Here is a 1,027,513-nt window from a genome sequence, read left to right as displayed (position 1 = left end):
TCACGACGGTAAATGAAAACGGCTGAAGGGGCGGTTTGTTGCCACAAGGTGGACATTCCTTTTGACTTGATTACTGATATGAGCCTTCCCATCACCGTGACTACAGGGAGACACTGCAGTGGCTTATCTACGGTGCACCTAAAGGACAAAACAGCAGGCAATCTTTGTCGTATCATGATTATCGGTTAACACTGACCACCCTAACATTTACTTCACCAAATCCATGATGTGTCTTTCAGATGTTTGCCGTGCCTGTCCACTTTATTTATAAAAACCCGCTTGACTTCCTAATTTCATATTTGCTAACTTAACCAGAAGAAAAAAAGGCCTCTTGATTCAAACATTTGAAAGTGTATTGGCTGTTAGCTAAAATACTGTGTTTGACACGATGGAGGCGAGTTATGTTAGCGTCGGCAGCGTCAGCTTCTATCTCTAATGAAGAGGACAAATCCAAAGACCCCTAAAGTCTCCCATGGGACCTCGTCCTCGAAGATTATATTTACTGCATAGTCAAGGTGACCAACGGAGGGAAAATGCTTATCTGTGGTGCTTTCGGAAAATAGAGTGTAATACACAGACTCATGCCTAAATTAAGGAATTACTTCACCAGTTATTCAGAATAAATTGTACGCAGTGGTGGTATGCACATCATCACATTTAGTCAGCACTGTCCTCTGGGAAGAGATTACCGCAGAGTCTGGGAGAAAATCAAGGGTCACAGCTGCCCCACCGAATGGATTTTCCAGGTTATTATCTGTGTTTACATTCATTCTTGTGCAGCTTCAAGGTCTTAAATCCAGTAACAGACACAGAATGTGTGTGTTGAGAGAGAGAGAGAGAGAGAGAGAGAGAGAGAGAGAGAGAGAGAGAGAGAGAGAGAGAGAGAGAGAGAGAGAGAGAGAGAGAGAGAGAGAGAGAGAGAGAGAGAGAGAGAGAGAGAGAGAGAGAGAGAGAGAGAGAGAGAGAGAGAGAGAGAGAGAGAGAGAGAGAGAGAGAGAGAGAGAGAGAGAGAGAGAGAGAGAGAGAGAGTCAGTTAATGTCTTTGATGTCACATATGATGATCTTGTTATGCATATTGCCTCCTGTTACAAACACAGCGAGGACTATTCATCTGGATGTCTGCAATGAATACATAAGAAGAAAAAAGATTAAGGAGAAATTGAATAAACAAGGAAGGAGGTGTGAAAGTAAGAGATTTAGGAAGGGGATAAATTCAGGAGGAATAAGCCATACTCTTTCTTGTAAAATTGAAAGCTGTGAAATGGACCAGAATTTAACACTGAATTGATTTCTATTTCTCCGGCAGATGGTCCCGGTTAAGCACACTGAAATAGCACAGGGATCAATCGGCAGAGGTAGACTTTTATTTTTACCATCACCTTTTTTTTTTTTTTTTTTTAAATGTGTAAAGATTGTGAATGAAGGCAGGATGTTGCCGATCACCAAGTAGAGCTGGAGCAGCTAAACGGTCCTGCACATGCTGTGCCTTGTATCATAATTCTGACAGTTTTCTAAATTAGTCTTTTACATTTTCTGAGTGCTCAGAAGGGGAACTTCCCAAACCTTTTCAAACCACTTTTTCATCTTAATGTGAAACGGAACAGTTACACTGCTGTTTGGAACACTCTGGAAAGATTTCATCAGAGTTACAAACTTGAAAAGTATCTTTAAAAAGTCTACACTCGTCACCATTGTTTCGTCTGTACCCGAGCACCGTCGCTCCCCCCCCCCACCTCCGCTGGTCTGTGTTCACATTAGTTGCATCACTCCATCCTTGAGTACGCTAAACTAGCACATGTTCACATTCAGGTCCATTCATACGCCAGCAGGTGGCAGTATGCACATCGGTTGGTTTGCAAATCCCCCAAAAAGCAGAAAGAAGAAGATAGCACGGTAACCACTCGCTGGACAGTGGAGGTTTTAGTGAATCCTGAGAGCTGAGCGTGAATCCACCCTGATAGATGTGGGGGCAGAGCCAATGCAGCGGGCTACACACGCCGTGTTAGATTGTAAAAAGGCCGTCTTGGAAAGTCAACTCACACTTAACAACCAAATCACTTCCAACACATAAGCAAGAGAATCTGAATTAGGATAATTAAAGGTATACTTCACCCATTTGCATGAAGCTTTGTATCATTAGAAACATGGTACTAGAGAAGAAACTAAGGTACTAAGAAAACTTTCAAGCAAAGAAAATGAGGGTTGGATTCACGACCATTCAACACTACTACCATGTTTCTAATGATACACAGCTTCATGCAAATGGGTGAAGTATCCCTTGAAAATGATATGGTCCTATCAAATAGCAATTCTTAAAGAAATCACACATTCCTGAAAGAACATGGATTAGGAAAATCATTGTAATGTTAGCGAGGTCAGCATCATTTAATTTGGAACAACGAGTATCAGTACAATATTGTGTCTGGTATTTCTGTGAGATGTTGTTGGGGGAATAATTGCTTTATTGATCACCTGCAGACAACCACACTACATTTGTTTAGTTGACTTGAGCTGAATGCTGGAGCTGCTAGCACTGCTAGCATAAGCACCATTCAGTAAACCATATTATTTGTCTGTCAGCACACCATTTTATGTGAATTTCTAGTTTTCTTACGTTTAGATTTGTCATTTTGTCACAATTTTAATTTAAGTGACAACGGAAAGCGTCTGCTAAGAAACATCTCTTGTATACATCTAAATGGTTTAGGCTCACTGCTTCAATTCTCTCCCAGCTGCCAAGTTCCAGTGATAATCGGAGGTGCAGAACAGGTGAGAGAGATGTTCTGTTGCTCATAAATGTTGCAGGGAGGGGCCTTCCAAGGACACAGAAGCTGTCCCCGGGGATTGCTCCTGCTTCCCTGCAGGTACAACATTGAAACTGGAAATGTAAAGGTGACAGCTTGATGAGTTCCTTTTCCTATTCGGTCGTTTTCGGTCGAGGCTAATCCAAGCTGTACTTTACAAACTGTGTGACATGCACAGGTAGAGAAACTTTTCCCTCTCACTCCAGAGACAATATAATCTGTTCCTGTTAATTTTTTCTCTCATGGTATATCAACAAGTTTTCACCCAGAGGCATCAGCACAGATGTTTCCTCACCTAGGTGTTCTGCACACTTCAAACAAAACAACCGTTTTTTCCAAGCGCAAGCTGTATGTTTTGCTAACACGTGCTATTAAACATATGGCACATCAGCATCCCAGCAGCTCCTGCGTGACTCTGCAGGCTCTCCTGCTGCATGCTTCACTTTAAATCACCCAGCAGTCCGCACTCCCTGTTCCCGTTTTATATCTGCCTCCAAACTTTTTCGGTTGTGACAAATTGATCGGGTTGCGGCGAAAGGCTTTCACAAAGCTATAAGTTACGAGGGGCGAAAGTCTTAAAACAATAGAACATTAGCATACCTCCCACCCCATCCATCAGCAGGCAGTGCCAGCCTTTGGCAGCCATTCATCACATCCGTGCCACGAAGCACGCAGGCTTCAGGCCCCCGCTGTACTCCTTATAAAGAGATGTATGAATACCGCCAACATGAACACAGCGGACTAAAATAAAAACTAATATAGCCCGATTCAACTGTGACCATGAAGATGAATGTGTTAAAACCCCCCCTCCAAAAAAAAAGGTGACAACATGACTGATAGTTTTAATACAAACTATGAAGAAGCAATCTGTGTCGAGTGTAGCTTGATGTGTGTGTGTGTTTTCATGAACTGTGGTGACAATATGAGGTTCTGTAAAGCCAGTGGAAGCAGCGCCGTGTCTGCCCCGGGGTGTAAAGTCTTAGGAGGCTCCTTCATGCTGCTTTAATGCACACAGTTTGCTGCAATCCTTATTAACTTCCTCACACAGCTGCGTGTTTTGTGTCAGGGCTCGGTTCAGTTTGGGGCTAAGAGCCAGTATCTGCAAGCACTCCTTTCCATTAAGCTAGCTCTTGGGAAAGACTAAAAATTAACCTTAATGGACACTTTTCTGTCTGAATGCTAACTAGGGGCTCTTTACTAAGTACAGCTGTGTCTCCGACTGAGTGTTTGGCTGTTCTTATTTATTTATTTAAGCATGGAGGAGTTCATTTGTGAGTCACCGAGCTGACAGACAGCCTCTACAAGCATAGCGGCTCCGCTGAGGCTGATCGTTCACAATCCGGCTCTCCTCGCCATCCCTCTTTCCTGCTGAGCGGCTCTCTATAAATGCCAATTAGCTAAAATTTAAACCCAATTAGAGCTGCTTTTGTGCTCAGTAAATCTGATTATTAAAAGCCATGTACATCTTCAGTAAAATCAGCTCCCGACGTTGTACAACACACACACTCCCATGCCAAACCCATCAGTCGGCTATCAAAGCCAGTGACTGTTTCCCTCCCCTCGGTCCCCTCGCCCTCTAATCTGACTCTAATGACATTTGTATTCGGCAGCAAACAGTGCAGTGCCACGCTTTTTCAAGACTCCCCCACCCTCCACACACACACACACACACACACCGTAGACATTTATGACTCCTGGGTGTAATATTTCCTTCATTTGCATAATGATGTCCTCTGTTTATTATACACCTGTGCATCCATCTCACTAAGGCCCATTGAACAAGCAGAGGATTTGTACAAAATTAGAATGCAAATGGAATGTAATTCTGTTGCACTACCATTGATGGGCCAATAAACTACACGCCCCCCCACCCCCTTTCCTCAGCATCCAGAAGCAATATACAGTGCAGTCACACACCCACGCAACACTTTAAACAACAAAGATGTCATCAATCAACTTCTGGAGCAAAGTTTTCAACAGAAGCAGACGCTGTAAACAAAAAAAAAAAAAAAAAATGTAATCAGCGGTTAAACTGTTTTTTGACATTGATCTGACACAGTCTTTTTGTGTGATAACTAACCACAGTAACATCTCTCTTATACGAGTTGTAAAATGAACTTTTTGATATCTGGCTCATTATTTCACTTAGTGTTAGAGGTTGATTTTTGCTTAGTTTTAATACAAGCTAAAACACTGCATGATGATTGCATTGAATAACAGTGATTGCAATGATTTGCTCTGTGATCATACTGGCTGGTTTCTCGCTATAACCTTAAAGGTCACATATTCTCCTCATTTTCATCCAGTTCAAATAAGTGTCAGAGCTCCCCAAAACAAGTGTGTGAGCTTTCTTGTTCTAAATCAACTCTGATCCTGTTTCTATCATGTCTATAAATCCCTCGATTTCAATCCTTCCCAGAACAGGCTGTTTCTTTGTCTGTACCTTTAAATGTAAATGAGCTGTGTCTGACCACACCCCTTTCCCTGGGGGAGGGGTTACTGCCCTTTGTGATGTCACCAAGGGAAGATCTCAAAACGGCCTGTTTGAGCCAGATTTACTGAAAAGTGGAGCAAGCTAAAGATGGAAAGGATTGATTTATTTTTTTTTAACATGGGGGTTTGTAGACAGACTAGGGACACATATTAGTGTGGTGTGTGGGAACAAAAAGCTCATTTTACTTCATCCCTCCCTCCTTATGTCTCCAGAATAATCATCAAATGAGTGAATTGCATCCCTCAGAAGAGCACACATTCATCTGTTTCTGCTGAGTCTCAGTTTGTAACTGTACATACTGTAAACGTTACACAGAGGCTTCACTCTGGCTCACTTCAGAGGTTAACTGTCTGGACTTAAAGGATCCCATTTAAAACGTTGGTTTTGTTTGTCGCGTTCTTCGTAAAGTTGCTTCTGTAGGGCAGCTTTGAAGTGACCTCAGTTGAGACTGACTCACTTCATAGTTGAATCAGGGGACGAATTTATCATGTGAATGAATGAATAATAATGAAGTGTTAAATCTTTCCCAGAGCCTCAGACCATGCAAGGACATTTTTGAAGTGGAAAGATCATAATCTGTGCCCTAATTTTTTCCAACAGCAACTGCTTAATGTAATAATTAAGATGCACACTTGAAATGTACTTCATGCATGGCGCAACGGCTTTGATAATGCTTCATCGAATGCCACTGCAAAATAAGGGCACGTTTGAATTGGCCTATACAAAGAAAATGGCATTCCCCTCATGAAATATTTATGCTGCTGTTCTATCTTTGTCCCTTTAGCTGGGTTTGAATATCAACTTTTTTGGCACCCAGGCCATGATAATACGCACCACAGGGCCCTCTCTCTCCTCCTACGGCATTGAAATTAGATTACTGGCAAGATAAATTCAACTCAGGCCCGTAACAAAATCTTGTGTGACAAACGCTGACTCAGGTGGCCACCAGCAAATCAAGACTGAAATCAGTATTGCAGTTCAAGCCTCCCTTTTCATTTGCTATTCCCCATTGTGTCAGCGTACTTTCAAACCGCCTTCTATTGGGGGATGAAAACGCATCATTGTGATTGGATTGAGATGCAGTGGTCATTGTGCATTCTTCTTTTCTGAAAGTTTTCTCACAATGCCAACTTCTGCCGTCTCACACTGAGGAACAGCTCAGGGGAAAGCATTTGATGGTTAGAATATATTCAACATACTGTACCTGGAAAATATCCCCAATGCAATGGTTCATGATTAAAATTTAAAGTGTCCCCTCAGGAATTCCATTTTACAGAATAATCAACACACAGAGAGCTTGTGAGCCCTCAGCAGGAATATTTCACTGCTTTTTGTAAAAGGCATCAACTGAGAATGTAATCTAAGGATTCGCAGCCTGTGGATGGGCTGCCATTTCAAGCAGAAAGGATCTATTTCGAATATGTGTGACGTGGTGTGAAATGTTTTTGAAGCTGCAGAGAAATGTGTATGAGGCTCAGTAGGCAAATTAAGAAGGATTGACAGTGCAGACAGAGTGGGTTAAAGTATCTGAAAGTCGTTTGTCTCTCGACTTTTTGAGTAGTGTTTTTGGAGGCTCATCTGACAACTTTGACAGTCATGGTTGACTGTCGTTACGTTGCTAAATGCTTTCTATGCTGTGCTCATGGTGGATTAAAGATGCTTCTATAACATCAAATGATAGTCTAGACCTACTCTTTTTATAAAGTGTCTCAGGGTTGCATTGTTTATGAATTGGTGCTATAAAAATAATACTAAAACTTGATTGATAAAAACATAATCATTTTTGTGTATTTCGTAAAAACGAAGAAGAAAATCTGAAAACGATGATGACCAATATCTTTCTTCAACCTGTAGAGATAAATATAGAAATACATATTTATTGTACATCTAATAGTTATCCAACACTTGTTGTCTCTGTTCTGTTGCTGTAATGTGCTTTCAATATACCTTGTTTGACACCTACCCTGCGGCAGCCAGTTCAGCCATTAAAATAAATAAATAAAAAAAAATAACGACATATAAAATGTCTGTATGTACTGTGTGTTGATCATCCTCTTGTTTGCTTCTGTAGATGATATACAGAGAGAATTCCCAATTTCAGGTCAATTTATATAATCAGCTAAAAATCCCCAAAGGAGCTTTAGCTTTAGAAAGAAAAGAAATACAAACAACAGCACTGAAATCTTTTTCATGGCATAGAGTCTGAGATACATCATTGGTTGAATCTGACGACCCTTTTCTCATGTCTCTCTAACAACAAAAAAACCCCTCATTGTTCTTTATTTTCAGTGTCTGAAGTGCAACTCACAATGAATACTTGGCTCTCAAACCATAAACCTGTTTTAACAGTGTGCTATTGATAGCATTGTGTGACACAGACCCTGTGACAGGGGTGTGAAAGCAATAATTAATCAATTAACTTTAGTGAAACCATCTTGCCTCCTCCTGATAAACCACTTTTCTTTTGTCATATTCATGCATCAGTGTTATTTTCCTTGTGTTTCAGCGCCAGCTAATAAGTCCTCACAGGAGCTTTAAATGTCAAGTCAAGTTGTTGCTATGAGGTCAATGTAACGACACATTATGACCTAAAAATTAAGCAAAATAACTACACTGCTTAAGAGAAAAAAGAACTGACAACAAACATAAAACAAAAAAACGCAAAGAAACTACAAATGGATGCAATCCACACAAAAAAACTACAACAAAAAGACTCACCATTATAACAAGTAGAGCAAAAAAAACCAACTGAATAATAAATGACGAAGGGTTGGGGGCCTTTTACTTAATGCCTGAGGTCCCATTTCGCACATCTGGCCATGGTCATGTCTTTACTGTAATGTAGGAACAATGCACTTTAATATCTGGACCCTAGTCTGCCAAGAGTTGGGTATACAGTGTAAAAAGAATTATATAACATCCAGTAAACTATCACAAGCCAAACTTCAAATAGCCTACAGTTTTACCTCCTTAGACGTTAGAAGAATAAAGTATCTGAAGAGTTCATTAAAATGCTAACACCTCCTCCTGCATACTTCCACAACTCCTTCACAACACAGAGGGTCACAAACACAACACAAGAGGTCATGTTAATGGATGAGATTCAAAGGTTTTAATATTGAGAAGTTGCTGTATTTCAGAAGTTCATTATGTGGTTACACAAATAAATGTCTGCATGGGCTGAGGATTGAGTGTTTTATTAACAGTGTGCTTTAATTAAATAAAATAGCCTTATGTAATCCTGCGGTCTTCCTTTTGGTGCTCCTCTCTCGCTTGAAGTCATGACAAATAAAAAAAGCACAAGAGGGAACATGCATTTAAATGGTGAGGCGTTCCTTTTGCTTGCTGCAGGGGGCAGTAGTGGGACATGGATGCACAGCTGAGCCCTATTATAAATCTTCAACACGGTCCAACTGCAGCAGAGTCAAAGCTTTCTCGTCAAGAAGGCAAGATTAGATCCAGTCATTCAATCATAACACATTAATATCCACCGCAGACTAGTTAGTTTGCTGCATGCACTCGCTTGTACATGTTACAGCCATATGAAACCATTACTGTCATTACCTCTGCATGACAGAGACACATTAAGTGTTAGCCCCAGACATCTATAAGAAGATTTTAATGTGTGATTGAAAGATTTATCCTTTCATAGGATTGTAAAACTGCAGGGAGATGACGGTGTGACGAGTGTTATGACTATGATTAAGGATGCTGTAGATGATTTTCCAGACTTGGGATCATTTGTCTTGAATTAAATTACACTCAGAAGATGTGTCATTGAGCGGCGGGTCCCACTAGAGACCTCTCAGGGACTGAAAGAACCACTGATTTGGTGATTAAATGATGGATTGCAAAGCACCATGGGAGCTGGGATTTGGAAAAAAAAGTGCTTTCATAGGGTGCTATAAAGAAAACATCAGCAAGGATTGAGGAAACAGACTCAATAAAAATCACTGTGGGGAGAGCTGGGTATTTGCCAATATTATCACATCTTGACTTAACAAACAGCTAATAAATAAATAGGAGTGAAGGTGGGTTCACAGAAGCATAGATGCTTTGATAAGGACTGTATAGAAATAATGGACATAACCACTGTGACGTCAGCATTTGACGTCTGTATCCATATTGACAGTATGTCTTGGTAGGATTGTTTGTCTTTAAAGTGTACACTGTTACAGTGTTGTCTAATTCATTAAATGGAGCCAAGCTTTATGAAAACTGTTATTTTTCCGGGCTTTTCTGCCTTTTATACGAAAACTGTTTAAAAAAAAGATTTGGACCTTTTACAATTGAGACCATGTTTTTTATCAACAACATCTTTGCTGACATAATCAGAAGTAGGGTAATTTTTCTCACTGGTTTCTCCTGAATTTAAGTGCAGTCTCCCCCTACTGGCCCCCTACTGGCCACTAAAAGTAACACACATAACACATTCCCATTGCATCTCATTAAAAACCTCCACGTCTACATACTGTAGCAGTAAACTCTGCAGTGTGTGTGTGTGTGTGTGTGTGTGTGTGTGTGTGTGTGTGTGTGTGTGTGTGTGTGTGTGTGTGTGTGTGTGTGTGTGTGTGTGTGTGTGTGTGTGTGTGTGTGTGTGTGTGTGTGTGTGTGTGTATGTGTGTGTGTGTGTGTTTGTGTGTGTGTGGGGTGGGGGGTTATATATATCGGCAGGAAAGACGTGGCGGATCGTATTCGAGGTAGGAAACAAATGACTGATGGGGTCACACAGGTTGGCAAACACATTGTCTTCGTCCTCTGAACTGAGAAAGCTACGCTGGCAGGAAAAATCCATTCTTCCACGGACAAGTATCCACTGGTGGCTGTACGCAACGGGTTGAAAATATATCACACAAACTGTGTCGGCTTGTAGCCAAGAACGCATCTTCTCTCCCGGTCCGTAGCCTTTTGTTTCAACAAACCATCGGCTCGTTCAGAAATGAATCATCCACAGGCTCGGCTCGCTGAGCTTGTTAGAGGATCCCTGCAACTTTTGTGACCGATCAAACGCCATCTGAACCCTCGCAGTCCCTCTGCTGTCTTTGTGCCTTTGTCTTTCTCCACGGCTGCTGCTGCTTTCTTTTTTTGATGATCTCTGACTCTCTTTTTTTTTTTTTGTCACCCTTGCTTCCTGATGGTTATCCCTTTGATCTGTGTGGCTCCTTTTCTGGTATGGGGTGTAAATAAAAGAAAGTTAGAGCACACAACAAATGCTGTGTGTGTGTGTGTGTGTGTGTGTGTGTTGAGCTGTGATTCTATTTTTGGTTTTTGTGAGTACACCTTTGCACCGAGCTGTACAGCAGTGGAGCGCTGCCTCCGCAAGCTAGTCAACACCGCCCACTGAGGTGTAACATGAGAGCTTCGGGGAGCTCATCCTATCAGTCATCTTGCCACCGCAGCCCCTGCCATCCCATCATGACACTCTCTGCTCGGCTCCATGCTCGGCTCCCCCATCAATGCAGAGCTGCCCATGTAGAAAAGTCTACTGATAGAGGGGGACTTGCAGGGTGACTCCTGATTTATTACCCCATCCTGTAAGAGCTGAGCGACCTGCTGTCAGAAATCCCTCACAAATACACGCTCCGTGTCTCCCGTGCTCCCATTCCATCTCATCTCTCCCCTTATATTTGATCACATCTTCAGCTTTGTCTTTTAATCCTCCCATTCTGCCTCTCCTCTCCGTGTCCCTTTTTTTTTTTTTTTTTCTTCTCATTCCACCACACGATCCTCTCTTTCTGCCGCCTGATTAGAGAATCTGATCCCACCATCCTACACAATGATACTCTTAAGCACACGTCTCGTCTCCTCAGAAATGAGAGCACGCACGCTCTGCACAACCCGGCTCTGACAGCGCTGTCTGCAGGATGAGTGCATGCACGCCGGAATAACTCGCTCTTAGCCTTGTAATTATGCAATGGGCAGTCATAATTTACTGTTTGAGAGAAGTGGGGGGCGGGGGGGTCACTGAGCTGGGTGCTTTTACTCTGCCCTGAGATGAATGTACTACACTGCACTGTGTGCACAGACAAAATGTTGGATTCCTCCTCCTGTACTTTTCACCTCCTTCACTGCGTGTGCTTCAGACAGCACACCAGGCAGCATACAGATTGTAAGAACAAGGTTGACTTTATGTCAGCCTCTGCAGCCCCGCTGTGTAGAATACAAAGTGTGTTTCACTACAGCGGCCCCTTGTGGTAGACACTTCGCTGCTATGTTGCTTTTGGGGGTCATGAAAGGCTGAGGAACCCATAGGACCTGTTATGTAAATTTGTTGGCCATTTTATGTAACGATACTAAAAATGGAGTGTTTAGGTCTCTGAAGAATCTCGTTCACTGAATATTTGAACAAATCGATGACTTGTTGTGCAGCCTGCGGTGTTAAAGCCCTTACATGAGACTTTGTGTGAGAAAACAAGCTCCGCCCACAGAGAGTCGACAGATGTCCGCGTTACTCCTTCCACTTTATTTTTTTGGAGCCGCCAACGTGACCTCCTGCCCTCCAAAAGAAAGGCACGCATTATTAATCGGAGCACGAGTGTTCATCATGCGCTTCACCGTCCTCGGGGGCGTCTCTGCTCTGTTCCTGTTCTCCCAACGAGGGGCGGGGCTTATCTGTTTTCAGTGTTGTGCCTGGATTCATTAAATAAGCTTGTTAATGGAATGGGCTCACATTTTTGTCGAACAGGAAACACAAGGTGTTAACCTGCAGCTCATCATTAACGTTGAAGTTACAGGAATACGATGTTGCCAAAGGCTGACGTGCAGCATCATCTCATCTGACGCGGCGTGCACCAGTGGTGAGCCTGTGTGTGTTTTAACGCTTTTATTCTGAAATGTTGTCCAAAACAGTAAGTAAGTCGATGGAGTCATTTGCAAAGCTTGTTAGCTCTCTAGCTCTTTCAACACAGGTGTGTGTATCTGGGAAAGTGTTTCCTGTCACCAGTAGGGGGCGTTTATCTTTCAGGTTCTTGTTAGAGAGTTTCAATAAATTTTTACTGCTGCTGCAGTGACTCTTAAGGGCAGATATGTACGAAAGGCAGTTAAAAATCGGTTCAAGGGGGCGCTGGTGACGCAGTGCGCGTGTCCCCACTTATCGAGGCCATCGTCCTCAGGCGGGCGACCCGGGTTCGCGTCCGGCCTGTAGCTCTTTTCCCACGTGTCTTTCCCCACTCTCCCTCCCTGGTTTCTGACCCTATCCACTTTCCTCCTCTATAATAAAAAAATAAAAAATTGATTCAGAAGTGCAAATTGGTTCAAATCGTAGTCGCATCGTGAAGTGTCAGCAGCTGTAGAGCAGAGGCGGTTGGTTGTAATAAGCAGGGCGTCGTCATGGCAGTGGAAGCCTTTTGGCTTCCCAAGACGGAAAATGAAAGAGAAAAAGCTGTGTGCTAATATTACAAGAAGACTTGACAAACGGCACAACCAGCATGATGAAGCGTTATCGACAGCACATTGAGAAGCTGCAATCACCTCCAGATTCTCTTCAAATAAATCTTGAGAGAATGGTATTGTGAGTTGAGTGAATCGTCACATTACTCCATAAGAGCATTTTGAAAAGGAAAAGACGACGATAGGAAGCAGTGCAAGACGTCGTGCGGTGTACAACTTGCAGATCATAGAAATGCTGGTTCAGTGTTTAACCACATTAACAACATGGGCTTAGAGGTCAAGGAGAAACCAGCAGAGACCTACAACCGGCAGTCTTCTTGCACATTATTTGCTAGCACAAGTCAGCGTTATGATAAATGAGCGATAAAGATTGCACTGCGTCCTGTTTATAAAGGTGATTTATCAGAGAACACCTACATCTGTGAGGGCAAGGACAACATGCTGTATTCAAACATGCATCCTCAGAGTTGTTGGATCGCATCAGAAGCTGCACAGTGTCAGAATGCAGCGTCTTACTGAACGCTCGTCTGCTTCCATCTTATAATAAATGTGCACTGTCACCTACTGAGAAAAACTAGAATAAATCCCGTGTGACGCGTGAAACATTTTGATTTGAATAGGTTAGTTTTTGTGAGAATCTGATCATTAAATCAACACTGTTCTCTGACGACACAGAATAAAAAAAGCTGTCAAATATCCCGAGGTGAGTGACTGCTCGTTGTCATCTCAAGGACACAGAGGAAATGATTGATCTCCAGAATCACACGTCATACACACTTGTTATCAAGCACTCAGCTGCATACAGGGATCATGTACAGGCAGTTCGATTAACATTTTGATGAAATACTGAAATCAAAGATTGTAAAGGACATTCACTGTGAGAAGGAAGGGGTGGGTGTGGGGGGGTAAATGTGCTCTTTAATTTAAGGCGCCGATGGCAAAATAAATTTGGCGGCGTCCATCCTCAGGAGAGAAGAATCAACATCAACAATGCTCTTTACAGTTCATGTCCAAATTGTTCTTTGCACTATACTTTTTATTGATTTGTTCTTCTTATAGATACTTTTATTTCACATTTAAAGGGAAAAAAATGAATCGCGACTGTACCTTGCCGGGTCTTTGCGAGGACCACGCAGAGTCGGTGACTCTCATGAGGTCCCCCATGGGGACGTAGTCGATGGGGTAGTCAGGGCTGGCGGACTTGTAACGCCCCTACGTGTCACTTGTGGTAACAAGTTACAACCACCAGGAGGAGCAGCGATTTATGGAAGCTGAAAAGAACAGCAGAAAACTGCTGCGCTTCATACCGTACGCAATAATCCACTGTTTCAACATCCTCCTGAAAGTAACACTACACTACATGCACATTTCTATTTTTGCGATCTGCTTGCCATCTATTTGAACTTGGAGTTTTTAATCATAGATCTTTTTTCTTTTTTTTATCATCATCGCTCAAACGCTTCAACCCAGCGCTCCTCCATGAGCTGTCTGTTTTCTGCCTGGACAGTAAAGAACGTACATTGGTTTTATATCTGTTCTTGATCTGAGGTCAATTCAAAAATAATTTTATTTCCAACTGTTCAACTAGAGTCCCGAGGCAGCCCTGCAAAAAGCCTGCTTTAAATGTACCCGATACTGAAGTGCATTTAGTTTTAGGCTCGTTATAGGTTAATCATTGTCTGTGCACCCAAAAGACCATCCTCATGATCCAAAACGTAAATTAAAGCTTGTCTTTGGTTCCATGCCTCATATTCAAATTTCTCTCAAAGTGGATTTTTAAAAAAATTGTTAGCACTATATATAATATAGTGTGTGTGTGTGTGTGTCTTTGTGGGGGTTGGAGGGTGGGAGGGTTTTCTTTGGAGAGGCCAAAGAGGAGTAGAAGAGGCCACAGGGGCAACAAAGATCAGAACCACAAAGCTCTGTGGTTGGACCAGCAGAAAAACGATTACATCGATGGACTTGGAATGGTTCGGTCAGGCCAGAGTTTTATGAATGTTTAATTTCTCTTCAGTGGTTCACCTTTCTTTTTATTGTGGCTCTTGAGTGTTTCACCTCTTAGCCCCCCTCTCTGCTTACTTTGCTTGTCGCTGTCTGTCTTCTTCAGGTCGCCCCGGAGTGGTCCTCTCAACTGGCATGTGAGCTTTTGTAAAGTGGGCCGCCTTAGTCTTCAAACAAATGGCTGAACTTTTGAATACAACCACGTGGAAATGATCAGGCTGTTTCATAAATGGAGCAGTAAGTCAGTGGGGGAATCAAGTAGCAGGCTAGAAGGGTCTGGTTGGACATTTCAATATCACTATTCTATCATATACACACATTTATAATAAGAACATTTTTGAGTGTTTGCTATTCCAAATCTAAAGAGGTCACACAACTGGACGAGAGTATCCCAACAATATCATTTAATCAATCAATCAATCAAACTTTATATGTATAGCACTTTTCATACAAAGTCTTTACATCATAATAAATCAAACAACAAACATACAGCTCTCTCCCCCACCCCACAATTGAAAAAACTAAGATAAAATAAGTAGATTAAAGCAGGTACAGACGGACCGAGGAAACGCTATCATTATTTTTGTCAAAGAGGAAACACTGGAGGTTAAAAATGTAATAAAAGTAATTGAGATAAAATGAGATTTAGTTCCAATCTAGACTCAAAAGGTAGGTTTTGAATTTGCTTTTAAAACTGTCATCATCGTGTCCTGCCCTCAGGTCTCCACGTAAACTGTTCCACAGACGGGGACCGTTACAGTAAAAAGATCCCTCACTGTAGGTTTTAGTTTGGACATGTGGAACAACTTAAAAGACCACTTCCAGAAGACCTGGGAGCTCTCGTAGGCTCATAAGTTAAAAGTAAATGGGATAGGTAAGTGAGAGCAAGACCATTAAGAGCTTTAAAAAAACAAAATAATCTCAAAAATCAATTCTAAAACACACGGATACATGCAGAGACTTTAAAACCGGTGTAATGTGTGATCTCTTTTTGGGCTTCTGCAGCAATCTTGCAGCTAAATTTCGCAATAGCTGTGACTGAGAAATCCTCCTTTTCAGAAGACCAGAGTGAAGCGCATTGCAGTAATCAATTCTGCAGGTGATAAAAGCGTGAATAAGAGTCTCTGCCTTGGCTTGGAAGAGAAACTGTCGGACTCTGGCGATGTTCTTTCAATGATAAACTTTTTTCTAACCTCACTGACATGTGGCTGGAAGCTGAAGTCTGTGTCAAATACACCACCTAAATGTTTGCTCACAGGGTCATTCCGTTTCTCTCTCTGGCCCCCGCACCAATAACTTAAACCTGAGTCTTGTCCTGGTTGAGCTGTAAATATAGGTGCAATGCAGTTTCCAATTCAAGTCAGAGTATTTACACCTCCTTGACATCACTCTTCATTTAAAGCCCCGTTTCCACTGAGCGGTTCGTCTCGGTTTGTCTCGGTACGGCGCACATTTTGCAGTGTTTCCATACACTAATCCTGGGAAAGATTCCCAAATAACCAATCCGTACCGTCCCACTTTTTTGGGACCCTTCCGTTGGAGTGCCAAAAATATCGAGCCGACTCGAAAGGTGGAGCTAAACACTGCAGTCTGCTGATTGGTCGAAAGAATCGTCACTTCACGCAGCCTTCTCTGAAACAAAGCTTGATTGAGTTCTTGTAATAAAGAGTCACATGCCAGTGACAGAGGATGTCTTCCATTGTCGGTTGGTCGTGTTTTTCTACTTTCTTGAATTTATTAGTTAGCGGTTAGCTGTTAGCAGTTAGCTGCTATTATGTGATGCTATTAGGTAGCGGCTATTGGCATCCGGCTTACACGCCGCCTACCAAATAGGGCACTGGTGGCTGTGGAACCACGAACGGGATCAGGCTAAATCGAACCAAACTGTACTGATCCGAGCCGCTCGGTGGAAACGGGGCTTAAATGTCCCAGAGGTGTAAGAGGGGGACCAAATGATTCCCTCCTCTGTACCGCCATCAGAGCTGGTGATGAAGGGGGGGAGACGGGATCGGCAGGTTTTTCCACAAAAAATATAACACTGAGGCAATCTGTGTGCAGACTTCACGAGGAAGTGTTTCCTTGTAAACCCCATATTAAAGCACAAGTTTACAATGTGGACTGTAACATTTTCAACCAGTTTAAGTACCGTTCTCCTAAATTTCTTCTCGTTCATGTACGGCTTTCTTCACCGCACATTTACGTCTTTCTTCTTTAACAATTTTAGTCTCATAAATTTAATATTTTAATCTTGAAATCGTAGATTTTTTTTCCCCCTTAATGTGGCCTTAATGCTCCTTAGACGTAGACCATTTGGCCATCAGCTGGCGCTTGTGGAAAGCGGTGACAACAAGAAGACCCTCAAGTCGTAGTTTTCCATTAGGAGATTAGGATGAAAGTAATAAATGTGCGATCACACAGAAACTGTGGTGTTTTTTTTCATAATGTTCCCTTTAAGTCCCTTATCTGCCAAACATTTTTGTTTTGTTCAGTAAAGCCGGCGTGTTCAAGTGGTCCGTTATGTATTCCCCTGAACCCGACTTGCTTTCACACATTATCATCAACAGAGCCGTGAAAACATTCAAAAACAAATTCTGCCTTTGAAGAGCAGTTTTTCAGTTTATGTAACCTACTTTATGAATAAAAGCCGAATTTTATTTATTTATTTTTCCGTCAGATCCAGGAGCAGCAGCAGCAGCCACCTGTGCTGCTGATCAGGCAGTGCTAATATGTAGCAGACAGCGACCAGCGGGCCGAGAGGAGAGGATTAACTTCACTTTGGAAAGGAGGAGGAAGCGTCATTTTAGGATTTGCAGAGGGATATCTATATTTCCTCTGCTAAGCTCTCGCTGAAGTGTCAAAGAGAGAGTATTCCTCATATTTTGGATGACTTTGTGCCGTGTCCAGGACATAACGGAGCACATTCCCTCCCGTCAAGAACTGTGGAGGTCAAAGAGAAATCAGTCATTCAGCCCACACAGCGTCCAAGGACAGATCTGCTGTTTTGACTCCTCTGCTCCTCTCCCCGCAGCTCTCATTCAGCGGCTCAGTAGCAATCGATCACGTATGGATTGACAGCGTTTGAGTGACACCCCAAAATTAATTGATGTTTTCTTCCGGGGGGGTTTGGGCTCATCTTTGGGTTTCAGCGTGGACATGAGGTGCTAAAACAAACCATTGAGTGCAATGAGGCAACGTTTATGACTTTTCCTCGACGGTTTTTCTGCGGCCATAAAGCGCTGCTTCCAAATTGAAAAGCAGAAAACGATGCTGTTAAGACGGCAGCGCTCTGCGCGCCCCGTTCTCAATCAACAATTGCTTAATGTTTCCTTGGAGGCGAGATATTTGAGACTTCACAGAAAGGCCGACTCGTGGTGTGCAACTTAAGAGTGTCAGCATTTCGATTGATGCTTTACTAAAGCTAATGAGGGCTTGTGTGTTTGCTGTGTGCGAGGGCCTGAGGGAGGGAGAATTAATACAGTAACAGCCATGGAACAAAACCTATAAACCTCTGTCACAGATAGTCACTCCCCTTGCCAGAAAACCATTTACCGCCGGGCTCCACAGATCATTTGCTGGCTCCTCTCTGCAGGCAAACATGCACGTATGAAATGGGTCTAATTACAGTCATCAGCATCATCATTTGTCCTTCATTAGCAGGGTGCTAAAGCCTCACATAGCCTGTCACATACGTCTTTGATAGAAGCTATTTTTCCCGGCCCGCTGCACTCCATCACGTCTGCTGCCTGCTGCTTGTTGGAGGCCACAGTGAGCTAATCAGAGAGCAAATGCCAACTGACCAGGAAACGACGCACGAACAATAGATGCCATTCATCTGCTGGGAGTCTACTCAGCTGGAGTGACCTTCATCCCTTGTTCAGGTTTGAGTGTCACGGCTAGCACAGAGTCAGATCCAGAGGTAGAAAAAGTAGACCCATTATTTTGAAAAAAGAAAAAAAAAACAGAATGATGGAAAATGTGTCTCAAAAAAGGTTGTGCCGTTAAAGGTGCACTTTGGAGATCTGGAAGTGAAAGTTGGAGAAGTGAAGCAATTTATTGCTATATTTTTCTAAACTGAAAACACAAACTTTATTATGACGAAAAAGATGCGGTGTGGATGAAGTGATGTGTCTTATGTATTTTCTGCTTCTGTCCTGTTCATGTGTCGATATGGATTTGGGGTCCGGAAGAGAAAAAAAGTCAGATTCCAACTTATCCACAGATGTCTTTCTTGGACTTGTCTTTATAGATATGGATATAGTAAATACAAATTGCCACCTGTTGATTCTTATAACTAAAATGCCACAGCAGATGTCACCTTGGAGGACAATCTGTCAGTTAAATACAGTTAGGGAGAATCTGTGATTTGTTATTTTCCACCTGGGCTCAGCTCTGTTCATGCCTGCAGGCTGCAGGTCACTGTTAGATTGCATTGCAGAGCTGCAGCTATTCCGCCTGCTGCTCGTCGCTATGCAGGAGGTCAGGGTGTACGTGGCGGCTTTCGGCGCACTCAGATGAGCTTGTAATCAGTCTCAGCTGTCCTGGAGTCCTCTCCGTGTTTTGAGTACCCTTCGCCGCTTTTCTCATCACCTCATCAAGAGTGTCAACGGTGCATTCTGCCCATTCTCCTCATTTCTTTCATGAAGCCATTCACAGAGGTGTTCAGGTGTCAGAGCAAATACGCTCCTCCAGTGCAAAGTTTGGACTCAATTCCTGAGTGTCTCTGGGAGGTCACGCCATTGACAATCACCAGTTTGCCAGCGAACCAGACGGCCTCTCACCTCTAAATGACCTGTATGTTCCTTCTCTTGGCTCTAATGGTGTGTATGGAGCTTGTGTTTAAGTCGTAGATCAACAGATTAATACTGAAGGAAACAGCTTTTCCCCACAGCGTGGACATGCTCCACAGGGGGACTTTGCCTGATCCTTGTCTGTATCATTGCCAGCTAATGAAGCCCCCTCAGAGTCAATGGAGCTTTGTGACTGTCACACCTCTCCCCTGTGCAACACACGATGTTCTCCAGCCGTCGCGTCGCCATATGTTAAAGCAAAATGAAGGAGACACTCTGCTGAGTTTGGCATGATTCGCACCCCGGGGAAGGGTAGGCGGTGGAGATGGCATCCTGTTGTCACCAGCATATGGCTGCTTGGGCTTTGTCTGAAGGCTTCCATTGTTGAGGAGTTTCACTGTAACGCATCACACTCCAAAACGACGTAGCATCAGCTTGTAGCAGCAGCAGCTTCTTTCGAAAACTGATTAAAAAGACCTAATGATCCTTTCCAGCGTAATCCCTTTATCTCCACTGTGCTTGAAGTTCGTCTCATATGATCGCTGTGGAGCTGTGTGTGGTTGAAGACTTCAAACAGACACTATGAATCAAAGGATTAGTAAATAAGTACTGCCAGATAACTGGCCAGTTTGTGTGATGCAGAAATAGGACATTGTAAGCTGTGATACAGTCGAAGTGCAGAAGCTTGTTTCAGCTAAGAACCCCTCTGCTTTCCTTTTCAACTACAAAAACTGTTAGCGTGCTAGTGTTATGTCCCTCATAAATGGGGATGGCATATACCCAGAGATGAAGTGTGATGTCACTCCTCATGCAAATCTAAACAACAAAAAATATGTAGGACTAAAGAGAGAAGAAAGCAGACAGCTTATTTCCTTTAAGCTGTTATTCACAGGATTTACCTGAAACATAAATCTCACCTTTATCTTCACATGTATTGGTTATTAACCTTGAATAGTTTCAACCATCGACCGACTCTTATGTCATTTATTTCACTGATAGAAGTGATCTGTAAATGTTCAGCCAAAGCACATCGACAAAGACTTTCTCTTTACTCTTTCTTGGATTTATGTTGAACTAACTCAAACTGTTGTAGCACTCTCTTTACAATCTCTATTTGTCAGCAATGTATAACTATTGACTGCACTGTCTATGAATATGGACAATTCTTCTATCTTCTTTAAAAGTGAAGCCAAAATGGCCCAGCAGCATTCTCCTGTGTTGAAAAATGAGGCCAATGCAGAAGTGTAATAACCTGCAGTTCTTCAAGTGTCCACTTGAGGCTGCAAAAGCCCTGGAAGTCACATTTCAAACATACCACTTTCATAGCAGAAATAAACATGTCACACAATGAATTTTGTCTGAGTAGCTTAATTCTCCAAACATGTATGATGTGTAAATCTGATCTTATAACTCATCTCTTTTAAATTGTTGAGAGACGTAAGTTATTAATAATTAGGGGCGGGGTTTGATCTGACTGACAGGTGGACTTGTTGTAGCTGTTGGTCAGGAGACTTAAAGGCCCACCTCAGCTGTTGCTAGATTGACCAACAGTTGAGACAGCATTTCCAATATGGCGACCGCCATCAATGGGCTTTAAAAGTCTGCTGTTAGCAACAGTTGACATCACTGTCCATCTTTATACACAGACTATGGGAGAATGGATTAAATGAGCGATGTAGCCAAAAGGCCTAAATGTTCAGTCAAAAACATGGTGGAGCTATAGGAGTAACACAACTTTGCAGACCACTGACAAACTATATATTTGAAGATTTCATTTTTTATATTCGGTTGTCAAATGATTCAATATAATTTAAGACCTTAAATTCAGCTTTTTTTTTTTTTTTTTACGACGTAACAGACTTTAAGGATGTTATCTTTTAACTTGTCGCACCAACACTAGCCTCTCTTTTGTATTCCTGGGAGTGTCCCATTTCTGCAGAGAGGAGCTCTGCTGGGGAATGCAATCCTGGACCGCCACTCCTATTAATCACTTCCTCCCAAGGAAGAGGGTTCATTAGGAAACGTTTCTCTTAATGGAGACTGGATTGGCCTGCAGTTTAAGTGGCGCAGAGTCAGGGCAGAGGAGCTAAATCCCTCTGCGTCGTGTCAGGCTTGAACAGGGTTGGCGGGGGCTGCTCTCTTGGGTCCTGCTCAATGACGTTATATATAGACGCAGGGACCACTCGCATCAATAAGCCCGGAGGTGGTCAACCCTGAAAAAAGCTCTCCTTCTCTCCAGGTAAAGACAGAGAGGTCCCTGCTGTGCGCCGCTGAGCCGAGAGGATTAGATCACTTACAGGAATGAAAATATTCAACACAAGAAATATGACAAATTAATCTCATCGGGTAATGCCGGTGTCTCGATGACAAATGTCGACAGAATACCAGAGTGGGGCGAGTAATTATACCCAAATGAACTTGTCAGAGCTTGTAGGAGACTATCACTCGAGTTAGCATCAGATTTACAGCACTCGTCTGGGCTAAGATGACGGCTCCCAGGCCCGGAGACAAACGAGTTCCTCGAGTGCCTGCACGCTGACAAAATGATAATATTTTGCCTCTGCTGTAGCGTATGTCTCTGTTGTGTCGCGTGGTCCTGACACCACTTTAACTTACACGCAGGGATTTTTTTCTTTTCTGTGGAGGTGAAACACAAACATTCTGCTGCTTAACGATGATGGAAAGTTAAGCCAAGCGCAGCGACGACTTTGATCTATTTCAATTCAAAGCGAGCGGAGGTAATCACGGCGGCTTAAGTTCCAGCTCGGACTGCTTTCCTTCACAGCTGCTGTATAATCCCTGTACACATTCTCCGCAGGGGGTCACAGTTCAAATGCGTGAAGTAACATTGGGCCCTCATCAACATTTAGGAGACAAGATAAGAGGTGTGGATTTGAGGCTGTGCAGGGATGTCGACGCAGGATCGCCTTGAAAACTTGACTCAACTTCTGCTACAAAGTTTTTCAATGTCATGAAACAGAAAATACATGCACATTTTTGCACTCACATCCATCACCTCGTTGAACTCTGGTGACATCTTTTTTTTTTTTTTGGATGCAAGGCTTTCACGGTGGAGGAAACAGTGGGTCCATTTAGCTTCTGGTGCACAATCAAGTATCTGCCTGATGACGCCGTGATGCCTGCCAGTCGTTGATGCTGTACCATCGCTGCAAACCCCAACACAGTTCTGCCAGTCCAGGCCGTTCTCAGTGAACTAGTCATCCATGCAGCAGAAACATTCCTGAGCCGTGGTTCGTGTTGCTAGCTCTCCACAAAACAGTACGTCTTCATGCAAACTCCTCTCCCAGCCATAGCAAAACAAAATCCAGCAGCCAAACCAAAATTGGCTACTTTTTATTATGTCTGCGCTACGGTGACTCACAGTGTCGTTTGACAGTGGGATGGTCCGGCAGCTTCTTAGCAGCAGCCTCTCTGAGCATCTCAATTCCTCCGCTATGGTGACCGCGTTCTTACTCTGTGCCACATGTCTGGCTATGAGGTAACTGGCCTTTAAAGCACATTTAGAATTGCTTGTCAGTGATACGACAGGCCTTTTCTGCATCTGTCGCCCATTTTGTTTTGTCTTTAAAAATTCCACTGGCTCTCCCACGAGCGTTGGATGTTTGGTTTCAAGATGCTGCTTTATTTTGAAGGCTTCAGTGCTGCGTTTGATAGCATAAGGCCACACTCAGCACACTGGGCTCTCGAAATTGCTTTATTACATCTGTTTACAAATCCGTACTTAATGAAATCCGGATTGTACCTGCGCAAAATGTTTGCCTTTTTTGGGGGTTTGGCACATTCATCTTCATTTTTTTCTTTAAAAAAACTTCTCCATCACTTCCTCTCAGAGACTTTCACTACAGGCTAATGGCTCCGCTCACTGAGTGTCTTCTACCGCTTATTGGAGCTTGTTATTCAACTGACTGTCGCATTACCGCCACCAGTGGTGGGACACGGTACTGTAACTAAGCATCTGATGGATAACATTAATATCTCTGGTCAATTGATAACCTATACGGTCCTGTTGCCCCCGCGGCCCACAGGTGCAAAACAGAAAGTACCGCGGCCCAATTGTGAAGAATCACTGTTTTAAAAAACACCTTTCTAACCCAGGGCAAATATTACGGTTTTCTCCAGCAACTGATTTTTCAGTTGTTATTTTTTATTTATTTATTTTTTCAAAAGCAAATTTAAATTCAGAAAATAGAAAAGTCTAAAGTGAGAAAACTCACGAGTTCATAGTGTCTAAATGACATCACTATCCCGCTCATCCATCCATTGGATAAACTACCTGCAGTCACTGAGCTGTGAGAAGCACCGTCAGCACTTTCCTCCCTCTGTGTGTTTTCGTGCCGTTTACCTCCCGATGTGCGATTAGACTGGATGTGCAAAAGCTTGTTCATCTCGAATCAATACGAGCAAATATTAATGATGTTTTCCTCAAAGGTGTTAACCACAGAGTTCAGGAGCCTGAGACAGAACAAACAGCAAAAATCTGAGTGAGGCTGCACAGCACATGAAAGCCTCTTCCTCTGCACCTCTCAAACGCTGAAGGCGGCCTTTCTGTGTGTCCTCTACTTTGTCCATAACCTCATCAGGCTGAATAATTGTTGCAGAGTGAGAGGAAGATTACCTGGAGGTGAAAAATGTCCTTTCTCTTCCTGTGCTCTCCTTTCAGTCCTTCAGCTCAAAACATTGTTTCCATGTCCTTTTCCAACTAATGAGACAAGACTGAGACAAACTTTCTTGTCGGAGGTCATTATCACAAGCAGAAAAATAACTTAAATTACTGCAGAAAGAAATCGATTGACTCGACCTGGCTTATTGTACTTTGTACTTACATTTTTTCTCTTAATTTTAATCATTTTTTTCTTAAAAAGAATGCAAAGAGCAGGAATGTGGTCACATGCCAAACACAGTTCTTGCCCACCTCTGCAAGAAGGTTTTACTGTTTACTGTTTACTGTTCACTGTTTTAAGAATACTGTTGAGTATTTGTTAAGCAATAATATATGCTGAATTGAATCATACAATGACCTTACTTTATCAAACATTAAAGAAACGGTTTCTCTTTCTCAATGCAGCAGACAGTAAGTCCTTCGTTTGAATTCTGTAATGGTCTGTATTTGTTTTTGAGGGTATGCAGTTGGTCCAGATAAAATGGATTCAACCCAACCTGAAAAGATTTAAACTTTTTTCTAATAAGCTCCATGAGCAGAAACGTGGTCAATGTACGATCAATATTGAAGATGCATTTTTAAAAAATGAAAAAAGGCGGTTAGAGCTGGAAAGGTTTCATGACTGATGCAGAGCTGGCTAAACACTGAAGCTTCTTTTTCCGCACTATGACTATCAACTCTAAAGAGCTCTCTCCAATGTTTTGAATTTGGACTGCACTATCCAATTTAAACTAGGTTAACTAATTAAGTATTAGTTAAGTACTAATTAATGCGTTTTTTATTATTTATTTAAATAAAAATTTGTTGCTCACTGACTTTTATTTTAAAAATTCCATTATGAGCGAGCCTCGTATGTTGCTTTCTGCCGACTGCATGACCGCTGCGTAGCTTACAGGAAAGAGGAAAGTCGGAAAAGAATTGACGGATAATCAGGCATGGAGAGGAGTACAGAACTTTTACATGGCCATTTTCATTTTAAAGTTCTTCCAGACAAAGCCAAAGTTATTTGTAAGCACTGCCAAGTTGAAGTACTACCTAAATGCAATACACTGATGACAGCAAATCATTCAACGAAACAAACAGTGGAGCAAGGCTTCGGCAGACTACGTTTAGATGTAGCGTGTGGGAGAAATATAGATGAACAAAAACAAGAGAAGCTAATAAATGCTATGGGGAAGTGGATAGCTACAGCCTGCAGGCTGATTAATGTTGTGGAAGACGTCGGTCTGCGAGATTCCCTCAAGATGCATCATCACAAGAACAATACATGTTATATGAAAAGTAGAGGACTGCAAAAGAGACAGCTTTACATCGTGCACCCTCTGTTACTCTCACTGCGGCCCATTGGAAATTACTGGGTAACCATAATTACGTCGGAGTTACAATGCATTTTATTGATGAACAGTGGGAGCTGCACTCACATGCTAACAGTAATGAAAACAGAGGAGACATTTTGCTGAAACATGCTCTTACAATTGGGCGCACACAGAAGCTTTTGTATTTATTTTGCTTTAATTACATTGGTTAAGTTGAGAAGTACATTTACAATAAAAATGTGCTATACACTACTTTTAAAGTTATTATAGGATTTTGCATATAACAAAGCTAATAATCGTGATTAATCACAGGAACTCATGCGATTAACGCGATTAAAACTTTCAATTGTTGCCCAGCCCTTATTTAAATGTTTGGTGTCAAAGTTACATTCATATTTTCAGAGACTTATATTATAGAGATAATACTGCTTTGAACAGATTCATCCATACAGGGACATAGACTGAAGAATCTGTACGCTCTGGGACCCCTGAAAGTGATATCAGACAGACTTTTATTGTTAATTATGGAAAATGTTTGAGTCAAATGACAGCAAAGTGGCGGCGTGACGTGCCTTAGGTTTCCATGATTGTCTTAACACGTGCCGCAATGTCACTTTTACATATGTGCACATTGCAATTGCATAAATGACATATTTTGAGGCACCAATGGATGAGTGGTTGGTTTGTGCTCAACTTGTACACAGGCTCGGGTCCACAAAGCAGACAGCCTGTGTTCAAATCCAACCTGTGGCTCCTTGTGCGCCGGGTTTCATTCCACTCTCTCCCTGACTTCCGGCTCTATGAAGTTGTACACAAACAATGTGATTTGCTGGTGGTAAAGTTCGGGAGTGAAAAGGTTGTAAATATAGCGTACAATCACATCGTCATTGACCATTGGGAGTTTTTCCTTGCTGGAACTCTGACTGGTTTCTCAATAAAGAGGACGTGCTGATCTGAATCTCCTGTGACTATGCAATTACTATTGACACGGACCTCACACATCCCCTTTTAAAAACAAACCATCTCTTTCAAGAGTCTCTTACTGTGACCAAACTGAGCCATTCTTTCATCCCATTTATTAGACGACATGTTGTGATGAGGTTGGACTAAAGAATCGATAACAAAAAACGATCTTCATCTCTTATTTTACTTATCTATAGTTTGTCTCCAGTTTTTTTCCCTTCGTCTCCTTCAATTGAAAACTTTATTCGCTGCTGGCAACACAGACACACGTGCAGCCCTTCCCTCAGATAAACACACTACCTCAACATAACACTGAGTTAGCTGATGTCGGCACGCTTGTAAGTAGTAATTCTGCTGGGGGGGGTTTGATAAACTAGTTTTGGTTATAAATTATGAAAGTGAAAAAGTCATATACGGAATTATTTTAAATTTCAAGCAAACGCTGAAGGAAAAGCAACGGATTTTGACAGCTCTATATGCAAGCATTGCTTCAAAGTGGTGGCTAAAAAGTCCAGTAGCACATTTAAAGTTGGCAAAGCATCTGAAAGGCTGATGCCTGGTCTCTATGGTGAATTTAGAGAGGTCAATAAAGCTCCCGTTTCAGCAATACATAAATATTATGCAGTTATTATGATCGTTAAACCAGCCGGCGGCGCACGTTAACGTTAGCCGGTTAACTAGCCGATAACCACGTTAGCCGTCTCGTATTAAGCTAGCAGCTATGGCTAATAATTAAATGACCCATGTTAATGTGGGAGCAAATTTTAACAGTCCTGCCCCTCTGTAACATAAACACACTATGTTTAATTAAAGGACAATACAATAATTTTTCCCTGAAAGTATTATTTCCCAGAATTAAGCTGAGAGAAGTCGACCAGCAGCTAATTGTTTACACATGCTGCTAAATGTAGTTATGCTTTCTCATAAAAGTGTAATAGTCTTTGTTGTTAAATGTTGAGCTCCAGAATACTTTATTTAAACATTGTATACTGTTTATAGTTTGTATTCTCAACTTTATTAAAGGAAATTATGCTTCTACATTTTGTCTCTTTTCCCCCCGGTATCGAAAATGAGGTTTTTTCTGAGTATCGTGACAACCCTAACTTGGACGGGTGTCTACGCTTTTACAGTAATGTGGCAGGAATGGCTATGAAGCAGTTACTACTCGCCCTTTTAAATTGAGCAGAGATTTGTTTTTAAGCATGCCAAGACTTGCTGTAATGGATTTTTAATATACATTTATGTAGGTATGTTTGCTGCTGTGTTGCCTGTGTTTGTTTATATGCACAGACAATAAAGGCAGAACAACAATCTTCCTGACACCAGCGGGGAGGTTTACCTTATCTGTGACAACCTGCCCCTTTACCACATGCAGCTGCAGCCCAGCACTTGTTGTCATGGAAACCCTTAACATGTTTGCGGTTGCCCTTGATGCTTCTTGCCTCAGCCCACGGCGAAGCAGAAAAAAGTTGGAAATCAATAGGAGCAGCATGAAGCCGTGAAGCTGCAGTGCGCTGGGTGGCCGTGGTTGACATTCCCCTGCAGTATCCACGCGGCTGTTTGAAAATGCATAGAATAATGGGAATTAAGGGCATGCCAATCTGTGCGGCTTAGCAGAGTGCCTAAAAGAGAGAAAAGTGACACGTTGGCAATTTTTTTTTTTTTAAAGCAGCTCTCTTCAGTAAATCAGCCCGGGGACAAACTTTGATGCGACTTTACTCCTGGATAACCTGCAGGCCAATTTGGATTGCGCTCTAAAGGACGATAGCGCGGCTCGTTGTTTCGTCTGCACTAACACCTTTAAAGAGCTTCTCTAATGCATCCATCTCTCTCTACCCTTGACATTACAGGGCTCCCCATCTCTTCACACAGCACCTGATTGAATCCCAATGTGATGGAGTTAGCTAAAGCCCAGACTTTGTATCCTGCCTGCCGACTCTTGATTGGATCTCCGGAGGCTCTGGCTGTTTCTCATCCCGAGTGCTCAATCACCATCCTCTGATTGGTGATCTTAACCCCCCCTGACCTCTTGGAGATGGACTGTACCAATGCAGAGTGTCGGCGGCCCCTCACACTGCCCTATCTTCTTTTCTTTGTTGTGTGAAAAAAAAAAAAAAAAACCCTCCCACAAGGAAAAGTTAGAAGGAGCTGCAGAGAAGAATTTAAAGAGCGCTGCCTGGAGCTCTCAGGTGGCATTGTGAGCCGTGTTTGTTCCATTCACAAACACCCACTTTCTCTGACGACAGCTCGCTGGGGTAGGGCACCGGTGGAGGCATTTTGATCGTCTGCCAGTGGATTGTTGATGCTCGAGGAGCTTTGTGAAAATGCATCAATACGAGTAAGGATATGAAAGGTGGTCCTGCAGCTCTTCTGCCGTCAGAAGTAACACAAACAAAAGACTCAGAGGAGTGTCCTCTTAAAGAAAAAAATAATAATAATCAATCAAACCCAATTAAGAAGCTCACAAAAACAAGACGGGGAATATGAATAAGAATGTAATTTCTCCTACTAATGAACAAAGCTGGAGCACAAAAGACAAAAAAAAATAAAAAAAATAAAAACTATTTATACAGTATATATATATATATATACATATATATATATACAGTATATATATATATATATATATATATATATATATATATATATATATACAGTATATATATATATAGTTTTTATTTTTTTTAAATAAAAACTATATATACAGTATGTATATATATATATATATATATATATATATATATATACAGTATATATATATATATACGATATATATATATACAGTATATATATATATATATATAGTTTTTATTTTTTTATTTTGTCTTTTCAGATTTTTGCGCTCCAGCTTTGTGTGTGTGTGTGTTTTTTTTTACATGAGTCAGAGAAGCGGCTGAAAATGCCGACCTAATGTGTGGTTTTCACAGAGGAGGAGAGACATAAACTCAGAGGTCTGCAGAGGGGTAAACAGCTTGTGAAGTGAGGAAGAGCTGGTGTGATGCTGGAGATGAAAACAGCCTTCAGGTGCTGTTTGACCAGCTGCGGAAGCACGCTGTGTTCAGAGAGGCTGCCGTGTTTACTTCTTCGTGGGAGTGTTTGAGCCTTCGCCTCCACTGTAGCCTTGTTCAAGAAGAGGTCTGCTCAGGTGAACGTTCGGTGCTAAGGACACAAGCACGCACACCTCATCACTTAATAAGTGAGTGAAAATGAAAATGTTAACATCACTGAACATCACAGCATATTATTAACCCGGTTTCTTCATGGTTGAAGTGTTTTGGTGAGAAATAGAGGACTGTTTTAAATCAAGGCTGATCAAGAACACTGCTGATTTATATGTATATCATTTTTGTGATAAGAACGCAAACATTTCTCTCTGAATGCAACCGACAGTGGAAAAAATTGATGGAGATTGAAGAGTCTGTGTGTATGTTTGAGACCAGTAATGTCTGAGAAATCCTAAAACAGTTTGATTTCCAGAAACACAAGGTGTGTGTGTGTGTGTGTGTGTGTGTGTGTGTGTGTGTGTGTGTGTGTGTGTGTGTGTGTGTGTGTGTGTGTGTGTGTGTGCGCACAGTCTGCAGTGCACTGTCGGGCTGAAGGATTTAGAGAAAAACATGAAAGGAAAAGCCCGACTGGAATCCAAAATATCAAACATCTTAGATATTTAAGATTGGAGATTGGGCAGACGCCGACTCGATCGGGAGCCATCAAATAATTGTATTGACACAACACACCAATCGTTGGAGGAGGGATTAATGCAGACCTAAAATCTGACCTGTTTACAACATGATGAATGTAATAAAAATCAATGTGTTGTTATCTTCTTCGCATTGAAATGAACACGATCTGGCAGGCTAAGTGGGCCTTCTATACCTCCATGAGACAGGACCATACAGTCAGAAATGAACGAAAGGCGGGACAGGAACAACAGGTTGGATTCAAACCAATGGTGTCTGCTTGGAGGACTCTGTACGTGGGGCATGCACACAAACCACTAGGCTTCTTCTAATGTTGCTCTTAGATGTTTTAGATGTTTTAAAACGGTTTTGTTATTTTAAACTCTGGAGAGATTCACAAATGTAAAGTGCTTTACAAATAAAATGTATTATTATTGTACTACCACGACCCCAGGATTGTTGGGATTTTTCAACACAGTCATCTTGTTTGTGACATGTTTCCATCATGCTTTAAGAATTTAAAGACACCTTAAAGAAGGCGTTCATTGCTTGAACAGCTCTTGTTTATGTTTCTCACTTTTATGAAATACATTTCTACAGACATGGCACAACGACACAGGCTGTCATGAAATGCAGTCGAAGGTGGAACTCTTGTTTGTCAGTATCTGTAACAGGATAAGTGAAACTCCCAAAGCCAAGTTCTACATTTTTCCTCCGTGTTATTTTCCCAGTTATTGGAAAGCAGAGCGGTGTGGAAGTGAAACAAAGTGGTTATGGAAGGAGGGAGCGGTTCACCATGCAGAAAAATCTCCAGCTGGAATCACACGCGGACTGTTGCTTTTATGTGATACGCCATGCGCCATAAACTTTTTGCAATAAGGAAACGCTTCTCCAATGCCGAACACAAAATGCAGAAAAAGAACAACTAGGGTTTGTTTTTTTAAACCTCCGTTTGGTGTAATACGATTAGAGTGATGGCTCCATCTCTGTACATGTACAGGCACAGCTAAAATAATCACAGACAACATGTTGTTGTTTTCCACAGCAGATTCATAAAAAACAATTTGACAGCATCTCAGATCTCACCTTTAAGTACACCCAACCCACAGAGACGCCACAGCACACAAATTGACTGTAACTGGCTTTCAGACAACAGAAGCACATTAAATCAATTGTCACAGCAGCTGCTGTTTTGCTAGCAGTAAATCAGCTTTCCATTAAAAAAAAAGAGAAAAAAAAGGCCTTCCTCCTCCTACTCTTCTTCCTGACTTTCTCCAGTCACAAACATCAGGGCGTCTGACATGACGGAGGTGGAGCGACGACAAGGCTAAATAAAAATAAAGCTCATCGTTTTGCACTGCTAGCAAAGCGTGACAAATGCTGCGAGAGGACTCACAGGTGAATGTAAGGATAACGACGTATCCACGACAGTTGACACGAAGAAACAAAGACAAGAAAATGTTTTTTTTTGCCAGGCTTCACCTGTACAGCGGTGGATGAAGAACAGAGCAACACTCCTTCATTTTGCCACATCAGAGATAGATTAATTTTTTTAATATATGTTGGGGTCCAGCCAGAATGACAAAGCTCAGGCTGTGTCGTTTGGAGCACTACAACAAAAGACTCTTTATCCCAGCATGCCTTGCAGGTACTCCCAGAATGCTTTGCCACACCTAACACATAGGTGTGAACTCTGGGAGGTATAAAGCCGGCCATGCCTCATTGTTCTGTCTCTTTCAAACGTCGTCTGGCGATGTCCGAGGATACCCCCACCTGCTTCCTGTTTCAACACGCTTCTCTTTGTTTAAAAGTTTTGGCGCGCAGCTAATCCAAGGCCTTGAAGCACACCGACGTCCTAATTTCCGAGCCTAGATCATCCACTTGAACGCATCTCAAAGAAGAGTATTTTGTTCCTCCCGTATTAAAACGGTAGAGAGAGAGACTGTAAGGATTACGTCTCGTTCCGTCCTTTAAAGAAAGGACATCCACGGAGATCACCTCGCTCGACGGAGGACACTACGGCCCTGCTCACCCTCTGGGACGCGCCGCCATCACCAAACAACTGCAGGAAGATCGTTCCAGGACCCCCTTTGCTCCTTTCATCAACCGTGGACAAAACGGTTACAAGTGAGGCTTAGCTAGGTCTGGGCAGTTAGATATAGAGAGTGTGTTTAATAACTGAGTTATTATAGTGAAACGGTGATAATATTTGCTTGGTGTTTGACCACTGTGTCTTAGATTTTACCAGAGTAAAATCTCTTTTGTTCTCTTTGTTTGACCACTGTGTCTTAGATTTTACCAGAGTAAAATCTCTTTTGTTCTCCTTATTTGTGCCGCTGTGTCCCGTGTGTTTATCTGTGAACTCTCGCGTCATAACCGGGTAATAGACTCACTATCAGAAAGACTAGTGTGAACGCCGTCTGATACAAATCCGGCCACTGGTTTCTGTTAGTGAAGTAAACTATGCTCTGAGTTGTGGTGAGCTCCAGTCCGAGATTGAGCTTTCGAGGTGCGTTGTTTTCTCTCGTTCTCTCGGTAAACGCACACACATAGAGATCTGTGGCTTTCCAGACGCTGCTGAAACGTAGATCACGTTCTGTGTCCGCCATCACGTGACCACGCGTGATCACCGCCATTTTGATCTGTCCCTGTCTGTCTCTGTCTGTCTGTCCCCCTCTCCCTCTCTCTCTCTCTCTCACACACACACACACACACACACACACATGTGCCACGCTTGTTTGTTTTGTTTGTTAATTGTAGTTTGGTTTATAATGGTTGTTTGTTTGATTGAGTTTCATTGATTAACTTGATGTTGCTTTGTTAAATAAATTCTATTATATTTTAAAAAGTCGTTGTTTGTGATCACTGTGAATTTGCTTTGTGACTTAGGCTGGGTGAAAGGGCTTTGTGTTCGGATTTCACACCTTCAATTAAATGCAGATTATTAATTATTAATGATATTGGTATTTAATTAAATAATTTGAGACTGATATTGGTAATATTTTGGTTGTTCCCTGTTTACAGGGTGGTGCCCCGAGGTTTATTAAACGCAGTTTAATAACAATTATTGATTTAGATTCATAATTAAATAAACTTAATTATTAATTTATTTTCACAATCAAATTTTACGTCATAAAACCCAACATAACCGTTGGTCAGATATTCGCTCCTGAAAATCCCCAACATATATATATATATATATAGTTGCCTCAAAGAGCCATAAACACAGATCAAAGCTGGACATACGAAAGTTCAGCTCGGCTCTGATCTGAAGCACGAAACAAGCCCACAGCCGTCACTGAAACGATTGCAGGTTTGGAAGTTTAAATCAAGCTTCGTCCATGTTAGTCTGTGGTTTCCTCCAAATAAGAAAAACAAAAAACTTTCACCTCACATTTATCTCATCCAGGAAAGCACCCACCGGACGGTTACAGAAGAGCTCCACTGAGATAGGACGCTAGTTAAACACTTTCTGCTTGTTTGCATAATAAGGCATAACGATATTGGGGCATCAGTACATCAGTGTGGATGATCTCATTACAGTTACAGATTTTGCACAGTACTGTTTAGGTCCCACCACGGAAATAAAGAAAGTTTATGATGACTTCATTTGCAGCTCAGTGTATAGGGACTCGGGTTGGAAACCGGAGGGTTACCGGACCATCGAAGTCAGTCTGGGAGCTGGACAGATGCCAAGTCACTTTCATAGTACTGTTGAGGTAGTACTTGAGAAGTGTAGCTTTGATGGAAACCAGGCTCGCCTGTTGGTTTGAAACCACTAATCTATCTGACCAGACCTGACTGTGTGATGATTCAGAGCAAACCACATGACGTCAGTGGCTCCTTTTAATCCTCTTGTCACTGGAAGGAGGAACTGAACAAGTCACCTCTGCTCAAGAGGCCCTTTCATCAAACTTCAGAATGAGGAGAGGAGGTGGATGAAGCCTGCAATTACGGACATTAATTGCTGAGTCATTGTAGCTGCAGATACATTATGATGATAGGCTTTCATAATGAAAGTATAAGTCTTATTTATTGCAATTTCTTTAAAATGATTTTTCTTCCTGAAGGATCTAATAACCTCACATGAAGGTTTGATTATACTTTGGCAGTTATCTCATCCTAAAATGCATCCACGTGAGAGAAGGTGTCAGACGTGTCAGACAGAGACGTAAGGCCAGCCACGCCTCGGCGGAGCACTTTGCTTGTCTGCAGGCGCCGTGGATCACTTGAACGTGAGTTTCAAGGCGAACCTGTCCACGCAGATGATTAAATACAATTGCCTTTGCTTCCTTGAGTATGTGTAGCTTAACACACCACCAGGCAATGAGGGCTGGCAGTATGAAGGATGGTCATTAGGCTCACTATCGAAGCTGCAAATGCCTCATTCCAGGAAGGGAGCCGTATGGTTAGCAACCCTAATGAGCGTTCAGGAGGAGGAATTCATATATTTGCTCTTGGTGTGATTAAATCCCGGTTCTAACGTAGCATCACATAGAGTGGTTGTTTACCTAACAATACATTATCCCTGTACGTACAATCAATCGATGCAATACACTCTATGTTTGTTAGTTTGGAAATGCAAAAAACACTTTTTGAACCTCAAGGACTTGGTGTTCTAACCGGCGAGCAGGCGGAGGGATTAAACATGAATGTGCTTTGCATTTTGCATTCAGGTGTTTTTTTACTCTTATGCCTGCTGTTTTTTTTATTTTATTTTTTTATCCTTTTTGAAACAATAAATGGATGTTGGAAAGGCAATAAAGCTGCATATTTGTTTCTTCTTTCTGGCAGCATCCCGTACAGTGAATCTGACAGATGTGAGAGACGGGAGAATAACTGGCAGCTGGCTGTAAAGATCTAAGCCGCTTTCCCTCCTCGTGATTTTAGCAGGATGTTCGATTGTTCTCTCAACAAATTCAGCGCCATTTGTTGTCACTCATCAAACCAATTACTGAAGAGTGAGTGTACGCGGAACACAGCTGAGAAAGTGTATGCAGTGATGCCGTTTGGTTCATTTACTGTTTATTCTTATTTAGTCTGCTGTGGACTTAAACCCCACTTCCATTTGTACTTTTTCCTTTGTTATACGATTCTATATGCAATATTTCATCATGCAAAGATTTGCATTATACCATATTTAATGAAAGGTTGCATAGTTATGTTTTTAATTATTAAACTGTCTCACCTCTGTGGACATCAACTTCTAAACAGTTTGCAGCTCCACTCTGCCTTCTCATGATACAGTCCCGATCAAAATCTTAAGACCAGTTACAAAATTGCAAGAATTTGCATTTTGAATCTGTACTTCTAAAGATCCAACAGTGCAAAATGCAAATTCTTGCAATTTTGTAACTGGTCTTAAGATTTTGATCAGGACTGTATATCCACACGCACAAACTCAAACAAACGTGTTTTTAACTTTACCCTGATTTTTGTCTTTTGTTTGTGAGTGTGTGAATGCAGTAAGAAATGTTCAGGAAAATTCATCCCAAAATGAGCCTGCGGGGGACCTTGTGTGAAGACTGTTAAATATCACTGGGTTTGTGTGAGCGACCGATGGAACCCAATGAAGCAGCATCCCAACTCTTCTCTTCTTTCTCCAATCACACTCAGCATTGATCTCGAAAGCAAAAACTGTGCTCAGCGTTGGACACTTTCGCTACGTCCACCATTTCCGTGTCATCCTTTTTATGTAGTGTCCTAAGACCTCCCTTCCCGTCCAACGGGGAAAGTGTCCAGCTCTGAGGTGCATGTGTGAACAAGCAAGTCGAGAAGATTTAAGGAGCAGCCCGAAAGAAAAGAAATTAAGAAAAAGACACCAACCACGTCTAAATCTTCCTTTAACAATGTTGTGGTCACTCAGAATGATGTTCATAACTGTGTTGATATTTAAGAAACAGTTATACTACCAGGGTCAGTATGAGATTACAGAAACAGAACTCCAGTCTGGCCGTGCTGCGACAGGTGTGAATAATGTTTACATTCCCAGCAGGAGAAAAACAACCCTCAACCACTTGCAAATCATCACAAACTCCTCTGAGTTTCACTGGAGACGTTTTCCTGGCAGCTGATGTTTGAAAGTGCCGCAGTCGGGGAGGGGAGGTAAAAAAAAAAAAAAAAAAAAGTCAAGCATCGATTTGTGGAGTTTATGTTCTCATAAGAGATGAAACTTTTGAGGTTGGACTCTCATGCTTTTGTGCAGGGAACAGCATTTATAAAAGTCTGTCTGCGGACTTGTTGAGTTTGTTTTGACTTTATGAAGAGCAGCGACTCTGTCCTTCCTGTCAGAGGGCCAAGAAGACGGAAGAAAGCGTCTGTGGGGTTTTAATACTTGAGAAATCCTGACGCCAACTTGGTTGCTAAATATCTTCGCGGCTCAGAACAAATATTTTGTACTTGCAGTATGGTCCTGCTGTCAGTGTGTGCCTCCATGCATGTTTGTGCATGTGTTAATTTGGATTTGAGCGCTTAATTGGATTTATGATGCACCGCTGAGCGAAACGGCGCCATCTCAACGGCTGACGTCTACGTCAGCGCTGGGTTTGGACCCGGTTTCCTCTCACAGCCCATCTGCACCTCTCATCCTCTCCAAAAGCCATTATAATCCCACCAATCCCACAGCCTCTCACCATGACTGCCTCCTTTCTGGCAGCCCTGCCCTCCACATTAGGATTTGGAACTGGGCTGGAGGCTCCTTTTCTCCCCATTACCATTTCTGAGAAAGCCGATTCTCTGCTGTCAGCGTGCCGTCTCCTCGTCTCTGTCTGTAAATGCATTAGATGCTCGGTTGCTGGGGCACAGAGAGCCGGCTTCGGGGAGGTGGGTGGTAATTCAGTCACAGGCCGTACTGGAAGAGGATGTTTTTATTGGCCCTTGGGGGCCTCTCTTAGTTTTTGTCCTCACTCGTGAGCTGTTACAGGAAAAAAAAAAAAAAACATCCAAAGTGAAGGAAAATGACGGATGGCTTTCTGTTATATGTGATCCCACAGGCTTGGGAGAAATTTTAACTCAAGTGGTAGACGTAGAAAAGAAGGGGTCCATTTTGGGACACCTTATTCCTGAGAGGTGGGGCAACAGATTAAACTTGTTCCATGTGTATAACCAGACATTGTGCTGTAAAGCAGCGTACTGGTTTCCCATTCTTCGTGGAAAAAAAATCAAAACTTTGATCCACAATATTTAATACATGACTTTGCATGTGATCCACAGTCTGCTGTGTCTCGCTCATAGATCTGTCTATATGCTGTAAATAATGGATGGAGCTACAGCCACAGATTCCTGTGAACAGCGCTGTTTGTGCACGGTTTTCTATGTTGGAGTACAGCCTTTCCAAAGGGCTGGAGGATCTGGCCTACAATGAGCCCAGGATGTGAAGGCTGGTCTGAGGTCAGTACATAAAAGCTGCACTCTACTCCAGCTTTCAGCCAATCTATTGGTTCCCATTCACAGCACTTTATCATAGATTATACAAGGTCTGTAATAGCACCTGCAGTTTCAAGCTGACTCCAAGTTTAGTTTGAATAGTTGTCTAGTTCTGAATGTTGTGGTTGAGGTCAGGGTTTAAGGGTAAGAGCAATGTTTGTCTATTCCGATCTTATCCAAAATCTCATGTTGATATTTTTTCTAAACCTGACAATAGTTGTGTTGACCGGCATCAATGAATCAACGGTCCTCTTTGGAAGACCCTCAGCACCCTTTGCCTGCAGAGTTTAGACTCCTGCCCACAGGGAGGAGGTTCACTAATGTAAGAAGACACCTGAGGTACCAGATGTTCTTTATCTCACTCACATTCATCATGATCATATCCATGGTTATGTATTATAATTATGTCTTTGTGCTCTTATTGGGATGTGCATTTTCTGTCTGGACCTCTGTTGGAATCCAAATTGCCCCTCAGGGAGAACAAAGATGTTAGGCCAGCATGCACGCGTTATCCATGTGAAAACCAAAAATGTGCCAAAGTCACCAAAGAAATATCCAAACTGAGAATGACTAGTACATAACACAACTTAAAATTCTGGCTCCAGCGAAAGAGAACGATAAAGTGCCCCCCTCCAAATGCTGATAATGGTTACTGGAATTGATAAGAAAAATGTGATGAATGCTGGTTAGCACGCCCACTGTAAATGTTTGCCTAGGGCCATAACAGTCCAACATGGCCGTCTGCATCAGCGGGGTTATTGTCTTTTGTTGTACTGTACCGTATTAGTAGACATTAGAAGCCATGTGCAGAATGAGAGATATGTGGACCTCTGATATGTGCTAGACAGTGTGCAGCTAGACTTATAAACAGCTATAAATATGAATTTATTATTATCATTTGTTAGAGTGACGCTCGTCTCTTAGCAACTGTCTTCTCTGTCACAAGCCCTCTGTCAGCCCAGCACAAACAGACTGATTCAAGTCATGATCCCTGGGCTGAATCACAGAGATCTTCCGAAGTGTGAAAACAACTACACAATTAGTGATTAGCGTTGCAATTACATATTTCTTTGGGGAAAGTTTGAATGGAGTGGTCTTGTTCTTTCTGGGCGTCTGTTCAAGACTTTCCATGTCAAAGTAGAAAGTCCCTGGTGGAAGGTGGGTGATAATTCAGGAGTGTGTCCCAGACACAAATAATCATTCCCAACAAAAGTAAATAGAAGCACGTTTTTGATTTAAATCCAGTCGTTGGGCTTTCACACTTGTAGAAAACTCCTAAAAAAGTCCTGATATTTGCCGGAAGAGTTGTACTGTAGTACATGCCTGAACAGAAACCATCAAATGTTTCACTTGGACTTCACCCAAAGTTTCTCCTGCTAGACCCCTTGTATTTTCTCCGCAGACCGAGTGAGCTGATGTGAATGCCCGACTACTGGTGGCAGTAGGGCCAGATCACCTTTTTTATTTGTATTTCTGTCAAATAAGCGAAACATTTCCATCAGCAATAAATCAAGAATAAATTACTGAATGGATACGCATGAGTTTAAAATGTAAAAAAAAAAAAAAAAAATGAGCCACAGGATTATGAAACACAGCCACTAACAGCAGGAGAACACAGCAGCAAAATACTGACAACAAAGACTGAAAATTTGTGTGATAAAATATGCAAATGATGCAATCTGTGCACTAAACAAATAAAAGACAAATTGCCAGATATTGAGATCTAAAGCACACTCTGTTAGTTTTTAACTGGAAGAAATAAGCAGCCTGTTCCACACTTTGTTTGGACTTTCATGGTCCTGACATATCAGACTAATTACAGAACGAATATGGGAAACACTTTGCTTGATGAATGATCTCTCGCTCTGTGTGTGAAAGAGGAATAGTGTTCCAGTTATGTGCTCATTACCACCAAGGCTGGGGATTCACATTAAACCCACTGCTTACTAAACATTATATAGTCCTAATCCGCTGCAGGAACAGTCGGTACAAACACAAGCTGCACTGAAATGGCCTCGCAACATATACACGATTTCAGTGAAATATCTGAAGGAAACGTGTGTTAAGTGTTGGACCTTTAACATCAGGGATCTGTAAACATTCCCAGCTAATCCTTATGATTCTTTTTAAAAAAAAAACAAATTTTTAACCAGAATAAAGTTATGACACAACATTACACATAGTTAGCAACATGTAACTCTGACACCAAGTGTTTTGAATTGGTACTGCAGTCCAAATTCAAAACATCTGTCCCCATCCTTCCTTGAGTCAATGTGCACACACGTTGCCATGACGCGGGTAAGGAAGCTTCAGTGTTTAGCCAGCTCTACGTCAGTTGGGAAACCTATCTGCGTTCTAACTTCTCCCGTTTTGCAAAAGCAATGAAGAAGGCCTACTGTTTAATAGTCTGGCATCAGAGTGCAGACCATGAAGCTAGACCATATAAAGACAAATGTTTTTCAACTACACAACATACCTTATTTTAAGAAACAAGAAAGTCTGGTTTAATTTTACAATGTTATACAAATTCTTAAAAGGTCCACTATACCATCAGAAATTCACTTTGTTTTAGATTTACTTTAGATGGTCCTCCACCTGCAGTGGGCTACACTGATCAGCTGTTTGGGTCTGGGGATTTCAAAAGAGACAACAAATACGACCAAACTAAAAAATAAGCAATTTGACATTGAGTTTGATTTGCATATCTAGGCAGTGACTCAACAGGTTGAAAAGAAAAATTGGGGAAACTTGTGAAACTAGAGGACAGGAGAGATCCAAAGTTACCTGGTGGTGCAGTTACGTAAACTGTGATCCCGGAGAGCTATGGCAGGGACTTAGTAACACCAGTACTTTAGGACCTTTCTGAATCAGAGGATGTGGTCTTTATTGCAGCAGCTGTGAATAAATGAACCCGTCTGCATTGCTGACATATGGCTATTATACTTATACTATTGACAAGAATACTACTTCAAAAAATTCCCATGTGCTGATGACCTAGCAGCAAGGTTGCAGCCTGTGTACGGAGGCATTAGTCGTCCAGGCCGGTGGCCCAGGATAAACGTCATTCCCCATCTTCTCTCCCAGTTTCCTTCTCTGTCAACTCATAGACCAAAATAAAAAATATAAACCTCTGCTTTCAAGTAGGACCTGCCAAATGTGAAACGTTTATTTTCTGTGTTCTGGTATTATCCAATAATGTGTGTTTGGAATGTTTCTTTAATTAAAACAAATACTATTGATTAATAATTACACTGAAAATATATATTTATATAAAAAAAAAACTTTGGTGTGAAATCTTTGAAACCGACCATAATCAAATGCTGATTGTATCCCTGAGTGGTTAATTGTGCCTTTAAATGGAAGGCTTAACTAATTACCAAATACACTATAATCAGTGGACAGTGGATTGTTTCATCGCTGAATTAAATCATTGTTTTTCAAAGTTGTAGACCTGACTGACTAACCTTCTTAAACAGCTTCCAATGTTTCCTTTAGCAGGATTTTAGAACGTGTTTCTCTTATTGATTTTCTGCCTGCACATGAAGTTAATGACGTTGAAATGGCTTTTCGTGTCTATTTTCTTACTTCTAAAAGTTCTTACAAGAAATTTGGAAATGTCATGTTTTGAGTGTTTCCATAACGACAGGAATCCTGATCTTTGTGGCAGTGAAGAGGTCCTATGAAGTAACTTACCTGTTCATATTTTTAGGACTATGACATTTCCTGAATCTTTCCTGAACTTGAACAATTCTTATTGTGAGGCAAACACACCCACTGACCTGATACAGTATGGGTCAACTTTAAAGTAAACTTTTTAGGAACTCTGTCAGGCAAAAAAAAAGTGATCTTGATTAGATTAATAAACATGAATAGATTCACTCTGCGGGTTTCTTTGCGGTTTCATTTATACTTCAAAGGTATCACCGTTCATTGCAGTTCAATAATGCACTATTTGTAAAATGTTTATATTTGTTGGCACTTTGCCTTTGCCGTTGAACAGCACCTCAGGCAAAATTAATTTATTACACTCTCCCACTCCCACTTCTCTCATTTATTTTTCCAATCTGAGATGCTCATAATGAAGTCATATCAGTCACTCAAATGTGTCAGCTCTGTATACACCCCTCAGGCACCAAATCCAACATTCTTCATAGTAATTTCAGTTGGTTTATCAGGCAGGAAAAGGAAAAGATTACGATCAGAAATAGAATTTATGAATATCACAGTGATAGTTTTTTCTTCAGCCTTGAGTTGCCCTTTCAAAGAAAGATATTTGTTCCCAGCTCCTGTTGTAATCTCAGTGACCCACGCAGCACCCGCCTTCACGTGTCCCTCTGCGCTGCAGCATCACGCAGGAACAAAGGAATAAAATGAAGAGAACAGACATACTCACCAGTTAATATCTAAAGGGCCTCTCACAGTTTCCCCCCTCTCATGTAATTACTGCAGAGCCTGCAATATCGTCTACCTGCAGTGTTAGTTGTCCTCTCCAGCTATTTCCTGTCTATTTCAAAATACATTAAGAATGGGACCCTGCATAAAACATGAGGAATACATTATCAGAAGGAGTTAAAAAAAGATAACTGTAAGTTATTTTCCTAAAAATCAGCCCTGCATAATATGAAAGCAAAAATCCAGTGTGCGATTGTTGGCATTGTTCATTAATGCAATATCAATATGTGATGGGATATAAAGAAACAAAAAAGAAAAGGAGATATTGGATTTTATTTGATCTTTTTATCTGCTGTTCTTCAAGCTTCACACCATACATTTGTCTGCAACATGTACCTCCTGAATCTCCCAACATGAATCTTAAAAGGATTTTCTCCTCATAACTAAACTAGCACCAATTAATGAAAGAGTAGCTGATTAGTGAAGTGGGCAAACAGTTAGCGATACAGTTAGCGATAGCCAAAACAATGCCACAGTTAAAAAGGTGAATTCCAGAAGAAATACAGCTACAGAAACTGTCTAAATAAAAAAAGAGAAACATGCGGAAAAGGAAACGTGCTGCGAAAAGTCCAAACAACTAAAATGAACCATACAAGTGAGCAACGCACAATGTTCTGAAAATACACCTCTAAAATAACCCATCCTAGATCTACACCCTGCGGTGGCGCTCTGTCCTGAGGTGTGGCTTTGAGTCTGCTGCTGGAGGAGCTGCTCAGAGCTCCCACACTGGCATGCAGGGGGTGAGAGAGGTTAACCATGATGCTCCACTCTCCCACCTCTTCCACAGAGTCCAGAAGACGGTCCAAGACAGAAGTGACCCCCCTGCTCAGATTGGTTCGTCTCTTCCTGTCTCTCTCTCTGCGCTCCCTCTTGCCCAGCAGACTGCTGCATGGAGCAATCTGAATCTACGAGAGAGAGTGGGGAATGACGTGCGAGAAAGAAGCCACAGGTCGGTTTCGAAGCTGATCCGCCTGCATAGAAGGCTTAAGCCCCTGTACAAGGGGCCCACAGCATACATTTTAAAGTCACCATATTAAGCAATTTGCATTCAAGGCATTCAGCATGTGGGTTCTGTGTAAAGAATAAATAATATTTTGTTCACATTCAGTGTCCTGTTTCCATTTGTTCCATTTCAAGTACCTTTCAGCCTCTCCAGCTCAAGCACTGGCAAGTTGATGTCACAGCTTGACTGCACATCTCTGTGAAACCTTGGAACTCTTATGAGCTGTTATTTACTGTTTTTATCAGTTCAGTCACATAAGCTTGGCACAATGCCTGAGAAGCAGCATTTCATTTTGAGTTGCATCCTCAAAATCATAAAACCCCTCTCCATGTTTACGCTGTTTGGTCAGGAAAAGAATCTTGGAAAAAAAAAAAAAAAAAAACTATGAGCATTTCTTTTCGTCAATTTGAACATACTCTACAAAGTAAACTTGTTTATCACGAGCCAATCTCCTGGCCGGTGGGCTGAATTTTGCCTGTTGTGAGATATTATTTTCTTAATATCTGTTGAAGCTGTTTCTCTGAGCACTCCAGAATGAATTAAAAGAAAACAACCTCAGACTAAGTCAGACAATGAAAAAGGAGGGAGACTGAGAGCTTAAAGACGAGCTTGTGACTTCTTCCTCAATAGTGTTGTCGTACTCGAAGTAGGTCTTCGTCTGAAGACCGGTCTCAGGACCACTCTTTAAAGATCCCAGTCTTGAATCCAAAGCATTTCTCTTCACTCTTGTCTCTGTCTCCTACTGGGCGGACTCCAGATTTTAAATCAAGACTCCAAAGACCACAGCTGACAGGCTATTGTTCCACATCTTTACTGTAAATAGAAGGAAATGTCTCTTTCTAAAAGAACAAATAACCTGAATTAATTCATTATGAGATTTTTATCACACAGTTTCATCAACAACCTTCCCGGTGCTACAGTCTAAGTGAGTGACACACCTGCTAAACACAAAGTGATTGATTCTTTTATTGATTGATTTATGGTCCTGGCCTCAGTCTTGATCCCTCAATGGTCTTGCCTCAGTGTCGGAGCACTCTGGCCTCAGGTACTGTATGTCTCGATTTCGGTCTGTGTGGTCTTGACTTCAACACTAGACCTTAAAGGTTCAATTTGCAACTGTCCGAGTAGATGTCTCGTAGATGTTGCACTTCAGCTCCAGTCTCTTCGACCCCTTCTGTCCCTCAGTGTCCTCCCCTCCTCCACCCCGTCCTCCTTTCATTGGGACTGATCTTTAATCAGATATTATTTCTTTGAAGCGTCCTCCTTTAGTTGTACTCTTGCGATGACACCCCGCCATGATGCCTCTATATACGCAGCATACCTGAGTGGGCGGGAAGTCTTTCTTCACCAATATGGTGGTCGAGCTAACGATTGGAAACACAAACATAAAGGCACATGAATGAGACATGTTTGAGCCTCTGAGTGAAACATAAAGAAGCTGAAGGAAGCGCTGCTCTGTCAGTGTGAACACAGAGCTAAGAACAACAGACCAAGAGGGAGTCTGACTTCACTCATTTTTAGAAAGTCACACTTAGCGATATAGTTGTGTAGAATAATGTGATATCTGCTCTATTAATGTGTGTATGTATTATTCATTAAAGTTTGATGATGTACCATTTTTATAGACACACTGTTGCAGGCAATGCACATTCTGTAGTCGCTCTGAACACAAAACTACACAGATAATGAGCAGGCTTGATGTAATTGAAGTTTTCTGGAGATCATGACGTGAAAGAATAATTCAGCTTCCAGAAAATGAGCACCCAATCTTAATACTTCATCTCAAGGTTAAGGTTTTCATTTTGTCCCTCACTCATTCAGTTACAGCTGATGGGACGAGCTTGTCAAAGGACTGATGGGAACGGATGAATGAATTACATTTCCGAGCTCGAGTGTTCTCCTTTTACTCACCTGCATGAAGCCACAGCTCCGTCCCATTCACAGAGACTACTTGTCTCTTCTCGTGTCTGTGATAATGATCCAGCTTTTTTTTTTTTTTTTTCACAAGCCCAGCTATAAAAGACAAAGTATCCACTGAGCTCAAGTCCAAGATAACTGAGCATGCATTAGAAGAAAAGTTTCGAGGTGAGCAATCAGGTCAAGAGAAGAGGGGTCCTGAGGAGGAAGACTTCAATGCAAAGGTTTGGGAAAGACAGAAAACTAAGCCCCAGACAGAGTCTACAATCCATCCATCTGTTCAAAGGATGTGAATGTTTTGGCATACTTCTTCTACATGAGGTTTTCATTCAAGCTGCTGTTTTTTTAAATTTTTATTATTATTATTATTCGCAGCAGCAGAGTCCAGCTGACATGTTGTGAAGGGCCCTCATATCTCTACTGTCGCCTAGATTGTCTTCGCAGCGGAGCAGTGTTCCAGAAACTGTAGCTTCTTCATTTGTTTTCTTTGATCTTGTTCATCCATAAGAAGAGGAGGAGATACACATGTCTCCGTGGCCCAGCAGTGAGGAGTTGCCACGCAGTGTCACAAGTGGCAGGAACAAACGAAAATCAAAAAGCAGCTTGTTGCCTGAGGGAGAAAATGAGAATCAAGAATGTGTGGCATGATGTTTTAAAGCTGGGAGTGAAATACAAAATGTCCTAAGAGATGAGCAATGAGCTCTTCAGTTCACCTTTTTCTAAAGCTTAGCGTTGATTCAAACAAATAATGAAGACTTATGACAGCGAATATTGTCCGCAACTCTTTCTGCTTCAAGGTCCAGAAAGGGAGAAGTAAACATGGTGATAATAAACATAAAAGGCTTTGCACTGAAGGTTGATCCATTGCACACACAGAGAGTGTGGGTAAAGCAGCCTTAAGCCTCTTGGAAATCAGCTACAACAAGCCCACCAAATAAACGGTATGGACAAAGGAAAACCTTTCCTCAAGTGAAGCATATGGAAAGCCGATTGAACGTGTATTAGATATCTTTGAGTTTCCCGTACTAGTCAGGTCTTTGACTGCACTAGTTTACTAGTAGAAAGCTGAAACAACATGGATATATATATATAATTAACTTTCAAATTTGACATTGGGAACATGATGGCAAGCCATTTCTATGAACAAATCCAACAGACACAAAGCAACAAAAGCATTCATTTGAGTTATTATTCTGACTGCAGGGAGCGGTGCAGTTCTCAATCTATTTAGCTCTGTTTTGATCTCTATTAACTCGTGAGCAGCAACATTCGCCAATTTCTTTGCCAGCTGGTTGCCTAATTGCTTAAGCAACTGTTTATCTGAATGCCTCCCGTTGGTGTTGGTTAACAAGTGTAGTGATAGTTTTCATTGAAAACAGCTTTAACTGCTTCAAAGAAACTAATTAACTAAACATCGCTTTAAGAGGTAGAGACATGAAATGTGTCTGCACAACAATACAGAGTCACAGAGCACCTTCTCTCTGCACTGCTCAGAGTGGTATGGTCTACTTTGATCTCAGCGGCCTTTTGCTGTATACAGAGAAACTGTCTTGATAGCAAAAAAGGAAACAACACACTTGGCTGTAATGCAATGCTGGTTCCCAATCCATGGCCTTCTGACTACCGTTTAGCTTTTATTAATCTCTCATAACAACTTGTCAACATAATGATAGCAAACAGTTATGAGACGTGGGTTCAAAAGAACTCTGTTTGCTCTTTTAAGGTTGACGTTTTGGTTAAACAATTACCAACCACCTGCTACAGCCATCTCTATCATCATCAGGCAGTCACTGATGGTTTCCAAAACTGGTTGAGACTCAACGAAAATAGCGGAGTAATTAAACTAGGCAATGTGCTTAAAGAAAGATGATGTGTCTGAAACCACATAGCCTACTAATATCATGCCTTTTGTATACTCCAGCTGTATATACACACACATTATACGCAACATGCTAATAGTCTTCCTCACCGTGTCACATGACTTCATCAGTCACATTTTCTCCTCAGAGCTGCATCGAAGAAATTAGCAACAGACTAGCACAAGTGTTGGGCTGTATATAGCATTTAACAATGCCCATGTCTATGTTTGCATAAAACATATTACTACTGTTGTGGAATTTTTCCCATTACCAAAGAGTGAAAATAAAGAGTGAGAAGATCTATTCAGAAAAGAACCCCAAGATCGATCTGGTCTCAATGAACATTAATTCGAAGGCAAGATAAGTGTTCGAAGACCCCTCTCTCACACGGTGAGGAGAGAAAGAGGCCCTGAGAAAAGGCAAACATGAAAACTTATACATTTCCATCACACTACACAGAGCACTTCCCCATCACGCCACATAGAGCCACTGCCCACCTGGCAGGGCACCATCTATCCCCTAGTGTGAGAAAAGAGACTACATGACTATCTACCATCTCCCAAGGCTGAGAAGGAGATGGAGTCCAGTGAGATGAGGTGACTCTTCCCACATCTACAGAGTGTGAGAAACAGAATAAAGGGAATGAAATGATGGGAAACAAAACACCCAATATGCTGTGCATGTAGTATTCTAAGACATTTCAGATACATTTTATATGACAGATTCTATGAGACCTTCGTAGTACAAATGGAGTAAAATTTTCCATAACACTACACAGTGACTTATACTGGTACGCCACTTGTTAGCTGGCTAGGGAGGTCGACCATGGTCTGAATGAGGCGGTTGATTATGACTAGTGAGCTTCCCTACCTGAAGAATTATAGCAAATCAAGTGAACTTCCATTCATTTCAGACATACAATCAGATTGTCTGTGATGAATTCCTAAAGTACTAGTTACTCAATTTGAAGTCACACTCGTACTGAATTTAAAAAAAAGGGGGATTTAAGACACAGCCATTGAAAAGCACAGTCGAGCCAAAGGGCTCTACATCTCTTGCTGAACTTGAATACCGAGCAAGATTTTCAAGCGCTTCCATAGTTGCATGCATCAAAGGTGTCCATACAAAAAATGACAAAAAAAAATCCACTTTCTCTTGCTCTCCAGACACAGCTTCAGCTTTCAAATAAAGTCAGAAAGAGTTTCACCGCAGTCACTGATGCTGGTAGCATTTTTTTTAAGTCAGCTAGAAAATGCATCCATATCTAGTTTCCCTCAAAAGACCAATGGTGTAATATGTGTGCCTTTTTAAAGTTTGAATTGATGTCTACAGGTCAAACAACCTGATCTCAGAGTGTCTGCTCCTTTATATCCCACTGACTGCTTTTCACTTCTCCAGTAGACCTTTTCAATTTCCCAAAAGTAGTAAATGTAAAGGACACTATGTCAAGTCTTTCCTCTAATGTCTCATAACGATGCACTACTTTACTTTTTCATTACCGACATCACTGCTTCAGCATTTACATATCAGACTGTCACTTTTTTTAGGCTTTTTAACATGTGCTCTTGGTATAACACTCAGCTCTCACTTCTCAGAGAACATGCTTTTCTCCTCGTCCCCCTGCCGCTGTCCAGACCTTTTTCAATCCACTCCTCAAACTTCGTCCTGTTACGTTTCCACTCCTTTTTGTGCACATGTTCGGACAGTCCATGACATAAACTGCCATCCAACACCTATGAGTGGGTCGTAAGAGTGGGCTTCATAACGCCTATATGGAAACCAATCAGTGACGTCACTGAGTAAGGTACAAATACACCCCACGTCAACTCATTCTGTGGGACACACATGGGAGATTGCAACTCCCTTTTTTATCTCTGAAATGTTGTTTTTGGCCTGTACAAAGTATTGTAGTAAACTGATGTTCTGGAGATAGGTGTGGACAATTTACTGCATCAGAATTAATCAATCTAGTTTCTGAAGAAACTTGTTTGGATGAGAAGCTTCTGACAAACATGATCCAGAAAGCCAGTCTTCCATTCAGTGGAACGTCTCCAGGCTGTAAATTCCATTACTGACATTTTCTCTACGGTATCTTTAAAAGTAAGCTTCTTGTTCTTTCTCTGCAGCATGCTAGTTTGCCTTTTATTGGTTATTGTATTAAATCATGTGTTTTATTGCTTTCCCCTCTAAGTGTTCTGACACTAAAACCATGAAAGAGCTTACTGCAAGGGTTTCCTTACAAGCAAGTGTTCTTAGAAAATCTGACATCGTGCTTTAGTCATAATTCTGACTTCCTTCATGTACATATAAAAAAGACTTATCTTCTAATAACCAGCAGTGTGGCACTTCTGATTTCTTGAGTTGTTGCAAACTAAGAGAAACCCCTTCTCAGGGCGCAGGATATGCTAAGACCTCCTTTAAACTAACAAGTAAAGCATCTTCAGTGTATCAATAGTTGTGAGAATGACCTTCAGAGATACACAAATCACATTAGAACTTCAAAGGCTTGATCAAGCTGCATGAATCATGCATGAGTCCTCGCAATGCTACGTAAACGATGGCAGCAGTTGTGCAGCCGTCGTCTGAGAGTGCCACACTGAAATCCAGTCGTGCTCTAAAATACATATGCATAACACTCCAGTAAAATGTGCTAATGGATGCAAACTGCCTGCAGCCTTTCTGCTGGAGTCATAAAGCTTTAGGCATTACAGCCTAAAGGATCTCATCCAAGGTGAGGTCTAAGTCTTGCCGGTGTCAGTGCCCCCTGCATCGAACACCTCCAGCTCTACAAATATCGACTGGAGTACGCAGGGACAGTTCGTCTAATTAAATAGAAGTCAGGAAAGTTTGCCAGCCTTAGTAGATTTGGTGCATTTATGTTTTGAGGAGTGAAGCAGCTTCAGGCAAACAGGCTAATTTGATTGCCCTTAAGTCTTTGTATTGATTGTTAAATAGATATGAAATAAATGTATTTGAAGCGCCAGTCGTGCCTGTAATGGCAAAATACATGTTTGTGTTTTTCTGCCTCCAGTATATTAAGAAAGCACTTTTTCCTGACACTGTCCTTTCTGCTGCAGTGAGATGATTTGTTTGTATTCATTGGTCTTGTACAACATTAATCAGCAGAGGATACAAGGCTGGAGCAAAGCTGCTTTCTCTGTTGATTCAGAAAGCATGTTCACCTTTAAACTCAATTACCTTATCAAAATGCTTTTTGAGGTTCACCCAAGCCGAGGCATCCGTCAGTAACAAACATGGTAAATTGTAATTGCATGATGAAGCAGAGCAAGGTTACAGGGTAGTTAATTTTCTTTGGGAAAACAAACTTAAAACAAAGATGGATAGAGAGTGACTCAGTGGGAAATGTTCTGCATGCTGAAAGGAGCCATTTGTAAAGTGAAGACCAGTAACTATAATCTCAAACCATATTTATAATTTCAGATTTTAATCATGTCATTAAATATCAGCTTTAAAATGTGAATTTACAGATGATTAGCGTTCAGAAGCAGTGCAAACAATAAGAAAAATGCAATTGCTTTTCAATATTTGTGTTCTGTTTGAACTTTTCGATAAAGCTTCAGTGAAACATGAAAAAGCCATGCTCCCAAACTTGCATCAAGACTTCTTCATAGGTCCAACTTTGTTTCTTGTCGTATGATTTGCTGTGCTGTTTTTGTCTTGTTTTGTAAGGACAATGGTTGTGTTCAGACAGTGGAAATCTCATGAATCTAATCATTGGTGTCACCATTCATTTTACTATTACATTCACAAGTAGTAAGTAACAGTGCTTTTTGTTTTGTGCTTTTTTTTTTTTTTTGGAGGGGGGGGGCTATGGGCCGAAGTGCATTTAAATATGAGAGAAAATGCTTACTGGACAAAAGGAATGAACATGAGCAACCCGGTCTCGTCAATCTGTGTACAGATAACAAAACATTGAAATGTCATGTTATGTTATTTGTATGCAAACGTATGTGAGACTGGCTTCAACATGAGAGTGCATATAGCTTAGGGAGTACTTACAATAGACCCAGTGATGTGCTTCAAAATGGAAATACTCAAACTAGTCAAACAAACGCGACTTACAACCATGCTTTGGAACAGCACAGATTGCCCAGTGTGCATGCACCCTCAGGCTGCTTTGCACATACAATGCAGCTTGTGCAAATTGACGGATTACTATCACAGCGAAGTGTGACTGACGCCTTTAAAGTCATGGACAGACTGTTGGGCAAAGCCTGTTAAACACCTGCGAAAAGAAGTCATGAAGCAGTAGAATGGAAACTGTTTTATGTTAAAGACGTAACAAAAGTGAGCTCTTTTTGGTCTATATTCCAACCACAATCTGCCCACAACACTTTCACCATTTGTGGAACTTACCAGAAAAGCTCAACCAATGCTGATGTCAATCCAGCTGCTACTCCTGGACGAAGAGAAATGAGGACAGCTCTGAGGCCATAATGTGGAAGATGAACTCTTCTCCTCTGCTAATTTTCTTCACCCAAGACCCTAAGATTGTAAACCTATTATATAAGACCGTCTCCCCAACACAAACAATGTATGCCTACACTGCAAATAGTTTATGATTAAAATTAGAAGAATATAGTCAAATAAATGTCTCAATATAAAAAATTAACCAAAGATGAAACATTAGATGCTGTTCAAGCATGACAAGTAGACACAGCTTTATGAATGCACCTGAAGAAATACTGGAGGACTGATCGTATTCTTGTGCATCAAGCAGCTCAACCATCATTGTCCAATTGCAGATTTTTCTCTGACATCTTATTCCAGTACTGTAGAGTCGTCAGAATTCACTTTCTTGAACTTGTTGCCTCAAAACCACTCGGTGCCCCCAGCACTGGTGTAGAGTCTGCGAGAGAGTGTTCGGCTCAGTCCAACATTGAAACAGACTGACTGCAGAGAGAGAGAGCAGACAGGCTTGTTTTTATGAGAAATAATCTGTCATTGCTACTTAAGTGAATATTCTGAGCAACAGCAGGCCACCCACTCTCTCTTACTGATTTGATCACTCATCATCTGTCGTGTTATTTTTATACTAGAACGCAAATTCAGTTCTCACAGAACATTTAGTTCTAAACACCATTTGACTTTTTGTCTCTACTTTTGGTAGTGATGATGTTGAACTGTTTAGTTGGCAAGTCATGCACATCCTTTGTCAATACTTGATGGTACAACATGGGCTGGGTGAACTCACTGACATGAGTTTCCTGCTGGTAGTAACACTTACTGAGGATCAAATAAACCTCGTTTTGGACTTTTATTTCTTGCTTTGGTGTCAACTAGTTGATATTGTTTCATATGGAGAAAAAGGTTTGTGGTGATGCCCCTTTTAGCTGGCACATGTCTTCTGCACAGTTTTACAGAGCAGGCTGCTGTTTTTTTGTTGGACTTTCAATATCTCCTAAAGTTGAGTGGCCTTTCTCGTCGTCTTGTCAACAAAGTTTTCTCCATGCTATGAGCTGGTAAGCTCTATGTTTTTTTCGGTGTCACTGTCGCTTGTCTTTCCATTACAGTCCAAACATCTGCAAGCCTGCCAACCCATATCCCTACAACATGAATGGCTGTTCAATGTCGGGTGGCAACTCGTGTTTAAGGCTTAATATATTAAGCCTTAAACTAATTCATTAATTCATTTACAACATCTTCTCTCTGCTGCGCTGAACCAGTGTAATTACAATGGACAAAAGGCAGCTAACTAGCATGTGATGCTAACCTAAAGCCTACATAACAGCCTTAATCCCTAAACATCTCACTAGCGATGACATTTCACATGGTATTTTCTGTGACTTCAAAATAAATGTTCACTTCCTGTCAAATCATTTGCATTTTTTACACATATTACTGTGAAACATTTAAATAGTGTTTTCTTCATTTCATTAAGAGCTTAATGAACAAAGTGAAACATGGAACAAAGTAATTTGTTACTTTTCAAAGAATGTTTCACAACAGTGACTGTGTGCCGAGTTTTTGTCTTTTAAAACATCTTTTGAAGGTTTTCCTGTGTGGGGTGGTTATTACTTGCTGGCTCATTTAATATTGCTTAGAAACTTGTTCCTGTTAAAAGTCTTTGTTCGAAAAGTATACTGAGCTTCTTGGAGCTTTTCCCATCCCGTCCTTGCTCACAGAATGATAACATTTCCAAGACTTTTTGTTCGCCCAGCTGCGACTGCTCCAAGCATGACGCAGGATTCAGTTTTCACACATGCATTTTTTTCTCTTCCCTGTGGCTATGAATAAAACAGAGAGCACCTGTCAGCCACCAGATGTTGAAGCTGACGGCTTAAGGCAAAGACGGGAGATTCTGTTGAGCAAGAGTAATAAAAAAACAGTGGGAGTAAGCCGAAACAAAAATTAATACCAATTAGCTGTTTGTGGTTCAGTGAACTCTGATCATTAATCAGAAGGAGGCTGTGTTTGTGTTCATAAATAACAATGTCAGGGTGATAAGACTGCCCCAAAGCTTCTAATGAAGATGCTAACGAGCACAGCACCTTCCCTACATACACATGACTTACTGATATCTATACAGTTTGTTTTGTGTTTTTCAAAGTATTGGAAGTATAAAATGAAAGTATTTCATTTTGGCAGATTTATGTGCAGGGAGAGCAGAAGGTCAACTTTGAAATTGCATGAAGGTGAAAAGGTCTGGCTCATTAGCTACAGATCTAAAACATTGAAGGATTATGAAGACTAATAAATAATGTTTTACAAGGACATTCTGTTTTTTGGAGGGGTGGGGGTGGGGAATTCAATCACCAGCTAAAGCTGCTTTAGTTGAAGATTTTTTCCTCTTGATTTTGAAAAAAATTCGACGTAGTCTTGGTCAGGTCTTTATTCCTAGACATATTTCCGTCCACATGAATAGGTATACCTTTCACCATTAATAACAGATTAGCTCGCTAACAAGGCTAGCATTCACATCAGTTGATAACTTAGAGTTAGCTTAACCCTTGGTCCTCTCCAGCTTCACCCTCTTGTCCATTCACCTTTGTTCAAAAAAATTAAATAAATACATTGACAGTTAAAATGACCAAACTCAGGGGAACAAAAAATTAGTGCACAACCGTGGACTCAAAAATTCTGCTTTCCGGCTGCGCATGTTACAACTAAAGACTATCCCAGCATTAATCTGGTTGGTGATCCACACTTTTGAAGGTCAGAAAACTCTGTCTCTATGGTTATGCATACTCTGTAGGTTCATTCTGGTTCGGTCGTGTTATCCTCTCAGTAGTTTTGATGTGCTGATGAGCTTTGACTAAACAGTGCATATTTTCTCTTCTGTGTCGTGTTCCTGCGCGTACAGCATTTCAAATGCTGTTTCATATTTCTCATGGCTCACAGCATGTGGTGAATATCAAGGCTATGTCAACACTGTGCTGTAACGTGTCACACTTTGGGTTCAGCAAGAAAGATGGTGTCTCTATTTAGCCGTTGTTAGCTAGCCATTGAAGTAAATTTGAATGGACAGCTTTGTGTTCCTCACTGTTGAGATTATTTATTGCACATTTGTAGTTTGCATTTAAGAGTAACATATTCTCACACCGCTATGAAAGTTGGGAGGAAAGAGTGGGGGTCGAGGTCAGATTTGAACCCACAGCTGCTGCAACAAAGACTATCCTTTGTACATGGAGCACAGGACTTAACCCCTGGACCATCCAGCTCCCCATTTCTCCAGATGGTCATAGTGACTCTGTGCTAGAACCCCAACTTCACTTCAACAACTTCCTATCAAAGCTGAGAAATCTGTGTTACTTGACATTAAATTAGGGCCATCTGAGCCAGTCATCGGGTTAGGATGATAATACTTTCTGTGTATCCATGCATGAAATGGCCTATCCATCCGTGCACTACTGATTTACACCTGACAGAGACACTGTGTACCTAGACAAGTGTGTAGTGTCTGTGCATGATAATGTTGTCACGGACAGGATCCATGCTTGAGTCACTTGTGGTATTTAGTGCTAATAATATGAGAGGAGGAGAGGTTTCAAGATCTGCAGGATGTGGTGACTCAACACCTGGAAGAAAAGCTGCTTCGAAACCAATTAATACTCAATTACAGAACTTAAACAGAAGCAAACTTTAGTCTGACAGGTTTTTTTTTCAGACAAATGTAACACAAAGGTAATAAACAGAGAAGTAAATATACGTGTATATAAATATACTTCTTCTTACTATACTGTATGTATATATGTATGTGTATATATATATATATATATATATATATATATGTGTGTGTGTGTATGTGTGTATGTATATATATATATGTTCTCTTAACACCCATGCTTTAAGATTTTGTGTTTTTTGTGTCACATCATCAAGAGTGCTGCAAATGTACAAAATGTACGGCTTGTTCTTTTTAAACAAGAATCTTTGAATCACCTGTTACTGTAATGGATCCACATCTTTTTGTTCCCCTTCCTCCTGCCCTTAAGAAACACAGGTGTCTCCTTTATTATGTTGCTGCTAAAACATGAGTGAAACGGCAAGATGAGAAGTGTGGGGAGATTACTGACAGAAACTCAGAGCATAGCTAATGGGCCATTAAGCAGAAAGGGCTGCTTTTTGATGTGACTGAAAATGTAAAGGGAGAAACATACAAGAACAGCTTGCATCAGTGCACACTCTGCAGGTCTAAGATCTTATCTGCACCGGTGTTGTTTTTGATGTGCTGATAAGCTTCGACCAAGCCGTGTGCATTTTTGCTTCTGGAGTTCTGTTGGTGCACAGGCAGCATTTAAAACCCTGTTTCATATCACACATCACTCACAGCATGTGGTAATTATCACAGCTCTGTTAACACTCGACTCCAGCACGTGTCACACAGGCTGAAAGCTGCCTCGTATCCACATGTAGCATTTAGCAGCTCGGGGATACAGGAGCAATGCTACTACAGATGGTAATGTGTGTTTAAAACTGTAAAACTGGATGATGAGGCTAATGACAGTTTAATGCTTTCTATTAGTGGGATCATTTTGTGTCACTGATGGTGCCATCTATTCTCACTGATCCTCCTTCAAGTGAGTGATCTCCACTCTCTTTTGTGGTCTTCTGAGGCGTCTTTGCCCAACAACCGAAAAAAAAAATAATAATAACGCTTTCTGATAAACTACAGAAACGTTTGATGAATAATGACATTCATCATCTACCTTTCTTTTTCAACACGCTATCAAAGGCTTAGTTCTCAAATCTACGGGCTTTATTGAAATGGAAAATTGTCAATTACATTTTGATCAGAGAATGATTTCGGTAAGCTCTGAAGATTCTTGGTAAGAATGTGAGTTGACAATCATGCCGTGCATTTTAATCGCATGATGTGACAGAGTTTGAATGGCGTTTCTCTCTCATGCATGCACCCGTCTCCATGGACACAGTAGATGAGCTTTGATGTTGTCAAAGGTGTCGGACCTTCTACTGAAGATGAAACAATGAGTCTAATCTCCAATTGGGTCGTTTATTTTGTAGTTCTAATTCCGGTCAAACAGGAAATAAACAGGAAACTTCACCGCGAGTGCTTTAAAAGGGCTGGTGATGTTCGTATCCCGCGACCATCGTCCCAGGATAGTGCTCTCGCTGGTACGTTCTTCTCTGCTCTTTTTGTTGATACCATGAACGTGAGGTACAACACGTAGCACTGATGAAGCCTGGTTCACACTGCATGAGTGGGGGTTTTTTTAAACCTTGAATTCGGGCAGCGTTGCACGCTTCAGGAGAATCCTAACAGATACTCTTCTCCATAACCTCAGATATAAACAACACATACTACAGGAGTTCCTTAAGATTATCATGCACAACGGAGGAATGCACTACCAGAGTGACCTCGCGTAAACAATGGAGCCGGCGGTTGACTGTGCGATTGTAATGCTTCACTGTTCTACCTCGTCTCTGTCTGATTGTAGATGCACACATCTGCCAGACCCCTTCATAACAAAGGCCTTATTGTCAAGATCTTAAATTCTACAGTATATATCAAAATGTATGTTTGAAATCAATTAAGGCGTCCCTGACGATCGCCGAGCAGAGGGAGGACATGGTTTGATCTTTGTACCACTCACGCTACAAGATAATCTGAGCAGATAATCGGTTCTGAGCAGCCTTGAGTCGGGAGCGACCCTGCGATTGTCAGGAAGGACGAATCAGACTTCAAATCGGCCCAATTATCCTTTAGTGAGAGCCAGACTTTAGTCCACCACTTACTGTATGCATCATTCTTTTTATGTCATGTACTGCCTTCCTTAATGTATGTTAAAGGAGATATATTATTCTCACATTCACCATTAGTTTAGTCATTCTGGTGCACCTAATGAGTGGCGTTGTGAGATGTGTGGCTTACAGAAAGAACTCCCATGATTCCCCGCCAGCCTCAACGTGATCTTTTCATATTGTAGTATTGATTGAGAGCCCCCTGGTGTCAAATTAAAATATTGTATATTGTTAAGTACAGCTCACAGGTTTCACTGTTGAGGTTTCTGCGAAGTGGCGGAGCGTAGGTGCACAAAGATCGTTTTGATGAAGACAGGATTATACTTCCACTTACTCATATCATTGAGCTTTTAGCTTTTCTAGGCGCTGTGAAGAAAATTGTCAGGGACTGATAATTGAGATAGAGACTGGAACATTTTAAATGTGAAACCCGTATTTCTCAGACATTCTCAGTGATTAGGAGTCTCAACGTGGCATGCTTTGTACTCAAGTTTTAAACGCACACAAAAAAGTTTTTAAATTGCAGTGAACCCCAGATGCTGGTGGGGCAGTGTATAAAAGTACAATAAAGAAAAGAATGTGATGGTGTATAATGGATGACTGAGTTAAACATGTTCAGAGTGACTCAAGCTGGCAGAGAGAGCCCTACATCTCTCACTGCTGGTGTTACTCAGGAGCCAAATGTCTTCACACTCACGGTACCTGTTCGCTGTCTGGTGGTCTGTTACTGCAGCACATCTTCAACTTCAACTTCATTTGTCCCCAAAGGCCAATTACTTTTGGAGTAAGTCATTAAAAGGACAGAGAAAGAAACCAGATAAAGTACATGAGGTTCCATTACACGAAAAAAAAAAAAAAAAAAAACGTACACAAAAGTGATGTCACTCAATCATCACAAATTGTGATGTTTCTGAGTGGGAAGCTTGTGTGTTTCTCCAAACTAACGACACAGGTGAGGACACTTACTTAAAAATAATTCAGTGCTAAAAATTCAACTTCAAAATCCGATAGCACAGATTTCCTTCCATACTCGTGCATCCTCCCAAGTCTCCAGCTCCCCCCTTCTACTTTCCTCTTTCTCTTTTCTCCTCCCACAACAGTGACACAAACTAATGATTCTCTGTCTTCTGATTATCTCTCTCTTTCTCCGAGTGTGGATTCAATAGAAGGGAAAGCTTCGAACATTATAGCACCATCGCTCTCGACTTCCTCTGAAACGGTTTGGGGTGAGTGAATGTGTGGTTGAAGCGGAGTTACATTATCGTGACATGTTTGGTTGCGGTGAGTGTTTTTCTACTATAGTTGTCTACTACACAGAGAGAGAAAAGCTTCCAGACAGTGATAATTATTGATAGACTAAAGGCTGTAGAGGGTGACGCGTCAGTTGCTCAATGCATATTACTGAGGGGTCACTCACTTATTGCTTCATTCAAGCAGCTAATGTTACAATCTGCTGGAGGTGTCTCTTCATGAGACGAACCAAACCGCTCGGTGGAAACGGGGCTGAGGTGTCTGTTCTGCCATCTGAGTCTGATGGCAAAATGTGCAAGAAAGCCACCCAAGTCCTGAGGGCTTGGGTGACCACAGTTTACTTACATTCAAAGCTACAGACACAGAAACAGACTGTTCTGATGGCTTCTTTAGAGCCAACCAGATGTTGCATCATTTGAACCACAGGATTTAGTTTATGAAGGACAAGAGGTTAGCCAAACACTTGATTATTAAATCTTTACAGACTCTGAAGACTAAATCACATTTATTTTTAATGGGTGGGTAATGTGAAAATTCTACCTCCTACAGATTGTATAGATATAAAAAGAACTACAAGAGACCAAAATGCTGTAAACTTGCTTAAATCTGCTGTAAAAGTGAATGTTTTAATATGGGCCTGAGAGACGATTGACTCACTTTTGTGGCCTCTTGAAGAGCTGCAGAATTGTGTATTTTACTTTATTTAGCTTTTGTGTTTGCTGCTTGAATGAAACTAAAAAAAACATTTTCAGACTGTTTAAATTGAGTCTTCTCTCCAAGCATCACCCAAACGCAAAGGTTGACACAAGTTAGAAAGTCAAAACTCGTCCTTCAGGAAAACAGCAAGAAGTTCTAACCCTATCACTGTTATACCCTTATTCATATCCTAATCATTTAAATGGGACCCCTAACTTGGACTCAGTTTTGCCCTGATGCACTGTGTTCATCACAAACTTGCAATTTTCACTTTAATTTAAAACAACACTCCTTTCTTTGTCAGAAATCTTGCATGCAGAAATTTTGATAGACATAAAAAGACGTAAAATGATGGCTGCAGCTAAATCTTCGATTTCAAGTTTTTTCATCCGTCCCATTGATTGAGTTTGTTCTACCTCCCTCTGTTTTGATTAAAGCTGCAGTTTTTAAAAAATTTTTTTTAGGAAAGACAATATATTGGCTAAAGAACAATCAGCTAAACAAGGATATGTAATGAATTACCTTCTCTTCTTCACTGTCTTGCAGTTGTTACCAGTAGTGCTGTGCATCATGATCTTGTGCCGGCTAAATCAGAAGGATAACACCCTACGGTGGTCTACAGTCCGGAGGCAAAGACAGGAAGTTGCATCACTCTCACAGATGGTGCAGACAACCCCTGAGTTCTTTTGTGGCTGCTCTTCAACTTTTATATTCTGCATGAAAATAACAAAATTGTAACAATGGACTTTAGACAGCTATGCAGCACTAAGATACATGAATACATCTCAGAAGTTTAGTGTAAAAACAGAGCTAAATAATGAGAACAAAATAATCCTCTCCATCTTTTACAGACTCCACTTTTTAGAAAATGTATTTTGTTTGGACATTTTACCTTTGTGACATCACAAAGGGCAGTAACCCCTCCCACAGGTGATACTTTTTATCTGCCTTTTGAGTTTGCGATCTTAATTTTAACAATAGTACTTGGACCACCCAGGGGTGGCTTTGTCTCAGCAGGCAGAGTCAGGTGTCTCTTGCTGCTTCATCGATGGCATATGAATGTGTCTGAATGGGATTAGTAATTTCTGATGGTTGCTTTACATAGCTACTTCAGCCGTCAGTTTGTGAATAGGTGTGAATGGGTAGGTGTGACCTGCAGTGTCAAAGCGTGACGTGTTTGGGGTACCTCTCTAAGACTAATGAAACTGGTTAAAAAGGAGTATAATATTTAACTTTACGTAAAGTACAAGTACCATTATACTTGAGGATGTCCATTTGATCCTAATCTTTATTTTTACTCCACTACACTTCAAGGGGACATTTTTAAAACCTATATCCCCCATTTAATAATAAGACAAATCCTTTAATTGATTAAGAAATCCTTAGTATTTCCTGACGTCAAAGGAACAAGGTTCCCATACTTTCTTCCGGCTATTTACAAAATATAATATATATACCTACATTCCCATGAATAAAATATTAACAGTTTGACAGATATCACACCAACAACTTTGCAAACACATTTAAAAATGTTTTAGGGGTGGCGCCGATAGCGCAGCGGCAGCGCGCGCGCACCATGTTGCGAGGCTTTGCTCCTCGCGCGGGCAGCCCGGGTTCGCGTCCGGCCTGTGGCCACCTTCCCGCATGTCTCTCCCCACTCTCTCCCTGTTTCCGACTCTATCTGTCCTATCAATAAAGGCAAAAAGGCCAAAAATAAACCTTTAAAAAAAAAAAAATGTTTTAGGCACTAATGGATAAAGTTTACAGGTAGACACTGGATCTGTTGTTTCAGACAAAATTCATTAAAAGAGTACTGCGGGCAGCTCATGCAGGAAGTCATGTGAGAAGTGATGTCGCATGAAGGCATCTCCGGAGAGAGTTGCATCTATATAGGGGACTTATTCTCTTTAAAGAGCTTCTCAAACCTTTCTGCAGCTGGCTTGTCGACATATCCCATTAAAATTTAAAACCACATTTTGGAAGCATGAACTGAGGATTTACTGCATTTGCAACCAAACAGAGTTGTCTCTCCTCCCATTGGACATCATTTAACACAATTTACTTATTAACTGTGCTTCAAAACAAAATACAACAGAAGTATTCATGTTCAAATGTGCTTAACAAGGCTTCAAGACATTCTGGAGTCCCAATGAGAGCCATGGCTCACTCCTCTGTCTGACCTGATTATGTATCCAAGAACATACATCACTCAATTACAATATATATATATATATATATATATATATATATATATATATATATATATATGTCTGTGTGTGTGTGTGTGTGTGTGTGTGTGTGTGTGTGTGTGTGTGTGTGTGTGTGTGTGTGTGTGTGTGTGTGTGTGTGTGTGTGTGTGTAAGTGTGTAAAATAGGTTGGTCCACTTACATATTTTTAATTGCCATGTCATTTCAAACATGATTAAAAATGTGATTCATTGCGATAATCATTTGTCAAGCCTAACCTAAAGATAGAGTATTGAACAACAGCACAAGCAGATGTCATTACAGTTCATCACTGACACTTACTCAATCCTGAAAAAAAAGGGACTTATGCAAGGCGAGGCCGATATTTTGGGTTGAAAGAAGCAAAGCAGCGCATCTCAGAGAAAAAAGGGAGAGATGATGGATTGAACATGAGAAGATAATGAGGAATGAAATACTGCTCAACAAAATGTCATCTCTCACACAGTGGTCTAGAGAGCATTGCTGCCATTTCACCAAGATTGTTACTGTAGATGAATTTCACCTACAAAGACATCAATTCCTCGGTTGCAGCATTTCCTGGATTTCGCAGCGATAGAGGCAGGCTTTGAAAAGCTAGCTTTGAAAGCGGACAGAGTGTCAGCCCCAATGACGCTTCTTTGGCATCGAGATGAAGGATGAATAGGCAGGGAGTGCACATATATCTGTAGATCAAGGGTGCTTGCTATGAGCATTTCTTATTAGTGCAGCAATTCGGATCTCAAAGGCAGAAATGCCACTGTGGCTTTTCAGTCTTGCATCACAGAAGCCTGTGGAAAAACTGATCAACCTAAACACACTGATAAATTGCTTTGGCTAAGGTGTTTTGAACTGGGAAAGGTTATCTCTGACTCTGTTTAACCAGGATACAGCAGCTGTATTTTGCCGCAGGATGAAATGTTTGAGCTATTAAAGAGCGGGATTGTTCAGCAGGGATGTTATGATCTAAATTGCTGTTTTCCTTGTGCTTTCAAAGGCCAGTGAATGTTTGAGATTGGATAGAAGGCCAACAGGATGTCAATTAAGGTGGTAAAAGGAGTTATGCGCGCTGGATTCTTGTGTGACTTTGAAAATCCGACAAAACTTTGTTCAAACAAGGGAGAGCCAGTGAGAGCCCGAGGAAAGCACACAAGACCACCAAGCTGAGATGTTCCATTTTAGGGGTTCAAAGCGAGGTCAGATAACAGAGGGTCGTCCTCCTGTAGTGGAAAAGAAAAAGAGATTACTAGCAAAAAAATTACAGGCTGACTGCTGAATGAAACATGGGCCTCCTCAAACAGAGTGTGGAAATGGAAGAACGCCTCCTGAGCACCAACATGGCACGTCCTTGTGAAATCGTTAATGGGCTTTTTTTCTTCAAACACCATGACCCCTTCCATTAACTGAAGATGTGAGTTTCCCAAAGCAGTACACATGTAATCTTTGAGAATATGAAAAGTGAAGCAGGAGTCAGGTCACAGCTCAGCAATTTGCAATTATTTTAGCACTACTTTAAACCTCAGCAAAACGTTATGCAGGGCACTTTAAAGACACTCTTGACTTGTAAAACCAAACATAAGCACCCATTTAGTGAAGTCATTTAAGGTTTAGTGGAATGAAATATTATGAGATAGGAAGGGCTGCATAAGAAGCTAAAATGCTATTAGGGCTATTGTTAATTATAGCGCAGTAAGGAAAGAGCGAACAAATCAAAAAGGGTTGAAAACTCTGAGGTCAGCTTGGATTTTAAAGATGCTAGTGCATCCTCAATTTCAAAATCTTCCTCTGCATCGAGCAATATTTGTTGCATCTCATTTCATATCCTAAGGGTTTAAAAGCATGCTGCCCTTAAGTGAAACTATACTAACTTTACTTCAGAGTAATGTTTAAAAAATCAAGAGGAACCTGTGGATTTATCAGCTAGTCATGACAACCTTTAACTTGTTGTCTGCACTCATTGTGGATGATTCCAGGGTGTTGTTTACTTAGGCCTTTCCTTTAAGAAAGACGGCCTTGTTGATATGCATCCGATGCAATCTGGTCGGTTTTGTAATGTAAAGTTGTTCATTTCTGTGTGCAGGTCACAGAAAAGAACAAGGTTGTTCATTGCCTGTTGCTGCCGCATGCTGAGTGTCTCTGTGACAGTCTGAGCAGAAAGTGTCCATCTACACTCACGTTAAAGTAAAGTGGTTGTGTAAAAAGGTCTCTATGTTGTATACACTGTGAACGAAGCAGCTTAATTTGCAGCATTACCACATAGTCTGACATCCATTCCTCACTGCTTTGCTAGTGAGTTAGCTCCTATAAGTCAGGCTAACGACAGCCTAAAGGAGCTAGCAATCTATTCTTTTGGAGGATAGAAACTGGATTCTATAGCTTTCTACTTTATCGGTGACAAACTTTAACTAAAAGAGGTGGATTAGGAATAGTAAAACTATAAAAAAAAACTTGGTGAACTCAATGAGCGCCATATAGATAGCATTTAATTGTTCAATGCAAGGAAGTTACTGAAATGATCCACTCCTCCACCAGCTAGCAGGCTTAATCAAGTAATATCTGCTTGTCATCATTACTGACATGGTACATTAACAACATTTATTGAATTCTATTGTATTTTATCCCTTTATTTAATAGTGTAAACTTACTCATAGCTGTTTTTTTTTTGTTTTTTTTTTGCTGTTGATGCTGTTCATATTCCATGTTTTCCAGTTTGTTGTTGGTGGGTTTTTTTTTTGCTACTGTAGTGTCTCCTTATCTCTAACAAAAAAGAAAGGAAATATATGCCTAAAGACTGAATGTAAATATGATTTTGCCAATGCAAGTTGGTGACAAATGTGGTAAATGCAGTTGTTAATTAATTAAGCTAACTAACACAGCACTTCATCACAAATATGGATATCGATCACATTATCCGGCTGTTGTTGTAACTAGAGATGGACTGATTCGTTAATGTAACATATGTATTGGCTAATACCAGTCTGTTGACAAACAGCTGCCTATTGGCAAGTGATGCAGCATGAACCGATGACAGTAGCCAAATCCAATGTTTTTACTGTTTGTTGTGTCATATTTATTTAACGACAATTTAACTACTAGACCTAGGGGTTTTTTTATCAGGCAGGAGCAGTCACCCGTTGGTCTTAAATCAAAACAAGCATTGTGACAAAAAAACATTGCTAAAGGCATTGTCAATATTTGGGATTTTAAGCATTGGAATCGGCCATGATGTTTTATAATGGGTGCATCTCTAGTTATAATTAATGTTTAAAATCTAATCTGATTAAGTTCCCTTCATGAGTAGCTGTGTCACTTTGTAATCCAACGATATACTGTATGCTGCTCTTACTTATAGTAGGCTGCAGCATTGATTTGCCTCTATAATAATGGCAGCTATGAGAACACACAAATTAGTATGTAAAAAAGGTAGGACAGGGCTAAACTTTAGATGGCCAGACAAACCTCCAAATTAGCCAAACTTACATGAAAGACAAATCAAAGGCAAACAGTAATTTCTCTATACCCAAACTGCCTGTTGTAAACATTCATCAGTGGGATGATAGAAAGCTCTGATGTGATGTTAAGGAGTAATTTTAATTATCTTCCATTAATGCAGCCTAATTAATCAGGGGTACCACAGTGACTGAAATGGTAAATTAGCTAGCGTGGTAAATTGCTGAGTGCATCTTTCAACCCCACAGTACAGGGGCGGAATATAGATGGGTGGTTAACGGGTAAAAATTATAATAATAAAAGATTCATTAAAACATTTTTACAAGTTATTATCATCCCATACTACTCGCTATTGAAAGAGCAATAGTCAGCTACAGGGCCCATTCACTGCAGGGGAAGTACATTTAAGAGAGGAATTCAGTTGTTAGATAATAATAAGTTTCTATTAACAACAAAGGGATTTTGTAGAGTTGAAGACATGGATGTATAAGAGAAATGACTGATGGATGAGGGTATGGGAGGTGAATGATTTGATGTCTTTTGTATGAATGGGTGCGAGAATGTAATGCAGGGGTGCAGGGGAAAGACATTCTTTACACTTATCTTAGGATTTATTTATTTTTATTAATAATTTGTTTGTATTTATATTATATATGTATTTATATATTAATATGTTTCCCTCTTAATTAATTTAGTTTTGCAACAAAGAACCTTAATCTGTTTAAAGCTCAGTGGAGTTCACAGACCACGGCAGGCTCATGTTAAAGTTGAAGTTAGCTGCAGACACCACGGTGAGAGTGAAGGGAAAACAGTCAAACCTGTCATAGAATTTCTGTAATTACTACATTAATGTTAATTCACTGTTGCTGATGTCAGTCAGACCTGATACAGTTCAGCTTTGTCTAGAGACCAAGGACAGCTTGGAGAGAGTCAACAGAATTCTTTCTGTCTTTCTGTCTGATATCTGCAAGGATGTTCGGGAGAACTTGTTGTTCACTCCAAGATCATAGACGTCACAGATTAGTCGAGGTGGGTCAATGTGGCGTGACCCCGATAATGATAATGTCTTTTGAATATATGCAGAGCCTTTGGAAGAGTCTGGCAGTTGTGTCTGAGCATGACACTGAACTGCAAATGTGATGTTGAATCATGTCTCCTGCAGTATTTATCTGATTTATAAACTCTCATCACCGAGAGCCATCTAAGGAGTCTGAGGAGTCTTATTGTGTGGAGTCAAGTCTTGATCATTTCCTTGAAAGAACCAACTGTTAGACTGGATCACGTGTCTTCCCGACACAGATACAGATTACGGATCAAGTCTTTGCTGATGCACTAAATATAAGGTAGACGTGGTGGCTGGCGCTCCAGTGTGTGTGTGTGTGTGTGTGTGTGTGTGTGTGTGTGTGTGTGTGTGTGTGTGTGTGTGTGCAGCAATGCATGTTGGTGTGTATCAGCTGACCCCGCGATGCTCACAGTCAGAGAGAGGGCAAAGGAAAAGTATCTGGCGCTCTGTGGCGTATAGCCCTCTGAAATTGACTCGCCAACTTGCAGTCACTCGCTCTCTCTTGCAATTTTGTGAATAAATGAGAAATTATATGAAAATAGGTAGAAAAAATACTATGGTGGCCAACCCAGGTATCATCTCGGTGTGGGAAACACTGCTCCTGTGTGCAGCACTGTTACCACATCAGCCAGATCTTCAGTCATGGAAGCTACAAAGCTACAAAATATTTTAACATTTGTCAGCAGGTTTAATTGGATATATTTTAAACCACTTCTGTATTTTAGTTTGATTTTGTTATTGAAAAAAACGGGACGAAAAGGTAGTTCATTGGTTTGGTAGCAACAGTATGTAAGAATTAATTTTCGTCGAAGATTTTGGTCGTTAACTACACACGGTTTATCGACGTAGTCAGCTCTGCAACTGTTTTGTGAAGCATTCGTGGGTAAAAGCCTGTCCTGTTTTTACTCAGTCTCTCAGCTGGTTTGCAAACTCTCACTAAATGCAAGAGAACCACAGCCTCCTCCAGCTGAAAGCTGGTGACTGGGGCACTCTGTGGAAACAGCACTGATGCTATTCTACCTGTTAAAAGTTATTGTACCCTTACGTCGACTTTGAAGCTTGAAAACCGTCATATTTTTTGCAATAATTATTGGCCAATTTGGTCGTCACCCCAAAACAAATCTGTTGTCTGCGCTCACATTGGATGTTTCCATGGTGCTGTTTGCTGAGGCCTTCCCTTTAAGAAAGAAGGCCTTGTTAACAATAATTGCATCTGATGTAATCTGATAGGTTATAAAAAGATGTACTTTTCTGTGTGTGGGTCACAGCAAAGTACAAGGTGCCTGAAAAAATGACATGCTTTTAGTTAGACTGCAGTAAGTTCTCATAAAACTCGCTGCTTTATGTTGTGTTCACTGTCAATGAATTAACTTGCTTGCAAATTTACAACTCATAAATCTTTCAAACTTGCAGAAAACATTCATCAGTGAAAATTTCCAGGAGTGGCTGTATGTGTGAACACGAACAGACATATTTTTGTCTCGGACTTCAACCGGAGTTTCTCCTGCCAGATCCTGAGTTTTTTTTTCTTCTTCAGCAAGTCTGAGTGATTGATGTGAGAATGCTGCAGATTATTCTCCAGAGAATTCAGTCCGAGCCAATAATGGTCAATGCTGGCTGTCCAGACATATTTAGTATCCACTACTAATACCACTACTGTGAGCAAAATATAGATTAAACCCAAGACTACTTTTTTAAACTCACAACTAGTTATGAGATACTGTATAGGAACTCAAGAGCAAAGAAATGATTCTGGATCTTTACAGGGATGATGTGGCAGGTTGTGTCAGTGACACTTCATTTGCAAAAACATGTAATCTCAAAAAATCTTTTACCCATTGGCTGGATCCACCTTTTCATATGAACACTCCCTAGACATCTTCATATAAAGGAAGCACTGATCAAATCCACTCTTCAATCAAACACATGATGCAAATGATCAGGCGAGCAGTTCATTATTTTTAATCCTTCATCTTATTTTGGGGGAAATCGTGTTTGCTGAACAATGAAAAACTTATTAGCAGCCCAGACAAAAGACTTTGTGATTGACAGGATTATATTTAAACAAAGCCAGTGGTTAATCACTTTTCTCTGCATGAGGGCACACAGCCGAGTATTTGTTCTTTATCACTGATTAAACAGAATTACATTCCTTGACACACTGTAAAAGCCTGAGCGTGGTTCAGACCTCACAACAAACTAAGGCAGAACATTTTCAAGGAAATGAGGTTCACAGAGGTAACAGACAACAACATGCTGAGAGTCATTCAGACATGGTTATGAGGCGCTGTCAGGACCCAGTGTGTAGTGGCTCTAAAACTGCACATGACCACTAAAAACCTTGGGGTTTTTTATTGTCAATTTTGCAGTAATCGACTACAACCTCTGCCACTGCTGGTGAATTACCTTCCTTTATTACCACTTCAGTTTTATCTGCAATGTCACTGATGACTTTTTATTCAACATGTTATTCAACATCATCAATTATTTCTTGTTGGACATTTAAACTCTTAGTTTCAGTATACTCCTCTTCAGATGCATCACAACTAAAGTGAACCACTGCTAAGTGTAACATATGCAGCTATAGAGCTCTGTTAGCATTGTGGCTAGTGGTGTTAGCTGACTGCGAGGAAGCTCTGTTGACCCTGCAGTTGAAAATCTCAAGGAAATCTCAAGCCCAAGGAAACAACATGTGGCTGCAGGAGCTAAGGATAAAAACCTCGACCTCCGGGTTAAGAGAGGACTGATGACCAACTGAGCCATAGCTGCCAACAACTCAGGTTAGTGAATGTGTGCAGAATAACTTAATATGCTTGCAAGCATGGTATATTGCACATGCGGCTAATGACATAAATTTAGCACCCTCTATGTTTTATATATATATATATATATATATATATATATATATATATATATACAATTGCCAGTATTGGAAAACATGACCAATTTGAAGTTTCTCAACTTAAGTTTTCATGATCTCATTATGCATGAATACTGCCAACCAACGCTTGGTATTGAGGTGTATAGATAACCTGCCAGTCTGCAACTGCAAGCACTTGTAAATATTAAGAACAGTTATAAATATTTTAGTCTGTTGACAGCAGTTAGAGCAGGCCAGGAATAAGAGCAGCTCCAAAAACATATAACTACAGAGGAAATTTAGAAGGGTATAACTCAGGTTGGAATCTTCAGAAATGGAAACATTTTTAGTGCTTCCTTTCTGTTTTCCTTTCTGATTGCCACACAGGAAGCTGAATTTGTACAAGAAATAGTGATGGATAAGGTATGACAGGGAGGTGAGTGATAGCACTCCTTCAGAGACGTGGCACCCGAATCAAGCAACCCTTTCGAATGACAAGCAGTGATAGAATACCTCAGATCAAAATGGTTGATATTCAGTGCCATGCTCGGAGCCAAAACACATTAATCAGACTCACTGATATTGTCACCTATTCATCCTGGATGAACCTAAGATGAGTCATTTCCCACAAAGCCACACAGTTATGCTTTCAATTAGAGAGTCCAAAGGAACATGTGGGGTAGGAAGTGCTTAACTCCAGAGGATGTGCTCTACAGTCACAGAACATCATCACTCTGTGAGAATTGATTTCTCTGTTGTTTTTAGTGGCCACCGACGTGCTTTTCTCTTTTCTGTGGTATGATCAACAGGAAGGTTGCCTCCAATTCTTTTTTCTCTACTGTGCGCCCCAAGGATTCATGACACACTCAATAATGCTTTCCATATGTAAATATTCAGCGCCATCACGCGCTGCTTAGAGAATGTTCTCTACACCGACTTCTCTCCCTGTTTTAACCTGAATGAACTCTCCCCCATCCATTCTCTGTATATTGAACTGTAGGTGCTAAAGGTCAGGAAGCTTCCAAATGAACAGAAGAATGTGCGACTTTTAATTCAGTAGATGTCGCCCTAGAGCACAAGCATTTAAACCAAAACAAACTGCTGTTTGGCAACACCTCCGCTATTTTGAAGCCTCCGCTCTCCTCCAGTGACGCACCTCCAATGGCCCCTCCTCTCCTGAGAACACATATATTATGCCCTTTTTGGGTTTTATATTTATGTGTTGCTAATTGCCTTCTTCTCCGACATGTCCCGCCCCTTTTTCCATGACCGTGATCGAATTTTTTTTTATACATGAAATCCAAATAAGCAGTGAATAGGCAATGTTATTCTTCTTTAGTCTTGACTTCAACAGCTTTATACGCAAGGCCGTCCCGTCTATATAATGTGATGTAAACACAGCTCCAACAACAGCACAGCTGGCTAATCATCTGTGAAGCATAACCGCGCCGCTTACAGACCGCTGTGTGGATTATGTGGGGATTAGGGGTGAGCCTCCACACATGCAGATCACCTATTGTGATGACAAAACAAAGAGGAAAACATTGCAAAGTGTGAGTTGTGTTATGAGCTACATTAGGAAAGGTAATAATGATGGCTTGACTCAATGAAAACACACAAAATCCTACTGAATGATGCGGCAGGATAAGAGAGGAGAAAGAGAGGACAGATGGAGGTGTGTTTGTAGATTAGACAAGGTAAGGAAAGGAAACAAAGCCGATTCAAGTCGTTTGCAGTTTGTGTCTAAGAAAACAAGAATAATGGTTGAGGGTTCAATCAATTTATTAAGCGTTTACTGTCCATGCATGTGACAAGACAATTAAAAAAGGACTTGATAGTTATGCCGCTGAATCAGATCATTTTTATTCCTTCACATTGCTTGAGGAGCCTTTCACAGGACACTGCCATATCTCTAGACCGAGACCTGGGGACTGTTCACTCTGGTCTGAAAGAGACAAACACATGCAGCAGCACATGCACTGCCAATTCATGAGCAGCAGGGATCAAAGAGATTAGCAGTATTCATCACCTGTGTGTTCGTGGAGTGCACTTCACAGTTCACGCCTTCCACCTCTAAAGTCACATTTTCTTCCTGTGATGATTGATGCACTACATGATCAGAGCTGATAGGAAGTCTTTTTGGATCTGTACAGGTATCACACTCTAAGACCTAAAGCTGAAGAACAGTACACTTACCAAGCTGGATTTAATATTTTAAAAGTTGAACCCTTCCCCTAATGGTTAATAAGTCTTTGCCCTAGACGACCTCTTTCACGATTGTTTACAGACTAAATAAGAGGCATTTCAAGCTCATGGTCACATTTGATCATGTCTTTCTTGCAAATCACATTCTGGATTACGTTACACTATATTGTTTATCATTCTTACAAGTGCATAAATGAAATAACGTCATACTAAAATATATATCGGCTATTAAAGGACTACTTGTGTCATGAGACGTCTTCAGAAACTGCATGGCTGGAATAAAATCTGTAAAAACTCTCAGTGCGCCCCCCTCTTACCAGCCGTCATCGCCATTATTTTATGAATAAGGTGAAACTTTAATTTGACTTTAATTTACATATTCAATTTTAAAAGGAAAATTGTGACACTGATTGAAAGTCACACTCAGTATAAGTCAGACACACTTCTGGTTACAGATACAAATCATTGTTTGGCTGAACTGATAATGACGTTTCTTCACAACCCTACTTCCTTGAATCTCCGCTTGAGGTTGACTTTACCCAATGTCCCAACTTTGGAAGAATGTCGCTGAACATAGCTTAATATTTTTGACAACTTTTTCACACCCGAGTGGTAGCATTCCCTGCCTCCTGTACACAGACCCCAATCACTGATGGAATTTAAATTGAAAAGGAGATATTTAAAAGGAGATATCCAAACTGTGGCACCAAGACTTGAGCACACTTTAAATCTAAAGTTGTCATTTTGCAGCGAGGCCTCACTGTGAGTGAAATCCAATTGAGTATTGTGAAGAAATGCTCATATTAATAAGAGTATGCTTTCCTGCATCTGTTCAAAGAAACACGAGATGATCCGGCCAGGCAAATAAATTCCATTTAATTACAAATGATCATGTGCTTAAAGAGTCATTCCAGTCTTCTGTTTGGGGTTTGTGAGTTGCACATTATGCATTTTTGTTTAAAAGGCGCTTCAGGCAGAGCACTTATATCAGCTTTTTTTTTACATTTCCTTTCATTTGGTTATGTTCCCCAAAGCTCAAACACACGACTCTCATAATGTGTAACAGGAGCCGTGACTTCTGGTTGATCAGCACAAATGGCAAAAAGCTGGAGCCTTCAAAGCGGCAATTCAGCGCTGAGGTACACAGCTAACGATAAGGTATGACTTCCAATAAGAGCGCAGCATATGAGAAGTAGAGCGGCTAATGGGCTGAAACAAAAGCAGCGCAGTCACTTTAGATGCAAACAGAAGGAAAACAGAGGGAGAGAGAACAATTAATGAGGACTCCAAACAGTCTGATGAGACACAACTCTTGGCATAACAGCGTCAATGAACACTATCATTCCCCACAATTTGCCACAACATTAGTGCCATTACTTCAGCATAGTGGTGATGGCATTGATAATTAGATTGTTTAGATGTATTAAAGTGGTGTCCAGAGGGTACATTTCTGTATGCAGAGGGGATTTTTATAGGTGGAGTGGAGGAGATGACAGCTCTGGCTGTTTCATCGCTCTCTAAACTTCATCGCAGAGGGAGCTGTGATGTCGTGTTTTAAAAGTGCCAGTGTCAATCGACTCGCCTGACGGTGAGCCAGAGTGGCCTCAAACGACGACAGTGTGAGGATCTAAATTATTAACTGCAGAAATCAATAACCCTAAGAAAGAGAATCAATGGTAAAGTGATTAAATCTGACTTAGTCAAGAAATCAATTGAGACAGGATTTCACTAAAGCTTCCCTGAAGTGTAATGACATTAAAAGAAGATTATAAAAGTACATATTGTAATACATATAGTGAGTCCTATTTTAGGCAAGCCTCCCCCTCTGTAGTCTTAGGATTTTTGATATTTGTTATTCTGCTGCGGCTCAGTTGGTAGAGTCGGTCGTCTGTAAACCTGGAAGGTTAGGGGTGCGATCCTCAACTCCTGCAGCCGCGTGTCCGATGTGCCCTCGGGCAAGACACTTAACCCAGAATGAATTAATTGTCCACCCCATGCATGCATGAGCCCACACTCAATGCATGAGCTAAAATCTGCTTCTGGATCAATGGCGCTGTTGCATGTAAGTGAGGGAGCACAGTGGGGAGGGGGTGAGGGAATACAGAGAACGGAGAGGATGCTACTTTCAAAATCATGCTAGTTTTCGAAAATTACAGACCCTGCCTGTAACTCATATACAGTATTACCTACATTGCATATTCATGTTCATAATGGCCGTTATCTAAAACGCTTCCTTCCTTGCTTTCTTGAATGTTTTGAGATAATTCTTTAGTCTTACGGTATCTTCACAGTATTTACTTTTTCTATCATTTAGCTGACACTGTGAGCCGTCATCTTTATGTGCATTGAAAGGTTTACCGATGTACAAAACAAAACAATATATTTTATTTTTCTGCAGCTCTGTTTTAATGTTCTGCATGATCACCTCGGTCCCAGCAGTCTTTGCTGACATGTTTAGCCAATAAGCATCTGTTTCCCCCTGCTGAGAGCGTAAAGACTTAGAGGAAGTTTGGTGGAATGGATTAACTGAGAGGCAAATGGGGCTGTGATGGGATGAGATGAGGCAAGAGCAGGCACTGAGGAGGCACACCGTGGAAAGAGAAGCTCCTCTGGGACCGTCTGTGCATTAGTGCGTCCTGTAGTGGTAAATGTGTCTGCGCAGGTAGATAGCTCTGAAAGTGCAGCTCAGTGTTTTGTCGCCTCAAGATGGAGAAGTCTTGTCTTTGTTCTGGATCACTTGTTAAGCCCTCGACATATGCATTACCCCAGGGACGCGGACACGCCAGACAGTGAGTCACATATAAATAAAGCATGATGAATGCAAATAGGGACCAGTCCCTGGTGGTTAGAACAGGTGAGATGAGAGATTAAAGGAGCTTTGAGTATCATGTTTGAAGCTAAGTTCTCTAGTTTAAGCATCTAAGAGAGACAGCGTCATGGGATGTGACACGTACAGTGAGCGTCTGGTTAGCAGTGTGATGCTTCACAGGTTCTGTAGTAAGGGGGATCATTTTAATAGTTCAGAACAAAAGAACGGCTAAACTCAGCAAGGAATCTTCGTGGGCCATACTTATTCAGAATGCATCCTTTGTGCCCCGCTATACACTGCACAGCGATCAATGCACCATGACGATGAACTTCAAAATCAGTTGTGTGCCCCCCCCCCACCACCACCCCCATGAACATGACAAGGTTAAAGTTTAAAGTTAAAGTAGAGATTTTTTAAGTTTTTTTCATTTAAGCTTTATTTAACCAGGAAAAAAATAAGGAAACTAATTTTCAAGAGTGACCTGGACAAAACAAGCAGAAACAAAAGTAACAGAGTTTCAGACAGACAACAAGCAGCCGACAACAAACCAAAAATGACTTCGGCAATTAAAAGACACGGATAACAAATCTGAACAACAAATGTTTTTCAGGGTCATCCACAAACTCCTTCAAGTCATTTAACTTCTTCTTAAAAGCATCCAATGATAAAAGTTTGTTAAGTTTCAATTCATCTTGTATTGTGTTCCAAGGAAAGAAAGCCGCAAATTTAAACACCTTTTTTCCTAGCGCCGTTCTGACTTTTGGGACAGATGATATGTAGAGGTCCTGGGATCAAAAGTTCCTGTATTCTTCTGACTGATGAGGGTCAGAAGGTATGAAGGAAGCAGACCTAAAAAGATTCTTGAAGATAAGAATACGCAACTGTTTATGTCTGCATAGGGTCGATGAAGTCCATTCAACACGGTCATACAACAAACAGTGATGAGTAAGAGATTTAAAGTTAGTGATGAACCTCAGCGCTCCATAATACAGTGTTCAGAGCATGAAAGCTTTGTGAGGAGGCGTGCATGTATAAAACATCACCATAATCCAGCACGGACATAAAAGTTGCAGCAACCATCCTCTTCTTAGCCTCAAATGATAGGCACGATTTGATTCAACAAAATTGCATCATAAAATGTTATAAATTTTACTTGCCAAAAAACTCTCATCATTTCTATCGACACGATTACAGCCAAAGAGAGAGTAAGAGAAACAACTTGTTGATAAGTTTTCAGTCATTTCTGTGGGATCTGATATGAGTTTCATCATTTCAATTTTCTCTGAAACTTTTAAGTCTTTTCCATTCATCAAAGGACACCACTAGTATGTATGTCGCAATCAAATACTACATTCACGATCCAATTCAAATGAACTACTGCCGAAAGCGAAGACAGTGTCAGAAAAAGTGGTTCACAATGCTCCATCAGCACAACGATGCAGACTGCAGTCTGTGTTTTCTTTAGATGTTTGAGGCTACAGGGGCTGTTTGTATACTGTGCACACATATGCAGACTAACTCAATCTAAAATCTTTAAGGGTAGAGTAAGAGAAAGCGAGATGCAAGAAAGAGTGGGAAAAGGCAAGTTAATGCTAATGAATGCAATTTTAGGGAATTTATTTAAAACCTCAGGCCTAGCTGTACAATATCATGAAGAGTAAATTAAAGACGTCTTTACTGTAGAAAGAAACATGTTGATTTGATTAAATTAAAGGTTGGAAATTATATTTAAAAAAAAACAACAACAACAGGTTTGAACCCCAGGGTTTGTGCCTTAAAAATCTGCAACAAACTTGCTTTTGATTTCACTCAAAATACAAACAAATCTATGGAAATAAGACCAAAGCAGGGACATCGGTGGCCTTGTGGTTAGTGTGCTGTGTACACCATGTACAGAGACTGCACTCCTCCAAGTGGGTGGCCGTGGTCCAGATCTGACCTGAGGCTCCTTTCCAGCATCTACCAACTTTTTCTCTCCCTGATTTCTAACTCTATGCACTGTGCCACCTCTGAATGAAGGCATGAGAAAATAAACATTTAAAAAAAATGATTGCAGTGCCTGTACACCTATATTTAGATGTTAACACAGTATCTATCAGTTTTGATTGCCTCAACTGCATTGCAGTGTCGAGGCATTCAATCAACATCTGAGTGGGTAAATGTTTCCTCCCATGATAGGTAGCTCATGGGTTTTTGATCTTACTGTCAATACTGATATATGAGGTGGTCAACTTTAACAGTAGTGTGCACTTACGCCTTTTTTGCACTGGAAGCTCAAAACGGTTTGAGAGCGCTTACTTAACAGAGCTACCTGTTGCTAAATGTCAAATTCCACTGCCGTGTGTATGGTGAATGTTTGGTCTGTTTCAAATAGCTCTGCATGTTGCATGTCAGCTTCAATTTAAGGAAATATCACCAAGAAAAATATGGACAAGAAATCCTGTTCTTGCATCATCAGCAGCTCAAGGCCTGGAAATTGTAGTCAGATGAGTTCTTCGTCCACCAGTGTTGCAGTTGTCAAAGATGCTATCAGATGTCTCGGCCTTTATGTGTTTGATGGTCAGTCAGGGAGAGCTGATATTGACCAGTCGAGGTTGACAGTGTTTCAAAAACGGGACTATTTTCAAACGAGAGCTCCGAGAGCGCAACGTCAAAAAACAGCTGATGCCGAGGGCAAAGACGCTGAACTGCATTTGTTTTGCACTGCCAGAGCGGTCCCATATATTGACTTTTCAATCAAACAGTAAACCCATTGTGAACATTTGATCTACATTATGGTTCAGCCACCAATGTTCATTTACTGCTGTGTTTTTCATCTACATCCATCAAACATCTTTGCATGCCCATCTTTGATAAGAGAAAGTGTCCTTTTAATATTCTCGGCCCTTCTTTTGGACGTACCTTTTGAATGTTAATGTTGACTCGAAGTGCGTTATGAGTAATTTGTATTTTATCTGCATTCAAATTATGCTATTTATACAGAGTCTCAGAGCAAACAAGTACCACTAGGCTGATTTGTGTTTTGATGCATCAAGGCCTGCGAAACACTCCAAGAGCCAACAATAAAGCATTAAAGAAATTCTCCAGGGGAATTGAGGCTTCAATGGAAAGGATATGTTAACAGCGTTTGCCTGAAATGGTTATTGATTTTAGGCTCATGTGAAACAAGTACAGACTCTTTCAATAATTTCGATGCACAACCCTGAGATTTAATCTGGTCAACAGGCAAAACAATCGATGCATTTTCATCTCCATTTGCTCATGGTTGTGTAACGTCTGCGCCCATTTCCAGCTCTCCTCATCCCGTCTGAATCCATATCTTCGCAAGATTTTCTCTGCTTTCACCAGTATGATGGCTTTCATTACTTTTTCTACTGAGCTGTCATTTGATTATTGCTGCTGTGTCCCTCTCTGTGAGTATTGTATCGTATCCTTGGGAGGACGGATGTCTCTGTTGGGTAGACAGATTGAAAGTGTTGCTGGGGTTAGGGTATAAGTATCATTATATTATACTATTATCAAGTACAAAGCTTTGGGGGGGCGGTCCTTTGCTGTTTTAGGCCCTAAACTGTGGAACGCTCTCCCAGCTGATACCCAATCCGCCACCGAACTCACAACTTTTAGGTCAGCGTTAAAAACCCATTTATTCAGGCTCGCATTTCAAACTTAGCCACTAATTGGACTGTTGCACTTTTATTTTTATTTTTTACTGTCGTGTTTTAATTATGTTTTAGTTGTATTGCTTTGTTCTTGTTTTTACCCTGGAAAGCACCTTGTGCACCATTTGGTACTGGAAGGTGCTATACAAATAAAATTTGATTGATTGATTGATTGATTGATTATGAAAATGATAACCATATTAAAGCTTGAAGGCAGTTCATGTCAGTCGTCCAATGACAAAACAAATAAAGTTGCCTCAGAGTAAAGGAAATGCTAGCACTGTTAGTTGGTGCTAATATTTTAACTAAGGGCGCACTCACACTAGGTGGTTTGTACTGTACCGAAGCACGCTTCACCCCTAAAGTCCAGCTGGTTTTACTAGTGTGAGTGCTCTGATCTGTGCTTAAGCATCATACACTTCCTTCACCCTGGCAAGCACGAGCTCTCAGGTACACAACGTTGACATCCTTCATAATGGAGAAATCCCAGAGTGTTCTGGTTGTACAGCATCTGACTGAAATGACTCAAAATAGGCCACAAAGTCAGTGAAGAAGCTGTCATGTTTCAGTGCTGTTCTCTGATGTGCAGACTCGGACTCAACCGCAGGTTCCATTTATTTATTTATTTTTGCCTGTCTTGTAAACCAAGCACGCCTCATGATCATGTAAAGCCATGACTGTGTTGTGCACAAGCAGAAACCTCTAGTCAGGGAAGCCAATGCGGATGTGCAAAATCCTGCATTTGGTTGATACACACTCTGGAGCCCCGTTCCATAACAGATGTGAGATGTCACTCAGGCTTTGTCCATTGGAATTGGGAGGAGGGACTAGAAAGGCTGAAGGACAGTACGGGACAACTTTGCATAGTCTGAATGCACCCTTATTTACATGGGAACGGTTTCATAAGGGGACAGCTTGTATTTAAGATAATAGATGGGGTCCTCGCTTTGATCTAAGCCTTGTTCAGATCTATAATCCTTCAAAATGTGAACATTTCCAGTGCACATATCTAACATAATTAAACAACCACAGGGCTCATTTGAGAAATGTAGTCATCTGGGAAATAGAATCTAAAGGATTTAGAGTAAAACATTTTGACAAAGTTTTTTTGTTGCCTCATTTTTCAAGACTTGTCGAGTTTATGAAGATTATAACCAAAAGTTTTGACAGCAATTTGGAAGCTTATTCACAATGATAAAACAGAGCTATTTAAATGACAGATCTGTCATATCATGTCCCATCAATTCAGAGCATCAAATTATAGAATAAATGTAGACTTCTGTCAAATCATATTTATTTAAAAAATACAAGATATGCTCAGTGTCTTCTCCTCCAGTTCGAAGTCTTTGTACTATATCTGGTATGTGTCCTCTGATTACAGCATGATGTTCATCATCATCATGAGTACACAGTTCCTGAATTAACTATGCTATCTGACGTAGCTGTTTGGTTTTTGTATCTGTTTTGTTTTGTTTTGTACCCACGACTGACTCGAGTCATTTGATTAAATCAGCCTGTTTAGGTTTTAATTTAAGCAGCACTAAATCCACTTTGGGACTACTTCAGTGTTTCTGACTTCCCATCCAGTGCACAAATGTTTGAAGATTTCCACTTGGGCATTCTCTCAACATCTCTTATTGATCCAGCATATAACATTTCTATGTGAGTGCACAAAGCCCTGCAGTGTCATGCGCATGTATAGGCATAAATGGTTCATGTTTTTAGTCTAATAAAGCCCGCTGCTCCACTAAACGAGAGGTGGGCAGAGTAAAAAGCTTATATTGGCAATAAGGTTATTGCAGAAAACATGAAAATGATTTATGCATGATGTTTAGACAGATTAAAGCGTGTATTTGAATTATGTTAAATGTATGCTATGTTAAATGATACATTTGTGAAGTTAATGAATTATGCAGACAAATGGTTTATGAGAGAATGTTTTACATAACATACAGAGAGGTTGAAATAGATGAATGTAAAGCCCAAACAACATTTTAAAATAAAGCTAAAGATATCTGAGATCCAAAATGTACAATATGCAGAATTTTTTTTCCCATGATTCTCTGGAGGCATGTGAAAGGCTATTTCAAAGATCTTAAAAGTATTTATGCAAGATACAAAAAGTTTTGTCTTTAACTTTAAAAATGTTGTTTAAATGCACACTATGGAAATTCCACCTCTAGGGTGCTCTTAAAACAGAAACCAAATATAGCTGATGGAGAATCATGGGAGTGATAAATGAAAGATATTCAGTAATGAATTAAAGATATTTACTCTGTCTCATCATACTGGAACCTGCTCTGGTAATGTGAAGTCATTTATCACTGCACCCAAGTTCACTTCATCGGTCTATATACTTGTCATTATCATTACATTCAATAGTTTCAGCTGCTAACTTGCCTACACTCCTGCAATTTAATATAGACATCACTGAAGTTTAGTTTTAGCTGATAACTGGTCTGTTCGCACTTGTCTATTCTCACGATTGTCACTATTGCACTTTAATAGATGTGTCACTGAGTCTTGCTCTCGATATCAATTCTGCTCACTTACAACTGTCATCACTTTTATTTGCACATGTTCATCTACTCCAGCAAAATATGCTTACATTCATTTTTGACTAGTTAGAATGCTTAAGTTAAATCCTGGTGTATATATTATTCTTATTCTTAGCTTTTATATTTTGTACATATTAAGTGCTTTTCAACTTTGTATGCCATGTTATATTGTTGTGTCCCAGCTTAGGATCAATAAAGTACATCTATCTATATTTGAGATGTTTAATATATAAAAAGGTAATAACATCTGCTTTCATAACCATGTTTACAGATGAAGACAAATATATGGGATCTGAAAGGAAACATTTACTAAGCTGTGCTAAACTAATGATGTTATGTTCTTTCAGGGGAGGTGCAAAACTGTCTCCAAGTTTAACAAAACAACTTAACCATTATTTTCCAGCAAACTATGCGACTCTGTCATTTTCCTGTCAGCAGTACAGTTCAAGTTTTGCCCCACACAGGATGTGAATCACCTTTACAGATTGTGGCAGTTGGATAAACATGGCAAATACAGGCCTATAGTGGGTTCTTTTAGGGGAGTAAGCAAGAAAAATGTAGGGCAGCCTGAAAGGTCAATGATGGGCAGCTACTCAAAGAAAAATTGGGGCCAAATCTGTGGCACCAATGAATCCAGTGAGGCAGTCAATGTGCTGCCCGCGATGGGCAAGAGCAGACCTGTTAGCTGGACCTCTGTCACCTTATGTATTGACTCTCTGTCAGTGTTTTAACTCAATATCCATAAAGGTGATAATACACTTGTCTGCAGGATGGTTACTATGGTTACAGAGGGTTTTTTTTTTTACTGCAGACATGTCTCCCTGAAGTGTTGTTCCTGCCTGCCATCACGAGAACCAAACCATAATGTGTGTCAAAGATGGGACATTTGAGATGAACGGACAGCAGTTCAGTCACTGACTAGCACAGAGGGAACAGCCTCCTGATAGATGTTGGCATGTAGCCTCAGCTCCATCTCTGATAAAACCCAGCTTGCTCCCTGACTGTGGGACACAAAGGAAAGAGATGCAGGGTCTCCAAATTGCCTCAGCTAACCTTGGTAATCTCCAGCCAGCCAGGGCCCCGACATTTACGGGCTGATAAATGACTTCCATCAAGTACAAGGGGCCCGGCTCCCTGCACTCACTACTTGGCCACTTGTCAATTATGATTATTAATCTGTAGTGACCTCCCTATACCACCACGACCCCACCTGCCACTAGCCCCCACCTGCTCCTCTTTCTCCCTGGACTTGATCAGGCCTGCTTGTCAGTCGCTAAATTGAATTACCTCAGAATAACTGATGGCGTGTCCTGATCCATCGCTCTGGTAGGAGCAAGCAGACTTCTAATCCCCCCTGCTGTTGGCTCCGCTGAAAACAGGGGGGATATTTAAATCGATGAGGGCTCATATTGGTTCTGACAGGCTTGGCTTTTGTTTAGGTGGGGCAAGATGACAACTCCTTATCGACTGCAGGGTGCTCTGAGATGCATTGAATACTATTTCTATTCAGGCACCATTAGCTTCCTCCCTGCTGGAAAGCCATTTCTCTGCGGAGACGACAGAAAACCAAGAAACTTTTTTCAGACTTTGTATCCCAGATGCTAATTATCGAGGGTCAGCACACTAATACATGTCTCCTGCACTGTTCAGCGCCTGTCTCCCTCCAGACACATGTATAATGAAGACATCGCTGTTACCTAGAGCATGAAGCACATTTCTTTGCTCAGTTCAGCCTCTCAGTTTTCAATCTACCACCCCTATCCGCCTCCCGAACGTGTCCTCTCTTAGATGTACATTTTGTAACTCTGTCACTCTGCTTGTTCTTCTTCAAACGTCTGCCTTCTCCCAGGAGCTCTCTGTCCCGGCATTCCTGTCCCCAGCTGCCTCATTAATGAACTGTAAATACGTCTTGCTATGCAGCAAAATTGATTGACTGGCAAAGAAACAGCACTGGGAGGCTTTAGAGGAAACGAGGATAAAAAGATGTACGTGCTGGAACAAGTTTTTTCGTGCTGAATTCATTTACCCCCTTGCCTAATTACGAAATGTCTTCTTCGTGCAGATATTGGGAGACATGAAAATCAAACACAATTGTCCTCGATGTCAAAAAAATACACAGTATATATAGTATCCTGTGTGAGCGTGTTCATCTGGTATTAGCTTTCCTCTGTCGCCATGTCCCTGCACACTCGGACTGCAAATCCAATTAATCGAACAAAAACCAGACTGCGTATCTCTGACAGGGTGTCGTATTTTCAATGGACCGGCAGTCTGTGGCGTGATGTCTCCACAGCTAAGTCGAGGCCAGCCAAGTCACTGTCAGGGTTCTAAAAGAAAGACATATTTAAAGCTCCTAACACTGTTGAACATAAAAGGAAGCTTGTAGTGGATCACCCTCAGGCGAAATAATCTCAGCCTCGCTCTTAAACGTGACAATTCTACTATTAATGGTTGGGTAGCGTAACTAATCCCACAGAAAATTCCTCAAATGTATATTAATCTTGTTGGTTGGTATGTGGGAGATGTCTTCATGTAGTTAAATAAAACCTTACCATGTCATACGGAGAACACTCTTGGCGATGACTCTAGCAGGAAGTGATGATACTAGTTAATAAGGAAACCACAGTGATCCACTGCTCTAAAATGAGCCTCTCACCTGTTAATACTCATACTGTAGCTACACAAATAAGCTTGTTCTCCACTTGCATCTCAGCAACTGACTCATATTTTAGGATGAGTTCAATCAATCCATTAATTATCGCAATGGCAGCAGGTGAAGTAAGTGAACCCAGACTGCCCTCTTCCTATCATCATTTTCCAGCTCCTCTAGGGGATTCTAAGACTCTGGGTCTACACTGGGGACTTCTCCCAGTTGGGCCTGACGGGAAAACTTCTTAAGGGAGGCGTCAAGTGGGCATTTTAATCAGATGCCTGAACCACCTTACTGGCTCCTTTTGATGCGAAGGAGCAGCGGCTCTACTCCAAACTCCCCCTTCAAATGTCTAAGCTGAGCCCAGCAAGCGTTTGGAGGAAACTCCTTTCTTGACTTTTTTGGTCACTACTCATAGTTCATGACTATAGGTGAGGGTTGGAATGAAATCAATGGTAAATTCAGAGCTTTGCCTTCAGCCTCAGCTCCCTCTTCACCTCAACTATTCGATACCACGCCCTCATTAATGCCGATGCTGAAGCCATGTGTCAATCTCACGGTCCATTCGACCTTCTGTTGTGATCAAGACCCTAAGATACTTAGACTCCTTCACTTGGGGCCAACCGGAGGTAGCAATCCCCTGTTTTCCTCACACATATGGCCTTGGATTTGGAGGTGCTGAGATTGTGTTTGGGTGACTGAAATGAGATCTGTCGGGAAAAAGAACAATGAAGCACAACATATAAACATGAACAATAACCAGTGCATATAGCTTTGTTTTTTTTTACCTGTGAGAGGCCTTAAATGTTAGTTTGCCATTTGGTGGACACTGTACATGTCTGAATACTTCTGACAATTCAAGGCATTTCTGGCAAGCATTCACAACAGCGTATACATGTCCTATTCACAAACTATGAATAGAAGAGAGAAGGATACAAGATGGGGAAATCCAGGGAATGGTTGGCAGAGGCAAACAACGATTATGAAGAGACTTGCATAGAAGCTTTTGTTAATCCTTAGGAATCCAAGTGGAGTACCACATGAAAATCTAAGAAGCAAAGAGGTTTGTGGTGCAAAAAGCATATTTATTTTTCAGTTGGGGTTTTTGAAAGCGTTACCTTTGTGCAACAAAAAAAATGTTTATGTGACTCCTACATGCTGAACTACAGTTTTTCTTCCACTCTCGTAGTCAAACATAAAAATCATTGCTGTGAAGTATTTCAGGTTGATAAAGTGCCATTCCTGTTTGAAGGAGACGTAGCTCTTAGCTGGTCCATTAACTGCACATTTGTAGAGTATCACTTTTCAGCTCAATTGTTATGATAGATTAATGCCACAGAAACCACCACTTATTGGCAAATTGTGATGAAAACCTGTGCAGAAAATGACCATTATGGCTTTGTTTGAAAGGTTCTTCACACAGATGTTTTTAGTGTTAAACAATCTGGAGTTATGTTGCCTAACTCAGTGTGAGATTGACCTGAATGAGCTGAAACATGTTAACTTTATTGGGCATCTAATGGACTTGGACAAAAGATGGATACAGTGGGTCTAGTTTGCATTAAGGGTCATTTTAATCACTTCTTGCTTGGCCATTATACCATTGTTTAATGATGCTGTGCCATTTTTTCTGCAGTAAAATTAAACAGCATTTTTAAGCTTTCAGTCTTTTGTCCTTGCTGCTGCACTTTCTATTTCACGGCATGTACTCACATCTAGCTGCTGTAGCATTTCATCTCTGTGCAAATGTTCACAGCTTCATTGAAATACAATACTCTCTATTTGCAGTCAGTTTTTACAGAGAATGTGAAGAGTACGGAGCGTAATAAGTGAAACAGAATACTGAGGTTTTAGGCTCAAACAAATTTTACAGGACAGCTAAGGTTCTTTCCACAGAGACTTCCACAGTTTAACAATAACGTGATTTGTTTCAGGCTTTGTTAGAGTGTACAAAAGCCTGAAACTGACAGAAGTGCCTGCTGTAGTTCCTTACAGCGCAGAACTGGAATGTAAAGTGTAAAAAAATGACAGAGAGGCGGAGAAGATGTGTGTGAATCTGTAATACAGTACGAGCTGTGACGGAGGACTGTAGGGAGATAGCGAGTTGAAAAAAGAAGGCTTTAGTGCCTCACTAACAAATTGTCACCACAGCGTCAAACAGCATGTTGGGGAAAGGCAGTGAAGAAGAAGAGACAGTTTGATTCTTGTACTTGTACTGGTATCAGAAAGAGCACATATGAGGCTACGTGAGCTTAATACGAAACAAAATGCTGAACATTATTTTATTCTGTTTCTCAGTTTTTCTTTTTTTATAGACCTTGAACATATTCGTGAAGTATAACCTGGAAGCGTAACAAACAGCAAATGTGCATTTCGATGCTGTAATTTTCACTTTTAAAGACAGTTTTACATATTTAAAGGAGCAATATGTAACTCTGACACCTCGTGTCCAAAATGGTTACTGCAGTCCATCTTCAAAACTGTGGAGACCACTGTCTTCCTCGTACAGGATGGCCGTGTTGGTGAGCCTAAAAAGGTTCTACAAGAAAGCCAAAGCCACCCAAGTTTTTTTCAGAGGGGCGTGGCCAGACACAGCTCTCTTTCATTTAAAGCTACAGAAACAGAAACGGCCCATTCTGGACAGGGTTAAAATAGAGGCGTTTATATGAACAAATACAGGATCGGAGTGGACTTTGAGCAAATCTCTTCATGTTTGGGGAAGCTTTGAAACTTATTTAAACTTGTTGAAAAGGAGGATTATATCTAACCTTTAAAAGTAGAGACATTTGTGAAGGACCTAAGGTCAGCAGGTAGTTTGTTCCAGAGAGACGGACTAACTAAAGACTACGAGCTTATTCTGGGTACATCTGAATTTTGAACAAGTTGGAGTCTTCCTATAGATTATTTGGATAATCCTGTATATAAAACTTAACACACTTAAAATGCATGTACTCATTTCTCACACCACTCTAGTGTGTTCATGCTGTGCATGTTCTAACAAAGAATGAACCGATGCCTCTGCTTTTCTTCACATGATTATTTTTGCATCTCGATCGCAATCGATGGCGGTTATATTCAAACATTCTTGTGGCTCCCTCAGAACTCTCCAGAGACAGATAAATGCCTGAGCGCATCAATAAACTTTGGTTTCGACTGCGCTGCGACTCTTATTTACATCGACATTTATTGATCTCCAAGCAGAAGTGATGTAGATGCAAAATTTCAGTTTCACACAGGTTAATTTTAGTGGCAGACCTTCTTTTATGCTTTTCACCCACAGTCTAATTTCTATACAAAGTCAAATAAATAATATTCAGCTTGTGACGTAGCACAGCAGTTGGATACATACAGAAAATGTCCTTTATATGTATGAAGTCCATTGGACTGAATTCAGGAGGATTCGGGTCTGTTTGCTTTCCCAGTGCACTTTGTCAACTGCACCAAAGCCTGTCAGAAGTTGTGTATCATCACCGTCCACCAAAGGGGTTTAGCTCCAATAAGTCATTGCTATCTGACCTAATGTGACCAGATAGTAAACAACATGACAGTGGGGGAACAGCATCCCGGAGCATGGCGCAGTTTGGAAATATTTTCATTTATAAAATGAACACAATTAATAAGTCTGCTGTGTAAAGACATTTTACCGTTTTGTTGTTTTTTTTAAGAGTTCAGTATCATCCTTGGTACAAAACTCCCAAACACATTCCAGAAACTTTAATTTGACCCAGGCAGTATTTCCCCCCCCCCCCCGAGTTTTCCCATTTATTTTTGCAAGCCTATTGATAAAATGTACGCATGTAGTCCTGTTGAGCTGACAAGTGAACACAGCAGGAAATAATCCCTCATATTAAACTGTGAGTGAACGGGCGGTGAGAAGATGTTACGTCACGCTTCCTGTGAGCAGCCGGTTGATTGTTTTGCAAAAAGTGGAGCTGTTTGTTCTCAACCTCTTCTTTGTTGAACCTGTGAATATGGTCAAGAAGCTTTTATCAGATGCTGTTACTTTGTCCAAATCCTCCTTCTTATGTCATGTCCTTCATCTGGAAGGAAGCAGGGGGACATTGTGTTAGTGCATGTCTGTGGTATTTGTCTGAACGCTTGACTGTGAACTTTATCTTTATTAATATCCCACATTTTTCATACTAGTGAAGAACACTGTCTGCCTTTTAGTGTGTACTTAAATTTGTGCTTTTTGGGTCAATCTGTCTCACATCTGATTAAAGTGCAGAAAGAAAAATCAATCCTTGATAGTCTGGAAGCTGCACTGCAGCAGGTAACAACACAAGTCACTGTTAGAATGTAGACAGCTCCAAAATTTCAGACTGCCACTTTAACACAGTTCCACAAAACGACAGCCTAAACGACTTTTAATGACGAAGACTTTTAGTGGCAAAGAGCCTGCCTCGGCACACAGAGGAGGAAATAAGGCATTGATTGAAAGCTGGAAATGACGCACTGTATTTATTGAGGTAATGGATAGAAAGCATGGCTGAGCGATGTGTTTGGTGGAGTTACTCTCGCTGTAATGAGGAGAATATTATCCAGAGTGAATTTATGGATGAAGGCCTCACAAGTGAAAGCTCTGAGATGATGTCATGACTTAAGGGTTGTTCAGTGCATTCAGGTCACCATTAAAATTAGAGTGAAGTCACCTCGCCCTCCAGGATTATTTTATGCCTTAGCTTTTGCAAAAGCTGATGGAAAAGAGAGTATATATAATATAATGGAATATAAGTCTTTGGTGGTAAAATCATTGGTTCTTTGACAAATTATGAAGCAGAAGTTCAAAACCAGTCAAACTAGTTCTAACAGTGCAATGCTAAAACCAAGCACGAGTAGAAAAACTCTTCAAATTCTACCTCAGAAACATTCTGTTTGCTACCGTTACTGGGAGATAAATAGAAGTGATGAAGATTGATGTTCTTCTAATCACAATAATGAATAATGATGGAAGAACAGCCTGTCAGTGGTGGTCTTGACCCTTTTCATTTAAAATCCGAACTTTGTCCAGCCCGAGACAGAGACCAGACCCAGTAAAAATGTTACCTTCCAAACATGTTCTCATGTCCAGTCTTGATTGTGAATACTTCAGCATTAGGATAAAAATAATATGTTTTTCTATTTCTATCTACAGATGAAACAAAGAGCTAAGAAAAATATCGGCCCGTATATCGGATTTTATTCTCCCTAATATGGGTATCAGCCCCAAAAATCAGATGTAACAGAAACCACTGTATTTAATTAAACAAAAAAGGCAAATAAAATTGTACTTTTCAGTTTTTAGAAAATGGGCTACAAAAAGTTCATAATAACCACAAGATGTGAAATATTAAGTAGGCTGTATAAGATAATTCACTTTGATGGTTTTTTGGTTTGGTGTTTTTTTAACACCAGAGTTCAGAGTTCATCTCTGGGTTTAAGATTGTACAAAATTGTTTAAGGCAAATTATTGCAGTGCTAATTTCTTAAATGTTCTGAGTCCCTTTTCAATTTCTCGTATTACATCATCATTAAATAACAGCAAATCATCTCCACAAACATGAAACAAGAATGTATAAAAGCAAAGTTCACCTCCTTCACACACACACACACACACACACACACACACACACACACACACACAATAAAGATAACTAAAACTAAAACTCCACATTTGTCCTTTAACAGATCGTTAGTTTTCGTGAACGGTCGGAAACGCATGTCGCTTTAAAAGTTGCGGGCGCAATGAATTGTGGGGCGGCACTTTGTTATCTCTGTTCGTAAAGGATGGTGTTCCTAAAGGAGGTTATAAAGGAAGCATTGAGCCACCTGTCCTTAACTTTTACAGAATTCGATCTGCTCTTATCATGGCCGCCACTTAACTGCTTCTGGGGTTAAGGAAAAAAGGCTTGTGAAAGTGGATAGGAGGGACAATCTGAACGCACCCAGAGACTGAACAGACACAGCGGTAATCAGACACAGGTGTAATGAGACAGGTGAGGACAATGAGTGATCAGACAGAAGAGGCAGGTTTTAACACAAGAAACACTGAAGATAGCTACAAAGTCAATCATGAAACACTGACGACACACAGAACTCAAGAGACACAGAGACACAAGGAAGAAATGACACAACAAACCAGGAAACACCAAAGACTAAACAAGCAACACGAGGAAACATTGATTTAAAGAAACAAGCAACACCAGGGAAGACCCACATCCAGAAAGACAACTAAGCAACACAAGGAGAGAATGAGGAAATTAAAACAAGGAAATCTGAAGACTGAGAATAAACCTGAAACTTGTGACAATATCAGTCAGAAGAAGATTTACTTTATTGATCAGTGAAGGGAAGTTAGGTTTTTACACATTGTGAACACACACACAGGCTGATATTTACAATACACAGGCTGTAGTTTAAAGTAGAGCTGCAGCAATCGAATATTTTAGTAATCGAGTATTCTATCGAATGTCCCGATCGATTAATCGAGTAATCGAATAAATCATACTTTTGCTTCATTAAGGTTTAACTCGTCCCTACAAACCTGCTTCTTTGCAGCTACCATGGCAACGCCTGCTTGTTACAACCATAGTTGCCACCTCTGCTCTACAGCTAATGACACTCACCATATTACTGACAGGGTCCCAAATAAACTTTTTGATTCACTGGTCAAGGCGGCAGGTTTATTAAAAATACAGGCCAAACATGTTTTAATGGCTGAAATAGCAAATAGTGTTTTGTGTAGCCTACACATCTGTTACAGTATTTAATTGAGAAAGCATTATGTTCTGTTGAATCAATCACAGAATCAATCATTGTCAGATCAGGAGATTGAGAAACTTTAAATATATATTTGCTAAATTATTATTCCACACAACAAGTTCTGTCTTGATTTAGCTTTGACGACATTAGAGATTTAAAATAATCAGCCTGTATATTATTTTAAGTGTGCGTATCTCTGTCTGCTCCTGCTGCGCGTGCATTCAGCGCGCTCACAGACTACAGAGACCATAGACATACAGTATGTCTATGACAGAGACTGTGAGAGGACGTTGCTATCGTTATGTTAGCTGCAAACACGGAGAGAGTGAACGGAGAAAAGCCGACAGTTTGACCGGATCACGTGTTCCCGACTGGGTCGTCTGGATCACGGATCAACTGTGTGCTGACTAAAAGTTAAAAGGGGCACGCCGCGCTCGTGTGTGTGTGTGTGTGTGTGCATGTTAGCGCTGAAGTGTCTGTGTGTAAGAGTCAATAGTGCAGCAGAGAGAAGAGCAGGTAGCTGCAGCTACATTAAACGTGTTTTATACTCATACCAAAGTTTTGATGACGCAAAAAAACCCCAAAAAAACTGAACGAGGCAGCGAAAATTCCTCGATGAATTTTTGTAATCTAATTATTCGAGTAATCGTTTCAGCTCTAGTGTAAAGGACAAACAGCGAACTCACTTTGTATCATCCTTTAGACCTCCAATATAAATGACCTGTAAGCTGTATGGGATAAAAACAGATGTGATTCTGGACTTCCAGATCATTTCCTGAGCCTGGCATTTAAACTGTCTCAACATTTCCAGTCCCCTCTGTGCCCCCCGGTGATACCTCCCTGTGTCTCATATCTGTTTTCATTGCAGAACTCCCACGGACTGGATGTCTGCCTGAACTCAAAGGGCAATTATACCATGTCGTGCATATTCTCTTGAACTTCTTCCGGTCACTTCGCTTGAAATCATCAAAGCACCTGGCAAGAAAGAGATTTCATCAGCTCCCAGCGCCCTCGCTTCATTAAATCGGAAATGGAGTACAAGAGTTTTCTCATTCAGATTACATCAAAATAATGAGTTCTTTAAATTGCCTATCACAAACTTCAACTATCTGGATTTATTTGTACAGCAGCAGTTCAATCTAGTTCAAACAAACTGAAAGACCCATTAATTTCTGCTGTCTCGGATCTTAATATACAAAGGCACTGAGGTCTACCCTGCTGTGTGCTCCTGTGAGCAACTATATGCAAGAGACAGATACAAGAGTTGAAGTGACTGTTGGAAATAATATGTCCCTTATTATATACCAACAATATGACACTCTCCTGGAATACTGTATATTCTCATGATTTATAACCTTCAATTTGAAAGGACAGAACCGATCTGCATGAAATGATGTGATTTTTTTTTGTTTTGAAAGACTTTATTAATCCCTGTGGAACATACTGGTTTACACTCTGTTATTTCTTTCACACACACGCCTGAATCACACACATGCGCAGACAGGACCTGTGGACATGCATTAATGGAGAGATGTCAGAGTGGGGTTTCTCACAGGGAGCGCACAAAGGCAGTTGGGGGTTCGTTACCTTGCTCAAGGGCTCGACAGTGCTCCATTCAAACAGAACGCATAGGAGTAGTCTGATTTCTTTTTTTTTTTACTTTAACCCCTCTCTCTCAAATTATAGCCTTGCCAACACATGGGAAAGAGAGACAGCCCTGCCTAGTCAGGGTCGCTGAGCCTTGAGGTATGATGATGGAGTGTCAGGGCAGGAGTACAACTGAAGAGAACCAAGACTTTAGAAACTGGGAAAAACGAGGTTTGACCTAACGAGATGATAACAACCAAATCATCTTTTAGATCAATGTCATTACCTAATCTTGATGGCAGAACATCTTCTTTTCAGATGTTCATCAGCAATTGTCTGACAGACACTTTGTGGTAGGGAAGCGCTGGAGAAGAGGTCGAAGGTGGAGCTGAAGGATGAAGGAGTTGTGTCTAAAAATAATATTTTGGTCTGATCAACATAAGTTGGAGGGTATATCTTCAATACACATTTTCCAAATAATCATACCTTGGCAATCAGTATCTAGATCAGGGTCTCCAACAAGGGCTAGCAAGCTACCGGTAGCTTGCAGGCCCTCAATAAGTAGCTCACCAAGCAAATCGAAAATGTAAAAAAAAGAAAATAATAATAATCTACCCAATGAATAAACGAAACCTCACTCATAGCAAACTGTATCTATACGACAACTCAAGATCTATCTAACCAGATTGCAATGCTCTGGTTGACAGCATGCAGTGTCAGAAATGTCATTAAAGGTAAGCATAGAATAATATTAATATACACTGCAAAAACAAAATCAAAATAAGGGGAGTAGATGTAGCTTGCGACTTGTTTTATTTTTTGAAAGTAGCTCTCATCCTAAAAAAAGGTTGGAGACCCCTGATCGAGATGATGATCTCGATGGTGCACTTTTGGCAGCATACACCGTCTTCAGTCTGTGTTGACAAGTTTTCATTTTTCTTCATTCTTCCTTACATGACTAAGAATTCTTGATTTGAATGGCACACTCTGATTGACCCTTCAGGACATTACAATTGGTGTTACTTTGTAGTCGTGGCTGTCTTCTCGGCCCCATTATTTTTGCTTTAAACAAAATGTTCTCCCATACTTCGTTCAGATCACAAGTCCACCAGGACTTAACTGTGTTTCTTTTCAGTTAATTTACTCTCCACCCTCACGTGCCTTTCAGGGCCTGTACCCTCCATCATGTCTCACGCTGGGGATTGGATGTTTACAGTGAAGTTTTGGTGCTCAACCTTCTTTTTGGTTTCATCACACCATAGACCCAATTTTCAACTGACTTCAGTCATGCGCATGCTTTCTGGTACACTAGCCAGGTTGGGTTTTTTAATTGTGCCTTTCTTCCTTCTTCTTCTCTTTGCACTTTGTTTGGGAGCTTCAAATGATAAATCAACCAACTAACGTTCTTCTTTCTTGAGCTTTTGTTAAAGTCGTTTTTAGACTTGCTGCGTTTTTGTCTTTAGTTTTGATCCACACATTATTTTAACAATAAATCTGTGGGGGGCATTCATTGAAATTTGCCTTTATCTGTCAAAATGAGAAGCAACACCGGGCTACTAAAAGGTTGTGGGCCTTTAAGGGCCTGAAGACTTATGGTGTACTAAAATAATCAACACAGGGTCATATATTTTAATAAATTATATGTGGGCTGGATTGGCTTTGCAATGACCACAACATGTTATTTTTATGGTCATTTATGAAAAACATTCAATTCTTGACTAGGGCTTGTTGCTAACCTTGAATACTTGAGATTTGACTTGGACTTGCAGGAAGTGGAAGTGACTCAAACATTCTTTGAATGTCTTCTGGGTATCCCAAAAGAAAATTTACATGAACACTAGCGTTCAATGTCAGCAGTCACATCTGTCTAAGTGTGCGAGTTATCTCTGTCAGCAAGGTTAAAGGGACCATTTAGAAACACTATCACAGATGTAATCTCATCTTAAATGAATCCGCCCTATCCTGAGCATGTAATGTGTTCTGATGCCTCTGAGAAGAGAGAGCAAAGAACTAATTGAAAATTATAGGAGAGAAGTTAAAGGCAGGATTACATGATTACAGGATTACACATTAATTAAAGTTGAATGTTATGCTTGGATCACATTTCTGTTTTCTCTTTTCGTACATTTCATTCCAGCTCGTTTACTGAACTCTCCGGGGATCAGCATGAAATGATTAACATCTGTAAGCTTCAAATAAACACAAGCAGAGAAAATGATTCCTTTAGACACGGCAAGTGACTGTAAATGATCTTGAAACAAGTTGTCACGTATCAACAATGGACATCGTGGGACGGCTGTGACTCAGTTGGTAGAGTTAGTCATCTCTCAACCAAAGGTTGGGGGTTCGTTGCCCAGCTCCTTGTCCTTGGACATGTGTATCGATGGGATTAGTTAATACAAGAGGTGGGTGGAAATTGATTCATGTAAAAACAGAGGTTGAGATCTTTTAAATACATTCAGAACTTCTTCTTTTTTTGGGGGGGGGGGGGCTCAGTCACCCCCAGCTAAGTGCTAAAGCTAACTCAGTTAAAGATGCCAAATAGAGCACCAAAAAATTCTGCCAGTCTCATAGATGACTGGAGTAAATCCTGAAGGACAGACAGCATAAACTAATTAAATAATGGACTTTGAATCATGAATCCAAAATCATTTTCTGAATTGAATTGTGACCCCAAGAATTGAAATCGAATCAATCATGAGACACCCAGAGAATCCCAGCCCGAGTTAATACTGATGGCCACATTACATAGAAACCTCTGCCAATGGGTCGGTTTGACCTGCAGTGCTTTGAGTAGTCAGATGACTAGAAACGAGCTGTACGAGCTGAAATACATTTAACATTTATCATGTACTCTATGAGGACAGACAATCTGAAACCATTCTTTTTTTTTTATTATTTTAAACTGAGACAAATTCTTGTAACAAACAGTTCATGATTTCATTCTAGACTGAGTTAGTCCAGCCTCCTCTGTCCTTAAACAAACTCAGACACATCCTGATGTGCTTTGGTATTCCAATCACTACTTCTGATTGACAACTGGCAAAAAGTGTGAAGAGTGGGGTAGACCTTGCAACATTAACACCAGTGCAAAAAAGTCAACAAATCCACTCCTGAGGTGTTGTCTATGAGTTCTTATCTCAGGTTTTCCCAACCTATAGCCTCAGAGTTTAGCTAATCTTTGTGGGATCAATAACATTTCCCTCCTGGCTCTTTCCCCTTCACAAGAGAAGGTAAAGTAGAGCTCTCTCTCCGTGAAGGGAAATCATTGACTTCTGTTCACTCCCAAGTCTGTTCCTGCAGCCAGGAGCCTGCAACAGTTGGTGATATTAAAAAAGTTATTTTCTTTAAAAAGACTAACTTCTTTTATCTTGGTAAGAAATGATAGTTTTTCTCTATCAATTCATCTATTTTTTGTGTAGCTCCAATTCATAACTATTCTTGTTTACAAAAAGAGCAGATGCAGACCCTTCTCTTGAAGATATTATTTACAAAGACCCAACATTAATCCACCATGGGCACATTACTTAGCCATGTTTAGCAAGGTCATTGATAAGGAAAAGCTAAACAGAGCTAGACTCATGTCAAACAGCCATCTACTAAACTGAGTTAGCCTTGGAAAATGGGACAGAGGGAGATAGAGACAAACAGAGCAACAACAACAATGAATATAATTGATTTTAGCTACAATTCCAGCAATAATGGCAAAGACTGATCAGTCTGATAAGTAAGGTACTGTAAGTAGAAATGTTCATTGCAGCTTGTAAGCACAACATTCAAACTGGATCCCTCCTCCTGGGCTCATCAATACCAAAAGTGCACATTCAATGCTGGACATAATGTGTATGTTTTCTGCTTGTACCTCCATCGCAAGCTTCCGCACACAAACACTAGCTTACCTCGGGTGTTTGGCACGTTTCTCTCCAGAAAGCAGGCCAACTCCGAGTCCGCAGGTAAAAGTCTACCAAAGGTTCACCCTTATTTTTGAATGAGCTTTATCTGCTTGGCCTTTCGCCTGACTCACCGTGAGCACATTTTCTCTTTTTTGCCGCTACATCCATCATCCATGTCATATTCGCTGGTTTGTATCCACTCCAAAACTCACTTGTGTCCTGTCATTGGCTGGAGGAAACACATCAGCTCCCTGCCAAGAAACATCCTGAGTCAAAGTGTCTCTGAATTATGTCAAAAATCAGTGAGAAGTGTGAGTCCATCCAGCTGTACGGTTGTCTGAGCCGTGTTCACATGGACGGGAGTTCCTTACGTATAAGGCTCTTTTAGTCAATGACTAGAGAAAAGAAGAGTAACATGTTCACTACTTATTTGGATATCACACAGATCTTTAAATCACGGTCAGTCCGTGTCAATGTATGAGCAATGTGAAGCCATGAGTTAACCAAGTCTGCTAACATTTGCCTGCTAACACAACAATGTAGACGACAGGCGATTGCAGCTCAAGCGAAGGACAATTTTGTTCATTGCTTGTGCGTATTTAATTATGGTGCATTTTAATTTATATTTCATTTGTGCAATGGCAAGTGGGTTGGAGGTGTGTCGCTGGAGGAGAGTGCAGGCATTGTGAAACAGTTTGTTTTGGTTTCATGCTGGTGCTCAAAGGTGCCCTCTATTGGATCAAAAAGTCACAGATTCTTCCTGTAAAGGTACATCCCCTGCAAATAGGCCAAAAAAGAAGTTTTTTAAATGGCATACTTCCTGTTATGTGTCAATAAGGCTTGTTATGGTAAAATTTAGATTGGATCAAAGTCAGTTTCATTTAGAACATGTATATTTATTCATCAGGCAACACAAAGAATAAGAAAAGTTTCTTTGAAAAACAGTATCACTAAAAATGGACTCAGACAAATTATCTAGGACATTTTTATTTTACCTTTCTTCTCTCTTTTGCCAGGAGACTACAGCTTCTTCTTTTTTTCCCCTAAACTCATTTAAAGCACATTTTTCTCAAGGGCTGTTCTTTCATACACAACTGTGCTTGTTTCTCTTTTCTCTCCTTTGGTTAGTTTTACTCCCCTGCTAAAGCGTACAACGACACAAACACAAAAAAAGATAAAGAAAACTATTCTGCTAAACTGCTTTTCATTTGAATAATGTCAGCCTACCTGCATAATTACCCACATCACAGGCTGAGGATAATTATTTTGCAAATATGGTTCAAAACAAACATTTCTCTTGCATCTTTTCCTCTTTTGAATTTCACGGCAAATTTGCAAATCTCATTTGGGGGAACTCAACGATCGGAGCACAGCCAGAATTATGCCGCTTTGTGACATACACAGATGTACACTGATTCTTCTCAGGCCATGCGGCTGTTATCAGACTTCCCTCACAAAGAGTACACATTAAAGTGTGGATATATGCATGGCATTCACCTGCTGGTTGAAGGATTCATAAATGTCACACCTAATTGGATCTGAAGTGGTGATGAGTCGTGAACAGTACACACGGGTATGAGCACACATACAGTGCATCTCCACAAAATGTATTTTCATACAGATACATATTTTTTATAGAAATCTAAGCGATCATGACCTCATCTCCTGGAGGCACCTTGCTCTTTTTTTTTTTGTAACTGTCATGAGATTGACAGTTCCTGCTTTAATGCTCACCTGTATTTTGATTTAAGCCTCCAGGAATTGTGGCTTCAGTTAAAGCAACATTTTGTGGAAATTAGTTAAGTTGCATTCTGAGTGCAACTGCAGTGTCGTTAAACAGAGTTGTCATACCAACCACCTTAGAGGCAACGTGCATTTGTTAACAAAGCAGAGGAATGGTTTTGTTAGAAAAGAAAGACCCACGTCAACCTCAACCTATCCTATCCTACCCTTCTTTCTGCATCTTGTCCCATCTCCTCCATCCCATTTCAAGCCCAGCACAGTTTAGCAGATGGCTGTTCCGTCATGAGCCCGGGTCTGCTGAAGATTTCTGCCTGTTAAAAGGAAGTTTTTTCTTGCCACGCTATGACGGATTAAGCTGGGCTCTTGTAATATAGCCATAAGTAAGGTCCTTTACCTGCTTTTTGTAAACAGAACAATGAGCATGGTCTTGTTACCTGCTGTTAACAGACAAACAGTAAGGTCCTTTACCTGCTTTTTGTAAAGTGTCTCGAGATAACACCTGTTATCAATTGACGCTAAACAAATATTGATTGAATGATTGGTCAACTGACAATAATATTACTGGATTATGAGCAAATTTGACTCTGCAAGTGTCTACAGCTAGATCTAGATGGATTAATTTATTAGTTGCGAGTTTGAGTGATAATGACTTTCTGTAAAGTTGCTAAACACGGGACAACGATGACACTGAAAACAAAGAAGCCTCACATAACACTACAATCTGTTAAAGCATGAAGTCTGTCTGTCGGGATGTACACTTAGCTTCTTGTGCACTCTTTCTTTCTCTTCTTAGCTTCATTTATTCTTCCATCCTTATAATATACCATCCTAGTCCACACAGACGGCCCTTAATTATGAAAATGTTTGTCTTAATGAGTCAAAACTAAAAGAAAAACCTGTACAGTAACCAAATAATTAAATTCCCATTGTACCATGCTCTAAATATCTATTCCTGCTGTGAAGAAGAGCATTTTATCATGGGATGGAATGGGAATTTTGGGCTTTTGGAGCTAACGTCAAGTGGTCACACATGGACTGCAGTTCTTTTGCACTTCTGCATTGGCTTCATTTTTCACCACTGGAGATTTTCCCTTTGGGTTTGAAATGCCTTTAAAAAAAACATTAGAAGCTGCATTGGATTGAAGGGCTGCCGCCTCTCTCCGAGATGGTACTGACTCAGGGCTATCATAATGAGTTGGCTTGATTTGCCTCATTGCACGTCTGACGTGGGCAGTTCAGTTTGTCAGTTCAAGGGTGAGAATAAACAAATGCTGGGTGCTGCTACAAGCTTGTTGTGTTTGCTTTAGGCACAGCTGCCTTAGCCATCTGTCAAGGTGAGGAAATCTTTTACCTTGATCATTTCATTTTGGAAAAACATGAAAATCAGTCACAGCTGCTTGAGGATGTTCATCAATAAGGGACGTTGTCAGGAGGAGAGTGACAAAGACTTGTTTTTGTACCTCTTCATTTCCTGTGGGGAAGTCTTCCTTTGAAATAACCCCAAATATTAAACAAAAAATCTATAAAAACAATCTTTTTATTTTGAAATCTCTTGTTTTCCAAATGTCTTGTTCAGTTAAAATAAATGTTTATCGAATCCCTGATGTCAAGTAACCTTACATTTCAAATTTCAAATGTTCCCAGTCCCTGCATGAACACCAGCTTTTCTCTAAATAACTAGCAGTGCGGACCTAGCCCACTAACAGTATTTCAATCAGGAGAGACTTAATTAAGAATGAACAATTATTTATTAACAATAAAATGTACAACAATTGTAGAATGAAATGTGCAAAGTCTTTTGGGGGCTAGACTCCATCATGAGGACTTCATGAGCTCTGAGGGGTAATGAGGCCGACGCAGGATAGGATGCCCCCCTATGGAGTCTAGACACTGGTGGTGGTGAAGAGGATGGAGGCTGAGAAGAGGAGTGAGTTTCAGCCTGGGCCTGGACTCTGCTGGGCTGGATGGAGGTGACTGGGGTGGAGGGGGGTTGCATGCCTGAAGCAACAGAATGACTGTGGAAGAGAGAGAGTTTTTAAACTGTTGACAGCAAGCCATTGATTGGTAGAGAATGTTCGTGGCAGAGTCTGGTTGGTTAATTCCGGGATGATACACGCCCATGATCAGCTGCTCGCCAGAGAGAGAGATGCAGGTAGTAGTAGGGGGTGTGGTTTAAGAATGAATGAAGAAGTGAATGAATGAAAGAACAACACCAGTCTTCCTGTCTGAACTTACGCTGAGCTCCATATTTACTTGACTCATTTTGAAGTCTTCTCATAACAGTTTTTTGTGCCCTCTACTTGTCCCTTAGCAGTTGCACACGCTTATTTGCACAAACATGCACACACACACACACACACACACACACACACACACCTACACACACACACAACCATTCCCAGACAATTCAGCAACAGACGATTTACGTCACCATGAAGAAAAACCTCATGAAAGGATCATCCGAACCAGCCCCGGATCAGCAGCACATTCATCCACGCTGATTTTACAGCCTGCCTCAAAGCACTTCAGCTTTGTTCAATTAAATGCTCAAACATCTAAAATCAGTTCAATGGGCAGCTTACACAGTGGATTGATTACAATGAAAGAAATAGCCATGAAGAAAAGGACGGACATTCAGGAGTACGTCTTCTTTCACAACTCACTGTACCGGCTTTACAGAGCCCAGAGAGACGCTCGCCAACCATCCGTATAAATATTACATTCACTGACAGTTGCTATGAGTTGCCCCAAAGCATTGCACCAGTTGCACCATCGTTAGTTAAATCACTGGTTTAATGCTTTCTTTAGGGGAACACGTTCTTTTTTTTACAAAACATCTGAGCTGTAGATATACAACATTTCAGAATCTACGTTGTTGTAAGCAACAGTTTCCATTCACTGTGCTTTTTTCTTCAACTGTAAGCCTCAACCACCTCCAGAGACAGTGGGAGTACCTGCGGTTGTGAAACCTTATTTTGAAACATTTCCAGATCCCCTGCTCTTGATATGATGCAAATAAAGACTGTCAACACTATGGCTCCCAAAGACAAACTATTTGCTATGAGTATTGAATAACTGATAATGATAAATAACACCTGAAGCAGTTTTTTTTTTTTTGCATAGCACCTGATAAAGACCAGCGAAACACTGTGTTCTTTAACGCTTGAAGGAAATAAATAAGTCTGTCTCTGGGAGTCATAGCATTGCAAATCTTTATTTGCATCATAATAGTGATCATTTTATGACTCAGCACCTAAATAAATGTGACTTTTAGTCAAGCCCTGCTCTAGACCAGGCAGTAGTACCTCGGAGATATCACTTAAGCATGTATTGACTTTGAGAGGAGACTCTTTGCAGCAGTTTTGACCTTGATGAGTTAAACTGGTGGCATTCTCTTTTAATCAGGCGCATCGTTGTCATTAGTTGCAGCCTTATACTCTGTGACTGGCTGTTGGCCAGCAGTTTTCGAGTGATGTGTGTTTCCTTCATCCTTCCTTCGACATCAACCTTTAAACCGGTGAGGCATCACTCCTGATGCTGCAAAATTCACTTACATGGAAATTGCTAAATCGCCTGCTGAAATAACACCTCCATATTGGGTTGTTAGGTATATTAAATGCTTCCCTCCTGCAAAGCGTTTCCTCTCGTATCAGTGAGGTGACACCAGCTGAGGGAAGGTGACTTGAGGATTGGCACTTTGTCCGCCAAACAGTTTTTGTTAGTAGAGTTGATCTTCATACTGTTAAGTGTTGCTGTGGATTTTTGACCTCACCAAGCAGTATTTAAAATATACATATTTATGTTTACAGTTTTATACTTGCAACATGAGGGCTAACAGTTTGTGTCCTCAAAAGTCAATTTTAATTAAAAATTTTACATGTAGAAAAATGATTTGATGAAGCCAAAACCTCTCAAAATACAATACTCTATAGTCCAAACCAAAGACTGTAAATATGAATTGGATGAAGCCCGAGTGACGTCATCCATCTGGTCCTGCAGGGCGTTCCGGAGGTTTGTCGGCAGCAGCGGCCATGTTGGAAACCCTGTCTCAGCCTAACTTTCAGTCAACCTAACGACAGGCTGAGAGCTGGAGCTGAGGCGGATTTTAAGCCTCTTGACAAAGTGTTATATAGCGCCCAGCTGTAAATATCTAAATTTATGCCGTAGAAACAGCTTTTCGCCTGTTGTGTGCATGTGACTTCCGGTGTTCTTGGAGCAAGCTTCAAACAAACACTCGACAAACATGGTGCAGGATTTTGCACTTCTGCATTGGATTCATTCTCCAAGGCCGGAGGTTGCTGCTTGGTCTAAAGCAACAAAAACCTGTCACATGAGAATCTTGTACTGTGTGTTATAATAAATACGAAGGATTTACAGCAAAACTGACAATAACTTATAGTTTTATCTCCTCATATCTTTTTCCGTGTTGCCTCATCACTTTAAATTTCCATCAGTGCATTCATTGTCATTTACACACTTTGATCACCATCAGGTGTATAAATCTCATTGTCAGCTGGTGTCGGGTTTGCTCGTCTTAGAGGGCTTCAATTTCGCTCCCACACGAGATTGTTATTAAAGAGAGTGGATTTCTCGGTATTGCAATCATAAAAAGCCAAGACCTATTAAGATAAGAAGCAGATGAAAGATAATATGAAACATAAATGATCCCCGTCGGGAAATTAGGTCAGATACCAGAACGCATTAAGTGGTGATAAAGGACTTAATGCATGAAATATGGGGAAAGCAGCATAAAAAAATGTGGGTAAAAATGGCTGTCCTATACCTGCACCTAAAAATGTCCCTAACAAAACAAGTGGTTTGAGAATGTGAACTATAAATTCAGCAATAATATGGCAAAAATGTTGATGTACCATCTATTAAGTAGCTGATTTAGCATGACGTGGCAGGGTTTTTCTGTTTGATCAGAGTATCTTTATGTACATCCCAGTCTTTGATGTGGGTTTAAGCTTCCTTTTATGACATGAGGGTAACTTATTTTGAGAATTGAGCAGGTTTAGCTTCTATGAATCTCCACCCAAATTCAAATTTATATTATTTTCTTCAAGACGAACTAGAGAGGGGAGCCAGTTTAGTCCATAAGCAGGCATCCGTTTGAGGCTACAGTCTTTAACACACCAGCTCAGAGGCTCCCACCCTTGGATGCAATTACTACCCCACTTTCTCTTCCCCACATCTCCTGCTTGGCTTCAGATGGGCCATCAATAAAGGCAAAAGGCTCCACCTATTCCAGTATTTTATAGCCTGAACCCTTCTTTTAAACTAATTTTGGGGTCTTTATTCGAGATGTGCGTGTTAAGATTAATTTACAGTTCCACATCATCTCCCTCATTTGTCAGTTTAATAAAAATGAATAGTTTAAAATATAAGACCCCTGTTGTATTCTAATGTTGTGCCCAAACTGCAATGCTACCGTCCACCACTAGCCCAGTCTGTAGCCGTAGACTGGCTGTAGCGCTGGAAAATGAGCCTGCTCTCCTGAATACCAGGATCTAAACCAGCACAAAACAGACCTGGCAGTATAATGAGCTAGAAAAAGGGGTTACAAGTGCTTTTATAGCTTAGACTGGCATATTGACCAAATCAGTGCATAACTACATTTAGCACAATTATGTGGATATTGATGTGCAAGGAGGACCAAAGGCTGGCAGCACTGCTAACGTTAGCCACACTGCTCTGATTGGTTAGTATCTTAAGGGGCAGGGATAAGATAAGTGTAATACCTATCAAGTACCCTTGTTGGTAATGTATTCATCGCAGGGCATGAATAGCTACAAATCAAACATTGTCTTTCAGGTGTATAGTCAGTCACGTTCTCTTACTTGTGCCTCAGTTGTATTTCCTTTATTGTGAAAGTGTAGTTTTATTACACAAAACGACAAGTTTTACTGTTTTCAAAATGTATTTTTCTGGATTGAAAATTATGTTATGAATATCCAGAATCATTTTTTTTAACTTGGTTATCTAAAATGAAAATTATGGCCCATAACAACTGGATTGTAGATATCTCAAATGGTTTTTCCTGTGAAGAATTCTATTACAGACATCCAGAACATTCATTAAGAAGATAGTCAGAGTCGTTGTGGAGAACTGAAATGTTCAATTTGTTGAGGAAGAATTTAATTAAAGATATCTGGGATATACTGTGTGTATGCAGTATATATATCCAGTCCAGCGTTGGTTGAAATGCCTCTACTAATAAGTGTAAAGGGTTTGGGCTGAATTTAAATACTCAATAATATCTTTTCTCCTAACGGCCCATGCTTTTTCTGCTAAAGCCTAAACTAATGCTAACGCATAAGCCCAAACAGTTTTGACCTTCATCTAGTCATTAAAGATTGACTCTTAGTGGACAGGAGTCTAACACTGCTTTTAATGTCCTGTGATACAAGAAGGGGTGCCTTCGATTATTTAAGTTAATCGCAGTCAGTGCATAAAAAAACTTACTGTAGAATGACTGAGGGTATCGACTAAGACACTGAAAAGCAGAAGGAAAAACGGGAATCATGGCCGGGATTGTGTTGCCCTAATGTTTGGAAAAGCAAAAAAAAAAACCATTGCAAAAGTTCCCTCTGAGAAGGCCATGTGGTAGATGAAACATGATGAATAGTGCCCTCTTAGTGATAGTCTCACTGGCCTCCTCACCTGTATATCAATTCCTTATGAATGGTTAAATAGTGATGTGTTTGTTATGTATCTTATTAAAGAGGTGTAATAGTTGAAATCATAATAAGAACATTTTTAACTACGTATTTTACTATTTACATATGACCACTTTTTGTGAGCTGGTGCTGATGAGAAGTTTCCATTTGTATTATTTTGGCCCCCGACCCTCAAATATCCTAAATCCGCCAGTGCATAGGTCCTTCAATGCCGAAAGAAGTTCCCAAAAAGGGTGAGCTGTGGCAACCTTGTTCCCTGGCTCATGACAGGATCCTGATTAAAGACCTGCCAATATCAGGGGCTTACAGCAACCCAATGCAGCCCAGGGGCTTCTGACTGGGGCTAACATGAAGTCCAGGTCAGGCCCAGTGTGCCCAAACAAACCTAGTTACGGCTTACACACATTTATTGGTCAGAGCTGGCACATTCACTGCTCTAGTGTCAGGATGCCTTCAAGTGCTCTAACAACTCAAACCACCTGTCTGACATGACACCCTAAGGTTATTTTTCCCATACAACCGAAACATCAGGAATTTGCACTTTGCTAAGCAATGGCATAAAGATCCTTCTGGAGCTAAAGCCTGACACATTTTGTTGACTAATAACAGACTAATGGGAAGTAGAGCCTTTAGTTATCAGGCACCGCTCCTTTGGAATCCTTTGGAGTCTACCAGTCGGGGTCCGGGAGGCAGGCACACGAGATACTTTTAAGAATAGACTTCAAACTTTTCTTTTTGATAAATCTTATAGTTAGGGCTGGTTTAGGTATAGACCAGCTCATAGTTATGCTGCTATAGGCCTCGCCTACCGGGGGAACTGGCACCAGGATCTCTTATCTCTCTCTCTCCCAGCTTTCATATCTTATTACTGCTTGTCACTGTCTTTATATTCAGGTTACTAACCTCTCCTTTTTCTCTGAGGTTCCTTGGGACTGTTGATGAGGATGGCCTGCCCAAACAACCCCCTCCAACCTATCCTATCCTACCCTTCCTTCTGCATCTTGTCCCATCTCCCCCATCCCATTTCAAGCTCAGCACAGTTTAGCAGATGGCTGTTCTATCATGAGCCCGGGTCTGCTGAAGATTTCTGCCTGTTAAAGGGAAGTTTTTTCTTCTATGACGGATTAAGCTGGGCTCTTGTAATATAGCCATAAGTAAGGTCCTTTACCTGCTTTTTGTAAAGTGTCTCGAGATAACATCTGTTATGAATTGATGCTATACAAATAAAGATTGATTGATTGATTGATTGATTGACCAATGATGATTCACAATGCATACTTGTTTTTCTTTTTACCAAAGAAATATTTTAGAAAGTAATTCTCAGGATGATTTTTAAAAAAGTATTCTTTGTACGGTTTGTTTAGCAGTGTGCTCTCCAACAACTCTACAGTTTAAAACCCCCTCAGCACTGTCTGCAGTGCATGTCACAGAATGTCACAGCTAATAGCTAACCTCCAATCCCCACACACTCTGTGCGCGCCACGCTCCGTCCGTTGCCACGGCTTTGCTCCATCGGATGGCGCACGCCCTGCCCTGCTGGATCTTTCCGGAACATGAGTGCATCGGAGCGAAGCCATGAAAAGTTGTGCACACATCACAGGAGAACTACAAGATCACCCGGGAATAAGGAGGAAAACGTGCAAACAACATGTTACTTTGTCTTTCTTAGGATGACTTGTTGTTTGTTCGGTGTCTGTTTTACAGTGTACTTCGGAAATAGATTTGCAGCGTATTTGAAACGGAGCAGAGCCTAATGGTACTGGTAGCACGCTCTGGAGGTACTTAGCGCTTGTTGTGGAAACAATCATTCCCCGATGGACAAGGAAGGCAGTGCCTTTTATCTCTTTGCTGCATTGTTTTGAATGTGTATCTAATATTAATCAACCAATACCCAACCAAACCTTTCCTGACTGTCAAACTTTGAATGATTGAGAATCTTGGTAAATGTAAAAATAGACCAATGTTTTGACAGCATACTTTCAGTCCACTTACTGTATATCTATGCTGCTACAGCCACATTAATAATTAGCTTGATGACATCACATTGTATAATTAATCAATCTTCTTCCTGATGGTCTTGCCTGCTTTTACTAAAGAGGTATCCGGACTCATTTCAGCCTCTTTCATGACCAGCAACAAGTTCCCCCTAACATTCTGTCTTTATGGGAGACATAAAAATTATGTAGAATTAAAAAGGCACTCTGCTGACTAATTTATGGTATATAAGAGGAAATTGCTGTTCTTTCATGACCTGCTGTGGCAGAGCTTGGACATCTCCTTGGCAACGATTTTCAAAAACACAACATGAAAGAAAGTGGCAACAGCCTCTCATCCTTGTTTGTTCTCTGCAAGGTTACTCTACTCATTCATGGTGATCAGAGGCCACTTTGTGTTGATCGTGTCGCTCACAACATGGAAATCAGAAGAGAGCGACTCAAACTTCACACTAAGACTGGAGTTATGAATTGAGGGCACCCTCGGATACTCACTGTTCCCCTCCGTCTCCTTGGTCGGTCTTGCTGGTAATTTAGTCAGGAAATTGTTTTGTGTTTGTTTATGAACCATGCGGTCCCAGGTGAGATGAATCCAAAAGGAGACACAACACAAAAGAAGGTCGTACGCCTTCGGTGATGACTGTCGTGACAGTGTTGCAGTTTTTGAGTATTTCTGCCTCTCTCCATTTCCACTTCAGAAAACTCAGACGAGGAATACTAATCAGTCTGTATCACAGCACAGGAGGAGTGACCTGCTGAGGATAACACTGAAATTACTCTTCACCTTTCGAGAACATTCAGTGCTCAAGGTCTCCCACACAATTCTGGCCTCTTGATAATAGAGAATATAATCCTACATCCGCTCACAGATTTTGAGAGAGGCTTATTTTCCAGTAATTGGGAAATGAAAAGGTGATCACAGCACTCAATCTTCCCGGGGGATTTCCTCCTTCTCTTCAAGTCTGTCAGTTATATACTGATTCATCAGGTTGACCTTTTGGTGTTCAGGCCTGAGTAGTTATTAGGAGATTCATCCCTGACCCTCACATCTGTTACATCCATCACGTAAATGCCTTTCTTTTTTACAAGCTCTGGAAGATTGAAACAATTTGCAATTCAATTTTGCGTGGTTCTAAATCATATCAGATTTATGATGAAGGCAGTGCGAGGGATCTTTTTTGTTTTGTAATTATACGGTTGAATCTCAAAGTTTGGACAGAACATTGGGAAGGCTTTCCCCATTTACTATATGTACTGTTAAGATATGGTATGTGAACGCTTGGTTGACTATACAGTTAAACATCACCACCCTCACAAGTGAGCACCAGAATCCCTCGGTTGATTAAATTATTGTAATCTTGTCCCACAATACCAGTAAAAAAAAAATCTCAAACTACAATACTGCCATCTGCCACTAGCTGGAGCTGCAGCCACAGTCTGGCTGTGGCTTACAATAATGGGCATGTTCACTCGGCTCTACTACCAAGATGTAGACAAGCAAGATGAACAGATAGCGTCACAAAGGAGCAGAGCGGCGTGGCAGTGTTTTAACCAAGAATTTGGTGATAACATTGTCGTAAGACTACATCAGGTTAAACTGTGATCAGTTGAATAACTGGCTGTTTAGTCTTAATTTAAATATCAATTTCACTAAGTAAAACATTAGTTAGCTATGAATGTCACAAACTAGGACAAAGCACTAATGTTGTATTTATGCTATAAATACTACTTTTCCACTGGACCATGCCCCCTCAGTCAGATTAAGTGTCAAAACATTCAAAGACATGTTTGCCTTAAGTCTGGAAAACGATGAAAAATGGGAGTGAAGCATCAGGAGACTCATTTTGCTTTAGGTCTTTACCATTTATATTCCTCCATGGTTTATTTTGTAAAGGCCTTTGAGTGCAAACGGTGTAGTTAGCTAGCAATATAAACACCATATGTGTTTGTTTCAGTTTTTCTTTATATTTGTTTTCAATTTAGTTTGATGTCTGGACTTTAAAAAAAATATAAAACATCACTGATGAAATACTTACACTTGGGCCACGCGTCCACAAAACAGCAAACTTAATACTGAAGAAGCAGGCTTTCAAACTGATGCAGAAGAAAAAAATATGGATCATTTTGCATTTTAGCCAATTTTTTCCAACATGCTGCTGATTCAATTATGCTACAATTCAGCTGTTCCACCACAGCACTGCGAAACCTCTGAAAGCTTCTGTCAGATAAGTTCTGTCTTTGTTTTCTGTGTTTGCTGGTCATGGCAACAGCTCCATCAGTGCGCATGGTACACCCACACTCTGAGGCCACTCTATTCCAATTCTCCGTACATATCACAGAATATGTACGGAAAGAAATTCAACAGGTATTTTCACCCAGTGCCTACCTTTGAGTGCTTTTCTAATCAGTCTTTCTGCCACATAGTTTTTCTCATTCACAAAGTAAAGTGTATCGCAAAGGATTGGATGGGGGGAAAAATTGCTGCTTTCGCTTTCATACATGCAAAACAAATCTTCTCAACAGAGGCTGAGATTACTGGAGGAGCCCTGAATCCCTCTATTCATACAGAACGTCCAATTAAAGGAAATGGAAAAATATGCAGAAGAACAATTTTTGAACAACAATTCCAAATTAGCTTTAGAGCCACAACTGATAAAAGAGATTATTGGGGACGACACTGATAATAGTAAGGAAAAAAAAAAAGTGATATTTCTTCCAATATCTTTCTTAAATCTTTGTTCGATAGATAGATTAGATAGATAGATAGATAGATAGATAGATAGATAGATAGATAGATAGATAGATAGATAGATAGATAGATAGATAGATAGATAGATAGATAGATAGATAGATAGATAGATAGATAGATAGATAGATAGACAACACAGTTTTGTGTGGACACGGTTGAACTGAAAGTCTTGCCTCTGTCTGGTTTGCAGTTTTATAAAAAAAAGAAAACTACTGGCAGATGTGAACCAATGAGAGGTGTGGTAAACTTGAGCGAATTAACGGGGGATTTAAAAGAACTGTGACACACTTTCTGAATTTATCATGTTTTTAACCATAAATCTATTCTGCTCCACAGAACACAGTTCAACTCTCCCAGTCAGTTAGCAAGACAGAAAGGTTATTAATATTTGATACATTTGTCTGTGAGGAATCAAATGACGACTGGATGACTGCACACAACACAACATCTATTCCAGCTCATCCATCTAATTGTCTGCCGGTTGTTTAATTACTTTTTTTCCCCACATTTATACTCAGTAAATAAAACATATTTGATAGCACAATGAGAAGCAGTCGAGAACGGATCATAAATTCACTACAAAAGATAGTATGTATAGCCGAGGAATGCACATCATGTTCCTCAACTTTCAGCGATTCAATTCAAGTACGAGCCTTAAAAAATAACTTTCTTCAGCGAACTCAGACCATGAAACTATGTGTATTAAACACACACAATACTGATTTTGATCCCTTTAGGATCTGAGCTTTGACATCTGCCAGTAGTTTTTTTTTTTTTTTTTTTAAAGCTGCAAACCAGACAGAGGCAAGACTTTCAGTTCAACCGTGTCCGCACTTCACATTTGCACTGTGTTGTGTTTTGTGCAGCTCTACTTTTTCACCCTCCTTCCCTGAGGTCACATTTAGAGACATGTTCTGAGCACAACAGTCTTGTCCTGATTAATTGACTAGAAACAAATCAATATCTGCAGGGATATTATCTATCTATCTATCTATCTATCTATCTATCTATCTATCTATCTATCTATCTATCTATCTATCTATCTATCTATCTATCTATCTATCTATCTATCTATCTATCTATCTATCTATCTATCTATCTATCTCTCTCTCTCTCTCTCTCTCTCTCTCTCTCTCTCTCTCTCTCTCTCTCTCTCTCTCTCTCTCTCTCTATATATATATATATATATATATATATATATATATATATATATATATATATATATATAAAGAGACATGTCAGAATCTGTCTGAAATTCTGCGACCTTCAAATCACCGGATAACTCATACCATGTGACAGGAATCAATTTATAGAGATGAGAGTGGAGGAGGAGGGGGCTTTGAGCCTCAAAGGAAAAAAGGAAAATGTTTGAAATCATTATCTGGGAGCTGTGCTTGTCCCAATCTGCCATTTCAATCTTTGAGAAATTGATTGCCTTTCAGAGAAATAACTAAAAAACTCTCTTTTACTAATTTAACTTCACAACTTGGTATTGTCTACCTCATTATGACTCGTCTTTACTCAGAATGACTGACAGTCTTCTATTAAAGGCACTGAAAAACTTCAGTGTCAGCGAGAGACATCACACTTCAATCGGTGCAGTTCCCCGACAGACATTACAGCAAATTTCTCTCTCAGGCCTTTACATAAGGTGTCAATAATATACAGATTTAAAAAGTCAGCAATTATACCAATGGGCAGGAGTAAATCCCTTGCTGGCCCGCCAGACTTGTCCATGTGTGGGAAACAATGTGATGTGATTTATGATGCCTGTAAGAGCCACAACTTTAAAAAAATAAATAAATAAATAAAAAAAATCCGTTATGTGAAGAACTTTATTAGTTTATTTTCAGTAGGAGACCTTAAAATGAATCATTTATAATATTTCCCATTCATGAATGTGATCACCTTGCAGAATGGAGGCTGAAAATAACAGACGTGTTTAATGGCCACATCTAATGGAGGATATTCTGATGCTGTCAGAGAACCTCATAGATGCAATGCAATCAGGTAAATTGCATTTTTACATTTTCCTTCACTTCACTGGGAAGTCCGATGGGGACGTGGGGAGGAAGAATCAATATGCTAACAGATGATTCGGGCATCCTGCGTCCATGTTACATTTTATGGCCAGCTGTGGGAGTGAAAATTATTCTTGGGCAACTGAGTGTATCTGCAGCTTTATTAATATGGTGAAAGGCAGCAAGCTTCATTATATGAATGCAAAGCAAGGCAGAGTATCATGAGAGGTCATTGACCGGGGGCCAAATGTATGAAAGATGCAATAATGTAAAGTAAGAATATTAATTTCAACAGGTTTTCAGTCCCTGAGTGGTCCAAAGTGGCATTGCAGATCAGACACAGTGTGTGCTGCGTGCCGCTGTCAAGCCCATTCATTATCTATGATCTGCTGCTCTGCATAAGAACATATCTGTGTTTTCCTGACTATTGTGTCGGTTACCTAGCAATGGGCACCATGGCTTGTTGGTCGTGTTTGCTGCACTTCTGTGCTACTCCGTGGGGGCGCAGCACACTGTGACGTCCTAACTTTGGGCTATTATCATCAAGGTAAATTAGCCACATAACAAAAGCAGGTCAGCTTTCTAAAAGAAGTCAAATGTGATTATTTGTTACAAAGGGGAAATCAAAGTCAGGTCTTCTGTCCGTTTGACCCATTTAACTCCCCTGAACTTTTTCCCAATGGGAGTTTGATTGTAATTGCACCATGTCAACTCACTTTAACCCCAAATGCAAAAAAAAAAAGGCCAGAAATGATCTGATCTTGCTTAGTTTTATATTTTGTTCATTCCTGTTTTAGTTTGTTTGTTTGTGTTGCCTTAATCTCTGTGTAAATCTCTGGTAAACGTTTATGGTCTGTTTTATCTTGTCATTTATATCACTGTTTCTTTTTCTTGTGTGTAACTTGCCCGTGTTTAGTCTATCATTTGTTCATCCTGTTTTATCTAATTATTTCCTTTCCTCGTGTTTTCCTGTGATCTGTGTAAATTGTTACTGTTACATTCTTGTGTTCTCTGTGTCGCTTTCATGTTTCCTGATTTATTTTGTAGTTCTTGCCCCCATTGTTTCTTGTCTTGATGCACCTCCTCTCTTTGTCTGCTTTCCCTTCATTTCGATCGCCCTGATTGTCCTCACCTGTGTCGTTAGTCTCACCTGTGTCTGATTACCCCAGTGTCTGTTTAGTGTCTGTGCGCCGTCCCTTTTGTTGTCACTTCCACACACAGTCACACATATACAGCATCTACACTGTGTCTCTATTTGTTTTATTTTTTTCCATCTTGCCTTCCTGTGTGGATTCCTCTGTTGTCACTGTGTTTTATTTTGCTGGACGTTTATTGGACTTCAGAGTTGGACAAAGCAAGCTTTTGTTTTTGCCTTTTCAAAACATGACAACTAAAGGAACATTTCTCTTTGATAAACTGATGAATGTGATGGCTTGTTTGGTTGTTTCATAAGGTGAATGACATTTTAGATCAATCAATCAATCATTATTTGTATAGAGACAATTCATAACGAGTGTTATTTTGAGATGCTTTACAAAAGAGCATGATGTGATAATATTCCTTACATTCATGTTGTCCACACTTCCTGCAGCTGGCTTGGAGGACAGAGCAGGCCGTGCATGAATGAGGAAGGCGTTGGGTGTGAGTACAACACAATGGTAGTAGCTGGGCCTCATACGGTGGTTTATGTTTATTGCTTCGGACATTTTCATTTGTAACAAATTGTGCTTTTAGGCTCTTATTCATGTAGGTTCCTACTTTTTTGTACTGATTCTGTTTTTTTCACATGACATTGATTATGTTTAAGTTTGGTACTAACATTTTTTTATAGACATCAGCTTGTGTCAATGTGGGTTTTTTTTGGTGAGTAGGGCTACATCAAAAGACTAAATTCACTTTATAAAGTGCACTTACACAATTAACCACTCAGTTTGCTGACATAATTAATCTGTTTTCCAAAACAAGGCTGTGTTCAAAATGTAATCCTCACCTTTTTAACGAAATATACTGAAGTCTTTTTTATCCATTTGGCTTTCACCGAACTTAACCTTCACCAGCATAATGACCTGTAGAAGAAAGAAATGCTGAAGCACTAATTTAGTAAAGTAAATAACTAGTCTAAGTGCAGGAACTTAAGTGCTTATGTGGATTCCCGCGCTTCCATAGCAGCAGGAAAAAAGGTTAACTCAATCACAACAAGCATTATAAGGTTACCAAACTTTGGGATTTATTTCCTGATATTTTACTAGTTCAATAAAATGTCAGATAAACTCAAACATGTTTATTAAAATAGTAACAGCTAGCTCGACCTTGACAACATTAAATATAATAATTAATGAGACAAACTGCTGAACCCTTTCAGTTCATCTTTAGCTAATTAACCCTCTTTCAATCATATCTTTGTTATGAAGCATTTCTTTTATTGATTATTTTTAATTTCTCTTAAATGAGACAGTGTTTTGCACAACTCTACATGGGCCTTATATTATGATAAATGGCTTTGGCTCAGTTGGTTGAGTTGGTCCCTCCTCAACCGGAGGGTTCGATCCCCTGCAGCCACATGTCTGGTGTGGCCTGGGGAAAGACGCTGAAGCCAGAGTTGCTCCCACTGCTTCGGCAGTGGGCGTGTGAATGTGTGTGAATGGGATTGGTTATTCAGATGACCACTTAGAAGAAAAGCAGCCTCTACCGTCAGTGTGTGACCTTTTGCTGTCGAAGCGCTACAAGCTCAAGTCCATTTCCTGTAATATCATCAATGTTCAAAATGACAAAACGCTATCAGCTGAATTTCTTACCTGGTTTCAAACTCTTTTAACAGTGATTGTATTTCTATTAGAAGATTTATTTGTATTATTATTGGAAGATTAAGAAGGACTTTAAATAATACCTTAACTTTAAATCCCTGTAATATACTTTTTTTCTTTTCCTCCACCGCCGTTAAAACAAGATAATTGGAAAGATAATTGGATGGAATATTCTGTTTCTGTGATGTGATAAAGGCAGCAGGACGTCCACAGCTAAAACTTCTTCCAGTAAAACCTGCTGATGTGAAGCCACCTACATGACAGACTGACAGGTTAATCGACTGAAGATCCAAAAAGGATGTCAATCAATCTATCAACCAATCAAAACGCTGGCTCTTTGTGCTCGTGACTGTCTGACAAGTGCTTTGAATATGTTAAGTGATAATGACAATAGTCTCTTGTGAAACTAACAATGACGTGGTTGTTGTCTTTTTTGGTGCTGGACAGAATGCATTATAGTCGAGTGTTGTCTCATCCAATCGTACAACAAAGAAAGCTGTGATCTGTGTCGCCTGGGAATATAAGGAGCTGAATCATGTTACGACCAGCTGCAATGACCCTCTCCTTCCCCACTCCCAATGAAGAGCCACAATCATACACTTCCAAGTCCAACGTCAGACATTTTTTCAACACTAAACGTAAAATTATTACAACTTGATGGAGAGAATTGGCTGAAACAATCCGCTAAAAACATCTTGATCAAAATCCAAAACTATCTTACATCAAAAAAAAAAAAAAAACTCCCTAAAATAACAACAGGAGAAAATGATTCATCATAAGAAAAGGCTACTCTCCCCTACAATCTCAAGACAACCAGTGTTTTTCAAAATTACATATAATGATGAAGCTGAATCTATCAACAGACTGGATCATATTAACACAGCATATCACGGCCGTGGTTCTGATCTAACAGACAACACTGAGACTCTGTGCAGGCTGAAAGATAGACAATTTAATGATCAGTGTGCAGCCATTATATACAGTTCAACAGGTGTCATAAATTTCTTCCCACTTTGGATACTTCTATACCTGGTCTAGAGAATCACATCACCTTTACTCTTTCAATGTCAAACCTCTATTTGAAGAACAATCCCTCATTCTACTGTCAGCTGAGGCCACACATTATGCTTTTGGAATACTTCATATGACATGCTTCTCTTCAAATATGTTCATAGCTTCTCAGAATAGATCGTAGTCTGCTAACAGCAAAGTCACCTCTACAAAGTGTAACCAAACTGAACGTATTCACAGAAATTCGTACTATCAATAAACAAACCAGACAATGACCCAATCTTGATATCCAACCTCACACACACACTAGCTTTAATGTACGTTCCAGATGACTGTGATGTCTTAGGGCTGTCCCACCAAGTGTGTGTGGGATCTCTCGCTGGTTTTTTAAACCCTTCTTGTTCCCTGACCAGAAGTGGACATATCTACAGACTTAGTGTGAGGGATATTACACATAGTTCATAAGTTCAAAAGTCCATAGCTTTGTGGCCCTGAAACATGGGATTCCCAGGGGAATCCTGCAAGAATGGAAAAGGAAAACAAATGCCATAAAACTAAAACAAAAGGAAGAGACTTTTATCAAGCAGAAACCCAACTCTTACAGTCCAAAAAATGTAAAATGTTTAAACAATACAAATATTTCAGAACTCTAATTCAACATTAGTCCCATCATGATAGATAGATAGATAGATAGATAGATAGATAGATAGATAGATAGATAGATAGAGCATGCCATTTCAGTGCCATGGCTGTGACAAATTCATTATATAAACACAACATTTTTAATGCCACTTGACAGCGTGTTGTAATGATTACTGAGAAGTTCTTTTAAACCATTTCAAGCACTTGCAGTCCGTGCACTGACTCTCTGTCGAGGTGACGTAACTCCTTCAGGGCCCATGGCTGCGGGGTTTAGGGAGGAAATCCAGATTCAGCCAATTTCTCTCGCTAAAAGTCTTTCTTTGGAGGTGAGGGAGAAGGTGGGCAGTATTTGAGTTTCCTCAGCTCCCTTTAAAACTGGCGCCTACAGCATTCCTCCAGTAATGCACAGGCACGCAGAACCAACATTCGTCCAATGAGTGGTTAACGCACACTAACAGCCTTTACTCAATCATGGAGCGGGTACCTGCTTTAAATCACAAAGACAGACAGACGCACAAAAGAAAGAACAGAACCCCACAAAGGCAGATCTGCTTATAACAAACACACTATATTATACAAATGAATCGCAGTCATAACACACAACCTAAATGCGTGCAGAGCTCAGAAGGACGAAGGACTTAGCCTTTCACATTAAAACTCCAAAGTCAAGGAGCGGTTGGCTTGTGTGAACTTGTTCTTATATAAGGATATCTTCTCTTTCCTTTCTTTTTTCACAAGAGCAGATGGCTTCCTTCTGTAATTGATTGTGAGAAGCGGTTTGTCTCTTCCGTGGCTCACTCTGTGACTCATCAGCCACATTTTTACCCCGCCTGAATAGGACTAAAGAAAGTCAATTTATTTTCCCAAGATTGCTATTTCTCTTGTTTATCGTATGAAAATGAGTTTGTATCCAGATGAAAAGGAATCACATTCTAATTTGTTTGGAGCTTGCTTGGATGTGATAATGAGATTCTGTTGTACACCAGCAATTTTAATATATCTCTTTTGACAATGATGGAAAAGGCCAGTACAATAATAACAGCCCCTGTATGTCATTGCATCAGACAGAGTACCAGATGTCTGTGTTTCTACTGGAATAATCCGAGCCCTGCTTTGATACTTAAATTATGCATAAGGTGATGGATAATTTTGTTGTTCTCTTATCTTATTTGCACACAGACACCAAGAAGTCAATGTAAAACTGGAACTTATGTCACAGCCGAACACTTTAACAAGCTTTTTTTTAAATATTTAGTTTGTTTTTGATTGGAAGACATATATTTCAATGCAGATGGGGCAATAACGGCGAGCAGAATACTAAACAATAAATGAAACTGTATATTAAGCTAAGGGTAAAATGGGAATAGGATTGCAAAATGTACATGTAATATACATGGCTTTGAAAACTGGAAGACAACATACACAGCTCAGTTGTAAATAACATAAAGACCACTGACGGCTGAAGTGAATATCTTTCACTCTCTCTTTACATCGGGACCTTTAAAGGGAAGGGATATGTTACACAGCAAGTGAACTTTTGGTCCTCAAAGTTGTCGTGTTGGAAGCAGGACAAAGGAAAGAGTAAGGATGTGAGCCACTTCGACAAGGGCCAAACTGTGCTGGTATAGCTCAAGGCTGCCAGGTGGTGCAGTGGTTGGTTGTCTCACAGAGAGGAGGTTCCTGCTTTGATTTGCTGTCGAACAGGACAGTTTGCATGTTCTTCCCGTGCATGTGTGGGTTCCCTCCAGGTACTCCGGCTTCCTCCCACAGTCCAAAGACACACTTGTTAGGTTAATTGGTGCCTCTAAATTACCCATAGGTGTAAATGTGAGTGGCTGGTTGTCTGTTTCCTATTTGTGAGCCCTGTGATTTAGAGACAACAGGGTGTCTGCCACCGCTCGCTCGCTCACAGCTAAGATTGGCTCCAGCTAAAATAGCTTCTTTGGTTCTTAACTTTTTTTTAAATCTTATTGTGCTTGTGTCTATTTAACACAGAGACAGGACAGCGGATGGAGTCAGACATCAGAGAGAGAGAGTGGAATGATACAGCATGTGGAAAAAGAGCCACGGGTCGGATTTGAACCAGGGTCACCCACTTCTAATGATTTCAGCCTCTACACCCACTCTACCCATGCTACTGGAGCCCCTGTGTCTTTTACGGTAAGAAAACACCCTTAATAACTTATTGGCTGCCATAGAGTAACAAAAGCATTCAGTGTTATCAAATTCACAACCTTTCTCACATACCGTGTAATACCTACACCTTTCCGACCATTTTCTTTTTATTTAGTATTATTTGTGTATGTTTTATGCTTTGCGGTCATGTACCAAAATAAATATTTACTGCTTCATCGCACCAATTGGAAATGTTAGCTAAGTGCTTTATAGCGAGTGTTGTCTGTTTTCAGGAGATGATGGGATTTGAAACAGGTTGTTTGGCCACAGGTCCCTTCAAATTTTCAATGTGCACATATTCCTATCTGTTGCAGTTCCATCAGAAACAGGCCAGTTAAAGAGATGTATAGGAATCCCTTTGGTTGTACAATTTTAGGAAAGATAATACTTTCAATGCCACTGTGTTATAGGAGCTTTTCAGCTCACTGTCCTCAGCATGGCTGTGGTGAATCGCCATGGTAACGTTTCCATTAGAGATGACTCTGAATCAAAATAGTGCAGTAGAAACACTTCTCATATCTGAATCACTCAGGGTTTACCTCCAACCCTGACAATTCATTTTCTAGTTCTGAGAAATCCAACACAAAAACACAATTTTTTACTTGGACAAGTCAGAAGAAAAATGACTTTCTTCAAGGCCTGTTTCCCTTCTTACTGCAGGTGCCAAAGCGATTGTTCCACCAACTTCTTAGACCTTTGAAAGTTGTGTTAGTCGTGGTGGACAAACATTGGAAACCATGAAAAAAGTTAGAAGTGTTTCTTTGTTTAAAAAACTGCTGTACTTTTAATTAGTATATTACCGCATTGTCAAGAGCATAGTATACAACTTCTTAAAATAGCTTGACAATAGCAACAAACTCTAAAATGCAATTATAGTGGAAGCCTAAGTGGAGGGAAGCCTAAGGGATCGTTATCATGATTTAGTTCTGTCAGTGGTGGGAAGAGGAGGAGGACGGAAACAGAGAGCAGTCCACAGGAGCAGAGGTTGCAGAGCAATGCATGAAAGCTACGTGTGGTTAATTGGAGTGAACCATGTGTCTTACTTCTGGAAACTTGGATTTACATTTTACAGATTCAGGAACATAAAGAACAAACAGGACAAACAACAAGACTTATTTATTTAATGTCACAAAAAGTGCATTAAATCAGGCGCCTGCCTCCGAGGAGCCTCTGCAGCACCCTGCAGTAACAGATGGCTGTCGTCCCTCAGGCTTCATCCATTAATATTTGCAGTCTCAGGTTATTCCTCACTTAATCTCTCCCTGGTTTCTGACTCTGTTCACTTTCCTATCTCTACAATAAAACTAAAATTTGCTTGAAGATCAAAAAAATATAAATTACAATCTCATACTAACAATGTTACCTCTCTTACATATAAACACACTTACAGAAATGTCCCTCCCTTTTTTTTTTATAGTGAAGCAGAAATGTTTCTTTTTACTTTTTTTACTTTTCCATCAAGGGCTCGGCTGAAAGGGATATTCATTGGTATCTTTTTTAACACAAAGCTCCTACAGGAGTCTTACCCTCATACCTTACTCAAGTCTGTAACTATTTAACATTGGTGTACTGTTTATAAATTGTATAGTATATTACTATACTACTGACTTATCTGAACTGTTATATCGTAAGGATTTTTCTGGCTTTGATAACTGTTATTTGACGTAATGTAAGTACTCGCATTCACGGGTTAAGTACATTTTATCAATCAAGTTCTATTGTACCTTTTAAACTCAGTAATAGTTCCTTTTCAAACACATAGTTCAACCTCGTTGCATGGAGTCATTGCACTTCTTCACACTACTGTGTGTGTTCAGTGACGGGACCATCACTGTTATGTTTCAGGTTAGCAGATGGCCGAACAAGTCAACTCCTTTTCCTACATGTCATCACAGCTTCTGCATTGTTGCACTGACCTCAAAGCGACTGAGCAGACGAACAGCCCAGATAATAATGTTGTTCCATCTCTTGGAGTTTTCAAGGTGCTACGGCGAAGCTCCCTCTCCGATACCGCTTTTAAAAATGTAGTCATTAGGAGTCACAGTCTGTCAAGGTTAGAGACACATGAAAGAGCTCTGAGAACCCAGTGTGGAGGGGGTTTGTCTGCGGGGTCGAGCCGCACTGTTCCCCTGCTTTATTCAATCCTCCAGGAAAGCTGACGAGGTTAAGGAAGACTAAACGAAATATAAAGGGCTTTTATTCTTCGAAGATAATTACCTTTTTAAGGTGAAGTTAAACTCACTGATCTAACCCTTTTTTTCTTCATCGTCTCTTTCTGTCAAAGTAAAGGTGAAGCAGGAGCAGCTTCTGCTGTGTTTCTTGTGAGTTTTCAAACCTGGGAATATTTACTGTATTTCTGATGAAATAGGGAGGAATGCTGACATGATATGGTTTAAAAAAAGAACGTTTGTTCCTATCACATCTTTAACGAAGGACAAATATGAGAAGAACAGAAAGACAACTCTCCAGTTATTTCTTGTACATGTGAGTTCTCTGTACTTTGCTGCACACACCAAAGAGCTTTATCAATGATTAAAATATTTGACCAAGAAAAAGGTCGTCCATACACTGTGCTGTGTGTGTGTGTGTGTGTGTGTGTGTGTGTGTTGGGGGTCTGTTTTGCAAAAGAAAAACAACATGACCAGACTAATTTCTGATATTTCTTCATATACTATTCGGATTTTAATTCATCAATAAGAAAAATAAAGCCTCCTCAAACCTGCGTCACCTTAAATTTGTCATTTTGGGAGGTATTACTATGTTAGTAGCAACTAGGGGTGGTATGACAGTCGTGATAATATCGACAAGTTGCTGATGATGTTATCACTGAAACTTTGCAACAAACAAAAATATAATTTATCTACGTGTCTGTGTACTGCTAGACAGCCAGCGAACCAAAAAGAAAAACTCCAGACACAAGGCTTGCTTTTCTTGCTTCGGTGAAGCTTTCTTGTAATCATATGAATATGCATATGTGTGTGAATGTGTGATGAAAAGACGAAAATTTCCCAAGGCTCAAGCGTTTAGAACGACACGGCGTGTTAATGTGACCTTTTACAGGCTATTTCTGCCATGTGCGGCTAACTTGCTTCTACCGAGCCAAAACAGTCAAAGATTGTCTATACGCGAAAAGAGTACTCACTCTGCAGCAACCAAAACCGATCCTTACTGGAGAAGATGTATCACTCTGATACTTTTTCCTTTTTTCAACCATATGTTTTTAACACTTTTTAACATAGATTTTTAACTAACTTAAACCTTATGAAATTATAGATGTCTTTAACCTAAAGACGTGACAGGAGGTATTACTATGTTAGTAGCAACTAGGGGTGGTATGACAGTCGTGATAATATCGACAAGTTGCTGATGATGTTATCAGTGAAACTTTGCAACAAACAAAAATATAATTGATCATTTTTCAAAGGTCCATTTTTGGTCTTTTTGTTCCTTATGCTGTGAAGTAGCCAGAGGTCGGATTCAAACCTAAGCTGCTCACTGAGACGGGGACTACAGCCTCTGTTCATGTGCACTAACCACTAGGCTACTGGCGCCCCCGATTTGATAAACTGATTGCATCTACAGCTAAAAACAGGAAGTTAACACATACAGAAACAGCAGGATGCAACATCTGCAATAAAACGTGCAACAATTAAACTGGTGCTACAAAAAAAGAAACACTCGTGGGGAAGAAAAATACTTTTTTAGAATTGCTCAGTCAGAGTCTTGTATTTTTATCGTGTCTAAGGAAACATCAGACATGTGGATACAGGAAAGGAGATCGAACCCCTGAACTCCTGCATGAGAAACGACCAACCACAGTGGATATGTAGAATAATGCAGACTAATAAATGCATTGCTTTTTTTTTTTAGACACAAATCCTCTAAATAATCATGCAAAATCAACACCTGCACCTTCATATAAAGTGCTAAACAGTTCAGATTTGTCACTCAGCCAAGTTTTTAAATAGGCTCTCTAGCTCCAGTATCTATAATTACAAATACTTTGAAAGCTCCTGCAGGTGACAGATTGCTCCTCTGTGAGTTTATGACATCAATCAATTAGAGTAATAGCTTCAGCTTTGACCAAATATCGGCAGATAAGATATGCCAACTTGTTTGAGGACATCCAATAACTTTGGGAATAATAAGCGTTTGATTTCAAAGTCGCTCCATGTGGTTAATTTAGTTGAACAAGAATGTTCTAACGCCGAAGGTAGATTAAAGCGGGCACAGCTGCAGCTTTGACCCCGAGAATTTATTTCCATATTCATAACCTTAGAAAAGAAAATATTCTTTAGAAGAAACAAGGTGGAACGGGAGAAAATCAGACATAAGGGCAAAGTAAAAATATGCAAGTAAGAATGTTCAAAGATATGCCCCCCCCCAACTCTCTCCTCCATGCCACTACTTCTTCATTTTTATCTTATCAAAGGATGTACAATTACTAATTGATTTTTTTTTTTCGTGACAGTATACAGCACAATATGGAGTCCTAGCAGCCAATCACTTTGAGTTATTAATACCTTTGGGTCGATTCAGGGTTATTCACAGAGACTTGCATGCAGAGAGCAGAGTGTGTTGTGATTCTGTGCTGAGTGATAGTTAAACACTCCAGCTGTGGTAATTTCAACATTGGGCAACATTTTACAGGGGCCCCCCTCCAATCAGCATTATGTTGTGAGTAATGACACACCAACACAAATATTGTGAAATCACACGTTTGTTTAATTTTTTTAAAGTTCATATTAGTATAATTTCAATGGTTTTCTTTTGGACTAAACCCGCAGTGAATCCACTACTCATCAACGCTCAATTGGTTAAATGAATGTGGCAAACATTAAAAGGTAAACACTATCATGTAATGTTAGCAGAGGTTACCATTCATTATTCCTTAAGGATAGACTTGCAGCATTCAGTCATTTACCATTGTATTAAATCATCCATATCTGTCCCAAAATCATGTGTTATTGTGTGAGTCCTGTCAGATGGAGCCTCTTCAGGGAGGTGTCCCACTGTCACTGGAAACTTGCTAACAGCTAGTGCTGTGGTCTAAAGTTGGTCAGTTCAATGCCCCCCGCCCACTAGCTTTGTATTTTTTAAATCTAACATTATAAAATGATATGTGTTCATGCTTTTCTTTTTGCAACAGCTGTAGCCATGGACATGTTTTGACCACCAAAGGTTGGTACTTTGTAAAGTGCTTTTAATGGCTGGTTTGTGTCGTTTGGCTTTTTTCTTGGTAATAGATTATAAAGAGAAGGATGGATGTGGCTATTCTTGCCCCGAGAGTAAAGCTTGATGGCCGAGTAATTGTTGTCATTAGAGAAAGTCAAGACATTAGCCTGTGGTAGTAAAACACAACAGAGAATCAGGGAGGAAGTTCTTTCATTCTCTCTTGTTTAAAACCCTACTACACAGAAACTCATCGAGTGCTAGATGAAACTTCTTTGAGCGTAGGAGTGGGTTGTGAATGTCTGTATGATGGTATAAGAGACAGTGATAGTTCAATCTTAGCTACTGTACAAGTAAACAAAACAAAGAAGTAAACATTGTGATATTGCTGGTAGACATACGTAAAAACATGTAGCGTTTGCCCCTGGTTTACCAGATAAAGTTTGATTTAATCTGGAGGAAGCGAATTGTTCTGCTAGCTGTTAATGCTAAACTAGTGAACCGTGCAGCTTTAATCATAAAGACTGTGTAAAAAGATGTCACTCATAAGTTGGCGAAAAGCTGTCTCAACTCATCTTTTGGTCATTTCTAACGATCACAACGAACACAAAACAATCGTTTTTGGTCTCAATGTTGTTGGAGCTTATATTCAACTGTTTATGAAACTATTGTTTTAGTTCCTGAATGAATACAAGCATGCCTTACTGGACCTTCAGAGGGCTGCATACTAAGCAACAACATGAGAGACATGTCAGTAATCAAAGTCCTCACCCTCTGCGGTCTTTAAAAAACATGTTTCCGTTGTTGCCTTGTCTTAATAACATCGCTCTGTCACACAGGCTCGTGTACAGATGGGGCTTTCTAACCATTAGATCTGTTTCTTGGATTGGCTCTCGGATCTTTATTACCTGCTGCATCTCTAAAACAAACATGAAGCGTGACATTTGTTTTTCAGCTGTGAGAAAAAGGAAAGCTGAATAATGTGAAGCAGCTTTCAACCATTTCTCTTGTAAAAACCCAGACTAGTTTCCTCACTAGTTTTGCAAACACTGTCTTTGTATACTTGACAAAAAAAAAGCCAGCAATAAGGTAAGAAATGACTCCTGGGACATGCTAAGCTGCAGTGTTGGTATGAAGCCGATCTTTAATGTCATTTCTCATAAAGGGAAAGATGAGAAAAGAAACCCCGCTGACATCTAACCTTTTCCAGATAATTGAATCTATTTTCCCGTTTGTTCTTCTTTGCATAACAAGCTGATGCTGCCTACACGTTTTATTATAAATAAAACCACAGCATACCTTTAAATTAACAATTGATTTTGAAACAATACACACTTAATATTTTGTGGGTAAGGTATGATGTGGCATTCATATTTGAAATGAACTCATCGCTAGAAATATGATGTGATCAAAAGCAGCAGTGGCTCTCCATTTGATAGCACACAGGTCATCTCAGTGTTGCGATCCTCTTCGGACTCACCTGATGTAATGGCCAGAGCACAGAGGTAGAATACATAATTTAAGAAAAAGTCAGCAGCAGGAAACCTTGCGTCAAGCACAGGGAGAGACCCGACGCTGGCTACACACGAGACGATTTTTAAATCTCAGACATAATGACAGGTTCAACCGGTTTTCATCATTACAATCCTGCAAATGCACACACTAAAAGATTCAGTCAGAATGCAAGTCCACACTCCCTCATGATGTCTGTAGAAACAAGCAACCTTTCCACAGGCACGAGATCTAACTCAAATTTGCTTTTATCAAACATGACGTCAGAAGAAAAACAAATATGGATATGTGGTGTGGTATTTCCTGCATAAGATATTAGAGATGTTGTTGCCAGAATTCCACAAGATTCTCTCCTTTTTCAATATTGCTATTCGCTTAAGGCTGGTTCACAAAGCAGGATAATTACGTCGATTTTGGCCCCGATTCTCCCCTTCCGATAATCTTAAGGACGCCCCAATCATCATAAAATAATCTTATTAGATCATCCTGCCGTGTGTGGTGTGTTAAGACTGCTCTCGTCCGATCTCAAATCGGGAATATTCAACATGTTGGATTGTTTTGGCCCATTCATTGTGTGTGGTGTCCCCCAAGACGGGAAAACTAGCACGAGCCTGTTGACTGTGACGCGTAGCCAATCAGAAAGCGAGGTGATGGAGTGGTGAGGAAACAGCAGGAGCACGCAGGGAATCCAAAAATCCAAAAGTTTGACCTCGAGAGGTTTTGCAAGATTTCCCCTCTGATCGGGGGGATGCTCGCGAGTGTGTGGTGTGTTGTTGTTGCCGTGGCAGCACATGACACACTGTACGACCAAAACTGTGAAACCTCTGATTATGTATCGCCATGTGTTTGGTTTCTCAGGTTTGGGAAACGAGCCGACAATTTTAAAGTCCTGCTGTGTGAACCAGACATTAGGACACGGTTGTGTTTATGTCTGCTGCCATTATAACGAGCTATGTACAGTCGAGTTGGTCACGATTCCCGGTTTGCTACTCTTATTGGCTTTTATAGGTATTCTATTGGAGGCCATCCAATTTAAGATGGCTGGAAAATGACAGGGAAAGTGAGATATACTATAGGTAAAAATACAAGACAATGTTTCTTTTGGAAGTAAAAAAAAAAACATTCCACATTCTCTGGAAACAGTTGATATCTTACCTACAGAAGCATGTGCCATCGTTACACTTTTAGTTAGCTCGTGGAAAGTCTATCTTGGATGGTTATGACATTATGGCGGTTAATAAAACCTACATTGGGGGATTTTGACTTATTGTCTAATCCACATCAAGCATTTCACAGAGCACTGCAATAGAATAAATTTACTGACATTATCATAATCTTCAGACCTTTAGTGGTTCTCAACTGGGGGTCGGGACCCAAAACTGGGTAGCAGATTTTTCTTTCTTTTTTTTTTATTTTTTTTTTACAATTTTTAATTCATTCAGTGTCTTTGTTCTTTAATGCTTTGTTCGGTCTAAGGTCCAAACTACATGATTTTATTTTATTTTTTTTAAATCTGATTGATTGAGACAGTGGGTTTGATTTTAAATAGGGAGTGGTTGAGAACCTCTGATTTATAGACACATCCTTCCTTTCTTTCATTCTTCTCTACTTGTCATTCTGTTCCTCTACATTCAATATGTCACAAAGTCTATAACGATTTTTTCTACAATCACTGTATAAAACTCTTTGCAAGTAAAGATTTACTTTGATGTTTTTTTTTGCAAATGGTTATAAATGGCAGTCATGCTGTTGATAAAAGCTGCACAGTGGCAGCTTCTATATTGTAATGGCAAACACAGCTTCAGAACAAGAACAGAACAAAGGGGTATAAATGTAGTTCCGGCTGCAATTATGTGTAGAAAGTCTCCCTCATCCTCGTGTTGAGTATTTTTTGTGATCCATGAAATGCAGCCATAGAATTCGGCCCTCCTGTGTGTGCTCTATGGTAACACCGGTCTGCCCTCGCTGATTAGAGCTCTTCAGATGCCAGAGAAGCTGATTTTGTGCTGGAGGTGGCTCTACTGCACATCTACGTCCTGCCAGGGCAAATGAACAGATGTAAGGACCTCTAAAATATTGCCTTATTACTCACATTGTGTCGACCTCTGGAAGCAACAAAAAAGAGGAACAAATGCACATAATTGTCAGAGTGTTGCAAAGTAGTCTGGATGTCAGATCAGTTCAGGTAAGAAAAATTAGCTCTGATTTTCATTTCTCATTCATTCATGATTCATACTTTGTTATCAGTTCCAAGTATGATGTCATGCTCATCAGCAAGCTTGAATTTCAAAGAATCAGTTTCATATGACTAAAGTTATGAAAGAGCTGAAATAAAATGCTGATATCCAGTAAAGGACGGTGCACTTTTCTCCATGGATGGCAACAACAAAATCCAAAATATGTATTTTGCATATAATCCTTTATATTACTCTTCAACACGGGTAACAAAGTGCTTCACAACCAACATTAAAAGCAACCAGGCAAGAAAAGAAGACCAATAAAACAGAGCATTATCTAATAAAAATGAAATCATGGGGTAAAAGCTTTTTTTGCAAACCAATGTCTTTAGTCGAGAAATAAAACAGGTCTGATCTCCTGTGAGAGGCTGTTCCAGAATCTGGGGCCCCCTTTAGTTTTCAGCCTGGACCTTTTAACAGCCAGCAGACTCACAGAGGATCTCAGACCGTGTCCTAACAGCATAAGTGCATCTACGTAATGGAAATTGCCATAAAACTTACAGAATTGGCTTCACAATGGTGGTCATTTTCGTTTGAGAAATAAATGGTTTCTTAAGTCAATAGAGGCTGATTGAGTTCTCAGCATCTCTACAGTCGGTTGTGTCGCTGGCCTTCTTGGGCGTGTGTCTTGATACCTGTCACCACTGATTTAGGTAGCCTGCCGCGAAGCCGCTTTTTGCACGGCCTATTTTAAAAAAACACGGCCTTGAAATTTTTGCACGGCTTGACCTAGGCCGTGCAAAAATCTACATTTAATAGACGTGCTTACTACACGGGTTTCTGTACGGTGCCACCCGTGCCCTATTTGGTAGGCGGAATGTCAGGATAACGATAGCCGCTATGTAAATAGCGTCAGATGGTAGCAGCTAACCGCTAACAGCTATCCGCTAACTAATAAATCCAACAAAAGAGAAAAACGCTACATAAACAAAACCAACGCTGGAAACATCCAGCAGTTCATCCACTTTGTCATTGGCATGTGACTGTTTATTACAAGAACTCAATCCAGCTTTGTTTCAGAGAAGGCTGTGTGCGGCGAGGAGAAATACACACGTAAACAATCAGCTGTGTGTTACAGTCAATGGTTTAAACACGGCAGAGTTTTGTTTACCAACGTAACACAGGAAGTGACGACTCTTTCAACCAATCAACGGACTGCAGGGTTTAGCTCCAGATGATTGACTTATCAAGGTCTAGGGATCTATTATTACTGGATGACACATGTAATATTATGAATTTATGTGTTTGTCGTTTGTTTTTTAAAGAAAGTGCAGATAGAAGCAGTGGGCCAACAAAGGGCTTAGACAACATGAACCAAGTGAGTGACAGTCAAATGGCAAAGGGGTGTGTCAGGGTAGAGGCTGTACAGTAAATCAACATTATGAAGCTTGGGAAAACTAAAATGTGAAAACTAAAACGTGTAACAATGCATCTTATTGAACAGAATGCACCATTTAGAGACTTATTCAGTTTTCTTCAAAACTAGTGTGTTAGGGAGCACATAACCGCCGTGCCGCCGTTAGTGACACTGAAAAAAATTTGCACCCCCTGTATTTTTTTTTGCACCCCCTGTTTTCCCATTTCTGCCTAAATCACTGCCTGTCACTCATTTACACTCTAGAAGTGAATAAACGAGGATGCTGAAGTGCAAGAGCTGTAAGAGGTAACCCCATTTCGAGAGATTGTTTTCTATCGTGTTAGTTTGGTTACTTCTCTTGGTCCCTCGCAAAATTGAGAAGAATCTGTTTTAAGTTATGTGAAGAATCATTTTCTAATCTTCACTGTTTCACAAAGGGTCCAACCAGCCAAGTCTGATGGGATCTTTTTCTTTTATTTAGTTTTTAGTTGTTTTTTTTTTACAAACACTTGGTGCAGATAGGTTTGTGGTTTATTTTCATTCAGTTACATGTGCAGGATTGTTGACACTCACCTAATACATCCCCTATTTTTCTTCCAAGCCCGCTCTATGTAATGTTTCTGAAATTAGAGCACTATCTTCAAAATGCAAATAATGCGCTTAGTGCATAAAAAAGTGGGAGGAATGCTTTCCAACCATGACAGGATTAAGTGCAGCAGATCTAAGTACAGGAAAGAGTTTCATTTGAATAAAACAGTGGGAAGTATAGAAACTCCTTCCCCAACCAGCTGGGATAAAGTGTTTGATGAATATGTATATCATGAATACAGGATCCAGAGGTGTCATGGGATGGTTGCCACTGAGATTAGTTAAGAGGGAGAAAAAAACAGCAACAACAAAATTATTATTTTCACAGACAATTTTTTCATGTAGGCTGTCTTTATTTTAAACACGGTTTAAAGGTTTACCTTTAAGGTTTACCTTTACTCTTTGGTCTTACATGATCCTATAAATTGGTTAAAAGGAAAAACATAATCAGTCATTATGTGTCATTTATCCATCATCAAAGATGTTATGCTGATATATATATATATATATAACCTGTAATCTGGTGTTCTGCAGATATTTCTTCCATAGTTTCTTTTGTGAAACAAGAGGAGAGAGAAAGGGCACGCCTGCTTTTGCAACAGTCATTTCAGATACTACAGCGTCAGTTCAAGCTCAATTATTGTGCCAGAGTTCACATCAGCTGATCTCATGCAAGTCTTATCAGCTGATAACCATCGGATCATTGATGCTTGCTCTGAGGGGGGTTTACAGAGGAAGCAAATAAAAGTGTTACTGCAACATGAAAGTTCCACATTTTTAAGATGTTAAGAACAGTGATCTAGTTCAACTGATTTCTCTAAGTATACCTCAAGTCCTGCAGTAATTTCAGTGGGCTTGTTTGGTGCTACAGATCTTCTCAGTTCTGAAGTGCAGCCGTGAGACTGTCACTTTCAATGTCCAGCTTTGATCTGCCTGTAGTGCAGATTGAAGCAATGGCAGGAGAATCTCTCTCGCAGATAGTGTGAGGCAAAGGAAGGGAGTGTGGCTCTCTCCATTACCAATCGTTGAACAAGTGAAGTCGAGGGCGAGATATATAGGGGCCCCACTTTGGGAATCATTGCAGTAATCCATGTCTGTGGGCCGTTTTTTGTACTCTAGGGCCTGTGTGTGTGTGTGTGTGTGTGTGTGTGTGTGTGTGTGTGTGTGTGTGTGTGTGTGTGTGTGTGTGTGAGGCTTGTCTAAAAAATGTTGAGAGGAAAGTAGTAGTAGTAGTCTGGATTAATAAAGTGTATACAATCCAAAAGAATATTCTTTTGATTAGAGGTGGAGCCGGACCATATGGAGGGTTACACCTTAATTTACTTTAAAAGAGTGACTTATGAAAATGTTATTTAAACACTGTCAACACTGCATGTTATGCCAAGCTCTTATATGTTATTTTTGCTCTAAAGTAGAGGACATATGGCTCATTTGGGATTGAATTGCTTTCTGAGACAACCTTTAGTGGACATTACAGGAACTGTAGGGTTTTTCTTTTTACTTTTGGCACCACTACCATTTGCATTGGTCAGTACCATCTTGTCCCTCTTTAGTAATTGCATGCCATGCAAGTGAAATCTAAACATCATAACTTGAGTTGTCAGAAAATTTACTCTTGCTGGCCTCCTAAAGTGAAATAACAACCTACCCATTCCCTCCAGGCTGAGGTGTTAATGCCTCTTCCAGCCTGAAAGCACATCTTCAGCCTCCAACCTGTAATGAGATTCATTATCTCAAAGATGTGTAATTACTGTGAAAGGTGATGAGATATCGTGGTATAGATATTGGGAGCATTACAAGACTAATATTGATACTGAAACCACCCTATCAGGACTCAAGTCTTAATAGCAGCTGCAGACTGGGAGGCAGCACTGATTAAACTCCAGTGTCTCTGCTTCAATCTGAGACAGAACTGATGAGTCCCATCTGACCTCGCTCCTCCAGACAACGACACAGCCAGCACACGAATGCTCTTGAACTGAGCGTCCCTTCTTTGAAGAATCTGAATCATTTACTGTTTTCCTCCGTCGTGACAGCTCTGTAATGTCTGTGTTAATACCATCTCTGTTTCTCAAAGAGGCTTATCTTCTTTAAAATGGTCCAGAGCACAGATGACTCATGGTTCCTGTTCCTCATTGTTGTTTTTAGAAGCGTTCTTCCCTGATGCATTTACTGCCTGGGATGTCTGACAGACTGCTGTTTTATGACTGAGTGCTGCTGTCTGAGGTAATTTACACAGAACCTGAAGTATTCTCTATGGGCAGCTCCTGCAGTTAAGTGCTCTATAAAGCAGAGCTTATCTTTCTATGTAACCTATAAACTTTACAATATAAGTGAACAATTAAAAAAGTACAGGGACAGGGTTTTAGTGGAACTGATGCACAGAAAATAACATCAGGTTGTGGGTTTATACTAAAACTTTATAATGATTACACACATATAAGGGCATGTGTCCTTCAACAGCTTTTTCTTATAGTCTATACTCTTCTTATAGTCTACAATCTTTATCTATGAGCATTTATTACCTCTGCTTAAATTTGCTCATTAATATTTGCTTTCATTTTAGGAAATTTCCCTGAGAAAAAGTAACACAAATATATCCACATATATATTTTGTTGATGGTTTATTTTGGGGCTTTTTATGCCTTTATTGTAAAGATATGGCAGTGGATACAGAGGGAAATCGGGAAAAGAGAGAGAGTGGGTAGTGACATGCAGGACAGGAGCCACAAATTGTATTAGAACCCGGGACACCCGCTTGGAGGACTCTGCCTCTGTACATGGCGCACGGGCACTTGCTGCAAGGTTGCTGGTGCCCCCTGATTAACTGTCAGAATAAGGCCATCATGTGGAATTTGGAAATGGGACAATGTGTCACTATGCCGTGTAATATAAGCAATCACAAGAGCACAAGTGTTGAAGTAGGGAGGGACAATAGGAACAATTACAAATAACACGACTTAAAGTTGACTTGTTATGCTGATCCCCATTTTTTAACCCAGATAGTGTGATTATGTTTGATGCCAAAACAAATGCGTGGGCAAAGCTTCAGATCATGAGTTTATAGTATATAGACATAATACATCTGCAGAAGGCACTTAGTGGCTTGTCTTGTTAATTATGAATATTACTGCTCTCTTCTTCCAGCATTAATAAGCAGCCCTCCCCTGGCAGCCCTGCAGCGTTCTGCTTTCTGGAAGACTTCCAGAAGACTGCAGAGGGCACTAAACGCTTTGACTTGCTTATCACATATTATTTTCCCAACATTGAAAATGTCAAATTACCAATCTTAAGTGAAGACTTCCAGCCTCTACACGCTCAGCATTACAGAGCAGCCATTCCCTGGCAGCCCTGCAGCGTTCTGCCTTCTGGAAGACTTCCAGAGTTGGCCAATCAGAAGAAAGTGGGCATGTGGGGAGGGGGGCCTTAAAGAGACAGGAGCTGAAATGAACTGTTTCACAGAGAGACTACAATTAGGGTTATTACAGACACCAGCATAAGTTAAATAAGGAGTTTTCTGAGTAGCAAATCAGGGAAGGCTACTTTATAGGTTTCACAGACTGACAACATGAAAGGTGAAATTGTGTATGATACATGATCTTAAAGATTTTGGAGGAGATTTTGTGGTGACCATCAACACAAGAAAGTTTCAAAATGTTTTTGTACCCTTGTTCTTACTCGACAGTGTGTGTCATTCACATAATTGAGCCCTTTATAGTGGCCAATCATTCCCTGGGGAACATACTGAGAGGATAAGAACTACTAATGGATTGCTTGTGTTTCATCTCATCAGAACACTTTGTCACAAAGAGAGCAAGAATATTTCCATCATCCATTTTGACATCTAATTATTATTGCATTGAACTAAAGGCCAAAATAAAGGTCAAGATTTGTTGCCAACACACCAAGGCTGCTGATTACAAAGAGCTTATCAAGAAAAACAATATACATCATCTGTGATGACACAAACATTATAATACATACTGATATACCATCCATTTTCAAAGTCATTGTGTAACCTTTTTTATTCGACCCTTGGACACTTGCTGCTAGAATCCCAGCCATGCAATGAATGGCAAATCACATGGATGAATGCATCTCAGCCTGCTAATATAATGACAAACTGATTCATTAAAATCTCTGTGCTTAAACTAAATCCCAACATCAACCATCATAACAGGGAGAAAGCAGCAAAAAGTCATATTTCGGCAGGACTTAGGCTAATTGGAAGAGATGGATGCAAGCAGGGCTTAGAGGAGCCACATCCGAAGGCATATAAGTAAATACAAAGACAAAATGATTCCCATGACTGCACTAAGTCCTTCTCTTTAATACGTATTGCCTGGGCCTTATTTATTACCACCAGTGTGTTTCTCGCGCCACACTTATCTGTTTTGTTTATTTTCATGCTCGTCTAACTTTGTTGCAAAATCAGCTTATAACATCCCTTCAGATCAGTATACAACTTTTTCCTTCATCTCTTTCTCTGCGCTGCCTGTCGGAATTAGTCTCATTTACCAATATCTCATCTGGTGATCCTCTGGATTAAACGAAACATGGCTGCAGGGATGGTTATTTATTTGTATTCATCTGGCACGGCGCAGAGAATAAAGTTAGGCACAAACAAGTATGCCTTTGCTTTGCATTTTTAGGATTCTTCAAATGAAATCAGTGAGCTTTTTAAAAGTCCTTTGTATCCTGCTTTAGGCACAGCAGTCAATACCCGCTGCTTTCCATCTAATGGTCCGCCTCTTAGGGAAATAAAAAGCTGCAAGCTGAGGCCTTATTCTTTCTTTGCTGTTTTTGTTACCATCAATTTGGCTTTATTGATATCCCTACATGGCCGCTGATTTATCCATGCTGAAGAGTCTTAAAAGAAAGCACAAATATATTAAACATACTTCAATATAAATCAAAAGTAACTGAACTCCCGGGCCCCTGCACCATCTTTGTTACTATGGTATGAAAAGATGGGATGCACGTCTCTTGGAAAGCATCTCAAGAATTTGCAGGAATAAGTTCACAGCAATGAGAAGTTTGATAAAACAAGACCCTGTATATAGTATAATTTTAAATCTGAAGGACTTTGCCAAATACGTCTCTGAGTAATTTAGCTAGACGTTTCTTTCAGGGGTGGCCCAACTTGGGCACTGACTTATGAAGGGTTGGCTTGAAGTATGTTCACACCCACACTCTTGTGAATAGATTTTAGAGTATCAGAAAATACAGCCAATTGGGCGGTATTACTTGAGTCCATCATCTTGACACTTAAATTAAAAATTGCACCTTTTCCTGCTCCAGCTGCCTGGCTTCATTTGTAGACAGCACAACGACTCTCTGTGCCACTGTGTTAGCATCAAGTTGTACATCAATAACAGTGCATATCATTTTTAATTTTTATTTCCTCAACGTTCACCTTGCGGCAAAACATATGCTTATGAATGGCTTCTTGTTCTTTGTTTGGGTGAATGATGCCTCTGTTGCCACGTTTAAGTATTTGAGTGTGGCGTTTTGTGACACATCTTTTACCTCTGGCACCAACCCTAAGTCATTAAACCTTATCCTAGCATCTGCTTTAAGGACTCAGGACTCAATTTAGAGTTCCAAAAAAAGGAAACATGTCATGTTGAAATAATAAAAAAAAAACCTCCAAGCAGCTTGAAATGCAGCACAAAAAGTTTAACAAAAAGTCCCAACTTTAAAAAGGCATACAGCCAATCATAGCTCATAGATTTTTGGGGTTGGCCAAAAATGTGGCCAATCAGGTTTCCAGAGAGGCCTTGGTAAAATTCTGCCCCTGGCACCAATTGGTTTTACGGATATGCCACAAATTGTGACTCTCAGAAGGTGTTTATGTATTGTGTTTAATTTTGGAGGATGTGGGATTTGTTTTTCTCTGAGCGAACTTAAGTCTATAAAAAATGTAAACCACAACGCCACTCTATTCTATATAAAACACTTATCTTTCAGTAAGTATTTGCATAGCTGCATATGGATAATAATTGTGAAGAAAGTATATTATGGCTGTGCTGATAGCACTCTAGTTTGCACATCACTATTCAAGCCTCTCCCCAAGGTCCTATTCACAAAGGATGACGTGATAACTTCAACATAAACATGCCCAGAGTTTTCCTGCTCAGTGCAGCTTGAGGTCAGCTAGGGATTTGACGATTTGCATACAGAACTCTCGTTTTGCTCTTCTGATGTGCCAACGCCTATAGCAACATCTGCTCCAAACCTGAGATGTTATCCAGCATAACGCTGCACAGAGCCGGCGCAATCGCATGAAATCTCAGTTTAAAAGTGCACCTGTGGTGCCTCCATGTTGTGTCTTTGAAAGTCACGGGCTCCGCAGAAGCTGCTGTGTTTGGCAGAGTCATCATCAGCAGTGTCACACTGAGGAAGATTTAAATGCTTTTTCCTCCACCTTATTTGCCTCTATGAAGGTTTATTCTCTGATGGGCCCACTGCCCAATAGAAATGTAGTTTTGCTTAACATGTAAATGATGTAATCTGAATTTAAATGTAGTCTCCATTTGTTTGACCATGTATCTACTTTATCCCTCCTGCTTTGTGATCTGTTTGATCTAACTGAGGGTGATCTAGTAGGAATAAAGGTTTGTACCTTATTCACCTCGTTGCTTTACTTAATGAACAGTTCTGAACAGGTACAGTTCTGTGTTTTCAGTCTTAACTCTCTGGCTTAACAGTCGGCTTTTTGAGAGAGCAGCAGAATTTGTCACTGTAGAGAAGTGAAAACAACAAAACTGTGATAAGATCAGTTTCACTAAATGATGCAGTCTGACTGATTCGTCTTTTTATTTTCGGTGCCTGTGATAACATGAAGCAATCGTGAACTTCAAAGTCAGACTGTAATGAAGCCTGGACGACAGGCAGTGTCAAAGAGGAGGACGCCAACGTGGAATGCTAAACATTCAAGTCACTTTTAGCTAACGGCTCAAAACAGATCGAATGATTTCAGTCGACTGCAATCCAAAAGGCCATTCACATCGCCTCGCGTTTTATCAGCATCTGGAGCACCTGAGATTCATCTGCTTGTAAACTGTCCCAGATAGCAAGTAAAACTTTGCATTTAAAGGAGGCAGATTGCTTTTTACATAAAGATTTCACATTGCATTCAGAGGGCTGAGGTTGGAGATGAATGTGAGAAAACGTAACAAGATGCTGTTTACAGACGTTCTCATGCAGAATACAGATGAAAGAGCTGCAGAGCCTTTAGAGTTCACAAAAGTTGAGTCTAAACACCTTTATCAGAAAAACAACATTCTCAACCCACCCACAAGGTTGTTCTTTTCACCGATCAGTGAAGAAACTGACACATAGAACACAATTCTGACGTTTCGTTACTGACTTAAGATGAAAGAAATTCAAGTCTGTTTAAATTAAAAAAGGAAAATGTATTTTATGTTCTGTTATGCTCTTATAACTATTAAAGGGTTCAAAAGATTAGACATTCAATTGAGTAATTACTGGTTTGTGTCAATTTGAAGCATAAATAAAAGCTGATATTAGCACCGCCCCCCTCCCCACCCCCCCAAAAAACAAACGAAAAAACAGCTTGCATCCATCTCTTTCAATTTGTTTACATTTATTGCAGCAGAACTGGGGGTAGTTTTGATTCAGTGGTAGAGTTTCTTATTTCTAGAAGGTCAGGGGTTCAATCCCCAGCTCCTGCAGACACATGTCCAATGTGTCCTTTGGAAAGACAGTTAACCCCAAGTTGCTTCTGCTGCTTCATCGGTGGCAGGTTAATGTATACAAATGTATAGCTTATACAAATAGTCACTTTACATTGCATCCTCCGCCATCAGTGTGTGAATGTGGAGGTGTGATTTGCGGGGTATAAGCGCTTTAAGAAGTCAGAATTAACATGTTTTGTGTTAGGCGTTTCATCTCCGACATCATCAGTCTTTGCAGTTTTATCTTACATCTCAGTTACATTTAAGGGAGTGATGGAAAGGTGTCTTAAAGCCCCCCAGACAGAGAACACAGGTGTATGCTGGGGTCATAGTGGGATTGAGCTAGAGTGCAGTGCTAGCACCAAGAGAACAGAGGGAGAGGATGGAAATCTTGCAGCTGCAATTGACCGCCAATTGGAAGAAGGTGTTGTCAGACGATTGTGGATAATGACGCATGTCAAGTGTGAAATCAGTGCAGCTCAAGTTAAGTGCCTGAACAAGCTTGCAGGTGTTGCCTCCAGCCGTATGGATAATGGATGAATGTAACACTGTTTTTACTACCTTCCTTTACATGAGTTGTTGTATAAATATAAGTTTTAAAAATATATATATAATAATAAAGTTGTCACTGAGGAAACATCAAACTATTAGCTTTCTTTTCCCAAATTCAGACGTTTAACATATGTGAGTGGTAGAGCTCCAACTCCAAATACCTTCTTGAAATATAACTTCTGATGAATCCATCCATCCATCTTCTTCCACTTATCAGAGGTTGGGTCGCGGTGGCAGCAAGTGCAGTAAGTCGACCGCCAGCGTTCCTATGCCAGATGGTGTATATAATCCATCCGACTCTGGGTCCACCCCGGGGTCTCCTCCCAGTTGGCCCAAAAAAAAAAAATCAATTTTCTGTCAGTTTTTGTTTCAATTTCCTCACCACACATTAAAAGGCTCACATATGCTTGGTCCCGAACAACGCATGCGTTAACAACCTGCTTCATTGTGAACGGAAATGTTAGCGTTAGCAATGTACAATGCGTGTTACTGGAGATTTTTTCAACATTGTTGTAGCGGCTCTCTGTTTTACAGTGTATAGATACACCTTATACTGTATTCTATATCTTTGAGGATGTCAATATGTAATCCGGACTCTCTAAAAACAACAGTTACTTACATCTTCAGGCCGTTGTTCCTGCTCCAGGGTAAAACATAATTACATTTAGGCATTTAGGCTTTTTTCAGTTCCTTTTCTCTGATAGTTTTTGTTTCTCATTAATGACCCTTTAACATGGACATCTTAACTACAGTATACAATCTGAATTATTAAAGGATTTGGTTACTGTTTATCATCAATATCACAAAGAGCACGAGAGTCATCACCATCTCTTTTGACATTTAATTACCGTTTCATAGAATTGACAGATCACAATAAAGGTCAAGATCTGTTCAACACTCACCAAAGCTGCTAATTACAAAGAGCTTATTGACAACAGCAAATGTATATAATGTGAGACACACAAACTATCTACTATACAACGTTGCCAGTTTTCTTGTGACAGAGATTATTTTCACCTGCAGCCAGATGCAGAAAACACATTTTTCTCTCATAGTCTTTTCTTTGTGATTTTGCATGACAGATTGCACCGTATAAATATGATCATGTTGAGCATTAAATTGGCAAAATAAACACTTTAAAGTTTATTACTTTAGTCTTTGTCTTCACCACGAGATTAAAAGCACAGAAGACCACAAAAACATTTTTTTAACTATTTTTTATGCATTTTTTCCCACATTTTAAAATTTCTATTCAATTTAATTTTTGCATCGTGTGATTGTTCTTCTGCTACCCTGATATGCTCCTCTCACACTGTAAATCTATCTTTTTTGTTCGATGAATAAAGGATTATTTTATCTTAAATAGTGAATTCAAATTCTGAGTACAGAGTCTGAACTAGACTCTTGCTCTTTCTCAAACCCTAACAACAAAGCTTGGTGCTGACACCTCACTCAATTTCAAATGATGGGTTTTTTGAAACAATGTCCTTTTCATCTCTACAACAGTCACCAACAACGTTAATGGGCCTTTTGATTTATCTCAACAACTTTTTATGTGCAAGACTTTTTCAGTACCCTTGTAATGAAAAAATAAATGGCACATCCTGCATGGTTGAACATGCCTACCAATGTCGAAACTCCAACGAGAGGCTGCTGGATCATCTTTTAGAAAAGTATTTGTCCAGCTGACATATTGAATTCTGGGAATGAAGCAGTATTGATGTCAGTCCCTCGCTCCTCCGTGGGCATCCAAGCGACCATCGATGAGATTGATTCACATGGAAGGACACTCAGAGCAGGAAATTACAGGGTCAAATGATTCAAGGGCGTTATGCTGATGTTCCTTTTTTTCTCAGTTTGGATCACCATCCATAAATTGACCAATTTGAGTTTTTCGTTGTCGCTTCAGGTGCTATATTAACTATAAATGAGGTCACAAGGTGAAAGCTATTGGAGGAGGTGTCTGGAGTATATACTGTATAATACAGCTGCCTCATCAGCTGAAATACCAAAGAGAGGAAGAATTAAGAGATCTTCACTCAATGAAACGGAAAATTTGCCATTGATATGAACATTTAGTTTTGTGAAAGAAAAACAAAAAAGACAGTGTCAGTGGTGATTGTTTAGATTACTCAGTCAGACTTTTAATATTTAACAACAAAGACAGAGATAGGAAATAGACAACGTCCTCTAGCTAGGAAATGTGGCTCTTTTTATACATGTGCAAAAATTAACATTTTGTAACAGTTGTTATATAATATTACTATGTTCAACAACATTAGCAGCTGGTGCATTGTTTGCATGGGGGGGATACAGTCCCTCGGTACAGATGGATCAGAATGTACAGTATATCCCTTTAACCGGCTCAAAGAATTAGCATTGTGATGATCTTAATTCAGGAACCATTTTTTTTACTCAATATAATCAACAAACATTCTTATTTACTGGTACTTATAGACATATGCTTCCTCTGTAGACAATCTTTAAAAAACCTGCTGACTCATGCTGTGCTGGTCTGCTGCCCTGATAAATCTTTTAAAATCAATGCTCGGATGTAATGACACTTTATCTCTGTGTCTCAGTTCATGGGACGTATCCCTCTGCTGCCTGCTTTTGGGTGGTGGTGTGTTTTCAAGAGCCCATTTTCTCAAGTAAAGGCCCTGACACACCAAGCAGACGGCAAAGAACTAGTGACGATGAAGGCCATCTGTGGTATCGTCACACAACGCCTTTTGTCTTAGCCAACAAGTTCCACTAGAACACACTGCAAAGACCGATGTCGACGGCCAATCACCACGTACATTCTGCACATGCGAGAGGCAATAACTCGACATGCCAGCAGGCGGCGGTATCGTCTGTAATCGTCATTCCAAAAACGTGTGAATTTTCTCACCCTGTCACTAACCACTCGTATTAACGCACTTCTAATTGAGAATAATTTCTGATAAAAAGCTGAAAATGGCCTCTGGTCTTTTTAGAGGAACGTTTATTTTTCTTCTCATGCACTGGCTCTCCCTCTCACCAGCCGTGCCGATGACGATTCAACATGTGGGGGAAAAAAGGCCACCTGGGGCCAACGGGTAGCGACAGAAGTGAACACACAGCAAAACGGCCGATGGTCTCCTTGGTGTGTAAGGCCTTAAAGACCTCATCTGCAGTCAAGCCAGTCTAGGCCTCTTCCGATCACTAACTCATTGTCAGATTGATCTTTGTGACTCATGCAAGGCTCTGTCGCTAACCCTGACTTCCTCTAACCTGCCAGAAATGTCATATTCCTGGAAATCCCCTCAGTCTTCTGCTGTTTACCTAGGTTCTATCCTGTGGATTTCTGGGACTCTGAAACTCTCAGTACATCACCACACTTGTCACTGTAGTGTGTGTGTGTGTGTGTGTGTTCTGTGGACATCTTCCTGCTTGCCCCATGAACCTATCTTCCTCCAGCCCAGTCGAGTCACTCTAACAAACTGAATAGTGTTATCACATTCTGCTCAAACTTTGGTAAAGATCATATCAAACAATTCCTTTTTCTATACTGTTTGCTGTACTTGAGACTGTACCTTACCTCATCAATAGGGGGTGTTTTCTTATAGTATTACTATTTTGCCACAAAGTATTAATTGACTTTTTAATGATTCATAGTTGTGCATAAGGAACTTTACTTTTAGAAATGAATGTAGAAGGGCTGCAGGACTTCCTAAAGCATACAGTGTAAATGTTGTTTGTTTCTCCACTCTGGCTTTGTCCCCATTTTGTATATTGTATATTACTGTATATTATTACTTCCCCACACTCATAAAAATGAAATGAAAAAAAAAAAAAACAGGAAACACAGCTGCCTCTCTCTTAACTCTATTTCAGTGACATTTGTATGTATAATGCCAGCTGCAGACGGTAGCTATCATTTCCCACATTTCAAGTTGAGGTTACGGTAAATAGTTGAAGTGTCTCAGTGCTTAACGTGAAAAAAAGCCCTGCCAAAGAGTAACTATATTTGCTGTTTTTTTTTTCTTCTATATTGTGGCCGGGGGTTCTCTGTGGACAGTCGAACCAGCAGCTGAGCCTCTCAGATAAGCTCCCAGCCAGAGAGGAAGAGAGGGAACAAAAAAAAGACGAGTGAAATAAAGAGCAGGCCAGCAGCTCTGTGTGATTGAGAAGGGCTCCATTTCAGAGTAAAAAGCAGACGGAAGAGGAGGGAGGTCGCAGTCAACAGAACAGGGATGGGAGAGTGCTGGTGGGGGCGCAGGGATAAAAAGCACAACATAGTATTAGGATACGGCCTATGGGAGCTTTTTTAGAGGGGAGGAATGGGAGAAAGTTGCAGGAGCATGTCGGTGACTGCATCCTTCAATGCCGCACTGCAGGGAAGGCAAGTTTGTTTGGTTCCGCACAAATGGTGGGGACAGCAAGTACTGAATGCTGAGATGCACTCTCTGTGCTGCTCTGTCTGTTTGCCTCAGCCCCGCTCCCCCTCTCTGACTGCTGATGTGTTGAGAGACTATCATTTAAAAGATCCCATTTCTTGTTGGGGGCATTAAAGTGAATCATTATAAGCTTCCCAAATGTCCTTTCAAAGACTACAGGGATAAATATACGTGTGTGTGCGTGTTTATGCACTTCAGTCCAGAATGCTTTCAGCTTTAAATGTGCTGCAATATTACAATGAACATGACAGAACAAGTGTACTACTAATGTGGAAGTTTGTTGTGTTTTTATTCTTTGTAGTATTACTGGAACAAAAACCTCTATGGTGTCCTTTCACTTTAACTCTTTGGTCAAACCATTTCAACAATAGCCAGACATTCAGAATGTTCGGACACAAGCTGCAATCTCAGATCTGTATATTAATAATCTTTGACTCGAAGGGCGATGGCAGATTCTTTTGAGCTTTCTGTAGCTAGCTGATAACTGGATATTGATGCTTGGTGCAGTAAAGGAGAAGTATGATTGGTGGTTGTCTGTGAGTGACTGATAAAATGTATTGTAAGTGTGTCCCGAGCAGAGGTAAGATGCATAGCCAGTCTGGTCAGAAGACTAGAAAAGCGCTATTCAAGTTCAAGTCTGTTTACATTTACCATGGATGGTTGGATCCAATGCCAAGGCCAAGACTTTGTCTTTTGTCTGGTGGTCATTACATTCTCAAAGGTAGGGTAGGTAAATTTCTCCAGATACACTTTTTAGGTGTTTGGTTGAAATTGTCTTATCTCTAGATTCTGACAGTAATGAGTCACTCATGTGCTTTGAAAAAGACAAAAACACAAAAAAAACCCCCCAAAAAACATAATCTGTATCAGTTATAAACACGTAAAAACTTCTACCAATGTCGGCACTTGACTACCTTTTATAAACCAATCAAGCCTCTCTACCCCCATGCATGTGTGAGCCAACACCCAAAGTATGAGATGAAATCCGCTTCTGGACCAACGATGCTAGTGCATGTAGGTGAGGGTGGCTTTTGAGGGAGCTCAGAGGGGAGAGGGTGACTGAATTATTGTGTTGTTTTTATTTTTCTGTAAGGTGACTTTTAGTGTCATGAAAAGCGCCCTTAAATAAAAAGTATTATCATTATTATTATTGATAAAAATATTCCATCCATCCATCCATTTTCTGCCGCTTATCCGGGGCCGGGTCGCGGGGGCAGCAGTCTAAGCAGTAAGTAACGGCTCTACTCCGAGCTCCTCCCTGGTGACCGAGCTCCTCTCCCTATCTCTAAGGGTGCGCCCAACCACCCTACGGAGGAAGCCCATTTCGGCCGCTTGTATCCGAGATCTCGTTCTTTCGGTCATGACCAAAAGCTCATGACCATAGGTGAGGGTAGGAACGAAGATCGACCGGTAAATCGAGAGCTTCGCCTTTCGGCTTAGCTCCTTCTTCACCACGACGGACCGATACAGCGACCGCATGACTGCAGACGCCGCACCGATCCGTCTGTCGATCTCACGCTCCATCTTCCCCCCACTCGTGAACAAGACCCCGAGATACTTAGACTCCTCCACCTGGGGCAAGGACTCCCGAGTTTTTGCCTCCACGACCGCCCGGGCTGCGAGTCCTATGCGCTAGCAACGCCCGATAGGACTCCTTCTTCAGCTTGACGGCCTCCCTTACTTCCGGTGTCCACCACCAGGTTCGGGGATTGCCGCCACGACAGGCACCAGAGACCCTGCGACCACAGCTCTGAGCAGCTGCTTTGACAATGGAGGTGGAGAACATGGTCCACTCGGACTCAATGTCCCCAGCCTCCCCCGGGATCTGTGAAAAGCTCGTCCGGAGGTGGGAGTTGAAGACCTCGCTAACAGAGGGTTCAGCCAGGCATTCCCAGCAGACCCTCACTACACGTTTGGGCCTGCCGAGTCTGACCGGCTTCCTCCCCTGCCAGCGCATCCAACTCACCACCAGGTGGTGATCAGTTGACAGCTCAGCCCCTCTCTTCACCCGAGTGTCGGATGACAGCCGAAGGTCAGATGACACGACCACAAAGTCTATCATCGACCTCCGGCCTAGGGAGTCCTGGTGCCACGTGCACTTATGGACATCCCTGTGCACGAACATGGTGTTTGTTATGGACAAACTGTGACTAGCACAGAAGTCCAATAACAGAACACCACTCTGGTTGATAAAACTATTATTATTATTATTACGGAGAGGACGTTTCTTTCAAAGTCATGCTGGTTTTCAAAAATTACCTACCCTGCCTTTAATGACTATAGATGTAAGAATGGAGTAGATGTTAAGAGGCCACATGTCAGACTGTCATTCTCATCTACACTGATAGCCAAAGCGTTCTGGGGTTGACGTTTGGTTCTGTCAATAAACAATATCTAATTTAGGACAAAATGTTTCTATAAAAGTGCTAATAATTCAAAGAAGAAAAAAATGCCTTGCCAGTGCAGTAAGCACATTTTTTTTTACTTTTGTTGTTAAAGCACACGTGTTTCTGATAGAAGGTGAGAGAACCTGAGGTGAGGGTGAGGTGTAGTGTACTTAAAACAAGCATGTTTCTCTCAAAAGCAGTTGCAGCTTTTCAGCATCTAAACATTTAAAGCTCAAGTGAGTTGTTTTATAGCAGGTGCCGAAACAATCTGAGCATGAATACTGATGCTTCTAGGCATGGCAAAGCCTCAGGGATTATGTTGGGTGCCCCATGTACAGAGGTATAGTCTTCGTCACTGCGACTGTGGACTCGAGTCGACCTTTGTTTGCAAAACATTTAAAAAGATTTCCAGTTGTTAAACTCAGGACTCCGCATGAAAAAAAAAAAAAAACTTTCAGTCTATAACTGTTTGTCACGTGAAGGGTCTTTCACATTTTTAAACGTCTGTTAAGATTTAAAAATCTTTTTAGAGTGTTCCAGACACTACACACAGGACAAGATAAGTAAAGAGATAGAAGTACCACCAGCTTTAAATGTGCACACTCTAACCAAATGAGTTTCCCTGCTGTGGATTTATAGTTTTCTAAACTTATCTAATCTAAATCTTGACTTAGCCAAAATAAGAAGCAAAACATGGCAATCCTTTCGGACTTAGTTTTTTTTTTTTTTTTTTTACAAGCAAGCAACAAGCATCAACTTCATGTGTTTAAAAAGAAAGTCGATGTTGAAGTACACAATCACACAGTTCGTCGAGTGTCCACTTGAGGTTGGCTGCAGAAACACCAGTTAGTCACATACACACACATTCAGTGTACAAGGGTGAAAAAGTAATCTGTTTACAAGTCATGAAGGATAAGACTAATTCACAATAAGGCACGTAGCACACCTGATTGATGGAGGGGCGAGGTGTAACGGTTAGAGGCTTAAAACCAGCCTCAACTCCAGCTGACAGCGAGCCATTACGCTTCACCTAAAGTTAGATTGAGACAATATTTCTAGCATGGAAACTGCTATCGACAGGACTTCAAAGCCCCCTGTAAAAACATATGGGCGATGCACACTGAGGCTTCGTTAATACTAATATTTACATTCTATGATAAGGAACCATGAGAAAGATAAAGCAAGTGCATGATCATGTTTTGATAACCTGATTTGAACCGATTTCTCAAAATATTCTTTTTCCGCCTCTGACAAAGTTTTCATGAGCTGTGCTCTTCTTTTTCAGCTCACCTCAGCTTTCAGAGAATTGAATAAAGGCCCTGCCTCTTTGCTCATGCACTCTTTGAACTTGAGGAACTAAATGATGAAGAAGAAGTGCACTGTAATATTTGAATAAAACACATCTGTTCGAGCTCTCGACTCCATAGCTCTATATTCATATCATTTGTATTTAAAACAGAACACTGCACCCACTACACTAACCCTACCCATGAATTATTCTTTAAATCAACATTAGCATTAATCAGAGCTGTCTACCATTTTTAAATAACTGGAGTCATTTAAAATCCATTCATCATGCTTTGTCACAAAGTTCATCGACACAGTCATCATTAGAGGGACAGAGCTGATCACTGTCACTACACTGGTCTTATGAGACAACATACCTTCTCATTAACCTCGAGTTCCGTCCTCTTTGTTGCAGATCAATACTTTATTTCTCTTAAAAGACGGAATAATGTGCTAAAAGCAGAAGCATTGAAAAGAAAAAAAGTACTCAGTCACAGTCTGCCTGCAGGTGTGTCAACTGATTTACAATGGAAACCTTTGGTGCTTCATCACAGAATCCGAGGAAAACCAATAAGGGACCAAAATGTGGAGAGTTTACAGGGACAAGCCCTGTATAAATTTTATAGAACGACGACTGCGTATAAATGAACAGATGGGAGCTAATGCATGCTGGGATGTGTGCTTAGCTGAGGCAAATGAGGGACGCAGAGGGTGCTTATTCTGCTTTCAAAGAGAGAAAGTGCTTCTGCTTTTTTTCACTTATTTCTTGGCTTTGATGGGGGAAGTTTGGGAATTGTTGGTGCACAGAAGGATTATGAATGTGCTGCAAAGCAAACACTTTTTCTCATGACTTACTGTGTTGATTTGAATGTAAATTAGGAGCCTGACGTGAATCCCGAAACACACTGTCACCTGTGATATAAGCTTTGTAGCGCTCGTTCAGCCGACCTCTGTCCCCAAAGTGTTCCTTAAATGAAATATTCAACGAGAACAAAAGCGAAACAAATGGTGCGTCACCTCAAGCCTTCAGATCCAAATGTAACAATAACAGCCTTTTAAGCCACTGTTGCTGTTTTGTCTGCAGGAAAGAAAAAAAAAAACTGGCACAAGCATGAACCTGTTTGTCTTCAATTAAAAATCAGTTATCTATTTGTCACTTGTTAAAACTGCCAAACTAAAAACAACAAGATACTGTCAGCAATGGAAAGAGTGTCTAATATTATGTGCACAGGGAAACAAAGGGCAAAACAAATGTTATCTCCAAATGAGAATTAGTTTTGCATCTAACAAAAAAAAGTAATCATCAACTGTTGGTTGCAGATAAATATAGTCATGGATTCGTTCACAGCCAAGGCAAATTTGCAGCCTTGTTTCACACAAACAATAGCAACTTTAATTATCTGTTATCAGCCGTTAATTGCACCAAGAAGTTGTGTTGGTGCCACTCTGCAGACTTGAGATATTACAGTGCCAGGGAAAATTAGACTCTTTTGCAAAAGCAAGCCAGGAAATGTTGACGTTTGCAGCCATACAGGAAGTAATAAACTGATAAATCTTATCAAAAGATGTGAAATTATGAGCTGAAAACACAATTCATTCAGTAAAAACAAATGTGACTTTGAATTCTTGTTAAAGGGATATTAGAGATGTGTTGTTTTTTTTTTGAAGATTCATTAAATGTGATGCCACTTTTACTTTAATAAAGAACAACTCAGCAGCTCGACCTCAAAATTATGCGACAAATATAGAAAAGTATTTGCTGAATTTACTGGATTTTAGAAATTTATTTTCCCTTTTTCCATTCCAAATACCAAAACTGAACTTGTGCATGAACTGATACTTGGTAAATACCAGTCTCCTTGGGGTGCTGGATAGCCTAGTGCAGGGGTGCTCACACTTTTTCGACATGGGAGCTACTTGACCAAGTCAAAATGATCTACCTAAAATAAACATGCAAAACATATATTTATGTAGAATTTAGCTCTGTACCTGTATATTAAGTGTTTGGTATAGGTTATGGTGAGAGAGAGAGAGAGAGAGAGAGAGAGAGAGAGAGAGAGAATTTCTCTGGCCCTTGTATGTTACTGGGTCCTAGTCTTCATGTCTCTCTCCTGTCTCATCCTCTGTTGAATTTTTAAAATCAAAAGTCCAATTATACTACTGAGTCATGATTACTGATTAATTTAACTGTAATGCCATGTTTAGTCACATTATTACTTATCCATCCAAATAATATTATTGATGGATAATTCATACTGTGACTGAACATGTCCTTGAAATATTCTGATTCATTGCATGTCCTTTCGTTTTCCAGCCTAGGCTACATTTACATCTCTATTTTTTTTCTGTTTCATCTGTAGGCTCCTTCACTATGTTTCTCATTCTCTTAGCTTATTACAGTTCTCACCTTTCCTCCTCTTTGCCTGATGATCCTCTGCCTTTCTTGCTGCAACAAATGATAACTTGATTGATGCAGCCTTTTAACACTACGTTACATATTTTAATATTCATTCAGCAAATACAGTCACATCGCGACCGTCTTTACTTTCGATTTTAATGAAACGAAACTGAAGGGCAAAATACGGAGCGCTGAGCCGGGTTTTTTTTTCATAGTTAGGACGGACAATAGGCTGACGTCTACTTTATAATGCTTTGCGATCTACCCACACTGCCTTCGCGATCGACTGGTAGATCGCGATCGCGAAGCAACCCTGGCCGAGTGGTTATTTGGTGGTGACTGTACATGGCGACTCCATGCACAGAGGCTGTAGTCCTCATTGCAGCAGCGCCCCGTTTACACCAAGCAGTGCTGTTTTTTTCAGTACAGTTTGGTGCGGTAAACCCTGATCTTGGTTGTGTTTCCACAGCCAATGGTACCCTTACTTGACAAGTGGAGTTTAATATGGAGATATCTGTGTCAGGTATGTAATAGTGTGACATCATAGCAGCCCAACACAATGTAGCCAGCTATTAATTCAAGTAAACAAGGACCTCTTTAGGGGCTGTATCGGTACCCTTGGTAATAGAAGTGTACCGAACTGAACTAGACCGCTTCATGGAAACAAGGCTAGGATCAAATTGGACCTATGCCCTTTGCTGCATGATTGTTTTTATTATTAAAATATCAGATCAAATTGGAAACCATTCATTGACCTGGCGACGTTGGGCACTGATCTTCAATTTAGTGAAGATCAGTGTGAGGCATGCTTGACCTTATTTGTGTTTTTATTTTCTAGAGATTGTGTATGTGCGGTCGTCATACGAGAGGACGAGAGTGGGGGGAGGGGGTTTGAAGTTTGATTTATTCTGATGTTTGCACTAATCTACTTTTGTACATGTATGTGCTCAGGGAGGGGGGTGTTGTCAGATCAATATTCATCGTTGTGCTGCTGTGTGTTTGCTTTGATCACTTCCTCAGTGAGTATAGATATTTGAAGTTACATTAAAATTGTTTTTCTCTCTTAGCAGTATTTCTGAATATTCTCAGTGACACCGTCACTTTAACAGAAGAATGATGAATATTTATAAAGGTCATATATCTGCACTGCGGTCGAAGAGCGTGTAACTATGAAAATACAGATATGTCGTCTTCATGCAGACACTGTTCAACAAAAAAAGGAATGTATATTAAGAGTGCTCTTGATACTAAGGTCATTTACACAAGAATGTCAAGCAAATCACTGAGCATAACAGGAACTTGATTCAGCCTAATGCAGAGAATCCTCCTGGCTGCTTCACCTCCTGCAACTCACCAACTGTGGCACTGAATCTGCGTTGAGGCAGCTATCATCCTTCATGAAACCTACATTCACTCTTTGAAGAGTTATTTAAAGCAGGTTAACCACGCTAGAAGCTGCATCCAATTTAATTAACAGTCGGGAGTATAAAAAGTCCAAAGATCATTTACGAGAGCTATTAGGTTTGCTGCCTTAAAATGAAGTTCAAATTCTGACCCATGGAGCCTGAGGGAGGGGCAGATTCAATCTCACGCTTAATCCCAGCGCGTCAATTAGGGAGGGGGGGCATCCATCATAGGCGGGCTGCTCGGGCTGCAGCTACAGAACTGCCAAGTGTTAATGAACCCCTGCAATTATAAACAGCAAGACGGGTACCGTAAGTCTACAGAAGGAGGTCTAAACAGGCTATGAGGCTATGGAGGTTATAACCAAACAAACCTCATGAAGAATGTGCAATGTATAAATGAAAGGTGACAGTGTTAAAAAGTTAACCTGGAGGCCTAACTTGTTAATGCTGATTCACTTCTTTGACTTTCTCATTTCTTTCCCTTTCTCGAGTGCTGTTCACCGTAGTGATTCTTGAAATACATTAGATGATGTTAACAAGCTGAAATGCAGACTCACAGCAGATTAAGAGAGACTGAGCAGCAGGCATCCATTTAGCAATCAGAATTGTTATGCCAATGGCATTTTTCCTTTTGTGTTGACCAGAACACAGATGCAATATACCCGTTTAAGTCTTTTAATTAAAGTTGTGGATAATTTTGAGTTAAAGTATTGCAGGTACTCAGGTTAGAGAAGGGCTGAATAATAATCCAGAGCTGGCAGGTTGATGATAGATGATTCTGAGCAGAAATAAAAAAAACGGATTAAATGACTAAACACAAGAAAATAATCATCTTTGTTTGAAGCAATTCAAGCAGGCCTTGAGTTGAACCTAAAAGTTCCTTCAATGAATGGCTGAAGAACTGGGGTATATATGCACTACTGGCTGATGACCTGATGAGAGACAGGTGAGCTGGCTGAAACAATGAGGAGGAAGAAGGGGCGAGGAGAACAGCACTAGCTTCTCTCTTGAGAAGTTGTGTTGCAACATTTGGAATAAATACTGCAACGTGTAAACGTATAGTGACCTTTGATTGCCTCGATGATGTTTCATAATGCTGGGAATGTGGATGTGTGTTGTTGTTGTTGGGGATTTTCAGGAGCGAATACCTGACCAATGGTTATGTTGGGTTTTATGACGTAAAATTTTGATTGTCGAAATAAATTAATAATTAGGTTTACTTAATTATTAATCTAACTCAATAATTGTTATCAAACTGTGTTTAATAAACCTCGGGGCACCACCCTGTAAACAGGGAACAATCAAAATATTACCAATATCAGTCTCAAATTATTTAATTAAATACTAATATCATTAATAATTAATAATCTGTATTTAATTGAAGGTGTGAAATCCGAACACAAAGCCCTTTCACCCAGCCTAAGTCACAAAGCAAATTCACAGTGATCACAAACAACGACTTTTTAAAATATAATAGAATTTATTTAACAAAGCAACATCAAGTAAATCAATGAAACCCAATCAAACAAATAACCATCATAAGCCAAACTACAAGTAAAAGATATCAAACCAGCATAGTGTGTATGTGTGTGTGTGTGTATGTGCGTGTGTGTATGTGTATGTGTGTGTAGATGTGTGTGTATGTGTGTGTGTGCGTATGTGTGTGTGTGTGTGTGTGTGTGTGTGTGAGAGAGAGAGAGAGTGGGGCGAGGTCAAGATGGCCGCGTGGCCACGTGTATTCACGTAATGGCGGCTATGTTACCTAGCGGAATCTAGCTAACTCTATCTCTTAGCTAAACAAAATGGGGTGGGTGCGTGAATGTATAAGGGCGTGTACGTGCGTGAGTGTGTGTGCGGGAGTTAGAGAAAATGGGGCAAGATGGCGGTGTAGTCACGTGCTGTCACGTAATGGCGGCGACTAAGCCCAGATTTCCTAAACTCCTATGGTCTCTAATAGATCTCGCTAACGCTAACCCTATCCCTACCTTCTTGATATGTGTGTGTGTGCGTGTATGAACAGGCACCTATTCGTGTGTAGGTGGACGGGTGTGAGTGTGTTAGTCGAGAAAAGAAAGAGAAGATAAAGAAAAACAGCGTGTCCCAGGAGTCGGGATCACACTCTGAATCTCACGTACAACTCGAGTTCTAACTCCACTATCAGAGTCCAATGGCCGAATTTCCGTCAGACAGCGTTACATTGGTCACCCTGATCGTGAAGCTATTAGTCGGTTGTAACGCTACCGTCCACAAATAAAACACACAATGGGGCACGGCGGCCCAAAATAAGGGAATTAATTACGAGTTTAAACCCTGGACACGGTGGTCCGGGACAAGTAAACACAGGTTTCCCTATAACCTCTGGACGCCACGGCCCATGAACAAAACAAATACACCACAATTTAAACAATAACTCAGTTATTACACACTCTCTAAGTTAACTGCCCAGACCTATATCTAAGCCTCACTTGAAACCGTTCGTCCCCGGTTGATGAGATGAAACAAGTCCGTAGATGGAGCGATCTTCACCCGTCTCCAGGCAGCCCAATGGTGGGGTAAAAAGAAAAAAAAAAGAAATGGCGGTGAGTCCTAGAGGGTAAACGAAGCCGAGGTCTCCTCCGTCGAGCAAGGTGATCTCCGTGAATATCCTGTCTTTGCAGGATTGACAAACCGTAATCTTTACGATTACCAAATACCGTTTTAATCCGGCAGTAGAAAAAACGCTCTGCGTGGAGAGGCGTTCAAGCACTTGATCAGAGCTCGGAATTCTGAGCGTCGGTCTTCTACCAGGCCTAGGGGTTCCCTGCGCGCCAAAACTTTCAAACAAAGAGGAGCGTGTTGCTTAAAAGGGATGTCGGGATATCTTCGGACGTCTTTGGGAGGACGTATGAGAGAGAAAGAGAGACTGGTTGTTCTGGGATTTTGTAGCTTGGGCTGTGTAGGGGAGGGGTGCACCTTCAGCCCCCTCCAATGAGAGGGGAGGGTTTCGGGTCCCCCCTTTCTTTCACATATAGGTGTGAACTCCTGCAAAGGCCTCTAGGACCTTGAGTCTTCTAAAAGGCCCTTTGTTCTGTCTGAGGGTACTCTACTCAGGCTTTGCAGAGGGGAACAGGCCCAAGTCCTTTGTTTGCCTGTGTTCAACTTGGGAGGCCCCAACATTGTCATTTCTGCTTCAGATTGAATGATCCTACATTTTTCAGACTACTTGGACTTAGTGCAGTGGCCATGAAAGCAATCATTCAAAATAGATTTTGTTCATCTGTCATGTTCATGTTTTATCTCTCTGTGAGCTTGATCTGAGTTACAGGTAGTGCGCGGCTTTATGAGTGGGTATGGAAAAAGCTCACAAGGGCATTTAAAGACATTCTAATGAAAGGTTTATTGAATGTTTATTTTAATGGTGAACCTTTATCTACAATTACATGCAATTTCCATAGACAGTCTTGTACAAAACTTGGGTGGTTTTGATGTTGCCAGAAAAATCTCACCTTTTCTTTGAGTTTCATCCATCCATCCATTTTCTGCCACTTATCCGGAACCAGGTTGCGGTGGGAGCAGTCTGAGCCTGACCAGACTTCCCTCGCCCCAGACACTTCCTCCAGCTCTTCCAGTGGGACCCCAAGGCGTTCCCAGGCTAGCCAAGAGAAATAGTCTCTCCAGCGCGCCCTGGGTCTACCCCCAACAGATGCCCGAGCCACCTCAGCTGACTCCTCTCGATGTGAAGGAGTAGCGGCACTACTCCGAGCTCCTCCCTGGTGGCCGAGCTCCTCGCCCTATCTCTAAGGGTGCGCCTGGCTACCCTTCAGCCCATTTCAGCCGCTTGTATCCTGGATTTCGTTCTTTCGGTCATGGCCCAAAGCTCATGACCATAGGTGAGGGTAGGAACGAAGATCGACCAGTAAATCGAGAGCCTCACGTTTCGGCTTAGCTCCTTCTTCACCACAATGGACTGATACAGCGACCGCATCACTGTGGACGCTGCACCGATCCATCTGTCGACCTCACACTCCATCCTCCCCACTTGTGAACAAGACCCCAAGATACTTAAAATCCTCCACCTGGGGCATGGACTCCCCACCGACCAAGAGAGGGCAAGCCACCTTTCCCCAGTCAAGAACCATGGCCTCAGATTTAGAGGTGCTTATCCTCATCCCAGCTGCCTTACAGCAAACCGACCCTTGCGAGCTGGAGGTCCAGGTTTGATGGAGCCAACAAGCCCACATCATCCACAAAAAGCAGAGATGAGATCCTGTGGTCCCCGAACTGGACACCCTCCAACCCCTGCCTGCACCTGGCTGAATTCTGTCCATAAAAGTTATGAACACAACCTGTGTCAAAGGGCAGCCTAACACGCACTGCGAACAGGTCTGACTTACTGCCAGCAATGCGAACCAGGCTCCTGCTCTGGTCATACAGGGTCCGGACCGCCCTTAGCAAAGGGCCCCGGAACTCATACTCTCAGACCACCCCCTACAGGATGCCAAGGGGGACACGGTGAAACACTTTCTCCAGATCCACAAAGCTGTGGACTAATTGGGCAAACTCCAATGAACCCTGGAGCACCCCCTGGAGAGTGTGGAGCTAGTCCAGTGGTCTGTGGCCGGTACGAAAACTGCATGGTTCCTCTTGGATCCAAGGTTCGACAGCTGAATCCTCCTCTCAGCATCCTGGGATAGACTTTCCCAAGGAGTTTAAGGAGTGTGATTCCCTGATAGTTGGATCTGTGAGAAGCTCTCCCGGAGGTGGGAGTTAAAGACCTCACTAACAGATGGTTCTGCCAGACGTTCCCAGCAGACCCTCACAACACGTTTGGGCCTGCTGAGTCTGACCGGCTTCCTCCCCTGCCAGCGCATCCAACTCACCACCAGGTGGTGATCAGTTGACATCTCAGCCCCTCTCTTCACCCGAGTGTCCGAGACACACGACCAGAGGTCAGATGACACAACCTATCGACCTCACGCCTAGGGTGTCCTGGTGCCATGTGCACATCCCTGTGCTAGAACATGGTGTTCGTTATGGACAAACTGTGACTGGCACAGAAGTCCAATAACAGAATACCACTCTGGTTCAGATCGGGGAGGCCATTCATCCCAATCACCCCCCTCCAAGTCTCCCAATCACGCCCCTCCAAGTCTCCGACTTGCTCATGTGAGCAACGACAGCTTCCTCTGTGGGTGGTGGGTCCACAGGAGGAGGACGGACCCGCGTTGCCCACGGGCAAAAGGCCCGGCCACCAGGCGCTCTCCTGCAGGCTCCAACACCAGGAATGGCTCCATGGTGGGGCCCCGTCTGCGCAACGTCTCGGTGATGTCTCAGCCCTTGCTGTAGTGTCGTTCATAAGGGTTTTTGAACTGCTTTGAGTCTGACCCTTCATCGAGGACTTGTTTGCCTTTGGTGACCCTACTGGGAGCATAATGCCCCTGACAACATAACTCCTAGGATCATCCGGTTACTCAAACTCTCTCACCACGATAAGGTAGCATCAAGTTTGTATTTATATATTGCAACAAAAACTGTCTCAGATGGAAAGCATCTCTGTCAAGGGATTGAAAAAGCCGTCTGTAAACACTGTCCACCTCCTCCCTGTCTACTCAGCTGCAATCCAGGACACCTTCAATAAAGTTAATAAACAGTAATTGTTTATTGTCATCCTGTTTACCCAGCCAGCACATCAGGCGAGCTGTAAGAGCTGCTCTGAATGTAAATATGCTTCACAGTTCAGTAGAGCAAGGGCTCATTTACTTGAAGTTTCCAGAAAGTTTGTGGATCTATTGAGCAATGACACTCTCTCATGTGCCATTATTACACAGTTGCAACCAGGGCTACCATTAAAGAGGTAACTGCACTGTCCTATATGACCATCAACATCATGCAGTTTTACAGTAAATATACCAGAGAGGTTTAATTAGCTGAATAACAGTTTGTTCATACAGCTCTGCTACAGTCTTTTGTGTGACATCAGAGACTACATCATTGACTTTAACTCTTCTGTTAAGGGTAGGAAAAAAGTTTGGTGAAATCCAGTGGGATTTGCTTAGAGTTATAAAGAAACATAAAGAACAAAATAAATAGCAAATGTTAGTGTTTATCATCTTACATTAAAGTCTGCAAAGGTACACAATGCAGTCTAATTGGAGAGAGTAGGACTGTGCATAATAATCCCAAGGCTTTCTTTGTTTCTTGATTGCTAACTGCTTACACATGTCTCGTCCTCAAGCCTCACTGACATGTTTTTAAAGGCATAATGAGGCATTCTTGTTATAATAAGACATATTTCTTTATGTAATTATGTTGTGTAAAAACCACAAAAGATGAAGTAGAAACAGAGGCATGTGTAACTCTGCTAATATTAAGCCGATTTGGAAAAAAAAACAACAACAAAAAAAACAGTTGACAGGCTAGTTTTGCATCGCCATTTCATTAGCCTCACTAATCAGATGCCACGTCACCATGGCAATACATTTTCAAAAATGGGTGTTTTATACTACTTTATCGTCATATCCTTAAGTTAATTCAAGCTGGAGAAAATTTATCAGTTACAAAAACGACAATGTTGAGGTATTTCGTTATCTGCTGCCATGTTCAAACGCAATGTTGTTGCCCTCCACTGGCCATGATAAAGACTCCTGGATAAAGCATTTTAAATTGATTGTGAAATCAATTAATGAAGTCTAATTCTAAGTCCTCATTGTTTCTTAAACAGTCCATGGCTAAGAGTTGAACCATGGCTGGCTTTTCAGTCAACACAGCTCTGCTACTTCGAGTGTAATGTCAAATGGAAAAGGTAAACCTGAAAAACAAAATTAGGCAGAAAACCTTTTCAGATCTTAGAACGGATGGCAATGAGGAAAATAATGCAACAGCTCTTTAGCACAGCTGATGGACAGCTAAAGCATGCTAAAGGCTTGGCCTTCACAAAAAAAGAAACAAACGGAAACATTGTGCTAAAGTCATTATATATGTATACTAATAATTTAATGAACATTCTCTGCAGGTTGATGCAGTTTTTTTTTTTCATACAGTCCTACGTGAGATCAATATGGCCTCAGTAAATATCCCTGATTTCTTTCTGGAGTGTTTATCTGAAAATACACAGTATACTGACTCTTTCTTCTATGAATTCAACAGCAGCATGAACACAAATTCAGCACATGAGGCCATTATATTCACAAACAACACAGAGCTACATTTTCACAATGATCCTGGGACATGATTACATGGGAAATATATTCTCTTATTAAGTTTGCTTATAAGAATTACCTTAACATAATCTACATGCAGCTGCTCCTCTCCTTCGATGTTTCCTTGTGAACTTACAACTTGATTCTTAATCAAGTGTGGCCACTTTTTCCAGGCCATGTAGCTGAGTAGGACTTTTAAACAGTTGATGAATCTATCTACTGTAGTTTCTCTAAAATAAAAGCATAAAAAGCCAAAAGAACTGAAATATACTTTTCTAAAAAGAGAAGAATACTGAAGAATAACATACATATTTTGTACCTAAACTTAAACAACCACACAGTTTTATGTAGATTTTATGTAATGATTGGAGGGAAAATAGACCATGGAGTACCTTGAGAGAGAGGCTAGATAGTCAAAAATCTTGTGTTTGTATTGCATACTAATATAGGTAAAAATAACATCTTATAACCCTAACCTTAAAACCCAAACTGATACCTTAAGGAATAAAAAACAGCCATCTTGGCTAACTCCCTAAAAACTAACCAGTAAAAAAGCACTGTACAAGTTCAAATCCACTTACCATTGACTATCTACACAGAAAAACGCTAATATTGTTTACAAAGATATGATACTAACGTTGAATATCAAAAGGACTGAATTCTTTATTTTAAGCTTTGCTATTTTGACAGTTAAAACAAAAGGCAATACATTCCCATTTAATGCAATCTTAATTAGAAAAAAAGCGTAATAAAAGTGGGTACTTTCGCCATGGATGACAGTGTAGATTTCTTTGTATGATGAGCATAAGGCAATGCCTCAAATGCACAAAATGAAGCAATGCTTTCTGGCTGTCTCCCATTGAGGCGTGCATAATGTTGAAGTTCCATCAAAGGAGGATTTTCTCTTTATAGATTGTTTCATACTGTTAATTATCAGGGGAGGCTTAGAGGCAAAAAACTATTCAGTTTTTTCACACAGTAATGATAATACGGTTCCATTGAAGACGTAGTTTATGACTTTTTTCTTTTTCCAAAAATGATCCTGTAGCTCCTCCTTAAAGTCACTCTTTAGCTTCCTGGACAAATCGAACTCCAGACTGAGGACAACACACCAACAATATCGCCTTGCAAAAGGATTTTTTGATTCTTGTAACAAACAGTGATATTACGTGACAGGCAAACATTTCAGGTGAAATGTACAGGTACGTTGTTGAAGTATAAAGAAGCCCTGACATGGTAATTCAGAACTTGACACAAAGCAAACAAGTCTTGAACCACTCTGTTACTGGGTAATCATTTGCATAGCTTTTCATTTTAATATGTCTTAAATTGTAGGCTTCAGATATATCATGCATCGTATGAGTTAATTAATTTAATTTACACTTTATTAATCCCACGAGGGGAAATTCAGTTTTTTACACTCTGTCTAACACACACATAGGCCGAGATACACACTCATGCACAAACAGGGTTCTAGTGACATGCATTAATGGAGAGGTCTCAGAGTGAGGGGGCTGCCCACAGCGAGCGCTTTTTTGGGGTTCGGTGCCTTGCTCAGGGGCACCTCGGCAGTGCTCAGGAAATGGACTGGCACCTCTCCAGTTACCAGACCAGTTTCCGGACTTGGTCCGTGCCGGGACTTGAACCGGCGACCCTCCGGTTCCCAACCCAAGTCCCTACAGACTAGGGACTTGGGCTATATTTATTATATATAGCTATATTTTTTAGAAATATAAAAAAAAAACTGAACATATTGTACAGTAGAGAGGCATATTGTGTTCCTGTTTCAATAAAAGTAATGTTCTGTTTTTTTGACTGGCTTAGCTCCCTGTCGGCTGTCAAAGTTGTTTCACTTGCAGGCTTTGCCAGTGTTGACGAGAGGGAGGTCGATACTGTTGGCGTGCGACACATGTCCGAGGGTGTCGGGCAAGAAAAGAAAGAAGACTAATAATGGAAGACATTAGAATGCCGCTCAACATCAAACCCACACCCTTGGCTTAATTTAAAGATCCTTTGAAGCCCCCTGTGGAGAAGGGGCTTTCTCACCTTGTTGCAGATCTTGTCCTGAACACTTAAATGTATAAATCCGTCTGACTCTTGTCTTTGGAAAAGGTAAACGAAGGCTGTTTATGCAGCACCCTGCTAATCGTCTCATCTGACACCTACCCTGTGGCAACGGCAACAGCAACAGACAATGACAAAGAATTACTAATTACTATAGAAACAGTCAATGTTGTCTCTGATGTTCTTCTTTGGTTTTGAAGCTCATGAAGAGGCTTTCAAATGAATTTAAGTCTGTTTCACAACCAGTTGAACATTTCTCACAGTAGCTTTATGTATTTTCTTAGTGTTAAAGTGTACAGTATTAGGGTTAAAGTATACATTTTTATAGCTGTGCACTTAGTTTGCTTATGTGGCAAAACTATCACTACCACTGGTGTCAGATTAAAGGAACCCGTGCACCATTTTACACATGAATTCAGCACAAATCAAATAACAGAAGTACATCCTCTGTAAATATCTCTCTGAGTCATGACTGTCTACAATGAGAGAGAAGTGTGAGTTCCCCCCAGCTGCATGAGCAGTGTTTTCTTCATGTTTAAATGGACAGGATGGTCTTGATTCTGAAGCTGTTTCAGTCAAGAACTAGAAAAAAGAAGAGCAACACAGCCTACTCAGTGCTTATTTGGATGTCTCACAAGTGTCTTCTGCTCATGGCCATTCTGTGTCAATTTATGAGCCATATGAAGCTATGAGTTAACCAAGGTGTGTTGACATTAGCTGGCTAACACAACGACGGAGGACACAGGCAATCGTGACTCCACATTCTTTCTTTAATGTTGCACCAGAAAAAATATTTTGACACTGACATTTTCATATGCCGCTACAAATGTTGGGGCCCTTAAAAATGATTTTCGGGTATTTAATAATCCAAACTGTACATTTACATACTCTCATATGAGGCTAATGCATGAGTCAGACCAACAAAAGGCTTTTGTAACAGACACAGGGGTTCGAGTCTTCATTGAAATAAACAACTGCAACAAATTCCTCATTTTAATTTATTATATGTTAACCTCAACGTGAGAAAGGATTATTGGCAAATTTTAAAATCTACTGTAACGTGACCTTGCATGAACTTCACATGCCAAAATAATGTAAGAGAGGCACCTAGATAGTTGTATTTGAAAGGGCTGGATGTGATACTATGTCTCTATGCTGGCCTTACACCTAACCACTTTTTTCACACAGTTTCCAAGTCACAGACACATTTCCAAGTTGGACTGGAATCAGTGATCCAGTGATGTCGGCTTGTAAGGTGGTCATAAAACTCAGTCCGAGCTGTTTAAAGGCTTGTTTTGGCGTTACGATACAATCAAACATAATAATATCAAAGGTCTAATCTTGTTTATACAAACTGTGTTGTTTGATGACCATTGTCAACAAAGTTTTCCTAGCACAAAACAGGAAGCTGCAGTCTGATAAAGGTAGGGAGAAGGTGGAGAAATTGCAGTTTTCCTGGACTGTGGTAAAGGAGGAGAACCTGGGCGAGTTGTGGAAAAATGCAAGTATACCTCTATAATTCCCCTTTATACCAGCCTTGGGTGAGAAAGAAAAAATCGTGGATAGAAATTGCTGTGGCCCCCTTGAAATTAGCTTGCTAGCAAGGTATAGTAAAATAATCTCCCTTTTTAGCTTTTCCACTTTATTATGCAGAGGAGGAAATCAAATCACAATCAAAGAGGCTTCTTTCTTGCTCTCTTCACAACTCGGCCAGTTCGCTTTGCTGCTTAAAAGTAGTTGTAAATTTGCACCAGGTGGATAATGGAAAATATTCTCAAGAGGAACCTAGTGGGAGTTTTGCAGATGGTAAACCCGTCTTTGCAGAATCCTATCTGTCACTTAAATCTCTGTGAGTTGCTGACAAATCGTCTTCAGATGTGTGAGGGTGAAAGACAGTAGTCATTCAAAGGCTTTTTAGGCTTTTAGTGCATGGAAGGCATTTGCCATTTTTACTGCTCAGGTAACTGTCAGGTCACAGTTTCTGTCTTACCTAAGAGTAAACAGGCGGCTCTCCCTCTGCACCCACAGCTAAGGGTGAAGACTTCCTGGTGGCATTTCAATGAATGGTATCTGTGTTTTCTTAAGTGGTTAGATGCTTATATGTTTCCTTGACAAGCTCAAACTTTATGTATCACCATAGTTACTTATAGTCACTCAGAATATTTCATTAAACATGTTACATACTTGTGACATCCTTTCTGGTCACGGACATTGAATTAGTTTGAACTTGATTTTATTGCCATTTTTTCAGTCATTATTTTTCGTTTCTTGCACCAACATGGTGTGACTGTAAACCAAATGATGCCAGAGCATCTCTGGAATACAGTTAATTAGTATTTGTTTACTGCACCATCACCCTGGGAGATCATCAATGCCTGTGCATGAAGGATTTATTGATGCCACCCACGCTGCACACAAACTGCCCTAAGTCAGAGCATCACATTCAGTCCAGAACTGCTTTTTAATCGTATCTGCAAGGCATATCACAGAAAATGATGGCTGCTTGCAAGCAATCAGTGCCACTTAATTTGTTAGCCCAGTGGACAAGATTATTTTGTGCATTGTTCACGTGTGCCGCTGTAATGGCTTTTTCCAACATTTCCACAAACCACGGATGGATTAGAAAAACATGCACCAGATAAATGAGTAAAAAAGTTGTCGACTAACAGTGTGAAGAAAATGAGATTTTAAATTGCCTGCATGCGAGCACTATATATATTCATGTGGGACAAATGCTCCAAGTACCGCTAAGTGATTTAAAGTTGATTGGAACTGTCCCTGTTGTGATGAATGATGCTGGTAATGAATTGATCTCCGTCCTGGGATCAAACTGCATGAAACACTGGTTGCAGGCAAACGTTGTGCATATACTGTAATCCCACCTGACTGTGCATCTATCTGATGAATTGTAAAGTGATGCGCTCCCCTCAGAAAGGTTGTCCCATCAATCATAACTAGGTCATGTATACAAGGTGAAGAGTGGGCCTCTGGGAATTTGGCTTTGGTCCATTTTACTTTGGTAGATTTGCTCCAAAAACAGACAGACAGAACCCACAAGTAGAGTGAAACAATTGATTCATATAAATAATAGTTGAATATGTAAGTCAGTATACAAGTATAGTGATAGAGCAATTTCACACCTACTGTATAGTTTTAGTGAACTATCCATTTTATGACAACCTATGATAAAAAAAATACTCTTTGATAAAGTACCAAGGCCTGCTCCAGGATAGTGATATAATTAAACGTCTCTTTAATAACCACATTTTCAAGATTTCTAATTATACTTATAAAGACTGGAACAGAAGCAAACACACAACTGTTGTACACAGATGTATAAAGCACAGACACTTTCTCTCTTTGTATCGCCTTAGCCCCTCTTGCTCTCTTTTTTTTGTATAAGGTATTCATTGAGTTATACCAGTGTTTTGGTGTTCAATTGTTAACTTTATCTTTGTCTCATTTTTTATTATGGCATTAGAATTTTTTTTCTTTGAATATTTCTGAATAATCCCATATGGGATGAACCATTTAAGGCCCAGACAGGAAAACAAAAGATTCATTCATTTAGTTTCTTTGCTCCAGTCTGAATCATGGACCAATTTCTTACTATTTCTTATTTCTTTGTTTTATAATTACCTCAGGTTTTTCTGTGTTCCTCAGTCCAACTTTGGTATAATAGTGGTCGAAGCCTAAGTGACGTCTCCCATCTGTTACTGCTGGGGGGATTTGGATACCCACCAATGGTGGTCGCCATGCTAGACCACCATTGGTAGGGAACATCAGGATTTTGCACTTCTGCATTGCTGTATTTTTAACACCTGAGGTTGCCGCTTGGCGTTCACATAGGAACAAAAACAAGTGGACCAAAACGTGAAGTCTGATTAAAATGCTGTGTAATTGGGCAGAATGTATTGCAGTAAAGATTGCAGAGGCAAAAAAGACTATGTGACTCCTGCCAGGATGTGGCTGCTCCGAAGACACTTTTCAATTTCTAAATGGATTGAAAACTAGACAGACAGATGTTTGCTCTGATCATTGTTTTTTATATTGTTTGCATTTAGCCCACATGATACAGTTTGAAATATTGCAATGAATAATATGTTCATAGAATGGAGTCACTGTAGGTGCTTATCAAGACAGACCAGGAGAAGACAAGATAATTCTACTGATCCCATGACCTTTTCAACTACAGAAAGAACTATCTTAGATATGAGCTTATTCTCACATGTTCAGTAATGATGAATAGAGAAGGCCCCTAATGTAGCTTGTTTAATCCAAAGAGGCACAATGCTGATGCTTTCTGTGACTTTATTACGAATGAGACGAGGCACTGATGTAATTTGGGAATACTGAGCACCCTCCCAGACACCGTCAGTCACTGCAGGTGCAACATGGACTGCCTTCACCTCACAGCCTGAGCTAATAACTCTGTTTGTTTGTGATGTACCCACTGACCCTACTCTCCCGACCTCTCAAATCACAGAAATTGAAAATGTGCCAGGAGCCACTTTTTGAAGGACTCGCCACATGGGAATAACTGGAAGGTCACACAAGTCGAGTTTTCTACAGAAAAATGGAAGTTCTGAGTTCTTTCAGCCACGATAAGTGTTGAGATTGTTGCTCGATGACCAAAGTTTGTCACATTAGGATGACCCCGTGTTTCCGCAGTGACCCATTCCCATGTGGTCAGATGTGATCAGCTGTCAGCAAGCTTCATAGTTGACATGTCCCCTTTCATCCATTATTAATAATGCATGTTTAGAGGTCTCAAACTGTACCTTAAAAGTGAGGATTTGACAATCTCACAGAGATTCTATCCTTGGAACTAGGAACTAGTTTCATTTTATTAATTTATTAAAGTATTCTCACTTTTTTTCATAAAAATTAGCAAATTTATTTTACATAAAGTGGAGATATTTATTTGGAGTGTTACAAACAAAATAAAAAATACCATAGGTTTTGAACATTCAGAATTGTTATTATGGTTTCATGACTGAAAGAACCCTTAAAACTGTTTAATTCCCTCCAAAATGAAAGCACCTATAATCAAATATTCTATCGTAGGACGTTGACAATTTCTTTGTTTGACTTCTAAGAATCAGAACACATTATTTAAAGACATGCACATGATGTGTGATGTGATAATTAGAACTTGGTTAAGTACTTTTCAGCCTCGTGTGGAAAAAAAAAAGCACTTTCATCTTTTCATCCCCATTTCTGTGAAATGTTTTGCCAAACAGCATGGAGCAGATGGTGCAGATGCTAAAATGCTAATCACCAGAGATTGTTTTTGTATTGCATCATTAAATATGATCAAAGTTTACATTGTATTGTGCATACATGAAATGCAATATACTAAAAATGCAACAAAAGCAATTAGTATCACTCTGCAGTTTAATGTAGTTCGAGCACATTGTGTAGAAATGGAGACTTTTTACACTGTGGTGCCATCACTAATCATTTTAAACACCTGACCGAGGGCTTTAAAGTTTTTGTTGTACTAACGTATAGTACATCGTGTTGCCTTTAGTAAATAAAACTTCATACAAATGGTAATACTCAAACTCACTTAACATCTTATTCAGAGATTTCAGACCAAGTTGTCAGTGTTAATGTGTTAAATGTGATGCAACCAAGGTCCAAAATCAATGCATTTGCTTTTTAATTGATTGTCTGCTTGTTGTCCCTTTAGGCTCACCTTAGCAAAGTCACTGTACTGACAGCAGTGTCTATCTGTATGATAAGTGAACACCTCTGCACCTTTCAACAGCTGATTTCTCTGCAGCAACAACACAGAGAGCTCAGATGACAATTCAATAGCAAAACTGACCTTGTCAAACGTTTTCACTTTTTAACCGTCCTCTGTAGCTGTTTTTGTTTTCTTTTTCATTCTGGAACAAATAGGGTTTGTTTTTTTTCCGTAGAAAAGTTAACGTTGTATCCTTCGATCTATCAAAAGTTCCTTTTTTTCTTTTGAAACACGGATCAGGAAATTGAGTACCCTCAGTTTTAAACTGTGCTCAAATAGAAAATGAAAGCTAAATTAAAAAAATGTTTGAAATGTAAATTTATTCCAACATGATTTTTTTTTTTTTTTTTAAACGCAAAACTGTTAAATTTCAACTATCAGTCATTTAACAGCCCAAATGTTAGGTCTATGAATATCTATTGCTTAAAAACTTGATGTCCATTAACAGTAAGCCTTTCTGAAATTGGTTCTATTTATAAAGCAATTGTATTTTAGCCATCAGAATTCTTAACAAGGATTCAGTGTAATAAAGAAGTTTGCAGAAGTTCTGCACTGAATTGCCCCAGACTCTATTGTTGAAAAAAAATGTTCACAGCACTGTTACTGTTCAAACAGACAATTCCCACCAAAGAACAAAAAACTTAGAGTTTAACCCAACAGAGTTTGACAAGAGTTGGGAGTTACTCTGGCCGGTTCAGCGAAGCCTTTTGTTTAGGGCAGCTTTAATCACAGAGCTCAGGCTCCTCCTTTATGCTGTAAATATCATTTTGAGTTGACTTTTTAAGTTACACCCATACTTATACATTAATGGAGCAACAAATCACTGATCTTTAACTCACTCTTTCATAAATTCGACTAAGAAATGAGATCTGGTATCTTCCCCTTTAAGATCCAAACTTCAAGAGGATGATGATGAATACTAACGGAGTTCATCCGTCTTTTCATTTCTCACATCATGACTGAATGCATGCTCAGAAACATTTTCCTCTGCTCCCCTCCGCTTCCTTCTCATTACCTGGTTTAATGCAAGTCACACAGGGTAAACCTCTGCACCCTGCAAATGCTTATTTGAATGCAAAGCAGAATGCTGAAAATGTTCTCCATCACTTAGTGCCTGAAATAATTACCCCATGCCACATCCCTTTTCTTCTGTGAATGATTCCATCGTTTTGAGTTTTTCCTTTTTATTCACATGCTCACTTAAAAAGGCAATGATGCACTCATTCCACGGACACAAAGAAGCATGCCGCTTTCCAATCTGCACTTAAAATTGTGTATTTTTTCTGTCCTCAAACTGGCACTTAAGCCAGACTTTTTTGACACTTTTCCTTTGCACATCACTTGATCGCTCAGGAACTTCCATCAACTTTTAATTAAAGAGACGAGGGAAACTATGATGTATATTTTAGACCTAATTAGCACACAGGCTCAGGGGAGTGAAGTGATTAGATGAGTAAAGACTCCCCAAGGATACTGCAGACGAGCTAACATACAAATGCAACACACACACAGACACACACAGGCATTCAAACACACACACACACACACAGACACACACAGAGACACACACACACACACACACACTCTGACAGTGTTTTTCTTCTCAGCCTAGAAGCACTTAAAATGATATTTCACTTTGCTCTTACGTTTTCATTGTCCATGTACACTGCTATCTTTATACTTATCATTCGCCATTTCAGGCTTTTCTTCCAACTTTGATATATCAATAACTGAAGTAAGGCACAATAATCTTTTGGAGATAAAAAAATATATATATAGAGAACACACAAACACAGTACTGACAATAACAGTCACATCACAAAGCTGTTGGGCCATGTCACAGTGGTTGCTTTTAGAGCTGCTATCAATGTAACGACACACAGCTACACAGTGAATGTAAGAGCAAGAGAAAGAGGCTAAATGGACAGAAAAGGTCTCCGTTATCCAAACTAAAAGGCAGAGGAGGATTTCTGCTGCTCTCACAAGGCAGGATGGTCCACATGAGCAGCCTCTTTTTCCAGACAAAACATCTGTTTGTTGCAGATGTCCTGCTATGACAGGCCTTGGCCTGATTAAATGATAGAAAAGAAACCAGGTGAGAGACAATGTTTGCTACCAGCGTTCTGTAGTTTAGTCTCAAACTGATCGTTGCTTTGATTGGACAGGACAGCTGAAGAGAGATTTGGACTGTAGGGAAGAGAAGGGGGTGTTTAGCAGTTTTAAAACAATGTTTGCTGTTATATCTGTAGGCTGATTTTAAAGTATCTGGCTAATACTGTAGTGTATTTTACATGTGACACAATGTTATATGAACAGTTATGTGACTTGTAAGTGTGCTGCTAAAATGTGAACTTATGTTAAAGCAATTAGTGGTCTCAAGAAGAGTTTGGTTTAACACCAAAGAGAATGAAGTGGTTTATCAGGGGTTGTTTCCTTAAGACTGAGTAGGATAACATTTGGGTCTAAACAGGAGTAAACAGGTGTTGATCCCGAGGAAGAGATAATAAAAGTCAACCCTGCATGGAATTGTAAATCTTAAGGCCATAAGTTCAGAGTAAGTTTAAGGAGGGTAACAGTTGTTGTCCTCAGTCCAAATAAGGACATGGATGGTTTTCTGTTTTCTTTGACCAATGCTGTATAAATACTAGTGTCTTTCTTTGTTCGAGAGGGTTCACATTTGGCTGGTGACTCTCCCAGGTACCATGGCTAACCTGGACTGATGCTGTTTCTTGTCTTTGTAAATAAATGTCTTACATTACAAGCAAGTCAGTGTCAGCGGATATTTCTTCATCATCGACACATCATCGTCAAAGGAGGAGGACTTGAGAAACTACAATACTTAATACATTTAAGTGTTCTTGTTGTTGTATAGACTCAGGAGAAGATGCCTTTTTATTGGCCTGTACAAATAAAAGCTGCAAACAGTTTGACTGTAAAGTGCCTGCACAGGAACTTTCAGCGATGCAAAAAACAGCTGCATAGAAAATATGTTTGCATAATTTGCTTTGTCCTGCGAGGTGCATGCAATTATCTACGCATCTGTGTTTCTCATAATAGCACAGGATTCATAAACTAAAGCCACTGCAACAAAGACTATAGGCTCTGCACATGGGCTGTGTGACATGACCATTAGGCACACATCAGGCAGCCTGGAGTAAATGTGGTTCATTACTTCTGCATATTGACAATAACCTGCTGACAGTGTTTCATTGAACATTTTACTCTTGAATTTAAAATGAGTTACTGTAAAACTGTAAAAACAACAACTGCACTGACAGGACTACTATATGTACTGAAGTACACATTATCCAAATAATTACCCCATTCACATTTCTTTTCCAAATGAACAGCAGGTTCTTGCACACCTTTTATTTTCAGTGTTTTGTCATCTCATTGTGCATGTGTGATTTAGAGTAGAGAGGATTTTAAGAAATGTTATGCAATCTAATTTAGAAATCTTTTTGGAGTAACTCTTGCAGTCAAACCCCGGCCTCAAAAGACGCACTGACACTCGGCAGTCCATGCCATGCCTAAACACACTTCACCCCTAAAGTCCAGCTCGTTTGACTAGTGTGTGTGACACAACGGTGGGTGTATGGAGGCACACGCAGACTCCGAGGGAAGTTTCCAAGAATCAGTCCTTCTTTTACAAACAGGTTCGGTACACGGGTGATCAATCGGCACACAAATCCAGAGGAGCAGGCAAAAATCATCAACCAGGACAGGCAGGGTTCGTAACAAGATCAAGAAGGTAAATAACTGAAACACGACGAACTGGCAACATGAGGGAGGAAACGTGAGGCTTATAAAGGGCAAACGATCAGGCACCACAAGACACAGGTGTGGGTAATCAGGGGTAACGTGCCACATGTGCAGGTAATTAGGGGCGGGGCCTGACACACAGGGTAAACACAAGAAGAGGATCTGAATCACAGAGAGACAAGGGTAAGTAAAATAATAATTAACAAAGTAAATATGACTGAGGAAACACAAAACATAACTTACCCAGGCTGATTCCTGTCAGTGTGTGCTCAAGCTCGTCTTGCCTTGTAAACTAAGCATGCTTCATATTTGCATGTGCATGTGTTTTATTAGGACATTAGCTTGAAGAGGTAACTGTGCTCAGGGTTCATCCTGGAGCAGTGTGAGTGCAGGCCAGCGGGGGAGGGGGAGGCAATCGTGCTGAAGCAGATACAGAACACCTTCACCTGTGGTGTGAGTGCCACCAAAGACACTTGATAAACAATATTGGCATGAAGACTGGCATGCCTAATTTTTAAAGATACTCATTATTACTGAGATAGCGTCTATGACTTGAAGTATGAAAAACAGAACCTTTTCTTCTTATATAAGCAGAAACTGAAAACAGTTAAACGGCACTTCACTAAATCATCTAACTGGCCTTGTTACAGCCAATTTAAGCCTTTATAGTTTGTTTTGATATTAAGAGAGATGTGGAGTGTTTGTTTGGTGAGTTATGTTGATTGTTTATTGAGTTTATGTTATTATTATTACTGTGTATTTATGACAGTTATGGGGCTATTTATGTTTTATTTTACGTGCTATGATGACGTGGAGTATGACGTAAACAGAGCGGCATACACCGACGTGCCTTTTTTGGTTTGGGGGAAGGCCAATGTGAAGTGGTGTATGGTCGCCACATAGTTTTTTTGACCACATGGTTTGAACCTTTTTTTTTGTACCATTTATCAACTTTTTTGTTCGGATAAAATACAAGGATTATTATAAAACCACTTTCTGCAGCTTTCTTTCAATAAAACTCAGCAACGGATTTAAAAGGACACAAAACTGTGGTGCGTCAAATTCCTTCCATTCTCCCATTGTGCTGGGCCTCCGAAGAACAAATGGTCGTGACAGGCCTTGACGTTCCTTTGTCTGTTTCGAGTGTTTTCTCAGATTTCTCTATAATGATGATACTTTTAGGATGCACAAAGCAGCTTGTAAAACTGAGAGTCAACAGGCAACTTACACTTTTCTAAATATGACATAACATGATACTTGATTGTAGCACAAACAGTGAAGAATGAATACATTTTATTTGACGTTCACTTATTTTTGCACCCTTAATGTTTGGACACCTTAATGCCTTTAATGCCTATAATCTGCGTTTCATTTTCAACCTTAATGTCTGCATTGACTGCAGTTTAATGTCAGTCTTCATACCTTTTGCACTACTCCCTCCTCAAACTCTATCTATCTATCTATCTATCTATCTATCTATCTATCTATCTATCTATCTATCTATCTATCTATCTATCTATCTATCTATCTATCTATCTTAGCACATTGTCAACCTGTGTGTTTAAAGGAGCTGTAAACATATAGTTATTATTTTTTGTGTGGAAGTTGAGCTGTATTTCAGCCCACGTTGATAGCCGTGCAGTGTACAGGTGACTACGTCGGTCACCATCATCATCACCGATTTTTCACCTGACGTTAGCTTTCAAATAATATTCCTCTATCTATTTCACTCTGAATACGCATAAGTTTGGCATTGGCAATAAATTAGAAACTGTTGACAATAAAAGTCAAATGGTTTTATTCACCCCTCCTCCCCTCCTGCTGCTCCTCCTCCTGTAACTATTGAGTTGATTAAATTGTGTTTCTTTTTTAATTTGACCAGAAATGAAGTTCTGAGTTAAAGTCTTTGTTAGTCAAGACTTCCGATTGAGTCTTTCAATTGCTCAATGACATTTTATGTAATTGAAATAAATTAGGTCTACATGACTGGCACTTTGCTATAGAAGCAGGTTTACTGTCTTTTTTCTTTCAGTAGGAAACTGTCCTTGACAGCAATCAAGACTGAGAAAAGAAAGCTGTAAAAAAAGAACAGACACAACAAGGTCAAGGCTCGTATCTGTGCATCCCTGAAAAGAGAGAGAAGTGGTAACCTGATGGGACTGTTGGTCTAAAGGAACACCCGTGAGAACAGGAAGAGGGGCCCAGGACGAGGGGCCCAGTTTGAGTGTTGTGCTGCAACGAGTACTGACTCCATCTTTAAAGTTAAACCTAACTGTGATTTTTCTGCAGGTAAATTATTCAATCAAGCCCTCATGCTTTTGACCTGAAGATGCAGCAGCTGGGTTGACTTAAAGCACCATGTTGGGTTGACTTGTGTTTATCTCCGGCTGAAGACTTTGGGTGTCACTTTAGATGCTGTGTGCAAATTACATTCTTCAAATTGCAAATTGCTCAGTGTTGTGTTTAAGTCTGACTTAAACTCTTCAACTCCTCCGGACCTGCTGCTGGCTTCATCAGTACAAATGCCACTAAGCTTCTGTTTGTTATTCTGGATCAAGTTCTTTGAGTTGCCAAAAGTCAGAGTGTTTGTGAGTAGGAACAGATGAAACATTTAAAGATGAATACACTTTTTTCATGCTTTATTATTTTATTAAATTCAGGTTTGACCTGGAACATCAACAAACAAGCGAAACAAGCGACAGAAACCCTGCGCTACCTGAGAGCACTTCGTAAATGCTTTTACATGGATGTCTAAAAGCCATCTTCACCTTCTTCGCACACAAAATAAAAAGAAAGAAATGAAGTGAATGGCAGTGACAAATTATAAGTCCAATCAATATAAAAAAAACAAACACAGATTGTCTCCACATTTCTCCTCCAAAGAATGGTTAGATTTTGTGAACGGTCGGACGCTCGAGTCCCCCACAATCAAGGAATTGTGGGGCGGCATGATCTCATCTCCTTAAGTAAAGGATGGTCCAGTGTTTCCTATGCTAAAGGAGGTTATAAATGAAGCATTGACGCTCTTCTTTCCTTAGCTTTTAGAGAATTTGAGCTTCTCATCATGGCCATCACTTAAACGCTTCTGGGTCATTTCAGTCACTTAGGAACCTTTCTAATCAAAAAAGACAGTTCAAATGCACCTTTAGCCTAGCTTAAGATGATAAAATAAGAACCTGCTCAGGATGACATCGAGGTCACAGAAATGAAAAGGGATGGAAATCTCTTCTCGAGGTTGCAAAGAAAAGCTTGTGAACATCATGGTTTTTGTTTGTGTAAATGACAAAATTCATTTAAAAGAAATCTTTTTTTTCATTCAAATTTTCATAGCATTAGCAGAATCAAAGCAGTCAAGTGCTGCTCTCTGAGGTTCTCTAAAGCTGATGTGACATTGCACGGTAAACATTTACACAGGATAAATGGGAAGAATAAGCAATACAAGGATCCTTTTTCCCCCTGCAGTGTATAGCAGCACACAGCCTTCCTGTTTGGCATTGAACAAATGTTTGCATATTTGCGTGGCTTTAGGACAAATACGAACATACTGGCACAGCCACCTCTCGCTACATGACTGGAGAAGGGCCCATGCAAATGAATGCTATCAGAGACAAAGTGTGATAAATGTGCTGTCAATAGAGATAGTGCAGTGCCACATCACGCTCCCCATCACAGAGCCAAAGGAAATCTCAGAGGCTCTCACAGGCTGCACCACACGTCGTGTAAAGAGAACATGAAACGCTGCGGCTCTGCAATAAACTGTAACGTTTCGACGTTTTTTTGCCAGTTGACTGTATTTTTATCGATGTCTTAAAGATTTGACTTTCTGTTTGAAGACCTACTTTTTGAAATGATCATGAACTTCTTAAATATACCGGCTTTGCTCTGAAAGTGCTTTTCTCAAGAATCCAGCACAAAGGCTGAGGCAGACTCCTAAATTATCAGTAAAATAGTCAGTCATCTTTTTCTGAATGGGCTTTGATGGCTCACAATAACATACCTACAGCTCAAGTGCTGCAATGTGCTTATAATTTTCCTTCTGAATCAATCCCATTTAGGCCGGCATAATGTCTCGTTTTTCTGCCACAGTCTGTGGAGGGCTGAGAGGAATGAGAAGGCTGGACACAGTGCCGTCTGGAGTTATGGTTGATCCTTTTATGCCCTGTTTCAGCAGCCTCATCACGCCAGCTATAGAATTTGTCAAATGGTCCGTACCTGCCGAGCAATTCAGTGTGCAGCTCCCTGATGCCGGCAGCTTTCACTTCCCAGTTATGATTACTATTCCTGACCAGCTGATTGTCTACATTCTCAGGGTTGGCAGAACAATAAGGATCTACTGGTGCGAAAAAAAAAAAAAAAAGATTTACCTAGTTATAAGGCTGTATTAGACTATTTTTGGTGATTTAAAGGTCATAAACACAACAACATGCAAGCCCCAAGATAAACAGAACACGCATCACAATAACACATTAACAGCTCTTTTGAAGGTGTGAGTTGTATTAGTCTTACTTAGACATTTGGGTGTAGATGGGTAAGTGCAGTGTTTGGGAAGTAAGGCTGGGAGTCTTTAGGTTTCTCATGGTTTGATTCCATTTCGATTCGTAGGGGCCCCGATGCAATTCAGAATCTTTTCTCAATTCAAAACCCTTCTGTATTCATGGATCCATGGATTCTTTGTCTATTTTTGAATTAATGGATCTACTCCAGTCATCTGTGAGACTTGTTGAATTTCTTGCTGCTCCATTTGGCATTCCACTGAGTTCAGCGTTAGCACTTAGCAGGGAGCGACTGATTTGCCTGAAACTATTTTTTGGGGGAAATTATGACTCCGTTTAAAATCTCAGAAGATTAGAATCGTGATTTTTACATTAATCACTTTTAACTAAATTCCCTGAGTACTTTTTTTACTCAGGGAATTTACTTACACTTTAAAATGTATCTGTTTCCAATGTATTTAATCTCATGTATATTTATGATATTTAGTATGTTTCACTTCAAATGCTTTTTATGTTTTTTAAATAAAAAAAAAAAAAAAGAAAATAGGTGGCAGGATATTTTTGTCTTGGATGTGTTATGAACTGTTTCCAAAATCCATAAGGAAAACAAGTCAGTCCTGAATCATTGTGAAGGGACAGTTTAGACATAGATCCCAGCCTGAACAAAATATAGAATTTCAAAAGTAGTTTCCAAGAAATGACAGCACTTTAGAGGGTGGATACAACAACAGTAAGCGGTTGAAATGGAGACAAATTGGCCAATTTTTTCGACCTAAAGCAACTGTGTTGGTATCGCAGGCAGGCATACGGCATTTTACTTTAAAATATCACTGAAACCATTGACCTAGGTTTTCTCATGTTTTTCTCTCTCTTGCAACAGAGACATTTATGTCCCACAGCAGCTAGTGGAAACAGAGAGCTTTTAACTAAAGTACCCAGGAATGAGATGGCAAAAGGACAACAGGTAAAACTGTTAAGGTTGGTGGTTCTGGCTCTCTGTCGACCCATCTCTGCAGACAGCGTTAAAATAAACAACGTTTTAAGCTTCACTTTCTAAAGCATATTCGAAATGAAAATACAGACTTACTAGGACTGTGTCATTCAGAAAGTATTCAGACCTGTTCCCTTTGTTCACAATTTATTTTGCTTCAATATTTGCTGCGAATAGTAATTTTTTTTAAATGTCTCATATATTCCATAAAGAAAGAATGAAAACAAAGATTATGGTTTTATTTTAAATTAACTAAAAGGGGAAATACAACATCAATTTTGTGAGAGAAATTTGCAATGAATTGTTGTTGTCACTTGTTTTCAGTTCAACAATATGGGAATCAAAGTTGGATCAAATTTCAAGCATATCAGATCTACACATTGTACTTTGAGGAGATGAAGCATGAGGTAACATTGTTTCGGCTTTTTGTAGTCTGCTGTTATTCTAATGTTATAATATATAATTCTAGTATAGGTGACGGTCTTTCGATGTGTTATTCATCACAGAACTATTGTATCGTGATCGCATGAGGGCCCTGCATGATGACGTATAGAGTATAGTGTTGTATTGTTTCATATCTTATCATGTTCTGTCATGTCAGTGGGATGGAAGTAGCTCAGTGGGATCTGGAGGGTCGCCGGTTCAAGTCCCGATGCAGACCAAAAGAAGTTGGTCTGATAGCTGGAGAGGTGCCAGTGGCGGTGCCTCCAGTTAACGCAATCGGACATCTCTCCATTAATGCATGTCCACAGATCCTGCTTGTGCATGTGTGTGTGTGAGAAGCATGTCTCTACAGAAACGGAGTGCAAACCACAATTTCCTCCTCGGGGATAAATAAAGCATATAGACTAAAAAAAGATGGCGTAATTAAACAACGTGGTGTATTGTGTCATACTGTATCATATTGTATATCTAATCCTAAGGACTGTATCTCCCCTAGTAAGAGTCAAAGCTTGTGTGCTTTTTCAAAATTGCTTAAAGCAGCTTTAAGGTGACATTCGTGTTAATCCTTCGAGGTTTTAAAGTCCATTTCAGCACGAAAGCCACTGCCAGGGAAAGCAGAACACCATTTATGATGGTCTGACACATTGAATTATTTCCCCATCACTTCTTTTATAACTTCTCATTCACACTGTAGCCACTGAACATTGTGTGGAGCCCTAATTCTTCCAGTCAGCAGGGGAAATCGGCCATGCAGGGCACTCGTGGCACTTCTTGACTCGTAAAGGGAATTATATGTAAATCACTTGACATATTACCTGTCTCACCTTCACAAAGCGGAGCATGCTTGTCCAATCCAAATGCAGGGGGTGAAAGATTTGTAACAGCAGAGCGGAGCGTGTGCAGCTGTGTTTCGGAGTGAAATACTTATTTGAGTGAACAGCACAGGGTCGGTGACATGAAGGCAGGGGGGTGATCTTGGTATGGTAATCTTTCCCCTGCCAACCAAGCGATGTAAGTCATTACTTGAGATTGTTGAGAGCATCCTGTAGAGAAAAGAAAATGCTGGCTAATGATCCAAAGAGGTGGAGGATAACGGTTATGATGGGCATAAAGGACGTGACCATGACTTGAAAACCCTCAATAAAGATGTTCCCTATTGTTCTACAACAAGTGGCTTTTCTTAGGATTACTATCCATTAGTGTGCTGTCCCTTTTGTCTAATGTGCCATCATCAAGTATTAAACTGGAGCATTTTCTCCAGCTCTATTAGAATAGGTCACTGCTGCTAAATGATTCTCTCTGTTTGACGCCTTCCCTCTTTCTAGCGTACTTCTTTTTCAATCACCTCAGCAGAACTCTTGTCCTTTCAAAGATTCTCACTTTCAGCTGTTGCCTCCTGCTGCGACTTGTCAGACTGGTGGCTTGTCCCTTGTGTCACAGTGTCTGAGGCCAATTGTCACACATCAGAGAGCTTAGCGCTTTATTTTAAGCAGCTCCTCACATCACCTCGCTAATCAAAGCCAAGTCTGTGTCCATCCTCTGTATTCATGGATCACAAGACACAAGGAGCAGCTGATGAGGAAGTGTGAAGAGTTTCACACACGTGAAAAAAGAAGCTGAGACTCTGGAAAGCAGCGTGTCTGGGAAGCAGAACTCTTTTATAAAGTCCAAATGGCACACAATAAATTTACAGGCAGTTAGAAAATTCAAACCAAACTAGGGTTCTGCACATGCTCAATAGGTTGACTCGTGAGTCCAACAGCACGTTGTCTTCTTCCTTAAGACATCACGACTGCGTCGCCCAATTCACCGCCCAGTGCCCTGCCACCCCTTCGGACTGTGTCGTCCCACAACCAACAACTTTCTCATCCTGTACGGCCTGCTCTGAACTCCACCAATGATGTGTGGACAACAGGAATGCAAGAAATACAAAGGACAAATCATTCCTGCATATTATCCCATATGCTTTTTGTAAAGTGTCTCGAGATAACACGTGAATTGGCGCTATACAAATAATGATTGATTGATGGCAGAGAGTAGAACATGTACGAAATGTACAGAGCTGTGAAGCTGTCCATTATTTAACTGTTAGACCAGACAACCACAGCCTACAACCTGTTTGCTGCTTGCTGCATTGTTAGCGAGGTCAACTGGAACAAGGTCCAATTGTGACTGTAGCTGAAACAGTATATTTCCACCAACAAGTGGAGTCTGACATCTGTCAAAAAAATTGATTATCTGTAACTCTTCACATAGACAGAAAAACATAAATGTTTTGTTTTCTGTTGATTTTCAGTCATGAATTGATAAACAAACTTGTGGAGAAAAAACAGGAGAAGCAACACTAAACTAGTACCACAGTTATTTACATGTCATCAGATTTTTTTCAATATGTTCAAATGAATGTTTTATCTGTAACTCAACCCAGAGACAGCAATTTATTAAGCCCCCTTCTTCTGCCTGGATTAACACAACATTACAATGAATGTTAGCTGCAGGGTTAGCCACCCAAAAGACACATTCTGCAGCACACTGGCTCCATGAACAGTCCTCATAAGTAGACACAGTGGTATCCAGCACCAGGAGGGGAATACACTTGCTTCAAAAGCTGCCTTGAATAACTCAACACCTGCCTCAAGCATCAGAGCATCCAGCCAACATTATCAGTGACAGCAGCAGTGTCACGTGTGTGTTTGAAGGCACTTTGCCTGCAGCAGGCTCAGTTTACTTTCCCCTCTCATGAAGGGCGGTACTTGTAATATGATGTCACAGTCCCCTTCCTGACGAGCAGTCATGGCAGGTGACATCATGACTCTTAAATTAAAAAAAATAGAAGCAGTGGGACACTTGATATGTGAGGGATGTGATGATTGCACATGCACACATTTAAATGGCAAATCATATAAGACACATCGTGAAGGCAATACACACAAATGTCCCTTACATATATTGTGTAATACAGTTGTTGCATTTTTTTTTTTTTTGGGCTCCGTAAATGCCAAAAGGATTTCCGACACTCTTTCTTTCCAAAATGTCAGTGGAGGTAATTTTCAGCCACAGTTTTCTTGTCATCTTATCATTAACTTATCATCTCCACCCTTGGAGCAACACATAAGCCTGAGCTCACGGCTTTTGCAAATGAGCCACCTAAAGTGTTTCCTTCTTGTTGCACTCCTGCTCTTTAGGCTCCAGCTTGTCTAAAACCTGTTGGATCTAGAAATGTCTGAATGTGAACATGTTGCATTTTGCTGGATGGAGGTGCAGGCATCACTTCAGTCCATCCAAAAATTACTACTGCTGATAAATCACAGGCTTAATTAATTGTTATATTTGATATACAGTATATTTTATGTTTCACAAAGAGCTACTGTCATTCAGATGCTTCAGTTCTGATCCAAAGCCACCAGGTACTGAACAGAGTTAGTTAGTTATGGGAACTTTTTAATGCATTTTCTATCTATGAAGCAGAAGTGTGAGGTGCGGAACACCAAACACACACACGCACACATGCGCACGCACGCATACACATGCACATGCACATGCACACGCACACGCACACAATTAAATCCTGTTTAATTGGTATGCAAAGTGTTGCTAACATTAGCAGTTCTTCTGCTAATGTTCCTCCAACATCCTCTGGTCTTTTAACTGGTTTATTCCCACATGCCTTTGTTAAATGTGGTTATGCATAACTCCAGTAGAGGGCTTGTATACCACTTCCCACTAACACATCCTACATACAACTTTAGATCCCCTTTTTTAACTAATACTCCCAAAAGCTGACAGACACCAGCATGACACCCCCAGCTCGTGGTAGGTTGGCTGCGTTACAGTTTAGACATTTGACCAGCATCGAGGCCCTAAATTAATAAATATATGAGTAACTACTTTAACAATTACATCTAGTGCCAACTAGAGAGGTGATCAGGGGCGATTCTAAAATCTTAGCCAAAAAAATATTTTAGGCCCCTCCTACCAGCGTTCATGTGATATCTGCTAGTTTATTTTTTCTCTCCTATACACACTTAACTCTTTAACATTTTTATTTGTTGACTTTCATCGACAAACTTTGGTTTCTAAAGTTAAAATGTATGCAAAGCTTAGCAAGAAAACAAAAGTTAGTGCTGTCAGAAAGGGCCCCCTAAGGTAGGTTTCCTACTGTCGTTGCAAAATCTGCACATTTTGGGTCCAGGTGTCTGGGGCCCCAAGCAGTTGCCTGTCTTGCTGTTGACAAGCAGCGCCTCTGGAGGTGATGACGTTAACGTTAGTCATTTAATCACCTGTCAATCATGACGGCTTCATGCCGGATAATGCGTCAAAATAAATACGGAGCAGTTAAAAAACAGTGTGCAGCGTGTGCTAATGATGAACAGAACTCATCAGACCTATTTAGTTTTTTGTACCAGGCTGTAAACATGTTAATGTATGCTGTAAAAACAAAGATCAAAACCATGCTCTGATTCATTTGGCTTCAACCTACGGCTAAATATTATCAGAAGTATGTCCCCCAGTGTTCACATTCTTCTTTTATCTGCTTTGAAAAGTCATGTTTTTTTGGGGGTTTTTCTGGATGTTTATGAAAATGTTGCTTATGGTTCTCTGTCATCTTGTTCGTATACTCTGACATACGTACAATGGCTTTGAGGCATTTTTAGGCTATCGCACAGAAGTAATGTGGAGGCACCTTCCAGCAAGACACAGTCTTTGCAGAGGGATGAATAGTTTTCCCTTCCAGTAATTGCGCTTTTTCTCTACTCATAACAAGCACAGAAAAGCGTTTGAACTTTCAGCTCATGCTGTTGTTTGTTGCGCTTGTACTGTTGTCATGTATCAGTTGAAGATTAAAAAAAGAAAGTGAGATTTGTACTCTAAATGAAATCATTTCTATGCAATGTACTCGACTCTTCCTGGTTCTCCTGTCCATCATTTTTTATTGCAGCACTAGACAGAATGTGTGTAGACTAACACACACTGAGGGAAAAGCACCACATGCGTAGTCGGAATACGCTGTCATAGTTAGTCTCATTCTGTTCAATGCAACATTATCAAATGCATTCACATTGAGCCTACAGGTTGCAAAGAGTGCTGATGGAAGCACATGAAATACATGTTGATAGGCCCCAGGGAGTGTTTTTTTTAACTCGTCAGAACAACACAAGGCACCCTCAGCAGAATGAAACGATAAGGGACAGATGAGTGGGTGGGAGCTGGGGGTGGCATTAAGTGATTCACCATGGCCTAATTCACTCCTTGGTCACTCTCAGTCCTAATGTTTCAGAGCAATTTTACACCCTGCCTTGATATGCTGGCAGAGGGCCTCGGCTTCACTCTCATGAGATTCAGAGGCAGCACTGGCTCTCAGAGCAGCCCGGTGTCTCCGCACAGCTGCAGCGCTGTCACTGCAGGCTCACGCAAACATGAGTCCGGCAGAATCAGTACAACAGATGAGTCTGAAATCGTGCCTCGAGGCGAGCTTTCATGTACTAACTCAGGCCCCGGTCTTGCCAGATGACTAGCGGCTGCTCCTACTGCGAGTCGGAGCTTTGATAAAGTGATGCAGAGGAGAGGAAAGTCTGCTGATATGACTTCCACAATCTGATAAATATTAAAGGTAAGGGTTCAGTTCAGTTCACAGCCCAGCGGGGATATGTGGTTAAACAGTCTGTTTGTTTGAGCTGGATGTCTGCTGGCTGATTGCACCTGGGAAGACAAGAAAAATACTTCAATAGTAAGCTTCTCAATTCTGGCAATGTCACTAAACAGGAAGTAATGTTTCATGAGTAAGCTACAGCATAGACACTTCACTTAAGATTAAGATTTGCTTTATTGATCCCCGCAAGGGTAAATTCTGTTTTTACACTGATAATCATGCAACACACACATAGGCTGAAATATACCCATGCACAAACAGGATCCTATGAACATGCACGAATGGAGAGATGCCAGAGTGAGGGAGCTGCCCCCAGCAGGCGCTCCAGAGCTGTCGAGGGGATTTGGTGCCTTGCTCAAGGGCACCCCGGCAGTGCTCAGGAAGTGGTCTGGCCGCTCTCAAGCTACTAGACAAATTTCCAGATTTGTTCCACACTGGGACTTAAGCTACTAGCGCCTTCCTTCTCATTTTAGTTACAATTTCAAGACAAACATTAAAAAAGAAATTAAAAATTTCCCTTTTTTTCTTACTGTGGAGAATCCTGCTAAAGTTAAGACAGCTCAAGAATAAATACTCAGAGAAAAACATGCTCAATTATCTACAGTTCTTGATGAGCAGTTTAAAGATAACAATGAAATATGTAGATAGGCCTGCCCACTGAAAGGCCAGTTATCACTATCTAAGTGCTACTTGCCTTTTGATCCTGCCTCAGATCAGCATTTGGAGCTGACTGAAATCAAAGCTCATCCACAAGTTCTTGTCGGGGTCAAAACAGTCTTCAGTCTTTTCTGGTGTCATGACTGTTGGCATGGCGATACACAGTCAGACATAACTGGCCTCACATTTAGCTGGGAAAAGATTTTGATAAAGGCAACGATTAATAGAATGTGAATTTCTATTGTGATAATTCATGGTGAGTCCTTTTGTTTAAAAGTGGTTGTCATTGCTCCAGCTCGACCTTGGTCTATAAAATGATTTTTATATTGTATCAGAGAGTAGTATCTTTTAACTTTTCACCGTTGAACACTGCTTTCCCTGTTTTGGTTGCTATAGAAACATACATCTCATTTATATCCTCCATACTTCTCAATTTATCAGTCTGTATGATATGAACTCTGCTTTTTTCCCACTCTACAATAACACATCTTATCACAATGAGACGAGCCACTGGTGGATCAGAGGAAAAAACCACTCACTTAACTCCTCCATCATTTCACTGTGACCAAATTGCCAAGCGTTGTTTGACAGAATGAGGCTGAAGAGTTGCCTATAGCACCATTGAGAGAGTCAAAAGGCAGTGTAGCAAAAGGAGAGGGAGAGATTTTCATTTTGACAGTCACTGAAGCCCGCGCTTCTGTTCTCCTTCACTTCTTTTCTTTGTCTGCCTCAAACGGCACATTAAAAAGAGGTCGGCTCGCTGGTTGAGAAGATCACAGGAAACGAGGACTTGTTCAATATCCCCAATTAGGGTTAAAAAAAGAAAAGCTAGTTAGCCGAGAGAGCTGCTGCTCTGCATGGACCCTTGGCTTTACAATCCACAAGAGTTATCCAGCTCTGTTTTGTGTGTGCAGGGCCAAAAGTCCAATGGAAACCAGTGGAAAGTATCAAAGCTTAGCAAGGAAATGAGGCCCCTCAGGGTAAATGGGTTCTGCAGAGAGAGTGAAGATGAAAATCGTTCCTTGCATCCTGGGAGATCACTTTGTAATTGGATGGAAGGGAGAAGGCCAATAAAACGTAGCTGCTAATGCAGCAAAGAGGCAATAAATTTCAGATTTATATCAAAAACCAATTTATATTTAGCCAGGGACACATTTCAAGCAAATTGTAAATGCAATATTTCTTGTGTCTTCATTAAAAAAACTGGAGTGAAATCTGTTTAAATGACTCCCCAAAACTCAATATTTTTCGAGCAGGCAACTCGCAGCCTGTTGCAACGGCTCAGTGGCACTCGGTTCTTTAAATGTAACTTTTAAATACTGTCACACTTAGAACAGAGGTGGGAAACAGGTCGAGCAAGATATATCGATACATTTTCAAATGAGATATATATGTAGTTTTGAATTGTTTCTTTCATAGAGCCGCCGGTTTGCGCCAGACCTCCTCGCACTGTCCGTCTCTCTTCACCTAACTCTCTCCCTTTCTTTTTGAGCAAAACTTCAAAAACTCATCAAATCTCTGTAACTAAATTCACAGCTGTATGTATCTTGTTATGCATGTAAGGAAAACTTCTTTTAATTCCTATATGGGTAATTAAACTTCATTGCCATGAAAGTGTAAACATGTACCAAGCATACAATAACAAACAATACAATAATAATGTTATTAATCATCTTTTACGGTTCGGGTTAGAGTCAATGTCATCAAATGTCCTTAAATTGCACAGGTACAGACACAGAACACACAGGAATGTATTTCCTGCAGCTCTTCATTCCTGCAAACACTTTTTTTTAATGTAGGTACATGCACTTATAATATGCATGAAGAAATAAGTAGCTTCCTAACATAGTTCTACAGCAAGATGTTAAGGAAATCGAAGATCCATTGGCACATTTCCTGGAAGCTATTTTCATTTTTTCACCGAACTGTCAAGCTGTTCATGAGCACGTCGCCATGCTACTACACACATTAGCCCCTGTAGCTCCAGGCTGCACTGTGTTACATGAGCATACAACCACCACCTGTTCCCACGTGAAAATTCAAACAGGAAAACCCTTTTTTTTTAAATGTCATGATGCAGACCAACACACAAGGTGTTTACTTTGTGTTGGCTTTGATTTTTGATAATATGCAAATTTGCAAAACCAATGAAAGTAATCATTTACATACTTCTGTTTCAAGCAGGGGTTTAGATGATGTTGGTTGTGAAGGTTGTGACGACTGGATGTTAACATTTGCAACAGTATTTATGCAGAGAGGCTATGAAAACAGCTACTGATATAAATGTACTATCTATGTATTATAAATCGTTAGAGAATGAGATCATTAAAGGTTCTACCACAGCACATTGCTGCACAACATTTTGAAGTTGCTAAAACTTTGCTAATTGTTGTAAATGGCTGTCCAAATATTTATTTTTAACTAAAGAGCAGCAAAAACTGCCATCTTATCAGCCCCAGCTGTAATGTTTGAGAGATAATCAGGTACAGGTGACTAGACACACATGAAAACAGGATGGAGCATCAGTGAGGACACAGTAGCCCTATTAAGTCTGCCAGTTGGAGGTGCAATACTTGCGCTCCTTTGACGTCCTGCATTAAGGGGGGAGCCAGCAGGATCAGGGAGCGATTCATCAATGGAGCCTGAATTTGATTTGGTTCATATTTCTTCAACGTATATTTAACTCACTAAGGCCTTTTCTGTGTTTTTTTAAAGTCTGATGGTTCTTCTTGAATTGCAGTCTTGCGTTGAAACGCCGCCATTGTGCCTCTTCAAACTGCATTCCTGAGTGGACAGGCCGTCTCTCTCCCCCATGTGGAGGCACGGCTAACAGTTGGAGAGGGAGGGGTTCAAGGGAATGAAACATGTTGGAGCCTCTGAGCGAAACATTAACAAGCTGAATGAATCAGTACTAACACAGAACTCAGCATAACAAACGGCAACCATAGTGTGAGTGCATTTTAATTTTTAAAAAAGTCACTAATCAATGATCTCTTTCATATCTGCTTTATTCACATGTAAAATGGGGCATATTGTACTTTAAAGGAGCAATATATAACTGATACCTAGCTTTTCAAATTCTGTAGTCCAAATTCTCAAACATTATAGAGAGCTGTCTCCCTCCTCCTTGTCCTCCTAGCAGTCAATGTGCACACAGGTTACCATGTCACAGACAATGAAGCTTCAGTGTTTAGCCAGCTCTGCATCAATCTTGAGACCTTTCTGCGTTCTAACCTCTCTCTATTTTTCAAAAGCATCTCCAATATTCATCCTAGTTTAATCACAATTTTACTCGTGGAGCTTATTATGAAGATGCAGAAGCTTTTAAGGTTGGTAGAAAAAAAAAAGGAGCGTGGTCAAAGACAGCTCATTTGCATTTAAAGCTACAGACACAGAAACAGCCTGTTCTGAGCAGAGCTGAAATAGAGGGGTTCATAGGCATGATCAAACACAGGATCAGAGTGGACTTTTGACAAGAAACTTTACGGAGATGTTTTGTGGAGCTCTGAGACTTATTTGAACTTGCTGAATAGGAGGACAATATGTGACCTTTATAGTGAGGCTTATGCATTTGTTTTATAGTTGTAATTAATATAGTTTAAGTTTTGCAAACTGCTTTGTTTCACACAGTCTACTCTTTTTTGAATAAAATAAAATGCAGATTTCATTTTATTAAATAATGCTTTTCCCTGTCAGATAATGTTGACATTGGATGAATTCATATACAATATTATTAAAAATACATGATACCATCTCAAACTAAGACCCCAAACAGAAGAAAGGATGTTGATTGTTTGTTCGAGAATGCCTGATCAGATCCAGGAAAGGCTTAGTGTTAAACAAGAATAATCGCTGCTGTTTAAAGAGCTGGAGAAAATAGCACAGTGTTACATTTTGTCCCTCTGTTTAACTTGGCTTTATTGCTCCATTGTGTGACTAAACCTCAGATCTTTGCCTTCAGCTCCGGGCCCTTTAGGAAGACTACAGCCGAAACAGAAACTAATTGCTGCTGCTGAGAGCCAGTCTTCAGTGTATGACTCATTAAGTTTAGTTTTAATGAACGAGTGTAGTGATTAGGAGTGCAGGACAAAGACCCCGATGCCCCGGTACATTAGTGTACTTTAATGTGTGATAAGCTGGGTCTTGGAGAGTCGTGGGGATCCGATAAGAGCTCACAGATGCCAAGCGTTTATTTTTGGAGGATCAGTATTAAATATTTCAAGGTGATGAGAATGGAACTTTTACTTCAGGCTATGATACCGGCATCCTAGCCCAGGCAACAAACTCCAAAGCCCTTTTCACTTCAAATGCGTCAACAGCTGAGGGTAACCAAATAATGATGCAGTTTATGAAGGATTTATAGCAAACACCAGTGGAGAAACTTCAGAGCGAGGTAAAAAGATACTGGAGCGGTATTCATCAACCAATATGCAGCAGCTATCTTTTTTCATGCTGTGCTGGTTTATGTCCCGGAGCTGTATACTTGCTGTGCTCTGCTATCATTAGAGTGACAGACATGCATGGTTTCACTCAGTTCTCTGGTGCACATCCACATTTTACTCACTGGTTGCAGCAGAGTGATTGCTGAGACACAGCAATGCAGGGTTTTGATCCCAATAAGAAAAGCAAACTTTGCTGGAAATTAGACTGAAATAAACGTGTTAAAATTGATTTCCCTCCTGAATCAATATTACTGAATGCCGTGTTAACCGTAAGGATCTTTTAAAAGATACAGCAACAATGATCTCCCCAGAGCTCTGTCAGTGCATCCTGGAGGCACTTTCATTAACAGTTACTTACCCAAACATCAGCCTGGCAAATTAAAGCACTCAGACATGCAATGCTGGAGAAGATTGCAGGAAACACCAGCTATACTAGATCGCTGATGGCATCCCAGGATCAGCTAGAGTTCAGTGTTTTAAGGTGAGGATTCACAATTTCCCTGCAGAGAAACCCTCCTAATCTCCATCTATCTCCTCATCTCGCTGTCCTTTTGAGCTTTTTCTCCTCAGAGAGGAGCAATACTGCACATCAGGCAGCACTGGTTCTGGTTGCACAGCACCATTAAAACAATGTATGCAGCTTCAAAATGTGAGTGTGCCATTGGTAATCAAGATACAACAACAATACTGGACTGTTAGAAAGAAAAAGAAAAAACATTCACCATCCCTGGAGGCCAGCACTCATAACCAATGACATTCCACCAACACTACTTTTAGTTAAATGGTGAGTTTGAATGACTCAAACATCAGAATGAAAAAGGAGCAGCAGTTGACAAACAACACACATCGTCTTCAGGGATAATTACTCTTTTTGTCAATCAGGTCTGGTGGCTTAGAAGCAATCAAACAGGACAGTTGGACCTCATGATGATGAATTGGATCTTTAATTGGAAGCACCGCCAGCTGTTATCCTGTAATAAATGGACTTCAGCGTATATAGTGCATTTCCAGTCTTCTGACTACTCAAAGCATTTTTACACCATAGAGAGACGACTGATGACCAGCCGTCCAGACTCTGTGCTGATGCTTAATTTTATTTTCTGTTCTTGAGCTGCGTGCTATGCACGTACATTTGAAGCCGTGTGATTGTTGTTGTAACTGGTAATGATAACAGTCAAAGGGCTGACAGGTGCATGTTTACCATGGAGGCCACAGTTTTCTATTATACTGGCACAGAGTATGCTAATGTTAGCACCGCTAGCATTTGTGGTATGACAGAAGGCAGCAGCTTGCTTATCCACAATGAAGTCCAGGATCAGTCTAAGCTCACAGATATCCCTCCTTCAGTGACTGTTATTCAAGCCCAGGAAGACTCTTGATATGTTTCCCACACAGCAGCAAACATCCACAGCATGTTACCTCAGCTTCTCCAGGTGACTCTGGGTTTTATTAAGGTTGAGCTAAAGAAGGCCATCTGACTGTCAGATGTCTCATTTCTCTGGAAAAGCTTCCATAGCATATATGCCTTGCTCACAATAGTTACCTGGGGAATGTTTTAAGGGCAATCGTCTGACTACTTGTGGCTAATCCAAATTCACAGTAATGTCCCATTTTCTCTCTCTCTCTCTCTCTCTCTCTCTCTCTTTCGCTCTCTCAGTTATTATGATTGTCTATGTGTGTGTGGGATCCTAGAACTGTCTGCACTCTGTTGCATGTCAGTGTCTTGTCTTGCTCCCTCTGTTGATGTTTTGTTGTTTTTGTTGTAGTGGTTCGTTTGTGTTTTTGTTTGCATCTCTATCATGTTTACGCACTATAGTGTAGTAAGTGTAGAAGTAGGCATTGTAATGTTTTTCTTTCCAGGTTTAAATGAATAAAATGTAACCCTTAAACACATGTTTGGTTCAATAATGATCCATTCTGTAATGTGTTCAGACTTTTGAAAGAACAATCAGAGTCTGTCGTTTGCAGAAAGAAGCTCTTTCTAACAAGCATACTTACCCTAAAGGATCGTGTTGCAGCCATTACGGCCTAAACTAAGAAGTCATTCCAAAACTCTAAAGTCTTTTAGAGTGTGTTAATATGGCCAAGTAATAGTAACCCTGCAGTGAAAGGTTTTGGATGACTGGGTGATCAGTTTCAAAACAAAAGTAATTTTCTGAATTTGACAAAAAGTGCAGGGACCTCCATGGCAAGTGAGGAAACTCTGCCCTGATGAAGACCATGATGAACGGAACGGGGGGGGGGAAAAGTCAACGTAAAACTCATAAGTGGAGCTGAAATGAAGTTTTTTGTTTAAAAAAAAAAAAAACCCAAAAAAACCTGAACGTTCAGTCAGAAAATTGCAATAGCTTGAAATATTTATTTTAGCAGCAAATAGTAATTTTGGTGTTGGGACTCCGACCTCCTCGCTCTGATCACATTGTTTTACATGCAGACATTTGAGCAATGATGACATAATGTTGTTAACCTCCAACAGGTTGGGGCTACAGCTAGATTCTGAGGTGGTTCGGGCGTTGACATTATAAGGGTCTGTCTCCATCGATTTTTTGCGAGGTGATCAAAACCTCAATTTCAAAGCACACTGGTGATCGGTGTTGTTATAGGTTACAAAAGTTGACTCTACACTTTGTCCTCCATCAGCATTGACCATTAGGTCTGTTTTAAATTGCTCAGTTTTGTTCATATTTGTTTAAATTAGTCATGAACACATTGCTTATTAGCATGCTCATAATAATAATAACTCATTTGCTCTGAAGAAATTACAAAGAAAATCTGTCACCTTTAGCAGTTGTTAGCAGTTTAAAAACTTCGACCAATGTCTGCCATGAGGTACCAATCTGATGAACCAATCACACTTCTCTTTCTCGCTGCTCGATCTCTAATCCGCGCGTGCACGAGCCCACACTCAAAGCACGTCAACGTTGGCCGCTGTCAGTAGTAAAAATAGTCGCATTTTATTAACATGTTTTATGATCAAGTTAAGTGTTTACTTACCGCTGAATGAGACAAAAGTTTCTACACAATGCAAGCGATGAGCTGAGGTCTGTATGTAAGTTCGGGGCGTGGCTTTTGGGGATGCACTGAAGGGAGTACAAGGAGCACTGAGGAATTGTTACTTTCAAAATGATGCTAGTTTATGAAAATGATTAGCCATGCCTGTAAGTACTTATTCATACCTCACTCTACATGACTATAGTCTATAGCTAATCAGACATTAATTTAGAGTTTGGCCTCAATAACCTCCTCATGCTTATTGTAAGTTAGGAAGTTGTGTGAATTATGATCTCAATGTGTTTTGCTTAGTTTGGCCCTTTTTAGAAAGAAGTAGCTAAAAGAAGGGGGGTGTGGCCTTATTTTATGCTTTTCAAGCCAATTATTTGTCAAAAAATCCAATGAGAGCAAGCGACCAGGAAGCATCACCAACCGGATTTTGCGTACTTTAATTGCTCACAAACATATCAGAGAACATGAACTCACTTCTCAGACTGGATTTCCCCTATTTTCTTTTCTTGTTCTTTATTCTTCACTGCAAAACAGAAGTCGTGCCTGAATAGACAGCTGAGGACATTGATTGTCCTCCATGTTTGTTTTTACTTTGAAGTCACGTTTGATGTTGTTGTTTCATGTCTGAGGAATCACCACAGTGCAATCATCACTTCAGGAGTGTGATCTCGCGGTCCAGCCAAACACTGAAGTGTGTGCTTTAGGAGGATTATAAAGTTAAAAAATTGGTTCAAACAGATCTTACTTCTGTGGTCTCTCATAATTTTGGAAATATTTTGAAATTGTCTGTTGTGTAACCAGCCTTAAATACAGCGCCAAAGTGGGAGGATTTATTTGTTTGGTTATTGTGGAAAAATGTCAAGTGAGACAGTGTAGCTCATGTTGCCTTCCTGAGCTAGCTCACAGGCATAGCTCAATTTTTATTGGTGTTAAAATGAAATCTTTCACGGCAGGAAAAAGTGGAACATATTAAATGAATCATGAATGTTATCGTTGGGCCAAAAGGCCGTCATGAGCTCTAGCTTTGGTTTGCTTTCCCCCGCTCTGAGTCATGCTGGCTTGTACAACCTGTAGGCAAACACGTCATGCGTCTTTCTTTGATGCGTCAACTACTTTATACAATCCACCAATGATAACAATAATCTTATGAAACAGGTTACCTGCGTCTGTCCCTTCTGGTACAAACAGGTGCAGTGTGTCAGATACTTCTGGAAGGAAACATTGATCCTCTACAGAAGAGCTTTTGTTTTCCTTCCCTCCTTTTATCTTCATGCTAACCCAAGTCCACAGTTTCAAAGTGAGGCCTACAGCAGCGAGGAGGCCCATGCTTTCATACAGCTGGCCATAAAAGTAAAAGAAACCCTTGATCATACCTTGGTGTGGTCACAGAGCCCCGCTGTTATCCACTGCTGCTCCCTCAGGTCCATCCACGCTGCAGTTTCTTTGACATTGTGCTCAACAACACACGCGCACACACACACTCTCTCACACACACACACACACACACACACACACACACACACACACACACACACACACACACACACACACAAGCCCTTCATTTAGATGATAATAAAAACTCTTCTTAATGGTTGTTATTCCTGGTATCTTAATCTGAATGGAAACATCTGTCCCGGGGGTTAACTACTTTAAAAAGAGCGATTCACGTCTTTGCTTGGTGATTGGCTATTGATTTTCCATCTGTGTAGTAAATTGGTGTGCAGCTTTTGCCCCTCAGAGACTGAGGAAAGAACTATGGTCCTGTGCCATTTCATTTCTTGGGCCATTAGCAGTGAGGGATTTATCAACTGTTGTTCATGGACTGTGTGTCATAGTCCAACATGACACTGCTTCATTGTTTGAAGTCCATAGAACAGCTCCAGTTCAATGATCAATTCAGAGCCGTAATGGTATGTCATGCGTTACCAGTGGAGGAATTGAGTGCAACCACTCGCAGGACGGAGAGCGATAAGGTAGCCCATGAATAGCCCGCTATCACGTCAGCCATATGTCTGTGGGCTAAATGCTTTGAAGCATGCTCTTTGAGATCATGCCCCTCACCATGTTGTTGGTTTAAAGCCAAAAGTGGCTGAGTGTTTTTGTGTGTGTGTGTGTGTGTGGATTAAATGATGTTCCTGCAGATCACAGTTCAACAACTCCAGAACGGGACGCGTGATATCTGCCACAGCTGCCTGACGACACATTACACCTCTGCAGAGAGTCAACAGATCCCCAAAGACAGAGAAGGGCCAGAGTCCATCGGCACAAACAGAACTGATTATTAAAAAGAAAAATACCAATCTAATTTGCTGTTCTCTTTGACTAGTCTTACCGTAAATAAACTGGAAACTGATTTGCTAATATGCAAGCCACTAAAAGCTCCAAAAATAAACACAAAGATGCACACTGGAGCTGATCGCTTCCTATTTAGTTAACGCTTGTGTTTCCACAGTACGCACTGCGGTCCATCTCAGGAGCTGCTTGCACCGCCATTCTGTTCTTCTCTGCTTGATATATGTGCCTAGTCTATTTTTGACGGAGCCCGCTGCCTGCCCACATCAAGCTGAACAGAGAAGATGCATCAGGAAATTAATTCAGGCAAGGAAACACACAGAGCATCCAGTCATATCCGATGTACATAATATGCAGACCCCCAATCATATAGCCCATCAATGTATCAACATTATGTCACAAGAGGCACCAAAGTACAACAAGTCAACTTCAGAAAGACAAAGTAAACGTTTTCTACCGTGAGATCTAGTTCTCCTGTGATCTTGTGCACCAGTGAGTTCAGCTGCTAATGGCTGTGCTCACTATCTTCTGAACGGTACCAGTGGAGTAGAATGCATACAGAGCAAAACCACTGCGCACAGACCCTGTGGAACCAGCCAGTAATTATTGTTTGGCCAGCCTCGAAAAATGAGTTATGAGTTTCACCGTATAGACAAAAAGCTTTCCCCACTAAATGGGCCAAGCAAGGACGACCAGAGACAGAGCAACACTCATGGGTAACGGCTGCACATATGTGCATGAAGTGTTGGGCCTTCGCTGTTTTAACCCCTGATTGCATGCCAACAATAGTAATATCATTGTAACACTTTCACTTTATTTACGGATAATTCATTTTGAAGTCATACAAATTCAGAATAGTTTTTTTTTTCTGATCACTGTAAAGTTTGCATTGGACATCTCTTTCAAAAACTGCGGTGCAGTTATCACCAACTCTCAGCAGACGTTTTTTTTTTTTCTTTTCTCTCTCTCGCTGCATGTGGCAATAAGCGCCAACAGTGTTACTGTGAGACCAATAAGCATAGAAAGGGGACAACTTTTGCCCCAAATGATGTTCATACATGCACACAGCACAGGTGCACAGAGACAGTTGTTTGCTCCGCAGCACAGTTCAGGGTGTGTTTAACCCTTTGCATGTGTTTTTTGGATTAGATTAGATTTGAATCTCCTGCTTTTCTTCTATCAGCCTAACTCAAAGGATATACAATGAAATGCAATACACAAAAACATCTAAAGATATGCAATTTATAATGACATAAGCAACATGTACATACACAAGGACACTGCTGCTGATGTACTCTTTACTTTGCTGTTCAGCAGTCCTAAACATACTAAGCAGGGTAAGACTGCGGTCCAGTATTTTTAATGAATAGTAATGTGGTTTTGGTATTCACTGTGTGCAGACGAGCTGGGTGCTCTGCAGACTCTCTCTCCTTCCATTTTGAATGACAGAGAGAAATCAAAAGAGCTCCGGAGAGGCTCAGAGGCCTTTCATCTGCCACCAAGCAGAAGTAGGTAAAAGAACAGGACCCAGAGTTAGAGAGAACTGAGCGACTGCCTCTTCTGTAGATCATCTCTTTTTGCTCTGCGTGGCAGCCAGAAATCCGCTCTGACTGAGGACTTTGTTTTCTGGCTGTGGCTGCCCGCTCCTCTGTCACACAGACACTGTCTCCAGAGGGGGAAAATCTATCTAATTTAGATGTATATTTCATATATGACTCTGAGCCATGTATATTACATATTTCATACTTTCAGGGAGAGCCAAAAGAATATTTCTACTACTCACGCTTGACACATTCTTTCTTTTTTTCACTCACTGTGGCTAGAGGTTTTCCAAAGTTATACAACTCAGCATTTTTACTGGCCATAATGTTGTGACTTTATTTTTTTTTACCAACGAGTAAATGAGTTGTCATCATTTCCAAGACTCGAGATTTCTATTTTGTCATTCACCTCTATACCAGACAGGTACACGGTACCGATACCTCAAAACAAAATGAAAAATATATGTTTGTACTGTACGATATTCTCAAGAAAGTTTTCGAGACAGCCAAGGGATGAGGAGAGTAACATTGCAGTGGAGAGAAAGCAGAGCACCGACCTGCAGAGACAGGAGAGAGAGAGAGAGAGAGAGAGAGAGAGAGAGAGAGAGAGAGACACATACAGCACATATACACACACACACACATACATATCACAATATATGATATTTGTCACACAGATTAATTAAGTTTAATTATAGAAATGATAGAAACTTGAACACCACCACCCCCACGACAGATACCACGCTAAGCTATGCTAATAGCTACAATTTAAATTGCTGTTTTAACCCAGCTTTGTTTTCTTGAGCATTGAGCAAACATCGAAACATGGAATCGCTTTGTGTGGCGCCGAGGAATTTTGGGAGAGCCTGAGTGCAGGCCATGGTTTACTAAAGGAGATATCATGAACATGTCAGAAAGGATTAGCTTTGTTGAGAAATTCAATAAACTGCTATATACATTTTACATTTTTTTTTAATTTTTAATTTTTAATAACTATTTTTTTAATTCCAGCTATCATTACTTTAAAGGTAGTCTAAACCATGACCACCAAACCAAAAAAGTCTCTCTTTCTATGGTTTTAACGAGAGGGAAATGTGTCTACATTAATTCTTGTGCGGGACCTTTGCTGCCCTTCTCTGTCTGCTTCAATCTAACAACCCATAAAGTACAAATACTGAACTAAAGAAAAGACATTTCATTTTCAAATAATCTGAAAGGAACTGGGGGTCAGATCTTTCAGCCTGAGAGCTTTGACAGCTGTAGATTTATCAAAAGTGAGGGGAGTGGAGGGGTCAGGGTGCAAAGCATTACTCATATTGGTCAGCTCATTGCAGGTTAGGTCACCCCAGTCGCCATCGGCCTCCCTCTGAGCTTATTGTCACACACTGAGGTGGAAGATGGAGATGCAGGCCTTGTGAACCAGAAGCCACCGGGATACAGCGGGGTCATTATTAACTCGCCCCTGGCCATCCCACCGCTTCTTCCTTCCCATCTCAATAGATTTTGTCGTGGGCGGGAGAAAGGTCTCATCAGTTTTTTTCTTGTTCCCTGTTTTCAGCACTGCCACGGGCTACGACTGATGTGCGTCCTCCTTCCCAAACGACAGATTTGCCATTAAGTGCCTGCTTTTATGGACGTTCTATCATCAGAGTCTGACATAATCAATGACGATTGCCGTACTGGACGAGACATTCCCTTTAAAATGCCAGCTTTCATCGTCGGCAGCACGACCAGCCTGAAATAGGTTTTTGCAGACCTTGTGCCACATTATTCGATTTGAACGTGTAAAGAGATGAGAGAAGCTTCTGGTCAACATACACATTAAGAGCAATCTAATTTAATGCAATGTAAAGTCATGTCGGAGATAAGATGAATCCACACAGAGATAAAGTGAGTCTAAATTGAATCTGCCATCAGTCGGGGGAGACACACAGACGCGTCCTCATTCAGCAGCAGGCTGCACTCCACCTCCCAGAGTGAATTTGTTTCAAATGAAAAGGATGTTAATAGATTTAGATGGCTACCTTCTGCATGGCTGGAGACCGCAAGGGAGAGTCTGGTGATTGAAACAGTATTCGGATGCCAATCAATCAATCAATCAATCAATTAATCATTATTTGTGTAGTGCCAATTCATAACAAATCTTATCTTTACAAAAAGCAGCTAAAATACCTGACTCGTTGTGCTACATAGGAAATATAGGAGAGATGAGATAAGATGCGGGAAGGATTTCTCCTTTAGTCCTTGCGGTCCTTTTGCCCACACTTCCTCGCCGCTGAGGTGGAGGTTGGAGAAGGCCGTGCGTGGATGAGGACGGCGGTGGTTGTGGCTCTACCTTGTAACGCAATTTCAAATTGATACAAATCTTCTCTGTCTTGTAAGACTTATGCAGATATAAATAAAGCTGAGTTGAGTTGAGTTATGCAGACCACTAGCAAATGACTGGATATATTTATATTAAATTTTGTGGGTCACTTGACACTCATGTTGGCCAAATAAATGTTCAAAAACTGTAAAAGTGTATTTTCATAATATGTCCCCTTTAACAGAGGGCATTGTCTACATTTGGAATCTCCAAACAGATGTGAGCGGCTAGTAAAGATGTTGTCTGGGAAAGTCAGAAACAGTGTAAATATAGCAAGGGGGAAAAAAATTGCAAAATGATTTGGCACGTAAAACAGTTCCACACTACACTAAAATAACGTTAAAACGTCTCTGCTCTGTCACAGCAGTTGGAGCTGATAGGTTTTTGCTTTATTCAATGTGGAGGCTTCCACTTGCTCCTTCGGGGAACAAAACGCCTCCTTTAATTGTGCCTATGTCTCCTCCTAACTGCAATAACTGCAGTCTGTTGTGAGTAACACTGGGCTCCTGGATTAGCGCGTTCCTTTCCTTAGACACTGTCACAATCGCTGCAGTTTTTACCTGGCTTGTTAAATTGCATTGCTTGTACTAACGTAACGCCCCATATTGCATATTCATTAAGGCAAACGTACTAAATGGACAATATGTGTTGTTTTGCTCATATTAAAGACGCCATCCTTACTGCACGCTGTTAGTAGATCAGATAGCACATTTTTTGCTGGTGGTATCAAGATTGCACACTTTTTAAGACGATTTACGTTTAGTAAATCAGGCACTTACAACATTGAGAATGGTCTATTTTAAAATGTTTTTTTACGCTACAAAGCTAGAAATACAAACTGCACCCCTGTTTGTTCAGAACATCCCTACTTTTAATATGCGAACTGCATCCTGCAACTGTGACCTTCATTTTAAGGACTTGCACAGCCAAAGTGCCAATCAAATGCAGGACACTTAAGGCAGGCATTACACGACATGAAAAACCCAGACAAATTTTGAAACATGATTTACAGCCATCTTATATTATTTTATACATCCTGTACCTCCAAGTCTGAAAGTATTTAAAGTAAAGTAATCTGCGCCTGTTAGCGGAGAACAAGCTCTTAAAAAGATGTAATTTAATTTGGCAAATTTGCCTGCAGGAAATAAAATATGTTGCAACTGCCTGCTGACTCTATAAACCAAAGCAAATTAATTTGAAGTTGAAGTTTAAAGCAATTTCCATTTTCTTTTTTAATTCTATTTTTCATTCAGACACATTGTCAAAATATCTTTGGAAATACCACACGCTCACACATCCCATTAGCTGCACACCATGACCACCACAAACAAGCTGCTGAGTGATTACACAGCTTTAAACGCTGTCGACTTACATGGCAGATGAAACAAGGAAACCACTCCTCCTGCAGAGCTTCTTGGCCTTGAACTGAAGACAAACTGGTAGCCAGCTTCTTCAGAGTTGTTGTGGAATGCACCCTGCATGGTGTTGTTTATTATTGGCTCAAAGTGTGCTAAAACAGCTCAGCCTGCCTGCTCTTTAATGTGGATATTAATAACTTATGGGTTGAACTATCAAAAGGCATACACAAGTCTGCTGTGATTGCTTTGTGGGAGGGTGTGACAATGAGAAATGAAACAAAAGAGCAAATAATAAAGAATTTATGCTGGGAGATGTAGCGAGAGCGGCGACTGCAGGTAGTATGGGCCTGGAAACCTGCCACCACTCTTATTAGCACCTTTAACCGCTAATTAGATAATCTGCACGGTTGTGCTGTTTGCCTGGAATGAATATAATTTCCGTGTGTGCAGAAAATGTCCAGTGATTAATGAAATCGTCAAGATCAGCGTCCCCAGATACCCACAAGCCAGTGTTCTGTTTTTTATTGCATTCACTCATCCAGATATTCTCCGTTCCAGCGCTTGAATGCAGCCTTTCAGTGTGAAACAATGGCTGCTACAGTAACCGCAGACACGGCTGCCGTGACAATGAGGCTCAATGGAGAACTCTTAAGCGTTAAGATGAGCCTTCAGAATGAAAGAGGAAGCGGCGGCAGCAGACCTGTGCTTCTTTTCTAGCAACATGTGAAGAAAAAAAAAAATCACATTTCCAGGATTGCGTAATCTGACATAAACAGCTTTGAAGACAGCTTTGTCCCGCTCTTTTTGTGCGCTGCACACAAAAGCAATTGTGCTTTTTTTTCATCCAACGTGCATTATGGTGCTTTTCATCATCTTTTAAATGCAGTAAAAGGAGATCTGTGGCCTTCCAAGTACAACGTGAGAATGTAATTGAACCTTGGAAACAAGGTTGACAGCCAAACAATATGCTCCAGTGTGACCTTTGAGCTTGTGTTGGAATATTTCTGGAGTTTGTGTGTCCTGTGCACATGTCAGGGAACTATCAATCATCCATTTCCTGTTTTTCATTTTAAAAAAGTGCACAGGCTGGGTGGCGCCGATAGCGCAGCGGCAGCGCGCGCACCATGTTGCGAGGCTTTGCTCCTCGCGCGGGCGGCCCGGGTTCGCGTCCGGCCTGTGGCCACTTTCCCGCATGTCTCTCCCCACTCTCTCCCTGTTTCCGACTCTATCCACTGTCCTATCAATAAAGGCAAAAAGGCCAAAAATAAACCTTTAAAAAAAAAAAAAAAAAAGTGCACAGGCTGCAAAAATAGTGGTGTATTGATAACAAAATGAGCGCATAGTGTTAAAAAGGGTCAAATATTGGGGTCAAATATTGAATCCCCAGAGTTTGTCACCCACTCATAAAACACAGTAAGCAGATGCGACGTGGTTTATAAAGCACCACGTGCAGATTAAGAGCTTCCGCCCCGCGATCAATGGATCATCAAGACCCTCCAATTATAGAGGAGGCTCCGTCCTGAAGGCTCTGTTTGGTGCTAATGATAGAAGAAGTCAATTAAAGTTGCTAATTAAATGATAAGCATAAATTAAAACGCAGGTCAAGCAATTGAACTGTTGAGTTTTTAAGCAGCAATATCTCTGAATGTGCTGAGGGGGGCATCAACAAGTCTTTTGGTGCAAACTCAGACGTGTTTCAGAAGCAACTGGAGCCGTGCACACAGGAACAGGGTGAGAACTTTGAAATAGTTAAAGTCAAAGTTTGAAAACAGATAAATTTGTTATTTATTTTAGTGCAAAAATAAATACTGCTTTTTGTCCAAATGAGAAGTTTGTATTTGTTACCTTTGCTGGTGCTCTTTTTCATCAGCGGCGTATGAATGTGTGTGAATGGGGTAACTTACTTATAATGGTCACTTCACACAGCAGCCTCTGCCATCAGTGTGTGAATAATGAAGGTGTGACCTGTGGTGTAGAAGACAAGGAAAGTGCTCTACAAGCTGAAGTCCATTTACCATTTGATGTCTCTGTTGGAGGAGGGGTTTTTTTCCCCTCTATGGTAGAGTCATTTTGTCTCTCCGTTGAGACAACTGTCTCTATGGCAGCTCTGTCCTTTTGGCATTTCTGTGTTGTTTGTGGGTGTTTTAAGATTCCTGTCATGTCTTCTTGTGTTTGTTTTGCGTCGGTTGGTTTATTTTCTGTCTGTTGCTTTTATTGTCTGCGGTAAAGCACTACACAAATAAAGTACAGGCCCTCTGCCACTAGTGTGTGAATGTGTAGGTGTGACCTACAGTGTAAAAGCTCTTTGAGCAGTCAGAAGACTAGAAAAGCAACGAAGCTCAAGTCTATTTTGCCTTTACCATGAAACGGACATGAAGACTATCAGATTCTGTAAACATAAAAAAAAAGACACTGCAGAGGTCGGTTGTTAGGCAACAACATATTTTATTTCTTTTCCTGTTTTATACACTGTTTAGAAAATAAAACACATTGAATAAATACAAATTTAGAAAGCAACAGATTTTCGCCGTATTCTCACAGCAACACATGGTTATTCTTACAGATCTCTCAGGACTAGCGGAGGGAGTCGCGTCACAGAATCCACCCTAAAGCAGACTTGGGCCACACACTGCGATGAAACACTTACGACTGGGCATGCAGATGCTGAAGTGGTCCCCATTTACAGACACAGAGAGAATGGATTGGCACATTGATAAGACGTAGAGAACATCTAGAAACAACCGGGGAGGGGGGGAAGAGGAAGAAAAGAAAACATCTACTGTATATACATGTAAAATAAATAAAGAGAAATTAGGTCCAAGACAAGTTTACTGTACAGATATGTCCATCGGATGTGACCGACGTCTTTCCTTCACCCTCAGTATACCTTCATCATCAGCCTCAGCCATGATTCTATAGAGTTCAATATAGTACAGTACAACATGGGATGTTCACCAACAGCAGATTGCACCATTTACAGTGTTACAAACAAACAAATATCAGCCAGCGGTCATAATCAACTGCTATTCCTTTTTCAGTGTTTGTTCATAATAAGGCAGGACACAGCTGAACTCTTGAGTCCTGTCATTCAGGTGTACAACAGGAAGTCCGGCTGCTTTGACAGTGGCTTAGATAGAAAATTAACTCTAGCATTCCTGTTTGGTGTCCTCTGGTTCGGTGGTGTAAAGTGGCACAAAGGAATACAGGTTGGATCAGAGTGCCAAGGAAAAGCAAAATGAAAGAAAGAAGAAGAAGAAGGTTTCAGTAATATGTTACAAGTTGTCCAGCAGGCTTTGTCGGTCAATCTTTATGACAGACAGCGTTTCATCCAGGCATGGCGAAGAACACAACCAGAGCTGTTTACATTGGACTTAGGAGGCAGGAGTAGTGATCCAGGATGCAGAATCCAGGATCCAGACCTTATCCTTTCAGAGGGGCGAGCATGGAGGGTTTGGTGCTATCTGACCTCCAAGCAGTCCAGGTATTCCTGGGCCAGGTCGTAGCAGAACCGGTACTGCTCCTGAAAGGAGAATAAAAAGGTTTTAGATGTCAACAGCAAATCGTTTTTTTTTTTTATTATCTACAAGTCCTTCGATCTTCCTTCGTTCAAATATGAAGAGCATTCATGAAGAAAAAAAATGTTCTTTCTTTGTTATTAATCTACTTCTTCTTCCACCAGACGTTATGCAGGTTATTATAGTTGAATTATATTTTAAGTTTCTAAAGAAAGAGCCATTAAGCTCTTTGTGGACCCTTTATAATTGTGCCATTGAGCATTTTAAGTAAGTCAGAGACAAAACATGATAGCCAAGTCTTTTGATAAAAATAGAGACAAAAAACGTACAAAACTTCAATTTACGATTTGTTGTTTATACACTTCTGGTGCCCTTACATACGTCACATTCTCCACAAAAAGTATGCTTAGACAAACAAAAGCCTAAGTTGCAGTAGGTCCAATATGAAATCTGACTCTTCATCAACACATTTCTTGTGTTGACGGGAACCGAGATTGATTGATCCTGCTAAGACAGAGTTCAACATCTCAGAGTTAAAGCCTTTCAATACCACAAAGGATGGACTTTCACAGCAAAGTGTGAAAGATTGATGGAATACCATGAGAGAAGATATTGAATGAATTGTTGAAGGATTCAGTAGAATATATTTATATTTATTTTTCAGTTCTTCCCAGCTTATAAACAATATATTTTTTAGCTGTATTGCCAATTGAAATAGCATAACTTGACCTTCGGTATGTAAGAGGGATAAGGTCAGCTTCCATGCACCGCCTTGGGCATCTGTGAGTGATACGATCGACTATTTAGAGAAAGAAGGATGAGATATTTTGGAAAAAAAACCAAACATCCTATGCATATACTGTATAGGACAAAATCAGCAAAGAGATGAGACTTTCCACAGGGGGAACCAACATCGCAAACAAAAATCCTCACATGAGCTATAAAGGTCACATATTATGCAAAATGCAATTATTGCATTTCTCGAACACTAATATGTGTCTCCAGTCTTTCTGCAAACCCTCCTATTATATGGCCATACTCTCCGTCTTTTGCCTGCTCCACTTTTTGAAAATCTTTGCTCAAATAGGCCCTTTCAAAATTCCCCCTTCATTATATCACGAAGGGCAGTAACCTGTCCCCCAGGTGGGTGACACTCCCACATTGAAAGCAAGCCAGAGTTAGATCCCCTTCCAGAGAGGGGGCGTGGTCGAAAACAGCTCATTTACATTTAAAGCTACAGACACAGAAACAGCCTGTTTTGTGTAGGGCTGAAATAGTGGGGTTTATAGACATGATAGGTAAAGGATCAGAGTGGATTTAGAACAACAAAGAGACTCTTTTGAACTGGTTTTAAAGAAGGAAAATAAGTGACATTTAATGAAACAGAGTGGGCAAGTAGGTTTTATTATAACCAAAAAGAAGGCCACTGAATCTGACCAAGAATTACAACAGTCTGTTGTTTCTTAAACGTGTGGAACTAGAATTATTTATTTTCCAGAGCCTTATCATACAGATTAAACATAAAAACACAACTTTAAAGATAAAGTTGACAACTAGAGGAACAACAGGAGTGTACTTAGAAACAGAATCAGGCTAGCTGTTCCTGTCTTCATGCTAGGCAAAGCTAAGCTAACCCTTTTCCTGATGTATCTTCAAGGGACTCCCTGATAACAAGAGAATATTTAATCATAGCTTCAACTCTGCTTTATAATTAACAAGAATGTAAAAGAGCAGTATCAATGAATTGATCTCCTTGTGTTTGTCAGAAATATGCCTATACGTGTATTTGCAAAGATGTCAAAGTAATCCGCTGCAGATTTGCATGTTAAGTAGGAGGTTTAGTGCCACAGACAGGGTAGGGGAGTTGCAGAGTGTTTGAAGAGAATGCATGTCGGTTGAGGTGTATTCATGGGGTTTGTTTATTGTAGCAAAAACATGGAATGTCTCCAGCCTTATCCTTTAAACCTTTAATGTACTTGGGTTGTTTGCCATGCATCTGCAATGCACAAGATGAAAACATATTGAATGTGCCTTTGAAACACTGTTTATGCTTGTCCTTAGAAATCAATGTCAGTCTGCCAAGATACAGCCATGCCTATGATCAATATGAGCCCCAAAAACAAAGGTCATAGACCCTTTATTTCAGCTCTACATAAAGAGGGCTGTTAGGATTCATTTGGTGTATGGTGATGCCTAATCTGCTTACTCAAAAGCATTCATGTCTTGAGGTTACTGTGGGTGGAGACATTGGTAACACTGTTGCCTCTAGAGCTTAATTTTCTCTGTGACTGCAGAATGTCAGATTCACATTTTAAAAAAAACAACAACCTTAAATTGAATCTAAAAAAACCAGACGTGTTAATCAAAAGTGATATTTTCAATAAGCAGTTACATAAAAAATTAAGCAAACAACAGCAAACTCACCATGAAGCTTAATATGTCACTACTCTGTGTCAAGACGGAGGTTATCTTACAGCCATGTTAGCTGTAGCTAGCAAACAATGCATACACTGACCATGTTTTCTTTATATGACCTTGTGGCACAGTTCAGATTTTGACCCATCCGTACCATTACACTCGACTTCTGTTATGCTTTACTTCATTATTCCTTCATATAATGTTGTATGTGTTGAATACTCTAATATGTGGTTGTTTGTTTTGGCAGCTGTCACACTCAGTGTGGTAGCTTCAGTAATTATACTGTTTCATGACAGTCAAAGAGCAATGGGCCTTATTAAGAGCTGTCTGTCTGATGTTTGTACACCAGCAATGTGTAATTTCAAACATGTTCTAGTTTAAAGGAAGTGTTTTTAATTGTGTCAAAATGACTAAAATACATCAAGCATAGACTTCAGGTATATGTTAGTCTTACATCTGGCCCTAAGTATGTGCACAGTCTTTGCGAAAACATAGCCTACTGTGTGTTGGCATGTTTCATCGTTTTAAAAGGAGAATAACTATGAGGATTGTAATGTAAAACGGTAATCACATCACACGGAAAATCACAGCTTATTAAATACACAGAAGTAATTTCATTTTAGCGTAGCTTTACATTTGACAGTTGGGCAGCAGAGACGTGACAGTGTTAGCTTGGGCGTCAGGATGTGATCAGGTTAACTCATCTCAAATCACCGCCACCATCACCCACATGAACATGACCTCAAGCCATTTTAAACTTGTAGCTTTTTTTTTTTTTTTTTTTTTTTAGAGATTCCTGTGTGGTAAACATGTTTGTCAGTTGCGAGTATTTTGGGGACTTTTGTGACAAAGTATGAAGTATGATACTGCCCATTTTTTGAGTGTTTGATCTTCTCCAGCATTTCTAAATGCTGTGTTTAGATCTCTATGTGTCTTTTGAGATCTTTATTTTCCACTGAACTGGAACTGAAAATTTTAAGAATTGCCTCTTCAGCTTTCGATTTTTTTGGTGTGTGTGCACTCAACTGGGAAGCTGATGTTTATTTGTTTATTAATTTGATGATTCAAAGCTGATGTCATAATTGGTTGCAGGCTTTTAACAACTTCCTATCAAAGATGTCCCGCCCTTCTTGACTAACTAATAATGTTCAGTAAGACAATGCGCAAGAGTTTACCTTTTAAGTTACACTTGCACCTGTATCAGTGCATTACAAGCTATGGAAATATTTTGAGGGTTACCATTAGCTGTCAGGATTGCCAAAACAGAAAGAGTCAGAGAGCTGCACAGAAACTAAATGGTGTGGACTTTAAAGAATGCAATGGAAATCAGACCTCCCAAAACATACTGCGTCTTATTTACAGGTGAATGTGATATTCTGGGTTTTACGGTGTATACAAGTAGAATATTTCATGTCATTGTCTTCTTTGAGTGAAGTTTTTCATGTTGACTTTCCTATCTTGGGGTGGCTGTGACTCATTTGGTAGAGTCATCATCTCTCAACCAAAAGGGTTCGATCCTCAGCTCCTATAGCAACATGTCCGATGTGTCCTTGGGCAAAACACTTAACTCCCAAATTGCTCCCCCTGCTGCATCAGGGCAGTATGAATGTGTATGAATGAGATTAGTTACTTCTGATGGTCCGTTTAGATAGCAACCTCTGCCATCAGTGTGTGGATGGGGCTTCGAGTAGTTAGAAGACTAGAAAATCACTATATAAGCTCAAGTCCATTTATCTGAGGCAGCAGACATATATATATATATATACACTACTCTGTATACACTTCTCCATGCTCACCATTGTCTCCACCATGTTGGGCTTGGAGTTCCGCAGTGTTTTGGCAGCAAAGAAAACGTCCGCTACACTGTGGTGCCGAATCATTTCCAGGATCATGGTGCAGGCGCAGAAAGTTCCGCTTCGACCGCCACCGTTCCTACTCCAGGAAAGACACGCAGACACAAACGCACACACACACACACACACACCGACACCGACACACACACACACACACACACACACACACACACACACACACACACACACACACACACATAAACACAAGGAAAAGAAGAATTGAGACATGAGTGACCTAATAAAGATGTGGTAGAGCGGCTCAGACAGCCTCTCTGAGGGGGGAGCTTTAGAATGAAATGTCACAGTATGACTGAGCACAGATCAAGCATGCTGTCAGAAAAAGGCCAACTGGCAGACTTTCAAGATGAATATCAGAGCAAAGTTCTCATTAAAATACAGGAGCGGGGATTTAATCAGATATGAGATGACTAACACATATTCTGACCTCCACAGATCTAAAGGGATAATGCTAATGCAGCTAATGTACTCACTCACTAAATGGGAAGTGAAGTTACTCTCTGTAACTCAGATTTAATGGTTTTAATCATTTTAAATTAAACCAGCTCTTTTTTCTTTTTTTTTATCAAGGCATGTTTAAGTAGACATAGTAAAGGGAACATTATCATTCTGCATGGCCTTGTATAAGAACACATTTATCTTGAGGTCCAAATATTCACAGAGAATCTGAAAGCTGTTTCATTTCCTTTTTTATGCAGTGGAAAATAAAATTCATGAGCAGATGTTCAATTTAGTACTAGATTTGAAAGTCTGATAAAAAAATTTTTGGAATCCATATGCAGCGACTGTAGCTTAAAATCGAATAATTGTGCTAATCTGTACAAAAAGCTTTTAGACTGCTGAACAGGCTGTGGAGGCTGTAATGTATTCCTTCTGGTCATAGTGTGTTAACTTGAGTATGACAACAAAGGATCCGTACAGAGCAAGCTTTCTGTTTCAATGTGCAACATTGACATCGTCGTTGAACGTACTCTATTCCTCAGGTCTGTTCCACCCCTTTGTCTTTACTACGGTCAACACTGAGGGGGTGTTTATAGTGGGTGTGAGGATGGAGTAGCAGAGAGAATCACTCCCATGATTCACCTCCGGACTCGAGGTCATCTTTTGTTTTGATTAAGAGCCCCCTGCTGTCCGAATTTACATACTGTTCAAGATTCAAGATTCAAGATTTGTCACGTGCTCATACAGATGTGGAGTGAAATGTAAGGACTTTTCCGCAGGCCGTGCAAAAACAATAATAACAATAAACACACAGTTTCACAATAATAGAATAGAATATACCGTAAATTCCGTACTATTGAGCGCACCTGGATATAAGTAATAAGTAAATAAATGTATTTGTACATATATAAGCCGCACTTGATTATAAGCCGCAGGTGTCCACGCTATAACAAGAGCTATTTACACAGACGTAGGCTACCGGTAACATCCGCAAATACTGTAGCGTCCGTTAAAGGACGACGAGAGCGTTCAAATAATAACTTTTAATAACCCGATCACTGTCGGCCGTGACCACGCCGTTTACAGCAGAGAGCAACACATAACTTGCCGTAACAATCCAACTCTCTCCCCTCCAGCGTTCTCTCATACAGCCACTCAACACGTTCTCGCTGGTGCATTCACTGACTCTCCACATAATCGGAATTATGAACACATTATCAACTACTGACTTTACAACATGAACCGTTACAATACGAAGCCTAGCCGACGGTGTCTGTAACACGGCTGATGAAAAAGATGACCGTAATATATTTCACAAGAAAAAGTCCATCCATTCACTGCCTCAGAATGACTTCATTACTCACTTCCTCAGTCTCTGTTGTCGCTGTCAGTGTCATCTTAACGTGCAGCAGCTCTGTTAGCTTCTTTGATAGCCAGGTCGATCGCCTTTAACTTGAAAGCTACATCATATGTATTTCTCCGTGTGTTTTCCATGATGAGGGTGCGTGCATGAAGCGCAAAATGACTGATATTAAGATCCGACGTGACGAAGTCAAATGTTTTTGCGGCAGAAGCTCATTGTCCCCCATAAAAAATCCATGCATTAGCCGCACCGGAGTAGAAGCCGCAGTGCTCGAAGTGTGAGAAAAAAGTAGCGGCTTATAGTCCGGAATTTACGGTAACTAAAAAATAATGAAGTGTTACAAAAATATGTGTTCAAGTGAGATGTGTTTGTTTGTATTTAAAACATAAAAGCCTTTGAATTGCTCTCTTTAAAGTCACCACGCTTCATTGAAAAAAACTCTTTTAACTGTTAGATTCCCCTGCTCAACATTGAACTAATTGAGCGGAACATGGGGGCTGCTTTACTGCTGCCTCAATCATAATGTTTTTATGCTTTCTAAGTTGACTTTGGAGTTGTGGATCGTTATTATGGATCGAACGGAAAAAAAAATGTGTTCAAGAAAAAATAACACCACAAAATGAAACACCTGTCCGGGTTATAAAAGACCCTCGACTCCCATGTTCTGCATCGTAAAAGGACTGTGTTCTTGCTGCTTTAAAAAGAGCAACAACTTAAAATAAAAGGTCTCCTCGGTAGAGACAAAGTCTGAGTCTGTCAAAACAAACACCATTAGGGGACGTTTGTAAATCTAACTGTTTTACTGCAGCTGTCAAAAGCATTATGCATCTTTTATACCTATATTTCACTAAGTATCCATCATCTGTGAATGTGTGGCCCAAGCTATCACCCTGTCAGTCTAAAACAGAAGTAGCAGATAAAAACAAACGTTTGTATGGATAAAGTTGTTTGCAGGTACACTCACAGGCAGTGGACAATGGTGCGTCCCTCTCCACACTCCCTCTGCCAGTTATGAACCTGAGCCAGGAGGCTGATGAAGGCTTTCTTGGAGTCGGGCACGTCGCGGTACGGAGACCAACGCAGGAATTGGAAGTGACGCACCACCAGCTGGCCTTCCTGCAACTAAAAGAGAGCAAGAGTATTGGAAAGTGGAGAGAAAGTTAGTAAAGGTTTTATGTTTTTTTCCAATAGAAGCCATCCTACAGTTATGTCTTAGGCTCATGTGTTCTGCTCCACACATATTCAGATGTCGATCAGGTTATCAGCCAGAGGGGAATCTGTCAACACTTCGAACCTGCTTAAGTTCAATCTTGGTTCTCCCGTTCTTTACTTGTGTGTGGCTATAAAAGTTGCAGTGAGTAGAAATGTACTGTAACTCACAGTCAAGTTACATAATACTGGGGATGATCTTATTATTGACCAACATGCACCACAGTTGAAAGTATCGAGCAGCAACAGCTGGAGCAGAAAGGCTGTAAATCCCTCAAAGTTTGCTGTACATAAAGTCCAAGTGAATAAAAAGACCAGCGGCTGTGTTGTCTTAGTCATGACGTATACATGAGTTTTAAAACACCAGCTGGGGATTAACCCATATTCATGCTCTAAATGTTGTGGAAAACTTACGTCACAAATCAAACAATCTTGATTCTTTACTAGATCTACTCCAAGCTGGTGTTTGGATTTTTCCCCCCCCCAGACAAACTGACACTTCCTGTGTTAAGTGTTGATAGATGTTGGGAGATGAAACCTTGAAGATACTGTAACTGGTGGGATTTCTTTTTAAAATCCCAGCTATGTTAATGTGCAGATATTCACAGAAAATAAAGAAGTCTTCATTCAGGAGACACTTCAGTGAGGCGACACCTGCGAGCCAGTTCACACAGACTTTACACTGACAGGCGTCCTTCTCACCATCTCCAATCAGTCTCTCCCTCTGTTCTGTCAATACCTTGTCATCTCGCACCAGTGCTGCACTTAAATCCGCCTCTGAAGCATCCACCCACAGGCTCCGACTGGGCTTAACTTATTTTGTCATCACTCCTCAAATCAAAGAGTGACGAGGTCGGAGCTTAGAGGGCAAACTCAAACTATGTTGAGCTGCTGCAACAACTATTTCAAACATGCAAACATGAGTTGTCTGAACTATGTGTGAGAGCATGCATGTGTGTAAATGGTTATCCTTGTGATGGTTTATTCTTAGTTTAATGCTTAAACAATGCTGAAGGGAAAGCTTTTTTTTTTTTTGTGAGACTGGTGTTAAAGTCTAACTGGACATCAACCCTCAAAGTCGCGTATTATACCCTGACACGAAGCCTTTCTCAACCAAACTTCAACTGTTTGCTACTTCAACCGTGTATTTGGATTAGTTAAGGTGCAAACACTGCTTGGGGTAATTTAGGAAAATAATCCCAGTTTCGGTCAATATGTCTTCAACCGTGACTTTAGGTTTCACGAATTTAGATTGACTTTCCAAGCCAATTAAAGCACACCAGAGCAAGACCAGGAAGTGCTCTACTAGGATACATACAAAGATAGTAATGTCTACTTTCGTACAAGTTGCAAACCCATCCCTCGCCCTACTATTGGTCAGAGAATTCAAAGGGTATTTTTGTCAAGTCATAAGTTTGGTTAAAGGCTTAAAGTACCCAGGTAAAAAGTGTTGTTGTTTGGTTACAAAAACTCAAGGCACTTCCTACATCTACTGGAGAAATGAGTACCTTCTTAGGACAGAGGCTAGCAGTGTCTTGATCTGTGGAGTCTGTCTCCTCGGTGTCCTGCAGAGAGGCCGTGTGGGAACAGTTTTTGATTTGGTGTTGAGATGTTTAAGGGGCTGGGTGGGAGTGGGAGGTTGATGGAGGCACTGACAGGGAAGGTTTAGATTAAAGGGTGGCCCAGGGGTCAAAAGTTTTTTTTTGAGGCATTTGGACAGAGACAGATCCTAGCTGGGACTAGCTGCTGGAATAACCTACAGGAGACTTCTGAGGATCTAAAGGAGCTACTTAAGGTCACAGTGTGGGAGCTAGAAGAGGTGGTACGGTGTAGAGTGGGAGCTGGAGCTACTCTATGATGCTCAACCATTAATGTAACCACAGAAAAACAACACATTCAATAACAAAAGAACGGCAAAATAAAATATTGGATATGGTTCACAACAAGAATTTCAGTAAGTTTGTCGCATCGTTACATAAAGTGTCTGACAGGATGAAACAGGTCTACAGACTTTATGTGGCTATTAATAATATCATGTCGCTAGGAAAGAAAGAAGGTTAATAATGCTGTATATCATTCTCACTGCTGGCACCCATAGGTCACTGTTCAGAATCCTTTTATTAGTGCCGGGCTTCATTAACCCTCTTTAAAAAAAATGAGCCAGTAAATGCCTCCGACAGCAACACAGTGCTGGACCAGTTCTCTGCGGAGGGACGACTTGAGCCAACGTTTTTGTCCATATCCAACATTACAGCAAAAACATGTCGACAGATAAGAAAACTTAACATCTAATTAAAGAGCAATGGAGCCATTTACTCTGTCAAACTGACACGTCAAGGCAGCGTGGATTGATTCAGAGAGCACACTTCGATCTTAATGTTTGTTTCTATTTGAAGGAAGTCATTAAAGGCATTGAAGTCCTTCCATGAGATAAAGTCATGGAAACTTGTCACGGAGACTTTAGCCAAGCATTGCTGAGCTAGTTAGTAACTCTGTGTGTTCACAAATGAAACACATCCCTTTTTGTTTGCAGTAGCTCAGTGGTTAGGGACTTGTGTTTGGAACCAGACCAACTCACAAAGTCAGTCTAGCAGCTGCAGAGGTGCCAGTTCACTTCCTGAGCACTGCCGAGTTGCCCTTGAACCCCCAACTTCTCGGTGACTCAACTCGGTGTTCAACTGAGTGCACCTTAGGCATTGTTGAGCCAGCTTACTCCAAGACAGTCTGGGTATACTGAACTTCGTGGGGTAGCCTTTAGATATGTTAAAATATCCCTCATTTGGTTTCTCCACCATCTTTTTTGAACAGAATCCTGATATCTGTTCATGGTGGTCTGTGTCCACTTACCCGGGTGATGTTCTGAACCCCAAAGAGACGGATGATAACATCATCATCGGACGTCCTGGATAAGAGCTCGACCGTCATCGGCCCAAACTGCTGCAACCCGGGTTCAGGCCAATACTGCAGACAAGGCTGAGAAATGGAAGGGGGAGGGGGGTGGGGGGGTTGAGAAAGAGAATAAAATAGAATGTAAAGAGCAATAAGGGAGAAGGGAAAGGGAATGATGAGACAACAGATGAGAGGAAGAGAGGGAGAGAAAAAGAAAGGATCGAGATGAAGAGGAGACGTGAGAGGAAAAGAGAGGTTAACAGGTCATTAGCCCACGCTTGCTTGCGGCAGGACAAATCATTATGTCAGCAGTCAGTGATGTTGAAGCCCGGTAACAAGACACCTGAGTATTGACAGCAGAGACAATTAGCCTAAATGACAATGATTATCTACAAATAGCAACCGTAAATTAAATGAGAGAGGAAAAAAAAAAAAAAAACGCTCGTTCCCCAGAACAATCCTTCACATGAGCAGCGGTCACCTAGCATGAATTATGCATGAGCGGAAATCATTACCATTAGCACATTATAAATTAATGGAGTAGGAGACCTTGGCTATGCCTGGGAGAGATAAACAGGAAGTTAGCCAAGAGGTTGGTGCACGCAAAAAGCCAAGGTCTCCCATCACCGCGACTTGAGAAACACGTCCCTCTGGCCAACAGGATGGGGGGGGGACGGGGACGCGGCGATGACATGCTGACGTGTGCTGCGGTCACTTTAGGGTTGAGGGGACCCCTGGAGTAGGAAGTGATAATGGCATTCCACATTGACAGAAGGGTATTAACAGGTCACATTGGAAAAGGAGGGGAGATAAATATTTATACGTTGAGACAAGAGACAGGCAGCTCCGACTCAGGAGGGCAAACTGAGAGTGTCTGCTAATCCAGTGGCAAGCCACAGACAAGAAAGGAGAAGAAGAAGAAGGAGAAGGAGAGAGTGACAGAGGGGGAAGGACAGGTTGCAGCTGACAGGCACGCCTGGAAATGTTGAGCGGGGGAATCTAACATGACACGTGACAGAGTGGCGATAGGGAGACGTCAGGACAAACCCACGCATGAGCAAACACGGGGGAAACGATAAGAACGTGTTAACCACTGTATGCAAACGACATGGACGGTTCGATGCAGGATGGAAGCTCTGCGGTTAGAGGCCAGACGTGATGATCCATCCTTACTGTACTGTGCGTCACATTCACCTTTAATCTGAAGGTCCGGGGCCGAGTGACTGACATGCTGTCACTGCTGACAGGCGTTGGTATTTATGGATCAACAACACACGTCGAAGCAGGATATGTTTTTTGATTTAAATTCATGTGTCAAAGTGCTGAGATGAACCCTTTCAAAAGTGTCTCTTTGAGATTCTTGATGCTGCTCAAGCTGTTTTTATATATTTGAGATTTATTTGGGAGACAGGACATAGAGTGGATAGAGTTGGAAATCAAAGAGAGAGAAAGTGGGGAATGACTTGTGGGAAAAGAGCTGGACTTGAGGTTGGACTTGAACCTGGGCCGCCCGCTTCAAGGACTCTGTACATGAAGCACACAAACTAACCACTTGGCCACCTCATTGCTGTTTTCAGATTCCTGCTGTGGTCTCTAATTAAACAAACACTCAAGTCAAAGCGTTACGAACAAAACTGTAGGTCACGCAATTTGTTTGATTGATTAAAATCCAATATGTTGACGTTCAATCATTTGTGGGGCCGGAGACTTTACTTTCATGATGAAACATTCAGGACGGTTTGGATAAAAACATTTTGACTAATAATTCTTGTTTTTGTATTTATTTTCATTTGATGTATTCAATATTAATTATGTTTTTTTTTTTGTTTTTTTTTGGTTATGCAGATTTTAGGGCCAGGAAAACACTTCACAGAGATTACATCTCAAGGAGAAAAAAATCAGCGTAGACGCTTTGGGGACTTATTTCTAACAAGAGTTAGAAGAATTTATTATCATTAAATCCTCAAAATTGAAACGTTTATAGTTATTCTTTTACTTTTTTTTAAAACTACATGTTGCATGTAGGGTACACCACATGTGGGAACAGCACTGATTAACACTACAAAGAACTAGAAAAGGCCAAACCATCTCAGCCAACACTTTTTTCACAACCCTTGACTTTGAGTAACAGAATTCAAGTGTAATGAGCTCTGCGTCTTGTTGGGGTTGGGATTCACATGTAATTTTCCTTTCACACAGAAAGGAAAAGAGCTCCTCATCTTTGAGAATATTTACACTTTTTTATTTTTTTATTTCTCAGGTTGGAGGACTTCTTCTTTTAAGCACATTCTGCTGGTTAAGTAGGCAGCATTTAGGAAGGAGCCCGCCTGCATGTTCTTCTACATTGTTGCTTACTTTGTTATTTATCTCCTTTGACTCAGGTCTGAAACTTCCACTGGTAGGGAAACTGTCGAAAATTGGATCGGACACTCCACATTCCTCGTATGTCTTTCAGGTAGAAAGTGATTTGAAATGCTTCAAAAAGCTACTTGTGTCAGAAAGTGAACCTCGGTGAAAATCTGGTGCAAAACTCTATCACAAGAACATTTAAACACGAGGGCTGATTTTGAAGGCCAAACAAATGTGAATATTTAGAGGAATATTGAAATGAATTAGTTTGAATATATGTGATACCTGTCAAGCTTTGGAGAGTTAAAGGGATACTTCACCCATTTGCATGAAGCTTTGTATCAATAGAAACATGGTAGCAGTGTTGAATGGTCGTGAATCCAGAACTCATTTTGCCCTGAGACGAGAAAAATATGTTTTTCTTTGCCTGGAAGTTTTCTTCATGTGATGCAATATGACACTTTTTGCAGATGAATTTTCAGCATACTAGATTTTGTGCTCAAAAGTCAACGTGTCCTTATGAATTAATTTCTCAAGAACTTGTGTCCAGATGTATTGTGTTCTCCCCAGCTGCTTGATGGGGACTATTGAGCATTATGACGACATGCTAGTGAGGCTAGCTAGGCTTAGCTCGCTGTCAAGAGTTCTCTGATAGATGCTTGCTGAAGTCAGATTTTACACAAAGTTCAATGCAATAAAAATGTGTCTAAGGAATACCGTAAACTACAATATGATGCCTTTTAAAATAATACTTTTTCAAGGTCAATTCACGAGAGAACCAAACAGCCTTAAAGTGATATATCTCGTCATGGAAGTTGGTTCAAACATGTTTAACAGAGGACGCTGGCGGTGCTGTCCTATCTCCAAACAAAGTTTAACAGAATATCACGACTCAAAGACAATCTCGACATTTACAGTTATTGCTGAACAGATTCACACAAATATCTGGCTCCACTTACAAACTGGACTTTTGCTCAAATGAAAAATGTGTCTGAATTTGCATCTATTTGTCCTGACCTTGAATGCAACTGCACTGCAGAAATAAGCAATTCTGCTTTCGAATGAATGTAAGAAACACTTCATGATCAGAACTCAGCGGTGATGCAGTGATTTGTATATCACATGAGGCAGGCAGATAATTATAAAGTTTGAGCTCAACATGATAAGATGAAAATAAAATGCCTTCTACTGCCAGCACATGATGTGTAGACAGTTTAATCTTGCTGCTTTAAAAGCCCCCGCCTCCTCTTACCCAGGCAGAGTTGGACTGGTTCAGCTGGTTGAGCATCACCACAGAGGTGCAGCCGTAGTCGTACACCAGTCTCCAGAAGTCGGTGGTGGTTCCCGGCAGCGGGTGCGGCGTTACCACGAAGGCGGCGGGCCGCAGGAAGCTGTCAGCCAGCGCTGCGTTGATGTAATTGCTGCTTTCTCCCTCAGTGGTGACAAGGAAGGCCAGGGAGCGGTCTGGCGGCAAGACGTCCATGCTGCGATTCTTCTCCCGGTTTCTGGGCATCAGGGAAATGCTGCACTCCTCCACATCCAGGTGAGGAGTCACTGAGTTCAGAGTCTAAGGGAGGAGGAGTGAGAAGGGGATGCAGGGAAGATAATAACGAGGGTTGGCACAAGTGTCTTCTCATTTTAGATGATGCGATAATGGGAAAAGTCTAAAGATTAAAATCAGCGGTGATGGACGCAGAGTAACAGAAATTTGGATCAAAGATAGATGGACGGATACTTTAAAAAAATATTCTCCGCTCAAACAGTGTCTGTGTCAATACTTGACAAGCATAACTATCTCTGGAAAACTTTAAAAACACATTAATTATCAGTCAAAACCCCCTTAAGGCTTATTGGATAAAAAACACATTCAGCTCAGTCTCATACATTATGAATACGAATATTACAGAGCAACGGAAACTGAAATGAACTGATTTTCTAACTGACGTGTTGAATGACTTCCTATTGGTTAGGACCAAATGAGGAGTCCATTATAGCTCGTGACCCTGCAGATTGTGTGTCGGTAACAAGGTGCAGTTATGAGAGTCTGTCCTGTGAGACGTCTCATATGAACAGCGCTCAGAGGGTCCTGTCGCTGTGCTGCTTTGGATAACAAAATGATATTCTTGCTGAAGGTCATCCAATAAATAACTTGATAATGCTGGCTTTAAATGCACAGGGCCGAACCATTATGAACAGATAAAAAACATGTTCTTAACGCCATATCAAGAACATGTGTATATGCAATCTATAGCTTTTCTGTTGAGCTCAAAAGCTTTCTATGTTATATTATTGTATATATTACACATATTATATTAATGCTCACCACTCTCATTATAACTAAGTATTCATTTCTTTCAGCCAGGGAGGTTTACTGATACGTATACATGGGGTCACTGACACTGCAGTACATCCATGTTTTTTTTTTTATGTATGGCTATTTTTTTGCACTGTAAAAAAGAAGCTTAGCATGGTCATGTGGCTAACCTGCTTTTTTGTTATTTACATATGTTACTTACAAATCTGTAGAAGGCTCTTTTGTCTGTTAGGATTAATGTTTGCTTGTGGTGGAGGAACATAATAACCATTTGAGCTACCAGGTTGTCCTTTCCTTCCGGCTTTTAACCACAAGGTGGGGACCAAAACTGGGCTTAAACTTAAGCGGTCCTGCTAAAAAGCTATCAAGCATGAAGAAGGACACGCTTCCCAGATATCCGCAGATATTCACAGCACATCAGATAACTTGCTAGTCTGCTGTGATATGTGTTTGTTGTGCCTTTTGTTTTCTTTCCCATTTCACAAGCTGGGGTACAAACACAGCCCAAGGACAGCTCAGGAAGCATGAAGAGAAATGCAATAACAAAACAAAGAGATTACAATCCCACACTTTAAAAGTATGTCCTGTGTGTTACCTGGAACTCCTCTCTGAGCTGTGAAGTGTTGCTCTGAGAGTCAACCTTCAGCATCTCCTTATAGGTGAGAGCAAACTCGTTGACCGGGATGGCCGTCTCTCCACACAGACAGGCCTCCAGGATGGCGTCGTGGATGAACACATACTGCTCCTAAAAGAGCGACGCAGGGACAAACATTCACAAATGAACAAAGTCGGACAAAAACACTCACCGCATTCGTGGAACTCCAAACTATTAATTGCCCACTTGTGAGGAACAATGCAGGATTTAATTACTGCTGCTGAAAGTTTGACTATTAGCAAAAAAAAATATCTGTCAAACGATTCTCATTTTGTTGCCTTGCCCACTCTAAGTCATTGTTTTCAAGCAGAAAATTGTTTATAAATGGGCCAAAAGTAGAGAAATCTCACAGCAGAGGAGCAGAACGCTGCCCACACACAGTACTTGAAAAGACGTCATGAGCTGTGCAATTAACAACCACACGAGCCGATTTGTTTTGACATCCAACCAAACAAAAGATCAAAGAGACAAGAGTACATTCAACATGACTGACATTTCACTGTCCTTCTTCCAGCCTGTTTAACATATTTAATGTGACCTGTAATTGCATCAATATGAATTCAGCTGGCAGAGCATTTCAGCTCAATGGAAAGGTGGAAAGACGAAATTATGAGGGAATAAAAACTGTTGTTTTGTTTTTTTCTATACAAACCATTCCGCCCCTGAAATAAAACTCTTTCTGTTTTCTTTAGTTAAAAACTGGAAGTTCATACCCATAGCAAACTGACAACAAACTCATGCTGTCAATGTAAAAATGACAGCAACTTTACTAGTTTAGTAAGTTATTGAAAAAGTCCCAGAGCTACCCAAAACATGTCTGTGAATTTCCTTGTTCTATCTGATCATGCCTATTGTTAGTACGAATTTCCATGAATTTGTTCAGTTTGGTGACTCTGTGAATATAACATTTAAATCTGTGTACCATCTAAGAGTAATGTTAATCATATATGGGTAAAATATCTCACAGAAGCAGAGTTAGGTTATATTGCGATGTAGCAAAGATTTTGTTCCTTGGCTGTTGTCAGACCTCGGCCGAAGCAAACCGTTAAGATAACCCACAGCCATCCACTGTTTCCCCATTTCCTCTGTGAATTTATGCTTTAAAAACAGCCTCAAACACCTCAATTTCAGCCCTGCTCAGAACAGGCTGTTTCTGTGTCCGTAGCTTTAAATGTTAATGAGCTGTGTTTGACCACGCCCCCCTCTGAGACGAGATGTGGCTCTGGCTTTCTTGCACCATACAGAGTTGTTTACAGTGAGAAGGCGGACTCTTTGGCTGAACAAAAGCCTCGCTGTGGGAGGATCACCCACCTGGGGGAGGGGCTACTGCCCTTTGTGATGTCACATTTGGCAAGAGATGGAGAGGATAGACATGACATTGTCATAATTGGGGTGTTTGTCGTGAGACTAGGGACACGTATGAGTATTACAAAAACATGGTAAAGACTTGACTTTTAAATCAATTACTGGATTACAATCCTACAACTGAAAGAATCCTACCAGGGCTCAGCATAACACCTGGCCTGCTGGTCTGAGCCCACAAGTCAAAGGAACAGTAGCATGGAGTCTGTTATCTTCCAGGCAGGTGGCCTGGGTTCAAGTCCGACCTGTGGCACCTTTTTACCGCATGTCATTCCCCGTTCTATCTCTCGCCCTTATTTCCAACTCTGTGCACTGTGCTATCTCTTCAATAAAGGCACAGAACAGATTTCCTGTGATACTGGTGTTTTGTCTATGAGATCTTGTTAATCTGTAAAGAAGGGCAAGACCAAACCGAGCTTTTAAGACAAATACATGGAATTCTGTTAAATGTGCAAATAACAAGACTTACAGCTTTCCTGATTTTGTGTTTTCAGCTTGTTATGCTGCTGCAGTACTTTAGCTGAAAATATGTACGTCCTCACCTTCTTATTTCGAATTCAGAGTTTAATCGTTATGAAGTGTATTTACGCTGTAATCTTCCAAGTCTGAGAAATGTACCAGAACATTTCCTCCTCCACCGGCATTCATGTAAAAATGTTGTTTCAGAGGCTTTTCCAGCCTGAAAAATAAACTAAATGCTGTAAATGAAAGACTACAAGCTGAGGAAATAAAACGTGTGAGCTTGTGGTGAACAGTGTCAGCCTCTCTGACCACAGGGCCGCCCTCCCACTTACTTCAGTCTGGATCATGTTGATTCGTCGGGAGCAGAGGGTCTTGACACAGTTGTAGATGTCCACCACTCCTTCACACTCAGCCATATCCAGCATGACATCCAGCACAATGTAGCAGCCGGTCCTGCCTGCCCCCATGCTGTTACAGAGGAGAGAGGAGAAGGATCGACATGCCTGAATACAACAGTGAAATGAGAACGTCTCAGCGGGGGGGCTCAAAAGTCTAGAATAATGAGACGCTTTGTTCTGGAAAGAAAGGAAAGACATACAGTGACCATTATGCTCTGGTATCAAAGAAAAATCGAAATTGGAGGTTTGAAATCTATTCAGTGAGTGCTGAGACTTTTAAAAATGCTCTATGGAGTGCCCTATGGCTTCCATGTGTGGGTCTAACACAGCGTTAACATCTCGAGTGGGTGTTTGTGAAGGCATCAGCACACTCTAGGAACACTTTGGTTACTTGCAAACCCATGTTTAAGTGCCTGTACTGGGATCTTTTATGCCTCAAGAAACACATTTGTCTTCATACTGATGCCGCTCTTATTTTCTCCAAAATCGAATAAAAACATCTCGCCGCCGTGCATCAATACTGTTGAAGCAGCCCATCGTTTCTGATAAGATGCAGAGGGATCAGTGCTTCATCAGAATTAGAAGCAGCAATGAGCTGTGGCACAGAGGCAGATGGGCTTTCAAATTAAACTACAGGATCATCGAAGTAACACAGTTATTAATGTACACCTTCATTGCTCCTGTGATATTTACCAATGTTCATATTTCTCTTGACTGCTCAGCTTATACTGCGACATGTTTAACACACACACACACACTATATATATACACACACACACACACTATATATACACACACACACACACACACACACACACACACACACACACACACACACACACACACACACACACACACACACACACACACACACACACACACACACACACACACACACACACACACACACACACAGTATATATGTAGGGTTGGCTTGGTGGCTCATTGTACAATCAGGTAATGAAATGTAGAGCATGGAAGACAAACAATGAGATCTTTTCTTAAGATCTAACTTTGTGAGTTTAATAGACTTGATGCCTTTGTTAAGAAAATTAGCAGTTTTTATTTATTTATTTTTTAATTACAGAAACCATGTGAAAGTAACGACACAAACGTGTCTGATCGTCTCTGACTCTATTTGGAGTTATGTGTGTGTGTGTGTGTGTGTGTGTGTGTGTGTGTGTGTGTGTTACTGTGTGAATGCAGCGCCTTTAATTCTGAGTTCACAATCGTCTTCGAGCACATCATACCACAAACAAACCAACCACGACAACTGTTGACAAATACCTCCCGTATCTCGGAGGAAGAATGACAGTTTTTGTCGATGGAGTCTGGTAGCTTAAAGAGAGATATTTAACGAACGTTTCAGGAGAAAAGAAGCATCTTACAGTCTGACATATTTGTCATTAAGAGCCCAAATATGTAAAAATAGGACGCTGGTTGATGAGAAAAAACCTGCCAACCAATGAGCCAAAGCCTCTTGTTGTCTGGGTGTAATTCCAACATTCAACAAGCATACTATAAATCCTGAAATAATGACCGGGGCCTTTATTTACTAAACTACTAAACAGGAAGAAGCCGATCTTTATATGAACAAAGGGAAGCTGATATATCTAATCCTCCATGTATGATAAGTCGAATTGATCATTTTTGGTACATAGTGAATGTTTTTGAACAAATAAATACACTCTGCCTTTCAAAGGGATTCTAAATGTACTGTAACTGCTCCCGTCTGATGTTTGAAATAACTCCATGTAACGATCACGAGTGAGGCATACTGCTATTGACTGCATGTGGGGAAAAGAAACACGTGAGAGTCCGTCCACTCTGATCCTCTTCGCCTCTTCTTTTCTCATTTTCGAGCACACCAACTCTAATTTTCCCTGACTCGCTCCCTTCGTTTCTTCGTGTTTCCTGTCTCCTATGGGTGCTTCTGTTCACTTTCAGTGACTGGTCTGAGTGAAGCATTTGATTGGCTGAATCGCACTTGTGATGATTACAGTACTCAAGTAAAGGCAAGAAAAGCAGCACCTTTTAAAATATACTCCAGTTAAAATGGGAAATGTCAGTGAATCAGCATGATAACAAGTCAACCCAGCTTGTAAAACTTTATCAATACAGGCTGCCACCCTGGACATTATAAGTCCAAATTGACTCCCAGTTACTATTTTGAGTAATTTTGGTAAGCTGTTTTTACACATGCACTTCTATTAAAAAAAACTAAAAAAAACAAAAACATCCAGCCCCTGAAATGAGTTTCTTAATCTAACATGTTTCTGGCAGCATGAGGTGTTCTTCATCGGAGGAAGAGATCTCACGAGGAAAGATGTGTTCCAAAAAAAGATGATGCAGAAATGTGAGCTGACCGATGAGGCCACAGAATCCAACAACTAAAATGACAGTGGTTTCCTGTGTATCGATGCTTTGTGTAATTTGACATATCCACAGAATTGATGAACGAGCATACTGGCGAGCATTAAAACAGTGTAAAGATTTTTTCCACTAAGATCACACCTATCCTGTGATTTAAATGTTAACCTCCCCACACACTCGTTGTCCTGCTGCGTTCACACATCGACGAGTCCCGTACGAAAGGGCTGAACGGAAAAGGTCCAGATAAAGTCAGGAAAAAATATTTCAGGCATTTGCGTTCCCTCACGTAGCTCGGCTAAGAAACTTTTCAGTAGTTCTACGCGTGATTAAAAACAGCTAAACAAAGAATAATGCCCTTCACTAAAAAGGCACACAGCTTCCTTGATTGTGCATTTTCGTGCTGCCTACATCTCTGTGAAATAATTATTTTTTGGGTGTGACTGTCACTTTTGTGCTTTCCTCCTACACATGCACAGCACCAAGATGCTGAAAGTTATTTTAGTAAGATTAAAAAAAAAAAAAGCACAGAGTCGAGAAGGAATAAATATGGCACAGTGTTGAACATAAAAGAAAAAAACATATTTGAGACGAGACATATCAAAGCCTTACAGCAGATATTTGTTGAAGGTCATTGTCAGGATGGAAGGTGAATCGTTACCTGCAGTGGACCACCACAGGCCCGGCGTCAGGAGGTGTCGAGGCCTTGACCCGGCGCAGGAAAGCCAGCAGGCCGGTAGCGTGGTACGGCACGCCGTGCTCAGGCCATGAGGTGAAGTGAAACTGGCACACCTCATGTTTGGCAGGGTAACCTCTCTGAAAGAAAGACGTTGAATAAAATGCTATTGTTAGTTAGCATACCAAACAGACAGACGCAGAAATGTATTGTTAGATAGCACAGAAAGCGTTGAGGTAAAAATAATGCCAGGTTATGACTCACCCTCTCCATGGCGAAGGTGCGGACGGTGTACTCTGCCAGCGTTTCTGTCTTCAGTAGTGTTATCTTAATGTCACCGTAGAGCTCAGTGTCATCAGGCCAATACTTACAACACTTCATCTGGACGAAACACAAACATCTTCAGTTTAAAAAGGTTCACACACACACACGGCAACAAACCTTCACAGCACCAGGAACCAAAATGTATACCAACAGACGTATTTCATGGGTCTAATCCTGCTGTGGCCTTTGCTAAATGTTTGGACTTTGCTACAGTTATTCCAATCTAAGTCACCATCATATCTCAGACATAAATATGTTGTCGCCAGGGTGAGATAAGACACACTTTTTATTGATGATTTCTGGAGGCATTTCTGACTTTGTAAATTGAACTTAGTGTCAGAGGTTTTATTTTCCTCTCTCTCTACACAAACCTTAAAGATTGAAGTCAGTGACTTGTCTTTTTTTAAAATTGATTCAGTGCTTTTTAGAGGCGTTATCTCCGACTACAGGCTGCATTTTGTTTTCAAAGTCTCTACACTTCTTCAGCTACAAAGCCTGAACAAGATAATTGTACAGTACATACAGGTATGCCGCTGAGGATGGGGACTGAATCTGCACTGCTTTATGATGGGTGAGATGTCAAAACAATCCTTTGTTCCTACATGGCTTTTTTTTTAACAACCCTGTGTGTTTTTTATGCTACTTTTCTGCACTTTTATATTGTTCTGAATTTCTGATTTGCTTTTCCTTTAGAAACCCGACTGACACAAAATTCGCTGGAATACCATATCTTTACATTTTTTGTTTCATTAAGGCTACACTAAATTCACACAATTGTCTCTGACGTTACATTTGGTTGGGGTTATGACATTGTTATTTGATGGATTATGTTTAAAGGTAAAATAACACATAAAGGTCACATCAAGAACACCTTACCATGTTTTTCTAGCACTAATGTGTCCCTTGTCTCTCAAACCCCCCAGTTATGATACAAGTCCATCCTCTCCATCTTTAGCCTGCTCCACTTTTCAGAAAATGTGTGCTCAAACAGGGTGTTTAAAGATTTTCCCGTCATGACATCACAAAGGGCAGTAGCCCCTCCCCTTACACAGCGAGCTGTTTGTTCTCCCCTCTGATTCTGCCTTCTCACCATAAACAATAGGACACAGAGTGAGAGAGCCTGAGCCCTTCCAGAGAGGGGCGTGGTCAGAGACAGCTCATTTGCATTTAAAGCTACAGACACAGAAACAACCTGTTCTGAGCATGGTGAAATAGAGCGGGTTATAGGCATGATAGACACAGGATCAGAATGGATTCAGACAAAGACATGTCACACACGTGTTTTAGGGATTTAAACTGGCTAATAGGGAGGATAATACGTGACCTTTAACTACTGTGTCAGGTTGCAAACACTATTCCAAGGGGAATCTGGGAAATGGTTACAATTTCACAGCTTTCCAGCAGGACATCGAGCTATATATCAGTTTAAAATAACACTCTTAATAACCCTTAAAGACTACATTAGCGCTCAACCATCAAGCCATCATTATTGTTTGGTCCATTGCAAGAGTGTTTGAAAAGAATGTAGACCTGATTAATGCCTATCTTATGGTATCCTAATTAGCTAGAAATATATGGAGCACTAAATTCAAACTGAAGGACTCATGAATATACTGAGAATTCATATCTGAATGACTTGTCAAAAAAATGTTTAATGTGCACAAACCTTTATCCTTCTTTATCATTGCTAATGAAGGTTCACACATGCATATGTATATTAAGGTATTGGTGCTTTGCATAAAACACACATTTGCATGTTGTGACATTTACAGTATATGAAAAACAAGCCACAGAGACTGCTGCCATGGCATGATGTATAAATGCAGGAAATCCTCTCTAGCCCGTCAGATGTCTTCCTACTTTAATATTTTCTTAAAGAGGGTTTATTCAGACAGCTCACCCTTATTGCAGCACCAGAACATCGTTTGTTTTCGGGCTCTGACCTCATCATTCTTCACAGTTTTATTTTACTTGTCGAAATTTGAGGAGTGGTGGGGTGATATCTTAAGCTATTTTAGTCGGAGCCTACAGTTGGATGCAAGAGCCCCATACTGGTGTAGGTCAGAGCTGGCAATGAAAGAGCAAAGGGAGGGAGAGGCCGGAAATTGTGCAGCTTAAATAGACCGCCATTTGAAAGGCAATGTTGTCAGGTGATTGCGGATAATGACGAATGTTGAGTGCGAAAACAATGCAACTCGAGTTTCCTGCTTGAACGAGCTCATTCAAATCTTTCTGTCTGCATGTATTCTGAAAGAAGCTGACCTGGTTCCACAGGAAACGTTTCAGATGGATGTTAATTTAGCTTTTGTCTAACTGTAAGTTGTTTACCTTGAGCTGTGGCTAGCAGAAATCTCTGGATTTATCTGAGTCCCTCCCTCTTTAATATGTGCTAACTTGAACACAGCAGTACATCATTATGCTCTATCAGTGATCACAATTCCCAACCTGGTTGTGACATCAAAAGGAAATTGTAAACATATCAATAACATACATGGATAAAGAAGAAACACGTATAAGCTATACAGTATATATGTTGCCAGATATGTTACAGGCTCTCCTGTTCTGTACAGATTCAGGAACATTCAAGAGAACAGAGGACATGATGTTCCTCCATAGGCCTTCATAAACATCAAAGCTTTGACCTTGGAAAACAGGCACCAAAGAAAAGGTGATCACTCATGATCAGACAGCAGCCATGTCCTCCCACAGCACAGAGCTCAGCAGCCCTTCTGATCTACACTGAATGATAAAGGGAGCTCTGGGAACAAAAAAATACATTCCTTCCATTCATCACTGTAGCTGGCTCGAGAGGTCACAGGACAAAGAGAAGGGAAACCTACCCTGCCCACTTCGACCAGCTTGGTGATCATGACAATGCTGAAGCAGTTCTCCTGCCAAACCATCCGCCAGAAGTCGTAGATCATCTCCTGCTTTGGGCCTGCGGAGGAGGAGAGGTATAGGTGGCAGAGTGGGCGGAGGGGGGGGGGGAAGGAGAGGAGGATAAGGAGGGCGGAGAGATGAGCCATAAGTCAGAGAAAATAGCAGCAATAACCATCAATGTAGAGGTGCTGTGTAATCCATGCCGGGGAATAGAGTAACAATGTGTCATTCATGAACTATTGCCCGCTCTGTGTTCGCCCAATACTACAGAGAAATGTCATTTCAATACACCCACAAATCCTCCGCTATTGTGCAAACAAGCGCCTGCGTTGCCTTACTCAGGCAGCAGTGGCTGACACAAATCACAGCCCACCGGCGAAGCTGACACTTTCATTGATTTCATTACACCTTGGCGTTGATAATATCACAGGGGTCCTCCTTCATAGCGACTCCTCTGCCTAACACACTCCTCCCCTTTAGTGAGCAACACGTCTGTTCTTCTCCGCCCACCCTGTTAGTTAAAGAAGAATGTTAGCTCCTAACCGGTACATGTACGACATGACTTTTGTATTTGCTTAGTGTGGGATTTGAATTTATCTGTCAAAAAAATACAGAGAATAAAACTTTATAAAGTTATAAACAAGAGAAAAAATAAAGGCATTTCGGAATCTTATCCGAGGCAAACCTGAAAGACTTTGATGATCGCCAGTGGTCGTTACAGTTGCTTTTACACACAACATAGCAGAAGAAATATGTTAATAGAAATAGGAATAAAAGAAGGAATGCAGACGAGTTCCAGTTAGGAAAAGATATCTGAACAGGTACAAATTTTCATTTGTCCCATTATCTGTTACTCTGTTGAACTCAGGCCGTAAGTAGAGGTTTCTGTAAAGCAATGCCATGTATGTTTGTATGTATGTAGGTATGCACTTTATTGCACTGTCAGCACTTGACTGCTATGCACTGTCTTACTCTATTTTTCTATTCTGTTGTGTTATGTGTTATGCAGCAGCCTGTACGTCCAAGGCAAATTTCCTTCGAGACTAAATAAAGTAATCTTGAATCTTAAGAGATACAGAACTACAAGAGAGATTGTTAAAGAACTACAGCTATGGACCAAGGTCATGTTATTTATGACAAAACAATATGACACCATGCCATAGGACACTCTTCTATTGTGTTTTGTAATCTGAGATTGGAGGTCCATTCTAACCATCTGAGAAGGAATATGTAAAGATTAATGATAATGAATATGTGAGACTTATTAGGCTTCATTATGACCTTTGAACTCTCAGGACTAAGTGGCTCAGTGGCTCTCTGATTGGCTGAGGCATACAAGGAAATGTTTTCCTGCCGCCACCATCCGAGTGACGAGTGACGAAGGTCGGTTAACGTCATGTGATCAAATAAATACGCAGCGTAAAGTGAGACAGTGTGCGGGAGGAATCAGGAACGCGCACTAACTTTACCCGTGAAAGTCTATGCTCTATAAATCTGGCACTAAACTGCATGTGTTAGCAATGCTTGCTCAAAAGACAGTGCCAACCTGTTTAAAAAAAATGGTCGAGCCATTATTTATTTTGGGGCTTTTGTGCCTTTATGAGACAGTGGATAGAGATGGAAATAAGGGAGAGCAAGAGAGAGAGAGAGAGAGAGTGGGGATTGACATGGAAAGGAGCAACAGGTTAGATTCAGTTTGGACCACTGCTGCTCTCTATTTATTTTCCACGTTGGAGCTTTGAGTTAAAATTACGACTGAAGATCTCTAGTTTCAGTAGCTTTGCAATTCTATGGATCAAATTGAAATATAAGCGAGAAGTGTCCAAGTGTCAGAAACTGTTGGCAGCCTTAATTGAAATGACTAGTCCTGGTTTGATGGAGTTAGAGGGAGCGTGTTGATGTCAACATTATGGGGAGATGTTTCAGAATCCGACAGATCAAGGAATCTCAAACCCTGAATGAAGCCTAAAAAAAACAACACGCAAGCCTGCAGAGGTCTTTGTCTCCACAGATAAACAAACACAATGACACCTTCAGCTGCCTGTTTTCACACCTACTGTTTTCTTAACAAGAGAAATCAAAAAGCTACGTGTTTGACTACAACCCCCCCGGGGCAAACATGCAAAGACCTCTGTTGACTGTGAAACACAAACGGTAGCAGGAGGAGGAGCAGTAACAACATTACTGGCCATGTGCAGAGACTAACACATGCATCCCTTTCCGAACATCTATACTGCTCTTTACCACAGTGGACACAGGGGGGTCAGCTGGTGGTTAGTGTTTTGATTTACACATGTAGGCGGCTTCCTTCACGTCTTTGTTCCTTTCACTTAATAATTCACCGCTCTCTCGGCTGTTTGCAATTACTGCTCTCGTTTCTAAGTATATTTGTGATATATGAGATGTTAATTTTTCAGCAGAGGCGGCGGGAGAAACCCACAAAATGCATCGCCAGAGGGACAGTGCAGTCAGTTGAGACAGATGATGTGTGATCCCTGTGCCTGGGTGAATCTGTATGCAAAGCACAACATGCTGCCGCTTTGGACTCGCTCTTTCAGAGTGCATTTGACATTTCTCCTCCTCGTCCGCCGCCCCTTCTCGCCCGCCTCCACCCTCCCTCATCTCTGGACATAATAGAGAGTTAGCCCAGAGCACCTGCTGCCTGCCGCACATTCACAGCTGCCGTAAGACTCGTCTGATGTACAACAAATCAACTTCTGCCTGCAGAGCACCCAGGGTTCGGCAGCAATACTCAGAGCATGTTGCTCCGTGCATGCAGAGCGTGAGAGATAGTTACGTTTTTATGATGCAGTTTAAGTACTGCTCTCCACCCGTGTGAAAGAGTGGAAGGAGCGAGTTGCAACTACTTTGGTTAAAACAACACGCTGTGCATTGGTTACTGCATCAATTTCAAAATAAGATCCTTGTAGATGTACTTTCAGCTAAATGTATGCACTTTAGTCCAACAAACTTCCTCATGCAAAAGCAGCCACACAGCATTCTAAATATGTTACAAATTAATTTTCAATGTTCATTTCATGTTTACTGAGGATGCGCGATGTGGGTTAACCCAATTAATGAAGGACTTCAATGCCGATCAAACGTTACAGCTAAATTGTAACACAGCCGCCTGCCACTAGCCAGGGTGGTAGCTCTGGTTCATGGCTTTTGCCATAATGTTCAAAAACACTATTACTGGTTTAAGTGGAATGTCACCCCTCGACCAGAGTAGTGAGTAACCAGCACAGGCATAAGAAGGCAAACCTTCGAGGACTTCCAAAAACTGCCACATTAGACAAACCAATCTGACATTGATTACTGTCTGACGCTGTAATCCCATATTTGACATTGTTGAGTAAAAAGTGCCCAATTTGGACAGTTTATTTATTTGTATTTTTTTACTTTAGACCAGGATCTTCTAGGATCCGAATGAATCTAGTGATAAAACCCTTCAAGAATTGAAAGTATTATGGAAATGTAGCCATTGTGGCTTCAAATATCCGTCAGCTTGTTTTCTCACGTGATCTTAATTCACTTGATTTAATGTCATACAAATGTTCTAGCTTCCACGTGTGCGCCCCGCTGAAAACGAATCCCCCACTGATGCTGAGAAATGATTAACATTTTTGACATTTCTCAGTACACCACTAGGTTACTCACGCAGACTGTCACACTTGAAAAAGCAGAAGATAATACTGAAGAATGCGAGAAGTTATTCTGTCATGTTTGGTTATGTATATATTCTGTTTTGAAAGGCATGAAATCTTAAACCTTAAATGCAAATATCTTCTTGTATTCTTCTTGTTAATATCTTAAGCATGGGAAGCCCTTAATTTGATCAAATTGCTGTGTTTCTGTTCCCGTTTAATCACAACCAGCTGGTTTCTGTTTTATGAATCACAGGAACCTTTAATATTCTGACAAATCTTTAAGTCAGTCAATTTAGTTGACTGTGAGTTAAATTTCACACACAGTCCCGCTGGAATTGAACATATTGGCACCCTTCCGTCTCTTCCTGAACCGACGCATGCAGAAAGTCTTTGTGTGCAAAATGGGGAAGAGAGAGAGAGAGAGATTTTCAGAGGTTACTTTTGCGAAGCGGTAGAACTGAGACCAAAGAGAAGGAAGGGAAGAAATCAGAGGGGGATTACGATGTGAAAAAAAAAAAAAAAAAACATATTCAGTGAATAAATAGGATCAGAGCTGGAGAGAATAAAGAGAATGTCTTGCAGTTTTTCTCTCGGTCTCTTCAGTCTCTTCTCTCTCCTCTTTTTTTTTTCTGTCTCTCTCACTCTCCCTCTAAGTGTGTGTGTGTCTTGTGTGTGTGTGTGTGTGTGTGTGTGTGTGTGCGCCCCGCTCGGGGAATGCAGCCTATATAGTGTATCAAACCGACATCACAGAGATGCTGCACCACACATGCAGATGGCGGGGAGGAGAGACACAAACGCGGAGCTTCACAAAGAGCGACAGTAAGTAGTGTAAGAGTGCCGATTGACTGGCAGATACAGTCGATTGTTATGAGAGTGTTGAGAGTGTTTCTCAGGCACGCAGGAAAGTAAAGCTTTACGATCAAGCCTCCAGATGTGAGCGCGAGGCAACGCAGACTCTTTGTTGTTGACACATTAATAATTCAGGAAAGTCATTTTCATATTGTCAGCTGGGTCGCTGAGTAAAGAAATCACAAACAAACAAACAAACAAACAAACACAAATATTAGCAGTCAAACACTGCTGCTGGGCATTTTTACACTCACCTTGAGTGGCGATGAAGTGATTTGATCGCTGGTAACCCTGTGTGGCAAAGACAGAGGGGAGGAGAAAGAAGAGAGATGGAAAAAGTTAATAATTACACGAGCCCGTGATGAAGTGAGACTCAGGGACCTCTAACTCTCGTTTCACCCCTCCCATCCTTTCTCTTTCTCCATTTTCAGCCTCAAGTCATCTCTTATTCATCTCAGAGCCGGGTTTGATGTCAGCGCTCTGCTAAGTTTCAGCTCTCGCATTTGACTAAAGATTTTTCTGTGGTTGCAAAGAACTAATCAGCACCGCGCTATAGGCTGATAAGACGCTAATGAAAAAAAAAAATCATTAGCATATTTGACCATCCAAAGTCTTTGCACTGTTTAGGCGCTGCGTTCGGGCTGAGGATGGCACAAGAATGATAATGCGGAGAGAAATGGCATTAATTCAACATTTTCTCTGTCTGTCTCTGAGCCAGGTCGCTACATGCAGAGGGAGGGGAGGTGCATTTCAAAGGTGGACCCTGCGTGTGGTACTTTGCATGCAGCCAAGGCTGCTGATCAAAGGGAGATTGACAAGTGAGGGATCTCCAGCTCGGGGAGTAATTCTACCTGAGTGACACTGACTGATCTGGCTGTCTCCGTCCTGCCCGGTCTGGCATCAGTGCAGTTATGATACAGTGTGCACAGTCAGGTGGGCTATTAGCACAGTGCTGGCCCTGCACCATGCTAACAGTGTGCGCTGAATGCAAAGCAGCAAAGCATGATGGATACAGAGAATACAGAGTAAATGCTGCCTCCCATCACTCATAGGTAAAGTGATTCGACTGCTGGATATGGTAAACATTTGTACACATACTGTACACACACCAATCTCTCTGTACCACACACACACACACGCACACACACACACACACACACACACTGATGTACATGTATGCACAGTTCAGCCAGGCAGGCACACAAATTACATTGCATAACTGTCATGCCACAGAGGGGAGTTGGGATGGATGGCTATCGCTATGAAAAGTGCAGCGACCCTCATTCCCATGAGCCTCCGTTGCTGAGTTTTCCAGGGACGGCCAGTTTCTCGTCTGTCACCTTGGCAACTGCATTTTACGACAGAAGGCAAGCAGCAAAACATGAAGCAATGAGAATTCACGATGTGTTGGAGAGGAAAAACAAAACATGCAGAGTCGCTTTCGAGGCGTGGAAAGCCTATCCATTCTATCAAAGAGAGGGAAAAAAACTACTTTCAATTTGTTTCGCTTTGACAAATTTCTTCTCACTCTAACTAAAATCTGTGACAAAAACCTGTTTGTGACCTTGGTGTATGCAAGTAAATGAAATCAGTGCTCAAATGTCGTGTGCATCACAGAATCACTTGTAGTTATCCTGATGAATCTTTTAACATTATTAAAGTCATCCTCCCTGAGAGACATGGAGATTACCAAAGAGATTTCTGACACGATCTCCCTGCTAATGAATAATACCCGGGTTTTTTACAATACCTGCCGTTTAATGAGACCAACTGTGAAATTGAGATATTTAAATGGCTCACGCTTGCATTTGAAAGTCAATGGCAATAAAAGGGGAAATCAAAGAATAGAAAAACTTCTGAGTGTTCGTTAAAAGAAAGTGTTTAAAACACTTGAAAAGAACTGATAGTTGATGTTTTTCCCCCCCTGAGTTACCCAATCATCTAATCGTTGCTTAAACAAACGTTTCCTTGTTGCTGGAATTTGCTCTGAAGTGAATTGTGTAGGTGGACCAGTTGCTCAACCTCACAAGCAAACCCTGCCCCAAAATGCTTTCATCCACTTGATAACTTTGATGAAGCCTTTTGTTTTTCTAAATCAAGTGCTCTACTTTAGATGTTCACACATAATGAAGATTTAGTGTCGCCAACTATTTTCTCTTTGACAGTGATCGATGGCCAAATAGCTTCCTTTTCCTCAAAAATCTCAGACTTTTCCTTTAACAGAAGGTAGACAGCTGAAGCTGTGTGAAAATGCCATATTGCACCATCTCATTTTACAAGGCCCTGTTGGGTTGCGGTTTAAACTCCACTACTCCAGCAATTTGTTGGACAGAAAACATGGGGGAAACAAGCTCTGGTAACGATATGGCTAGCTAGTTGGCAGACTTGAAGTGAACACTTTTTTGACAGGCTGGTTGGAAACACTACTGTATGGCACTATATACTGTACTTGCAAACTGCTACAACATTCTCTCAACATTTAAACTCTCCAAAAGGCTTACTGGGAGTCGGGCTGTAACCAATCTGTCTGACTGTCTAGCTAGCTTGTTACTGGTTTGCTAGTCAGTGTCATATCCTCTCATTGACTGGATATCAGTCCCTTAACTTGCAGTTACAGGTTGATATGGACAAGTCAATGAGTTTGGGTGGGTCACTATATGGGTTTTTTATTTCCCTTTATGAGATGGCTGATGACATTTGAAATGAGAAAAAGTGTGCTATCAGGTCCTTTAGTTCCTGCACTTGAATGCACCATGGGGTTTTATCCGTTTTCCCCAGTTCACTCTTATGAAATATGTTCCAAAATTCTTGCTCTGTCATGGTGTCATTAAACTCTGCCTTTCAACTGACTTTCTTCATCTGACCCAGTCTACTGTCCTCTGTGGCATACTATTAGCTCTTTTATGGGACAGTCTGATGTTAAGCAAGAACTCCAGGCGAGCATCTGGCTATGGATGAAAGAGGATAGAGAGACTGCTGCACTAAGTTTGGAGAAAAAAAAATCAACTCAGGGGAAAAGTGATGGCTAAAGGCAGACACGCTCAGCAGCTCAAAGCCAAAAGAGGGAAGGAAGATCAGCTGCTGGTGGGAAGCCATGGAGGGCTGGCAGGGACAGCGAGAAGGGGTAGCATGAAATAGAAGAAACGATGGAAAGAGAAGAGAAGCAAGGTACTTACTTCCCTGTTTATCCGAATCTAAGAGATGCCAAAAGGTTGAAAACGGGAGGACGGAAAACAGAGAAAGAGAAAAAAGGAAAGTAGGGAGGGAAACAAGAGCTAGTTATTGTGATTAAAGAGCAGGAAGAAAATGGGTAATGAAATGGTTAGAGAGCAGCTTGCATTGGGCACCTGTGGAGAGAATAATGTTCAAAAGCCTTTAATTCCCATGTTTCCATGCAAATGACGAAATGTATTAAATTGCAATCAGCAACGTGGAACTCAGACCTTGGAGCATGTCCATTGTTAGATATTCAGATTAAGCAGATAAAGCAGTCTGATGATCAGACAGGTTGTAAACAAGCAGTTTCTCCATGTAGCTAAAGTACCTTTATTTGGAGACAAAACTAAAAGTGAGCCGAACCAAAATATTGTCAATCAATCTTTATTTGTACAGCACCAATTCAGTGTGCAAGTGCTAACTCAAGATACGTTACAAAAAACAGGTAAAAGACCTTACTTATTGCTATAATCTTATGCTATATTGCCTGTAATCCCCTCATGTACAACACATTGTATGCGCACAAGGTCAAAGCTGCAGGAAGTAGGTGTTTAAAGTCATATTTCCTTCAGACTGACAGTTTTGGTGAGTTTTCTGCGATCGAAGAAATCAGCTTGGATAACCTTCAAGTTGACAGATTGTCTGGCTGCTTGTGATTTTACAACATGTCTTGAGATCAACACGTCCTTATTAATAGCTGTTTTGTCCTTCTGTTTAATATACACTATGACCCAAGTTATCAACTCCTTTATGAAGGTCCCGAATGATGGCAGGTTATATTCCTCAAACCGACCACTTTCTCCGTCAAGAAGCACGTAGCATGTAGTTTAGTGTGGATGCCAACTGTGGTCTGTGTTTTTACAAGTGCACTAGTTAATTATGTTGACCAAAAAACGATTCATGTTTTTTTCAATAGGAGATAACACTGGCAAAGTTTCCTACAAAACATAAAAGATCGATTGATGTCACACTGGAGTCAGACCTCAGCCTCCAATAAATCCTGTTTGTTGGAGCCATTCAACCTCACTGACCACCATCCCAAACAGAAATGTTTTTATTCATACTACACATTCTGAATCATACATTTTCTTATATCTACATTTGTACATCTAAAAGAGGTCCCCATAATATCTAACACCTAAATATGGAATTGAAATGAGCTGTTTAACAAGCTTACATTAAGTAAACTTGGTGAGCTCAAATGAAATATTACCTACAGAAAAAAAAGTGTTGGACGTTGTGTGAAGTAAGCTGTATGAAACAGCAGAAACAGAAATTCTTCTTCATTGATACTTCGGGTTGACATGGCAAACTGGTTATCCTGCCTTTTGATCAATCACAGACGGATACAGATGAAAGAGAATTTGTAATCCATTCAGAGAAATTAAGCTCCTCAATCTGCCGTGGAATCCATTACTTCCCGTGCTCATTCTCACGTCATCTTATTCCAAACAAATTACTGATGCTTGCAACATAAATGTGACAGAAATACTTTCTTGAGCACCTGAGCAAGAAAAGACCACCTGACAGTGGATGGTAAAACACAGCAGAGCATGAATGTTTAAAGACTTGTGTGTGGAGTGAGTCACTTCTTGTTTTTAAATCTGTCAACGACAGACTGCATTAAAAGTGACAACTAAAGATTTGGTGATTAAAGATGCCATGCCTTGCTAGCCAAGAAAAAAACATGTGAAACTGCGAACAAGAAACAGAGCAGAGGACGGTGAAACCTTTCAGTTTAACCTTTTAAAAAAAACAACAAAACCTTCCATTTCTCCAAACGCTGGTGTCTTCCATGAATCATTTGGAATCATTTCGCTGCTCTGTTTTGAGCCAGGGGTCTTGGCATGACATGCAGGCAGTGCTGGAGATGGCATAGTTAATGACATAAAGGTCCTCAAAGCGTTGTTACTAATGGAGCCCTCATGGAGCACTAAAGGGGGATAAAGTGGCCCTGCTGAGGCCAGTATGCTTTGACGCTCTGCTTTTAACAAGCACCACCCACATACGCTGAGTCAGCCCTTTGCTACTGATCTTCTCTCCACTTTACATTCCCTTTTGTTCAGCAAACAACAGAACAAACAAAAGATGTGGTTAAGTATTCAGGGAACATACAGATTTGCGTCACACCTCGCAGTGAGCGCTTCAGTAAGTAGATCCAAAAATGGGAGTAAAAACTGCCGAGAGCACGAAGTGATCCTTCCATCATGAGTGAGCAGCAGAGCCCAGAGCCCTGGTCTGTACTGAATGAAAACGTGAAACTGTTGGTTTATCTGATGCAATGCTGCAGAGATTGGATCTGGCAGGAGTGGATACTGCTGCAGGGACTGGAGAGACTCCCTGCCACACTCACTCGAGCAGAACTGTAGGTGAGATCAAAATATGTGAAGGTAGATGAAAGGATCAGCTGTGTTTTATTGGGTCCAATTGTGGTGCAATGTCGCCTCACCAAAGCATTTTGGCGAGGTCATGTGGCCCAGTGCTCTCAGCTTATGGGCTCTTGGAGGATTCTTTGGGTTTACCGGGATAATATCTCACCGTAAAGCCCTGCATGTAATAGCACATGTGGATAAAATGCTATGTTGTGGGTGTGATTTCTAAATGGGAGATCCGTCTCTGTATCAGAGAGCTCGACATGACCTCAGGCGGTATGCGGAGCCGATCAAGCGGGTTAACTTTGACAATAAAAGACGCGTGGTACAAGCTGTTGAGGAGGAGCGGTGGGATCAGCAAAGACAGAGATGAAGGAGTGGGAGGAGACAGAGGAGGGACAACAGGAGTGAAGGTGACTTACGTCTATGTAGTTGGCATTGACATAATCAGAGCTGGGGTCAGCGAGCAGAGAGTGAAGCTTGACTCGATGGCGATCATCTGAAATGAATAAAGAAGCATTTAAGGTTACAAAAACAGGAAGAGCCCTTTTTAAAGTAGTGGAGGCAGAACTTGGATTGTAATACACATTTCCCTATTGGACTTCTCATTGTTTTGAACTATGTCATAATGTATTGTAACATGTCATGTCGCTTTATGTTGTATTGTAACGTATCACATGCAGGTACTTTCCCCATTAGATTGGGTGGGTGGGGTCTCAGCTACAGTAGGACACAAAAAAAAATCTGCTGTTTGGGGTCATTCATGCAGCTCAGTATTCAGGAGTGTTTAGTGTTTATTTAAACACAGAGTATCAGTCAATTTATTTGCTTTCATTCACATTAAAGAAGCTCTCAGGTGGTCTAATTGAATGTAAGTGGGAGTGTGCAGACAAAGCGAGGACTATGATACAGACCTAAAGATATATATACACACACACACACACACACACACACACACACACACACACACACACACACACACACACACACACACACACACACACACACACACACACACACACACACACACACACACACACACACACACACACACACACACACACACACACACACACACACACGTGTATATCAGGTCTGTTCTAGTGGAGCATAACATTAGGTTTCCTTTACCATGAGGAAAACAACACTAAACTTTTATCTTGTCTAAAACTGATCTTTTCCAAATCGTTGTTTTATCCTGGTGGGGAAACACTTAATACATTCAGCCATCATGACATTAACAATGCACAATCAGGGACAAAGTTAGGAAAGTCAGTCCCCAAACTTCCTTGGACTTGATGGATCATAACAGCTCTGCGCTCAATCAGCGCTGCGGCGCAGTTCGCCGCCACTCTGGTCAATCATTGTGATTCCGGGTGTATATGCGCCACACACACACACTCTGCGTGAACTCTGAAGGCCTGTTTTCACAAATCATCACTGACATATTAAAGTTAAAGCCACAGTCAAAAAATCTATTTCAACTGATTAAACTCACATTAGAACAAGAGGCGTTCTCTTTACAGAGTCAACAACCACTCGGCTGGGAATAAAGATAATTATTGGGTGGCTTCTGCAGAGGGGAATTAATGTTGTTGTATGGTAATTAACTTCACAGTTTAGGACCTTAAGGAGTTCAGTTTCCTGCACTGTAAAAGTAAAAAAAAACAACAACCTTCTGGCACAGAGCCAAGTAAAAGCAGCATCAGTGTTTGTTTCATGTAACCATGAAGTACTCACGGTTAAGCAAGCTGTCGTGCCTTCCTTTGGTCTTGTCCTTCTTTTTGGTGACGTCCCAGCCATCAAAGAAACTCTGCAAAACAAAAAGAAGAAGAAAGACGATATGAAAAAAAAGGCAGGGGTGTGTGTGTGTCTTTGATACATCATAAAACTCACACAAAACCAACTCGGAAAATGCAAGTGTTACCCTGAGGTTGTCTGAGCAACTTTACTATTACAGCATGTTGCCAAGTCATCAGCAGACATCTGCCACAGCATAGCAGGGGAGAGACTGAGGCTGAGCGATGACAGACGACACTAAGAGAGGGCTGTGGCCTTGAGAAGGAGGAGGCCGTCCACTGCAGTCATTCTCATTCTTGTCACAGTCGGAGTCCCCGCTGATTGAAGGAGCCGATGCTCTATAATGCCTCAGTGTTAAACTGCTAAATTTGTGACAGCTGTTTATGACAGCCGTCTTGTAAATCTGCCGCTGAAGCACGATGAGTCATTGAATATAAATCAATACTATAAGTAACGAGAGAGCAGCAGGAGAAAATAAACAAATATGAGTCTGGATGGGAGCGGCTCAAGTCCTGTCATATTTGGATGAATGATAAGTCCTAGTCTGATCTCCTTGCTGTGACAGTGAGCACATTCAGACTCTCAAACTGACACACGCTGTCTCTCATCTGCAGCCAACCAATCCCCCGCGGACGAGCAAATTAGGACCACCTGAGGCCCAGCTGAGCCACACAAAGCAAGCTGATCAGGGGATTACATCTGCTCCTGGATCCTGCACAGGTAATGCTACACCTAATCCAGTTTGAAAAAACAAAAAAAAATAATCTGCCTCGGTGGAGTCCCAGCACCAGAGTTATTAGAGCTTTAACGACTTTTATTTCAACTTCATAGAACTTCACATGAGTTATTTCTTGTCCATTACTCCCATGCTAAAAAAGAGCATACAAGAGAATTACTTCTTCTATTGCTGGACTTTAGTAAGATCGTATATTTCCGATACTTTTTAACCCATGTTTCAAAATGGAATTTCCTCTGTTTCAATGACTGATAGAATCGAAAGTACTTAAGCTTTATCTGAAAGAAATATTGCCCGATTAAAATGCCAATCTAAAAAAGGGCATATGTTGCACTTTTGTGTTGGCAATGTTTCTGTTCAGAAAGTTGCCGACATATTTTTGCTTTTCATACAGCTTGCAGGAGAACGTCTGTAATTTATAAACATTGTTGTGCCTAGGACTTCCATTTTTCTTCTATTGCATTACTTAAAAAAAAAATTCTGGTATTGTGACAACCCTAGACCTCAGTGCAACATATGTTGGGGTCTAAATAGATCATACTGAACATTTTGAAAATGCTTCAGTAGATTTTCTTCAGCTTGTAGCAGAAAGACGGACAGCAACACTGTGACGTTATCCTAAAGGGCAAGTACGTCTGATTTAAGTACATCCACCAAAAGGTTTTGTTTTTATCACGTACTGAAAGCGTCCCCCCAGAGAAAGACTCTTTCGTTAGAGGGTAAGAGCAAGATGTTTTTTTTTACAGGACACACCACTACATCACTCTTTTCAGACACCCTGCACTCCAGTCACCAGAGAAGTCCGTTTTACTCACTAGAACATGAACTTAGTGTCACAAACCAGATCATCCGTTTCATCCAGATCCTTTGTGAGGGATTTGATCAGATTTGGTTACTCGCCAAACAACCCCATAACAGCCATCCAATTACTGCCCCATTGTTCATTTTAAAGAAGTGCTTGCACCAACCAGTCCCACTTATAGTCACAACCTGAGAGTAAACAGAGAAATCGTGTGCATGAAATACCCAGAACACTTTCAAATGAGAAAATGGTGTGTTACATGTCTGAGCCAAGTACTTATAGTAAGAAGCTTACAGATGAAATGGTTTTTAAGGTCTTTCAAGTGTTAAATAGACATATGATGGAACAAGTGGCAATTTGCTGCTGTTTGGGTTTTTTTTACTTACTGTAAGTGTTAATGTATGACACTGAGGGAGCTCTACAGTTCTTTGTGACAATAAAGTCTCTACATTTATTTACTGGTTCTTGTTCCAGATGTGAGTCAGCATCACAGTAGTTTTCGACCAAGCAGTGTGTTTCAGTTGATTTTGGTTTGATAACCTTTCATTTATGTTTCCACCAGGAAAAGTTGGAAATGGTACCAAAATACAGGATCGGTACCATCCAACCCTGAAGGGTGCCTTGTTTACTGTGTCCCTGTTCTTCTTAAACGTTTAGCTTAATGTTGGGCTGCTGCATAGCGGACGCGGCTATCTTCATCTGGCTTACACTATGCTTACCAAATAATGGTACGGTTGGCTGTGCAAAGCGAGCAGAGTTCATGCTTGGTGGAATTGGGGATATACAGTTGCATACCCACATTGTGGACATGGCTCTTCCCCCCCCCCCCCCCCCCCCCCCCCCAATGCCTTGCAACATATCTGATCAATGGCAGCAGCACGACCCTGTGGGAAATAAGTGTTATGAAGTCTGACAGCGGTGAGCACGTAGATCCCCTTCATCTTGTTTATTTCTCCAGGCGATGGGGAGCCAGACTGAGGAGTGAAAAAGCGACCCACATATTGATTTTGGAAGGGGGGGAATTTGTTGGCCCTTCAGGGATCTTAATGAATCAGGGGAGGAAAAAAAAAAAGAGTGCATCTGGCTTACTGCAGGTGGACGTGTGGAAAAAAGAAAGACTTATCACTACTTTGTTGATGTGGAGGACTAACTTCAGCAATCATAATGAGTCCACCGGGGATCAGGAAGTTCAGTTTGTCCTGCTCTATCTCTGCTATGCAGATTAGGAAAAACGTTGTTTTACTGCTTGCTCATGCATATGAAAAGACTCCACTGAAGCTTTTAAAGAGTAGACGGTCGTTTGCAGTAACACATAGGTAACCTAAAAGACTGTCAGGATGAAATTACAGTTTCTTTCTCAGCCAGAGTTTCAAGTTTGGTCAGACTGTTTTTTAAAGAACATTTCAGATAAAACCCCACAGGTTTAAACCAAGCCGCAGTCCGGATGTTCTTGAGAAGTCTTTCTCACTTATGTTAACATTATGGTATCATGTGGGCACCAAAACATTCTTTGAACATTATCTTAAACAAGATCTTTCGTCTCTGAACATCTTCTGCTCAACTCATGGGAAGCAACGTGCCGCTATGACCCCCGCCCTCCTGCTCTCAGCCATTCCCTCAGAAGTGAGAACCTGGCTGCAGAAGATTTGCTGCCAATTAATCCGCTAGAGCATGACGCGACCAAAGATGTTGTTGATTTACAAGGTTGTGCTGGAGGAAGCTGGATATTCACCCCAAAGGCATCTGAGATGTGCAGCTGGGTGAAATGTTTGGAAAAAGTCTTTCAATAAATTGAAATTGCATTTTCACCTTAGGCACCTGGAACTTTTAGTCTCAGGTTTGATTTTTCCAGGATCAATTGATTCATTGTATTTTATTTACGTGCCAAGCACACAAAGTGCCCAACCCTCATTGAGTTTGTAAAATTCAGTCGCAGTGTTTCAACGATTCATCATTACATCATTATGCTCCATCTCCCAGCAGGCTTTGCAGGTCAAGTCTGCTACGAAAAGGGTTCCTTTTCTTTCTTTCTTTTTTTTCAAGATATTTTTTGGGTCTTTTGGCCTTTATTAAAATAGGACTGAGAAACAGAGAGGGGAGGGGGGGGGGGGGGGGATGGGGGATGACATGCAGCTCACTCACGGTTGCTTCGATGAGGAGTATTACCTCTTGTCTTCTCAAGCGCAACTCAAGTTTTAATACTCATCTAACCAGAACAAATCAATATTAAAGGAAGACATTTTTTCTAAACAGACAGATTGGACAGCAGAAGAGAAAGTGAATCAATGAACTCGCACAACACACAATCCCAGTTTTCCTCTGGAGTGGCAGGAAACCTGCAGCTCTTTAAAGCTAAAGCTAATGTTCCAGAATCTAAAAAGTTCCTTTTGCCTGGAGTGCTTTGTGGTTCTCTTGCCGTCTTAAGACCAGCAAAGATACAGTATTGTTGTTAGCATGTCAACCCCTCGCCCTGAAAATACTGACTGCAGTCTCGTATGTGTATGTCTCTTTTACACATAGCTTGATATTTAAGATGAAGTATAAAGCCACACATAAACACGACTGGGACTGTTTTCCAATTATCTGTTGATTTTCTTTGTGAGCAAATAGGCTCGACCAGACGTGCACCTCATCGTTGGTCCATTTGTCGTACGCTTTAAATTCAAGTCCATTGGTGTCCAAACACAATACATAAAAACCAACAATCTGGTTTACAGGAATCGATTTTAACATTGTGTGTTAAACTTCATGTACCATGTGGGTTGATAAAATAAGATAAGAGAAGATGTACTTTATTGTCCCCAAAGGGACATCTGTCTTGGACTCTGTCTAGCATCATAAATAGAGAGAAAAAAAAGAGTGTCCCAGGGGCTCGATTCAGACCCTGGTCTCTGTGGAGATCTGCTCAGAAGGCGTCTAGTCTATGGGGAACGTTTCTGAAGAGGGGACACAGCTTTTTAGGATCTGTAATCAAATAGTTCCAAAAGAAATATGTTTGAGCCGGGTCCGAAGCTTCCTTACAGATTCCAGGATTTAAGACTGTACAACTACAAAGCTGCACTGATTCATGCAAGCACATGTAATTGTTGCAATATAGAAATATTTGTCTGCAATTTAATTTGACAGGAGAAAGCACACTACAATATAAATTAGAAAGTACTGCATAAAATATTATTCTACATTTGTTCAATTTGGTAATTAAAAAATATACAGGTACTGCAATTTCATTTTAGTTTACTCGTAACGTCTGCATGCAGAGATGACGTAGTTAGCGAGGGTCGTGGTCCTGCGATGAATGCTCATGCAAAGCTAATGTTCCAGAATCTAAAAGGTTCCTTTCGCCTGGAGTGCTTTGTGGTTCTCTTGCCGTCTTAAGACCAGCAAAGATACAGTAAGGCCGTTTTTGTTGTGAAGACCCGATGCGTCTGGATAAAGATAATCTTAAAAAAAGAATACAGCACCGGGAAGAAAAAAGTTGCCAAACGAAAGACAGAGTCCTGGTCTTTTCATGGGCGCAACATAATCAAGCTAGCTAGCAAGCTATCTGATCATTCATTACAATGGAGAATCAACACTGTGGCTCGGGTTAAGACTGAGAAATTCAAACCTTCTCATCGTCTTGTCTTACTTACTGCGTAACACCCAACTGAATGCAGTTTTCATCTCCAAACTTCTCAAATTCATTTAAAGGTCAACACACGATGAGTTGTAGAACCAGCAGAGAAAAGTTGTTTTGTTGTTTGGGGTGGACAGTCTCTTCTTTTACTTTTCTATTGTAGCAGCCCACACTTCCTTCAACATAAGCTGTATGTGAACTGACACATACAGTACAGAACAACCCGAAGGGCTGTGTGCAGCCCACTCAACACTCAACCTTCTCTCTGCTCAGCTTGCACGTTTAAACTTCCTTGTTTTAACAAGCCATTCCAAAAGTGTTTAAACCTACCAAAAAACAACATGTTATTAACACTTTCATCAATTCTCACTGAAATGATTCTTCTACCCTTGGTGTGAGGATGTCTTGGATGGAAACCATCTTCCAGCGCTCTGTGAAGACTGTTGAAAACCAGTCGCTCAGTTCCACCGTATTCAGCATGTGAAACGTAAGCTCACTAACACCTGGCTCGCTAAAGTGGTATGAGCACAATATGACTCCAGATGTTGCTGATAGAATCACAAAAGACGGTACAAAAGACCGAATTTCATGATGCTGATTTGTGAAAACTCAAAGTTGATGCCTTTAAGGTTGTTCTCTCGGCCAGCGGTTCCTAAAGTGGGGGTCTCGATGCCTTTGGAAAACAAATACAGATTTAAAAGACTTAAAATTGTATATTTGACCCATTGTTGTGAATTGTCCTTAAGTGAGATTTGTGCTGAAATGAAAGTGAAAAAAGTGAGTGTAACATTAAGAAATGCATTCTGAAATCATGTCATGACTTTAAGGCTGCTCTTTTCTTTAGTGTTATTTTTAATGTTAGTGTTTGGATAGGAATATTAGAGCGTGCTGCTGTGCACTGCGATAATGCTTTTACCACTTCCAGGAACAGAGGGGGTCCTGAGTCTCTCGTATGGTTATAACGGGGGTCGTGGGGTGAAAAGTTAGAGAAGTCTGCTCTACACTAAACAACCAAACAACTCCTAGGATGTCCATTTTACAAATGGAGTCTGGTGTTTCTGATGCAACATCAGGGTCTCTAAATTAAAATCAAATTCTGAGGCTTTGCCCCGCCCATCCTGAAATCAAATCCATATCCTTATAAATGAACGCTGCATGAAAGATGGAAGCATTTTTTCTTTTTTAACCAAACCTTGAGAGGCTTGCCAAAGACCAAAAGTACATCTTATTACAACCAGAGGTTATCTTCTCCCGTCTTACCTCATACTCTTGCTTGAAGCCGTAGCCCTCGGCCGTCTTCATCTGATTGATGTGCTGCAGAAGATCGGCCACTCTCACGGCCGGGTGGAGCTGACCCGTGTGATAAGGCGAGCTCTTCCTCCGACAGTGACGGTGCGGCGAGCCTCCAAGTAAGCTGCTGGACTCGTTCACGGAGCTGCGCTGCTCATCTGGGAACAGGAACAAAAAAACTAGTCAAGGCCTCCACCTGACAACATGCACCTCACAATGTAAACCATTGTTTATTCATTTTTTATGAATGTAAACCTCGGCTGAATAAAATCTAGAGGGCAGCTCAAGGAAATATCAGCGTTTCTGCCGGGATGTGACGGCTGACGGGCACTGCAGAATACTCAAATAGACAGGAGACTTGCAGGAGAGCGCCTCGTGGCACGGCAGAACAGATTGAACACATGCTCGCAAGAAAACATGGCTGAAGGTCAGGAAGGAGGGAGCCTCCTCTCAATGGACACTCTCTCAAGAGTGTCCATGTGTTCCTCCTCGCTGTCTTACTTCGAGCGTTGCAGCCGTGGGCATCCATGAAGGAGTGCGCCATCCTCTCGTCCTGCTGGAGAGTGCTCTGCTCTGTCATGCTGCAGTCCAAGGAGCTCAGCTTCCGACTCTTCTCCTGCCTGTAGGACATAGCCGCCTTGTTTATGGCCACCTTCTTCCTACTGTAGAGATGCAGAGAGAGGCGGGAGGATAGGAAGAGAGAGAGAGAGAGAGAGAGGTGGGGAAAGGGAGCGATAATAGAGGACAGGGTAGAATAAGAGAAAAACAGGCAAAGAGATAAGGAAGCAAGGAGGGCTGGTGAGGAGATGAGAAATTGGACTGAAGGGGAAATATAGGTGCTACAAGATTGAAACTGGACAAGGGGGAGAGTGTGATTTGGTGATAGCAAAGAGAGTGCGAGGGATGTGTCGGGCTGGTGGCGGAGGTGAAAGGAGAAGGACAAAGAGGGCGAAGGAAAAAGGGGGGCGTGTACTGTAGGATGCAGCGGCGAAAGCAATGCTGATGTCCACTCTAAAATCCTGGGACTACGAACTAGAGCAAGCAAGGGGAGAGATGGCGTCAGCGTTTGGGGGGGGGGGCGAAAGATGGAGAAAGAGTAACTTACGGGTAGTAAGGGTAAGAATAGAAGTCCCTTCTGATTAGCATGAAGGAGGAGGAAAGGAGAGAGACAGAGAGTGAGGAGAAAAAAAAGAAGAGGTGACTATGGTTCATCAGAAAGATAAATGAAGATGCTCAGTGTATGGGAATGTTCTGGCAAGCAATCATGAAGCAGGACCGAAGCTTAAAGAATGACCAGGGCTGGGCGCCATATGAAACCAGATTACATTATGTTGCTGTATTTATGGTGTTTCACTTCTATTCACAGCTTTAGCTCCCAGTAAAGCATCCCAGAAGGCCCGTAACATCAAATCTAAGAACTTGTAATGAGATAGCCTCTTGTTTTTTTTGTCTCCCCTGTTTTTGTACGTAAAGCTGTGCTGTACCTACACTCCTCTATGTGCACTGATTGTTTCAATTTTGCCTTTCAGGTTTGACATTTCATCTCTCCCTGACCACATTTACATTAAAGTTCTTCCTTTTCAAGCAGAGTGAGTATATCCGAGCACGGCTGCTCCGTTGCCCCCCCTGTGGCTGTCTGTGGCTTCTTTTGTGTCTCTGAGATTGGACCGCTGAATCTTATCAGTCACCGCCTCCTTCCAGACATCCCGTTCATTCTCCGTCGATTCTCTGAGAGAACATTCCTCGAGTGGAGGAGTCCTCCCCCCACCCCCCACCCCAAAAAAAAAAAAAAAAAAAGCAAAAACAACCTTCCTAACCAATTACTTGCCCATCCACTGGCACCTCGCAGCTGCTTGCCTCATGTAATTGAGTGGGCAATGGAATAACATGCCCCTTGATGAAATATTTCACACCCAGACGAGTGTTCCACCGTTCGCCCGGCGAGCGATGGAAGAATACACTGCAGGTGCGGTGGACGACAGAGGTAATTTGCAGGTGGAAAGCAGCCAGCGATTTCCAGTGCGAGAAGGCTGCATTTGAATGTGCTCAGCCAACACGCAGACCTTGAAATTAAAAGATGAGATGAAACACAAAAGCTGTGCTGCAGCAGTGTGGAGGGGGGGTGGAGGGTGTGTGTGTGTGTGAGGGGAGGGTGGGGGGGGGGGAGTTTAGGATTAATGTGCTACTATTCCACTAACTCTGGTAGTAATTCACTTGTGTTGCCAAAAGCTTTCCTCAACAGACCCTGGCTGCCAAGTGGGAGAGAGATAAATGTACTCTATTGAATGGGCTACACAGGAACAATACGACTGGAAACGTTTGAGTCGGAAAAAGGTCTCATCTCACATCAACAGGCCAGCAGACACAAAAAAAAAACTAAACAAACAAAAAAAAAAAAGTCACAGCCACTCACCCCTTCTTGACGATGATGACGATGGCCCCAAGCAGCAGGATGAGGACCACCAGACCGCCCGCGCAGGCCCCCAGGATCAGACCCATGTCCTCGGCATGCTGGGACACCTCCAGGGCTCGCTTGGAGTCCTTGCAGGCAGCTGCACGAGAGAAAGACAGAGAGGTGAAGTGAAGACATCCACAGTCTGTGGGTTTCACCTCGAAAAGCCTGACAAGAAAATGCAGCATGTCTGATTATGTCAATAATTCATTACCGCATTCATTCTCGCTTAATTAGCACAAACACAACTATCGCCAAGAAGATTGGCAGCCTCCGCAGAGTCCTGATTTGAGTCTGCTTGTTGGTAAACGCCGCTGGATTTACTCAACTGATTTATGACACAAAACAAGACTATTCTGCTCGTCTTTTACTGCAGACAGAGCTCACACTGTGAGATCTTCAGAATGAGAGAAGAGACATGACGAGGTATGCACATTGGTTTGGTTTAATTTGACTCAGATTTTGAATTTATGTTGCCTTTATGGAGTTTCAAAAACTGCACTGAATAAAGACTTTTAAAGGCATCACTGATATCTTTCTGATAACTGCTCTGTTTTACCTTGACTCGTTTCAACTAATCCTTTTATCTGGTCTGCTGAAACTTTCTTTGATATCCAGACATACCTGTTTACAGCTGCCTTTATCTTTAATCTTTCACTCTGCACTTTGAATTCATTTTATGTTTTTCCTTAAATAAATTGTATTTGAATTATGTTTTCCTTGTACATGATTGAAGCTTTAATGTTTCTCTTCTTTCCTCTGCCATGATGCTGTTGATGTCTTGTGTTCAGCACTTTGAATTGCCTTGTTGTTGAAATGTGCTGTATGAATAAATTCTCATTGAATGCCAGTCCAATCAGGACTGACGGCTAACGAGCTCCTTGGTGTGTCGACACAAGCGAGCGTCAACGACCAAACCAGCCTGACTGGATTGTTCTGATTGGCCACGAGCCAAGCAGCGCGACGCAGCATTTTGACTCGCTGTTCTCATTCAACAGAGCTTGTTAGCTTGTTAGCATTAATAGAATCCTGTCCGTAAATGAAATACTGTGCTTTGACTTGATTCAACAACAACAGAAAAAAAAAAAAAATTCCGGCTCGTCAGGAGATGTTTATTGACAAGTCTCTCGATTTAAATTTGAGTCAATGGATCTTAAATACAAAGCACCACTCTTCAGGTTGTCCACATTCTACATGTCTACATTTACCGGAGGCAGTGTGGACAGTCTGCGTGTGCGATGCGACGTCTAATGCTCATATGCTGTTCGGACACGCTTTAAAACTCTCATATTGTTCTGCCTGATGACAATTATGAATTTGATTGCTGGTCTAATTTAATCCTGGCTTGGTTTTTGTCGTGTGCTGACAGAGGTGTGACGTCCGCTGACTGATTCAAGCTAAACTGGAGGGATGCTCCAGGTCATCACAGATTGAAGTGCAGCTTTTCACAGAGTAGATTTCACCACTAAATTGCAGAATAATACGAGTGTAAAACTATGCAAAAGCCGTGCTGAAACGAATGCTGGAAGCCTCGACGGAATAAAGGCGTGAACACTATTTCAGTGCACTGAGATCAACAATACGAGTGTGTGCAAAGGGAAGCTAAACATGTTTGGCTTTTAGCAAGAGACAACACTCTGGTTATCTTTCTGAACTGATGGCTGCTCTCATTCAGGCAGCCTTTTCCCCCCTCCTACCCATTTGTCACAGTCTCAGTGCGCTTCTGTCTGCATTTCCATCTTTGCTAGCCAAGAGCATGAAATCTCCCTCTCTGTGAATCATCTCGCTCCCCTGTAGTGTTCTATCCAAAGGTGAAAATTTGCTATCAAGGATGAATAGATTGAAGGAGTATTTTTGCACCGGTGGCAGCGTGCTTCATTTTCGTTAACATTCTGTCCCATTGATGAGAAAAACAAACAGCGAGATTAAAAGAACTCAAAGACATGGACACGTCCAGTTTGGCAGCACGTGGATGACACGTGTGTGTGTGTGTGTGTGTGTGTGTGTGTGTGTGTGTGTTATCAAAGCAGCCCTGCTTAAAAAGGCGGAGTTATTACTTGGTGACTGAAAAAAGACAATGAAGAAGAAAAAAAAGGCTCCACCGCGAGGCAGAAGAAGTTTGGCTTGATAAGCGGTGGATTGGTGGTGAGTATGTCTGCTGGCAGACATTACAGTCTGACAGATTTACCATAATCATAGAAATCACGCTGGGTGACTCATTGGGCTCTGAGGCCCGATTTAGGAACTGGCTATCACTGTCAGTTTCATCTCACCAAATAATGTAGCAGTGGTCATGCAGGGGAGTCCACAGGGGTGCATGTGTCGCCCTAATTTGTCGCTTCCTTCTGTTGGTCTGGAATTTATCAGGCACAAAGCAAATATATTCACAGCGCTTCCTAATTAAGGCTTGAAAGAACTTTTGGCATGTTTTCAATTAGCATCAACGCTACGAGAGCCCCCAGAACTTTTTGGACTTTTGAACAATGAAAATGAGAATCTTTTGGAGCAGAAAAATACAAACATATAGAGAAACAAATATACATGTATTTGTTTCACCTTTATTTGTCTCTTGTGAGCGTTGAGTATGTTCAATGAGTAACATCAGCACTATGGATGGGTCTGTATTTTTGCACCTTGAGCGCGAGTCGTCGTGTGCTACGTGAGCATACACAAAGAGACATCAAGTTGATCAGACTGTCTTCAAATCTGTACAGTCACTCTCCCCCGATGCCTACACGCTCGACTTAGTGTTGAAGTCAAGACCACCGAGACGAAGACATACTCGAGACTCGAGTGCATCCGAGGCCGAGACAAGACCAAGACATTTAGGGATCAAGGCCGAGACAAGGCCGAGACCACAGCAGGGCGAGGCAGAGACAAGACCAAGATATCACATGAAATCATATCGTGTGTCTAATCACAGTAATAACAAGGAAAACTGGTATTTACTGGTCTTGAGTCAAAACCTGAAGTCAGTCCAGGCTGAGACCTGAGACGAGACCGAGTAAAAACACTTTCGATTCCGATACGAGACCTTTAAAAATTGATCTCGAGACAGGCCTCGGACTGACTGACTTCATGGTGGCTGAGTATGAGCAGGTAAATCATATTCAACAGGAAGGTTTGAACTTGCCTTGGACAGAACTTTGGGCTCTGTTTGGTGCAGGATGAAAGTTGCCTCGTTGCTGTTCTCGTGATGATACAGCCCCAATATATGACTTCTAAGATGAATATCCTTCGTCGGAGACCTTACGGCCTGAAACAGAGCAATCTTGGGGCCGTGGTTTTTCAGATCCGGGCTTGAGCATCGATTATGGACGTATCCTCTCACTGTAGCGATCAAGACTACAACGCCACTTAAACACTGCTTTCTTTTCAGTGAGACTGTCCACAGTGATTTATCGTCAGTACGTAGTGTTTAAAGTAGATTTTCACTGATCTGCAGATCACAAATGTTCTGACCTGTGAGGGGTCACACATCAGCTGTGATCAGCAGCGTCATTAGGACTTTGTGTGCACTCAATCAGCAGGACAAAGAAACACTCTTTGGATCAGACGAGAGTGAAAACCTTAAAGACGGCTTGGCACAACGGCTTCACTTCCATTTTTTGGCAGACAATAAAAAAAGTCATCCATTGATCATTTCTGGAGCTCTCATTCTGAAGGACTCGTCACATTCAACAAACTGCGGTGTCTACTTGAGTCTCTCCTTGTTTAGAATTTTTTTTTTTTTTTTAAACATACTCGACAGTCCCAAACGCTCAGAGGAACTTGATTCAAATGAGGGTCTTGGCCTCGCTACAGTAAGAATAAATAAACCATTTCAATATCTATGGTTAAAAAAAATAAATAAAAAAAATCCTCTTTATTCAGCTGTCAGACATTTTAAGCAGCATTTTCAAAATGCTTGAAAAAGCTTTCTGTGAATTTGATGCTCTCCTGCCAGCCGAGCTGTCGCGGATAAATAAAACAACTCCTGTTTGCAGAATCTTTCAGTTCGATTTGATGTGTAATGTACATGTTGTCAGTGTTTGACTGTGTCAGCTAACGTAGGGACACAAAAACAAAGAAAAGGGGCCCGGATGTCACGGAAAGAAAAACACACTCGCCCACCTCTGTGCTGGCTTCACAACTGGCAGCATCTGTGAGTGGGAGGCCAGTGAGAGCGAATGAGAAGCAGCCAGCAGGACTGGACCTGTGTGCCCCCCCCCCCCCCATCCGAGGTTACTGAAGTCGCATCAACATGTCTTCAGGGCCTGCCTGCCTGCCACAGATGTATATATGCACAGCTACAGTAGAAATGTCCCCTATAAATATCCCTGCAACCGAGCTCTTCCACTCGCCAGCAGACAATAGCAAGGCACGAGTCTTTGATGTCATCACACTTCAGATAAGAAAGAGTTCAGGGAGAGGAATCCAATTTAACTGCCACCTTTCTCAAGAGCACTACAAACTCCAGACATAATTCAGCAGGGAGGAAGGAGGGGAATAACTCCATTTCACCCCGTCTCTCTCTCTCTCTCTCTCTCTCTCTCTATTGTTTGAACTGAGAGGCTTCTATCAGTGTCTGTCTCTCAAGCAAACACTCCTGGTCTCTTCCTCTCTCAGGGAGCAGAAGGGGGAAAAAAAAAAGGATACGATGCTGCAGTCTGGATTTCAAAGCCATCAGAGCCCAGGAGGGGTTTGCCAAAATGTCAGTGTCAGTGATTCAGGAGGAATAGAGTGAGAAGACGGATGCATGTTTGCTTTCACCTCTCCTCCGGTGTGTCTCTGTTGAAGGGAGATTGGCACAGGGGGCTTCCTTTTCGCGGTGCCCAAAACAACACTAAGTCCATGTCAAATCCCATAAGCGGCGAACCTGATCCAGGATAACTGTGGAAGTCTCTGACATTCACCGCGCACCGGATCACTCAGATCCCACAGTGGTTTTTGATTACCGACAGAATCACAAATTCACTTATTCCACGTTATGTCGGCCAGCCGAAAAGATAACTGGCGGTGTATGTCTCACCCCAGCACGGCCGCTTCTGTGGAACAGTTTCAGGTTTTCTTTGACCTGCTTCTTATTTCTACAGCCTCATTACTATAGATAATGGTTACGTTTAATTCAGCAGCTTAATTGCAGAGACAGGGGGATACAACAGTGTGAGACAGACTTTCACAAAGGAGTCCAACACGAGAGGTGACAGCTGTTTAACAATTCCCCGATCTCAAACCGTTTTCTCTGCTGGTTTTGGTAAAACTATTATCATCAACATTCTCATCCAATCACACGCACCACAATGACACCATGATAGGACACATATAAAAGAGCAACAGGGTAAAGATGTTCATTGAAAAGTGCTAGTTCACCTTCAGATAGAAATAAGTGTTTGAAACAGTCAAAACTGAACATGTTAACTATAGACGGCTAAACCCAAAGCATCTGTGGGTATTTAATGTCAAGCTAGTTTGTTGAATGTGGCTAACGTAAGCAGTGCTAGCCCCGTCAGCCTTCAGTCTTCCCTCCAGGTTAGGTTCATCTGTATTCTACCTATACCTAGATATAGCATGCTACATGCTACAAAAACTCTTTTTGTTTTTTACTTTGACATCATCTCACCGGCTCATAGTCCTGAATATTTACAAGCCAGGAGAACCTCGGCATTGTGGCATTAAAAGCTCCAACTACTCATGAAGTAACCAATCAAACAAACTGCTAATAAAGAGTAAACAATGCCGTCCAACACGGTCTACCCCAGAATGTGCCGACATTATTAACTGAGAGGAAATCAAAAGTACTAATTAACTAAAGAACACAACGGATGGAAAGTGAAATCCATAATACTATCAGTTTGACTGAAGCCCTCCTTTTTTCACTTCTGGGCATTTCCACCAGCTTAACAAAACTCGGGGCTATTTTCAATCTGCATTTCTTTCATGTGGTTTTTAAAGAGTCGACCGTGAAGGTTCTGACGGCTTCAAGAGATTTAAGTAGTTTAAAACTACAGCTGGAATGACGTAATCATGACTCATGCGCTGCCTCTACGGCTTTGGACTCACAGGAAATGTGTTACGTTTAAGTGTTAACTAAACACAACCATGGTGCATCTTTCTTTTTTAAAAAACCTTTTCTGTGTTAAACAATGTTTAAGAGTTGACTTTGTTCTTTTTTAGCTTGAAACAATTGTGTGAATTTGCAAACTGCAACCTGAAGAATCAGGTTTAAAGTTTGCTCTTTATGTTTTTCTTTCACAGGTATCCGATATCAGTGTCTCCTTAAAGTTCATATTGGTTTTTATTCATCGCTCTGATTGTCATCTATATTCAACAATGAACTTTGTGCCTATTTTCTTTTTTTATAATTCTTTATTTAGGATCATTGCATTTCCAACGCATTGTCATTGCAGGTTACATTCTTTCACAGTCTGATCCATTATTCTTTTTCTTTTTTTTTTTGTACATATTGCTTAGTGCCTATTTTCAATGATATTTTAAGGAGCCACTTACTGTAAGAAAAAAAAAAGTTACTTACTGTAGGAAAAAAAAAAAAGTTGATGACTCATTGTGCACTCAGAGTTCTTTTTTGGGTCCAATTGAACACTCTCTTTGTGTTTTTATGTCCCTTGCCCATGACACACAGGAAACATTAGTGTTTGACTTAACATTTGATTGTCCCCACGTAGCATTATTGGCAGCTGTAGACTCCAAGCACTCAGAGTCCCTCCCTAGCTGTTTGTTTTTGTAAATACAAATCAAGCAGCCTTTGCACGGGAACTTGAAAAAGAAGCACCATCATGTTGTTTTGTGCCGTAAGAAACATTTAAATCAGTTCAGTATTCAAAGAGAGAAGGAACAAAGAGAGAACAGAGAAGAGTTAGTGATGGACACATTCAGCGTGTCATTTGTCCCTCCAGGAAGTTCCCATTTCATAACTGTATCATAAAACAAAGAGTGCGACCTTCTCCTTCAGTGACGTGTCGTGAGTTAACGTTTGTTATGAAATGGTGCTGCCTTTCCTTGCAGCTCTGTCCAATCAACTTCACTTCAACCAATCACACTTTTCTGAATGTTTTACAGGAAAGACGGCGTGAACAGTGGTTTTCGTTCTGCGTGTATATAATGATATGAAGCACGAGTAAAAGTCCTCACTTGACAGTTTTTTCTAGGCATTGTTGTTTACGCTTAAAGGTTTCATAACTTGAGTTACTGTAGGAGTGTTTGACATATTTTGTTTTGCAAATCTGTCAGTACTCATAGTCCCCTTTCGTTAATGAACAGGTGGAGTTAAATCAATCTGACATGATTTGAATAAAGTTTGGATTTATACTTGATGAGGTGTGTGGGGTTAAGAGAAGTTCACTTCAGTTGTATGAATTTGAAGTAAATTTTTTCATTTTAAATGAAATGAAAACGTGTTCATATGATTTATTTAGGTTTTATTATTTTGTTTGTTGTGTCTCTGAGATTTATCAATTGTCTTTTTCTTATTTTGGGGCATGTTCTGCTTTTATCGTAGATATCGGACAGTGGGTAGAATTGGAAACGAGCATCTGCAACTATTTTTTGCAACACCACTTGCTCCTGTGAAGTCACTGAAATCAACATCTTGTTTGCTTTTAATTTCCTAAAGTCACACATTTTAAGTCTTAACAATTAAAACAACACGTCTGCTACATCCTGGAGCGACTGTAATGAGTCGATGACTTGGAATAGAAAAGTAAAGCAAGTGTTACCTTTGCGAGCGATCCGAATGCAGTTAATTCTGGTCTCCTGTGGATAAAAAAAAAAAAAAAAAGAGGCTGAGTTAATTCAATTGGCTTGGTCCCATTGAAGAAATAAAGATTAGCAGGAACAAAAAAAAGAACGAGCACAGTGTAAGTTAATTATGAGTCAAAAACGCGGCCATGAGTGTCAAAGTCACCCAGACCTTTGCTATGTGGAGGAAATAATTGAAATTTCAAAGTGGATGACATCTCCATGTGATATGAGAGACCTCTACCACCCTTCACCATGTGAGGTCCGTCAACCCCGGTCCTCTGATTGGCTCCATCTACCCCCCATAACCAGTCACCTCTATTACAACAAGAGAGGGGCATGTTCCCAAATTAAGATTTAAGGAAGTTAAATCAGCCTTTACGGGCAATTATGTTAATCTGTGCTTTGAGATTGGAGTCAGAAACCTTTCACCTAAAACGCTTGCCAAATTACCTTTTTTTAATTGGAAATGTGTTTCAAGTGGAGCTCCGTCTCCGCTCATGTTGAACAGTGACAGAGCGGCCATATTTACTCCCACTCAGAGGTTATTAAAGCAGCGTCAGGTTGTATGTCATGTGTCACCCTGTCCTCTGTCGAGGTGGGCTCTTTAGCCTTTTGCAACAGAAACCACCAAAAGGTTGTCAAAGTGGCAACTTAATGCAACGGAGCCTCCAAACTTGTTAAGAAGAGCGATATCCAGCATGCTGTAAAACAGCAAGGAGGATTTCATTTCACTGTTGGGTCTGCTTAAATGATCCAAACTCTTTCTGCAGAATCCATGGAGGCTTAGCTTTCAAAATATAGTAAATAGAGGTCTAAGCATAAAAAAGACTCATTGCATGTCATGCCTTCTTCACAGCTGCCAGATTCCACTGACAAAAAATTGTCTTTATTTTAATTTAACTTTGCAGGAAACGGGAACTGTTGGTGCGTCGATGCTTCAATCGTTTCGTTTCATTGGTATAATTGTTCGTTGCCTAAAATTGCAACGAATCCAGACTCGCAAAACACGTTCACACAGTAAAACAAACAAACTGAATTATCCAGGCCTCATGGATCATCAACTCTGCTGTTCCACGAGTTAGTATTTCTGTCTTTATCAATAAAGTTTGTTAGCGGAGAAGAAAGCAATTAAAAGGCAATTCTGCGGTTTAAAAAGAGTGTCTCACTCCTGCAGATAATGAGCCGTCTTTACAAGGGATTCTTGTATGATGCTGTCAGACAGCTTGATAACGATGTGAGACTGTCAGTGGGCAAAAACAAGTCCTTTGAGAGAAGGTTAAATGTTTAAGGACATTTGCCCTGAAAGATTGTATTGCAGCCATTACAGCTGCGTCACATCTGGAGGTCGAAGGAGTAGCAAGGACAGCTGCTATAAAAGAGCTGGCAGAGCTACAGTAAGCCCTCCCTGTCGGTGAGGAAATTCTCCTTAAATATTAAAACTGGTTGTTCTTCATTTTGATGGAACGAGAGGAAACCAAAAACTGATTATCACGAGAAAAAATTCTCTTCCATCATATCTGAGAGCGACAGGTGTCTGGACAAACCTCTCTGGATATGTTGATCATTTGGGCTGAATTCATTCTTGCTTTATACCAATGTGACCACTGTAGTGTTACAGACTGCAGAGGTGCTTTGTCACTTCAGAAAGGACATAAAGTACTAAACTTTTTTTTTTTTTATATGTTGTTTTTTGGGCCTTAAGCCTTTATTGGATAGACCAGCTGAAGAAAGGCAGGACATGTTGGGAGGAAAGAGTAGGGAGATGACATCAGCAGCAAAAAGCCAAGGTCGGATTCAAACCCAAAGCCGCCGCAACATGGACTCTGTACATGGCGACACAAGTGCGAAGCTATCGGCCCTCCAAATACATCATTTCCACAGTAAAAATTGCAACCATGGCTCAGTGGGGAGGAGTCTGTGGCTCAGTGGTAGAGTTGGTTGTTAACCGAAAGGTCCGAGGTTCGATGCCCAGCTCATGCAACTATGTCTGATGTCTCCTTTGGCAAGACACTAAATCCCAAGATGCTCCTGCTGCTACGTCTGTGAACATGGATTAGTTCCCTCTGATGGTCACTTTAAATCAGCCTCTGCCATCAGTGTGTGAATGTGCAGGTGTAAAAACACTTAGTCAGAAGAGTTCAGGAGAGCGCTTCACAAGCCCAAGTTCATTGACTCTTTATTCTTTGAGTCTGTTAATGGCAATAATATGTTCAAATCAAGCTAACAAACTGAGATAAACATCCCGGTCCATCTGTGATAAATGTCACTCTTGCAGGAGAATGAAGGCCAGCTGCGGCTCGACGTTAGCATTCCAGAGAAATGTTGTTGGCACGTTTTTGTTATTTTTTTTAGTCATTCACATCCTTCAATGAGTTTTGTTTAAATAGTTCCGTGTCAGTAAATACGAGTCCTGTCGTTTCCTCTGCTAAAAAAAGAGAAAAGGTCAGATATGAGATCCAACTACAGATTTATTAGCTTAGCTTATATTTGGATATTTTGCCAATCTTCAGTGGCATCAAAAACAAATCTGAACTCAACTTTTACTCAACACACAAACAAGGACATCCAGTAAGTGGAAACTGAGATGAGTAACAGGTAATCCTGGTTGATAATCCTGGTTGATGAGTAACAGGTAATCCTGGTCTGTTGTGTGCTGATGAACACAACAGAAGGCTCCAAATGAAATACTTTCATTTCTAGTGTAATAGATAGCAGTAATCTAGATATTGAGTTGTACAGATATGACACTCAGAAAAGTGTGTGTGTGTGTGTGTGTGTGTGTCTGATTCATGCATGTGTGTCAAGTGACATTGGCAGCAGCAATCATGCGTCTTTCAAGCGTCACTGAAGACATATCTGCCAAAATAATTAGTGTTTCAATTCAATGGCAGCTCACGGTCCACAGTAAGCCTCCTACGTCTAATTTATTTTGGGTTATTGTCGAAATAATTTTCCTTTCCTTTTCTCCCTGAGCAGAACATCTCTCCGGAAAAACAAAACAAAACAAGAAGAAACAGCTACAGTAAGGAAAGGAAATGAAAAAATTGAAGAAAAACAGCCAAGAATCATTTGAATCTTTGTGTTGCTGCGTCGGCTAATTCCTCTGAGATATTGTTCTGTGAGTCATCGTCATTTTATCTTGACACACTTCACAGATGATGTGTAAAAGACAAGCACAGCTGGCTGCTAACACCTTTTAAAGATATGAGACACGGAAGAGACTGGCCGAAGAGACGGACGTAGAGGACATTTTTAAACCCTCATTTTGATGCCGTGAGTTTGCAGTTTTGCTCTCCCCATCTTCCTGTGTTAGAAGTGACTGTACTCAGGAGACTGTGTGTTTAAGCACTCTTGTGTGTACAGTGTATCCTGATTGACAGGTGGCTGTGCAAGCCTGTTGTTGTCATATTGTCGGCCCCTTTTCAACCACAGGAACTTTCCGCCGTAACGAGGGACCTTTGAAGGGACTATGTGCACTCTGACAGCAGGAAGCAGGGACTACATTTAGCTCTGGGGTAAAAGATCTACCCCCCCCCCCCCAAAAAAATGATCCTGCTAGAAGGGTAGTACCCTGAAAAGGTTTTTCTTAATCCCATCTATGTATGTATATGTATATGTATATGTATATGTATATGTATATGCATATATATATTTATATATATAAATGATGTATTGATAAAGACCTATCCCACATTGGCCTCACTTTTGAAACCAGAGGCTACATCCCCTTTGTGTTTGACACTGAGATACAGTGTGTCTGCTTCGACACGCTCCACAGGCCGACTGTGATCTTCATCTGCCAGCAGCCAGAGGAGTCTGGCTGCATCCCGAGTGGAGTCTGACGCTGATATCTGCAGCCAGGCAGGCATCACACATGAGCACCATATGGACCCCTAATGATTTAAACAGCATTTACTCCCACTGCTTCTTTGGACACTGCTCACACTGATACTCAATATTCATGCTTCAGTCACTTCTTACAAAGGCTCCAAAAGTTCCCTTTTGCTCTGAACACGAGAGGCAGAGTTTGATTTTCCCTCACAGAAAAAAAAGGAGATTCTCAAGTTTTTAAAGTGCTTCAACATGAGGGAATCTGAGTAAACATTGTATCCTGTTTGTAATTATCTTCAGCATCTTATCTGCTCAGAATCATGTTGTCAGTTTGCCTGAGAGATGTTTGAGAGGGATTTTCATTTAAATACAATGCGACATTACTTGTTTTTCGATTCAGCAGAGGGAAACAATCGAACCAAAAGCCACCCTAAAAATGCATTACACACATCCAGCCATTGGAAACAAACAAAGCCTTGTTTATGCAGAGATCTGCGTCCTCTCTCCTGCTGCACACTGCCTCCTGCCTTTCCGACTTGCTTGACACAAATCGAAATTGACTGTCAAGGTTGCTAAAACATTAAAGTAGCGTGCCTGAGCAGCAGGAACAAAAGCCCTGTCAGGCATCTCCACACGTCTTACCCCTCGGAAGTTGCTGGTGGCCTGGAAGTAGATGAGGTAGTTCTTCGTCGGGTCTAAAGGGCTGTTCCAGTAACCGTTGTAGGTGTGGTTGTCGCCCACGGTGAAGGGCGTGGCCTCGGGAAGACTGCTCGGAGTCAGCTCGGCCGTGAAGTAATGCGGGCTGCCTTTAGCCTGCGCCTCGTTGTGGGAGTTTGGCGTTGGGAAACAGTCGACGGAGCCGAGCTCTCTCCTCCTCACCTGACGCGTCCCATCCTCTTCAACCACCACCACCTGATAGGCGCTGTGGGAGGACAGAGTGGAGCTTCAGACTTTGAGACAGTTGAAGCAAAGCACATTTTTCTTCCTATATTTATTCCACATCGTAGTGTTTGAGAACATGATTTTTTTTTTTTTTTAACCACATTCAGTTTCATAAAGCTTCCCGCTGAATCCCTGATCTCCCACTCAAACACTCGCTGCCTTTTCTCAAACTGCATTTGCACTCCTAAATTGTTGCTTTCTTTTCACTGCTGCCTGAACCCACAAAATGTCTGCTCTCAGATTCATGCTCCCATCTTGAATCCCCTCAGCCAATAGAACACAAGGTATTGAGTTGGCCGGTGTTATAATCCCAGCTGGGATGTGGGCATGTTTGCTTTATGTTACAGCGTTTCTATAATGCATGGCTACTCTTTGAAGACATCTACTTCCCTTCTTTTCCTTTCATTTTGGTATAAAAAGCCTGCATGTGTACTTCAGATAGTAGGCGTACTATGACACACTCATCTATACTGGAACTACCTGCATGGGATAGTAGGTGTACTATACACACTCTAAAAGAAATCATGTAACATTATCCTGAAGACTCAGCAGGAGTTGAGCAGTCTGGAGACTTTGAACAGAACTGTCATTATACAGTCAGAAATAAACACCACTGTTTGTCTGGTGAAACAATCCCAAAGCAAATACAAATATTACTCCAATGGGGCGCAGATGACCTAGTGGTTAGGTTCTGCCCCATGTAGGAAGGTTATAGTCCTCTAAGCGGCTCCTTTCCCACATTTCCCAAATTCTCTACTCTAACCACAGTCCTTTCAAGTCAAGACAAAAAAAAACCCCCAAAACAAAACAAGGAAACATGTACGTGTCATTGCCGTGTTCACAATGATGTCGTTAAAACAGAACCTGATAGTGCAAGAACTGGTCAGACAACTGTTCTAAACAGTTTAGTCAAGAGTGGACTTTGCACAGGATGGCAGGTCTGTCAGCTCAGATTAATAACAGAGAGCCAGTGAGCCAGTGTGTTTGTGTGGGGAACCTCTCCAACAAACACTGAGTTTTTGTTGAGTCTTTCAAATGAGTTTTGGCTTACCGGGATGTTTGTTTACAGCCCGTCTGATCGTCTGAATGTTCAGGGTTTTTTTTTTTTTTTTTTGCCTCATCACTTCCTTTTCGTGTAGTGTCACTACGTTTAAAGATTTCAGCCATTCTTGGTGGATACAAAAATCGGATATGGAAGATATAAGATATGCAAGATATAAGATATGTAACTCTGATCCAAGATACAAACCTGGAAAGAGCTTTCAGAGTGCCATGCGTTCATAAGATAAGATATCTTTATTGTGCTTTATCTTAACAGTACAAGTACAACGATATACTGTTAGAGTAATCGTGTAGCTGCCAAATCAAAAAAATATAAATATGAAAAAATGCTATAACAAATTTACAAATGAGAATATGAATGTGGATAAATAATGCAGTATAAATACAGAGTACGCTGTTTAATATACAATAAAGTTGGAAAACTTTGCAGCTGTAGCGTCTGTGTTTGCGAGAGAAACAGCCACATTCTCCACATACTGTATACACAAAAACACAGACCGCTGTTTTCTGTTGAAGCCGCAGTATATTCTAAAACTATAGGTCTCATGCCCTCTTCTAAATGTGATGGTTCTTGTGGACTGGAGTGCTTCACTTTTTTTAAACCTGCTCGCGTTTCTTTCATTTGGACCCAGGAAAAAAAAAAAAAACAGCTGAGCTCTCGAGTACAGCTAATCCTAGCAAATAACAAATAAACAAAAAAAAACAGGTTTTGAGGTAGTTTAGTATTCTGGTATCCTGACACATGTGAATACACATTTGAATCATGGAGTGTAAATATTAACGGACAAAGCCTGCGTGACGTCAGCCATCTGTTAGAGCAGGAGGCTCCGGGTGAATCAGCAGCAGCAGACGCCATGTTGGAAATGCTCTCTCAACCTAACTTTCAGTCGACCTAACGACAGGCTGGAGCTGAGGCGGGGTTTAAGTCTCATGACAAACTGTTACATCACGGCCACCTGTCAATCAAGTCAGCTACAAGGCCTAACTATGGATAACACGTATCACTATACAATTAAAACAGCTGTTTCAAAGAAAAATAAATCCCGCCCTTCTATGTGTGCCAATGATGATGAGAACCAATCAGTTTAGTTTTTCTGGACCAGGCTGTAAACATACTTGCTCTTAGACACTCGACAAACTGCAGCATTTAGCTATGCTTCGTTTGTCAAGGCCCGAGGTTGATGCTTGATTTCTAAAGCTTTCATTTGTATTGCTGTGGTCATTTCAACTCTCTGTTCTTTTTACTACTACACCTCCAAGCTCAAAGCTATCTGTTCACTCCAATATTTCACTGTTTTTCTGTCTTGCAATAGAAATGTCAATATCTCTCCAGAGCCATCAATATTTATGAGACAGGGAGTTAGTTTAGTGTGTCTTTGACGAAGCCTGGCTTCACATCCTCTCACACACCGCACAATATATCATTCTGTTGGCCTTGTTATGCTGGAAGCCAAAAAAATATTCTACCAAGAGCTATCGGAGTTTCTTTTTCAGTTTCTCTCTGTGCCTGGAGCTTCCATTTTTCTCAACCTTGCTTTCTGACTGAAATTGTGTGTGTGTGTCGCTCGTTACAGTGGCACAGCTGTCAACCAGGCAGCGTATGATTGGTTGATGTGTGCATTCCCAAACTCTCTGACACAGTGAGTCAGGTAGCAGGATTTTTTTTTTTTAGTGATTTTAGCAGAAAGCAGCTCATCATTTGTTGGATTTAGTGCTGTGACCTGGCCGTGGCTACTTTTGGAAAATAGAGAGGTGGTAATTAAGAAGAAACTTTTCAAATCCTTGTCATACATTGTACTTAAAATGGTACCTTCTGTGCTACAAGCCTGAAGAACTCTGCTGTCTGGATGGCGCTTTTTGACGGCTGCTATAAATATCATAGCTGAATGAATGCTGGCGTAGGAGTGAGCAGTGTATTAGTTGTACCTGACAGGAGCTCCTCTTGCCAGCGCAGGGCGCAGCAGCACAGTGATGGTGCTCTCCGACTCGCTCAGTGGAGACGGGATGTCTTCATAGTCAAACACCGGGGCTGAGGAGAGGTGGGGGAAAAAAAACAAAAAAACACAATAAGACAGTCAGAAATGATTCAAAGCAGAACGACTTTGTCGGGTAAAGACAAATGTTTTGTTAAGATAATAGAGTTTCAAAAGATGCTGCTGCACTTCTGCTGATGTATTTCACTAATTTTTCTCACATACAAAGATAGAGCGTGCTCTCTTTATTCATTATCCGCACTCGTCCCCTGTGTACTGCAGTGTGTGGAGGCCTCCCACACACTGCCACTGACTGATGATGACTAGAAACAGCAGCCAACTACAGAGAAAACAAGAGGCCCTTATAATATAATTAGGGCAGATCTCAGAGCAGCACAACCCCAGCAAAGCTCTGGGGACAATGAGGTTGAGTGTTCCCATCTCTGTTTACTACTGGGAGTGAATTAACTGGAGTATGTAGTGAAGCAAATGGCCGCTCTGGTACAACAGATAAGCGGAGACAAAAAAAAAAAAGGCTCCAGAGTAGAAGTGGAAACGCTGCTGCTTCCAAGGCCAGGCTTAAATGCTGGTTGTTAAAAATCTGCTTGTGTAACCTGCCATCCAAGAGAGAAAAAAACACAGACGCTAACACTTGCACGCAACAGCTGAGGTTTCATCGTACAAAAAGGTTTCGAGGACTGTGCATGCTCGGTGATTTAATCCAGCATGAATTATGAATAGATGAATAGTGCAACATTACACTTTCATGCTCGCTACAAGAACTGGAGGCGACGGAGCCGACGTCCCGCTGAGCTTCTCTGACAGTGCAGCCAGGCGAGAGCGTGTGATGCTGCAGGTTGTACATCTGACAACTGAGAGAGTCCAACCTCTGGTAAACCAGACAGAACAGGTGGAGATCATAAAGAGGGAGCTGCAATACGTTCAGGCTGCACTGGATAGAGAACAGTTTCAGTCTATTAGGTTTAGGCTGTTTGATAGAAAGATTCAGGGAATGGTTTCCAAACTTTTTTACCATCTTTCTTTTTTTTTTTCCAGACAGATGTCTGGATGAAGTAGCAAGAGAATTAAGCTGACGTACATTTTGCAGCACCGTGGCTCAAAGGCTCGAAGGCCCTGCACATTTTTTTGAGTGGAATTGCTTGAATCAATACTTTTGCAAGTGTTTTTTTTTATTTTATTTTTTTTAATGGGTGCGTTGGAATGGACCAAACCTGGATAATCCTGCTACCGCTCTAAACTATGTGTGTAGCAGCAGCTCAACTTGACAAATATGCTGACTTTATGCATCCAAGAGGATGGTCATGATTTTAAACTCTGAAATAAAAGTAGGAATATTAAAACTAGGGGTGGGACTTTATCGCCTTAATTACGATTAATTAATTACAAGAAAATAACACGTTAAATTTTTTAACGCATTTAATCACAGTTCGCCTCATTAACAGCGTGGAACTGTTTGTCATTGCTATGTGCTAGCTTATCACTAGCTTTGCGCTAGCTTCCCCACAAGTACAAGAAAAACAAGAAGCGTTTGCAGCCTAAACTCGACCAAGACCAAAGTTAGTAATTCAACGTCTGATAAACTTGAGCCTCACCCTCAGAAAAAAGGGAAAAAAATAGAAAAAATCATGTTGCTCCACCTTTTCTCTGTCCCTGATTTCTGACTCTGTCCTCTCTCATCAATAAAGGCCCAAAAAGCGCCAAAATAAATCTAAAAAAAAAAAAAAAAAACTTAGAGCATTACAGAAAATGGATCTCAAACATCAAACATCACCACTGATCAAGTCCAACCAAGCTCCATCTTTTACGGTCATATGCTTTTGATATGTAAAGCCCATGACAGCACGTGCAGCAGGGCGTGATGCTTAAATCCAACAAAAAATTGTGGATGGTTTTCATCCTCACATGTAACAAAACTTGGTCATAAAAAGGCTAAATGTTCTCCAATGTGACATAACATAATAACATTCTGTATCAGTTCAAACCCGTGGGTTCATGATGGGAGTGTTGGTCTAGTCCCATTCAAACACAGAGAGAAGATGTGACACTACATTGTGTTCATTCCTGCTGTGAGCAGGCAGAGCTCTATCAGCCTGCAGCCTGCTTCTGCAGGGTGAAGCTGTTTGTTTGTTTGTTTGTTTGTTTGTTGGGGGTTTTTTTGGACTACAGCTGCATTAGAGGTTGGATCTGTTACTACAGACATGGCTTCAAGAGCTCTCCTGTGACTACTTTCCACGGTTACACAGGAATTTGCTTGTGCAATCCTCCGAGCAGATGTAACAGATGTGTCAGGACTACAGCTACGATGTGAAGCTCAGCTCACTCCACACAAACACATCCCCTGACTGTAGTTATTGTCACACACAGGTCATTAGGAATGTAAATGTCATGGCCAAAATCAGATAACTCAAAGCTCAGTTCTGGTTTTATGGTGATGGGGGTAGAATGGGAGGAGTGACACAGCAGTAGGGAAGAGAGAATGAATTCTGGGGATCCATTGAAGGCGGATGAAAGATATGCTTGTATTGAGCAATCAAACATGTTTGATATTTATAATTTCACATCTGGGAGACTTCGACACTAACACAGAACACTTAAATAATCCCAGTGACACCACACGTTCTTGAGCAGTGGTGTCCAAACTTTTTTTCTCGCAGGCCAAATTTCTCGCGTTAGAATCGCACGCAGGCTATAGATTTTTTTTTGTTGTTGTTGTTTTTTAATATTTAAAATAATATTGTAAGGAAATGTTTGTATTTTGACCTCCTCAAAATTAACATAAATACACAATAGCTAATTACAGTGAGAAACTATTGTGTTCTTTTTTATTTTAAATAGTAATGTTAGAATCAAAAGGCTCGCAAAAGAAACCCTTTTAATAAAAGGAAATTAAATACTTTGATTTTTTTGTTCTTTGTGTGTTTTTTATTTGTTCTCCGAATCAAGCCTGTAACGTACAAAAAATGTGGAAAACAGTCAAAGCTGTTTGTGCTGAACATGTTCTATTTTAGGAATGTTTTTCAGGCCTCGCAAACATGAAAAAGAAAAACAACAACATATCATCTAAATGAGGCCTCGGTTCAAAATCTTCTGATTCTTCGATTGAAATCGGGGGTCGCAAACAATCAACTCAAGGGCCGCAAATGGCACCTGGGCCACACTTTGGACATCCCTGCACTTGAGGATTCTTCAAAAAAACATCTGCCGGCTTTAACTTCTGAGACACAGAATAAAAAAAAAAATAAAAAAAAATACAAGGCAACAGGATGTTTTTAACATATTTGTTTTAGGCTATGAACAACATGAGGGATCAGAAAAGCTGCCACACTTAAGGCAACACGTTTTCAATGAGACACCTTCCTATCAGTTGTATGAAACTGAATGTCCTGGAACAGGGAGGAGGTGTGATTTGATGACGTGTTAGGGCAGCTTACCTTTCCTAATCCTGCATGAGTTTCTTTAAATGAAAAAGAACTCATCCACCCATTCAGTCCCAGGATTTTCCTTATGGGAAAACATCACAATAGCATGTTATGTTTCATCTAAGAAGGGGAAATTATCAAGCAGCTCGCAGCTATCCTTTTTGGAGATGAGTGTTTTTCAGATTTTCCCGACAGACACATTTTCCAAAAACAATCATCTCCGGATCTATACCTGCATCCTTTTTTCCCCCCGCCTCTGATTTCTCTACTGCTGCGTCGTCTTGATGCTCGATGGTAAACACAGGCTGTGTTTGCGGCGAGGTTGGCTGAACAAAGCTGTTTACGCTCAAAGCATTCAAAGTGAACATGCGAGGCTCACTATAATTCAGGTCTGCTGATATTTCATCAAAGAAGGCGCCGCTTTTCTAAAAGCTGTTAGGCTGAGACGACATGAGGATGATTTATATAATTTGAAAGGAGGTATAATTTAATCAAGCAATCTTCAAAAGAAGGAAATTACCAGTCATCTCTCAGGTATCTTTCTTATCCTCTGTCTTTTTTGTCTCTTGTAAGGACAAATCATGTTTTCTCTACATGAGGTCAGAATGACTCAGTTCCACATGACTTAAATGCATCAGCGTCATCAGTGCACAGTTTTATTATTAAATATTATTATTCTAAAGTTTGAGCTTACTCTTGTCATCACACACGTTACCTAGGGACATTTTTGGTACTTTGGGATGTTTAAAAACCAGGATGGATATCACCTAACCCTCACAGAGTGTCCTAACAGCCCGCACGCCAACGAGCGTTCCAGTTTCCTGAGTTTCCCAGCACACAACACACCTTTTGAGTTTTTTCCCGCCCTTGCCTTTATTGGACAGCACAGCCTGAAGAGAGACGGGAAAAGCCGGGATGCGAGAACGTGGGAGGACGTGCAGCAAAAGGGCTGTGACCGGTTTCGAACGCACGGCCGCAGCCATAACTACCACAGCCTCCGCGCATGGGGTGCATGACAAAAACCACCAGACCATCCTGCTCCCCAACACACCGTGTGTTACCCTGAAGCCCGACATCCCATTATTCCTGTCGCTCTCCCACATGGACAGGAATTTAGGAAGGATGAGGCTCTACCAGGCACTGGCAGTGTTGAACATAAAACCCCTCAGTTCTTCCTCATCCTCTCTTCAAACAGAAAGAGATTTGAGTTGTAACTTACATCTACATTGAAACTGCAACACTAAAGTGTTAGTAGAAGTGTGTAAACGCAGACCTAAGTTAAATTAAATGAAGTCATTTGCAAATATGGTATTGTACCAATTCTCCTCTTTGCATTGCCTTTACATCGTATCACTCCACATGTAGAAATGATGTTTTTAGTTTTAGGTCAAACTGATTAAAAAAAAGATGGACACACATGCACACAAAGAAACAAAACTTCAACTGAACCACTGAAGGTAAAACAGCCAGCAGGAGGCCTCACCAGAGATGTTGGTGGTGATCTCAGTGAGCGCCGTCTGGCCGAAGCCCTTAGCAGTCCTGGCCCGCACTGACACCAGGTAGGTGGTTCCAGGGTGCAGGCCAGAGAACATGTGGTAGGTCTCGTTCCTCAGTTTGGACACTGTGCGGCGAGGACCTGGAACGTTAATGCCGGGGTCTGACGACTCAATGCTCTGGTAACTGATCTGGAAACAGAGAAAAGGTGCCAATCTTTAAAAAAATGTGCTCATATTGGTAAAACGTGCTGATGAAGCAGGTATAATGTTTCCCAGGATCAATGACTGAAGTTGTTTACATGGAAAATCTGAAATGAACTTTGAGTGTAATTTGTCAGAAAGCAAAGTAAGGGAGAGTTTCCTTCAAAATGACATGTTACCTTTGTGTGACACTTTCCTTTCTTTTAACAAATATGCTCACATGGCCTTATCATGTCAACATGCAGTGCAGTCATTTTTTTAACTTTAAATCCTTGAGAAGTATCACAAATATTTGTGTACGCTACAGGACTTTGTTTGATTATTTTCTATCATAAATGTGTCTTTGTTTGGTGGCCCAAAATCTTCGTCGTTCTCATGTCTGTGTTTTCACAGGTTGGGCAAAACACTTCTGGTCTGTAAGGAAAGTCAGAAACCAAAGAAATCTTGGAGTGTGTGCGCCATATTTGTCGTCTGTCTAGCTCATATTGGTACGATGGAAATTGACAAGCACATAACATGTGAACATAAGACAAGGTCTACTTTGGTTTACAATCTTCAAGACTAGATTTTAGTGATAAATGATGATGATAAAAGAAACATGAAGGTAGTTTGGAAGTCCCTGAGTAAAAGAGTGAAAATATATTTGTGGCAACATGTGAACTTATTACTGAATCAAGGTTTTACAATTCATCCTGAAGGGAAAATGACACTTCTGTGCCACATTTCAAGTGAATAAATTAAAAGGATACAACCATTGGTTGAATTTCATGTCTGACTTCATGTACTTGACCAATTGTATTGTTGATGACAGTGAACTGAGCTACACTAACATCCCCGTAGCTCCACTCTCAAGAAAATGAACTGTGTCCTCCATTAAGAGCAGCAGAGTTCAGTCAAAGTGAGATTAGAGGCTTCAACCTTGGCCTGTGTTCAAAGGAGGCCTTTTTATTATTCCCCATGTAATACCATTCTTAAGTCAGCGCTGTATGAGCCTGTAGGCTGTCTGTAATGTGCTTTACAAAACCTATAGCTCATTTTTCACACCACCTGGAAGATTGAATTTAGATGGCATTTTATTTAAAGGCTCCCTCATGAGAAACGCCTCTCAATTAATCTTGAGAGTGCTGCAAAACGATGTCAACTCTGTGCGCAGATCTAATAAATCTTACGCTGTGGTTAGCCACTGATAATCACACTCAGGTAGTTTCTGTGTCACATCCTCGTCCTGAAGCTCTGTTGGCCTTTGTTAACACAGATTCCTGTGTTAGGAACACAGTAAAGACTCAAGAAGACATGAACGATTACAGTGCATGACAATCAGAGACCAGCACACTGTTGTCTTTTTGCTGCAACTCCACAAAAACTTGAATTTGAAGGGCCTGTGTCCACTATGGCTGCTCTGTTTGTGCTGGCACCGACCATTTTCAACACTAAATCGCTGCAGTTCAGCGTGTTGTCTGAGCAACAAAAAGCACCATCAATGGACCAAGGCTCTTAAAGGACCAATTTGCCACTCGGACACCAAGTGTTTAAAATGGATACTGCAGTCTAAGCCAAATCTTTGGCCCCCTCCTCCCTCGAGTCGATGTGCACGCAGGTCACCATGTCGCTGTGTGTTTAACTGGCTCTGCATCGCTCTTGTACTTCACTGACTTTCCAACCAGGGAGGGATTCTCAGTGGGAAGACACCAAACAAAAACCTTGTCCGTTTGGTTTCTGTCAGACATATGTCAGACAATTCAAGTACTATGAATATTTCAGAGGTAAAAATACACTTTTGTCTTGGCAACAGCTGAGATATTACTTACTTTTCACCAATCTCAAAAACGTGTGCTGACAAACTAAAAAGTTTGTCAAAGTTGATTTGGGGCTAATGAGTGTCTTACCTCATGTTGATGTTTTGTTAACATCAACACTGATAGTAGTTTTTCTTTTTTCTTTTGCAGTGTTGCACATGCAGAGCTGAAATAATTTAGAGGTGAGAGGCAAGGCCAGCTCATCTGTATGCTTTGCGGGGTTACAGCTCAATTCAAAGCTCTTCCTGGTTCCTCACTTTCCTGAGCTTCTGCTGCTCGTAAAAGGAATGTAGTGTGTCTTCCCCATCAGGCGGCCATGTGTTCAGCTATTGTGAGTCTTCACATACACTTGCAGAGAGATAAAAAAATCCAGACTGAGGTCTGCGGGTTGATTTAAGGCCATCAATAATTAATTAGAAACATTTAAATGTGCCCCCTGTGGAGGCATCTCTTAGGCAAATAAGTAATTAGAGCGGTTGTCCCCCATGTAATTACAGCCTGAAGTCTGGGCCTCAGCTTCATTACCATATGAACATGTACAGTAAAATTCCATGAACTGTGGAGAGTAGGTCCTCCTTCCTCTAGTGGCTAAGATTCATGTGTGCAACCAGCGTTTGGGCGAGAAACAGAAAAACAATCCAGGGGGAAATCATAGATGGGGAGTCTTTAAAGTGAGCAGGGGAGACTCTGCTTTCATTTAAGTCATTACTCTGAAGGAGAGAGAATAAAATGGATATCGGCGAGGGGAAAATAACCTTCCACACCTGCAGAGGATTAGTGTGTGATGTGAAAGTCACCGTATCTTCATGGACTTATCTGTTGCATGACGAACAAGGGGTCTTACCTCGTACTGCGTGATGAGACCGTTGGGCTCCACAGGCTCCTCCCACTTAAGGAAGATCATGTCATCGAGTGGGGTGAAGGTCAGGGACTCTGGAGCGATGCCGCCAGGAACTGCAGCAGGAGAGAAAAACAACCTTCTCTGAAACAAAAACCTGCGTTTGGGTCTCAAGTTAATGGACTCTTGGGCAGACACATCAGCGGGGTAAAAACACCTTTGACAGAGCGAAAACGGCACAAGGCCAAGGAGGGAAGGAGGAGGACCACAAAAAAAGTGGGATCACTGAAGAGATAGAGTCGGGGGTTGGGGGGACTGGCTTGTTCCCAGCACTCAGGATGAATTGAGATTCTGGCTTCTACTGTCTGATAACAGAGCACCGTGTCTTCGAGGATGACAGCAGATTTTTCTTCTTTAGCGCCTTACTGACAGAAAACAGCAGAGCAATCCAACCTGTGAACTGCTTAAGTGTTTCTCTGCAAATTTTGGCTTATTGAGATGCATTTCCTTAAAGGACTTTGCCTTTTTTGGCAACTGTTTAAGAAGCACTGAGAATAAATAATCATTCCCTGTAGGACTGCACAATTAAATTGCAATTCCAGTGTTACTGTGATAAGAGCATTAGCAAAGAAACTTACTGCATGTAAGGGTGTTCCTGAATACTAGTTTCCTACTCCATTAAACTGGTACCCACTAGTCTAAAGGGAAAGAAAACAGTCTAAATTAAGCACAGACGTTAATCTGGTTTATTTAATGTGGCTAACTTTAGCAGTGCTAGCAGTGCTAGCCTTTAGCTCTCCCTGCAGGTTAACGTCCACATGCCTGTGCTAAATGTGAGTTCTCACGGTCGATATGCTAGTTTAACCTGAAACAGTTTACAGACTTTCTATCTTAATTTAGCTCCTTCGAGATGCTATCCGTTGACTGTGTTTGTTTACATCCAGGTAATAGATCAGGCTCATTAACTGAAGCGAGAGACCCATGGCATTGTGATTAATGGTATGTTTCTTACTGTTCTTTCAACTTTTTGCATCTGGATAAAAATTGGCTCATGATACTTATCAAAAACAAAAATAATGTGTCTTGTGCTTTAGCATTGTTGCTCCTATCCTTCAAAAAAGAACTGCCTGATACTTTCTATTCTTTTAACGGTAATTGGGAAACTTCTGAGGGGAAGCCGAGGGGGCGAAGCATAGAAGAAAATCCTGCTGTACCCATCAATCCAGACAGCCAAATCTGTTTCGTCCAAGCAGCTGAGACACAAACCGTGTGAGCACAGCGCTACACCCAGGTTTGATTGTTGAGCCCAACAGGAAGCAGGCGAGAGGAGCTGTCACCAGCTGTGGCTCAATTACCGTAGTTGTGAGGGTGATGGGGGCTCTTCTTGTGACATAAGTATTGAGGACTGTCAGACTGACAGGCTGCCATTCAGCAGCTCAAAAGGAACACTTTCTATCAGCACTGACATTCAAATATCCAGAAGAGCAGGAAAAAAAATCCAATCATGGCAGGTTCTTTTACTGACACGTTTTGAAATTGCCTCTTTTAAAAACTGTGGTGCATTCTGCATGTTACTCCACTTATGCAATTATCTCCTGCATACAAGCCAGCAATGTTTAGGTGAAAATAATTGGGAGTGCTGTATGTTTTATCATAGCTCATTTTCAGCTTTCTATTTTCAAGTATTTCTGTAGAATTGAATGTAAAATAAGGGTGAGATACTAAAACATAGAGCAATTACATAATTCATGGCAACTTTATATCACGGCTGTCTCTCTCTCCTAATCTCTCCACAATATCCCAAAATGGAGTTCAATTACATAGAAAAATGTTGCATATTCCATTTAACAGTAAGTGTTATTCTATGTATTTGCATTAGAAAATGCCTGATCAGCTGATGTACACAGGAAAATATTCGTACAAAGATCAGCAAAATCATTTCAACGTTTTGCTTCCTGCCTTGGCCACAGCTGATTAGTGTTTCACTGGTCGCCATTATTAAAAAGCCTCATCTTCCATTTAGTTATGCTGATCCAGCTTTTGTGAGTCAATATTTGTGTTTTTTTTCTTTTTTTTTGCTGCAACTACATGAGCAAAGATGTGGATTTTGGTAAGCAGTGCACAATAATTATCTGAGCATGAAGAAGCATGCACAGAAAATTAAAAAGTCTAGGATTGCTGAGGCAGGAGCTGATAGACTGTGACGATAAGTAGCTCTGTGAACACAAAAGAAGACATCACTGTTTCTCTAATAAAGCTGCAGTTTTGCAGGGTTCATTCATAACATGCGGTTGTTGCATTTTTCATTGGAAAAGTCTTTTTTCCTTGTTTTGTTACTGTGCATTTTCCAACCCTCTTACCTGCCTGTCCGATTGTATCCCTGTGTTTAAAACTGCACACTTTTTCTTTTGATGGAGACCATGAAAGCTGAAGCTGCGACGTTCTTATTTTGAATAGAGTTATCATACAAAGAAACCTACTTTTCATTACATCATTCCTTTGACCCTCAGGCTCATACATCTACAGCAGTCGATAATGCAACCTCTGAATATTGTTGAACTAATGGTTGCCTAGGAGATACATGCTGCTCTTTTGATAGAGAATAGTCAAAACAGCATGCTGGCTAAAATACTGCAGAATGCAGCCAGATGTTTTAGGACTGCCTGGTATTTGTGGAATATTTTTACATCCCTTGTTAATAAATCCATAGCTTTGTTTCCTGTTCTGTAAAATAAGAAAGTGAATCTGGAAATCTTTGAGGTTAAAGGTGTATAATGTAGAATTTTATTTTTATTTTTATTTTACTTTATTGATTTTGGTAAATTACCAAAATCAATTAAAAATGAACTAATTTCTTTTTCCTGGTTACTTACAATACCTCTCATACCTATTACAGTTATCAAAGCGAGAAATCCTTTATTGTATAGTTGTAAAAGCCTTTGTTTGTCGTTGCCATGGAAACACCAGATATTTTGTCAAAGACAGCTACATAAGGAAGCAGGAACTGCTACTGAAAGCTGCCATACTGTTGCTATACTGTATGTGCTGCTGTGATAAAAACTTCATGAAAATGATACTCGGGTACATTAGCTGGTTGCTCAGCTCGGTTTCACCTGTTCATCTTGACTGCAATCAACTCTACTCCACAGTTCGTTTCAATCAAGGTTGGGGGGATGGAGTAGCAAAGAAAATCAGTCCCATGATTCCCCGCCAGCCTTGATGTCATGTTTTGTTATTGTTGTGATTGAGGGCCCCCCGGTGGCAGAATTTAAAAACTGTGCATTTATGTAACAAAATGAACTTTTTAGCTGCACTTGCACAGAAGAAATCAGCCAATGACCTAACACCACCATACGAAAGGAATCAGCTCAAAGCTTATAATGATTTGCTGTTAAATTACACAGCAGGAAACGTCTTATGTAGTTAATGTTGTGTTAGCTATAAAGGTCCTGCTATAATTAGCTAATGATATGTAATAGGTTTTTAAACGATGTTTTGTTGCTTTGAAGTATGGCCTTTAGATTCTTTGAGCTGTCTTTGCAGTGCATGATCATTAAGAAGCAGTAGCTGTCAGATTTACATCTGTATAACTTACTGTACAACCTAAATTTCAGCATTGTATAAGCATTTGAGTTTTCACCCTGACAGTAAAGTCTGAGAAGAAAATAGCAGCTCTTGAAAAACATTGTGAGGTAAATTTTTTTGTTTTTTTGTTTTTCTGTTCCCTGGTTTCTCAAGCTGTGACTCTGTTGACCAGTTAAGACGAACTCGGCCACTCACTGTCTTCCTCTGTCTGGAAGGTGACCTCTCTGCTCTCCTTCTTGCCCTCAGGATTGGCCAATGCCAGCCGGACGTGGACCGAGCGGAAGGGTGGGAGGTCTCTCAGGGTGAAGTGAGACGTGTTCCGTTCCACAGACAGGCACTCTCTGACGGTGGCATTGTTCCCGCCGCTGCCCCCTGTTGGCATGGAGTAGCGGTAGCACAGAGACAAGGTGTAGGTGTGACAGCGGGTGAGGTTGTAGCCCAGAGGCTCCCACTGAAGGACCAGCTGCCGTGGCTGGATCTCTGTAGCTGTCAAACCCCGCAAGGCACGCATAGGCTCTGTGAAAAAACAGAAAGAAGAGATCACATTATAAAGTGGAAGTGCACAAGTTATACGTTCCTGCAAAGGAAATAAAAAGTGCAAAAATAATCTGAAACTGTGAGAGATATTGCTTTTTATTCTAAATGGAAAAGCCAGAGCTTCATTAGACGAATTAAGACTGCAAAGAATCACAGATGTTCAAAAAGGACACCAGTGTCAATATTGGAACTGATCCACATTAAAACTCATTCAAACTAATTTGTAATTTTCTATATTTTCGACATCGTACTGCAAGCAATATCCCAGTAAAGCGTTGTCACAATTTATTTTAAAAAGCCAGACTTGTAGCCAAATCACACAGTATCTTGTGTTGTGATATGAGATCAATTAAAAATGACAAAACATTATCTTTTCATCAAAACTGCAAGATCAGAACTGGGTAAAATATGCTTTGGCTTTGTTAGGAAGTTGAGTTTCGACCCTTCAGCAAGATGTCCGACGTGTCCTTGAGCAAGACACTTCACCCCAAATTGCTCCTGTTGCTTTATTAGTGTATATGTGTATATGTACATGAATGGGGTGAGTTACTTCTGATGGTCACTTTACACAGCAGCCTCTACCATCAGTGTGTGGATGTGAAGGTGTGACCTGCAGTGTAAAAGTGCTTTGAGTCGTCAGAAGAATAAAAAAGAGCTGTACAAGCCCAAGCCCATTTAACATTACATAACACGCTAGTGGACAAGTATTTTGTCACACGCCATCAATCATTATAAATGTGACAGGAGTTAACAAGGAGGCTAGGTTTCTGTTTTGTAATTACTATCAGAGTTGGGTTTGCAATTAGCATTTATCTCCAGTAATTAGCCATCTTATTAAACCAGGAGGCTACATCAATTTCTTGTTTCCAGCCTAAAGTTCACTGATACAAGAAATGAAACTATATTTTTTCTCAGGGTTTCTCATTTTGATGTTAAATAGCAGAATGAGTACAATGAGTTTATCAAGGGATAATTTAAGGGTAGAACCTCCTCTTTGACCTGTTGAGGTGGTTCTGACTCTTCACTCTGATGCTTCTTGAATGCTCCCTTCTTGAGAGGTTTTATCATCTTTTAGAGTGAACCCAAGGATAGACCCAAGGCATTGCTTGAGGGACTACATATCCCATTAAGTCCATTGAATCCCCCATAACAATGTGACTGGGTAGACAGATGTCGGGCTACTTTTATGCCACTGGATGTTGATGCAAAAATACAAAATTGAAAGCTACATGGCAAGAAAACCCTTTCTGGTTTATATGGATTAGGCGATGTTCTCCACTGAGTTTGGGGATTTTTGCTGGGAAGACAAGTGTATTTTTCACCCAACAATCCTTCCCAGTATGGCATAAAAGAGAAATTCTGAAAGGGGGAAAGGAGCAACAGTTGCAGCTGATTTTACAAGCTTACACTGGGGTTACAGAAAGGTGAATCAATAAAAGCATGAAAACATAAAACTGCCTAAAGGAATAGCAAACAACACAACCTTCAACATTTCTCATCTCTCCTAACACGAGAGAGGTTCAATCACAGGTTTGTGCACAGCCTAGGCAGAGAATACATCGTAAATGGCAAAAGCCTAATTAGTGCTGTCATGTGTGAAAGCCCGGATTGCAGATCTGCCTGTCCCTGTCATGCCGAATGTCCAGTTTGAGGTGCACTGGGAGTTATTTCAGTCCTGCAGCATGGCCAGGATCTTCAAGTGTATTGCTAAGACACTAGATAAACCGAGACAGCAAAGCCTTCAGCAAGGTATGGACCAGCAGTGAAGAGCTGAAGAATTCTGGAGGGCTGGACTGAGGAGGTGATAGCTCCAGCTGTCTGCTGCTTCACCAAACATAGATCAGACATTGTTGCGTAAAATAACGCAGCAATGTCAGTCAGGAGACATCAGTTCTGAGGGGACAGAAGCCAGACCATGAGAGAAATGTCCTTGCTGATTTGAAAAACATTTGTTCTTCACCAAAAGGGTGAAACATGATTCATGTCCTCGTAGCCAATACAGTCTGAAACCTTCCATCACCATCGTATCAGTCAATCAGCAGCAATCCCCACTGTAATGGTTAAGCCACTTGGGGTACCGGCCAATAATTCAGGGCTTCTACCAATAGCCTGGAGATGTCTAAATAACGTGTGGCGAAGATCTTGAAGATGTTATACTCTTCTGTTGTCCAAGTCCCACTGTCAACTTCAGATTCAAGAACGGCGTTGGCGAAGAAAAAAACATCAGCACTCATTTAGTCGTCAAGACATACAAGAAGATGTTAGCTGATGGGTTCTTGGATGGTTTCCCTGCCAATCTCTTTAACCTCCTTTGCTTTTCAGATGGCGACTGTTTGACTGAATTCCATCAAAGTCAGGTCAACATCTACTTTAACTGAAAAGCAAAACACTTCAGACTCCTGTGTCTCTTTTTCTTATGGATGCTTAATTCAGAGATATGTCTTTACAGATATTACAGAAGTTGCAGTGACATCTGCATCCCGCCACAGGAAACAGGCTCGAGAGAAACTTTCTTGATGACACTTTCCCCCCACAAAAAAAAACATCAGCTCAGGAAAGCAGTCTGAACCGGTTTAAACCTGGTCTGCCACCAGCGGCCCGGTGGCTGAAATTTCTGCTCAGACACCATTACTCATCATTACAGCAGCACCACAGCAGGCTCCGTCCTGTCCTTTCCACCCGCCAGTCCTCCACCAGTTCTGCCTGAAACTGACATTCAGCTTGATTAGCCTAATCAGAGGGATTAGCCAGAGGCAGAGGGAGTGAAGACGGGATAGGGAAGCCGCACAACAGATGAGCACACAAAAAAAAGATGAATGAGGGAGAAGCCCCTTTGGGTTTGCACATTTCATCTCATCCTCCTCATCTTTAACAGCTGCCTCAGTGAGCTGCCACTGAGGCCGGTCCCCCCCTGCCAGGAGCTATGCTGGAATTATGATTGACTACCAGCGCACACCCCGATACTTACCAATGAAGCCACATGGGCTTTTGACTCGTGACATGCATACAGTGAATGAGTCTCTGCAGCTATCAATTTTTGAAACGTAACCTCTTATAATTCAATTATCTTGACACGCTCTGGCATTATAGGAGTTAAAACAGACAACTCAAAGCTCCTCCTTTATGGGTGTGTGGGATGCTGATGTTGGTGGTATGCATATGATGTCCTTTTATTCATCTATACAGTCTGCGTCCTATAGACCAGTTTCACCAGTATGCCAGCTTAAAAATGCTTAGACCATTTGTTTAACAGTTCCATATCTATATAAAGCCAAGTCACAGACAAGCATTGCTACGACCATAACGGCAGCTGCCACTGTTACACATTGAAACACTCCAGTTCTTTATGCATTGCAAGTGGCCACATCGCTGCACAAAGCATGCTGGGATAGATAACGACGCGGAGCAGGCTGTCGGAGCGACAGTTTTTCTCCCTCATTAGGTTATAATCATTTATTCAACAAAAACAGTAATATACTGTTCAGTAAGTAAACCTTGTGAAGTGCCGGCTTTATTGAAAACATTTAAACGGGCACATTTGGTGGAGTCGGTCGTCTCTCAACAGGAAGGTCGGGAGTTCGATCACCACCTGCAGCCACATGTCTGATGCGTCCTTGTGCAAGATATTTAACCCCAAGTTGCTCCCGCTGCATCTTCAGCGACGTATGGATGTGTATGAATGGGATTAGTTGCTTCTGATGGTCACTTTACACAGCAGCCTCTGTGGCATCACTGTGTGAATGTGGAGGTGTGACCTGCAGTATGAAAGTGCTTTAATGAATCAGTAGAATAGAAAGCACTATACAAGCTCCAGACCATTCATCTTTGCCACATTACAGAACAGGAAGTCGTAGAAATGGCTGCACAAAAACTGCACATTGTGGATGAAATTAGAACATATCAAGCAGGAAGACAAGATAAACCTTTTATTCCTCTTAGCCCAATAACAGACCATGTCTGATATGACAGTGCCACTTATATTTCAAATACTGTAACAGTATATTGAACTATGTGTCTAATGTTATTCAGACGTTTTTATTCCCTGATTCATTTCTGTACACCTACATTCACGCCCATGTCCCTTTTTTCGTAGCCATCCCAAAAAGTGTAAAAAAAAAGCAAATGGGCACATCATTCATTGCCTCTGTGTGACTGGCCACCCTCAACGATGGCCCTCATGGGACTGCAATCCTGCGCACCAGTAAGTATGAAATGTCACACTCCACAACTGTCCAAAAAGGGGAGTCAGTATGCTGAAAGAAATGGCTCTCTGTGACACATTAGGAAGACAAATTCATCCAGAATTTTGTGTCACAGGGCCTCTTGCTGTCTGCTGCCCACCCCCGGGGGGATAAAACTTCACATGTGAGCTATGGGATTTGACAGGAGGTGGGCGAGTGGGAGACACTGACGAGAGTGGATCAAAGAGTGTGGCAGGTGACAGGGGTGTCATGCTGTCTACTTGACAGAATGGCGGGGCGCCGTTTTCAACTGGATGAACAGCACAGTGGCTAAAACACGGATGAGTGCTAGTGAGAGGACCGCGTCATCTGCCAGCATGAACCTCAACAAGCTCTTCAATGAAACTTTGTCACAGCTGAATTCTGACCGATTATCCTCTCAAGTGTGTTTTGAGTGTCAGTTATGAATCTTTAATCAAGCACACAGACACATGAGCATTTGAGTCCTTTTCCCCCCCCCCAGGGTTTGATTCTTCACTTTTTAATTTTTAAAATGCCAACCAACTCTGTAGAAAGCTCATCTGTCTTCCTTTTTCCAACACCTAAAGAATCCTTAGGTGGAGAAATCCATCGAAGGATTAACAATGTCACTTTGGCACCTGATCTGGCGTTTAAGAACCCTCCTTCCTAGAGTCATTTCTTTGCAGGTCATGATTTCTCAGACACTGTATCTTCAGTGTTTAGCCTGCTCGACATCGATCTGCGTTCAAATCCCCATCCATATATTTAAAGCATCTCCAATACGTATTTTATTCTTGTGGGGCTTATTAGAAACATGCACTTCATGTTTCGTTACACTTCATCGTAACTGGTCTTCCTTTTTTTCACAGAACCCCACACAAACAGATTTCTTATAAAATATGACTTTAAACAAAGCAGAAGTCGATTCCTTTAAATGCATATTTTTAACAGAGGACAAATGGAAGGCATCACACAACTTCCTGGCTGTGTAGAAAACAAACACTCCATTTGTTCTCAGGAGCTGCAGGCGAACTACAAGATATTCAGTAAAGCATCAAAGGAGCTTGATCTAAACTTAAAACTCAGGTAAATCTCACAACATCAGGGCAGGAAAAAAAAAGATTGTTCTCTTTTTGTGAACTCTAGGAATCAGCGGGTGGTCGACTGTTTCTTATTTCTGTGCAGATAATTTCAGTCGTCAGTTTACATCATGCCGTAGCAACTTCAGAAAAGTCACATGCCCAATGAATCCTTCTATCCCGAACCATTCAAACATTCTTTGGACCTTCATCATGTGTTGCATTTTTATACGGTTATTCCATTAAACAAGTCTGAATAGTCAATATAGATTTATATTGTTGCTCAATCTGATGTCATCACTTTAGACTAACTTCCAATGATTCACAAACCGAACACCTTTTTTTAGATTGATTAAGAAAGGATTACAAAAAAACAACAACATTCTCCTGTGGCAAGTTTGTATGCACCCCTTCTGCTTTTCTCACTCTCCTTTATTGACATTCTTTGTCATTATCATTCTGTATTCGCAAGGAAGGTTATGAGTCAGAAGTGCAATTAATTTCGTGTGAATGGTACTTTGCAAGCCAGACGAAAATCGGATAATAAAAAAGTAATCCAATTTGAAATGTTTGAGGCTTTTCCAACACACATGCTCCATTTATCTTTTTTATACAGCTGCACCTGCACAGTAGCTTAATGCTAATATTAGCACGCTAATATGCCAATGCTGAGCTAATGTGTTCACCATGCTTACCATCTGTGTGTAGGGTTTAAGCCCTGTTACAACTCCTGATTAGCATAAAACAAGAAGTGTAGCTAAGGCTGATGGGATTGACATTTGTTTTGCAGGATTTAACACACCTATTGGGCAATCAATCCAGTTGTTAGTAAGATATTTCCAATTTCAAAAACACAAGCTAACTTGATGGCTGTAGAAAAGTAATGCAAGTGGCTCATCCTCTGGAGACAATGAAGGTGAGGAAGAATTCTGCTCCATGCTTCCAGCTAATGTATGCAAGATAAAGTCATGTTTAAAATATCTGCCAACTGTTGGCACAGGATTTATTTACTTTTTTCCGAGTGATGCAAATGCTGCAGTGGAATCAGTGAGTGGTGTTGGATCCTCACAGTCTTCATGGGTTGTGCACATTTTTACAAGCTTATGTTATCTGTTATCAGCTGCTTTGTCCACTGTAACCATGTATGGAACGAAAACAAACAAGAAGTAGACAACAGAGCTGAATTTGAGTTATATGTGAATGATACATTTGTACAGAGTCACACTGTAAGCCTTTGTGTTGATTGGGTTCAGAGGGTTAAGCCATTTCTTTCCCACTTCTTAAACCTGAGGATTCACTTCCTTCCTTTCATTGATTTAATTCATTCTTAAATCAAAAATCTTTAGGAAGTGGACAGTTGGTGCAATATAATAAACGTTAAAATGTTCCCATGGAAGTTGCAATAAGCATTTTTAACAACAACAGTTAATAGGTTTTTAGCTAAAATCTTTTTATGACTTGTTGCATTCAGGATCATTACTGTTTAGGCTTTAAATGTTATGTATCACACTGAGCAGGATTTGGTGCTGTATGACTCACCTGCACACTTTGTCCTGCTGATCAAAGGAGGTCCGGGTGCTCCTGTTCCTCCCTCCCCAGGCCGTGTGAGCAGGACACTGATGCGGTACTCTGTGTCTGGCTCCAGATGCCAAACCTTATAAGTGAGCGAGCCCACACCGTGCGTCTCTGTCCACATGGACTGACTGGCCCGGTATTGGATCTCCCGCCTGATGACGGGTCCGTCCCCGACGATGGAGTTCGTGTTGAGCTGGATGATCAGATAGGTGGGGCCTGCCCGCAGGAGCTGAGGGGGAGCGATTGGTGTAGGGGGCACTGCAACAAAGAATCACATCATCACACTGCCTGAGGAAAGTCCCATTAGAAATCAAGGCTTTGGTATTCTTTGATAAAAAATAAATAAATACATTAAAAAAAAAACAAGAACAAAAAAGAGAGATTTCAGATTTGTCCTTGTAAAAACATTGAAGAACAACGGTTAATTCAAGCATGAAAGAGTCAAAGCATTTGAGCAAAGTAGAGGTCAAACATGTGCCATTGCCTTTCTCTTTTTTGTTCTCAGTTTGAAAAACATTTATTTTTGATCCCCTGGAGCATTGAATCACAAAAAAAATGTTGTCATTGCATTATGACATTAAGAGAGAGACAGAGATAGAGAGAAACAGAGAGAGTACAGAGAGAGAAACAAAGGGAGAGAGAGAGAGAGAGAGAGAGAGAGAGAGAGAGAGCGATTCAGGGAGACTCCTGAAAGCATTAAATACTTAATTTCCACTCTAATGATGCTGAGTAAGAGCTTATTTGCATGAATAATTGTATAACTAATTATGTCCTCTCTGCAAAGAAAAAAACGTCCTGATGGATGATATAACCCTCATCAACTTGGTAAACATCACAATGAATTCACTGCATGATATTGTGTGTTATTAAATTGTGTGTGTGTGTGTGTGTGTGTGTGTGTGTGTGTGTGTGTGTGTGTGTGTGTGTGTGCGTGTGTGTGCATGTATCTGTGTGTGTGCATGCATGTGTGTGTGCATGAATGTGTGTGTGTGTGTGTGTGTGTGTGTGTGGGGGCAGAGGGGGCTGAAGACAGCACAGCGATTACACCTGCAGGAGCATTTTATAACGTACAGTGATTTACTCAAATATGAAACAACATCATAAACATTGTGACAGCTTGTTGGTTTATTCAAATGAGGACTGTGTAAAAATGTTCCTTTATTTGTTATGTTTGACTTGTTTTTGACACTGACAAGCTGTGATTTATATTCTTATTAATATGTATTGTACAAAGGTAAACCTTCTATTTTGAGGTGAGGTCTTTTACAATCTCATATCATCCATCACTGTCACGATAGATGATATATGCCTCAGAGACGGGCCTTCATTTCTCTGTAATTCTGGTGAAGCCAGCGGTTAGCATTAATTGACTTCAAGGCAAGACTTCATTTTCGTTCAGAGTTGACATTTGCAACGTATACCGCCATCATTTCTTGGTCCATAACATCCTCCAGGAGTAGCGCCTGTCGATCTGTTGCGTTGGAGAATTTAAGTTACACACCAGCTGCTTCACGCTGGCTCACTTCAGCGGTATGAGCCCAAAAGGAAACTCATTGTCTTCTGATTGACTTGAATCGAAAGGGGTTAGAATTTCTGAAACAACAACATCATGATGCAGATTTAAAATAAAGTAAAAAGTCAACTCAAGTTGGCCCTTAAGAGGAAAAGAAAACATCTTTGTTTCTTTAACGGAGGCTGGCTCGATCACGTCAGATGTGTTTCAGGTAGTTGGGAAATCCAAACGCTGATTGGCATCAAGCAGATTTGATCCATAAACATCTAGAAAGGATTGTCAGCTGCACTTTAATTAAGAAATCTATTTTTGGAGATTTGAAGGTCGATGAGTATGAACTAACTGGAGCTAGTGCGTCATAGGCCCGCAGAATCTTCTGCCTTGTTTTTACCGTCCACAGAGACCGTTTCTCCTGCTGACACGCTGTTGGTCATTACAACTCTGACTAAGAATGTGCAGAAAACTTCACACGCTGACAAACCAGACCCCAGTGTGCAGATTGTATATTTTAAGTTAAAATCTGTAAATAAAGATTAAACACCCTATAAATCACTCTCCCTTATAAACCACCAGACTCCACTCACTGGAACAGTTATCTGACCTTACAGAACACGAGAATAGCTGGTCTTTCACCTCTCTGATTGGTCCATTTGTTTGTGTCATTGAGTGACTTTAATAAAGGACGATGTATTTCATTTCTGTAACACACAATAGTGAAACCAACGGCGAGCAGTAAAGTGTTGTTTCACAATTCTGTTGGAGTTTCGCTGATTGAGATTCAAACCAGGGCAACCTGCGTAGTGACTGTTAAATGGTAGAATGAAATATCATTTTCCTTGCAGACACATGTTGTTTGATTTGTTCAATCTTGCTTACCTCTCACAATGAGTTCTCCAAAGTTGGAGACGGTGGCTCCCCTGGGGGACAGAGTAACACAGCGGTAGAGGTCCTGCTCTCCACGCTGCGCCTCCACCTGGAAAGTGGCCATCAGCCGTTTGTGGCTCAACCGAGACAGCAGGGGAGTGTCAAGCAGCATGCCGTTTCTCCGCTGACAGTCAGATAAAGAGCACAGGGAGAGAGAAATGAGTCATAAGCACGGCAACCCAAGCACACATGTTTACCTGAAGTCTATTCAAGTGATTAAAAACTGCCGTCAGGCTGAGAAGCAGACAGGAAGACAAAGGAGGGCTGGAATTAGCTTCATGGGATGGCAAGATAATAAATATGTGATAAATGTCACCGCTAACAATAGTGTTTTTGCTGGTGAGGGTGGTGACAAAGGCCTCCCAGGCTGCTGTTTGCAGCATGGATGCTCGAGCTGACATCTCCTCATCTCTGGCCATGCTAATGTGTGAGCGCTCCAGGCACACGGGCAATTGGCTCAAGCAGTGAAACAGGAAATCAGAGACCGACACTTGCAACAAGCTGCTCCAGGTGCGAGTCACAATATATGCAGCTCTCGCACAGAGTGAGCATATTATTATGTAAACTGTCCCCTGCTCGGGCTTTTTACACGTAAGTGGGTTTGACAGCTGCATGTTTGAATTGGTTTAGGAGGAGAGGGCTGTGAGAAAACATGAGATTAGATGTACAGTGGCTGGGTACAACTGCCTCAAGCTACAGATGTTTAATCATTTTAACTTTCGCTTTGGTTTCCGACATAATCTGTTTCCTCATAAGAGCTCCAAGGGCTTCGTAAATGTGTTTGCTACTTGTAATGTTTACAACACTAGTTTTGAAGTAACTCTTCAGAATAAAACATGGAGGCCTGGCAGAGTTCATGTGTTATCGGGATGCGATTGGATTTTGGAAATTAACTTCCTGATATGTTCAAATGACACTCTATTTGGTCCTTCTGGTGCACCGTAGTTAAACCAACACAGTGTTGTTGTGCAGTACAGTACTGCACTTTTGAACAGCTTATTTCAATTATCTGCCAGGCAGCTTATTTGACAAGCCGAAAGCAATAAGCATAATTTTTTGTCACACAGAAATAATATATCGCCAAAGTGAGTTTAAGCCACCGCCTATGGGCTTCAGGCATTCAGGTGCAGCCAATCTGACTGATGTCGGAAGGGCAAGCCCATCAACAAAGCCAACAGAGCTCAACTTTGGATTGTGCGAAATTCCGCAGACCTGTGGTCAAACTAAGTGGAAGAAGTTAACGGCGCTCACACACAGCATATATGTATGTGTATATATATATATATATATATATATATATATATATATATATATATATATATATACATATATATACACATACATGTGCACTCCTGCTGTTTTCTTTGTGTGATAAAAAAAAAAGTAAACTGTATTTCACAGAATGAGCACTCTGATGCTGTCTCCTGCTTTACGATTGGCCCCACTCCTCATCCCCACTGCTGGCCTGTACTTGCACCGCTCCAGGACTAACTGGGCCTGAGCACAGTCACCTCTTAAACATAAGGGTTGTAATTCAACACATGCATGGCTTTACATAATTACAGTAAGAAGTGTGCTTAAGCTCACAAGACTGACACAAAAATATTGTGATGAAGCTTCTCTTTCTATCCTGATTCTAAAAAAGTTTATGGTTTGACAGTAGTATTACATATATATACATATATTCAGTCATCACAATACTATCTCACATAAAAGGAAGAAATCTAGTTGCTCATATTGCCTCCATCCTTGTCTGACAAGCTTTGCAACCTTCATTAAGAGTTGGAAATGAAACTGAATTAGGTCTGTTAACGATGTAAACAGCATGTGAGAAAAGCCCATCTGCACTTTGGACCAGAGGACAGCAGAGGAAATGTGATGCTAATTGATGAAGAAACATTATGCTAACAATTTGTTTAGACTACCTAAATAGAAGAAAGAGTGGAGAAGAGCAGCTCCGGAGCGGTCCGGAGAGGACATCCGCAGCACCAGAGAAATCAAACAGGGAGCCGCAATTAACAGAGTCGGTGTTGATGATCAAACGAGCCCTGAACAACAAATGGAGGAACAGAAGGCACTAATGGTTTGTGATATATCTCTATTTTACGCTCTTACCAGTTTTCTTGGCTTAATGAGAAGAGCAGGGAGGAGTCGGAGCTGAGTGTTGACTTAGGCAGGGAAGTGCACGGCAGCGTACTGTCAAATGACAAAGCACGAGCCTCGTATTGTTTGTGTGCCCCTTTTGGATGTGTGTGTAAGTGTGTGCAGCTCCGTCAACAAAGCCACAAACTCTGACACTGATAAAAATGGCTCTTTCACATGCCAATGATCTTCAAAGGCTTCAGCTCCGAGATGAGAGAGAGGGGAGTGTGAAATAAAAATCGGGGAGGAAACACATGGGATGGATCACCAAGTATAGTGAGATCTCATTTGCAAAGCGCCTTCTCCCTGCCGCCGTCATTTCAAAAGCGCTTAGATGTGCAGGCATCAAGGCCAGAGGAAGAGTGGAGGCATTCAGAGATGGATGGGTTTTTTTTGAAGACTAATATTAGCTCATATGCAAACTAAGAAACTATTTTCAGATGTTGGATGACAGAAATTACTTGAGGCGCTTTAGCTAACTAAATGCCATAACAATCAAACAAGCCGAGGCACACACTTCATAAGGTTCCTGGAGCCTCAAATGACTCATTTCCCTGTAACAACAAAACCACTGGAGCAAACACTCAGCATCACACACCTACTGCATTACTTATCAAATAACAAAGAAATGACTGATTTTACACCCACTGTTACAATAATTGTTCCTTGTGGCTTTAAAGTCTACTATACAGTTTATGAGCAGGTGAGTAGGTGACTCCACAGGTGATTAAGTGTTGTACTTTTTAAATGTTGTACATGAGAAGTGGATGTAGAGCCCAAGAAAAATACGGCCAACATGTTTCTAAAATGTTTCCCTTTGAATGGCCAGCAGGGGGCGTCTCCACTAGCTAAGGGGAAAGCCTGATTGTCTTTGAGAAAATCACCATGTAATATTGGCCCAATATATTATTTCAATTCCATATTTTTTTGCTTGTTTAAGGTTTTCACCAATACAGCATGATTTCCATAAAGTACATGATGGTTCTATTCAGGGTATATTAGTTCAACATGTTCAACATTCAGTGGAAAAAGGGAAATGGACTCGAGCTTATAAAGGACAGATTTTCTAATCTTCGGACTACTCAAAGTGTGTTCACACTGCAGGTCACGCACACACACACTTACACACTGATGGCAGAGGCTGCTGTGTAATCCCATTCATATGCATACATACTCTACCGACGGAGCAGCGGGAGCACCTTGGTTTTGCCTAAGGAGAAATCGGACATGTGGCCGCAGGAGCTGGGGATCGAATCCCCGTCGATTGAGGGATGATGACTCGAAGCCACAGCTGCCCTATTAACCGTTATACTCTCAGCAGGGACGTGAACATGTACAGGTATAAAAATGCTGACGTCAAGGTCACATTTCTTTGACTGTTCCTTCAAAGAGACAGCTCCTTAGGAATCACCCAACAGACGCTTTTAAGTCACTCAGATCTTTTTCTCTTTCCTGTTCTTAGCTGGAGGAGATGTTTGTGAGTGTACCTCATTTGTGAGTGTTGGAATTGAATCTGAGCATCACAGCAGCTTAAGTAAGTAAGCACTTTGATCAGGTCCAGGTTAGAGATGGGGCCGACCCGATATAATATCAGTATCCTGTCTGATATTGAAATAATTTATGTATCGGATATCGGATCGACGGCGGCGATCAAAAAAGAGCTTTAAACATTCTCAGCTGGCACAGTCTCGCTCTGAAGACGTCCAGACTGAACTGAAGGAACGGCCCACATTTTGTCATCACGACGTTCAGATAAGATGGCGCAACTCCGTCGGTATGATCAAAAGTAAAAGTCTTACGATAAAGTTTCAAACATTTAATTTGAAAGACCTGACAGCTGGTGCTTCTTCCTGTTTGTTTGAGAAGGCATCACAATGCAATGCCGGGGTCACTCCAGTTATGTGCCTCAAACATTATACCAACAACAATAACACTGTTAGTTATGATAAAAAAAAAATCAGAATCAGTGTTGTTATACTGAATCTAAATGGAACTGAATAAACATCAGTGCAGCTTTAGTGCAGGTGCCCTTATAGGGAATAGATGTAGCCATTACAGCCTGTTTCACAACTTCTGCTTCAGCCGGATTCAGACATAGACTGAAAGGATTCTGTAACCTGCAGCCACAATAAGATGTTTTATTGGAGAAAGGCCGGCAGTGGTCGATAATGCTTAACATGTAACTGTCTTTGTCTCAATCCTTTGTGTTTCTTCTTCTTCGACCTTCACTGCTTACTCTCCGGGAGCTGTGTTGGTTTGAGTGTTTTTAGCAAAGATGATAAAAAAAAAACACAAAAAAAAACACAACAACAACTTCTCACCTCCAGGAGGAAGGGCTCAGACTCCGAAACTTTGCCTGTGGCGACACACTGGAACGAAGCATTCTGCCCGGCGTTCACCTCCACGTCACCCAGCCGAGAGAAATGAGGCACCTTGTCTGTGAAAAGGAGGAAGCACAAGACACACAGATACACAAACAAACACACACAGTGAGGAAAGTGGCACATCTGGAGCCGAGCATCACTGTCCAAACATATTAAGCACACAGTCGGGAACTGTGATTTATTCAGAGCTTCGAAGAAAACACATTCAGGTCACGCAACATGAATACATACACATGGAACGGTCATGTATAATGAACATATAACACGCAATATATGCATTAAATAAGTCATTTAAGATTGCATGGTCTTTCTTTATCCATTTTTAAATATCAAACAGGGCTGGTTTTGTGCAGAAGTTTCCACACGTGTGTCAGGAAAACGCTTCTCACAGGCCTCCATAACTTATCAGAAGTGACATCCACTCATTCTCTATTCAGTGCAGCAGACACACAGCTGCCTGCAGTGTAAGACAGACTTTTATAGGCCATAAGGCACTCTTCCAGTATTTATCAAAAACATTCTGGATTTATATTTTCAATTTCTTTTGAACCTTTATCAAGAGAATCCCTACTCCCAGCACGTTTCATTCATACTAATGCATTTCATAGAATATGAAACAGCTAAGGCTAAGATGCCATATTGGGTTAGTTTAGCAGATGAATCCTCTGAAGACTGCTGGATGTGTGCTTCGATGAATGCTTGCATACAGGGAATGTAGGTAGATATTGAAAAACAACACGCATTTACAAGAGAATATTCTCTCTCTGCAGGAACTTGTCACGAGTTATGTAGCCCTTGAAATCACTTTCTGAAGGTCTCCGGACTCGAAAGAATTTTGACTCGGTCTTAGACTAGATGGACTCAGACAGGATTTTATATGAAGACAAGTCAAGACCATCCCGGGCAGGCTGTTTTTCTACATCATTACTGGGATTAGACGGTAAACTGCCCTTTATAAAAGAAGACAACTTCAATTCATTCATAGTTTGAATTACACGCCGTGCTAACATACAGAACATACAGATGAGCAAGTTGAGAACAAAACATGAATATATAGAAGTTCTCGGTTTAATAATACACCACAGCACAGTGATCATGTTTTCTATTGACAAAAAGAACAAAGAACGAGCACGTCTCATACATGGGGAACAAACTCTGAGTCACGTTGTGTTGACGTACTACTCGTTATAATGCCAAGATTTGAGAAGAAATCCATTAAAGAAATGCTTTTAGCAGAGAACGGTTATTTCTTAAACAATGCCAATCTCATTTTTGAACAGCCACATTTAGTCCAGAGAACAATGGTCTATTCTTCTATGTAAATACCAAGATGTCCTCATTTTTACCACAACACCACTTTAGTGCTGACTCTCAGACCTTATTCCTCTACACTGGGAACATATTTTTCTTTTGAATCTTTCTTAAACTCGCTTGTTTTCCTCTGGTTTGCTCTAGTTTGATGCTATCTGCTGCATCTTTGGCAGACCATCTTTTACTTGTTTTAAACTAAAATCTTTCCAAGCAAAAATTCTTGTGCTGTTATTAAGTTTTACTCCCTCCCCATTTCTTAGCCTTTATCTCCTTGATTTTCGAGCTGATTTTGTTTGGAGTGAACCAACACACCTCACACAGTTAAGTGCCGTCACTCTCTCCCAATATACACAAACAACATTACATTTGTTTGCTTTAATGTGAAGCACCATATGGCAACCCATCCAGTCATAAAACAACAAATTGCCACCACCTCATATTGTGCACCGTTCTTTTAGGTAATTCATTTAAGGAATCCTGTGGAGTTCTCTTGTAAACAATGACATTTAAATTTAAATTATTTTCTTTTTTTTGCACAGTGAAATGCTTTGTTTTTCACCCTAAAGTCAAACAAGAAGGTTAAAGCAATTTTCTTCCGAGCTGTGTTTTTCACTTCCTTCTTCTTCTTCTAAAAAATATGAAAAAAAAGTTGGACCCACTTGTCACGACGGTTGCATCTTTTAAAAGATGGAAGAAAATACTTTATTTGTCCCTGGAGGGAAAATTCAATTTTACACTCTGATTTTTAACCACGCTACACACAAACAGGCTGAAATAAACACACATGCACAAACAGGATCTAATGGACATGCAGTAATGGAGAGGTGTCGGAGTGATGGTGCTGCCCCATAAGTGGGCACTCCTGAGAATCTTGGGTGGTTAGGTGCCTTGCTCAAGGGCACATTGGCATTGCTCCGGGAACCAGGGCCCAGGACTGGAACCAGCAACCCTCCAGTTCCCAACCCAAGTCCCTACAGACTGAGCAGCAGCCCCATTAATAATCTTGACAGTAGTGGAGCTGACCTTTTTTCCCCCTTTTTTTAGTCATTGATTAAATAGATATTCTGAGTCATGTACTAATCACAACCATATATTAAGTTTATAGTGTTTAATAGGTACACCTTTGTCTCGCTATTCTTTTCAGTTTCATTGATGATGTAAAGTTCACACTACCTGCTTCTTTTTTTGATGGATCAAAGTGCATGGATTCAACTACTTATCATTACTATCATTATAATTTTTCAGCTTTGTTCTCAGCAGGTTTCAGATGCTAGGATTCTATGTGATAATCATTAAGCATCAAAACATAAGACAGGCCATGTGTGACTGAAATACAGACATCACTAAATTAACTGTAATGGTATAATTTGCTTTTCCTGTGATATGTTTATATTGTGCAACAACAACAACAAAAGCATATGAATGCTCTGTCTAGCTCATTAGGCCTTTTCGGTGAAATGGTGCTTTTTTTCCATAACTGTGCATCTATTTTGAAGTGGTACTTAACACTTCCACTAATGCTTGCTGAGAAATACATCAAACATAGAAAAATGCAGCGCTTTGACTAAAAAAGCGGTCTTCACTTCATTATCTTCAGAACATTCTTATCCCTTCATTTGCATCAGGTACGAGTTGGCACTTTGAATATTCTCTCCCGGGGAGAAAGAGATTGGAGAATAACGTGCAGGAAAAGGAGCCTAAGATCTGACTCAAACACAGGCTTCCTGCTTCAATGCCAATAGCCTCTATAGGTGTGGTGTGTGAGCTAACCACAGTCAATCAATGCCCAAGATTAATAAACTTTTCAAGAGTATATTGTAACATTGCTTTGTTATATTAGGCCTGTTAATCTAAGTTTGGGTTCTGAAAGCGGCACACAGCTCCTCACCACAATTTGCTACATGAAATTCTTTTTTTTTTTTTTTTCATAAATTGTTTTTTTTTCATTACAACTAATATTTATTAACCTAAATATAAAGTAAAATGACTAAACAATGGGGATAAAGGTAGTTATTGTTGATGTTTGGGTATCAAAAGCTTGCCTATACTAACACCCTTTTGTGGTTATGCTAGAAGACACATTAACTAATGTCCTTAAAAAAAAAAAAAACCTTTGGTGAAAATATTCATAATAATGATCATTATAATGTCTTCTTCCCCCATCATGTTAAAGTGGTTGTACCACAAGGTCCTCGTCTAACAGGCAGAGGTTTTGTTTTAAAACTTTAGCTATAAAGTTAATGTAGCTTAGCTTAAAGCAAGAAAGTTAGCTTTATCATAAATACAGAATAGAATAGCTAGCTTAACAAGTGAACACCAGTGTTTTCTTTTACCAGAGATAAACAGAAAACTAAGTGGAAATCTCCAGAAAACAACCAAAATATAAGGGGAGTAAAATACAATATGTCCACTTGGGGCTTCCATACTTACCATAAATACTGTAAAAGTATGTAATGAAAAGGCCTAACAGATACTGTTCATCCAGGACATCTGTCATTGTAAAAGGTTATTTAAAAAAAAAGATTCAGCCTTTCTACTCAGGGTAAACTAAAGTTTTAATGTGGCAGGAGGAAAGCTCCAGAAACACAGTTATTATGTTTCTGGTTCTACATCCTGCCTTTACACGGTTGGTTTATACCACATACACTGCACTGGAGAGATTTCTCAGGCAATGAAACAAAATGATAACAACATAATGAGAAAATAATAACCTCCATCATGTTAGTGATAGATCAAAATGACCAGGCATTTCTTCTTTGGTGTAAACAGGATGTGCTCCAGGCAAATTGTTTCTTGGACAACAATGTGTTGGACAATATTCAATTCTCTTGCCCAGGTTGTACACATTGATGCTCAGTTTCCACAGTAACCAATGGCAAAATCAAGCTGAGGAGCTGGGAATGATAGACATTACATCTCACATTTTGCTTTTTTTCCCCCTCTTTCCTCTCTGCTTTTACCACGCTTTTTTCTGCCCAATGAGAAAAGTGTGTCATTTTCTCAGGTTATTCAGTCTGCAGGATAGAAGGATAAACTTTTAAGTCATCTTTTAAAGATGCGCCCACAGCATCAATTACGAGAGAAGTTATTTGAGGATGAGGTAGCTTTATTAATAGTTACTTGGAAATTTTAATTTAAAACCTAAAAGCCTGGTCGTGTGAATGTGTGACCTGTTTAGCCTTAATTCATACCACCAAGCATAAATAGAGACAAGGTAATTTAGAGTCTCAAAAGTACTCTGACTGAGAGTGATGTTTGCTCTTTAAATTAGTAATGCAGCCTCTTATTCCGGATGCTGGAGGGATTGGTTTTTCACTGAAACACGTGTTCGGAATAAAGACATGGACTCCAGAGAAAAACTTAACAAATGCCAAATAAGTGGGAATGCAAACTGAATAGTTGTTGCCTTTGACTTGAATCTTTCCCCATGCCATGATTCTTGCAGCCTTTGGGGGAATGTAAGCCATCTTACTAATGTTTACCTACTTTGTGTGAATGTGTGTGTACTGTATTTAAGGGTGACTGCTCCTACAGATACACCAGCTGTACAAAAGACAACGTGGTTGTGCAAATGTATGCACTTTCTGTATGAGTAGATGAGTGTTTTTTATGTATGGTTGAGTACACAGCAATTATGCTTTATGAGTCATGTGTCTATGGATACATATGCCTCTAAAACAACCCCTTCAGGGACACTGGCCCCTTATGTGAGCTAATAGACATTGTCAGGGTCCAAGAGACACCATCTGCCCCAAGGATAAACTCAACCTGAGCCACATTCAGAAGAGCCTTTTGCTAAAAAAGCTTATCCAGAGTCCCCATGGAAACGTTTCCTACTCCACTGCAGATGAAGCGACAAAGGGCAAACTTGAGATGAGCTTGGGTCAGGAGGAAAAAAATTAGTAATAGATGGGCGCTGGTTTTAGAAGAGGTTATTTCAGTTCCTCTGTCTGTTTCCTCATGAGGATTTAATGATTTATAATGTGCGGACTGTCTGATTTTTGAGTGGAGCCAGAAAGGGATATCTGAATTTCATGAGCTCATAAATACCCTACATTATCATTCATTAGCATTCCCCCACATTTATGCAGCTTTAAAAACAATATTAGCCTCCCCTCAGAGGGCCAGGATAGATCTAAGCAGCCAGGTTTGACAGATTTACCAGGTGACTGTGTATCAATGTCGGTGTGATTGGATTAAAGCTGTATACAGTTGATGTAATAAAGCATAAAAGGTGCACAAGGCACATGTAGATGCCCTTATGGTTAGGTTGCGTCCGATGTACAGTACGTAGGCTATGGTCGCTCCAAGCGGGCGCTCCGGTTGGAGTCCCACTTGTGGCTCCTTTTGACATGTCATACTCCACTCTCTCTCTCTCTGTTTTTTCTTTTTCGATCAACTAACCAATTACATTGCATGCCCCAAAGCCAACAGCATACACTGAGAGTAACTGCAGTTTTATATTGCATGCAGAATACAGGAGTTGCTAGTCTTCTAAGTGTAGTTCAAGCTAATCTTCTCTCACATCTAAACCTAACCTACTGAGGCAGCAGCAGATAAGAATCTCCCGTATTTTGTGAGATGAAATTACAGTTGTTGTTGTTTTTTTTTTATCACAGAGGTCTAGTTGAATAGAACAAAGTGACTGTTTTTTCTTGAGAAAGTTTTGTTTCGGCCTAAGGGGACTGGTGCTCAAGTGCTAGCGAGCTCCTCTGAAAGTCATATTTGATACCTTTTCACAAAACGGTATTGACACTGTTAAACAAGTGATTAACAGACTTGAGCAAATCTTGAACACTACAATCAAAGCAAGAGTTGAGCATTTGTTTTAATTTTTTGAAATTAGACCTCCGTGGTGCAATTAAACTCTAAGTGAATCAACTGGAAGCCAGCAAAAAAATAATAATGACACATAAACATGAACATAATCGTTTATAAATGTGGGGAATTTAATTGAACGGTAAATGATACTGGATTTAGGTCAATGTATTTCCATCAACAACTCATTACGCTTTAGCCAATTAAAGAGTAATTATCCAATCTGATGTGTCACATTATATCACAGTTGGCAAACAACATTTGCAACTGTCAAAAAGCTAGAAGTGATCTAATAAAAAGCCAATAATGACCACTGTTCAGGCTGATGTTATCTCTTTTGGAAGTCAGCACGCATCACTGCAGCTTTTAACGTGATGACTTCTTCCATCCACACTAATCAGATGATAAGCTCCACTGGACACCTTGAATGCTGCATGTGATCTAAGAATCAGCAGGGAAGCAAAAGGAAACGGTCTTTTGTGACGGGAACAATATCCACAAAGAGGCTGTGTAACAGGACTGTAGGGAGGAAACATGAAAGGTAACGGAACAGGACATAATGTAACATCACCAGTACACATGACGCTCCAACACCTGGAGAGCTCACTGATGACAAAGGGGAAAAAACAACCAGAAAGAATCAAAGTACAACTACCAGCTGTCCTTTTCATGCCGGTAACATCATATTAGCCCTAAAAGTAACCGGCTGTGAGCATGGCAATCAGAGGAAAAAGGTCAGCCATTTTTCCAGGACAAAAGAGAAGACCTCTCACTGTGTAATTATGGCCGTGACACTCAGAAAGGTACCACGTATATGTGCCTCGGTGGCCCCCGTCAGCAGGATTGCATCATGGTCTTCAATCACCTTCAAGAAACCGTTGAACCTCCTGGAGTTCAACAGTTTCCTGTTTGTGTTCAGCCGGAAACTTTTCCAGGGCTCTGTAAAGGTCATGAGGTAAGATATGGCGGAGCAGAACAGGTACTTACAACAGGGGTAATTGAGCAGCACAATGTCATCCAAGGCGATGTAGCCCTGCCGCTCCTCGGAAATGGTCGCTTCAAAGATGACCTGTGGACAGAATGGATGAATGAAATGACGACCAATCATTACTGCTTGATTGGCAAGTAAACTGACAAATATCTGCAAAAAAAGCCAAAAAGATGTGATCCTAGTCATGTCTAAAGATAGATGAATAGCTTGAAATTGATTCATATACTGTATGTTTTTCTTCTTCTATTTTTTTTTCAATGTTTAAAAAAGGTTTATTCATCTTATAAAATTCACAACATTGAAGGACAGGCTTTAATAACTATCAATGTGCTTCTGTACCTTGGGCTTTTTAGTATTAATATATAAAGCACATTTTAAAGCAAGGGTGCTTTGACACACAAGTAAATGCATTAATAAGATCAAAGCATGTAAATCTTAAATGAAGCTAACAAACCCAAAATATCGAGATCAACAAAAGAACCCAACAGCAACAAAAACCCAGCCAACAGAATTACACCAAACATCATCAAAAAAAGCAAACAACATGAACTAAGTAGGACATTAGAATTGACTTAATGTAATCAAGAGAGAGAGAAACAATAAAGCACAAGCAATGAAAACATAGGTAAAAGCAAAACATGACATCACCCATGGTTGGTAACCGAAGGGGGGTGTTTGGACACCCATAGATGGCCTGTTTGTGTGTAGATGGCTGAGGCCTTGCTTGAAATGCAGTCTTAAGCTAACAATCAGTCAACCTATCACCAGACGAAGAGCTGGGGATGAGACTAACCTGACAAACCTGTCAGTCAGGTTAACCATCATTAAAGTTCATTAATAGGGTTGTTTGACCTCAAATCTACGTTACGACTGATTGAACATTTTACCTTGATTACGATTAATGAACGATTATTTCATTTTTCTTTTTTTGCCCACAAGAATCATTGACATGGTCTCTACTGTAAATATGCTCAACGTACAATTACAAAGGTAAAGTCATTTATTGTATTTTAACATGCAGGCTGTAAAGATGTTTTATTTCTGCTCTATTAAAGGCCTTTTTGAGTGTGTGTGTGTGTGTGTGTGTGTGTGTGTGTGTCAGTTGTGTTTTTTCAACACCACCACTGCCTCTTAGATGAAAAGCAAAGTGATGATAAAAGTGATGAAAAAGAGTTCAAGGAGTAAAACTGATCAAATCAATTGGTAAGATCAAGTAAATCAATGCCATTAAAGCAATGAAAAATAGTTTTTAAAAGTGGTTTTTAAAGCTGTTTGTAAACGCTGTTGAGTTGTGAAGTTTAAACAGTAGTATTATTCATGTTAATAAAAACAAAGCTAACATGCGTATAACCACAAAATATACCCATACACTACATCAGGTAACTGCACTCCTATCACATGGTTTCATCTTAAAAACGTGTCATCCTTTGACTTCACCTTGTTAACCCATACAGTGCATAAGTGATGAATAAATCCCTCTCTCTTTCTCCCCTGTCCCTTTCACCAGTCCATGCGGCAGCTGGAGTCTTTAAACACAGAATAAATGTTCTCTTACTCACTGAAATGAGTGTGAGCTCGTGCAGGTTCTCAAAGTGAATCCGGAGGCCACAAAGAGTGCCAAGACAAAGTCTTTTGGTGTTTGTGAGTAGTAATTACAGTCAGCAGAGCCCATGTTATTCCCTCTACCAGTCACCTTTCACCACAGCATGATAAACTCCAAACTTGAGGGTTGAGTGGATGAAAGGGGCGGCAATGATGAAAGTTGTAGCTGTGTGTATGTGTGTGTGTGTGTGTGTGTGTGTGTGTGTGTGTGTGTGTGTGTGTGTGTGTGTGTGTGTGTGTGTGTGTGTGTGTCAGCCCAAATGAGAATTACCCACTCACACTACCTGTGCTTATCTATGCCATGCCTAGTGGAAGTCAGACTGTGACCGCGCACTCAGACGGCCAATAGATTGCAATGTTGACAATACATCAGGCTTTAAGTGCCCTGAGCCAATCAATAGCACAAAAGGCCTTGGCAGATGGAAACAGACTAAGGCTTTCTTTCCACTAATTTATTTTTATTTTTCATTCCTGTGTCGGGCCATTAGAGACGTCTGACCGATTAACTCTTCAATTCATCACGCGTCAACGCACCCACTGCCATCGATTCACTCAGCTCCGAGCTTTGAGCCATCATTAAGCTCCTCCGCATCTGCCCTCACGTATAGAAAAGTGTGTGTGAGTATGACTGCGCCAGTCACTGAGGAATAACCTTGGCATCCACATGCAAACACAAGCTATTATACAAATGACTACAGACAAATCCCTTTGCAGTTTGTACAAACAAAGCGAGGCAAAGCAGGGAGACCATTTGCTTGGTGTCTAAGAAAAGTGGACTGAATACAGAGTATGCAGAGGTATACGGTTGCCCTATAAGCTCAATGCACGCCAGTTACAGACAAAAGTAGGAAGACAACAAATTAAAAAAAGTTGGCGCACCTTCCAATTTAAAATTTCAACTTCAGAGCCTCAATCCTCTGCCGACCTCACATTCGAACGCCTGCCTATGAAACAAGGATCATTCCATTCCAGCTCTCTGGAGGTGTTCAATGTTTAATTTGTCTCGATCATTCTTATTATGTTATTATTAATCATGACCCATAGCCTATCTTAGTATAAATATCAACATGTTATACTGTGTGTACGATTCTGTGAATGACTCTAAATTTTAATCAAGCTTTCAGTGTGTGCATGAAGGAACCCCTCCAAGTGTTTGATTGAAGCAGCATATTCATTGGATACAAGTAAAATCAGTCATCAGCGCCTATAACAGGATAATTGTTGACTATTATAGTATAAGTGAATGTAGGTTTGTAATCATCCAAATGATGTGTCAATAGAAAGGTCAGACGAAGCTCAAATACAATGTGAAATAGTATCTGTATCGATGGAATGTGTTTGGATGAAATCGTTCACTGGATTTGGATCGGGGCGTCCCTTGCTGACGAGGCAGGTCCATTGTTGCACTCAATTTTTAAATGATAGGTCATAAGACCGTAAAGACTTTTTTTTTTTCTCCTTAGTCTGACAGAGGCGTAGATTGTGCTTGCTGTGGTGGTTGAATCTGCACACTGATGGGCCATTAGTGTCTATATGGGCATGCATATTATTGTTATAAGGTTACCATAATTCTGATTTAAGGAGTGAGATAAAGGACGAATCAAGTCCTATAACAGAACATAGTTATACAATGTGGTTTATGTCTTATTTTTGCAATTGAGAATATGGATCAATTAGAGAGAAAAGACATTTGACAATCAGTTGACAGGCAGAGTCTGAACAATCAGGATCATCTGTGTAAATCACTTGTGAACATCCTTCGTGAATACAGAACATGCTAGATCAACTCGACTATGCTTTGAAAGGCTGATACTCATTACCTCAAAGTTTGACTTTAATGAATTCAAGATTAAAGGATTACAAGAGCCAATCACAGCACAGTCTGGGGGGTTTGGGCAATGCTCATTTAAGAGAACAAATAATGTATGGTTGTGGCTCATGAAGTGCCAAGGGTTTTTTTTATGCCTGCATATGTTATTGATTTTGTGAAGATGTTTTCTAGACTTGCCCATGCTTTTCTGACGCTGCGGTGTGCCGAGCTGTCAGCGCCTCCGGTGGGAAGGACATATAAAAACATGTATGCAGAGAAAACACAAAGACAGGAGCAGCACCTTGAAAACATAGGCAGGGGAGATAGAAAGTGGAGAGTTGAAGCTTAAGCCACACTGATACTGTTTGCCATGACAGGACCTGATAGCATCTTTAATATTTGACAGCAAAGTTTCACCCTTTTCCAATACTCCAAGTCGGCATGCGGAGAAATCTATTTCTGCAGACAAAATAAGATGGATGGATGGACTTGTCCAGTCAAGACTATTCAGTTCAAGGTGATGTCATTCTCTCAGTGAGCAAGAAAAGGGAGGCCTGTAACAATGCAAATGCACAATCTGTGAAGTGTGAATCAAAGTCTGGTTTACGGCAAACAGCAGGGCGCTGTGTCTTAAGATTTGTAAGCGAGCGAAGGAAAAGAAATGAGAATTACATCCAAGTGAGAGTTTGCTGGCACAAGCACAGCAAATATGGGCAGTAAAGGGGAGGGGAGCAGGTGGACAGTCACAATAGATGTAAAAATCATGCAAGCATTTTAATATGCACCTCCTGCTGCATCGTGTTTGGCTCATAAAATTCAATGCTGGAGAATTGATAGTGTGGAGGAACAAAATCCATACTGCAGCCCAGGAGGCTTCCCAGAGAATACATAAAATCGGTGGTGGCAATAAAAGGGATTGCATTAAAACAAGATTTGCACAGTAATTAATATTTCAAGCTTTTAGATTCCATTACAGCGCTGCGCAAATTATTTATGAGTGTGCACTAATGATAGAGCTCTCAACTGATCTGTGGACGCCATCAATCTTCATGAGGAATTTGATTAACCTAACAACGTACACGCAATCGTTTGAGGAATGTGGTGAACAAATTTGAAACAATGTTCTGTTAATTGATTATTTCAGCCAGAACGAGGCCAACATGGTTGATCCATATTGGGGATGTGGCAGTAAACACTGAAATATATGATGTGCAATCACCTGCCACCCCTGCAGCCTGAGGGAATAAAATGAGGTGTGCATGCTTGACTTAAGCGTGCTGCTCGAGGACAGCATATGCTCAATGTGTTCTTTTGTGAGTGTTTGTTTTATGAGTGTATCTGTTCAAACAGTGGACATTGGAACCGGTGCATATTAGTGAAGCAAACGGGCAGCATTTTTGGGCGACCGATGTTGGTCAGATGCTTTAAAGAGGATATTTCCTCTCCCTTTTCAAACAGTCCCCCCTGTGCTCTAAATGAAACATCTGTGCTGTGCTTTGGTCCAGATATAACATGAATCAAGCAGCAGAGGAGGTTTGTGACCCTGTAGAAACCCGCTCTCTCTGATCGCTCCGTCTCGGTGTGTGTGTGTCCAGTGTGTAGACAATGGCGGAGCGGCACAAAACTTTTCCTCTAGGCTGGGGTGGAGTCTTTGGGTAGAGATACCAGGGGAGGGGAGGGGATTTGCTTTCCCTGAATCCTCCTGTGATGTCACAATGAGAGCAAATTTGCTCTCAGAATGCGACATAACACAAGACTGTATTGTTATCAGTGCCTCCTCGTTGTCTCACTTTTAACAGAAAATCTAACCCACGTCAAATCTCATGTTTGCATAGAGATAAATCCATCTTTTGTCAAATGTTGTCTCGACAACAGGCTGCGAACGTCAGAAGAGTCAGCTGGTGATATTGCTGGACCTGGACGGTCTACGTGCTTCTTTGGCTTCTCGCAACATCCACGCCAACAAATCCATTTTGTCTATGAGGGGAAAGGCATAACAGCACGATGAGGTTTTACAACAAATGCAGCGGCACTCAGAGAGCTTTGGATGGCGCCAAATTGCACCAATAACGATATTGTTGCTTTAATGTCAGACTCTAACCAGGTCTTTAAATCAGCAAAGATTTCTACAAATCATATAGAAACCAACAAAGTAATCCTTTCAAGAAGAAAAAAAAAAAAAGCATGATCCCAGAGGGCGACTGTCTGCACGGCAGCACAGCATGAACTGTGGCGCACAGTCTCTTTCACTCTGTCCCGTGATTGACTCCTTAATAGGAGTGAAAGGTTATACAAGTCGTTGCCCTACTCTTATATTTGCCAGACTGCTTCACCTCCAGGTGATGAGTTGAGGAATAACATAGGTAAGCAAGAGGAATAAAATCTAGGGGAGATAAGAAAGGGTGAGACTGAATAGTGAGATGTACAGGGAATTAAGATGGTGCGATAAGGAGGACAAAGCGGTCAGAGCGCAGTCAAAAGAGTGAAAGGAAGCAAGCGTTTTGAAAACAGCACTTTTATAAACACAAAGTAGTTCCAAAAAGCTGCTGATGCAAGACAGAACCAGTCTGACCAACATCCTCTTCAGCCATAACAGTGCAGTGAGCGTCCAGTACACAAATTGGAATTTAGTTAAGCAGTGTCCAAACATGATCAGGATGTTTGAACACATGATCAGCTCAGCGGGGGCACGCAGAGTAAAGTTAAACCTGTTATTGGTCCATCCACAATGGTACCAATAAACATTATTTGGTACTATTTTTAGCCTCGACCAAGTCCTTGTGGTAAAAACAGAGTCTGCATGTCCATTTGCCTGAGAAAGTTCTTCTTTGACCTTATCTGATAGCTGTATGGTGGATTTTTTCACGCACAGTATGTTTCAGCTGAAAACACCTCCATAATAATGAGCTTAAACTCACTGCAGTAACAGAAGATAAAACCAGCAGTTTGGCCATTTGTAGATTGCCCAAAGCGCCGCTGCAGAGTTTGAAAACATTTACATTGATTATCAGCTGCTGGATCTGGCCCCTTGGTCTGTTTAGTCCCTGTAGGGTCTGAGTTCAGTTTATGTATCAGACTACAATCTCCAGAAGAAGTTATACAACTGTGTTTACAGATAAAATGTTAAAGTAACCTCCTAAATTGGTCGCGCTTATCAGAGCTTGGGCAAAACAAACTTTGTTTTATATGTCCACATTTTTAAATCGATTTAAAAACAATTTTTACAGATAAGACGGACTGAAGAAAGACACGTTTGTTGCACCATGGGAACTGTATGGTCACATACCCAGTGGTTTAAGACAAGACAATTTAAGCACTTCCTCTTTAAATCGGTTTCCTGTTATTCCCTGAACATTATAGAAGTTTGATTTAAAATCACCTGAATGCTCCTTGAATAGCACAACATGGAAATGTGTCCACTAAACATCAACTTACTGTATATTTTAACAGTTCAAGGATCTCCAAACAAACTCATCCTCCCCGAAGAAGCCGTCCTGTTTTCAGTACAAAATTCACTATCAACAACGAACATTTCACACCCAGAAATATTGGCACTAAATTTTTAAATCTCATATCAGTAAAAGCCTGAACGCAAAAGGCCAAAAAAACACTTAAGATCGCAGTCCAACATATCTCTGTGGCCGTCTGTCTGTCCTGAGGGGGTGTTGATGCTGGCTGATTTTTTTTTTTTTTCATTTAATCTCAACCACCACCATCAACATTACCCACCCACACACACTTTCTCCTTCAAGCCTTGTGAAGTGGTATTGCTCTCTCAGTGTGGAGCTGCTGCTCGGCGGCCTGCAGGGGCTGATCTGTTGGCTGGGAGTGCTGGACAGTGATCTTTATCAATGGGACTAGATGGATGAGTGGAGCCCTGTGGGGCCTGCGCTCAGCTTTGAGCAGTAGCAGTGAGCGCTGGTGAGGGAGGGTCGAGGGCTCCTTGGGCAAAATAAAGAGCAGAGGAGCACTGAAAAGAGTCAGACTCCTGTCCCTCTGCACACAGCAGATAGACACAATTTGTTCCTCAGACCTATGTTAAAGCCTCCTCGCTCAGCGGCCCTGCTTCACCAGCTTCATTACGCGCTGACGATCATCCAGGTTTATCGGACAAATAAGGCAATCTGTCCTCCGTCTCCTCACCTGGCAGCTGGACTACAGAGAACAGCAGCGTCTCATCACTCAGCCAATGTGGACATACATCACCAGAGAAGTAGATTACATTTGTTATGCCAGTGTCCAAATGGTAAACACTGCAGCGCTAAACAAACTCCCCGCCTGAGCCTGACGTGTTTGATCGTACACCTCAGCTTCCCCCTCTGGGAGAATGGGCCTGCCTCCTCCTCCTCCTCCTCCTCCTCCTCTGCGACAGTGTGTGACAGACAAACTTCTGACGTCCTCACAGATACAGAGGGGAAGAAAATCATTACTTTAGATTGGTGGGGCTGTTTGAGCAGGCGGCCCAGGACAGCAGAGCTGAGGATGGTAAAGCGCAGGCTGTCCGCATTGATCTGTGCAGCCCTCTAATCTCATTAACTGGCTCTTGATTTATTGAGATGGGGCCCAGAGTGCGCCAAGGTTATGGAAGCAAACACAGAGCCCGCTCCCCCGCACTGAGGGTCGCATGGAATTGAGGTCAATTGACTGTTCGTCGGGGCCCACGCTCCAACCATCCTTTATACCAGCCATTGCCTTCTCATTAACGACTGTTTTGGGAGGGGCTGGAGGAGGCACGAGGCCTGGTGTGAAGAAAGAGCATTAGGGGATAAATTATCGGCCGTAATGAGGGGAGTCAGGGCTGCATCCAGTCATCAGAATCTTACAAGCTACACAACAGCGCCAATAATGCAGCATCGACAATACAGGCATCAAACGGAGCTATTGATTACTCTGCAGCGCGCAGGTAAATTGACCAATAAATAAAGTTACAATGCAAACACATGCCCAGGGTAATTACAAACCTACTGAGCCACTGTGACGAATGCCACAGCTGCAATTTGCTAATCCCTGCATGTTGTATGAGTGATAGGTTAAGTATTTGGTGAGCATTGAGCTGCTCAGTGGAGCAGCTGATGGTTTAGTGTACAGCTATGTGACTCGTATGAGATTTTATGAAGAGAGGGATTACACTCACAGGAGCTGAACGCCTCATTAAAACATCACAAACAAACGTTTTTCAGAAGAAGAGATGTTCGCAGATTTGCGAGTTTGTACCTGCTCTAGCACTGTGCTGATTTCAGCATGTAAACAGCCCAATCTTAGAATAACCTCAAATCAGCAATACCTATGTGCAGATGATGGGAAGAAGTTTGTTGGTGACGTCACAGAAGCGACCTCGAAATGCTCCTACTCATCGATAAAAGGTATTACCTCTAAGGTGTGCTGGGCAGCTATATCTCTAAATCGTCATGGCAGAACTGGCTAATCGTTTTATTTCATGAATATTCTTTCACATCATTTTTGATTTATTTTTTTAAATTGATATTTTGTTGTATTTTTTTGTATCTTGTTTGTGATTTTTTTGTGTATTTGAGAGATAGGAGAGTGGATAGAGTCAAACACCAGGGAGAGAAAGTGGAGAATGGCTGCTCAAAGGACGCGCTCATTACCCGCTACGCTACTGTCGCCACGGTTTATTTATTTATTCATTTATTGTTTTAAAACTGTTCCTGTAAAGCATTTTTAGTTTCCCTTATGCATGACAGGCGCTATATAAATACATTCTCTTTGCCTTTCATTATCTACCATGTCAGTTCAGGGATGCTTCATTTTAGCATGCTAACAGAAGCAAAGATTACCTGTTTTGCATTGTACATATAAATATATATTTCAGTGAACGTAGCCACTGTGAAGTCACCTATTTAGCAATTCTTCTGTCTCTTTGGTTGCTTTTACACTGCAGGTCAAATCTGTTTTTTAGGGGTCAGCTATGTAAGAAATGGCGAAAACTTGACCTTTGTCTCAATGGAGCCATATTTAATTGAGCCATCTCATTTACAAAATGAATAACATGCTGTATTGAAGAAGACTTGAAAGCCAAATAAGTGGACAATAATGAGTTAGTAGAAGGTCCTAGACATCTGTATACTCTGACTTTTATTTTCCTATTTCTCTTTTCTTTCAACAGGTGGATTCTCAGTAGAAAGACAATTTAAAAAAAACAAAAAAAACAAAGTTCAAGCAAATAGCATGACACATCACTGATACCGTCAAGATCAAATATTGTTGAGTTATTTCTCAGCCATTTTAGTGATCTTCCGTGTGACTTTAAACATGATTATCAACTAGATGCAATCAATCCGCATCATGATTCATCCTGTCAAATGAAGTGTGTCACATAAATGTGAACTCAAGATTATGTTGATTTATTCTTTTGATAACATATTTATCATTCATTCAATTAAATATCATATTTAAAGGCTGCCTGTCATTATGTCCCAAAAGCTCACACTAATGAAACATTCATTCAAATCGGAAAATCAAATATGTTCATTCATTTTGTATTCATTTCAATTTAGATCAGCTGGAAAATACACTGTATGCATCTAATTCTAATTTCTGAATATACATGTTTGCTTTGTGCAAATACTTATTATGACATTAACTTTCCGAGTGGCTCCAACACACTGTATCACTATTTCTTTGGTTCCTCCTGCTAATCACTACAGCTCATATATGTATATATACACATATATTTGTGTATAGGCTCTTACCTGGTATTCACTTGGCCAGAAAGTGCTGACAGCCAGCTCCACTTGGTGCCACTGGCGTCCCTGCGAGCCCGAGATATTCCACACAGCGCTGCCCTTGGGGCCCCCGTTGACACGGATGTGGACCTGCAGGTCCCCGGGGCTGTGTCCGTCACGGCTGTACAGGAAATAGCTGAACTGGATGCAGTGCGTGTCGTTCTCGCTGAGCGGGAGCAGCAGCAGCTGAGCGCGCTGGCCCCCGAAATGCTGCGAGGAGTTGACCATCATGAAGGACCCTTGAGGAAGAGATGTTCAAAAAAAGGACACGTCAGACACGGGATTTTCTTAAGTATCATTATGTTCACTTATCATATGCAGACTCTCCCAGATACTGAGTGTTCTGAAGATGACTCATAATTAATCGACCTTGCCAAGCAAATACATCGAACTCTTTATCCACTTCACAAATAAGTTTTTGGGGGTTTTTTTGCTTCACCTTCCAGACAGCGCTGTCTAAACAACAAGATCATTTTGAGTTCATACAATTCAAACTAATCGTGGGATTGCATTTAGCATGTTGTATGATCTAAATCATAGTATGCAATTTTGTGTATAAGCAATATACGTATACGAGATCGGTCAGACATAAGTATGGACCATAAGCACACTGGTCATATTAAACCACCCCACGATGCACTGTTGCTTTCAGAACGTTCAACCAAGGAGCTCACCAATCAGCCTACTAGAGACTTCAAATAAAAATCCGTACTGAAATGTGTTAGTGCATTGGTAATGCACTTAACAATGTACAGTGTATACCAGTAAACAATCTGTAACTGATTTCAAATAATCAGGCTCTCAACCACTTTATTACTACTGTAAAAAATGTCTTTTTAACATGGGATCTTATGGAGATCAGTCTTTAAGAGCTCAGTCTCAAGGACGCTACAGGATCTGCAGTTTTCATTCCTCTGCATCGGCTTCATTTTTTAACACCGGAGGTCGCCACTTGCCTGTGACACCTCAGCCCAGGATAGAAATGTGTCATGTTTCCGTCGATCACTGAACAACACCTTCCTCTTTTTTCTTTAGAACTCCGGAAAAGAGCCAGAAAGCCCGAGTGGACCGATCTGAGGTTGTTACCAGGAATACCCGTGTGATCCACACTTGTTATTGGCTTGTATGTGGCCTCTGCGTCGGTGTCTTGTTTCCACCAGTTTTTGCAGCGCTGCCTCTGATCTTGTGTGCTCAAAGGTTCAGGGCTGGGTGTCAGATCTGGCTTTTATTTTGAACTGAGCTTTAAAGAGTCACAGCAGGATCCCTGTTCCCTGCAGAGAAGAAATCCCACAACCAGTGAAGGGTGATGAAGTAAAAGGGGAGTCACTGTATCTCTTACAACAGTAAGATGTTTAATTTAAACTGAGAAAAAATATAAATGTCCTTCTAATGGTAAAAACATTCATAGCGCACCGTTAGAGGAGCTCGGCCACCAGGGAGGAGCTTAGATTTGAGCCGTTGGAGAGACTATGTCTCTTGGCTGGCCTGGGAGCTGGAGGAAGTGTCTGGGGCGAGGGAAGTCTAGGCTTCAGCCCTGACAAAGCGTTGGAAAATGGATGGATAGACTATTTCCTCCCTTTTTTTTTAGGACTCATCAAATTCTGAATCAAAACCCAAGAAACCCGACCAGAAATAATATTCTCAAATCAATGTTGACGATTGGTTTCACACAGTCTTCTACATGAGCGTTCTTTAGCTCCCTGCTCCTTGGTGACCATCCTGTTTTTGTTTATTGGTGATGCCACAGCAAATATGCTGGAAAGGCTGACCTCTGTTTTTTTTGTTTTTTTTTAATCAATAAGCCAGAGGCCAGCATACAGAAATAATGCCAGATGGGCAGCAGCCACTTCATGTTTTGACGCATGGGGTCCCTGACTGAGCTGCCATTTTGATGTGTTAAAGGCTTTCCAGGGATAACTTGAGAGACCTTTTCAGGCCCACCTGGTGACAAAGATTATGATGGAAGGTGGTCCCTGTTTAAGGTTGGGTTTCCTGAACAGACATGTTCACAAGAAAAAATTGTGCTTTTTCCTCTTTACGTCATCGTTTGAGTCCATCCATTCAAACATAAGTCAACTTCAGGAGCTCATCTGTCGTTGTTTTTTCTTCTGAAGATGAACACAAAGAGGCATCACATCTGGCAGTGTGCCGCCTGTGTTTATCACCTTGGACTGTTTAAAGTGGCCTCGGGGATTACATGCTTCCTCCCTAACATCATCTTCCTCACATTGACTCTTCGACGTTGCCAGCAGGAGAGAGAGCACATCCTAATTGCACATGTAACCTTCGCATCCAGTCCACAGTGCATGCCATGGCGTATATGAGCACAGACAGCGGCATCGTGGGTAGTGTAGTTGCCTGGGCACCGTAGCAGAGTCAGATCGCGATCAGAGCCCTGCCTCTCGCCATTAATCACGCTGACATGGTTATTAGGCTATAATGGCAGCCCAGGGAATGCTTAAACCAGAGAGATGGCTGTAATGCTCACACACTGACATGCAGGACACATATCAGCACACACACCTCTCTCTGTCTCTATCACACACACTCACACTCTCTTACAGTTTACAAGCCCAGAAGCAGAAAATAGTCCTGCCGGCTGACCTTCTCTGGAGAAAGTGGCTTCTTCTTCTTCTAACGATCTGTCCTCTCCTTCAACCAGCTCATTGTTATAATAATCATCCAAAATGCAAACCATTTAAGCATTCTGAGTAAACTCAAAAAGCTAGTTGATTATTCCGCCTCTGTGTTCTCCTTTCAGATGAAGTATTTAAAAAAGCCTCACAGAAAATATCAGTGAAGGTTTTTTTTTTTTATTTACAAGGTAATGTTTGAATTCATTTGCATCAAAGATGAGAAATGTTGCAGGAAGTAATTGGATGCTATTTTGTTTTTTCGTTTTTGAAAATGAAATCCACTACTCATCTTCTTTTCACTTGTAAATGAAAAGACATTTTCATCTGAATGATGCTCTTTACTTCCAAGTAAAGCCAAAGGCCCTTTTTTCTCATAAGGAATAAGATTTGTGCTTATAATATCCAACAGCAATTTATTTTGCATGTAGTTTAATTTACCATCTTTACATTGAAAACGTTTCCCCTCAGCTACATGAAAAACAGCAATTAAATCAGGGAACTATTCCTTTAAATCAGGCAATTACCTGCAAATTCCCGTTCGCATACTCAAATCATTTTATAAGCTTTGTTGAAGCTTCCAATGTAATTAAACTCATCCCAACTTTATGTCCCGCCTTCTACGTTGTGATTGGCTCATCAGAGCTAAAGATGTTTCAGCCATAGCGAACTTTAGCAGCACTTATTTTATGGTACTGTTTCTTACTGACTGACACGTTTTTCCATCCGTGTAAATAGAAAACAGGTCAAAAGCCGGGTCAGATCCCGAGACACCCTGGATACATGTATGTATACATTTTAAATGTGTGTCACGAAGCTTCCTTGATGACAGTCCGTTACTCCCTCTGCTCCGTGCAGAGCAAAGAAGAGGCGTAAAAGTGCCAGAAATATCCTGCGATAACAAGCAGTGACTGTCCTTCGAGAGCTCGCATGTATTCCTGGACAGTGCTGATATTTTTTCTTCCTCTCACCTGCTCGCTTGGGCAGACTCACCCCCCCCCCCCCCCCCCCATACCCACCTTCACCTCAGCACCACTGAGCTGCTGCTGCTGCTTTGATGTGCTAGTTCTCGAGGGGGCTCTGTAGCTAAATTGCTTTTTCTACAGCTATGAGAGCTGGACTCCCTCATTGTTGTAGGGCAAGTCTCCAACTGTCCTTTTGACAGCAGGACAGCACTTGAAGAGTGCGGGTGAAGACAGAGAAGAAACGAGATGTTTTTGGCCCTTACTCCTCATTTTAAAGCAAATAAATGGATTCCAAAAAAGCCTCGACAGTGTCTCAGTCACTGTAAGCTCCAGTCGTCCTTTGAATCCGGTGAAGCCCCCCGGTGGTTGTTAGAGAGGAAAACGAGTCACTTTGTCAACGAATGTGAAATAATGAAATATGCTTTATAGACATAAGTCGAGCCTCCATCCGCACACAATCCCACTCATCAACATGATGGCTGACTTGCCGTTGTGTCACACTTACAGCGCCGTAGTTTCAAGACCCTGACACTCTTCACAAAACAAACGGCCGTCCTACAGTCTGTGGGCAGCGAGAGTGAATATTGTGTTTATTGGAGTGTTTTTCTGCAAAGGCAGAAAATGCTGAGTGAAAAAAAGTGTCCTGGCCCAGGAAGGAGCTGAGAAAAGTGAATCTGTGACTTTTTACACATGTGCACTTGTTCACACGTGCACGTCACAGTGGGAGACTCTTTACAGGATAATCGATTAGAAGATTCTGTTTATTTTACACCAATACACCAAAAGAAATTCCTCATGTATGGAAATGTACTTGGCAATACAAAACAATTTATGACTTATGCTTGTGTAATTTATCCTCCAGGCCACTTGGAGAGCTATTTGGACCACGGCATCTATAGACACTCCTACGCCCTGAAGAAAACCCTTCGGGGTCCAAAGCGGTCAGCTTCTTTCTCATGCTGCTGGATGATTTGTGTTGCCATGCCCTGTATATTAAGTATTCCACCTTCATCCATGTCGCTGAGTGAGCGCGCCTGTACATAGCTCGGTGGCTTTCCTCCCTGAAACAACAACCATAGTCGACCTTTAGTTTATGTTAAATTATCGGTAAGTGCGTCTTCAAACTATCAATTCACACAATTTCCCTCTTCTTGACAAGTCTAAAGGCAGGAGATGAAGGTTAGAACACCGGCACACAAACAAGCCCTGCATCTCTCTTTATTTTCGCTTGATGGATCAAGTCAACATGATTGATGCCGTATTTGGAAAGTTGATAAATTGATAAAGATATTACAGCTGCGATAACCTCACACGGCATCCTCGAGGGCACACAGAGACACATAGTGTGTGACGCACACTCAGGTTGGTGGTGGAAGAAAAATGCAGAGAATTTCTCCATGAATCCATAAAAGCAGATAAGGCTCCATCTATTTCTCCCGTGACCCTGCCAAGGGCGAGGGAACATGCATTAAGAGATTAGGGGACGGCCTCGGCTCCCTGAATTCATATCAGAATGTGGGGTGGAAACCTGAGTCATAGGTCTGCCTGCTTTTATCACACTTACACTGGGAAGGGGGGAAAAAGGAGGGGAGCCACAGTGGAAAAGGAAGAGCGAGGAAGTGCAGCGAGAAAAAAAGGGAAGGAGAGATGAAGGCTTTTATCTTTATGTTTGTCCCCATCATTTTTCGTTCACTTTCCTCCGCTGCCATCAATAACTCTTTGTATAACTCGGGGCAGCTCTATTCTACACCTTGATAACAGCATCCTTTCTGTGGGAAAAGGCCAAACAGAAACCCGGTGCATTTTAATCACATTTTTATCTAACATTTTCAACCTCCCCGACACAGCCTTCACCTGCACCTGCGCTCGCCGTGAATAAAAGTCCACTGATGCCGTTCGAGTCCGTGTGATCAGCAACACTTTTCCCCCCGACCCTCCTCCTCCTCCTCCTCCTCCTCTTCCTCCAGGGCACCAGGAGAAGGTCATCCAAGATTTTCAATTTGCTCTCCGAATTTGGTCTTTCAGATCTTCATTTGCTTTCTTTCCTTTGTTCTTTTTTTTTTTTTTTCTTTCTGATATTGCAACCCGGAGCGACACTGGCCTTAGACGATATTGCTCGTACCAGAGAAGAGAAGTGCGGCGAGCGTGGATGATTGGGAGGGCACAGATTGGTCTCGCTGTTTGCTCCTCTTTGTATCTCTGGCTGGAGTGTGTGATCCGCTCGGCTGGCAGGAACACTGGGGCTGCGGCTTGTTTACCACAGCCAAAAGGCGATGCAGATTTTGCCATTTACAGAAAGTGACACAATGCTTACACCGTGCAAATGGGAAATCTGCAAACCAACAGCAGCTGGTCATGAATGCGACACTGACAGAGCCTAAACCGACCCGCAAACAATACAAGTGTGAATGCGGCTGACAACTCGGAGTTAATGAATTCCCCAGGTGAGACTCCAGAGCCGGGCGGAAAAACCTGGAGCCTGCAGACAACAACAACAGAGTCATTACTGTGTTTCTACTCTGACACTTCCAAGACGCGACGATTAGCATCACATACCGAGGAAAAGTGCCATGATGCACACTCGCTCTATATGCAAAGGCTGTGACAAAAAGAAGAGAAAGTGTCTGAGCTCCTGTTCTGTTTGTGCCGCAGGATCACTCACATACCCACTCCTTCTGCACAGGAGAGGGTCGGACTCATTCCCAGACCCAGACCCCCCATACCCCCGAAGAGCTTTATATATTCACACACGCCATCAATGTAGAGTATCGGCTGATTCACTGGTTCCGAACGTAACAGTACATAATAGTTGAACTAACTACTGTACAATCTAAAAGTAAAATAAATCTGAATTTCCACATCTGTAGCCAACTTACAAAGTTTATCCTGACTTCCACTCACAAAAAAAAACAACACTTCCCAAACCGCCTCTGCTGTGTCCGCCAATCACAAATGAAAGTATTTTAAGTCCCGCCCCCCAAACCGTCAACATGTATTGACACATGAACACACGAGGAGCTCATTTGCAACAACAGTTAACTTTTTAAAAAAGTTTTTTTTAAAGTGTCATGAAGCGTTTTATATTGCAGGTAATAGAAGTCAGACTGACGCTGTGCGGCTTTGACCGAGTTTCCCCCGTAGACTCGTTCTGGATCACGTAACAGCTCTATTTAAAGTGCTAATCAAAACTCTCCAGGACAACTGTTTCTCACAATGTCTTTATGAACTCTTCTCCATAGACACTCAAACACACTATCAGACACATGCCTCGTGAACAAACACACCGTGTCCGATCTTTGCTTCCCGACGTTGTAAAGGTGAAGCGGCGCATTACATGACTCATCATTTTCTTACATGTTGAAAGATGAAGATTCACTGCCAACATTATGTTTATCTGAAGGTCCTTCCAAACTTTTCACCAAGCTTTGCAACCAGTAAAGACTAAAGAGCGCTGTTCCCCTCAAACCCCTGCAACAGACAATATTGTTGTCAGACATGGTCAACATAATACCCTTATCCCACCAACACATCGGACATGTACACAGACCATACACTGTGGCACTCTTCATACAATCAGACAAATAACACATAGCAAAATGTTCTGGTTTTTTTTCTGGGAACATTTGATTAACGGATATAAGCTTGAACAAATAAAATGTGTCTTTCATCACTTTTTGTCTTTTGCTGCACCTACAAAAATGTAGCAGAAACTGTTGCTTGTTGCATGTACTTCAATGCTGCACCGCTGCAATGACTCCGATAAGCATGCACTGATATGGACATCAGTTTGCCACTGAGTGTTGATCCGGTGTGCAGTGTGTGTGTGTGTGTGTGTGTGTGTGTGTGTGTGTGTGCAGGCTGCATCCAGCTGACAGTTAAGATTGGCTGAAGCTTTCACTTGAGTTGCCAAAAGCAATCATGATTAAGACAAAATTAAGACAAAAAAGGAGTGCTTAATAGTGCATACAGTGCTGGTGCAAAACCCAATTTGAAGCACCCTAGTGTGGTGCCAAAGGTTTTTCTCAGACAGACAGACAGACAGACAGACAGACAGACAGACAGACAGACAGACAGACAGACAGACAGACAGACAGACAGACAGACAGACAGACAGACAGACAGACAGACAGACAGACAGACAGACAGACAGACAGACAGACAGACAGACAGACAGACAGACAGACAGACAGACAGTAATAACAGCAATTTGGGGAATGAGGTAAATCAGCCACATTATATTCTACACAGTTATCAAACCAATTGCTCAAACAGCCGCTGATGTGTTCAGAGAAAACATTTTAAACTTTCCATCTCAAGTTGTTGTTCCTAAAAGCTTAGCACAGTTTCAACGGGAGAAAATGGTCGTACACATCTACCGCGGTCTGTAAAAAGTTTAGTTGTGGTCAACTTTTCTTCGTGACAGGCTCGTTGACCATCTGCCTCGAAGCGATGCTCAGTAATAAAAGATGGATTCTTGCTCTGACTTGCAGGATAGATTCAGTGCATCGTAAAAAATAAATCTGATCCTGATCCTAACTCTAAACACTGGTCCTAAGTCAGAGTGGTGGCCGGCTGACAGACGGGAGAGGATGGAGTTGGACTCGTTGCGGGGGAATCTTTTCAGTGTCAGAAATCAATAGTGCATTAGCAGCCGCCCAGCGACAAAGTGTGGGCCGACTCCCCTCCCTCAAACCGCTGCCAGCTCTCCTCCCTCCTGCTGCATCCTGATATATACCACCCGCCCTCAGCCTCTTCATCTCACTCCTGTGATCTACTGTTTGTTTCATCTCGCCGTCCCGGAGGCCTTTTGGGGAGCTGGTGTTCTCTCCCTTTTTCTCTTCATGCCAGTATTCCTCGCTGCCTCTGCCCTATTTCTTCCAGGTTTCTCTGGTCATTTGGTAAACAGAGTGTGTCATTTCCCAGGCCCCGCGTCTTCCCCTTGTTCTCCCGTGTTGTGGACGATCGGTGCTTCCTGGACTAACAGGTGCAGGGGCTGCAAGCTCTCCCTGAGGGAGCCTCCCGGCCTCAAGGGGATGATGCATAGAGGGGCTTTTTCAACTCATGCATGGTGCTTGGAAAGGCAAGAGAGTCAATCTCAGAAAGCGCCTTCAGGCTTGTTTTACCATGCAGAGAGTTTGTGTGATGATAAAAAATAAAAGTAGACTAAATTTAACATCGGAGCGACCTTACCAACCAAAAAATTATCAGAAGGTTTGATACAACATGTTCCCTCTAACAATGTATCTTGGGGAGTAAAGTGGGTTGCAGGATATTTCTGAAACGAGAACCAAAGAACACAAAAAGAGAAATCTCTCTGGGACAAAACGGGGCTGGTTTTTTTTTTCTTCGTTTTTTCATCTCTCTCTCTCTCTCTCTCTCTCTCTCTCTCTCTCTCTCTCTCTCATGCCCGACCGATATGGGATTTTTTGGGGGCCGACACTGATATTGGAAGACAAAAAAAATGTGATCCTGATAAAATGGCTGATATCTTTTACTGACCTATGTTCGATCTGTAGAGATACAGATAGACACTGAGTATGTACGCACTCGACACTCTGGAGAGTGATAATGCTCGTTATAATCCATATTACGCCCTCTGCTGGTGACAGACAGTAAGAGAAAAGCAAGTTTAATGCAATGAAACTCAAGGCTGTCAGGTTTGCATCTTCACGGCTCTTTACACATTTGCATGAAACCCCCCTCCTTCAAAGGGCCCTCAGTCAAGGAAGAAGACAACACCTACACTCAAGGTGCACAGCGCCTTAACACATTTAGAAGAGGAAGGTCCCTGACAAAGTGGGCACGTTTGATTTGTGAAGAACAAACGGATCTCTTGCTTCCCTCTTGGAGTTTTGGATTCAAAAAGTCTTCGATGTGCAGATTGCATTATTACTCGTTCATTTAACAGGTGAGTTTTAATTTCTCTGTGCAATGAAACGAGTCCCCACGAGAGTCTCACTCACTTCTCAGTGATCCTTCACCACACATGAATTCTACCGCCAGAAAGACTACTCACGTCTTTTCAATCGCCTCGTAGTCATCTCTTATCATGTGCGCTTTATTTTGAAAGTGTGACTTTCTCCTTTTAAGACCGACATATCTTGTGTTTATAAAGATAGTGTAAGTACTTAGCTTTAAAAAAAATGATATGATAATGTTTCCCCCAGCAGACTTTATTTATGTAAGTTCTATATTTAGTTTCTGATCATTGCAAGTTGAGGCATCGCTTCCCATCTTACATAATAGACAATTTTTTCCTTGCTGTTTTGAAACAGTGATGGATACAGTAAACATTTAGGGTGAGCGCAGTTTTCTCCATGCACTTAACAAACTGTCCATTAAGGGTCAAAAATAAGAGGGAGGAAAAGAAAGCAAATCTGAGACTCTGTGTTTCTTCTACTTGTACTTTTAGTCATCTTTGAAATGCCAAACATACGCCGTCTTGATAACCACTAATGGATGTGACTGATGTGACTCAGGGTGAGAAAAACAACACAATCTTAACAAAGAAAGCATCTTCTTCTCAACAAACATTATCAACACGTCCGGGATGATGCCTAGTTGAGCGGTGAAAAGAGTAATGTGACAAGGTGGATTACAGTTTTGGAACTTGGAAATCTGTCAGACATCACAGTGTACAAAAGAGGCGAGGGAACAAGGAGATTCACAGCATGCTGGAAGTGCGAGAGCCATTACCCGTGTAGCATGTCGACAAGAAGTGAGGTAGAGTAACCTGAGGTGAAAGGAGGACGGGGCTAATCGGTTCATTCAGGTCCTGAAGTGTTCCTGACTTTCGTTCTGCTTGGCAAAGACAAACAAAATCCTCAAGCCCATCTCTTCTAAGATAAGCCCGTTTCCTGGCTGCATTTGCCCCCAAATGACAGAGTGAGAAGAAGCGTGTGGGAAGTCTGAAGCCAACAGCCTCAGATCAGATTTTCATCTGATGGTGCAGTGCAGAGCTGCAGCATCTGTATGAACAGGATGAGTGAAGGGGAGGGGGGCTGGAGAATTAGCTCTGCCAGGCTGGATGAAGGCCCACTGCAGTTCCCACTCCCACCTCCTCCCCACCCCCTCCTCATGCCCGCACACAGTGTGGCAGAGATAAGGCCCTATCTGTTACAGTCCCACTGTGTGCCAGTGGCGGATATGGAGAGGTAAAGTGCATCTGGAGGGGAGAGGAAACCATCTGGTCCGGATCACCTTGAAGCTGCAGAGAGCAGCACTTCTTCTCCCTCCACCTGTTCCTTCCTTCCTTAAAGCCCTGACCCCAGCAACATAACGTGAGGCAGGGGTGAGCGTGGGCAGGAAAACGCTGAAATGCTGGATGTGGAATTTGAAATAACATCAGCAATGCCTTGGAGTTTGACTGAAACAGTTATTGAAGTGTTTGCCTGACGCAGGGTTTCGAGGCAGAACACAGATTCAAATCTGTCTGTTTGAAGGTACTGACATTTATGATTCTGTGCCAGTAAGAAAATGCTTTCACTTTCCAAAAACACTATTAGGGTGTTTCCACCACACTTTGATTCAGCATCTTAAAAAAGCAAACAAAAAAACCCACCAAAGAACGAAAAATTATGAATTAAATAAGAAAACACCAAAAAGAAAAAATCCAACAAACTCCAGAATATCTTTGTGTATCTCATAAATTGACAGTGAAGCATCAATACCCCATAAATCACTTTGTGGCTCACCATTGTAAAGCTCTATATTTGCAATTTTCTGTCCCCATCTTGGATTTCACATTTGAAGGACAGAAATGACCATATCTGGATGATTCAGAGGAACATTATTCTTGACAGATTTCCCTACAGTGCTGACCAACATTAAACAAGATGTTCTCCAGGTCACCATGGCAAAGAGTTGTCAATCAAAGGCGCTTCATAAATGTGATTATCATTTACATAGGGAGCAACATGATGGGTTAGATGGGTTTGAGAAAATTCATCAGCTTAGAAGAAGGCTCATTTTCTGTTGGACTTTTATTAACTTTTTAAGACTTTGTTTTGTAACAGTGATGTTGCCCCCTGCTGGTCAAAAGGGGGGGGGGGGGGGGGTGTCTGGCTTTAGCTACTTTTGAAAGTTGACTTTTGCGTCACATTTAACCGTTCAATCTTCTAAAGCCACTCTTTAATTACATCATAAACTAAACAGAGCAAACAGGGCAGAGCCGGTTCTATGATTGGCCTTTTGATGGTTGGCATGCACACACTATTGTAAAGGAGTTGAAAGTGATATGGTCACAATTTTAGGTGTACGTTGTTTAAGCATATCGCATTTTAAATGGAGTTATTCATTTGCATTTCCATAAATCATCAGCATTAATCTAGATTTGTTTTTTTTGTTATTTTCAAAAAGGTTCAAAGGGACCGAAATGTGATTTGTTCTCATGAATTGCTGCTGCTTAGCATCAGTAATGAACAGGATTTTAATTTTCAGTTTGATGTGTCGCTCACCAACTTCATGAGAGATACGAACACCTCACTAAAAAAAAATATTTAAAAAATTACAATTAGTTTGAACTAATCCAGGTTCAAACTGCTACCATACAATGATCCAATAAGAAGTTCTGAACACCTGGCGTTTACTGTCCATCCCAGTAGACCATACAGCCATCTTGAGTTTGACTTCAAATGAAAAAAAATAAATAACTAAATAAGACAAGATACTTTCTTAAAATGTCAAATCGAAAAACTTTCCCAGGCTGTATGTGTGTGGGGGGCTTTAGCCTGGCAGTAGGGGGCACACTAAGGCCGGTCTGCATCTTAACTGAGGCCCCTTTTATAACAATGCGTCCGTAATCTCTAACCGAAACATGGGGCGCCCTGGATTCAAAAGGCACTGTGGTTTAAATTTTAAATGTGCCATTGAAAGGCAGAGCGTCAACTGACAGGAGGGGCCTTTTCAAATCCCTTTTGTGACTCAAGCAACAGACCAACGGCTTAACGTACCACACATTGTCAGAAATTCAAAATCACCCACGCCTCGATGTCATTGGCTGCCAGGAGCAACAACAACAGCCAATAGACTAGCTGCGGGATTCAAACAGGCCAAACAAAAAGCAGGCATTCCTTCCAGTTCATTAACTCTCACAAGATGCATGCTGACACACAAACAAATGCACACACACACACACACACACACACACACACACACACACACACACAAGGTTACTCATTCAAAAGTCATCACTCTGCCAGACACAACTGAAAGGCGTTTGTAATCCCTGTGATCTTAATTCATATCCTGTGTGGCTGCAGTTTTAATGGTACAGCTCCCAGCAAATAAAGCCTTGGAAATTGAAATCAATAGTAATAAATCAGCATAATAAGCATCTCGGCTGAAGTCGGAGAGAAAACGCACGCTGCTCTCAAATCTATCATTTGACATTTATGAGCGGAACTCTTAATCCTCGGATCCGCTAACAGTGAGAGCAGAGCGAACAGCTGAATACAAATCAGGAGCAGGATAGCAGACAAACGTCCGTAACGGGGCTGCAGAAGCTGATCCCTCACCTGCAACAGCCTCAGGTTTCTAATTACAGGCAAACACCGATGAAGAATCCTGATGAGGGCTACAGGGAAATGTGCAAAAAAAAAAAAGAAGTTGCAAACAATTATATTCATTATTTGCCCCGCGCTAAAGATAAAACCTGAGCGAGTTCTGAGCAAGGTCATGACTGACTGCAAGGGGAAAAAAAAGAGCCTTTCAAATTAAAGGTAGCACGACACAGATGTTTCTGATCAATTCAAATACCAGAGTTGCTAAGCTGCTGATACCAGCTGACATTTCTCCCAGTGCATTTGCATAGTTCAGGAGGCCTTTCATCTATTGAAATGGCTGTTTATGAAATCCTCACTGTGTAAAGCCCGGCTGACATTTCTGCTGGTCATCCACTGTTTTTAATGGTTTCTATTATTGTTCCATTTTTTTTTGGAGGGTTTGAAAAATGTAAGTACGTCCATGTATTTCTGACTGCACACATGCATTGTGAGAATTCAATGTTCAGAGATTGTTGGAGCAGCACAGTGAGGCAGCGGTCAGCGCTGTTGTCTCTCAGCGACGAGGTTCCGAGGTCGAACCTCGTCGGACAGGAGCCTCTCTGTGTGCCGTTTGCATATTCTCCTCATGCATGTGTGGGTCCTCTGCGGCCTACTTCGGCCTCCTCCCACAGTCTGAAGACGTGCTCATTAGGTTCATCAGTGACTCTAAACTGCCTGCGGGTTTGAATGCGAGTGTGGCTGGTTGTTTGTCTCTTTATTCCAGCCCTTTGATTTGTTTGTTTGGATACTCAAGCATTTTCAAAAACACATACATGTACATATACTCCAGTACTTTTATTCAAGTTATAATCTGACTCAGCAACGTTCACTTGAAGTCATATTTGAGCAGGAGCAGCTTTACTTTGACTCAAGTAATAAATTGTGCCCACCAGTACGGCGTATACCAATACTGACTTTAGCTGTTCTGCTATCACCTCTTTGCTGCTCGCAATAGTTCCCCATTATAACTGTGGAGGTACAGACAGTGTTGTGTAGGCTGCTGTTTCTGCTGTGGCAGCAGTGACAGAAGTCGCCATGACTCTGTGCTAATGAATGACGTTAATTAGGCCAACTGTTGATGGCGGGTAAACATCTAACTTGTGGCTCCAAACTTTCCCTTTATTCGATCCACCGTCCTTTTGAAAAAAAGAAAAAAAAGAAAAGGCAAGCGCCTAAAATTAATCTTAAAAATAAAAATCAATAAATGACAACATCACATTGTTGTATAGGCCGGTGTGATGGCTGACATCCGGTCCCACATTTGATTCATTCATTTGTCAGAGCTATGGTGTCAACACAAGAAAAGATTCAAGCCATTACACGCATTACTCTGCACCACAGTGAGACCAGAGCAAGGTCACACGCAGAACCAGTCGACAGTTTATGCATGATCAGGTGCAGAAGCAGCAGCGGAGGCATCCCCAAGACGGCCGTCTCATCAGTTTTATTACTCAGAGCGGGCCTTGATTTGGGGCGACAGATGTAGAACAACAAATAAAAGAGACAGACACGAGTTTCTCAGACATGCAGTGTGGATAATTTGTTGTCTCTTCTCCTTCCTCGTCTCTGTGTGCAGTGCACTGCAGATGAACTTAACGCCGACAGCCCCCGAGCACGGTCCCAGAATGCCTGCAGAACAATAGCAGTGGTCGTGGCAGAGGCAGTTATGGTTGTGACAAGAAAGCAAGTGGCTGGAATTGAGAGGGAGAGGCGGGGGAATACTTCTTTGTGTGTATGTTGTGTACTTGTGTGTGTGTGTAGGTGTGTGTGTGTGTGTGTGTGTAAGTGTGTGCTGAGAGGTTCAAAAGGGAGTCCAGCTTTGTGTGCGCCGGCTGTTGCTCTCCTCTCGGAGGGGGGGGAGGGGGGGGTTGACAAGAGGGTATGGCAGGGGCACAAAGGGTCCCAACAGACTGGAAACGAGGTAGCCAGCTAAAATCCTCTACACACATCTGATGACCCACACACACACACACACACACTCAGGCATCTTTTACACACAATCCCCATGACAGTACCCAAGCGGGGCACGGAGAGAAGGAGGGGAGCAAACTAGAACTGGGTCAAAAATCCAATTAATCCGTGACAGGAGAGACGGTTTGGGAGACACTCAGGAGAGACGGCGCAGGAAACCACAAGAGACTGTAAACAATACACCGCTGACCTCTGACCTTTGTGAGTGAGCGTGTTCTGTGAGAGAGACTGAGGAGTGTGTGGTCATGTGACGATGCAGGATCGAGGTCATGCCGGTGGTTGTTCTGCAGAACGTAACGCAGCATTTAGGCTCATTCACACTCCCTATTGAAGTTGAATGACAAAGGCCTGGGGCTGATTGTTTACTCTGAAGTCACAGAAAGAGATTTGGAAGGAGGTACAGTTTGGTGAGTGGATTCTGTCACGTGCTGTTTTTGGCCTATTAACGCTGTCCACACGCTCTCAACAAAACAGTTCAAACCGTGATTACCCGTCCTCATGTGTGGAGCATCTTTGAATTCAGGGCTTAACATCTCATCTCGAGATAATGCAAATGGAAAATAGGTCCTGAATTGCTTGGAAAGAGTAAACAGCTTCCAGTGCTACACACAGCTTCTTGTATCCACGATTAAAATGTGCATCTGGACTTATTTGAAATGTGACCAGATATGGTGGATAAAGACACCTGGGTAAGATTTGAGTTTTTTGCAGCGAAATCTGATTTGAAAATGGAAGTTTGGACAAGTCTGGGTTGTGGAGGATGCTCGGGGATATGCGAACAACAGGGATGTCTTTAAAAGAGGAACGGAGGTGAGATGTTAACTGTCAGTTTAATCGTCTTGTCAGCAGTAGCATGCGAGCTGTTACGTCGTTTGCCTCGGGGCTTAAATGTCTGCCGCCTTTTGATAAACCATCGCCGTCTCCTCGTCGACGTCTCAGTGGGCAGCTGTGATCCCACTCCGACATACGGACACGATCCTCCAAATCCCTATCATCAGATACGTTCTGAAACTAAAGGGGTTAATTTTGTTGACTCCTCCATGTAATTGTAACTGACCAGGAATCTGAATCACAATTTGCTCCAATTTTTGAGAGGCGTGAAAAGGCTTCAAATTAGCATCAAACTCCCGCTGTCCGAGGCGAAATAAATGAATAGAAGCCTTTTGATTTATTGTTCAAACTTAGAATTCAATGTTCCTCCTGGAAAAATTTTTTTTTAATTGTTAAATGAAAGTCATAATTGAAAAATTATTCTCTGAAGTTCTGTTTCATATATCTAATTTTTTATTTTGACTATAAAGTGAGAATTGAAAAGTTTAAGCCAGAAAGAAATCAAATTTAAAACTCTGACCTCATAAATTTCCACTTGTGGCCCTAATCCTTTTGAATAGAGAATTAAACCAAACAGTTGCACAGTGTTATTTTTCCCATCACAGCCACGCTCTCCAACGGCCTTCTCTAATCCTTCCTCAGCTCTGTACAAATCCCTCTTCCTGTTGGGGGGGTGCAGGGGAAGTTTGGAAGCTCTTACTAGCGAGTGAAAGTGGGGAAAGTGCATGTTTGGGTCCCCTGGGGAGGCTGAGATGTTAATGTGGGGCGAATGGGCTGCGACAGTCGGGTGGCAGCAGGGGTGTCAGCGGGGCTGCGGAGCCGTCACTACGGGTGAGAGGTGTCAGCTGCGAAGATAAATAATGTAAGGCCTGCGGGACGTAATAGCAGCTGTATGATTCAAGCCAGTGACACTCCTGGGGAATGCTGCATTCTCATGGATGACAAAACCCACAACCATCTGAAGCTTTCCACAGTCAGCAGCCCCGCCACACAGAAGAAGAGGAGAGAGGAAGAAACAGAGAAGGGAGAGTTAAAAAAAAACAAAAAAAACTAAAGCAACACAACGACACTTAGTGGTCTTTCAAGTCACTTTGTGCTTCGGAGAGAAAATCCTCACCAAAGAAAGAAAACTTCCCTGAGACAGCTGCCCAGTACTTGAGTCAGCTTCCCCCCAAAATACCAAAAAGCAAAGAGATAAGAGGGAATTACTTAAACAGAGAAAAATGATCTGCCCACTAGAACAAGGACATTTCACTTCCCAGGACCTTTTAAACAAGGCAAAGTGCCTGAAAGAAACCAGAAACCTTTCTAGAATGTTTTTTTTTTTCCCTTTCTTCAGTGTCGGAGATCATGTGTTGAATTGAGCAGACAAATCCTCTTTCATCATTTCACTCTGGAAACAGAGCAGTGTTCTTCTAATGAAAAAAGCCCCACTTAATAAACTTGTATTAGAATAAGTTAAGTCATGTGCACGTCTAAAAGCCTGACCAGACCATTGTAAATGTTAGAGGATATTACTAATGCATTCACATCAGACACATGTACTGTATGAGCTGAAGTCACTCTTCAGGCAGTGATTGTCTGTTTATTACCTTGATTCAACATTTTCTATCGATGTCTCTTTTTCATATGAGACCTAAAGCCTGGCCCACACTGAAAGAAGACAAATGTGCAGTCGACCTTTCATTGTTGATCAAATGGCTTTATTGCCCAGTTAGGTATTTAACACTGAGTTGTTATAAACCAGTAATACAATCCCAGTTTAATGGATGCAGATGGCCAAGCGGTTAGGCTGTAGACCTCCAAGCGGCCTGCTCGTCCCACCAGTGGCTCATTTCCTGGATGTCTCACTTTTCCTAGTTTCCGACTCTAACCACTATCCTATAAAAAAAATTATTGAATCTCAGTTTTCAAACTCAATTTCGAAAGGCTTAGTCTTCCCAGGCAGGATTCAATTTTAAATCATAATGTGCTTTGACTTTAACGAAGGTCTGCTAAAAGAATATGTCGGGTAAAATTACATATGAAACCTATTGAAGACATTTCATGAATATATTTCACTTTTCACAATGTGGCATTTTTTTTTACAGCAGGTGATGTCAATCAGCTGTCAGAGTCAAAATATGTACAGCTTTTCATTCAGTATGGATTTACCCTTCAACCTTTGACCGTTCACTTTTGAAACACGATTACTTCAGTGACCCCGTCGTGCGTTTGTTTTGTCAGCTGTCAGTAAGAAACATGGCAGCCGCCACTCCCTGACTCCATCAGTGCACTTTGCAGTCTCCCTCACTGAGATTTGTTGCATGTAATGAATGTGAACGGTTTTAAATGTGGTTTCTCTGCTGAAACACATTTCGGGCTGAGCCTGTTGGGACTGTCTGCATTTGTCTGTGGATCTGCAGAGACTTAGCGGAAATTGCGGCGCATTGTTGCTGTAACCTCAGCACGGATCAGAACAGAAGATAAGCTGGCCTGATGCTAACAAGAAGTCAAAGTGGCGGCAGAAGAAGCAATCCCAACTGAATAAATAAGAAAGTGCTGTTTGACAAAGTGCAGTGTTTACTCCTACGCCTGCTTTTTCCATTTGATTCAAAATGTGTTTTTAAGACATTTTCATAGAAAAAAAAGTTTAACTGCTTCAGACCTCTCCGGTGCAGTCTGCTGACTTTGAAGGAAAAGATTAACACATTAAATGTTTGATTTAATGTGATTAAATGTTTTTAATTAAAAAGTTACATATTATGCAAAGTACAATTCACCATGTTTCCCTAACACTAAAATGTGTCCAAACCCTCCAATGATGAGAAAAGTCCCTCCTCTCCGATCTTCTGCCTGCTCCACTTGTGTGGAAAATGTGTGCTCAAACAGGCCGTTTGGAGATGTTCCCTTCATGACATCACAAAGGGCAGTAACCCCTGTGTTTGTTCTTCTGCCTTCTCACTGTAAACAACTGGGCACAGAGCAAGAATGTCCAAGCCAACCAAGCGCTTCCAGAGACGGGCGTGGCCGAGTGGATTTTGAGAAAGAACTTTACACAGCTGTGAGATGTATTTAAACCTTGTTGAAAAGGAGGACAATATATGACCTACACTGACTTTATGCCAAGTTTTTGCATGTGTTACTATTATTTTGTGTATCTCAGGTTTACAAAGTTCAAACCTGGAACCAGCTTAAGATCAACAGCTTCCTAAATCTTTAAGTGTGCAGTTACAATTGGAAGGAAGCTTTTTAGTATCAACACTTGTGAATGAAATGTTATTTTGTATTGAAAAGCAAAATTTGATTTGACTGAACAATTCTAAAGTTGGTATAAAACACCTTCTGTAACATGCAGTCTATTTTCACCAATACAGCTGTGCCATAATAAAAGGATCTCCATCCTGACGCTGGGATTCAGCAGCTTTACAATCATTCATTGGGACATGTGAATGATTTGGTGACAACGCTGTCATCGCAAAACTGACAGAATCCCGCGAACACAGTGAAGCCTGTCACTCAAAAGGGAAATAAAATAGATAAAGCACCGACGGGGGGAAAAAAAATCAGGAAGACACAAAACGAGGGGGAGGCATCAGTTTGGAGTTCTGGTAGAGTGACTGGAAAAGTACAGAAAGAAAAGAGCAGATGGGTCAACAAGGGGGCGGACTGAATAATTTGTAGGGTGTGGAGAGAGAGAGAGAGAGAGAGAGAGACAGAGAGAGACAGAGCGAGACAGAGAGAGACAGAGAGAGAGAGAGAGAGAGAGACAGAGAGAGAGAGACAGAGAGCGAGACAGAGAGAGACAGAGAGAGACAGAGAGAGAGAGAGACAGAGAGAGAGACAGAGAGAGAGAGAGAGCAATGCATGATGATGAACTTTCTACTTGCACTCATTTCTGGGGTCGTTTCTGCCTTAATCAAGGCTCTGAGGCACCCGCGGGTGCAGTGAGGCCCCATGAATGTGCTACTGCAGTCTGCACACGGGTGATCAATCAGAGCCAACACACAGATGCTCTGCTCTACCAGTAACTAACACACACACACACACACACACACACCTACACACACAGGCGACAGTGATGAATGAGGAAACGCTCAGACAGTTTAGAAGGCACTGACTCTCCTCATCTGCATAATAAACTGTTGCATGCTCTGATCTCACTGTGTGCCTCCTGACTCTCCTCTTTGACTTCACTTTCCTCTTTTTTTTAACCTGCAGCTACTTTTTTTCCTGGCAGATTTCTCCTGATTGACCAAAACTCTGCAGAGACGTGTTTCAAAGAAAAGCAAGAGACTCAAATGTGCGTCTGGTTTTGATGTCTTCTTGTTAACTTAATCCTCCAAATAAATATATAAAAAATGAATAAATAAATAAATATATATATATATATATATATATATATATATATATATATATATATATATATATATATTTCCCCCCCCATAATTATTTCAATGCAAACCTCACATTGAAATCCAAAATATATTCAGAAAACAATAATTTATTCACAATGATTTTTTTTTTTTAAGAAATCTTCCAAATTAATGAACAAAAAAATGGTGGAATGATTTCAAATGATTTCATTCGAGATCTTTGCAAAGCCGCCCATAAAGGGGGATAAAGGGGAGCGCTTTCTGGGGTCCAGTCACATCGGGAGGGAAACATAGTTTGTCCTAATTCTAAACAACAATCACCACTTTTTATTTTGAATCTAAATAATCCCTGTCTAGTCTCTTAAAGCAACTATTGATAACAGTGATTGGATGTGCATATGTTGATCATCATTTGATATTGAGTCAATCAGATCATGGGCGAACATATTCACTGGGTCTTGCAGGGCTCGAGCCAGCCTTTATGCTCACTGCAAACTTTCAACTGATTTCCTTTTTCTTTCACAGATTCATTAATCTTGTACAGCACATCTATGCCTCCACAGACAGGGAAGGTTTTTTAGCGGCCAGCACTGAATACAATGTTAATAGAGTGGAGTAGTTTTATCTGAAAGTAGTCCCTGTAGTGGAGCTTGAACGACGAGGACAAAAAGTGGATGAGCCACGGGTGTTTCCTCGGAATAGTCCTGTTGTGGTATTTCCCTTTAGTCCCTGTAAAGTGCAGAGTGCTGCTGGTCTTTACTGCGGAAAAGGGCCCACCTTCAAAATAATGAGATCCAGTCAGGAAGAAGACACTCATAACATCCCACTCGATTTTTGTTGATTCACGACAAGGTCTTAAAGACGAGCAAAACTCTTCGGCAGCAGAATGAGTGGGAGGAGTAAAATGAAGATTTTATGTGACAGAAAGTGTGAGCCAGACTTGACTTGAACATGCTGTGATTGGTCATACTGCTATGCTGTGCACACAAAAACTGGGATTTATCTAGTTGATAACCAGCTTGGTGTGACTGCTGGGAGGGATTTCATTGCATAGGGTTAAGTTTTGTAAAATTCTTCACATTTTATGAAAATATGAGAGACCCCACAAAGGACAAATAATTGTTGAATCATCACTTTAGTTGCTGTGATGTTTTGGTCACATAGTTCGTCTCCACACACGAGCTACAGAAAAGCTGAAATACGGATTGAACTAATATTTTACAAAGAAAAAAGTGAATCTATGAAGACGTGCAAACGGCGCACACATGAGCCATACGTTACATCACCAGCTGGAGGTGGGATAAAAAAAAAATTCTACTGCTGCCGTGGCCATAATTCTCGCTTCACCAATTGGCTAATGTGAAAACCCACAGAGTTTGTGCTCAACTTTTTCCCCCCACACAACAAGAGATCAAATCATAAACATTGAATGTTTAATAGTCCTTCGAAGTCCTTCCAAGCACCATGTTATCACCCTTAACACACCACAGGAAAATCTGGCAAATCTTTAGAACCATTCATAAAATGTAGACTGAGTTTAGGATTACTGTAAGGGTTAAATGGGGCCCAAAATCCTCCTAATTACCTCCAATACACTTCAGCAAAGCTAACCTTTACCTTCTGTAAAGATTTATGCATTTGTTTTAGTTTTGACATTTAGTGCTTTAGTCCCAGAGATCTTTATTGTTCAGCTAAATTAAACCCCTCAATTCACTTTGTGCTTATGTGTGTTATTGTTTCTGTCTCTTTGTTTATGACATTGTGTAAAGAAGGAGGGCTGGCGTTCAAACTTGGTGCATTATTGACTCTATTAATCACAACAATGTTCTGCACCTTGAACAATGACAAAGCTCAAAGTGCTGAGATGAAAAACCGCTGAGCTGAGATGGAAAACAAAAGGCGGCTGATTTCAATCTGCCAGACGCTGAAGACTTTCAGAGCAGGCTGGATCAATTGAAGATTCAAAGAACTGCTCTTGCTTTGAATGTTTATTCCCCCGACAGCTGCATACATCTCTGAATACATATAGTATATGAACCCAAACATGGACAAAGATATTGATTTCAACATATACATCCTGAAGCTACCAGATGGACGAATGCTCGACTGATGATGGTGTTTGTTTTGGCCGACTTTCATCTTGGGATTTCATAAAGTCACCTGGAAATATTTGGCTCTACATTATTGTGCAGACACATGACTGGCTTTAAAACAGTGAAGGATGGATGGATTGAAATGTCAGAGAAGTAAGTATATGAACCTTACAAAAAGCTTTAAGATGAATCGTCAAGCTGTTTTAAACCAGATGCTGATAAAGGATCGAGATATGTCAGAAACATAAAGCCCCAAATCTTCAACAAACACTATATGCAGATGACAGTCAAGTTTAACTTGATGGAAGGATTCTGTGATACGAGTATGAAAACTAAGATGCTCATGAGGGAGTCACCTTGAGGTTACTGGCTGTGCCTGAAATCACACACTTCTTATTGTATAGTGCACAATTTAAGGCCTTAAGCATTCTAAAGTACTGTCTAAAGTTATGAGAGATCATTATCCTACCCTATACAGTGCACTCACTGTATCACATAATGCACTGGGAAGAGAAGTGTGCAACCAATAGTCGCTAACCAGGCCATATGTTCCGTACCATAATGTCTTTCTGTACAAAGCTTTCACAAGCAGAACAGTCATATTTGACCGCTCACATCGAAGCAGGCGGATGAGAGGAGATCTGCAGTGTGAACACAGAAAACAGGAATACAGAATAGTTAATATTCGGTGGCATCAATATAGAAAAACTATTTTAAAAGCATAACATGCAAACGTCTTTATATTAAGATAGCAGAAATCTAATGTACTGTACTGTAAATATAATGTTTATAAATCTACCTCTGGGTTTATTGTTCTCTGTGTTCACATGGACAGGACAGCTTGTTCTCTTCACTCAGATGCTCAACCCCAACAGAACGTCTCTCTGGCCTAATGTTAGCCCTGCCATCCCATATCACACTCTTACCACATCGTGCTGCTGCTTCTAATGGCAATGCCATTTTGCTAACTTGCAACTTTAATAATGTACCTTTGATTTCTTGATTGTGTAAAATGTCATGTGTATCTACTTCTGTATGTGTGTATATTGAATGTAACGGTGTCTGTATTAAACTGTACTGTTGTATTTTTTTGTATTGGACCTCCTTGAAAACGAGATGGATCATCACAAGGGGCTATCAATCAAATAAACACAACACACACACACACACACACACACACAATTGTGTCTGTGTTATGAACAGACTAACAGGTCATGAGTGAATCGACTCTGAGATACATAATATTCCGCTTTCCAGGTGTTTATTAGCACTCGTTTGAATAGCAAAGCATTCAACAATCGTATCCCAGAAACCTGCCTACATATAATCCTGCTGATTAAAGTACCTGTGACAGTCTTCTGCCTTTATACATGTTTTTTTTTTCTTTCTCTCGTGTTGCAGGAGAGGCAAATATCCCTCCCTCACCTTCATCAGTGCTTGTAGCTGACAGGTGCGAGAAACAAAAGCTCTGTTATCACAGCTCTAGAGATGCACCTGCAGGCGACGAGATCACACGTTGGATTTTTTTTTAGATGAAAGATTTGTCTTCCTACAAGAAATTCTTTGACACTTTTGTACCACCTTTAACTCAGGTGGATTTTTTTTTTTTTCAGAACGATCTTTTAGCCTTATTTAGAGGAAAAAGAGGGAACAAAAGAAAAGAAGGACCTGCACAAATTTAATACTAATTCATTACCGCTCCTTTAGAGATATGACTAATGCAGCATTCAAAGACCACTTGAGGGCAAAAATTACTCAAAAAACTAATTTGATTTGCAGTGCCGACAGAAACTTTCTTGACTTTTAATTACTTTATCGCTCTCATTTTCTCTATCTTTATGCTATTTTAGTGTGAACCAGAGAAGAAAAAAGAGGCAGATAGTGCTGGAGCTAGACAGCAGAAGAGCGAGCGAAAAGGGGGGTGGGGGTGATGTATTGTGGAGATGTGGACTTCACTCAGTCTCTGTCAGGTCTTTTTCAGCCGGGCTTTGAAGTTCCGGAGTCCACAGTGAGAGGACGAGGGTGGTTACGGACTGTGGAAAACCGGATTACAAAGCCTCTCTCGTCCAATTAATTATCCGCCTGTTTGGGGAATTAAAGTCTCCTTATCTCTGTGTGCCATCGCTGCAGAAGTCTTCACCCTTTCTGATGGTTTGGGAGGTTCAGAACCAACCCTGGAGAGTATCAGAGAGTAGGCTGAGACCCCCTTCACCAACATCCACTTGGTCTAATCAGGAAGATTGGTCCCTCATCCAATTAAAACTGTTCAGAATACATTTCCCATCTCAGGTTCATCTCAGCTATCATTAAGAAATGAAATAAACAGACGTAATTGGTTTTGTGAGGAGTTTTTTTTTTTATATATATTTTTTGTAGCATCTGTGCGGTCCAGTATAGTGGTTTACCAGTGCATTGATTTTCTTTTGAGATTTTTTTAGGTTTTTGTTTTTGCAGAAACATCCTTGTGATGTCTTAGTTCTCCATGTGGATCTCTGACAGCGCAGGAAAGAAGAAGTCTATGCTTATCTGAGCCAAGGGCAATTCTCAAGGTCAAACACTCCATTCGTTGTTTCACTCTGTGCCTGAAGTAAAAACTGCACAGCAGCAACAATGATACAAGTCAGCCTGCAGCTCTGGCCAAAACATTGCACCAGTGTGGGCGGCCCAATCAAAGTCGTGCATTCTCCTCTGTGGGAGCTGCAGCCCCCGGTTAAAGATAGCAGCACATCCTGGAGTCTGCTCAGCTCTGCCGGCTGGAGATTCACTCCGCTTTTTTGCGCTCTCTCTTCCCTCCGACGGCTGCTCCAGGAGAGCATGTCAGTTTGTCTCAATATAAAGACGTGCCAGGGGAATGCCAAGACAACCCCCATCGTCTGAAGCAACCAAGACGTACCCATGAGTGCCCCCCCCCCCAACCAACCCCCAGCATCACTCAGAGTGGTCAGCGAGTCTTGCAGCTGTTTGACTTAGACAGGCAACTACAGGGTGATTCAAAGAAGAGCAGGCAAACAAGTGCAAAGAGAAAAAATCTACCAGTCAAGTATTTGTTGACACAAATAGATGGAAGATGGCATGCAAGGTCTTGTTTTTAAGAGAAAAGGCATTTCCAGGTTTGCCAGCGAGCTCAAACAGAAGAGCCCAAAACACCACACATCATCAGACTAACAAGCCCAACAGATATCCTTTTATGGGCTGATGTCCAGTCGCTGTTTGGCATCGGCCAACTTTATCCTCGCTATGCGCCAATATTATTCGATGGATTCACCAGTTAAATAGCATTTCAATTGAGTTTCATTGTGTTGCTCTAACAGTTCTCTTTTACCAGCAGAGTGTGCTTTATGGATTATAACAAAGATGACCTCCGTCTGGAGTGTCAAGCAGTGATGCATGTAAATGCTCAGTTACTTTCCAGTTGAGTGACCATCTTGTCATCGTTCTGTATCTTTTTCACAAGGGTTTGATAACTTGAGTCATTAGGCAAAACATTTGAATGTCTGTCTATCTATCTATCTATCTATCTATCTATCTATCTATCTATCTATCTATCTATCTATCTATCATCTGTCTGTCCAGACTGAATTTAGATCTAAGAAAGATTAGTGACAGTGCAGACAGGAAATATTCCACAAGTCACAAAAGGAAAAATGCAAGTTAACCGTTATTACAGTTATTATTTTTAATGTCAAGAAGAACAAGAGTCCACCGAAGTATTCAAGAATTTTTAAAATGAATAATTAAAGAACTATTTCAGTGGATGAAGTCTGTTGTATCCGTCTGCTGAGTGTTTATCAGGCAGCAGATGTTTGGTTTGATTTATTGATTCAGTAAATGTCTTTGCATGTTTTCATGTTCATGGGTCATCTGTCTGCGAAGTGAATGACAATGCAGATGATTAAAAAAGTTTCACACGTTTAATCTCAGCACATCCTGAAAGTTTAAACCTATTTTTACACCTTTTTGGTTCCGAATCACTGAAAAGTCACTACATTGCTCCAATTCCATGTTGAAGACAGAAATCTTATCTTTATCTTCAATAAACCGCCACATTTGGAGTGTATGTTGAGGAGTGATTGTGAGAATGACATAATGTCAAATGTGAAACCATGCAGAGCTCGAGTTGTCTGCCTGAACTAGCTTGCAGGTGTCTCCCCATTGTTGATGTGTTCAGTTTGCAGACAGTCGTGTTAAATCAAACTCTTAGCTGATCTTTTTGGAAACACACGAGCAGACGATCGGCCATCATTCAGTCAGTAGAGATAAGTCGTTAGCATTAGATCAAGAGGTTTTAAAAGAAAGTCAAACAATGTCTTTCAGTTCCCAGACAGAGTTTTCACTTTCAGATGTGAGCGGCTGCAAGTGGAAACATATATATTTTTTGACATCATCATCTTCACTGCCAGCCTTATTTCCCGTGTTGCCTCAGCTTTTTTCAACGCCGAGCAAAGTGTCGGATGTTCGGCAGCAGCACCATTTCTAATTTTAATCCTACAAACTTTCAATTTCACCGTCGTTGAGATGAGCGAGAAAGAGCAAGTGGAAGTGAAAGAAAAAGAGATAGCGTCAAGCACTCGTCATTGGGCAGTCGGAAAAAAAAGCTAAAGAAGAAGAAGAAGAAGAGGAAGAAGAGGAAGAAGAAGCCAATTACCCATGTGGGGATGCCGAGCGTGGGGAAGTTAAGTACCGGGACTGCCTGTTCCGAGTCCGATAACCCTCCCATGTCATCCCTCTGTGTCAACCAGAATTTTATCTTCTGCTTGGAGGGAAAAGAAAGCCGCCACATGGCAACAACAAAAACTCACCCAAAGAGAGCTGAAAGCAACGGAATTAAGAGTCAGGCAACCACGGGGGCAACTGATACACAACACAGCTAAAAGGAAATGGAGACGCTGGAAATACAAACACGCACAGGGGGGACTTATTACGCTCACTATCAGGAAGGAGCGACGAAGAGAGGAAATGTGTTACAGGGAATTAAAAAGTAGGACTAGAGCAATATTTTGGTGTGTATTTGTCAATACTGCTTTTCTGTGTTCAAGTAATCCAACTCTGAAATTACATCATCATCCTCACTGCCAGGCCTTATTTCCCACGATGCCTCGGCTTCTTCAAACGTCAGACACAGTGTAGACCGTGCGAGGATGTTAAAGGCTTGTACATGTTGTAATCTGTGGGGGATTCTTAGTCTCGACAGGATAGAAGTTCAGCTACTGGCAGAAAGCAGGAATGATCAACAATGAATTCAGAATCTCTGCTGGAAACCTGCAGTGCGTGTTGAGGGGCGAAATAACCCATTACATCATGTCTGATCCTGCTATCTTTTTAGAACAACTCGAACAAGCTACAAAAAAAGCGTCTCTGTTTGCAGGTTGAATCAAAAAGGAGAGCGAGTGAGGGAGGAGAACGTCTGAGGTAACGTTATCAACAGCTCCACACTAATTACACAGTGACATGTTGAGTATTAATTACCTCCATGAATCATCGCCACATTCTGGTGACAGGATATTATCACAACTGTGTTCAAGTGGTTCCTTTTAAAATATATACAGAACAACATGCACACATGCAGCGTGTGTATTCTGCGTGTTTGCTGCTCCATATTGTAGCATGAATAGACCTCGTGTTCTGTTAATTATTAATTGTTTGGTTTCTGCATATGTTACAAAAATCTGTTTCAATACATTTTATGAACTTTTTCAAAAGCTCATGATGGGAATATTTATTTTTGTATTTATTAGGGCTGTCAAAGGATGAAAGTGAATGAATAAAAATAATTATAATAACACATTTTATTTGCTGGCACCTTTCAAGCCAGCCAAGGTCACCTTACAGGGCATAAAAGCATCAATCGCAACTCATCGCTAAATTTTAATAGTTAACCACACTTTATTTCTTTTCATTGTTTGTTTAAAATTCCAAATATTTTGCTTTAAACATGAATAGTGTTAGCCTTGTATTTTGAATGTTGTTACTCTTAAGCTGAGAGAACTGTACTTCTGTTTTGAACTCAACCCTGCTTTAATTTTGAAATAAAGCAAGGAGCGTCTGGTAGGGTTATGACAGTAAGCTAACCGGAGAAAAAGGAAGACACAGTAAAGGAACGGTAACAAAGACATATGTTTGATGTCATAAGGTGGATATTACTTTGGACTCAGCAGCTGAGCTGTTATTCTTTTTGGGGGGAAATGAGACATTCAAACATGCAGCAGGGTCGTTCTTTTTCATCACTGTGACCACAGAGAGACACATCACGCAGAAGTCTAATCCACAAACGATGTCGAGCTTTGGCTTTTGTCATGTTGGCAAACATTTATCATCATATTTTTTTTGTCAACAAAATCTACACTGTTTTGCGGAACAACATTCCCAAAACAATTGTTCCCAAAGATGTAATTCATTTACACGATCAGAGAATTAAATAGCACTAGACAATGAATCTGTAGAGGATTTTTCTTCTTAAATCAGTAACGTGGTTAAATAAAGGGCTTTATCCAACGTGTTGGTGTTTTGCTGGTGAATGAACAAGACAAATGCTTTTTTTTTTTTTGATTGCTTCACATTCCTGACCAACACAGCTCCTTGCATTGTTCAGTGCTATTGTTAGCGTGAACAAAGGATCATGGTGTGAGCTCTCAAACTCATCTGGTGTGTTCCCCATTGCCTGAAAGCTCTGGGAAGGCATTCTCAGCTAAAATCCCTCAGAAAAGGGATCCAAAGCTGGAAGACTAATGAGCCAGGAGAAACTTCTACCTCGGACAGCAGGAGCAAGTAAAAGGAAACACATTTATTTGGAGGGAACAAGAAAATCAAATATTGAAGGGGGAGCCCATTTACAAGAGGTCAAATACCCTCTCTATGTCAAGCCTGTTGGTGTTTTGTATTGATGGTAACCTTGCATCTTATCTCATCTCCCCCAATCCAATTTTTCTTAACAATGCGTACGGTCTTTCACCCGCCCTTCTGCTACTGGCCTTGAGATAACGCCTGTGGTCATACAGGTCACCTTAAAAGGAAGTAACGTAAAAAAAACACACAAAAAAACAGACCACCTACTTAAAGTGTGTCCTGAAACAGAATTAACCCTCTGTTGCAAAATGATCACATTAAACCTAAATGTCACCTCAAGACAGACATAACATGAAGCTATATGGAAAGAAAGAAGACGCAACCTTAAAATGGGAATGACCAAGTTACAGATTAGGAAAAAAGACCAAAAATAGAGGCTAATTATTTCCTAAAATGGGACCCATATGAAGTTAAAAAAGAGCCTATACCCCTATACTGAAAGGGACAAAGGCACAACCGGGAAAGGGTACCTTAAAATGGACCGACCAAATGTCAGCAGTTAGGGAGATGAATGTTAAAACACAACGCAAAATAGACCTCATCATATTTCATAAAGAAAGAAAAATATCTTAAAGGAGACATGTGAGTATCTTGAGAATAATGTATGAGCAGACAAATTGTTGGTACTTGAGGACCTTGGATAAGAAGGCGATGGAAAATTACTCACACTCTGTGGGTCAGGAAGAGTGGCAAAGCTTCCCGCAGGGATAAATGAAGTGTTCACATGAGACAGGGACAGGGAGTCTCTCAGGGACTCTGTCAGATTTTTGGGTACATGTTAAGCTAGCTCTCTGATATAACATCCAAAATAGGGCATACCCCTGAGTGATGTGTGAGGAAAGTGGTGCTTAGGTGAAATGAAGCCACGATGCGTAACCGCCAGGCCACAGGCTGCTGGTTCTCACAGTCGGGGGGGGGGGGGGGGGGTGAGTCCACTGAGTGAGGGTTAAGGAAAGTTGCTCTTCAGTGAAAGTCTGTTTAATTACCAGCGAGAGCATCAACTTCAACTTCAACTCCCCTCTAGACACGGCAGCTTCATTATCCTGGAAGGATTGGTGGTTTTAAGCTCACGGGCAATGTCACAGAAATCATGTGGAATAAACTTAAATACTTTAACGGTGCATTAAAGGCCATAGCTCCTCTGTGGCATTAATGTGAAAATAGCCCACAAGAGCTGTTAATTCGATTCCAAAGACAAGGTGCGATAATGAACAGAGGGGGACTGAGACAGGGAGACAAGTTTCTGAAAAAATTTAATTTAAAAAATGACCTGGCCTCATCGTGGTCATGGACTCATTTTGTCAGTTAATTTGAGAATATGTGTTTCCAAACAAGACTCTGATTGGTTGGCTGTGGCTCAGTTGGTAGAGAATAATAGTGAACTTAATTTTCAAAATGTAGAGATCAGTAATACGCTTCATCTTCCTCCGGCAAAGCAAAAATGCATGCAACGCTTGACCGCACAACAACGCTGATGGCTGTCATAGGGAGGTTTGCACATTTTGAGCCACTGCTTTGAAAGATGAGCAGAAATCCAACGGACAAAATGCACATGGACTTTGGTTTCAGTGAGTTATAGAAAAACAGAAAAAGTCAAATGTGTTGATGTCAGCCAACAATGTCTTTACTAAGTTATCAAATAAAGCTTTTCTTGATAACGTCCTGTCTTTATTAATAACGTTGATTCTCTGTTACTGATTTGAAAACTCTCTCAGTTTTGGTACTTTACTGAAAATGCGGTCGGGTGTTGCAGGTCCGGGGGTCAGAGATCCTGTGGTCTCAGCAGATGCTGGTTGAAAGAAACGACAAAGTTCTTTGAAGCCTTTTCACTTTGTTCTGGAGTTCAATCAGAAAGTACGTTTCCTGTGTATTCTCTCTTTTTCCCTCACTAGAAAGCTCCAGAGGTTTTGATCTGGCTGGAAAATATCACTTATTGTGCATTATTTAAATGGCCATTAGTCTGGTAAGCCTCATCCTTCCTGTGCACGGCTCTAGGCTTTCATTAGTACATCAGTTATCAGCCCATTATATGCAAATGACTCATCCTAACTTGGGAACCTATAATATATGATATATCAATTATGCTGACAGTGAGAGAGAGAGAGAGCAAGAGAGAGAGCAAGAGAGAGAGAGAGAGAGAGAGAGAGAGAGAATATGGGAATATTTCCTAAAGATAGACTGCCTGCACCTGATAAGGAGGAGGAGAAGATAAAACTGACTTTAAGAAAAAGATATAAGAAAAGCAGGATGGTATAGAGAGTCTGTAACGAACCCCCCCCCCCCCCCCCCCGTCAGTGTTATAGAAGACTACATGGCAGCCATTAACAGATTTAAAGATTTAAAACTATAATTGGAGCGAAGATGACCTCATATGTTCCTCTATCAGGACCATTAATTTAATGTCAGGGCGGCAGGAGCTCTGTCTGTAGGGACTTGGGTTGGAAACCGGAAGGTCGCGGGTTTAAGTCCCGGAAGTAACCTGGAAGCTGGAGAAGTGCCAGTCCACTTCCTGACCACTGCCGAGGTGTCCTTGAGCAAGACACCAAGCCCCAAAAAACTGCTCTGGAGCACTCGCTGTGTGCACCCCCTTCACTCTGACATTAATGCATGTCCATAGGCTCCTGTTTGTGAATGTGTGTGTGTTCATGTTCATTAAGTGTAAAACTGAAATTCCCCGCTCAGGATTAATAAAGTATAATTTTTTTTTTTAATTCTCATTGCTGGGTAACTAAAAATAAAAACATAAATGCATAATCATATTCTATTATTAAAGGACAATGAAGTACGAAACAGGTTTCCAAAAAAGCTGGGACGTCTGGTTAAATGTTAATAACATGAAAATGTGATGAATTGCAAAGCATAGAAACCCCACAGTTAATCTCCTCAGCTCTCCAAAAGTGGTCAAACTAAAAGAATAATGGTAATGTAACGATGTGATAACAAAAGCTGCAACCTCCAGTCTTCAATAATGAAGCCAATGCGGAGTAAAATCCTGCAGCAGTGTCCGCTTGTAGCTAGCTCCAAGAACAACAGAAGTCACATACACTCAACAAGCATAAAAGCCTTTTTTTACAACACAACACAAACACAAACATGTTTACAGCCTGGTACAAAAAAGAAATAGGTAGCAGTTTGTCAAGAGGCTTATAACCCTCCTCCAGCTCCGGCTCTCAGCCTGTTGTTAGGTTGACTGAAAGTTAGTCTGAGACTGCATTTCCAGCATGGCGGCTGCTGCCGATGAGCCTCCGGAGCCCCATGCAGGACCAGATGGGTAACGTCACTTAGACTTTGTTCAAACTAACATGACTTTCTACTCAAATATTAAATGAGCATTTCATTCACTAAAAAGCTACCACTTGACATGTGTGTTGTACTGACATGCTAGTTAAATATGGAGCTGGAAAAGTATGCAGTCAAGTATACTGTGTTTGGAAAAACCTCATGTTGTGCCTCCCAACTTTTCTGGAAACAGTGCATATTATTATAACTTCAGAAGTCATTTAATCAGAATACTGTGGAATATTCCAAACCTTAAAAATCTTCCTCGAAATATATGCATTAATACGAAATATGGATAACAAATAATCCCTCTACAGAAAGTTCCCAGTCACTACAAACTGTGTATAAGTGCTCGTACAGTATACAAAGGCGTCTTATCACGCTGCGCTGCACTTGTAAGTCGAAAGTGTAAAGTGAGGTTGGAATTATTTGATTATTTCAGGTATGCAGGGGTATTTGAGAGCGGATATGGAAATGGAAAAGCAAGTAAGCAGCTTAACCTGTGTAACACCTTAATCACAATATGAGCTATTAGCCCCAACACTGCACTTTGCTGTACACTTAACATAAGTAGGGGAATACCCTCTTCACATTCCTCACCCCATAACTGTTGACTTATATAACATACAGATCCATTTGCACTCACATTGCATACTTAAGCACTGTGTAAACATAAATACACCTGGAGTGATTTGGAATATAAAAACATGTCAACAACCCCCAGTCTCAGGCACAAGTCGTATATTTAGATCAACAGCCAACAAAAGAGACATTCTCATTCACACAAACATTTATGGGAGAATGTCTCTCCTATTGTTTTAAAAATACTTCATATGTGGCGTTCTAGGCAGCTTACATGTTTAAAATCAGGGCAGGAACTACAAAAAGCAAGTGATTAGATTTGTTAGGTGTCTGTGGCGTTTGAAGCCAGTAAACAGACAGAATGAGCAGCCCATAATAATCAGTATGGGAGAGACGAGCCCGTCTGTGCAGCGGTGAGACCTGTTTGTTGGAGGAGTCACTCGCTGTGCAATGTGCTGTTAATACCAGGTATTAAAAGCTCAAGCAAACACTGAAGGGCACATAAGCAAAGCTAATAAATAATGCAAATCCACTTTAAATGCCTTTCATAAACTGCAGAGAGCTTAGAGAGGCTGCAGCGATTGACCCCCATGTTAAGATATGGACTCCAGAGCCACGTAAGCAGACACAAAAACTGAAACTGAAAGACGAGTGTTTTGAGGACACATGGAGTAGTTTAAGGTGACATTTACATACAGGCAGGCCAGACTTCTGGAAGTCCTTAGCAAATGGAGAAGTGTTTTTGAACTTTTAGATCCACCGGCTGAATTGAATTGTCAAGAGTTCAAAAGTAAAAATAGTTTAGGATAGTCAAATAAACATTTAATCAGTGATACATGTGAAAGAATAAGTCTAACATTTGTGCCCTTTCGTCCACCTCACCACAAACGTTTAACCTGTCGTGTTTCCATCCAAGATATCATGAGAGAGAACCCTGAGACTGGAAAACGTTTAAACAGATGTGTCCTTCGATTACATCTGTAACGTGAAAACAGTAGGGGTTTTTTTTTTTTTTTTTGGTTGTTTTTTTTTTTTACTCAAATTAATCAAACTGTTTCATTTTGGTGTATTCTGCAAACACTTTCAATTCAACATGGTGGTACAAAAAAATGTTAAACTATGAAGCAAGATAACAAATGTTTAGCTTACAAGCTAAGTGATTAGGCTAACAAAATATTTTCAACTGAAAAATGAAGCTTTCCTTCCATGCACTTTAGTTAAACTGATCTTTTTTTAGTAAACTAGACAAAAATGTGATCAGATACATCTTTAAGAATTGACACATTGAAAATAAAATCAAGCACTGTATGAAGCAACGTTGTACTTTGGTTGTCAACAATTTTAAACGCAATGATTTCCAACTAAAAAGAACTAATTAGTTTCAATGCTTTTCAACAGGTAAGGCAGGTGCTTGGGGCCTCTGGCCAGGAAGGGGGGCCACTCGTGGTCTGATCATCTTTAGCTGTGGCTCCACATGTGCACGTTTTACAATGGCAGTAGGAAACCTCCATAGAGGGGGCCCCTTCTAACTGCATTCAATGTCGTTGCTCTGCTCAGCGTTCCAATATTCCTGTGAAAACTGAAGTTAGTCATTTAAAGTTTTGATTGTTGTAAGCTTGTTTTTTTAACATAATGGCGATGAACGCTACTTGGGGGGGCCCTCAGTGAATTTTGCTCAGGGCCCCAACAGACCCTAGAAACGCCACTCGCAACAGCATGTTGGCTCAAGCCCTGACTCAAGCCATATTTAAACTACACAGTTGATGTCAATACTCCAATCTCACAATGCAAACAGATGAATTTGCATTGCTTGTATATTTCAGACTGGTGGAGTCTTTTGTCCCTCGCCAGAAACTTCAACAGCGCTGCCATTAAATACTCTATCTGCACGGAGACTATTGACGTCCGAGGATTGCATCAGAAATGGTCAATGCAAACTTCCTTCAAAACACAATTCCAAGTGTTTCCTCTCTTTATCTTGCTGGCAGACCTGCATCAAGATGTTAGTTTGGCATCTTTTGGACCCATTTCTATAGCAATTAAATCGCAACAAAAGCCGAGGCAGGTAGGGGCGGGGAATGCAACCATCATACCGCTAATGGAATGAGTCATGTTATTGACAAAGGCGTCGCCTGATGTGACCCGCTGCCCATCGTCCTCCTGTTTACTTGACTGCCGTGAAATTGTCATTAATTAGAGAGGGACTGACGCGTTAGTTTCATACCTTCATACCTGCTGCTGTGATAGACTACTCTCCCGTGGATCTGATGACAAAATGTGCACTTTTATTCATAAAACTCACCCATGCCTATGATTAAATATGACGTGTGAAAACACGGGGATAGAAAAAAAAAAAAGATCACAGTCAGGAGTTGTGAAAGTTGAGACAGAGCTGTAAGAAGTCAACATATGTGCTGTGTTAATTTTGATTGAGAATAAAAGGAGCCTGTTATTTTTACATTGCGGCGTGTTCTTCCTCATTAGCTGTCGAGAAGATGTCACACTCGGGTTAAAAAAAAAAAAAAAAAAAAAAAAAAAGGTTCAACCGTTAATAATTCCTGTGTCAAAGCTCACAAATTATTACTTTCTCTACAAACATTTTAATCTCTTTGAAGAATGTGGCTATATTATGTTCATAACCCATTGAAAAATCTTGCCTATTGAAAACACTGATTATAGTGGTCAGCTGCAGTCCTCCAAAGACAATGGTGAATCAGATGGAGCCTGCGTAATCACATCTCTGTCTGGCAGCATAATAAGCCAATCAGCATGTGCCGTCAACGTGATTTCTGTAGCATAATATACTCTACTGATGCACAGAGAAATTCAACATGCATTTGTTCCTTGATGACAGTTCATGCAAACACTGTGATGCTCAGGATCCAGACTGCGGGAAGATATAGGAGTTATACTGTAGATGGCTGTAGTATTATCGGTTCATTTTTTCAGTCGCGTAAAGCAATTTCACGATTTGCCCTGAGCCTTTATCGTTCAACATGCCACCAGAGGATACGAAACCAACAGGGAAGTAAAAAGTTCCACATGGACACGTCTGGCTACTCAGTTCCATCACTTTCCTCCAGCCTATCTACAGAACCTTCATCTACTGTACATTGAGTTTTCTCTTTCACAATGTGTTTTTCCATCCCTGTTTTCCTTTCTTAAGTCTCTCGTGGTTTGCTTCAGGAAGTTAGCGGATTCAATTCAGTCTCCACACACAGACTTCATGTTCCCCCTTTAGGTCTGATAAAAGAAAGTGAATTTACAACCCCAGAGGAGTCAACACTTGCACCAACAAGCTTCACTTCTTCACGAGAAGCTGAAATGTCAACTGCCATTCAGCAACAATTGAAGACAGCCAGCGTCTGATAAATGTGCAAAATGATCAAAATCTTAACATGTTCATGTACCAGAATGAAAACTCCTGTAACTTTAAACACACTGTCTCTATTTAAGTCATTGTGTTTTTGTTTTTATTGCTGGCTTGAAGAAGACAGAAAGTGGGACACGGCAGTTTCAAACACTACTGCTGACATTACCAAGCATCACCCAGACTAAAAGACAAAATGTAATTCATCATTACATAAAGAAGAGGGGGTTGCTCTCAGTGCAGGGGGGTAAACTACAGGTAACATATGGTGCTTTTGATAATAAGAAAAGAAATGATCATCAGAGGTAGGAGAGAACTCTGTAAGACTATCCTCAGGCATTCTCGCCGAGCCGAGGATGTATTTAAAAAGCTTTTATTCTATCTGGATATTTAGGGTGAAAACGTTTAAAAACAGGGAAAAACACAGACTAGTTTCAACCACACAGGCTCTTCTTAAGGATGTGCTTGTCCACGCTCTCTTAGGTTGCCTGGAGGTAGCCGTGTGGCTTCCCTTATGTAACATAGAATTCATAATTCATTCATCATTGCTTTATTTCAAAATTGTGAATATTCAACGTGTTGCTCTGGGTTCTCCACAGTTGATAGACATCTGTGATATGAAGTTTTTGTAAATGCTAATGGTGAAAGGAAGGTTAGCTTTCCCTGACAAATATTGCTTGGTTCAAGAAATATTTAGACAAATCAGTATATATACTTACTGACTGTCACTGTATTAAACAGAGACATAAGCAGATCAACAGGTCTGTGTGTTGAAGACAGGTGATTTAAAAGTGGGTTCGATGCATTGGCTTTTCAACAGGCTTTAAAGTGGCTTCAGCTCAAGCTATCAACCTGTTGTTAGGTTGACTGAAAGTTAGGGTGAGACAGCATTTCCAGCTTGGAGACCGCCATCGATGGGACTCGAGGGACAAAGCCCTGTGCAGTAACACAGCGTCCTTTAGGCTCCGTCCAGTAATATTTACAGTCTATTGGGTAACACAAGTATAAAAACCAATGTTCACATGTTTAGCTCTAGAAAGAGCCTGCAATGCTTTCTTTTGTTTAGCTTCTTGCTCTCTACTGATAGTAATATGTCAGCAGTTTCCGTCTTCCAATACAACGATTTGCAGAAATGCAAGAAAGTGCATTCTTCATCATGTCAAAAAAAACCTTTTAAAGTTGGAGTGACAAGCATTAAACGGTTAAGAGACTGGGTAAGAGTTTTAAGTTGGATGTTGTTGCTGTTTTGCAGATGCAAATGTTCATGCTTTACTACAGGTAGACTTAGGCATCCATGTCTGATTAATGCCAGTATTTATAACGAGGCCCTTCAGCTGGTCATAGTTTATATTTGACCTCAACAACGAGATCCTCCATTGCCATCAGATTTTTTAAAAAGTCAAATGATGGAGAAACTGCTCTCTGTTAATGTGCCATTTAAATGCAAAGAGTCATTCTGCCTTCTGGTTAGTTTTTCTACTCCTGGCCCTGGATCATCAAAGCCAGCAGTGTTACTGGGGAAAAAACAGCAGAGCAGGAGCAGGTGAGGGAGCAAGAGGTAGGGGTGGAAAAAAAAAAAAAAAACTACTAACAGTCTGAAATTCTGCTCAACAAATGAGCTTCATGTTCGATCCCTGAAGGGTGACTAGCTTCAGAAGTCTGAAAAAGTTTTACTAAACTAAATGTGCATGTTGAACGAGAGCTGTGATAGTTTTCTTTGCTCAAAGGTGATTTATTCTGAACTGAATCTGACATTGAAGATGCCTTTTTTTCCCCCAGCCAGCCAAATGATATTTGCATTCTGCTTGAAAGGTGAGGATGGTTCTTTGAAGAAATCTTAGCAGACTATGTCTCATTGCTTGGATAAGAAGTGTCTTGAGAAAAGTTTGACAACTTGTGTTTTGACCAAGCAGCAACCACCATTGTTGAATAATGAAGTCATTGCTGAAGTGCAAAATCCTGCAGTTTGCAGAGTGTCCGCTTGAGGCTGAATCCAGGAACACTGTGTTATAACATATGTGCTATCTATAGTTAGGTGCGTAGCTGACTTGATTGACAGGTAGGCACGATGTAACAGTTTGTCATGAGGTTTAAAACCCGCCTCAGCTCCAGCTCTCAGCCTGTCGTTAGGTTGACTCAAAGTGAGGTTGAGACAGGATTTCCAACATGGCGGCTGCTGCCGATGAGCTTCCATAGCTCTCTGCAGGAACAGATATCTGACGTCACTCAGGCTTTACCCAGAAATATATTAAAGACTCTGGTCTATAACCTTGTTATCAGAGACGGCAATGAAGTATTTTAGGATGTAATTCTCTATTAACTAAGTGGGGAAAGCTTTACTTTGAATGCTGCTTTATTTCCCCTCACTGACAATAACGGATTAATTACCTAATTTTGTTGAGACAAACTGCAATTAACCCCACACTAGCTTTTCACTGTGTGTGCATTATTAATCAGTGATTGCATTCACTTACAACCACTTTAATGTTCAACATGCAAATGCAAAAAAATGCTTGAAATCCATAAATTGCAAAGATTTCTCGAAGGGCGCCTGTGGTGTTATTGATGTGTTTTGTTAATAAAAATAAATAAAGCTGCAAATCGTGGGTGTAGGTTCCTACAACTTCAACAGAATCTTCTTGGAGCGTCTGTGTGTTTACCTCCTCTTAACCAGCAGTTCAATTCAACATTCGAAAGAACTGCAGAAGAACCTTCTATCATGTCATTAAGTCTGCCTTCCACACGTTGTTCCAACCAATAGAATAATAAAAACAGGCATTTCATATCCTGCATGATGATTCTGACACGCAGGAGGAAAGATGTAAGAAGCCCTGTGTAATGGGAGAAAAAAGCCTGCAAAGTTGAAGGGCGTAACATGTTCCTTTTTAGCTGCAATGTTTCATGTCATTGGTATTCCACTGGCTGCTAGACGCAAATCAATACTATTGAGCTGCTGGTGCCCAATAAACTAAGTTGTTGTCTCAATTGCAGTCTCTTTAGCGGCTCAGAAAGAATTTAAAGCCCTTGGAAAAACTCGAGGTAAAACGTATGTATTTGTGGTGTTACCTCAGAGGTTTTCAGAAAAAACTCTGACCTTGCATATTCTTCCTGCGCTGCAGGGTGCTAAAGACAGATCTGTGTTTTATTGCTGTGTCTAAACTGAACCACTGCAGCTCACTTCACACTTTGGATGAGCAAGTCTTACAAATACAGAGCTCCCTCACAGCTTGACAGCAAATCGATTACACTCCCCTGTATGACATATTGATACGATGTTAAACATTGAGAAAAACATATGACACACCCTGTACGGTATTTTTATGTGTTAGAGTCCTATACGTAATATAATTAAGCAAGGCAGGAAGCTGGGAATAGCTTGGACAGTGTGAAGGTCAACAAGTGAAGAATGTTACTTGATTAAGGTACATTTCTACAGTCGCCCTCAGCAGACGTACATTTTCACGTTTTGTTTTCATTCCCTTTCCATTTAGAAAATGATACATTTCCACTGTTTTCTTGAGATCTCAAAAAAAAAATCTCATTATCTTAAGATAACAACAACTGGTTCTTCTGTGAAAACCAGTGAGGTCCTCCAGATCTTGAGAAAGTCACTGGAATTAACTTAACTTAATTGATAACGAGAAAAAGGAGCAGAGATCTGAAGAAAAAAAAAACCACGCCATCACAATATGTTGCAATATATAATGCATGTCCTCTAAAAAATAACAACACAAGACTGCAGGGGTATATTACATTTTAAAGGCATGCATGGAAGATATGCATGCATAATTGATTCATCGTATCAATATGTATTCTCTCAAAAGCTAAATTCAACACCTAGCCTTGTTGTAGCTTTACTGGTACAAATCGGATTTGGTATCATTGGTGGCGGTGCATTGTTCTCTAAGGTGGGAACAATTGGTGCATCTTAAAAAATGCTTTTAACACAGTTAGCATTGCAACTCGGTAATGTAACCATTCCCTCTTTATTTCTCAGTTCATAGGACATATCTCACCTATAGGCGGTGTATCGAAGCTGCTATCATATGTGTTACATTATCAATATACATTTTGTTACTTTTAGCCAGAAAAGCTAACTGGTGTGATTCAAACCAGTTATTTTGTCTCTTTTGTTAAGCAAAAGAAAATAATTGATCCTCTGTGTCTACAGAAATGATAAAGGAAAAAACATCAGAGCATAACTGATTAACTATACCAGCTTAATATTACAGTGCATCGCTCAAAGACATTTTTTCATTTCAAGTCGTGACTGAAGTGATTTTGTCCAGGATATCCTTTTTAGCACAGGGATGAGACACATGAGGTTGCATGAGAGCTCGGTGCAGGACCGTGCGTTGACTTTAAACTTCTCAGCTGGCTTTCAACAATGTGGGCTACCAGGCCGTGAAATGTCAGGGTCAGCACACACGTCTGCGGTTTATATGCAACCCCAAAAAGTTGGCCCCGGATCAGATCCCTCTGATGATGAACATCACACACAGATATACATCAAATCTTCATCTCTTATTCAGCACCATCGGAGAGGAACTTCCCACTCATCCGAGCATGTGCTGAAATTGACCTTCTCTAATGGATGAAAAGAAGATGAAATGCTGCCTTTGTGGTGCTGCCGGCCCCCCGAGGAACACCAGGAAGTGTAATCAGCACTGACCCATGCTAGACTCCACCAATCCCGGGGAGTTCCTTAACATACCCAGGACGCCGCGGGGGAGCTGAGCCTGGAACAGCGGAACAAGCTCTTGATAACTGCGAATGAATTATGAAATCCCGGATGTCTGTCGGCTCCTTCCACAGATTGCAACAATTTACCCGAGCCAGCAGCCGACTGTCCACACTTTTATGAATGTTTCCTCTCAGTCGTGTGTTTTTATAGCCTTTCCTAAGAAAAACACACCACTTTAAATAAACATATATTTGTAAAATGTCACCACAAATTGGAAGCAGGCCACCTGAGTAGATGCATGACAGGCTTAAACAGAAAAGCAGCGAGAGACTGAATGTGGGGGGAAAAACAAGCTGTCAGGAGGTTGATGATGGAGCAGCGTCCAGGGTAATAAGATTGTTTGGCATAAATCGCAGAGAGGACCTGGCGAGCGCGCAGACATAAATGCTGCAGGTCTATTTTAACATCCGAAAACATTAAACTGGAGAGGAAATAAAGCCTGTTCAAACTTTCTTTCATATATGAGTGAGAGCCTGCTGTGATTGCTGGTGGAAACAGCCGGATTTCACTGCAGGTCAGCGAAGTGTAATCATTATTCGTTCGCTTCGACTTTAATTTTAACCAGGGTGATCTTGTTTTACGAATTTCTTGCATCATCCTCCAAACTTACCGCAGTTTTTTTTTTTTTCCGAGGCTGCTCAAATGAGAGCGAGAGAGCACAGGGTGCATCTGTAGTTTCGTTAAAAGAGATTTCAGCTCAGGGTGGAGGCATAATGAAATTCAAAAAGCTTGAACAATTCATCAGATGGCTGGAGAGAAACTCTTTTTGCAGGAAGTCTAAAAATGGATTCTTTGTCAAACATTTAATGACTTTAATGCAGAAGAGGGCTGCGGGTGGCGCTGTTGGTCGAGCCCGCTCATCTCATGTATGGAGGCTATACAGTAGTCCTCCAAACGGGCGGCCCAGGTTCGAGTCCGACCTGTGGCTTTCCCCACTCTCTCTCTCTCTGTCCCTGATTTTCATCTCTATACACTGTCCTATCTCTCTAATAAAGGAAGAATAGCCCAAAAATAAATCTTACAAAAAAAAAATAAAAAATGCAGCAGATATTTTGATGACGCTATTTACATACATCATGTCCCATGCAGGTTGAAGTTTGCGGTGTGAGACTGAGGGGATGTGAAGTACAGGTGTCATAATGTTTACAACATTATATTTTCCAGACGGACAACACCCTCAATCTTACTGAATATTACCTGCTGCTAACGCTAACTCCAAACAGAAATATTACAAGTGGACCGAAGGAAAAGTTGAGGTAATGTGTCAGTGTTCACAAATGTAGCTCAGCAGATTTGTGACCACACGGTCTGTTTAAAATTGCTCTTTATGTTTCATATTTGCTTTTCTTTTATCTCCGACAAATCCATGAACAGTGTGAATGAATCCTGTTCTTGCAGCAGTTTAAGCCCTGAAAAATGTTTCCCTCAAAAAGTCAGAGTAGTTCTTCCTTATGTCAATACTGTGACAAAAATAACATCACAAGTCCCGCCCCTTCTTCAGGTTCTGGTTATTTGCTTTGTATCTGGCTGCTGGGACAAAGCTGTTCCTACAGTGCTGCGCTCTGCACTTGGAAGGAAGGAGCTGAAACTCACAGGACAGAGGATTGGACTCATCTTTTAAGACTGAGCCGCTTGACTTGATTGGTCAGTTTGGGAGCTGTGACTTTGATGAAAATTGAGGGAAAGCTGAACTATTTTCAACTGAGAGTGCGATGATTGCGGTGACAAAAAAACAGCCAATGGGGAAGGCGTTTTTTCCAGACCAAATGCTGAGCACTGGGAACGCTGAAATACATTGGAGGGTTTTTTATAGAAGAAGCAAATACACTGCCAGCACAAAGTCAGACTTAATGGACACAGGCCATCACTTTTCATTGGGTTAGTTCAAGTCAGACAAAACACTCTGTTACATCAGTCATCTACATTTCTATTATATTACATATATTTAGTTTTCCCTGAAACACTTACCCATGTAAATAATTTCCTCTGTTCAGAACACACAATAATCATGTTCTGGGTTATTAAATAATGAAGCCACAATCAGGATAGGCCATCAATAAATACAGAAACAAGTAATGAATAAATAATGTGAAGGCATTCTGCCAGTAGAGCATCCTCTGTGGCTCTAAGCAGGATTCAAAACACCGAACAAAACAAACGCTGCTGTTTCTCCAGTGCAGCTGTTTGTTAAACAGGTAACAAGTCGACACACACAAACACTGCTGCTCTCTAACTGTGTGCCTTTCTATGGATCATGCTAAGTATTTATGTGCAAGGGGGAAAAAAAAAAAAAAAACTGTCACAGTGTCTTCATCTGTCAAAGCTGACTGACAGTTCGCTCCATCTGCGCTCCAACGCTGATGTCGCATCTCAATACGGAACACCTGTAATTTTCTGGAAATGCATATTTCCTCCACTTTTTGTTGAATAGCAGTCGAGAAATCAAGAGAAAGTCAGCGGAAATAACAGAGATTGTGAGATTTTTTCTTTAATAGAAATTGTTTGGGTTTTTCTATCAACTCAATTTTGTGTTGCTCTGCGGTTAGTTTAATTGAAGTGATCTGAATCTATGTGCAGAGTTTAGACTTATGCCAGCAGGGCGGAGGTACACTTACGCCAAGACAGCGAAATCAGAGCGATATATCCGAGGTGGTTTGCGCAGTCAGCACTTGGGTTTTTAAACAAGTTGTAGGCATTCAAACAGGGATGAAAACAGGCCCTCAAAGCTCGAGAAATGAGAGGAAATATTAATAATAGTAAGTATTTCCCTCCTGCCTGGAGTGCTTGGTGTTCTCCTTTTGTGTGTGTGATGTTTTCCCCTGCTTTCCAACAGCACCCAACCCTTTTACATGTTCTTATATACTTCAAATTAAAGGAAGAATGTGCAACTTTTCAATCCAGCAGATGTCACCCTTGAAAAACAAAACAAACTGCTGTTTGGAGACACCTCCGCTATTCTGATGCCTCCGCTCTCCTCCTGCGCCACACCTCAAACCCCTCTCCACTTGTTTTGAATGCACCATAATTGAGCACCAATAAAGTGCAAGCAGCAGATAAATTCTCAGGCTAAAATTCTGCGCGAGCAGGCTAATGTTAGCACAATTATATTAAAATGGAATGACCGTGATCTAAAGACACTTATGTGACATCCAAGCAGTGAGTAGGATATGCTATTCTTCTTTTCTAGGGTCCTTGACGAAAACAGCTTCATATACGAGGACATCCCGTCCACGTAAAAATGGCGTAAACAAGGCTCTGAAAAGAGTCCAGCTGCAGGGCCTCAGTCATGACTCAGAGACATTTGAAGAGGATAGACTTGATTTATGCTAATAATAATAAAGTACTAATGTGTTAAATGTCACACATTCTGCCTTTATAAAGACAAGTTCTTAATCCTGGCTAAGCTGCTGTTACATTTCACCACAAAATGTGCATTTATAAATGAATGTATAGTGTAAACATCTAGCTTCTGGAAGCATCTGTCACATCTGATTATAAACATCCTTAGCTCCTGGTTTCGGACCCTTTACGATCCTCCTGTTGTTTTGACTCTTAATTTATTGCAGACTGTGTTTGGACTTGTGGTAATTGAAAGAATTCTGCACAAACAGTCCCATTCAGACGGCTGTTAATTTGTTTTCAATAAATGTGTCAGGACTTGATTCAGAACATCCACAGAGCTCCCTTAACGAAGCATCTGAAAAAACAGCACAACACATTAGAGGTGCGGCAAGCTCGCTTTATAGTAGACTGGTGAGTTCTTCTGTGACGTGTTTTTGTGTTTATGACTCTATTTCCAGACTGGATGGTAAATATCAGCAGACTCTCAGAGCGTCTCTGATGCATGTTTGTTTTTAACACAACAAACATTTGCAGATACCTGCTGCAGGAACCTGACTGCAGAACTGAGATAGAGGTTTAATGACTGTCTGTCTGGCTGTAAGAGTGCATTATTGAACGCCTGTAAACTTTCTCCCGAGCATTTTATCTTGCTCCCGAGCTCTCTACTTTTAAATGTTCCCTCGTGTTTGTATCACACAGCCATTTTCTGAAAGTCTTAAAACATGCCTTTGATCACATCAAAAGGCAAAAACAGGAAGAAGCTTTTGCACATTTATAATAATGTCAAACTAAGCACGACCTTTGGGCTAAAACGAGTGAGCTTATGTCAACAATGTTCAAGAACTGCAGTTCCTTGATTAACCTCTAGAGGCCTGCTCTAATATATTCCATGTTAAAATTCCAAACTTTACAACAGAAATAACATATATTCAACATTCATGGTAAAAAATCAACACACCAGGATGTGTTTTGGGCAAGGACTGTACAGCTTTTATATCTTAGCTTAGCATTGGCAAACTACTTGCTCCACCCCTTCGTCCACACACGGTCACTTCGAGCTTGAAAGGAAAGAACGTCCCTACAGCGTACCAAATGCTTCAACTGTTCATTGATAATTAAAAAATAAGTCTCCAACTCAAAATAACACAGTAATTACATGATGATTAAGGTTCAGTGCTCTCTATAGGAGAGATAATGACAGCATATGAGAGATAATAGATCTTTTTGTCTTATATTTCAGGAAGTACTGTCGCTTGATTAAAATAATATTCTGAAGTAAGCTCATGTCTATCATTTCATACAACCCTTTCATATCCTATTTCAGTGCCCCCCCCCCAAACTATTTTTTGGAGCCCACTCAATCTAAAAAAGCTGAGCCCACCAGGACCAACACTGAAAAAGGCATACATTGCTGTCAAACATTACATTTGATTTGTTTTGTTATATCCTGAGTTACAATGGTGTGTGACAAAGTAGCCCATATTTTAGACAGAAGGGAGCATGTACTTAAACACACAGTATTAGTGTGAACTCATCCTCGGACCACAGGTTGCTCTGTTTGAATGTATGTTTCTCCACCATCTTTTAAACCATGGCTTTATACTTTGTAGTTCTAGAAAACATTTGAATTGTTTTATGATGCTAAAAGGGTAAACGCAAATTTGCCTAACCTAAAGAAGTTGCTAACACAGTCCTGATAATGTATTATAATGGAGCGTTTCTTCATTCTTCCCGTAAACATGTTTGTCTCTTTCCTCCAGATACAAACATGTCTGCTGCTGTCTTGAAAAGAAAATTAAAAAACACTCATGAAAGAGTCGGATAAAGCCAGATTTCACACAGTCCATCTCGTTGAAATGACCAGACTCCATGAGAACAAACGTAATTTTACCATCACGTGAGATAGTGATGCACTGCAGCCTCTATTGTTACTGTTGAAAGTGTTGTTGGACACACCATTTTAACATCATGTAAAATACTACCCAGTCAAAGCAGCAGTAGATTCAAAGACTTCCTGTTGCTGCAAGAAAAATGACCAGGTTTGTATTTCTTCTACGGAGTCTGCTAGCTTTGAAGAGGAAGGGTAAAGGCCAGGGTTTTCTTGTTTAAAATAACCATCCATCTCTTTTTAACAAACGTAAAAAATCTCAGTCTGTTAGTGCCAAAATGAGAACTTTTGGCAGACAAACTTTAAATTGGTGCCTTTGCCCTTAAAGATGACATCTCAGCCAGCTATTTCCAAACGTTTGCGTACCTACCCAAAATAGTTTTTTTTTTTTAAAGTTTAAAAGTACAAGATCAAGCTTTTAACTGTGACAGAGATTGGTTCCTACCTCGTAGAAGATCTGGGGTCGGATGTGGCCAATTGTAGGTCCTGATCAGCTGCCAGTCAAAGTCGTCCTCTTGGCCCTGACGGTATTCACACAAGCCCGGGTCGGAGTCCTCATCAAAGGTACAGCCAGCTGAAGAAGAAAAGACAACATCCATTTTAAATGAAGTACAAGGGAATTATTAAAGCATTAGAAAAATGTCTTCAATGCCACCAGAATAAAACTTGTGGAGGAATGCATCACAGAAATGATTGGTTTGTTACATCACCACAGGCTTACTGTAGATTTGTTAATTTACAAACCACAAGACATTTTTTACAGCTATAAAGCAAATTGCAGCTAATGGTGAGCATCAGGTGGTCAAAGTGGGCTGCCTATCCATCTATGTCCTCCAAATCTGCAGTCGTTTGGTGCAATTAGCCATGTGCTGTGAAAATGACACAGCAGCCACAGGTCACTGCAGATAGGAAGGAATAATGGGAAGCAGTGGCAGAGCAGGGGAAGGGAGTTCTTCAGCTGATGGAGGGACAACAACAGGCCGGCTCTTAGCCTGTAAAGGTGACCTGACCCTGTCTGGCCTCTAATGGTTCCATTCACTGTTCTGCCATTATCACACAAACCACAGGCTTTTAAGGCCACCAGCCTGGTTGTCAAAGTAAAGGGGGTCGTGAAATAGTGTTTGCTTGTTTAATTGGTTAGAAAAATCACACACACTTCTTTAAAGCTCATGATAAATGGGCAGACTTGTGTAAGGCGTGCCATGCTGTCCCAGCATGCATAGTGCAGGTGAAGGTTACATGTAAAGATATTATTTTTATTGTTTTAAACTCATAACAAAACTAATCGCTATGTTTCAATCATCGAGTGACTTAATTTGTTGCTCTATTTGTCATTCTACTGATTTAAAGAGCAGGGACTGACTGATTAGACCCCCCCCCCCCCCTCCGCCCCATCCAAAAAAAACTAAACTTTTGTCAATTATGAATTGATTTTAAATCTCAGAGAAGAATCTCAATTTTTACATAAATCGATTTTTTTTTCCCACCTCTAGTTGTAATTCTAATTTTCCTGTTAACTCAAGTCTAAACATCTGCTTTGAGGAGACATTGAACCTGATTTATTTTGGACGATTGGATGGATTATTTCAATGATTAAAATAAAAGTTTATTTGACTTTAAAGTTTGCAAGGTTGACTGAAAAAAAAACGGGGAGAGTTGGAAGAAGCTCATAACAAGTGATAATCAAACATACCAGTATGAATGACACAATGGAGAAGATGCACACAAGTTCCTTGCATCTTATACAGACCAATTAGAAAATATACATTTATATACTCCAGAAGAAATTACACCCTAATAAGAAACATTTCAGTGGCAGAGTGTCTTGATTGATAGTCTCAGCACCATCGTCTTTGCATTTGCAGCTTGTGCAGAGTTTGGCATCTTATCTAAACTCCAAACTAACTCCCATCTATCTCCGCACGCCCTCAGCCCTCTGCGGTCCCCGGACCCTCTTCACTAACAGATCGTATTAAGGCTTGGCAGCAGTGCTGCTGCTGTTAAAGAGTTCCTCTGACATGCTGCCAGCTTCTACTTAATGGTACCCCGTCTGGCCTACTCCCCCAAATGTTGCTTTTTGTGTTTTGTTGAGGAGCTCCGTCTGTTTTTTTTAGTAACATATAAGTTGTGAGTCTTAAAATAGACTGTGTGTCGCAATAAACTGCGAAGACGACTCATGTTGGACCGCCGCTTTCGCTGTTCTTGCTGACAAACAAATACCACCATCCCCATCATACCCTCTTCTCTCTCAGCCTGCAGCAAACTAAGAGTTTCCGGGTGTGTAAGCAGATCAGGGTTTTAATTGCCTCCTGTGTGAGGGCTGCTTGTTGTGCAGCATGCCCGGTTATCTGAGGATGAGAGGGCTGAGTGGTGGAGCAAGCCCCACGGTGAAGGCCTGCGTTTCATCCAGAAGCCTCCAGCTCCGAGAAGAAATGTCACCATCAGACACGTCTCAGTGACTCCCCTCATTAAGACTCATCCTTCCCAGCCTCCTTCACTGTTAGCACACGCCTCCCTCTCAGCGCCCAAATGAGCTTCCTGTGCAGCGGGAGGGCTAGCCCATGTAATTAGAAAAGCCACATCCATTTTGCTGACTTCTCAATGATGTGTGTGTGTGTCTTTTTGGGTGCGTGTTTGTTTGACGTTTTTTTGATGTGTACTTAAAAATGAATAACATTATTATGAATCTGTCAAAGTCACACAGGCTAAAGCTGTAAAGACTGCAGGAATGAATTATTTGTGTTCATCACAGCAACAGGGGACGTGGCCCAACCTGGGACTCAAGATTGTTCAAATTTCCACATTATAACAACTTGAGTGAGTGAAAGCCGCTTCTCAGAATGCTAATTGCTTATCAGAGGCGATACGCAGGCACAGCCTCCGAGCAAAGCGCCGCCATGCAGAGCAGCAATAACACTTAGAGACGTGGACCGCAGGGCAGGAGATAACTTCAGTGAGCAGCAGTCACAGCTGACAAGCTTTTCAGGAAGAGAACAAAAGACAAGACATAAATAAACGTGCAGGAACAAGGAGCCCTCCTCTTTGCAAGGTATGGCGAGGTAATTTGCTAAAAGAGAGCAGAGCTTTTCTTTCGTTTCCATGCCTGGAATTTATTATCTGTATTTGGCTTGTCTTTATTTCGCCACATATTTTTTTTTAGCTCTTTTTTCTACATGAAAATTAAAATATCATTCTGAAGAAAAGTACAGTGAAGCTTCCGGTCCTCTGCAAAGACTCTGCAGCCTGTTGAGTTGAGCAGAAGAGATTTTTTTTTTTAAAAGACTTTGACCCAAATTTTTAAGGGGGAATTAAACCTGATTGTCAATAAATGAAGTTAGCTTAGGACTGCACAATTAATCAAAGAACAATAAAAAAAGATGTAATATGACTAAGTGCAATATATCAACATTGGAAGAACCTGAAATTATAAGATAAATGTAAATGTGTCTCCAGACTGCATTACAACAACATTTTGCAGCGCTGCAGAGAAGTTTGTTTGGTAAAGACACAATGTCACAACATCATGGATGCACTTGTTTTAGAATAACAAATCAAAATGGTAATCATCCAATGTAATTGAGATCTGTCACAATCACAAATATATTATAAATGTATTGATGAAATTGTCACTATCAAAACTAGAACCCGAGCGATTCATCGACCTGCGGATAATATCTGCTGAGTGACCGTCTTGTCTTCATCATAAATCTCTTCGATGTGTATATCTATATCTATCTTTCCAGATCAAAGAATGATATCAGATGTCGGCAGAGATATTGGGATCAGATTTCTTCTTTTCCTGATATGAATACCGGTATCAGCTCAAAAATCCTGTATTGGTCGGGCCAGAGTAGAAATGATTGTTTTTGAAAAATTGTGCAGCTCCACAGTATCTGAACGAAGAAAGTGCTCCGTTTGGACAAAGCAGCTACAGGCTATGGGGATGACATTTCTTTTTCAGCTAGATCCTATCAGGTCGTATATATTTTACATCGACACACATGGCTAAACACGTGTCAGTTTGGTTTTTTTTGCCAAGTACATTTACATATACAAGAAATTTGTCTTGGTGTATTGATTCGACAGAAAATACAAGGCTAAAATAACAAGCACTTCAATAAAATAAAATATGAGAAGCAATTATATACAATATATACAATAGAAATTAAAAAATGTCAAATATAAAGAATAAAGAATGTCAGATCTGTCAGGCTGTTTTTTTAATCATTCCTCTATAACCCATTTACTAATGGCATTAATGTTTTACTCTGTTTTATATCAAAATCCCTTTTTCCCTTTAAATTCCTACATCTGTTGCAATGTTTCATCAGATCTCAAGCAGCACGCAGATAGTGTTTTTTTTTTTCTCCTCCTAATTTTAAATGAGACTGCTGATCATCCAATCCTCTGTGTGGTGAGGATTTGGGGATTTGACTTAACAGCCGGCGTGCAAGACGCTGCTAAGAAGCTCATTAATACGGCTCTCAGTGATGGTCTGAATACTGTTTCAGAGGCTTCCCCGTGAAATGTCAGAACTCTAAGGGGGAGAACCCCACATGCATCATTCCTTTATTCATTTTCTAATCAGTCGATGCCCTCATTTTTAAATCAAACTCTGCACCCATACAGCAAGATTTCTTCAGCAACTTAACCTCACTGCACATTAATCGAAGCATAAATTCATCTGAGCTGGGCTGGGTAACCCTAACACATGTCGGTTCATATAAATTGTATATTACAGCAACTACATGTAACTTTCCCAGCTCATATTAGTAGACTCAGAGTCGATCTGAGGGTACGACAACTTTCAGCAGCGTCTCTCACGTGTCCAAAGAGGATCCCGTCGCCTGCTTTCAGCAACATGAAATGAGGCCATTGTTCGCTCTCGCTCTCTCTCTCTCTCTCTCTCTGTACACAGCTTGATGACACTAGTTCACACACCCTCAGTGACTGAGGCTAAGCGGAAAAGGACGTTGACGGATTAAGCTTAGAAGGAGAAAAAGAGAGAGCTATACCGCACAAGTAGCCGGACTACATTAAATATTGGACCTTGTCATTTGACTTAGTTTCTTGGCTCACAGTGTCGGCTGAGATGTGGTGCCTCGTTGGAAATAATTATCATCGCCAATAACTCGCAAATACACCAAAGAAGCTTTCCGTATCTACTTTTTTTTTTTTTTTAAATGTGCAATGTTGGTAAACCCAAATTAGAGAACAAGGTCACTTGTATTTTTTTGCTCACTTCTTCAGTGGAAGAATGACATTCAGACAGGACACAATCACTTGAGTTTTCATTCTATGTTTGGAGCCTTGAACCCTCACAGAAACAGGACAGTCCTAAAAATCCTGTTAGCTGAGGTGATGGTTGTGGTAAAAATCTCTTCCTCTTGGATTCAGGTGAGAAATATTTATACATTTTGCTCTTTTGTAATTTGGGTGCAGCAACCCTTTAAGAGAGGCCTTTCAAAATCAGTCAGGAGTTTAATACCTCCTAGTGCCCACAGAAGAGTTAATTGAAACCTATTAACAGCGTTTCTTTCAGTATCAAAGTCAGGAGGAAGCAGGAGGGGCATAACTCTGCTGCAGTAAGTGGCTGTGAGGCACCAAGAAAAGGCCCTGAAGGGAGATTAATGGGAGGAGGTTGTCCATCGGCCTGAAGTGCCCATGCTGGACCCCAGGTACGACTGTCCAACCTCGCCCGCTTCCACACCGAACCCTGACTAATAGTATTGCGCAGCAGACGCATCATAAATACACAGTGATGGATAGGGTGGAAAACAACAGCCTCTCACATAACGTTTATCCTGGCGAGGGAGAAATAAATTAGAGGGGCGAGGCAGGGACTGAAGAGCTCCTCAAACTGAAGCAGGAGAGAGAAAGAGGGGCGGGGATAACAACCGAAAAAAATCACAGAGAGCGCCGAGCGGGTTTAACAAAAGGTTCTGTGAAAAAAACAAAACAAGATCGCTTCTGTCTGGCTCCTAAAACTATACGAGAGGTAATCACAGGAGTCTAGGATGCTCACATTCATCCTTCAATCATACATCGAGCAAGAACACACGTTTGTAATTACCGTCACGAGGTCAACAATGATCACATAGTGCAGCCTTTCTCCAGGGGAGTGTGGATGACTGGCAGTGGCGGGGTTTTTTTACCTCCTCATTGGACGACACTGAGCGACTGCAAACCTTGAGACGCTTCAACAACAGTGTTGTCCTTCCTGAGTCTGATGAACTGGAGGATCAGCCTTCAATACAGAACTCACAAAATATTTATGTTTGCATTATTTAACTTCTGAGAGCAATACTTCAAGCCTTGTATTGATGTTATATAACTGCTATCTTGGTTATATGTGCGGGGTAAAAACATCAAAGTTAACATCTGGAAACAAGCTGCGGCGGGTCCAGACTTCTTTGACTGACTGGGCGGGACCTGTATAAAGTTTGTGTGCACACAAACAGGAATGAGTTACATCTCCACCTATATTATACATCACTGATGTGCAAAGGTGATGCTACTTGCATCATGTTGCATTACAGTCCGGGTTATTTATTTAAAGTTAGATCCTGTGCCTGAAAGGACAACGAACCTATCAGGGTTCAGGATTTTGCCTTGGCCAATCAGATTTCTGGGTCCTCATGCGCTTTACATTGAGCCAGTAACCTGTTTAGAAAGATCGGTTACCCCTGTTTTAGCTCCTGATCTATCCTTAGCTGACGCTGCAGCTCGGAGGAGCTGGATCGATTTCCGATGAGTTGTCCCCCTGCTTACTCTGACTTGCAGCCGTTTTGAGCCCCAATGCAGCCTAGTACACGACGTCCTACACTCTCTCTGCCCACATGTGCTGCAATGACTCTCTACATCTGCACTGTTGAAAACACTCAAATTAAACATATCTTGCCTTTGCTTCAAATATTCCATCCTGCCTGGATTACACCTTTGGATGTTGCTCTTTTCTCTTTGAAGTTTTAAGCAAAAAGACGAAGTTAAGTTCAGGAACAGCACCGCTCATGTAGGTACCGGGGTTTTTTTTTTCTCCATGTACTATTTTTTATTCAGACATGAAGCACTATTCTTGTCACTCTCTCTCTCTCTCTCCCTCTCTTTCTCTCTTTTTAAGTTCGACTTGACTTGGGTGAGAGCTGACCTAAAATCTCACCCTGTGTTGATAAGGCTGCTCTATCTGTTAAGCTCATTTTCCCATTGCACTCAAGCAAATTCCTTAGGCAGACCCCGTGATACTGTGTAACCAGCAGTAGAGCTCTGCTGGCAGCCCTTTAATCGGAGCCGCTCAGATACAGCCGCTCTGTTGGGACTGAGGATCCAGGGTGTTCTGCAGCTTCTCTTGTTTGGTTTGAGATAAAGCTTCTGCTTCTGCTGCGTGATTCACATTTGAGCGTGTGCAGGCAATGCATCAGACTTGACAAGTTTACTTACAGATGGGGGGAAATGAGATGGGGGGGGGGGGGGGGGGGGGCACAAGATGCAAAGCCTCACAGCTCATCAATAGTGAGCCAGGAGAAGAATAATCTGAACACCACTTCTTCATACACTCCATTAATAACAGCAACTGCCTTCTCAGAAGCCTGGGCATGCAGGAGGGCAAGAGACGCCCGTGTGAGGGAGGAGAAGAATAGATTAAAGAAAGGGAGCGTGGAGTTTGACAATATGGAAGGAAGTCTTTGATTGACAACAGCAAAAGCAATATGCAGTTTCGGACCACAGTCACCTAGAGCCAATACTTTGTTGTATATAAACTTGACCTTTTTGAATTGAATTTCATTCTTTTCCATCCATCAAACTGCATGGAGACCATAGTGATATCAACAGCAGCCGAAGAAAACAGCTGAAGTAGGGATGCGGGTTGTGATGCTTACACACAAAATGTAAACGTCATATTTAAAATGCCTGATAAAGTGTTTTCATGTACATTAAACATTTAATTGTGCTCGTCTGACCAAGTGTTTGCATTCTCCAAAACATGGCTGGCACAACAACGGGTGTGTGTACATTTTTTCAAAACTTTTGGAAAACGACTAATTTCACCAACTGTCCATTCGTATTATCAAATGAAAGTAGTGTGCACAAACCATTGAGTGGATTTATACGAAAATGTCGAGATAACACATCTGTCTTTAAACAATGCTGCTGCCGGAGATGCAATAACGGGATGTGATTGTTTGACGGGTTCTGAGCAGGAAGCGAGACAGGTCAGACTCAAGTCTATCGTGAAGAGATGAAGCGCAGGATTTAAAAGGCATTTGAATCACAACAGTGGGAGGGGCTCCATGTTCAGTGACTGGAAGCCTTTGGTTGAAGGGCAATCACATTACCATCAGCTACAGCCGAATGGCTATTTATCTTATTTAGAGAACCCTTACAACGAGATGTGGTTTTATCAATCAGATCAAAAATGGTTTGTGTACTAGATGTTGGATCACTATATTACAGGAGCATATACCCCCAAAGACCCCTCCATCACAGCCCTGCCCCATCACATAAAAACATACACATGGCACTATATGGACTGTTTGTATTTATTAAGACTGCCAACTGTGATAACCCACGTGAGTAAACGGAGGGCAAATCCATCAAAATGTGCTTGGCGGCGCTACGCTTGCAGTCGTTTATCATCATTTATCATAATATGGGGATTTGACTGGAGATATCCAGGCATGTTATGACTGATGGACTGAACCGCTGAGCTGTTGCGACCTTTACAAGACATTAAATGTAGAGTAAATGGTCCGGTAATGGCTATACGTCTGTCCAAGCAGAGACGGACCTTGCCATGAGTCTCCATTAAAAAGAGGATGAACTACGTCTCCTCTGAACTGCACCCAAGTCTCTCATTCATACGCCTCTTTTTCCTTCTCTGTCCAGGGAGGTATAACTCTGTCTGTAAGTGTGTAAGATGGATGCCAAGAGAGCAACTTCGTATTAATCCAAGAATCCAAGTATATCTGAAAGGATATATTTAGGGTACTCATAGGGCTGCTGATAATTGCATCAGGAGATTTTGGTGTCGGACTATATCTGGAGTTTCTCCTGCCAGCCTCCCCACCGCAGAAACTATGTGAGCTGATGTGAGAACACAGCCGGGTATAATGTACCTACAAGTATTGATTTCAACCATGAAGAGACACCTATGGAGACACTTAAATACTTTCAGATACTAGCCTGTAATACTGTACATAGAAGTACAGTCCATCGATGCCGCCATCCATCCATCCATCCATCCATCCACTTATCTAACATCGACTTTTCCATGCAGCCATTTTTCTGATCAGGTCTGCAGTGGATGCTGGAATTGGCACTGCAGGGCACATGCTGTTGTGTGAAATTGTTTCATTACTGGTCCATGATGGTTCAGGTCCCCTAACTGCAACTTTGGGAAAATCCCAGTAACTCAGGTCGGCTGACGCCAGCACTATCTGGAGCCAATACCGCTCTTTAAAAGTATCTTTAAGAGGGTCGTTTTTTGTTTTTTTTTACCCTGCCCCAAAACAAAAAGTAACAGGAGTCTACCTTCAGGGGTTTGTGTGGTTGTTGATAACACAGTTAAATGAGTCGTAACACTGGGGGGGCGGGGGGCGGGGGTTTGCTACACTTTCTATTAGGCTGATAAAGGTAATTGATTGCTTAATGTGCTTTACATCGAGCCAGTTACCTGTTTAGGAAGATCAGTGTTACCACAGCTTTTGTTCTCGATCTATCCTGAGCTGACGCTGCAGCACGGAGGAGCACAATGGATATGGTTAGATGCATTATTTACGGATAGAAAAATAGATAGATGCCGGTGGAGAGAAAAGGTCCTGGCTATAAGAGATATTCTTCACCTATTGCCAGCATTGTACATTCTCTGCCAGCAGTTTATTTAGATAGAAAAAGAGAGTCACAAAGGCACCAATGTGGACAAAGCAGATACTGTTCCTGAGAGCAGGGTCTCTCCTTTCATTTCTCGTTTAATCTTTCAATCCACCCCCTCCACAGAGACACCTATTACAGGGCTCAATCTGCCGCAATCTGAGGGTGCACTTATCAGCACTGCTGATCCACTTGATGCTGTTTGTTAGAGACGTCATGAGCTAAGAAGTGCCAGAATGGAGTCTGATGATTAAAAACATATGGGGTTCAAGTCGCACTCATGAAGAAGACAGAGGTTTTGTCTTCGGGCACCTGCCTTACAGCTCCGGTCTGGTTCACTGTGTGGGGAGGGAGATGACAGATACACTCAGCTATGGTTACATATGAAAATTTAATCAAGAGTGCTGGAGGAGACGCTCTTCTCTTCATGTGGTTTTAAGTGGTTATGTCAAGTCTTTTTGTCCCTGGCAACAGAGGAATATTAATTCCAGGTCTGACCTCAATGCATTAGTTGAAAGCGTCATATCTCTGTTTAGTAGTGATGTATTCAAAATGAGGAACTTTTATTGTCCAAACCCATAAATTCCAGCTGGCCAATCAGAATCTACACATCATGAATGCTCCTCGAAAATGTGGTAATTTACTCAGAAATTGTGACTTCCCTTGATGTTGAACCCATTCAACCCTGAAGTTCAAAAATACATGTTTCTCAAATACTGCCTGCATCTATCTGCCATATGTTATTTTCTGTTATGATAATGTTGTGCATAGATTTGCAGAACATGCATGACTGCATGATGTCCCAAAAGCAACGGCCCCGCTTCTTTGATGTCGATTTCCATACAATCAAATGTTCAAAATAAAACGCTTTGAATAGCTGCGGGCAGACTGAAGTTAGTCATGTGAAACTGCAGCAGGTCTGATTGTGATGGTTGTTTATTGGCGGCTTTCTTCTTAAAGCTGGCCACAGAATACGTTTTGCCCTCACAGTCCTGGTATTCACCGCAGGGGGTCCGCCACGAGAACAGAATATTCAGTACATTTTTTATAATTCATTTTTACACTGTGTATAAAAAGAATGATAACAAGTAGGAAGAAAATGTGCACAGAATACAGAGAAATAAGATCCGGGGGCTTAAGATCACAGAATCCCTATCCCTCTTCTGTCCTCGGAGCCCCACAGGCCCTAACACCGAGGCTGCAGCCCGTCCCCTGGGTGCTCCAGGCAGCTGCGGGGCCCTGACCTCCATTATAGAGACAGCGCTCTGACTGCACAGCCTCCCTGCTGTCCTCTTCCCAACAGGCACACAACCAGACAATACACTTAAACAAACCTCCCTGTATATATGCAAACAGTGGCCTCCGACAAACTATTTCCAATACCAGCTCCACGGAGTCTTAAGTTCTTCAATAAAACAAAAGTTTTTATTTTACTACAACTTTCAATGAAAAGAAAGTTGTATAACTTGGTCAATAAAGGAAATGTAATCACATCACTTGGTATGGCAAAAGTGCCAATGAAAGCCATTTCTTTAAGAAAACACTAGAAGTAAATAAAGCTTAAAAAAATAACCTCAGATATACTGAGGAGATTGTTTAACTGCTTATGAAAGAGACTGATATAGTAAGAATGCCTTTATATGACCTTCATATGATCTGATTACCTCCCTGTAAGGTTGAACCCTTTTGTTTAGATTTTCCAGTCGGAGGAACCTTTGAATATGTAGCAGAGACCTAAAGTTTAACTTTGTCCACAGGGGCTGCTAAACTCAACACCAACCATCAGTCCTGACTGGAGCTTTAAGTAATGATAACACAGGTACAGTATGCGTTTAATTAAGAACAGCAGCTTGGACACCATCAGGTTTGGACTTTTCTAAGTACGTACTTCAGTCGTGTTCCTTCTAAGAAGTGGGCTGCGTCCTTCAGCAGGACGAACAGCGAGTGAAAAGTGCTGGGACATGAAACATTGTAGACCAGGCTGGTAGCAGAGAGACTCACTCCCATGATACCCCGCGAGCCTCGACCTCATCTTTTGTTATGGTTTAGATTTCAAATACTGTACATTTAAAGAAAAAAAAACGTGTTATACTGTTTGGTAAGGAAACATCCTCAACCCTAAAACTAAAAAGGCTCCTCAATTAAAGACAACGACTAACCAGAGGAGGTGAAAACTTTACAACTATTACCGGTACTGTACGCTGTGAGCTGAACTGCAAAACTGTAATCTGGCAGGAGTGTAAACTCCACATGACAAAATGAGACGATACGAGAAAGAGCGAGACAACGGCACACAAACTAAATGTTGTGGAGTTTGCTAAGCGTAAAGGAAATCATCAGAATCAGCTTTATTGGCCAGGCATGCTGACACACACAAGGAATATTCACGTTGATTAACTGTATCTATTAAAGTATGAAATTAAATATCAACAATAAACACAAAATAAGCAAAGACTTAAATGTACAAAACTAATTAAGATAATAGTGCAGTGAGGAGACCAGAGAAGGGAAGCAAAAGCTACAAAAAAGAAAAGAAAAAAGCAACAAGTACGAGATCATCATCAGACCATCTTGGTATCCGGTAAGCAGAATTAAGTATATTCTGAATATTGTATTACGTATCAAACATTTCTGAGGTAAGTTACACTATTTGTTCAATAATTCACTGATTATTGCTTTTGACAAGTTTTGAAACTCTGGTCTCTTGGCATAGAGTTTTTATGCTTAATTTGGCCATTAATCAACCCTGGCTGCCACTCAAAGTAGACTCTGACACACCGTAACATTTCAGCTGCATTATCTCAAACTAGCATTTCACATTCCCGCCATGAAACGTGTTTGTACTTACTCACCGACAGTGTTTGAACTGCAAACATCCAGTTATTGGTTTGGGGACTCGACATAATGTATTTATTTCTTTAGCACCTTGTTGCATCTCGTCCAAATAACTGAGCCGTCCCAGTGGTACAGAATATAATGGCACTGTTGCTCCGTTTAATGTACTGAGCATATGCAGAAATACTGCCCCTCTGAGAGCCAACTGTCGAAAAGTTTAATAAAAAAAATGCAAGGCAGAAAGCAGCTGTTACAACTATGGCACTTTAAAAATCAGCACACACTCACGGCACGCACAAACAATATGCTAAACTTGCATAATAGGGCGCTGTAACCACGGCGATGAGAGCCCCTTTTTGAAAGCGATCAGTGCTCCTCGGAGAGAGTCGCACTGACTTCGCCTCGACTTAATTACAGCTCACACCTCCTCTCTCTGTGCGCAGAGGAGAGGAGACAGGGCTTTGATTCAGATGCCCTGTGGAACACTTGATCCTTTTCTTCCGGTGGCATCATTTACTTCCCGTCTCTAAGCCCCTCTGTCTCCTGCTCTCACTTTTTATTTCTTCTTCTTTTTTTTCTTCTTTTTTTTCCCCTTCCACCCTACTTGGGCGGTGGATGATTTAAGCATCTTTCTAGTAGCAGCAGAAGGTTACAACATTCACAAGCACATGTTAGAAGTGTAAGGCAGGGAAACACAAGAGGCTTTACATCACATTAGAAGCAGCACTTTCTTCAGCACCATATACATTTAAATGAGCACTCACACTAAGAAGCTTAGATGGAAGAGTGCTGTCCGTTATTAGAACAAAATATTACCCAAATGTCCAAGATGGAGACATAATTGCCCTTTCATGAGCTGCTTAGTTCCAGCACACAGGGAAATTATTCCTGCAGTTATTTAGAGTCACTTCAATTTCTGGGAGAATTAAAGAAAGAAAGAAAGTGTTCCCTCCCTTCAAAAAGCCTCTTAATGCGACTCTTTTTTATAAAAAGCCACCACACAAAGCACAAAATTACACTCCAATAATTGCAAATTAATGGAGTACGTTCACCTTTTGAGTGAATAACAACGTAACTGGTATTTTTTTTCAACGCATATGTCTCTTTATTTGTTAACTTAAACGTCCTTCAAAAATGTCCTTCAATCTCAAAGGTCCCATATTATGCTCTTTCTGTTTTCTGTTTTTATATGCTCTTCAGTGTCTTGTGCATTCATAGGAAATGGATCTTCTCCTGCGCCTGTGCCCGCCCCCCCCCAGCCAAATGTCGGCCGTGGTTGGATCAGACGTGCTGTTAGTCACTAACTTTCAGCTGGTTTTCAGCAAAAAGGTGGCGTTGAGGCAGCCTTAAAGCCTCCTGTTAAAACAGACACACCCACCTGTCAATTAAATAAACCCCATCCCTTATTGTGCAAATTCAAGAATACCTTTTCGCCTTAATGTGATGGAAACAAAATTCACCTTGTGCATTTTTTAGGAACCAAGAGATGAGCCTCAGAAACCAAATCGATCTTTCTTTCTTTTTTCTTTGGACTTGGCTGGAAAATTGTTTATTTCCGCAGTAAAAATGAGCGTTGTAGCCAAACGTAGACTTTTTCGCTCAAACCTTTCTGCCTCGTTTTGTCCTTTTCAACAAAAGGAGGCATCTTACAGAACAGCAGCCTCGCACAACCTTCAGGGTTCAGAGGCAAACGCTATAAGATTTGAAAGCACAGGGAAGGTCAGGCTAAAGAATAATCCACAAAGCATTCTGTGTCATCATTCTGACGGTAATTATGTATTGGCTAGAAGTCTCATACAGAAAGAGGTAGGTGTGCAAAATTGAGCAGTCTCATGATATATTTTTAAGGACAGCAAACCCCGAGTGACAAATGGCCCGGACCAGCTCAGGGCCAGCCGAAATAAAACCACAACACCCCGCCGCCAGAGGTCTGATGGTTCAATGACCTAATGTAATTTCTACATCTGTAAAAAAAAAAATCAAATCTACTCTAACAGGATTGTAGCAACTGATGCAATAACCACTAGATAACACAATATTTCCTCAGAGGCTGGATCATATTCTGCTATTGTCTGCTGCTGCGGCTCAGAGTATGAAGGTTTCTTTACTATTTGTTCAACAAAATCAACAGTTCTTCTTGTATGCACGGTAAAATGCTATCTACGGCAGCAAGTAATGTTGAGAATGAGAAGTAACTGGGGTGTCATGAAATGATCGTAGACTTGATCATTGGACACAGCTTGATTGAGATGAATATCCCTTACTAGGTCTTCTCCATCAGCCATGTTGCTACAGTATATTTTCTGTGTAGACCATACCGCGTCAATACTGCCAATATCCAGCTGTCAGAAGGTGGCACAATAACTATATATTTAAGATGGGTAAACACATTTTTTCAGTTGTTCACCTTTAGCTTGTGAAATTTGGTGATGATTGGACAAAGTTAAGTCCAAAGCTGGCAAAGTTAATGGTAAATGGACGTGAGCTTTTTAGAAAAGCACCTTTCTAGTCTTCTGACTACTCAAAACACTTGAACACCACATATCCCACCTACCTATTTACACACTGATGGCAAAGGCAGCTATGTAAAGTAATCATCAGAAATAATCCGATTCATACACATTCGTATGCCACAGACAAAGAGTGTCTTGCCCAAGGACAAACAGACATGTGGCTGCAGGAGCTGACCGACTCTACCACTGAGCCACAGCCGCCAATTAATCGAAACATTTAGACGGTTACTCTGATTACAAAGACATGAACGTCGATACCAGGTCATCAGTTAAGTCAGTAACAATTAACAGAAGTTAACGATAATACTGTTGCCAAGCGGTCCTTACGGTTTTAAGAGTGACTGTGTTCGGTGACTTTCAGCCAAACGTGTCCGTAGTTTGACGTAGTTAAAGAAACATTTTACATATTAATATGAAATACTAAACAAGACACTTTGTGTCCTGGTCATCTATTATAAAATCTGTCAAAAAGACAAAAGATTTAAGTTCTCAGGAGGCCAAATAGTAGGAACTTTTTGGATACATCCCCACTGTCTTCACTGCAGTCACTCTCGAATCAAGACTGGTTCCTGCATGGAGAGATACCAGTTCACTTCCCCAACACTGCCGTGGTGCCCTCAAACCTCCAATTTCTTGTGTGCTCTTTTTTGTACAGCTGTTTGTGCGTATGTATGATCCTGGCCTATGTGTGTGTTAAACTTATTCATTAACAGAGTGAAAAACTTTCTTTTTTTAATTCAGGTGGCTTCAAATTGAGTAGCTCCTTTAACCCATCCTCACATTATTATATCATAAAAATCTAATTAAGATACCAGCTAATACAGCCAGCTGGCTAGTGCCAATTTTTAAAAAAAAGGGGACTTAAAGCATTCCTTAATCAGACTGAATATTTGTCTGGATTCATCCAGCCATAAAGGGATGGTGCAGGATGCGAGAACTTTTTTGCCGTGGAAATTGGCAAGTAATTTAACTGTTTATGGAAGAGAGGCAACCAAATTACTACTTTGCATTCAGTGTGTGAGAAAATCTCAGAGAAAATTGCTTTCGGTTCATGCTTTGGATAGAACAACATGTTTTCGCATCAAAAGCCATGCAGTCACTATGCACTCTTCACAGTGCACAGAACAAGGGAAATTGAAAGAGCATTGTTTGTAACACGTTTTGGAAGAAAAACAAAACGACAAGGCTTTCTGATCCCTCTGGTATCTTTTCATACCGAGCAACATCTCTCATTACAGGGGTTCACATGGGGGCTGTGTGTACTTTAATGAGCTCATGATGCATTATCTCAGTATTGAAGGCCTCAATGCATAAAACAGTTCGTTCACATATTTAGCGACCTTTTGATTTAAACTTTGCTAATTAGGAGCTTTTTTTTCTTCTCAATATCACAAAATGACTATTAATTGGAGCTAATGTTTTTTTTGCAGCGGCCGCAGCGGTAGTAATGCTAACAGTGTCTTGTCACTCTTCAGTACAAATTGGAACCAGAAGCAAAATTGTACCAAACCCTATATTGTAGGTATGTGAGAGATATACGCTCCATATCAGGACCTGTAATCCTCACAGCCAGCGGGGCTGCTCCACTTGCATTGATGTGTTCAGTGGATTGGCCTTGACACCTTCACGAGGGCCTCCAGAAACCACAGCCGTAACGACGATGTCAGCCCTGCCTCCTGACCCACTGCACCAACCTGATGATAAACTCCTTCATGGGGCTGTATAAGCTTCTAATGAGGTGCTTAGCTGTGGTCGCAGAGACGTACAGATCCGATATGCAGGCCTGTCGAGTCACTGGGGAGGAGTTGAAGGGCTGTAGAGCAAGGGTAAAGAATTACAAGGGCTGGGAATATGTGCTGCATATTAATTGTAGCCAATATAGGGGCCAGTGCACACAGCCCACATGGCCATCTGGGCTGAGTTAGAGAGCAACAGGGACTGTGTAGAGGTTAACTAGAGCCAGTGTGAGTGTGTGTATGGGCATGCAGCTTCCATACACATGGGCATTTGCGCAGGCATGCGCAGAAGCTTATGTCGGTCCATGGAGCATTAAGTATGGAATGAAAGTTTATGATGTGGTAATATCCATTATGATACTTAAGCTGCTCTTCAGATAATATTTTAAAGCTCTCCATCCATCACTCGTGCTGGACCAGTGAGACCCCCTCGACAGCCCAGATCCCGTCCTTATTTAACATTCACATTCTCTAACAGCTGCCAATATTTTACAAGGAGAAGCATCCCAGCTGGGTCGTAGAGCAAACACATCAGTTTGTTCTTCATTTAGCAGCACTTGGCATCTGGCCTTTTTAACACTGGATACAACGGTTTAACAAGGTTGGCGGACAGCTCTAAACAGAAGGCAATAAAGTGTAATCATAAAGTGATCTTCAATCAGGACACGCTCAGAGTAAAGCTATAAAAACCTCTGCTTTTAGGGTCGACTGCGAGCAATTAAGTATGTGTACACTAAGTATGGTGTTTTTGGACACAAAATAATAAGAAATGCAATTCATATACTCAAATTTGCATTCTTATTCACCCAAAAGTCTCATTTCAGTGTTGTCTCTAAAGAACTACAGGTACAATAGTTTCAATAAAACATTCAGACACTGGTTAGTTCACACAGCTCATGTACAGAGGCTTCAGTTCTCAAAGCGGGCTGCTTGAGGACAGGTTGCTCTAAACTAGTGCTGCGAAAAATTCACATTAAAACTGCTGCGTGGAACTCTGTGGATTTTGGCACTCCCCTGTGGACAAACTGAGGCTACAGCAAAGCCATGTCTTTGCTGATTTGTCACGAACATGTGTTCCCAATATCAGACTGTGAATCACAAAACAAGAAGATAAAAGTCTGTTTCTTCAGTTTCCTTGAAATGTCTCGCCTGTCGCTGACACTGTAGCAGCAGTTACAGGTGTTCAAAATAACAGCACAGAAATAGTCCATCTTGTCACTGATGGTCTCGTTGACTTAGGTGGGTCATAAAGAGGCTTCAGTGTTAATTTCAGTCTGTTTCAAAACCAGTAAAAAATTCCTCCCAGGATATTTAAGTTGTTGAAATATCCCCACACTGGCACTACACAGTCCAATCAGAGCGAACCCTGGTGTGTTTTTGTGTGTGTTTGGAGACTCGGTGTCCTTTCAAGGACAGGTAGTGGGCATTTTGCCAACACAGAGCCCTTTTCAGGGAGTGTAATAATATATGTGGGTCGCAATTCGTCCATATGTCTTCCATGCTCAGGTTGGTCTGTGCCAGTGGGCGACACACCCAGGGTGACCTGCCATTAAACATCCACCCTCTTAACGGGGGATCAGATTGGCTTTAATGCCCCGTGCAGTGTTAACATTATATCAAGCTACCAACGGGGAGAAACACATTAGCCTTGTAGTGGTAATTACAAGTGGAGAGTGTTAAAAGCGTTTGTAGTTTGCAGATGTCCTGTGTTGATAATGGCAGGATGGGATTAACTGTCAAAGGGGATCCTGATGGCAAACATTAGAGCCACATGGACAGTTTTTAAACTACCATCAACAAAATAGCCCCACAAACTATCAACACTAATGTCTTCAAATCATCTTGAAGGTGTTGAAGAAGTTTTGTAGAGAAAAAAAAAAGTCTCACTCTTGTTTGTTTGTCTGCTTTTTCAAGGTCAAGGTCATCTTCATTGTCAATTTTTCAACATGTGCTGGAAAAAAAAAAGTTTAAGTCTTAAGGCACTAATTTACCTTGTGAAAAAAAATGTTTTTGTTTTTTAAAAGTCTAAATAAAGATCTAGTTATCTCAATACAGATTCTGTTATTGTGTTATCATCAAGCTAACAGACTAAGATGTAGACCCCAGGCCAGTGTGGAAAATTTCACCCACCCTTGAGAATAATGCACCAGAAACCACTGCACATGTTCACGTGTTAGTAGCAGCAACCATGACCCCATGATCCCATTTTTTCTTTCCCTCCAGTCAGAACAGCAGAGAAGCCCCAGGATACGAGAGAAGTCAGTGGAGCCACGAGCAGATGGCTTCAATCAGACGCTATGGCATGGAGATGTGACCCTCGAAGTCCTGCAGAGCGCTCATGAGTGATAATGACCCTCGACTCTTTGTGTAGCAAAGTGTGTCGGCAAGTGGGTAAACTAGGGAGGGGATGGGAGAGGGAGGCAGGAGTCCTGAACCACTGTGGAAATGAGCTGGGGTGATGGGGAACCAGGGAGCGGTCGATGCGGCCTTGATCTGCGCTCCTGCAAAACTAACCCCAGGGTCTCCAATCACTCCCACCCCCCCTGGGTCCCATTAATCACCACATGGAGCTACATTACTGATCTTAACATTTCCCTTCAAGATGGTTAATTCCCTCGTTTCCCTCTTTTTCCACCACAGCTTTCGTCTGCAGAATCATGCCAAGTGTTTTCCTCTTTCTCTGTGTCTCTCTCATCTCTGAGTGAGTGCACACACAGGTGTGTTTGTGTCTGCTCCATGACGAGAGGGCTCACTTTGTGTTTGTGAGTGATCACATAACACAATGAGAAGAACAAAAGCATGCTTGTAGGATAGCAGCTTTTGATAATCCTGGAGTGTAATAAAAAAAACACATTAGCACAAAGTCTCTAAGGGGCTAATTGAGCCTGTACCCCCTCGGCACAGGTTCCACAAAAGCCACTGACCACTTTCTTGGCTTTATTCAAAAGCAAATGGGTTGGGAAAAAAAGTGCCTTTGTACAGCTGGAGTCTGTACAAATAAGCCTTAAAAGAGAACAAGGAAGTGTTTACTCTATCAGGTTTTCTTCACACTTCTTACAGCTAACCTTGTGAAAGCTAAAATAACTTTGTACTTTCATGGTGCTGGAAAAGAGGCAGTAACATAATGCACATAGCAAGATAAACATGAGCCTCTGGGCTGTACCTGTATATAGGGGATACATTTTTATATCAGGACCATCTCTGTTTTCTAAATTGTTTTGAGAAGAAATCAATAGATGTTTCTCTCCCTGGGCTCTTATTAAATGACATCAAATGGCACATTTAATGAGTCCGACGTAGAGCGAGAGAATTCAAAGTTTTGTACCTGTTTCAAATATAGATGCACATTTGGACAACTTCCAGTGTTGTTCCACACACACACACACACACACACACACACACACACACACACACACACACACACACACACACACACACACACACACACACACACACACACACACACACACACACACACACACACACACACACACACACACACACACACACACACGTGCACACGCACTCACACTCACACAAACGCTCACACACACACACACGCAAACCTGCACACACACATGCATACACACTCACACATGCACACACACACACACACTCACACGTGCGCACGCACACATGCACACACACTCACACACCTGCACTAGAGCTGCAGCTATCGAATATTTTAGTAATCGAGTATTCTATCGAATATCCCGTCGATTAATCGAGTAATCGAATAAATCATACTTTTGCTTAATTAAGGTTTAACTCGTCTTGGGTCGTCCCTACAAACCTGCTTCTTTGCAGTTACCATGGAAACGCCTGCTTGTTACAGCCAACCACCTCTACTCTACAGCTGCTGATGATGCTCACCATATTACTGACAGGGTCCCAAATTCACTTTCTGATTCACTGGTCAAGGCGGCAGGTAGATGAAAAATACAGGCCAAACACGTTTTAATGGCTGAAATAGCAAATAGTGTTTTGTGTAGCCTACACATCTGTTACAGTACATTTAATAGAGAAAGCATTATGTTCTGTTGAATCAATCACAGAATCAATCATTATGTCAGATAAGGAAATTGAGAAACTTTAAATATATATTTGCTAAATTATTATTCCACAAACAAGTTATCTCTTGATTTAGCTTTGAAGACATCAGACATTTCATATAATCAGCCTGTATATTGTTAAAAGTGTATCTCTGTCTGCTCCTGCAGCGCGTGCATTCAGCGCGCTCACAGACTACAGAGACCATAGACGCGTCTATGACAGAGACTGTGAGAGGACGTTGCTATCGTTATGTTAGCTGCAAACACGGAGAGAGTGAACGGAGAAAAGCCGACTGTTTGACCGGATCACGTGTTCCTGACTGGGTCGTCTGGATCACGGATCAACTGTGTGCTGACTAAAAGTTAGAAGGGGCACGCCGCGCTCGCGTGTGCGTGTTGAAGTGTCTGTGTGTAAGAGAGAGGAGCAGGTAGCTGCAGCTACATTAAACGTGTTTTATACTCATACCAAAGTTTTGATGACGCAAAAAAAAAAACAACTTAACGAAGCCTCGAGGCAGCGAAAATTCCTCGATGAATTTTTGTAATCGAATTATTCGAGTTATTCGAGGAATCGTTTCAGCCCTAACCTGCACACACACACACATGCATGCACACGCACACATGCACACACACACACACACACACACACACACACACAATGCTGCAGATTTTCCAGAGAATTGGGAGAAACGGGAGCTCAGAAATCATCAACCAAACTTCATTTCCTCTCAATGTTTTGTTTCAATACATGAATGTGTTCTCTTAGTCCACTTTAGGCACAAATACTCTGCATTCATTACAATGTTTTTATGGTAACCCAGTCTTGTTATTTTCCCCCGAGAGTCATCCTGCTTTTTCAAACGTTGCATTTCCTTTCTCTGAATGGTTGCATTAGCAGGCCGCAGCTCTGCTTCTCAATGACTAAATTAAGTGTGTCTGAGGGGGAATTTTGCAATTTATTTTTTGAACGAGTCATGCATTTGATATGGAGATCATCATCAGGCCCCCCCCCCCCCCACATACACACACACGTGGACAGAGCATGACAGCGACCTGTAATACGGTCAGTATCAGCCAGTCTGAGCTTATTAACATTAAGGAGTGAGAAAGTAAAGAAATAATTGTGGGGCCCGGTCGCCGAGCGGTTGGTGTTCACACCATGTACAAAGGCTTTAGTCCTCCAGCACACGGCCCGGGTTTCAATTCAATATTTAGCTCCATTTATGCATGTCAAGGTTTGAGTATGACAGTGATCACACAGAGGCCCTCAGCTTATATGCATCCATCCTTTTTATTCATGGTATAGCCGTGACCATAAAGAATTTCCATCTGCTCGTCTCCAGATCTCCACTTCTTTATCTTATATCCCCAGATCAACCATCACATAAAAATAGGTTTAATTCACCACGTTAGTGTGGACAATGTCGCATGGCATTTGGTGGTCTAGTTTCCAGCCTCTTGTTTAGTTTACTAGATCACCAGAAAATCATGCCATTGTTACAAGAACACACGCTTTGTTATGTCGAGATAATAAGATTGATTAATCTGTTAAAAGGGGGAAAGCAGCTTTGTGAGCCCATGTGAGGAGAAGAGTAAGTCAAGAGCTCGAGAAAATACCGGAATTATAGTTATTAAAGGAAAACCAGTGTTGTTTTCTCAGGATAAAAAGGGAGTGTGTGGAAAGCTCTGCAGTAATACAGTTTCATCAATTCCATACTTTGCCCTCTAATAAGGGTAAAACACAAATGTCACACTTTGTACCAAAGCCGTGATGACACCATGATGACATCCCACTGGCATCATTATTTTCTTCTCAAATGTGACGAAGCACCCCAGAAGAATTCAACAGTTTTCACAGTTTAAGCTTACAACATTATACGTTTTTTTTTTTTGGGTGAAAAAGCAGCAGAGTGCCCCTTCTTGTTAGTTTTCCATGATGTTAAAGTCATCTTTGCTGCTTCTGGTGTTATTGATGCTTTTTTGAAAAATCCTAGAGGAACAAAAATGTCTTTTTGCGTCATTTCTGTGCTGCAGCCTTTTGGGGTTTTTTTTTTTTTTTTTTCTTCCTTTCTTCACTTTATTACTGTTAAGCTCTGAAGCTTCTTTTGTTTTATCATCGAGACATCTATCTCTATCCCGAGCCCCATGCTTTGTGAGGCAGAGACCCGGCATCGTGTGAGGATCTGAGAGCACAGCGAGCGCCAGCTCTGAAGCTACGGCGCGTTCGCAGCTCAGCCGTTTTGGAGAGTGGAAGAATGTGGCAGAAACTTTGAGGTAAAAAAAAAAAAAAAAAGAGAGAGAGAGAGAGTTGGAGAAAAAAATTAAACATTCATGATCAGCCTGAGGAAAATGAACTGTTAACAAAAGGGGAAAATAAACTGAAATCAATGAAATAGTACAAATATACAGTAAGAATAAGTGTTGAGGCGATACTTTCTTTATAATGAGCTGAAAATCTGAATGTTTTATTATTATCACAACTCCATTTCTTTCCACAATAACTTCCTGGACAGAGCTGTGTATTGTTGGCCTTTTATTTTGAAAAAAGGTAAATATTTAAGAGATCATAGTACAGCATGTTGTATGATGAATAAAGAACGATGTGAATAAATGCTTCTAATGTGCAGCTGAGATCTCCATTCAAGTTCCTTAAAATCCAACTGACTCGACTTCGGTATATTTCTTCTTTGTCGCTTTTGTTCTATAGTGAAAAAAACAGAGAGAAAGTCCGAGCTCATAAAAACATCTTTAGATGTCTTGTTTTGTCAGAGGGAAAGTCTAAAAATCGGAGTTATTACATTTAATGTTGTAGAAAATAAAGCAGCGCCTCAGAATAGAGAAGCGTCAGTGTGTTTTTTGATTACTACGGAGGCTCTTAAGGGACATGGACTGGAAAGGAAAAGCACAAACTAACCCGTGCTCAAATGAACATTTCTTGAGCTTAAGAGAAAGTTTGTTGGGTGCCGGTAGCCTCGAGGTTCCATGTAGCAGCAGGCAGCTCAGGTTTAAATGGGACCTATAGTTCCTTCTCAGCATGTTATTCCCCACTCTCTCTCTCTCCTCAGTTTTCAGACTCTACAGATGTCATACACTTCCTCACACTGTCTCTCTGACATACACACAAACATACACATTGAAAAATCAAAGAGCGTATGTCACACTGTGCCCAAGAGAGCAGGGACAGAAGACTCGAGTGGGCTTAAGAGGCAAGAGAATGTCTGAAGTGTTAACAGGAGGAGAGAAGAAGAAGAAAGTCAAGACACCTTGTTAAGCTGCGTTCAGGTCACGTGGGAATATCCAGAATGTAAAAAAAAAAAAAACTAAACAGAGTGTTTCAATGTATTTGTAGTGCTTTAAAGTCGAGATGCCCGACCCACTTTTTTTTTTTTTTACAGTTCAGACCTGATTCAGAAACATACTCATAATGATACTGAGGCCGTTACTTTATCTATCATCAGTTATGAAGCTCTATCATAAGTTCAGTAAGAACAACTATATAATTGTCTTCACGATCGGGTCTTGCTCTCATTTAATCCTTTTTGCAAATGATCCTTTGCTAAACACAAAATTCTAATAATCTTCATATTCTGCAGGTGTTAATTTTTTGGGGTTTACTTGGTTTCATCCTGACATCAGCAAAACAGGAATTGCATGAGTCAGGAAAAAAGGCTACAAATCCCCAAATGTTCTTTCAATTAGAAAAATGTATTTGAGGTTAATTTCTATCACTTGTCTAATCTTGTTGGAAAAACTCGAGCAAAAGGTTGAAGGAACTGCTTTGCACCACCCCTAAGCTGAAATAAAATTAACATTATTATTTAGAGGTAAAAAGCTGCTGTCCTCTAAAAGAAGTCTGTCTCAGATCATTTTTCAAATACCTTCCCAGGAGCGTAACGTGCCCCAAGTGGAGGAGAGGCGTCTTTGCCAATGTCTTATTATCACTGCAGCATTCTGTTCACTCACAAGTGCTAATTAGTCATACGTGAAGTGGAAGGTGGGAAAAAAACACAACAGCAGCCACATGAGGATGCAGGTGTTTGCTTCACAGGGTGAATTTGCATTTGCATCGCTGTCAGTTTAAACTGCAATTCGAAGCAGCAAGCACCGTGTCTCATCCGATGTGTGAAGGGATGGAGGGACGGAGAAGAGGAAGAAGCGGTCTCAGATGATTCAGCCCCCCTCTGCGCCTCCAAAATGTCCCTAATTATCTCCATTTACCCCCCACCAGCTTCTACACGCCAAGAACAGCCCTCCTCTCCTTAGACCCCCCGCGGTGCAAGATTTATCCCAACCCCATCTTCTTCCATCTCAGCTGCGTCTAGACCACACCGAACCCCTTCTTCCTCCCTCGGGTTTTCTCACCTCGCAGCTCAGCAGAACGGAAATAAGAGTTGGAAACAAAAAAAAACAAAAAGAAAACCGAGAAGAGAGGAGCAGGGACGAGCTGAGATGTCTGAAAGAGTGATGAAACCTGAGATGTTTTTCATGCAACAACGTGTCACATCTTTGTGTACAGAAGGTAATTTACTCTGAAGGGAGGCGCCTGCGCCGAGATTTAGGGGGTACGCAATTTCTCCAGGTAGGTGAAATGACTCAGAGGGGAGGCAATGGACCTTTTGATGTACTCAGCTCTGACGTTTATGGAGAGCAATTTAAAAAGCCATGCATTTATTCAAACACAGACAGATGGATATCAAACACACACACACACACAAATTCACATAAACCAAAGTGTGGAAACGCATCCAAAAGGGGTGAGAACACACACTGTTTGGTGGCACATATGCACAAGTCATCACCTAAACAACAGGCTGCATACACCTTAACTTTCATCAGCGAGATGTGAAGATACTCAGCAGCTGGTACACTAACTCGCAAATAGAAATGAGATACTCCGCGGTTTCTACATGCATATGTTTCGTTATGCACTGAAAAGTGATACTACGGTCTTGCAGCTAGAAATACCAGGAGGACGATCAAGCTGTGTGATCAGAATATGTTTGAAATATGTTTCTAAACGAGGCAAACAACCAGTAGCTCGAGTTATTGTGTCATTTGATTTCCAGACTCATGGCAGAAAGGCAAGGAGGGAAAAGAGCAGCCTCTGTCCAAACATTTGTGGAGCTCAATAAAACCGAGTTGAGACAAATCAAGGTGGGCTGAGATTGCTCACAGCGGGTTCATTAAGGTAACAATGGTGTTCTCTGAAAACTCTGAACACTGGTTTCTATTTTTCCTGGGAAAAATACGCTTTCATAGAAAAGAGTTTAAGGGTTTGTTTGAAACCAAAAGTGCTGTGTCGTTTCTCCTTGGCTGCCATGAAGCAGAACAGAGATTAAAGGAAAATTCAGGTTTATTAAACCTCTCGTTTTTATACCACGACTGTGTCAGCATGTGAAATAAAGGGGTATTGTTGGCATGTTACCTCTGAGTCTCAGGCTTTTAATCAAAAGCAACAGGTCTTACGGGAGAGACCCCCCTGGTTCCAGACCAAGATAAGCAAGCCCCATGTCAAGTGACAAAGTCCAGAAAACCAGAAAACACTATACAAGCTCAAGTCCATCGACCATTCATGATTTACAACAAGGTGAGGACAGGTCTGAGTGAAAGTACCAAGTCATCACTTCCTGTGAGGTCCGTAGGTCACAAGTCTGGGTTACAATATGTTGCAAATAAGTCCCAATCCAAAAACCATGACCCATGTGGAGCCACAAGTCAAGACCAATAAGTCCCAAGTCAATTCTTAGTCTCTTGTCGAGTCACATCCAAGACCAATAAGTCCAGTATAAAGATCAGCAAAATCCACTTCAAGTGCCAAGTACAGACACATAACCCAAAGTCAAAAACACGACCAGACAAGACCCCCCCCCCAAAAAAAAAAAAAAAAAAAAAAAAAAAAAGTAAAAGTCATCTTTGTTGACATTTTTCATGAATGTGTGATAATATCAGGAAATATGTTGTTGATTTCTTTGGGGAAACATAGGCACCTCACCGGCCCATCCAACATGATAAGAACATCAGCTGCCCATTATTAAGACAAGTGCCAGGTAATTATCAAAATGTTATTCAATATTATTCAATCAGTCTTCGTACATAAGCTGAAACAAGGAATGGGCATGACTCCTGCATGAGGCATGAGGTAATGCAAATCATAAAAAGAAACGATGTACGATCTTCGGCAGGTTGTGTAAGGATCCTTTGTTTTCTCCGTTTCCAAAAGAAATGTGGCAAACCTACCCAAACACTTCATTCAGCAGGGGGCCTGCATCTCTTTACTGGTGAAGATTTCAACATTACAAGAGCAACTATTATTTGAAAGGCAACCCCAAACCATTTCTAGAAAACAAAAACCTTACAGAGGAAAAACCTATTTTTGTCATGTTAACAAAATGATGAAAAGAAAAAGAAATCAAACCACAGTTAGAACTGTTACTTCAAAGTTTTCCTGCATAGTGTCTGTGGGGTTTAGTACGCTTTTTAGAAATGAGCTGGTGACTTAAAGTCATGGGTCCAATTATGAAAGCTCTGAACGCTTTGTAGCCTCAAACAATGGAAGAGGCTCAGGCATGGAAAGCAGTTTAACTCGAGAGTTTCTCACAGCCAGACAGGTTGACAATAGCAGACGGAGACAGGACTCCCAGGCAGCTGAAGATTTGAAAAACAAATGACAGCTAGCGTCTCCATTGCAGTTTGTCGATGCCTTTCCTTCCAGCATAGCCATCTGTGCCCTTTCTTTTCCATTCACACTTCAGAGTCTACTGTAATTGCTGTCTCATAAGTTTGGCCTCGCTGTTAAAGAAAAAAAAAAAAAAAAAGAAAACCCATGTGCCATGGAGGAAGAACATGATACTTGGGTTTGCTCAAGCAATCGCAGCAATTTCTGTTTGTGGAGGAAGTTGGCCGAGTTGTCAAATTGATTCCAGAGAAAGTAAAACCCAAAACTTCTGAGGCCGTTAGCTTCCACCAAAACATACTGTAAGTGGTTTGTCTCAAATCCCTTCGCTTCATAAAATATTCACCTGTTACCGTCGACAAGGTGGCTGGGCAATGCGAGGTTATTTAAGGGCGAGGTAAGAGACGCCCCCCCCCGAGGCCCCGCAAGTGCACGAAGTCTCACGACCTCAATTAATCTCTGTCAGCCCTTGGTCAATGTGACCTTATACCTGTCCCTCCTCATGATGAGGGTTTACTGGGAGTAGGTGGCTTTGACTTGGCCGCCATCTTCCACTCAATTTATGGATATCCTATAGGAGCCGCTGTGCTGATCCTGAAGGTGGGGCAAAGTATTGATTTAGTGTTCGGAGATGCAGGCATTAAATCAGACTTTCACAGAGTTAGTTTAGAAGTCTATTACTCGCCGCACTTTGTGTGTAGCCTCCACTCAAGATGAGAAGGCGAGCCGAAATGATGTTTGAAATAATTCAATAATCTGGCGTCTCCTCTTCTTCATCTCACTGCGTCTCGAAGCAGTCACGTACATTCGCATCTGTGCAGCGCTGACTGCTCGCCGTCATTAGAGAGGCCTGCTTAGAACACAAATAAACAAGATCAAAGAAGGAGGTCAATGAATTAAGTGAAGCCCCTGTCATGACTGCATCGTCTAACGCCATCTGAAGACGTTTGGCTCAGGCCATGCCTGAACAAAAACAAGCCACTCCACCCCCTCATAAATGAATACACACCGGGGCTTTACAGTGCAGAGTGTCGATAGTGAAGTAATGAATGTGTTTTTCTTTGTGTGCGTGGAAGGCATACTGTATCTGTTATCTAATGCAGACAACACAAAATGCCCTAGGGGACCTCGACGGAAATTCTGTGAAGGAGAAACAGAGGACGTGTGTCCCTGTAATGATGTATCCCAGCGCCGAGCACAAGACCACGTCCTTTCTTCAGATGGAGCTACAACATGTAGTAGAATTAAACCACGGCTGTCTCTTGAAGGAAGCTTAGGATACACTAATGGCCCGCCTGAGGAAAAGGCCACGAGGCAGGCAGCATAACGATGGCAGAAATCAAGATAAATAAAAAATGGGAGCAACATGTACTGCATCATTATCTCTGGGTCTTGCTCTCTCCTGCTGCCTTGCTGGAGGTTGTACCCGCGGTTGCGCGGTTGCTGCTGTGCCACCCCGCAGATGTGGAGCCTCAATGGCGGCTAACACTTCACCTCGTGTTAGCGTCAGAGTAAAGACTCAAGCAAAAGGTTGAAATGCTTGTCGCACAGCCATCATCAACGCTTCGTCCGGGAGTAATGTAGCAGAATGTGGGACTTTTTATGCGTATGCATGTGCTTGTTTGCAAGTGCTTTGGTGGGTGTTAGGAAAAAGAAAGAGAGAGAGTAGAAGGAGCTAGAGTTGCCAGGATGTGCAGGTTTTATAAAGCAGACAGTGGATTCTGTCTCTGTGTGTTTTCTAATCCACTTATGTTTGCACCCTTAGGCTATCACAGAGTGAAGTTCCAGAAGAGAGCATTGCATTAGGCTAACCTGCCAGCTAATGCTTTATTCAGGCGGAGAGCCCCAAAACAACAAATAAGTAAGTCACTCTGAGAGATGAAACGCATAAATACATGAGAAGCAAATAGTGGGCTCGAAAAGAGATTATGCCCTTTGTTCACTATCTTGACATCCAACAGTTTCGAAGATAAAGGAGGAGGATTCTCATCCAGTGCGGGTCTGGCAAATTGGAAAAGTAAATTAACTACCTCTTAACTGTCCCCCCTGGCCAGATTCCTCAAAGGGTAAACAGATTCCTGGATAAATGAGCAAACGCACACGCGACTCACATCTGCACCCGAGTCTGAGAGGTGATTTATGACATCCGTGATGCCAGTGACACCGGCCATGCAGCCCATTAGGAGATGGACAGCATCTTTTCAGTCCTGATTTAGCAGAGAATAATTCATTGCCAACTCAACGGACATGGGTGTCACCTTCAAGAAAAGTCAGATTCTTCGTGTTGTCGCATTAGGCAGGAGTAGTTGTATCTTGTAATCTTCCTGCCGGACACAACTTGGACCTGGCTGAGACCAAGAGTATTTGCACACACACAGAATTTGTCCTTAAAAGATAAGTCGGATGTGAGGTGTGCTCCGAGTGGGTATCATTTAAATTTAGTAATTTTCTAATATCATAATTGAGACTCCCTAACAATCTAAGCCATTACTGACACCACGATTGGTCCTTTTTTATTATTTGAGGGACAGACCAGAGAATATATTTTTTCCAGAACTGACTTTTATTTGTCCTTTTCTTTAGGTTACATTTTATATTGGATTTAATGGAACTTTACCTGATAGTCATTTTAGCGACCCGACCTTTTAATACATCATAATGAAACCTCATGTCACCTTGTTCAGTAAGCTAACCATCTTTTCTCCTGCTGATGCCAACACTGATTTCAAAATTGGATTACTATTTTTTTTCGCTCGTATGACTTGCTAAAAAGTCTGTGTGCACTCACTCATTCAAAGCATTTTGGTATAATTTGATTTTGTGATTTAATTTAAACGACGTGTCTCGACTTAAGCATTGCCTTTTAGGACATATGAGACTTCCTTACAGTAGATATGAGCACAAATGTTATTGATTTAAAAGGCTTTTAAAAAAATACTCCTTAATAGAGCCAGGTTATTTTTCATGTATTTTTTTTTACGTGGGCAGCTCAATGTGCAAGTGTGCTCAGGTCAAGGTCACCTAACAGTGGAGGGAGGACGGCTGGTGGATTCGAATTACGCCGCAACAATCCACTATAGTTTGGAAGTGGTATCTTTCATCTTCAAAAGACATCTGCAGGTCAGAAGGTCTTTCCCCCGTTGGCACCCTGGAAGTAATCTCAGTCATTTGCCCCAGGTGAACACTATCAGATGCACCTGTCATTGAGGAATGGCAGTGAGAGTGGGGACGCGTGGAGCTAAGAGGAGCTCAGACCGGCGATAGGGATGCAAAGCTTTTTCAGACCCTCCGGCGAGATTCTCTAGTAGGGCTGAAGTGGATTTCTGAGGAGAATTAGGGCCTCTTAATCTCTTTTGTCACTGTTCCGCAGAACTCAGCCAGGAAACAATGGCTATTTAAGAAGGGAAAGGGACTGATTTTCCACATTAAATTCAATAATGGCAATCCGTGGTTTAATTACTTTGCATCTTAAATAACAGGAAAAAATGAGCCAGTGTCTGAGATGGCCAAGTCCCATGATGGAGACACATTCATTTTTGCAGAGTTTTATGAAATTGCTCATGAAATTAAAATTCTAAATTTTAGTAGCCATAAATTCCTTTATCAAAAATGTGTATTACATGGCCACGACTCCTTGATTCTTCCTACATGAGAACAGTATTTAACACTTTGGCACCAATCTCATCTTTTCTCATTGTTACCAACTCCCATTCATTCGCATTCCCACAATCTCCTATTACAGGCTTGCAGAAGCTGTGTCTCAGCAGTGATTAGCATGTAATACTAGGCGGGTGTCTTGGAGACGGACCAAGCTGCAAGCCATCAGGAATGAATGGATGCGATCTCCAGTAATCCCGGATCATCCGGGCCCTGATTGAGGTAAGAGCTCGCACATCTCTGCATCGCCCATCCTGTTTAGCTACCCAGACACATTAATGCCAGCCATGCATGGGGAAACAATCTTTACCCGCGGACTAAATCCTCACCCGAAGCTGTGTAAATAAGTCAGCGCAGCTCAGAGGGAGGTGATGATTGCAGAGTCACATACCATATCTGAACGTTCATGAATGTTTGGAGAATGGCAACTGTAGCTTTGGAATTAGGAGCAACTGGGTGGCTAAATGTGCATGAGCAAGAACGCTGTAATGCAAACAGCTGTGTGCATATGATTTTTTTTTTTTTTTTTGGTGGGAATACATCCTTGATTGTGTGAATGTTTATGGGGAGGGAGTATTTTTCCCACTCTGTCAGCACTCTTCTTTGACAGAGCTGTAAGTGAAAGGACAGGGCAATATTACTGGCTGTTTGTTTGGCGCATTTCCTCCTGTCCCTCTGTCACTCCCGCTCAGCATCAGAGTGCCTGACTAAGATGCTCTGACGGCTCCTCTGTCACATCAGCAGCGCGACGGGACGGCTGACTGATAGCCAGGACAGACAAGAGGTGCGGGCCGCTGAGTGGGAAGCAGTAAAGCACAAAAGCATGTGTGTCTCTGTGAGGATTAGAGAGCCAAGGGGAGAAAAGAAGAGAAAGTGTGTGCGTGCAGGAAGGGGAGAGAGTGTAAATGTGCACGCATGCGAGGGAGGAATAAAGGGATGCCTTCAGCTATTTTCTGTTTGTGCTGCTTCTACGGCTTGTAGTTCTGAGGCGTCATGCAGCTTGGAACATGCTGGAACTTCAGTCAAGATTTCCCCCCCCCCCCCCCCAAAAAAAAAAAAAAAAATGGTGTCTGTGACATGACAGAGGTCTGAGGTGAGGGTGGTCATCCAGGCTCGAAGCCTCCGATCGCAGGACGGTTCTGCGTGGGAACCAGCGTCGCTACCAGCCGTCTCTGGTTTCATGTGTTATTCATGCAGACAGGGAAACCGGCACTGCAGGTTTGCCAAGTTTGTCTCTGTTAAAAAAATGTTTTCAAAAACTTAAAGCCACTGTGTACGTTTGGCGCTTACTTTCATCGATTTCTCTTGGCAAAAAGGACGAGCTGAGACGGTGCTTACATAACTTAAATAAACTATGGACAATAGACGATACATGTGATGTTTAGAGGTGATGTCACCATGCAAAACACTTTTGATAAATACTGTAATAAAAAGCCGCTTTGTCACTGTCTTTCTCTGGCCTGAGAACAAGGCGCTTTAGCTTTCAAAGCTGAAACTCACTCATTGCACCATCCATCAGGGAGCTGAAAATGCCAGTCGCTGGGGGAGTGGATGGGGAGGACCGGGGGCGGGATCGTTCTACAACAGAGGCTTGGGACTGAAGGTGAGTTTTGAAAGTCAGACATCTATGTACCTGGATGAGTAACATTGCAATAAATTGGAATCACTGTGATCTTTCTTTTTAGGCTCTGTCTTGAGATAGCTTCATAATTATTTGCCTCAACCTGAAATTTTTAGTAGTTGGGTTTTTTTTGGTCTTTTTTTTTTACTTTCTTGGTTTCTGAAATCAGTGGGTTTAATTGGAGGTTTATTGTTTCCCCGTCGCTCCGTGGGTTTTCTCTGGGTGCTCTGTTCTCTCAGTCAGTAGGATGAACTTTAGACTCTAAACTGATCAGAGAACAAGAATTGTTTTTATGTTTTAGCACAGTGATTTAACTCGTCTCCCAAATGTATGCAAATAAAAAGTGGGGAATCTTGTTTCCTTGTTTCAAACAAATTGTGCTTTTAATTGTGATTTTATTTTGATTTACATTGAAGATGTGTACAATAGCCCTAAGTGGACGTAAGTCCATACATTATATTTCAGTCAACTTTCCCATCATGAGTAATTTTGAGTTATTAGGTCTGGATTGAATTCTTTATGTAGTCAGTTTGAGATACTTACGCTGGCTTTCCAGGAGTATTAGATTGTTTTAACATTTTGAAGAGAAATCTCAGAATAGATTTCTGTATTTTGAAAGAGAGAGGAATAAGACATGAGGCTGCAGCAGTATCGAGAGACTTGACTTTAGAGAAACGTTGAAACGAGTTGATTCCTATTGAAAACAAGTTGAAACTCAAAGCACTGGGAAAGAGTGAATCCCTTGATTTCTGAAAGTTCATTATGATTTCTGTACTTCACCGTCATGTATTTGTAATGTTTCCCAATGGATCCTTTTAACACATGATGTCTTCATATGGTTAATTAATTTCTCACTGGATGAAGATAAACAGTCATGGACACACAATCTGAGTCTCATCGACCAGGACAGGAGAGCACGAGCCCGGAGAATAATAGGCAGAGAGCGCTCTTCGTCTTTGTTCATCGTGGCAGTAAGAGGAGAGATGAGAGTTAAGACACTCAAGAGACAAATTCTTCAAGTAGACAGATCGCTTCTACAAATACACCCGGGTCCCCTGTGGAGGAGCGCATTCCTCCAAGTAGACGCTTCTCTAAAGATATTCCCTCCAATTTACAGGAACATCAGAGGAATGAGAGCGGAGAAAGCAGGAGGGGAGAGGGGGAATGACACTCCCATATAAACCTTTAGAGTATTGAGTATTGAATAATCCCACGCAGTCCCTCCAAAGCAACAGGCCGTCCTCGCCGTCACAGAGTCTTGGGATCTCACTCAGCATGGGCAGCCTATTTAACCATACACGACATCCCTCCAAATCCTCGAGATTGATTATAATTAGAGTCTATTGTATGTGAGTCATTGAGAGAGTGGTTCATTTATTTTGAAAGAGGGATGATATGCCAGCTATCTCCCATGCAGCTCCTTTACCTCCTTTAATAGCCGTGCTGATCATCGGTTTGTTCATAAAGAATCAATGGTTGCTGGTGCTTTTTATTATTTTGGAGGTTAAAAAAAGAAAAGAAACGGCCGCTCTAGTGATAAAATACCAACAATTTTCTCATTTTCCTCCCGCCACTCAATAAAGTGAAGTCTGCAATATGTCAGCGCAGGACTGTAATTATCATCCATTTCAACAAGCATTGAGAAACTTGGCAATCACCACTATATAACCTGACAAGCATAGATTATAAAGTGTGGCATTTGACAATGAATACATTTTTCTAGATGTTTGATAATCAGTCTCATTCATGGCTGAGGGTCTTTAGAATGGCCTTGATTACACTGAACAATAACACAAGTGGATGTGATTGCAGAGTGATGGGCAAAGTCACGTTTTGGATTTTAACCCATTTAGAGACCAAGGACGCCTAAAAAAAAAAAACGCTCGCTATAACCGAAGTAGAGTTGGAAATCAACCTCTCAAAACCTGCACAGAATTTCAATGTTTCCTAAAATATTTCTAAATTCTCAGCGTCTGGACCTTGAAATATTTGAATGTTTCAAACTATTGGCTTTCACTGGAAATTAAAAAAAAAAAAAAAAAAAAAAAAAAAGCCTATGAGACGTCTCATCAGGTCTGAAAGGGTTTAAGGAGAGCTGGGTGGAACATTTGACACAGGGTCCCATTTTTCCACTCAAAGCTGCTCATTTGCACATTGATGAGGAACAATTTGAACCAGCGCCTGGCAGCTATGTAACAGCAGCATAAAGCATGTGTACTAGTGTTTCAGTCTTTGTCTCGAGACCAGTGTTGATGGTCTCATCTCAGAATCTAAAGCATTTTCACTCGGTTTCTCGGTCACAGCCTGAGTGAGTGACATGCTGGCTGTTAACAATATTTATGGTCTTGTCTCTGTCTCGTCCTGCCTCAGCCTCCATCCTTAAATGTCTTTGGTCTTGGTCTCGGAGAACGCTGGTCTCAGGTATGTCTTTGTCTCGGTTAGAGTGGTCTTGACTAAAATGCACGGTGGTTTAACCTGCCTCTAAATTCCTGTGGCTCTAACAACATTACACAAATGTAAATATGAAAAATGGCTAATTAATCATGTGATGTTTCAGTACAGTGTTAGGTGTACTTGTGTATGTATAAATGAATAAAACATGATTTAAAGGAGTTTGGAGGCCGATGCTGATTAATGGAGGACGGGGGTTTACTGATATGCCAGCATGTACTGTAAGTTTAGCACCAATTTGACCATATAGGAAGGACTGAACAAGGTCCTTTCTTTAATAAATAACTTTCCAGAGGAATCCTTATATTTGCTTTAGTCAGCTCATTCTGACCAGCGTCTGTTCATCTGAGGCGCTCTCTGTCGCGTGTCGTTCTTCTCTGCTGGACTCACAGTTGACATGACGTGCATGGTGCGTGACACTTTCCATGACGCACCAACACTTAATGTGCAATAACACTCAGCATTGGCTCAAATCAAGTTGCTTAACATAAAATGTGAAACATTACTTTGGTGCAGTACTGTTACTAGGCTGGATGACTTTGACTTCATTAAAATACTATCTGCAGTCTTTACGTTTATATTGTTCCTCCCTTTGCAGAGCTCTTTTATTGCTTACTTCTATGTCTATGGTTTTACATATTCTATGTACATTTCTATGCTTCCTATTGCTATGTTGTGTAGCAACACGACTGTAATGACCAAATCTCTTCCTGGGTTTATGAAGTGTTCCTGATCCTGACTTTAAAGATGCATTCGATTGCACTGTGCACCTGTAGTTTATGTTCAATAGTGTCCGAATGATCTGTAAAAAAAAAAAAAAGTAATGGCTTCCATCTTTCATGTTTGATAAAATATAATAATGGACTGTGTCTCAAGATGCAGACACTATCTTATAGTGGTGACGTGTCGCTGCACTGTGCAGCCGTGGAGCCTGGAGGAGGTGAGAGCGCATGTCCACACATCATCAATCAGAAGGGAGTTGTGAATCTTCTTCACGTACCCTTCAAGGTCATGCTGTACAGTCCTGGAAAAACTCTCCACTTCAGGACACAGTCCCAGAGTTAATCCATTCATCATCACTAACCCTGGAGCCGGCCGGCAGACAGGCCCATTCGGCCGATCGACACAGAAAAAGTCCCAAAGTGGCATCGGGGTCTACCGTCAAGACTGACTTTTGGTTCGCTGTGCTGCTTGGAGGGCATTGCTTTTGGAAAGATGCCCCAGAAACTTTGCTGAGCTCATCGGCAAGTCGAACGGGGGCATCTTTAACTGTAACACACAAACTGCTTCCTGTCCCCCACACCTGGTTTACAGAAATGAAGGGTCTCCCAGGAGTGTTTCCAAGTCTTGAAAGAAGGCCGAGACGGCAGAGGGCCAGGAGAATAAATAGACTGTGCTCTTCTCCTCCTCTCTCCCTCCCTGTGCGTTAGAGATAGTCAACACGGATATTTTCCACATGGGGGAATGATGAAGTTCCAGCCTTTAAAGTGAGCTTATTTGACTTTGCATTAAGTGTAGCGGCACAATAAGGAAGACAAATCCAAAGTGATTCCTTCGCTATCCTGGCAAACGAGCATTTCTCGCCAGGACGTAATGGTCTCTGAAATGAGCCTCATGCCGTATCGCACATTAATGAGTTGCCTCTCTATGTGTGTTTGTTCCGATAAACATGGTCCCAGAGATGGAGCTGCATCGCAGGGACCATGCAGCTGCAGACAGTGTCTCTGCTGTGTTCAAACAGCGCACAACAGTCTCTCTATCCTTCATGCAATTACTAAATCTTCCTCCTCTCCTAATCTGCGTCTCTTCTTACCATTCAGTAGATGAAGACAGATAAACAGTTACAGAGTCAGTGGAAACTTCATGCTCTGTTATTTCTTCCTCTATCTTGTACTTGTACCGCCAGCTCTTTGTTCATATACAGTTCATTCTGCAGCCATTTCTCTCCTCCCATTCTTGTGCTTCAGTCTCCTGTAGACTCTGATAATGAGAGTGTACAGTTTTGCTCCCCTGCTCTCGTTTTCTCTCTAAGTAGCATACTGCTTTGCCGTTGCGATAGGGGGTTTAAATCCTCCAGCGCAACCCGCCAGCACCGCTGCAGCTACTCACTGGGCCGGAATAAATCCAGGAGCCTCCAGTCTCGCCTCTGAATGGGCCCACGCCCCTGACAGAGCGCCCAGAACAAACCTCCCCTATGCATCAATCCAGCAGCAATGAACCCAAAAGGCCTTCCTCGGGGAAGTTTAGACTCCCCTCCCTCCCTCGCCTTCACAAAGGATGATTTCAGCTGCCTAATCAAGTAGAAAAAAAAAACCTGCTGCCCTCCTCCCAGTTCCTGCTCCACCACATCCTCTCCTCCCCATCCTCCTCCCGCTCCACCACGCAAATTTCCCAAGTCAGTGATTTTGTTTTTTTTTCAGAACAGGAAGAGACGAGTTTAAAAAAAAAGAAAAACATTTTCTCCTCAAGCATATTGGAAATGTCAACATCATTAAGACCAACTGTCAAATTAAGTGACACTGAAAGGGCCCCTACCTACCTAATGATTATAACCTCACGCCAACTCGTAAAAAGTCTGCTTGTTTTTCGCGCCGAGCTCCACGGGCTCACACCCTCGCCTGAAGTAACACCTGAAGTAATGATCCCAGTGACAGAATCAGGCAATTACTGGATATTTTCCATTCGTACCCGGGGCTAGGTCAGCACTCACACACCCACATGCTTGCCACCCACAGTCCCCCCACAGTCCCCCCACAGTCCCCCCCCCCCCCCCCAAAGAAAAAGGACTGGTGCCCTCAGGCGAACTTCGCTGACAAAATCCCCCCGAGCCAACAGGTCTTATCTTGCACCAGCAAAAGTTAGAGGTCGGACAGAGTCAGGCGTCCAGGTGTCCTTAGAGCTGCATAACTTAGCTTTAGCCAAACGACTCATGCATGTCTTGAAACTACTTGGAGGGAGATACATACGAGGATATGGAGAAGTTGTACTGTAGTAGTAATGACCAACATTGAAGATGGAAGAAGTTTACATCTTTGTATATATCAAAGGACCAACATGTGAGATATCTACTGGAATGAATCGTCAAATTACCTTATTTTCTGATCAGACATTCTGTTGAAGAGGTGGCTTCTCTTTCAATTCAATTTAAAAAACTTTATTTGTCCCCACAGGGGCACGTCAAATCTCTAACAATGCAGCAGCCATACGTCACCTTAAGTTGCGGTTCCAGATTTGACCAGAGAAGGCAAAAGAAGTTACCTTATGTCTAACACAATACAGTAATACACACGTTTGCTTTAGACTTGCCATCATTTATCAGTGAGATAAATTTAGTAAAAAAAAGTCACACCCCACACTTTCCTTGAATTCTGCTCGTGTATCACTGAGCACTTTCTCACACCGTCTGTAAGCCTAAGTTTTGTTTCGGGGCATTCTTTTATCTGTGCTTCAGTGAGCAGTCGAGTAAGCAACAATTCAAGCATGCCTCCGGCTCAATTAAGCACAAACAAATCAACTTAATTAAGCAGCACACTAAGCTGAGTATGTACAGTAAACCAGCCAAAAACAAGCCGGCCATCCCTGAAAAAACAAGCTCCACTGACATGGTGGGAAATGGATTTTTCTTGTTCCCAAAACGTCACCCCTTTGGCAACGCTGCCTTTTTTTAAAACGTTTTCTACCAATGCTCTGCCTTCTATGGCCCCACAGATTGATCACCTTGTACTGAACTGTCCTGAGGATTTTTAATTCAACATGGTCAACAGACATTTTTCAGTTCATTAATTGCACAACAGACTGTGCTATTTTTGCAGGAATGCTTATCCTGTCACTCATTAACGCAACAAAAGCGCATTAAAGAGAATCCTACAATGCTGGGTCTGTAAAATTTTGAAACATCAAGTGTTTTTCTTGATGCTCTTATAGGCTTGGTTGCTGCACTGGTTCCACTAAGATGTAAAGCAATCTGTTGTATGTTATTTAAAGAAGAATTGTCTCATCTCTATTGTGTAAGAAAGAGAGGGATGAGCCCGTTTCTAACAGCCTTCCCCAGCGTCTAAAACAAGCCGAGCTTCGCTTTCAGCTCTTTGGACCTGTTGTATCGACTGAAGCGAGACAGCTTCATTCAGTGTAACCCCAATGATTCTCTGCAAGCACTGCGATGTTATTATTTGCCATCATCATAAAATAAAAATGTCAGGACATCAGTTTTTAAAACAGTAGTTACCAGTGGCAGCCAAAGTACCACCATGATGGCAGTAAAGAGCGGCTTAAGAAACGACCCTTAAGAAATGATAGCCATTCAAACGCGTTGATTATATTCAGGCCTTAGATCTGTGCACACACTACTGGCCGATACCAAGTCAATTTCTGGGCTCATCTCTGATACTAGTCACAATATGGAATCACTCTAACCTAAAGCACATCCTGCTTTATTGCCTATTTTACACGAAACAGTGCCATCATTTTCAAAATAAGCATCATGCTGCATAAAAGAGGACGTGAAACCAGCAACTGAGACCTTTAAGTCATTCTGGAAATGTTTATTGAGTCCCCTCTCTCTTTGTACATTATCATCAAATCAGGTTTAAAGCACGTTCACATTGGTTTCACATCCAACACTAGAGGCTACATCCACCTCTCATGTTCAGTCTACGGACAGACTGTGGTAAATCAACCAACCTCTCCTTCCTTTCTCTGAAGACACAGGAGCAAACAGCTGTCACTTTGGACAGGATCCCTAATCTGCGCCTCATATTAATTGCTCCCCCCCCCTCCATAATGCACTCATGTGTACACAGAGTGAGGGCAGTGTCAACTGTTACTGTCCTTGGCTGCAGTCTCGACAACGAAGAAGTGACTGGCTCTGTTAGCATAAAGTAAGCACGGCCGTAAATCACTCTTTGGAAAGTAAAGACCTCTGCTACTCCTTTGCTACTCCTCCGCTATTCTCACTCTGTGATTGGCAGGTTTAATTAACAACTGGCCTGGCAGAAAGTGGGTGAGTGAGTTTGGCGAGTGGTAGTGAGGGATAGGAGTGGAGGGAGGGTGTATGTAGAGATATGAAGACAATGCATAGCCTACTTTTGTGCGCATATAATTAGAGACGTCTGGGGCTCGCTACAGAGCTGCGTGGGCGTGGCAGCACGGATTCAGGCCGAAGCCATTTATGTGCAAACCGTCCCTTAGGAGTGACAATGACAAACATGTCAAACATTGTTCTACATATAGTATGCCTTCCTCGCTCTTGATAACAACATCAGCACCACGGTAACACCTCTCTGAAGTAAGTGGTTCCTGACAAGTTAAGATCTGGTGGTTGTTAAGTACATGGTGAGGATATACGATGCAGGAGTGTTGCACATTTAAATAACTAAACGTTTAAAAAAAAAAAGCAGCCAGAAGCTGAGTCAGGAAATCTGTTAAAAAAACCTCCTGCTTCAAGGTTGGAGCTCAGCCTTTTTCCTGCCGTGTCCCCGAGGTTTGATTTGTTTTACATTTATGTTTCCTTTGGGCCACATTAGCTAAAAGTACAATATTTCTTTTTGTACAGTAATGCTGACAATACCTTGCTTGACCTACCCTTAAAGCCCTGCAACTACAATAAATTAGCACACCTGAATAACTGCCCTGAGGACATCGCTCCCACGATGGCTCACAACTTTAACTCAAAGGAGAGTAAAGGTAGGTTAACTTAGTCTTTGGCACCTACTTTGAGCATAAGTACGACTTTTTAAGGAAGACGTGTCCATAATGGAATAATATGGAATTGGATATAAAACTATACAAAATTATTTTTTTGCAATTAAGCAGAACCCCCCCCTCGAAAAGTACAGCAAGTGAGGTGCAAAATCCAGCAGTCCGTCGAGTACCACTCGACAAGAAGTCAACGTACACACCGTTTTCACAGAAGCCTATTTTTGAGGCAGACATTAACATTTATTTACAACCTGGTTCAAAAAATTAAAGCGGTCTGATTATGTCATGTGTGGATTGTCACACACTGTATGGGGGGGGGGGGGGGGGGCGGAGGATTTCTTCAGTGGATTCAACAGTACTGCAGCAGCATCCTTAAATTTGTTTCCCCATCTTTAAAAGCAGCATCAGTTTAACTCCATGAGTAACCTAGTTTCTGCTCAGCGTCCAGAGTCATGTGTTCCTCCTGTGACAGAGTTTGCTTTAGTTTCATAATACATCAACACCAGCAAAGAGGATCTTCTGCACAGAACTCCATCAGAGCAGCCTTCTGATGCAAGTTTGCGCTGCTCTAATCACATTTCTAGGTCAATATGCAGGAGGGTGTGTTCAGACCGACTCACAAACAACATATGTCTACTGCAGCCCTGTGCAAGGGCAAACAAAGTAGATCTGTTTTTTAATGTCTGCACAGGTCATTTGTGCATCATCCCTGGTGTCTGGGCCAGACTCATCATCCTCTCTTAGCCTATTATTCTTGTGTGGGCGTTCAGTGACCCCGCTCATGGCGGCCATCTGCTCACACTCCATTGATGCCGAGATTAGGGGTGTGGGCCAGGAGGGCACGGGGACACACATGTTTGGTGGCCGATCTGAAGACGCCTCCCCTTTCCTGGAGTGGCTTTCACCCCGTGCGGTCCTGCTGGATCAGACGGTGGAGCGAAGATGAAAGGCGTCGCTGTGAATTGCAGCACAGAAAAGAAGCAGACCACCAGCTGATTTCCATGCTGCTTCTCAACAGCTTCCTCCGATGTAATCAAAAATCCCCCCCGGACCCTCTGCCTGTACTCCTATTCCTCTTCTCACTCTTTCCTCGGGTTCCACCTGAAAATCTGCACCTGCAGACGAGGTTCCGTCCTATTGAATCAATGATTCAACGCCTCCTGTAAGGCGAGCTGATAAAACCCGCAGCATCGTGCTCTGGGCGCTGGCAGTGATACATCTCATAAAACAGAATGAGGATCTTACTGGTATATATCTGCAATGATTCCAGGCTAGTCTAACAGGCGTCTCTTGAATGCAAAGACGCTGCAGCTCGCTCATTTCCATGCAGGGTGAGATCCCTCAGCCTCTCGCTCATGAATGTAAGCTTTTGCGTTTAGCTGTTTGGGTTCAGAGGTCACAGAGGCCGAAACCATCCTACTCAGTATACTGCAGAGACGGCTTTTGGAAGGCAATCACAGCAGATGTTTGCCCAAGTGCTGTGAATCTTAAAATCTCCAAAATACTAGCACAGTCTTCGTCTCTGCTGAGGTGGCTTCTCCATGTACAAGAGGGTTAGAACAAGACAGAAAAGGCCTTACTTTTTGCACACACAAAAAAAAAAAAACAAGAAAAGAAAAGAAAAGAAAAGACAGATGCTTTCAGAGGCAAAGGAGCCCGAGATGGCATCAACACTGCCGGAGTGAAAGGTTTTGATTCATTTTAAGCAGAAAGGCCGTCACTGGTTTGTTCATCTCACTTTACAACCTTTTATTCAGGAGAAGTATTTTCACACATCCTGCAGCACACTAAAGGTGCGAGCATACTCAGCAATAGTGTTGGTACACTAAAACGTTACAGCATCGTGCTAACTCACATTTCAATCAGTGATTGAAATATTTATATTTGGGTTAAACAGAGTGCCGGTGTCCATGTGATGGAAAATGATCACAGCTCTCAGTTAAACGTTTTTTTATGAAACTCGTTAAAATCAAACGATATAATATATGACATAACAGAAAAACAACTCCTTGAGATAATGTCATTTAGACAATGAGTAATTTCTTGTTTTGAATAGGAGAACTCCTGCACTCCTTAATTCTCTGAACTTTTCGGTGGAATTGTTCGTTTCTTATTTCGGTGCAGCGCTCTCTTGCTCTCTTTGAGCTTTTGGTACCTTCTGATCAAGTGATCCCGAAAATATTGGAGACACTAACGTTTTATAACATTCTGTATCCAATAGTAATGAAGCGCTGACATTTATGACACCCGTTGGGCTTTAATAGAGAAAAGATGGACCAGTATTCTCTTAAAGCACCGTTAATGGTTCCTGATTGTTTGATCCATCTTTGTGACAGAAGCTTCTTAAAACACGGTAGCTGTTCTGAGCAGATGGAGGGGAAAGAATTGTTCATCACTACCGTCCTTTTGGGGGGGGTTTTTACCCGCACTCTGGAGATGTCACACTTCCTGCAGACCGTTACAAAGTTAGATCCACTGGAAAAGGGCAACATTTAGTCACAAAAAGTGGCATTGATCCAGATTTACTTCCAGCAGGAGGAAGCGAAGAAGGCGGTGATGAAGATGCCCCGCAGTGATAGCAGACACACAGGTGTTGCTGCTCATGCTGCATAGCCTCCCCTGCTGTGCACAGGAGGGTCACCGCTAACCTTGACAGGGGTGAGCAGGTGCTGCCGCAGTGCCCTTGTTCACTCCGTCGAGCGACTTGTCGTCTTATTTATTAAATAATTTGACTTTTTTTTTCTCTCAAGTTTCTCTCAAACTTTTAATATCTCTTGTGCAGCGCAGGGACACTGGGAGGCCCACAGGTTTGATAACTGTGAACGGCTACTTTTTAAAGAGTGATATCTACAGCCATCCAGGGACCTGCACACCCGAAGTCCTGCTCTATATCACTGACTTCTTTACTTTATTCTTGTATCTCACAAAAATGAAGGGGAAGATATAAGAAGTTTGTAGTTTGGCCCTTAATCCAACTCGAGTTTATCAGCAACAGGGTCTTCCACATTAATAACACAGGGGACTGAGCATGGGAGCCCAGAAGGGAGAAGTCAGAGAGAGATAAAAAAAAAGAAAAAGAGGTAGCAGAGCTGAAAAGAAATAGCTCTCGGCATCAAGCGGTTCTGAGGAAAGGAAGCGAGTGAAAAGCCATTCTCGCAGTTTGGCCTCGATTGTCATCTCAATCTAAAGCGACACATGTGACAGCAACACCACAAAATCATCCAGTGGCGGAGCTCTGACCCCTGTTTGCTGAATCTGCAGCGAAGTCTTCTCTGCTGCAGCGTCGACTGCCTGCGGTGTGACTCACATCATCTTGTCATCGGCTGTGACAGGTCGGACCACTGAGGTTTCATGGCCGTGGAGAAGCTTGGACAATTGGTTGAACAGCGGAGTGTAAACACACCGTGAGCTAAGCAGCAGGAGCGATAAGAGGAATATTCATAAAGATTATTCACGGCTGGCTGTCAGCAGCGGCGACAAAATCCGGGAGGTAGAGGAATCTGACGGAGAGCAGGAGAGGACTAAACAGACAGGCAGCCATCACTGCAGAACAGTCATGCTCCTGCATATCTCAACACCGTGTCCAACTCATCCGTAATGCAAGCACACAGTTTCAGCTTGAACCAACAGGATTCCATATCATCAATCTCAGCTGCTATGTCTGTGTGCTGAGAGCAATGATTTCTGTACAACAGGAAGGGAAAATCCTGCCTCCGAAGCTCGGCACAGTTATCCTTCATCAATCTGTGATGTTGAGCTCGTTCCCAAGGCATGAACAGGCGCCCCATGACCCACCATCCCTCAACCTGCTTCGTCGACTTTCTCGATATGGCAATAAAAGTGTGTCCTTAAAAACCTTTTTGAAAGTAGTGCCTGTAGAATAGCCTGACAACAACATTAAGGATTCTGAATTCTTCACTTTAAATAGGGCGTTCTTTCAAAAAAGCCTTTTTCAGTTCAGATACACGATCAATAAAAAGCAGCTGCACAAAAGCGTCACCATAAGTGTTTCCATACCAGCAGAAAGAACACACATATATTTGCACTTAAGCTTTTTTCTGTATTCAGAACAATGTTATATTATTTTTTTTCCAAAAGACTGAGAGCTCTCACTGCTGATTGGCTGCAGTAAACACCGCCTCCTCCATGTTAGCGCATAGGCCAAACTTTCAAATCAAAAGACACGTCAAATAAACTTTGTCAAACCTGGTTACTTTTTAACAATGATGACTTTTGTCCAAGGATTCCTTTTTTCCTGAGTAGTTGTGTTTTAATTTGTTATTTGATGCAACAAGAGCAGATGAAAGGTCATGATTGACAGCTCTGTTGACCAATGCGGCTCCTTGTAGCATTCTTAGTCGGATTAGCATAGTAGAGGAAGAAAGGCGAGAGAAAACGTAATAAAAACAGTCGACACGGTCAGTGATCTTTCCATCCTCAAATCAGTTCCACTGTGAACTTTGACCTTTTAATCTGTAGGTTAATCTGTAGGTCGTTTTGTTAGGGGCGTGGCCTCACAGTCCCACCAGCCAGCTCCCGTTCTGCTTCTCTTGGCAACAAATGACATCACCAGTGCAATATGTCAGCACCTGTTTCTTGGCTGTTTTGGCTTTACTTTTTAACGACAGAAGGACGCAGGGTTGGCGATGTTAACAGTTTATTCCCTTTATTTTAAGAGATCAAACAAGAAATTAGTTTTAAAGGTCATTCAAAAAGTATTTGTTTTCTTCTGGTAGTGTCGTGGGGGAAAGATCGAAGCCTCCACTTTTCCTCAACTCGCAATTAAATGAAAAGAAAAAAGTACTCGTCCTCAACCTCCTCTCTGACGGAGCGAGCGCTGTTGATAGACGCTGCTTGTTGTAATTCCCCGAATGTTGATTCCACATCATGTTTGACGTTTTGTCTGACATGAAATGCAGATTTTTTTTTTTTTTTTTTTTTTTACAGAGACAGATCTCTCGTCTGCGCCATGGCTTCTCCGCAATCAGATGACATGCTGCAAAGCATCACCTTCACACTCTCATTAAAGCTACATCCATTGCTCCGCAGTATGTGAGCTCTCATGTTGAAACTGTGAGAACACTACGCTTGAACATTTTGATATGAAACACTTTGAAATGTTCGACAAATAAAGCTGCGACCTGAGAATCTATAGCTGGAAAGTCTTTTTTTTTTTTACTCTCTAGTCTGTGTATCTGCAGCAGCAGGTCCTATCAGTGAGGATAAATAATGATAAGAGCCCTCTGCACACTCTCAACACAAAGCAGATTCCAACATACAGATTCCACTTGCAGCTGACTCTCGAGCAGCTGAAGAGTTCACGCCAAGTGAATTCATTCTCTTCAACTATTCTACTGATGCCATGAGGCGTTCCACGCAGCAGATCATTAGAACGCCCGTTGAAATAAGGCTTTGTAAGAAAATGAAATGAGTCACTGAAGGAAAGAGTGAGCAATCACAAACCCAGCAGCTTCCTTAACAGTACTCCAAATTGAAATCCAACATCGACGTTCGCCGACACAAAAGGAGGCCTAAAAATGAACAAATTAACTTCATTGTCTCAACATTTTCAGCGATCAGCTTGACAGGCAGCGTGATGCCTGCTGGCACAACTCCATCTGCTCAGTAATGATTTGATGTTGATGAGGAGGGGGAGGGGGGGGGGACATTTCTACAAACACCTGGAGAGGCGACGCCGGTTGCTGGTTCCTCTCCCCACAAAGACGCCTCGTGGGTTCAGGCCAAAGCAGTCTGGCAGATCTGTCAGCTCCATTAACAACGCACGATGGTGACAGGCACGCACGAGCGGCAGCAGCTCTGTTAGATTAGCTTCATAAGCATGTTGCATAAGGAGATAATAGATGGAGATGGTCTGATTGCTAACGCCATAAATGATCAACATCTGGGTGAAAAAGAAAAGCTCTGCTGTAAACGATGACATGATGAATTTGTGGGGGGAAAAAAACACAAGAAAAAAAGTCATGAGTATGGTATGGTAGAAAGAGTCACTTTCAGTAAACAAAAAAAAATAATGGTTTTTTTTAACAGAGGTTGGAGAAACCTGAACCGAAAGGAGCGGTGTCCTCAAACAACAAAGAGTTTAAGAAAATCTAACTCAGAGCAAGAATATTGTGGATCGGTAAAAAGAAGAGGGGGGATAGATGGTTCAATGAATTGCCATGTGACTTCTCACAGATTAGTATGTTAGCTTGATGCTAACACAGAATGGAAATTGCCAATAAAGGGCTAACAGATTGAGCAACTTACAGTCATTTACTAATATTAACAAGTAAAATAGATTTGTCCTTAAGAGATGTTAAGTTTGTGTCTCAGCATCTCAGCAGTGTAACCTGGCATGAATGTTTTCTTCTTCTGTGGTTATCACTAAATGTTGTTTCCTCTCAAATCAAGTCTCTAAAATGTGAATTTCTCTGATCCGAAAAGTAAATCACATTATTTCAACACCTCGCAGTGAAGCAATCTGACTAGAACCTTGATGAAGGACACAAAGCATTATGACCCATCACTGTTGTCAACCGATGACTGCAGACACACACACAACACTGAACGACTGATGGAGCACAAGGATTTCAGTAAACACAGACACAAGGTCTGCGTGAGGCCACGTTTCTTTTCACAGGCTTCGCTAAAAGAGAAAATTGAGTCCAATCACAAGCTGACCCCTCCGACAATGATAACAGAAAACTTTTTCCCGTGATATATAAACAATCTTCTTGCACTTCAGTTTGCCAAGTCTCCTGGCTCACTCTACAGCTGTGATGATTAACAGTAACATCTTTCTGTCGAACACCTTCTCAAGTTCCCTTTAGCCACACTGCCAGTAAAAACTCTGCAAGGACACAGAGCGTTTGCCACATTGAACAATGAACATCTCACAAAAGCCATTACAGAGAGAGAGGGAGATGGGTGAGGAAAGGTCTCATTGGTTTCCATCTCAGCCAGGACTCTCGGCTGGCATCGGCCGCGACTTGTCCGTCTGTCTGTTTTTCGGTTGTTTGAGTACCTGCACTCACACTTTATTTCAACAAAAGAAAAGCAGGGCTTTTGTTGTCTGCCGGTGATATGCAACGTTTGTAATACCTTCAGAAAGGTAAGGGCTGGAATGTGGGCTGCACTTAATCATTTCAAATTGCTCATTTTTATCCATTTCAAGCTTAATTGCATCCATTTTTCTTCGGCAAGAGGTTCAATTATGAGCCAGGTTGTTTAGTTTGTGGCTTCTGAATGTGAGTCCCAAAGCTCTGAGGGCTTGTAGCTGTCCAGTAAACAATGTGGACCGGCTTATGCTGACAGATTTTAGAGATTTTTCTTCCTTTGTTAAAAAAAAAAAAAAAAAAAGGGTGTGAAAACAGCCCTCGTTTTTTTTGTTTTTTTTTTCCACCTCATTACCATGAGCTATAATTACTCTTGTGTACTCGTTTCTTGAACATCGTGTAGCCGTTATGCAATTCACCATTGTTCCATTAAGGAATCTCGTGTTATTTCCTTCAGAACAACCGCATTTCATCATTGCCTTTTGTGTGAGCATACGCTCCATTTTCTCCACATTTGCCCCTGGAGAGCCGTGTGTGCCGGGCTATTTTCTGTTGGATTAGCACGGATCCAGAACCACGTCGATACACACCAAGCCACATCTCGACATCCTCCCCCAGCAGCCTTTGTCAGCACCAATTTCAGTGTGGCCTTTTTCAGCTCAAATCTGTCCGACCGCTATCTCAGAGTGTTGGGGGCTGTATGTCAGCGCCGCTCAGTGTTGGGGTTCGCTCACATGGTTTCATTTCGGGATTACCTTCTTTCTTGGAGTCCTCTGAGCTAAAGCTAACAGGAGGTGGCTGGACAACACAGCAGGCTTCACCTCGCCTCAACAATCACACATTACTGAGGTTAAAACTACGGAGCTGACGCGCAAGACCTTCAGGTGGAGCAACACAAAGGCACTCCACTTTAATCCTGGAGAATCGCATACAAGGGCAACACAAAGTGAGAGAAGCTCTGCATCTGCTCTTTAAAGCTGCATGAAACATCCTGTCAAAGGTAATGAAACTTCAGCTCCCACAGATCATCCTATGTGACGCTGCAGAGCTCGTTACCTGAACACTTTCTCCTTGAGCTGTGAACAAAAACGTGAGAGAAGCAACGTGTCGAGAAAACGTCAACCTCACAACAAACATCTCCAGCCTGCGTCAGAGTTGGCGTGTCACTCTCTCTCTCTCTCTCTCTCTCTCTCTCTCTCTCTTGTCGAATGCAAACGCTAACCCAAAGCAAACACTCCCCCTCAATGGGGCTTTAAAGCCTTAGCTACCATCACAGCTGACTCACACATAATGATGCAAAACCAATGCGCTGATTTCTTACGACTTAGCTTCCATAATGTTAAATATTAAACTCAAAAAACAATACAGTACAAACAATGAAACCAAAGATTAGAACCAACATCCAAGATGTGAAGCAATTCATGGACTTGAAATAATCAGAGGGAAGAGTTATAATGAAGATCATGTCATCCATCTTTCTCTGTTGGGCTTATATCCTGACAAATTTTATCATAACAAAAATGATCAAGCATTTAGTGACCCGAGACGACACATATAGCATTGTTTTGGAGAAACGTTTGTGGACTGTGTCCAAACATTAAAAACTCCACCCAGATGTGACTAAGAGCTGCAGTTCATTTAAACGGAGATTGTTTCATATTAATCAGCCAGGTGATCGATGGATGGAGGCCGGCCTGCTTGTTGTTGAAACGTTCAGTCCTCGTCAGATCTGCATCAGTTATTTCATTCTGATTGACACGTCGACGAGGAGAAAATCAATCAGAAACTTATTTGGTTTTTATTTTTTTGTAATCATATAAATAAAAAGTGATCAAAAGTTTGTGTAAGCACACGTCAGCCAGGGCCTTAGATGTGTCATTTTATATGGAAACAAACTGTCGTACATTATTGATAACTGATAAAGAAAGTAACTGGTTGTTGCTGAAATGTTATTCTGAGATTAACTGAAAAATTAATGATACGATAACGTTTCTGGATATAAGCAGCTATATCACTTTGTTTAAGTGGAGGCTTGAAATTAGGCCTGATGTGTGTTATTTGTTCAACACAACAGTCCACATTGTGACACACACACAGAATTAAAGAGGGCTTGCTATTTGCAGTAACGCAGTTTGTGCTTCTGAATATCTGTCCTTCCATCCGTCCTTGTGAGATTAGCTGATAGCTAGATTTAGCATCATCCAACTGCATCAATAGTGTCAAAGCTTTTTTTTACTGTATACACAGACCTTCTTAAAACTGGTCAAATATTCACAAGTGTTCCATTTTATTTACTGCGATAAATTCAGACTTTTGCGTTGGGTTCATCGTCTCGTTTATCGACTGTGCTGCGTAAACTGTAAATCAGCAAACACCTGATGAGCGAACAGATGATCTGGGTGTCTAATCTGAGCGGGCCTCATAACGCCAGCATTCAGCACTTGAAGGATTCTCTGTGAACTGAACAGCTTTCAGTCATGTGAAGCCAAACGCAGAGACAGGAGCGGTTTGTGTTGACCTGTGTGCGAAGCATCTCCCACGAGTGTTGAATGTTTACAGCAGAATTCATTCCCAGCTATTGAACTGAAAGCATGCCAGCTGGCTATGAGACAGTCTTCTCTGTAGTCCTTTGTAATCTCATAAGACCGTTGGCTTGTTCCATTAATTCATGCCAACAGAACACGATCCCGATCCTGGAGAGCAGGGAGTGGCTCAGTGCACGTCTGTTCAGCAACTGGTTCTGGTGGCAGCGTAACTGATACTCATGAACCCGAGTATTTATATCGTCGCTGCAGCGCTCGCACCAGTTGCAGAGCATTCCTGAGTTGCACTTGTACTTGACTCTGAGTTGAGAGAGTTTTTTTTTGTTTTTTTTTTATCATACTCCACAGTGTTCCTGAAAAGACAAGGTTCAGAGGCCTCGGAAATCTTCCAAAAAAAAAAAAAACGCTTCATCGTTCAAATGTGAAAGTCGCCGCAGGCAAAGTGGAGAAAAAGGTTTGAACTCCAGTTTGGTAGAGGCTCAGTGGATTTCAGGTATTATGGCTGTAAAATCGGAGTTTTCCTCTCTGAGAAGAACTCTAAAATGATCGTGTGTCTATCAGTCTCTTTGATATACACAGAGAATATTTGGATCAGCTGCCAAGTGCTTGCATTCAGAGCACACGACTGACTTTATTACTTATTCATCTCCACTGTTTTGTTTGTAGCAGCAAATAAAATCAAAACGTCCTCTGGATTTGTTCAACACACTTTTGCCTCTAATGGCTGATTTGGCAATTTACGTTAAACAAGTCGACCAATTTAATCCCTGAATCAGCAGCTGATTATGCTCAATCAATGCTATTAACATACAGGCAAGACAGCAGCAGCAGCACATACATCAGCAAAAAAATATATATATATATCTTTTCATAGATGATTTCACACTGGGATGTAATCTAGATTTACAGGAGACATTGGTGCAGAGAATGGGTGCTGCTATGTACTGAAGTCTTGACAGTGAAAACATGACAGTCATGATGCTGAACGCACTGGGCAGAGATGGAGAGGGAGAGAATTTTAATGCATAATAATGCCTCCTTTATCCCTTTATTTATCAACTTTTTCTGGTTTAACTTTGCAGATTTCATCTTCGGAGGGGTTGCCCTGAGAGAATTTTCCCCAATAGGCTGCCACTGAGTCGTGTACTGAAATGATGCTATGATTATACTCAAGAGGATGCAGGAAATTCCATATTTCATGCCCACTGGAATATTAACGTTGCACTGTGTGCACCAAGGAGAAAGTTCAAACGGTACTTGAATACAGCAAAGCGACATTCACACACTGGAGAGACAACTTCAGAAGTTAACAGACGCCAGCCTGACTTTCGACATGTGTGTCCATGAGAGGAAAACAACCACTTTAAAAGCCTGACAGTTTACTTTGAAGCAGCAGCTCTGTTAGTTAAGAGAAGTACAGGTGCGTAAAATGTGCGTAAAATGCATCGCATCATTTATTTCTTTTTACCTGTTGGTCCTTCCATGCCGTCTGCGTAGATCCTGACGGCCAGCATCAGTAGCAAAGCTGCTGAATACATGTTGGCAGACGAAGTAAAGTCCAGGTCGTTTACTGAAGAAAAATCCTAAAAGCAAACTCCAGCAGCAGCAGCGGCAGGACTGGAGAGAAGTTGTGCGCTCAGCTCCCATTCATCGCCGGATCCCTCTGCAGAAGCGCTGCCTGCCTGTCTGCCTCTCTGCTCCCTCACAGCCCGCACAGGGAGCATCTGATCTCGAACTAAAGCGTTCAAAAAAAGAGAGCCCCCCCTTTTTCCTGTAACGGCTCCGCTACTTTTTGCACTGTCAAGCGAGAAAGTGGGGCGCAGGAATGCGGGTCTGCGGCGCCTCCATGTGGCCAGGAGGGGGATCTCACAAACAATGACTCCCAAACCATTTCATACAGTAGTACCGAAACACGCAGTCACGTTCACATTACATGGAACAATTTTGAGACTCTGGTCTCTGGTCTCCTTTTAAAGCTAAAAGGGTAGACATTTTCCCAAAAAGCTACTAAAGCTGTGTCTGACCTTGATTTAACGTTTATGTTTCACAAACATCATGCATTAAATATCCTTTCCCTGATTTCTGTGGTTATATTTTACATTTCTTTGGAGCAACGGCTGATGTTGAGTATGCTGAAAAGAAAAGCAACATTTCTCCACATTTAGCTCCAAAGTGCTCTTAAAAATTGCTGGCATTTACAAAAAATTTTCGAAATGTGTTTGTTTGTTGTTTTTTTTAAGTTACAGAATTTAAACCCTTTAAATAAACGTTTGAAAGCAAAATGTGGAGAAGTACATTTTCAGAAAGCATATCTTTAATATCTGCGCCCCATATACTAGACAAATAAACCCCAGACTTGACTTTAGCCTGTAAATAAATAGTGCCTGAGTGACGTCACCCGTTGGTTTCTGAAAGTCCTATTTTGGAAGTTAACATGGTGGCAGCCATGTTGGAAATGTTATCAAACTTTTGATCCACCGACAGGCAGAGAGCTGGAGCAGAGGCAGGCTTCAAGTCTCCTGACAAAGCAGTGAGATCAATTGTAATTAGATCTGTCACGTCTCTAATTATGCATAACTCTTAACCATTCATATTACCGAAACAGATGACTTGTAACAATATTCCCCTGTCAAGTGTGTGTCGATAAAGGCATTGACTAATAAGACCAAAATCGTTTTGGGTTTGTTTTTTTTGTATCAGGCCGTAAACATGGTCATTTCTGCAGTAAAAACAGACTTTTTGAATATGTGGTCTGTGTGTGTAAAATCCAGGTCTGTTGGAGCCAGACTCCAGTGGACACCTGAGGAAGTGCAGTTTGTGTAAACTTCTGCACTTCCTCATTTTTTAACAATGGAAGTTACTGTTTGGACCGGACAAGTCCAGGACCCCTCCCCCCTAACTCTTCCTCTCTGGTCATAATATCTATATTCCCATCTCCCCTTTTAATCTCTATGTGTGGGTTGGATGTAATTCATTTGTTTTGTTCTATTATCCCGATCTAAATCCCTTTTCCGTTTATTTCTTTCTTTTTGCACTTTTTCCCTGAATCTTTCAAAACTGTGTATCAATTTGATTGTGCTTGAACTCAAAACTAGTTTAATGTGCTTTTTTACAAGGAGCTCGAGCAAAAAGTTTGTTATGCCCTGAGGTTAGTTTAGTTATCTGTTTGTCAGGTTTTTCCTTACTGGCTTTACAAGCGTAGTCCTTTCTGCACCAGGAGCTGGACCAATCACTTTCTGTTTCTCTATAGGTTCATCATTAGAAACTTTGGTCATCCATAAATATATTGTACTAATAATCTCAAACTAACACAGACTATTTTACCTTGACAGCTTGTGTTCCAGCCACAGATGAAATGCCTGTGGCTATGCTGTAGTATGCTGCTGACTCTGTTTCCAGCTCCAGCAGAGCTGAACTTCATCCAACCCTGACCTCACAACGCTCCTGTTGGGATTCACTTCGATTAATGTTTATGTAGCTGCGTGTTTAATGCCGAACAGATTTAGAATTTAAAGTTTTGATCTATAGTTCAGATTTTCTCTAGCATTGGTATTTCCTTCCAGATTCATTTTGTCCAATTAGTCTTGACAGAGAATTTATTTGATCTGAACTAAGGTGGAACTTCAAGTCATGCGTGTTATTTCTGCATGCTGCAGACAATCCACAGCAAGAAGCAGGTGTAAAAGAAGACGTGCACACATGGGAGAAAGTATCCCAAGAGTGTGTGTGTGTGTGTGTGTGTGTGTGTGTGTGTGTGTGTGTGTGTGTGTGTGTGCATGCTGCTGCTTTGTTCATGTGTTGTAGCAGATGACAGCTGATATCTTCACACATTTTTTGATATTTTTTCTGGAATTGGAAACCAAGTCGTCTTCTGTCACAGAACACTACCTGCTGCAGGTGCACTGTGTGTCATTAGCTTGTGGTTCCAGGAGTAAACTGAGATTTGTTTTAGAATGTGCACCATGTACGACTGAGCTTGGTCATTAACTTTTTGCTTGTCGAACCCTTCATGCTGTCACATCTTCAAAGCCGAAAAAAAAAAAAAAAACATTCAATTACAGCAAAATGGAAGAAAGAAACTCACTCTACAGCACCCGAATATGCTGCGTTTATCTCTATTAACAGATATTTGTTCGTACTCTTAAGGTAATTAATGTTTTTTTGACCGAAATGTTTTGATTTTTGTTTGCAGCCTGAGGACTATAAACCAATCACGTTGGAGCAGACTTGTATACAGGGCTGAAAAGAGAACAGAAGAGGGGAAACAAAAGGGACAAATTGAAATCCTGCAACCAACTGTCCCTCGTTTGACAGCAATTGCTCCTTTTCTTTATCTCTATAAACACATATCTGCATATGAATGTATACACATCCTGATGCTTACATGTTTTCTCTCATTTCCATTCTCATTCTAAAACCGAACCATCCAACACCCGTGATAACATAGAGCGAGTGAGAAAGGATGGAGCATAAGAAACTGGCCCTGGTTTACCACAAGCGACGTTGCACTGCTGCAGAGGGGAGGAGATTATTTGATTATGTCGTGTTTGATTTTCACTCTTAAATTGAAGATTATGTTTTAAATAACTGGGTAAAATCATTTTCAGGGTAAGGACTTCTTTCGAGCGACGTTTGCTGACACTCGGTAAAAAAAGAAGCTTACTCATACAGTGCAAAGTGAAAAATCTGTCTTCCAGAAGTCCAAACTAAATCAAGAACAGGCAAAAGACAAGAAGGCACAGAGAAACATCAGAGGAAGATGCACAACTTACAGGAAAGGAAGAGTACACAAACACTCAGGCCTTGTCCACCCGTAGCTGGGTTTTTGTAAAAACGAATATCCTGCCCCCTCTGCCTAGAAGAAAATGTACGTACACACGACCTCATTTTTAGAAAAAACTTCATCCACACTAAACCGCGTTTTTAAACACATTCAGAAGCATGCCGGACCTTTAGGTGGCAGTAGTTCCCCAAATCCTATCCAATCAGAGTGAGCTTCCGTCTCTCGACGTCACTTAATAAAATGACCGTCCTAAACGTCGTCCTTAGCCTGTCTTCTTGAACATGGAGCAGAATCTGGGCTTGTAAAAGCAAGCAAGAAAAAAGCGCCTGGACAAAAAACAGCGCCAAAATCGTTGTGAGGGCATCCATACAGTTTCTGAATGTAAACACAGGTCGCATATGTGACGTAAGAACATATTTTGTATCAGGCAGGGACGTTTCAAAACGTAAAACCCCGGTTATTGACGTCCACATAACGCATAAACGGAGAATTTGCAAATCTTCACTTTGGTCGGAGGTTTTTAAAAGCTTCATTTTTGATCTGCATTTTCATGTGAAGGAGGCCAAAACAAGATACGTCTGGACGGGGCGTAAGGCTTTGTTCAAACTGCCGCCCAAATCAGAATCCGATCTCACTGACTGACTGTCTATATTACAAATTGCAACTGATCAGATCATCCCGCCCTTATTGACATGGTCTGATCCACATTGATTTCTATGGTAACAGGCTACGTCCAGGAAATACAAAAGCAAAATGGATGACAGAAAAGTGTGTCATTTCAGACGAACAATCAGGTGGAGTAGTCTGTCCACGGGCTTGTTTTACTACATATTTGCTGTTTTCTTCCAAAGCTTAGATCAGTTTGTATAATGCACCTTGAATTAACGTCTGGCTTGCCAGATCTACGTCGTCGTTGCCGGTGGTGTCGCTCAGCGAGTGAGGCAGCAGACACATTGACCGAGTCGTTCAGATTGAATCCAATTTAAATCACATTTGAACGAAACCACCCGTGTGTGTGGTTTGAATGAAATTTGAGAAAAATCGGATATGGTGGTTTATTGTTTCCAGACTGGCAAAAAAAACAAACTACATCCAATCTGGATGTGTTAACAAATAACAGATTTGGCGGTGCAATGTGAACAAGGACAGAATATAGTCCAGGTGAATGGAAACAGTTGTGACCAACAAGACACAGGGGGAACTGGAGAGGCCAATCAAAGCAGAGGGAAACACAAGGGCAGGGTGTAACACCTGACATGAACAGGGACCAGAACTACAAAATAAAACAGGAAATGCTAAAGATTGAGGAGGGTGAAAGGACAAAACTACACTTGAAAATAGCATACTAAATCTAGATTTATTTTTATCCATCCCACCATTGATTTGAAACTTCAGCTGTTTGTCTGGTGTTGAACCGAACTAAAGTAATCGACTCCCGAGGCTCTGCAGTTCGAATGGCTGAAAGGTTACTTAATGACCCTGCTTGCACAGGACACTTACACCCCCCTTGCCTTCGATCCTCCTCTAGGTCTTTCCAAAGTGACAAGGCCACAGTTTAAAAGTCTCTGGATAAATACCCCCCCCCCCCCCTGTGATGACCACCTGGGCTTTTATTTCCAAAATTATCATCCTCACAGCAGGGTGAAGTGCAGCCAACTCTTCCCTATACCTGTTAAATTTGTGCAGCGGCCCGAATCCTCTTGGCTGTGGCTCTGGATGGCATGGAGCCATCATGCTGCTCACTACTGGACTGCTGGCTGCTTCAAAGACAGGAAGAACTGGATCAAGACTCTTTATAACCTCCTGCCTATGAAACATTGATTTTGTAGCCTCCAGGCTTTTAACTTGTGTCTGGGAGATATTTATTTCTTGCAGAATGGTACTTGGGGTGTGCGTGTATGTGTGTGAGTGTATGGAGGGTATCGTGAGCTTGCTTCATTTGCCTGCCTGTAATAATTCAATGTGAATTTTTAAGCTGTTGGGAGAGGTTGATGTATTGCTGTCAGTGATAAAGAGCTCCACATGCCCTTCAGATCTTATAACTTTCTCTGTGCTTAAATTAACACTCACTCATAAAGAGCTTATATTACATGTTATATAACAAGTTCATCTGCAAGTATTAATACTGCTGTATTTCATGTCACCTGTGTTACCAGTATTAAATTTGAAACTATAAAAAGGTGTTGGGCTCAGAGCTCCAGTTTGTGGTCATGCATGGAGGCATCCTTTTTCTTTGACCCACTCCTTTAAAATGAGTTTGTCTTTATATCATTCTGTTTAATAGCCTCAAAACACATCAGAACATCTGAGCTTGTGCAAAAAACTATATACTAATACTGAAACTGCGACTTTTCTAAGATTCATTTTTTATTATATTCCCTTCATGGACATGTGTGGCAATGATGAGACGGAGAGATTTTAGCAGCGATTATCAGGGGACTTGGGTACTTTGTAAAATGTTTTTTTGCTGTCTCAACAGGCATTGCAGGGAGCTCAGTTGCAGCAGCATTTTTGGTTTCCTCTTCCATCTTTCAAAAAGTAAACACACATACTGGAAGGCTTATATACGCCGAGACAACTTTTAAGGCTTAAGCCTCTGAATGGTCATTTCAGAGTGCACTGGGTGATTGACACTTCAGAGCAAGCTGACGAACTGTCATCTTCATTGACTGTGTATATATAGATGAAGTTTGGAACAGCGTTCCACTAAAAGATTTAATGAGAGTTGAAAGCAAGTTTGTCTGCAAAATCCAAAAACCAGTCAGAGTTTCAGTTGCATTAAGAAGAACAACATTTCATCACTTAAACAAAATCTCCAAATTAGTTGTTTCTAAGTTGTCTAGAATTGCTTCTGAACTTTTCTGTGCTGTGTTTTGGTCCGTGCTGGACGTAGCCGAGCTGCCTCCCGTTACTGCTAGTTAACGTGAGCACAAGCTTCCACCAGCGCCCAGCTGAAGTTATTCAGCCGACTGATATCCAGGGCTGAGAGGTTTTTGGAAGGCAGACGTTCGTCACAATATTCTCTTGTATTTCAACATCACACACACACACAGCAGCTCAGACAAGCAGTGTATGAGGTGGCAATCAGGGATTGATGCATTTTCAACTCATGCATGTCATTTGTCACTTGCTTGTGAAAGGGTGCATTTGATTTATTTTATTTTTTTTGTTATGTTCCATTTCAAGTGTTTCTTATTTCTTTGTGCTCCTTACAGGTATTAAAATATGAAAACATTTTTTTTTCTAAGGAGGCTTGAAGCCAAGGAGAGGTGAACAAAATGAAGCGATGAAGATTGAGGTGTATCGCACCGGCAAGAATTTAATAGTCCTTCCACCCCTGCACCTCACCCATTCTGCTCACAGAGGCCAACATTATATTTATATTATATGAGACGTAAACTGACTTTTTAAAACCTGACTCTCTGAAGATGTGAAAAAGAGATTTAAAAAAATATATTTTTTTTTTAAGATTTGTACTTTCAGTCCTGCAACTGTTTAATGACTACCACAGGCTTAGTTTGTACTACAGATTTACTGAAGTCTGGGATGCAGGTGTGAGACTTACACTCTTCGTCTCAACGTCCAGCTGTGATCTGTATTTTGTGTTGATTGAGGCAACAGCAGAATTAACCTTTCTCACACAGGTGGTAAAAGAAAGAAGTGTGGCTCTCGTTAGTACCCACAGTAGTACAGGTAAAGTCAAGGGCGAGAAATGACTCGTCATATTGTCCGATTGTTGTCTACCCTTTCTTTCTTTTGATGATTTTTACTGTGTTCATATAACTATAGAAATGCAGAGTCTGTTTTATGCACTTTCCGATTGGTGAACGTCAGTGAATATCGTGCTATATTTTCCGAGCAGAAAGCACACAGTCGATGCCCACCACTGCAGCTGCTTTGGTTTCTGTGTTTCATGTGGACTGATTTTAATACGAGCAGAAAGGTAAATGAAGGGTTGCAGAGGAAGCGTTTGAACAAGTGGATGCCTAGCTGCTGCAGTGGCACTTTTTGCAATGCAGTGCTTGTGTCAGGCCTTTAGCAGTGGTTTCATTATCCACAATATGTTCTGTATACAAGCAGCTCGCTAGATAAGTCACAGGTCAATGTGAGGTCTGGGCTGTTTCATAATTCATCAGGCAGCAGCAGAGCCGGTCTTTGTTTTTCCTCGCTACTGATGAATAGTCTTGCATAGATCAGACTTGCTTGTTTTTTCAGTATCAACACTGCCTGTTTCTCATTTTAAGGTGTTCCCACTTTAATCCGCCATTTACAAAAACAATCATGCTGAATTTTCTACCTTTGCACCCCAGGGATTTTTCCTTTAGAGAGTCGGCAAAGATTTTCTCTTGACAAACCTGAACTGCAACTGTGTTTTCTTATGCATTTAAATGTATTAGTTTAAGCATACTTTTCTCAACTATTACAGCACCACAGCAAAAAAATAGATGTTCTACATTATGCAAGCATTTGGGCGATCAGAACAGTTGTGCATGCACCTGTTTTTAGGGAGTCTTGTGGGTGTGGTAAAGCAAGGGCCTGGGGTTGCAGGATTGTGGGAATGGACAGTTTGGAGAGTTAACTGCATACATAACACCAGCACTGTTTATAGTCACAAACCTGTTTTTATTATTGTGACTTCACAGAGCGTCTCTTCTTTAGAGGCTGTTGGAGACTGGTTTGTAAAATTACAAAATATCACATGAGAGGGAGTGATGATCTCCAGTGTGACATTGCTTTTATACAGCAGTTATTCAAGCTGAAAATAGCAGAAACCAATCAAACACAAGGAATAACAGAACTTCTGATATCAGCATTTTTAATATTAATGGCGGAGGAGAAACTACTCGTCTTTTCAAGGGCACAAATTCAAGGTCTAGAGTTGCTAATGTCTGGAAATTATAGCTGTACAACGCTTTCAGGTGTTGTTGGTGAAATATCCCTGAATGAAGGCAAACATTAAGCACATGGAGCTTTCAAAAACACACCTAATGGTCATCACGAGGGAAGTGGAGGTTAACTTTCGTAACCAAGCAACAAAAAGCTCTGCGAGAAACACACCTGAAAAAGAAGTTGTGAGCACTGCAATTGCAAACATAGACATAGACCCTTATAGTATGTTAAAAATTATTAATGTATGAATTCATTATTCATGTATCAATGTGTGAGACTAAAAAAGAAAAACACTTTCAGCTTGCTCAGAACTGTTGTTCTGTGCAATTCCCTTTATGCATTGGTGAATTTGCAACCATTGTGGACATTGTCAACACAGCAAAATAGCCTTGTAACAAAACTTATAAATGGACAGACTCTCAGATGAGACTGTAGTGGTCCTGTCCAACGTTTTCTATTGAAAATGGGCTGTCATTTTTCATGGTCACAGCTTCACCACGTCTTTATTCTCCACCTATCTTTTTTTTTTTTTTTTCTTGCCAGCACTCCCCGACAGGTCAAAAGACTTCTCTGTATGCTTTGAGTAGAAATTTGTGGTTGGTCAGGGATGTGGCATTGATTCTTTGTCAAACTGGGTAGTGTGGCCTTAAACTGCAGCAAGAATCGGCCTTCAGTGTCTGAAAGAGAGGAGAGCGATGACAGCATTTGTTATGTGCTGGGTTTCTTATCATTTCAAATTGTTAAAAATCTCCTCTGCAGCACTCTGACATTCAAATGGACACATTTCAAATCAGTCTTTGACACTCGTCTTGAGAAGTCCTTGAAACTCCATCCAGCCTGAGGATCATGTTGAAACTGTTAAATATTCAGCTGAATGTCCATTGTGCAGCACTTCGGTATCAAACACATCATTGTATATTAAGTGTGACATTGCCTTTTTATTAGCAGTTTTTTTTGTTTTGTTAGATGAGCCTTTCTAGGGTTGGGAATATATAGCTCCTTTACTAATTTAAAGTCTGTAGAATTTACAGCACGTTTACAGAGCATCATAGTGAATAATGATTTTCTCTTAAAACTTTAATGCATGTAAATGTGTCACAGTAAAATACAGAGAATGTAAAGTTTGAAAATTTTGTGATGCTGAAGTTCTCCTAACGAGGTTTTTCTTGTCCAGATATCTTACACTGCACTGTTCACTTCACAAATACACAAAGGAGGCTGTGTTAATTGGCTCAAAAGAAAAAATAGTTTTGAAACTTGTGAAAATGTTCTGACTTTTTTTTCCTCAGCAAACAAAGCACCGATCCAATAAATAACATGTCTGTGTTCATAGGTCATAGGTCTATCTTTACTCAGATTCTTTGTGTCTTTGACAGCTAATAGCATTTGTTTGGCTTTAAATTGTTAGCTGAAAAAAATGGCCAGAGCTTCGCTCATGACAATCTAAAAGGTGACATGCTGCTGAGCTTCTTCTTCTTCTTCTTTTCCAGCAGACGAGGCACAAGATGTGCATTGCTGCCACCCATCCGTGTGATGACTATAATCATATTAGCCTATACATCCTAGGAATCCTGGTTATCTTATATTTGTAGTAGCTAAAGGATCTCTACTCCTTCAAGGGGCAGCAAAGCGCCAATGTTATGTCTAGTCCACCAATCTTTAAGAACAAGTTTTTTGAGTCCACTACTTTTTTTTTCTCGTTTATTTAGAGTTATTCTGCTCCATTCATAATCTCTAATCCTGTAAATTTTCACCAGGAGCGTATAGGGAAATAATATCAACATGCCTTTTGTTGTTCTGTAAATAATAAACCTGAAATAAAGTTTATCTTTGCGACAACTTAAGGGATAAAATGTTGTTAAAAATGACACTGAGAGAAACAACAGATTGTTATTTTTTTTTCAAGACAGGATATTGGTGAGTGATTATACCAGCGTGACCTTTCTTTGATCAAGTTTTGAGAGGCAAAAATTGGCTCTCTCATGTTTCTAGCATCTCCATTGAAAATGAATTCATGTTTACAAGTGGCCTTGGATTTCACTGAATGTGTTCAAAGAGTAGCAAAAGCAAAGCCCCTGAACCACATTCAAAAAGGTTGGACTGTTTAAACTGTTCTTTTTTTTTTATGTACAGCCAGTGAACACAACATTCACATGCAGTTCGAAAAAGTCTGTTGTGTTAGTCACCAAAAGTGAACTTTTGGACTCAGTCTGGCTGAAATCGTATCGGGAAAAATTGATCAAAGTCAAACAATGAAAGTGCTTTCACTTCACACAAAAATCTTTACCCAGAGCTTCACCTGTATTTTTTTCCACAGAAAGTCAGAGTGAGCTGATGTCAGGATATAATCAGGAGATTTCACCTTGAGTGAGTGGGATGTGGTTAGACATTTATTCCCAGCAAGAAACGCTGAAATATAAACACAAAAGATAGATTTTCTGTTGTAATAGAATAGCTTACACCAGCCCATACATAACTCAGCGTACCTTCAAATTTTTACATTAAAGATCAGTTTTCAATGAAAACACTGGGTCAGAGAGAGATACAGACTATAGTATAATGTTTTATTCAGAAACTTTTCAATAAAAGCTTCATATTAAAGCTCACTTTTTTCTGTATAGAAACTTGTCATGAAATATCCAAATCCAGTTTTCTTACATCAGCAGTACGCATCAAAAATCAGCGTGTGGGAGTTAGCATAAAACTTTCAGCCAGTTATATAATCGATAACTGTATTCAACAGTGTTCAATAAAACAAGGTATCGACATAGCTCTTTGTGGATGGATGAACTTTGATGTTTTGTCCATTTTTCAAGGGTTTTTTTTAGGAACAAAAGGCATTTCGTCGTAAGTAGGAGTTTTCAACAGATGAAAGTTTTGATATTTACAGGGCTAAAACACATCTTATTCAGCAGAAAACAGGGAAATGTATCGGCCTGATAAAATGATTTATAATTTGATGGTTCTGCTGAACTCCTTGACTTGTTATTCAAATGTGAAATGGAGCAATACACGAGTAGCCTTCAGCTGTCAGACAGTACGATGTGTGTTCAACATTTCCTCTGTCTTTAGACATCCAGAAGTGTTTTCTTCAGCAATAAAAAGAGAGATCCAAATGCAGCTGTGACATGTCTGAGCTGCCCTTTCATATCCTCTTGTTTAAATCAAGGATGTGTAAAATACAAAATAAAAGAAGCATTTAAAGCTTTCAGGGTGCAGGAGTGAGACACAATCTAAAGCTCACAGGCATCTCGGAGCTCAGTAAGTGTGACTAAAAGCCCACTCAGTCGTCTATATTATTCAACCAACAGTGTAATTATGGGGCGTTTTGTGAACAATGTTTTCATTCCCACACATTAATTTTCCAATAAACCTGCGTTAGGTTTGCGGGGGAATTAAATCAGTGTCAAAGGGAAAAATAATGGTTGTGTGTTCGGGAAGAAAAATGAGAGGGTGGTTATCGAGTGTTATAGATTGTTTTTTCTAACTAGTGTGCTAAATGCTTAAAGGGCCTGAGGTGGTAAGGCAACACAAAAAAAACAACCAGCACTCACATAGGTTGATTGTCAAACCAAATAAAATCATTCCGCTCCTCGTTGACAAAACTGCGACGAAAACTGTTACAACTCACTTGGTGGAAGCATGTGCAAAATTTGTCAACAGAGCTGTCAATCAGGATGTTACATGGGCTCCTTTTTTTGCGTCAAGTAAGTAAAACTAAAGTTCTCATAAAGCAGCCTGATCATCTCTACAGGACAGATTCTGGGCTTGACAAAAATATATCGAATGTATTTTATCTTCCATAGTCTGACCCATCTGTTAACAGATGGCGGGGTTTATACTGCAGCCAGTCAGCAGGGGGAGCTCTAACTATTTTGGCTTTATTCCCAGGCAGCTATTGCTCCATCCATTTTAATGTCTATAGTTTAGAATAAAATACGATATTAAAGTGTACAACTTTCTACAGAAGTACAAATAGTGAGAGCCAACATATCTACAGTATATACATACAGTACATCTTAAATGCACTTTATCTTGATATTCTGTATTTTTTTTAATCCTTCTTACTTTGTTTATACTTTTAAATCTGTCGTTTCAGAAGGAAACGCGTTTTCGATTCTTCTGTATGTCCAGCACATTTTGAAAAATTGACAATAAAGATGACCTTGAGTAATCCAGATAAATGACAATGTGTATTTTTAGTGAATGTACCAGCTCATTTACAACTAGCACTTTCTAATGAAAATGAAGTATAGTCAGCCAATGTTTAAAATGTAAAACAGAGCCAACCGTGCCTCTCTGCACAAATCACACACACCCTGTTGTTTTGGCTGAATCTTTCCCACTGTGTGCTGCCTCCTGCATGCAGATCCACATCAACTACAAGCTAACTCTTATGATGAATTTCCGAGCCCAAAGCCCTCTACCAACACTTCAGTTGGAAATATTGGCCACGGCGAGGGACATTTTTTTGTTGGTGTGTGTGTAATGGATACAGAGACACACAGGCTACCGACGCCTTATATATCAAACAGAATAGCATACTGCAGTGTGTCCGAACACCACGGTATCACACAGCTACTTATCACTTTTAATGGAGTTTAATGGCATTAGTGCGACTCAGCAGACTGCAGTGAGTAGAAACAGACTGTGTGGAAACAAATGGCTGAGGACTCACAGTAAATTCTTTACAGAATAAATTTAGCTTCAATGGCAGTAAAGCAAGATATACGCTTACACATTAAATTTGATGCCATTAGTTTGGGCACAATAATGTTAGTGGCAATTTATGTGTGACAACTGTATTATATCAGTCAGACCCCTCCTTACAACGTTTTCCCACAATTATAAAAAGTGAACTTTATACTTAACACAAGGCATATCCACTCATACTGATGGAGAGGGGCATCATATAGGTGCAAATAAATGATCTCAGACAAGGTAAAGATACATGTTAAAGGTGTTCCTGCTCGGAATAAGAAAGAGTTGTGAAATTTAAAAACTGGCTAGGCCAGTTCTCCCTTGACAAATTAAAATTATAATCTCATGGGGAGTAAATTCAAATAAATTGAGAACTCCCAAAAAATGCATGTGAAGTGTCTTGTTCTAAACCCACTCTGATCTTGTATTTGAGCATGCCTATAAACCCCTCTCTTCCAGCCCTGCTCAGAACAACTCTCAAGACAGTGGATATGAATGCATGTGAGTCAACTTCTACTGTAGAACTACTGTGAAGCAGCGAAGAAACATGATGCAATGGAGCGTAATGGCAAAGCAAAATGACCATCGAACAAAAGGCTATCTTACTGGGAAAATCTCGATATGTCTTGTTGGGGTTTTCAGGAGCGAATACCTGACCAACGATTAGATTGGGTTTTATGATGTAAAATTTAGTTGTCAAATTAAATTTGATAATTAAGTTTACTTAATTATTAATATAAATCAATAATTATTATTAAACTGAGTTTAATAAACCGCGGGGCACCACCCTGTAAACAGGGAACAACCAAAATATTACAAATATCAGTCTCAAAATACTTAATTAAATACCAATATCATCAATAATTAATAATCTGTATTTAATTGAAGGTGTGAAATCCGAACACAAAGCCCTTTCACCCAGCCTAAGTCACAAAGCAAATCCACAGTAAGCACAAACAACTGCTCTTTAAATTATAACAGAATTTATTTAACAAAGAAACATCAAGTTAATCAATGAAACTCAATCAAACAAACAACTGTTATAAACTAAACTACAGAGACAAACATAAACAAACAAGCGTGATGTGTGTGTGTGTGTGTGTGTGTGAGTGAGAGAGAGAGAAAGAGAGAGAGATCAAAATGGCAGGTCACGTGGTCACGTGATTGCGGACACAGAACACAGGTCTCCCAACCTGGTCTATTGTCTAGAGACGGAGTCAAACTGTCTCTACCTGATCTATGTTTCTGCAGCGTCTGGAAAGCCACAGATTTCTAAGTGTGTGCGTCTGCCGAAAGGTGCGCGTGTGCGTAAAGCAGGGGTGTCCAAAGTGCGGCCCGGGGGCCATTTGTGGCCCTTGAGTGGATTTTTTGTGGCCCTTGACTTCAAATCGAAGAATCAGAAGATTTTGGCCCCAGGCCTCATCAGATGGCATATTTCATTCTTTTTTTCTTTTTCATGTTAGTGAGGGAGACCTATAAATGCCTGACTATTCTTTCCAAAAACTTAGAACACAACAGTTTCCCACTGCAGTTAGTTATTGTGTATTTACATTATTTTTTGAAGAGGTCAAAATACAAAAAGTTCCTTCCAATATTTAAAAAAACAAAAAAACCCTGTGGCCCGTGAGCCATTCTAACGCGACAATTTTGGCCCGCAAGAAAAAAAGTTTGGACACCACTGGCGTAAAGGGAGAGAGCGAGAGAGAAAAGAGCGCACCTCGAAAGCTCAATCTCAGCCTGGAACTCACGCACAACTCAGAGCATAGTTAACTTCACTAACAGAAGCCAGTGGCCGAATTTGTATCAGACGGCGTTCACACTAGTCTTTCTGATTATGAGTCTATTACCCGGTTGTGACGCGAGAGTCCACAGAGAAACACACGGGACGCAGCGGCACAAATAAAGAAAACAAAAGGAGGTTTTACTCTGGTAAAACCCAAGACGCAGTGGTCAAACACCAAGCAAATATTAACACAGTTTCACAATAATAACTCAGTTATTAAACACACTCTCTATATCTAGCTGCCCAGACCTAGCTAAGCCTCACTTGTAACCGTTTTGTCCATGGTTGATGAAAGAAGCAACAAAAGGGTCCTTCGCTGGGACGGTCTCTAGCCGTCTCCCTGCAGTTGTATGGTGATGGCGGAGCGTCCCAGAGGGTGAGCAGGGCCGTGGTGTCCTCCGTCGAGCGAGGTGATCTCCGTGGATGTCCTTTCTTTAAAGGACGGAACGAGACGTTATCCTTACGATCTCTCTCAATACCGTTTTACTACGGGAGAAATAAGACACTCTTCTTAGAGATGCGTTCAAATGGATGATCTAAGCTCGGAATTCAGGATGTCGGTGTGCTTCAAGGCCTTGGGTTAGCTGCGCGCCAAAACTTTTGAACAAAGAGAATCGTGCTGTGAAAAAGGAAGCAGAGGGGTATCCTCGGACGTCGCCAAACGACGTGTGAAAGAGAGTGAACAAGGGGACACGACCAGTTTTATCCCTCCCAAACTTCACACCTATGTGTTAGGTGTGGCAAAGCCTTCTGGGAGTACCAGCAAGGTCTGCTGGGATAAAGAGTCTTTTGTCATGATTCTCCAAAGGGACACAGCCTGAACTTTGTCGTCCTGGCTGGACCCAACAGTCTGTTTACAATGTTTTAAGTCTTATGATGGGTCACCGTCTTTAGCAAAGCCCAGGGGTGCCCTTCTTCTAGTAACAGCACAAACATTTGGTGCTGATAATCCGTAATCTCTGTGATTAAATCCACTGCCATCATCAGTTTAACATTATGCTTGGATCACAAATCCACAAATCCTAATTTTTTATACTTCAGTAAACCAAACAGAAGAACTGTCATATGTATAAAGCAAAGACTTAGTATTTTCCTGGTGTGGTTATAGACCCTTGTGTTTACCACTTGTGGTCATTAATCAGGCTATAAACTTTAAGAACTTGCGTCAAAATGCTGCTGACAGCTTATAAATTAGATCGATAATGGGTTTTGTCTGGAGAAAATCTTAACAAAAGCTAATATAAGCACAGGTCAAGTTATTACATTTAGGGGCACATGGACAGAAGCAGCTGGCAGCGGGCCACTTCAAATATTCAGCAGCATTCAGAGACAGAAAATCAAAAATCATACAAGCACAGACAGCCTGGAAGTGAAAGTCACAGATGTCAGAAGAGAAGTGCAATGACAGAGCAAAGCCGAGACAGGCTGAAGTTCTACAGCATCAAAGCAGCATCAGCACTTGTCACAGTGGAATACTAATGGGGGACATGTTGCCTTGACTGTGAGCCACAGCTGCCCCGGCCTTAGCTCTGCCTCACCCGTTATCCACATCCCCCCCAGCAGCTTCCAGGAGGCCACCGAGGCCGGATCGGGTGATGAGACTGAGGGCCGCATCATGCATCTCAATGCAAAGCAGGCGCGTCGGCTTGTCAGCCCGCGAGAGCCGAACTCTCTCCACCCCGCCTGACACTCCTGCACCCCGGCCGGTTCAACACTCGTCAGCATTTATTTTCATAAGCAGAGGAGCGAGGAGCTGTCAGAGTCTGGTGGAAAGCAAGCCTCTTCTGTGTGCTTGACTCACACAGACACACTAGGGATGGGGAGTTTAAAAGTACAAATACTTTGTTACAGTCCTTAAAAGTCCTGAGCTTGTTATGAACCTGACAGAAATAATACAGATGTCTCTAAGTGACCTGAAAAATGCACTCAAGACCAGTGAGAGAAGAGACTGATTATTCCTATATAGTTTTTTTTAAAGCCGTTTTTCTGGCATCCCTTATCCCTGGCTTAACTTCTTTATTTTTCTTCTAAGATTCAGTGTGAGCTGCACTTAGATGTTTGTAGAGCAGGATGGCATTTTTCCATAAGCTTTATGGCCTACTGTATGCACTCATGTACAAGACAAAACAAACAGCAAGGAGTACCACTTTTTTGACAGAGGATGCCAAGAGTGTCACACTGAGTGCTGTAACAAAGCTCGGCACATCACTAACTAAGGATGTAATATGGTAAGAGCTCCTGGGCTCTCCTGTCTCGCAGGCTCCTCTGTTTGTTGGTAGGGATGGTCTGCTGTCTTCTATGTAAGGTTAGCTTAGCTTTGCAGTGAAACAGCCAACAGAAATAAGGGCTATTATGACACATTTGTGTTACATTTCAAAGCCTGTACTTTTTCATTTCATTGGCAGTAGTTCAATCAGTACCTCTGCATTTAAAAAGTCAGTTTAATACAAAAATCTGTACCTGACCCTAAATCATATTTTTTATATTAAGTGAAGCTCAGAAAACATCCCAAAGAATAATTTTTCAAAAGTCAATTTTATTGGTAAGAAAAAAATGGGCCAGTTCTCGCACCATCAGAAATAAAGTATGAAAAGGAATAACTTTTTTATGAATCATTTATTTTTCATCAGACAACAGAGATGTGGTGCCTTTCATGATCATTTTAAATGATTTTCAAACAGAGAATGATTTTAGTAACTTCCTGCTGCCACATGCACGGTGAATATTGGCTGTGGGGGGTATAACATCAAGTCACCTGTCATCACAGCAGATCTAACACTATCTTGTATTATAAATGTTCATTTTTACAAACCCTCTTCCTTAAAGTTGGATTTGGTAAAAGGCAAATGGATTAGGACTTTCTGTCACACTTTTCTCTTCATCTGACCATTTAAAAGTACACAATAAGTTTCATATTAACCCGTTCATGCCACATTCAAACACTGTTAGCTAAGGCTGCTATGTAAATGTTCCCCACTGCCTCACACTTTGGCTTCAAAAGCTGTGTTGAAAGACAGCAAACTGTACCACTGAGCCACAGCCGTCCCAGTGTGAGGATTTACAAACTGTTGAAGCTCAGTGTTTAATTGTAAAAAACACAGTTATAAATGTAACTCTGTAAGCACTTAAGAACAGAGGAGGCCTGTTTCTTTCATTTTTAAAAGGCAGGGTTTCTCCATTCTCGCTTGATGTACGATTTTAACTTCTCCTTTGTCCTATTTCACATTTATAACTCTCCAGACATTGTCAATGGGTGACCAATCAGGACTGCATGGAGGCCAGTTTTACTGTTATAATACATGCAGAAAGTGGTTGACTCGATGAAATTGGCAAGGCCTCCCTTAGGAAGTCATTGTCAGTTTATATGTTTCTCCAATGCCTTTATATGCTCTATTTAACTTTAATGGCTCCTTCCCAGTGAGAATTTAACATTTAGACTCGTCAGATCACAGAACAGTTCCCCCTCAGTTCATCGACCTCAGGTCCAGAAAAGGTGGCGACACTTCTTGATTTGGCTATTACATGATTTCCTATTTGCATAGTAGTTCCAGCTAGCATCTGATGATGTGAACAAAAGGTTACTGTGTTGTTGTAAGAAGACCTACCTCATTCTGTCAGCCTTGTCCTGGCCTCCTCTGTCTTCCTCTGTCCCCCGTTTGTTTGAAAGGCCTGCCCCCTCTTCCTCCTCTTCCTCAGGCTCTCCATCTGGTTTGATGACTCACAGTCGGCTCTGTGGAGGTCTCTGGCTTTGGTGCTTTGCTTGCTTCCAGATCGAAGAGTTTTAGTTCAGGCTTTAATGAAGAAGAAAAACGTTGTTTGATGTCAGTTCTCATATCTTATCCATCATTGTACTATGGTCACTTTATTCTTTCAGTATTAATCTTTTTTCATAGCTCTAGTATTTGTTGAGTCTGTTGTTCTAATATGTGCCGTGCACCATTATCATGTTATTATTGAGTATCTACCAACTTGCACAAACTGCTATTTGTGTGTGTGTGTGTGTGTATATATATATATATATATATATATATATATATATACACACAAATATATACTGCACTATATATCTGTTTACATTTTCATTTACCTTTGTATTTTCACTTTGTTTTTGTTACATCATGACACTTTATCTTTGGTTGAATTTTTTGTATAGTTGCACTGTTCAATTACTGCTCTGTGTGCCTTTAAATTTCCCCCTGGGGACAAATAAAGTTTTTTAGAATTGAATTGATAAACATTTCTGAAATCTTGAATCCTCTGTGTTAATTATTAACAGACTGTTTAAACAATTTGAGTGTGATAGGAGAGGATGACCATGAAGATGTCTGTTGATGTATCATTTCCCATGTTGCGTTTCATGCATCGTTTACTTCATGCTACATCTTTCATTTTGCAGATCTCTCTCGCAGCCTATACAGTTTATGTGCCTTTCAATCTTTAACGCTTATCCTTGCCTGTTTTTATCACGACTAGGACAGAAACACAGGGAGGAGGACCCAAGTGCAGAAAACAGAAGGTGATTTATTTAAACAAAAGCCAAAAACAAACTCACTCAAATAAATCCAATATATCCAAAATCCACGATGAGAAAAACAAAGTAAATCCAGGGAGCGGAAACGACAGACTCAGACCATACATGACAAACTCCAAAAGACAATGAACCGACAACAGGGTAAGAAAACACAGAGAGGAAATAGACAGGGGTAATCAGACACAGGTGAGACTAATGAGACAGGTGAGGACAATCAGGGTCATCAAGACAGGAGGGAAACACAGAGAGGCAGGAAACCAGACAACTAAGAAACACACGAGCTAACACTAGAGAATTAAAACAGAACTCAAAACACTGAAATACAACATCAACAAAACCAAACCATGACAGTTTTAATCTCTTTTTCACAGAGTAAAGAGACAGACATCCAATTTAGCAGAGTTCTTTCTGTGGACTGATATGATCACAGTCAGTCCTCCTGAGTCCGGACCTCCAAAATGACAAAAAAAAAAAAGAAAAGAAAAAGTAGTCCTGAACCATTGGGTAACATCCGGGCTGTCTACTTCCTTTCTACAGTCTATGGTATTGGGCTGTGGTTGGGGATTTTATTCGCCTCAATGGGTCAGATCCATCCATCCATTATCTCTGCTTAGGGGCTGCAGATGGCTGGAGCCAATCCCACTTGTTATTGGGTAAGAGTCGAGAGACACCCTTGACTGGTCGCCTGTCAGCAGCGGGGCTGACACATGGAGACAAACAACCACTCACACTTAAACTCACACCTACAAGCAATTAAGAATCGCCAATGAATCTATTTAATGAGCATGACTTTGGACTGTGGGACCCGTAGGACATCTACACATGCACTGTGAGTAAATAGCAACCAAATAGCTGGAGTCGGAAACAAAACCTCATCTTGCTGTGAGGCAACAGTGCTAACCAGCGTGCTGCTTTTCTAATTTCTTTATTGAAGTTCAAATAATTTGGAGAACAATTTCCTCCAACAAGAAAAATAAAGAAATGAGGTTCAGTTAGGTTTGCACAGCCAGTAGAAATCTCCTGTTGGAACATTTGTAAGGCTTCACTTTTTTAAAACTCTTTCTATAGTCAAGAAGCTAACTCATACTTTATTTTTATGAACCACTGTTTGACGCACGAATCCGCACGCACTCGTTAAACTTGACAGAAGAACGCCAGTACCTTTTCAGACTCTGAATATGACACAACCAGCTCCTCTGAAAGTTTACCATCTTTGTTGTCATGGCAAGGCGACGCCGCTGCAGCTGTAAGCCTCGGAAACTTTAACATAAAAGGCTTCAAATGTCACATGTTCCCCTCAATCATCCACAGTCAGAGGATTAACAGCTTTAAAGCTCTTCATCCCCAAGGAGATGGCTGACTTTTACTCCTCTATCAGCCTGGTGCGCCTCAGCATGAGGAGGGAAGGCCACAGTCTTTCACCTGCCACACTGGGTAGTTTCTTTATTTTCTGTTTTCTGCCCACACTTCCACCGGTGTAATTGCGATATGAGATGGTACTTTGAGCCTAGGCTGTTCTCATCAGCACTGAGCAATTACATATGCCCCGAGGGGCGCTGATAAAAACACACACTGAGAATGAACTCTGCGGTGCCAGGTGATGGCGACAAGGCTACCGAAGGCCCATATTGAACAGAAGAGGGCCGAGGCGTCCGTGGAGGTGAATACAGATTAGTCTCATACAAACTGAGTCAGACTAGACACACCTCGGCAGCACGCGGCTTCCAGACCGAGACGCTAAGCTTTGTCAGTCCGCTGACCTGTGAAAGGAACCAGCCTCCATCTCCCTCGCCTCATTATAGTGGCCAGCCAGGTTGATGCAAAAGCATTACCAAAAATATAAGCCCTGTGTGCTACTGTTCTTGTGGATATGCGTACATGCTGCTTTAGTTTGTATTCATACTATGTATTGTTACATATAAACCAGTGGGAGTCAAAGATTTCAACTCCGCTTTTTGTTTGTTTTTATCTGTCCGACTTCTTAACGCCCTGATTTTGGATATAAACCTTTTACTAAAACTTACAGAGCAGTTTGGAGGCTCAAACACACACACACACACACACACACACACACACACACACAAACAACCACATTAAACACTTAAAGGTACGTTTAATTTTACTGTTAATTTTGTTGCCAGTTACAGCGTATCGGTTTCAAGTTTATTTTTTCTAAAGCATTACCGAGCTCCAATAAGCTCCGACCTATAAGTGAAGAGCTGCCTGTCACGAGTGCGGCCTGGAACTGCATCAGATGCGGGGTTATACAATCCGGTGCTGTATCAGAGTAATCCTGGTAAGTGTCTGGAAATAGAGAGAGACATGTCTGCTCAGCACCATCTTAAATAGTGATCCACTAACCTTGATGGATTGACCTGAGCAGGGATTGATAACCTGACTACACTGGTCTCACAGGTAACAGTGAGGGTGACGACAGACGTGCAGACATTACTTCACACTTAATGCCCACTGGAGCTGTCAGCATTACTCTGTTAACTGACAGACTGCAGTCCACAATGTCGATCACATACAGCCATGATGAACTGTGTTGCCCCAAAAAAGATGATAAATAGAAGTTGTTTTTGTCCCACTGACGATGTAGCTGTAACTCTGCTTGACTAAGGAAATAAATGACCAACAATCATCAAACAAGAAAATCACACCCAATCTGGTAAATCAGCCAGACTTTAAAATGATTTTTGAAGCTTAATTTTGATGAGGAAAATGTGCGTTATTCTTGCCAAACCAAAAAAAAGTCTCCATTCCGCATCCTTCGGTTGTTGTTTTTTCATCTGCTTGTTGATTATTGGGAAGCTTTTACTTCAAAGAGGTTTACAGTTAAACGTGTTATGTAACTTTTAACATGAGTTAAAAATTTAAGCCTACGCTTTCTGCTTTGAGGACAGCCCTTTATTTGATTTCATGTCATCATGCAATCAAGTATGAGCCCTGTTCTGTTTGACAGTTTGGACAGAGCGACACTTTGAGTGCAGTAGCAGGTTGTCAGGAGGGAAAAATCACGTTCAGCCATGGTTGGTGCGACAGAGAGTTTTCCATTTATAACAAATTCTCAACACCAAAGATTCACTAAATGAGAGTGGATTGGATTCTCAGCAGCAGCTCCACTTTGTGATCTACACCCATCACACGTCACGTCAGGGCATCAGGCAGTGAATCATATCTTTTCCACTTGAAACGGCACATCGTTTCACACCTCTTGGCTCCATGAAATGATTGACGTCAACGCTCGCTCCGATCTGGCTTTGACAGATGCACCTGTCCTTCTTGGGATGTGACTTGCTTGGAAGTCTGGGAGCGTGTAAAACATGGACAAAAAGAGAATTATGAGTATGTTGGGAGGGAAACAGCTGTGGTGTCTGAATGAATCATCAACAAAGTTGGTTAAGGGATTGTGTTAAGAGTAAAGGCCAGGAGACTAGTGGAGGTGGGGGGGGGGGGGGGGGGGGAACAGAACATGCTTCATTTCACCTTAAGCTCCGAAGACCCAAGCTTTTGTTTGGTATGCAGTTTTAATTTCTATTTGCTATTTGGGCTTATTGGAACCTGATGAGTATAAAAACAAAGCATCCTCTTTTCACATGATGTTGTTTTTTGAAAAAATGTTGTCCACGTACGGGGAAGGGCTTTGGGGTGGCTCGAGCTTTCTTGCACCATGCCAAATAGTTTAGAGTGAGAAAGGACATTCAGAGGGCAGAACAAACTCCTAGCTGTGGGAGTGTCACCCACCTGGGGCAGGGGCTACTGCCCTTTGTGATGTCACAAAGGGAAAATCTACAAACGGTTTGAGCAGACATTTTCTGAAAAGTGAAGCAGGCAAAAGATGGAGAGGAAGGAGTTGACTCATAATTGAATCACACAGGTTTGGGAGACATGCTACTGATTGAACGGATAAGGAACACACTTTGTTCAATATTTCAGTTCTGACTGCTGCGGTCTCTCCCTCCCTCACATTGGGTAATGTTAATTAGCTAAAGTTAGAGAAGAAAAACTCCCCTGTGCTCTGATGATGAAGAGTTTCTTGCCCTCCACATCACAAACAGCAACTTCATTGACCCAGACACATCAGAAATACCCAAAGCTGTCTGTACTGTCCTCCGCTAAATATAAGTAAACATCACTGAAGTGAAGTTTTGGCAATGACTCTGCTTTTTTTTTTTTTTAGCAATTAAAGTAGAGTCCTATGTGCCAAACACTTGGGTTTTATCTAATTATCTCAGTTTTTCTGTGGTTGTCAGGTCATGTCATCGTGTTTTAAAAACATGGATTTTGATGCAGCTCCACACAGTGTTCAGTGATGGCTACAGACACTTTACATAAAATGTTTTTGCACTAGTCTCTGGACCAGTCACGTGACTGAAAACCATGAATTACCATACCTGCAGATAGGACGTCTCAGAGGACAATCATATTTGAAGTGTGCGTCCTATACACATGTGCTCCTTCCCAAGTGCAGAACCAACAGACTAAAGAACTCCTTTGTCCATCATGCCATCACGCTCTACAACTCCTCACTTGGGGGGAGGAGGACTAGAGCACACAGGACAGAGGGGTAGGAGTAGGAGTGTCTTTCCTTCTACCCTCACTGTGCAATAACACATGGACACTTTCACTTGTATGTGCAATAATCTCAACCAAGTGCAATAATCACAATAATAATCATTGTCTATCACCTTTTTTGTATATTTTTTTCTGCTTCTTCCATGCATATTTTTTGTATATTTTTTCCAACGGAAGAGTGTTCATTTATTTATTCTATCTTATTCTTTATATTGTTACTTTTTTGTTACCTGTTACATTTTATTTTATTGTATATGCTGCTGGAACCTACATTTTCTTAAGGGGGTCATCCCAAAAGGATCAATAAAGTTCAGTCTAAGTCTTTATGGTGTAGCAAACACTGTTGATTAAGTACTGAGTTTTTTTTGTATGTGCTCTTGTAAATGTCAAAGTAAGACATTTTTTCCACAGTATGTAGCTCTATGCGGTGATGAATCCCTCTTTCAATGTTTTTCCTGCACTGTGTTCTGAACTATTTGGAGTTTCAGTATCACACTTTCCTCCCACGAGGATCGATACATTTTCACTGCATGTTTTGAAAGAGATAAAATGGACTTTTACTGAGGTTCAGTCATTTGACAAGACATCCAGGTCTAACACTCACTTTTGTGAAAACTTTGAAACCTATTTTTTAGCAACAGTTGGGTTCGTATTGTGTACTGTTTGTCCCCTGAGAGCCTGATGAGCCGGAGCGCTTCAACAAGCTCAAGTAGTTGGAAAATACAAAACCATATTTGGCTAGAAATACATTTGGAGATATGCACTCATAAAGGCCTTCATGCATACAGAAAAAGCTCCTTTTACAGGCAACGCCGCCACAATGTTAGCAGCATGTCTCTGCTCTCAATCTGCTCCCCTGTCTAATCTGTCTGTAGCTACTCAAAAAATTGGTCTGATAATTTTAAATAGGAAGCCCCACTCTGCAGTTGATGACATTTATCTCCTTCATTTTAACAAGAAAATAAGAGATGAATGAGCTTTTCAAAATCCTCATCTTCGCTACTCATCAATTTCCACTCCACTTAGGTCTCCTACAATAGCAATCATCAATTTGTGAAAATTTTTAGCTCCTGGGACTCCTCTCATGTCCTCTCTCTACTGCTGTCGCCCCCTCAGTCCTTGAAATCTATATCCAGGATAACTGTCCTTCCCTACAGCAGCATCCCAACACTGCCTCTATATGTCCTCAGGCTCTTTACAGTCTTCTTGTGCAGTGTTTGTGTCAGGTATGCCTTCCTGCAGAGCTGGATTTTAACACATTGATCCTGATGCTTTTTCGTTACAGCTCAAGTTGAAGCTCACACATACCTGCATTTGTTCATCTTCAAACAAAAAGCCCCTTTTCATATCTGAGTGATCAGTGTCCTTCGGAGCTTGAACAATCAAGATGAATACATCTTAATCAAGAAATTAAGATGTATGCTTGGTGCAAGGTTGTAACAGTAAACTAGGCTAAATACTTGTGAAACATAATCTATCTGCACAAAACTTTTTACTTTTTAATGAATAAACAGCACAGTTATGACAAAAAGGACCAACAGACTTGGCTATCATGGTCAATTTTCATCTCACAAAGCCCTATTTCTGGAAAATTTAAACACTTCAGTGCTATCCGGGCGTACTGGTGCAAAGGGCCATTGTCTGCCAGTCCTGGAGAGTTTGCAAAGTGTGCATAAGTGGAAGTTATTTCAGGAAAGGAGGACGAGAACAGAGGAGTACCTGGAGAAGTGAAGGGGGAAAATAACATGAAAATCAAGAAAGGTATGGCTGAGGAAAATGATTTATGGTGATGTGGAGCTGCGGTAGGTCTCTCCAGCAGAGTAGCTGGCTGTCTCGCTGCAAGATAAGTGGCAGTAGATAGGATGTTTCCCTGACAGACAAGGTGACAATCGGGCCTCAGTGTGTGTAAACAAGAGCGCTGCTATCTCCCCCCTGCCCGACGATGGGGTTAACACCTCTGTCCATCAGCCGGGCTCCCGTCATCGCTCACTGGGGCCCTCCTCTCCTCTCCTCTCCTCCTCGTCTGCTTGTCAAAGCCCATGAACGGGAGTCGCACCTTCTGCTACAGGCGAGCGCCAACATGGCTGGCAGAGGAAGGAAATGGAGTGGCACATGGTGGCACAGGCTGCCAGAGTTTTATTAGTCCTCCTCACAGTCTCAGTTTGCCCAGAAAAAAAATCAGACAAGGTCGACAGTCCTCTTTGTCTGAGCTGTAAACACAGCAGTCGTCTGAGCCAGAAATCCCTTCAAGCAGGACTGAATGGAGTGTTTTGGATGATACAGTAGGTTGGATTAGGATCCCAGCCACAGCTCAGTTTCTCTGACTGTATTTAGAATATTATTTAGTGTGTAGTGCCTTTTCAAAAAAAGGTATTTTATTTAGATTTAGTCTTCAATATTTTGATTTAAACAGGGTACATGTTTCAAGATAATCCGGCTGATTTTCCGCAGTCCCTGGTTTTTGGTGGTTGGAAAAATGATTTTACCAAACATTTCTGTGATTTGAGGTGTGTTAAGATCAGTGTTGGGCATGTTTCTGAATATAAGTAACTAGTGACAGGAACTAGTTACTACTATCTACCTACTATCCACTACTATTCTAGGCAGGGGCCAACAGGGGCCAGTGCCTCTGTAACACAGATCCTGTTCCCCCCTTGGGTCGGCCCTGTGCTTTATATTTTGGTTTGACTTTCTCCATAGATATAGCAGGAGTATTTTGTGTTGTGGTAGTTAATGCTGTGTGCTATTATTTGGTCGGATAATACAAACAAAGCGAGAGAAGTTTTGTCTATTTGTCCTGTTTGTTGAATGTGCCCCTCTGACAAAACAATTTGCCCCAGTCGGGCCCCCACTTCTCTCAGTTATTAACTGCGTTACTGAGAGGTTTTCCTTCCTGCAGATAGACTATGTATTTACTTACAACTGAAAGTACTGCAATTAGCCTGTTGAAAACAGCCAGGACAGTCTGTGTTGAAATCCTGCCCCTGATTAGGCAAAAAGCCAATCATACATTTTGATGTGGATTTTGTGACAGGACCTAGGATGGCAGATTTAAAGGGGGGCCCATGTCACCCCTCTCACCCTGAGATTCTCTATTTAAGACTCAACAAACAGTTTTAAATCTGCTTTTTAGTGCATGATTTTCTTCAGGGAGATGATCTGATGACTGAAATAAACTGTGTAACAAACTGCAGATTGTGTTAACTATGGTTTCTATGAGGTTGAATGACTGAATGAATGAATCGTCCAAGGTAGAAAATTTAGAGAAAGCAGTTTCTTGTGCCAAAGAGTGAAAGGACTCGGCCTTGATAAGAGAATCAGAAAATAAGCTAACCACCTTAGTTTGAAAGCTTGAACTACAAATTATCTGACATTTTGCTTGAACCTTGAAGCTGCATGAATCATAATATTATATTAAATATGGATCAAAACTGTTATTTGAAGTTGCAGCAAACCATCAGAGAATTATGATGTAACTCTGCACTTACATCCTGATTCTCTACGGATGGCAGCCTATTTAAGAGCTTATTTTGGCTCATTGTTTTTGTTTTGTGGCCCAAAAAACTTGGCTTTGATCAAACGTGTTTATGACTTGTTGTGGTGATCCTTTAACTTTATCTCGAAGTTGATCTTATCAAATATTTGTCAAAATCGAGTCTTATAATAGTCACGTCAGCCTCAGCTTAGGGTGACCATATTTTCAAACCTCTAAATCAGGACACTTTCATTTTTCTTATTGTGAATCCATGTGTCAGTCCCATGATGTCTGCACTGGTCACACATGGAGGACAAAGATGTCCACCTGATTGTTCCCTTTTTTAAGTTGGATCTTACAGCCTTTGCCTCACCCAAGTAAATCTGAAATATGCCTTTGTATGTCGGCATTTCCAATTAAAAATGGACACTGGCAATGTCTGCCACAGAGTAATTCATTGTCCACTACTTTTTGAATGGAGCTGTTACCCTCCTTCAGCTCTTTGGAAAACAGTGAATTCCTTTTTAGCATTAGGCTATAGCTAGCCTGCCTATCGTTACGCAGCAGGTCTGATTAACATAAAAAGCTAGGCTATGTATGATATGTACATAAAATCTGTATTACATTACTGATGTTTTCCTATTGGTTAAAACAGCAACAGCCTTGAAAACAACATTGATTGACATGTAGCTAAATCAGTGTCGCAAGCGTTCTGTATCTTTTTGTTTGGCCTTTTTGTTGGCTTTCTTGCTAGCAGACCAGCTAATTTAGTCACTGACCTGTTGGTGATGTTGGTGTCTTTTGGAGTATTTTCAAGCCAAATTGTTGGCTACACATGGCTTGCAATTGATTGGGAGAACACATTATCAATCCAAGCTCCAGTTTTTCGATGCTATGACAAGCTATTGTTTTTTCCCCCCATATGTTAGCATGAATTAGCAGGATCAGTGTTAGGCCTGAGTTTGTTGGATTTATTTGTGGCAAGCAGTGCAAGGAGGTCAGGAACATTTTTGGCTATTCTCTTCAGAGGAAACGATGAGCTGAGAAGACAAGTTAGTCACCAGATTTATGTTGTTTACACTCCCTCAACAGATGGAGATGTGGATCGGAATATTTATATTAACAATAAATTGTAAAGATTTTAACTTATTATAAAATTAGACTAAAACAAAAAGTGATGCTTCTTTGTGAGGAAACAAGATCATCATGAAGAAGACTGACTGCCAAGGAGAAGAGGCAAAAACGCCCTTTGTTTACATTTTCCCTGCAAAATTACTCAATCATGTTAATCCACGAAGGAAGCATGATGTACATGACAAGATCAGCAAATAGGTAAGATGTTTCAATATGGCGCCAACATCCCTACAAAATGTAAAAATCTCGCTGTAACTTTAACAGCGCAGTGCAGAAGACATCTGTTAAGCTCGGGTTTAATCAAGGTAAATAGAAAATGTACATCTGCAGTCCCAGTGAACACATGCTCTATCACTGTGTCTGTTCTGTTTTCTTACAAGTCAAGTGTGTGTTTAATCAGCTGCGATTCGATGACAGTTTGTATATATGCCTGTTTATTCTCCGACAGAGCTTGGATCCAACTTGCCTCTAAGATATACTGCCAGCAAATGTCACACTCGTGCATCTATTCTCAGCTAAACCTGCAATAGCTGAGGTGATTGTGACAGACTGTCAGCCGCGCTGTCCTTCCTGTCAACACCCTTTCAACCCCTCAGGAGTCTTTGGGACATGTCCGACATGTAACTGATGCTTCTGCTGCTCCTGTTTTCTTTGTCTTCTGCTCAAACATGTGAGGAAACCCAATCTACAGTGTACCAAACCTGCCTGTAATTTACTCGGACAGCATATCCTCTCCTCCTTCACCACACAATGACCCCTGTGGTTTAGTTTCTCCACCTCTTAGCCCTCATCTGGGCCCCAGCGGCTTCACAATCAACGCCCGATACAGGGATGTTTTTGTACTCCACACCTACACACGGGTCTCCATTTCAGCCCCTCTTGTTTGAGTATGTTACAGATTTTTAGTGCTTGTATAACTCAAATCCTAATGTTTTTTCCCCCCACATACAGCTTGTCTGGGAATATTAGAGCCTACAAGAGGAGAGAAATGCAATAACCAGCGAGCCCTGGTGCCCTGTCAGCACGGCTCAGCCTCCAGAGAGGCTTGCCCATCACGGACAGCCCATGACGGTGCAGATTACACCACGCAGTATAATAAGCCTGACACACAGCAGCAGACTATTTCCTCCATCTCTTCATGCAGCTGTACACCCATCATCTCCGTAGTGGAGCGAGCATGCAGCGCACTCTGGTGGCCAAACAACATCATGACAAAAACACTCAACTTTTTTTTTTCTTCAGTTTTAATCTGATATTAAAACACATTACAAAGTCAGTATGCAAATACTTTCATCTGTTAAATTAAAGGACTTAAAATGCACAAGCCTTGAACGGGTCTTTGTTGGTGTGAAGTAGCATAAATTAATCTATGTTCGCACCTGAAAGAGGGTTTGGGAACTAATAAATATGACACCTTTTTACACGTGTAAAACACAAGCAATCCAAGTTAAGTATTTATAGATTTTGTTTCTCATTTTGACTTGAACAAGCAGCCCAGTAGCTCACACGACCTATCATACTGAAATAAAGCAACATACGGTCACAAAATAAAAAAAATCAATTGTTGAGGAAATCAGGCAGTAAGAAACTGAAAAAAAATAAGTGCATAAGCGATACGTTTCCAGTGAAGAGAGATCAGTCTGTTTCCTTTGAACTTTACTCAGAAACGAAACGCCCGGCACACCCGACGGTCGAAAGAAAAGTTGAGTGAACAGGCATCTTCGCAAACATCTTCCTGTAGTCCAAACAGGACAACGCAGTGCAGAACCAACACAGCTTAAATGCGATGCTACAACACTACAGACAATAATCCTAGCCTCAGGTGACGCAAACACTGATCCTGGTAAAGAGTGTGATCAGCAGCAGCAGAGAGCTGAGACGAATGTGAGCAGCCCTGCATGGAGACTTTACACTTTGTTCTCTGGTCACTGAGGTTGTTCAGAGAGGCTTTAGGATAACTCCAGGTTATAACAACTCAGGTGATTGTGTAGATTTTAGCCATGTATCTGTAGACACGGATGACACCTCACTGACAGACGGTGGAGATTGATCCTAACTGAAGTCAGACTGAGCAGAGAACAGGCAATTTCCTTATGTGATGTAAAATAATTGTTTCTTTGCAGATGGAGTTTAAAGGAACCATTTCTGATTGTAAAATTAACAAAGTGTTCTCCGTCAGTGGGGAGGCTTCCTGTGAAATTGTCAAACACTGACAATAAAGACAACAGCTTGTTCTGTGTGGATCTTTCTTGATTTGGCACATTTACTCACTTACCGGTGAGATATTTATCGCTAAATCAAAATCCATTCGTTTAAGGCTATCATAAAATAGTTTGATCATCAGCATTAAGCTGTTGTTTGCAATAACATGGACTAAAACAGAAGTGAGGTCAACAATAACTTTCATCTCTGCACAGTTGGCTGTGTACAGATTCAAACAGCGGCAGACGTTCATGAACAACGTTTTCATTTATGTTCGTCTGACAGCTCGTTTGTTTCCCCAGTCTGACTCCTACTTCGAAAAACATTCTCATATCTCAGCAGTAAACTGGGTGACCACCATGTAACAATTGGAAACATTGACCTGAGTTGTAATAACAAGAATTATCATTTAAATACTAATCTAACACAAGTAGACAGGATTGACTTTGTTTTGATAATTCGTTTCAAATCATCGAGGAGTTGAGAGATGCTTGTGCACGCGCACCAAAATAGAAAAAATGGCTACCCTAGTGCTTGGTGGGGGCCAAGGCGAGCTGTGGATTTGGAGATTTTATATATTTACAGTTTCATGAGTCTGCATGAGCTGGATGAGTCCACTCCTGCTCTGCAGGGTAAAACAGGAAGCACAGCTCATTTGACCTTGTTTTCTTCCTGAGTATTTTCTTCTATGACCACGATCTGTACACCTGACAACTGTCCGCTGGCATCCAGCTGCAGCCCCTGAACCCCTTCAGTCTGCGCCTCCTGCATTTGGCACTGCGTCTCCTCCACCCCTTCTGCCATGGTCACCTCCATCCCGCTCGGGACCATCATGGCAGTCCCCTCCCCTCCTGACTCCCCGCTCAGCTGCAGCTCCATCACTCCCACGGCCTGCTCCATCGGGTTCGGGTTAATCTCGATGACCGTATGCTCCTGGCCAGCCTCCACCTCACCCTGCATCACCTCCTGCTGTACCAGCATGGTGCTGTCCACCACTTGGCCTTCTATGGGCAGCATCTCCGCCCCCCCGGCCTGCTGGCTCAGGTGCACTAACTCTAAGGGGCTCACCATTGTGCCCAGCTGGCTGGAGTCCTGCATTGGGGTGGTGCCCACCAGCGTGAGGCCAGAGGATGGATGCAAGGTGATAGTGTCTGTCTTTCCGTCCCCAGCCACCATGTAGCGGGTGAAGAGCTGCGAGCCTGCGGGGAGCAGGGTGACCGTGTTGGAGGACTGAGCCAGGGAGGCGATGGGCAGGCCGGCCATGGTGAACGGCTGACCCATGGAGGAGAGAGAGATGGGGGAGAGAACGGTGAACTGCTGCGGCTGCAGGGTGGCCTGCTGGCTGATGGGGGAGGTCAGGAGGGTGGTGGTGGAGGCGGGCCTCTGGAGACGAGGTCGCTTGGTCTGACGTTTGGTGGGAGTTTTGTTTTTGGCCGGCTGAGGACAGGACAGGAGAGCCTGCACCTGCTGCTGCTTCCTCTGCTCTTCCAGCTGCACCTCCAGGTCTGCACAAAGCACACAACACAGCAGTGAGAGGGAGGGCGAGATCAACAACTGGCTCATTTGTTCCTTTAAATATTTCATCTGCGTGTCCTAATATCTTTAACATCAGTCTTCAACATTATTCAGGGCTGAGCTCAGGCCAGCAGATGTCAAAACAAATCCTGAAACTTGCTCATCAAGGATTAGAAAGAAAAAAAAGTTGTCTTCCCTGAGCATCTGATCTCATTTACTACTCAAACACTTCAACGGCATAATCACATAATCACATAACTGTCAGGAGTTCAGACAGTAGTTTTAACCCATTCTATAATTTGACATGTTTAAGGGTCTAAATGGTGTTTAGAAATGTTTGAAATGAATCCATCAAACATGAAGCTGTAATGTCTGACATTATTCCTGCACGCTAATGTGCTGAAAAAAATTAAATAAATAACTATAAGGATTTGGGTTTTTTTTCCTGTCAGGCTGTCTGTAAATGTCACAGAAATGAAACCTACAGCATGAACATGTACACTGGTAACTTTGCAGACTGCTAGCAGACACTTTCTGCAGAGTTATTCTAACTGTTGTGGGACTTTGCTGTTTGAAGACGCGTAGATCAACAACATTTGTCGAACACAGAGAAAGTTACAGAAGGAGGTGTGTGTGTGTGTGGGGGGGGGGGGGGGAGAGACTGTTGTTGTGAATGGAGTGATGAAACAGTTGTTTGAAGTTAAAAAAAAGACTTAAAATCTATCAAATTTACTGAAAGGTCGATATGAGGATTATTCTGTCTCTAACGTTATTATACACTTTGAATAATAATCTATAGCCTGTTTAAAAGAAAGGCTGTATTTTAGAAGTCACACTCAGCTTCTGCTTTAGTTGCAGCTTCCTGGGGCAACTTCAACAACACCAAAAAAGTATTAAAGTGTCTTAGATTATAAAATATGTAAGAAAACCGAACAACAACATTTCTTTGAAAACCAGTTAAGTCTGTAAATATGTCTGTAAGCATTTCACTCTGTACCATCACTCTAACCTTTAACCAGTGACTGACTGTCAGTGAACACAGAGGTGAACTCTTTTCACTTTCAGAGAGTAATCTTTACAACTGGAGGAGTTTTCATCAGAATATTTTCATAAAGGTGAAAAAACAATATGTTGTTGTTTCGAATCCGTGCATCTGATTACTATTGACTTTGTAAATAGTCATTTAAATTAAGAAATCTCTCAGAGAGGGAGGAAGCTCAATCCATTTATGAGGTCAAGGGTGGGATTTTCTCACTGTGGGGCTGAAATGCATGCCGTGTAAAGAAAAGGTTTTGGTCATGTAAAAAGCAAACTAAGGCCTCGTGTTCCACAATTTTTCTGCACCAGCGGCTTTTTTTTACAGTTGTTTTCCATCAGGAAAGAGAGAGAAAAGGCTCAGAGCCCATCATCTTTTTCCCTACGCTTCATGCACAGTCAACGCTCAGTGGACACGGGCCTACGTCTCTGTTTTACTGCATTTCATCATAACAGGCGGATGAGCAATGAGAAAAAAAAAAAGACGTGTCAACACTTGGAATTGGTTAAATAGTTAAGGATAGTGAAGATGAGTAAGTTTAAAATTAAAAAGTTCAATCAAAGATATTCAACAGGGAGTGCCGATGTGTCCAGTGGTTATGTTGTGTGTCCCACATACAGAGGCTTTAGTCCTTGAAGCAGCAGCTGTGGGGGAAAATCTGACCTCGGCTGCATACCATCCCAAACTCTCCCAACATCTCCTATCTCTCTTCAGCTACCCTATCCAAAAGGCCCCAAAAAATAACTTTAAATAATGGAGCTATCTCAGAGGAGGATTCTGCTCATCAGCTGTGTGTGTCAGTGTCTCTCTGTTCTGTACTCACTGCTGAGCGTGCTGAGGATCTGCTCCTGACAGGGATCCGTCTGCTGCCTCCTCCTCTCCAGCATCTTCTTCACCGAGTCGAGCAGACCGAACACCTGGGCCAGGTTACTGAGCACTGCCACCTCTACCAGACAGGAATCTGGGATCAGTGGGGCAATCAATCAAAGGGTCACAAGGTCAGTTGGAAAGGAGGAAGAAATTCAGCTGTTGTAAACAAACAGTCATGTAGTATTCATGCAGTATTCGGCTACAACAGTCGCCGTTTTGAAAGCTGAATTTGTTCCTTCTTTCCTTTGGTTTCTCATTGAAGCATTTTTCAGGGATGTGATTGGCAAAGAATGAAAAAGCAAGATTAGTACAAAAAGTTTCTTTTTCTTCATTCAGATCAATGAGTATGCACTGATTTGTGCCTTTCCTGCTCCATTTTATTGTTGTGATAAGTCATTTGTGTCTTTCCTTACGTTTCTCACAATTAAATCAACTGGAAACTTTTACCAGCGTGTCGACTTTATCAGTGTTTGTGCGATATCTTAGACATGCAGAATTCTTATAGCTGCATCCTCGTCAGCGGCACAATTTATACAAGTGTTACTCGTGATTCCATCATCACAGCAGGTGTGCCTACTTCAGATTGAGGTTTTTTTTTATAAATTACCTACCTAAACTAACATAGTGCCGAAAACCATGGACAGCTCGGGGCTGCAGGAAACAAATAAGACAGAGCCATTAGAAGGCTCTTGTTGAACACACTGCACTGCAATCATCGTTTTCAAGGAGAGATGTAACAGCGGACGTCTCTTTCTCTGACCACCTTCAGACTTACAACTGGAACTTGAACGGTAGAGAGCGAGTGCAGATCATCCACTCGAATATTGATCTAAGATGTTAACTGTTACGATGACAAGAAAAGTAAATTCACTTCAGTGACTGAAAATAAAAAGCCCATTATAGTCAAAGTGTTGAAACTCGGTCATGGCTTATTTATGTCTGGTGGTTGAACTTTTCAGGTCTGAATTCAGGATAAATCTGGAGGAATCACATCCCTGATCTTTAAGTGTGTCCCTGCTGACGCACCTGTTTCCTGTAAAGCAGCTGGCTCTTTGCGCTGCTGCACGCCGTTCAACAGCTCCTGCAGCTCCGTGCTGATGTTGGTGACCACTTCCCCGAGCAGACCCACGTCGGCAATGCCCTTCCAGAAGTTCAGCGTGTCCTCTGTGGGCAGACAACACACACACACAGGTCTCAGTGAGTGGCGTGCTCTGGGTCATCGTTAGTGTGAAATGACTGATCTGTGTGCTCTCTGAGGACCTGAGATCTCGTTATATTCCTTCTTGTCTGCGGACTCCAGAGCGCTCGAGCTCCAGTCCACCTTCCCGCTCAGAACCTCAGCTCTGTCCTCCCCCATGGCCCCGCCATTACCCAGAACCACTTGAGCTGTAAATTACATGAGAGAACAAACATTATGTTTTTCTGGTGATTTAAAGAGCCAGCAGTCTGAATGTATTTGGAGGTCAGGTTAGTTATTTTTCTTATTTGGTCTGACTATAGCTTTACATTTTGGCCACTGCATCCTTTTATTAGGTTTAGTAGGTTTGAACATTTTTACTGAGTCTGTAGACATAAGCAAATATAAGCAGACATATAATTAGATATTTTTAAAATCACACCTTTTGAACAATGTACTTACTTTGAGAGGACGTTGGTGTGGTCAGACCCGAGCCGTCAGGAGGGAACCGTGTGTTGTTGATCAGAAGGTCAAACTTTGTGCTGCGACACGTGTTGGTGCAAAGTGTGCTGTGCTGGTAGAAGTCCAGCTGACCCGAATCCATCATTTTTCTGGAACACAAAACAAAACAGTTCATGAAACAGTTTTTTAAAGGTCGCATATTATCCTCCAAGTCTAAATAAGTCTCAGAGCTCCCCAAAACATGCGTGTGAAGTTTCTTGTTGTCATATACACTCTGATACTGTATTTGATCATGTCTATAAACCCCTCTATTTCAGACCTGCTCAGAACAGTCTGTTTCTGTGCCTGTAGCTTTAAATATGTAAATGAGCTGTGGCTGACCACGCCCCCTCTCAAGAAGGTCTTTGGTTTCTCGGGCTTTCTCGCTCCATGTCCTGTTGTTTTTACGATGAGGATGCAGACTCACAGGTCAGAACAAACACCTAGCTGTGGGAGTGTCACCCACCTGGGGGAGGGGCTACTGCCCTTTGTGATGTCACAAATCTCCAAACGGCCTGTTTGAGCACACATTTCTGAAAAGCGGAGCAGGCTAAAGATGGAGAGGATGGACTTTTTCTCATAATTGGGGGGTTTGTAGCGAGACTTGGGTCACATATTCAAATTAGAAAATCTTGTTAAAGTGGATTTTGCACAACGTGTGACTTTTAAATAAAGTGGAAACTATTCTTTGTTAGATCAGAACACTGCTCCCTTTAAAAATGCTGAGATTGCTTTTATAATTTAACAGGAGTTCTGGCAATGTTTTGTTTGTGCAAATAAGGTAAATGAAAACACATCAGATTGTTGTAATTCAAAGAGACAGGGTCTGTAATGAAAAGCTAAGAGGTGTCATCAGTGTCTCATATTCTGCTCTGAAATGATGGAATAATCAAGCAACGGAGAGTGTTTCAACACATCAGTTTTAAAGTGTATTCAGGATGCATGAATCACCCACAGTGTCAGGGACCGTTTGAGTAAAACGTAAAAGCGTTCATGCGGACTGTAATTAAACTGTCCTGTAGTGCAGTCGAACTGAATACTGAAATATAGCTTTCGGCTCACTGAAAAAAAAGTCTCATCACCTCAGCATGACTCCGCCCATCCTGATGGCTCTCTTCCAGTCCTTCAGAGTGGCTTTTCCAGAAATGTGGACAAACTGCTTCGGGCTAATCAGCTGGTCCTCGTACTGAAGGAGGAGGAGGAGGATATCAGGTCAAAAAATCACACAGCATGCTGGACTTCATTCATACATAAATGTTCGTACCATCATATCTGCACAGTGACAGTTGTTACAAAACGATAATGCTAAATGGTACACTTAGAGTCAGGGTGTGACGTAGAACTGTGCAGATTATTATGGGTTAGTGACTGGTGACACATTTTACATTTAATATAATGTAGTGTCTGTAATCAATAACATAAACCAGTTTTTATTATGAGTATATTTCTGAGATTCCAACCAGTTTTTGTTACATTTGTTTTCTTTTAGTGGTAAAATGATGCGTGCACGAGAGAGAGAGAGAGAGAGAGAGAGAGAGAGAGAGAGAGAGAGAGAGAGAGAGAGAGCATGCAATGGAGGGCAGGAGCGCGCGAGAACCTCACTGCTTCATGCCACACAACAAAACTCCTGTTTTAAAAAAAAAGGCCCTCTTGACTCCTGCGTAGAGGTAAGACGCAGATAAACCAAGAGAGCAGAATCACATCAGCAGAGAAAGAGTGAGAGAGTGAAGGGAGAGAGAAGGGTCACTGTCTGTACGCCTCTCTTGTAAATGCACCGATTGAGAAGCCTTGCTCATATCAACATTAAAGCATCTCATTGCTTTGTTTGAATAATGTTAACGTACAGCTGCTTGCTGCTGAACTCTATAAATAACGAAATATCAAGTACAACTTTTCAGAACGGGAGGCGTAGTCGTGTTTGTGTCTGTGCATTGATAAATTGAGCAGGTTAAAATTTATACCCTGATAATGGCTGCAACAACGACTCAAGAATAATGTGACCTAAGGAAGTGATGATGTAATGGCGGCACACAAAATCCACCTTGAAAAAACTGCCTTTTTTTAAATCTCAGTTAAAGAGTGTCTTCAGTAGTGCTAACAGCAGCCTTCATGATCTGCTGCACTGCTTCCTACTTCATTTGTGAGACTTGGTGTTTTCATCGGTACGTTCTCTTCATGTTCAGCTCGACCAGCTGTGACTGATCATAGGAAGCATCCAGCTGTTTGGTAAATTAGCCAACATTCATCCTGTTGTATAGTTTGTGATAGATCAATTTACATGTATTTTTAATCAGCATGTAGCGGTCTGAAGCCTACATATTAAAAGAAAGAAGAAATAACCCAGTGCTTGTATGTGGGACATGAGAAGTAGTGCCTGTTTATTTCCTGCAGAGGGACAGACTATTGAATGACCTATTTGGATTCAGCTATGTATAGAAATGTTTTGTAACAAGCGACTGTGTTTTCCTCCACATCTGAGTGTTTATGAGTCTTTTAACTCAGTTTCACTCAAAATACAAAACAGGAAAAACCTGCAGCCACACTGAGCACTTAAAAAACAATGTTGATAACTGACCTTCACACATTTCACATTGATTCCCGGGCACACAAACTTCTTCACCAGCAACACAGCTTTACAGTCCCCGCATGTTATCGGACAGCCAATCTCCACGTCCTCTCCCTCAGTCGCTTCTAAGAAGAATAAAGAGGAAACACACGAGAAAATAGTTGTAACGTCGTACTCTTCTAAATGTACAGCATGCATCACTAATTCTGTGCATGTTGTCAAAACATCAGCCGACAATCTCGTACCTGGATGTGCTTCGACGGCCATGACAGCAGCGTCTGTTTCAGCAGATTCATCTCTGAAAACAAACCAAGTTTAATCTTCTTTTAGATCACACATTTGGGTTTGGCCTCTCTTCCTCCCTGCATTTGGAGAGGACTGTAGTTTCGTTCATAGGAACACATGGCGTTAATACATACCCAGTGGTGATTGGCTGGAGCTGGAGGATGACCTGAGTCTTATTCGGGTCATTGGGGTCTTCTTCACTGTCAGCCTTCACCATCACCACCTCGGCCATGGAAACCGTGACCTCTTCATTTGTCGCCATCACACTCAGAGCAGAATGCAGAGGGGGGCCGCTTTCATAGAACAGCTATCCAGTTTGTTCATCTGCAATGAAAAAAAAAATAGATTCAAAAATATCCTGTAAAAGGCAAGGCAAGTTTATTTATACAGCACATTTCAACAACAAGGCAATTCAAAGTGCTGAACACAAGACATCAAAAGCAGCATGACAGAGGAAAACACAAGATACATTAAAAGAGAGAAGTTAAAAATCACTGAAGTTATTAAAACTTAAAATATGTTGAAGTAAAAATATTTCAAATAAAATTAATTTAAGGAAAAACATTAAAAGAATTAAAAGTTACAGTGCAGAGTGAAAGATTAAAATTTTTATTAAAATAGCTGTAAAGCTCCACATAAGCATATGTGAGTGTGTTCATCTGATGGTGACTCTAGCAAGAAAATAAAACAGATAACATTCTCGTTTGGTGGAGACAGCTCTGTATTTAAGATTTTAGATGCTGTGATGTTATTAGGATTCTTCCTACGCCGCTTCAGAACCCGAAGACCTGCTCCAAAAACCTGTCCATAAAATGAAATTACAACTGCTGGAAAACATCTGTCAAACATCTTTGTGAGCTTACTAACATTAAACTCTACTAGTTGTATTTGAGGTTAACATGCAGCCTTTCAGAAATTAAAAATGTAACACAGTAACACAGTAACTCACTTGTTAGCTTTTTAGCTCCAAGCTGTTTTCACGGAAACATTATTTCATTTAAATAAAGTTTGTGTATATAATTCAAAAAATATATCATAGAATTTGTTTTACATTCTCCAACTTTCACACTTTTAAATCAAGAATTTAGTGAAAATGTGATTTCGTGAAATTACGACTTTAATCCCAAATGTGTTTTTAAATTTTAGATATCCATATTTATCTCCACATTTGGACCTTCCTTTTCTTTTCTTGAAGTGTGCTGCAATGAAATATAAAAACTTCCTCCTCTCATTATTATTTCTCCTGCTTGGCCCTTATCGTCTTCCGTAAAAAAAAAATAAAAAAAGAGCAATACTATAAAAAAAATCTGTTAATATAATGTTTGTAAATATTAGTTAGAACGTTTAAACGCAGATGTCTTTTTTACGTTTCGTGAAGTGCATTAAAAAAGAATTAAATTAATCAAAAGCCTAACTCATAGTAAACAGTCATAAACCGTGCAAGTTTGGATTAAAATGTTCATTTAGAGCCACAGACGAAGTGAGTGAGATTCCCCCCAGCCCCGTGCAGAGAAGCTCAAAAAACGACCGGGGTCCGAGAGGATGCTAACTCACACAATCATGTACCATTACCCTAACGTGATGCCGATAAAAAAAAGGCGCAATATGCCTACGTTAGATTGGATATTACGGTCGCAGAGGATATCTGATTGCTTTTTCTTTGCAGAGATCCACACAGACACTCAGCCACTACAGTCGGCGGTAGCCATTATGGCTCACGCAAGGGCGTTACATGATGTGCGGGGGGAAAAGTGGACAATATTGTGAGCCATACTGGCCGAGACGGTTAAAGCTTTGCATTTACAGTGTGACGGTTACGTGCCGCTTGTCTCTGAACCGTACGTCCCTTCGTAACTCTGCATTTTAACTCTCCGCTCCCCCTCAAAATGACGTCTCCCTGTGCGGCGGCACGTACAGCAAACAACGGCGCGGCGGCGACGGCGTTGCCCCTCCATTCTCTCTGCGAGCCTGGCTGGCCGAGCCCCCCTCTCCGCAATTCACCCCGAACCCCGGCTAAAACCATCGTTGCTGCTGTAAGAGCAGCTGCTTTTTCCCCCTCACGTACAAGTGTGTTTAAAAAAAGCACATATTGAAATGAGAAGCTTGTCCTTACCGTTTTATGAGGAGAAAACGCAGCCCTAGATTGTACAGAGCGTTGTGCGCATGCGTACTTCGCTGATATGGCTTGACTTCCTGCTGCACATCGCTCGCTCTGTATTATCACGCTCCTGTAAACCCGAACAAAATGCGTCTGAAACTTATGTTAAAGCTTCTGTATTTACCAAGTTCACTGCAGTTGTAGACTGTGAAGAAACTCGGTCACACTTTCTGTAGATGCAACGTTGTGCTCTTGTTGTCAAGGTAGAAATAAAGAGGTCTTAAAAGGTGAGGTAGAGACTGCATATGGCATTAAACATCTAGATTTTTTGAAAAAACATGTGAACGATTAAAACTTTACAATAAAATACAAATTAAAAGACCATGATGACTACAAACAATACAGCAGCGTACTTAACTTAATAAACTGTAAATAAATGTAGGCAATGGTGTAGTGAAGGGTCCATGCACTTATTCGTCAGTCTCCACTTCAAAATCTTCTCTGATTTACACCAACGATTGAATATATCCCTGTAATCTTTTCTTTCCCTTTGCTGGTGAAGAGATGACCCCCTTTCGGCCCTACTCTGCCACTGATTGGCTCGTACGCACTTACTATAAGGAGTTTGACATGTCACTGTATAAAACAGATTACATATCCACATCTTCGACTATCTCTGTATACAACAATTTTAAGTCAAGCAGGCATTTCTTTCACATGATGAGTGCGGGGCGCCAGGATAAGCGATCACTAGCTGCCCCATGTGTTAAAAATTATGCTTCCGAAATCTCTTGATGGCGATTCCGCTGGAAAGGTGGATTTCCCCACCTCTCCAGTGCCAGACATGGCAGAAGCCCTTTTTAACACCACCCTTGAACGCCCCACATAATAAGCAGTACCAACATGTCCCTCACTCAGAGGTCGAAAGCAAAAACTAGTTCAGTGTTTCAGTTCGTTTAAAGCACGACATGTGAGATTTAACTTTATTAATAACCACTGTGTCTTTTATGAACCCAATAATTAACTAGTAACTGGCATTTACTTCATTTTAGTGCGTGGGTTTATCTGTCGCTAAGGATGATGGGTGAAAATGGGCGGGACCATCAAGTACAGTTAGCTCCTATTGGTCAAAATCTATGCGTCTGACAAATAGTGTTACGTTCAAGTAAGATTAGAAACTATAAATTTTAAATGTTTCTATTGATACGGCTTCACTCACTCAATACTTGTTAAAGACACAGGACGTTTGCAAATAGGAATACTCGGAATATTTTTTCAATTTGAATGGTTTAGTTACTCAGGATTTTTTTCTGTTTAAAATAAATTGTATTGTCATATTTAAAAAATCTGCTTTGATGACATATCTAACCGCATACGCTTTGAGTGTTTGTAATATCAAATATAATTTGCGTTCATGCTGAAATAAATATCTTCATTCTCAGATTATACATACTGATGTCATTTTAAAAAAACCGTCACAAACTTCCTGCTGATATAAACTGTTTAATTTTTTTCCCTGTCTTTTGCACTTTAAACCTGACTGTATCATCACGAAGCTATGCGAATATCATTATTGTTTCTAATGGAAGTTGGTGTCTCGGGCTTGATTTGGTTCATATCACTCCTAGGCAAAAACCCAAGTTTCCCCGTCAATGCACTGAACAAGGCAATGTAGGTCATGCTTATATTCCTTCAATTTGCCTGAAGAGGGCGCTAAACCACAATTAAAAATCATTGAGCCCAAACCATGTTTCATAGGACATCTATTTATTTTTTTAACCAATCAATAAAACACATCAAATGAAAGGCAAATACCTTATACCTAATATCTCAAATAAATAACATTTATTCAATAAAGCTGTGAGATGTGACCATGGGGATCAGGATCTGAATGGTTATGTGCTATGCACTCTCATGCAGGCCTTCCATCTGCACCTGTAATCTTGAACAGGAGCATTATTAGTGGATTAGTTTGGTTTTATTCAAAAGGAATAATAATAATAACAACATAAAACACCACCATCTAAAGGCGTAGTTCAACATTTTGGAAAATGTAATTTGCTTCCAATGTTAACCTAGCATTGAGGCTAAAAGGAGCTATCTGATTCAGTCCAGAGGTTTTTTATTTTTATTTTCTGTGCATGAAACACTCCTACATGTACTATTATCTCAGTGCATGTGGTTTTTCTTCAATGTGTACAGACTTACAGAGCAGTAAAAGCAGAAATGTAGCCGTAAGGAGTGTTTGCTGAGTTCCGTTTTTCTGACAATAAATTATTCCTCCCTTCTTTTGCACTACACTTGAACAGCACAGGGTTTCTTTATCATTCCTAACAAATTCACACCTCACTGTGGATGTCCCTGCACCCCTCTGTGAGCCGTCCAGAAATTACTCCAGCATGTGACATGAAGCAACCTCGTCTTTATGTTGCTGTTTGAACAAAAAAGGACACAGCTGCAATTGATCATTGAACAGGGGTTAATATTTTTAAAGTACCACGGGAACAGGTTTGCATTTTCCACTTTCTCACAATCTTTACGCAAAGTGAGCCACTTGGCAGCCTAGCTCCAATTGAGAATGGTGTCAATCTTACAAATGTTGAACTACTCCTTTAATATCATACATGAGAGCAAACTAGAACTGGAAAGAAGATTCTCACTCCTTGCAGTCCTTAACCTCAGGACAGTTGCATCCTGGCTCAACTTCTGTAATTTTCAACATTTTTTTGTTATTATTCTGATCCAGTCCCTTCATTAAACCTAATAAAGGAACATTTCCAAAATATTGAACTACTTCATTATGAAAGATGTTGGATAAAGGCCATTTTATCATCATCCCACAGTTTGCAGGATCATAGTCTGTAGGAATTTAAAAAAAAAAAAAAACAACGCTGCTGTAAAATCAACTGTTTAACACTGGTGGATATACTGGCATCTAGGTATGGTATTGACGCAGAGTCATAATATTTCCTCTAATAGAATCAATCTTTGAAAACTTGTCCTGCTGTCTTTTGGTGTTGTCCTTCCAATTGGATTTCCAACAGTCTTCCATCTTCAGGCTGTGTGGTGCAACAAGCCCCTCCGCTGTGCAGGCTGTGTCTATGAAAGGAAATCATGCTCACTGGAGAACAGTTTGCTAACAGCACAGCAATGACGGACACATTCAAACAATATACAAGTTAACCCTGTTTAGTAGATGAGCGCTGGAAGGTAGTCTTAGTCGTATTACAGTTGGACTCGATGAACGAATGGCGGTTTTGAACGTTACAAGGACATTTATCAAGGTTGATCAGAGCCCTCCTGTTTAAGGACACGAAATGAGAACATGTGATTGTCAGACAAACAAAAAACATCAAGTGTAGGCTATTTGTTGTTGTATACAATGAGTAAACCTAGCTTTAACAGGAAGCATGATGTTTGAATCTACACTGAAAGTAAGAATAAAGGGATGGTGCAAATGTCAAAGAATACATTCCTTATCAAATACAAAGCAGCGATAGTGTACAGTACATCCTGTGGATCACCCATACAGCCAATCAGCTCATGAGAAATGTCAGTTTGGTCACATGAATGCAAAAGTAAAAATGTTAATGCATAATCTTTTGCTGTTTACGTGTGTGAACAGTTCTTGTTTTGTGTGTGAGATGCTGGTGAAAGGTGAATAAGCAACGTGACAGGAAGTGGGTTCCCAGGCAACGTGAACTGTGGTGTATTGTATACACTAGGTCTGTAGACAACAGATTACTAGTGTCTCAAGTCGAACGCCTCCAGAGACTTAAAATCAATCATGATCCCCAGTGTCAAAGGTAGACTATCACTGCTGGAAGTTTGAGACGAAATTCCTTGTTCAGAACAGCCAGCTGAGCCTCACAGGCTCCACTACAGCTGACGTTAGTTGTGTCAAAGGTAGACTCACTCATGTACAAAGATAAGTCAATGGCCATTTTTTTAAACAAGTGTTATTGATCAATTTATTACACGCAGATGAATGTTCTGGATTTAAAAGTCAACCGATGCAGGCAATCATTTCTGAAACAGACTCATTGTCATGAGAAGGAAACCAGAGTTCTGATTGCCTTGGGACCAAGTTTAAAATCTCAGCAACAACACTTCTTCATAATATTTAGTACTCTCCTAATCGTGCATTAAGCTGTGCAAGGCTAGAAAGCAGCTTTGCCTAACGCAGTGCAAAAAGAATACATCAGCATTTTAAAGCTCCAGTAAAATCAAAACAGATGTTCAGCTTGCTTTATCAAATATTTCTCACTTTGGCTGTCGGTTATATTTCAGCATTTGGCCCGGCAATGTCAAGAAAGTTGTTCCATTAGTAGTTTTAAAAAGTATATTAGAACATCAAAAGTGATAATGATTTATCTTATGCATCTAATGAAACTGGGTTTTTTTTCTAAATGTTGACTTTAAATTCTTCAAACTATGGACCGTGAAGCGAGGGGTAGAACTATTTTTTTAAGATTTCCAATCAGAACATTCCCACATTGGATGGGTAAAATAAAAAAGAAGTAAGTGGGAGATGTGAGCAGAAATCCAACTTCAGCACTGTTGGATACTTTAAACCTTAATCAACATCCACTGTCCTCAGTGGCATGTTGTTTTTTTTACAGGGAAAAATGTAAATATGCAGAATCAAATATCTCTCTGCTAGCTTACAGTTGGGTGCATTTTCATCTATGGAGGGAGCCAGACTTGCAGTTTACTCCTGCCTTCAGTCTTAGTGCTAAGGTATCTTAATTAGCTCAAGCTTTATACCAAACACACAGAAATGGAGCAGTTACAAGTTCCACATCTGACTCTACAGAAGCAAGCAAAACGACTTGTTCCCCCCAAATACATGACTGTTCTTTTAGAGATCAAAACAAGCAACTTCGTCAGGCAGAAATGTGCAACAGGAGTCACTAATGAGACATGTGAGCCACCCAAAACCCTAATCCAAGATTCTGAGCCTTAAAGCACTGGTCTGCTGAGACTCTAGTGAATTTGGACGACTGCAAAATCCACGATAAAAGAAATCCTTCAAAGCTTTTGAAAGATCCTGCACTTGAAAGACTGCCTTTCTGCGGAATTAAACTCAAGTTTTTTTTTCTCCTGACACCTCTTGAACACAGCATAAGAGAGGTCCACAAAAGCAGCACAGATCTACACGACAGGATTTAATGAGTTGGCATCAGCTCCCGTCTGAATGGAATATTACTTCTGTGAATTGAGAACAAAAGAAGCTGCTGTTTGTCTGAGACACAAACAGCTGCAGGTGATAATCAAACTCCCGGTTTTTTTTCCCTCAGTCAGACTCAGCTTCACTTCAGCTGACGGATCCTTTAAAGGTCTGATGATGACTGACGGCTGACACGCTGGATGTCTTGCTCCTGTTGATGCTATCACACAATGACCTAAATGGGACTGTCTACCTCCATTAAAATGGCCTATTTTTATATGTATACATCTAAACTAGAATTATCTCTATTCTTTACAAAAACATTAATCATCTATTCAGAGAATGAGTCAGTTTGGCGTCAGTGCACATACAGCTTACAGTAGCACGGCGTAGCACATTGATTAACATGGAGAGTGCACTGTGTCTGCTCACATCATTATTTAAATAACTTTTCTGTGACCCTCTTTTATCTCGATAGATTTCACTATTATTTACAAGTTTACAGTCACAAACGATCGCAGGGAAAAGCATTGCGCACACTTTGACAGGTAGAAACCCACAATAGAGGCCAGACAAGAGGACATCACAGTCCATCCATTTCTCTGCACCTTCAGTATGCTCACAAGTCCATCAACCCCAAGAGCTGTGTAAAGGAGTATTGGCCACATACTAAGCTAAGTCCACTACATGATCCCGTCTGTAGCATTTATGAACCCAACGAGGTCGCAAACAGGCTGTTTCATGCTACACCGTGTGAGTGAAGAGATACAACTTCAAAGATACACAACCCTCGTCTTAGATCAAACTCCAGTAGTCAGAAGACCCTGAACACAGAAAGGGCACGAAGCACAAGGTGAGGAGGTGATGGATGGTGAGATCAGGGTGCTGAGCCTGAGAGACTTGGTTTCGATGGGACGGCTGTGAGACGAGGTGAGCTCTTGGTGTGACGAGAAGACAGTGTTTGGACACAAGAGAGTTCGAAGTCAGCAGTGGCAGCCCTTTTCCGCCGTCGCAGTTGCCAGCTCCTCTTCGTCCTCCGGGTAGAGGACCTTGGCAGTGAGGCCGCTCTTCACTCCATCCCATCCGTCGCGGGTGACTATCTCCCCCATCTTCATCAGCTCGTAGATGTCCCTGGTCAGCAGCTCGAAGGCTCGGTCCACGTTGCTGTTGCACTTGGCGGACGTCTCCACGTAGCGGATGCCGAGCTCGGCCGCCAGCTGCTCCGCCTCGTCCCGGCTCACCTTGCGATCCTTGTTGAGGTCGCTCTTGTGGCCGATGAGGATGTAGACCATGTGGTGAGGCAGGATGTGCTCACTCACCTCCTTATGCCACTCCTTCACATGCTCAAAGGTCTTCCTGTTGGTGAGATCGAAGACTAGCAGCCCACCCACGGAGTTACGGTAGTATGATGTTGTGATGGACCTGTTGAGTAGATACATAAACGGTTAAGTCTTGTCAAAGGAAAGTTTGAAGTCTGCAGTGAAGACAAACGTGAGTAGACTTAAGAAACCCATCAAGTTTGACAACAGAATAATAAAACACTATCATGCCTGGGTTTGTATTATCACCATGAGCTTCACAAAGCTGTAAGGTCAGGCCCCGCTTAGCTCGACCCGGTGATTCCTAAGATAAAACACCAACCATCTGCATTCTTTCCAGCTTCAGGGATTGTTAATCTGTCTCCAAAGAGCTCTAACAAGACACACGACGGCTGCAATCTGGAGTACCACAGCAGTGTTAAATTGTTTGGATTAACTTGTAATCGAGTTGGTCGAAGGCACGACAAAGAATAAACTCGCCAAAATGCATGAATGACATTCATTTCAAAATGTGTTTAATTGTAATTTAATTGCTAAGTGGTTCTACTGTGTGTGTTTCTGGGGCAAGTTGAAACATTTAGGCATTATGAGAAACATATGTGAATATATTGACATTGAAGTAATGAAAATGTAACACTAGAATTTAACACATGGTCACACGAAAGGCACTGAAATGTGATTAAAAAAACCCTATACTCCACAAAAAGTCAAAGTATAGCTTCTTTGAATTGTGCAGTAATGATGCTGCATGCACTTTAAACCTTCATTCTTTCTAAAGGTCAACGGGCCTTAATTTGAAAGGACAGAGTGGATAGAGTAGGAAACCAGTGGGGAGAGGGGCGAATAGGCGAAAGACTCAAACCCAGGCCACCTGCTTGTTTGTAGACTTTCCTCCGTACATGGGGCCAACAGTGTCCAAGTAGCCGATTAAAAATTTTAATGATTACTTAAAAACATTTCCTGATCCACATGCATCTCATTCCAAATGTTCATGAAGTCTTCTCGGGTACATTCGGATGTTCGTTCTGTAAATTATGGTCCCATTAAGAATGAATGAGGTGGTGATATTAGTATATGATTTGCAGCATTACCCGTGTTTGACAAGACTACCACCCTTACCTGTCAATGATAACCAAAGCAATTTATATCAACCTTCCATTCCCAATATGGTCACTTCCTGTTCTGGAAAACAAGATGGCTACAGCCAAAACACCAAACGAGTCTTTCATTCAGAATATCTGTCCATGTCCAGATAAGAGATGATATGGCAATGTCAAATTTGAATGTGAACTCCACGGACAAAAAAAAAAAAGGTTCAGCAATTTGCATTTGAATTAAATTGAATTGATTATGTGCCCCAAAACGTGACAGACCCAGGGATTGTTGACCCTCTCTACACCAAGTCTGGTAATGATCTGACAGGATTTCGGATTTAGACAGTGCAGTGCAAGGGGTATATTTGTTTTGGGTTTTTTTTTTTAATAAAGCTGGCTGATTCCACAAAACCATTCTCCAAGTTAAAAGAGAAGTGGAAGTCTTATGTGGTGAAGCCTGACAGGAAAACACCCTCTGATGCTTTGGCTTCAAACGAGAAAAGCAGATCTGAGAGCAGGAGAGCTGCATCTCCAGACACAGAGGTACTTTAAAGGAAATTACGCATGACAGCCGGGACACACCGTGAAACAGAACAAGCAACAGGGCAGGCTAGATGAATGTCAAACACTAGATCTGAGAACACAGTTGTTATACTGTAAGTGTGTAGCACTGGAGATTGTGGAGTCTGTATCTCAATCTGAGTCAATCCGAGGCCTAAACATGAGGAGGCTGCTCATCATCCAACCGTGAATGAACGCAATGATGCAACTCCATTTTTGCTATTAGAATAAAGGCGAGGGCACCAGCAGATCGAGGCCAATATCATTTCCTTTCCCCACTGTCCACACTCATTTCATTACAGCACAACAAGGGGGGGAATGGCCTTAATTCAATTTAAAGGGTTTCATTTTATTTTGAGCCAAACACGACAGCGAGCATAGGCCTGATGCATGATTAAACGCCAAATCACCTCGGTGAAGGATAGTCGTCACAATCACTTAGGAGATCATACATTTAGCCTAGGCCAATTAATATTTACCTAAATCGTTCCTGTCCAGCAGTGTCCCAGAGCTGGAGCTTTATTTTCACCCCGGGCTCGACATCAAGCGAGCGGGCATAGAAATCTACTCCGACCGTCGGATCCGCCACATCGCTGTAGATTCCGTCCGTGAAGCGCTTCAGCAACGACGACTTCCCCACTGTTGAATCCCCGAGTAAAATGATCCTGAACTGGTATTGCCACAAAATATCCATGGCATGACTAGAAGAACGGGGATGCCTGCGACGAGCGTGTGTGTGGATGTATGTGTATAAGTGTGTAAGTGTGTGTGTGTGAAACAAAGCCCTGTGCGCGCTGTGTTTACATGAAGCCCCGCTCCCCCTGCTCCTCCTTCTGCTCACAGACGCTGAGCAATCATGTGATAGATTTACCTATGCACTACTACACATGACATTTGACCACAACTATACACTTGCTGCAGACGTGAATGAGCCAGTTGTGCTTTAAAGTCAGCGATGAGCCCTTGTTTGACTTTAAGGACACTTGAAAACGTAAATTATGGCCGTATCTTACACAGAAGCTATCTGGGCTATCTGTAGCCTCCTCGCAGGAGGAATTTCGCACCAAGAGGATTTTTTTGGCAACTTTGCGTGAAATTTCTGCAGATAATTTCACTTTACTTAACGTTTAATTAAAAACGCCATGCTAAAACAGCTGTACATCTGTAATACGACACACTGCACAGTCGTTATCACAGGCAGACGGTCAATATTTGTAGGCAGGCTGCTGTCCGTGGTTCTGAAGTAGCCAATGTTTGACAGACTATTTCCGGTGTTTCTCTTCAGTGTATTCACGTATTTGCACACAGAATTTACAATTGTCTTCTCATAGGAAGACAGAATAGATTTATTGAATTTTAAAATCTGTTTTTGTTGGTACACCTGTGTCTGGGCTAACTTAACAATTACCCCAAAGGGAGCACGACTAAGAAACGTGTTTTAAACTACATGTCCCATCATGCCATTGTACAACGTCAGCCAATCGGCGACCTGCTGCTTGGCGCGAGCGTATATATAAGTCCATGGAACACTCCTTTCAGTCTCTTCCTCTTCGACTCCTTCACAAGGACACTGTGCGGCTGAAAAGATTTGGTAAGGCCGTGAGTCTTAATATTTTCAGTAATTAAAATAAAATGTTCGTTAAATAAGTTGTTATGATGTTGATGAGATTTGTATAGAAATACAGTCCGAGCTATTCGTTGGTTTGGGCTACAAATAGCGTTTTTGTTTAAACGTCCTAAAGTTATCTCGGATAGCTGCTAGCCATGTGGCGTGAGTTATAACCTCATGGCACGTTTAATGAGTTTATTTTTTATTTTTTAAAGTCTTTTCCATGTTAAGCTAAATCGTGTAACTTAAAACAAATAAAACGTGGGCTAAATGTTGTACTTTTAAGCTGCTCGTTAATGCTAGCCATCCACGTGGTTAGGTCCTCTGCAAGTCACTGCTTCAAACTGCAATGCCCATAATGCAATATTACAAACAAAGTTTGCGTTGTTTCATCAAAGTAACGTTTCTCAAGGTTAGGAACTTTGTGTGCCTTATTTGGTAAATGGGTTTGCTTTAGAGTAATTTACTCATTTTGGAAATGAATGATCCGTGTTGCATTTTAGGTCTTTAATTCTCGTTAATAGTTGAATTTGGATGTTTTGGTCAAACGTGCGCGTTCAATTAAGTCCTTGTCATCTTACAGGGTGAAATCATATCTCGGAGAATTTCCAACCATGGGTGTCTGCATGAGCAGCAGGTATGTTGAGTTTTCTTCCCCATGACTTTCTTTACATCAGGCTCCTATCGAAGCCGTTCGTGCTCTCCTGTAGCAGCGATCGGTCAACAGGATGCCGAGAGGATTACTTTCACCGACGGTCGCTGTTCAGTTTGCAAATAACTGCTCAAGCAACATTAAGGGGAAGGACAAACTGAAAGGAATTTTTTTTTTTATAAAGCCACTGAATATATATAACCTTATGTTGTCTAAACCATGTTATTTGTCTTTATGCAGGTATTTCACACTGATGAAGGAAGGAGGAAAAACCGAAAATGCATCACATGACGGTAATTTCTTCAGCCTGAAGTTAAAGAACTAGTTTTGGCTGTGATGACAAACTTGCCCTCACTGAGATACGGCTTGATTGAGACATTTATAACTGAGCCACATTTTCTAGAGTTGCAATGAGTACAGTAGGAAAATATTTGTGGAAACTGATTTTTCTGTATTCCTCTGCTAGGTGATCCTGCAGGATGACCACCAGGAGCGTGACTCCAATAAAGACGTCTGCTGTTAAGGTACACTTCAACTATTGTCAGAGTTGAACGCATGCTATCCTAAGGACCTGGGCTTGTGTAGTAGCCCGTGGTTCTCCAAATGTGTGCAAGAAAATAGGGTGGTCTTTGACTGCTGTGGCCTCTTGTGCCTTAAGCGGCCACTCAACTGTCCGACAGTCATGTTTGTTGATGCAGCAGTGAAGAATATAAGGTACACAAGTCAACTTTAGTTAATGTCTCTAGCTAACGGTTTTCTTCTCCTGTAGGCATCAGTGAGCTCATCTGCTCGTTGTCTGGTATGAGAGCTGCCTGTGCTGTGTCCCTGGCTTGTGCAGGTATGTCAAAATTCTTTGCTCTGATGTGTTTTTTTTTTTTTCCTTCTACTGATCCATGATGATCACACAACTCAAGAGGACTGTTGGATGAAGCTTGCGGATATGGGACTGAGATCAGCCTTTTTAACTTATGAGGCACAAATGGCGTGGAACTGCACTAATTAAGATTTTTCCTTAATTTCAGGCTGAGCACCATGATGGGGAGGAGTCCTACCAGGAGTGTCCATGTACAGCACTGCAGGCCATCTGTTTATCTTGGTTCTTCACGAGTTTATTGAGAGGAAAGAATTGTAATCAAGATGAACTGTTAAATGAAATAAAAACATGAAACTACATTTGAATGCTTATGTTTTTATTTTACTTATAAGAAATTAACCATTTGAATAAGGTAACTGCAGCCCATTGTAGTAATATTCACAGCAAGGCCCCAGTGTATTTGTCCACATGCAATACAAGATAAGTTTCAGTTCCATTATTAACCCCATGAGGCAATGAGTGCTCCAAGTGTTCGAGCACAGGAGCAGCGAACTGCACACACCCTGACAGCAATTCAGGAGTAAGTGTCTTGCCCAAGGACAGATGTGTTGCTCGCAGGAGCTGGGGATAGAACTCTCGACCTTCCTGTCGAGACGATGACTCTACCCACAGTGGTACCATAACTAGAGTTCTTTACAAAATGTTTCTGACTCAGTATAGTGTAACATTGAGGTTCATTGGTAAAAACTTTATTGACTTTTAGAGCAGACTCATTCACTTGAGATGGAAGGTAGTTTAAGCTCTGATATCTCCGAGTCTGGGCTGCTGCTGCCGCTCCGGTCGCTGTATGTATCCCTGCATCCAACAAACAGAATTCGAACATCAGACCTGATAAAAACAGTGTTCAAGCTAATCTGTGTAAATATGATGCTGTATGGTTACCTAGGAGACAGACGGCAGCCCTTCTGTAAGTAGCTCTGGATCTTTCCAGCAGCAGCAAGCAGTAAACCGAAATATGGAGGCGACGGCTTGATGGGTCGAGAAGTGAACTCTGGATGGTACTGCACTCCGACAAAGTACGGATGATCTGGGAAAAGGAAAAAAAATATTTAAAAAGGGGATTCCTGAAGCTGAGGGTTACTCAGTGTTATATTTGCAACCATCCAGGGAGCCACTCAAACAGGACTAAGCGGGCCTAACCACGGTTATTTCTTACACTTGTTATACAGCTTAATGCATGTTTGACAAATGCTGAGTTTACCAGACAGGCGGACTGAAGGAAAAAAAAATTAGGGACGCACTCAAGTTCACGTCCGTACATGGTAGGACATGAAATCTACTTAGCGTTTTATTCTAAGTCCTTTCAGTCAGACACAGCGGTAACACTCCATAATGAAAGCTATGTATAGCAGGGTGAAGCCTGCGAGGGCATGGTACATACTGTCGAGTGTGAGTGAGCTCAAGAGTGCATACAAACATTACAGAGAAGGACATATTATAAATGGAAAAGCTCTCCTTGATGTGATGAAATAATCAGACGTGTTTGTTTCATTTGACGAGGACTGATAATCAACAGCTCGCTGGAACAACTTCTGAACTACAAAATATGAACCCGAGGTAAACAAACACCCGCGTGACATTTGATATGAGAATTGATCTGAAGATAAAATGTTGAACGTTTCGTACCATCCAGCTCTATGACCTCCATTCTTTCCCCTTCCACGTCTTGACCTACGAAGCGGAAGCCCTTCTCCTCAAAGTGACTCGTGAGCTCAGGGTTGACCTGGACATGAACAAAATCAAACATTCAAGGTTCAGAACTGAAGAACAGTCAAAGAGGCAAGGTACACTGCTCGGGATAAACAGAGAGGTAAACAAACCTCAAAGCGATGTCTGTGCCTTTCATCCACATACTCTGCATCTCCGTAAAGTCTGCCTGGAATACAAACGCAAGGCAGGTACATCAACACATCGACTTCGCTCTTCAACTCAACTTCAAGAGCGGTTTCTTCGTTCTTCACTCACGTATCACGCTGTTGGTTGTCTTGAAAATGGTCCGCCTCTTTCCGAGCCTCATAGTCCCGCCCATCTGTCCCGGGTTGTGTTCTGGCATATCGATCACCTGTAAAGGTCAAACATTACACTGAGGACCAAACACGTGTCAGGCCCGACAGTCTTACACTGAATCAACAGAACTTACCACAGGGTGTTTTGATTCTGGGTGGAATTCAGTAGAGTTGGCATCTTAAAAAAAAAAAAACGACACGAAAGGTTTAATGTGGAGTGCACTGGGAGGAAGTAGCTGCTACATTAAAAAGGAACAGTATGACTTTTTCATTCCTGTAGAATCAAAATTAAAAAACTGCTGTTTGGCGGCACACCTTCAAACCCCTTCCCCACTCACAGGAAGTAGTTGGGATATAAAGCACCATGAAGTAAAAGCTGCAGACAAAATGATCCTCTGCTCGAGCTGCCGGTGGCCTGCATTGTTGTGTTAGCCGGCTAAAGTTAGCATACTTTAGTTAAATCATGATAAAAATGTTTCTAAAATAAAACAAAAGCTGGCTGTTGTAGGGAGCTTTTGCATGAACAATAACAGCGCCACACATGCATCAAGTCTCCATGACAACTGTCTCCTGACATTAGCTGCTGTGTGATCGGACACTGCTCCGTTGTTTTTTTTACGTTTCATATACATGATCGATTTGATTCTCCCACTATATGCAGCATGTTTGCCCTCTCTCTAACTTTGTCTGGATGATCAGCTTACTCGTGATCGAGGCCCCACTAACAGCTCCAATCAGAATCTCATCGGAGTATCTTTCAGGAGTGCACATGTAATGAACTGCTAAAGCCAAGTGAAGCTCTGTTCAGCTCCACCTTCGACACAGTCCGACTGTTATTTAGTTTTTCACTTTAACTAGAAACAGTAGATGACTCTCTTTGATTGATTTCGTTGGAGGAGAGTTCCTACCTTCCCAGCCGAGCACGTTCCTGGCAAATTCACACACAGCCAGCTGCATGCCCAGACACACACCTGCAGAGACGGACAGCAGAAGAGTGGTGCGTTCACTGACACTGTCGTTCATTTCAACGTGACAAATCAGAGCAGGAGATCACAGCATTCAGCACAAAGTAAGCTTGTCTACCTAGAAAAGGCTTCTTCTGCTTTCTGGCCCAGTTAATAGCATGAATCTTTCCTTCAGTTCCTCTGACACCAAAACCTCCAGGGACCAGGATGCCACTGTGGACAGAGGAGGGGAAACCACTTAGACAATCTCATCAACATGTTTTACCTTCAAAAAAAAAAAAAAGAGTAAAGTTCCTCAGCACTCACTCGGCACTGCAGAGCTTCTGCCACGCTTCGTGGTATTTCACTGGTTCCTCCTGCAGAGTGCTCGGCTCCAAATGTGCCGAGTCTATATACTGAGGAGGAGAGACACAAAGACTTCAGAGGAGAGGTCTACAGAGTTCAAGTTAGTCAACGTGATACATTTATATGACTCCAGATCCTGCACGCTGAAGGACTGTAGTGGATGGAAGACATTCTGACCCTCTAACATCCTGTGACGTCATAAAGTTGTTTTCATACATGCACAAATCTCTTTACCACAATTTGAATCAAACTGTGACTTGTGTTTTTTAACTTGTACTAACATCTAAACACTTTACTCTCTGCTCTTCCTTATATCTAACTGTGCTAACACTCTTGACACTTTATTCTTTGCTGCTCTGTGTCCCCTTGAATTGTCCCCCGGGGACGAATAAAGTTTTTTGAATTGAACTGAACTTCCCAGCTTGAGATTAATAAAGTATCTATCTACCTATCTATCTTTAGTTGGACGAAGTTTTATCCACTGTGTGAGAGTTGTTTGAACACGGCAGGTTTCAGAGCGGACAGGGAAAATGAATTTTATTTCCCAGCACTGGTTGAGACTGTTGATAAATCCAAACCGGGTTAGTCTGCACTACACACAAACTGGCTTGTGGCTCTTTTCTCATGTCATTCCCTGCTCGCTCTTTCTCTGACTTCCCACAATAAAAGACATTTAAAGCTCAAAAATATATCTTTCAAAACAGAACAATAAAATCTCTCCTGCACCGACTTCTCAGAGTACCAGAGTCATGATGACAGGTGGATGTGACCATGAGTGGGGGTGTTGTTCCTGTAACCTAGCCTTACTTATATGTTGAGCAGCAGCTAAGCCCTTTCCTTCACAAACATGTCTTTTCAAATCAGGGGGCGGCAGATCATGAAGACGATGTGGGAAAACTAAAACAAAGAGTCCGACTCAATGGCTTTTTTCCCGCTTGGCTTGTTTGTGAAAATATTCACTTACAAAACAATGTGATCTCTGCTGGAGTCACAACGCGTCGTCCTCCTGATTTTCTCCAAACACAAAAAAAAGATCCTAATTTCTGTTCTGCAACCTGAAAACTAACATGAAGATTTACAAACATGGACAGTTTGTGATGAGCAACAGATATGACCTGTCTCTCTCTCTCTGATCAGATCCAGAAACTATTACCAACACGAGCTCAAGTGGTGCATGTCATCTGCGAGGCGATCGGATTTCAATGCTGATTGTCCCTGGCTATTGTTCCTATCTATTCCATCTGTTTCTATGTCCGGGTGTTGTGTCTCATCAGATAATGTGCGAAATCAGGAATTCTTCTACTCTTTAAGCTTGTATTGTTTTGCACTTTAACGTTTGAAGACATTGTTAGAACAGGATGTTAAGCGGTGAGGCTTCATCATTGCTCGCTGTGTTCATACCTTGACCTCTAATTTATGGCTGATGGCGAGGGCCGAGTGCTCCAGAGCTTTGATGACTGAAGCGTAGGAGTCTGAAAACTTTGTGTACTTCCCCACCAGAGCGATGGAGCAGTGCTCCAGCAGCCTGTCCGACCTGCCAGGACACAACGTCTGTCAGTGTGGAAAACCGTGGGCAGCAGAGAACGCCACCGTGCCGTGTTCTTTGTTCTCACCGGTCAGACATCTCCTTCCACTTGGTCAGCAGTCTCCTGGGCCGGGTCTCGATGGGCATGTTGAGTCTCCGGCTGAAGTAGCCCACCACACCCTGATTCTCCAGCAGTAGAGGTACTCTGTAGATGGAGGAGACGTCGTGCACACAGATGACCTGTGCCGAGACACGTCAGTGAGTTTGCAGTCGTTTTGAGGTTGTTGTTTTTTGTGCTCAGCTCAGTCAAAGAGGAAAAGAGAGGGAATCGTTGATGTTACCTGTTCGGGTTCGACATGGCAGAACATGGAGATCTTTTCTTTCACCGAGTTCTCCAGAGCCGCGGAGCAGCGGCACATGATCTGACGGCAGAGAGAACCGGACAAAGTTAACCTCCTGACTACTGTAGTTTACAACTCAAACTTATTACATAGAAAAGTCACACACAGAAAGGGAGCATTTGAAAAAAGAAGGAAGGAAGGAGGAGTGAGGACGGCAGGTGACTCACCAGATCCGGGGACAGACCCAGTCCTCTCAGCTCTCTGACGCTGTTCTGGGTTGGTTTGGTCTTCTGCTCTCCTGTTGCACTGGGCTGCTCAGAACAATGAAGACACATAAAAAGGTGATTAACCCAACAATATACGATATATTTTGAGAGAATCTAGAGGTGATTGGAGCTTCTCTCTGTGGTGTCGCTTAAACGCTACATCATGTTGGTTGTGCTGTTTGTGAAGATCTGTCTCGTCATATTTTCACACAATTTCTGTCTCGTCTTCTATCTTCTCAGCTCTTTTATTTTCTGACCTTGACACCTGTGAATCGATGTTTTACTCCCTCATGACTACCGTAAATTCCGGACTATAAGCCGCTACTTTTTTCTCACACTTCGAGCACTGCGGCTTCTACTCCGGTGCGGCTAATGCATGGATTTTTTATGGGGGACAATGAGCTTCTGCCGCAAAAACATTTGACTTCGTCACGTCGGATCTTAATATCAGTCATTTTGCGCTTCATGCACGCACCCTCATCATGGAAAACACACGGAGAAATACATATGATGCAGCTTTCAAGTTAAAGGCGATCGACCTGGCTGTCAAAGAAGCTAACAGAGCTGCTGCACGTTAAGATGACACTGACAGCGACAACAGAGACTGAGGAAGTGAGTAATGAAGTCATTCTGAGGCAGTGAATGGATGGACTTTTTCTTGTGAAATATATTACGGTCATCTTTTTCATCAGCCGTGTTACAGACACCGTCGGCTAGGCTTCGTATTGTAACGGTTCATGTTGTAAAGTCAGTAGTTGATAATGTGTTCATAATTCCGATTATGTGGAGAGTCAGTGAATGCACCAGCGAGAACGTGTTGAGTGGCTGTATGAGAGAACGCTGGGGGAGAGAGTTGGATTGTTACGGCAAGTTATGTGTTGCTCTCTGCTGTAAACGGCGTGGTCACGGCCGACAGTGATCGGGTTATTAAAAGTTATTATTTGAACGCTCTCGTCGTCCTTTAACGTCCGTACGGACGCTACAGTATTTGCGGATGTTACCGGTAGCCTACGTCTGTGTAAATAGCTCTTGTTATAGCGTGGACACCTGCGGCTTATAATCAAGTGCGGCTTATATATGTATAAATACATTTATTTACTTATTTTTAGCCGGTGCGGCTTATATCCAGGTGCGCTCAATAGTACGGAATTTACGGTAATCTTTACATCCTTAGTGGGGTTGAATCAATGTCTTCCATATACACTAAGTTCAATGTGCTCCCACTTATCAATTAATTGAGCCGTCAGGATCTACTTTTTAACCCTAATTGTAAAACGTTACAGATAGTCAGTGGGTGGGGGGGACACGTGGCGTTGCTCTCTTACCTGTGGTATTAAGCTGACGTGAATGTTACAGAAGTTCTCTCTCTTCACTTTAAACTGGAACTGCCTGAAGGCCTCGATGAAGGGCATACTCTCGATGTCTCCCACGGTGCCTCCTAACTGCAAACACAAACACGATCAGTGGGAAGCCTTCTGTCTCAGCAGGGCCGTTCGGGGGTTAAATAATAACAAACTCGGCTTACCTCTATGACACAAACTTGAGGTTCAACATCGTCGTCATCAACGGGTACTTTAGCCTGTTTCATGACCCACTCCTGAATGGCGTCGGTGATGTGCGGCACCACTGGAAACAGAAAGAAAAACCCAAAATGACAGCAGCTGTTTCTCCTCATCGCGGATCCCTTTACTGATCTTTGACAGCCGTCGTTTACCTTGCACGGTCTTTCCCAGGTAGTCTCCTCTCCTCTCTTTGTTTATGACTGATTGGTAAATCTTTCCCGTGGTCAGGTTGTTGTCTCTGGTCAACCGGATGTCCAGGAAGCGTTCATAGTTCCCCAGATCCAAATCCACTTCCCCTCCATCGTCCAGCACAAAGACTTCCCCTGCACAGAGTAGAAAGACGTTATTGTAAACACACATGTAACACACAGCTATTTTAGTAAGTCATGAATGTGTATAAGATTGAGAGGAAAAACACTTTCTTTTAACCTACCGTGTTCATAGGGTGAAAATGTGCCTGCGTCTATGTTGATGTATGGGTCGATCTTGATGGCGGTTACGTGCAGGCCACAGGATTTCAGAATCGTGCCCACGCTGCTCGCAATGATCCCTTTGCCAATTCCTGAGATGACTCCTCCGGTTACCAGGATGTACTTCATCATTATGCTCTGGTCTCTGATGAAGAATGACAGGTTAAAAAAAAAAAAAGCTAATTCCCATGTCAACACTTATGACAAGACAGGACACAGTTTAAAGGTAGAACGGATGCACTCTCGCTGCATATCGCTAAATACATGGTAGATGTGCAAACAGTGAGTTTATCGACATTCCTAAAACCCAGGCATGTGCGTCCATATGTGTGCACAAGAATATAGCTGGTGATGAGCCACCTCATCTCTACTTTTTCTATACCCTGAAACTACAATGTAAGTTCACAGCTGGCACTTTAACATGGACTGGAGAAATTCTGCTGCCTAAATTATTCCACACATTTTTTTTTCTTTTTTTCAGTAAATAAAACGCAAAACTTGTTTGGAGTAAATTCTTTGTCATCTGTTGTTTTTTTTCAAGAAGAATAAAAACCAAACAACACCAAAATCAAGAAATATATATATATAAAAATTCCAAACCACAACAGTTCCACCATCATACCCAGCATGGCACATTGGGTGCGCTCGTTTATAAACGTTTAGTGAACCGTGCGGGTGGGACACAGTAGAACTGAATGTACCCGCCCATATCGGATACGCTGGTGTAGTTAACCAACACTATTTTAAAAAAGTATGGGTAAAAGCGCCAGCACATTAGCTTTAAGGCTAACACTCGTGAATTTGTCTTTAATGATCTAAAACTAGCTCCAGACACATCAGACAAAGACACAGGGTCGTGTCAGCAGTTCAAAAGAGGTTCAACCCACGTTATAAGAAAGACTGTGGGTTTGAAGAAACTGTCCTTGATAACAAAGAGGACGTAAATTCAACTTTTGAGCATGCGGCTACATGCCTTTTATTCAAAATAAAAGCGAAGGCGTGTGACAAACTTGCAACCAAAAACTGCAGAACAAGTTAATCCTGCCATCTAACTCAATATTAGACATTCCATCGTTGTTTACGAGATTATCACTGAATTAAAATGAATTATCCTGTCTTATTGAAATGCATGACTTAACATGCATGATCTTATTTTGACTGTTTAAACCGGAAATCACACTAATGTAACGTGTTCAGCCTGTAACTTAGCTGGGTTTGCTAGCTAGCCAACATCTTCCTGTTATAAGCATCACATTTCAACTCACCAAAATATTCTTCAACCGGAGCTGTGCTTCTAAATAAGGCGTTCAGACCTCGAACCAATGACGGAGTTTGGACCCAGAACCAGTGCGCGCGCGCGTGTGTGTGTGTGTGCTGTTGTTAAACTACAAACCCATCCAGCTCTCTTCTGATTGACTCCACACGTGCATGGACCACGTTAGGGCTGCAGCACATCATTCATTCTATCTCGCGCTTACAACATATGGTGCCTTTACGTACGCCTCGGAAACTCATGTTTTGTCCCACTTCGAAATGTAGCAATCAACAATTACATGTTTGCATCTCTTTAGCAATGTTTACGTTGCATGAAACGCACATAAATTAAAAAATAACACCCATCTGTCTGTCTATCTATCTATCTATCTGTCAGTCAGTCAGTCAGTCAGTCAGTCAGTCAGTCAGTCAGTCAGTCAGTCAGTCAGTCAGTCTGTCTGTCTGTCTGTCTGTCTGTCTGTCTGTCTTATTCTACACATTGGTACTCGTCTAGCTGGAGTAATGATTAAACTTATTTTTGGGTCCTTTGTGCTTTCATTGGATGAAGAGAAACAGAAGGGGGTGTAAGGAAAGAGTTGGGAAACAGAGGATGGATTTGAACCCAGAGCGACTGTGACTAAGACTACAGCCACAATGTAGCCAATAACAATTCAGGCAAAAAAAGTAATAAATAAATCAACATTTGGGTCTTTAAAATACACCCTGCTTTCTTTTTCTTTTGAGAATTTAAGGGGGGCTATGATACAAGGCAGCCCATGCAATAGATTCTGCTCACATGAAAACATCTTTGTAACATTATAAACACATGTAGATGTCACACACATGCCAGACCTGTTGCTGTGAAATAACCCTGCAACTAAACTACTGTGAATGTACATATTATTTAAATTAAATGATTGTCTATGCATAATGTAAATATATTTACAAGATAACTACCTGATGTTTACTTCATCATCCTTATGCAATGCTCTCCACGGCACTATTATCTTATTATTCTTTTACATATAGTCTTTAATTACTGGTTTATGTTTTTAGCTAATTGTTATTATTTCATGTTTACATTGTACAGATAGAGCACAGTCTACTGAAGTTAAATTTCTGATGTTATTGCTGCTTTGTTACTGTAACACGGTTTGTATCCAAGTCATTGAGCGAAGTTCAAGGAAATTTGAAACTATTTATCAAGTAACATGCAGGATCGAATATTTCACTGCTGTTGTTGAATACACAAAAGCATAAAATCATAAGGGTACTGAGTTCTCATTGTTAATGTAAAATGTTTGAAAATCACTAGTTTGAAAAAATGCATAAAAGTAAAATTTGCACAATGTTTCAAATAGAAAAAATATGAACTGAGATGTAAAATGTCAGTGATTGTTTCTAAAATGTAGAATGGAAATGTAAAACGTTATTTTAAATCAAGATTCTTGAATTAGAGGGATACTTCATCCATTTACATGAAGCTGTGTATCATTAGAAACATGGTTGTAGTGTTGAATGGTCGTGAGTCCAGCCCTCATTTTGCCCTGAGACGAGAAAAATGTGTTTTTCTTTGTCTGGAAGTTTTCTTCATGTGATGCAAAAAGCGTCATATTGCATCACATGCTTCATGCAAATGGGTGAAGTGTCCCTTTAAGTTCAACACCGTCAAACTATCCAGTTCGTTTTAACTTACATAACAAATCCCCCTCATGTACCTTTTCCCTTTTATTTAATCAGCACTTGAAGGCAACGCTTACTCCATGTTGATACCAGCAGGGGGAGCTCACGTTTTACATTTGATGCTCATTGTGGCCAAGACAAGAAAAGAAGTTGCTTTTTTTTAACACTGTGAGAAAGGTAACTACACCTGTGCTGTTCGACAATTGTCCCTGATATTTATCTGCTTTAGAGTTATTTGTCTTAGAACTCCTTGTATCTGAATATCTTATTTTCTTGAGAAAGAAGAAAAGAATTACATATTTTGCTTTTTGAATCCACTTAAAAAAACATTTAAATTACTCCAGGAATAGAATAAGTGAAACTGCAGCTGTAGGAGCAGTTTTGTCATCCAAACAAAAGATGCAACAATGAATCAACGTGACTCCAGCGATAATGTAAGCTGCAGCTCAGAAGCGACAAAGCGAGGCTGAATTGATCCTGCAGCAGAAACTCTGTCATGGTTGGAGGCGCAGAGATGTTTTCCTGCGGGGTTACAACACACTGGTTCCTCTTTCTGTCTCTGACGCAAATCAACACTTTCTGCTCCCAATAATATATGGCCACGGTCCAAAGTGGTTAGATACAGTAGTCTGAGGAAAGGTCAATGGTCTTGTGATTGAGATTGCTGTGTATCATCCTCATTGTGCTCTGTGTGATATAAGGTCCAGGCAGGGAGCACTGGGCTCTCAGTTTTGTCAAATTGTGACAGCTTCTGATTGAGCAACACAAATCTCACTGTCCTGGTTTTGCTCACCATGTGTGTGGGTGAGTACAAGCGCTGCAAATTAAAATAACAAAATGATGGAGTTAGTGACTGATGGCTGACTCACACAGGCAGATAGCCGCAGAGCTGACTGATGCTCCTATGTAACACCCAAATCTGTACTTGTGAGCTCAAGCAGCCAGCTTAGTCTCTGGAACACAGGAGGGGGCTTAATGAGAGTTTTAATTCATTTTTGACCGGAGCTGGGATTGAATTAAACTCCCACAGAAGGGCTGGATCCTCTCCTCGCCACAAGCCATTTCCTCCTATTAAAGATGTAACACAAGCAGCAGGACGTGAGGCAGGTCAGTCTGAGATGAAATTGACCGCTCGTCCTTCATTTTATGAAAGAACATACACTCAGAGTCTGTGTGTTATCGAGCATGGCTGCACGCAGGGTGAAAAGAACACCAAAGAGTCTCTGATATTATCAAGTCTCCTTTGAAGGACCCGTAAACGGAGCACCTCATGCAAAACTGTAAAATCAGCCATCTGAGGGACTGTTGTTGTGTCAGAGAAGGAGAGTTTCATGATCTAATCAGTCGATAATGGTGCTCTCACAGTTTCTCCTCAAAATAATTCACTGCAACTTTATGTGGAATATTTCAAGCCAGCCTCATAGTAAACTGTCCATGTAAAGTCAGTGTGAGCTGAAATTTGAACGCAGCAGGAAATATTCCGGAAAATTAACTGCAAGCAAGCAGAAGAGAGGATGATTCAATTTATATCCTGCAACCCGGGCATGGCCATAGACTGAAAGCACAGCTCCATCGTGATCTGTGCACAGGTTAAAAACAGCATCATTACATTCTGTTCCTCAGTATGTTGATACCATGAAAATGTCAAACAACTCGTAGCATTGATGCTCTTGTATATAAATACTTTCGTCATAGCGTCAGACAAATTTGTTTTAGGTTTGATAAGGTGGACATGACTTTGGACTCGTCAGCTGAGCTGTCATAGAGTTTTTTTTTAAAGTGAAATGAGACATCCAAAGATGCAGCAGTGTTGTTTGTTTTCATCTCTGTGCCTACAGAGAGACGATGAGGAGGCTTATCGACGCACTAAAAGGGACAAAATAGCATGAGAACAATCACAAATAAAGGACCATGATTAATTGCAATGAAATAGCTGACAGCCCTGACAAATAAATACCACTGCCTCCTGCTGGGAGGGAGGGTTACTACCTCTTACGTTAGACCTTGTGTGCTCGTTTTTATGTTGGATGGATCTTTTTTCCAACACATGCAACATCGGTTGATGCAATAGCTCCTTGTAGCATTAATTATTGTTGATGGTTTGGTGTTTCTAGAAATGAGAGTTGAGGGTTGTCAAATGTTCTTACCTATTACAGAGACAGCTTCGCCTTTTCCCCTTCTTCTAGTCTCATGCTAAACTATGCTACATGAAGGCTTGACACTAACTGCAAAGATATGACTCTTTAATCCGACACAAAAGTACTGCAAATTAGTATTTATGTTATAATAAAAGTAACCATCTGTGGTCGTGCTCCAGGCAAGTGAAAGGAAAAGAAACTTGAACACGACATGTTCTGTGACATATGTTTAATAAAACTATGACAAGCTCATTTTTTTCACGCTTGGCTAAAGCCTTATCCCACTCGTCCTCTAAAAATGTAGACGGGTGTCATTAAAGGTTTAGGAAGATGTGGGGGTTAAAAAGCACGCTGAAGCCGTTTAGCTCTGAGGGCTGCCTTTACATGAGAGCGTGAGCTGAGTGGGGCTGTGAGGGGGGATGGGCAGAAGCTGTCTCACACCACAGTGATGAAGTGTCTCTCTCATGCACACTGTCTCCTTTCCTCCTCTCAGCCTTCCTCCATTTAAAGCTAAACATACAGCCGGCGTGTAAAGGTAATATGCAGTTACTATCAATCAGGTGCAGCGGCTGAAATGAAAGGTTTTACACTTACAACAGCAAGCTGTACACTGTTTACATAAAAGGGTACACATTTTGTGCATTCAGAAGTCAAAGGCTTGATTCATCAACAAAGGATAAAGAATACCCTTTAAGTTGTGATACATCAAAAAAATTCATTAAAAAAAATACTTTCTAAAGGTTAAGGATTTGATAATGATAAAACACTTGCGTCTCCATTGTCACATCAGATGAGCCTTGTGTGGGGAGGCTTCTCAAGACGCAGCAAAACCAAGAAAGAGTAAATAATTTTGGCTTAACAAAACCCCCAGCATTTTAAAGTTCCTATAAACGACGTTGCACTGCAACATAATGCGTTCAAAAGCCCATTCATTCTACTGTTTCAAGCCGCACAATGTACGTTACTGAGATGGTTCACCTTCATTCTGAATGTTGAGGAGGCTTAATGGGGTCAGACTGATCCCCCTCTGACCGGTCTTTAGCGGTAGTAACAGAGGCATTAAGAGGAGGAAAGGAGACATGGTGCATGAGAAAGACACTTCACATGTTTCCTCTACTCCAGCAACGTATGTTTACATTCAGTTAAACATGACTTACAAATGTCACCATTATTTATCACATTTTTGCCAAGTTGAAATGTTTAAGGGAAATCCTGGTGTATATTATTATTTTTTTTAGATTTTGTACATATCTAACCTACCTACCTACCTACCTACCTACCTACCTACCTACCTACCTACCTACCTACCTACCTACCTACTTGACTGCCTGCCTACCTACCTACCTACCTGCCTACCTACCTGCCTACCTACCTACCTACCTACCTGACTGCCTGCCTACCTACCTACCTGACTGCCTGCCTACCTACCTACCTGACTGCCTGCCTACCTACCTACCTACCTGCCTACCTACCTACCTGCCTACCTGAAACAAATTGAAGTTTGCTCATCAACTGTGTTTCCAGCTAAATTCATTTTAAGGAGGCAACTCCTCTGAGCTTTAAATCAATTATGATTTTAAAGTTTGCATTCCTTATTTAGACAGTAGGGAAAAAAAGACATGGGCAACTATGACATAACCAATAAGTTCATGGTCTGCTATTTTGAAGCCTTTAGTTTGGCATTTTGTTGTATTTGAGCCAGAAGTGACCTGCTGAGCGGTAAGGTTGGAGCTGGAGACAAGCATGTCAAATACAAAAAACCTTTAAAAGTATGCTGGTACGCTAAGGCTGAGTCATTATCTGGTCGATTAATAAACGAGCTAAGCTAGAAAGCCAACTAATCTGGACATGGATGACTTTTCTAATCAGCAAATTATGAATAAAACACAATCTTGGATAAAAAGGGAAAAAAAACTGGAGTATAGATATTTTTTTCTGAGGTGAGCTGCATGGGTGAACACTTGGGATATTTACTACTTCTTTCTGTTCAAATGTGATTGCACTGTGAGATTTGCTGCAAAGGTTTTTTTTTCTGCTGAAACACTTCTTCACCTTCACATCGCTTTGAAACGGTGGGCGGACTGTATTTTCTGATAGCAACCCAAAATAGACTAAACTTTTCAAAGAGGAATAAAGACGCTTTGTGAGCTTTTCTGTTACACAATCTCAAAGTCAAGGATCCACATATTGAAACCTTCAGGTTGTAATGTGTCTTTAGACCAGATTTTAAACTGTAATTTTTCTTCCAGTTATTTGGCTATGATTTAAAACCTTTCCTGGTGTGCTAAATTTAATTTAAAACACCAGCATTTTAGGTTTCTTCAAACTTGGTTATAGTAATAGCCTGTAACTATGCACATTTTCTACTTCATAGCCCCATCTGTCTGACGAATGTGTGCGGGTGTTGGGCCCTCCCAGAAGAGATATAATTCATCATGTTTGTATCACAGAACACTGAACTGATGTCACACAGCATCACAACAGTTATCAGGCATATTCACTCCTCCACTGTGACTTTTATCTCATTTAATTACAACGAGAGCACGACATCACAGCAGGGCTTTTGTTCTTGCTGAGATATGAGTCTGTCATATGGGAACATCAGTGGGAACCGTACCCCCAATCTATCCTCCACCTTTCATTCATCCGCTAATTACATTACTCATCTCTCCTCTGGCCGTGTCACTGGAACAGCTGGTCCTGTTCTTGGAGCAGAGATCCTAGGAGACATAAATCACAACTGGTCCTGCTATCCTTGATTGATACAGCCGTGGGAATGTCATCGGCGATCCACTACATGATTGGCTGATTGTAAAGACCGCAGGTGACGTCAACAGCGCCCTTCTAGAAAGTTCAAAGAATTTGAAGGTAGACCGATTTCAAGACAAAAAAAAAAGGACGCTGGAAGCTGCAACTTTTCTCGGCCTGCTGCTGTAAATGTTGCCTCCTGATTGGGAACAATTGAAGAAAAGAAGCGGGCGGGCGCTCAAAAATAAAACGCCACATGGACAAAGGCCCTGGGACTGTTGTTTTTAAACCCATTCTTAGCAACATCCAACTCAAGACATACTGTACACACAAACGAATAAACAGAAGAACCGCGTCAAAGTCGCTGCTCTCTTCTAATTTAATTGTGGATCAATGGTGGCAATTTGAGACCTTTTAAGCAATAAATCAGGTGGTTCATCTCTTGTGTACACAATCTGCAATCACGCCTGGGCCTCTGAAGCTCAAATGTATAAACAAAGCCTCCCAAATTCCTACCGCGCACAGATTCACCACAGGTCTTGATTAACCAAAACAAGCCTTTTTAAATCTCACCCTGAACATTTTCCCGCAGGCGCCAGACCAAAGATGCCCCAGAGTGAAACTGCCTGAACTGAAAAACATTTGCAATGGTCTTTGGTTGACAACTACCCACCGATGATACCAGCTCTTAATGAATTCTGTATACATCTATGACGCATATATACAAAACATTAATTAATCTTTCGAATGCATATAAAAATCAACAAAGACTTGTGGGTAATGGGCAATGTCCCAAATCTATCTATCTTTACTGACTAGCCAAAATGTAAGAAATGCACCGAACTAACCAGTTTATATTCTCTATGGATCTGGTTCTTGACACAGATTTTTTAAAGGCTGTTTCTGAAGATGTTTCAGAACATTGATGTCTCATACAAAGTATGATCGAGGAATATTTAGATGAGGCGAAGAGGCTTGAATAATGCAGTGCCACTAAATACATCACATTTTAGTATGCAAGGGCTATTTAAGCCAGCACCATGCAAAAATATAACGTTTCATTCTAACCAGGTTAAACAATTAGTCTACTTGAAGAAGTTCACATCACATCAGGTTCTTCTATGAGCCAAGTGGGTTTTTTTTTTTTTTAATAAAGTGTATTTCCAGACAAACTGAAATTCCAACATACAAATTAGTGCAAATGCATTTTTCTCCTATAGTCATGGCGTATGATATGTTCCTCGTGTGGAAGCAAAGTGTCAGATTGAATCAGAATCTGGTTGGTTGGGAGTTCATCTGTCATCTTGCAGACTGGACATACGAAGAGTTCAATTTTCATTTTCTTTCTGAAAATATCTGCATCACAATACAAGTCTTTTTATCTTTTTTTTGTGTAATTGGTACTTAATAATTGGTTTGTTTTGGGTTCATATGGCGGGAAGTAAGCCAGATGAAAGTTTAATCGTCACTGACACTCTATGGAGACACAGAGGCTAAAAAGGAACTCCTTCTTGCCCTTTTGAGAAATCCTAGCATAATGTTGGGTGAAGCTCTCTTTGGTTACACGTCCTCTAGCTGTCCCCTATAGTCAGCCTCCAGTTGTTAGGAGAAGAAAAGTTAATCCAGACACAGTTCCAGGAGTAGGTGATGAAATTAACCACGCTCTGAGTGCCTCCAGGGGATGTAAAACCCTGAACACAACAGTGTAGGGTTATAAACAGATCATGTTCATGGAATGTGTTACACCGACAGGAAAAAACACACTATATCCCAAGGTCAGGCAAGGAAAAAGAGACGTTCTGCTTTGCCTTTGGTCCAACAAATCTTGGTGAGACAAAGAACCTGCATATTCCCTCTCATAGAGACATACTGTTGGGTTTTTAATCGCAATGAAAGTGAGTTAAGATCATGCTAGTTCATTTTACATTGAGAACCTCAATGAAGCAACACTCCAGAATTAACATGCTGCTAATGCTACAGCTAATCTGCTACCTGCACAATGCAAACAGTTCCTGTACTTCCATATTCTTTTTTCTTGTATCTCAACTGCTTTTTTTTGGCTGGGAGGGTTAGCATTAGCCAAAGTCATTTGGCATGGTCTCTGAACGCAGCCATCTTTTATAGGAAAGGCATTTCCATTTTTGACGTTAATTAATAATAACTAATGAAAAATTCAATGGATCCTCGTCAGTCACAAAAAAATTGGTACTGCGCTTTTGAAAAAAAAAAGAAGAAGCCTGCATGCTTACCTGTCCTAATCACATACTATCCCTTACCCTGTGAAATAAATAAAACAAATTCTAACCCTATTGCAGTGAAGGCACTTCCCTTGATCAGGTTTTTGTTCAACTAATGTTTTATTATTGAAAATAACCAATATTTAAGTGTTTGTAAAAAAAAAAAAAAGTATTTCTGAGTGTATATGAGAAGAAAAATTTATAATTTAGTTTGTAAATATTGTAGTGCTACACTATTCAAAGAAAATGTATACTTTTATGTAATCATTTTTATTTATTTTAGGTATTTATTTTAAAATATAACTGTAGTTGTCAAATGAAAGTAAAAAGAATCCAAATGTAAACTCAAAATCACATTTGTGTGTTTTACAAAAGTGCTGTTTCTCAGCTTTTTGTCCGGAATGTTGTTTTTTTGTGAAAATGGCCGATATTCAAGTGCTGATAAAAAAAGATTGAATGAAGCTTGAATAAAATAGTTTTTTGTATATGAAAGCAGAAGCTCTGATCTTTCTTTTGATGTATTCAATATTTACATATTCAAAGAACAAAATATTCTGTGGGTCTTGAAAGATTGGTGAAAAATCTGGCGCTGGCTGGCAACCATTCTAGAATTCTCTGTCGGGGAAAGTGTTAAAAGAATATGAGCATTTCCAATCAACACGTGACAATTGATCTGAATAGATATTAACAAATACAAGAAATGTGTTGGACGCAAGCAGCACTTCCTCTCAGCATTATTGAGATACTCCTATTGGTAATTAGTGGAGCAAATGAAGTGTTGGAAAAAAGAAATCAGAAAAATCAGAAGAAACGTAATATAGGCTATACACAAAATATTGATTACTGTAACTGCACATCACATTTTTGTCTCATATCATGAAGGCCAACCTCAAACAATGTAAGAGTACAGTTTTAGCACGAGCACATGGGCTATTTGGGTGGAAGTTCACAATATTCAGGGAAAGATATCACATTTGATTATTTAAGGATGTATCTTCATGGTATCTAAACAATGTTGTGCTTCTATGTATATTGGTCTTACATAAAAAAAGTTATATTATAAGATACGTTACATTTGATACCAAAGATCAGGGTGACATTTTCCTTGTTTAAAATGGGGTTGTCATACAACATACAGTCCTTTTTAAACTTTGCTGATGATGAAGCAGGAGAAATTCGTGTTTCTTTATTCTTTAAGTATCGCATATCCAAGATATTCCACCAGTAAGTTGGTAGCTCTTTTCTTTTAAAACCAGATGTGTAGCTTTGTTTAAACAGCACGCCCAGTGACCTTCTTGAATATTGGCTAGTAGCCTAAATGAATTGAGTGTGGTGCACCACAGCTGTGTCATTTTGGCTAAGCGATGCAAACTACCCAATCCCATCCACAAATTCTTATTTCCATCTGGATGGTTGGCCTTCAGTCACAGACTCTTGTTTTAGGTCCTTCTTTTGCAGCAGTAGAAAGCATGGCAACCGCAGCAGTCATGGGTAATATCAGTCATATAGTGGTTTTAGTATATTTTCTTTTCATTAGTAGCATTATTAAAAGCATGTTATGTTGAAATGCGAGGGTGCAAAATCCTGCAGTTTCTCAAGTGTCCCCTTAAGGCTCACTGCAGAAGTCCCATAAACACCCATTAACAAATGCCTGTTTCATACAGCAGAAATAAACATGTTTACAGCCTGTTTCATGGTCTTATTAGCTCTTGACTAAATCAGCACACACTGTACAGGGTGTGTGAAGTCTTTTTTATAACTCATTAACTTTTATTTTAAGAAGGATTATAGTCACTATGAGTCAGGGCTGACCTGACTGACAGGTGGGCTTTACGAAGTAACTGTCCCGAGGCTTAAAACCTGCATCAGCTCCAGCTCTCAGCCTACATTTGGTTGACAGTAAGTTAAGATGAGACATTTATGTGACCACCATTGACTGGCCTCTAAAGACTAAAGGTCGACATCATTCAGACTTTGTCCATGTTTATTTGCAGTCTCTGAAAAATGAAATTCTTGAATTTCCCTCGGGATCAATAGAGTATCTATCTATCTATCTATCTATCTATCTATCTATCTATCTATCTATCTATCTATCTAGATAGTGATAGCAGCTGTGAGAACGTGTAGAAACAGCAATAGTGAGAGATATTAGTGGTAGCATGGGCAGCTGATTGATACCATGATGTTGTGTCACCAGGGATGGAAGCATTCAACGACGCATGCATAGTTTGCAGAAGTATCAATGATATTCTCAAATAGCATCAACAGTTGTATTTCCTATTAGTGTCTTTAGCAGCACAATTAATATAAGTATCAGCAGTGGTGGCAACACCGAAGACACTGACCAGGAACATCTGACATAAGACAGGTTACAAAACAATGAAGCCGTCATGGTTTTGTTTTGTTGATGTTGTATTTTAGTGTTTTGAGTTCTGTTTTAGTAATTCTCTAGTGTTAGCTCGTGTGTTTCTTAGTTGTCTGGTTTCCTGCCTCTCTGTGTTTCCTTCCTGTTTTGATGACCCTGATTGTCCTCACCTGTCTCATTAGTCTCACCTGTGTCTGATTACCCCTGTCTATTTAGTCTCTGTGTTTTCTTACCCTCTTGTAGGTTCATTGTCTTCTGCTGTTGTTACTTTGGTCATGCCTAGTCTGAGCCCATCATTTGTTTCCCTGCTTCCTTGGATTTACTTTATTTTGCTCCTTGTGGGTGTTTTTTGTTTAATAAATGGTTTTGTTTTGCTGGACTTGGGTCCTCCCTGTGTTTCTGCCCTAGTCGTGACAGAAGCGACACCGAGAAACACAGGTGAGACTGGTTACACAGGTGAGGACAATCAGGGCAATCAGACAGGAGGGAAACAGACAGGACAAAAAAACAAACTCAGAACTACAACGTAAAGCATGGAACGCTAAAGAAACACAAAGAACTGAAGAAATGTAAGAAAACACAGAGAGGCATAAGGAGAAGACGTACGAAAATAGAACAGTAAACACTAAAGACTAAACGAGTAAACATCAACACATTAACACTACACTATGAAACATTAAAACACACAAGGGAAACAATCAACACTCGGAAACATTAACACACAGAAACACTTGGAAAAAATGAAAGATTAAACCAGGTGAAATACAAAACTAAAGACAACAACCATGACAGTAGCAAAAGATCTGCTAAAACACCTTTCAGCATAAATAATATACATAACAGAATGTGGGAGTGGCAAAATGTGTTGTAACAGCAGTGGTTATGGTAGTGTACAAAAGTGCTTTTTATTTGTATTTTCTAACCACCTACAGCAACAGCAGAGTAGAAGCTAAGGTGGTTGAAGTATAAAGAAACGTTGTTGTGGCAATGATAAAGCTTTAGTTTCAGGAAAGTTTTAGTAGCGTTAGCTATGTTGATATAGAATCCATGTCGCATGTCGTAGTTGCTCTCCATGAGCCTGCTGCCGAGTGGGCTGTTTTCCAGAGAGTAACAACATGTGGCCACGTGTCTGGGTGGTCAGGGAGGTCGGAGAGGTGGGGTGTAGGGAAGGGAAGCAGAGGGGAAAATCACATGTTCCCAGGAATGTCAGGCTCTGTTGTGGGTGAGCAGCGGGAGGCTCATGGCCGTCGGCATGAGAACAGTGGAGGAGTTCGGTTAACTTCAGGATGGAGAGAAAATGTGCTGCAGGATGGTTATGTAGCTTACTGGGGAGAAGCTAAGCAGCAATAAATAATACATGTCTGAAAATATATGTGAATAAGACATATTCATCCAATGTATGTATATTGTAATGCATAGTTATGTCAATTTAGTCTCATAGTGTCAGAGCTAACAAAAATGATGTAATGCTCCTGCACTGAAGCAACAATATGTAACTTTTTCATTTTAAATCAGTGGTGTCAAAGTGGATCTAACAGGACCAAAACTTTCAACAGGGAGAACGACGTCCATCCCATTTCCACAGAGAATCACAGTTACCTGCTTACAACATTATGTAACTTGCAGTGGGCGTGATTTGTACACTATGGCACTTGATCATGCATCAGCCTTCAGCTGATACTGTGCTGCACTGTTTGATACGATGGCTAAATCGGAGAGATGGAAGACGATGGAAACTAAGAGTGTACGAGCAAGAAGCAGGACGTGGGTAAACATTGGACCTTGTCATTCAACATGGTTTTGGCTTTGCACAATGTCTATGAAGGTTCTAGTCTATGTGTGATGCCTTGTGGAAAAATGCTATCATAGTGTGCATTGTGCCACCAGTGTATGAATAAGACGCCGACCCGCTGTATTTGCACTGTTTGGACACGTAAAGCATGTTTTGATGCTGCATCCGAAATTGTCTCATATTTTGGAGAAAGCTTTTCTCATTGGACGAAAGCCCCCTCTTTGCTGCCCTCTGTTAATCAACAAACGCATGTTGTCGATGAAGGGGAGGCGTACTAACATTGTGTGTGTTTCATTGTGTCAGTTAGCGCCCAAGCCCACAAAAATGAATTCTTACATAATATTAAATTCATATTATTACTTTATGTAAAAATACTCTCCATGAAATCCATTATATTGAAATAAAAGGAAGTTCACCACATGTCATGTACTTCACAACAACAACAACAACAACAACAACACTTTCAATTCAATTAAAAAACTTTATTTGTCCCCGGGGGGCCTTTTTGCTGGGAGGGTTAGCATTAGCCAAAGTCATTTAGCATGGTCTCTGAATGCAGCCATCTTTTTTAGGTCCTTTAGAAAGGCATTTCCATTTTTTATGTTAATTAGTAATAACTAATGAAAAATTCAATGGATCCTCGTCAGTCACAAAAAAATTGGTGCTGCATGATTGAAAAAAAAAAAAAAAAGAAGCCTGCATGACTACCTATCTTGCATAACATGCTGCTCACAGACTCATATTGTTGATATATTTTCATGACGCATTTATTAATGAAATTAGTGTAGAACTGCCTTGCTGATGAACAGTTTTGTTTCTTCTGTTTGGAGAATTGAAAATGTGATTCCTTCTAGATACTATAATATAAGAATTGTTAATAAACCAAAAAAGTATCCTCAGTGTATTTCTGTTTTTCTGGTGTTTGTAAATCTCATCGTGAGTCTGAATATTGTGTTATAGCCTATTTGAAATTTGACCACCTGTGTGATTTTCCTTGTCTCACTTCCTGTCTGGCTTCTCATGTGCCTTAAGCGTACTCCATTGAAAAAAGACTTGCAGTGTACTCGAAACGGATCAGAACATAGCGTGGATACTGTCGCCCTCCCGACATAGACTGCTGCTGCGCTCGCTGTGGAAACACAATCATCGACATCAACAAGAATGGCAGTGTAGTATGTGATACTGGTTGACCGCGGTGTGCTGTATGTGGAAATAATGAGTTAGAGGGAAGACCAATCATGTAGCTGTGGGAGTGTCACCCAGCTGGGGGAGTGGTTACTGCTCTTTGTGATGTCATGAAGGGAAAATCTCAAGTTGGCCTGTTTGAGCGCACATTTTCTGAAAAGTGGAGCAGGCAGAAGAGATAAACATGTTAAATATGTGACCTTTAGCTCTGATAAATGTGCTTTTGATTTTTAAAGCTTACATGATTGGACAGGTTTGACCACCTGTTGCACAGAGTTTCTCAGGGGGACTAAAATATCGAAATGATATATTTCAACTTCATAAGCTTTAACCTCAGACCACAGAAAAACAAACCCCATTCTCCTCCTTAATGACCTAATATGAATCATAAATTGAGATGACAAAGGCTGAAAAATGTTGATCATTCACACTCGTCATATCTCTAATGTGACCACTTGAGTGTGTTCAGCTGTGGTCTGCAAACACACACTCCTATATGTCTAATCAGTGCTTTCTCTGTCACACTGCAGACGTGGATGACACTAACTGGGTAATAAAAGGGAAAAAAAAAACCTCCTTAGTGACCACTTCACTGCGTTCATTAGAGCTGATCTTATAATCTGCAGCTTGCCGTTAGCTTGTAGAGCTTCAGCTCACACAGAGAGAAGGAGAAGCAGGCCGCTGTGATCTCCATACAGCAGTGGTCTGCTTCTGCCTCTGGCTTATTGAATTCCCTCCAGGCACCACAGGAAGAAAATCCTAATTGACAATTTCACACCGGCTCCTTCCCTCCCCCGTTATTCATTTCCTATCATTAGTCCATGATGGGTCTTAACTGTATTCCATCTCTTTATTAAAATTACTTACACATTTCCTCCTCTTTCCCCATATCAGCAGTCCCGCTTACCGCTGCGCTCACATTGCCCTTGTGAGGCGAATCTTAGAGGAGCGCTCTCTATTGGTTGTATAATTGTCCGTTACGTAACGGAGAGAATTAGGCAGGAGATATGTTTAAAATGAGGGCACGGATTGGTGGCAGTGAAGAATACTGTGTTCTAGCTTTTTGCCTCGCAGAATAAAGGGGGAGGAGTGTGTGTGTGTGTGTGTGTGTGTGTGTGTGTGTGTGACAGCAGCAGTGAGGGATGGAGAGGGAGAGACAGAGGCAGATAAAGCTGGTATGCAGCGGAGGGATAGATGCGTAGGCATGGTGTAACAGCATGAGTCATCACAACTTAGCTGATGGACGTGTGGCCTGAATCCAAACAGGCCCCCCTCCTGCGAACATACTGTATATCTTACACTTTCTATTACAGCACTTTAAGTAGTAATCCCCCAAAAATTGTCACATTTAAGTGCCCATTTTAACGGTTAAAGCTCATTACTGTTGGGCTTTTGTGCTGACAATCCAGACATCACTTGTCAATCATTACGTTGGCGACGCGATGAATCATTTTCCTGAAGTGTTCTGGCTTGTGCAGTGTTTTAATCACGGGCTAACTTTTGCAATGATGCCCCGACTGTGAAAAATTCAGGACCGATACTGATGATTAAAATAACAATTTAGCTGATTGCAGAATAAAATGTTGGTTTCAGTTCCTCTTTTGGTGTACGACTCCCATATTGTCTTCTCATGCTTGACCAGCAAACAGGCCAGTGTTGATCTTACAGGTGACTTCCTTTTCTTGGCCGGACGCTCTTTGAAAAGAGATTTTTTAATCTGGTTCACATGTAGCAACCTGTCAGTATATGAAGGCTGTCTATACAATATGTCAACACAAGTTCAGTCCAAGAATTCCTTTGTGGGAAGCATTTTGACTCTCACCTTCTGTACACACCATTATCCACAGCACTTTGCTCTGTCTCCTTTGCTGCTCCTCAAGGACTCAGGACTCTGTTTTTGTCTCATGGAACGATGAAACAAGTGATACTGATACTTGGGATTTTGTTGTTTGCTGTGTTAATATTGCATTGATTAGAGCAAATCTTAAACTTGAGGGTTTAAATTCATCACCTTCCTCTTTACTCGAATGTACATACTTATACATTACAGTCATCGTATGGACAAACAGGCTGGAATTCTATTTCGCAAATGCCTGAAGAGCATCTAACCACATCAGTAAATTACAGTTATGGAAGCTGCATCAACATTGGACATTTCTCTCTCACATCTCTCCCCCTCACTAATGAGCCCATTAGCAATTACACATTGAATCTGGCTTCTATGGCAACCCAGCACGAGGACACCATTTGGGATGGAAAATTTACACAGCATCCTCTCTCACTGCTGATTTGATAGAACAAAACAACTTGAGATAGATAGATAGATAGATAGATAGATAGATAGATAGATAGATAGATAGATAGATAGATAGATAGATAGATAGATAGATAGATAGATAGATAGAACAGGCCACAGTTTTATAATTCAGAGTGTATTCCTGTTACCGTTAGTTCTAAGTACATATATTTGTTGTAAAGCTTCTGACTTTTCCATCAGCTGAACATTTTACCGTGGAAGCTGAGTTGGAAAACACTTAAAGGACGAATAGAATATCTACTGAATTACATGATCCAATTATTCCATCAGACATGACGGAAACGTTCTATGTTAAAGTGCCGGCTTCTCTGACAACAACGCAGCAGCCAGTATGTCCTTCTTTGTCCTTCTTAAGGCACCTCCACAACCCTCAGTTTGACAGGTATACGGCAGACCAACAAGCGGATAAAAGCAAACTACTTCAGATATAACTTATTCTATCTGACCTCAAACATCAAGAGGACTCGTCACAATATGACTTTTCTTCCATTGAAACATTAGCACCACTGATGATGACAGAAACAAAACCTTGAATGTATTTCCATGAAAATGTCACAGATAATTCCTGTCACACTGAAGAACAACTGTTTTTATTATTATTATTTTTCCCCCCTTTTGGTAAGAATATGAGTCACAGCACATAAAAATAGCATTTGTCAGGAGTCACAGGGTGGTGAGGATTTGAGTCGTAATTTCCTGGTGTGGGAGTTGTCAGCGGAGAGATGGCTGTTTGGTCCTGATCCTACCCTGATTGCAAGGCCATAGGGGAAAATCAGTAAAGTGCTCTCCACAGTCTAATCAGGACCAAGCATGGTTTTTAGTCAAACAACTCAGCTCAGCAGAGGGGTAAAAGCCTAATGAATAAAGAAATCGTTACAGCCTACTGAAATCTGTTGATTGATCCAAAAACACAGTTCACGGCTGAATTAAATCCTGCCTTATAAGCTCAGATACACTGTTAACTAAACTGAGCAACTGCTGGCTGCCTGGCTAGGGAAATAAGGATGATGATGACGATGATGATGTTGTTGTAGCTGAAAGAGTTGTTGTGAGTAAGCCAAGGGGCCTCGCCAGTGACCTCGATGAAAGCAGAGGAAAATTAGGAATGTGGAGAATGTTTCATTTTCACAGCGAAGCACGAGACAGTCTGAGGTGCAAAGGAGAACACATTCGATCTGATCTAAATGTTACGTGGTATGTTAGCCACATGGATGTTTCTCTTACACAATATCCAAAAAGGATGCAACCAAAGCTAAATTAGGATCTGCCACTCGCCAAATGCAGGTACAAAATCTAATTTAGAGAATGCAATAAATGAGGCTGGACGCCATTGGCAGGTGGCCTGATTTAGCGCAAAACAAATTTTCAGTTGATCACATTTAGTTTTGGAAAGAGTGCACATTGCGAACGTATTTTTTTTGTGTGTGTTTTCTTTGATTGACACACAAAAAAAAAATTTGCATGTCTGGTGGGTCAGTCAACCCTTTATACTGTAGGTCTTCATTCTCGCTGGTAGCAGTGCTGCACCTGACTGAAGGTAACAACCAGTCCAACGGTTATTTAAGAGAAGTTGTAGTTGTTAGGAGTGGCCTCCTTTGGCTGCATCCAGCAAACCTTCCCAGTGTCGAGCCGTAGGTTCTTGGAGGCTGACTCCCGGTTAGATAAGCAACGGACACGCGCCCTGAGTGACAGCTGGTACTGGTAGGAATCTTATAAAACGAGCTTGCACGAAGGACAGTTAGGGACCATCTCTCAGCCCTCCAAATTATTTCAAATTCAATGTGAATTTACCCCCCCATGTCTGTTTGGCTCACAGACTTTGTACTTTATTAGATTTGTAAAATTAGAAATCAGATTGAAAAATTCAATAAAGAGTAGAGATTTATAAACCGTAATCCCGGTATTAGAATAGAAGGTGGTGTAAAGGAGACAAACTTAATGAGACCCTTTAATTACAGTCATTTTAACAGTCATTGAGCAGATGTCCACAGGTTTTTATGTGACTTTTACTGAATAATTTTAGTGTAAGGATGTTAGTTCAGACTTCCATAATTAAGATCACTCAGCTCTGATTCATGCAGGCTCCCTTTGAGTCAAACAGTAATGAAAATAGCAAAAGAGTTGTGGAGCCGTTTGAAATGTTATTTATCCATCTTTTACAGGTTACAAGAGCAGAGTAATGAAAAGGCCCTGAGAGAAAAAAGGCAATTAAAATTACCAAAAGAGTGAGATTTAGATTACATTCAAACAAAAAGAATGGATACAATTATTGCTTTTTATAACATCTGACTTTATCTCTTTTGATGAAGATTAGAGGCAATGACATCTACAGATGACTCTCTCCAATGTAACCATTCAGTAAGAGTTGAATACACATAGGCATAATCCACATGCAAAAAGTCTGCAAACAAGGGTTGAAGAAAAGAGTTATGTCTGTGCAAAAATCCAGTAATACAACAAAAGCTCATGTTCTAAGAAAGAGAGGCAGAACAGTACAATGTTTTATGACAATGCTGTTGCCAATCTGCCATTTTCCACGTTCTTGGAGTGTGCCGCAGTCCAGCAGCGCCGCGCACTACGTGGCCGTTCATTGCAACGCTGGTCAATACTTTGTTGTTTCCACAGCAAGCGGTGCAGTACGTCTCCTGCACGTGCCCGCAACTCCACGACGCTCCATTTCAAATACACTGAGTCTATTTTCAATGGGACTTGCTGCAACGACGAGCCCTGGAAGTCACACAGCCTGCAGTCCAAAAACTAAATATGTCCAATGACTTATTATCATCAGCACACACTGTACAGGGACGAATTTAAAGAAAAAATGTGATTCATAGTTTGGCATGTTGCTGACATGACTGAGTGTGTAACGGTTTGTCATAAAGCTTAAAACCTTCTCAGTTCTACGTCTTAGTTTACCCCACTAAACTATATTGTTGCTTTAATTTGCACATTTGCTTTTTTTTAAGCCATTTAATCATCCAATGTGATTGTTATTCCTTGGACTACTGGGTGGCTTGTTCGGCCAATTTTCCTATTATTATAGCTCACCACTGATTGCCACAGGTTATAAACGTGAAGCCTTGCTGTGGGAAGTGAGTGGCCAACTGGAGCCTTCCCTTATCCCCTCCTGGAAATGCAAAAACACCCCCAGAGATAGAGATAATCCCTTAATTTGTTGAACCAAATGAGGCCACAGTATTGGGAGGTTTTTTTAAACGTTTACTTACCACACATTCCTTGGCTTTTAAACGGTGCAAGCAATAATTAATGACAGACACATAAAGAAGACTCCTTCAAAACCTGTCTAAGTTCAATATTCAAAGACTATAACAGCAGAAGCATGAACTGAAGTCAGAGCTGTCTCTGTGTTTCGGTCTGTAAGTTAAAGCCAGTTTTAATCATTTATACAGTATCTGTAAAAAAAAATTCTGAATCTGTGATGTTTGTGCACGCAGACAGTGACGTGGTTTTTCTCACCATGACCCTGTAGAACAAAATGTCTTACTCTTAACTAGGAAAACACACGCTGCCTGCTGATAAGGCACCGGGTCTGTGTGTAAAAAAAACACTCATTACTCAGCTCTATCATTCCTCCAGCTCCAAAACAAATTCCTGCGAATCTCGTGTCATCAGAGTAGATACTGAAAAACAAGTACACAGCATGAAGTCAGCTGAGGAGAAGTACACGCTCATTTGTCAGAAACAGACAGAAGTGACGAGTATCATGGAGGACAGTCGAGCACATGACTGAGAGGAAATGTGTACAAATGTGTTTTGAATGGAGGCCTTTATGTGGGAGCCAGGAAAGTGGACAAGGTCAGAAATGGTGAAGAGAGAGAGAGTGGGGAACGACATGCCAGAAAGGAGCAACAGGCTGGAGCCGAACCCAGACCTCCGCACAAGACCGCCACGCCATCGTTCACGTTGACTTCATCAATCAAGAGAACTTTGAATTATTCAGTCTTTCATTTTGGTGGCTGTGGTTCAGGAGGTAAAGTATGCTGTCTTTCAACCGGAGGATCAGGGGTTCAATCCCCTGCTTCTGCAGCCACATGTCCATGTGTCCATGGGCAAGTTGCTCCTGCTGCTTTGTTGCGGTATATGACTGATTATTTACTTCTGATGGTCACTTTAAAGAGTACACTCTGCCATCAGTGTGTGAATCTGATAACACAGGATGGGATAAACTTCTGATGTGTGGGACTACACCAAGATTTAAAAAGACTGTATGCTACAATTTGGTAGTTTATAAGGATGCTGTGACCTCTACTCTGACCTATTCCAATTTAATTGTTATCTAAGCAACACCAGAAGTACCTCCACTATAAGTTCAAACAATACAAGTACGATCACGAGTCCGTATATCGTGTTTTATTTTGAAACTGACCGGACGCTCTGTGCGTTTCGTTGTATGACTTCCTCTCTGGGTTGTCATATTCTGTCCAGCTTGATGCATACTCGACTTGCAGCACATTTGAAACAGAGCGTATGTCACTGACGGCACGCTTCAGAGACAACATATAAAAAGTATATGGAAATTGGGGTTCAGTTGAAAACTCTTGGAACAGTGCCAAGCCAAGCTTGTCAATATCGCTTTTTCCTCACTGACCAATCAAAATCCCGAAGAGGCGGGACTTCAGCTTTACCAAAAACAATGGCCGAGAAGAAACTAACCTGACTCGTCTTTCAGGGGTAGAGTTTCAGGTGTAGAGCTGCTGCTAATGCCATGAATGGATGTCAATGGAGCTATTAAGACGCAGGATCATTACGAAAGCAAGCGCAGGTTAACTTTTGTAACCTAGCAACAATAAGATCAAGTGAGAAGCACTCTGATACTGAGATAGCGCTGCCAGGCCATTAAAATGCGCCAATGGACAGAGGTCCTTAAATGCCTGCAAGGCAATCATTTCTACATTTTTGCTTCTCATGAAGATAACAGCCGGCTGGGGGTCAAAGTCATTCGATTTAATACTTAATCAATGGTTAGTGACACATTATAAAATGATCATTAAACATGCTGGTTCCTCCACTCTTAAGTCTTTTCCTCTCCCCCTCCCTCCGTTTGTGTTGGTGATCAGACATAATTGGTTTTGATCCTGGGTAAGTCGATGGCTTGAATCTGCTGTGCAGGGAGCCGTCTGATTGTTGGAATGCTGACCAAGAGTAAGTTGCGATGAGGGTCCACAGCACTGCTGTGTGTAGTCGTGTGATGAATACCTAACACACCCAAACACACACTGTTCACTACACACAGTACCTTCCCACCACTCGACAAATTGCGTTTCACTGCCCAGGGACATAGTTACTCAGTGTTTTCCTCCTCCTCACTCTGTTCCCTTTAGTGTGTGCTGTTTGCAGTAATAATCAGCTTGAGGAGGCTTTTATTGTGGTCATAAAAAATATCAGTCCACACTTGTGTTGGGCTTCTGAGTGGGCTAACATTAAGAAGCACGTATACACACACACACACACACATACATGGTTGCCTGTGGAGTAATCCCTATGAAGAATTCTTGAAATATGTTTTCTATGAGCGTTAGCTGCAAACCTGCTGCTCAATAACTGGCAATACACCCAATCACAGTCAGAAGCAATTCTACTGCAAACTGTGTGGAAGCCGTTATCGCTCCATTTAATCCACAAGTCCAGTGTAGATGTTTCTATATGGACACACATGAGGAATACCACAACAGTAATAAGATACACGCTGAACATTTTAGTATTAGATGTGGGACATACTACTCTCTCATTTGACAGCGAGCATAGATCAATTAAAACTGTCTTATTTTATTTGGGTCATCCGGACTCATAATTTGGGCTATAAATCTGGGCCATTCAAGGGTTTAACTATTTAACAGTTTATTCTTTTACCAGTGTAGTGCTACTCTGAACTCTGAAAGCCTGATTCACCAAAGCACCAAGTGGCTTTTGTGCCTGCTGAACCGGTGCAAATGAATCAAAAAGGCATTGTCTAATTCTAAAACACACACACACACACACACACAATGGGTTGAATGCACTCATAACTGCGCTGCAGAGCGCACAAGGGTTACTGTGTGCCGCTGCTTTTTGCATGCACTGGGGCAATATGCATTCTGCAGTCATTTGGGGAAAATTGTCCCCCAAAAATGTGTCTTATTCACAAACAGTTGACCAGCAGTTAGAGTGAAGCCAAAACCGTCGTTGTTGTGACCAGAGTGGTAACTGCTCCGCAATATTTATAAAAGATATCCCTGTGGGAGCAGATGTCACCGGCACAAACAAGCGACAGATTGCCTTAGCCCACGGCCTGGCTGAAGGTGCTCTGCAGAGCGGAGGGAGGTCATTACTGCAGGCCCTCCTGCACAGGTGGAGACATAGAGGGGGGAGTGAAGAGGCTGCAGGGCTCGGCACAGCACTCACACTCTCTCTGCTCGCGCTGGCTCTTTCCTTATGCTGTGATGCAGCAGGTCACATTTCAACTGAAACCACTTACCAAGTTTTCTTTTTTTCTTCTTCCAACCTGCAGCAGATCAACTGTGTGCCATTTCGTTGTTGAGGCATGAAATAACAGACACAGCACTCAGGGGGGAGTTTCTTGCAAATTAAAGGAAACATGACCACGTTGACCCAAGCCTTGGGAAGTTCATAAACAGAAACTGAATCAGCTCATGCAGACTGTGTACAGGGTCACAGTGCATGGAAACAATCGATTATCAGCTTATTAACCCTTTAAAAACCTACATGCTGCACTGGGACTGCCTTGAACATGATCCTGTTGAAGGGGATATAAAATGAAAAACTATGAGAGCTAATACACATCAAGTTGGACTCTGTTGAAGCAATTTAAAGCAAGCAGACCAGAAAAACCTTGGCACTCATTTTTTCAGTGACACAGTTCATGCCGGCCAGTTACATTTGCACAGTAGGAGGCATCAGGCTGGTAGCACACTGAATTGTCCCTCTTCCTCCAGACGGTTTCATAAAGTGCCTATTCATTTGTGGAAAACATTGTTAGACGTGGCTGTTTGCAGTCCATGGAGGTCAGGGTTGACCTCACTGAGAAACAAGCACATAATAAAACATTCATTTTGGTCAGGCTTCAGCGCCTTTTCTCATTTTTGGTGTTGTTTTGAGCCTGGAAATAAACTATACAATGTTATCAATGTCCAACTCACACTGTACGATCAAAATGTCTATAATACACGACCAAAGCTCAAGAAGATTATGCTCACACTGTACTTGTTAAATCTGGACAGAGCACTGACGACAGTAAAGTAAGTTTCCTTTGAAAACTCCCACAGACGAAGGTTGAAGTCAGATTTATGTGTATTTAATTTGTGTCATATGCACAAGTCAAATAGAAACACTATCAGAAAGGCTCTCTCACGTGCACGCACACTCACCATCAACAACAAACACAAGCGACTGGTCAGGAGCAGGAGATCGGCCAGCTCTCATTGCCTCCCTGTACAATGCAAGGCTAATGACCTTAGACTGTCAATATTAATGGACGAAGTCTCAACAAACTGCAAGATTTTTCACTTCCGCATTGGTTTCATTTTTCAACACCGGAGGTTGTCGCTTGCTAACGGTACGCTATTGAGATGCACACGCTATCGTACAGACCACAAAAACAGGAGTGGATAAAGAACATGTGTCCATACCAAAATCAATTAACCTGCTTGTCAGTTGAAGATGAAACACCAAATTCACACTGCCAAATTCAACCCAAAAAATTTTGAAGTTGATTTCATATCCTCATATTCCTCCAAAGCAGATCTGTCCAAACTTCAGAAGTGTTCAATCGTCCACCTTAAGATAGATAGATAGATAGATAGATAGATAGATAGATAGATACTTTATTGATCCCGAGGGAAATTCAGGTTAAAGATTGTTTCTGCAGCATATGCACTTTTCCTCTCCAACCTAAGCACACCAGAATTACTTTTCCCCTTTTTCAAAACTCCAGGACTACAAATCAGATGCTTGACAAAAAAAAAACATGGTCCACACATTTATAAGTGGAACAATTCATCTGATTTCACAGAGATGATGTTTATTATCATAAAAAAGGCATAGCTGACTGACGTGAAAATATGAAGTGATAAACATGTGCTCCTGCTGTTTGATACCATCGAATTGGATTTTCATTTCAGAGAGGATTCATTAGACCTCTGTTGAAATCTTCAGGTGTTACCCTGGATTAAAAATCTATGATTGCAGAGCATTCGCAGGAGGCAGAACAGCTGTGTTAAAAATCAGAGTAAAACTAGGTCAAAAGGCAGCGACAGTAGACACAAAGGGGAGTCAGTACATGCAAACAAATCCAGTGCCAAAGCAGGCAGGCGACAGACAAAGAGCCTAAAAAACATCAAGCACAAGAGGATGAAGGACAAAACATATAGGCAACACAACAATCGGCAGTGATATAACTGCCCTCTGCACTGAAGATATCACTGCAGGATCAAGGGGGGGAAAAAAACACATCGCAAAAACCTATTAAAAAAAATGTCCAAAAGGAGTAGCATTAATGGAGCATGTGCACCTGCAAAAAACAAAAAAAAAAACCCACAATGCTGCAGAACATGAAATCAAACTGATGTTGCCAAAATATTATGTCACTCTTTTGTGAGGATATTCAAAGCAGACAATAAAACTAACCTCACTTGTTTCACTTCATTAATTCAGTCCCATTCTTTCTGCCACTCAGTGCATTTCACCACACTGACTTCTGCATACCAGGACATCACATGACACAACAAAACATCTTCCATTGATTCATCAACAATATCCATTTGAGATATTTAATGATGGATATGATGAATGTATGTCAAGGTAATGATCATGAGGAAAGATGATGAGGATATATGGCTGGTCTGGAAGGATGAACTGACTGTAGGGCAGAGGGAGACTCAGGATGGGGTTCGTTCCATCTCAGCAATAATTCTGCCTGAGCTGATCACAGCCCAGACTGTGCCTGGTGATGAGGAAGGTGTGAATGGATGAGAGGAAGGGAAGGGAGATGATGTAGAAATTGAATAAATTATAACCAGTAATTTATGACAGTTTAAAGAAATACAAACAATATTCTGAAAATACCAAGTCCATGCTTTGAAATGCATGGATATCCAATGATGATATTTTTATTTGGATGATTTATTGCTCAGAATTCCTACAACCATTATACCAGGACTCGGGTAAATTAATAATCGTACTTGCCCTTAAGGAGGTGGAAGGGTGAAATGAAATTCAAGTTGAGGAAAGAAAATGTTGGAAAATGTGTTTTTATGGCCAATCTAGTTTAAACTTAAAGGAAAATTTAGTAATTTAGTAAAAATAAGAAAATGTGGGCCAAGGAAGGAGCCTTGAGGCATCCCATTCAAGTTCATGGATCTAATTACACCAGTGTTATGAGTCTTATATTGGACACATGAATTAGATAACATGTAAAAGGTGGAAGTCACAATTATCTTGAAAAAATGATCTTATCAATTAATCTCAATTCTCATCTTTTGTTGGCAGAAAAACATGTTAGTAATGATGAGGGTCAACGTAAAACCTTTGATGTCTTAAACAACCGATAATAAGCAGTTAACACTGTTTCACAGAAGACCCACAGAAGCACACATATGTGAACACACACTGAGGACAATGAGTACAGTAGCCTCAGGCCCAGATGGTGCTCCTTCTCCACCAATGACAATGTTACATAAGTGGATTGAGCCCAGGAGCAGAGGCCTGCATGTCTGCTTTACCGAGCCTCAGTGTGCATGGGATGTAGAAAGAGGAAAGTGAGAGAAGGAGGGGGAGAACGTATCTGGTGCTTGAGCCTGAAGAGACAGACGCGAACAGCTTTAAATAGCTCTAATCCCACCCCCATCCTTGTGCATGCATTCGGCCACTTTCCTGCCACTGGGTCTCTGACAGAGCATGGCGAGGTATCAGGCATCCACAGCCCCTCTCTCCACACGGCTCTGGGAGGTGTGTGGGTGGGGAGCTGTATGTGGATGTTTGTTTGTCTGTCTGTCTGTCTGTGGACGTGCACAGCTATGTGTGCACAGCGGGTAGACGGTGTAAGTGTGGTGTGAATGTTGAGGCAATGAGAGCGCAGAGGCTGAGATTTAGAAGTGAAGGACAAATCACAGGGTTTGGTCAGAATCAAGGACATGTTAATGACCTTGGGCCGCAATAAATCCAAGAAACAAGACAATTCTGGCACCAGGTGTGTCCCTGGCTTTTTAGAACGCTGTTTATACATGTGCCCTCGTTCCTAGATAAAAAAGACAAGGCTACTGAAGAGACGTCTGCTGCTTGCATGCAAGTGACCTAATGCATCATCTATTCCAGAGCTGCACACAAATATTCCAAACACCGGCAGCTACACAATAACTCTGACATAAGCCCAGTGGTTAACTGCCGTAATAATAGGCATTTGCTCATCCAGTTGCCGATTTCCCTGCCTGCTTTCACCTGTCCATCACAACAACACCACAACTGTTCTCTTTCTCTTTCCTCCATCTCTTCTTCTTTCATTCATTGCCTCCCTCAGAGGCAGCCATCTCCTCCTCTCATTGTCCCACTGTCTTTTGTTGCCCTCCTCAACAAAAGGGAACACTTCAGGCTGGGATGTGTGTTAGTGTGTGTGTTTGCTTACGTATGACAATGATGCTTCATTTCCTCCAGACTGGCTGCCTGGGTATAATAGCTAGTGTGTAAATGAGTTTGTGTGCGTGTGTGTGTGTTTGTGTGTGTGCATGTGTGTGTGTGTGCATTGTTGGCGCACTGCCTCTTTAAGCCAGGAGTGTGACAGCTTGCAGCTACGCTCGATCCTTGCCCCCTGCCATTATTGTAACACACTGCTGTTTGCTGCCACACACATACACTTTGGGTGCATTATCTTCCACACAATGACACATTGTTCCACACAAAACGAGCCCACCTAGAGGGTATTTTATGTGATTTGGCTGCCAAAAATTCACTCACTTTAACTTTGTAAAAAAAAATGGATGCACCTGTTCTCAATGTGCAGTATTTTATGGCGACTGTGAGAAAAAAAAATCTACTGAAGTGTAAAGTTAAATTGGACGGTACAAATTGATGGTAAGGACAAAAATCAGCTGGACAGTGTTGGTAAGGCTGCTTGTAGCTTCCTTTGCTGTTTCACATCATTCCCTTTGTTAGGACTTTAGTTTGTTACTTTGGACATTAATCTTCTCACTGAGTGAGATTTAAATGTTACTACCCCAACCATGAGGATATAACTATGTCTGTATGAAACTTTGTTCATTATAGATTTAACTAGTGAAAAATGTAAACAAAATAAACAAAATGGTATTTAGTCTTGTGTTTGGACGCAAACTATACCCAAGACTGTGCCACAGTCCAAAAGGTCAGAATCTACCAATGTACTCTGTATAGAAGTGTATACAGGCTACATTGGTGGACTGGTAGATTTAGTTAGATCAAAAAAGAATCACATCACTGCTCCACTGGAAAGCATTGAAGTGAAGTGTCCTCTAAATCAAAGCTTCAGATGATGGAAGTGTTAGGGTTAGAGTGAGGAACAGCTCCATGACAAAGTTCTGCCTTCACTGCTTCTTTGTTCTTACACATTCTGTAGCAAACGTTGGTAAACAGTTTTTTTTTTTCCTGTGATAAGGTTTTACAATAATATCAGCATTTATACAAATTGTGTTTTAATATCTATATCTACATATATTTTGGTTTGCGAACAAAACTATTTAATCTGCTCCTTTCACTTCCCCTCCTTTCTCTTATCCACACACACACACACACACACACACACACACACACACGTGCACCAAGCTCCTTTCTTACACATGCTCTGCCTCATTCAGTAGCTGTGTTTGTATGTTTATATTCATCAGCAGTGTGCGAAAGAGAAGCTCAAATAACACAACTCACATTTTGAAAACGGGTATGGTACATCAAATCAACGCAGCTGCAGAAAAATATTTAAAACGTCTGCATACAATGCTACTGTTTTAAAATGAGACGCAGCACTTCAATCTATGCATTTATGGGAGGTTGTTACTGTGGAAACACATCACCTAACTGGGTGCCTTAAGAATTTAACATGTGAAATTTAAATGTTACTTTGGACATCCATCCATCAGCGGACCTTTCTCTCTCTCTCTCTCTCTTTGTCTCTCTCTCTCTCTTTGTCTCTCTCTCTCTCTCTTTGTCTCTCTCTTTGTCTCTCTCTCTCTCTCTCTCTCTCTCTCTCTCTCTCTCTCTCTCTCTCTCTCTCTCTCTCTCTCTCTCTCTCTCTCTCTCTCTCTCTCTCTCTTTATGTCTCTTGCTCTCACGTGTGCTGATTTTATGGATATTGTGCGGTCATAAATATGCCTGTGTATCCAAACCGATTATCATTTATGTGTGGGAAGCACTGCCGATACTTACTCGGGATGTGTGCAGCGGCACAAATAAACTTTGGTCCCCTTTCACTAATTGGCACAGAAGTAGTTGGTTAATAATTTCCTTTCTTGATGAAGGCCCTTAATGCAGGTTCGTTACCTCTCGTCAGTTTCTTTGAAAACGATCTGAGCAGTTCAGTGAATTCTATCCAGTCATAAATGTATGCATCTTTTATAACAGAGAACTGTAAATTCTATGGACACAAATAAAGCAGCCGTAACCTCTGATTTAATAATCTGTTTCTTGTTCATAATTGCTCTCAGTTTCTGTCCACACCATCAGAGAGGTGTGTAAACATTAACCACACATCACTGATTTATACGCTCGGACTGCTGCGTTTTCATTTTGTTTTGTTACAGCCTTCATGAGGCACCCATTAGAAAATCAATGTCATATTTTTAGACCCGTGCATTGATTTCAAGTGAACATGTCATAACTGTCTGGCAGGACTGAATGCTGTTTTGCACCGGCTCATATGCTTTGAGAAAATGCTATAATAAAGACTAATGTATTATCTTTAAATTATAGCATTCAGCAGGGCTGTCATTTATTTCCCTCTGTCTCCGCAGGCTCAACGCTCAGTGACACATATTTGTACCTTATAATTAAGGTTCAAGTGATTTACCGTTTGTCACGGTGTTGTTCTGTCCTTACGCTCACACATTCAACTGATGCGGTAAATGTAATACTGAGATATTTGACTGATTCCTTCACATTCAGTGCACTGAATCATTCGAGTCACAACCTGAACATGGAGCTTTGCGTTGACATCTTACAACGTGTGAAAATGAATCCTGCACTCTCAGCCTTGTCTTAATAGACTCTATGCACTTTCTTTCACTGCTGGTTAGACGTTTACTAAAAGACTGTGAAAGGCAAACAGAGAAGCATTTATTGCAGTTTGTCATAGGTTTCAAACTCTACCTTTCTGCCACTGCATGCATTACTCATCTTTGTCTGACGCCTTTTAAAACCGGAGTACAAAAACTTCCCACGGCCAGATCAGAACCGCCTCCTGCTGACTGCAGGTTGAAAACAAAAATAAATATATGTTCATCAACACATGTAGATGTTAAGGCACAAAACGGAGGCCAAAGCTTTTTTTCAATCGTTCGGCCGTTGAAAGGCATTCATTATTTTTGAGTAATCAGATTTAACAAATTGGCTCATCATCTATAGGCATTTTTCTCACACCTGAGTGACCATAAAATGCCTGCAGACAATATCAGAGACTGGCAGTCAAATATTACAATAACAGGAAATATGTTGCTAGCCAGCAGACAGATCATAGAGCATGCGATCTGCATGGTTTCAACACATGAAGCTCTAGTGCAAGTTCAGTCAGGTAGACACGAAGTGATTCACCATCAGGTTTTTCTCATTCACCCGTTCTGTTTTGCTCGCACACTCACTCGCTGTCATTCTCAAGCTGTCACTTTTGGGTTGTCATTGGCTAAGCAGCTGTCCTGTCAGCAGACCTCATCTAACCAATGGCGCAGTGTTCCTTCCTTCTTTTTCAGCCTATCATCGTTCTGCTCCCCTTTTAAATATGATTCTTCCTCTGCCCTAGTTCCTTCATGCTGGTGTTTCGTGCGCCTCCATCTTCATCAGCAGATTCATCATCCATCAATTCTTCATCCCACTCGGTCTCATCAAGTCCCCAGCTTCACCACCACCAGGGTCTGGACTCCATGGGGGGGATTTATCCTAATGACGCTGAGAATTTCATTCCCCAAACTCATCAACCACCCCACAGAGTCCAAGCGCCAAAGACTTTCTGTCAAGTCACATTTTCATATTATCATTGTAATAAATAGTTTTGTGAAGATCACTTGTCTCTCCTGATTGAAATACATTTAGAGTGAGTGCACAACAAGCCACTTATATAGGCTTCTGTGTAGGTACTGAAGTGTCATGGTTTAGTTTTGTGTGTGTTATATTTCAGAGTTTTGAGTTCCATTTTATTTATTTCCTCGTGTTGTGTTGTGTCCTTTGATGTTGTCTGTAATATTGTCGTTTCATCGTGTGTTAATATTTCTTCGTTCAGTCTTTAGTGTTTCCTGAGTTTTAATTTGTATTCCAGTCTTCAGTGTTTCCTGTGTTTCTTTGTGTCCTTCTCTGTTGTCTGTAATATTGTTTCCTGTTTTACTTGTGTGAATGATTCCTGGTGTTTACTTGTTTAGTCAGTTTTATTTTGTAATGTCTTCTCCCCGTGCTTCTGTGTTTTCTTACATCCTTTAGTTCCTTGTGTTTCTTCAGTGTTCCATCTTTTTACCTTGTAGTTCTCAGTATTGTCTGTGTTTCCCTCCTGTCTTGATGACCCTGATTGTCCTCACCTGTCTCATTAGTCTCACCTGTGTCTGATTACCCCTGTTTATTTCCTCTCTGTGTTTTCGTACCCTCTTGTTGGTTCATTGTCTTTTGGAGTTTGTCATGTATGGTCTGAGTCTGTCGTTTCCGCTCCCTGGATTTACTTTGTTTTTCTCATCGTGGATTTTGGATATTTTGGATTTTTTTGAGTGAGTTTGTTTTTGGCTTTTGTTTTAATAAATCACCTTTTGTTTTCTGCACTTGGGTCCTCCTCCCTGTGTTTCTGCCCCAGTTGTGACACTGAAGGGTCTTTTCCTGTAGACGTGTCCCGTAGACGTGGGCATCTATATAATAAATAATAATAAATCATGTGTTACTCAGTGGAAATAGTGTACAGCACATTACAGACAAAACAACAAAATCCTTTCAGGCCAAGAAATCTAATGTCATCTGCACCTATGTGTTTATCAAAAGCTGATATACAACATGACAGGCCAAGATGACAGCAGCTGTAGAGTCCCAGCTCTGTATAGAACGACAGCATGAAGTACCGAGGACTCCAACTAGGACAGAGAGACTGATAAGACCTTGTTTTTCAAAACACATGGATATGACAACAGATTGTATTGAGTTCAAAGTAAAAATAATGAGGCCAGATCTTCGACCACCAATAAAAATCATGCACCGATGTCATGAGCCAACAAACAAGAGTTTAATGTTACCTCAAGAGTTTTTTAAATGAAAAAGTCTGTTAGGTTTAAAGATTTACCCCGCGGCCTAAACTGCCTCTGAAGTGGATTCTTTCATTGTTCTATATTACTGCATTTTAGAGTTGTTTGCATTTATAGCTTGAAGTAATGATAAACTTCCATTTTCCACACATAAAGGGTTTCAACATTCATTTGTTGCCATTAAATCAAAAGCTAATGGGGTTATGTACACAATGACACTTTAACTCTCAGTGAGTCCTGTCCTCACAGTAATGCCAAGTCTGATTTACCAAATGTAGCCTTACCAGTGTATGTCGTTAGCATCCCAGCTAATAACAGCAAAAGTAAAAAAGGCAACTTTGGGGTCAACAAAGGTGACATTCATCCTCTTTTGTTTGAGACCATGCGCCTCGCGCTATCTCAGTAGATTAAAAAGCAAATAGCCTTGCCATCCCTTGCTTAGTGTATAAAACTGTTCTGAATAGATTCACTCTACGTCAAGGTGGGGAGTTTGGAAACCACCCTGACCCTTTCCATCAATACTATTTGTAGTATTCTTTTGGGATAAACGGCGCACACTTTCATTCAGTCTCTCCTGAACTGTATGGATGGTGTTGAACTCTGTCGCATCTGTCAAAAGAAGCTTTAGAGAGAAATGTTAAGCATCTTACTTATCTCTGTTAAAAGGTGGCACCCTCACTAAACTGCTGAGTGAATAGGCACTTGAGAAAAAAGTCAGGGGATCACAAGTCAAAAAGATTCCTCCTTTAGTGCCACTTCCATTGAAGGATGTTGGCATTTTAGTCGATATAAGTTAAACTGATGATGGTGCCAAAATGAAAGTCAGGGGATAACTAGAGTCAGTCATCAAAATGTCTTTGAACGATCTAATGGTTGTTGAGGTAGTTCAGTGCTGACAAAAATGTTGGAGTGACTCATCATCCACGCTCAACAATTGGAATTTTCATGTTAGTTTTTGTAAATCTTCACTCCGATGATAATTGTCGATAATCAGGGCAAGTAAACACATTGGATTCACAGGTGTATCAAAAGCATTAGACAGCCTGCACCTCCAATGTGTGTGTTTGTTTGGCTTTAATAAACACAGCTGAATATCCATAAAACTTGTTGGCTGTTCTTCCCGGCTTCCGACTGGTGAATTAGAGCGACAGATATTGCAGCTTTATGGAGCATCATCCAAGAATAACAGATAACTGCATTTCTTATTTTAACTTTTTTAAATGTATTTATTTTTGGATCACGAGAGATAAACACAGTCTGCAGAATTTGCCTTTAAATCAGGATCATGTTTTCAAGTTGACGTCAATAGAAGTGCTGCTCAACATAACTCCAGTTTCCATGGAGAATAGACTTTCCACATCCAGCGTTACACAAGAACATCTGTTTACTCATAAGAAGGACTTCCAATGTGAACACAGTTGCATAATTGCTTTGGGGTTTTTTTTAAAGTTGAAAAAAAAAAAAAAAGCCAAGATGATGCCATATTGAGATTGAAGAATCACATAGTAATGAGTAATGCCTCTTCATCACAAGAGGAAGAAACTTGACAAATTGAAGCCGCTTTAGTTAAAAACTAAACTAATGCAGTTTGGATGAAAAGTTCAGAAATGTGAAATGAAATGTAGATGCATTCAAATTAGAACCAGAATTGCAGAAGTAACGTGTATTGAAACATTTCTGGGCTTCCCCATTTTCTCCAATGAGAGCAGAATGACTGGCTTTCTTTAGCTCAGATTTGCAGTCGTCTTAAGATAAATATTTGATTTGAATATTTAAGATCTGGATATCTGACTTTGTGAACAAAGTTGCTGTACTCCGACGTAACACAGACTCTCGTGCACAGTCAGAAAACATCATTAAACTGTTCCATTAACGCTCACTGGACTTTACATTTATTTTCTCTCATGCACCCATCCACCCACCCATTGTATGTTTTTTTTAAAGTATTATTCTCTATATTTGACATTTTAAAATTATACTTCATACATTGGTAATTGCTTCTTATATTCTATTTCATTTTATCTAAGTACTTTTTTTTTAGCCTTACTTTGCATGTTAAATGTTTTTGTACCAATAAACCAAGACTAATTCTTTTCACATGTATGTGCTTGGAAAATTAAAATAAAAACGATTTCTCTCTGATTCTGATTTACATGACTGATCAAAACAAACCTTTTCCACATAACAACTATGGGACCAAAGAAAATCTCTCAACCTCTCCTGTGATCTCGTGAACGTGTGTATCCAGCTGCTCGTGGCTGATTGGCCCAATTATCTAAAATCAACCTGTTTGTCAGTCAAGATTAACATTTCTGGAAATATTCTAGTCTAAACCGAGATTTTACTTCTATTAAATGTTAATTTGAGTCCCCATTTGAGTGTCCTGATTGTATATTAAAACTGACACTGACACCGTCTGTGTAAAGAACAGCTTCTTCTATCCACCATAACTGATCACTGAGCTCCTCTGTTTTCTCCTGCTCTTACCACCCCCTTCTCATCCCAATCTTCCCATCATGCTTCGGGCCACTAAACAGATCCTTTGTTTTGGGTCTTAGAGAAGCCATAAAAAAACAGACTTTGTTCCGTGTGCTCTCTCTCTCTCTCCGTCATCCTCCTCACCCTCCCTCCCTTGTTCCACCCAACCAGCAGATGGTTAATGATTCATGCTCTGTGTGCACACGTGCTGCTGTGAGTGTGGCATTACTGTAGGGACGTGCGGAGAACAGGGTGACAAACTGCACGTTGTTTAGTGCTAAGACGAGACAGGTCTATTAAAGACTGACACCACGTTCTTGTTCAGGGTTACAGTAGCTGATATAACATATTTACAAATGTTCAGTTTTAAGTTTTGAAAATGGAATTTGTCCCAATTGAAATTCTTCTTTCAAAGTAAAGGCTTAGATCGTTGTGAGTTTCTTCATGCAAGATGTGCTTGAGCGAGCGTTTCAAGAATGTGTATACAATGTGTCCATGAGCAGAGGTATACACACACTCACTGCAGAACAGGAGTGCAACATCTCCTCCTGTGTTATTTTAAGTAACGTGTAACTCACAAAATGTGAAAAAAAAAATCTATTTCTACTGCATACTGTTAATCACCGGGTGACACCACCAGACCTTATCGTCTCATTTGCTTCTCTAGGTCATCAAAAGGCACCAGTATTAATTTCAGTCTGTTTCATTATCAGCTTAAAAAAACTCTGCAGCTTTAAGGTATTTGTACTTAATCTATTTGAATAGTTTCGTCTTTCTTTCTTTCTTTCTTTCTTTCTTTCTTTCTTTTTTTTACCCCTGAAATGTTTTTTTAAAGGCCTTACCAGTTATAAGTTTAGGTTAATGATGTAGAAATTAACAATATAGATAATACCAATGAACCACAGCTGAAACAACCAGAGGGTTTCATCACCAGCTCCTGCAGCTACATGTCCGATATGTCCCTGGGCATGACACCTAACACTAAGTTTCTCCCGCTTCTTGCCTGGCAGTGTATGAATGTTTATAATTGGGGTTAGTTACTGCTAATCACCACTTTACATGGCAGCCTCTGCCATCAGTGTGTGTATTTTCTTCATTTTCCTGTGATGTTTTCTGGCTGTACACCTTCTCTAGTCAAAACTAATACAGACCATTCTGGACCATTGGACACTTAGAAAGAGGACATTATGGTTCCTGAGTTGTTGTGGTTCCTTAAAGGGGAAATAAACCCATCCAGTTCTTTGTTTGTGGTCTGCACAAGCCTTACAACACAGAGAGAAATGTGCTGTTTCTAATGTGCTCTCCCTGTGATGTCACAGTGGGATTTTATAAAAAACAATCCCCTCTCCTCCCCTGGTATCTCCTTCCAAGCACTCAAGAGTCTAGAGCAAAACATTTGCACAGTTCCGCCATTTTTATTCTCCCTCACGGAGGAGTGATGTCTACTGGGAAAACTCAGGAGGTCTGATTACATTTAAAGAGACAGACACACCAAAACAAAGCGTTCTGAGAGAGCTGGTTTCTACAGGGTCACAAACCTCCTCTGCTGCTGGATTCATGTTCTATTTGGACCAAAGCACAGAAAAGATAAGATGAACGTTAATGATCCCCCATTGGGGTAAACAGCTCAGACGGTGTGCAAAAGGTGTATAATCAGCAGATCTTTGAGAAGGGGGATAACATGTCTTTAATGTGTGGTGAAGTAAATTAGATCATTTTATGATTGAATTCAGAAGATATCTGACATTTGGATCTATAAAGCAGAAAAGAGCAGATGTCACTTGGTGATTGAAAGCTCTATTAACAAATGTGGCTCCTGCACGATTGATTTTCGCAGCAGAACAACCTTTTAGTCCATAAAACTACTTTTCTCAAACTTTTACAAAAATTACACTTGACAACATATTCCTTCTAATGTTACTTAAGGCAGAGATCCGATTATGCATGATTGTAAGGTGTTTCATTCACTTGGGATTTTTTTCCCCCTGTATGATGCAATAGTTTACTCATTATTTGAGTAAACCAGGCCTTTTTTTCCCCCCTCGAATAAAAAACTATCTGGTTAGTACAGAAAACAGCAGGATGAAAACTAAGAGTATTTATCAAAGTCAAAGAAGTCATCTTTTCACAGCCTGCCCTTATTTTTGCTGACCAGCTTTCCTTTTTTTCTGCTTCCTTGTTGTTGTTAAAACTCAATCAGATAATTTCTCCTCGCTCTTCCTCAGTTGTACTATCTGCTGCTCACATCTCACTCTTCCTCTTCACGCTCCGCCTCTCCAAGCTTTGTCCTCTTTTCAAACTTAACACCCTGGGGATGCACCTCTCCTCAGGTTACAAATCTCCCTCCTGCCATCCCTCCATCTACCACCACCTCCACATAAACAACCAGTCACTTTAAAAAAAAAAAAAGAGGAGACACCAGCAGCTGCCTGTTAGCCTCCTGAAAGCACTTGTGATCAACAGAAACCCACAAGGTGACAGTTTGCTGAAAGGAAATGCAATCTTTCTCCATCCACTCCTTCCTGCAGCCGGGGGGACGGACAATGAAGGGAAGTGATTAAACTGGGGACAAGCTTCATCGCCACCTTACAACAGTGTGATGGTTTCTGTACACACACACTTCACTCTCTGTCCACGTCATCGAAAAACTGTGTCATGTAAAGACACGGCTCTCACGACCATTAAGAAACCAAAGAGTGAAGCAGAAAAAAGGAGGTCAAATCCAGCGGAGGGAACGGACCACCTTCCGCCACACGGCAGCTTCATATCCACAGGCAGCTCACAATGTTCTCATTTCATGCATTTGTAAGAGGAACACTCAACAGGAGGGACATTTAAAGAACTCAAAACATGCGGGGGAGGAAAGTCTTCAGGGAAGGAAGGCTGTAATCCTCAAGGTCAACCAACAGACATCATGATCATGGCAGCAAATTCAGATCAATGTCTTGATTACATTTAAAGCTGCAGCCACATATTAACCTTGATGAAGAGAACTGAATCTGTTGGTTTGTTTCTGTGTGTAAGATTTATTGAAAAAAAAAGAAAAGAAAGAAAAGTATCTCAGAGATGGTGAGAGTTGCTTCAGATTAGTTTTAAAACATCAAGTGTGGGAGGGATCTCTCGCTGACTTTGCGAGCCCTTTATGTACCCTGTCTGTAAGTGGGCCTATCGGACGACTTAGTGTGAGGGAATTACCCATAGTTCATTGCACTGGACGTGAAACATCATGGTTCTCAGGCGAAGGCCACAAGAATGGAAAGGGAAACCAAAGGCATAAAAGGAAAATAAGGGAGAGACGGTCAAATAGTAGAAATGAAACTATGCCTTATTTACAGTCAACCAAAAAAGTAAACTTGGAAACTACAGCTGAACTCTGCTGCAAGTCCATTGACAAAAACAAGAGTTGCAAAGTGCTGTTGAATTCGTATTAAACCTTTTTGAGCCCTTTCAGCCTCGTGTTCTCAATCCCTTTCCAGTTGACGTCAATTAAGTCGGTGAAGGTTTGGGGTTTAGGGACATCGAGATTCAGCCGCTCTCTTCCTGATGCTTCCTGCTCCCTCAACCTGCTGCACACCTGAGTGCACTTTGTGTTCATGGAGGAGGAGGGATATTTACAGGAGTCAGGTAGGAGAAGCTTTTGGTCCCCATTTTTACTTTGATACTTTTTCCCAATTTTATTTTCTGTCGTCCCTTGTATGATGAAATGGCACTTTTTTTTATTTGGAGTTTGGGCTGGAGATACCCACCAGTCCTATTTTCTGTATTTTTGATTTCTAGACTTTATTTTTCGAACTGACTGGAGGCCTGGTGCTTTTTGACCAGGTCTCTAGTCTCTGTTGTTTCTTGGTTATCTTTAATTACTTCATTAAGCTCCTGTTTTAAAAACTTAAATTTGGGTGGCGTCCTCATATATTCTATCTCCATTTTGTTCTCAGTCTTGGTTTGATCATTTTCTGGTTCGGGAAGTCGTAACACAACCATAAATGTCATCTACAGTAAGTGCTGGTAATGAAGGTTCACGACAGGAATTGAAAGACAACACAGTCGTAGCCAACACTAATATATCACACATTAATATATACTGTACATATATTTGATCTGTGCACTAAAGTGTGTTTGTACCCTATATTATTTGTGTATGACTTTTATGTACTTTATTCTCTAGCTCTTGCTCGTATCACACTCACACACGCACCTCTCCTCTCACAGAGTTGGGTCCCACTTCATTCCTTTGATTTTTGTTTCTGCTCTAAATACATTCAGATACTAAGTATCGCCTAAATGTTCGAGAAACATTGATTGTAATTGTCAGACTTGGAATGAATTACACCGTTTACCTACAAATGTGTTTGGATATTTTTTCTTTTTTTCATTGAAAGCAGGCTCTAGACTTTTGACAGACACAACAAGTCACAAATAAGCTGCGCGTTGTTGAGGTCTAAAGCTGCGACTTTACAACAACATAAGCCAAAACCATCATTAATTCACCACGTGCGAGTCGGAGAGGGTGATGACATTTTCATCGTGCAAGCTGGAGGCAACTGCAGCTGTGATCTTCGTGCATGTAATAAAGAAGCTTCATCATACTCTGCTCACATGTATGCTCTTGTCCGCTGTTTTGCTTATACTTAAAAAAACTCAACCCCCCCCCCCCATCCTGCACCCCCATGCAGCATGAACATAAAGGAAAAACATGTCATCACCTTTAGAGACTCTTTTGCTTTGTCCAGCATTTCTGCACCATCCGATATTACATCATGTCGTACCTTTCCTTCTGAAACCCCCCTTCCACCCATCTGACGGGGAAAGTCTCCTGCTGTGAGGTGCATGAACGGGCAAGTCAGGAAGGTTTGAGGAGAAGCCTGCTCTGATATCGTCAGGAGTTCATGTGTGAAAAAGTCTGAAGTCCTGTTAACCTGTAACTTCTTCCTTGTCAGACTCTGCACCCACGGCTGTGTTTGACTTTGTTTACTTTAAACAAGTAAAACACCAAACTTTATCCACCTTTAACTTGACCTGGTGTTTACATAAAATCCCACTGAATTGTCAAAGAACAGGTTTGACTCAACTGTATCCTCAAGAATAGTTTGGACGATATGCAGCTTTATGCTAAGCTAGGCTAACTGGCTCCTCGCCCTGCTCCGTCCCTTAAAGGAAACTAACTCTATCCTAAACCTGCTCCAGACTTTCATGAGTTTGGGGGTTTAAAGTGACAAAACATTATCTTTTCTTTCAATATTAAGTGCTTGAAACACAATATTGATTTGGGTAAAGAGGCCAAGTTGAAGTGTATACATAGTTTAAACATCACCAACAGGACTCCCCCAAAGAGATATTTATTTAAGATTTTTTTTGTTAAACCAAAATATATATCCCTTTTTTTTTTAAGCCACCACACACCCTATAAAAAAACCCAAAAAAACAAAAAAACATTGCAGAATAATGTTGATGCTGGCCACTGCTGCATGGATTCATAGATTGTTTGTTTCAATGCTTGTTACACTAATGCTACGTGGGACTTAAACTAATCTTAAATTTAAAAAAAATAAAATAAAATAAAATAATAATATTCTTTAGGACATCACCGTCAGAGATATTCAAACATACCTGGTCCTCTTATCTTGATTTTTCTTCCACTCCTCTATAATCTGAATTTAATTCATTTTGGAGACACATGAGCCGGGGTGTGGTAAGTACCGAGCCATCCCAGACAGCCATAAACCACAGATGTTTTCTCATTGTAATGTGAGCCCATCCCAAGAGCTGCTCCCTGCTTACTCTACGCGTCTCTGACTCTTAAAATGTCTGACGTGATTTGGCTGATCAGAATGTGGACGTGTCATGGGACAGGAATCATTTTGTGTTAATTTGTTTTATGACACCAGTGATTACTGGAAATGGAGAGTCTTAACAGCTGGAGCGGTAGAGTTAAGACATGAGAGCTAATAAAAACTGTAAGATACAACTTGATCAGCTCAGCCCATTGTGTAACCTGTGGGCCTCTCACCTCGTGTGACTGAAGGATAGACAGTCAGTGAAGCGAAGGAGGAGCTCAGTGTTTTCTTCCTGCTCATCATGTTTGGAGAAGGGTTGCTTCAGTTAGTGCATGGCTGCAGCAGCCCGTCTTATTGCAACACATGTTTACATGCTGGTTCCTGCTTTTAGTCTCTGTTAAACTGCAGTTCTTCATCCTTGCAAAACTCCATTGTTATAACAACAATTGTGAGAAACAACTCGTTACTCAGGGCCTTATCTCATGTGGTGAGGGCATTTATTCTGCTGAAGTGTACAAAACAATGTCTTTCTGTCAGTGTGATGTATTTTTTTGTCCTACTTATAATAAATCCATGACCAGTTAACAGCGCTCACAAACAGTGTAGAAAAAAAAGGCAATATGTTTTTTGTTGAAACAGGACTTTTTAAGTACATGGGATGGTTTAAGAATTCACATTATCAGACAGTGGGCAGCGTGCCTCGGACTCTTTCAGTTGAGCAGGATGAAACCAGAACAACCATGACGGGTGCTGATGTATATTGTGAGTTCTTTAAGAGTCTGCGCCATCTGTAAGGACGGGCTGAAAAAGCAGCGTTTCTGACTTCAGTTGGCGGTGACACAGATGTGTCACTGTGTACTGTCTCCCTCTAAATGTGCACCGTGTCTATTTTTTGACCAGGACAGGAAGTCGGACAAGGAAGCACACAAATCATCATGTGATCGTATGTTTTATCATTTTATCAACATTACATCAAAACAGGCACCAAATAAACAGCAAATCAAACTCAGAAAGACAAAGCAACACGTTGTTTCTATTTTCTCTTTATTCCGGCGTGATCTTGTGAACCTGTGTGTACAGGCCTTTTGTACAGACTCATTGCTAACATGCACAAACAGGTATACATAATACTGCATATAATATAATATATAAGTACAGGTGTTGCAAAGTAATCAAGGTGAAAGATTAATTTTAATAGAGCATTGGAAAGTATCCATAACAGCACTGAACTGGAAACATTGCTTTATTTGGGTGTCATTGAGAGAAACGCTGCCTGGGAGGTCAGATAAAAAGTAATGAATGTTGATAGCAGTCCAGATCTTCATTATCAAGAGTCGTGAAGTTATTGAGACTGAGAGTCTGAAGATTCAGCAGTTCAGTCACGCCATGTTTCATTCAGCAGGACTGGAAAATCCGGGGGACAGTTGTTCAAAACTAAACCAACAGAATTAAAACTATTGGGTAGAATTAAATCTATAAACTTAAATCAGAAAAATTAGGGACGATATAATTGGATAAAATTAGGATGTCAAATTCTTGAAGACTTTGCAGAGCAGTTTGAGTGAAAGTTTGTTTGAGATAGACTTTGAAATAAGTCTTTAGTAAACCAATAATTGACATCCCTGAGACTACTATGTTTCAAACAGTGTATGGTGACCAACAACACCTAATCATGACATGAAGGTACTTCCTGGAAAAACAAAGGAGGATTTCGTCCTATAAATATTTCACAAAACAGCATCAATACCGGCTTTCAGTTGGCGCCCCCTGTGGACAAACCATGTGATGTTAAGCAACCTTTAAAGCACAGAAAATCCAGATTTGGTCATTTTTAAAAGTCTGTGCCTGGATCAAGTTAATCCAATTCAGTGTTTCAAAAAAGCCAGAATAAAAGTGAGCCGGTTGTTACGATAGTTTGTAGACAAAACAAATCCTGATCCTTTTAATCCAGCGAAACGTTTTTGAACATCTTGGCCCTTAAAGAACTGATGATATCCCCTTGTACAGCTTTTGATGCAGTTGTTTCCCGTCATGTCTTCTTAACCGTCTGACTTCTGCACACTGCTGTCTGAACCTCTGACAAAGAAAAAACTGCTCCAACTGCTGCATGAGTGACTCAGCTCAAGGGAAATCAATCTGGAGTTTGACTGGATGTTTTTTCATGCTTGATTAAATAATGGGAACAAAAAAAAAACAGATTGTGAGTCCTGAAACACAATCCCAAAGCAACTTCTCAACTGCAGCTGGAAGAACTTTGCCCTCTGTCTGTTGGGTTAGCAGGAGGCCGGGGACTTTCTGCTGTCGAATAAGATCAGCAGCTGGTGACTGGCGAAGTGGGAACAGGTACAAGCACACTGAGATGCACACATTCTCTTTATAGATCTAAGTTGAGGCCAAACTCTTGAAGGTCTGGTGCATCAAAAGTTCATTCAGTGAGAAACATGGAGGTTGACCGTCACTAAGACCACCTGCTGCCTTTTTGAGCTGACCTGACGTCTGCCAGCGACAGATGACGAGGAAGAGGCTGCATGGCTCGAGGGGCTCTCAGAAAAGCACCGAGAGGCTGCAGAAGAAAGGAGAGACTGTCTGAGACCGCTGGTCTTGACAGGGCTTTCATTCAACAGCATCTGCTCCATCACTGCTGTCTGTGTGGAGACACACTCAATGGAGCTGATAGAGTCAAGAGACACTCAGGAAAACAAGACTTTTCTTTATGGTCTTGTCAATGAACTTGTTCAAACAGCAACAACTCACTGTTTGTGCATTCACTTTACCGAGTATGAGTATGATCACGAGATGCTGCTTCTGGATGAGACTGTGTCATGACACGTTCACTCATCAGTATGAAAAACAGACTGGAGTGAAAAGAGTGTTCGTCAAAGAATTGGTTTAATTAGAACAGCTACATGTGAAATAGAAACAGGCTTTAAAGGCTCACATTATGAGTAATTTTAAACTAAAATGTCGAAATCATTGAAAAAAAAAGTCTAAACGTCTTTTATGATACTTGAAATATTTCCATCTGTTATCAAAGCCGGAGAAATCCCAAATTTTAAAGTTGGAATGGGGTGTATGTTTTCATTGACGTGTTTAACAATGGCAACCATAAACATGCAGATACACATACATGTTTGCGGTTGCCATGGAAACGCCAGCTGTAACGTCAAAGACAGAAGTGGAAGAGAGCTGCTGTACTTTTGCTGTATGTGCAGCTGTGATAAAAACTTCCTCTGGTGATAAAAAAATCAATAAAAAAAATAGAGCCAATGCAGAAGTGCAAAAACCTGCAGCACAGGGTGTCTGCTTGAGGCCAGAAGTCACGTACACCCCACATTTCAACACGTCAGTTCTTCCAGCAGAAATAAACGTACTTACATCCTGGTACAAAAACCCCCCCAAATTGGTCTGTTAGCTTGTTTCTCTCATGACACTCACGATGCCACGGGTACTTTATTTCTTCTGATCTTATGGAGTGTAACAGTTATTCATCTTCAGACGCTGAGCTGATCAGCCTGATGGGCAGACATGGTGTAGCTGTTTGCCAGGAGGCTTAAGACCCCCCCTCAAAGTCAGGTTGAGACAGCATTTCCAGCAATTGACGGGCAGCGACCTTTACTCGTTGTGATCCATGCACGACCATCCATAGACCTCCACTATGTTCTTCTCCATCCTTCCATTGATATTATGTTTCTGTCACAAGACACAGCATTGATATGAATGTAAATGCTCCTATTATAGCATCTTATAGCTATAATAGGATAGCCCCCCCCCCCCAGCAGCCATGCGCCATTACAACCCATTTTGTTGGTGCAGGCTGAATCAATGGTTGGAAAGAATTCCACGTTTTCTTGGACCTCAAAGTTGTTGAGACCGAAAAAAACGGGGCTAAGGTATTTATTTGTGTCATCTTTCTTCTAGTTCTCCAATGGAAAAGTAGAACCCAACATTGAAATCAACACCTCAAGTCTCAAGCTGCAATGTTGACGATGAAATTAAGCACTATCTTTGGTTGGTTTGTATTGAGTTGAATGGAAATTCGACGCATTAAACCTGAGTGTATTTTTGTTGATTTATATACTCTGTTGCTCTAGATGAATGGGCGATGTGAATGTTGAATGATGAATGTGTTGTATGCAAACGTGTAATGTAATCACAACAGACACACCGCAAAACTATCTTGTTCTTCTCATACAGACATAAAACAATGTTGTTTCTGCTCTGTGTACATATCGGATTCAGCAGCTGCTGTGTGAGCAGCGTGGTCTGCTTACCTAACAACATTTTTTCTTTTCAGGAGCGATATTATTGCTGAAGCTGGCATAATCCATTGCACACTGTCTGGGACAATTGCCGTTTCTGCTGCCAGATGTGTCAGCCGTAATAAGGCAATGAACCCCAAGCACGAAAAAGATGTATGCACTAACAAGTAGGCAAGAATCTCTGCATTGATTATTTTCTTGCACAGACTTTATACTGCAAGAGCTGTACCCCCACTCCCACCGCCCCCGCACACGCACACACACACCCTGATCACCCCCTCAGTACATCCACTTCTTGTTTACCCTCCACTCTTTATCTTTACATAATATCTACCCATTGATCATGCCTCCTACAGTGACAGAGAATAATGATATATTTCATATATTCCTTTATATTATATTGAACTAACCGGAGGGGTCGCATTTAATATTGATGACGAAGAAGTGAAAACTGAACAATGGGATGGTGCTCAAATGAGTTGGACTGTTTTCAACGGCGAGTGCTGCAGGTACTGTGAAAAAACACAGCTGTCTCCCAGGGCGTCTTGGCACTCTGGACGCTGAGCACTGAAAACACTGAACTGCGTTGGTTTCAAATTAAAAAATGTGCGCGGCCAGTGCAAAAAGCCCCCCTGTCTGTGGACCCAGGCTCATGGGTACCTGGAATGAGATAGAACATATGCACAACTTTCCACAATATACCCCGCACATTTCAGGACACGTACACTCGAGACGAGGGCGTGTGCAAAGAATCACCTTGAATTCAACCTCTTGTTCATGAAACAGTCCTGAAATTGATTGTACGTGGCAGTGTAGGTCATCCAGCATCCAATAAGGTGTGTTACATTTCCCAAGAGCTCTTTGTTTAGTCACATTATCAAAGTATCAGGGGATATTTACCACCTCTGTTGTTTCATAATAGGTGGTACAACAGCCTCCATCTTTGCTCTTCTCACCTCCATCCCTTAGTGTCTCCTTTTGTCCTCTACTCTCTCTTCCCTCCTTTTTCCTCTCCCTCCTTTTTTCCACCCAAGGCTGAGTGTTGACGTTTGACCATGGGGGAGGTGACGACTCTCAAGGACTCGGCATGGGGGGGAATATTTACATTAGTAGACGTGAATAAAAAGAAGTTTCTACAAATCAGGACGCAGTTAAGGCAACACATAGTGAACACAGGAATCTTCAAGAGCATTCGATCTATTTTTAGATCGGATGTTAATGGGATGGATATATTTATGAGCAGGAAACACAAAGTTTTAAATGGTTAACTTTCAGGTGTGATGGACTCAGATCATATCAGCACCTTTCAAATCAGATCACATCGGGCCCTATGTCAGTGTGACCTCCAAAAGCCTTACAGTATTGAGCGGACCGAGTGTGCACACAGAAAAGGGTTGCAGCAAAGACAGAGAAAGAAAACAGGAACTGAAAGCCAATGAGCTCTGTGGTATGCCAGCCTGAGATCTTCTTATTGAATTTGATGTCAAGCCCTTTAAGAGTACAGATCCTGGAAGACAAACAGAGGATTAGATTGGAAACATGGCCTCAAGTCATTTGTCTGTCTTACCTCTTCCCCCTCCCATCGCTCCCGTTTTCTCTTTCTCTTGATTTCCTGTCGGTTCTCCTATCCATGAATGTGTTTGTGTGTGCGCCAAATGGAGCCTTGTTTGTGCATCCAGAGGCTATAAAGAACAAGGAAATAGTTGGTGCATCGAAACAATGAGCCTGGCTGCATGCTTCCATACAGCTGCCTGGGGACGCTGCAATTGACAAAGCAGACAAATGGGAAGAGAAATGAAGAGAGAAATCAAAAAGGAGATAGAAGCAGTCATATCTATCCCCATCATGTTTGTGGAGCCAGAATAAAGTCCCCAAAGGCTGTTTATTGGCTGATGCCCAAAGACAGTGGTTTATGTTCAGCTGGAAATGAACTGTTTGGATATTTTGTATTACTTTAATTGGGGTGTGATGAGAAAATCCATTGATTCAGGCATAAAAGATTGTATGCAGAAGCTACTTAAAAAAAATAAATAAAAAAAAAATCAAATTTGGACAAAAACGTTCCCCATACTCAGAACAACAGCAGGTTCCTGGAAGCAGGATATTGGCAAAATTCTTTAACATCATCAAAAAGACGATATTGCCTATTGGATCACATTTAATTAGTTTTACTAGGAAGAATACTTTTTATAGTTGGTTATATTCATAAATGACCCAAATTCTTCTTTATCTCGAATGTTTCACCGAGCTGGTTACCAACTACAGAAAACAATAAAGAAATTACCATCCTTTGTACCCTGATATTATCTGTGACAAACACTGTCATTAGGTCACATTGTGTAGCATAAAGATAAAGGCACATTTACACATATTTCTGCCTCGCTGCGGCCTGTCTGCACCACGGTTTTGTTTCGTCGGACCGCATGCTCATTCACGCTGGAGCCATTTCTGGAATATCAGTGCAGTGAAGTGCACCCATGATCATCTGTACACACATTTCAATGATCACGCGGGAATAAAGAGAAAAATGTGCAGACAACATGTTGCTTCGTCCTCCTGAGGATGAGTTCGTTTGGGGTCTGTTTTGACATAACGTTAATAAAGTGGTGAAAATACAATCGCTAGTCCATATATTGTGTTTTATTTTGAAATTCGCCAGATGATCTGTGTGTTTCCTTGTCTGACTTCCTGTTGGGGTTGTGATATTCTGTCTAGCTTGACGCGTGTCTGCAGTGTACTTAGTCAAAAATAAACCTGCAGCATATTGAAGTAGAGCTACGTGTTGCTGGTAGCACACTCTGGAGACGGACCGCAGCGCCCGCTGTGTAAACTCAATGATTGATTAGAGCAGGGGTACTCAATTAGCGGACTCCGGTCCGGACCTGGACCTAAATATAATGAAATACGGACTATATAGACAAATATCAATATTCCAATTTTGTATCCAATCACGTATCTATCTCGTGCCCAATTCAAAAGTCCTATCAGCTGTAGTTTAACGTCGCTATGGCAACTCATTGTGGCTTTCTTCCACGAGTGCTTTTTTCCTCTGCAGGAAGTTAGTTTTAAGTTGGATATTTGACTCTGCTTCACACCATGTAAACTGAACATCCAATCTCCAACATAAAACTGACTTCACCGCGGTCACACAGCGGTACAAGCTAGCTACAACAACACAGTCAGTTTTGCGAACAGTACTTGTTCTTTAGTAAAGCAAAAATCATGGCGTGCTCCAAACTTGACAAAAAGCGAGAGGTGGAATCTGAAAATCGTGAGAGTGGACTGATAAATATTAGTTTGCTGCCTGTGGGGAGCAGGAAACCGATGTGTTTAATCTGTAATGAGACAGTTGTCCTTGTCTAAAGTGGAAACCAAAAACACCAATATGAAACAAAGAGCAGAATTACACAAAGAAATAACACACACACAAAAAATAAGACTTACACCTGTGTCTACACCTTTAGTGCCCATGTTTATAGAACTAGTGGCACAAAAAAGTGTCACGTTTCACACTGATGTGGACAGAACACATCATGCTTCGTGCATAGTTCAAATATTTTGTGGATTTACTCCCTTTTTTTGTTCGGAGTTCTAATTTTGGAATTACAAGTCACTGTTCCGGACCCTGGACAGATTGGAAATTTGGTGAGTGGACCTTTTCAATTTCTAATTGAGTACCCCTGGAACAGAGCGTTGGCAGCGCTGACAGACTGCAGCACTCAAAGAGTATAAGTGTATGCGCCTTTAGGTTTCCTGTGTCACAAACATTTAGAGAATCCTCTCAGAGAGCTCTTAACTCAGTTTAAAAATCCTAGAAAGGAGTCTTTGCTTCGGAGTGTTTTAGGAACATTTTCAGAGCAACTTAAACGAACAATGAACAGAAACTTTAATCTTATGAGGAGGCGTGGTTGACCTCGTTGCTCGGTGTGACACATTTTTTCAGAAGCTGTACTTGGTCTAAAAAAATGGAGACTAAAAGTCAATCATCGAGTCTAGTCAGACATTGTGTAATTAGGAAAACGTTTAAATTAGCTCCTGTGTAATAATTTAAGATGTACTTTAAAAGTATATTAAGATGTTTGAAATCTCACACACACACTTGTGCAGCAGCCTCGTCACCTGCTGATCATTACACCAGCAGGTAAGGAGTCTTAATTAGTGATTGGATGCACCTGTGGAGCTGACCGCATGAAGAGAAACTCAACATGCGCGTCTCACTTTGTTCTGCCCAACTATGAGTCAAACATATTCTTTGTGTTTGAAGAACATTTATCCTCAGCTTGAGAAACTCTTCATCCTGTTAGAAGTCCTCCTCACTACTCCTAACAGATTTACACCTGAGGAGCTCTTTTAAAGGCTGAGACACATTGTGAATAACTTTCATCTTTACAAGGATCTCGTCTGAACTTTGAGGGGAAATTCTTTGAAAATGTCCTGATTCTAAGAATTTTCTTTGACTTTGGAGAAACTTTTCCGTGAATATGACCCCTGATATTTACCTTATTTCACAAACGTTTAGCTGTAATGTTTTTTTACACATCTCTTAAACAAGAAGGGAACCGTAATATACTCGGGTTTCCCAAAGGAAGTTGGTTAATTAAGGTGTTAGCTAGCTTGTTGGCCAACTGCGAAGTATAGCGTGTATTATTTAAAGTAAGTGAAAGTGGAGGAATACTAAATATATAGGGAAAAACCTTCAAAATGATAATAAGAATAGCTCTTTTGATCTTGTGTACATGATATTTTTTTTTTTGACTTGCATCTTCAAGGCGGTGTTGAACATTTTCCAAAACTAGCATTATGGTGCAAGTCCTCACTTGTATGCGTGAGCACCGTTACTCTGTTTCAGTGATATCACACATGGGTTTCTGATAAGATGTTATGAAGCCCAATGATGGCTGTCGCCATTTTGGAAGTGCTTTAGACCAACTCACTCAACCGAGCTGGGAACGGGCAGAGAGGTGAATCTGAGGCTGACTGACTGACTGACTCTCATTCAGCTGAAGACTCCGTCAGCCAGAGGAACTTTTTCATGGGACAAGAAAAAAAACCATTTACTAAGTCACTTTGACCTGAGATCAGATATTACAAATGAGAAGGGGGGCTTAGTCCAGGATGTTTGATGACCTCGGCTATATCTCTTCAATCTAAAGAACAACAGTTTTAAATTTACTGTGAGTTTGTTTTGTGTGTTAAGCAAGAACTGTTTCCACAAAATGAACGCTGAACTGCGCCCACACTGTTCCAGAGTGAATTAGTGCGTCCTCCCCTTTGTCCTTGTACCTGAAGTGGATAGAGGAGCAACAGTCTCCAGGCAACTCCGAGGGAGGACGGCAGTGACAGCAGCCTCCAGTCACAAGATCCCGAGCTGATAAATGGCTGATCAGTCACGGAGACAGGGGCAAAGTCTCTGGGTCAACAGTGGCTGAGTGGAATGCAAAGAGCAGCCGCTTACTCTCTATAAACACACTTTGACCAGGGCTGGTTTTCTCTGCAGAGATACTGGCACTTAAAGAAGAAGAGTAATTAAGACTATGGTTCATTTAGTGGGTGCCTGCTCCATACCGACACAAGAATCTGTTCAGCTGGGGAGTTACCCAACCTGAGGGGTCTTTGACATTTTATCACTTCAGTATCAGTCATGTTTGGGGGCATTGCATTTACCACCTGCTGATCCCTTATGTCTCCAAATTTCATAACCAGCGCAATATGTCAGAAGTATTTTGGCTTCACCTTTTTAAGATGGATGGAGCCAGAGACATAACGTCTATATTTATATACACTCAAACGTCTGTCACATAACATGTTTCTTTTCTGGTGTGTTTTCATTCATCAACAATACGAATATGATATTCTATACTATGGAAAATGAGTTGTGTTCAGATGTCATCAGCCGCACCATGAATGTTTGAATGTTGCCTCTGAATGTTCCTCGATTCGAATCAGTCATAGCGGCTCTGATGGAAGCTATCGGCTGTTTGGGCAGGCCATTTCAGAACCTATTCTACCAATACAGACTTTCACATACATGATTGCCTTTTCAATTTCAGTCAGTTGACTTACAAATATATATTCTGAATGCAACCAAGGAAGAGACACACATTCACACACAAACAATAAGAACGGTGGCAGGGCGCCACTCAGCCTTGCATCCCGTTGTGTCACTGCACGCCTCTAAATTATTCAGTGTCACTCAAATATTGATATGGAAATCACAGCTGACTGAGCTGACAGAGAGCAGAGCGAAAGGCAGCAAAGATCCACTGTCCCTCATCTACCGTCCTTTCCTTTTAGCCTCTCTGCTCCATTTGACTGATACCTTTTGAAGGCAGCAGATTCTCATCCTTGTTTGATGTCCATTTCACACACACGCTAAAAAGGATTGCTGGGAATCAAAGCCATTTTCACAGAAGAATAAAAGCATCTCCTGTGATCTGAGCTCTTGATAATGAAGCGTGGCTCTTGGCAAGTGGCCTCGGAGTGTGCAGAGCCACAATCAGCTTCAACATGTGTCTGCAAACCATATTGATCCAATTGTGTGACTCTGATTACTGAATCATCTCTTCCTCTTTGCACCTCATGACTGAATGAGTGCAATCATCTCACGTTCAGAGCCTATTCTTTTCCAGATACACCATCAGAATCAATACTACAATGTGTAGGATCCGCCTGTTATGCTTTGCTACCAGCAGCTAGACGGGCGGTCTTATGTTCACATTCCTGTCTGAGCACACCATGCTTGGCTGATTGGGAGGACAAAGGTTAGCTCCTTTTTTGTAAGAGCTGGTTAAATGAGAAGAAAGAAAAAACACGTCCTGCGATCCCTCTGTCACATACTGTATCTGCTACAATTACCAAAGCAACCTTTTTAATTACATAGACTTCTACCTTCTTTAAAATGAGGGTATAATATGAATGCATATTTTATAGCAGTAATCTAAAGGCATGGACAGACATGTTTTTTTATTTAAAATGATTACATTTCCGGTATGTCTGAAGCTGTTGTTTGCGATGGGTCCAAAGCAGTTATGCTTTGGCTTTGTTTTTTCAACAGCGGATGTTGGTGCTTGGATGGGTCTTGAAGGTGGAAGATATTATTGCACTAGACTTTTCCTACATTCATCAAAACATTGCTTTTTCTAACCATGCCCGAAACAAAGACACAAAGAGTCGACAGTATATCTGTAACATTTTCTGCTTTGCATTCATTTGAAATTTCTGCAACACAATTCGCAACCTAACACACCTCTTCTTAAACATTTATTAAACATATAAAACTTGCCATCATTGGAAAAACAAATCTTTCACATTCAAAAATCTACCTATATCAGGTCACATGCATGAAAACACTTTAACTCTTCTTAAATCTTGACCTTCTTAAATCAGTCGAGGTATCGCTCAAAACACACCTTGACTAAACTGAACAGAGGCATTGAGAGCAACAGAAAAAAGGAAGATGAAGAGGACAAGAACAACGGGGCGAGGCAACCGACGGAGACATATTTCCTCCAACATTAGGGACACTATGGAGGACCTTGTCATAAATCATAGCCTGAAATTGATCGATGCATAGCCAGGGACAACATCGCCTGTGACGTGGATGAGAAAATGTGGCCAAAGACAACAGAAGGCAGGATTCATAAACCATCTATTCCATCCTGCACAATCTATGTGTTATTTGAAATTCCACTGTGTTGACTTGCTTTTATAAAAACCTTAACCTACCGAAGTTACACGCTTCATGTTTTTGTCTTTTTTCTATAAGACCAATTACACTGTAGTGGAACAATATTTCACAGAAGCTTTTTGTAAGAAAATCAGAATGGAAAGAACTGGAGACAGAATTGTCTTTTTATAAAAAACAAAACAAAAGACCCATCAGTGTATTTAATTTGAATGATACTTTAAAGGACTGATATGCAACTTTAACATGTAGCAATTCAAATTAGTACTGGAGCACAAATTTACAACATCATCAGCGTCTTCCCCCCGTTTCCTCCTCCCTATATCGCTGAAGCTTCAGTGTTTAGCCTGCTGTTCCTCGGTCTGTAAACCTTTCTGTGTTTCAACCTCTCTCCAATATTGTTCCTAGTTTGACCACCTTTCTGCTTGTGAAGACTTTTAGAAAAAATGTAGAGACCTTTGCTTGTCCACTTCCATTGCTGCAACACTTGTTGGTTTACTGTGGTAGCTGGTTTCATATCTGGCAAACTGAGGTACGTCCAAAACAGCCATGTGGATTTCACCATTTTTGTCGCCAAAATGCCTTTTTGATTGCAGCGGTTCATCAAAGGGTGTAGTTTTATGATTTCATAAAGTAGTATGGGATCTGACTTGTTGTCTAAATTAACCACGACTACAGGTCAAACATTTAAAAGGAAATTGATGTGTTCAGTCCCTAAAGCGGAGCATTTGGCCATTTCCTTGTGACTTTTGAGACTTTGAGAGCAATAATTAGTTTTCACACCAACATGCTTGAAGGGAACATTTTCAGCATGTCTCCCCAGTACAGGTATAAGATCTTCTGTCTGATTCACTCTATGCCCATTAATCGGCTTTCCTCCCTGTTCGATCATCTCCACAGGTAGAGGACACACTTTCTCATGCTTTTATAACAAACACAGCGACAGGAGCCTTTTCTGAATAAAGCTCGGTCAATAACGCCCACATGGATTATTTGTATACCCAAACCGTCGCATACTGAGAGCTGTCTCTTGGCCAAGCGTATTTACAGTCAGTGCATGCAGGTATTGTGAAGGCACACTATGTGGCTTTTAGTTACATAAAGCTCTTTCAAATATCCAGGTTCCTTTGTACTGCTCTCAGCTACAGACTCTGCAAACAAACAGGCACACGGAGGACTGTGCGATCCAGACAGGCTTCGATTGGATAACAGCTTACATAATCAGGCTGCCTGGGAAGAGCACAGCAGAGGGCAGAAGGCAAAGACAGCCCGTGTCATCCCAATGAGCTGGTTAGTGAACTAGTATTTCAGGAAGATTCAGCCGGCGACTTGGCTCCTGACAGGAAGGCAGCTCATGTTACATCTTGTGTACATGCAGTGTTGTTGCAGGCTATTGTCTCTGTAAGGACCTGCATTCAGCTTATTGTCAGAAAATCCACAGTGACCTATCTTATCGGAGACACCACCCAACAGACATGTTGATGAGAGGCTGATATGGCAGCTTGCACTGTACTGTTGGCAGCAAAAGCAAATACAATGTCGCTACAAGAGCCGAGAAGGACTGTTTTTTGTTTGTTTAATTGCGACTTAGATTTTTCTCTGAGAAAGATTCCTTAACATGTTTCTGCAGACACTTCAAGGAAGTTACATGCAAAACACAAATACTATCTACTGTACATGCAAACTGTGATGCAATGTCACTTCTCAATGAACTAGCAACAGGAAATGCATATACAGTATATGAGGGAATATTGTGTTTTATGCTATGTGCAACCAACATACAGGGCCAGCTGTGGGTTTCTACTTCACAACTTTAGGCCGTAGGCTTAGAGCTTAACTACCGTACTGTAGCTATAGTGCAAATTCCACAAAGTAAATGGTAAATGGACTTGAGATTGAATAGCACTTTTCTAGTATTCTGACCACTCAAAGCACATTTCATACCTACACATTCACACCTATGTACACACTGATGGCAAAAGCTGCTATGCAAAGTGGCCATCTGCAGTAAGTAATGCAATTCATACACATGCTTACGACAAAGCAGCAGGTCTCAGTGTCTTGCCCAAGGACACTTTGGACATGTTTCTGCATGTTTACCAACTGAGCCAAAGATGCCTTTTGAAAATAAAAGGTAAGAACTACAAAGCAGCACAGAACTTGTCAAGAAACTGCACATTGTGGACTTTGCTGAACCAAATGAAAATCATCATTAGGGAGACAGTTTTATCCTTTTTTTCTCTCTCTGAGAGACCCCTCAAAAACAAACTACGTCTTATATACTAGTGCGACTGATCATTTAGATTTGATGGTATTAACTTGAATTGAAAAAATGGAATAATAATTATTATAAAAATCACTAGTTTAACAAACATGGGATTAGGGATTAGTCCATATATCGTCTAGCTCAGGGGTCTTCAACCATTCTGCATCTGAGAGCTATTTTGAAAAAAATTAAAGAGCTTAAAGAGAGTCAGAACTCCTTGCATCTTGCATGTATTTACATAGCACACACCAGCTGAATAAAGCTACTTGTACACGTGTGAAATTACAATAAACGAATGCTTATCAATAATTGCTTAAATCACACCAAGGTCCAAGAAAAAAACATAGAAAGCTCTGTTATTGAAAATTCACACCAATGTCTATTTTTCCTGTTAATCCTAATACGTCATCTATTTCAGTCCAACACTGAACTGTTCCTCTTTACCAGTGAGAAGAAAGAAAGACAGAATATACTATATATATAAAACATTTAAAGAAAAAATAGTTATGTAGAACCACCTATATCATGAGTTTACTTGCTTGCTCTTGTCATCTTTTCCTGTCATTGTTTAATGTTGACTGCGTGTCTGTGTTAACAACTCAGCAGACATCTGTCGAACAATCTCTGTACAAAATGTCACACACAAACTGTTACTGTAAGCTTAGCTAATTTAATTCAAGAAACCCAGCTCATCCAACTCAGGGATTCACTCTCGAAAAGCAAAGCGTCTCTCTGGATGGGGCTTCATGGGAGGACCGCCGAGTCTGTCAGAAACAGAAGGTAATAGGAGTGTTATGTAACAAAATACGGAGCTGTCAGGCTGACTTCTGGGAGAGCAGAATGGTAAACGTTGACAAAGAGACGACAGAGCGACAACAGATTCACAAGCTTTATTAAAGCTTTCTTTGCTCCAGAAAATCCTTTGTGTCAGTACATTCATCTCTCAGAGCTTCTGTAGCTGACAGCAACTTCCAATAAACACTGACATTTTGTTTGCGCTTGATTCTTTGTTAGTGAACATGACGCGCCGCTGAAGGGGGGAATTGTATTTGTGGAGTCTTTTCCCATCATAAAGAAATCAGAAACTTAGGTGGCTATGAGTTGTTTTTGGGAGACTGTTCTGCCCGAGCAAGCAACCTCTCATTGACCACAATGAATACAGATACACGGGCAAGGAGGAACAACACTTCTTTGAAACTTACTGTTGGTAAACAAGTCCGATTAAAAATTAATTTGGGTATTACGCAGTCCCTCAAGGATGTTGAAGGCTTTTTGAAACCTGTTTCTGCTAGCAAAGTAAATGGTCATAGTTATTTCAGAATGACTGTAAATTAGTATTTAACATATAAGCATCCATCCATACATCCATCCACAGGCAGAGAAATTGGAGTCAGAGAAAAGGTAATCCTCTGATCTCAGGAGGGATTTGAGGGATCATACAGTGGTAAATGCTATAAAAGGTCAGGCTGATAATCTTGGGTTGACGGTTCTCTTTTTGTCCGTTGTGAAGAGTTTTAATGGTCATTTAAGGTCTACATGTGCTTTCAGTATTCTGAATTACTTTTTAAAAAAAGCATTTTCAGTCAGCTTCAGAACTTCAAGGTCATCACGAGGACAAGAAGAAGGGCAAGTAGTCATTCTAGTGCCACTTCAACATCATCATTTGCTCAATAAAAGCGTTGCCTGTGTCACCAGAGAAAAGCCCTGCTGAGACTTGTGTGAAGGAACCAAACCCATGCTAATGAGTGAAACAATCATCTGCAGTCAGATGCTGTTGTCTTTGTCCCTTCTCTGACACTTCTCCCTCTGTCCTCCTCCACACAGCTCCACCCATCATCTCAATCCCTCTTTGTGTTCCTTAAACACTCCGAGTTTGTGCTGTGTGTGTTGAAGAGACCTTCTGTCTGTTTGATAAAAGAGGGGCGCATCAATACAGTGTGACAAAGTAGAAGGAAATGTCGAAATATGTGGAGAAAAACGACTCAGTCTCTCAGCCATGGCGCAACAGCAGTACGCCTGAATGTTTCCTGCTTACTGCTGACCATGCTCACTGTCTCATGTCGACCAAGTTGAAACCTCCAGTCTTCATAAAATAAAGCCAATGCGGAAGTGCAAAATCCTGCAGTCCATCGAGTGTCTGCTTGAGGCAGCACCAGAAGTCACAAACGCACAACAGGCAAGAAAGATGTTTTTACAGCAGAAATAAACACAACAGCTAAATAAGTCTGATTAGTTATTGTCATCACTGGCACACTTCCTGTCCCGTACAGGGGATGACATTGTTTAAAACAGCTCAGTTTAGATTTTGACAATATGTGTCGTCCATAGTTAGGTGCGTAGCTGTCTTGATTGACAGGTGGGTGTGATCTAACTTTTTGTCAAGAAGCTTAAAACCTGCCTCAACCCCAGCTCTACACCGGTTCTTAGGTTGACTGAAAGTAGGGTTAAGACACGATTGCCAGCGGAAATAGGAGAACATTTGCCTTCCACTGTTTGCTTTAGACCACATGTTGATGTTACCAAAAGTGACGCTCATTCAACCCAGGAATAGTTGGCTGTATAGGATGGGTCAGTAGTAATCACCCAAACTATTTTGGTCTAGCTAGCTAATGCCTTTATCTGCACACACTGTGAAGGGTGGGGGTTACAACTCATGTTTGAGAAATAGGAGTTATTGATGATGATAAGGGGCGTGGCTGACCTGACTGATGGGTGTGGTGTAGCTGTTTGTCAGGAGGCTTAAACACCTTTTCACAGTCATTAATTGAGTCATTTTTTTTCAACGGATATTTACACGTTTGTCCGCATCCATCATCTGTGCGTGTCCCTGTGTGTGTGTGTGTGTGTGTGTGTGTGTTTGTGTATCTGTGTAAAGTATTAAAGAACACATAGATCAACCTCAACAAATCGAGGTTTTCACTGTTTCACATGCATTTGAGTGACATATCCGTTGTTTTAACCCAGTTACCGCCACGCTTGAGTCAATAAATGAGGCTTCCTTTTTGATTTGATCAATAATGATGAAGTCTACTGTACTGCAGTGAAAACATTGCTTTATGTTGCCACACAAAGCTTCAAATGCAAACACAAAAGCCAACTCTGCCTGGGGCTGAGAGCTGTACAGGATGTCCAAAATGAGATAAAGCGGTATGTGCTACTAGCTGTGAGAAGGGTACAGCCAGTGCAGGTTTTTTTTTTTTTTGTATTTTAAGGACCACTACTTTGGATACTTCCACCTGAATCCACATTTTATTGACATCTCTATCCGTGTATTCTCACTTTTCTGTCTTTCTTCCTGCTATCAAATATTCTGGGTCACTTCTGGTGCAAGCTGGTCGTTATTTTCCACAGCAGACTGGGAGCCAGTGGCCAGTCATGTCCTGTTATCCGTGACACAAGGACCATCACAGAGTCCTGACACTTCTTTAGACATGGCCGCTCCGGCTGGTCATGGGAAGACAGCTTGGCTCCTGCGGACACAACAGCAGGCTTTGTGCACAAAAACACGGATCAGCTCGGAGAAACCTACGGTTGTGAATCGGCTCCTGTGTCCACTACATAAGGGATTGATTCAGCGTGGGTATCCTTTCAACAAAGCCTTTGACAGTGTGGAAGACCCCTAGCTGTGTTGCGGTGGTGGAACACAGACATACAGATTGAGAGGGGAATACCGCTCGGTTTGGACAGCACAGAACAGCGGGGCTAAATTTATCTGTTTGATTCAGCTCTACAAAGAAGAAGGACTTCCTCCTATGCTTCCTCCTATCTGTGACTCAAGTGTGATAATGCCTCCTGTCTTTATCATTACTGACTGCTGAATCTATTCTGCTGCACATCCAGTGGTTGGAAAAAAAGCTATACAAGTACCACATTAAAAGGACCCTTCAACTTTGAAGCACAATTATAAATCACAGCTACAAAGGCACAGCTGTACGGACTGTACATATGCAGATAATTATCACAATGAGATCTGCCTTTAATTGTTTCTTTTAAAGTACTGAAATGCTCAGTGTTAGTAAGTATGCAGATAACGTAAGGGAAGAGTTGAAGTGTGTATAAAGCGTTGATTTGAAATGTAAAACCTGGAGCAGATTGTCCCATAAAAGTCTAAAGTGCCCTGCACTTGTTTTTGCCCAGTTGTTCCCACAACAACAGAATTACTGAGACAAACAACAGCAGCCCACATTTTAAAGTACACATTCTCAAAACATTTTGAATGATTTTATGTTACTGTCAAATCATATAGGCTGCAGATTGTGTCCAAATCAACTCAAGATAATGCCTTAGGCCTCTTCAATCCAATACTGTTTTTTTTTTTTTTTTTTTTTAACTTTACTTTTGAGGCCCAGCATGCCTTGTGGTTAGTGCACACGCCCTGTGTTCAGAGCCTGGGTTTGGACTTGACCTGTAGCTCTCTAATTCAGTTTTCACACTAGCAGTCCTCTGCTGAAAAACAAAGGATATTTTCAGGAGGAGCTGTATATGTGAACGCAAACAAAGGAGCAAGTCCGAGTGGGCTGATCTGAGAATGCAACATCGTATTTTAGCTCGAGCCAGTGGGGAGGGGAATGACGATACTGTTACTGCTGCACGGTGGATAAAGTATCTACATGCGACCACTACAATCTCTGTGCAGCAATGGCTGCGTTATTTCGTCGGACTACACATAGCACATACATGGTATTAAGACATATATTTTCAGTTATGTAGCGGACTCTGTTTTTAACTTCACATCTTAGCTCAGGAGACTCCCGCCCACCCTCCCGTCTGACAGGGCTCGTCTCCAGCTGTGAGGTGCGTATGTGAATGGCTGGATTGGATGTTATATTACATATAGTATGTGGAAACGGTATAACTGATTTCTAATTTTATTCTTTTTTCATTCACAAAACTCTTTTTTTTTAAAATTCAAATTCCCTGATATTTTTGGCTGACCTGCAAATGTGGACAGATTTTTTTAAATTCACTACAGGTACGCAGGAGGGGTTGATGACTAGTAAGCAAAGTGTGAATGTCATGTGTGTAAAAAAAAAAGCCCATTTATGTTTTCTCTTATAGCCAGTGTGTTCTTCTCCACTGCAGTGAGCGTTGACATTAAGGCAAAGATTGTCATGATAGCGTTTAATCTTTCATTATTTGTCGCCATGTGTGGGTTCTCACATTTTAAACTTGTGCAAACATTTCAACTCAGTTCGCATCTGCTGGCTGCAGCGAGCGACTGGAGCAACTCCAAATATTCTTTGGATTCCAAAGTTTATAAAGTATGGCCCACGTTTAAAAAAAAAAATGCTATGAGATCAAAAGTAAGCTTTAATGTGATTGTATATGAGTTATGAAACACTTCAAAGGTGCTCTAAAATCCAACGTGCAAACCTTAGAGAAGAATATGAAGCAACCACACTCGTTTACAGTTTTATTAATGCCCATAAATTAACATGGCAATGATGTTACAGTGTTATAGTGATACACATACTGTAGCACCTGTAAAGTGGCAAGATGAAGAGTGACAACATATGCCAAACACAATCTGAACACACACACACACACACACGCCCGTAGCCTTGCAGTTGATTCGCTCCTGTATATTCACAAAGGGCCAGATGTTTACATATACATCTCACTGTTTCGTATATCCGTCAGCAGCCTGGATGTTCACAGTGACAGTTCTGGCAGAAATGCTAATATGGCTCCTCTCATGCATCTGTGGTAATGAGATGAGCTGGGATTTGCTACAGTCTGCGGCTTCTGCTGCTGCCATGATCGTTTGTGTCACCAGCTAAGCCTCCCATTGATTAAGGCCGTGAACAAGCCCAGCCAAGCTGCTTCGCTCGCTCCAGCTAGCATATGTCAATCCTTGTGTGACTACGCATGAGACTGTGTATTTTTGTTGTTGTCGTCGTCAGCGCTCAATATAGAGGCTTCACTGATTTGGTGGCAGACATGAAGGGAACAGTCCAAATCAAAGCTTACATTTTTTTTTTAAATAGACAGACTCTGTCAGATGAATAAATGGCTGTTTTGCTGATTTCCAGGGCAGATTGATGGGACGCAGTAATGATTCAGACTCTCTCCAGCACATGGAAGCTTTTAAATGTGTGTGTTTTTTTATTATTAAATGCTCCATGTCTGCTGGGTGTTTCAGAAAGAGACACCCCCCAAATGTAATGTCTGTCACAAAACTACATTCAAATCATTTTCATGAATGTGTTTTTGTCCCTTCTCTTTAAAAAAAGACATCTTGATTTCATTTAAACTACCTGATTAAAGAGGGGATGAATTAAACATGAGTCCCAGAGAATGAATGAGTGAAAGAGCTGTCACTCAGTGTTGTCTCTAATCCCTGTGAATCCAACTTCTTTTTGTTCTCCTGCCCTTCACAGCCCACATTCCTCAGCCAGGCCTAATTTGAAACACAAAAAGTCTGACCCCTCCTCCACTTAACACACACACACACATACACACTCACACTGACACATCTACTCCAGGGGCTTTTCTGCAGAGTTGTGCAAGACTGTTAATGAATATTGATTTCTACCTCGTCTTTATGGTGGAGTAATAATCTCCTTCATTTTCATGTCCATTTTACTGAAGGTCTATAAGGAAAACCTTAAAGCGGTTAATAACAACCTTTATATTTGATGGTGTAAGCTCATTGTGTGTTGCAATAAAGAAATCCCAATGAAGCGAAACTGTAGCCAAGTTTTGCGAAGGCAACGATTAGATTTAACCCTGCGGCCAATGCAACAGGTGGATATTACAACCTCTGTAATTGTGTTCAAGGTGGACTAATGTTGGAAGCAGACTTCATGTAAGTGTCTTGAGATAGCATTTGTCATGAATTTAGGCGACACAACGAGAGATTGATTGAAATGCATAGTTGTGCCTTTATGTGAGCTACAGAACAAAACACAAATGAAACATGATCAGAGAGAACACAGGTTCACCTCTGCTATAGGTTTCTGGAGGTTTCAGATGGGGGAGGATCAACAACATGCTGCTGTGAGTTCTATGTCTGACAATGAAAATAAAGAGTGATGGGATTCATTGCCAAACGACTACACAGGATCCTGTACAGAGACAGGTCAGAAAAGAGACACGTTTTCTTTTTCTTTGTCCACACGGAGTCACAAGCTTTAACCTGAGGAATGAAGTATAAATACTCTCCTCTTACATGTTTAAGTGGTGCTACATAAGGGCTGCAAGAAACGATCAATCTAAAAACACATTGCTGTTTTCAGACTGAACCTGAGGCGCAGCAATGATTCACACCACGTCTACAGAAAGGCATCAGGTGAAAACTGATGCTCAGATGCGTCAGTATGTGTCACAGATATTTCAGCTTTAATGTAAAAAATGAATTTATTCTTGCCCTCTGCATGAATCGGCTTCATGAACATATAGATACAAGATGAACAAAGAGAGGGACAGGATAAATAAAAAAAACAGTGGGTGCAGTAGTCACTAGTGAATTGTAATATTGTTTAACCTGCAGATTCATCAGCATATAACTATATAGCCCCGTTTCCACGCAGCAGTCCGGTAGGGTTTGGTACTGTTTGGTTTGGTAAGGCCTGATCCTGTTTGTGTTTCTACAGCCACCTGTGCCCTATTTGGTAGGCGGCGTGTAAGCCAGATGCCGATAGCTGCATCAGCTACATAATAGCGCCACATTATAGCAGCTAACCGCTAGCAGCTAACTAATAAATTCCACAAAGGAGAAAAACGTGAGACGAACACTGACATGTGACTCTTTATTACTGAACTGCTCGGTGGAAACGGGGCTTAAGAGAACAACAGGTTACTTTGTGTGTCCAATGTTGATCTGCTGTTGATTTGGTGTCTGTTTTGAGATAATGTCAATCAGTAATAAGTTATACCATTGGGAGTCAGCACATTTTGTTTTATTTTGAAATTGCTTTGTCTGATTTTCTGTCCGATCTGCTCTGTTCAGCTTGACACGTGCTTGCAGTGAGGTCGGTTGAGAATAGACTTGGAGGGTTTTCAGTGCGGAACAGAGCCGAGTTGACCCGAGAGGGAACACTTAGCTCTGCTAACCTTTGAGTGATTGTATTGTTAATTTCCAACTCTTGTCCATAGTCTGACCTTGAGACAAAAAGTGACGTACCAAATGAAGACACTTTAAAATACATATACCAAAAAATGACAACACATTTTTATAATCAAAATGTACATCAGAAATGTAATGCTAATGCTAATAGATTTCCCCGTTGGTTAACTCAGAGTTTCCGTGTCAGTGTTGGTAAGTGTAGGGTTAGGGTTAGTGCAGTGTTTCATCTGATATCTGCACATTCCCAGACATAGGAAAACAAATTAAAAATAGCTTTGTATGAACTTAAATTCATCCGTCCATCCCTCCATCCATTATCGATATCACTTATCCCATAAAGAGTCACACATGGGCACGTGCTGATACCAGCTGTCATTGGGCGAGAGTTGATGTACTTCCAGCACCGGTCGCCAGTCTCTTTCAAAAAACAAGAATTTAAATCATTTATACTAACAATAAAGAAAACCAAATACATTTGCTTAATAAATGAGTGCTCTTAACTGTGTACATTATTAATGAAACAAACCGAAGTTGATGTTTTTTAATGTCACCCTGTCGTGAAAGTAAATACTACAGAGCACTTAATGCATCAATGATAAATTATGTATACATGCATTATGTTTTATTGGGCTAATATTTAAGACTGAAAAAACTGCACTTACCAGATCAGAATGAAAGCATTATTATTTTTATTTTTTTACCAGCAACAGCTCAAGTAGCACTCCGATTTAAAAACAAGCATGCCAGCCTATCCATGTGTGAATGTGTTATCCTAATAGGTTTACTGCATCCTAAAGTGTGTGTGATTACATGTGCTTGTGTTGCACTCAGTTTGTCACTGCAGGAGCATATTGCTGCAGCGGGTTGAAAAGAATGAATTAGTTCTAGTCTATTAACCTGCTTTGTGAAATGTGCAGCACATCAGCGTCAGGCTAATGACCAGACGCAGTCAATGAAATGTTGAGCTGTACATTTCATGAAAAATTGACTGATTGCTTTCTTATATCATGGTGAGCAGAATCTTATGTAAAAGAAGTAATATTTTTTTCATTTTCCCAAACCAGAAACGGTTATCCTTTTTCTGCATTCGCAAAATGTAAATGGGATTTTCAAAATGTCTACAAAAACAAAACTCTTGTAAATGTAACTCTGCAGGCCATTGCACAGGCACACACACTTCTAGTGTAACTAAGATGGATTTGTATGCAAGCCTGAGACATAACTTGGGTTAAAAATGACTTAACAAGCTATGTTGCAGAAACGTGGCTCAGTTGGTAGAGTCGGTTGTTTTTAAATCGGAAGGTTGGGGGTTCAATCCCCAGCTTGTGTAGAGGTGATCTGTCCTTGAGTGAGACACTTGACCCAAAGTTGCCTCTTCGTCAGCTGCGTATGAACATGTATGCATGGGACTATTTACTTCTGATGGACATTCTTCACACAATCTCTGCCATCAGAGTGCGAACGGGTCTGAATGTTCCGTCTCCGTGGAACTGATATGTAGGATTTTACTTGTCTAAATGTGCATGTGCTTCCACTCACTGTGCTGCGTCTCAGCTCTGGCAGTGCTTCTTCTTTTATTTTTGCTGGATGCCAGAGTGTGGCTCATTAATTTACCACAGAGCAGATTAAGCAGAACAGGAAGTCACACACTGACACAGCATTAAAACATTTGGTTTGGTTTACAGAATAAAACATTCCGATTTGACGGTTCAGAACAACAACCTTATGTGTGTTTTTAATTGTTTTTATACCAAATATCGTATTATCTTGCACTGTCACGGGTGTATAATTACAGCAGGAACTTTTTGGTGTCAGCTCTCCAGCTGTCCGGCTGTGCTGCTTCGTGCAGCGCTCTGAGCGTACATGCAATGCACACAAACTGTATCCTATGGAAATTCTGCTTAACTGAGTAGTGCCATACCGCTGAATGCTCTTCATGCAAGAGTACTGCTGCCAGCGCTCTAAGCAGGCGAGCAGGGCGATCTGTGGACGTGGGAGAGATACTATTCTGCCTGTTGAAAGTTATTGTTTGATTGACTTTAAAAAACGTCAGATGGCAACATTAGATGTTGTTGCTTTAATGAACAGTGATGATGTGACTTCACAAAAACTAAAGATAGACCACAGCTGTCCCACTTTTTTTTTTTTTGGCTGGACTGAACTGAATAGAATAATGTAATTTTTTTTACATAAGTTTCACACAAAACATTCAGCAGTTTCCAGTCGGGCTGGGAATCGCAATTCATCTTCTTGGGGTCACAATTTGAAAATCTGTTTTTGGTTGAAATTGATTCTGGATTCTTTCATAGTCTAATTTTGAATTGGTCCATACTTCAGGATCTGCTCTAGTCATCTGAATTTCTTGACGCTCCATTTGTCATGCTGAGTTAAAGAGCTAGCCTTAATGGCACTAGACTGACGAGTCAAACAAAAAAGATTTTTGAAAGTAATTAATCTATTTAAAATCTCAAAATATAAAAATCTCGATTTTAACAGAAATTCCTTTTTTCCACCATGATCTAGTTTCCAGCAAATTGCCTCCCGTCTCCTCCTTTGTTGCAGTTGGTCTTCTGATCTTTATCACCTCTTGTTTGCCAAATGTTGCTCCGGTAACTCCACAGACACCGACGCCTCTCCGAGTCTCCATCTGTTTGTTCCCTGCAGGCTCAGTATCCTACCTGCTAGAACAAATCATTCTGCTCAGATAAAATACTGCCTGACTACGCAGTGCTACTGTGTGTCATTGTTTGGCTGGCTGAGCGCTTTGGAGCTGCATAACTGCTGCCCTACATTGCTGGAGTGTTTTGAAATTGGAGGTAGAAGTGGGTCATAACACAACACAGTCAGCGGGGACGTTGGCTGTGACAATCAAGACAGTTTGCATCTCCTCCTAAATGATTCGCTATTTAACTCTTCGGGAAGCATTTTCCTCCTTTAGTGCGTGATAAGACAATGTCAGCATGTACAACATCCTCTGTGATTGTAACCTTACACTCTGTCAATAGTGTTTGCTTCTCACAAAAACCAATATTTTATGAGTCACTATAATTTAACAAAGCCGCAAAAGCTCACACCGAAACCACCCGATGAAAAGTCTAGAACGTGTAAAAAAAACAATTTGACGTGTGGATGTGACTCACTTTGCCCTGCAGACTCTGAGGTATTGACAAAAATATGAACAGCAGAGAAAGCAGGTAAAGCTCTATAAATCATGTTTCCCATCGTGCCGATGTGAAAGTGGAAACACCCTCACAGTGTTTCTGCTTTTTTTCCAAAGATAACCACAGCTGTCCAACTGGAATGACAAACAAGTCTTCTACTTTAATCAGCATGTTTGACCTCAGACTCAAATAATGTAGCTTGAAATAATCATTAATATCTACAAATAAGGAAACACCTTTCCTGTGGTGTTTGTGATTTTTAAAGTAAATGAACTCGGAAATGGCTGAATGCTGACAGACGCTTATTAAATATGTTAAATATATAATGTTGTGTTTTTTGGCCGATGGCCGAGTGGCTGTAGTCCTCCAGGCAGGTTGCACCGGTTCAAATCCAACCTTCTTTTTCTGCATGGGCGTCCCCGCTCTCTCTCTCTCTCTTACCGTTTATGACTGTATCCGCTGTCCTGTCTCTAAATAAAGGCAAAAAAAAGGCAAACAACAAACCTTTACAGAATGAGTAAAGTCGTTCATAGTACGTATGAAGGACTTTCAGTATCCATTGACTGTGTACTTTCTCATCGAGCGGGTGACATGAAAACAGTTGCTCAGATTTGCTTCAGGACTCCAACCTGCTTCATAACAGTAACAGGGCTTTCACACGCCTGAAAAACTCCAGATATTTCCACTCAGACTTTCCCCCGGAGTTTCACATGAAAGACCTCTGGTAGCAGGTCCGAGTGTGCTAATGTGAGAACGCAGCATGATCGTATCCAGCGAATTACACAGTCTGTAGACAGTATGAATTAGACATAGTTAAACAGCTGCATTATGTTTTCTGTTCGCCAGTATGTTCTTCTTGAATCTTTTGTTGACAGTCATTTTCTGTTGGACTACATTTAACATTGATATAAAGGCATTGATATATCTCATCATTCCGTTTAGCAAACTATGTTGCTTTGCGGCTAGTTCTGCACATTTTTTTTATTTTTAGTCCACTTCTTACCTCAGGATAAAATGATCTATATACGCTTCAGTAAATATGTTTTAAATAACAGTTTAAGGCACAACATTTTGGCTTCCTCCAACCTGACCATCATGACATCATGTCAACATGGCTGCCGTGTGAAATAGGTCTATTGTAAAGCGAGCTGGCTGAAAAAGGAAGAATAACTGCAGCAAGTCAGTTTGTACTCGTCTCACCATGTTCGTGCTGTGACATCATCATTCTCGAACATTTGATTTGTTGTTGACAATTGTCCATGCCCGTTGTTTGCCATGTTTGTTCAGTTTGTCGAGTACTGTATCTGTTGTTGCTTCACTGACTCTTTGCAACACAATTCTGCCATTACTCCTGTTGGTTCTCTGACATATTCAACATTTAAAAAAAAAAACATCTTAAAGTGTGGGCCAGGCTTCACACACCGCGCTGAGACATGTTGTTTCAGCTGTACTTTAAATCTCACCTGCCTCACTGCAATCAATGTTTCACCCTGTGAAGTTTTGAACTCCCTGCTGTGATGTATGTATTTTGGATGTGTGATACCAGCGTGCCTAATGAGAGCTGGCGGCTCTGTCTCTGATGGATGACAAACTGAGAGCTGAATGTATTTACAAGTCAAGTTGATTTTCTGGGATTGATTACGTGCAACAGGACCTTTGTTTCATTACTGTCAGCGTCACTTGTGTTCATTTTTTCAGCGTTCACAAGGTGCAGATAGGCGGTTTGTTTTTCATGTTCATCTTTAAAATATAGATTCTAAATGTGTCGTTTTCAGGTCAGTAGAAAGTAGGACAGCGCAGAATGAGGAAGACAGACAATGCAACAACATTAAAACATCCAGTTTATTTTCAGAATAAAACATCCTGTTTTTAAGGTTCAAAACAATCCCCTTATGTTTAGTGTTTAATGTCACATACATCATATTATTGCATTGAGGAAAAGTTGATTTTTGCTATGCTGAAACATAGACGTGTGCTAATCATTTGTAGAGAAGGCCTTTTGATGTGTAAACGACTTAAAGGTGGAGTCAAGCTGGGCCCTTCGCCCCCCCACCAACCCCTGATGAAAACCAACTCAGTGTTGACCGTAGTCAAGATGAACAGCAAAAAAACGACCTGAGGAAGATTATACGTTTACTGACGATGTATCCAAGTATAAATATGTGACTTTTTTTTTTATCACAGCAGCACATACAGCGACATTACAGCAGCTTTCAGGAGCAGTTCTACTTTCTTAGGCCCCGTGTCCAACTAGCGTTTTTCTTTTTTGTCTGAGCGGCAGAAATAGTTTTCTACTGGGAGAGAAAATCTGTCAAATTTTAAGAAAGGCGCTGTTGACGTCACCGGCGCTCTTTTGATGATATTCCTTTTAGTTTTGTCTTCTACAGATCGTGTCTTGTGCTCACATCTTCTTTTTTCTTTTTTTAAAATGTATTTTATTTAAAAGCGACAGTGCATATTAATGAACATATAAATGTAAATATGCCAGCTACTTTCCATCTGCAGTCCCTGGCAGGTCAGAAGAAATAACACATTACATTACTATAACAACAACACAATAAGAAATACAAAAAAGATTTACAACACGATAGAAGAACTGGACAACTGACGCACACCAATGACAGTAGCAAAGAACACTGAGAAGACACATAAAAGCTTCAATTTAAAATGAGTGCTGACAGATCTGGTTTCTTTTCAGCCACTTTTTCAGATTTTTTGGTCTGCGTCTGATCAGGAAATTTACAATCCAAAATAAAAACATAAAACATGGATGGTCTGTTGTCATAGAGACAAGGCAGACATGCAACGGCTTCTTCTCAGCGCACAATGTAAACCCTCTCGAGCGCACAGGACAAAATGCTAGATGGACACAGGGCCTTATGCAGCAGTCTATGCAGAACATCCAGTGTTTCTACGGCAACGATAAACATGTTGTCTCCATCATGGCGGCTCTATCATGGCAGCTGCCACAACAAGACACGTCCAATTACAATTACAAAGTTAAACATTTCTCTGGCTTTGATAACTGTTGGAAATAGTTTAGGCAATTTTACAACTCAACACAAAATATACTTCATTGTTTTATTTGAATTACTTCAGATGAATTAATGTAATACAATTCTACATACTGTATGTTTAATGTATGTGGCAGTAGTTTGAAATAACTTCTTCAGACAGTGATCTTTTTCATTTTTAAACTTAATAAATGACATTTAGCCTGAAAACATACTGTAAGTTTAACTCTCTTTTTTTCTAACGTGGCTCACGAGAGCTCACTGCATGAATGCAAATCTGTTCCCAGATATCATCAGAGTACAACACTGGAAGGATGTAAAGGTGTGAACATCTGAAATGAAGGTTTTACACCTATCAGGGTTGTAGCTGGAGGAGAAATGTGTCCTTGTGAAGAAATAACAGCGGAGTTTGAATATGTGTTAACTGAACACTTGTAAAATGTGGGTGATGTTTTTCACCGGCTTTAAAAGGACTGTGAGTGCTCTTCTCGGACTGGATTGCCAAACTGAAATTGCACACGAGGAGCTGATAATTCACCTAATAGATTTCATGATTTGGAGTGGAGAGTCTAAACAGTAATTATTATTTCATCCTCATAAGAATGTCAGTGTGAGGCAGTTGATGTTGCCTTTTAGCAGCGTTAATGCACAAACATTTATTTCCCTTTAGTTGAATCTCTGCTCTGCACAGAACAGAGGAGGAAGCCGAGGAGCTTTGTGAACATGATCCTCCTGAAAGAGCAAAGTTTGAAAACGAGCCAGCTGAACGATGACCGGTGTGTACCAGTGAGTCTCGTGTCATCAGCATCAATAGCCAATCTGCAGACCTTCAAACAGCCGGCCGGGCGGCTCATGACCTTTCCCCGGGGATCACCATGGTGACAGCGCGCTGAAGCAGCAGGGCAGACTCCTACCAACAGGCACTTTGGCTCTGATATGTTCCCCGTATAGAGTCTTTGTTTAAGACGCTCACAAGAAAATAAATCAAGATTTCGATGTGTTTGATTAAGTCTCAGTGTTTCCTCGGGCATCTTTTGTATTGGTCTATTTATGTTCGTAAACTGTGAAGTGCATGTTTCATGACTCACCTTTTGGCACAACATTTTGGCACGATTATGTGTACAGGCTTGTGATTAAAACTTGTTGTATTTCTGTGTTTTATATTGAGCATGTTTAGTATTTTAATTAGAAAATGTGAATGTTGAATACAGTCAGTGCTGTGGCCTTGGTATGGTGTGCCTAAATGGACAAAATAGCAAATGCAATGCAAAGATTGATTTTAGATCTTGATAGAGTCTCGCTTATATGACAGCCTAATAACATTACATTTAACCACATAAACACTCAGTGTGTGATGCAATATCGCTCTTTACATTACAGTTCATTAAGCCTGTGGTCAGGTAAAACACAAATATAATTTATGGGTAGGATTATTTGTTGAGGTGCTGCAAAATACCAGGGGAGAGACAGATGTGGACTTTCTGGTGAGTTCACTGACACAGTAAATCGGCATGTTGCCAACAAGCGCAGCACTGACGTACAGATCGTACGCTGCTCTGTTTGAATTAGAATTTCTTCCCCTGTCGTCAAATTTGCAATCAAAACTCAAAGTAGATTTATTTACTGTCTCTGTGTTTGCTCATCTTCAAATGTATCAGTTTTGAACTAAGTCACAGTTAATGTAGCACCTTTGAATGCAAACAGATAAATTACATTTCTCACCATTTTCTTTAAGTTTGTATTGTCTTTTTTTTCTTGTGCATTGTGTACTCTGAGATGTTTCCACTGAGAGCTCAATCTTCAAACACTGTTTTGTAATGTATTTACAGATGAATTATGACGTATGCTCTCCGGACTCACAGTTTGTGTTCACCATGACACGTCGTCTTTTTGAGTGGCTTATTCACCCTCCCGGTGACTCAGCCCCCCCCGGTGCATCAGCTGGCTTTGAGAAACACAAAATGCCTGTTGTGAAGCCTGAACCTTGGACTCCTCCTCCGCTTGGACCTGTTTATTTGTCGTCCCACAATGCACTGGGAAACAGGATGGGGGGGGGGGGGCTGTTATTTAGAAGAACAACAGCAGGGATCCTTCAGCCAAATGGACATGTGTTTACTTTGGGATGTTTCCTCATCAGTCACTGTAATGACAACAACATTAAAAGAATCCAGTTTTCTTCTTCAGGGGCTTCTTTTCAGTAAACAATCGTACTCTGCCTCTGTAATCGGAAACATTTGACAAAATCCTATTAAGAGTCAGGAGCAGTTCAACATGTTATTACTCTTCAAAAAATGATAGTCAATTAGAGGGAACAGTTGTCCTGAGTCATCTTTAATGTGAGAGTAAGATGTAAGACTTGTTTGTTGTCATTAAAGTCAAGAGATGTGTATTTGTTCTCTCTTAGATCTGTGTTTCAACACTCATTCAACACTGTGTTGTGTTGAAAGGATCGCTCTTTTAATTAATAAGGCTTGACTTGGATTCTAATGATCCTAAACGTTACAACGATTATCCTCCATTAAATGAACAAAACGCCAGCGAAGCAATCATTGGCAGATTGGGGGGGGGGGGGGGGGGGGGGGGGGGGGGGGGGAGCCTTCCCAGAGCACTGTCAACTTTGCTTTTCGCTGTGTGAGACTGAGCCCCCAGAGGAAGTATGAGTATTAATAACTCCTGTTCCTCATCATTATCACCATGGAGAAAACAAGAGCAGCAACGGCGTCATGAAAACGAGCTCTTCAAGATGATTCATTCACACGCTAATTGTGGAACAATGCCAGCAAACAAGGAAGGCGACGGGGAATAATCTCAGTTCTGATGATATGTGTGAGGTACGGTGTGAAAAAAAATAAGGATTTAGGGTTGTGGCTATAGCCAAATAAATTCTAAATATAAAATAATCCAAATATATAATCTGGGTTTAATTGAACTACCAAAACAGAGACTTTTAGAAACCTCAAGACGGCATCTAGCCGAAGACTGTAAACATGGGCACAGTCTCAGGAAGTCCTCTGTAGATTTCAATAATGGTGATCACCATGGAAATGCCAACTTTCAATCAATCTCGACAGAGGCACATCTCTGGATTTGAACTTCGGCTGTTTAATTATTAAGGTTGCCATAATTTTCCTTTCCAATACTTTTCCAAATCAGGCATTTTAAAACATAACATTCTGAGTTATTCTCATGGTTGATCATGATATGGTATCATAAGGTAAAGATCTTCATTCATAAGGTTTTATCACCACAAAACTGCACAAAACTCCCCAGAAAGTTTACATAAACGCTTTTTTCACACATACAGAAATCTCCTGAAAGACTGTGTCGATTACCCAGAGGGGCTGTCCATGTGAACACAAACAGCTGATTTTTTTGCGCAGACTTCACCCAGAGTTTCTCCTACCAGACAGCTAGTATTTTCTACGCAGAAAGTCAGAGTGGGCTGATGTGAGAATGCACTGGTATATTCTCTGGATAATTCACCTCGAGCAAATAGCAAGAAAGTGAAGTTTGTATAGTTACTGGATACAGCTGCACGGTACATAGTGTCTGCAAGCGAACAGCAGCATTAGGTTTTTTTTTTTCATGTTCTTTTGTGGATGTAATCATTTTATTGGACTACACGTAGCTTTGCAATAAAGCCAAATATCGTCATTGTAGCATTGTGTAGCCTGTCATTTCCTGTTTTATTTTGGTACTTACTCCTTGTCTCTGCAGATCCTGCTCCTCATGTTTTCCGCTGCCCTGATTGATCTCACCTGTGTCTCGTTGTCCCTTGATTGTCTCTTTCAAACCCCATATGTCCTCCCTCACGTTGCCAGTTTCTGGTGTTTTCCTCAGTTTGACCTCAAGCGAGAGCTTTTTTCCCAGTGAGTTCTCTGCATATGACTTGTGCCTGCCTTTCTGACCCCCACTTTATCCTTCTCCTTTGGATTTCATTTCTTGTGATTTTTGGCCTTCCTACCGACAGAGATCTCCTGCTGTGAGGTAACAACCACACGAGGAGGATTTCAGGTACGGCGCTTTTAAAATTGTCCTGAAATTTTCAGTAGTGCAAATGTGTACATGACTCTGTTTTTAAGGGAATGCTAATAGGAGCAAAAGAAAGGGAGTTGTCAAAATGATTGAACAAATGCAATGAAAACGTGTTGGTGTATTTGAGCAACTTCAATAGCATGCAGGAGTTTGCCTGCAACATGTAGAAGTTAAAGTAAAAAAACTCAACCAATATGGGGTGCCAGGACTTGTAACTTTGTTGTCAGCAATCAATACTGTCTTCGTCTAAATTCTACTATCAAAAAGTTTTAAACTGATCCACTGACGGATGACCATTCCTATACCAAAAACACTGATTTTAACACATCCCAATAACGAATAGGTGACTAGATATAAACTAAACATGAACATAAACCATGTTAAGAACTTTTTTTTTTTGGTTTCTTTTCTCTTAATTTCCATATGATGGATTGTTTCTTGAGGACGTCTGTTGAGTTCATGTATATTCAGAGCTCATTATGTGTCTGCTTTGTTTCGCGTTGTTACCCCTGGGGGTTGATTATGCTCCTCGATGAATCTTTAACATGCTGCCTGTAAGCCAGTGTAACAATTCATAAAATATTCATTTTTATTCAAATCTTTGTTTTTTTACCAGTGCTTGTATGAATCATTACATCTAATGTATTATAGTTTTTTTTTCACATGCTGTGTGTTAAGCACAAACACTTTTGTCCTGACTATCTACACATATACAAGGACAGTGAAGGAGTTTCAGTATCTCAAGGTCATGTCCAAGAGGGTAAGATGAACCATGAGACTGACAGTAATGTGGGCGTTGTACCGTACCGATGAAGAGGGAGCTGAGCCTGAAGTCAAAGCTCTCGATTTACAAGTCGATTTTCCTTCAAACCCTCACCTGTTGTCATGAGCTGTGGGTAGTGACCAACAGAATGAGATTGTAGATTCCTGAGGTCTAAATGATTTTCATCTAGAGCGTGGCTAAGCCCAACCTTAGAGATAGGGTGGAGGAGCTCGGAGTGGAGCCGCTACTGCTTCGCATCTGAAGGAGTCAGTTGAGATGGTTCAAGCATTTGAATTGGACGCCTCCGTTTGGAGATTTTTCTGGGAAAACCCAACTGGGAGGAGACAGGTGTGAGGTGTGCTGAGTTGCAGTTGAACTGGGAAGTTGGACATTCCGACTTCCCGGTCAGAAGTGTCAACTGAAACGCCCCCTGAAGTCGTATTTACTACTCAGAAAGTCTGAGAAAATATAGTAGCCCAAGTTAAAATCCAATATGGCTGCTACTTGCATCAGTCGTAACGTTAAAGCTGTAAATATAGTGTTTATTAGCCGCTTGTTCCTCTTTCTGTGTGATTCAATCACATAGATAGTGTTATGCAAGTTCTCTCTATGGACATGTTGTCATTTTATTTTGTGCTTAAACTATCATGTAGTGTGTTATTGTCTGGTATTAGCAAACAAAACATCTCACCTTGATGGAAAACGTTGTTGGGGAGAAGAAAGACTGGGTTGACTTACTTTGCTTGCTGGCAACTCAACCAACCTTTGATAAGCAATAGAAAATGGATGGATGGATAAACTAGGATACTAACCTGTTATTTAAAGAACACAAAAAGGTGTTGATATGTACAAACATATATGATAAGTGAAGTTTGTGAAATTCGTACATCACTTACTGTTTACTAAATGATTTGTTTGTGTTCTGCCAAGCTGCTTACTGTATGTTGAAGTCTGTCATGGTAAATGGACTTGAGCTTGTTTAGCGTCTTCAAGTCCTCTGACAGCTCAAAGCAATTTAACACTGCAGGTCACACCTACACATTGACACCCAGATGACAGAGGTTGCTATGTAAAGTGGCCAACAGGAGTTACTAATCCCATTCATACACGTGCATACGCCGCTGATGAAGCAATCGGGGTAACTTGTGGTGAAGTGTCTCAAGGACACATTGTTCATGTGGCTGCAGGAGCTGGGGATCAAACCCACGACATTCTGTTTGACAGAGAACAGACACTGAGCCACAGCCACATGAATAGTGCTGCACAATAAATTGCAAGTCACTGCAGTATGCTCTTTGCCATGTCCTGTTCCACACTCGGTATGTGCAGAGTTTTCATTTGTGATGGAGGCCTATGGCAATCGGGAACTGCAGCTTTGGTATAAATTCTTGGTTGGCATTAATGCAGGCGGGACTTGGTTCCCAGCTGTGCGACAGCTGTGTAAAGTCTTTAAATGATTCTGGGTTTGTTAGTTATATGTAAAGTAAGAGAATGAATATTCATACAGACACTTGCATAAATGTATGCACATGAACTGGAAGGAGGAGTGTTCAGAGGGAGCCCGAGGTCTGCAGCTTGGTTCATAGATACAACCACTTGTACAACGGATCCTGGAGTGAAAGTTAGTGTTTGCTGTGTCGTACTTTTTTTAAAGCCATTTCCATCATACTCTAAAAAAACCCATATAATTGTCCTATGCTACAAATTCAAATTATAGTCTTAGGTTATTGCTTCAACATCACAAACTTACTCATATTCTAATAGTTAAATGGACATTATGTAAATGAGCCTGAGCTATAGTTAAGAATCACATCATTTAATATGTCCACAGTCACATTTTTAATCATATTGTTCTGGCTGGGATCATCAGTGCAGGTGGCCTATGATGTCATTTGCATGTTCCCACTCTCTGTGTTTGTATAGGTGCCCTCTGGGTGCTCAGATTTCCTTTCCCAGTCCAAACACATACAGGTCAAGTCAAGTGAAGACTGTAAATTTCCCACAGGTGTGAACAGACCCCTGCCCGTCACCTGATGCGTGCTTGGATGGAATCCTCGAAATTCAATCCTGGGCCATTACATGTATGAGTGGGATGCAGAGAGGCATGTTTGGGTTTAGTTGTTGCATTCACATCAACATTTAGAAAAGTAAAGACTCCCAAACAAATCAAGCACATATTGCACCATCCAATCTACAAAAACAATTTAAAAGCTTTAAAAAACACGTCTTGGATGACTGAATGTAAAGCGTGTCAGTGTTGGGAGTGGCTAGCCTACTCTTGTGCAAATATGCAGGAACGACATTAAGATGTCAAAATATCTCATTTTTCCCAAGTTCAAGTGGTGATGTTTGAAAGAATTTGGATTTGTTGATAATCTCAAAGGCTTCGAGGGTCGCTGTTCTTGCAGCCACTGGCAGCAGGTGACTGTATTGTGTGCATGTCTTCATAAGCTGAATGTGAACATACACACGCCACATTCTGTTGCCACTTGATGTTTTCTTGTTTTGATGTTTAAAAAAAATTATTGTACTTGAGACCATTTACCTTTGTCATCTATATTTTTTACCAAGCAGCAAAACAGATTTACCCTCGGAAACAGTAAAGTGAAGCTGAATCTTCTATTACACTAATATTTAAATGGTTTACAATTTTTGACAACACAAATTCAGTAGTCTAAGATCGGTCGAAGTATGATACACATTTGAAATGTTGGTTGTGAGACTGCGCACACTCACACGGTGAGAACAGAGCCGTGAGCTGACTCGTCAACTTAAGTACTTTTTATCCTGATTGTGCTCACTGGCAGCATCTAAAAGCACCATGGCAACAGCAGGTACGCTGACGCTGAGGGTGTGTCTGTGACAGTGTTTACATTTGAGCCGTGCATGTGAGACAAACGAAATACACAGAGACCTGACTTTGACTTTATCTGTTCGAGTTTTTAAAGGAAACACGATTGACAATGATGAATACTCTGTCCTGATTTAACACATAGTTTGAACACATCATTTGTCAGCCCTAAAATGATTTTTGACTCATCAGGAAGTTATTAACTATAACTTTAATTATTTTAAAGAACAAAATGCTTTTTATAGATTAATTTGATTTCAATTCTAACTCATCAAAGAACAGTTGTTGATATCTAAAATGACTTTTACTAGCAGTGATTAAATGTTTAGGGGCCTTACATATACGGTGTGATCTTACACTCTGAGCTCTTGTCTTTGTGACTGATAAAGACTAGACTGTATATTATTATTTAAACCATGCATTCAAGCCTATAATTTGTTTGTAATGATATAATCGGTAGTCTGTTTTGAATACATGAGCCCAATTAATTATTTTGTCAAACCAAACAACTCACCACCTCATTACGGCTTTAGTGAATCAGCGGCCGTGCTATGTGCTTTGTCCACGCTGTTTGTGATAAACAGCCCTGCCAATAAAAGTCCGCGGATTGGACTGCGAGTCAGAGAGCGTCTCAGGTCGCTTGGCATGTAGCACCATGCTGAGGCGTGGATTCTGTGGTGTGGGGGGAAGGGAAGCAGGGCTCTAACTATCTCTGCTCTGCTGAAGCTCGCAGCGAAAAAGAGGAAGCCGAGGGAACACAAACAAAGACGCAGCCCAACGGCTCTCTCGCCACATTGCCAGGAAACGGGGCTGGGTTTACATAGAGGAGGAGGAGGGGGGGCAGAGTCAGAGTGGAGGCAGAAGAAGGAGGGAAAGGGAGAAGGAGACCAAAACCCAGCAGGTGTGCTCCTGCAGCATGTAATGTGTCAGCATGAACACACTGAGCCTGCAGCACGGAAATTTACAGTGAATTTTCAATAAGGTTACAGTGATGTTGATTTATCTTTCACCTTGCTGAAAAGAGCTGGTAATTTGCTCAACCCTAAGTTTTGGCAGAGTCCTTGCGATCTAATATCATCTGCTTCCAAACGCTCTACACCCACTCATATAAACGATCAAAATTTGTCACTGTGACAAGTGATTAAAACAGAGGTCACACAACTTTCAGCTTGGAGGGCGACTTGGCAGACAAGCTTCTCTAATTTGATTTTTAATTCAAGGTTCACTTCGCCTTTACCCTTGGTTGCTGTTGTTCACATGTTTGCAATCACATCAGTAAGCCAGGAGCAAGATGCACATCTGAACATTTCTCGAAAATTCAAGCATCGCCTGTGAAACCTTCCTGAGGTAGTTGTTCACACATGCAGCTCAAAGCGGAGGACTTTCCCTGTCTGACATGAGTGGTGGGGGTATCTCAGGAGGAAGGACACGGCATAAAATGAATGGGGCTGAAATAACAGGTGAAGCAAAAGAGTCTGATGCCTTTACAGTACATCAATGCTTAGTTTAAATTCCCCGTATATACATTTAACCATCCACTCCCACTTGCTTGTAATACATTTTCCTGACTGTTTTCTGCAGTTCTTTTTTTTTTGTGTGTATGTGTGTACATTTTGCAGGTTGAAAAACGTATCCATTTGCATTCACATATGCAACTAGCATCTTCAAAATGTTGCATCTGATGCTCTAATGACACTTTTTGCTTTAATGCAACACAGAGTTATTCACAGTATCAACAAATAGGTGGTGAAGAACCAGTCACTCTCTCCTTTCCCTGCTTGTTGGGGTTAAGTTTCCTGAATATTTCCTGCTGCTTTCAAACTATATAGACTGTACACAATAATGACACCATTGGCATTGGCGACTTCAAGCTTTTGAAGCCTACCAATGGCAGCCATATTGAAAATGCTGACTCAACCTAGCTTCTCAAAACTACATTTGAACTTCTCCTCAAATGCAGACAACTAACTCTGCGAACAGTTGCATAATTATTCATCTTATTTAATTCTCAAAGCCGGGAGAAAAGTAGCTTGTGTTTGAGGTTAAATTCCCTTCAGGCAAAGAAGACATCCGTCATTTCATGTTGTAAAGGTGAAAGAGTTGTAAGCCCAGGGCTAAACTAAGATAATCCCACCCACCACGCTAACTGTCACTTCCACCTTTCTGTTTGGCCCCAGGGGCTGCTTTTTTAAAAATAAAACAAGAACATGTGGGCAACCAGCAAACCAGATACACGCTGATGATAAGAAAATGTATCAAATCATGCAATTAAAGGTTCACAATCTTGAAATGTTTCCCAATCAGATTCTGGCACAGCACATTGTGCTGACTCACTCTCGCATAAATACGTGACTTGACACGACGTCTTTAAACCACGATAGTTAACCCTGTGAAACGATTTGTTTCAGCCAGCAAACCTCACAAAGAAACCTGTTTTGCTGTTTTGCAATTAAGTGTGCAAGTTAATTTTTTACAAGTTATTCAATGAAACTGAGTCTACACAAACCTTTGGTCTCACACACCAATCATACTCACGTTTCTTGGGTTTAAGGCCATCTTTTTACAAGGACCATGTTGTGTAAATGTACATGTCTTTAAGATGTGCTCAAAGACAGATGTTTACAGTTGGCAATCCTGCTAGCTAGCAGTACGGTAGTTGCGCTCTCAGTCTAGTTAATGTTGATAGTTTGAAGTATGGACCCACAGGCTGCAAATAGTTTTAGTCGAGTGGCACGGCACCTTGTTTAATTGAGTTATTTTTTGGTCTTTTTGAATCTATTATGTAGGACATTTTCTTGTCTTTGATGAGAGACAAGAAACATTGGGAGGAGAAAGTGGAGGAAGAAGGCAGATTTGAACCCACGTCCTCTCCAATGAGGACTATAGTCGCTGCACATGGAGGAGACTTTTAATCAAACCAACGCTCCATTTTTAATTCTTTATATCGCTGTTTTGTTTAAATGCACGGCTGTGACCTAATGAGAGAGACAGGCTTATACAGAGTGGCGTCGTCATGGTTTGATTCAACATGTTTCCCCGCATGCTCTTCGCAGTGAAGTGGCCTCTTGCAGTACACAATGAAGGTCGCGTGTAGTGGATGACTTAAGGTCATGATCTCACAGCAATGTATACTTCTATATTGGTCGCATCTATACAAAGTGCACAGATTACTTTTAAAATGTCTTCTGCACTTAACTTCACATTACCACTTTGTCCACAGGGGTCGCCAAAAGCTATACAAGGTCACAACGCGTTGAAATCAGCCAAGAATACACAAAGGTTGGACGTAATGAGAAGTTGGACATAAAGGAATAAACACAAACACTCAATAAACGGGTGATAACATTCAGGGCAATCAAAACTGGAGGAAAAAACACAAAGGCAAGAAGTAAGACTAGCCATGATACATGAAGATAAAAACTTCAAAATGAAATTAACACTAAAGACTACGCTCAGCGATGTGAAGATCAAATGTACACACAGGGAACAAGAGGATAAATCAAACTGGATATCACAACTAAGTAAGAAAACAAGAAATGTACAAACTCAACAAGAATAAATCATCACAGAATTTCAAAGTCCACAATGTGTACACTTGACAGTCCGGATAATATTTGACTGTTTTACATTTTGCTTTCTCTTCTCGTGTTGTTGTTTTTGTTTACTCGCTCAGTGTCATGTCAGCAATAAGCTTAAACTTTCTCGTTGCTAAAGTCAGGAGTCATTACCAAAGTTGTGATAAAGGAGAATGAACTTTTGAAGAGTAGGGTCACTGTACTCTGTTGTTTTCCTCTCCTCTATCACGTGACGTCTTATCATTCGCCGCGAATGTGAAGATATTTGTAACAATGGAGCCGTCACATGCAAGTCTGCTGCTGTTATTGGCTCCTGCTGCAGAGGTGCCTGTTTTTCTCTCGGACAGCCCCTCTCCCGCACAGCCGTCACTCTGCTCCCTCCTCCTTCCCCCCGTCCACGTGCTCCCGCTCATCTGGATGGGTATGAGCAGGGCTACTTCAAACACGTGCTGTGTGCCACCCTGCCCCCCCCTTCCCCTTCCCCTCCCCACCACCACCAGCAGCACCTCTCTCACTATCTGCCTGTTTTTCCTTTGTCCAGCCCATCTCGCTCTGTGCTGTGTTATTTACTCGAGCCAGGGTGACATGTGATCACTCTGCTGGATACCAAGAACTCCAAGCAGCCAGTGTTTTTGGAGGAGGAGGAGGAGGAAGAGAAGGAACAAGGAAAACAATCTGACACAAGCGGCCGACAATCAGGACATTCTGTTTTGACCCGAGGACGTGTAGACTGTGCTTGAAGACGCAGCTTAAAAGTCAGCAGGAAGGAGACTCTAATTAGATAGTAAATGATTAAATATTCAGGAACAGCTGGTGTGTGGAAAGTTGACATAGTCAATTCCACTGTTGACTTCATGGTGCAACTCACTTCGCAAACAAAAATCATTGTACTTTGCATTGTTTTAACTTTGTTAAATGACAAAGGATGACGGCTGCATGTAGGTTGAATAAACAATCTTTTCCAATGCAGCAGGTCAATGTCTCCAGTTAACGTTGATAATATTTCAAAATAAAGGTCAAAGATTTGGAATTATATTAAAGTTTTCCAGATAATGTCATCTTTGGAATTGCTAAGTGAGAATGTACATCTATGCCAGGTGCTTTTAAGATGATGACAAATACATGTGCAAATCTAAAAACTGAGAGGTAAGAAGATAAAGGCAACTCCCAAGATCCATTTTGTCAAGAAAAATCAACTCACTAAGCCTCAAAGTCTGCTATGCGTGTCACTAAAGGTTTGTAGAACTGTAAAGATGACAGTGCTAAGATATCTGAAAACACAATCTGCAGCTTTGTTGTATTCCCTTTGGATTCTTGGTCATTTTGAATGAATTCTTTTTTTTTTTTTTTTTAGTACATAACAGCAACAATTAAATGTTTTGAGTTTTCTCTGATATACACATCTGACTGGCGTCTTCCCCATGGTAGTGTTAGCAAGGGACCATGTGTAGTGTTGCGTACTGTATTTAAGAGCCAAATTGTTGGCTGCAATGTATATACACCTTAGGGACAACTGAGTCAAACAACAGCAGCTCTATCATCCATACGAACTGTGTTTGTCATCCCTTTACTGTTTAGATGTGAACATATTAGTGAGCTCTTCTTCTTCTCCACTGCACGTTATGCTTAATGTTTTTAGCATGGTTTGAGGACACAGCTTTGGACTTGATACTCGAGAAGGGAATGAGAGTCATCCAAGGGCAGCTAACCGTGATGACTGAGATCTTGTTTTCCCTTGAGGACAAATTCATGGCTTCACTTGAAGAAGCTTGTATGCCAAAGTTCCCAAAACCTAGACTCAACTACAACCAGAATTCTAAGAGACAAAATAGATGACATGTTAAGGTTAAAGAGGGAATGTCTATGTCTTTAGAGCTGGATTCTCATTCTTATATTTTGAGGCTAAAAATTACTGATGACAATGTCTCCTTTTTCGTACTGCGATTTGCAACAGTGCCATATCAAATTTCCATTGTTATTACATCTGTGCTTTCATTCATTCTGCAATGGTGTAACATGAGGAACAGGTGTATTTACAGTGTTGCACAAACAAGACGTTCTCTCTCACTGCAGCGACTCTTTAATGCCTCTGTTACTACTTCCATAGACAATTCAGAGAGGGGAACATTTCATCCCCATATAACAACGTTGATGATAATGGTGAGACGTTTCATGGAGGTTATTATTATCCCTGGAATTGTCCTAATAGAGCTTAGGGCAGCTGTGGCTCAGGTGGTAGAGTCGGGGGGTCTCTCAACCGGAAGGTCGAGGATTCGATTCCCAGCTCCTGCTGCAGCATTTCTGATGTGTCCTTGGGCAAGACACTTAACCTCAAGTTGCTCCGACTGCTTTAGCGGCTGCCTGTGTTAATACTGATAGTCACTTTCCATAGCAGCCTCTACCATCAGTGTGTGAATGTGTAGGTCTGACCAGCAGTGATTTGAGTTGTGAAAAGACTAATAAAACGTCATACAAGCTTAAGTTCGTTTACCATTTTGCTTGTGTCTTTAAATATCGTGAACACCATCATAAAGACTTTTCAATGTTGAGAAATAATTGTTTAAGATGTTGTGATAGTTTGCACATGTTGTAGAGAAGGACACACCAGGACCTCTCTTTTAACCTTTAACCCAGTGAAAGCGAGCCTCTATTTTTGGCCTCCATTCATGCAGCTCCACACTTTCAAACTTGCCCTATATAACCAGTGTTTTCTAAGTGAGCACTGTGAGGCTAAGTGCTTCGCTAAAGGCCATGTCAAGAGATTTACTCACTCGTTTTTCCCACACACCTTTTCCTAAACTGTGTAATCCAACCTGTCACCACTCCCTCAAACAAACCACTATACTGTATCTCAGTCCTCAGATCATGTCTTTATTGACATATGCATTTTAACAGTTAGGAATGTCTTGAAAAGGCATGCGTCCACGAGCATAATTTGAAAGCCTTAAATTATTTAGTAGAATTCAAAACTTATTTGTCTTATTTAACTAAGAAAAACGGCTTCAATGACTGGGAGGTCTTTATTGCGATATCCAGTGATTTCCTTTCAAAGTAACTACCTCTCCGCTTGTTTTTCAGCTTATCATGACTTGTCTTCCCCACAACAGTCCACCAGCACATCACAGGCCTCGGGGGCGGGTTGTTATCCTGGCTATGAGCAGCCAGGCCAAACACAAGTTTCCCAACATGACCAAAGTGAAGAGAGAGCAAACAAAATAACAGGGCGGAGAAACGGCATTCCAAGAGTGCTAAGAATAGCAAACTGGACCCTGTGCTCCCGGCACTAAGTTCACAATAGTCTTAGGCAACGAGCAGAGAGTGTCTGAGCACGTTGCCAAAAACTTTGCCGGGTCGATGTGTGTATACGGCTGAGGGCTTTTGTAACTGAAGCTGAAGCACCAGACCAAATAACAGCTGCAGACAGGTGAGAAATAGAAATCCAAAGCTCTGCAGTAATAGCTCATTAATGTAAGAAACTGAATGATTATGAATCACTTCAGTGAAAATAATAATTACAGCATAGAGTAGATCAACAAATGAAAAACCTTTTTTCTCCAGTAATAGTTTTTGCCATTTTGAAAAATGGAACAGCAGCTGGAGGTGAAAGATAAAACCAGATAAAAGAGGAGAGATCTCCCTTACACTGTCGCCACATGGATTAATCTTCCATGCAGGGAGGGCTGTTCATCACTCAAAGTGACTACACAGAGCTTCCTGCTGCAGTTACTGCAGAAGTGTCAGATCTGGGTTTCATTGACCGGGAAAACAGCTTTGTATGATGGCCCAGAGAGTGAAAATGAAACAACAATTCACAAAATGTTTGAAATGATGTAGGATGATCTCAATGGACAAAACATTTCACAAAATGCATCATCCCAGAATCATGATTACCAAAACATAAATGAACAAATTTGAAAAACACAATTCAAAACAGTTCACATTACAACACTTGAAAAACCGTTCACAATACTTCTCAAAGAGAGAATCAGTCATGAAAACAACAAAATGTGTAGGATGACATTTCTCATCACATTATATTAAACCAAAGATTTCACAGTGTGTAATAATTTTTTGTAATGTCATTTTTCCAAGATTTACACATGTTTGAAATCACCTCAGGTTTCATTACAGGTAATCTATTATACTAATCTTCACTATTAATATATTAGCGTCCTCATTTATCTTATAAATATTGAGTCAGTAAAATCTATTATTTCAGCCTCCGCCTGAAACGGCTTATTTCAGCCACTGTCGCTTTAAGAACCGCCTCCTTTTCTCCCATTTACCAGCTCTTTTTGCAGTCGAAGGGAACTTTGAGTGACCCCCCCAATTTCAACATGATCCATGCACACTGGGGTCCGTTCTATTCTGTCCAGCTTGATGCGAGCCTGTGACGTACTGCGATGAAAATAGAGCGTGGATTGCACTGCATTAGAGTGGCAGCAAACTGACGGACTTCAACGTGCGAGTAGTGTGAAAATTGGGGGTGAGGGTGTCTTTGAAAGACCTGCCGGGGTGGGCATATCCTACAACTTTACTCCAAGCTTTACATCTTCAGAACAAGTCTTGGAAAATTCTTGTCACATCTTGTTCAGAACAGCAGGAAACCACTTCCTGGGATTACGCCAACAACTGTGTCTCTTGTGTTTAAAAAACTTTTCAAAGGTTTTGTAAAGACATCCAACATTTTAACATTATAACTGACTGTCTGAGAGAGTAAGTGGTTCTTGTTGGTGTCGTGTGAAAGGCAGCATTTCTTGCTACTCTGGGCTTGTTGCAGGTTTTTTGGCCAGCTCAACATGTAGATTAGGTGGTGACCAGATGGAGAGAGAAATTACTCTGATTGTCTCACATCTACCAAACCGGGGCACGGACATTGGGTGTCAAAGGAAAACAAACATCAAGTCAAGAGCATTATGTCTTGCACAAGCAAAGAGCCGAATAGCAGACAACATCCGGACCATCGTCACATCCTCTGACTTTTTCTCAAGTCAAGGTTATTAAGAACAGGTTGAGCAGAAAAGGGTACAAATGTTGATCTTTGTATATAATGCCTGGGTCTTCCTGTTTAACGCTTTGTGTGGAAAAAAAATCCTGCTGCCGCCGCCTGCTTCTATGGAGAGTTATTGCTGCTTGAACGTTCAACAGAATGCACAAACACATTGGCAGTAGGCTGCCATCACCAATGTGTGGACGGTGGTACTTTTTGGCCCGACCGCAGTGGACAAAACACGAAGGTCATTTTTGTGTTGCAGCTTGTTCTTTGTTGTATTACAGCCTTAAGAGTAAGTTCTTTCATTTCAAAATACCGTTTCAGTTTTGATAGCTTCATGCTTTTATGTGCCAGCTTATCTGCACACAACACACTGAGCACTCGATTCACTCGAGTATGGGTTGCAGCCACTGATAGCTCCAAAAATTGCGCAACATTTGCTCACACTATCTGCTCGGTCTCAAGGACTTATTCACAAAGCATACAGCACTAATGATATTCAGGCACAGACACGCCCTCAAAGTTGTCCTGCTCCGTGCAGTTTGCTCTTGTTTTGCATGTGAATGTGTGGAGAAGCCACCTGTACCTTTTTTACTGTGCACGGAGCCAGAGAGAGGCCAGTCTTAAACATTGTGCCATGAGTCACTATTTAAAACAGAACTTACCACTGAATGGAGCAAGGAGAACTTCAAGGAAAAACAACACTGGCATCCTCACTGTGCATAATGCCTCCAAACCTCTCCATGTGGATGACGGAGTGAGCCACTGACACACCCCGACTGATTTAACCATGAATCATATTCATTAAATGTGCCCACAAATAAATAAATTATCCGGTAGTGAGGCATGAAATTGAACCAAAAGGGAAACAAGAAATTTACTTTTTGCCTGAAGTGAACAAACTAGTATCTAGAACATGTTCACATACAACATGTTTTACAGTGTGATGAGTAATAGTGGCCATCGACACTGCTTGTTCTTTCGCAGTTAATGCCCAGTGAGTCATATCAGCATGTTATCCTCTGTTGTAATTCTTATTTCTAACACAAACACCCAACAAATGTGAAATTGGCACAAACTCACAAACAAGAATATGCCCGTCATGTCTTACTGGAGACACACACGATGCATGACGGAGGCCCCATGGGAGTCTGTCTGAGCCCTTCATATGACACCGTCGTCACAGGTTAAACTCCTACTGTCACTGTTGACATAGACTCCACTCGTGAATTCTAGTTGCGTAATGTCATGACTCAAACTTCTCCACATTTGAACTTCCACAGCCTGCTTCCTGTTCCCTCCTTTAGTTAGCTATGTAAACATCAATCAGATTAAATCAAGTCATCTTATTCAAAGGGAAAACGTTTGTAGTCCATCAATAGGAAAGTTGAGGTCGACTGGATTTTCTGCCCTGCAGGTTCAACCTTTTGTCAGTGTAATTGGGTTCTCAGTGTGTATTTAAGATGAGCCAATCCTGGATATTCTTGCCTCAAAGATTTTTCGATGAATATTGATCTTTAAATACTTTTAGCTGAATTGAATGTCTTTTGTTTAATTCCAGTCCAGTTGAAGCCATGAGTAGATTTGCTACACTACACCAAGTACTATGGTCACTTAGTAATTGATCACTACGTCGTCCTTATGGAGAGGTGTGGAGCCGTCACACTGGCAATCCATACCGTGCCTAAGCACGCTTTAACCCTGAAGTCCATTTCCATTTAAAGTGACTGGATATAAGATGCGAGGTCAGTGAAGTAGCTGTCATGCTCTCTGTGTTGTTCTCCACATCAGACTCTCCAGTCCACCTGTTTGTAAAATGTATTACAATGTTATGTAGAGTACGGCACGGTATGGGTTGCCAGTGTGACCGCGCTCTAAAGGTCGTGTCAGTACTGAACTTCAGAGTGACTGAGCACTCGACAACATGGAGGAAGCTATCATTCACTGTAATCTAACTTCCTCTGTAAGGAACCGTGTCCACACAGCGCTGGCTGTGCGGTGAGAAAACAAGCACGGCTCGCCCCTCCTGTCTCTATGACAACAGTCTGTTGGAAACAGCCGCTGTATGGCAGACGCTGCTATGTCCCTTTTTACAGCATCTTTTATATATGAAGGTCTTTCCGACCTTGCTGTCAGCTCTTATTGGTATCAGATATGGGATGTGTCCTAGTATCGATTTGAATACTCGTATAAAGAATAACCAATAGGCAGCACAGGCATGTATTGTCAACAGAGACAAAGAAGTTTTTAGTGTTCAATGATTTGATTATGAACAAAAGGAACCACTCTACCTGTATGTTTTTAAAAAAGCTAAAGTTAGCCTACTGTTTCCGCCCATTCAGTCAAGGCAAAAGACTGTTCCTTATGGCCTTATTCAAAAATACAGTCAAGAACATTCGTAAAAACTTCAAGGACAGACTGCATCTAAAATGTGGACTTGTCTATTCACCCTTACACCTCCCTGTCTGATGGGAAGCTGGACACGATGTAAAAAAGTAAGCTCAGAAATTTGCGGACAACGCAAAAGACTAAGATGGCAGTTTTTGCCTTTATAACAGTTCATGTATTTGGGCGTATCCATACAGCATATTTGAAAGGGTGATATTGAGAAGAATAGACTTGTGAGACAAACGGTATTAAACAGCTTCATAGCAAGCATGAAGAGCACGCTGATGCTAACTGGATGCGTGATATAAATGTTATTGCCGCTGCCTGCTTGTATGCACACAGTGAATAATCTTGAAACATTTCCTGCTGCAGTCTTTGATTTTTTTTTATTTATTTTTTTACATATTTAGTGCATGTGTGAAAGCGCCACATGAAAGTCTGTTTCTAGTCAATGCTTCTGCTTCAGCTAGTGCTAATGTTAACAACTTAATATTATACTGTAAAATAGAAAAAAACTCACTCATTTAAAAATCTGAAAATTGGATTCAGATCTTTAATCTTAAATTCTTAAATTGCACATGTTACATTTTATAAGAAAAGCATTACACAATCTTGTTTCTCTAACTAAACTAAGCTAAACCTAAGCTTTTCGGAGCACATGATTGTTTTAGCGAATTTGCAAAGTGCAAGTTGTGATTTGCAAGCAGACTTAATTTCTTGTAGATTTAAAAAAAATAAAAAAATAAAAAAATTCAGCAATGAGATAAAAGTGTTGTGGCAACTCATTTGAGAGCCCTTCAAGCCCCTTATCTATCTACAATTGATGCCATCGATCACATGCCCCAGTGGTGCACAAAAAGGAACAAATTTGCTTGGGGAATTTGCCCTGGAGCTGCTGCAGAAGAGCTAACTGCGACCTGGGTACTTAGGGGCATGCAAACATGCAAATGTTAACATAACCAGCATCCTTATTCTTTTCTTGATAGCTGTTTTCAGTGAATCTCCTTCCTGCCAAAGAAATCATTCCAATGAAACTGTTGACAGTGTATACTGTGAATCATCCAGGGACAAAGTTTCCCAGTGGAAAAACAACAAACAAGATTCTGACAAACTCCATAGTGTTGTACTTTCACATGGATATTTAAAAACCTGGAAAAATAAAGCACAAACTAAATGCTTTGCTCGACAAATGAAAACTGTTTTGATATTAATTTAAAAATTAAAAAAATCAGTTAGTTTGCTTTAAAGTTAAAAATGTAAACAGACTGAATATCTTGCATGTTTCTGAAAGATAATCCCACAGTTTCCACTGAAAATCCTTTGAAATGTACCCAAGCACTCAGTCATGGTGCTTTCAACTCCGTCATTTTTTAGGGTGAGCTGCATGTGTGAACGCAAAACAGCCCTATTTTTTACTTTAACTTTACCTGGATTTTTCTCTGTCGGCTTCTTTCTCCTTGTAAATTGTCTGAGTGAAGTTGGGGTGAGCCGATGTTAGAACGCAGCAGGAAGTATTCAGGATCATTCACTGGCCTTTTTACCACGGGTGATGACCCTCTTGCCACCAGCACACGACTCTCGACTAAATGCATGCGGCCAGTTCAATCTCTGTGCAAATAATGTGTGCACTGCTTCATCGTGTTATCGTGTACTCCACTATCTTACTCGCATAAAACCGCTTAAGACTAATCAGCTCTGTTGTTTTTAAGGATTTCAAAAATGTTTGCACATGGCTAAATCAAACAAGCACAACATAGCTTACTGCACTACAAATGAAAAAGGTTTGAGTTTAAGTCTGGGAGAACAGACCATTTACAAGACGGCTGATAAGGGAAGAACACTAAATACAGTATTAACTGTTCCAGTCTAAAGATCGAGGTTAATTTTCTATATAAAGATTAGAACTTTTACAATGCAATTTTGCAATTTCACTATTTGATACCACATCCACATTTCTCGTGTGTCTCGGGCTGAAAATAGTAAGTTGTTTCAGAGAGTTCACACTATTACACCAGTTTCCTGTTGCAGCTTTGTGTTCTGTTGTCTACATTCATACACACCATACCTCATCATGTTTATCTGCAGCTTCTGTGTGTGACGAGATAATAAGCAAAGAGTTAACAGGATCAGACCTGATCCTGGCAGAGTGGACTTGTAAAGGTTGACTAATGGGGGTGTTAGGGGGGTCGGGGGTCGGAAAGGGAGGGTGTTGTTGGCCAAATGGAACCGCTGGAGCACAACACAGCTCACACTAAGAGACTGAGGAATCTGAGAGTCGACCCTTCCCCCCTCCCATGCAAACACAGACATTGGTGGAGGAACAGCACATTGAGCACACATGCATGAGCGGACGTGACTGCACACACACAAACGCAGACTAATAAAACAACATATGCTCTTGTTTCTACTACCTGGAGCAGCAGGTGGGACACCCCTCCCTACGGAGGAAAATAAGAGTGAGGAGGAGGCAAGAAAGAATGCCACCTCCCCTCCATTGTTAGACACTCAACAATAAAGTGAACGCTGTTGACATAGACATGTACACATATCTAAGTTAATGCACTTTCTTTGGGACTAATATGTATTTTTTAGAGCTGTCACTTTAACGCATTAATTAGATTAATTAATTATACCGCAAATGATTGCATTATAAAAAAAATGATGCAAGATTAATTGTAGCACACTTGAATAAAAAAACCAATATACATTTTACCCAGAAACCATAGACTGTAAGACATGTGCATTTCTAACTTGGTCCATTGAAGGACCCGTACTTGTTAGTGGCACGTCATAGTCAAACGTGCCTTGCTGGCCAAATCAAACAAAGCAGGATTGAGGTGAAAATGTTTGACCATTCAGCAGCTCACGAGCAGCGCAAACCCTGCTGGAGGACGGAGCTCAGTTCATTTATAAAGTCAAGAGTGCGGAGACAGCGCGCAAGACGACGGACAGCAGCCAGGACCAAAACCCAAACTGGGGAACCGGGTCACCATGTGTCTGGAAAGACCCAGGTTATTTCCCCTGTAAAAGATCTGAGGAAAGAAAAGAGACAAGGCATCGATAATTAATAAAAAACAAAACAAAAAAAACATTTTATATCATAAAAAATCATCAGAATTAGGCTGTGAGATAGTGAATCAGAGTGTCCAGCAGCAACACGGAGACAACGATCAATCAATCTTTATTTGTAGAGCAAGAATTCATATCAAGTGTTATCTCAAGATACTTCACAAAAAGCCGGTAAAGGACCTTACTGTTTGTCTGCTAACATTACAAAAAGCAGGTTAGAAGACAAAACTTACTGTATTACAAGGGCCCATCTTAATCCATCAAAGCGTGGCAAAAGAAAAAACTTCCCTTTAACAGGCAGAAATCTTCAGCAGACCTGGGCTCATGACGGAACAGCTGCTGCTGTGCTGCGCTGGGCTTGATGGAGCAGTCAGACAGTTATCAGGCACTAAATATTCCATAAAACTGTATTCATAGCGTCGAGTCATAGTTCAGTCAAGTCAAGGTTTCAGCTCAGTTAGGCCATTTAAATGGAATACTGCCCTTGTCCCATACCTATAGGAAGAGTTCGTTTAATGACAGGAATATGTAAAAATCGACTATGGTAAATGGCGATAATCAGCCTTTTAGTTGTTTACAGTTGGACCTTATTCTGGTTCACCTTGCTAACAATCTAGTAAATTCGCAAATGGCTAAATAGTTGTATGTTAAACAGGAAACATGGACAGCTTTACAACTCTGTACATTTCAAACATGCTCCTCACTTTTCTTCACTTTATGCATCTGATTAGATCGCCAAATGTTGCCTCCCTTTGAAAGTCTTCCTTACATGTCCAACTGGGAGGAGACCCAGAGCTCACCGGACAGCTTATATAACACTTCTGGCTCCGGAAACGCCTTGGGATCCCCCAGGAGGGGCTGAAAAACGTTGCTGGGGAGAGTGATGTCTTTTGCAATGCGCTTAACCTGCTGCCACCACTATCCTGCCCCAGATATGTGAAAGATAATGGATGGGTCAAAGCCAAAAAAAAAAAAAATATTAAATTAAGGTCTTCCATTCACAGTGAATATTAACCCTAATCCAGGTTTGGCATCCTTTCTTTAAAATCCCTTTACTGTATCCAAAATGAATCAGCCCATTTATCAATTAGTTTAAATTAAATTGGTTGGTTCCAAAATCAGGTTACATGGGTTAATTAGACACCTGCTCAAACTTCCTACCCTGAGCTTCACGTCAGTGAAAAATGGAATTTGCTCCATTGGATGGCTCTTAAAGTTGAAAGAACAGCAAAAAAAAATAAAAATAAATAAACATGCTTGACTCACTAAGAGCATAAAGCAAGTGGGTGCTAAATCCTGAAGTGTCCTGTACAAAAAACAGGGGCAAACCCCTTCTGCATGAAACATTGTTATGAGAACTATTGGGATCAACCTTTAAAAAAAAAAAAAAAAAACTCACAAAATAATTTTAAAAATCACACAGGCTTTGATTTGTATTTGATCATACTGTTCCAATTACTGTTTGTTTCAATTACTCGTAAAGACGTCAACGTCTAATTATCTTGTCAACCTTTGGAAATGTATGAATGATGCTCATGTGCTGGGGGATAAAAATATGGAAAGTATTCTCTTAAAAATGTCCAACTATACCCCAATTTTTACAGATGCTCATGGTAGCATCCCTTTTTCAATCTTTTTTTTACATGGTTAGCACAAGGTTTAGGTAAAAAAAACAAAAAAAAAAAACTACATGGGTTCAAAAATTTGAGGAACACATTTTTCTTCACAGGGGACTTGAACCCATGGTCACCTTGAACCCAATCCTGTTGTTTAACCCTTTAGTCATCCATAACTCTTTCCCAAGTATTGTATACTTTATTGGTTTTTCAAATACATTATTTAACGGAAACAATTTCTACACGGTGTGTCCTTGAGGAAAAAAAATAACAAGAAGTGAAGACTTACTTAATGCTTTAAGCTATGTTGGTTTTCAGCCTCCTGTCCTTGTTTAAACATATATACAGTGAAGTTATGTGAATCTCATATGAGACATTGACAAACCCAAGTCAACACAGCAGCTAATTAGAGGAAAGCAGTTGGCGCCTCACTTTAAGTGCTGTGGTAAATTATGAATGGTGTCCTTACAGATGCACTTGAGCAGTTCTTGTACTATAAACAAATGTGAAAACACCCATCATCTACTTATTTATCATAAATGTCATAAACAGACTTTGTGTAATGAATATTCCACTCATTCGGTTCAATGACTTGGGGACATATCGAGATACATTTTACTGTACCCTAACAGGCAATTTATTCCTATGACCTTTTTACAAATCTATTTTGCTGCTCCGTGTCTGGGTGAGGGGTAGCAGCAGAGCAGGAGCTGCGGCTCTGTTGTGATTACCCCGTGTGTGGATCTGCCCTTCTGCTGGCAATAATTGCCTTTTGCAAAAACTGCATTAATCATGTTGTGACAATACATAAAGCCCTTATTGGAATAAACATACAAAGGAGAGACAGTCGGTGTGAATGGACAGGGGTGGGGGCGCTGCGGGGGCGGGAAGAACAAGGAACAAGGAGCGGTGAGTAATATGAGACCTGGACGTACACGGTGTGAGGGGGAAAAACAAGAAAATGAGTAGGCTTGACAGAAAATGAAAGAGACAAACAGGCAGAGAGAGAAAGTGAATCAGTTCTGTTGTTGTCTTTGTTCTTGCAGTTGCACATAAACAAATGACATCCAATCCTGCCTCCTACCTTTGCATAGAAGCTGTGGTCATTGCATAATACAGCACACAGTCCAAAGACACAACATTACTGGCTCAAGGCAGAAAAAAATCAGTATGCTGCACCACTGAGTCATGATATAGACGAAGCACAGCCTATGAGTAATGATCGATAACCAAGAGTAACTGTTTCATTGGTTAGCTGTCAGAACACATTTCCTATCTCACTCAGACCAGCAAGTAATTCTCAGACACGCAGATGAGGTCAAACAGGCAGAGCAGTCTGAGAGGTTGTCACATTATTACATGCAGCCATGTCTAACAGCACTTGACAGCGTTCAATAAAGCAGAGCAGAGATGAGCGATGTGTTGTCCTATGACACGCAAGAAAGACATTTTATCCCTGGATCAGCTCTTGTCTACAGCACACAAAAGAGGGTCTTATGTTCCCTTTACACTTACCTTTACCTGAAACCTGCAGTGTGTACACATCCTTATTACAGGTGTATAGAATAGCTACTTAAACATGGTCAAAAGTCTGTTATTTTAGAATCTACTTACTTCAAATGTTTGACATTCAGCTAACATCCTCCACTCAATATCAAGCTATTGTTAGCAGCTAGCTTGTTTACATAAGCACAAACACTGTAAACAGCAGAGCGAGACAGCTAGCTTTTAATCATGCACAATACCACTGTTTCAAGGAATATACTGACAGGCAAGAAATAAGTAAGACGGATATAAGTCCTTTCTACATTAGGAGTCAGAAATAGCGCTGTAACAAAGCTCCCCCGTCACTATGCCTTTGTGCCTCACACTGAGTCTGCGATGGTATAATATCGGTGTTACAGAGTGTGATTTTCCAGCTTTGTTAAAAACCATTGTGAGAGGCACAATGTGTAAAAACCAGCACGAGCTTCACATACACACACCTTCAGACATGAATTCACACTCCCTTCTCAACGTTTTATAGTCAGTATGTTGACAGTGAGAAAAAGTCCATTAATTGTGTAAGTCTGCCTAAAACTGGACATTTAATGTACACAAACATATTAGCTTGACTGAACTTGTCAGATGAATAATGCAGTTAAAGTTTGTTTTTTTCTTATACCCCTCAATCGGATCTAAACTTGAATTATAGCGCTAGCTGTATACAGTTTCAGCGGCGCGCTTTGTCCCAGAAGTCAAACTTCATAAATTCGTATCAAAGCAGAAGCCATGTTATCATCTGCCTCAGGATGTACATGAAGGAAAGTGTAGAGTTTGTACAAAATGTACAGAGCTATGAGATTGTCCATGTTGTCACTGTTTGACTTACAACCAGTTGTCTGCCTGCTAACTTGTTACTCATCTTTCAGAAGTGGGTCCAATAGTAACTGGATGAAAGATGGAAAATCACTATCTGCTTTAGTGGAGCTGGACATACTTCAGTTAATTGATTGATTTTTTTTCCCCAGTGCATGCATACTGGGACAAAGACTGGGTTCCTGTTACACCTCTGTGTTGCCTCTGGGGTTGGATCAGCGGCAGAAAAACTACTCCAGAACATCATACCTTTTGTTAAATTTACATTGACAGTTATTCATAGCAGGGGTGTAAAAAAAGTGTCTATGCAATTACTCTGAAGAAAACAATGCCTGAATCATGCATTGCAAGTTTAATGACAGAATAAGGGAGAACCAAAGAAAAAAAAAAAGCAAATATATAAAATAAGCTAGCAAGGCTAACGTTACTTACAGTTGTGTAAAGAGTCTGGCTAAGTTGGCTTGATGGGCAGATTGGGTTGAAGTCGTCTTTGGATATATCTGGGCACATCTTACTAATTTACTTGGAATGATCAGCTGTTTTGGGTCTTTTTTGAACTCCATTGTCATACTCCTCCATGTGACCCAAGCGTCACTTATCAGACAACAGCTTGTGGATGGCTTGCTTCCTCTGTCTCTGGAGTTCTGCTCTATGTGTCCTCTGTTTAGCCACAGCCATCATGAGGTGTTCTATGTCACTTCAGTGGTACCAAGCCATGGCCAGTGTTATAATATAAAACCTATACTGAAGTACAAAAAATGACACTAATGCCAAAATTAGGAACAAAAATAAACAGCCTGGTTCAACAAACAATTTAGTCTGACTATGGCTTTGTAGCACACATTGTGCATCGGGTGTATTTGTATACAGCTCCTCCATTCTAAATTCATGAAGGATTTGTGCTATGCATAGGGGCTTGGTGATCTGCCTGGTGGGCAGGCGTGTTGTAGCTATTAGCCACAACACCCACTTCAGTTCCAGTTTATTGCCTTTTCCAAGGTGAACAGAAGCGAGTTTTTTTTTTTTTTTTGGACAGAAGACAGTATTTTCAATATGGCTTCTCAAGGGTTTAAGAGTGCTCTTCAGAAACCAATGGTTGATGTCACTGCCCATAGACTGTCCAGATTTTTGACAGTCTATGGGTGCTGCAGATGGCATCCATCAAATTCCACCATTGATGCCCACTTTCGTAAAGGCTCTGACCAGGGAGAGGGTCACAAATCCCCTGCAACAGACTTACCCCTGGAGACACCAACCCGCTTGCAGTAACTAACCAAACCTGCACACGTGTCGAGGAAAAGTTCCTCTTTCAAGAGATCATCCCATGGGTCTGTCACATCCCGTCGCACTGCCTGCTTGGTGGACTCTTAAAATGGTTTCCAATGTCTGGGCTCAATGTGGTTGTGTGGTCAAATGTTGGGAAGATATCAACAAAGAACATGAAATAAGCTCATATATCAGAGAGAGGAGCAAAGACTTTTGAACTTTAAATCCTTCAATAGTACTGCTGAAAATGTCAACACAAATGAACAAGTTTTATTTTACAATTTGTTACCGCCTCAATTTTGTTTGTGATTTTCTCCACAGTTATCGAACCGGAAGTGAGAGTTGTTATAGTCAAGAAAGGAAAATACTTTAGAAGCTTTATATAAATGCAAATTGCTGTCTTTAAAAAAAACAACCTTTGCTTTAAATTCCAGCTGGATTTGGCAGAATAAGAACATCGGCCTTGCTCCAACAATGCACCCATCACTGCAGAGAACAACTGCTCCTTGTAAATAAATGGAGGAAGCTGTGGCTGCAGATCAAAACATACAACATCTTCCCAAAGGAGAGGGACAAGTACCACAATAGTCAAGTGAATGGAGCATTAGAAAGAGGCTGGGAGTCTGGCTAACTTCAGGGGCCCCAAAAATAGGACACATTCCTCTGCAGCAGTGTATGTGTGTGTGTGTGTGTGTGTGTGTGTGTGTGTGTGAGAGTGTGTGAGTGTGTGTGTGTGTGTGTGTGTGTGTGTCAACATGAATACATACCAAGCTCCTGCTAAAGGCGCTGACTTTCTCCACTCAGGGAGGGAGGACAAAACAAAAGAACTGGCTGGTTTGTGCATGCTCTGGAGGTGGTTTGATTTCCAACCTGCTGCAAATAACACGCTGTCAAGGTTTCAGCACATGGCTCAGTAGAGCAGGATTTTAAGCAGGATTGTATCTGAGTTTTTAAACAATGCAAATACGATCAAAATTATTATACATAATTTTTTAAAGATCTCTGCTGCACACTTTTTTTTTTTATCAAACACGGCCACTCAGCCAGTTTATTCTACTTAACCAGATAGCAAATGTACTCAATCGGCACATAACCAGTGCAAACTATGTGCATGCAATGAAACTACTGCTTTACGTGAATGACATAGCACAGTCTCAGACTCTGTTGCTCGTCTACCATCTCGGCACATCCTTTTAATGTCATGGCTTGCCTCTTGAACCTCCCACAGAAAAAAAACACCAACTAATTAATTAATTTAAAAACCTGTACAATATATGAAATCGTCTGTTTTTGGAGTGCGGATGCCTCCAGACTTAATTAGACGCAATACTTTGACGCTGGCTTTGTAAAAGAACTCTGAGATGGTGAGCTTTAGTGAACAAGTGAAAATGGGAAATAAGAAAGAGGTGCCTTGGAAGGGACTTGACCATAAATGTTGAAGATAATGGAGGCAGGATGATACTTTATTGATCTGCAGCGTAAAACACACTTTTGATTATGATACATTGTTGTAGCCTCAATCCCAGCAGATAACTCCAGTCTCTGTGCACACCTGTGGCCAAAAGCTGCTTCTGTTTTGACTCCATTGTTCACTTTTCTAATTGTTAATTTCCCCCAGGAGAATGATGGAAAGTAATATATTTATTGTCTTGTTAAAAGAGCATGCTGCAGGCTCATCTTTTCAGAGTGTTACAGTGGCTGGAAGTCTTGAAGGGATGCAAGACTTCAGCCTCTTCAAAGATTTGATATGGGATTTGTTGCAAGAGTCAACCTTGGGGGAAAAACTAAATTAAATATTATGACAGTAAATATTCTGCACATAAATAAGTGTGAATATTTTAATTTGTATTTGCAAAGTGACATTACAACTAAATGCTAATCCAGATCTGCAGAAAGGAGATAAAGGAGTGAGCGGAGGGAAAAATGATTTCTGTATTTATTTGACATTCAGGAGGGACATGTTGCTGCACAGGTATTTTAGTAAACATGAAGGTGAACTGATAGAGACTGAGCTGCAGCTGATCTGCACTATTCATTTTTTGTCTATTTATCGCTAATTAAATCATCATCACAATATTGAACATTGTTGCCACATACTTTTTTCTCATATGGTGCAGGCCTAGTATAAGTTGTAAAATAAATCAAACACTGAAGGACGAGGAGAATTTATTTTTAATTAAAGGACAATTTATGCTTATTCTGTAAACTGCACAAATTATTTTGCCTATTTTTTCCTCAACCCTCTCTGTTATATTGTTGAATCTCTGAAGTGTACATGTACCTTAAAACTTAATTAATAGCCCAGACTTTTATTTACTTCAGTCTTAGAAGATACCCTGTCATTATTTGGGTCAGAGGTCAATACCAGACAGGCCTTTAAGTGCACAGGAAACATGACAAAGACCACACAATTTCACATTTACACAAGAAAGACAATTTAACTGTGTACACAACTGGGATATAGTTTAAAATTTGGATTAGAAATCACTAATTTGATCTTGCTTTGTAAGGCAGCCCATCCATGCAAACATGCTGCACTTCTTCTCCCCCTAATAATGTACTTCCTGCTTATGTCCAGGTGTCAAACTAAAAGGGACTGGGCCCCTCAAATTGAGATGTGTTTTGTTATTGTTATAGTTTTAAAGAAAATGACAGGGTTTGCTTCCAATAGATCATTCATGAACATTTTGGTAAAAGTGCAAATTATGTTGATTTATTTTAACACTTGAAAATTGCATCTTTCCAGATTTATTTGCTGCTTAAAACTCTGCTTGTGTACAGTTGTAACACTATCAAAGATGCATCATAGATGTTCTGTGTGATCCATTGTTTAAACGCTTTGTTTCTGTATAGCTGCATGCAGTGGTTCAGTGCAGCCTAAAGGATCCCTTCCCGCTGCTCTTTAAACAGAAAGCTTTCAGTTAGGAGAGTGAGGATCATTACGGATTACAGCGGAGGGTAATGAAGGCAGGCGGGCAGTGAAATCTCTGCAGGAGACAGAGCAGCGCGGCGCGGCGCTCTGCTGCTCTGCTGGATCAGTGGAGGACGCAGTTAGTGAATGTTTCTTTGCTCAGTGATTAAGGGGGGAGGACCAATGGCAACAAAGGAGACGGAGAGGACGATAGCTCCTCCTCTCTCCCTATCTCGCTCCCTCTCTGTGCTTTATAGATGCATATAATCCCTGAGTTGACCCAGAAAACAAACTCCTCTGACTACCGAGACGACGCAGAGTTTGAATCCGCCGCAGGGGCTGCATGTAGCCGGAGCATCAGCTGGAGAACAACCGCGGCACAGATCCAACTTCTCCGCACGGATTCACTGCACATTCAGACATCGGGTAGGTGTCGCCTTCTGTTACTCCCTGGACAGGTAGAAAATGCAGCACTTTCCCCCTGTACTGCTGACTATTTCTTGTATTCTCTTCACATCATTAATATGTTGAAGAAGCTGCTTCACCTTTTGTATCCTACTTTGTTAACTTATATCGCGCTATTACAGGCTATTATTAATCTCGAATAGACCGAATAGACACAGCTCGTCCTCTGGGATAAAAAAGAGGTTTCGTGTTTAATAATACCATCAATTATCATCCGCGTTTAGACTATCTATTTGCAAAGAGGCATTTAAACTGAATGGTAATCCAGATCTGTAGAGACGCTCCACAGATAGAGGAGGGTATAATTAGGTAACACAAGAGCAGAATATACTAAAGAGGATTAAGGCTATTGAGGAAAGTGTCTTGTTTTATCAGCTCTATGTGGGATGAATTGCTACAAGCAGCCGGGGGCCACCACCACATCAGGGTTCTTTTATTTTTAAAGGGATTTAAAGCCTAAAATGTCTTTGTCTCTCATAGACAGACGCAGCCAGTCATTACATTATACATCTTTCTGGATATGACATTATGATCATCCCATTTAGAGGCAGGTTGTAAAATAATTTCATCAATTTTAACGAGCTGGTCACGTTGACAGCAAGTTATGATGTTCGAGCATGGACAGGCTCTGTTTGTCATGTGGAGGTTAATCTTAATTGGAGATCTGTTGTAATGACTGTTTTAAGAAGATGGGGGGAGAGAGAGGGAGGTGTTGTGTGGTCTGAAGGAAGCATTCCTCTGCGTCCTTTTTGGCTGCAAGGCAAGGGTATTGCTGCCCTCCCTCGTCAGTGTGTGTTCAGCGGTAATTTACTGATGGTGCAATTGTGGAGGTTTGAGAGGGTTTTTTTAAGGAAGCGTTCATTACTGTGGGAGTCTGTAGTTTCAATCAAGAGAGATTGATTTTTGTTTGATTCATTTAAAGAGGTAGTCCAGCTGTTTAGCACTGCACTTCCAAAAAGATACTTGATTCACAACAGAAACTGAAAAATAAAGGTTGACATTGTGGCAGCAGGGACTGTATGGCATCTTCATTTTTTTAATAAAAATTCAAAAAGGCACAATCCTACATTTCCCATAATGCAACTTGATAGGGTTTCTTTTATGAATTTGGATTTATACTCTTGTATTTAATCTACACAGGGTCACATTGTCTACCTCCCCGTGAGCATTATTCCTGTGTGTGACTGTGATGTGTGTAATTTTCATAATGGGAAATTACTCCGCCAAAAGTCTAGTTGGCAGTGAAGTTTATTTTGCCAGTTTTGGATCATTTCTTGCACCATTGGGTTTCTTTTGACAATGAAGACTTAAATTGAACAGATCATATTGGCTCAGCAGCCAAAAAAACAGTTTCTTAATCTGAAACTACTGGAACACGTAAACTGTGTAAATAATATGCATACTGTATAACTACTATAACTACTACTAGTATGATTACATTCACAGATAAATCGAGCTACATTTATTACTCAGTTAAGTCATTTAATTTGATTATTTTCCATGTCCTAGAATACAATCACCAGGGGAGAATTGACTTAGTGATGTAAGTGTGACTTGGCTATAGTGCATGACAATAAGCCCCCTGACAGCTAGTTACTTTTGGACCTATTTTCGCATTGATCTATTTCCTCAGGTACCAAAAAATCCAAACATGTTATCACGCAGCAGACTGGTCGTATGTTGATCAGTCAAACTTTAAAGACAAGAGTAAATGGAAACCCAACAGCATTATCTAGGTGTGTTAGTCTGACTGTAAGGATTTCATTTTAGTAAATTTTCAATCCAACTAATACACAATCAATCAACTTCTTTTGAACACCATGTTAATGTATTGAGGGAGGCCTGCATATTTTTACTTGGAGGCTAACAAGCTATTCAAGCTAGCTTTGAACTAGCATCAAGCACAATAAAGTGAACAAATATCAGCTGCTGTGACGTAGTCGGGGTATTTTGAATTTGTTGCTACATTAGTCCTACACTGATTTAAAGAGAGAGGTTCTTGATTACCTTAGTCTCACTTCTTAAAACTCGATAACTTTGCATTAAATGAGAAAGTTGGGCAATTGTTTTTAATTTGAAAAAACAAGTCTCTGAGACTGGCCTGATGACATCATAAGGGCAGGGCTGAGTGATTTATTGAATTTAATTAAAATGCTTACAAGTTGCAAAATGTCTGAATTATTTCAACATTTTCAACAGAGCGGCTAACTACATTAGCTTTCTTTTAGCTTGCTGGCTGTGGCTTATTTTAGTCGTGAAAAGAGCAGCCTGTGAACACCTGCTGGTAGCTAAAGCTAACTCATTAGCTGTTTGCAAAAATCAGGATAACATTTTCAAGAAACAGTGAAGAGAAAAAGGCAGAGGCGTACTGAACGTTATACAGCCATTCCGTAATTGGTGAGAGCATCTTGTATTTGCATCCGGTTTGTTCTTAGACATGGCTACAGATAAAAGTGACATCTGTCATCTGCTACTACACTGTGATCAATCATTTTACTCAAGTTGAAGGCTGGCTGCGTACTGCAAAGAAAGCGAGGAAAGTTAGCATACCTGAGCTTAATTTATTTTGGGACCATGTAACTAAACACTCTCTAATAGGTTAGTCTGTCGAACACTAGACCATTTCATCGTGAGGCACTCAACATCAGGTTTAACAGACCAACAGCAAAAACCATCTTTAACCCAAATTCTTATTTTTCAGAAGCTGAATTTAAATGTTGGACATTTTTGCTTGAAAAGTATGGGTTGTATTAAAACAATCTCCTATTCTGTATGTTTAGAGTGACAGAGCAGCCATGGCTGAACACATGATGATGCCAATGACCCACGGCTTCAGGATGGGCATGAACGGACCTCCTCAGCACGGCGGGCAGCATGGCGGGCAGCCCGGCCTGCGCAGTCTGCCAAACGGCCAGGTGATGCACTACGGCAGGAACCCTCAGAACAACATGGAGGCCGCCATGAGACAGCGGCAGGGCATGGTGGGACCCGGAGGAATGGCGGGCCCCGTGAACGGAGCTCCCATGGCCAATCACCACCACCAGATGATGTCTGGGAATATGATGTACAACGGGCAGGGTCCGCCCCAGCAGCATCATCACATGCACCCCCAGCAGCAGCAGGTGCAGCAGCAGCAGGGTCACCCACAGCAGTACCTCCCCGGGAACCTCACCTCTCAGCAGCTCATGGCCAGCATGCACCTGCAGAAACTTAACACTCAGTACCACGGACACCCTCTAGGTTCAGCTAACGGCCACCACATGCCTAACGGCGCTCAGTACCGGATGGGTCCGGCCCAGCTGTCCGGCATGCAGCACATCGGGGGCCCTTTGGGGCTAAACGGCATGGACATGGATCTCATCGATGAGGAGGTTCTGACGTCACTTGTGCTGGAGCTTGGGTTGGATCGCATTCAGGAGCTGCCTGAGCTCTTCCTGGGACAGAATGAGTTTGACTTCATATCGGACTTTGTGTGCAAACAGCAGCCGAGCACAGTGAGCTGCTGAGTGAGGCAGACTGAAGTTGGTTCGGTTTTGTTTGGACTGGACTGGACTGGACTGGACTGGACACCCCCAAAGAATGACTGAGCGGTCACAGTAGCACAGCGAGAGCAGACAATCTCTCTGTCCTGTTTTGGGTGTTTCTGTGTCTGTGTGTTTGACAGTGTTTGGTTCGCCTTCACACTGCAAGCTGAGGGAGAATTGTATCAAGAGAAAACGCTGCAAAGACTCCAGGTTTCTCTTGTTTGAGGCGATGCCAGTAAGATCTGTCGTCTTTGGCCAAATTGAGGCAGCCTGATGCAGCAGGCGCTGTCTGTACCCATCTGGCCCTCAGCACATGTGCCTGCAGTGCCAAGGCATGGGGAAATTGAAAACTTAACATCGAGGGAACCTCTGAAAAGACTCTCCATCTGAGTCTGCTACATTCTGTGGCATCTTTAAATGTATTTTATCTCTGATGACACCTTCATATAGTAGCAAAAATTTTACAAATTTATTAAAGGCAGTCTTTTGAATTTGTTTGTACAAGGATGAAGGGATTAAGACAGATTTTTTTGGTGTGCTGATTGAAGGCTGGCTCTTCAAAACTGCTACAAGATATCACACATTTCCGTAAAGAGCAGTAGAGGAGGGTTGTGCAGGATGTCTGGGGAAAGAGATGGAGTTTTGATGGAAATATGCGTCATCGATTCTGTAGCTTTCAGTGTCATTCACCTGACTCGGATAAAATCTGCAATCATTCAATGCATCACATGAGTTCCCTGCTAATTAACTGTGGTTTAATCATTAGCAAAGTAGCACGTCGCTTAGAGTGTTTTTGAAAACAAAGCATTTATCTGTAAAAACACGGCATTGACATCCGTTTGCTCAGACATTTAGCTGCATGCCGCAGCATTTTGCAAAGCCAGAGAAACAAAAAAAAACAAAAAAAGAGGGGGAATGTGTAGATGTGAGGTGGGTTGTTTTTTTGTTTTTTTTTTAAGACAGGGTTGGTAAAACAAAAACAAATGTGTGTGTCAGAAAAACTGGTGATATGTGTGTGTCTGTGTGAGGTTGGGGCTGCAAGGCATTCAACATCCAATGGAAATGTGTTCTCCCTTTTACCCAAATTTGGCGTGAGGCAGAAGAAAGTCAAGTCTGATATCAAAGAAATCCTAAAATTCTTACAACGAACAACCAAAATGAACCATGCCCAATCCAATCCAATATCCGGTAGGCCTACAGAAAGATGATGAAAATATGCCAAATGTGGATTGAAGTGAAAATTCAACACTGTTAGATGTTTACTCTGATGTCAATGAGACCTGAAGTCATAGAGTTACAAGGACTTCCTCAGTGTATGTTTCCTGTGGCGCTCCACTGTACTGCTGGAGGTTTGAGGCTCCAGAGAGAGACAGAGGTGGGGAGAGAGATTTGGACGTGTGGACACAATGTGTGGACACAGCACTCTCCAGCAGCACTTAATTTAATCATTATTTAAAGCTGCCGCTACCTGTGGAATTGATTTCTTTCAGCAGGAGGAGCGAGTAAAGAGCACAAAGCGTGCAAACCTGTTGTTGTTTTTTTTGCCATAGATTAGCTTACGCTGCTGCTTTTCTACTGATTAGATTGAAATTACATGTTCTCACACGCTTGTCTTAATTGAGGTCGGCTTGCACATTCTCCAATGACTCAATAATTATAAAACAGACATGTTTTTTTTGCGCCGTTGGTAATTAGGTTTTTTTTTTTGTCAAGGTTGCAGCTTCGCTGCAGCAGGCTAGTTGAGGGACAACTTCCTGCTCTCATCAGGCTATTTGTGGAGCTGTCAGAGGGGTCAGGGCTGCGCTGGTGCACTGTGTTAATCTGTTCCAATACCACTGTGCTGCTGCTGCTGCTGTCCCTGTCTCTCTGTCTTTGGAGATCTGCCATCTTCGAGCTCAAGAGTTGAACAGCGGGCATTGAAACGCTGCGGTACAAAAAAAGGGCAGAAAAGTGTCTGATAGTTACCGCGCTCTGTTTCTTTTTTTTGTCCTGGAGAAACTGCAGCCAGAGCAACTCAACAACCTCACAGTTCAAGTGAAAATCCTTCTGGCCTTAGCGAGACAGCGGCCTCTGATCACTGCTGTATCAACGAGCGCAGCCTTCTTGTGTATCGTATCTTTGTACTGTAGACTAGAGGTGAAGTTGATCTAGACACATTTAAGGTACATTCAGAAAAACACTTTGTCAGATGTAAAATGTAAATCAGAAGATTTTTGATGTGTGGACAAAAACGATTATATCCTACTTTTTATTTTTAACAAAGTGTGTAGATACAGTTTGAGTTTGCGTGCAGGACCTGAAGCTTTAAGACCGAGTAGACTGCATGTTAAAGCAAGCGTGAGGGACGCCGCCACTTTTCCCACAGAGCAGCTGAGAATGTACAGTACAACACATTGTGGGAAACTTGTCTTAAGATGGTAGATAAACATGTGAGATTGTACTCCTTGTTCCAAAATTACACATCATTCATTTGGGTAAACCCTCCCTCAAATCCCCCCTCCCCCACCCCACCCCGCCCACAACGTCTTCTCCTTCCCCACTTCCTCAAAGCTTTTGTAATGTTATTGATTATATTTTAAGAAAATGTATTTATTTTCAAATAAAATATTTATTTAAAGAAATGCTCTCTGTAGTGATTTCTGTATCTGCCTTAATGAATGATTCAAAAATGACACATTTTTGTGTACCGAGCTGTTACTCGTGTTAACAGTTAAGCCGCAGAGGCTTTCGCATGCTGTTGATTCCTTCTATTCTCTCGTTGGTCTTAGAAACTGATCCACCCACTAAAAGTGATGAGCAAACGCAAGAGCAAAGTACAAACAACATATCCTAAACAGCGATGAGTCAGCACTCTGTCAGCGCAGAGATGTAACCACCGGCATTGTCTTTTGAGAATGTGGTGTTACATCATTTAGAAATGTTTCATTTCAAAGACAACAACCTTTATGGCAACAACAGGAGAGTGTAAACAACACCATGATGTCCTGATTTGTGCAGGTTTCCTAACAAGGACTTTTTGTTCTATGACACATGAGTGTCTTTAAGGTTGCAAACAAATAGTTGACGAAGTTTGCATCACAAGGACACATCAGATGTGGCTGCAGGAGGTGGGGATCAAACTCCAGACTCTACAAGTTGAGCCACAGCCGCCCACAACGTGTAGGCTATTTGTCTATTCCTTATATAGATTTGTGATCACACTTAATGTAAGCCTTGTTCATCTGACAAGTCAAGAAAAGCATCTTATTTTAAGTGATTACAAACAGGACAAAAAGGCTGGGTAACACTTAAAACTAAGGTCACAAAATTCACCATGTATTAGTTATGTATTAGCATTTCAATTGCTAGCTTACTAGCTGTATTACTCTATATTAGCGACGCACAGATCCCCTTTTTTCAGTTCCGCTTCATTTCTGATACATACAGTATGTTCTGATACTCTGATTTATTTGTTTTTTATTATAGATAGAGTCATTATTGTTGTTGGTAGTACCTGTAAGGCTGGCATTGCATGCAATATACAAACAGGAGCAAGCAGCAACAACTTTCAGTTTTTCAAAGTAAATCTTTGACATCGAAGTGTAAGAAAATACAAAAGCACTTTTGGTCACATCTTGTCTGACTGTTGTCATGGTGACGATTTGTGGACACTTCTTTCAGTTCAGTCTGAACGTCTTCAAAGCTGAAATTGTTTAAAGTGCTCAAACAGATTTCTCAGTTACTCAGATGCCCCTTTTTCAGGATACCAAATGAAGAAATGATGACCACTATCAAGAGCGAAGAGGCCATTAACTAAGAGTTTGCCCTCAACACCCTCTTAGTTGATGTTGTATGAAGTTGTTGTATGTGTTATAAGCATATGCCTTGCTTAAGATGGCCCTTGAAAGGTCAAAGTGAGCAGATCATAATTCCTGTTCAACATCCCGCTGACACACGGCAGCCTTTTATGACTGTAAACAAATAGTTGACAAAGTTTTCACCCACAAAAAACACTTAACCCTGTAAAGCTCTGTCTGTATTTGTCTTATTCTTTGTCAAGATATGTGATTACACATAATATCATCCTTGTTGAGCTTACAAGTCCAGATAAACATCTTATATTACGATACAAAAAAAGGCTTGAATTTTCTCTGAATGAGTAACACCAGCTGCTAATGCACCAAGAATTTATATCTCAGATCAAGGATTCTATTTTTGATGCCACATTGGAAGTTAGTTTTACTCATTGCAAGTTATTCAGGCTTTAGTTACAGCTGGTTATGTCAAACAATTAGATGTTCAGGTGAATGATGCTTCTATAAAATCTAATATCATATTTCTGGATGAGGAAATAGACAAATACGCTTACTTAGATTTGAGTTAGGAGCAGTGAAGAAATCATCAGAAATCTTTTCGATACAGTAAGCTCAGGTTTTGGTTTACAGCCGTGTATTTGCTCAATTCAAGTACACAAAGTACACAAAGCAGCTGTTTCATGCAACCTAACCACAATGTTTCACAACCCCTTTGCTGGTTCATTAGCAGCTATGAGCTAGGCTAAAGCTGACTGAATTGGCTTAAAAAACAACAACAGTTGCCCAGTTACAGTTTGAACACCTGAAGTTCGACAGCTTAAAGATGTAAGTCATTCTCATGCGGTCTCCTTTGTCTTTTATTATTTATTATTATTTGGCTTTTATTTTAAATGCTCATTAGGGTTTTTGATTCATCCGACGCTACTTTTGAAATTTCTCTCTCAGTGCTTGGTCTTGATCTGTTTTAGAAGAACAAGATATACAGTACTTTATTAATCCAAGGAGGGGTTATTCAACTTTACACTGTGTTGTTTAGCATGCTATAAACACATGCTGAAACACATAAGCAAACAAACAGAATCCTATGGACATGCACTGATGGAGAGACGTCAGAGTGAGGGGGCTGACCACGGCGAGTCCTCCTGAGCTGGGCAGGGAACATGACTCAGTACAGACTGAGCTGCTGTCTCTCCCCCCCCAAAAAATAAAATAAAAATAAAAATAAAAATCTTTCAATCAATAAATCCACTTAAAAGGTGTATAACCATTGGTTGGTTGAAAATTCATGATCAGGGATTCAGATCTGCCTGCTGTCCTGCTTAAGAATCTATCGTCACCTTTTACAAATAGCTTGCAGAAAATCTCACTAATGAGATCAGTCTTAAATAAAACAAAAACACAATTATTGAAGACCCGTTATTTTGCTTTCCTCCTGCTTGAAGTGCGTGTGCACACCTCTCATCTTCAGCTGGGAGTTTTCTTTCACCATCTTGCTGCCATTAAAAGGACACTTCTGTGGGGATTTATGAGAAGAAATATAAAAATAGTCTCATTAAAATTCTAATTAGCTGTGCAGTACAAAGTCGTATTAAGAAGTCCTGGGATGCTCTCGCAGCTCTGCATGATGTTAGTGAAAGCAGCGTTTTGTCCTTGAGCAGTTTTTTTAATGGATTTTTTTTTTTTTTTTTTAAATTATCAGAGCTGATGAAGCCTGGTGAAAAAGCAGCAGAGCTCAACGATAGGAGAACTTAGGTGTACTGTTTTTAACTGTAGGAAATAAGCATGAGTCAATCACAGCCTGCAGAGGGATATCACACGGATGCTGTGTGTTACGTAAGAGAATTACAAGAACTCTCAGTCATGGGCACAGAAAAGGGTTTTGCAAAAAATCATGGCAATCTCTTCTAAAAAATAAAGAGTGCCATTATTAGTGAACATAAGAAATAAACCAAGATTGCCTTAAAACAGCAGTCGTTCAGGTCACAAAACACCAGACTTCAATCATACAAGTGAGAATCTGTGCATGTACTCTGTACATCTGTAATAATCAAATAAACATTTGCAGACACCCTGGATAGTTTCTGCTGCTACGCCAGCGGCATTGTCTCTGTGCATCAGTTAGGAGAAGCAAAAAAAAACAATGAAGGGGTTCCCTGAGTGACCTTACTGGACTGGTCCTGGTCCTGGATTTGAGCCCTGTCAACTACTCAAATCGCTTTCACGCTGCATGTCACAGGCTGCTGTGTAAAGAGACCATCTTTTTCTTATTATTATTTTTTTAAGACACAAAGGGAGAAGATTTATAAAACAGTAACTGTTTTGAAAGGAGAAAAACATCGACAGAAACAGAGAAATAGAGACTGTGATCAGCTGTTCATCAAAATGTCCTTTCTCCAGCAGCTGTCAAAAAACAAAGCTTTTTGCCGTAGAGCTGAAGTGGTGGTTTGTGCTACTCCGGTATCTCACACCTGCTTCCTGCTGTGAGTGAAATGCACCACTTAGTGAAGACAGCACTTGCAAGCTATAGGAGCACCAACAACACCTTCACGGCTCAACAGGGAGAGGGTGACAGAACAGGCAGGCTGCAAACAAGCATTAACGCACAGATGCCAGGGTGATACAGACGTTCCTTTCCTTTCCTGTTTGACAGCTCTTAAAGCTTTTGGAAAACAAATGGTTGTGATGTACAAAAATGATGCAGCATTTCTCCTTTAATGCTGGAGACTCTGCATGATTGATTTGGTCCTGGCTACACATCTTACTGTTCACATGCATTAAGAAAAACAGAAAACTGACCAAACATTCAGCATTGACAGAACAAGTTTATTTGCTCAGATTAATTTTCGGGCATTTTATTCCTTTATTGAAAGATCTAGAGATCAGGTGGTTTTTCTTGTGACTATTTGGTTTGGTTGCTAATCTCATTTCCACCAAAACTGAAAACAATGTTTTCCGTTCTTTCTAGAAGAATGTTCTAATCTTTGCTGTAGGAGAATATGTCCATGTTCTTAACCTTAGTAACTAGATCTAATGTCTATAAGGCAGCAGTATCTGTTTATCTGTAAGTTGGCTAACATTAGCCGCTTTAAGCTAGAGCTAATGCCGCATCAATTAAGGCTGTAGCAGCAACTCCTCTGCAGGTCAGAATCATTGTGCCATTAAAGCTGTAGCATAGCAAAGAGATTACATGATATGAGTGCAAAAAAGAACGAGTTAATTCTTCAGTAAAAATCTTTCAAATAAAGTAAAAAATAGACACTTATCAACTTCCAGGCTAATACATGTAATCTCCCTGCTATGTTCTACAACAGCGCAACAAATCTGTTCGAAGTTAAGCACTTGCTGAAGAGAAGCTTATCTCCTCTAAATATAAACAGGATGTGTATCATTGAGCTACTTCCTAGAGCAAGTCATATCAGCTCTCAGAATAGCCTTTTTTTTTTTTTTTTTTGCTGCAGTCAGCAAACCAAACATGGGATCCTTCCTCGGGGTCTCATGTGGCAGCTCAAAGGCCCACTCAGAAAACCAATTCTATCAAGAGCACACTGAGGGATAACGTCTTTCTACGCTTATTTGACTGTGGAATTTAAATTACTCCTTCATGAAATTTAATTTGATGAAAAAAAAAACTGATGAATCAAAGATTGGTGCTTCCACTAACATGTGGAGATAGATCTGCAATACTAGAGCAGCAAGTTCTAGTTATGTTGGAAGATTTACTGAAATGTCAATAATCTGTACCTCACAGCCACGAGCAGAGGAAGTGATGTGAAAGATCGATGAATGATCGTCAGTGTTTGGAGGTTGTATTATGTTTCAGTCGGCTTTTTCTTTTTCTACAAAAGAAGGGAAGAGACAATAAGTTTGAGAGACCGCTCATGTGAGTCAGTCTATAAAGAGGCTCCACATTCTGTTGACTGTTTTACCTGGTAGGATTGTGCAAGGACCGTAACGTGCAACAGAGAGTTTACGTTCCATCACTTATTTATTTTTCTGTGAAGAACTCAGACAGGGTCATAATAGTAATCTATTATGAAACAATAAATGACAGAATTTAAAAAAGGAATACGTGTTGCGTGATTGTGGGTTGCCCTTTGTTATTGTGCATCTACACAGCTTGGGGAGGACACCTGTGGACGTAATGTAGGTTGGGGTCCAGGGCAAGTTCATGTCCAGGGTCAGTGGTCATGATAATCCATTCACGAGTGCTACAAGTACATTGAGATCAAAAGAATGAACATGAAAATGATATAGGACAAGTGCAAAAATAAGACTCCAAGCTGGAATAGTCATAATATTTTCATGCATTTTAATGAATTTTAAGATTCATGTTTGGATCTTGTGTTGAGAATGGCAGTAATTGCCTGAATCATGAGTGCAATTTGGCAAGACATACTGTACTGTGTGTTTACTGAGTCATGTTCTCGCCTCACTCTGCCTCTCTTGCTCCTGTTAAACTTCTCTGTGGTGGAAGGCAATCCTCCAACAGTATCAGACAGATCACTGCACATGGGAGTAAGGCATTACATCAACAAATTAACAAGGTTAAATAGAAAAAAAGAAATCTACAGTACAATGTGAATTTTGAATGAGTCAAGTAGTTTGGGGGCTTTTAAAGTGAGAAAGGACAAAATGACATCACACTTTTAAATGTGAGTCAGCCTGATCGGGCCACAGCAAGAAGATATCTAAGTTTGCAAACTAAACATGAAGATCTTTCTGTTAACATAAGACGTTCTCTTCAAAGAGTAAAGTGTCAACTGCCTTGCCTTGCAGACTTCTATTATCCTTCGCCAAATCAAAGTAGGCTATGTAGCGTGAGACTGTGCCCTGCCGAGTCCTCCTGGTGTGGAACAGGATGGAGACTTTGCACCACATGTGCTCTGACATGCTAATTGAGCTGAGCGTAAATTCAAGCAGAAAGACTGGTGATATTCCCTCACACATTCATTTTCTTCATTTGACTTCCTGTCTACCACTTCCACCGTCTCCCTGCTCTGGTGATCTTTGATTATGAACGTTTTACTCTCTAAGTAATAATCCAACAAGATTCTGCCACAATCTCTCTCAACCAATCATCCTGCTGCGGTCAACTTTAAAATCGTCTCTCTCTCTCTCTCTTCCATATTCAGTTTGTAATTCCTGATCAATCGCTGCGACCTTCCCCTGCCACCGGTTACGTCCATTCCAGCTCAGCAGAGTTACGATATAAGATCAGCAACCCACTCCTCTTCACATCTTCCAAACCGCCATAACCACGACCTCCAGGGTCTAAACTCCATGGGGGGGTATCCTATCTGCTATCGGCCCTGCACTGCATGAAGTCATTGTGACAGAGGCTAATCCCCAAAGATCTTACCATTTCCTCAACTGTCTGTCTCTACTGATTGAAATACCTTCAAACACTGTTGCTGCATGTATCTACTGTGAAAGCCAGGTACAATTCACTTAAAACAACTTTATTTGTCCCCGTGGGGCAATTCAAAAAGCAAATTCAGTTTTAATAAATGCATTTTCAATGTGACAGTGGGTCTGGACAAATCAGTGAAAATGTGTTTACATTTGTGAGTTACATCATTGTCAGTTTGGCATTTGCAGCATTTACAAGTTTCATGTACAGACATGTTCAGGGTTGCCTTGTCTTGTTATACTACAGCATAGTACACGTTAGCATCCGGGCTTACAATCATACAAAGCATCAGCGCCCAGCACATTTTCTTATGTTGAAAAGATGTTCAGAAGTCATGCAAAAGTTAGATCCATCACGATTTTCAGAGTGCATCTTGTATTTGTCTAGACTAAAATGATTGTTAAAGTAAACAGTCGCCAATAAAAATAAACATTCATTCAGAAGTAGACCTGGCTTATGACCTCCTGAGTTCACACTCCAGCTTTCATTGGCAGCAAATTGGTATTGTTTTTACTAATTTACTTTTCTCTAATCTGATTGTCAACTTCTCCAATAAACCTTATCAAACCACTGCCGTGATGATAACTTCACCTGCCCAAACTAGCAAACAAACTAAGATCTGCACCCCGGTCCATCTGTGAGATATTGAATTCCTCCTAGAGAGTAATACACCAGTCTCTACGAAAAAATCTATGGTGAAAAAACAGCATGAATTTGTTTTATTTTTTTATTTGCGTGCAACAGTTATGAATCAGGACTCTTTGTATGTTTATTGACCTATGTTTTTTACATTTTAATTTGAAAAATTTTTGTCGTAAAAGAAAATCAATTGTAGCCAATTTACAATATTTTGTATGTGATTTTTATCCAGGCTTGGGTTCATACAGCAGTTCATGTGTTGCCACTGAAGATCCGGGCTCAAATAATATGTTAATCCCAACTTTACACCGTGTGCGTCAGCCCGGTGTCCTGTTTCATAACCACCAACCAGTTGCTGTAAATACCTGGGTTGCAGAGGACTTTATCTCTTAAACACAGCTTTCTGCAGATTAATGATAGCTTTGGGTAACCTCTTCCAAGGTTTTTTGTTTTTTTTCAATATTGGTATTGAAGTGCTGGGGAACACAGTTTAAAGATGAAATGCTAGAGTTTAGTGTTTGCAAAGGACAGTGGGATTGAAGAATAGAGTATGAACCGCACCCTTTCCCATGCTCCAATGTCGTCAGCTGCATGTTTCCCTGTAAACAGCTCTGACAGTCAGGTAGATTTCATTCGCTCTCCTTGCCCTGAAGCAATAGTGACGCACACAAGCGTTCACTCCAGCATTTCCCTCCTGCTTGCTCATGTCTGTTTTTCACCGTAGTCTCGCCGTCTGAGAAAGTTGGTCTTGTCACAACTACCTTGCAATCTTGCTCACCAGATGACTCACTTCAGCATTCTTGTGAAGGGTGCTGCAGACAAAAGAAAAGTGATGATACATAAGTATTCAAGGCATGTACAACAAGGTCAGTGAATGCAATGTCAAACCACAAGAGAAATGTGCTACTCAGGATTTCTTTGATATGTTATTGCACTGAGAACAATGACCTTTGTGATTACAATTTTTTTCACTTTTTTCCCCAAAATATAGAACATGAAGGTCTCAGTGGAAGCAGGCTAAGCAAGCAAGTCAAGCTTTAGCTCCCTCTGGAAACAATTTCAAGCACTTTATGGAAGATCCTGTGGAGTTCCCAGTCCAGGCAAGATATAATCCCTTTAGCCTGTTCATGGTCTACCCCAGGGTCCCCTCTGAAGGCAAATTCATCAGATCACCTCAGCTGGCTGTGAAAAAGCTGTGGGCCTACGTATAGCGCTCTCCAAAATGTCTGACTTCATTACTCTTTCGCTCAGGCCATTTTAGCGAGAAAGGACACAGTGACAAGAACAACACAGTCACCTAACAGAGGAAACTCACAGCAGCTGCTTGTATAAAATCTCTGATAACAACCGTTGCTAATTCCACCTAAAACGAATGCAAAGTTGTTTCTTAACTTATTTGCCTCAATGGCAAGGTTCCCCATACATATCCATTCATCCATCTATTCATCTATTCATCCATTTATCCACTTATCCATCTACCCATCCATCTATCTTTTATCCACCCATCCATTCATTCTTCCATCAATATAATAGTATTAACTTTTACAACTGTGTTATTGTAGTGATAATAAAATGGGGCGTTTAAGTTTGCTGCTTCCTTTGCAAGTAACAAATTACAGAAAGACCTGGAACTGAGCGAGCTGCTCTCATTGGACGCTTTTAAGCAGATGTTGAATGACTTGGAGTCAGACACATCTGGCCATAGATGTTCTGCCTGATACATTTATGATTTACTACGGTAAATCTACCGACAAATATTTGCTGATGTACTTGTTAGTGTGTCTTTCAATGTATTCATGTGTCTCATGTCATGTTTTTAAGTTTCTTGGAAACAATGTTACCTGGGCTGCTGCCTGTCTTGGCTAAGACACCCTCAATGAATAAAAAGGGTTGAATTCAAATAGAGTTAAATAAAACAATATGTTTAATGCTGTAACCAACAGGTGATGTACACTCCTCCTGTAAAAACTCCTGATCTTCTAGTGTAAAGACCCCCGTCCCTTTTTCTTGGTTAACATCACATTAATGGTCTTAGTAGTCTGGCTATACTGACAAATGAATACTTGTGGCAGCTGAATAAATGTCAAACGACAAAACATGGAGTGGTGTGAGACTGCTGAAGAGAAGATCAAGGCTTAAGTTGTGTCTGACTCACACGAAACAACAATTAGCCTACTTTTTGATAACACAGTTTCAGTTCAGGTGCAGCCATGACTCAGACACAAACATAATGGCAGGTCTGTACACACAAAACCTGTCTGCCAGCACATATCCCTTTCTGCAATGAACAACATTTACCCCTCAGGGCAATAAGGTTCACAGAGTGTCATAAGAAAGAAGTCAACTAGATATGGGTTTATACCCTCCTACAACTCAACCTAGCAGTTAATGCAGTGGATCAGTAAGAGGCTGTGATGCATTCACGGGTTCGGTGAGCTACATTTTGGGCGACTGTGGCTCAGTCGGTAGAGTCGGTCATCTCTCAACTGGAAGTTTAAGAGTTAAAGAATTTTGAATATCTAGAAGACTAAAATCCACAAGACCAGTCCAGCAAGGGAACCACTTTATTGTTTGTTTTCTTGTTTTTTTTCTTTTCCCAACTTTACTTCCAAGAGGCAAAATGAAGATGAATTAAACGTAAATTAACACAAAAGGCTCAAAAACTCTCCTTCAGATGGACTCAAGGTATACAATGATTTTTTTTTTTTTTTTTTACATTTTACTACCAAGAAAAATACAGATTGCAGATACTTACTCATGCATTCATGTGCCCACACTGACACTAGAACAGTTCAATAAGGCCCTTTAACAATCACAGTATTTTCTATAGCTTTGTAGAAAACTCCTCGTCTCTCAAGTTGTCCCTTTAGTCCTTCAACAGCTTGAAATGATTAACACTCAGACTGTTGTCACGTCAACAATGACTGTAGCAGCAAGCTGCAATTGTCGTGGATAACAGGTCTCCAAAGAAGAGCTGGTCTAATCTGGCTGGGACAAGACACAGTCGAGCAGCGGGGAGATGCCCCTGAGCCTGAAGAAATGTGATTTGTGCTTGTTGATGTGATTGCATGCCAACACAAATCACAGTGTTATTAACACCGCAACAAACTCTGCTCCTTGCCAAAGTGATTGCAGGATGCTTAAGTGATTCTGATACAACAATGTGATGTCAATGATGTTAAAATAAATGTCCGTCTTTGGTCTGCTGGTGGAGAATAAAGATGTAGACGTTTGACTCTCCCGAGAACACAAATACACAAGTTCTTAGGAATAAAAGCAGGTTGATGTCATACGAGTCGAGATCTTTTAGATCAGCATTCACCATCGTTTCACACTTAGGTAGCAAGAGGTAAGTTTACCTGAGAGGGTTGTTATTAAAAATGCCGTCTACGATTGAGAAAATGAACGTGATTTTTTACTTCTGCAATCCGACTGTCGAGCTTTAATGGCAACATCTCAACAGTTGCAACATGCGCAACAGAGGCTAAAACATCCAGACTTATTTTCCCTGTAAGACTCTCTCCACACACACTGGACACACTGAAGAGGAATCTGATCCCATTGATGGGCACCACCATCTCGGTGGCCACCATAGTTGCGAAGATATGGCGTCTGCTGGGACAGCAGCATGGATATTTGGAATCTAAACAGCTGCTGAAGAAGGAGCCTTCTGTCCTGTGTCCATCGAGCCTCTGGATCCTTTTTCACTTGTTTTCAATGCGTAGAGACTGTTTGTTGTCTGCTGCCTTCTTTTTCCAGCGTGCGCCGCCTTTGTTTGCGCGGCCTCCACGAGCAAAACCTTTTTAACTTTTCAGGAAGATGCTTTTGATGTCACTGGCGCTCTTTACACAATATAGGATGTTCCTCATCTTTTTGCCTGCAGATCATGTCTTGAACCCACATCCTCTTCGCTTGATGTCTGACTGGGAACAGACAGACATTCAGTGCTTTTAATCTCAGCGCACAAACACTTGATGCAAGCGCTCTTGAGTGCACAGCCAGCAATTTTTCTACTTGAAAAAAACCTTAGGTGAACTCAGAGCCCTAATCCGGCACTCTTATGATTGTTTAGATTCGACATATTAGATATCGGTTACATTAGGAGCCTGATTACATAATGATGAAATAAAGAAAAAACTCAACCATCTGCCACATTATATGCAATGTGCTGTGTAACAAAATAACAAAAGGTCTGTTATGATCTCATGCAGGTCTTTCATTCGGACATTTTTACGTAATGTGGCTATTTTCTTTTATATATCCCGATGCTTGGTAAACACTTGTGCCTTGTTGAAGATGAGATAATCAGATTAAATCTCACAACTCTCACGATTGAAGTTATGTCAGAATTCAGAGCTTCCTCATGAGAGTTCCTAGACATTATGTTGTCCTCCTCTTGATGAGTCAACGGCCTATTTTTGTTGGAAAATGGAGGAGTGCACCTTAGCACCTAAGTGTTTTCCTGAGTGAATTCTGACGGAAAACGAGACAAACAAGAGTAGAGGAGTTCACAGTTGTGGTACCATGTCTGCACCACTGCTTTCACACCATGACTCCATCACGTGACCTCAATGTATAAAACATTTGATGCTTGAATTATCCATGAAGCACGCAGAAAATAGTCAGCTGTTGAGGTGAACAAGTTCAGAACTGCACCTTTGTGTGTGCGTTTCTAAATGCCCATATCAAATAGTGTAAGATCTTTGTGACAGATGTGCATCATTATAAATAAATGATGGATCCCTGCTTGCAGTCGGGCATGAACACACTGGATGTTTTCTCTTCAAACTATTTACAATAATATATGGCTCATGTTCCTTCGCTCAGCTGCAGAGTGGCATTGAAGAAGCTCTGTTTACTCTGTGAGCTTTGAACCTGGGAAGCATTTTCACACGCATAGTTAAACAAGTCAATATTTGACATGGTGCAGCTTCTGCTGCAGAGGTTTTAAGGTGGGAATTTTCTAAAGCAACAGAGGTTACTCAGCAGCCAGTCTTCAGACAATATTTGTTCTGTGATGGGTCTCTTCATTAGTGCCACACACACAGACACACACACACCAACACGACACTGCTTCAAAACAGCTCTCAATCCGGCTGAAAAGGGTTCACATGGGATTTGACTGTCCAAATAATGTTGATGGACTCTTTCCAGGATGCTCTCTGCTGATGCAACGTTTCATTAACCCGTGCAGAATGTGTCAAGGGATCGAGTTTCTTCGGCTGTTCACTGCAAAAGACTTTTAGCCGGGCGACAGTGCGTAACTGTATGAAAATCAATCAATCAGCTCATCATTATTTGTATAATCGTCAGGCGATGGTCGTGGGGACATTTAAACCAAAAAGTACGACTTGTAAAAGAACTGAGAAAAAGGTTCAGTAAACATGCTTTAAGATGCTTTTTTAAAACCTATTATATTCTTGTTAATATTTTAATCCATTTATTCAATTATCTATTTTAAACCGCTTGTAGTCTTCTTTTTTTTCATCTCTGCTCTGATGTTGTCTTCTTCTTATAATGTTCTTCAAAATCACTTACATTTATTTTTTCCATTTTATTTTATTTTTTTTTATTATTTCTTTATCTGTGTTCACTGCCATTTGAGACCTGCTTGTTGCATCTTTATCTTTAACTTATTTTTGTAGATGTCTCTCTGTTTGCCTGACTCTTGTTTGCCTGATGTTTATTCTGTTATTGTCTCCAGTTCCTGCTTTTGCTTTACTTTGTTTGTCAAAGACGTTTGAAATTGTTTGTTTTTAAAGATAACATTATTCTCATTATTGTTGTTATCATCATAGATATTATTTGCTTATTTATTACCAGAGAATTTAAATAAACCACAACCTGGGCTGCGCTGTGGTTCAGTGTTCCCTCCCAGCGAGGAAGTTCCTGGTTTGAATCCCTGCCTGACAGGTGTTCTCCCCGTGCATGCTTGGGTTCACTCCCGGTACTCCGACTTGCTCCCACAAAAACATACATACCCATTGATTGGAAAAAAACAAGTTGCTGTTTTGCTGTTAAATATGAAACGTGTTTGGAATGATCAACATCATTCATGTGGTTGAAGTTATGAAATGCTCACAGTTTTGAATGGTGAGCCACTAAACAAAACTGAAGTTGAAAAGATGTTGGTTTGGTAAGAAATATTTTGAAGATGAGGGCCACTTGATAATGGGCATGCGGCTGCCTAAAGGCCAGTTTCCACCAAGCTGTCAGCTTTGGTTCAGTACAGTTTGATACAGTGTGGTATGGTAAACCCTGATCTCACATGTGTTTCACAACCAACCGTACCCTTACACATCACTCACAGCGGCGCGACATAGACAGAAGACGAACACTACAAAATAAACGTTGTCCATCGGGGTTGACTACGGGCTTACAGTGGAACAAAAAACAACAACCATCTTGAAATGACTCCAAATCCACACGGTGCGATTCATGTTTTTCCTTTATTACCACTCTTGCACAGGAAGTGGCCATTCTTTCAACCAATGAACGGACTGCAGTGTGTCTCCACCTTCAGCCTTTGGGGTCTTGCCAGTACACTTGGCACTCCAACAGAAGGGTACCAAAAACGTAGACAGGACAGATCCCTCATTGTGGTACGTTTTCCTACGAATGTGTACAGTCCCAAACCGAACTGAACCGGACCGCTTGGTGCAAACGGGGATGAGATGTCAGTAAGCAATCAAAAGTGTGGCTTGAACAAATGGCTCATTTAGATCTGTCTATGGTTAAACATTGCATCATGCATACATAATCTTCTGTGAACACAATCTATTACTTAGCTGTAGTTTGACATCTATTCTGTTATAGCCTATTTCATTCACTCAGTTATCTTTACTTCCATGATAAAAAACCTCTCTTCGTAACGATAGGTGTAGTGTCCCTGAATCAGGAACTTTTAGGCATGTTCTGTCCTTTTTTGTAAGACAATGTTTTGGGAACAAAATGCACAATGTTCCAGGAGCTTTCCATTCCACTTTGTACTTTTGTGCTTTTGAAAAAGCTGAGCACAGCGTTCTACTATCTGTGACCAAAACTCTCTTGTCAAGATGCTGCTCTTCACTTAAGTGGACTTGCTCTCCGTGAAGCACTGAGAAGCTGCTGCCAAACAGCAAAAAAGAGAAATGCAAAATTGTCGTTTGAACCTCCCCTTTGCTCCATTTCATCCTCTGCCAGAAATCACCGTGGTTCACCGGGCAGAGTTTGGAACACAGCCATCTCCTTGGTTTTCTAGATTTGCATGGCTGTCCAGACGTCAGCAGCCCCCTCTCCACACCCCTCCACCGGCTCCTAAATGCGTCAGCAGTCCTTCCTCCCATCCCCCCTCCTCCTCTTATCCACGCTCCTTCCCTGTAACACCTCAGCCAGGCTCTCACAGCACACTGTGTCCTTGAGGACGCACTAACTGCAGACTCCCATCCCCCAACACATGCTTTATCTCTCATTCTAGTTCCATGTGTTTATGTTTGTAGTCATGAAAACAATTCCCTTCACTGACCATTAGACCCGAGGCCTTAATGACAGTTTACTCAAGGGGAAATAGTTTGACATCAGATTGAGAGTTACCTCGTGATGTTATTTGGTAAAAAATAAAACTGGAACCTGCAATTCATCAGTTTTTGGAAATATTGATTGTATGCACAACTTTCTTTTTCAAACAAATTCAGGGTCTTATTCAAAAAAGGATTGCTCTACTTTTGCACCTGCTAAACCTGTGCAAATGAGACAAAAAAGACACACACACAAAGGGTTAATTGAGCCCATTTACTGTGATGCAGAGCAAATAGTGACTCTTTGCATCGGTGCTGTTTGAGTGTATTTAAATTAGCCTTTTGGGGAATAAATGCTCCTTATCTATGCAACTCAGCCTCCCTGCAAGAAGTGTCTGATTCACAAACATCAGCACAAACAGCCTCGTGCAGTTAGAGTGACAAAATTAATCTAAGTCTGTTGAGAGTGGGTGGTAACTGCCTCTCAGTTTTTATAGGAGATGTTATGTGCCAACTTTCAAATAATCACCAAAACAATTCTGCTTCTGCCTGCCTGCAGCCTGATTCATACTTTTGCGTCAAAACTTCCAGGCAGTAAGTTTGCACCGCCCTGTATGAAGAAGCGTCCATGCATAGCCTGACATGCACCTCCTCAAAAAAAGGAACTACGCATTGATGCGATGCAGACGGCTAACCCTGTGATTGATGCGCTGGATAAGTTCAGCTTTTTCTGCATTTAAATTTCTGCTTCGCCATCATTTCAAATTCTGCATTAGATAGAACGCCAGAATGCTATTAATCAGCTCAGACTCCAAAATGACATGCTCAATTTATGGCTTCCTGCATACTAACAAGCAGGAAATGTGGCTGAACCGGACACTAGAAATATAAGTAGATTGCTGTCAGCTAGTAGTATAACAGAGCAACAGAAGGAGGGCAAAGGCCACGATCGTGTTGCTATGCATAGATTCGAGGCAGAAGTAAACTTGGCCTTTTAAATGAATGATATTTAAATAAATGTTTAAATCATACTTAAAAACTATTTTTTAACATAACAAGGTGTTAATCTGTCATTTGCTGCAGTGGCACAAAACCTGAAACATTTCCCCTCCACTCCAAGCTCAACATCTTTATGTGGACATTAGTCCGCCTCGGGACTCAAAACTGGGCTCAAGAACACTTTTTGAAGGTTTTGATCTCGTCTCTGAATTTAAAGCATTTTTACTCTGACTTGTCTTGGTCTCTGACATGGTCGAAATCAAGACCACTGCTGATCGGCTATTTTTTCCACATCGTTCCTGGGATTAGAAAGAAAACGCTCCATTTAAAAAAATAAATAAATAAAAAATATAATTAATTCAATTAATTCTTTGTTAAAATGTATCATCCTGATTATTTCCGCACCCTTCAGTCTAAGTGAGCGGCACGCCTGCTGCACACAAGATGAGGATTTTTCAGTGATGTTTTTGGTATTAGTCTTGACTCTGTCTCAAATGTCTTGGTCTTGTCCTGGTCACTGGACTATTTTTCTGTTTCAGAGATAATGTACTTCAGAGATAATGTGTTTTGGCAAAGTAGTGCATAGTGCAAAATGATCATAGAGACAAAATGATAATAAAGGCTAGCTTCAGGAGGGTCTTTGTTCTGCATGTTAAGATTAAAGACTTTGTTGGGATTTCCTCAACTGTACCTCGTGTGTCTGTATATTTAACCATAAATCAATCTCAATTACACCCAGTGTTAAAGAGTTGGTAAAACAAGCTGTGGTGAAGCCAAATCTAAAACTGTCTTAAGGCAACTAGTTTTTCTTTCTGTATCAACCAGCCCATTGATAGTATAAGTCCCAGGGCTGACAGCTTTTTATAGTCGTGAAACATCAGACAACAATCAAACACAAAAGAAGAAGAAGTTGTTTCATCCAACAGTTCAGTGCTCTCAACTCTCCAAGCACCTCAGAGACCTGAATTCAGTGTTTGAGTCAAGCTCACTTCCCTTCACCCATGTGTGCAAAACCACAGCCTTTTATTGACACAGCTTGAAAAAAGACTTGTCAAAAAAGCAGCTGATGTGAAGCAGTCTTCTCTCTCGGCCTGATTGTCTCATGAGCTCTGCTCTGCAAACAGACATCCCTATAGTAGGCAGTTTGACCATGGACAGAATCTTTCTTCTTAGGAGTTTTAGGCAAATTCTACAGGTACAGCAAGGGGTTAAAGGTCCAATGTATCCACCATAAAAAAATCACAGAATGACCTTATAAGACATTCAGGAAACACGTTATGAAGTGCTGATGTCTCTGTCAACAAAGGCAGCAGCCAGTAGGTCTGGTGCACAACGGTTTGTTTCTGTTTCGTCCGGACATTCAGGCGGTTGCATGGCACGCCCACACGGCCGTTTTCAACGCCTCTCAGTTTTCCAGCAAACCAGCAGGTGAAGCAGCGATGAAGGTATAGGAAACTCAACTAGTTCAGAGATAATTGATTCAACCCAAACAGAAAAAGCCACTGCATTTTACTAATAAGCTCCACGAGCAGAAGTACGGTAAAACTAAGATAAATATTGGAGATACATTAAAGACCCATGCAGAGCTGGTTAAACCCGGAACATTCATAATCCCTGCACATGGATTTACAAGTACACAATCAGAGCCAATTTAGAGATAAATACTTTGCATGAAAGTTTGTTCGAAGCATAACCGTAAAAGACGCATTTAACAACTACGTATTGAACCACGGACGCCACACCGAACGGTTCAATATCATTCACATATTGAGAATTGTTGCATTCATAGGCAGCCGTGCGAGACAGTGCCAGAACAAAAATGAAATAAAAAAATGGTCTGGGAAAAGAAAGAGCATTCCCTTGAGAACGACTGGCTAAAAATATATCCTCTCTGTGTCTCGCCAAGGTCACTCTGTCATTTTGATTTGATTGTAACACAGCAGTCACAGCCCCTCTTCCTCCCGAGCCTCACTAACAAACCTCGCATTATTCTGCTACCAAAAAAACAAACAAACAAACCTTCCATGTCTGAAGCAGTTATCATCTCCTCAGATGAATTCGGCTGCCTTGCCTTGGCTATAATGAATCGTATTTGTTGACCAGGTAAACCAGAGGACAGCCAACATAATGAGTTATAAGCAGATGCCTTCTGAATATAATTCCCTTTTTTTTAAGAAACAAGCGGCACAAGTGAATCACAGAGAAGAGACCATAGCTACCGAGATGTCACAGATTTATCCACGGCCTCTTTGAAGCCTCTAGTTCAGGGAGTTCGGGGTTGTAAAAGCAAAGTTAGAGTAGCGTTTATGTTCATCAGCTGAGCAAAGTTAAATCACTGCAGCCTGTCGAGGAAGGGGACGTCACAGTATGTCTTTTCTCTTTCACTGTAATGGTATTATACTGTATTACCAAACTGAAAGGAATTGCACTTCTGAAGGCATGGTCACACCAGACAAACACGCCTTCTCTCCCTGCCAGACAAGTTTGTGATGCAATAGTCAACTCATCGGTGTGCATGAGCCCACAAAGATGTTTTTATAGGTCACTGTGTGCAAGCACATGAGAGCTTGAGACTGAATCTGTATTTGTCTCCATCAGAGTGGTCTTAAACTGCTGCTGAAAACACCACGTTTCCTGATGACTCGTTCATAATATAAACTGTTCCACGACACAATAAGTATAGGAACTTTTATTGTGAAGGTTTTGTAGGAATAATAAGTGTTTTATTGAATGAACTGGGCTTTAGCAGAGCTACACTTAGCGCAGAGTTTATCTATGACATCCTGGGGAGTTACCGAATTGATAGCGACAGCTTTGAGAGCTAATCAGAGTCTCAGCACTCTTCTTTGATTCATGTTCAACTTAAAACAAGTGAGTCATTGGTTCAAAAAATTCTACAGTGCAGTTTCTCGTGCCGATTTGTCTCTGAAAAGACTAAAGGCTAAAACTTCTAACTTTTGTTTCTTGTTGTTAATCCACAAACAGTGACAAAAATGTGTGTTAAATAAGGCAAGGCATTATGGGTACGTGAAAACAACAGTTCTTAATCTACAGTCAGTGTAAAAGAATATTTCAGTGATCTTTATTTATTACAATGATAACATGAAAATGTGACTTGACAGAAAGTCTTTGGCGCTTGGACTCTGTGGGGTGGTTGATGAGTTTGGGGAATGAAATTCTCAGCGTCATTAGGATAAATCCCCCCCATGGAGTCCAGACCCTGGTGGTGGTGAAGCTGGGGACTTGATGAGACCGAGTGGGATGAAGAATTGATGGATGATGAATCTGCTGATGAAGATGGCGGCGGTGATGGGGAAGGTGGAGAGGCGCACGAAACACCAGCATGAAGGAACTAGGGCAGAGGAAGAATCATATTTAAAAGGGGAGCAGAACGATGATAGGCTGAAAAAGAAGGAAGGAACACTACGCCATTAGTTTGATGAGGTCCGCTGACAGGACAGCTGCTTAGCCAATGACAGCAGACTGACAGCAGAAATGTGATAGCGTGAGATAGGGTGAATTAGAAAGACCTGAATTGTGGATCACTTATAGCCTCCATCACTAAACTTACACTAGAGCTTCATTTCAGGAGTGCTGAAATCTCTAACTAAAACAAAACTTAAATTATTAAAGACATACACCTTGAAGAAGGCACCAGCCACGTACCCGATATGTTTCTAGTCCTGTGAATTATAGCCTTTTATACTGCTCAAACCATCCTGTCTGCTTAGACCAGGATCACATATACCTGTGTGTTTTAAGTTTCCCACTGCCCCCTTTCATGAGCACTGGTGGTTTGAGGGATACCATAAACGCTCTCCTTTTGTCTCTTTTTTAAAACAAAAGGTCATTTAACACTGTTTTATTGTTTGACTGATGATATTATTGTCACTGTTGGGAAATTACAGTGTGACTATCGATGACACGAGAACTTTCAAAGGGATTTTTTAAAAATGCACCTTCAGCCAGGAAAACCCTCAGCTGCTCCTGGGTGTAAGATTGAAGTTGTACCTTGGGCTTATGTTGGAATTACGTATTTCACCTTGTAGTGTGCAAACCCCTCAGTTATGTAACAAAATCCATCCTCTCTGTCTTCTGCCTGCTCCACTTTTCAGAAAATATGTGCTCAAACAGGCTGTTCGAAGATTTTCCCTTTATGACATCACAAAGGGCAGTAACTGCTCCCCAGGTGGGTGACGCTCCCACAGCACTGTTTTTCTTCTGAGTCTGCCCTCTCACCGTAAACAATAGGACATGGAGCGAGAAAGACAGAGACACCCGAGCCCTTCCAGAGAGGGGGCGTGGTCAGACACAGCTCATTTACTGTACATTTAAAGCTACGGACACAGAAACAGCCTGTTCTGAGCAGGGCTGGAATGGAGGGGTTTATAGGCAAGATCACAACAACAAGACACTGCACACACGTTTTGAGGAGCTCAGAGACTTATTTAAACTTAAATGTAGACTAATATGTAACCTTTAATGTGCTCGTCATTTGTGACAATTCTTTTAAAAAAACATTGAATGTCATATTGGGTGGCTCCACAGTGCTGACTAAGTCTCTGTAATCAAGCAGCTTTAAATTCACGTGTTGGTAGTTTGGAGGAAACAGCCTCCTGTGCCCTGGTGTTTGTTTACACTGGTGGCTGTTTGCCTTTGGGTTGTCACCAGCTGGAGGTCATAGTCTACCTACAGTAGAGTTTTATTGCACACCTTGTAAATATGTGACTTTTCCTTTCTCTGCTGACTCATTGTTGCCATAAGAGGATGTCTCTAAAACTCAAAAGCTATGACACTTCTTTGTAAATATTAGCAGAGGAAAAAAAGAAGCTGTACCAGCTCAGGCGTCAGAAACTGGAATGCTCCTGATGAACCCGACCTGCCCAGCTGACACCTGCAGGACTTGTGATTGTAAGACTGTAGTGGTAAGCAAGTGCTGCACAGTGAGTCAGATGCACCGGTTCATGGGGGTTGGGGGTTTCTCAGATATTTCCCAGGGGCATAAAACACATGTTGACTCAGGCATGTAAATTCACGCCTGTGGTGGGAGGCGGGGAGACCTGGCAGGTTTCAAGAACACTCAGAAAAAAAGGTGCTGCTTGTATCTTGGTTTTTTTTTAAGAAACGCAGGTCAGGTTATTCACACGTGACACGCACAGAGCGTGTGTGTGTGTGTGTACACAATAGATACATGAAAGGATATTCCCACTCTTTATTACAACCATGTGGCATGAGTAGGCACGTGCATAAACACCAATACACACACACACAAACACCAACACACACACAAACTGACCCTGTTGAAACAAATGGACTGTGTCTCTTTAGGAGTTTGGTGTTTGGTGTGTTTTCCAATATTAAGATATTGTACAGATCTTCTGTACTTATTGGTGTGTGATTATTGTGTTGTTTCTTTCTTTAAATTGTCTCACTGTATGTTCTATATTCCCCATATTTGGTATATATTTATATATTCATCTCTGACTGACATCTGATGGCCCAAAGAACAGACGTCACGATCAAGAATCCCTTAGTCTCTGCTGGCCGTAGTTGCTCTCAAAACCTCTGAATTTCTGAAAATGAGAACACATTTAAATTTTACATTTTTGGGGGCCGGTTCAAGTCCAGATGTGGACCATATAATAACTGGGCAGTTTCATTTAAGCAGGAAAGAAAACTCATTGAGATTAAAAATCTCTTTTTCAAGAGTGTCCCCTTTGTCTGGTCTTGGTCTGGTTCCTGGAGAGATGACACTTTCTGAGTACTGCCGATGTGCTCTTGAGCAAAGCACCAAACCCCCAACCTCTTTTGTGCGCTCTCTGTGTAGCAGTGTGCAGCAGCCCTTCTCTCACATCTCTCCACTAATGCATGTCCATAGTACACGTTTGTGCACGTGTGTGATTCAGGCCTGTGTGTGTGAGAAGCACTCCTCTCAAACGGAGTGTAAACCAGAATTTCCCTCAGGGATTAATGAAGTAAATAAAATTCCCCAAATGACTGAGACTGTCTTTACTAAACAGAAAGATTCCTAGTTTTAGTGTCAGTAAGTTGGCTCAAGGGCCCATCTCCAGTGGAAGTCACTTAAGTTACTGTGAGACAATGCAAAAGAAAGCTCATTATATCTCTTCTCATACATAAAGCTTCATTCAAAGTGGATCTATGAATTGTTTCTTTGTATTTATTATTCATTTCTCTGTGATGATACCCGTCCACAAAAACAACAAAACACAACGTGACGCTCGGTGTGTGGGCAGGCCGGAGAGAAGGAACATTTTTCTGCATGGTAAGAAGACTTAGTCAGCCACCCCCGTGCAGCTTAGCTGGCTGATCGACACTAACTCACAGCTGCTGCTGCTGCTGCTGCTGCCCGCGCCGTTCTGCTTCAGCTAAGTCAACCGCACAAAATACAACGAGTGAGATAACAAACCTCCACAGATGTCGCAGAGTAGAAAAAAAGAGAGAGAGAGAGAAAAAAAAGACAGAGCCGGATATGTGACAAGAAAACTGAAATCATAAAGAGGAAGCAGGCAGAGGGCTGTGTTTGAGGGATTGAAAGAGTTAAACGATGACTTTAAAGTTGATTTTTGAATGTTCAACATTTTTCCTCAGCAAGACCCAAACTACAATTAAGAAACAGCAATTAGTAGATCCAACTCCTTGTTTGTTCGAATAATGAGGCCCCTTAGTAATACAAACAAAAATGCAATTTATAGTTTGGACTTCTTTGGACCCCCTTCTGAATGGAGAGGACCAGTGCATGTTCTGAATGGATGTGTTGCAGTAGATAAATGGACAAGCAGGGACCCTGGCAGGGGAAAACAGAGGAGGCAGATTCATTGCCAGACAGTACGAATCTGTCAACCTCTTGGCAATGTGAGAGGACACCTGGAGGTAATGCAAGAAGCCCTTCCCCAATCTGCCCCTCCTCTTCCTCTCTGTCTCCTTCTTTCTCGACATCACCCCCTCCCACCCCCTCTTTGTGACTCATCAGCAGAGCCTTAATCACCAATGAGTGGGCAATGCCTTCCCCTTCCACGAGGCAGAAGAGCTGAGGTAAAAAGAAAAAAAGAAATTGTGCTGGTACTATGTTGCCTCCTGGTGGATGCTGACATGTATTGCAAAGGGATCCGCATGGTCAAATTAGATCGAATGAGCTTCCTGTCTGTATTTTTCTACTTATGGTGGAGAAGTCCACCATTTTACATGCAAGCGTACATTTACAATTTATTATTGAGCCTGATTAAAATTAAGTTTAGCAGTTTATTTCTTCTGCAGCTCTAGAGAAGCATTCTCTAGAGTAAACGAAAACCTGATGATGTTTTCAAGTTACCTAAAAATGTCAAGATCTTTTTCTCAGCAGGAAACATTTCCTTATCAACACTAAGCTTCATGTAGATTTTTGTATTTGACTAACCAGCAGAGCTTTTCTTACTGTGCTTTAGTTCAAAAACCTTTTAAGGATATGAAACTTTAGTCAAACTTTTTTTGTCAAAAGCTCAAAACTAGGCCGAGAAAAAGTAAACGTACAAAGTACATCAGGGATATGACTTTTCCCTTTTTTCCAAAATTCTGGATTTTGCAAGCTGAAGAGTTTGCATAAAAGACTGTTATTGGAAGTTGTGTGTGTGTGTGTGTGTGTGTGTGTGTGTGTGTGTGTGTGTGTGTGTGTGTGTGTGTGTGTGTGTGTGTGTGTGCGCGCGCGCGTGTGTGTGTGTGTGTGTGTGTGTGTGTGTGTGTGTATGTTCAGCTTGAACTTAACCTGCTGTTTTTATAACACTATTTGTTTGTGTCCTTGTTTGATGCTGTAATCACACTCCAATGTGACAAACATCTGTTAGCCGATAGGTAACAATGCAGATGTGTTGTGGGGTCGTGAGGGCATTTGAACAGCGCTGTTGTTCACATACAATGGCAGCTGGAAGCTAAACATGCATAGGTCCACACTTTGGTTATTACATCTGAATAAAAAAACATCGATCTATATCTTTATGATCAGGCCCAGATCAGGAGTTTAGTTCTCGAGATATTACCGTAAATACTTGTCAAAATGAAAACACGGAGCTTAGTAACATGAAGGGATGCATTTCCTCACGGCTTCTGTAGGAAAGGATAAATAAACGCTCGTTAATAATTTAGAGAAGCTAATTTTGCACGTTTTTTTTAATATGTGCAATGTGTTTATTTATATTGTTTTATCTTAATTTTTTGGTTTTAAAGTCCTTGGCTGATCACACACATGTTTGTATGCAAACAGGTAGGTAAATCAGTGGTTCACAAAGTTTGGGTAGAAGGACCCAAGACAGAGTTCACGAGTTACCTTTAAAAAATTAAAACAACAAATATAATGTATTAAATCATTTAAAATTGTACCCATTATTGTAAATATAGAATTAAAAAGTGGATGATTTAAAGTAAAATAAAATCATTCTGTGGAATATAAATGAAATTCATGTGTAGAAATACTTAAAATGTCACTTTGCAGATGGCAGCATGCTGTAGGTGTCTGCTGCTCATTATATATAAATATGAACACACCTGTGTGTTTATTTATTAAGTTGTGTCTGTCCGCTAAGTGCTGAAGGGTTTATGCATTCAAACTCTGCTGAGCTGGAATGGAGGTGATGGGGGCGAGGAGGGTCGCAGCGATCGCACTGAAATCACAAACAGACTGTGGAGGAGAGAGAACAGCGTTCAACGTCTGGTTACATTATTATTACTTAAAGAGTAAACGTTCACAATCAGCTGATCACCAGAGCAGAGAGACGGAGGAAGCGGAGAGAGGAAGTGGATAAATTGATTAATGAAAATTGACTGAATGTGCTAGAGAATAGCACTAATGGAGTTTTGGCTGAGCTCCATTAGTGCGTCTGCATGACACTGTCATGTTTGTTCTCTTTTAGTTTAGGTTTCAGAGTTTTGAGTTCTGTTGTTTTAGTTCTTATTCATCCCTAGTGTTGTGTGTTTTACTTGTGTGTTAATGTTTCTTTGGTTTTCGTTTCGTGTTACCTGCATTCTTTTGTCATCTCTGGTCATGGTGTTTCCCTGGTATGTTTCTTAGATCACTCTTAATTGTTTCCTGTTTTATTTTGAAGTTCTGGTCCTCAGCATTGTCTTGATTCCTTCCTCTCCATGTTTTCCTCAGTCTTTATTGCCCTGATTGTCTTCACCTGTCTCATCGGTCTCACCTGTCTGATTACCCCCGTGTCTATTTCTTCTCCTCTGGGGCAGTTAATTGCCATTCGCGCTGTTGGATGTCTTGTTCATGTTTCCTGTTCCTCGTGGCTGCCTGTGTTTTTTTCATGGACGTTGGATTTATTATGAAAGTAAGTTTTTTTTTTTGCCTTTTTCTTTTGATAAAATGAATCATTTGACCTTTTCTGCGCCTGCTTTTCAACACATCCTGACAGAGTTAACTAAATTACACGCGCATCTATTGACAAGAGTGAACGCTTCGTCCCAATTTAAATGTACAGTGTAAGCTCTCAGGTGTGAACACATAAATCTTGAGCTTTGGTTGTGTGTTGTAAACCAGTCAGTCATGTGTGAGCTGACATTCAACCGCAAATTTTATCAGCCTATACCCGAGCTTTGCACATTCTCACCCTACATTAAGTTGCTAAAAGTGGGAGGGGTCCATACTACGAGGCATGAACACTACAAATGATGTAATCATCTTTTCCAGCGTTGAGGTTCACTCACAGTTTAGGCTGACTCTTTGCACAGTACGCATAGATTGACATTGAGCAGAGCAGCAGGAAAAGACAAGTTGCTCGGTTCACCGCTGAGTATTTGCAAACACTCATGAGCTTTGTCATCATCAGCGTGGTGGCAGCGCTGCTCCATCGCCATGCCTCAAGGCTTTGATTGATCATTGTTTTGATCAGCCTTGACTTAATGATTGATCAAGTCTCTGCATGTTCATTTATCTATTTAGCACACTGACGCCCCCTTATTATAATCTCACACTGTGTATGTTCTGCTGAATCACACACAATAAGCTTACAGACAACTTACTGTATGTTCATAAAAACTCACATAGCTGGAGAATTTATGGTTTTCTAAGTTACTCTTTGCTGCCTTGACATTCTGTCATCGTTATGCAGAGTGTAATGCATCAACCACCCAGAACACAAGAAAACGTAGAGAGATAGAGCAGGGATGAGAAACCAAGGTCATTGAATGACCTCTGTTACAGCTGTGTGTTTCCCCTGTGCTGTTTGTCCCTTTTCCCCTCCTGTTGTCTTCTGCTCTGCCCAGGTGAAGCTGTACAGAGGTAGGATAGGATATTACTTTATTGATCCCCAATGGGGAAATTCGGGCGTTGCAGCAGCAGTGCAGAATCAAAACAGTCAAAAAAACAAATAAGAGCAGTAACATAAACATAAATACAATTCCAGGTGGTAAGGGGGGGGGGGGATATATACAGAGGAATAATGTGGTGGACTCAACAGGACAGTGAAAAAGATAGTAATAATACTGTGCAGTGAATGGCTTGTTAAAGTGACCAGTGAAAAAAAAATTAAGTGACGTGTGATCAGAAGGTTGATGTAAACAGTATTGACTGTTATAAAGTATAATAAATATAGTGAAGTTTTGGCTAGAGTATATATATATAGTTATAAGAATATAATGTAATATATCATATAGATGATCTTTGTTATAGATATAATGGTAACATGATAACGTTGTAATAATATTGCATACTATGGTGCAATGAGTAGAGAATATATATATATATATATATATATATATATATATATCTGGCCTCAGTGCCTAAGAGCTGGATTCAGGAGGAGACAGGCTCTTGAAATTGGGACTGTTGTGCCTCTCAGTCCGTGATTGTGTGTTGACTTTGGATTTAGTCCTTTGTTAACTATTTATTTTAATTTTGTTAAGGTGTTTATGTGCTTTATTAGGTCAACCTGTGGTTTGTTATTAGCCTCATAGGGCTAGCCTTAGAGTTAGGCGAAACACCTCCCAGTCATCCACGGTCTCAAATGATCGAAAAAGGTATCCTTTATGCCAGACACATCAATATAGAAACTCCCCTACAGAGGAGTTATGTACTGGTCCATCCAAAGCTGCGTAGTACCACCACAGATTGTCCAGGAGCTCACTGATGCACGGATCCAGGTCTAGAAGGAGATCCCCCTGGATACTATCTGCTGACCTATCAGGAGCGTATCCAGATGTTGCCCTGGGTTCATAAAGGAACGCAGGGACTGTGAACACAACTGAGTTATGTTCACATTATGAGTTACTGTGGTAACATTCACACCAGCTGGATGAGGACTTTGGTTTCCATTAACCATGGTTACATCAAGATTTTTACTTGAGTAATTCATTCATCAAGAGCTGATGTGGTATAAATTTAAATATTTTCTCAATCTTTGAATCAGTTTCTGTTGCAGCCTTTTGTGTCCCACTTTGCTATCCGTCATTTGGACCCAGAAATAAGTTGAAATAGGGCCCAGGTTAAGAAATAAATAGAGCCTTCTTCAGATTTGTGTTCCAAGGTAAACATACAGTTTTTTGGCACTACACTTTAGTCTAGTTTGCACACAAATGGAGTTAAGCATAATTTGTTTCTTTCCATGCCATGTACTTAATGTGTAGTGGAAATCATTTTTCAATAAGTCTGAAAGTGAAGGAAAACACTTAGCACAGTTTTCTGCACAGGTGAAACAATTTACCTGCATTGATGCTTATTGAATATTAAAAGCATGGTGGAGACATGTGAGTACATTGTAAGCATTAACCAGAGCATATTTCCCTGAATGCATCACAAGCGCTGAAGTAATACCCCAGCCATATTATGTGCATTTCTATGAACAGCCACTTGAGGTCAGTATTGTTCTGAGTTCCAGTAAGAGCCGTTTCCTCCTGGTCGTGTCGATGTCCTGAATCAGAGGTCAACACATGTGAACCCATCTTGCGACCTCAGTGAGGAGAGAGTGTATGCCGCTTCAGCCTCAGAAGAGCCAGGATTAAGATGCTGATTACATGACTCTTTGTGTGAGCTATGACAATCTAGTGATGCCTAAAACAAAGAATCTCTGAAGAATGGAGCAATGTCAAGGCAATAGTTTCTATGCAACAGAAATAGAAATGGGTTTGTCATTTGAAGCAAACCAGCAATAATTTTAAGGGGAAAAAAAGAAGCTGATTATAAATGGGAAACAAATCTGTAGCAGAGTTGCTGGAGGGTGGCAATGGATTACAGCAAATGATTTCATGTCAATTTTGTGTATTTATGTAAATAGGATTTGAAGCCAATTCGTCCTTCTTTTGTTTCTAGTCAATAAGAACATGGTGACAATAAGAGTTACGATTGCAGCATGTTTCTGTTCTCTTTCTCCTGCGAATTGAATCTTTGCAAAATTTGATGTATTTTGAACATTTTTGTGGGGACATGCATGAAAAAAATCTTTTTTTTGGTCTAATATAAAATATAAAGATTTTGATCCAAAAAAGACTCATACCATCAGCTTTCCAACCTCCTTTGAACATACAGAAAGGCAACTCCTCAACTCCTCTTCAGACAAATCCTCGACAGAGTTCAGTGTCCTCTATACTTCAGTTACAAAGCCCTGTCCACTGTGTCACCTCCCTGTACCACAGATCATGTGTAACATGCTTGTCCTGATCATGTTTTCTTTCATTCAGTTACCCATTCATTAAGCTTCACCCTCTCACACAGTCAGTACAGTGGTCACTCCTTCTGTTCTTTTACAGCAACTTTAGGTAACAAATATATTTGTGATTAATTAATGAACAATGTTCCCATCAATGTCAAAAGAGACAAACAAAGCAGCCTGTGATAGATTGATACTTTATTGATCATCAGGAAAATTTAAGCTTGCTTTATCAGTTGAACATGTCCAGATGCATGCATGATAACATCGGTCTTGTGTTTCCAACTCGTCTCATTTCAAATTAGATATCGTAATAGGGAGTGTTACACATGATGATCTAAAAGTGATGTAAAGAAAGCATTGTTGTTGCATTACATTGTAAGTACTTTAATTACAAATTAATTGCACATTTTTCTCACTTGTATTTTTAAATCTCTCTGGCTATAGAAAGTTAAGCTTGTGCTGCTGAAGTATTACCAAAATCCTGCAACTTTCTGGTCATAAAGTGAACTAATCACTCCTTGCCTCGGAGGTAGGCTAACTCTTGCCTACAACTGCTCGCTACATTTCCAAGCTAACACACTTATGTGTTAAAAACTACTGTGTTGTGTAAAAATTGATAGGTTTACTGGAGATCAACCTCTTCAAAATCCCTCAAGAGTTAAGCTAATATACAGTGAGCTAATGACGCTCTCCTCGAAAGTAGGCTAACACTTGGTTGCTAATGTTTATAGAAGGCTAACCTCGATAGCCTGGCATGCAATGTTTCTTAACGCGTGGGGAAAGAGAGAATGCATCAAGGAGTGGACAGATATGTTGAGTAACGTTTGATTGGGTTGCTGGTCAGTAAACCTCCCTTAATCCTACTCAGCTAAGATTATATAGTCAACTAATTATGTGCACCTTGAAAGTAGGCTAACACTTAGTTACTACTGTTCATAAAAGGCTAAGCTAGTTAGCCTCACATGCAACATTTCTTGACACAACACGAGTTTAGATCATGGACTCCTATGGTTTCTTGGGTTGCTGCAGATTAAGGTTGACAGAATCTTACAATAAGTCGTAAGCTAATTATGAGCTTCTTACCGTTCAGAGTACAAAATGTACTCATTAACCAATCCGGACTCAATCAAGGGAGATCTATGTAGAGGATCATTTAGTGACGTCATTAGCAAATTAGAAAAGCAATGTTTTGTGAATGACTAGGCTATTACATCGCTGCTGTTATTTGTTTCTTTTGTAGAGTAGGCTATGATATTGATAAGAGTAGGCTATGCTATTTAATCATTTGTAAGTGACTTTAACAGGCAGAAACCTCGAGCAGAACCAGACTCATGCTGAACAGCCGTCTACTGCGACTATCCGTATTTTGACATACAGTTAGAAACGTAAAAATTTATTGTGTTAGTGGGACTAAAACCGGACTTGCATTTAAACATGTTAGTCAAACTGAAATGTCACTAAGTTAGGTTTCACCATGTCAGACAAACAATAATGCGGTTGGAGACAATTCACTCTTGCATATTTACACCTCCACCAGCTCAAACTAGACCAGGCGTTCTGCACATGCACGGTTCTATACAGGGATTTGATTTTTTTTTTTAAAGCATAGAGTATGTACGCCTATAAGCTGTTCAGCTGTTATCACCGATAAACTTACAACCAGTTTGCTGCTTGTTCACTTAAGGCCAATGAGAGAAAGCTGAAAGGGGGCAAATAGCCAACATAGTGGAGTCAGACACACACCCACCAATAAAATGATTCTTCAAGTGTTTGTATGCTGGGAAAATGGCAGTAGTCCAGTAACAGAATGGTCTAATTGAGTTTTAACCATAGCTCAACTTCACAAAGCGTGTAAACGTACTGTGCATCGGGATTGGAAAGAGGCATAGTGGGCGATGCAGCTCGAGGGAGACTGATAGAGACAAACAGACCACAACACAGTTCATACGAACGTATGCCTACAATCACATATATAATGTGATATTGAAGTATGCATAATATAAGCATGGAAAAGCATGAATGACACATAACTGATACTAGTAGCAGTTGAAGTCAGTTGGAAAGGTCTATTTAACATTAAACATTAAAAATGGCTACACCCTGTTTTACAGCAATGATGAATTTCAGAAAAAAAACAACATTGTGTTTTCACTTTGGGGAATACGGAAAAAGACCCATTCTGGTGTGTCTTGTGTTAACTACTGATCCAACATAACACTTTAAAACATGGAATATCCAAAGTTTGACTGATCTGCAATGCCTACTAATTATTTGATTGATGATATTGCTGCAGATATTGCTGTTCAAAGAAATGTGTTCAAGAAAGCCAGGTTTAACATTTAACCATTAAAATGTCAGCAAAAAAAGGGAACAGTGTCTGTAACAGCTCTTCTTTTTCTGTTTCCTCAACAATTAATCATTATACCACCACAGTAGGCTGTGATCACGGCATAGGCAGATCAAAGCAATGCGCGTAGACAGAAAAAGCCACTTCCCATGGAATGTGAGGTCTAGGCACTCGGGTTGGTGAGTTAGCTGACTCTGTGAGCCCCCGGGGGGAGTGGAGTCATTGACCCGTGGCCAGTCTTCCTCTGACAGCAACGCACCTCGCATATTATCACCCAAGTGAGTCATCACCGGCACGTCAACATCGCTGAGGTTCTTCATGCCAATCTTCCTATTGCTGTTTTAATCCCCCAGCGTGCCTCGTTTGAGCAATTTCTCTCCCTCCCCCCTCTTCTTTTTTTTCTCACTCTCTTTTGCTTTATGTCTCTGCTGCACCCTCTTCCACCTCCCCCCAACTAACAAACACACACACTCAACACACAAACTCCATCCTTCCCTGTATGCTTCCATCACATTCTGCTGCAAAATTGGACATGTGCCAACAGTGTTCTGCTGCTGCTGTGTGTGTGAAGGCCTCTACTTTTGTGCATGTGTGCAGATGCAATAAGTGGGTGTGTGTGTTCACCCTCCGTGTTTCTTGAAAACGTGAATTCAATTGGCGACTGAGGGAATCAAGAAGAGGAGTGTGTGTTCATGCATGTGTGTGTGCGTTCAAGAACAAATGAATGAATAGACATCTAGGTTCACTGATTTTAAGGCCTCGTTTGTGTGTGTGTGTGTGTGTGTGTCTGTCTGTCTCGGTGTGTGTGAATTCGTTGAAAAGAGTGAAAGAATGCGAGAAAAAGAGGTATTGGATGGGTGTTGTCTTACAAGCAACAACAGCACAGTGGAGAAAGAGGCATTTTTCTACCAATTTATTAATCCTTTTAGGCAATGTTCCCTGTTCAGAAATGCAAATTGAATCAATCTGAGTCTGACTTTTAAGACTTTCAAGTGGGATTTAATTAGAAGCCGAGGCGCACAGTTTTAATGAGAGAGGGGGCGGAGAGAGAAGAGAGACAGAGAGGGAGAAAAAGGGGGGAGAAGAAGGGGAGGGGAGGTGGTGTTTCAATGCTATTCCTGCGGGATTGGGGTGAAGGACACACAAACCGAGCGCTGACGGCTTTCTTAAGAGAAGAAAATTCCATCGTTCCATCCGGGCCATCTGTCCATCCGTCCTCACTGCCCTTCACCTTCGACTCAGCTGTTTACACTCTGGGAGTTGGGGGGGAGGGGGGGGGGTGCTTGGGGTCTGTTTTGTGACACTAAACAACGCCCGATCCACTCCAAACTCACACATCGCCTTCAGCAGGAGAAATCGCCCCACTTCCTCCGCCAGTGGTTCTGCAATCTCCATCTCGGAATCCTTTGTCCTTTTGTGCTGCTGTTATTTACTCCAGAGCTATTTCTTTCCTCCTCCTCCTCCGTCTTCTATTCCTCACTGAGATTCTCTAACCCTCCTCATCATCCTCCCATCATTTTCCGAGCCCTAAGCTGACTGAGCCTCCCAAAGCCATCAGGTCTGATTGTCTGATCTCGAGGCATCGAGTCCGCCGGCTGAAATGAAAAATGAGGATTCCTCTCAGCCTCTATTTTTATTCTGTTTTCATTCTCTCTTTCATTCGTCTCTCCTCCATCTCCCCCCTTTTTTTTCTTTTTCCCACCTCTCTTTCACACTTTCTATCACGCCTCCCCCTCTCTCTCTCTCTCTCTCTCTCTCTCTCTCTCACACACACACACACACACTCATACACCTCTCAGTGGGTTCTTTCGCTCATGCTTCTTCACCTTTTGTGGCCTTCCCCGAGCCTGCCAATCTCACCCCATTCCTCCTCTCATTTCCTTTCTGCCGTCCGTTCTCTGCTTGGATGACTGGCAGCTGCACTGGCACGGGAGGACATGAAGGGAGCTGAGACGAGGCAGCAGTCAGATATCTGCGGATGACACTTCAGATTACATTCTGCAAGTTACGATAAATCCTCTTTCATGTGTATACCAAGGAATTACTTACAATGAACCTATAAGTCAACATGAAGAAATACAGGGGAACACAGGAGGAGAAATTAGCATTTAAGTCTGTGTGCTTGGGAAGCTAGGGATCCATGTATACAGATACAAACTTTTTTTTCATTATTATTCCTACAGTCGAGTGTGGCAAACTATAACATCAGTATTCTTTTAGATGTTTCCTTTTAGTCTGGAAGAGACTCAAAAGCAGCATGACAAACTGTTGTCTTTTTTTGTATGAAAAGTTCCCAGTTCTTAATGAATAATAACACTGTACCATTGCATTTAACTTTAACCAGAGCCAGCCTTTTCCCTGACTGGCCACCAACTTCTACATGATTCAAGTCAAGTTTATATGTTTAGCACATTAACAAAAAAAAACAGCTTCAGCTGACCAAAGTGCTTTACAGGCAATCGAGCTTCAGACCGGTAAGGATTTACTGAGCTTAAACAAAGACTGTTACCTCATAATACCCATAACCTGCTATTTGCAAACATATAATTATCTCTCATAATATACTGTACATGCATACTTGGTACTTACTATTCTCTACATTAATGGATGAACAAACTGTTGTAAATGGATCAGTTTATTAGAGGGGATATTCGTTTTTTTTTGTTTTGTTACAACTGCCCCCTATTGAGCTTATTTTTGTTGATAAGACGCTTTGTCTTTCAGTACACTGTGACCTTGTAGCTGATAATTACATCTAATGCCCTCCAAATTTAGTAATGTTTTTTATGGTAATGTTATTATTTTTTTCATTGCCAAGAAGTGTAGCAAATTTACTTTTGATCCTTTCCAAATATCCGCTGAATTATCCCCAAACCGAATCCTGACCCGATCCCCCAAGTTGTTTGGCTGTCCTCTCATTTTGAGCGATAGTGTCTGAAAAATGGCCGCAAATATGACTCTGTGTGGATTGAGTTACTTTAAAGGGGCGATATGAAAGATAGCTACTGAATGAAATGATAACATGACCTTGCTGCAGTATATGGTCAGATATTAAGGAAACATGCTGTGTTGAAGCTTCTCTGACAAAAAAATGCAGCAGCCAGTATGTCCTCCTTCTAACTTTAGATTCTGGTCCTGAATGGTCTGAATCTGTTTGGATCATAGAAAGTAGGTGGTTTGGACGCCCCTCGGTTTGCCAGATATGAGAGCAGTTATTAGGTCAAACCAACAGATAGATAGAAGATAGATGTGTTTGCACCCGACCTTAAAAGTTTCGACTTTTGCTTGTTTGTGTCTTGAACAGAAACTTGGCAAAAGAAGGATCAGGAGAAGCTTTTGAAAGCTGGCTAAACACTGAAGCTTCAGTGTCCACGACATGCTTGTACATTAACTCTAAGGAGGAGGAGGCGGATGGAGACAGATCTCTCCAATGTTTTGAATTTGGACTGCAGTACCCATTCTAAACAGCAGGTGTCAAAGTTACCTATTGCTCCTTTAAAGAAGGAAAGATTGGTAGAAGCAGTGATTAAGGAAAAAGAACAGGATGGCTTCATATCATTTCTTTTTACAATTCGTGAGCTTAGAATTATAAGGTTCTATCTCCGTTTTGGGTATTTCAGAGATATTGAGCATCAAAGTTTTGAAGTCCCAGCTGGCAAAACTGTTATGTAGTATAATCTACTATTATAGTTCAACAGGAACATCCCCCTATAGGTATTTTGAGGATAGAAGGCATTGATAAATTCCTAATGGATCAGATTATATCAAAAACTCAATTTTGACCGTAACTGGAGATAGAACCTTATAATTCTAAACTCACGAATTATTGATTGATTTAAGACAAGAGGTCCTTAAAATAGTTGGTGCAAGGAGTTACCTGAAAGCGCTGAAAGGTAAAGCAGCAAGCTAGAAGCTGGGCTAACATGTTTACATACCTTTTCCTATTCAAACGTTTAACTGTAACTCAGCAACATCACTGTTCACTTGAGTCTTGTCTGTTAGGAATGCAAGTCCAATTTCACTCAATGTCAGCAATTTTGTGGAAATATCTTCCTCTTTTAGCTTTGGTGCTAAAAATAACGGTCACATGGTAGTGAAACTTCTCTGTCCCTTTGTTTTGTGCAGGATAGCATACAGAGGTTTTGTTGGAGTTCTTCCCCTGAAACTGCGAATTCTGCTGCTTAAAGAAAGATGCATGAAAACAAATTCCTATCTTTCAAAGAGCTAAATGTGACGATAATTCTCAGTGGAGCTGATGGGAACAGGTTTGTTAAAAATTCTCAGTGGGATTTTTTAAAGCCTTGCAGCATGTCACCTTTTTTATGAAGCTTTAATGTCTCACTAAATACTCTGTAATAGGTCTGTGTAATAAGTGAAAACAAATCAGGATTACAAACTCGCAAGTTGATTCAAAAGGTAATTATTTTAATTCAACAAGACTGGTTGTCTGCTGTAATATAAAAAGAGGATGACTATTTCAAAACTTGTTTTAAACATGCCAGGGAATTAAAGTGAGTCAAAGGCTACAACAAAATCAAGAAGAAAAAAAAAAAATCTATCGAGCGTTCCTGACCCAAGCATTGTCTCCTGCAACCCTGTTATTGTTTCCACATGAAGTCCAATGAGCTGACGTGAGATCAGCGGGATATAATCAGGAGAATTCACCTCAAGGGAATGATGTTTATCCCTTGTGATCGCTGCACAAATATAGAATGAACGTAACTTTTGTGAGCTCAGTGCACTTAATTAAACTGCCTCACTATGATTGTGTGTTCTTCTCCGCTCAAACATCTGACATTACGATTCCGTAAACTACACATAGCAATGATAAAACAGCACATTTCCTCATTATAGCATCATATAGTGGACTCCGTTGTTGTGTCTGCCACTTCCATGTCTTTCTTTTTACCCCATGGCTTGACCGTACCAGTATGCCAAATGACACAATGGCGCACTACTACACTAATGTTGTGGGAACAACGTAAAAGTACACAAGTCATGAGGGATCTTCTTGAGGATGCTGAAGTGGAAAATTGTTGTGAAAATGGCTTCATACTAAAACCTGTTAAACTGTTCTTATGAAGAGTATGCAGAATGCTTCATGCACAGACCCTTAAAATGTCAAATGCCCTTCTTTGGCATCAACACAGTGTGGTTTTTCAGTTTGAAGTAAACGGCCTGGCTGCACAGCTGTAGACTGGCTTCCTTTCCTTTCCCTCAAGCGGGTTTCTCCTGGAAGAGAGCGGAGACGGAGCTGAGAAGCAGCTCAGCGGAGCCAGCGGAAGCACTCACATTGACTCATGTGCTCAAGGTTTCTGCCTGTTTGCAGAAGGTTGTCCTTACCACTACCACGAAAGAGCTCGCTCATGTTGTATTACTGATTGGTTTTCACAACACAGTGAGTTTACACAGGATAACCTCGTGCATTGACCTCCTTTAGTTTCTCATAAGACCTCCACATTTTCCACAAGAATGCTAATGGATTAGTTTCGGTCGGCTTAATTACAGATACGAAATAGAATAGCCAACATGTATCGGTAAAACCTTGGCCATAAAAACAAATTTTCAGACTGAGACTGATGAGATCCGAGCCCAAATGTTGTCTGAGACCGCAGAAAGCGTCGCTGCCATCCTGGCTCGTTGGTGAGGTGAGTTAGGGTGAGGCGGAGGGGTGAGGCTGCCATGTGTCAGCGTGGTAGATGAGCTGGAGGTGTGTAAGGCGCAAGGTGATGGAGTGTGTGAGGTCCGGTCTATCGCTGTCATTAATAACCCCGACAGGCCTGCCAGCACCTTGGAACCCTTGTCCCATACATAACCCTCAGAGCAGCCTCCAGGACCCCTACACTGCCCCCCCCACCCCTGAATACACACACACACACACATACACACATACACACATCAGCAAACTAGCCTGCCTACTGATTTTAACATGATAGAGAGGAGACATACGCAGTGTGAAGAGAAGCGCTACACCTGGAGTGAAAAAATGTCTGAGCAGAAATGCGAGAGGTTATGGTGTTAGAAATGTGACATTCTAACATATTTTTCCTTCCCATCAACGGGCCCATTCACCCGAGACAGACAAAAGAATAAAAAATGTGAAGCAGCGTGGCAGAAGTGTCTGCTCTTGTCTTTGTCACAGGGAAACACTTGCTTTACTGTTGGTGCTCCCAGGGTGAGAATAACTCTTTAAAATCAAGATGCACTACATACTCAACGTCCTACGTCAACTTGGCATTTGTCTCGCTTCCGTGTCTTGACAGTTAAATCTTATTTCATGCATCTGCTCCTGAATGCTGCAACACTATTTAGTACTCTGTGAACTTAAATGGCCCAGCCTTTAGAGTTGTAAACATCTCACATATAGAGGAAAGTAAAGAAGGGGAAGAGAGGATGCTTGACATGAAGAGGGAAGACATAAGATGAAAAGATAGTATACTGTTCCACCAACTCTTTCTGACATCCACAGCCCTCGATGCATGAGGATGCATTTAAACGTGGTTTGTGTGACAGAGTCTGATGAAAGTTATAGATCATAAATGTATAGGGATGTTGTCTCTCAGTTTTGAAAGTTGAGCCAATGCTGCAATGCCTTAAAGCTCATTCTGTCTGAACGCCAGAAGGGGGGAGACACCACTGTTTGCGGAAAAGATCAGTGACAAACAAATGTAGTCACTTCCATTAAAAAAAAAAAAAGACAAGACAGCGTAGGCCAACAGGCAGCATCAAGTCTCTTACAGTCTTGTTTCTGAAATAAAAACCCAGCAGCAGCTTTAAATTCTATACAAGTTGCTGAATTTGAAGCGTCTATTAAGACAAAGCTGAAGAACCAGCTCTTTCATAAATTCGACCTAAATGATGATGACAATATTTTTTTGATATAATTGATGACGATGATGATGATGAGGATGGTTTTGTTTGATAATGGCGACTTGAGGATGTTTTTGATGGTGATAAGAACTCTCAAGAACAGCTGATGATGTTGTGCTTTCCCTCTGTGCACTGTCAGCGCCTGTGTCCGATCTTGCACTTACTGAAGCTGTTTCCTCCTTCCTAGGTCCTTGCTTGTGTTGTTCTGACTTGTGTACAGTACGTCACTTTATAGATTCTGCTAATAGGATTGTCGAATTGTAAAAATCTGAGGTATTATGAATGTTGTTTAAACATCATCAACCCTTTACCACCCCCATTCAATCACTGTGCATTTTCCTGACTATTCCTTGCCACATTCATAAATCTACTTACCCTGATTACACATGACAATTTTACTCTGGGTCTGGCAGGGATGAAAATATCAGCTATAAGCGTTCACACATGCTGCCTCATCCTGAACATTTCAGGAAATGTTCAGGAGTTTTGTGCATGTGTGAAAACGCCTTTGGATTGCCACAGATGAGTTTGCATGTCAGCTCCTCTTAACCCCGTTGCTCTCTTGCTTAATGCATCTTGTATGAGACACGCAGGGCTGTGACAAAGCATCATTAGATGATGACTTGGAAATGAGATCACGCCGGTTCCACATCTCTTACTGATAAGTGAATCTACCCAGTTATTAGTTTTCCAGACAGCACCTTTGATGACTGGGCAGCTCCTCTTTATCTTCTCTTCTTTTGAACATGGCCAAGTACCTGTCTTCTGAAGCAGTGGTTCTCAAAAGCGTTCAAGTGTGCCTGGGTAAAAAAAAAAAGATGTTAAAAGGTCGAAACGTATTGGAAATGTGGTGTGTGATTGTTCAGGAAGGAGTTGTTGGTGGGTCCTTAAGCTAGACCACTGTATCAATGGCATGCAGGAAAAAGAGGAATGATAAAGAAAAAAAAAAAAAAGAAGTGTGAAGGTGGATTAAAGTAGGCAGGAGGGTGAGTGAGAAATGGGTATAGGCCCGTGTTTTTGAGTTGGCAGAAAAGAGTCCTCTGCGATGGAAATGAAAGATAAAGATAGAGATGGATTGGAGAGCGAGAGGCTTTAATGAATTAATGACTGATCTCACAACTAGATGCCTTATTTCTGCCGTTCAGACGCAGCCGATGAAATAATAAATAAACACATAAATAAGTGAAGAGGCCTGAATGAGACGGCACTCCGGAGGGGGAGTGATGGGAGGATGAGGAGGGGAGGGGGGGGGGGGGGGGGGGGGGGGGGGGAGAGAGAGGGAGAGGGATGGTGAGGCGGATAGGCACGCGGTGAGCCTCTCTGGTGATTTGCTCCAACATCAAGCAGCTGGAGGTTACTGAAAAATTTAGGGATGCACAGGGAGCCGGTGAATGCTAATAGCGCAGACAGACTCCCCCCCCCCCCCCCTCAACTCCCCCACTTATCCTCCTCCCCTCCTGCAGCAACTCACTCCAGCAGACTCTGACCACCTTCAGTCTCGGGTGACCTTGTTCGGCGGCGTGATTGTGCGGCCACCGGCATGCTAACTAGATGCTGGCTTTAGGCATGCAGGTTTGCCAGACGCTGCAGGGCGCTAAGAGGGCAAGTAGGGGCATCCAAATGACATGTTAGCATGACCTGGATGGAGACGAGCAGGTTGCCACTCAGACACATTTTAAGGGAGAGATAGAGATTTTCATTTCAGCCAGAAGGCTGTAAATTAGGATCATTGATTTAAAAGTTCTAAAACAACACAAAGCAAATGAACAGGATTGACAAACTCAAAAATCCAGCTTTGCTTATCGTCCTAATCTGAAATAAGAGACATATGGAGGTTACCTGCTAAGTGCTAAAAACAAGTACAAGAGTCACAGATGTAGCTACGTCTGTTTTTGCTGAGGTTGAAGTAAACATTTTCTGAGGCATATCTGAATTTGTTTTTAAAAGGGAATGTGTGTGTCACCATTTTTTTAACTCCTTATTGAAGCTTAATGTGTGGAATTGAATATTGAATAACAGTATGACATCCTTATAAATATATATTAAGATAGTTTTAAACGATTCTGGTTCAATCCTGCCAGCTGATTGGAGCTTTTTTCGTCAGAACTGGTGCCTGCATTCTTTTTTTTTTTTTTGGCTTGTTTTAGTTTGTCAGGCCTCTCGTCAGTCCAGAGCACAGACATGCAGGTGGGGTCAATTCGGCAGCCTAAAATGCCTGTAGGTGTGAATGTGAGAAAGATTCAGTCAGCCCGAGCCTTAAATCTCCCTGAGTTGCTCGTTTGCACGTGTCCCTCACAGGGATGGTGGACAAAGCATCAGAACTGTTGACACAGTGTTGACATATTGTTATTGCCTTTTTTTTTTAATCAATGTTTTCACATCTAAAGGATAGATTGAACAACATATGGGGGATCATGGTGAATTTTACTGAAACTCTCCTACATTGGCTGATGTGGAAATTTGACCAAAGGGCTGGCAGGAAAAGTCTGGATTCGATCAGAGTGAAAAATGTTGTTTGTGCAGCGCGACTTAAAATTATTAGGAAGTTTTCCTAAAACTTTTCAGTTTTAACCTCTTGGTTGATGCAGTCAGGTCCATACATGTGTCATAGATTACATCTTTTGGCATATGGAGTTCCTTTTTTTTGCATGATTTGTGCATAAATGATAACAAAACAATAAACTATAGAAATGTGTTTTCATGGCCTATTTATTGATATTTGTGGTAACGTAGCTCAGCTGCCATTTTGTCTTTGTACATTCATATTGATTCTGTAACGGCGTGATAGTTGAGTCCCAGTCTGGGAATCAACATTGCGTTCTGGCGTTGCATAAGCATTGCACAGCGGGAGCTCCACATACACACACAGTCAGACATGTACACACACAAAGACCTGCTGGCTCCACTAAAGCCGTCTCACCTCTCAGAGGCGTCTCTGATACTTTAATTTCTGACAGTCAGATTGAAAGTGAAAAGTCACAGGGGCGTACAAATCACGACTTGAAATGGCAGTCTGGATAATTCCAATGGTTCTCGGTCAGATTGTCAGAAAGATCTGAACTCATGCTTATAGGCATGGACCTAATGAAACAAACATGAACTGCACCTGACCAGTTAGTCAGAGAGACGAACATTTAAGTGATTATGCTAACAGGAAGGTAAAAAGATGGTGAGAATATGATCAATGGCGGTTCTTCTATTTTCTTTGATCAGTGACATTCAGCTTTGTTCTCTCCATAATCTTACCTCCTCCCTGTGTTACTCGATCACTCACACTGCTATGACGAGTTCAAACTGAACCTTATTAAGAAAACACCTGTCTCTTTAAGAGGGTCGGATTATTGAAAGGTAAGCGACTGTTACTAATCCCTATGGGCCAGTAACCTTTACCAGAGCGAGTGAACAGCTGATGATCTTCTGTTATGTCACTTTCAATGAACTCTGTAGTGCTAATGACTCTGTGTCACTCTAATCTGTAGCATTTTTACTCCTTTTGCAATAAATTAAACTTGTTTGAGGAAATTTTGGAATTTTGAGGACCACAGTTCCATGGTGTTCCTTCCTTTTACATATTATAGATGGACGATGGATGTTTGCTGGTTTGCTGCTGTATCAGAGTTTGAACTTAAAGAAGTGTCATGTTTTAAAAAGGTCATGAGGGCCATAGAAACGTTTCAGTAAGTGATGTTTCCTCTGAGATATTCTATTTATGAAGAGCAGGTAATGTGGATCTTAGAAGACTCTAACCCAAATGTCCTCATCCTTAGCTCAGCTCCTGCCGGCCCTCAGGGTTTGGATGGGCCCCTGGTCTCGGTCCCCGAGCCGGGATGCTGACAGACTGGATGGGAGGCTCTGGGCGCCACCGAGGAGCCCGGTGACATGATTTACGGGCAGAGCTGGCGGGGTTGCTGGGCGACGTCTCGCTGCGGTCCCCCGCCACTATAATCGGAGCTCCACGTCCGGCTCCAAGGAGTCTGCCCAGGCTCGCATCACCTCCTCTCACTCCTCCTCACCCCCTCCCCTCCAGCTTTTCTTCTACTCCTCCTGCACCACTGAGGCATTGTGAGGCAGGCGAGGGAAGGCGGAGAGGGCCTCAACAATAGAGAGGCTGTGTGATGAGGGCCGCTCCTTTGAGGTGAAGATCCATATACAAACACACTCAAGAGTATGTACACACATGTGCACACACATACACATGCAAAACATGCAACACAATGGCGCTGCGTTGCCTCTCCTTCACTGCAGTGTGGATTTATTGGCCCCTCTGTGGTGTGCAGGTCCATCCCTCTTGTAAAAGAGTTGCATTGTCTCCTCAGAGCAGCAGCTACAGCTCCAGCGTTCTGGCTCTCCATGCAGCACCTCCACTGCTCTTCATTCCACCCACTATAATCAGCCCAGAGCGCTGGGAGCGCCTTGGAGCCTGGCTGGCTGGCTCGGCTCGCTCCAGAGTGCTGGCTACGAGCGAGGTCATCTGTCCAAAGTGCGGCGAGTCTCTGGGGCGGGAGGGGGGGGGGAGAGGGGAGGGATGTGAGGGGCTATTTGAGGAGCAAATGGAGGATAAGGAACACCCTGTGTCTGAGTGATGCACTGGGCAAGGTTTTCCTGTAAACACATGATTAACTTTGAAGAATTTCCATTGGTGTAACCTCAGAATGTCTTTCAGTGTAATACTTGATTACCACTAAATCGGATAACTTGAAGGACTGCTTACAGGGGAAACACACATGTCTCATAGAGCCATGTGTAGATATTGAAATAGAACATTTGGACTTCAGTTATGTTAATCAAAAATGCCCACTTTTGATGTGAGGCGAATTCCTACCAAGTGAGAGCTGCCACATCCACCTTCATAACCTTGAGGAAAAAATACTTTTTATTAACTGAGCATTTATTTGAGTCAGGTTGTGTGGAATCATAAAATCAAAAAATGTTTAGCGCGGCAAGCTTTAAATTGAACTTATCCAGTTCACCTCTCTCAGTTATAATCACTTTATCAATAAATTAGCACTTCATGATTGCCTTCATGGGAAAATTCTGCCATGGCTGGGCGAGATGGTGAAGGTGTATGACGAATAAGCAGAAACATGTATCTAAGGTTGTCAAAATATATTTTTCAACACCAACTAACTCGTCATCAATATTTAAACAATCAATAATAAGTAAGCTGTATAAGAACATACGATCTTCAGTCACATTTAAAACCAAAAGCTGCTGTTAGAAGAAGAGAGAGAGAGCACTCTGAAAACAGCATGCAAGAGATCACATCATGTTTGCAGGGGTTTGAGTGTCTAGGAACTTTATTTGTTGTCTGGAAAAAGACATCAATACTGTCAACATTTTTACTTGGATCCGATTTAAGTATTAAAATCTGGTGTGTGCATGCGTGTGTGTGTGTGTCTGAGTCATGATTGTACAAAACATGGACGTGACATCTCCCATTAGTTTCTGAAGAGGACACTTGAAGCCCATCGATGGTGGTCGCCAGCTTGGAAATATTATCTCAAACTGACTTTAATTCAACCTAGAAACAAGTAAAGAGTTGGAGCCGAGGCGTTCCTTAAGCCTCCCGACAAACCGCTTCAACAGGCCCACCCGTCAGATCAGTCAGCGCCCCTTATCAGAAATACATCTCAGCCTTAATCGTTCAACTCAACAAGTTGTAAGAACGTAACCACCCTGTGTGTTCTAATAAAGACACGAGCAATTCAGACCAAATTTGATTCCAAACCAAGCTATAAATGTCTTTTTTTTTTTTTTGCAATGGGTGTGTATGCGACCTTTAGGGATTTTGGAGCCAGCCTCATGATTTGCACGTTTGACTCGTACTTGTTTCAGGGTAACTAGTCACGTTGTATCCTTTCATGCAGATCACATTTTTAAGCAAAAATCTCAATTTCTTACATTTATTCATCACTATATTGAAGTCTGTTTTTTTTTTGTTTTTTTTGCAGAGGGCAACATGTGAGAAAAGAAAACACTGAAGTGAGTAACTGTACCATCATTGTGAACTCCAACACATCTGTTTCAATGTACTTTATTATATTCCATAAAGGCACGAGTCACTGCAGGGCTCTAAAACTCTCAAATAAAAAACATAAAGAAGAAGGAAATTCCCTCAGGTGAGTTCGCTACAGACAGACATCGCTGCAAATACATCAAGGAGGACATGAGTGGAAGTATAAAGATAAGTAAAGGCTTTAAAAACGCCAATATCCATAACATGATGTGTCAGTCTGCATTTTCTATTCAGGCCTCGTGTGCAGTGACTGGCGGCTCCTCCATATTTTAATGAGATCAGGGCCGGTATTGGCTAACCCATATATCTCTGTGACCTCTGTTACGGCATCCATTCATCAGACGGCTGAGCCAGAGAGGCCGGCCGGGATGTGATCTGCCATGCACAAATATTGCACGCAACGGAGGGGAGCTGTGTCAGAGACGTCTGAGCTTCAACACTGTCAACAACACACCAGCTCTAAAGGAGCCGAGGCCCACTGCTGGCAGAGGTTTGTTTGTGCGTGTGTGTGTGTGTGGGCGTGGGTGTACGAGAAAGCAATGGAAGAAGAGAAAGAGGTTTTTGAAAGTTTTGATAGAAGGTTTGTCACCATTGAGCCTCTCATCACTTTTCAAAGACAACTTCGCAGAGAATAGAAACCCACTTTCTCCGCTTCTTCTGGAGCTTTATCGCACTAGAAAGAAACCCCCGACTACCCCCATCACTCTGTTCCTCTTCATCATCAATCATTTTTCATTCTCACACACACATTCACACACACACACACACACACACACACACACACACACACACACACACACACACACACACACACACACACACACACACACACATACTTTAACTGTGTTCAGAGCCCAAAGTGTTGAGGTAATGACTTACACATGTCCCTATTAAGGATCTGGCACATGGAGGGGAACTTTCCCACCCGTCCATAATTGATATTAATCCCTGCTCTTTGGAGTGGCTCAGGGGAATGTAGGGACGAGACGTTAATGCACATACAGCGACCGAGACCTTGGGAAAAAAAAAAAGAAGAGAAAAAAAGAAAGCGCTTTGTAATAAATGAGATTAAAAGCCTGCCAGACGAGGAGGATGACACTAAAGAAGAAAACATATCAAAAAAAGAAAAGAGCAAATGTGAAAAGGAGAATAAGATCAGCACGAGGATTTAATCGTGTGATTATTTTTCAAAGAATATTTAATTATAGAGTAATACAGGAACTTTTTGTGACCCCATGGAGAACAAAAGGTTGGGAACCCCTGCTAAAAAATTTTTTATTTTAAACATATATTTTCCATCTTCTGGTATCTACTGTTAGTCATGCAAAGAAAAACAAACAAGTTCATTTTTTTATGCTAAATTGAAGACTGTTTTCTTCTCTTTATGCCACTCCCTTAAAATCTTGAGATGGTACCAAGGACATGACCTCAGTGTCATACGGCGCCCTGAGCCAACTGAGAGTTTGAGCTTGTTTAATCAAATAACTACGAAGACGTCGTCAGGATGTTCTCAGTGCGGGCCAAGAGGCTGAAATGTCCAACAGAAACTCTGTGAGAAGAAACTTGATGTTCAGGCAGTCAAATAAGTTTAGCTTTAGTAGATTGCTTCTAGCAGCTTCAAAACAGGAAGTAATGGCTGCAACGTACTGTAATTATTTGGGGACATTAAGTGAATACAAGTTGGCCTGTCTACTGTAAAAGTGTTTGTTTTTGCCTTGGACACACTCAATGGAGTTGTTGGTCTGCCAACTCTTCTGTCAGTTTGTAATCATTAAAACTAATTATTAGATAATTGGAAGGCATCTCTTGACCCGTGGATTTCTATTAATGTGCTCTTTCCCAACTGTCTGAGCTGATGTCCTTATCACATTCGTTTGTCAGATTGATGGAGATATTCATGCATGACGCGTTAATATATCCTCCACATGAAGCTTAATACTGTTGCAGTGCATCAAGCTCTGTATTTTCTGGACCTCTTTACCTCAAAGTAACATACAGTCTACAGCCCTCATTCAAAAGCACACAGCAGGATCTGCTGAAAGCAGGAACAAATTCTTGCGATTGGGGCTTTTTTCACAATAAGGAAAATTATGGTCGGAGAGAACTTCCCCTGAACCCCGGGCAAGAACGCTGACGATGCTGGGGATCCCTGAAGGTTCGGTCTGAGTCCCCAGCTGGGTGTCACACCCACCCTGCGGTGTGCCTGAGAAGACACCACTCCACCCCTGCTGTCTGCCCGAACAGTGAGGAAGCGAGGGAGGGAGTGAGCGAGGGAGCACTTGGACACTCTTACAGAGAGGTCATCCAAGACGTTAGAGTGGTAATCCTCAAAGGATGATAAAATAGCATGACTTACTCGTAATCACCTCTTAAAGCATGAACTAATGCTCCGATTAGATCGCTTTCTCTAAACTCATTCAGGATCACCTTAATTTGGATTCATTAATTCTGTCCTGTGAAGTCACATATCGATCATGTTCAAGATATTGAAAGGTATTCTGGTACTTTTAAACATGGGCAAGCTGCCTTTAAACAGCAGTAAAGACGGCCACATGAAAAGTAGAAATCAAAAGTTGACTTCTGAGGCAGTTCTTGCACAGAGATTGTAGGTAACATGCAGCTAGGCATGGGGGAAGGGGAGGTCAAACAAAAGGTTGTAGAACAAAGCATGTCCCAAAGGTAGAAGGAAGCTGGTGGAGCAATTAGAGGAAATTGTAAAGTTGTGGCTTTGGGACAGTAGTTAAGTTGGTAAAGTGTACAGAGGAGGAAGTTTAGCTGGACGAAGCTTTAAAATGCAGTTACATTTCTGACACTTACAACGAGCTAGCATCAGCCAAGAACCTTAAACATTAGAGCTCCATCGTGCACACTGTGTTCAGAGAAAGCCACATCGAGGCAGACTGTCAGGTTGTATGATTATTCTGTCAGTACGCCTCAGTACTGTAGATGTTGGAAAGAACTGAAAGTAGACAAAGGTCTAATCAGGAAAGATAATGCAACAAATCAGTTGATCTGTTAAGGCAATAAATGAAAAGGGCTTAGATTTTTTTAAGCAGGTACCAGTTGGACCATTGACAGGGTGCTCATGATTGGGAGATGCATGTACATTTGATACGGAAACTTGATGTGCCACTGTAACAAGCTTACATTAACCTGAAGCCTGACACAGGGTTGTGGTCGGTGAGTCAGCCGAATTGATGGAGCGGAGACTGGGGAGGAAGTCTAGAAAGAAAAAAGCATAGATGTGCAGATTTGGTAGCATGAAGCTGAACAGCTAGGATGGAAAGTCAGGATTTGTCAGGCGGGAGTAGGATATAGTGGGTTCATTGCATGATCAAGTAACTCATTACTGGGAGAACTGGGACTATGGGGGCGGACTTTGTGAAAGGTTGTACAGTAGATGTCTCACACAGCGGTTAAAATAATGCAGTGGATTTGGGTGAGGAGTGATAATGCCAGTTTAGAAGTGGAGCAAAGGTAAAGGGGGGGAAAAAACACTTAGACTCCTGTGGATTTATCCTGGACGAGACCCCAGTCAGTTACGACTCTGGCTCAGGGGAAGCAACATAAAGGAGTCAAACGCAAACTGTAAGCAAGAAAATCCTGGCTGCAGATTGAGAGAAAGGGGAGGAGCTTGACTTGCAGTTTTTGTAGTCTGCTCCCAGGTGCAGCAGATCAGTTGTTGATGAATGTATGGCGGTCAAGTAGTGCCACAAGAGAAATGAAACAAAGTCAAACAAGCACATAACAGCCATCTCCTTGTTTTCGTTCAGTCTTCACTCAGGGGGAGAGGCCTGAGCGTACAGTCTCAGTCCCGGCAGGGGTAAGTTCCAGCCCAGACAGACATACCCTCGCTCTTCCTTCCCTGCTACATCTCTCTACAGACTCTTCTGTTTTTTTTCTTTTTACATGGGTGATGAGACTTGGTACAGTGGGGTTTGGTCATGGGACATCAGAGCTCACAGCCCAGCCCTCGTGAGGCATCGTTGGACTAACTGGATGAAACACCGGTGAAGTCAGGTACGGAGATGTCCTGGCTGTTGCTTCCCATCGGGACAGGGGTGCCGATAAAGACAATGTGGTAGGGCACTGAAGGCAGTATTGGCATTGACACTGGCTTGCTTATTGAAGGCGGCCATGCTGTTTGGGTCGTGCTGTCAACTAAGCACTGAGGTGCATTTGGTAGGTAGGTTATGAGTGCTTATCCTTTAATTAGGTCACTCAAATGATAACTAAAAAAATCAATGCCAATGGATGCAGTACTAATTGAGTAACTCCCATGTGTTTCAAAATAAAAATGACTGTACTTTGTGAAAGGACTCTGTTTGCCTTTGAAGAGCACCATGCAGAAACATTGTAGTAGTATTGTGGGGCTTCTGGCTGATGCAGTCTACCAGAGCAGTTCTAAAACCTGTGCATTTTTATACATGACAGAAAAAGGCCAGGGTCCAAAACTACCTAAAAGCAGTTTTAACTAACCTTAACAACAACTAAACCAAAGCACATAATGGGAATATATATTTTTGGCTTGGCAGACAATAGAACAGGGAATAAGTGGTGTACAAAACAATATAACTAAGTGGGAAAAAAACACTAGATAGTGTGCATGAGTGTCTGGTTCCTACATTATTTCAGCAGCTGGTGCAGCCATCACACATATAAAAACCAAGAATTAACAATCACGCCCACTTTACACAGTTATTGGCCAGGTGTGCTGATGTTAAAAAACACTGCAGGATTCAGATTCTTTTCGCAGGCTCTTTAATTTTTTTTCAATATTCCTCACAGCTCTTTCAACCATTTTCATCTGTGAAACCCCCCCCAAAAAAAACAAGTTCAACACACTTTTTGCTTTTCATTACTTACTTAGACTCCTTGAAATGATCCCTCTCCGGGCATGGTGTCTCTAAGGATGACTGTGTTTTATCTCTGGAAAAAAACAAACCATTTTACCCCTGTGACAATTTGAAGAAGAAAAAAGAATCAGGACTGTCTGTCCCTAAACGTTGCCCTTTCACACTCAACCCTCAAATTAGCAAGACATGCCATAAAAAAAGGACAGTGCAGTGTAATGTGTACTACACAACCAAGATGGTGATTGAGTTAGACGCTATGATGCCACTTTTTGCATCGATCAGTGCTATGTGAAATAAGGCGTGTTGACAGTATCATCAAAAGAGATGTGAATGTAAAGAATGTGCTTTGACACATTCATACAGATCGAGTCAGTCCTGCAGCTGTTTCAAGATTAAAAAGTGATCCACCAAGTGATCAGTGAACTTTCCTAAATATTACTTGATGCACTCAAACCTATCACACAACTTCATGTGAACGTTCAACTTCAGGGTCCAGAAGGAAAAACTCAAATTAAAGTCAGGGAGAAAATTGTATTTGCTCACGCAGCTCAGCAATTTTTTTTTGAAATTTTCAGGAGCATAGTGAATGTGTGAAAGGGGCTATAATGAAGTAAATGTTGACTGTGTGGGCAATCATAACAACAATACTTTGCTGCAGTGTTTGCTCAAACAACTTCTTGTGCAATAAACTCTCTAACACGCATCTGACATGAGTAATAAGCCACTAAATGTCACTTTGAGAACACAGGAAAAAGTAGCAGCAAAACACATGTAAATGACGCATGATCCCTCAGTTGGATCCGTTCTTTTAGTTGTTTTTCCCTCCCGCCAAGCCTTCTTGGAGCTCATTCATTTTGCAGCATAAAGGCTTTGGTCGCTTATTTTTCCACAGCTCTCCATAGCGACTACAGCTGTTGCTACCATAGAGACCCATTGGAGGATTGACAGCACTCATAGAATAGTTCAGTATATAACAGGTTGTCAAGAAACAGAGATTTACCTGAGAGCCAAACCACCTCGAGAATCAGAGAGGGGGATGGATGGGTGATTGCTAAGTTGCTAAAGATTCAGAGGTTTTTCAGACCTTCAGATGTTCTTCTGACATGGGGGTGAGGCGATAATGACCGGATTTTCATACAAGGACAAACATTTATCTCAGACTTGACTTTTCATCATTCTGCTCCGATATATAGCCCGGCCTTAAAGACAGATGCACTGCTGTGAGTCCTGCTGTTTCTCACCGCGCTGATTGGTGGCTCAGTGACCCACTGGTCTGGGACTGATGTCTCAAAACACACACACATGCACGCGTACACACAAACAACAAACACACGCTCATTTTCCACCATGCTGATGAGCACAAAAGTATCTAAATGAGGGAGAGGGATTAATGTGTGTGTGTGTGTGCGTTTGGGCGGATGTGGTGTTCATGCTGAGGATAAACAGTGAATAGTGAGTGAGTGTGTCGGAGGTGGATTTGTGTACACATTTGAAATGTGTTTACATGTATGTGCGAGGGAAACGAGATGAAGAAGAGTGGGAGAGAACCACAAATTAAAGCAGAGCAACTTCGGTTTTATTTGGAAATGAGAATCTTGAGGGGAAGTTTGGACGTTTTGATCAGTGATGTAACGGATGGTAAACTCACCTCATCTCAGTTTAGCCACATTTTCTGGCTGATGTAAAAATGTTAATGATGTAAATTCAGGGTACCTCATGGAAAGCAGGATCACACTGATGTAAGTTATATGAAATGACTTCAAATAAACAAAAGTAAAAAAGAAGAAGAAGAAAAAAAACGAATGCAGCAAAGTTTCTATGATTTTTTTTTTTTTTCACTTTTCATGTACACCTGGCTCGATACATTCGTAGAAAAAAAACAATCTTGGATGTAAAAAGAAAAATGAAATCGGTTGTACAGATGTGTCTTAGTTACACACATTAGTTTCAATTCTGAAATGTGTTGGGAAAAAAGCTTCAGTGACTGTAGTGAACCATATTAATCCTTTATTTTCATAAACAATTATGCATTCTTTTCACAAACAGTTTAATACCTAGCTACACTATAGTCAACACCATTTTCACCATTTTAGCTGTCCTGGTATCTTTGGAGGACTTTATATACTTTATTTATTTCTTAGATTTATTTTAATATGTTGAAGAAGACAAATTACCCCCCTTTTCAAACACTCCCCCCCTGTGGTCTGAATGAAACATCCGTGTTTCTGTGCTTTGGTCCAAATATAACATGAATCGAGCAGCAGAGGAGGATTGTGACGCTGTAGAAACCAGCTCTCTCAGAACGCTCCTTGTTGGTGTGTGTCTCTTTAAATGCAATGAGACCCCCCTGAGTTTTCCCAGTACACATCACTTCTTCACTAATAAGAATGAAAATGGCGGACCTGCTCCAAACTTTTGCTTTGGGTGGAGTCCGTTGTTGGAGATACGAGGGGAGGGGATTTTTTATTTATTTATTTATTTTTACCAGAATTCCACTGAAAACTTTAAACGGAGCAATTTTCGTTGTGTTGCAAGACCGAATGCAGATCACAAACAAAGGACTGGATGGGTTTATTTCACATATTGTGGGTCTGCAGTCACTCAGGTTACCCAGATATAGGTTCAAAAATACTGTAGAAGAGAATTTTTCAGAATATGTCCTCTTGAATATCAGTAAAAATCCAAATAGTTTCTACCTTAAGGTATTGTTCCTTACTTTTTTGACAGAGTGAAATTCATCATAGACATATATGTGTCATGATTAGATATGTCATGATGTCTTGATTTCCAGAGTTTTGACTTGGAAACCCTAACCCTAACCCTACCCTGTCTTTTTTTAGTTCTCTATTTTTTTTAACCTTTTGTTTTGATAAACTTTTTGTTTGTACACTTGGTTCCTCATTCCCTCTTTTTTCAACCCGTTATCTGTGACAATATGCCCCAAATATAAACTTGTAAGGTCTTCAGTCGGACCATTTAGTGTGTCTGAGTTTAGACGGTAATTTTAAGGATTTCACAAAGAGTGAGACAGGCGTCAGTTATCTAAAAACTGGAAGAAAGAGAGTACGCCGAGGGGAAAAAAGTCCCACTCACAAGTTCTCTGCCCTTCTCTCCCTCTGCTCCAGGTGAAGCCGTTCTAGGTCCTGATACCGAGGTTTAAAACTGACCCAAACTGTCAGGACCTCCTGAGGAAAGGCGAACAGGGATCAGGTGCCAACAACTCAGACGTCCTGAAGTGGCAGAGGTGAGATCTTAACCAGACCCTGTACTGCAAACTGCTCTATATCCTCTGAGTCCCTTCCCGTTCTGAGGAAGTCTTAAACACTCTGAACCATCGCAGGCTGCATGTAGCTGTTTTTTTTTTGCAGCAAAACAATTTAATCTCATTTAAAAGATTTCAAAATTAAAGCAGAACTTGACACAAATGTAATTCATACTGTATTTGACATAATTCCCCCTTACAATGTTGAAGCCAAGTACTAATGGTTTTACAAATCCATCTTCAAGGTTAGCAAAAGCAATGGCATTTAAGAACCACAGATTGTTAAACTGCTTTATTCAGTGTTTTCACTCCATTTAACAATCAGATCCTTTATGATTCGGAAAAGAGGAGGAGGTGTCTGTTCCCGGCCTCTGAGAGACATTACTGCTTTATTCTTTGTCTTTACAGGTTTTTATTAAAGTAACTTTGAATAATTAGAACAAAGACAAAAAAAAAGTGTTTTTTTTGTGTATTCTGCATGGATTTTTGGGCTGCAGCACCTAACCTTAAAGTTAGAGACAGTGGACAGTGGATGGAATCAGAAGTCAAGGAGAGCGCTCGGGGAATGACGAGCAGGAGAGGAGCCATAGTTTGCAATTAAGTTTCTAAATAAATTACGTGTGCACTGTGCGAGTTAACATAACAAATTATTTGACTTTTATTTTAAAAATGTTTTTATCAGATCTCTTCAAATCTAAGTTGACTTTAATAGATAGGTATGTATTTCCTTATTAAGGAGCCCAACAGGATGTGTCCTGGTTCTTCTTCAGCTTTAGGGTAAAAAGAGAGAGAGAGTTTGTCACTATACATAAAGAATGCTCTCTTTTATCATATAGTTTTCTAACACAGTAAATGTGTTGTTTTTATGGCTTTTTGCTCTCCCATCTGATAATTAAAACTATACAGCAGCTTGGCTCTGTGTTCTGAGGACTTTCACACATTTTTTATATATACAGTATAAATGTGAGAGTTGCCCACAGACCGCCCGGCCTCCTCCCACCTGTAGCGTTCTCATCTTGGCACATTCTCCTCCATAACTATCTTGGCTCGTGTCTCTGAGTGGTTTTCTGGGGCCGCCTGCTCGCTCATTCACTAATCACTAATCAGAGCTCACGGCCCTGCTGCTCCACAGTTAACCTCCGGACACTCGGGAGATGCTCCTCCACCTCCTCTGCATATGGCCGTTGTGGATTTTGGGCGGCCGCCAGGGTGCCCTCTCGTGTCGGCTCGCCCGCCAAACGTCGGCCCTGTTCAGAAGCACAAATACATTTGTATGCCAGTCATGTTCAGGAGGGGGCCGCTGCCTCTTTAAGACTGTGGGAAAGAGGGCATTTCTACAGTGAAACAGCTCGTTTTCACACATTCCTGAGGCGGGCATATTGAGCTCATTATCATAGCTAACTACAATGGCTCTTTGTGCGAGATCTGGGATTTGGGACGGTGCCAAATATCCTCGGGTGTATGTGTAGATGCACATGTGTGAATCTCTCTTCATATATTTTCAGCTTTACCTAAAACATAAGTTAGACATTAAATGCTGCTTAATGAGGATTGTGGCATAATACGCAATACGAAGAAGATCAAAAACAAAAAAACAAATGTAAACATTGTTCAATGATCATGTCAATAAAATGCTCTGAGTAGGAAACTAACAGGATCTAAATAGAATAAATAAAAAATAAAAGATCTTTTTAAATAAAATATCTACATTAGAAGAAAAATGATGTTTTACACATGTTGAAATGTTAGGCCCTTTGTATCGGCCCTATATGTTTTATTTCTTTGCTAAGAGCAGCGGCTCTGGTTTCTGATTGGCCCTTTCATGCCAGCTGATCACAGATACAGCCTCTAATTGGTAGACAAACCCAACCAAGTCTAGATAAATGAAATGATGCTACACACCCTTGTACAGTAGTGGGCGGTATGCACCTTGAAGGGGTTTGCTAGCTGCAAAAAAAGCGAGAGAAGAAAAAGATAAATCCAACCAAGATGGCAGCCCCCGCTTTAGCCGGGTGAGCTAACAGACATTACACTATTTCATTAAAATGTAGCTACACATAAATCATTATGGATTGCGCTCATTACTGCGAGGATCAAATTCGTCACTGAATAGGCACTGATCTTCACGAGTGGGCAGAAAAACTCTGAATGTCGCAGCCTCCAATGTGACCGAGTGAGAGCGTTTTACAGTAAGTTGCTTTGCCAAACTTTCAGAGCTGATAATGTAAACACAACTCTGTTATGTCATTTACAGCAGTGTCAACCTCACAAACCTTAAAACCATCAAATGATATAAAATATAAAGTTCTATTTTTTTTAATCGGGACCAAAGAACCTTAAAATATAAAAAAAACTCCAAATACATTCAATAAGACATCGCTTTGCTTTGTGTCATTTAGTATGAAATGTTTTAAACCCTTGGAGTGTAAAACCTTTTTTTTGCCTCTCCCTCATTAATTGAACCTTTGAGGACTTCTTTATTGGTGTTAGTGTCTTTAATTCTGAACATATATCTCAACTGATCAGTTTTGGTTTCAGGTAAGAAAATTGAGCAGGTGACTCAAACATCAATTGATGCTGCTCGTACTGTACATCACTGCGTAAGAATACAAATAAATATCCCAGATTTTATTCCACATCAAGCGGCAAACTTTTTTGTTGAAAAATAAAACCAATATATTTGATATATAGCCATGTGTTTATGTTTTATTCTGTGTTGACCTTCCCGGGGACTGCAGATGGAAATTAGCAAACTGCTATAATCTGGTACAAAGCATCGTCTCTCTTTGAGATTCATGTTTTTTTGTACATGATCCCTGACAACTAAACTAAACTAATAAGAGGCTCTGAGTTCATTAATTTTCTCCCCTCAGAGCTTATTTGAGTTGATGCAATCGCTGAGCTCTGTGCTTTGTCTCGTACTCATGTTTGCTGCGTTTAATCACCATTAGTTAAAAACTATGAGGCAGGCTGGTTTTAATGTGTCATATCGACAGGCCCTATGCTAGATTCTGTTCAAACTGAAAGGAGATAAACATTTATATAAAGATCCTCGTAGGTGTTTTTACACTTGGTTCTTGAAATGATGCTTCATTTCTGGTTCCAGTTGTTGTTTGTTGGGGTGTTGTCGTAGCGTCTGGTGACAATAAGAGAAGAGAACAACTACAAGTGTAATGCTGAGCTCTTGTATTTCCCATATTGTCAGCACTGCCTCTGTTTGCGCCCCCGATGAGATTGCAGTGTGATACAGCAGGTATGTTTGAGTCAATGAGAGTGTGCTGCAGCCGTAGTGATAATAGCAGGGGTGGGTGGGGAGTTTGTATTGTGTTACACAGGAAGACATTAGCAGACAGCCACTCTGAAAAACGGCGCGTTGGTTTCCTACCAGGATGCTCCCGGCAGCCGCACTGATCGAAGCCGACATCAACAGCTTTTCCCCAGATTCTCTTACCGCTACACACACCGATACACACACACACACACACATACACACACTGAAACACACACACATACACACAGCTGCTTCACAAACAAAACATTTTCATGAACAAAAAAATGGCGACAGCAGTGATATCAATTGGAATCTTCCTTCTCTGGTGAAACAGAGCCAAGCACAAGAAGTGAATGCAGAAGATGCAGCAAGAGGCCGTCATATTTCTCTGTGTATTCCCCACTCGCAGACCCCCCACGCTTGAACATATCACCCAATCGTCTAGACCCCCGTCTCGCTGCATGTGGCCTCGCGGAAAGGGAGGGCGATTCTGCCTCTGCCGGGAAAAAGGTTAAAAGGGGCTGTCTTTCATCAGCTCATCATCCTCAACTCCTGCTGCATAATTTATGGGCTTGTTACTGTAATCAAAAATTCTTCTTTATTTTTTTTGGGGGGGGGGGGGGGGGGGGGGGGGGGGGGGTTGGGAGATGCACGGTGGAGGCTGTGCTCTCCCCCGTACAAACAGCTTCCCGCGAGCCCGGGCCTTTTCATGTGAAATGAGATACTGCTGTAATGTCCCTCGGGTGAGAAGGAACACACAACACAGACACAAAGTTGTGGAGGAAAACTGTGTGTGTGTGTGTGTGTGTGTGTGTGTGTGTGTGTGTACACAAGCAGCACAATATCTCAAACTTCCCTCCACTCGGCTCATGAATGTTAATGAGGGCAGAACGTACAGACAGATTCACAGAGCGTAAACCGAGCTGCAGCCTGTGATGGTGTCGGTTTACAGCCGATTGTCGGGCCAAATTAATTGATCATGAGTCTTGTTTTACTTCATCTACAACGCATACAGGGTCAGATCACGAGTCTCCTAGCAACAGCATCAAACGACATAGCTGTGAGAAATTAATATCAAATATATCTACATGAAACTACCTCAACTCTCTCTGTTCTCAAGTTTGGATGAATACGTCTTAAGCTCTGTATCAAACAGCGTGTCTGAGTTATATGTCAACAGTTGCCTGAAAAAGTGTGTGTACTCTCTGGCCAAGGACGCATCAGACATGTGGCTGCAGGAGCAGAGGATCGAACCCCTGACCCTCTACCACTGAGTCACAGCCGGGGGGGCTCGCTGCATTTAAAGAGACAGACACACCAAAACAGAGCGTTCTGAGAGAGCAGGGTCACAAACCTCCTCTGCTGCTTGATTCAGGTTATATCTGGACCAAAGCACAGAAACACAGATGTTTCATTTAGACCACAGGGGGGAGTGTTTGAAAAGGTGGATAATATGTCCTCTTTAAGAAGTATAGTGTGAAAATGTAAAGAGTGTGACACTTAATTTGATCAATTTGGAGAATCAGATGTTTCAAGGGTAATCACCAAATCAAACCAAATGAAAATGTATAAATTAATTTAAATTTAAGCTTGTTATTTATTTATTTTATCCATTGTTGTGTGTCTGATTGTGAGCCAATCTAATATGTTTAGCTGCTCATAAATTCAGACGTTACCGGTGTCTTTTATTCCTCAGAGGCAGCATCACATCAGTTCAGACTGAGCTCTGAGGACACGCATACTATCAGACCATTATGATTAACCAACGGCTGCAATCAGCCATCGCCTTTTAACAAGTTGCTATGGCAGTGTTCAGAAGTTTCCAATCTCTCTCTCTCTCTCCCCCGCTCCCCACCCCCCCCCCCCCCCCCCCCCCCCTCTTATTATTCATGTTGTTTATTCAAACCTCACACATCCTATTGTTAGTGGTTGTGATGATGTTCTCCTGTCTGCTGTCTCTTGTTCTAGCTTCTTCTTCTTATTAGTGCTTTACATTTCACCTCACAGTTAGAGCAGTACGAGTCCTCTGTGTCGGACACTTTTTTGGTTATGTTTGTACAAAGACGTTAAAGTTAGCATGTTTGATTTTTTTCATCGGAAGTCTTGACTTTTCAGTTTGTCAAAGCGATCATGATTTATGTTTGGGATTTTTGTAAGAGCGTTATCTTGAAATAACTGAGGAAGTTCTGAAAAACCAACAAATCAAAAACAATCTGGTCGCATAAAGAGGACTGTAGTTTATATGATTTTGAGCAGAGGCACAGTCCTTACAGCAGCACATTGAAGTGATGATCTCTTTCTAAATAATTAGCTCTTATTGATAGTTGACAGTCTTTTTCCATTGATCAAGATACTTGAGTAAATGTAATTATATGTAATGATACCATAAAGTGTTAATTTCCTGAAAACTGATAAGAATAATGGAAGAATAATGGTCAATAATAAAAGTATGGAAGCTGATAGGGGCCAAAAAGCACCCCCCCTTGTTGCCTTCTGCAGCTTTTTAACAGCTACATAATCAACAACTCATAATTAAAATCCAAAACTTATACGAAAATATAAATGTACTATGATAAAAGCCAAGATATTGTAGATCTCCAAATAAAAAATGTCACAGTTACAGTAGCCAACTTGCCTTTTTTTTTTGTTGTAAAATCCTGTTTTAACATGCATTAAATTAGTATTTGACTCAACATATTTAACTGTATTTCTTCTCTAATGTTTTAAAAACTTGTCTCCATGGAAGTGACTCATGAGGATTTTGTTAAATTCTGAAACACGACTGAACTTCGCCAGTTTTTAAAAATGTTTTGTAAAATTACAATAAATGAAGTCTTGATAACGTCTTCATCACAAACGTAACGAAAAGGTCGACCTTTTTAAAACGTGCTGCATTAACTGAAAATAGATGCCAATTTTTAACACATTCAGATTTTAAATAGTGTTTTATTGCTTTATTTAAAGGCTGACATAACATGTGTGAAGTGAAGATGTCTTGTTTATCTCATCCCATAATCTTGAACACGTTGATGTTGAAATGAAAAGTAATCCGGGTTTGAATGTGATCATTTAAATGTTGTTCAACAACAAGGGAAGGTCAGGTCGAGACTTTAGTGTACTGTGGTCATTTAAATTCCATAGTCGACTTTAATCATATCATTTGAAAACCACTAGACACAGTGAGCTGTCTTTAATTGTTTAAACTGGATTAGTTAAAGTGTTGCTACTCTGCTTCCTGCTTTCTTATTGTGTGTTTTTAAAGGTAGAATCTTTTCTACAAAACACAACTGTTGCTGTAACTTTAGTCTTTCAAGCTGAGGAGACAGAATGTGTGTTTTATTTATCATGTTCTATCCCTTCATATGCCCTCCTAAGTTTCACACTGTCACTGCTGCTGTGTGAAACTCCTCCAGAGGACTGAACTCGTCTCAGCAGAAGCTCAACTGTCACGTCTGTCCCGCTGAGAACAGGAACACTCCGTCATTATGCCGGACTGCTGTGTGCTGCATGTGAATGTGAATGTGCTGCATGAATACACGCATGTGGGTAGGAACGCTGGAAGACTGTGTTTAAATTGTGTGTGTGTGTGTGTGTGTGTATAGAAGATGCTTCCTAACAAGCAATGAACACTCAGTCGTCTCACACAATCGGAATCTTTAACCGCCGTCTTAAAATACTGTCCTGACAGCCGGCGCTGAGGGAAAAGAGGAAGTCTTAGCCCACAGAAACCTGTGATTTAAGGTGATTCAACCAGCGGTCATAAACCTCATCAAAGCCCAGCCCATTCCAGGACTCTTGATAATGCGTCTTCCTCTCCACAGGACTACAGGCGAGCTGACCTGAGAGGACAGGAGATGAGTCTGGTCGGACACATTCCTGCACAGCCACACCAGACTCTCCACCCTGTGGGCTGCATCAAGCTCATTCCTGGACTCTTCCTCTCTGGTTCCGGTAACTCACTCTGCACATGCTCAGACTTAAAAATATGTGTTGAGATAACAGTTGTGATACAGGTGGAGAAATGACATTGTTGGAGCTGCAGATAGTAATGTGACACAGCAGCTGAGTGGGAGAAAGACGTGGCATTCAATGGAGATAAAACTCATAATCAAATGGGCAGATTGACCTGATAGATGTGGTGCATGCAGACACAGAGACTCAGCCCTCCCTAGAATACAGACGTTGTTGTACTGCTGGTTCATTTTCATATCATATCTGCAGAGCTGTAGGCCTTCACACCCATTTCAACTTATTCATTGTACTTTTTTACTTATCGTTTTATCACAACACAGGAGAGAGATGAGATTTTGAGGATTTGAGCTCCTTATGATGAGTCAGGTTTCACACTTCTTCATCATATTAAAGGGGAATTATGTTTATTGTTTTTTTTTAAGCCAATGCCTTATTTTGACGTATTTCTAACAGTTTTGTCGTGGCTCCTGGAGATGGTCATTGCAGCCAATAAACAGGCTGCGATAACTGCAGTAACCACATACCAAACTAACTTTTGGTAACCTAGCAACAGTTACAGTGGTGGAGCTGAGGTGGGCCTTTAGCCTCCTAGCAATCAGCTACAGTGCACTCACCAGTCAGTCAGATCAGCCACATATCTAATTATGTATCGCTCTTAGCCATGGAATAATCAGAATACATACAGTATATAGTGCACTGTATTTTAACCCATGTACACTGTACACCATGTAGCAGGGGTTCACCGAGCCGTTTTCATTGAGTTGTGAGTGTGTGCCTATAGGGGAAGAAAAGTAGCAAACAGTCTTTGAAAAGCTCCAAAACATTTTCCCTTGTTTGTTCCCTCTCTTTATGCCTCATTTTGTTCTCAGAGTCCTAAACTTCACTTGGAGTGTTTTTTTTTTTTTTTAGACATTTAGGTCACAATTTATTTTTAATGAAGTGATGACGAGTTGAGAAACGATGGTGTATATGAACAAAGACGAAAGGTATTCAGGCTTAAACCGAAATATTTCAATATGGCTATTAATGGGACTTCTGGGTCTTTTTGCCACCAACCTCGGGTGGACAATCAACGAACTGCAGTTTGTGTTGCACTTTTACATTGAGAGAGGCGGGGCTTTAAATCAGCTAGCAGGGCTGTTATGCAAAAGGTGCTTACAATAGTCCTGTATACTCAATTTGAACAACATGGCATGCATGTTGACTGATGGTTTGAATAAAAAATCTGAACAAGAATATTTAGCTGATGAACTTGACTCTGTGAATTTTAACCAAATTTAAGCCAACGCTGCATCTATCTGCTAAATCTAATCAAAGAATGTCCAACTATGTCTTTCATATAAAAAGACATATTTTAATATGGGATAAGGGTTAAAAAAAATAAAATAATTTCCTTTGGAAAAAAGCAAATGAATGGCGTGAGCTTTTTTATTTTTTTTAATTCCCATGAATATCCTACATTAACATGCTTAATGAATATAGGCTTGATTATGTCCTTCTTTCTTTCCTTTGGCATGAGATGCAAAATACAACTACTAATACTATCAATAACTCTAATGCAATTAAAGTTTCCAGATCTTTATTCAAAAGTCATAAAAAATTCATGAACATGTGCAATCAAAATATAAAAGTAAAGCAGAGAAGAAAACAACAGGCAAAAGAAGAAGAGTTGATTTTTGCATTTTTTCTCGCAGCACAAACCATCTGACCGGTTCCGGCTCGCACTTATTAATGATTCATCTGACCAAACGCTACGTTTATGGACGAATGCAAACCCCAATGGAGGAAGAATATTTCATTTATTGTAACTTTTCTGCTTGTTCTCTTAAAAACAGGTGCCATCAGCACTGAAAGGTAGAAACTTCAGAGGGAAGAGAGACTGAGGGGAGATAAAGAGAGTGAAGAGGCCTTTGAGTAACAGCTCATCTTTTATTTGGCAACACTTCAAATGAAACCCGTTTACCACGTCTAGACGAGACAGCTTTCACAGCCAGGCTAGGCTACTGTTTCTTTTTTTTTTCTACCCGAGTATATAAAAGCTATTTACTGTAAGAGCAGAAGACAGACATCTCTTTTAGTTTTCCTACCACAGACGCTCTGCTGCTCCTCTATGTTGCAGATGAGTTTGTCAGATGCGTGCGTCCACCTCTCTTTCTCTCAGTCTAACCCTCCTCCTCGCTCTTCTCGCAGTCTGTTTGAAGCTGTGAGAGAAGTGAGACAATCTGATCGTGTTTGATGGATAATTTGAAAAACTCAGCGTGCGAGATCACGGCTGAGGCGATGTTCTGTTTCTGGTGGCTGGGCTTCAGAAGACAGGTCGTACAAAGAGACGTGTTCTACGTCTGCGGCCCTTTAAATTCTGCAGTCAGCGTGTTGAGACCGCTTATGTACTCTAACGACCGCCGAGAGCGTTTCATGTGGCTCCTCATGCCTCTAAGAAAGCTTGTAAAAGATGCACTGTGCAGAGAAGACTTCAGATAGCTGTGATTTTTTTTTTATCAGGTGTGCCTACACCTGGAGACAATCCAAGCATGCCTCTGTTTGATTACAATTCAAATACAACCTCAAATATCTTCAATGATAAATAACATTATTTGACGTTCGACACGTCCTTAACTCAGACATAATAATGCTAATTAGTTTGATCAGGTTCATCAAATACATGCATTCAGAAATGTCTTAAAATAAAAATGTCACTTCTCACTGTACCTGAATTCACGTTTTTATATACCACCTGTGGAACAAAGATGTATTTAAGTCACGGCATTAAAATGTCATTTTCAAAAAACAGTTATAAGATAGTTTTGCCACCTATTCAGCTTTGCATCCCTTTTTTTATCTGCCTACATTACCCACAGTGCAATGTGACCACCAACAGTCCAGCCTTTCGTTCATGTGTGTAATTCTCATGATGTTGAGATACACTCTGACCGCTGAACACAAAAAGAGGTTTAAAGCGACATATAGACTGAACCCACACGGCGGAATCCCAAAACAATCGAGAAACGTCAACATCGTCTTAAAACTGTTTACACCAGACTGGCCGCGCTCTTCAGGGAGGGCATTACAGAGTTTTAAAGCCTTCAGCAACAACATGGCAACCTTGTGTTTTCCGATTTAACGTATAAGTGTTCTGCATTAGAATGACAGTACGCTGAGCGAAGAGAAGAATTAAAGCCTACAAACCTTTAATGGACCACTTCAGGGATTTAGTTCTGAACTTTTAATAAAGTTGGGGGACTTGTGAGTGATTAAAAACAACGATGCACGGAAAAATAAATTCAGGAGCAGGGGATTGACATAATGCATCCTACACTTCCCACAATGCAACCTGATAGCTAGTTCTGTTAGACCCTTTTAGTTAAGACCTTCCACATCTGTAATCCAGGCTTTCTGTTACAACAGAAATGGTCTCCAAAGCTGAGCTGAGATGACTCTCATCACACAATCATACAGTTATTGAAGTGTCCAATCCAAAACTGGGGGGGATTTGACCCCCTAATGGGTCTTCATGAGGGGTTGGATGACAGTCATGAGTGTTGCTCTTCTCCTTTTTGGAAATATGTTGTCCTTCACATGGCTTACGATCAGCGCACTCACACTCCTATTACTCAAAAAAAACCCTGAAATAAGCAGCTTAACACTTTCATTGATGCTGTAGGTGTCCTGCTATTTTTTTCTGCTGGCTCAAAAGACCATTTGGGGTCCTTTGGAGAACTGTGTACTGTCAAATATTGAATTGAAAAAATCAGTCATCCATACAGTTTCTGAAAGAACAATAGATCTTACTATGAAAGATGATGGATGTCACTAGTTCAAATGTAAGATTTAACTGTATGTGAGATGAAGTGTATTTTATATGTAGCTGTTGAGTGCGGTGAAATCACAGAACAAAAGCAACAAACACAGTCATGTTCCCATTTGTTTGCTTTCTCAGGTTTATGTCCTGAGCCTGAGTTCAGCCCGGCTCCATCGTAAATGTTCTACGAAAATCAAGAAAATGGATTTGTGGATCTGGAATCTGAACATGCAAGAAATGAAACCTATAGAATTCACTCAAAATCAGGGACACTTGTTTTTTCTATCGATTAGGGAGTACATGACTGAAAATGTTTTATTTCAGGTGCAAACTTGAAGAACATTAAAAACATAGCTGTTGTTAATTGTTTCTAGGACACATGTGGAGTAGTGGTCAAACAAACACTTTCATCCAGGAGACTGAGGATCAATCCTTTTGTGAAAACAAAGATCTTTGTTGATTTCTTGTTGAGTCTTTTTAAAGTAATAGTTTGTAGACTGAAGTTCATATTTGTTAATTTATCAAATCTAAAACATAACCAAAGTGGGACAATGTCAATCACATATTATTATCACATATCCCCTCCCCCAATTTGAAAGTCTAACAGGATTTTGGCATTAATTACTCCGTGCTTTAGCTTGCAGCTCTGCACGTTGAGAATCGACGTCATTGATGTTGAAGTGTAGGACACCAGATCCAGCATCTTCAGGGGCGTCTCCAGGATTTCTGGGAATCATGTTGGGCCCCTCTCCACAGCCTCAGCCCACACTGAGATGTTTCTACACCTCCATTACACAAGTGAAGTCCATCCAAAGATTGGAAATTAAGATCATCAGAATTTTACTCCAGTACATTAAAATGCTGCAATCTTTTTTTTATTTTTAATGTCAGCACACAATCAAAAATGACTGGAGATTAAATTAAATAATGAATTAATTCAACCTTTATTTAATCTGGAGAAACAAGCCCTCATTTTCAGAGATGTCGAGAGTATGTCACCTAATTTAGGGAAACTCGGTCTATTTGTTTGGAAAGTTGTATAAGAGGTGAATGAATCCATCAGAAATGACAATTGCAGTGTTGGGATGAGTGCATGGGACTACACATACACTGATCCATCAATCTCAACACTGCCCATGCATTTATGCGGTTCTGGCAGTGTGCAGATGTTTGATGCAATTTTGTGGATTAAAAAAATGATTGTAGGACTTTAGGTTAGGGACTGGAGGGTCGCCGGTTCAAGTCCCGATAAAGAAGTTGGTCTGGTGCCAGGGCAGTTCCCTAGCACTGCTCGACACCAAACCCCCAACCGCTCTGATGCACCTCCTGTTTTAGCAGCGTGTGTAGCAGCTGCACTCTGATGTCTCTCCACTTATACATGTTCACAGGTCCTGTTTGTGTGTGTAATGCAGGCCTGTGTGCACGAGAAGCATGTCTCTCAATAACACAGTGTAAACCAGAATTTCCCTCTGGGATTAATATAGTATGTAAAATTGATTACGGCATTTAAATAAAATAAATGTATTTTTGTTGCTGCTTTACTACATCTTTGTGTTTAGTTTAGTTGTCAGGGAGCATGTACAACAATAACATTGATCTCACAGGTTTTGTATTTATTCCTGCAACTCTTTGGATTTTAAGTCTTTTTTTTGTTGGCTTCTTAAAGGTTTTTTATTAATTTATTTATTTATTTAATTTTTAGAGTTAAGGAAATCTTAAATCATATGGATTTATTCAGAAAATGTGACCTTTGTTTTGGCAGTTGTGACTTAGAGAGAAACAAACTCTATAGAGGCATTTCAGGAAGGAGTCCAGATTGACTGCAGTGTCATACTAACGCTCACTCCAAATCCCCAACGATAAGAATGAGCCTCAATGCTCGAAGGCCAAATTGCACATAGTAAAATATTGCCACACCGAGTGAGTGGAATGGAAATATGTTTTCCGAGCCGCAGGGTGTCCTTCTCTGCCTCACCGCTGGGATCCTGGGCTGTTCTGATGACGGGGTGTGACTGTGGCTTCTGGGGAGTGTCTGGAATGGGTGCCATCTCCCTGCGGCGCTCCACAGCGGCCTGATGACGGGAAGAGAGGGGACATGTCACCGTTTTTCAGCCGGCCATTGGATGACATGAGAGGAGGCAGAGGAGAAGGAGGGGTGGCTGAAAATGGAGGGTGCATGGGAATGGCTTCTTCTCTCCCCCAGCAGCTCTGGCACATCACCAGCGTTATGGCGGTAATTGATTCTCTCTGTGCCATTAGTCTCTGAGACAAAGATGCGCCAACGAGAGGGGGTGCTGTCACTTAGAGGCTGGCATGGTGCCCAGCCCAACACTCTTACCAACACACAAATAGAAACATGCAAAGACACACTCGTTCTACACTCACACTCACATTTAGTTTTCACACAGATGCAAAGTAGTGTCGGCTCTAATGTCAGCTGTCAAGGTCTGTTGAAGCAGGAGCATTGCTCATTTACAAATAAGCCAAACATGAACGGTATAAAGCGCAAACATGGTTAATGCAGAACTCTACACAGTCAGAAATCAAAGGGAATACAAATGACTGTTGATCAGATCCGACATTCTCCTCTCATTCAGGACATGATTCTGTTTGTGTGTTTCTGAGGTTCCTGTGTTTGCAGCAAAGCAACATTCCTCCAACACAAATGAGGGACGGCTGTCCTCTGCCTGCAGACTGCCCATAATCTGACAACGATTGGGCCTCAACGAGCACCGCCGTGCTCATCGGAGTCATAACACTGAAGCTGCTGTCACCACCGACACCTTAACGCTCATCGTTGTCATAATGCTTACACTCATCACCGGCGTAACAGCCGTTAAAGGTATTATGGCCACGTCAGAGCATCATCTTTACTGTCGACACATGAATAGCAAAGATTGTACACCGTCACCATGGCAATCGTCTTTTGTCATCCTCCCTGATGCTGTTTCCCATCACCATGGTCACGGCAGCAGTACCTGCCTCGCATTGAGGAGGAGAGGGGGAACAAAGGCAGGTAAAACCCAGTACACACAAACACACACACACAGAATGGAGTACATGCACTGAATTCCAATTAACCAAATGAAGGATAAGCTTGCAGAGACAATAGCCCCCTCACAGTCAGTTAAGAGCTAATTAAAGAACATATAGCATACAATCTAAGATCACTCAGATCAGTTTGCCCTGAGGCGCTGCAGGCTGCTTGATAAGCGTTCTTCCTCATCTCTAAAGTGAGCTGTGCATGTAGGGACTGATGTAAAAGAAAGGGGGATAAACTGGTGGCGGCCCTCCATCACTACGGTGGAGTTAAAACCGGCTCTGCTGGACTTTATTCCTCTCGCCTCTCCAGGCCCGCTTCTTCTTGGATGCTCATTTGGAGTCTGTAATTAATTGGAGCCTCTATTTTATTTATTTTTTTCATCTATTTTTGTTTGGCTGTTGACCGACGTGTGGTCCTCTCACGCGCTCGTCTTCAGGTCGACGTGGCTCCCTAATTAAGACTCCAGAGGACGGCTAATTGCTGTTGCGTGCCTCTCAGCAGAGCAAGGGAGCCTTCTCCCGGCGCTGCCCGGAAAGAGCGCCGGAGTGCTGAATTAAAGGAGCTTATGTAAGCTTGTGGTGAAACTATTAAACACCAACCAACTTTTCCTTGTGAGGAACTGCCACTTGATTTAATGGGCCTCATTAAAAGTGCACATCACAGAGATCCAAACCGCTCTCTGCAGCTTCACACGACAATGGGATAATGGTTCCTCCTCCATGCTGTCAGAGACTAATCCAAAATATTGAACAGTGCTGTTGCTCCCGCAGAATGATCCAAAATGGGCTGCAATGCTCTTAAAAGGAAGGATTCACATCATTCGTCTTTTTTGACAAGGGGCAGAGAGGAGCAAGTGGAGGAATAGATGACTCTGAGAGGCTCTGTGTTGTTTATGGAGAGAGGTAAATGGAGAAATCTGGAGCTGAGTGAAGAAAAGATCCTCTATCAAGCTGAAATATTCGTTTTTATCGCACACGTTTTCTAACGAGCTTCTCGTGAGGGGATGAGATCAAATACACGTTGCCATTATTTTGTAAGATAACTATTACGATTTTGAAATCTGATTATATGTCAAGCAGTAAATCTACATTATTTAAGGCTCTTACACATTACACAACAACACATTTCTTAACAGAGAACAGAAAAGAAAGAAACATATATTTGAGTGAAAGCAGGACAGAGACATAAACATCATCCTGTGGTCTAATTATTAGTCTTGTAGTCAAGACCAGTCTAACCGAGACATACCAGAGACTGAGAGCAGACCAAGACTCTAAATATCAATATTATTATAATATAAATATTACTGAATAATATTGATGAAAAATCATCAACTGGTGTGCAGCAGACTTGTCATTCACTTAGACCGTACCTGGGGTTGTGTGATTGATTTTTTTGTATTTGTAAGATGACCATGTACAATTACACAAACGTTGCCATTATACCAGAGTTAGCTTAGCGCTAGTTTACATCAGCCGTCTCTCAGCAGGTCATGTAAGTTATTTGTTCATTGAGAAAGAAAAAAAAAAAAAAAAAAAGCTCGAGGGATTTTTACAATACATTGATTTACAATTAAAAAACGATACAAACAGACAATTTCAGTCGGTTTAACTAAATGATATGCTGCAGTGCTTAATCATCCGAGGTCCCAAGAAGAGAGGTGTACAGACCTGACGTGAGCGAATGAATATCTTGAATGTTTGTGATTGCTCATCTTTGCAACAGAGCATATTGAAGCCAGCTATCTGAAAGTGAATGTCCGTTTTAAATGCGTCTTTCACCCAATGATTGTGAACATCACCACTCGGTTTTACACGACATCGGCCGCGCTTCTTCCCTATTTTTTCCTCCCCTTTTTTTTTTATTCACAGACTGATTTTCTTTTCTCTGACTTTCATTGACAAATTTTGGTTTTCGCATCAACAATGTATTCAACGCTTGGCATGCCGTCAGATGGAGCTCCCTTAGGGAGGTTTCCTCCTGTCATTGCAAATTTTACACATTTTTGGCCCTTTTTCTTCTAAGCCAGTTCCAGGGCTGGTTCGGAGCCAGTGCCTAAGATAGCGCCAACTGTTTGTGTCGTTTTTTGAGCCACTTCTATGGGGTGTGGGGGGGGGGGGGGGGGGGTGTGTGGGGGGGCCTACTGACATGGGGGGGGCCCTTCTGACGTGGGGCCCTAAGCAGTTGCTTACCTTGCCCATTGAAAGGGAACGCCTCTGATACCAGAACAGGTGAGGTTACAGCAGAGAAATCACTCGCTGTCTTGAATATAAAGTTGGCTCGTTTCTTTAAACGCTTGTATTCCTTCATGGAAAGATGTTTTTATTAGACACTTGATAAGACTCAATTTCAGTGACTAATATAGTAAGTCTTTATATAAATAATTTTCTTTCCGTTGAACGTTTTACAATTATTTGAATGTAACCTTCCGTTGACCGTATCCTGAAAGAACACAAGCTCCCACAAGTTCTTTCATTTCTTCTTCTGTAGAAATCTGTGGCCAGACCCCAAAGAGAGATGTGACAATGTGGAGAGAGAGAGAGTATAGATTCTGTAGGAGAGAGGAAATGAGGAAGCACAACAGCAGCTATTACTTAAGAGACACAATTAAGGCACAAGCGCAGCAAAGACCACTACCACAGTGGACGCTTCTGCTGATACCCTTGAAACATTCCTTTACTTCAAACACACAACTTGTGCCTCCGATAGGAAAAAAAAAAAAAAAAAGCTCAGAGAGAAGAAAGAGATGGTGGGAAAAAAAACAAAAACAAATCAGGAAGAAGCTGGAAATGAGTCCAACTCATGCATAACTTCAAACACTCCATCTTCAAAGTTGCATAACATTAAAAACCAAGCCCACTCCAAGTTCTCTACATCAAAAACCAGCCAGCATCGAGGGGACACAGCCCAGCCTGCTGAGCCATGCCCTCGCTCTGAGGCACAACATGCACCCACCCTCCTCTTCATCTTCATCCTTTGTCGTCCCGTCTTATTATCCTTGGGGTATTTGTTACCACCGAGTTAAAGAGCATTATGAGTAAGAGGCCAGGTGGTAGCACTCATAATGACTTCCTGCTCCGAGAGTAAGCTGAGAGAACACAGGAATCATCTGAATTCTTCCACCGTGGTTCCTTTTAGATCTGATCTCCTGTATATACATTGTTTCTGTTTGTGTGTCAAAGTCTGTGTTGTCAAAGGAAAGCAGTGGTCTTACCAAAGCCTCGGAGGATAGCCTCATGTACACTTTCTTTTTTACTGTATGTTATGTAACCCTATTGATAACTTTAAAGATCCGGCAAAGGTTTTGGATGCTCCCGGTGTGCACAGCGGTATAAGATATCAAATAGTAAGTAGCTCAGGAACTTGGGCTGGGAAATTGAGGGTCGCCAGTTCAAGTCTTGATGCGTACCAAAAAATCTGGAAGTTGGTCTTCGAATTTTTTGAAAGTTGAGGGTTCCCTCCAGCCGACACCAGAGACCATTTCAAGTTTACCACACTTTAAAAAGGAACACTTTTAACACTTTGGGTCCGTTTAAGACTTTAAAAGAAGCGATGACTTTGCATGAGGAAGCATTATGGAGGGAAAATAAACTTCACGTAAATTTCACCTGAAACATACAAACCAGTTCGATGTTCTAAAATGAAAAGTTCAGATCAGAACGATTAAGGCTTAAGTTGGTTTTATCCTCCTTAACTTTCAATGTAAGTATCAGAACATTGACACAATGCGTCCATCATTGTTATCCAGTCCAAACGTTTCACATTACTTTTAGCTCCACTGATGTCACACCTTTAGAAGTAACTAATCCTATTCATATACATTCATACTGCGCCGACGAAGCAGCAGCGATTAAGGTCAAGTGTCTTGGCCAAGGACATACAGGATAGCAGGGGATCGAACCCTCAACCTTGAGACATGACTGACTCTACTAAGTGATCCACAGCCATCCAATAGGAAAGTAGGCTACATATAGAGCCAGAACAGATAGTTAAACAAACTCAGGACATGCCCCTCCAAGAGTTCAAGTTTCCATACGTCACATCAAGTTCTTGAGATTATTAGATTAGACGTACTTTAATGTCCAAGAGGGGAAATGTCTTCAAAAGAAACAAAGTGCTCAGTGAAACTTTATGTAACATAAAAACCAAAACAGCTCTGATTATCTTTTTTTTTTTTTAAACATAGACCTAGTACTTTTTGGTGCCTAAAGTCAACCAACCCGATAGTTTATGGTTCCATTTAAGCACCAAAAGTACTTGGATAAGTTTAGAAAAATCTGGTTTTCGGCTGAAATTACACCTCATCATTTCCTTCAGGTTCCACGCGGCGTATAAACAGTGTCTCCGGGGTGGAAGTGCTTTCCAGCAAAAACCCCTGAAGGCAGCTGGGTGCATTATTCATGCCAACACCAAGGAATGTGGGATGTTACAGGCACAAAATGTAAATCCAACTGAAATATTATAGTTTGAAATTTGTGCTGATTGTCACAAAAAATGAAACACCTATCCGTGTACACAAGTTGTGAAACACGGTGTGCAGCCACCTTGCTGTTAACCGGGGTGGTGCTGTTGTTCAGAACAGATCTGAGCTTAAAATGGCATCTCTGACGCTCATGAAAGTTTATTGTTGAACTATTAGCAGGAAAAAGAAGTTGCAGTTTACAGCTATAGGATCAGGTGTGAGGTGACAACATGCAGATTGTTATCATCAGGTTCAAAGTGTGATCGCATCGTGGAGAAAACACGTCAGCTATAGGAGGCCATGTGCACCGAAAGCTCGGCAGAGGTGTAAAAACACAACTGGTGTCTTTAAGTCTTCACTTGGCTTTTCCCCTTTCTTTGTCACTTTCAAATGCTCCTGTAAATTCTCCAACATACTGATAAACACATATAAAACCCCGCCCACACGTTTAAACAGAAAAAAAAGCTCTTCAGAAGCGCACCTTTCCACCCACATATGTTGACATATGCACATGAACAAACTGGTAATGTTCCATCAAAGCTTATAGCGCCCATTAAAACGCCGAGACAAACATGGTGCCACGCTCGTAGTTAACACCCACACGCTCTTGAATGGCGTGGTTTTCCATCACCGCAACCGCCACTGACAGTGACAATCACATACCCCACTCAATTACAGCTGGCTAATTGTTCAGATGCCACACTACCATAGAGAGACTCTGTCTATATAAAAGTCTACACACACACACACACACACACACACGCGCACGCATACACACAGGGCTGTGATATTTGTGAGGAAAAATATAGTATTACAGTTTTACATAAGCATGAAACGCCCTCATGTAATCAGATAATGGATTATTTAAGCATCTGCTCACCGAGCCGTATAAAACGATAAAGATACAGTACATTTTCTCTATGTGTTTTTTTCTTCCGCCCCATGTAACAAACACACACACACACACAAACACACACACACACCTATTCTGTGCACAGTGCACGGCGCACACTTTGCCTGAAGGATTTTAATTTGAGATGCAGACTCCGGTGTCATAGTGAATGATATTAAAAGTCGTATCATGAATAAATCAGGAGACAGAGGAATCACCTCAGCAATGTGACAGATAAGCAAAGAGGAGCAGCTCACAGGAGGAGACAGAGAGAGGAAAAGGTGCAGCACTAACGGGAGGAGAGGCCGATAAATAAAAGCCATGAACATTTTAACAATGCAGACAGCAGCGGTGTTTAATGTAGGCCATCAGTTTATGGCGTTCCCTAACAAGGCTGTAATTACTTTACTGCTAAACCCACAACATACCTTCGTCTGTCATCCAATCACTCTGGAAAGCTTTTTTATTTCTTTTGCAGAAGGAGACGAGTTGACAGTGAAATCCCTCATTTGTAAAATAGTAATCAGTTGGGCGTAACATCAACAGAAATCGTCAATTTGGTCAAATTTGTCATGTAGCTTCTGAACGAGACGGGACTTTGCAGCATGGTAGCGCTGTGACCAAGTTTCATTAAGAGCTGTCAAACAACACAAATCAAGAGTCACCACAGACGGTGACGTGATGTGTGACTTTAGCTGATGGAAACGTGAGGCCTTCAGGTTTACATCTTACACCAGCTGTTGTCATAGCGCCGATTGTATGTTGTTCTTTGGCCTCCTATCTGCACAAACAGGGCTGTAGACATGTTTATTCCAGCTGTCAAAAAGGGTATTTTAACTCAGGACCTAATGGGGATTCTTTAGATTTTTGGAGCCTGCCTCAAGTGGACGTTTTTTGTCTTCGCACTTCCAGCACTGAAGGTTGCCGATTGGTTGAAACCTCAAGAGGAGTTATTCATGTTGATAGTTTTTGTCTCCCGTGATGCCCAAACTGCACCCACTCATGAGACCCGCCCACCCTGGGCCATTCACGAGAGTCAGAAGGACAAGTGAACAGAGAGAACAGCAGCCTGCTTATGCATGAAGGTTGGAGACTACGTGTAGTCTGCAGATGTTGCCAGCTAGCCATGTCAAGGGTCCTCCCCGTCAACATGTGTCTGTATGTGTACCTGCACATAGGCTTCCATGAATATGCATGTGTGCTCCTGTGTCTGTGCTGTGGTTACCTCTGAGGAGCGACGGCGGTGCTGTCGGCAGGTTAATCCAGCCCTCAGGCTAAGCATCAAACTTTCAGATCAGACAATCAATAATTCAGACAGCAGCTTGTCAGGATCTATCACAGAACACAGACTGAGAGGCAGGCAGCGGCACAACAAAGGCACAGAGGTGATTTACAGCTTCACACAACTCACGCACATACAAATAAAGGCGCACGCGGCAGACTCCCTGCGTAATTGCGCACTGATACACTATGCTCAAATCACAGCGCGCTGAAACGCACACGTCATGTTTAAAAGAGAGGACACATAAAATCCCTCGCACACAAAGAGCCACGCCTCGACTTCAATCCCCGGAGATGTTACAGCGTGTGATGGGAGAAGTGATTGATGGTCAGAATCACTTTTTGATTCCCAAACCCCCGAATCTGAACTAATTTCCAACTCCGGCGCATCACTGATCTACTGCTGTGCTTAAGATCCAGCAGCTAGTCCTTGAAGTACACGCCGCCTTATTAATATGGCCGTGGCACAGTTGTAAATCCCAAGCAAATCAGAGAAACATAGCAGCAAACCGTGTCTGTTTAGTGTGCGTTGTGAGGGAGTGAGCTGGTAGGGGGTAAGAGAAATTGAGGGATATTTCAGCGCGTGGGTGTATAATGGCTATCAGAGGTGACTTTCAGTGGGATCAACTCAGAACACTCGCACAAACACACAAACAAGCTTTTATTTTCTCTCTTTCCTCGCACAGTCACAGACACACAACATTAACTTATACAGATAACCATATCAAATGATCGTGCAGCAGCAACTAGCAGCCCTTCTGTGAGTGTGTGTGCGTGTGTGCGTGCGCGTTTGTCAGCATGAGGCAGTCATAAAGTGAAAGTGCTGACGCTCAGAGACATTTTCTTGGAGCGGAGTGAGCCCCTGCAGGCCTGCTAACCTTGACTTCCATGTGTGTGTGAACCAGTAAACACAGTGCATGTGCATTCATGTGTGTGTGTGTGGAGTGCAACCAATTACAGTGCCATTTACACACACACACACACACACACACACACACACACACACAGGTTGTCTTCAACTCTTTGTGTTTCCTATTCTCTTATGTCGTGCCCAACTGTTGCTCACCAAAACTGCTGCCATAGTGCAAAGTACAGTGATTGCAGAGGCTCAGTGAAATAATGCAACCAGAATATTTACAGTATTTACTGTTCACTCCATATGGATCTTCAGAGTGTGGCTTACACATATCTGTCAAATAAAGCTCCCAGTGTAGTGATTTGAAAACATCCCTATTTAGACATAAGGAAACAAGAATTGTGTTTTGATGCTTTGTAATCAAATCTTTAAGATACCAGAGGAAGCATATCTCCGTAGATGAATAGCCCTTATCAAATAATGCACGCTGAACTGCACAGAGGTGTCCAGTCGCATCTCCATGGGTATTCTGTTTGATAGAACGCCTCGTCCGCTTAACCTCAAGTCAGATTTGTCACAAAGCTGGCTCTCCCTCTCTCTCTCTCTCTTTGTCTCTCTCTCTCTCCCTCTCTCTCTCTTTGTCTCTCTCTCTCTCTCTGTCTCTCTGTCTCTATCTCTCTTTGTCTCTCTCTCCCTCTCTCTCTCTCTCTCTGTCTCTCTCTCTCTCTTTGTCTCTCTCTGTCTCTCTCTCTCTCTCTCTCTGTCTCTCTCTCCCTCTCTCTCTCTCTGTCTCTCTCTCTCTCTCTCTCTCTCTCTCTTTGTCTCTCTCTCCCTCTCTCTCTCTCTCTCTCTCTCTCTCTGTCTCTCTCTCTCTCTCTCTGTCTCTCTCTCTCTCTCTGTCTCTCTCTGTCTCTCCCTCTCTCTCTGTCTCTCTCTCTCTTTGTCTCTCTCTCCCTCTCTCTCTGTCTCTCTGTCTCTCTCTCCCTCTCCCTCTCTCTCTGTCCCTCTCTCTCTCTCTCTCTCTCTGTCTCTCCCTCTCTCTCTGTCTCTCTCTCTCTTTGTCTCTCTCTCCCTCTCTCTCTGTCTCTCTGTCTCTCTCTCTCTTTGTCTCTCTCTCCCTCTCTCTCTCTCTGTCTCTCTCTCTCTCTCTGTCTCTCTGTCTCTGTCTCTTTGTCTCCCTCTCCCTCTCTCTCTCTCTCTCTGTCTCTCTCTCTCGCTCTCTCTCTCTTTATTGGAGAGACAGGACATAGGGATTGGGGAATGACACGCAGGAAAGGAGCCGGAGACAGGTGAGCTTTGAACCTCAGCTGCCCGCTTCGAGGACTGTAGCCTCTGTACATGGGACGGGCAAACTGACCACTAGGCCACTGGAGCACTTGCTGGCTTGCTTTTAACCTGTCTGGATCACCAGAAAGGACTTTTTTTGTTGTTGTTGTTTTGTAAAGTTGTGCATTACGTGCTGATCTGTGCTCTTCTTGCCTGGGCTTGGTGCTGTGATTTTTTTTTTATTGCAAGACAAGAGACACTTACAAAAAAAAAAAAAAGACGATAGACAATCACAGTACAAGCCAGAAGAAGGGTATGTATAGGTATTTATGAGATGTGCGAGTGTGTGTGTGTGTGTTTAATAGATTTTTGGAAAGAAATTTGGAAACAAAGTCAGAGTGGGAGGAAAGGGAGCAAGAAATACAGTTCATAACAGACAAAAAAAAAACAAAAGGAAAAAAAACAAAGAGTATTTAAGTAAAGTAGATGAATAGGTGTGTCATTTGTAATTTGATTCTAAAAAACCGTCTCCACCACAGTGTCGAACTCGTCACCAACCTCATTCCTTGCCCACATCAGAAAACAGTCAGAGAAAGAGATTGCACAGGTAGTGATCTTGAGTAAGCAGCAGGGGCCCTGGGCCGGGCCCTCGAGCCCCCCCCCCCGTTCGCAGGAGGACCCAGGGTGCACCAGACAGGTGGGCACAGGGACCAGGGACCGAACCCCCGACCCTCCAATCGCAAGACGATCAACCCTGCCCCCGAAGCCACACCGTACCTTAGTGCTGTGCTGATCATCAGCTTGGCAATGCTGTGCGATGTTTCTATAACAGTCTTAACCTTTGCATTGCAATGTTTTGTTTTAAAGCTCAACTCTGTATGACTGCTGCACGCACGGTCAGGAGAGACGGCACTGTGCTCTTTCTCTGAGTGTATTCAACGCAGCAATGAGAATCCATACCAATATTTAAGAAGCACACAAATTGATCTGTGGAATGGATGAGTGGATTAACATTTGTAGACTGTAGTCAATCGCTCCTTATAGTTCAAACCAAGGTGACTGAAAGAGAGAAAACCTGCATCCAGTTTCAACATGTGATGGATTATAGCAGCAAATTAAAAACCACAGAAGGACATATTGAAAAACAACACCGAGTTAAGGATATGTTGTCTGGTTGTCCACATACTTAGGGCCAGGCACTGCAGTATTTTTTTTTTTTTTTACTTGTTTATCCTTTGAAAGAACTTTGACTTCATTGTGTCCGCTCACTTTTGATACCCAGAGAGACACGAGAGAGAGAGCGAGAGAGACCAATCTGACCTCATGAGGAGAGGCAGATAAAGAGATAAAAGGATAAAGAGGGATGAGAGGGAGGATGCAAGAGAGGAAAGGGAAGGAGCAGACTGCTTGCTTCCTGTGTTCATCTATATTTCACAGCACTTTCAATTAGTAGCAGTGTGGCTGCAGAGCAGCCGAGAGAGATAAAGAGATGGAGCGAGAGAGGTTTGCTCCAGGTCACTGTGGCCTGCTGCTGGCCTCTCTCTCTCTCTCTCTCTCTCTCTCTCTCTCTCTCTCTCTCTCTCTCTCTTTAAAGATGTTTGCAAACATAAAGTCTGTTTGCTTTGGCCTGAAGCAGGGCATGAGCTCTTGGTTTGTTACATCTACATATTTCTCAGGTTATTTTAACGTGGCAGAACTTCAAGCGCGCTGTAATTTATCAAGAGTAGCCACATGGATGAAGTCTTTTCATTTGTAGTTCCAAAAAAATGGAAACGAGGACTTTAATCTACAGGGCAAACTCTGTCTACAACTTTTTTTTTTTTCATTCAAACTGGTGCACAAAGAGTTCAAGTTCAAAGTACAAACACTATTCTTTGAGTGTGTATTTGACACATGGTCAAAATTAATTTGAAATAACTTTGAAAACTGTTTTCAGCTGATAGTCAAAAGTGCTTCGTGGCCTGAGTTCACCTGATACAAGTTCTTCAAAGTTAAAATCAACTTTCATTTCAACCCCTTTTTATTTATTGATTATAGAGAAAATGCAAAAATACTGCTCTTGAAATACCACAACAGTAATACAAACTAATGCAACACAACCAATCTGATCAAGAAATTCAATGATGTTACCCATCAGTCATTTATTGGGCAGCTGTGGCTCAGTGGTAGAGTTGGTCGTCTCTCAACTGGAGGGCCAGGGGTCCAACCCCCAGCTCCTGCAGCAACATGTCCGATGTGTCATTATGAATGGGGTTAGTTACCTCTGATGGTCACTTTACACAGAGGCCTCTACCATTAGTGTGTGAATGTGTAGGTGACATAACACAGATCACTTGTTTAGAAAGAACATGTGTACCAAAAATCTACCTCCCCATCTGTTGGAAAGAAACAACAAGCTCAAAGGTTCAATAACAGCGTATGACCTTTATAACGTTTAAAAATAGAGCCTGAAACAAACAGTTTGTTGACATGAGGTGTCAGTACTTGATGACCTGGGAAGAGGGTGCAATATTAGAAACTTGTGTATTATTTCATACAGAGACCTTTTCAAGATTCACTGATAAAAACACCTTTACAAAGAAGTATTATCATTTGTGTGAGCTTTAAAGCAGTTCTCCCTTCAGTTGCTTGGCCCAGTCTCACAAAAGACACCCGTCCTCCATCTCACTAAGGCCCGTGTCTTATTTGTGTTATTATTATGTGCTCATGGCTAGTTGAACCCCTCTCGGGTCTGAAGCGAGCGCTCTCTGCCCACCTACTACAGAGGAGCCTGTCAGCTGAATGACAGGCTTGTTGTCAGAGCGGATCAGAGGTAGTGAGGCAGTTCTTATTCTACCTTCTCTGACCTGTCGGAGGCTGCAGATTCTGGGACTGAGCCCTCAGCTGGGTACCACTAAGATCCAAGTGTCAGCACTGTATCCAGCACTCTGCAGTGACAGAATCCAGAATCAGGCATGAAGGTTGAAGTCATCAGTGTTATACATTTTGTTCATTCTGTTGGGATACACCTCAAAGCTAAGAATGTCAAGTTGAAACATTTACTCCTGTGGAAATAGTTTCCCTGGAGAACTGGTCAGCCTAGGACCTGGAAGAAGTTTGAGTTAAACTACATGGTGAATGTTCAATCCATTTTGATAGATTGTGGGAGCTGGTTGGACCTAAAATACTTCTTAAACCAATCAAACCAATTTCACTTGTTTGTAACCAAGTTTCCTTCAGTTTATCTTAAGCAAGAAATATTTCTCCCATCCTTGATCCCTGCTTTCTTTTGTCTCTGAGTTATAATTAGAGCTCATTTCAATTTTTTATTTTAAAATACAATATGCAAATATTGGTTTTTATTAGGCTTTTAATAAAATGGGTCAGTAATAACAAAAAATGAATACAACTGCAGCTCTGAGGGATTTAATTCAGCCATTGTTAGTGCTTGCTTACCGCGAGTGTTGATGAACACATCACAATGTTCGAATACATGATGGTGTCACATTGATTTGCTTCCTGAAAAATTGGTAAATGACTCAAACAATAGATCATGAATTTTCACCAGAGAAACTCTGCCTCAAGTTGGAATCTGTCCATTTGGTTTTTAACATGAAAAATAAAGGATACTCGGCAGGTCGTTAAAACATTGTTACTTGAAGGCTTACAGTATCTGTTTTCTCTTTTTATTCTTTTATTGAACCCACTGTCTAATGAATTGGCTCTAAACCTGGAGTCAGTGGCCCCCCTGGTGGGAGTGGGGACACGAGGCTATGTCTGCTGTGAGGTTGTCAAAACTAGATTTGCACATAAAATATTCAGAACACACCTACTGGATAGTTTCTGCAGAAGTAAAGTGTGTCTGCCTTTTCTGTTGGAAATTCATATAAAAACAAAAACAAATGAAATTGATGGCAATTATATTTATAATGTGTCATGCGTCTGTTTCTAGTCGACCTTTTTCGACTTCAGGTGTGATCAAGCTTTCATAATGTTATAGGATGTCCTTCTTACTTAAACTTTTGAACGTGACATCTGAGGAACATCTAAATGGTATGTCTTCAAATTTGGCACAAATGTTCTCTTGGACTCTACAATGATCTGGTTACATTTTGTTAATCAAATTTCACTTAGATTTCTCCAATTTTATCTTAAGAGTGTATTGGCTAAGCATTATTTATTTAAAGGTCTCAGGAAATAAAAAGAAGTGATAAAAATTCTAGCCCAAAGGATCAAACATCACCATCACATAAAACATATTTCTGTTTTCTAATATGAAACACACGTCCACTTGGACTCTAAGATGAGCTGATTAGTTTAATTGGTCAATGCCTAAGGCCGAGTTTTATGCTATTGGCTTCTAAGAGGCAGTCACATGCGACAATATCCACTTAAATGTGTTTACTCTTGAAAGCTGACACTTGAACTAGCCGCTGCTTGGTGTCGATCTAATCATTGAGCAGATGAACACAGGACTTGTGATATGTCTTGTAATCAACATTGATTGAAGGCTCTTCTCAGATCCACTATTACTGTAACAATGATTATAAACAGACTCCAGACCTGTGACGACAGCATGAGAGGGAACAAGTCCTGATTTAAGTTAACAAAATGTGGTATAAACCTACAAGTACGAGATCAGTTCTTGGGTTCTCGAGTATGTACCGCTTTTTTTTTTGTACTTGAGGAATTGAGAACCACGTGTTGTTCTCTTCAGGCCAGAAATATATCTACTTATTTTACATCAGTCCATTTAATAGTTGACACAAGTAAAAGAAAAGACCAAAGACAGGAGAACATTACAACATATTTGAGCCAATTTTGAGAGGATTCTCCCCGTCTGTCAAAACACGATAATGTTTTCTTGATGTTTCGCTAGGCTATCTCACTGGATCTTCCTGCGGTGTGGAGTGTGTTAAGATTGATCAGATCTCCTCAGAAGTGCAATAGGTTGCACCTGTTTCAAATAGTAAATATTGAACATGTCAATTGCCAATTGGGAAGTGAGCAGACTAAAGTGCAGGCCATGTTTCTGCGGTCTACCTTCCTCTGTCGTTTTTGTTTTTCTTGCCTTTTTTTCCTCATGAATTTTAGTAAACTGTACTCCAAAAACTAACGTCAATTCTTCCTGTACACCCCCATGTTCTTTCTTTAAGGTTGTGTTTGACTGCGAGAGAGACGTGTTTGGTGTGCTTCTTTTGATCATATCAAATATTTCATAAATCTTTTGTGTGGGCCTGGCGTTGTATTGATGCATTGTAATAAACAAGTAAATAAAAAAGTAAAAAAGGTCCCTGAAGTCAGTAAAAATGATCCTCTGAGGGGCCTGTAAATGTTTGCAAAATTAAACTTTGGTCCATCATGTGGGAGTTGAGGTGTTCTGGTCTGAACCATAGTGGCAGATGAAGACATCAAGACTGACGCCCAAAGAGTCACTGCGCTTGTTTGGCTAAAAATAGTGAATCATTCTTGTTTGCAGCGTTGCTATACTACATGAAGGAACAGGAGTCAAAGACTTGTGACACTAGGTATTACATTGTGAACATGACCTCATCTATTGGCACTAGTACCAACATCAAACATGTGAATGAACAATAATTTATATTGAGGAAGACTTCTGAGCACCTTTAGGCCACCTTGACCCTGTTGGAAATCACTGGAGGACTCGGCGTACTGGTTGGACTGGAGAGAAGGGGAATTAAGGGTGAGTGGATTCAGCAGCTGTTGTCTGGCACCACCTGCCTCTCCAGGGAGCTGAGGCCTACAGAGAATGGACGTCAGCCCCCAGGAATAACCCCAGGCAATGTATGTCGGCCATATGCCCAGCGTGCTGCAGGGATCGGTGCAGCAGGGAAAGAATGACTTGTGTGTTGGAGCTGAAACAGAGAGACTCTGTCGAGTCAGGCTGACAGCTTAGGCGATGCCAGGCCAGGTCAAACCCCGGCCAAGGAATACAAGGGGCTTTGGCTGGCTGTTCTGATGTCGAACATCTCTGTGTTTGATAAAAGTAGAGCCACAGGACATAGAGTAAAAGACATGACTGCGGGGAATGACGAGGAGTGACATGTCGGGAAATTAATTAAGGTGGGGAAAAGAGAGAAGCACCTGCCTCTGGGCCTGCAGAGCAGACGTCTGAATCAATGAGGTTGTGTTCGGCTCTCTGACCAGCCAGCCAACCTGCGGCTGTACGCAACATATGAAAGAGTAATGAGATGTCTATCGCCTCACTCAACGTCATTCTCTGTGATTCAAACTAGCCCTGGCTGGATGTGGCAGGTCTGTGATATGATAGCCTCGCCTGGCATCTTGGGTATTGCAGAGAATTGCCCACCTTAAAGAAAAATAAGAGAGCCGAGTCTGGAGGCGGACTGTGCTTTGGGGGAGATGATTCCTCTGATGGATGCAATCTACCTGCCTTCAACTTCAACACTCCTCCTGCTCCATCCTTCCACCTCTCAGGCTCAGTCTGATAATACAGGATTCCTCACACATGCAGTTTTAATCATGACAGGATTGGGAAGAAAAATAAATCCTTTTGAACTTTTTTGTGGCATGTTGTACTTATGTCGTGTGCAAACCGCAGTTTGCATAACACTCACACTCTGTCACACTCACTGTGAATTATGGAGGAAAAAAAACTTCTTGGTTTGTCTTCATCTTTGGTGGTAAGTGCTTTCTTGATGTGTTCTTTGCCAAGTGGCCACCAGTGTTGAAAATTGATGGAGAAGTGCAAAAAACTGCAGTTCCTAAAGTGTCCTCTTGAGGCTAGTTGCAAAATGTTTCAGTCCACATGTTAAAACGCATTTCTGACAGGAGGAAAAAACATGTTTACTCCTGGTTCAGAAAAATAGTTTGTTTTACATCACTTGTGTAGACAGCCTTGATGGGCGTTTTTTTTTTTTCTTAAATAATAATTTATGAATGATTTATTTTTTATTATAGTGAAAGTGATGCATAATTAGGGACATGGCTGATAGGGGTACATTGTTATGGTTTGCCAGGAGGCTTAAGACCCTTCAACTAGCTCTTAGCCTGTTTCTTGATTGACCAATAATTATATTGAAACTAAAACTGAGATTCCTAATGAGGCGGTGGCCATTGTTTGTCTTCAAAAGTCTAATTTAGAAACCAGTGGGTGATGTCACAGAGGAAACGTCCATGTTTTCTTATTCCCAGCTGTTTTTTCTATGAGTGAACAAAGACCAATCTGGTGCTAAAAGGCATATAAGTAATAGATTGATTTCAATCTCAGATGGTTGCATTTATAAAAACAATAGCTTTATTATTATTATTACCACTTTTTTACATATGGTTGGAGGTAGCTCTTGTGCAAAGTGCTGACCTGACCCTGAGGAGCAATTTGCATTCAGTTGTTGACACACAAGTGAGGCTATCAGAGTCTGACTGAATTCAGAGCTGAGCAGAAACTTTAGCCCTCTTGTACATTATATAACCAACAATATACTGAGAAAATTTGAAGGTGACAGTGGCAGTATGGGATTCCCAATCTTTACACGACTGGCCTTTATCTAATCAAAAAAGAGTGCATTTAAATGTGCTACAGTAAGGTTTTAGGTATAAGGGGACCTCTAAACAAATGTATTACACCTTAAAACATTAGTTAACTTGTGAAAATGAGGGTGAGTCGACGAGTACGATGAGAACATTTCTACCTTTAAACAGACACTACGGTACAGTAAGGCAGCTGCTGGAGAGCACCTCGTGACAGATAGGACATCTAAAAAGAAAAGATAAGTGACAGCTTAAAATAGACACCTCAGGGCAGAACGCTGTTGGTTAAAGGGTTTTTTAAGACTGATGAAGAAAAAAAATCCAAAATGAAATGAAAAGGTAACAGAAATTAATGCAATAAGGTAAAGACACTGGATATATTTGAAAAAAGAATCTCATAGTTACCCTGACACAGACACTGAAGGGTATTGTAAAACAGAGGACGCCTTAAATTAGATCGGAGACCAGAGAAGAAAAGCTTAAAACAGAGACTATAGGTTTCCTTAAAACAGATCCCGTAAATTTCTCCGCTTGCGAGATGAATAAAGGATTATCTTATCTCTTATCTTAAATCACACAAAAGGCTTCCTTGAAATGATACCTTGAAAAAGACATGGGAAAACACCTTTAAAACACATGCCAAAATGTACTACGTTTTATTTTATTAACATGTTTAAAATATAGATATCAATCCATCATCAAAGAGAGCAACACGATAAAAACTAAGCACACGTGAATGAACAAACAAATGTAGACTACCTTGAAATAAACACCAAACAGACTTATCTTTGCTGCCTTTAAAGGGGGGGGGGGATAAACAGGCAGAGTTGTAGGACTGCTTGAAAACCGCTGTCTTACTGTTCTGTCAGATTTTGCACATCTTTACCAAATAAATAAATATATTTGGATATTCTGGACTTTTTACTTAAACCTGTCAACATAGTCTTGTTTGCCGTCATACATTGGATAATCTAGATAACCAATTGTAACATTACACTGGTACCTATATTTTTACACATTGCCTTCGCCCATAACAAGATATGGTACTGCTAAATTATACAGCGATTACAGCTCAAACTAGCAGGAGGTGAAATTACAGTTGTATTAAATGTGTTGGTGAAACAGAGTAGCACTTTAAGAGGGCATTCTATACGGGCTGTAAAATGAATTTACACCAGCGTTCATCACGAGAATGAATCACAACGATCTGAGGTTTATAGGCACTTTAAAGTTGGATCATGAGACCATCAAAATTGAGGCTGAGCTGGTGGCTGCGAGAGGTGATGATGTCACTCTTGTTTGCCTGGTTTGATCTTCACTCCGCTCCGCTAACACTCCTCTCTCGCAGCTTTTCCATCATCTGATATGGTGTTTCATTGATCTGTTTTCTCTCCTGCTTGTTTTGGCATCTCAACATGGAGTCAACAAGAAAAAGTCCCAGGGGCAGCGTAGAATAGCTGGAGGTATAGGTTTGCAGAATGCAGTGTGTGTTACAAAAATGATATACATGCCATTCACAGACAAACAGATTCACCTCGCATAGCAGGGACGCTCAGCCGTCAATTAAGAAGCTTGAATATTTTCAGAGAATGATTGCGTATAACAATGTTTTGTAGTAAAGAGATCCCTTTTCATTTCACAATGGGTTTTTTTTTATTGAGGAAAAGCTCATAAAGATTAAACATCTAATTTACATGTCTTGGTCAAGACAGACAGACCCACAGTAAACAAGTTACAGACATAAAACACAGAGCAACTACAGACACAGGTCAGCCTATCTTGGGGAGGCAGTAGCATCTGTGGGGACTTGGGTTGGGAATCGGACGGTCGCTGATTCAAGTCCCTGTGTGCACCAAAATATGGAAGTTGGTCTGGCAGCTGGAGAGGTTCCAGGGTAGGCTACTTCCTGGGTACTGCTGAGGTGCCCTTGAGCAAGTCCCCGAATCCCCCAACCGCTCTGCCTCCCTGCGTATAGCAGCCCCACTAATGCATGTCCACAGATCCTGTTTGTGAATGTGTGAGATTTGTGTGAGAAGCATGTCTCTAAATAACTTGGAATGCCCCTCAGGGTTTAAAAAAAAAAAAAAAGTCATTTACAACCTCTTCTTCCAACACCTTCAATTTACTGTTAAAAATAAAAAAGAGAGACCAGCTACTCCAGACAAAGATTGTCCTGCAAGAGATTCAAGGCTTCGGCAGCAACACTCCTGAAACTCCTTTTCCCCTTGAAATATGGAAAGTTTATGTATTCTGACCTCTTTCAGTTTTGTTTTTCAAGTATCTGAGTAGCTTTTTTTTCTAATATAAGCTGTCAGGTTTTATGCTACACAGACAAATATGAGGCTAAAAAAAAGCTGGCAATATGAGCCAACTTGGCTGACACTAAGTGGACTTCTCATTATTGTTTGTTTCCTGGTCTTCGTAAAGGGCAATGACATGTTTCATGTACCCCCCAGTTTCATATAATAAATTGCTCCAGCCAGCTCAGCCTCCCATTACAAGTCCAGTACCTTATTCTCACATAAAGATGATCTCTAATAGTAAATTAGGAGCAATGCACAAGGATTATGACAGTTATCACATGTAAGACAACAAAGGCTGCATACCAATGAGCATCTGCAGACAGCAGGCCGGCCTGGAGGTAATAACTGGATGAACTGATTTTTTTCTTTCCACGGTCATTAGAATTTAGGATAGCAAAGCTTCATACGTCTCATTTGACAACAACATGGGTTGATTAGCACATCTTTGGCTCATCAGTAAAAATATAAAAGAAGAGAAAGAATTAAATAAATAGATGAAAAAACTTGGAGATAAAAAATATTAAATAGTGAGCGGTGCTGGAATTTGGATGTAGCGAGAGATTCTCTTACTGACTCTGAGAGCTGATTCTGTTCGAGTTATCTGACTAGTCTTTTCAAATATCTTTTTTTTGCCATTATGCTGTAACTGAGCTCATAACTAGGCGTCATCACGTCTTTACAATTTCATATCGATTTTAACCTTGCAATATGGGCGTCCCAATTTGTGAACTCACATTGTGTTTCAGTGTTGTGGAGGCACGGAGCAGCAGGAGATCCACATAGTGGACCACTATGTAACCACACAGTCAGACGCACACAGAGCTGCCCAACTTTACTGGCTCTGCTGAAACCGCATCACATCTAAAGACAGTACAGGGGGGGGGGGATCACTTCGCACCCCCTTTTTATTGGGAACTGAATAGTTCACTGTGTAAGAAAGATAACTCATCATGAGGGGAAAGGGATTCATAACAAGCAACTTCGTCTTTAAAGTATAAAATTATATCTGTGATTTATCATGAAAACATAGCTTTTATTATTCATATTATTTGAGACAGGAAGATGTGCTGGAAATCGAGGAGGGAGAAAGGGGGGGGGGGGCGGGGTGAGGGGGGGGAATGACATGCAGGACAGGAGCAGATTCAAATCTGAGCTGAGCGTTTCAGGGGCTTCAGCCTCTGTACATGGGGAGTGCAAACTGCTCCGTTCTGACTCGAGGCTTCAAAACAGAAGTCTGGAAAAACACTGCCAACAATACAAGACTTAACCTTTTTACCCCCATGATAAAGACTTTGTCACTGAGGTATTCCGTGCAGATCCCACCCTGTGAAATAACGACTCTGAAACAGGGTCTAATGAGCAAAGAGTCCTCACATTTTTCTTCCCTTTTTCCTCCTGCACACATTTACACTAATTCATATTTAATAGCTCTTTAAACCCCTCTTTAAATTAGTCTCTTCTCATTTAAATAACTGTATTTAACTGTATCATTTTTAATATTGAGAGCCGGGTGATTGCTGCTGCTAAACACTGTTTAAAAAATGACTTTCTTTTGCTGATAAAATGCTTTTTTTTTTTTTTTACTGACATGTATGTTATGCTAATTCTCTTTGTCTTTGTAAAATATGAATTATATTCTTATACTGAACAACCTAGACACGTTTCAATGCAGGAACAATCTGTTTCCTCGTCTCTACCCTCCCCCACAAAACTAACAATCAGCTTCCAGATCAATTAGCATTCAGTATCAAATCGTTCACAGTGTGTACGGGCCCGAGCTGCGTATTATTGAGGAGATAATTGTTGCCTTGCGGTGGTTTGAAGTTGCTTGCTGACTGACTGACTGACACTGATACATACACATACATGAACAGTAATTATGAACAAGCACATAAAGACACATAAAGAGTGAGTGACACTGATAATTAACACACACGCAACAAATGCACTCCTCTTTTCTTGTGCCTTATAGAGGGGCCCGTGTACACCCCAGTCTGAATAATCCGTCTCCATCATGTCGACACAGCGTTCTGTCTGTGAGATTGTCACACTCACTAATTACTCTTTAAGATAATCAGCCTGTGTGGCTGGAGATGCCGCTCCCCTCCACGGCTCTGTCTTCTCGGGGAATGAGAGGTTTAATCTGTGGCGAGATCAGAGCTACCGAGAGCAGGAGGAGGAGGGATTGGAGGCGGATGGATGGGGGCGGGGTGGAAATGAGAAGGAATTTGGGCATCTTAACAAACTCTTAATTACGTTCTCTATCCTCCGCTGGTGGCAGGCGTAAATGGCGGTCCCCAGGGAGCCTGTGATCCACTTTCTGATCTGCAGAATTCACAGCCGAGCTGCTGATCAAAAAGATGGAGCGGCCTAGATGCTTCAAACACATGGGACCTTTTTTTCAGCGTGGGACTCGTTGCTTGTCATTGAGCGGAAGTTTGAATTGTTGAAATTCATGCTCAAAAAAAAAAGAAAAAAAAAAAAGCTTGGTTCCCTTTAAAGATATAAAAAAAGAGAACTTGAAGAGAAACAGGGAGCATTCAATGGCTCCATGAATTGATAATGAGGATTCATGCAACGTGCTGAAGGCGTTTGTCCCATATATGAGGCAGAATTCATTGGAGATGACCTCCACCCACATTCTTGCTGTTCGAATATACCAGGCGCAGCTTTGATGTCGGCCATCAGCTGAATCCCTGGGGAGACTCTGCTGTAATAAACCACAGCAGTGAGCTCAATGCAACACACTCACCAGCAGGAAGTCCCGTCAGCCTGTCCCGGTGGCTCTCTGGGAGCTGCGTGAGGTCAGGAGGCCACAGAGACCGGATCACGACACATTACTGTGCAGTGTGTCCGCTGACCACCAGAGTCACACTTTTAATTCCCTGAGGAAGAAGAACTTAGGACAAAAATAACATAGCAATAAAAATCCAGTTTCTTTGAGTTTTTAGTCTCTACACTTTATGAAATGGTGTCAGCTAAAGGTTTTATAGAGTCTTTAATGAAACAGCCGCTAGTCCCCAGAGCACTTTGACTGAAAGTAACCATTGCAGCAACACTTTGGATCGGTTACCCGATGAAAAAGACGTACAGTCAAATCTGAAGATGTTGCAGCTAACATGTTTGCAGATTTGCATCTTGGTGAAAAGGCTAGGATTGTGTTTTTTTCCACCTCTCACCTTTTATTTATGGGGATTTGAAGTTTCTATTTTGATTTGTATTATTAGGGCCCGAAGCAATGACCAGTGCAAAGGACCCTTTTTCTTTTCTTTTTCCTCCCGCCTCTTTGCCACCATTTTTGTTGTGCTACGCACGTTATTTCGTCAAAGGGGGTGGTCATATGGACGCGTTGTTCATCACAAACAGGAAGTAGTTTGCAAAGGGGCTTACTGTAGGCGTAGAATCACCCAACATGACACACACACGATCCCAGTGGAAAAATTAAACTTGTCATGTGGGTAGTGAAAGTGGGCGTGGCTAAAGTGGCGCATCAGTGGCGCCCCCTTGAAATTTCCAAAATGGCCTCCTTCAATTTTCAAACATGTCTCATAGACATTTCAAGAATTCTGGCTCAATAAACATTTCCATAGTGATTGTTGCCATGGTAATCGTCTTTAAAAAGAAAAATCAAAGCCGACCATTCCATTCCAAGGTCCTTTGATGATGTCATCCTACAACTTGAAACAAGCTCCAGACCTGGCGTCACACTCACAAACGGATTCAGACCAGTCTGACATACACGCACAGATGAACAGAGCAAACGAAACACAAGTTCTCGCGATGGAGGAAAACAAAGGCAAGCCAAGTTTCTGGGATGAGAGGAGTCACCAGTCTGTCCAGTCCCCATACCAGGAGAAGGGTCAGAAACAAGAGGCTAAAGAGGGCAACAAAGAGGAACTCTCAGCTGTGGATGTTCACCAGCCGGCTGCTGCTTCTTTACCTGCAGATGTTCAGGAACAAGTAGCTTCACCTCATCGTTTTACACAGCAGGGTTGTGGAGTTGACGATATGACCAGAGGCCCGGTTGTGAGGAAAAAGCTGTGGACACCACACACTCCATGTTACACACCTCCAAGACAACATCAAGGTCGGGGAAATTACACGCACATCAGCAACCAGCAGCCAGCAGCCGCCAAACCAGTGCAGGCTGATGGAGAAAGGGTGAAAATCCCTGCATTGATGGATTTGGATTTCAGTAATTTCAAACCTTTCCCAAACGTTCTAGAGTTTGCCATGTCTATGAAAAAGCAACCCACCGAGCCAATCACAGACAATGAGGCTCTAGCAAATCTGCTGATGCAGTTAAAGGAAACTCCAGCCAAGGACTGTGATGATAAAGAGACCAAGCTCAAGCCAGGCATGATTTTTGTTTCTGAGCTTGAGCATGAGCAGTTCAAAGCCATAGAGGAGGAGAAAACTGCAAGGCTCCTGAAGAATAGAGAAGATTTAGCTTCAGAGGTGAAGCAGCTAAAAGAAATTCTCAAAAAGAACACCAAGCAGCAGGATGAAGAAAAGCTGAACAGGGACATGAAGATCAAGTACCTGGAGCTTCAACTAACAAAGAAGAAGGCTTCTGAATCGCTGGCTCTACAGGAAGTCCAAAAGTTAGAGGACAATCTGTGTGACCAGAAGAAGAGTCATCTTGAGTTTGAAGTTCTCCTTGAGCAGAAGCAACAAGAGAAAGACCAGCTGAGGGTTGCACTGTCCCAAACTATGACAGAGCTGGAGAATCAGCAGCTGCAATGGGAGAAAGAGAGGTCCAACCTCCTCCAGTCCCTCAGCACTCTGCAGCAAACCATGCAGGAGAGAGACAAAACTCTGGACGCGGGGATGACGAAGCTTGTCCAACTGGAGGAGAAGATCAAAGAGCTGACGAGTGTACCAAAGAAGAAATCTCTGTGGAAAAGATTCGTCCAGTTGTTCAAGTAAACTGGAGAAATCGTTTTCTCTTTCTTCTGGTCCTCCCAGTTTACCCTTCATCTTCCTGCTCCAACATTCCTCGACATTGTCCACTTCTCCTAACTCCTTCTCCTCTGTCTATCTATGTAAGGGGTTTTCTCCGGGTCCTCCGGTTTGTCCCCACACAAATATTCACATCAGGTTAATTGGCACTCACAATAATAAAACATTTTGAAGAAAATACCATGATATTAAGATATTTATTTGAATCTGAATGCATATTCTCAATAAATTATTTCAGTGTCACCTTATGGATCATGTTATGGAGGAATCCCAAAAGCTAAAGGAATTCCTGGACAGTTTTTCAGATGGTTAAATAATGGTTGCAATGTGACCATTATTTAACCATCAATTTGACTCAAGTCAAAGAAGTACAGCACACAATCCCCCAAACAGTCGCATTACTCAAAATAGGAAACAGGAATAATGATTATGACCATCAATGACCATCAACTGATAAGTAAAACTTAAGCTAAAATACTCACACACAGAGACACACAACCATGGTGATTATTTAATACATCATACTGGATCCCTGGTCAACCTCCAATCTCAAATAAGTAGCCTTTAATCCCAATAAAAACACTCCAACGTAATCACAACACAAGTACAGTCTGCATGAACAAGTCCATGCTCAAACAGGGAAGTGGCCGCTATATGAAGTAATCCTTACGCTTCAAAAACCGTCATATACGCGCATATACTGTTTCGTGCTCTGAGCTGCATGGAGGATGTGGAAGTAGCAGGGCATCGTTTTTAGCGTCTCAGAAATATCTAAAACATCCACAGTTAGCAGATGAACTTAGCCTCTGGGTGACTGCTATAGTTGCTTTTTCATCTGCATTTGGCAGATTTGCAAACCAAATATGTGCAAACGGTCACATGCTGTATCAAACTATGGACATATGCAAGTGTACTCAGAACAATGTAACTAATGCAAACATAGACCTGCACGGGAGCAAACGTTCTCGGCACGGTGCAAAACAATCGTGCCTCATGTAAAAACACCCTTAATTGATTCAATTTTCAAACATGTCTCAGAGACATTTCAAGAATTCTGGCTCAATAAACATTTCCATAGTGATTGTTGCCATGGTAGTCATCTTTAAAAAAAAAATCAAAGCCGACCATTCCATTCCAAGGTCCTTTGATGATGTCATCCTACAACTTGAAACAAGCCCCAGACCTGGCGTCACACTCACAAACGGATTCAGACCAGTCTGACATACATGCACAGATGAACAGAGCGAACAAAACACAAGTTCTCGCGATGGAGGAAAACAAAGGCAAGCCAAGTTTCTGGGATGAGAGGAGTCACCAGTCTGTCCAGTCCCCATACCAGGAGAAGGGTCAGAAACAAGAGGCTAAAGAGGGCAACAAAGAGGAACTCTCAGCTGTGGATGTTCACCAGCCGGCTGCTGCTTCTTTACCTGCAGATGTTCAGGAACAAGTAGCTTCACCTCATCGTTTTACACAGCAGGGTTGTGGAGTTGACGATATGACCAGAGGCCCGGTTGTGAGGAAAAAGCTGTGGACACCACACACTCCATGTTACACACCTCCAAGACAACATCAAGGTCGGGGAAATTACACGCACATCAGCAACCAGCAGCCAGCAGCCGCCAAACCAGTGCAGGCTGATGGAGAAAGGGTGAAAATCCCTGCATTGATGGATTTGGATTTCAGTAATTTCAAACCTTTCCCAAACGTTCTAGAGTTTGCCATGTCTATGAAAAAGCAACCCACCGAGCCAATCACAGACAATGAGGCTCTAGCAAATCTGCTGATGCAGTTAAAGGAAACTCCAGCCAAGGACTGTGATGATAAAGAGACCAAGCTCAAGCCAGGCATGATTTTTGTTTCTGAGCTTGAGCATGAGCAGTTCAAAGCCATAGAGGAGGAGAAAACTGCAAGGCTCCTGAAGAATAGAGAAGATTTAGCTTCAGAGGTGAAGCAGCTAAAAGAAATTCTCAAAAAGAACACCAAGCAGCAGGATGAAGAAAAGCTGAACAGGGACATGAAGATCAAGTACCTGGAGCTTCAACTAACAAAGAAGAAGGCTTCTGAATCGCTGGCTCTACAGAAAGTCCAAAAGTTAGAGGACAATCTGTGTGACCAGAAGAAGAGCCATCTTGAGTTTGAAGTTCTCCTTGAGCAGAAGCAACAAGAGAAAGACCAGCTGAGGGTTGCAATGTCCCAAACTATGACAGAGCTGGAGAATCAGCAGCTGCAATGGGAGAAAGAGAGGTCCAACCTCCTCCAGTCCCTCAGCACTCTGCAGCAAACCATGCAGGAGAGAGACAAAACTCTGGACGCGGGTATGACGAAGCTTGTCCAACTGGAGGAGAAGATCATAGAGCTGACGAGTGTGCCAAAGAAGAAATCTCTGTGGAAAAGATTCGTCCAGTTGTTCAAGTAAACTGGAGAAATCGTTTTCTCTTTCTTCTGGTCCTCCCAGTTTACCCTTCATCTTCCTGCTCCAACATTCCTCGACATCGTCCACTTCTCCTAACTCCTTCTCCTCTGTCTTTCTATGTAAGGGGTTTTCTCCGGGTCCTCCGGTTTGTCCCCACACAAATATTCACATCAGGTTAATTGGCACTCACAATAATAAAACATTTTGAAGAAAATACCATGATATTAAGATATTTATTTGAATCTGAATGCATATTCTCAATAAATTATTTCAGTGTCACCTTATGGATCATGTTATGGAGGAATCCCAAAAGCTAAAGGAATTCCTGGACAGTTTTTCAGATGGTTAAATAATGGTTGCAATGTGACCATTATTTAACCATCAATTTGACTCAAGTCAAAGAAGTACAGCACACAATCCCCCAAACAGTCGCATTACTCCAAATAGGAAACAGGAATAATGATTATGACCATCAATGACCATCAACTGATAAGTAAAACTTAAGCTAAAATACTCACACACAGAGACACACAACCATGGCGATTATTTGATACATCATACTGGATCCCTGGTCAACCTCCAATCTCAAATAAATAGCCTTTAATCCCATTAAAAACACTCCAACGTAATCACAACACACACTGGCACAGTAAATCAGTGGTTAAGATATGACCTTGTGACTCAGTGGCGCCTCCTTGGAATTTCCAAAATGGCCTCCCCATAGAGGTTTTTTTTTGTCCTACATGCACACATGTTTTTTATGCACATTAAGCATGTCAGGAGCTACATAAAATCCTCTTACACCCATAGTCATCACCAAACAGGAATTCCGCCATATTTTTTGGAATAAAAGAAAAATGCCTCAAATTCCTTTTTCACAGGTTACCTATTTGAACAAACTCCTATAAAGGCGCAAACACACCCCGACATGCACGGGGTGCTTCGGGCCTTTCATCACTGCTTGTGGTTTTAATTTTCAGTTTAATTATCTTTATATTGGTGGTCTTAAGTGGGCATGGTGGGCTCAAGGCATAAGTGACTGATGTCCTTAATGTCTTGAATGTAGCCATGAATTATTTTTTTGTTCGTTTAAATCGAGCCTACTGGCGGATTTACACCTTTGCTCAAAACGTTCTGCTGTGCAACGGTTGCTTTAACTGTCTGACTGGAGCTTCCTCTCTCACAATCGCTTGAACACCGACTCCCAGCGCACAGTCCGACACAAGTCGTAGCAGGAAGACATTAAAGATGACAGGGTGTTCAGATCCAGGAGGAAAACCTAAAACTACAAACTAAAAAGATACTCTGGTAAGAATTTATCCTCAGTAATCTGTAATTTAAGGGAGATACTTTAAAATGACAATAAACTGGTAATGCAAACAAAGGAAATGTTTTTGACAGCTTCAGTTGATAAATGTTTATTGATTAAAGTTGAGGTAGAAGTTGTCAACATCAATGATTACTTAAAAAAAACATGAAGTAGTTTCTAACTGGAAAAACATGTGTGAGAATCCTCCAGATCTTCTGTCCTGGCTTCATCCCCTCCAAAGCTCAGCAAAAAAGAAAGAGAGAATGATATTGTGTTAGTAAACCAGCAGTGTGCGGCCCATCATCCTAAACTTCTAAACTTGCCCATGCAAGGCACCAAGATAGCAAGAGGCCATTTTTAACTTACAAAGCGGAGCACACAGTCTCACTCCAAACTCACCAAACATGGCAGACCGGTTGATGTCCTGATGATTGGAAAGGATTTTATGTATTTACTTGAATTTTGAAGAAATTGGACCAATATTGAAGTAATCCATCAATTAATGCATTTGTGTTATTGCTCATGACTTTCTTTTCTGTTTACACACACACTGAATTTGCATATATTTTTAGGACTTGTAAATATATGCAGTGTAATCCCTAATACAATTGGCTCAACGTTTGGGCCCTGGGTTTCGCCTAGCAGGTAAAAAGAAATATTGGTGGAGCTTGTTGGATTTAGAGACCTTCAGGAAATATTAAGGCCAAAGAACTTTGTCTTTCCTTTGGTGTTTTTATAAAGGCTAAAAACTAATGGTGGGAAATGAAAATGTTACCACCGTCCCTTTCATAAAATTACATAATATAACATCAGTCAAAGAAAAGGCTAAACAGGATGCAACCTGTTTACACTCTGTCAAAAAAGCAAATAAGACATGATCAATCATTATCAGGTTTTTATTTTATTTATTTCATTATTTTGTTCGAATGCTATTTGAATTAAGAGGCTCAGAAACAGTTGCTCAAAATGTTGCATCCCTATGTGGATTGTTTAGTAGTCAGAGAAGTTTCCTTGGATTCACGGAGAATTGGAGTTTGTCTCAAAAAATACCGAGCGACTGACTCTGCACATTATACAGCGCGACACAGTTTATGCAGATATCATACACTAGTACAAAGCTCAAACTATCAGCCTACAACCTTTGTCAGATCACAAAATCCCTCAGCCTCTGAAATATGGGGACGTCTCTGAACTAGCTGCAGAAGAACAGGGAAGATTAGGGAGGAAAAGTGCATTAGGATGCTCCGGTTGTAAATATATACGAGGAGGGAGCGAGCGAGGGGGAGAGGGAGTGTAGGTTTTTAAGTTGCTGTCACCGGGCTGTCACCGTGTCTGTCAGAACAGATCCATCACGGCTCTGACACGTCAGGCTTCACATTTGCATGGAGTGCAGCAGGATCCCGTCCTTATTATGCATTCTGTCTCACACTAACCTTCCTCCCGCTACCCCATGAACTAACTAGCATCCGAGAGGCATATTTTATGGAACGTCATGAGCTGAGGAAGATGGAGAGATGTTGTTGCCTTCTGACAGTGTGTGTGTGTGTGTGTGTGTGTGTGTGTTTGTGTGTGTGGGTGTGGGTGTGTGTGGGTGTGGGTGTCTGTGTCTGTGTCTGTGTGTGTGGGTGTCTGTGTGTGTGGGTGTCTGTGTGTGTGGGTGTCTGTGTGAGTGGCTCTGGGTACCGCCATCTTCCCAGGTGTGCAGGGATCAGCCATCTTGTCAGGTGAGCTCCTGCTAACTAACTGTGTATTACTCTGATGCCTCACACACAGCAACAGAGGTGAGGGAACTATCAGGACACAGCCGTGTATGAGGGTGTGTGTGTGTGTGTGTGTGTGTGTGTGTGTGTGTGTAGGTGTTTGTGTGTGTGTGTGTGTGTGTGTGTGTCTCACAGTATGGCGGTGCAGATGTAGTCAGTCCCTCTGTGAGGAAGCCTCCGCAGGGACAGACACAGCTGTGGCATGGCATCGGGTTGCTAACGAGCCTTATCACACAGGCGCTAGACAAGACACACACAAGGCACATGAAAACACACACACACACACACACACACACACACACACACACACACACACACACACACACACACATACAAAGCAATACAAACGTACACATGAGTATGCAGGGAGTCACGTACAAAAACACACTCCCACAAGTGAGGAGGTGTACTGGTGTGTTCAACTCTTCATCGTGAACAACTCCAATAAACACACACACACACACACACACACACACACACACACACACACACACACACACACACACAGGCACAGGCACATGGATGGATAGACTGAAAATACATAAATTATGTTCACACACACTCGTGCTATGTCAAACATGTAAACATGCTGAAACAGCACATACGACATGTTGCACTGAAGACTATGAATCATGTACACAGTCACTTATATTAAAAACAATGATGCACTTCAACACATCCATGCTTTACAATCAGCTGTTGCTTCTTTATTTACACACAGATATACAAACACAAACACATGAACACATATTTGCATGTGTAAAGACACACTAAGTTTCTCACACACAAACACAGTTATAATGCACCTCTGATAAGAAGCAATCATAGGCCTTGTATACCAGCATACAGATGTTAAGACAGATGAGCTCATTTGCAGTCTTTCACTGGCAATCCTCCTAATTTGGAATTCAAGGGATTTTCATGTTTTATTGTAGTGATATAGGTAAGAAAAATCTCTGGTGGGAATCGCTGCGGGCGGTAATGGCTCAGTCCATCATTCTGGTGATTGTAGAGAGGTGCCTTACTGAAGAGTGTTGAGGTGCCCTTAAGCAAGGCTCCAGACCCAAACTGCTCAGCAGGAGCCCCCCTTTATGCAGCCTGCTCACTCCGACATGTCTCCATTAATTCACATTGGTCCTGCAATTCTGGCTCATGTGTGTTAGTAACATATCTCTAAATAAAACAGTATAAAACGTGGCAATCAAATGTAAAACTACTATATCTATCTAGCATTTTCAGGGGAGTCTTTGGCCTATTGGTCATTGTCATTGGCTGTGATCCTCGAAGCAGGCAGCCTTGGTACGAATACTCCTCTGTTTCATTGCCCTCTCTCTCTCTCGCTCTCTCTCTTTGATTTCTGACTCTCTCCACTGTCCTGTCTCTCTAATATAGTTAATCTTTAGAAATGATAATAATAACAAACATAATGATGATGATGTTCTCAATGTTTATTGTTGATCTGAAAAGCAGAGTTGTACACACTATTTCAGATGTTAATATGTCGCAATAAAAAGCAAGTCCAAAAGAAAGTCCGACTGCAGGAAAAAACACTTCTGTGTCTGTTTGTGAAATGAAAGATTATTTGTCACTTTCAGATTTTGCTCCGAATAAAAGGATCTGATAAAACCAGTAGTCTAAAAACCTCAGTCTGTGTCTGACTGCTTGTGTTACTTATACCGACACAGTTGGAATGTTTCCTGTTTTTTGGCAAGAACTTTTTAAAGAAAGTTTATTATCTTTATCACGCAAAACCATTACCATACCTCTCAAACAGAAGCACCAGGTTGTAATAACTATTTGCCCTATATTTGCTCTTCATATAATTGGACAACGCTCAAAGACAGTTGGTAGTCATTGAGATGCTACCTACACTTCTACAGTTTCATATAGTATGGCTTTAGCTTGTTTACTGGCAGCCCTCATAAGATATCGATACTCTTGTTATGTCTTTTAAATGCTGAGATCTCCAGTCTCTTTATAAACTCATAAACGGTTCTAATTTGTTTATTCTTATTTCATAGTAATTTCTCTGTGTAAGAAAAAAACTATATAAAACAGTTCTTGCATTTAGACATTAAAAAACATGTATATATTATTTTTTATAGTCTCTGTTAGTAAAACAAAGTTTATTGTTTGTGGTTTTTTATGGTTTGTGGTATTTAAATCAAATATATCAATGCACATAAATAGTTTAAACAATAGTTTAAATATTTCATTTAGTAAAAGTTATTTGGCATTAAAAACACTTTATACTTTACTTAGCAATGTCAAAGCAATGTCAATCTAATCTTACAATAATTTTGCCTCTTAACAGGTTGAGAGAAACAATCTGATGACACACTAAAGGTAGAAGGAAAAACTTTGAATTTGAACTGCACATTTTACTGTAAATATATCCCAGCCTGATGACTTCAATTAATCACATACGAAAGCTAGTGTGCAAAGTCAAATATGTTTTGCTCTTTTTTTGAACTATATTTAATTTGATAAGTTCTGCAATATGTCTCACTATGTTTTGCAACATAGAAATTCCATATATACAGTATACAATGGGGCAGCTTGTCTATAGAGACTTAGGTCTGAGAACCTGTCACTGGTTCAAGCCCTGGTGTGGATCAAAAGATAGAAGTTGGTCTGGTTGCTGGAGAGATGCCAGGTCACATACGTCCGAGGACATTAGTGGAAATATCTCTCTACTAAAGCATGTCCACAGGTCCTGTTTGTGCATGTGTCTATTTCAAGCCTGTGTGTGTAAGTGTAAACCAGAATGTAGCTCAGGGATTAATAAAGTTTATAAATCAAAAATGACTCTTGTTGATTATCTGATATCTTTTAATACACGCACATTCAAGTGAGCTTTATGACGGGACGTTTCCACTGCTGCTCAAATTGTAAAACTCTCTGAGTCATAGGTATATGAATGTGTTTACAAATACATGACAAAAAATGGCTGTGGGTTTGATGCTCATTAACAGTTGACGCAGGATAAGCACCTTGCAGCAGTGCATGTGTCATTGTGCATATGCAAACAAAAGAGACTCACAAATAAACATCTATGTTCTTATTTGTTTTTATTTTACGGTCACCAGATGAGCAGATACATCATTTTAGAAAAGAAATTGATATTTGCAAAAAATTATAATACAATTTTTTTTTCAATATAGATTATGTACAGAATGAAATGTAGTCAAACTGAAATAGCATTCTGCCTCTTTGCCTTTAAGAAGAAAAAGCAGTGATGGGTGTGAAAGGTCCTTCGTAGAACCCTCTCCCTAACCAATAAATATAAACTGTATATATTATGTATGCTGCACTCATCCAGGCATGGACAATACCAGGGCACGTTAGCTCTCAACAATATTCCCTTAATCAGTTCTTGTACATTACTGTGCTACACACACGCCCACACACTCGCACACCCACGAGAAGCTTGACACACAAGTGCACACAGGCCAGAGAACAAATTACAGTTGGGTTACAACAATGGGCCATCTTAACTCATGAAAAGGACAGAAGAAAAGCAAAAGAAAAGTGTATGGAAATACCCGTCATTGTCCTTGATCAGGAGGGAGAAGTGGCTTTCTGGTCAAAGCTCGTCGGAGCTGGCTGAGTAGCACTTGACATTTGGCCCGATTCAAACAGCCAATTCTACAGAAAGCTACCGAGCTGGAAAATCTCCCCTAGTCCCAAAGATCCTGCCTACTCACTTAGCTGCCTCCCTCCCATTCAGTCCCTCTCTGTATCTCTCTACTTTTGTTCTCTCTTGTTCCTATTTTCTCTATCTTTAGTGGGACAGGTGCCAGGACAAGGGTTGGTGAATGCCCCCGGTGCCTTTTTTTTCCCTCTGGGAATGTAGAAAATAAAACTCACACGAAAGCTCCTATCCAAGCTGTATTGTAACAGGAAAGACAACTGCACAATCACAGAACAAGCACAAGAAAAAGACAACAGCAAAGTAAAGCTATGGCCAGGACAGGGTAGAGAATGCTTGTAAAGGGGATGCCTGAAGGACTAAAAGGACACTATAAGCACTCTGCTTGCCAGCTGCTTTACCTTGTCGCAAGGCATCACCTCTCAAAAATCGCCCTGCTTGTTCTTGGTGAGGGGAAGAATTATGACTTTGTGCCGATGAGTGAATACACACACTTGCATAAATCATCCATCTTGTTTGGCGGTTAATTACTCTTGTTTACCCTCCGAGTAACCTCGGGATGGGGCAGCGTGATAGGAGGGAGCCTGGGAAGAGGAGATAGCACCTAATGGTAATCTGCTGACGCTGTTCATCAGTGTGCAATTCGCAAGAGTAAAAGCATATAGTGGGCTTGAACCTGGGTGTTAGTGAATTAGACAAGGTTGCCTGGGGTCTGAGGAGAGCAGCTCCATCAACATCCTGGCCTGACCACAGCTGCTCACTAAGCCGTTCTGGGGTCAGCCGGTGAAGGAGCCACGCTGAGGCAGCCCAGCACAGGCCAATCAGGGACCTCCTCAGGATGTGCAGCAGGCTCTGATCGTTGCTTATTTCATTACGGGGAAAGCTACATAAATCCACAAAATGGAGAGGAAGAGGCACAGAGGGAATATTTGCATTTCTCCTCTCCTATCATCTCCCCTTCATACCCCCTCCCCAACACTACCCCCTTTCAATCCCTCCCCCATTTAGTGCAGAGTGACTTTAATCATCACTTTCGCCAAAACACATTAAGCCGGTGTGTCCGGAGTTGAGGAGGGAGAGGGGGTTGAAAAAACACAGAGAAGCGCATTAGATTTGCAATAGTGATGCATCACTCTGGCATTACTTTGGAGATTAAAGAAGGGATGTTGCATTTCAATGGAGTGGTGCTGATGGTTGCCTGATGGATGACTGTCCTCTTGCTCTAAACTGAACAGGAAAACACACTGTCCACCAGGGAGAGAAGTCATTCTGACCCTGGTCTTCCCATCTATTCTTTCCCTCCGTCCCTTAAGGTCTTATTCTTTCGTCGTCTTAACAGCTCAATTTTTTTACTCCATAAACCTCAAAGCCTCCCTCTGTATTTTAACCCCCAATCTGAGAGCACCTCTTCATTGAAAGGTATTTATGCAGCTGTTTGATCATGTTCTTAAGTCAAAACAACACCTCCTTTGTAGAAGATAATACTGTAAAGTGGATTGCATACATTAAACTTAAGCCAGCACACAACATGACTTTTCCTGGTCTTTTTGTTACTGCATCTGTATGGAAAGAATAGATGTAAAGTGCTTGACAGTTGAGAACAGGCAGGACGAGATTGGGAAGGGCCATAAAAATACAAAACAAAACTAAAAAACTGAAGGGCATGAACGGGGGAATGGGGGAGGGAACTGTAGGACTTGGGGATATGGGGAAAAAGGGGTCCCCAGGAAACAAAATGACAATTTGTATTTTGTTCTGCAGTCTCAGAGGAATAGAATCACAGTCAGTCAGTCCAAGGGTACAGCCCACCAGCAGCCTGGCCTGGTGGGTGAGCTCTTTTGATTATGTGTCTATTCAAACCCTTGGGCTTGGGTTCACCCTGGCACCCAGCTCTGGTTGCTGTGTGCTGAAGGAGGGCAAGTAAATGCCCCCAAGCTCATGCCCATCCCCATGCCCAAGCCTTGGGATAGAGAGCCATCAAAGTTGAATGCCATGCTCTCTGTATCCATAAAGTCACTGAGAAGGATGGAGTCTACATCACAATCCAGGCTATTAGGGACACTATCCATGTCCAGATTGGCAGCCATTCTACTGTGTGTGTTGTGCTGTTGCCCCTGGTAACCAGTGCTCCCTGGCTGGTGGGTGTTCTGGTAGTAGCCATGCCAAGATTCAGTCATACCCTGATGGTGAGCTCCAGGGTAAGGTTGGTGACGTGGGTGAGGGGCTGATGCCAAGCGACAGGGGTCTTGGGGAACGTCCATGACCCCAGCAGGGTTAGGCGGCAGGGATGGAGATGTTGGGAGATGTGGACGGGGCCCGTAGTGGTTAGAGGTCTTGAGGCTATAGGGCTGCAAGATGTCATTGCTGACCCGTGGTGAGATAGCCTGGGGGTGAGGCCCACTGTGCATAGGGTTATGAGTGTTGTGGGGGTTGTGGCTGTGCATATGATTCTGGGTGGAGCGAGGGTTGTGATCATGACTGGCATTTACTTTGTTACTATGGCCGTGCTCGTGACTTGGACCATAGTCATGGGCTGGATGGGACTTGTGGCTGTGGCTATAGTCAAGGCTGGCTTGGTGTTTGTGACCCTGATTGTGATTCTGATGGTGGCTGTTCTGGTCATGAACTGAGCCATGGCCGTTGTGTAGACTTGGATTGTGAGCATGCTCTTGGCTGTGATTGTGGTTGTGATTGTGGCTGCGATTCTGATTGTGGCTGTGCTGGCTATGAACGCCATTGGATCCCTGTGTCATTACTGTGTGTGTTTCTCGTCCCTGGCCCAGCACTGTGTCCTTGTTGCAGTATGATGGACCTCCAGTGAGCAGACTCTGCAGGGCATTGTTCTCTGAGTATCCCCTCATTGGGCGCTGGAAGCTAACTGGCTTGTTCTCCTGGATGGTCTCCATGGGAGTGTGGTGCCGTAGCATGCCCATGGAAGGTTGTGTGTACATTGGCCCACAGTAGGAACCCTCTGCCTTGGGCCCAGGCACGTAGGGATATCCATTGCATTTGATTTGCGGTGGCTGGGGATAGCCACTTTCATCAAGACTGATTGCCCCAGTCAGGTCCGTTAGCTGGGGCAGCTCCACATTGGGGCAGTGCCCTCCAGTGCCCAGAGCTGGGGATCTTGTGCTGCCAGGGCTGGGGTACAGCCGAGGGGAGGCAGAACAGGACAACCCTCCCTCTTCTGGTTCATCAGCTTCTGCCTCAGCCAGGATCGGTGAGAGGCAGCCACTCATTGTCGAAGCTGAGGAGGAAGTACGGGAATGGAGTTCCGTCCAAGTGTCATACTCCTCACCCCCCAAACCACCTCCTTTCCCTGCTGGACTGCCATGCTCCGGGGAGCCTTGCATTGTGGGTCCAGCACCATGACTTTGTCCCCGTCCAAGGCCTATGGCCCCTGCTCTCTTGCGACTAATGCGACCCTTGGTCTTCAGGTAGCGGGCACCGTTGTCTATAGAGGCCGCACGTCGTCTGGGTCCCTTCCCCATCTTCCCTCCTTCTGGGTTCAACATCCACCAGGAACTCTTTCCTGTCCCTTCGTTTTGCACCCGGATGAAGCGACTGTGCAGGGACAAATTGTGCCTGATCGAATTCTGGAAGAAGAGAAAGATGGGAAGAAGATGGTGGGAGAGGGGGAGGAAAGGGCAGAGAAGAGAGAGAGAAGAGATAAACATTAACACCCCAGGGAACATTTAGGGTTAAATAATTATTTCTTGAGAACACAAAGTCATTTCAAATTGTGGCCAAACTATCAAGGCTGTACGGTGAGTGAGAAAAAAGATGGATAAACTAAAGGAGGGAGATGGGGGGAGCAAAGAGGGCAGGGAGAGTGAAGGACCAATCGATACCTCCCCTGACCAGCCTCTCTTCTCCACACACGCTCACTGAGTCATAATACGGACATGGGTGCAGCCTCCACATCAAACCATCACCAAGGTTACAGAAATGAATCACGCGAGGCAACCCAATCACAGACAGACCATATCGATTGCAGGGCCTCCAAATATGAGAGCTTGTGATCCAGCCAGAGACAGAAAGGGAGGAAAGGAAAGGGAAGGGAAGGAGGGGGAGGCGTGATTTGGCAAGAGGAGACCTGGAAGAGCACCAAAATGAAAAATAAACTCTCACACACTGTCCCGGAAAAAGATGGAGAGGAAGTTAACGAGGGAAGGGGAGGAGGAGAAAATGACATGCTCATTTAACCTCTTTTAAAATCATGGCACAATTAACATGACCGTAGGCAAAAATACTGGATATCCTTATGATGAAGTCTTCCTGTGAGCAGCTTTGACGAGGGACGTATGTGGAGGGTTGTGGGTTGGGGGGATAAGCCTCTGCAGACCCCTGTTTAAGTGTCTGAGTGACGGCTGTATTGGTAATCCAGGGCTCCGCAGGAGCATTTGAAACCGGTGCCAACCTGGAGAGAGTTGATGAGATCTAAGCCTGCCTAAAGGAGAGCTTAGCAGGGATACACATCATCTCAGCTGGCCAAGTTAGTCTAAGTACAGCATGTTCATCCAAATCTTTCCTGCTTGTGTCATTATTCACACTCTCCAGCTTTCCTCCCTTTGCTTTTCCGCCTTCTCTTTCTTTCCCACTCTTTTGCCTATCGCTCTTTTCTGATCATGTGGGAGGAACAAATCCACACTCAACCCCAGCCCTCCTCCCCATGTGCGCAATCACACACTTTTCTTTTTCCTCTCTCTCTCTCTCTCTCTCTCTCTCTCTCTCTCTCTCTCCCGATATCTATCTATTTCTGCCTTGTTTATTACCTGCACATAGCTCACAATCTCTGTCTCCTGATATCTGGCGCCGGTCTCTATCTTCATTCACTCCCCGCCTCCTGTCCAATTTTCCTGCTCTCAGCCCCATTCATCTCCTTCGCTGTGTCCCAGCGTCTCTTGATCACGACATTGCTCATTCTCTCTCCCTCTCCCCACATCCATCCTCTCATCACCTTACACAACTCCCCCCCCCCCCACCACCCCTCTCTCTCCTTCACTCATTCATTCACATTGAAAGGAGAGCAAATATCGGAAGCAAACAGCAGGAGATGTAAATCTGTGATCAACGGGGGGCCGGCTTACATTTCACTCTTCAGTGCAATCCATAAAGTCAGCATATGTACCCCCCCCATCCCCCTAACCCCCTTTATACTCTTGCAGAATACAGACCCATGTGCCTGTGAACTGGACAGCCATCTACGAGAGGTGACAGCTTTCTGTTGTTGCAGAGTATTAATGAAAAGCATAGCATCCAGAACAGCAGGTCGTATCTTTCTCACAAAATGTTTACAGGGGCAATTCAGCTTTAAGTGGATTTCATATCAGTCTTATATCCTACCTACTACTATTCTCATTCACATAGGAAAGCTTCCCACCAAACACACTCACACACACACACCCATCCTCTCAGCGTGACTCCTAACAGGTAATTTTGTCCAATCCTCCACTCAAAACCCACTGCTTTGACGACACTCTCTTCACAAACATGGAAATTGGATAGAGGAGATGTATTTATGTTTTTTTTTCCTTTTTTTTATGCTGTTCAGAGGGGTCCGCTCCAAAACACCAGGTCGGCAAAATTACACAAGCTCAACATGCAGCGACAAAATGGGCCGACTTCACTTCTCAGCCGCGGCGTGCTACGGAGCGCAGACTTTATCAAAGCCAAATTGAACGACGACGCCTTGTGAAAGAGGCCGCCAGTGGAGGCGACCCGCATCAGGTGATCTGAGAGCGGCACCCTGACAGGTTCCTCCGCAACATGACGGCTCTGGCTGGGTGTAGCCATGGCAACAGAGTAAACCAAAAGAGGGAGAAATGAAGAGAGGGGAGGTGATGGTGGGGGAGAGAGGGGGGGAGTCGGCTGATGCTGTTTGATGCTGCAGGCAACTCCAAACAGCCTTTTATCTGAGTCTGTCAGATTCCTGCTTCCAATCCACCAGGGAGGCTCAATCACCAGTAGTCCCAGCGTCTCACTACCTGTACCAAGCTGTGATTAGCAGTAGTGTGTGTAGGTGTGTGTGTGTGTAGGTGTGTGTGTAGAGGGAGACAGCGCTTTTGCAGAACTACCAGAGCAACAATTATACCACAACAGTTGACTGTTGTTTCTTCATCTGGTAACTGCATCGTACCCTAATGTGGCAGCTCTCAGCGTTATTGCCCATATACATTAAGACTAAATTGACATTACAATGACAGTGTTTCACCATAATTGTGAAATAGTGTGAAAGTGAAAATCTGGTTTTGACACTAATCACCACCTACAATTACAGCACATGCATGATGTATATTCATAAAGATTGCAATTTGACATTAAAGAATAAATTGAAATACACATGAAACCGGCAGCTGGTGATCTTTAAACTTGAAGAACTTGATGTACTGTGGTAAGGTTATGATGTTGTGGTTATGAAATGTTTGAATATAAGAGTGTCCACAAATAAATTACATTAGGGTGATGCCATGTTTCTTTTCTTTTTGTTTGCAAAACACTGAAGCCCCTTTAAAGACAGATGCCACTTCAAAAACTACACATAGACAAATCTAATACAAATCCAAATATCTGCAATAAAACCGAGCTTTCTCTTCTGCTTTAACTTGTTACTCCCTTGAAAACTGCACTATATTTACTGCTGATTAGTGTTTGAATGGCATCGAATGCCATTGTACATTTTTTTATTTTCTTTATTTAAAGGTGTGTCAATTACTTTGCCACACATGAGTTTCAGTGAAACACCTCACCAAAACATGCCTGAGTCCTGGAAGTTCCAAAAAAGAGAAAATAAGTAAATTTGACTCTAATCGTCCTCAACATTGGCTCAGACAAAAAAAAAAACGTTTATGATCATACCTAGGAATTATGGTTGTGGTTGGAAGGGTCAACCAGTCATTAGACTGAATCTGCACACTTCCTTTGGACACTTCATTTTAGTTTCATAGCCATGACCATGATCGTTTCATAACCAAAATAAAGTGGGTTTTTTTTTTTGTATTTTAACCAGGACAACCAAGGTCCTCTAACCTTAAAACCTGCTCTGACTTAAACCACAGTCAGTCCCTAGATTGAGATAGCCTTAAACTCTGGATTGACAAGTGTGACTTTCTCAAAAGAATTATTTTGTTGTTTGTAAGTTTGTCCTTTCTCTAAAAAAAAATAAAAAAAATTGGTGTTGCAACTATAGCTCGAGACGCATCAATGAATGTAAAACACATCCAAATCAAACAAAAAGGAAAAAGCCAATGTCCAGTTAGCAGTACAGCTGATCAATTCAGTGGCTTCATGCCAAAGTGGACATGGTTTCAGAGCTAAAGCCACAAAAAAAGGTCACACATGACTTCTATCTGATGGCCAGTAGGGGGCACTCTACTGGTTGGAAAAATAAGTCTGACTATATAAGTCTATTAGAAAATGACTCTACTTTCCAATGGAGTTGTTTCCTGAGTAAATTCCTGAGTATACTGAGGATTGTATGGACTCAGTTCAAGTCTGTATCTAAACATGGTGTTTGCATTATTGTGGTACCATGTTGAGTCAAATAGACAATAAAGCAGAGTATGCTTTAAGGCGTTGCTGCCTGTGACTGGTAAGTCTTTACAATGGCGACCTATCAACAAGGAGAGGGGTGTAGCGATGTTTCTACTTCCCTGAGACTGGTTACTGGCTCTGAAAACAGAGAATTTGATGTCCAAAAAGACAAACTCAAAACTTTAAAACCAATGACTGACATCACAGTGGAGATATCCTAAAATTATATGAATTAAAAAAAATAATCATTGCAATCAAACACTGCCATACTACCACCCAAATGATTCCTAGCTATCACACAATAAAAAGATGAGGGGAAAAAATAGAGGCAGCTTGAGATCATTGTTTTAATATCTTATAGTCTTACATCCCGTATTCATCAAAATGACTCAGGAGTGAACCATCACATGCAGAGAAAGCAGAGAGCCCCAAGGTTATCGCTGAAATCAAACGCGTTATAAAGGAGATGTGACTGATAAGCAAACTGTGATCCACAGAGAAGGAGCTGATACGTGAAATCCTCCAGCAAAGTCTTTTGTCAGTGGAATCCTGCAGATTCACAGCGAGAAGCCCCGATCGCCTCACTGTAACTTGTCAGAAAGACTGACTCTGAAGCGGAGAGGCCTATTCCCTCTGCTCCCAGCCTTTGCCTTTCGACTAATGCAGGAGGAGACGGACTGTTCCAGAGAAAACGGTGACTGATTCTGTCCTCCAGTCCACCCTGCTCCCCTACAATGAACACACGGCACTGTGTTTGGCTCTACTATTGTATATTATGCACAAATAGTGACTGAGTTTGACCCTGGCACTCGGCTGCTTTCACTGAGTCAGGGGATAGTCAGTCCAGTGGTTAGCTAATGGCCTGTGGACACACAGATCTGTCTAAACACAGAACGCTTTAGTCTTTCCCCTTTTTCAATATGCCAGACCAGGCAACAATTTATGACTGGGTGTGGGAATACATCACACTGCTCCAGTTTGCCTTATAATTACAGCAGAACACTTAAATGGAACCATGCACTGGCTCATTCAATGTTCTACAAAAAGGAGAGCGCCACTCTTTTTTCTTTTGTCATTTGCTTACGTCCATCTTTGGCGTAAAAGTCGTTAAAACTACTTAATTAAACCATCAAGGTAACAAGAAAGGCTAATAAAGTCCCCCCATTGAGTGCTTGATTTGGGTGTCAAACAAAAAGTTAACAGCGAGTTATAATTTGAACCGACACCATGATGTGTCTTTTAACTTTCCCTTTGCCCTAACATAACTAACCTAACAGATCTTTACAACGTTTTAGAAAAACGTGCCAAACAATGCTCTAAAACGAAAGAACAAACATTTCAAGGCACATACTAAAGTATCCCTTAAAATGGATTTTAACTTTGGTGTCTTGCAATACATTTGCTGAATACCTTTTCTTTTTTTTCTTTTTTTACACATATTTTTATTGTTGTTTAAACAATAACAACTGTTTGCACAGTGTCACACACATTGCAGTGTTTTATAGTGGTTTTAGACAAGACGTAATAGACAAGAAGGATGTGTACGCTGTTACATGAATTATAGTATTTAGTTTGATGAATATCTTTTTAATGTTCAGAATCAAAATCCATTCTTTGGCTTGGAAATACTCAACTTTAAAACATCAAACAGGCAGCGCTCACATGCTTTTTTTTCTAGAGCTTTTAATTGATACAACGGTAGTCATTATCTTCATTGGCAAAGTAAGCTGTCTTGAAAAGCTCAGGGACTATCATCAAAGGGATAATATGTGTGACCACTATGTTTGATGGATGATTAAAAAGCAAGTAAGCTTGAGATTGTGGAGTTTAAAGGTCTTTGCCCTTGTGTAAATTATTGATTATTAACTGTCTTGTTTCTAGTAGTTGGTGTACACAGCACTCAAAGAAGAAAAAAGGTAGTACATGGATTAACATCCTGTGCTTTAATTCGTAGTCAAAATCCAAATTTAACTCAATACTGTATTTTTATTAGACCCTGATGACGTTATCAGGGGCCTTTTTAGACCTCAGAAAAGCCCCTGAGGAGCCATAAAAGGAAGCACACATTTGTCTTCACGGGCTGAGTGGTGCTCTACGTGATGAGTGAATGAAAATGTGTGCAGAGTTACGTCATCCCTACGAGATAAACTCACTTCTGTTTTAGCATGTTGACACTGGCTGCCTGAATGTTTCAGAACACATCTGAAGATTGAACTAATCAGTTTGAAGGCTTTTTGTTGCCTTTCTCTCAGCTTCATTTCTGACCGCTTACAAACGTACTTTGACATCCCATGGGCAGAGGTTTAGTCTTTTCTTCAAACACATTTTAATTAGACCACAGTTTTTCATATTTAATGTTGAGTTTTGTTCTTTTTCATTGCCTTTTATTCCCCAGTAAAATGATTTTCTGGCCCTTCTTTTGACTCGAATATACTGGTATCTGTCCTCTGCTGCCTTGGTGAAGAAATGTCTCATGTCCATTTAGATGAGCTCTCTTTAAATAAATATTATTGTTACTCCTGTAATCCTGGAATTTCCAAACTGACCCTACATGCTATTGACCAAAAAAACAGAAAAATACGTGCAGTCCGAGTAAATCCATCAGAGAAGAAATAAATCCTTTGTTTGGATGTCAAACCCCTGTGAGGCTGAGACAGGTTGCTGTAGGTCTGTAGCTATAGATTGCATTACAGTATTAGTTTTTTGCCAATCCTTTTTGTGCATCTGCATTCACAGTCTTTTTTAAATGTCCATAAACGTGTTCTCTTCAGCAGGATGCTGTGTGCCCACATCCCCCATTTCAAAACAGCAATAACACAGCAATGGCTAATTTTCTTGATTATTATTATTTTCAACCCCCTTGTCCCTTTTTTATTCTGGGTTAGGTAGCTAATTACATCTATTGCAAATTATCCAGTTTATGTTGCATAGCAACCAGAATGATGTAACCCTTTGCACCCTTTTCCCTCTCTGTTACAGCCAATTCTCCGAACGAGGCTTTGTGTGAGCCGAGAAAAGTCTCATATATTAATACTTTATCATATCAATACATACATCTGTCTACTGGACCTTATAGGGCCTACATTGTCTGTAGTGTACATTGTGTGTGTGTGTGTGTGTGTGTGTGTGTGTGTGTGTACATAGTGTGGAAGTCAAATTGTTTCCCTTTTTTTTTCATAATTTTTTTTGTCAAGGCTTCATTGTACACGTGTAAACAAACAGCATCATGTATGTTTCACAACTTGACACATGTTCACCGCAATGTGAACGCGCACGCAGCCTCAAACACCCCCCACCCGCCCCAAACTGGCAATCATACTTAATCCCTCTCCAGCCTGAGTAATCCCCGACAATCCAAGGCTAATCCTGGTTAATTCTGGGCACTCCTCAGCTGGGTTTCACCCTGAAACCACAGAGACAGGGTGGGGATTGGTCGGATCATGGCGATTGCGGCTCGGCGCGGCGTTGATGGACATAATTGGTCGGGCAGTTAATGGTAGCCTAGAAAAAAACAAGCACAGGTTTTTCACGGGTCTTTAAAAAAAAAAAAAAAAGGGCACGGATTGACCCACCCTACGTCACAGCACAGCCTCGTTGTTGTCGCCTCTCCGGGTACAAAACATGTTTTTCCTTTATCGTCTCGTGTTGTGATGTAAACATTAACACAAGACCCTGTCACTTCATCTGCTTGCTGTGGCAACTGCTTCTAGACCCATCGCTCCTTTCTCTATAGTTGTTTTTTTCTCTATTTTTCACCCCAAAAAATGAAGACAAACAGCAGAACATAAATTCTAAGCTATTCCTGTGGCGTATGTGGCTTCTGAGAGGTCATTAGCCGCTATTCAATCAGCTCTACCTAGCGAAGCTCCGGGCTCAATTCTTCTTAGCGGCTATTGATCCTGATTCCAAAATGAAGCACTTAAGACGCCTTGATCAAGCTGCTCCTTAATCTAGCGTTAAGGAGATTGAGACCTTTTCACCCCGTGTCTCAGACAGAATTATTGCTCTGGCACGGAGGTACAGTGGCAGTCAGGGCACACTTCACTATCTTACACTCCGTTTGGGTTTTATAGTCTGCTTAAGCCCCTCTGGTGCAAAGCAGACGGCAGAAACACTTTTACTCTCTGCCATTTTGAAAAAGCTGTCAATATACACAAAGCCAAGAGTGCTAATGAAGCAATATGTCACTGACAGGGGAGGCGAGGGGATGCTTTGTTAAAAAACAAGAAGGCCTCTGGTGTTCGCAGGCTCGACTGTCTGCCTCTTCGATTGAGTTTTGCACATGCAGGATATGTGTGATCGAACCGTCGGTATACTCATGAGAGCGTAAAAGCAGAAGACAGAAAGAAAACTGATTTACCTTCTGCTGCAGCTCTGTCAGCGGTGAGAGGGGGAACAGGTTGCAGAGGAGTTCTGCTCCTGGACATTTTTAAAGGATGCTTTTACCTCTCTTCCCTCACAGGGGGAAAAGTCTCTTGAAGGGGGTTCTTTGGAGAATTGGGTAGAACATCATGTAGTGGATTTTATGCTGCTTACTGCTTCACATTTTAAGGAGCCCACCTCTAATTTTATGACGCATTCAAGAGGAGTGTTGCGTTTTTAAATTCAGCGCAGCTCTCCATTAGATGTGGTCCTGCACAACCCAGCCGAGTGTTGTTCGGGGATTGTTGTTCCTCCGCCTTGTTGAGAAGTACTGGGACTAGGCAAAGCCGTTCTCTCCCCTTGCTCAACCATTATTTATTAATCCATTTCACACAGCCAGGAGTCATTATGCATGGTCCTGTCAATGGGTATCTCTCTATGCTGCGCATTTATTTGATAATAAGCAGGAGTGGGGGAGAAGATAAAAGCGCTGACTGTGTTCATTGTGGAGCGTTTTCTGCAGGCGGGGAGACTTAAATGAGAGCAGCCAGGCTCTGTGTGGGAATGGGTCTCGTCTGCTAAGCCTGTCTGGAGGCAATCGATGGAAATTAGTCAACGCTAAAGATTCACTTCCTGTGACTGATGTCACGGGCAGTGCTTGTCTCTTTGAAGGGGAATAAAGGAGTGGGAGGCTGAGGGATTAATGGGGTTGGAGAAGGTGTGAGCATGCAGGCTTTTGGGTGGGGGCTAAGCTGGGAAAAAAACGCTATTCTTATGGTGGATTGCAGGAAAATAATAGGTCAGAGCATCCAGAGGAATCCAGTGGAGCCAAGAACAACAGACAATAAGATACTTGTAGCATCAGCAGAGACTGATCAGTTACAATGATGATGTGCAGTCACACTTACATTGTAGGTTGTTCTTGGTGCTTTCACACTTGAACAAAACTCCTGAAAACGTGTGAATGCAAGTAGCCCAATTTTATACCCTGACTTTAACCTGAATGTTTTCTACCAGCTCTCTGCTAAACTGTTCATGTAAAGTCAGTCTGAGCTGATGTGGGAATACAGCAGGAAATAGGAAAAATGACTGGGAGTGAATTGGAGGGATGGCAATGTTTATGTCTTCAGATTGGTACCCGACCATAGACGGTGACTGGTGCGCCGGACTCTGCTACTTTCTTTTTACCTCCTGTGAGACATGAGATCGTCCCCCGCTGTGAGGTGTATGTGTGAATGCTTTACGGCTTCTCATTTACTGTTTTACTCAAATCGACAGGCAGAACGATTTATGAATGAAACATAACTCTTGTACTCATAAGACAACTTGCAGCCGTCTCAACCAATATAAGAAACCCTGAGCAACCTGTCCAGCTGTCCAAAATGTGAGAGTGTCAGTCAGCTGAGAGGAAGACATTCACAGTCCATTTTGAATGGCGATAAAGTGTGGTTTATGGGTTAAGACTTAGGGAATTAAGGAAACATGTGTTTCCTGAAATAAACCATTTAGGTTTTTTGCTCGGGGAAAACAATACCTTGAAAGAACTCTGAAAAAGACACGAAAAATATTCATATTTTAAGGCGTGGAGTGAGAAGAGGTTGGACATTTGTTGGATTATATAAATTGGGTTTTCTTCTTCTTCTTTTTTTTTTACATGTTATCTGTCTCTCTCTTGGTATTGTTTTCTTCCCAGCAGAGTTTTCAACCATTGAGATCTGCTCGAGATTTGTACTTCCCTCTGCTGCCTTCTTCTTGTGTTTGCTCGGTGGATTAAATTTGGTTTCTGCACCAAAACATGCATATCATTTAGTCTAGACTAGACTCTTGGTAGCTGTGTCGTGAGCTGTGTTTTGTTGTGTTGTGGTGATATCAAAATCAAAACTGATTGCAAATGTACAACATTATTGTTGCTGCTCCTAAAACGGCTTTGGAAAGCTGCAAACATAGAAATATATTGTAACAGTCGTAGCAATGACTACAAGACTTTCTTTTACACATTTACACCTCTGGATTAAAAATTCAATCTGTTAAATCAACATTTGGAGGTGAACCTTGAATGATTGGATGATTAAATACAGCAGGTTAACAGAACAAAACTTTTTTTTGTAACTTTTATAAGATTATTTTTATCTATGGCTTGGTTGGTCTTCTGGAAGTCAGCCAACGACAAGAGTCATCTTTCCTTTCTGCTAAGAGGATGAATGGTGGTGTTTAGGTGGAAGCAGCAGTTTCAGTTCGTACTAGCTGTGACAAAACGATCAGAGTTAGTGTCTCCAGCAGTTGCACTGAGGCTTCCTCCTGAAAGGTGCACCAGTTAACTTCTCCTCAAAGTACAGCCGAGGGACTAGAGCCAGCCCTCAGGCGACAGAAGGCCTTTCACTCCCTCTTACTCCCTGTGGAGCTCCTCAAGCTCTGGGGGGGAGGGGGGTTGAAGACAGAGAAACAAGGCAGACAGGGAGTGAAAAGACGGGTGGAGCGAGGAAGCGTCTGGGGCTAACCTGAGAAAGGTAGACGGGAAGAGAGCCTGAGGGGCCAGAGGCGGACAGCAAGCCCAATCCCCAGCAGAGAGGCCTCTAATTGGAGCTGCCGGCGTGCAGAGGCAGCCTGTCCCTCGGCGGATGGACATAAGGAGCCCAGTGAAGGCGGAGAGCCCGGGGGCGGGAGGAGAGGGCAGATAAAAATAGAGCAGGCAGATTAACGAGCATCTGAAAGCGGGGCAGGGGATCGGAAAATCCTCCTCTGTGAGCCAGAGATGCCCGGTCCTCAGGTCACAGCCAGCTCAGTAAAGAGTGATGGACCCAGAGTGCCCACGAGAGGTGCTTCCTTCCTGTTGGCCTTCCTTAGATCACGAACACTGAAGGGGGAGGGAGACACCACTGTGCCCTGCTCTAAGACTTGAAGTGCAGTTCTGTATTAGTGAAACTTCATGGAGTTTCCTGCATGGCCTTCATGCTATGACAGTATTTGTTGTCAACTGAGTTTAGATTTCTGGTATCAATGTTTCTATTTCAGCTTTACTCTACCCTTTACCTACTTTTGTCATTCTGTTCTCCTAAAGCTAGTCAACAAGTGTGACTATAATGTGACTAAAAACCAAAGAACTAAAGGGATATTTGGACCTTTTCAACGGAATGGATTTTGGCAAATCTTTATGGAGTCATTGGAAAGCCATGCAAAATAAGAAAAGTTGGGTTGGTAAGTCAAATAAATGTTATGGAATAATACTCGGGCAGAGGACCAGCTGATTGACAGCTTGTCAAAAAACAGATGTAACGGGGCGCTGGTTAGTGTGTGCGCCCCTTGTATGGAAGCTGTCGTCCTCCAGGTGGGCGGCCAGGGCTCAAATCCAAACTGAGGTGACATCACTCTCGCTCTCTCCAATCAAAAAAAGTTTTCAAATATTCACATCATTTTAATATCAAGAGAAAAAATTCACAGAAAAGTGTGAAATTTAAAAGAAAAGTGGAAATCAATCAATCTGTCTTGTATAGAAGTAATTTCCTCTTATTTAATTCACTTTTTTAATCTATTTTTTAATCATTTTTCTGTATTTTCTCTTCCTTCTCTGCCGATGTAGTCGTCTTAATGGCACTCCTTTAACTCCATCTAGCGCTCCAAAAGACTTTTCTAATCAGGACCATTAATGTAATAACTGATTATGTTCTCCACAGGACAGATGTGCTGCAGGCAGTTTTTGATGTGATGCTTAATTAGACAGGCTGCCAAAAAAGCCTTCAAAGTGTTGAAAATACAGAATTAAAAGCCCCTCAGTTACAGTGAAGACAGTAAGTGTAGTTTGTCACCTCCACCTTTGACTCTCACTCATTCAAGGAGTCCACCCCCACGGATGTGATTGCTATCCCTCCCCTGGGCGCTTTCACACGCCAGGTGGAGCATCGTGACACCTATGGGAGCCAAAGGAGAAGCTGAGAAACAGGCCTGATCACACCTGCCATCAGGTCTCAGGAGAGCACCACCCACCTCAGCACTCAGCTGTCACATCCATCCACACACCGAGGCTGTGCGACACCTCCAACAAATGCACTGATCCACAGTCAGAAGCTGATACTCTGGCAGAAAACACGGAGCTGAGACACTCTGAATGGCACATTAATAAAAAGAAACAAAGGCGAGATTGACTAGAAGAGTTGGAAAGATACTCACAAACAGCAGACACTGCCACACAACTCAGCATGAGAATAACAACTATCTGTTGTGTTCAACTTTTGGCCCTTTCATCCAGAACTAAAAGAGTTTTTGCTCACAACTCGGAAGCCTTGAAAGAATAACAGACTGGAGAAGGAGACGAGGTGATCCACTCGTACTGAAGTGTCTGCACCTCAATTACAGGTTAGCTTGATTTAATCCAAAGCAGAAGTGAGAACCCACTTAAACATGACCATGAACATTCATCACTTTGCACTGAATATTCATCATGGTATAAAGAAAGGCAGGTATCGTTGGATATTCAGAACTTTTATCTCTTTGCTCCCAAACTGCTGCTTGATTTAAGTATCAAACTTTAAATCACCACTTCAGCAGGGAGCCTCGCCGCCCTGATAGTCACACTGAATCGGCATTCAGTGTCAGGCTTACATTGTGTTCATGAGAGCAGGTTTATCCCTGGAAGGAGCTGGTTTTATGTCCCCTTTTTCCCTAACAAATTGATAAAGCTTTCAGTCAGCATGGCAACTGATTAAGTGTTAAGACTCAAAAGACAAGTGAATGCAAGAGAAACAGGGGATGGTTGGGCCGCTGAAAAGCGAAGTGATGTCCTTAAATAATTTACACACGTCTTTAGGTTTAATTTACTGAGGAGAATATATAAAGCTTTTTAACATACCCCAAGAAACCAATGTTGGAACTTTTTTTCTTTTGCTTGAATAACGATCAAATGAGAAATTGTAAAACAAGAAAAAAAGTTTTTTCAAATAATTATTAGCCTGTTTTGTCATGTGACTTGATTGTATTTAAATTGCAACATGTTTCAAGTGTTTGTTTTCTTATTTTCAATCTCTCTCTATGTCATTAAACATTTGCATTACTCAATCTTGATGTTAAATGGACCTATATCACCTTCTAGCTTAGATTGTAAGGACTGAAGCAGAAATAAACATGTAAAAATACGCAAAATGACGTCACGATAAACGAGGAAGAAAAGCCAATGTTGGCAAATGTGGAATACGACAGCGACAGTATTTGGAGTTGTAATGCTAGACGGGGTTTTGTCCCCCATTAAAGTCTTTCAAACAAAGGGTACTAACAATAAAAAAGTTGCATCATTCAGTTTTTAGTCAAATTAATCCGGCAGCCGTGCGTTGCAAACAGTTAAACTCAGTAAAACATCTTGAAGTGACCTCTGCTAGGAACATTTATCAACAGCAAAATGCATGCACAGATTTGTGTGGATCTTGTTTCGTTGCAGCTTGGGTGGTGTGTCTCCGTTCATAATGGATCATCATTAGCTCCATCTTTAATCGCTCCTCTGTAACATGATACCTGCTTCAGGGCCCACACTCAAATACCAGAGCCAGACAGGAATAGTAATCACTTCAAATTTAGGAAAAGAATACAGTACGTCGCCAGTAATAAATACTGCATAGTGTCTTTTGATTCAATTAGTCCTTTTCAGCCAGCTCTGCATACACTCTTTAAAAATGCATGAGACTTCAGAGTGATTGTTTTCACACCAAATTCACACCGATACACTTTTTGGAGGATTCAGATTTCTTTTAAAAGGGAAAACATCTCTCGTCAGATTTGCTCTTTTGAAGTAAGCACATTTTCAAAACTCAAATATTCTGCATGATGTGTGTTGACTGTCGCTCTTACAGGAGAAGGCTTTCAGTGGAGCAGATGCAATCTCAGAAACTGACAAGAAATTGACTGAACACAGGGGAAATAGATGTACATCGTCACAAATCATAAATTTAACACAACCTCTAATCCTGTATTATTAATTGACATCGCCACAGAAGTCAAACCCCGATCTGACGGTGTGCATATCAGCCCCGCAAAGACAAAGCCACACACACACACACACACACACACACACACACACACACACACACATCTCGTGCTTCACTAGCATGGCATGCTGGGCCGGCTCATTACTACAATGCCAAGCTACTAGTTGCTAAGGAGACCTTAGGGAGAGGGAGGGTTCCTGTTGCCATGGCAGCAAGCCTGCATCCTGCCAACTGTCTTCCCCCACGAGACATGACCATCGTAGACAGAGAGAGAAAAAGAGACGGGGAGGAAAAGTGAGGGCAGAGCGGAGAGAGGAGAGAAAAGGCTGGAGGGGGGGTTACGGTTAAGATGTTGAAAGAGGAGGACTTGTAAAGATGCCTGCGAGGCGTTTGAGAACCACAGAGACTGTAGGAATAATGCACGGGGAAAATTGATGGGGTGAGAGCAGGAAAAAGAGGGGGACCTTGAGAAAAAAAAGCCTCTTTAAAAAGGCGTGCAGCAGCTTTCCCATAGCTAACATGTTCACTGCGACGCCGACCACAACTAGATCCAGGCGGTGACAAAGACACGAAAATGACTCTGAACCAAACCCACTTCTCGCCTCCCCCTTTAATGTCATGCAACGTCCCCGACTGAACCGCCCGCCTCGCAGCTTTTACTACACCAGCAGAAGATCTGACAGAGCCTTTTGGACGGGCGCTCACAGAACGCCATCCGTCACGGAAAGAAATCTGCTTTGGTGAGAGTGAGCGGTAATGAACGACGGATGGGAGAAAGGGAGAGAGGGAGCGCATCTGGGAGGGATGAGCAGAGCGAGAGATTAAACTGATTGGGGAGCGCAGAAGAAGAAGGGCGAGGAGGTCATTCGAGGCGAGGGAAGAGAGAAGAAGAAGTCCTCAGTCTCAAATTCAAATTAGCCTTATGGGTTTCCAAGGACACTGAATTGTTTCCACCCTCCACTTCTTTCAATGTGTCACCGTCTCACCCTTCCCTCCCCCCTCCCTCCTCCACATCTCTTTTCTTTCCCTGTTTCTTCTTCTTCTTTCTCCGACTTCATTGGCTCTTATTAAATCACTCTTTTCATTGTGTCGGACTGGTTCGTCACACTGAGGTGTACACATGTGCCAAGGGAGCTATTAAAGCAGAGATGCTATAAATAAACAGCTATAGAGCTCTTACCCCCCCTCCTCCCCCGACCCCCTCTGTCACCTGACCTGAACCTGGCTAATTAAGACAGATTCTCAAATGTTAGTTAAGACATTTCACTTCCTGTTGTTGGAGTTCAGATCAGCGATGAGTTTCACCATTTTAAGATGTCCAATGATCATGAACACTGGGGCTCGACAGTTCATCGAGTTTCGGTGCAAATATAGTTTTGACTTCCGACGATCATGAAAGACGAGACAGAGATTAAACAATGAGCGTTGATTTTGTCCTCAGGTTTTGTCATGTGTGAAGAGTGCATCACCACAACCTCAATACACAATTAGTGTATTTGTACTGAAGTGTTATTATGAGTTTTGCCATCAATTGAACTGCCTTGATGTCCTCCTATCGATTCAAATTTAAAGGATGATTCCAGTTTATTCATTATGGATCCTCTTGTTTGTAAATGACTGAAGTGTTTTAAAACGTCATCAGCACGTCACCTCTGTACGCTTTCACTGCAGGGTACTAGGCCTTCACAGTCCAGTACATCCACTAATATTTTTGACACTGGCTCATAATTGTATTCACAGTTTCTGACAACAATATAGGGAGATTGTCTGGAAGGATAACATGTTAAAGTAAATATTCCAACGAGGGACAGTAAAGTGACAATCCTCCCGAAGCCAACAGATTCCATTGGCTGAAATAATCATTTGCATTGCAGGATATCAAACAGCTGTGTGTGTGCTGTAGGTTCACAGTCATCCAGGTCATGGTAAATACAAAGCTAAACTCTCTGGTGGACGGAGCTGAAGTGAGTCACCGCGGAGGTTTACATTTCACAAAGTTAAAAACTGAAGACTCCTTTCGGAGCAGAAGTGAAACATCTTCAAACTTCAACGAGCATATTAACCTTTGGATCAAGCTTCGAATCAAGTTCGCTGTTTTACTGATCCCTGATTGGTTAGTTTGCTGTTGTGTTGTGACGCAACCATCTGGGGTTAAAATGTGCTGTTCAAATTAATCACTATGTTTTTGTAACACACGACGACACAAAGACACTAATCTGTTGAGCCAGGTATGAGCAAGAACCCAAGCCCATCCAGCACCTTTAAACTAACTTATGAATCAAAGTAGAACAATCAGGAAGACACTGAGCATGACCTTTTTATTCATCATCCGTCTTTGACCTCTCCAGAGTTCTTGTGTTTTAACAGGAGTAAATTCCAACTACTGGTTTCTTATGTATAGAATCCTAGTTTTTTATATGAAATTTCCATCTCTCATGCGACCACGCATCATGATAGTTGTTACGAAAATTAACTTGTGTTTCGTACAAACCACATTTCCTTCAGCCAAAACGTATTTCAAAAATGTTTTTGGTTTCAGTAAGCACGACTGAATCACTTGATGAAGGCAGCACTTAAGTTTCCATGAGCCTTTAGGACATTCTGCCTGACATCTATTTCTTTTTCACCCAGAAAACTACTATTTTAAACCCGTGTTCAACCACAAGTCAGAGTTGGCGTGTAATTCTGGCGCAGACCGTGATCGTTTCGAACTAAATTTGACCAAGTAATTGGGCTCCTCAATCTATTCCTAGTATTTTTTGGAGCATTTTGAATAATGCTTCGGCGCCAAAACTAATCGACTTTGATGAAGACATGGTGCACATTGTGAGGCATGTCGAGAAAAAGATGTAGCAAGAGTGATTTTAGGTAACAATCCAGTTAGCGACTTTGTCTTTTAACTATATTTTTGGCATCCTAAATTAGTAGTAGTGCCTGGCCACACCAATAGACTTAAGACTTTATTGTTCTGCACTTCATTGTTGTTGGACAAAAATCAATAAATCTGAGGACGTAGACGCTGTTAAAAATACAACACCGGTAAGATAATTCAAACTTTTGGTCTTCTACTGAGCTCAACCTCTGGTCTTTCGGATTAACATCCCGGTGTTTGGTTGCCCCATCAACCAAACATCATTAAGAGCTGCTTTTGTAATGTAGGCACCAAATCGTCTTCCGTTTGAAAAGCATTAGTGAATGACGGGGAAATGAAGGGGAATCCTGTCCCTTTGGATGACACTTGAGTCTGGCTCCATAAACCGAGGAATCCCCATTAAAGCCCCTATTAAAATGCCTGTTTGACAATCAGTGAAGACTGTATATTTTACAATGCAATCATTTTTGTCATACTGAGTCTAAGAGCTATGCATAATTAGGCATAAATCGGAGCATGGCCGTTAACTAAGTCCTGATACTTCCCCCGCAACTGTCGTCTTTGTTAGTGTTGTTTTCATTGTTTGCTATATGCTAACTAGATGGTGATCTAGACGAGCCAGATGGGCTTCTTTTAACAACCAAGGTATTCATTTCACCCGTCTCAACTCCACCTCTTAGAGTGCTTCTCAGTTAGTTAGTGAGTTAGTCAAAAGCTGCATTTTCATAATGGCGGCAAATGTGCTTAAGCTTCCTAACAGCTTGTAGAAACCGTGGGATGACATCACTGAGACGACTGTTTGTGATGATATATTTTCACAATATAGACCTTTATCAATTTTTCTCACAGAAGAAGAAGAAAGGGGTTTTTGAGTGGCGTTCAGCCAGGTTCATTCGAGTTCACGTCTCAGTTTGAGGCCCTCTGCTGTTGTTCCCACATACTTTCCCCTCCAACAAATTTCCTTGCAGCGTGCAAACATGCTGTAACTGTCCCAACCAATTCAAAGTGCTCCTCTGCCTCGCTCTGGATTTGATCAGTCTTCGTCTCTTCTTCCTCTCCCTCGGTCTGTTTCTCATTGTGAGGGAATGTGGCGTCTGTCTCATTGTCACAGACGCTGGGAAACAAGAAGCCTCATCAGCCTCTTCCTCATCTGATGCTCTTCCCTCCCTTCACTCTGTCTCTCTCTCACACACACACACACACACACACACACACACACACACACACACACACCGCACAGACATGGCTTTATTGACTTATTCATGCATGGGTTTGTTTCGGGGGCAGAGCTCCTGTCTGCCAGTCTGACAGACACCCCATGAACCCTCGAGACTCCCCCTCCCCATCTTTCTTTTCACACACACACACACATTCACATTATCCCATCCTACCCCCAACCCCTCCACCCTTTTGCCCCCCTAACCGGAGCATGGCACAGGGAGTACTCATAGAGCAATCGTGGGTTCACTCAGGTTTTTCTTCCATCGTTTCCCACCTCCTCTGTCGTTTCCCTCCCCTCTTCACTTTCTACTTCTCTTTTCTCTTCTCCGATGGGGAGAAGGGGAAGGTATGCCCACATTTCCCAGAACAAAGACAGCCCAATTAAGTCAGTTTGAGTTAAGGTCTGTGTGGCAGAGAAGGATCGGAAAAGCGAGGAAGCGGCGGCGGCGGCGGCAGAGTAGCGAACGGCGAAGAGAGGGGAAGAGAGAGACAGTCTAACGAAGAGGGAAAAGAGGGGGTAAAAAAGAAGTTGAAGACGAGAAAAAAAAAGAGGAGCGCAAGTCACTTTGTAGCGGAAGCGGGTCGACTTCGTTTTTAGCTCCTCAATGGGAAACTATGAAATATTAATAACCGCTCCTGCCATATACTTCAGAGGCCTATGGTAAAACTTAAAGTCTAATGAGACGCCGCTCATGAATTGCTAATGGGGATGCTGGAATGTGTGTTTGTGTGTGTGTGTGTGTGTGTGTGTGTGTGTGTTTGAGCGTCTGCATATGTGTGTATGTGTGAGTGAAAAGGGGGGTCAAGCTGGAAGCTGAGGGGTGGAGTATAGCAGAACGTTCAGTCTTTCAAAGAGTCGACAAGAAACTTCATTAGAGGCTTGAAGTTGTTCCTGCTGCACATCTAAGCAGCGGCGTCGCGTTTCGTTGAACTGAGAACTAACTTCACCGCCGTCCACGGTCCGACTGCAGCTAACAAAGTTTGAAAATGTCCCGTTAATTGAAACAAAATGGAAATGGGTTCCATTTTTTGAAATCGTGGGATGTTTATGTGAGTGTCAATCTTTTAGTTATAGCTCTTTTCTTTTGTGCACATTTAGCCTTGAATATGTTTCTGAAGGACAGAAAGCTACAAGAAGCTTCTGTTACAATATTATTCCTGCTCTGACTTCCTGCTTGTTGCCCTTCACTGCCGTGGATTTCATCATGCTGCTTACGCACGCTTAATTGGAGGTTTCAATTGTGCATAAGTGTGAATGTCAAAAAGAGACATCTCTAAACTTCTTTGACGTGGAATAGAAAAATCTTAACCCATGACAACCTACAACTGTATGAAAAGTTAAAAAAAGTGATTTATGCCCTCTAAGTTCGGCTGGTCAATCCATCCATGATCCATCGTGTTTTACCCATTCTGCATCACAGGGGGCTGCAGCCGATCCCCGCTGTCATTGGGCAAAAGGCAGGGCACAACCTGGACTGGTCACCACTCTATCACAGACCACTATATGTCACAACATCACACACATATAGTTGTGTAGTTATTTCCACAGGAAAAGGAGCATTACAGGTACACTGACACTTTGTGACTCTACTCTGACAAAAGCACAATATCAACATGTTTCACTGATTTTTTTATTTTTTTTTACTATTTACATTAAATCAGACCAACGTGCACTATATTACCAGAGTGTAAGTCTTTGAACATTGTTTATGGATATGCCTTAGACCTACCGTAACAACATTTGGTTTCCAATGTTGTAAAAACAATTTTTATTAATTTACTGAAGCAAACTTCTTTTTTCTGCAGCGCTCCAAACTTTATGGAAAACTGTAAATAAATGTACACGCTACCTTTAATTGATGACATATCATAATTTATAACTCGTGGCTTGATGGCCCATTATAATGTGAAAAAGTTATGAGCATTAATTAATAACTCGGCCATTATTATTCACCAGTAAGGGAGATTTTTCACAGCCTGACATCCCTTAAGTTGCTGTTAGGACCGGCTTACCTATAAAGAATTTAAAACCTTCAGTTATGTATCATAGATCCTTAAAGATGTGGGCTATGAGACGATAGACACTTTGTATTGAGAGAAGTAATGGTCTGTAGTGCTTTGTAACGGTCTCACATTTAGCTTCCATCCACACTGCAGTGAAGTACCTGACCGCGTCTCCTGATCGAATCTGTGCCAGAGCCGGCAGGCCTCGTGGAGCCTTGCGTAACCCCGGCTGAGTGTGATGGCAGGGCTGAGCCATCAGCTGGGGGATTGAGGGCTGTGTGCAGGCGGGGACCGAGGGGAGCCCAGGGGTGTCGCCCTGCATCACAGCGCTGCTTACTGACCTCATTTCTTACCTCCCTCAAAGTCCCCTGGCAGGCCGCTGATGCTGAGAGGCAGAGACGAGACTGAGTGCAGCACGCTTTAGATACAGCCCTGTTTTATTACATATTAAATATTAATAAGTCTTCAGGTGAAATATAATGGATTGATTCAAAAAAGAATCAATACAGCATGTGATGTCCATGGGAATAAATTACCATGCTATTTTGATCACATTTCCATATGCACAACTGTTTATTGTTAGCAAGGGCCAATTAGTAATTAGGAGCAAGAGCAGCAGGAGAATACTTGGATAGAGTTCGAGCTCACTCTAATGAAAGCGAAGAGATTCTCTGTTGTTATTTTTATTGAGAAAGTAGGGAACATCCACGAGCTGCAATCTGGAGGTGTTGCTAAATATAAGGGAAGCAGCAGTGATTTCTTTCTGAGCTGAAGTGTTTAGTGCTTCGTCTCAGATCGGCTGATATGTGCATAAAAACATCTTACATTAAGAGAATTATCTCACCCACCAGCAGCTCTTAAACATCTGTATTAGTGTTGACAATGAAAACCAAATCTGAGTGTCGAGTGAATCCAAAGTGAGATTTTATAAGGTGCAACTTGCTTTGTTTCTCAGATACGTTGTTACTCTGAATGCATAAATATGTGCTGTCAGTTCATGTTAGCAGAAAAGTTTATTAAAGTTTCACAGGACAAGTGTGTTTGGTTTAAAGTGATGTTGGCGGCACAATGCTGATGATTACGTAATTGCTTAAGTGGATGACTACATACTCTACCTGTCATGTTCAGATAGTCATTTTTCCAGGCTGACTTTTATGAACTTTTGGCCCAGATGTGGATATTAAAAAAGATGAGCTAAAATACTTTTAACCATTTGCCTGTGAAAGTCTGCAAATATGTGTGCACTAATAATAATAACTCACTGGTGTTCTTTTGTGCTTATTCCAAAGAAAGGTTGTTGATTTGTTTTAGTAACTAATCAGTACAAAGTTGTTAATTAAGAGCAAAATGCCTGGTAATGTCTTCGCTTGTGTCGTTTCAAATTTAAGTGAAAAAAATAATTCCATTGTTTGCGGTAAGGGTGAGAAAAAAAATCTACGGGAGCGTCCTTTAGTCAGAACAATAAATAATAAATGGTCATGTTGCTGCAGGAGCTGGGGATCAAACCCCCAACCTTTCAGTTGTACTATGACCAGCTGAGCCCCAGCCACTCAGATTATTAATTATATTTCCTGATTACGACTTATTCTTACTTAAAGGCTTCCAAGTCACATGGTAATAACAGACGAGAACTGTTTTTTCTGTTTTTTGTTTTTTTGCTTCTTCAAATAGCTTTTTTCTTTGCTCAGCATACATGTGACAGCAAAGGAGGTGCTCACATTTGAGAAGCTGGAAACAGTTGACATTAACAATCAATAAACAGTTGCAGCACTATCTTAAAAAAAAAACAACACTTAAAGATATTAAAAAGACAAACTTAATGTATCAGGGTGCAGCTTCCCTCTGTGAAGTCGCATTAAAAAGACTCCTCACGTCTTGAACACTGACGGTAGAGACCGAGGCCCATCAAGCCTTTCAGGCCAAAGCTGCGTCATCATTCATATGAATACACCCCCAGCCCTGTTTATTAGTAAATTATTTCTTTATCAACTTTTCTGCCTCAAGCAAGCAGAAAAACTATTTTGTGTCGGCGCGCACATTTCACTGAAATGTGCCACTTTCCATTCAGCCTGTCTCATTCAATATGTCGTCATTTGCATAAAAATGCATGGACGGAAAGCCGGCTGCTCCATGAGGATGCTACAGAGTGTAAGATGAGTGCCATAGTGCGTGGACTGTTTGTGTGTTTGTCCTCTGCTCTACATATATGTCTGCTGACATGTGAGTGAACAAATGGGCGTGATTTGTTAATGCATATCTATCCGTCTCACCGTGAGCGCTTACGCAAGCTGGCGTGCATGTGGCATGTGTGTCACACATGCATAGCAAATATGTAATGTTGGGATGTGTAGGAGTTCATTACCCTATGTGGGACTTTGTGTGTGTGTGTGTGTGTGTGTGTGTATGTGTGTAGGGGAGGAGGGGTGCAGCCTTTCCGCATGAGTGAGGCTGTCAGTGGGCATCAGTCAGCCAGGCAGCGACAGGCGGAGCAGATCATTAGCAGAGACGGAGAGCGAAAGGGGAAGAGAGGGAAAGGGAGAGCGTGGAAGGCGAGGGAGAGAGAGAGGGAGTGCAGGGACCTAGCGGATGGAAGGCCTCAGTCAGAGCAGCGTCTTTAATAACCATCTTTTGAGAATTACACACACAGGACCGTGCACGGCTCAGTCACGCAACCACAAGCGTCCTGTCCTCCTCTGTCCTCCCATCAGCTCCATTACTGTCGCCATCACGCCTGTCAATAACTCCAGAGAGAGGCTGCACAGTGATAATGCTTTATTATGTCAATAACCCGTCTGATGCAGAATCACAGGACACTCAGATCAAAGTCCACTAAAAAAAAAGAAAAGGATTTCTTCAGATAAATCAGAAAGTGGAACATGAGCTGCTCTATCGATCAATGTTCAAGTCATGTTAAAAAATGTAAACACAAAATCCTAGAAAACCGTTTCTGCAATTATATTATTATTATTATTGTTTAGATATTTTTGGGCCTTTACCTTTGTTGGCTAAAACAACTAAAGAGAGGGAGGGAATGTCTTGCACTAAATATTCACAGGTCGGGAGACAAACCAGCGACCGTTGAGGACTGGAGGCTTTGCATGCCTGCTCTACGGACTGAGCCAAAGGCCCAATCTTTTCAAAATAAGATCAATCTATATTGAACCTGTGTTGAGATACCTTTTAGTGTCCGTCTGATGGATCTGTTCTCTCTATTTGCATCATGTTGTTAACATAATTTGTCCATTTTTACTTTTCTTTTCCACTCCTAACTACTTGTTTTAGGTTTTGAAACTCACCATCATGTTGGTTGAAATAATAGTTTAATGTTGAGTCGAACCTTGGAGGAAAGTCTTTATTCTTAAGGGTAAAAAGATTTTACAGCAGTGAGATGGACTTTTCTAAACATCCAGACATGTAAATGTCCAAAATAAATGCATTCATGTTAACGATACAAAGTCAAACACACACAAACACAAATTCAGAGAACTGCAAATAAAGAAATACTACAAATCAAGCCTTTTTAATGTATAAGAGCTCCTGGCCTGTAGGGGGTGCTCTGTGGGATGGAGGGAGGTAGACTGGACACCTAACATGTTGTTGAGATGGGACAGTTGCATCGTATACAGAGAATGATGCCTTTGCATGACATCGAAAGCAAACCAGACCATCAGTGAGAAGACTTTTTCTATAAGTTGTTTTGAATGTCTGTCACAGTATCTGAAGTGCCGCACAAGACAGGATGATTCTTTGTTTGCTTTATTCAAGAGGGGGATTGAACATCCGCTAGTTAAAAGATGAGAGATTTTTTGTTCGAGGTTACACAAAAACATTAACAGGTCAGAATCAGCAGAAACATAAAATGTAAACTGCTTTGGCCACAGGAGGTGCCAAAATCCCCCCCCCCAAAAAATGCATACTTCTCACGGCTGCTCATAAAAATGTTAATTTATAACACTAAACTTCAACATGTAACACTTTGACAGATTGCATGATAAAAGCTGATCATGATTTCTGGTGCAACTGAATTCTGAAACCACATTCAATGAAATGTGGCACACAGTCTTTTCCGGGCCTACAAGAAAATTACCTGCCAACATGTTAATTGTCTTGGAAAATAACGTGTATGGAAATTAGTCAGGATGCATTTTTCAGGCTCATTAGCGGAGAAGGGTTATAAAAAGATGAGAAAAGAAGTATCCTTGTTTATTCCGATCAAATGTCACAAGAGAATCAATTATTGTGTGATTTCAATAAATTAGCAGAAATAAAATGTCACCTCGTTGCACGTGTTAAGCAACACCTAGCGACTGATAACAACCTGCTACTGACTACATTTCACATCCTGTTCAGTATCGAGCTCCAGTCAATATCCCCCCCCCCCCACACACACACACACACACACACACACACACCACTCTCGTGTGAACACAGTATAGGAAGACCTTGTATAATCCACCACTCTCCTCCACTTCTCAAGCTGCTTTGCATTTTGCCCTTTCATCGTTCGCCGGCTGGGCTCATAACTCATCTTTTAGTGCTGCATCTTGTGGTGACCACCTTCTACTCAACAACACCATTACGCGGGCAGATTAATGCCGCTATTAAATCCACACATCGACTTCGGTGGCACTCATCAAAGACGGTATATATGACTAGCAGTATCAAGGATTTGATGAAGTCAGACTTTTCCGAGGGACGATAAATCAGCGAGCGAGGTGCAGTCGAACGCTTCACAAGGTGGATGCAGGCAAAGGAGGAAGCACAAGGAGGACCCCCAAAACATGTGTACTGTACAGCTGGGCAAACATAATAACAGCCTTGGTCCTCTTGTCAGGAGTAAACAGACATTATTACTTTCATTGCAGTTTGTTATTAGCATGGCCGCATTAACCTTTTTAGAGGCCACGGGCAAAAGTTTGGTGTTTGGCCCCATTTGACCCATTACCTACTGTACCACTGCATCCTTATAATCCGGCTTTGTCTTTAGCCTAACTCCAGTTTTTCAGTGGCATTTAGTCTAAAATTTGAGGATCTATCTAACCCTCTAGTGCCATTTTTAGAAAATCTCCTCTAGTTCATAGTTTCGATTTGCTGATGTAGTCAGGAGTCATAGAGCAGTGGGTGCAACAAAGAGATCCTTTAAAAGAAAAAGCCAAACAATAGACTCAAACAGTACATCACACTTTACTTAGTGCTGCAGTTTACGGTTACAGATCCTCTCAGTATCTGGTATAATGAACTCCTCAACAGAATTTGAGAAAAAGTGAACCTACCTGTGATGTTTAAAGACCTGCTCGGTTATGTCACAATCACAATTTTTTATGTATTTTACAACATCTGCATCCAATGAATTTATCCAACCTGAACACTCCTCACACTTAAACTTAAACGTTCTGAACCCTTAAAAAAAAAAGCAAGTATAAATAGTTTAACTTGAAAGAGTTAGATGAGCTAACTCTCAAAAAAAAAGGTGAAACAGAAAAGGATGTGTAGTCTAGGAATTGTGAATCCACTCAGTGACAGTTAATGCAACCTGTCCAGTAGCCGTGGCACTATAAAGTAGTCATGATCTAAACCAGACGTTCACAAACCAAGGACCTCATAAAGCATTAGCCTTTGGCAGGGACCCACCTATATTGAAAAGAACATTTAATTCCTTGTATATTAAGATGGCAAATATTGAAAATTGGACATTTAACATCATTTATATCGCTATATTTATTTAAACATTTTTATTTTCTAATAAAATCCTGGTCTAGCCCATATCAACAACGCCCAATTATATGATCACATTTTGATGTAATCTACCTTGAAATTGTTGTTTTCTTGCTTTTCAGCGAACGTCTGATAAGCAATTGTGCTTACAGAGCAAAACTCACGTTAGCTAAATGGCAACAAGTCAAACATTCGTAATGACATTAGTTGTGTTACTAAATCAGCTGCTGGCTAATATCCCAGTTAGACAGCCAACCTCCTCCAGGCAACCATGGCGGTGATTTGAAGGCAATGAAACAACCTTTTGTCAGTTTCAGTAATCTGATTGGACACAGATCAACCTTATCAGAAAATTCCTTTAACAGAATTGACCTCACAGCAGTCTTTTCACTTATCTCCTCTTGCTGTTAGCGTTATAGTTACCCATTATTTGTCTGCAGCCAATTCTCCTCATGCTAAAGGTGGTTACTGTGACTCAGATGTAGCTAAAGTGGCTCCTCTGTAAGTGAATTCACCTTTAAAAGAGTAAGTTTTAAAGTGTGGCAGTCATGAGAGATGAGGGCAAGCTCTGCGGGAGAATAATAAATCAAGCCTTTCGAGTGGTGACCGAACCTACTGAGGACCTTATGCTAAGCTAGGTCACTGCTGGCCACGGTTGAAATATTATCCTCATAAAACTTTGCAGCACATCTATTTTCTCTCAGGAAAGCGGGACGACAATACTCAAAAGCACATCTAAATCTAATAAAATCTACCAGACGCAGACAATTGTAGATTTAAGAGCAATTTCTGTGCAGGAGCAAGATCAACCTACGGCCACAGATTTGAATTTTACGTTAGCTCGAAGCGATGGAAGCCACAGCGAGACAGAGAGTGACAGGACAGAGTTTAGATTACAGAGGAATGGAGGAAGGCAGAGGGGCGGTGTTGTTTGGAGTGGGGGGGGGCGGGGGGGAGAACAGAGACTGAGAGAGTCTGGAGTTCATTCGAGGCTAGCTGTCGTCAAGCTCGGCGTCAGTCGTCACATGGGTAGAATGCTAAACGCTGAGCTCTGAATCCTGACCTATTTTCATCAAACTGACACAGAAATCCAAGGAGAGGCCGTCTTACGCTGCTAACCTCTGACTGCCTCCTGGACTGCCCTCAGAAAGCCACCACACACACACACACACACACACACACACCCACACACAAATTATCTGATCCCACCGTCCATACCATAACATGAATCTTTTTACCCCTGACTTACAGCTAGTAAATGATCGTTGATTAATAATCTCCAAAAGGACTAGATTGTGAATGATTTCCACTCAGCTCCAGCTTGAGGGGTCTTTATTGTAATTTGTCCAAATATGCCGTTGGACTGATGAATATTCATTAAGTGAAAATACTCTTCCCTGACCCTTCTTTGTGCTGACAATAGACAGTAGACGTGTTCTTTTTCTGTGTCGGCGCTGAACTTGACATCATTAGCAGACACCTTCCCGACTGTAGCGACTGCTCTAACAGACTTTTCACAAAGAAAATGAGCAAATAACTCTGGTTAAAACACGGGAAATGATCCCACTCTTAAGGCACTAATGGCTTTCATTTTTAACCGTCTTTTATCAACTATGATCAAAGAGCAATTACAGACATCTTCAGTGAAAATGGATTCAATTGCCTGCAAATGAATGTGACTTGATTGATGCTGAACATCACCTGAACACGACTGAACTACACCGAGAACAACCGTTTTAATGGTGATTGATAGTAACACTGTAAAATGATGAAGTGTAGCTTCTAAACCAATATGCCCTGCAACCACAAGGTTACATTTCCCTCAAATAATGAAACTTTTTCAGCATCTTTTTATACATGAATCTAAAAATACTCTACCCTCAATCTTGTATTTCACTCATCAGACTTATGTATTGCTAACCAAACCACTCGTGTTTTCAGGACAAGGTTCGCTCATTACAACTGTGATTCAATCATTTGATAACTGTAAAAACTTCTCACATCTTTGGCTTCTCCCTGCTGAACCACAACCTTTTATGGTGATGGTTTTTTATAAAATGACTGACAGAGATGCGAGATGCTGCGGTTCTTTGAGCGTCTGCTTGAGGCTGGCTCCAGGAACACCGGAAGTCACATACACACCAGAGGCAGAAAAGCCAGAAACTAAAACGTTTACAGCCTGGTTCAAAAAAATGAAATGTGTCTGATAAGTTGTTGTCATGGGCACACATTGAACCGGGTGAATTGTTTTTAGACGACTCTGTTTGATACATGTTGTCCGTAGTTAGGCGCGTAGCTGACTTGATTGAAAGGTGGGTGCAATGTTATGATTTGGCAAGAGGTTTAAAACCCGCCTCAGCTCCAGCGCTCAGCCTGTCTTTCGGTGGACTGAAAGTTACATTGAAGCAGGATTTCCAACATGGCGGCTGCTGCAGATGAGCCTCAGTCTTGGTCCGTTAATATTTACAGTCTATGGTTGTAAAGCTATGGAGTACATGATCTATAAACAGGGATTAAATATATTTAACACCTATTGGGAAAATTGAAGGCTAATTTGTGTGAGACAATCATGATCCCTGTTAGAAACAACTCTGTTTTATGAAATAATTCCTAACAAATGACATGATGTACATTAGCGATATGGCTTGCTCATAGTGTTAATGAGCTAATGTTAGGATACTTACATGTTTAGATGACATGTGTTTCTCAAAAGTATGTTACATTAACTTTAAGTTGAAAGGACTGAAGATCTGTTTGTTACTGTTTTTCGTCTTCCAAAAATCGATAATGTGAAAGTTTAGAATGATTCAGTTTATGAAATGAATTGGACTCGATGTCAGGACTGTACACTCAGCATTAGAAGCCTTGTTAGTCCTTGAGTTCCCTGTTAGGTTCACGTGATAGGATGTTTTTTCAAAGGACTATCTGCAGGATAAAAGGAGAAACGACTTTAAAGGACTCGACTATTGGAGTAATAGACATTTTTTATTCAAACAAGTCTTCAGAGTTTAGAAATAGTTAAGAAATTCTTACGATTGGAAAGTTTTCAAACGTTACATGTTCTCTAAATAGCTTTTGATGCACAATATAGAAACAAATCTGATGTGTGTGAAAAGTGTTTGGGGTGGTCCATGCTTCCCTTTGTATAATTCACATTTTCCAACCCAGAAAGGATCCAAACGAACATAGACTAATGAGAGTCCCAGCTCTCATGTTGTCGCTCCCCTCTTTGACTCATTAATGTTCCAGGGTCATTGACTTTTTCTGGTCAATTCAAAATCAGTCGCAGATCAAAGACCAACTTTAAGAACAGAAAGTCCAGCGAGACCAGTTTGTGTATTGTCTTGTTTTCTACTGTGCAGAGATTCTGTTTAGAAAATAAAAATAAAAACTCAACTTTGATGCTCCACAATGAAAAACAGAAGTCCATTCATCATTTCTAGATCGATTTGAGGGAGTAAGAATACTATTTAAATGCTACTGTTCATTCACATTTCCCATCTAAGAATGACCAAAAAAATCTCTCAGAAGAATCTTAAACCATGAGTGAATTCTGAATTAATTAATTAATTATAGGTGTAATTATCAGCGGATGAGATTTGCATGCAGCGACTGGAATCTGTGACTGAATTTGATCTTGATCGACCTGTAGGAACTCTCTGAACAACAGGTGAAATACCATGCCATTATTTAAATGCAACACAAGCAGCGGCAGCTCTCTTGTGTTCACACGCTCTCCACACTTGGGCTTGACAGAAAAAGTTGAGGTTGAAAAGCCGTGATCGGGGTCATCCAGCTCGGCGCTGAGAGGTTCACTCTCCTGCAGCATTAATCACAGCACCGCTGTCCTCTGAATGATTACCTCCCATCAATCTTAGTTTGCTTAGCCCTCCAACAGGAGAAAACCCTCATGAAGATCTGATTAAAAATGTAAGCGACTCATTACGAGAGCGCGTGCTTGGCCTTGGAGTCGATACTCTGCGATAGTCATGAGCTCTGAGTGGGATTTATCTACTCATCTCCAAATGTCCGTTTTCACCTGCTCACGCTGACCTGATCTCAGCGAGGGGAACGGCTGTGAAGAGGTGAGGTCTGGAGGAGAAGTAGTGGAGATCTGCATGTGTGTGTGTGTGTGTGTGTGTGTGCAGTAGTCGTTTGCAGCTGCAGACAGGAGGGGGAGTGACTTTGAGAGTGTCTGAGAGGCACATCCTGCCTGCAATTAAGGTGGAATCAGAGAGAGATCTGCGCTGCCTTGATAATGAGCCTCATCTGAATTATTAACTAGAGCTGTACCCCCCGGACCTGGACTCCCATCAGGCCTAGCTCCACAACAACAAGAGCAGATGCACGCTCACAAACATACACACACACACACAGATTCTTCAGATCCATACAAACCTCTATCAAACCCATTTTAGCGCATGCAGGAACTCAAAAACTAATCCCATTTGCAGTGAAAATCAGGGCAACACATTACTTGAAGTGGTGCTCATAAGGCATTATAAGGCATGGAAAGCCCATTATAAACACACTGTGAGTGCATGATGATTTATTAAAATTTGGTGCATAGCTTAATGAGTACAATATGCAGAAAGTTAGAGGTTTGAATACTTTATGAAGTAACTGTGTCATTAATCACATTAAAATTTAGTGCAATTTCAGATGCATGATTACATTATAACATTTTCCCTGTGATTCCAGCGGGATGATAATCATTTTGGTGCTGCTCTGATGGATGGATGTGGATTGTTAGGATGGTTGTATTTCAAAAGTAACTCCTTGTAATTAATTCATATCCATGTAGTGATTTGTAACGTACTCTCAAAATGTTTTATTGGTCTGCTTTACATTGTTGCTCACGGTCGAAGTTAATAATTACAGAAATTCAAGGAGGATTTTTCAATTACCTACTAATCTTGGAAAGATTTGAGCTGCATTTCAAACAGCTTCTTGGAGTTTTGAAGAGTATTTTTCAAGGCTGGAATTTTTTGAATACATTTTCCATGACTGTTAATGAATCAGAAACTTATAGCCGATCAGAAACAAGATCATAATCACCTGCAAGTTAAAGCAGTGGCATTCATTGATTCATGAGTTGAACACAAAGTATTCAGCTTTTATTTATTCATTTTTTATTAAGTGACTGTAGTTACTATTTGTCAAAGTTTTCTTATTACAGAAGGTAATTTAAGCACACTGCACTGCTTTACATCAAGGCACAAAGTAACTTTAAAATAAATGCATAACACACGATAATTTTACTATTATGGCAAAACTCAGAAGTGGTCAAGGGTCTTTAAATGGATTTTTATATCACCTGAATGTTAGCTTGTTGGGTTGTAGCAGCTGAAGCAAATACAATAGCTGTGAACAAAGTGGCTTCTTTAGATTGGGGACTGTAGATTCAGTAAGACATGGTGAAAGAGAATGGGGAGTTAGGAGCTCTCAGGTCAGACCTGAACCCAGGATGGCAACCTTGAAGACTAGACCCTCTGAACATGGGGAACAATCGGACCACTAGGCCATCAGTGCCCCTTTAAAGATTCTTCTAATGTGAAGAATATAAATGTAGACGGATTGTTCTCTGACACGAAGGGTACAATAATATCATGCAATTTACAATGTTAGGAAGATATGTTCAGGGTGTCTACATCCTGCATGACAACATGCATGTTTAAGATCATTTGTGTGTGTGTGTGTGTGTGTGTGTGTGTGTGTGTGTGTGAATGGATGTAAATCAATGACTTCCTGTGAAAGAAAGAAAACACAACCTCATTGTGTGTCATGCAATTAAAAATGTCCGATAGGTGAATTAAGCAGGATTGTTCAGTGTGTGTTTATAACCAGCTGAATCAATGTTCTTGTTGTATAGAGCATGGGAATAAATGGCTGCCACGAGAAGCAGCAGATTCCAACCACGTCTCTGAAATGCCAAAGCATGGTTCTCACAAAGAAGTCAAACATAGCTGTGATGACTGGTAGAAAGACAGCGAACATGCGAGGCAGAAAAAAAAAGTGTAAGAAATGAGCAGAGATGACAGAGAGCCCCTGGTGTGGTCATTAAAGGCCTTGTTAACAGTGTAACTACATTACGTGCTGACCTGTTCCTGAGTCACAGTCTGACAGTGAGCAACGAGGACTCAATGTTAGTTGACTTGTGCTCTGCTCATCGTCCGAGCCAAACACCAGAACATTTTGAAGCCCTGAGGTCTGGTCGACACCACGGAGAGAATGCGAACTGTGCCGACATTTTACGACACACCACCAGGCACGGTTCCCGAGATCCGCCTGCCTGCCGGAATGACTGACTGTTGTGCGTCTGGACTCAGTTTTCTCTCTGGAATTTCCGTCTGCAGAGCGTTTCTCAACATTTTATTCCAGCTGATTTATTCCAACTGATTGAAGTGTGAGGGCTGAGGGCGAGAATATTATGTTCTATTCCAACCACGATGACTCATTTAAGCAGTGAACACCCCGCCTCCACTGCCGGTGCATCCCTTGTTTACATCTCAGCCCTTCTCCAGATTGAAGTGATATCTGCCTGCGTTCTATTCAAAAAGCTTTTTGTAGCTCGGCATCCACAGACAAGGACGCTGATTCTTTCGGATCAAAATCTGTCCATCTCCGCATGGCCTCCTTCCATTCAAGCCCTCAACGACACTTCCCAACTGTTTTCTCTCCATTCAAAGGCTGATCAGATGAGTTTTAGCATAGTCTCATATTCAACAACCAACCCCCTTCGCTTTCCAAATTCCTCTTCCCATTCCCCGCCCCCGGTTAACCCAGCGCCAAGCCCGCCAACTCGAGAGCTGCCTCTCCTTCTGCTGGGCCTTTGTGATAATAACAATAACTGTGTAGTGGTGCAGAGGGCTTTCTGTTGAGCCAGCGCCAGGCCGGCTGGCACAGGGAACCCTCTAAGCCTGTTCCACCATCTCCAACCAATTCCCCTCTGTCTCGGCTGGCGCTGGAGCATCACAGGCATTAAGGCTGCTATCAATGTGCTCAGCAGCAGGGGCCACCGCCACCACTCTCGCACTCGCTCTATCTTTTCTCTTTCCGCCTCTCTCCCTCTCCCACTCAATTCTGAATCCAATTCAAAAAAGGGTTTTATTGGCAGGACAAATAATACCTTGTTCTTCAAAATGTCTCCTTGCCTCCTCTTTTTTTTTTTTTTTTCTGTCTGTCTCTCTGTGCCACTCAACCTTTTTCTCCTTCTCCATCTCCTGGAAGTGGAATCTCAACAGAACAAGGTGAAGGCCGGCGTGGGTGGCAATACTTTACGTGAAGTGCATTGGGATGTATTACGAACAGATTAGAAAGGCATAAGAGGTAAAGATCCACTTTTACTCTCAGTAATCATGGATATTAAATGAGGCACGCAAACCTCGAGTAAGGTCAGTCTATTGTTTTAGGGCTGAATGACATCTTTTAAAAATTGATAACATCTCTGTCTTCTGCATATTCATACAAGACATATAAATATTCGTTTTTTTGTATTTATTTATTTCACACAATAAATAAAATGTTTCAAAGAAAGACACTCCTGCAAACAGACGACACAGGTTTAGTCTCCTAAGGACACTCATCACAAAACGTGTATTTTGTGTTATTAAAGTTGGTGTGCACACCCCATGTGTGAAGGCTGTAGTCCTTTAGGCTGACGGCCCGGGTTCAAATCTGACCTGTGGCTGCTTCCTTGCATGCTGTTCCCCACTCTCTCCTTCCCTGATTTCTGACTTTGTCCACTTTCCTATTTGTACAACTAAGGCACAAAAGCCCAACAATGTAATCTCCAAAAAGTTAACCTGCTGCTATTTAACTCTTTCGATGTATATGAATGTAAAATGATGTAACGGGTGTCACTTTACAAATGTTCTCTCAACCTCCTCAAAGGCCATCAAAAGAAGCACGTTTTCTGTCTTCACTCTGTAGCTTTGTTTTCACGTCCTTTGCTGGCTTGTTTAATCAGCGACTCTCAAAGTGAAGCACAGAACCCCCAGGGTGGGCCTGGAGTCCTGACTTTTTTTTTTTGGAGGGGGGGGCATTGATTAAGTTTGATTACTCTGCAACTTTCTTGGTGGTCCTCCAGGTTTTGAAAAAAATTTTCTCTTCTGTATATAATGGAAAAATCATATGGACTGCTCACTGTACACTTCCCTTTTGAGTGTAAATCATACGATACATACCACACAATAAGGAGGGTTAGTGTAACTGTCAGAGGGAGAAGAAAAGAGCGTCTTAGTAAATTTACATTGGAGGGGAAGCTGAAATTCTCCAAAGGTAGATCTCCGGTCAGGCAGCTGATGGTGTATCATTTTGACTCTATGTATTAATAAGCCTCACAAATGAGGAGAGGCTTCAGAGAAACAAAGATAATGAACCAAGCCGTAACCTCCAGTGAGAAATCCAAAGTCAACAAGGATATTTATAAAACTGCAGTTCCGTGATTGTCCACTTGAGGCTGGCTCAAAAAGGAAGGAATCCCCACTGGGTCCCATGTAAAAAAAAAATCCCCTGTACAGAAACACGTTTATAACCTGGTACGAAAATAAACATGTTCTGTCTCATTAGCTAATTGCGTTATTTTTTATAAATTTTACACAGTAATATTTTTACATCTTATCTGTTTTCATTATATATACAGTCAACTCAGTACTGCATGTGTGCTCATATAAACACTTCTGACATCTCTAAGCTGTTGGATGCTTAACTAAATGTTAGTTAGTTAGTAAATTACATCTACACGCTCTTTATTCCACATTAAATGTGTGAAGGAGGCATGCTTATGCTAAAGCATGTTTAGTTGCTCTTTAAAGACTTTAAAGTGTTATCCTTTGTACTGCAGCATCTTGCTGTGTGCTCATTATATCAGAGTCTTGATTAGAACAGTCAAACACCCACGATGTGCCTGTAACATTTGTAAAGCCTTCAGGTAGGGTCAGTGAGCCTCCACCTGCATGCTTGCCTGCCTGCTGCTGAATGTGTGTACAGTACAGCCTGCAGACAGGCCACAGCTCAGCACATCCATTCCCACGCAGAGACACTTGTGAAATGAACATAACAGTGTGTATGTGTGTGTGTGTGAGCGCAGACCCCCGCATCACTACCACCACCACCACCGTGACCACCTACAGAACTGAACTCACTTCATATGACCAATCACAGCCTCCTACCTCAGATGCAATAACAAACATGGCCCAAACACTTGACCGCAATTACTGAACAACAGGCAGAGAAATACGCACACAGTCATCATGTTCACTCTCCTGCAAGATGCTAAAGCAACACAGTGTGCATATGTACAAGTGTGTTTATGCTGAACACTTGTGTACATATCAAACCGGGGACCTCTGTGTCATAAAAGTCGGTCCAACACGTCTGGAACTCACTGGTGTTGGTGTTTCAAGACAAAGTCTGCAGTTAATGTCTAAAGCATTATTAGTTTTCAAAATGTTTAACAGACGGTTTAACCACGGAAAAAGGAAGTAAATGAAACAGCTCAAAGAAGAGGTAAAAAAAAAGTGACGTTTGACGTTATGAGGTGGGTTTTACTTTTGACATGACTGAGATAGTGAAATGATAAATTCACATTTGGAGCAGTGTCAGTCTTTTTCAGGGATCAAATAGCATATGATTAATTGTGATTTAAAAAATGAATGCATTAATTGCAGACCTGAATTTAATCGTGAATGACTAGTTGATGGTGACAGCTCTAATTGTTTCACATTATTACCCTCCACCACCACCAGGGATCAACACTGGAATGCACAAATCCCTGTAAAATCATTAGCCTGCTTTTCCTGTAATTACTTGAAATTCAAATAATTTAAATATAGTACCACTGAATACAACCCTAAAAAATATAGAACTTAAGTAATACCTGAAGTTTATTAACATCTTTCAGACCAAGCTAATGCTAAGCAAAAAGCTTCAGTAGCCGGTGTCATGGAGTGCATAGCATCCATTTGTATCCCTTGTGTATGAAGAGCAGCCACCATCATTAGATAATGTAGTTCCCCCTATAAACTACAACGCTCACTAACATTGGCTAACGAAGGGTAATGTTTCATCTTCATCCTTTGATCTTTGTGATCCATTTTAACACTCATCGCACCGCTTTGTTGTGTTTTTAATTTACTCTTACTGGCAATTTGATTCTGTTGCTCTTCATTCGAGAAGCGTACACGAGTTGAAGAATAGGAGCGAGAAACTGATGATGGGTTGATTGTTGATTGCAACTTTAATCAGGGTTTCCAACGTAACAACACTACGTAACATATGTTTGGAAAATGTGTTTGTTGACGCACACTGGTAGAAAGGTATTCCTGGTTTGTGCAGACTTAAAGAAGTCTTAAAGTTGCTCAAATAAAAAAGTGTATGTGTTTATGTCTGCGGCCATAATCTGACAAATCTCTCTATATATATAAAGTATCTGAACATGTGAAAGGAATCCAAAACAGTGACGCAGCCTTAGCGCCTGACACTCAAACAATTGAATGACACCTGAACGTGTTGCGAGTAAAGTGTGTGAGAATTTGTGTGTGTGTGTGTGTGTGTGTGTGTGTGTGTGTGTGTGTGTGTGTGTGTGGTATTAAGAGGCAGGGGAAGCTGCCGGCCCAGATGAAGACAAAGAGCCCAGCGGCTGAATTGAGCAGCAGCTCTCAGACAGGATTACACAACAGCTCTTAAAGACTGCTTTTAATAGCAAGACTTTGACTGGATCTTATTTCCCTCCCACTCATCCCATCCATACACATACATGCCCCCCATCACCCACAACAACCTCCCCCTCTTGTCCTCAAGTGCTGTTCGATCTAAGCCGAAGCATACAGGAATGTGTGTACTTACTGTACAAGTGTGCGATTGTGTTTGTGAGCGACCCCGTACCTCCGCGTTTCAAATCTCATTAAAACCAACGTTACTGTAACTATTACAGTCCAGCATGTGCGTGTGTGCGCTCGTGTGAGTGTGTGTCCTCTCTCCTTTGCCCTATTTTTTTTGCTGTTATTTAGCAGTGTGTTGTTTTTTTATGTTCGAATCAAGTTGTTTTCAGCCTCGATTTAAAGGCTCTCTCTCCACCAATCAGCTCCTTTGCCAGACCGGCCAATCAAATCCTCCATGCAAAGCTGAGAACAGGAGCAGGTATCAGAGCTGGACAACACAAACAAGGCCTTGGGACTTAAGCCCCACACTATAAATCCAACGTAACCCGCCGCCCCCACTCCCAATAACATAAAGATTGGACTGTGGTAGATGCTGCTGCTCAGCTCAGACCTAAATCAAATGTTGATTATATTTAGATTAATCTATGTCTTAATAGTACTCAACTGGAAGCTGGAATTGAGCCAAATGAGATGTTGGAGCGGGGAGAGAAAGCGTGTGTGAGTGAGAGGAAGAAACAGAAAGGGAGACAATGGCACTTATCGAGAAAATGCTGTAAGGATATGATAACATGACAGAGGGAAGCAGATAGAGGATTTTGGATCAACTCAATGTCAAACACGCAGATGGTGTGAAATGCCTGTTAATCCCACTGCAACCCGTGTTTCCTTTTTTTTTCTGTGTTCCTCCAATCGTCGGGCTGTGCCAGGAAAGCAAAACACACATTGAAAAGAAAAATGCCACTTGAAAAGCATTTGAAGAATCTTTAAAGGGAGCTTCATCGATTTTACACATGATGTTCAGCTTACTCGTCATAAGCAGTGCCACTCAGCTCGGGGAATAACTGTACAAGTTTCCTGTGGCTCTCGAGCTCCTAACCTACCAAACGATACGATATCTTGGTCAGCGGTCCTGTTCTCCTACATAGGACATCTAGCTACCTTTCATCGTGCCAGTTTTGCACGAGAAAAATCCGTACAATCAAACTGACAATGTGGTCAAGTTCATTTAAGGAATCTTAGATGTCCAGCAAAAAAAATGATGCTTTTAACGTTGTGAAATGTTTCCAATTTGGTTCTGCTCGGACACTGAAATAATGATGCACAGTTAAAAGACCACTTTTGGTTTTTAAGAATTACACACTTTATTAAATATATATATTTCACAAGTTTCCTTACTCTTCACCTATGATAAGATACACTTTAACTCAATACGATACACCACATGATACCATACCATACTATACCCTACCAGAGGATACTGGATATGATACGATAGGATGCATTAGGATGCCATTCAGTTTCATACCTATACCATACAAAACAATGTGACTCAGTAGGATACCGTTCCATACCAAGATAAGTCAAAAAGGAACGCACTTCCCTCAGTGGGCGCTGGATCCGATAAACACAGTTAGGTAAAGAAAAGCTAACAAGATCCACACACCATGAAGTCTTATTGATATAAATAAATCTTTTAAACTGGAGCTTCTTGGTGTGCAGATCTTGTATGCTTCTCTTTGTCATTCCGTACCGTACCACATGGTACCATACAATACCACTTATTGTTCTCCATTTGTCTTGGACTCACGTGCCGGACACATCGTTGAATCAAATAACAACAGCAATCGAAACAAGCAGTTCACGTGTAAACAGAGACAACGCAAATGTTAACCACCGACGTCATAGAGTGCACACGACCCGCAATGTTCAAGATCCTCATAAAAAAAACCAATACATCTATAAGAGAAAAAGACCAGCCTTCAGAGACACTACGCTTTTAAAGGGTGCAACGCCACCTCAAAAAGAAGCAAGGTTAAATATTAAATGATGGATTTTACACAGTAATGGAATACAAGTCTTCCTCCTAAGTGCTGAGGTGTTACCTAAAGGTTCGTAGTTCGAAATGTACGGGCACAGGTTGGTGTATTTTGCTGCATTTGATGAGTTGGGAGACAACACACAGTATAAAGTTTATGAAGATTTTAGCTCAATATTTTACATTAGAGACCATTTTTTCATGAAGCCTGGTTAAAAACAAAAGTATTTGGGGGTTGAAGGTGGGCAGAAGAGTCTTAAAAAGCTTGTTAGTATATAAAATAAAATATTAAAACTAAAGACACCTCGTCTCATTCTTCCTCATTTTATTCATTAATCTGTCCATTATGTGACTAACGATGTTATATTGGTGGGAAAATGGAGCAAGTGTTTGAACCTGTTTTCATCTTCCGGATTGTTATTTTGTTGTTTGATGTGTTTCTTTATGAAGCGCCTAAAAGAAGCCATGCCGGGAAATGTCAAAGCCTGCTGTCAGGTTTAACAAGAGGGAAGTTATCATGGCTACTTCTGTGCTCTGTTACAGTCAGCAGTGTGTCAATGATTCACATTAACTGCAGTGTTTGACCCCAGCAGCCATTTGATCAAACTCCCACACAGACATAAGACTTATCAAACACAGGTGGGGGGAAAAAAAATCACTTCTTCTTTCTTCTTTTCGTGTAACAAAAAAAAAGAACTCAATTTGGAGTCGCTCCAGTAAAACATGTTAACAAATGTCAAACATGTATAGGTTAATACAGCCTTGTGTCTTTAAAAATGTAATGCAAGTAGTCCAACTTTACCTTTGTCAGTTTAAAGGAGGGTGGCATGATGAATCAAAACTTTGTCACACACAAAGAACAATATGAGGGAAAGCTATGCACAGGGCTTGGAAACAAAAGACCTCTAATCCTCACGCAGGATGGGTGGTATATTTAAGTAGATTACAGAAACCAATCTATTAGATTAACCTCCCTATTAATTTGAATTTAAGGGATAATCTGTAGTTACATCTGTTTGCTGTGACACCCCATGTCATCATCTCTTGTTATTGTCCTTTTTAAACCCCTCGCCTTGTGCCATGCTTTCGCACAGCCTGTGCGTAATTCAACGTGCGCGCACTGGTTAGCAGGGGGGCGGGGAGGGAGCTCCAAACGGTTAACCCCGGGCACCCAACCGGCGGCATGGGTGACGCTCTAGTCAGGGAGCTTCAAATCAGAAAGGGGGCACACGTTGTCCCCAGTGTGACCTGAGTGCACCGAGAAGTAGAGGTTCGGGCACCGATGCGTCAAAGTGCGTAATAGTTGCCTGTCCAAAACACAGAGGCAGCTGCTTCCGTGTGGCTTATTCTATATTCAAAGGCTGCAATCCTTAAATAAGATGAACTCAGTGAACCTTGATCCAACCTTATCCGACCAGCTCACCGCCCCTTTCCTCACTGTAGAGAGGAGTGATACGGGGACACGCCACTGACATAAATTGCTTTGACCAGGGGTCAATTATGTGGTTTAGAAATATGCACAGAAGAGTTATGCTGCTGACACAGACTAAGACTAAATATAGTGAAGCTTTTCCACTTAAACCTTCACCATGTGGTGTGAAAATATTCTTTCATGTGGCCTACCTTCCATCCTGCTGAACTGTTGCTGTCGCCTTTATCCTTGAAATATGGAACAAAGCGAACCATCCAGTCATAAATCTGGGAGAGGGTAAGTCTCTTCTCCGGAGTGCTCTCGATGGCACGGGTAATGAGGTCTGCATAAGACAGGTTTCCCCATGCGTTCCTCCGGGAGGACTTGGCTTTGCGCAGCTGGCCAGCCACGTCGAGCGCAGCCCCGGACATGCAGGCAGGAGCGGCCACGACCGGGGCCGGGGCGCCGGCTGGGTGCTTGATCTCCGCCGGTGCGCCGCCTTTTCTCTCGGCCCGGCATGCGGGCACGTTGTACTGCTCCAGTTTCACCGTTGCCAGGGCTAGACCTCTGCTCACTTCTTCTCCCCCCGGGAAATCCTCCGGTAACTGCAGCGGCCAGGTGCACGACCGCGACCGACTGTGAGGCTCAAATTCCGAATCGATATCAACCTGATGCGCATCCATGCCGCTGTTCTTCATCATCATCAGCATGATGATCTCCCGTTGAATTGAAGTCAAAAGCGGGCAAGGTCACTGTAACAAAAAAGCCTGACAATATTGGCGTCTGTCGGAGAGTTGTAACAAAACTGCTCCTTTGCTCACAGAAAACAGAATTAATGTGTTTTGTTTCACACACAAAGAAAATCAGCCAGTAGGAAAACGCCGGCAGCAGAGTGGGATATTATCATTCTCCTCAGTGCAACAATGTGGCATCACATCAGGACAGATGAAGGTGTATCCTAGGCATCAACAACGGTATGAGTCTCTCTTCCATGTTAATGTGTGGCCGCATGCAGGACCAAGTGACGGTCAAACATCCATTCTGATCGGCGGACACACTTGGAGAATGTCTCTGTGTGGCTCCGGCTGCAGCAACAGTTGATCCCTCTGACTGATGAGCTCCGGAGCAGGTTAACAGGGACTCTGATCAAACTCCCAAATTAATTGACTTTATAATTTTCTCCACGCTCTTTCGGTTCGCAGCTTTACTACAAGCTCTCTCTCTCTCTCTCTCTCTGTGTCTGTCAGTGATCGGCTTCAGCTGAAACTCACTGCGAGCGCAATTACTCCCTTAGAAAAAGAAACAGGCTCTCATGAATCATTTATATGAAGTCGTGAATTTCGAGACGAGAGGGGGAGAAAAAAAAAGAAGCCCTCATGGATTTGATTTAGAGCATCCTCTGTGTCTCCTCTGCACGCCGCCAGACGCCTCACGCGCTCTGGTAGATGTTTCTACCTTTGTCTCGAGCTTTCCGTTCACATGTCACATGGGTACCGACTCTGTGCCTTTATACTACAAGCCCGTGTGTCTCTGACGGCTTCAAGCCACTTAACTGTAGCCTGGAATAAAGTGGAATAAGTGCCGCTTCCATATAATTGGACGCCGCCTGCATCAAGTCACTCCCTCCAAAACAGGTTTCCAGAGGAGGAGGAGGGCGTGTGTGCGTGCGTGTTTGTGTGCGCGTAATAGCGCATGTGTGTGTGCGCGTGTGGCAGTGGTTATATTCCCAACAATAAAATCTCCAAAGGCAGCCATTTATTTTATTTTTTTAAAAAAAGACAAATTCAATCACCCTCTTGTTACTTATCATCATGGTTTTATTCTATTTTTTCACAATGGCCAATCATCATGACTTGTAATTCAATTAATGCTGATTAAAGATAAATGTTTATTTTTTTTCTCTGCTTTGTTTTTGATTATTAATAGCCTCATTAGCAAATGATTGCGTGTCAAATCAAATCATGCAGGCTAGACAGAGTGTCACTTTGAATGCGATCTCTATTTTTTGAAACGCCGCTGTTGTGAAAAGTCATAATTTCTAGTTTTAAATCCATATGAGGGTTACAGAAGGTGTTCCCATGACTCTTGAATGAATGAGGCAGCTTTGATTTATAGTATTTGTGATTTGAGTTACCTTTGGTCAACATGTATGTATTTGAAAGAGAGAGCTGCTTATAACCTGTAGAGAATCCATGTATATTTCTTATTCTCACATTCTACCCTCTTCTTAGCTGCTTTATATTGATAGTGCGATCATGAGCCCTCTCACAGTGCTGCCTTTAAAGTGTGTTTGAATAGATGGATAATGTGCACTGGCTGCTATAGAGCTCCAATTAGAGATTAGTACACAATCAGGTGGAGCTGAACTTCTTAACTTCAATGTAAGACAGTAATATCATTACAGACCGGCTTTATCTGGACCTTTAATGAAGTTATTGAAATAACAAGAGATAAAGTTACATGAATATCACAGCTTAGATGCATGCCCACTCTTATCAAGAAGCAAGGTGCTTAAAAATCAACCAGGCTTCTAAGGTCGCTTACACGAGAAAAGGAACTGGCATGTTTTAACTACATACAGTATTTACTCATCAGTGTTCTCTGCTCTTTTACTTTATTAAACTCCCAGTAATAAAGATTGCTGATCGTGAATCCTTCTTGACCAAATACCTAAAGGTATTAAGCCACATTAGGACTAAAGACATTAAGCATAAGCACTATTTTTGTACTGGGAACTCTCTGAGAAATGATTAAGAAGCTGCTCCGCTGGTTAAAACAAAGAAAATGTTCCTCAGTTTCAGATGTAGTTCCTGGGATGCCTGCAAATATTACCTGCTTAAATAAAGGTTAAATAAAAAATGGTCCCCATGGTCCTGCTTTTATCTATGTCTTGTGCTCCCCTTTTTAGCATCAATATTTCCAACATTACACTGCTGCAACACATTCTACTTTCTCTCCAGACTATTGTCTTCAAATATTTTCATGTCTTCCTTTGTGTATATTTTCCTCGAAGTCTCCACATGAAGCTTCAAACCAGCTGTCGTTGCTCAAAAGCAGTTTGATTGGATTAAAACTGTTTGGATTACAAACCAGATTTTTTCAGATGGAAAAATAACAAGCGCCAAAAGACATCAACAACCATACAGGACAGTGCTGAAAACGTAAAAACATTATATGCAAACCACACTTGACCATGTTTTTCTAACACACGTGTCCCTCGTCTGTCTAATGAAAACATTCATGAGAAAAGTCCATTCTCTTCATCCTCTGCCTGCATGTTTTGGGGAGCCTTAACACTTATGTTATCTGGTTCAAAAAGAGAAACATGTGAACTTTAAAAACAAATGCAAGTACATAATTTTGATTTTAAGCATAATGACAATTCATACTGTTTAATCAGAGCTTGGTGAGCAGCTGAAGAGCTAATTTTACATAGAAATTATAAATAAAAACATACATGATTTTCCCATTTGTTGCATTCATGGTGTGATTTAAAAACTTCAACTGTCTATTTTAGTTTAAATTACAATATCATTTATTTACTATTGAGCTCATAAAGGTTTGAAAACACTCCCTACCTGGAATATGAAAAACACAAATCCCAGTTTTTCTTTACTGGTAGACCTTTTCTCTTCTGCATTTCTACAGAACATTATTATTGGGCTATTAGCCTACTTTTCTCACAAACCATCTAATATCCTAACATAATGAAATAAACTGTGAACATTTAAATAAACTCACAACATTATTATATGGGTTTATTCTCCCTGTTGGTGGGGGTCAGAGAATTAAACTACCATCTCCCCTTGCTGTCTTTGTCACACATCGTTGCCTTTAGAGGCTCTGAGTCCATAAAGCGCCCTCCATCAATAGCTGCTCTGTGTGTTGTAAGCTCGTCTGGAAACCCCCAACACTGACAGAGAGGCTGCCACTCTCTGACAGCCGGTTGTCAGTGACAACCATAACCTCAAATGCACCTTAATGGAATGCTTTCATGGGGACTAAATAGGCCTATCAACGTGAAGAGAGCGGGTGATTGGTGTTTGTGTGTGAATGTGCGTGCGTGTGTGTGTGAGAGAGAGAGAGAGCGAGAGAGAAGTGGAGAGAGATGCTGTAAATGGGAACAAACAGAGGGAAAATTCAAAACACATGGTTCTGCGGTTTGGAGAGGAGATTTTGTATGCGCCGCAGAGAAGTTGTAACAGGAATGTTGTGTGACTCCCATCATATGGAATGAAAACAGAGAAGCCGTGCCAGCAGGGTGGATATAGGGTGTTCAGCTGTGGCTCACGGCAGAGAGCTCGTCATCATGAGTAGGTGATGCACGGCCGCAGCGTAAACATGAGAAACATGAGTCATACGGCCGGACACGACATGAGGCAGACGGAGAATTACAGGCTTCAACGCGGGGGGTGGGGGGGAGTGGATTTGTCAAAGATATTGGAGCCGTTTGTGCAAAATTTGAAGTGACTACAAGAATCCAGGTCTTCCAAGAAACACATTCGCATCAGTGTCTCATTTCCAGAAAGAATTTGTCAGATTAAGAGGATCTGCCAAATGGATTTGTGTGAGAGTCATGTTCATCCATTGTCCCTGTACTTCCTCAGTTTTAAATACAGATGACATGCATATTGACTGTCACTGCGACCTACCATAAGTGGCCTCTTCTTATTGATTACTAACTCCACAGATGACAAAATTAAATGTCTAGCAAGGTATATAACCTTTAACAAAGACAACATGTCTTAACAAACGGTGAGAAATGTCATATGTCAGTGCAGAAAAAGCCTAAAAGTTCCTGAAATATTCTTTGCATTAGCATCAGAAAAGATTAATATTCGGTCTTTTGTCCCTCTGATTCTATTAAGGACATAGCACAGCCAGTGTTAGCCTGGCTTCACACTGTGTCTGAGTGGAGGGGAAACTGTTAGCATAGTCTAAGTGAAGGGTAAAGGATATTAATTGAACCACCACAGATCTATCTCGTTTATGATATGAAACCTCTTCACTGTAAAAATGACTGCCTTAAATGTTTCTTCAAAAGCTGAAAACAACCTGTTCTCTGGAGGGGCCAGTTCTTGTGGTCTGACAAAGCATGTTGTTGTAATAGTGCCATAAAATCTCAAAGGGTGCCAGTCTGGGTAGATGAGCTGAATAATGCAACATGTTGACTTCAGTCTATTTCGTTTCATCTGTGTGTGACTTCAGTCTTTTCCCTGCCTTGATGAACTGTAGTTTTAATTACATAAACTTCACTGAAACTTAAAGCAGGACTTTTTATTATTCATTCATATGGAGAGAGTTTTAAATGGATCCAATGCTTACATGTTTTTGCTGTTTAAATAACCAGTGTATGGGTTACAAAGTTATCAGGGTTGAAGGTAAACTGTTTTCTTCCATGAGAGGTATTTTGCTTTACATCCTGCGGTGAATAAAAAATAAGTTCTAGTACTCAGATTACTTTTTTTGTTGTTACAACGAGTAGCTTAACAAACTGGGCCTCGTGTCCACCTGGTTCTTCCAGGCAGAAAAACGCTGGCTGTGTGTTTATGTGAAGCATTTGTGCACTGAGACACAAAGCGCTGTACTTCTGTCTCTATGACAACAGTCTGTTAACATTGGCCGCTGTACGACGGATATTCCTCTGTTTTTTTACAGCATGTTTTTAGATTTGAGATCTTTTTTTTTTTTTTAACAGACCAGACAAGGAGCAAAGAGGATGTGGGTACGAGACACGATCGGGCGGCGAAAACAAAGGGCATGTCATACATGGGGAAAAGAGCGCTGGTGAAAGCGCCTTTCTGAAAAGTTGAACGTTTTTAAACTTGAGCGCTTGGAGCGGCCGCACGAAAAACTACAGAGCACCTTGGAAGAGATGACTCTGGGCGTTGTGCTTTTTCTCCAGGCCTCTGCTTTCGCCTGCACACGCTCTCTACTCACTGAAAACATGAGGTGGACACGGGGTTCGAAGGGTGCACTCACACTAGGCCCAGTTTCCCCATCACATGCCAACGTACGATTGGTCTACTCAATCAGTAAGTTTGTTTTGGTTGTTATTTTAAATATCACACAAGTTGAACAACAGAAAAACAGAGCTTGGCAGCATTAAATAAGCAAATGCCGTGTTCTAGGGTTTGAAGAATTAATAAGTTGAAGTTTTGATACAAGTTCCAACTGTAAGAGGTGGGAAGGTCAGGGTTAGGCCGATGTTTTGTAAGGCATGCCGACCTACTTCATCATTCGCACATGGGCGATTGTTGTGAAAGCATGGACCACAACGTCTTGCTATTACATTTCTATTTTTACATTGCATGAGAAGAGAAGCTTTGGCGTTGTTTGGAGGCTTATATTTAGGTTTGACGGAGTTGGGCTTGCTTTGTCTCTCTTCTTATTGTTTTTTATGCTAACGCTAGGCTAAAAAACCCAGTTGGTATTGGAACCACATTGGGATGGAATATATTCTGGTCAATCAGATGACAAAGAACTTTGGCTGACTGTTCCTTTAAATTTGAATAGTACCCAGTTTATGACAGTTGCAGTGTGTGAAATGAGTGTTAAAAAGAGGAAGAAACTAAAAGATTGTTGTTTTGTTTTCTGGCTTTAAGCTGATCACCAACTGGGACTCAGGTCTTACTCTTCTTGTAAAACCTCCATCACTAACTATTCCAAGACCACACACACCTTAGAGTGAACACTAATTGCCTCTTCTCCGCGGGTCTTCCTCCCTCATTTTCATGCCTTCTCCAGTGAGCCAGTCAGTCAACCTGCAGGATTATTGATGTGTTTACTGACGGAGGGGGATGCCACTCCCTGCCTTGGGAAACCCTGAGGCTTTCAACTGTTGAGTAACACTGACTGCTGCCACTGAAGCCTCCAATCAGGAAAGTTAGGATGTGCCCATAATGAGGTGAAGCAGAGGGAAGGAGATGGTTGCTCCATGAGTTTTTGACTCACCTGTTTCCCTACATTTAATCATAAAGATGTGTCTCAACTGCAGCCCATTGGTTGTCTGCATACCAACCCGGCTTAAAGTAAAAATGCTCAATAAACCTGTCAAAGTGCCTGAACCAGATTGCTGTTAGAAAAATGGGATATTTACTTTTCAATTTTTTTGTGTAGCACCAATTCATAACAAAGGCTATCTCAAGAGCCTCCAGAAAAAGAGCAGACCCATACCGTACTCTTTGTTGTATTATTCACAGGGACCAACATTAATCCATCATGAGCCTTGGCAATGTAACAGTGGTATTGAAGAACAGGTTTCTACTCATGCCACAACTGTGTTGGACTTGGGTCTCACTTTTGTGGTTCCAGAGGTTCTGCTCGTCAACAGGCAAGGCAGGCAGCTGCTTGGAGCCGTAAGGGTCCCCCATTACATTTTTGCCTGGGGCCCTAAAACTCTTGAATCAACACTCGTTCTAGCCTTCAATCTTCCCTTTAATGTTCCAGATATTTTTTAGAACGACTTTTTAAAAGAACCCACTGGCAGGGACAGTAATTCACAGAAAAAGGACGTGGTATGATAAACAAAGAAACACAACTGAACCCATGAACCCAACCTCTGAATACGGCATAAAGTGATGGAGGAACTATGTGTTGAAGTTAATTTTAGGTTAGCTTTAGGGAATCGTTGCAATTTAAACTTGCATTACTGTTGTTGCTTTAAGATTTTAACCTTGGTGAGTGTAAGGTGGTAAGGTTCGCAAAAAAAAAACAGTACATCAATATATTGACGCCCTGAATCGTTTGGTATAGCTATTGAATTGGTATTGATATTTTTATTTTTCCAATTGAATATGCACAAGGGTATCGTGAACAGATGTTAACTGACAGCAGGATGAATGAAGAAGAAGAAGACGGTGAACATTGTTGGACGGCGGTGAAGTGAAGTAGCATGATTGGAGGTCAGACTGACACCAAACTGGAGCCATGTTTCAGATATATTGAACCTGTCTGATGTGTTTTTTCCCCTTCAAAAAAAAAAAAAAAAGGAAAACAGAAACCAAATAGAAATCCAGCTGCCAGAGATTACATGTGATGATTTAGCTTGCTTGTTTAATTGCGTTTGTGATGAAGTGTGTGTTCATGTGAGAGAGCAAAAGCCTTTGTATTTAAATCATGCTTATGAGACAACTGACATACTCATAGAACAGACGTCCACTTCTGTCTGTGGTAGATTTAGATGGAAACTGTTTTGCCAATTATCAACTCCCCCGTCCTAATTTAACACATACAGTTTGTGAGCTCAGGTTGTTTTTGGCAATCAGACTGTACCTGCTGGCTAGATCATTTGTGAGCTTTGGTTGTACGATTAACTCGTGCATGCTGTGTGAGATGACGTGCCTGCACTACATTTTTATAGTCACAGTGTATGTCTGGCCTAAGACTCTGCTTTTTTTCATTTTAAAGACAGCAGCTGGACTCATTAATTAGCAAATGTTCAACCAAAGAAAATCTCCTTTTGTGCTGATTTTTAAAGTGAAAACCTTCAGAGTTTGGAGCCTCTGTGGTACCTGATTGGGAATTTGTGTTAGGCCATAAATTAGCTTTTGGCAAGTTAGTTACAGTACTCAACTTTGATTCAATGTTCAGCCTCAAACAACCTCCCTTGTTTTCTTTTTCTTTTTCTCTCCATCCATCTATAATCCCTCCCTCCAGCCCTCCCTTCTCTTTACAACCAACCCCAGTTACATAAGACTGCCAAAACTGTTGTTTTCCAGCGGGACTCACTGCTGTGTGCGGAAACTGTGGGAGTGAAGGGTTGGGCATCTCAGCCCCGTACTCTGCCAATGGCCATCCCAGGAATGCATCCTCTCTGTGGGTCTGGGCCGCAGCCAACCATGTGGCCTCCCAATGTCACCAAGGAACGACACAAAAAGAGACGAAGCACTTTTTTTTTTTTTTTCAAGCCAGAAAACAAAAGGCTGCATTTTGCTCCCTTATTGGCAGTACACGCCGAGGCTGTCTAATACTGTGCACGTGTATTCTTTCTTCTGCTTTTTATGAGAAGAAACCGCGACATTGTGCAGCGCCCGCCTGCCTCGCAGCCCTTTGATGAATACAAATAGAGTTTTAGTAATATTTAAAGAATCCCCCTCCAGCAACGTTGAACGGTGAAAGGGTTCAGGCAGACGCAGTGACAGACTTCTCTCTGCCGTACCTGACATAAAGAGGTTTAGCTAACACTACCCGACACCTACTGTTAATCCTATTTCAAATTGCACTCTCAACCATGAAATCCACTCACAAGAGGAAAAAATACAGTGATGCAGTGCAGAGGTGTTACAAAGATAATCTTTCCCCTGCCACTTTTCCCCACTGGCTTTAAAGCAACAAAAGCAAGCAGGTACAATTAAAGCAAGGGTAGGTCTTCTGAGGGTTTTTTTTTGAGAAACAAAAAAAGGGGGAATGGTATCACACTGTGTCAGCAGGCGGTGCCAGACATATGGCAGACATTGACAGTAACCACGCTGAGATCTTTTTTTGCCAAAGCTTGATTTGACCCAGTCCTATAAAGCTTCCTGATGGCGGTTTAAAGAAAGTTAATCACATGAACTCTTCCAGGCCTTGCGGTCTGCTAACCCAGAACTGATCCCAGACCTCCAGCAGGGGTCTGGATGCTGGATGGACGTTTCCAGCACAATATGGCCTCTGCTTTCCACAGCCCAGGGTTCACACAGAGGAGCAGCAAGGGGAGAAAAGGAACTTCCAAATAGTCATGCAATGTATTTTGCCCAGGTTCAATGTTCGATTTTGACCGAACTTAACTTCCAGAACTGAAAAATGAAGCCAATACGAAAGTGCCAAAGACTGCAGGTCTTTAAATGGCCACTTGAGGCTGTCCCAAAAAGCAATCAATCCTCATAGAGCCTCATGTTAAAAAGAGAAACAATACAGCAGAATACGATCACACATTTTTTAGATGCATCTGTATTAAAGGGTTTAATTCTTTGCATAATTAGGGGCATGGTTTCGTTGAGTATCGGCTCGGTGCTGTAAGCTGTCCGCGAGGTTTCTTCAAATTCAGTCACCAAACTGAACCTTTATTCTGTGCTTTGGTTGGAGGTGCCTTTAGGAGACATTTCCTTACAAATGTTGCACAAATAATGAGACTTGTTGTTAGCTTGTTGTCACTTACAGATCTTCCCAGAAGTCTGTGCTCGAGCTTTCTTTACAGACTGAAATTCTTTTGTCATTTCATCGAGGAGTAAGTGGTATTTAGCAGGCATTGCTGCACCTCACATACAGGATTGTTGTTTGCTTTTACCTGCAGAGTTGACACCAGGCTTTGAGGACAAATTCATTAGTTCATCTGACACTCACTTTTCCTCCTCAGATATGGGAAAGCAAGAGTTTCATTTTGCAGATAACGTTGTGATTAACGATCTGATTAGCCTTGGGATGCTTAGTGTCCTGCAACTCCTTGCTCCTCCTCAGCTCCACCATCGGGTCCTATATAGACACTTCCAGGTCCAAGAAAAACAGAACAGATGCACAATGCCAAATTCAAGCAAACTGGTGTCAAGGTGGTGACATTAACTTTATTTGTTTTACACTTTTGTTGATGATGAATTTGTAAGTGCAGAAAATAACTCTTTAGTAGCTGTTGTTTTGAGAGTCAGCAGCTTTTCGTCATTGTTGTAGAATGATGATAATGATCATTTCTTAATAACTAGTGAGGATGTTTGTTTTTTTTAAAAACTAAAGTCTCATGACTGTAGGGGATGATAAAGGATGCTTTTCAGTTGCATTATGGGAAATAATGGCTTTAAAATTGGGAGAACAGGACACTCTGTAAAAGTTAAATATTTCTTCCTTTGTTGCTTCTGTCCAAAATGCTAAATCATGAAGAAAGGTTTGCTTAAACTCATCCTGCTAAGAACACTGCATTATGGGAAATGAAGGCTCAAGAATATCAGGAACAACCTCACCCTATGAGGGGTTTTTTAAAAGGTATCCTTCCTCTATTACTCAAATTTTGACGTTTATTTTTCTCAATATTTTTGAGAAGTCCCCCATTGCTAAATTATGAGCGAGCTCCCTCAAAGGTTTGGTTCAATTCATCCTGCCAAAAACAGTGCATTATGGGGAAGGATTGTAGAAATAAAAAAGTAACAACAGTGGCCTACTTTTTTTTGACAGTTCAAAAGATTAGAGGTTCAGATGAAAGATCTAATACTTTTTGTCCGATACTCAAGTTCTGGAGCTGTTTTAGGTCAAAAGAACGACCAAATGTAATGTTTGCTTTTTTGAGTTTGAAATTCAGAGCAAGGTTGCAGAAGGTTGTTCTGAATCTACAATAACTTGAATAAAGTGAAGCTTTGGACTGTGAAAAAAAGAGTTTACAACTCTTTCAGGGGTGGCCAGATAGAGTTTGGCACAATGCACAACTCCCAAACTTCTGACTGCAGATATGAAAACTAAGTGAGGACAAACTGGGATTGGTGTGGATTGCAGTCAGTGAAGGGGGCCGCGGGCTGACAGGGGGCTGTTAAGAGAGGCAGTAGACAGTACAGGAGGCCGGATGTGACAGAGGATGGCAGGGTGGGTGTCACCAGGTACGTTTCCCCCTGTCTCGATGTATCTCAAGAGTTTCGCCTGGCTGATCAGGGACGACAGGACCGCTGCTCCCAACCTTCAGTCAGCTGTCACACGAGGTCACCGCTGAAGACAAAGTATGCGAGTCACACACTGTACAGGCCAGACACGTCGGCGACATGCGTCCGCACTCAGTAGTGGGTGTGCTTGTGCCGCATGTGAAGTTTCATCCCAGGAACCGGCTGCTGTGTGCCGACAGGAAATGATGTGGGGCTGAATTTAATTTCTCCATAATTTCTATTATCTTGGCGGTCACGGGTTAACACTGGGGAGCGAAAACGGAGGAATAAAAACACAACAACTTGGATTAGAGAGAGAAAAAATGAGGGAGTTCAGAGGGTCGTATATCATTAAGCAATTGAGAAAGTTAATTAGGCAGCTCTGATAATTATTGCCATGGCAACCTGAGCGCACTCATGCAGATTTGATTAACGAGGTGCCATTTATCTGTACTGGCTCAACAGCAGGGCCTGCACAGTGCTGTAGAGACCCCTAAAGGTGGAAGCAATGCAATGTTAGCCTTATTCACAGCCACAGACTGGTGCTTTGTTACAGGCATGCAGAGGACAGATACCAACACAGACTGGAGGGAAAGGAAGTTAATGAAGCACAGAATATTTTAGGGGAAATCTGAAAACACAACAAAGCTTTAGCAAACATGTTACCTTCATTTTGACTAAACATTTGAGATGCTGAGGAGGCTTTCATCGTGAATCATGCAGCACCTTTGTGTGAAATGAAGCACAGTGTATTTCATGTAAAGAAAAAATCTCCTTGACAATTAACTTGATTGTGTAGCAAATCTACACACAGAGTGCAGCTTGAAGGGATTTACAAATTCAAAATATCCCATAATAATTGTTAAAAAAAAAAATGATTGGGGAGCATGTGGTAAACATGTACGTAGGCTTCAGTTCTTCAAGCGGGCGGCCAGAGTTCAAATCCGACCTCTGGCACCTTTCCCTCATGTCACTCCCCTCTCTCTCTCTCCTCCTGACTCGACTGTCCTGTCTCTAATTAGAGGTACAAAGCCCAAAAACAATATGGATTAGATTGAAAGTAGATCATGCAGAATTGACTGTGAGACAGAAAACGGAATCATTTTAATCAAAACTGAGCTCAAAGATACAAATAAAATACATAAAAGTCACATTGTAATACCTTTTTTTTTTTAAATTGCTTTAAGTTTGTTTAATCGAGTAAGATACAACACTCTCATTCGTTAACTGAACCAAAGTGAAGAATGTCTGATGTCTTTCAAGGTACTGATGAACCCTCCTGATATTTAAAGCGAGCGTGTTGCATAATTCAGAAGTAAATGAAAACTTCCACAATGATTTCTTTTCAGATGTTACTGAGAACCTTCAATAAACAGGCAGCAGACTGAGGAGCTGACTTCACGTCCATCAAAGGCTCTGTACATACGGTGGGAGAACTTTAAAGCCTCGGAGAGAAATCATAAAAATGCATAAAGGGAAATCCAGTGTCTCATTAAGCCTCAACAAAAAGTTCAGTGAAGAAACATTTCACGATAAAAGATGATCAACAAACCAGCTCATGTTGTCCTTTACACACTTGGTCTTGACCAAAGAGGTGTGGAAGATCACATTTTGATTGACAGCTGCATGTGCAGCAAATGTTTTTCATCTGTTGGCAGTGTTGTTATTTTTGTGGTTCACTATTTTTTCGGAGGTTTTTTAAACCACAAAGAGACTTGCACAGCTTTCATCACAGCTAACCAGCCATTCAGAAACAGAAATGACTCCACTTTGATTTTCTATTAAAGACATTTTTAGTACTTATAGATGCTTATTGTTGTGCACATAAGACACTAAATCAATTTAGGTGTGTATTTGTGATTCCAGTGGCTCTAAATGAAACAGGAAGCTCAGGCAGAGCAGCTTGAAGAACTGGCCTCATGTACTCTCTTCTCCTGTCGTGTTAATGGCAGGTCTCAATCTATAAGAAACTGCCAAAGGCTGAAGGTACAACATGACCGCAATGAATAAGAATCTGTTTTTACATCTAGGTCAGAGTGGAGGGAAGGAGACACAGGGGGTGTTTGTCGATTACAGTACACATGTTGCCCTCTGGTGGAAAAACAACAACATTTTTAAGCCTGCATGCTTTGCTGCTGACGGGTGTCAGGAGCCTTGTTTTAGCAGCAGGCAGCGTATTGTCAGGCATACAGACACTTCATTACTAACCGGGGACGATTATTAATGGCTGTAAAGAGAGCTCAGTACAGCAGTTAAGCAGGAATATGAGGCATTAAATAAAAAAAACGTACTTGCGTTGGAGAAAAAAAAAAAAAAAGATGAACCGTTTCAAAAGCAAAAGCTGTCACCAATCAGGACGAGATTCAAACGCAGAGAACAGATAGGTGCTCAAAATCTTCAGAGAATATTTTCATCGACATGGGCAGAAAATGACACATTTAGCATGCGCTGGAGACATGCTATCAAAATCAGTTTGCTATGAAAAAAAATCACTTAATTAGCACTCTCAAGGTTTTTTTTTGTTTTTTTTCTGCAGTAGATGGGACCATTATCGGCATGCAGACCAAAGTGAATACATGAAAGTAAAGTAAGCTCAGTGGGAGATTTCTCCAGGGACCTGCTAATCCTCCTCCACATCATTTCCCACACAGCCAACTGAGAGGTATGGATTATAGTTTATTATACAAATATCAAGCGCTGATGGATTCTAATAACAGTCAAATCAATTAAAGCCCTCTCACTCAAGAGTTTTCGCAAGTGTCTGACAGTGGCGCTTTCTCAGTAAAAGCCACGTTCAGGTGTTAAAAATAGCAATAGAGAGGAAAAAATAACATTGATTTTACTGTCACAGATACTCGTTTCTTTATTGAGCTCCTTTGAAGCCAATCCTCACCCACAGTTCATAGCCCTGTCAGAGTCTATTACAAGTGCTTCTGCTGTTCCTCTCCTGGCTTGTGACATCTTCTTCCTATTTTTACGAGTAGACCGGCTGCTGACCAAATATTATTCACTAAAGGAAGAATTCATCCAAAGGTGGTCAGGGATAAAAATATATATAGTTATATGTGAAATAGAAAAGAGCAGGACATGTTGATGATTAATTTCTTCAAACCTCTGCAGCAGTAAACATTTATATAAAGTGGCTAATTGTCTGTGTGCTGTTTATCTAGTAAGACATCAGGTAAAGCTCTGACAGTCAGGTTAAATAGGTCAATTATATCCGTGTAAGTTGCAATGATAAAGGTCCCCTCAGACTGCACTGGCTTTTCTTGATTACTTTTCATAAACACCATCCTATAGATATATTTAATACAGAAAAGAAACTTATACCAGTCCAGGGTCACGAGGTAGCATCACTGCAGACTCCCCGGACAAAAAACTGTTCAAACTCCTCCCTGCCGATCGCTGGGTGCTTCTGAACTGCACAGAGCCTGCAGTCCGACAGTAGAAGGTCCTTTCTATCCATAATGTATCCTGTTAGGACTTAACAGAAGGCAGATATTTGTTCCTACCTCATCAGCCTATCTCATGTTATTGACAATCCAACTCAGATGTGATTTGTAAAATCTATTTCATAAGATGGCGCAGAGAAAAGCAATGCACGATGTCTTACTGAACTGTGGGCTTCACGATCAAAACGTTGCTAATTCATGTTTTTTTGTTTTTTTGCATGTTAGGCATTCTGCAGTAGTTTGCATGCATTTTTTTTAAGTTCTTAGAAATGTGTCTTTAAATATACTTTGATTTATTGAGACATCAGAGGAGATGGATCGTCAGCCGCTGAATCAGTTGCAATAGAGGACAGGGGACTTTTTTTGCGCTTGTTCAGCCACTGAGAGACATGGATGAGGAAATGCACTCTGGATATTTTATTATGTTTTTAGTACTTGTACAGCACTTAGTCTGAAAGCGCTTTATAAATAAAGTTATTATTATTATTATTATTATTATTATTATTGGTATTATTATTATTATGTCCGCATGTAGATTTGATGTATTGGTTTGTCGTCTGCAGCTATTTATCTTTACACCAGAGTGCACTTTATGCCTGTGACCAATACGATGCTACCCAGCAGACCAGTCACAGGGCCTGCATCTGTGTCTTTGAGGAGGTGCAGGCTGTGTATGTAGGCTACGCTTATTATCGACAGAGTTCTCAATCAGGCTTAACTGATGGGGACACCAGATTCACGGAGAAGGTGGCCGTTCTTCTCTGATGCATATATCGTCATCAGACAAATGCTGATGGGTTCCAGGGTTTGAGCTCGAGGCGATTTGAATGAGTATTCAACGGGCATTGTTGAGATTTTCTCTTCACTAGAGCGGGACAGATGAGAGGTCACAGTGACCCCTGACCTCTTCAGACAAATTGTGAGTACAAGAGGATTTTTTTTGTCCATTCGCCAACATGTTGTCTCCTAAATATTTTTTTAATTACTTTCCCAATCAAACTTTTGCCTGTAAGTCTTCATTAGACTCCATCCTGTCGTTTGAGTTTCCTAAACGGAGAAAAAAACCAACACAGATCCAGAACAGCACCGCACCGGGGGACCTGAATTCAGATCCGGATAAAGAGCTGAAAAGGCCTGCTGGGATCGGCTGGGAGAGAGGATGAAGCTAGACGTATACAGATTCAATCTTTGTTTGCCACTCTGGCTCCCAGCAGGGTGTTAAAATCGACTGGATTCAAAGGGGAATCCTTCTTTTCTTTGTTAAAACTTCTGAATGTGAGCAGCTCCGAACACACTCAGACACATTTACAAAAGAAAAAACTGCATTCCTCGAGATCTGAAAAGCAGAAGATTGACAGCTGTAGAGGGATTAATAATTTAGAGCTCATGCTGTTTTTTTTCTCAGTTTAGACAAAAGAACACAGCAACAGAAAAGTCCAAGACAAATATTAATGTTTTATTCAATGAAATGTTTATTTTAGGAAGAGCTGAATAGATTTTTATAACACTTCAGTTTACTGGACTCTCCACCGTTCCAGTATGATCCGTGTTCAAAACCTGACAGAGAAGGAGTCCCTGTCTGTTCTTCAATGAGGACGTCATTAAGTGGAAGCATTCAAAATAAACTGAAAGTGCTTCCCTACATGCAAAACAACTTAAATAAAAGAGGCAATTATTTCTTATCCAAGTGCCCTTCTGTGGTATGAAGCAACAATGAATTATTAGGCTACCAGTATAAACCAAAAACATCACATGCTTTCTGTTTCATGATTTGCATAAATAAACTTTTCAGACCACAGTTAAAGGAGTTTTCTCTCTACAAAATATGATATTCCCTGCAGGCAAAAGTGAGTTATACTTATGTATTCTCATACTCTGAGGATTTTAAAAAAAGAACCCCATCCACAACTCACACAGTGGGATCCTGCAGTTTTCACTTGTACTCCTCTTCCTCTATTTTAAGGCCTGTTCATGGCTTTACTCTGAACAAAACAGTGGACTCTGGAAAAAGCAGGAAGTCTCCAGCCTCTGTGCATGTGAAGTAACCTCACCACTCTGCCATCTGCACCCCCTCTCCATCCTTTTTATACGTGAACAATCAGTGCTTGATTTTCTTATCCTTCAGAGTAGGTCTTTATCGTACCTAACGTCCTTGTTAAAACAGTAGAAATGTTGTGTTGTGTCTGTGCTTTGATGTGTTCTGAATGTCTGAGACTGTGAAGAGACTGGAGACGATGTTGTGAATAGTAAGGAGCATGACCAACTTCAAACAACAAAACTGTGCTTTGTGAAAGGATTGGAGGGCATTTTAAAAAAAAAAGAGGTGAGATGAAAGAAATACAGAATATGTGAAAAGTGGGGGTGGAAAAATTAATGTATTCTTCATATTTTGCAAACACATTAAAGGCTGTGTTGGTAATTTTTTATAACAAGCCTAATTTTCAAAGTAGCATTCCCTCAGTGCTCCGTCTTCACTCACCCCCTCCCCTCTGTGCTCCCTCTAAAGCCACGCCCCCTCATTTAAAGGCACGAGCACTGCTGATCCAGAAGCAGACCTCAGCTCAATGCTTGCATTGTGTAGAAACGTCGTCTCACGTCTCTAAACACTAAACTTTATCATAATACATGTTAAAAAAAAAGTGACTATTTTTACTACTCACGACCAACGAAAAATAAACTCTGTCAGCTGTGAGGCGCTTTGAGCGTGAGCTCGTGCAGCAAGGGGTAGAGAACGAGCAGGGAGGCTGTGATTGGTTCATCAGATCGGCACCTCATTGCAGACATTGGTCGAAGTCTTTACAGGCTTACAAACTGCTGCAGATGACAGATTTTTCTTTGTTCCTTTTTCAAAGCACCTGAGCTGTTAACTTCTTTCAGGACCTAAAGATAATTTCAAGCAACATCTTAAAAAGTGGATCTGGAGGAAATTACCAACCCTGCCTTGTCTGTTAGTCAAATCCAGATACATTGGTGGTAAAAAAAAAAAAATAATAAAAAATAAAGATATTGAAAAAAAGATATTACTCTGGGTCTCACTTCCAACAAAATTTATTTAGTCTGATTTTTTTTTTAATGTTAATGAGAAAATTGAATATTTCTTCACAGACACTCTCGCCCATACGTCTCAGGGTCGGGTCGCTCGGTTCACGGCTGAGGTCATTTAAGTCGCATTAAGGTTTTGTGAGTGACAGGAGATAATTGAGGCCGTTTATAACAGCTGATGAAAACAACACTAAATATTTCTTTTTTTTAATCCCACTCGAGAAGTAAATGCATCTGGCATCCTTACAAACAGTGAACTGTTGAGATGGTTTTGCTTTGTTTATGGAATGATGGAGGTAAGTTGTGCTGTTGTCTCTAAATACAGAATCTTTATTTAAAGAAACAGAAGAATTGATCTCTCCTGATGGCTGTCATAAATACACTCACAGATAAAAGCGACAGGAGTCGTTACATAACTTCCATAATTACCTACATTTTCCTCTCAGCACACCTGAAGTGTGAGTGGATGTTGGATTGTTTGTTTTTAAGTAACTGGTAATTACAATCACTTCACTTTAAACGAGAACATGTAGATATTGGACCTTTCCGAAAAGTCGCAGTTCAGCATGCAGAGCGGACTTTTCAGTAGACTGATCCCTCGTGGTCATTCAGGGAGCATTTTTTGGGTGTACTGAACATTTCAGCATGGATACTAACTTCCAGGTTTTGTGCAGTATGGTTAGGATGCATCCTTTCAGGAAACGGGTTGTATTTTAAGAGCATACAGCACAGGTAGAAGGGACTGTCTACTGTCAGATTGTGTAGGTAATTTGCAATTTGGAAGCCGCCTATGATTTTAAAAAGATGCCCCCCCCTTTCCTGTAAGTTATTGAAATGTTAAATTAACCTTTGAAACTACTTTTTTTTGCATGGGAAATGTTACTAATTGTTGTTTTTCGGGTCAGAAGGAAAGTGGAAATTTAATGGTTAAAAAATGCAAGGTAGGTAATGTCAGTTTAATTCACACACACACACACACACACACACACACACACACACACACACACACACACACACACACACACACACACACACACACACACACACACACACACACACACACACACACACACACACACACACACACACACACACACACACACACACACACACACACACACACACACACACACACACGTTACTTGTCCTCGGGCTAAAACGCAGCTTTGCTCTGCCCACACTGATTGAGATAAATATAGACTTGCCTTTCAAATTCATTAGAACTCACTTCACTTCATCATAAATCTTTAAGATGGAGACAACAGGATGCTCTGCTTGTCCTTCTGCCAACGACACACTCTGTGAACCTGAGGACGACTTTCACTTTGGAGGCTCTCTCATTGGACGTTTGCATGTTATATTCTACACTAATCCAAAGCATATGCCGCAGGACGAGATGAGTGAGAGATGATGTAGCCGACTCAGTGGTGATTCGAGATTCTGTTGGGGCGGAAATTCATTGGGAGCCCCTCCAACCAGCGTTCATCACCATCATGTCTGCCAGTATCCCAACGCCTACTCCTCTGTCTTTTTTTTCCACTCCCAGATGGATAGCTCCTCTCCGCATGACTTTCATTGACGAATGTTGGCTTTCAAAGGGAGAGGGAGTGCTCTCAGATGGGGCCCACTTAGGGAGGTATCCTACTGTCATTGCAAAATTTGGTCATTTTGAGCCACCGCTGTGGATTAAAGTTTGTCAGCTCTTGGGGGCCCCCTACTGGCCTGGGGCCTCCAAGCAGTTGCTTGCCTCCCCCATTAACAAACAGCACCTTTGCATACTGTTGGTTTAATGCTTACCTCCATACTGATGACCTTAACCCCCCCCTTTGAATACTGTTAAGAAACATGGACATCACCCATTGGTCATTAACCGTTGATGGCGTCGCCAAGCCGTAAATGCCGACTCAATCAAACTGTTAATGAATTTAATGACAGACAAAAAGTTGGAACTGAGGCAAGTAGTAAAGCTTCCTGGTAATTTTGGCACACATCATACCAAGTCATTCATACATAACAGACTGCTCAGTACCTTAAATAAAGAGGTCACCTGATGAACCTTCACACTTCATACTTTATGTACAGATAGCAGTACATCTTTTTTATCCCTTATGCACCCATTAAATTGGAAAACAAATCAAACAGCTTTCTTATTCTCTCTCTTGAAAACGTTGAGTGAAGCAGGTGACACTTTGACTTATATTATGTCTTAAATAAATAAATAATAAAAAAACAATTCTATGCCAAATTAAAAAATATGGGTAGTGTGTTGATGTCTTGATGTCATGGTGACGTTGCAACTAATTTATTGTCGCCTTGAAATGATGATCATCAACTGTAGTGAAGATGTGACCTTCCTCCAGCAAAAATGTCAAGGACTTCCTGTACAAGAAGAAAAGAGAATAATGAAAGTGATCAGTAAGACCTCTCAGATAGGTACAGTAAATACGTGTGTATGGACTGAGGCTGTCATTTATTCAAAGCATGCATAGACACGTGTAACACATGAGGGGTGATCGAGTCACGAGGTACCTGATGTCCCTCACACTTAGGTGGTCCAGCTGTTTCTTCAGGTCATGGAAACTGATGCCTTCAAAATGGACAGAGAAGCTCCTGATAACGAGCAGCACCTAACGGAGAAATCAAAAGAAGACTTTAATACGCTGCAGGGCTGGAATATGGTACGTCAGTAAGAGCGCAAGCGCTGCAGCTCATGTCTCTTGAGTGACGTATCCTCAGTGGAACCCGGAGAACTTTCTGACCAGCCTTCTTAAAAATCGTTCCAACGTCCTGAAAGGTGCTCTGAGGGGAAGATGTGATTGAGGAGAGATCTGAGGCACAGTGATTGAGGAAACAGAACCCCAATATAGGATATCAGTCCCTGATTGGATGCTGCAGGGAATCAGGCTAATGTGAAACTTCACAGCATTAGCAGAGTTTAATAACAGAGAAAAGACTGTTTTTTGAAAAGCTCCACTTTGTGTGATGAGCTGGGATGGGGGTTTTTTAAGCATGGATTAATGCTGGAGTATTGAGCATAACTTTAATGAAACAGATGTAATTTGTTTTCTCATATTATATAGTGTTAGGTTGTGATGGGGAATGTGCTTGATGTGAAGGCAGTGTCTCGTCATGTTACTGTATAAGGCAGTGTTGAACATCTTGTTGTAGTATTTAGTAGTGTGTGGATTGTCTGCATTTGCAGCACTCTTTTTTCTTCTTCTATACTATTAACTTGTGTACCTAAGTTACATTTATCATAAATCCTTCTGTCCAGCAGTGTACACAAGATTATATATTGTATAGTTGTGTATTTTTGTGATTTCACATCGTTTTTTTAAATCACTGAATGGGAGAGATTCTGGAAAATATCTTTAACTCAGTCATACAAAATAAAATAATTGTATTGGTACTGTAGGGATATCACATCTGCTAATGAGTTGAACCGAACCTTTAAACCGTTTAACAAACCTGGGACTGGATGGTGGAGCCTTCAGGATGTCTTCCAGATCCTGATGCAGCAGCGATATTCATGTTCACATCAAATCCCTGGATGAGCAACAAAAACAAAAAAGATGGCTTTGCAGTCTTTTTGTAAACATTTTGTGGAACTAAAAAAAAAAGAATTCTGCTAAAAAAATAAAAATAAAAAGTGTCCTCAGTTTAAATTTGAATAATTAAAGATTTCAGGGTTTTACAATGGCAAAACAGAATTTTAACTAAGTATCTGCTTAGAATACAAAAAAGATTATTTTACCTTTCCAAAAAGCTGCATATGAGCATGTACCACTTCCAGCATGTGTGATGTGATTTCATTCAGGTCTTTGATACAGCGCATGTCCATAGCAAACAAAGATCTCTCCCTCTAAGTCAACAACAAAAAAGGAGAGTTACACGAGGTGAATCCAGAAGTCAAAACTTTACTTATCTTGCAGACGTTCAAGCTGTGGAGAGTTTTTAGAAGTCTGTGGGTGTTGATGTGCCGTGGACAGTCAGAACCCTCGTTTCACCAGGTCCACAAGGGGTCAAAACAAAAGTCTGAAGGCTACCAGGAAGGCCACTTGAGATGCACACTTCACTGACTTACCCATAGTTCATTGCATTATAGACAGTGTTGCATTTTAAAAATACAGGTGAGAAAAATCAAAAATGATCTTTTTTTATATAATAATAAAAAGTTAGTCATGGTTTTGAAAAGGCAAACGAACCTGTTGGACATTTGGTTTCGGGCAAAGTCGAGCTGATCATTTCTAAACCCTTTGTCTGTAATCACTTACGTTGACATTGCGTAGACTTCCAATAACTTTCACGTATGTTCCAGAAGGAATGAAAGTCGTCATAGCTCCATCCTGTGAGAAACCAAATGATCATTTAGGTTTGAATTCCTCATTTGCCTTTTGCATGTAGCTTTGAAAAAACTACGTAGTACTTACCTCTGAGTTGACCCACTGATGTACATTCAAAGGTGGACCGGTCATGTCGTCCAATAAATACTGGACGTTAGTCACAAAGGGAGAACATTCTCTGATGATGCCCAGGACAGAGAGCTGCTGCCACCAGGAGATGCACAGAGAAGTTACACACAGACTATAAACTCAGGCTGAGGCCTCACACGGGTCCTCACAGCTCCTCAGGTCCAGGAAAGTCAAAATAGTTCCATTGTGCATACAAGCTGTCATTTAGGTTGTGACTAGCAAACAATTATTTATTGTGCACAAAATAAAAAGTGAGCTCTTTGAGATTTCAGGAGCTCCATACTTTCCAGTTTAAAGTTGAAATGATTTACAATTCTGAATTTAAAAATGTCTTCTTTTTTTTTTAAAGTCAACAACGATCACATATTATTAAGACATTTTCAGTCACACTGATATATTTTGCAATGATTGCTTATCTTGCAGTGTCCCTATTTACAAAACTGAACCAAGACTCTTTGGGAAGATGATTTCCCATCATGCTTCTGGGGGAAATTTAATGTAAGAGAATTTATGGAAATTATTTGGCCACAGCTGCCCTTATGTGCAGAAGTTTGCAAGATCTGCCCTCAACTTTATCTGCCCTCAACTTTATCTGGGCAGACTGCTTGGCCTGGTATTCGCCTCTAACTTCAGTGGAGCTTACTGCTGCCGAGCTGACATGTCTTACACCCAGTGATCCAAGTGCATCCAACTTTAGTGTCATGTTGACTTGGGACATGGCGACAGCAGCCCGTCCTGAGGTCCTCTCTATGTCTGAGATTTACCCAACCTGATTCCTGTTGGTGCAGGACAGGCTGAAGTTCGGTCTTTTTAAAAGTGTTGTCATGTCTTTAATCACTAGATTTATATTTCAAATTCATGTGATGGGACTCTACTCCATGACCAGACTCTGTGCAGAACTCATTTCCAGTCACGTCGAATTCAATTACAAGTGTTGTAACTCCAACCTGTTTGAGTTCCATGCCGCATATCGCGAAAGAGTCTGTGCTGACTTGTGAAGCCGACAGCAGCTGAGACACAGTGCACGGTAAAATCTGAAGAGATGCCCCCTGCGGAGAGATGGAAGTGAAGAAATCTGTTACACATTTTCTCCAGATGCATACAGAATGTGTTCCAGTTATCGACAGGAGGTAGAAACACCTTTAATGGCACTGCTTTGTGTCTGCTTGTCCGAGCAGGGGACTGACTGCAGGCTGTGAAAACAACAGACACAGACCTCATAAAGATGGCAGAGGTACTGCTGGAAGGCCTTTCATTGGACTGATTTGAGAAATGTGTAAACTTACCTTGGTTCCACATGACAATATATATTTAAATCTAACCATCTCACGCACAGATGAAGTCATAAAGTAGACGCTTAGGCCCATGAGAAGCCAGGTCAATAAACAGTGAAGCTGGAAGCTCCAGGAGGGTGACACTGTCAGGTGTAGCTGTCAGCCTGCAGGTGTATTGAATTACAGCAATCACACAGCAATCAGCACATGTTTTTCTCTCCTTCACAGGTTATGTACATTATGCTATATAAGTTTTAAGTCTAATGCTAATGCTAACTGCACAGGTATAACTTGTAATTATGTTTACTCTTAGTCACATAGGGGCTGCTAAATCTTGTTTGGGGGATTATTGTATACAGAGGGAAGGAGGACAGAGGGTGTGTATTGTAACTAATGTCTTGTTGTCCTGCCTGTCTGTATACTGCTACTGGATGCCTTGAATATCCCTCGGGATCAATAAAGTATCTATCTATCTATCTATCTATCTATCTATCACCTGCAGCGCTGAGCCGAAGAGGAGGAAAAGAGTAACGGAAGCCTTCGTGCTTCATTTCGTTAAAGATCCCATAATATCCTCATTTCATGATGTCAGTCTGTGAAACCTATAGAGCAGCTTTGCATGGTTGGCTGCTCAATAAACTCATTTATCGATTACAGGCGTCAGTAAAAAACCTTCTTTTCAGCCTCTATACAGTTTGTTTCAGCTGCTATCTCTTTAAGACCCCCACCCCACGCCGGCCACTCTTCTGATTGGCCGGCCGTCTGGGAGCCATTTGTATTGGTTGGGGGGGGGGGGGGGGGGGGGGGGGGCAGGCATCTTCAATGCTGGGAGAAAAGAGTCGTCGTAAGAGTTAATATAGAGGCCATGGTTTCATATCGGCGACCTTTTATGTGATTTTCACAACATGCCGTTTAGCGCCCCCTGCAGACTTCCACTGGGATTACTCCAAACAAATGTTCACCTCATGTTCTGAAACGTTTGCCTGCGACGAGTACGGGCATCCTGCAGTGTCACACTACATGTGAGTGGTGAGGTGCATCATAGTTGAAATGCAATCCAGCTTTTTTCCTTCAATTCATTTTATTAAAAAATTCATCAGTTCAACAGTGATTGACAGGTGTTCACACCAATTCTGATAAACTTCATTTAATCTCTTCAAAATATTTTACATTGACACGGGCAACACTTGATCATACAAAAGAGTGAGAGCAGAAGGTCGGTGAGTTCGGATCCGTTGTTGGACATGAATCAGTGTTCTTCAGCCGACATAGTACAGGTTTTATGTGAAGCGGAGCCCTCATCCAGGACCAGGTTTTCAAGCAGCAGGTCTTCACTGGCATTTCTTTGCCACCAGTGACATTTCTGTTCGTGTGAATCTGTCTTCTGACAGGCCTGACTGAAGTACTGTGGTCTAAAACATCTATTAGAATAAGCACATATTATATTGTGCATCAACAGGACTTAGTGTACTCGAGGGGCTTAAAGTAGATTCAATTCCTATTTAATCATGAACACACATGCTACATGAACACTGGACTGATATAAAGTGAGGCCCCTCAGAAAGCTGCTGGTAGAATGCAACTTCACGTTTTCATAATCTTAATCTTAATTTTTCTTAATCTTATTTAATAATCTAGTGCAGATCACTATCTGCAAGTCAATTGATGATCTGTTACATGGTTTGTTTACACGAAGAGGATTCATTATTCTGACTGAATGAAATCATATGAAGTCTTACGATTCGTATAAAGTGTCCCCCGGGGACAAATAGTTTTGGGTTTTTTTTTTTTTTTAATTGAATTTGAATTACTTAACTGACCCTTACGACACGTCGGCTTCATTTCAATATATTTGTCCTGGAAGCAGCTTCATGAATTCATTTGACAATGATTTCAGAGCGTCACAGATAAGCAGTCCAAAGGTTGTCTTTTTATTCAAGCGTAAAATTCACTTTAAAGGGTTATCAGAGTCATAATCTTTATCGGCCTCATAAAGCTCAATCCTCTCTGACTAAAGTGTCTGACTTCCTGGAGATGGCAGGCGTCCTGGTGGACGGTCCTGGATCAGGGATACCGAGGTTTATTTGATCGTTTCAAAGACTTCTAGCACTTCCAAAACGACCCAGAACCAGAGAGGGAAGGAGCGTTGGAGTCGACTCACATGGTCCACCAGCTTTGCTTTTTTTCACAAAATCACAAACAATCAGCCGATGAAAACAAACAATTATCACTATCACACCGACAGTATTGACCTGTAAATATTCCACATCTTTTCCATAACCAAAGTAAACTGAAGCTCAGTCAGAAGAAGAAGAAATAAAATAAAATCACAGCAATTTACACGTCAATCAAGTCAGGCTCTTAAAAACAGAGCACATCCAGTCTAATGTACATCAACCTTGTTCGTCACGTCGATCCTGTACAGTATTTACACATGTGCAAAGGAATTTCATACAACAGTTCAAAGGGCGAAATCTCTCTCAAACCCCACACCTAGTATTTGTTTGGCAAATGTTTCACACCTCACAGGGAAGCCGTTTGTCCTTCTTCCCTTTACCCTCTCTGTTCTTGAGGGTTGAAGGAAGAAGTCTGGCTGGAAATGACTCTACCCATCATCCTCTGCTCTGATTGGAGCTCTCGGGGTATGGGTGACCTACTTTGAGTCCAAACTTTGATGCTCGTCGTGAACCACAAACACCACATTCTTGAAGCACAGCAACATTGTCCAAAGCAGCATGGATGTCCCGCGGCACACATTTTTAACACTCGTTTATGGAATTAATATTCATACCAAGGAGAGGGTTGAATGCGATGCATCTCAAGCGCCACTTTTGGGGTGAATTACGTGTTTGGGTGCGACATCACGGAGGCCACGCTAGTGTCTAAAAGGAAGCAGGGACTGTGAGAGGTAAGGCAGATATCAATCTCGTCTGAACAGGAATTTAAATCAAGTCAACCGTGGGAATTAAAAAGGCCATCGAGCAGACGGATCATGGCAGCTGTTTCTGCCACAGTTTGAAGGCAATCAAATAGCCAGGGTTGTTTGCTTTGTATAGGTGCATGTTGAACTGCACAACTTCTGAGTGTACGACCTGAAAGGCAAAAAAAAGGGGTCCCGCACACATGATCCTCCCTTCGCCAAGTGCCGCAACAACTTAATAGGCTTAGAATTAGCCCGTCGGAGGCATGAAGAAGGGGATTACTGTAAGATCCAGAGCCAAAGGAAACGAGCAGCAGTGACACAGTGAGAGGAGATCAAGTTAAACACAACAGTGTTATGTTTCAGGAAAGAAAAAAGCAGAGATCCTCTGGCTCACGGAGGATTGTGTCGTGTGTGCTGGTGTCTCCTCTCCCTTCTCCCCTGAAGGTGAGAGGCGCTGCATGCCTAAGTAGACTGTTGGCTGACATTGTGTTCGCCGGGTAAACAAATGCAGACGCAGTTATCGCAGCGAATCCAGCCTGGCAGCGCAGCAGCTAGTTTATCAGGAATAAATAAAAACAGGGAAATAAAAAGTGCTTTCAGGGAGTTTCAGGTTCCCGCTTGTTCAAACGGACTCGAGAGGTGAATATTCATGTCGCAGCTCAACCTTCAGGTAATCAAATCGAGGTTTAGGCAAAACGGGGGATTTAGGCTAAGCAGTAGATTTGTTTTATCGTGCGTTTGGAGAAGTCACCCCAACAAGTCTTCTAAATATGGGCAAACCTGCTTTACTGTAGCGTCTTTTGTGTTTTGGATTTTCTAATTCGGGGATAATTCTGGTTTATTTTCAGCCGTCTGTAAAAACCACGCCAGTGAATTTCAATTATAGCGTCATCACAGATCTGCGACGTCCCAATTCAGGGCTCGTAAAATGGCCGCGCAGAGAAAAGGCCTCGAGCTTCGTTGACCCCTGAAGCAGAACTGAAACGAGCCGGTTTCCCTTTAGGTAACACAGAGCTGCTCCTGTTGCCTAGCAACCTCTCCATCTGCACAACACCTAAGTCACGTTGATGAACCCATTCTTTGAAAGTTAATTCAAAGTTCCCTTTGTTCTTCAACATTAGCATTGCTAGCTTTCCGTGATTCAACACTTCTGAAGTGTAACCGTCGGTCACGTGTCGTAAGCATTAGCTCGCCATGATTCCTGCGGGGCGACAGACTCGGGCTGGTTTTAAAAAAGCTGAGTTTATTACATTAAGATGCCCATAAGTATCATTCTGTTTGTGGGTTTTTTATGGCCTATTTCAGCTGAATTTCTTCATCAATTCATTTAATCTTTTATTGAATATTTTTTTTTAAAATACCACATTTCAAGTGGTAAACAGTTCTTACTGTTGTCACTAAAAAGCAGCAGCATCCTCGGTGGATCGAAACTGTTCAGGACACTCTGGGATTACACGTTGCTGAGCGAGTAAAAGAAAACAGCTCAATAAACCAGAATTATCCTCGTGACGCCTCATCGACAGTTTGAAGTGAATTCAGTCCAGTGTTTGGTCGTTAAGGCTTCATGAATGTCTCGCTCGTTCTACATTCTTGTACCCGGGTCCGAGACCGATCGTCTTATCTTAAAAGTCTGTGACAAGCAGACAAGAGCGAGACACCAACCACGAGCACATGCTGGGAGGACACGCACTGATAAAGCGTCCCCCACCCAAACAGCCAACCAAGCCGCTTTAAGAAGCTCACACGACGTTTCCGTCAAGCACCAAAGTTTGGAGGGTTTTTTCCCCCTCTCTGACTAAAGAGCAGAAGTGACCTCGACTGAACGGAGTTTGTCTACAAATACCCGTCACATAGTGTGATTTAACTACCTGAGCGTGCAGGGCGTGTCAGCGTTTGAACTTGATGTCAGTGCTGGTGGTCCGTTACCAGAGTAAAGTTTGTGAGTCGACGTTTCTGCGAAAGCCACGAAAAACTTCAAAACATTCAACACTTAGGAGGTGATTGTGTTCTAAAATGGGCCCTTTGGATATATATAGAAGCTGTAATGATCACAGGATTATGTCTCATATTGCATTTAGTTAGAATAATTAGCACCAAGTCCACAGTGGTATTTGTAGACAAACTGTTTGACTTTCACTTTTAATTGAATCCAGGACTTTTGAGGGTCATTTTGCTCATTCCATCACGCTCGAGTGCTTCTGTAAGGAGGAAGTGGAAGCTGTGATGTGATTAGCCTGAGACTAAGCTGCACTTTGGAGCCGCAGCAGCAGTGAGTTTCACACCTCTCCCCTTCAATATAAAGACGCAGCTTGTAGAGGACTGGATGTGCTTGAACAGTGGGCGCAGTTTAAAGGGGAATTCTGGGATTTTAAAACCCGGGCCGAATGTTTCTAAATACTTCAGGGTCTGAGCGATGATGAAATGTTGGAAATGATCCACTTCATTCAATCAAAGGGAGACGGGCCAAAACTTTGAGTAGCCATCGTTCATTAATGGTGTTTTCACACATGCACGAAGCTCCTAAAAAGATCCTGTTAATCTGTTTCAACGCAGTCTAATTCTTTTTCCACATCGCGTGAGGATGAGTCTAACTGCTGCGAAAAATGTTCAGTAAAATTCAGCACAAGAGTGCAGCTGGGTGAAGACCTTTACATCCTTCACAGCGCCGCTTCACACTCTTCACTTTCTCACCCGTGTATTCTTGTCCACTCGGCTGTTTATATTGTAAACATCAGATTGCATGTCGAATTGATACAAGGGCAACAAACTAGCATGATAGTGCTATTGTGTTGCTTTATCGGTCATCTTAAGACTTCCAAAGCCTCTTTTTCTATGTCATGGTTTTGACCCTCATCCCTTCCTGAACACGCTCAGGGAGGTTTCAGCAGCAGAAAAGATTCAGGAGTGCATGTGTAAAAAGCTTCAGACCCCAAAATAATTACATTTCAAGCTGCGGTTAAAAAACAGAATTCCCATTTAAGAAAAGAAACAGGCGATGACTATTCCAATTATTGTTCCCGAGTAAAACAATATTCCCAAAATGTGATCTTTTGGATTAACAACCGATGAAATGTGTACATGTGCTTGATCAGCTCAGTCTGTGGGGCCATTTGCTGGTCCCATCACGTGTCCCAGTCCAGCTCTCTGCAGGCGATCCGGACCAGTCTGAGCTCCAGTTCGAACGCGTCGGGCCGTTCCTGAGGGTTGGCCGACAGCATCTCTCTGATCAGCTGCTTCATGTGGCTGTTCATGCTCTTTTTCCGGGCGGGGATCAGCAGCTCCATCTTTGGGTTCTCCAGCAGCGCCTCACCCAGAGGAACGATCTCCGAGCCCTGCTGCACGTAGCTCCCCAGCAGCTCCTTCTGAGTCTCCACGTCCACGAAGGTGATGCGCTCCACCATGGCCCAAATGATCACTCCCAGAGCAAAGATATCCGCCTTGGCGGTGTAGTGTCCCTCCCAGACCTCCGGGGCCATGTAGAAGTCTGTTCCGCAGGCCGTGGACAGGAAGCACTTGTTGACACTTGCGGGCTCCTCTGGGTTGAGCCCGGAGGTGGAGCACACCTTACTCAGGCCGAAGTCGGCCACTTTGAGTGTGGGCTCGCAGGAGCCGGCCGGCGTGCAGCCCTGGGAGATGAGGATGTTGTCTGGTTTGAGGTCGCGGTGTATGATCTGGTTGCGGTGCAGGAAGGCCAGGGCGCTGCCGAGCTGCAGCATGAAGCTGGTGTTGATCTTGCGGCTGGGTTTGCGGGACAGCAGGTAGGCGTTCATGTCGCCGCCGTCGCAGAAGTCGGTGACAAACCACAAGTAGTAGGCACAGCAGGGGTCGAACGTGATCTCTCCCTTCAGAGACGTCTCCACCAGCTGCAGTAGAAACAGAAGAAGAAAAGCCAAGTCAGAAAGAAACTAGTGATGTTCAAAACGATAAATACAAGATACCATCCGTCCACTGTGCTGGTTTACATCCAGGCAGTAGAGCTTCATGGCAGTACTACAGCTACTGGTGGGCAGCTGCATTAACAGCTTACAAACAACATTTGACTGGAGTTGTGGCGCGCACATCCCTCCACGATACGTGTGGCGAGGCGTCGCAGTACGAGCTGTGATGTCACAGTGATAGAAACAACGAGGAGTTGACTGTCCAAGGCTCCTCTGAAAGATCTGTCTGTATAAACGGATGCAGACTGGTTCTGTTCGTCTTCTAAAAGGAACTCTCACAGCCCAGCCGGTGCTACACAAATAAAAATAGTTCCTTCAAAATAAAAGCAGAGGGCACTCGCCTGTGATCAACTCGTATTTTTAAGCAGCACTAATCTAAACAGAAAACAGTTACAATACGTCAACGAATCAAATCACTGTGAGACAGATATTAAGCACCTAATAAAAAATACATTTTATTTGTAAAGTACATTTTGAAATCTCAAAGAGCTACAGACTCATGAGTCTGCTGGTTCCCCAATCCTTAAGATTATTGTTAAACTGCTTTCCCCCCTCTGTCTTTGTGTTCGTATTGAGGTGAAACGAAGGTATACTGAGTCCTGGACAAGGAGCATGATATAAAAAGTGTCTTATCCTCTCCTTGTTATTCTTGAAGTATCTTTCTGGATGTAAAAGGAGCCTCATGTAAAAGCACTTCTTGGAGGATCGAGTCATACGTGCTGGTGTCTGGTCCGCTCTGAAGACGAGTTAAAGAATCATTTCACTGTCTTCACTTGAAGGGTGACTAACAAAGACATCACATGAAGAGGAACACAATGTCCCCAGCTAAAAGGAGGCCACCGAACATCTGTATTTAGAGGAGTAAAAGCTCATGTCTGGTCTAGTTTTTATCGTGACTGACACAATAGGAAACAGAAGTAAGTGTCACTCAGAAGCTAACGAGCCGGGCTGCTCCGGCTTTGTATTCATGCCATGTCGTCAGCTATCTGTCTTTGAGCCGAGCGAGAGTGAGCGGCGTCTCAGCTTTAATGTCTGCTGCAGGACGTCGGTTCACTTCATCTCTTTTTGACAGCGGACCACAAACCTGCGAGCTTCATCCTTCTCCTGTTAAATTGAGATTAATTTGGGATGTATCCCTGGAGTTTGATAGACGATGTTTTACATGTAATATAGAAAAGCAACAGGTTATTAAATTAGAATGTATGAGAGGAGTCTCTTCAGAGTAATCTCATTTTTCTTACAGCCTAAAAAAAATAAAAAGGAAACGGTTTAAATATTAAAAGATTAGCAGTTAAAATAAATTAAAGCTAGAAGCTGGGGGGGAGGGCTGAAGTACTTTTACACTATGAAATATACGCTACGGCATCAAGAGAGTCATTAAGTACTGACATGTCTGAGCACACCTGAAGAGATGATGATTGAAAACAGACGACGTATAATCACTAAAAGTAGAAAAATAAAAGTGGAAATAAACGAGCTGAAGGCAGGGGGAAGAGTTTTTACCAGCAGCATCCTCCTGAAAGTCAGCGTGGAAGGGACCAGTTCAGGGTTAAAGCCAGGCGTGTTTCTGCCAGGTCAAATGTTTGAAGCTAAATGTGGTTTCAAAATAAACAGCTTCAGTATCAAAATATATTTCCATGGCTTACAAAGGTTTTTTTTTCAGGCTCACCATTGTTGTTTTTATTAGACTTTAGAGTGTTTGCAGACGTTTTGTCTGCTTAGGGTTGGCTGACAGGTTGGGGCGTTCACAGCTGTTTGCGTTTGCTTTCACGTCTTTAACTGTCACTAGATGATCAAAGGTTAGTTAGACTTAACATCCAATATGGCGACAGCTAACGCTAGTGCAAGTCTCTTTAGATGGCCCCCCCCCACTTCACTCCTCCGTGACGTTTGAAGTGAAGGTGTAAAGACACTACGTCCATGTTTTATACAGTTTATGGTCTGAACACACATCAAGAGAAGTTTAAAATCAAGAGCTGAAGGCTATTGGAAAAAGATGTGTAATCACTTATAGGAGTATGTAAGTCTGTGATGAAGGAAGAGAAAAAGATGGTGATGTTACTAGTGACATCAGTGAGTCTGAGTGTACGCATCGTTTGTTTTACAGAGAACCTTTCTTAACAAAAAAATGGCAAAAGCAATTCAATTAAAAGTCAGAGAAAAGCAAGACGAAACTCTGCATGTACGCTTACTATGTAAACTGCTTTACAGACAACACATGTTCCCTGAATATGTTTTGTAGGCAAATCCTGGTGAAAGCCCCGCTGTAAACAAATGGCTGCAAATTGTCTGACGAGCCGGCAGCCAAAGAATCCACTGCCCAAAAAGAAAGGATGCAAATTATCCCACAGTTGGTGCGGTCAGATAATTCTGCCCCATTATCATGTGTTCTTCTGAAGGCACGTACTGGAACATAACAGCGCAATAAAAAAAAATGTAAAAAAAGAGCTGGATAAAGGGGATTCTGGGAAAGCATCCAATGCTAGCGCTGCAGAAAGCTGAATGAACGGTGTGACAATAGCCCAGCGTGCCGCTGAGAGACTATAATCAGGCAGCAGCAGAGCGCCTGTGTCCCTGCCGTCAGACAGCGGGGAGGTACTGCGACATGACAGGCTGCAGACAGGTTGACTGGGGAGGGGAGGGGAGGCCCCTACCTCAACCTGACAACACGTTCATGTGACTGCGGGGCCACGGAAGCATCCAGAAACATCCAGCCCGTCTGCTAATTCACCACAGTGGCTCACACAAAGGAAGACAAACCAGGCTTTACCAACAAGTTCATGTTGATATTCTGCACTGCCGAAATTTCAACCTTTGAGCACTTTGAAGCAGGGTTGTCATGACAACAGGATTTTAGACTTTGCCAATAATTAAAAAAAAATAACTGTTTCGATACCAGTGCAACAAAAGAAATAGACGACACTGGTTAATTTAAAGTTAGAGGTGAAGCTTGTTCAAATTTTAACTCTGATATTTTCTGATGATCGTTTCAAATTAACCGAGGTCGTCGTTAACGATCATCCTATGCAGTCTTTTGAAGCAGAGATGTTTGTCGTGCATTGTCCCATTAAAGGAGCAATATGTAACTCTGACACCTTGTGTTTGATTTAAAAATAGTCCAGCTGTACAAAGACATTGGACAGAGCCAAATCCGGATCACGGCAGCAGAGGTGGCTACATTAACCTCTGCGTCCTCACCTCCAGGTAGAGCGGCGAGCTGGAGCCGTGGTTCATCCTCTGGGCGAGCTGGTCCCGCTGCAGGATGCACTCCTCCAGGTGGATGACGTTAGGGTGCTGGCTTTGGATGCTGCTGAGAGCCCAGAACTCCCGCAGGGCTAGCTCCACATTCTCTGGAGAGTGGCAGCGGATCTTCTTCACCGCCACCCGGCTCCCGGTGCGCTTCACCACCGCCTCATAGACCACGCCGTAACTGCCGCGGCCCACCTCCTGGATCAGCTCGTACTTCGGCTGGCTGCTTACCATCCTAGTCCTCACTGCGGACAGTGAACAGAGGGTTATTTATTTATTTCAATCCGGCTTAGTTTACAAAATACATGTGATCACTAACTTTCCCACAACACATCAGCAAGAGGTAAAAGGTTACCTAAAAGGTAAAAAGATTAAAAAGAAAAAAGTAAAAAAATACGATTCCCAAAATTCAAAAATTTAGATTCAACATTCGGATAACTTTATATATATATTATATTTTTAAAAAAATTCGTTTTTTTTTTTTTTTTACAGAAAACTTTGAAGAGGTTTTGTGTTGTCAGTGTATCAGATTTTTAAACGATAGTTCCAGTAAATCAAACCATATCTGAACCGGTCCAACCTGTCGCTCCTTTCCTGCACGTCGTCCCGTCCTATCTCGCCCAAAAAGAAATCTTTAAGAAAAAGTATTGAACATTTTTGACAACCTTTTCACAGGCTAGGCCAGTCTATAAACCGTCTCAGTTAGTTGCATTAGCTTGTGTTTATGTTTTTAATTGATTGATTAACTCAGCATGGTTTCAATCAGTGACCTTTTATGATAATCAACTGTTGTCTTGTTTTCAAAGTGGAGCCAAGCACTGAAACACTTCTCTCCACTTCATATCAAACCTGTAAACTCAAGGTGCGGCGTGAGGCAGCTGAACACTGGCCACATTCGACCTTTGCCCCTTCATTGTTTGGGATTCGGTTTTTGTGAATGGGCATTTCTCCTCTGCTGCGTCGTAAGGATAATTGAACTTGACGACCGTTTCATTCTCCTCCTTTGAGCAATATTTTGGTGCCTCAGTGCATCAGGGCCTCAAATTCATTTTTTTCACAACGGGGAGGGATTCCCCCCCCAAATGCTTCACACAGGAGTGAGTCGGGGGGGGGAAGCTAATTTATTAGCTTTTCCTTGTTCAATGGTTTTCCTCCAGAATGAGCATAATAACGTTCCTAAACAATAACATCCTAATGTCTTAGACTGTCTGATCCTGACCTTAGTGGAGCTACTGATCACACAGTATTATCAAGACGTTTAAAGAAGACGGAAACCGCAGCAGATAAATTCAGCAAGGACAGGAAGCCAACAGTGTGATTAATGATAACGAAGCCAATGATGTCAGTCAGACGGCTCACATTTTAAGCACTGAGGATGTTTACCAATCAAAAGACAAGTATCAGGCTAACACTCACTAATGGCACTGTAACAAGTCGACATTAACCTTTAGATGACCGAGGGGCGCTGGTAGCATAGTGGGTGTTGTGCGCCCATTGTACAGAGGCTAATGTCATTGTCACAGTGACCGTGAGTTTAAAAACCTGTGATGCTAAAGAGAGTAAAACTGCAAGAAATACAATCTCCCCCCCCCCACCCCCCAAAAAAAATAACCGTTCAAATCCGTCCGTGTGGAAGCTAATTCCAGCCTCTATAATCTCTCATCCAGTTAAAAAAAAGGGTTTTAGCTTCATTTTCGAAACCTCATTGGATTGTTTATACTGCAGATTTGCTAATCTCACAAAAAATGCCTCGACATAAGATTTTGTTTTGCAGACTCTCAAAGAATGGTGCCATTTGTTCCCAAGGTGCCACCCTGATGGGAGACGCCCCGAGAACGCCCACTTTATTCTCCCTTCGCTGCCACCACGGTGACGTCTTATCCCAACCACGACATCGTTTCCACTTCTGTCTGAGAAACACATGTTTCTGTAAAGGTCCAAAGAAACCCCGGGCACGTGATCTTGTATTTCTGTTAAACTTACAGGTTTGTGTTGTTTTATACATTAAACATATTTTATTCAAACATACACCACAAAATCTCTTATCATAAAAGAAAGCACTAACTATAGAAATCTATGGAGCTTGTATCGCACTTTTCTGGTTTTCAGACGACTCAAACGGTTTAACGCCGCAGGTCACACCGACACATTCACACACTGATGGCTGAGGTTTCTATAGAAAGTGAGCATCAGAACTAATCTTATTCGTACACATTCATGAGCCACCGCTGAAGCTGCGAGAGCATTTCAGGGTTAAGTGTCTTGACCAAGAACACATCGGACATGTTGCTGCAGGAGCTGGGGATCAAACCCCCGACCTTCAAATCTGAGAGGTGACCGACTCTACCACTGAGCCACAGCCGCCCCAAATGCTAGAACAACATGAAGAAGCACATGTGACTCAATCCAACACTATTACCTCAGTCACAGTGCAGCATGTCTGAAGACTATTACTCATTTAAAAAACTAAAAGGACACGTGACATCATCGAAATGAGAGTTAACGTGACGCCTTGTTACACAATCCAGGATCTATGATTTTCCAGCTACGCCACTTTCAGTATTTCCAACGCAGCTTACATTGAAATGGTTAAGTATGTAAGAGGTGAGCCTTCGTCAGACTGACACAATCAGTCGCTCATATCCTTAATATAAAGTGACATAAACCTGATGTACCTGCCAGACCAGAAACCAGGACCAGCACTACAACAAGCGGGTGTTTTCAGTAGAAAGACTTCACAACAAATTCTGAGCATCACTTCATCACACCGATATTAATGATTATTTACAAAGTCAGAACATCTGTTGAGTTTAAACAATCAATCAATAACTACTTTCAACATTCAAATGCAAAGTTCTTCAATTTTTTATAGTTTTAAAAAAATCCCACATTGAGCCGATAAGAACAAATACTTGAGATCTATTCTTCACAATAAATCTGTCATCAAATAATTTATGAAGTTGTTTTTTACTGTTCCAGCTTTACTTACAATTTAAATTATAGGTTTTATCACCATGGCAACAAAGAGTTGGGAGTTAATTAGGTTTTTTAATTTAACATTCAAATGAGCCGAATGTCAGCAACAACCCAGTTATTACCCAATTTAGATAAGACGTGTATTGTCATTGTACAAGGAAATACTGCTACAGCAACCCAATAGATGCCATATCAAAAATATTCAAATAAGAGTATAGATCAATAATGCAGTATAAATACACAGTTAAATATAGACTAAGTTGAAAGTGGCATGTGCTGAATAAATAAATATATTTCAGTTAAAATATACAAAATGTACAGTAAGTTGAAAGTGTGGGTATTGATGTCTCTGTGGGGGGCTAATTTGGCTAATTTAACTATTTAGTAAAAACTTGTAAAAGTCACATTATTACAACAACAAAACTACTACTTTTAAAGAGAACATATTATTTATTTATTATTTAATGAGAAAGATCAAGTGTAGCTGCAAACCACACAAACATCAGGTGTCATCACCTGTCTGTAAACAACATTTACATACATTATTAACTTTATATAAATGTTCAGACAGGATGTCAGGAGAGATGATACATAATGTATCTCCATAAAGTCAGAGAGGAGGTTAAAGCTGTCTGCCTGACAGGAAACGCTGATAGCCACAGCATGCTAACAGGCTAATTAGGCATCCTGTAGTCTGATTGGCTAACAGTGCTAACAGTGCTATGTGGCCTGGACAGCTAACGTTAGCTAATCACGTTAACAGCAGCTAACAAAGAGTCTCAGCTCCTCAGAGCACAAAACCCGCAGGACCCTGTTCGTCTCCAGCTTCTTAGGAAACCAGACCTGAACAAGTCCACTCATGATAAACTGTCCCAGAGAGGACAGGAGGCGTGCATGATAAAGCACGGGGTATGACAGTTTATTGTCCCGTGTGTGTGTGTGTGTGTGGGTGTGTGCGTGTGCGTGCGCGTGCGTGTAAATGTGTGTGGCATCCAAATAGCCAGATTCCCCACAACACACACACACACACCTGCGAGACAAGTAGGTGAGCAGCATGAGCAGACGAGACAATAGTCTCCATGTAGAGAAAGCTTAAACGGCAGTGCCGTCGGTTGTCATGGTGTCAGTCTCACCTTCGCGTCGTCTCTCTCGGGTTCATTTGCTGTCTTCCTCACTCTCTTCTCTGGCAGCCATTACCGCCGCACGCGCTCTGCTCCTCGCGCAGTCACACCGAGGAGGGTTTTTTGTCAAACACTGTCCGTGAGCGCGTTCAGCTGCTGCTGTGCGGCGCAGGGGTGGCCACCACGAGACGACTTCCGGCTTTACGCTTCAAAATAAACTTCCCATTTCATAATGGTTGATTTCATACAGATGTTAAACTGATCATGTATTGACCCCTGTGGGAAAATGTGTTGAAGGTTAAAATTGCTCCACTTCTATTGAAGATAAAATAAGTATTAATAACTTTATTTATAAGGTGCCTTTAAAACGCGTGTTTAGAAAATGATTTGACATAGAGCAAAAGCATTTTAAAAAATGAGCAAAGTAAACGAACAGAACACAAAACTCTTCTGATAACTCAAAGCGCTTTTAGACAGCATGTCACACATCTACTCATTCACACACTGTTAGAGGTTGCTGTAAAGTGACCATCAGAAATGACTAATCCCATTCACATTCATACACCACAGATGAAGCAGTGAGAGAAACTTGGGGTTAAGTGTATTGCCCAAGGACGCATCATATTCCTGCATGAAGCTGGGGCACAAATGGGAGACGAAAAGTTCGCCCACAGAAGTGTGGAAGAAGGATAAACAATAGCAAGAATAGACAATGCAAATTAACCATGATCAGCAATAAAAAAAAAACAACTGCAAAATAACCCATACAGCAAAATACCTAACAAACATATTGAACCCAACCAACACAAGATCCATCATAAGAACTAACAAGTACCCAGGTAACACAAGCTGAGACTAAGAGGACCAAAGATTTAAGACGATGTAAGAAACTAAAAGAGCTTAAAGCAAACAAAACAGCTAACAGCAATAAAACAGAACCATGGCGAAAATATGAGAATGTAATGTAAGTATGGTACTCATCATTTATATGTATGCAGACGATGGCACATGCAGTAGCCTATTGCAAACAAAATGAAAGGACACAATAAGCATCTTGATAAAAAAAAAAATTGAATACATGAACTGACTTAAGAAATGGGATCGAAGCATTTGCAAAGGAAATGTAAATACTTATACAAGAGTTTATCACCGTTGAGATATTGCAGAGTATTGCAAGGTGGAGAAAAAAAGGAACCTGTTGAGTCAGTATTGCATCATTTTAGAGCTATTATTAGATTAGATGTTTGTTGCCATTTGCACAGGTACAGGGCAGAACAGTTGTGCATTGCTTCTGGAGTCATCTCGAACAAAAAAGTAAAAGAAAATTTAAAAAAGGTAGAAGAGCAATATTAAAGTCAAGAGAGACAAACAGATTAAATATGAAATTTCAACAAGTACACTGTCTAAGTTAACACTTCTTAAAACACTTTTTAATTTTTCACACCAAATATATATGAGTTAACAGTAAAGAGTGTGAAAGTTATTCCACAATTTGAAGACACAATAAACACTTGTTTTCAGAATGAGCCAGAATCGTTTCCACTAGCTCAGAATCTGGAAATATGACAATTATCTTAAATGATTATACTTTCTAATGTAGTTCTATACAGCTCTTCATGATCTTGACATTACATGTATAGCCTTTGCTAAGTGAGGGTTTACCACACAATTATAACCCACAAAGAGTGGGTTATCAAAAATGTTGAAAGATTGCTTCTCAATTCCCAGCACCTCTCATGAAAATATCAACGTCTCTACCAGACTGCTGTGTGGAAACGGGGCTTAGGAGAGACAAATTTGTCCCAAATGTTTTGCCAGTGGTTTGACTGAGACTGTGAAGGGTTTGATTGGCATTGAAAGTATGGAATTATCTATGAATGGAAGACCAAGAATGTAGTATGTATGTGCAGTCTGTACTGAAACTGTTATCAGTCTCTCAGTATGCGTAAATGCTTACATGTATGCGTACATTAAGGGGAACATAATTATGAAAAATCTACTTTTACAGTGTTTTTGAACATATACAGTATATTTCTGTAACCTGAGTGTCTACAAACCCTAAAAGTGTAAAATAAACTCATCCAGTCCTTTATTTGTGGTCTGCAGAAGTCTTAGAACACGGAGAAAAATGCTCTGTTTCAAATTTGACCTTCTTGTGACATCACAGTGGGATTCTGTTAAAAAAAACAAAAAAAAAACAATACCATCCGCTTCCCTCCGGCAGCCATGTTTTTCCCAGGGGGCATGCTGACGAGTTGCCATGGAAGCACAAAGCTGAACTGGTCGGGGGTGAGGGGGAGCTCATTGCATTTAAAGAGACACACACCAAAATGGAGAGTTCTGAGAGAGCATGTTTCTACCGGGTCACAAACCTCTTCTGGTGCTTGTTTCATGTTATATTTGGACCAAAGCACAGCACAGATGTTTCGTTTAGACACAGGGCGAATGTTTGAACAGGTGGAAAAGAGGGATAATATGTCATCTTTAATGCATCACAGCTAACGATGATGTAAATTTGGTATCCAAATTTGTAATTTAATCCAAGAAACAAGGCCAACGAAACTCAACTTGTCCATGTTAAACCTTTTATTTCCCATTGTATTGCAGCACAAATTACCTCAGTGGCAGAATAAAGAGTCAAACAAGGTAAAGATCAATATTTAAAGACTTAATCACAGGTTTGAAAACAGCAACAGTTTGTTCAGTATACAGCCCTGAGCAATGGCAATGTCAACATGAACATGCTTAATACAGACATTCACTGTCTCCACATTCGTGGTAAAAGTGTGCAGACAGACAAATATGTTGGGTGTGTCTGCTCTGGTAAGGAAACATATAGTTAGTGTTTAAAGAATGCAAATGAACATCCGCTCCTTTGCATCTCTCATATTCCAGAAAACAAGGCCATAAAAAAAAAAGAAAGTTGTCTCTTTGGTCTGCAGGATGTCGTGTTACATGAGCAGCAACAACAGGCATAAAGGTAGGAGTAAAACAGAAGAACACATTCTGTGAGGTAGCACTCATCACATTAAAAGGTGATATTTTAAAAAGCAATAATCAATACTTAAATCGTGAAACAAAACATTTACAACACATACAGAACAATTTTCTTTGGACGTGCTGTTTTCAAGCTTGTCCAACATCACACCTGAGGTAGACTTGTATAGATTTTTGACAAGACCAGTTTTGTCTTGGTCACACATAAGAAGCAATACGAACTACAAGACACGAGACAAACCACAGGGACCGAGCTAAATTAAAGTGTTATACATGGTAGATTAGACCTCATTGTACTGTGGCACGATGAGCATTACAGTCAACTCAAGCATGTAATAATGGCTTAATGATCCTTAATGATGATCAATGCCAATCCTTTTAAACATCCCCAGGCCTGTGCAATCGGTTGGCTCACACTCTACTCACCTTTAACTCAAAACAGCTCATCTATTCTTCTACTACTCTACTATCATGCAGACACATTGTAACCCTTATTATAAACGTGGGAACACTGAGATATATATACAATAAAAATAACATCATGGTGACTTTTAAAACATAGTTCCATGCTTGCTTTGCTAGTTAGATTCTAACTTAAGTTGGATCATTGTTCGGTTGCACAACAGTGACAGAAAGTTCATCTTAACTAGTAGAGCGTAACATCCAAACTAATAAAGAAAATCGCTGCAGTTTTGATGTTTTCATGTCCTGCAGCCAATCAGTGGAAAGCATTTTATTAGTTGGTAGCAACTGCTTCAATCTAAATCTACAGCTAGTGTAAAATAACAGTGACATAAAATAGATTTATTGAGAAAACAACAGCGAGGTTACGAAGTCATGATACATTTCTAAGGGATGCTATATCACAGAGACTGCAGGTAAAGCCCTCTGCTCATCCTCCTCCTCCTATTTGACCCACCTTTTCAAACAATAAACCATGACAACAGAATTGAAGGACGAATTGACACCTACTAGGAGCCAACTAGCTCAGCTGATGCAACATCGGAAATGTAAGTAGAGCGTAAACTACATCGTATGTTGGAATTTATCTTTAATCTACCGTAGGCTGCGTTTGATTTCAGGTGCAACCTGGTACATCTTTGTTTCCATAACTAACTTGGTCTATCGAGCATCTTCTGAAAGTTACATGCATGTCGTGACTTTCTGACTTCTGGCTGTATACAGCTTTCTGCATATAACTTTAACTAGCTGTATATAACTTTCACATTTCTGTTGTGTTAATAAAATATGTTGTAAAAGGGCTTTTTGTACTTTCTACAGAACCAGTATGGTCACATTTAACCCTTTCCAAGATTTACAGCTGGACTAAAAGAAAAAAAGGCGTATGCAAAAATGTCCTTGAATGAACAAACTACAAAGGCTGAAACTAAAGCACACTGTTCTCAGTTAGCTAACTAACTGGCTGATATGTTGTTAACTAGCTCTGTTGCTAAATAATAAGCAGAACAAACCTTCTGAAGTAATTTAGTGTACAAAATGATTTTGCTGAAACAGTAAAGGTTGTTCAAACTGAAATGTAAAGTATGTAGCCTATATGGTAAGAAAACAATTGAAAACAACTTCCTAAAGCATGAATTATAACAGTTTGCATTGTTGGATTTGGAGCTGATAAAAATGATTCAGTTCTTTTTCCTTCTGCAAATGCTGGAAATATGATGCTACACAGTGGACCAATCACTGTGATCTTTTCTGAGGTGACTGTTAGGCTAAGTACATAGGCTTCTGTGTAGTTATCAGGCGATGCTAACCTCAGTTTAGTTTCAAAGCATAAAGCTTTTGTTAGCTTTCTACCTGGATTTTATTGTTTGGTCCATCCGTTTCCCTCTGTTCCATCTCTAAATGCTGATGTGTTTGTTTTCATATGTAAAGCACTTTGTAAACTGTTGTTTTTAAAGGTGCTGTATAAATAAAGTTAGTATTATCATTTTTATTATTATTATTATTATTACCATTGAAACGATTTACCCACCTAGTTTATTTCTTCGAATCTTATTTTATACCTGCAGTATGCAAGGCGTAAATGTTTAAGTTACATTAACGTAACTTCATCCTTTTTAAATAACTCAGCCGACAGACACCTGCAGCTTTCCTCTGCAGTTGGTGTTTCATGTTGGCGCTAAATATCACATTGTCTGTGTGATCAGTAATTCACAGGTTATATAATAGCAGAAAGGGAACACTGTCAAGAAATGCAATGCACATCAGGCTAAAAGATGCACCAGGCCAAAGGTGTTAAGAGTGGTCCTTATAAGTTATAGATAACACAAGTCAAAGCCCTGAGTCTACAGGAATCATCTGGACAGTAAATAAGTTAAACATCAAAACATCCTAAAAACAACTACGGCACTAAAGTTCTCCCTGAGTTCAAAATGAAGTCTTTCAGTCAAATCCACACAGGCTGAGGTCACTGAGAAAGTACACGCACCAAACACAGAGCGAGCTGTGCGTGTCATTGCAGTTAAAAAAAAAGACTCAGAAGGTACAAAGATATTTCAGAACAATGGTACAGGATCAAAAAAAACTGTTAGAGTTGTCAAAAGTTTAGTTTGCCCTTCAGGGAGAACATCTTTGAATAAATAGTTCATATAAAAACATCGCGTCTCTACAGTCAACCCCTTTCCCTCGGTTTCACCTTCAGCTTTCAAGTACGACAGCTGAGTGAACGTTGTGTAAATCATCCCTGATATGTGTGAACATTCACTTTAGATTAAATGTGTTTTGCAGATAAAGTCTGCCTTACAATCAACACTGGTCTTGCATAAAAATTCAACTAGTGAAATGGCAACTCGGTTATTAAGACATAAACTTCACCCTGCAGTAACGTTCACATGGTGCATGTATGCTGAAATCCTATTGTTTCGAATGTGAGGAGGTTTTTTTTAAAGCAGCTTGTATCAACCTCATTGGACAGTGAAGGTTATGGCACTTATATTGTTCTTGTACTTTCACTACAATGCCTGAAAATTATTTCCAATAAAAGGAAATACTCAGGATATGTTTTTCTTACATTCAAAGTTTGGATTGCTCACCATGTTATATGGCCTGAAAGTGATCATTTTGATCACCTGTTAACGAGTTTATAGGTCCACTTTTCTTTGAGAGAAAAGGTGTTAACATTTAGAGATTCTGTAGTAAAAGTATTGATCGAGTTAGTGTTGATTTTATAAAAGTATTTGAAATGTGTATAAAGTTTACAGAGGTCCAGTCAGATCTGTCCCAACAGAGACCTGATATCTGCAGCTACTTTAAGTCTGATTGTTTCTTTTTAAAGCCAAGACACCAAGGCAGACAAACACAATATAAAGTGAAATAAAGCTTCCCATGCGGACACAAGCGCACATCCTAAAAGAAGGGATGGCTGCTTTTTCTGGCTCAAAAAGTAAGACCTGATGAAGCTCTTCTGTGAGGGGCGTTCCCGTGGAAACGTCTCAGTTTTCAGAGAAGGTTGCCTGGCTTTGTTCCTCTTCCTCGTCCCTCTGTGAGGAAGCTGTTCCCTGAGAGCCTGAAGACAAACGTAGCTGCTGTGCTTTGACGGGACAGTTGGCCACCATGTGGGAAACACTCTGACAGCAATGGCACTTTTTGGGCTGCGGGGGCAGCTGACACTCTTTGGCGTGGTGGCCAGGCTCTCCACAGTTGTAGCACCTGAAATGAACAGAAAGAAGAAAAGCTCTCTTGGTTACCAGAGCGTACAACACTCAAATCCACACATCATTTCTGACCAATTGATGCACGGACTCTGCTTATGTTTTTTTAGCATCCATCAAATGGCTAATCGTGTAAATCCTGAACCTTATCCTCAAACTGTTGTTTTTATGATGCTTGCAAATTAATGCACAATTACTCCATGCCACACGGACGTAGGAGGAACAAGGTCATCTGTTAAGCATGGAAGTCTTAACGTGTCTCGTGTCTTGTTCATGCTAGTTTCATGTCCTTTCTTTGATTTTTTTATTATGTGTTCTGTTCTGTACTTTAGTTGGTTTGACTTATATTGATAAACTGTTGTGCTGTCTTTGACTTAGCGTTAAAGGACCCTTGTTGCTCCATGGTGCTTGTAACTGTGTTGAATGTTGACTGTGTTAGTCTCAAATCTTCTCAACTTAAACTTTTGCAGCAATTTCGTGGTTAAGTAATCGTGACAGTTCTGCCTTTCAAGAGTGTACAAAGAAGGAAGCTCCTGTATCTTATTGCATCATTACTTTTATTTTTTTTGTCTCTTTTTTCTGAAGCAAACTGCTTTGTACCTTAAGAGACGATCTCTGAATTCCCAGTTTGCTTCAGTTTAAAAGGTATCTCTTGAAACTGGTTCAGGTTCTGTTTCTGTATTTTTTAGAGCAGACTACAAAAAGTACCTTCTTACAATCTTTAATTCATATTTAATAATCTGTTTCCGGGTTCCCTTTAGTATCTATTCAACAAAACCTATAGGATTGAGTTTGAAGGTACCTTGTTGTTAATATTTCAGATACACTTTAGTGGGGGGTTTTTTTACGTGGATCTAAGAGCTGGTGGAAAGAAACTGTGACTGTCGATTTTATCGTCTCCTAAAAATCAGGTCCCAGGTTTTAAAAAAAAGATGCACTTTTTACCCTTTCTTTGTTTATTTTTTAGGCATTCGTGTTAGTAGTTGTTCAGTAGGATAAGATGATTACATGTCTAACCATAGCATAACAATAGAAGGATATAAACTCTATCTGTGCTTGGTGTAATGTTTAGATGTCACCACTAGAGAGCAGCACACTCCAACTTTACTGTCACCAGGCATCTTCATGACCCAGAGTCCTGAGCAGCTGTCAGGGGATTTAACGCAGCTGATCTGTGGCCCTTGAGGGATTTGGTGAGGAATATTTGGACAGAAACTGAAAACCCTTTTTGTTGTTCTTTTAATAATGAAAGGTTTAAGAACAGGTACAAAATGTACCTGCACTGCAAGAACATAAAATCTAAGAACGTCTATTTGTCTACTTTCTAGTCAAAAATATTCCACTGATTTAAAGACATAATGAAGTAAAAAATAAGGCTGTAGTGTTTGTAATTGAAAGATATCTGCTTACGGAGCAAGCAATGCAATTAAGTTAAGTGTCTTCAAATGTGATGTTCTGATTCAGATTCATAAATTCGACACTTAAAAATTTCAGGACTGACGTTTTGTTTTGTGTAGCTTGTAAATAAGTTGTTTATTTTTGACTTATTAGGTGAATGAGGGCTTAAATAAGAGTTATGACATATTTTTGACTGAAAATGAAAAAACATTTGAAAAAAGATTAAAAGGGACCGAAACGTGATTTTTCCCCCCAAGAAATAGGTGATGCCTATCAAGAGTAGTGTGCAGGATTTGATCTTTTCAGTGTGACTAAAATTAGATGAACGGAATAGTAACATTTTGAGTTTTTGCAGTGTGCACTCAAAAAACATTCAGCTCTACATTTCTGATCAATCAATCTTTATCTCCTCAGTAGTTTAACATCTGCAGGACTCTGCGCAAACATTTGAATAAACAAGGCTGATGTGGACATGTGGCTAAAATATGCAGCTTTAAAACATCCTCTAAATGCGATGTCAACAAATCTGTTGACCATTCATTTTTGTAGAAATAAAATCAAGTTATGGGAAAATAAATGACTGTTCCTCCTTTAACAAGCTGCTACAGTTCACAATAAATAGTTTCTACTGGTTGATTGTAGAGGTAGATGTGGATTTATTAGTAAATCTATGCTGAGAAAGCTAATGATCAGTAACTAAGTGAAATCCTGTTGGTGAATTCATTAGTGCGGGATAAATAAGGCCAGTGTGTGCCGTGTGACACAAAGAGACACTGGCCACTTAAACAGGCAGTTAAGAAAACATTGATTTCATGTATACAGGCAATCTGGTTTTCTGCATGCTCGAGCCTTTTTCTCTTTACTCTCCATCTGGAGGCAAACAAGTGAATTAAGCATCGAGCGACAATGGAGGAAACACTGCTTTAAAATGATTACATTAACTCCTATAGGAGACTCTTAGGTCATCTAGACAAGAGACGTTTGAAGGTAAAGCATGACTGACAACCTCCTCTGTTTATTAATGTTCATTATTATTAACTATGGCTGCATTACTGTTAGCTTTTAGGCCACTTTTGTTTGTCCATCTCTCAAATACTTCACAGCTTATTACCTCCCCTGTTTGCAGCCCTTTTAGTTCTTACTCAAATTAACTGTGTCACACTTTTTTAAATAGCTTAAACTTGCTATGTAGTCAATCACACCAAAATAATTCAAATGAAGCTCAGATGCTAAAATATTCTATTCATCTGTAAAAAAAAAAATACATTTACAGGAATAGAAACAAGCGGAAAATAAAGCCGATACAAAAGTGCAAAAACCTGCAGTTCATTGTGTCCACTTGAGGCTGGCTGCAGAAGCCCAGGAGCTCACATGCACGGCCAACGAAGAAAATGCAAATGTTTACAGCAGAAACAGCCTGGTTCAAAAAATGGAATTGGTCTGACTAGCTCATGTCTTTACCAACACACACATACAGGTGTGTGTTTTTTATCCGTTTTGATTTTATAAAGTATAAGAGTCTGTTTTTGTTTTTCATGTGTATGTTTCCAATCTGTTATAAGATAAGATATTATTTATTTATTGATCCCCAAGGGGGAAATTCGGGCACCGCAGTAGTAATACAGAAATCAAAATGTCAAAACCAAACAGTAACATAAATACAACTTTTGAAAAATAGTATGAGAAGATTTATAATCCCATCCAAGGCACAAAAACCTTTCCCTGTCTTGATGAAAAATCAACATATGCATGCTGATCTGGCTGACAGGCGGGCACGTTTATAGATGTTTGTCCGGAGGCTTAAAACCCGCCTCAGTTCAAGGTCTTAGCCCGGTGTGAGGTGGACCGAAGGCTAGGTTGAGACAGAAGTGTCCACTCAGGCTTTGTCCATGTTTATTTACAGTCTATGAGTAGGGAAGTATTTTCAGCCGTGGATTAATCCACATTTGGCACTCTATTAGTTTTAAATGATTACCTACAGTGTAGATGAAGATGACAGTCAGCGCTAAACTGAGACAAAGGCACTCTATGACATAGAAGAAGAAGATATATCATGCGTTAGACAACACTTATAAACATTAAAGAATCACACAGTCCTGCAGATGATTGTAAAAAGTGAATGAAAACAAATGTATTTTTAAGTCTATAGATGATGTAATTCAGGCCTCACAGCTAACCGCCACTTCTCCACCACCCCCCCCCCCCCCCCCCCGCCAGGCCTGAGTATTGATCAGCGTGGACACGAGGGTGGCAGAGGGAGCTCCTTTGTTTCAATACTGCTGTGACCTCTGAACGCTGACCCCCGCTCCCTTCGCCGCCCTTCCTCCCACCACATCCCATCGTTGCTATGGCGATTGCGACCTCTGACCTCCTTCAGGCACCTACATCTGTTATCAGTTAAACGTGTAGGATCCTTTTTCCCCTCTGAGTACGTCGTTTATGTTCCAGGAACATGTGAATGCAATCAAACTTTTAGTGGGTACTTGGTTTACAGGAAGTCTGGATTATTTTTATCTCTGCCCTGCATGATTAATGGAGTTTGACCTAATCAAATCCTTTCACTTTAATAAGTCTGTCAGACATCAATGGCCCACAATTCTGCAAATCAAAGTCTTTTCCTCTCAACTCAAAACGCTCCTGAAGAATAACAAAGTTTGACAGTCAGCATGCAATCAAATTAAATAAAACAGGTAGGTGTGGGATTCATTTATGCTCTGAAAGACATGATAAGTAAATATACTCAAATCTATAAATTAGATTATTTTAAAAAAAAGCCTGTCTTTTAACCTTCTAAATGAGCTTTTCATCAGTTTCCTCATTTTCAGCCTTTAAATGTGAGTTGAGATGATGACGATGAAGATGAAGCTACACAAGCGGTCGACACAGAAGCCCAAAAAAAGAAAAAGAAAAAGGAGCGTGGGGGGATGTGAAAACCTGAAGAGATTAAATAATCTATTGATCAGCTCGGCCAGCTGCACAAGACGACAACGTTCAGTCAGTAGAGCCCTTTCTGTTTGAGAAGGATAACAAGATATCACATGGAAAATGATGAAATATCCTCATAATGGACAGAGAAGCTTCCATCATATGTTTCCATCATATAAAGATAAAGGGTCTAATACTGAATAGAAACGCTTCAGGTTAAAGTACAAAAGTCTTAACACACTTTTTTTTTCCACACACAATTTCCACTGCTATTGATTTTTTGTCAAGACAGGGAAAGGTTTTGTGCCTTGGATGGGATTATATATATTTTTCAAAAGTTGTATTTATATGACTATTCTATTTGGTTCTGACTTTTTGATTTCTGTATTATTACTGCAGGGCTCGAATTTCCCCCTTGGGGATCAATAAAGTAATATCTTATCTTATCTTATTGGAAACATACACACACACACACACACACACACACACACACACACACACACACACACACACACACACACACACACACACATATACATATATACATATCTTCCTGAAGGTAAGATATGTGCCACTTTGAATATTTATACAGACCAAAATCTAATATATAATTTATCAATATACTGTGAAGTAAAGACTGTGAAAAGAGAGTAACATTAGTATTGACACTTGAAGTCAAACTCCCTCTGGATTTGTTGTTCTCAGCTCTGTGTTCACGTGCAGTGCTTCCTTTAGCTTCTTCATGATTTGCAGAAGTGCAAACAAGTTTCATTCATGTTTTTTGTGAGTGAACCTGTCCAACCGTTATCCCTGAAACCACGTTGGGGAAGAGAGAAAGCCACACGGGCAGTGGCTTGTCAACAGGAAAGGCAGGCAACTGCTTGGGGCCCCTGGTCAGTAAGGGGCCCCCCCCGAGGACTGACAAACTTTAAAACCAAACAGTAACTCAAAATGTTGAAATTGACAGCTGTAAACCTCAGCTAACTTCTGCTTGTCAGTGTCAAACTATTCATGACACATCGGTGATGAATGTTGCTTGGAGGGCCCCCCTGTGAATTTTTGCATATTGAGCTCCAACCGACTCCAGATTCACCACTGCACACAGAGACGCTGTGTCTATGACAGTGTCACAAGAGTACAACTGAAGGGGAAGCAACAGACCTTCCAAACTGTGGAGAAAATGTTCTTTGGTCAACTTTGAGATGTATGTTGTTACGAATCTTGTATTTAGAGTTTATTAGCGTCATCGGCTGCTCTCACAGTAAAACAGGAGGGGAAGTGTTGAGAAAAGAGGGGAGCTGAGGGATAAAGGAGGTGTGAAGGGAGCACTGTTTAGGTCCGACTATCTGCCTGGTATAGTCAGTCCATAAAACTGGACTTACCTGTCACTCTTGGAGCGTCTCTTCTGAGCGCTCTTCGGTCTCCTCTCGCTGCCCAGACATGGAGCTCCATTGGGTCCCGTGACCAGCACAGACTCGAGTCCTTTGGATGATTTCTTGAACGTAAACTCAACGGGCTCGCCCTCTCGGAGGCTGCGGAAGCCGTCCATGTGCAGTTTGCTCTGCGAATGACACGAGAGAGAGCTTACAGGGATTTACCAGGTACACTGAGACATGCTCAGTGAACTTCACTTTACACTTGGAAAACAACTAAACGGCTCTCGCTGACTCACCAACAAACAGCAGACAGACACAATGAGAGAACATAAGTGGTAAATGAGGCATTTAGCAGCCAGATAAGTCCCTCAGGATTTGTTGGAGACCAAAAATAGAGCTAAAAGAAAGAAAGTTGGTACTGGCATTTATTAGGGTTGACACAAAATGGTCCAAACGAATGATATTATTGCTCCATATGGATGTAGAAACAACCGTTTGCTTAACACATTTGTCATATCAACTCAAAAACTGGCACAGTAGGAAGCGCCGGATAGCCTTGCAGCCATGACGAGTTCCCCATGTAGGCTGAATCTGGCCTCAGCCCTTTGCTGCATGTCATCCCCCACTTTCTCCTCCCAGCATTCCCCGTCTCTCTTCAGCTGTCCTGTCCAATAAAGGCAAATATTTTTGCTTTTCAATAAAAATGACAGAATCCTAAACTCAATCGTCAAAATCCAAACCCTGAAACATCATTGCTCTTAAACAACCCTCCCCCTCATGTCGTCAACCGATTCAAACCCTCCTCACCCTCAACCCATCTTCTGCTTCCTCCTCACCATCCACATGCTGTCAACTATAACACGCTCCTATAACAGAAATAAGAGGTAAGAAAATAAGAATCCCAACAGGAGTAAATCACCAAACAGTGAACTACGCTATTGATCCTTTGACTTATTGGCTTTCCAATGGAGGTGTTAACACAAAGAAGGGTGAAATAACCCAACAACAGTCACTAAGGGGAAAACCATCTCTCTTTAAAACACTGTGCAGGAACATTTGTAAACTCACTGACCATCTCCCCGTTTTTCTGTAGATATTATTTTCAAATGAAAATCTGACACGGTTTCTAAACAAGACACATTTGGATCATAGATTTTGGGTTGATAACAAAGTTCACATCATTGAACTTAACTATCCACGGGAGCAAAGACTGAAATCTTGCATTCATTCATGTTGGATTGAATTGGAACATAAAGACAAGGAAAGACGATCTCCGTGTTTAGAAAAAAAAGGACAGGGTGGGAAGAGCTGGTGACACAGCTTGTGAATCTTCTCTAGTCCAGACGGTGTCATTTCAGATTGTCCTGAGTGGTCAACGAAGGCCTTCAAAGGAAGCTACCCACAAAAGGAAACACTTTTTAAATAGACTCTCATGGGCAGTTTTTGAAAAATGCCACGCACAAAACAATCTTGCACAACTCGAGCAATATAACCTGCACATTTCTCGAGAACCTTTGGTTTGTTAAAATAGCTGGGGCCGACTGTTTCACAACAGAAAGTTGAATTGAAAACGCTGCAGCGTGCAGAGACAGAAGAAGCATATATATATATATATCTGAAGGCAAAGTGTTTGTATATATATCATCATATATCGAGAACCGAGTTTTATGGCCCGTGCAGTGCTTTACCTCCTTTGCCACATTGACTGAAGTGTTCCTTATTTGCATTCCCATCAGCACACTCATCATCCTTTGGATATATTTGCATGTTTTAAGATGTGTTTGACCTTATTCTGCTCAATGTAAAACAGTTTTAAACCCTCCTTAGATGCACTGCTTGTTTAAAAAGAGGCAGGTGTTAAACCGATTCTATGCAGATCTGCTTCTGTCGACCATGAATGTCAATGAATGCACACCCATACACCGTCACAGTGAGCATTATTAGAAAGGCTTCTTTGACAAATATCGGTGCAGCAGGTAAAAGCTGCATCAACAATTTGAAGGAGGCTGTGATAGCAGGTCAAGCAGTTATAAACACTTTGCCTTCAGATCTGATTTAAGCCTCCCATCCGATTCACCAAAGCCCCAAAACTAGTGTGCACTCATCCCTCGTCTTTCATCAGAGGATTTACAGCGACACAGCAGCCAGTAACCTGAGAGGTTTCTCTCCCAAAACACTTCACATGGGAGGTGGGATAGAAACTGAGGGTTGGGTGGGCTCCATAAAGCTTTAATGACTTTATAACAGGAAGCAGAGTTGGATGGGGAGGGGTGGAAGGACTGAGCCTTGTTTCCTCTGCATTAGCCTCTAACCTCTTAAAACTGAAGTTAGCGCGCTAACCCCCCCACGCTACACATGTGAGACTGCACAGACATCTGACGAGGAGTGAGCGGGGGAGTGACAGGACTGACTCAGGTATGTAGCTAACTTAAGGATGTGTTAATGGTCCGGTACATTTGTGCAGAAACACGTCAGGCATCTTTAGTGTCTACCAGCTGCCTTCGAGGGCTGACGGCTGTTTTAAACTCCAGTGACGGACGTTTAGTTTTGTGTTACACACTTGCACAAAACTCCTGAAAACTTCCCGAAGGTTTCGATAGTGAGCTGCATGTGTGAACTGCAAACAGCTGGATTTTTCACCCCAGCTTTACCCGGACTTTTTCCTGACAGGTCCCAAGCAAACTTTGCAGAGACGGTCAGAGCGAGATGATTTACCAAGAAACCAAGATATCGTCTTCTTTTATGGAGGGAGTTCTAAAACTTTGTGTGCCTATAAAAAAGCTTTCACCTCATATCCAGTTCAGGCCACAGCTGCCTTCGGCATGAAAAGTCTGGATAAAAACCTTGAGATTCTCAAGGTCAAATATCATCGTAACACTATCACCGCTCCCTTTCTTTTGTTAGGAGACTGTTGAGTATTTCAGTGTCTGCGGGATCACAGATTAATATCTTCTAAGCTTTTTTTGACAGAATGTGGTTAAGGCATGCAAGGAAAGGTGTGTTTAGAAGTGTAAACCTGATCTTTTTTTATGCAGCTTAAAGTAGTGTATGAACATCATAAAGCATTTAGTGTGTTGTCATCTAAGAGTATTTTAGGTGCACTTTTTAGAAGGTTTTCAAACGTTACCGGCCACCAGGGTGCATGGAGAGGAAAGAGGTCAAAAAGCTCCAGCAACACTTGTATGAAGATTGAGTTTATTAACTTTACCAGGCAGTCAGAATCTTTTACAACTAAACTGACAATACAATCCTTTATTGTCTTTTTATCATTAATTACTGTTTAGAAATGCAGATTCAATATTCTGTAACATTTGCAAAATGGTTGTTTCTAAGAAGAAATTGATTCACATTCAGAGTAAAAGCTGTACAAAAAAGGCTTTTTGTTCATATTAGTGTTAGAAGTTGTTAGTTATTGTCATTCATTGTATGACGTTATTTGGACAGCTGCAGATGCACAGATCAGATATTCTTCATTGTAACGAACCCCAATTGTTAAAACTCAGATAAGCCAATTGATGTGCAGGAAAAGGTTTACAACACATTACAAACTTTTGTATCCTGTGTCTGGGCGTCCTCATTAAATCAAAGGCAGGTATAACAGCAGCAGAGTCTCACCTGGTGCACGAACACGTCGAGCGGCTCCTCCAGCGGAGCTCCGTCCCTGCTGCTCATGGAGAGGAAGCCGAAGCCCATCCGCACGTTGAACCACTTACAGACCCCTCTGCCCCGGGCCACAACCTCCTCCTCCCCCTCCTCCTCCTCCTCTCCCTGCACCCATCCTCCTGGACAACACAGCAAAATACAGAGAGATAGTGAAGGTCAATGCTGGATCTGACGGACCTCTTATATATATATATATATATATATGTCTTAGTAAAGTTATAAACTAAAATAAGTAGCATTAATGTGATAAAACGTTTAAACAAGTTTACACATAATTCGATTATTCAGTTTCTATAATTATCATTGATGATACTGAAAAATGTTGGGCTTTTAATGAATTTATGCTTCATCCTTGAAAAGGACCTTTTTAAAGTAAAATATCCATTCACACGATAAGAGAATCGAGCCAGCATTGAAAAAAACAATTAAGTGTTCTGCTCATTGTTTAGCATCGAATGTTTCATACATTTACATTGAATAATTACTGTATATATTAAGTCAGTTAAGTTTCATCACATCGTTTTTAAATGATATAACAAATGGACTAAAGTATCGTCATACAGTATATAAAATATCGCTATATATTTTTTTTAAGACAGTGTCATTGCCGGAAGGCCCAACACATTAAATGTTTATCCCTTTGTCATTATGAAAAGAGAAAAACAGCAATAACTATTTTTTAGAAATCTTAAATAAAGGCAGCATAAAGTTGTATTCTTTCCTCAAAGCTTGTTTGTTGTCTACCTGTGAAGCTCTGCTTGGAGGCAGAGCCCATCCCTCCGCTCTCCGCTCTGTTCCTCACACCTCCATCCTACCTCCACATCAACAAAAACACACCTTCCCCCAGATAGCCACAAGACATATTTCTGAATAAATAACCACCCAGCCTCCCTCAGAGAGGAAAGAAAAGACAAAGCAAGAGGAAGACAATCCAGTCCTTCCTCTTTTATACGCAACCTGCTCTATCTCTTTCAAAGCGTCTGCAGAGGAGCTTTTCATACCTTCTGCCATGGTACGGGGTGTCCACAGCGTCCTGCACAAACTGCACAAAATATCAGATGAAATTAGTTGCTTGCATGCTGAACTTCCCGTGCACGAGCTCTCTCTGTGTGGCCGATTTAAAATCCTCCAGAAGAAGGGAAAGCGTTGTGTCCTCGTCCTGCTCTCTTCTTCTCAATAAACAGAGGAACCCCAGTGACCTCCTGCCTCCAGTAACCCCCAATGAACACACACACAGGCGCGCGCGCGCGCGCACGCACACACACACACACACACACACACACACACACACACACACACACACACACGTACACGCGAGCACCTTTTCGGTCAAGGTGACGCGATTTCCAATAACGGATTAATCACACATGACCAATCAGATAGGGAGCCTTAACAAGTGAGAAAATAACCAATCCGAGCTTTGGACGATTCTTGCACCCAGGAGCGAAGGGAGATAACTCCACCCACTATCACTCTCCCCCACGCACACGCGCGCAGTTATACCTCAAATAAAAACCTCAAGGACACTCACAAATGCAAATATTTAAAACAACCACGTATTTTATGTAATCCATTTTGCATTGAAATCTTCACATTGACACTTTTTGAAACTTCAGAGAGAAGAACAGAAGGGAAATCACCAATGTTTTTGGTCAAATGATTGTAAGAAGTAAGACAAAAAGGGAGCGTTTAATGGTGCCACAATCAGAAATGAAATAAGAAGAACCAATGTCAACCAATTTGTGAGAGGAAAAGACCAAGACGAAATGAACACGAGTGTAGGCACATCATGTACAGGTGCAGGGCAGTGCCAAAACAGCAGAATGAGGAAGAAGGAGATATTTCTGCACACTTGCTCAAATGCCACAAAAAGTCTTAATTCAGCACTAGAGCAGACGTCTTCTTCAGGTGATCATTTTTTAGTCTTTCAAACCATTCATGTATTCAGTACGTACAAAAAATCCATCCAATCCATCCAAGCAAACAAAACCTAGAGGAGCAGGTGAAAGCAGGATATCAAAGGATCTCTGCTGCAGCAACACCTTGTAATCAGGGTTGAAGTGCAGATTCTTTGCTAATCAGAGGGGTAAATGTGTGTATATGTGCTGTGATTCATAAGAATAACTTCTGCATCATAATTTTACAACAGATATCTAACAAACCACCAAGCTGCTGTCTCAGAGGACAGAATATTCTCTATATAAAAGCTGTTTGTGCATATCTTTATTTTTTTCATCTTTCATGAGAATCACAGATTAGTAGTGACATTTAGACGCCAGATGTTTTTCTCCCTCTACCTGGTTCTCTTCAGGATGTATCATATTGGTTACAGATAGAATAAAAGCTTCTTGTATGTCTCTTTGCTGAGGTGAGTCATGTCCACCTGTTCAAGAGGGGATAAAAAAAAAAAACATATGGTGGATTGTTTGAGTCGCTCAGTAACACTCATTAATAGGTAAATAACCACTTTCAAGCTGCTGTAGTGGACCACAAAGCTGCTCTCATTACTGCTGAGTCATGCAACTTCCTGTAATGCCACACACACACACACACACACAAACACACACACACAAACATGCACTAACAGCTGAGTGAATGACCTGGAGCAGTCTTCATATTTTGCATGTGCATTATGTGTGTGTGCGTGTGTGCGTGTGCGTGTGGTTAAGGCAAATAAAAACCAAACGACTCCCTCCATTCATGTGTTTAATGGTGCAGCAGGAGGCTCTCTGAAAGACCATGGAAATGGAAAAGCCCACTGGCTGCTGCACAATAGCAGAGACCACCCTAAGGTGACCCGGGTCACCCATAAGGGATTGTGAGAACAAAGCACGGCACGTGTTCATTCAGTCCTCATCACTAAGTAAAAACACACACGCTCACCATGGATGTGGCGACGTCCCTTTTTTTAGAACGTGTGCCTCAATCGTGAATATTACAGCGCCACTAAGAACTACAGCATTTATGTCGAGCATGTGTGGATGTGGTGGTTATAAACACACCTTGGTACTAACTGCTCGGACCCGTGTGTGTTGCAGGGGGGGGACAATAAGCAGCGGCCCCATGGGAAGCCTGTCAGCTCACCTTTCACCTCTCCTCCAGAGGGAAATAAGTCAATACATCGGATCAATAACAAATCTATAATGTGCTGCCATGTTGTGACAGATATCCCTCCCACAACAAGCCTCTGGGTACTGAAGGCTGCTGTGGACCAACGCAGGGGAAACACGGGAAACAATGACACACCGAAGCCTTGTTTGTCAAAAGAATCTGTCTGTTGAAGCAACATGAGAAGGTTTGAAGCAACCGTGGCTTCGGCTGCTATCAAGAAGAATAAAATGTGAACTTTCAACAGATGTATATAGTGGACATGTATACAGCTACGTATACATAGGGTTGATTGTTATGTTTATAGCATCTTTGAAATGTCTGTATTTGATGTCAGTCGTCTTATTGTCTCCTGGATCGACCTGTGTACACATCTCCAGGTAGCTGCAACACAAACAAAACTAATATAATTCTTATTTTAAAAGGTACAGTATAGACTGTAAACAGAAAGTAGAAATAGCTTCCATGACTCACTCGCTCTGTTTTTGGACTATAGTGTTGAAGCCCTGTGTTTAGCATTTGGTTCATCATCCGTTTTTTTTTTTTTCAAATCTTTTTACAGGCAGAATCGACCATATTTGGATCTGGTGAGACTGGGTGGAGCTGGGCCGACGAGAGGACTCAGCACCCAGTTAAAGCCTGCAATGGTACCTGATTAGCATGTTTCAGGTTATTTTATTGTATTTGTTCATCGTCCAGGGACGCGCTGAATGAACATTTCCTCATAAATGAAAGACAAAGCAGATGCCTTGCACACCAGTTCACAGCTGTAGCTTATTTGCAAACTGTCCCTGGCACAGCGATGAGGATTAAAGAGAGACACTTTATAAATATAGACATTACCTCAATACAAATCAGACCGCAATGAAAGAAAGAAGGAATACATAAAATGTGAGTGTGTTATTGTTTTTTTCTGGCCTAATTCACACACCTTTATTAAAGGTGTGTAGACATAGTTGAAAGCTTTAGGTGCATTATCGATGATGCTCTGGTCATCTTCCTGTAACCTCCGACACACAAAGGTTTGCTGTAAGGTTTCTATTTCAGCACCAGGGACAGCTCTTATAAAACGATGAGGGTTTCCCTTTGTTTTATTTCTGTGATTTGAATCCCAATATTGAGGTACACATTGTATAAATCATACAAGAGATACAGATGTTGTTAAAGCCATTACAGTTATTGATTACTGATTTTGTATCTATGGCCGATTAGCCATGCAAGCACATGGAATCACTTCTGAAAAATACTGACAAGTTCAGAGAGTGAGCTTTTTAACAACTACAGAAACTCAGGGTATAAGAAGACGTTATTGGCTCAACAATTCATCTTGTAAAAATCAGGTTTTTAAAGGTTCATCCACCCAACAGTGCTTTATATACAAACGATGAAGCAGTGCCACCTGCTGTGTTTAAAGATGATCTTAATGATGAGGCAGCAGCTGCTATTAACATCCTGTTCATCAAAAGAGTACCAACATGTGCACAGTCCATTCTACCCATTAATGTAGCGTTACAGAAAATGGCATTTTAAAGGGGAATTCCAGTATTTTAAAACATTGCTATTTTAGTTTTTAACATATATTGAGCAGCAGTCGTCATTCAAACATTAAATAAGGACCCGGACAGAAAACATTTTGTTAAAGAGTTGAAATGTTTTGTTTGGTGGCCGAGCAGAAGAATAGTCAGTTTTTCCTTTCAAAGGAAAAAAAAAAACTGGCCTTGTGTCTTTTTTGGACTTTATCTGTTAGTACCAGTGGGTGTGGACCACGTCCTCATCTGTGTGTTGAAAATATAAGATAAAAAAGTTCATACAGAGAAACTGAAGTCATACAATAACACAGCTTAACTCTAGCTTGTCTATTGAGCAGCAACTGAAGCAGAATTATTGGAGCTACTGGAGTACATTTTGTACTTCTTACACATGAAAAATGTTCCCAGGTGTAAAAACGCCAGAATATTTGCAAGTGCAATGAACAAAGCAGTGTTTATAATTTTACATTTTATTTTTTTTATCCTAAAACTATCTCACTCTCCTCTTTACTTGCAGTTTTAAAAACACTGCTGAACTGTGGTAAAATATGGAAATGGAAAACTGGTAAAAGTCAGCAAACAGGAGCGCATCACTTATTCAGGTGCTGAGTCATCAGAATCACTAGACATAATGCACAAAGGCTTGCCTCATCATCACTGCGGCTCTCAGAGATACACTTTTTTATTTGCTATATGCATTACAGTAAATTGTTATTTAATACATAGAGCAAATAAAAAGGCATATTTTTGTGCATCATATCTTTGAAAGACTGGAAACATTAAAAATGTTTGATTTAGAAAAACGGACTCAGCATTATTTGTTCAGACATATCTATACCTGCTGTGTATCTTAAGGTAGAGTCACCATCTATGGGTGAGAAATGGAGGACCAGTGTCGGTGCACTGCCACTAATAAGCAGACCCACAGTCCTGCAGAGAATAAAGACACTTCTTATTTTATCCACTAGATGTCACCTGCTTCCTTTGAGACCACGCAGATTTACATGCAATCCAACACACCGCTCTCCGATAACCACTCAAGCAGAGCTCTCATTAAAAACAAAAACAGGCTTCAGTTCATTGTTTTGTAATGTGGATCATCGGGGATTGAGCGCTCACTGGCTCCGTCGACTCTAAAAATGTCGGTTGTGATTTATATTTAATGCTTTAAAAAACGTTTTAGTGGATTTTTGCTCAAACAAGATAATTTATTTATAAAGCACATTTCATATGACAAGTATACATTCAGTGGGCTAAAAAGAAAAAGTTACCTAAATGTAAGATAAGAACGTTGTGAAAAAAAAAATCTGAAACAAAGGTGCAAGACACACTCCCATTAGAAGAAGAAGAAGAAGATATCCTTTACTAATCCTGAGAGGGGAAGTTACATTTTTACACCGTTATTGAGACATGATACTCACACTTAGACTGAACTACACACTGAGGATCCTAAGGACAAGCACTAGTGGAGAGATGTCAGATGTCAGCTCAAGGGCACCTTGGCAGTGCTCATGAAGTGAACAGGCACCTCTCCAGCAGACAAGATTAAGATCCAGAAATTGTCCGCGGACTTCTGAGAATTATTTAGGACTCAGCCAAAAGCTTGTGATGTGAGATATATGTTTGAAATCTGCTTTTAAAAGAAGCCAAGGTTGTAAAAGACAAAATTCCAGAGAGTTGAACCAGATTGACTAATTAAAAATTAGATTAAAAAATATCAGCATCTGTAAACAACAACAGGCTGTATGACGGGTGAGTAGTGCCACAATAAAGGTCGAAGGTAAAATAATTATGTAAAACACAAAGTCAGGGTTTGTGGTGCATTTATCTGAAAACACAAAACGTCACATTAAAACCTTTAAACTATTAAGTCATTATTTTGGAGAAAAAAAATTAGCCAATTAACCTGTTTATGAATAATTTTGGGAATAGACATGCTAACTAAGCATTTGCAAACCCCGCCCGCCCCTTTTTTTAACCGGTCTGTAAACATCTTATTTCTGCTGCAATACACATGTGAATTGGACTTTTTTATTTGCACTCCTGCACTAGTTTTATTTTTCAACACCGGAAATTGCCTCTTGGGCAATAATCACCCCTCATAGGCTACATCTTTCCGGATTAGGGATAATCCCGCCTCCCTCTCTCTCTCTTGGTCGCGCCACAAAAACAAATGTGTCATTCTTTCTACTGACACAAGCATTCATTAAAAACGGTGTGTGCATGTAATGTAAGGTAGGGCAGACACAGCTTTCCAAGAACCCGATGTGATCCCTCCAAATAAAGATGGGATGACAGCAGAAGCTGTAACAGCTCGATGGCGAAGTGAGGCGCAAGCGAACAGTGAGTAGCGCATCAGCTTTGAGCTGGAAAACAAAGGTTCCCATACTTGCTTCATTTGCGATTTGAAGCTGTGAGCAGACCTGATTCGGTATTCTGAAAAGACATGAGGCAACTGAGGAGAGATGGCATCATTCTTTCACTTTTTCTCTCCGGAGGGAGGAGAAATGGCATCATGGCTGTTCGGAGGCGGTTTATCGAGCATTATAGTGCGTGATTCCATCAGGTCGTGGTGATGGACGTGAGATGAGATTGTGTTGGTTATTTTACAGCAGCTGCAGTGACTGAACGCCTTCTATCGTACCTACTCGACGCTGATTCCTGCTGAAATATGATGCCTGCATTCACGGGCTGTAGTTGGCATTAAGAGGACCCGTGCCCCCCCCCCCCCTCGCTGACTTCTGTTTTTCTGCAGCACCACGGACAGCGACAATGACTCGGCTCCGCAGGAAAGCTCTTGTGGCACTTTTCCTCTTCACCCTCTTCATTTTCGGGGCCATGATGGGGCTTAGGACGCTGAAACCAAGCGACGGCTTCTCGGACCTGGCACCGGGCATGGACTTCATCGGGGAGAGGTCCGAGAGGAGGCGGCTGGATGTGAAGGACTTAGTGGTGTCTCCGGGCCAGTTCCACATGGGCAGCAGCGACACAAAGGTCGTCTTCACCAAATCGGACCGAGACTACAGCATATTTTACGACGTTCACATCTTCTACTACCTGTGGTATGGCTCTCCCGGCATGGACAACAAGTACATCCACTGGGACCATGTGCTGGTGCCTCACTGGGACCCAAAGATTGCATCCAGTCATGCCCAAGGAAGACACACACCCCCAGAAGATATTGCCTCAAGTTTTTACCCCGAACTGGGACCCTACAGCTCGAGGGACACAAATGTGTTGGAGTCTCACATGTCCCAGATAGAAGCAGCTGCAGCAGGTAACTAATCCTCCAATGCTGTTTTTTTTTACATTCCTCCAGCCCTCTCATCAAAAAAAGGAGTTTAATGTATTGCACCATTTCTTTATACCTATGATGCAATCAAGAAATGTTGTTTCTCCTCTCCAGACTACAACAATCCAGATTAAGAAATACAGACAATTTTATTTACCCAGATAAAAAGTGGACAAGTTAAAAGCCAAAAAACACAGAAATGATCCTATGAAGTTACTTACACGTTGCTTTACAGTGGAAGAATGCAAACACATGAAAAGAATCAGACATCATTTGGAATTATTGTCCTGTGCTGTGATGGGGAATCTGGTCAAGTTGTTGCATGTGGGCACACAGTGGTTGTGTGTATCGGTAACAGCGTGTGCCTGTGTGTTGTAGGGGTGCTGGTGTTGTCGTGGTATCCTCCCGGCGTGGCAGACGACCACGGGGAGCCCACTGAGGACCTGGTTCCCGCTGTCATGGACGCTGCCCACAGGCACAGCATCAAGGTAACTGGTGAGACAACCGGTATGTTTTTTTTACCTTTCTGATGATTTACTGAATGAATGACTTATCGGTGATGTTTGTGAAAGTTAAAATGTTAAAACTGTGAACATCATGACACTTTCATCTAATCTGAAGAGCTGAATCACACCGAATCAGAAAACGTCCTCATCTGAGTGGTTTGTTATTGTAGCAGAAAGCTGTGAGGAGTTCTCTCCGTTTTTACTCTGGAGCATGCAGGAGTGTTTTATTGAAAATTAAAACTTAATCAAAGCATTGACACTGAAATAGATTATGTGTACATTTTGGTACCACAGGTTCATAATGAAACAGATCATGGAAGATGGATTATTCATTATCAAACACTTCTATTTGACGGGGCGCCGGTGGAGCAGTGTTTGCTGCGTGCGCCCCGTGTACGAAGGCTGTAGGCTGCTCAGGTTGGAATCCGATCTGTGGCTCCTCCCACATGTTATTCCTCTCTCTCTGTGGCCCTGATATCCGACTGGCATCTATTAATAGCACCATCGAAGAAATAAAAATACTGCACATTACTGCAAGCTTTACTTGCTTTGCTCGCGTCTATAAAGTAAAGGTGGTGAAGAGCTTCCTGTACAGCAGGTGGGACGTTCACACTCGCCCAAAACTTCTTAAAACCTCCTCAAAAGTTCAGGGTGAGCTGCATGTGTGAGCACAAACAGCTTATAACAATCCACTTAATAATAATTCATTCATTAATGATTCAAAAAGATGCAGGCTTTATCACCACCTTAAACAACAACAAACAAACCCATTCAATTGTCCTTGCAAAAAAAAAAAGAAAAGTCCCCCTTTAACGTGAAAAAGAAATGTCCAAATCTGTGGAAACGGCTCCGAAAGAGAAGGGGAAAAAAAGGGAACAGAAAACGTCCATTCGGTTGGCACTCACTGGTCGGTCCTTTCTTACCCCGGGGGTCTCTTTTAGTGTCATACTCTCCTCAAACCCAAGCCATGTCCAGGAGGAAACACTGCACCTCTCAAAAAACATAATCCATAATCCTCATCCAGAAAAACAGCTCTCTCTCTCCTGCTCCTCAGTCCACACCACACCCAGCTCAAAAAAACAAACGTTTTCCCCTCTCCCTTTGTTCACCTTCGCCCCGCCCCCCTACACACCTGTGTACCTCTGGGTAATTAGGTCACCTGTCCAGGCTTCAGGCAGGGAGATAACATGACACACACACACACACACACACACACACACACACACACACACACACATAAAGGGACCTATCTAACAGTAGTGACCAGAATTTCCCCCGTGAGGTCTGAGAGAACTGATGTGTGAAAGCATCAGGTAATATTTTGGTAAATTCAAAGCTAAAGGAAGTGGAAGGGAGTGAGGACATTCGTGTCCTGCTACCTGCCCACGGCCATAAATTGTTGTTGCTGTAATCCAGCGGGGACAATGAAGTCTATCATATCATAGTGTATGTGTAGTGTACACATCACTTGGCTTATCTGAAAAGTGTGCGGGGCAGCACTGGTTATATGACTCCATGTTGTAGTGTGGCTTTGTATCATTAAAAAGGCAGCACAGCTGAGACAGTTTCACTTTTGCCATTATGTAAATTTTGCTTTGGTGTGACACATCATTGAGACTCTTTGTGTCATGCACTTAACTGAAACCGCAGCAAGTCTTCCAGCTGCACTGCCTGCACTGGTCCAATAAGCTGCTCCTGACAGTGCAGAAATGTTTACCTACACCTATTGGATCCTTGTTGCATCTTCAATTCTGATGCCCTGACCTGAAACTCTGACATTCACAGTAACGTGGACGCTGCAGAGAGATGAATTTAATTTCCTGTTTCAGCTAGTTTTACAGAGTGGAAGTGCTTTAGGGTTGATTTTCTATTTCAATGCTCGGCTCTAGCCAACAGAGTCACATCTACTTTAGCATAGAGGGGGTCTGACACCATAAGATGCTGAAGGTGCTTTAGACAGCAGCGGAAAAAACAAGCTGAGCGAAGACTTTAGATTCAGCAGTAAGAGGGCAGAAGAGCTTTCAATGCTCCTTATATGGAAGTCTTAACAGTGTCTCTGTCAAACTTACACAACCGGGTGTGTCTCTCAGCTGACCCCAAGGCTACCGCTCCTGTGTTTCAGTGCACCAGAGCTGCCACAAAACACAGGCTGAAGTGTGTGTGTGTGTGTGTGTGTGTGTGTGTGTGTTGTATATGAGTGCCATGTGTGTCATTTCATATAGTGCTTTGGCAGAGGTAAAGAGGACAGTAGAGAGGGATCATTGTTCTACTAGTGTTACAAACAGGGCGACACGTGCAGATCTATAATCAGTGTTAGTGCTCCGTCCTCATTAATTAAGAATAGATTGACCCTGTTTGCTCGCTGAAACGTGGATGTCGGGATGTGAGCAGCAAACAAGAGGAGAGAGATTAAACCCTTAGTTTAGCACAAAAGTAGAGGCGTTCCACTTTCATTTGTTTTCCTGAAACCATTAAAACAACCTGAATCCACAAAGTGGAAAATGCTGAGCACCAATCAATGTGACACCAGAAGTCTAATAGAAAAAACTAATTACAGCAGGATGAAGCAGCTACCTCCGGTGTTGAAAAATGAGGCCAAGTGCAAAATCCTGCAGCTCCAAAACACAAAGACGCCACTTCTGAGACGTTGACAGACACTTAAAAAACAATCTGAGCACGTCATTGGCTAAAACAGGAACTTGCAGCGTAGCACTGTGTTCAGCTGTATTTGTCCTTTTTGTTCTTTTTTGAAGAAATGTTCCTTGCATGAGTAAAAAGTATTTCACAGATCTTTTGTAACTGTTTGGCTTTTGCACTTTCAAATGCATCATCTCAGTTTACATAACAAGCTGATTTAATGTTGCATGCACTGACATGATGATGTAACATGGCTTCAGGTTAGTGTTTGTCGTCTGAAGAAGAGCCAAACGTTGGTGAAATCTGTTCTGGCGGGGGGGGCTGTTTTTTCGCAGCGGCAGCAGCTTCACACCTGAGACCCCCCCGAGTGTGAATGTGAGAATGTGTCTTCACCGGACCACAGCAGGAGGTCTGAGCGAACAAAGCACTTTTCATCTGCATCCATCCGAGCTTTAACAGGACCAGATTGCACAGCGTCCCACCTCGCTGGCCTTTCATCATTTCCAAGCAAGACGAGACGGCTGACAAGCTCGAGCCTGCGCGCCAAACATTGTCGCGTTGCCATGGAAACTGTTTGGGAAGACCTTGCAGCCTCTTCTGGAAAAAAAAAAAAATGGAGTGGGCGTCGTGCACTCGATGTTTGTGGCTCGACAGCTCCGTCAATGCTCTACTGTGTGCGGCTACGCTGCAGCAGAACTGTTCTTCCCTTTGTGACTGAAGCAATCAAAGCGTGCCACAGTTTGCCGTGCGTGACAGAGAGCATCCGCCACTCGCCTTTCACCTCCTCACGGAGCTCGACACAGGGAGGCCCGGGTGCACTATATGTTCACTGTCACTGAATGCAACAAAAAAAAAAAAAGAAAAACAGATTTTATGACAGTTTAAATACGTTGAATCAGGAACAGTAGCTGCATTATCCACCCTGAATATAAAGGAGACGTATAAAGAATGAGTGTCTGAAGGAAGCGCTGGTACAGCCCTGTGCACTCCTCCGTCCAGACCCAGGAAGATGTTCAGACTTTAACTCAAGCTTTTTACCGTTAAAATTGGATGTAGCTGAAACAAAGAATTTCCCTACAGCAACATTTCCAATCTTTGTTTTCTGAACACAGATTCCTGTGTCTCATTTAAAATGTAAATTCTGTTGATACACTTCTAATCTATTAATCCTGTTTTCTGTCTGTATGAGGGGTGGGTATCGAAATGCAACTATCGATGTGATTCGTTATGCTAAACATGATGAAGCAACACATGGTATGACAGTTATATAACATTAACTTTATACTTTACGACAGACCCATAGGTCAATATCATCGTTAAATAAAAGCACAAGAAATAAAAATACAGGACACCAACAAAGGGATAAAATCACTGCTGTTCACAATTTGTCAGTGATTCAAATTCAAAGAGATATTTTTCACCAGTCTTTCTAGAAACATGAGGGATACGTTGTGTCACTGACATTTTCTGAATCAATTAGCCAACATGTAAATGTGAAAGTAAAATGTCGTAATGCAGCATGAAATGTGAAGATATTATTGGTCAATAACGTCTAACTTGCCCTCCACCCTGTTGGTCATTTTGAGAAATATTTCAGATACATCATCATATGCAACCTGTAGCTTTCTCATTGGAGCTTTTCTGTTCTTGCACCATAAGAAGCTCTAAAACGCTCTGTTTGAACATTAGATCTGCAGCAGATCAGCTTGAGCATCCCTCCAGTCATCCCAGGTCCCAGATATGTGACTTTGTCCAGCACGCTAAGGGCCTGATCAGAGAGATGTGTTATAATGATGGTACATCATGACCTCGTCTGAAGCTTTGATTTAAAACATTTCATTTGGTTTCAGTTTCACCTCTTACTATGTTTCATCCTCCAACTTTTTTCACAGCTGTGTGATATTATTCCTCTTTTATTCCGCTGTCAGTTTTCTTCTTTTATAAATTAAATCCTAGTTATGTGAGCGTCATTTAGGACCATAATAAGAGGGATCACAAAGACGTGCTTCTCGACCTTACTGAGGTGCAGAAGGCTGGCCATATGTAATGTGTACCGAAATTATCAATCAAATAGTCACTTGCCCGATAAAGGGTTAAGGGGAGCTGAACTTTCCATTATGTTCAAAATACTTCCCTGAAATGTACAAAAAACTAAAGACGCACTAAAAAGAGAAAAGAGAAGGAAGTAAACAGTGCTCAGAACGGCTCCTGTGGCAGCTTCACTGAGTTTCCTGAATTTACAAACACATAACATGACAACAGGTGAACTGTACAGATAACCTACAGATACACATGTGCACATTATAATTTGTATATTAAGGCTTAAAGTTAGACTTTTTTATCTGCCTGTCCCACCTTAACTAAATCACACAAAAGCACTTTTCAGACCGCCGTCTCAAGCCATAATATTCACTCCCCTTCAAGCTGAATGTCCCAGAGGTGTAATTTGGGGACGAAGTCAATCAATCAATCTTCATCAATCAATCTTTATTTGTATAGCGTCAAATCACAACAGGTAACACTTTACAAAAAGCAGGTAAAGGACCTTACTTATGGCTAAGAAGTGAACCTTTTCAGACAGAAAAATCTGTCTGACCTCTTCGTTAAACCTCTCTGTAATGCTTCTGTATCTGCAAAAAAAAAAAACTACAACATGCAGATACTGCAGCGAAACAAGTAGCAGAGTGAGTGCAGCACTGCTCTTCAACCAACCCTGCGCTTCACAGACAGAGAGGCCAAATAATGAGTGTGGTCCTTGGACTACTAATTAAATCCTGCATTCATTCTGCCTGTCCATCAAAACAAATGACACAGTGGAATAATGAACAAGCTCCGTTTAAAACTCACTGCACAACCTTCTTACTTTTCAGGTTTTTGAGTATTTATACTATCAGCGCCTCGTTAACGTCTGTGTTCAAATGTTTCTTTGTGTTTTGCCCAGGTGGCCTTTCACATCCAGCCGTACAAAGGACGGACGGACCAGAGCATGCATGACAACATCAAATACATTATTGACAAGTATGTTTCTTCTTCTGGGCTTCCACTTTCCTCTGTGGCTGGATTTGTTTTCCAAAAGGTCACGCTCTGTTCTCCGCAACATCAGATTGCTGACGTTAGAAATCCAGTGATGTGGTGAAACATGAAGTCTGATGGGGAAAGACGAGGAAGGTAGTTGTTAAATATAGATGTCTCTCTGCTGTAATCCGGCTGTAAGAGATCAGCAGGTAGAATCTATCCTGACAGAGCCCGGCTCTTTGTCTGCCTATTTAATGAGATTCAGCTAAAAAGAGCAATAAACTGTATTCACTACAACAGAGAGACTTAAGGCTAATCAGATAGTGTTTCATCGAATAAGATATTCATGGGAAAAAAAAGAAGCCCGTGATCTCTCACTGTGACCGGGAACAAGAATAAAGAGGCTGAGTGATGCTGTGTTTACAGTCATACAAGGCTGGAGTCAAATCAAAGCGCAGGCTAGAGGGCTGCGAGCTGAATCGGAATCCTGGGTTTTATGTTGCTGCCAATATTTTTAGAAGCCCGCTGTGCTCACCATCTGTATGAGGAGGAAACAATGTTTGAGCTGAGAGGAAAATAAATCATAGCCCTGCTCAAGCACAAATATCATCTGAAGCTGTTTTGACATATGCACTTGTGGAAATTTCTGGACAATTTTAGGAGGACTGCCCCTGAAAAACCTCCTTTAAATGAGACCCCAATGTGCAAAATAAACATCACACGCGAAAGGTCCTAATGGGTGCGTGAGACCATATAATCATTTTTTAAAAAAAATTAAAAAAAACCAACATGCTCAATGATTGTCAATAGTCTAATTAAAGCAGCTTGCTCTACAACGTGCGATGCACTCTGCAGTATTTTGCATATTGCAATAGTTTGAAATTCTACCCTTCTTTTTTTTCCCCCAGGTACGGAAAACACGGCGCCTTCTATAGGTTCAAGTCCAGCACTGGGCAAGTCTTGCCTCTGTTTTATGTCTATGACTCATACCTGACGCCACCAGAGTCCTGGGCGGAGCTGCTGACCCTTAAAGGCTCCCACAGCATCAGAGGCACACCTTACGACGGCGTTTTCGTCGCCCTCATCGTCGAAGAGCGCCACAAGCATGACATCCAAGCGAGCGGCTTTGACGGCATTTACACGTACTTTGCCTCCAACGGCTTCTCTTTTGGCTCGTCACACCAAAATTGGAAAGCCGTTAAGGCCTTCTGCGATGCGAACAATCTGCTTTTTATTCCCAGTGTTGGTCCGGGTTACGTGGACACGGCTGTTCGACCGTGGAACAATCACAACACAAGGAACCGGGTCAACGGACGCTACTACGAGACGTCGCTGCAGGCAGCTCTGTCTGTCAGACCAGAACTAGTTACCATCACTTCTTTTAACCAATGGCATGAAGGTACACAAATCGAGAAGGCTGTACCCAAGAAAACAGTCACTCGTTTGTACCTGGACTACCAACCCAACCAAGCGGATCACTATTTAGAGCTTACACGTCAGTGGGCGGAGAACTTTAACAAGGAGAAGGACAAGTGGCTGATGTAAGACTTGACGTCATTTTGTGAGTGTATGCTCTGTTAAAGACTTGCAGTTCATCCATCTGTGTTTTTCTTCTACTCTGATTTCTTGTGAGAAGAATTTCCTTAAATGTTCACTCTACCCCGTACCGTTTTTGTCACTAACAATTTTTTTTAGCACAGGCTGATAATGTCACTGATGTGTTGAAGCTGTGAGGTCAAAATGAGAGACAGCCAATCATCTTTTCCTGCGAACAACTTTGTTTGAAACTTTAAGAAAGTGAAGCATTGTACAGCAACTTTGCTCTGAAGGGTTTTTTTCTTACTTTCTTATGATGAAAGACTGTTCTTTCCTGTTTTTTCTCAAAGGACCAATTAAAATGTGCGTCTGTTTACTGTTGGTGAATCAGTGGTTTCCCTCCATAATCAAATGTCCTGCCAAGAAATGTTAGAAGTAGGCATGTAATGATACCTTGCGACAATTCAAATGTTTGAGAGAAAAAATATATTGCAATACTTATTTCTAACCAGCAGAGGGTGCTTTCTACAGTATTTCTGGCTTCTCTTGTTTGGCATTAGAAGTTGACTGCAGTTGAAGATTTTGAGGTTGAGAATTCTTCATCGTAATTTAATCGGATTAACAGACACAATCTGGTCATGTGTACCCACATGTGTCCCGAGCCACATCACAGTCCGCTCCCCAATATCATGTCATGGTGATAAATGAACCACATGCCTCTTGTTTTTAACAGATATGTCTCATGTCGGTATTTATTTAGCAAGAAAGATTGTGTTTACTCATGTAATCTTTCTGGACCTGTATTGATTACTTATAAATACAGGTGATCCTGTACTGATGCGATATAGGAGGTAAAGAAGCAGGTCATAGTGGGATGAATGAGCAGAGTTTATCCTGATGCAGCTGGATTCTTTGTGGACAGTGAAATAGTGAAATGCAGAAAACACTAGCAGGATGAGAAGTGGTAGCAAACATCGTTCCATCACTGAGGAGTTATGCAAACACTGGGATTGTCTATATAGACCACGCAATCTATGTCATAAAAACATTCTTTAATACAGAACCTGTTCATATAGTTTATTTTATAATCAGAGATTTAAAGTGTCTGAAAGTGTTCTGAAAATGATGCACAATGTAGCCAGGTGAAAACTTTATTTGAATGTCCAAAAACATGCTGATGTGACCCTTTAAACAACATAAATAAACAATAGATAAAAAATTAGGCTACTGCTTTCAGTTATGCAGCATGTCCCTTTAAATACTGACCACTGGAGAAAAACTAAACGTTCAACTTTCAGAGATCACAAAGATGACACAACTTAGTTGTTGCATTTATTAGCAAACTGTAGTTGCATGAAGTTATGAATAAGATTGCTGTGTGTGTGTGTGTGTGTGTGTGTGTGTGTGTGTGTGTGTGTGTGTGTGTGCGTGTGTGTGTGTGCGCGTGTGTGTTTCCGATTATTCATAAAATACATGGCAGTAATGGCTGTTTTACAGACGTGTAGTGCATAAACAGTTAAACGGTTTGATAATATGCCTACAAGCGGTAAAGTACAAATACATTGTTACCAAATGAAACTATATAAATTATCCTCCAGAAAAAAAACTATGTTTCCGCCCGGTTTCCGGCGCGCCAGGGCCGGGAATAGTAGTCTTTAATTTCCTTAACTTTTACCATTCATTCTCTATGGTAGTTCTTATCACTACGGATGTAATATACTTTTGGCCACTATGGAGATTTGGGGGGCGCTGTTTCCCCCGTTTGGTAAATGTAAGGAGACCCCGTTTCTTCAGGTTTGAGTGACAGTCCGACAGTCAGTGCAGGATCTTCATCACAAAGTGAAGAGAACTCCGTATCAACAGTTTATCGTCACCTTTTTCACAACTTTAATAACATATATCCAACTACTCAAACGTAAGTCTTGCTTGTTTTTTCATCGACTTTATTAACAATCCTCATTTATATCTTAAAACCTGTTTAATGGTAGTTTATTTGAGTTGAGTTGTGTTGACAAACACGAACTATGATTTCTTTTTGCTAAGGGAGCGAGGTGGTACAACATCGGTAACGTTAATGTTATTTTTACACTGATGAAAATAACTCAACTGTAATATTAATGTTATTTTATTGATTATTGACGACTGTAATAAAACAATTTCTCTCCTGCTGATAGTGACAAAAAATCCTTTTTGTTTGAACCTTTCACGGTTTTTTACTCAAATAATCATTGTGTCAGGTTAATATTTTGTTTTTATACAACTATAGTTTACATGAAAGATTCAATTGAATTGCCATGAAAAAAACCCACCTATTATAAGGTATCACGTCAAATAATGACTATCTGGTGTGTAGTGTTATTACCTCGTCATTAAAAATGCAGGTTATTTTATATACATCAGTAACACTGTTGATATAACAGCTTGATTACACTTTGATTAATATAACAAATGTACATTGTGTTCTGCTGTGCACAGGAGATAATGAAGAAGACAGTTGACTTCTTTCCAGGAAGGGCAACAGTGTCCTTCAGGAAGGGTCCGTCAGGCCATGTTCGCCAGGACCCCTCTGACGAGGCCATGAGGATAAAAAAAAAATCCCTCCCTTCAGGACAAGTCCCCTCCTCAAAAACAGGACCAGGTGAGAACCAATGCTCTCACTCTGGTTTTTCAACGTGGAGGCGATGTGTCAGACCGCCAGGAGGTAATGGGCGAGTAAAACTGGAAAAACAGCAGCATCAGAAAAAGATGAGCAGGAACTGTTCTGCCTGTGGTCAGCCAAAGTCCAGATATCTTGGGGATGGCTGTTCAGTTCATTTCTTTTATCAGTGCCCAGTTGTAAAGTACTTTTATTGTTCAACGAAGGTTTTTAAGATCTATGAACATGAAGGCCTTAAGAACCCCAGGATGTCCTTTGAGGACTTTGCTGCCTCTCCGTTTTTTGAGCGGGAGCTGGATGCTGCCAAACAGAGGGGGGCAGAATGGAGAAAGGTGGCAGAGCAGAGGGCAAAGAGGAAGTCGTCATTGCAGCTGCCGACAGGTCGTCTGTGCAGGTTCTGTCACCAGCCACTAAAACAGGGTCCGAGCAGCCCTCATATACATGCATCCTTCCCGGGGGTGCCAGGAAAGTCCATTTACTGCCCCTCCAGAGTGTTCTCCATGTACAGGGCACAGGGCATGGTTAAAGAAATGACCTGGGCAGAGTTTCATCAGTCTGGCTTTCACGACACTGAAAGGGACAGATGGGCTGCAGAAAAGAAACAGTGACTGCTTTTTGCCCCACTATTGTAAATATGTTTATAGCTACAAACCTTGTATATACTACTGTGTATTTCTCTTTGTGTACATTTATTGTTCATATCATTTTGTGTGATTTAGAATTCAGAAAGGTTTTTATAATAGATCTTGTGTGTATAATAAAATATTGTCAAGGCATTTCTGCTTTACTGTATTTTCTTCATATTGGAACTGAAAAGAAACTCACTAAATTTACTTAGGGAGTGTTCTTGTGCATTTCAGGTCATTGTTATTTACAGGACAGGATATTGTCAAACTGAGATGTACAGTATTTGATTAAAATTGGACTTGATATTGTAATGTAGTAAATAACACTGCAGCAGTATTTGAGGATGTTTCTTACAATCATTTAGAGGGAAACCGCTATTTATGAAAGAGATGTGTACAATATAGAGAAATATTCTGGTATGAATATTGGTTATTTTGTTTGGGTAGAGTCGGATTCGATCCTGCACCGTCGCGAGGGCCTCCTGGAGCACTGATTTCTCTTCTACGGCTATCTGCGGCCGGCCAACCGGTGTGAGGCGAACGTGATAACCACTACACTACGGAAACGGATGAAAAAGGATATGACACGCGGTCGGTAATATAAATACCACAGCGCATGCGCGGAGTGGATGCTCTTGTATGCATAGCCACATAGACACAGAAAGTTGCGTGTTCAAAACCGTCCCTTTGCCTCCTTTGTCACTCAAAATCTTACTTCTTGTAGCCTAAAAGAGTTCATGCTGCACATTCCAAAACTTGAGGAAACAACAACATAAAGAAAAAACAAACAAATATAAAACATGTTCCACATTTACACGCTGTGTTCACAATCTGCATTTCACAGCGCCACTTAGTGATTTACAAACACTATGTTATGATAGGGACAGTTTGCATCTTTAACAAACGACTAGAATTATATTTTAAATGGCAACTTTAGATAAAAAGGTTCTGATCATTTTATGAGAAGAAATGTGCAGCAAAAAAACAACAACTTTATTTTCTGGAATATTTACACGTTAGGTGTGGTCACAGTCCAAAACATACCCTGTATGTTTCTCCCTTTTACCACCAGAGGTGTTGACTATTCATAGTGGGGGAAATTAGGCTACATGTGATTCTAAAAAGGTATGACTGTATTTGGTTGTGATTACTTGTGAAATAAAATTAGGCCTATGATGTAAAGGTGAACAGCAGTAGGTTTACTAGAAGGTTTGAACCCCTGCAAGAGACCATTAAAAAAACCTGCCAAGAACCTTCAAGCCTTTAATTGATTTATAATGAAAGTGCAATTTCTCTTCAGATTCACACAAAAATGGTAAATGGACTTGAGCTTGTGTAGCGCTTGAGTCTTCGGACTACTCAAAGCACTTTTGACACCGCAGGTCACACCTTAAACACCTCACACCAGTAACTAATCGTAACTAATGTGTACATATTCATATACTTCCAACTATGCAGCAGAAGCAATTTGGGGTGAAGTGTCTTGCCCAAGGACACGTCAGACATGTTGCTGCAGGAGCTGAGGATTGAACCCGAACCTTCGGATTTAGAGATGATCGACTCTACCGACTGAGCCTTCAGCTGCAAATGAGCTTTTATGTTTTAAAGATTTCCTCAAACGCCATCAAGGCCAGGTTGTCATATTTATTCCCAAACTAATTATTTGGTTTATCTGATGGCAGAGTGTTGCCGGCCTTCAAATATGACACTCATGGCACGACCGTTTCCTTTATCAGAAATTTAAAAGTGAGGGAGATGACGCTAAATTGGTTTAATTTACGTCCCTTATTCGTACCAGAAGCCAGTTGTGAGGCTGTTATGACACAAGAGATGTGTCCGAGAAGTTACCACTTTCATATTCAAGGTCAACCAACCTCTTTCGCCCAGAGCCCACAACACTTACATAAGCAGGATTAGCAGAGAGCACAGTAGAAAAGGTCAGTGATACAACAGCACACAGGCTCTCAGGAGAGACGACTACTAACCAGCAGAGAGGAAATGTAAGCTGCGGTGTGGAAGCTCATGTTTGGGGTTTATGTTTCTGCATGAAGGAGTTATAGCTGTGGATACATGGTGATCATTGGCTTTAGTGCACTGTTGAATATAAACACACACAGTACACTGCACTCACTGGTCATTATAGATTCACCAGCATGATTCCTCTCCTAAGAAGCATGTTTAACTTTAGTTCTCTTTACTGTGCTGTCGTTGCAGCTTCTGCATGGATGGAGTTTATTTATCACTTGAGTTGTGAAATTTGCACATCTTTATTCATGTTTATTTTAGAGATAGGATTGTGGATGGAGGCAGAAATCATGGGAGAGGGAGAGTGGAGAGTTTCATGCTGGAAAGGAGCCACAGGTCAGATTTGAACCTAGGCCTCCCACTTGGAGGACTGTAGCCACAGCACATGGGCTGCATGCACTATACACCATTGGCCCCATAATGTTTCTGATGTTGTCTTCTTTGTGTTTGTTGTTTATTCATGCCTGCTGTAGATCTTGTTTCCTTAAAAGTATTAAAGAATAATAAACTGGATGTACAGTAAAAGTTCATAGATGCAAAGACATGCAAGCAGTTTATAACGTTTCATACGATCTTTGAGACCTTTCTTGTGTTGTTTTTAAGAATTACCTTCATTCATTTTCAGCCAACACAGGGTCTTACTTTTAATTGCTTACCAATCACATACAACATGACTTATTGTACATGTTTCAAGGGTGGAATCAGGATCACGTCAGACATTTATAAGACATGTCAACAAAGGAACAATAAAAAAATACACACATGAAACGTTTAAATCAGATCACCCCAAACCTGTACATTAAACACAAGACACTTTAGTGCCATTGTATGCAACACAACAACATTTTTTTGGTAACCAGCAGCAATAGACAGGAATTTTTTTCAACTTTTTTTTCCTTTGTATTTCAAAACATACGTACAAATATAATTTGAGAGATTTTTCAGTAATATAAGAATAGTTTTAGGTTTTAAAAAAACAACAAAAACTAAGAAAAACAAAAAAAGAGACAACTAAAACCCAACACAACCTAAACTTGGTTGTTCAACCAATTACAAAAAGAAAAAAAAACAGTAAGTGTTTGAGGTAGATAAAGCTAGTTCTTACACAGCAATAGACAATAATTAAAAAATACTAACAGTATATAAAAGGCAAGAGACTGATTAAATAATAATCCTTATTGCACAGATTGACCTTCCTGCAGCACGTTTAAAGCGTTGAAGTGTTGTATTATTTAAAGACAGTCTTTAGCAGGAGGGTTCAGCTCGGGGGAAGAAGCTGTTTCTCAGTCTGTTACATCAACATGTTGTAGAGATCTTCCTTGTTTTACATTGTCTTATTCAAATGAGGAATATAAATCTTCACAGCTGAACAGTTATGTATACAAGAGCTCCATCTGGTGGAGTTGAGCATCTCTGATCATCTGTTTTGCTGTCTGTGCTACAAACGGGCATCCTGCAGGATAAAGAGGACAGATTGTTCTTTCTCTATTGTTGCACCCAAAAAGGTTTCTATCTTTATCACAAAACATGTAAAGGAATATTCCGGCACATTTTAGTAAATGATATCGAGTTAACTCCAACCTCATTTAATGGTGAGTGTTTGATACTTCTGTCCCCCCTTCAGTTAGAGTAAATAATGTTGTTTTGATGCAACTTCATGTATTTAAATACTTAATTACAGATTTGACTGATGGTGCAAAATGTAGTCAACAAATAATCATAATCTGTAGAGAAAAAAAACGTAATTTATCTGAAGCTTTGTATGATGTGAAAATGAGTTCAATCATCACAAATTATTTAGTGTAGCACACGTTCAAGGATCAAGTATTATCAGCCAATCAGTTACTAGAACTCATTGTTCTCAAACTGTGCATAAAGAGCATGTTGCTGCTGCTGTGGGATAGCCATCCATCCATCTATGATCCATACTGTCCCGGGGGGCTGGAGCTGATCCAAGCCGTCATCGGACCAGAGGCAGATTACAACCCTGGACTGTTCACGAGTCACCAACTAACATAACCAGCATGTGTTTGGACTGTGGGGGGAAGTCGGAGAAGCTGAAGAGAACTCATGCGTGCACGGGGAGAACATGCAAACTCCACACAGAGAGGCTCCTGACAGATCGGGATTCAAACCAGCAACCTCCTCGCTGAGAAAACAGCGCTAACCACTGCCCCACCGTGCAATAAAGTTTAATACATAATAATAATACAAACAATTTGCCTGCTCTCCTTTTTTTGGTCCATGTCAAAAATCTAATATTCTTGAGCTAGTTTTAAAATCCATATTAAAGAGTCTCTGTTCTCTCATGTTCACCGTGATCTGAGCAGATAATCCAAGGAAAGAAATTCAAACAGGTTACTCAAAGTGTCTGTTGTATTGAAGTAAGGGATAATGCCCGACGAAGTGTGCAATATCAGGAAATCATGGACTCAAGCGTCCTAATAATATCTAACATATCGTAAATATCCAAAGTAAATGGACAGCCACGTGACAGCCTTCAGCCAATCAGACTCGGGTATTCGCAGACCATTTTCGCACGCCTCGTTGGGCATCATCCCTTAGATCAAAAACACTAAATGTCATCTTTTTGGATTTTGGACGGTTATTCAGTTTTGGCATCAAAGCTTTGATTTGTGTAAAAAAAACCTTAAAGCTGGTCTTCTCTCTTTAGCACCTTATATCTTATTAAAACTCTTTAAATGTCTTCAATGAACAGATTGGGAGTTTTTTTTATTTATAATACATATTTACGATAGCTGTGATTTTCCCGTCTGCCAAATGTTTGATCTTTGTCAGCAGAAAAGCATCTCGTTTTATGTTTCTGTTGCTCTCCGTTTAGTGATGCTACAGTAATTAAGCAACTGTAGATTCTCGTGAGCAGAAATAAAGCCGAGCTATCCATGTTTAAATTTATAAGTCAAGTGTTTATTACGACCATAAAAAGCAGCAGTGAAGCAGCGCACATAAAGAGAGGTAAAATATGCTCAGGAGGCAACAGCGACACTAAATCACAGCACTCATAGAAATCCTCGGAGGCACAGCAGAGCAGACAGACGACAAAGACGGACAGCACTGTGACAAAAGGACTCTGTTTATTATAATGATCAATGGCTGCCACATTACAAAGTTATCAAAGGGAGGAATGGAGGAGCGGGATGCACTCTGTAAAACAAACAGCTACGTACAAATAAAAAGAAAACATGGGTGTTAAAAAAAAAAAGAATTAGAGCAAATCTTCAAGGACGCATTTCTTGGTGGGACGTTTAAAGCAGGCCTTGTCTCTTCAGATCCTCGTAGGTCTTCTTGTTGACCACGTTTCCACTCGAGTCTTCGTACTCCTCCTGAAGATCAACAAAGACAAACATTGAGTGTGTGTGACCAGATTATAAGGAAGGAGGGCTGTCTTACTGAAGGGCTTTCCTCTGCTAAGGTTGTGAAGTTCCTTGTTTTGATTGACTTTACTCCGATTATGTCTCGCCTTACCTTCCACAGCTGGATGAGTAATCGGGTAAGTCAAGCAATTACAAAAATGTCCAAATTCTAAACATTGGAAAGCGCTCTCCCCGCCCTCCTCTCTAGAGTGGATGCTCATGCAGGTTGCCATGTCGATGACACTGTAGCTTCAGTGTTTAGCCAGCAGTCTGTAAACCTGTCCGTGTTCTAACCTCTCTACATTTTTCAAACGCATCTCCAACATTGATCGTAGCTTGGGGGGGGGGGGGGGGGGGGGGGGGGGATCGAAAGTTAGAAAGAGGTCATACAGATTGCTGCACTCTTGTCAGAGACCTTCATCACAGCATGTTTCCTTCATGTCTGATGACATAGAAAGGTCATAATATGGTTCGATTAGGTCGATACTTTCCAGATTGCTCCTTTAAGCGAATAAAAAGAAAAATGAATCCATAGTGGGTTGTTGTGTTATTATGAAAGCCCTGCTTTGAAGCAGTACTTGTATTTCCCATGTTTGTCTTGTTTCTCACCTCTGTGTCCGGCTGCCATCGCTCCAACGCCTTCTGGGACTTCAGCTTCGCCCACACTGAAGTAAGAAAGACAAACGGCTCATTACACCAGCTTCAATAATACTTTTAAAAAAAGGAGGAGGGAATCAGAGGCGTCAGACTCTTACAAGAGACGGCGTCCTCGATCTGCGTGACGTTGGCGAAGTGGGCCGTGTTCGGGATTCCCAGACACCTCATACCGTGAGCGTGCCTCCACTCCTGCAGAACAACACAGAAAACACTTGAGCTGCATGCTGAGGGTTTAGGATGATAACTCCTGTGTACTATAAAACATGACAACAACATACAGCAAAGTGTCTCTGGAAGGCTTTGGGTCCCCTGTAGGTGTAGTTTCCACAGATCTCACAGTTGTAGTTGATGTTCAGGCCGTGGAGTTTATAGAGCCAGTATGGGATGGGCTGAAAGGATGGAAACAGACATGAGCTCACACATGTTAAATACAGACACGGTAATACACACCTCCATCCACCACCAAACACACAACAAAGATGAGTTCATCCCAATCTCCTCCACTGGATCTGCACTGTCCTGCTCTGTGATCAGGAAAGGCACCCTGGTCACATGACAACCCCTCCACCACTTCCTCCCGTTACGTCCCACATGGAGACGCTACAAAGCTCCACTGACCTGGAGACGCATCTCGAGAAAGTCCTTCATCCTCTCTGCAATAACCTCCACCAATCAAATGTACACTGAACAATTGGTTAGAGCAGTCAAACGTCACTTCCTGCTCGCCATAAGACCACGACCCCTCGACTCCACAGCGTCAGTGTTAATCTAGTGTTAACTGAGCTCAGTCTGTAGGGACTTGGGTTGGGAACCGGAGGGTCGCCGGTTCAAGTCCCGGCACGGACCAAGTCCGGAAACTGGTCTGGTAGCTGGAGAGGTGCCAGTCCATTTCCTGAGCACTGCCAAGGTGCCCCTGAGCAAGGCACCGAACCCCAAAAACTGCTCTGGAGCGCTCGCTGTGGGCAGCCCCCTCACTCTGAGACCCCTCCATTAATGCAGAGTGAAAAACCGAATTTCCCCTCGCGGGATTAATAAAGTATATATGTATATATGTATATATGTATATATATATATATATATATATATATATATATATATATATATATATATATAAAAACAGATATATAAACTGATGTAAAGTGTATGAGGTCCACTGATGTCTTTTTGAACAGACGGGTAAAAAAAAAAGTGTGAATAAAGCCGGCAGATGCAGAGAGATAGTGAGTGGAATTAGTCGAGCGTCACGCTCTTCATGAATCAGTGAATGGAGGAGCTGTGATGGTGTCGCAGATTCTCAGCGCGGGGGAGTTCTTCTCATAAACACCACCAAATGGTGATCATGGTTTTTATCTTTACTTTACTGAAGTCACGTCATTATGCTTCCACCCCGAGCTCTGAAGGATTGTGGACATTCCCATGATCTCAAAACTCAACATAAGCGTCCGCAGTTTCTGCGTATTTTAGAGAGGCAAATCGTCCCCGCGGATTCTGATGTCAAACTGCGTACATGTCAGCAGGTCTGGTTTTCTGTGCAACAAATTAAAAACATTTTCTCTCAAACAGCTCTACATAGTTAATGCAGCTTCGTCCTCTCTGTAAAAAATTAATTTGCTCTTTAGGAGCTTTAAACAGCGTCAGTGACAAAATTAGCCTGACTGTTGGCGGGTCCAAACTGCCCGCAGAACCACACGAGACAGCGTGCCACCTGCCACCGTTTGGTTAGCTGGGGTTTTACATCCAGCAGACTGTATTTAAAGTTTGATGATTCATGTGATCAAGAACACGTTCTTGAAATATTTGAAGGCCATCCGGCCGGGCCACGAGCAGATGACTTGTTGTCTCCTCACCTTGCCGTCCCAGCCCAGCGGCAGGTTCTTGGGGTTGTAGATGATCTCGTTGTCTTCATCTTCGCTCTCGCTCTCACTGAGCTGCTCCTCCTCCTCTTCCTCGCGCTCCTCGCCGGTCCGGGCCTGTTTCCTCTGCACGTTCTCATGAGTCAGCTGCCTTTGCTCCTGCGCACCAAGAACAGTCGTTAGGTCTACTCCTCTTTTTGTCAAGCGGCCGCCTCGAAGCCTTCGTGAGTGAATCCAGCAGCAGAGCTAACGCCGTGATTTAGTGACTCACCCCGAGGATCTCCACGTACTCATACACCTGAGACTCCAGGAAGCCAATCTCCTTGTTACGCTCTACGTCTCTGCAAAGGTGACGGGGGTGGACAGAGTTATGAATGATACGAGACTATCAGAAGACGCGGTCAGCGCTACACTGGAAATTTAACACCCGCTTACTTTTTAGGGCCTTTGGCTTTGGGATTCTTGGCAAACAGAGACGGGTCGAGGGATTCCAGGGACTTGCCCTTTGTGCTGAAGAGTCTCTGAGCTCTCTCCTCCAGAGTCCTGTCAACACACACACACACACACACACACAGTCAGTAAGGTGTTCAGCTGCAGAAGACTGATGATCTACATGTCTGCACTCTGTGACTGAGCTCAGTAGCAGAGCGTCTCTAAAGGGTGTCGGGCTTCGTTAAGGTGCTAACCTTACTTCTTTTGATTTGATAATTAATTAGGATGAACGCCTTTTAGAGGTTTTTTTATTCTGGAATACTAAAGAAACATCCTCACCCTCCACATTTGAGTCCTAGAGCCATGAGGGCAGACTTCAATCTGTCCAGACCCAAGGAGGCCAACTCCTGCAGAGAGGAATAAGAGAAGACTCATCAGTACGATTAGGATCCCTCAGTGTTTGAATGAAGGGATCGATGGAAACAGTCAGAGATTTACCTCCCAAGAGGAGAAGGCAGAGAGGTCCAGGTGAGCTCCGGCATGTGTCAGAGCGCTGCTCGTTTCTTTCTACAAGGAGAGAGAAGAGGAAACCCGTCAGATTCAAAACATACAATAACCATCATCACACCAATCAAGAACTGTCAGGAGAACGTACAGGCCAGCCGGGGAAATTCCCAATCTCCCATTTTTTCTCAAAGTCCGACAGCACTTTGCCATAAAGCTCGTTCTGGTCCAGCAGAGGTTTGACGCGGTCCGTGTAGTCCTGCAGATACTCCAACAGCATCTCCAAGTACCTGCACACACAGGACGACTGTTCAACAGCACCGTCTACACATCACTGTCTATGTACTGCTCACATCAAAAAGGACTGAAAGTTCAGTGGTGAACATGATGGACCTACTTTTTGTATTCTGCGTTCTTCCTGTCTTTGGGAATGTCAAACAGCTGGTCGAATGACGACAGGTACGAGATGTACTCCAGTTTCTGTCGGGACAGAAGAGAGATCATGAAACAGGGTTTGAGGTTTCTGGAGCCGCAGCAGAAATCACACAGAGTTTAAAAAGGACGGTTACCTCCGCTCCCTTCAGGTTGATGAACTTCAGGTAGCAGTCGTGGAGGTCCAGGTAGCGGCCGTATCCTTCCTCGTCAGAGAACTCCACCAGGTCTGAGGAGGAGAACACACACATCGCTCAGTGAGCCGTCACATGTCTCGGCCCCGTCTCAAACTTTGTGGAACCAAAAAAAGTAGGCGAGGTGAGTTTATCTACAGAGCATCAGGGTGTTGAAATGAATCAGGATCCAGATGTGGACAGTTCAGCCTCCGTGCATTGACGCTTGATTAGATACTGACGTGTTTAAAGATTTTCAGTTTCATGATATTTATCTTGTAATGGACGTCTACAGATGTTTTTAAATATGGGACAGCTTATCTTCGTCAGTGAAACAGTAACCACGTGCAGAGATTACAAATCAAACGGGGGACTTGTAAAAGCCTCGCCATATCATTGGATTGACACGATGATCGTAATCGAAGCGTGAGAGCAGCGAAGAGAACGCCGCCCTGATGGGGCACAAACACACGTGGAGCCCTCTGCTGCTCTTCAGAGTGACCGTCCAAGTTTGAAGTCATTAAAACGTCCGAGGGGTAGGAACGAAAAATCCCTTCATCGGTTTCACAGACTCATAATCTGCCCCGATGACAAACACGCGTTTGAAGCTCGTCACACGTGGCGTAGCCTCACGTCGCGGGATCGTCTGTGCGAGACGATGAATAAGGTCAGAACCTACTCTGAGCCTCCTCGGTGGGGTTTTCTCTGGCCTTCATCAGCTCCTCGAACTCTGCAGACATGGGAACGGAAATCTAGGAGAAGCACACAACAGTGTTGTAGTCACTGTTCAGGTTGGAGGGGTTTAACGAGAGGGTTAGAAGTGAGGAGGGTAAACTACCTCGTTCGGGTGCTTCCTGTGAAACTCTTTGATCTGTTTCAGTCGGTTGTAGAACTCCGCAAACTCGTTTGGTCCCGAGATGGCGGCGAGCTCATCCCTCCTCATTCTGCCATGAAGGGAAACATTTAAAGAGAATATTCAGCATCTCACAACAACTAAACATCCGACAGAATCTACGAGCAAAGGTGTCTTTCTGTCAACAGCATCTGTGATGAGTCAAAGGCTTGTTAAAAACATCTGGAATGGAGTTCGAGCTACGTACCCATCTTTGTCTTCGTAGGAGTCTCGGAGGTTTGAGCTCACTTCCATATACCTCTGTGAAAAGATAAACACAGTGTTATTATACTGACCCTCACACACGTGTCTATATACCTGCATTCTCTCTCTTTCTCTACCTTTCTTCATCCCTCAACATCGAACAGTGAAGCGTTTTTTAAATCTGCACTCTGGGGCTTGTTGCTCTCTTACAGCAGTGCACAAACATGATTTCAGTTTTGTCATCTGCTGGCTGTAGTAAAGCGGCCATCACTAAAACCTGATGTGTCTCTATGTTAGATTATATTCCTTGATTCATGAACGACAGAAACAGAAAACATATCTAAGGATGTCTTCATAAGTTAACCTGTTAACTCTAGTTAAGAAAGTGTTGCCATAGCAACGTTATCTAATAACCAACACAGTTAGGATTTATTTATATGTGCACCTTATTTTGTAAATATTACTGTTCTGGTGTTAATGTTGTTATCTGCTCTGTAAAGTTCAAGTTTGAATGAGAATATAGAAAGTGTAAATCTAAAACATTCAGACTCCTCGGAGTAAAAACAGAGAGGTTTAAAAAGTAAAGAAGACTTTCTTACATCCAGCATGGCTCTTGTTCGATGGTCAGAGTTGATCTGATCCCTCAGCTGCCAGACAAACAAACAAATTAAATGAATGTTAGTGAGAGTAAACATTCAGATGGTTTAATTCTTCTGATTAGCATCGATGCTAACGTTAGCATTAAATCATCTCACCGTGGACTTCTTGTGTAACATTTCTTTAGTCTTCGCGTCCATCAGCCTCTCTTTCTCTTCGTGGTAGCGACGCTGCTGCTCTAAAATAGTCTCCATGCTTCCTAAATGTGTGTGTTAGCTCCACTAAAGATAAAGATACGGCTTTAAAACGCGCCTCTTTATTTAGCTGAAGCGGAAACCACCGGTTCGGTTACGTTTGTTTTCAATGGCGCATGTTGAGCAGCTAGCGTCCGCCACTGTCCCCCGTCGTAGAGAAACACCGAGTCGTTGAAAGGTTCCGCACCGTTAAATGTTCCGCATTATTGACTTGATAGTTTGTGAGTATTTGAAGAGAAATGTGATTTAGTGACCCCACCTGGAAGTTTTCTTTTATTTGTTTTTGCTTTTTTTTGGCAGACGCATTACATTTGTGTGGGTCCTCCTGATGTTTCAACAACAGAAGACACTCTAATGATTAAACAAAGAATTCATTTATATATTAAATTATATAAACTAATTTATTCCCTCAGACATCAGGTCACCACAGCACAGAGATCGTGAACTCCCCTGCTGTAAATACCATTCAGTGCCTTTGACTGTAAATCTTTTAGTTCAGTCAAATTAACCGGCTGCACACTTTTCATGTAAGATGAATTTGATTGCACTTCCTTTGTAGTCCACAGTAGTACTTCACAGCCTTCTGTAATAATACCTCATAGAGCACCACACTGTGCGCGGACTCGCGTGGGAGCGCGCGTGGAGGCGGTCTGATCTGTCAAGTTGCCGTGAACAAAAGAAATAACCGGAAATTACGATTATCTGCCTGAACCTGAACGTGAAAGACTGATTTAGATGCGTTATCAAAACAGACTGGATCAAAGGGGCAAAACAGGACATGGTTCAAAACCTTTGTAAAGAGTATTTTTTTGCTCCTCTAATAAATAAATAAACACTTAAAAAAAGGAGAAGCGTCCATTAGTGAAATAGTTCAAATGAAAATGATGGATTCTTAGATTGTCAGTCAATGCTCTGTTTGTTAGCCTACTTTACGTTATTATTAACTTTGAGGGCCAAACATATACAGTATTTATTTTTAGTATTTGATCTTTGATATTAAAACATCTTTCTGTGCCACGTGGTTCCTTCTGCATCCACGAAAGATAGTTTAGTTTTAAGTCAGTGAAAAAGTCAAAGACATTTTTATTGTTGAATTTTACATACATGCTGGACATACAGAAAGATCGAAAGCACACAGTGTAAGTAAATGTTTAACAAGTAACGTGTAAGTCATAGTATAACACAAAAATACCAAATATAAGGATAAAACAGATAAACAAAAGTACAAGATAATGTGCAAAGGATGTGAATAAAAATGTTCATAAATATAAGTCACTAACTTTACTTAGTGAAATAATTGTACTTTTGTTTTTTAAATTAATTATTGTTATTATTGTCATTATTGTCATTTGTCAGGAGACGGATGCTTTTGTTTTGCTGATGAGAGGCTATAAAGTGTTATTAAGTGACATTAGTGTAAAGGGCTTTTAATATGTGTTGAGTTGTTATTAATCTATATTATAGTTATTTTGATTTTATTTAACACATGTTATATTATTTTACTCTACTCTAAGTTTCCGTCAGATAGTTAGTGCATCACTTTTCACCAATGATAAAATATCTTCTTGAAATTTGTTTAGAAGTGATAAGAACACTGCGATAAATAAAGAGTACACAGATTTTCTTTCTGTCTTCTTTTTTGGGACTTTCAGGGGCTTCGTAAAGAGACTATAGATAATTTTGACATTTTTCCCTCTACAATGAGTCCATGTAGCCTGATGTTCAAACGTTTTTTAAGCACTCTTAAAAAAAAACAAAAAACAAAAAAAACACGTAGACAATCTGGGCTTTTATTTTGTCTGTCGCGACAGGAAACGACGCACGTGTGAGCACGCGCGAGCTTGACGGTCGCGGTGTTGGCACATTCTCCAGCAGCAGTCAAAGCAGCGGACGGAGAGCAGCGGACACACACTGTGAAGGATTACGGACCGTGCTGTGGACATTATATCACATTTCTCCTGCGCACGAGCGTCACAGCCTGCCTGTAAAGGTGAGCTGCTCTTCTTCTCCTCTTCTATCTCCGCGAAAAACACACGTTCATTTCGTTATCTTGTGCAGGAAGGGGGCGGCGGTGGTGTTGGGGAAGAGAGGAGGGTTGGGGGGGGGGGGGGGGGCATCCATTCTTTCTTTTGTGCTGGAGCAGAAGCCAGTGGTCAAGCTCCCGAACTGGATCCTGTTTTTATCGTTTGAGTGTTGAGCTGAGCTTCATCTCCGGTATACCGAGGCTGTCTTGCCGTGAACCCCCCCGCTGAGAGGTGGTAAGCCCGGTCTCTGAGTGCCCGGGGTGCTCCTTGACATCCGTCTCTTAACGTGCAGGTACCGATTTAGCAGAACGTCTCCCCCGAACCTCGTCCAGAACATCGACACTTTTAGAAGATCTCCTTCAAACTGTGTGTGTGCATACCTGAAACTGACAACATTAATGTGCCTTTAAGACTCATTAATACTCACGGTTTCTTTCGGCGTTCACATATTTCACCAACCAGCTCTTCAATCCAAGAGATTCAAACATGTTTTTGTCCTGATTTGAATCATTTGAAGTGTATTTTGTCTCAAGTCTGAACGCTAAACGATCAACAATGTACAGATCTAAAGACTTTATTTACATCACAGGAATAAACAACAAGTTAGAGGTAACAGGTAATGAAACAGAAATGACAGCAAAACATGACAAACAAATAAAGAACAAACTCCCAATTCAAAACACTCCAGAGATACTTTGATATCTTTAAGGATTACAAAAAGATAGAGCATTCAGAAAAGGCCTTTTTTTTAATCAATCTATTATTTTACCATTCATATATTTAATCTCTCATTTCCACATTGTAAATCTTGATACCACAGTCCCCTCTGTGAACAGCTCATCTGTTACCTGGAAGATGATTCAGTGTCATCTCTTTGAGTGTCTTGTTGGATTGGAGAGCGAGCAGCGAGTTACGACATCTCACCCAATCTGCTGTGATTCTTCAGGTCTAATCTAATCCACGTTCTTAAAAACGGGGTCCGGAAAGGATTTAGGATCGAGTCTTACTTTGTTGGCGGTTCACAAGGTTTATTTTGTAATTAGCAATTCCTGCTCCATTTTTTTTAAACCTTGTCAATGTTTAAATCGTTCTCTTAATTCGTCCTGATGGAAGTGAAACCTGTCAAAGTGTTTCAGACTTCATGAACCAGTCCAGATAAATCAGAGCCGCTTGCATGGCAGACCAGACCTTTGAATCATATCTTTAAAGGGGACACATTATACAAGAACTCCACTTTTACAAGGTTCTTGAGTGTCTATCAACCCACAAAATGTGAAATCAATCCACCTAGTCCTTTTTGTTTATGGTCTGCTTAAAGCCCGTTTCCACCGAGCGCTTCGCTTCTGTTCGTCTCGGTACGGCGGTTCCGTTTCAAAATGTCTCAGTTTGTGACATCACAAGTTGGATTCTGGTAAGAAAATTCCCTCCCCACCCCTGGTCTCTCCTCCCATGGACTCCACCTCCGGTCTAGGTCTTCCATAATGTAACTTGGACTTCATTGTCTTCTTGAGGAGCACTTCAGTTCACAGCAGCATCCTCACATTCAGTAAGAAGTTTTATGAAACACACGAACCGAAAAAACAAGCTCACAGTGCGCTGAATGGTTCCCCATGCACAGCCTGAGAGCTCGCCGTTCATACGCTCTCGACCCGATTGTCTGACACGACCTGAGAGGTCACACTGCAGTACACACACACACACACACACACACACACACACACACACACACACACACACACACACACACAGGATGAAGTCAGATCTATTTCAGTTGTCTCTTACGCTCAAACAGGCTACACAACACGCGCCGGCAAAAATGCTCTCTCTCTCTCTCTCTCTGTCTGTCTGTCTGTCTGTCTGTCTGTCTGTCTGTCTGTCTGTCTGTCTGTCTGTCTGTCTGTCTGTCTGTCTGTCTGTCTGTCTGTCTGTCTGTCTCTCTCTCTCTCTCTCTGTCTCTCTCTCTCTCTGTCTCTCTCTCTCTCTCTCTCTCTCTCTCTCTCTCTCTCTCTCTCTCTCTCTCAGCATCAAGCTGAACACGAGCTCATAGCATCTAAATCATAACAAATGTTCCCCGTGAGCCGGAGGTCCGAAGATAATTCCCTCTTCCTGTTCATGATGGAAGCGGAAACATACATTGAGCAGACACGCCAGCTGTTGTCATGGTGATTTCAGACATGGTGATTCTATTGCTGTCACAATCAGGAAGAGGGAAAAGGTCGGGGGGCGAGTGTGTGCAGTCGTACACAACAAAATATATCACGCGTGTGAGAGACTCATCCGACCGGTCAGGAGCCGCAGATCGAGCGGCACGTCTCAGTGCAACGACTGATGACGCAACAATGGGCTCTGAAGTCGCGCTCTGTACTCCGGGCTTTAGCTACCTGCCAGATGAGTTGTATAAATCTGACAAGTTTCAGAAAAAGGAACGGCTCCGACAGTGGCTTGTGATTTTCTGTCAGTTTTCTCAATAACACTGTTTGTGTTGATAATAACGGTTGAGGTGTTTTGACAGTTTCACAGCTGAAGGAGGAAAACAACACCGACCCAATCTCCATGATCTTCTGCTTTGTCTGCATCTTTTGCAACCCCCCCCCCCCCCCCCCCCCCCATCCATGATAAAGGCCTCCCCCACGAGACTCCATTCACTCCAGCACGTGCATGTCCCCCCCCCTCCTCCCTGTATCACCCTTACCTTTTAGAATCTCTCGATTATCTCGCCCCTAAACGCAGTTAATTGCATCAGATAGCCTGTGTGCAGCGGGCTGTTTGTCTTAATGTCAGGAGCCGATTGAGCGTGCCAAATCTGCTGTCGTGTTTATCGAGCAATCTGTCCGTACTTCTGTCCCATCTGACGTTCATTTTTCCCTTTCAGCAGAAAAAACAAAACATGTCTGCACATTTATTCAACTGTATCATACATTTTTCATAGTGGCGCGGAGAATGTAAATAGAGGCATTCACCTTGAGCTATTCATACAGACACACACACACACACACACACACACACGGACACAGATGGAGGGATTGGATTTAGTGAACATGACCTTGTAGCTGTCTTTTCATTATTGAGACTGGAGGCTTCAGACCAGCAGACGTTCGACTCGACTGAGTCTGAGGATGAGTGCGAAAAGATCGCAGCTCTGTATTTACCCTTCCTGCCTGCTGAGGCTCAGAATCGAGCACTGAAGGCCAGTACAGAATAACGCTGTGAAAAAGGGGAACTATCATTCCATCGTCTACTGATTTGACGATTCTGTTTTGTTTGACATGTTTTTCTGAAATGAGGCGTCGACTTTCGACTGTTCTCAAAGCCCCTCTTTAAAGGTCTCCTCTTTGAAAAGCTCATCATTTGACTCTTTTGTCTCGGTCGAAGACAAAGAGGACGCGGTATTTCATTCAACATCGTTATTGGCTCGCTCAGTCACCCAATCTGACGCTGGGTGTCAGAGTACTTCAAAGAAAGCTGCACATCATCCCCCTTCCTGGAGGAGAGTAATCATCTTGAGCCGATATCAAACATGCACTCCTGAACATTTTAGAGACGGGCTGCCCCCTGAAATCTTCCTGAGTTTCTTGTTCACACATGCTCCCCACAGTGGGAGATTTTCCATGTAAGACAGGAGAGGGAGGGAGGCAAGTCCTGCTGTTCAAAGGACGCGCTAATATGAGGAATGAGCAAAGGGTACCAAAGCTTTGATGACAGTTTTTGGCCTTAAAGGGGACATATTATACCCCCCCTTTTAAACAGTCCCCCTGTGCTCTAAATGAAACCTCTGTGTTTCTGTGCTTTGGTCCAAATATAACACGAATCCAGCAGCAGAGGAGGTTTGTGACCCTGTAGAAACCAGCTTTCTCAGAACGCTCCGTTTTGATGTGTGTGTCTCTTTAAATGTAATGAGCCCCGCCCCCTGAGTTTTCCCGGTAGGCATCACTCCTCTGTAGAGAGAATAAAAATGGCCGACCTGCTCCAAAGTTTTTCTCTAGGCTGGAGGTGGAGTCCATGGGAGGAGGTACCAGGGGAGGAGAGGGAATGTTCTGACCAGAATCCAACTTGTGATGTCACAAAATGAGAACATTTGAAACAGAGCATTTTTCTCTGTGTGGTAAGACCGATGCAGACCACAAACAAAGGACTGGATGGATTTATTTCACATGTTGGGGTTCGATAGACACTCGGTTTACCTAAATTAAATGTTCAAAAACATTTAAAAAGTTTTTCCAGAATATGTCCCCTTTAAGCTAACGACGTGTACTTGGACCCATTCACAGTATAAACAAAAGGAGTGGAGAAGAACACACCAGCGAGTAGAAAACATCATGATGTAGTTTCATTATGTGCACAGGAACCAACGGGCTCGTTGATAAGGCGTTGTATTTTAACTCTCAAGTTTCCAAAGCAGACTCTTTTAGGTCAGAGTGATGTTGGCCGTTTGTTTGAACCCTTTCACTGGTCACTGCAGTGAAACACGTGTTCAGAAGCTGTTTTCTGCCAAATGCATCCGTTTTGATGGGAGAAGGTTATTTTGGGGCTCTATGCCTTTATTTAGAGATACGACAGAGTCAGAAATCAGAGAGAGGGAGAGAGAGAGAGTGGGGGAACAACATGCAGGGAAGAAGCCACCGTTCGGATTTGAACCCAGGCGGCCCGCTCTCTCGAGGACTATAGCCTCTGTACACAGATTCAATTGATTTATTTATTATTAAACTTAAAGTTGAAGGTGTGAGTTGTTCGCTCGGTGTGTTTCCGGTAAATGTCTGCCGTTGTTTTGCTCTGTCAGCATCCAGACAAAAAGCTGTTAGAAAACAGGAAAACTCCAAAGGCTCTCGAAATGACTCACTCCACCCCGGTGGACAGGTTTGTTTTGAAATTGAGCGGACCCTCTGTGCGTTTCCCTTGTCTGACTTCCTGTCTGGTTGGCGTTCTCTTCTGTCCAGCGTGACGCCATGCCTGCAGTGTACTCCTTCGAAAATAGGCCGGCAGCGTGTTTGAGCGTGGCGCTGGGGAAACACAATCATTGTGACTTGAGTGGCAGCGAACGGCGACTCCATGACCTTTATCAGATACATGAGTGAGCATCGACGCATCCGGTTAAACACACGTGCTGAATCACACACACACACACACACACACACACAGGTCGTGCATCTTTTTCTAAGCTTTGAATTCAACTTTAACGTGAACACGATCCCTCGAATAGAAATACGTGATTCAAAATCTTGACTTTCCAAGAGTTCTGATTGGTGTTCTTCTTCTTCCGACTCTTTAAAGCCCCTACAGACTGTGTTCCCTCTTTGTTCTCCTTCCTGTACCGTGTGTACACTGAACGTCTGTATTCACTCCGAGCGGGAGCAGTTATCCTCCTAAGCCTGCAGAGTCGACGTCTGCACCAATTACACGCTTTTCTACGTTCAGCATCCTTCCTCCAGAATCACTGTAGCCTCGGGCGCTCCCATAAACAAAGCATAATGTGGCTCCATGCGTTTAACACAACATGTGATGCTTCGATGATCGCCTCTAATGTGAAAACGGCCTGCTTCTTCTCATTGGCTGTCTCTACAGTGACTTCATTAGCACCGATGGGCCGGCAAACAAAACACAGAGGGGCTCGGGGAAAAAAACTGTGAATCCCCCTTTTTTTTTTCTTTTCTCACTGTTTGTTTTCTCATTTTGTAGTGAGAACAACAAAACGCTGTTGATTCAGAAAACAGGCGGCAGTTTGACTCATCATGAGAGGGATTTAATGAAGCTCAGAGTGTAACAGGATTTTTGAATTAAAGTCGAAACCATCCGAAGAATGGAGAGTTATTAGACTGATGTGAGATTATTGCCATCCATTTACGATTTGGCCGTCCGCGGAGAGTATTGGATAAAAATAGACTTTGAGATTCGAGGATGCTGCGCTGAAATGAGAGGCTGCCTTTGGAAAAGAATCACTTAAAGAGCGTTTAACATGACAGCACATTATCAAGCTGTTTTGGTCAATGGAGTCACTTTAGGGAGAGGAATGTAAAGGATGGGACTGGACGATATATTCTTGTAACATCCCACATGTGATGTTTGCATGCACGACTCGAAATCTGACTTTTTGAAGGTCTCGGCCTCGTCTCGGCTTGAAAACATTTTTACTCGGTCTTGTCTTGCTCTCATACTGAGCAGACTTCGAATCCAGACCACGGCTGATACGTCATCACTGTGACGAGAGGCAGCGACCCTCCCGGCATTACAGTCTAAACGAGTGACACGCCCGCTGCACACATGATGCTTCTTCACAGATGTTTACGGGCGTGTTTTGCTCTCACGCTGCCTCGGCTTTAAGTCTTGACTCCGTCTGGATCCCTAAGTGTCTTTTGCTCTTGCCTCGGGTTCGGAGCACTCGGGTTCGGAGTGGACTATCTCCACTTTTCTAGTCTGTCTGATATCACCATCGGCAGTCTTGACTTGACCCCCGTGCATGCAGAGTGTGTGTACCCTCTGTATGTGAAACTGTACAGGCTGCAGGCGATGATGCTGCCCTCACATGACGCTCAATCACAGAAGTTTATTCCTGCTCGAAGCTGCACCTCGTGGCGGCGCTCGTTAATGCTGTGACCACATCGTCAGCTTCTTCTTCACTCCTTTGTTTTGCAGCTCTTAATTCTGTTAGTCTGTAAAGACTTATATGAAGCCAATAAACTTGACACAGTTAAAGTCCAGTGACGTGTCCTTGTTCCTCCCACATCGGACGTGGAGATTGGTCCTCGGCCCGAACGGGACTCTGTCTTTGTGTTTTCAGGTTCTACGCCTAACGCTAAGCCTGTGATTGTGTCCACGCAGTGTCAGCATGTCCAGTGAGGTGCAGCCGAGGCCGGACGACAGCCCCAACACCAGCGGGGGCAGCTCGGACGCCGAGCAGAGGGAGGCGGCTCCGCCTGAGCAGCCGGGGCCCGAGCAGCGGGACCAGACCCAACCCAAGAAGAAGGAGGCCAAGATCTCCAGCAAGACGGCCGCCAAGCTCTCCACCAGCGCCAAGAGGTAAATCTGCTTTTTTCCTCTCGTGTCCCTGATGGAGCTGTTGAAGTGCTCATCCATTATTTACTCATTGAGTGGATTTATTTCTCCTTCTTTGAGAGCTACACACATCCTCACTGCTGAGCTGTGTTGTGGATTTTCAAGCGATCATCAGTCAATCAAAGCGGAGCGGGCTGAAACCAACGCTTGATGAATTGTTTCCCAAGCCGCATTAAAATAACAATTCAGTTCTGATAGATCATTTGAGTCATTTATGTGGACCAAAACACTCATCGGTCTTTTGGTTCCAGCCTCACAGATGTGACAACGTGCTGCTTTTATCTGTTTTCTTTCAGAGTAATTGAATGCTTCTTCGCTGTGCTCCGTCGCCCCGCTGGGCTCTGTTAAATTATAATGCCCAGGTTGTTTCCATATAGCACTTAATCAATACCATGGAAAAATATGGGCCAAAAATAATCAATAATGAAAATAGTCATTCATTACTTTGCTAATGAGGTTTGATCTGTTTGAGGGTGGAACTATTTTCTTTGTTTAATCAGCCACAGACACGTTTTTTTTAAATAGAATGAATAGAATGGAATGGAATAGAATAGAATAGAATAGAATAGAATGAATAGAATAGAATAGAATGAATAGAATAGAATAGAATAGAATAGAATGCCTTTATTGTCATTATACAAATTGTACAACGAGATGACTTGGCTTCACCTTAAAGTGCACACAGCTAAGAACAAAAAAACAACAACAACAACAAGCGTGTGGGTCAAAAAGAAAAGAGAGTGACCCTAGTTAAGGGAAGGTGGGATATGTGTGGTAGGACTCATTTACAGTTTGCAGCCTACTGAATTTAAATAGACAAACAGACATCAGATTTCTTGTTGCAGAGTACGAGATATCAGGTCTATGGCAGGGTGTCAAATATAGATAGTGCATTGTATGAGACGTGAACCATGGCAGGGTATAAACAAAAATAAAACTATTTTCACTGTAAGAGATGTAGTTTTAGCAGTATATAAAATATAGAATATAAATATTTGCACAGTATAGAATGTATTTAGCAGTATATAGAATATAGAAATATAAATATTTACACAGTATGAAAGTGATTTAAGCAGGATATAAAATATTTTAAAAAAATAGATTATGACACACACACACACACACACACACACACACACACACACACACACACACACACAGAGCGGCTTCGTTACCACAAGGACCGTCTCTGTCTTAAATGAACCTGCGGTGTGAAAAGTCAGTCGGAGCTAATCACGCAGCTGCACATGACCACAGTTCTTCTGAAACACGCGTTCATCCGTTTGACATGCAACACAGAACCATCATCAACACACACTGTACGTGGAGCGTATCACTCACAACACTTTCAACGTTTCCCTTCAGTTCATGTCGGAGGAGAACGTGTGACCGTGGCGTGTTTGTGAAAACAAAAGTGCGGCTGCCTCTTCTGCAGTGAGCCGATCAGATCGCTGAGCCGAGCAGACGTCATGAGAGAGGCTGTCGTCACCCTTTCATTTAGCTCCCAGGCGTTCCCTTTGGAAAACCTTCAACGCCTCTCTGTATCACACACTCCTTTTGGACAAATGGAACGTTTTGAAGAACTGTGTTTGTTTTGACCGAATCCACCAGGGTATCCAGTTAGTCCTGGGGCAAATAATCGACCCTGCTCCGGGGGGGGGGGGGAAGTACCAGCACTCAACTTTACAGCATGATGACGAACAACTCAAGATGAATGCCAACGGGCAAACTGTCGGGTCAACGCCGGCCTGTCCATCTCCTTCATCTTCATCGTATGGCCTTCGTCTTTTTCTTACCGCCACCTATAGGACTGGCATTGTAGTGCATTTCCTGCTTCCTCACACATCATTGATGTGCATGATCTTCAGGGGAGCTTAAGGCGGCGGTCGAAAAATACTGACAACATGGAGCCGGACGATCCCCCCTGCTGCGTGTGAATGTGTCTGAATGGGATTAGTTCATTCTGATGGTTGATTTACAGAGCAGCCTCTGACATCATGTGTGTGAATGTGAAGGTGTGAAAGTGCTTTATAAGCTCAAGTCCATTTACCATTTACCAACACTGAGGGCTCTGATTTGAACGCCCCCACACAGCAATGACCTCCTATCAGCAGAGACGGGGGGGCAACATAAAAAATAAGGACCTTGAGGGTAACGACTTTATGGGAAGGTTGACAGGCACGGGTTTATTCAGTCACTCTCGGCGCTTCTTCCTGTAATAAATCATCAGCCGGCTCACACAAGAAGCAGGAGCTGCTGTTTTCCATCATCGAATTTTTGCTCGGATGATATTGACTTATTAGCATTTGTCAGTGCGTGTAGAATGTAATAGTTTAGTGTGTGGTGTGTCTCACCGGATTATCAAATGCGATGAGCCGTGGAGCTTCGCGGAACAGCGAGTGTTTCTGGGTAAAGAGGCCGTGCACGAGCGAGAGGAACTCGCGCTGTATAATAAGAGCCGTTTCCCTTTGGATTCCCTCGGCCTCGTTCATCGCTCCTCTCTCTCTCTCTCTCTCTCTCTCTCTCTAACAGGTCCCCAGCTTCAGCAGACAGAATGTGCCACCTCAGGAAATACTGCAGATAAAATTACACAGCACGCACTCAGGCTGACGATGACTCCAAAAAAACCGTGGAGATTGTATTACAGGCTTCTTTGCAAAATATGTCTCCTTTTTCTGCGCCTGCTTCCTCGAGTGAGTCGCGTGCAGACATTTCCCCACAGAGGGGAGTTAAAAGGAAAATCCCCTGTTGGATAATCCCACCGTGTTATGTATCATCAACCTGCGATGTACTCTTCATTCCAGGAGCTCTTTTATGATGATGTGGAGTTGTAATAGACATCTTTGTGCCTACATTCCTTCAGCCAGCCTTCGTGTTCACCTTTTTAAATTTCCCCCAGTACTCACAAAGCTCTCACAGGGGAGCAGCACGACTATTTTACTTTAAAAGCTTGTTTTTATTTTGCACACAAAGACGAAGGCTGGTATTCAGACTCTGCACACGGTGGAACATTATGCCATTACCAGCCTCGCCAAGTGGACGCTTATTCTACTCGTGATGTCAGATCACTTGGACCTTTTCGTGTGTAGAGTCACAGAGCAGAATTTCTCCTGGAGAGATTTGTTAGACGGCTCTGAGAGAAAAGCTCTATGGTAGTCCAGACCAGTGGTTCCCAACTGGTCTGGTCTTCAGGACCCAACGCCAACTCCTGAACGAGAAACGAGTGACCCAAATCCCTGATATATTTTAACTAATTAATGAAGCGTTGTGCACTTTGGACTTTGTGCAAAATATCGAACACAACAAAGAGACTAAGAAAACAGACATGTTTTAAAAAGCACGTCAGAGACTTTTTGACACATTCGGGACCCGCTGGAATCTGCTCGGCGACCCACTTTGTGGTCCAAACCCACCAGTTGAGAACCACCGGTCTAGACAATTGATTCCCAAACTTTTGGTCCTGCCCCCTTTAAGAGGCAGCAAAGATTCAGGGAGGGTGAAAGAGGTAAACGGGATTGTAAATGGACTTGAGTTTGAACGCCTCTCGTCTTCTTTAACACCGCAGGTCACACCTACCATCGCTGTGTCAAGTGACCATAAGAAGTAATTCATTAAATAGCTTAAATAGCTTTCCCAAGGGCACTTTGGACATGTAGCTGCAGGAGCTCGGGTTTGAACCCCTGACCTTCCTCGACCTTCTTCTTCTGTGAAGTCGTCCAGATTAGATTCCGTGATGTCAGAAAGATAGTCGGGCGACGCTTCAGCCGGTGAAGCAGATTCTAATATTTCAGATCTTTAAAAGAACTGAACTCACACTGAATCGACTACTTCATCATCTTTGATTGAACACATTTCCTTCAAGCATCAAGAGATGAAGTGGATTGTCATGTCAGCCACTCTTAATATCGCCCTTCCTTTTATTGCTGTGTCGATGCTCAAACTATAAATCACGTCAACATCGACGGCTCGTCTTCCTGCTCGCTCTCTCCAGCAGAGGCAGATTATTTTTATGTCCCAGATAACAAACAGCTGTGAGAACATGCACTCTGATCAATAGGAGTTGTCAATAATTTCTTTATCTCTCTCTCTCTCTCTCTCTCTCTCTCTCTCTCTCTCTCTCCTTTTTTTTTGGGGATGTCTTTTACGAGCCTGAATAAATGGAGAGTTAAAACTGTGAAGCAGTTGAACAAGAATGAAGGGGAATGGAAATAAAGAGCCAAAAATCAGGGCACGAACTCGGTCCCTCCAGGACTATTTGATGTCAGGCTTTAATCACTCTTCATCATCTTCATCTGGAGAGAAACCTTTTTTTGGGGGTGGGTGAGCGAGCTGCACGTGTGAATTGAAACAGTATCTCCTGCCGTCGCCCTTGAACTCTTCCACATGAAGTCTGAGAGAGCTGATGTGGAAACACAACGGAGTTCACTTCCAGTGAGTGTGAGTGGGTGGTGACATTTAATACCTGGGATTAGTGCACAGACACAGACTGTATGCATGGGGCCAATATGATCTCCATGCATGTCATTTAAGCACAGCATTCTGTTTCATCTGTCTCACTGTGTTGTTCTGACACTGTGATTCTGTTGGACTACACAGAGCAGTGATTTAAAGACAAATATTCTTGTTGTAGCTTCATATAGCTGACTCACACTCCTGCCTACCACTTACTTGATCCGCCACTTCTTTTCAAATGTGCGCTCTGGGAAATGTTCGGGAGGCCTGCAGAACAAAAGAGCGGAGAACAACCTGCTGGGGAACAGAAAACATAATGCAGCCGTTTAATTACGTGTGCGGCGATGGCTGTGGTCTCGTGCATTACAGTCTGCACACCGTGCAGCAGTCACAGTATAGACGTGTCACTCCCCCTCCCGTCGGCTCCAGCTGAATTCTCCTGAGAATATCCTGCGGCGTTCTCACATCGGCCCACTCGGACTTCCTGTGGAAAAAATGCTCGAGGTCTTGCAGGAGAAACTCGGCTGTTTGCCTTCACATATACAACTCCTCCAGTTTTTCAGGAGATTGCTGCGAGTGTGAAAGGCCCTGCCCCCCCCCCCCCCCCCCCCCCTCCCACTGTGAGGTGCATGTGTGAACAACCAGATCAGGAGGGTTTCAGTGCTCATATGTGAAAACAGCTTCAGCGTGTCAGATGTGTTTGTCTGCACAAACGAATAACGTCCGCATTTACAGATGACATAGTGGGAGCAAAGTGTAATGTCTGGATCCTCATTGGCAAACATCTGCAGAGAATTTTTATGAAATGATTCTGAGCTGCGGAGAAATGTGACCTCTCTACGGTGTGTGTTCATTAAACCCAGCAGCCTCCTGCAGGCGTGAGGGGCGCGACAGAGCCGATCTGCAGGAAATTCATTAACCTTCATACATCAGATATGATTCCTCTATCGGACATGCTCTATTGACATCAATATCAATTCACGCTTGTCTGGATTATGAGGGGGAAAAAAAGGCAAATATTCAGCCGCACATCCCTGTGTTGATCTTGCATGACAGCACTGATTCCTGTATCCAGTCACATCGCTCAGAGGCTCATTAGAAAATCGATGATGCATTCAGTGCGCACACTTAGATTGATTTCACAGGCAAGATTTATACAACTGTCTGTGTTCTTTGTGTGTGTGTGTGTGTGTGATTGTAACACATATCTTCCTCACGTTTCAGGATCCAGAAGGAGCTAGCAGAGATAACCTTGGACCCGCCGCCAAATTGCAGGTAGGAGCCTGTTGATTGTGTGTTTTTAAAGGGCTCCTCGCTGTGGCCCCTGAGGCATTCTGTGTGTGTGTGTGTGTGTGTGTGTGTGTGTGTGTGTGTTTGAGCCTGTGTGAGCAGCGTGAATGGATTGTGTCGGCTCAGTGAGTCACATGAAAAGCATAGGTGGATTATTGTGCGTGTTTGCTAAGGCTGAAGTGCAATGAATGGACCTTGTAAGCAGTCTGAAGCGTGAATCAGACTCACGAAGAACAAATAAATATCTGTACGACTGACCCGATTGGCAGTGCTTTTCATTAGCAGCGTTGTAGCAGCAGCAGTGTTGTGTTTGCTCACACTCTCCCCGAGGCTGGTAAAGGCACTCTCTCTCTCTCTCTCTCTCTCTCTCTCTCTCTCTCTCTCTCTCTCTCTCTCTCTCTCTCTCTCTCTCTCTCTCTCTCTCTCTCTCTGCTGCAGCTTGACTGGCTTGCATGGTTTATTTTACTCTTCCCGAATCAGAGCGCGAGCAAAGACCGGGGTGCCGCACGCTCCTGCCAATCAAGATCTGAGTAAGAGCTTTCATTGTGTGCGGTTTGCACTGAGTCAGCGTTTGCTTTTCGTCTTAAACTGATGTCTTTTGGGATAAACATTGGAGGGCGAGGGGAAGGCATTGCAGGCAGCAGGTCACTGCAGTCCAGGCATTTCCTGCAGGGGCTGAGGAGGCATGGAAACTCACTGATGTTGGCCTGGATTAGTCACTCAGACTTTTTTTTTTTTTTTTTTTTTGCCAGAAACCCTTAACTTGGATGCACCAATAAAGTATTTGTTCTCTCTGCTCCAGTCCGGAGAAAGCAGCTAATTTTCCTGGACATTAAACCATAAAGAGTCAATTTGTTAAGCTAATGTAGATCTCATGACTGATTTTTAGCATATTGTACCATAAGAAGTATGCATGTTTCTCCAGGAGCTTTCTACAGCCTAATGCTGCAGAACAAGCTGTAATCACTGCACGGTAATCTCTGGGGCGCAAATGCACCTGATCAACGCTGATGAATGTAAATGTTTTTGTCACTGACAGAATCGGACTGTTATTTTAAGTTTTAGAGAAAGAAGCCCTACAAATACACGCCTTATTTTACCGGATGCTTTTATAACCAAAAACAGTCACCTCACTCTGCAAAGTGCTGGTCTACCGCTGCCTGCATTAGCTACTTTATAGGATTTGTTATGTTTTTTTTTAGTGGTTGGTTTTGATCAGTCACTTTAGTTCTGCAGCACAAAGTAACCAATCAGGGTCGTGGTAGAGAAGAAACCCCCATGACGTCAGAGGTCAAAGGCAGGGTTGGTCATTTTCCACAACTAGCATGATTTTGAGAGTAGCATTCCCTCAGTGCTCCGTCTTCACTCACCCCCTCCCCTCTGTGCTCCCTCTAAAGCCACGCCCCCTCACTTCCAGGCACGAGCGCTGCTGATCCAGAAGCAGACCTCACCTAGTCTCTCGCATTGTGTAGACACGACGTCGTCTCACGTCTCATTCAGCGGTTGGTGAAAAGTATTTATAATGAGACATGAAGAAAAATAACGTGACTTTTTTTTTTACTACTGAGCCAACGACAAACTCACAGTATAAACTCTGTCATCAGTGATGCACTTTAAGTCTGGACTCGTGCATGCAAGGAGAGCGAGCAGGAAGGCTGTGATTGGTTCATCAGATCGGCACCTCGATGCAGACATTGGTCGAAGTTTTAACAGGTTTACAACTGCTACAGTTTTCAGAGTACATGAGTTATTAATTTCTGTAAGGACCTAAAGACAATTTCAACCAACTTCTTAAAAGATTTGCTGCCCTGGTAAGATGTAACTTTTAATGGCACTTCCCGACGGGATATTTTGGCATCAGTAGTCTCCAGACATTGTTGAATATGTACAGAATTAAAAAACATAAATTTGAAGTATTTTGTCTTTTTCTTCAGGAGAAAAAGACCAACCCTGCCTTTAACATAACATTCATGTGGTGTCTTCAGAGAGAAGAAGAATGTTAATATAAATAAAGGTCCATCTCTTCAGGGCGTCCTCCTGCACTGTTGCCAGAAACCAAAAAAAAACTAAATCTGAGTCAGGAAGGAAAAACTTTACAGCCATTACGGTCTGCATCATTCCTCCTGGCTAAATCAGTCAAGTGCAGCATTTATTAGTTTTATACTTATTAGTCATTGAGAGACCAAAATATGTCAAAAAAGGGCCAAGGTTCAGAAATACTGTCATCGTCCGTCCAGTATGCATGCAGATACTGATTCACCTTTAAACCTTAAAGGCGTGTGCAAAATCTAAACTGAGTGAGTCAGCGTATTCTGACCTTCGGGTCAATACAAAATCATGTTTAACATATTGTTTACATTATGTGATGCAGGATTACCGGTGTGGCATAAAATGTGATAAACAATGAGCAAATGAGATTTTTCCTTGGACGGGGACAATCCTTGTGAAGGATAATTCTGCCGTAACACTTTGAAACTGAAAGTTCGGGGATTTCACAGCTTTAATTTTGTCAGCTTGAAGAAAGAAATCTTTTTTTTTTTTTTTTGCACCATTATAAATTCTCTTTTCTCTTGTGTTATCTTTATTTATTTATTTTTGACAAATGCTTCATGTCCTACCTTAACTGAACATTTGGAGAGGTGTTAAAAAGCCATTTCCCCTTTGAAAAGTTTGTATTGTGCAGACAGCTACATGACTGAAGGTTGAGCCTTCCACCTGTCATAACAGAACAATTTGTCAGCTGGCTGCGTGCAGTTTAAACTCACAGCCTCTGAGTCTTTAAGCCGGTGAGGAATGACAGAAAATAACCTGTTTTTTTTCCTCTTTTTTATGAAGGTACTATCTGTCACAGTCGCAGTTGGTTTGTCGGATCTTAGAGACAAGGCTAATCTGTCTGAAGCAGGCCATTATGTTTCCTGACAAAGGGCCAAACAGCAGAGCGGGAAAAAGAAATTTCACGGCTAGACGTTTTGTGTAGAAAATGACATTCTGGTGCAGAAGAGAGGATTCCTTGAAGAACGTCCGAGCTGAAAGGAGCTCTCGTGACGAATGGCTCGAGCTCGGCTGCAGTCAGGAGTCCTCAGCCATGAGTGAAAAATTAGGATCAGGCTTCTCGGGCGTATTTCAGCGTCGGGGCAGAGGAGCGAAATGAGCCGGCGGAGTCCCAGCGCTACTTGAAATGTAGATTTTCTGTATTCACGTGTACCCTTGGGGTATTTTCCGCTCTCTAACAGATCTAGACCCCCGCCCCCCCCAAAAAAAGAAGCCTGTCACATCCCCGGTGTTTGATTCAGCCTGCATGTTTTACCACAACAATCCCCATTCAGCCTGTTCTTTTGTGCCATAACCAAAGCACAACCGCACATTGTGAGCTCCTGAAATAAATTCACTTTACAGTACATCCTCACACACACACACACACACACACACACACACACACACACTCACACTGTCTGTTTGAACAAAAGGCTCCTCGTCTCCCGGCCCCTTTCTTCACCTGCTAATTGATCTGACAGTGTTAAATAGGCTGTGTTCTCTGAAAGACATCAGATGTGTGGGGTTATGAACGGCCGCTGTGATGCAGCTCATTACCCCACAGGATTCAGCTCGTCAGAATACCAGAATAAAAGCGCAGCTCGTGATCACAGCCGCTCCTACAAACACCCTCTCTGGCTCCATTTTTCTGCAGAAATAGACGCAGCGACGCTTTAAATTCCTCCTGGGAGAGAACATTAAAAAAAAACAAAAAAAACCACCTTTAACTTTTAACGAAGATATCGAGCCTCGTTTCAGAGATCACTTGGCTTCATTTTAAAAAGACTTAGCAGTGGTTTTTTTTTTTTTTTTTTTTGGAGCCATATGAGAAAATGTTCTTCATTCTTTTTAATCATCTTTGTCACCCTGCCAGAAAGTAATTAATTGAATGTGACAAGCGCTCTAGAAGGGTATGTAAATAGCCCCCCCACACCAGACACGTTATATTAGCCTGCACGGTGCTTCACCGGCCTTCCTGGCTCTGTGTGTGTGTGTGTGTGCGTGTGCGTGTGTTAGCATGTGTGTGGTTTTTTTTTTCAATAATTACCATATCCTTTCATGATAGTCCTGGCAGCGTTTTGATAAGAATCCCCCATCGGCTGAGGGGGAAACAATGAGTGGATTCCAGGGGGGGAATTGGCCACACTCCCTCTCTCTCTCTCCCTCTTAATCCCGGCATGTTCCAAAGGCACAACTTTCCATCGAGTATCTGTGAAGATCTTTAGAAATAAAAGCAATAAAGCAGAAGGTATCGCTGCGGAATGGGAATTCATTTATGACTTTATCGAGTTGTAGATGTAATTGACTCAAACATCTCAGATTTCATTGTGTGCGGGGAAGCGCTGGTTCCCTTTCTCAAAGGAGGAAGACAGGAGCCGAGCTTTATCGCCATCATTGACATCCAGCTTTATAAAGACCGAGCGAACAATTTAATAACATCGAAGTCCCTCTTCATCTGTGATTTCTTTTTTTTTTATCGTCCCAAACTGCTCACCAGTTCTAGTTACTAGTTAAAATGGTGTAAAGTGCACGGTTCCCAACACTGTAAGACGTGTCAAAACCTCTCAAGATACTGATGATAATACAACAAATCAGGGAATCTCTAAAACAGGAACTGATTCTGTTTGCAGTTTTCTCATTTTCAATGAATGAAATCTTCTCTTTTAGAAAATGTGTGGCTTTAAACACACAGAGCGGGGGGGCTCTTAATCAAAACTATAACAAAAGATAACATCGAGGCTGGTGGGGAATCATGGGAGTGATTCTGTCTGCTGCTCCAACCCCAGCTCTGATGAAAAGGAACATAGTGAGGACGAACAGGCCAAACCGTCCTTCCTCGTTCCACCCAGCCACAGCTTTCCCCACTCGTGGTCACAGGGGGGGCTGGAGCCGATCCCAGCTGTAATTATGTGAAAGGTGGGGGTACACAATCAATCACATGCTGACATACAGAGACAGACAACCAACCACACTCACTTTCACACCTACTGGCAGTTTTCTTGAGTTACCAATTAACTTAAGGAGCATGTCTTTGGACTGTGGAAGGAGGCCGGAGCACGCAGACAGAAGCCACACATGCACGAGGAGAACACTGTCTTGTATTTTATTTGTAACGTGTCGCTCTCTGTTACCTGCTCACAGGGACAACAGATGGAAACGAGCACTTCTGCTGTAATCTGCCATCTTTTACAGCTGTAATTGTTACAGCTGTTCATTGATGTGCACTGTCCCTCACAAATGAATAAACACATTAAAAAAGAAGAAGCTCTGCCCGGCAGTCATTTGAACCAATCACTGCAGCACACACAGAAACAGTACGGCAGCTTTTAGTAGCATTTCACGCTTCCTTATTCAGCAGTCTTTGATGTAACACCAGGTGTTTCCATAGCAACAATAAACATGGCGGCTCTGTCATGGCGTCCTACACAATAAACACGGACTGTAAAATAAAGGATTTCTTTGCTAGCTGTTGGAGATGTTATAAATAATGATTCATACGTTCTACATTTGAAACATTTAATCAACACACTTTGACACGTCACCATCATATCAATGAATCTACCTCATTAGCACACAGCGTCATGTCCGACTCGCCCCGCCGCACACGGTTAGGATTGCTCCAGCGTGATAACTGGTGTAACGTACGGACAAAAGCCTGAGCTGTGAGCAGCTGTGATCAGAGCTGATGCTGCGTTCACTGTCCTCTGTGTGTCCACAGCACAGCTGAGGCAGAGCGTGCACATTCATTACACGCTTCTGCAGCTTCTCATGTTTTTAACATCAAAACTGAAGACGATCTGCAGCCATGATGCTCCTCGAGCTTCAGCTTCTTCACGTTTGGTTTTAACCTCCAGACCAGACCAGTTCAGACCCTTTAAAGACCTTAAACACCTTTTAGTGGTTCTATACTGGTCTAGCCTCAGGACCCAGCTACAACTTCTTCAGCATTAGCTGTGACTGCTTTGTCTGAAAGATGGACGATGTTGCTTCTGTCCCTTTACAGTATCTCTTGAATATTGAGGTAACGTTGAAGAAACTGGTCATGTTTAGTGGTTCAAGCGTTAAGTGTCAGGTCTGTAGTGCAGCCCTGCAGCATGTAGCGGTGGGCCTGTCAGATAAAAGGGAGGAGGTCCAGTTTGTTATCAGGAAACATCCCGGCATGTGGGCACAGCAGCTGTTCAGCGCTCAGACTAAAAGATGCATTTTGTCCATGAAGAGTCACACTGAGAGGATGCAGGGTGCTGCTTGGAAATGGAAAATGTAACCTGTTAATTTAAGGCAATAAAAAAACACAAACATGTGCATGTTCATATGCTGCATGCTGATTATTGTGTGGTTCACTGTGCTGAGACTTTTCTGAACTGATGAGAAATACCTCCATTTTAAAAGTGTCTTTAAAATGTGAAACTGTTTTTTGTTTTTGAGAGAAAAATGCAGCATGATCATCTTAAATGAAGATAAAAGTGTTTTCATGTGGATTGGGCGGAAATGGTACTATGGCTTTATGCTCATGAGGTTGCCCTCCTTACAGATTAAACCTTGTTAGATTTGTGGTATTTGATTTTATGTCAAGACACGGTGCAAAGATTCACTTCCAGCAGGTTATTCATAGGCCTTCTGTTCGCACCGCGGCGTCCAATAAGTTCCTTTCAGTAGTGGAATAACATCTGTCTGATGTCAGCATCGACACATGCGCTCGACTGGCTGCTCTGCATGCTCATTCTGCAATTTGAGAACAACTGCTGGCGTGCAGCGCGACCATCCTTTGAGATCAAATGCTGGTCTGTCTTGACCTGCTAATAAAAGTGAATCTGTGCTGTGCTCCATCAGGGAAATGTGCAAAAAAAAAACAACCAGCGTGCATTTTAAAGAGGAAAATGTCTCATGGTATTAGCAACCTGATCCTGGCTCAATTATGTGTTTAATCCCAACAGTACACATCTTTATTAATCTGCTTCTTAGATCTGATCATGTGAGAGGCTGAGCAGTGATGTGGGTTCTTGAAAAAATGACTTCCAAACAACTATCAGCATAAAATCAAACATTGTATCACTGACAGCTAGTTAATAGTAGGAGAGGAATTTAAATTCTGTTTAGTCTAAAGGTAAGAATATGTTGCAGAGTGCAGCTGATGTCAGCTTGCACCGCCAGCCTTTGATCCTCCCTGCAGGGAAACGTTCACATGCCTGTGCTAAATGTGGTTACACATTGCCCCGGTCGATATGCCAGTTTTACCAGACATAACCTACATACAACACTATCTTCTTTTTTTAGATCAAAGTGCGCTGCGTCTACTTGATGCTATCTGGTAACCGTGCTTGTTTACATCCCGGTTGTAGAGCGGGAGGCTCAAGCCCGACCACTGAAGCTACAGCCAGTAAAAAGGCTACAGCCCTGGCTATAGTGGAAGGCAGCTGCAGTTTGAGCACAACATTTGACCCACATCGGCGGCTAAAATAACAATGTTTCACCAGCTAGTAACACTGGTGCAGAGTAGAGACGGTGATGACGGTTGGGCACAATGAGCGGCTCACTTTGAAGATGGAGCTCAGCTATGTTAAACAACAGTTTGTTTGAAACTGAAATTACTGCAACACAGAGTCTATCTACATTAAGACCTGTAATCTCAATGTGGTTGTAGCGCTGAGGGGAAGCTAACTGGCTGTTATAGCCATAGCAGCAAACTAGCATCACGCTCACTGTCCTTTGTAGTTTCAGTGAATTCTGCCAAGTGAACCAAAGGCAGCTGTTGCAGCCTGTAGCTTCTAGTACAGTAACCTCTGCAGGGAGGGTTTGTCAGGTTCACGGCAGAATTCAAGACAAGCATCACTCTTTGTTGGTTAGCATGGCAGACTGACGCTAGCAGAGATATATTCTCTTGCCATCATATCAGCTCAAGGTTACATTTCATGACACGTCTTCGCTCTTATCGTCAAGGACACTGAAGCTGCTCGTCTTTCCACCGCTCGCGCGTGTGTGTGCGTGTGTGTGTAATAATAGAAAGCAGTCATGCTGTCATTGTTGTTTGAAACCACACAGTTGACTGACTGTCACTCGATTGCTGCTGTCAAAGAAAATGATGTGATGATTTATTCATGTCACTGTTTATTTTTAGCCCAGGGGCTCCCAAAACAATTCAAAACGATTCATTGATTGGTTCTTAACTCTTTTAAAAAGCTCAGTGTTACCCGAGCCCAAGATACAGAATGTCAAAGAATTTTTTTTTTTACAACCTTAAGATAGTCAGTCAAAGACGAAGAGAAAAAAAAACAGGAAAGTCAAGTCTTTTTTTTTTTTTTTGAAACAAAAATCTCCATATTGACGTTCTGTGTTGTTGAACGATGCAACTTTCCCAATCTAAACAAAACGTTCTGTTCCTGGTGCCCCTCACAAACTGTCCCACAGAGCGCCCCCTACAGGTCTGGAGCAGCGGTACCCTGTGCACAGCCTAAACGCGTCCTGTGCATGGTGCACACTGCTGCAGGAACACACCATGAAAGATCAATCAAAAGTCACACACTGAACTTTACGTTTAGTCTGCAGCTTCCTCAGGTTGAACCAGGTCATTTGTTTTTGACTTTGTGTCATGAATGTATTTGCAGCATATTCGATGTTTGTTTATTTATGCTGTTGTTTCGGCTTTTTGCTCCGTGCTCGTTTTATTTGCAGCGTGTTTCAGCTGTTGTCTTTGTTTTTGGAAGTCTTCTCTTTTTTGTATACATTTTTATTCATATGTTGTTTCAGCCTTTGGAGACAACTTGCACCTGTCAGCCACAGTAGCGACATGCAGTTAAAAATAATTGACTGTTTTGGAAATACTCAACCCCAAATCCTTTGGGGAGGGGGCAGATCCAGAAATTCCTGGAATTTGCGGCTTAGTCAACATGCACAAAAACCTGCATAGGGAAAAGGACGAAAAGTGTTGAGTGATAAAGTTAATTTTTTACATCACAAACTTGGGAAAGAACACCAAAGGAAGACGTCCTGACTTCAGAAACAGAGTGATCTGGACACAAGCACACACAAACAGAGCCTTCATTGTGCCTCTGTCACAGATTACGTGGCTGTATGAAATGGAACATTCACTTCAGTACGAAGGCTGCCGAGAGCCACTTTGTTCTGCTGTGAAACACACGAGATGTATAAAAGCTGTCTGCACACAAGCTGCAGATATCTGATCTGTCAAGTCACTGCAGCTACAACGATGCTGCTGCATGGGAAGAATCCACGGGGAATTGGGGGGGGGGGGGCTTTCAAATATCATTGTCTTTAACATGCACAGATTGTTTGGGACAGAAAAGTGAAGATTGAAACAGGACGTTGAGCTGAGAGTAACTCAGGGACAGAGAGAGAGAGAGAGAGAGAGAGAGAGAGAGACTCACCCATCTGCTGCAGAGCGGAAACAGAGGAGGGCCTTAAAGATTTCTGCAGACCCCCTGCAGGGAGACGCTACTATGGAAATACTAATTATTCCTCATCTCAGCAGCCTCATCTCCGCTCTGTAACGGACTCACTGTGAAACCCCGTTTTCATCGCTCCACTCAACCGTGATTGTACCTGCGTGTCATTTGAACCTTTTAAATATGTTCCTGGTCTTGTTTTCTCTTCATACAATGAACACACTGCAATGATGTCTTCTTATTGCACTCTGATGTGAATACATGTTGCTTCTGAGAGGTCATTTATGGCCCTCGAGTTTCTGGTATCTTTAAACTGGATTCCCATTTGTTCGTGTTTTCGGAGGTATAAATGACCACAGCTTGTTTTAACTTGCTCCATTAGAGTGCTTCAAACCAGCAGGGGGAAACTACAGGAAAAAGCACCTGATAGAATAACCTCCATTTAGATTTTATTATTGTTTATCTTCTTGCCTCTGACGGACTCGGATTGTTTTCTTCCCTGTAAAAGAACATTTCAGAGTTCATCCCTACAGATACAGACTTTTGGAGAAGGTGTTTTTTTTTATACCACAAACAGTCGATACTGTACAGTGCTCTCTTCAAAGCCATGAGACTATACTCCTACTACCACCTTCCCTTAATCTGCAGCTTTCTGTGTTCATTTGTGCCACACAAATAATGCTCTGGATCCAAAGTAGCAGCGAGGCAGCGGGAGACCAGCAGCTCGGGGTCTGTCAGGTAAAACGAGTGTTTTTGTTGAAACAGCTGGTTCTCTTACTCTGGAAAAAAAAGGTTTCTGTGAAGTTGTCAAACACGAGCAAAGAAGAAGAAGAAGAAAGAAATACTTTATTAATCCCTCGAGGGGAAATTCAACTTTACACTCTGTTCTAGAGACATACTACACACACACACACACACACACACACACACACACACACACACACACACACACACACACACACACACACACACACTATGGACATGTGCTGATAAAGAGATGTCAGAGTGAGGGGGCTGCCCTGTGTGTGTGTGTGTGTGTGTGTGTGTGTGTGTGTGTGTGTGTGTGTGTGTGTGTGTGTGTGTGTGTGTGTGTGTGTGTGTGTGTGTGTGTGTGTGTGTGTGTGTGTGTGTGTGTGTGTGTGTGTGTGTGTGTGTGTGTGTGTGTGTGTGTGTGTGTGTGTGTGTGTGTGTGTGTGTGTGTGTGTGTGTGTGTGTGTGTGTGTGTGTGTGGCGGGGGGGCCTCAGGAAGTCAACTGGCACTTCTTCAGCTTCCAGGCCAAATTCCAGACTTGGTTTGCATCGGGACTTGAACCGGCGATTGCATGTTCCCATCCTCAGTCTCTACAGACTGAGCGACTGCCGCCCCGAACTAATGCGCAATAATTCACCCAAAAGAGGCCGAGTGGTATTGTTAGTGTATTCTGTTGGAGCCGCGGCACACACACACGGATTATATAGAACTTAAGGGTCATTCTGTAAGATCCAAATATATGGGACAGAGGTTCAGACTCAGAACAAGACGTCCTCTTGTATTTATAAACGGTGTAAAGGTTATTCACTGCTGCAGGGAGTCGCATCTATTTTTGAAGAGGCCTGAACATCCTGCAGCTTTCGCTTGAAACACTTGAGTTTAGTGTGCATATCGTGGCGTCAGAAACCAGCAGGGGAATGATCCGTGTGAGGGGCCTGTGTGTGTGTGTGGGTGTGTGTGTGTGTGTGACCTGAGCTGCTGGTCCAGAGTATCACTGCAGTCTGTGATCAAACTCACAACAGTGTGTCCTTGTCGGATGGAGGCTGTTCTTCTGTGTAATCACTGCAGCTGCAAATAGCATTTCCCTTTTTGTCGGCGCACTTTTTATCTGAGATTTTATTCACAGAATCAGAGAGAAGTTTAAGTAATTGGATGTGTTCAGAGAGGATCCACATATTGACTTTGTGCCGTAACTGATTCTACACCACTTTCTCCTCGCCTCGTCGTCTTCCTTCATCCTCACTCATTCCCCCCCCCCCCCTCTCTCTCTCTCCCTCTCTCTCTCTCTCTCTCTCCCTCGTCTGCAGTTAGCTACAGCTGACTAAGCCTGTCTCTGCAGTGGTGTGTGTGTGTGTGTGTGTGTGAATAAGGTCGTCATCAGTGTGTGTGTGTGTGTGTGTATCAGCGATGCACATGGTGTCTCTGTGTTGGATGAATGATTAGCCTCTCATTAGATATGCTGGCCTGTTCTGTAGAAGAAGAGCTGCAGTCAGCGCCGCTCAGTCTCCCACTGACACACACACACACACACACACACACACACACACACGCATACATACACACACAAATTCGAACAGAACTCACAAATAAATGTGCCACTTCCTCTCCTGCATGCGCTCTGAAGAGGAAACTTCATTCATGTCAGATACACACAGAGACGCTCTTTCACTTCCTGTGTGTCACACATCAGCACCAGATTGATAAATAGAGTCGTAATATGTCTTTCATGACACTTTCGTCCACCTCAGGTATGATGGTTTCTCTCCGAGTGCAGCTCCATGCCCAAAGAATAAAAATCATTCATCTTTCATACAAGTTGTTTATTTTTTTTCCGAGGGTAAAAAAGCTTTTCGAGCGTGGATCCGAGGTCACGTTGGACGCCTGTTCCACCCCAGGATGGTGTAAATCAGGGATCCTATGGTGAGGACGTTTCCATTGGACTGTTTCCCTGAAACAGTTTTACGAGTCAAATCAGCTTCTGTTTTTTGAATTTGAGCCTTCGGACCTGTTTACGTTCATTTCACTTTGAAGCAGTTCACTTCAGTGTTGTGCTTTTTTCTTCGCTCTCAGGTGAAAATGGTTCAACGTTCAGAACACAGCAGCGCTGGTTAACGCCTCTCCTCTGCAGGTAGCAGCGACTATGTTGTTACTTTTGACCAGATTAAAGCTGTAGGACATATTTGTCCGCGGTTTGTCGGTTACAATAACAGAAGTTATTTTCAGCCGTTTGGAGACGATGAGGCAGGAGATGCAACACTAACACACACACTGCGTTGTGAAAAATGTTGTTCAGTGATAGGTCGTTAAAACCTTTACGTAGCTTCTTATAACGTTTTTGCACCTGGTTATTTGGTCTCTTTCCATGTTTTGAGACTTTTTTTTTTTTCTTTTTTTTTTCCGCTGCTGCTGAATAAAGAAGAAGAATTAGAAAGCTTTATTCATCCCCAGCAGGGAAACTCATTTGCCGCCCGGTCAATTCATCCACACAACGAACAATATCAACAGCACAATCACAGCAAGTAAATGAATATCAAACACCATTGAAACCTTTTGAGACATCATTTACATCCATGAATCAGAGCAGCGATTAAAATGTTCATTCAAATCTCCGACTGGTGCTGGAGCAAAGAGCCTCCTGAGTCGTTCACTAAACACTGAGGCATCACTCACTGAACGAGCTCGTGCCTTCATATTCATTTAACATTTGAATTTTGATGATTTCTTTCTTCGAGTCAACAAATCTGTTGAAAGAGTCGAAGAGAAACTCGATTTCTTCTGTCTGTTAAACCCTCCTGACGCCTCCTCCGTGTGCCTCGGCGGTCCACAGCTTCCTTGTGATGTTTAACATTTAACTTTTTTTGTTGTTCAGAGCTGCTCAAACAGGAGGAAATGTTTTTTCTTCATTTTCCGTGTGAGGTTAATCCACATTTGGTGCTCTATTTGCTAACTGGGGCAGCAGGAAGGTGACTGTGGGACTGAGTACAAATAAACACACGTGTGTTGATTTGAGGTTGTAAAAATCTTTAAGCAAATAAAGGTAAAGTATTTGCAGCCAGCGTTTTAGGATGATTTAGTCAATACATTGAAGCAGATGAATAAATCTGAATCACAGAGCTGTGTAACTGTTGATGTCATTTGTGGTTTGGGGGCTCCAGCTGCTCTGCTGAAAGTCGCTCAGGTGCATCAGTGGAAGCATGCGTGTGCTTCATGAAACAGGAAGCGGCTGCAGAACAGAGCGCAGATGAACCTCGCTGTTCAAATACAGTTTAAGGTTAGACCTCCGCAGCCCTGCATCCGCCCAGATCACGGCTGAACCGTCCAATCAGAAGCAAGAAAGAGTGTGTGTGTGTGTGTGTGTGTGTGTGTGTGTGTGTGTGTGTGTGTGTGTGTGTGTGTGTGTGTGTGTGTGTGTGTGTGTGTGTGTGTGTGTGTGTGTGTGTGTGTGTGTGTGTGTGTGTGTGTGTGTGTGTGTGTGTGTGTGTGTGTGTGTGTGTGTGTGTGTGTGTGTGTGTGTGTGTGTGTGTGTGTGTGTGTGTGTGTGTGTGTGTGTGTGTGTGTGTGTGTGTGTGTGTGTGTGTGTGTGTGTGTGTGTGTGTGTGTGTGTGTGTGTGGCTGGTTAGCATCATAGTCCCCTGTCACCACAAAGATAAAGCAAACGCCCGACACAGTCCTCGGCTTTTTATCTGCCTGTGTTGTTACAGCTTAGTTCAACCAACCAGCGGTGCCGGGTTTGTGTGTGTGTGGGGGGGGGGGTGTAAGGTGAGACACCAGTCATGCTGCTTCCTCCAGGCTGACGATGTTACAGAAACGTGTGGCCTCAGGAAAGCCTGGCAGACACACACACACACACACACACACACACACACACACTGCTGTTGACAAACACATTTGTTGCTTTTCAGGTCTCCACGTTTAGCGTTCTTTGACGTGTGTCACGTCTCTATTCAGTCGTCCTCTCAGCTTTTGGTCCCCCCGGCTTCATGTTTGACCACTCAGCTGCCATCATTCATTCTAATGGAGCGCTTTACACAGACGTCAAAAAGAAGCGTTACAGATACTCTCAGTATGTAAACACTCCTCCTGTTTTTTTCCCTACATTTAGTAGCACTAGCATCCAAAGCTCAAGTCAGTGACGAGATCCTCTGCAGATACTAACACTACACTTTAAGTGGATTATGCCAGATTAGTAAATGTGAATATTACAAGTTAATACATTATTTTGTGTCAGGAAAATCCTATTAGCATGATTGTTCTTTAGACAGTACGCAGTAGTGGCTGCTGTGTTATTCTCCTGCGTTAGCTTAAAGCTTACGCGTAAGGCATTGTTGCTAAAGAGTTAACAGGATGAGCAGAAGTACAAAAACAGGGTCTATCCTACTTAAGTACATTAGTGTGAGGGTAGATCCGACAGTTGAAGGTCTATTTAATGTTCAGTTTAATGGGGGGGGGGGGGGGGGGAGACAGCGAACCAATCATATTAGAGGAAAAAAACAACATCCGAAGAATTCCAATTCGCTGCCTCTAAGAAACGTTTCTTGGGCCTCAGGTCACCTGACGGTCCAAAGTTCAAGGACGTACCTTTACTCTGATGTCGGCGTATTCACACAGACATGAAGCAGGACAACATGAAGCCCATTTTAAATGACGGCTGGCGAGCGTGTCGTACGCATTATGTAGCTGATTCCTGTATAAGGAGACTTTCTTGTGTCAGTGGCTGCCGGGTGCGGGGCCTCATGGGGCCCCTTTAGAGCAAACTACAGGCAGTCTGTCATATAAAGGTATGTGCTCTGTGACCTTTGCTAGCTCTGTAAGCTCAGACTCAAAATGTTGGGTGTCTGAGAATTGACTTTTTAGGATCAAAACAGAAATCTATTTGTGTCGCGGTATTAGAGTTTGAAGGTCAGTTATTGTGACAGTATTACGTAAAGATTTGACCATCTGCTGCCCCGATAAGAGCCGACGTTACTGGGAACCATTGGAGGAAGTGTTGGCCACAGCACGCCGGGTCTTTACACATTTCATAGACCCCTCACGAAGCCCTTTGTCAGGGTGTAAATCTTGGTGAGTTCAGGCACTTTCAGGGCTCTGATGCTGAGGACTGCTCCTTCAGGAGCTTCAAACATCGACCTGCAGTGATAATGTGTGCTTTGCATGGCCTCATTGACGTTGTATAGTTGAAACAGGAATCTTTCTGGCTCTTAGACTGTGTTTGATAAGTTCCTTTTGACAAGCTTCAGCAGTTTCATAGCTTATTAAACGAATCATTATGTTTTTCAGGAATTGAAAAGCTGTTTTTTAAAAGGAGTTATTGAGTGTTAAGAGGCTGCGAGGGAGGTTTACAGAGAAGAGAGGGAAAGACTTTAGAAGAGAGAATTAACATTGTGGTTCTGGACTGAGACTCAGTGTTTCTGTAAAGATCTTCTGCAGTGGGTAGTTTTTGGACTCGGACCATGAATCTGTATTCTTTAACTGGTTCAGAGTCTGTTGGTCTGCTCCCATGGAGCTCCCACAGCTCCCACTTGGTCCTCTGTTTATTTTCCGTTTCTCATACTCAGCCAATGCCTCTCTAAACTGCAGTGCTGATGAATCAATAGCGCAGTGAGAGCCAGGCTACACCCACAGGCTCTACTGAAGCATGCACTTCACAGCCGCCTTAAAAATCATCCCATAATGTGTTTCAGTCGGGCAGACAACGCCGCGGCAGGCGTGGGAATGATGTGGTTTTTTTTTTCATTGTGCTAAAAATCTTCCCTTCTCTCTGCCGCTCGGGCTGCTCTGATCCCTCTCTGCTGCGTGTCTGAAAGCTATCCGTAGCTCTTACCGTCAACCAACGTGGAGTATTTTCATTCACTCAGTCGCCTCAGCTGTCCTCGCCGCGCACACGTCTGCCCTTGATAAGATTAATTAAGCGCTCAGTGCAAAGAGAGTCGGAGAGTTTCAAGGTAGTTGGACTGCAGCATGCCGGCTGTAGGTCACCTGCACACCAGATGCAGCATGATGGAGCCTGTGGGAGCTATTCACGCTGCAGGCCTTCTTGTCCTGATACCAGTCACTGCCCTGGCAAAGCCTTAAACTGCCGTTAATCAAAGAGTGTGTTTCAACAGAGACTGGGAGGGGGGAGCGGGGGGGGGGGGGGGGGGATGGCGGGGATGGCGGGGATGGCGGGGATGGCAGATCCCCAACCCCGGCCTGATCATCCTCCACGCAGTAAATCTCTGGTTAATTGTCTCCATGCATGCCTCGGTTGGTTTTCCAGCCGACGTGGCTGTTGAATTCTTAATGTGCCCTTTTGTGGTCCGCTTTCAACAGCTATCACCTTCAAGCCTCGGATCTTAATGGGGGAGGAGGAGGAGGAGGAGGGGAGGGGGGGGGGGGGGGGGGGGGGGGGGGTGTCTCCACATTTATTTTCATGGCGGTTCAGCAGGGAAAATGCTGTTTTAAGGCCGAGCAAGTGAATCAGCGTAAATCATCTCTGGGTGGATCCTGCCTGAGTGTCCGCCGTGCAGCCGGACTCACTCGCCGGGGTGAGGTCGGTTAGTGCCCGCCTGAGGCCGAGGGCTCATGTGTGGGTAAACAGTGAAATCTTGGCACCGGGTCAAGTGGTTCAAATGCAGAGCAAGGCTACAGTGAGGTTTCATTACGGTTTTGGCGGGGAGCTTCGCACGGACAGCCAGGCCTGTGCCACCGGCCTCGGCAGCCGCTACACATCAGCTCCCTGCCAAGGTTTTGATTTCACTCAGGTGATGAATCCCAGTAGCTGGCACCGTGCAGGGTGCAGGGCTGGGACACCAGGGTCCTGTGTCCAAAATACTAATGCCATGTTTCCACTGCAGGAAGTTTCCACAGGCACTAAAAGCCTTTTAAGAAATGTAGTGCGGAGGTCAGTGTCCTGAGTTACTCTGTTCCCAAAAAGTTCCCACCTAATGGGTTCAAACCCTCTTAAAGTACAGGTGTTTAAGGGGCGGGTGCATCGTTGCTCTTAAAATATATTTATCTATTAAATCAGCAAAATGCGTCATGCCTACGTTTTTTTTTTTTTTTTTTTTGTATAAACATCAAACAATTATGATCTTAAATGAAGCTTTTGGAAAAGTGGTTCCTGGGACTTAAGTTGCAGTTGGTTCCTTATCGGTATTTACTTCCTTATTTTTAAAAAGTCATCACAGGAAGTTTAACTTTGTGCTGTTTCCTTTACCATGAGGTGTCTGGGATTTAGAGTTCCAGCCAGGGTTGTGTTTTTAAGGAAAGCATGGGAGTGAACCTGCACTCTGTTATCAGACTTATTTCATCATGGCTGTTTTCTCACCTTCTGCTCTAATGACAAGGCACGATGTACAATCGAGTATCAGCAACCCAATCAACACGTCCTTTAGAAAGTGTTCACACGTTCTCGCACCTTGAAGGCAGAAGAAGAGTTTAAACTGAAGGCTGAATCCAGGTACAAACTCAGAACCATAGATTTAGGTAGCCTGCCGCGAAACCGCTTTTTGCACGGCCTATTTAAAAAAAACACGGCCTTGAAATTATTGCACGGCTTGACCTAGGCCGTGCAAATATCTACATTTGATAGACGTGCTTTCTACACGGGCTTCTATACGGTGCGCTAAATATCTGATTAGGCTACATTCTAATTCTGACAAAGAATATGTTTGCCGAATACCGGTACTGAAAAGCTTAAACCCGATCCCGTTTACGTTTCTAGTTTCTACAGCCACCCGTGCCCTTGGTAGACGGCGTGTCAGCTGGATGACGATAGCCGCTATGTAAATAGCGTCATATGATAGCATCTAACTGCTAACAGCTAACCGCTAACTAATAAATTCAACAAAGGAGAAAAACGCAACATAAACAAAACCAACGCTGGAAGACATCCAGTAGTTCATCCACTTTGTCATTGACATGTGACTCTTTATTACAAGAACTCAATCAAGCTTTGTTTCAGAGAAGGCTGTGAGCGGCGAGGACAAATACACACGTTAACAATCAGCTGTGTGTTACAGTCAATGGTTTAAACACGGCGGAGTTTTGTTTACCGACGTAACACGGGAAGTGACGATTTTTTCAACCAATCAACGGACTGCAGGGTTTAGCTCCAGATAATTGACTTATCAAGGTATAGGGATCTATTATTACTGGATGACACATGTAATATTATGAATTTATTTGTTTGTTTTTTAAAGAAAGTGCAGATAGAAGTAGTGGGCCAATTACAAAGGGTTTAGACAACATGAACCAAGTGAGTCAAATGATGATGGGGTGTGTCAGGGCAGGGGCTGTACAGTAAATCAACATTATCAAGCTTGGGAAAACTAAAATGTGAAAACTAAAATGTGTAACAATGCATCTTATTGAACAGAATGCACCATTTAGAGACTTATTCAGTTTTCTTCAAAACCAGCGTGTTAGGGAGCACATAACCTCCGCTCCGCCGTGCCGCGCCTTCGTGAGTGACACTGAAAAAAATTTGCACCCCCTGTATTTTTTTTTGCACCCCCTGTTTTCCCATTTCTGCCTAAATCACTGCTCAGAACATTTATTATCAAGGCTTTCTCCGTCATTGTCCATCTTTATTCATGAATCTTTAATCAGTTTAGCACGTCAGCTATTTCAGATTCTTCTGTATCGTTACGTGAACGTTTTAACCCTTTGATGGCTCTGACTGCTGACACTTCAGCTGCTCAAACTCACTGATTTGTTCTCAAACAGAGGGACAGTGCAAACTGCAAACCGTAAAGAATTAACCAATTACATGTCATTTTTTTTCACTTTCAGATAAATGTAACTTGGCGCAGTGGTTGGCGCATGCTCTCCATGTGCGGGGGACGTGGTCCAGGTTGGAATCCGACCTGTCATGTCCCTTCTTTCCCCCTCTGTCTCTCTACTCGCTGTCCTATCTCTCCAAAAAAAAACCCGAGCGCTAAATCGTTCATTGATGCAGCCAACGTCAAAATATCATCCTGGTACTTTGGTCGCTCTTTGGCTGTAATATCTGATTTGAAAAAAAGAAGTCTGATCTCTTCATGCTCGGTCTTGACGAGTCTGTTCCGGATGGTGCGAGCGAACAGAGGATGAAGGACAGAGTGAATTATAGATAGACTGAATGTTTCTGGCGGTGAGTGATTGCAGTCTATGGAGCCCATCTCAATAGAGGAGTGACGTAAAATCAATGAGCAGAGTGCAACCTAATCAATGTTGCCATGATGACTGCAGGGAGGGCGCTGAGCGATTGTTTTATTCGGTTAGCCTGCGAGGTCACCCTGCTTCCCTCTGATACACCCTCTGCTCTCAGGCTCTGTGCGCTGCCTGCCGTTTGTGTATACTAATGTAATACCGCAGCACCGTATTTGCTCAACATGATTCTTTTTGGCAACCCCCCCTTCCCTCTCTCCCCCCCCTCTCCCTCCTCCCTCCTCCAATTTAATTTAGTCTCAACAGAGAATGTGTTCATTTCTGTAAGAGTGCACTGCCATCAGCTCTGCATACGATGCTGAGAGAGCAGCTAACGAGACTTTCACTCACAAAGGCGAGCTGAGTCGGCAGGTCTCTGTGACCTTGGTGTGTGTGTGTGTGTGAGTGTGAGTGTGTGTGTGTGTGTGAGTGTGTGTGTGCTCTCTGGAGAACCATGTAATGGCAGGGCCAGGTCTTGTAGGAAGGCCAGAGGAAGAGACTGATATATTATTGAAGCGTTATTTGACTTCCTCCGCAGACTTGGTCGTGTGTGGATAATAATAGCTTCCCTTCCCTTGGAGTGGCGCTTGCATGGAATCAGACGTATATTAGAGGCGGGAGCAGGTGGAGAGCGTGCAGAGGTTGATGAAATCAGAGGAGAGAATAGAGCACAGAATCTCACACAAAGTACAGATAGACTGGTTCGAGTACTTTGCGGAGTGTCTGAGGTCACTGCGACACACAATCAAGTTTTAAACTAACTTTATTTCTGAACAACCTCTTCAAACTTTCCGCCCTCTTCCACACTTCAGATCACTCGTCCAAACACCGATCAAGCTGTCCTCTGAATTTTAAAGAGGATATTTTATGCTCTTTCCAGCTCCGTGTTTTTATTCTGGGATTGGACCAAGAGTACAGCTCTGCATGATTCACAGAGCAAAACAGCCCGATGTTTCTTATTCTGGCCCCTCTCTGAAGCAACACTCACAACCAGCTCTGTTAGCGCTGCATTACAACCAAAGTCCTTTTACACGTGCATGGAGGCTATAGGTGACATTTTTTCAATTCTAATTTATTGGTAATTGCTTCTTATAGTCTATTATATAAGTACTTGCTCTTTAGCCATATTTTGCATGTTAACACACCAAGACAAATTCCTTGCATGTGTAAATGTACCTGGCAATAAAAAAACGATTGTGATTCAGAAGGCAGGACATGACACCAAAAGATGAGCGCAGACGGGTCCTGACGCCGTGGTGAAAAAGTTAATGTTAATATAAATCTACGTATAGTTCAGCATATTTGCTGCGTCACTGAAAGAGTGGGGAACGGAGCGCCGCGTTAGCTCAGGTGGAATACGGTAGTCCTGATCTGATCTGAGAGCCGCCGATCACCTGACAACACCGCGGCCTATTTGAACCAGTCTGCCTCTCTCTCCTCCTGCATCACATCCACTCTGCTGTGATATTGTCCTTCAACCACGCCGACCTCCACCAGCTTCAGTCAGCGGATTATATATTCTTCTTTCGGATGAGTTGTTTGCTTGTTATGTCGGCCAGATGTCAGGATCGTCACGTGGACATCCAGGTTCGGTTTTGATCCTGCTGAGAGCTGAGAGCAGAACCGATACCCCCAAGAACAACTGGACAAACCCGAAGTGCAATAAATGGTTAAATCTATGGCGCGCGTGCTCCTGACTGAAAGAACACAGACGTAACTCAGCAGTTTCATGGCGTGCATGGAGAATCACGCCTGTCATGCATCATCCTCGCTCATTAGATTGCTTAAGAGTTAAAATCCTTTTACGGCACTTCTTTGTACGGCACGATGAAATCAGTGATCCTTCTGTTATGGCACATATCTGCTGCCAGAGTCTGATCGATAGCTGCTTTCACATCGTGCCTCTCCGAGTGGAATCAAAATGGAAGAGAAAAAAAAAGAAGCACCACAGCTCATTTGAGCCGGCGTGAACAGGTTTGATTTGTCAACACTTTGACTGGCTGTCTATCCTGCATGCTCCACGTGCCAATCACTCGGACGGCCTGTCACAGGTACATCATGCCACCAGCTGTTCGAAGTTTCAGCAGCGTTTCCAGCAACCTGTAGCAAAGCAACACAAACCGTCCAATCTTTGACTCTGTGAGTGCTCCATTATTACAAAATGTTGTGCAGGAAAACACACGGAGCGTCTAGTCAAGATTAGAAAGATTCATTCAGTTTTATTTATGCGAGGGGGTTTTGAGGATGATGCAAAAAAAAAAAAAACCTCTGTATTGACGAATAATGTAATAATTATCTTGATACACAGCTTGATCATTCTGCCTTTTGAGAAATGTCTTGGTGAGGAAGCCAGAGGGCTCACACACTGATGAAGGTGATAAAATCCTGAGGCAGACTGTGGATTATCTTGGAATTTGTCCGGCCGAGGTCAGACGACGAAGTGTCTGACAAACTTTTCGTGCGAACAGTCTTACTCAGAATCTGTTCGAACACACAGCCGACCGTTTGGTTCACTTCTAATGTGTGCTTAAAAAAAAAAAGACAAACCTCCACTTGTAAATGTCAGACAGAGAGATTTCTTCAACCCCAGTAGATCATTTTCTCCTTTTCAGCTCACGACATACACTTGGCTCATGTCCAAATATAACTCTGCCGCCGTTGCCGCTGCAACCAAAACAGCTTTGCTCCTTTCCACAGACCCAGGCTGTGTTGATCCGAGCTCCAGTTTTCTGATAATGGTTCTATACGTACCCTACCACACAGTGATTTAGGCAGAAATGGGAAAACAGGGGGTGCAAAAAAAAATACAGGGGGTGCAAATTTTTTTCAGTGTCACTCACGGCGGCGCGGCACGGCGTAGCGGAGGTTATGTGCTCCCTAACACGCTGGTTTTGAAGAATACTGAATAAGTCTCAAAATTGTGCATTCTGTTCAATAAGATGCATTGTTACACATTTTAGTTTTCACATTTTAGTTTTCCCAAGCTTGATAATGTTGATTTACTGTACAGCCCCTGCCCTGACACACCCCATCATCATTTGACTCACTTGGTTCATGTTGTCTAACCCCTTTGTTGGCCCGCTACCTCTATCTGCACTTTCTTTAAAAAACAAACAAACACATAAATTCATAATATTACATGTGTCATCCAGTAATAATAGATCTCTAGACCTTGATAAGTCAATCATCTGTCAGCATATTCGAATGTGGCGCTGACCCGAAAAGGTGGAGCTAAACACTGCAGTCCGTTGATTGGTTGAAAAAATCGTCACTTCCCGTGTTACGTCGGTAAACAAAACTCTGCCGTGTTTAAACCATTGACTGTAACACACAGCTGATTGTTTACGTGTGTATTTCTCCTCGCCGCTCACAGCCTTCTCTGAAACAAAGCTTGATTGAGTTCTTGTAATAAACAGTCACATGCCAATGACAAAGTGGATGAACTACTGGATGTCTTCTTCGTTGGTTTTGTTTGTGTAGCGTTTTTCTCCTTTGTTGAATTTATTAGTTAGCGGTTAGCTGCTATCATATGACGCTATTTACATAGCGGCTATCATCATCTGGCTGACACGCCGTCTACCAAATAGGGCACGGGTGGCTGTAGAAACGTAAACGGGATCGGGTTTAAGTTTTTCAGTACCGGTATTCGGCAAACATATTCTTTGCCAGAATTAGAATGTAGCCTAATCAGATATTTAGCGCACCGTATAGAAACCTGTGTAGTAAGCACGTCTATTAAATGTAGATATTTGCACGGCCTAGGTCAAGCCGTGCAATAATTTCAAGGCCGTGTTTTTTTAAAATAGGCCGTGCACAAAGCGGTTTCGCGGCAGGCTACCTAAATCTATGCTACCACATGACCACTTCTGACTTAACCGTGAAGGCTGATGGACAGCAGGAGTCAGGACATCATTGGGGTTGTCAGCGTTTCATTGGACGATGACCCCAGGAAGGCCACACACTCACTTCCACTTGATCTGCAGCGACGTCATCGTCTTTTCGTGGAAAGGAAACATCCAAACAACTTCCATAAGGTGGTGTTGTTTATTTGTCTGCAAACCCACTTAGCTTTGAAGGACGACAGGGTTTACTCGTGCTGTGTCTTTCTTGCCCTTCAGCTCCAACGATTTCTTTACACAACAGAAGGTCAAACATTGCTTTGCTGCAGGAAATGAGTGCATGCTTTGACGAGAAAGCTTTTCATCCTCGTCTTTATTTCTGCAGTTTTACAAGCTGATGGAAAATGTCAGTAGTTTATCTTCATTACCTACATTTTTACCTTGAGGTTGTTTTATTGCCTGTACAGTTGACTCAAAAGCACAATTCAATTACTCCATAAAAACACAGGTTTCTGAAAGTGAGGACATTTTTTCCACAGCTGTATCATATTGACTTCATCCACAGAAGTTCAGCTTTCATGCAATTAAATCATCGAACGTCATCGAACGATCCTGAAGCAGGAACGGAAAAGCTATGGTGCAACACCGTCATGGCGTCTGGATTTTCTAACTCCAGGCTAATTTGAAGGGGAAACTCCGGGGTCAGAGGTTAATGTGGCCTCATGGTGAGACTGACCTGATGAGGTCACAAAGCCCACCCTGTTCCTCATTTTAACGGGTCACATTGTGTGACTGCCCGGCACATGATGGACATTTTTAAAGGGGAACTCCACCAAACATGAGAACATCTTCTTGACCTTTGCAAAGTTGTCTTAACGTCCAGACGGAGAAAGAATGTGCCGATCGATCCCCTGATGTTGGAGTTTCCTCGTCGCCCCTGATGCAAAGCCTTCAATATCCGTGTGTGTGCGAATATAAAGGTTGGCGGACATCGCATGGCACCTCCATTTAGTGTGCGAAAGGGTGAAGCTTTAAAGCTTGTCGAATGAAGTTAAAGCATGCAACCTTACTTTGCTGTTCGGTCCATCTAAGGCAGTGCTTCTAAAACTGGAGCGACGCTACAGGGTGGAAACGGCTACAAGGAGGGTTGAAGGCAAGGCTGCATGGATGGCCTGGGCTCCCCTCGAAATCTGATACCTCAGCTATCCTGCCAAATAAATGCGTCCTCAGAGGAGGAGGAGGAGGATGGAGGAGGAGGATGGAGGAGGAGGAGGAGGAGGAGGGAGGCATGACAAAAAAAAAGTAAAAAAACAAACATTTCTAGATTACCTTAACTCTAAAATCAGATCGGAAAAATCTGCCCTGTCGACAAAAGAAAATCACTTGACTACACTTGTGACATCACAGAGCATGACATTACACAGAACATAATGTTTTATGGTTATGTGGTAAATAAGAGTGTTTTTATTGGTCCCATCTTGCTGATCAGGCTCACACACACACACACGGCTCGACTCTGGTCCTCCAGCGGACAGAAGCCGAGTTAAAGACTAAAATGTGTCGGCTCGTTCCTCAGCGCTGAAATGTAGTGAAAAGTGTCAAAGATTGTTTTTGTCTGAAGATGGAGAACAGGCTGAGTTTGTGTTCAGTTTGGTCGCCTGTCGCTCCTCGACTTCTGCAGAATAATTTAAATTGTAAGCTCTCACCTCGAGCGGCGTCTCAACACGTTCAGTCAAAGCCTTTCTTGCTGGTAGCTGCGGAGCTGGAAGCAGAGCTGAATGCATTCTAAACACGGGCGTCACCTCAGCGCACAGCTCACTGTGGTGACGCTGGATTTAGTTCGCTGTCAACACAATGCTACCTTCACATGCAGCTTCATAATCTCCCATCCTCTCTGCAGCATGCAGCTGTATGCCCTCCGTTTTTAAGAACAAGATCAAAGAAGTTTCACTGAAGACATTTAGCAAAAGATGAAAGAGTTCTTTTTTGATTAAAAAAAAAAAAAAAAAAAGACTAAAAGAATATCACACTGGAACCAGTCTGATTTTTATGAGGACCAATACGGAGAGACCAAGAGCGTCCGGATATTCCCTCTCAGGGCTGACTTTCATAACTTGTTTCTTTTGAAGATTTCAGAAACAGATTCAGCAAATGGAGCAACCGCGTATTTATCGTCAGGATCTTAAAGTGCTTTTTGCAAATCAAAGCAAACGTTGTCCTTGGGGGAGGGGGGGGGATCTGTCTCAGTCTCTAACACTCAAACTTCCCTGAGTGGTTGCAGTGGATTTCAGCTTCTTATAACGTATCTGAGCAGTCCTCTAACAGGGCGGCTGCAGAGTCTGTCCTCTCTCAATCACCAGCTCCATGTGTCCTTCGGCAAGACACTTCACCCCAAGTTGCTCCTGCTGCTTCGTCAGCGGTGTATGAATGTGATTGGTTAACAGTGATGGACTCTTTCCAATAGCAGTAGCGTTCCCAATATGGTAAAAGGGGCGGGACATATCCAAGAACAAAGCCGAATTATGAGAGAGCAGATCGGCCAACCAATCAGATCAGACTTGGCACACGTGGGGACCCTTTTTTTCCCCTCTCTCTTCGAGCGTTAGAGATACAGACGAGAGAGCCTGCATGGAGCGGCAGTACATGAAACACTTTTTCCGAACATTAGCGAACGTATGTGGACGCATAAATGATGAAGCAGTCGTTGTGATTTGTGATTTATGATTCTCGCGGTTCATACACTGAAACAGAAGGTACACCTGCACACACTCGCCACAAAAAAGTTTCTTCTCCATCACTATGACGACGTCTCGACCAGAGATGATCATTTATGGAGGGAAAAGGCTGTTTGTGCCCTGCCTGCCTGTGCCTACAGGATGTGCGTATACTCGCCGCCTACTTCTTTCGCCTTTCATACTCAGAAAGCCAATCATCTCCAAACCTTGATCCACTCTTAGTCTCGTTTCCCCTTCCTCTCCGTCATATTTCTCCCTCTCTGTTTTGACATAATATGCTGTATTTCCTCACAGCCAGTGGAGGGATGTTAATGAATGACCGTTTCTGGACTGTAATGGGAGCCATTAATGGATACAGCGGCGGTAAAGGTTATCATAAACACATTTGGCTCCCTTTAGTGGCTGAATGTGTGAGAAGATGAGGGAGAAATGACTCACATCCAACCTTATCATTTGCTGAAATTATAACTGTGGGTGCAACATTATAGGCTGCAGGGGAGACGTATTCCCAACAGTGAGAGGAAACACAAGCAAGTCCATTCATCAAGCCAACACAATGATTTCATGTTTTTACAGCAAAACTCATAATATATGGTTTCATGGTTGTTACACAGCCCAGGGTATTTAATTGAACATGCGTTTACTTTAGAGCAAAGTAACTGTCCCTGGTGTTTATTTATCTCTTACACTCCACGCTGCGTCTGTGCAATATTTCATTCATTTAGTTTCCGCCTTGCAAACATTTAGTGCTTTTGTATTGAAGATGGACAAACTGAAGTGTGGTGCTTTATATTGAGTAGCAGCACAAACACTCGGGATCGTCACCAAACGGTTCCTGGTGAGATGGGGGGGGAAAAAAAGGCTTTTCTCCGGCTTTGTTGACACGTATGTCAAAGCTCAACATTTCCATCAAGGATGTGGATGTTATTAAAACTTGGTTATCTCTACTTTGTACAACAAGCTAGCACGCTGTGCTAAGTGAGAAAAGCGAGTGTCAGTGTCTTGTAGATGCTTTTTTTGGGGGGGGGGGGGGCTTTGAAATATGCCGCCTTGCCTCGTTAAGCTGTGGTGTATGAAATGATTGTGACCAAACAAATGTGATCGGGACGTTTCATGAAGACGAGAGATGAGGCAGTTTAAGAACGATTAGCTTTGCCGCTCTGCACTGTCAGTGCTCGCCATCACAGCAAATCATGCACAAAGTCTGAACAGCCAAATTCATTTCCAACTGCTTTATATTGATGCAAATTTCACTTCTTATTTGAGGCATCATTAGAACGAGCGTGCAGGGAGCGTATTAGATTCAGCGTCTGCCCGTGAGCTGTCACAAACATTTAGGAAGTCGTCTGTGTCTCATTTCCTTTCATATGAGCTTGTCGGCTAATTCAATAGCTTAATGTTTGTTGATTTGCCCCTGGAGGACCTTTGTTTTTTTTTAGAGATTATGAGCCATAACGAGAGGTGAATTTGTTCTTTTATTGGCCTCTATGTTTCATCCATTCTGACCTATAACAGGTGTCAGGTGAGTGGAGCAGCGTGCGGTTGTGTCTGCCTGTACTGCTGTTGTTGTTTCCATGGAAATCCCTTTTTTGTGACACAAAATGCACACACACACACAGATGCACAGAATCACTGCGGGGATGTAGCGTTGCCAGGCAACGTGTCAAAGACAATGGGGAAGAGTAATTGGTTTAGTGCTGATTCAAAGGGTTAGAGGGTGTTCGAGTTACACCGGGGTCGACCTCCCTCGTCTCAGCCCTCCTGTCGCCTCCACTCGTCACCTTTGCTCCCGGTGAACTTGAGCTTTGTGGATGTAAAGCTGAACCGAGTGAAGAGGGACAAAGGCCTGCGCAAGCCAACACTTAGCCCTTTTAGCTCGAGCAACAAAGGAATCAAAAGAGCTTTTATCTCAAGAGGATTAAATCCGCTCTCTTCTTCCAGGAGCTTTTTTTTTTTTTTTTTTTGAATGGCTCATTTCCAGTGAGCTTGAGTCTACCCTTCATTAAGAGAACTGATGTCTTGATGCTGGTTAGTGTTTGCTAATTTGACTTTAAAATCCTACGAGCTGGCAAAGAACAACCCCCAGAGATTTATAGTTTAATTATACTGGCTTGTTGTCAGTCAATACCTGCATCCCTCTCAGTCTCTCAGTGAGAGCTGGTAGAAAGTCCTGAAAGCTGAGTGAGTGCTTCCACTGAGTCAACTCATTTCAAGAGACGTATTCGACAGACGTAATTTTACAGATTCCACTGCGACAGCTCGACATCATACGTTTAAATGCATCAACAAACAAACATACAGTCGTAGCGGAGTGTTTTATTGTGAAAAAAACCCCCCCCCGGATGTTTTAATGTTTCACTTCCTGTCGATCTTCTCTGCGGTAAATGAACGCGCTGTTGCTCGGGCATCCTGCAGGAATAGAGGCCTTTCGCATCTGCCGCGGAGGGCTCCGGACTGAGGGAGCTGATACACAGAGCAGAGGAGCCAGCGAAGGCACGCACACTGACTTAAGTAATATCCTATCAGCTCTGCTGCCTGACTGAACGAGCGTCTGATGGAACTTAGACTCGAGGGTCCGAACACATCAGGCTGATGGTTGGCAATTTGTTCAAGTCTGGCCGTCAGAGAGGATGTAGGGCCCTATAGTTTTGTTGTTTTCAGTCAACCATTGGCACCGGTTGGTCATTTTCTGCGACTTGATTGAGCATGTTGAATTGGCAGCCGGGCTCATCAGTGAAAGAAGTGACTGATTGGCTGGTCAGCGAGGGGAATCAGCGCAGCACAAACCATAATTGAGGAGCAGGGTCAGCAAATCACTAATCCTTTGTTCCTCCACGAGTGAAACGCCATGGGTTTCGACAAGCCTGGATTCATTTGCACCCGGCTTGTGTGGAGTGATGAGAGCTGAGCAAATAGGCTCTTATATGATTGAAAGCCCCGGGCCCTTTGGGAGAGATGGTTTCAGACAAATGGCTTCTTTTATAATGCTGTGGGAGGTTCTTGAAGTGTGTCAGGGGAACATATTTGAGTCTGTGTTTAGCTGTATTATTTGTCGTGAGGTTTTAATCCAGTTTGTACTCTGGAATGGGAGAAGGGATTAGTCATCCATGCTGGTTTGTCTGGTTTCATGGTTTCCACTTCTCTTTGGTCCAGTATCTTACTGCAGCAAACGGGAGCCTGACAACTTCCTGCTGGCCTGTCTGTTTCAGTCTTACCTGAGTATATATACTCCATAATGATTCACCTTTGCCCTGCCTGTCATCGAGTGCTGTGTGAACTTGATCAGTAAAATCTGACACAGTGAAACTGTTCTGTTGGATTTCCTCTCACTGGCTCTCTTCAACCAGATGTCCCGTCTCTTTTTACACCTGAGACCGTGTTTGTTAATCAGAGTTTTCCAGAAGTGCCGGCTGTGAACCCGGCATTGAAATATTTCCAGAACATTCCTTTTGAATGTTTAAAGTTTCCTTTAAATCAACCTTAATGTTTTTTGGGTTTTTTTGTTGGAGTGGCAGCCTCAAGTCCAAACTGAGGACAAAGGGAGACAGCTTTAATGGTTAGGTCTGTTGTTTGTTTTTGGTTTGGTTAGTTTGTTCGTAGCTCATTTAGTTTTTTGCTCCTCCTTCTGTATCAGTCAAAATGAATTTCTACTAAGTTATAAAGCCTTTATAGTCGAGTGCTCTGAAGCACGTCATGCTGCCACTTTTGTGTTTGAATGAAACAGGAACACAACCTGTATCTAAGGGTGGTGAACGTGCACAGTTTAAAAACTTTAAGTTAAACTAGGGACGCTATAAGGGGACTAATTAAAAATTTGATTAAACACACATTCATATTCACGAGCCAACTAAACCCAAAGTTTAGAAAACACTCACAATTAAGTTTTAACTAGTCCGCTGGTAAACGTTGTTTGCTTTGCAGATCATGGCTAACGTTAGCCGTGCTAGCACCCACAGTCATTATGAGGCAGTTTGACCACACACAGCCTGCAAAGGTCTTTATGTCCTTTCTTTCTAGTTCAGAAAAGTGTCTGACACGCTGCTCCAACGAGATGCTCGCTGTGCTTGTTTACATCCAGGTTGTAGAACTGACAGATTTAATCAGTCAGTCAGCTAAACGAACACACCCCCATCGTTTAAACAAACAACCTCAGACACGTGTAAACAACATCTGCATGTCCACATCCTGTTCTTCCTGTCAGTGGTTCTCTCTCTCTCTCTCTCTCTCTCTCTCTCTCTCTCTCTCTCTCTCTCTCTCTCTCTCTCTCTCTCTCTCTCTCTCTCTCTCTCTTTATTTACCTGTTTGCAGTAGCTTTGTGTGGTGTGGCCTCTCTCACTCCCTGGTGAGTCACTGACATTTGCGCATTGCCCTTGAGCATAGCAACATGGCTGAGGTACTTTGAACAATAATAACAGAGTGTGTGTGTGCGTGTGTGTGTAGGTAGGTGTGTGTGTGTGTGTTGAGGGTGAAGTAAATGCATCAAAAACGCAATGTGAGCAAATACACGGAGAGTTACGTTTTGTTTCTTTAAACCCTGAAGGGAGAAATATTTTGTGAGAGATACGGCTTTGGATACTCGACAACGAAGAAACTTTGAAGAAAACATTCAGACATGTTTTCATCCGCTGTGGTTCAGCTGGGTGAGTCAGTCGTCTCTCATCCGGACGGTCGGGGGTTCGATCCCCTGCTCCTGCAGCTACATGACACCTGTAGCTGCACTGAACCCCGAGTTGCTCCTGCTGCTTTCGTCACGGCGTATGAATGAGATTAGTCACTTTACATCGCAGCCTCTCCCATCAGTGTGTTAATAGATGTGTCTGACCTGATTATAGGTTTTCATTACAAACAGGAAACTGCTCCAATTCTTTATTTTTGTTTGTCAGAATTGCAGAAACCCCGAGTCCCCCCACAAAGCCCGTGGCTTCATATGACTCGACAGAGATGGACAGTCGGGGCTCCTCTCTGTCACTCAGCCTCATTAGCTGAATTGATTAGCTAAAGAAATCATTGATACAGCCGCAGGGGGAAATGATAAATGATGCCAATGAAAGCAGAGGTCACAGAGGCTGCCGCTGTAAACTCCAATCAAGGGGAGCAGCTGAAACGAAGGCTGTTTGAATACAGGACAGAAGATATTTCAAAGTCACAGACACAAAGTCCATTTGAGAGTTTTCCCTGAGTTTGGATGTGCTCTCGTGATGCTCCTCGTTTGGTTTACGTTAGTCATAAAACTCAATCTCAGCTGGCTGTTTTTTTATTTTTTATGGTCATCTTGACGTTCCGATAAAATCAAACATGTTAAATGTTTTCACAGGTCTTCAGTCTTGTCTTCTTCAAATTGTGTTTTTCAGCGACATGCCTTTTGTCAACTACTAATTGGAGCCGTTTCCCGAGCACCAAACAGGAAGCTGCAAACGGGTAAACATGGCGAGGAGGCGAGGACTGTGAGAAAGAAGGGGAAACTGGTGGAGTTAGAAAAGCCTCTTGGACGTCTTCCACCTTTACGTTCGAGTGGAGAAGGAAAGAACTAACATGTCTGATTGTTGGCCTTATTTGCCGACCACTTTTTTTTTTCTCTCTCTTTCTCAACAACAAACAATTGTCAGCCAATCCCTGCGAAGCGATGAAGGTCAAGAGACAGCACTGTGCGTCCTTGAAGAGATCTCAGTCCTTCCCGGTCGTGTTTGTGTGTTTGTCAGCCCGAGGAGAGAGAGGATGATGAAGCTCAGCACGCTTGCTCATCGGTTTGTCCTTTAGCTCGTTGTGTGTTTGAGTGCTTTGTTTGAACTGCAAACAGTCCTGTTTGTGCAGCCCCCCCCCCCCCCCATAAACACCACAGTGTGTTACTCTGTGTGTGTGTGTGTGTGTGTGTGTGTGTGTGTGTGCAGCAGTGGAATGCTGCTCAGCTGGTCTCCACACAGCACAGAGATTTTAGGAGATAGTTTTCCTTTATGTGACTTCTTAGAGATGTAGTCGGTCCCAAGCAGGCTGTGCTACCGCTCAGTGCTGAACGAGGAAACTAGACCTCAGAATGAGGAGGATTCCCTTTACAGTCGTGTCATATATCTTTAGAGCACTAATGCATGTTTAAGGATACGGAAAACACTCTCAACAAAGAGACTTGAACTGCAGGTGACATCTTCTTTGCTTTAGGTGTTGTTTTTTCTATTTTGAACTCCTGAAAGTCTCTCAGGTAGGAACTCATAAACAGCCTGTCTGCGTGACAAATTCATTTACTCTTTGCAGCAAAGAGGTGTAAAAGATGGGGGTGACATCTTGAATCATTTAGTCTGATAACTGCACACGCCTGATTACAAGTTTACCAGAATTGCCTTTAAAACCTTTTTTTAGGCCCCCGTGTCTCCCCGTCATTTCTGTTTTCATGCAGAAAAGCGCTGGCTGTGATGTCTCTTTAACAACAGTCACTTAGAAACGTCCGCTGTATGACTGACACTGCTCTGTATTATACCGTTTTATACCAGATGGGTTTTTTTTCTTCTTTAAAGTGGTGCTACACCCATTGAGACATGAATCTGTAGTGAAATTGGGTCATATATGTGTGGTACAAATGTGAATTTTTTTTTTTATTTGGTGCCTTCTTGACCGAGAAAAAGCGGAAAATCTATTTTAAACTGATTTGATTCAAATACTACAACTCCCAGAATGCACTGCGCCGCAGGCCACTCTCACTGATCCCACTGAACACCAGAGCGAGCCTTCAGGCTACAAGCTATAAGCTAACTGGTTTGCAGATCCAGTAAGACTTCTAAACGTACGTTGATTGTTTTTCTTTAGAAATGGTGAATTATTGATTTATTTAATCCGAACAAGGACGAGAAGTTTTCACCACCAGCCGATTAGACATTTGGATGCGATGCAATGTTTACATTGGCTGCAGGTGGATACACAGCAGAGGAAACAGACACCTTATGCAGGACTATATTTCTGTAGCTTCAGTGGATGAAAACATGAGAAACTAGACTTTTTATTCTTTACATGATGCAATATGACGATTTTTGCAAGAAAACTTTCAAGCAATGAAAAACATATTTTTCTCGTCTCAGGGCAAAATGAGGGCTGGATTCACGACCATTCAACACTACTACCATGTCTCTAATGATGCAAAGCTTAATGCAAATGGGTGAAGTATCCCTTTAAGTGTGAGCATCAAACGGAGGACTCTCATAGTGTACAGCAGGGAACGATCCACAGGAGACAAAAATCAATTTGGAAAAGAGTTCCAGTGACATCATCAGCGCTCGGAGGGGCCGCACAAAAAACGAGCAGAGCTCTGGCTTTCCTCTCACGGAGAACAATACGCTCAGGTGGACACACGGCCTTTACGTGTGAGCCTTCGTTATCGTCACTGAGTCGATATCCAAACTGTCAACAAAGAGTGTGAAGAAAAGTGAAGGAGCAACACAACAACTGGTGTGGAGCTGCCTTGCAGTGGGACAGCGAGCCTCCAGCTGCTGTGCCTGAATGTGGAGCAGGGAGTACGTGTGAAAGAGCGCTCGACTTCTCTCTGCTAAATGAATGTTTATAAAAGCAGTCTGACATGTTCGCCACCCTGGGTCACTCACTATTCTGCCGTTTCTCTGTGAAGTCCTAGCAAGCTGTCACAGGACATTACGGCTACGATTTCAGCCAGGACTGACGCACGCCCACGCAGTTTAAACATCAGTAACATTCAGCGTTTCTGTGCTGAAGCAGAGACTTTTTAATTCCTGCTCACTGAGCTCTTCTCCGCTGCAGTTTCAACCCTCCCATATCCACCAGTGAAAGTTCCTGTTTTCATGAAGCCCTGCGTTTGTGTTTGTGCGAGTGCTGCGTTGGGGTAAAAATAGCTTTCAGGAAGAGCGACCAAAGAGGGAAGATCTGGTGAAAAACGGTCTAAGAAGGAGGGGTCGGGGTCGGGGATCTGAGCTGTGTTGTAAAGCTGTTGGATGCAGTCGATGGTGAGAAAAAGATCATATTGAATTTCTTGCAGTCGTCCAAAAATAAGATCTACGCTTGAATTCCTGGAAGAGATGTGCAATAAGAAGTGTTCCCTGCATGCACAGGCGAAGATTCAACAAGGTGCTGGAAACACTTCTCCAAGGATTTTGGTCCGCGCTGACTTCACAGCATCGCACTGAACGCTGCAGATTTGTCAGCTGCAGGAATCTGCCGCTCCACAACGTCTCCAAAGAGCTCTTTTATGGTACAGTGAACTCTGTGTCACGCTCAAGCACCCAGTTTGATATGATGAGGAGGTGTGTTATCCTGCTGAAGACGGGCACACTGTGGGCATAAATGGATGGACATAGTCAGCAACAATAGTGGACACACACACACACACACACACACAGAGAGAGAGACTGGTGTTCGGAGATGCTCGTCTGCATACCTCGGTTGTAACTCGACAGAGAGGCCTAAAAAAGTGACGAAGAGACAACGTTTCCGTTGGAGTTCTGGCGTGAACACGGCGTGCCCGTTGACCTCCTCGCCGGCTGTTGCTCATGTGTTCATTTGTGAGCTCAGCTTTTGTATTTTTCCACTGGTCACTGTGAGGCTGCAGGAGGCAGTCACAGTTGGTGTGTGTGTGTGTGTGTGTGCGTGTGTGTGTGTGCGTGTGTGTGTGCGTGTGTGTGTGCGTGTGTGTGTGTGTGTGTGGCGGGAGGGGAAGCAGTCTCATCTTAATTATAGTCGTCCTCCAGCGGGAGTGCTGCAGGCTCATTATTAATGTCTTCAATGTGGAAATTGACACCGTGGGAAATAGCCGGATCCATCATCCCCCCCATTTCAGCTCACATCATGAGCAGCACATATTTTCCTCTGCTTCACATTCGGATCCTAAAAGATAACTTCTCAGTTATTAAATATTAACACAGTGGTGATGCCATGCTTTAATAGCGGTGGAGACTGAGGTGACTCTTGGAGCTTTGTTTTCTCCATCGTGCTGACAGGCTTCGGGAGAAGATAGGAGATATTGATCCCCTCTCTGGTGGATCCAGAACGCCGTCTCCCTGCCGGAGCGAGCAGTACCAGGCTGCAGGAACAGAGGCGGTGCTGGCAGACTTTAAATATTTCCAGATGCTGCAGGCGGGACTGTGGGAACTGTACGGGGAGAACACCAGGGATTGGTGGACCCAAAGTGTCCTGGAGAGCAAATTCAAACATCTGCTTTTAAATGTGATTTGACAAATAGCTTGATTTTTCGAGGCTAGCACTGGTCGTTTGTGGATTTGGCTCACCAACAGTTTCTCCTACATGCTGCTTTCCATTAACATGAACAGAACACACAGACAGTTCTCCTTAAAGGAAAGAGGAAATGGATCCCTTTATTTGGGCATACACAGGGAAACTATTATTAACAGCATTTATCGACTTGAGCTTTCCTTACGCCCGCTAATGTATTGCTTTGGAAAAACACGTTCCAGTGTTTCCAAGCAATTAGGATTTGAACGTTCCCTCTGAATACTATGACTGTGCACACTCTCACAGTGAGAGCGGAGCCACGAGCGGATTCTCCGACTCTGGGACTGTTTTTTTCCTCTGATTTTCCCGGCAGACAGACGGCGTCAAAATCCCCGTGGCAACAGAAGGCATGCCTCTTTAATCCGTTTCCCTTTTTCTCCCAACACGAAGGAAACATTGGCAGAAGTATCTGCGGACGTTCGGCTGGCATATTTGTTGTTATCTAACAGTTGGTACGCTTGTGTTCGTCGGTGCCGTTGTGTCTTAGAGAGAGCGCGAGCGTTTTTGTCGTCGTGTGTTTGAGCACATAGAAGACAAGTGAACTCATCCTCCATGTGTGGGAGTTTCCTATTGACAAGTGTGAGCTCGTGGCCAACAGAGGGGTCGTATAGTGTGAGCACATAAATCATGGACCTCGGTTGTGCGTAATAAATGATAATAAACGTTGTTGAGTGTGAGCTGCCGATACACCTCTACTTTTCTACGGTCGTAAAGTGGACTCATAGAGAGAGAGAGAGAGAGAGAGAGAGAGAGAGAGAGAGAGAGCAGCGGTGGTCTTTTTAATTTCACAGGGCTGCAAATACGGATGATTCTCAGGTCCTGTTGGCGCCTCGTGCAGTTTGTGTCTTTCACCAACAGAGAGAACGAGCAGAGGGAAAAGTCTCGCTTGAGCGACGACGTTTGCTTGCATTTTCTTGGAAAAATTGGGGGCCGACTGTGAGCCAAGCTCTTTGGTTGTGTGCGCTGCATGTGCAGAGGATTTAGCTCTTGAGTTGCCTGAGACTGACTCCACGTTTCATTTCCCACTCTCTCCTGATTTCCTACACCACACTGAGACAAGAAATGATCCAGCACCGTGTTTCTGAGCCTGTTTTTATCGCTTTAAAGCCTGTTGATATCGTTCAAGTTTTACACGCGTTGCATCAAAAAGCTGTTGTTCTATGTTTAGTACTTGAGTGACTGGCGCTGTTGTGATAATAAAGGATTAATATGTCCACTGTAATGAGGTTGAACCCCATCTGTCATTGCTGCTCTCCAAGCATCAGACTCTGACACACAAACATAGATTTCTGCACCGAGTCACATCAGGGCACCGCCTCCCGCTGAGCGGAGCGATTTATGCTTCCCTCCCATCCTCCCATCGGCCTCATCGCGCGATCGTTCTCCGGACTATTTTTATCCGAGCAGGGAAAACGTGCCGGCTTCTTTTCCTTCCAGCCCGCTCCCCTAATTCCTCTCTGTGTCCAAACACACGCTGACAAGAAATAGGTCTGCAGAGGCCTGGTGCTTTACAACAGGCTGCTGTTTCACATGAGCGACTCCACTCAGGCTCTCATCTTACATTTATGTGCCTCTCTCTCTCTCTTTCACACACACACACACACACACACACACACACACACACACACACACACACACACACACTTCCTCTCTTCCTGCTCGCTCTCTGCCTTTATCTGGTGTGTAAATGATGAAAGTAGAAGTAATACAGGAACCAACAGGGGCATCTGGCTTAATTCCAATAGAAAATGGAATTGGATTAGACCCTCTTTGCGTGCGTGATTTTGTTTGTGTCTTTGTGTGTGTATGTGTGTGTGTGTGTGTGTGTGTATGTGTGTGTGTGTGTGTGTGTAGCGAGAATAAAGGTAACAATGAGGCTCGGCAGCAGCCAGCTGCCCAGCGGTGAATCGCTGATGAAGACCGAGGAAACGGAGCTGCCGCTGCTCAACACCTTCCTGTGTGTGTGTGTGTGTGTGTGTGTGTAGGGGTGTGTGTGTGTGTGCAGTGTGTGTGTGTGTGTGTAGGGGTGTGTGTGTGTGCAGTGTGTGTGTGTGTGCGTGCAGTGTGTAGGGCGGTGTTTCATGCTTGCCTTCACATCCCAGACAGATCAGTCATGCACATGACATTGATCATACTCATCATTTTTCCCGGCCTACACACACACACACACACACACACACACACACACACACACACACACACACACACAGAGTCTTTGTAACACACACTGGAGCATAATCTTCTAATGGATAAGAGGCTGAAACAGCAGCAGCTCCGTGCGGCTGATTGAACAGCTGATAATCTCTCACTTTATTTATTCTCTCACTCACCGCCGCGTGCAGAATTCAGTTACACCATTAGACGGAACATTTTCCTCGCTGCTCTTAAATTACATTTCGCCTCTTTCTCTCTTTTCTCTCTCTCTCTCTCTCTTTGCAGTGCCGGTCCTAAAGGAGACAACATCTATGAGTGGAGGTCGACCATCCTGGGCCCTCCGGGCTCCGTGTACGAGGGAGGAGTCTTCTTCCTGGACATCGCCTTCACACCAGACTACCCCTTCAAACCCCCCAAGGTGAGTGAGCGAGCGAGAGAGTGATGCCCTACAGTTATTCAGCACAGCCCCCCCCCCCGCCGCTCCTTCACCCACAGCTCTGAACAATGTCCCCATTGTCCCGTCAGCTTTCCACACAGTTGTCTCTCAACAATGACTTGTTTAAGACTCGTTCACCTCCAGCACGGTGACAGAATAATGGCTAACAGCAGCGCTGAAGCCGCTCTGATGGTGACTGATTGGCTCACACGTTTTATTGTTGGCGTTACAAAACAATGTTTAATTAAAGATTAACAATCATTTGGAAAATGTATGTTAGAAAACCAATTTAAAAGGACATTAAAGCTCCTGTCAGGATCTCTAAGTTTTGGGGGTTTTTGGCGCCCCCCATTGGACAACGCTGTTCAGCTTCGCCAATCTTGTCCTGTACATGTGCAAGAAGTTTATTTTGTTTTTTTCACCAAACATCTCATTCTGCTTTCACTCAAAGGTTTTCCTCACTTTGAAAAGGTAGAAACAAAACGTCCCTGCAGCATGTTGTCCAGCACCAACGCCCGGCTGCTGCCATTTCAGACATCGTAAAAAAGCGATGCAGAAGTCACCTGCTTGGGTTTTTATTTGATTCTGTTACATAAGTAGTAGAAACCTCCTCACAGGAGCTTTAAAAATGACGAGGAAGACATTAGAAGAAAGCTTGGAAAGCAAACGGGGGATACAAAATCCTTTTTGTTTTCGATGTTTTAAATCAGGTCTTTTGATTCTTGTTTTGGGATCGTACGAGTAAAGATTTTTATAATAATTCAAGCAGCTTCATAACAGCCTCAAAAAGATTTAAAATCCTAAAATGGGCTGAAAAGTCGGCATGATAGACGTCCTCTAAATGTTTTTGTTTTTTTCGCCTGGCAGACTGTCATCTTTATTCCGAGTGTCTGACAGGATCCCTGCAGAGAAGACCTCTTTGTAGAAAGAGACTTTACATCGCTCTCTTCAAAGCCACCAGTCTCCACTGACAAAACCTGTAATTATACCTCTCAGAGTCGCTCCTCTGTCTTCGTCGAGTCAGGTCGACTTTTAAAGGAGTGAGATACAGGTTGTTTTTAGGTTTGAAAACAGGAATGCATCTTAACAAGAATGTTGGTCTCTGCTGTGTTACTGCTGTGATGTAGCCACTCAAAATATCGATCGGCGCCTTTCAGTGATTAAACAGGCCGTTTTTTCTTTAATAGCTCATAATTTACAGCCGGTTTGGAAGCTGCCTGCAGAATGAATCTACGGCAGCAATACAAAACATTTGTGTATCAAGAAGCTATTTTTATTGTCAGGTTTTATTATTATTATTTTTTTTATTCTTTAATTACATTCCTGCATCTTTACAATCACACATGAACCATTTTCACACATGCACGGCCCTCTTGGGGGGGAAAAAGCGTTGACAGACTTTTAAGTGGATTTATTCCTGCCAGCATTTCACGGCCAACAAGTGGGCGGGGCCATGACGTTGTGGACGTTTCATGGAGTTCCTCTGCTTTATTCTCTTCACTGCTCTTTTCAGTTTCCAATTCTATCTTTACAGAAACGTCCTCATCCATGTTGTAGTGGCGTAAAATAAGTGTGCATGTTGACTAAACGGTTAATGTTGCTATTCAGAACCACTTTTACTAGTCGGTTGAATAAATGAAGACCAACATTACTTTTCAAATGTTGTGCTCAGACTGGAATGCGGCCCTCTTGCCTCCTCGCCGGGGCGGAAGTCGTAGACTGGCTGTCGCTCAGCTCTCCCTGCTCTACAACCAGGATGTAAACAAAGCAGCAGCGCAGTATTTAGATCTAAAAAAGAATTTAAATAAAAAAAGTTTGTTGGCTGTGTCAGGTTAAACTTGCATACCAACCCGAGTAACCGTTACCACATTTAGCACAGGTGTGTGTGGATGTTAACGTGCAGGAAGTGCTGTCACTGCTAGCTTTAGCCACACGCGGCCAACCAAATTACATTATAAATGAATTCTGCCTGTTTTCTTACCTTTAATCTAGTAAATTAGTCTGAACTAAATATCTGTTTAACTGAGTGGGAAACTGGTCTGCTGGGAACAGCAATAATGTTGACTCAGAAACAGAAGACTCCTCCTCCTCCTTCTTCTCCTGCACGCTCTATCCAGATGGAATCTGCTGCTGTTTTGTTTCATCCTCTGCAGTTTTGTTCCTGTTAACTTTGCACCATGAGCTTAAAGCATACCTGAGCTCCAGTGTCTGCTTCTTTGTATTGCACACAATCTGTCAAAAACTGTGCTGCCATAAGCTCGACGGTGGAGCATACAGAGGTATGTTTCTTTGCTTGCAGCGAGCGGTGAGTGATTTGAGCAGAGCAATATGAAATGTGAGTTGAGCTCAGAGCAATATGGAGCGTATCAGCCTGAAACGGCTTTGAGCGGCGGAGCGGGGGGGGAACAAACAGCTCTGCGAGTGAGAGAAGCTGATATTCTCACATCTCCACTCTGCTCACAGGCTCTGCCGAAGATCTAAGATTGATGCAACATTATCACGTTAAGAGTTGTGCCAACTTTCATCAGTCAGCCGTCTAAATCTTCCCCTTAGTGGTACGTAAGGACATTCACTGTGTCGATGTAATCAAATGATTTAGTTGCTTGTGTCAAGCTGAACACACAGACTATAAAAGTAAATATAGCCTCTGGATTTTCAAAGCTAATGCAAAAGAGCCAAAAACCGGCTTTTTTTCCCGCAAATAACCAGCAGCTGGTGTCTCAAGTGGATGCTCAAAAAGCTGCGTTTCAAAAGGTCTGCTGTAAAATTACCCAGAAGTTTTTCTCTTTTTGACGATATCAGTCAACTTTGACCTCTTTAGTTTGTGCGCCCAGTGCCGAGTTTCAAGTTGTCTTTGACATATTTCAATGTTTATGTTTTCATCTTTTGTCCTTTATTAGAGATGTGATAAGTCAGGATATGTTTGCATCGAGGATCAGTAAACATTAAAGTTCTTTCACCTCGTGTATTTTTGTCACATCTGGCTCCAAAAGGACGGCTTCATACGTTTAACCTTCAGATCAATGGTTGATGCTCCAGCAGCTACGTCCACTTCTCATACACAGTATATATCTCATCCAAGGCAGAAGCACACAATGAATCTTTTTTTAATGATCTCCGTGCTCTACTGTCGAGAGCTTTTGGAATATTAGTTGGTAAAAAAAAAACTAAAAAAAAACAGCTTTAAATTTGAGCGGTAACGAAAGCAAACTAGAACTTGTATATAATCTTAAAACAGCTGACGTGGAGATCGAGCCGGGTGAAGAGATGAAGTAAAGAGTCACATGGAGTGATATGTTTGACTGTTTAAATAGAGCAGGAAGAGATCTTTTTTTGTTGTTGTTTTTTTGTTTTTTTTTCAAAAATAATTACAGGTGATCGGGACGACATCAGCAAAAAGATAAGACTCACCACTTTGTCCACAGGGGGCGCCAAAATGGACGCAAAGTCTCTTCAAAGCCTCACTGGTGTTTTTTTTAATTTTTTATAATTCTGTCTGACCAGACCGGAGCAGGATGGAAATAGATGAAGCTACGTTGACAAAACCAGGTTAAAGACTCGAAGCACCAACGAGTACGATAACAGGTCGTCAAATCCTCCCTCAGCTGTCGGTCAAACAAACTTGACCCCGCCCACATATTCCAGAGAATCATGGTGTCAATCACTAACACCTGTGTGGGTGTGCACAGAAGCGTTATTGATGGGTTGTTTTTCGATTCAAAGAAATTGATGTGACTTTCATAATAACATGGCCGCTGTGTTTGCACTGGAAGTTTGAGGTTTTTTTAAGCTGACACTGCCGATATGTATAGAATGAAGCTCACTGAGTGACTACCTCTGAAATGATTGCAAATCACCAGACACACTGAGGCAACACAGCTCCTGTTGATATTAGGGGTGTTGACACTGTGGTCAAACAGCGAGATTCTCAAATAAATCAAAATCAGGTGCAAACCTTCACAGTGCTGATAACGGCACTCATATCTGAGTCACAATCATGTGTTTAAGCTCTCCTGTGATATCCTCAAACTGCTGCTCGCTGAAGTTTTTAAAAAAAGAAAAGTGCATCACGTTGGAGAGTGTGTCAGAGGTGATTTAATTTTGGGTTTATGTGGGGTTGAGCGTGTGTTCATCATGGTGATGATGAATAACACGTCAGGCCGAGCCTCAGCGTGGTTAGCTCATGTGTTATTAAAGAACAACAATGGAGCCCTCTGACACAAAGGAGGAAGATGAAATAGTCTTTGATGCAAACACAATACTCGTCAGAAGGAAACATTCATTGTTGTTGTTGTTGTTTTTTCTTCTAGCTGCAAAAAGGAAGGAAAATATCACAGGACTTCTCCTTCTCTTTATTATGTCTCCTTCTGTCATACATGCTGCTCGCATTCAGCGTCTGGCTTCCCTCCAGTGTGTGTGTGTGTGTGTGTGTGTGTGTGTGTGTGTGTGTGTGTGTGTGTGTGTGTGTGTGTGTGTGTGTGTGTGTGTGTGTGTGTGTGTGTGTGTGTGTGTGTGTGTGTGTGTGTGTGTGTGTGTGTGTGTGTGTGTGTGTGTGTGTTCTGCTGATGCAAGTGTGTGTCAGTATTTACATAGTAGACTGGCTGACAGTTGTTGCCTCTCTCTCGCTCTCTCTCCCCCCCCTCTCTCTCTCGCTCTCCCCCCCCCTCTCTCTCTTCTGATTTTGCCCCTGGTTTTGGTTTCAGGTCTTGAAATACTCACAGTCTAACCTCTATGATCTGTTTACAGACACAAGTTGTAAAAAAAATAAACGTAAGAAGTCAAACTTGGAACTATTTAAAGCTGTTTACTGTAAATGTTGACCATCCAGAGGCTCCTGGCCTGCTTCGGGTTAAGCTGAAAATGTGGTTGAGATTTGTCAAGACAGCACAAATAATTCAGGTTGTTTTAAACTTCGGCCCTGAGGCGGGTACAAATTGATCCCCAGGCGCTTTATCCAGGAGTTTTTGTCCCACTTCGGGGAATTCGATGAAGTACAATTTCAGCAATTTCATTCAAGCTTACACAATAAACCAACTTCTTTTTTTTTTTAAACATCATGCAAAAGTGCTGACTCTCTTTAAAGCCACCAAACCAAGTAGCAACCTCCGAAGTGCAGGATCCTGCAGTTTGTCCAGGGTCCGCTTGAGGCTGGAACCAGGAGAGCCAGAAGTCACAAACACGCCGCATGAAAAAAGGATGAATTAAGGTGTTTACAGCCTGGTTCTAAGATGAGTTCATCACTGGCACACACTGGACGAGGCGTGTGTTTGGGTTTTGGAAGTTTTTGGAAGTTCGGCTGAGACAGCGTTTCCAACGAGCCTCCTGCAGCGACAGATGGCTGACGTCATTTTAACCTGCAGGACGCGGGAGGAGCTGCTGCTCGAGCTCAGCCTCAGTTTGTTGTTTTCTGTGTCGTTGTGTCGTGCAGATACAACAAATTAGCTAACTAAGGCTAATCAGTTATTAATCAACATTGAGAAAATAAGAAGAAAAGAATCTGATTATTTTTAATGGTAGTCATGATTCAAAGCTGGGTTAGGGTTTTAGACAGTAATGGGTTCTGATACTGAAACGTTTCAGTTACTGATGAAAATAGAAATGATTTTATCAAATTACCTTTATGGAGAGTTTAGTTTCAGGTTTGGGTGTTTAATCTGCAGTCTGGTTTGAAACACGACTCCAAAAGAGAAACAATGTCTCCTCCTCATCCCCCCCCCCCCCCCCCCCCCCCCCTCCGACGGGACTCTCTCTCTCCTGGCAGTCCATGCTGAGGGGGAAACTGAGCCCGTCTAAACTCTTGGCCTCCTGCTGTCATGTTTTTCCAGACTGGCTGTGAGCCGGGCCATCCAGCAGCTCACCGGCTCACAGCCACCGAGCCGACAGCTGCAGCTGCTCAGCCCGCTGGCTCATGGCTAATGTGAGGACGATGAGGCCAGTTAAAGACGACGCTGATTCTCTTAGACGGAGAGTCAAGGTGAAAAGGACGAGGATCTGGAGCAGTTCAGGCTGAGATGTTAGCTTTTCTAACCGGAGCTCTTCCCTCTATCGAGCTGAACTCTTTGGCATATTTATCTTGACATCCGTCTCTTTTTTTTTGTAAAAGCCACGCTCCGGCTTACAGATGATCAGCCCTTCAACAATCCAAACCTTTCCACTCTTTCTCTTTTAAAATAAAAAAATAAAAACTCCCTGACTGCCTTTAAATAGAATTATCAATTTGTATGCTTTTAATCTCCTTTATCCGGACTGAGAGTGAAACAAAGTCCGTGTAAATGAAGAGAAAAAGGTCCTGATAGAGGACCGTGCTCTGTCGCAGACAAAGCAGCTAAAACACTTTAAAAAAAAATCTTTTTAATGACTCTATGTTCGGCTCGACCATGACTTGATCTGCATGTTTTTCACTCCCAACTTTTTTTCCTGCCGGCCCCCAGAGTGTAAATGTGCCCTGTGAGACACAGCAGACAGTATGCAGGAACAGTCCAGCACAGCAGCGAGCAGTAAGGCGATGTGACGTTTATATCCTGCAGCCGGTCTGACCCGTGAGCTCTGTGCATGAGAATGAAGCTGCTTCTTTATGTTTCTTCTTTCCAAACACACGCAGCGTTATTTTCAAGGCAGGCAGTCAATACAGGGGGGACCGGTGGCCTAGTGGCTGGCGAGTGCAGGCAGCCTGGGTTTGAATCCGACATGCGTCTCTTTCCTCATGTCCTCTCTCTCTCTCTTTTTCCTTAATATCCGACTCTATCCGCTGACCTATTAAAAAAATACCGTCGGGGCTCTGCTGCTTGTCCGTCACCTCTCCATCCTTCTTTTGACATCACTTCCTGCCTTCCTGAAGTTCGATCAGTCAGCCCTGTCCCATCTAAAACACATTGAAAGGTGACAGTGACATGTACTGTTCATCATACAGTTGTGGGGATACAACATGTCGATGCAGAGGTTAAGTCCAGAGACCGTGAGGATGTCGTCATGATACAGAGGAGACGGCAGATTAGAGCTTCTGTACCGCTGAGGAAGTATCGTTATCTCTCCCAATCAGCTGTGATAGGATTACAGGACAGATAATGAGACCACACAGACGGGCCAAGGATCCCCTTCATCAGCTGCCAACATTAGCATGCCACCGCTAACCCATCTGAGCGGAGGTGTAAGAACAGGAGAGGACGGCCTCGTCCCCTCGCCGTCAATCACCCCCGTCTCTGCTGTTTCATTTCGTGTCATTCAATGTGTCCTCTTGGTTGATCTATCTAAGTCACACCGGGGAGGAACGAGGACAGGGGCGCGACTGTTGTTTGTCTCATATGAGAAGGAGACGGAGACTTGAGAGGCGAGGACGAAAGTGGGAGGAACAAAGGAAGCAGAAGCCTGGCCTGGACTTCCTCTCCTGCTCAGCCTTTGTTTCAAGAAGCAGAGGTCAAGGTCACTCCTTCATGAGGTCGAGCTGCTCCTCGTCAACCTTTTTAATACTTCAGAACTTTTTGTCACCACTGGGTTTTAAATGACCCAATCTGTGTATTTTTAAAGATCATCACTTCACCACCATCCATTAACTTTACCTAGCTTTTCCTGATCGGGGTCGCGTCATTGGGCGAGAGGCGGGGGTGACACCATGGACTCTTCACAGACAGATAATGAGCCACAATCACATCCATGAACTGAGCTGACGAGTGTGTGTTTGGACTGTGGGAGGAGAGCATGCAAACACTGTGGGGCTACAGCGCTAACCACTGCACCACCATGCATGCATGCAGCGCTCGATGGTATCCAAAAGTACCACAAAAAAAAATCTGTTAAGTCAGCTCTTCATCCATGTCTTTAACCAGGAGCTGCACTGGCACACAGTCCATGTATTTAGTCCCTTCTGTAAATGATTGTTGTCCCAGCTTACATGTGTGATGTCATCACTGTAATTAATTGGTCTAGACGTTTTCAGTTCACAGAGACAGAGCTATTCTCTCATTGAAGTCCAAACTGCACTAATCATGTCAATCTGGTGTGTGTGTGTGTGTGTGTGTGTGTGTGTGTGTGTGTGTGTGTGTGTGTGTGTGTGTGTGTGTGTGTGTGTGTGTGTGTGTGTGTGTGTGTGTGTGTGTGTGTGTGTGTGTGTGTGTGTGTGTGTGTGTGTGTGTGTGTGTGTGTGTGTGTGTGTGTGTGTGTGTGTGTGTGTGTGTGTGTGTGTGTGTGTGTGTGTGTGTGTGTGTGTGTAGGTGACGTTTCGTACGAGGATCTACCACTGTAACATCAACAGCCAGGGGGTGATCTGTCTGGACATCCTGAAGGACAACTGGAGTCCTGCTCTCACCATCTCCAAGGTCCTGCTGTCCATCTGCTCCCTGCTCACTGACTGCAACCCTGGTGAGAGCTGCAGCGCACACACACACACACACACACACACACACACACACACACAGCGCTTCTCCCCGTCATTTTGCTTTCCAATTTGAGCCATGACAGCTTGACTGACACGTCTATTCTGTGTGGATAATGTACGTAGAAGTGTGTCCTTTTGCGGTTTGAGTCATGCTCTTTGTGCAGAGCAGCAGACGGGCAGCTTACAGAGAGGGAAACAGTCCTGTAACCTTTTTAAACAGAGTATAACATCACTTCAGTGATTGGTCAAAAACACCGTCTTCTCTTTTTCTGTTACAATCGGGGCCTGATTATGTAAATGTCCTGGACTGGATTTACTTATAAATAAACAAAAGTTTGTTTTAAATATGACTACATGTTATGAAGATGGTAACTTTAATTCACTGCTGCGAGTTTTAAGCGATATGAGAGACGTGTGTTTTTAACAGTGAGGAGCTTCTTTAAATCCACTCAGTTGATCGTGCTGTGTGTCCACTGAAACACGTCAGACATGCTGTCGAATAGAGGTGTGAATTATTGCTGCTCGACAACTTATCCACGTCCACTTATCCATTCGTGTGTGTGTGTGTGTGTGTGCGCGCGTGTGTGTTCATACAGAGGCAGGAAACTGCTTGTGGCCCCTTAAGAACTGACACATTTTAAACCACAGCATTAGCATTGTATTCAACTCTCATTGCCCTGCTAAAAAAAAAATTCAGATTACATAATTTACATAAGCAAAACTACATTTCTGTTGGGCAGTGGGCCCATCAGAGAATAAACCTTCATAGAGGCGTGTATCACTCCTGTGACAACCAATGAAAATCTCTGAAGGAAATAAAGAGAAGTGATCTCTCTGGGAGTAAAAAAATAAATAAAGAAAAGAAAGAAGAAGGAGCATCGGGACACTGCGAGATATTGGAGCAGTTGGAAGGGCCCTCAGTAAATGTTTGTCCAGGGCCCCAACAGACTGGAGACTCGCCGCTGTGTCTCCAGAGCAGAGTGTACAAATGACCTTCCCTTTAAGGGACCAACAAAGGATGTGTCCTTCCCCTTTTCATGATCCCACCTCCACTTGTTAACCTGCTGTGAAATATTCACGAGTCGACATGAAGGAGAAGTAAAAACACTGAAGGCCACCGAAGTTGTTTATCTCTTTTTCCCTCCGTTCGACGTGTTAACATTGAAACTACGACTGAATGAACCTAAAAAGGAATCTGCCTTTCAAATAAAAAGGTTCAAATGAATAATTAAAGCCCAACTTTCTGAATGTTGAAAAGTAATGCTTTGAATGTGTTAACCTTGTCTCATTGTAACCTTTGAATGTGATGACTCAACTACCAGCCCACATAACCTGAAAGCAGTGTATCAGCGTGAGTGCTCTTCTGACTGTCCATGAGAATGGCTTGTTGCTTGAATTACCTGCCGTCTGTGTCTTTGACCCGCAGGGTCCATAAGGAGTGCGTGGCCGTCTCTAGCAGTGCAAACACGAGCAGAGGCAGGTGCACAAAACGTCACATGCATTATCTGAAAGTCTGTCAATGAAAGTCAACAAAGAGAAATGGAGAAGATTTATCCGACTATAAGAGAGAAAAAAAAAAACAGGCAGCTAAAGGAGGAGTGCACATGAACGCTGGTGTGACGGTCCCCAGCAAGTGATTTTAGCTGAGGGGCCAAACGGACTCTAAAATCGCCACTGCAACACACACACACACACACACACACACACACACACACACACACACACAGGTGTCCAACAAACCTGCAGCAGGTCAAACACTGAGCAGATCTATACAGTATGTTTTTTGAAATCCAAAACAGCGAGCTCTCTTGAAAGGTTTAAACCGTAATGGATGACTTGTGTTTTTAATTTGGGTTTTGATTTTAATTAGAGTTCTATTTGAGTCTGTTTTTTCTTTTTGTTTTGTTTTTTAAACAGCTTCATGTCCTTGCTGTCTTGGGAAATAGTGTTTTTCTGTTGTCATTTTTTTGTTCTTATTTTGGTCCGCTTGTCCCCCCGTGGAGCACCTTGGGGTGAAAGTTTGTCAGAAAAGTGTTATTTAAATGAACTTGACTTGGATGCAAATGAATGGTAATGTGGTGTTATGTTTCCCCGGAGTGGTCGTGTGGATGGAGATCATCAACATGAATCAGCAGACGGATCAACCCTTTTAAAAAAATGACTCCAGATGCTTTTAGAACTTCCTGTTCCTGGACGCTCTCTAAAACAAAGCTAACAGTCCTCTCTCTTATTCCCATCTCTCATACAAGCTCATTGTGGAAACCATCATTTACATAACATTTGCATCCCCCCCCCCCCCCCCCCCCCGTCTTACAATGATGTGCTGTAACAGTGAGCCGGAGTATTCCTGCTCCCTTCATTGCAGTCAAATCAATATTTAAGCAGGCCTGGCTGTGGCTGAACAACCCTGCAAACAGCTGACACCGGTCAACGAGGAGACATTTTTAAAGCTAATTGGATCCATAATGGTGGAGTTTACCAGCACAGCTAAGAAACGAGAGGTGAGGGAATTCAATCCTTCTTTTATATGACCAGCAAAAACCCAACCCGTTTTCCAGTTCAACATACCCTCTGTCCATTAATGCGTGTTGATGTGAGGTTTTAAATGAAGCAAGCAGAGGTGGTGGAAGCTGTTCAAAGAAAAAAAAAAATAAGTGTCCAATATCAGAGAGAGAGAGAGAAATGAGAAATGTGCCAGAGAGACTTAGAAAGGTGGCAGAGTGACAGGTGATTTCAGAGTTGAATAGTGTGGGAATGAGATGATATGAGGAAGAGCGATGGTGATGATGGTGAAGTCCTCTGATGATCGCTCGTGGCCTCTCTGTGGGGAACGCTCTTTGATAAACCTCACGGCGGATATTCTCTCTCCGTGGGCGGAAAAAAAAAAAAGAAGAAAAAACGAGAATAGCTTTTCCTCTCCTCTTCTTCTTCTTCCTCCACGTTTTCAGATGCCGACGAGAGATCAAATGAACCGATTCCTTTTTAGTGCGACACAAAAGAGACTTGATTGACACCCCCGTCGCTGCCAAAATATAGAATAAAAACAAAAATCGCCACCCCCTCCTTTCTGTTACCCACGCACTTTCTGCCTCTTGCCTCATCAAAATCAGTCCGCCTTCTGCACTTCTCTCCACTTCTTTAAGTTTTTTTGTTTTTTTTTACACCCAGCTTCGAGTGCTTGAATGTGGGTCTGAAATACCCCTAAAAATATCCTTCCACCTCGCTCCGTCTGAAGTCGCTCCTTCCCGTGCAGGCGGAGCTCATTGGCATGTGGCTCATTAAAGGGAGGGAGGACGATGGAATGACAGTTAATCAACCCTCCCCGAGGCCGCCGTCCCCCCGCCGTCATGCCACACCGAGCCCTGCACATCGTCCCACAGGCGCATTTCTACCTCAGGCCTCCCAGCAGTCACATTCCTTGTCAGAGCGTATCTCAGGCTCAAATCCAGCCCAGGGCCTCTGTCTGGTGTCAAGCCTTTTTTTACTCTCTGTCTTTTCCTGTGAAACGTCCAAATAGTAATCTTAAATTTTTAACAAAGCCAGAGGGATTCCTCCTGCCGCCGTCTACTGTCTGCACCGCCTCGTGTGTATCTATCAGACTGATATGTGCGGATATCCGGCCAGTCTTTTCTAATAAAAGTGTCGTTTTTTTTCCCCTCCGTAGCTTCAGGGGGCGTCAGTTTGTCAAAACCTGTAATAACACAAAACTCGGCATGCCGGAAAGGACGGCTTTGCTATCTGGATTGATATCAGAATATGTGAGATAAAAACTGGACTACTTTCTGCGCTCTATCTGAAAACAAGAAAACAACCTGAAAAGAGCTGAGATTGCTTTAAAATGACTCTGAAGGACTCGCACGGCGTTTTGTGTCCATGTGATTTCACTGTCGGTTCAACAAAATCTTCTCACCATCAAAAAAAAAAACCTCTACATCCCCAAACCATTGAATACAATAATTATAAAGGATCCGTAAGTCTACAAATCCTTCTCCCGTCATCCAACAGGCTGTTTTTATTACACTCATAAATGCACTGACGTTTCTGCTCATCCAAGGAAACTGTGAGCCAATGTTGAGGTCTGAGGTTCGTAAAACACCGCTCCAATCAGATCTCCTCTATTGTTATGTAACTGCAACTGTGTAACATCGAGCACTTTGTAGTTTTTCACACTTTTGCATTATGAAAAAAAAAAAGGAGAAAAATACGACTCAAAAATGCTGAAATAGTCCAAACAGTTTGTATTAAGACCATCAGGCTAAAAAACAGCAACGAAAATCCCACACTGCAAAATTAAATTAGATTAAAAAAATAAAAAAAATAAAAAAATGTGCATCAAAAATAGTAAAAAAAAAAAAAAAAAGAAACCAGGGCTACAGTTGTTCTAGTATGAACACTATGGTGCACACTAGTCTAGAAAGCACAGTCTTTGTTTGAGCACAAACTGGTCAAACAAGGAAAGCAGGACATGAAGCCGCCTTTGATGTGATGATTCAGGAAATCTTTCACAAGCTGTCACATCAGAAGTGAGATGCTTCCAGCTGCAGGCCACCACGCTGTGATATGTGTGGATCCATTCATCCATAAATATGAGTATAAGCCTGTAACCCCCCCCCCCCCCCCCCCCCCCATCATTGAAACCCTGTCAGGGATTAGAGCGGGAGGGCTGTTTGTGTTGCTTGCTCAGGCGAGCTCATCTGACGCGCTGTCAGCATGGCCGAGCCCCCGCAAGAGCTGTGTGTGTGTGTGTGTGCGCGTGTGTGTGTGTATGTCACCTCACTGAGAAATTGAGCAGCAGGACGAGTCGACCATCAGATAATCAATAGAGGAGCCGGAGGGGATTCATAACGGAGGCTGTTTACTGACCACACGTGTTTGAATCAACAGACACTGTTGGCTGCTGGAGCCGCCATGATCACCTGTAATTTACAGCAGCCTGCACATTTCACAGAGCTGTTGATGACAGCGGCGCTGTCCGTCACACGCCACACTCCGCAGACGGAGCTCCATTTGTTTGACGTACGCCTTTCCTGTGGCTTCTCGCAGGTTGTAATAAAATTCCCATGCATGCTGATGAGCGGCGGCGCTCGTCGGCAGGTTTCTGCACCGTTTTAGGCCTCTGATGCGCTGCGTCAGGTAATTGGATGTCAAACAGTGTGACTGGGACTGTGTAAACATGCTCTGTGTCCTTCTAAATAAAATATGACTGTCACAGATGGTGATTTTTCTAAAGGCTGAAATAGCGTCGCCCGCCCTCCCTCGTGTAATCAAATGAACCCTGAAACAGTCTGTTCCCTTCGGATGTCCAACTTCCTGCATACAAATCTTAACATCTCATCAAGGTACAGATAAGGAAATGTTTCTTATCTAAAGCAGACTCTGTAGGAACTGTCCAATCTTCATGTCCAGCCTTTAACCTCACTGGACTGGATTTGCATCTTCACCTTGTTGGATAGAAGTCTTCATCCCTCTGCTTGTCTGTCTGTGATGTTTTCTGTTCACACGTGAAAAACTTTTCAGGGGGAGCTGAATGCGTGAATGCATCATCCATGTTTTTCTCTTTGACTTCATCCGAAGTTTCTTCTGCCAACTCCGCTAGTTATTATTTCTGCATATGTATATTTTTTATATATTTTATTTTTTCTTGCGATCCTCTGTGCACATGATTGAAGTTCTCCGTTCAGCTTTCTCTTCCTCTGTATGTTCTTCTCCGCTCGTTTGTTGACTGTCATGATTTCAGGAACACGTCAGGAAAGTGTGATGAAAACGCTGATGTGTTCTGTGTCTCTGTGTCGACAGCTGACCCTCTGGTTGGAAGCATCGCCACACAGTACCTGACCAACAGAGCCGAGCACGACAGGATAGCCAAACAGTGGACCAAACGCTACGCCACATAGAGCTGCACGCCTCCTCCTGGACCCCTCTGCCTACTTACACACACACACACACACACACACACACACACACACACACACACACACACACACACACACACACACACACCATGTACCCCTTTCTCCTAAATCTATGGAAGCACACCCGCTCCTGTCATCCGCCCCGCCCTGTCCCGCCCACCCGCCCGCCCGCAGAAATGAACTGTTATTTGTTCCATGCTGACTTGAAAAGCTTCTTTTTTATACAAAGAGTCTATTGGGATCGTATTTTCCAATACACTGAATGTTGATATGGTCATGAAAAGCTTTAATACTGTCATTGTTCTCGTCGATTGTTGTTCTTCTTATTGTCGTCGCATTGTTTATAACATTGTCGCCACCCTCGTCGAATTATTCCCGTTTTATGTGATGGTTTCACGTGAAAGCGCTCGGACCGAGCGAGGGCGTTTTTGTTGTTGTTTTTCATTTTCTTCTCAGCTCATGGTCGATATTAGTGCATGGCATCAGGATGTGTGTTCATGCAGTGGACATGTAGTCATGGTATTATTTCCAGCATGGAGTGAGCCCATCACCATGTATGACAATAGTGGTAGTTTGCTGTACATTTAATGCCTTGTGAGAAAACATACTCATTGAATACTCGATTAAACACTGGCTGTGATGTGACACTCTCCGTCTCTGTTCCTTTAAACGTGTGTGTGTGTGCGTGTGTGCGATTACAGCGTGTGCAGGCTCATCACCCGGACCACTTCCTGTTTGAAATGACGGTTCACCACAGAGAGCTGACAGATGAGATAGTGAAAGTGATGTTGTGTGACCTCATGTTAATTCTCCAGTGACTTGAATAAGGTTTCTCACACAGGACAAAACGTCTCGTCTCGTTTCTCAGTGATAACTGAACACACACGTTTCGTTGTCTGCACCATGAATGGGATTAAAGACACAAAAAAAAGAAAGGCACTGAAAATCCTCCAGAGGATGTGATTGAACAATAAAGGTGTTCACATTGCAGATTATCCAGAGGGCAGCCAACAGCCAATCAGAGAGTTTCCTCTCACCGACTGCCAACGCCGATTCTGTTAGAGCCCGAAATGTAAGGACTACACAAAACGTAAAAAACCACCTGAAACGTGATAACTGGTCGATTGTATAACGAAATGCTGAGCCCAACACATAGTCACTTTTTTTTTACATTATTAAGAGAAAAATATTTTGTCTGCTCCATTTATGTATCAACGGGCGAAAAAAAGTTACTACATTTTGGGCTCAGCATTTTTTGACATATTTATTGACCAGTTATTGAATTTTGGAGGAAAAAAAATCTTTTATTACATTTCAGGCTCAAACAAATCCCATGGGGACAACTGCTGAAATCTTCCTGCCATTTTTCAGCAGGGCTTTTATACGTCAACTACGAGCAACAGTTTGAAGAATTGGCAGATAAAAAATAACGACGTCAAACAAAGTCAGCACAGCTGTGGTCAGGTAACAGTGAGTAAAGCTTCAGACTGATCCTACAAACATGTCTGCCTGTATTTTGTGGGTAAAATGCCGGACAATGTTGCAAAGTTTTGTGATGCAGTGTTTTGTTCTGTGTGATCCGTCTGTGTTGCCCCCCCTGCCGTCCTCGCACAGGGGTCTAATGGAGGTGAATAAGGAGGCTTTGTTTTGTCACGCTGGGCTGTTGTGTCTCAGAACGTGGCCTCGGGCTCGGAGAACAGCATGACTTTATCACTCTACATCCTGTTCTGCTGTTCCATGATGGGTTTTTCAGACTTTATAGAGTGTAAAGAAAACATTCCCTGCATCATCACACCTCTCCGGGCGCAGCCTGTTGACACTGAACGAGGCGGCTTCGTCTCTTCTCGTGCTGCTTAATCCAAATGCTGCTCCGGCTCTCGGCATGACACAAAGGCACCTGGATTTGTCCGTTCAGGTGAACACGTTCTGCTCTGATGCTCTGACTGTAAAGCTTTGATGCCCCTGTTAGCTGAGGATGTGGTCAAACATCACCGGGACTGTGTGGAAAAAGAACATGCTGCTCTTCCAAGGTCACAACTCAGAGAGCTGTACGCCAGCACGTTAACTAGCTTTTTGTTTTATTTCCAAATCAAAGGTAGACTCAAAGTTCAATTTGACAAAAGATGCCTTCATGATTTCTTTTGCACATTTATCCTCCATTTGTATCCATTGTTTGTTTTTAAACTTTTTTTTTTTTTTAGATGTAGGATCAATAACCAGCAATCAGATGCCCTGTTAACGCCACACTGAGTTAAGTTTGCACACTTCACCCCTACAGTCACTTGGTTTGACGAGTAGGAGTGCTCCTCTCTTCCTCGGTCCTGGCTCGTTTGGAAGAGGTGCGCTTCTGCAAGGTACAAATTCAGGCACATCATGCCTACACATCCAGGAGTGTACTGGCTGTATGTGACTAAATGACTCAAAGTAAGACACAGAGTCAGCAAAGAAGCAGCCAGGTTCTCCATGTTGTTCTCTGTAGTACGGATGTGGACTGCTGGAGCAGTGTGAGTGCAGGCCAAGGAGGGTAAAACACAGTATAGGACATGTTTGCATGGTGTAAGTGCACCCTAAAAATGTGTTGTAACATGCTCAAAAAAAGTGTTTTATATACCGTCCTAAAGTAGCAAAGAGCTTAACGTATCATTATACAACAACCAGAACAATATCCATTCTTACATCAAACTGTATTTGACCTTATCTCACTCTTATTTCACTCTCTCCTCTTATTGTCGAACCCCGATCGCTCAAAATGTGTTTGTAATGATTTAGAAATGTCCTGAGAGGACGATTATCCTGATTGGTCGTTCATAACTTCAGTTCAAACGGCACATTTTCTCCGTCTGCAGCTGTGAGCTGAAGCGCTAAGTGGCACTACATTTCAAACGGCGTTTGAATTCCCCTCAAAGGAAAGCAGCGCAGACATTATGTCAAACTCACCTCGCGTGGACGGAACAGTCCACATTTAATGTGCTGCAGGTTTGCATGAAAGCAGCTGGACTGTTCGGTGCAGACATGAAAGCCCGAGTGTGAACTCCTACACACCCTGATTTCAGGGGGAAAAGGTCTTCCGCAGAAACAGGAGTCATTACTGAAGATTGAGGGGCTTAACAAGAACCATGTGTGCGTGTCGTCGGACAGATTCACAACAACAACAACAAAAGAGCGACGAAAAATCCTTTAGTGTAGAGAAAGTTGAGATTGTAGCGGTCACGTACACACATCTGTGTTCGAGCACTGATCACAGGGAATAAACATCGGCACACACTCCCACTCGCTCAAGGTAAACAATCCTGCACCGGTCCTGCTCCTCCTGTTCTCACGTCAGCTCACTCAGACTGTCTGCAGAGAAAACACGAGGAGGGCTGGCAGGAGGAATTCAGCTGTTTGTGTTCACACTCACACACGTACAAGACTGAAAGCACAAAGGATCACTTTTTAATGGTGCTTTCACACTTACTTAAAAGCTCCTGAAAATGTCCTTTCAGATTTAGGGGTGACCTGCACGTGTGGGTGAGCCCACCAAAAAATCCTTCAGCCCATTTCATTCTGTTTAAGGAGCAGTCGGAGATGTTGAGTAGAAACTTTACACAGAGTGCCAAAACATTTCATCTTCTCTTTTCTTACCTAAGAAAAGATGATCCAATGCTGAACGAGAAAAACACATGACCTAAAGTCTGGTTTGCACTGCTTATGAAAGTGCACATAAAAGAGTAACTCCTTTGTGGAAACAAAACACTTTTGTCTACAAGTTTCCACAAATGATTTGTCATGGACACGATTCCACCTCTGGTAACGTCTTGTGCACAAGTGTTAGTAGTTTATGCAAGTCAAATAACATCTTCAACATTGAAACAGAAGAAGAAATGTTGAAATGAATCATAATGCGTGATTTGATACAGAGGGATAATCTCCATAATGTTAGTAACTATCTTGTGAGCACACGTTTCCCACAAAGGAATTTCATGCAAATGAGAAATGATAACTGTGCACAGTGTACGGACACGTGTCCCCAACTTCTGCAGCCACAGACTGTAAATCTCAATGGATGAAGGCTGAGTGACGTCATCCGTCAGGGCGCTCTGGAGGCTCATCGGCAGCAGCCGCCATGTTGGAAATCCTGTCTCAGCCTAACTCTCTGTCAGCCTAACGACAGGCTGAGAGCCGGAGCTGAGGCGGGTTTTAAACCTCCTGATGAACCGTTACGTCACGCCCACCTGTCAATCAAGTCAACTACACGCCTTACTACGGATAACACGTCGACCTATTGCTCATTCAAATTAAAACGGAGCCTGTATGAAAGTATTCACCCTCCTCACAGCGTGTGCCAGTGGTGACAATAAGTGATCAGACATATGTCCTTTTTTGTACCGGGCTGTAAACGTGTTTATTTCTGCTGTAAAAACGGCTTTATTGAATGTGGTGTGCGTTTGAGTTCCTGAGTTCCTGCAGCTCCAGCGGACACTCGATGAACTGCAGGATTTTACCCTTCAGCATTGACTTTATTTATGAAGACGATTGATATTAACACATGACCTGCAATGACTTCTCCTTAATCCTGCCTCATCGATTTGTAATTTCTTTTTACAGGAATTCCTTCATTACACAGAATGCCTCTTTTTTTTGGAAAAGAAAAGGAGTGAGTGTTCTGCAAAAAGTAGCTGTTGTTTGTGTGTGTTTGTATTTGTATGAAAGACTGTTTGTGTGTGTGTGTGTGTGTGTGTGTGTGTGTGTGAGATGGAGCTTCAGTGTGTATGGAAACAGAATCCAGCAGAGAACAAACTCACACTTGTTGATGTTTCTTTTCAAAGCAGACGTGTCCGCCTCGCTCCGAGCAGCAGACAAAGCTGTTCTGTGGTTTTTTGGTTTTTTTTTTTTTTTTTTAGGCTCTGAGTACGTTGCAAAACCGGCAAAGTGGAGCAACAGTGGCAGAGTTAATTATGGTTGACACATCGGCAGGGGGAGGGGGGGGGAATCTTCCTCCCTTTGCCCCCCCACCCCCACCCCCTCCCCCTCCCTCTCCCTCTGTGGTGGGAGAAAGAGGGAAAAGCAGAAGCCACTGATGCATGGAAAGTGATGCGACATTTGCAAAGAGAGTTAAGTGATCAATAGGAGAGAGAAGGCCCACGTTAAGCTGGGACTAAAAAAGTGGCTGGTCTGCATTATAACGTTTATTTTATTTACACTCTGGAGTGAGGGTCGTCTTTGTTTGCAGACGGGATCATCCATGCTGCTGAAAACATAAAGTTATTCCCAGATTAACACGGGTAAAGACTTCTTTACCCTCTTCTTTTTTTTAATTTTATTTCATAGTTGTGTGAACACACACCCAGTACACTCTTCATTTCTACCTGATTTGTTTCAAGATGGCACTTGTGTTTTTTTGTAAACATAAGAGTCAAAATCTAGGCATAAACACTCACAAAGAAAAGGATCACATGCTGGGGGTGGTGGAGGAGGGGGGGGGGGGTGTCTAACCAAAAACCAGCACTAGGCTTAATGGGCCAAAGACAAAAACGCCTGAATATGTAGTACCAGAATAAACTCAAATAAAGACCCAAAAAGCAGTAAACATGGTCCAATGATGTGTTTTGTTTGAGGAGTAAAAGTAATTTCAAGTAAGCATACAAATAAAAAGCTTTGAAAATTATTCTAATTTGAAATGTTTTTGTTTTTTAAACCTTCTGATGGCACTCTGCTTGAGTCATTGAAAACCCGTTTAAAGCTTCCTCAGTCTTCAGCATTAGAAAGAAACTGAAAATGTATTTAAAGTGTGGATTAGACTTTAGTGACCTCAGCTGCAGGTGTGAAGGTCTTCATGTTCAAATGATAAACCATACAGATTCATTTTCATATTTCTGGCTCTCTGGTTGTAAACGCTCTGCCGTTAGAGTTCACAAAATGCTCCGAAAAATGTGATAAAAAGGTGAATCTTTAACTGCACGTCTCTTAGAAGCCACTTTGTTTAACATTAATTTAACCTTCAGCACATTTCAAATGCCAGGCCACTTTAACATGCGGTGTAATGGCCTTATAAAACTGTCACTGCGCTCCGGGTTGTCTTGTTTTAGTGTTTAGTGTTAGGACTGTAACTCAAGCCTATAGCTTGATTTATGAAGCTACACTTCCCAGCTATGAAGTTAGCTGGTAGTGTGATCCAGGTAGTGTCAATGTTTGTTTCGTCCTTTAGAAGTCTTTGATAAAAAGGGTCGTTAAGAAGCTCAACATGAATTTTCATCAATTAATATGAACAGGAAGTGACAGTAAGGCAGCGGGGAAGTATTAAGCAGGAGGAAAGTCAAAGTGACAGTAAGGTTATTGTTAAGTAAATAAGTCTTCATTTAACTTCAGACATGTCAGTGTTAAAGGGATTTCTGTTCTGATAAACTGCTTCTACCTTGTGATTCATTTAAAACCAAATGTGTGTCCTTTTATAAATGTTGTCTTCTCTTTGACATTTTTTTGACATCTCACTGAGTCTGTTTAAAGATAAAAACCAGAGGAGTGTAGATGACAATGTCAGGACGCCTGTCTGCTGCTGGACCAACACTTCCGGCGAGAGGAGGCACGCGCCCCGCGGCAGCGTCAAGTTCACGTTAATCACTCGCTATAATGGCGGATACGGGCCTGTTGAACCCTTACAAAATAAAAGCACCGAACCTCGAATAAGGTTACTCCTCAGCTCACGGCTGGATTTCTGAAGGGGACCTAAGAATAAAACAACTGGAAGCATAAAATAGCCACAAAGAGACTTCAGACAAATAGGATGCATGCTAAGTAAACAAAGAGAGCCAAAACAAAGAGACACACATCACAACAACAAAAGCTCTGAAACAACTGAAGACACGCTAACCATTCTTAATGTTAACAAAAATGACTACAAAGACCCAAAACAAGGGAAAACACAAGATGAGTACAAACAAATCCAAAACAATTTTGAAGAAAGCAAAACAACTTAAAGGAAAAGATTATCTGTGTGTGTGATGTTGTGTGTGTTGTGTCTTGTGTTCTGTACTGGCGCATTCCCTGCAATGAAGTTCCTAACGGATAAATAAAGTTCATTTGATTTGATTGGTCTTACAAACATTGAGTGTGAGGATCCAATCATGTCTTTGCCTGGGGTCTCCTGTTACATGCCCATGTATCACTTAGTGGCACTTTTGACATGAGTATCTATCAGTAGGCCGGAATGATTAAATTGTTTCTGAAAATTCAAATTTCTGAACAATTTTCAAATTATTATTATTATTATTATTATTTGTGTGTGACAAGTTTCAGTTTTTAAATAAAAAACAAACAAACCATGAAAGACTTGAATGCAGGCCAAGTCATATCAAGTATCTGGATAACAAACTGTTTTGCACTCAGGCATAAGATGTTATTGATGTTATTTCTTTGCTTTATAGAGGACATAGTATCCCCAGTTTCCACCTTTTCAAACCCCTGTGGTCTAAATGAAAGATCTGTGCTGGGGTTTGGGTTGAATACAACACATTACCCAAATAAATATTTTTGAAAAAGTGAATTTTTCATTATATGTCCCCTTATAAAATTAAAGACATGGAATACCTTGTGTTACCTCTTAGCTTTTCTTTTATTTTGACACTTTTATAATGTTTCATAATATGCTTCCTTATTTTTACTTAAGTTCTGATACTATTTCACTTAAGTGTCACTGTAAGTGCCCGACAAGCTTAGCAAAGCTTATCTTTTCGAAAAGACGGGTGTGCTTTTATTTTTTAAGATGATGACCGGAAGTTCTCTTCCTCGTCGCTGTCTTGACACTGGTGGTGCGTCCAGGCGGCGGAGGCACACACACATAAGCTGTGCACACACACAAAGAAAGGTATCAAATACTCAATATTTGTATTACAGCGCGTTACTGTTACATGCTTCAATGCTGCGCGTGTCTTTTAGATGGGGGGTGTCGGGACCGTGAATGCATCCGTGTTGCCTTCAAAGGCGGATTTAGGAGTCGGTCCATCCTGTGACTGGCTGCACTGAGATCAGCTGCATGTCGACGGATAAAGCTTCAACAAAAACGGCGTGTTGTGTTTTTGTTTTGAATGATTTTTTGGGGGCTGTAATCGTGGGATGCATGTTGACCTGTTCTCTGACTTCTTCAGGTGAAAGTTTCATTGTTGAGGTGTTGGAAGTGTTGAGACTCCCCGCCGACTGCGACATCGCCCCGTCCATGTACTGTATTTCTGCCTTTTTTTCCCCCAGTCCGACCTCTTCGCCTCGATCCGGATCACAGAGGTCCGGTGGTGTGTCGTGTCCCCCCCCCCCCCCCCCCCCCCTCGGTGGTGTCAGGCAGATCTTCAGGCCTTTAAGCCGAACTATTTCACCAAATCGTTTCCTTTGTCGCAGCTCGGGAAGCCTAAAAATAACTCACGACTGCAACAAACAGCAGCCGAGGTCAGACTTCATGATTCCTCATTAACATGCACACATTCAACTGATGGATCTAGTTAACCCGGGTCACTGTCTAGTCCAGGCCTGGAAGCTTTTATGGAGTCCCTGACTGCACTGGGGGGATTTATGGTTCCAGACTAACATAAGCAGATAACAGTCTGCAAGACTCCCTTTAAAAACCTTACAATTTAGGCTCAATCGCTTATTGGCATCAAGTTCAGTGTAATAAAACAAAGACTCGTTATTGGACATGTATTTTAAGGAGTTGCAGTTTTATTCGGCATACGTCTTTACCAGCAGGCGGATTTACATTTCACACAGTCTCAAAATCAAACTGTGTTCAAACAAGTTACAGACGCTCAAAAACGTGTTGCAGGAAACGACATAAAGCAACATGAGTGTGATGGATGACTCCGAATTTAAGAGGACACCCTGGAGATTCGTTTTCAAAGATGTCAACAAGTCTTGCTCAAGTTGTCATCACCAGCTTGTTATTTTTAATTCTTAATATATTTTTTTTAACGGGGTTATGTTGAGAGCATATCTAGGGTTTTTCTTTTTTTTGTGTGTAAATCTTTTGTCTTCCTCCACCAGGCTCGGTATGTCGGATGAAGATTCCCGTGCCAGCACCAGCTCTTCCTCCTCTTCATCCTCAAACCATCATCATCATCAGCAGCAGCAGCAGCAGCAGCAGCAAACACAACAACAACAACAACAACAACAGCAGCAGCAGCAGCAAGACACCAACTCGTCTAAGAAACGTGAAAGCAAAGCCAGCATGAGCAAGACCTCCAAACTCCTCTCTACGAGTGCTAAGAGGTGAGTTCGAGCTCAGTTTGAAGTCGGGGCTGCGGTGCAGGTGGAGGTGTTTTTATTAGAATGAAGATGTGTGATGAAGAGTTATGGAGCGGCCCATCCAATGCATGACAAGTTAAGCTATTAAGAAAGTTATAGGCCTTCAGAGAAGCTTATTTTACTGACGAGATTTTGCAGAGTGGAGTTTGGGATTGAAGTTTTTTGATCAGGGCTCAGCGTGTGACGTGTGTCCTTTTTTTAATTTGCAGAATTCAGAAGGAACTGGCTGACATTACGTTGGATCCGCCGCCGAACTGCAGGTCAGTGGTGAAATTCGCCGCGTGGCTTCACTGAGACTGTTTTCCAGAACGCCGGACCATTCGCTCTGTGTTTTCAGCAGAAGTAGAGTCGTCAGCGTTTCCCCTCATTTATTCTGTTTTTAAGGACGGAAAGTGATCTTCATGCTTGACTGATTTGTGTTTGTCAGTCCATCATGAAACAGAAGATATCAAAGTAATGAGAGGCTGAACATAGACCATTCATTACCTGAAAGAACCCGAGTCGTAGTGTAATTCAGGATTATTTTTTAAACCTGTGTCCTAGTTCTTCTGACTCCAAAGTATTGGATTCCCTCCAGCAGCCATCTTCAGCTGACTGACACGCAGCAGACCCCCCCTTTGGGCACAAAGTGCTCGTTTTCCTCCGGGCTCAGATCGTTATTCTGGGTGAATGAAAACCTCACAGATGGGATCACTGCAGAGAGACACCTTCATGTTAAAGACGACAATGAATTGTTTTAACCGGTCTCGTAACAGCTGGACAAAAACACCAATCTTGTTTTCTCTCTTTGCCTCTGTCATCCTTGTGTTTTGGGGCTTTTTTTTTTTTCAAGCTTTTGTCTGAGAGGCGGGTCAGTGGATGAAGTTGTAAATCAGAGCGAGAGACTCAGGAATGACGTGTGAAGGAGCCACTGGTCGGCTTCCAACTCAGCGCGAGACTTTAACCCTCCGTACATCAGGCGTGAGAGCCAACCGCTAGTCACCCTGTACGTTTTCTGTTTGGCCTAGTGTGTTGATTTGGATTGAAAGTTACCATTTATTTAGTTGCCCCTGAAATCCTCCTGATGAGGCTGTTCACGTGAACACGGTCGTCCCGATCAGACACGAGGGAAGACAGGATGTGAAAAAGACCAACGTGGAAGACGGAGCGAGGACCTGATCAGCAGAGGAGCAGAGAAGAACCTGCTGGAGAACACAGTGTCGACGTTTAATTTAAGAGATGGCGGCGCTCGTGTCCAGACAGTGTGTGGTTGTGCACTGATCACAGGTTAGAAAGGTCACAAGTGAATTCTCCTGATTGTGTTCTCACGTCAGCTCACAGCTTTCTGCAGGAAACAAACACCGAGGGACAGGAAGTCAGTTTGACTTTACACAGTCTGACATGTTGAAGCACTTTAACTGATGGAGGCAGCAGCAGCGGACCAAAAGCTACGGTGTCCTGCAGGTGAAGTGACTGAGGACACACTCACACCTGTCAACCATGTCCAGATCCCAGTCCAGTTCCTTTGACGAGTGCGAGTGCTCCGATCCGTTCTCAAGCACGGTACACTTCCTCGGCTCCGGCACGCTTGGAAGAGATGTGGCTCATATCATGTGTGTGCGTTGTAAAGCCTTCTTTATGGAGAAATCTCAGAGTGCTCTGAGTTGTTTTTTGCCACAAAGTGAGCAAAGAAGCTTTTGTTGTTCTCCGATGTACGGACGCTGACCCGACAGCGAGTCCCTTTTTTTTCCTTTTCTTTTCTGCAGTCCGTCTGTTTGGTAAACTGAGCACGCTTCATGACTTCGTAAAGCGACCGTATGAACAAGAGGTAACAACGCTCAGTGTGAGGGCAGGCCAGGGGGGGGAATGGAGGGGGGTCGACGTGTTTAAGCATGGTACAGGGACGACTTTACGAGTCTTTGTTGGTTTAAGAGAAGCATTGTAAGAAAAAAACCAACTCACATTCTAATGTGTCTAAACGTCTCTCGATTTCTCATCTCACAAATCAGCTCGATTCAAATCCATCCAGTAATCTTCGGGGTAAGACCAGAAGGTAGACCTGCAGCTCTTCCTCCTATTCTGAGAGAGGTTTAAAAAAAACAAAAAAAGTCCTTTAGTGAAAGGAGTTCAGTGGCTTTGAAGGGAGCAATGTAACTGCCTGGTCTATTGTCTCACTTGTTGACTAAACGCTCCCTCTCTGTAGGGAGTCTCTCAGTAATGTTGGCACACACTTACAATAACAATCTGAGTCTGTCAGTGACAAAGAAGTCCTGCACTTTTAGTGGGCACACTTGAATTGAGCGCCTTTGCGTGCAGGGATTATATTGCCGACGTCCTCTGACATCCTGTTTTGGGCTGAAGCAATCAAGTGGAGTAATCCCATAACTGTGTGCAGCTATTCTTCATGTGGGGCCCCTGCAGGCTCCAGCTTTCAAAACACTCAAAGCATCTGCACTTGGTCGCAGGCCCGACCGATATCTGGGGCCGGTTCCGATTATCAGGGGCCAATACAGATATCTGGGCCCGATACAGATATCTGGGCCGGTACCGATATCAGGGACCGATACCGATATCTGGGGCTCGTACCGATATCAGGGGCCGGTACCGATATCTGGGGCCGGTACCGATATCTGGGGCCGGTACCGATATCTGGGGCCGATACCGATATCAGGGGCAGATACCGATATCAGGGGCCGATACCGATATCAGGGGCAGATACCGATATCTGGGGCAGATACAGATATCAGGGGCCGGTACAGATATCAGGGGCCGGTACAGATATCAGGGGCCGGTACAGATATCAGGGGCCGGTACAGATATCAGGGGCCGGTACAGATATCAGGGGCAGGTACCGATATCAGGGGCCGATACCGATATCAGGGGCCGGTACCGATATCTGGGGCCGGTACCGATATCAGGGGCAGGTACAGATATCAGGGGCCGGTACAGATATCAGGGGCCGATACAGATATCTGGGAAAGAAAACATCCACTGCTGATATATTTGGTGGTATCTTTCAAAAATCGATCTTCGGTCCATAGAGGTAGATGAACACGTTTCTTGTGTTGCAGCTATCATCCCTTGTGGAAAAGATATGTTATGAAGAAGAGATGGTCACTCCACTGGAAAGTAACTGAGCGTCACCGCTTGACACTGTGGAGAGTGATGACGCTTGGGGTGATCCATACAGCGCCCTCTGCTGGTGACCTGTTTGTGTAATACAATGAAACACTTTTTTGACCGGTGGATAAATCGAGTGATATCGGCACGTCTGCCTTAAAGTAGCCGATACTGACAGTTATTGGTTATGCTAATATGGGCCGATATTATCAGCTGGCTGATTTATCCGTTCAACTCTTTGGGGTTTTATATTTCCCTTTTGACACTTGGTTTAAGTGACTGACAGCAGGTCTGCTCATATTCACAGTCTGCTTGACTTGTTATTATTTATCTTAATATTTCTATTCATTTATCCTATGTCCTGTCCTATGTTGTGTCCACTGCTGTAAATCACATGTCCCTTCCAGGGACAGAAACAGTCTGACGTGACGTGTACAGACTCTTCCTTGTTGTCTGATTGGCTCATTGATGGTAAAATAATCACTTGTAGAAGTCCACGATGATAACACCAGCTCATATATGGAATTTGGATATTCAAATAGAGTCTCTGCCGTCAGGTGCTAAATACAGGTGTTCAGAGTAACCGGAGAGAGCTGACATGTTGTGACTTCAGGTGAAACAGATCGTCTATCTTTCTCCTGAGTGTTTGAAAGCAGCGCGGCTTCTTTACTCGACGTGTGCTGGTTGGTTTTCTGACGGTACATCAAACACACCTGATCGTAATGATGGTTCACACATCTGTCTGTGCTGTCTGATGGATTATACATTATGACATTAGAGTGAAGCTGTTGCAGCGCTGCTTTGTTGACACACCCGGTACTACCAGAAGGAAGCAGAGAGGAAGAATGAGGAAGAAAATCAAAGAGAATGAGGAAGACGGAGTGAAGCCTGTGTGAAACATTTCACGTCTCTCGAGGTCACGACATGTTTGTTGGAGGTTAAGCTGGTGAGGTGTGTGTGTGTGTGTGTGTGTGTGTGTGTGTGTGTGTGTGTGTGTGTGTGTGTGTGTGTGTGTGAACTGCAGAGCTGAAGATGATGCTCAAAAGCAGCAGTGATGCAGCAGAGACTTTAAACGCGTCTTCAGTCTTTGTGCACGGAGCTATAAATCTCAACTCAAGGACAAGTTGCCCCCTGTGCTGTCATGGACTAACTGGTCACCCTGAAGCAGCTGGAGGCTCGGTAACAAAAATGGCTCTATTAACACAGGATCGTTGACGGGATGGATATGTTCAGATTGTAGAACCGCGTTGGTTAGATCTGCACTCACTCTAAAAGACGGCAGGTTTCAGTTCTGGCAACGTGGAGTTTGAAGTCAATCAGAGTTGAGTTGAAGACGATGGAGCTTTAAGTTGACTTCATGCTTTAATGTCGTCACCCAGGCCAGTTAAGTTTGTCTGTAATTAAGGCTTTATCCACACGTAGCCGGGTTTTTGTAAAAACGAATATCCTGCCCCTTCCGTCTAGAAACAAACCGTACGTACACTCAACCTCGTTTTTAGAAAAAACTTCATCCACACGTAACCGCAGAAGTTTTTAGGCACATCCAGGCTGTTTCCGAATGTACACACAGGTCGCATATGTGACCTAAATCCTCACTTTGCTCTGAGGTTTTTAAAAGCTTCGTTTTTGATGCCGTAAATCTGCGTTTTCGTGTGGATGAGAGGCCAAAACGTAGAACAATATCTTTGTTTTGTGAGATTCCCGGCGACGTGTGGACGGGGCCTAAAACTGACGAGGAGATTAGTATCTGTAGCAGAGACGTTTCTTTCTCAGAATCTCAGAGTGACCACGTCTAAAGCTCTGCTTCCCAAAACGTTTATCTATAACAGCCGAGGATCCACGTGAAATAAAAGGGGTTAAATTTCTGTCAAAAATAAATCTGAATGGTTTTCTCACTGATGAGAACCCGACAGAACAGGCTGCACAGACACACCTCTGACCTCATCTTTCAATTCTTATAACTTCACGAGAGAAATGGGAGAAAGAGAAATCTCAGTGACACAAGAACATCACATGCACAAAACTCCTGAAAGCTTCCGGAACATTTCAGAGCTGAGCTGCATTTTAAAGGAAATATTGAGGAAAGCAAGTGAGCTTGCATGGTTGATGACTTTTACATCCTGCGACAGCAGCTTTGTTTCCCTTCCTGTCATCCGGATTTTTCATGAAAGCAAGAAAAAGTCCTCATCGGCGCTCTCTTGCTTTGTCTGCCGCTGCAGCGTTGATCTTTTTAGGAGGACATGTGTGAACGACCAACTCAGGAAGCCTTCAGGGGCGGCGTGCCTGAAATGTTCTCGACATTTTCAAGAGTGCGGCTTTAGTGACCTTTTCTCGCGTGAGTGTTGGTTTAGTAGGTGACACCCAAGTTAAAGAGACGCCGTTCTCACCTGGCCGCTGAAGGGAGGAGAGCTTCAGGGTTGACACAAACGCCTCCTCGCGTTTTGTGAAGCGGCCGCACCCCGAGTGATTTATCTGTCTGTTGTCTGAGCATGGAGGAAGGCCTCATCTCTTCACGTTGTTCTCTTCTGAACCCTCCATTCAGCAGCACGTGCAGAGAGGGGGGGAGGAGGAGGGGGGGGGGGGGGATTTTTAACTGGATTTCTGTTCTTTCTGCTTCATTTAGCATCGAATCTGCTCATTAGGGTATGAATGGAGCCGGCCTGCTCCGCCTTGCAGATGCTGTTTAATGGATTACACATCGATGAGTCAGTCGGTTGTCGTCTCATTCCTCTCGGGCTTCTTTTTACCGCTCTTTAAAAAAAAGACACTGACTGATGAAGAGAAGACGTATCCTGACTAGTTTCCATTATCATCAGCGCCTCTCTGGGAGCAAACTTTGTTTAATGAGCACTAAAAGCCAAAGAGTCTTTCATCTGTCATTTATCAAACTCTAATTATGCTCCTCGCAGGGCGCTCTCTCTCTCTCTCTCTCTCTCTCTCTCTCTTTTATTTTCTTACTGCCTGTTGCCACTCAAGTGTGAACTGCTCACATCACAATCCTGCCTCCCAGAGTCCCTCCCACCTCCAACACCGTGTTTCTTTTATTCCCTTTTCCTCCCCACGAGCCTCTTTTATTCCTTCCCTCTCTCTGCCTCGCCGTCGCTCACTGTTATCCCGTCCTCAGATGTTGCCTTCGGGTGTCAGACGGATTCCTGACATTCCCGTGTCGGGCTCACGACAGCGAAGGAAAGTGAGACGCTGTTTACAGTAAGAGACAATTACAGCCAAGTCGGGTTGGACAGATATGTTGACTGAAGACCATTACTGATGTCTTAAGACTTAATAAAGGCTGATTGATGTGACAAGAGATATGATGAGGATTGATGTAGATATTTACTAGGATATATATTTACACATTATACATATTAAATAATTCTGCCTGTTTAAGATGTGTCTTCATGAAAAAGGAAGCAACAAGTAAAAAGAGGGTTTGACAATGAGGATCAGCGTTTCTCTGATGCTCCTCTATAGATTCTTTAAAGGGGACGTATTATCCCCTTTTCAAACAGTCCCCCTGTGCTCTAAATGAAACCTCTGTGTTTCTGAGCTTTGGTCCAAATATCACATGAATCAAGCAGCAGAGGAGGTTTGTGACGCTGTAGAAACCAGCTCTCTCAGAATGCTCTGTTTTGGTGTGTGTGTCTCTTTAAGTGTGTGTGTGTGTGTGTGTGTGTGTGTGGGTGTGTGTGTGTGTATTGGGTGTAACTCTGCCAGGCCTGGTGTGAACCATCTGAGCTGCATGTGATCCCTCTGTTCAGTAGCTGGTGTTGGCAGCGGTCTCTCTCCCCACACACACACACACACACACACACACACACACACACACACACACACACACACACACACACACCTCTGCAGTGTGTGTTACCATCCTGCCTGGGTGAGATTACCGAGGGTTCTCTCAACAGCCTCTTCGTATCTATAAAAAGCCTCGTCCCTGGAGAGGAAGTGGCTGGGCCTGCATGTCGTCGCCGTTCAGTTTAGAGAAGTTTCCCTTCTTTATGCCTTTAGGCTTCAGAAGGGAAGTACATGTTTCTTTTTATCTGCAATCAGCTGCAGGTATCGAGTACTGGGAATCTCAAACCTGAAAAATGGCTTCAACTTCATGGACCAAGCTCGGATGATCATTTCTCATAATTTCACCACTTTGCTGCGTCTTCTTTTTATTTGTGTACGAGCAAGGGAGAAAAGGCTCCTCCAGCTGAGCTCTAATAAAACTTCCCCTGCACATCATGGCAGCACTTGTTGCTGTGGGTAATTCAGCTTCATTTCTGTATAACAGGAAGTGGACGACGGTGGCGATGCATCATCCATCTTTGTATGCAGAGAATGCTGCCAGCTGATTCAGTCAGTTTTCAAACAGACACTCTCGTTTATGGAAAGTTGGATGACTCTTGTGTTGGTGTTCGTTACGTGTCCTCTCACAGTTCCTCCTCTGGTCTGATTATCTGACGTGCAGGAGCCGCTGTCAATCATTGTGTTAAAACATGAAAATTACAAAGTCAAACTTAACTTTCTGAGTGTTTTCTGTGTATTTGGATTCCATCGGTCGAGTAATGTCCCATCTGTTAAAGGTCACATATTCTCCTCCTTTTCAACCAACAACAGTTTTAATAAGTGTCAGAGCTCCTCCAAACGTGTGAAGTGTGTTGTTGTAAATCCACTCTGATCCTGTATTTCATCATGTCTATAAAACCCTCTATTTCAGCCCTGCTCAGAACAGGCTGTTTCTGTGTCTGTAGCTTTAAATATGTAAATGAGCGGTGTCTGACCACGCCCCCTCTCTGGAAGGGCTCGGGTATCTGAGGTTTTCTGGCTCCATGTCCTATTGTTTACGGTGAGAAGGCAGACTCAGAGGGCAGAACAAACAGCTAGCTGTGGGAGTGTCACCCACCTGGGGGAGGGGCTACTGCCCTTTGTGATGTCATGAAGGGAACAGCTCCAAACAGCCTGTTTGAGCACACATTTTCTGAAAAGTGGAGCAGGCAGAGGACGGAGAGGATGGACTTTTGTCATTAACTGGAGGTTTGTAGACAGTAGATCACGTCTTAGTGTTAGAAAAACATATGAGTGTATTTTGCATAATATGTGACCTTTAAAGTGGAGGAGGCGGGGCTTCTAATCGATGCTGCAGCTGGTCACCGCGGGGAGCTCAGAAAGTGTAGCTCTATTAACCGTCACACACACAGTCTACACTCGCCTGGCTTTGGTGGTATCTCTGCTCTGTAGTTTGTTTTCGAGGTGTCGGTACAGAGCGGCAGTGTTCGCCTTCATGACGCTTTTACAGACCTCAGGTGTCCTCCAGAAACGAGGCCTTGTGATTATAAAACCACAAACATGTTATTCTCATTCCCCTAATAATAACAGATACGATCAGTTTACAGTTTATTGGGTCTTGTTTTCCCTGTTGAAAAATTAAACTGGAGCCGCCAGGTGTTTGTGATACGGCTTCAATTAAATAATGAAGTTCAATTAATAAAACAAGATTTAATTTGATTGTTTAATGAGACATTTTGAATAAATGTACCTCTGATGTGTCTGCAGTAGTATCACAATAAGTTTCCAACGTGCGGTATGATTTTGATACGCAGCACTAACTATAAATAAACAGAATATAAAAAGCTCTTTTGGTGAAGGAATATAAATCTGTTCTTCCATCTCTGACTTTATGAATCACAGTAAGAACATTTGCAGGCTGATTGCTGTTGTATTGAATTGACTGGTGGGAGGTTGAGGAGGTGTGTGTGTGTGTGTGTGTGTGTGTGTGTTTTGTGCGTCTGTGTGACGCTTGTTGCAGTTGCACGGAGGCTCGCCCGCTCTCAAGTGAAGTGGAGTCATTATGTCGTCCCAGTCAATCACGGTGTTTCTGTCTCGTCATCACCACGGCTGAGAGTGGTGACTGGAAAGAAGAAGGGGAAAAAAAAGAAGCCCAGTGTGTGCACAAACACAGGAAGCAGACAAAATACATTCATTAAAAAACTCCAGTGATAACAACAACAGTGTGCAGCACACAGAACTAAACAAACAGGAACAACATTTTTGTGTCTCTCTCTCTCTCTCTCTCTCTCTCTCTCTCTCTCTCTCTCTCTCTCTCTCTCTCTCTCTCTCTCTCTCTCTCTCTCTCTCTCTCTCTCTCTCTCTCTCTCTCTCTCGGCCACAGCTTTTTTATCTGTGCATACTCAGAGATGAATTGATTAGGATAGATAGATAGATAGATAGATAGTCACTGCCCATCCTCCTTTACATATATAATAAACCTGAAACAAGATTTAGAAAGCCCCCAATATGACTAAGAATAAACAAATCTGTGCAATTAAAAATAGACTCGTACTTCTATAAAGATAATGTACATAACCTGTGCAGGAGAAGAAAATGAATGTGCTTTTTAAAAGAGACCTCTGAACAGTGAAGGAGTGTTAACCTTCTGAAGGTTTGTGTTTATGCACCAACATGGCTCTGTTTCAGCTAATACAGCATGTGATGAGAACATGCTGTATTAGCTTAAAAAAAGGATCCTGTTACATCACTCAAAAAGTGAGAACAGTTGTTTCTTACACCCTGCAAAACGCCAACTTGCTTCGAAGTCGTTTTTCTATTTTGGATGGACAAATATTGAACTTTTTTTTTGTCCCTGTCCGTTCAGGGTGAAACGTTGTGAACAGTTTCTGCTGCAGATTCATTCTGAGCGCTAACAAAGCGGCTCTCCTTCCCCGTGCAGCTGCCGTCGTCTTTTGGTAAATCGCAGCGTTCTTGTTTGAAGGTTAAGGGCTTAGAAAAAAAGGAAAAAAAATGAAATGGCTGAAAGGTCAACACTCTCCCCTCAGTGTGTGTTCACATACACACACAGATCGCAGAAGAAGCCCCCCCCCGACATAGAAGTGACTGACAAACAATGATAGCGTGGCGTATTCTTGCCTCACACAAAGCACTGGGAGGTCTTTGTTTGTATGTGTGGGGGCGGGCAGGCGGGCGGGCGGGCGGGCGGGCGGGGAGGAAGCCCGGCGCTCTCTGTGGCTCATCTGTGCATGTGAGACTCCTCTGTTGTCAGGAGACAGAAACCTCGGTTTGGTTGATTCAGGGGGAAAGCGATATCTATCCCTGGCACAGCGGGGGGTCCTGACTGAGGTCTCGTGGTGTGACCAGTATATTAGCAGGCCCACCCTCGGCCGGGGCGCCCCGCAGGGACGCTGGTGACACAATGTATGAAAGCTGCATTCCTCATCTCTGTACAGGAGGACGCTCCTCTCTCCAGTCAATCTGGACAGTTTGACAGCAGCACTTTTTGGGTCATCTTGTAGAGTTAAATCCAGTCACGTCAAACCTCAAACCTTTCTGAGGGTTCAAACTAAAGTGAAGGAAGAGTTTTTGAATTGGCCCAGCAGGCAGCTGTGAAAGAGACGACAGCGGCTTTAAGATCTCCACTGGGAGAAAAAGTGCTTATTCAAAGGTCACATGATATTCTCCTTTTGAAAAAGATTAAATAAGTCTCAGAGCACCTTTTGGTTTTCTGGCTCCATGTTCTGTAGAGAGCGCAGAACAAACACACACCCAGCTGGGGGAGGAGTTACTGCCCTTTGTGATGTCATGAAGGGAAAACCTCTAAACAGCCTGTTTGAGCACTCTTTGTCTAAAAGGTGGAGCAGGTAGAGGACAGAGACATCATTATTGAGGGCTTTGTGGACAGATTAGAGAAACATGGTGAAGTGACCTTTGACCTTTGTCACCAGCACGCTCAGATTATGACTCAAAGCGGCTTCATCCCTGCAGGAATGATCTCTACACTGGGAGTGTGTTTCAGACGGTGAACAAAGCAGCTGTTAAGTCACGCTCTGTACACACTCCACATCACATGACATCACGCGGGAGTGTCCCGTCTACCTGCGATCGCGTGACAAACGTTTAAAATCACCCAAATAAACCGAATGTTGGAAGCAGCCGCAGAGCGACGTCTGTGGACGGACGGAGCTGTAAGAGTGTTTCCTCCAGGATGACATCACAGCCGTCACCGCGTCCCAGCCGTTGGTGACCAACGTCGTTTATTTAAACATCTGTTTAAAGGGAACAACAGAAACTTGATGAACTGAAGGTAGTAAACATTGTATCAGATCCTGAGTGTTTAGTGTAGTGTACATTGTCCTCTGTTTGTCTAAATAAAGAGACGGCAGAATGTAGCGTCAGCCTCAGAAAGAGAGATAATCACCTGACATTTACCTGTCATGTCACCGCTCAGATCAGACAAACACCGGCTCCTCACCATCTCTCTACGAGGCTGCGTGCAGAGAAGCTGCTGCTGCTGCTGCAACATCAGCACCATCACGTTCATGTAACCTCGAATCAGTGCGCCCCGATGGTGGCTCACTTTTTACTTTATCTGGTAAACCGGTTCGTAAGACAATCACGGCTTTAAGAGCACCAACTCTCTCTCAACAACTGCAAAGTGCAGCGCGTCGTTTGGAGCGCCTCATCAAGCAGCCAATGAGGTGAAAACATCTGCAGCCCGACGTTGGCGCTGGGACTGAAGCTGCTGTTGACTTTCTCCAGGCGCTCGTCTTATCTGCACGGGCAAATAAAGTCCTGTTGATCTTTTTCTCTTCATCACTTCCCACTCTGTTGACACAGTGACTCACACGGCTGAGTGCTCTGTGTAGTTTTAATGAATTACCAATAAATGAGAAGATAAGGGATAGATTTCTGGCTGCAGAACATTGGGAACTCAGATCCGCTTTATTTTGAAGCTGGTGTGACAGCAGAAATAACCTTCGCTCAAAGACGGAGGTTAAAGGTTAAAGATCTGTAGAGACTTGGCTGTGTCATCTAGGGATGGAGATTTATTGTAGAGTCGTAAATCAGCCAAAGGGAAGGAGCGGCATGTTCGGAGTCTCGATGGTTAAAAAGAGTTGTGTAGATTTGTCCAGCTGTGCTGACTGGAAGGTAATCCTTCATATAATGCCAGGCTCTGATTGTAATTCTCAAAGTTAGAAGGCGACATTACAGAAAGGATCCCCTTTTTTTTTTTTCTTGTTACAGAGACAACAAACCGTCTCTCTCTTCAGAGAGAGGTCAACATACAGATCTAATTGGAATAGAAAACAAGGGTGCTGCGTGTTTATTAAGGGGGTCCGTCAGGCTTTATTGTTGTATTTGTTGTCATCATTGTGTCTAAAAATCTGTATTACAATGATTACAAAAGATTCTCGTTCAGGGCTGCGAACCTTTGGGTGTCTCACGGTGTGATTTGAAAATCCAGAAAACGTTTCTGGACTCACGATGTAAAGTCAGTTTTTGACACTTCCGGATCTACTGTCAGACTGTCTGAACTCCCTGCTCCTCCATTTGCTACCCCCCCCCCTCATTTTATTTAAATTAAATAAAATGTATTTAAAATCTCAGAAGATAGGAATCTAGATTTTTACATGAATCATTTTGTCCCTACTCTCACTGTTGTTTGTCACATTTCCTGTGGCTCTGAAACTCTACAATATTTATCTTAGTGCTGTTTTTGTTGCCTGTGATTGTGAAAACGATCTTTATTCTGAGCAACACCAGCCCATACCACAGGCGAGAGATTAGGATTTACTACTTTTTTTCTGTTTCGTTGTCAGGATGCTTTAAGGTCACTTCACATAATATACAACACAATCAAATCAAAAGATTTAGTGGTAAATAAATGTTTCTGTCTGCTGGTCTCTCATCTGATGTTAATGAAGAGCGCTGTGTGTTGTGTCCTCACAGTGCCGGTCCTAAAGGAGACAACATCTATGAGTGGAGGTCGACCATCCTGGGCCCTCCGGGCTCCGTGTACGAGGGAGGAGTCTTCTTCCTGGACATCGCCTTCACACCAGACTACCCCTTCAAACCCCCCAAGGTGAGCTCTGCACCTCAGTCTGTGTGTACGTCACTCATACAGGCTGTGTTCATGTTCTCCACTAGAGGGCGCCCTTACACTTTGTAATGCATCTTAAATACTCTCTTGGACAGCTCAGATCTATTTTTCTTCTTTGTGTGTGTGTGTGTGTGTGTGTGTGTGTGTGTGTGTAGGTGACGTTTCGTACGAGGATCTACCACTGTAACATCAACAGCCAGGGGGTGATCTGTCTGGACATCCTGAAGGACAACTGGAGTCCTGCTCTCACCATCTCCAAGGTCCTGCTGTCCATCTGCTCCCTGCTCACTGACTGCAACCCTGGTGAGAGCTGCAGCGCACACACACACACACACACACACACACACAAACACAAACACAAACACACACACAGGGCTTTTACACTTTCAGAAACCTCGTGCAAAAGTCCTGACGTTTGCTGCAGGAGCTGTAGGTTTGAACGTAAACGGCGAGAATGTTTCGCTCAGACTTCACCCTGGTGTTTTTCCCGAGTGAGCTGATGTGAGAACGCGGCAGGATGTTCTCAGCGCCACGATCGTAGCTTGTTCTCCGCTCTTTAGTTGATGTTATCATCATCCATCAAACCACACATAACGTTAATATAATTGCTAATATTGTCATTGTAGCGTCATATAGCAGATTGTTTCGCTCTCCCCTCGTCTGATTGGGATTGTCTCCCACTTTGAGGTACATTTGTGAAGAGCCAGGTCAGGAGAACATCTGGAACCGTCCTCCTGAAATGATCTCCATATTTTCAGGAGTGCATATTTGAAAACTTTGACACACATTTGTACTTTGACACACTATTAGATGAACAAGAAAACCAATTTTAACTACAACTTTCTCTCATATGAAGTATTTTTTTGTCGATTGAGGCGACATATTCCTGCAAAGTTAAACCTATTAGACTTTTCTGTTTCCTTTGGGAACACATGAACATATTTTAAGGGTTTGACTGCAGGATGATCTTCACGTCTTTTTCCTTGGGGTTATAACAAGAGTTTCATCCCCTTAAATAACCATGAATAAATGCAAAATATGGATCTCTAAAGGTGAAGCTTACAGGGTTAGTTTCAGCTTGTATGTAGTGCGTTTCATTCTTTCTCTTTAAGGTCTCCTGGGCAGTAAACGCTCTCAGACCTCAGAGGCTTTCATGCTCTGATACAGGCAGCCCTTCATCAATTAGACGACTTCACTTAAAGGATTTTGAGGTTGAGTTCATTAACGTTACTCCAGCCGTCCGCTCGTATTACACCACTTAGCCGCCTTATATCTGCAGATTAAAACCCCCACTGTTTGTAAATGCAGATTGAAGACAGAAGGTGGGACGGTGTTTGTGTTAAGACTGTCAGAGGAACAGCCATATTTTATTCTAACAGGAATTTAATGAAGCATCGGCATAAAAGCATTACAACAATGTGTTTTAATGAAGGGAGTGTCACTGTCACAGATCTCCTCATGGTCTCTCACCCTCACATATAACTAACAACTTCTCAGCACTTAAAGCACCACACCACTCCATCCCTGTGATTTATCAGCAGATATATGAACAGTGGTCAAATAAAAACTTCTTTTGAGCAGGTAGAAACGGCGAGCAGAATCAGACGGGGACAACGTGGTGGAAAATAACATCAGATAACAGCAGGGGTCGTCTCAGCGACGACTTTCTACTGTTAGGTTAAGATAGAAAACACTGAGAAACAGGCGGCTGTAACTATGACCACACCTTTAGCGGGTAAACGGTGTCAAAATTGTTTGATGGCGCTAACATTAGCTTAGCAGTGCTAGCCCCACCAGCATCCAGCCCGCCCTGAAGCTTGACGCCTGTGATGGAAGTGGTCGCACATTGCTGCTGGTTATAACCTGACGCCGTCTACTTTATTTCTGTTTTCCAAATCAAAAAAATTCCCAAACCACTCCGAGATTCAACTGCACTGGTTTACATCCTGGTAGTAGAGCATTATGGCAGTAACTATCTACAGGAGCTACAGCGCTGCCTAGTGGCTGGAGGCCGCTGAAACTCAACGTTTGACTTGCATTGGGATTTTAGATCGATGAAAATGAAGAATTAATAATTAAAAAGTTTAACTTCAAGTTATTCTGTTGTCGGCTAACGAAGGTCACACTGTTTAATCATTTATTTGGCTAATCAGGCACATGATGCAGGCTTAATAATGCCCCTTAAAATTCTTGTCATGTTAAATTTTCAGACCTGATTTCATATAAAAGTTTTCCCATCTCTAACTAAAAGTGTTTTGAACAAACGTATGGAAAACGCTGATGTTTTGTGTGTTTCCGTGTCGACAGCTGACCCTCTGGTTGGAAGCATCGCCACACAGTACACAACAAACAGACCCGAACACGACAGGATAGCCAAACAGTGGACCAAACGCTACGCCACATAATCACCTGAGGAGGAGGAGCTGCTGGTTGGACGACTGGAGGATGTGAGGCGGAGGGTTGACTCGGGGAGGGGGGGGCGTGGCTCTCACAGGGAGGAGTGGCGTGATGGTGGGGGGGGGGGGGGGGGGGCAGGGGCGGGGGGATTTTTATCTGGGAATTGAAGAAGTCTTAACTCCTGACATTTTTGTTGTTTATTGTATTTTTTAAGTTATCTGCGGCCCAACTATAATCAAACCTGGCAATAATGCATTTAGTGTTTTCTCTTTGAAGTTTTAGCTCGTGCTTGAAGATGGACATTACTACTAAACTGCTAGATGAAAACGTGTCACAGCATGATGCCCAGTCCGTGTAAATTCTCACATCAGTATCAGTTGCAGTTGGTGTTTGCTCCCCCCCCCCTCCAGACTCCCGCTCTTTGGAAGAAGAAAAAAAAAGAAGCTGTGTCACACATGTAGACATGTTTAGAAATGGATGGATATGGGTTGTGATTTGTGTTCTGTGCTGATGAAAAGCTGTTTTCTGTTTCTCCCTTAAGAATTAAACATGACCAACTGAAGCGGCTGACTCTGTTTGATCACCTGTTGAAACGTCTGATCATCTTCAGGAGAACAAAGGGAACATTCTCACCACGTGAAATATGAAGAGGCTACATTTTTATTCAGTGCATCTTAAGACGGCGTTACAGAGAGAATTATTGAAGGTTAGCATGTCAACAGAGAGCTTCCACTAACTCTGTTCTACTAGCAGCAAATTAAAAGGTTATTCCGGTTGTTTGTTTGTTTTTAAACCCGAGCCCTGTTTTCAGAGCTGTGAAAAAAAGCAGAAAAGGTTTCAGTCGATCGCTTCACCTGGCAGCCACGGCTGTGGGATGTAATGGCTGCGATGTAACCCTCGGAGGCCAAAGTGTCCAGTCAAAGTGCGTCCACTGAAAGCTCATGTCTTTGTCGCTGACAGACTCAGAGTGTTATTTTAAGAGTCTGAAAACATGACAGAAAGAATCCAGAGATGCACCTTTCATCCAAAAGGTTAAGATGCTTCATCGAGAAAAAACCTCGACACTGACCTCTTCAACGCCACCAGACTCCAGTGACAAAAACACTCTTTAACTTGCAGGACAAAGAAAGGAGTTGCTCGTCTACTTCTGCCTATATTTGGTGTTTTAAACATTTTTTGGCACAAAGAGACAAAAGACTCCTTAAGGATTCACAGGCGTGCAACTCTTTCGTCCTGCAAAGGTAAAATTGTTGTTTTTGTGAGTACAGTTTGGTTGCTTTGAGAGCTACGTACAGTAAATGTTGTTTCTGGCTTCTTACTCTTCAATTAAAAGGGTCTGTAGGAATCCTCTCTGTAATGTTAACAGACACTTAGAATATCAGTAACAGCCTGTCAGCGGCCAAAACAAGTGCTTACAGTGGACGTCATTCGATCAGACACGTTTGTCCCCCGTGGATTACACTGCAGACATTAAAGCCTGCTGTGCGGCTCCCTGCTGGAGCAAACTACTAGAACAATCCTAAAATATTTTTCGACCTCCATTTAGACCGTCCAACATGTTCAGAGGGGCCCAGGTTTAAAAAAAACAAAACAAGAATACCCTCTGGATGTTATTACTTTGACACATGAAACAGCACAGATCATCATCCACGTCGACTCCCCATCATTTCACACAAGTCAAGGAATGTGGCTCATTAAAGTGACAAAAATAAATTAGTTAAAAAATAAATATTTCCTCTTAACGCTGACATTTCTACTGTTAGAAAGGCTAACACACACATACACACGCACACACGGCTTCTTCTAGCAGCCCTATAAGACATCACAGGCTGGACAACACAAAAGTGCAACTAATGCAAGAGTGACAAAAAGAAAGGTTAACATCACATCGAAGGCAGTACCATGAGTATTATTGCTGCCAGGCCATTCTTAATGCATGACATGGACTGGACGAAGGCGAGCTGAGTCCTGCAGGAGGACCAAGGATTCATGCTGCATTCACGTCACATGGGAAACGACGTGACGGGTACATGACCGGTGTTTTAAAATCACTGTAATGACTGCAGCGACTTTAAAACTACACAAGGAGTGAAGGGCTGAGTGACGGCGTATTTCAAATAATCACAACCCAGCGTGAAGAGGTCACGCTCCAACACACATCTGTACGATATCTGGGCTCAAGACCACGAAAACAAACACTCGTGTTAATTAAAGGCATCTACAGTCGGCGCTTGACTAACTGAAAGGGAACTTTCAAACCTCTGTTTGTACATGTGTTCCGGTTTAAATAATCAACATTTGCAGAAGGTTTGGAATTGCTCCCGTGTCCTGCAGCCAAGCAACAAGCTACGATGGCGAGGTCATCCTTGTCTGCAAACACACCCGCTCAAAGTCTGTCCACTAAAAGTTCCAGTCTTTGCCCCCGACAGCCTCCGATTGTTTTTCCCAGTGTCCGACTACGTTACAGAAGTGATTCCTGTGAAGATAAACCTCCTTCTGTTCAGTATGGTCCCTTTGATTTGACCTGAAGCCGCCTCTGTCCAAAGCAACCAGACCTCGTGAACAAAAAGACTCACCGGACCGCGCAGAGCACGAGAGCTGCTGCTCCACTGCTGACTCCATCGGTAAGTTGAATTGTGTTTTTGGTGATATTCGAATAGTGTGTGTTGGATGCAAAAACAACCAATTCTACAATATTTTTTGTAGCACACAAAAACACAAACTAACTAACCGATGGAGGCCGCAGTAGACAAACGGCTCCTGTGTTCTGAACTGGTTTTCTTAATGGAGTCTGGTGGCTTTAAAGATGACGATAAGTCAGCTGTTTCTGGGTTCAAAAACAGCTCCTCTTACCGAACAGCAAGCAGGCTGTCTTCATACGGACCCTTTCTCTAATGCAGTCAGACACTCAGAACAACAACCTGAAGCTGTCCGAGACAAAAACCAGAACTTTTACAGGACGTCCTCTGAGCAGGTGCATATTGCCTTCATGAATTACATTGCACACAAGTCCGTCTCATGGTGCAGGCTAGAACAATCTGATCAAGCAATTCCAAATACTGTATGTGCCTACGAGCCACTTAGACTCCTAAAGGTGAAAATAAGGCAGAGGTTTTTCAAATATCAGATGGACTGTAGTTAACGGTGACTCTTTAAGGATGAGGGTCTGCGAGTGTTTAAGCGTTAAAAGTTGGAACGGTAAACATATAACCACTAACACAACAGGTTATTTCACAATTCTTAAGCTGTTGCAGCATCTTTGTTTGGATTCGTCTCACGTCTTTGGTATATAAGAGTTCCACGTGTTAACTTTTGAAGATGCATTTGTTTCTTTTTAAAGGGGAGGTATTGCTTTTAAACAGCATGAAGTCAAAGCACTCTTTGTACGTGTACGATGTAAGTCTGTGTGTGAAGTATCGAACTGGAGTCAGGGAACGGTTAGCCTAGCTTAGCATAGACTCGGGAGGAAATATAATCGTCTAAATACCACAATGTTCAAAGCTGCAAACAAAATGAGTAATCCAAACACAAACAGAAATGTAAAAATGACTGTGCCTGTTTTGTTTTCCATCTGCCCTCCTCTTCTGTACAACGATGGCACATGTTGTGAAGACAAGAGTGAGGGAGCACAAGTTTTAGTTTCGGTCGCTGTCCAGGCATGAGAGCACCAAAACTGACCACTTCAGAAGCCAGACAGAGAAACAGCTCACACACATTTCTCCATTTGTTTCCTATCAAACAGCTCTGCACAACTTCCAGGAGACTTGTCATCATGGCGAGGTTGCCAGGTTTGGTGCAGTCATGCCTCTACAGAGAACAAGAAGAACACCTTTGCTCGCTGACTGTTTCAGCCGGCCGACACGTCGGACTGAGACGTTAAACATTCGAGCTGGGCAGATGTCGTAGCACATAACCTCTCCGAAAATAAAACTTGAAGAGTTGTGTTTGTTTGGCCATTAAAGAATCGTTATAAAGGAGCTTTGTATGTGTCGTTTGGCGTCATGTTTCACTCTGGTACCAGGCTAACCGTTTCTTTCTTCTTTTCCTTTATACTAGCAGCTAAGCTAACAAAGCCCTGACCTCATCTTCATGTTTAATGTAGACATGATGTCCATATCCTCATCCTACTCTGTAGAGAGCAGAAAAGAACACATCTCATATTGTTTGACTAACGTGTACAGAACAGTATGTTTGCAACAAGTCATGCTTCATATTGTCCTGCTGGTTATTCCCACATGAGGTGAATGCAGCGTGCTAACAGAAGCAGAGAGAACGGGGGGGCGGGGGGGGTCTTCAGATGTCATTGGATGGAGTGCCTTTGCTCTTGCGTCCCGGCAGAGGGAAGGAAGACTTGCTCTGAGGCTGCGTGAGGCGGCTGGTCAGCTGGGTGAACGGTTCGATGAGGGTGTTTCGCTCCGTGACGCTCACCTCCCACAGCTTCACCTTCTCCCCTCGAGCCCACTGCTGCGCCACCTCCTGGTCCACCTGACGACGCTCACGCAGGTCCGTCTTATTCCCAAGCACTATTACCGTCACCTGAGGACAGAGGAACATGTCTCAACCAAATCCTTAGAACATCATCCTGTACTGCTTCAGTATTTCATCCTGTACTGGTCTCTCCAAAATCATGTTTTAAATACAAAAACCTCATAACTCACATTGCAGCACATGATTGCAGCTGTTTTAATGTTTGACATAATAATTGATGGCAACATTTCTTCTGAATCCAAAACGCGCATTTTTTTGTATCGACTGAGACAAGATGGTGTAAAAGCACAACCATCACACTCAGGCCTTCATCCAGTGGGTAAAATATACACATGTTGTTTGTTAATGTACAAATATGTTTTTTTCTTATTTGATAAGTAAGGTCCTTTATCTGTGTGTTTATTCATACATACACACAAACATTATATAAATAATCACAATAAGGATAGAATTATGATTATTTGTGCAATCTTAACCCGGCTTAGTTTGGCTGTTTAAATTGTCCATAGAGGACTAAGCTTCAATGCAAACAGTCACCCAGACTGAAACATGCCAAACAGCTTCAGTACAGCTAAGACAGAATTAAAGGAACATTACGTGTTGTCTGAACAGATTTTTTCCAAAGCCTCTGAACTGTGTTCAACGTTTGACGGAGATTTTCCAACATTAAATGCAAACACGTGGGCTGACTCTGATCCTCTCTTCACGCACATGTTGTGGTCGTGTTGAGTGAACTCTGACCCACACACCTCTTTCTTATCTCTGGACTTGTCTATTTCCTTCTTCAGAATGTCCACCTTCTTGAAAGACTCGACGCTGTCCACGCTGTACACGAGCACGAATCCATCTGCCACCGTGAAGTAGTGCTTGGGGAGGTCTTGTGCGTCATGGAGGCCTTTGGTGTCATAAAGCCTCAGCTGTTCCTTCACACCTCGATCAGTCTCCACTGAGGCCACATACACGTCCTCCTGGGTCTCACTGGATTCTGAGCCTGAGAGGGAGACACAAGCAGGAAAGTCAGCACAACATGGAGAGTTCAATACACTTAGAGATGGAGTTTAAACAGGAAGTGATTGACTGTATAGTCCTTACCTACACAGTGGTTTCCGTACAGCAGCTGCTCCAGTATGGCAGTTTTTCCCACTGCAGCCTGACCACACACCACAACTTTACAGCCTTTCCCCATTTCGATCCTACATGAAGACACAATGTCACCGTGTTTGTAATAACACCATGGTCAACAGCTTCCCTAACACAGCCAGAATAAAACACTTTTTTTTGCAGCGTTGTCTCACTGTCACAGCGTTTTTTTAGCCTGGCAGGCTAACAGGCTAACACACACATTTGACGTCACGTAAATGCAACATAAACAATCTTCGAGGCACTATTCATTAATAACTCGTTTACACTGTTTTTTGTCTTTCATTACGTACTTCTGGTGGATGAGCAGCCGCGTATCAAGTCTTCAAATGAGCCTTCACCATCAGCGCATCCATCCTGCCTGCAATCTCTCCGAGCACTTTAACTCTTACTCAGTCACTGCGCATGCGCGGCTGGCGGATTTACCTGCTCCTTGACGCAGGTTAGTTTGTACATACTTGTAAACTGTGGCAATACACTGTATGTGTGGATTTATTTTAGGTAACATTTTATATGATTATAAACTTTTGTCTGAAATGATTTGTGATGATTGATAAAGATTTTTATTAACATTTTTTTAATTTATTATTATTTTACAAAACAGTCGTACAAAACAGTAGGCTACATTACAAGTGAGAGATAAATATGAGGATGGGAAAAATGTGTTACCATTTAAGAAATTATAAACGAGACAAAACAAGCAGGAACAAATGACAATGTATTCTGTAGGCCAGTGTTCATGTGTGTATGTTCTGTGTTTACATGTAACCAGAGGGAGAGAAGGGGAAGAGAAAAATAAATATATAATAATAATAATAATAATAATAATAATAATAAACAGATACAATAAACAAAAATATAAAATAAATCTTGTAATAATAAAATAACAACAGTTGAAAAACATATATAAGAAATATATATACTGTATATATACACTACTACTGTTATCAGTAATTATTTTGTATTATGTATTGTGTATAACACTATATAACATATGTACAACAGTATATCTTAGTAATAATGATAATAGCAATATCAATAAATTACAATAATACTACTAATAATGGTGTTAACAGACATAATAATGGTGATTAATTTGTTAAAGATTATTTATATTTGATGAAAGGACTGTTCTTGATTTCTTCAATATCAAAAGGTTTTAATTTATCATTAAACTATGGTTATTGATAAATGTTGTACTAACTACATTTCCCATGAGCAAAACAAAGGAAGTACGTCACCGCCGTTTTCATAAGGCATGCTGGGTACTTTGGCTCTCTCTTTCCGGCTGGTACGCCATCATGTAAGCGAGTATTTCTATGCTTTTATACAAAACGCAATCCATTAAAATCTTCACGTATATACATTCATCCGGTAGTTTGATTGAGGGAAACACTTTATCCTGATTCTAGTACTCATCACGGGATGTTTATTTTGTGACTATCGGTATTAAGAACTTAGATTATAGCCCTGTTTGATGTGCGGAGGTGAGGCGAGCCGGTGCTAGCCTCAGTAGCGAGCTGAAGTGTTGGCATGCTGTGTTACGTACCGTATTATTTGTGTTTAAGTAATTAAAACACAGTTAAGTAACATAAACTATAAATGTAAATGTGGCTGTAGGACATCTCTGGAGAATCGAGGCTGAAAGAAATAAACGCTGTGTGGCTAACTGTAGCATGCTAGCTGTTTAATACGAGCTGTGTAGAAAGCATGCATCTTCCCCATCACATCCTCTTTGTTAAAACAGAACTTATTAGTAGAAATATGCGGAGTATAGTGTTTTTGACGGTGAATTTGGTTAAGATGTTATCACCAGAGGACGTGACATAGGCTCCGTTATAGTAGTCCACCAGACTCTTTGATTAGTTTTTTATTCTTGTACCTGAAGTAAATCTACTCGCCTGTTATGGGTGATCACGTTATTATTAAGCTAATGAGTACATTATGTTGTCCTTGTTTTGATCAGGAAAGCTCATGACCATAGATTGTCTATGTAGAGACCATGGTGTATTTGAGTATTTATTAGTCTTCATCAGGGACCTTTTTTAGGATGAGAGCTACAAAGTTGCAAGCGTCTTCTACTCCCCTTATTTTTGTTTTGTGTTACAGTGCATATTAATATTACCATATGCTTAATTGTTAACGAGATTTCTGACACTGCATGCTGTTGACCAAAGCATTGTAATCTGGTTAGATGAATCTAGAATTGTGTTAAGTGGAAGCAGTTCACTATGAGTGAGGTTTTGTTTATTCATGGGGTTGATGCATTCATTTTCTTCTTTCATATTTTGGATTTGCTTGGTGAGCTCCTTATTAAGGGCCTGCGAGCCTGTTGTTGGAGACCCCTGGTGTACCTCCTTTCTAGCCATATTTATCCTTAGTAGTGCAGAAGCTTCAGTTTAAGATCTGTAACAGGCAAATGTGTCATGTACCTGGCTGTGTGTCTATGCACATAACTATTTTAGAGAAGGTTTTCCTTGATGAAGTCACCTGTTGGACAAACTCATCGGTTTTTAGAGTTGAATATGACACAATGTTTTCGAAACGTTACACCAAAAGAAAACTGGAAAAGAAATGACAGTATCGGCAAGCAGATAAATTGAGTTTATAGTGTTTGTATCTGATTTTCACAATTTGTTCATCTCTGCTTATCTGTGATGTAAGCTGATGTTGTTATTGAAGATGATTATCTCACAGCCCGTTTCTTTGTTTTTCCCAGATAAGTCAACATGGGAGCATATAGGTATATGCAGGAGCTATGGCGCAAGAAGCAGTCCGATGTGATGCGCTTCCTGCTCCGCGTTCGTTGCTGGCAGTACCGTCAGCTGTCCAACCTCCACCGTGCTCCCCGTCCCACCAGACCCGACAAGGCTCGTAGACTGGGCTACAAGGCCAAGCAGGGTGAGGCCCGAGTCATTCATTCCCCCTGATGTTTCCGTCTTTCTGTTGGTGCTTAACGTTAAAGGTTTGTGTTTTTGATTCAAACAGGATACGTAATCTACCGTGTCCGCGTGCGCCGCGGTGGCCGTAAACGCCCCGTGCCCAAGGGCGCCACCTACGGCAAGCCAGTGCACCATGGTGTCAACCAGATCAAGTTTGCCCGCAGTCTGCAGTCCACCGCTGAGGTACGTTCGTCTTTAATGAGTCCGACACATTCAGCCTGCACAGATAACCAGGCGTGCTTCAGCTGCACACGTCACCTGTTATCAGAGCAGCTAATCCAAAGTTTTCGTTAGCAATATTTAAAACACGTTTGAACGGCTCGGGGCAGAATACTAACGCCGTGTTTCCACCAAGCGGTGAGGGTCAGTTCGGTACCCATTTATTGGCGTTTCCACCGTCACAAGTTTGGAATAGTAAAGAAAATAAGGCATCTTATTTTTTCTGGTGCCCTTCTGTTGGGGCGCTCGGGGTGCAAATCTGATCCTGAAGGGTTCCTTGTATTTACTGTCCTGTTCTTCTTTGTTAAACTTAAATTAAAAGTGGGCTGCTGTGATGTCACACTAATGACGTCACATTATTTCACAGCCGTCTTCATCTGTCCGCTCATCGTATCAGTCTACGTTATGCTGTGGGAACACAAGCAAGATCAGATTACTGAAGCTGCTGGGGCTGAAACGGGGCTGAAGTCGTTTCATGATGATTTGTTACTTCAGACTCTTTTTAGACGTTAAAATGTGTTGAATTATCTTGGTTCTTTTTCCAACATCGTCTACTGTCAGCGTTGACTCATTATGACCTCTGTCAAACAAACATAACAACCGGCTCATGTAGCTGAAAGAGTTGATTCTAAGGCTGCGTTCACACTGCAGGCGAAAGATGACCTGAATCAGATAAATTAATTTTTTGCTTCTGTGTGACTCCGATCTGACTTTGTTTACGAGCGTGTGATCAACACAGGTCACATGGAGTCACAGATGATGTTCAGTTCTAAGGAGCACCATGCCTGACATGTCAAAATGTGAACACGTCCACTGATTATGAAAGCTCTCAGAGGAGGACCTCATGTTGGAGTGTTTTAGTTTCCACCTTCAGGAAGTCAAACAATAATTAGAGATCAATTCTCTTTAAATCTTCCCACATTGACACGTGGGCTCTTGGGTTAAACGTCATCTTTGAAGGCTGGGCTTTAATTTCTCAGGTTACCATGAGGCTGACGTGCAGCAGCATGTGTTCTTATATGAGCACTTCCTGTTGAATATTGAACAGGAGAAGAGCAGCATGCAGTGATGCTTTGAATTTAAATGAATGTGCAGCGAGTCGCCGACCGAGCAGTCGTGTTTGTGAACGAGCCCTTCTGCAGAGAAGTCACATATGAAGCTTAATTCATAGATGAGTCTCCACTTTCCGGCTCCTTTGATTCACCGTGATCACAGACATGCAGGTTTGATAAACATCAGCATTCTGCCTCCATTGACCCGGTGGCCCCTTTCATAGATTGACTGTTCGTCTCAGTTGTTGCTGTACTCGAAACAGGAGGTCGGCTCTTTTTGTTTTAACATGGTGTCGATGTTTATTTAAAGGCATCACAGGATTGATTTGAGTTCTGGGTTTATTTCTGTGAAAGTCATCGACTCTTTGTTTGTGGTTTTATTCTCAGGAGCGTGCCGGGCGTCACTGCGGAGCTCTGCGTGTGCTGGGCTCTTACTGGGTGGGCGAGGACTCCACCTACAAGTTCTTTGAGGTGATTCTGGTCGACATCTTCCACAAGGCCATCAGACGCAACCCAGACACCCAATGGATCACCAAGGCTGTGCACAAGCACAGAGAGATGCGTGGCCTGACGTCTGCAGGAAAGAAGAGCCGCGGCCTGGGCAAGGGTCACAAGTTCCACCTGACCATCGGAGGCTCCCGCCGCGCCGCCTGGAAGAGGCGCAACACCCTGCAGCTGCACCGCTACCGTTAGAGCGCGCCACACGTCTGTACATTAAAAAAATAAAGCCCTTTTTATGGTCACCGGCTCGTCTGCTGTCTGGTTTGTGCAGCGGCTCGCTGCTGAGCCGCTTCATCCTCGACAGATGCCTTTAAGGGCTGATTTGAAATCTTGATTTCACCTCCAGTAGATCAGAGTCCTTACAGCGGATCCAGGATCAGACGCATCTTTACACAAGCTCATCAGTTTGTGGACTTTAATTTGACACACTTCCTCCCACTTGAAACTAATGGAAGTTGTCTTAGTTTCCTTATACTTAATGACCCGTTTGGGGTTTTATTGCGCTTCTTATGGCTCAGGCAGAGAACAAGAAACAGTTTCTAGACTTTAAACTCATGCCTGTATGCATGAATTTATTTTAATGGCGTTGATTGGTTCTGATAACACAGTGTTGCTCTTCTTGATTTAGTTCATCTATGTAAATGATGTTTATCAGAGAACTCGAGTTGTCTTTCCTGTTGAGCTGGTGCCATGGTGCCAAATGTAGCTGCACACGTTTTGTGAGTTCTGTGTGCTGTAGATCTAAAGTTAACCCAAACACATGCATGTACAGATGGATCAGTTCAGAATGAGCACATGAGACAGATCAACATCGCTCTCTACACCTCGAGCAGGTAGATTAAAACATTTTTTTTTTTTTTTTAAAGATTTATTTTTGGCCTTTTTTGCCTTTATTGTAGAGGGAGGACAGTGGATAGAGTCGGAAAGGGGGAGAGAGAGTGGGGAGAGACATGCGGGAAATGGCCACAGGCCGGACGCGAACCCGGGCCGCCCGCGCGCGAGGACTAAGCCTCAATACATGGGGTCGCGCGCACTGCAGCTGCGCCACCGGCGACCCCAGATTAAAACATTTTATCCTGGAAGTTCATTAAAAACATTTCTCTCCAAAGAATCCTAAAAACCAAATATTAAGCATCAATATGATTATTACAGTGATACATTCAGGAGTCACATACAAAACAGGCTGCTCTTTCTATATTGCTTCATCACACACACAGTTTCATTATGGGTGTGTGGGGATAGAAATGGTTGTTTTTGTCCTTGGTTACAGATTATTTACCTGCAGACAGACGGAACTGTCCAGAGACGTGGACAAGTGCTTGAGGGCTGGTTGGTCAATTTCAAACATAAAGGTCGACGTCTTGCACCGAGCAAAGACGTAGTGAGCTGTGAAATAAGATTAAAGTATCGTCAATATGCTTTCCTTTTAAGATCTAAGAAGAACCACAAAGTAAGGAAAGAGCTGAAAGTGAAGTGACAGACATGATTAAGCTCATGATCCAAACAGTCATCGACGCTGAGCAGAAAGTCAAACACTGGAAAACCACAAAATATTGACTGGTTCTTAATCTCCACCTAAACGTTCACAGATCTAACGAGATCATAAAACATGTGAGCGCCCCTCGTCTCCTCTTCCATGTGACTGAGACGCAGGAGGATCCAATGAGACGTACGTTTAGTATTCCCTCCTGTAAAAGAGGAAAGATGAGCAGCAGCGTAGAAGCCAGTCGACTGCTATTATATCGGAGAAATCTCCGGTAAACTCCTTAACTGCAAGTCTGGCTATTAAAACCCCCGTTTGATTTATCACATGCATTACTTTACATTACAATAGTGAGACACAGCACTGTTAAAACTGAGCATAAAGCGACTTCTCCACCTGAACTACCCCGCTCCAAGGAAGCACTTTACATGAGAGTAAAGCTCATAAACACCCAGAGAGAACGGGGACAGTAATCTGTGAGGTATGAAATAAAGAAACGACTTCCTTATGTCAACAGGATGGACAGGTTGAGCTTCTATTGATCAAATTTACCGCTTTGCAAACGAAGTCACTGACCCGAGGTTTGACTTAAAAAACAAACGCCTATCAGATGATGGCTGGAATACAGTGAGTATAAAAGCAGTCAGTGCTGCAAGCTTCACTCCCAAAGTTTCTTTTTTCTGGGACTTCTTGAGGAGGGTTATCCTATATTATAAAATACCTTTTCCAACAATGGTAGAAAGAGCTTTAAAAGGACATTATAAAGTGCATTAGGAATAAAAGTCGTGTTCCTGGAGCGATTCTTTGACAGTGGCATGCAATGACTTCCTGACACTGACACATCCACCCTTTGTACCAGGAACATGTCGTCCAGGAAGCTTATTTAAAAAACCAAAACAAATGTTTCCTTTTGAGCTTGCTGTAATCAATGCTGTGAAAAGGCTGGCCTCACACTCGACCAGGGGTCTCCAACAAGGGGCTCCTCGCGAGCCCTCAGCCTGCAGAACAAATCCAAAGTTTAAAAAAATAAAAATAATTTACTCTATGCATAAACTCATAGCCAACTGTATCTACTCACTACAACTCTGGATCTATCTCACCAGATTACAATGTACTGGTCGACAGCATGCAGTGTCAGAAATCATAAGCATATAATAATATTAATAAACACAAAAACACAACAAAAATAAGGGGAGTAAAAGTAGCTCTGTTGACCATGTTGTCACCAAACCTCTCCTCAGAAGAAGCGTTGTGTTTTGTCAAACGTCAGTGAAGAAATTGAACCAGGTCATCAAACCAGAAGGAAAGCCTGCAGCCTTTGACCTTCAGCACCGGACTTCTTCCAACAAATTACATTTTAGTAATAGTCACCACCTGACATCCTCACGCTGTTCCTTTAAAAGCTTAACCCCTCCATATTTAGGGACAAACGAATCCCTTTGTAGACGAACCTGATCTCCCTCCAGTCATAGGTCAACCCTTTAAAGAGACGTAATCTGCAGTCTTTTAGTCTGTCTGACTCTGTTTCCAAACCTGCAGCCCAAATGTGTTAAAAAAAACTAAAAAAAAACGAGTTGTGTTAAATGTCGTCATAAACAAATAGACACTTAAAAAAAAAAATCCTCCTACACTGACCAGAGGCAGAGCCCTCTTTCACCAGGTGGTCAAACTGTTCGCTGACTTCTGAGATATGATAAGAAAAAACACGACTCACATCTACAATCTTGAACACTTGATCCCCCACTGAGTGTAACTCAGGCGCCGATGTTGTGCAGAGAATAATCTGCGACACACTTTAATTCAGCTATCATGTTCTTACATTTAAGGTCAAGGAGTTGTGTGTGTGTTTGAACTGGGCTCTATGAGTCTGCTTGTTGTGGAGCTCATGAGTGGTGTGGGAAACATGTAATCCAAGAAGTGTTTGGGTGTTTGGTGTTTCACCTCAGATATGTGTGTCATTGGGTCCATCAGAGCTACTCATGTAAGCCAAGTCTCTAAGAGATTTGTTCTTTTTACATTTAGATGAACCTATAACACTGCTAACACTTCCAGCACATTTGCAGAACCTTGAAAAGAGAGATTGGTGACACAGTTTAAAGGCTTCTCCCTGAAGCTTACGTAACACGTCAATGTCTGTTTATTTACATTACTGATGCTTTTGTGGACAATGTTTTCGACCTGCACCTGCAGAAGGACAGGAAGTCAATCAATCAATCAATCAGTATTGATATTTCTGAACCCAAGTTCGTGTCGGAGATACGTGACATTGTTATGTCATCGAGAGAAGCTCTAGTGAAGGAGGGACACTGTGACGTGCGAACTGTAGCTCGCTGAATGTCTCCAAGGATGTGAGTTGAGTGACTGCGTTGAAGATGATAGCATGCAGAACAGATTGCTGATATGCAAACGAACAGATTGGTTGGCTGCTTAACAAACAGCTTGCAAATACAGCAGCCATGCTTTCCTTGGGGGTGGGGGGGGGGGGATAACACTTTTCCTGTACCACAATCTGGGCCTGAAAATGACAGAGCTACTTTTTATGACAAACCAGCGATAGTATCTTCAATTTTACAGCATGTGTCAAGAGAATTAAGGTCTTTTTACTTTCCCTAATCGAGCGTCTGCTTCAGAGAAACACAAGAACCTGTTCTGACGTGGACTGCACCAACATGAGGGACCTTTGCGGTGTTAGCTGCTGCTCAGACTCTGGCCACACGTATTAGCACTACTTGGGCTTCACTTTTGAACAGTCGCAGGAGGAGGAGACACTCTGTCCATCTGACTGAGGAATGCATTAAAAACAACACAAAAGGAGGGAATACTATTGGTAGTGTTTGCTAACAAGATGGCTATCGTGAGCAAAGGATTTAGTGCTAACATTTAAGTCATTTAAAATGTTGCCCTCTTTAGTCAATTTAACAGCATATCCAGCTGTATTCATATTATGTTCTGAACCAGTCCACCAGATCTCTGACAAGGTCTGATTGCTTTCTGGCTGAATTTGTCCCATTGTTCCTTTGACATGACATTTTACCAGCTGGGCTGTGGAAGCGTTTTCCCACAAGCAACGACTGTCATCGTGTTTTTTCCTACATTTTCAGTGAAGGACTTTAGGGCTCTTTGCAACAACGCCTATTTTACTGAGCAAATGTTATTTAGCCAGTTATTAATACCCTAAATGGTTTCCTTAATTGTGGCACAACAGAGGCTGCATGGTTGGGCAAGGAGTACAGAGGTAGAGGAAGTCTTAAAAAAACTCTCTGGGAGGGGGGGATATTTTTTTCTTTTTTTAGGTGAGGGAGGAGATTTGATCTGCTGCCAGTGAAGGTGGGTGATATCATTTGATATCCTGGGCTGGGGAGAAAACCTTGGCAGCGTCTGCCTTTATTTGAGCCTCTCCAGGAATTAGATGGTTACCACAGTGACTCAGTTTCAGTCGAGGTCATGTGAGGTTATGAGACGAGGATAAAACTGTGTCAGAGAGCAGCGGCTCGAGTCAGGAGAAGATTAAAAACTGATAGAAAGCTAGTTTGGTGACTGAGTTTTTGTGTGTGACTGGAACAAAAAAGATGGAGTCCAGACTTCCCCCCCCAAGTTGAGTTCTGTAATTTGGGGCTTTGACTCAGTGACAGAATTGAGTCGAGGTCTAAAGTCGAGGGTTTGATCCTCCTGGAGCTGACGCAGCGATGTGTCCTTGGTCAAGTCAAAAGTCGCCCTGCTTCTGTTTCTTCTTCTCCGTCAGCGGCGTGTTTACCTTTCTGTGCTGGATGGATGAGTTAATACTGATGGACACTTTACTCTGCCATCAGTGTGTGAATGGTTAAGTGTGCCCTGCGGTGTAAAAAGTGCTTTGAGTAGTGTGAAAGATTACAAGCGCTTAACTAGCTCAAGTTCCTTTTGAGAACGGGCCATAAAAGTATTCTTCCCGAGCAGCCACGGAGATCTCGAAACACCTCGAGCAACATGAGGCGCCACCGTTAGCTCTGTTTCTATTGAGCCAAAAAGTGCTGATGTGTGACATTATGTGGGGGCAAAGGCATGACGGTGGAAAATCATGTGAAGAAAGTACATAGCACAAGTGTTCTGTGCCTGCTAAATACTGCAGTGAGTGCTCTTTGTTTGTGTCCAGAACAGCTTGAAGAACAAACGGCCATCTTTACACCGCTGTTTACTTTAATGAGCTTCAGCACGAAGCATCAATACAGATACATGTGTGTATGCTCAGCTTTACTTTGCACTGATAGCAGCTCCCTTAAAGAATATTAAAAACAATGCTTTTAGCAGGGTGGCATAAGGTGTCACCTTCATCTTGCTTCGATCATTATGAAACAATTCACTCCCACCGGGAACCACAGATGGATGAGCAGATCCTCTTAATTACATTGTTGCTTATCAATATTCACAGCTGTGGCTAAGTATAGCCCTCAGATCAGTATCATGTTCACATCTACCAGCAAATATACCACTGGCAGGGTTTGCATGTTATGTCAGAGAACTCATTTGTCTCGCTGGTATTTTTAGGATTCTTTGAAGATCACCCTGCGTGATCTTTTCAGATTTTTTCTTCTTATTTCGTCCTTCGATCACTTGAACAGAAATGTTTAAAACCATGGCAGGTGCACTTATTCTGGCTGCACTTTATGTAAAGCAAGTGGCGTGTGCACATTTTTCTGCATCAGGTCCCTGGAGTTTACGCTTCTGTTTTGCACACCTCCAAAGCCCAAGTGATGAATCAGCCGATTTCATTTGGAAAAGAGAGGGAGGGGGCGTGTGCTTTGTGATCTGTTTAACAAAGTTTCACATCTGTTGCATCGTTTATAATTCTGTGGCAAGAAGACAGGCAATATCAAAGTTCAAGATCTCAACGGTGCGGGGCGGCTGTGGCTCAGTGGTGGAGCCGGTCGTCTCTCATCGGGAAATTCTGCGTTTTGATCCGCAGCTCCTGCAGCCACATGTTCAATGTGTCCTTCTGCGAGACACGATGAAAAGACAAGTAAACACTGATGGTCACTTTACATGGCAGCCTCTCCCACCAGTGTGTGAATGTGGTGACAATGGGTAGGTGTGACCTGCGCTGTGAAAAACAACAGACGACATCAGGATGTCTCAAGTGACACAGAACCCAACTGAAATGAGCACTCACATTTAAAATGTAAAAAGAGCAAACACACATGCACCTATAAAAGATAGTCAACAGATTTATTCATAACAGATAATGTAGTGAACGTATCAGCCACTAAATCCAGAATCAGGGAGAATCTGCTCGATTCTAGCAGAGAGCAAATGTAACCTTAAAGTTTAACAAAAGTGATTTAACTTCAAGAATTTCAGTTACAAAAAGTTGAATCAGGACGGATTTGAGTGAGTGAGAATAAAGAGTCTGCAGTTTGTCAAACACGAATAAAGTGTTTGTCTTTGTAATGACTAAAATCCCATTTGATTTATTGAACAGCTGCATTAAAACAAGAGCTTCATTGTAGAACTCTGATACACATTTAATTCAACACTTAAATACCTGCAATTTAACTATTTAAATGTATCTTCAGCTAGCAAACCCACTCCCCTCTTTTTTCTCCAGTGAAACCTTCCTTGAAGAACTGAGTTTCACTCCAAATCAACATGAAACTTGTCATTGACAGAGATTTTACTGCCAGAGCCCCCAGACTCTGGAGCAGCCTGCCAGAGGAGATCCGACCTGCTGAGCCAGTCCCTGGTTTTATTTCTCTAAAGACGTTCTTTGACCGAAAAGCTTTCACCAATTTTTTTTTATTTTTTTAATTATCTTTAACTCCTCTGCAAATGTGCATTTCATTGTCATCTGTGCATCTCTGTGTTTTATTTCCTGCTGCTCCTAACAAATGACCCTTTGATGGGAATGATAGAGTCGTTTAAATTGAAATAAATGTGAAACATTTACGGATGTCTCTTCACTTTCAGTATAATGTTTAACTCTCAGGACTAACAGAGAGTTGGAAAATCTTACTACTAAATAAAGTAACTGGGTCACGGTGACATCATATTCTCATCCTGAGCTCAAATCTGACCTAGAGATTGAAAAGGTCGACTGAGAACACAGCAGGGCGGGATGAGGACAACGGCCTCCTCTCACATTACTCCCTCACTATTGTCTCTCAGGCCCGCTCTTGAACAATCCCCCTCTTAAAGGAAAGTGGAGAACGTGATGAGGCGGCGTGGGACTGCTTATACTCCTAAGAGCTTCCATTCTAGTAACTGAAGGAAACATTCGCTCCACAGTGCCTTGGGAAATGTCTGGTGCACCGTCTTTGTTTGTGTGTGTGTGTGTGTGTGTGTGTGTGTGTGTGTGCAACATCGGCCTGCTCCCCTCTGCTGTGTGGAGACAGAGGAGGGAAGCTTCGCCGTGTCATGTTAACCCAGGAAGAATTTAGTCAGAGGGGGAGAACAGCTTTAAGCCATGTGACATTGAGCACCGACAGCTACATCTGCTAGACTCATGCTGATCTTCTATTGAGGGCATCCACACACTGCCAGGTCGTCGTCCAACATGATACAAATAACACAAACTACTAAAACATTGTTGTGCAGAAAGAAAGTGCTCAGAAGAATATGAATGCTTGAAAGGTGATTCCAGTACTCGTACTTTGAATGAAATAATCTGCATGAAATTCAAAGTATTTCATTCAAAGTACTTTGAATTTCAAAGTGGATAAGAGGAAAGTTTGAACTCTGTATTTTATTCAAAGTGGATAAAACGTTAAGGGACTGCTGCAGCAAACTGCCCGAGTATCTTACACCAGTGTTATCCTTAAAAAGAGCTTCTTTATATAGTAAGCTGTGACATTGATTTCTCCAGAAGCCTTTGCAGATCTATGTCAATACATCACATCATACTCCGTTTGTATGTGATAACTTCGATCATTTCTACTTTTTTTTCTTGAGATCTTAACTTATTTAGATCCTTATATTGAGACAATGCTGATTGTAACATGATAACTTTAACTTGTTGACATCACTCCCCAACAAAACCTGCTACGACTGACAGAAGGATTTTTAAAATTTAATGTCATATATATATAAAGTACATTGTAAATTATAAACCTAAATTTGCATTTCAAATGGACATCACAATAACATTAATGAACCTGGTGATTTGTTTGACTTTTTTAATTGAACTATTGCAAAACAATTGCAAATGGTATATTTCTGCTCTTTTTCTTTTAAATTAAATAAAGTTAATTAAATAAAAACATTATTGTCAGCGCTTGTCCACAGGACAGAAAAAAAAAAAATCATAATAATTTTGAGAATAATTGAAAGGTAAATAAATTACAAGAAGAGGGAAATTACGGAGCCCCTGAAGTCCAAAAAATCGCGTACCAAAAAAAATAAAATAAATACAAATTCCGTCAGCACTAATATTATTGTATTTTTTATTTGTTCATATTTTGGGGCTGCAGGGGCTTAGTAGAAATAAAAAAATATCAAGAGAAGGGACATACTCAGAAGTATGTGAAGACATTTAAATAGAGACTTTTTCCGTTCGTCGGGTTTTCACATTGTTTTTGATTTCTTTAAATACATTTAAAAAACAAACAAACAAACGAGTTTATAAATGACACTTGACTGTTTTTTGGACACTGGTTGTATTTGCACTTTGATTGGTGGAAAGTATGTCAGTGGGTTACATTAACCCCAGTGTGCATAGCTGCAGGGGGGGAGGAGCCGACGAACTGGGTCACGTGGTTTGAGCTCCTCGAAACAGACACCGCAAACAAAAACCAGTCCACCAAATCTCTGGAGTTGCGCCCTCATCGCAGGAAGCACCTTTTTCTTCTTCACTATATCACCTTTGAGTTGTGTCCGCTGTTTTCTCTACGTTATACAGTCAGTTTGCATTGGAAACAAGACGAGCTGTGCTTTACGGCCTTTTGTTTGAGAAGAATTCAACAAACCGTCGAGGACGAAAACTGCCTTTTTTTTGGCGTCGTTAAAACTTAACTGATAAGTTTTATTAAATTCTCGCTTTGCTGGGAGGTTTATCTAAAACCCAGCGACGTTGACACAGTCTTTAACCGAGTTCAGGTGTCGTGAATTTTAATGTTGTAGCTTCCATCGTTCATTATCAAATCAGCGACTTTGTAGTTGCTGATCACTAAAACAGAAACACGGATTCAGCACTGAGGTAGCAGAGGAGGAGGAAAACCCCCAAAACCCGCAGGATATGGAGTCCACAAAGGCTGGTGAGTGAGATTTAACCTTAACTCAGGTGTTGCTTGTTTCAATGGGCTTAATAATGTGTTCACTTTCAATGACAATGGCGGTTTATAAAACTAGATCAATAAGGGTTTTTAAAAGCCTTTACCATGAGTGAAAGTGTAAAATATAAAAGATTAAAGCGTGTACAAGTGTGTTCACTAAACTGGGTTAGGAGGTCCAGGAGCCTGTTGTTGTTACCCCCATGTATGTTGGCTCGAGCGGCATTGCAGTCCTCTCCTCTCACATGGACCGACTGACTAGCCATGTGCACCTGTGTTTACGCTCCCCCTTGCGTCGCCGCTGATTGGTCGAGCGGTGTCGTGACGTGTCATTGCATAATTCTTCCCATCGAGACGGCGTGTGTGCTCCGTGGCGGTACACGTGAGGCAGGTCGCGATGACCCAGTTTTTGCCGGGGAGGCGACATGCTCGCTCCATGTGGAGGCGGGCTGTGAAGTTATGGTACATTCAAGGACCCGTTGGATAGACGAATGTCTTTTGTCTTCTATGACGTAACATTTGAGGCCCCTTTGCTTGCAAAGTGTTCCCAGAAAGGCTATTCAACTCCGCCGTCCTCTATGAATTTAACTCAACAGTCAAGTGACTAAAATGCATTTAATTTCATATTTAAATAAGTCACTGTACTGACACCTAAAGATTTGAAATGTTAATTAAGCCATTTTACATGTCACTTTACCCACTTGTTGCATAACCAAATTAAAGAAAACCAAATATCGTCCTTTTGTAGTCTGCTTGTCAGACAGAGTTTGACATTTCACATGGAGCTTGAACGCATCACCACTTACTGTATTAATTTTTCATTCCCAGGAGAAGTTAATTAAATGAATTAAACTAAGACAGAAATGCATCCTGAAATTGCAAACTTGACATGAGACTCACAATTTACACTAAATTATATTATTTCCTACCACAGTTTGACAAAGGGTACATTTGGAGGAGGGCGTTTCACAAGATGTCATTTTTTCATGTTGTAACACCCTGTGGGTTATTTTTGACAAACCCGGAAAAAGGTTCAAGTTCTATTTTTCTGCGTGTCCGCCCTTTAGTCTAAACAGTATTTTAATATCATGTGCACATTAGCTGTCTTTTTGAGATGTAATAAATCATTACATGCTCTTCTAGTTGAAATAAAACCAACTACTTTTAAGAGTAGTTTGGCACTAGATGTATTTGTTCAGAGTCAGTGTGTGTGTGAATGGCTGAAGGGAGGGGCCAGGCTGCCTACTACACACACACACACCCTGTATGTGTTGCCATTATGTAATGCTTGTTACCTAATCATTGAGAATGGCAGAGGAAGAAATCAGGTCAGCCTATGTTGGAAGGGGAAAAAGTGTCTCAGCCGTCTGCTCGACTCTGACTGGCTGAGGAGACCGTCGTTGAATAATGACCTGCCCTCTTTATGTTAAGCTTGTTGTACAGTGAAACTGCTTTGAGTCGCTGATGGTTACAGCCACATCATTCATACGAGAGGAGAGGGAAAAACAGGGAGTTGGCATGCGCGAGGATTACGGGACAGACGAGGAGAAAGAAACGCCATCTACTGAAACTTGAACATTATGTAACGTTAAAGGTCTGACTTAAAGGGAAATGGTATGCTTAATAATCATTGCAACAAAGGGAATGTAGAGAACATCCATTGCAAACAAATAATTAAGATGCAAGTATTAAACCTTTGTCTTTAATAATTTTATAGGTAATAAATCCCCCCCCAAAAAAACAGAATTAAAAAAAGTCAAATAAAAATGTGGATTTACGTCCATCTGTCTGTGATTAAAATAAAATACACCTGGTGTAGCTTTAGACCAGGAAAGACTGGTTTCAGTCCTCTTCCTCATAGCATATTGTCTCTCTCTGCCCTTTGACCACTAGGAGGCGTAATAGCCTACATCAGCTCGTCCAACTCGGGCTCTAGCCCGGAGTCGTGCCACAGCGACTCCTCCAATGGCAGCTACCAGTCGTCCTCGCCGTCTCACAGTTCCTCGCCCGGTCAGCTGGCTGACCCTGCGCTCGCAACACGCGGCCCGAAACTTCCAGGGACTCCAAAAAGTGGACGTGCCTCGTCCGGCGCAAAATGTGGCATCACAAGTAAGATGGTTGCTTTTTTCGCCTTGAGTTTGTTGATCTCACCGGGCCTCTTTCAGATTTGAATTGGCATCTAAATGGGACACACACACACACACACACACACACACACACATTATTTTAATGTGACCTTCATTAAGGCAAACAAAGTTTGAACACTAAATGAGAGTTTAATTAATGACCCTTTGTGTTTTTTTAAATCTGTGTGTCTCACAGAAATCAACGGCCTGGTGCTGCTGTGTAAAGTTTGTGGTGATGTGGCGTCTGGTTTCCACTACGGCGTCCATGCCTGCGAGGGATGCAAGGTAAGCCCCCCCCCTCCCTTTTCCATTGACTCAACACAAACTCTAATACATCCATACCAACAGTAGACTATCAGGCTGCACCTGTATGTGAACATGTGTCTCTGGTAATTAAACGCTACCAGTACTCGCACATTTTGAATAATGAGGTAACCATAACAAACCTAAAGGTCACATGACTGGTCTGGATAATAATGAAAAATTGTGTGAAGCATGAGCAACAAGAAACCTTGAAAATGTCCCCGGGTGGCTTGGTGGTCCCCTTTTTGTAAATGTCTGATATTGCTAAGGTCCTCTGTTGGTTATATAAATAAGCACACGCACGCACATGCACACTTGCATCACTCTAAATCGGAGTCATTTTCACTCCGACACAGTCACTGTGACTTTGGATGTAAGTTGAAGTGGGTCACCGCCAGCCGAGCCATCTGTACAACTTCATGCAGAGACTCGCTCTACTTCACGCTCCGCATGTTAATTTTAGCGTCCTCTTACACCTCACATCGCTGCATGGCCTAGTTAGCTGTGGGGTGCACACATGATGCACCGAGAGTATGAGGAACACACACCTGTATATGAGTAAACCCATACTGCAACAATTCCCAACATCAGGAGCATTTCTGTATTTGTCTAATCAGTGATGTGTGAACACGCAGGGTTTCTTCAGGAGGAGCATCCAGCAAAACATCCAGTATAAGAAGTGCCTTAAGAATGAGAGCTGCCCGATCATGAGGATCAATAGGAACCGCTGCCAGCAGTGCCGCTTCAAGAAATGCCTGATGGTCGGGATGTCCAGAGATTGTAAGTTTCACATGACGTCAGTTAAAATGGCTGTTTTTATCAGAGGTTTCTGATAGATTTGAATCAGTGTAAGAGTTAGTGGCCTAACAAATCACACCGAGCGACAGTAGGTTGTATACATCTGAATGTGTAAGTCATTCTGCCGTAAAGAAAAACAGAAGAGTAACTGAAGAATAAATGGAAAACAGCATGTTACACGCTTCAAAACTCTCAAAGTCTCTTTTAAATCTTCTCTTGTAAGCGGTTCGTTTTGGCCGGATCCCGAAGCGTGAGAAACAGCGCATGCTGCTGGAGATGCAGAGTGCCATGAACAACATGATGAACAACAACCAGCTCAACAGCACTCAGACCCTTTCTATTAGCAAACCGCTGACGGTCAACAACGCAATACCTACCTCGGAGAAAGCAGGCACCGGCCCCTCCTGTTCTCCATCCAGCCAATCAGACTCCAGCTCTGATCCTGAGCCTACTGTTGCCATGGATACCAGCCCCAGCTCCGCATCTCCCAGCTCATCGGACAGCGGGGAGGAGGAGGTGATCGGCTCAGTGACCAGGGCCCATCAGGAGACCTTCATGTACAACCAGGAGCAGAGCAGCCTGACAGCTGAGGCCCCGCCCCCTTCCGGCCCTGTGAACAATGGCTCCACCCAAAACACCACCAACAACCAGACGGGAGAGCTGCCGGGCTCCTGGAAGAACCACCAGAACAACATGGTCACCATTACAGCACAAGAATCCTCGGCTAGCCCGGGCCTCCAGCGCCAGGACGACAACACCACCAACCACTGCCCGTTCAGACTGTCCAACACCGCCGCCACCAGCCACTGCCCCGCCTACACACACGGAGCCTTCAGAGCTCCGCCCACCGAGGGCCTTGCCAACGGAGCCTTCAGCGGCCCCCACTGGAGAGGAGGCAACAGGATGTACCTGGTATGACGCAACACCTTTCAGACACAAATCATATAGATAATATTTGTGACCACCTGGGGGCAGCAAAGCACAGCCTCCGACATATTCTTACCTCTGAGGAAAAATAGTTTACTATAAAACCTGTTGTCTTAAATTCTTTATACTGTTTTATACAGAGGAATAATATTCTTTTACAGGTTTTTAATCATTAACAAAATGTTTTTAATAATAATCTTGTTCTTCTTCTGTGGTGTCTGCAGCTTTGTCCAATGAACACATCAGCTCAAGTGAACCCTCAGAAGTCTGGCCACGAGGTGTGGGAGGAGTTCTCCCACAGCTTCACCCCTGCTGTCAGGGAGGTGGTGGAGTTTGCCAAGAAGATCCCCGGCTTCAGAGACCTGTCCCAGCCGGACCAGGTCAGCCTGCTGAAGGCCGGCACCTTTGAGGTACCCCTTATCTCTCTCTCTGTCCTGAGCGGCAGACTTCTCCCAGTTTTCACTGAAAGCTGATGCACTTCACTGACAGAGCACTGATTGTTCTGCAGGTGCTGGTGGTTCGCTTTGCTTCTCTCTTTGATTTGAAGGACCGCACTGTCACCTTTCTGGGTGGAAAGAAATACAGTGTGGATACTCTGAGGGCCATGGGGGCCGGGGACCTCCTTAACTCCATGTTAGACTTCAGTGAGAAACTCCTCAACCTGGGCCTCAGCGAGGAGGAGATGAGCCTCTTCACTGCCGTGGTTCTGGTCTCTGCAGGTTGGTTTTCAAACAATCGTCCTGTCTCGGTTTAGCCGGATTGTCATTTGAAATGTGGGGACATCGTCACAGGAGGGATGGCGCTGCGATGCTAACACTATGTCTCTGTTCTTCCAGATCGTTCTGGCATCGAGAATGTGAACTCGGTGGAGGCCCTGCAGGAGACGCTGATCCGCGCCCTGCGCAGCCTCATCACCAAGAACCACCCCAACGAGTCGGCCATCTTTACCAAGCTGCTTCTAAAGCTGCCTGACCTGCGCTCGCTCAACAACATGCACTCTGAGCAGCTGCTCGCCTTCAAGGTCCATTCCTGAAGTCTCCTGTATTACTTGACGTGACACAAACTGTAACGGCCCCGCGACCGGACCGGACCCGACAGGTTTCTCCCCCCCCCCCCCCCCCCCCCCCCCCCCCCCAACCAAACCTGCACCTCTCCACTTCTCTCCCATGATGCTTTGAAAGCGGAAACCTGACATTTAAAGTGGGAGGAAGACCATCAAATGTTCTTGTACTGTACTGTAGGGCGTAACAGCCTGTGTGATGCTAATGCGTACATACAGACACACTGATTGATGTATACGTTTCTTGTGTTTGTGTGTAGCATACTGTTTGTTTGCAAGTATACACATGTTAGAAGCACTTTTCTGTATAGTGTAGGCTGGTATTTTTGCATTCATAGTGCAATATGTGACTGCTTCTATGAGTTGAGCTGTTTAGCTTAGCGGTGAGTGTGCTCTTCTCGCACACATTAATATGAATAGGTGCTGATGTCATAAGGCGAGAGGGGAAGTTGAAATCTTAAAAAGACCCCTGGACGCTGAATGAGAAGGTAGACTTGTCTTTAGAAAAAATAAATAAATAAAATTGAAAGCAGACGACAATGAGACGAATGTGGGAGTAAAGCTGCTGAGTTTAGCCATCAGAGACAATTTGATTGACTTGGGGAAACAAAATTGGATGATGAGGTTTTATTTCAGGCTTTTCATGCAGATTTTTTTTCTTCTACATGTTCAGCTGTGTTCTCGTCAGCTGTGGCTCGTTCTGAATTATTTGGCCACCGTGACGAATCAGATGTGGGCGTCGCCTGATTGCTTGCTGATTTCTACACATTGGAAAAAGAGAAACCGAACAAACCAAAATGAATTCTGGACAGCTTAAAGATGCATTTTCCTCTGATTCTCTTGTTAGGAAAATAATGTAGATCTGAAAAGCAGGCGCCTGCTGTCCTGAGTTTGTGACAACTCTTACCAGCTCAACACAGGATGAACAGCAGCAGCAGCTCTCCCTTCTGCTTGAATGATTTCTGTTCCACAAACTGTACAGGCTTAAAACAAGCGTAAACGACCCGAATAGTTAGGACTGATCCACATAAGAATATGATTGTAATATCACTGAAGTGATTGTAATTTAACGATGTGGTGACAGCTGACTTGCTGGTGTTGAGATCTTTTTTTTTTGTTGTTGTTGGTGAATTCAGAAAGTCTGGTCTCTTGAATATCCAGAGCTTCTGTCATTGTGTTAACGTTGTTGACAAATGGTTCTGTTCTTCTCTGTGAAAGGATTGCAGTATGCATAGATTTCTATATAAATATAGTATACATACTATCTTACATAATTGTATAGATGAATATATCTATATAAATAAATTTTATAAATGCATGTTTGTTGTTGTGAGTTGGTTACTGACTCTGGTTTTCATTATCGTTAAATAATGATTAAGTTGACTCTGACTCATCTACCCGTGTGGTTGAATGGAGAGTAAATATAAATGGTCGAAGCCTCAGTGATGTAATTCATCTGTTCCTGCAGGGGGCGCTGGAGTCCCATCGTTGGGCGGTCACCGTGCTGGAGCTCCTGTTGCAGCCTAACTTTCAGTCCACATGACGACGGGCTGAGAGCTGGAGGCCTTTTAAGTCTCTTGACGAACCAACATGATCACCCACCTGACACTCAGATCAACTACACGTCTTCTTGAGAATGGCGCTTATTTTTCATCAAATCAAATTTCAAATTCAGCCCCAGTACGATGCAGTAAACTAATCTGACCCGCCTGGTTTTTCGGACCAGGCTGTAAATGTTAATTTGTGCTGTAAAAACTGGCTTCTTTGAATGCATGTGTTTACTGTCGGTGCTTCTGCTTCCAGCCTCAAGCAGCCGCTCAACATACTGCAGGATTTACCGCTTGGCCGTGGGTCAAAGGTCAAAGCAGAGCCAGAAGCTACAGAACTTCAAGTGAACATGTCAGCGTTCAAAGTTTTTATACAGTAAATAACCTCGGGAAAAAAAATTAAATAATGTAAACTGAATATGAACATAGATACCGTTAATAGTTAGGTAGAACATCTCAGTGCTCACACACTTTCATTATTTATAAACTTTTTATTTAAGCTATGGAAGCCCTGGTGAACATCGACGTGATTTTACTACATTTTTCCTTGTTTACGAGTATTTTTTTATTATGATTTAGTGTTGGAGTCACGACCACATTAACTGACACAAAGACATACCCGAGACTAGAGTGGGTAGGACAATACTGAGACAAGACTGGGACCAAAAATATCACACAAAAAATCCTCACCTTGTGTGTGGCGTGCGTTTCTCAACTCCACTGTAACGTGGAAAAGGTTGGAACCTCAACCGGGGGATAAAAATCAAATTATGAATGAATTGGAATGAGTTGTTCATTTAGAAAGAGATGTTTCCCTTCTAGTCAGTAATAACGTGGAAAAATAACCAGTCAGTGCTGGTCTTGATTTAAAACCTGGAGTCTGCCCAGTCTGAGGCTGAGACAAGACCCAGCAAAAATGCTTTCCACTCTGAGATGAGACAGAATCCTTCAAAACGTCTGAAGGCCAAGATGGATTCCAAGTACTACAACAATAAGCTCTGGATTAATTTATCTCTTCATGTCGGGATAACAATGGTGGTTTTTCTGGAGATCCTGAAGCGTAGTCTTCACCACAGGAAAACTAGCGGTTATCTTGTCGTGGGATAAATAAGAAGAGATCTGTAAAATAAAATGTTGTATGTCCCCTTTGGGCTTCCGTATTCATCACCTTCTGAAAACAAGCTTCTTGTCTGTTGAGTACTTCACGAAAACTAAAAACAACAGCTGGTGTTACGATATAAAAATGAATTTAAATACATTTGGAATAAATCAGAATAATAAGCCAGCATTACATTTTATTTTTAAAATTTTTTAATTTTTCTTTTGCTTTGTTGGTTTTAAGTGGATCCAGAAACTTTAAACTTTACAAACTATTTAAGAGACTTAAATATAAATCTATGTTTTAAGGAAATGAGGGCCATGGGAGAGCTTCAGACTTAATGCATTTTAGTGTTTAATGGAGGCAATAGCGCCACCACATGGCTGTTTACTCACACTTTAAATCTGAACTCATTGTATGAACAGAATATATTATTGTAACAATGCATTTTTATTATTATTAACTTGTGTGGTAGGTTTATAAAATTGAGAAAACTGTATCTCTTGTTTTTCTGTTTCGATGAAGAGAAAGAGCAAATCAGCATGTAGAAATATTAAAAATGAATGTTTGACAGGCTCAATTCAAAAAACTTTAATATACCAGAACAATAATAGATATTTGTTGAAACTTACAGTATAATAATAATATTTATGAAGAAGTAAGTTTGTCTGTGTACTTGTAAGAAATCAGAGCTCAGCATTGTGATGGTTGTAGTTTATCCATCTCACCAGCAGATGACGGTAAGCATCTCCTTCTCTCTTCTCTATTTGAAGGTGAGGAAAGTAAATACTTCGAAAGCTTTATCTTATTTTTAACTGTTATATTGATTTATTTTGACCTCTTTAGAACCTCTAAACTTTCACTCTACACAGAGTGTAGACAAGTGTTCAAAGATGCAGAACTCCATACTTAAATGTTTAAAGGCTCTTTTTGACAACACCAGAAGTTTTATGAGAAAATAAAATTAGCAAGAAAATAAAAAGAGGGTTCGATTCCCAGCTCCTTCAGCAACATGTCCGAAGTTGCTCCTGCTGCTTTGTGTGTGGCGTATGAATGGGATTAGTTACTACTGATGGTCGCTTTACGCAGCAGCCTCCACCATCCGTGTGAATGTGTAGGCGTGACCTGTAGAGTAAAAGCCCTTTGAGAAGTCAGAAGACTCGAGCGCTATACAAGTTCAGTTTGACCTTTAATTTTATAAAAGTATTGCGTCCAAAACAGGTTTTGATTATTAAAATAAACAAATAAAAATAAGTCAATCCAATATTAGGGAAAACTATTTATATGGAATTGAGCAATAATCTTCAGTCAGTTACTGCCTCATGGTATTTGTTGGCCATGTAAAAAATACCAGATGGAAATAAGTTCCTTCTGTTCCTTCACATTCATGTGATGGAGTGAAGGTCACAGCGACCCTGACCGCCAGAATCATGACAATTTCTCCTGGTCTCCGGGTAGACGTGTGCTACTTTGAAGAAATTACCTTCCTAAAATGGGAATCATGATGTCAAAGGAGTTTAAGTACAGTTTTAAGGCACTTAAGGAGAGTGCAGTGCTGCTGCAGGTCAGAGTTGGTGATGATAGAGCGGAGAGAGAAACCGAAAATCTCTCAGCTGAAATAGGCCGCTAATTGGAAGTAGGTGTCGCCAGGTGATCGTAGATAATGCTGCACGTCAAGTGTAAAATAAGTGCAGCTCGAGTTGACTGCTTGAACACGCTTGCAGGTGTCACCTCATTTTAACCTTTAGTCCGAGTGGACATTTGAGCTAAATTCAAAGAAGTTTCCTGCGAATATGCTTTCTTAACAAGAATAGGACAGACTGGAAAAGCAGCTGTTGATGGCACAGATGAGAAAAAATACAGCAAAGTCAATCGCAAATAATGAAATGACACAGGTAAGAACATGTACAGATGATTTCATTTGCCTAAAAAACTTCAGAGCCAAATTCTCTCAAAACCATCTTTATTCTCAAGAGCCAATTCACATTTGCTGCAATCATTATCAGTCATGAGCATCAAAATCATTTCCTCTTGAGTTTCCTCCTCGCTCATGACATAAAGCACCGTCCAGACCTGGACAATGACGACCGGTCAAGGTTTCCAGTAAAGACAGCAGATTTGGAAAAAAACAAACAGAAATGTTGTTATCTTCTGTTTGCTGCCACAGATTTAGTCCTCCTAACACCTAAACCCCTCAAATCTCCCTTTCTCTCCATGACGGTTTTCCAGTACGTGTTGAACAGATGAGTTGAACAATAAGACACTCAAACACACAAGGAGAGAAATCGGTGTCCACGGTGAACGACTTCTTCTGATGCTGGTTACACTGAGACCAAGAAGTTGTCATTAAACGTGTTCCTGTGTAGCTGTGCTGCTTTGTACAGACAGTGAGGTCCAGCTACAGTAACCATTGAATTTTCTTTTTTTATTTATACTTAAAATGATACATTATTTAAGTGTTTTTTTTCATAACTTCTCGCTCATAGTTCTTTTGCGAAGATGTGGAAATGGATTTGAGAGCAAGATTCATCGTTTTTTTTCTTCAACTCTATGCAAAACAATATGTTCATATTATGCTCATAACATCTGTAAAAAAAATTTGCAGTCTGAAAATATACATCCTTTATCCTTTGTACGGTAAAATAGCTTTTCTATGGTGAAACTCTTGTTATTGGTTTGTAACTGAGTAACCTTAAGAGTAACAATTCGCGAGAGAGAAAACAGTGAACTGGCACCTCTTCAGGAACACATCCTGAACCAGCAGTCAGCATTGACTATGTTTACATGCAACGACAGATCTGTGCATATGAATATTCAAGTAATTATGGTGTGTGACGTAAAAGTTCAGCACATTACAACTGTTAACTCCACTTCCCACAAACCCTACAGCACCACAAACATTTGTTCCGTAAAATACCAAAAAGGATTCCTTGAAAATATCTTTTAGATTTTCTCGTTTTGGGGGGAAAATGCTTCAATTATTAGTAATTTTATCTAACAAACCAGTCAGTTCAGGTGAGAGCCCCAAGTATATATAATATAGAGAATTGTTACTCACTTTTATTTGTGTTATTCAGTTCAAATTTCAAACCGCTGCTTTTTAATTGGAACTATGTTTTGTGCCGGTAATATGTGGGCCTTTTCTTTTGGTCAGCGTGACCTGATGACACAGCTCATGTTCTTGGCAGCCTTTAGCTCTTTCTGAAGAAATGCACTTGTCTGGCCGTTATCTATTTTAGACCAGATGTTGAGTTAACATTGGCTGAACCATGATCTGTTCCTGAACTCTTAGAGTCATAAGAGTTGGTCACAGTTTGGGTAAATAAAGTCACCAAAAAGAACGGTGGTAATCATATAATGTTTTAGGTACAGAAGCTATCGTCCACTAAGCAAGCGGCCTGGGATCAAATTTGACCTGAAACTTTATTCCTGCATGTCATCCTCACCCGCTATCTAACGTCCTGCTCTATCCACTGTCCTATAACTAAACCACCTGGGTGCATTTCCTGTTATTATTTGTCTTACCAATCATCTTTGACCCTCACCCCTGCAGACTTTCTGGATCTACATTTACCGTCAGCAGAATGTCACAAGGCTTTCATGTATCAGCACAAAACACACAGCCAATTTCTAAAACTTTAGTTTGAAATCCAAACTGAGTGAAACACAAAAAGGGGACATTATAATAGTCTCTTTCAACACCTGAGGCATTTCTTCTTTTAATGAACTCACAGCAAATCACCATAAGGTTTAAAAACATTCAGGGCATTTTAGCACACCCCGGTTAATTGTTTTATGGCCTAAAACTTTTGGGGTTTGGGTTCTGCTTCGCAATTTTCCATCAGCTCCCTCATCATTTGGCAGTTTTTGGTAGATAAAAAAAACAAAAAAAAAACTTGAAGAAATCAACTATTTTCCCGCCAAAACATATTGGTGACAGTAAGACAAAGTTAGCGGTTAGCATAATGTAGAACGCTGCAGAGAAGCAGGTAAAATGCTATTTGCTATTGTTTAAAGCCAAACTGAAGATTGTTGGAGAGTAAATAAACGTACATTCAGCAGGTCACCAGAAACAAAGCTCCGTGATAATACTAGCTCCATGTCCGCGGGTGTTTACAAAGGTTTATCGAGGTTTACGGTTTTACTAGCGTGATAGCTAAGTTAACCTGCAAAGGCCATAACTAGTCGTATATGTGTTGATTTTGAAATGTTATTAAATGCACAAACAAAAACTGATTTATAACAGCTTTTTTAAACTTCGATAAATGGTCCGGTAAAGTTGTGGTTGTGCACGTCTTGGTTAAGCAATTTCTTTAAAAAATAAACCCCATAACACATTAAACTTTTCGAATTGGGAGCATTGAAGTTGCACTAAATGCTGTAAGTTCTTATCATGCTTAAATAGACTAGCCATGCTTAACTTTATATTAAATGCTTTCACTGTAAAGGCAAAACACCTAAAGAAATGTGGATGTAGGAGATGTGACTCAGTTCAAAGTTCAAACGCCATTTGAAACCCAGGGCTGGCTGCACAAGCGGACTCTGAATATGACAAACTTATCTGAAAGTCGCAAAGATGTCAGAGGTCTTAAGTCTAGAAAAACCATCTCATCACAACAATCTTTAACACGTTTTTTATTCTATCCTTATTTAAAACTCACTGATCATAAAGTGAGTTGTTTGTCTGAGAAATCCTAAAGGCAATGAAGCTATAGTTCCTCACTTCTGGAGAAGATCGATGAAAGTGGTCCACCAACTATGACGTAATAAAGCTTATAAGAAGGAGCGGAGGGAAAGTCTAAAATAAATTGTGCTCGTTGAGACTGTGGTGGGTTGGTGGTAAAATCACCAATGATACTGCAGCGTTAATGCAGCCAACAGTCACATTTCTTGAAGTTGTTCCCATTAAAAGCTTGGAGTGCCGTTTAATAGATTGAACATACTGAAACTAACATTTAGCATTTCCCTTTCTTCTGGTTTTACACTTGCTATTCTGAGCCATTATTTGTATAAGATCAATGTTTAGGTATTTTAATCAGGATTTGTTGGACACTGAAGTTGATCTTACTTTTAAAACTGTCCACATTGAGACCGCTAAGACAATTCCAGGAAGTTTAAGTTTAGGAAGTTGTTCCTTCTTTTGATATTTCAATTAACCTGGTTGGTAATGGTTTTGATGTATTATATTGTACATTGTTACTCTGTCCTCTTTCTTTGATAAACTTTGCTGTTTCATCCTTGGTCTCTACGTGGCCGTCCCTATATCCCTCTTTGATGATTTTTTTGAGAACTACACACCGTGGGGACTTCGTCCTGTTCTTGTTTATGACACCATGGTACCAAAAAATAGAATAAGGGCTCCTGCGCTGCGCGGTGAGGGTCCTCATGCGTTTTCCGAGGATTTAAATAAAAACATATGAACAAATGAATGAAATCTAAGAGGAAAGGAAAACCTTTGACTTATGTGTAAAAGGTTGGAGATAAACTCGACTCCCCTTGAGCGCTAACGCTGCTCTATTTCTGTTGTGTGTGAGTCTTTGCGCTAACATCCTTGACCATGACAACATTGTACAAAAAAAATCAATCATGCAGTTTTTAATTGACTCCATTTTTATTTGTGCATCTCAACTCTCACTTTGCCATTTTCTCTTTGCAGGACTCCAGAAATATTTACAGGAACTCTGGAACTTGACTTGCATATCGGCCTTAGAACTGTTGTTACTATGTCGGTTCCCTGGGCCACAGTTTGCGCCCTCCATAAAGTCCCTGCTCCTGAGGTAGTATATGTAGTTATGGTCTAAAATATTTTGGTAACAAACCTCCAGACAGATTTCAAGCAGACTGCTTAGTAAGTGATAGTTCCTGCTGTAGAATAACCGACCTTAACATAGCGTTAACATTTCTATTCATGTTGCAGACATTTAAACAATGTTACGCAGCCAAATTCCTGAGACTAGTCTAAAAGTCCATAAAGTTTTAAAAAGAGGTAAGAGTGAGATTGTTGTTGTGAGATTTATGGTTCAGAAGCCTATAACAGTCACGCAGAGTTACAAAAGACAACCATATGATGGCGCTGTGCTCTCATTACCCTCTCGAAGGTCAGTTATGCCTGTGAAATTTGCTGGTCTGATCGTCACGGCTCTACGCATGCAGTGGAAACGCAAATACACCAAGGGGACTTTTAAGGTCCTTAGTAAGTTCCTGAGTTTAGTTAGTGATATTTTTTGGTTCAAAGTGACCGTAAGATAAGTCTATAAGAGGAGAATGACGACTTTATAAATCAGTCAAATACTCAAATGTTTGTGCAGCCAACACCTGGTGGGGATAGTGAGGTCACATATTTTTATTTAACCAATTTGTTACTGCCATTTATTTTGGGAAATGTATGTTTCATACAGAAATGCAGACAGGTACTAGATAATTGGGCATCATTTTAATTTTTGCAGTATGTTTTCTACCAGGACTACTCTGTTAGTTGGATTTATAATGGAACCAGGAAGGGTAACACAAACTCCTGCAAACAACTGAACACTATGACCTGGACAGGAGAACAGGAGAACAGGAGTACATGTAAACATAGCCAATGTTACTTTTCCAAATGGCTCTGGCTCAGCACAGTCCAGCCCTGTATGTATCAGCTGGCCCCGTCTGAGTCTGGGTGCCACCCGACCCCCCCCCCCCCCCCCCGCCCCCCATTTACCCCCTTTCCATCTCTCTCCCTCTGATTGTCTGTGCATTTATTTTGAGTCTGTACAGTTTGCGAGGTGTGTGTGTGAGGTCCGGGTCATTCAAACACTGCAGCAAGTCTATTGCTTTGATAAAAAGGCATCACTTCACAGAAAAAAAAAAAAAAAAAAAAAAGAGAAAGAAATAAAACACAAGCTGTTTTTTTTTTTTTTTCGAGGAGTAGTGTGAAGCTTGAAAAAGCGAGATATACAAAGCAAATGTCTGTCACGTTGCAAACGACAATATCATTAGAGGCTTTCAGAACAACATCAACAAAAAAGAGAGAGAGAACATACCGGCTAAAAGAAAAGAAAACAGAGCGCTACGATTTCACAATCTCATCAGCTTTCTCAGTGTACCTCGCTGATGATAAATCAAAATGTTTTTTTTTTTTTTTTTTTGGACTGGCCAACACTTGGCCACCAAATCCCACCAGTTGGTCACAGTGGAGGGGTCTGACCCATATCTGATCCAGGCACATGCACACCTCTGCATGTGTACAGGATGTGTACAGGTATGCACTGTGTATGTGCACGTTTGTGTGTTAGTGTATATGCATGCCATCATAAGAGGGTGGAGGGCTGTTTATGATTATGTTCTTTTTCTGCATGTAACTTTACATTACAGTTCAATCAGTCCTTTCCCAAACCCACCGTAGCACCATGACGTCACTGTTTGGACATCCAGACTCATGCTTTTTTTCAGGGAGATGATAACAGGGGAAAAAAAAAAGAGATTAAAATCATCATCTGATGTAGGAGCTGCTAACACGGACAAGAGCACGAGTCAGAGGGACGACTCTGTAGAGAGCTGCATGCACTAACTAGCGTAGATCAGTATCGCTATGACCGCCCAGCAGGGATACAATAAGGAGGGCATCATTCACTTGGTTTTGGCACAGCATGTGGCACTGTGACACAACACAGTCCTACATGATTGTCTTGTCCTGACATCAGTGTCATTATGTGCTTTAGTTAGTCCTGTCCGTTCTCTGGGAACGATGAACAGGCTCACGTTCATGCTACAGCTGCGTTCCTTTAAATGTCAGAAATCCAGAAAAAAAAAAAAAAAAGAATAAACAGGTTTTTTTTTTGTTTGTTTCCCCGGTCTAGTTTTAAAGAAAATACAAAGTACTTTAACTAGACAGAGCATTAGGGTCATGGAAGGAGTCAAATTTGCAAGACTTAGAGAAAATGCACTTTAAAGGGGCGTCATGTGAATATTATACGTTTCTGTTTTACAACACTGTACTGATTCTCACTAACACATCATTCATAAGAACCACATGTGAATAGACTTCTTTGCTGTAGTGATGTGGTGGTGGACGTTCCTGTAAAATTGGTAAACCTAACTCATGCAAATTTATTGTTTCTTAAGCGAAATAAATCTGTATGATTGGACTGATAAATATAATGAGGGAATGATTCACATGAAACTGAATCACAAGCTTTACAGTTATATTGAATTTGGTCTGTCTGTAAAAAGGACTTTTTCCTAAAGGTAAGGATGTTGTCAAATAACCGTCAAATAAAACATGTTTTTAATTTCCCTTGAGAATAGGAAAGCAGAACAAAAGAAGATATCTTTGCTTGTGAGATGCCACTTTTTTTGTAACGCACATGTTTTTAGATCTCGGTCATTCTATGTCAATTTGAGCAATATGAAGCTATGAGTTAATCAAAGTGTGCTAACATTAGCCTACTAACATGACAATGTAGGACACAGCCCGATCTAAGGACAGCTTTGTCCGCCCCTTGAGCTTAATGGTGCTTAACTATGGTGCATTCTAACTCATCACTCCTTCGTGCGAACACGTGTGGCGAGGGGTTGGATGTGTGTCGCTGGACACCGTTTGTTTTGGTTTCATGCTGGTGCTCAAGGTCGCCATCTACTGGATCAAAAAGTCACACACTCTTCCTTTAACAAAGTATAATCCCAATTAAATGGATTCATTTGAAGGTTGTTTTTTCTTTCTGCTGCCATGACCCCAATGTGCTGTCAAAGAGCACCAGCCAATACTGTTGAGCTTCGTATTTCGTTTTAAGCAACGACAAAGTGAAGAACTGGACAGACGCACGGCCTTGTTTGCCTTTAGATTACACACGAGTCGCGTTGCGTCAACATTTCTTTGCTGTGATGTGGATTTGACGTCCAGCAACAGGACCTCGGAGACGTTCCTGTTCGACCACGCAGAGTTCTGCTTTGTGTCGCTGCCGTGTTGCTAAAATTCAGAGTTTTGTCTGGAACGCAGCGTTGCGTCTGGATTTGTGTGGTGACCCAGAGACTCACACAGGCCGTGAGTGTGATGCTGAGGATGGTGAGAAACCGAGCAGTTTGGACGCGTCGGATGGATGAGAGTGAATATTGACCGATGAACGGAGACGATAAAGTTGAGCAGGTGGGAGGAAAAGGCTAACGGAGTAGCAACGTCTTGTTTTGTGCATCAAGTGAGCAGCCAGTTTGAGTCTTTCAACGTATTGGAAGGAAAATAGAACATCTGAATGGTTTCTATTGAGTGAACACGTGTTGATAAAATCACCATTATGCCAACTGTACAATCATCAACACACAAAAAAAACTAGAGTAAAATCCGAGGTGAGAGGTTATATCCACAACAATATCAACGACAAAACAAACAAAAAGAACAAGATGCTATTCACATGTACCCGCACTGTAAGGAATGGTTCCATACAAAACTAGACCAGAGAGCTACTCCTAAACTATGGAATGAAGTGACACTCAGTAGTGCTAATAGAAAGTTCGTTGTGACGGGCCTTCTGCTGGTTCCGACCCTGAGACCACCAGGGTTCCCGGGCGCTGACGCATGTGCACACACATTCACACACATACATGCACGCAAACACACACACATACGCTTTAAAATCCATTGGTCAGTCCTCGAAGACCTCCAGGAAGAGAGGAGGGAATAGCTCGGTGGGACACTCCACTTTCATATGGAGGAATCGGCTGGCGTGGCAGGCGCCGATCATCCGCAGGTCCGTCACCTTCATTAGCAGCTTGGGCCAGAAATGCGCCACTTTGTGTTTGCGGTAGTTGATGTAATGTTCAAAGGCCAACAGGAACTCCTCTTGGCAGCGTTCGATTCGCTCCACACTACTCAGGCCTGGCCGATCTAAAGGCAGAGAGATATGGACAGCGTTATTATTTATTGTCGTCTAAGAAGACTTGAGAGACACCTGAAAGAGTCACTGCTGTTTATGTTCAGAAACGTAAAAGCCCGGGAGGCCTCATCACGGCAGCAGAAGCCAGAGCTCTCCAAACCTTCAGCCAGGTCTGATCTGGCACTACTACCCCCCTGACGCCACGCCTCCACCATCGCACCGCCTCCACCATCGTACCGCCTCCACCATCGTACCGTGTCGCCCCACAACCCCGATGGCCTCATTCATGCACGGCCTGCTCCAACCAAACCTCAGACACTAGGAAGTGTGGACAACAGGAACACGAGGAATACCAACGAGGAATCCTGCCTGCATCTTGTCCCATACACTCTTTTTATAAAGCGCATCGAGAAAACACTTTACAAATAGTGATTGATTGATCCACAATGATCATGAGGACTAAGCAACATTTAGCAAAGAGTGGCGTGATATTAACGTCCTTTTAAGAAGCTCGCCCCTGACATTGGTTGGGATGTTTTATTACAGAAAAAAAGTTGTATTTTTTTTTCTATTTCTTTTTTTTATTTCTCAAACTTATTTATCCACTTTTAATAAAAAGTGACCGGCTGAACCTTCCTGTCTTGGTGCAGCGTATTGATTGAACCTTGGTGGCTGCTGAATGTGTGTCAGAGGAGCAGACAGATGGGCAGGTCGTCCCCGTGTCATGTCTGCATGTACAGCACAGCAGCAGCAGCAGAACAGTATTGATCTTCAATCAGATGTCGAGCACCAAGCAGGGAAATGGTGCTGGAGCAGGCGAGCTGGACAAAGAGCCTCAGAATGATTAATGGTGATTAATTGATTGGACTGTGTGTTGGTATAGATTTCATGTCAGGGAAATCCTGTTCGGACAATCTGTGCAGGACAGGTCAGATGGAGCGGAGTTCATTGTTCTTTTTGCTGTTGTGTCCAACCAGATAATTAGCTGCTGCTACAGAAGTTTAAATAAGAATGTATATACATGTGATAGTTTGAGACGTGATCAGCTGGATGGAAACGATGACACTTAAACGAGCCAGAGCTGAATGTGTTAAAAGAAAATCAGGACACCAGTTGCTCACCAGATGAGAGCAGGATGACGGCTTGTAGAAGAGCCACCTCGGAGTCATCCAAATTAAAAGAGGACAGCGACACGCCGAGATCGAAGATGGCGTCCGAGACCACGCCCAGGCCTCCGTTTTTAAGCTGTCCGCGTGTGACCGCCATCTCGCCGTTGAGCGTGAGAGTCTCACTCTCGGGGTCATAGCGGACCGCTGCTCGCAGTGACATGATCTCCATGCAGCAGCCTTTCAACAGGATGATCTGATCTTCACAAGGCAACTGAATTTAAAACGGAGAAAGAAACCGTGAGTGGAAAAAACAAGTGTGAAGTTCAGATTTAAACACAGCTCAAATCAGAAACAGATAAATGTTACGATCAGCATAATCCAGCATAAAGAAGCGGAAAGAGTTCTTAATGGCTTTACTGTAAATCCGCTGTACGGAACAGCAGGATTATTCAGTCAAACAAGGTGCGAACAGAAGACGGCACATCGTCTCTGCGGCCCCCCAGAGGGCGCACGATGAACCCTCCACTCTCGATCGACATCTTACTGAACGTTTGGAAACACAAGGATCCACTCACCTCACAAAACATAGGCAGTTTTTTGGCAAAGTCCACCACTCGGGTTATGGCAGGGGTGATAATTTTTGTAAACTGACTGAAGGCTTCTATATCCACTTTGTTTCCTTCAGGTGCATTGACCATGGACGCTTGACCAATATCCTCAGGCTGACGTGAAAAAAAAAGGAGGTCTGTGTTAGAAGAGTCTCCAAGTTTTGGATTGAACATTTCAAACCTTGGGAACTGCCAAGAATTACAACATCTGGGCTCGGTTTGTACACAGCTGTGAGGCCTACAGGTGGTAATGGCTGCAACATAATCCTTGTTAGCAAACACGCTAAAAGTTCCTCAACTCAAAGTGCTTTTATTTTGGCGCCTGACAGACTTGTACCTAATAATCCAAGTGTCTGCCAACGTCAGAGAAATGATCCAGAGAGACAAAGACAGTTTTGCCTTTGCTCCATTAAAAGCTATTAGTCCAATTACAAAAGCGCTTGGATTGGATAGTTTTTTGGTGTCAGTAGTTAAAACACCAAGACAAACAAACCAAGTGAGGCGTTAGTCGACCGGCATGTTCAGAGTTATCTGAGCTAAAATGACTGTTTTGGTCACTGGTGTCTGGTTGCTTTGAAAAAGAACGACGTGAAGATTGTAAAGGGTTAAAAAAAGCGCTCAGTCTTTTATATCAAAGTATTGTTATTTTATGATTTTGTCACAAGCTCAGAATAACAGATTATGTAGCAGTCATGACGCACACATCTTTATATGTGTAAACTTAGGGCTCATGTTAATGAAACACATTTACCAGCATGTTCATGTTATTACTTGTAAAGTTTAAGGGAAAAATAAAGAGTGTAAAGCAGCGTCTTTGATCAGACAATATATTTTTCTGGGATGTAAGGATGTATAACTCTGGACGCACAGCAACAACAGTTCGAGTGCACTTAAATATGTTAGGCATGTTAATGACTGAACATGACAGCAGGCCTCATCTAGGCAGACGACAGTTTTTAAAGATATAAATCGTCAGCTGTTTCTTACCTTAGTTTCCTTCACCCCTGCTGCACTCTGGTCAGAAGTATAGAATAAATTACATGTTATTTCATTAAGAAGCATTGCTTCCTCGACCTGTTGGATAATCAACAGGAATCGTGAAGTTTCAATGAAGAACCCGTGTCAAGCCAACTAAAAAGAAAGCAAGTTAAAACTGAGGACAGATGAAAGAGTGCAGATAGAAAACAGGTGAGGGCAGAAATCCAAGATGGGTTTCTGTGGCGAGATTCAGACTCTCGAACACTCCGACGGATAATGACAGCACGTCGAATATTTCATCGTATAAAAATCAAAACCTCTGACGCAAACAGAGACTTTAATCCAACTTCAATTTTAAGCAAAGTTAAAATTGAAGTTTGATTGAAAACTTCGAAAAAGTTGCCGAAAAGCACGGATAGAAGACACCAGCTAACGTTACGGAGGCACAAAGAACGTGAGTGTTGAGACGTTCATTTAAGAAACAGAGAATTCTTATTAACGATTTTTCTTTGAACGAAAATTTAAAGAGAAAATTTTAAAACCATTCAACGAGAAAAGCGACGGCGGCGCTGTAACTTTCAGAATATATTTGTTTGACATATTTCTGGTACATGATGACGGCATGTTTTTTATCATGGGATGTTTCTGATTAGCTTCGCATTCACTCTCAACAAGTCGTCGCAAACACTTCAGTGACTTTTCTTAGTTTTATACATTTTGATCCGTTTTTCCAAAGGTGTGAAATGGAAGGGAAGCGAACGTGATACACACAAAGGTAATCAAAGTGAGCAAAGCGGTTGCATTTATCCGGTGATCATAATAATTTCGCATTCTGGGAAAAACTGTCACGCCTTAATGAGAGTTGGATCTGATCGCGCCGCAGAAACCCAAGATTAAGCCAACAGCTGAGACAGACTTTCAATCTGGACAGAGCGATTAGACTTCACAGAAGAAGAAGAAGAAGAAACAAAATTAGTCAAAACAAAGGTGAGGTGTGAAATCAAAAAGCTACAATCAGAAAGAGAGAAAAATGAAAACAGCATGAAAAAAAAAGCAAGTTATTAGTGTTAGCGATAAAGCGCCACAGCTCGGTACAAGACATCGGGAAAAACACACAATAAGATGTTCCATTTATAAATTAGTGCTGCTGCGTTGAGGAACACACTTTTCTCCATCGTCCAGCTAATTCTCCCCACTCTACAAGGAGATACAAAAAAACACACGGACATATTAACACAGGGAACAGTGGAACAGTGTTGGTGGTGGAAGTGGAGGAGACAGGGGGTGTGATGTGGAACGGGGGTCTGAGAGGGGCGAGAGGGGGCGAGGGAGGGGGGGGGGGGGTGGATTGGATAAGGCAGGGTAATCAATACAATGGAGGCTGTGTTGAAGAGAGAGGCGGGGAGGGACGAGGATATCTCACCAGGAATTTCCGTTTCTGCTTCCAGTGGTTGCCCTGCGCGTTCGTGGACATATGGGCCTCAGTCACCATACGGATGAGGTCCCACTCCTCCTGGGTGGGCTCAAGTCGGTCCCACACCGTCTTCTGCAGCTCCTCCCGCCGACGGCGCTCCCGGTTCTCCTCGATTAGCTTCCGCTTGGCCAGCCTCTTGCTGTTGTCCAACACCACTGACAGGGGGGAAAGGAGGAGGAGGAGGAGGAGGAGGAGGGGGGCAGAGGAAGGAAGACGGAGACAATGAGAGTGGACAGGAATGAGAAGGAGGAGGAGGAGGAGGAGGAGGACGACAATGAAGTGATACAGCTGAAATCTCAGAACAGACAGACAACAAGTCAAACACTTAAAATCAGGTGACGTCAAAACTTTTCTTTTGCGCCAAATTTTAAATTATAATTATTTTTTCACCTCCTGGCCTTGAAGTCGGTATGAGAGTTGGGCGGGTGGTTTCTGTCTTTCCGAGCTTTCTTCTTAATGGAAGGACTTTTATGTGCTTTAAACGCTTCTTTTAAAGTCTCCTTTGGTACTTATTACGAGTTTTAAACATTTTATTTTGTGAGAGTTTCTGCTATTTTTAATCCCCTGTGCTTTGTACTGTATAAATAAAGTGGATTGATTGGATTAAGCACTCCACTTTGAATTCTTCTAGCAATCACAACTCCCACTCTCTCTACTTAAAGAAGAAATGATTTGGAGAATCCGACGCTCGCCCCGGGCTTGAAATAAAATCTGTTATCAACACACGCAAAGGTCAGAGTTTAACAGATGCTCTTCCACCTCGTTTAAAGACACTTTTTTTTCATGGCAGTTCTTGTTAAACTGTTGTTTGTTTTGTGTGGAGGAGCTCTGCGGGTTCAGGCTCGTCACAATTAGACACTCGTCATTTCATAAAATGTGAATAAAATAAATCCAGGTGAGACATCTAGACGTCCTGACACGAGCATGCAAAACCAAACAAGCTGCCGTCGTGCATCCGGTTGCCAGCTGATGACAATCAAATCTAATTAACCTGGATTAGCACTGATCTCAACCGTGTTATGAAGACGTCTTCGAGGTGTCTTCTCTTTGCTTTGTATGCTGTAGTTTAACATTCAAGTGAAGAGAAATGTCCATTGAGCTCAAATAAATAGGAAATCTTGTTCCTCTGAGAGTCGGGAGAAAATCACACGCCGGTGTCTGTGGGTTTGTTAATCATCTCGAATCATTTGTACGTTTCGTCACGTCGCCACATGTTCTCTACAGGTACAAAGTCAACATGATGATGTGTTTTTGTTTGCATTGAAACGACAGAGAAATATGTAAGAGTGTGACCATGGCGTCAGGTGTTTAAAGTGAAGCGTCCGCGGGCGACGTGCAGCCTGCAGGCTTTCTGCCGGATGACCCTGACCCAGTTTAACCCATCTATCCATGTGTCCACTGTGATTGGATTAAGATGTCTCTAGTGTATCTGTTTACACTACAGCCCTTTTTCTCAGTCATTACTACAGGTCACTTCCACATTGTTTTCTCCTTTTGATAATCTCTGACTGAAAATGGGACAGAAATATCAGAGGGTAGAACGTGCAGTCGCCGGACACACATCTTTGATGACCTCGTCTTTTCAAACTTACAATCTGTTGCCATCCCCACCGCGATGCACTTCTTGAAGCGACATTCCTGGCACTGGTTTCTGGTCACTTTGTCGATGACGCATTTCCCCTCGTACTTACACGCGTAGGTTGGGTTGAGGTTCTTCTGGATCGTCCGCCTGAAGAAACCCTGAGAAGAAGGAGAGAGGGAAAAGCACGCACGCTTACAAATGCAAACTTTATTTTTTTTAAATGCAAAAATAAAAATAAAATCTTGCGTGCCACAGTTGCGTTACCTTGCAACCTTCACAGGTAATGCAGCGATAGTGATAGCCTGTGGCTTTGTCCCCGCACACTACACATAGCTCATCCTTGTCCAGGTAACTTGGAATGTACCCTAAAGAGAAGAACAGGTGATCAATATTCAGATTTCATTTCATTTCATAATTCTCTCTTTACTGCTGTTTTGTAATCCAGGGGGACGTGTGACATGCTCATGTTTTTCCAAAATCAGACTCAATTTGATGTGTTGATGATGACCTTTGACCCACAGGGAAATCTAGAAGTCATTTAAATATTAAAATTAATTTTAGGATTTTTGTCTAAAAAAAAAAAAAAAAAAAAGACATTTGAACTTTTTGTAATTTTGTCTTCTTGATGTTGTGAAATGAATACTGAGCCGGTAAACGGGGCTCAAACATGCTAAATGTAAACCGTATGGACTTCCAGGACGTTTAGCGATAGCTCTATAGTTTTTCCAGTTTGTAAAAAGGCGGGAGGCTGAACCGCTCTGAAACGTTGCACAGGGAGATTTAAAACTTGGCTGACTTTAGACACTTCAAATTAGATTGGCATGATTTCCACAGAAGACACAGTTGCTTCTTGTAAACTCTCCGGCGTTAAAACCTGACCCCGTTCCTGGAAATCACTTAATGAGTTCAGTGCTTTGACCTCTCGCAGACTCCGGGGTCAACAAGCTGATCAATACATTTTTTCGGAGGGGGCTTGTTAAGAAAGCCATGATTTTTCATGCGTAGGCCTTCTGTTGCCTCACAAATCAATCAATAAGGAAACCCCCTCCACCCCGCCCACTCAAACACTCACGCAAACACTCGGAGCATCAGATGCATCAAGTCCTGCTCACAGATGTGTCGCCGCATGGCGCCTTAAATCTTGGATTTGCGCTTATCGTACTTAATTTGGAAATCCCGGACATCACGGACGCATTAATCAAGCTAGTCAATGCTAATTAGCAAAAACGTAACACAAATGTCTGAAACATGTTCCCTCCATACAGACCAAAGAAAACAGTCAACTTCATCAATCGATTAAAAACTCAAGTCTCACTTTCACTGCTACAATCAGAGAATCATCCCACATGAGACGATTCACATTTTCACCTATCAGACGTGTACCTTTCTTGTGCGCGCCCTGCATCCACTGCAGGTGTGAGAACTCAGGTTTGACCTCAGGGAAATACTCAGGCTGATGGTGGAAGTGACTCAGAGGGATCTCCATGCTGCAAAACTCGCTCTTGAACGGCGGAGGGCCACCAGCGTACGAGCACGAGTAGTGCTGGCTGGGTGGCCATGTCTGCTCCATGCAAGGCGGATGGTGCAGCGGCTGGGGCTCACAGTGTCCGTACCCGGGTCCCTCACCTGGGTACATGCAGTGCTCTCCGCCACCCTGCACCGGATAGCCTCCCACCCCGGGGTGAGGCATCTCATACATGTCCGGGATGCAATAGTTCATCATGGAGAGCCACACAAGTCAACCATTAAAAAAAAAAAAAAAAAAAAAAAAAAAGTTGTTGTTCAACCTTTTTTAACTAAACGTTAAAAAAAGAAGAAAGATGAAATCTAAAAGCAGAAGAGCATCAATCCGTCAGAATATGACGATAAGGAGTGTCCAACCTCACACAGGTGAAGGTCTCCTGAGTGGACTCACAAGTGTTTCTTCTAGCAAATCCCAAGACCACAGACTTCACCAAGCAGCAGCCCCACCCGCCACTACCCGGCCGAATTGGGAAGCAGAGATTTATGACGACGTAGAGCTCTAATCTTACACTCCACAAATCCTCGATGTACAACAGACAGTGGCAATGTGACAGATTAAGACCTCACCTAGAAACAGTAAGCACCATCTAAATACATCAACCTGAGGAGGAGGACAACTTTACTGTACATTTACAGTAAACTTCCACTTGTACAGGCTGTGGATGCCAGTCATCATATCATAGAAGAATTAGTCGTTGTCTTAACCCTGAAGCCTCCTCTAACCCCTGACCTCTGAACCTCTGTTTGTTAACAAACGCACTTATCCTCCGGGTATTTCCAACAGAATCCACAAACAGGCAGGCTAAGGTCAGAGCCGTACAATTATTCCTGCCAACTCTCTACTGAACTTTATGACACTAAGAAGATTTCAGGCAGGGTTTGAGTTAAACTCACATAACCCGACTTTTAACCATTTGAACCGGATCGAGCGGATCATGAGCCGCTGCTTTACTTGTGTTATTTTTATTTGGGACTTAAGAGACAATAAATAACCGATTACCGTCAAGTCAAATTAAGAGCAAGCACTTTAATGATGTGCATTTTTTTTTACAACATGCTTATTTAAATAATTAAATATTTTAGCACGGGTTATAGAAGCAACTTCATCATAGATTTAAAATACTTGAGTTCAAAACATAAAACAGACAAAAAGACTTCTGTTCTTTCAAATACATTAAATAAACCCTTCAAAATAAAACCTATTGTCAAAAATAAATTCAAGATTTAATTACCTTCTGGTAAAGAAATCCTTCAAAATAAAACTATTGTCACAAAGAATTTAACGGTTAAATTATTTTTTGTAAAAACATCCTTCAAAATAAAACTATTCTAACAAATAACACCATGATTTAATTACCACCTGGTAAAGAAACATTTCAAAATAAAACTACTCTCACAAATAAATTTAATATTTAATTACCACCTGGTAAAGAAACATTTCAAAATAAAACTACTCTCACAAATAACTTTAATATTTAATAATTACCTCCTGGTAAAGAAACATTTCAAAATAAAACTACTCTCACAAATAACTTTAATATTTAATAATTACCTCCTGGTAAAGAAACATCTCAAAATAAAACTATTCTCACAAATACCTTCCTGGTTTAATTACCTCCTGAAATAACAACGTGTTCAATTTGCAAAATCAATACTGTTTCCCTCTAAGTTTGAGACACGCGAGCGACACGCTGAGCGACACATTGCGTGATCTGTTTCACATAATACACCTATTATCCCAGACACGGGCTAGAATCTGCCATATTGATTAGGCTTTCTTGTTCAATACAAACCGAAGGGGATAAGCCTTATGGCACGAGCACGCCTCTTTTTAGGATCCATAATGCCCTCCTCAATCTTTTCACAAAACCGTTTAGAACAACCTGTTGTTGTGACTGATGCAACTTTATAAAACATGTTGAAAGAAAAACGAAGCACAGGCAGAAGTTTCTGATTGTTTCTTTTATGTTTGTGTGAACTTATTGTTTTACATTAAATCTGCACAACTCCAATCAGTCTCTTTATTCCAGCCTGTAAATGAGATTTTATTGTCTTCTTCAGTTTTGAATTTTGTGTACTACAGAGTTTGGATCTTGTTGTAGTTTTTCTAATTCTTTCCTGCCGTTGCTCTTTTTTTTTTTTTACAGTTTAGTCTTCAGTGTTTCCTGTTTTATTTTTTAGTCTTGTCCTCAGTGTCTCTCTCTCTCTGCCTCTGTGTGTTTTCGTCCACTTTTGATCGCCCTCATTATCTTCACCTGTGTCCTTTACCTGTCCTGTGTCTGATTATCTCGGTGTGTATTTTCTCTCTCTGTGCTTTCTTCGTGACTCCCATTTTTCTCTTTGTGTATTTTAGTTGGACATTTTGAATTTAGTGAATTTGTGTTTAAATAAATGTTTGTTTTTTTTGACTCCTCCTTCTTGTGACATTTATTTATGCTTCTGTTACTTTCACTTTTCACTTGTAGAGACTTTACACGTTTGTTTTTCTGAAGCCTTCAGCCTCATACTCGGTCCGTTTAAAGTCTTTAATGTGTCGGCAAATCACACAGGAATGTTACACTTCTTTTATAAAACGTAATATTTAAAGATTTATAAGTTATAATAAATCATATAAGGTGATGTTAAATTAAACAAAGACGAGAAAGGTGTTCGATTAGAGCGCCGTCCTCAAGTTTAATCTGTTTGATCTGGATCTATGGGCTGTGAGTTTAAATAAATATAAATGTGCCTTTATAACTGATGAGGATTCAAATCACCAAACTGTTTGGTTGTTTCTCGTTCAGAGTGACGTGTGGATGTTTTATCTCGTCCGTCGTGTGTTTAAAAATCTGTTTAAACTCAATAACCTTTTCAATCTCTGTCTTTGTTGCCTGAGCTTCGTAGAAACGCTCGCTGTGTTGATTTGTCCTGTCTGTATCCGTCGTCTGGTTCTTTGGATTATTTGTCGATCCTGTAACGACTCCATGTCGTAGAAAATGACGTTTACCCCTCGATGATGTCTCGAGTAGAGATGAAGGTTGACCATAAATTCCCTCAATAAAGCTGAGAAACAATTATAAATAAATACAAACAATAAATAAAATAGAGGAAAGCTGAATGAGACCCTTTACTTAAATATCACTTTTGTTTGTTGCTCTGTATTCACTTTACTTCCCCTCCAAAGTAAAAGCCTAAGATGTTTTATTTCTGAAATAGTTCGAGCTCAGGTAACTCAAAGAGAAACACATGAGTTGTACAGTAAATAAAAATGTTTCTGATTCTGATAAAGTGAAATGCTAAATATTGAGTATTTTAATTTTCTACATAAAAATCAAACAAAAAGATGATTTTTTAAAAAGTTTTCATTTAAATCTGAGTGCCGAAGTTTTTTAATTCTGTCTTCCCTGGTGCATGAAAACCGTGCAAAACTGAAGAAGAGGAATAAAATAAAGAGAAATAAGAGATGATTTCAGATTCTTTCTAAAATATTACAAACATCTGATTCTCTGCATGAACCTCGTGAAGTCCCCTCTGAAAATCACGATTCACACAGCGATAAAAAAGTCTGAATTTAATTATTCAAAGACGAGTCCAAATAGAAAGATGACCTCGATGAAGTTTTTGTTTTTCAGTCTGTTGACCTTCAGCTTGATTTGGCCCCCACATTAGAAACGTCAGCTGTAGCTGTTGTTTGTTCCTGCAAACATCTCTAAAGCTTCTTAAGGAGACATTAAGATTCGATCACACAGATGCCTCTCTTTTTGTTTTTTTTTGATCTTCTTAAGATTACTCCGAACATGTCTGCCGCTTGCTGGATCACCGAGGTGTGTCCGAAAAACCTGTCGACGTGTGAACACATGGCGCAGTCTGAGTGACGATGCGTGCAGTTTGGGCTTTACAATCCCTGCTGCGTGCACTGATCTGAACCCTGGATGAGAGGCAGTCTGCACGCTCAGGCATCACGTCTTCGAGACACACGATCAATACTGATGGAGGACAGGATTATGCAGAAGAAGAAAGAAAAAAAAATCATCATGATCAGGGCTCAAACAGAGACGAGAGCGCAGAGCGGACACAATTTATTCATTTGATCAAATCTCAACATTTTTCTTGTTTTTTTTTTTATCACATTAAACTTTTTTTTTGTTTTTAATCATTGAATGTCGTTTTAATTTCTACATAGTTTACATAGAAAAAAAGATTGTAACCATAACACTGCTGTTTCCCTCAACATTCAGAAACAGAATGTTTGAACAGAATTTTAGAGACCTTTTTGCTCCTCAGAATAAAAAACGAGGATCTACGGAGAATGATCGACGACACATTTAGAGAAAATATAAACACAGTTGTCTTTTTAGTATTCATGTCTTATAGTTCCTCATGACAGAGTATTAGGGCCACGTGAAAGTTGTGTATTTACAAGATTAAAATCATGAATTGACAAAGAGTAATTCGTATATCGATTTACAGAAATGAAGACTCAAAATTATTACTCTGAAAGGTTCTAGCAGAAGAGCAGCCTTTGTGGAAATAATAAAATAGGAATTTCCAATATTCACCATTGAATTGCCTCCCGAGGACAAATAACATTTTGAATTTGAAACAAGTCACAGTGAGTTTTTTTTCTTTCTTTTTTTTGATAAGATCCAGGTCCTTACAGTTTCTTTTCAGAGTCTGATACTCACGACAACGTGATGCTAAATGTGCCAAAAGGATGTGTAGTTTCATCCCTGCGTACGTACAACAGGATGTATGTGTTTATCTGTGAAACCTTTACTGAAGTTTAACTTCTCAAGACGCTCCACGTTCCTCGGTTCACTCCTCTTACATCATATCTCAATACAGGGCGCCGGGGGGCCTAGCGGTTAGTGTGTGTGCCCCATGTACGGATGCTACACCCCTCTAAGCGGACATCCTGGGTTTTGAATCCGACCTGTGGTTCCTTTACTGCACGCCATTCCTCTCTCTCTCTCTCTCTCTCTCTCGCCCCCACACACACATTCACACGGACGAAGCAGCAGGAGCAACTCTAAGTGTCTTGCCGAAGGACGCTAACATGTGGCTGCAGGAGCTTGAACCCTCGACTTTAAATTTGAGAGACGGTTAACTCCACCACTGAGCCACAGGCTGTATCCAGATTTCAATGTTTACATGGGACAGATGTTGAACTGATATTGATTTTGAATCAAAAGTTAAAGACACAAAACAAGTTTGAATGTAAAACCATGTCTGGGGAATGTTGACAGCGAAGCCTTTGCACGCCATTGAATCTTTTACAGTTAATTCTCAACACGCTCACTGAGCGCCCGGTAATCCCTCTGCGATCATGTGTCCAGATATGACACTCGAAGTGACCTAAACAACATGACCTCCTCTGGCTGAAGGTCCAGGTCTTCACCTTCCTGTAATCTCATTAGACGTGGAGCACACGATGATCTGCAAGACAACGTTTGAGTGGTGCGGAGCTCGCGGATCAATGTCAATGTGACAGTCGTGTTTACATGTGGAGCGCTTAAAGAGGCTCGACGCTAAAGTCTGTTTAATCTGGATTTTATTTTCAGTAACGTAATCGGCTGAGACGCAACTTCTATTCTTTTATTTTGAAGTTTGTTTGTTTGATCATTGTTTCTTTATTTGTTGATTTTTTCAAAGTCTCGCACAAAACGTTTCAAATATTTTATTGTTGCTCTTTTTTTGTTTTATTTTTTCACGTACGTAGCGTTTACCGTTTTTATTGTTCTTACTGAAACTGATTTTTATTGGATTGCTTCTCAAGTCTTTGATGTCTGATTTGAAATATTTCTCTCTTCGATTGCATCAAACAACACGTGATGTACTCTCACTTTAAGAAACAAACAAATTAAAAGCTTAACAATTTCAATTTGTAGACGCAAATAAAGGAATTTCCAACATGCGATTAAAAATGTGAAATTTAGTGATTCATCGTGACACAAATGTGTAATCCTTCGACAGGCCTGTTATATACTGCATATATATATATATTATGCATGCAGGTTATTCATTTAAATATCACGTTTCTATTATTAGTGATCGACAGCAGACAACATCCTTGCAGAATTGTTCACGTTCGTTTCTTTGTTTTTTCCGTCACTTTCCCTGACAGTGTTTACCTCCTCTCAGGAAACGTCTGAGCTTCATTGTTGTTTCTGTGGATCTTTGCTTCGGCAGGCTCTTACTCTTGATTAGTCCGTCATTAGCCACCACGGGCACAATGTCAAGGTAAACCCGTTAATCCTCGATATGTTAAACACAGATGGACGCTGCTGGCGTTAAACTCGTGGACGGACGTGATCTGCCGTGTGTGGTGAATTACAGCGATTTAGATTCAAGATGTCAAGGTTTTTATGATCTCTGAGGAGCACAGGGCGCCAAACGGAAACTGAGATTTAAACACTGCTGCAGAAAGAAATCAAATATTAACGACAATGAAAGCATTTATATGAAACAAAGAGGAATAAATACATGTTAGATTAGCAAAATGCAATCTTTAAATAAACACCACGTCTAAAGCACAAGCTACATTTTAGATGTTCCTGATGTTTTCTGCTGTAAAATTAAATTAAATTAAATTAAATCCAAAGTCGCTCTTTGCATAACTCCAGTTGAGAATAAGTATTATCTGGAGACTCTCTATAAAAGATCATAAATCACTGTATTCATTGTTCAGAGAAATGGGACGGGATGCAGGAAGGATTTCTCCTTTGTACTCGTGGCGTTCCCGTCGTCCACGCTTCCTTCCCGCTGAATGAGGACGGCGGCGGTATCAAATCGCTTTTGAAAAACTCACATTACCATTTCCAATATGCATCTATACATCATTCAAAATCTCTTTTGGTATTTTGCAAAGTACATATTATCAACACGTAGATTTTGGATTTGTATGAAACGCTTTTCATGAGAACAGTCATTTTGTACACTGAGCTTATTACTGAGTTTCTGCACTCAAACATTAATCTGTGATCATGTTTAAATAAATATATATATATATATATATATATATATATATATATATATATATATACTCAAACATTAATCTGTGATCATGTTTGAGGTCCACTCAGGTCCTCAGGCTGAAACCTACGGTGGATCATCTTGTCGCCTCTGAGGGAGCTTTACAGACGTCTGACAGCAGGAGATAAACGTTCATCACATCTGATGAATGGTCGGCTTCTTTTAAACGCCTGTTAGCTCGATTTTGTCCGACACGACATGAGAGACTTGAGTCTCGGATGTCCATGTGTTTGTCGGCATGCTCATCTGTTCCTCAATGTTCCTTGCTCTTTTATTTCTTTTCTATCAGACAGTCCTCAAGGAGTAAACAAACCGGGGAGTCTTACTACGGTTCCTCCTGAGACTAATTTTTTTGATTAGTGTTTAATCAACGACGGACACAACGTGGAGGTAAACCCATTAATCCTCGAAATGTTAAACACGGACGGATGCTGCCAGCGTTAAACGGGTTGTACGCGGCTCATCTTAGTGATTAACATTCAGGATAGAAATATTTTACTTTTTAGACATGCAAACAACAATCTGCTGTGTGCATGTTTTTAACCTGTCGGCTGCAGAAAGGACAATGAGGCTTTGTCTTCTTTAACATATACATTTTTTATTTTTTTTTAATTACTGAAAACTATTAAAATAGAGTTTTTTAATGTTGCATCATCACATTTGACTCCTTTTGTTGAAGCATCCTGTTCCCAGATTTAACCTCTAAATAATAAACTGATCTCATCGTATCTTTTCTTCAGGTTCAGTCGGTCAAATGAGGCGATGAACAGCAAGCTGTCTTTTATTCCACCCACGCCACAGCGTCATTGTGAATTTGGCATTGAAAATAAATGAGCCTCTATCAGAGAATCTTCATGTGGAATAAAGGTTTCTAATCTTTGAGTTTGTTGAGGATGAATTTTGAAGAGCCGGTTAAGATATTTTTGTACGTCAATTGTAATATTTATCAATTTCTCTTCATCAAACCCTTCTGTAATATGAGGATTCTATGTTAGACTGTGTCCACGTAAGGAGAAATGATAGATTTGGAAATCCGGGACAAAAGAGAGAGAGAGAGTGGAAAAGGAGCCACAGGTGGGATTTGAACCCGGGTCAGCCTCCTGAAGGACTACAGCCTCTGTACACCAGCCACCAGGCTCCCTGCACCCTGCACACCTTTTATCACTATTTTATGTTGTTTTCTTGTTTTCCAGCCGCTGTAAAGCTCTTTGAATGACATTTGATTTGTGCTGTAGAAATAAAGCTTGATTGATTGATGAGAACAAATCAGTGCAGCACCTGTCTTTTAAAACGTCCCAGCAGACACTGAATGTAACATCCATTCAATCGTCGAACAACAACTCTGTGCCTTCGAGTGCAGAGTAAATGATCAATGTGTCATTTCTATAATCTGTCTCTGAATGAACAGTTGAAAAGGCTTAACGTGGGATTACTGACTCCATCAATGTAATAAGTGTGAGTATGTGACAAGTGGATCCACATGCAGCAGCTGGTAAGAGGCAGGCCCTGCAAGACAAATCTGCTTTCAGCGAGGGCTTGATACCAGTTTAACTTTTTGATGAGGTGACGTCCTCGCCATGCGCTAATCTCGTTTGGAGTTTCTTACAAGACTCTTCAGCGAGCGCTAAGCGTCCATCAGACAGTTTAACGCCTGTCAATACCGTAACAATCTGTTGTCTGAGCGGGCAGCACCGACACCGACGCTGCGCCCCACTGAGGGATTTTTTTTAATTTGTATTGTTTGAATTATCTCTGTTATCTTTGGATACATCATTGGTTTATTTTGACATTTATATTCATCTAAAAGTGCAGATTTCTTTTTTCAAAACACCAATATTAAAAAAATCTGCAGGCAAAAAATAGCAATATTTTCTCTATTTATTTAAAGAAATATTTTTAGACATTTTTGAATATTTCTTTGATATAATTTCATTTACATTTTTCCAAAATATTAAAACAAAATATGAAGTGTAATGTTTTAAAATGAGCTATTTACATGTTTATACTTTTTATGGATTTGTTTTAGATAAATTCACTTTTTTTACCCCACAAACTCACCTTTAGTATATTTAATTCTTGCTCTTTGACAAATTTACCTTCAACTCATTTTAACGTAAAATATTAATTAAAATAACTCCACTTACCCTGAGTTTCTTTTTACTGTCTTTGCTCTAAATAAAAACATCCTTCCCGTCCAGAGGAATAATCCACTCTTCCTGTATGGGCTGAGCAGATTTGCTGAGTAAGTATTGCACTCCGTGTTAACGTCTCCAGCAGCTGACTCAGGTAAACACAGAGGCCTCTCTTTGTTATCTAACAACATGCATCCTCCATTATGGCTCTACTGTGGAACATGCTCTCCTCTCCTTGCACACAGGAACACCGTTTCTCTGTGCATTGCACCTCACCAGAGTGGCCCAGCAGCGGGCTTTTGCACTAATATATATTCCCTCCCTGATTGATTACTTTAGGTCTCGGGGTTCAAAGCCGGTCAAGAACAATTTTTGGATGTGAGGAATCTGTTCAACCCGGGCCCTCAATTGACATGATGCCCTGAGCCGAATGTCCCCGGCTACTCTGGGTGACCTGGGGAGGGCACACAAGTTGAACCTTTCCTCTTAAAGTTCAGGGTAAGCTCATGGGAACACCAGAAGGCTCCCATTGGAAAAGGTTAAAGTTTGAGAGGATTAGCTTGAACAGTGGAGTGAACTGGGGGAATCTATTTCCATTACTGGGCAGCTTTTTTACAACATTCATATCGAGCGCTCACGCAGGGGACGGTCACAAATGTCCGCATTCCCCGAGTGTGTGTGGAAAACAACAAGAACACTCACGCTAAGAAGCATGAATGACGGCGCTCTGGCGAAACTTTGCAACGAGCCGTACATTTTCCCATCCCATACTGGGAACGTCAAACTGGACATGTCGTGTCAAAGTGAGGAGGAAGTGTTTTAAACCCTCACAGGGGGGATTTAGCGGCTCATGGATATGTAAGGTAGATTCAAGTGCATCTCAAGGTTGGTCACGGAAGAGTTCGGCTGCACTGTACAAACATCTTTCCAAAAAATAAAAAATAAATAAATGTCCAAACAATGTCCACAATGTATCATCAGTTTTCAATTCAAATAATAATAATTAAAAAACTTTATTTGTCCCCGGCGGGGATTCAATTCAGTTTATTATTTAGGGTAAATGTGCATTGACGACAAGGGGGGAAAGCAGAAAGATCTATGTTTCTGTACTTCTGTCGAGTTTTCAGGACGATATAAACTAAATTTATCTCGACTGGACAGCTGAAGAGAGACGGGAGGTGTTGGGAGTGAAGAGTTTTGAATAACAGCAGTTTTGAATAACTGTAGGTTTTGAATAACCGTAGGTTCGAATCCGACCTCTGCAATAAGGATTATAGCCTCTGTTCACGGTGCCACCACATAACAACTGGGAACAAATTTTACTCCATGTCTGATTTATTGCTCCATATTTGGACCGCATAATTAAATAAAGTTTATTAAGATCACATCGCCAAAGTTGGGATTTATCACGCTGAATTCAAAAAGTGGATGTTAAAAAGCCATGCTTCCTCCAATTGGATGGAAGTCTGGTTTAATGACTATATGGGTTAGGGTTAGGCCTTCACACTGTTCTTAGTCAGATTAGCTACCCTCAAATTACATTGTGAAGATTTAGTGTTATTATAATATATATAAATATATGGATTCAGGAGAAACACCCTACAAACAGCAGCCAACAACAAAAACACTTGAGCTATGTATCCCCCCCCCCCCACACACACACACTTACTTCTCATACTGGGAAATTTAAATCAAGATCACCTGATACAGACGAAGCAAACCGTCACCTTCTTAAAATAATTGAAACAGTAAATCTAGTAAAAGAGATACAACAGACAACTTTCTGCAACATGCAAAAAAAATTGGAGCATGAAAAGTATGAATATACTCAGAGCAGCATCCAGTTTATCAACACCTCGGAGATACGAGCATGTACAATGTCTACTTCAGTCATCTGGAGGTGGTTTTCTTCAGTTTCATAGAGGTTCAGTTAAACAGCCAATAGGGGGGGAGGCTCCACTTGTTCACTTTGACTTCACACAAGAAGTCAAATCCGACCCTTTAGTTTGACTTCTACTCAGGTATTTTTACTTCTATTTGAACACATGGATTATTGCAGCCAGGCAATACAAATATAGTCCTCTGGGTCTGAACCTTTAGAATGACCTCCAGCAACACAACACAATGCAGAGAGACACCAGAAATATTCAACACAGCAACAAAACAGGACATGACTCAGAATCTCCCCGTCTCAGTCCGCGAATGTTTAGCGCACCTTTAGCTTTGTGTTATTCGAGTTCAGCTAATGTTAACTCTACTGTTTCACGCTACGTCACACTTCGAGTCACGTCAACTCGATACAACCCAGGTCACGTCGAGTCAAGCCAATTAAGGTCAACTCATTACATGACAACACGCGGCAGACGCACTTAAATTCTAAGACACTTTGAGGGTCTAAAAATATTTGTTTCTGTTATTGTGAACAGAAATATGAAAATATTTCTTGTCTGGGTTGGAATGATGATGGCGCGATCATTACTGGTTTGAGGATTCAGGCGGCCGGCTGTGCAGCTCTTCTGTCAGGATGTTGAACACCTCCAGTTGTTCATGTACTGAACACATCTGGGAACTCACAGCACAACAGCTGACATTTTTTTTTTACAGCACTTTGGCACCTCATTCAGACGCACAAAGTGATAATTATTCTGTGTGCAACAGATGCAGATAGTGTTAACAGAGGATGTTGTGTGTTTCTTTGGATTAAGAAAAAAAACAACCTAACTGAATGCTCAGGACTTAAAGGAAATGTGGTAATCAGGTTACATTTTTGATTTACTGTGCCTACGTCTGCAAACTTGTGAAGAAAAAGGACAATCCTGAATATTTCCAGACAGTATTTCTCATAACTCCACAGACGTATCCGTCTTTGAGTGACTCACTCTTCATGAGAGCTGCTTTCCTTTCCCCTCTCTGACCTCATGAGGTATGAACCGCTGCTGCCGTAGAAAAGTGATGAGTGAATCATCACAGCAAAGAGCAAGCAAACGTTATCGTAAGACATTTCTCTCCAGCGACGCCGAGAGAATTCATTTCCTTTCAAATCAAAATGAATCACGAAGTTAACGACACCTCTGTTTGAACCCGATGAAGATCAGAAAATGTTACGAAACACGTCCAACTTCAGGGCGCAGAACAGAAACGTCTGCATGGAAAAGCAGAAGAGAAGTGGGCAGTCTAATTACGCAGCTCATTTTCACAGAGTCTGCTCTCTAACTGTGCAGCTGAGAGAAAGAGTGAGGACGTGACGCCATCGAGAGACTGCTGCTGCAGAGACCACGAACAGAAGCAAACAAGTCCAGCCCACTCTCACTGAGACACGACATCACGTGTGTGTAGGGATCCCACAGGGTACACAAGGACAGAAGACACGGTGCACCGCCTGGTCAGTGAAGACCGTTTGGTTTGAAGGGGGGGCGTTAAAGAAACATCCTTAAAGGGGGCTGGTGGTCTGAGGATGCATCCACACTGTTGCCCAGTATGTTTCACCCCTATAAGTCCAGTTTGTTTGACTGGAGCATTGTGAGTGCAGGCAGTGCGTTAGCACGCTACAGGGTAGCTTAGCCAAGTGTCAGTGCGTCCTGAAACGCCATCTATCGCCAGGATTCTCTTTCAAAACAACTTAAGCCCACTTGTCCCACATTCGAACATGTGACCCCGCTGACCAACAGATGACCGGGGATGCTAACGACTCTCATGTGAGTCATTATTGATTATTAGCATGCTAATAATCCACAGAAGATTATAATTTTTTTCCACCAGTTAGAACTGAAGAAGACTGTATTCAAGGTCTTCAACTATAAGTCCAGTCAGACGTGGATCAAACTCTAAAATAAAACATGGTCAAACGTCATGAGTCTTATTTCATCCATTTATAGGGCACGGTACATGAAGGGGATTTTCAACTCGACTGGTGCTGATATGAAGAGTACAAAGTATGTGCAATGTGAAGAGGGGTTGCATTAAGCCCGCTGTGTAACATGCATTCAACCAATCAGAGCCTTCATCAGGCAGGTGCACATCACAGGTGTGTACATGTTCATTTACTTTTGTCCTTTCTCTGATTGAGGAAATCTAGTGATGCAGTGTGAACGTGGATTTTTGTAAAGATTTTTTTTTTCGCACAGATTTTCTCAGTGATTCAAAGTTAGTGAACTGAGACAGACAGTTTTCTACGCCTCAGTGTATACAGTGAGCATGTTTTATTCAAAGTAGCTCAACTTTATTTATTATTTACGTAGATACGAGAAATGCGCACTTCACGCTGCTTCTCACTTATGTTTGTTTTCAAAACATTTTCTTGAAACTGTAAATTATTGATGGTCCCAGAGGGTAACAGACAGAACCCTCCAGTTAGTGTGAGTTCAGTTTGTATGTTATCAGCTTATATTATATTTAATTTGTCACATTTCCCTCGGAGGTGTGAATGTGTTTACATAGAAAAAAAAGGTACTTTTATTTAACTGTCTTTGGTGATAATCACTGAACACTCATTTTATTCCTCATTTAAAGATGAACTTTAAATCATTTCTTTGTCTCTCCTGATTAAAACACTTTTTTTCTTCACACTGAGACAAACCGTTGTTGCTGTGTGTGTGGAGGTAAAACAAGCTGCTACAGGTTAAACCTGTGGTGTCCAAACCTGTTGTCTTGTCTATTCAAAAATCATTTAAATACACAACAACTAATTGCAGTGAAAAACTCTTGTGTTGTAATTTTTGAGGCTTTATAGATTAGAATCAACATCTTTGAAACTCTTTAATAAAAGGTAATCAAACATTTGTTTTTCTCAGACTCGTTCAAAGTGGTTAATTTCTTTTGGTAAAAGCTTTCTGTATTCAACTCAGTTTATTAAATGGTTAAACAGCAGCCTCTTTTTTCCAAAATTATGCAATGGTTCATTTTCATGGTGAACAAGAAATGTGGAAAATAGTCAAAGCTGTTTAAAAAAAAAGAAAGAAAAACACTAAATTGTACTGAAAATGTTCTACTTTAAGAATATCTTTCAGCCCTTGCTAACATGAAAAAGAAAAATAACAAAATATGCCATCTGAATGACGCCTGGGGCCAAAATCTTTTGATTCTTCGATTGAAGTCGGGGACCGCAAAAAATCCCTTCGATGGCCGCAAATGGACCCCGGGACGCTCTTTGGACACTCCTGGTTTAACCCAACATTGTTTCACAGGTAATGTATAAAGCACAGAAAAAGCGACTTTGTTTGAAATCAGTTGAACTGAAGGCAACAACGGCATGGACAAATATAAAGCAGAGATGTGTATCTGTCAGAGGGTTAAACTTGTGGAACAGCTGTTACATCCATCCAGCCAACAATCATCGAGACCACTTATCCCAATCGAGGTCGCGGGGTGCTGGATCCAGTCCCAGCTGCCACTGGGAGAGGCGTTGTACACCCTTAATTGCTGGTCAATCACAAGGCAGATAAACAGAGACAAACAAGCAGGCACACTCACATTCATACCTACGGCAATTAAGCTAACGAGCCTTGTCTTTGGGCAATGGGCGGAAGGGGAACGTACGCATGCATGGAGTAATCAAACTCTGCACAGAAAGGCCGCGTCCTGCAGGGGACAGCTGCGACTTTGAATTTAAAATGTGTCGTTGATTTCCTCATTCAGAAAATGTTTCAGAATAAAAAGACCAGAGGTGTACGGAGAACAGTGAGAAGTGGATGGCACTTTATAGTCTGGTAAAAATATGTGTGTTTGTTCTGCATTGTTCTGATACATCTCTCAAAAGGCAAACGCTTCAGCCGACACTTTTTTTTGCGTGTCATGGTTAAATTGTAAAAGCTGATCGAAATAAGCACGTCCACTTGAAAATATTCATTACTTTTTTTTCTTTGCATTAGTCTGAACAAATAGGCCCACTTGTTTCCGTTTTCACACATCTCCATGTTCCGGCGATATTTTGAATCGTTTCGAAAGATCTCGAGAAGCGAAGTTTTCTTTGGTTTGAGGTTTTTCTATTTTCTGAGAGCTGATGTTTTGCCCTGTAAAAGATGTGAACGATGCTCCTAATACTGTTTGTTTCAGATGCTGGAGATGTCGAAGACGCCGCACGCAGCCTACACAGTGTGACACACTGAGCGTAGCGTTAGCTTATCAATTCAAGAGACCTGGAGGAGGACGTGTGATAAGAACAGCGAGGACACACATGCAAAGTGCTATCACGGAAAATGTCTTTCACACGGCGCTATTGTCCCTGAATGTGCTCCAGACATGCACTCAAATAAATACGCACTTTCCTTCAACCCTCGACTGTAAAATATGATTTCAGGCAATTTCAAAAAGCAATCCTTTCATCACAGAGGAGCAGAAGTGAGTATTCAGTATGACACTGAAGGTCCCACCGAGCTTCTAACAACAGCGCCTGAAGAGTCCTTGAACGCAGCACAGATGTGTGCAGAGAACATAACAGCCGGAGTGTGTGTGTGTGTGTGTGTGTGTGTGTGTGTGTGTGTGTGTGTGTGGGGAGAATATAAATTCATCCTTTTTGTATTACATTTTAAAAAGCTCTGCAGAACTAATTTAATCATTCGTGACTTTAACTTGTTTTTTGTTCTTTTGCTTTATTGTTCCTTCTGTCCTTAAATGTTTCACACGTGTTCTTGAACTAACATTAATGTGTTCTTGTTGTACAGGAGGGTCTAAGGGTCAAAATTAATGAGGTGAGTCTTTCGGGGCCTCGCAGATTTAAAAGATGGACTTTTTGTTAAAACTGTTTTTTATTGGATGTCTTCATGGTTTTGTGTCACAGTGGAGGTGGAAACCTCTGATCACAACAAGCACACAGTGACATTACCATGTCAACAATGAACGACGTGATGAAATCAAAGATCTTAGCTTCAGTGAAAGTATGAGCCTATAACTATCATCGCTTTAGACGACTGTGTGAACACAATCACATCGATAAGGAAACTTGATTTCATGTTTGAACCGGGATTTCAGATTTGCCTTTTGAACAGCCCATCTTACACATGTTAAGGCATAGAGCTATAATCCACTTTCATTACTTTGAACAGTTTGAGTCCATCAGCCTTAAAGATGTAAGAAAAGAAGGAACTATTTTTCCTACAATTCTTGAACAGTCCTGACACAAACACAACAATACATTTCAAAATGTGTGTATTATACCTTGAATTTCCCTCAGGATCAATAAAGTATCTATCTATCAATCTATCTATCTATCTATCTATCTATCTATCTATCTATCTATCTATCTATCTATCTATCTATCTATCTATCTATCTATCTATCTATCTGTCTATCTATCTGTCCATAAAGCTCTCAATGGTTCAGCTCCTGAGTACATTTCTGACATGCTCGCATGCTACAACCCGACCCGGAGTGTGTGTGTGTGTGTGTGTGTGTGTGTGTGTGTGTGTGTGTGTGTGTGTGTGTCTGTGCACATGTGTACCTGTCCTATCTAACAGGGGACTTGCTGCCCGACGGGATATTTTTGAAGTCTCGTCTTGGACATGTTTTAAATCATCTCAAAATCACTCAATGAAGTTTTACAATGTTTGCCAGCTGATCTGATTGTGTGAGGCTTACAGTTATAAACAGTGTGTGTGTGTGTGTGTGTGTGTGTGTGTGTGTGTGTGTATGGGGGTGTATAAATGGTGATATTTGCTTTGCCCTGTGAATGACTTTATTGATTTAATTGTGTTTTTTATTTCCAGGATTTCTTGGTTGAATTCTGTGTTTTAAAGCACACTGACTTCATCTCTAATGAAATGTGCATCATAAATAAAATTGTTTTTGCTATTACAGAGTGATCGGCTCTACACAGAGTCAATCACGACATTCAGAGTCTCACACAACACTTAAAGCAGAAGCTGAAGAGGGTTAAAGTCTGGAGCAGGTTTTCTTTTTTTTCATGTATCATGAGCTCACCCAGACGGACTGACAGAGAGGAGGAGGAGGGGGAAAAAAGCAGAGCTGAGAGGGAGGATAAATATTACCATTTTGAATGGCCTCATCTTTCCAGCGGGGGGAGCAATTTTCTGCTGGCTCTAAAATAGATGGGAGAGTCACTTTTAAAAAGAAGAATCTATTCTCTGAGTGAAACAAGTGAGAGAGGCAGACTGATGCTCCACTTTTTCTTTTTTTAATTTTTTTTAATTTCACATAAAAATCAAGTGGAATTAACAGTCAAATGCTTCATAATAATCAAAACAACAACAGGTGAGTGTTAAACATCAGAGACATCATTGTGTAACAGTGTGGGTGTGGTGTGGCTCTCTGAGTGAAAGGAGCAGGCTCGTGGTAAGCACACGTCGGCTGCTGTCTAGAATCAGATCGATAACATATGTGCCGGCTCAGCTAGATCGCCAGCTTAAACCCACATGGTCACCTTTTCCCTTAATACTGCGTCCATTAAGTAAACAAATGACTGAGCGAGCTTATGTGTTTACGACCTGTCAGTAAAGAGTAACACACGATGAGCCCTGTGCTTAAACGGCTTTATTTTAATGTGTGTCATTAAAAAGACATTGTATTGGACTGACTCTAGACACGAGTTTGATTTTTCGTACGTTTTTTTTTTTTTTTTTGAGGTTTATTATATGAGCAGGATGTAATGTGTCCTCTCATCACGAAAGCTTGAGACAGATGACACTGCTAAGTACAAAGCTCCTCTGCTGATGAAGAAAGCTCATCACCAAGCGGAAGCATTCACTTACACATGCTCAGTGGTAGGTGCTCGAAAGCTGCAGTAATGCACAGCTGTGAGTGTGTGAACTCACTCACTCACACGTTTGGGTTAGACTCTATTTGACTCTGGACACAAGCTGACATCAAGTAGACTGTAAACATGACAGTATTCACATGTATGATCCGTTTGTTAACATGCACTGACGGGCTTTCAGAGCCTGTTTTGTTTTGGGGCATGTAAAACTGGTCATACTAATCTGCCCCATAATGCACTGGGGCTCTCAAACTATCCAAAAGCTGAGCTGGCCAGCCTACAAATAAAACGAGCCCACAGCAATATGTTTCATACGCTGTCGAATAATAAATGAAAATGACTACGTAGCCGTATTAGAAATAGATGGATGTATATTTTTGTTCAATTCTATTTATGTACACGCAGTAGTGCTAGCTTGATGCTAACTCATCCAACATAGATATGATATTAGAGCGGATGTAAACTGAGTCTGTGCAAGGTGTTGTGAAGACAACTTGAACTCTTCCCACAGCCCGCTCTGTGCAGCTGCATGTCATTCTGGGTCCTCCATGTGCATTGATGTCTGTTTTTATAAGAGGGGGTGCAAAGTCTAGAGCACAGTTAAGAGGTTTATGTATTATTGTGACCCATGCAGGCACAAAGATTGTAACGACAAAGGTGCTAGGGCCATGTGGTCGTTGACATTCCTGCATGCTGTAGTCTTACTGTAAAGATTTACAATTTGTACACAACATTTATCTGCTCTTGACTTGGTCCACGTAGGCCGGGCGCAGCCCACAGTTTTGCAGCAAAATGTCTTTTGACACATAAATGAAATCCATATATTTTGATAACTCAGCCCCTCACATACAGAGTCTGACCTCCAGACAACGTACTGCTGTCAAACGTTTGCACTTTTGCATTTATTGGCCTAAAACTCCATCTAGCTATCTGAGCTGCACCTTCGTCGCTTGCTGTTAAACTTTTGAACAAACTTCCTGAACTGTAATGATTTTGAAAGCTGGCGTGGGTCGGTTTTTGAACGACGAGCGTGATAGCACACAAAACAAACGTCAACAGAGTCAAAAGGTAAAAGTTGAACCGGGAAGACATATCGAGCGAAGCCCTGATGTTTACGATCAAAGTTAAAAGAAAGGCAAGGTAAGACCTTTCCACTATCTCTGCTGAACGAGCACAAAGTGAACGCACCACTGATCATGTGTAACGGCTGTAAGCTGACTTCAGATTTAGGCATTTCAGGACTTCAGTTAGTGAGCTTAGAGAACACAAAAAGGATGCCGTACTGCGTTTCAGTCGAGAGTTTTCCTCTAAGTCTGGCGATCATGAACTCCACAGCTCTGTTGCACACTGTGAAATCATTTCTTAAATAAACCCTGCACTCATGAGGCTGCCAGTGTGTGTCGGGGTGATCGGGCCAGACGTCTTACCTGACATACTGGTGGGGTTCAAGGCCGAGATGTCATCCTCAGAGCCTCCTCAGACATCTGGGAACCTAAATAGCTGAACACAGAGACAAGGACAGTGAGCACATGTTTGACAGCTGCACAAAGACATGCAATTCAGATTCTTAAAGTAAGCTTTAATGTGCGCTCTGCTTTTCTGTCCCTACTGTACCTTTCTCACAAAAAAAACAAACCCCAATAGGAGTATTTAGAGGACAGAGTGGCACAGACTGCGTGTCATCGTCCTCTTTGGCTTCATAAAGCTGCTGTTAAAACCTCTCTTTGAGGACATTCAAGGACGCAGCTTTCTACGTGTGTTCAGGTTATGAAAGGGAACTCTGCACACGCTGTTCAGATGTGACGGCCTTCATGACTCTCTGCGTCTGCTGACACCTAGTGGTGAAACATGCACAAGTAAAGAATGCACAACACTTCTTTTCAAATTCAATGTCTGATGTGTTGATCACAGACTTATAATTCAGTTTTCCATTTTCTCCCTCAACATTGATATTAAGTGTTTTATCAAAAATACAGAAAAAATAGATCAAGAACTGTGCATTTCCACACGTGCACATACACATTGTATGGTGACCTGTTTTTTTTTGTTTTTTTTTTTAAGATTTATTTTTGGGCCTTTTATGCCTTTATTATAGAGGGAGGACAGTGGATAGAGTCAGAAAGGGGGAGAGAGAGTGGGGAGAGACATGCGGGAAATGGGCCACAGGCCGGACGCGAACCCGGGCCGCCCGCGCGCGAGGACTATAGCCTCAATACATGGGATCGCGCGCCCTGCCACTGCGCCACCGACGATCCCAGGTGGTGACCTGTTTTAATCGTGTTCGTATTTAGGAAACGATAATGAACAATCACTGGTTGTGATGGTTCTGGTGTTTTCCTTTGTGACATTCACTTTTCTTCATTTCTGTTCTGACCGAGTTTTTTGTTGTTTTAAACAGTTTTGGATGTGAATGATGTCCCTCAGTCACCTCTCCTGAAGTTAGCTTCTCTATAAGAGGGAGATAGTGACAACTTTACAAATTGTTTTATTCCTAATTTTCGTTGTCTGAACTTTATCTCACCAGGAATTAAAAATCTCTCACACGAGGAAATCCTCTTCATCAAACAATAAATATGACTTCACCACTGCATATTTATAGATTCTCAGCAGACATCTCACACAGAGACATCCAGTGTCAGGCAGGTCAGCTGATCCGATGTATGGTGGAGTAAAGGCCAGAGTCATGTATGGAGAAATGTACAGAGTGATGGCTGATGTCATGTTAAGAGTAGCACACAAACACACACACACACACACACACACACACACACACCTTACAGCTTTCAGATGTAGAGCTCTTGCAAACACTGACAAGGAGAAACAAAGCGACTCACACTGAGTAACACACCAAGAAATAAACTGAGTAACACACTGAGGTCAAAGGTCAGTGTACAGAGTGATGTATGGAGGGCCTCTTGAGTAAACAGCAGAGTCACTGAGTTAGACAGCGTGATGTGAAAAGGTGCATGCAGTGATGAAGAAGGGACACACAGTGTTCTGCGGTTGTTTCAAGTGGAAACGCTTTCCTGCAGTTGACATGATACACTTTGAAAAGGTAAAGGTCTCTTCAGGATAACTCTGGAGGCGTTTCCTTGAGTGCTGCAGCTGCTGTCACAATCCAGACGACCTGCATGTTTCCTCATGTTCAGTCTAATAACAGCTGGCATAAAAACAACTAATCCACTGTCACATTTACGACCCTGCAGGCATGATGTCTCGATCACGGCTATTTTAACCTAATTACGTTTTATTTAGACAAGAAAAGCAAATCATGACAGCACATGAAAACGCACAACAATATCTGCTTGTCAATCCAAATAAAAACTAATCACTCAGGAAGAAAACACTGCGGTCATTTTAATACTAACAAGACTTTTATATCGCTTTTCAAAAAACCTTTTATATAACCTGATAAATGGAGCGTGACTTCAAGCAGCCACGGACACTCCTGTTTTGTAACTCAGCCCATAAATGCTGCGTCAAAACGCGTTGACAACAAGCGGAGAAAATGAAGAAAATGCAAAAAAGCATTAAAGATTGCATAACGACTGTCAGACTGCAATAACAGCTGGCTGGAGAAGCTTTACAGGAAGCGCTGCTTTAGACACCAGCTGGGGGACGTCCTGAAAGCGGGTTCGTCCATACAACAGGTTCCTACAGATGGAATAAGGACACGGACAGACTGGCTGGAACAAATATGAAGATTGATGGCTGTCATGTGCGGTATATGTAGATAAACAGATACTGAAGGTCACCGTAGGACGCAGAGACAACGAGACACAACAGATAATGAGCAAAGTGAAACTCCTCATGGGGATTTTTCTATCAATAGCGTCCTATCTATATCACACACAGAGGCTGAGACTGTGAAGGAGCAGGCAGATAGAAGAGCCAAACATTAGAGTCTCCTGACTGCATGCTGCAAAGAACTTGTTGGTAAATTCCTCCACACACACACACACACGTGCACACACACACGTGCACACACACACACACGGGACCGATCCGATCTGTTATCTGATTTCAGTAGTGTATGTACAGTCTTGGATATCTGTAAGAGATGGCCACAAAGACACATTGTGCCAAACATGAACAGCGAATGTACAAATAATCTGAAAATCTAGTGTTATCATACCATTATTATACTACACGTGACTGTGGCTGTCTCTATGTCTCAGCCCTGTCCTGGACCCAGTACCCCCCCCCCCCCCCAAACTCGGACCAAAACCCTTATAGTTTAACGATGGATGGATCTTGCCGTTCTCATGCATGAACATAAACACTTTGCGGACATCTTCTGAAAAAGTGATTCTAATTTACGGTCCGCTAACTTGTCCACTAACTTCCATATAAATATGTTCGATGTGTAATCTGTGCTGGCCAGCTCAAAAACATGATTGGACACAGACGCTGCTTCTTGAAAAGAGCACAGAACCATAGTCCATCAAGGCTTTGAAGCACATGTGGCATTATCCTTACACAACCTTTCAAAGTTGAGCAACATAATCATCATCCATGGGGTGCTGGCATGTGTAACAAACACTTCAATGCTCTTCCCACTCAGCTTCTATTGCACATGAAAAAAAGGGAGGGAGTGAAATGAACAATGTGTTGCTTCCTTTGGGAACAGAACTGACACTGCAGCCAAAGTCATTTACAGTAAACTCACAATTACATATTTAATGGATTGGCTCGTTTGAGTGAGTGATGAAAAAAAATCTGATTTTTTTCTCCTCGACTCTGATGATTACATAACAAGGAGTCGTTCACACCCATCCACGTCTTGGATGGACTCCAACTGCTGTGCAGAGACTATGGAAGGACTGTATATGAATGTGTTGTTTACTTCCTGAGCTACTGTATGCACAACTGAAACTGAAAAACTTTCGTCCATTTTAAACTGTGCCAAATCCCACACAACTAGCAGAGGTCCTCACAGAGAGGCATTTTAAGGATAACTCCATTCCATCAGATGGGAGGTACACAGATGGCACTTTACTTTGGAAGAGGGGGGAAAATCATCCAGCTGAGTGCTTTTTTGTGGCTCTCTAATTGCCATTTCTGCACATTAGTGTCCCAAATAAACAAAAGTGACAATAATGGACCTCCACCGCAGGCGTAAATTAGCTGCCATGGCAGAGAGAGCAGGGTCAATGTGCCTATCCTTGACTTTTTTTTCCTGCATTTAGGCTTTTGCAAACTCTACTTTCTTGCTTGAAAATCCATCTGATATCATGATAGTAGAAACAGAAAAGCTGGGATGAACTGTGTGGATTCAGCCGGACAGGGGTTGATCCTGACATGCTGCGTTAGACTCACGCCAACAAAGTCTGCTGGAAACTGGGTGTCATGATTGACGTCCATAGATTAATGACCATAGGCCCTGTACGACATCAGGAAGGTCAGACCTTACCTGTGAGAGCTGCACAGTGATACCATGAATTTATTATTGCACCTCCCTACAGGCAGGCCTTCCTACCTGCACTATCAAACTCCTGCAGATGATGCAAAATGCAGCAGTGTGACTGATCTTCAATCTGCCTAAACCAGCACTCTGCTGTTCATCTCCCAGTTACTGCTCACATTCACAACTCTTCTACTCGCTTAGAAAACTGAAAACAATTACAGAAAAATGTACCTAAAATTCTATAATCCAGGTCTACACTCCCTCCGTACCCACTTCGCTCTGTCAATAAAAGTCGTCTGCTCCAAACGTCACCAAATACAGCAAAAATAAAGACAAGGCAACAAAAAGGAGAGAGTAGTACTGACACCATAACCACACGCAGCCAACAGTCAATATATGAATATATTTAATTAATTCATATTTCCCAACTCACATAAATCATATTTAAGAGACAGAATGTATTAGGAATAACTATACGTTACATTACTACTATGTTCAAGCAAAGCTGCCAGATTCAGTCCGCAAAAACAGGAAGTTTACCTTGCAGAATATTTGAATTGCTGGTCGGAAGCTTATTTCATTGTGCATGTCTTTTCTCGTGTGATTGTGTCGGAGCTGAACTCATCATTTCAAAGCAAGTCTGAATGTAATATCAGCATGTTGTATTCAGCAATGCAAAGGTTTGTTTTTGGTGTCCAAACCTTCACAGCAAAATGAAACATGGAAAAATATGACTATGTTACTGATTTGTACTGAAACGTCTCCATGATGGTAACAGAGTCCAACAATGTAAGAGAGAGAAAAAACAACAGAAGACTTTGAATTCTTCACCTTATAGGAAACCCTTTATGGTTTTCAGCGTGTCCTGAAAAAACACACGAGCACTGCTGCACAGGACGTCAGGGTGTGTCTCACAGTCTGTCTGCTTGTACTCTATGTGCACATATTGATTTCTGCCCTCGACTTTCCAGGAAGCGCCACGAGCCCCAACAGAGTCCCTAAAACAATCCACCTTTCTTCCAGATTAGAAATCACGTCGCAAGTTATGATGCCGAGCAATTTAAACTACAGACTTGTGTTTACTCCGTGACTGTGAAGGCTTTGTGTCATGGTTTGTTTAGACGGATATGTGTGTGTGTGTGTGTGTGTGTGTGTGTGTGTGTGTGTGTGTGGATGAGGTAACATGTTGCAGCCTTCATGTTGGCCTTGCTTCAACATCCCAACCTTAAGCCTCCTACGCAGCTTCAATCAGATTAGTGCCTGTAAAAAAATAAGCTCCATAGTCAGTCTTCTCAACTTAAATTGAAATGAAGACGTCGTCTCTTTTTGGAAAACAGGTTACAGTTGTTTAGATTTTAATGATTATATTATTAAAGATACAAAATCTGATTTCCCATTCAGTCCTCAGAGATTTCAAAACCTAAGAAGTAAGTCCAGTCATGGAGAGGTACGCAGGTGTTTCCATCAGTGCAATAAAAAGTTTACGAGACGGAGACCTGTGGGAAAAAGGTTTGCGAGAATAAAGCAGCATTAGGGGGTTATTCATTCTTTACCCCAGCTATGGATGTGATCCAGTGGGTCCAGATAAATGAAATCATCTCTGGGAGAACACAGGGTTCTTCCCCCCTGTGAGAGTCCATACGGTGGTTCATTAGTTTTCAATCACGTTGTTCCACCTCAGAGTCTTCCTGCTGTCTACTAAAGGCCTCCGCTGAAACATCGGTGCAACGTCACCAACTACATCCAATCATGACTTTCTTCAAATCATCTCCTAGTCATGAGCCGCTTTGCTCTACAAAGACAGAATCTACTTTGCAGTTTAACTGGAACATCAAATATAAAGTTATGGAGACTTTTGTTATGTTTTATCATAAATGCTCAAATCACAATTTGAATTATGCAGCGTTGCATGTTTTGATGCAGAGATTCTTTAAACCAGGCCAATGAATGCACTCGCACAGAGAGCCAACACGACTTTACTGATTATTAAAAACAGATGAATGTGGGTGAATTTATTTTGAGAAAAATGAGGCTAATGCTGACGAACTGCAGAGAGGTTTCAGATGTTTGTGTGCATGGTAGTTCAGAGTTTACAGCTAATTTCATTTGCTGTCTGGGACCCCTGAAAGTCGATGTATGCACATTTGATCAATGATGTTAGCCCTAGCCTCCTGGCTAACGTTAGCGCCCTCCGCCTGGCTCCCATCAGCCTTTAGAGTTTCTTCATCTTCTTTCTTTACTAGCATCCTAACTTCATGCAGCTAACACTTGAGCAATTAAGAGTTCACGGTGAGTATTTAGGTGAAAAATAAAATGTGGTCAATGTTACTTTAAATTAGGAAGGACTCTGGGCTATTTTTGCTAACCTCCATGGCACCTCATTGTGACTGGGCCCCAGCGAGCTTTACCCCCAATATGCAGCCTTGGTCAGAGTGACTGTACGGGACCAAAACTACAAAGTGACTCATTCAAATAGTATTCTTTCAAGAAATCAGAGGTTCAGCTTTGCAGGAGCTTCAGTAAGGAGACTCCAGTGGTCACTGAAGCCATCGAGATTTAGATTTTATGTTTGCTGCAAAACTCCGTTCTTTTGCCACAACTGGAGTCAAATTCAAATGTTTTGATACAAACTCTTTTCTTTCACAGCTTCCAACACTAGAAAGTCAGATACTCTCGTGGGTTTGCACTCCGCTCTTGTGGGTGCGTTCTAAGCCTCCTGGAGGAGAGTGTGTAGGCTGTGAATGAACTTCCTCCTCTCAACTGAGACGCAAAAAAAAAAATGTCTCCACCGCAACAGCCACCACATCCTGCATGACGAGAGTTAAAGGAACACTCTGCACTTTGCCCTACGAAACAATGAGGAGACACACAAACTCACCAGCCCGCCCTGATCAAACGTACAACCTCGCTTTAAAAGACACCACTTTAAAAACATTATGCAACTTCCATTAATGCTGTGTGTGTGATGTTATGAAACGGCAGTGACCCTCGGTAAGACGAGGAGATTTTGCACTGCTTACTTGTGTGCTTTGGCCTACATTCCCCGTGTTAGGGTGACATTTTATGCACCAATTCCACCGCTAACATTTTGGAAAGCTGAACACAGATTATAAAAGGACTCTATATTTGGACTTTTGAATATTAAAACAGTTGTATAATGTTTTCTGTGACCCTGGAGGAGATGAAGGAAGTTCCCCTATGATGTCATCACGGTTGTCAGATTAAATAGTAAAAAGGGAATAATCTCTTAAACTGCGAAAAAAAAAAAAAAAAAAGGGAAATGTTACCTAAAGCGGCCGACCTAAAACGTTACCAACCAGTTCTGGTTTAGTGGCCAACAACCACAGACTGCATCGAGCCAGCATGACATCACCAACTTATGAATGCACTTCTCCGTTACTATGGCGATGTCCAAAATCACTTTAGTGCAGACGGACAAAAAGAGTAACTGGTGTGAGAATCACATTGACGTATAAACAAAGTCAATGCAAAAACCACAGACACACAGGTTGCATCGTGATGCAGTTATTTTGGCACCCCGTCGACTAGCTGATTGCACTTTGCAGTAAAATCTGTTTAACGCTGATTGAAACCATTGCGGTAAACCAGCTCAACCTGAAGTGTAATTTTCTATAATTACAAAATGGTAAAACAACCACTCACCAGACAAACTGACAGGAGCTCTTCACCTGAGTGGAGCAGTCGCTGGTACTGATTCTAGCAGACGGGTCTTCAAACTAACAACCTCAAGCAGCTAAGAAGCAGGAGAGAAGTTCATCCAGACGCGCTTTCTGGAGAGGACAGAGAAACACGTCGACCTGTTTCTGCCTCTGATGAAAGATATTAAAAACCCAAATGACATTTTGTTTCTGACTGCGTCAATATTTGTGTTGTAATTAAACTTGCATGGATGAAGCGCAGCAAATTTGCATTTTTTATAGGCCAGAAAGTGGCTGTGTGCTAGCAAGTAAAACACAACAGCTTTTAAAGTTGCTAAAAAACTTCAGCGGCCAATCGACTGCCAGGATTACAAGAAAGTTATCCACGGAAAACATTAAAAAAATTATGTTCTGAAAACAACTGCTGCACACAGAGATCCACAAAAACAACTATAAATGCTGTCCAGAAGTTTAAATGCCAGGCCAGCATTTGTAATGAAACAACACGTGAATATTCTTCACATACAAGATGGCAAATGCACCCTCGTTTGATTGGACGTGCGATGAGAGGAGCTCGCTTCTCCAAGTGAAACTGAACTACGAAGCGAGTAAATTTCAAGGAAATGTCGGGTGTGATGGGTCTGCCATTATTTTTGTAGTCTAACACCTCTTGCATGGCTATTTACAGCTTGATATAGTGCCCCTAGTGGCCAAAAAAGGAGTTCATGCTGCTGTAAAAAAAAAAAAGTGAAATGTTTGATTGCCATCTAACAAAGCTTGAAGATTCTCTTTTCTGTAAGGAAAAAATAGCATTCAGCCCAAAATTGGACATAGAGTTATAAGTTAGACTCCACTGAATGTAATTTAAGCAGTCAATAAATGACTGAAGGAGCCCATTCATCTCTTTGACAGAGCAGAATCTGCACTGATAACATTTGAAAACATGCAATTATAAAACTTTATTTGTTTAAGATTATTCCCTCGACAAAGTTTAACTTTTCATTTGTCCTGTTTGTTCTTCTGAAGATAAGCTCAGATACTGTTGCATTAAAAAAACACAACAGCTTCTAAAAGGGAAATTATTAGATGAGTGTCGTCGTGCTCGCGATCAGTCTTGTTCTCGAGACCACTTTCTCAAGTTCTCCGTCTTGAATCTCGAGCATTCTCACTCGGTCTTGTTTCGGACAAGAACTTGGCAGACTCTGGATTTTAAATGAAGACCTTTCAAAACCATCACTAACAGGCTGTTTTTACAAGTCATTACTGTGATTAGAAGGAAAACGCCCCTTACTAAAGGAACAAATAACTTTAATAACTATTTTAAAAGTGATATTTATCCCGCATGGCAGCAGCCTTCCCGGAGTTACGGTCTAAGTGAGAGACACGCCACACACCAGGTCGAGTATTTTATTTATGCTCATGGTCTCGTCTCGGTCTCGCCCTGCCTCGGTCTTGGTCTTGACTCGTCTGGATCCCTAAATGTCTCGGTCTTGTCTCGTTCTTGAATCATGCCGGTCTCACGTAGAGTGGTCTTGATTACAACCCTTTCTAAGACACACTGCTGCATTTATTCAGTAACAACATGCCGTCAGGATCAGAGTCTAATGACACATTTTCTGGGTTTTCGTAGACTTCAACACTTTGGCTGTAATGTGTCGTCAGAGTAGTAGAAGTGAGCAAGAGAAGCTCACGACGCTCTTCTGAAAGGCACCATTCATCATCATCAGCAGTGTGTCAAGCTCAAATGGACACGAATGTGACAAAACACATACAGACAGGAGTTTTTACGACAACAGTATTGCAAAGAAAACAACAACAACCCACAAGTAAACTCTCAGCAGCCTGGGGTAAGACAGGAAACAGGAAATAGACGCCTAATAGGGTACATGCCGTACTTCTCCTCATTACCAGGATTCCCCCTGCAGATTAGCTTCCTCTGCTCAGCATACTCTGACATGATAATGAGTTGTAGCCAGCAGAGGTTTGTGTACTTTTCTTATTACTTTAGAGAATAATATCACATTCGAGGTAAAAGACAAAGGAGGGTCTAAATTCTCCTCTTGTCTTTGCATATGACGTGAAGCACTGCAGAGGCTCGACCTTACAGACCTCGCAGAGACTTTCCTGAAAGGCCTGTTCTCACCAACATGATCGAGGGGAACGGCTCCTTCGAAGGAGAAGTTCAACAATTCAACACGTCATCATAAGGAGGGCAGCAGCTTGAGGCGTTGTATGAAGTCCACGTTCTTCTAGGCTGATATAAAGTTAATTACAACAATGTTTGAATCACAATAATATAAGAGTGTATCCAAAGCACAGAGAATATGCTGCTTAGCTCTGACCAGAGAGCATCCTGTTAGTACAGAGAGAGAGAGAGAGAGAGAGAGAGAGAGAGAGAGAGAGAGAGTGAGCGAGAGAGAGAGAGAGAGAGCGAGCGTGAGAGAGAGTAAGCGAGAGAGACAGAGAAAGAGAGAGAGAGAGAGTGAGAGAGACAGAGCGAGAGAGAGAGAGAGAGAGCGAGCGTGAGAGAGAGTAAGCGAGAGAGACAGAGAGAGAGAGAGAGAGAGAGAGTGAGAGAGAGAGAGAGAGAGAGAGCGAGCGTGAGAGAGAGTAAGCGAGAGAGACAGAGAGACAGAGAGAGAGAGAGAGCGAGAGAGAGAGAGCGAGAGAGAGAGCGAGAGAGAGCGAGAGAGAGAGAGAGAGAGAGACAGAGAGACAGAGAGAGAGAGAGAGCGAGAGAGAGCGAGAGAGAGAGAGCATATGAATGACTGCATCAAAGGTTTCACCCTCACCGAGTTCAAGCTGCCACATCTTCAAACTGCTTCTCACTGAGCACATTGCTCTGTAAGTGCTTCACTTTGACTATGTGTGTAGTTTAGCTGAAGGGGTGGAACACAATATGATGCAATGTACACACACACAGTTTCCTGCACTTTGAGGGTTAAAGCGAGCACTCAAACTTCAGACTGAACTTTCGGACTGACGTACAGCACCCTGAATGAAAACTTTAAACACACACGTCAGCTGTCTATCTACAACCTTTACAATATCGCAGTGTCACATCTCGCTCTTCAATGTGTTTGGAATCTTACTTTTGTAAAGTGGGATGTTTTAATGGGTGAGCCATCTTGGACCGGAAGAAAAAAAAGCATATAAAGAGATGCCAAAAGGTACCTTAAAACAGGCACTAAGGGGGACTTATAACATACTGATAAAAACAGACAAAAGTGTAGCTTAAAGGCTAAAGAGCAGCTTGAACCAGTTGTGAAACATACCTCTCATAAAGATTTAAATAAACACCTAAAAGTATCTTAAAACAGATGCTTCACAGGAACTTTAACAAACGCTTATGATTGCCTTAAAACTGCCTCCTAAGGTTAATGATAGGTGATAGGTCAACATATTGTCCCCCTTTACATCTTTCCAAACGGTCCGCCTGTGCTCTAAATGAAACATCTGTGCTGTGTAGACAACACTCCTCTGTAGAGAGAATAAAAATGGCTGACCTGCTCCAAAGTTCTGCTCTATACAGGCTCGAGGTGGAGTCCATGGGTGGAGATACCAGGGGAGGGTGTTTTATGTGTACCAGAATCCCACTGTGACATCACAAGGGGAGCACATTAGAAACAGAGCATGTTCTCTGTGTTGTAAGACTTATGCAGACTCCAAACAAAGGACTGGATGGGTTTATTTCAGCCACTCAGGTTACACAAACAAATGTTCAAAATCACTGTCTCAGAGTGGAATGTATTTTTTTGAATGGATTGTTTTACTTTTCACTTACTCATACGTCTTCTAACACCATATATACACGTTTGTCTTTATTTCCGAGACCTCTCTTCTGCACTACAGGGACACAGCAGTCCACTTAAACCAACGAAATGTCAACTTTATGCAGAGCAGGTCCAGTAAATCCTGCTTTAACCTGGAATAAAAATGATGGCTCTGGTTGTTTTGAAAACAGAAAGGGCATCAGGGTTTTATCTGAGTGGAAATATCAGCCCTCCTCACAGTCCTCAGTGGTAATCTCATCGTGCACGACGTCAGCTTGCATCATGAATCAACACTGACAAGCAGCAGTCAAACAATAGTCACCGCAGCCTTTGCCAAAATGCATCTTATTTGAGGTGGCATTCAGATAAGAATCAATCTTGATCCACCCCTCCAATGTGCCCGGAGCTTTCTAATACTTAATTTACGAAGCTGCATCACACCGTGCAATGTGATCCCAGGCTCGTCATCATGGCAACTGGTATCAGAAAAGGACAGCAGATGGTGTTTTCATTAAAGAATTCAAGCTAATAGAAGAATCAACCGAGTGACTTTGTGTGTGGGTCTGCAGTGCACTTATCACATTACATGACGTTCTGTGGCTGCCAGGAAAAAATACACACCGGCCAGTGTGAGCGAGGATCGCAGACACACGGGGGCTATCCGGTGTGCTGCATTCCTGTTACATCGTAAAAAAGCACGGAGCGCGATTCCTCACCAGAGATCGAGAGCTGAGCCGCGCCAAATAATGCAACCAATAATCCATGCAAGGCTACAAAAGGCATCGGAGATGACACAGTCGCTGACAAAAGGCTGACAGCTGGAGCGAACAATCACCCGCAGACCTTGAAATGAAGTCTGGCATGGAGTATTTTTTATCTTTGGATTGTCAAAACAATTCTCCTGATTTGTATTTCTAAAAGTGAGAGTTTGTTGTTACGTCCTCGTCCTGGCGTGATGCAGCGAATGTATTGCTTCTTACTGTTTATGATCCAAGTGTTCGTGCTGCACATGGCTGTAAAGGTCACATACTTCAACATTAAGAAGGTTTGATTCATGTGTGCCCTGAAATGCCCCCTATAAATAATAACCAGGCCTCAAACAAGCCTTTGGCTGGTTGCAGTGTTCTGTGTACACTTTAATCTCAGTGTGTATTTTTCAGTTTCACTGCAGCACACTGGTTCGTGCGCTCGCTCCATCCACAGAGGCCTCGGACCCTTTTTGACATTAAGACTTGAGTCTAAATATTTGGAATTTATTTATTTTTATTTTAACCCTGAAACTCTTTGACCTTACTGTCCTTAATCGTACTTCCTGTTCGGGACCTTTTCCTCTTTAAACTACTCACTTCATCTCGCTCATTTTCAACACTTTTCATCTTCAATACTCAAAACACTTCTTTTGTGACACGTCTACTTTATTCATGACACTTTGACTTTATTTTAGGCGCTATAACTTTACTCTTCACACCTTGTGTTACCATGACAACTGTATTTCCACATTTAACCCCTTGATGCGAATTTGCATCAAACCGCTTCCGCTCCAAATGCAGCCAAACCAGCGTCCGTATTCCTCCACTGCCGGCTGATTCAATACATACATGGGAACCTTTTGCAAGCATGAGTTTGTCATTGGAGCAGTCAGAGACAGAACAACATCTTTTTATGTAATATCTATTCATGTGATATTTTCAAATAAACATTTTCAACTTAATTTAGCATATATACTTGAAAGCTGAAACACGAGTAAAAGCAAATTCAGGCATCAAGGGGTTAAACTTTGTTAAACTGTAATCCTCATTTGATGGTATATTCTTGAACTGTTAAAGAAATTAAAAAAAAAAAAACACTTTCATTTGTTCTCTGATGTCTGGTCCTTTCACAGTTCATAATTTCATGTCTGCAGAAAGAAGTCTCTCAGATGTTCTGTGACTTTTCCAACCAGTTTAAATTAAATCTGCTTTAACAAGCTGACACTTATATTTCCCTCCTTCGAACGCACTGTGTTAGTTTCATTGAGTTGTGCTTTACAGTGTTTCATTAGCCTCAGGCTAAATATAGCCGCTGTCTTTTTCAATGAACCTAACCATTTCACTTATATACTTTTTTAATTCTTATTTAATTACCCAACATAATCAGAGCCATTGAGTTTTTGAGAAGTACCAGGGGGAGCGTTCTTAAAATAGCCGGGACCTTCTGCTGAAAAGCCCCCATGTGACGGACAAGACGTCCAACCGTCGGCGTGCTCGCTCTGAGAGAGGAGTTTGGAAAACAGGATGCTCTTTGTTCATGAGGTCAGTAACATCGGAGACGCGTCTGTGGTGTGAAAGAGAAAAAAAAAACTGGTCTGATCTGATCCGTGTTCCTCAAAGTCAACATTTAACTGCAGCGCCGCAAAAACTAGCTCAACAACAGCGTCTGCTTTTTAAATTTCAGCAGAGTATGCAGCCGTGCATCAGACGTGCACCGCAAAAATATCGACGTTCTGTTAAAGGTAACATGTCCTCCTTTTTTTTTTCCGTGGCCTCACAGTAGCTGCACGTGCATCATAGTGGGAGAAAAAGAGCGGAAGAAAGTGGAGTGAAACGCGGAGAGGCGTCCCAGATCTCTGCTAGAAGGAGGTCAGATGTGTTCTTGTGCAGTTGGATGTAAATAGTAAATGCACTTGAGCTTGTGTTGTGCTTTTTACTCAGAGCACTTTTACACCACATGTCACACCTACACTTTTACACCGTGACGGTGGAGGCTGCTCTGTGTCAGACGCGGAGCTGTGGGAGCTGTGGGAGCTGTGGGATCGACTCCTGTCTGAGTGTGCTGTCTCAGGCGTGTCTCTATGATGTGCTCTCACTGCAGCTCGGCTGTGTTCAGCTCACCTTGTCCCCGTGTGCAGAGGTAATGCTCGCTCTGCTTTGACCCTCTTCCATGGTTCCATGGACCCTTTGCTGTGTCTTGCTCTGTTTCATTGAATACTTAACTTAATTATAATGTAATACAAAGTAAACTTTAAAAAAATAAAAAAATAAATAAAAAATCAGCGTTTCATCTGTTCTGAACGTAAAGCACTGACTGACGTGATCGTTCTGCATGGGCCGAATCATTATTCAAGATATCTTTGAAATTATGCAAAAAGAACCACCTATCCTCCTGCCTCCATGACACACACACACACACACACACACACACACACACACACACACACACACACACACACACACACACACACACACACACACACACACACACACACACACACACACACACACACACACACACACACACACACACACACACACACACACACTCTCTTGGACAAGAAGCTAAATGAACTGACGGATCACCAGTCTGGCACATTTTGATCTCTCGACTGGATCAGTACCAAGATTACAGCTTCATTACATTTACATCACGACTCCAGAGACGTGGATTTTCTATGCGTGTGTGCGTGTGTCTCTGTGTGAGTGTGTGTGTGAGTGTGTGTGTGTATGTGTGTGTGTGTGTGTGTGTGAGAGTGTGTGTGCTCTGGACACATCAGGGAGGTCTGGCCGAGCAGATAGAAACTCTGTGTATTGGCATTCTGCAGGCGGCACGACTCTGGCTGTGTGGAGCTGAGCAACATGAAGGTCTTACCAGAGGAAGTGGTGAAGTCTGACTCCAGGCAGCGCTGAGGAGCCGCTGAGCTCCCCGGGAGAAACACCTACAAAAACAAACACTAATGAGCATCGCAGATGAAAATCACAGTCCATCCATTCAGAAAAAAAAAAAACAACAATCATTAGGTTGTCAGGAAGGCTCGAGTGAACACGTTTCTGTGGTGGTAAAAAAATCGACTCGAGGCTCCAGGTTTGACATTTAAAAGCTTCCAATTAAAACACCAAACAACCCAGGAATTTTAATAGAAATGGAAATAATAAGAAAATTAAAAAAAACATTACGATGGAGTGCAGGAAATGTCTTTGACACGTTTTGTGCAGCGTCAGGATGTAGTCAGAACTATACATCCGGCTAACATGACCTAAATGCAGCAGTTACTCTGAACAAAGCCGCTCAAGCAGCTGCCTGGAAAAAAACAAAACCCACTGGTGGTTTCCACATGTGGTTAAGAGCAGAACCCCCCCCCCCCCCCCCCCCCCCCCCCCCAACCCACTGCAACAAAATCCCACTTTTCCTTTTAGGAGCAGAAGACCACAAATGAGGCAATATATCTTCTGTTTTTTTTTATTCAGACCCCGAAGCGAAGAACGGCAAAAAGTCCATAAATAAAACAACATGTGACAAACCATGTGCTGTGACTGAGACATGAGCTTTAAAACGCTGTGCCCAAGAAACACTAGAAGTCATGTCGAGTTCACGTTGAGACACAGAAAGACACCGAGAGACGACAAAGAGAGAAAAGGGAAGACAGTGAGAAAGAAAACATTTCTTCATGTTGTTGATTCAGCAGCAGGACGAGGCCGGACATCTCGATCTCTGACAGACGGTAATCACTCGTAATCAGACTTAATGGGCGCTCTAATGGGAATGTGTTTTCCTCCCTCTGAGCTCGTGTGCAGCACTCTCTCTCTCTCTCTGTGTGTGTGTGTGTGTGTGTGTGTGTGTGTGTGTGTGTGTGTGTCACATTTGCATCCTAACTGAGGGGAAAGGTAACACAGCACTTTGGTCTGAAAGGGAATTCTTGTTTGAATAACACAGTCAATCAAAAACAGGACGACATCATCGAGTCCAATGTTTGTGTGTTGTGCTCATTTACATATTTACTTTGTGCGTTTTCTCATTAGCGTGCATTCGCCCATCTGCGCCCATCTGCAGCGCTGTCGCCTCCTGCATGCTCTCCATTAACGCTTGTTGTCACAACGTTACATACTGTCTGTTTGTTGCTTCATCAGTTATCCCTCGATGGCACAATGTGGGCACTATCATTTTAAACGTGTCTTTAGCAATGTCGACAAAAGACAGGAAATGAAATCTTTTATTTCCCATGACCTGCTGCATGACACTCTGAATGTAAAGAAGCGATGCTGTGAGATCTACCGGGTCGCCACCAGACCACAATTTAAAACTTCTGTGCTATTCTAGTAAAACTCGACGCCTGTTTTCGATCACAAGGCAAGGCCCCCACACACACACACACACACACACACACACACACACACACCTGGAACAGGCCTCTAGTTGTAGTCCATTCAAACCTGACTGAACCCCCCCGTCTCTGCAAACATGTCTGCAACTACATTTCCTTTTCATTTTGTCATTCACATTTGCATATTTCCTCCTTAAATCTTCTTTACGCACAGATTTTGTGTCTTCATCTTTTTATTCTATGCAGGAGAAACTGTCATGCCAAAAATTTCCCCCGGGTATCAAAAACACATTTGTGATTCTGACGCTGCAATGACTCCACTTGTGAGGTCGAGTCTGTTTTCATCGAAGTTTGAAGTTCATCACATCATTTAGAGAGGAGAAGACAATGATACTGAGGAGAAAATGAAGGTCACTTCGAAATAAGTCAGAGCACTTACTGAATAAATCACGGGCCGAGTGGATTGATATTTCAGCCTTAGGTTCTTGAAACACTGAAGAGAAGTTTAACAGCTTCTTAAGTCTGACAATTTAAACAATAATTATTAAACTGATTCAAAATGTTGTTTTCTATTCAGTAAACAGAAAGACAAAAAAAAATTGATGAAAAGAAAAGTGTGTGTGTGAGAAGTAGACCGAGTTGTGAAAAACACACACACCCACTGATACACTCAGTTACTCAGTTTCCATGGTGATCGGAGTTATATTTGACAATGTGACGCACATTTCTCAGCATCCATGTTTCTTTTTTACTGCTGCCCTTCGTCTGGTTTTCCATGCAGTGGGCTAAAAGTACAGACAGTTTGAACATGTTCAAAGGGAGAGTAATGGACATCTGAGGCCGGGTGTGGGCCTGGAGAAAGTCACCACCGGGCTGTCTGGATGAGTGTGGACAGTCCGGACGTTAATGGTTGTAAATGGTGGAGTAAAAGTAGGGCAGAGCTCCTCTTACTGTAACTGTGCTCCGCCATGGCCGTGTCGAGTGGTCTGAGGGGAAATTTAATGAGCACACGGAGAGCCTGACCGATCAATCTGCCGGCCGATACTAGCTGAGTCACTATCGACTAAACGAGTCCCTTTATGGACGCACGTTTCAGATAAATCAGGAGTTTTCTGAGCTGCAAATTATGTAAACAGTCACAGACTGAAAATATGAACGGTTAAAATTAGGATAGTGTGTTGTTGGGTTTTTTTTTTCTAAAATGAGGAGATGATACAATCGACGGGATAGAATAAGCTATGCTAGGATCCGATGGGAAATTGTTGACTTTTGCAGCCGGACGCACGTGGACACTCCCACACTGGCCTCACATACACACACATGTCACAGAAATCCTGTTGGACTTCACCAAAGCAAGCTGCTCTGTGCTGCCTCCTGCAGCTTCTGTTTCACAGCAGAGAAGAAGAAGTGACTGTTGTGCAATGCTAGCAATAGACTGAAAGGTTGGCTGATGTCAGATCTGCGTTTTAGGCTCCACCAGATTCCTCTCCGGAATAAAACAACCACATTAAGATGCACGATACGACACAATTGGATTTTAAATCTCATCGACTTATCATGCAAATGTCAAAATAGTTCTTCCGTTGTTTGCATGCCGTGTTGTTTAGCTCAGCTAGCTCGGGGGATGATCACCCCCTGTCACCTTTTGTGCAGGAAAGGCGCCTTTCTTTGCTCTTGTTTACAACAGTTTTTTGTTTGTTTTCCACACACACTGCTGCTGCTGCTGCTGCTGCTGCTGCTGCTGCTGCTGCTGCTGCTGCGCTCCCGGCACCTGACGTGCCTTTGTGGGTTTTTTAGGAGAAACATCTCAAAAAAGGGCCGCAGGTTGTAGAACGTTCGAATGTCCTCCATCACCGCAGCGTTTCCTCTTTTTGTCCAATTATGTAAAAACTGCTGCGGTGCATTGTAAACAGGTTCAATCGTGGAAAAGTCAATTTAGAATCAACAAAGAGAAAATCCTGATGAAAGTACAGAGCCTTAACTAATCAAAAGGACATATTTTCTTTGCCTTGTGCAACACTCTAACACACCTGCTTCTCATCCAAGGTTTCTTTGGCTCGAGCAAATTAAATCTCCTCTTCCTTGATGATTCTTTAAGGGGGTGATAAAAAGTAAAAAGAAACGATTCTTCTGGAATTAAAATGTTTATCATTCTCTCGTTTCTGAGGCCGCCGCTCGGTCAAGGACAGCGTCCGAGTGTTTCAGTGTGGGAGGAAACGAGTGAAGCGCTAAAGGAAACCATGAGAACATGAAAAGGAACCATCAGTACAACCTCCGCGTTGTGAGGAAACAGTTCAAGGTCGACTTCACCTCCGCGTCGGAACAAATGAATCATATTGAGGAAGAGTGTTACGGGCCTGCGTTCCTTCTTGTGACCTGCAGGTGGTTCAGACAATAAGGCTGATGATAGAAAGCCTCGGAAAAGAATGTGCACAACTCTCGACTAGATTTTTTTGTGTGAACATTTTCTTAAAAAGTCAACAAAGACGGATAAGAGTGTGAAACGCCTGTGATACAGCATTCATTATGGAATCAGGTATCAGAGAGTAGGCGCAGGCAGAATAAGGATAAAAGTAATGATCAGGATATAATTCTTCTTGTTAGATATTCGCTAAAAGCTGGATTTATGAAAACACGTTATAACACGATTCAGACTGAGGGAAAGAGGGGCGCCTTAAATGTTAGTGTCCAGCCCACATCTTAAGCTCTGTTTCCACCGAGCGGTTCAGTTCTGTTTGTGACTTAAGCTGGGGTGCCAAGAATATCGATCCGACCCTAAAAGGCGGAGCTAAACCCTGCAGGCCGTTGATACGTCGAAAGAATCGTCACGTGACAGCGACAAAACAAAACCCCGCCTTGTTTAAACACACAGTCGATTATTTGTCTTTATTTCTCCTCGCAGCTTTCTCTGAAAAAAAAGCTTGATAGTGTTTGTAACAATTTTTTTTTTTTTTGTTGCGTTTTTCTCCTTTGGTGAAATTATTAGTGGGTTAGCTGTTAGCGATTAGCTGCTGTCATTTGAGGCTATAACGTAGCTGACGCGGCGATCGGCATCCGGCTTACACGCCGCCAACCGACCTGTACTGATCCATACCGGACCGCCGTGTGGAAACGGGGCTTTTGAGAAGAATAAGTAAATGACGAACAGCCAATCATGTCGCAGAAATAGGGTCAGGCGCAACCACAAAGAAAGAATGACTTAACATTTATCGTGACAATTATGAATATATGAAACACATTGTATCGTCTTGATAACATTTTTGGTCATATCGCCCCGGCAGGACTCGAGGAAACAAGAATGTCTCAGCCCCAAGTTTTGAATTTCTTTTTTTAGCCTACTTAGCATACGAATAAATCAAAGCTGTCACGAGCAGCTTTCAAGGTTGTTCAAGGACAACAAAAGGAGCGTAACGCTAGCGTCTGATCTGCTCAAAGCAGGAGAAAGGTTTTCTTTTTGGAAATACGTTCAGGCTGTTCTCACGCCCGCTCTGATTCAGATGATTAGATTATAGATTGTTGCATTTTTCCCCTTGTGTCGATTTGTGATTGTTTAGCAGGCCAAAGGAGCCGCAGCGTGCAGACATGAACCTAAGCTGAGGTCGACTCCTCCAGAAAGGAACCCAAACATAGAAGCAAACCACAACGACTGTGTTACTAAAATACTTTCCTATCCTCATTTCACTTCAACCAGGGAAGAGGAAGGTTAGCAGAAGTAACTGGACATGTGCAGGACATCAGTTTCATGCTCTGTAATTCAGCTTCTACAGATACATCTGCCCAATCACATCACGCGACTGTGCTGAAGACAGCTGATTAAAGAACACAAAGAAGCCACAAAAGGTCAATACGGTATTTAAAAAAAAACAAAAAAAACTTTCATGGAGGTCGAATTTCTGACAGACCACAACGCAAGTTTCAGTGTGAAATAAAGAAATACATTAATTCAGTATATTGCTAACTGATGATCAATTTTGTTAACTAAATATTTTTACCTTTTTTATTTTTTTGTATTTTATTGAATTCAACGTCCTATTATGATGAAATCAGTACTGACGTATTCTTCAGGACTGCAGAAAAACAAAAGCATTATTTATGGTGATCACATGCTGAATGTCGGAGAAGAACCAAAAAAAAAAAAGAAAAGAAAAAGAAAGAGGAGACATGAAACATAAACTAGAGATCAGTCACAAGGCAACCTCCCCAGATCCAGAGAAGAAACAAACACTTGTCTGCACACACAAAACCTTTTTGTTAATCGTAACATTTTCTTCTCTCACACACAGGATACGAAGCCAAATGATCCTGTAACGGGGGGGGGGGGGGGGGGGGGGGGGGGGGCTGGAGATCTTTTGGGGACATCGATTATGAACTCTGCAGAGAGTGGTCAGACTTCACATGAGAGGCAGATAGCAGGAAATTGAGTCTCAAACTGCAGATTTGTCCAAAGTGACCGCCTCAGATGGAGAGTTTAAAATAAAACCTGGCATTAAAAAAAAAAAAAAGCTTCACAACTCAGAGCTTCTTCAATAAAAACAGAGTGAGATTAGAAAGCAGATCAGGGCCGCACTGATGGGGGATTTTAAGGGCCAATACAGATTTCAGGAAGAGGTCAAATCCGAGACTGAAAACTATAGATGTTTATATTTACTGCTTTTATCAAATACTGGTGGAAAAGATTTATAATGAAGACAGAGAGTGACGAAGCTTGTTTTAATCCATGTAGCGCTCCCTGCTAGGCCAACATCGAATCAGTCGGGCTCCGATTCAGATCACAGCAGCTACTGAGCAGCACTTTGACCACATTCAGCTTATTCTGTGTAAGATCACAAATATCAATGTAAACACCGAAAGAGACTTCTACTACTAAAACTGTGATGTCTACAGGATTTAAAATATTTAAAGAAACTACATTAACCTGATCGTTTTGTTTGTGCTTTTCTGTCATGATCTTCTTTATCTCTATTTAAATACATAAAAATGAGGCACACTTTAATTATGATGATTAGAGAGATTTACATCTTATTGAAAAATCCAAAGAATGACAATGTGAGCTTCCTTTAAATAGCTGTACACATTTTGCTAAAACTTTGGGTATCTGTATTTTTTCATTTAGGTTTCTCAGGTATGCGTGTTGACATTTCTTGTTCTGTGTTGTTTTTTTTCGTTTTATTTTAAGCACCTGATTTGAAAATGGATTTTCCGCTGGGTCGGGTCACGTGTTTGTCTTTGTGTATTCAAGATGGAGACTCTTCACTTCAAGTCTGAGGACGAGCGCCTTGTCTCCAAATGTCACATGTTCATCAGGGAGCTTCTTGGTGTGCAGATCTTGTGTTGTGTTTTTTCTTTATAAATATTAATGTTGAGATGAAAAAAAAAAAAAAAGAAGTGTTTGTATCTGGTGACATCCGACAACTTGAATGATCGAATTCTGCAGAGAGCTTTGAGTCATCACGTGTGAGAAACTGGAGCCAGAGAGTTATTCTAATAAAAACTATGAATCATCCATCACATTTATTTATAACCAACACGTTTATTCTCCGTTTAATTTTTGCTTTCAGCAGTGACTGAAATAATGCCAAAATGTACGGTAGGATGTGAGAAAATAACACAACCGCAGGAGAAACGATGTGTGTCAAATAAAGATGGAAAAGTAAAAAATATTCTCCATCCCCGCTTACATCACTCTCAGCCACGCGCGCACACACACACGCACACGCACACACACACACACACACAGACACACAGGCGCAGGCAGCCACACAGCTCCCTCGCTGCCTGACAGTTGCTGCTCTCGTCTGTGTGAGCGAGTGCGGGTCACATCAGGACAATGCGCCGGCTCGCAGACTCGATTTGCAGCAAACACAGTTTTTTGTTCTCCTTTTTTCAGCCTCATGGACACTATTCCAGAGCCAAGGTGAAAAAAAAGCACACACAAAAAAAAGGAGAGTGAAGGAAAAAAAAAAAGAGCCCTTTTCAAATTGATGACAGCAGTGGGCGCTGGGGGAAACCATTGAAAGGAGCATATAAAGCAGCATCATAGCGTCTGCCTCCCCTCCCTCCCTCCCTCCCTCCCTCCCTCTCTCTCCCGACATCAAAAGTGTGCACCCATCCTGAGCCGACAGAGCTCCAGATTGCCGCGGTGCATGCTGGGTAAGAGAGGACAACTCAGGACACACGCAGGGACTTTAAGGATACTGCAGTAAGCTGTTCAGAGCGAGAGAGAGAAAAAGGAGGAAAAGATGCAGAGAGACGGAGGGAGGGAGGGAGGGAGGGAGGGGAGACAGAAATGCTGGCTGGATCAGTGACGGATGGAGGAATTCAACAAACGTTTGGTTCTGACAAATATGAGAACGTTTGACGCAGCGGCGCTCAGTTTGATCTGTTTATGTCATTAGATGTGCACCAGTGCTCGGCTCGGCACGTACGACTGCGCCTGAGATTTGTTAGATTTTTATTTTTTATTTTTTTTAGGATCTCTCATTTCAGTTTTGTTCTGAATATTTTATGAAGGCGAGCACAAGCGCTCCGGCTCATTCTGGACGCTTCTGTCTGTTTGTCGTTTGCTCCGTTTGCCCGGAGACAAAGCGGTGAAACACTGAGGAATGAAACGCAACACATAAAGAAGTGTTAGTACTGAACTATGAAAACAGCAGCAGGTTTAAAACTGTGTTTAAAAAAGAAGGAAAGAGGAGCTCAGAGAGGCAACACATTTAAAAGTATCATTGGCTGCATGAAACCCTGTGGTTTATTTTTAGTCTTTTCATAATCAAATATGAAATACAGTTTGATCACAGCTCGCTTATTTATTTGCAGCATCAAAATGAAAGACAAGACACAGAGAGGGTAAATGGACGTGACCATCTGAATTAACTAATCCCATTTACACGCATTCATACGCCGCCGTCGAAGCAGCGGGAGCGATTTGTGGTTGAGCCTCATAAGCTGGGGATCGAACCCCCGACCTGCCGGTTTAGGGACGGCCGACTCTGAGCCACAGCCCGTCCCCACCTGAGACATGGAGAGACAAACAGACAGAAGTGTTTTTGTACTTGAGGATTGGGAGTGTTTAAAGAAGCTCTGTGAAAGAACATGAAAGAAGAAGAAGACTTATATTTTTACAGAAAAAAAAGAGGCATCCAAATAAGACAGTTGTTTTAAATGTCGCCTGTTGAGACTGAAACAGGGATTTAGATTCTCCCTGCAGCCGCAGCATTCTGGTGAACGCCGACCTTGAATGACATGCACGCTCTCCCTCCCCCCGTCTCTCCTCTCTATCTGCACTTAACTGTCTGCGATGGCCGAATCGCCGACATTCAGACGTCTGCTGGATAGTGAAATACACCACCCCGACCTCTGCATGACCTCTGTGTGTAAGCGGCGGTACATGACGCATCCTGGGTGTGAATTTGTTACACCATGCGTGCAGAGTGAGCGTGAGCAGCAGACAGCGAGCGCTACAGGGAATACATGTTTGCAGTGTGTGTCAGCCCTGATCAGACGCAGACGCCGCCGCTGCTGCTACCAGCGCTCAGACTGAATGAAGATTTATAAGAGAAGTGTGCAAAATTTAACAAATCCTCAATCACTCTGAACGTAAGACGTGAACGAAATATCAGAAATGGAAATCCTCATGAATGACTTATGATGTCATTGATCATTCAAACATTCAGATCAGACATAAATTAAAAGGTCACGTAGGTCAAAAAGGAAGAAGAAGGAAGGTTTCATGTTTCTACCAGACGTCTTCTTCAGGTGATCTTCCTTCTTGTTTTTGTTTTTCCAGGTTGAAACGTTGTGAGCGAGTGAGCGAGCACATCGTCTTCAGTCTGCTGTTTCTGCTCGGCCCTGATGTGCATATCTGTCGTGTAAAATATGAAACATAAATGTTTGATGTATTGCACCAGAGCTAGTTTACACCTGCAGTCCGTCGACAGGACGACCTCCGTCACCACCTGCCTGGAAGTAGGCCTGTCTCCTTTCATCACATTGTGAACACAAGATCCTGATCCAACACTGTCCCAAAAACATTTAATTTAACTCTGTATATTTGTTCTCATTTTCCAGATAAGTGTCAAAGCTTCATATCCTGTTAAACTTTAAAAGCAAAAAGTGTTCTGGTTTTCTAATGATAACAAAACATTTCAGGGAAAATCAGAGCCAGGTCATTAGTTTGTTGTGTTGATTTTATGATAGCAGGTAGAAAGCCGTGAAATCGGCACGAGTCCTTAAATAACCTGCTTACCTCAGCTGAACTTTTGAAAGCAGATCAGCGTTTGCAGCCAAAATCAATCTCGTGTCGCTCCGAGCACAAACTCTGCCACCGTGTACCTACGGGTACAAATAAACCAGACCTGAACCTGATCCAAACTCTCACGAATCAAATCAAAACTCTCCTCCTGCATTTCTGAGAACGAGTTAGTGCATGAGAAAATCTCGTTCTCCCGAAGGCAGCTTGTTTACTCCCACCTCGCCGACTGAATCACGTTATGTTTGCCTGTTTTCAGAGCGTGGACTCAGGACGATCCGACACGTTGGGAACCACTGAGGGGAACTCAAAGTCTGGTGCTCGTCCACTTACGCTGCCGACTTCGTAAAGAGCAGTGGAGGTTGTTTGATCCGACCCTCCACGCGAGGGGGGGAAACCGCTTGAAACGGTTTTGTACAACTCATCCTCACAAAATGGTTCCGTACATGATTTTCGAAAAGCAGGAGGAAGACGAACTTAAAAAAAAAAAAAAAAAAAGCTGGTTTGCTGCACACACTTCGCCCTCGATGATCGTCTTCTTGAAGGGGGGGGGGGGACGTTAGGCACGTTGTGAAGACGGTCTGCTTGCAAAGGGGAAACACAGAACCAAGTAGTGGTCATAAAGATTTGATTTTGTATCTTTGTGGGGAAAATGATAAGTAACAACGCTCGTCACTCTGCACTCAGCTCCACCTTTGTGCCTCTTCGATGGATCCAAAATGAGTCGGGGTCTGCAGTTCCACCCTCCATCACCATCACAGCGAATTTTTTCGTAAAGTAATGGGTGACGTCACCGAGAAGCTGAAGTATCATTTAATCATAACTGATTCTAATTCAGTTTGGGATGTTTATGTTAAGACATCTGTGTAATGTTGCACCACAGACAGGTGTACTACAACACACCCAGAAAGCCTCCATCAGGGATTACTGCGTTCCTGAAGCGCACATGCAGCTGCATTTCAGCAGCTTATCCCAGACGAGAGCTGAAGTGAGGCTGTGTGTTATCCAGAAGAGAATGTAAACACAAGGCCTGAAGCAGCATTACACACCAGCCGAGCGACACCTCCATGTACTCCAACAATAACATGGGAAATATAAAACGGAAGAGCTTTCCTCTAATTCAGCGTGTGTGCGTGCGTGCGTGTGTGTGTGTGTGTGTGTGTGTGTGTGTGTGCGTGCGTGCGTGTGTGTGTGTGTGTGTGTGCGTGCGTGTGTGTGTGTGTGTGTGTGTGTGTGTGTGTGAGACTTTAAAAGTGGAGGATTTGTATGGGGAGGGATTTGCAGTCTGGGCACAAAAACAACAACACTGATTTCCTGAGGTCACCTTGGCACTCGCACTGCTGACCTTTCTTCAGGCTACAGCAGCTACGACCCCCCGCCCCCCCCCCGCGCTGCTTTCAGGGACTGTAAATACTCCACTGTAGGAGTCAGCTCTTACAGTTCAAGTTAAGTATCATCCACTCCACTCATCCCAACTATAATTATTCCTTTACAAGTCCCCAACACGGCCAATAAAACTGCACACAGACGCTCTAAAGCTGCCGTGAAATCTGCACCCTGAATGCCTCACCATCTACACCTCAAAGCTCATTCATAGACGCACCGCAACGTAAAAAGAGTCTGTATATATATATATATATATATCTCTCTGCACGACTGTTTTTCTCATTAGTCTCTGTCGTTGGAAGTCTCAAGGTTGCGTGGTGGATATAATATATAGCAAAGGAAGTGAGTTCAACACTCAGGATCTAAATCCAAACTGCTATAAAGTGGTAAACCGTCGGTCTGGGTTTTCCTCCCATCGCCCGCTCCTCTCCAGCAAACGCAGGTTTTCCCACACAGCCGTGCAGGCAGGGGAGCAGAGGACCGAGGCATGATGAGTGCCAGGCTGGCCACTACCACTGCGAGGCTTTGGATGAACCCCATGTTTATTGGCAGACGTACACGAGGAAGGTTTTCTGCTGCATTCCCGGCAGTAAAATCAAACAGATGTTGAGGAAAACAAAAGTGGAGAAAAACAGCGTCGAATGAAAATGAGAAACTGGTGTGGAGGAGATTTTTCTCCACTGTAAGTGATGTGGCGTTCTGACTTGATGCAGCTCATGGTTGTCCTCATATAACAGGGCTGCTCCGACAGCAAACAGAATGAGAGTGTCAAAGCCTGTAAATAGGTCAGTAATGGGCACCCAAGGATTTTCTCCAAAAACTCCTCCGATTGGTCGGTTTCCATGTCTCTGGGGCAGAAACCTGGCTACCACGCTGGCACAACCCTCGCTAGCTAGGAAGCCTGCCAAAAACACACAGAGTCGGTTAAAACCCTGAAGTAACACAACGTTAGAGCCAAAAAGGTCCCACATACATACAGACTGAAACTCCTCCTGCATCCACACACACACACACACACACACACACACACACAGAGCTCTGTAAACACACACGGCTGTCATAGTGACTCCTTAGATTCTACATCTGTGAAGACCTGGCGAGCAGTCAGCTGTTTTTTTTTTTACACTTTGAGCTCTACTTAGCCCAACAGCTGGGTCAACACGGCTCCGAGGGATTGAAACCTCCGACCCTGAACAGCTCACCCAGCTTTCCCCAACAGCTGGACCGAAACGGGAAAAGCTCTGAATAGTCAGCGCTCTCCATCGACTGCTACAACACCCGGCTGTTCCCCTGTGAAACCTTATTAAAGGGTCATTCCAGCCTGTTACAATTTGGCAAAACATTTTCTCTCAGTGATCGAATAGGACTTTAGAATCTGAAAATACTGTGACACGGATAGAAGAGGTGGCAAAGCACAAAGTTCATTCCAAAACTGGTCATTTTAAACATCGATCAAAACTGAGCTAACACTTCCTCAAACTGTGCACACTGTACTCTTAGAGGAACATTTGAGATGTTCTTACTTGTGGTCTGAGGATTACTGAGAGAGCCCGACCGATTAATCGACCAGCCGATGATATCGGCCGATATCCTGTAACATCGGTATCAGCTCATGTTTATGCACCGATATTTCAGTCAACTGACATTTCATTAAAGTTATTTGTTATATTAAACTGCATGTTTGATAAATGCATTGAGGGATAAACACAATCTACTGATAATAGACAGACGAGATATGGGCCGATATATCGATATCTGATTTTTTTCTCTTCCTAAAACCTACCTCGGTATCGGCCTCAAAAGTCCCATGTCGGTCGGATCGTGTCTTATAACCAAAATAATTTCATTTAATTCCTCACTTATCATCATCTCAAGTGCAAAGTTACTGACTCTATCCGTCTCCCTGACCTCAGGATGATGAGCGCTCAAAGTGCTCAACAGCAGTGGTGTTGGATTAAAAATGGCCGCTGCCTCGGTGGACCGTCATTCAACAATAACACAGCTTTAAAATATCCTCCTTTATGTTTCTTTAACACAACTCGTGTTACACCGTCACGGCTCCTCTGAATGAAACCACGGTGGTGACGTAACATAAATAGAAAGCAGTCATTGTGTAGTGAATGCACATTTTTACAGTGCAGGTGTCATCTGCTTCAAGCTCATGATGCAACAGCTTCCGCCTCTGTTGTTGAGTGTCTGCTTGTTTATTTATGTCCTGGCTATGATCCAGCTCACATGTTGAGCGAGGCGACGACACACCTGCTCTGCACACTGATTTTCCACTTCTGCATGACCGAGGACACTCCTCCTCCTGGTGCCTGCAGATATCTAGGAATACTGTCACGTGTCTAAGACGACTGCATGAAGACATTTAGAACCAAGAGAGCCAATATCCTAATTAATATTCTTTATTATTTTGGTTCCTGTACTTTTTCAACAGTATGATTGAAGTTCTTGGATTTCTTCATCTGCCGCTATGCACAGAAAAACACAAAGACTGATTCCTTCTCCAGGTGAACCTAACTGCTCTGACATCTCGCTCTGATTGGCTGGTTGGTTTTGCATGGAGAAGATGTCCGGCCTGAAACAAAGCGAGACATGGTCTGAAGTTACATCTCAGGACTTTTGACTTGGTCGATTGGGGAAATGTTTCTAAAACCTCCATTCTGACTTAAACAGGCTGCCAATAAAATATTTGATTAAAGAATATCCAACATTAATGTGACTACAAGAGCAGTAGCTGCATTGAAACAGTGACCGCCGGCTCTGATCCAGCAGGTCAGGTATCCTCATGCTGAGTGAGAAGGCACTGATTGAAGTTATTATTCAGACTCAGACTCTTGCTATGCGTCTATGTACGAAGGCTCATGTTTCAGAATCAGATACACGGTTAGAGATAAAATCGCGATATATTTCCCGTGATTTATGGTACATATAATAAAATGTGTACGCCGAATGTGCAGAAGTGACAGCTGGGAGCTTCATTTTAAAGACTTTCTGTCAAGCTGAATAAACGAACCTTTTATGAAGACGTAGGGTTGAACCCTGAACGTGTGTTAAAGTAGAAGTGAGGATTTATTCGTTTGAAGAAGAGACTTTTTTTTATTGAAATTCATATTTTAGAACAGATGGTGGTGATGCAAGTTTTCTTTCCTAGTATCACAAAGCCGTACGGCTAATTCCATCACTCTTCATATGTCAAATTCACTCTTGTGTTTCAGCTTCAATTTCCAAATCAATAACTTTTTCAAAACATCAAAGTGTAGAAGAAGAGTTTGATCCTAATCCCAACAAAGAGCAGCCGTGTGTGACTGCCAGTCAGGTAAAAACAGCTCTGCAGCCGAGCGTGCAAGATTGAATGTGGAGAGGGGCAGGAGAAGCGAATCTCTTTATTTGTTCGAGCATTTATTCTTCATTTCACTTCTTATCCAGGATGATGAGCTCTGGATGCCGACCAAAAGAACAAGTTTGTGTTTGAGAGCAGCCAAATGTGAAGGTTCCTCTGCAGCGACTCGATCCTTCTGCTGCAGGACGTACGGCCTGCTGAGGGCTGAGCGCCCAGCACTGCTTTACATGGGGGATCTGCTTTACAATACAACAGGATTTTTTTTTTTTTTTGTGACAAAATCCGCTTACAATCATACGTCTGTTAAATAAACCAATTTCTGAGGACGTGACTATGAAATAAAGCAGAAGCCGCAGGAAGTAAAACCACTTCCTTGCAACAGATGTTTTAAATTGTCACATCCAATTGTCTCAAAAGTCGGAGAAATTGAGCGTATATAAAACATTTACTGCCCTGACTGAAGGCCAGCTCTGTGCGAGTGATGAAGGGCCTGTGGTGGTTAATACTGGCTCGGTGTCGGTGTCAGCCTGGCTCCAGTTTACGTGTGTGCGTTTGTTTTGGAACGATGTGTCGAAGCGTCACAAATTCGATTTGCGTGATTTGATTTGACGATGGATTTTTATTTGTTGATAAAGGTCCAAAGGATTTCTGTTCCTCTGGACTTCGATGAATTTCGAGCCATGCCGATTTTATTAAGTCATTTATTAGGTTATTTAATGCTTTGATTTGATTTGTTTCACAGAGCAGAGATGAAATGAAAGGATAACTCCATGTTTGGTCCTACAGAAGTCAGAATACAACACCAAGGCCCGATTCATATCCTCACTGTCTTCTTTAACTCTTATTTAACGATGCTACATTAACCCTTACATTGTTTATTCTCCGTCTGCCACAGTGCATCGCCTGGCTTCCTCGCCAGCACTCTGGCCTGTCTCGCCTTAAAGGGGCCACGCTGACCAGCATGTAATAGACTTATTATTGATGGGCTCCTCATATAACCTCTTTGGTACAATTTGTCCACTAACATTCATAGTCTGTGGTTATAAACCCCCCGCCTCACTTCTCCAACCACTTTCGGAGGTGAAAAACAAAAACGGAAGAAGTGGACGAAGCAACAGAGTCCGCTACACGACTATAATGAGAATATTTGCCTTTACATCGATGCTACATGTAGCACAACAGAATGACAACATCAACAAAAGAGCAGAAAACAACGTACTGATGAACACAGAACATTGTAGTGGTCGGTGCAAACCTTCAGCCATCAGCTCATACAGATTCTCGTGGAGTCTGGCAGGAGAGACTCTGGGTGAAGTCTGAGTGAAAAATGTGGCTTTCCATATACGGCTCCTCCGGGTAATCTCCGGAGTGTTTCAGCAGATATTCTTATGTGTGAAAAAGGTTTTAGTGAAAAATCTGTCACCTCTTTTTTTTCTCTTCTATTTTACGACCACGGAGAGAATGATGTCATCAGCATTAAAATATATATATATAAAAAATAAAAAAAACCTCTTAGGTTCGGACATCAACACAAGGTTTACCTGACTTCTTCTAGCATTAAATATCCATCGCAGCCGGTTACTGCAACAAAGAAACACAAAGCACAATCCTTCACGAGGAGGTCGTTCTGTGCAGACATCAACCTCCAATCACGAGTCGTATGAATCCATCTAAATCTCCACTTGAAAAACTTCAAAATAAAAAAATAATAACAATCTACTCCATAAAGTAAAAAAACTATTCTTATATTTGTGACTTAATGAAATAAAATGTTGTCTCTGGGTTCAATGTAATTTAATTTAAAAAATGCTGACACAGCAAGATCTCCTGCACATTAGTGGGGATGAACCCCCCAAAAATAAATCTGCATAAAATCTTCAGTTACCATCAGAAAACAATTCAAGTCCATGAAGACTTGATTACCAAGCGTTTAAATCGAAGTCCTGCTTGCAGACAGCGACAGCAGCTTGTCACCATGGCAACAAAGAGCATGTTATACCAAATTGCTTTTGCATATCTCCTCAAAACTAACACAAAGTTTGCGCAGTGAAGTTTACACTAGCCTAACAGGAAGATGAACAATAAAAGCATGCTTTTTGTTTTTTTTGCAGAGGAAATGCAGATAAAACAAAAGACGGTTTGATTTGCTTCTATCACGATAAGACAGTCGCCCTCCATTAGCTCCACATGTAAAACTAGAAGCAGCAGGTCGGGTGTGTTCTGTCAGCTGAGGACAGCCAGAGGACAGCCAGATGAAGCCTGCAGCATCACTGTGCAGCTGCACTGATTAAAAGCAGATATTTTCATGGCAGTTGCACAAAATGTCTTGCAGCCGTCCGCATGACGAAATGCCAGAAAATTTGGGAAAGGAGAAAAAGAGAGAAGAAACACCTCTGTTAGTGTATTAGAGTCTTAAAACAGGCGCCCCCTGGGCTGCAGAGACATTTGGACCGAATGAAGGTTTTCCACAACACAACCCTGGAAACGGATTAAACGACACACATAGCTCCTTAAGAAGAAAAGTGAAAAAGTAGAGAGGTTGATCAAAACCAAAAAAAAAAAGAAGAAGAAGAAAATCATTTAAAATTCTGTTTATTCCCAGCAGGTGCCGACCTTCGTTAGCTGCTGTTTGTTTCTGGATGTGATGCGAGCAGCCTCAAACCAAAGCTTCACAGCAGAGAGGAGGGATTTGAATCGTTTCATCCCAGTTTAAAAACAGGTGCAGTCTTAAAGGATCCCTGTGGACTCGAACTCTTCTCAGGATGTGGACACAGCACGCGTCCCCAAGGCCTGATCAACACCTTCAGTTCACTTTTCTACAAACAAACAAGAATTAGCAAAACCTGCAGGAGTAACTTAGCTTTCAGCCCTCGTCGTTTAACCCTTTCCTATCCCAACATCTGTATGAACACTGAACACTGTGACACAACCTGTTTCATCGCTGCATATAGATGTAGGACCTGCACCATGGACCCAACGATGGATCCCAGAGCTTTAAGGTTCACGTGTTGGAGCGGGTTTATTTGTACTATGTTGGAGTTGATGGTTTATTAAAACCAAAGAGGAGACATTTTGCTTTGTTTATGCACCAGATATCTTAAAAAACAACCTGACTTCATTGCAGTTTCAATTAGCACAAACTGAATTGATTTCCCAGTTTTGAAAAGTGCAAAACCGGCTCCTTAATAAAACTGCCTTTGGACCCCCGTATGTGCTTGTTTTGGCTGAGCCCAAGACGTTTAAACTTTTTGCATTATAGGGCAGGAAAAATACTTTTTCTCCTACAAATGTAACAACATGTAATATTTGGGGCAAAAAGTTACAACGTTTTGGGCTCAGCATTTTGTTACATTATCAACCAGTTATTACATTTTGGGTTTTGTTACATTTTTTTTCAAATTACTTTTCAGGCTCTAAAAGCCTTAAACGTTTTACAAACATAAAAGTTTGCTGTGTTGTGCGTCTCGGCTCACGTCTTGAGTCTTGGCTCTTTGCACTTTGAGGTGAACTCTCATACAGACTTTTGAACCACAGCATAGTGCGCGGCGCTGACGGATCATGGCGAGTACCTGGAATGTGGAAATTGGGGGGGAAAGGTCAGTGTTCAGAGCTGAAGGAAAACATGTCTGACACTTGTTTTAATTCTTAATCACCAAGCTTCAGAGAAAGTCATTTACCTGTCAAAGCACTAAAAGACACCTGTCCACAGCTGGGTTAGTCTGTTTGACTGCAGGGCTTCAAAGTGTGTTGTGTTACTGTGTAGCACGCAGTAACACAACACTCATGCTCATTTGTTCTGTGAGCTTGAATGGTTGTTTTTGTCAGTGGAGTCTGGTTGCTTTGAGGGAAGAAAAGGATGCATCAGCCGTTTGTGGTTATGAAAAAAGCCTCTTAGCTCTGACAAAAAGCTCCACCTCTGCAGGGATCTGTTCCATACTGTTGTCACACAACCACATTCTGTCAGAGGCACATAGAAGAAGAAGCTCATTTGGTTCTGCTGTTTGATTGTGCAGCGGCCATCACAGCCCTCCTGCTGGCTGAAGCAATCAACTTTACGTTCACGAGACGAGACCTGTGTCTGCGAAATGCTCCTGCAAGAGTGCAACACAGGCCGAGGAGACGCACACTGTGATCTGGCACCGGGGCTGCATACCTGTGGGAACACATTAGGGACACAGCGGGGGGGATTTACTGAGCTCAAGACACTTCTACTCTTAGCAACATGTGTGTTTGTGTATGAATGAGTGACGGTGTGTGTGTTTGTGTTTATGTGTGTGTGTGTGTGTGTGTGTGTGTGTGTGTTTTTCTTCATTTGCGAGGAACTTGCCAGCACAAAGCTGAGGTCACAGTTTGATCCACATCTGGTACCAACATCTGCAAAACTCCTGCTCATTCAACCTTCAGGCAGAGTCCAGAAATAGGCCGCAACACACTGAACGCCTCTATCTGTGTCAGCGTGAGCAGCTTTTTCATTCACTCTTTCCACGAGAAAGCTTTTTTCTTTTCTTTTTTTCTGCACAGACAAACAGACACATACCCGTCCCCACAGTAAGCGGGGTTAAGCTGAAACGAAACCACACAGCTGCATACATGAGAAATAAAAAAAAAAGCTGGAGTCCCTGATGTGATGAAAGGGTAAAGAAAAGGTTACTGTGTAAAATCCTTTAATCCAGTCACAGCAGAAACAGGCTTTGCTGCTATGGAACAAACGTCGACGTCGCGGTAAGAAAATGACTCACGTGTCGTCTATTCTCCCGAGTGCTACAAATCAGATGCAGTCCCTGGAATATACATACATATATATATATATATTTCTGTTAAATGAGCTGAGTCATGTGCATGTATGATGTTATAATGAGCCGTTAAAAGTCTTTTCTGTCTTCTCTGTTTCATGTTTAACTCATATAAAAAGCCCGGGTTGGTCATTTTCTCAGGATACACTTTTTTAAGATTTTGTTTGAAATCTTCTTCCGGTCCTGACAGACGTTAAGAACTCGTGCTCTGAAACAGGAATGAAGAAATAATGTAATAATATAATAAAGTCACAATGTAGCACGTAAACACTTTGATACCAATCTGATGAACCAATCACACACCTCCCTGTCTGCCTGCTCGTTCTCCACACCTCGCATGCTCCAGCTCCATCATCTCACCTGTCAGTCATGTCAGACAGTGTGCCCACCATGACATTAACTCATCAGACCTTCGTCATGTTTTGTTCCAGGCTGTAAACATGTTTATCAGAGCACGTGACTCTTCCAGCCCGCCTCGATGGAGCGGAGCGCGGAGGATGCAGCTTGCTCTTATTATCTTTCTTCCTCTGGTTTTTCTGCTGTTTATTAAGGAGCTGAGAGATTTCTCTCTGAATCCTGACACAGAAGACTTTATTACCCAGCAGCTGTGATACAGTGGTCAAAATACTGTCAGCCCACACACACGCACTCTGACACACAGAGTCATCTTCACACAGCTCCGAGCTCTTCTTATTAAAATGATCAGGATGCTTGTTAGAATGAGTCGTAGCTGATGTTAGCTGCATGGAGAGCCACAGGGCCAAACATCATCTGGAACCTCTAAACGACCTGAACGAGGGAGGGAGAAGTTTCTTAAATAAAACAAATGTTTAATGTTTGCACGTTTTAATTAATTCATTAATCTACCTGTCGCTTCTGCGTCTGTGCATGGAAGCGTTTGGATTGAACCGCGGGGGAGTTATCAATCATGGTGTGAGTGTCAGTCATACGGTTCACTCACAGTCAGAGCAGGCTCAGGTCCAGAGTCCGGCTTGTGCCACGGCTCCGTCCATACCTGCATCGTGGTCTCTCACTGCACGTCACCCCCCCCCCACACACACACACACACACACACAACCACACACACACACACACACTCTCTCTCTACTCCCAACATTTCCTGTCTATCTTCAGCCGTCCTGGCTTATAATGGCAAAAAAGGCCCAGAATAATCTTTGAAAAAAAAAAAAAAAGGTATCACTCATACTACATGGAAATAGTACAGGAATAAGCTGAAGAGTCTGGGAAGTAAATCAGAGAGCTGGGTGTGTTAGGATTCTTTCAGGTGTGCTGAGGTGCTGATTTCAAACAGCGTCTCGTCCTTGTTAGCATCCATTATGACCGATCGTTCCCTCTCTTTTACAGTCAGGCGTCCCACCTGTTGCCTTCACGTTGCATCACTTTTATAAAATCATTTCGATGCAAACAGACCTCAAACAGTCCTTGCCTTTGAAAAAACAGAAAATACAGTCGATGAACATTCAAATTAAACCACATGCAAAAAAAGACATGTTGAAAACGATCTTCCTCTTTTCATACTGACAACAGCAACAAAAGGTTTCTTCCCCTCCCGTCTGCCTGCAGGCCAACGCAACATGTGCACACTCAGTGGGATGGTGAGGCAGCAGCCCCTGGGATCCCAGCATTAGGAAAACTGTTTCACAATCTGTCTCTGCCTTCTTCCCCTGTTGCTTCCTTCAACCCCTCTGTCTCTCCTTCCTTCTTTTCCCCCCTTCCCTCGCTGCTTGAAAGTAATCCAGATACACATATTTTGGCAGGCAGCAGGCTCCCCCACCCCCATCCCCAAGTACTGTATCCACATTCTGCTTTTGTTTTCCACACGACCCTTTGGCATGAGCAGACAGGCGGAGGGAAGCTCCAGGCTCTTGCGCCGTTCTTTCGCTTAAATCTCAGTCTGTGACTGTTCCAGGCGAGCACAGCGGAGCTGGACGAGGACGCAGAGGACATAAATAAGACTCCGACAAAGAGGGACAGGGCCCCGAAATCCGATCCTTCGTCTCACATGTGGTGCAGACTTTCTGTTTGCCGCACAAAAGAAGTTAAACTCATCTGGTTCACATCCTGCAGATATGTGCAACAAAATAAGATCAAGACACTCGCAGACGACGAGAGACGTTTATTAAGTCTCACAGATGTCCATGTGTCCCTGTGACAGCAGACTGGTTTGGAGGAGATGACAGGAGGACTTTGAAATTATTCACCCGTAACTACTGAGCGTTGTCACGTCATTTCTTGAAGCCTCCATCAGGGTCAAAGGTAATAGATGGACTACTGAGTGACATACAACACAACAAATGAAAAAATGAATTATTACTTCACCAGATTTGATCGATTTAATCAACAGAGCTCAAGAGTTTTAAAAAAAAAGAAAGAATCAGTGCCAAACATCGAGAGTTCTGCGCTGTCTTCTTGTTTTGTCCAATCACTGCATCTCTTTCTCACATTTGACCAATCACCTCGGTCGAGTGTATCATCTGTTAGATCACCTGCTTTCTTAATGTCGTTGAAACTTTCCCTGCAGCTGTCGCAGAATCAGGCCTGGAAGAGCTCTCCTGTACTGTATCTGTATCAGCCATGACTGGGGGCGGCTGTGGCTCAGTGGCAGAGGCAGCAGTCTCTCAACTGGGGGTTTGGGTTTTGATCCCTGTCGCTGATGCAGCCACACATTAAAGGCAGGTTTGGTCATTTTCTCCGAAGACACTTTTTCAGTCTTTAGGTCCTGACAGACATCAATAACTCTCGTGCTCTGAAAAAGGTACAAAGAACAAATCCACCAATGTCTGCCACGAGGTGCCAATCTGATAAACCAATCACAGCCTCCCTATTCGTTCTCCAACCCATGCATGCACGAGACTTTACCCAGCAGCCTCTGCATCAGTGTGTGATTGTGTAAAAGTGTGGTGTAAAAGTGCTTTGAGGAGTCAGAAGACGTGCTCAAGTCTATTTATCATTAGTGATTAAAAGACAGAGAGAGAAATACACCTGCGCATGGATCGATGAAGTCCGAAGCTTGAACCTACATTCTAGTGTGCACTCGAGCTTGGATTGGTTACGTCTAATATATATATATATATATAAAATTCCCTTTGTTGTAGCACCTCAATGATCTTGTTGATGATGTGAACACTCAATCTGGAGTCTAACACAATTGTTGTGAGAGGCACTCTATTCACACTTCTGTCAGCGAGTTGCTCGTGTTGAAATGTTTTTAATGGCTTTGAAGTGCTTCGAAAAAGCTGCTTGATCAACCGTTTATCCGTCCTGTGTACCGTGTGTGTGCGTGTGTGCGTGTGTGTGTGTGTGTGTGTGTGTGTGTGCGTGTGAGAAGAAGCCCACAGTTAAACAGTCTCGTTTTGACTTGTACACAGTGCTGATGAAATCTTTAAACAGCAGCAGCCTGTGAGCGACGCTCCCCCGTGAACAATGAGCTGCTCCTTCTGATGCTTCTGATCACTGGCTAATGTCATCAGTTGGCTAGCGTAAGCTTAGCAGCTGACAGTATAACTGTCATCACAACAAGAACTAAAAAAAAAAAAAAAAGCTGACAGTAGTTCTGTCTGCAAGCGACGGATTAAAACATTTAAATCCACAAAGAGTCAAACTTGCCCTCGTTGTAATGTGCAGCTGCAGACGACCCGACAGCTCACCTGACCTAAATGATCACTTTCCTGAGGAGTCTATCGTCCCCAATCTGTAGTTTTTAAAGTCTCCTTCAATACTTCATGATATCAACTGTGTAAACCATCATTGAGTTTGGAGCTCAGACTGTAAATATGAATAGAGCGAGTGAGGGATGTCATCCATCTGTCACTTCAGGGGGCTTTGGAGGCTCATCATGCTGTCTCACGTTCACATTCAGTCAACCTAGCGACAGGCTGAGAGGCGGGCTTTAAGCCTCCTGACTCCCCACCTGTCAATCATGTCAGCCCAAATATGCATAACACCAGTCGTTCATAAAATCAAAATGAATGCGTTGTTAAATATTCACCCCCTGAACGTTGTGTGCACATGACGACAATCTGTTCAGATTTGTTTTTTGTGTACCCGGCTATAAACATGTTTTTTTTCTGGCTTTTTTTTAATGTTGTGTGTCTGTGACTTCCTGGGCTCCTCGCCTCAAGCGGACCCCTTCGACAAACAGCCGGATATTGTAGATCCACAATGACTTCATGTTTCAACACCGGAGGTTGCCGCTTGGTTTGTCAAATGGGGACACTAAATGCTTTAGGCCACCTGTGATTAAAGAGACGCTACCACTGGGAGCTGTCAATCAATACAGAGGTGTAGCAGTGTATCTCAATATATATCCTGTCGTCACGTCTGGATCCTCAAAACAAGATGGTGAAGAAGAGAAAATCCTATCTGGTGCATTTCAGAGAAGTAATAAAACATGAGAGTCATCATTTCCAATAATCTCTGCTAACAGATATATTGGTTAAAGGTGCTGTACAATGAAAGTTTGATTCATTGATGGATGATCAAACACAGTTGGAGCACAGTTTTCAAAGCCAGATTTGTATGAAGTGTAATCTCATTTTCAGGGGAATGCCGCAAAATTGTTGTCAGACTTTTTTTTTCTCAGCACATTCCCGACTTAATGAAACCGTGATGGCGCTGAAACCCTTTAAACAGTTTCACGTCAACACCAATACCAAGATCTGCCTTCTAAGAATATCCTCGGCGTTCATGGCAGAGCTTCTTTCAGCCTCTGGAATAAGTTAGGACCAGCCAAATAAAAGTGACGACCCTGATGTTTCCCACCCGCAGCCCACATCCTCCTGGAAGAGACGGAGGGCTGCATCACATACTGACACTTCAAAATATAACGCTCTGACACAAACACCATTTCGCAGAGTAGCCAGTCCCAGTGTTGGGAGTGAGGTCCACACATCACAACAGGGAACAATACGACGGGACAAACAGACGGACAGGGGTCTCGTCCAATCGTGTGGACACTCGGCGAGCTTATTCCATGTACGCTGTGTTCACTGTCTCTCCCTCTCTGAGCTTCTTCTGACTGTGTTTATGAATAGCAGCCAAGCTCGGGCAGGGAGTCCGGCTGAAGCCTCATGCACAGCTGTGTGCGCCTAGAAGAGGCCCTTTGTGTAGGGAAACATCCCATTAAATGTCAGTGCAGAAAAAAGAGGCTCTGCTATGGTTCGGAGAAATGGCTTCATTTTGGACGTCGAATGCAGAGTACAAAGCTCTGCACAGTTTCTCTCTCTCTCTCTCTCTCTCTCTCTCTCTTCTGACAAATATTCCTGTCGTCATTAGCGTCTTCATTATCTCTTTCTACATCCATTAGTGCCGGGTCGCATTTCTGCATCCAGTAATTCTCTGTTTTCCCCTGACTCGCGGCCAGGGGGAATTGCCCACACTCACACCATCAACATCAACTCATTGGAGTCCATTAATATGAGATAAAGTGCAGGTCAGAGACAGAGGAGAGTAAAGTGATGTGTGCGGGTGATGGGAGTGTATTGGTGGGGGAAGTTGACCGGGGATCATCTTTTAGTGCTAATTGTTGTCAACAGCAACACACATTTGCATTCTTTCTGGATAATCAGTGTTTCCATCTGCTTTTAAGCTTTTTTTTTTTTTTTTTTTTTCAGAAAGACTCAGGGTCTCATTTGTTGAAAAAGTTCACCACCAGAGCATCCAAAATGTTTTGATGATGAACAGAACACAGAACTAAATGTTGTTATCTGTCTTTCTTGAAATAAAGAAACTTGCATAAAAGTTGCACCAAACAGTATTTGATACAAAACTATGGTTTGACCACAGTTTTGTCTCTGTCCTGTTATAACCCAGATTCATTCAGTTTACGTAAACTAAGACTCCCATCTTTCACGTCATCGTGTTGCTCCTTAGTTGATGGCGTCATTATCACATTTTTCATGGCTGAGGTGTAAATTGGAGAGACAAAGCTACAAATTGGCTGCATGAAAATGTTGTTTGCGTAATCCTGTTTAAACAAGCCATGGCCGTTGAGATCCCTTTAAAAGGTCACATATTCTCCTCCTCTTCATCCAGTTTAAAGAAGTCTCAGAGCTCCTCTTCAACATGTGTGTGAAGTGTGTTGTTGTAAATCCACTCTGATCCTGTATTTGATCATGTCTATAAACCCCTCTATTTCAGCCCTGCTCAGAACAGGCTGTTTCTGTGTCTGTAGCTTTAAATATGTAAATGAGCTGTCCTATTATTTAAGGTAAGAATGCCGACACAGAGGGCAAAATGAAAGCCAAGCTGTGGGAGTGTCACCCACCAGGGGGAGGGGCTACTCGCTGTCTGTAGAGGCTACAATTCGACAATTAATTTAGCAAACACTTAATATCCAAAGCGCCGTACATCCGAGAGTGAGTACAACACAAACAAGGATCTACAGAAGAAAGTAAGAAACAACGTCAGGAAGTGCAAGCGAACAGTTTTGAGTCTGATTGGTCACAAAGTTGCTGACAGGAGCAGCTGTTTTTAACGGGATTAGACCAGGAAGTGGGAGCCAGTGGACGGAGATGTACAGCAGGGTTACACGCTCTCTTTTAGAGGCTCTGGTCCTCTGGGTGGGCAGCGGTTACTTTCTCTCTCCCTCTAATCTGTCCACTGTCCTATCTCTAAAATAAAGGCCGACTTAGAAAACAAAATGCGGTTGAATAGGAACATGCTTAATGTGATTGTAATGAGAGGGTTTCTTAAAGCTGATCTTCATTTTCCAGTGACTCAGAACTTTTAAATCAAATACTGCAGGAGTAAACATTATTTTCAGAGTGGTAGATCTTGTGTTTGTTTCCACTAATGCTGACAAGAGGTTGACTCATCATAATGATGCCGTGTTATGACAAAGCAGCTCAAATACTTGAACGCCGCATGAAACCGGCGAATAGGTTTAATCAAAGCCTCTAACAGCAAAACATAGCCAGTAACACGGGTTCATAGTCTGCTGTGAGTGTTGAACCTTTCAGAGCAGATGGTCCACTCACTGCTCTCAAGCACGATTTGCCGTTATGAAAACGAGGGCTGTATTAGACTCAGAGTTTCAGTCATTCGACATAGTAACAGTCGTGTCACACCAAAGTCCTGAACCAGCCGATACATCGTTCTATGAATATTAGTGCTTTCTAAATCTTTGTTCCATACACTATATCACCTCTGTTTTTAGTGTCATCATTAATCCAGGTTGGAGATTCAGGCTAGAGTTAGCTCCCGGTCCTGAAGCTCATAAAGGCTTGTAAAGATTTTTAAAAACCAAGTCCGTTTGTTTTCGAGAGCAAAAAAACAAAAAACAAAAAAACAACAGACCTCTGGCGTTAAATGAGCTATCGTCAACCTTCCTGAATGATGAACAGCTGCTTGTAGGAAAAGATGATGGCAGCTCATGCAGCTGTTTCGAACGTCTCGTGGTTGCCAACAGGCATCACATAAACAGATTATTCAACTACTGCCAGCGTTTTCACGAGTTTGAATTACCAAGTTCATTTTTTGGGATTTATTCAATGAAAAAGTGTGCAGCTCGGATGGTACCCGGAACATGAGGCAAAACAAAGAAACAAGTGTTTTAAAAGCACTTTATAGAATTTTTTAGGATAGTCCTGATGAGAGCCGGCCGGCACAACACCTCTTCAGATAAACTGTTGTTATCCCAGTGCAAACACACTTCAGGACACACGGGGGACGCAGAGGAGGAAAGAAGCGGCGAGGGACAAGAGTGGGACCGAGACGCAAGAGACTTACGTGTCTCCCGACTGTCATCATGGATAACGTGAGGAGAATAAGATGGACGAGCTAACGGCGTTAGCCAGGAGTCAGCCTGATGTGCTTCGCTGAGACGTGGCTGCATCAGGCTGTTCCCGACAACAGCATCTCCCTGAACGGCTTCCAGACTGTCCGGGGCCGACCGGGACGCCACCGAGAGCTGTGAGAAGAACGGCTCGATTAAAACGCTCACGTAGACTTCTTCTATCTTAAGCTCACAAAATGTACACCTGCATGAAAACGTCAGCGAGCTCCTCCCACGCACAGAACGACAGACACATTGTCTGCTGCTTCTCTGTTGCTCAACAGGTTTGAACGACTTTTGGCCTGATCGCCAACGATGCACACTTGGCAGTCAAAGCTGCAGTTTCATAATTATTTTCAGCATCTTTTCATGTTTTCTGCCTCTGCTCTCTGCGTGCCAAACATTTCACCCACCCGACGATCCTTGCATGTTTTACAGAAATGCTCAGAGCGCGACGAAAAAAAAAGGATCAGTATTCAGTGGTCGCCCTGAAAAATAAAAAACATCACCAACTGCGGCGTCTTCACTGCTGTCCAATTAGATGTAAACACAAAAACTCTTCTCTCTGTGAGCTGTGTCGAGTTGGTTTCTGCTCTTTAACCCTTGATCAGCCGCTTCTAACAGCATAAAGCTGGATTGATTGATTTATCCTCCAAGAGTGGACCGACCTCCAACTTAAACCCACGATGTTCCCCTCCAGACAAACTGTGTAGCGACGTGTTCAGAACTACTGAAAAGATTTATGAGGAACACCTGCCGTCACTGTAAACAGATACATGGGAATCATTTTAGGAGCTGACATTTTGCACAAGTAGAAAGAAGTACCAGAAGCACAACAGAAACCGACGCACTCTTCTGAACATGAAGTCAGAGGTGTCTGGGGTTCTGTTCGTCGTGCTGCTAATTTAACTGGTACGAAGGGGAGGCTGTTGAACTCTCTTCTGTGGGTCACATGATTACGGCATTTAAACCAAGCGGGGATAAACAAAAAACAAATGTGGGTCTCTACTTCAGCATTTTAAAAGTATCCCAGGAGATCACAAGAACAGGGTCAGCAGAGTTTCAGAAAGGAAACCCTGAAACACAAACGCAGATATTCAAACAAAAAGAGGGGACACAGAAAGAATGCCAACCCTCATCAACAGCACAACACGTTTCTCATCCTTCAAAATAAAAGCCTAACTTCTTGATTGCCAGCGCAAACTATTTGCAAAAGTCGTCCGCCAATGCACCAAAAGTTTTTTTGTTTTTTTTCTATGGCCACGCCAACATGGCATTTTGGGGCCTCCAAAAATGGGATTCACTTTGCTCAGTGGTCAGCGCTCTTATTTTTCTTAACACACGACACACAGTTGTTGGCGTAATCCCCAGACATGGTTTCCTGATGCTCTTAACGACTCGTTACGAGAACTTCACGAGACTTGGCCTTCTCCTTAATAGAGCAAAGCATGGTGCAAGGACACGCCCCTTCTGAAGCTTCCTCAAATTTCCATGCATACAAACAGAGTCGACCAATCAGACCAAATTTGGCATGTGGTGGGGGGGGGGGGGGGGGGGGGGGGGGGGGGGGGGGGGGGCGGCTTAAAGAGACAGTAACTGAAATGTACCGTTTCAGGCGGAGGGTGAAATGGGGAATATTACTACCACCAGTATCAGATACATAAGGAGGTTTTTGAGTTACACATCACAACACCAGGTAATAGGTGACCCCGACTGACATGAATGGTAAAAATGAGTATAACAGATGTGCTTTAAGCTTGGGGTAAAATATGGCTTTTTAAAAACAAAAGGTATTCATGTGGCTCCAACCTCATGTATGTCTCAAACTACTTTAAAAGGGATCACAAGTCGTTAAACCTGAACACAGGTCATCTGCAGCTCCTTTAACATAGAGAGTGTCAGATGTGATTCACGTGAAGGATTCCTGCTCTGCCACCTCTGCTGTTAAAGGTCGACTCAGTGCAGGTGACAGATCGACCAGCACAGATCCACTTCATGGTTCAGTGAAGAGCACAGGTGAGCTGCAGGTCAGTCTGCTTCCTCGCTGTTACTTCTTCTTCTGCAGCTGTTTTATGAGTAATTATTTTCATAGAAGTAGTTTGACCTGAAAGCATTCATTTCATTTACACTGTTCATAAATAAGTATGTGCTTTATTTCCTTCTCTTCCTGCTTTGAAGCTCTTTATTCTCACGTTTTATGAGGGGCTTATAAATTAAGTTTATTTATTATCAATACACTGTACGAATACAGCATGTATCCCCCCAACATCAGAAAATACTGAAACAGATCACATCATGTGAGGATGGTTTTTATTTTCCTGAAGCTCTGCTCCACATCACCACATCGTGCTCACACTGCTCTTAACCAGGACCAAAGAAATGATCAATTATTTTTACATTAATACCAGACCTGATGTCATCCAGACCTGACTTGACCTGACAACATGCTGCTGGTCAATACAGAATAACCTGACCTCTCTAACATCCTGTACGCAACAACCTTCAGTAATTATCTCCAACATCAGAGCAGTCACGGGGATTTCACCCTGACTGGCTTTGTTTACTCTCCGACACACAAACTGTCAGATCTGCAGACAGATTGTCACAGAGTCTGAGGTGTTAATTAAGACGTCACGCTGTACAGCCAAACATCCAGCAGAGCAGGTAACACTGCTCCCGTCGACTTTATTCAAGCGTTTCATTAAACTATCAGAGGTGCTGTCATCATTCTGGAGAGTCTTTCTTAAAAAGGTTTCGAATGTTTCACAGTTCACAGTGAGTGTTGTCTCTTGAACATCATTTAGTATATGAGCCCCGTTTCCACACAGCAGTCCGGCACGGATCAGTACAGTTTGGTACAGATTGGTTCCATCCATGACCTGTTTGGTAGACGGCGTGTAAGCCAGATGCAATAGCCGCTATGTAAATAGCGTCATATGATAGCAGCTAACCACCAACAGCTAACCGCTAACTAAAGAGAAAAACGTGACAAAAACAAAACCAACGCTGGAGGACATCCGGCAGTTCATCTCCTCTGTCACTGACATGTGACTCTTTATCACTTAACTCAATCAAGCTTTGTTTCAGAGAAGACTGTGTGCCGCGAGGAGAAATAAACACTCGTAAACAATCGGCTGTGTGTGGTTTAAAGACAGCGGCGTTTTGTTTACCGTTGTCACACGGAAGGGACCCAAAAAGTGCGACGGTACGGATCGGTTATTTGGGACTCTTTCCTGGGATTAGTGTATGGAAACACTGCAAAACGCGCGCCGTACCGATCCGAACCGAACCGAACCGATCCGATCCGAACCGATCCGAACCGAACCGCTCGGTGGAACGAAGCTTATGTTTCAAATCGTCTTCAAAAATACATCGTAGTCCAACTGAAACTGCATTAAGACACAAGAGGTCGCAGTTTGATTCAGTCGGTCGTCTCTGAACTGGAGGGTCGAGGGTTCGATCACAAACATTCTTCTACACGCTATAAATCTGAAACTTTCAGGGTGACTGTAGCCTAGTGGTTAGTGTACACGCCTCATGTACATGGCTATAGGTCTGATTCCTGACTCCATCCTGTCTCTACATTAAATGCAAACGAAGCAGCAAAAACAATCCAACAGAATCTTGAACTGTTGCATTGTGACTTCTTTCACATGCAGCCACACCTACCAGGAAGCTCAGACAGCGAACTCAACCTTCACACAGCGGACACGTGAGACACCAACACACCAGAGCTCATACTCTCCTTTCTGCCTGGAAGAAATGTGCAATGAGTGATGAGGTCAGAGCTGCATGTCAATCTTAAATTGGGCGTCAGTGCTGAAGCAAACTGTTCAATTGTTGTTTTTATGACTTTGTGTATTTATAAGGTCTCATGTGCATCTCGAGAGTGTTTCCAATTACAGTGCTGAGTATGTCAGTCTAAAGACATTCAGTGATTTTGACTGAAGACGACAAGTGATGGTGTTTAGCGTCATCATTTTATGTGATAACAACAACAGGCTCTACTTTGCTGTGTGTGTGTGTTAATGATGCGTTTGAGCACCAACTCAAATAATACATGTGGGAGGAAGCCTTCCTTCCTCACAGCTTTTAGTTAGAGACCGTCTCAGTAGAAAAACAAGATGGTGCAAATAGGAGAGAGAGAGAGAGAGAGAGAGAGAGAGAGAGAGAGAGAGAGCGAGAGAGCTATTTATGTGCATTGTAATTTCAGAGAGCAGAGTGAGTCAGCAGAAGAGGAGAGAGAGCGGATGAAGAACGAAGACGAGGCTTTTTCAAAACAGGGCGGCTATCAGAGAGGGCGACAGATGGTTGGTCTAAAGGAGAGAGCGAGAGAGAGAGAGCGAGAGAGAGAGAGAGAGAGAGAGAGAGAGAGAGAGAGGAGAGAATGAATAAGGCAAACGACAGAGCCGCCTAAACAATATCCAGAGTCCAGAGGGTTCTTTGAAGCATGAGGTTGGGGGGGGGGGGGGGGGGTGATGAAACCTCCTGTGCTCGTTGGCAGCGAGACAAGCAGAGAGGCCGCGCAGCTCTGAGCGCCACAGCCAAACCTTACATAACAGGCCACAGAGCTGAGCGCCCCAGTTCCAGCTCTCTGCTCCGAGGTGAACGCACACGAGCCGCAAGACGGCCGGACGGAGGAGGTCTAACGAAAAACAGCTGCATGTGCAAGAGGCAACGTTCATTATTCCCCCCAAAGATTCAAACATATTCATCCTCACCGAGCCGTCAAAAGCAGTCTGTAAAACACGCAGAGGTCGGGGAGAAGTTTGCACAACAAGATAATAAATGTTCAATAGGCGCGTGAATGTGTGCAGTGCAAAGCAGAAGATAAAAAATGCAGATATGCAGAAAAAGATCCTCATCTGCACAGGTAAAGACTGTTGAGTTGAATGCCATCATAAATGTTTAATTGAACCCTTTAATACATGAAACAGACAAACCTTTGATTCCCTCTCTGCTGCGTATCCGTTTTTCTATATTAAAGAAGTAAAGTGATAAAAAGGACGGCATGGCATCATATTGAGGATCTCAATAAGCATCCACGAAAAGTGAAAGTTGGGAGTTATTAAAGAGACAGCAGGCAGTGGCTGAATGAGGGTTTTATTGATGCCAGAATCTTTTTTTTTTTTTTTCTTTCATTTTCCAGCAAATCATGCGAAGCTTCTCGATTGGTCACACCGACTGACAACATGAAAGGTGAGGATGAGGACAATAAGGGATCTTTAACCTTCAAGTGTTGCCAAGAGCTTCATGCTGCTAATAAAGCTATCACCAGTATGTCCATAAGTGTGCCATAAATGTCCGTCCCTGCTGCGTTCACAGCGGGAGAAAGAATCGGAACTTTTTCTTTTACAGTATTTCTGTTTTCTCATCTGAAGAACAAATAAACGGATCCACATTCCAAGCATCTTGTCTCAGGTTTTTGATGTGTAAACAGCTGAATGTGAAACAGATCTCACGCATGATGTAATGCCTGCTCAGACGATGGGTGTGCAACTTTTCTTCTTCTTTTAATCATAAATTGGAGTTTAAATGACAAGGCTGTCTGTAAATGTGCCGCTCCACGCTGGAAGATTCAAGTTCAAGTCATTGTTTTCTTCAGGCTCAGGTAGTTATTCAGTGTGACTGACAACATTATGTTTTTTTGTATGATTATATCTTCACTTTATTTGAAGCCACCAGACCCCATTGACAAAAACAGACATTTGAGCATGCAGACTTGCTGCAGCTGAACCGCAGCTGTGAGTGTAAACAAAGGCCATTGCTTGACATTGGAAAGTATGTTCTGATCCAACGCAATCATTGTGAAACACACGATGATCAACCAGTTATCAAATCCTCTTTTAAACCACATACAGTGCTGACGTGTTTGGCGCATGGAGTGCATCTAAAAAACATTGTTACAGTACGGATCATTTTTGTAAAGTTGTCAGCCGCTGACATTCACATTCTTGGCCTGTCATACATTAAAAAAAAACATGGCTGCCAGCTGACACTGTGTATTCAGACAATCCCATTATTTAAAAAACGACCGATTGAAGAGGCAGCCGATAGCATATGACGTGCCTATGATCCAATGCCTATTGGTATGTGATCATTTCTCTCTGATGTAACTATTTTTATTTCATGTAAGTTTATCATTAAATGTATAATTATTGAGTCGAATGAGAGTTTCAGTGCACAGTTGTTAATCTGACTGATAAAGGCTTCTGATGAACTGTCTAAATTGTGTCTAAAATATTTGTGTTTGATAATGTTTGAGGGATGTGTGTGTATATCATATTCTCTAAAGATTGATGATAGAGCGCAAGAACGATATCGGCCAATATATTAGCATCAGAATTTTTTTCTCCCTAATATTGGTATCAGCCCATAAAATCGTACTGTATGTCGGTCAGCACCCATTAAAATCAAAAGAACAAAACATAAGTCCCCCTCCAGGCTCCTGTTATTCGAGTAAATATGAGAAAGTAAACGGAAGGTCAAAGTTAAGCCACCTCTGATTCGTCTTTGGCCTTGATTCTTGGTTTGTTCTTTCACTCGAGTAAATCCCTGAAACGGGGTCCATCAAAGCAGCTCAGGTCGGCACTGGGATTTTTCACAAACATTTCTCCACCATGTGAGACGGAGCCAAAACGTGTGTTGATGAAGGAACACGACGACAGTCTGTGTTTGTGACGGAGCAGCGATGGAGCTCTGGTGACAAAGACATGTCAGGCACCAAACATTTTTCAGTTGATTAAATCCATTCCAACTAATATTATATTAGAAGATAAAATGTTATCAATATCAGAATGATATACTTTAACATGATATTAGTAAACATTTAGCACTATCAGTGCTGGTTTCGACATCGCAGAGGCCGGTGAACAGACTCAGAGAGGGAGACAGCTGAACTGGTGTCTCTACAGAAGGAAAGTATAAAGTTATTTTAAAGCATCATGAACTAAGTGGGTATACACAATACTTAACCTATATCAATCAATCGCTACTTGAATATCAACAGTATAGCAAATTTGGCCTCAAAGAAACTTTACAAAAGACACAACAGTAAAACACCTTACTCTTTGTTAAACTGTCTACGAACACTGTAGGTACGACGACCCGACTCCGCTGGTCTCTGTTAACTTTAATAAAGGAGTCATCCAATTAAAAAGCACACCACAAGTTTTATTTAATGGAAAACACGCCACCGTCTGCTTTTAATGCACAAATGAGAAAACGACACGGTGTCTGTGTCGTTGTGCAATCAGCTCACACTACACAAAGAGTGGGGATGAATGTCCAATCGCGTCTCGTGCAGCTAATGACAGCGCACGTCTGCGTTTTAGATGACAAAACAGGTATTAGAAGTGTGTCTTTTAGATTGTGGATTTTACGGCACTTTCAAACCCTGCCGACAGCTGAGACAGCTTTAGTGTGCGGTATGAGAACGTGAACACGGCGAGCAGCCCGATGGGTGAAGACAAACCAGAAACAGATGTCGACAACATCCCAAAAATGTGTGGCCTGGAAGGAAATCTCCAGGAAGAGTCAACTGGTGTGTTAGCATAGCCGGTCCATGCGGTATTTATATTCTCCAAAAATGATGTTCATGTGCCGTCTTACCCAAACTCACCCCATCATTCAGAGCGCAGCACAGCCAGAGGCAGAAAAAGCGAAGATGAAGGCTTTTACAGCTCCTCTCCCTCCTATCTCCATGAATAATTCAAGCCCATCCAAGCCTGAGAGAGTTTTTCAACTTTCCCTGAAGCATGAAAACACAGCACAGCTCCACACAGACTGCCGGGGGGTTCATAAGCTCCTCATACCTTACATAAATCCACCCCCGATTAGAACAGGATCACATCAGGCCACACAACTCGAGGTTTCAAGGAAGGAACAGGTTGTGTGTAAACACACACGTGGGCCTTGTGTAATGTTTCTTTACAGCTCATGCACTGAATCGTAGAATCTGGATCAAGGCGCACAACTTCAACTCAATGATGACAAAAAGAAGAAGACAAAAGTGTCCGGACCAAACTCAGTGACACAGACACATTTATGTCCTAAAGATCAAAGATCGCAACTCCAAGACAAAACAATAACCAATTATTGAAGCATAATGACGCTTGAACCTGAAGCTTTGATTTGGATTCAGCAGACCCCCGTGCAGGCCGGGAGTTCCTGTTCAATAAGAGATAAAAGGAATATCAGAGCTTACCTGTCGATGTGTCAGTGGTCGATGCACGAGCCATCACAATGGAGTCACATAGAAGAGAAAGAAAGGGCACAACATATTTTTATAGCAGTGTTGCAGCGTTGCCCAATATACGTCAGATTGCCTAACTACGGTGGCCCTGAAGGAACGAAACACAAAAAAAGAAAACGTTTTTTATAAGCCCCACATTTAAGAGTATGTTAAAAATAGACAGCATTTCAGCGAACTCTACACTACGTTGAAAGATAACACACGAGTTCAGAGAACACAGCAACGTCACCCATTATGCAAAGTGGGACCACACTATTTGCTTTGTGAAGTGTTTTTGTTTTTTTTTCCTCCTTTCTGTGAGATGTTTCCTGAATTACCAGGTTTATTTACCAATTTTTTTTTTTTTTACTATGTCTGCGATTGCTGAAATGTAATGTCTGTTGTGTGGTCACAGGTGTGTTGCTGTTTGTTGGAATTTCCATGTTTCATTGACTCTCGTGTTGTGTCGAATCGATCGCTGCAGGTTTGACAAGCAGACACGTAGGTATCAAACCAAGCGGATCACAGCACGCTTCTTAAACAGCCCGTTTACTTTTTTTTTTTGCACACAAAAAACCACAACGATAAATGCACAAAGGAAGCAAGATGAGCTGTTTCTTCTGAAACTACTGACTCATGTACAAGATAAGATCATCAAATAGATTAGATGTTTTTTCCTGTCTCTTGAATGGGCTCCAAAATCAACAAAAATCTTGACGTCTGAAAAAAACACAAGTCTTGATTGTGTGTGTCATCAGCAAACAAGTGATGTTGGGGGCTCAATATCAAGGCCAAAGACATTTTTTTTAATGTCAGTAAGCAGGCTGATAGTAAAGTGTAAATATTTATAACCCCCCCTGCTGACCAGCCGCAGTATCAGTCATAAAGCCCACCTCCTCCATGTTAACAGATGGGATATTTTTGTTTAAAATCAATTCGATTGATTTACTATTTAACTTGAACTTTATTTGTAAAGGGACCATGTACAATATTGAACATAAATGTTGCCATTTGATGTTTTGCACCAGAGTTAGCTCAGAGCTAGTTTACATCTAAAGACCCTCATGCTGATTTATGTCCAGTGAGTCATTTTTAATAATTATTTGATTGTAAAATAAATGAAGCTGATGAAATATCATGATCGACAGTCGTGTTGATGATCGAGCTCCTTCAACCATTTTTAACCGGCTCAATTCTGGGGTTCCCCCCAGCCACAACTATCTATTATCACTATAATCACACTTGTTCAATGTGTGCACCTGTCGCACGGGTACTTTTGTGGGATAATGCATGCATCTGTAAGGTGAGCAGGAAACCTTTGGCTCTGCAAATGCCACAGACATTTCAACACGTCACAGCAGGAACAAGCACAGGTGTATTTCAGTTCAGCATTCCACATAAAGGAGGACCTGGCGTACCGTTTATTAAAATCCTACTGGAACAGAGCCATCGTTACTGTCGTTAATACCACCTGTACTCTCGCACCACAAACGAGCCTCGTCTGTGTGAAAGAGTCCAAGCACAGACACTTGATACAGTAATTATATTAATGACTCTGAAGGCTGCATGTTTCCCTCAAGCAATTCTTCACTGGTTTGGCTGCAATTATCATAAACATGAAATGATGGTCCTGAATATAAAGGATAAGTTTCATTGTGCGCATGCATTGGAAATAAAGAGGCACCCAAGACTGAGCTATACAGTACCACACTTCTTAGTGTAGAGTACCCGCCTTATTTGCATGCAAATATACCAAGTTGAACTAAAGAGTTTAAAGGCAGTCAAGAGGGTCAATGGAGTCTCCTGAGATAAAAAAAACAAACAAAAAACAACTCAATTCTATTAACGAACTGAGATCAAGCATGCTGGTAATCTTCTCACGCAGATATTTATTCTTGCAACAAACTCATATTTAGTAAAAAAAATAAAAATAAAAAATGCTTGCAGGGTCAGATTTTATAAAACATATATAGATTCCTTTTAGATAAATTTGCATCATGCTGCTGGTGAAAAATCACAAGAAATTCAACGATGGAGCAGAAACAGCTTTTGGCTGCAGCACCAACGTTTATTTCTTTTATTTATTTTTCTAAACTCTATTTGTCTCGTGGGACAGTTCACGCATCGAGCGGTCGACCACAGCACTCGCAACCCACTGTGGCTGAATAATGTTGTAAGATTAGTATATAATGAGTTGCAGTACTTTATGTGGAACTTGAACATCAGTACTCAAGGGGTAGGAACACCACTGTGTAATAAATGGACAGCAGAACGGCTTGTGTCAAGGGAAGCCAAAACATTTAGATCCCCTCCTTCTGATTGGTTGATAGATCATGCTAACAGACAGGACAGGGGTCAAACTTTAAAAACAAAGTGCACATCAAAATCTCAGGTAATCTCAAATTCGCTTATTCCCCCTGACGTTAATGATCACGCTAATTTGTGTTCTCCAATAATTGTCTTTTTTTGAATAACTCATTCGATGCTAAGTAGAGCTAACAATGCTTTGACTGTCAGCTCTGATGACAAAGGGGGCTTCTGCAGCACGACAGAGGAGGAACAGTGTGAAGGAACGCAGCGAGCACTGACACAAGACTCATTGAGCGTTTGTTTTGAAACCGACTGAAGAATCTGTTTCGCTGTGGAGTGTAGCGACCTGAAGACACTCTGCTGTTAGCTTCTCTGCTAGCAAGCTAATAGTTTGTTTTGGCACTGTAAGTGGCAGTTGCACGATGTCAATACTGCGGCTCTTCCCGGCGGTCCTTCCTGCACATACTCTGGCTCCAAATGTGTCAGCGTCCGTCACATGGTTGTTTTGGTCTCCTGTTTGTACGAGAGTTGTCCATATTATTCATGTTTTAATTAAAGGGTAAATACTTTATCATTTACGACACATCGGCTATGATAATGACACTATCATAATGCAGTTTTTCTTAAAGATTACAAAGCTGACAAGATAAATTAATATCATGATGTGTGATTAACGTAGTCACACAGTAAAAAGGTAAAGTGCAGGACTGTAGTTTGGTGTCAGTTTCATCTATTTAACATCTTCACACATTTTTCACACTGCCTTCGTCTACTTTGTTGCTGTCAACTTTTTCATCGGCCAATTGACTTCCTCCATGTCATACGTCTCAGAAAGCTGCACCAATGAGGAGTCATGAAGTAGAAACACTGTGAGTCGTGTTGGCAGCAAACTCAAAGACAATTCAGGCTCAATTTAATCACAAATATCAACGTTATCAATCCGGTTAATCCTCTGTTTAACAAGGGTGTCGAAACTTGGCATTTCAGAGATTAACGTCCAGTCTGTGGTTACCCGCAGACAGACAGCACAGGCCCTTGAACCCGGCTCATAATGAGTGATCACTGTAAAAGGCCCGACGATGAAAAGTAACAGTGTTCTTGTGCCGAAGGCTCGCGGAGGATTAGGCCACCAGAAGAAGATTAGAGGTAGTGTGGGCTACTTAATGCCTAATGAAATAAGCTAATCACTGCCCAGTCATCAGGACACACTGGGCCTTCTTTGTGATGATACGCGTCTGTGTGCTCACATTATTGCTTCAGTCTGCAGAAGGGATGTTTTCATCATTTGGCTGGCATAAAGCTTGTAAATGGTGCCTGTAAAGACCTTGTCTGAGCCGATCGGCGTTTTGACGGTTTGTTCTTCTATTTAACAGATTTTTAAAGTTCTTCTTTTATTTGTGTTTCCTCTGCACCTTAAAGCTCCCATCGAGGATATTTCCTTGTGTTTAAAAAGGAAGAATGTTCGACTTTTTGATCCGGTAGATGTTGCTCTTGATCACCAGCATGAAAGGAGAAAAAAAAGCTGTTTGGTGACACCTCCGCTATTCTGAAGCCTCCGCTCTCCTCAGGCGTCAGACCCCCAACCTTTCTCTACGTTTGCACAAGGGAGTCATGAATTAGAGCGCACCATAATTAAACACAAGCAGAGGACACAATTGTCCTTGTCTTGAGCTGCACTGTTATGTTAGCAGGCTGATGGTAGCTAGCGCTCTTTAGTCTGCTTGTAGCTTCACATTGCGTTTAAATTTACACGGAATGACCATGATGTCAAAACATCTAAATAAGGAGTACAGGATGTTATTCTTCTTTTTTATAATCCCTAATTTAAACGGCTTTTATACACACGGAGAGGAGCCAACCAGCCATGTTAACACGGTATAAATACAGCTCAGACAACATCACAGACTCGCATGTTACACTCACTGTAGTCAGTCATGACTCAGAGAGACTTTCACAGGATAGATTTCTGCTGTATGTGTGTGCAAACTTCTTCCTTTAAATTTCTATGATCAAGTCGGACCTACATGCTAAAGTCCAGTAGATGAGAAAAAAAAGTCTAAATTACTGTGTAGAAAAATAAAAAAGTCAACCTTATAAGACAAATCTGCAGCTTAACTTCAAAGTGAGTGTGCCGGCACTCTGCCTGTGTTTTATACTGGAAAAGTACAGTGTGCCACATTACTGTGTGGGCTTTTCTTGGAACTGCTGCACAGTTTGCTCTCTGGGCTGAACTTTACATTTGTATGCTGCACACTAACCTCTGTGATCAACAGCAGTGTTTTCCAATCCACAGGGGTCCCTCTTACAGAAATGTCAAAGAACTTTTTGTTTTGCTTTTCAGCCCAAATGCAACACACTTTAGTTCCAGGCTGTTTCGCCCCCAAATCACATTAAAGAAACGGTCAACCTTGTCGGCTCATCAAGTTTAGAGTTTGCAGCAGAGCTCTCAGAAAAAGGCCGAGGTCAGAGTAACACTTGGTGTTCGGTTGAAAAGTTCATTTGTTTGAGTCACTATGAGGTTTGCACTATGAGTAAATGAAATACATGTATAAATATATAAACACTATAAAAGCATCTAAAGCTCAGTTTTGTTAGGTTCTGCTTCTCTTATACTTGGGATGTGGTTTTTCACACTTTAATGGAAACTTAAATACCGTACCGAACCACACTGATCCGGTCAGAGCCTCTAAAGCCCCGAAGCTATGTGGGGGAAACGGGTCTGTAGAGGCCCTGATGCATTCAGTGCTGACGAGTTATCAGATTTTAAATACAAAGATTTTAAATACCTGCTGCACGGCTGCTTATCAGCTGTGCAGCAGGAACAACTGGACTGTCTTAAACATGTTTTTCTTGGCTTGAATTTCCCTCGGGATCAATAAAGTATCTATCTATCTATCTATCTATCTATCTATCTATCTATCTATCTTTCTAACTTTGTGCAGAGGGAAATGTTCTTTCTGGTGTGATCATGACAACTTCACACGACTTTTCTGTAAACATTTTTTATTTCAAAATAATGAAAGGCCCGTCTCGTCCTGTCCCATATAAGACTAAAAGCATTTCATAGACGGAAAGAACTCAAAGCTTGGGCTATTTGTACAACTTTTTACAGTATTCATTATCATTTAAAGCTACAGAGATACATGCATGTGATGCAGAAGTCATCAGATCAATGAATGAATGAAACCTTTATTGCCCCGAGGGGAATTTGTGAGACACTAAACAAACAAACATTTACAAACCCGGCCTCACATTTAAAAGTCGTGCCACGCATACACCAAATTGCAATTTTGCGTGCATATGATACGCCAATCCCTAACCTTCGTCAGGAGGAGTCAAGGGGTTACCCATAGACAACTATTCCAACCATAACCGGTCGCTATGTGTTGCAAGGCGTATCATATGCATGCAAAATTGCAATTTGGCGTGCATAACACGACATTTCAATGTCGTGTTATTTGTACGAAGATTTACGAGACCGGGTTGCATTTACAAGACAGAACAAAAGAATCAAAGCACATAAAACACACTGAAGCATCACGTGACTAAAAGAGGGATTTCAGGATGTTAAATAAAGTGCAGAGTGTAAAGTACATTCTCTCGTTTGCGTGTCGGAGCAGCGCCACTTTCTCTCATGTGTTATCATTTTTAGTTATTGTGATCTCAATACCAATCAAATGAATCAGGAGGATGTTTTTAGCTGCTCTAATATCAATTACAGGTCGCCCACAACACAAAAGCAGTTCAAAGCTTTTTTAATTTTTTTTTATTTAACCATGCAGGTTGGTCCCATTAAGATTAAAAACCAAGAGGCTTCTTCTTCCTCTTCAGGAATCTGCTTCCACTTCTTTCAGTTCAGATTGAAAACAGCTTTAAGGACACCAGCTCCTTGACTATAAGTCAGACCGAGAATCGCCTTTTACATTCATAAAGCTTTAAAACGTTTAAATCATTTCGGCATTAGTTTCATCCTTTTTAAACCCACTTGAAGGTGAATATGAGCCAATCACGCTGTATGTAAACAAACTTATTCGAACAGAGCGTTTCTCAGTCGCTCACAGAGAACGAGTAAATCTGTTCTGAACTTTCTAATGAAAGAAAACAGAGCAAGACTGTGATTCAGCCTCCGATTCTCCTTTTTTTTTAATCTGACCCCAAAGCAGATTGTTGCACGCGGGTTAAGTTGACATAAACCTTCAATAAGCTTCGGACTTCTGGGGACAAAAAGGTTAAGGTACAAGACTAAATCTGCTTCAGTCTCACACTAAGAGCAGTCTGCGGCTGAAAAAGCCTTTTGTTTACTTCTCAGCCGCTCCCTCCAAATCAGCCTGAATCATCTGATTACTTGAATCTCTGTATATCTAATTAGCCTAATGTGTCCTCTGAAATCCTGCCGCAAAGACAAAGAAAGAGGGATTTTGTTGTGAAAACATTTGCCTCATACGCACGTGACAAAGTGGGCCTTCTTTGAAATCTATTTCAAACTTTCAAAGAACTGGAGATACAACTCTGAACGTCCTCTGCAGCCACGCTGACACAAATCAGCCATTGTTAGGTTTCATTTTTCCTTTTCAAATCAGAACGAATCGCACCACAGCTTCTTTTTTTAGAGCGATATATAATATCTCTGACAAAAGCACTCACTCAGAGTGCAGCGCTCAGCAGGATGATTCTTGGCTCTTAAAATGAAGAGAACAGGAACAGACAGGCGCAGAGACACTCTTGTAGAGACTGACGTAGAATAAAAGAAGGAAGCGAAGGGTAAACAGAGTGACACTGGGAGATATCAAAGACTTAAAGGGACGAGTCAAGTGTTCACCTCGCATCACAAAACGGAGCATAAAGAGAGGAAAAGGAAGATTGGCCAACCTGTGTCCTTCTTGACTCTCATACGTACAGCTTCCATAGAGGCTCTACATAACGCCGAACACAACAGAAACAAGGCGGGAAGTCAGTCAGCGTGTCGCTCACTCCGGGCAGCGAGACTGCTTCCTTTCTATCTTACTTTCTGCTTCACTTCCTCCTGTGTGAGTGTTGACTGATATTTTGAGAGACGACGGGAGGAGAAGTGTGACTGAAAACAACACGGCTACATGTCAGCAGCTGCTGCCTTTAAAAAAAAACAAAAAAACATCCTTTTCAACTTTCTATCTGCACAAATTCACCCTGAATAGGAAGCACAAGTATTTCAGCAGAAACTAATCTGCCCGCTCGATCTGTTGTTGGCACAGTTTCACTTTCTTGGTTCATATTTAAAAAGGAGCGTTCTCCACGTTCAGGTCACACACTTCCAAAGTTCACCTTCATGTAGTTTATTGAAGCTTGTTTTTTAATGTTTTTAACATGGAAAATCCTCATTGAGATGAAGAATCTCATTTATAGTGTCATGGCCAATAAGACAGGAAACAGCAAGTAACACACATACACACACACACACACACACACACACACACACACAACAAAATGAAAAACTATGGCTGCATGTGTGCTCGATAGTTGACTGACTTTATAACTGGAGTTATGTTTTATTACTGTCACAGCAGCGATTCCACTCAGTCAAATGTTAAACTGAGCTTTCTGGGTTTTACTATATCTGATAACACTAAGAAGGAAAACTATAAACGGCTCACTGAGATTTATAACTTCTCCAGCTACTGTAGCTCAGTCTGTAGGGGACTTGGGTTGAGAACTGGGAGGTCACCGGTTCAAGTCTGGAAATTGGTTTGGTAGCTGGAGCACTGTCAAGGTATCCTTGAGCAAGGCACCGAACCCCAAAACTAATCTGGAGCGCTCGCTGTGGACTGTGGTCTGAGACCTCTTCATTAATGCATGTCACTAGGATCCTGTTTGTGCATGTGTAATGGATGTAAGATTGTGCTGTTGAAATTATTAAGACGGCATGTTACAAACTAATTTCACTGGTCTGTGATTGAATGCTTTGGATTTACCGTTTGTTATTGTTTTACATTTCCGGGTTTGCGCCACTCGGGGGAGCGTGTTGTCTCTGCCTCATTCATCAAAACGAATGAGAGGCAGCAACAGCACGTTTTGTTTCTCTCTTTATTTCTCCCCTTACAGGTAAGAATACTATATAAAAGTAAAAGAACCTAAGTACATAGGTTCTGTAAGTTCACAAGAACAAGTGAGTCATGTGTTTTCTGTGTATTAAGTAGTTTGGTTGTGTTTATTGCGCGGTGTGAATGTGGTTGCTGTGTTGCGTGCATGTTAGCATGTTAGCATGTTAGCTTGGATCGGGAGCACGATAGAGACACGTTTGGTGTGCTCATATTTGAGTCATGTTTGTAGTTGAACAATTACAGTTACTTATTGCAGTTACTTAATACAGTTTAAAGAAGGAATACACTGCATATATATTTCTTTGGGTGCATTATTGTGTGCAGGGAAAATGTAATGTGTGTTATTGCATGATTCAATGATTTCATTAAAACGAATGAGAGGCAGCAACAGCACGTTTTGTTTCTTTATTTCTCCCCTTACAGGAGTGTAACACATGAGTGTGCATCTCGGCCTATTATGTTCATGTCCATTAAACATAAACAGAGTGTAAACCGAATTTCTCCTCGTGGGATTAATATAAGTCAAAATTATTATTATTAATTAACAGTCACACATAAGTAGAGCGGGCACAAGAATGAGTGCGAAAACCCAGAGGTGAGTTAGCATTTTAACGCCATGGGTTCCGAGATAAACTACGTTAGCTAAGAACCGCACTTGTGAATTTTAAAGTTTTTAAGCGAACTAAAAACGGCGGTTGCTAAGTGACTAAATGAGACAGGAAACTTTTTCACTCATCCTCCTTACAGCCTCTAGTCATGTTTTTCAGTGCTCTTGTAAATATTAGGATACTAAACAACTTATTAAGCTACTGTTTCGTTAGCTTGTCAAAACCACTGATTAGATCGATTAAGCATAACGGTCGTGATGTCAAATTCAACCGACCGCGGTGTAGTTAGCTTGTAGCATAGCATTAGCTTTTTACTTCTCTTGGTCGCATTAACTCTTCAAACTTAATACGAAAAGTGTTTATCTGTAAAGATTATCCCGCTGAACGAAACGTCTCCGCATCAGAAACCTATGTTTGACACGGAGCTTATTTTCTGCAATGATCCAAAATTCATTGCAAGAGATGATCCACAACAGTACTTGATTGCATGAGTCACAGAATAGAGAAGATTCCCCTTTTTTACTTTTCCAAAGGCGGAGAGAGTAAAAAGCTCGCTGAGATAAATAAAGCAGCAGGTAACCATGACGATTTCTGAGGATGAGGTGTTCCTGCGTTGTTAACTTGTGCTGAAAAATGTCAGAAATAATCGGTACATTCTGGGTTTGGTTTATTTACTGATGGGAAAATCTCCTCACCACCACACGTGAGAAACATCTCTCAACATCTGGAGAACACCTTTTCTGCTCTGCATTGTTTTGGCAAGATCATAGCTCTGTGTGTGTGTGTGTGTGTGTGTGTGTGTGTGTGTGTGAGTATATATGCGTGTGTGTAGGTGTCTGGATCACACTGGCAGAGACTGGGAGTCTGGTGCAGGACAGAGGATATAACAGTGGAGAAATAGAGACGGAGATCCTAGAAGGAACCCTGCAAGCCAAGCACACGCAGCAGCCTCAGGCAGGAAGAGCACGAGCGGGCGAGGCAGCGTGCCAAAGCCGAGCTGGAGTGTTCAAGTTTGAGCGTCCTTGAATGACCCAGCCAGATTTTGAACTTGAACTCCAAAACAAACTTGAGCTGAAGAGCGAGGCTCCCGCTAGCCTGACTAAACCTGCGAGGAACAATCCGCTCAAGCCGAGTCGAAAACTTTGAGCTGAAAGCTTCTGGAAGCATCCAGGGTTAGATGCTAACATCTAAAAGCAACAAGCTCCAAAATGAGCAGAGAAAAAACTCACGCATAAGGAAGCTATTCTGTAAAGGAAACTTAAAGAAACGTAACAACTGTGAAATCTCTTTTGACTGTGTAGTGTTTTATGAATGGACGCTTTTCAGCTGTTGCCGAGCCTTTGCACCTACGGGCCACTATTGTCATTGGAGAGAGGTTCAGTGAATGGCTCAAGGACAGACACTGCTGCAAGGCTGCAAGCTGCTGGTAGAACGAGGACTCTGTATTATTCCAGCTAAGACAAACGTCCTACAGGTGGACCGATTTCTTTTTGACACCGCTTCAATGGATACGAGATTAAATGAAGACCTCACTTTCCAAACATATTACCCCCGCTGGTCATTATAACTCTGATGTTAATCGCTCCACACCTTCATTCTTTCACGTTTTGCCCAGCTGACTCCGACAGTCAATTTGACATGAAGGTCAGGGGAACGTTTGAAAAAGAGGCTGCAGCGCATGAAAGAAGTATTCAGAGTTTTTCTAAGCCCCACAGCACAGAAAGGCCATGAGAGCTTATGAGCGGCCGTGTTACATCCACATCACAGACTTGTTTTAAAAGACTCCGGTTGTGTTTCTGAGCATAAAGAGGGATTTTTACTACCATTAGTGAAGGCTTTGGTCTTTCACATTGAGAGCGTGACGTGCCAATATCACAGTTTTGTTGTACTTTCCCTTCAAACCTGCAGCCTGCACCCCCTGATCGTAACTGACACACAAGCGCCTCATCATCGTCTTTGGAACAAATACAAGTATCATTAACGTTGCCAAAATGTACCAACCCTGTAAAGTTGCTGTTGGTTTATGCCCTCACTTTCATAAGCATATGTAAAAATAACTGCTAGCTCTCATCGATGAAGTGTTTTTTGTGCAAACGAAGGAAACCCACGGTTCTAAAACCAACAACAACAAAAAAATCACATCCAGACCTTTTTCAGCTTTTTGGTTTTGGTTTTTAAACTCACACTATTTAATTTCCGTGCTGATTGTTAAACACAGCCATTTGAAATTGGAGAAGGAACATAAAGACTTGTGTGAAAATGTTCAATCAGCTGCCAGTTCTAACACCTAATCTCTTCACAGCTGAAGCCCCGCAAAGTCAAGTTCATGCCTTTTTGACCACAAACCCTCAGGTACAGTACATGCTGTGGGAGCTTTTATGGTGCTGTTTTTGTGTTGCCTCTTTAATGAGCTTCCTCAGCCAGAGACTCGTTATTCCTGAGCACACTTGGAAACCTGAAACTGACAACCAAGACTCGTACGCAGAGAGAAGTTTTACAATGTAGAGGAAAAGGAAGAAAACGGCTGACAGAGAACGTAAAGTGGCGTGGCCTTGGGGGTCACATCTGGGATTACTTTTAAGCATGAAAGACTGTTGGACAGCAAACAAATGTATGTATGAAGAGTCCGGCTGATAAGTCAGCTTTATAAAATGGACGGTGAGGAATAAGATTCTAGAAAGAGTCAAAAGGTATATGATGTACGTTGCTTTGGATTAAAGCGTCTGCTAACTGAAATGTAGAATATGATGTTGTTAGCCAAATGTATAAAAAGGTAGACCTCCATTTAGTCATGGTCGAGAAGCCCCGGCACCAAATTCATGGCTGGTTTAAGGTCCTTTGTTTCCAAAAAAAATGACTTTGCAAAGAAGTTTCTGCACAAAGTTTTGCTTCTTCCTAAATGGCAAGGAGAGCGTGGGTTCATGGTCATTGACTCTCAACATTATGTGGATGCTTAGACTCTGCTGGGTATGCTTGGAAAAAAGCAAGAATGTTAGCACCATATGAGGCCGTGGGTGACGCAGCTTTGTGACACTGGTTATACAGATTAGTAGATATTATACTCATACGTATATCCCACAGGATTTGTGCCGCGCGGTTTTGCCCAACAGCGCCGTTCATCCTTGGGACCATTTCTGAAGAGGAGCGCAAGATCCCAGGATAAGACGTGAATGAAGAGAACCTAACTTCCTGTCCAGGTCGATCTGCTCTGTTCCGTTTGACCCTCGCTGGAAGTGGCCCTTAAAATAGACGTCCATGTGTATTTCAAGCAGAGCAAAGGTGGCGGGGCTTCTGTGTCGCTCTGTAAACAGAGCATGCTGTAAACAGGAACGGAGACCAAAGAGGGCGCTATCAGCTCTGGAATGTGTTGTATACATGGAGCGTGGCCCACGCTGACCCCGCGGGCTCTGAAGGGTAGACTTTAAGATTCAGCATCGAGTTGAGTCCTTAGATGTCTTAGATGGCTTCAGATGAGTTCCATGAACAAAAGACAGTCAAGCTCCAGACATCTGGCTCAGTGTAATTTAAAGAACACAAAGTAGATAACATAAGCAACAGCGTGGTCACAATCTACAACTACAAAAAGGACCGACAAACCTAAACTTATTTTCTCACACATTTATCAACTCACAAGTCCTCAGCTGGAAACCATGATGACCATGTATTTACTGTATCATTAAACCAGATGATGGATTTCAGTGAGAAAGCCAAAGATAGCTGCATCACGGCTCACAGTACTTAAAGCCCCGCCAAAGAAATGTTGGAGAAACACCAAATTTAACATCAGATTTCTCTGTGTTTTGATGGTTTTGGGTTTCATGGTTTATGCGTGGTGCTTGTGTGTTTCCCATTTTCAGAGTCATGGCTCAGCACCAACTCCAGATTTGTTTTTGTGTAACCAGAGAATGGGCAGTTGGATTTGATTAATTAAACTAATGGTTTATTGGACTAAAATCATGCACTCACACTTTCTAGCATGATTGCTGATAATGCATGAACACGAGGACAGTTGTTTAAACCATTCAAAGAACTCCTTCAGTATCATCCAACTCTTGTCGCCGAGCTATGAGAGCAGTCGTTTCTGACAGCTGCAGAGTACAGTGTGTGCAGCCAACAAAACATCACACCAGTTTGGCATGAATTTGGCCCTCTTCGACACTATCACAGCTCCCAGGGTCTGAAGAAGAGGGATACGCTTCTTTCTTATGGACGATTTCAGTATGTAGGTCAAGCTGTTACATAAAAGAATCTGATAAATCATGGTGACAGAAAGCTGAATATTTCTCGGTCATGTTTATTACACGTTGCGCTCTAGTTTCCAGAATGTTTGAGAGGTCTAGGATGCCAGAGCTTTTGGTGTCTAATTAAAGGCAACAGCTTAACTCTCACCAGCTAACGCTCATATGAAGGCAAAGCCTGTAACTCTTTAAAAGTTTGGACTTTTGTCAAGATTTGGAGTCAGTGCAGTCAATGATTCCCAAAGTTGGGTCCGAGATGTCACAACTACTAATACTAAGACAAGAAAATCTGACGAGTCATATCTGTTCCTGGGCTTCACCTGAACGGTGGCTAATGAAGAGAGAATCTCATTAAGCTACACACTGGTGTGATAGATGCTTTCCTGCAGATTAACAAAATTACAACTACACTACAAATTACCATATTATTGTTATATGGAAATTTTTGTTTAATTGTTTTTATTATCATATGTACAGCACTTTGGAGACATTTTTGTTGTTTAAATGTGCTATACAAATAAAGTGGATTGGATTGGATTACCCAAAATTCCGATCAGCTGGGCTGGACACTGACACTGGCCCTTGGACATGAGAAGATCTGTAGATCGAAACAAGCTGACACTAGACATTTAAATTATTGCAGACTCAAATTATTATAGTTTTAATTTAGCTTATAAATCCGTTTATAGCGATGAGTGTTGTTACACATTTAAAACTGTGAACTTTCAGGTTGTTGCACTTCCTCTGCAAAGTCGCTTGTTCGGTTGTCGTCACACTGAAGTTGCTATTCTGATATTGTCGACAATGTTTGACAGAATTAATTAGCAAATAGCGTGACTGAGAGTGTGTTTAATGTCGGTCAATATGTTGTGTATGGTGATACTATTAAATCTAAAAAAGGGGGGTGGGGGGTGCAGCGCAGAACGATTGGAAACCACAACAGTAAAGTGTCGTCTCAGCATAGTACAGTTCATTTAGGTCTTAACAAGCATCTTTGGTGCGGTTAACAAAACACCCACATTTCTCCAATAAACACAAGTCAATAAAAAAGTCCAGCACTGCATTGTTCACTGAATGTCTCTAAATGTTTCCACGGGGAGTTATTTCTGTGTCCAGTATGCTAAATGCTAAACTACCATTACATAAGACTGGATTGATGGTTAGGATGATTTCCAGCTCATATTCAGTGTGTGTCAGAGCCCTTTATGAATACACATGAATGGTTATTCCCATTCTAAAAGCCAGATATTTATAGTAGAAACATGAAAGTAAATTACTAGCAAATATGATTTTCGTGTCATCACACTGTTGACCCTATACTTGATGCTAACAAGCAGAGATGTTCCCTACCAATTAACTGCATAACAAAATCCTACCAGTCGACAGAATAGCTATACCACATTATGTGTGGCCTATTTCATTTAAAACATTTAATCACTTTACTCATTTATGAAACTGATGGGCTATTGGTAATGCTGATGAAATGTTTGGCACTTTGCAACATATGTTACTCTGCAGGTAAATTATGTCAAAATCATAAGCTGAGTGTGGCTAACGTTAGCAGTGCTAGCTGCTAGCTTTCGGTTCTCGATGCGGCTTCACACCCACATCCATTAAGACCTAAGACATACGGCCACACCTAAATGAGATGAAATCTTAAAAGGCCTGCTTAAACTATTTATATATTTCTAATTAAAATAATTTACTTTCTCACTTGGCAAGACTTTTAGATAATTCCACAGAGACAGTAAATCTAGAGAGCAGGACCAGCTATTTATAAATCTGTCATTACAGACTTCACACATTATTCTGTGTGAAGTCCTTCATTAAGACTTCTTTAAAATTAAATATTCTTATGTCTATTGGATGACAAACGTAGACATAAAGGGGGAAAACAGCAACCCATTAAGTCTAGTGCTGCTTCTTATTGATGAATGGAAGTGTTTGATCCAAAGATAAATTTTAAACTAAGCCCCACCCACTTTCAGCGCAATAAGAAAAATACTTTTTTTTTTTTTTGAACCATTTCGACTGAGAAGGGAGATAAATCTCTGCTAAGGATCCTTAATACTCAGTAATTAGAAATAAAGTCTAAAATTAGAGTAATTTTCCCAGGCTTAAATTACAGAGAGAGACAGAGAATGAGATGTTCACCAATAAATGTTCAGAGATCCACTTGAAAATAAGTAGAGGCGACCCGTCGGAGCATGCATGCATGAGAGTCATCCTATTTGAATGTTTCTCCAGTTACCTGGTGATCGTTGTACCTTCGGCGTGCTGCAGAAACAGAAGGAAAATAATGTTTTAACAAACACAAGGCTTAATCCCTGAGTGCAGCCGTTCCCAAAGTGGGGGTCGCCATCCACCAACAGGGTGGTCGTGAGACGCCTTCCAAAGAAAACTTCTGAAATATGAAACAGTGTAAAGTTGGAAGTTTATATTGTTTATGTAAAGACTTCTACACATGGGAATAACTACAGCATTCTGCTTCAGCCTTTCATACAATAAATGACTATATCAAATAATTTAACATTCTTTAATCTGTTGGATTGTTTTGTGTTGTTCTTTTGTGTAACCAGTGATTGGATAGGACTCGTAGTGTGGGGCTGTGTATACGCCTTAACATCCCGGAGAGACAGTGGGGGTCCCTAGTCTCTGGCAACCATCTTTTTAGGGGTTGCGAGCTGAAAAGTTTGAGAACCCCAGCCTGAGGGAATCTATCTCCCCTATATTGTACGTACAGGAGGGCGCGTGGAAGAATAATCAGAGCCAGTCAGAAGCAAACACAAGCACTTAGCTTCAAGTGGACACACAAGCCCGCACCGATCATATTCTGCAGCTGCAGGCTAAAGTCATCTACTGGAACGACTCCAAGAGTGTTTATACCTTCTCGACCCAAAAACATATTTGTGATAATGCCAGACTTTAGAAGAGAAACAAAAAGGAATTCCGCTTGAAGACTATTTTGAGGATGTTGAGATAAGAAACCTCTGGAGTTCGCTGATAAGTTTGCCTAAATGCTGGAGTCCTGCCTCACTGTTTACCTGCTGGCCTACCTGTTAGCCTGTGTGTTTATCTGAGAGCCGTTTGGCTCCTTCAGTTGCCAAGTGTAATCCTGCCTCAATGACCGAGTGAACTGCTTTCAAACTCAACCTGCCGTGTCCCCACGCGAGCCTTTGGATCTCATTACCTTCGCGCTGTCACCCAAACCCTCGCGGCCAACGTGGATTGCTCTCACTGACAATGTCTCAACACCTGCAGGATGCATGAAAAGTTGATTACTGCAATTCAAAGCTTTTATGTGAGCGACTGCTGGGCTGGATTTCCTCTCTCCTTACAAGACCCACCGCTTAGTAGAAACATGCACTTGTGTGACCATTACTGAATATTGAAAGGGCAGATTATTATAACCCTAATTGCTGTTATTAGACGTTTCATTTCTTTTTTGGAGGATGTTTGTGTATGACTGCAATTATGCAATCAGGCCTTTCATACTGCTGTACAAGTCCACTTTCAAGTCATTATGAAACACTTCCACATGTTATGGAGAAGTGGTCACGGTCATTGATACAAATCTACTATTGGATGTTTACATGCAGCAATTGATCTGAGTTGAACAGAAGGACACCGTTCTGTCAGAAAAGACTATCAGTGCTTTCAGAGGAGTCATAAAACACCGAACACTTAATTTACTCTTCTGCTGATCTATTACGACACGAAAACAGAGAAGAACAAAGCAGGAGAAGTTAAAAGACAGAACGCGTGGGCTTCCTTCGCAACATAAAGGCAGACAGGAAATGAATGACACGAAACAGATCACGGTGCGGGACACGGGGGTTTAAATGATGGTGAATGGAAAAGAAAGCGGTGCTGTGCTGAGCCAATACGAAAAAGATTCAACATGATGCGATCAATGATCCATGTGAGAAAAAAAACCATCTCTCTCAAGTGTGAATCCAATAGACTGGGGTGAAGAGAAGAAATAAGATCACGTGGGGTCTGGTGAGATCTCATGAGATCTGTCGAGATTAAAGCGTGATGATATTTCTCGTCGAGGTAAAAACAGCCTGGTGATATCAGAACATAGACGAAGAGCAGCAGACATCATGGCGGAGTCTGGTGTTGAACTGTAAATGACCATAGAAGAGACCCTCTCCACCTTTAAATGGTTTGTTTGTCAGCATGAGATCGGGGGTAGATAAAAAAAAAAAAAATCAAATGATTATTTTTAACTGTGATTAAGGGCTCAAAAAGAAGGCCAGATTTTTCTAAAAAAAAATCAAATCATTAATTAGAACTTAATACCAAGACAGGATCATGGAGCGCTAAATTAATCGTGACCAACTAGTTCATGTTGACAGACTTCATCTTTAACATCAACCTCATGCACATGACTTATTGCCACCCTGTTCGCTGTGTGCTGTGTAGCTGCTGGTATGTGATGCTGGGTCAAAGCTACCATACATCCATGCTTTGTGGTATTTTAACGTTTGACTTACCCCCTTAATAGAAAGTAAAGCCAACAATATCTGTTTGTTTCAATGTATGGTTTACAGTCGTTCGTGACATCGCTGCTGTCAAATCAGAGTTATTGATCCTCACTGACTCATGACGAGGCTCGTTCTGTTTGGCAAGATCTGCTAAATTCACACCAGACGACATTCCCTTTGGCATGCGTCACGATTTTCGAAGAAGAGCAAAATGTAATTTGTGTGAAACTTTGAACACGTCTGCACAAAACACAAAACTTGTCAATGCACACAGGCAACAGCCTCAGGAGCAGAATAAAGCACCAGGTGGAGCAGTAATGCCTGAGTGACTGACTGATACCTGCTTCACAATCACAGAGGGATTTTTGGGTTGACAGGCAAAGCACCTTTAATCCCATGGCTTAATAATGTTCTAGAAAGTTGCCAGCGAAGGCAAAAAAAGGGAAAATAGTACTTCACCGACGGAAGATGAAAAAGAAGATCAAGCGACGACCCCCCCTCCCCCCCCCCCAAGGCGACGCTTGTCATGAATCATCGGCTCGTACGACGAGTACATTTTCCAGCAGCGCGGCAACACATCCGCAACACAACTGAACATTTATAATTCAGAACAGAATGGACACGCTTGATTTCATGTTTCATTCGGAAGCCAACCATTATGTATTATGAATATTACACTTCAAAACATTCCCCATGTGATTGTGTATGGGTAAAGTATACATCAAACAGACCTTGTCTCGCTGAGAGGGTTAAAAAGGGTTAATATCATGATGTGATGCAGGAGGCAGGTGGGAGCACTAGTTTGAATCTTGGATGGCATTTCATTTTAATTGGCCAAGAAGTCATTAAATCACTCATAAATTAGATAGATAGATACTTTATTGATCCCGAGGGAAATTCAAGTTACTGTTGATAGTAGAACTTATTATAACAATAACAGGGGTGGCATATTTCATGATGGGATGTTTCGGACTTACTTGGGAGTTTTTTTTCTTTTGCTGCTTCTTATTGGTTGATGGAAGTCAGCAGGGGCGGATCCAGACATTTTAGACGGGGGTGGCCCAACTGAGGCTCTGACTACTGCAGGGGTGGCCTGAAGTTTTTCTTTAGATGATGATTTTTTTTTATTCAGCAGTTTAACAGGAAGACAAAGCAGATACCATGCATACAGGATTCTAGCTGTGGCTAATTTCTTCAATACTTGGTTTAAAATGTTGCCCATAGAACTACTCTGGTTTCACTCAACATCCTGCAAACACAGCAGCTGCTCCGCATGCTGACGAGGCTTATTGCTGGGGACATTGCGTCGCACTGTCGCAGCGATGAAAACCTGCTGATCACCTACACAACATGTGTTAGCTGCTACTTAAAGGCATACGCTCGGGGGACAAAAGAGAGAGATTGTTCTCTGGTGTATTAATCATGGATGGCAGTTTTAAAAATGTATAAACATGGGTGGCTATACTTGCGTGATCAGACTACAGTGTAGAGGGGGTCACGGCCACCCACTGGATCTGGCGCTGCCTCAGGGTGACATTTCTGCAGTAGTGTAGCTTACACATAACAACACATGGCTTTCAAAACATAACTCATTAAAGATTCATGTATTTAAAATAATTCAAGCATGTCACTTTTTGACCTCAGATATATAAAAAAAAAGTTGCCTGGTGACAAACAGTAGGTCGCCCATCAAACCATGCTCTGGACCTGCTGAGTTAATGAGATGATTCTTAGGATGCTCGAGCATTGAAACCTATTTCTGCTATTAAAATCTATCAAGTTACCTTTAACATTTAAAATGTCTTATTCAATCCCCTCCCCCTGTTTTTTAATGTGCAGCATACAGATGTGTTTTTTTTTAAAGGTAGACATCATCTTTAATTAAATCTTAGCTTTACTGAGTGTAATAAACGTCTTACATTCAATGACATTTTTAATCCTTATTTCTAGAGATGAGCATGAATACGTTATAGCGCCCTCTGCTGGCGAAAGAGAACTGTTCGTGCAATACAAATAAACTCAAACGAAATGCTGTTTGATTGGAGAATAAATGGAGTAACATCGGCGCATATCAGCGAAGGAATTATCAATAGTCAACATGCTAAGATCGGCTGATATGGTCTGGATGATTTATCTGTCGGGCTCTACAATTACAGTAAGTAACCAGCAGGAGTCAAGAATGAGCAACATGGTAATGCTAATGTTGCTTTTGTTTACCTCGGATAGCACCTCGGCGTCTTTAGGGTCAGTGATCAACCTACAGTGGATAGGTTTTAACTTTAGGGCCTATAGCTCCGGTTGTGTCCTCAGTTGTTATGGTTGGTAAATGGACTTGAGCTTGTACAGAACTTATCTAGTCATCTGACAACTCAAAGTGCACATCAGAGGAGTTGGGGATTAGACCCCCCGACCTGCTGGTTGACAGCCGACAGATTACACTTATTGAGTCACAGCTGCAGCAGTTATTTCCATGATAAATCCTTCGGCTTCCATTAAAGAAAAATAATAATGAGTCAGTAAGTCTGTGAAGTCTGGAAATGTTGCGTTTAAGTGTTTATCGATCCCTCCAGCCTGTATTTTCAAGCAAACACACTTTAAGGTCGAGTTGACGCCGATAAAAGGCCCTGAATAAATAAATGGATCTAAATTGATCGACACTCGAGGAAAAACAGAGCGAGTGCTTTCCTCTCTAACTGTGCCGGAGTCAAGACGGGGTAATAAGGTGATCAAACGTTTGCAGTGATCAGCTCTGGAACGTTCTCCCACTTTGTATTCCTTTGTCTTGAAATCCCATCTTCAAACTACTTTTACAGACTCGTGTTTCAAGCTCAGGTTAGAGTATCGTGTTATTGTTTCCATCCTGCTTTTTGTGAACGGCTCGTTCTGTTTTTGCCTCATTTGCATTTTCGGTTTGTTTACATTTGTGATTATGGTTCAACAAATAAAATATTAAGGCTGGACCGTAATGAGATTTACTGGCTCCGCCATTTCTGACATCTACGAATGATTTTGTAAATACCATTGGTGAGCATTCAAAGTCTCTTTAATTTTAAAAGATACTTTCAGGTCAGGTTCAGTATAAAATTGCAAACGACTTAAGTTCAAGCTCTGCATCAGTGTTAGCCATCAAAGAAGAAAGTAGGTGCATAACAGATACAGCAACAACACCACTAAATGGTTCATTTACAACTTGGATGCTTGAGATTTCAGGAAACAGGAGACTAAACCTGTCGTCACTTCGGTTCTACATTGGAGTGCAGCAGCGAGGTGACGTTTGCCAATCAGACCCAACCCACTGGAGAACCATCGAAGGCGCTCTGTGGACACTCTGCTGAATGGACCTCTGCTCAGGTTAAGTAGTCACCACACTCAGATTAGCAGTTGGTCCAGTTTTGTCCATGCAGTCCAAGTATGAAATCAATGAAACTATTTCTAATAACATGAGGAAATCAATCAATTGTTTTGCCCTAATATGTGACATTTAGAAACATGGCTTCTATTTCATCACTATAAAAGTAGAAAACCTTAGAAAGATGGCCCCAGTCGATGCTTCAGCCGACGGTCGTCATAGTGCCAGGTAGCAAAGGGGGGGATCAGTTTATGTCCAATAGTTTGACGTTGTTGTTTAACGTGTCTGACAACAGAACAATGAGACAAAAAGCACGATAGACTTTTTGTTTGAGAGTGAGATGGTCTTTTAAACGAGACACAGATGTTATATATAGATCTACTCCAGTCACAAATAAATGTCTTAACTGGGGCTGCGAAAAGACTGATCTTAGGTCGCAATGAAGATCAGGAAATCAGGAGATACAAAGACCAACCCTGCCTTTAATTAACCACTATTAACGATTTAATGTTGACAGCTCTACTTTTAACTTGCAGAATATGGAATTTGTTTGTCTGCTGGCGCCTCAGTTGGTTAGATTTTTATAGTACAGAGTGCAACAAAGACAGTGTGTTTGATCCAAGCTGATGATTTAACACAGAGAAAAAACAAACCAATCAAGGCATCGGTAAACCGTCGACTCTCGTGTTCTGCACGTTTAAGATACTGATTTTGGCACGGGAGCCTGGTGACTTAAAGAGAGTGCAGTTACGGCCACACCTAATCTGTCTCTGAGAAGACCCTGTAATCTGTAATCTGCACCATCCCAAAATATGTAAAGGATCAACACCAGAATGCATCGCTAATAAATGCGACCACGACAACAAGAAGAAGAGTGGCAGAGGAAGCCTTCACGAGACGTTTGTGAGTTGAGGTCAAAGCAGGTGAAAACATCAGTGGTGATCAGTTCGGAGGACTTTTAATATTCACAATATTCAAAATATGTGCCCACATGCCCGGGCACGTTTAAAAAATGTGTTCCATTCTTGCATGGAATATTTTGCAGAGTAGAAATGTGCTTTAAACGGTATCTATACGAAAGTTAAAATAACTGTGCATGCATTAAAGGATTAATATTCTTGCAATACTGCCACACATTCATTTCTCTTACATTGAGTCGCCATCGTTCAGAAATGAATTCATTAAATTGTACATTTGTAAAATGTTTTAAAGGCCTGCCTGAGGCCATATGCATCACGTTAAAGCCGTCTCACACATCTCACTCCAAACTGTCTCAATGAATATGCTCAAATGACATCTTCTTGCTCGCCGTACAGTACACGAGTGGAGCCTTATGAAACTGACACACTGACACATCTCGGGGGCGGGACCTCCAGCAAGATTTGAAAGCAGAAGAACAAGTTTGAACAAACACATCAAAAGAGGTAATGGTATTGAACATTCCCTACTCATGCTCTGCAGCTATTAGAAATGTCCTTTCGGCGCACAAGCACATCTTCTTTTTTTTTAACAACAATTTTAAAAAAAAGAAGCCTGCTGTACACATCTTGCAGTAATACTCATACACAGCATGAAGCGCTGTTGCAAAAAAAATGAGCCTGCTCAGTGAGTTCCCAAAAAACAGCAGCAAACAGGCAGAGGGAGCGACCTTAAATACCCTCAGCTGAGGACTGATGCTGCATTCAGTTGCTCCTTGGAAACTCCCTTTTTGTGCGAAGTGAATTTGGATGGTCATGCATATAAATGTTTCAGGATAAAAATTCATGCAATTTTAAAAAATAAAGCGAGATGAACAAATAATGGGCAGGAATCCAAATGCTTAATAAATCCAAATGCTTAAGAATCTCCAATACATTTCTACATGAAATCTTAAAATCCTTTTTTTCTGAACATTACTGGTTTTATTCACAATACTGTCACTGACATTAGATGCTGAGTTTTAATGAAATGTTCTGTTTCTTCCTGTTCTGTTTTAATGAGAAACAGAAATGTCTAATTCCTTTGCTCCTACAGCCTACAATTAATATTTTATATAAGATAGTTGCTGTCACAGCAATCCGCCCCTTTAGCTCCCATCACCTCTCCCACTGTAGAAAATCTCCACAGTCACCTTGCTGGATCATCCATGCAGAAGAGTTATCATTCACTCTTGTATTTCCTGACAGCATTTGAAGGCATCGTTCTGTGCTCTTTAAATGTCTCCCATCAAAAGACAACTTCAAAACTCAAGCATGATTAACAGGACATGTTAAAATTATTTGCAAATAGGTCGAGCAAACTTTACACTTACAAACAAATCTCACCCCCCCGGGGGGCCAATTCCTCCTGATTGGACAAAAGAAGCATTAACAAACAACTCTCAGACGGCCGAATTGAAACGTTCAGAAGTCCAACCTTTAAGGTCACTAATGTGCTGTGAAAGGATCGCTCGTTGTGCGTGCCAGATGTTGATCGAGCGCCTCAGTGAAGTTCATGTTGCTGAAGCGAAAGCAAAGGTGACACCGACTCTAATGCATTTGACATACACTTCAGGTAATAATGTCCCATCACACGAGTAGTATTAAATAAAGGCTGTGCAGGGAAAAGATGACTTGGGCCCACAAACCAACTCCCCTCAAGTCTTCAGTAAATCGACCGGGTTCAGTAAATCTACCTCAGCCAGAACCTCCCTCCAAAAATCGCAAATTCAATCCACTCTACATTTTTTGCTAAAATTAAAAACGCATAAGAACTACTCTCTAACATGATTCTGCATCATCAAGGATCGGTGTTGAATTCGGCATTGATAAAAAGCATCAACAAATTAATACTAAATTAACTTTTCGCACCAATTTGCAGTCGGGTCATGACGTCGTATCCCGGGTAAAATACAGCACAGTGGGCGGAGGGAAGCGATGTCAAAAAAGAATAAAGTTAAAATATTGCAGTAATTAAGTACAGTTTGCTACACAAATTACAAGCCGAATTGCAAAACAGGCTCCAACAAATCTGGAAACGTTTGATTCCGTTCACTCAGGTGTGAACCACCTGCATATATGCGAGACGATACTGAATTGTTGAAAATCTCAATGTAGTTCAGCAAAGACAACTTCCTTCCACATGTCATAAATAACACACTTGGTGATCATGTTAAGTGCGTGGACATTAATATGCACATTTCGCTTATGAAGGGGGGCTAAACACGGCCCCCCCCCTTGCTGCCATACTGTCAAGCACCCCGTTTTTTTGCAGAGGCTGTCATTGGCTAGACTGTTGTTCAAAAAAAAAAAAAGACAAAAAATGTAACATACCGCATATGCAAGACGAAGCTCGTATCCAAATATTATTTGGAGTCCCAGTGCATGTGCATTCCTCCTCAACTGGAACCAGTGTGGATCTCCGTCGGTTAAAGTGAACGGGACGCAGCGCCAGGGTTTAACCTGAAATGACCCGCGCTGCTGGTGCAAATCAGGCGACAGCTCTGCGAGTGTGTACTGTATCTGTGTGCAAAGAGTGTACACGGCCACGGGAGTCTGTGGAAAAAAACTTCAACATGGAGCCGAAAACAAACCTGAAAAAAGCGGCACACTATCCAAAGTGACAATTGTAGCGCGCAGACTGATCGCTACGGGGAATCAGAGAGCTGATTCACGGGCAGGAACCGACCAAAATAAGCCTCGCCCTTATTACATACTCCCAAGTTTTTTTTTCTCTTTTTTTCGATGGCGGTTGGCTGTTTTTACAGTAGGGCCTGGTACATGCCGACAGGGCAGGAAACCTAATGCTCCAACTAACTGTGTGTGTTTGTGTGTGTGTGTGCTCAGGAGACACATGAGGACGAGTTGAAGGATTCAATAATAATAATTATTAAAAACGTTATAAGCTTAATTTGTGTTTTAATTATTGTAAAACTTTGAGTGATACTTTATCCATCCCATTTATTTGATTTAAAACACATTTCGGGGATGTGTGTTTAAACATGAGCTCAACAATATGTCATGCATTTCATGAAATTAATCTTAAATGATGTTAATGTTGTCTTTGTACGCCACCTTTTCCTCTGTTTTACTCTAAAGAATAATTATTGTTTTACCTTTTTTCGTTTTTATTATTTATTATCATGCAAAATAACTTCAGGATCAGAAATGCTTTATTCATCCCTGGGGTGGAATTTGGTTGTCACAGTAGATCTTTATCACAAAATAGAAGGAGGAAATTATTCATAGGCCCACTGTCCCCTTTAAACCAGTGGTTTTCAACCAGTGGGTCAGGACCCGAAAGTGGGTCGTAAGGCCGTTTTTTAAAAATGTGTGCCTAGTGTGTCAAAAAATTCTAAGAAGCACTTTCTCACGTGTTTTTTATGGTTGTGTTTGGTTCATGAAGGAATTGATGGTGGATCCTAGACCAGTTAAGAACCACTCCTCCTATAACCTCATTTCACCCTCCAGATTATGCATCCAAAGGTTGTGTCTGACAGCCTGAAATGAACGCATTCATGCTTATTTGACTTAAGCAGTTGGCTTCTGTGGCACCAGGGGATTAGAACTGGGTTAGCTATTTATCTGGTGTACGTGGAAATGAATGTTATATTAACCTAAAACCGGAGCGCAATTATTAATTACACAGCCTACATCTAGAATACACAAGAAGTAGAGCCGACGGCTCACAGAACAAACAATTACAATCAACGTCACAAAAAGCAAGACAATACTTGATCTGTAATCAAAAACTGCTGTCCTGGCTTAAGTCAAATATATTAAAGTAGATTTCTATGACTTATCTGGAAACAGAAACACATCACTCCTGGCTGCAGCAGCTGCCCATCAGCAGGAGCAAACATAAGCCCTCTTCCTCAGAGTTCTTTTATCCTCATTTGACATTCAAACAGCTTTACATTGTTCTTTTAAGCATTTACATATTTTCACATGTTGTTCTGAACACTGAGAGCCACACCTCTACCTCAAGCTATTGGTGTCAGATAAGGTGGATAAGTATACGCTGGTATAAGGAGGGCCTCTATAATACTGGATTAATTAATTAATGGCTAGGTGGGGCATATATAAAGACTGCATATGATTTACATGCACCTGCCTGCAGTAATTTGTTTAGGGACTTTCTTACCCAGAATTTATTTGGTGTCAGAGATATCAGAATGTCGCTGTCTCTCATTGCAGGGGAGCTATCTTTTAAAGGACCCAGCGAACAAAGGACCGAGCCTTCTCTGCCCGTGTAGACCGCTCAGGCTGAACTGCAATATGTCGCTCTGGTCTGCAGAGAATTCCCCGTTTGCATCACCAGCTGCCCCCTCTCTTCACTCTTTCCTTCCTTATCGCTGCCTCTTTAGCCTAAGCAACCTCAGTATCTGCACTGGAACTAACTCACGTTACCGACATCATGTCACTTGAGTTTTTAAGGATCATTTCAAGGCATCTTTTATTTTAAGGTTATTAGTAGCACATCCAATGAGTTGAAACCAGTTACCAGTGGCTCACTGCAGAGTCCAGCAGCTCATTTGAGATGGCATCTTCGGATACGTTGGGCTGCTAAGGATGACACAGTTGTTGGACGCGTTTAAAGGAGCCTTTTGAGATGGGATGGCCGGTCTTCGATGTGCTGATGCAGCCCCTTCATTAGCACATCGCCAATGTACTCATACCCTACTCAGAAAGTTCATATTCCATTAAAAGATTAACAACTTTCAAAAAGTCCTCAATAATGTTTGTACAGGACTCCCAGACCTTGACATGGCTTGATAACTGAATACTAATCATTTTTTTCAAGCTATACCATCTTGTCTGCTTGCATGTTGTTTACAGTTCATTCTTTCTAAATGGAAAGAATGAACATCATGTTTCTGAACATCAGCAGGATGATAAAATACATATTTAACAGTGAGCAGGAGTGCTACACCCATATTCCAGAAACACAGACAGACTGCACATATTGCTTTTAGCCATTGTTTAAAATGGGTCTTATCAGGATATGTAGGTCACTTCCTTGTTGTATTAGTATAGTAAAGATTATAAAAAAGTTATAAGAATGCAAATACAGGTCATGTTCCATGTGGTGTCCATGTTTGTTTGTCAATCCCATTCAAACTCATTGAGATAGGTTGGGAATCAAGACAACAGAATTGATTGACCTGTTGTATTTTTTTTTTCTTTTTTTTTTTTTACCTTTTTCAGACAGGACATCTGAAGAGAGACGGGATGTCGAGAGGGGAGTGTGGGGGTTGACGTGCAGCAAAGGGCCGAGATCAGATTCAAACCCACTGCCACTGCAATGAGGACTATTATGCCTCTATACATGGAGAATGCAACATAACCTCAAGGTGCCTCGGGCTGTGGGTGTTTTATGTAAATGGTTCATGGCAGTTATTTGCATACATTTCAGGTATATGTAACTTGGCCGACCTGTTTACCTGAAATCACCTCTGCTTAAGTGTAGTATATGTTTAACTTGGCCCTAATCCAAGTGTGTTAAACGCCATCAGTTATTAGACGTTAACGTTCGTGTGCATGTGCCTTACTTTAAAAGAAGTCTCTTTCTATCCAAATAAAACAAAGACACATTGTTGAGTACACCAAACAAGACATTTGTGGTTCAGAAATGTGTAACATGTAAATGAAGAAGAAGACAGCGTCAAATTCAGATCATTCCAGACGTGATTGTGTGATAAAGTGTGTCAGGTGTACTCGCTGCTTGTAAACTGGGTTAGAACAGATTGTACTTCAAAGAATGGTGTGTACTGTCCTAGGCAATAAACGGCAACCATACTAGTCATAAAAAAATAACAATATGTGCTATGTCTCCTTGTTTAAATAAGACATCTGTTCACTGGTCTGGTATTGATTTGAAAGGTGCCACGTCACTTCCCGACCACTGCGGAGGTGCTCTAGAGCAAGGCACCCCCAAACAGCTCTGGCTACATGTGTATAGCATCCCCACTCTGACATCTCTCCTTTAAGTCAACAGGTCCTGTTTGTGCATGTGTGCGAGAAGCATGTCTTTAAATAACGACAAAATGATTTCCCCCAGAGTTTAATAAAGTATGTGAAAAAAAAAATGCATTTGGCAAATCTTAGACGAGCAAATAAGTGGCGTTTTGACTGCTCTCATCCACGACAGACGGGCAAGAGAAGCACCGGTGTGAGCACAGAACAGTCGTCACTTTTACTCATATTTATAACTTACTGTATTTTGTGTTTAAAAAAAGAATGGATAAGAGTTTAAACAGAGTGATGTTTTCACTGACCTCTCTATCTCTGAGGTTTTTTATTTGCAGAGTTTCCTCCATAGTCCGCTGCAGAGAACTCCATTTGTAGTGATGGTGTGTGATTTTGAATTTCTGCTGATTGTTTTCTGAAGGTATACCTTGAAAAAGAGGTTTTTATTTTTTTGTAAATTTCTCCGCTCGCGAGATGAATAAAGGATTATCTTATCTGAATCTTAATGGGACTTTTCCGGGATAAATAAAGGTTAAATAAAATAAAAAAAAGGAAGCACTGGAATCCGACACAAGACTTCCGTATAATAGCATTACTTCAGAGGAAAATATCCACTATGTGAATATGGTAAATTAAGAGAGAACTTTTCTTCTGCCTTGGCTTTCCAACATGTATTCCTCCTGTCACAACAAAACTGTGAGTTTCAGAAGAAACACTAAAACGCTTTGAGAGGAATGACACCAAAGCCTGAGCTTACGGTGGAGGTTTTTAAGAGGCCGTCAGATTTCCTGCATCTCACACACACAGGTTGTTCTCAGTATAATACATAATGCCACATTGCCTGTGAGTTACTGCAGGAGTCGAAACTACCAAGAAACTCATCTTACACCGCATGCAGGAGCTTTCTTTTCCACTGCATTCTGTGGATATTCTTTATATTGAGTTGTGTTTTTGTCGCCATGACATCAAATGTAAACACACCTTTATCATATATGAAGGCTACAGTTGAACACACGGCAGGAATAATGCATATAAAATGAATGAATTAATGATGCAAATAAAACACAGCTGCGAATGTAAATAATATGACCTGCTGTTGTTTAAGGTCGATCAAACTGTAGAACCTGTTTGCTACAGGTCTGCCTGCGCCTCTGTAAACATTGTGTTATTGAACTTTTAATCTGACACAGCAGAGAAGGGAACATGATTTTAAAACATGCAACCTGGTCTGATATGTTAGTAAAATATAACTACTGAAAACATTACAAAGAGGCAGTACGGCTCATAAAGACTCCTGCAAAATGCAGTGCACTATAAATGCCTGGATAGTGCAGGAAAATCTTTCTGAAAGTTCAGTGTGGAGGGCGGGGAACGTCTCACCTTAGTCGATCCCCGTCTTAAGGATAATGATAAACTGTATTTATCTTGGCTCCTTGGTGAAATGGGAAAACATGTACGAGGTTAAAACAAACAGCACCATTTTTTCATGCAGCACGAAATGATCCACTAACAGAAAAGGTACTTAGTAGAGACATGCCCTGGCCTGTTTTCTTAATCCCACTCCAGCTGGATTTCTGACCCATTTCCTCCTGCTCCCGCCGCGTGTGTGATCCACTCTGACCCGTACCTGAGACGTGTGTGTTAAATCCTGCCAGCAGATGCTCACATTTCTACCGCTCATATTAATCTTAATTACAAAGAAACAAGGTTTGAATGACAATACACTGTAGTCCTTTAAGCTAAGCACCACATAGGACAAATGAGGTTTACAAACATCTTCCCCGTCATTCGTAAAGACCCTGACACACCAAGGGGATTGTGGGATTGCAGCAAAAGGTAAGGCTGAAGTTACTTTCCCCGGTAATATAGTCACTTTATTAAGGCAGTGACAGTAATTTGGTTTAATAATTCATTTTCTGCCGTCAATGAAATGAAAACCAAATAATGTGTATTCACTGACCATTTATACAAAAACACAAGCAAAGAAAATCATTCTTACTGTAACTTCACAAGGTCAAAGGTCAGATGTCAGGCCGCTCTCACCTCTGGAGGTCTCTTACTTGACTAGTTCATGGAATAAAATATGATCCAGTTTTCTTCTCATGTCTTTTTTTGCGTTTTTATTTTCAACAGATTCCCCTCTCCACGTAAGCTTTTCCACACAAGAACACTGTCAGCATAGTGACACTTTCC

The 1,027,513-nt window shown here is 41.7% G+C and overlaps 17 protein-coding genes and 4 long non-coding RNA genes across 38 annotated transcripts; 8 read left to right on the top strand and 13 right to left on the bottom strand.

Annotated features, from left to right (window-relative positions):
• Positions 1-111,084: 111,084 nt before the first annotated feature.
• Positions 111,085-117,755, top strand: LOC306839711. The gene is made up of 4 exons (XR_013781234.1): positions 111,085-111,277; positions 111,416-111,465; positions 116,277-116,441; positions 117,117-117,755. It is a non-coding gene; the product is annotated as an uncharacterized lncRNA (long non-coding RNA).
• Positions 117,756-195,894: 78,139 nt separating this feature from the next.
• On the bottom strand, positions 195,895-399,183 carry LOC306839691 (receptor-type tyrosine-protein phosphatase U-like). Of its 8 annotated transcripts, none has more exons than XM_079368506.1 (31): positions 398,889-399,183; positions 347,166-347,294; positions 300,250-300,521; positions 290,121-290,202; positions 282,942-283,057; positions 278,431-278,602; positions 276,006-276,299; positions 268,844-269,164; positions 265,070-265,179; positions 262,216-262,417; positions 257,246-257,348; positions 253,958-254,237; positions 249,460-249,496; positions 241,706-241,844; positions 240,398-240,427; positions 239,794-239,951; positions 239,263-239,450; positions 232,789-232,861; positions 231,471-231,547; positions 228,637-228,654; positions 225,715-225,751; positions 220,922-221,019; positions 218,022-218,138; positions 217,743-217,897; positions 214,646-214,781; positions 212,430-212,579; positions 210,773-211,087; positions 207,130-207,255; positions 204,038-204,195; positions 201,195-201,330; positions 195,895-196,985 (listed from the first exon to the last, which is right to left on the bottom strand). In XM_079368506.1, the coding sequence occupies exons 1-31, from the start codon at positions 398,956-398,958 to the stop codon at positions 196,923-196,925; spliced, it is 4,362 nt and encodes a 1,453-aa protein (XP_079224632.1). In that variant the 5' UTR covers positions 398,959-399,183; the 3' UTR covers positions 195,895-196,922. The 8 variants fall into 8 exon arrangements, with proteins under 8 accessions (XP_079224632.1, XP_079224637.1, XP_079224631.1 ...); XM_079368511.1 differs by having other exon boundaries at positions 239,794-239,912; XM_079368505.1 differs by having other exon boundaries at positions 239,794-239,954; positions 398,889-399,182.
• On the bottom strand, positions 258,476-258,856 carry LOC306839713. The gene is made up of 2 exons (XR_013781236.1): positions 258,580-258,856; positions 258,476-258,524 (listed from the first exon to the last, which is right to left on the bottom strand). It is a non-coding gene; the product is annotated as an uncharacterized lncRNA (long non-coding RNA).
• A 30,659-nt stretch (positions 399,184-429,842) lies between the features above and the next one.
• gmeb1 (glucocorticoid modulatory element binding protein 1) lies at positions 429,843-439,681 on the bottom strand. Of its 3 annotated transcripts, none has more exons than XM_079368524.1 (10): positions 439,561-439,681; positions 437,582-437,771; positions 437,408-437,460; positions 437,172-437,287; positions 435,679-435,782; positions 434,558-434,706; positions 434,179-434,304; positions 433,945-434,082; positions 432,872-432,994; positions 429,843-431,002 (listed from the first exon to the last, which is right to left on the bottom strand). In XM_079368524.1, exons 2-10 carry the CDS (start codon positions 437,707-437,709, stop codon positions 430,149-430,151), a joined length of 1,791 nt encoding a protein of 596 aa, XP_079224650.1. In that variant the 5' UTR covers positions 437,710-437,771; positions 439,561-439,681; the 3' UTR covers positions 429,843-430,148. The 3 variants fall into 3 exon arrangements, with proteins under 3 accessions (XP_079224650.1, XP_079224648.1, XP_079224649.1); XM_079368522.1 differs by having other exon boundaries at positions 432,872-433,009; positions 439,561-439,679; XM_079368523.1 differs by lacking the exon at positions 439,561-439,681 and adding an exon at positions 439,270-439,509 and having other exon boundaries at positions 432,872-433,009.
• A 3,489-nt stretch (positions 439,682-443,170) lies between these two features.
• Positions 443,171-448,507, bottom strand: rab42a (RAB42, member RAS oncogene family a). Its single transcript, XM_079368137.1, has 2 exons — positions 448,169-448,507; positions 443,171-446,137 (listed from the first exon to the last, which is right to left on the bottom strand). Exons 1-2 carry the CDS (start codon positions 448,381-448,383, stop codon positions 445,699-445,701), a joined length of 654 nt encoding a protein of 217 aa, XP_079224263.1. The 5' UTR covers positions 448,384-448,507; the 3' UTR covers positions 443,171-445,698.
• Positions 448,508-449,838: 1,331 nt separating this feature from the next.
• On the top strand, positions 449,839-451,123 carry LOC306839710. The gene is made up of 5 exons (XR_013781233.1): positions 449,839-449,935; positions 450,191-450,243; positions 450,417-450,474; positions 450,720-450,788; positions 450,973-451,123. It is a non-coding gene; the product is annotated as an uncharacterized lncRNA (long non-coding RNA).
• Positions 451,124-451,497: 374 nt separating this feature from the next.
• On the bottom strand, positions 451,498-670,793 carry ctps1a (CTP synthase 1a). The gene is made up of 19 exons (XM_079368525.1): positions 670,782-670,793; positions 459,570-459,630; positions 458,268-458,449; positions 457,987-458,157; positions 457,798-457,898; positions 457,598-457,714; positions 456,234-456,317; positions 456,007-456,087; positions 455,754-455,905; positions 455,542-455,674; positions 454,102-454,190; positions 453,914-454,008; positions 453,739-453,801; positions 452,965-453,008; positions 452,790-452,886; positions 452,645-452,700; positions 452,451-452,547; positions 451,707-451,851; positions 451,498-451,619 (listed from the first exon to the last, which is right to left on the bottom strand). Exons 3-19 carry the CDS (start codon positions 458,434-458,436, stop codon positions 451,535-451,537), a joined length of 1,779 nt encoding a protein of 592 aa, XP_079224651.1. The 5' UTR covers positions 458,437-458,449; positions 459,570-459,630; positions 670,782-670,793; the 3' UTR covers positions 451,498-451,534.
• cited4a (Cbp/p300-interacting transactivator, with Glu/Asp-rich carboxy-terminal domain, 4a) lies at positions 532,002-562,951 on the top strand. Of its 2 annotated transcripts, none has more exons than XM_079367599.1 (2): positions 532,002-532,202; positions 561,259-562,951. In XM_079367599.1, exon 2 carries the CDS (start codon positions 561,274-561,276, stop codon positions 561,982-561,984), a length of 711 nt encoding a protein of 236 aa, XP_079223725.1. In that variant the 5' UTR covers positions 532,002-532,202; positions 561,259-561,273; the 3' UTR covers positions 561,985-562,951. The 2 variants fall into 2 exon arrangements, with proteins under 2 accessions (XP_079223725.1, XP_079223724.1); XM_079367598.1 differs by lacking the exon at positions 532,002-532,202 and adding an exon at positions 558,305-558,439.
• On the bottom strand, positions 652,280-658,406 carry LOC306839619. The gene is made up of 2 exons (XR_013781222.1): positions 657,055-658,406; positions 652,280-652,488 (listed from the first exon to the last, which is right to left on the bottom strand). It is a non-coding gene; the product is annotated as an uncharacterized lncRNA (long non-coding RNA).
• foxo6b (forkhead box O6 b) lies at positions 662,473-708,385 on the bottom strand. The gene is made up of 2 exons (XM_079368520.1): positions 707,060-708,385; positions 662,473-666,657 (listed from the first exon to the last, which is right to left on the bottom strand). The coding sequence occupies exons 1-2, from the start codon at positions 707,555-707,557 to the stop codon at positions 664,936-664,938; spliced, it is 2,220 nt and encodes a 739-aa protein (XP_079224646.1). The 5' UTR covers positions 707,558-708,385; the 3' UTR covers positions 662,473-664,935.
• Positions 708,386-726,835: 18,450 nt separating this feature from the next.
• Positions 726,836-730,880, bottom strand: LOC306839762 (replication protein A 32 kDa subunit-like). 2 transcript variants are annotated; one of them, XM_079368645.1, is made up of 9 exons: positions 730,697-730,880; positions 730,551-730,603; positions 730,358-730,459; positions 729,369-729,485; positions 729,213-729,284; positions 728,693-728,800; positions 728,407-728,484; positions 727,468-727,565; positions 726,836-727,317 (listed from the first exon to the last, which is right to left on the bottom strand). In XM_079368645.1, the coding sequence occupies exons 1-9, from the start codon at positions 730,707-730,709 to the stop codon at positions 727,236-727,238; spliced, it is 723 nt and encodes a 240-aa protein (XP_079224771.1). In that variant the 5' UTR covers positions 730,710-730,880; the 3' UTR covers positions 726,836-727,235. The 2 variants fall into 2 exon arrangements, with proteins under 2 accessions (XP_079224771.1, XP_079224772.1); XM_079368646.1 differs by having other exon boundaries at positions 729,369-729,482.
• Positions 730,881-732,594: 1,714 nt separating this feature from the next.
• On the bottom strand, positions 732,595-745,103 carry pdik1l (PDLIM1 interacting kinase 1 like). The gene is made up of 3 exons (XM_079367589.1): positions 744,904-745,103; positions 740,744-741,039; positions 732,595-737,470 (listed from the first exon to the last, which is right to left on the bottom strand). Exons 2-3 carry the CDS (start codon positions 741,026-741,028, stop codon positions 736,730-736,732), a joined length of 1,026 nt encoding a protein of 341 aa, XP_079223715.1. The 5' UTR covers positions 741,029-741,039; positions 744,904-745,103; the 3' UTR covers positions 732,595-736,729.
• A 4,918-nt stretch (positions 745,104-750,021) lies between these two features.
• LOC306839104 (protein lin-28 homolog A-like) lies at positions 750,022-761,021 on the bottom strand. The gene is made up of 3 exons (XM_079367597.1): positions 760,871-761,021; positions 757,262-757,440; positions 750,022-751,554 (listed from the first exon to the last, which is right to left on the bottom strand). The coding sequence occupies exons 1-3, from the start codon at positions 760,946-760,948 to the stop codon at positions 751,338-751,340; spliced, it is 474 nt and encodes a 157-aa protein (XP_079223723.1). The 5' UTR covers positions 760,949-761,021; the 3' UTR covers positions 750,022-751,337.
• Positions 761,022-767,674: 6,653 nt separating this feature from the next.
• Positions 767,675-776,917, top strand: maneal (mannosidase endo-alpha like). Its single transcript, XM_079368199.1, has 4 exons — positions 767,675-768,832; positions 769,226-769,335; positions 774,932-775,008; positions 775,914-776,917. Exons 1-4 carry the CDS (start codon positions 768,328-768,330, stop codon positions 776,548-776,550), a joined length of 1,329 nt encoding a protein of 442 aa, XP_079224325.1. The 5' UTR covers positions 767,675-768,327; the 3' UTR covers positions 776,551-776,917.
• An 8,007-nt stretch (positions 776,918-784,924) lies between these two features.
• Positions 784,925-791,410, bottom strand: sf3a3 (splicing factor 3a, subunit 3). Its single transcript, XM_079367588.1, has 17 exons — positions 791,125-791,410; positions 790,969-791,016; positions 790,374-790,426; positions 790,112-790,217; positions 789,953-790,025; positions 789,238-789,329; positions 789,066-789,148; positions 788,820-788,958; positions 788,663-788,731; positions 788,504-788,571; positions 788,168-788,275; positions 788,004-788,073; positions 787,727-787,891; positions 786,158-786,268; positions 785,978-786,068; positions 785,832-785,887; positions 784,925-785,192 (listed from the first exon to the last, which is right to left on the bottom strand). Exons 1-17 carry the CDS (start codon positions 791,218-791,220, stop codon positions 785,115-785,117), a joined length of 1,506 nt encoding a protein of 501 aa, XP_079223714.1. The 5' UTR covers positions 791,221-791,410; the 3' UTR covers positions 784,925-785,114.
• Positions 791,411-793,045: 1,635 nt separating this feature from the next.
• Positions 793,046-858,718, top strand: LOC306839101 (ubiquitin-conjugating enzyme E2 E2-like). The gene is made up of 6 exons (XM_079367594.1): positions 793,046-793,210; positions 800,058-800,255; positions 805,968-806,018; positions 843,640-843,772; positions 851,998-852,145; positions 857,958-858,718. The coding sequence occupies exons 2-6, from the start codon at positions 800,065-800,067 to the stop codon at positions 858,053-858,055; spliced, it is 621 nt and encodes a 206-aa protein (XP_079223720.1). The 5' UTR covers positions 793,046-793,210; positions 800,058-800,064; the 3' UTR covers positions 858,056-858,718.
• Positions 858,719-865,809: 7,091 nt separating this feature from the next.
• Positions 865,810-883,933, top strand: LOC306839100 (ubiquitin-conjugating enzyme E2 E1-like). Of its 2 annotated transcripts, none has more exons than XM_079367593.1 (6): positions 865,810-865,916; positions 867,080-867,304; positions 867,550-867,600; positions 880,172-880,304; positions 880,478-880,625; positions 882,630-883,933. In XM_079367593.1, exons 2-6 carry the CDS (start codon positions 867,087-867,089, stop codon positions 882,725-882,727), a joined length of 648 nt encoding a protein of 215 aa, XP_079223719.1. In that variant the 5' UTR covers positions 865,810-865,916; positions 867,080-867,086; the 3' UTR covers positions 882,728-883,933. The 2 variants fall into 2 exon arrangements, with proteins under 2 accessions (XP_079223719.1, XP_079223718.1); XM_079367592.1 differs by lacking the exon at positions 865,810-865,916 and adding an exon at positions 866,386-866,488.
• Positions 883,117-888,757, bottom strand: nkiras1 (NFKB inhibitor interacting Ras-like 1). The gene is made up of 4 exons (XM_079367596.1): positions 888,641-888,757; positions 888,300-888,400; positions 887,957-888,198; positions 883,117-887,255 (listed from the first exon to the last, which is right to left on the bottom strand). Exons 2-4 carry the CDS (start codon positions 888,391-888,393, stop codon positions 887,013-887,015), a joined length of 579 nt encoding a protein of 192 aa, XP_079223722.1. The 5' UTR covers positions 888,394-888,400; positions 888,641-888,757; the 3' UTR covers positions 883,117-887,012.
• A 785-nt stretch (positions 888,758-889,542) lies between these two features.
• Positions 889,543-893,303, top strand: rpl15 (ribosomal protein L15). Its single transcript, XM_079367595.1, has 4 exons — positions 889,543-889,650; positions 891,067-891,248; positions 891,336-891,472; positions 892,948-893,303. Exons 2-4 carry the CDS (start codon positions 891,077-891,079, stop codon positions 893,251-893,253), a joined length of 615 nt encoding a protein of 204 aa, XP_079223721.1. The 5' UTR covers positions 889,543-889,650; positions 891,067-891,076; the 3' UTR covers positions 893,254-893,303.
• An 8,921-nt stretch (positions 893,304-902,224) lies between these two features.
• On the top strand, positions 902,225-909,310 carry nr1d2b (nuclear receptor subfamily 1, group D, member 2b). The gene is made up of 8 exons (XM_079367937.1): positions 902,225-902,763; positions 904,672-904,887; positions 905,101-905,189; positions 905,843-905,987; positions 906,229-906,917; positions 907,157-907,342; positions 907,441-907,651; positions 907,769-909,310. The coding sequence occupies exons 1-8, from the start codon at positions 902,745-902,747 to the stop codon at positions 907,963-907,965; spliced, it is 1,752 nt and encodes a 583-aa protein (XP_079224063.1). The 5' UTR covers positions 902,225-902,744; the 3' UTR covers positions 907,966-909,310.
• Positions 909,311-912,584: 3,274 nt separating this feature from the next.
• Positions 912,585-1,022,095, bottom strand: thrb (thyroid hormone receptor beta). Of its 6 annotated transcripts, XM_079368542.1 has the most exons (12): positions 1,021,685-1,022,094; positions 962,075-962,141; positions 958,184-958,273; positions 947,039-947,111; positions 944,887-944,937; positions 926,502-926,602; positions 926,248-926,395; positions 924,605-924,810; positions 923,191-923,277; positions 922,171-922,317; positions 921,608-921,866; positions 912,585-920,497 (listed from the first exon to the last, which is right to left on the bottom strand). In XM_079368542.1, exons 4-12 carry the CDS (start codon positions 947,043-947,045, stop codon positions 920,256-920,258), a joined length of 1,248 nt encoding a protein of 415 aa, XP_079224668.1. In that variant the 5' UTR covers positions 947,046-947,111; positions 958,184-958,273; positions 962,075-962,141; positions 1,021,685-1,022,094; the 3' UTR covers positions 912,585-920,255. The 6 variants fall into 6 exon arrangements, with proteins under 6 accessions (XP_079224668.1, XP_079224667.1, XP_079224671.1 ...); XM_079368541.1 differs by lacking the exon at positions 958,184-958,273; XM_079368545.1 differs by lacking the exon at positions 958,184-958,273 and having other exon boundaries at positions 923,191-923,217; positions 1,021,685-1,022,093.
• Between the last annotated feature and the right edge of the window lie 5,418 nt (positions 1,022,096-1,027,513).

The sequence above is a fragment of the Symphodus melops genome, assembly GCF_947650265.1.
Source record: "Symphodus melops genome assembly, chromosome: 18".
NCBI classification, from domain to species: Eukaryota; Metazoa; Chordata; class Actinopteri; order Labriformes; family Labridae; genus Symphodus; species Symphodus melops.
Note: the sequence above shows the minus strand (reverse complement) of the source record. Positions and strands in the feature narration are given on the sequence as shown.

What these genes read in the sequence shown, in the direction of transcription:
- LOC306839691 (XM_079368505.1), bottom strand. Translation starts at nt 398,958, where the DNA reads ATGTATTCAGCAGCTTTGCTACTGATGCTGGCCGTCAGGATCTACGCA. An exon ending in GCTGCTCAATTACCCCTGTT is followed by an intron (nt 283,058 to 290,120) that starts GTAAGTACCTGT and finishes TCCTTTTCACAG; the next exon opens with ACAAGGTGCCTCATTTCTCT. An exon ending in AGCTCAGAGAGGAGTTCCAG is followed by an intron (nt 211,088 to 212,429) that starts GTAACACACAGG and finishes CTCCTCCCTTAG; the next exon opens with ACTCTGAACTCAGTGACTCC.
- LOC306839100 (XM_079367593.1), top strand. Translation starts at nt 867,087, where the DNA reads ATGTCGGATGAAGATTCCCGTGCCAGCACCAGCTCTTCCTCCTCTTCA. An exon ending in GATCCGCCGCCGAACTGCAG is followed by an intron (nt 867,601 to 880,171) that starts GTCAGTGGTGAA and finishes GTGTCCTCACAG; the next exon opens with TGCCGGTCCTAAAGGAGACA. An exon ending in GCTCACTGACTGCAACCCTG is followed by an intron (nt 880,626 to 882,629) that starts GTGAGAGCTGCA and finishes CCGTGTCGACAG; the next exon opens with CTGACCCTCTGGTTGGAAGC.
- maneal (XM_079368199.1), top strand. Translation starts at nt 768,328, where the DNA reads ATGACTCGGCTCCGCAGGAAAGCTCTTGTGGCACTTTTCCTCTTCACC. An exon ending in GATAGAAGCAGCTGCAGCAG is followed by an intron (nt 768,833 to 769,225) that starts GTAACTAATCCT and finishes TGTGTGTTGTAG; the next exon opens with GGGTGCTGGTGTTGTCGTGG. An exon ending in ATCAAATACATTATTGACAA is followed by an intron (nt 775,009 to 775,913) that starts GTATGTTTCTTC and finishes TTTTTCCCCCAG; the next exon opens with GTACGGAAAACACGGCGCCT.
- thrb (XM_079368546.1), bottom strand. Translation starts at nt 927,960, where the DNA reads ATGATGAACTATTGCATCCCGGACATGTATGAGATGCCTCACCCCGGG. An exon ending in GCAGGGCGCGCACAAGAAAG is followed by an intron (nt 926,603 to 927,620) that starts GTACACGTCTGA and finishes TCTTCTCTTTAG; the next exon opens with GGTACATTCCAAGTTACCTG. An exon ending in CGTCATCCTGCTCTCATCTG is followed by an intron (nt 920,498 to 921,607) that starts GTGAGCAACTGG and finishes CTCTGCCTTTAG; the next exon opens with ATCGGCCAGGCCTGAGTAGT.
- foxo6b (XM_079368520.1), bottom strand. Translation starts at nt 707,557, where the DNA reads ATGCTGATGATGATGAAGAACAGCGGCATGGATGCGCATCAGGTTGAT. An exon ending in ACAGTTCAGCAGGATGGAAG is followed by an intron (nt 666,658 to 707,059) that starts GTAGGCCACATG and finishes CTCTTCTTCCAG; the next exon opens with AATTCGATCAGGCACAATTT.
- LOC306839104 (XM_079367597.1), bottom strand. Translation starts at nt 760,948, where the DNA reads ATGGGCTTCGGCTTCCTCTCCATGAGCAGCAGGGACGGAGCTCCGCTG. An exon ending in TCGACGTGTTCGTGCACCAG is followed by an intron (nt 757,441 to 760,870) that starts GTGAGACTCTGC and finishes TGTCATTCGCAG; the next exon opens with AGCAAACTGCACATGGACGG. An exon ending in AGACGCTCCAAGAGTGACAG is followed by an intron (nt 751,555 to 757,261) that starts GTAAGTCCAGTT and finishes TGTTCATTTCAG; the next exon opens with GTGCTACAACTGTGGAGAGC.
- LOC306839101 (XM_079367594.1), top strand. Translation starts at nt 800,065, where the DNA reads ATGTCCAGTGAGGTGCAGCCGAGGCCGGACGACAGCCCCAACACCAGC. An exon ending in CTCTCCACCAGCGCCAAGAG is followed by an intron (nt 800,256 to 805,967) that starts GTAAATCTGCTT and finishes CTCACGTTTCAG; the next exon opens with GATCCAGAAGGAGCTAGCAG. An exon ending in GACCCGCCGCCAAATTGCAG is followed by an intron (nt 806,019 to 843,639) that starts GTAGGAGCCTGT and finishes CTCTCTTTGCAG; the next exon opens with TGCCGGTCCTAAAGGAGACA.
- pdik1l (XM_079367589.1), bottom strand. Translation starts at nt 741,028, where the DNA reads ATGGTAAGCAGCCAGCCGAAGTACGAGCTGATCCAGGAGGTGGGCCGC. An exon ending in GCTCGCCGCTCTACCTGGAG is followed by an intron (nt 737,471 to 740,743) that starts GTGAGGACGCAG and finishes TTTCTACTGCAG; the next exon opens with CTGGTGGAGACGTCTCTGAA.
- rab42a (XM_079368137.1), bottom strand. Translation starts at nt 448,383, where the DNA reads ATGGATATTTTGTGGCAATACCAGTTCAGGATCATTTTACTCGGGGAT. An exon ending in GCTGGACAGGAACGATTTAG is followed by an intron (nt 446,138 to 448,168) that starts GTAAATATTAAT and finishes TCTACTCAACAG; the next exon opens with GTCCATCACAACATCATACT.
- LOC306839762 (XM_079368645.1), bottom strand. An exon ending in GAAGTCTACGCAATGTCAAC is followed by an intron (nt 728,801 to 729,212) that starts GTAAGTGATTAC and finishes TTGTTGACTTAG; the next exon opens with AGGGAGAGATCTTTGTTTGC. An exon ending in ATATGCAGCTTTTTGGAAAG is followed by an intron (nt 728,485 to 728,692) that starts GTAAAATAATCT and finishes TTGCTCATCCAG; the next exon opens with GGATTTGATGTGAACATGAA.
- gmeb1 (XM_079368522.1), bottom strand. Translation starts at nt 437,709, where the DNA reads ATGGCGACAAATGAAGAGGTCACGGTTTCCATGGCCGAGGTGGTGATG. An exon ending in GGCCGTCGAAGCACATCCAG is followed by an intron (nt 437,288 to 437,407) that starts GTACGAGATTGT and finishes TATTCTTCTTAG; the next exon opens with AAGCGACTGAGGGAGAGGAC. An exon ending in GATCCTCAGCACGCTCAGCA is followed by an intron (nt 431,003 to 432,871) that starts GTGAGTACAGAA and finishes TGCTTTGTGCAG; the next exon opens with ACCTGGAGGTGCAGCTGGAA.
- cited4a (XM_079367599.1), top strand. Translation starts at nt 561,274, where the DNA reads ATGGCTGAACACATGATGATGCCAATGACCCACGGCTTCAGGATGGGC.
- ctps1a (XM_079368525.1), bottom strand. Translation starts at nt 458,436, where the DNA reads ATGATGAAGTACATCCTGGTAACCGGAGGAGTCATCTCAGGAATTGGC. An exon ending in CCTGGGAAAGACCGTGCAAG is followed by an intron (nt 457,899 to 457,986) that starts GTAAACGACGGC and finishes TTCTGTTTCCAG; the next exon opens with TGGTGCCGCACATCACCGAC. An exon ending in TGGGTCTGTCCCCGGATCTG is followed by an intron (nt 456,088 to 456,233) that starts GTGAGTCACCTG and finishes CTCTGCCGTCAG; the next exon opens with ATCATGTGCCGCTGCTCCGC.
- nkiras1 (XM_079367596.1), bottom strand. Translation starts at nt 888,393, where the DNA reads ATGGGGAAAGGCTGTAAAGTTGTGGTGTGTGGTCAGGCTGCAGTGGGA. An exon ending in GTACGGAAACCACTGTGTAG is followed by an intron (nt 888,199 to 888,299) that starts GTAAGGACTATA and finishes TCTCCCTCTCAG; the next exon opens with GCTCAGAATCCAGTGAGACC. An exon ending in AGTCCAGAGATAAGAAAGAG is followed by an intron (nt 887,256 to 887,956) that starts GTGTGTGGGTCA and finishes CTCTGTCCTCAG; the next exon opens with GTGACGGTAATAGTGCTTGG.
- nr1d2b (XM_079367937.1), top strand. An exon ending in ATGCCTGCGAGGGATGCAAG is followed by an intron (nt 905,190 to 905,842) that starts GTAAGCCCCCCC and finishes GTGAACACGCAG; the next exon opens with GGTTTCTTCAGGAGGAGCAT. An exon ending in GGTCGGGATGTCCAGAGATT is followed by an intron (nt 905,988 to 906,228) that starts GTAAGTTTCACA and finishes TTCTCTTGTAAG; the next exon opens with CGGTTCGTTTTGGCCGGATC.
- sf3a3 (XM_079367588.1), bottom strand. Translation starts at nt 791,220, where the DNA reads ATGGAGACTATTTTAGAGCAGCAGCGTCGCTACCACGAAGAGAAAGAG. An exon ending in TCCTACGAAGACAAAGATGG is followed by an intron (nt 790,218 to 790,373) that starts GTACGTAGCTCG and finishes CCTTCATGGCAG; the next exon opens with AATGAGGAGGGATGAGCTCG. An exon ending in CCTTCCAGAGACACTTTGCT is followed by an intron (nt 786,069 to 786,157) that starts GTATGTTGTTGT and finishes GTTGTTCTGCAG; the next exon opens with GAGTGGAGGCACGCTCACGG.
- rpl15 (XM_079367595.1), top strand. Translation starts at nt 891,077, where the DNA reads ATGGGAGCATATAGGTATATGCAGGAGCTATGGCGCAAGAAGCAGTCC. An exon ending in GGGCTACAAGGCCAAGCAGG is followed by an intron (nt 891,249 to 891,335) that starts GTGAGGCCCGAG and finishes TGATTCAAACAG; the next exon opens with GATACGTAATCTACCGTGTC. An exon ending in GTCTGCAGTCCACCGCTGAG is followed by an intron (nt 891,473 to 892,947) that starts GTACGTTCGTCT and finishes TTTTATTCTCAG; the next exon opens with GAGCGTGCCGGGCGTCACTG.